Consider the following 913,353-nt stretch of genomic DNA (forward strand, 5'->3'; position numbering starts at 1 on the left):
GGCTAACGTTCACCCTTGTCAAGCACAACCTCCCTTAGGAAGGGCCTGAAATTTTAAAATTTAGACTCTTCTGAATCATCGAAATCCGTAGAAATCTCAACAAACATATCATTTGACAGCTTGGAAACAGTGAAATGGCATTGCCTTTTCCGTAAGAACCAGCTCCAAAGCCCATGCACTGTCTTCCAGCACGGACCCTTGTCATGGGTCTGTTGTGATAGGGTGAGGCGACAAACCACAAGTTAGGGCGCAGTCGAATTTCTGCTAAAGTAAATGAAAGCTGGATTTGATTATTTACATTTATTTAGCAGCTCACAGCTGCAGTGATTAACTGCTTTTTGTTATTGCTTCCCTCAGTATCATCTGCGTATCGGGAACAACGCAATTGGAGCTGAACGGGCTAAAGATAGAGCAGCGCAGCCTCAAGTGTAGTTTCACCATTCAGTTCTGCTGTTTTTATATGACAGCTTTTCGCTTTCCTTTCTCCGTTGTCTGGATGCCTCAGTCCTGTACGGAGTCCGCTTGCACAAGGACGTTTCCGCGCGGGTGAGTGGGGTTTCACAGCCGTACGGGTGTCTGTACGGCGGGGAAAGGAAGGTGTGCTTCTGCCTGCGGTGACACCGCGCAGGGCTGTTAAATTCCTGTTTAGACCCACAGTTTCCAGCGTTGCTAAGCGGGAAAAATTGGTTTCGATGAAGCGACGGTGGCAGGACAGAGGAGGAACCGGACGGTGCCCGGGGGGCGAGCGCGGACACGGGCGCTGAGGCCCGGGGAGCGTGGGGCGAGGCGCCGGGGCCGGACTCAGCCCCCCACGGCCCCATGGGGCCGGGCGCGGCGCGGCGGGGTGGCAGCCGGCCGCAGGGCCGCGCTCCGCCGGCTCCACAGCGCAGGCGACGCGCCGCGGCGCTGCCCCGCGCTGCCGAGGGGCGACGCGCGCCTGCGCGTGCGCGTGCGCGGCCCCGGCGGCTGCGGGAGCGCCGCGGCGGCGGGAGCGCGCCGGGAAGGCTGTAGGCGGCGGCCATCTTCTCTGCCCGGCCGGCGGCTGCCCCAGTGCAAGTGAAGCGGCCCCGCCGGCCCCCTCCTCCGCCCCCTCCCTCCTCCTCCTCCTCCCCCTCCCCCCCGCTCCCGCCACCCCGAGCCGTAGCCGCCGGGCAGGAAGGGGGCGACCGGGGGAGCGCAGGCCGTGGGGGCCGCGGGGGGGAGCCGGGCCGCTGTGCGGGCAGCAGCCCCTCGGGGGCGGCGCGGGGCCGGCGGGCGGGCGGGCCGCGGGGCGCCGGCGCAGGGGCTCGTGGCTGCCCGGGGCCGGCGGCGGCCCCTCGGCTCCGCGCCGCCGGCCGGCGCCCCCGTCGCGGTGTGAGGTCGGGGGGCCGCGCCGCCTCTCCCCATGGGATAAGCCGCAAACATGTTCAGCTTCGAAGGGGATTTCAAGACAAGGCCCAAGGTGTCCCTCGGAGGAGCGAGCAGGAAGGTAAGCGCCGCGCCGGGCTGCCTCCGTCTGCCTGCGTGCGTGTGGCTGCCTCGGGGTTTTTCTCTTTTTTTTTTTTTTTTTTGTTTTTCTCGTCCCCTGCCTGTCTTGCCTTTCTCATTATCTCTATCGTCGGGCCTTCAAAAATGGGAGCAGCTATGACTAAGGTTTAATGGGGGAAAATCCTCCCCTCGTGATGATGTATTTATCTGTGGTCTCCCTGGCGCTGTCTTTTTTTTTTTTTTTTTAAACCAGGCCTCGGGCACCCTCCGGGCTCGCAGTGCAGTCGGGGCTGCGGAGGGCGAGGAGATGTCCCCGCCGGCGGCCGGGCCGGGCTGCAGGCAGCGCCCGGGGAGCGCGGCGCCTCCCGGTGCTGTGAGAGCCCGGCCGGCAGCACCCGCGCTGCCGGCGCGGGGGGAAGAGCCTCGCCAAACTTGAGAGCAATGCAAATTAAGCCGGGGGGTTGTGGGGGGGGGGGAGGCTTCCCCCGAAGGAGTGGAGGTTGACAGGTCACAGCTTTGGCTTTTCCCAGTTAAGTTTACCTTCAGTCAGCTCGTGGCGTGCAGAGGGAGCAGCAGTTAATCGCCTGCTGCACCAGGCTATTGAGTCTTCTGGTGTTATTTTGCTGAAAAAGAAGTTAAACGGCTTAGATCGTGTTGATCGGAAAGGATAGCCAAACGTTTAGTTAGCCGCAGAAGGGCACAGAGCTGTTGAAGAGCGGGATAAATGACAAAGTGTTTTTGGCAGGGCCCTGATTTTAAGGGCCACTTTGATTCATCAGTATAGCACCAGTTCCTCCTGTTATCATTGAACATTGTTGTGTGGGAAGCTGTATCGTTTTCATAAATATCCTTGAATCCTAGTGGGAGTCAAAAAATAGTTATTGTGCATTATAAGTAGATTCATTTTTCTGCAACTTTCAAGGCTTGGCCGTAAGTTAAGCCTTCAGTTAAGAAACTGAACCAAAATACTGTACTGCATGATATTAAAATCACAGTGCAGTTTACTTTTTGGTGTCTTCAGTCATTTATTTTATTAAACAAAATGTGTAGCAGAACTATATTTAATTTGTCCAGTTTTTCCTCTGAATCATCTTCTGATAATCCTAAGCCATGTCTGTTCATTAGACTTCGTCTGTTACATGGGTCAAAAATAGAATAAATGTTACCCAGCTGAAATGAGAATTGGCAGAACATGCCCTCGTCCTCAGATAAGCATTTTAGATACTTTGCAACTTTTGGCATCAACTTACTAATAGCGTCGCTTTCAGGACATGTTTCCTGCTCTAGAAATAAACAACCATTATAATATCTTCTGCTATGCTTACTAATTTATTGATCCAATGAAAACTGCAGCAGAATTTTCTGTCATAATTATTTATTATTATATATTTTAATTATATGGGACAAATTTATTAAACTTATGCAGGTATAAAGATAAATTTACAAGGGCAAATGTTAAAAGATACAGAAAGTGGAGACTGAAATTGATGCGTAGCTTTAACTCCATCAGATATAAAGACCGTCTTTCCTGATCAAATTGATAATGGCTGGTCAGCGATTTTACATGAGTACACTGAAGTGCTTGTGCTGTATCAGTGGAATAAAATTAGTCCCAGCTTTGGACATTGTGATTACAGGCATCATGGAAGGATCTTGGCATAGCTGCTTATTTTCAAAAACTTTGTGCAGTACTAGTGAAAGAGTTTTTTAAACAGGATTAAGAATTCCTTTTAAAAATGCAGTTTACCTGAACTTTTGTGTAAACATAGTACAGCAGAGATTGGTGCGGCAAATGTCCATGAATTGAGTTCCATGAATTTCTCATTTTATTAACCCGCATCACAGGCTTCTTGTGATTTTTCTCTTACCTGTAGGTTTCACTTTTACAGAAGGCTGAATTCTAAGTGTTTCCTTTTGGCTTTTTGTGTGCATGAAAATAATTATTCTTTGAACTTCTCCTCCACCAATAAATGTGTATGTGTGTGTATATATATATATATTTTTAGAAAGACACAGTATAAAAGTTCCAGCTCTGAAAATCTGCCAGACAAATCGGGGTACCTCTACAGTGCTCCATTAGATTTAGCTGGATGCTTAGTACTGCCTGTTTTGATTCAGTTGGTGGAATAAAGCACCACTCAGAAATACTGTCATAATCTGCGTGCAGGATACTTCATACTAAGAATAAGCTTTTGCCTGACTCGGGGAAATCTCCCAATTTCTGTTGTACCTGTATAGCTACATTATCAAAGCCTTCCCAGTACCAAAGCACGGCGTCCAGTTTAAGGACCTAGTCAGTGCTGAAGATGCTAGCGATGTTCCTGATGGGGATGCAGCTACACCACAATAAGCCATCAGCAAAACGGATTGCTAGGCTGCTGGTTTTGCAAATATAACTGCAGCTGCAAGCAATAACTGTGCTGGTCATGGATCACGTGTGTTGATAGCCGCATCCAACATTGCTATGCATGTCTGTAGCGCAGACATACTCAAGTTTGCTTAGGCCTCATGAGGGTTAACTTTAGCGAGTCCGACTAGTATAGGCTCAATGAGAGAACTATAGTTCTGTCTAAAATTGGACTTGTGGGGGCAATGACAGTGGCAGTTAGAAAAATTGCAATCTCAGGCAAAATGTCTGTGAGTTTATAAAGACGTAAGGTAGATCGGTTTAAATAGATCTGTTAATTTGGAAAGATGAATTTATTTAGGTTTTCTGACCTAAGAAGTACCTCTTTCACTTAGAACAGCTGGGTTTTTTTAAAAGATGTAATATAGGTTATTGTAGTTACTATCCGCTTTCCTAATGAAAAATACTGTATCTAGTGTGCTTTTTCACCACTAATGTTTAGGGTATTTTTGAATGATAAAATTAGATAGCTTCAGTTCTGTTTTTACACTGTTTGCGTCTCATGTTCATGTGTATTATGATAGTTTCAATTATGGATTCTGTAGAGAAGTATTTAAATCCAACTAATCTTTTTGCCAAATAAAATAATCTTTAAATGGATTTTCATTTATTTTTGTTAAAATCCTGGATTGCAAAATATTGTTTCTCAAAGTGACTATCCTTAACTCTGCTTCTTTCAGAATATTGTCGTAACATTTAATATTATATTGTAAATAAACATGGGTATAGATGGTATTACCTATGTTTGGACTTTTCCCTACATATCTGCTTTCAAAAATAATTCTGCTGATGCGTTTGGACTATTTGCATTAGTTGTGTGTTTGTTTGAGGGAATACTGTGTTTTATTTACAATGCAATGAGTTTTTTTTTTTTTTAAGTTTTTGGCAATTATCATCACCTTTAAAACATTCTGATTCCTTGCCTTATGAATCTCTTTGAAAACTATTTTCAGATTTAGTTTTAATTTTCACTGCCAAAACAGTTTTTTTTTTTTACTGCTGAAGGAAGAGAGCCTCCAAAATTAGTAGTATTATTGGAGTTCAATACAGGAATATCTTGAATTGGTTGTGGATTTTTTGTACATGGCAGTTATTGTTGCCTAAGCAGTTGTGGCTGCAGAATTTCTGTGGTGTGTTAGGCAGGGAAAAGAGGTACCTCCAAAGAATTGGTTTGGGGTGCAGTTCAAATTAAGCCAACCCAAGCTACAGTTAGCTTTATTTTCAGTGCCCTGAAAGAGAGGGTCCTTCTCCTGGGTGGTTCCCACCCTGTCCTTCATGCCCCATATAGCAATCACGTTACTTCAACGTGGATTGAATTAGCTCACTGATCTGATGCAAAATTAGTCTTTTTTGGGGGAGGGGATGAGGTAGGGTGAATTTTCCCGCAGAGCAGGAAGCTGAGGTGATTCAGCCTTTAGCTGTGCGGTGCCTAGGCTGAGTCAAGAAAGGGGCAGGCACAGTGCGGTCAGGGCGGCGGGTGGCACCATCCCTTTTGGTGGCAGCTTGCACTTTTCACTCATTTGTCATAAAGTTGCACTCCTGGCGGCATAGTGCAGAATCTGCTTAACTACTTGAGCTTGATTTGGTAAGGTCAGGCCTACTGTTCAGTTATTAAATTTACCAGCATTAAGAATAATATGAGGCACCAGTCCTTTACTACATCTGTGTGGGTATATCCCCAAGCGTTTACTGGGATTTGTAGAGGGCTCTGTAGCTCTACATTATTCATTTAGACGATGAAATGTAGTAATGATATCTTGTATGCCCTTTACAGGAAGAATTGTTCAAAGAGTATTATCAAGTCAAACTTACCCTATGATCTAAAATCTTTAAAGACATGCTTTTGTAAATCCAAAGACTATTTGAAGTTGTATTGTAATTTAAAGAAATAATCTAAATGAGATAGTTGTAAAAATCTTCCTTTCCAGGAATTTGTAATACAGATGAGTCAGCACTGTGAAACAGAAAGTGAAACTGGCTTCGCTGAGGTTTTTTTGTTTTTTGTTCTTGTGGGAAGATGTAGGAAATTACTAATGTATAAATAATCCATCTTTATTTTTAAAGATTCTTTAATTTCTTTTAATATGGGACATTTTTAATAATCAAAGAATTTCAGTTCCCAAAGTTTGTTGATGTTGTGTTTCAATATTTACTGGTATTACTTCTTAAATTAATAGCATAACATTAAGCATGATATCCCTATATATTTTTTCCCCTCTTAACAGAAGTGCAGAGGAAGAACTCTAGAAGGACTTTGGTTGCTGTCCGTTTGTTATCTGTGTTCTACACATGAAGTAACTTATTGTGGAATAGAGAGAAATTAATGATTTTAAAATAAGCTGTAATATTCCCAGTGTGTGGTGAGATCTGCGCAGGATGGGAATTGCTTATGATGATAGATGCCTACAGGATTTAAGCAATTTTGGGACGAATTTAAAAATAGTTCTATTTTCTCTTACTGATTCATTGATAAAAGTTGTTAATCATTCATTTCAGAAAGGAAGAATTACCGTTTTATTATATCTAATTTTGAAGCTGCACTTGATCACAATGGATATAAAATGATCTTAGGATTTATAGTAGAAGATTTATAGATTACGATTTACAAATTTACAATTTACTCTGGAATGGCGGAAAAGAATTGCGCTGCTTAGCTCTGTGTTAAGACCTCTGTCCTGGAAGGTGCTTGGCATAGATCCCTGTGCAAGTATGTACATCATTCTGAAATCAGAGCTGTGTTTTGTCCAGAACACTGACATATCAAAGCCTAAGGTTTGAAGTAGTCTTCGAATTTCAGATCTGTGATGTGGAAATAAGATGAGGATATAATGCTGTAAAATAATGACAGTCAATAGGAAACTATAAAAGTAATGCATATTACATCCTTGCAGATTTTTTCTCCTTCAGTAAAATTTAACGTTCTCCTCATTTGAATGGAAGCTACAAATGAGGGAGTTGTAGTTAGGTGACAGCAGTTATTACACTGTAAACTGTTCTTTTTAGTTATGTGGTACTTCCTCAAATTCAAAACTGAAATTTCTACTCTCACAGATATATATTTTTCTGGTTGCTTCTGAATAAAATAACTACCATGACATGGAAAATATACATCTGAAAAACTGTGATACAAACAAAATGGGAATAAATTTAAAAGCAATTTATTTGCATTTATTTTGGCCTGTCGAGACTCCAGTCAAGTCCCAATTCCACTGTGTGTGGCTTTGTAACCACCATGATAAAGGTGGTTCCAGATATTTTCAACATCCTAAGGTCAAATTTGTGCTAAAATGCTAAGACGTTTCCTTGCAAACACTGTGTCATTGATTTCAGCGAGGCCAGGCTTCCCCAGACCAAATATCACTTGCTGTCCGTATTTTAAATACCTTAAAATACCTTCTGGAAGATGATCTTCTATGTATAACCTTAACTGTGATGTAAATAGTCAGAGATGTAACGAGTCACCAGCTGTCTTATGACAGAATTTTTCAAGCTGTTAAACTTGTTATATTGAGCCTACTCAGCTGTGTGTCGAGTGGATTTTAAAAATTGTCTGGGGTCAGTTCAGGACATTTTTTTCTCTTGTTAAATGGTAAGTTTCTTTTAATATTCAGAATAGGCAGTTAAGGTGGAGTTTAATTTGCCTAAAATAGTGTTGTGAATCAGAAAAAAACAGCTGAAAACCACTTGGTAGTGGGGGGAGGGGGGATCTCCCAATGTCCACATTTATTCTCTACAAATAGCTGCTACAAAATCTTCCCTTTTTTTTTTTATTGTTGGATTTCTCCTTAAACACTGCAGTTGAAAGGAGTTTTCTTCTGTAAATTGCACTGGTCACCTGCTTTGTTTTTTAATTGCCTTTCAAATAAGGGCCACAAATTTTCAAGTGAATTTAGCTTGAATCGCATAAAATCAGTAGTAACGTCCAAAGCAAAGTCCAAATTTCTGGCTTTGTAGATGAAAACCTACAAGATTTTATAATTTTCCTCAACAGGTAAAGGATCAAGTGCTTATTTTTTTTTCCTCTTGCCGTGAAAATTTCCTAAAAGTATGCTTGTATTTTATATGATCTGTTGTTGCGTTAAATATAATAACATTCTCAGCTAAACCCCCTCCCCCGAACTCTGCATTTTACAAGTAGATCTCAAATATTCACTAATGATATTTCATCATTAACATTTCCTTTTTTGCTTCAAGATATTTTTGTTTAGTTTTTTTTAATGTGCTTACTGTTTAAACAGTTTCATAAAATAATTACTCACTTCCACCTTTGCACCTAGCAAATCTGGGTTTTAAACTTACTAACATGGAGTTAAGATGTCTTCATTAATATGACTATTCAGAAATGTTCAATTTCAGATCTTAAAAAGTGAACAAGTATTAGGAGTGTTTGCAGAATTTTAATGATATTTACATTTTTGCTGAATCTGAATTTTGAACGAAAAGGCCTAAAAGTGTGTTAACACTTGCAGTATGAGGTGCAAAAATGCCAGACAGAATCATAATTCATACATTTGTTTCATGTTATTCAGTCTTTGTGTAGGATGTTTAAGTGGTGTAAAAGCTGTGTAAGCAAAATTGTATATTCAGCAAAAGGAGGACAAGAAAACAGTTCAAATTCAACATTTCTTATTTGTTATGTATTAGATTGGTGTTTTTGATAGTCACATAGTGACACTTACATTGTTTTATTTGTTGGATGTTACTGTTTTCATCACATGGTATGTTACAGCAGCAGTGCAACTTTGAACCATGCCATGATGAATAATACTACACATACCTGTTTTATCCTGATGTGTAAATTAACATTTTAGAGGATACTTAAAATTTCTTTGACAGTAATCACAAGCCCTTTGTTTTGTGTACTGTCCTCCATCTGCTGCCTTTTCACCTCTTTACCCTTCTGTCTTACTCTTTGCGTCATCATCTATAATATCACGTTCCATTTTGCTGTCACGTACTCTATCTTTGCTTTCTTGTTTCTTGGTGTCATGCCTCATATATGTGGTGAAGAATACTTCTCCAGTTGGGCTTTCCATGATTCTGCGCTTTGCATTCTAGAGCCTGGCTGTCTTTACTGTAGAAAGAAGACCGAGATCCTCTGTTGGAGGAAGGAGCAGATAGGGAAGAGACTGTTAATAATGTACTAAATGTTGCATGAAACACGCAGATGACATGTTCAGTGTCCTGCTCTATGGAGGTCAAGCTCCTGAAGGAAAGATTAAGTCTTAGGAAATGACAGGAATTTGATTCAGTAAATGGCTTTCCACTCCTTTTGAGTGAGGATTGGGGGTGTCAAGACAAGCTGATGCTTCATTCCCCCCAGAATTTCTGCCTGCATGTGGTAGACTTGATGCCTGCCTTTCTCTGTACTTGAAAGGAGGGTGTCTGCCTGCCTGGCAAGAGAGGAAAGAGGACAGCACAATCACCACAGAAGTGAGGCAAGGAAGATGAGGAGTAAGAATGAGCTAGGTATGACTTTTGGTATCTACCATAACAAGATTTCGTACTGTCAGTATCTCTGGCTGTAGTTAGGAAGTAACTTTGTCCAGTAGCTGTCAGCAACTGTGTGACAACTTGTGCGGAAGGGGTTGCCAAACGCGAGTCCATTACAGTAATGTGGCTGCTGAGCTCTGTAAGTCAGCAGCCAGCCACAAAGACTGCATCTCTGGGTTTTACAGAAACTAATGCATTTAGGTGTAGTTTTTTTCACTATTCTGTTTATTAAGAGACAGCAGGGAAAATTTCAGGGATGACTGCATTTGGCTGTCTTTAAGAAATAAGTTTGTTAGAATACTGTTTGTAGATGAAGAAGATTATTTCATAGTTCTTTTCATCTGTCTCCCATAAGAGGTTAATTTTCTATTGTATATTTACTGTTACTTTTTAATATCTGAAGTGATGGTGTTTCCCAATTGTATTCACCCATGGAGTAGCTCTGAAGGAGCTGTGAGTGTCAAAAATTTTTCTTGCATTTAATTAAATTATGTTCTTTAATTTCAGTTGCGATTCTACTCCTTGATCATTCTGACCTGTATGTTTGTCTTGTGAACAAGAACAGAATCATTTGACCTGTATTCATTTTTTTTAGTTGGGTTATACTTATCTGAATACTTCATTCTTTGTCTTAAGACAGTTCTACTCTGTTTAATTTATACTCTCACAAGTCAGTGGGTTTTTTTAAGAAGTCCTCAAAGCAAGTATATAATACTGACTAAGAACATAAGTTTTGTTTCTTAAAGTAGATTAATTTAAAAAGTGATGTACATAGTGGCAGTGCTTCAAAGAGACCAGACTCTGCTGAAAGCTGGCGATACACTAAGCTCTTATCTCTTTCCCTGTCCCCCCCCAAATACATAACATTTATTCTGGTAAGCCCTCTGGCAGTGGGGGGCTTATTTTCATTTATGTGTTAATCCACTGCATTTATTATGTCTGTACTTTTTGTCATACCATTCTTGTCACCACTCACATGTAACAATTTGTCTCTGGCAGATAGGTCTTTCCTTTTGCTTATGGTATTTAGCTTTTTCTTTCAATCAGCTCTGAAGTGTAAGATACTACAAATTTAGCAACATGTTTCCAAGCAGAAATGCTCTCTTAAATGGCTCTGCCTGCAGAATGAAACTCTCCAAGAACATGGAAGAGATGTCTGTGTGTTCATTTCTAAACAGGAATATTTTACTGACTTTTGTATTGCATTGGACACCAGCTGTTGAAAAAGAAGTAATTATTAAAAGAAAAGTTCTGAAATTTTAGGTAATCTGTTGGTTATTTCTTAATTTATTTGTCAATTTGTCTTTTGTGATGTCAAAATCTTTTACCTTTACATTACCAGTCAGACCTAGAGGCTTTCTTATTGCTTGACTGGAGATGGATTGGTTTATATATGCATTTTGTTACGATCTGTTTTTACAGTGTTTAACACATGGGGAAAAAAACTGTCTTTAGAGAGCAATAGCTGTACTTAGTGGTGTCTTTCGCCATAAAATGCTGTCTTTAGAGGAAAAGATGGTTAACCTTCTTGTGATATTTTTTTCTTTATGTTTGCTCCAGTAAATGATATGAAATACAAGTCCAATTTTAAATTCCTTTTTTGCGTCTATCTTTTTCCCTTTTCACTCCCTCCTTGTGTTCTGTGCTAAAGTATTTTCTATGGTAATGAAACTGGGAGGTGGACCATGACTGTCTTACTGTCTCTGTATCTTCAAGAAAAAATGCAAAAGAGTTTTGCCTCATAGGGGGTGTCAAGCATGTGGCATTTGTACCAAGACTTCAGTTTTTGTATCTCCATATAGGCATTGAAAATATTCCAGCACAGTTGTTTTAGATGTGGTTAAATATTTTATAAACATTTGTTTACCAACTTCAAGTTTACTTTTATGTGTTTAGATATAGTACATTTTCTGCTTATGTATATTTTTTTCTCTTAGCTTCTATAGACTAATAAGGGCATAGGGAGAAAAAAGAAGTTACGTGTAGTGGGAGCAAAAAAAAAAAAAAAAGATTCCTTAAATAAGCCAGAAAAAAAGAAAATAGTTTTCCTAAATAAACTTAGAGTGTATTTTAGACTAGATTTGGGAGTTGCCAGAGTCCTTTCAACTCTTATTGTCTGCAAGGGGAACTGAGTACTCTGCGTAAAAAGGAATTATTGTGTTTATTTCCTTGGAAACAACATAGATTCATCTAGTAAGAGATTCTTACAAATAAAGTGCTGTTAACATTCTGTGATTGATGTGTAGAGATTTAACATTGTGGCTTAAAAGCTAATGCACAAGGTTTTTTTTGTTGTAATGGTATTGTCCTTATGAGTCCTCATGAATACTTTAGTAGTATTTTTTCTCTGTGTTGGAGAAACCATTCTCCTAGAAGTTTCAGCTTATAGCCTTAATTTGGCTTTAGAATTCAAAATGTCAAAAGAAAAAAAATTCCTTCCATTTACTTTGTATAAGTGAGTTTTGACATCTTTTCAGGACAAGTTTGGAGAAAAGAATGTTTAAATATAGGAACTTAGGCTTTTGTCTTAGTCACAAAAAGCATTGGGACTTTGGGACAGTGTGTGGTTGCTTTCAACGTGCCACAACTTGCTTTATGCACCTGGGCCAGTGGCTTATGCTCCAAGCGAGGAAGACACTCAGTAAACATGTGGAAGTACATGGTAGGATTGGGGACCTTACTATGTATCAGCTCCTCCATTTGTAATTGGGTCATGTTTGCCTAGGTTATTGGGATGCTGAAAACAAACCTGGACAGGGATCTGTACAACTTGCTATTGTTTGGTTGTCCCTTTTCTTTTTCCATAGCCTGCCCCCATCACTGTATGTTTGAGTATGCTGTGGTACATATCACAGGTGTTTGTTAGTGCACAAAATTATTAACAGTTATTTTTGTTGAGTGTGGTGTGCCTTACCTATTACGAACATCTCCAAAACATAAGTCTGTATTGAATTTCAGTAACACTTTCAAATCATGTGTTTGAATGAAAATGCTATAGCATCGCTATTTGTGTCTTACAGGAAGAAAAGGCTTCTCTCCTGCATCGTACTCAGGAAGAAAGGAGAAAACGGGAGGTAAAGTAGAAATAGGGGCTTGGAATGTAAGCGTTTGGGTGCACTCTGCATTTTTTTTTTTTTTGATGTAGTGACATTTACAATCCAAAATTCTTTATTCTGTTGCAATTGTACTTACTGCAGGAATACTTTGTTTCAGTTTGCACCTTTCATGTATTCTTCCAGCCTACTGGAATTGGCAAAACTGCTTGACTGCTTTTAAGATGGTTCCCAGAGGTGATTTTCATCTCAAAAGCAGATAATTAATCATGTACTGGGTGCAAAGGGAATTTTTATTTTTATTTTGGTGCTCATTGGATCTAGTCTTTGTTGAGAAAATATAGCTATTTGGCCAGTAGCTTTAATTTTTTGCTGTGCCCAATAATCTGTTGCTATGGTCTCTGCAAACTGTCTTCTCCTGGTTCTGCTATGGTTTCCAGGATGACCTTCAGCAAGTCACTTTCCCAGTTTGTACTTCAGCTCTGCAAAAGTAAAATCAAGACTGATACTTCAGTGCAGTGTAAAGTGCTTTGAAATCGACTGATGGTTGAGAAAAAGTGAGAAGCAGTTGTGAGACTGCAGTGTGAGCCTTTAGGATATCTTATATTGGCTTGTGATGTAGGCTTACTGCTAAAGATAATTCAGTGTGGAATAAAGCAAAGGAGAAATATGTACTGGAAGGAAAAATACTACTTTTAAAGCATAATTGTGTTAATATAGGTGGAAATGAGAAAATGAAATATAATAGTATAAAATGAAAATGAATATATATTTATTTTGCTATTTTTCCTCTAGTATAAGGAGAAAATTTTTTTGATCCTGTAAAATTATATTAAATGTATGATTGTATAGTTTTCATGCTAATCAAGAAAATGGAACTGTTTGTCCTTTAAAGATGTTTGACCCTTGCTAGACTAAAAGCAGGTTCTGCAGTGGCTTACTCTTTTCTGAGGACAATTACTGTATTTTTTTTTCTCTCTGCAGGCTGGGTGCACTAATATGGACTAAGCTTACGTGTGAAATTTTTAGGATTTCACTTGTTACTTCAGAAACCTGTGCTATGAATTTTTACTCAAATATATGATCAATGAGGCCTTAACAATGTATGCAAAAGAATATTCTGTGCTTCAAGTGCTCTTTGCCAAATACCAGAATAACCCATTCAGTTGCTAACACTCTATCAGGTGCAAAGCTGCAAAGCTGACACGTATATTTATGTATGAGTATGTGTACACTCACTCACTGTATTCCTTGTCATGTATTAGATCTTCACAAAATGAATGAAGAGTCCTTCTGTGGAAGAGATTTTTTTTAAAGGATGGCTCCTCTGAGAATAAAATCAGTTATAGCCTTTTAAAAAAGGCCTGTAGCAGAATCTTACGAGTGACCTCAGACTTAAAACCTTTGCAATTACGGGTTGCTAATTGACAATTATGTATTCTAGGAAAAAAAAACCTGTAGAGAAAAGGAGAATATACCTACTTTGTAGTCAAACATTACATTATGACGATGAACAGACAGTGCCTCTCTGTAATTGAAACTCTCCCCTCCTTGCCCCCATACTTTGCACTTTTACTGTTAAATACTTAGGAGAGGAAAAAAACCTTCAGCATATCATATTTTGATTTTGGTCCAGACTCTAGAGGTAATTAGAGTCTTTTAAGCAAGAGTTTATTCAGATAAGTTGTTTTGGGAACTTGGTTTTCCAAGAATAATAAAACACGCATTGGATAGCAATTCAGAAACCTTTATGATGTTTCTCTGGCCGCTTCAGTTTAAGTTCTGTCCATGGAAGTTGTATATATCTGTATGGCACAATAAGTTAGTAATCAAACTTTTGTCAGTTTGTAAGTAGCATTAAAATATTATTGGGAAAATTCACATAAACTTTCAAAACATTTTCTGTTTGCTTGGTGGCCCTCAAAATTATGAGCTAGCTGGCTCATTGCAGTTCAGGGATTGATTACTTAGATTAGAATTCCTCTTCTCAAGGCAGGCTTCTCTGATTTTACTCTTCCTCTTCCTACTTTCCCTTCCTCACCTGCTGCTTTGGAGCTTTAAGTTCAGTTAACAACAATTTGATTCACTTCCCTCTTTCATCCCTTAAGAAACTATATGGACATTATTATAAACCTAATTACAGTAGCCACTTCCCTTAGGTATTTATCATAATCAGATATGCTGGGGGTGTTGTCAAGGGGCGCTCTGAGTGTGCTTTCCATAGTTCCTGAAGCAAGTTCGCTGTCAGTTCTTCAGAAGCTCAGCCACTGCGAAGGGATGATTTAACTACAATTGCCAGCTACTGAGGAAGACTCCATAAAATGACTCACTTTGTATGTCCAGCTGGAAGGAGAGAGCAAGAATTTGTATTCATTTCTATATTGTGTTCCTGGGCTTGAAGCATTAAGCCTTATTTTCGTTTCAGCAGGAGTATTTTCTCCAAATAGTTGTTTTGGGGCATCTGAAGTGTACCAGGCTTATAATGCTGGCAGATTATTTGAGGGGGAACAACTAAGCAGGTCTTCAGTGTCAGCTGACTAATTTGTGCAGAAGGAGGAATAATTTCTTTGGGTTTGATCAACTCTTGAACATTTTAGCATTAAATTTTTTTCTAATAAAATGCTAGCATGTTTATTTCTGTAATACTACATACTGATTATTAAAAATTCTTACGCAGTAATGCAATGTTAAATTTATACTTAGAAATATGAGTTGCACTCTCCCTAATTTATGCATATTGGATGCAAAACCTCAAATACGTTATTTTACTGATGATTAGCACTTAATTCTCATTAAAATTATTTTTGAATACAAATATATCTGATAAAATTGTAGAAATGAGATTTAGGTTTCACATTGTTGATTTTGATCTTTTTCACTTTACAGGAAGAAAGGCGGAGGCTGAAAAATGCAATAATAATCCAGTCATTTGTAAGGGGGTACAGGGACAGAAAACATCAAGTAAGTACTTTTATATTTATTCAGAGGGGTGTAAAACAGTTTTGCTGAAAATAGGCTTTCTTGTATTAAAAAATTCCATTGAAAATCTTTCCTTTTTTAGTATTATGTGTGCTCACAAAGTGCAAGATCTTTTCCCCTCTTGACTTATTTTCAGTTGAGACAGTTTTTCAGTAGGTGGGCACTTATTCGTCAAACCATGTATGTATATGAAAACAGACTTCAGTGGAATTACTCAGTTTTTTTGAGTTGACAAAGCATATAGGAATAGTTAGGTATTCGCAGTTTTCATTTACACACCAGTGGAACAGGGTTCTTTAGCAGAAGTGAGAGCGTGATTCAGAAGGATATTCTTTTTAAGTGGATGTTGGATTGGTTATTCTTAGAAAGGATTGTTTCTGTTTAAGCTTGCTGGTATTTATTGAGTAAACCAGATGAAATTACATGATGTGATAGGTATTTATTTGAAAAGCAACAAATTTGTTGTAAAGTGTACTTTCTGAATTACAGCAATTATGGCTTTAACTATAATTTCGTATATACGTTTCAGTCTCTCAACAATTGTGTGTTAAATCCCTTGTATTACTTTGCTGTCGCTCAAGATGGGAAACCGAAATGAGATTTTTAAAATTTTGCATCTCTGTTTTAATTCAGAGTCATTACTGATGTGTTGATGCATATCTTCTTTTATTTTTAAGTACTCTATCCAAAGAAGTGAATTCGATCGCTGTGCTAATTTGGCCCAATCTGGAGGAACTTTTTCCACTACTAATGGAGCTAATTTGACCCTTTTAGTTCGTCAGTTACTCTTTTTCTACAGACAGAATGAGGATTCTAAGCGTTTGGTAAGTACTGTTACATACTTTGATCACTAGTAAATAGTTTTATTTCATGCACTTTTTAGGTACTCTTTCACTTAGAAGGTTATGAAGGGATGCAAAAGAAACTTTGAGCGCTTCAATAAAGTCATTTTAAAATTGTGGATATTGCTGGCCTAAATTATTCGTTGCTCTTTTGTTATTCATTTAAACAGAATAACTTTAAATTTAATTTTATGTGCGTGCGCACACCCCTACACCCACACCCCCCTTCACCACAATCTGTGAAATGAAGCCTTGAAAAATCCTTTTACAGAGCAGCATATATAGAATGCGTGAGTCATAGTAATATATTAAAAATAGTATACTTCTGTTATAATTATATTTTTAACAATATTTTCCAGCTATTTCTCTGGTCATTCCTAAGGTGTTAGGGTTTTTAATTTTTTTGCACTGGTCAATAATGCTGGCATATTAATTTTGGAGTCTCTGCAAAATTCCAAAAGATACAAGTAAAAATGACTTTATGGACATTAATAATGGAGATTAAAGAGTTATGGCTATTCAAAAAATTAACAGAGAAATTTGTTCCCATTGTAAAGTTATTTGTAAATGTACTTCAATATTAACTTTGAAATTCTTAATATTATGTCATGTAGTCATGTAGTTTATATTGTTTAACAAATCACTATTTTTTTTCCTCAACTAAAAGTGATTGTCTTATTCTGTGTTTCGTAAAGCACCCAAAGGTATTTTGTGTTACATATATGTACATATTTTATACATACCTTATATATATAATATAATGTTTTATAATAGAATGTAATTATATATAATATACTGTTTCTGTGCCTGACAGAACAAGACTAAGATATTGCTGTATATGCTGCAGTATTTTTGTATATGCTGAAAGCTGTTTTTGTGCAACGTTGAAATGTGAACATTCATCCGAGTAAGCAATTAGTGCAGCAGAGGTTGATGCCAGTGCATAAAAAGGAAATAAAATTTGTGCTGTGCTAAAACATGTGGATTGAAAGAATGTAGGAAATAAACTACTAAAGGAAAAAAGTCAGTAGGAAAAAGACTGTGACCATCATGCAACTTGTGGAAAAATAAAGCTACTTTATTATTGGCGAAGCCAGGTATACTTAAAGAGAGTGTAGTAATTAGCCTATTATGAATGTCAGTTTCTATTAAACTTGTGCGTGTCTTTCCTCAGATATGGATGTGTCAGAATTTAATTAAACAGAATTCTCAGTTTGTTAAGCAACTGGATGGTCCAGACAGACTTACTTGCTTATTCCAAATAAAAAGACTGTTGGGGCTGTGTTGCAGGTAAAGGTCTTTTTTCTGTAAACTACTTTTGAAAAAAGTGCTCCTAATCATGTTGGATGCTTTTTCGTTTCTTTTTTTTATAGCAGGTGAAGTATACATTAAATTTAACAGTCCTCTCCATGAAATAAGTTTAATGTTAAATATATATCAGCCGTGGTATATGATACTTATTCCTATTTAAAAACAGTGGAATGTTCTTTAGCTCCGTGGATTTTCATGTTCGACATGTGTCCTGTCTAGAGTGTTAAGGGTCTGCATGTAGTAGGATTGCTAGCAGTGTGTGTCCGAATCAGAATGTTTTCTTGGGAGCTGATAATTATTAGAGGTTGCTATCTGAGCTAGACTGTTGTCCCAAGGATATTCTTTGGATATTGCTGTTTTAGGAGTAATATTATTTAAAATGCTTTTTCCGTTTATTTTGAATTCAAGGCATGTTAAGCAGGTGCACTACTGACTGCAGCGGTACATTCATTATAGGTAGTGACATTTTTACATGCATTTCAGAGAACCACAGGAAGATAAATTTATCAAAGCAACTTCAGCAGCTGGCTACTAAAGCCCAGTTTTGGAAAACAATGTATTTGTTCTTATCAGTGTGATAGAAACTAGTTATATTCTGCAGACCTTTACAGAAATCTTTTTTGAAGAAAGCGCTGTTTGCTTATCATATTGAGGATTCTTCTGGAAAATTGGTGCATTCAAATCATTGAAGCTTGTGATTTTATAATTGTTTATACTATATACGTACGAACAGTGGCACTGGACACTCAGGTAGACTTGAGTGGCAGGCTTCAAATTCCCCATACAGTGGAACATAGCTGCGGTGTCACTGGAGTTAATTGTACATTTTCACCACAGTTGGAATTGTGGTTTGTAAATGCAGGTGTGTTAGTGTTTCCTCTCTGCCTTCCTGACTGGGTGACGTAGTGAGGAAGGGAGCAAAGAGTCTGTTCCTTGAACACATGGGGAGAGTGGAGGAAGAAGCTCTTTTTACTTCCTCTTACCAGTGTGATGGTGGGTGTCCCTGCTCGCTTTCTGAGCTGCTCTAATTGACTGCAAAAACCCAGAAAGCAAGCAACGACACAGACAACCAAAATCATTTCCCATGGGTAAGTTCAGACTCATGAGAAACTGTGGTGACAGTATGTAACATCATGGCAAAAAATGGTAGTTTGATTGCAGCTACATCTGCAAAAAACAGTCGTCTTGTCAATGTATCTTTATTCTGTTTAGTGAAAATAGCTTAGCTGTGGTGTCAGAATGATTTTTGATGCTCTACGTCTGTCCATCCGGATGGCAGGAGAAGAAAGAGCATTGTTCGGATAACTATGCCTATATACCTCAAATATTAACAAATCCTTTAATTTCTAAAGAGGCTCTTAATCTGCACCAATTCTGTGGTTACAGGTAGTTGTTTCGTAAGTAGTTTGCTAAAGGTTTGGGGATGGTTGCCTATTTAATACTTGAGCCTGTAATCAGGATCAGGGATGTGTTATTTTCATTACTTGTATGACATTCCCCAGCATTCATTCGAAGCCCATACTACTACAGGGCTCTCCTGACTTCATTTTTCATGTGGGTAGTGCAGTGCATGTTGGAAAAAACTCTTGGCTTCTCTTGTAATCAGTGCAGCAGTCCTCCAAACTTTTCAAGTCATTGAAAGCAAGCATTTAGTAAGATTTAAAGAGAGAGAGCGGTATGCATAGAAACCCTAAAATCAGGAATTATAATGATGCCAGCAAAATGATTTAGCTGAACTACTGAGAACACTTGGAAACCCAATATAAATGAGTTATTTTAAAATGAATGCAAAAAAATTTTGTAGCTTAATTTTTAAGAAATGTGCATATGCCTGTGCTGACATAAGAGAAATCTCATCAAATAATTTTGATTTGATTTATAGGCTATTGCAAAATTGCAATGATGACAGTCTGAATGTTGCACTTCCTATGAGAATGCTTGAGGTATTTTCATCTGAGAATACGTATTTGCCTGTTCTACAAGATGTCAGCTATGTGGCATCATTAATTGAACAAATTTTGCACTACATGATTCAAAAAGGTGAGTAGCCAGAAACTAGAAGTTCTGGGAGATATGCAAAAAATTGAATGGAATGTGGTATACCTGAAAACCGTATTGTTTCATCACGTTGTGCCTTTGCCACAGACATGATGAATTATGGTAAATGCTGCAGACCCTAACCCATACTATACACTGATATTTTACTGGTAAAGTGAACGCTGCTTGAGAAATTACTGTTTGATTTCTTTGAAAATTCTGATTATAAATTGAATGTTCTACCAAGTTATTTGTGCAGGCTTTTGCAACAGAGCCTGAGTTGGTGAATATTACCTAATAGAGGTTTATTCCAGTAACTGCTTTCTCATATTTGAATGCACACATGCGCAAAGACACACGCGCGCACACGCTCTTCCTGTCAGATCTAAGCTTTAGTTGTATAAAGGCTGGGCATTTTTCTGCAGCACTTCTCCCTGTAACTGCTAATGATCATTATTATAGTAAATTGGCATTAATTTTGCATCCTGTTAACAGTAGATAGAGACACCTTAGCAAAGAGATGATGAACCAGCTTTTATTTCCCTTGTGCCATCTTCAAACTTTAGCAAAGCTGTTTGCTAAACTCCTATCAGTTACACCTGTGCAAACCTACTGAAAGTTAATGAGTTGTGTAGTTATCACTGAAATCATGATTTGTGTACAAGAACCTTTATTACTCTTGGGATGTGTTTTTTTAAAAAAATTGTCTTTCTAGTATCACGGCTTGAGTTCACAAGACTGGTAGGTGGGGGGAAAAAAGAAAAGCCCTATGAAATAAACGTCTCTGATCCAGCTTCAGTAGTACAAAATGTTAAAAGGGCATCTTCGAATTTGTTATCTCTTTGGAATAACTATGTATTTTGAAAGGTTTTAAACATAGTCAGTGAACTGAATCCAGGCTATCTTATTCTGTTACCGAGGATTTAGATGTAACTGCTACATTTGGAGTTGTTGTATTACATTCTGACAAAAAGTGACTATTACTGCAGCACATTTATCTTACTTGCCTAGGTATTATTTAAATTATAGTAGCATCTGTGTTTATGTCTTATTGTTTACTATATGATTAGTATATCTTCCAAAATACTTTTATGTTTGTTCATTTAGTATAATATTCAGTCCTCACAACTGATACATGAGAATTTGTCAAAATGTTAAATTCTAAACTTTAGTCAATAAAAATCAGCTTTCTAGTCATTTGTAATCAGAACAAAAAGAAGCAGCTGTGTAACTAAAAATACATCATCTCCTAATCATGTATGATGATGAAGTGGTAAAGAATGTCTAATCAGCTTATATTAGTATAACAGAAGGTCTTAGGCTGGGCGTCTCTCTCAGTGCTACAGCCCTACTTACGCATTTGCAGTGGTTTCTGTAGTAGTAGAACAGGAGTTCGTCGAGCACAAGGAAGTTGATTTAAGGAAAAGAATGGAGTCATGTGATTCCACTTGTACTTTAGTGAGATAAAAATAGTTTTCTGACAATGGGGATCAGGCTACCATCTATACGTGTCTTTATGGTTCAGGTGGTAATACATTTTTATTACTGTGTGAGAGATCCTTGTTTTGGGAACAGTACTTGTGTTCTTCAGTCTGCTAAAGCAAGGCACTTGTAGAATTGAGACATTCTGCCAGCAGGACTCTTACCTGTAAGATGCTGTCATGCTTTGGACTAGAGGGAAAAATTCATCATGTCTAAAAAGGTGGAAAAGCAGCTTTCAAAAACATGACTAGAATTGTCTAGAGGAGAAGAGAACATCTTTTTCATAGATTATTGTTTAAAAGGTCAAATTATTCTCTTTACCAGCAGGAGTGGTCCGCCTTGAAAATCCAACTGATTCTGTATGCAGTTACCTATCTGTGATTTTATAAAAGGATATTTCCAAAGATATTGCTTGTATATCCTGTTAGTTATGTGAATGTGACTTTGACTGTTCTCTGCATTTTTTAAAATGTTTCCTTAAGTAAAATTTCATGCAATGAATTATAAGACTTTTTTAAGTTATAAATTTTATGTATATAATTTGTTCTATAAGTAAAAAAAAATAGTATTATCTTTAAAAAGTGGTGTTTCTTATTTGTAGGCTACTACAGGTCGCTTTATTTGTTAATTAACAATAAGCTTCCATCAAGTATTGAGTATTCTGATGTTTCTCGAGTCCCTATTGCAAAAATACTTCTGGAGAATGTTCTGAAACCATTGCACTTTACATACAGCTCCTGCCCAGAAGGTGCAAGGTAAATAAGGATGATATTAGATATTTGTATACTTGTTCATTATTTTCAGAGTTGCAGACTTTATCATTGGATGTTTATATATTTTTAGTAAAGATTATTGATTTTATTTGCGGCAGTAATGATTTTTTGGTAACGTTGTACATAGGCGAAACAAAGCTGTTTCAGGTATGATTTAAAAAAAAAGTAATAAAATGTTGAAGAATATAATAAACGGATCATAGAGAATAGCACATATTGCCATGTGTGGGAAAACAGAGGTGGAAAAGCTTGAAGTGTAGATGAGAGCAGAGACACAGCCAAGGGCAAATGAAAAGAATTTTGGAGTTAACAAGTTTGTGACAGAGGAACTGAGATTTATGAAGAGAAATAATTGAGTCTTAGCTTACAAGGAGAAAGAGTCAGGTATGTAGAAAGAGGAAACAAAAGTCAAACTTTGATTATAGCACATATAATAGTGTTTTGTATTGGAGTACATTGGAGTGTATTGTATTGAGTGGAAAAAAAAAACCTTGGGATTTTTTTTCCCAAAAAGTTGGGATTTTTTTATCAGTAATTTCAAGATTATGAACAACAAAATTTAACTTCAGAATAGTTTTTTGTGAGCTCATCAAAAGCTTAAAGGATAAAGTTACATATAAGATCATCAGGGATGGGGTATAAAAAGTTCATTTTTGAGAAATTTGATAAATTCAGTTTATTGGCCCGGAATTAATGGAATGCATCTATAGGTTTTCTTGATGGGCATGTTCAGTCTTGCACATTGATGATCAATCATTCCATGGATATACTTGTGAGAAATTCTGCTCATATTTTCTATAAAGGCATTTTTTTTTTATTTCAGGCAACAGATTTTTACAGCCTTCACAGAGGAGTTTTTGGCAGCACCTTTTACAGATCAAATATTCCATTTCATCATTCCAGCGCTTGCTGATGTTCAGACCATTTTTCCTTATGAACTCTTTCTGAATGCACTATTATTAGCAGAAAGTGGATGTTCAAGAAAAAGTGATCGAGCCCCATGGCTTTTTTATTTTGTTTTAACTGTTGGAGAAACATATTTGGGTGAGAAAGCTAAATGGTCTGTTCATTGGGGTTATTTTTATATTTGAGTAGTATGTTACATATGTTTATATATAACAAAATATGTATATAGTGTGGTTCATTGACAAGCAAAAAGGACAGTTTGTGGATACAAGCGGAGAGATCCGCTTTATTAGCTAATCTTACTCTTTATATTAAAACTTGCATTTAATTGGGGAGGCTTGGGCATATTGTGTTTTGGTCAGGTATTTCTTGTAGAATGTATTATTTATCTTTAGTAGAGTGTGATCTGGCTAATAGTCTTATTTCCATGCATTTGCCATAGGATCCCTTTCAGAGGAAGGACTTCTTGTGTACTTGAGGGTACTCCAAACTTTTCTTTCTCAGTTGCCTGTGTCTACTACTGGTACAAATTGTCAAGATGCAACCAGTGATTCTGAAGATGAGGATGAAGAGATCAGTAAAATGATAACCACACCAGTAAGCAGTACAGAATTTCTTTGAATGAATTTTTATTATAGCAACAGCAAAAATAGGTAAAATCATCATCGTTTTAAGTCTGCTATTTTTCTAGCTGCTAGTAGAGGGAAGTATGCTTATTTTGTTCTTAAAAGTAGATGGCTGCTATTTGCAAGTGACTGGAACTGGTCCCTTATATTTAAAAACAAACACACAAAACTCTTGATGTAACCAGGATTCTTAAAGTACAGGTAGTATGACTTCCAAAGGGCAGACCTTTTATTAAAAAAAAAAAATTGACTTCTCTGCTTTAATTTTGTATTTTACAAAGACTGTTACTCTTCCTGTTTTTAAGACTTTGGTAACACTCGGTTATTATGAGACATACCAATCTGATATTCCAACTTAGTATTTTCATTTTTTCTCATGGAGATATCATATATTCAGCTTCAGTCTTTACCTTATAATCTTAGCTCCCTTTTAAGATAAACTTGCTACACTCAAAACCCTCAAAGAGCAGGACACTTTATTTCTGTGATAATGTATAGAGACTGTAGTTGTAAATAGGATTTTTCACTGTAGTTTAAACATGCAGTAAAAATTCCAACAATAAAAGGAATCTATACTAACTTTAACATCCTGACACTCAGGTCAAGGCATTGAGCAACCAAAGTTGGAGAGATGTCAGTCCAACAGCTTCTTACTGGCCTTTATGTAATCTCTCAAAAGCCAGATACCATTCACAAGACTCATGCAGTGTGCAGTCTGTTCTTGTGGAGTGTGTGAAATTTCGCCATATTTTGGATTGCTACAAAAATAGTTTAATTACCATAGTGTGATTATTTTTCCTTTCTCACACTGAGTTGGAAATTTTGGATTTTTCTCTCTCGAGCATTTGTATGCCTTTGTGTCATTTCCTTGGTTAAGTACTGAAAGCAAGAGTGTACTAGCTATTCTAGGAGATACAGTTCCAAATGCCTACTTAAATTTCCTGTTGTCTCTGAAAGATTCAACCTTTTTAAGACCAGATATTGAGAGTGACTTCTGATCAAGAACCATACTGTTACTGTTGGTGAATACATGCAGCTTTTTACTTGTACATTTTATGTGCAGTCTGTTATCATTGGCCAAAAAGGTTTACTGAGTTAGTATGAATAAACTGCTTCTTTGTCCAATAAATAATGCATTTCCCAAAATAAAAAATATTTTCTGTTTTTTTTCTATCCAAAATCTTTACGTCAGACTTTAGATATTTAGTCTCTGCCCCCCCCCACATTGTATAATGTAAATATTGGTAGATTCTACTTGTGGATTAAAAAAATTGGTGATGTTTAAGAGGTGGTTAGGTAAAAACAAAGCATAAATTTCTGTTCATAGATAATTTACTATAATTTATAAATTAGAGAAAATCTAGTACATAAATTTAATACATAATACTATTTTATTGTAGTATACATTTCTCCTTCCTCTGGTTTTTTGTATTCCATATTTTCATGCATGCCTGCCCAACCAGAAAAACAAGTTGCAGGAAAAAACCCTCTCTTTTAAAGATGTATACGTAGATAGCTTGTATCCTTCAAGGATGTTCCTCTTTTTACACTTCTTGTATTACCCTGATATGTATATTTGCCACCCGGTAGCTGAAAAAGTTTTTTGTTGTTTGTTAACTCGTGGGCTATAAATCGGGAAATACTGTTTGTAGCTGTTGAACTTCCAGTAGGTGTCTGCTTCTCTGCAAATACTGACTGATGTCACTGGGGGAGAGATGAGTATTAACATATTTTATGCCAGTAAATGATCTTGCCACATTGCATCCAAGTGTTGCAGACCGTGCTTACATTATAGGGAGTGTTTCCCATTGGCTTTAGTGGAGAGATTGATACCACTCCCAATACTTGCCTATCTAAGGGTTTAAATCATCTTTCAGATATGGTGCTTTTAAGAATGATATTTGGGTATACATATATCATCATGCTTTCACTATCATACAAGTAAACATTATGTTCTAGTAAAATTCTGAAGCATTTAAAGAAATGGGATTTTTTAATCATTAAAAAGAGCAAAGCAGATTTTTGTTTGGTGTGTTTACAGGGTGATGGGAGAATATCAGTTCAGTATATAACTGAGGAGTGTCTAAAGAAATTGGATACAAAACAGCAAACAAACACTCTACTGAATATGGTTTGGAGAGATTCAGCTAGTGAGGAGGTCTTTACCTTGATGGCATCAATCTGCCACACGCTAATGGTACAACACCGAATGATGGTGCCAAAAGTCAGGCAAGTATAAGTAGTAATGATGTTAAACGATAGTAGACCTAAAGTGAGTTTCACTAGATAGACTTGGCTTGTTGTTTCAAATACTCTGTGGAGATTTTTTTGTATTGTCTCTTTTATAATCAACTGAAATAAATAAGATTTGTAGAATTTAAATAAGAATTCTAGGTATATCAATGAGTAGATTTCTTTTTTTGTTCATTATTCTTCCTGCTCATTGCGTTCTTTCTGGACTGATCACTGAATCCAAAACTGTAAGTTTTTGGTTTGTTTAGTGCATTGCAATTAAGTTAATATTTTATCATCACATTGAAGGTTACAGAACAGAAAGTGTTTGCGATCAGAAAATCATGTGCAAATAGCATTGCAAAGGTTCTTGAAGTAGTTTTTCCATCCTCTTGCTCAGAGGCAGTATTAAGTGTAATTAAATCATTCTCACAGAAGTTTGTCCAGCTGCTTTTTAAAACTTTCAGTGATACGGATTCCATAATCTGTCCAGCTGGCTGAGCATTGAATCCAATTATTCCAAATTGTTCTCTGAGCCTTTTAGTATATAACCAGAATATCTCTCGCTACGAATTAAAACAGTTCCTAACTGTTGAAAATCATTGTGGTTGTGTGGTAAGGGGTTCGGAATCACAAATGAAGGTAAAAGTTTGGACTTGCTCATCTTTACAGCATTCCTTTACAAAGGCTACAAAACACAAATGTCAGTAACAATGGAAGAAGGTTTTTGGTCTTCTTGTAATCAAACTAAGACGTATAACTATTAAAACTTGTGTGGTGCGAGTCATTTTGAGTCAGTATATAGTTGCTGGTAGTAAACTAAGTATTTAGGGAATGTTGTAAACATAATCAATTCAAACTGCATTGTAAACAGTGATACAGAAAACTAATTAGGTGCTATCTTAGCCCAATGGTGTTTATGGCTGTTCGAGGAAGTAAGATGTCAGTGAAACTGTGATTGCTCGATTAGGGTAATTAGTTCTTTGTAGACTAATTGCATTAGAGCAGGATGTGAGACCTGAAGATCATAGCAGCAGTTGAATTAGTACGTGTGTTTTATTGTTGCAAGTAATACATTGCCTTGGATAGTAATTACTGAATTTAAATGCATCACTGCTTTGACTTGAGGTTTACTGGTGAACTGTGTGGAAAGAGTGCTTAATGAATAAAGAAGTCACACAGAACCTTAATTGTATGAGTATGGCATCAATTTCCTCTGAGAAGCTATATTAGGTCTTTGTAATCAGTTGTGATAACAAGCTAGTTATGCATTAGATACATTTCAGCAGCTATGCAAGCTCCAGTCAGTTGTTTGCAGTTACAACTTTTGAATGGTTCCAAAACAGTAGAATCTACCAACTTTAGAAAAAAGTAGAAGAAATATTAAGATTAGTATCATTAATGCCAGTGAAAGTTTTTACCTGTTTAAAATTAAGTTAATTCATACAGTTATTTGTTAAGTTAAAGCAGATGTTTAATTTCTAGTTTTGACTTCCAAGCCAATGGTAAGTGTTGGGTTTAGCGGGCCTAGCCAAGACATTAGGCATTAATCTTTCATTCTCCTCAGTGCATTTTAGACCTGGACTAAGCTTCTGAGTATCTATTCTAAATATTCTTTCCTGAGTCTTTTGTAAAGCACATTTGATGCTTGTTTTAAAGGTAATGAACATTGTGCAATTTTGGAAGGTAGTTAAAAGATTTTAGTTCATTTATTTCCATAAATACATTTTTAATTGCCCGATTGTTAAATTTAATGATGGTCCTTGGAAAGATGCTTTGCCTTTTTTGAAACTGCCTTTAAATGACTTTAAAATACTCAGAATAAAGTGTATCTATTTAATGACACCACGTAAAAATATCTTAGTTAAGCAGAAATAATCTAAAACAACTTTTAATATATTCTAAGAGCTTAAAAATGCTGGTTTTTTCTTTTCTGTTTGAAGACATACTCATCAAATGGGTTTAAAGAGAGAAGAGTTTCTTATAAAGACTTTATTTGCTTACTGAACAGCATTTACAACTGTAATGGAAAATAATGATAATTAAAAAACACTTAGACTGAAAATTTGCAAAGTGAGATACTAAATAAAAAGAATTAAAAATCACCTTGAACAGCAGAAAAGAAAATCAGGCTGAGTTTACACAGGCTTTGGAAGGGAGGAAACCACAAATATCTCTGTATTTTTTATAATAGTTTTGAGGCTTCCTTCCTTCTTGAAAAAGGATAAGAAACTCATATTCTAGACTATTATGCCACTCCATTAAAGCTGAATGCTTTTTCTTCTTGTGGTTCTCTGTACATCTTGGTGATTTGACTGATGGTTATGTAGTGTTAGGAGCATTGGCATCACTGCATTAAATCAGTAGTTTCTTTGTGTTTCGAACAGAGACCAAGAGAGACCAGAATAAGATACCCAAAACTACAAGAATTTCTGTAGTTTTGAACAGAAGGAGCAAGCATCTGAAGTCCCTTCCTAATTCTGTGTAGACTAGTGGTGGGTTTTGGCTTCAGACACCAGTAATTACATTTCCCTCCCTACACAAACTCTATTAGTATAATAAGCATATTCTAGTTAACCAGAAAGTTTACTCTGGCTGTAGGTATTCCTTGCCTAAATGTTGTTAGGTTGTATTAGTTACATTGTTTTAGATAACACAAAATATTTCCTTAATCTTTTGTCTTTTAGTAATTCTGAACATTCCTTTTGGTTTAATCTGTAGAAAATACTAACTTTTGTTTTCTCCTATGTTGTGCTTTCTAATTCATTCATTCACTCTAAACCGTGTGTTTTTTTTCTTTTTTCAGTTTATTCTTTTCTTGTACAAATGTCTTGTGTACCTCCATAGCTAAACATTTTAATTATTTATCTGTGGTATTACTCCCTCCTTTTTTGTTTAAAAAAAAAAAGGTATAACAAAACCTGAACTGAAATTTATAGCACAGCAACCTTAAAAATACATAGTATGTACTGTTTTTTTTTTCCTTCTTAATGTTGTGTAAATATGATAGAGAATTGAAACGTGTGGGAGTTAAGAAGTCACTCATGCTTCAATACATTACCTTCATACCTGCTTCATTGCCCATCACTTCTGTGATAGTGATGATTAGTAGGATATTTATTTTAGACTCGAATTCATTTGTTTGGTCCATAAGCTAGTGATATATTAAAATACACTATCACCTAATATGTGTCATCTAGCATTTTATTTTTAAGTTGGTATGTATCAACAAAGATGGGTTATTAGAAAAGCACATTGCTTTGAATTAGTCCTCCTGACTAATAACTAGTCCTAGTGTAGGACTGGCAACTAGTCCTCTTTAATAAATTCTGTCCAAATCTGGAAAACATGCAAGCAAGCCCAGTTAAAGAAAAAGCCACAGGAGTAGAAAGGCCGAGGTGTAGTTAGTGTTGAGTAAGCCAGGTGAGAGGCGTACAGTGTAATCCTGATGGATAATGAAGTCGCTGAGAATCTTATATCGTCTTCAGGGGACAAGGCTTTCATCTCTTCCCTGTAAAGTTGATAAATATTATTTGAATGAAGTGTTATTAAAAAAACAAACAAAACCTGAGTCTTATAGAGTGTAGCTGTCGTTGCCATTACAGAGAGATTTGTGAGACTTGGATCAGCAAAAATATATTTTGAATAACTAGTAAATTCTCATCCTGCAAAATATTTAGGGAGGGTAATTTAATATCGTAGACTTCAAGCCCTCAATAGGGCTTTAGAATTAAATAGCTATATGAACTGTGCTTGTACTATAGGACTTTGGTTATTATTTTAGCTGTCTGGTTGGTGTCTCGGAATAATTGTTATTCTTGGTTTAACAGTTTCAGAGTGACAATACATTACTGACATTCTGGTGTAACATGAGCAGCCTGTCTTTGTATGTGTGATGAAGATACTTAGGCTTTACATACAGCTGTCTTAGTAATTCTTTAGCAAATGTGTGTTTTTCTCAAAACCAGAATCAGTATATTTGAAGTTTTTACAACGTTTCTTTTTAAGCTTTGTGCATTCTTCATTCAATACACGTTCTAAAGAGAGACAGAAGCACGAAGCAGCCTGAAGAGCGGTATAGTTCATTTAATGCATCTTGCATGCTCTCTCTTACCTGTGACACCTTGCAGTTCTAAAGAAGTGTCAAAATACACCGCCCCTGCAGCAGCGACCCTACGAGACTGCATGAGCTTGTCTCATTCCATTGTGTTCTCTTCATTAACTTAAATGGTCTCAGTGGGAAACTGGGCCCAATTTATGACCTAGGCTGAAAATCTTGCCTTTAACTAATTAACTTGTAGCGGTGCCTCAGCTAAATTAAGCTTAATGGGTCATTTAATCTGTCCCATTGCACAGGAGGAATTTGACACTTTTTTTTTTTTTTTTTTAAACCAGAGGTGCCCAAAAAAACCTTTCTGGCAAATACACATAAATCATGTGGCTTTTGTGAACAATTAGATAACTACAGAGAGAAACTGGCCAATAATAAATGGCCAATATATACTTAATTTTGGGAGCAGATAATTTTATTAGTATGATTAAAATGAATATCTAACAGAAATTATTGGAGTGAATTTAATTCTAGCATAGGTTGTGACTCGTTTATTTTTGTGCTTGAAATAGGAGCTTATACTTTTCATTATTTGAAGAATGCTTCTTCCCCCAAATTAAAGTGCTAAATCTGACTATTAAAATTTACCAGCAAATCCGTTAATGAATCTATTATGTAAACCCATGTACAATGATCTCATGGTAATGAAACTGGTAATATGCCACGAGATCTTTAAGAAATTGCAGAAGAACCAGAGGGGAGGGGAAAAAACTCAGGAGATAAAATTTAGTTTCTTCATTTGTTTTTAGAATAGTACAAATTATTGAAAATGATCCACAAAGATATAAATATCTAATATTTCTTTAGTGATTTCTAGTGTGCATATGTGGATTTTTTTCTTTACAGGAAAAAGTGATCCAGGTTGTATGGACACTCAAGCTGTACATTAAGTTGAACTGATTTCTAAACTTTGTGGATTAATAATGCTTTGCCTTTGGCACGTATGAACCATCCCTGTAGTGTTCTGAAATTTATTCTACATTATTACTGTATGCTGTGTCATTTTAATGTAGTTTTATCTGGAAGTGCTCATTTTTAGCAGATGCACACTTTCTCTTACCTGGCCAAAGATGACCAAATAAGGTAGATCTTGTCCTATTTTAATTCCACAAATTTTTCTTTTTAACTTTTTAGGGTTTTTAGTTTTTTTTCCTTTTTTTCCCTTCAATCTGAAGCTGAAAATGTTGCAACTGTTTTCCAGCACAGCCAATTTCTTCAGCCTTTGCAAAGATGATTTCTCAAAGCCATCCTTGCATCGCTTGTTTCTATTAAAATTGTTATCTTCTACTTTGAAAGCTAATTTCTATGCTTGGGGCTGGGGGATTATTCCTACTTTCACTCCTTTGCCAAGGGATAATATTTCAGGAGAATCTAGTGATGTAAAATTTTTGTTGGTTTATTAGGCCTTGCGTGTTTAATTTACAATTCCACGTTTATTGTCTGGTAGCAAAATGGAATCTTCAGAATGGATGAATTCATCTGTTAATATTTTATATGTATTTCATGTTGACAAAACAAGCTGTACGGTAACATCTTCTACCGTATCTGCATCGTGTACGTAGCCTGATTTTCAGGGAAGCGCAGCCTTCTCAAAATGAAAGCTAAATGTATTCTAAATTTCTGGAATCAAGCCATGAAATGTAGCAGTTGCTACAATAGGCTGCCTGAATCACTGATATGGAATAAAAATGGATAAAACCCAGACAAGGGTTATTATTCTAAGCTCTTAGGGTTTGTCCTTTTTTTTTTTTTTTCCTTTTCCTTCATTACTGCTGAATATTGCTAGAATGAAAAAATGAATTACTTTATGATAGATTCACTGTCCATAATGTTTGTTCATTTCTGCTAAAACTATTACATAATTTCCAGGGATGATTGTAAAATTAACAAGTTTTTACTTGGAAGCCCTATGAGACCTAACGGCACTGTGCCAAATTACTTTTCATTTCAAATATGAGGCTGAGAACTGAAGGTCATTAAAGAAATTTTTCATCTTAGAAACCAAGACATCTAAGCTATCATTTGGATACTTAAACATTAAAATAGAAATCCTTGTTCTAAATTAGCTTAATCTAAAAAGCCCTTCCTTAAATGATGATGCATAATTTCCATCTAAATGTCAAAATAATGTGAATCTAGAAAAGTAAAACTACAAAGGAAAAAATGCAGGCTGATTTTTTTTCCCAAGTTTTAAGATTAAAATTCCAAATACTTAAAATATAACTTAATTTTGAAATAAAACATATTTTAAAAGATTCTGTAAGGCTTAAACAGCCAATAAGCTGGGACCCAGAGGCACATGCTGCTGTGCAGTATTTCTTTGTGTGTGGGTGTATAGGTTTGTCTTTTTTTTTTATTAAGGTCTTGAAATGAATTGCTGCTTATACCTTTTTCAAGTGTTTTTGAGTATTTGTTGCATATTTTACTCTTTTCCTTAGTGACGTGTATGCTTCCTTTCCTTTTGCCATCTGGCAAATTTTACTTTTTCCACATGGTCCTTAATAAATACTGTTTTCTCAGGCAGAACTTTCAGTCTCCTCTCTCTGCTCTTGTTTCCCAGCCTCCTGTGCATGAGCATGAGGAATTGTGGTATTATGAGGCTGTTGGCCTCTGAGAGGAGATGTGGACTTGCGTGCCTATTTTACCATTTTTATTGTAATAGTAATTAGGAGACATTGGAAAGTAGCATTTAGGATCGCCAGCTGAATATAGTACTTTAATGTCAGAAAAATGAGGACTGTTTGGTTTTCTAGAAGACACCGTGTTTTAAATGATCTTTGAAACAGTGTATTAGGTGTAAGGGTTTATGTGCTGCTTTTTCAAATTTGATATTTTCATCACATTTGTTTAGAACAATAACTCTCATTTTGAAAAAAAAATTTGAACTGTTCATGTTACTTGAAAAATTCTTGACATAAAAGTTGTTATAGAAACACAGTGTTTTGTGGATACACTGTTTTAGCAGATACAATATATTTGGTCTTTCTCTTTCAGACTTCTTTATAGTTTAGCCTTTAATGCCAGATTCCTGAGGCATCTTTGGTATTTGATATCTTCAATGACTACACGAATGATTACAGGGTATGTGTTATACCATTTCTGAAGCTGAGTCTTCATTAAAATAGAGCTTATCTGATGAAAAGAGAAGGAGACAATTGGTGGTATGGTGATGATAGTGGAAGATAATGGAAAACAAAACTGTAATGTTTTACCTGGTTCCTTTTTCACTGAGACTATAATTTCATAAAATGGAGCAAAATTTCAGGAACTGTCCTGTTGTAAATAATTACAGGTTTTCAAATAAAACCTTTGTTTAAAATAATACAAATGTCTTGTAGTTTCTGGATTGCTTGCTAGAATCAATATAATAAACACTGAAAATGCCAAGTACTTCAATTTTATCTTTTGTTGAGCACTTTGATTAGTCCAGAAATTAGTGGGAGCAGAAGCATGCTCCTAGGAATTGAGATATTAAATATACAGATTTGTTTTGTGCTAACATGCAGATTATTTAATCTTTGTGCCAGATATCCGCTCTAAACCAGAAGAAATGTGCAGTCTGTAATGGAGTTAACACTGAAGTTATATATAAGCCGATGCATTTCCAGACACTGAGATACTATAGTGAGATGAACCTACAAAGCATAATTTATTTTGCAGGAATGGGGAATAATAGATATTAAACTGAGAGAGTAGTCCTTATTTTGTTTTATAACTACTAGTAAATATTTTTTACTAGAATACTGAATTTAAAACTTAAAAAAAGTGAATATATAATTATCAACCTCTTATTTTGTATTTTATATTTTAAGGTCTATGGTGCCACTGCTTCAAGTGATTTCAAGAGGCTCTCCAATGTCTTTAGAAGACTCAAGTCGAATTATCCCTCTCTTTTACCTTTTTAGTTCTTTGTTTAGTCATTCACTTATTTCTATTCATGATAATGAATTCTTTGGTGATCCTATAGAAGGTGAGAGTTTCAAGCTTACTAAATAGCAGAACTTTGAAAAATGTTTTTTGTGTAAGGCTTCTTAAATGATGAACCATCAGACTATAAGGACCACCTAACAAAATTTATGCTGTTCTGTTGCTTCTGGGTCATTCTCTGTCGATAAGCAAGATTGTTGTCCACCTCCTGCTTTTTTTTAAAAGAGGTTCACCATGTGATGGCAACATGGCAGTTCTAGAAAAAACATCCTGCTGTCATATCAATTTGCCAGGAACTGCTCAGCAGCTGGAATTTACAGCTTTGGGGCTCCCTGAGCAATGATTTGCTGACATCTGTGGGGAAGGCTCTTCTGGGCTGATGTGCTGACAGTCCCCTGCACGCTCAGCTGTCAGCTGGTTCTTTCATGATGATTGCATTTAGAAAAAAGAGAAAAAATGATGGTCTGCACCTTGGGAACCCTAGCTTTACAGGGTCAGATGTGAAAGTTCTTATTCATGATGATTTTTAATGAATTAGTGAAATGAGTGAAGTCCTTCTGAATTGAATCTATAGACTAACTTGAATGTTAACATAGCAGAAGATAAAAAAAACTTAGGAGAATATTGTAATTAAAATCACTATGGCTGCTGACAATTAAAAGAAATGATTGCCATTATAAATGTATATTCATTACCTTTTTTTGTGATGTCTCTTTTCTATGCCTTTACCTTGTGTGTGTATTAGAGTTTCTGTGAAATAATAAGTGTTTTTAACAGCAAAATGATTAGGAGTGGTAATTTAAAGAAACATAAACTTGTGCTTTATATAGTTGTAGGTCAAAGACAATCATCAATGATGCCTTTTACACTAGAAGAGCTAGTAATATTGTCACGCTGCCTTCGAGATGCATGTTTAGGAATCATAAAGTTGGCTTACCCAGAAACAAAACCGGAAGTTCGTGAGGAATATATTGCAGCATTTAGAAGTGTTGGAGTAACAAAAAATACGGAAATGCAGCAATGTATACAGACAGAACAAAAAAGATGGATTCAGTTATTCAAGGTATGTTATGTCAATTTTCAAAACAGATTAAAATAACATTTTCAGACTTCTCTCTGCCGATGAGAGATCGGGTGCAATGGGGTTTTTTAATGATTAGACTTTTATCAGAGTTGTTATCAGGACATGTGGATTTTAGACATTTGATTTTGGCAAATATGCCAATATTTAGAGTAATTTAATTTTGATAAATGTAACAAATCATTTTACTCTTTCGCTTTTGACAAGTCTTACTTTCATTTTCCTGCTTATCGTCTTTATAAAGAAGTTGCTATATAGAATATAGGTTTTAACTTGGCCTCCAGTTCAGCAAGGTACTTAAATGTGTGATTAGCTTTATGAACATGTAAAATTCTTTTTGCATCATAAGATTACTCAAGTACTTCAGTATTAGAGGCTTTACTAAACTGATACCGTACTGCTTTGGTTTCGTTGCTGTCATACTGGAATATGCTGGTCCAGCTCCTTTTGGGCTTGCTGGAATACCAGTGGGGTGATGAATGTGGCTTAGCAGATGCAAACTTGAAGAGTGATATTTCTAGGTATCTAGCAATGTATTTCTACTAGTTTTATCCGTGGCAGCCTAAGGCATGAGTTAAGGGAAGCTGAAAATATTGGCAGGAAAAACCTAAGAATATAACTATTGCTGGAAAAAAGGGCAGTGCTTGACTTGTCATGAAAATTCTGCAGCAAACACATCTAGTCAGCTAAAATTGCTCATTAAAGAAGTGGGAGCAGAAGAAATGCATTTTCCAAATTGAATGCTAGATTTACAGTCTGTTTAATACTGGCGACCTCTCGCACACTAATGTTCAGTTCGAGTCATCAGCTGTCCCTTCAGGTCTTTTATCACTGCTTTTGTCAAGCTATCTATTTAATTGAAAGAAGTTAATTGAATGAAAATGATCAACTAAGCTTGTATTAATATTGCTAATGGAACTTTCTTCTTGGCCATGTTTGGAGAAAGATGTCATGCTAGACTTTAGGAAGGGCCCATTAAGGCTTGCACTTAACCTGATGGGCTAATTAAGGGATGCTTATTCATTCTACAAGTCTAAGATAGCCTCTATCCAGCCTATTCTGCCTGATTTTACAACACATTTCACATATGAGCATAAGCATTAATAGCGGTGAGAGTAACTGATAATGTTTTGATTGCATTGAATACAGTCCTAATGCAGCACTGAATTTGTAATTTGCAAAGATTGATCTAATATATGTTTGCACAATTTAATTTAATTACTTGTCTTTAAATTGCCAAATAAACTTTCGATTTAAAGGTCACAAGTGAAAAGCTCTAATCTGTCTGTTTTTATAAGCAAGACAGCATGTTAGGGGAATTTTTAATGTATGGAGTTTATAACATATCATCCTCTATTTGTTTTCTTTAGTTTATCATGTTTAATCAATCCTTTTACTAGCTTCTTGCATTTTGGATGAGTTTGATTGTATTTTGCTTTCATTCAGACAGGTGTTAAATCCCAAGTTATTCTGTCTCACTTTGGCAGGCAGCTATTAAACTCTTAGTGCAATTGTCTAAGCTTGGTGTACTCCCACAATTTTCAGGAGCCAGAGTTTTCTTCCATTAGCTGAATTACAAATGTAAATCTTTAAGATATCTTAAAGGCTCTGGTTCTACCCAGAAATGTTGCAATAACAAAAGCTTCACTCGTTAAAAATTCAATACAGCTAAATTCACCTTGTTTTATCAAGAAGACTACTGCCTTGAGTCTTTCTGATAGCACCTTCAAGGTTGCTTTTTGCCAATGAATGGGCAGCGATATCTTCCAACAAAAAATAGAAACAAAACTGAAGTAATTTGTCATAAACTTAAGGTGTTAAAGGAGATGAGGCTTTTCTTTCTTACACTGTGTCAAAAATGTGAGAGATTTGTCTCTTCTAAAACTGTTGCACACTGCATGCTGAGAAGAAGGCACAGTCCTTTCCTTTGATCTATGCTTTTAATTTCTCATGCTCATTTTACATATTCTCTATACCACTAGTGTCTAATGAAATGCATTCCCACATACACAAATCTTGCTTGTGTAAGTTAATGGTAAACCTGAAATCAGTGAGACTGCTGACAGTAAGGTGTGCCTGTTTACAAAATCTAAGATTTGCATGTGAAAATGTCTTTTTTCATCAGAATAACCTTTTTTTTTTTTTTTTTTGCTTATGATATAATATTGAAATAATGTAGTTGCTGTTACAGATTAAATAGAAGGACATAAGTTATGAGTGCATGAAAACAGGCTTTGTCAAATAAAAGAATTATTTCACTATCTTGAATTCATCCTGTGAAATACTGTATTAAGATGCTATTTTTCCTGAACGTTGTGGGTTGTATGTACTTTGGGCATTTTTGGAAAGAAATCCCTATTTTAAAATTATTTATTAAAGTGAGGCTTTCCTTTCAATAAAATGCATACTTATGACAAATTTTACAAAGATATCCTGAGTTTTGCGTGCTAGTGTTCTCCGTACCCATTACGTAGAAGGAACTCCAGGGTCACTTAATTTCATGCAGCTTTCTTGAAGGTTACTTTAACTCTTTTTAAAACATTTTTGCTAGCATGATAATTTTTTTCTAGGTTTTTTTTTTTTTTTTTTTTTTTTTTTTTTTTAGTATGGTGGTAATAGAGCCATAGAGCTTTAGTGACTCATCTAAGCGGCACTGAATGTTATAAGGTCAAGGTGATGAAAATTCCTGTGTAATCAAACAGTTCCCTTCATAACATTCTTTTTCTTTCCGTCTTTATTCAAGATCTTACTTTACAAACTGGGTCTTAAAAGGTCTTTTGTTTAGTATCTAGACACAGAATCCTTTAGAAGGCCCATTAAACTCTTTGTTACTCTTGACACCTGCCCACTAAGACTGTCTTTCAGTGAGATTACTTTGGAAAAACTTTGTGCATGTTTTTTTTCCATTTATTTTTCAAATGCTGTAGTTCTAAGTTGCAAAACAGATGTCTGTTCATAGCAGTGGTAATTTCCTTGAGGCTAGTTATTTAAACTTACACTGATTCCACTTAATTTTGTTTGATATAGTGTTAGGCTAAGTTGGTTCTCTCTTGTACATATATTTAACTTTCTTTGGGGAGAACGCATGCAACTAGGCATGACAGTTGTGCTTGTGATGGAGTAGTCATTAACGTGATATTGCTGCTTACTTTCCCTCGATTGGACGAAACTGCCAAGGAATATATTAAAACTGCAAAGGCAACCAATAACCATGATAAGCACATTTCCTTGCCTCCCAGTCTTGTTCCACAGATATGCATGAACTGATTTTCTGTTGGTCTATTTTCTCATTTTCTGACTGTGTGGTTATAATTTGAGCTCTCCCTGAAGTAAAATATATTAAACCTTCATAGTGGTTTAAGCTGATGTGCTCTGCTCTGTTGCTGGGGTGGAGTAAGGGTTTACACATCATCAACTGCTGTGGTTCGGCTGATAGGGACAAATTTGTTAAACCACTGTTCCTAAATGGCTTTCAGGTAAATGCTTATACTCCACGTTGAAAAGGGCTTACTACTTTTATTTAACACATCTTCGTTTGTAAATAACTTTATGATAATACAATATGTAAGACACAATTGGAATAATATACGTTCAGGACAAGTAGTAGCTAATCTTTATTTTTTGTCTTGGCCAATATCTGGTATTAATTAAAAATATATGATTTCTGATGGGCATAGCTGAAGAGCAAATACTAAACTGATCTAGAATTGGAGCCAATAACCTGATCTATATAAGTGGTTTTTGAATATGGACAGAGGCAGTATGATATTAACAGGATCTGTTTTGATATCTTGCATTTGATCATAAATACGGAATACCATGTGGAAGTTGTCTGTTGTTGATGACAGCCAACAGTTTGTTCTCCACATGATTTTTGGTTTTGAGTTCTCGTAGATTAATATGAATTCCAGCTTTCATTAAAAAAAAATACATGCAGAGTAACGGATGTCAGATTGACCTAAGGTGGCAGTTTTCTAAGTTTCTTTTGGATTATCTTTTCCTAAGTTGATTAGGTTCAAGCTGTACTGGATCTAACTGGAACATTGTCCTAAACAGTCTCTGCCGCTCTGCGTGTTGTAAGCATCTTGCTCCCCATATGTCAAATGAAAGTTACAACCAGTCACCCCTGCACATATATTTTTAGGGCTGTAGGCACTTCTTGTGCTGACCACCACAAGATGCTTTACTAAGCATCCTTTTTCTGGAAATGGTGTTTTTGTAATCTGTTCTCAGACATTAGGGCTAGGCTTTCTCAAGAGAGAAAGCTTTTCTTTTTGTATTCCGTACATTGGACTCTTTAAGAATCTTATGGTAGAGTTTACCTAAGTTTAGGTATTTACAGTATAAACAGCTGAGATAGCCACATAAGGATCTATTTAGAAACAAGAATATGAGGGTACAGTATATTTGATCATATTGGCAGCTACTTTTGGATGAGATGGTTTCTTTTTTTCCTCTAGATAGCTTTGAAAACACTGACAAGATATTCATTGACAATAAGAGGAGCCTGTGGTGTCCTTTTCAAATGTAAAGCTCTACCCTTAAAAATATCTGCATTTGTTTTCCACATGGATAATCCAATCCCCACAGTGTCTGGTGTCATATGTCATAAGCAGACACTATTTTTCTGAGGCAATTTTAACTGGAAATGCTTTAGTTTGTCAATGCAGCAACCAGAAGTTGCAGCTGCAATCTTTCATGTACTACAGAGATGAAACTTTTTGGCTGTCAAGTTCTATTGCCAGTCTAATGCTTCTACCTCCTCCGCCTGCACTTTCCAGAGTTGATCTTGGCTTTGGACAATTTCTGGTGTCTTTTGCCATTAAGGATTGTATTGAATGATCTTGTGCTAGCTAGTTAGTTAAGATTACTGACTATTGGCAGAAATACCCACTGTTTATTAGTTGACTCGTAAGGTTTGCTTAGTGTGGAATGGAACATGACCTTTGTTGTCTCGAGATTGAAAGCAAAACTTCCATTCTTACAAAGCCACTGAAAAAAGGTCCACAGAAATTTAGGAATTCTTCTGCTTGTGGACAAAGAAAACCTGCAAATCAAACAAATGCTGAAGAAGTTTTAGTTTTGGAATGGGAGGTAATAAAGAACAGAGAGACAGCGCTCTCCTAAAACATTTATCTATTCACACCTTTAAGTTTGTGAAGACCTCTATAAGCAAAAATCCAGCCAACCAAAAAAACCCATATAAATGATCCAATTAGATGTTGTTTTATGTAAGAAGGAATGTAATGTTGAAATGATTTGTTATATGCCTGAACTGGCATATAACTTTTTAGATGTGAATTGTAGTGCTAGTATGTGGAATGAGACTTTAATAAGCCAATTTTTTAGATGACTTACAACTGAACGACAATTACTTATTATATTTTAAGGTATTTAGGTATGAGAGCAAGTTTCTAACAATAAATAACAATTTCATACATTACTGCAAGACTTTCTTACGGTTTTACTTGTTGATCTGACTTTCTGTTGCATATTTTCTTTCACAGTGCTAGATATATATTGACTGTATGTATTTTTGACACCTAGGTCATTACAAACTTAGTGAAAATGTTGAAATCTAGAGATACAAGGAGAAATTTCTGCCCACCAAATCACTGGCTGTCAGAACAAGAAAACATAAAAGCAGACAAGGTAAAAGTAATATTCTTTTTCACATAGACTTATTGGTGCCAAAGCTTAAATAGTACAGTGTTTGATTTATGACAATATTGACCTTTGATATGAACTTTACATTTATAGCAAGATGTTGAAGTTGCACAGCTTTAGTTCAGTTTAAAACGTAGAGTTATGTTGCTTATCCCTGTAATGTAGAAGTTTTACACCTACTAAGAAACCTTTACCTTAAATCACATAACCTATCCAGAAAGTAGAACTTGCTCTACAGTGCAACAATATAGTTCATCTCCATTTATATTAAAAGAGAATGGAAAGCACACTGCATTTATACACATTATAGAGACTTACATTCTAGTTATTTTAAGCACTTCTCATAATAAAAATACTAAATGAAAGAATTATTTTGTAGTGGAAAAAACCTTCAAAATTCTCTTTTCCAAAAATAAAATAAAATTCAGTAGCATTTTCTGTACTTATCTCACCTAGAAGTTACTGTTTTCTGAAAGGTTTTGTACAAAATTACATTACTTGAGCTTAAAAATGTGTATGTGCATGTAAAAGAAAATGGTAATATGAATGTGAAAATACGTGATTTGAATCACTGAAAATTTGGATCTAAGCAGTTAGTTATACCTCAAACTACCTCACAGTGTTAGAGGTTTAGCTCTTAACAGTTGGCAGTTTTGCACAGGAATTGTAGAAAATAAACTCTTATGTTTATTTTTGATTGTTTCCCATTTGCTTGCCTACGTTTCAAGATGCACATTTTTCTGAGTGTGTGCCAGTTCCTTCTAGTTCATAGGTAATAGCGCCTACATACCTTAGAGAAAGGAGAAGTAGTCATAATACGCTTTGCTGCCCTGATTCGTGTGCAAGTAAATCATTTGACATCTGAAAATTCAAACACAGCTTCACTAGTATCCTGAAAAACGTAATTTAATATAACATTGCATGGTATTTTTAAATAATACCTGGGTGTTATAATTGTTGTTAATTTGCAGCTCTGCTTTAAGGCACAGGTATAAGGAGATAGGATTAGAACGTAAAGTTAAGGTATTAGGGATTCAGACACAAACTCTCGGACTTCACAGTTAATGTATATATTTAATATATAATTAGACAATGTGTAACTGTAAAATACTGTTAATACTGTTCATGAATTAGGTTACCCAGCTGTATGTGCCATCTGCTAGACATGTCTGGAGAGTCAGAAGAATGGGAAGAATAGGACCATTGCAGTCTACCTTGGATGGTAAGATATTGTCTCTGCAGTTTTTGCTTTATGATGTCAAAATAATTCTCTGTCTTACGACTATTTGAACTCTGCCTTTTTGGAGTAAAGTTGAATAGTTTGTTTAAAAGCCAAAAACGAAGTAATCTTTCATAATTTTGTGCTCAGTTATTTAAAAAAACCATGCATTTGTATGCATATACGTGTGTGTGTGTGTGTGTGTGTGTGCGCGCGCGCGCATACTTAGTCTTTAAAGTATAACAGTTTTATTGTCTTCCTGGGAGGAAAGCAAGGCAGTATTGCACAACTTCCCCCAGACTTCTGCTGCTTTCACTGACACTGAAGAAGTGAAATAATGAGGTGTGCAAATGATATGTATTAAAAATATATGTATGAATATGTATAAAATACAAAAATACAGTTGCATAAGATATAAAATGCATAGTTGCATAAATTATAAAATGTTGAAGTTTTGCTTTTACAGTATATTGTGAAGAAACTTCCTCATTACATATTAAGGTGTAACAAACAAGCTTTAGATAATAAGTATTAATTACTTACAAATATTTTTATATGACAATATTTTATAAATACTGTCTCTAATAAGTTAAGGCAGAAACTTATTCCCTTGAATTGTTCAAAAAATCCAGACTTCATGGAACTTCAAAAGAAACATAAGAGAGTTGGACCAACTTAGCTATCAGGGTTAATGTACACTAGTGTAGATATGCTAGTATACTTTCTCGTGTAGATGGTCTGTTTCTTTCTGCTTTTCATTCCTCTGCATCTTCACTATTTTAGAATTTTACCTTGCTTATTTCACTTGAATAAAATAATCATTAAAACACTAATCCCTGTGAAAGAATTAATTAATCTGTGAGAGTCCATATTCTCTTTCAAGATGGTGTCAATCTCCTTGAGGATCTGAGCAGATTTGGTAGATCTTGTACCTAAGAATTTGAATGCTGTCATAGAGCCCTATAGGATTGTCAAGGGCTTTTGCCAAATTGGAGTCTGAGGGCTGATTTTAATGATAAATTTTATTTACATAGCTGTGATGGTGTAAGTTTACTTCGATTACTGGTCTGTTTGGCAGGTAACAATTAGTTGGTCTAGTGTAAGTACTCCTTGGAATTTTGAATCAATTTTTTTAAGTTTACTTTATCTCTGGAAGTTGCCTATTCTGAGTGACTGAGAAGGTGAAATCTTAAAAACAGAAGTTTTAGCAAAAAATGCTGAGAACCTGGACTAGTTTTAAGTGTCAGACTCCTATAGGCTTGCATCCTGTATCTCTTACAGGGTCCATAACAGTAAGCTCAGTTTCTTGCATTGGCCTCCATGTCTCCCAACTGCTATATTGTCTTGGTATCCTCCATCCACAGCTCCCCACGGTCAGACCTCTTCCACGTTTTATCACTCCCAGATTCTCCCCACACTGCTAGTCTGCTGCTAGTCTCCTTCCCCTCATGCATACAGTATCCTCAGCTCTCTCCCTTGTCTCCCTTCCCATAATAGCACCAATTCCCTCTATTTCATTATTTACCTTAGTTTGGGCAATTGGTGAATAAGTAGTGCACATGCTGTGGCTGATTTGGAGCTACCTGTGCTAATTTTGCTGGCTGACAACAGCCTTTTGGCTGTTTTAATCAAGCAGACAAGCTGACACACTGAACAGAGCAGATAAGAACTGAGCTCTCCTTGCTGTTTCTGTAATCAAGCCACTAAAGGAATTTCTCTCCTCCATCCACTTGCAAATTTTCACAGAACTTAATATTTCTGAATCCCCTGTTCCTCTGTCAAAGTGAAAATTAAGTTGGTTAAATACACCAAAATACACCAAAAGGTGTATTGGGGGGGAGATGGGGAGGAAGAGTGATGCATCATGTTCATATAAACTTCGTTTCCACAAGAAATCAGGCTTAAAAAAAGGGCAGTCAACATGACTGCGTGAAAACAAGCACATAACGATGTGCACATGACTTGTTTAATCCCTCTTGACTCCATATGGGTTAAAGCCAATTAGCGTGAAAGTACTGCTGAATCACATATGGTCATGTTTATTTGTGCTTTTTCATTTACTTAAATGGCAGACTCTAGAGTTCTAAATGCCCTCTGTATTGATGACTCCATCCCATATTTCTCGTTAAGGAAAGAAGCTGTGATGGAGAAATGCAGATAAAATTGACTAATTGACTGGAATAATTGAACTGTCGAAGTCATGTACTAGTTTACCTTTGCTGTACATGCACTTTTTATTTAAAATGCTTTTAACCCTTAGCTTAATAGGTAGCATACATTGACTTTAATTAAAAATGTTTACTAAGTAAACTAAGGGTGATCACAGATACGCATTTATCAGAAATTCCAAAGGCTTGCAATGTTGAAATCTGCCCCAAATGAATATGCATCAAGTATAGTGATATATTGGGTCATGTCATGTTAAATTGGTGCTTAAAATATCCCTACTTAAAGTGCTCTGAGGAATTAAAAATACAGAACCATTAAATAATGAACACTGAAGTGATGCCCAGTTGCAGAAGGGCAGCAAGATTCTAGTCTCCACAGGTAGACGCCAAAAGAAAAACTGAAACAGTCATTCTAAGCTTTTGGACCGAGTAGTAACGTGAAGCATTTATTTTGTTTTTATAATATTTTCTATAAATAGTCTAGGTTCTGTGAGCTGTTTTTTCTCTAAAGGATGGTTATTAAATACAAGAATGAAACAAGCTGTCTTTGTTTTTTTTGAGCTAGGTGGACATTTAACCACAATATCTAGTAAGTGAGCAATAACCAGTGTTGCAATTAATAAATTTACAATTGGATATGTGCTCAGCAATTCCCATTAAGTTACAGCAGGATTCTGACTTCTACTATGCATTACCCACAGTTGAATTGTTTCATAAAAACTTCTTTTGTGGGTCTATGTATAAGAAAGTCCAAAGGAACTGCATGGACTTTCTTGGGAACCACACTGCATTTCATTTCTCTGTTGCTGTGGCTTCCTGAACATTTTCTAATCCTCTTTTTTCCTTGAGCAAGTTATATAATTTCTTGATGTTCTTTTCTCTATTTCTATAGTGACTAGAATTTAATGCGATGACTGGGTCTCTGCTGTTGGGAGAGAGAACCCATTGAAAGAAATGTTATCTTTCTGTTGAGTTCATTAGATTTGGCTTAGTCTTTGGGCCTTAAATGGTGAGGTGAATGAAAGTAGACTATGTGGTTGAGAGCAGTATACATTTAAACTATTTTGATTATTGGGATGAGGATATTGTGTATTCTAATCATGAAGATAATAATTATTTACAACTTTTTAGTTGTCTTGTATCATGTAAGTTTTCTAAATTGACAAGTTAAAATTTCAATCATAAGAAAGCTTTTTTCTTCTGAAGAAGATTAAAATGCAGGGGTACCTATTTTTATGTACATCTTGTTTTCAGTATGTTTTCACTGCTTACATTTCAGTTTGCCTATTAAAAGCTAATGTTTAAAGAAAGATATGTTGTAGTGTTAGTAAATAAACTATTTTCATGTGTGTATTTTTATACAAAGTAGATTGAGTTACTTGTTACAAAATAAACTGTTTAAAAAAAAAAACCTGTTCTTTCCAAAATTTTTAAAATTATTATTTCTATTTTAAGTGGGTTTGGAACCAGCACCTCTTTCTGTATCCGAAGAACGACAACTTGCAATTCTGACAGAGCTACCTTTTGTAGTTCCTTTTGAAGAAAGAGTAAAGGTATCTAATTTCTAATTTAATGTGTGCTTGGTTTTTGAGTTTTGAGTTTTTCCGTTTTCAGTAAGTATGAAAAGAACACTTAGCTAAGTAGAAATTGGATTGTTTCTCTACCGAAGAGGATAGCAGATCACACTTATTCTCCCTCCCCCCCCCCCCCCCCCCCACAGTGTTTGCATGGTGGCTACAATGGAGAACATTCTAAGGTAACTTTTCTCTCTCTTTTTACTGTTTAGATTTCCCTTTTCATAGCAAGTATATTAAAGTTAGAAACATTTTCCAAGATAAAGTTGCCTGAGAGTAGCAGTACCTTTATAGTGAACTTCAGTTCTGATTCAGTGATTGCACCCTCCTGTGGTAAGCCGAGCACTAACTAGTTGTGTGTCTATAATAAACAGGTTGCGAGGTCAAGACTTGAGCCTTTTTTGTGCAGTGGGTGGATTTTATCAGAATGAGATGATGGATGTCCATTTTGGGAAAATAATGCCCAGAAATTCAATTCCTGTGTTCATAGCTGAGTAGCTGAACTTTAAATAGAGTATATAGTTTACAACTTGCAAGATTCTTGTATTACTTGATTTGCTTTAGAATGTTTTTTAGATGTTAAATATAAAATTGTTAGGTCCAGTAGCCGTTCCCATTTGCATCATATATCTTTTAAAAGCTATTATTTTGTTACCCATAAAAGAATTTTCAGACTGCTTTTGTTGTCAACAGTATCAATTAATTAAAAACTACTCCCTGAATTGTCTTGGAGACATTAAGTTACAAGACTCCATAAAGAGGATGAAAAATAGTTCCATAGGGAAAGTAAATCAATATTTGCCAAAAAGACAGTGACAAATTCGGTAGAAAAGGACTGTTTCTTTCAGGCTTCCAAAAAAAATCTTAATACCATATGGCAGTATTGAACTAGGAGTACAGCCAAACAGTTGGAAGTGACCTCAAGCAGGGGTCTGTATGTCACAATTTGGTCACTGTCTACAGCCTCCAGACTTCTTAAAGCTATGTTAAGATGCATATATTTTAAGTCTGTGGAATTCACAGAGCCTTGTTTTATTATATCACAAACCCCAAAAGTTGGCTTCTCATTTTGAAGGTTAATGTCCTCTTAATCAAAAAAAGGGATGAGAATTTGGAGAGAAGAAAAAAGCTACAGTCAGAAATTTTATAGTCTTGGTCCACTTCAAAGAGGAGTTCCTCCTATTATTTTTTGGACCAAACATGATCCTTTCTGTGTAACAGTGGGACAAGAATCATTTTAGAGTCTTCTACTTCTTTCAGAACTGTTCCTACAAAACAACTCCCAATAAAGGAAGAAGATACCTTATCATGTATTGTTCCAGTTGCCATATTGCACTGTAATTTAATGTGATAATACAGGTTCATGCTGTTTCCATGTGTGGGTTGTTCCATGTGTCCATTCCTTTTTTGACTTTTTGGTGAGATTTTTACCTTGAATTACCAGATATTAAGATAATCTCAGAAGTGATTACTCGGTGCAGTTTCATGGTAGGCTTTCCAGCATGCTGACCCCAGGGCTATTATCCTTCACTTTAAAGCAAATTGGTGTGCAGCATCTAATACCTTGGTTCTCTGTGGGAAGTAATCACTTGGGTTTTATTTCCTCCTTTCCGAGTCCCCAGTTCAAAATGCCTGTAGGTATTGGAGTATGTCCCATGAGCCTACTTGCTGGTGGGATCCCTCTTAACCAAGAGGGAATCTTTTCTCATTGTCTTTATTCTGAACTGAGGATCAGCAATCCAGAAAAAAAGTCATTGTTGTTAGATTTCTCCAAGCCAAGGTGTCTCTTCTAGAAAAGGTGCACATTTGTGTTCTTGATTAATCTGGGGTTTTGATGTGTATAAGCAGTGCAGTTCTTACTAGAGCACCCAGATTTAATTTCTTCTAAGTTTTTCTTTTATTTGGTACTAGGACCTTTCCAGTGCTTGGTAGTGCATTTTTGTGCACCTAGCAAATGGCCTAGAAAGGAAAGTGACCGTGTCCTTTCTCTTCCTCAGATGTTTCTGTAGTGCAAAACTGTAGTGTGTACTACAGTCAGCATCTCTTGCTTTTCTGTCTGCTACGGTTAAGGCATTGTGAATGCTTCAGTTATACACTGGGGTATACATTTCAGGATTTCAGAATACAGTGTGTTTCAGGATTTAGATATGCATGTACATAATACACTCCAGTGTTTAGGAGTCTAGTCTCTGTATCAAGAAGAATTTTGCCATGAGATATACCCTAAAAACTTTCCTTCCATCTATCATTCATTGTATATAGCACTGATTATGAACCTATCCAGCCATATACTACTTCAGGAAAGAAAGAGGTGGTGAACATATTCTCATGTCCTGTTCATAAAAAGATGATGTCCATGACTGTGTAACTTGATGTCACAGAATCATAGAAGAATTTCAGTCAGAAGAGACCTCTGGAGGTACTCTAGTCCAACTCCCTCCTCAAAACAGGAATAACTTCAAAGTCAGATCAGGATGCTCAAGGTCTTATCCAGAGGTGTTTTGACTATGATCAACGATGGAGATTTCACAGTCTCTTTGTGCAGCCTGTTCCGGTGCTTAACCACTCTCATACTGACATTTTTTGCTATATTTCCAATCAGCATTTCCCCTGCTGCAGCTTACAGCTTTCTCTTGTCCTTCTGCTGGGCACCTGAGAGAAGAGTCTGGCCTTGTCTACGCTATAATCCTCTTAGTTGGAGACCATCCTCTTCACCACCTACAGCTGTCCATAGAAAGAGTAGATTTGAGACCTCGCTCTAGCTTTATGGCTGTTCTTGTCAAAGTTTCCTCTTTCACTGTGAATTTGTTAATGGTTTTCTTCTCTAAACTTCTCAGGAGACTCGGGCTTAATCTTTCTAGTTTTGAGAGCAATCTGTGATAACTATTTGGAGATTACATCCCTTATAAAATTTCCTAGGGTATTTATTGAATATGGGAAAGATGCAAGAAAGGATGTATTAAAGAGACTCTTACTCCCTGGACTGAGGGTATACTGAACATTACTGTACATTAGGCAGAAAAAAACATGCTACATCCATTATTGTACATTAGGCAGAAAAAAACACGCTACATCTTAGCATAGAAACACAGTTAGCTACAGTTACTTTTCAGGTGAACTGTGATGTTCTTATTATGAAGGACAATGTGAAGTCCAGTTTGTACTTCAGCTATAATTACCTTTTGGAATTGGTATGATGCTCTGGTACTTCATTTAGTATAGTACTACTAAATGAATACAATATAAATACAATGCAATACAAATACATTATATAAATATATTTATAAATATGTAAATGTATAAATATAAATCAATTGTAAATACAATAATAATGCTCTATTTTGCTTTGAATTACTTGCCCACTCTTATCTGAGGGCAGTACTGATACCTAGTTTCTTGTTACTAGGAATGTTCCTAAGCACTACAAAAACAACAAAAGAATGTTTGCTAGTATGGAGGGTTGCCTCTCTGTTCAGTGTACTCATGTGACTTTTCCCTCTGTTTTGGAATACTTTGCATTTCAGAACTCTGAAAGTTAGGGAGAGAAAACTGGAATGATTGACACTATGTGTGTAGATGTCCCTCTTTATGTAGAAAGAACGGAGGATGGTATCTTAGTATGAAAGAGTTTTTGCATGTCTGCTCCCTCTCCTTCCCTTCCCTGGGATGTGGCTCTATATTATATTTTTGCAGCTTGGTGACAGAGAGGATAAATCACTTGAAAGTGAGTTCCCAGAAGCAACCCTCAAAGGACAGTAGTATTAGTGAATAACCATTTTTCACTGAATATTTAGATCTGTACAATGACTTGATTTCTCTTTCCACTCATTTTAACAGATTTTTCAAAGATTGATTTATGCTGATAAACAGGAAGTTCAAGGAGATGGTCCATTTCTGGATGGAATTAATGTTACTATCAGAAGAAATTATATTTACGAAGATGCTTATGATAAACTTTCTCCTGAAAATGGTAGGTTTACAAAGAAGTTATAAACAAATTGACAATAACATACTTAATCGTTCTTACCATGTCATTACAGATTTGCTCACTTGAGTAGGACATTAAGTTTATCATCTGTGAAGTATCACAGTCCTTATAAAGTAAAAAAAATACAAAAAAAACCCCCCTTCTTCAATTCACGTAATGTAATTCTCATCCACATTCTTTCTGATTATTGCAGTTTCGTTCTCTTTAACACACCTTTCCTTAGTTCAAACTTATATTTTATGAGGCTTTTCTTCCCATTTACTTATCCAAATAGCCATATTTTGCATATTCATCCATATAGTTCATTAGATACTATCTGCTTTGGTAATCAGTATCAGCAAATCCTGTGTGCAGTGTAGACATTTTTGCTAGGTACAGTGTGACTGATAAGGGTAATGCAGTGCAGTAGTATGTACTCTACTACATAGATGTATATCCATGTATAAAACCATACCTCAGTATGGATTTGTGCAAGAACAGCTGCCCCAGAAGCCAAAATTCCAATATGCCTATGTAAAGTCCTTGTTAATTATACGGTATTTTTATATGTAAAAAGAATATCCGCCACATGCTTGGGTTTTACTAGCTGGATCTTACCTACTGTGCCATGTAAGTTCCCTCCTGGAGAATGGCCTAACTTTGAGAGAAGGAAGAAGAGTGGTTGGGATTGGTTTGTATAAAATTACTGGACATCGTACCTTTTCTTCTCTTCCTTTACTCTGATAGAATTAGAGTATTTTATTTATAAATGGGATTTCTTTCCTTTAATATCTGTGTTTAAAACTGTAAATACTTAAGAGATACCTAAAAGAGATGTGGACTCACTTGTCAAAGAATTTAAATTAAGTCCAAATAATAACTACTAATGTTTTGTGGAAAGTTTTAAAGGCTAGACAGGAAGATGTCACTGGATAATCATCTGGAAATGCTATATGTGCAATTGACACTGTAGCCTCTTTCCTAGGGGTAAAGAATATTTTTGTTGTATGTAAGTTTAGTTTGACTTGCTAACTGGTTTGTTCAAAATAGAGAGATGAATTGGAATTAGAAAACACAGAAAAGATGAGCCAGCTCTCCCCCGTCATCCAATAAATGAGTAAAAATGCAATTGAGAAACTGTGGTCTATAAGCTTTTGAATGATACAGTGTCAATAGGCAAATAAACCAATTAGCTATATAGGTAAAGTGTTGTTTAATGACAAGTTAGCTTTAAATGAGAAACATGTTTTGGTAGTGTGAAGCAGTCGGCATAATTAACATAGTTTTATTAAACTATGGAAGCAGTTTTAAAACACAAGTTTCCCAAACTTAACCTATGGTTTGATGACCTAGGCGCTGTGATGCAATCTACCCTTTTTAGCAAGTTTACAGAAAGTACCAAATTGGGGGAAATAGTCAATACGCTAGAAGGCCAGGTTGCTGTTCGGAGGGACCTCACAGACTGAAGGGTTTACAGAAACCTCATGAAGTTTAATGAAGACAAAAGCAAAATCCTGCATCTGGGGTGGATTTACCCTATGCAGCAATACAGGCTGGGCACTAACCAGCTAGAAGGACTTTTGGTAATAAAGGACCTGTGGTTTATAGTGAATAACAAACTGAACAAGAGTCAGGAGTGCCCCCTTGATGAGATAAAAGCTAACAGCATACTGGGCTGTGTTAGCAAGGGCAGAGCCAGCAGGGAGGGGATTTCAGGGAGGGGGATGATTTTCCCCTATTCAGCACTGATTAGCTGTGTCTGATTTTGGGCTTCTTAGTAATGAAAAAGACATTGATGTGCAAAAGTGAGGCCAGGAGAAGGCCACCAAGATGATGTAGGGGGCTGGAGCACCTGATGTATGAGGAGAGGCTGAGAGATCTGGTGTGTTCAGTCTAAGAGAGAAGACTACAGGGGGGATCTTACTGGTGCCACTGCCTAATGGGACGTTACAGAAGCCTGTTTGCTAAGGTGCATCAAGGGAAATATTTATTGGACATACAGAAAAAAATTTCGGAATGAGATTAGCTAAGCACTGAAATGATTGTCCAGAGAGGTTGTGGAATCTCCATCCTTGGACAACTCAACTTGATCAAGGCCTTGATCTTCCTGCTATAACTTTTAAATTGGCCCTGCTGTCAGTGTTGGGATTTTGTACCATATATGAGGTCTCTTCCAACCTAAATTGTTCTGTGATTCTAATATGGATTCCTGTATGCATCTGAATACAGTTTGAGCCATGAGTAAAATACCAGCGAGCTAGTATATAAGGAACATCTGTAGTTTCTAACATAGGTAAATTCTTAGTTTTTATACATATCTGATTATATTTAGAAATAATAAATGTCAGGCCTTCTGTTTAGCAAAAAGCTTTAGTGTTAATGGAATATTTATCTGAGGAACAGATCTCGATCATGTATAATAACGCGTATACGTGTATATAGTTGCAGATAATGTTTTCAGCCTTAGGGGAAAAAAACCCCTGCTATACCCATAAAAAGGTGACAATAAGGGAGAACCCAGAAAGCTTGCAGCAAGTAGTTGGATGTAGAGTAATCTCTAGGGAAAGCTTTCTTTCTCATCAACAGGAATAGAGAAGCTTTAGTGGTAATTGGCCATTGCAGTCAGAAAATCTGTTTACATATGGTGTGTCATGCACACATGCAGAAATATGTAGTGTAATATCTGGTGTCAAGCAAAACTCTAAATTAGAAGGTTTTTTTCTTTCTAAAAAGCTGGTATTCTGAGTCAGTATTTTATGAAATAATGTTCGTTCTGGAGTAGGTCAGGCACCATGTAGGAGAGCAGAAAAGAAGAAATTCCTGAAAACTACAAGACACAATTTCAAGACTATAGTCTGAATTGATTAAAATGGACTTGGGAAATTAAGTACACAATAGATAAGATCTTAGAATTGATTAGGAGAGAGCAAAGGATGTTGATTTGGAAGAGGCAGCCAGTTTGTTTATAGGTACTGAGAAGCAACCTGTTTAAAGTTAATGCCTTGATAGCACTTAGTAACTGAGATCATTAAAAAAAAATTTTAGGATAGTAGAAATGTATTAGGCTGTTTTTTTGGTTTTTTTTTGTTTGTTTTTTTTTGTTTTGCTATCTTATGTCTAGTAATATGCAAGTTCTTCTCAGTGGTTTTTTTTCCCCCCTCTGTGATTGCAATATTCCATAATAGCCTCTGATGGACTCCAGTAACAATTTAGTTACATTGTAGCTGTATAAATTATTAAATTGCAGCCTTTTCTCAGAGGGCGCACTAATTTTGGGGTCCATTATTTACCTGGTCACCAATTTGTTTTAGGACTGTTTTGACCTCCTTGCTATAAATCTGCTTGTCGGTACGCAGAGGAGGAGAAAAATTGATTTTCTTCAGGAAAGCTCCAAAAAGTATGAAAACAGCCTTTCCTTATGTGCAAATTTTAACACTGATGTTCAGTATCTTGGGAATCTCTAAGCAAAGAATGTCTGTATGCTTGAGACTCTCTCTTGCCAGTTCAACTGTGTTCTATTTCCTTGTTTTGAGTGGAATATTGGACTTTTTGCAATGTCTTTGTCTAAAAATGGATATCTCCAGCTGGCAGAACTTTTACGCAGGAGAGCATTTCACTGTAATGAAGGACTAATGGGTAATTTTTTACAAATATCTGAGTGTGAAACTTGTGAAAAGACTGGAAGGTTATTAGTAATCTAGCTGCATTCAGTAATGGGAGTGTGGAAGTGCGACACTCAGGTTCAGCAGAAATGCTGTTGCTACAAGATGCTGCAGCTTATTTCATGAACATCAGCTGTACATCCATAGTGTGTGCATTTGTACTACGCATGGAAGCAGTATAAAGTTATAGTTACTGTTTTATTATTGGTTACCTTATTGGGAAGCAAGCGAGGGATTCCCCCTCTAAGGGAATGCAGTGCTTATTGACAGTTCCTTCAAACTGCAGAAAGTTGAACCTTGCCTTCACAATATTTTATATAAATACAAATTTCAAGTTATTCTTAGGCCTTATTAAAGTATTTTGTAGGATTTTTTTCTTCCCTCATTACTGTCTTTCTACTCCAGCTTTTGAGGACTCTTATGGAAAGACCCATTGTACAACGTGCATTCCACATACTGAATAATGAAACTCTTCCAAAACTCAAGCCAGTAATAGATTTCGGCAAAATTACTATTTACTACTTCCATTTTTAATAGAAAAATAGTGCATATACGTTTGTATATGTAGTTACATCTGTTTTTTATCTAAAGAAAATTCAAATAGAGAGTTGTATTTGAGTGTCTCTCTCCTTTCTCTGCAGAACCTGACCTAAAAAAGCGCATTCGTGTTCACTTACTTAATGCGCATGGCCTTGATGAAGCTGGTATTGATGGTGGTGGAATTTTCAGAGAATTTCTGAATGAACTGCTTAAATCGGGATTTAACCCTAATCAGGGATTTTTTAAGACCACCAATGAGGGACTTCTTTATCCCAACCCTGCTGCACAGATGCTTGTTGGAGATTCTTATGCCCGACATTATTACTTTCTTGGAAGAATGCTTGGAAAGGTAATAACACTATTGTAAAAAATACAAAGCTATAACAGAATAGAAATTTTTCAGTAGTGCTGTTTTTCTTTTTTTATTTTTTTTAGATAGAGGTAGGTGGGAAACTTGATCATTTTTCTAGACTTGGGGAAAAAACTTTTAGATGTTGGATCTGAGCATTATTTCCACATATTATCCAAGCTTCTGGTTCATTTGAATAAATTATATACTTATTAATACTCAAAGGGTAAGGAGAATTTGAAACCTTAACTGCCAGTTGAGCAAAATGTGTACGTGTCTGTTTTCTGTTTATCCTCTTGCCTAAAGTTAATTTAATTGATGCCAATGGAATTACTCTGTGTGTGGTTATTTTTAATGTAGAACCTTCTGCAGTTTGACTCCAGTTACATTTTCATCATTTTGAATATATGAAATTAATATTTACAGAAACAGTTTCCAGTTGCCTTGATGTACAGTTATTGCTAACATCTAAAATTTACTGTGATCACTTACCATATTTATGAATCATATACAAATTAACTTTCACTAATTCTTCTTGGTTTATCATACATTTTGCATACTTCTTGAATTTTAGTGCTTGATATTTTGGTTCTGTAGGGATTCTAAGACTAACACACTCCCATTGAGCTAGATGGAAAATTAAAAAACATTCATTACCTTTGTTTTGCTTTTATGGCCAGCTCTAATACTGAGGGTATTTCTTTCTAAGCCCTTGAAATCAATTTTTTGGCTAATAATCAAGAAACAAAGTTTGGAATACAAATTCCATTTCAGAAATATGTACTGATTACTACTTTAATATCTAAAACTGAATGTATTTAAGATGTCAAAGTCCCATTTAAGTGCCTGAAATAGTTTGGAGCCTAAAAACCTATTGACTTGCAATGAGATTTAGCATATAGCTGGACGTCCTTTTTTGATTGTAGCTGAAAACAGCTTAAGAGGATGCTGTTGATGAAGTTGAGTTGCTGAAACAGATCACTGCTCTTTAAAATTGCCAGTTGGTTGATTTAGATTAAATTGCCACTTTGCAGGCAACTTCTGTGCTAGCATTCTAGCTGTTGCAACATTCAGACTTGTAAAATAATGAAAATTTCAAACCAGCCATTTCAATAAAATCATCTTTGAAGGATGTGTCTGCTCTTAATGGGAAGTGTATTCTGTGCTAATAACGTATAAGGAAGTTTGTAACTCTGACCACCTTTATAGATACAAGGCTTCATTTCCTTTCTGCATCTATAGATTTTTGGAGTGGGAAAGTGAATACTCCTGTGGTATCACAAGGAAGTTGCTTCATTCCAGAAATGGCTGTTGTTTATCTAAGAATGAGGCAGGGCTAAGTTGTCTGAGGAAAGTTTGAAACATTTTCAGTGAAACAGTTGTGGTTCTGAATCTTTAATTTTCTCTATCAAAACAACACATCATCTTCTGTAATTGGACTTCAAATGTCAGTGTAAAGACAGAAGTCACAAAACATGTTTTATCTCCCCTAGAGCACTCTAATTTTGTTTTTGTCTTTTTAAAATCAGAGGATCTATTATTTAACATTTTAAAAGCATAAATTGTTTTTGTATTTGCAGTATGTTTACATAAGGTATGAATTGGCAGTGTTATTTAATAATTACCTCTACCCAGGTGCACAGACACCTTTTTACTGGTGTATTTAGAGAGCCGATGAATTAAACAGAAAGATAAGGCACGACCATACTATTCAAAACCTGCTGGTATTGTGGTCTTGGTTAAGTTATCGAATACACACTCACCCATTTTCAAAAATGTGTCCATTCTGTGCTTTGCACAGGATTATTTGAGAGCAATAGTACATTATTAAAAGCCCCTTTGTAAACAGAATAGATATAATGCAAAGGAAGCAATCAGGCATCCACAGCAATTCCTTATTTGTGGAAACCAGTATGTAAAGAGTGCTGCCACCAAAAACTCTCACTTAAGAAGTTTCAGTGTTATCAGAAAACAAATACATTAAAATATAATAATTTACATAAATTCTATGTCTCCTGGTAACCATTTCATACTAATATCTAAATGCATTTGACTTACAGTACCTTAGATTTATATCTAATTGATTTTTTTTTTCTCATCAGGAAGTTTTTAACAGCTTGACTTCTTTTATGTTAGTTGATAGGTTAATAAATAGAATTATCTGACCATTTAAAACCTGTCTTTAAAAATCACATATCTAAAAATTATTTTAACCATAGATAAATTACTGACTATTTAGGTGTATTTTTATACAGTGAAGAATTTGAAATCTATAAAATACAAGTTGTGTGGTTGTCCATTCAACTTCTAGTGATCACTGAATGAGCAAAGGTCTTGTAGAAATAATACCACGTGATCATGTAATTGCATATATTGTCTGAAACCATTCTTAAAAAAAAAAAAAAGCAGAAATGAGTTTGCTTGAACCAACAGCTACTCAAACACTTCCAAAGTTTACATTTCCCAACTTGAAATTACTTTACCCTGTAATGTAAATATTATTTTAACACTGGTGCCTTTAAGCAATTTCCTGTCTCTTTCTTAGAAGTAAAAGCTCAGCTTAGGAGGTGCACCGTGTGTAGCAATCTCCTGCCACTAGAAGGGTTTGAGGCATCAACCTTTGCATTTCCCCCACTGGAAGCACAGGAGCGACTTCCTGATTTAGGCTTGTTTGAGAGCTGATGGTGCCATGTGCTGTCAGGGATGTTCAGACAGAGGCATTCTAGGCCCAAATCCTCTTTTCCGTCCCGCCTGGGAAGTTAAGACTTGTTGCTCTGTGGGTGCCCAGAGGTATGGATGGGATGCTGTAATCCACTTGCCCTTAGGTAGGTAGGAAAGGGCTGTGAGGGGAGCACCTGATCTGGTTTACCTCCTCTCTCCATGTGGTAGTTGTTCTGTCTGCACTCCAGTCTTCCCACGTGCAGGATTTCCTGCTGCGGCTTTGGCAGCAGAGTGGAATTGGCTCTCTAGAACACAAAAGTTGTTATTTGGGCAGGCTGCCAAAACTCTGAGACCCGTAGCTCGAGAGCGGAGGTTAGGATTCTCAAGTGCTGTTTCCAAAGGAGTTTCTCTCTGCTGAATTTTGACTGTGTGCTGTAAACCTGGAAAGAGTGAAACATTAGTTAACTGTTTCAACATTGTCAAAATAAATCTTACAGATAATTTCTCCCCCCATTGTACAGGTGAGAGAGCCAAGGCAGAACAGATGCAGAAACAGTGATCAGTAAAATAATGGCAGGTGCAGAATTAAACTCAGAACTTAACTGTGTTCATATCTAAACATAGTCTTGTGTACCGTATTATCTTTCTCCATTTCCAGCTTAATTTACATTTATTCAGTGACTTCTTTAATGTGACAGATGTTGTGAAAATGCATTCATAGCATTTGAAATGATTTGATATTAAGTAGGTAATTCTTACGGTAATTTACTTACATTTCATGAAGTTTCAGCATTAGTTTAGGAATGTAGCAGAAAGTCCATAGAAAAATTAGAATTATCATTTTAATGGTTTCCTCTACTTCTTTTTAAATGTAAACCTGCTAGTTCTTCCATACATGGTATTTTGCAATGAACATCTTTGCACCTTTCACCAAATGTTTGACTCTTTCTGACACTTGAGATTTTTATGTTGAGAACACTCAACACCTTTGGTTATACTGAATGCAACCATTTCCATTTCTCTTCTTTGATTCTAGCATATTGAAGAACACTAGTGAGTCATACATTCAGGTTACTAAAGATGTATACATTATCTTTGAAAAATAATGTTAAGCCTCTATTCCCAAGCAATACAATCTGAAGTCCTTGGAAGACACTGGAGATTTTAAAAAAGATTTAATTTGTTTTTTCAAGACTTTGTTTGTATCCTTTCTCTTGGTTGAGAAGGCAATATAAAGAAAAAAGTGGAGTTTTGGTTGTTTTGACCTGCATCCTTCCTTTGTGGAACCAAATAAAGAATTTCAATAGTATAAGAACAAGCAAGGACTGAAAAGAAATAATGTGTTTATTTTAAATTTCAACAATCTAGATTTAGTCTTTGATCATTAATATTTAATGTAATATAGGCATTCAGTAATTTGTGTGGCCTCGTGGATATTATATTGATGAAGATTAATGTTATTTATTTGTAAATGATTTGTGGTAGGTCACTATACTGATTTCAGTATAGTACATGTCAAAGAATGTTCTTAAACTTACTTAAACTGGTTGAAAAGTGTTACATTATATGTCTTCAGGTAAAATTAAACATTAGCCAGATAATATTAGATCAGATACAATATTTATTACCCTAATAGTGAATGTGGGACCATTAACTATTGATTAGATTATTTTTCTATAACTTGAAGAGTGTGCCTTGTGGTTATAGTTTATAACTTTGAATAGAGCTGTGATAGATTAGTTCATTTGTTGTGCAAGATATTATTCATGGCTAGAAGGTACAATTATAAGATTATCAGTGTCTACAGTATCCATTTTGCAGATAAACTCAAATGGTTTTTAATTGTCCTGAGGCCTTATCTAAAATGGATTGAAATCATTCGGAACCTTTTCATATGAACCTGATCTGGATCAGGTACTAAACTCTGAAATCATTAATAAGCTGCACATACAGAGTTGAAACTTTCAAGCAAATGTTTCTAATAATGTATCTACATACCCTTTTTTGCACCAAAACATGTAGAGAGAAAAGAAAGCAAGAAAACTCTACAGTACGAACAATTAGGCTTCATATACTTGAATATTCGATAGGATGGTGCATCAGCCATTGCACTGCTAGTCTTCCTCTGTTTCTCTGACTGTTGAAGGTTGTTTTTTTTTCTGATTTTTAGGCTACCCTTTCCCTTTGCTTATTGTCCATTTAATTAAGATCCGCTTTGGCTTGGCTTAAATCAGTACACTGTAATTGATTTGTGCTGCAGCCACCATTGATACTACTAGTTCCTAGAAAGGTAGGTATGGAATTAGTGATACTGATAAAAAGAGGAGGTAATTTACACAAACTTTTTGTTTTATTACTTTCAGTTATCTTGCAAGGGGTTTCATAGACTCAGCATTTTGCTTAAAATCAAGTTAGCTGATCATTTGTGTCTGAAAATCCTGAATCATCTGAAATGGTCAGAATGGGAATTTACCATGTAAAGTTGCATGTTCTTTTAATTATACACTTATAAAATACAGAGGTGCAATAATGAGAGAGAGAAATTTATACTTTATGGAAATTATTGCCTTATTTATGAGTGTGAATATAAACTAATTGGAATCTCTCTTCTGACATGGTTATTCAGCCTGACAATTCCTTTGTGTACTGGTTCATTTAACGTAACCAATTATCCTTTGATTACAAATAGCTATGTTAGTACTAACCTTGTAAATACATGTCTAGCACTAAAAGACCACTGAAATGCAGTATTTTAACTCTAAATCTTTAGGAAGGAAAAGTGTGTATTGATTGATTGTGATATTTATTGGGTCATAATGTATTTAAATTTTCTTTAATGCATATGTTAGTGATTGTTTACTGTGACAAAGTGCATAGAGGTCTCTGCAAGGAGTTCTGCATGGAAAGAATTACCTCATGTCAGTGGTCACTCCTCAATTAAAAGTTCCATTAGCAGATGATTCCTGCTTCTGGTTTGTGTACTGATTGCATTTTATTGCCTCTAAATCAGGTTCCTAGACAGGGAAGAAATAAACAGTTAGAGTGTGTGGTAATGGTATCCTGATCTTTTTTCACAGTTAGGAACACCTACATACATTTAAATCAATTAAGTTTGGAATATTTTTACTGAAATTCTTTATTGTGTTTGACCTCTCTTTGAAAATGACTAGTTTCACTGCTATTAAAATATAGATATATCTTAGAAGCATATCCAGAGGTTAGTTTCTCAGTAGTTAATGTTTCAGTTTTCCAGAAGATTAGAATTTAGATAAAAGGAAGATGTCTCCTCCGTATTCTCACTTCTTATTAAATTATGTTTAAATTTGAAACAAGAAAATCAACTCATTACTGGAACTACAGTAGTGAATGGTAACTATCAATTATCTAGTGTATCCACAGGTACCGATAACCCTTCCCCCCACCCCCCCAAACCTCCAAATGATACTGATAGCAGCTTATACTACGTACACAGCATAAGTTATAAATGTACCTGCTCCTGTTAAAACAGTCTGAGAAAATACTGAGATGATGAATTCTTGGGCTTCTGCAAATACCGAAAATTTCTGAAGCACTTTATTAATAAAAATTCTTATAATAATTTATATTCTAAATTCTTACAATAAAAATACTTACAGGACTGTCCATTTTTAAATTAAAAATTGACCTGAGCTCATTTTACTTGAAGTGGTCCAATAGTGTCTTTGGAAGTGTATCCCCTATGTTTTTATGGTAATAAGTTCATGAGCCAGTCATGAGTTCATTTAATGCTTATACACGTCTAATCAATTCCAGATGTTTGCACTGACTGTAGCAATTTTGACAAGCAGGTCTCTCACATCTGAATCACTGTTACCCAAAATCTCTGCAGCTTCTGTGAGCTTGTACTTGCTGACCTTCAAAATGCCCAGTGGACAAGAAATCAAAACCAATACCAGTTTACAGATGGCTTTAGTTGTTTCAGAAAAAATCATTTTCTAAAGCTGAGGACACTAGCACTACTGCAGAGATGTTAATAAAGCAGAGATTTGGGCTTGCAGAACTGAGGAACAGGGACTTAAACTACCTGATAGTGGACATAGTGCATTGTGACACACACCAGATATAATTAATTGTATTTTACCACATCGATATTAGAAACAACATCATTTTATTTTTGTTCACCTTAAAGCATATTATTATCAATAAGAAATAATTTTATCATATGATTACTAAACAATAGCTTTAAAAATGCTTCAAAGGTGTGAGTAATTGTTAATTTTAATGTAACTTATATATTTAGTTTTCATTCATTAGGCCAGAAAAGGCTTTGCTGGTCTCAAGAGGGATTTGAGTATGATGAGATATATCTAGAATATAAATAATAAGGCAGAAGGAAGTGCTAATGGTTTTGCTATTTTTCTATCATTTTTATTAATGGTTCTGTACAGCTTTGAAGATCTATTGCACTCTGTAAGTGCTAAGTATTATTTAATAGTAACTATTTAAAATGACTGAGATAGAAGGGGTTATGATCTTGGGTTGTGAGGGCTGATTAGGGAAATAACTGAATTTAAGTTCAATCATTTACTGCTTCAAGCTTTAAGCCCTGTATCTTTCTAGGGGGTTGACTTTAGTGTTTTGTTAGGTTTTAAAATACAGTTCTGCATTGTAAAGGATTAATGGAAGGTTTACAAACAATGACATTATATTTCTTAAGAGAATTTATTTGAAATAATAAATGTGAGAACTAATTGTGGACCTGAACTTATAAGCAAAGGCACTAAAGCTGCCTCAAACCCACAAGACTTTAATTTGTTCATCTGTGAGTTTGTTTGCACAATATGAACTTTATTCGGTGTGTCATATAATCTCTACCATATCCTAAATCCTTTAAATTTCTTTGGAATGACTACAGTAGCTTAAAGTCTGTCCAGTTCAAAAACATGATACAAAGTCCTCTCTTTCTGATGAGCCGTTTCATAAACCTTTGTTTCATACCTGAACAGCATCTCATGTGACCATGTAGTCTTACATAGTATTATAATAGATACCATATATCCTTCCAGTCAGATAGTGTTCTCATTGTGTTGAATACGAGAAAAATATCCTCCTTGCCCTGAAAACTGCTTATTTTATTTTTCTTCTTACTATGTACTGTGTACAGCTGTTCTTCCAAACGATATGCTTCTTCCATAACATATTAAAACTATTAATTGCATGCCTATATTCTGAAAGTTTTGTCCCTCTGCCTTAGAGGACCACTTCTTGTCCATCTGTCCCTCCCCCCATATCACAGATGTTTCAAGAATGCATTCAGTATATTTATAAGTGTCTGAACATAATTATTTATTTTATAGTTTAGATTATGAAATTGTGACCCATGTTGTTGAACTCTAGCTAATCCATGATGCCATCAACTACAGTTAACTAGATTGTATTTAGATACTTTATTGTAACTGTAAGTAGCTAATATTTGAAAGAGAAAGAACAGAGACTGCATGCTGCATGGGAAATCAAACTGTCTTCATGACAGTAGGCTTTTCATTTTGTTTTGGTTTTCTTTGCTTTTGGTGTTTTTTTTTTTTTTTTTTTTTTTAATCTTCTGGTATGCTCCACAGGCATTCACACAAAGGGCAGAAGGAAAATGTATGAAATTTCTTTTGTTGTATACCTCATCTTCCATAAGCCTTTTAACCAGAATAAACTTCTTTTTAAACTGTTTATATTTTAAAATAGCTGTTAGCAAGGCATCCTGAGACAATGGGAAGAAAGTGGGTTGAGGAGTACAAAAACTAATTTGTTACCTAAAAACAAGTAAGGATTTTTTTTTTTGTTTAGCGTTTTCAGAAACTTATGATTTTACATTATTTTGATGGTTATCTGGAAATGTCATAACTTTGCCGTAAGAGCATCCCTAAACTACACCTTGATTTTGAAACAGTGCTGCAAAATCCACTTTGACCCTTTAAGCTGACATAGCCTTTTAACTACAGGTAATGGAGCACCTAGGAGCACGACTTTACTTGGCTGATTGCCCTGATGTGGACACCCTGCTCTGCTTCCAGCCAGCCTCTTACCCATCTCACACCTGCATCTTCAGGCTGCAGCTGGGTCAAAGTGGGATGCTGTTACTCATAGCCTGTGTAGGAGGCAGAGGTGTCGAGGCTTCATTAAGTTTTTTTTCCATCTGAGCCTTAGAAACCAGAAATCGAACCTCATGTTTGACCACCATTGCTCTTTCATGACTTCCTATGTATATTTTTTTCCTTTATGAGAGTTGTAGTTTATGGGGCTACAGCATAAAGACAATGAAGTCAATTAAAGGGCTAGTTTGCTAGGAAAGTTGGGAACATGAGCTGTCAAAATTCATCATAGAATGACGCTAGTCCCATAGATGATGGCCATAAAAGTTAGAGGAAATTTGCCAAAGGACTAGAGCACTTGGAATTGGAGCAGAGTTCATTTTCAATGAATGTGTTGTAATATATGCGATCAAGCAGATCACTGCATCAAGCAGTGTGTGAACAGGAGCTTAAGACTTGCGGCCCAACGGAAAAGGTCTCCTCCCTCAAAGAGCAAGCCACTTTCTGCCTTCAGCACTGTTCCTTGGTGGAGGAAAAGAGAGGACAGCTTCTGGGGTAGTGTAGCCTTCTGCTGGATAAAGTGCATGTGTAAGTATATTTTTGTGGTGCAGCTTCATACTGCTGCTGTCAGTCTACCAGCTGTGGCAGGGTGCTTCCCCCTGTCACTGACTCCAGGCTCCTGTCTCTCCCTTATGCTGATGCTGCAGAGGGGCAGTTCAAAGAGTTGAACAGGCAGAAAACTAAGCTTAAAAAACGGGTAACTTACAGTTCCCCAAGGCAGTTCACCAGGGATATGAGAGAAGGGGAAGATCTCCCCTTTTATTGCAGCTAAACCAATCTCATGGTTAGCTGCTGCCAAGAAGTCCCAGTGTCAGGGTGGCGTTGCCTAGCTGATGGGCTGATCTGAGGCTGCGCTGCCATTGAAACAAATGGTCTTGCTGTTCTCCTCGGGTTGTGAGTTGGATTGGTTGTCTGACCTGACAGAAGCCAACCAGCACCTCCCCGACTGCACCGAGTCAGCGGGCTGCCTTGGTTCATCCTGCAGGCAAGAATGGGTGGAATCACATCTTTTGGCAGCCCCAGGTAGTTTTATCAGTTTATGCTGACTGAGAAATCAAGAAATTGGACTGAAAGATAAAGTTTCAGCTAATACTCCATCACACAGGGTATTTCTTTGCATCTCTAAACAATGCTGGAGCTATAATGGTGTAATTTGCCCCTGGAAAAACTGGAATTTATCATGATTTTATTTACCACAGTTTTAGTGCATTTTTATTAAACTTTATTAGGATAGTTTGACTTTTATATTAATAGAACATTTTGCTTGTCTTGGTTTCCAAAAATACTTTGTTTTTAATATTGGAATCACTTTGCTAGGACAAGTAGTAGTAATTAAAGTTATTTTCAAGTTGCACAATTTCTTTTATTTAAAAATACTTTATATAGTTTTTAGATGAAGTTATAAATGTTCACTTTGGAACTACCTGAAGATTAATAGTGATGCATTTGAAAAGCATTATTTTTTTATTGATTCTTAATGTAGTAAATTACTGAAGTTATTTGGCAGCAAACAGAAATAGCCAGTGATGTTGTTCCCATTTATTTTCCTGATAGCGTCACAATTTGCATTAATTGCATTGCAGCTGCACTCACTTATATTAAAAAGCTTCTACTATAATTAATCCTTTTTATTTCAAATCATTTTGGCACAATTTCTAGCAATAAACACTCATAAAAGACAGACACTTGAAAAATAACATACAAGTTTCTTCAGTATACCTATTGCTGTTTTTCCTTGACGTGAAATTATTGATAGGCTTCTAGGATCAAGTGTTACAAGTGGCTAAGACTTAAGACTGGTATGAAAAATGCTAAGTGGATTATTTTGCATAAAAAATAGACAGGTTTTGAATTTGTGTAATTAACCTGTGTTTAGAAAATACCTTGATTTATGTCTACATTTGTATTTCAGTTGCATACATTATGGAAATTTAATTTATAATCCATTTAGCTGATGTGATCATAGTTTTTAGTGCTATCATTTATTAGTCCTTGTATATTAAATGCTCTAAAGGCTTAAACCTGCCTTGTGTAAAAAATTACACCTCTGCATTTACATTTTATGAGTCATAGATGGAATTCCATTTTAAATTCGAGTAGCTTTGATATATTTAAGGAATTACAATGGTTTTATTGTTACTAATGCAGGAACAGCAAACACTGACCTTATACATTGAAAATTAATGATTTATCCTTCTAGTTTGCTTTTAAAGTCAACTATACAAATGAGGATTTCGACTTCTACACCTTGAATAAATCATATAGCTCTAAATATAATGCACCCTTTGGCTTTGAACTCATTATTCTCAATTCTTTCTGCAAGGTCTAACTCACCTCATAGAAATGTTCTTTCAAAAGTTTAAGGAATTGTGTATGCTTTTCTTAACATCTGTGTTGGAATATCATTGAGTGATTACTGCTACATTTGTTGGGGGCTTTTTGCTTTTTTGCTCATTGTACTTCCTTTTCTGAGTTTTGCAGGAGACTATGGAAGAATTAAGTAATGCCAAAACACAGCTCTTAAAATCATTATTTGTTCTCTTTTTATTCTTTATGTTCATGATGCCTTTTCTGATCTGCCTGGCAGTGATATTAATGATACTTTAAAGAATGGATTGTCAGTGTTAGAGATGCTGATGCGGCAAACAAATGGACAATGGGAAAGACTATGAATAGAAAACATATTTTAGGGATTTTTTTAAAGGGAGAAATCTACGGTTGTTTTTCCTTTGTTCTTATAGGCTTTCTTTAAATGTTGATGGGCTTTTGCTTTCTAGCCCTAAGATTTCCATCTCTCCTTCTTTCAAGGGTTGTCATAAGTACTTTCTGTTCTGGTCAACAAGTTGTTAATGATTATGTGAGTTGTTTTGCGTTATGTGGAAATGCAACAGTAAATTAGAGCAACTGCAAATGGTATTGCTGGGGCTTTGTGCATTTTTGAAAATTCCTGAGCAAATCTGTAGTTTACAGTAGAAATATACATTTGCATTAAGCAGATTTAGATCAGGCTCATTTTTGATTCATCGATCTTTGGACAATGGTAACCATGTCAGGCATATGCAGATTGAGCATATGATACACGTGTTACTGACAGGCCCTGGACTTGGAAAATTACAATGTTATTCGATGATGCCTGTAAGTAGTAGAATTCAGCTGTCCTTTCTCCTAGCCTTATTGATTGATTTTAGAGGGAATAAACAGAAGTAATGTATTGTTTGCTGAAGTACACAACGATGAATCTGTATAATATGCAAGAGGAACAGCACCTGTCAATTCATTGAGAAAAATACTGTTTTTAAACAGTTTAAAAAAATGCTTTTTAAGGAGTACGGTTTTTACATGGTTACTTTTCAGGGTCAAACTGTATTTGTTTCACATGTAGCAATTTATGAATGGAATAATCTTGCTTGTGAAGAACCAGATGGGTCGATGGAATGGGGGAAGAGATGACAACTTTTTCAAAGAAGTTCTTGGTGCCGTTGCCTTGTCTTTTAAGAGACTTTGGTTTTTCTTACAAATAATGTATACAGTTGATACACTTTCTGTTTGATCTAACAGTTTGGACAAAAAGATTAAGGACAGATGAGCCATGGCCTTACCTTTTAAATCACTGCATAATTAACTTGTAAATTTTTGAGCTTGCTATTTAAAAAGGATATTCAAATTTCAAGCTTCAGTTAAGCATTTTTAAATTGATGCAATAGGTGGGATATCGTGATACCACAAGATCCTATTCAGGCACTAAATTAAAGAGGAGTTACCAAAAAGTTAAGAAATACACAATAGCTTTTAGAATTTTTATGTGGTACTACAATAAAATCTAATATTTTTTTAAAATCATTTTGGTTTTTAGGCTCTTTATGAAAATATGCTGGTGGAGCTACCATTTGCTAGTTTTTTCCTCTCAAAGTTACTGGGGACAAGTGCTGATGTTGACATTCATCATTTAGCTTCATTAGATCCAGAAATGTACAAGAATTTGCTTTTTCTCAAGAGCTATGAAGGGGATGTAGAAGAACTTGGACTAAACTTCACTGTGGTAAATAATGACCTTGGGGAAGCACAGGTAAGAGTGGTGCTTTGGCATTTTTTTCTGTTACGTTTGACTGATGAATCATTAGCATCCCTACTAATTAATTTTTGAATGTGAAAGTGATAAGGCACAAGTGTTAAATTGTTCTTCGATTCCACTTCAAATAATGGCAAAAGTTAGATGGTATATAAACTATAGAATATAGAAACTTTATGCTGCTTTTTGGAACCAGAGTTATTATGCTGTCTCCTTTAGCTGTTACTGATACTCAGAATTTTCAAACTTGGGGGCCTGAACTTGGACTTTAAAAAACAACAACAAAAAGGCCAAATTTTTTTGAGGGGCTGAGCTGCTAGTTGAGTCAGAGGGGAGAAATTGTTGTTCAGTGCTTCTAAAAGCTAAGCCATTTATTTAAGTCCTTACAATATGAGCTTTTATGGCAACTTTACACTACAGAATTAGTAATGGGTTTTATTTGCTCTCTTGTGGATGGTAAAGATCACTTGTGCTCGTAGTAGAGAATTAATCACCAGGACTTGAAAAGTATGCCTGTATGTGCTCAGAGAGTTAACTTTCTGGGATTTTGTTGTCATGCTTCCCCTTATTTTTGAGGAATAAAAATCGTGTCGTTCTCATTGCCTGTTATATTTGATTTTAATGTTTGTTAGTCATTTTTATAGTCTTAATTCTGTCAGTATTTTAAAAGAAAAAAGTATCTTCCTTTTTATTGCTCTGTTGCTTCCTTTTTTCTGGTTTGTGTATGCATCCACATATAGAAGTGCATTTGTGTATGTGCCTGTCAGTACGTTTCTATATATATTTTTTCCCCTACCACACCTTTCCTATATTTTCTTTCTTCTTTTCTTCTGTTTTATTCTTATCTTTTCTTCTCTGCTTTCTTTCTTTAAAAAATGTCTCCTTCAATAGCTGCTTTGTTTTCAGTTTCTTAGTCACTCTCCTGCATCCTTCTTTCTTTCTTTCTTTTTCTTTCTTTCTTTCTTTCTTTCTATCTATCTATCTATCTATCACGATTCATCAGACCAATAAGAGGTAGGATTTATGTTCAGCATAGCTAAGCTGGTGGAGACACTGCTTCTGAGAGTGAAGATGGTGCAGGGCTTCTTACCAAGGGGGTGATCTTGTACTTTGCTTGTCAGGTTGCAGACTCTGAATAAATTAGGTTTGTGACAAACACGAACCTCTCACAAAACCACCAGGCTGCTGGAAGGATCAGAGCATATTTATTTTCTCTCTCTTTTCCTTTTCCCACCCAACGAGGTGCATCTACCCAAGATATTGGAGAAAGTCAAATCACTTCTCCATGCCCTAGGCTTATTTTTTGAGCTGCTCACTTCAGTGAGTGCTGTTCCTGGGCTTCTCTAAGAAGAGAGAGTTGGAAATGGCATTGTTCTGTTTCAGTTCACCATTGTCCTGTTCTGAATAGCAGAGATGAGAGCAAAAGCAGAAATCTGTTTGCAGCTATAGGAAGGCTACTCAGGATTGTATTTAATTCCTTAGCTATCTTTCTCTCAAAGTGCTGCTCCAATGTTAGTATATCAGTAGATTATTTCGTTATCAAAATGTGGAGCCTAAAGCACTGCTCAGGAGTTGTCTCTCGTTTCCTTTCCACTACTCATAACCTGGGTTGAAAAAATAGACATGGCAACATTGTGATGTGCAACAGCATCCTGATTCAGGCCTGATTTCTTATGGAAGAAATAGATTATGAAAGGGGGTAAACCATTCTCTTCAGTTTCCCTATTGGTGAAGGAAGCCTGGGACTACACACAGTCCAGCTGAGGAAGCAGAACCACTGAGATGCAGCAGCTGGTCCTGGAAATTGTTACACTGTGCTCTTTTACAGATGTTTAAATCATAGCAAGTTTGATGCCTAAGACTTCTGTTTTAATGGCAACAAGCTCAGACTTTATTCTTCCATCATCCATTTCCTGTCATTTGGGAAGATCCTAAAAGCTGGATTTTGTTACAATTTAAAATAGTATCCTCATATTTTGGGTTCATAAATCATATTTAAGGGGGAGAGGGTCAGCAATTACCTAACATAAATAATGGTTCATATAAAGCATAAGCCACTTGCCACTTTGGTTCCACTCACTATATAAAAACCTCTGAGCTGCACTGTTTTTAGAAGAATACTTAAAAAAAAAAAAAAAAAAAAAAAAAAAAGAGAGAGAGAGAGAGATAAAGGCATGTACTACGGATGTATAGGAAAGCATCTTCTTAGTTATAGAGCAGGAGTTTTATTGTCGCATGTTCAGAAAGTAATTATTCGATCACCGAATTGATTTCTGTAGCATACATCTATTTGGTTACTAGGTTGCAGAAGTTGGCAGTTTCTAATATAACCTAGGGTTTTGAGGGGAAAAAATCTGAAAAACCCCTTCACTTAAATGCTTTCAAGTCATAGTGTTTTTGATCATAGCCAACACAAATACAGTTTAGCTAAAAATAGCTATTGTTTTCTGGAGAGGTTGTGGTTTCTGTACTACGTCTGGAATATGTGTCCTTAAAAATCAGTTATGCATAGAAGTTAGAGCCTAGCTGAACAAGTAGGGTAGAAAGAGATAGAAAAGAGAAATAGTTCAGAAACAGCGCACCAGGAGGTCCAAGAGAGAGATGTTAGCAGCTCTACCGACTGCCACAAAAACTTTGTACCGAGTGCATTCTTGCCTTGAAGTCTAATTTGTTCATTAAAATTCTCTGAGGGCTATGGCTACTAGTATCAAGACTTCTGATTATTAACTATTTGTCATAAGTTTAAAAGGAAGGTTGACTATAATACTGAGCTTCTGAGTAACTAAACTCAATAAATAGAGTATTCTGATGCTATAGTACTCTGCTCATACTTGGAGAGGTAGCATTATATCCTTAAAGTATAAACCACCTTTTAATGAAACTGCATTTTAGTGTAGTTCAGCAGAACTAATTGATTCTTTAACTGTTTTTTGTATTTGAATGCAGCAAGTTACTTTTTATATTTCACTTCAACATCATAATAAGCCTCATATAGATAAATACATTTTGTGTGGTGTTTGACTCATGCAACCATTGCATACCAATTAATTGTGTCAAGGTAAGGCTAATTCACTTTGAGAAAAGAGCTTAATTTGCACTCTTTATGTCTAATGTACATTATCTCTAGTTTTCAGCTAAACAGCCACTTTAGTGTCTAATAAATTAGTGCCCAATAAATGCATCATAAATCTACCATTGTAAATAGCTATCCTCATGACAGTGTCCATCCAGCAACTGTGGCACAAAAGCATTATCTGCAGTGAAAGACACATTCAGAAGGGGCACTATTGCCTCTGTCAGGAGTAGAAGGTAGAATTTCTATTATCAGGATATTGATTCCAATCCTGTAATGTGCTTTTAGATCCCATTAAACTATTGTAAAAGTGCATTCACCAGAAGCTGAAAAAGGCACTTAATAATTTGCACATTAGACCTGCTAATTAGGGGAGCTATGCGATCAACCTTTTCTCCCCAAATAGCTTTAGCTTTTGATAAAGAATCAGGTAATGCAGTGATGTTCCAGCAGCCGTTGGATTAGCTGCATAAAATGGTAGCCAGTAAAAAGTCTCTAAAGAATATCAGTTATATATTTAGTTACAGATCCCTTCAAGTACCTGTATAATATATTTTAATTTTTCCTTTTATCTTGTAGGTTAGAAGGTGATAAAATGCTTATAATAAGCTTAAGTTAACATGTTCAAGAAAATACCTTCTCTTCTTCAGACCTCTTACTCCCTTAACACTTCCCTTGCACGCACGTGCTCTCTCTCTCTTTTTTTTTCCCCCAATGAAGGAGGCAAGTTTTGTGTCTGTCCTGGAGATGAGAGGAAGAGATTCAAATATGTACTGCTACTCCTTCAAAAACATTAGATTCTGTACTCAGAGTCTTCTCAAACAATGATTCTTGAAATTAAATGGATCAGAACAGTCTGAATATGATCAGAAGACTCCATAAATGAAGGCCTTCATAAACAAATCCCCAGAAAAGCACTTTATTATATGAAGCAGCAGTTTCTGTGAAATCCAAATAGTATCGAAGTTGATCTCAAGATACCCTTTTTTTTTTTTTAAAGTAGATGCAAATGCCATTTCTGTTACTGAAAACATATTGACTGACAATGGGAGAGTTCTTTGCCTTTAAATTTCTTGAGAGAAAATTTTTGAAGCCTTAAAAATGATTATGAAGTTTTTTGTCCTGGCAGCTGCTTTACTAGGATACAGTGGCTTGGAAAAAGGATTCTGGAGGTTTTTCAGAAGCAAAAATATTTAAGTTGATACTGATCCTTCTCAGGCAGATTTATAACACTTATGGCAAATGCATTCTCAGGCATTCAAATGCAAAATCCTACCAGGGACTCCTGCCTGAACATCTGGAAAGCAGATGCCAGGGAAAGAAAGAAAACCTTTATTTACTTATTTTTAGAATAGTGAAAAAACTTAGGGATCATCTGGACAAAAGTTACCAGACTCCAAGAGAAGGGGTAAAATATTCTCATTTGTCCCATAAACAGGCTTGTAGGAGTTCTTAAACTCATCTCAAAGAGTGCTTTTTGAAATTGCACCGAATGTATGTCTTCAGTCTTCAAACACAACAAAGCTCTTCATACTTCAAAATACCTAGGTAAAAGGTCCCTTATTCTTTCCTAAAATATTTCCCACTTTACTCTCCAAATATTCCCCTTTTCTCCATTAGCCTGGGAAGCAGCTACCCCTGCCAGATTTGCTCATGGAGCACCTAGCATTAAGTTCCTCTGCCAGTAGAGACTTCCCATTGCCTGCCTGTAATCACATTACAAAGCTGCTTTGTGTGACAAATTATTCTTGATGAGCCAGAAAATTAATTTTCTGAATTGATTCTGCTTGGCCAATTGTATGTTTTTCACTAAGCTTTTTTGATTTTATTGTGACTATTTATTTCAATATTACTCTGATGTCTGAAAACTTATTTGCAGTATGTAGAATAGTGTAACTCACTGCTCACCTGAACCCATTCACTTGAATGCCAGCATACAGAAAATACAGGGATTTACTTGTTTTTTGCAAACCTTAATATTCGTATGTTTAAATAGGACTATAAATGTAAGTTGGGCACATTTTCTGGAAGTAGGTTCCCACGGAAACATGTAACTGAATTTATAGCCAAGAGAAACATTAGTGCTTAAGAAGTGCATGCAACAGTAGTTTGAGGTGTATCTAACCATGAACTGGAGGCCTGATGCAACGCTTACGTGCATGTTTCTACAAATAGGGAAACAGCTTTTCTTGCATATGTTTAAACATGATATTTTTCTATCCCACATTGATATTTTCCCTTCATTTTAAAGATATATATTGTGTCAGTGTGGACTAGAATTCAATTATCTGTGGTATTATGTGAATGTTCCAAATACCTATTATTTAAATAAGACATATACTTTTTTGATTGCTTTTTAAATATATTTTAATAACTAACCAAATTAAAATGAAATTGGTTTGATTTTTCTTTTAAATTTAGAGCTACAAAATGGAAATGAGGTGATGATATAAGTATGCACATTTTGAGGAAGTTTTCTATTCTCTTACCTCCTGCATAACCTGTGTTACTATTTTGCACCATCTAGTGGTAAAATTGAACAGATAAAAATAAAATTCAAGCTGGTAAATCTTTTAAGACATGATAGATTGTGTTGTGACCTTTCTGAACAAGAACTGTTTAACAACCATTCCTGACATTTAGAATTGAGTGGGAATTCTACAGTAGTACCATGTTTGGTACATATGAAAATAAAGAATGAGGGAAAACGGAACTGCATCTAGATTTACTATAGTTTTATTGCCAGCCCAGACTTTAGCATTTTCTGTCTTTCTGCTCAAAATCCTTCTTACTGTTTGCGGCATAATGTATTTATTATTCCTGCTACATTTGTCCTTTTTCTCTCAAACTGTGGTGGTACTATGATACAGTGCTGGTAGAATTAATCTCACATTTACAAACTTTGCAAATGGGTAGTGAGATCACAGTAAAACTCTGTGAGATTCTGTTAAACTGAAGGTTACAGTGTTGTAGGGTTTTTTTGCCACAAAGCGTTGCTAGATCAGAAATCAAGATTTGCTACTTTGAATAAAAATGCAAAAACAAAAGCAAAATTTTTTTTTCTTTTTTATATTTTTCCTATTTTCTTTTAAACAGTGGTCCAAAAGAGTACAGCGCTTTCTCAGATTTGCAGTATGAGCATTGTAGGGAGAGAAAATAGCTTTCATTAGATAATTGATACACCTTTCCCTATATCCTTAGACCACCATGGGGAGGACAACACATGCAGACAACATAATTATAATGCAAGCATAAGGATAAGCAGATCTGTGTCCTGCCCTCTATTTGCTGGCTTGCATAGGAGGTTAGCAGTTTGAATTCTAGTTCACCAAGTGCAGGGATGAATCCTAAATACAGTGGTTTCTAGAAATCTCTGCCAGTAGTTCCCTTTTACCATTTTAGAAAGAAAGTTGATTTGAGCCACTTTCTACGTAAATACTGAAAGAGACCTAACAAAAAATGTGGAATGCAAAAAGAGTAATAACTATTAGTTTGTTTATTGATGGTGCCCATGTTTTTAAGAGAAGCTTGGTAAGTTAAGTGCTATAAATATGCTTTAATATGGCTGAATTCAACATGCTCTTACTTCAGAGAGAGAAGTTTTATTTGGTGAAGTAGTGACAAAAGAACAGGTAATGATGCAGTTGTGATATATATGGATATATATGTATGGATATAATTGGAGAGGGAAAAGAAGCTGTAGGACAATATTGTTTAAGCTACAGGACGATACCGAACTTTTAAGAAGAATGGATATGAACCAACTTTACCTGTTGGAGTGGAACTGGAAATTATAATGTTTCTAATCATTAGATGAGTGAAATTATTGACAAGCTTCCTAGCAACAGTACTAAAAAGGGTAGTAGGTAGAACATGGCAAGTTTCTAACCAGGGTGGTTACCTGCAGTAGCAGGGGAAGAAGCTTAGCAACTTCTCATCAAACGTTTCATTTGTGGTCTGGACAATATCCCTTATCTTTCTAAATGCTCCTTGTGGACTTCACGAGGAAAAGAGTCCACCTCAGGCCAGTTAGTGCAGACTGGTTCATGTCTGTCACGTGAGGGCTGTACCCTCTGGAGCAGGCAGCTGCGTCACACGCCAGGCTCTGCAAGGGCTGTTGTGTTGGTTGTGTCCATGAGTCTCGGTGAAGAGGACTCGCTCAGAGGGCAAACCCATGTGTGCAGTGCGGGTTGCTAGGCGATCAGGGCATGACACTGAGCAAGCTAGATTGCCATCTTCATTTTACTTGATTCTTCAGGGAGAAGGACTTGAACATAGCAATTCCCACACACAGAGGTGATGCGGGGTATTGGTGAGTTCTTTACTGCAGGCTTAAAAAAAGTGAGAAGCTTGCAGCTGAAGGATTAAAGTGGGAAGTACGACATACTTTTAACACTCATGGTAATTCAGGATTGGCCTAGTTTATCAAGGGAAGTGGTAAATACTCCATCATACGAAGTCTTTATACCAGGATTGCCTGTCTCTCTAAAAAATGTGTTCTAACTCATCTGTGGATTTATTGAGTTAAATGCAGGAATCTCTAGATAGATTTCTCTGGGTCTTGTTATCTGAGAGGTCAAATAACAGATCTTAATGTACTCCTTTGGCCTTAAAAAAAAAAAAAAAATGTATGAATCAGTAAAAATGTGAATGCTCAAAAGTGCTGCAGATTTTTCATCGTAACACTTTGCGTTTTGCTTAGTACTGGAACAGCTCACATTTTTAGGTAGTACGTTACAAAAGAAGCTATTCACAATTTATGCTTAATTCTCTGTGTTATAAGGATGTGATCATTACCATGGATCAAAATGCATACAGTTTGCTAACAATTGGAAAAAAAAAATCCCTGACTGTAGAGTGTAGAAAAATAAACTTTTTCTGAAGGTTTGAGAAGAGCAGATGAACATATCTCAGTTTTTAATTTTTTTAATGCTCTTTTTAGTATTCTGTTCTTATTGGGCTACTCAGCAAAACTAGGCTCTGTAGAATATGTAAAGATCATTAATGTTTTAACAACTACTACCCATTATCCTACTGTAAATTGTTTTATATCTTAGTGCAGTGACAGTATCATTGTTTTGGGTTTTTTCATTATACATTCTTCCATGCTAGTTTATCTTGATGTACTTGAAGGACAAAAACCAAGCTTCTCAGTAGAATGATAAGATTTAGGTCTGGGTTTTTTTTCTTTTTCTTTCTTTTTCTTCCTTTTTTTTTTTTTTTTTTGGAAATACTACTGAACATATGTAAGTTAGCTGTACAGCAGCATGAATTTTGAATGCTTATCATTCTGTAAATCAGCTCTGTATCAGAATCTTAATTTTGACTCAGTGGGCACTGGTTTTAATGTGATTCTGCAGAGTTCACTTGCACCAAACAGTTAAACAGAAGAATACAGCCAGTCAAGTTGAGCTTCCTAATTCAACTGGAAGGAAACAGTGATGTGTGAGTCCTATGCTTTTACAGGCTAGTCTATATCCCAGGGCACTTACTAGCAGCAGTGAAGCTAGGGGAAAGCTCACATTGGTTTTACCAAGGGGAAGATTTCACCTCAGTTTTTGTTCGATTTGCAATGGTGAATTTAGCCTTAAACATCACCTCTTACAAAAGAGCTCTGATATGGCTGAATCTACTTACTTTCTGGTAATAGAGCACAGGGCCATGTGGTCAGTTCTGTGTACTTGCAGCTGAAGGTCTTGCTCTGAAAACTGGGTACCATACACTGTTCTCTTGCCTTTAGGAGTAAACAGAAAATAACTACACTTGTAATAATCTTTTAGCTTATTTTGAGGTGAGTATTCTTGAGTATATTCTAGTTACTCTCAAGTATATATATCACTCACTGGAATGTTTCGCAGTTCAGTTTTCCATTTGCAGCACACTGAATTAAAGTTTACCAAGATTGTGAAAATTGTTGTGTTTATAGGTGGTTGAGCTGAAGCCAGGTGGAAAAGATATTCCTGTCACCAGTGCTAACCGAATAGCGTACATCCATCTGGTGGCAGACTACCGATTAAACAAACAAATTCGACAGCATTGCCTTGCTTTTCGTCAGGGGCTGGCCAATGTTGTGAATCTTGAATGGCTTCGAATGTTTGATCAACAGGAAATACAGGTATTTTTGCTTAAAACTCCTAAAACGTTTACTTCAAACTGCAAATAAACATTTAATTTCTACCTGTAATGTAATCGTCCCATTTACTTTACTATTAGGTTTTGATATCTGGTGCCCAGGTTCCTATTAGTTTGGATGATCTTAAATCTTTCACCAACTATTCAGGTGAGTATATTTTACTTAAATAAAAAATCTGTTATGACTGATTCAGGAATAAATAAATTTGCTTTTCAACCTAGCTTACTTTTTAAAAGAAGTTGTAAGGTCCTCGTTGCTAGTCTTTGTGGCCAAACTCTCTAGATAGATGCCTGAATTTCAGAAGGTTGGGAAAAATTAACACCAGATTTTATAAATGTGGGGACATATAGATATGTGGTTTATTGTATTCATGCACTTAAAATACAAGTTTGTAGACAGTTAACTAGAGAATATGTAATTCCTTTTCTAAATGGAAGTTAGTCAGTGGTTGTATCTAGCTGCCCTCAAATTAAGTCCCCAAATGATTTGGGGGTGGTTATTTCTACCAACACATTTAGATGCTTATCATTTCTCAGAAAGCCTGAGGGACTGCTCATATTCTTTCCCTGTTAGAAATACTAGGCATCTTAATTCATTTTTCCCTGCATTCATCATGAATGTAACCAAAGAGTAGCTATTGCAGCATAAGTTCACATCCTGGCTTACTTCAAAGCAAGTTGGCTTATGAAGTAACCTCTTGAGTCTTGCACATTTTGCGAATTCTTGCAGTGAATGACAATAATCCAAAGTTCCTAGATAAATACTAAAATACTAAACTAAATAAAACTAATTTAAAATAAATAGAGTTGAGTGGAGAAAACTGCAGTTAAGAAGTTGAGGGAGATGGTAGGTATAAGATTAGCAATGAATGAGAAACTCTAAAAATGTGATACTCAGAGATCTGTAGATAGTGGAGGTCAGCAACGTAAGCCTGCTGCTCTTCGTATTTTCCCCAAGCTTTTAAAAATTGATGCTAGGTTTTCCAAAGGGTTTCTTTCTTATATAAAACTATTCTATCTTTAAATCATTTAAATCTCATCATAGGTGGCTATGCAGCAGACCATCCTGTGATAAAAATATTTTGGAGGGTTGTGGAAAGCTTCACTGATGAAGAGAAACGCAAACTACTCAAGTTTGTAACAAGCTGCTCTCGACCGCCTCTTCTGGGGTTTAAGGTATATGTCTTCCTGAATTTTGTTTTGTCGATTTCTATAAATACTGATATTTGTGATATAAGCTTTATTTATCTGTAGGAATTTAAAATATGAGAAAAATGTCCCTTTGTGACTACAGATAACAGCTTCAATCTTTGCACTTGGGTATAATGAGTATAGTTTTAAAATATTTCAAGAAATATGAAATAGGCCTAAAAAAGCATTCATTATAGCACTGGTTAAAGTGCTTGCTCTTTGTCATGAAAGATCCTTGCAGCCATGTTTTGACTGTGTTTCATATTAATGAACAAAGGCAGTATTGCCACCACCTTCAAGGAACAGATTGAGTTCAGAGTAATGTCTTCAAAACTGGGCAAAGGAAGACTTAGGATACATCAACAGCTTTAAATATAAGCATTTGAAGCTGGAGATGTATTTCTTATGTTTCCTTTAGGTTAGCATTTGTATGTTTATAAGATTATGGCTCATTATTCTTCATATCTAACTATTTTGCTACTATCTTTAGATTGTTATTTACAGTGAACCTTAAGTATGAAGAAAAATTTAGTCTACTGTTTATAAAACCAAAGAGAGACCAAGGCAAGTTGAAAACATTTTGAAATTAATTTTTGGGGATACTCTAACTGGAAGTTTCAGTTGGGCTGCAAAATTCTGGCTAAGGTCTGGCCTTGGACATAATTTCCTCAAGAAATGTGGGAACGTTCAATGCTTATCACTTAATAGCAACACCATCAGTTTTAGTGTGGTGTTCAACAGCATATTTACTGTTGTACTCTTTAATAAATTAATACAAAGGTGAGCTTATCTGGATCATAAATACAGACATTGTTTCATGCAATTGCTTACAAGTAAAATATGATGAGTTGCTTTGTTTAGCTTCCATAGAGGCGTTGCTAAACAGAGTTAAAGGACTTCTCACATTATAAGATAGTGTGATGTAATATCTAATTAGCAATGGATAGTAACTGATTTTCTACATTTAAGTAAAACAGGTAGAGGAACCCATAACAAATGAATGCAAGTGTGAGTGCTGAAGGCTTTATTAGTATTATTTTACGAAACAGCTATACTTACTCTATTACATAGTGGTGTGAATGAGCATTTTCTTATCATAAATATTTCAGGGACAGATACTAACATTTTATATAGGAACGGGAATTTCAGATGTGTGTAATAGCCTGGAGGTGGAGACAATATATTTGGAATTCTACACATTTTTTTCTTGCATCATAGACTAAAAGTTCATTCTGGAATAGTTAGCATTTAAAGTTTCAAGTTTGCACTTGAAAGGCAAATACTAGAAGAATTTCTGTGTCTCAGCTCTAAGAATTATGCACTTTTCCTGTGGCCAGGGGTGACACATGATAAAGATGTCAAATATGTCAAATGTAAAGAACAAAGCCAAAAAATGCACCTTCCTCTTCCCCCTCCCCAACTCTAGATATTTGTAGTATTCATCTGTTTTTCCCTTACTGAAATAAACAAACTTAATAGTAGAATTTCCAAACTTCTAATGATTTACTTTTTTCTTAAATACAAATTTCTGCTGGAAAACAGAAAACATTCCAGTATTGAAATCACAGAGTTATCCATTACAGACCTCAGCCACTTGAATGATTTATGATATATAAAAGCATTAGTAGGTTGTCATACAGGATGTGGATTTTTTTCTAAGGCTGTAGAGCAATTTCAAAGTGGAGGAGTTGCTTTCACTGCCACATTCTGCAAGGAAGAATGGCCTTTACAGCTTTAAATCCTGCTGTATGCCCCTTTGGCCTTAACCTCCATCTCTGCACTTAACCTGTCTATCCCCTTATGCTGCCACCTAACATTGTCCTTCTTTCTCAGTCTTTTTATTTTCCTATTGTCTATAAGCTCATAGGGGTATGCAGCACTGTCACTGCAGTGCATGAACATTTCAGCCTGATGTGGGGCATAATAGTTCTGTAACCCTTTATGGAGTCTCGCCCTCCTCGTAATCCCTTCAGCTGTTGTAGCCAGTTCTGTGCCATGATGTTAAAATATGGATTGGCAACATACCCTCCAACTTAAATGTCTATGATCCGTAGCTGAGCTAGACTTGTATAGGCACCTAGAGGTGGAATTGGCACCTTCAGTCAGTGATTGCATTTGTCTGACTGTTCTACATGTCTACTTCAGGATGAAATGAATCCCTTTAACAGTAAGGTGAGCTTAGGGTGACTAGATTTGGATATGGAGACAAAGGAAATGGCTGTTCAATGATGTGAATCCCATCAAAAGTATTAGTTGATTATTTAAAGTCTGCAAGTATTGCTGTTAAACTCTCCAGTCCTCTGTGAATATCACTGTACAGTCTCCTTACTCTAGCAGCGAACAGGATTGGATAGCACGGTGGGAAGAATACTTAGAAAACTGTGGGATGAGATCAAGGTGAAGAGAACAGTTAAAAATCAGTCACGTAATGAAGGGAGAACTGGGAAACAATTGTGTGGGAACAAAGCAAAGTCTAAATTTATTAACTGCCTTTTTATTACAAGGGAAGAGCAGGAGAGGCAGATGTAAACTCACCAGTTCTGAGGCAGCCACGTGATGTCAGAAGAGATGTCAGAAATGACTCCAAAATCTAAAACCATTAAGGCCAACAGTGAGACATTTGTTTGAAACAGAGTGTAGTGAGGCCAAATGTGTCAAGTAGAGGAGTGTGTGTAGTTAGGAAGTGGACCACAGCCTGGCTTTAGCATACTTGGGTAGGAAAAATGGAAGTAAAATAGTCATAGCATTTTCAGCGTGGTAACAAAGTTAAAAGAACAATTCACTGTAGCTAAACCATATGCAGCAGTCTTGGCAAAAGAAAGCAGAGTGAAAAGGCATTACTGCTGCTTTACTGGACAGTACTGAGCAGAAGTTGGGTGCACAGCACATGCAGTTGCAACGTGTTAACGTGGGTTTGCCGGCAGATCAAGGGACTGAGGACTGTTCATTAGACTGGCAGTTTCAGGGGCTCCATAGAAACAATAAGATGCAAATGTTTGCCAGAAAAGGAAATGGGCAATCGGTGGTGGTGTAAACAGTCATGTATCAGTAGCCTACGGCAATATGTTGTTTAGAGCTTTGAAGGTGAAGCTGTGGAAGTGCTATTACCAGCCAAATAACTGTCTGAATTTATTTATGTTGAGGGTAGACTTTAACACAAAATATCTTTTAAAATTGTCTGCAGCTTTGATACTACATTTTTCTGTGAGGAGCACAATTTCTGGTTCTTATTCTAAAATCTTCTGCATACTCAAGTGTAAACTGTTCCGTTTTGTTAAAGTTAGTGCATGTTAATTTAAGATAAGGAAATGTCTTGACGTTTATAGCTTACAGATAGCACAGTCTAGCTTTGCATCATAGAACTCTCACTACCATAGTCAGACTCAGAATAATATTTGCTAAAGCTAATTAAAGTTTAATAAGTTTAATAAATGTGATTGTTATGGACAAAAAAAATTATTATAAAGTGTGGTTGAAAATTGTTAAGTTCTAATCAGGTCACATAATAAATTGATGATACTTTTCAATTCTAAACTATTGCAGTTTCCCACTGTACAGTATTTAATTATGCAACAAATGGTGCCCTTGGCATGACATTTCAATTTAGAACTTCATTTTTCCATTTTTAAAGTTAAAGTAGGGGAATTCAATTAGCGTTTTGAAAGAAACACTAAAAATGCAGCATTTTAGCCATGAAATACATTTTAAGGCCTCCATTTGAACAATAATTTAGCTTAAAATCTCGTTGACCTTCCGCCTTTGCAGCTGGGATTTTTTTCCAGTGTCTAAAATCAGAACTGTTTTAGCTCAGCAAGCATTTGATGAAATGAATACTTCCTTGCCAGCAAAAGCAGTGCTTTAGAGGTTAAAAAAAGAAAAAAAAAGCCCCTCATCTTTCTCAGAAGAAGAAATTAGATTTATTAAAACAATTAAAATATTACATAGAACATGTCTGTTCCTCAGATCCATGCTTATCACATAAGAAAAAGCATTTTGACAAATTTATATCATTACAGACTCATTAAGCACATCTGTATCATCCCAATAACTGCTGAATGATTTTATAATCTTTTAGCACCTGAAGAAATGCAGAGTGTAATTGCTTTAAATGAAGTTAATTCTTTATTTGGAGAATATGAAGTATCTCTTGATTCAGAATGTTATAACCACAGTAGTGTGTATACTTGCTTAATCTTACACATGAACAGGTCCATTGAATTCTGTACTGTTTGTCTTCAAATTCATAAATTTTAGGCATGCTGAAAGATTAGTTTACACTGAAATCTCTTTAGGGAAAGAAATGCCTTTAACCTGACTCTTGAATAATATCAGACATGTTGAATTTAACAATGAAAATTATGATGATTATATGTGATGTGTAGCAGGAAAATGGTCGTTTGATAAATACCCAAACTTGAAGAATGTATTTTATATATCTACACTGTGCTAACAAACTAAAGCTCAAGTAGGAAAACACTGAAAGGGTATGTTTGATAATGGTTCATTTGGGATTTTTTTTTTTGGATGTTAGAAAGTGACATGGTAACATGAGTTTATCAAATTTCTGTTTACGGCCTGCCTGCTCATTAACCCTCTCTCCCTCTTCAGAGCATCACTTTAACATGACAAGTAAATGCTCATATAGAATTTGTGCATAAAAGCAGGATACTTTTAAAGTCTAACACAAAATTGTTCAAACCGGCTCAGCACATTGCTTTATTAGCAAGAGCAAAATTGTTTTTGTTGTTATTTTTGTGTCCACTGAAACAATGCCAAAATGGGAAAAAAAACCAGAAAGTGTAATTCTCAGAAGAAAGCATGTCATTATACCATGCAAAGTGAACTTCAAACATCCTTTTCCATTTATCTCCATTACTTCAGTGTTCTATAGTTCCCTGTGTTAAGCATGTATTTTTCACTGTCAGAAAACTTCAGTGTAACTGGTATCTGTCATTTACTTGTTCCTACAAAATAACCAGCATCCGTGTGCATTTGGGAGCCTTTGTAAGAAAAGTCTGAAGTTGTGAATCATTTGTTTCTCCCAAATACAACAAAAATCTTTTTGCATGCTGTTGTACTACTTTCTTCCGTATCACACTTCACTGCTTTTTTAGCACCATGTATTTGCAGAATAGACTGTATGAACAGTAACATTTTTTCCTTCAGAACCAGGTAAGACAGCTTTCTCTTTTGCAATATAATGAATTTTGATGGATGGTGGAGGTGCTACACAATTTGAGTGCTTTTGGGGGGAAACTAAGAATGAAAATGCCTTTTGAATATGTCATTGTGACTGATTTTAATCTAATCGTTTATTTCCTAGAAGTCTGTGCCAGCTGTTATGAGTTAGATTTTTGGCCTGTATATATTTTTGATGCGTATTTTTCCTGTTGCTTTTTTTCAGGAGTTGTATCCTGCATTTTGCATTCACAATGGAGGATCTGATTTAGACAGGCTACCCACTGCCAGTACCTGCATGAACTTGCTGAAGCTTCCTGAGTTTTATGATGAAAATCTTATGCGGAGCAAGCTTCTTTATGCCATTGAATGTGCTGCTGGATTTGAACTTAGCTGAGTTGAACTGATACTTATGCAGATGATCTGCAGAGGAACTAACCAGTGCCTACTCCATAAGCAGCACCCATACCCAAGCAGTTTTAAGGGAATTCTGTCTAGATTTTTGCAGCTCTTGTGTCTTATCAAATGCCCTCAAATAGGTTTCATTTTTAAACACAATTTGTTAGTTAGCTTTCATTAATTAATATTACATTGACACTGCTTTAAGATTCAAACTAATGAATGCTGTGTGCAGTGTGGCAGTTTTCTGTGTTTATGCGAAGAAAGAGCACATTTAAAGAACAGCGACATCTCAGTAAAATTAACCAAAGATGAAGCTTTGGCTTTGTGCTGTTCAAGTATAAATAACTTCACAAACTGGCAATAAAGTTGTGTACTGTGCAGCACATTGGGATGAGACAGGGCTAACATCCTGTAATTAATCTTTTAGATGGAAGTGAAGCAGATGTTTGCAGATATCCCAGAACTGAGGCTGAAAATGCTCGTTACTGATAAGCCAACATCTTTACTTATGTGGTAGAATTGTTTACAAACTGTAGTTGTTGCAATTAAGACAGAACTGATTTTGTTTTATACTACCTTCCCTCAAGGTGGTAGGCACTGAGATAAAAACATTTATAAACAATTTCATTTGTGCTTTCTGAAATACCTTTGAGAAATCGGGTTCGCATGCTTATTTTGAGTTCAACTTTTGGCTGCATCATTATCACTTGAACACTGTCGTAAATGGATGTGACTATCCATGTTTTCTCTGTTCTGTTTCTGTCTTCTGTGCCTGTACAGTTTTTTTTTTAATGTATCAGACTCCTATTGCATACCCAGTACATACAGAAGTCATGACTTTGGAAAAATACACATGTAACAACTATTAAAATTATTTGAACCAAAGTTATCAGGCTTTATCTTTTATATCTGAAGCCTGTGGTGTTCACATTCCTTTTCCCTACCATTTCTTTCCATCTTAAATATCTTATGTTTGCTGTAGACACTAGTCAAATTCATTATTTTTTGTGATTAAACAGCTTTTGTATCCATCTGCCTGCAGTATTTCTGCTAAGAGAAGTAGGTGGGAATATGCTGCTTAATATAATTTGATTGCTGGGAAATATTTGGTTTCATATGGAAGAAACTGATTCTCTTGTAATAGGCACATCATTGGGTTATTCATATGTAAACTGCAGTCAACTTAGAAAAGGAATTATAGTTCAAACTGTAAGATTCATAAACAAGTGCATCCCTCTGAACTTTAGTTTTATATTTTAAATCATCAGAATTTGCAACCAGATTTGTATTCATCTCTTATGCAAAAAACTATTTTGCTGTTACTGGAAACTGTTGGATTTCATATTTAATAAGCAGTAACCAGCAATATCCTTTTAAATGTGGGGAAACTGAGTGATTTTAAGATGTTTACTAGTATCCATATAAAAATGTATAATTTCGTAATTTGGGTAATAAATGAAGTGTTAAAATACTATTTGTAGTCTTGATGTACAGAAATAAAATGATTGGTTTTCTTTTTGGTTTTGCATTAGGCTTTTTATTTATGTTAAATGTTACATACCAACCTATTCTTTACCCCAAAATTGGTTTCTTGTATATTTTTCTACATAAATTATGAAACCTATAAATAAGATGTAAAGAAATCAGTTAATAGTGCAACTGCCTCCTCCTAATAGGAAAACCTGCATACTTCCTTCAGATAGCATTATTTATTTTATAAGCTAATGCTTTAAATATTTTGAAATTATTTTTCAATTCCCTTCTTTTGCTATATTGATAGTGTCGTATTTGTATGTTGTAAAATGCAAATTAAAATTTTCTATTAAATATCTGTATTTTGAAGATTGTGTTGGAGTCATGCCACATAATCATGGCTGGTAATGTATAATTTCTGCTTTTGTAAAAGGAGACAGTGCATACTATTCTTATCTATTACTATGACTACAAGTTCAACAGAGAGCATGGGCTGAAGGGAAATAAAATTTTCAGATAGGTGTGGTCATGTAAACTGAAGAATCACGCAGTTGTACAGAACTTCAGTAGAGGCTTTGAACTCACTGAAAATACTCTGACTTTTTTTTTCAGTATCTAGGACTTACTGATCTTGTTTCATATATTCTGTACATTGAGTATGAAATTCTGACATTGAATTCAGTGGGATTGTAGCCTGCATTTCGTTTTACACTTAGTCAGATGGAAATCTGTGCTGCAACAGCTTACACCACTTCCAGTATCCAGACTGCAACACGAGGAGGATAGGGGCTTCCTTTGGCAAAGATGTTTTCACTTCTGACTGTCAACTATTTTTGTATAGTCAGGATGAAGCATAAGTCCCTACTTGTCAAAAATCTACTGCTGGAAATTTTAAAGAACCAGAGATGAAAGTATGAGAAATAACATAGCTAATCAATCTCTCATGTAGCTCTTTCATAGCAAGCATTGTTCATATATGAAAATGGATTTTCTGTTTTTTTAAAACACAAGCAAACTCTCTCCCAGTTATGATGCTCTCAAAGTTTAGATAGACAGGAAGCATTTTGCATGTAAGTAACCTGAAATGATGTTGTAGTTTTTGATCATCAGAATTATGGTAGTACTAATTATGGTTTTACAGTTATTTTCTGTGCAAGACAACCCTTCCTTAATTTTTGTAGTTCAGTGATTTGTTCTCCTATTTGAGTATTTGCCTTTTGGAAAATGATAGCATTTTCTGATTCTTTTGCAAATAACTAAGAGAAACTATACATTTGCAAGCCATTTTAGAAACATTATTGTCAGAATTTATTTTTAAAATGGAGGAGAATTTGAATTCTTCATGTCTCCACAGAAATAAAATTAGCATTTAGTCTGTTTATCTTGGTGAGAATTTCTCTGCCTGTAAGTTTAATCCTACTAAGTAGATTTTTAAAAAAGAACTGAAATGATTTTCCTTGTTTGTTAATTTCCGTTGCTTTCCACCATGGCCCCTGTGTCCATAGTTGTATGAATCTTGCAAAACTGATTCTTCATTTCCAGGGAAGATTTATGTCAGCATGCAGGAAGGATTTGGCCGCAGCTTCATACATTAACAATGCGCTGGTAGAAGTGTGATTTGGGCAACAAGGATATCTTTGGTTATTTTTGTATGGGGTGCTCCATAATTCAAATAAAATGAGTTTCCTGATGCTATTAGCAGCAGTCTGGACTGTTCGTTTTGGCATCACTTAAGTAAATCTAGCAGAAACATCCTAATTTGATCTGCAAAGGGGTTTGGAACTCAAAATATTTTAACAAGGCCAATGAACTAATGCTAAAATTCAGTTTATTTAAACCAAAAAAGTATTTGTAAAATGCCAGTGAGACAGCACTTACTCTTTTCACCACTGAAAAATAATACAGCATAAAAACAAAAAAGAGCTGTTTTTCTTGGAATGTTTTGTTGAAACTGTATTTTTTTTGTTTTGTATTTATAATTATATGCAAAAACTTTGAAACATATTTGCTCATTACATGAATCTGTGTTAATAAGGATTTGTGATGTAAATGCTTATTACTATTTTTTTTCATGATGCTTTGCCTGTCAGTGAAAGAGAGAAGAAATGAACATGGTCTGTAAAACTGATTAGGATATCTATATTTTTATTGACTTCTGCTTTTGTGAATAAAACAATTTGAGTTTTCTTGAAACTTTGCAGAAACACTTTTTTCTTTTGTTTTTGCAATAAATTTGGCATTTTCTGGCTAAAGTTTGACAGTACTGAAATGGGTTTTAAAAGGGAAGATAATATAAACCCTTGGTCTTGAAATTATCACTGCTTCATGATGATTTGTAACTTCAATTTTAAAGCTGTAAAGTTCCCACTCTGTCAGTCAAACTGCATCTCTAAGGTTTAACTTTGTTTCAATGTGTCTTTCAAAAAGCTTACTTAAGATCAGTGACCCCCCTTTGAAAAACATTTTCAAAATCTTTGGAAAGAACAAAACTCCCTTCCTCCATGGATGAAAATACGAGAAATACTAATTCACAGTGAAGAATGTTACTCTGTCAGCAAGCAAGTACAAAAACATCTCCTTCAGCTCCTTCTGGATTTTCTCTTGCAGTACCTATGTGGATCCCTGTGAAGGCGTAATTTAATTTCTCTCTCCTTTGACATTTACAGTTACCTGCTTCTCTTTGCTTTTCTTATTTCTCCTGTGACTAAACACACTTCTAATTCCTCAATGACATTTACAAAGTTAAGCATTGTGCATGCTTATTTTGGAATGCTTTCAAATGGCTCTGTATATTCTTCAGTTGATATACCACTAAAAATGTGATTTACAGAAAATTATCAAAAACTATCTTGTAAAGCACTTCAAAATTTAGATAAAAGTTAACATGAATAGAATACAGATGCCCAGATTTTGCAGGTTTTTCTGTGTGTACCTAGTTAGTAGTCTTGCAAAGCCAGTAAAATTTCTGATGTGCGTAGAGAGACAACACAAGACAAAAAGTGGTAAGACCAGTTGAATACATTTCACAGAATGGTTGAGGTTGGATGGGACTTTTGGAGATCATGTAGACCTATGCCCCTGCTCAAGCAGGATCAGCTAGAGCAGGTTGCTCAGGGTTATGTCCAGTTGGGTTTTGAATACCGCCAAGAATAGAGACTTGACCACTTCTCCAGGCAACCTGGTCTAGAGTTTGACCACCTTTAAAATCTTTTTTTTTCTTACGTTTAAAAGGATTTTCTTGTATTTCAGTTTGTGCCTATTGCCACTGGGTACCACTGGAAAGAGTCTGGCTCTGTCTTTACTTCCTCCCACCAGGTATTTATACATATTGATAAGATCCCCCCTGCACCTTCTCTCCTCAGTGCTAAACAATCCCAACTCTCTTAGCCTTTCTTCATATATCAGATGCTCCACTTCTTTAATCATCTTTGTGGCTCTTTGCTGGAATCGCTCCAGTATGTCCATGTCTCCCTCATACTGGTAAGCCCAGAACTGAACACAGCATTCCAGATGCATCTCACTAGTGCTGAGTAGAGTGGAAGGATCTCCTCCCTCAACCTGCTGGCAACACTCAAGTCAACTTGCATTACGTTGCTGTAGAAGACATTTGACTTTCCATTCTTGTTATCTTGAGACAGTACTTTCTTGAAAACAAAACTTTTAGATCAGCTTTGCTCCATCTTGCTATCAGTGTCACCGATTTATTCACAAGAACATATCTTACAAGAGTTATAAATTTTGAAGTGCATGGAAACTCATTCCAAGAATAATTCTGTCTTGTCTTTGGAGAAAGAATAAAAGCAGAGAATTTCCCTAAGAAAAGTAGAAGACATTCAACTGATTCAAATCTACTAATTTTATATAAATAGGGTTCTGTTGGCTTCATGTAAGTTGTTTGGTAAGATCCAAGCAAAGAATTCACCTTCAACTGTTTCCACAGATTTTTTTACCATGTTTCTTTTAACTAATCAAAACATGTATCAAGTTTGATCTTGTTTCCTGTGTAGATTATATCTAGAAATGGTTGCAAATGGACTTTTGTGGATTTGCATAGGACTGCAGAGTGAGCAAACTACACTTCTTATCCTTGTCAAATGCCTGTAGAAACGAGTAGTTCTTAATAAATGGCACATACCAAGCAAAGGTTGGATTTAAGATTTTATATTTTAGCATTTTCAACGTCTAGAGGTGCTGTATCTTTTTCCTAGGATTTTGCAAATCCATTACCAAGTGCAAAATAACAGAAAGATCCAGGAAAAATGAGGTCCCTGTTGTTTTCATGGCTTTGTACATACGTAAAGCTAAACACTCATATAGAAAAATATAGGATTAATGCTAAATGTTAAATCACCTAAATGTGTATTCACTTCCTCCTCCACCAGCAGTATCAAACATCTAGTTCAAAGGTGCAATTTCTTGGTCAAATTCCTGTAACTTTGCTGTCTTCTAGACAGGATGGATGTAAGGTCAGTGCCCACTGATGGTTAGGTGCAATCCAGAGAAGCATGTCACTTACAAAACCATAGAAACATGGGAGTTCTCACTGGCAGCTGTGGGACTGCTGATACATAAAGGCATGAATAGATGTCCTGCTGGTTTGATTTTGAGCTCAGACTAACAAACGATGTACTTTTTGGCTGGGATACTACCTTCTCTAGTGTTTAAATCTTTGCTACATTTCATTGCCAGACTAGCTGGCTTCCAACATGGGGCTAAGTTTACCTGTCCACAACTCTGCAGGAAGCATGTACTCTGTTAGCTGTGTTTGCTAATGTATTTGTATGAACCACTTACAGAAGTGTCCTACTATATTTAAGATAATTCTTTTCTACATTCCCAGAGCAGTTGTTAGTTCATTCTATATAACATTTGACTGAAAAGTAATTTTACATATATTTCTATTTTATTCTTTGTTTATAGTTACACATAGTTCTTGACTGCTGAAGAGGGAAACAGGCATTCACCAGATGGTGTTATTTCAGATCATCTTGCTGCTTCTGTTTACCCAAATGTTAGATCTAGGAAAAACAGCTCTCATCAGTTGCTGTGTAGTTTTTCTGTATGTTGTCAAACACACCTTCTAAAGAAGCTAGTTCTTTCAAGCCTTTTAATCTCCTAATTAATTTTTTTCATTACAGCTCTGGCTGTTGTCCCCCTCTACCCCCACCCCCCACTCCTTCAGACAAGCAACAGCAGAGCTCAAAATTCTAGATATCTTTTAGATGTTAGATATCTACTTTAGATAGCTATCAATCATGTGATCCAATAGTTAGGTAGCTATTTCATCATGATGGAAAAGTACATAGAAATAATTTGGCACAGGCATATGGATAAAAAAGCATATCATAGATCAAGTTAATGAACGTAACTGCTGATCAAGCGGTGCTTGCAAGGAATAAGCACTTGCCATAAGCTGTGAGATCTGACTGCTGACAACTGTTCTTAGATTGTTGTCTGCACACCCTGAATAATCACAAGAATACGCCTGATGTTCATGAAGAATTGGCAAAAAACCCGCCTATCCTGAATTGTGTCAATTACTTTTAAAAGCATCCATTCAGCTCAAGCTTTTGGTTTCAAAGAAGGGTCCAGATAAACTTGCAACCTCTTGATTACCTAAGAAACCCCTTGCCAATGAAAATTAATGTTGTGCTCAGCAGAAAAACTCTGGAGAATGCTAATGAAAATTGGTTATTTTGTACTTTTAATGCTTTTACTTAAAGTTTTAAACATTAGGTGTATAGCCCATATTTCAAATCTAATTGTTTCTGATAAGCTATAAGCAAAAAGTTAACGCTTATATTTAATTAAATGGCACTTTCCAGAATTACTTTGTCAGTAGTACTATAATTACATGATATGAGAACAGTCTTTGATATATATGCTCATATTCTTTGCTAATTCCAAAAATAGAATCTGTAAATCTGTAAATAGAAAAACTGGATGCATTAAGCACCAGGCCAGGAAGGCCACAGCCATTAGCACATCCAAGGGACTAATATTAATACATCTCTAATGTAGCATTTTCAAACATTTCTTGTGTTCTGATGGGCTTTTCATAATTGACCTCCGTAAGTCATAAAAATGATTAAAAAAAGAATCTGGGAACTATGTGAATTGCTAATACCTCCTGGAATGATGCCACCTGATTTCCACCAGCACGTTACACCTAGCAGTTAGGCCTGAACTCATCTCATTTAACTTCAGCCGTCTGTATGGTGGCTCTCTAGGCACTTCTCAATGAAGAAAAGAGGCAACCCAGAGACAGAGCTCCAGTGTGGATCTTTCTTTACTAACATACATCGACAAGGTGGGGGGAATAAATCATGCCCTGGAGGTGCTGCCTTCTTCCCTCTCTTAACAGTTAGAGGGCTTAAACTAGATGCTTAACTTTTAGACAGCAGAAGTTATACGAAGTGAAACCAGATCTTTGCCTCGTGTTTCAGGTGAGAGTTGAAAATTCTTGAACAATGAAGATCCTGATAATAGAGTTTATTCCATCTTATGACTCAGTATTTGGATACCAGCCCAGGTCTGCCTGAATCTTTGATACCAGCTTCTACAGATCCACCACACTTTATCAGCTTTTGTTATCTGAATGTTAATCCCAGCCCTTCTCCCTGCCAGGAACATCAGATTTATTGCTCTTTAACACAATATTCCATGCTTTTGCTGTGAGCAGCTAGCCCTACAAATGTATACAGCTTTTACTTCGTACTTTTGCAAACGCCTCTGTAAAACTGCAGAAGTTTTTCTGAATGCAAAAGCTTTTTTTTCGTTTTATTAGACATACCAGTAGGTCTAATAAAACATGTTACTTCTTCCTACAAGTCCTGCCTCTAAAATATTTCCCGCAAAATTTCCTTTGATGAGGAGGAAGGTGGTTTTGCCTCCTTATCTTATGCAGTTGCTCTTCTTTCTGGCTATCTACATTAATATTTTATACGGAGACTGCAAAATTTTCTACTGCATGGGAAACATTGACATGGCCAGTTATCTCTTAAGAGCTTTCATATAAGACACCTAAACATGATTAAAGATATGAAAAGGTTTGGAAATAGTTCTCAGAACTACAAACTGAAATGAGTGTGACTGAATATAGAGATCAAATCGCTAACCATAGGTCAGAAGTAGTTTATTGACTTCTTGGGGAACTAGTCAACCCTGTCTTGTGGCACCTAAACTATGTACCTCAAATGAGAGAAAGGGGAGTAAAAAGGTGGTTCAGTAGCAGCTACCTGTAGTTAAAAACATTGTTTATGAAAGTGTGTTTGTGCAAAACTAGACTTCATTGTTTTGTTGAGGCTTGAGTTTGGAAGAAACGGAAGAGCTTGTTTCAGCTACTATGTTTTCAGTGGGCTTCCTTGACTCTGCCCTTGAATATAGACTGCTTGTACAGTGCATTTGGGACCCTATGTAGGCTAAGTATGGCACCATGTGCTCTCAGGGCTCCTGCAGCTGCGAGGTTAGGAGGCAGCCAGGCCAGACAGCATGCTGCATGTTTAAGGCTGCTCTTTAAAGCAAAGTACTTATAGCCACCATACTTTGAGCTTCAGGTGATATAAAAGCAAAGATTTTGCCTAACATGTAATAGTTTAGATTTCATTAGTCTTGAAAATCTTGCAGGTTGAGCTATTAGCTGAAGATCTGAAGCAGTAAAAGATGGATGTCCTGCTATACCAGGCTAATACAAGAGGTGCAGTGGGCAAAGCAGCATGAAAGCAGCATTTCCTTCCTTGCTTACCAGCAAGCAACATTCTTCTGATCAGAAAACAAACAGAAGCTAGGAAAACAAAACCATGCATGTATATATTCTTGAACCACTCTTGGATTTATGTCAGAGGTATGTTTCTCTGTTAAATTCTACAGGAAGTAGAAATATCAAAAAGGATAAAAAGCTGTCACTGTACACTTTTTATAAGTTGGTCCTGTTAGTCTTGTGCTTGCAAAATTACCGTGAACATGTAACCTACTTCTAATCTACTCCTGTGCATGGAAAAAATTGTAGGGTCAAACCTTGTAAAGATGACCTTGAACTGAACTACTGGTCATTTACCAATAGGGGGTGCTTGAGACCACAGGTCAGAAGTAGAGACTGCTTGGTTTGGTAGGGGCTGAGCCATCTGATGGATGTTGTGTTAGAGGCAACGTCAGCTTGAAGTCTCTGGAGTTTTTCCTCTCTGCTCGTAAGAGCTTCAAATATCTTAAGAAAGCCCTTAGCTGCTACCTGTGTCCCTTTGTTTTCTAACTTCACCAAGCCCACTGAAGTCCCATCAGCTCTTGGTCTAGCCTGACAGACATTGAGCTGCTTCTTGCAGAATTGGTTTGATGTAGCTGCTTTGGGCTCCTGCCTGGGTACAGTGCCAGAGCTGACATAAACCTGTGTTTATGAAGCCCTGCACCACGATGATAAAATCTCCCAGAACTAAAGCACAGGGGACAATCATGAGGCTCTGCAGAAATCAGCTCAGGTGTGGTAGGGACAAGGTGGGGTCATGTTGTTTCATTATGTAAGTTCCAAGGATGCTGACTTGGTGCACTCACCGAAATCTCTGCAGTGTGCTCTGCAGTACAACCTGCAGTACCCCACCTGGCTGGTTTGTCGTTCGCTGAAGTTCTTGCAATTGCCTTCCTTTCCCTGTAACTCAGAGAATGGAAAATTAAATGTGAAATGCACAATGTAAAACTAAAAAAAACCCCTTCTTGTTATCTTTCAGTATTTAATAATCCCAGATATTATGGATAATGATAGTAAGTTAAAAAATGTGCCCCAATATTGATATTTTTATTGGTGGATCCCCCTTGTACAAAGTCTCAGGAAATTTACTCATATCTCACTTCTAAGACAAGTGTCAACCAATTAAAAATATTGAAAGATAATTACGTTACCTTTTGTTTCTTCCTAAAACTTTTTGGGAAATATTTATATTTTCTGTGTTCTGCTGTATAAAATGTCAGACTGGATCTCATACTGCTAGCCCTCCCCTCAGCTGTGAACAAGGTATTTCACCTTCCTTTCTCCAGCTGCAAAATAGGTCTCAAAGCCTTCCCTATCATTATACCTCCGCCTGAACAGGAGGGCTAGCGTTAGGACAACAGTGTGAAACAGTGAAAATCTATTGGCAAATTCATGCAATGCTATCATACCTACTAAAATTGTATTAGCAGAAATAATACTGATTGCATTCACACAGAGTGTCATGATTTCAATTCTGTAGTTGCATCCAGAATTACACTTCTTCGCTAGTCTTGTTCTGCTTGTGTGGCTAAACAGAAGATTTAACAATCTCGATCTATCAGGCTATCACTTTAATACTTTGCTTTTTTGGAGAGTAGATTTAGTAACTGCCTCATTTGCTATCTCCTGTGTCTTTACTTCATGTGAGATTTTTAAGAAATTAAAGGCATAATATTTTGTTCTCACTTGTCATTGTCTATGATAGGCTGAGAAAAAACTTATTTCTACATCAAGGAATGTTTAAAGAATTAGAGCAAGATTTTATATAATCTCCTCCCAAACTAGAGTACTGATCTGCAGTTTGCCCTTGCACTTGCTAGGCCTTGAATCTTCTGAGGTTTTCAACTATACCTGTTAGAAAGAGCCAGTCTAACCTACTGTTCTTTTTTGTTCCTCCAAGTGGGTCAAAAACTTTTTGGACTTCACAGCTAATTGCTGATGAGAAACTTATCCTGGTGCTAGGTATCTCTCTGATGTAATTTAAGGACTTGTTTTCATGACCACAATTTAGCATCAAATCTCACTGGAGCTAAATTTCTCTTGAAGCCAGGGCTGTCCTACTAATTACCTTTCTGGTTTGTATTAGGTTTTCCTCTGTCTTATTCCAAGCTTGCTTTTTCCTTCTTGAACTGATATGTCTTACTTCCACATAAGCACTTTTATCTCCAAAACCCTGAGTAGCCTTTCAATTGACTTTATTTTGGGAGCAGATATGTTTTATGTTTGGCAAATCTCTCATTTCAGTTCGCTGGGCCATAAAACAATGCCTTTTTGAAACTTCTTTTAAACGAAGGGCAAGAAATACAATTTTACAGCAATTTAAAACATGGATAAACTCCAATTTTTTTAAAAATGGTATAATTATTTGGCAGCCTATGCCTTCCTTTCAGCCCATGACACTCAGCAAACCACAAACTCAAATATGACCCACAGGATATCTAAATTTCAGACAGCACAAAGTGGGCCACAAAAGAATCTGTACAGGTGCCAGTTGGAAACCAATCAATGTAGCCTTAAAATAAGTTACAGGGAAGGGTTACAATTCTTGAGGCTAAAAAAAGAGAGGGCATGTGGGGATTTCAATTAGCCTTCTCACTTCTAAATGCCCAAATTTACCCTTTCGAATAGTGTTTAATTTAAATTATTATGTCTTGTCACCTTTTTCCCCAGCAACACACCTGCACGTTGTTGTTTTGTTTTGTTCTGTTTTTTTGCGAAGAAAAGCAGGGAGGCCGCGTTTTCCCAGCCTGGGTGGTTGAAGACGCTCCTCTGCCCCCGGGGCTCCCGTGCGGGGGCGCCGCCCCCGCGGGCGGGCAGGCGGGCGGGACCGTTACGGCCGTTGCGGGGGGGCGGTTCGAACGCAGCTTTCTCCCCCCCCACCCTGGCGCGCGCGCGGGGGCTGCAGCGCGGCGGGCAGCCGGCAGGGAGCGGGCTCCCCCCGCGGTGCTCCGCGCGGGCCGTCCGCGGCGAGTGCACGCCGTTCCAGAAACTTCCGGAAGCAGCGGGACGGAAGTGACGGCGCCGCGTGACGAGACTTCCTGTTTGCGGCCGAGGAGAGGCGCCGCCGCTGCTGTTGCGCCGGGCTCAGCGCGGGGAGGGTAACGGCCGCGCTGCCGAGGCTCTGGGGCCGGTGAGTGCTGGGCGCGCGGCGGGACGCGGCTGGCCGGGGCGGGGGGGTCCGGCCGAGGCCTCGGCTCTCGGCAGCAGCGCTGGCGGTGGCGCGGCCCACCGGCTCGGCGGCCGTCATGCTGCGGGCCGGCGCGGGGCGCCGCGCTCGGGAGCTCCTCCCGCGGCCATGGGGCTGTGCGTGGCGGCCGCTCCTGGGAGGCCGCGGCGAGGGCCGCGTGGGGAGCGCAGCAGGGCCGCGGGGATCCCCGGCGCCCGGGGGCGGGGAGCGAGGGAGCCGCCCCCGTGGGCAGCGGCTGCATTGGGCTTATCGCGGAACTCGGCGTGGCGGAGCGGCACTTGGGGACTGCGGAGCGGCGGATCCCAAAGCGGCTTTGCTTCCTCCTCTGTGGCAGGCGGAGAAGGGCTGAGGAAAAAAAAATCTGCGTTTCCATTTCTGTTTGCAGCGGTTGTCAGTAGCGAAAAGGTGAGGGGGAGTCTGTGTTCAGCCTTGACTCTTTTGAGTGGGTTGAACAATCCTTCTACTGGAATTTCTTGTATTCCTAGTTTCCTTTTTGGCATTTTTATATACTGATTGTACCTTTTAACTCTTAGACTTTTTTTTTTTTTTAATAATAGAAACTGAACTCTATTTTGCTGTTAGTTACTCAGAGCAGGGTCAGTATGATGTACTGTGTGTGAAGGCAGTAGTGGTCATGGGTGGCCAAGGTAAAAACGGCTTTAAAAACTGTCAGTGAAAGATAAGGCAGATGGTTCATGTCATCAGTGTTTGGAGGGCTTCTGAGAGGGCCGTGGGCTGGGAAGTGGAGTTATTTATGACCAGCATTCTTGCTTGTAGCAACACTGTCTTACAGTTTAACTGTCAGAGCTGGTGTTGGCTGCTGAAGTTCTGTTCTGCACACTTGAACTGGTAGAAGACTTTAGAAGAGACTGTTTAAAACACTGAGCAAATTTGTTGTGAATTCTGATAATAATAAATTGCTTGGTTGATTTAGGTTTGGCTAAGGTAACATCACAGAAGCTAAATTTACAACGATGCTAATGTGCAAATAGTCAAGCTTCGAACATTGCATAGTCAATCAGTGATCAAGCTCTGTTTTTTTTTTTTTTATGGTGTAGAGCATCAAAAAGTGGTAAGAATAAGGTGTTGACATAGTATGAACAGCTGGAATGAACTGGGTTCAAACTCCTTGATCCTCTGAGATTGCAGTTACTGCTGTTTGCTGACCTTGATTTTTGTTTCCTCTCTGGAGCTCCTTGTTCTCCAGTCAGGAAGGGTTTTATGTTCAGTTGAAACAAGAGCCTGATGGTAAAAGTACCATTTAGTTTGCTGGATTATGTTGTCAAAGGAGATTTGTTTGGACCAGTGAGTAAATGTGTTTATAATTTTTGTCCCTGCAATTACTTTTTTGTGTATTTCTTTTCTTTTAAACAACCAAAATGCTAAGTAGTGCACAATATTAGTTTATTTTTTAAATGTTTCTTGGTTTTGGCTCTCATGCTGCCTCTTCGCTGGAAGACAAGACAGTTTGAAATGTGAGTTAGTTTAGGCTTAAGTTTTAAAGAACCTGTGACATTGGCGGAGAAATTTAAATTGATAGTTTACAGATAGAGAAATTACTTAAGTTTCTTCTCGCTTTCTCAGGTTTTTTTTTTTAGCACCCGTGCTTTCTGACTTTAACTCATTCTTACTGAAATAGTATGCTCTCACTGATATTTTCTTCTAGATTGACATAGTTTGCTAATTAAACTTGGCTGGACTTTGGGAGGAAGCTTCACTTTTTAAAACGTGGAAGTCTTAGTAGGAGGGAGAAGGTATGGTTTATTTATTTATTTTATTTTTTTAAATCTTTGTGTCTACCTACAGCTTCTTTAGTTGTGGCCACCAGAAATTTGGGGATGTACGTGGAGAAAGTAAAAAGTGTTAAATCCTCGTGTCAATATCAAAGAGATCTCAGTTCTTAATAGTAGGTACTGGGGAATGAAATACCTTTTTTGACTCTAGAACTTTTAGTTGTAGCTGTGTGCTCATACATCTATGCTTAAAACACTGCAGCACATATGTCTTTGAATTGAGAGTGTGCTGGATGAGAGTGATGCAAGATTATTTTTACTGGTGCTGGTATCTGGAGGTGCTGGAGTTTGGATCTACAATTGATTGAAATGCCACACCAGCCATGTTAGCCATGTTTCGCTTTTGTGCTGCAGGCTGTGGAAAAGTAATGCATTTCGATTGAGTTAATGCAGCGGACTTTCAGGCTTCAGCAGACCATCTGTTTTTTACTGTACATAGTGATGGCTTTTATAGAAAATGTGAAGGTACAGCCTTAATTTTGAAGTTATAGTTGTGCAGTGTTTAATATTCCGATATTTTTCTCCTTATGTAGCAACTGATGCATTTTTAGTAGCATTTATGAAGAACCTAATCAGCTGTGTCCTAAAATCATTTTCTGCTAACAGAAAATGGTTTTTTTTTAATCTGTGAAGTAACCTGATTTATTCAAGGAATGGAAGGATTAGTGAGAATTTACTTAGCTCTGTCAAAACTTACTGCATTTTATATCTGATGATTGTTTATTTCAAGAGAGATTGAAATCAAAACTGCAATATTTGATGATGTTAGGTTTAAATTATTATTTTCTTTACTTTTGCATGGTATTTGAATGGCTGCTAGGCTTCTCTTCAATTTAGATTTAATGAAAGAGTAATTCTGTTTCTGTTTAACTACTAGGTAAGAAATAATTCATGCATGTGAACTTCACTCCTTAAATTAGTAGTTGTAGGTTTGGTTTGTGTTTTCTGTTTGTTCTGGATGGGTACCAAAATTCCATTGATATTAATGGGGACCCAGTCCTTCACCTTCAGGTTGAAAACAGGAATATCAGGAAGACCCAACTCTATTTTGGGGATATATATGTTTCACAGGCAGCTTACCCGGTCATTTTTTTCCTACATAGAAAAAGAAAAGCAGTATTCAGATTTTTCAGTTCTTTCTTGGTCTCTTAGTTTTGAGCTCTTAAAAAAATGCTATTGTGCAGAAAAACCATAAAACCAACTTAAACTACTAAATGTTAAGTTTTTATGTTGAAAATTAAGAAATTATTTAATTGGAAATAGAAAAAACATACAAGTATCTATGTAGTGCATTGTTCATGTGAAAATTTAAATGTTTCTTTGTATACAATTGAAATCAGAGCATTTGAGGTTGGGCTCTTTAGTTTTTGATTTTTATTTCAAACAGGTTGTTAAGCTATACTGAATCTATACTATTTACTATTATGTTTGAAGTTATGACAAGCTGGCTAGTCTTAAAATAGATTTGGTTATAATAAAAAGTATGTTCTGTATGTCCCACTTTCCCACTTAATATTTTATTTAATTCTGTACTGATTTACAGTCTCTGTTTTTTTATCTTCTGCTGAAGACAAGCCTGTACGAGAGTCCTGTAGTTCATGTGTCTATCCTTTTGAGACTGAAGCCATCCACACCTATATTGTGGAACAGTTATGGTTTAAAAACTTGTGTGCAAAAAAAGTTATTTTGATTAGTAGAAATTCTTTTTTTCATCCCAAAATGCAATCTCTATAAAGTCTGTCTTTGTTGTTCTGAAGAAGAAACATTGATGTTGTTTTGCTGGTTGGCGTAAGTAAAATTACCGTGATTGCAAAAACTACTTAAAGGGAAGTGTTTAGAAACTTTAAATTATTTTTTTTCCCTAAAGGATCTTTTGGTCGCATGTGAGTATTTGGCTGAAACTTTCTGGACCCGGTCTTTGCCAGATGAGGCTTTTACTGTTTTTAAGAGCTTAATCAAACACAGATCAGGCATTTTTAAAAATGAGTTGGGAATATTTTTACTGTGTATAAAATAGCCTTTTATGGTTGCTTTTAGGAAGGTGCCATTGTTTCAGATATTTACATGACACTATTCCAAATTTGGACACCTGAATTGTTGTGCTTTGGAAAAATCCCCCTTTGATTTAAGGCATGATCATAGAACAGATAAATAGCAGAGTATCAGCCAAGAGTATGAGGGTAGACTCTTCACTTGTCTACTTCCTTTTCCAGTTTTTATTAGCTGCTTTAAATTTCTTTAACTGTGAAAGACTTTTGATTTCTTCTGTTCCCAATTTTTGTAGGTTAACTGTTTTTAATGATTTTTTCTTTGCCTGTTGCCTTCTACAGATTTTTTCCGTGTAACTGCCAGTAACATGAACAAGAAAGGCCTGTAGTTGTTGCCTATTGCGTCTTGCTCTCCCTGGGCAGGAGAGTAATGGACGGAGTTCTTTAACCTCTTGCCTTGAGGGAGTGAGCTCTGTAGAGGGGGCTTTTTTTGGAAGAACTTTGTAGAACTGCAGGGTTGGTGGTTAGCCTCGCTACCTTTTTCCCCTATGAACTGTATCCACTCTTACAGTAATTACCATACTCAAATCCACTCTGTTTTCCAACACAGAGGTGGGATATTTGGATTAAACACGGGATTGAACTAAGATTTTGGAATGTTTATTTTGTTAGGCTCATTTCATAGGGATGCTGTGGTAGTATGAATGTACTATGTATAAATATTATGATTGAAGTTCATTTTATTAACTTTAATTATATTGTAAACTGAAAGAACTTTTATGGAGTAGGAATTTAATTTCAGGGACCTCTACACAAGTTAACCTTCATGCTAAGATAAGCTCACCTCACGTAGATGGAAGTGAAAGTACTAACATTTTAAAGACATCTTAGTCTGTGCACTATGCTGTGTACATATCAGTGGAAAGAGAATTTTGATCTTGGTGCATTGTTTAAACATATTTCTCAGGTTAATTATGTTAATGACAAGCCTTTTAAAAGTTTTTTTGCTTTCTTTACTGCACTCCTCAGAATTAAGGCAGCTTTCTTTAGGTTCTTTTGCAACCTTAAACCTCCTCTTATGAAGACTTTCTAGTATACAGTGTAGAGTTTTAAGTTAGTATTTGTGCAAAGTTGGCACAGTGGACCTTTGCTAGTGTAGGCCAGAGACTGCTGGTAGTCTCCTTCGAGCTAAGGCACATCCCAGACATTGTTGCTAGAACTGACAAAGATACTTTATTTTATTAGGTGTTTAGCCAAGGTTTTGAGAGATGTATAATTTTGTACATTGCTGAGTTGTACTAAGTAAAATGCATTTGGTTGTCAACAGAGTGGTGTTCTGCCCTGAAGAGTTGCAGTGTAATGTTTTTCTTTTCTTGGTTACTTGACATAGGATGACACCAGAGTGCAGATTCTGTTAGCAGTATCTGTGTGTAGAAGGCAGTGACCTCTTCAAGCCACTAAGGATTCTCAAAGCCACTGACAGAAATATGTGGCTTGGGAGCCTTGGCTAATACAGTAGTAGTTAGTGCTTTATGGTTGACCTTTATTTATCCTAAAAATATGGTAGACGAGTGATTATAATTCATGGCATGCATCTGAGATCTGTCACCTATGAGCAAGTGAAATGACAGAATTTCATCTGAAATCTGTTACTTTTAGACTGAAATGTTAGTATATGCCTCTAAATTTCCTGGACTGAAAAAAATCAAAGGCTCAGCAAAGACACCTTTGCTATATAACAATCAGATGAAAAACATGCTAAAAAAACTTGTATGTGTTGCATGCTGTTCTCTGTATAGTCTTGGATCCACAACAGTGTTAATGTTACTGTAGTCTCATTCATACTTAAAGGAGTGTAAAATCTCATTGGGTCTTGCACTAGGTGATATATAGCTTTCTAATAAAAATTCTTGCAATGTGAAAAAATAACTTTTTTTTAAACTCTAAATTGTAATTTCCCAAAATTCTCAAGTGTGTCCATCACTTAGTCACCTACTACAGACATCTCAAAATTGTTCTGGTGCTGTTGAGTAGATCAGACATTTGCTCAAGCTGAAGTGGGATTCAGAACAGGATGTTCTTCCTGTGTTGCCAGCAGGATGTAGAAGGCAGACAGGTGCTAGGAATTGAATGGCTGTGGCTCTTACATAGGATGTGGATGACTAGCTTCTTCTGTGAATTGGGAATTTGGAACTGGACCTCTCTCTACTCAGGTGACTGCCCTAGTCACTAAGCTTTCAGCTATTCTGGAGTCTTTCAGGACTCTCCATGCTGCCCTATTGCTTCATGGCCAGAAATAGATAACTTAGTTTCTGACTAAGCTGACTGCAAAGGTCGCATGCCCGTTGCTGTCATCTGAATTCACTCCTGACTGATTTAAGAACTTCTCATTTAGATACTTTCCTCTTCTCTGTGTTTAGTTAGGGGTGCTGTTTTGTCATCACTGAAGGTGATGCAGGTTGTGCACCTGACAGTGTTTTCCCCCCCCCCTCCCCCCCTTGGTCATCTGGCTTGATAAAAGTTTATAGCTCTTCAGTGATCTTGTTTCTGTCATTCTCCTCGTGCCTTTTATGTAGCTGAGGACTTTGCTGTGCAGAGAGTGTATGAGACCAGTTTCAAGATAGCTGTAAACAGGCCTAGCTTTGGGCTGTACCATAAGAGGGAGGTTTCAAACTGGTCATGTATTCCTAGCACTTGCCTTGTGTCAGTGTGAACATTCAAGGCTTCTGTTTGGTAAGCCAGAACAGAGCTGACTCCCCCTCCCCTGCTAGCTGAGAGTTAAATCTATAACCTAGTAAAACCTTCAGTTCACATGAACATTTGGATGTTTGATTTGTTGGTGTGCTAAAGGAGTTAAGAGTTAGCTGTTAACATCGTATAACCATAGTGAAATTATGAACATGAATAACTGTGGACTTTTGAAAGCCAACACTAAGCCCATGAAACAATTGCTTTCATCTGGAGCTTTCTTGCTCATTTTTTTTTCTTGTGAGGCTTTGAAGATTTTCTATGGTTGGAAGGAGGAAATTAGCTGATGTGGGCTGGTTTCCTCATGGCTTTGGAAAAACATCTTGAGTGACTACTTAAATGACCTTTGCCTGTGTATGTTGAGACAAATTGTTTGACTGATTTGGGGTTGAGAGAAGATTTCCTTCAACTGTGCTAACCAAAATGACATGAGTATTTTTGCTTCGCACTTAGCAGGAAGGTATGTGGTTTGTTTCTTGGAATCATCTATGCATTTCACAAAGCAGGTTCCTGCCACTCTTAACGATACTGATTTTTGTCAGTCATTTTCTGTTTTAAGTTTATGGTTAGTTGATGGTTGTTATTTTGCCGTGTGAATATTTTAAATCTTCCCTCCCCCAAGAAAGATTGCAGGCTGAGGTCTTTTCCAATTTGGGAGTGTGTGGTTTTTGTTTTTCGTTTGTTCTGGATTTTTTGGTTTTGGTTTTGTCTTAATGGAATTTGTGCTGAGCAACAGTTCAAGCACTTTTAAGGGGGCTGAATCTTACCTTACACTATTAGTTTTATGTTTTTGGATGTTTATCCTAAGCTGCACAGAAAAAAAAGAACAGAAAAACTTCAGATAAACTTTCTTTGTGTGAGTATCATTGAAACTTTTTCACACAGAATAAAATGTTTTCAGGATATCTAATAGCATAGTAGGGCAGTTTATTCTTCTGATAATTAGCAGATAAAAATAATGAAGTGCAAATGAACTGTCTGCTAAACATTTGATTAGAGAGGGAGAATATAGACACCTTTTGGTTTCCTTAGAAAGCTCTTGGCTTGCCTTAATTCCAGACTTTACCCTTGTAGGAACTAAGAAGTGAGCAGTACCAAACCTACAAAAAATAGTATATGCAATCCCCAGACACTTCTTTGAAACAAATAATCAGTTTGTTCTTAGTTACTTTTTAGAGTTAATAAAATCTTTGTTGGAGTAAGTGCTCTAGCAAGAGCTAGTCATGTTGCTGCAGTGCTCATATTTAGTTCAAACTTGAGGTTCCTTTATTTAGAATATATTGGTATATGTGTAAAAGTTAGCTTATTGAATCTGGACTTTTGACACTGGAGCACCTGCTGTTTAAACAATTGACCAGCTAAAGTATCTAAAGAAATCTCTGTTAAAGTCAGTATGACTGCCTGTGTGAACAAAGTTCCCTAATTGCTTATGGAAAAGTTGTGATCTATTTTTACACTTAAAATGGTTGCTTTTTCACCTGCCTTGCCCCAGCCAGAGGACTGATGTTTGAATTCTCAATTTAGACAGGTGTCTTAAAGGTAGGGGAGTATTAATACCAGTCTTGACTTTAAGAAAAAAGCAATATGGAGAAAACACCCAGAAGTATGGTACATGTTTTTATGTTGTGGCTTCCTGCTCTTAGCCCTCTGATTTCAGGCTTTGTATCTCTTGTTAGGAGGGGCTCTGACCTCTAGCCTTGAACTTGACTCATACCAGATTTTTTTTATCCCTTTTTTCTTTTACAGAAATGATATGAAAAGCTTCATAATACTAATGTGCTTCTGGCCAAACTACTAATACCAGAGCAATCCTGTAGTTAAAAGTCTGAAGACTTTGCTTCTGGTTTCTTTTTATAAGTGACATGTCACACATACTATTAGTCGTAAGTGGCTATATGGTTTGATAACATATTTAACTTGTAGTAACCATGCTCCTGGCCTATGCAGTCACAGAGCTGTTCTAATCATTGTTTGGGAAACTATAAATCTAGCTGGGCCAGTTGATTACAAATATCTTAGGATATTTCTTGCTAGCCCCTATCTTTGAATATTCAAGCCTCCCATTATTGTATTAGTATTGGCATACTTAGTGTTCAGTTTAATGTACATGTCTCTGTCCAACTTACCTTCTCCATGTCAGTCACAACATTAACCGTGCCCTGACCGTTTATTTTAATTTGAAGATTTCTTCGAGTGGCAAAGTCAAAGTGAGGTCTGTTCACCTGCTACGCTTCCATGTCCTATGTGTTTGTGGGATTGTGTGGTGAACTAGATGTATTGTTTTGGCCTGTGTTTAGCAAAGTTTTTAAAACATGTAGCTATTGCAACACTCGTTACTGTAAGCAATTTGGAGGGGAGAGGTAATGTGGCAAGTTCTCTCTTAAACTGGCTTTGCCACTTGAGGAAATGTTTATGTAGCCACATCTCTAATTAAAGTTAATTAGGCTTTAACCTACAACAGCAATGTATTCTGAAGATGTACAAATCATCTTAAAAAGAAGTCTCACTTTAATGTGTGTGTCCCAGTATGTTGAAAGATATGTGTAATACTAGTATAGTAAGTTAATTTCAGAATACTTAGCTGGCATGTGTTATAGTTGATTCTATGAGGGCTTCTGTAAAAGAATTAGAAAATAAGGCTTTGCCTGTTTTTAAAATGAAAAGTACTGGATGATTTAAGTGGGGGGGAGAGGGAAGTGGTTTCAGGGAATCTTTGTTCCTGACACATGGATAAGAAAATGCAGATAATAAATTTTTCTCTATTCTCTTATATTTGAGCAATTTTGTATTCTGGGAATTGATAACTGATGGCCAAGGTCAGTGTTGCCTTGTTGATGAAACTAACCTGTGAGAGTAATAGGGTGGAAGGCTGTCTGGAAGCCTTGGCAGAATGGAGACTTGTTATAGTGACAGGAAGAGAAAGCTTAACAGTAAGAGATTAAGTGTTGTTGAAATTTTTAGCAAAATTCTTTAGTCTTAGGGGGTATTTAGTTGAAATAATGGTTAATATGACTGTTCCTGATAATTATCCTTTGGTACTGACCAGACACTGTCACTCTTTAAGCTGGAGAAGGCCTATGCTTTTTCTTTTAACTTGTAGATTTCTTAGGGCTCTTGTGAAACCTGGGAATTTTATCCTGTAATAATAAGAAATGCTATGATTCAGTTGCTGTGTTGTTTTTCCTTTAAACAAGATGCCTTCTTTCTTTGGGTTGTTTGGATAACCTTATAGTTTGATAGCCTGGCTGTATATTTTATGTTGGTAAACATAGAGGAAGAAAATGGAAGTTAGTAACATTGGTAATTAAAAACAAATTTTTTTTTTTTTTTTGAATTATGATTTTCCTGTCAAGGTCTGAATAGAAGGAAGGCTATCTGGAGACTAGATACAACTTTAGATTTCTGAGAATTGCACACTCTATGCTTTTCTTGAAGGGAGCATCACAATGGAAGTAATATTGTGAAAAACAGATGTGAAATATTGTAGTTTTTGTTTATGCTCATACGTCCTTAAGAGGGGACTTGGGTGCTAGAGGGCGAACTTGATATATGGTTTCTTTTGCATTCAGAAGATGTTTATATGTTTAAAATGATGACGTACTGTGCGTATTCCTCTTAATGTATTGATAGAGCTGTCTTTTTTGCCTAATCTGATACAGGGACCTGCTGTTTAGGTAAATCCTTTTACACTGTGTATCAGTGGAATTAAAGAACATAACCCCCAGATTACAACCAAAGTAATCGTTTGATCTATCAACCTGGAATAAGATAATTTTCCATGCATGTGTATCTGGAACATCTGAATTTATAAAACCAAGCAGCTCTATAAGGTCAGGTTTGCTACCAGAAGACATTAGGCTCCTATCTGATTTTTATGAAGTAGCATTACTGTACAAGCTTCCTTTACAAGTTCTTGTTGTTGCAGGACTGTAGAGACCAGCTGTTGTTAGCGAAGACAACTGTTGAAACATGGTGGATTACTATGAAGTTCTGGGAGTGCAAAAGCATGCCACGCCAGAAGATATTAAAAAAGCGTGAGTATCACTTTGGTATGCTATGTATTAGCTATGTATTTTAATGAATAAATATAATCACATGGTCTTTGGATACTTTATTATCAATAGTAGCATGAGTAGTAATCATTTGGGTGATACTTTCACTAATAGAGAAATACTCAGTGGTCTGAAGAAAAAACATTCACTCATTTTTATGAATTTGGGAGAAAAATCCTGGGTACTGGTAAAGTGAAAATAATGTTGGTCACTGTGCCTTGAAGTTTGATATGGTACAGGCAGTGATAGCTCCTTCTGCTGTGGCTGAATGGAAGTTACTAGCCTTCCACTCCTTTTGCAGTGAGTTAGCTTGTTTTGCTGAGAATAATACTTTTTCCAAAGGGTTTAATAAATTTAGCACGCTACTCTTGGAAACTGGCTCTTTCATCGGATGAGGTCTGCCTTCTGTGCCTAGATTTTAATGGACTGAACATCTGTTACTATAAGAAAGTGAACACCCCATTTAATTTGGAACATTCAAAGAAATTTAATACAGTTCTTAATTTAGACTTACTGTTTATGTATTGTTTTAAGATAGATATTTGTAACATATCTTTAAAAGATTCCATTTAGTTTTCCACAAACAGTTGGAAGGAAACATTCCCATAGCAGAATTCTCTAGTATAACAAAAATGTTTGACAGTCAGTTGCAGTTCCCAGTGACCTGGAAATACTGTCTTTCTCTCCTGCCCCTCTCCTAGGCACCTGAGCTTGATTACTCAGACTGCCCTAGTGCATGACAGTGTGTGTGTTGGGTTTTTGTTTTTTGTTTTTTTTTTTCCCCCTCCTTCCCTTGTTCTTGGGCAAACTCCTGCAGATACCTTACAAACTCAAATATTTGAACTGTGTTCTTGTATGACTCTGTAAAATGCTCCAGAGCACCTTCTGATGCAAACTTAGCTCTGTCCCTCTAAGTAGTTGTGGACACTTTGCCTAAAATATTTCTCCGAAGGATAGAAGTTGTAAGCAGTTGTAGCCTGCAGTCAAACACACGTGCCATTGATGCTACCACAATTTGGAATCAGGGTACCCTTGCAGCTTTATCATTTCTGTTTGTACCAGAAGAGTCCTCTTGATGCTTATTACAAGTTGGTTGGTTGTAGTATTGAATGACTGCAGCTCTAAGGGGAAGCCTGTGGCAGAAAAGTTATGGGATGGTCTTGTAATATCTCCTTTACTTCTTTTTCCCTTTAGCTTAGACCTGTCAACTTCTTTGAGCAAAGGGAAGCAGGCAGATCAGGTTGATCTCATTTGGGGGGAGGGGAGGTGGTGGAGCCTCAGAAGTATTGTTAGAGGAGCAATTGATGCATTTTTAAAAAAAAAAAAAAAAAAAAAAAGCAATGTACTTCAATAATACATGTTATAAACAAAGTTGTGGATACCACCAAAGAAGTTCAGTAGAAACAGATGATCAGCATCAGAAACACACAGGAATAATTGATCTCAAAATAACAAAAGAACCCCCAAACTACATTCTTCTAGCAAAGCAGGTAGATGGTTCTTTGCATAGCTGCAAAATTTGTTGGTAATGGTCTGGAGAAAAGATACAAAGCACTGAGAAATTTCTAAATAGCTTCATCCCTACCAGCTTGTTTGAGAGTTTTTGTGTGTATCCATATAGCATATTTCTTTGTTTTGATGTATTGTATCTTTTTTTTCTCCCTTCTTTTTAGGTACCGTAAATTGGCATTAAAATGGCACCCTGATAAAAATCCAGACAATAAAGAAGAGGCAGAGCGGCAATTTAAACAAGTGGCTGAGGCCTACGAAGTTTTGTCAGATAGTAAGTATTTTGAAAGGGCTCCTGAACTGTAGGTCTCTAGTTATTAGATATGACACCAGCAATGCTGAGGAGAACATTCATAGTACTTTAAAGGGGTCTTTTAAACTTGGGTCACTGTACAACTCAACTGCTTCTTTTCCGGAAGAAAGAAAAGGTGAGGGGAAGCTTGCAGATGAAAAAGAATAAGCATAAATTCTGAAACTAAAAATTCAGGATCTTCCTAGATGAGTAGCCAAAACATTTACTTCTGGAAGTTGAAATCCTAGGCCCTCTGTGTAAATTTCTGAAGAGACACATATGAATACCAAGATCTGTTTTTATCTTAGTAGGTAAAAACAGTTACAGTAGGTGTAAGGGATTGTTAAGTGATACACTTCAGGTATACAGTGCTCTTGAGCTGTGGCTGTGTGCTATTAGCATTTAGGGAATTTCATTGAGTAATGCTAGTAAGCTGCTTTATGCAGTCTGATATTTTAATGAGACTTACTGTGGGGGATGGGAACGGCTTATCAGCTTGTGATACTTCAGAGATTGTCTAACCTGCTTTTATTGGTGTAGCAGCATAGTTGGTGTCATAGTCTGCTGTTTCTAATTCCAGTAATACTACCTAGTCCTTAAAAAGCCCAAGCATTCTGTAAACCTTGCTCAAAATTTGGATTTCATTTGGTTGAATTCCATAAATCTAATGAAGTGTGATACCCAGGAGAACCTTTATATTTAGAATTGTTTTGAAACAGTTTTTTAGACTAACCTGTTTGGTGCAGGAATTCAGCTTATAGTTTACCCCTATCTTTTTGCTTAAAAAGTAGCATTAGTTTTTCCTTGTGTTTTGGCAGAAGCAGTCTGAATCACAACAAAGTGATTTAAGCAACTTTGATTATTTTTCTTTGTAATTGGCTGCAGCTGTCTATATGCTATTTCTGAAGTGTCCTTGATTTCACCTGAGACCAGTGAGCTTGTGAAAGCTAAATTTAAAGCAGCAACATCTAGATGAGCTTTCAGAATTTGGCCTGGTTTATCAAGCTGCAGACTTGGTTACCCTGTTTCTTTAGTTTTGATATTTAATTGGCATGGGAGAAACAGAACTTAATTTATGGACAATTCATTGTATAATTGTCTTCTAGGTTTATTGAACCTTCTTAATAAAATTTTTGATTAAGGTAAAACCAGAATCCTGGTGTGGTTGGTATGGAGATCTTTAAGTTTCCTCAGAGACATTACATTGCTAAGATTTTAGAACTTCTTCTAAAAATGCTGACTATTTTGGGGGCTAGACCAAATCCAAAGTTACTGGTGTCGTAACAGTTTGTTGTGCAGAAGACATAACTGAATCCTGAACCTAGTGGTTGAGAGGCACTCAGCTGTCAAGAAGGTTTAATGAAGTTGTCTGACACCATCACAGTCTTTAATGAAGATAGATTTTTAGCAGAAGAATATTTTTGTAAGGGTTTACTTATGCAAAGAACATCAGAATTGTGTGATCATAGAAAACTCTTCCCTTGTGATTTCAAGAACGTTAGGCTTTTTAAGATGAATTTCCAGTTTTGTGAGCCCTCCGGTCTCCCGTTGTTTTCTGCTACTTTTTTGCAGTTTGTCCACCTTGCTGCTTTGGTCATTTTTTATTGGTGGGTAGGTTAACTTTCTTTCTTTATGTACCATAAATGTACCAAGCTTTAGGGAAATATGAAACAAGCACAAGTTTCCATAACTTGTAAATGATGGCTAGTATGTGGAGTCATAATTCCCTTACGTCACAGGTATTTTACTTCTCAGCAGTTGCTTGCAGTAGCTGCATGTTCTTTTAGTGATACTAGTTAAATTTCCAAACATCTTTCACTGAAGAGATTCCAGTGGGAATAGCATCCTGGTATTGAGTCTAAAATCACATCCCGTTTTTTGGCTGATGCTTTCAGAGTAGTGCATACAAAATAAGTTGACGTTCCACGTTTTTAAGCTCTTCAGGTTCCACTCCGCTACCAACTGCGCAGTCTCATCTTAAATAGTAATGCAGACTTAATTTGTTTCCTTCCCCTCTCTTGTGGGTGCTGGAAGGGTAGTCTTCAGTGAAATTAAGAACCTTTCCATGTCTTCTAAAATAATAGAAAGCAAGCAGTTTGAAATCAAATCGTTGCATGGCACTTGTCTTCCATCCCCTTTATTAAACTAGAAATGGGTATAATGAAGTTGAGTGGTTTTGCAGTCGCTGATACAAAACATTGTCTTTCTTTTGTCATAACTTTGTTACAGCGGGTTTGGTCATCTTTGCCTTCTGCAATAAAAGGGCAAGGGACAGTGGTTAAGAGATGCAGTAAGGGAAATTCCAGTTGATTAGAAGGAAAAAATGCTTGCAATGAGTGTGGTTAAGCACTGGGACAGGTTGGCTGGAGAGACCGTGGAATCTTCTTTCTTGGAGATGGGTGAGATCAGGGCTTTATGTAGTCAAGTTTTGATTATCTTTGAGATTAGCCTTTTTTGGAGGAGGGGGTTGGACTATATGGCGTCCAGAGGTTCCTTCCAGCCTAAAGTTTTGCATGGTAGCTGTGTAAAGATCACGACTGTGGTATTCCTTTTAAAGACAGAAACTCCCTTTGGTTTGTCCTTATACCGGAACTTCCCACAGCATTTTTTCTGATACGGTAGGAGCTGAGTTTCTAGAACTATATGGTGATAAGACTAAATTTTAGTATCTGCTCTTTTAGTACCTAAACTGCTTTGGCAATCCTCAACAAAAATGTTTGCCATTTGCATGTCAGATCGTGCTTAAATAAGCTAGCTTTGAGAAGATGATTAGCTGAGAATACCAGTTGAGTGGTTTTGGATTTTTTTCAAATGTAACATGCTTATTCACTGATACAATGTACAACTTCTCTTTATAGCTAAAAAACGTGACATCTATGACAAATACGGAAAAGAAGGCTTAATAAATGGAGGTGGAGGTATGTTGACAACCAGCAATTCTGTTTCCTATATCTTGGTGGAAAGTTATTTTCTACAGCTTTTTAAGACAGCAATCAGGAAATGTCTATATCAAAGGCTAAAATATAATCTCCTGAAAATAGAAATTGTAAAGTTTTTACAACTTTTCTAGTTGTGGTAATAGGTATTACTGATATCTGGAATCATACGAAGGAGAATTAATTATAAAAAGTACTTTTGTATGCTTAAGTTAAATGGTACATGAGAGGGAAAGAGAAATTTTAGAGGGAGTTTAATGCTTTTGCATTTGCCTAATGATTCAAATGCCATATGGACCTGAACTTTTTTGTTAGCAGGAATGTGTGAGCATATTTGAAATGTAACTTCTTTTTCTGCAGGGGGAAGTCATTTTGATAATCAGTTTGAATTTGGATTTACATTCCGGAACCCAGAAGATGTCTTTAGGGAGTTTTTTGGTGGAAGGGACCCCTTTTCATTTGACTTCTTTGGTAAGTAATCCAGTCTTTATTTAAGTGCATTAATCCACTGTCTTTAGTTAAGTGCATTTAAATCATGGCTAAAACTTAACCCTTGCAAAACAGAAGTAGCCAATATTAGAAGAATTATTAGAAGTAGCTCTGAAATCTGATGGTAAACATTGCAATTTTATGTTTAAAATATCTGTTTGCTTCCTGTTTCTTCTTGGTTTATTTGATGGAAAATATCTGTTTGCTTCCTGTTTCTTCTTGGTTTATTTGATGGTACAGAACAGGTTTGGCTTGCCAGTTCATATTTTGTCTGAAGGCATGGTTTTAAAAACAATAAAATCGTGGCTGCTGTGTCTTTGTAGGTTGGAAGGAACATTGGACAGAAAAAATACATATTGGAAGTATTTCTCAACCTACTGTGCTGAGTTTGACCTTTTGTGATCTGTAAATATATTACTGTAGCTTTGAGAGCTCCTGAACTGGGTAGGTTAGATAACTTGAACTGTTAAAACATAGTTCTCTCTGTGAATTTGTATCGCACTGAGCATGATTTCCTTATATCAAAATGTAAGCTGTCCAATACATAATCTAGACACTTTCTTAAATTTCATGTCACATGCTTGCTTGGGGGAAGGAAGCCCCCAAAGGCACAGATAACTTAAATAGCTCTTAAAGTCTGCATGTTTCATTTTCTTAAAGGAAACAATATGCGATAAAGTTGTCACAGTGATCTTTTTGGCACAGTGCTGATGCTCTTTTGGCTTATGTATTGCTTGCACGGTGTATGAAGGTCTTTTCAGAAGTGCTAGAGTTCTCTTTTAGTGTCTTGGTGCAAATTCTACCTGACAAAATGCTGACCAACAGAGGTGAACGTGTCCTATGTTCAGTATTTACTTAGAGGAACCAAAAAATTGTATACAGAAAACTGCAAGAACAGTACTTAAAAAACAAAAACAAACAAAAAAAAACCCCCACCTCTTCCTATTCAGTGTCTTCATATTAATCTGCACAGTAGTGTGTGTAGATACCTTAGTATTTTTCAAAGATAGTTTTTCCATCTTTGCTAGGCCAATTTACTGGGCCAGTTGAGCTCAGATTTTAATTATATCTTTCTTCAGTTGCTATTTAGGGGTCATCATGTGGTTGTCAAAGGACACTTATGAAAGAGTAGAAAAGGGTTTGAGGAGCTAGAGGTTGAATCCAGTAGAAGGTCAGTTGAGGAATTAGAGGAGCAGCTGGAAGAAGAATCCAGTATAGAATCAGTAGTAGAATTTAGAGAGAGCATCCAATGGAAGATCAGCAGAAGAAATAGAGGGCAGACTGGAGGAAGCATCTAGTAGTATACTGATGGGGGAAATAGAGGATGAACTGGAAAGATGCAAATCCTTCACCATTCTCACAGTAGAAGATTCTTAGGGGATACTAGAAGAGGATGTCAGTGTAAGATCAAATGGGTGCTAAAAAAGCGTAGAACATCTGGTTACTGAGATAGATACTAAGTAGGAAGTCAACAAAGAGAAGCTGGAGAAGGTATATAGCCCCTGGATTTAAAAATAAGTAAAAGGTACTTTAAAACATCTGGTTCTTAGATAGCTTTTACTAAACTGTAGGTAAAACATGTTTTTGTTATTAGGAGCCTGACATAGCCTCTGTTTGTTTGTTTTAATTGTACTTTACCTCAACAACACCTGCAAAAGGTTTAACTTGGTGTCTCTAAAAGTGTCAGTGTTCATGACTAACATTAGAACCATGCAGTTAAGTTTTGCATGTTAAATGGTAGTGACTATATGGGATTAACCCGCCCCCCAGACATTACCCTTTGGATTCCTTACAAGGAATTTTGTACAATGTATTACATGCAACTGTCTAGCACATCAGATGGAGGTACTGTTACTGCTGAAGTTTTCCTATAAAAGTTTGAAGAAGTTTTAGTTTGTCTTGTAGAGGAGTCGTGATACATCTTACCCTGTGGAAACAGTGGACCAAAAAACATACCTCTGCACTGGTGGTGTGGAGGTATGCTTCAGCAACCTACCTCCCCCCACCACCACCCCACAAACAAACAGGATTTTATTTAAAGTGGGTTGTCTGTTTGAGGTATCTACTTCATGTATTGATCACTGTAATTGTCAGCTTTAAGGTAAGAGTACTTGTGACAAAAGTTCTGTATCTCACTGAATAAGAATCTGGCACAGTCAGCAATGTCACATACGTTCCAGTTGTCAAAAACGAACCATTTCAAGGCTACCTCCACTGTATGTGAACTGCAGTGTCAGTTACCTCAAGTCTAAAACCTGTTTTAAGCTTTTGATTCTAAGAGAGAAAGTTCTTGTAACTTTTCTAGTCAGAAGGCTGCTAAGTGAGCATCTCTTCCTTTCTTCTTTTTGTGCTGTAATCAAGAAACTTAAGACATTCTGTAATATGGGAAAGTATAATTCAATAAATTATTCAGTTTTTTAGAACGTGTTTGAAGCGATCTCTGCAAGATTTAAGTCAATGTTTAATGCAGTACAAAATGAAAGTATGGGTGCTTTCAACTAGATGTAGTGCATTTAATAGTGTGAAGAGAAAGCAATGGAATTCGGTGTAGAACATAAATATTTTTATTGAACTAGAATGCTTCTAGATACTGCTGTCTTGAAATAGTGGTAGGACAGCTGAAGAACAAGAGAATTTCTTGTCTAAAAATGAGGCATTTTCAACTCATTGGCTTATATGAAGCCAGTACTTTTTAAGGTGCTACTTGCATAGATTATAATTAGTTTTATAAGCAACTAAATAGAGGCTGAGGTCATGCTTTCTAGAAATAAATGTACGTTAGTGAAGTGAAAGGCAAACCTGAATAAATACTTTAAAATGTTTGCACCTTTTGTACAGTTCAAAGTGGAATGGAGTGAAGCCCACGGAGTGCAGGTGGGACTGTATATCCTGATTACCATTTAATATGGTAAAGACCAGCGTTCAGATGCATAATCTCTGTAAATTTATGGGTGCGAAGAATTTCTAAATTGTGCTGTGATACAGTCTGTTTAAACTCCACTGATCTACATTGCACTGCTCACCTCTGTTTATAAAGAAAACTTTTTGTATCTATTCATATGTAGAAAAGAGGAGAATGTAAAGACTTCTTCAGTGATTTTTTTTTTTTTTTTAACTGATGAGTCCTTTGAGACCTCTCAAACGGAAATTTATACTGCTCTGTTAAAGACAGCTCTGAAGACTTGCAAATTGAGCAGAGTTCAGTTACAGCTTTACTTTTTGTTTTGCTCTGGAATTAGCCCAGCCAGTCAGAATTTCTCTTCTCTGAATTGCAGGCAAGTACTTTGTAAAAGTAAGGGTGCAGAAAGGCTACTACTTGTCTTTTTTAAACCTGATATGATAATATGACAGAAGATTAGTTCCATAACTCTTGAGGTGTGTGGGCCCACTTTCTGTGGCATCTTGTTACAGCATGATCTGTTTTTTCCTGCTGAACTTTGAGTGGTAACTTTCAATCTCTTTGTATGGGCATGTGACAACCTTATAATGGGGAGAAAGGAAAAGTGTGTTGCCGTATAGTAACAGCAGAATGTGGTACTACTGTATGTATTGGAAAGTACTGCCTTGAAACATGAATGTTTGTTTAACTGGTATTCATCACTCTATAGCTCTTTGAATCTTTGACTACCCTTTCATATTAGAACTGAGTGGTTAGTATAGGGATTGATTTCTCATTTTTGATAAGTTTGTTTTATAATTAAACTACCACATACTCGATTCGTATGTGATGCCATTTGTGTTCCAGTGTTCTGTTCTGTTTTTCTTTCTTTTTTGTTTTTCTTGTAAACTATCAGGAATGTTTTTCTGCATTTTAACAGTCCACAATGAGAGAAGGATCCCAGTGTTACCACTGGTAATGGAAGTGTATTCATTCATTTAAGGGTGTCTCATCCAAGTAATTGAGTCTTCTTTTATATACATTGAGCTTCATACATAGGCATGTGGTGCTGTTTGAGATGGCCTAGGGTATCTAAGATGTCTGGGTATTTTCAACATGGCCTGGAACCTATAGGACCTATAGGAGACCACCTGGACATATAGGAGACATTATCCTTCAGCAGCAGTAGTTAGAAGCTAGACAGGATGTTTTAGGGCATATCAAATGACATTAGATGCCTGTGTGTCTAGTCAACTGAATCCCAGTAGGAATGTTCTTTCCCTATGGTCGAATGTGCAGATAAGTTACTCCAGAAGGGATGTCCTCTCTAGATTTTGATGATTGGTGTTAGAGGAGTCTCTCTGTGGAGTCTTTTCCTACATAGTTTATAATCTCAACATTTTTGTTATAGTGTGTTTGAACACTTAGTATTCCCAGGGTACCTTCTGAGATAGTACTTAATAAATGCCTTAATAAATGTTTTTCTTAGTCTGTGGAGTAGAATTTGGGATGTATTTCAGTCTAAGATCAAGATCTGATGAGGCATTTTAACACTTAGGTGTTCTGTGGGGTTTTCTGTTCAGAATTCTAGTTACCTGGTTAATTTAGTTTTCAAAAATCTATACTGTTGGAAAACAAAGGTAAAATTAAACTAACGCCTTTGTATGGCTAGCTAGCTGTGTGTGTATGTAGTTTGGTTCCATCAAACAGAATCAAGCAGAATTCTTGCAGATTGACTGCTGTAACATTGATTACATAAAATGATATGCTAATATTCTGGAAAAGTATAGTAAGTTATTTCAAGCATCCAGGCTAAGCAGTCTTTACTCGAAGGCGAGAAAAGGAAAATCTATGTGCAGTAATCATTGCATATCATGTTTTATATGATCTGTATCTTAGGATGCTGTTGTGAAAGTGGGATGGTTTCATTAGTGTTTTAGTCTCAAGGACAGCAAGTGACTATTTAATAGGCAGAGTCAAGGGTAGAAATTTCAGCTTCTCTTATCCTGAGGTGGAAAGTTCTAATGATGAATTCAAAATGTGTTGATATATAGATAAACTCTTGTTGGGGCAAAAGGTTTGTTTAACAGTCAGATCGTGACTTTAATCCACATGTAATCCCATTTTGTGATAATTGTGATGTTTAGGTGTTTTAATGCAAAACATATTTGTTAGTCAACTCGTTTCTTAAAATTGAAGTGGAGGAGGCTTTCAATTAAAGCCATCCTGCACAACAATGTCCTCTTTGTAATTAATCTTTTTCTTGACACAGATTAACAACCTTTGGTATTTCTGGCGTGCTCTGACATTTGCATGTTCATTCATTGCTTTGGCATGAATGGGCACAGTTGTATTTTGTAAGCACCAGCCTTAGATCATAGTTATTCACTGAATGGCCCAAATCTTACTAGAATGAATTTTCAGACAGGACTTCTATTGTATTCAAAGAGTGTGTTTACATTGCAGGAATCATCTCCCCCAGATAGCATTTTCAGTCGGGAAGCTGTGGAACTAGGGCTGTGGCTCAACCAAGGTAGAGTGTTTGCTGCTGAAAGGGAGGAGGCTGTTGTCCAAATTCTTATGTCTGTCTTAAAATTTGAATACTCTTTGACTAATGTCCATTAGATGTGTTGAGGAGCTGTTTGACAGCATGCTGGCCAAACACGTTCCTTCCTGTACCTTTAGTTAACTTCTGTGTTCATTGTGTGCATCTGTGAGCTGGTTCAGCTAGTTAGTCCCTTGGAAAATTCGGAAGGGGGGGGGGGGTTGTTTTATATTGTTTTTTCCTGGATGGCTAGTGAGTTAAATTAGTCTTCAGAGGATTCTGACAAGCGCTGGACCTAGCACAAAGTGAGCAGCACAGGTAATGCCAGTGGAAGATTCCTCCGGTTTTAAGGTATGCCCTGAGCATTTGGGCAGCAATCTAATAAATAGTAAGTGCTGTGTAGTTTTGGACTTACCATATCCTGACATCCATGTAATTATAGTATAGATGGAATTCAAAGGTAATGTTTTAAGTCCTCCTTCCCAGGAAGTTACTAATCCTAGGATATCTGTTATATGTTGTTATAAAGACTTTGAAATGGTATGACACTTCTACTGGTAGCCTTAAATAACCGAGGTTAGCATGTTTGACATGTAGCTTGTGGAAATGAGCAGTTATAAAAGACCATGTTAAAACACTCTAAACAGGTGAATCAGCAGTGTTTCTGACAGCATCTTAGTATCTCCTCTGAGTGAGCAGTGTCAGCAGTATTTTGTAGTTAAGGAAGAACTATTTCCATGCAAATTGTCTGTAGGTTTTGGTGGCCTCACCAAAAGTTCTAGTGATACACTTTATTGTGCCTTGCATATAGTCCAGAACTTAGCGTGAGAGTCTGGGTGCAATTACTGCAAGTCTGTACCTTTGACACCTTTTTCAAATAACAATTGAGATGGAAACACCTACTCTGAGAATCATGTTTTATTATATATCATACATCTATAGCCTTTTGCATAAGCATCTTACTCAGTCACGCATTTGTTATACTCAGTTTTTGTGTGTTTTGTTAGGTCACTTATAGTATGCTTTTGATATAAAGAAAAGCTGGTGAGCAGGCAGCGTGTACCCCCTTGGCTTACTGAAACACTGCAGACTCTTAACACTGAATGCAGTTCAGTTTGCTCCCTGACGTAAGGGACAGAGCAGCCTTTCAGCATTACTTTGCTTAGTGCATTGCAGTTACATTGTCATCTTCCTGCGTCTGTCAGCTTCTCCTCAGTGTCATATTTTGGCAGAGGCATTAGCGTGGCTCTGATTGCAAAGAACAAAGATGCCTGGTTGGCGGAATAGTCCAGTGAGTGGTGACTGAACAGTGATCCTGTTTATGCAGAGTAATGTTCCTTTGAATGCTGTCCTTATAAGATTATTAACATCTCTAGCTGCAGCAGCGTGTGCATGTGAGAGAACATTTGCTGGCAGTGCACAATTTATCTTGACTCTTACTTTCTGGCTGTGAATTATGGCACCGCACTGGAATGTGCTTAACACTTTCATCAGGGATAATCTGGCAGTAGCGCTGAAAGCGTCTTACCAGTTCAGGCTGTCCTGTGATGATTTGAGTTAATGCCGTAGAGGGATTGAAAGAATAATGAATATCATGAAATTTAACTGAATTATGGCCTGCTTCAAACAGAAGGGTTCTGTGCTTGCCTCCCTCCTTTGCTTCTTATTGTCCTTTTCTGCCCATTTTCTGTCAGATCTGCCAGTTTTGCCAATACTGAGTCAGACTAGCTCATGGATGCAACAGAAGGCTAATGATGCAAGCAATTAGTGCTTTCTTTTGGGTCACTGAATTAATGCAGCTTGCCACGCAGTGCCACGATCACAAGGCAGGAAGAACCGCTGAAGAACGACAACTAGGCCCACTTCTTTTTAGTAGTAGTCTGTGATCGGATCATACTGCTCGAAGTGAGAAAGTGCTGTTTTTGTATTACAGCTGTAGACTCCTGAGGGTCCTCACCTCTCTGTGGTGAGGTATTTAGTGGTGGTACTGATTTGTTCTGAAGTGAATTTCTTTCCTCGTGTGATGGCGGAAACTTAAGGTAGAATTTCGTCTCATGTAGTGAGGTGGTTTAACGTGTTATCCAGGTGAAAATGGCAGTGGCTGTGCATTTGAATTAGTGCAAAAATTTTTCTGGTGAAAGTAAACTCTCTTGGGAACATGTCACCTCTGACTTCAGAATTTTCAGATGGGTGTTAACCACGAGCAACACAAAAGATTGTAGATTTTGTGGTCCCTCCATAGGTGTTCCTACCTTCACATCAACTTCCCGGCTTCTGGAACTGCAGTCTTCCTACTTAGTAAGAACAAGAGCCCTTGTATCAGGAGTTCTTTGCTTAAGTGTCTCATTTCATGTTGTTGATCCACCAGAAGCCTGTCGCACTGTCTTCCTAGCAATTTCTCCCCTTTTGGTCTGTCTTTACCCTTGTTTTACAATTTTTATCTTGGAAGTGTGCTGCAACATTTCCAATGAAACAGAATCTGGTATTTTAGTCCTCCCACAAGGTTCTGATAATGCCTAAATTAGAGTAAATAGAAGTGAAACTGGCCCAGCACTTGGGTTTTCTGAAGGTTTTTAAATACATAGTATTTATATAATACTTTCCCCCCTTTTAAGAAGGGGTTTTGTGCTGTTTCAAACATCCAGTAAAAAAATTACAGGGATTGTAAGTTCCACAAAAATGACTATCATAAGAGGGGTCTTAATAAACAACTGATACTGTTATATTCATTTCTTTTGAACCATTCTGGATCATTCATCTGTATGAAAAGGTTATCATGCATGGAAAGGCTCTGCTAAATCACAAAAATAGACCTACCAGGCTGCAAAGTTGTTGTTTTGTGGAGTCGTACTATTCATCACCCTGATTTATGGACTAAAAGCATAAGGTCTGAGAGGTGGTGAGGTTGCTATAATAATGTGTAGTTGGCGGTGGATATAACAAGTGATGATGCAGAACTCTTTTACCACTTCCTCCCCTCAATTTTTTTGGCACTCTTTGCATGCTGTACCTGGATGGCTGTAAGCACAGTCATAAGGGGAAGGAATATTCCCTTAGGAAAGCCCTGCCTGCCTTCGCAGCTCTGAAAAATCCCATTCTTGCAGTGGCCACATAGGATTCTTTAGTCAACTGTAGGAGTGGTTTGGTTATCTTATTTTTTAGAGAGGGTTGCTGCAACAGTGTTGAAGGATTGTTAGCTCTTCTGTGTGGCAGGGTTGCACACAGAAATCCCCCAAGGCTAGAACACTTGCTAAAGTGGAGTATTGACCTCTTTCTTTGCTGTGTAAGGTTGCCAAAGTCAATAAAGCATGTCCAAGTCTAGGTTAGGTTTTTGCATCGCTAGGCATTGGCAAAGTTATAGTCCATTTAGAAGTCCAGTTAATAGCAGGGATCTCCGGGAGATTCTGTGATCCTCCCGTAAAATACCTTTGTGTTTCTGCTGCCGTTGTGCAGACAGAGAAGCAAAGATTGACATGTAGAATAGGCTGACAGTGCGGAGGTTTAGAAACTCAAAGTTTACATTGCAGATTGTTTTGTTTTCATTTTAACTCCAGGTAACTGAAGAAAAATTGGGCTATAAATAGAAAGCTTAACACTGGGAGTAATGTAATATAGACCGTTTATACACGTGAGTGAATGACCTTCATAACTAACTGATGAGTCACTGTAGCAAGAATAAATTAGACTGCAGAACTATTAACTGCAGCGGTTTTACTTGCTAGTTAATATGCTAGTCCTAAATACCTTTTTTTAATGCTATAGTGCTTGCTTTGGAAATACTAATTTTTGTAGTAGGTTCCTTTATTTCTGTGCTAAGAGTTGGTTTTGTTTCTTTTATTTTAAAGGTAAAAACAGGTCATCTTTATATTGAAGATAAGCTTGTTCTGCATTTTTAAAAAAAAGTTAGAGCACAAGAATCTTAAAAAAAAAAAAAAAAGAAAGAAAAAGAAAAAGGGGGGGGGACCTTAACGTTTGCTCATTGACTGTATATAAGATAAAGTTTGTTCCTCTCTTGTTTTACTGAGTAACTATGGCTACTTTTTTGCTGGCCTCTTATATCTTTGTTGATGGGAGTATGTGTTTGGATCCCAGAGGCTGTCTTTGTTCAGCTTAAATATGTTGCAGCAAGTCACTTATGTTAAGTAATGAAATGTAAACCAAAACTTAAATGGTAGCTAAAATCTTTGTTCTCAGCTTGCTTGTTTTATTAATATCACTACTGTGTTATCTTGGTGATTTATTGTGCATCAACTTGGATTTTTGCAGTGGTAACGGAGGTGGAATAAATATTACTTCTCTGAGCTTCACTCTGTCAATTTGTAGTTCTAAACAGTCATGCAGTAAAGTCGTATCTTGCTTTCATACTTCTGTTACTGCTATCTGCAGTTTCTGCATTTTTCAGTGTGGTGTAGCTTATTCTGAGCAGTCTTTAAAAATGTTATCTTTCAGTATTAAATCTACACATGGAAAACTTGGTAAAAATCATCTAGTACTGTACTGCACTGATTGTGGGAAAGTTTGGATTGATGAAAAGAGTGGTTATCAGGCTCAAACTTCTGGATTTAACATAAGCGTGTTAGGTTTTATTGAGTATCTGTTACATGATTGTAGTTTTATATTTTGTTCTTTTCATTTTAAGAGCCCTTATAAAATGGAATTTTCAGATAATTCCGGTAATAACTCTCCTATTTTTTAGGAACATTTTGTTACTTTTAAATAAAATATGGATTGCTTGTGTGTCTGTTTAATACACACGTGTGCACATGCACATATGTGTGTGTATATTTAGAAAAAGACTATCGCTCTCTTGTTGAGAAATGGAATGGATAACTGCTGCTGTTCTGAATGACATAAGTGTTGTACTTGAATTTGAAATAGTATTTTTTTTCATGACTCTTTTCTCTGTATCTCCCTTCTTCCTGCCCAGCCTTTCAGCTCGGTAGGGCCTGCATGCTTCTTTGGGATACAGTACACAAACCTCCTTTGCTACCTAAATGTGCACCAGAGTATGTGTGTTGGAGGTATCTAATGTGGCTATCGCTAAAATAAATGATCTCTTAGATCACTTTAAGATTATGAGTCATCAGTCCCTGACTGCTTTTTTTATATTTGACTTGATTAGTATAGTGTATCTGGACATTGCTTTTCAGAGACCTCATTATGTTGGTCCGTGAGAAGTCTTGAACAGAAATAGGTGGGATAGCACGAGATTTGTTAAATTCCAATTCTGTAAGTTTGATTTTTGTCTGCAGTGCTACTTTTCATTCTCTATCTAGGAAAACCTCCCTTTGACAGTAAGGAATTCTGTAGAGAAGTAACTGAAGGACTTGCCTTACAGTGACTCTGCTTCCAGATGCCTCTAAAAAGTTTTAAATCTCTCAGATGCTAACTGATCGGACATCGTTAAGTTTAAACAAATATTTTTTTTTACCATACGTGCAGTGTGCTATGCTGTGCATGTTGTGTGTATACACTATTTATGCAGTTCTTACAGCTTTTATTACATTGATAAATGAACAAGAGTTTGCATTAGTATTTACAGTTTTTAATAGTAAACAGCTAAAATAAGGAAATCAACTACTTTTAAGAATTATTTGGAGGTCTAAAAGGGAGACAGAGCTTAGTCTAAAAGGAGCATAGGAATTGCCCTTTTAGTGGGCTGCTTAGCTCCATGGCATCAGATATTTCAAAGAAAGATGATAGTCTTATCTGTAACAGGGATTTTTTTTTTTTTTTAATTGAAGAACCCATAATTCTTATATGTGGCAATCACTTGGTAAGACTGACCTCTTAAATGTGTCTTTTCTGTTTTGTAGAAGATCCTTTTGAGGACTTTTTCGGGGGCAGACGGGGTCCAAGGGGAACCAGAAACAGAGGTGGTGGATCATTTTTCTCTGCCTTTGGTGGATTCCCTGCTTTTGGGAGTGGTTTTTCTTCATTTGACACAGGTAAATACCACAGTTTCACAATGAATGCATTATTTGTTCACAGGGAGTCTCAATGAAATGAGTTGATAAATTTTTTTCAAGAAGTTGACTTCTTAATTCAGCAAATTTTGAGGCTAATTTTGAGTTAAAACTGCTCTCTGAAAAGTCCTTCAGAGTAAGCAGAACACCTAACACTCAGTTACGGTGTTTGGTATACCTGAAAGTTCATGAAAAGTAAAGAAACCTCTGAAAAGCAGAATTTGTTGCGTTAACTTAACTTTTGATGCTACCGTTTCTCTGTGCTTTAGAGTTGTTTTTGATCTGTTTGCTTTTCAGTGTTGGTGTGATGTTCTTTAAATTAAGGTCCTGAAAATACACTGAGGAAATGTAACCTATGGTATTACTTAGGGTCAATTCTGGGGTGCTTAACTGGAACGCTGAAGTTTAAGGTTTGTATCTCAGAAGTCAGTGAGAGTTGCCAGTAGCCAGCGTTCTTTCAAGTATTAAGATTCTGGGTTTTAATTGGCATGTTCTTAGTACAAAACTTGTTCTGTCTGCTACTCAAAGCATCCTAAAATTCATATGAAAGTGGAAGAGAAAAAAAAAAAGGCAGCAGACAAAAATGATTTAATGGCTGAGTTCAGCTGACAGGCTTGAATGAGTTTTCTTCAAGGAAGGTGAGGAGCAGTTTTTGGATAAGGTTCCGCACCAGGAACCTGAACTGTGGGTCCATATGAGAAATAAATGGGGCGGAAGGCATATGTTTTATCCTCACACGGGTGCTTAGTGGTGCTGTGTTGACACAACCAACAAGGACACCCTGAAGCTAGGATGTAGTCCAAGCAGCTGATAAATTTAGATCTCACAGTCACGCAAGTATACATGTCTTTGGTCAAATACCTTTCATGTCAACTTTTTTCCCCAATAGGTTTTACTTCGTTTGGTTCACTGGGACATGGAGGCCTCACTTCGTTCTCCTCTACGTCATTTGGTGGCAGCGGGATGGGTAACTTCAAATCAGTATCAACTTCAACTAAAATAGTTAATGGCAGAAAAATTACTACAAAGAGGTAACAGTCATCTTAATATGTTCTTATGAAACTATAAATATGTATGCATCTGTATGTATTTTTATTTTCGATGTTGTGGTTATCATACAGTTTGGATTTCTCTGAATTTAAAAAAAAAAAAAAAAAAAGCAGTGGAGGAAATGCTTTGGATTCTCTGGTTCTTGTTGTTGACTTGCATGAAATGGGGAAGGTAGGTTTTCTGAACTCCTGACAGTTGAGGAGGGCTGAGATACGTAAGAACTGCCTGGATGAAAACTGAAGGCAGCAATTTAGTTGCTACTTGAAAGGGAAGTGGCAGTGAAGCTCTTCCAAGGCCTTCAAAACCTTCACCCTGGTGATTCATTTTTCTTTTTATCATGGTCCCTGACTATTGTCTGCCAAGTAAACTTGGGCTTCTGGAAAAGAGAAGTGTGCTTATTTTCTGTTGGTCATGAAGCTGTTAACTGGACATTGAGAAGCCTTTCTATTTTGTAGACAGTATGAAACATGAAACCCTTTTCCCAAATCTTCTGCTCTAGTATACTTTCCAAAGCAGTGTTTGAGTATTTTGTGTAACAGATAACTTTGTTTCACCTGTTAAGTGAAACAAGCAGATGAAGCCTGCTCTGGGGAATATTTTCCTATTTACTGGAAAGTATATTTTCAAGCACTAGACACAGCCCACCTTCTGACTACTTCATGCTGGTGATGAGGGAACCATTGCATTTAGGACCCAAATATTAGTTAGCGATAGAGTAACGTATGGAACACTATGATCAGTAAGTTTTAGGAGTACTGAACAAGTAATTAAACATAATTTCAAAACTTAATTAACTTTTATGGAAAAGCAAAGGAGAACTAATTCTTTGGTAACTTGTCCCCCATACTTTAAAGTGCAAGGTTCTTTTGCGTGTCTGACTGTACTGGAGATATGCTCTCATCTTGACCACTTAGATACAGACTTTTGTTGTCACAGACTGGCTTCGTCATGGCATTTTTCTGTCAGTGTATTACATAAAAATGTGAACTGTCCCCTTTTGAAGGAATTGCATGATCTGAGGGAGTGTAATGAAAGATTACACAAAAGGAAAGATATGGCAGAGTGTAATTTTTCTTTATTTTAATGTGCAGTAATGTGGTTAAAGTAGGCTACATTAGGTATGCTGTCAAAGTATAAGGCCTTTAAAAAAAAAGGGGGGGGGGGAAGGGACAAGAAATGTAATTAGCTACTTCTAGGAAGGCACACTTGCCATCTCAGATGAGCTGTTACATTGCAGGTGTCTGCCCACAAGGTAGCTCAGTGCATAGAATATTCCTCTCCTAGTATGCCCAATGATCTCTGAGTGACATTTTCCTTCTGACAAGGAAGGAAAATGCCTCCTGTTTCTAATATGGGTGTATTCTGCCTAGTAAGTCTCATCTTCAGAAAAATCTGCATCTGTTTATGTGGTTTCTTCCCATGTGTCATGAGGGAAGAATTCTAGGATATTCTGCCTTTCTAAAATCTAAGCATAAATTAAGTGGTTTAAAAATAATTTAAATTTGCATCATCTTCCCATTTCTAAATCTTTTTTCATGTGTTCTGCAAGTGTCTTGCTCTCAAAACTGAACTGTTTCATGATTGTATTTTAAAACAAAAAATCAAGGGAAAAAACTTTAGCTCTTTAATGATTCCTACTTCTAGTCAGAGATACCTAAATTCTGTCTAGTACGTGCTAGTCATAAACTTGGTATGCAGTGTGTTTCCAAATTAATTGCTTTGATCAAATTAAAAGTGGATTAAAGTTTCTCTTGTGTGCCTTATATCGTCCAAAATTGTGTTTGGATCTATATTATGCATTTAACAGATGGGGCAGATATTAAATGCAACATCAAGATTGTACACTTCAAATCCATCAAAAAACATTTAGTTCTAGATAACAGTGAATGATGTCCCTGCAACTGTGACCATGTATGAGATGACAGCTGTAACTGGAGGATTCAAACTTCGGGAAAGCAATTTTCTTGCTATAAATGAGCGGTGTCAATGAGGGAGTGCAGATGGTTGCTAGTTACAGCTTCTGCACTGTTAAATACAAAAGCTTGCCAGCTACAGTTGCATTAAGTAGTCAGTACTCCAGATATGGCATTAAACTTAATTGTCTAAAAACCTATCTCTGGTGTATGTTTTCAGACTGCTTACAGTGCTTTAAAATGTCTAAGTGTGTTTTCTTTTTTGTTTTACAGAATTGTTGAGAACGGACAAGAGAGAGTAGAAGTTGAAGAAGATGGCCAGTTAAGGTCGCTAACAATAAATGGTAAGGAGCAGCTGCTACCCTTGGATAACAAGTAATTCAACGCACGCATTTAACAGAAATTTTAAGCTATAACAGCCACCATTTGAGGATTGACAGGAACATTTTTTGAAGATTTCAAACGAACTCAACTTTCTGTATATCCGTACTTAATCTTAAGTAGTATAAATAGCTCACCGGAGCTCGTATTTGTCATAGACTTTTGAGTTAATTGTTGGGACCACATCAATAGGACCATTTTTTTGTCCTTAAAATTGTTGTAAATTTCTGTATGCACTTTTCTTTTTATTATATATGATTCAAAGTGAACCATGATCCTTCAGTAGTGCTAGGGCGAGATGTACACTAACACTAGCATGAATCTTGCTTTTTTTTTCCAATTTGTTTGAATGTGAGCCAATTAGTAGTTTAAGTCTGCTGTGAAGTTAACATTTCCAGGATAACATTTTTAATAATTTCAACTTTTTTAAAAAATATTTAGTAGTGAACAATGTTAATACATTTCTGGTAATGCATTTCTGGTTTAAATAAATTAAGGATGTTTTCTAGTTGTGCATGAATGCAGACAACTTAGTAAGTTTTGACAAATGTTTAAATGTGTAATGTAAGCAAAAGGTAAACAAAAGTGAAGCCAGTGAGCTGAGTCTTTTGTCATTTGCTAAAAAAAAAAAAAAAATTCAAAATGAATAAATGCTGATGTTTGTGGTGCATTCTTTCATGAATGGCATTGGTAACCTTCTTGTGTCTGTGTGTGATTTGGGCATCTTGGGAAAACAGTGCTTTTTTTTTTTTTTTTTTTTTTCCTGTTGTTTTTCTCTTCCCAACATCTTTTTCTCAGCTTAAGGATGAGGGCCTTTATTCTTTGCAGATGTTTTCTTCAGTACGAGTGAAAACATGGTTTTTAATTTCTTTTCCAAACCTCTATTTGAAGCACCTATTTTTAAGGAGCATTCAAAGGCTGACTTTCTAACCCCCTCTTTTACCTTAATATATAATTTTTTTTTTTTTTTTTGTCTAGGCTAAAAGTAGCTCTCTACATTTAAAAAATCTCTGAAGCTGTAAATTCTGAGATTGCCTTAAAAATAATATGTAATGGGCATAAACACCCAACACTTAATTAAAAAAAAAAATTCTGAATGATAACATTTTTTACTCATATTGGGAATGAACATGATTGCTTTGGAGAAGACTTTTATAAAATGAAAATGAAAGCTAACTAAAATATCTTGCTAAAATCTTACTCTTTTTTTCTCATTAACTAAAAATAAAAAGACGGGTTACATTTGTTATGTTAACATAACAAAGGCTTGTTACATTAATGGAGTGAAGCAAAGGGTTAATTTGTAGGTAAGACCAGATTTTCAAAGTTTATTGGAAGAAATCACTTGATTTCTGCATGTCTGTTATGTCATAGATAAAGCATGCAAATAAGTGTTGCCACATGTGAACACCTGCCAGGCCTTGGACACTTTTTTGTGTAAATAGTGGATGTGCAGTTTTTATCTATGCACCAGCTTTCAACATCTGGCCTTAACTGAATTCTTTAGGCTGGCTGACCCTTTAAAAAGGGGGGGGAGGGGGGGGGGAAGTGTTTTCAAATGATCAGTTAATGACTTCTACTGAGCACTGTCTGCTTTCTACTAACAAATTCATCGGTTATTAAATACTGCAAAGACAGAATTGCTCGTGCTTATCCTGTCGGATAATTTAACCCAAGAACAATACTCTAACAGATTGCTACAATAGAATTCATATTTCTGATAACATTAGTATATCTTAAGTGCTTTCCTCTGCCATTAGTGTCAATTCCATAGAACCAAACAAAATAGCAGAGGTGGGAGAAGGAAGCAATATATACTTCAGGTTTGGGACAGCAAAAGTTATGCACCTTCTTAAGTTTTTGCAGATTTCCTGTTACTTCAGTGTTGTGTTTTTGGTGCAGAAGCACAAACTTGGGCTGGAAACTCTAAACAGTGGGTTTTTTTGTCAGTGTTGTTTTTTGGTTTTGCGGTGGGTGGGTGTTTTTGGCTTCCCCATATATGTTTCTTCTTGATCCAGGTGATAACTAAATGGACAGTTTGTTTTAAAATCTGGCTTTGTTGTGATGTCTTGAGTTATGAAAAATGTTAATTTACTTAGATTTATAGGAGACTCTGTGCTCCTTTATGTAAACTGTAAAAAGTGCTTCAAAACTGGTTAAACAACTCAAATAAAATTAGGACAATCTGGAGTTGAGTTTGAATTCCTTTGCATAGATACCTGTAGATTTAATGCTGAACTGCCAAGCTTTACCTTCCATTTTAATCTCAGTTTATATTCTCTAGGTTAACACTAGCTCAAGTTAAGAACATGATTATGATAGCACAGCTGCTAGGGGCAAATCCATACCCACGTGTTTGACTTTGATCTTCTTACCCAGAAACATGTGGTCCTTCACTCACTATGATCTAGATATAGACCATTCATTCAAGGGTTCCTTAATGAAATTTTTTAACACTGTAAAATCACTGAAGATGCAGTGTTTTGGATGGTCTCTCTTCTGCCTTCAGATTCCTGAGGCTGGTATTGTCAGAGCTGGACAAATGCAGCATTAAATGTCAGTGTTGTGCTTCCCTCATGGAAAGAGAAACTGATAAAGCATAGCAATAGACCAGAAGAAATGAGTCAGCAGTATTGAAATTCCTCAGTAAAGATATCTGCAGTAGTAAACAGATACCTATACACTGGCATTTGAATAGGCTTGACAGATGAACTGGATGAATGTTTGATCTTGGTCCAAGTAGACTATTGGACTGCCATCTCCAGTTTCAGATATAAAAATTGGTACTGTATTGCACTTCTCCTAAGCCTAATAGTCTGTTGATCTAATATAAATTCTTCCTCTTCTGGTTATTCTGTTAAATGTTCAGACTTTCTTAATTTTGCTGCTGAAATGTGTTTCTTTTCTTGGGTAAATAAACTTACTAGGTTGCTCTGAAAACTTTTGCATAGTTTCTTACTAATACATACTTTGCATGTGTATACAAAACTGACAACAGGAGTAATGGATCATCTAGGGCAACAAACTTCCTTAAATTTCCATTTTGGCATAAATAGCACAAAATACTAATAGCAAAGGCTTCTAAATCTAGCAGATGACATGCATCAAATGTGCAGTGGGATGAGAGCTTTCAAAAACAAGTACTGTTTAAAAGTACCATTTCTTCATGCAGGAAGGAGGGATTAATTTTGAATGTTTGGGGATGCCATCCAGTTTAGATTGAGCTTCCTCCAGTGGCCTGGGAAGAACTAAGATGGAGTTCTTAGTGACTAGGTCACTTTTGCTCAGAACTCTATCATGCTCCACTTCGAAACATACTGATAGAATACAATAACTTTGTAGTGCTTTTTCTTGGTGCAAACTTTTTGGTTTCTTGTGCATGACAGTATTTTTAATGCAGTGCATTAGAAAATAAGTTTCTTTTTAGGTTGCATGGCATCTGCCCCTTTCACTAGCAGAAATGCTTTACTGAAGAAGTTTAGGTTATGCCTTAGAATGTTTCAGACTTTAAAACTGCTCTAGCTATTCCAGTTCTCTGTTTTTACGATACCTGATCTGGTGAGAATCACAGACAATCCTTTGTGGTATGTGACAAAGCTGCTCTGCAGAGAAAGTATATGTAACACTTGGAAGACACACATACTATCAACTTTGTGATGGTTTGAGTCTTAGGATGCTGAAAACAAGACTTGTAAAAGACTTTAAAATGACCTTAAATAAGCCCAAGTGTTTGGCACTGCTCTGTCAGTATGTGTTTGGCTTTTCAGTTTGCTTGCCTGCCTCAGTGTATTAGCTTCAGGTACAAGTGGTGGTTTGCCTGTGTTGTACTTAGTTGTGCTTTTGTGTTTCAGACCGTCTGTGGGATTGTTCAGTGATGAGGGAAGTTAGATTTCTGAAGTCTTGAGTTCTGTTCCTGAATCTGCTTCTGTTCTGTTTGACAGAGTGAGCTTGTTTCCTACTTTGCCTTAGTTTTGTCTGTGATCATAAAAGGATGATGTCAACCTCCAAGATGTTTGCATTGTAAAATGGGTGTGCTACAGCTGTAGGATGCTTATGGTCAGAGTACTTTTCAGAAACACTCAATATTAACCTAATGCTTTATTTTAACTTCATGCTAGAATTCTTGTTAACCTTTTGGTCAAAGCCTTTCAAAAGTGTTTTTGGAAAACCTGTCTCCTTGGTCCTGATGTTTGGATGTCTTAGTATTTAGGCTTATTTTAAGTCATTATTTTCCCACAAGCTAGTTACAATGTGGAGATCAGTAACCTGTCAGTCAGCTGTAACTCTGACTTTGAAACTTTCTTTGATGGAAGAAAAGTATCTGCTCCCCAGGTCTCGTTTGCTTTGTAACTGAATTGTGACCAAAAAATTGCTTTACGTAGTACTAAACAAATAATTTTTGTTCTCTTCCTGTTATTACTTGGCTTAAACTGGTTGTCTAAGCAAAAAGCTTTTTATTTTCCACCTGAGACATTGAAGTTGTCCTCATGTTGCGTTATTGCTGGAACCGAACAAATTTACTTTGTTAGTAATACAGACTATACTTTTGAATTCTTAATTATAGTAGATCTACTGCTTGGTCTGCCTTAGTTTTGGGAAAAAGGCCTGTGCTAAAGTTGAAATGTTATGGGGGGGGGGGGGGAAGAGGTTGGCATATGCTCTGCCATGTAGGCCATGAATTCAAAAGGCATTAAGTGCCTTTTTTGAGACACTGCTGTCAAATTCAAAAAAAAAAAAAAAAAAAAAAAAAAAAAAGTGCTGTGACCCATAATGCTGAACCTGTGTGAACTGACTGCTTTTTCAAACTCATTCAAACTTTTCTGAAAACTACCTTTATATTGAGGCAGACTTAGTGCTGGGTTAGGTATCCAACTTACCTGCAGTTGGTGGAAAGCTAACTGAAAAGCTACATGAATACTATACCCCTGTCATGCTTACTGTGTCCAAAATGCATGCAGTAGTTTGGATGTGATAGTTCATATATCTGAAAGCTATGAATGAACAGCACAAAAACTCTTACGGAAACTAAACATTTGTCGTCCTGTTGTGATACTTGTCTTACTTGGCAGTAGAGTATGGCTTCTTGATTAGGTAAAGACCATATTCCTCGGTATCAGTGTGTCCTTTTTCTAAAGAGAGTTAGGCTATGGATACTTTTCAAATTGCTTCAGACTTTTCTACGAAAGTATTTCTGGAGGAAAATGGGAAAAAATCACATTGCCAAAGCTCAGTCTTCCCTCCAGTCTCTTTGCTGGAGTCCTAGGGCTAGACAGTTGGTCTTCGAAAGACTTTGGCTAGGTTTTACTTAATAATACTGCCTTTCATCAGAAGGCACTTTGGTATTTGATTTACTTCGACATGCCCTGTTACAGTAGTCATTTAGGCACCTCCCAAAATAAATCTGCTAATCTCTACATATACATTTCTTACTGCTAGGTGCTCAGGAGATCCGGTCAACTCCCTATTATCAAGTATACTAAAAGAGTTTCAGTAAAGAGTATCCAACTCTGCAATACAAAGTGAGAGCTGGATGCTCAAGAGAGCAGTAAAGAGCTGGGAATGCATTTTAAGCTGTTCTGGATGCTCTGGTTTGTTTGCAGGTGTGAGTGGCGTTCATGAACTTCCTGGCTTCATACTCTGACTTTGCTCTCAAGTGAGTCCAAACTGGTAGAAGATTTTTCCTCCAGGAAGATGAACCTTCTGAGTTAGAAACCAGAACAACCACTAGAGCACTCCTTTCATTAAATACCTCCAGTGCCACTTCATGTTTTCTGGGCGTGTGTGTTTTAGCCCCAAGAATAAAGGCAGATCTTAACATCCTTGATATTGCACGCTGCTGCTTAACAGTGTAACCTAAAGAGCATGAAAACAATAATAGAGAAGCAGGAAACCATCACAGCCTTTTTGCACTGTTGACAGAAATCCCCAGGCCTTTTTTCCTTATTTAGCCTTTGCCTTTCTGATCAAGAAAACCTGACCAAGAGTTACCACAATGAATCCAGAAGCAATGGGAAAATGTCTGTATCTCCTGTTCACCCTACCCACTCTTGGCTGGTGAATCCTCTGTGCTACTGCAGAGGCTTGCTCCTTGGCCACTGCAGGAAAAAGAGGTGCTTCTACAGCCCTCAGGCCATGTGCCAAGTTCCAGTTTTCAGTCTAAAGAAATGTGTACATCAGTAAGATAAAACTGTGGCTATTAAAGTTGTGTTGGTTGGAAGAAGGGTCTAAACATTTGTATAAGGCTAGACAAATTCAATGAGAAGATAAACTTACATTTTTAACACATGGATGATTAACTGTGGGGAGAACCTGTCAAGAGTGGATTTCCCAGCTCTCTGCGTCTTTAAGACTATGTTTTCTGGAAGATATGTTTTAGTTAGAAGTGAGTGTTTGCGCTATATGCAGAAAATAACTGCAACTCGAAAGCTTGCGGTCAAGATGCAACATATGGCTCAGTGTTTCTTCAGGCCTTTGTTTACGTTCATAGTCTGTCTTTTAGCACGATATTCTTGTGCTCTTCTTTCTTCCCTCCCTCCCCATCCCTGATGCGTTAACATGAATGTGTAACTCCATATCCTCTTACTGTGGTTTTGAGACCGTGGGTATCTTTTTGTGATGAAGGAATCTGAGAGATGGTTGGGGTTGCATCCCGTTGCTCTTGTGGCTGTTGGGAGTGGATGTGGAAGCAGGGTAGCTGGGCAGAGAGGAGACAACACGTGCAGCTAAGGCACGGATATCACCTCAATGATGACTGTTGCCCATAAGAATCTGCTTTGGGATGGATAGGTGCTGAGAGTGGAAGTCATGTGGGAGAAGACATTCTGAGTCTATTAAGGTAAGTAGTTGCTTTTTTATGGTGGACAAATTGGATGTTTAGTGAAGAGGAGGAAACCAGGGTGAGGACCTTGGTGACTGTCCTCAGGAATTTGCTTTGGAACGTGCTTTACAGTGAACCCTTGTATGTCTCCTCTCTCTTCTCAGCAAAAACAGGCTGCAGAGCTTGAGAGTGCCTAGTTCCAGCTCCTGAGGTGAAGAGTAGGAGGTCTCTTGTTAAAGTAGCGTTATGACAACATTTCATTTGTCCGAATGTACTGGTTTTAAATGTAGGTAAAGTTTTAACAGTTTAAAGTTTTTATTTTTAGTTTTATGTAGATGGCACTGTGTGTGTCTGAACTTTGAGTTATTACAATGGACAAAAATTGCTTTCTGTTAATCAGATCATCTTTGGTAGTGTGCTAAATGTCTAAGCCTGCATTATGGTGGAAAATGAGTTCTGTAGGGACCTGCCAGAGAAGCATCTCCTACAGGGCTTATGTATGTGAATACACTGTCTGTAGATGCATATTTGTCCTGAATACACCCAGAGCTGAGTTTGTTAATAGTCATCTTTGATGAAGTTTGTTTCTAAGAGAAGTTTGTGGACAGGCAAGTTTCTGGAATGATAACTCAGCAACATTTGGGTCATATAACCATAAAATACATCTTGGATCAAAACCAAAAAATTTTTAAGTACTTTTCTGGCAAAATTCCACTATTTCTATGTCCTTCCTAACTGTCTTTGGAAGGTGCTCTGCTTGGAGACCAACAGAAGTCCAGTGCTAAGTCTTGAATTCTTCTGCAGAAATTTACTGTAGTTTGAAATCTAAATACTTGTCACTTAATTTTTGTAAAGGCTCCTTTCTATATATAGGTTATGAAAACTTTCACCTTACTGCTTTGATTCTGCTTTTTATCAGTATAGCTTCACTGACACAGACATAGCTGTAGGAACAAGGAGACTTGTTAAAGGAAAAGCAGACAAGTGTGTGCGCTGTACTGCTTAGCCCTTTTCCTGGTTTAAAAGAGGCCTCTAACAAGTATTTGTGTAGCTGGCAAAGTATATAGCCAACGTACACCTTTTAATTTCTGGCTGTTGGCAGGAAAAAATCCTCAAAACTAGTTATTTTTAATATATTTTAAAAGGGGTCAGAGCTGTAACTTGTCCATGCAAACTGATTTTACCCAAATTTTCTAAATAATTCCATAATTTTTGTGTCATAGCCTATATGGAACCTACTTAAAGTTAGGATATGCAATTCTGTTCTCTGTACAACTCAAGACCACCTATCATGTCAGTAGGAAAGACATCATCACATGTTCTTGGGCAAAAAACAATTTATCCAGAGAATCATATAGAAAATGACAAAGTAGGTTAGTTTTTACCACTGTCAAGTAAAAAGAGAACTTTACAATACATAGATTCCTATATTTTTGAGGTATTGTATAGTATTTGCTGGCCTTTTTATAATATAAGGCTTGTAATATGGGGCTATGTAAATCACTTCCAAAGTATTTCCAAAACATCAGGATTGACCTGTTTTTGATCCATCGTGAAGGTATTAGCCAAGAAGAGTGGGAAGACAGTCCTATTTTAAAGGCTTAAAGAAAAAAACCAAAACAAAACTGAATGTTACTGTCCTAAGTCTTATCCTCAACAGTTTTGTGGCCTTTAATGTATTTTCTTTTTTAACTACACAAATACAACTGTCTTGTAACCAAAAAAAGCTTCATACAATAGGAGGCAAATTTAAGTGCTGTCTAATAGAGTGAATAATCTAGAAGATGCTTTTTGAAATTATTTGTTAAAACAAGAAGCTAAAAACTGAAGGAGATGTCATTTTTTCTGAGAAGACACAGGTGTCTAATCCTTTCCATTTTTCTTGATTAACAAAATCATGAAGAAAAGATGCTCTGATTACTCTTAATGTAGTTTCAGCTCTTCTCTCTCCTTTAGCAGTTGGTCTGAGATCATGTGTGTGCTTTGCCCCTGAAATGTTTATATAAAAGATGACTGGATCCCTGGTAACTGTTTTCTTAGAATAAATCATGGAGCTGAGCGCACAAGCGTGCTCTGCGGTCTGGTGCAGGGGAGGCACTTGTTGCTCTGGGCAGAATAGTTTTCTACTGCAGAAAGCCTTTTTTTTTTTTTTTTTTTTTTTAACAAGAGCTGTTGTGGGGATTTTGCCTTGTGTCTCCCAGCTACCTGTATCTACCTGTATTGGTTTGTTTGAAACAAAAAAAGTAGCCGTTTATTCCCATCTGGCTGCAGCTTCAGCTTAGTGTTGTGTTTTCTGGGTGCGGTTGCAAAATTACTCCAATTATTGGGTGTCTCAGATGTTGAGTATGTGCCTGTAAGTGGCATGTAGCCAAGTTTAACAACTTGAAATGCGGCTTTAATGTAGGTTAGACGATCTATTGCTCATATAGGTCAAAGTCTCTTCAATTTTACATATTTTTTTGGTTCTGGCTAATGTCCTCTTTAAAACATAGGCCCTAAAAGTCTTCAGTTGAAATTGTGATAGAGATGGACCCTTTTGGGTGCTAGCACTGTTTTCCTTTGAACTGCAAGCAGTGACTTATCCAGTACATGTGTATACGGTAGAGCGGTTTTATTTATCAATTTATCTTCTAAGTAGAAAGTCAGTGCTTTGCAGGCTTCCACTAACAAATTCCATCCCTTTGAATGTGGTTAGCTGTATATATGAAATTACAGAATTGTATTTTTTCCACTGTTCGTTTTTGAGTAAACACGACATTTTCTTTAGAAAAAATTGTTTTGGGGGGTTTTGGGGTTTTTTTTTTTTTAAGTATTTAAAAAATGTAACATAAAAAGAAAGTGTTTCTGCAGAAATGCTGCAGTATATCAAATACAGAGAGCTCAGGCAGTGTCAGAATTTTAATTGGAAAGTCTTCAATTGTTCTCAAAAGTGCAAAATTCAGGACTGCTAATGAGAGTCACCGACTTTCATAATAGCAAGTGTATGCAAATGTAAGCTTTCACTGTTGTGAATCTCTTCTGGGTTTCCTTTTGGTATCAGTGTTGAATGTAGGATGTCATCAGTAACCATAAAGTGAGCAGTATTGATTTTTACATGACTGAGGGGAAATACTGTAGATTAAATGAAGTTTGACATTTTTGAAACTTAGTAAAGCTCCTGGCAAATGTTTCTGAGAAGATTTTGAGTTTAGTGGTGTTCTAGAAGGAGGCTGATTAGTTTTGATGGATCCTGTACTTTGGTCTGATAGTAGTGCAAAATTACCTTTCCGGTTAAACAATTAGAATCATTAATTTCAATGAACTGTTTTTAATGTTTTCTTCAAATACTTATCCCAGTGATACAGTGAGTCTGCTGACAAATACTTAAATATTTGGAAGAGCTTCTCTTGGCATTACAGAAATACAGGAGATTTAGGTGTGTCCATAAAACAGGTGATTTTTGAGTAGAAGCTAGATATGGTAACAAGGTGTTTTCCGTCACTCTCCGGTGGTCTAGTTTCTGTCCAGGTCCATCACCTCCACTGATGAATTCTCCTCTCCCCTGAGAGCTGTTGGGTGTACGTGCATTCTTCATGCATCCCCCAGGAACTTTGCGTTCTCCGATTTCTCTGCCTTTAGGGTAGCTTTAAATACTGTCCCTTTTTCACTTCGGTCCCAGAGGTTGTGGTTGGAAACAGTTGTTATTGTGCTTGGTGCTTTGTCCCGTGGACCTCAAAGGGGATGTGAAGAGAGGAAGAGGTAGAGAAGTCGGAGGTGGGAGGGTGCCGCTGCAGAGGCCCACAATGGAAATAGTGGTCGCTTCATACGGGAAGAGATTTGTTGCCTATTTCTCTGTGGTGTGGCAGCCTTTTCCCGTAGATGCATGGCCTTGCTGAGTAGTACAAACAAAATACTAATGTCAATATTTGAACTTTCCTTCTGTTTCAAAAACTCCCAAAGCTCCCTTGGTAAAATGTTCTCTGTTCACCTTGGATATCTTCAGAAGGAGCATATAAAGTGGCTGACGATACTGTTCCCAGGCACTAAAGATAATTGTAAGTATTCTTTTGTTGGATCATAGTAATGTTTCTGGTTTGGTGTTGCTTTTTTAAACTGAGAAAATTGTAATTCCTATGCTCTCCACTTACTGTTATTGGTTACTTTGGTCAGAACTTCAGTCCCAGTAGTATACACAGAGCAAGTTTTTCTTTTTGTGTATATAAACATATGAATATTATGTTGGTGAAAGGCCTCGGACTTGAAAAACTGTAATTATCTGTAGTATTTCTAAACTATGGTGGGATTTAAGGCAGAGATGGAACAGCTTGCCTATGTGAAGAAGAATAGTCATCTGGGAACTTTGAGAGTTTCTGTGATGGATTGGGGATGCTGAACAATGAAAAGTGGCAGAGTTGGAGAATTCAGTCTCTGTCCATCCTGTTTACAGGTTCTTGATTGAAGTATTTAGTCAAAATTAGTATCAAAAGTCAACTTGAAATAAGAGGTTTTTCAAATTCAAGCTTTTCATTAGTGTGTCAGTGTTATTGAATAATTGCTTAGTGGTTTTTGTTGTCAGGAAGACGTCAAAAATAGGTACGGGTTTTGTGGTGAAGCTTTGTCAAATATTCTGGAGTCAGAAACCTGACTGTTGGAAGAGACTTACTGTTATTAAAGACCATGTGACATTTTGAGGGTCAGTTAAAAGATTATGCTACTCTTTATATATGTAGTTTTGTAAATCAGGGATATGTGCAAACATCAGCATATAACACTGGGAGCTAGGCTTTGCTTGGCATAGTCCTAGTAATGCAGAAAGGGATAAGAAATGAACTACAGGTTGTGGGGTATAATTTGAGAGGGTGTAGCCATCTCTTCTTTCTCATAATTAGCGTGTGAACCTGTTAATGTCCTATTTAAGGCCCATGGTACAAGACAGAATATTTTCAAATGATTAACCTGAAACAATGAGAGCTTCTAAACTAAGAAAGGGCTATACAATATAAAATGTGGAACACGCTCTTCTTGCGTCTGTAAGATTTCAAAAGCTCCAATACCAAGTTTGTATTTCAATCAAATGGCTATTTTTGTGCTTTTGCCAAATTACTATGGAAGTGTTGACAAAACAGCTGTGGAAGTCATTCATTACATTTTTGCGAAGTCAGTCATCAGATTCTTCTTTAATTTAACTGCATGGCTTTTTGCTTACATATAATTCTTTCTCTTATAGTAATCTGAAATTTGCGGCACATAAAGTTTGTGAAGACTGTTTTAAAGCTGATAAGAAATGGAAGAAAATGCCTAAACAAAACTGCCTTGGATATGTTGCTTTTAGTGAAAGCCACTATCATAAATACAAGATGTTGTTGTAATAGTTTAACTCTTAAAAAAAAAAAAAAAAAAGGCAAAAAAATGAGTTAAAGATTCGTTCATTGTGAAAATAGAGGAGCAATTTTCTTCTGGCTGCTACCTGAAGAGGTTTTCTGTTTAGTTAAAAGCCCATTTTAAGATGATTGACCTAGTGGTGGTAACCCCTAGAAGGGATGAAGGCAAGAAGCAACAGGAGGGCGAAGGGGCACTTACATGGGGCCTCTTAATCTGACACTTAAGTTCTCAAGCACAAGTGAGAGAGACGTGCGGAGGTCAGAGTGGCTCTTGTCTGAGCGCTCTAGACTGCAGAATACATGTTCAGTCGTGGGGCTGAGAGGCAGCTGCATTTGGAGGCTCGTGAGCCGGTTGCAGGGTGTTGGCTGACTGCTGCAGGAATTGCTGCCTTCAGATGAGTGGGGTCATAGTCATTTCTGGAGGATGAGGGGTGATGGAAGAGAGGGAGACAGTCACTGATCGGCATCTCATTTAAATGCTGGGTTAGAGGAGCATGCGCTGCAAATAAAACCTGAGGAGAGCAACCACCACTCATTTCTTTTCCCGTCCCAGTTTAGTATGGAAAGGGTGCGCTTGGTCTACCGTGAAATAATTTGGGATGGAGAGGGCTTTATGCTATCAGAAGCAAATAGAGGCCCTCTTTTTTAGTCCTTTTAACATAGAAGTCCAGTTTGTCCAGGAAGGGACCAGAGGCTCTTATGCTTGAAAGGATTGGCCAGAAAAAAATCATAAAATCTTTTTAAGAATGAGCCCCAGTTCAAATTTTTAAGCTGGTCTAACAGACAGCGTTGTTGAAACATAGTAGAATACAACTTAATCGAAGGAAAATATGGTAGGCACCTGATGTGAACCAGCAACAAAGTGGAAATAAACTGTGAGTCCTCAAAGTTTTCTACTTTATCCATTTGGCCTGAAAAGTGTAAAAAGCATCACAAATGCTGTCACTTTTTTTTTCCATTCCTCATTCTTTGGTATTCATGCATCAATGTATAAAAGACCCATGTGTGACAAAGTTTGTGGGTTTTTTTTTTTCCTTCTAGGTTAGAGTTCAGTTTGAGCAGCAGCTTGCAAATGAGGTCATCTCTCTGCTTGCTGGAAACATGAAGACTCACGTTACCTGCTGCCGTTTGTATTGCCCGTGTTCAAAATCTGTAGGAGGAGAACAGCTGGCATGATCTGGAGATGGAGCCCCTGAGCTGCTTCTGCAGAAGCAAAATAATTGCTGAAAGGCCTCCTTGTGCTAAGTCTGCAGTTCGTCCTCAAACTTAATCCAGGACCCTTGAGTTTTATACGGGCCCAATTTTAGCAGAAGTTCTTTATTCAGATCAGTAAGTTTTGGTAGTGAGGAGGTAAATTCAAAATTGCTGCCAGCTGCTCAGTAGCTCTCCTATCTGTATCTTAGCCTGCAGAATTCAGTGTTAGTGCATATGGACAAACTAGTTGCTTTAGCCATCAGTCGTGAACCACTCGGAGGGGAACCAGTGAGGTGGTGTTTCCTTCAGAAGTACGTGTTTGCAGCGCTGTTGCAGTTAGTGTCTAGTATAGTCATTTTCCCAATTTGTTGTGGATTGCCGTATCTTTGTGGCGAAGCATCCCTGCTTACATAGCTCGATGTGCTATAAATGCTGGATTCATGTACATACATGCTAGGCTGAAGTGTACAGTACATAATTGTCGTCTTAAGTGTGTGGGTGATGGTATGTCGAATACTGAGGGCTCATTACGTGAGCGCTCGCACACGTAAAGCGCCCAAGTCTTTCGTTGTGCCTCTCCCGTTTCTTTTGCAGGGCCCCGCGCCGTAGCATCGGGGAGCAGTGTAGCGAAGCGGAGAACAGGCAGAGCGTTGTAACGGAGATGTTCTCCGCTGTGCGAAACCCGAGGTGGGAATTTCCCGGCCCTTCCCTCTTACTGCCGGCAGTACAGGCTGTGTAGGAACAGAGTGAGCTGGCAGGGGAGTAGCTGGGTATGAGGGCAAAAATAAAAGGAGCCAGCCCACTGCCAGCTTTTAAAGCCAGAAGAGCGCTGGATTGCTATGTATGTTAAGCAGAAAGCATTGGGCCCTGCCCTTTCCCAGATGCTGATCGTGCTGCGGCCATGGCTGTCCCGTGCCAGGAATAGAACTGCAGTGTTTGCTTCAGCAGGCTCTGTCCTTTTTCCTGAATCCGCTTGGCTTCCCAGTGGCTTCGCCACCACCTCACATGCTTCGTCCTGTCGTGGGTTAGCTTTTGGCCTGTTCTGCCTTGGCTCACAGATGGTTGCCATCGCCCTGCTCCGATCGTGTTCCCAGGCCCTGAGCTCATGTGGTGTGTGCCCGAGACGTATCCGTGCCACCAGCAGGCAGCGGGGCCGGGGGGACGCCGTGGGAAGGGTCAAGGGCCAGGGCAGGTCCCTGAGCGAGACCCTTGCTGCATAAGGTGTAGTAAGAAGTACAGTCCCTACAGTGTAAGGAATAGTAGTGCTGGTCTTTGCCTGGGAAACTCAGGGCAAAATCTCCAATAACCTTGACTAGGAGGTTTGGATTTGCGGCTAGGGGCAGGTAGATGTAACCGGTATTTTGATTCTGCGGAGTAATGTTGGTGCACGCAGAACTGTGTAGGTGTTGCACCAACCGAGCGCAGGCCGTGAGATGGAAAAAGGATGAAGTGGGGCATCATAGCAAGTTTGCAGGGAGAGGGCTGATGAAGAACTTGGAGCATGTTTAGTTTTTAATCAGCTGAGCACGCTAGATGCCACTCAGGCTAAGTGTTTCCTAGCGTTTTGCGTGAAGGATGTTTGTCACTGAGGCAAACCATTTATCTCCCAGCGTTCTCGTTTTGGATACAGCGGTGACACTGAGGCGTGGGCAACGATGCCCGAAGAAAAACGATACCCAGGAATCGATCGAAGCAACTGACTTGTGCGAGACCACTCAAAATTGCGTCCTCCATTTTGTGCTTTAGCTGATGAACGGCAGCATTGAAATAAATTCCCTTTACGGTTTGTAAAAACTCTGCCATTGAAATGCTGGTGCGGGTTTTGCAGCTGTTCTCGCATTCCGTGGATGGTTTCTGAATGATTTCAGTCTCTTTTGGCTCAAGAGACTTGATTGCGTTTTTTATCAGTAGCTTTTAAAATGGCTGCTTTTTCTCATAAGCATCATATCAAATAGCAAGAGATAAATTTTTTAAAGACTTTCACTGTCCAACTAAGACAGCTATGTTTTCCAAAAAAAGACTTGATGAAAAATACAGTTTCTGCTGAGTGTGACAAAATCTACAGAGCACATACTTAAATGGATTTTATAACTCATGTTGTTAAGCTTTGTCAGTGTTAGTGTTTCCTGGAATTTAGAAACAAGCTTAGCAACAATTAATCAGAAGAACTTGCTCAGCATAGCCTACAGTAATGTTGATGGAGCGGAGTATTTTCTTGATTTAGCATGTTGCCAACAATTTGAAGAGTATTATGTGTGTATGCGTGCATGTATGCACTTTGGGGAAAAATCCTGGGCCTGATTTCTTGTAGTGGACGTCTTCCACTTCCAACGTAAATTAGAAGAAGCTGTGGTGGTTTGGCAGCTCTCTGAAATGAAAGTTCAAGTTTGGTCCCCAGAATCGTTCTGTATTTCAGTATAGTTAGTTGGTTACCTGATGTTTTGTCTGTGCTGTAATATGTCTAACGTGGATCTTGAAGAGGAGCTTTCAAGAGAGAAACTAAAGAACCAGTTAATCTCCTGGAATTTTTCCTTGCAGTGTCATCTAGCACTGCAGACTGCTTGTTTTCATTACATAAGTTCTCGGCTGTAATGGGCTCTTCTAAAATGTCAACCACTCGCTGGTAAATCTGGTTTTAATCTCCCAAGAACTCTGGTATCTTATGTTAATACAAAGCAAATCTTGATGCAGTAGCTGTTGTAATACTGAAAAGGCTTACTGACTGGAAAAAAAAATCCTATCATGAACAGAGTAGAAAGACCATAGTGCTGTGGGCAGTTTGGACTTCAGACAAATATATTTTAGTGGGAATTGTTTTGTTCTTTTGGCTGCTCCTTCCCTTGGAGCTCTAGTTGTCCCAGCAGCATAGGGTTGAGTCATCAGAAACCCCAGTGCCCTTACGCAGCCCAGGGTAAATTCCAGGTCCTGGTAATAACAAACAGGAGAGAACAGGCAAGCAAAACTCTTTGAGATCTCCTTGAACGTAGTTTGAATAAATAGTTCCAGTACCGAGCCCTCTCTAAAAACCGGAATATGTTTCCCTTCTCTGAGCTTCTTAAAACACCTTGTCTCAAATCAATATCTCTTGAAGATTAAATATATTTGAATTGTCTTAAGTCTTAAAGTATTAAGATGGACAGACAGATACTTTGACGGCCATCATTCAAGAAAGAAAGAGTTGAATGGAGTATGTTTCCTGTAAGACATTCTTATTAAAAAAAAAAAAAAAAAAAAAAGGCTTGTTCAGAGCCTTCTTTTGTCAGTAGGTAATAATAGGCCTCCCTCACAAATTGCTTCTTTTTCTAATGTTGATTGCAGTAAGGGTTATGCACTGTTCACATGCTCAAGGAGGTTCTCCTCTGGATGGAGTAAACCAGTTTGTCTAGTTTTGTTTGTTAATACAGGAGAAAATCTTGATTTTTTTTTTTCTTTTTTAAGTCTTTTAAGAAAATAACATGCAACTAGTAGGTCTTTGTCCTGGAACCACTAAGTCGCAGTTTCCTTTTGCACAGGAAATGACATGATAAAACTAAATAAAGGGTTCAGTATCCTCAGGATATTTACCCCAGTTTGAGTTGCATATTTCTGCTAATTACTATTTTGCCAGTAATTAATGCTGATTTCTGGTAGGAATTTAGTCCAGTTCTGCATAGCCAGGGCATATGCTAATGTTACCTGAAACGTAATACAAAATAATTATGCCACTCTTCTGAAAAGGTGCTTTTTCGTATTTGGATATTTGGTGGGGAGAACTGACCCTCTGTGAAATGAGGACCTTTCACACGGACTGTGGTTTTGTCATCAGCATACATTCTTGATTTTGTAGGCGCAATCGTTAGCCATGCTTAAAAAGTAAAACGCATTTCAATAAAATGTTTTTTTTTTCTTTTTTAATTCCATAGTACCTCACTCCTGAAGTGAACACTGCTTTCTTCATCTAGGCATCTAGTGTAGTTGTGGATCCCTAGCTCCCACTTCACAGGTGGAAAGCAGAGGTACTTTAAGTGACTTGCTTTGAAGAACATACGATTTCTGTGGTTGAGTCAAAAAAATCCCTTGTAGTTGGTTATATCCCATGCTTTAAACTCACAAAATCAGTCTACATTTTCATAGGAGCTGTCTACGTTTTAATGGTAGCTGTGGCTGAGGTGTGGATAGGTGGGTAAGAAAATGTGCATAGAAAAAGGCTACAATGCAGAGCCACTTTTTTTTCCCCCCTTTAGTTAAGGTCTTAGTGATTTAACTGCCCCACCTCAACTAAAATATTACCTACCTTACTGTTTTGATTCCTGTCTCTCTTATTTCTGTTTTCTAAGAGTGAATATGGACTTCTCTGTTATGGTTGGTGGCTCCCCCCCACCTCCTGGTCAAAGCGTTGTGCTCGGTTGGCATTAAATGTACAGGATCGATACGTTCCCAAATAAATGAGAGTTGACAGTGACTTTCTCTGATAAACTGCTTGCTCTCATGATGGGCAATGTTGCCCTCTACTGGTTAATTACAGGTTAAAGAATGTGGGTTTTCCCCTTTTACGCAACAGGAATTTGGTATGACACATTCTTTTTCTGCCCAAAGGTTTAATACTGCCGGGTGAAGCAGAAGGCAGATTTGGGTCCTAATGCAGCTTTTCAGGGAATTGCAGCTTGTGTTTGAGTTCTTTTTTCACCAGAAGCTGCGTTTCATTTGAGAGGACCTGGTGCACCTGAAAACCAAACTTAATTACTGCTTTTAGCAATGAGTGTAGAAACCGAGTGGCAATTCTGAATCCCTAATTTTCAGAAATAACCTGTACGATTATAACTTCTCCAGACTGGTTTTGCAAGCGAACTAAATACAAGGTTTTTAATTTTTAGTTGTATTAGCAGAGTAAGACCTTCACTTAAGACCATAATTTGAATTGCAGCCCCAGCGGCCGCAATTCGCCTGCCCTGTTGGTGTGGCCGCGCGATGAGCTGGAGCCAGGACCTGTGCGGCGTTAAAAATAAGCTCCCCAAAAGAGTGTTTATTTTTAGCTTGGATCGGTTCCCTGATCTAGTTCCCCGCGCGGCCGTGGCAGGTGAGAGGCAGAGGTGGGCCATGCTATAATATGCGGAAAAAGAGAAAGCAAACAGTGCAAATAACGGCTCTGTTTTGCTTTACAAGGGGTGCTAAAGCTAGACCAGAGCGGAGATTTGGAGGCTCATGCTGTGCCCAGCATAGTTTTCGATTCAATACCTGGATTGCAGCTGACCTGATACTACGGTATTAGCTAAACTGCGATGCACCTCCTGTTCTCCTGCAGTGAAGGAAGGGGAGAAATCTCAGACAGTGTTTTGCTTTATCTGTTGAACCAAAGCTTGCCTGTAGTTCAGAACAGGAACCTGACGACTCCGTTGTGTGATGGAGACGGATTTAGCTGTAAAACCCGCTGCCCGTGCCGTGGGTGGGAAGCAGCCACGCGGCGGCCTCTGCGGCAAGAAAGGACAGGCAGGGACAGGCATTCCCAAAATAGGAGGCACGCGTTATCCTTGTGGAGGAAAACTGGGTGACTTTGTGGTCCGATTAAAGTTAATGGAGCATTTCACTTCAGTTATCGCTGTGTTACGAACTCCGCTTTGCGGCAGGTCTTGTGTAGTCCCACTGTGTCGTCTCCCGGGGAGCGGCTGAGGGCAGCCTGCGAGGGGATTTCTTGCACTATAATGTAATCCAGGTTAGCAAAACACTAACTACAACGCCGCGATGTCAGAAAGTTCAGGCGTTTACGTGGAGAGGGTTAAAACCAGCTTTCACACGGATCCCGGCTCACCCTGAATTCAGTATCAAAGAGCCACCCTCCGCTTTTCAGCACGGACCGTCACCTCCTTCCGGGCCAGAGGGAGGCCTGGACTGGTGGGGAGACGCCTCGTTCGGCCTTGGTTCTCTGCAGACGGTGCCGCAGCTTTTCATGCCAATCCCCCCCGCCGGCAACACTGGCTTTTCTGTGCTTAGCCCCAGCTGCGTCGCCCTGATCAGCCCCGTGCGCCTCGGCCCCGGCTGGGGCGAAGCGGTGCTGCGGCTGCCTCTGGCAGTGCCGCCCGCGGCCGCATGTCCCCTGACTTCATCAGGCCGCTGCGGTGGCACAGGGAAAGCTCCAGCTGCAGGACTTAGTTTTGGATCATTTTTGAGGGCGAGAGAGATACTCTTCCCCTTTGAGGGGAAGAGAGAGATAGGTTTTCAGTTGTCCGTATCAGCACTACAGGAGTTGTCTGACTTCTTTTTTATTGGTATATCGCCTTTTGTGTAGTGATGGAAATATGAGCCCTGTTAGAGTAGGGCGCGCTGTCCGAAGAGACGATCTTGGCTCCGGACCATTTGCAGAAGAGCCGCAGCTGGAGGGCAACGCAGGCAAAGCCTCCAGGAGGCACAGCGCCGCTTTTCACAGTTGAAAAGTGGCCAAATGTCCCAAAACTCGCTGGAGGTCTGTGAGAGCCAGGCGCTGTCCTCTTCCAGAGTATGAGTCTTGCTCATGACTGTGAGGAGCTGCAGGCTGAGACAGGCCATGGAGAGCATCTCAGATGATTTGATAGAAGATGACTAGCTCTAATACCACTTTCTAGGTTGCAGTTGAGTTTAATTAGAAAGTTGAGAGCACTGGATGTCTTTCATATTTTTTTTAGCTTGGACTCTTAGAAAGCCTGAGTGCTTGCTGGCAGATCTTTCTGCTACTTGCTGAGGCTGCCAGCGTTACAGGCCTGGTAACCCAACCCGGCTCGCAAAGCCGTTGAGCTCTACAGGAGCGTTTCCCAGCAAGGGCCGGTCGAGGAGGCGTGACAGGGCAGGAGGCATAGGGCAGGGCACTGTGCCCGTGTCACCAGGGCGTAATAAAATTACTTTGCGTTCTTCCAGTTTTAAACTGCGCCTTTCACACTAGCTGAATTAGGCTAAAGCTGTGGAGATGCACCTCTGACACGGAACTAATGAGCGTGTTTGTAGCATCTGGTTTAATACTTACCTGTGGTTGTGCCCATCACATCAGCGAGTCCCTTTGAGGTGCACGCACACTCAGAGTGTGAGAAGGGCCTGCAGTACACTTGTAATGCCTGCCTCTGCTTGACGATGTGAATTTGAAACCTGCATCCAGCAGGCTTCGTGCCTCAGGAGGCAAGCAATGAGCCTGGGTTTTCATGGGCGGGGAGGCATCTCCTAGTTCTGGTGCACTATAATTTGTTAGGAAGTGACCTCCCTTGACTGTTTTTTTTAATTATTATTTATTTTGTTTGTTCGCAAGAGACTGGTGTGTGTGGTTTTCCTGTTCATTTTTATTCCTACCGTGTTTCCCAGACCTGGTATCATCAGGCTGTGTGCTTTAGTGCCGCTTGTGCTGGTTGCTCTGTGCAGCCAACATCTGCAGTGATGCTGCATGAGCATGAATCCTGTAGTCTCTTATGGAAAGCTGGGAAGGGGGATTGCTGTGAATCCGGCATCTCGCCGGAGCTTTTTTTTTTTTTTTTTGCCCGCTGACTTTTGTAGCTGAAGCGCTTTTGCCTCTGCAAAAAAGTGGCTTCTGTCTTGTTTGCTTGTGCCTTGAAAAAAGGGCAAGAGACTTCACTGTCAAGGAGTGTGAGTGTGTTGGAGGAGGATCCGTGCCCGCCGTGAAATCAGGTCCCCTCCGTAACGCCTGCGCACGTGGGGCAACTCCGCCGCCGGGGTGAGCAATGTGGGCCGTGTGCGGGAGCCTCCCGCTGCCCCCAGGGCGGCCCTGGGCTCTGAAATGACTTATTAAAAAAGAAACACCTTGCCTCCTTTTCCTCATGCCCTCAGAAGGATCTCCCGATACGCGGTTACCAGGTAAAGACAGTGGAGCTCGTTGTGTTTGACAGTGTCGGCGGTTCGGTGCACACGGTGAACTGGCTGTTGCTACAGGGGTTGCTTAATGCTTACGTGGCGCTTTTTCCACCTTCAAAGCATTTTCGCAGCCCCTGGGTAGCAGCAGTGCCCCTCCCGGGGCGGCGAGGCCCGGCAGCTCGCGGGGCGGGCTTCCCGCAGGCGACGCCGCGCTCCCCGCAGATAAAGCGACGCCATATCTCATCAGCTCCATTAAAAGTGCTTAAGTAATTGAATTAAGGGAACTTTAAAACCTTGTAAAGGACAAATGTGGCACCCAGCTTTCTTCTCCCTCTGTCTCGTTTGCTCTTGTTTTCTCCATTGTGTGTCTTTGGCTTTTTTGCTTGTGCTTTTCGTAGTGTTTCCTTTTCAACGTGTGGTGGTGTTTCATTGCGCGCGTGTTTGTGCGTGAAGGCAGCCGAACATTTATCAGCGTTGGCGCTGTTACAGGTTTTGCAGCGCAGGAAAAGCCTCTTCCTCAGCAAAACAGCATGAGCATCGCTGGAGCACCTCATCTTTCATGTTCATTTTTCACGTTGGGTTTTTATTTCCGCCGCGTTCCTCTCCTTTGCTGCGCGTCTGTCTTGCCGCCCGGACTGTGCTCCACCTCCTACGCGCTCATCGCTGTCCTCATTCGACCTGTCGTGTGTCTCTGCCCTCCCTCCCTCCTGCTAGGGATGTCCGGCCTCGGCAGCCCCGGCACCTTCGCCCCTCAGCGTTTCCCCCTCTTGGGGCCGGCGCCCCGGCCGCCTTTTCCGGGCAGATCCGGCATGGCGGAGGCAGAGCCAGGCACTGGGCTCCGGCCGCTGGTGGGGTGGGGGCGGCGGGGAGGCCGGGCTGAGGCGGGCGGCGGAACAGCAAGGCGGTAGCTTGGCGCTGCCCCGCTCCCCGCCAGGGTCGCCGTTGCCTCAGGGGCACGGCTGGCTTCTCACCACCTCTTTGCTTTTCCAGGCGAGGCGGACGAGGAGGCCTTCGCCGAGGAGTGCCGCCGGCGAGGCCAGCACGCGCTGCCTTCCCAGCCCGCCGCCCCCCGCCTCCTGAAGCCGCACAAGGCCGCCGGCTCCCCCAGATACGCCTGCCACTACAACAGCGACGAGGGCGACGAGCAGGACAGAGCCCGCGTCACCGGCGGCTTCGAGAGCCCTTTTTATTTATCAGGTGCGCGCAAACGTGTTACCGAGAAACCCGCCGCGAGGGAGCCGCTGGCGAGCCGCCAGGGAAAAGCCAGCGGCCGAGCGCGGAGCTGGTGCTGCGCGCTCACCTAACGCCCGCTCCCCCGTAGAAATAAACGGCCGCTCGCGTGCCTTCCTCCCGCCTCAGCTCTGCTCTTGGATGTAGTCTAGGCAAACGCCCTCGGACAGCCGCTGTTGCGCCCCAGGGGAAATAGTGTTGCGCTGCTGAAGTGCCCGTGCGCTTTGTTCGCCATAACGAAGGCTTTCTCGAGGTTAACGAACCGCCGTGCTGCGCGCGGGCGTGTTCGCTCGCTCGGGCTGCGTGCGGCCTGCTCGCCGAAGGAGGCGTTCGGGCTTCGGCAGCTCAACGCTATTTCTGGAAGCTGTGGCTTTAGGCATGTAAACCCTAACGGAGAGCGCTGAGGCTGCTCAGGCAGACAAGGAAGCGCAACAGTCGTCCTGGTTATTTTTGGAAGTAATTAGTCCTTTGATAGCCCTGCTGTCCTGTAATGTTTGGGGAATATAGTCCACGGGCTACCTTGGGCAGCGAAGTGCTCGTAACTACTTGATTTAATTTGAATCTGCGGTCAGAGATCCCTCGGGACTGCCAGGACAGGTTTTCCCGAAGCGCATGGCTGCCTTTCTGCTCTGCTGGGTGCCCAAACCACGGGCCCTTTCCAGTAGCACTGGGAAGCACGAGTGTGGTTAGGCTCCATGGGGTGGACCCAGCTCGGGAGAAACATGCCTTGGAGGGGAGGAGAGGAAAAGAAAAAGGCTGCCCCCTAAAACATGCACGTGCCCAGTCCCAGCACTGCACCGGCTCCTGCTGTGTTCGTTATCCTTTAAACCCAACGCTATTTCCGTACAGAAGACCTCGAGATACCACATGATGATAGTTTGAGGAAAGAATCAGAAACACGTGAACCTTTCAGATCTTTAGGGCTGGCTGCAATAAATCTTTTATCCAAAAAAAAAAAAAAAAAAGTTTGAAATTTCTTTACAGAAGCCCGAATTTAACTTCTCGGCTGATGTTTTGAAATATTCTCAACCAGGGTTACGTGTTTTGTCTCCCGTGTCTGCATTCAGCAAAGGATCTAATTTGGACAAGTCCGATTCTCTGCAATTACAACAGAGTGTTTTGCAAGGATTTCCAAAGAGCTTCTGAGTTTAATACACAATTGCAATTTTTGGAGCAATTTTAACATTTTTAGGCCTTTTAGTTGAAAATCTGTTTAGGCTTTTAGACACACAAGTTTACAATTAAAATGCATTTCCAGAAGTATTTGCACAATCACGAAAACCTCTAGTCTAGTCACAGTCACTAGACTGTGAGTTACCATAAAACTCCATGTCACTTTGTCGTTCTTCAGGTATAAAAGATTCAGGATGAAACCTTGATTTCAGTGAGGCTAAGATTTCTCCATTGCTTTAAATGTTTTTGCCTGCTTTTCCTCTGATAGATGATGGCTGCTGAAGGACAGGTTGAGCTAGTCCTAAAAACCCTATGCGAGGGTCTTGATCCCTCTCCGGGAGGCTTGTACACAAGGCCAAGCCAACAGTGCATGTCTCCTTCATGGGCATCCACCTCCGTGGAGCCACTTCCCCCAGGGAGCAGGCCTGGCTTGCAGAGCTTTGCAATTGTGTAGAGCGCTCGCTCACTCCCTGTTGGCTTCTCATTTATCGCTGCGACAGCTGCCGCGCTTCCATGGGACGACGCTGGGAAAGAATAACGTCCTTCAGGCCTTGATCCAGAGCCCACTCACTTCAGTGGAAAATTGCTAGCTTCAACGCCTGAAGTCTGGCGTGGTTCCACCTCGAATCGGATAGTTTTGCCACTGCTGGCAAATGGCCCTTGGCAGCTATATTGCGCAGCGGTTTTAGACCTCATCCCGAATAGAGTGTGTAAAGTAAATTCTCCGTAGTTAACGATTTCCCTTGCAGCTGGAATGGTTTCCCTTCCCAGCTGTGACAGTGGAAATGTTTGGTTTTTAATTTGTGAATGCCTAGTAAATTTAAATGAAAGACACAGAGATAAGATTCATCTTGAGTATGTTTAGGTGCCTTGTCTGATCATCCAGGATGCTCCTGTTAGTGGAAAGCAGCAGCATCTCTGAAGCGTGAGGTTCGTTTTGTCTATTAAAAACCCAGGTGAGGAGCTAGGAATCACTCCAGGAGTGCCCATCTCTTCCCTACTGTCTACATAGGAATTTTGGCAGACTTATTTAGACAAGCGTACAATATTCAGCACGCTTAAGTGAGATATGAGATGAATTGTATCCTTAGTGAGGATTTCCATTCATTACAGCAGGTTTTTAATAAAAAGCAAATAGAATTCAACTTGATTCTCCATCTGACTTTGACACTTTGCATTTCAGTAGAAATTGCTCTGGGTTTCATATGTTAACTGCTCTCATAATGGCCATTCAGAATAATACTTCATCTCCTGTGCTCTGAAGTTGCTGCTTATCTCAAACAGTTTTATAGCTCCAAACAAGTAAATTTTTTGTAAAAAGTTGGATTCAACAAGTAACGTACTCCCAGATTGTATGATGTATGTCTGACTAGTGGTAGCCAAGCTGTACCAAAGTCATATTCAGGCCAGCACAGACCTGGGGGTTGCAGCCACTAGTGGTATAGTGGTATCTATCCTTAAAAAGCTACTGCCCTGGGTTTGATAATTTTGACCTTTATTTAGCAAGAATGATAGAAATGTTTTATTGTTAAAGTACTGAAAAATACATGAAGCAAAAGATCTTTATTTGCAAGTTAATATTGCAAGGTTTGATCTTCCTTTTGAATGGAATAGCTTGCATTAACCTAAAACTTACAACATTAATAATTCATTTTTGGTCCATTTTCATCTGTTGGCATCACTGAAGAAGAAACCGCATTAAAAGAACTAGCTTAACTAATCTTGCTCTCTTTCTGGCATGGATTCCTCCGCTGCAAAGCTGAGCCATTTGAACTTTATTTCATCCTTGATGCAGTCTCCCTACCTTTTACCAGCATACAGTTTCTTGAATGACACATCACTAACTAGTAAAATCAATGTGCTGGTTATCCTAACTAATTACCCTAATTCCTCCGCATACTTGTATCTGGGTATGCAATGGAAAGAGAATGGAAAGCAGATCCACTCTGTTTTCTGTGGGAATTTAATATGCAAGGAATGTCGGAGGTGTGGAGATGGAAGTAAATTAATTTTCCCTTTGCTCCATGTCCCGCAGCACAGCTCCCTGGCTGGAAGGGGGATGTGGTAGCGGCCGCGTTCTGCGGGCAGAGAGTGGGAGGATTGGCCGGGGGCTTGGAGACTGGCTCATTGCCCCCCGGCTTAGCCTGAGCTGCCTTTGTGCACATTTTTTTTGGCTGCTAGTAGAAAAGCATGCCTTTCCCCAGCATGTGCTTCCCGTGGACAATGGCTGGGTTATGCATGGAAGGGCTTCCAAGGCTGCAGAGCCTTGCAAGCTTTTGCTTGCCATGTGGGAGGAAAACCTTGGACTCTATTCAGCAGTAGTATTACCTTAATTAAGAGCAGGCAAGCAGGTTGTATCTGGCTCGGTATGTTCTTGTGGCAATTCTAGGCACAAGGGGTAATGAAGATGGCATGGTGAGCAAGCATGAAGGAAGGCCCCACTGAGTTGCCAAAGCTTTTCAGTCCCCTAAAAGATCAAAGTTTAAATTACATCATAGGGTTGGACAGTGAAACTGAAGAACTCACCTCTTGGATTTAACAGTGAGGATGATTAAACAGTGGAGCAGCATACCTAGACAGGGTGGGATGTTCTGTCACTTCAGACCTTTATGTAAAGGCAGCTCCTCTTTCTAAGATGCTCTGTGGCATGGACAGGCGAGAGAATTAGTAGGTCAGGTTGTGGTGTGTGGGGCAGTGGCTTGGGCTGAAAGGAGGGCATGTGAAAGTATATGGAGTACAGCTATAATTGTAAATGGAGTCACACCCATGAAATTACACCGAAGCCGTGATTGGGATGAAATTTTACAAGGGCATATGAAAGTGTGCTCAATGGGGAATAATAGATGATGGCTCCAACGCAGGGGTAAGCGAGTTACCTTTGAAATAATGGTTAAATATTTTGGCTAGAGAAATACCTCTAACAGCAGAAATTAGGAAGCATACTCCGTGGAGGCACCCTCGCCACATGACCATTGGCCTGTTAAAACCCTGTGGGCGTGATGGAGCCATGACTGCTTTCCTGATTTGAAGGTGGGGGCAAAGAATTGCTGCAGCTGTAAGGAGTTGACAGATCTTGAAAACAATTTCCTCTGGGACTTGAGCACAAAGCATGACTCCCCTCCAGCCCCAACTCGTGCAGTGCGAGGAAGGCTGCTTCGGAGCCTGGAAGTGGAAGGAGGCCCTATTCCCGGCTCCATGTTTGCAGGATTTCTACCATAAAATGCAGTCCACGGCCTTATTATTGACTGATGGTGGGTCAAGAAGCAGAGAGGGAGGGAATGGTGTGTGCTAATTGTCCATCGTGACTGAACGCATTGTTTCCTCCTGCCACCAGCCTGCTCACTCGGTGTGTACGCATGCCTCATGGTTGTCTCCCAAGATCAGGAGTTTTGAAGCAAGTCTGTGACAGAATGAATCTGTGCCTTTAGAAGGTGCAGGTGATGCAGAGAACCAGAAGGAAAGTCAGTCCAGGACTCAGCAGAGAGGCTTTACGCAAGAGAGAGTGTTTTTGTTTTGTTTTATTTTTTGTTTTTTTAGCCAAAACTGCTTCTGTGCTGTTTATGTTTCTTCTGGAATAGAAGAGAGGGGAATGAAATAGAAAGAATAGGTTGGCAGATGCTGTCTATTTTAAACAAGAGCCATCCAGGTTGTCAAACAGGTGTAGTTCCAAATGGCGCCGATTCTTGCTTCATCTATCTCTGCTCCTGGCAGCTGACGGAAGCAAGAACGTACCAAGTTGAGCTGATGTCTATTTGCATTTGACTAAATCTGGTTTCCAAATAGCAAAGCTCTGGGAAGCATTCATAAACCTTTTCTTCTCCCACCCTTCCCATAGGCTCTTTATGGTAATGTAGTGTATTTCCAGAGTTTAGAGGGATAACAATTACTTTTAAGGATGGGAATTTGAAAAGCCCTTCTCCAAGACCACAACTGTTTGGCTGAAGCCAGTTCAACCAGACAGTAACTATGCGAAGTTTTTATGACTGCTTCAAGATGCTGACAAGTCACCATGACACACGTTTATGACAAATTAATCAAACAGTAATGGAGCTGCTGCTTTCTAACTCAGGTTTGTTCTCTTGTGACTTTGAGGCCTTCTAACCTCAGACGTGCTTCTAATGAGTGTTGTTTGAAGTGTGCACATGAAATAACCATTGATGCGTTATCTCTTTGGCGTGTGCATTTAGTTTTTGTTAGGAGCTGCTCTTTGGATTGGGTTTTCAGGTGGTCTCATTCAGCATAGCATCAGTGGAGTGAACAGACTGGCAGAGTTAGACCTGTCCTTCTTTCGGTGGGGGTAAAAAAAAAAAAAAGATAAGAAATGGTTGTGAGTGAAGTTATTTATCACGGCAGCCTGGAAACAGAAACAACCTGGCAGTTTTCTCTTGAGGAATATTCTGTATTTGTGTGTTATCTCCTACTTTGGCCAATCTGTTTCTGTGTGTCAGTGATAACACTTGAAAGATTTCCACTTTTTACCCTTATCATTCCAGAGGCTGGTATGAGCCCATGTTGTCAAATGCCTGAATATCTTCATGCCACATTATTTTAACATTTGAGTTCTTTTACTTATAAGACAATGAATTATATGACATTTATTTCAAGTCATAATTCACTTTGGCTTATTTACAGTTTTTTTAAGGAAGAGTTGCTAGAATTGCTTTCAAATACTCTGAGGAAAGAAAATGGACTGTTGTTTAAAAAAAAAGGGGGGGGAGGGTAGGATATAAAATAGCAGGATCAAAAGCAATCATGCCTGTATGTGGAAGCCTTTTAGAAATACTGGCAGTGTTTTGAGAATGAAAAATGAGAAAATGATGAAGCTAATAACCTGTTAGGTTTTAATGGTCCTGTTCCAAATAGTTACATAAATGGTTCATAGTTATTACAGAGACTAGTTCTGATCAGCTGATACGATGCTGTTTTTTCCTCCCATAAAGGGAAGATTCCTTTAAATAACATCCCTTGGATAACCGGTGCTCCAGAGACAGTGTGGCTTCTCCTTCTGCGCTGGCCTCTTTGGAAAATCGGAGAGGTGCCAGTACCCTTCTGGGATATGTCCCTCACTGCATCTTTTAATGGAGTAAACCAAATGTCAAGGAAGCCTGGTTTTGCCAGTGTATAGGTGACAGAGGGGGTTACGTCAGAAGGAAACGTCACAGATGGGACTCTTAGTTAGGAAACATAGCTGCGATGTCCCTCTAGGACTGAATTGTATCTCAGCAGGGTGGTAGGGCGCAGGGCACACAGAGAGCATCATCAGCAATTCTGCAAATTACCGTCAGAGCGCTGCCAGTTTTTCTCTTCCTTAAACAATAAAACTGGTTCCCACTCTAACTTTGCCCAGGCTAATTGCTCATGGCAGCATTGCTAAATAAATATCCTGGTTCTTGACTCAGATGATTGCGAGAGATGAAGTAATGCTGTTGATACATTAGAAGCTAGAGCGATAACCTAGGAACAGTTTTCTTGTGCTGCAAGGGAGTGTACTTCCTCTAATGCACAAGCTTTTGCTAATGTCTGATGTAAATTTAGCCCAAGACTAAAGAGCATCGTTCTCCCAACGTCTTAAACGTAAGCCAAAGTCCTGCAGTTCTGATGGGGGCACAGCTGCTGTGGGAGGAGGTCTGATTTGGGGCAGACTCAAGCCCATAGTGACTTTAAAACACTGGGTATCATAATGCTTAGATCTCACAGCCGACTCAGTAGCAGTAAGTTGTTGCTTGAATTTAACACTTCCATGCGACATCAGAGTTGCAGTAGAATATAACCTAGGGTGCGTAGCTAAGCATGAGCAGGCTGAAGCCCTGCATGTAAAGTGCATACTGTTAAACACTGAGCATCTTCTTATTTACTCAGGAGTCTCAGCATTCCCTATTCTTAAACTGGGAATGGAGATATCATGGTAACTCGGACTACTGTGAGCAGGAGACGCCAGTACTTACATAGCTCCTGCTGTATATGTGCAAGTCTTACTTACTGCTTCCTTTTGAAAGTGTTCCAGTTTTGCATGTGCTCTAATTTTTAAAGCTTTTCCTGAATGGCTTTGAAGTCTTTTGAAAGTTCTCTAGATCTTTTCAGACTTCAAAGATTTATAAAGTGTTTCCTTTCTATCCTACATTCATAAGGGATTTAGTAGAACTGATCATTTTAAAAAAACTACATTAGAAAGTTGGACCTTTTCTTAAGCTTCCTTAAACCATTCAGAGAACATGTGCTTTTTATAGAGGAAAAGTCCATGAATGCTATGAACAGTGTTTTACAAGCCATGTTTCCTCAGGACACAAAGAAGGCAGCAAGAGGAGGAAGCAGAAGCAGAGAGAGGAACAGAAGAAGAAGAAGTCAACCAAAGGGAGTTACTAAAATGGACTTCTCTGCTATGCCAGTACCTTTACAATAATGACAACTTACGTTACATTTGAGCACACCTCCTTTGTGTATATTTTTTGATTGTTCACACTGCTAGTAAGGAAGTGACTCGTGTTTAAAATTGTACTAAAATTGCACTATATTATTCTTCTTAGTTTCACGGAGTGGCTTTCTTGCCAGTTGGGTAGGGGAATTCGAACGAGGCTGATCACGGTTAGAAGTGTGTTATGTTTGAAGGTTGGAAAGCGTTACAGAATTTCTTACCTCTTCCTTCCCTGGGACTAAAACTACTCTAGTCTAGTGGGTTTTGTTTGTTTTTTTCTCAGATCGCAAGGGTTGTGAAAATGCCGCTTTGTTCAGTCACTCTAGCATCATCAGGCCTGTTCAACGAAGAGTTAAACCTCAATCCTGTTCGCCCATGGCGCTGAGAGTAGGATTGAGGCATTAACTCTTTTACAGTAACTTATGCAAACTTTATAAATTACTTCAGTGGTTTTTTCCCAAGTTAGGCAGCAAAGGTTTGTCCCTCCTATTAAAACGTTACTTCATTTTAAATTACATTGTGATGTTATATCCTCTGATTTTAAAAAAGCTAGGATGATGGCAGTCTCCGGTAAGCACTCCTACTGATTTCTTTAAACGTAGTTGACTCCCAATGAATCATTTAGTGAAATCATTCCTTATTTTAAAATTTTATTTTCAGAAACTAGAGATAAATGATCTAAGTGCTACTTTAAAACTGCTCTTTGTTTCTGCTGAGCAGATTTTAGATAATGAACATTTTTTTCAGGATCCGTATAAGATTTTATCAAGTTGTTTCTGCAAAGAACTTGCACCTTTAGGTATGGAAGTATTTTACATCAGTTTTATTGCAGGACTAATTTTTTTTAGTTTGAAAATATTTCTTCAATTTCAAAGAAATATATATTTTCTGGCAAGATTACTTCCTTGCTTCCCATAATTGTCTCATGTGCATGATACATTGCTTCTTTTAACCATGTAGTTTGTATAGAGTCCTTCTGTTGCCTTAAGCACTTACCTGCATGTTTCCTGTCAGTGTGTTGCCTCCTCTTTTAACCTCCAAGTAGAAGCCATCAGTCTATGGTTTTGTTTTGTTTCTTTTGTCTTTTTTTCTTTTGCCAATATGTTGTTGATGTAACAGACTTAAACCTGGCAATATTCAAAGTCCACAGTTCCTGGAGAAACTCACCCATCCTAATGTTAAAAAAAAAAAAAAAAAAAAAAAAAAAAAGTAATGATGCACAAAATGATGTAAGGAAGAAGCTAAACGAAAATCAAGTCTGCTTTCTAGCCTGGTTCGATATAAAGAATTCTGGTGTCTGTGGTATTTGAATGGTTTAGCTTCTCATGCTTACATTATGTAATGTAACCTTAGGCAAACATATAAGCTTACATGAGCTCTGTTAGGGTATTTAAATTATGGTTAATATGAAATAAGACTGAGTACCGGTTTTCTGTCACTTAAGTACCACTTTTTTGTTTTGTGCAGTGTTACTAATATTTAAAAATAAAGAAAATTTTCCTTTATACGTTGTCCTGTTGCACTGTACTGTAGACCACAGCTGGCATCAGTTGTTTATGTTTCAAGCACAGCTTACATATGTTACAAGCATAGCTGTGAGCTCAAGGAGGAGAGTTCACATTCACAGAACACCCACAAACGCACCAAGTCGCTCCTTTTGCTAAATCCTTAAGCAGGTCGGTCCATTCCCCATTTCAGATGGTTGATACTGCAGAACTAGGGTTTGTTCTGGCTAGAAACATCACCATAGTTGCACGTAAATCAAACACGGCTTTTGCAATAGCCATACACAGGACGTTCATGCAGGGTAACTCACACCACTGAACTATATCCCATTTAGCACCCCACCGGTATTTTGGGAGACGACGTTGCATCCTTTGGAAAGCAGATGAGGTGGAGGAAGGGAGAAGCGAGACTAGCTTTGGGGCTGGTCTCTGCAGGACCGTCCCTGTGCTCCGAGCAGCCCGAGGACACAGTGGCTTCATATCAGGAATGTGCCTTGGAGAGTTAGAGCAGACCTGGTTTCGAGTACATAAATATTTTTTTGACTCTGATCCTTGTATTAGGTTTGAAGAAGGAAAACAGTGCCTTAATTAGTTAGGAGCCTTGAGTACTTTATTAAGCCTGGGCCTAGGGAGTGGGAAATGAAGTACACTGCTGTACAGCGTGTGATGCAATGATGCAAGCGTGCCCGTGTTGAGTTAGGGCCATGTCCAAGAAGAACCTACGTAAATGGTACCTCATATGGTCTGTACCCGATACAGGCACTTCAGTCCAAAAGTACAGCCTACCCCTGTCAGCAGCAACCCAACCCATCGAAACCCCAGTCACCAAGAGCAACCTCATCTAACCCGAAAGGCGTGCAGCTGTGCACCTACACCCACACTTCCCTCTTGGAGAAATTCCTGGGAAATGCAGAGTCCCCCAGAAGAGGAAATCACTGGCATAATCTTGTATGTGACTATCTACAATCTGCCCACGCTTGCCCAGAAATTCCAGATGTGGGCCCATGGCCATGGGGCTTAATTCCTTCAACCTGATTATTTCTGGGTTTTAACTGGAAGGCAACTGTGTAGTCAAGTACTGTGATACAAGGTTGTCACTCTGGCTCAGAGTGACATGCCCATGTGGCTATGTTGCTTGCAAGGCAGCCTCAGCACAGTGCCATATCTGCCCTGTGCAGGTGAGCAGACACCTACAGGAGGTCTCTATCCCAGCGTATCCATCTGCCAAAGGTGAAGGCAGCATCATGGAGTGCTTACTTCAGGTACGTGCTGGAGCAGGAAAAATGCAGATGGGTGTGAGACACCATGGTTGATAAAAGATAATGTTTGCCCAAGAGTGGCTGTGAATAAATGTATTATGAAAGTTAGAAAAGGTTTCCTGACCATCCTGCAACACTTTTACGGAAGAGCTAAGAACAGAAACAGAGCTAGTTTAAATATAGACCTGATGTGATTTATAAAATGTATTGTCAAATCATTCTTTCCAGAACAGACATCTGGGTTCAGCGACCCACAGTGCCTTCAAGCCATCATTTTTGTATCATCATCTTTAGAGAGAGAAAGAGAGAGAAAGAGGAAAGAAAGAACTCTTAGTGTCCCATGAGAAAATTAAATTATTAGGGTAGAGAGCACAGAGTGAGTTGAGTAACAGCATGATTAAAATGAGATACTAAAAACAAGATAATTTTATTGTGAGATCTGGATACACAATTACAAACAAGCAAATTAGCAAGAGTAAGAGTTCCTGCTCCTCACTTGGAAGCTGCCACTATGAAAATGGTTTAAATTCAGTAGTTTTTCTTCACGTTTTAGAGAACTGCACAGTCTGCTCTTTGATCTAAGGTTCGGCAGCACTTTGATCTTAAATAAATGATCTCAGAGAGTGCAGGCATCAAAAGGAAAGAAAAGTATTTTTCTTTTTTTTCCCCCAGTCTCTGGTCAGTGTTGTGCCCACCTCTGTGGGTAGCTTTCAGACCGGCTGACCCCTGGAAGTACTTGTCCTAGAGGTAAGATTCAGGTTTGCTCTGTCAGCTCTGCTGCCTCTAGAGAGACTTGCTTTTCCCCTAAATTTCAGAAGGATCTCATAATCCTTTGTGCACATTTCTAGAAATAGCATTGCCAAAAGGAGCTTCTTTTGAATAGAAAAAAGCCAGATATCCAGAAGATGTGCTTCAAGGGCCTTTCCAGACTGCCTGTTTTCTAACCCCTTCTGAAATGTGTGACTTCTTAGACCCGTTTGTTCTTCAGGATCATTTCTAGACATGTGCCACAAAATTGAATTTGCTTCATTCTATGAATATAATTTTTTCATGTGTAATTTCTCTTTTTTGTGCCCATTACACACTGTTGTTCATTCCTGGGATACACGGATTAGTTATTGCTGCATTTCAGATCTCCGTTGTTGTCCTTCATGTGCAGTCCTGCTCCTTTACATCCAAACTGTGCTCACGTTGTAGTGTTCTTTCTCATATTATCTCACCTAGAGAGCGCATTACTCCCTTCCCTGTAACTCATGTGCTGAAGGGGGAAAAGGGACAATTGCCAATGATTAGGTACATTTAATTTCCTTTTTCCAATGAGCAAGTTGAAATCTGGCCTTAAGAGACTCTCTAAACTGTCACTATTTGCACTACTTTGCTCATTGGTACCCGTAGTGCTGAAAACTCTAGGCAAGGCAAGGAAATTCTCCTCTCCACTGATTAGAATTAAAACAGGGCACTTAAATCCACTTACAGATACTCAGTTTTAATAAATGTTCATATTTGTAACTATAACAAATTCAGCTGTCCTGTGCCAACACACTTTGATTTCTCACAAATTTTTCGAGCAGAAAAGGATTAGATTGGGAAGTGTCAGGTTTGTTAAATGTCTTCTTGGTCCCCTCCTAACCACTAGTTGTTAACTACTGACAGTGGAAGAAGCACTTCCAAGGTAGACGAGCTGACCTGAGATGGCATTTCCAAGTCTGTGGTTAGTCAACTTACTGCTCTCATCACACACAGATACTTCACATGTCATTTTGCATATCCTAAACTGTAGCCTCAACTATCCCAGACATTCCTGCTGCCTCTTTCATGAGGCTTCATGTTGTCACTAGAGCCAGCATGAAATACAAGAAGCACATGCGAGAGGAAGATCCAAACATGTTCCTGTAACAAGTCTGAATGCTTTGAATTCAGGAAAATACCTACCTACATGTCTGCCTGGAAGTGATCACAGATATCCTTTAATTTCTCTAATGAGGAATTAGATCTCACTGCACTGGTTAGATGTTTAATTGCATCTCTTCGTCACTTGTTTCCTTTAGCATGCACGTACACCTTTCTACTGAAGTAGCATATGTAATTTTTTCTATCCCTTTTCTGGGAAGCAGTCATCCTTTGGTCAGCGCAAAGGCTTTTGCTTGTTCAGTTGTTGCAACTTAATGAAGTCTTAAGATATGGAAGGCATTATTTTTACATCATCTCATTATTAAAGAGTTCTGTTTGGCAAAAGTCTCTTTAATTTAAAAAGCAAAGTTTGCTTCCAAGTTTTTAAGATGACAGATAACAGTACAAAATTGTGTAGCACTCCAAACACAGCAGGCCAATACACCTCCTAAATGGAGTAGGTTAAAACACATGAGATACATACTTCTCTCCATTTTTTGGAGTCTTGATATGTGACATCTTTGGATGCTTTAATAGGTTAAGCTGAACAGTGCTGGTTGCATATTGCTACGTGAGGCTGAGAGACAAGTTGAATCTCCTTTAATAGACTGAAGACTCACAGCAGAGGAAGGGAAGGAGCTGCCACTTTAAGGACACGCTTCCCAAGGCACTTGGAGGTGATTTTCACCAAAGGTGCATGGCTTGATCTGGCGGCAGATGCAAGCCACAACCTGCCATACAGGTAGTGTTGCAACAACCCGGGTTTTACAGCCTCAAGAAGGATTCAAGGTAAGCAGGTAACCAACACTAGAGCCTTCCCAGTATCGTGAGTCATGTTTTTTACTCATAAAAATCATTCGTCAACTACCTAGCCCACTGTCCTGTCTTTGCAGTGACTAATGGTGGATGCCTAGGAGAGCACAGAGGCACAGGCTAAGCATGCAATCATACTTCCCTGTAATGTTTTTCCAGCTGCGACAGTCTGTGGTTCAGAGGCTTCTGGATCCAGAAATCGAGTCTCTGCAAATTTTTTCCATGGACTTGTTCCATTACTTCTTAACTTGGATAACTGTTCAATACCCACAATGTCCTATGGCGAGGAATTCCTCAGTGGACTGTGTTCGGTAAATAAATGTCCTCTTTGTTTCAAACTTTTCTCCTGTGAGCTTCTTTTGGTTTCCTTCTCTCCTTCATCCTTACATTGGAAGTGACAGTGAACACCATCTGGTGGTGTTTCTCATTCACCTTTTCCATGCAGCTCATGATTTTAAAAATTTCACTCATATAGGCCTTCAGTTAGCTCTTTTGTGGACTCAAGAGGCCCAGTGCATGTAATCATTCTTCTTACCTTTGATCGTCCTCTCTGTTAGCTTAGGAAGGCTTGTTTTATTGTGGTTGTCCCTCAGTTCCTTAAATTGTGACTGCCCAGATGAACGAAAGTAGCATTTTAGCAACTAATACCCTGTATCAGTCTGACAGAAAGAGAAGAACGCTACATAAAGCCAGTCTTCCCTGGGACTCAAGAACAGCAGACCGATGTCTGAGAATTGGCTCTAATGCCTTTAGTCTTGCCAGGCTGTCATGGGCTCTGGAATAGGAATGTGTGATCTCATGGAAAAGATGGTATCTCCAGAGCGTGGTCCCACACACCTTCATCTTCCTTCCCACCACTCAGAAAAAATCACGTCGTGGGGCATTCCTTGGTGGCTGACTTGAAGCACCACCTTCTGACTCAGGCACTGCTCTTGCAGCAGTTCGTTGTTCCCTAGGTTCACTCCAGTCTAACCATTAACTGTCTTTAACCCTCTTAGCTGACAAGGTCACAGCACATGGACTATGGCGTATCTCTTATAAGCAGTTCCTGGTGTGACCACTGCCAGTCTGTCTGCTGCTATGGAAAACTGACAGTGGCTATATGATCACTGCCAACCAGAAAGACGGGTCCAGTTACCTTGGGAAGACACCTTGCTCTTGGTGTGACGTATCAGTTTAGGCAGTGCCTGGAGATGCAGGCAGTGCTGTTCCAGGTAGCCCAGATTTCTGCAGAACAGCTTTTCCACTTCCACCCCCTTTTTGCCCAATACGTACATGGTATTATTGTCCATCTGTAGTAATCTGGGCTTTCCCTCCCGGCCTCGGCATGTTCTGTGGAGGGGGAGCTGTGTGCAAGTGCTCACTTTACTGGGTTTTAGGGTCACCAGCTTGATTTGGGAAATCTTGGGAGTTAGTTGTCAAGAAACAACAGTGGATGGTAGGGAGGATCTGGAAAGATGGGGAGCGTGCGGGACATGCAAACATTGACTCTTTAAGCGCAAAGTCAAAATTGCCTATTGCCTACCCTGATCCAAAACCCAGAAAGGCTGCCTTAGCGTCTGTCAAAAATCAGAGTGTGTCTGGCTCTGAAATTCTGGTTCAGATCCATCTCCACTTCAAGTACAATTTTGCCTAAAGAGGCTTTCATTCATTCCAGTGCAGACATGGGCTCAACCTGCAGGCAATCTCTGCTCGCTGTGCCTCTGCTCTGGCGGATAGCCCTGCTGTGCTTTGCAGGAAGATCTTGTGTGTGCACCTGAGCCCGTGGCCTCTTCTTTCTCATCAGAATTCAAGTTTGTTGGTTTTTTAACCAACAAAATGACTTCCCTTGGAAGCACAGATTTTTCTATCATGAACACTTAGGAAAATATTATTCAGCTAACGTGTAATGCAGTTCTCATGTTGCATTAGGAGCTGGGATGTGATAGAACATGACGGTAATGAGTCACCTAGTATCATGCTTTATTGTGATGTGTCAGCTGAGAAACCTGGACAGGTATAGGTTTTTCTACCAGCTCCAATTATGAAACACCTGCTGCTTCATGCAGAGATTACAAAGTTTTTCCGAGGCTAGTTTGCAGATAGGTTTAGGTCTGTGGTTTAGCAATGTTTTTTTTTTAGACTGATAACAATGGGCTGCCTCAGAATCTATTTCCCATCCAGAAAAAGTCATCAGAGTATCTGGTCACCAAGAGTTAACCTTGCTTGAAAGCTTGAGTTATCAAAACGAGAACCATCTCTCCCAGTAGAAGGGAAAGTCTGTGAGATTTCAGAGCTACTTTCTGCTGCTATGGACTAGAAAAGTGCCACTGCCTGTTTGATGCCATCACCTGTCACTGCTGTAGAAGAACTAGCAATATGGAGACATCATCTGCAAAGTTAGGAGGTCAGAAATTGGCCCTATACTTTTTGGGTTAATCCAGAGTGACAGATGCCCAGAGACAGGTGGAAGAGCTCAAATGGCTTTCTAGGTAGGCTTTTCATTTTCTTTGCTGATGGCAGTCATTAAAAAGAAGCATGGAGAATCCTTCAGGATGTCACACCAACCCTGCGTATGAAGCTGTGGCTATGTGACATGGGTGATGGGACTGGTGGAGGCCAAGATTCTCAGGACACAGTCTCAGTCTCTCCTCGCAACTGGTCTGGTGGGATCTTCAGCCAGCTGTTTTGCCTCCATCTGAAATGCCCATGGATTTGCCAGGATGGTGCAAGCAAATGGCCTCACAGCTGTGCAGTTGGCAAGAATCTGATGCACATGATCTGCTGTGGTGAGGATGGATGAGGGTTTTTTCAATGTGTTTAGATGAATTGTGAGAATAAGGACTTGTAAGTTCAACTTCTTATCTAGCATTGCTATTTATCGGAAAGGTGAGTGAACTCAGTGGGTGGGCTGGGGCAGGTAGATGTGTTTCCCACCACTCTGTGGCTTCACCTGACTGCAGGTTTTCTACAGTCCCTGTTCCTTTTGCCCTATGGCTCTCTGCAGCAGAAGAGTCAATTTAGTGAAATGCTCTGGGGTTTTTGTTGTATCAATAAACAGAGACCAGGGTAGGACTTTTCAGTTCATTTTTATACTGTGCTTCAAACTCCCCTCTCTAAAGCGCCGTGCTCAGTGCATTAACCCACTGTGGCCCCAGTTGGAGGAGGAGACTTACTTACAGTGGGGCTATAAATGCCTCAGAGGAGCCATCTGAGGAGGCAAGTTAAATAATGAAAATGTTGACAGCCATTCCTTACATACACTATACATCATTACTTAATTTCTTTGCTTTTGTCTCCTGTTTTTATAGGGCTTTTCCTCCGCGATCAATAGTGTTCATCCTATTCCGTGAACATACTTGATTCTGTTTTTATGGTGCAAAAATTACTGTTGCTTTGACTGGCTCCTATTACCAGGTGACACTGCTTGGCAGAAAACAATGAATCTTCCTATTATTTGGAAAATAAATGTGATTTATGGGAGCAGCAATCAATAGTGGGCTGCGTCTTGCAGTCAGAGTGCTTGCTTTCCTGAAATAAGGCTTTTACCTCTGGAGTGCAAAGGCTGTTCGTCTAGCGCTGTGGAGCAAGTTGTAATTTTTTTAAAAAAAAATCTCAGCTTTTCTTAAGAATTTTTTATAAAGATGACGGTAAAGAAAACAACTGCCCTTGTCCTATTAAAGCTTTGACGCCTATGGGGAAAGCATGGGTGTGAAGGTAAGCGTGATGGCAGGGAAGGACACTACGTGGGAACAGAGATGTAGGAGGGAGATCTGAGTTGGAGGAAGGGGAAAGCGGACCGGAGAGCACCCATTAGCATTCCCATTCACTAAGTAGAGAGCACTGAGGATTTAGTATTAAAATCCTGCAATACAGATAGCAAGAAATGGACCAGTTTAACTACAGGGAAGCAGAAGTGTTTTATCTGACAGCTGTGCAGGACATTGCCAAGAGATGTCTGGAGAGGCCTGTGAGGTTTTTCCAATTTCTTCTGTTCGTTCTTGTTCTTCTGCAGCAACATCTGTGCTGCCCACTGCTTGGCCTCAGCTATCACAGGCAACGCTGCTTCCAGCCAGCACTGCCTGCATCTTTAGGCACTGCCTAAACTGATACGTCACACCGGCTAGCACTGGTGTGCACCCACTCCCCCCACTTGAGTTTCTTGAAAGGCTACTAAATAAACAGCTTATGTATTTGGTGAGTCTTCTCTTCTCTTTGTTTTTCTGTTAGGGTAAAGGGAGCTCTTCACTTCTTCTCCTCTGTTTTTTTATTTTAATAGAAGTGGTCTCCAAGTCTCATCAGCTCCTTGGCTTAATCAAGGTAGCCTAGCTTGGGTTACCAGTGATTTAAACCACAACACACACCGCTATACAATCCTAGTGTATTTCTATCTAGAGGAGTAGGTCACCTTCCGCAAGCAGTCTCAGTTGAAGCTGAGCCCTGAGCTTTTCCCAGTTGCACTTCCCGTGCCGAGGACGAGACGGCACAGCTCTCCCCGCAGAGCATTGCCGGGGGCCGTCTCAGCCTGGGACGTGCTGAGCCCCTGCCCGCAGACACCAGAGCTGCGAGGAACGATGCCAGGAGAGACGGGCAATGTGCGCCCAGAGCCTCCAGCCCCTCAGGGGAAGTTTGTGCTTTCTAGGAATCAGAGGAAACCTCCTCAAACAAATCTGTGCCGTGTCAGTAGGGGAACCTGTCCCACGCACTGCGACCCGCTCCCGCTCCTCAGCAGGCGTAACTCAGCGTGGCCCGGCCGGTCCCTGGGAGCAACGGCAGTCACGCTACCTAAGGGTCCACTTAGCTTTTTGCAAAATTACTGGTGAAAGAAGCATTGTGTCCAAAAAAGGCAAAAACCTGCATTTTTGCACAGGGAAGGATGAACACTGAATATACAGCTATTACCGCTGCATTAAGGGCCAAGGACTCAGCCAGCTATTCTTGGCCCAGGGCACTTGCCTCCACATTAATACTCTGCATAAAATTGGGCTTTTCAGAAAAGCAGTTAACTGAGAGATTTTCATTAAGGTATTTTGACAAAGATGAATGTTCCCTTGGAAAACAGGTACATCATCAGGAGAGAAACTGACCATTAATTTTAAAAAGCCAACTTTCTGTCAAATAGTTTTATTGTGAAAGTGTTTTACTAACCCTTCCTATCAGCCTTCTTGCTCTGCTTTGGGTCTGATCTCTGGTCAGGCTGAAGCAAATACCTGAATATTGTTTTTTTCTCCACTGAAATAAATATATATACATATAAATACATATGTACCTTAAGCACCCCCCTGGATATTTTCAACTTCTTTTCTCAGGCCAGGAGGATGGATACTGCACTAGCAGGTAGGAGGATCAAGTAAACTGGATTTGGCTTTATCAGATAGTCTCGAAGCAGTGGAATCAGCAGCTTTCTGAACACCTTTCGACATAGCCATTATTTTTTAGGTCTTTGAGTTTATGTTCAGGCAGTGCCAAGCATTGGGGCGCTCTAACCCTGACTTGGGACTCCTCAGTAGAATTTCTTTGTTTTACAGCCAAAAAGTCAATATTGTGAAAATATGGTCTGACCTGCTACGCTACCTGGGGCCACATACTTTCATCTAATAATGCCTGCACAGAGGTTATGATCCCAACCTAGAGTATATCTCAGAGAGAAGCACCCAGCCGCAGCTGGAGTAATCATTATTTTAGGCAGTCTCTTACAGAATGTACTTCAATTTGGTTGACTCCTAAAAAACCAGCTGCTTCCAGGCGGCTGTCTGTCTGTCTGCAACGTCTTTACACCAGGAGGCAGTTCAGAGGGCTGGAAGCAGGTAGCACTGTCTCTGGACAGGTCTAAACATAGGGTTTGTGCTGAGCTCACTGTAACGAACAGGTTTCAGTGGGTTAAACAGCATAAATACAACCACCAGTGCAGCTTGTAATTATGCATACTTTGATAAATATAATTACGTTATCTTTAAAGGGTCTTTGACTGGTGTAGTTTACTTCCTTAGACTTACAAGAGCGAGCATAAAGAGAGAGCTGTCGAAGGAGGCCCGTGGTGTTGTCTCCTTATCTGAAATTGGAGCCCACGGGCTCAGCTATATTCTTGCCCTTTGAAGATGAAATCAAAATAAAAACCATACATCTTGTATCAAGCTTTTTGCTTCTGTCTGGGATTTTGGTCACATGGGTTCTTACTGCAGGTGTAGCTTTGCCTGCCGTCCCACTTCGGAGATGTCCCTAATGCATTTGTGCGCATTTACCTTGCTGTTGGTGCAGGACTCAGCACTGTATGATTTAGCACTGTATTTCTAAAGACGGTAAGTGCCTTTACAGGGATTACTACGCATAAACATGAAGAGTTGTGATACATTATCTATACCAGCACACATAGCTTAAGGTACAATTTTGGATGTATTTATTTAAGGCTTCACACATGTAACATAAATAAGCTATTGTTATATATATCATTACATTGAATCTCACTCTTAAAGGATATTTTATTTTGACTGGGAAACAGAATAACCAAGAAGTAGAAGCAACATGTTTCTGTCTCCGAATCTGGTCATAATTCGATGACATTAAGGATGCATCCTATACGAAAGATCCTGTGAAGGTCTTCCCACTTAAATTACGCTTTGTGGAGTGCACAAGGCTTTTCTGAGCGGAACTAACTGAACCTTAATTTAGCCCTGGCAGTTGCTGTGCTATTTCCACTAATATATATTGATATTCAGTGAATTAAATCATGATGCATCCTTCCAAGTGCAGTGGTTAAGAAATCCCGTCAACCCACATTAAGTTAAAGCAGCCTTCACCAACCAATTTGTATTGCTCCAAAATGCAGAGCTCTTTACTGTGATTAGTTAACTCCAATACTGACACAGTAAAAAACAAAATCCTGCTATCATTTATGAGGCTAGAAGGAACTTTGTTTGCTCCACTGAGCTTAATGTACTCCCGTCAGGTTCCTGACTGCATATATAAAGCAGAGCACTGTTTTCCCCCTAGTAAGAGGTTGTCATATCCCTGACTCTTTAGGTCAGATTGAAACCGTTACTAAAACACCTTTTTGACATCAGCCAAGAGGTTTTTCACATTGTAAGCTACCTCATCCTTATTTTTGACACAACTGAATTTCCTAGAGCATTAGCCTAATACTTATCAGCTTTGTAAAAAAGCTGTTAGGTGTAGACTCTTCTCTAAGAGTCCTTCCGGTCTTCTATAATCCCTGAGCATTTGGAGCTGCAAAGTGTATTCATCTGGAAGCACAATTTTTGCTTGAGGAATCAACCCTTACAGACATAAGGTTCAAAGTTGAAAATCTGATGGAGTGAGGGTGGGCTGGAGGCAGAAGGTGGTTTGATGTATGATACATGGCCACATTACAAGCATAACTCTGTACTTGAGAAGAAGGCTTTTATGGTAGAGAGAGTAGCCTGTGACTTGCAGGATCTGTATGCAGTTCTTGACACTGCTCCTGACTTCCTGAGTCAATCTTAAACTGGTCACCAATCAGCCCATCTCTCTTTTCCATATGTATAAAGCAAGGCAATTTAATCCCTTTCTCTTGCACTTCATCCAATCCATTTAGCTCGTTAATTCTTCGGAGCAGGAACTCAATCACGTTATTTCATAAGGCAAGCACACAGAATTAATGTAGAGCGATACAGATTAAATACTCTTGTAGCTTATAAGGAAGAAATTCAAGCCTACAGGACCAATAGCGAGACAACAATTTTTTCCCTCTCCCCTAAATCTCGACACAGAGGAAACGGAGCTGGGCGCGATCGGCTGCACCGCGCTCCACCCTTCGGCCAGCGCAGCAGTGGTTCCTGTCGCAGGTCCTCTCTGTTTGCCCGGTTGTATTTGAAGTGCGAGTATTTGTACAACCACAGCTGTATCTGAGGGCTTTCCCAGCGATAAGGGCTTTTATTTTGCTTCCATCCAGGGCTATCAGCAAAATAATGTAATTAGTTGATCCCATGTTTGTCAAGAGAAAACAAATCTGAACAGATTAAATTGAAACCGGAGGAATTGTTATGGCAACACATTTCTGCTCTTTGGCATATTTCAGCCTATAAATCTTTATCCAGCAGCTCCTGCACTCCTGGATGTGACACAGAGCAGGGCTTTAGGAAGACACTTTCTTGATTTAGAGGAAAATTTGACCACATCCATCCCAGGAAGGCTATTCAACGCCTGCAGATGTTTATCATCTTCTGCATTTGTGACCTGCCCTTTCACAGGTGTTTGACTTTCCAGGAGTGGGTGAATGCAGCAGCCACGTAACAGAGTCTTTCCTGGCTTTCCTTCAGCTCTGCCCGCCCTCAGCACGCAGGACCTGACCCAGACGCTGGAGTGGAGCAGACCCTTCAACTGTTCTCTCTGAGGAGTTCAAACATCTTTCCTGCTTGTCAGACAAAGCTAATGCCAGGCCAACTAGTGTTGTAAAAAGGTGCTATATAAGAATTCAGAGCAGAATCCAGGGCAGGAGGAGGAACCTTTAAATAGGCCCCAACAAGAGCTACGTTTAATGGAATTAGATTGTTTATCTAAATAAGTAAGGAAAAGCTATTTCTCATGGAAAAAAATCTCAGTGATTTCCCCTGAGGTAAAATCAGTAAAGCAAAAAAAAAAAAAAAAAAAAAAAAAAAAAAAAGGTCATCTGAAAAAGCCCCTTACCATAAATCCAAAGGGACTTGTCAGCTCCACAGCAGAAATTGGAGCGACCACTCAAGCAAGAAGAGGATTAGGCTATCTCCTGTCAAAGCACACACAGACTGGATTTTTACAGTAAGTTAAACAGAAAGTAGGTTTTTTTTCATTTCCAGTTGCTGCAAAGATTGGAAGAAAAATATATACAATACAGTCCCTAAACTGAGGGCTGTCCAGTGGGACCAGCACCTACTTCCTCTTTCGAGGTCCATCAGTCTTCACAACCACAAAACTGCTCTGCTGAGCACAGTGACCCCAAAGGCAGTCTGAAACACGTACGCATTTGGTTAGTTCTGTGAAGACCAATGCACAACGCAGCTGAACTTGGAAGTGAGCTGCCTGCCTGTGAGAAGGAAAGGATATCGCTAGTGATGAGGGGCTGCTACGAAGGACCAATGGAGGACCAGCCTTAGCCAGAGGAAAACTCACCTGGAAGGGCCAGGCCTCCCACAGTCAGCATGAAGAAATACTATCTTGGGGTTTTTTTGTGCCAAAGAGCTTGTATTTTGCTTGGTAGCTCTACAATAGATCATACATACTGGTGGCAGGACACCGGTAAAATCGAGGCTGCCTGCTTGTGTGCATGAGGGTGCCAGCACGGGTCCTGGACATCGCCTGACGCAGGAGAGCTGAAAGCAACTGCCTGCTGCCATGTGGCCCGCTACCACGGATCCTGCCTCCTAAATCCTGTCTGACCCAGGCTCTTGATCCCCAGACACATCAGCACGCAGCTATTTTGAATCTCCTCAGGCTTCCAGAAATACCAGGCATGCTCCAAGCAAGCTCGCATTAGCACAGCCTCTGCCGGGAGACCATTACATAAGCTTGTTTGCACAGCACTAGGCTGAGCCTCCTTCCTGCCACTGTAGGATACCGCGACTCTATTTACAAGTTAAGAGAAACTGGGCAAATTCTTAATGGGCTCCGAATAAATGACTCTGTTAAAATCCCAGGTCATCTCACTGAACCTTCAGCTTTTCAAACTGCGTCTTTCCCAAAGTGTGGAGTTGACTGTTGGCATGAAGTGGGCTGGTAATAATAGCACTGCTCCAGCACGAGTCGCCTCGCAGCTCTGGTCCTCTTCTGCGCTGACAAGGTCCTTCCAAGCCCCATCTCCACCTGGCTCAGGCCGGCTGCAGCCAGCTCTTGTTCATCACTGCAGCTTTTCAGGTTGGGCTGGTGGCAGCTCTCGGGGGGCGCAGACAGGCTCGCCCCCACCTGACAGGTCCCTGGCCTTGCCTGTTCTAGGGCTCCTGCACTCAGCTTGGAGTAAACTATGCCAGGGCAGAGTTACTGGGCACCTTCACTTGTTTTTCTTCAGACCTGCTGGTGCCATGGGTGTTGGGTGACTGTTCCTTCATTGTCACACAGTGATTCAGCCCCCACTGCAAGCCTGGCTTGGGTCTTTAACCAGTTTCTTCCTACAAGAGAAAAAATACAGTTTTAATTTGGAGTCTATTTCTGGCCCTCTTCCCCATTCTTCTAAAAATTTTTAATTCCTGAAAAGACAGAATTTTCTTTTTCTTTCAGCTTTGAATTCTGTTGCCATCGAGGTGGTGTGTCCATCTCTGCCTAGCTTTTAGTTATAAAGCCTTTGCCACTGTAATAGCTCTCTCTTTCATTTTCCAGATTTATCTTTGCCACTCTGCTGTCAGCTAGAGGAAAAGCGTTATCTCCTTTCTGTGGGCAAGGCACAAAGAGATGAAAACGCACTTCTGATGCCAGAGTTCAAAGTCTACCCACTCAGCCTTCTGCTGCCACCCTTCCTCAGCTAGACCTGACAGTGTCCTAAATCTGCAGCCTCCTCGGGTTCTGCTTGGAGCTTTCCCTAAGCGCCCGTACGCGTTCTGCAGTGCGGAGAGGCACACAACCGCTGTATCTGTGGAGCACCTGACTACCTTAGTCACCAAGGAGAAGCTCGTTGCCCATTTTCACCTTCAGGGCCTACCGTGAAAGGCCCACATGCCTAAGGATGGTCTTAATTTATGCTTAACACAAAAAAATCCTGCCCAGAGGGCTTCCGAGCATTGTCTTCTGCCCGCAAGGCTTGGAGGGAGGAGAGTAACTGGGCATCTTTAAATGTCTGGTCAAGGATTTCATACAGAGTAGGAAAGCTTCGACCGGAGAACATACCCAGTGCCAGAATTGGTGTGCACCGTGTCTACAATCCAGGAGCAGTGTGCAATGGGCTGCACATTGCCTTTTGTAAAAAAAAGGAGCCTTGACTTCAGTAAAGAGTTCCCGTAGGAGAAAGTCCTGCAGCAGTGGGTCTTCTCAGCCCCTTCCCTTACTGCACTGTGTGAGGTCAGTCTGCCTTATCATGATGCCATTCCCTACGGTGCTCAGTGCCTCCTTTAGGTAGCAGGTGCCCAAGCTGTGATTATAAAGCTGATCATGAGTGACTTACCCACCTGAAAATAGGAAATTTATTCTGAAGCTAAGATTAACCGCAAGACTCCTAAATATAACTGCCTCAATATTTAAATATATTATCAAATGGTATTCCAGGATGCTGTCGATCTACATATGGCTGTATGCTGTAGCAGAGAATTCATCACTCAATATACATTCAAGGGAAGTCTGTATCTTTACAAGTTTATACATTTAGCTTCATGCATTTCATTATGACTGGCACTAAAGATAAGCTTTTAAAGTAAACATATGTATATTGTTCTATATTGTAAGGTAAGTGACCATAATTCCCCTACCTTGTCTAGTTTTCCTATTTTAAAAATTCTTCCAACTGGGATTTTGTAGACCAATACTGCCTTCCTTGAATTATTTCAAGAGAACAATCCTGACACTTGGGAAATAATTTACTGACATTCCTCTTCCTCCCCCCCAAGAAAACCCATTCATATTTTAAAAACTTAGAAAAAAATCCAGAAATTTGCCACTCCCCAGCTGTGATTTGCCTTTTACAACGTACTTCTGGAGCACTTCCAGAAGCTCTCATCAGTCCATTAGTGAGGTATACACAGCTATTTCAGCATAATGTATGGCTGTGGACAAGACATAGACACGTGAAAATAATGGCTGCTGATTTTGCTATCAAATGCTCTTTGACCTTGACACTTGGCTGGAAATCACTATATTATTAATTCAAGTCTCATGCTGTCTCTTCCCTTTAGTTGCAATTTGTGTTATGTATATCCTTTATTACTACGAACTGCTTACAGATTTCACAAAAAGGCAGTAAAAGTCACCCTGTTAGCATTACACCCCCAAATCTGTCCACTAGATTTCTTACAGAAGCTAGTTATTCTTTGCACTCTCTTGGTCCCTTCTTATTGACGTGGCACAGGAGCAGAACTAATATTAGAAAATGGTAAACTTGCTTTTAGTATAGGATGATTCTGCTTAAAACCACTAGCCTAAATCCTAAACGAATTTATTTGCCAAAATATGAGCCCTCCCTGTAGCACAGATGCCATTTTTTGTGTGTGAAACCATAGTTTTTTTTGCTTAAAAAGAATTATATGATATTAATAACATAGTTGCATTTAGATTGCATGAATCAGTACATGCCATAAACTGCTTGAACACTTGTTAAAGCTGACGAATTAAGTAAACCCCCCTGGGCTGGAGAGAGATGTTGCTGTTATAGTTTATGGATATCAGACATGGCATCTGTCTGGTATTGTGCTACCTGTGTTATTGTATACATAAAAGGAATAATGCCAGCAGGAGTAACCCACCTTTTTTGGAAGGAACAGCTGCTTTGCAAAGAGGAGACAATGCGAAAAGGCAACTGCTGGAAATGTCTCCGATAGCCTGAGGAAGCACTTGGGGACTTGTCTACATGGAGAAAGAGCCTGAAGAATGTTCTTATGAAGTGGTCATTACATGTTTTATTTTACAGTAACACAACTTGTATTCCTGTTTTCGTTGCCGGACTTGGCGCTTTCGTGCTGAATGTCCTCCCTTTGGAAGCGATGCCACAGTTGCCCGTATCCTTTGCTGGGGTCTCTGCGGCTGGAGTCTGGTCCCAGTGATAGTGATATGTGTCTCCTCTTTTGTTCCCAGGGAGTACTGGACTGGGGCCCAGATCTGCCTTTCAGTAGCTCTCTAAATCGTTTAAGGCTTGGGTGAAAGTAAATCCTCTTAAAATTGCAGGCCAAACATCCTTCTTTTTGTATGATCTACATAAGCTCATTTTTTATTAGCTGGTGGCACAATTCCTCCAGTTCCCAGGTTTACACTTTCAGTCGGTCGTGCATGTGCTGGCCGGTGCAAAGCAGCCAGTATCGGCCCGGGCCAGCTCCCGATGGAGGCAATGGGCTCTGAGGCAGGCCAGCTGCCCATGGCCCGTGAACTGTAAAATAAATATTTCTCTTGAACACCGAGCATCTCGGCTATTTCAAGAATGTCTCAAAAGCAGATCGAGCATATGCCAGGTCTTCTTCATGTGCAAAGGGGAAAATAAAAATCCCTTCACAAGCGAAGCATGGGAAGTATGTAACACTGAGATGTGTCATTGTCTAAACCTCAGGCGGGGTGGGATGTTAGGGAAGGTTTCCAGGGAACCAGAAAAACTTTCACAGACTTCTTGGCTGACATCCATGGCAAATGTCATTCCAGATATGGCAGAGAACTAAGCAGCTCTATAGCGAAGTAAAACCATATCCAAAAATAAAGACCGCCACACTTACATTTTAATGTTAAACGGTAAAAATTCGACTGCTTTAAAAGTCAGTGACACGGGGGAAGAGACTTATGCTCTGCTTCCTGGTAGTACTTGAATGAATTATTTTCTGTGATTCTGGTAAAAAGAAGTTAAGTGTTTACATGAATTTAAGTGTGTGAATTGTTTCCTGGATTTGGGCAGGACTAATCTTTTAGTTACACACACATTTATGTGCCTTGCTGAACCGTGGACTGAATTGCACTCGCGTGTTTAGTGATGGGCCATGCTGTGATGAGGATAAAAAGCATCTCTCACTTAAATTGGCTGGTTTAGATCTAATCCACAGACAAACAAAAAAAGCTACCTTTCAAGAAAGTCCACCTAGGACTCCAAAAATCCTCACTCAGCCTATACAGAACTATTAAAAAACAACTGAGCTCAGCCCAAAGTAAGCACGTGCCTTTGGGCGGCCAAATTGCCCTCTGGGCTCCACTGGCCAGGCTGACCCTGACTGTAATGGGGCCCAAGACCCCAGCCACCCAGGCAGACACCTGGACGTCTGTGTCCTAATCAGGAGCTGATTCCTGCCTTTGCTGTCCAGATGAAAATCCCAGCGTGTCCTTGTGGATATCCAGCCATTGGTTTCAGTTCAGTTTTTAATCTCTCCTTGCAACGTCCCCTCCTTTCCACATCCTTTCCTAGCCATGGCCAATGCCTGGTGCTCACACTGCTAAACGGACCATCATATTAGCTGGGATTTAGCCAAGCTATGAGAACCTAAAATCCCACTGCTGCTTGCTTGGCTGACTGCCCCAACAGCCAACCTCTCCTAGCAATGCACACCAGTAGATCTCTCCCCCAGGGACTTGTTGTTTTGTACCTAGACTATTGGAGGTTCCTCTCCTTTGCCCTTGAGAAATGCAGCCTTACCTGGCTCCTATCCAAGGATGTATCGGAAGTCACACTCTCGCTGGATCACCTCTCACTCCTCTTTTCCCAGGCATTCACTGACATCTTTTTCTCAGTTGTACTGAATGTAAACTTCTTGCCTTTGCTCTCAGGGCTCATCTTGGCTGGTTCCCCACCTTACGCATCAGCTTTCATTGCCTGTCGAAGCCGTTTTTCCCTGCCTGGTGCCATCACCCACTTGTTAAATTTTCCAGCAAGCACATTTCTTCCATCAGTCCCTCGGGCTTGGGAGAGACATCCTGCAAATAGCCGCAAAGCTACCTCACTACCTGCCTTCAAAGCTCTTTTATAAGTTCACCTTTGCCATAAGGCTTAAGAAAAAAACCCTTTGACATTACACAGACTACAAGAGTATATCACGCTAAATAAATATTTTTTCCTGATTTCCTGTATATTTTTTCTTACAGTTAGATAATAAACTCTTTGGGTTAAAAATTGCATTCAGGGGTTTGTTATTAAGACTCCAAGAACTGGGGAGATGTCAATACACAACAGGATTACAATAATAGTAATAGTTCTTTTTCATGAAACAGAAGAACATGCCTACATTTAATACCAGTCTGATAGTTCTGAAGGCCATCAGGACAAGTGAATGGCAATCTCGCTTTGCCTATTTCATCCAGCTGATATTTCCATTTTTTTCGAAGGTAATCAGGAATGTTGTTAGCTTCGGGAGATGTGATAGCACCTGATTTCATTCAGCACTATAAAATATCACTTCTTTTTTCAGGCTGCAGTTTTTTGAGAGGCCACTGGAGGGACACCTGCACTACGAAACCGAAAACAGCTGTAGCCTGCATGGAAGCCTCCAGGGCCACTCGCTTGTGCTGCTTCTCAAATGGAATAGCTCTTCCAAACAGAGCAGTCACTTCTGTTTAAACATTATTTCTGGTTAAAAATCAAAGACCCAACATGACCTAAAATTATTCGTTCCATGAACATAAGAGGAAAAGAAAACAAGGCAAAAATGCTGTCACGTCACTTCAGACTACCATGAAAGCTCAAATCTTCATGCAACTGACGTCAAAGGGCCTGTTCCTGCAAATCCCGATTTGCAGAGCACTCGTGGCTGAACTGGGGCCGGCTCACGCACGCCGAGGCTGCCACAGCGGGCCTCGACCACGCATAGCACAGTCCATAGGGAATGGACACGTTTAGGCAAACAAGTCGTCCCTGATGGCCGGGCTGCTCCTCTTGCTGCTGTGTGTTTCGGGAGTGATGGCTGTAGCAAAGCTGCAGCCGTCTCACGCTGGAGAATATCCTCTTCCTTCTCCTTATCAGATCTACGTCCACTACTGCAAGGCCAATCACGATTGCCAAATCACAACTTTTTTCTCAGCTAAATAAACTAATATTGATGGCCATCATTTTCACTACTTTTCTGTGACAATAACGGTCACCCAAAAAAGTGGCAATATGGGAAAAACGTGCCAAATGTGACCAAAATGTATCCCAGTGTAAATATGATGCTATTTTTGTCTGAGACAGAAGGCAGGAAACATTTATGTCCCTGAGTATCTAAATTTATCTTGGAGAGAGTATTTATTAAGTCGCCATAGAAACAAAAACTTAAAACTATTAGACTTATTTCAGTTTTTACGATTGCTATTTCCTCCACAGCATGTTATGTTATATAGCAAATAGTGACTAGCTGAGGATGCGTCATATCTTATTCTAGAGATTTTTGCTTCTTGAGGAAAAAAACTCCACAACTTCTGTGGCATGTAACACTGCTCTTTCACATTTTCTTGTTTAATTTTACCAAACAAAAAGAGAAAAACCTGGAATATTTATATGAAAGTAAAAATACAAGGAGAAAGCTTGAACTTATAGTGCACGATTTTAGGGCCGTGTCAGGAAATGTTTGTCAGATTTAAAAGTGCTTTTCCATTTGTTGATTAACAAGTAAGCTCTTAGGCTAAATGTGCACCATTAACAAAGAGTCTGCTCTTCAAGGTAGTGCAACGGGCGCTGTAAATCCTAAGTGTTAATAGGTGTCTCAGCTACTGCTTTCAAAGCCCCTTTAAATATTATCACTCACTGACTTGCAATCAACCATTTCCGTACTATTATCTTTGTACTATTATCTTGTACTATTATCTTTGTACTATTATCAAAGCATCCCTTGGTTGAGCCAGCGATGTGATACAGCCCACCTTCCGTCTTCGTCCGAGACTGAAAACTGTATTTTATGAGGGGGATTATACACACCGCTTTCCTGCCAAATTTCCTCACAAGGACCGCTTCTGTGTGACTGCGTTTGATATGAGACCTATTTTAGTTAGTGAGCTTTCTGTAAACAAGCATCCTGCAAATGCCAAGCTCAGAAATAACTTTGCGTGTGCTAAAAAACAACTTTTACTGCTAGTTAGAAATGTTCTGTGAAGAACCAAGCAGGATATATTTCCACTGTTATTTGGGGAATCGTTTCATACTGGCTATTTAGTACAGTAGCTGTTTCAGATTAACAGTAAGAGTTTGGTGGTTTACAACATGGTTATATGGACTTCCTATCATGGAAGCTTCACCTTTTCTTATTGGATATATTTTCTAAACGCGACAATGTAATGCTGTATGCACAGGTTATATTTATCACAGCTGGCTTAAGCAGAGACAGAATTAATTAGGAAGTGTCTCAAATGTCAGATCATTAAATCAAATTGTTAAGAGGTAAATTGTAGTCTTCAGTGAACAGATATTTCACAAAATGAATACAGATCCTTGAAACAAATTGCAATCGCTGTAAAATAGTCATTTCTTCTTTGCAATCGCTTATAGGGACAATGTACATGGTTCCTCACAAACACTAAAAGTTTCTAATTTGATGTGAAGGTCAGCACAGAGGTCATGATGAAGAATTTCTTTTAGTCTCCGAGGAGTAACTAAACACTGAACAAATATTTAATTTGCATTTTACATTACTATTGAATACACTTTTCTTCTTCAAAAGAATCCCCCCTAGAGTTTATTTCAGCTCTTCTTTTTCTGTTGAAAAATTAAAGGAATGAGACGAAGAAACAAGGTACACATAATAAACAGCTAACATTTAAAAAACTACCCTCTTTTTATTGTTTCAATATCAAAAAGGTACTGTAATACAGAAAAAAGGAAAATGCAGCATGTTTTTCATTCATTCCATTCCAAAGGGCCAACTTTTCTGCCCCTGAAATCAATATTCAGACTCACCAGTAGAAATGCAATTTAGTTGGAGAAACTCTTGTAATAATCATTCTTTCAAAATCATGATTGTGAAGTCTGTTATTTTAATGCGCTACTTGATTCCAGCGACTCGCAGGAGATTTCTGCATCATGATGCTAGCTGTTACTTGCATTACAAAAGGTAACAAGTTAAGGCAGAAAGCAGCATGTGGGGGATAGCATATTATATTCCTCCCTTCTCCCTCCTTCCTTCCCAAATCAATCTGTTCAGACCGAAACCATGTCAAGGTAACATATTATCAAAGAGGATGCTTTGAAGGAGATCCCATCCATGTGCCGGGGTATTTTGTAGGCCATTTGATGAACGTACAAACCCTTGTTGCTTACTGGCTTTGCAGTACTGATACTATGCAGAATATGCCTGGAGTACATGTGCAAATGCAAGGGTAGACAAGCCCTTCTGATGGCAAGAGCTAGTGTTACTGAGCTGCAGTGAGGACAAAAGTCCCGTTAAAAACAAGTGCACTCTTTCTTCCCACTGCCTCTAGTATACAGAGCACACATCAGATCTAGAGGCTAAGGAGATGAATGTATAGCAGCAGAAGCCGTTAGTAGGTCATTACAGTGTTCAGGCCACTTTATATTAATGTTAAAAATAGCATCTATGAAGCAGTGGCCCCAGACAAGCTAGAATTTATTTAAGGAGATCTTTTCTGTATAAGACTAAAAGGAAGAGGTTCCACCAGAATCTGCAGCTTGTCTGAGGGCACTCAGCTCCCTGGTCTCACTGCCTCAGCATCCATAGGTCCAGGCCCTTGTTGTGTTAAAATCTATGGGTCTTATTCTTCCTGCACAGACAACCAACAAGAGCAGTTCTGGGGATGGCCAACCCTGCAGGGATCCATTGCAGGGGTTTCCCTCCAGTTGCTGGGTGGCAGAGATGGTCTCTGCCTTCCTTTACTCTGTAGGATAGGTTGGAGAACCAGTTCCTGAATTGATTGAGTGCTTGGAAAGCAAAATCCACCTATATGGAAGCCCTCTGTCCCTATACAACATTTTTGACAGTGCCATCTTTGATCCCTGGCACAATTCCAGCAGACCTTAGAAGAGGGAGTTTTCAGCAGAAAAGTAAACATATACTCACGTGTTGCTGTCTCCTTTTGTCGCCCTTGCACAGTGCTGGAGAAGGGAGACCAGGTTCTGTCCCATCCTCTTTCACAATCCTAAATTCACTGAGCAAGACATGGCTGTGGCATGGAGAGCAGATGTGCCTCTGCACTTGGTACATGACTCCCCAGGACTGTACAGGAGATGGGAAGTCATGAATGAGGCCAGTGTATTGTAAGGCAGCTCTGAACTGCAGTTCAGGCCCCAGGACTCACAGATTTGAAGCTGGGCAGCTTTGAAATCCATGTCTTGATGTCCCGGTGACCCACCTTTTCTTAGACTGTGTCAATGCATATTGGCACCCACAGGCATATGTACAGTAGCTGTATCTAAGGTATTAGCTGATACTCACTTATGTTCATAACCTGCTGTAATGTAGAAAGTGTTCCCACCTAGAACTTGGCAACTCAATACTGCATCTGTCAGACTCTCAGCACTTAGTGAGACTGGAAGCATACGCCAGTAAAAATGTCTGTGTGCTTGAAGAAATCCAAAAGGGACTGACCATCAGCCTCTAATCTTCCTCCAATCTTGCTGAATTACTTTGATTCAATCTTCCTTTATATTCTTACCTGATATCACACTTATCCCTTCATGCACGTTCCTCCTATTGAAAGTACAAGCCTTAGTCATCTGTTAAGAGGGTACAGTGAATGTTGCATGAGTGTATTCTTGGGATTTTTTTTTTCTTTGTGAACTGTTAAAATTGCTTCTTGAGGATGTGAATGCCTTTTATGGCTGTCTCCCCTCCTCTGTCTTCCTCTTTGACGCTGAGGATATTTGAGAAGTATGGGTCATGTTGCATGGGGGCATGGGATGTATGAAGTTTTAGCGCATGAATCACAGACTTTCTGCTTTGTTCATAAAGAAGATATAATTGGGGATTTTGTTTTCTCTTAAAAGGGTATTTTTCTACCATCAGACTGATGCTGGCATTTTCTTAAAAAGAAGGAGATATTTCCTTTTTGAGACAGTAGTAATAATAGATAAGGTCTGTCTGCTTTTTGTTTCATATTATATAATGATTAGCCTTAAATAGATATCAATTATATTTGTACAAGACCATTTTCCTCACTGTTTTTAGCCTTGTGTGTTGCTCTGATTAAGGGGAATTGATCTTTGCTGCCATATGAAAACGGGAAAGCAAACATGAGCTGAATGATTGTATGTGATGGGCGCGAGGGCCATAATGCAGGAGATGGGGAACGTTTTGTGGATTAGTCAGGCCATGCAGACGAGTCTATCAAATGTACAACGTGTCATATACAGATTTCTGTTTAGTGGACCTTTCTGTCCCAGCCTCCACATTTATCATTGTCTCCCTGACAGGAGCTCTGCCCTGTTATCCTGACTTGTATGTCATTTATCAGTGTTAAGTACAACAAAAGAGTATCTCTTTAAACCCCCTTTACCCTTTCACATGCTTCTACCCTTGAATAATGATATCTGTCTCTGCAGCCACAAATATTCCATTTCATCCTTTCCTTTATATTACGTTAGTTGCCCAATAAATGATTAAAATGGCATTAGTGCACTTTAAAATGAAAATTATTTTATTATTGTTGAAGCCGTGTAAGAGAAGAGATAAAAGCACTTGGGTGCCATTGCCTCCCTTTTTAGGCCTGTCAAGTCAAAAGAATTTTATGTTTTAAAAAATCCACAAAGTCAAAACACTGCAATGGCAGTGCGGCCCAAATCACATAGCCCCAACACAAAATGTGAACTTTCAGCCATGGATATAAATCACTCTCTCCAAAGCAAAAAGAGCAAACTATGGTATAAACACAGAAGCCGAAATTAAAATGGCAATGGTTCTTTGAAGATATTTCCACAAATGACTAATTCTTTTATTCAGGAACAAAGAGGAAGACTGGGGGAAGGGAAGAAACCTCAGAAAGGAGGCTCCACAAAAGGTGAAAACAGTTGTTGGAAAAGATATTTTCAAGCAGCACTTCATGGCCATGTCTGCTGCCATTTTTATTGATAATGGATAGTCTTTATAGAAAGTTGGCAACATGCTGGAAATCATAAGCTTCACAGAGTCTGTGCCTAGCCTCTGTCTGTGGCATTTTATAGAGATGTGTCCCTGGTAGCCCTCACCTCTCTGCTGTATCCCCTTGGGTGCCCCTGGAAGGATGCTGAGAACCACCAACTTCTGGCACAGCAATAAGGGAGTATCTGCAGAGGGAGAGAGCGCTTCAGGGCATGGCTACTGCGGACCGATCACATGCACACCGGGCAACGGTGACACGATCCCTGTCAATATGCCAGATCTGGGTCCTGAGAGAGTCATCAAGATTGTTTACATTTGTGTCACGTGTGCCAGAGCCCCTCTGACAAAGATGGATAAGTGGCTGTAAGGTGAGATGAAAGTTCGTGATGCTGAAGGGATGCCCACGGAGGGGTGACTGGATGAAAACTAGGTCTCAGCTCCTGAACCTGCTACAACAGCAGAAATAGGAGTAGAAATGGAAATCAGGGAGTCATTTGGAAGGCAGGGCTTTCTGGGAATTGGTGATTCTTGCGAGCTGAAAAGCATCTTTGGGAGTCTAGGTACTGGAGTTTGGTTGCCATCTCTGAGCAGAATTTCATTTTGTATGTTTTCCTTGTGACCATTTGCCTCCAACACTGTAACTAAGACCCTCACCATATGCTCTTGCTAATTGCATGGTCTCTTGTTTTACTGTTGAGTTTGCTCGATCCCCTTTGTACACTGGTCTTGAATACATTTAGGCTGGAAATTAGAAGATTTTTATCCAGTAGAGGAATCAGGTTCTGGACCAGTCTTTCAGTAGGAATAATTGGGGGAAAAAACCCTTATGTTTATGAAAAGGACCACATAACACCACATAATGGTGTTTGCAGCAGCTGTGCGCTGGCAAGTGAGACTGTAAGGTATCTGTGGAGTCTGAGCGATCCCTGGAGGTAGGGTGCTCTCTGCTGCTCCTTGATGACTTCCTATCTCAGACTGGAGATCTAGCCTAGGCCTTCTAGGAATAATACTCTCACAAAGGCTGGCACCTGGCAGTATAAATTGTTCAACTGGCAAGCAAGCCCCAACCTCTGACTTTCCTAAGAGCATGTCTGCTCTGAGAGGGCCTGAACACCCTGCCCTCTCTGGGTCCTCTGCAAAGATACCACCACTCAACAAAAGCTGTTCCATCCCTGTGTATACATCACAGTGTATGCAGTGTTTCAGATGAGTGCCTATCCATAGCCTTAGTCAAAGACATTATGACAGCATTTTCCCAAAAATGAGATGCAGTGATCTAACAGCCACTTCCCAACAAGTGAAGGACCTACTCCTTTCCCTTTTCCCCACCTCTGCTCCCAGCTATATACTCTTGTCGTTTGTCATGTGGCAGATCTAAGTCTCTCTGGATTCCTCTGCAAATGGATTCAGCGTATTAACTCAGCAAAAACACTGTTTTTTTCATTGGTTACCAAAAATGACAGGAGGCTGGATTGGCAGGCTCCATAATACTGTAAGAAGGGTCTGAGGAAAGCCAAAGCACATGACTGCACATGAGAGAGTGGGACCATGTACCTGAGAGCAGGGAAAGGGTAAGAGACTAATGTCTCCCTTTTTCAGGCAGTAGTGAGCCAGTAGATCAGCCCACCAGGTCATGATACTTCATCTTAATACATCCCTAACTCTCCCAGAAATACTGCTCCTGGTGTAGCTGAAGATAACCTCACAACTCCCCAGGCTGGTGTCTCACAGCTGCCCTACCATCAACTCATGACTTCTCAGTGATTTCCCAGTGATGAGATCCCACTTACAGTAGGTGTTTTGGATGTTAGTGCCAGGCTCATCCATTTATATTTTGTACTTTGAATTAATTTCATTGCATTTCCGTTATTCTAGTCCAAAGTGTCATGCAATTCCTTCTCTACAACATCCCAATTCTTCTCTGTTTGGGAACACCTCCCAGCTTTGTGCCATCAACATACATCATTAATATGCTCCTGACATTTGTGCAAATTTAGCATTTGCATTTAGGCTATATTTTCAGCAAACCACATGCTACTTCATATACCCTGCTGGAGGATGACTTAACCCCACGTCGTCACTTAGTACAGCACTTGATGCTAAACACACCCCCACACACTTATTGTTATAACTCCCTCGGAAACCAAAAGGGGTCTTTCCATTGATGTTAGTATGGCAGGCCACAACACTGAACAGCCTGAAAAGGCTACTTTCAGTTCAAGATGAGTAAGTGTTAAACTGTGAAGAAAATGATTTGAATATGCCTATTTTTTAGAGTAAAATTTTGTAGCTTTATAGTGATCAATACAATGGGAAAAAATCTCTATGTTTAAACAAAATTACAGTGAATTGCTCAAAGGCAAAACAAAATTCTCTGCTCAGCTGTTTGGCTCACATTCATCTCCCTTTACTCCTATAGAAGTGACATTTTAATTAACTGTGTCAGGTGGATGTGTAACATCTCCGCTGAAAAGCCTGTATCTGCTCAGCTGTGTGTCATAGTTTCTATACTGCTAAGATCTACAAGAGGTCATGCTTTTGTGGCAGGAGGATCCAAATTCTAAAAAAATACTTCATAATACATAACCCGTCTAAGCTTTTCTTCTACTTGCACGAATCTACAGCAAGTAGCGGCCTCCTTGGATTATTTAAATGCATTAAATTTTTTGTGAGTGAGCAAAAAAAAATCTCCATAGCTGGATCAAAAATTAGTTCTTGGTGGATAATAAAGAGTTTTGCATGAGACTGGCTGACTAAATGGTAGTGATTTTGTTCCTCGAGTGAGTGCTTTTAGCTATGAATACCTAAGTGTGCAAATGTGAAACGCTGCTTCTGCAAATGTATGTGCAGCTCGGAGGTTCACTTTCTGTTAATGTTAATGGAAACGGAACTCAGCCACATGAATATTCAAAGAAAGTGAACACAAAAGAAGCACAAGTTTGATGGAAGCAAACGGATTTAAAAATGTAAGCTAAGAATCATAGCCTTTTTTCCCCCAGGTGTGACTGTCTAAAACTTTGAGAGCTTTACAGTATTGAGGGGACACGGCATTTTTCAGGTAAATACAAGTTTGACACAGTAGTTTCCAGAGTCCTATGAGGAAAGTATTGGTTGTATTGCTAAGTTTAATTTGGATCTGAAGCTCTCATGGTCAACTGTCAGACCTAGCTCAGGAAACTGGTACAGGAAATACTTCTGCTGGGCTGCCAAGCAGATGGTCAAAGAAGAGGCTCACTAGCATTAATTGTGTGACTACCTTGTCAGAGCAGGAATGAGGATGCGTAAGCAGGGAAATACATGGGTTCTGCAAAATAAGAGGGGTGAAGGTGAGCAATACTTTGTTTGAAGTATCATAATAATGTATACTGGGGTTTAAATAGCAAGTGTGTGATTATCACATCAGTGAGTGGGAGGGGAGAAACAAAAGGAAAATGCAAAAGTATGTATATAATTTCATATATATATATAAACATACATTCTCAATCTGTCACTGTAAGATGTGCCCACTTAGCTGCAGCTGTGAGCGGGAACCTCTGAAAGAGTCACTGAAGCAGGAGGGGGCATACAAATACAATTAAACTCCAGGAGGCTGGAGTGCTGCATTTTGTTATTCAGGAACTTTCCTGATGCATTTTGATTTCACTCATAAAGAAATTACGCACAGACATGCTCTACAGGGGAAGAACATTGGTGATTATGCACGAAACCAGTTAAAAGTCAAGTGAGGCAATAGAGACCTCTGGAAAAGTTAATGGCATTTTTCCGAGTACATTATGAACATATGACCAGTGGGAGCTCAGCACACAACTGGGACATGAGTAAATGGCATCTCCCATAGTGACAGCAGGGAAACTGAGGTACATATGTGATTGGGGCTGTGATCCTGCGAATACATGCTTTAAACACTGAACAGTCTCACTGACGTTAAACACTTGCTTTCCCTTCTGCTACACCAACCTGAGCAATGGATACTGGGGACAAGCCCACTTTCTCTCCTCATTCACTTTGCAAGGCATGTGCGAGGTGTAGCAGGGCAGGAATAGGCCCATTTCTTTTTTGTATGTTCTTCTCTGATCCTCCTCTTAAAAACTGAAGCAAAGCTACAGTGATCAGTGCAGCCACAATCTTTTGGCCACAATCTGCCACATTCCCTTCTGCCACACAGTAACTTGCTTCTTTAGTAGTTTCAGTAGAGTATGGATTATATTTATTTAGTTAGCCAGTACAACTGAGTTGGCTAATGTAGTTGTTCTGTTAGATCTTGACAGCTGTTCTAGCTGCCTAACGGCTGACGACAGACCCTCAATAATCAAATCTAAATGCATTCTCAAGCAAATTAAGTACTACCTTTCATTATATTAATATTATCTTACTGGCACTATGTCAGCTGCCATCTTACTGATACACCTCCAGAAAAGTCAGATCTGATAAAAATTTGCATTTCAGTTTACATTATTTATCAGAATTTTAATTTTGGTATTCTGTGGCTGCATTCATAAATGTAATAACTGCAACTTTATTTATGCATGGTTGCACTAAGACCTACCAAAACTCTAGCACACAAGGTTCCTTGCTCTCTGTGTTGTTCCAACACAGAACAATTCTATCCCTGTTTGACTCCATGTCAGCACATCCTGCCTTTTCGGGAAATGGCACCAAATGACTTGGGTGGCATACACAGATCATAATCTCATGATCATGAAATCCATTTACTTAAAAAGACTGTAAACCTGGATACATGGGGAGATTTGCTTTGATGACTAATGGACATTGCTAGTAAGCTTGGTACTGCCTGGCTGTTTTTCCAGGTATCTTCCACAACAGGAGTTGGTGAAGATGGAGAATTTGGGTAGGTTTCACCTCCCCTAACTTGAGTCATTTAGGAATTAGGCACATAGTCCATACCAGCCACATGGGGTCCCTCTACATTCAGTGTACAGGCACCTTCATCCCGCTTGGGTTCACAGAGATTATGTCAAGGGGCCACTCTGTGACTTTGAGCAGTCCCTCCTCAGATCTACTTTTCATCTGCCATGACTGCCCAAAGTGCTGCCATCAAAAAAAATTTGTCAGAAAATTTATTTCTGTCTTTTTCACGAAAACGTACGTCTTCTCTGAAAACGTTCCAATCCTTTACTTGAAATTGAAATTTACTTGAAATCCTTTACTTATTAAAATACTGGAATAAAACCTAAACATCTTATTGCTAATTTTGTTTTTTTCCATATTCCCATGCTCCCTGCTTTCCCTCCATTTCTCTCTGCATTTTCCTTCCCTCTTCCAGTAGAGGAACAATGGTAGAGAAAATATGAAGAAAGAGGAGGATTAAACTCATTTAACTACAGTCTCTGAATACATAGCCAGGGACCCACTCAAGACTTACAAGGCGAGTTATGGCTTCACCACAGGATTTTCTCTGCAGAGTTGTAGGGGATCAGATGAGCAGGGTTACCTTCTCACTTTGTACTCAGACATTAAGCCCCCATCAATGTGCTCTTTATAGTCTTGAGTTTCTCTGAGTTAAATGGATATGGGAGAACTTACTGCAATGGCTCATTTCTGCCAGATCTGGGCCCTGGAAGCAGATAGTCTGCTCCTTTCATCAACTTGGTGACTCAAAGCAGGCAGGATGCTGTAAGTCAGAGAGAGCAGCCTGACTGATTATTCTGCAAATATTGTGCTTTTTCAAATTTGCTTACATACCAAAATATGGATTTAGCTGATAAAAGCCAACAGCTCCATCAGAGTCCATTACAATCTATCAGGCAAATACTAAGTGATTTCCAAATTAGTACATGGTCTACAATACATCCAAGTGATCTTTATAATCTCTCTTGTAAAAAAAAATCTGTTATAAGAATTACCTAAATATGGATTTACCAGGCAGATAGCTTGCAATGTAAATGACTTGTGTTTGGATAGCTAGAATGCATATCAAAATGCATGCTCAAACGGGAGACCATATTGACTCTTTCCAAGCTGTTATGGTCTATTAGATAAATATTATCTTGGTTCAGGATTGTGGTACTTTTCTATATGCACAGTTTCCTGATAAGCCATATGGACTCTCAGATAAAATTGTGTCTTCAGATTTAGAAGGTGATATGGCTGAATAGCTGTAATGAGTATCAGAAAGCCCCTGTTAACCAATTAATCAGAATGTGTCACTGAGCCTCCCCCACCCCCCCACTTTTGTGTTAATATATGCCATAATACATACCTACAATGTTGGAGTTTCAGCAAACATGCACTGCTTGGTGGTATTTTGACACAAAACACATGCCAAGGACATTAAAGTCATGGCAACCAATCCCACAGAACGGTTTGTGGGCTTATTTTTGTGTCTCTACACTTTGTGATACCAGTCATCTTTCCAATGACTTTCTGTATTGTTCATACAAATGCACATATGCAGATCACCAAGGCTCACCAATATTAATAGAAAGGACTTTACCAATTTCAAAGACACTGGTTTCACCTATGTACTGATTTCTTTCATTCCATAATAGTTCACTAAATACATATTTCATTCTTCAATAGCAAAAACTCGATGGAATTACCACATTTCATCGCCATGGGAGGTAAACTTCAGGAAACCTCTGCATACCTTGTAAAGAACTCACAGAACTGACCACCAAGGCTGGTTCACAAATCAAGAGGAGAACCATCAGCTGTAGCCAGATCCCAGCTTTGGAGATGGCACACAAACTGCTCTCTTCATCCCTCATAAACACAGGGATGTGCAGCAAGCAAGAAGCTGTAAAGAAAGGAAATGTGCCTATGATGTTTGTGCAGTGCATTTGTACACTGCATCAGTGTAAGAAATTAGGTGATGAATTCCAGTTTAAGCAACTGTCCTTATCTTTAAAGCTGCCTATTTTTATTTCCTGCTTTGTACACCTTGCAAAAGATGTCTGTAGCTACTACCTGAACAACTGCTACCTGATGAGGACAAAAAAGAAATTATTTCTTGACAAATCCAATTTTCTCCAACTTCTCTGCACAGTTGAAGGGTAGATTTTCTCCTGAAAGACAACACGAATGTGTTGCATGGTTCAGCATCACACAGAGACACCCAAAGTACCTTGGGTTGCAACAAGCCACACAGGTGTGCTAGGCTGTGATTAATGTAGCTATGCAGCTAGACTAATGGCTAGGCCAGATTAATGCACTCTACCTCGGGGCAGAACTGTTTAGGCCAGGCACAGATCCGCCATGCTAGGAAGGTTGCTCTGGCTGCACCACCCTTTGCTGAGTTTGCAGCTGATTGATTGCCCCCGTTTATCAGCCAATCCCGGCAAAACAGATGGTAAACTAAGGCAGGACCGGTGCAGGAAGGTGGCCTCAGGGAGTGGGTCCAAAGTCCCCTTTTGGTGAGCAGTCAGTACCTGAGGGTCTGGAACTTGTGGTTACATGCATACATGCATATTTTCACAACTGCTGTTTGATTCAAACATATTTATGCTCCTCTTTTACTCACTACTTGCACACATTTGTAGGAAAAGGATTTGATTGGGAAACAGGGTTTTTTCCAAGAATACCAATTTTCATGGTCAGACAAGGAGACTCCTGGGTGAACAAGAGTTTTTGCTGTTCAGATACCCAAAGTTTCCTATTCTGAACTTCCCACTTGTTTCGGTGCATAGAGTCATACAGCCACTCACCCACCCAAAAACAACCAGTGGTGTGTTAGCAAAGAACAGTTCCCTGAAAACTCTCCCCTGACAGCTAATAATGTAAAGAGGAAAGTGCACCAGGCCCTTAGACTGAAAGGCAGCACAGAGCTATCAAAGGTTTGTAAACCACTGAGCCTGCCCACACTCCTCCCTGCAGAAAAAGCACCAGATGGCTGTTGGGTAGGATGATGCCAGATAGCTGGAGAGGATGGGTCTCACTTTAGGAAAGGGATGGTCCAGATACAGGCAAGGCTGTGAGTGCTATTACATTATTCCTCACAAAAGGTTTAAGCAGCTTTATTTTAGACCATTGTCTATTTTTTATTCCAGATCACAGAACCCAAGGCAACAGATGGCATATTAAGGATGTGATTTTAGCAGGTGAGGAATGTATCTTCATCTTTTCCTCTCTGTTCCACGCCTGTTTCGTCATCTTAATATTATTTAAAAGTAGCTCTGCTTTGAATGGCTAAATTCATTCTCTGAAGCATGCTGCTGAAATGTAAACATCATACAGCTTTGATTTCCTATGAATACAGAACACACGCTGTTACTGAAAAGAACATACAAGATTGCCCCGCTTTTAGAAATCAAATATTAATTATGAGTCAGGACTGGAGGACACAATAAGCTTTTGCCCATTCAGTGTGTCCCAAGATAATTTCCAAAATTTCCAAAATCATACTTTGCAAGTCTCTCTGGATTCCCGTATTTTATTAGGCGAGCAAGAGTTCCAGCTTCTAGTGCTTCCACATGAAGCTGCAGCTGCAAGCACTGTCTAATGCTGTTGCTTACCTTTGCAAAGTGGGTATCAGCTTCTTGTCTCTGCTCATGTTCACAGCTATCTTCCATAAACAATTGTTACGATGTCCAGCTTCAAAAAGCTCTGTCGTATTGTGAACGTGCTACTAACACTTTTATAAGCTACGTTACACAATGGGTTCTGATGAAAATATACCTCTTTCTGTGAATATTTAGTCTGTACGTGAAGCCTGGAATGAGTAAATAGTGCAGTCATGAGCCTGACGCTTCAAGTGTCAAAATGAAACCAAGGGCAAACAGGTGCTTTATCCTCCCAACAGTTCTATTAGAGGCACCTCTATCTAAAGTGCGAGGCTGTTTCCACGTGAAGATGAATGCCTGACTTTCAGTAGTGACTGGATCCACTGAAATGTCTAACTTACCTAATCAAGGTTGCTCACTTTGTAGTTTTGTCTTTCCCTCACTTTTCCATACTCCAATATTTTATGCAGCTTGATTATTCTAATTAACCTTAAAAAAAAAGAGAGAGAGAAAGAGCTGAGCCTTGATAATAATGTTTCAAAGTTCTCCTAAAATGAGTAAAAATGTGAGATGGTAAAAAAGCACTGTGACTGTTAAAATGCACGTTGACTAGCAAAACCCTAGATAAAGGCACCGTCCCCTCCCACTTCCAGCAGGTAGTCATTTGGGAAGAACTCACAGTGCTGGGCAGAAGATAAATGGCAAGAAATAAAACATGCTTTATTCTTGCTGCCACAGTGTAGGTCATTGCAAGAACTCAGCTTACTTTATTCAAGTAACTTCTTTGGGAATAGGATATGTTTCTGCAACTTGTATTTCCGTACACCTTCTGCATTGTCAAAATCTAAGAACAGTAAAGCACTCCAAAGATGGCTGTCCTGAAGACAGCTATCTCTTCCATTCTCCAGGAAACACTGTTCTCATGAGATTTCCAGCACAGCCCATGCTCTGTTCAAAAGCCTTGGACAGGCTTGAATAAACATCTGACCTTCTTCAGGAAGAAAATGTAAACCTCCCTCCCCTCCCACCCCAGCTGTGATTCTTTTGAGGTTCTTTTCTGCTATTTATTTATCAAGCAAAGACAGTATGTTTGACTCAATATAGGAACAGAAGACTCCAAGATTTAAATACGCTTTCAGCTAGAATAGACACAAGTGAAGACGTTCGAAATTGTGCATAAATATGATGACGTTTGCAGGAAACAAATTTTTGTTTTCGGTTTTTAGATTGGGAAGAATACACAGAAGAAATACAAAGCCTCATGCTTCTACATACACAGCATGTGATGAGCCCCATCCCTGGTCCAGTGTGATAACTGCTCCTATAACTGTATTACGGCTTTTGTGGAAGGAGTGTGTGGCTTGATCAGCCAGGATTTGGGAGGTCTTTTATATTTTTATTTTACTAAGGCATTGTTATTTTCAGCCAGTTCTAATGTGTGCCACTGAAAACCAAAAGTATCTTAAATAGATGTTGTTTTTTTTCTTTTAAGTGCATGCTTTTTCACCTGCCTTTTTTCACTGAACATTTCATGTCCTCCTTCAAGTTGTTCTAGGTTCAGCCTCCAAGAGAGTAGCGAGGGAAAATCAGGCCATTTAAAAATAAAATAGATTACTTCTGCACGGCTTTCTTTAATCAAAATCATTATAACTGATGGCTTAGAGCCTTGATTACACCTCTTCAGAGGGCACCCCTTGATTTTGCGTGACATCCCTGATTATTTTATTTACTTATTTATTTATTTATTAGCTTTTACTTTCTGCCTTGATTTCTAGGTCACCGAGTTGAGGCTTGTTCTTGCTTTAAATGGATTTGCTCGTTTCTCAGTGGCAGGTTATTTTTCTTACAGGGGCTATGAGTAAACATGCCCCCTTTTCAGAAGAAGACGAAAATTCCCGTGATCCCATGCTTTTCTTTTTTTCCCTAGCCCCTGCAGAGAGAGAGATTGGACCAAGAGTCATTCCTCCCGACCTCTCCCGAGCCCCTGTGGAGCTAAGGGCCAAAAGGTCATTTTCTCAGGTTCCCTCTGGAGGGAGAATCCAAAGGTCATTCCCTCCCTCCCCAACCACCCCAAGTGGCTCTGAGAGACATTTAAAACTCTTTTAGGGAGGGAGGGGAGAGACCAAGTCCATTCGCTTTACCTACTGCCCCTCAACAGCAGAGATGTGAACCAGGGCTGTGCATGAAATGTTTGCCTTGAAGCTCAAAGCTATTCAGACCTGGCCTCATGTTCAAGGTTAGGGACTTCGTGAACGTCAACAGAGATGGGCAGAGCTTGTTTGCACAGTTGAGAAGGCAGCCTCTTCAGTCCCCCAAATCAGCCTTCTCCTTCCCACAGTCCTCACAATCTTCTTTCTGCATATCCAAGAGTAAGGCCTGGGTTTCCCTAGGAATCAATCAGATGTCATTAGGTAGCGGGGTTGAGCAGCTCTGAAACTCCCAAAGCAGCAGTCTGGCCCTGGTTCTTGGGATCTAAGCTGCAGGGATCATTTTATGAGTCACCTTGGAAAACAAACCCAGACAGATTCACACAGCCTCTCCGTGAGCCACTGCTGCTGCCCACTGCACCATCGCCTCCGAATGCCTTGGACCTACTTTGGAACCACTCTGTGTTTCCCAAGACAGAACAAAATAGTGAAGATTAACACCTCTAAATATTTTGCCCATCCCTTTACAGAAAAAAGTTCCTTTTTTTCTTGTTTTCCTAATGATGAAGTAAAAAAAGGGGGGAGATTCCCCATAGTTAATTTCCTTTACCTGACTGAGGAAGGAAGGAAGAGAAGAGCAACAGTTATTTCACAAGGTCCCCTGCAGGAGAGGGGCAGTAAGGGTCACTTCCTCTCAATCCGTCCCATCCGAAGGAGAGCAGATAGGCTGTGTCAATGCCACGGTCCCTTTTGTGGTGCGCAAGCAGTCGGAGGTCACCTCCCTGCTCCGGCTTTGCTCTCGCTGCATAGACACACATACTCTCCCGTGCTCTTTCTTTCCCTCTTGCATGGGGGCAGGGGAGATTAGTTCTTTCTGCCTCTCTCCGTCTTTGTATGGAGGGGAACTCACAAGCCACTACCTGGGCCCCTTCTGGAAAGAGACAATAACAAAAGGGCAGTTCCCAGTTTTCTGGTTTTTAAGGTTTTTCAGGGAGGTTCCTGGGGCATGGTGGAATTGGTCAAGCAAAGCCTTTAAAATCTAAATAAAAGTGAAATGTTGAAGTATAGGTTTTGAACCACTTGCAGGTTTTGGTGATGCTGATAGAAATGCCCTGCGCAGCTGCAAATTAGTAGTAAATTTTCTACTGTTGCCTGTGTACACACTGGCCCTAAATTTGGGAAAAACACTAAACTCCTGTGAATCACTGTAAGGGAGCAAGCAGCAACTGAAATACATAGGAAAAATTCAAGTTCTATGTTAACAAGCATGAAACAATGAATAAAAAACAGCTATTCTTCTTGTTGTCTGAGGTTTGAGCTTGTTGCAGATCACTCCTTCAGGGCCCGATCCAACTCCTCCAAAATCTGTGTGAGTGTTGTGTGTTATGACTGAATTTCATGTGCTTTGGTTCAGGCAGCGACCAGGCTTCAGTGTTTTGATTAATTTCTGGCACGATCTTTAATTTGGAACTAATCTGGAATTAAAATTCTTCATCAAGAGCTATGCTTTCACAGATGATCTTCTGATTCTTTCAAGTCTTAGGGCCACATTTTGCACAAAGGTACAGGTTTGCAGTTCCCACTGAAGTCAGCGATCTAGTTTTTCCTCCCTTCAAAGGATGGCCAAGGGAAATAAAAGTTTTGTGCATGCTTACCTTGGAACGAGAATGTGGCCCTAAGGTTAAAGTAGAAAACACACCTCTACATTACAAAGGCATTCTAAAATTTCAGTCTCCAAAATTTTAAATGACAGATACAGCAAGCTGCTCTCAAAAGATGCACAGACTTTCTATGTGCTTGTAAGACTGGCTGAGCAGAAAAGCTCATCTGGCAGTGTAAATTACCAAGCACCTCCATGTAAAATTACTAGCAAGATTCAAAGCTCCCTTTGACACACTCCAATACAACTTACAGGACAACCTTTTGTAGGGTAGACTTTTCCCTTTCCTTTCTCCTCCTTCCTACTCCCTCTGCAAAGTCAGAATGGTTTCTCTTGAAGCAGATGTTCATCTCCAGCACTGTGATTGCAGTTTGCACATTTCAGTGCATTGAAGTAGTTCAGGACTCTCCCCCCAGCTCCTGAGATGCTGTGTTGTCTCTACAGAGGTAGTAGCACTTAAGTATGGAACAACATAGTCTTTATTCCCTAGGTGACATGTATCTCCACAATGCCGTGAGGCTTGGCTGGTAAATGTTGCAAAATGTTTTGAGATCCCTGCAGGACCGTGAAATATTATTATTCTGTAGTGTTTCACCACAGCAGAGTTTAGGACAGGTGACATTCATCAGTGCTTTAGATGATCCCCTTTACAAATGGGGGGTTTAACCTTTGCAAATAAAAGGGGTACGTTAGTCTACATACTTGGTATTAAGTGGCACGTAAGTGGTGCTCTGGTCCTGGGCACAGAACCGAGCCTTCCTGCCCACTCCCAATGTCCTTCAAGGATAAGAGGGGGAACAGGATCCACTCTTGTGAATGGACTTGCTGGACTCACTCTTCAAGAAACTCCTATTTCCACGTGTGCCTGTGGATCCAGGGCTCTGCTTTGGAGTGCTCTACACTCAGACTGAGCATGCGAGGATTCTTTATTAATTGTGATGATTTCGGTAAGTAAGTTACAGCCACACAGTGCTGCTTGTTAAGAATAATACAATGAATTTCAGTCATTGTAGTATCCTTTCCTCCCCTCTTTTCCCAAAAGCAAAGTGCAAATCCACTTAAAATGCTGAGATCTTTTGACTTCTACCAGAAACTTTTATCCGCATAAGAGGATAAGAAATTCATTAGCTTAAGTTGTATGATTGTAACAGCTCATTAGAGAGCACTGTGCCTTTCAGTGTGAGCATGCCTCCAGCTCTGCATTGAATCTGTCAAAGTTAAGGATAAAGGTATGGGACAACGTAACTATCCTGGAAGGCAATTTTTTATTTTTAACCTAGCAGACCACAGGGTTCATTAAATGATTTTAATGAACAGTCATAGGCTGATTTTCAAATCTTCTTTTCATTTGTGTCTAATTGCAACCAAAATATGAAATTGCTAAATAGATCTTCCTTGCCAAGCAAATAAAATGTAAATTTTAATTTACAGCCAGTAATTACATTTTCAGTTTCATTGTGACTAATTGTTGTTGCTTTATTTTATTTTATTTTTGTAAGGTAAAATAAACATTCTGTTTTCAGGTTTAACAGCTGCAAAATACTGCTGTAAAAATCTTACATGTCTTCCCTTCAGACAAGGGGAAACCAGCCACTTTTAAACAGAAAACATAGTAATTAGTTCTATTAATCTGTTCAAAGCAATGAATGATTAAAGCAGAAATCCCAGCCATTTGTCAGGTCCAAAAAGTTTGTGATATGGTATTTTTTCATCTGTGGAATCTCAGAAGGCATCGCCTTGACAAAGCAGGTCATTTGCAACATTTTATAAAATATAGGAGGGAAGATTGGAATGCATTTTTCAATCTTCCTCTGGCAGCCTTCACGGCTTTAGTCAATTTATGCATCATCTGTTAAAGTTCAATATGGGGCATTGGGTCCCAAAATGTACTTTGAAACATCCATAGCAAATCTTCTAATCTCAGCTTCCACTATCTGAGCAACATATACATTAGAGTGGAATTTGGGATAGGCTTTTAGGTTGAGGGGTGAAACATTTACTTAGATAACCTACAGTATCTTGGCTCCAAGTGTAATGTTCGGGTTCGGATAAATGATTGCCTTTCATTTTCCCCAAAGATAAATGATAAAAGATATAGTTTTATACCAGGATTTATAGACCTCTGTATCTGCATGTACATGGACATATAGTATTTCTTTTAAATTCAGGTTAAACACAGATAGTCCAAAAACATGTATTTACTTTATGCCAGTTCTGAGAAAAATGATATTATTTTATAGAACATGATGGCTGCAATAAGCCACCATCCTGTGTCTTTAGCATCAATGAGCTTTTCTGGCTACAATATTCTTATTTAATCTAAACAAAGCTCAATACCCTTCCTCCCCCTCAAAGCAAACACAGGAAATTACACATTTTTGTGCATGTAACAGTATTATGACTTTATACCAGTTAACAAAACTTCACAAAAGACTTGCAGGGGGGACAGCTCACTTCCTTCTGTATTTTCCTTTCAAAGTATAGATTCTACTATAGCACATTTTCTTTTTTATAACTATTCTGTTTCCAGATTTGCTGCGGTTCTTGCTTTGTTCTCTCGTACGCCATCTCAAAACAATGAGCGTGTCATGGGAGGTTAGACAAGCTATTAGCGTGGAAGGGGGAAGTCACAAAATAGTAATTACTGGTGGAGGGTGCAACTTAAAAAAAACAATTTACAAGCTGATCCTTTTGAAATTAGATCTCTCAGTTGTGGAGTACTATACTGAGTTGTAGCACATTATTTCTGCTCCACATTGGCCAAAGTCATGTTTTTGGAATTATGCAGCTATTTGCAGTTAATAATATAGTGTTTTATTAGAAAAAATAAAAAGCATTTCCATAGGTATTGGGCTAGGAATAAAACCAGCATTTCAGGAGGGTTTATTCCTCAGAAAAATTATCCTCAAGATAAAAGACTGTCTCGAAATACATGCTCTTGTTTACAGTAACAAAAAAAATCATTATTCCATGTCCCATCGATCAAAAAACACAGCGCCTTTTAGCGTCAATACACTTCGCACTTATTCCAGCCGCCTTGTTAAGGCTTGGCTGGGCAGACTCGCAAGATTACCTAATTCCCCCCAAACAAACAGGCCACCTCCCCCGCGCAGCGGCGGCCCGCCCTGCCCCCGCCGCGCGACGAGCCGTTAGCGGGGGCGCCTCGCGCAAGCTTGCGGCCGCCCGCGCGCCTGACGCCGCTGCCCGTCGGGTGACAGCGCCTCCGTCTCCGCCGTCCCGCCTGATTGGCTGAGGGGCGTCAGAAAGCCGGCGCCCGATTGGCTGGGGCCGGCTGCTGTTGCTATGACTCTGTTGCTAGGGCCTCGGCTGTCTCCAGGCCCGGCAGGAAACATGTAATGAATTATGGATGGTTGATTTGCTCAAAGAGGCCTGATCTGTAATGCAGATGAGCTGCAAGGCCCCCCTTTTCTTCTGGGTTCTTAAAAAAAAAAGTATATAAAAAAAAATCTGAGTTTTAAATCAGAATCTGGCATTTGCGTAGTCCCCAGTCACAGCAGTGACTCCTGAATACTGATGTTAATTGTTATGCAAAGATAGGGCCAGAGGTCACTATCTGTTATTTGTTCAGGAAAAGCTTGTAGGATTTTCACTGAACTCCGTGACCCTTTGGGGTATTATATTTTTCCCCCCTCTTTGGTTCAGAGACAAAATGGGATACAAACACCAGAAGCGGTATTTTCTAACAGTTGGAGAGGAAATTGTCCCCTTGGAGCATGATGAAGTTGGAGGAATCTAGCAGCCAGGCTGGCTAATGGACAGCTTTTCTCGCTTCCTAAAAGATATCTTTGCCCAAATATGACCTAAGATCCGCTATGTGCATAGCTCACACAGTTTAGGCCCCCTTCGTCAGTGCCTTCAATAGCCTTTGGCTGAAGAGGGGCTCTCGGTGCCTGCTACGTGGATAATATGCCCACTTCACACAAGTGAAAAACCGAATGTTTTTAGCCACGTGTAACGCCCCAGCTGGAACACCCCGCATGAACAAAGTGTCTGAGGCTCTGCACGTCGGTAGCAGGAAAATAAACATTTAATTTCCCTAATCTTCATTTATTAAGAAGTACGGTGGATGTTATGCTACAGAAATTACTGTATTTTCCTATACTTAATGAATACTGATGCCAGAATAGATACTTCTCTCGTGCTTGTGCAGAGTTTTAGTATTTTTTTCGTACTACAGTGAAAAATTATTTCTGTGCTTTCTGTGTCATGCCTCTGTGGACAAATGCGAATTGAAAAATTATTAGTCTGATTTAGAGGAAATAAGAGCCTGCTTCTTATTTCATATTAGATTTAAGCTTGTGCAGTCCAGGCATATATTCAGCTAAGTGTAGGCCTTCCTCAGCCAGCCAAATATTGACGTGCAGGGAGGTGCCTTGGAGGTTCATGCCCCATGCAAGGGAAGAGTCAGTCCCCCTCCCCTCTGAAGCCCGGCATTTAAGGCGACTACACACTGAGCACTTTACTCAGCAATGAAATGATTGAGCCATTTTGACAGATTTTGCATTGTGGCGTTTATGCCTTTTTTACCTCAGATCCTGAATGGTCCGTGGCTCTTCCTCAGGGAGAAGTAAATGACTGAAGTAAGAGCTCTGAGGTGAAGATGAAATATATCCCATCCTCCTGTGATTCGGAGTAGAATGATACCTTATTTCCAGAATTATTAAACAAAATGCTCTGTTGTGTAAAAACCAAAGAGTACTAAAAAATAATAAACCTAGAAAGTCTGTGAGACATTGGGTACAGATGATAAAAACACCTATGCTCATCTGTGGCCATCAGGCAGTCACTAAGAGCTTCAGCTGCAATGGCCTTTATGTTTTATTATATTCTATTATTAAAATGTTTTATATTGATGAAAATGGTTAAGGCAAAACTGTATTGCCTATCCCACCCTTTCCTGACAGTGCATTCATCAAACTCCATTAAAAAAAACATCCAGGCTATAGATGTGTCATTAGAGACCCAATGATGCTTAAAGCTCAGAAATGTCTGAGAGATGCAGTTTGTTGAAAACACAGTATTAATGTTCGTATATATGGATGTATTAAATTTGTCTTTTTTTTTATGGCAGTGGTTCCGTGCAACATACATTGAAATGAAAAACACATTAGCAGTTTGTACTTGTGGGAAATATAGGTCACGTTTTTGTAAATCAAATAATTGTGTTTTAAACTTTTCATTCAGCGATCTTTATTTTTGTATATAATCCTGTAGGCCTGACCCACAGGAAAATGATTGTTCCCACACCTTTATAAATGCAGTATGCACTATGAGGTTTGGAATAGCTTAAATACTTAGCAAAGAGGCAGCAACCGACTTAAGCACATATGCAGTTTAAACACATATGTATTTCCAGTGCTATAAATTGTCCCCAGTATCTCTCCATGGCTTTTATTGAGGAGGCACAAGAAATTCAAAGAGCAGTGGTCTAGGTCTTGTGTTGGGTATGCTGTCAGGTTGTTGGAACATCTTAGTAAAGCTAGGCATGGTAACTACGTCTGCAGACTAGCCCCTGCCTTCGTGTATTGGTCCTAAAATTCGTGAAGAAAGGACCTGAACCTGCAGGGCAGAGAGACTTCACCTCCAGAGGGGCCTGGAGCTGCCCTGAGATATTTTGCAAGTAGCTCCTCAAGAGCAGCCTCGCTGTGTTTTCCTGATTAAGATTTTATAATTCCTGCTGCTGTTTTGCGTACTGCAGGATGAAGGAGGGGCTGCTTTGCCTGGAGACCTTCATGGCATGGACCTAACAAGCTGACTCCAATGGATACAATATCTACTGGACAGTAGTTCAAGTATGAGAAGGTCTGCAGTCATCGACAGTGAGAAAAGTGATGCAGGAAGCTTTCACAAAAGACATGGCTCTTAAGGAAAGACCCGAATGAGGCAGGGAACCTTTTTGGTGCAGGGCAGAGGGTGAGACAGTCTTCACAACACAGGAATGGTTAAGAGAAAGGAAGGAGAGGAAGGAAATTCTATTTTTTTTTCTTTATACCTACAGCATCTGATTGAAAAGTACAGATCTGTTTCCACTGAAAATATAGAAGCTATTTTATTTTTACTTTTTCTAAATTTGCAATGTTATTTCTGTAGAAGTTTCTTTTTTAAAAACAAAAGGCTTTTTTCATTTTAGTTGGAAAAGAAAAAGCTTTTAGGAGCTCCTTTTGTATTAAGAAATGTGTAAATGAAAAAGCATTGCATTTTTAACATGATAATAAAAGTTTTAAAAGCATGCTCTAACACTTTCCTTTGAGAGATCCTTTTATAATTTAAAAAAAAAAATTGTTAAAGTAATTTCAACCAGTCTATACCGTCAATAATCTTCATAGAGTTTACATTAATCCAGAAACATTGTATAGTGCGATGAAGCTGATGAGAATCAACAAAGGATAAAAGAGAGTATCCCATACAGAAACCCACTGTTTAATGCCAGCTGCTCAGGAAATGTCAAAAGTAAAGTGAGTTTCAGGTCAAGGGCACTGGGAACACTCTGTTAGCAAACCCTAAGACAGGCAGCTCTTGTTATTAGTATGAACAGGGATATGGTGAGTCCTTTTTAATCTATCCCTGGGCCTCCCTCTGGCTTCCCAGACAGAAATCCATCCCATTTGGGCTCACCTTTTTGAGACTGCTGGGAGTTTTTCAAAACATAACCCCTCTGGTCTTTCTAATGTTCCCCATCAAACTTGCTAAAAGCTTGGAGTTCAGTGATAGCTCTGCTTCGAGGCACTGCGTTGGCTCAGTGCCAGGCCTGCTGAAGGTGAAAAAAGTAGTGGGTAATTGTTCTCTTTTAAGTTTCCATGGCAGCATGGATCTTTCTTCACCCCTTGTTTTTCTGCCACAGCATCATAGTGTCCATGACAAGTCCATTTCCATCTTGCGTACCTTTTCCTTTGAACGCTTTGGTGTGCTATTCTGGAGCATTTGGATGGTGGATTGTGAGTGTGCCTTGTTTGCCGCTAGCAAGAGAGTTGTTCCCCTTGCTACAATACTGAATTGAGAGGCAAAACTTCTAAAGAGATAGGACTGGAGTGTGGGCAGGTTAATAACTTCATGCACCTTTCTACAGGTAGTCCTTTTGTGGAGGGTGAGACACTATTTCTTGTAACTAGGAAATACAGAAACTGATTTGAGAGAACTAAGGTGATGTGCACCAGTGTGGTTTGGCAAAATGTCCTCCGTAAGGTGTTGCAAGATTGAACCACTCTAGAAGATTGACATCCACTCTAGAAGGAACAAGGCAGTTTGGCCCTGTGACATTACAGTCATGATAGGCACTTTCTTAATTTCCTTAACTCCCTTAATTTCCTGTCCATGTCCTGTAAATGCGTGCAAAGTCTGCTGTGAAATATAAGGACTTCGGCAATGACTGTTCAGAATTTTGCAGGTTAACAGCATGGTTTGACTCTTTCCTTGATGTTTTACTACTACTATGAATGTTCAAGGTTCTCCTAAATGCATATTTACTTCTTGAATGCTAGCTTTGTGCCAGAGGAAGACTCCTGATGTAACACTGTGCAGTATACTGCCTAACATATATGCTATTAACATGCAGTGGGATATGGCTAATACATCTCTGATCCATCACTAGAAAAAAAACTTTTTGTACTATAATGTCTATAAACTCAGCTAGAGCATTGATCAGACTGTGAGGCCTACTTATTTAATGGTGCTAAGTGGTCATAATATGCAAATATATTGTCATAGTGTTATTGTTTGCATAAAAGATGTCAGGAGGTATAGATTGGAAGGAGAGGACTGTCGATGGCTGGGAGCCTGCTGGTGCCACAGAGCTTTTTTTCCTCCTTACAGCAATGCAATGTTTCAAAGATGGTCCCATTTGTGGAGTAATCATGCTTTTGTGTGTTGGCAACAGAATGAAGAAAGAGCAACCAACATGATGCCATCTACTGGGAATTGGAACCTTCCTCTTCATGATGATGGGATTTATCTCATCATATGCTAGATGTTTAGAGAGGAGACATCTAGTCAACCTAGACAATGGAAAGAAACAGGCCTTTTTCATGTGTAGTTCACTTGACCTATTTTAGTTGTGTCCTCCTTAGGGGGAGATGAACTGTGTCTTGAAATTACATGTATTGGGATCACTAAGCCCAAAACAACACGCTGTCTCACTGGGGTGCAATCACTAAAGCTCTTCAGTGAACTCTGTATATATCCTGTGAAAGAGCCCTGTGTCACCTGGAAACTTTTCAGCTATGCTGGTCTGAGAAAAAGCAATAACATAAGAGGAATAATGGGACTTTGGATATGGATCCCATATCCTGTAATTCCATTGGATTTCATATCGCTTCCATTATGCATCCCACAATGACGGGGAAAAAATCCTCCAGTTTGTGGGATCATTCTGGAGAAAGTACCATGATACCAGAATTTCATAAGGAGCAAGTCTCCATGTTGCAGAAACACTGATGTGGAACATCTAGCATAGATAATTAATGTTACTCAGCTTATTTGCAAATAAAAACTCCAATTCCCCTTCAGCAAACTCTGTGTAACCCAGTGGACTGCTGTATTGCAAATTGCTTGAACTTTCAATGAGGTCTCAAGCTCACAGCTACTAGGAAACTTAGTTGGCATGTTTGAAACAGGCCTTTACGTCAGCTTGGAATTTATAGGAATTTTGTTGGCATTGGTATCAAAACTCGTATTGTGATCAATGGAAACAGGATTAAACCTTGATTCCCTATAATGATTTCCTCTAAGATGAGAAGAGACCATAAGATCATCCAGTTTGACCTCCTGTGTAATGCAATTCATTCATTTTCATCCAATACACATGTATTTTCAGCATGATGATTTTCCTTAGATTAAAGCACTCAGGTCTTCAGGGATAACCATTGCATGCTACAGGCACAGAACAGAAAGAATGAACTGTGGTGCCAAGTATGTGTGAGGCCCCAGCAATGATGGAGAATTTATTAAATTGGACATGCCTAATTAATCGCAATTAGTGAAAGTAATACCTTCTCCCATCTTTTAACCAATTTCTTGCCAATTTGACCTGAGAAAATCTCTCCAATTTTAAAACTGCCAATCTGTATGATTCTGTGAATGTAAGCCAGAAATGCTAACGAAGTATCTTAGAACATTTTTCTCTTTCTGTTCAAAACACAGATACGGTTTGGTGTCTTCTTGTCAGTTATGGTCAGTCAGTAATTCTGAAAAAAAGGGGGGCAAATAAACAAAAATCCCCAACCCCCAAAACATCTCCGTCTGGCCAATTGTGCATGAGAGAGAGGGAGAATCCTTCCTCCATGCTAATATGATATGTGGGATATGAGCCTAGTCTTTGTCTTAATATGTTTTGAGTACAGCCACACAACGGGCAGATGGGTAGTACAATTTACTTCCGAGGTTGAATTAAACTGCATCCTTTAAGAAGGTATTTACTGTCACCTTAAAACCTCCAGCCAACAGTGGGACCTCCACCTTCAGTGATAATCTTTTGCAGGGTTTAATTACTCTGTCTGCCAGAAAATTACATCTTGTTTCAAGGCTGAATTTGTCTAGCTTCAAATTTCAGCCATTCAATCTTGTTCAAGATTTTGTCAACAAGATTGAAAGCCCATTATTAGGTATCTTCTCCACCAGTAAATACCTATATAAATTGATAGAGTCATTTTGTAACTTACTTGAAGCTCTGCCTCCAGAAAGGCACTTCCCAGCTCTTGCTCTCCTCCCATCTTTCTGATGGAGCTTCCTTTCTTCTATATGCTGCATGTTTGGAAAGCAGCACTCTCTTTTGGCAAGTGGTGGGGAAAGAGAAAGAAATTAACTGTGAAGGAAGAAGGAGAGGTTCAAAAGGAATTGCCTGATGATTGATCACTCTTCTAGTATCTGGAAAAGGCATTTTCTCTTGAGAAGTAAATCTATGCTAAACATTCCCCACCCCTAGCAGTTTGTCAGCTCATTTCTACCATAGTAATACTCAATGTTTGCAAAGCAATGCCTCTGTCCTAGACTACATCTGACATGAATCAGCTCCAATGAGGTTGTTTCCTCAAGAAAGGCCAATAGATCTATAGCAGTTTTTATCATTAGAGAATGTAGCAAATGCTTTACAAAGAAGATACTTGAACATTGGCAGATGATACTGAACATTGATGAAAGCAGTGAAAGCCTATAAGATCCTATATGGTGTTCTATGGTGTCCTTAATTCTCCTTCCTTCAATGAAAATACAGAGCCCCTCGAAACACCCCTGGGGAATGGAGTCACAGCAAAATCACAGAAGACCCTAACCAATTAACTTAGCAAGTCCTTACTAAACATAAAGATGCAACAAAAATTTCACTACCTATCTTCTGTTCATGAGTCTAGTTTCTCACCCAACCTGTCCAGTTATTCATGTATTTAATTACTATTTAACTTCTATGTTATGAAAATAACAAGAGAGACATACCAGTCTAGGTCAAAATCAGAATTTACCACTTGCCGGTGTTGTAGTTTCTGTATGTGTCCTAGAGGGGTAAGTTCTGCAGGAGTGATTTTTTTCAAACATCTTCATTTTCTTTTTCTCAGAATGAAGAAAATGGTTTAAATTACAGCTATAAAACAGAGAGAGAATTTAACTAAAGCACAAATATGAGTCATGAAAATGTTCGTGCCTTATTTTCAGAGTAATAACTAAACACCTGCTAAATTACATTTTAAAAAATTACCCAGTATTTCACAGTGTGTTTTATCCTTTTGTTTGTTATTGTCTCTCTTAAGCCCCACTCTTGATCCTTGATCTGCGTGGGAAGACTGTGTCATCCCTGCAGAGCTCCCAAAACTCAGCAAAGCTCTACAGGTACCGATGCTCTGCCCTTGACAAGGTCTGAGTTTTGAGCAGCAGGGACAGCACTATACTGTGTGTTTAAGCAGACGTAACACTGGCATAACACTGTGTGCACCAACACAACTCAAGAAAAGAGATCATTACACAGAAAAAAATCAGTTGTTGAAAGCTTGTGCAACTGAAATAAGGAATACCATTAAAAGTGACTCATCCGTGTTGATTCTGTCTAACCTTTACCTTCCCACATGTTACTGTTTTCTTCTGTTAGTAACTTCAGGACAGTAAAAGAGCCTCGCTGGGGAGGAGAATCCAGTAGATTGGCATTATCTTCCATAAGACGTGGAGTGTATTCAGTTACTGAGCCTCTTGGGAACATGGTGGAGGGCTCATTCTCCGTTGTCTGTTTTGCTTTTTATGTTTTCTTTAGTTGTTTTTCACTTTGGCACTGAGTGGGAAGACAAAACTCTTGAACAATCTGTAATTATATCATGTCACAGTTGATGAGGTTACAAAGGAGTAAATATGTAGTTGGTATTAGAGAGGATATTTTTAACAATACTCACTCTACATCTAATGGAGTGCATCTGTGTCCTCTGTGGGCACTCTGCCTTGGATAATATAAAAGGAGAGCAATGGGAAAGAAAGCAGCATAATAATAATATATGCATAGTCTTCAGTGGAATCAGTTTCTGCAAATACACACTTGACATTTGAACTCTTTCGTACCAGTGCTACTCCTATTGATGCCAGTGGCATCTTTGCCCTTGAGTAGGAGTAGGATTGAATTCTGACTGTTGAAATGCCTGTGAGAGAGAGGTGGAAGTTTCCCAGTGTGATCTGATTGCCACAGTCAAAGAGGAGAGTTTCACTAGACCGTTGTGCCAGTAATTCTTGAGCTGGGGTCAGGACTGTGTCTCAGGGAGGTACAACCACTCTCCTTTCTTTTTGCCTTGTGAGGAGAGAACACCAATCTGATATATTTGCCGTTGTAACATGGGTCACAGTACAAAATAGAATAAAACCATTTCATCTCCCTGCCCCTGCGAGCCAAATTTTGGCATCTCAGTGATACAGAACAGCATGCCCTGGACAGTAGCACATGTCTAAAGTCATGCAATCACACCATATTTATACCAGTCAGAACTGAAGGAAATAAAGTGTCAAGGGCCAGTTTTATTTTTTGATGGCAATGTAAAAAGACCTGTTTAAAAGGCCATTGAATACTGAGGCTTGGTGTCCCATGGCTGAAGCAGTTACTAGACACACTCTTCTCCATCTTTATTAATTATTTGTATTCCAACAGCACCCATAAATTCATTTATTTTGTCCAAACATATAGAATGACATTACTGGAAAGACCATAATTTCCAGCTCTCAGGGCAGATGTGAGAAGAACTGCACTGACGCTCCTGAAACAATGTCAATCTGCCTCAGCCATTGATCTAATAACCTGAGGATGCGACTCAGGCTGATCTCCCCACCTTTCAGCTAAATATTCAGAGTATTCCAAACCTACTGATCTTCAGGAATGACACACCTCTCTGTGCACATTGCCATGTATGGTTGGACTCCCCTGTGCGGGGGGATATTCTGACTAAAAACGTGGCAATAAAGGAACTAGCACTTTGTTTACACCTTTAAGAAAATAAGAAAAGGCAACAAAAAGCTCCTTTTATCAAAACCTGGACAGATGTGCAGACCTGCATTCTTTTCTAAAGCCATTTGCTGAATTCCTGACGAAATTGCTGATCATTTGTTTTCGTTTTCCTTGCCATGCTCTGTCTCTTTCTTCCTCAAATCATGATGGCTTTCAGCATCTGACAATAGCACCACCCACGCGATACAGCAGAAGTGATCAAGCAACGCGGGGAGTGGTTAGCTGAGCCGCTTCCTGAGCAGCCGGCTACGAGCCATCTTCTGTATGAATGAGCGAAGCCAGAAGCCGCGTAGGAGAAATGCAACCACATCTTGCTTGTTTTTTACTCTTTCGACTGGCCACAGGAGTGGACTGAAGTAAACTCAACCCCCCCAGGGCCTGTTGTGGCGTGGAGGGATTATCCCTTCGCCAAGCACGAAGGGTGATCTGTCACTTTTTTTGTGTGTGCCTGCCATTTGCTCCATTTTCGCTGTTTGGGGGGGTTCCCTCTCTCATTTAAATAGTGTTTCTCTGTTTTAGGTAGGAAGATGCACAAGGCACGGTAGAGCCAGGCCTGCCCTCCTATGAAAGGCAAAAGGAAAACGGTCCTTTTCCCTTTAGCTTCAGCATATTTTGTGGGATCCCTGCCTGACCCACACCATCATCATTCCCCTTCTCTGCCTCTGCTCTGCCTTTGGTCTGTCCATTCAAATGTTCCTCTTGCTCCTATTTCCCCCCTTGTCATTTAAAACCTCAACGTTCAGGCAGTGACTGCCATCTCACCTCCTTCTCTTTGCTCATATTTCTGTGAGGTGAATGAAGCCATTAACAGCAGGAGGAGATAAGAAATCCCCCAAAGAAATATCACGGATTCTTAAAATAATTTGGAGCAAAAATCCCTGCAGGTTTTTTTTGAAAACACCTCACCCCCGCCCTCTTCCCAACACACACAGATTTATTTATCTGCTTTCCTGCATTTTGCTTACGTCAAGAGCTGGATGTTCAGCCCCCTCGCCAGGCAGATAATTGCTACACGTCCTTTTGTATTGCTGCCACCACCTCCACCATCGTGCGCTTTCTCAAACAGTCGCCCGCGCAGCCTCGGAGCAATCTATCTCCCTCCAGACACTAGGATAACAGCGCTTTGATATTAGGGGTCTCTCAGGAGCCGGTGAGAGTCTTGCCTCTTTTCTCGAAAATCAAATGAAGTAAATACGGTGCCTTTCTCCTTCCTTTTCCAGATCATTAGCAAAGATGTTAAATAAAACTGGGCTATCTCCGTGACAGCTCCATCCTCTTCTCGATGGTATCTCGTTGGCCGTCACTTCCACGCAGACACACCGACCTGATGCGGTGTCATTTATCATTACCTTTTGTTTACAGCCACTCAGCCAGTTGTCACTCTCTGTGACAATGCCCATATTCAAGCCAATATGAATTTATTTCTCTGGAAAGACTTCCTGAGCACAGAGCTCGGATGCTTCACTAAGGATCCAGCTATGTTGCTTTAGTGGCAAGACCTTTTTTCCTCCACCCTCACCCATTATATTTCTGATTCAACAAAATATAGCATAGCCTGGCCTTTCTGTGCTTGCTATTTACTGCTCAGGGTTTCTTCTAGATGCTCATGCTTATCTTTTCAGCTGGATATTCATTTAATTGCATTGGAATTGGAATTTAATTGCAATTGCATTTAGGCAGTAGTAATTTTTAGGATTTCTTTGATTTACCCCACCTGCAGGTCCAAAGGGTAGTTTCCCCCTTAGCTCCCTGGGCATGGGACTGCCAGACTGCCATGGGCCTGGGGCTCATCAGCTGCAGGCAGCTGGAGACCCCAGCGGTGCTGGGACTAGCCACAGACCCCAATTTTTGTCCTGGGAGGAGGGTGCCTCTGACAGATGTGGCGTCAGTGCGTGCGAGATGAACAGCTTTTTGGTAGGTGACTGCTGGGTGAAGGTGGGAGGAGGAGTGGCAGCTGCAGCAGAGCACCTGCCATGGAGAGCTGGGCCTGCCCTGCCCACACGGGCGCAGGTAACACGCTCCTTGCCAGGGCAATGTGTGGGCGTGGGAAGATGCACTAACCCGCTGGCCTTGTGAGTCACCTTCTGGGTGTTAAATAAAGCAAAGGTGGATGGAGAGAAACCTGCAGCGACCTCTTGGGCACGATGCATGTCAGAAGCACATTCAGCAAGATCGAGTTTGCTGCGCTGTGGACAAGTGGCAACCGTCCTTCTACTTTTTTCCCATTGTTAATACATTCATTGCCAAAGCAAATATTTCGTCTCCCACTACTAATGCAGCTTGAGTACAGTTTCTCAGGTACGTATTCCCTCCCCTAGGCTCTCCTGCCCAACAGCAAACCTGGTGCTATAATCACACACAAGGGACAGAGGGACTAAGGACATATCTTCAACTTCCTCCAGACTGTCTCCAACTTGGAAATTACAATACAGAGCAGATGCTGACCTCAGAAGACTGAAGCAGATGAACTATTTTATGTGAAATTTTTGATGAACTGGGAAGAGTCCATGATGCTAAGTCTTTACTTCAGAACAGATTTTATTTCACTTAGATTTTTCTTTTTGAATTTTATGGAAAGATTGCTTCTTTTTAATACCATCAGTATGGTATATTCTAATTTTTTATCCAAAAACACTTCTAACTTAGAAACTACATAAAAATAATTTCAGAAAAGTTTAAAATGCTTGACTTTGAAAGGGAAATATATTATTTTGGTAGATGAAACATTTTGTTTTACCTGATATGATGATTTCAAAAATATTTCTGTTTGCTGTTAATTAGCAAACAATTGAAGAACGAGACAAAATCAATTCAATGACATTTTTCCAGAGCTACCAGTGAGCTAAAAAATCCATTATCTGCAAAGCTCAGAGTGGATGGTTTAATGAACAGTGTGTTTAAAACATCCTTGATCTTTAGATGATAGATGCTGTGCACTCATGTGTATTTGTGTGTGTGTGTGTGTGTGTGTGTGTGTGTGTGTGTGTGTGTCTATATATACATATATGCGTGTGTGAGCGTGCATCTTTATATCTGTAAACTACAAATAGACTGTGCCAGAGCAGTTTTTTCCTCAAATATAGTAGCTCAATATAACTTCTGGAGGGGAGTGCAGTCTGCATTGGTATGGTTAGTATTTCTCTGTAGCTTTGGACCCGTTCCAAGATTTAAGCACATACTTGCGTTTATCAGTAATTGCCCTGAGCTTTACTGGAAAGTTTTCCTTAGAAGTCTTTCCTAAAAGTCTTCCATGAATACACAGTATAGGATCTTGTTAATAAACCTTTCAGTAGTCCCCAACATCCCTCGTTTTCTTCCATGTTTTGGAAGCCACAACAACCCTGCCACTGGAATCTGCATGCAGCTTGGCCTTGTGTGCTGTGTGCATTAAGCGAGTATTTGGGCCCCAATTTTTCTCTATGGTTCCTTTGGACAGGACAAAACAGGCTGGACTGCAGCAATGTGTAGTGCTCCAGTCATCATGGTCCCAATGCCAGAGCCTCGGAGAACAGATGTGCTACTGCTGCTGGCAGTGTCGAAGGTGTTTAGGGCAGTAGCTACTTTTTGGGGTGAGAGACACAGCTCTTCAAGCAGATGCACTTGCTCCCATCCCTGGTAATATCTGGATCAGCAAATTCAGCTCACCGAGGCTCTCCCTCTTCCTCTTCCTCCTTCTACGGCAGGCAGAGATCCGACAACCTGGCCCCGAGCCTTCATCCTCAAGGCAGAAAATTCAGTTTTTGCCTGCTTGCCCCCTGAGACAGATTGAGCAAGCTTTGCCTTGACAAATATATACTGTGTGAAGAGTAAAAGGCACAACCGTACCAGTGCAAACTCCTCAGCCGTGCTTAACCTATGAGGTCCGTCAGGGCTCGGATGCCACCTCACTCTATAGGTGGCCTGAAGGGAACCAGCTCTGCCTCCGCAGAGGACCGCAGATCAGTGCCCTGGTGCACAGCTCCCCACTGATGGACAGAAACGCATCGTGGAGGCAGTGTAGCATAGCTTGTTTAACGCTGTGTTATGTTAATGCATACCGAGGAGCCATTAACACGGAGAGCTTAGGTTTAAAATATAACGAACCACACAATTCATTGTTTTGTAGCAGTGTGCACTCCGGGGTCAGAAGCACGCAATTTTTTCATCAAGTTTCAGTGCAAAGCAGATTTTCACAGCTAAGTAGCTCGCTACTCTATCTATCCCCAAGTATATATATTTGTTTTTAATAAAATTTATTAATATTTACCAGGCACATAATGGCACTTCTTTTTACCCAGGTGCATACCTATTAAATGTTATACAATCTTTCTAAAACTAAATTAAGCAAAACAATTAGCATCAATCCATTGAACGTAGGCACTATTTTTAAAATATAGATGTTTTCAAACACTAGAGTGAACGGAAAAGTATTGCTGCCTTGACTGTCAGATTACATTTCTTTGCTATTGAAGCTAAGTGGGTTAAATTAAGTGATTAATTAACTATGCATCTGCACAATTAGGTGGGCATTTTTATTCCATTTAACTTATGTGTTTATTTCTAGCTTGGGAAGAAAGGAACTGTAACATGACAAAGGGAAGAACATCTTCCAGAATTAGGAATTCCCAATAGCACTATCGTATTATGGATTTTATGATCATTTCCACTGTAGCGTTGTCAATTCGTTGGGTTTATAACTCAGACGTGAATAGCTGCTCCATGTTGAAACATCTCAGTTAGAGGAAATTTTGCTAAATTTTATTTACTGTAGTTTTTAGGCTAGAAATGCTGTAACATTGCTGTAATAATGTTTACCAAAAATAACAGTCTTTGTTACAGGCTTTCTGAGTTTCTTCTTGTCATTAACTCACTTGGCCCAGTCTATCATTTAGGTGCTATTTCCCAAACTGACTGCTGAGCTGCTGCCTGACCTAATTGATACCTATATTTTGGTCTGTGGTGTGTGAAAGCAAGTAAAGGTTGGTGCTGGTTAAAGATCTTTGCAGCTACGAAACTGCCCAGCTCGTCCAGCAAGAGGCTCCTCTCTCCCTTCGCTTGCTCCGGACGTGGACCCGCCGCCCTGCACAGGAGCCACGGGCGCAGCGAGCCTGCTGCGGGATGGGGAGCGGAGCTGCCCTCCTCGTCCCCGCGCTGCCCGCCCTAATCGCAGACTCGTGCTGGATTTCTAGAAGAATTCCCCCAAACAGCGAAAACGCTTTGCAGCCCTTGCCATTCGCCTCATGTCCTTTCAGAGATCGTTTTTATCTCGGTCCCTGCCAGAATCCTGGGAGCTGCCGAGTACAAATGCTGTAAATGGACTAATGTGGGCCCAGCAAGCGCCGGGCCTGCCGCTTTGAGCAGCGCCTTTGAAAATAATGACCCGGATTGTCACAGCCCTCGGTCAGCAGCGCGAGAGAATGAGAGCCCCGCTGCTCCCCACGCTGCTCATGCCTCCAGCTGCCGGCAGCGGCAGCCATTCAGCTGAAATTCCCCCTAGGGAGAAAGGTCTCTGGCAACATGGAAATGTTTTTTTTCCCCCCCTACCCTGTAACTTTTGTTTTTTGGCATCAGCTGCCTTGTGTCCTCATACAAAAGTGCTTTTCTTTTCCTTTCTTTTTTCTTTTTTTAAGCTGACATTTTGATTCTGCTTTAATTAAACCACTTTGGAAGCAGCATGACTCTGTTTCGGAATGAGTTGCGCTGGTACAAGTTTCGTGCGGAGGCATCTCCGTCTCAGAGTGCCTACATCCCTTCTGACAGCCCTCCCACAGCAGCCCACCTTGCCTTGCTTCAGGCCTGCAGCCGTCTTTTTCTTTTCTTTTTTTCACCTGCGTGCACTCTACTGCTCGGGAGCATCCTGACCGGATGGCGCAGGGTAGTTTACGTGCAGAGAGGCCACCAGCTTCACTCCTTTGCTCCGCTGCTTGCCTGACGCTCTTCGTGCTCCTTTCCCCCCTTGACCTCTTCCAATTGCTGACCCATCGGGGATGCCGTGCCCTAGCATTGCTCATGGTCTTCTTTTCTCTCGGGAGAAGAGCACCTCCAGTCCGTACCGAATTGTAGTCAGGGCAATGCCATGACCTACACGTAGCACGGGCAGCATGTGTGGGAGGAAAGCAATTGCCAGGCCAGCACCCCACCAAATCCAAGGATTGCTGGTGGCATCACTAGAATACAAGTCCTCTCTGTTACTGCTCCCTCTACCTGAAGGTGTGCACCTATTTTTTGCAAAGTTATAAGTAGCAATGGCAGTGAGTCTCATGCTGCTGTTTATCTTCAAAGCCTTCCCCATCCTGTCCTGCTCATATGGTGCTCTTACAGCTTTAAACTTTTAACAGGTTTGTTTGAAGTACCTAATTCCACAGTTGTTGGCCGAATGTCACAGCTTTTCCCCATGCCCACGTGCTTTGACTTTCTCTGTTGTGCCTGTTCAACCAACGTTACCCTCTTTCCCTCTCTCTGCACAGCACAGCAGGCACTAAAGTATCAATATTTAGCATGGCGTGTTTACTAGGGTAGAAGAAATTCCAGCCACAAGACTATGAGTGAGAAATCCCTTGTTTTTTTAACTCCATTTATACCAGAGGAGGTAAATTGCCAGAATTAAACTATGAAGGCATTACAAAAATCCATGGTGACGATAAGGCAGAAATTCCCAGACGTTCTCTCTTGCAAAGCTGCTTCCAGGCTCATGAGCTCATCCCTGCCAGCATTTCCCATTTCGGGTGCGTGCCCCAGGCTGGAAACCACTGTTACAAGGAATTCTTGGCTATTTTTAATCAGATCCTTGGAATGGTTAGCAATTCAGGTGCAAGCCTATTATTGCATGACACAGTTATTCTGCAGTGCACTTTTTATGATTGAAAAACATATAGAAGAGGATTTAAGCAAAGGGAATTAGTACTCAATGTCAATGTATGGATTACAGAATAATACAGAGCCTTCTCAGGGCTGTGCTTGCTCAGTGTTTCCTTCCTACTCCAGCGAGACCTTTGTGTGCACAAGTCTGGTACATGAGCATTGCTCTGTTTTTCTGGTCTTTTAGAGCCTTTTAAAACAATATCTATTTCTGTTTTGCAGCCCAGCATTTCAGGCTTTCATGATAGCATCCACCAATGGAAGGCCGATCTGTGGAGGGGAAGAAATAATTACAAATCTATGCAGAACTATTATAATTACAAATATTTTTAACCTGTGCTGTTGGTTAGTGGTTTGAAAATTGAGGCTGCTAGGATGAATTAAATGAAATGTGGGAGGAAGGCTATTGGGAAGTGATTAGCCAGTCCCGAAGTCCAGTAGGTTTTGATGTGCTTCCTCTAGTGCACTCTGAGGAACTTCACCGCATCCCCAGAGCCAAGTGGCTGAGCGCTGTATCGTAGGGCATCTTCCTAGGACACTGCACAGTTATTCTGAAAAAAAATCCAACACTGCAATAAACATGAGAAGCATCTAAAACTAGCATTAAAAAATCTCCCTGAGTATGCTTAATAGAAATCTTGTATCAAATAAACTTTCTCAGGCTTGGTGCTCAACCGGATAGAAAGATGGTAGACAGGAATAGGTAAACTGGGGAGTCCTGGCTCCATCCTCTTGCTCTCCTAGAAGAAAGAGAAAAGAGGTACTTTACTTCCAGGAAAAGAAGTGCAGCAACTATTTCTTCTCTAGGCAAGCGAAGAGCAGGCGGGAAGCTGTGATCCCTCTGTTCTGCCCTGCTCCGGGACAGCTACGAGCTGTCTCCTCGTCGGGGCAGACGGTGAAATTACAGCTTTGTGTAGTGGTCTAGTGGGATTGCTCGCAGCCACAACAGCTATGTTTAGTGGTGGGTATTTTCAGAATCAGGACTTGGGCTGCAACCCACGTCACGCAGCACCTGACTGGCAGATGCCTGGATACGCAGCAAGGCTTTGAGGAATTGGTAGCTCGAGAGCACTGAAGATATTTCCAAGCCGCTATTTTGATCATATTCTCTTTATTCCAAAATTGGATTTCCAACTACACCTACAGTTCTGGGTTGGCAAAGAACTGTAATTCACATATAAAAACAGGCTAATCTTTAATGCTATAAAAATGGCGAGATCTTTAAAAATCTGTCAGATTGTTAACAAATAATAATAGAATGCAACTTGCCTTGAAATCATGAGTAGATAAAATCTCATTTTGCTGATAACTAAATGAGTTTTAGAGCATTCAAGGTGTTTTTTATAATCTAGTTTTCATTTCTGTTTTCTTGTATATGTTTATATCAATTTAATATCTAAAAAAGCATGTCCACAATCTGCATCTGGCTGAATTCCTCTGAACAGTTTGCTCTTTCAGAGAACTATTGGCACAGCTTGTTGGTTCAGTGATCAGCGTGATTTCTGAATCAATGTAACACAGGAGAGGGTTTACATTACTGCTACCACAAAATGTAATCAACTGCCTAGCATATTTGTCTGAAGAATTATTAAAGCACAGAATGCGAAGTGGCAGAAATGGAAGTATAATTCTGCTAAAATCATCAAAGGATGCAATAACCAAGTTAGAAAATGCAGTGACAGATCTAATTAACGAACTAAATTACAATTCAGCCCCAAAATAATTGTCATTAGAAGTAAAATCACATTTCTGTCTGAAGCGTCTCAGCATGTTTGCTGTAGTGATTGGTAAAACTAGAGAGAGGGCCACTCTCATTATTTTTCTAATGCAATTATTACACACAAAAATCAGTCATGAAATCGAATGTGCCAGTTGAGCAAAACATTCTTGGTTAAGAACCTTCCCCCTCACACAGCAACGCAGGGGTTTAGGCTGGAGCTGCTTGCTTACAACACTGCCCTTTTGTGTTCGTGTCGGAGGCAACGTTATTTTTTCACTGACTCATTCCTCCCAAAGACTTCTTCATTTTCTGTATTAAAACGACAGATCGATTAATTTTAATATTGACCTAATTGTGCACCTAAGTCAGTGGGAAGCTATCTAACAAAAGGACAGTCCTGGTAGGACATGTGCCAGCTGCAGTTTAAGTTGGGCTGCTTCTAATACAAGCTGGAGAGCTTTTGTATTAACCTCTAACAATGGGTAACATCAGCCGCCGAGCTCATTACTTAAGCAACTTCTGGATACGTTCGCACAACAAATTTGAATTCGAAGTATTTTGCATACTGTTTCCACCTATATAATTGTTCACTGGCCCTTATCATTATTTATTATGCAAAACTGAGGTTTATTTGAAGCGTGAAGAAAGAAGTAATTTAGTATGCAAACAGTTAAAACTCTCATGTGGATTCCAGTTTTGTATGTGTTGATAAATTCACTTACGATGACTGACAGTGCGAGATTTTTTGGGGTCATATCGGTCACTCTTTCCATGACACTGATGAAAATGATAAACTAAATGCCAGAAGTGTCCCTGGCGCATCATAGGATGAAATGTGTAAAATGTCAGTGTCTAGCCGGTGTCTATTAATAACTAAATATGATTGCATGTAATGAGCAGAGATTTTCATGTTGATTGAAGTATGATTTCTTTTGATCTTCCAGATGTTGCTGCTTAGAAATTCATATTGCTCTTTTGCTGCTAAATGCATAATGACCTTTTAAAATCTTTTAACTGTTAAAACCCTATTATTTTCAACAACGAAGTCAAACTTTGAGCTTTTTTATGCTGATTCGAAGTTCCTCTCCCCTCCCCTCCTCACCTTCCTATCTCTCTTTCTCTGGTCTCCTCTTCCTCTCTCTTCTTTCTGCCCTTCTTTTCCTCTAATGCATTTCTCTAGCAAAGTTACTGGCAACGACACACTGATTCCGATCCTCAGATGACATAAGACGGTTTGACACTGTCTCTGCTTACGTCAGTGCTACTCCCTTATAGTCCCCGGGAGTTAAACAGCATTGGTGGGAAATTTGGCCCAGCACCACAACCAAAGTCTTTCCAGCCCTGAGGAACTGACCCAGATCTCATGCAAAAACACTGGTCACCTCACTTCTGAGGTAAAAAAGAAACAAAGGTAAGTGTCAGAAATAAAGAAACTTGTAGCCGATGTTAATAGAGGGGTTATCTGCTCCAAAGAAAGGAGTCCCAGAGCATTGTAAGCCTTCTGCATGAATAATGCATTTGTGTCGCTCATTTTTGGGCTTAGTCACACCCTGCCTTCCACATTTGGCCCTTCTATAGTTGCACCTGTGCATGAATGGAGACCGGCTGAGAGCCTGCGAGAATAAAATAAGTCCTCTAGTACAGGCAGCAGCAGCGTAAGCTTCCCTTCATTATTCAGCTTTTGTGGCTGTCACGCGCTAACAGAAGGCTGTCGCTGGCCTTTATGACTCAACCATGTTAATGCAGGAGCTGTTTCTGCACTGTGAAGCTGTTTTAAGCTCCTCACTGACTCAGTTATTGGCCGCTGGGTGAAGATGGCAAAGAAGGGTCTCTTTACTGCTAGTGCTTTTGGCAAAAGGAGTTTTAGGATGTTTCAAGATTACTGAACTGGCTTCACATCGTCCAGATTTCTTCATCTCTACATGGAACTGTTCACACTGAAAAGGGCCTTGGGAGATTGTCTAGTCCAAACTCCCTGTCAAAGCAGGATCAGCACAGCCTTCAGACTTTTATTTTGCCCAGCCCATTTAAAGAATTTCGGATGGGTCTGGAAGAAGAATTATGTCTGAAAGAATCTGGCATGTTATTTTTGGTACAGTACGTACTTGGTGGGTGAAGGGCCAGATCCTCTTTGTAGTCTTAGTCTGAGCAGACACAATGACTTCAAGCAGTCTTTACTCCTGTGAATAACACAAGCAGAAATCTGCTTGGAACAGGTTGTCCAGCTCACTGTACCATCCTTTGGGCCCAAAGAGGGAAGAGATTCAGTGTTTCTTATTGCCCAGACGTTGCTAAATAATAGGCTGCGAAGGGGAGGAGCAAAGCATAGAGTCATCCCAAGATATGTTATGGCCTCTGAAATGGAGATGTGGCTCATGGATCTCTTTTAGCTGTTGTATAACAGGGCAGGAAAATGTATCACTTCTGCACAGACAATATCTCACAAAGTTTTTAACACTTGGATTTATTCCTGGAAACATTGAACATAAAACAAAAGTCTCTGTTCTTATCACAAACTCTGTGGCAAAGATGGCACAGTAAGCCAAGCTCCAGAAGGCCATAGACTCTTCAAGAACCAGGCCAGAGTCACAGTTCAGGCAAAGAGCAGCTCCATTCGGCTCCGGTGGCTTCTGTACCAGATTATACCAGATTTTTTGTGTTCAGAGATGATAAAATGCTGTCCACCATATGGCATCTTTGCAATGCCTTTCTGAAAATGGCCACCTCCTTTACCAACTTCTATGTGGATCTATTTGTCCCTGATGCAATAGTGACAGTTCTGGGATCCTTTTCCTAACAGCTACTTCTGGTTCCTGTGCAATGTACTGTACCATTCATTATATATGCTGGTCCCATCTGGTCTGAGAAGCCTTCTCCATCCTCAGAAGCGAATACAAATAATAACGATGACAAAACCCAGAGAATTTTTGCTTTATTTTGAATATGATTGCTTTGTGTTGCATGATGGTACTTGCTGCATATCTCCAGGGTCACCTGGCAGCGATTTACTAGCCCCTGCCGTTGGATCCATATCGAGCAAGGGCATCTGGAAGCTCATTTGAGAAGGGTGCTGTTCCCCTTCCCATCCCTGCTAGCTTTCTGTGAGCTGAGGTGAGACTACCGTGCAGGCTACGGATTCATGACCATTATTGTGAGAGCGGCTATTTAAACATATTGTAGCAGTTTCATTTGTGCGCTGCCAAAATATTAAAAGAAAAGCTGATGCTAATACTGTATCAGCCACCAACACTGCATAATTAAGCATGCATTATTTGCAGTTGATGTTTGTCTGTTTAATAGAATTAAGGATAATTAAGAGAAAAGAGTGAGAAGATATCATTGCACAATATGACAATCTACCACAGCAAGAGAAACGGCAAAAGCCATGTCTCTGAGTAGGATTGTTTACCCTGTGTGTTGTTTGCTCCCTAATTTCCTTAATGGGACATTTAATAAAATATATATATATATACATATATATACTGAAGTAGATTAAGTAGATTAAGTGCCAGAGCATGGTTGGGGGACATTAGGATTTTAAAATCTTTGCCTAAGGGGGACACAAAAATCTGACAGTGTAGCAGCATTCACCACAAAGACCTAAGATGGTCCCATCCCAGGTTTCCCTCAGCCAGCGTCCTTTCCTTTTGATTACACTGAAATGCCCTATGATGTTCTTGTCTGATCACATTCCCCAGTCTCTTCACCCTGAAGCCAGCATTTCTGAACAGACTGGAATAAGTCCAAAGGACACAATTAAATACTTGTTTGACCAGTGGGTTTTGCTGCAGGGGCGGCCGAACGGTTTGTGCAGATCCACACCTGGGTTCTTTTGTTGTCCCGTCTTGGTGCCAAGCTTCCTCCCTGGCTGCCATGCCTCAGTTATGAATCACCTTTCTGTTGGCAGGTGAGTACCTCTCTTTGCTCTAAGGGTCTGTTTCTTTAATCAAAATTGGTAGGGACAGCAGAGAGAGAGTGTGGCTAAGGATGTATTTACTTGAAACATCCAGATCTCTGAGTATGTCACCAACATGGGCCAGAATGGCCTGGGGAACATCTGTGCTTCAGCTTTGTTCAACAAAGACAAATATGTCTCACTCAGTCCTTCGCTCTTATGTTTCCATATCAGTAGAAATAATTCAGTGTATCTTGGTAATTCTGTTAAGACAGACTCACCAGTTCCCCCACCTCGGATTCAATAGTAATTGGGTTGATATTACCTGCAGGTATCTTTGTACGAAGATGCTGTTAATGTCACTACTCCAGAAGCTTTATCAATACATTAATTGGTGCTAGAAAGTTGACAGTCTGCCCTTATGAGTATCTGGCTTTAAGCAACCTGAAGCTTAAATTATTGTTTGAAATTATTTTTGTTTTGGAAGATAATGCACTACAGAGGGACAGTAAGACGCACCATCCTAGGATGGCACCCCAGTTTCATGAATGGATACGTAATGTAATCCGTACTGTTATTTGCTCCTGTAGCAAAGGTGCACCCAGGGGCTTTGGTGAGGATTAGGGCGTCTGTGCTCAGTACCATGTACGAACAGCTTGCAATCGAATGTGGATTCATATATAAGAAAATGAAACCAGCCATTGCCTTTCAGAAAAATTGAATTCCCTTCCCAACAGATTGATACTGCAAGCTCAGATGGTGGTGGTCGAAAAGGATAGCTGCCACAGCACATCGCGGAGTCTCCTTAGGAAGGTCCCATGCTTTCACAAGGGTCCAGCAAGACAAATCTCAGAACCAGCACAGAGCTTTTGGGCAAAATCAAGCTCCAGGATAGAAATTCACCCCTCTGTCTTCATTCCTGCAGAGCTGCCTTTACAAACAGGCACAGTTGGTGGCTCCCCGCAGCAGCAGACTGCTGGGGCTGGCACACTGCCTCGCTTTGCTCACCAGCTGTTTGAACAAGGCGTGTGGCATAGCACTGATCTAAGTCCCAGTCCAGCCAGTCTGTATCTGCACAGCAACTGGGATAGACAGTAGGAGACACCAATTACTACTTCAGGGGCCAGCTACCCTCTTTTCTGCCCCTTGGGAACAACTGATGTAGCAAGTCCAACTGTCTTCCTCAGGCCTGTCCTTTTCCCTTTCTCATCTGGCCCAGCAGCTCCTCTTCTCCCTTCTTGCAACCTTCATGTGGATAGTCCGGTAGCCCAGAGAGAACACAGAATAGCAATCTTTCCTCACCCTGGTGCCTCCCAACTTTTCCATCCTACATCCTTCCTCTTTGCTGTTACAGAATTGAATTTTATCTGTACTAAGGATCAGCCTTGAGCCGGCTCTGTGCTCCTCAGCTCTGCTGAGAGCTATCCTGAAACTCACCTTTCTGCCTGGAATTTGCAGAACTCTGTGAGGGCTTGTCCCTTTGGTGATGCTTGGAAAGCAGCACCTGATGGGATAACCTCAAAGGGTTAATAAAGACTCCTTACAGGGAACTGAATCCAGTTGGTCTAATTTGCAAGTATCACTGAAATTTTAGGGACCTGAGCCTAGGACGAAGGAAAAAGAGAGGGATACCTCCACCTAACATGGCCACATAAGTCTCTATGCCAGTCAGTGCAAAGGCATAAGCAACTATAAAGACTTGCAGAGGGTGGTCTTGTCTCTCTAACTTGTAGGAAAGTAGAAGGAATCTGTGCAAATGTCCCTTGTCCTCACACCTTCAAAACACCCTTCATTGCCCTCTTCTAAAGACAGGAATCTAGTACTAGATGTTACTCTCATATGTTTTGAATTACATAGTTATGGGTAGAGCACTGACACAGGATGGGAAATATTGAGCTCTCAGCTTTTCTCAGCCTGAGGTGGGAATGTGCTCCATTTCCCAGATTTCCAGGAAAACTTATCAACTTTTCTTTTCAAGCCAAACCAAGGTGCAGCCAGGCCATCAAGAGTCACGTGAAAGACACAGCAAACAGGAGGGAATGAGAAAGCAGCCTTAGAACGTAGAAATCTGGCATGCTAGAGCAGTGTGGGGTTTTGCCATGGTTTAGCACTGTTTTTTATCCAGAGATGCTTAACTGCATTGGTACCCCAGCATCCTGCACCCACAACAGCAACAGGGCGATAACTGCACCACCTTGATGATATCAGAGGAAGACCTGACTCATCTCCTGGAAACTGAGGCAGGGTTTAGGCGCCTGTTTGCCTACACTTAGGTTGCTTTAGGATAGCCCCCGGTTGGGCCACCTGCAGCAATGACTACAGCGAAGGGCCTGGAGAGCATTCAGGCTAAGCTGGGAAGCACTGAATGGATTTAGATGTCAGTGTCCAAATACACGATTGTTACAGAGGACCCGTTTTGAAGAATGAGACCAGTGTGCGATATTTGAAAACCAGAGTGCATTTGTGTTCATATTTACTCACATCGTTCTCCAGTGTTCCAGCTCTAGAGCGGTGTGAGGATAATTCCTTGGAAAATAGTGACTGTTGGGAATTGGTGAATCAGTGAATTGTTTGCTCCCTTATATCATTAATACTACTCTTGTAAGAGGAAAGAGTGTTGAAAATAATAAGCACTCCTTCCTTCATTAATATTCTGAAGATTATGCCAGCAAATGCAAGACATGACTGCTAGCTGTGGGGGCCCTTGAAATACACAACTTTTATCTGGTGCTTCGGTCCACGTTCAGGTCTTTTCTCGTCACCATAATAGAAAAGTTGTATCATTAAACAAGCCCGAGTTTGCCTTTCTTTCTGGCATACCTTCTCTTCAGTTCTCTGTTTCTCTGTATAGGTATCTTCACATACAACATTTAGAAAACATGCCATTTTTTACATGTTAGGCATGCATGTCAGTGCTGTACTTAGCTGAAAAGTCACCCCTGAACATTGGTCGGTGGTGGAGCTGATGGTTCAGTAGGTGGCACTATTTCCTCTTGATTTAGGACCAAACTAAAGTCCCAGCATTAGTGTGAGGAGACTATGAGGCCAAAAGTGCCATGTTTAAGTCCATTATCAGGGTTGGTTTTTGCTGTACAAAATGTGAAGCTGCGTTTCTCTTCTCAGATGGGAGGATGACTAACCTTGGCATCCTAGTTAAAATTCATTTATGTAATTTCATTCTGATTCTGTACATCCCTTTTGGACATTCAGCTGGGTATTGCATTGTTTTTTACTTCCTAGCCTAAAAACTGCTGTCTGGTATTCAATGTACTGCACTAACTCTCTTAAACCAGTTATTATTGTCTACCCCAGAGATGGCTGCATTCCTATAGTGGAAAAGAAATGTGTCCCTACACATTCCTCCTCTCACAATGTTGAATCTTAATTAATTGCCACTTATAAAGTGCTTTGAGATTCCCAGAGGAAAAAAACTGTATGGAAGTGCAAAGTATTGTTAATTGTTATTTTAGCATTTTAAAAGCATGAACCTGGCCCTGAAAACTAGCCACAAAAATACTCTAATTCCAAATTCTGCATGAGAAAACTGGAGGCCACAGGGGAATTTGAAAGGTTCCTAATTAGGCAGAATTCACAAGGCAGACAAAAACTGGAAGACAAAGGTTAGACGAAAGAGGCGAGAATATATTTCCTATGAATCCAAAAGAGAGGTAGAGAAATGCAGTGGCGAACACTTATCTAGAGCGCAGACCCAGTGCAGGTTCACCCGGAGAGATACAGGCACCTTGGCCTGTCCTGCACGGTTAAATGTGCTGGGCAAACTCCTGCCTGAGGTAGCTCCAGCCGGTTACTTGGGGTGACACCAGGGATCCGCCTGGCCCCTTTTGTTTAGCTGGTTTCACAGCCGCAGACGCGGGATTAGACTGACACTGGTGACCGCCTGCCGTGCAGTCAGGGGAGGCAGTGATCGCTTGTGTCCTGCTGACTCTGCCCCATAGGGTGTTTAGATCTTGCTTCTTTTTTTTTCTCCCCTTATTATTATTATTTTTAGAAAATCCTGGAGAGAAGGAGTGAGCGGTTAAAAATATTAACTTAGAATCACAAATGAGCAACAGACCTGGGGCTAGATTTACAAGGACAGCTTAGGATACTAACAGCCATTTTATGTTCTGAGTCCAACATATAAATCTTCTAACCCTCTCCTCCTTCTCCCCCCTCAGAGGGAACATTTCATTCCCTAAATACCAAAGTTTCCATCGGTAAAGTTTGCCAGATGCTGTGGCACTGCTCTCGCATACATAGATCTTCACCGGCAATTTGATGGCTCTGAGTTGCTTGACATCTGTGTCACGGATAAATTTTCCCCCTTGCCCAGAGGAGGGGATCCTGCAGCCGTGCTTGCAGCGTGCCTGCTCCCACCTCCCTGCGGCTTCTCACAAAACACAGCCGCGCTCCTCCCCGCTGCACAGCCTTGCACCGGCTCTTCCTCCGATAGAGGGGGAACACCGCGAGGCAAATCCCCGCGCTGCCTGTTTTGGGGCAGAAACGCACACCCAGATCTCCCCTCTTTCTGGAGAGTAGCTATCCAGCGGGGTGCTGAGGATGAAGCCATCTCAATCAATCCCTTAACAGTTATTTCCAACCTCGTAAGAGTCATTCCCTTTGCACAAATAATTCAGGATTCACGGAATAAGGGACCCAGCCCTGACTCTCCCCCACTGCCGGTCAGGATCCGGCCCATGAGGCTGCAGAATGAACTCTTTACAGCTTCTTGTTCCCTGTGACTTAATGAATATTTATGTCTTTATTGCAGCATGGAATAGCTCAGGTCCCATGAGCACGGCAAGCAGGGGAATGCTTGATTTGTGAGCCTGAGATAGGGAGCAGCAGCAGCTGAGATTTAGGTGCCACGGGGACTTCTGTAGGGGAGGGGAGAGCCCAGGCAGCTATGTAATTTAGGCACCTAGGAGGCTTGGAGGATAGTTATTTTGGAAGTTAGCACACAGAACAGCAGTTAGACACCTCCAACACCCTGGTGAATCTAGTTCCAGAGGCTCCAGCACGATTTGCAATCCATATTCACATATTTTGATTATTCAGTAAGGGTTTTACCTTCTCCCAAAATTAAGCACAAAGGGCCTAATTCCAGTTGCCGCAGTAATATAACTCCTAATAAGTATCACTAAAGTCAATCCACAAAACTGGGTTTCACAGTTGCCTTGTTGAAAATGAGCTTTGCTCTTTACCTAAGCAGATAATAGTGTCATCATCAGACAAATCCATCCGCCTGAAGAAAAACATTTCTCTCTTGTTTTACAGTTGTAATAACATTTCCTGTTTGGACATTCACTGTATATATAAAGGCACCGTAATTTACATAAAAAATAAAAGAGAGTTTCTTTTGCCTTGTTAGTCTTTAGCTGATTTTACTTGTGTTCAGGATGCAACAGGCAGTGTTCATTTTCTTGCAGTAAGACATGGCAGATAACTCTAACATCTAACACAGATACTGCATGTGAGGGTACAACATTTACTTTTTGGGCTGGATCTTTGCATATTACTTGCGGGTTTTTAATGTTCAGTGTCACCAAGAAGATGTTGACAATACAGTGACCAGAGTCTATTTTCCATTGTCAGTCCATGACGAGCAACAGCCTGGACACTTCTTAGGGTAAGGTTTCATGAAACAACCTTGCAGCTGCCTGCAAAAGAGTAGACTCTTCGCTGAGGATACTATGGTCTAATGGTTCCCTTTCATTCACTTTGGTCATTGGGCAACCAGTCTGTATCACCAAAGAGGCAAACTGTTAACCCAGGGAAAGACAAGAAGAAATGGAAGTTTAGTTTAGTGAGCTGATCTAGCTCACTGTGTTACTAGGTGAGCCAATGCAAGGGACAAGATAGGACTTTGCTGTCAGAGATGGGAGAATAGGCAGGGCTGGAGTCCGTCCCTCTCAATAGCAGTGATCTGGTACCTTGCCTTACTTGCCCATGACATTTCTCCCTTGGAGGTGAATAGATGTCACTCCTCTGTGTGAGCCGCCCCCACAACCTTTTCAACAGAGCTGTCTGTGTAGCATGTATACAATAAACTAGACCCAAATGCCATAATTAGAGCACGCTACCATTGCATCTACTGCAGAGCAATCTGAGGTATGGAGAGAGGGGACCTAACAAGTGATGCTGGCTGTGGCAGGAGACCATGGGCTGCTTTCCTTCTGCTTTTGAGCCTAATTATTGTAGTGAGAGTCTGTCTTCACTGATGTCTTGGAGCTGTAGGGCCCTGTGCTGAAAACAGGATAAGTGCCAGTAGCAAAGGAACAGGACTCAGTACTAGGACAACAAAAACATCTTCATGAAGGCAGTGACCTGCAGGACTCTCATTAACACTGGTAGCAGCAGGACCCAGCTGTGATGCTGAACACAGATCTGAAGCTTGAAGAGACTCTGGCCAGCCACAAGCAGGCTACATAACTGTGCCAGAAGAGAAGGGAATAAAGGAAGCTTCTGCTATGATGATATGAGAGAGTGCTCAAAAGGTGCCTCAGGCTCTCATGCCAGCTGGCTTGAGTGGTTGCAGAGCCTTGGTATAGGGACTAATTTTTGTATAACATAAATAAATGTGTTGAGTATTGGAGATTGTGAATCATTTTTTCTTTTTGCTACCTCAACTGCAAATCCAGACAGAGGGTCTAATCTTCCTTCCTATGACCCTCAATTATCTATCAGAAAGTCACTTCGTTAGGATGAAATTGGGAGAGTTTATTTCTGAAATTTCACTAACTGCAATGAAGAAACTTCTGCTCTTCATTCTATTCATGTGTCCTTGAAGACCAAAAATGAGATGGATTGCCCAAACAGCACAAGATTTTTCAGTCTCAGATCTTTCTGAGCTTACACCATAGTCCTCCATCTTTTCCTGAACACAGTTGACTAACAGCCTTACCCTTGCTGCGTTTTCACAGATTTGGGCCTTTGTTCATCATATTCCTATAGGTGATTCCACTTCTATTTACTACCTGACCCCATAGTTTTGGTTTGAATGGCAGGTTGCTTATTCCTTTCCTTTTGCACCTTCCTTTTGTCTAACGAAGAATCCCATCTTAATCCCTCAAATTTGCCCATGATTCTTTCATATATCCCCCCCAAAAGGGTACAAAATGCACAGATCTCCCAGGAGCAGGACAAACGAGTATCAAGAGTAATGTCAGTGCTAAATACTCTTGTTTACCCACACACTGCAAATGAATTTATAGGTTACAGAATAAAGATGAGTGTAGGTTAAACAGAAGGCTTTGTCAGTTTTCAGATGAGAGGCCTTTGGACTCGCAAGATAAATAAAACAATTCAAGCGTGGCATTAATACTCAACATACTTCTTATATTCTTACAGAAGCTTGTGCAATTGTGTATTAATCTAACAGGCATTTTCCTTCCTGTGATTATTTATGTAATCAGTGGGAAAAAATTTGTAATGAACTAAACTCTGCGGGTCAGCCTATGATCACTCTAATTTGAATGTTGGATGAAAAAATGTCACAGGCAGCCAATATCCTGGTAAAAGAAGATCTGCAGGGACACTGACAGGGGGCTGCCAGTGAGTTGTCACAGTAGACTTCCCTGGTTATTAGCTGTCTTTCACTCTGTGCATCGCCTGGTCTTTTGCCCCTGAATTAGTAGCTTAAGCTTCCCCACGTGCAAGACAGATGCCTAATTTGTGGACACCACCAGGAGTCATGTTTAAAATAGGTGCTGAACTGCTCAGACCTGTTAAAATGGAGGAACTTCTGGGCATATCCAGAAATACAACGTTACTTGCCTTGGGGACACTGATAGTGGAGGCTGTGATGCCTACAGATTTCTAGGAGCCACCCGGTTTAGTGAAGCAATGGGTTGGAGGGGTACCACCTTTTGGGGACTTAACTTTCAAACAAGATTTAGTTGTGATGTGGGCCCCAAAGTCCTTTTGTGAATTGAGTCTGTCTAGCGGCCAGCAGTGAGCAGAGTCCCTCAGGGGTCCGTGTCGTTCTGCCTCTTCAACAGCAGCCTAAAAACAGAGTGCACCTTAGCAAATTTGCAGATGACATAAAATGTAAGACTGACCCAACGAATGGCAGAGCCTCAATCCAGAGAGCCATTCGTCACCTTGAAGCCTGTGTGAACAGAAACCTCAGGAGGTTTAATTAGGAGAAGTGTGAAGTCCTGCACCTTGGACAGAAGAAGCGCAGGCACAGGTACAGGCTGGAACTGACTGGCTGAGCAGTAGCCCTGCTGAAAATGCCTGGGGGGTGACGGTGCCAGCTGAATATATGCCAGTAATGAGCTCTCACTACAAATAAAGGTTATTAATGTAGTGGGCTGTGTTAAGAGGAGCATGGCCAGCAGATCCAAGGAAGCTATAATCCCTCTGTACTAGGCTCTGGTGAGACCTCATCTAGAATACTGTGTCTGGTTTGGGCCCTCAGGTAAAGAGAGATATGGAGAAACCGGAGAGGAACTAACGGAGGGCTCTCAAAATGGCCTGAGGCCAGGAGCATATAGCTTACAAGAAGAGGCTGAGGAAGCTGGGCTTGCTCTGCATTTGTGAAGAGGAGGTGAAGGGACACACTAATAGCAACCTAAAATGGCTTGATGGGCAGCTACAAAGATGGCAGAGCCAAACCCTTTGTGATAGTGCCAGACAATATAAAAAGGGAAAAGATCACAAAATGTGGTTTAGGATTTCAGTTTGGACATTAAGAGAAAGTGTTTCAGTAGTACGGTGGGGCAGCAGTGGAACAGCTCACCAGAGAGACTGTGAAACCTTCATCCTTGGAGGTTTGCAGGTCTCAGCTAGACAAAGCCATGTACCTGGTCCAGTGTTGGCTGAGTAGGAGGACGGACTAGAGGCCTTAGTAGGTCAGTTCCAATGACCATTTCTATGATGCTGTGATTTAGACAATTCTGCCCATTTTTGTAGCTATTATCTGTAGAGCAAATACAGTTCCAGACTTCTGAAATGAGAGTGAGTCAGACCAGGAGACTAGAACAGAAAAATCTGAGAGCAAAAGTTTTGCTCTAAAAACAAATATGCCAGAAGACTGGAAGAACTTTCTCCATATGCTGGTATAAGATGAAGGGCTTCATGTTCACCATTACGTATGAATGGACCAACTGACGAACTGTGAGTCTCCTGTCATGGCACAAAGAATCAGGGATAATTTCAGAAGGAGCCTGCTGGAGTGAGACTCTGCATGCTGCCATGGTGAAAAGCTGCCTCTCAGCTGACAGCAGAACAAAGTCTTTTATGCTCTAAAATGATTCTTACAGAGACCAAGGAGCTGCTCTGTGTGGGGAGCCCCATCCAACCCTTGGCAGTGATAGCGCTCTGGATTAAAACATTAGGAGAAGAGAAGGAGATACCCTGAGGAATGAAATATGCGTTAATGTTACTGTTACTGGTTTTGGGAGTGAACAATACGGAAGTCTCAGACTTGCAGTCATCCATGTAACAACAGCCCCCAAGTTAGTCTGCAGTAAAAGACTGCTGTCAACACACACACATCTACACCATCTTTCAAATACCTACTAGAGCTGCTTACCTGTTACTGCCGATGGGACTAGCACATTACTGAAGAGGGGGCAAAGGTAGCGTTTCCAGTTTTCGCCGTACTACAAGTCTTTGACAAGTGGGCTGGCTGCGGCATGGAGAGCAAATAGCTCACTGCCGTTTCACCTAGTGCCATGTACCCAACCAAAGAAGCAGACTGACTCTGTGGTAGGCACACACCAGTGTGCATGGATATGAAACCTAAGAACGAAATAAACTTGTCGATCTCAACGGATCTATTTAAATACAATATTTTATTCCATCCCATGTAGCTTTTTATACAGTTCTCGTCACTATAGCAACAGAGGTCCAGCTCTTTGAAAGGTATTTAGGTATCCTTCAGCACCCAAGTCTGCCAGCTGGGTGCTCTGCAGTCTCAGAAACCTTATTAAGCTGGCACACACGCCTGTATGTGTGTCAGATGCCTGAGTATAGATGTGGCCAGGACTGAGAAGCTGCTAGGGGCTCTAGCTCAAGCCAAAACAGGACCTGAGGCCAGATCCTCTAAGTGAGTGTTTCCTCACCTAGCCCTGCTGTGCCCTGGAAGTGCACGAGGAGCACGAGCATGGTTCAGGGGGCTGTGCCTCCCACAGCCCAGGGACAAGCGTGTCCACATGTTCCTTCCTGCCCATGCCAGTCTGGCTATCCTGTCCCAGGGTAGCCTGGTGGTTAAAGCTCTGGTGTGGGAAAGACAGGTTCAGTTTTTCCTCTGAATCATTTGCAACAGAGGTGTGCACCTCCTCCTCCCACATCCTCCCATAGCCCGACTTCCAGTTTCCCCTGTTTGAATGAATATGTACAGGTGGGAGCAAAAACATTTCCTCTGCAGAACACCTTCCCCCAAGCGTGGGTTCAGATTTTTGCCTCATATGAGGGAAAGACTGGGGACGGAACCAGAGGTTCCTGCAGCACAAGATTAACACTCATCTGTCATGGTTTTGTTCTGTTATCTTTTTTGCAAAGGGAGATATGTGTGCAGGAGAATTTTAAAATATACATATTTCTCCGCATATAAATTGTGTACTTCTCTGCATCTTTCTATTTATATAGATAGTGTATGTATATTTAGCAGCATTGTACATAAATTGTATGAGTAAAGGTTGCTCTGTACATTTTTTTATTTTCCCTTTTCTAAGTGCTTCAATATATATTCCATACAGTGATGTTTATGATCAGACAGTGTGCAAGGCTGTGGATGCATGTGCCCTGTTTGATGGGGGAAGAGGATCTCCTTGGCACAAAACTTATTAGTATCATCAATCATCAGGGGTGTCATTTCCAAATTCCCTTTCCCTTACCTAATTTGCTAAACCTAATTCTTTATCACACTACAAAACCCAGCATGAGAGATGGAAGTGATAATGAGAGGTGGCTTGCTCATCCATGCTCTACCATACAGAGGCAACGTCAGCCTGGCAACTTCTAGAGAGAGATTTAATGTTTCTTCTTCCTTCTACCTAGTGTCCGCTCAGCCCACAGCGATTAGCAGCCCAACACATCCCTCTGCAATGTGCCTTTATGTACTTCTGGCTCTTCTCTGGGTTCCTCAGTGGCTGGAGAATGCCCAAGTCAAACATCTCACACTGCTGCCTGCTGATGCTCTCTTGGCTTAGGCACCAGTTCTGGACATCTCCAAAATATGCTTCATTAATCTCAGCAACCTAAGGCTATATATTTTTTCCAGGTCTAGTACTAAACTAACAAAATACCTTTATCAAAAATTTGCTCTATTGAATTTGCCAGTCCTGTTCTGTTTGTATAAATAATTGCATGTCTTAAAGGTTGGAGGGAGTAAGAAAAAAAAAAAAAAAAAACCCAAACAAGCCATAAGTGGAATCCTAAACAAATGAATCAAAACTCTGATCCCTCGACATGGATCTGGTCAGGATTTCATCCTATATGTGCCATCACTTGCACCTCATATGAAACTCCTGTTCTTGTCAATGAATTTAACTCACCAGAAGTCTTACTGATTTCCACGGGTCTGTTCCCAGGATTGTCCTGCACACAGACTCCCAATGGAAGTAATGGATCTGCATCCTGCCCACATAGATTACAGGGCTGGATTTGGGCCTGACTGTTCATGGACGTGACTTTGTTTCACCAAGAGGCCTTTGAAATGTAGTTTTGTTGGTAGTACAGCCCTCTCTCACCTGCTATGAAGAGGAAGCCCTAGGAAGAAAACAGAAATAAATGAAAATAGTAATAAGGCAGGCCAAGAGCCCTAGCAGGAAATGACCTTCTAAATCCCATGCACCTTAAGGCAAAAAAATCCAAGCTCTGTTTTGCATAAGATGAGGAATGTACATCCAGTATGTAACATTTTTAACACCAACAGAAAGAATCAGTGAAGCCTGACTTCTATTTGATGAGGAATGAGTAAGACTCAGAATACAAAGATGTCACCAATTAGCAGCATCTCAGCTAGAAGTGTGAATATTTTTAGAAAATGGAAAGAATGGGAGATTTATTTTTAAACAAGAGATTTTAATCAGACTGAGAAACATATTATATTATGAGAAATGCTTTACAGAAATCCTTTGGGAATTTGGTTGCCTAGTGCCAGGACATATGGTATCCAGCTCTTTTTTTCTTTCACTTTGGATGTCTATTTTCCCCAAGTGACAATACGATCCTGCAAGTTAGCCCATTTAGGACTCCCTGTTCAGACACAGTCACAACGACTTCAGGCTTTGTAGAAGCACAGGAAATAACGTTGTGGATCAAGGCACACACTACTGAAGTTTCAGAAAAATCAGAATCTTTATAAGTCCAGGAAAACAGACCATTTTTGTAAGGACCTACTCAAAAGGTGAAAAGTCACATCGGTAGCTGAGGCCGACAGCAGTCAGGATTTATCAGAAAATTGGAAGAGAACGTTTCTGACACAGAAGTCGTGATAACAAGAAATGTATAGCGAAGGGGCTAGCTTTGATAACCGGATTCACAGTGAGGCACCTTGCCTCCCCCAAGTGTCCCCTGAGGCAGGCAGTGAGATGCTCAGGAAAAGGTATGTCACTCAGCTGCCCCGTGTGCAGCAGCAAGAATCCCAGCCACGAGCTCAGCTATTTACCAAGAAGTCCTGAGCCCCAAAGACTGCTTTTCCTCAACAGAGTAGGCGTCTGCTTGCTTAGCTTCCTGGCTGAAAGCTGTGCTCAGACAGCTGCAGGTATAAAAAAAGGCTTAAACGAAGTTATTTGGGACACCTTGAGACTGTAAAACCTCTTCTGAGCAGGGATTGACCTCTGTAGAATAAATAACAAATGATAAATACATTCTCTGTGAAAAATATAAAAAGCTTAAAGGCTAGAAAATTGCTGTATTCCTATATGAGAACTAGCAAGCATCAGAGAGAACTTGGCGCGTGCTACAACCTAGACCAGTATTGTAAATTATACTCTGATCCAGTCAGTTCCTGTTCAAAGGAATCATGCCAACGCCAGTGTCCAAGGAAAGGGATCAGACTCCTTGAAAGTCCTGTGTCCCGTTGGACGTCCCATAGAGAGAATGAACTTCTGTGATCAAGCCTGCTTTCCTGCTAGCTCCAAGTAGCTTATGGAAATAACGTTCAGCATAGGGAGGCTACAAGAAATGAAATAAGACTTTGTCACTGGAGCCACAAGATGCTGATTGATGGCTGTTTGTCCTCTCAGTATCAGACTGCAGATTCTCTCCCACAATAAATGCTCCAATATTCAGTTTTTCTTAGGAGTATGAATATTTTGTTAGCCATTTTTAACAGATTTATAGAGAAAAGAATCATAAAATAAAGAGTAAGCATTACATTAAACACAATTAGATGTATATAATGACAGTCATCAGAATACTGGCCAAAAGCCTTAATTCCTGAATATTAAAATATTCCCTGCAGGCACGGAGAAGAAATCCATTTCCTCCCTTCGCACCCTAAAGCTGAGTGTCTCACTGATGAATGTCCTACAGTGACCCACCAGAAAACCTGAACAACTTACAGCTTGAGCTCACAGGGTCTGGCAGCTCAAGTTATCTCCATTAGTGTGCGGCATGGATAGCACCCTCCATGCAAGAACAAGATAATCACTTCTCTGATGGAGAGTCATCTGGTTACTATGACAAAACATGAGTTTTGTTTTCATGCTGTTTTGAGATTGGTGTATACTTCTTGTACCAACAGACAGAGAGGTATCAGTCAATATTGGTTTTATGCTCCACATCCAGAAGGACCTCCTCGAATAGGCAGGCCATTCCATTGCATCTAAAATTTCTATGGATCCTACCAGTATGGCATGTGAGCACTGGTCTCCCGAAGGTATCCTAGCCATCAACGGCATCAGGAATAGCTGTGCATATAATCTCCTATAGGACAGCATTTAAGAACATTTTACTGAACTATGTGGCCATTTGCTCTCATACTATTGCATATCTGAGGGAAAGAAATAGTCCCTATGCAGATGACCAGCTCAAGAGCTACTTAATTTAATTTAATCCAGAAAAAACAGCTTCAAAGATGGATGAAATTCTTACCTCTAGTGGCTAGGTTTCCAATCCAGTGAAGTAAGTGGAAGCTGGGACAGGCCTCAATTCTTTACCACTGCCTGGTAAATTCTCTCAGCAAGTCTGCAAGACTAAATATTTCTACCGTTGTATCTGGATAAATGCTGCAGCTTCCTACAAGTGGATGGTCTGTACTAAGCAAGATCTTATTACTTTGGCAAATCCATCAGGTTATGCACTGAAGTGCAATGCAAGCTATGATTGTTATGAAGGCGGTTGTTAAAATCCCCCTCCTGCTCATAGGTCTGGGTAACAATTTTGGCCCAGGAGCCAGCTGTGCATAGGGTTAAAACACCAGCAATTTTCACCTTGGGGTAAGGTTTAGTGGAACTCATTGTTTTTAATTTGCAGTTTTAAGAACTGTAACCATCTATGTTTTATAGATTTTTTTCTTTTCCTATGAGGGAACTTATCAGCTTTGATGTCTGTAACTATTGATTCTCTGTATTAAGGGATTGCTAAAACAGATTAACCACAATAGCATGTTAATTAAGACCATGTTTCAGCTTTCCAGCTTTCCAAACTTGCTCTCTTTTTGCAGAAAGCTGATAAGTTGACTGGCATTAGAGACCATGTGAACTAAGGAGCCAGGAGGTGCAGATCACCAAGGCCAGATACCCAAGAGAAAGTTTTGAGACAAAGCAATCCCATTTTGACAATGTCCTGTCTGGAGCTGTTTTGTCTAAATCTTTTGTGATGCTAACAGGATACTTCGCATAGATAGAGCCCAGTCAGAGCTTCTGTCAGGCTGAGATGAGATTTGCCCTATGTGCAAATTCCAGGACGAGGGTTAAGGCAAGGAACAGGACCTTGTTCCACCGAAAGCTGTTCCGTCAAGCAAGCTCATTCTGGCCAGCTGGGAAGCTATTCAGGTTTTCTGTGTTACCTTCAGATAAATCAACCGTTCAGCTGTTTCTGTCCTTACCTTTTGTCTGCCTTGTTCCGTTAGACCTCTTTGGAGCAGGCTCTTGTGATGGGTTTCTACTGTGCTTGGTACAGGGTGTGCTAATCTGAGCTGGGGACATTATGGCTGCTCTTGGATAAATCACAGTTTTCAGCTAAGGGAAAAATGTTGTGTTATGTGTCCTATACTCCTGCCTTGGTGCTCCCAGACCCCACGGAGCTACTCTGGAGAAAGGACCTTCTGCCTGCCTTTTATTCTGGCTTTGCTCTGCCTTTCCCAAGCCTCATTTCTGGGGGCACTCCCACTGATTTTTTTCTTTTTTTTCCAGAGGCTGCAAACCTCAGTGTTGGCTCAGCTTGCATTAATGTCAGAGAAGTATCTCTTGGCAGTTTACAAAAGAGAAAATGGAAAGTCAAGCATTATTTAATGTGAAATGTGGTAGAGTGCCTATGCTGAGCTTCTCTGAGAGGCCTGAGGCTCCAGCTACCTGAAAAAGCTGATAAAAGCTGCTGTCATCCAATGATTCAGCTCCCGTCTCCCTGCCACAGCTCTAGCCCTGCTCTGCGTGGGCATCTCACAACACACATGAACTCTGTTTTTCATACAAACTCGAAGACAGCAGGGCTATTCGCCCAAGTTTCTCCTGTGTCGAAGAGCTTGTTGGCTTTTCAGCTGCCCAGTGCTCTTTGAAGAGGTACTTTCACCCGAGAAAATAACCTGAGTTTGCTTGCAGATTGCTATTCAGCTGTTTGAACCAGTAGATGGGAGTCCCTTGTATAAAATATAGAGATCTTTTAGAAGAAGCCTTAGTTGTATTGTTATGATAATTTTCCAGTTTCAGCCTTTTCTGGGGGGGGGGGGGGGAATTCTCTGGGAGGGGGGGGATTCGGTTCAGAAGTTATTTAGGTAGCTCTATTTATTTTGCTGAACTGAATTCATCCCCCCTCCCCAAAAAGCCTTCTTTATAATAACAGCTGTGATTTCTTTCCAGGTATTGGGGGAGAGGAGTCCAATAAAGACTTCTGGGGTTGTTTCCAGAAATAATAAAAAAAAAATGTCTATCATTCAGGCCTGAATTTTCATTAATTCTATTTCAATGTATTTTATAGGACCAAGTGTCTGCCTTTGCAACAGCAAGGAATCTCAGTGGGACAGAGCAGCTTAATCGATCAGCAATCCTGGTCACTCAGAAAGAGTGTTAATTGGCCTCAGCACTTCAAGCATGTGACACTGCCTGACCTAATCATCAGAACTGGAGAAGTCAATAAATTAGAGGAGAAATGCAGATGGATAAAATAAGGACCCAATTCTATGCAACATGCTGTGAGCATTATTCCTGAAACCAATAGCACTATATGGAAAAGTCAAATCAAGCATTTGCTGGATAATGCCCAGGGGAGCTAAGAGCAAGAATAGTTTTGTGTCTTCAGAGCTTCACCTTTTAGTCTTCCGTCACATACATTTGATATGTCTTAGCAATTTGTCTGAAAGCTTCTAACTGAGTCTGTGAAAAATTATTCATTCTCCTGCTCTAATAACCCAACAGCACAGCTTGCCTTGCCCCGGCAAAGCAGGGCTCACCGCCGCGCTCCCAGGGGAGGGATGCGGCCGGGGGAGCCAAGGTAAACTGGAATGGGCTTGCCAAGACTCACGTCCCTCTGAAAGAGGAGTGGTGTTTGCACAAAATTCAGCCTCTAAGTTAAACATCGTGGGTGAGATCTTAGCTTCCTCTATAGGCAATGAAAGCACGTTCGCCGTGGGATCCGGTGAGAGCACTTACCTCCAGCCATATGCACTAATAACTTCAGGCTGCTAATTTCTGCCTGTAATTTAGACACAAGAAGTAGCTGGTGTGAATGCCTCCCCAGGCGCCTGCACTACTAACCCATCACACGTGCCCGCGTGAGGGCTGAAGGGGCCTGGAGTGTGACTTGCCTTCAGAGCGAGGGCAGTCTCTCTCCAGCCTTGCTAAAAGTGTTCCTGTCCCTGCTCTGCAGATAAAGGGCTTCAACCCCAGGAGCCAGCAGGGGCGACTTTTCAAGTGTTTGCTGCAAAGGAGTTACTGCGTGCGAGCACACGCCGTCCTGGTGAGTGAGGGTAAGGATTACCCTACATACACAGGCAGGGTCTGAGCGTGTAGGCCTTCTGCGGGGAACTAGGTCAGGCAGAGGCTGACAAGACAAAAGAGTCCAATATCCCAACCTGTGCCGGGGCAGAGGGCAGCCCTCCTGTGAAGTATTGCTGGGTAGGGATAGGACACTTCTGTCCCTGTTGAAGAACGAGGTGGTCTCTGTGTTGTATCTGGTGTAATAAAGCTCTTCATCCTGCTTACTCTCAAGGCAGAAAATAGTGTAGTGAATTCTAAACCTTCTCTTAAAGATACAGAAAAAGAAGGAAATAGACATAACAAATGCATTTGACAGGCAATGCACTAAATGGAGGTTGGTGTTAAGAGTAGCACTTACTGCCTGCTGTGTTCGTGGTGAAGCATTAGCACACGAGCAGCACTGGGATGCACAGGTCCCTTCAGAACAGGACCCTGAAGGGGTGGACAAAGCCCTGCCATCAGGCTGCCCAGTTCTCACCGCAGGGCTAAAGTCCCTGTAACCTTCTCGGTGAGTGTGCAATGAGAGCAGCTCTTGACATTGCACGTGTGCAGGCTCTGTTCAGAGCTGAGGGCTCTGGTCCTCCCTGCAGCCTGTTACGGAGGTGCAGCGACTCGCCAGCGCGCAGAACACCCATTGCTGGCCTGCCATGCTGGAACTGATGGCCCCAGACCTAACATCTAGACACAGCCCTTGCCCCCAGTAGCTGAGATGCTGGGATGGCCATCCATCTGGCCATGCATCCTTGAGGCCCCCGGACAGAGAGATGAGGTGGGGAGCGTGGAGCTGCTTAAGGCAGTGTGCTGTTAGCAGGTTGCAGGATGGCAGCTACGTGAGCTGAAGTGTCTAGATGCAGGACAAGGGGGAGGTAGGTATGTTGGGATGCCAGTGTGCCTATGTATAGGGAGGTCTTGGAAATAGAGAGGTAGGGCTGAAGTATTAGTATTAGTATTAGTATTAGTTTGGGGGACGGAGGCAAGAGTGAAGGTGGGGGACTTCCACCTGGGGTGTCTTCTGTTGTCACAGTCTTCCGGACTCTAAAAGGGACTTCACCAGGGCTTTATATAAATGGCTTTATATCAGTAATTAAAGTCTTTACATTTAACTAAAGAGGAGAGGAAGCCAGGGATACACCTCCTCCACCACATGTCTGTAACCCAGCCCAGGACCAGGACTGCTGATGCCACCACTGCCAGTGGTGCTACTTGAGCACATTGAATTTGGAAGCCGTACTATAGATTCATTCAGTAAAGAAGCTGCCATTTCTCCATTGCCACTTTGTAATGGTATCAAAAATGGCAGCTTTTTTTAAAGCAGAAGAGAAAATGCTAGTTGAGACTGTCTTGTACTGCTGCTGATGCTTGATCTCATTTCAAGAATGAACAAAAACCTCCACAAAATGGGAAGGAGAGAGCAACAGAGACTGAGGGTGCTGCTATTTAGTTGGAAGTTGGAATGAATCTGCAGAAAGCAAGTCACTAATGAAAAGCGTCTTTACTTTTAATACTACTTCAGTAAAGTTGTTTTCAATTGCAAACTGCTTAAGCTTCAAAAAGCCACTCTAAATTCACTGTTAAAACCCTGAAGTTCTGTGTAAAGGTACAGTTACCCAACCTTGGCTGGACCTGCAAGGATCCTGCTTTGAAAAGGGAAGATGTGCAGGAATCCCCTGAGAGCACAGGATTAGAGAAGGATCATTTTACTGATGTCTTCCTTAAGCCCTCCCTGTCACATGCTGCGTGAGATCAGTTAACAGGGAAGACTACAATGGTGAACACAATCAGTAAGGAACAACGCGTGAGTGGGAGTGATGTCAGAGCGGGATCACGGGCTCTTGCGATCTGAACATTGCCTTTCCCTGTTTATAGAGAGCCTTCAGCTTTCCTTGTGGCTGATGAACAAGTCACAGGTGTGGGAAACACATGAAGCACCTAGATGCTGGGTATGCCCAAAGAAATCTGCTTGATGATCAAATGTGTCTCAGATTTCTTTCTGGGATGGCTCAAGATGCTCCACTAAGCCATCTTTTATTCTCTTTCAAGTAGTGGTCATCTTGTGCATCAATGCACACGGGGGACTTCCACCTGGGGTCACAGTCTTCTGGGCTCCAAAAGGCACTGACATGACCTCAGCCTCTGTGATACCAAAACCTTCAGGTTTCATGATCAGAAATGTAGGATCACAGACTGTACACACTTTTGCCCCAAACTCCTTAATTGGCATACAGAGCATCAGACATCCCAGAGCAGAGCTGCTCGTGGCCTGGCCTGTCTCCTGCTCTGGTTGCAAATGTGAGCGACACATGATTCTCCGATACAGGAAGCCAGGGGCCATACTGTCAACTCCAGGCTTTGAACCATGAGGGTTGAAGCTCCGAGGATAGAGGCACTTAAAATTACACCTACCACAACCTTTTCAATGCTCATTTAGGGTCTTAATTGCCATCTAGTTTTTGCCTCTAAGACTAATGGTAGACATATTTTTTTGAGTTTCTTTGTAACCATGAAGTTGAAGGTCCTCAAAGTCAGGGGTAATTTTATGATGAAATGCTCTTGGACTTGATAGCTGGTAATTTTTTCTCCATGGCACTTTACGGCATTCTGCTGCATTCTTCCATCTACAGCAGCTGCCAAATACACAGAATCCAGCCTAAAATCTTATGTAACTAAAAATAAAAATTCATACCAGCAGCTGTCAGGACTGGGTTAAAGTATCAATCTTGGATAGCCAAACTTTGTACCTTTGACCCTTCCCTGACCCAGGGGGTCCTGAAGAGAAAGTTTTCAGTGAATATTTTTCCACCAAATGTTCAACATATATTGGATTTTTTCAATAGAAATCTGTCAGTATTTGCAGCCAACTCTCAAGCTAGTTGAAAACTGGATATCTTATGTTAAAAAAAAATCCCTTTTAAATTTCCATTTTTTTTCTTAAATTAGCATTAAGAACCCTTACAACAACCATGGTACCCTGATTTTGTACTTTGCATCCTAACCCACTGTGCATAGCTACACAAAGGAGAGAGAGGAATCAACTGCAGACTGTGTCACTGTCTACATGCATCTCCCAGTACTTAGCCAAAGGAGCATCGTTGTCCCTGTTTTATACATGGAGCAGGACGCGCACATGTTCATCCTTGAAGTTTCTTGAGGAACCCAGACTTCCACTGTAGAACTTTTCGCTTTTATTAATTCAAACACAGCCAAAGCTGCAGCTACAATGAGAAATAGCTTACTGGGAGGGTTTGTACCAGTTAGGACCACCTTGTATTGGTGGAGTCGGTATAGACAAATGGTGGGAGAGGGATTGCAGCCAACCGGGCGCATAGACGCCAATACAGGCAAAAAGACTCCCAACTCCGAGCAGAGCCAAGATGGTAGTGAAGGGGTGGACATCTCCTACACCCAAAAGCTATAGATGCCCAGTCATGAGTAAGTGAACATGTGCTTGGTAGGAGTGCTGCGACGCTATTTTATCCCGCACAAATGTCTGGAGGTACATTTACCCATCTGTTGGCTATCCACATAGCTGTGCTCATGTGGTTTTTTTTTCTGTTGTTGTTGTTGATGTATATGATTTATGTATGTGATATATATATATCACAGCTCCAAAAATATTTGTGCAGATAAACATCTGTAGCCAAAGTACGGTCTATTGTGGGGAAAAAACATGGTGTTAGCAAAGGAGTTAAGAAAAATTTGCAGTCAAAAGTCACAAGTGCAGTTATATTAGTTGCAGTTGTCCAACAAAATGCATTTTCAAACATAGGCAAAGCTTAAAAAAAAGGTAGTACCAGGGAAAAAGTTAACGAGGTATTACAGACTGGCTTTGTTGCCCTTTAAGTACCCGGAGGTGTTCAGAGACAGTGGAGCTATTTATGTTAAGTGAAACACGGAAGGAAAGTAGACTAAATTGTAGTAGCCTGGCAGACAGGAAAGAGGGAAGACATAAGGAATAGGAGTAATAAAGTCTCCAGACCAGTCAGGTGAAAAGTGCAAACCTGTCTTGTGCCCTGCCTTCCATAGTTCATTTTTTTCCCAGAGCTAACAAAAGTGATCTGTACCACATCCTTTTATCTACTGGCCTTTCAGAGGAGAAGATAGATTTTTTTAAAAATAACAATAATAAAGCTTTCCATTTGTATTTTAATAAGGAAACATTCCTTTTTATTGGATTACTAGGCCTTTCATGATTCACCTCCAAGCCCTTAATTTGGCTAATGAATTTATGTCCCTTCTCTCTAGGGGCAGAAGATCTTGTCATTCACAAAATGATACCATTATCAGCATATCTCATGCTGAAGGGAGTCAGGGAAAGAAATCCCGGCATGGCATAATTTGTGCCAGTTTCTCCTTCCTCCTGCGCTTGGTGCTCTGACAGGGCAGGTGGATGCTCAGCTCTGAGGCCGCTCTGCTCAAAAGCTGCTCCCCAACTTGGAGCCTCGTGTGATCTCCTAAACCTCCTACAGTGCTGTATGTCCCTCATGGGCCAAAATACCATGGCATGCACGTAAAAATTGAACTGCTGGTGAAATCTTTTCCGAAATGGGGTCAGAATAAGGCTAGTCCTTGGCTTCAGTGGGGCCAGGAGCTGACTCCGTGTCTGTGGCGTGGACAGTGTACTAGTCCGTCTGGCTCAGAGACCACAAACTCTGTCCTCCATGGCTCAAAATGCCGTGCCATGCACATAAATGTTGAACTGCCAAGGGTGAAATCTTAGCCAAAATGTGGTCAAAAGAAGGCTAGACCGTGGCTTCAGTGAGGACAGAAGGTGACTCTGTGTCTCTGGTGTGGACTTTGTACTAACCTGTCCGGCCCAGAGATCAGGATCTCACTCAGATCACAGAACCACAGACAGTGAGGTTGGAAGGGACGGCTGGAGATGATCTAGTTCAACCTCCCTGCTCAAGCAGGGTCACCTAGAGCAGGTTGCCGAAGACTGTGTCCAGACAGCTTTTGAATATCTCCAAGGATGGCAACTCCACAGCCTCTCTCCACAACCTGTTCCAGTGCTCAGTCACCTCACAGTGAAGAAGTTTTTCCTTGTGATCAGACAGAACTTCCTGTGTTGCAGTTTGGCATTATTTGGTCTGTAATTTTATTAAAGGCAGGTTTTCTTCTGTTCCCAATAGCACTGGGACACATTTAACACAAGGCCAGGGCAGCCTTTGGGTTCCGATTAAAGACCCCAGAAGAACTGACCACCTCCTGTGCTTCCCATCATGCAGACCCGAGTTTTGGCTGTGACAGAAGAGCAAACCTGCGTCACAGCACAAGGCAAAGCCCCATGAGCTGGAACGCCATCTTGGTACTGTTCTTAAAGTCTCTGGCTAAAAACAGAAAAACAAAAGTCATGTATTTTTCCCTGCAATTTCAAGATGCCTGGTATTGACAATCTACACCCAAACTCAGCACGTATGTGGGCAATCCCCGCTCTCAGCTTTGTCTGCCTGTAGCTGTGTGCCACAGCTCTCCGGGCCCAGAGGGGACGGTTTGAGAGCCGGGTCGGGCAGCTGTCCGTTGGCGTCGTAGCGCTTCCCTTCAGCGATGCACTTTTCCTGACCGTAACTCTGGGCACGATGGGCAATGCCAGCTTTCGTGGGAGATGTAAAGCTCTTAGCCAGGTGGGAGTCATTCCACATCTTGTGATGCTTTATTTCTGTGAGAGAGGCTATTTCAGGACCATCCTGCCTACCTACCGCCCAGCCTATATTTTGCATGGGGAACAGTATTTTTCCACTTTCAGCCTCCAAACAGTTCTGGGCTAAATAACTCACAGCTGCTTATCTCTTTCTGTTGATTTGGGAGGGAGACTAAAGGATTAGTTGAGACTACCACTTAAATTTTAGGTGGCTGGATTAGGGGAGGCAGATCACACCCTCTATGTCTACGTTAAAGCGCGAAGGGCTGGGGAGCAGGTGGGATGGGGAGAGCAAAGCGTGTGTGCGTTTGTGTGTCCCTGCACACGCACAACTGGAGGCCGTTGTTTGGGGCGGGGAGTGAATAAGAACAATTGATAAGTTATTCATCCTCTGTGCATAACCTGACAGGGCTTAACTATGCTTTTTTAAACATTTCTGAATGAAGGTAGGTAAGAGATGCCTGCACAGAGGCACCAGGTATTCCCGCTAGCCTGGGTACAGGCAGGAGGAGTTTATTAAGCACGCGATGCTTCCTTTCCCTCCTGCCCATTCCTCCACATCTCACTGTACGTGAAAGGGAAACTCAGACAACTAATTAAATTAATTTTCCCTGACTTAAAAAAAAGCTTAATAATATTAAATGAGCTTTCACAGATGCCAAAAATAAAAAGTGTGATGGTATTTTCAGCCAGCATCATATTGTTAATTAATTGACATATATTAGAAATAGTATAACATGCAGCATCAGCCACCTATTCAGGATAAACCCTTAAAATGTGATGGTCTCATCAGATCCAGCCAGACGTGTGTATATAGGTGCCGACGTCTGCTTTAGGATGGGGTGAATAGACATTGGTTATATAGCAACCATGCACTAGGGAACACCGGGCTTTTGCAGCCAGCCACGTCCATCTCCATTTGGCAGCATCCCTGCACCCCAGCTCTTGGGATTAGGAACATGGGAGCCAGGCAGAAGGTGGGGACAGCAGTGCGGGAATGCGGCATGACGGAGATTCAGCTTTCCTCGCTTAACGGGAAACGAGGAAAATGTCGGGTGTCCTCTGTCTTTCTCTGTGAGCCGAGAAGCCTCCTGGCTGGCCTCTTCTGACGCGCCTGCTGCAAGAGCTACGCTCCCCAGAGGGAAAAAAGCGAGGGGCAAGAAAGCAACCTGCCCTCCGGACTTCTCCAGGATTTTGAGTGCAGGGCTCATGAAACAGGAAGGGACAGAGCACGACCTGGAGAAGTGGTGGAGGGACAGGGAGACACATGGACGTGCAGCAGGACGTGGTATAGAGTCTGGAAGAGCAAACACAGCTGTCACTAAATTTCAGAACAAAACACCTATAAGTATACATGCTAACACTGCTCAGAAAATGTTGTCTTTCCAGAGTTGTCTTCCCATTGCACCATATTTTTAGAGTTTCTCTACTCACTCCTTCAACCTCAGAGAAAAATAAAGAAGGTGACTTACCCTAACAGACATAACCTCGGGGTTACCCCAAAGGGCTCAACAGCTTGCACTAAAGCTGTAATGGAGGCCAAGTCCTAGTTAACTGCTAAAGACCAGTCTGGCTAGGACTGTGGTTGCCTTTCTCATGGGTCTTCACAGTGAAGGTATATGGGATGGGCAGAAATAACTCATTTCACGTGAATCCTAGTAGATCCAAACCTGTTCTTGAACTTTATAAAAATACCTTATTTTTTTTTAAGAAAAGGCTCTACGTACAGTAAACAACAGAAGAGACAGGATAGGGAGTCAGTGGTAAAGACCTTTTGTTCTGGAAGGAACAGCTTGATGAATCAGGCTCACTTAGCAGTCTCCTTCAACCACGGCTAAACACGCCAGATGTTAATTTAGTCTCCCTCTTCAAAAAGAGATGAGTATACCTACTCATGGAAACAAACCTATAAATAATCAGAAAGGAATTCTGGAAAAAAATGGTGATTTGTTTTTCCCCTTCAGCCATCCACAAGAGCACTGGTTTTCTTTTCAGGCTCAGCAATGGTTTTATGAAGATTGCAAAGCCGTGGGTCCTCTTTGGCTTCTGCCCAACCTATTAGGTGTAGCATCAGTAACGCAGCAAGAACTGGTCTTGCTCACGCTCGTGCTACATCGTAATATCCGTGTGCAGGAACAAACATTCCTAACTTGGACAACACAAGTGAAATCTGCTGGAAAATGGAGCAGATTTCCTGCGCGAAGGAAATGGATGCCACATTTAGAAACAAGCGCTACTAGAACACTGGAGTTTTTTACATGAACTCAAAAGTCTAAATACCATGTTTTTGGCCACTTTTCCCCTCTGGTGCGGAAAGCAGCAGCGCCTGTGCTCCCACGCACCGCCGCCACCGGCTGTGAGGGACACAAAGCCGCGAAGCGCTACCCAGCGTGGGGGCTGCCCTCAGCTGTGCCGCTGCTGCTGTCAGCGCAGCACCTCCTGCCCGGCCTTGGCGCGCTCCAGCGGCGCTGCCGGCTGCAGGAGCCGTAGCTCGGCCCTGAATCCACCACCGATGGGTGTCCAAACAGGCAGGCACCTGCCGTAAGGAGGGTTTTCTAAAGGTGCTGCGGATTTGGGAGTGTGAGGTTATGTCTGGGAAATGACTGCTCTGTGAAATTCCCTCCTATACCTTGGATTTTGGTAGACACTACAGGATACAACTGGTTGACACATGAGGTGGGATCCTGGTCGCTACAGGTGCCCAGTACCATTTGAGACACCTCCAGAGATTTAAGCCATCAGCACAGGGCTGTTAGACCAATACAAGATTTCCGCCCGTCCACCTTTCTGACCTGAGCACTGGAGGCCAGGCAGGACCCCACAGCATCTACAGGGGCATTGAACACTTATGTACAAGCAACTGAACCCTACTCAGGGGGTGGCATTCAGCTCATGCATTAAGGTGCTTAAATGTAAATGTCTCCATGTGAGCTATATGTCTGAGTGCCTGTTCAAGTAAATGGCAATCTTGCCAGGGAAGCCTAGAGAGGGTTTCAGCTAGCCAAATGCAGGTGCCTCCTTTTGGGGAGCTGATTAGCTCTCAAGTGGCATCAAGAGAAATTCCGATTAGGTCTTAAAAAAATATTTTTCATAAAGAGATCCCAGAGAGACCATGGAATCTGTATCCTTGGAGATATTCAAAACTTGACTGGAAAAGACCCTGAGCAATGGGCTGTAAGTGAGGCCTGCTGTGAGTGGGAGGCTGGGCTAGCTGCCCTGCGGAGGTCCCTTCCAGCCTAAGTAATCCTTGTGTGACTTTTAGAGCCCACTCTCTAGCGCTCCAAGGCTACAAAAGCCATTTTAGTTTTGGCATCATGCTCCGTAAGCTGCATCCACCCCCTTGTGTCTGGAGCCTACATAACTGATGGCATGAAAGGAAGGAGAAGCAACACAGCTTTTGCAGAGGGGAGTCATGGCTCGAAAGCTTACTAGAAGGCTTTGAAGGGATGAGTGAGCGAGCTGATATGGGTGATGTAGTTGATATTGTGTATTTGGCTTTCCTGAAAGCTTTTGGCAAAGGCTGTGTCATAGAAGGTGCTTGCAGAAACGGAGCTGCAATGAGATAAGAGGGGGGGAGGTCTCTGGTGGATTAATGACTGCTTGAAAGATAAAAAGCGGAGGCTGGGAAGAAATGGTCAGTTTTTGCAGTGGTGGTGACTCCCCAGTATAAACAAGGTGAAAAAGGAGGAGGTGAGACTGAGAGGACGGAGTGTGGATGATACAAATTACCCAGGGTAGCAAAAACAGAAGTATCTGTGAAGTGTCACGGAAAGATCTTGTGATAATGAGTGACTGTGTGAAGATGGTGGATGAAGCCACTGTTGATAAACATAAAGTAATGCCCATCATGAAAGACAGCCGTAACACAAAAGCCACAGTGGTGACCTCTGGGTGAGCTATTGCCAGGAAGAAAAGGAAGTTTGGTATTACGATGAATGAAAATGGTCTGTGAGCATCAGCTCAGTGCTCAGCACTCGAGAAGGGAAGCGGAGTGTCAGAAATTTCAGGGAAAAGAATAAAGATAAAAACTGACCAGCATGTGACAGTGCAGTGCAGCCTGACCGCTGTGTGTGGGTCTGGGCCCCATGCACCTCATAGCAAGTATAGCAGAAACAGAAATAGAAAAGATAAGGTGAGAGGTAGCACGGAACGACTTCTCTAAGAGGAGAAATGAGTCTTCAGAGTGGAACGCAAAAAACTGTGGAGGAACAGGATAAGGATCTGTAAAATCAAGAATGGTCTACAAAATCGGAAATGACTGCTTTTTCTCACAAGTGCATCCAATGAAGTTGTGAGGGAATAGGCTTACAGCACCAAAAGGCAATGCTTTTCCATCTAATGCATAATTAAACCTTGGACCTCGCTGTTTCAGGATATGGAGCAAACAGCATGATTAACTGTGCGCTAAAGTAGCCATCCAAACGGGGTCAGATAAATCACACCCTACAAATGTCCGTTTCTCTCATATATAAAGGATACATGTGATGAGGTCTCATCTGTAGAAGGCATTGCAGAAGCTACCCAAAGGCTGGTGAGATGAATCTCACCTCTAACCTCCGCTGAAAAGGCTGGAGTAAGGCATGACCCTGTCTTTGAGGATCCTGACCAAAGCTCCTGCAGGACAAACATCTGATGCAAGGCAAAGACTCCTGCATACATCCCAAAACTCGGGCTCATCTGTATCTCTTAGGAGGCTCTTCCACGTACAGCCTCTTTCCCATATTGCTGATTTACCTGCCATGCGGGGGATAATTGGTGCCTTCTCAAGGGGAGAAATTAATTTTTGGCTTAACTGTGCTGCAGTCAGAAGAATTACCCCAGGGATTCAGTTGTTTTAAGCACACGATGTCTCAGTACTATCGCTAAACGGAGAATAAGCACAGCCCTCCTGGTTACATGCGTGGTTCTCATATTTGTTAAGCATGCAACACAAAAATACCCAATCCCATCAGCCCTGAGATTTTACAGGTTCTAAAAATAAAACCCCAGTGGATCTTTGGGCAACTAGAAAAGTGCCTGTTATTTAGGCTGCGTAAAGGACTGCAGCAGCTAGGCTGGGAGCAGGAGCAGGTCCCTGCCTTTTGCTGTGCCCCGAGCAGTGCAGCGGAGGGCTAACAGCAGCACAGGCTGTGCAACGGGAGCGCTGCGAACTTCAGAGCACGAACGCGTGCCAGGAACACGTGCCATCCGCCGCCGTGGAAGCCGCCAGTGCCGGAGGGGCGGCTGCAGGAGCAGGGCTGTGCCGTGGCTCGTGTCTCACACGTGTCGATTCGCAGCCTGTACCTCCTGTGAGTTGATACGCGGCTGTGCAGCGAACAGCAAATGCGAGCCCGGGCCGCACGGAGCAACGTTCGCGCAACGATGCCGTGTTTGCCTAGAAGATGCATAACGCTGCAGTAGTCACATAGTTAAATGTGTTTCTCTCTTTGCCCTCCATCTGATGATACCAGAGGCTTCGGAAAGCTATCTTGCAGATGAAAGACCTCTTAAATTACACCACCAGGAAAATAGCTATAATGGTGCATATATTTTGCTTCCAAGATGAAAGTCACCTTCTTACACAGAGAAAGCCACAGCTATTAAAACATGCAACTACATAAACAAGGTTACAGAATGTAAAATATGATTCTTCTGATGGGAAGGGAGTGAGCAGGACCAGGGTGGCTTCTACCTTTCTGTTTATTTGCATTTTTCTAGCTATTTTCAGGGAGCAGCAAACTATTTTGAGTTGTCTCCAAACACAAGCAGAGTTTCAGCACACAACACTGGGCATGACCACCGCCATACCAGGGCTGAGCCTAACGACTGCCTCTCATAATGGCTAATGACAGCTTAGCTCTTGGAAAGATATAAACCCTCATATAACAGACAGTGCTTATAGGAAGATTACTTCCTAGCCCCAGGGAAAAGACTGGCTATTTTTATGCTGCGCTAGTGAACCTTAGACTTTATTCCTCTTAACCCTATTTAATGCAATAGTGAATATTTTTCCATTACCCGTTCAAATCCGTCTGCGAATCCTGCTGCTATTTGAACAGCAGCACCCATCACGCGATGCTCTGCCCTGCCAACCTTCCCTCCCCAAAAGCATTTTCCTGCCTTTAATTCTTCTAAAAGGAGGCATCGTCTCTCCAGTTGTTAACTTCTACAATCCATGGCACACACTCACAGGTTACGAAACTATAATCCTTTTTTTTTCATTTCCGCCGCACACGAAGGCCGGGGCGGCCGCCGCCTGCCCGGGGCAGAGCAGAGGCAGGGGGCCCTGGAGGCCGCCCCTCTCCCCCGGCTCCGCACCCTGCAGCCCTGCAGCCCCCGGGGCCCCCCCAAAATAAGAGCAAAGCACCAGCGCTTACTGCTGCATTCACAATACCATACGCCACGGCCAGTGCGACTTTATTCACAAATGTGATTTTTACAGAGGTAGAACAAAATACTTTGTATAATCTTTTTTTTTTAACTATATACATATAAAGAATATAATAGAATGACAACAAAGGAGATGTTGTGAACAAAACAACGTTATGCCATCAAATACAGTACGAAGAGCATGCAAGAACAGCGTCAAATGAAACCTTGCTGGTGTAACTTCATCTTATTTCTAATGTGGTAAATGAAGAATAGTAGAGTTATGCTCTAATTGGATTGAGTATGCCACAGCCCTGCAAGTGTGTTTTAATTCTTTTTTTTTTTTTTTTACAATAAACCGACAGGATAGCTTTCTTTACACTGTGGTGGGGAATGCTTTTGTAATGCCCAATGTAATCTCAACAGAAAAATATAATAATCAAATCTACAAAGTGTACTCTCATTTAAAAAGCAAAACCATAGAAACTGTACAGTTTTAAAAAGTGAATTATCACAACTGCTTCTTGAGGGAGTTTTCTAACCAAAGACTAAAATATGCAGCATAGAAATTAGGAGAGCTATTGTTCTGCAACAAAGCTAATCAAATGCTTGTTTTCTATTCCAATAAACAGCTTTTTAATTAATAACCATTCTGGAAATTATGAAATGGGTTGGGTCGTATTAATGTTCCACTTGATTAATAAAGCATGAGCTCCTTACAGGTCTACAGCTATCATTTCCCTGGGGATGGACTGACACTGGTTCTCCAGGGACGCTAGAGAGAGGAAGAAGGTTTAGTCGTTGGTGCACATTTTAAGAATGCTTAAAAATTTTTTAAATTTCAGTAGCAGCTATTAAAAAAAAAAGTTCTGCTTGCTTTGCTACCAGATTGAGACTTGCATATGGGCCTTTCGGCTACAGTTCATTCCTGGCCCTCGCTCGTGCCGAGGGCTCCCACGGGGTGTTACCAGATGCTGTTCAGGAGCAATGTTAGAGCCGGCGCCTGGAATAGGTGAGTCAACGGCAAACCCCACGCAGCTCGTCGTGCACCTGGGGCCGACTCCCGTGGATTAGTGTGGTTGGGACCTGCGCTGTCCTGCCCCGCCGTCCCCCCAAAATCCTGGCTGGTGCCTCGGGGGGGGGGGGCAAAGGCTGGGCAGGGCGGCCGTGCCGTTACTCCTGCAAACTGCGACGCCAGCGACAAGAAGGAAGGCCTGTGGGTCTCCTTTGATCCTGGTTTCCAGGAGGACACTTTCCTCAGCTCAAAACACCAGTGAACATGGGGCAGCGTGAAAAACATTGCTTGCCAAATTGCAAGGATTAAGTTAACAGTGAAAAGGGTAATGAAATACCTGCCCTGGTTGGGAATTTATCTCCTTCATGCTGTGGCTTTGCCAGATTTGCATTTACCTGCTTTTCTCCCCGGGAAAAGGATTGTCCAGATGCAGCTGACCCGTGCATTTCCCTAGCAGGCCCTGCATCAAACTATCACCCCCGAAACAGGGCACTGCACGGACAAAATACGCTGCGTGACGGGCTGCAGTCAACACAAAAAGCCTGGCCCCTTGCCGGGGAAGAACCGCACCTAACCCGGCTGAGCTCAGCAGGCTGGCGAACGCCACGCAGCGCGCGAGAGGCCAGCCCGCCGGAGCCGGGGCGCATCCTCCCGCTGCTCAGCCCGCTCCCACGGAGCACTGAAATGACACATCCCTGCCCCATTAGCCTGGCGGGAGATTAATGCCCTCTAATCTACACTAAATAAACTCCTAAGCACGAAGACCAATAGTTTAGTCTCACACTCGGCTGCTTGTGAATTAATAGGGATCGCCCTGAAATTGCTATTATGAAATGCAAATATTTGCAAAAGAACAATTAAAAATATTCGTGAAGTGCAAGCGACGGGCTCATCAGCCAGGTTGGTTCTGCGCCCCGGGCCAGTCAGCAGGCAAAACACGCAGGCATCACGGGGCAGGAAGCTGTGCTAAAACCCCCTTGCTCCCCTGGCAGCCAGTAATGGCACAGCAACCTGCCCTGTGAAGCAATCCCACCATGGCAAGGCCTAGGATGTCCTGATTTTGAGTCCTTGGCCAGTTCATTTGGATATAGCTACCTGTATTTTCAGAAAGCTGCAGTATATGGCTGACAGTAAATCTACTTCAAACACTTGCTGATGCTGCTCAGACTGATCTCATCTGCCCTGATCTGCAATTTTGTGTTAGCTAAGGTAATAAAAGAATCCTGTTAAACCTAAATTATCAAATGAAAAAGGCAATTTTCTCATTCATACTCCATTAGTTTTTTTAGTTATTGCTAGGAAAGCTCTAAAATGCTTAGGCTATAAAATAAACATGTGGCTTAATGTACAGTATGTGTACTTAAGAGGATGATGGCATCTGCAGTAACTGCTCTGTACTGCCATGGTAATAAGATGCACAAATTAAGCAACAGTGCATACCAAGTAAAGCATACAAAAATGTATGGAGAAAAGTAACAAGTCTTCTGCTTTTTTTTTTTTAATAACTCTTTAATTGCTAAAAAGAAAAAAAATCACCAATATCCACGTCTACAACACAAAATTGCAACATGGTTGATTTAAATAGGTGCTGGTTTGCTGTTCCAGCAAAACTCTGCAGTATTGTATTTTTAACATTTCACTGAATAGAAGTTTATAAAAGCTTCCCCCTCCCAAATTAAAATCAATTATATGGTTTTCAATGCTGAAGTCAAATAATTAACCTGGCATGGTTTCAAGCATACAACACCATTAAAATTTTGGAAAAAAATCCACCCAGAAACCTTAAATCACAGAGATGTTGGATAACATATGAAAAAGCGCTCATGTCCCATTTCAAGAGGAAAGGAGACATTCAGTATCTTAGATCTAATTCAAATTCACTTTTGAAAATAAAACTACAAGCTTAGATCATGTAAGCACATTTGATAATTTTACCCGTAGGCCCTTCATTCGAGCAAACCAGAGCACTTTCTGTCAGAAGTTTCCCTTCCTCTAGAAGAGTACCACAACTGAAACTGGGAATTCACATAAGCAGAATTGCATAACCAAACCATTTACATACATATTTTAGCATTACTTTGCAGCAGTAGGCATTAGGCTTTTCAGAACACAAGAATCTCTGCGACTGAACCCGTGTGCTTCTTTCTCCCTTAATATTTAGTTAAAACGTCTCATTCAGAACAAGGCAAGGACAGGGCCTCTGCAGAGAGATGCAACAAATGTCTGGATCGGACGAACTCCACGTGAATCATAAAATGCAGACTGGAGATATTTCCTTCAGCCAGGCATGTACAGAAATATACTTCCCAGTCCAAAAGGGTGGCATGGCACAGTTTTTACAGAGGGAAATGCAAAAATATAGAGAGGACAGTTCCATTCTCTTCCCCAGTAATCCCATAAAATCAACAGTCTGTTTCCGTAACAGCTCCGGCCATTTACCTGGCTGCTGACAGGGCCTTTACTCGTGACTTCGGGTTAGCCTACCCTCTCCTTTGCTGCTGTGTCGGTGGTAGGTGCCCAGGAAGAGCTGCTGTCCTCATTATCCCCCGGCTTCCCATTAATGAGACCAACTTGTTCTCCCCAGTTGCAACAACCGCGCGGGCCTATTTACTTATAGCGGAGATTTTCTTCCATTCATGACACAAAGCTGAAAAGTAAACAACAGTTAAGAAAACATTCGCTTGCCAAAGCCCAGCATGAAAAGGTGCAAGCGCTCTTTTGCCGGAGCCTGGACCTGTGTTTACCGACCCCCTCGGCATCGGTTCAGGCTCTCGCTCGGCTTTGTATCGGAACAATCACCATCCCTTTCAGGCCCCCTGCTCTCATTCAGCCTTTGAGAAGTTACAAAATATAATAGAACACTGTTTTCTGAGACGATATTGACTGCACTAATTACCCACAATACTGTATATTTGCTATTAAGAATATGCATGTGTGCTTTCAAAGTGTGACATTCAGGGCTTCGAGGATGTGAAAGGAATTGGATGGACTGTTCTGTCGCTTAATCCGAGGCTTCGATGTACTTTGCAAAATTTATTTAAAACCCCCCCAAACAGAATACACATTTTAACTGTTGAACTTTTTACCAGCTAAAGAAGTTTGTAAGGACCCTATCACTATGTGGTTACAACAGAAGATACACAGTAAAGGTCAGGTCACGGTTTCCAAGAACATTCACAGGGACCGAGGATAAGGAAACGAGGGCTGGATCCTCAGGGAGCCTTCAGGAGCCTGAGCCGGTCACTGGGGAAGTGCCTTGAGTATTGCGTTCACTTCCTCTGCAACTGCTGTCAAAGCAAACTCAAACTGCTCCTGCGGAGAGAAGAAACACACACCCTGAATCATACAACACAGCGCTTCCAGAAAGCCGGGCGCACTACTGCAGCAAAGCATCCTCAAGACATTGCTAAGCAAAAATGTGAATATGCAGGATGGATGGTACGCTCCAAAGGAAAGGAACAAAATGTTCGGGGACTAGTGATGCCATGTACCATGTTTGATAGCGTCTTCAAGCTGGAGTCATTTTAATGGAGAAAAATGTTGGTAGCAGAAACCAAGCTATTGGGACACATGATATATTGCAACTGCTTGGTCAGAAAGGCTTGGGAGTAGTTGATCACTAGCTGTTTCCTTCCGACACACAGACGGAAACAGATTAGCATAATTGAGATATGAAATAGGTGAGACTGCAAAGGAGAGCCTTTGGCTTCTCTCAGGAGTGTTTCTAGCTGAAATCAGCTAGAATAAATATTTCCTCACGCTATATCTATTATACAAAACGATATCTGCTCTTCGCTTTACCTGTTTTTTTTTTCTTTTTTTCAGCTGCTGTTTTAACTGCTTTTTCTGCACCCAACGATTACCTAACAATATTTAGATCACTCTCCTGCCGTTTAAGAAATACTTGGGAAAATTTTCATTTGCTACTCATTTTCTGTAAGCATAAAACCAAAACTACTAACAGATTTCTGTGCCGGGTGTGAAGGACACAGGCATGACAGCCCACCTCACCTAAGCACAACCCGAACATGTTCCTGAACTGTCTAGTCTTACATAAGGAGCTTTACTTCCTCAAGGCTAACACATGTGGTATTTCCTAAGCAAGGAATTTTTGTCAGAAACTTAGCTTACTGAAGTATCTGACAGGATGATTTTGAGCTTGCTTCTCTTCAGATTAAAAAAGACAAGTTTAGTCATACTATAAGCAATTGAAGGACACGAGTCAAGGACTGCGCAGAAGTGTCTGGATTTTCTACAAGTATTCTGGCGGTTTAAGCCAATAGTGGTCAAGAGCTGTGGAAGAACTGCTTTGAGAGAGGATGTCCGAGATGTATCCTGCAAAGCATCCCGAGATCACTGAAGGGACACTATCTGTGCCTACGGGCTGGGAGATTGGTGGTTCAGTAGGTATCTTCAGACCCTCAGTTCGCACCAGCTGTTTGGAGTCGTGCAGCATGGGTGGAGGTTTGTACGCAGCAAAAGCACGCGGGTGCAGAACTCAGCCGTCCCCTAAAGGCAACTACTGGACTAACAGTGTTCATTTATGTTTCATTTTCCAGTGTTTCACTTTACTGTGGAAATCTGCAGGAAGGATGAAAGGACAAATTACAGATGTGCAAGTCATAGTTCAGAAAGATGAGTGACTTGTAACTCCTGCAATTCAGTGCCAGTCTTCTCCACCTTGTCCTACCCCGCTGCAGTCATTGCCTACATGGAAATGCCACAGAGAGAAGCGATGAAGGGCACAGTTGCTGGACACAAACAGAAGAAAAAAAATCAGACTGAATTCTCGGAGACACCCTATGTTCAAGAATTTTGCCCTCTGCTTGGCACTGTCGAAGTGGCATCCTTGTACATTTGCTGGATGGCATCCAGTAACTTTTAATCAGACATCAATTCGCTCTAAAGAATAAGGACTCACCCTCATTAGGCACTGAAAATGGTGTATACATCTGCCTCTCCCTCCCTCCATTCCCCAAGGTCGCTGCAATTAAAGAAGAGTCTGGAAATGCTGGTGGCCACCCTGGAGCCGCAGTTGCATTTCATGACAGAGCACATGGAGAGTAGCCGGAGGGCAGACGAGGCAGAGGGCATTCATCCAGACACGCAGCGTCGGAACAAAACCAGGTGCCTGTACCTGCTAAAAATGCTTCGGGGCGCAGGGACAACGCGTGAGAAGCACTAGGCTCCGAAGAAGAGACTCGGTGGGAAGAACGAGTGGCTGCCTGACCTTATCAGTGCAGCCCCCAGAGTCCGTCAAACGAGGCAAAGTCCTTAGCGACTACCCAAAGAGGCCTGAAAGCCATTCCTGAGACCCAGGCAAGATGTGAAACCCTGCTGCTGGAGCTGACGGGAGACAGGCAGAGCGGGTGCTGTGCTGCTGGGATGCCGACAGCGTGGATCGCTATTGCTCCAGCCATCCGACGCAAGCGGTGCAGCTGGTCCTCCTGGTCTGCCAGGCCTTGGAGCACGGTGGACACAACAACAGTATAGGCCGATCCGAGCGAGCGTGGGGCTGACATGGTGATCCAGCCAAGTTTCAGAGACGTTCAGATGTCTCTTCCAAGATGTAGGCGTCAGTTCGGAAGAAGGGAAGCTGCCGTCTCCCGTAGTAATGAGGCTAGCTAATGTGCTCTTCATCTGAACATTTTACAGTGAGGAAAAGCTCATAAAAGCAGGGACTACAATACTAGTCCCATAGCTGAAAGCAGTTTAAATTACTCTCCATTTATTCAGTGAGCAAATCTGCCCTTAAACCTTGCCAGTCCAACACGTGTTCACCTTACTGTCAACAGCCGCCAAACTGGGGAACCTCTGACCTACGAGTGCCTTCAGCCCTTGCCGAGGCAAACACGAGCACTGAACGCAATTCTGCCAACAGAGGAAAGCCCACCTCTCTCACCCGAGGACCTCAGATTGATCAGCATGAAAACTAAAATTCAGATATGGATTTTGGAGACACGTTCAGCAGAGACTGCCAACTTGCATTGGCTGTGACCCTAAACTGCTGAGGTGAAACAACTTAGAAAGCATAATCTTCACTGTCAGAGCTGGTAACTGGCTGTGAAGTGCTGCAGTGAAAGGGAGAGCAGAGCGGACACATGGGATTTGCAGGGACTCTCTTCCTGGGATTGGGCAGCTGAGCGCCTTCCCCCTCCTTCCTTTGGGATAATACGCACAAGAGAAATCCAAATAGCTGAGCTTTCATTGCTGCCCGTTACTACCTTTCAAAGAAAAGCTTTAACACACTTCCCACATCTCTACAGGAAAACACCCGCAGTTGGATGAAATTAGTTTCAATAATTCTTAAAGGAGCTCAGCTTGCTGTTTTGTATGGCTATACTGTCATTTGCATGTGCTATTCGCATATGCAAGACTAACTGGAGATGAACTTAAATATCTAAATTTGTCTAGAAACCAGAAGCGGACAGGCATTTTGTGGTGTCAGTCCACCTAAAACACAGAGGCAATATAAATATATTTAGAAAAATAATAAAAAGCTACACTTTCATTCAGACTTCAAAAAAAAATTGCCAAGAAAACCAAACTGAGCATATGCATCATATATAATAGAATGAAGATTACATGAAGAAAGATGCAGAAGGAGAGAGAGAAAAAAAGGAAATATATTTTTCTCAGACAATATTGTTCCTCTTTCACTACTTTTTCATTTTGTATGTGGCATATCAACTCTGTTTTATGATTCCCCTGCAAAAAACCCTGCAAAACCACCAGCCCTCTATTACGCTTCTCAGAAATGCAGAATGTTGTTATGATAATTTCATTACCATTTATTATATACAGTGCTCTTGAATTAAAGATCCCTTCCAGAAGACAAAATGTTGCAAACAAATCTTTCACATGCTTATTGAAAATGTGGAGCGCTGCCTGCTGGAAACACAATAACATTGCTAAAGTAAGTTGGTGTTTATTTTGCCTGGGGATATTCTGTAATTGGCATTTCTAACCTGACTTTTAATCCATTGTTTTAAATTACTCCAAGAGTCTAATATTCCTCATTTGTATTCAGTTGGGAAAGCACAGGGATTTGTTTAAATCCATCAGAAAAATTCTCCAGGGATAGTGCATTGCTAGCATGTAACCAGATATTTATAATTTGCAAGACATTAGCTTGAATAAGTGATTTAGGTGGTTTTGAGAAAACGACAATGATGGAAGAAGGAGCAAGACGAGAGATAAGCAATATCCTAAGAAAATTTTTCATTCTGGGTGAAAACATTGGATACATTTTCTTCCTGGAGTGCTTCCAGATAAATGTTTGGAGGGGAGAAACACAATGTCTTTAGTAAGATTTTCATGGGACTCAGGTAACTATTTCTGAGCTGACTTAGAGGAGTTGTTTGCAAAGCCTTATTCTTTGGTTCTGGAGCTATGTTTTTTTCTTTTGTTGGAGGCAAGAAGCTATAATTTCTCTAAACAGAGAGACGCTGGAATCAGAGCTCTGTATTTCTACAGAGCTACCATGTGAATTGGATGCATTTACAGAGTGGTCCAGGACTTCCATCTCCCCTCAGAGTAAATACATGTAATATTGGATATTGTGTGCTCTAAGTATTTTCTCCCAGTCTGAATAATCAAAGCAGAAGACAGATTTGTTCAATGTTGTGTCCTACACGCAGACAAAGATTAGCTAGCTTTGATTGGCTCATCATTTTTCATACACTTACTTAACTGGTAAATAATAATTAACCCCCCAACTGTTCTGCAGCACCACTTCTCCTAGTATTAATGGGAAGATAAAATGATTAGGAAGAGATTCAAGAAAAGTTATGAGCCAATAATTGCTGCAGAACACATTTGTTTCACCATTGTCGCTCAGCAATTTTAACTCCCTAAATGCTGCAGACACTGCTGCTACTTCCCGCTGCCCGAGATTGAGTGCTGCCCCATTGCATATTACCCAGTTTGGGGTAGGATCTCTCATTCAGTATCTTACAATGTCATATACAGAGTCATTTGGTCTCCATGAACTAGTTTCTCTGATGTTGAACTTGCAGCGCTTAATACCCCAAAATATCATTCCATGCATCACTGAAAATAACAACCATAAAGAGATTAATGTCTAATTTAAGGCATGACAATTACACCATCAGCTATCTTTAAAAGTTATTTTCAAAAACTCCAAAACTGTTACAGCTGACAGTAATTACAGAATAAGATATATTCACCTTACCAAAGGGTACAAATGTAGTCACTGTGCTACATCCATCAAGGACATGGCTTTAGGCTATTCCCTTCAAAGTTACTACACATGACTTGATTTCCTCCTAAACTATTTCCTTTAAGTCAAAACTTTTTTCAAAAAAAAAATCAAATGCAGCAGTTAATATTCTGTTTAATAAGTTGAAGCCTTTTTAAAAATATTACATGCACAGTTAACTGCAGATACTCTGAGAAAATAATCCATATTTTGAGGATTAAAGCACAAACATTCTTTTAAGCACACATTTTCTTTAGTAGGCTATAGATTGTTGTCTTGACTGCCCTTCATATATGGTAATCAAGATAGATGTTGGAGATGGTACAAGAAAGAGCAGTAAACACCAAAGAAAGTAGCCTAGATAAATCTTCAGCATAAATAAACCTCAGTTGGTAGGGAGCCAAACAGAGTAATCAGCAAGCGACCTGCATTAAATTAGGTCATACCCTCTCTCTTCTGTCATGAAAACAACTACTGTGAAAGACCTTTAATGTATTTAAAATCCCAGTGGATTTATTGACAGTACCTTTGTCTGGACCATGCCTGGTCTCTGGTCCCTCAAGTGCTCCAGGGTAGCAGCAATATCAATCTCTTTAGCACCTGCAACAAACCACAAATTGGGCTGAGTTCAGAGCACAAGATAATCCATGCTGCATCTGTCAATCTCTTGCTATCGGGTTCCCTTTGGGCTACCAGTCCAATTGAAAATTATTACATCCATCTCTCAGCAGACTTGGCAGGCAGCTGCAATTTTTGTTTTCATATAGAAAAAGAAGAGGTTGGGGCAGCTTTTATTAACATTAATTCAAGGAAAGCCAGAGAAAAGCAAATTCTTAAAAACGCCTTCTGTACCTAGAGCAGAATATATTTGCCACAATGTAGGGGTCCTGTTTGGCTATGCCACCAAGTGCCCCTTTGTCACCACTATGAGTATGCATTCAATTAAGGGCCAGACCCACACAAAGATTTATGTCGTTAAAACAGGATTTAGATGAACTTCTGTGCCCTATAGCTGAGATCTGGAAAACCTGCCTATGGCTTCCTAGTTCAGGACCTGCCAGAGCATCTTGCCGCACGATCCCTGTTTGAGCTGGCAAATCTGTGGCATTTACTTTAGGTTATACGCTGGGTGCATGGGCACAGCTGCATGCACTGATCAGCAACACCAGCACGCCGAAAACAGGCGAGCAGAGCCTCACTCCTCTGAGGACCAGCTCCCTTCCTCAATGCAAATGTAGATGCTTTCCTTTGAGAAGAAGGTGGGTGGAGAGCAAAGCAAGTCCTAGTGCCTCTCACCTATCCTGTAATACCATAGAGCCTAGAGACCTGAAGGGGACTAGGGGGTGCTGATTTCCTCCTCAATTTCTTCTTCAGTCAGAGACATTTCAAAAACATCCTCCTCACTCTCCTTAAGTGCCTAACCAGATATACATTATTTGAGGGGACTGAGAGGAAATCAGGATTCTGGTCCCTCCCGTGAGTCCTTGCACGATTCCCAAGGGTGGGAGCCCAGCTGGAAGCCCTCGAAGCTGAAGGCTTCCTCTGAAGCTGAGGAAGATATTCAACTCAGGTCTCCCCTTCTTATACAGATGCTTTAATTGTTAAGACAGTTTTATCAACAATAGGCATCAGCTACATCCAATGTGCTCCATCATTCTGAAGGATACTCTCAGGTGTGCTCTGAAGAGGACTACGGACATACAGTTTGGTAACCGTTTCCTATTGCGTGGCCCTAGGAATCTCATGGGCCAGCACGTGTGTAGTTGGGACTGCCTTCTGGAGGCATTTAAACCTCCCCAAGTGCTCACAGGAAGCCTAGGTGCCTAGCTCTGGGGGCAGACACCTAACCTACCCTGGGGGGCCAGACACCTAAAATGCGGTGGATGCAATAGCTCACTTGCAAAGGTCTAGAACAGACACTGGTCTAGTTCCCAGGACTGAGTTTGCAGGATTGGGCCCAACACTTACCGTTCTAGTGAACTCCAAAAAAGCATTTATTATAAATCAAATGAGGTGTTGGAATTTAAAGGCTTAAGGCTAGCTGTAATTAGGTTTATGTCAATGTAAACATCATGCACCTCCCTCAGTTACCCAACATAATTTCATAACTCTGCACCATCTTTTCAAAAATTCAGAAAGGCAACTAAAAGTAAATGATTTAATTTGGACTAGTTTGATAAAAGACATGAGAAGATCTTTAAAAATAACATCAACTCTAGAAGAATAATCGATTTGCAAGGGCCTCCTTGAAAATATGTTCTTTGGCTGTATCAGAATTCATTCAGGACATGTAATAGTGACAACTTAGAAAGCTGCTGATTACCATGGGATTGGGGCATTGTGTGATTTTTTCTGCTTTTTTCCACACATTGCATGGGAATTTAAATGGAAGACATTTCAACAAAATAGAAGGTTTTACTTTAAAAGAAAAAATAAAACTCTGCGATGGAGCAGGGCAATGCACAGCTCATATGCTTTAAAGTCAGACAGCAAGGACAGTAATAATAATTACACCCTAAGTCAGCTGCAGTTTTTACAGGTGCCATTTATCCGAAAGCATCAGTAAAGGTGTGGCTCGTGCTTCCAAGAGTGCAAACGGTAGCAGCGGCAGCACAAGGTAGCTCATTTCAATGTTCAGCCTCGCACACGCACATACAAGCAGGTAGGAATTTCGTCACTGAATTTCCTTTCAGAAATTAAGATCTGAAAAAAATTCAGCACAGCAACATCGAGGGCCTGGGTAGGTGGCGGTGCTGCGGGAGCCTCCGTCGCATGCCATGCGGGCTTCCCCATGGCCCAAAATGTGCACATCCACCCCATCTAGCGAGGGATGCTCTTTAGTTGAAGCTACTCCAGCCTCAGGAGAATACAGTAACATATCAGAGGCAGGAAAAAGGTACCTGATAAGACCCAATAACCCTTTTTAATGGACAGACAAGCTTCTGTGTCTTCCTTTGAAAGAGTTAATTCCTTCATTTCTGTGATGCAGGTTACAGGCATTTACTAGTGAACTGATGCTTGCTTTTTTATCATCATTAGTGGAATGACGTGCCTAATAGTATGAACAATGCCTGACCATAAAATCCTGATTTAGCAAAACACCAAAGCATATGCTTACGTTGGAACGTATGAATAGCCCTGGTGGGCCAGTGTGCATAATGGTAAGCTTGTTCTGAAGTGTTTTCCCAGTAGAAGTCACCAAAACTCCAGGTTTTACTGGTCAGTGTCCCCAACACATGGGCTGTGATTGGCACATCGCCCACAAGCCCTTCTGATGCCTTCAGCCACAGGTAATTAAAAAGCGAAGGAAAGCAAAATTACGATTTTGCCCAAAGCGTGTATCTTGCTGCAAGGTCAGGGAGCACCATCACAGGCCGTCAGCAGGGTCCGCAGCACCACAAAGCACAGATTTGTTGACAGAAGAAGGAATTTAATGAAGCAAAATCAGTGTATCCTTTCTGAGGATGAGTTTTACTCATTCTCTCTCCAGCTACGCAGCTAGTTAAGCTTTGCAGAAAGGCAAGGGACAGTGAGGGAAGACACTGCTTCTCTACCCATTCTCAACATTTCTGAATGCCTCTGACACTATGGTGACAGCAAGTACCTAAGTGCCTAGGGAGGCTGATCAGCAAAACATAGTGCTGCAAAGATGGGCAGCTGCTTTGAAGGAAAGATCTCTTGGAACAAGAAAATTCAGAGGAAACAGGATGAAATCCACGGCACAGGAGAAAGCCAGCATGACTTGTTTTCTCTCTGCACAATGAAATCTCTCTTTCTTCCTCGCGTCCACCGCTACATATTTTGCATTATTCCCTTATTGTGCCTAAAACACATGTGTTTAAATATATATATTGCTAGTCCACTACTAAAACCCATTTTGTGATGAGGGCTTTTTTTTCTATTCACACTAATGCTGAGTTGCTGCTACATCATATAAATTCAGCTCACTTCCACTGACGTGTGTGACAGTCTGCAGAAAGCTCTCCAGCGACAGGGACAGGCAATGGAGGAGCCTTCGAAGGCTCGAAGAGCAGCCTGAACCCAACTAGCATTCACAGGCGATCAGTGTTCAACTGCAGCGTGAACTTTCGACTCTATTTAATTGTTTTGTTGGAATATGACAAAAATTCAACATCTTCTTCAGCACACTGAGGCTTTCTCTTTATATAATACATAAAGAGAATTTAACAATAGCATACATATATAGGAATACAACAGAGTGGCATAACAACATATTTTCACTCCACAGTGTCCAAAAGCACTTTATTCATGCTTTTGATCTATTTCAGGTGAAAAAGAGCACAGCATATGTTACATGACACTGGGAGAGAGGGAAATCATGTCTAAGGACATCAGGGTCAAATCATGCTCTTACTTAGATGGCCACAAAGTGCCACACACTGCTAAGATGTTTTAAAGATTGCTTAGCTGGAAAGCTCACATGCGAACTAAATTTCACAAAACAGTTTGGAGGAAAAGCTGAAGGAGCTTGACCCACCGATTCCAAGGATATCTTGTATTCGAAACGTTTTGCTCCAGCAACTGAACTATCATGCCCAATAATAACATCTAGAGAATAACCTAGAGGAAGGGTTAGAAATACTAGGCTCCGGAGCACTGAAGATAACTGGAAAAGAAAACAACATGTCAAAAAAGCAAGATTTTCTGTCTTTTCTTCTCCTGTTTAACAATGCTTCTGGTTTCAGGAAATAAAAGGAAAGAAAGCAGCATCTAAAGAGTAAAGAAAATTTCAGCTCTGACTGTATTTTATCCTACAGGGAATAAATTTGGTTTCTGTTTATCACAGGCTCATACCAAATTTCATTGCTTGTTTTAAACGAACGTAAGAATGTAAGTTAGGGTGAGACTGAGCTGATGTAGTACTAGCAGCAATGTGAAGTGACCGTGCAGTGCTTTTTCTCTTAAGCAGAACATGCATTTGCAGTAATTCCTCGTGAGCCAGACTGCACGCGCCTTCCCCCACCCCGAGCAGCTCAGGGAGCTGGTCGAGTAAAGACGCCCCAAAACGCTTCCACGTCAGTGCAAGGCACAGTTTGACTTCAGCAATTGACTGCCACGTTTCTAAGGGCTCAAAGCGTTTGCAGTGAACGCCCAACAGTCCACACCAGAAACTGAACAAACCAAGAGAAAACAAAAGACGCAAGCTGAATTACATTTTGCCCCCAAGAAGCGAAGCCGCTGCTGGCGTTTAGGGTCGTATCCTTTCCAGCCCTCGCTCTCCCCGCAGGCACCCGCGCAGGAAGCGTGCTGGCTCTCTTCGCAGCCGGTGCTCCTGATCAGCAGCTCTCAGGGGGTTAAAGGGTTTGGCCGCAGAGAGTCACACAAGCGGAGTATCCAGCGTGTCATAAAAACACGGGTAAAAGCCGAATTCCCTTTTCCTCGTGCAAAAAATAATGAGCTAGCCAAATTCTGCTGCAATAGGGCTCCAAGAGGGCACCAGCAGCAGCTTGCAATATTTAAGATGGCCTGAATGCTAATGTTAGTTTTATTACTATAATAATGAAACTTTCCCTTTCTTGTGCCACCTCCAAACATAATGGGGACCCACAACAACAGGCATGCGAGGAACAGTCTGCACAGGGCAAGGCCTTCCACGCTGCGGCCGCACTGCTGCTGCTGTGATGGTGCAAGAATGTGACAAACAGGGTTTGCAGAGAGGGGTAATACGGTCTCAGGTATCGGCTGGGATGAAATGATGCAGGCACAGCATCAGAGAAGTGGATTTCTGGTTCAGTGATCTAAGGAGCCCGTGCAACCGAAAACGTGCTGTTTTTCCAGTTATAATAACAATCAGCAGTTGCTACATAAATGTTTGAAAACTTTGCCTTAATTAAGGCTGGTTATGAGATTTTATTTTTACGCAATAGGCTTGAACAGACTTACACTCAAAGCAAAGTCAAAAATCCTGTTCTATTCATTAGTAATGAAAAGTGCACAGTAGATTTTGTGGGACTGACAGAATTTTATATTAAAGCACTATATTAAAAGGAATATTTTAGATTCTAGATGCTCTGAATTTTCTGTATATTTATAAAAATAAAATGATCTTTAAATACTTCATCAAAGCAGTTATTCGTGGGGAGCTTCTTTTTAAATAATCCAAACAGAAGGATTTTCTTTGTGAATGTTTCACAAATATATATTACTCATAAATAGCATATTAAAATGGATTTTTCTAGCTGGGAACAACTTCCAGATCTATCAGCATAAATCCTCGAAAAGATAGATTGTAATTCTGCAGAATGACTGTAAGTTCGTTACTCTGAGCACTAAAGGATGGCTTAGCCATTAGGGTACTATGTTTAGACACATCTGAATTATCTTCCAGACTGAGATACTTGCTTAAGTCATTAAATTCACCCAATGTTTCACACCATCATTTATACAATGAACAATTTTTTACTTCCTCATAGGTTGTTATGAAGGAGAATCCATTAATGGTTACAAGGTACTTGGACAGTAGAGAGGTAAGGACCGAGATGGATACTCTATTTTTTTTCAAGAGCCTCTGTATCTTTCTCAGCCCTCCTTCTGTTCTCCTTGATCATAAAGTGATCACAAAGCTGAATATATGATGTAGGAGTCATGTGGAGAGGTTGTAAATGGAGGATTATTAGGACTTTTACCATTTCTCCTTGAGGAGATGATGATGATCTGTGTGGGAATAAGCATCTATACCAACTGCAAGAAAAAGAGAGGAATATGAAGGGAATACAGAAATGACCTGTCAAGTGCCTTTCTTTTCCTAGCAGTAGGCATTCAGTTTCATTCTAGTCAGATATTTCCTGTTTAATGCATCTTTTTATATTTATTATATTTTATAGATTGTGAATTAGGCCTTGAAGGGCAAAGAGACTTGTTAGGTCATATTAAAAACTGGCTTGTTAAAATCTCTACGGAAGAGTCCCTAATACAGTTCTTTCTGCTGATGTTGCTAGAAGCTGAAAAAGATCCAATTAATATTTGCAAGATGCTGCTGATTGGCAGCCTTTTAGCCTGAGTCGGGCACCGCGCACTGTTCGCAGGCTGTCGGGAGCGCCACGCAAGAATCACGTCTGCATAGCACAGCCTATGTATTATGAAATAGCAAAAATACATGAGAAGAAGTTAAGGGCCAAAACACCGCGTCAGCAAGGCCAGTGAGCTGTCTCATCACAGTGCGTCTGTATTTAGGAAGAATGCAAGTGTTTTTCATGTTTTGGCGATGACTGCATGATTCACACTTGAAAGAGGAGTGATGCTCCATGGTCAAACCACGTGCACAGCGGCTTTATACAACTTTTATGCTCTCCCCCTGTGAGAAATCGGTTCTCTTGGGTTTAGCAGAACGGTAAAGGCTTTGCCTCCTGACTGCTTTCCTGCACTCAGCATTGCCTTAGCAAGGAGGCAGGCAGAGAACTGGGGACAGCAAGGAGATGGGAAGACAGAAACCTCCTGGAGAAGGACAGACCAAAACTGAAGCCCTGTCTGCAAGGAGCCTAACCACAAAAAGGGCACATCTATAGTAGGAGCTCAGGATCGGGAAGCAGCCTCTCTGTGCAGTTAGCAGGCTAAATTAGCAGCCATGGAGTATGGCGTTGCTGTCCTGTTTCCAAGCTGGCTAGACATAAGCACAGATATGCTATACATCTGCAATGCCCCCGAAGCCCCAAATGCCTCCAGTTTCCCAGCGACAACTTTGCAAGGGCTGCTCACATTGCAGCTCCAGTGTTGCCCCATCAAGTACTTAATGTTGCAGGGAAACATTTAATCACGTCTTATGAGGGGCAAACTCAATCTGATTAAAGAAGAAAGGGTCATAACTAGGTGGAATGTAACACCACTTCTTCACTGACCATTAGTTTTAATGACATACCAGTAATATTTACTAACTAGCTTAGTCTCAAAGGCCCAGCCTCATCTCATCTACTCCAGCCATCCTTGAAGCTGGAAGCGGAGTTAGTCATCTAGCCCCCCAACAGCCGACAGAGAGAGGAAGCTCTGCAAGGCAGTTTATTCATCCTGAGAACTACTCTCCAGAGGCACATATCGTTCCCCAGCGACTACTGAGGAAACCTAGACGACTAGATTAGGCTAGACACGTAATACTAGATGCTTTATATTGCTAAAGTTAGCTGAAACAACCAGGGTTTAACAGAGATGAGTTTTTGTACTGCAGCGTTGGGCCAAAGAAGGTAAGACCATTTCATGATCCGTTCCATGAATGCTAAAATCTGCTAAATCTAGGAGGGGTCTGAGATCTGCATTTCATGTCTGCTGCTTTCCCCTTCTTCCTGCATGCCCTAATAGGGCAATCTGGATGGAAATGGAAAGGGGAAAAACAACAGGCAACCACAACAAGAAGATACACCAGCCACAGGATAGTCTAGAGAAGGCCATGGAGACGAAAATGCTTAGTAAGAGTAACTGCTGGTTGTACAGGGCTCTGCTGGAAGGAAACACTGTATTTTCTTGCTTCAACTTTTATTGTCCAAGGGTCCATTAAATAAAGACACTTATAAATATTCGAGTTAAAGAGAGAGCTGAACACCAGCTAGAAACTGTAAAAATAAAAGCAGTTTTCATTTGCGCTTATCCAGATATCTGCTGCTGTAGCTGCTGGAGTTCTGCTATTGGCCAGAAGGACCATTTGATGCTTTTCAAGGAAAGAGAAAAGCGTCAACAAAAAGCTAGTGAGGGACACACTTTTCAAGATAACAAAGAAGACAAATGTATTCAGACTGGCATTTTCATTAAAAGCTTATTCCCTCTCTGAGATGAACAAAGTCCATGTGCATGCATGGATGTGGTTAGGGATGGGCACTGTAACGTACACCTGAATCTGCGAATACTGTATGCCTGTAACCTCAGTCAAAATATATTAAGTGTTTCTATACACCTAAAAATAACCCAAATTAACATTTCATTACCTTTATTGAAAAAAAATAGGCAAAGCAAGCATGCAAATAGAGAAGGGAATAAATAATCAAAGTAATAAAAAGGAAGTAATGAATTGTGACATTCATACACACACATACACTCACAGTATACAATACATAATGTGCAATAGTTTATATATTTTACATTAATACTTAAAAATTGCACTTGCATATTGCATGCATGTATAAACATAAGCCCTACGACTTTTATCACTATGCAATTCAAAGGAAGTTGATACTAGAGAGAGGATCTAGGAACTGCCTGATTTTTTTTTTTTATAACATACAGACAAAAAACATATCTGAGCTTATGATGATTTCGACAGTCTTGCAGCGACAGAAATTCACTACTTTTATGTCAGTTCTTAAGCTAATATCCTTTGTCAATGCACAAGGAAATGGCAACCGGAGAGATGCATTTGTCAATTCTACAGCCTCTACAAAAGCAAACTGGAAACCCACAGGAACATGCAGAAAGCGCACACTGTAACTGAAGCAAATGGATGCTAATTTGAGGCCCCATCCGCATTTCCACTGCGCCTGAGAATACTTCACGTCATGTAGGAATTGTGTCTCTTTTACATCTAGGTTTCCCCAGCCTCCGCAGGAGTTAAAAGTGCACAGTCTTTTAATAAGAATATGCCCAGATTATTACATTTAAGAAATAGAAGATAATGAGATGTATTTCATATAGGATAAAACATCCCATATTCACCTATGGTCATTGTAGAAAATACTAGTACGCACACCTAAATTTAGCTTACACACACATACAGACACACACAAAGGGTAACGGCAGCTCTAAAAGAATTGTGGCTGTGTTGTTACTGCCTACTTATAGACGTTCCCTAATATCAGCTTCTGTATAGTACAGATATACGATCTGCTTCTTTTAGCACCTTTTTCAGAAACTACAGGCTAACTACGTCAAAGGCAGTTCATCTCCACGTACTGAATCAAACATGAATAAGGTTAGGATGCTGATTTCAAAATCACACTTCTGAAAATGTTCCTCAGTTTGCCCTAAAAAATCTTAGAGTCCCCTTTGGAAAACATGAATTTACTTTACAGGGGTTGCAGAAGCAGTTCGCCCACATGAATCTATTAAATTGTAAGAACTACATTTTATGTTACTCTGATTTTATGTTGCATGTAGGTGGCAGTGATTTCGCAAGACAGTACAGGGACTGAGCTGAATAAAAGATGCAGCTATCACGGATTCATTCTTTAATAGAGTTTATCTATAAAAGTGACAGAACTTGTCCAGCTATAGAAGTTGTGGAATAATTACACTTTAGTTTGCTAACATATATTGTATCCTTAACAGCCAGAAGACTACCATCTGGTCAATTAAACTCTTCTCTTCAAATCCTTCTATGGACTGCTGCATAAGATTAACTACAAAAAAGTAGTTCTTCCCTCTGTATATAAACCTCCTTTTCCAAACATTTGCCCAGCTGCTTCTTGAACTGATAGCACAGTATTTCTATGACCAGCTTTTCCACTTTTCCATATTCTAACCTACCCATTGTGTGAAAAAATGCTGCCCAAATTCCTTATCTGCTTGTCTCCTCCTGAGTTTCAGTCAATGACCTCTTGTTTTCAAATTAGTCACTATCTCAAGCTGCTTATTGACATCAATACATTCCTTTCAGGGTCCTCTAACGCTCTATGGGGACCCCCCTTCGTGTTCCTTTTCCCAAGGAACAGTCCATGTCTGATCAGTCTTTCTTCACAATTCATTTGCCCCAAACCCTGAATAATTAGGTTTGCTTTCTACTATACTTTCCTAGCCCCAATTCTTTTCTAATAAAATCCCCAGAACTGCAAAATAGTCACAAAATATGTCTCTTTTAGAGTAATCTCTGCCAGTATATACACTAAACTATTTAAAAAAGAAAAAAACACTACATCAATAACTTCCTTGCTTTTTGCTTGAAACCTCTACAGACCATAAAGGAAACCATCTAAAAATGCAGTCCACACAAAATACACTAGGAAACACACACCAACACCACCTTTCCAGTGGTCACTAGTTCATTTTACCATAGAAGCTTGTCGAATATGCTACGTGTTTTTATAGATCTTCATTTTAAGAACTGATGACTCTACAGCATCAACAGCTTTAAAGCTCTGTGCATCAAAATGTGTTTTGCAAAGGCAACAACTGAATATCGTTTTAAACAGCTTGTTCTAAATAGTGAGGGCTCCCTGATCATCACAGGCTCTACCGTAAAAACCTGTGCTATACATTCACTATCCACTTTGGCGTGTAGCTGGGGGCCCAGCTCTCGCTGTGATTAATTATCTTCTGGGAAAGCCTGCAAGAATGAGCACTATTTGCCTAATGGTGTTTCCAGGGTAACTCATTACATAAGTTACAATACATAAATGCAGCTCATTTGAAAAACTGGCCTTACAACATACGATATGTTTACATGGACACAAAGAACTTTTTTTCAGAAACTGAAATAGGAACATTTCAGGAATTACATGGTGAACGTTACTGCTACGATTTGAGGCCATCTTGTGGAGGGCACAATAGTGCACAAAACAAAACCCAAATTTTGGGCTTCACTGGCCTGCATTTTTTTCCTAGAGATAATAATCTAAATCTAGCAAACACAAATCGCCAGGATTAGCACTGTAACAGATTCAAACTTGGAAAATGAAAATAGCAATTTTTCCACCATAAATTTTCCTCAAGAGTTCAACCTATTTCTATTCCCACTTCTTAACTCTTAAAGTTTTTTTTAAAAACCTAATCTCTCTTTTACACTACATATTCTCTCAGCTACTGCAGGAAGCATGTAGTATGTTAAATTTTATTTTCACAGGAGAAACTGGACCCTGGGCTCCAATAATATTCCCTCATTTACCCAGAGTATGTCAGAAATGACTGATGTCCAGGAAGCTGCTCTAGGCTCATATCGGTACAACTGAAGAACAGAATTTTCTCAGTCTTTGAGTCAGGACTCAAAAAATAGCAGATTGAATCCATTTTACTCTAACGTGGGCAAGCATTTGCTTTCCTAAAATCCTTTTAGGGAGGAGCTTGCCCTGCAACTTCATTATGATTGTTCAGTCCACACAGCAGATAAGCAAAACCTCAGCAAGGGTTCAGATTAGCCAAAATCATTTGATCATGATGAGTCAGAAGGCAAATTAAGGAATCTTTTAAAATGTCATGCTATACAGTGCATCTGCTCGGGAGCTGACTCACCAGAGCCTCAGACAATAGCGTGGTGGGGACCAGGAAAACGACCCAGGGAGGGACCTCCTCGGCCAGCCCGGGCCACCGCACGCATACTCATCCATTATAATCCATGCTTTTGAATGCGGGAAAAGAAACCACCGGTTCGCCTTTGCTAAATCAAATCTTTTTTGCTCGGTTTTGCAATTCTGAAATCAATACTTCACATGCAGTTTAGAATTCATGTTTGCCTTCGGTTTGTCTCATCTCACTCCAGCTAGTTCAAACACAAAAAAATGGATGGTCAGCAAACCCCAAACAGCTGCTGGCTGGATTAATATCTAAAAATCAAACTATTACCTACACTATCCAAGCCTCTCAGTTCAGAAAAATGAAAGTGGGAAGACCCATAATCTCATTCTTCTCTTTGTCATGCCAGAAACACTCAATAAAAATATCTTGCAATATATCAGACTTATAGTCTTTACAATAAGCCTGTAGGAAAGATGAGAAGGGAGAAAATTCACAACTTTCTTCTAATTCACAAAAAAAAGGGGGAAAAGCTGGTCAGCTCAGAGTTACTGTGAGTTTGGAATGAGGAAGGAATATCAAGTAAGCTAACCTAAACCAGTTTATCCTTTGTAATAACAAAAGATAAAACTTGTTAATTCCTCATGAATGTTAAAATTCTTAGCAGAAATCAGCCTCAGAAAAACAGCCTGTGTCAAAAGTCCAGCAAGCATTGTTATATAGAAAAACTGTTGTATAGGAAAACAACTAATTTATCATTTTCAGTCCTTATTCAAATCATGAAGCACACACAGAGTTAAAAGAAATCTTCTGACCTTCTCACTCAAAACTAAAGCGTGTCTTAAGCTGTCTGCAGGGGAAATTAGAGGTGACTTTGGTAACTGTCTTAAAATTTTAACATTCATTAGAAAGAAATATCAATATTTAAAGGTGTTTCTGTAAGGTCAGATTCTACCCTGCTTGGTTTTCATTATTACTTTGATGCGTAGAGGATCAGGGCTGTATAGCTCCTCTGCCTATGGAATATAGTATTAAAAATAATTGCAGTGATAAACAATAGTGAGATGTTACTGGGACAATTAAACAAAAGGATACGCTCACACTGAAAACCTTCCACCGACATGATACCGAAGTGATGGCAGTGAACAGGCACCGCTGCTCTCTGACCGCTCCAGTATCTAATCAGGTTATTCAATGTGGCTACGTGCAGCGTGTGCACAGATGCAGTCATCACACTCATTGTGCAGAGGATACCGAAATTCATTAAAAACTCAACCCAACGGGAAATCCTTCAGGACGATGTGCAGAGCCAGAGGGACGCCCGAAGGCCGAAGCCATGTGAATCACAGAGGCGGTGGGGCCGGGACGGCATTTGCCACACGCAGGGTCCGGCGGCCCCGGGAGCCCTGCTCGGGCGCCCTCCCCTCGCCCGGCTCCTGGGGCCTTTCTGCCGCTAACTTTTCCTGCGAGCGCATTAAAACAGGGCATTTGCTTTTGGCGTTTCGTTCTGGCTTCCTCGAAGGGGCGGCTCCGTCAGATGGCTGGGCCAAACGTCGACTCGGGGGCGCAAAACCCTCACCCCCTCGGTGCCTTTTCCCGCCAAGGGCAGGCTTTGGGGACCGGCTCCTTGCTAGTTGCTTTTGGTGAATATAATAACAGGAGACACGGCAACAGGCATGACTGTAGAAAATATGAATTTATAACATGCTTAATAGAGTAAGTACCAGCACTAATTCAATGAGCACTGGGAGAAAAAATTGTTAATGACAAGGGCATTTACAGTTAACTGTCTACGAGAATGTAGGAAAGTAAATCATTACATGAAAAGGGAGCTCCTTTTCTGAATCTACCCTATTAAAAAACCCACTAAAGAGCCAAAGCATTTATTGATTGCTTTCTACTTTCCCACTGCTGAAACTAAGTACTCCTCTATTTACTTTGATTTAAAAATGCATTATTGTCTACTTTCTAATAAACCAGACAGTGGAACAAGAAACGCAAATTATTCTAAGTTTATTCTTAAAAGTCCTTTTTTTTTGAAAGACTGAAGGCCTTAATCCTTAAAAGCCTTTTTGAAAGAAATGTTACTAGATGCTGGCCTTGCAGCTGGGCCCAGATTGAAAGTGCACTTACATTTTTCTGTTTAGAACTGAAGGACTCTGAAGTTAGTCCTCACACTCCACATAAAAGCTTTGGAAATGGCATTCTTTGCTACTCGTGCAATTCATTCTTTAAGAAAAGGAAATGGAAAGAAAGATTTCATGTCCAGGGCTCCAGGCCCCTTTGATCATTTGATGAACACTGGATCCTCAACCTGGGCCTCCAGCTTCTCAGGGCAGACAAAGAGGGCCCCGGCCGCACAGGCTGGGCCGCGGTTCCTGCCAGAACAAAACCCTCGGCGGCCGCACAGTGTGACAGCCTGGGAAAGGCCCACCTCAGCAGGGCTGAGATGCCCGCTCTGCCCTTTGATCTTTCATTTAAACCCCAGCCAAAGCCCCAGGTCAGGGGATTTCCAACGGCACGGCCCCGTCGGCAGAGGGGAGCAGGTCAAGAACAAAATGGGGGTGACCGCGCTCAGAAAGCCCAGCGACGCCTTTCTCTGGCCAGTTTCACATGACTTGTCGCCCATTGTGCGACACTAAGCCTGCACTTAAAGTGGAATTTGACATTACATGGTACAATGGAGTCAATAAATGGCATTCTTCAGTGCTTTTACAACAAAGTCAACCCTTCCTTAAGTGGTTGAAAGCCCGAAGCTGGAAAATACTTCTCATTTACTTCTTTATGCAAGTAAATTGCATATACTTTAAATCTGGTTTGCATTGCAGCTTTTCGTTGCTGAAGACTGAAACGAGCCAAACAAAGGTGAACATTAATTTTATCAGGTACCATTGCTTGCATTTTTGGAGACGAGGGTGTCACATGACATATACCAAGTATCTGAAATATCCCAGAAGAAAGCCTATTTGCCAACGAGAATAAAAACCTAATCTCACCCCACCGTGAAGTTTCCAGGACAGTGCTGAGGAGGAGACAAGCACACAACTCCTTCTAGGCTCACTAGCAACCTCCACATGCTGCTGGTGGGCAGAAAACATACGCCGTTATGTCTGTGTTTTTGTGAGACATGTTAACAGGCAGAATAAGGGCAGGAAGAAATGCTGAACTCCTCTGTCCAGGGGAACAGCACAGCACCGCATCCCCCAGAACTGGGATACACAAGGGTCAGCAAGCAATAGGTGACTGCAAAACATGGAGCATGTTTTAAACTATGTATGTCTGAGCTAGAGATTTGAAATACCAACTGTAAAGTGATTGGAAGACAAAGAACTAAATATCATTATAAATATTATTTCTCTGTATAAACTAATGTATGTTATTACAATTAATCCTTCTTTTTTTTTAATGCAAACACATGTGCATCGTGCCAGGTCAAGGTAGCGTAAGAATTAAGCTTAAGAATTAAGGAAGGCAAGCGATTATTTTTTGCTTATTTCCAACCACACAAGATTTCTCTTACTCTTGAAATGCAGTCCTATGAAACCGTGATACAAACAGAGCCAAAGGCATGTGCTACAATCTACAAATACAATTGACCACGATGTCTTTAATACATGATGAGTTCAACATGCCTACTTCTACCGTCCTCCCTTTTGAAGGCAGCAATCAGTATTTAAAATATTGCTTATTTCTGGGATAGAAAGATTATTTCATAGTGTCTAAAGTATTTCCCACATTGAACCATTTATTAGTTAACAAAAAGTAAAGGCTCCATCCTCAGGGAATCTGCAGACTTTTCTTTTTAAGAAGGAATAATATATATTTATGCTGAAAAAGATGATTTCCCACTTCACAAAAGTGCATCTCACCGATTAGGAAATTAAGGCACAGAAGTTAGATGAGTTGCCCAGCACTGAGCAGACAGCGGCATCGCTGGGAGCAGAGCGCTGATCGATTTATTCCCAGTTTACTGCCCTGTTCACTACAGCCGTTTTGCTCCTGCAAGGCAAACTTGTGCAGTACCCGGCACACGGGACACTCGCCTAGGATCGGATCTTCTGGGCGCTATCGCAGCAACGGACAACCATGAAAGGTAAATAATTGTATTTGACTGCTGTTGCTGGGTGGGTGACAGCTGACTGCGGAACAGTCACAAAGCAGCCCAGGAACTACCTCAGATAACCGCTAAACAACGATTACACAGCCCCAAGGTGTCTTTTTCCCTTAATTGCAAAACCTATTTTAAATGCTAAAGTTAAAATGCAAATACTTCTCAACAGCACAAACATGTCTACTCATTCATAAAGCCTTTGCTTTTGGTGTCGTGGTTTGAAATCACTATGAGCGTGCAAATACAACCAAAGAACCTTCAGGAACGAGCACAATTTGCCTCTAATTTATTCGAAGGCTTTCTGTGACTAGTGCTCCCCGGGTTGTCATGGCAACGCAAGCACATCTTTGAGGACGGGGAACGTAACAAGGCTTTGCATTCTCACCTTTGGCCATTTTATTGAGAACCATGTCAATTAGGATGTAGGTTCCACTTCTTCCTGCACCATCACTGCCAACAGAAAGGGAGAAAGAAAAACACAGCCCATCAGTGTGCATCTGGACCCAACAAAGAGGTACCTGCCATTAGCGCTACACCGTGTTGCACAAGGCGGGGAGGACAGAACGGGGGGGAAAAGTACGGTACTGAGAGGGGGAGAGAAAGCTTGTGCCTAATTAATGCCAGATTCACGTGAGATTAACTCTTCTTCTGCATGGATAACAGGGATCTGTTTTGATTTTTAAGCTGCGCTGTGTTTATGCAATGAAAATGTTTTAAGCAGCAGTGGAAAAGCCAGTAATCTTATAACAGGACACCATTTCTATGCATAAAGTGTACATATAATGAGCTTATAGTCACTTGGGTATGAGAAGAAGCAGCACAGAATAAGCTAGCTGCAAGAGAACTGAAGGAAAAAGAGCACTCCAAACCATCCCAAAAGCTTGCAGATTGCATTTGAACACAGAGGTCAGAGACAACTCATGCACAGCCCTGTCCAAGAACTTAAACGCCCAATTACTGATGCACTGTAGTCTTTCTTCACTGTAAAATGGGATACAAACCATCTGAACTTGAAAAATCATGAGTGATTTGTTTCTTATTTTTACCCTTTCCTTTAATTCTTCCTCAGTCGCAATGAACAGAAAAAAATATTATCATGCAATTCCTGAGAAACAGCTCTAACTTTTGGGTGGCATTGGTCCTTCCTCAGAGATGCGTGAGCAAGCCTTGGGAGGAGGAAAGCTCCCTAATCTGGATGCAGCTTGTGTCCCTCTCGGAGAGCAGCTCGTAATTGCCAGCGTGATGCTCTTTTAGAGCTGCTGTTAGCAAACATAATTAAGACTTTAAGTAAAAGCTTTTTTTTTCCTTCCCACCCCAAAATTTTTATAAAGGTGCATGTGTGACCAATTAGACTGGCATGCAGTTCTATTAATGAAGCCATTATTTTTATTGATAGCTCAATTTGTGTACAAGAGTTAATGAAAGGAAAAATAATACAACAGTGTGAAGCGTGTTATTGTATTCCATTCACAGGCAGGCTATGAAACTTAATTTTTGTTAAGTCTCTGTAGACAGAGTTTTTTTCCTTATCAATTACTAGAGCACTTCTTAGAGAGAAGGAGGTAATAGTACTGATTTTTCTCTTTTTTCCTCCCCACTTTGCAGAGCGCCTCCTCGCAGCCGGTGGTAAGTGGCCCCGCTCCTCGCTTGCGGGGACACAGGTGAGAAACACGCTCCCCCCACTCCCACAAGAGAAAAGTGGAGTGCCACATACTAAAAAACTTCCCTCTCAGTCATATTTTTTTTTTATGTTTCTTATCTCCAAGAGTATCTTAGATAGATAAGTGCAACACTCTCCTTGTATCTGGGAACCTTTAATGGCAAAAACAATTATTAACAGTATAATTGCAAAGTTTTGTATTGACCTGTCCAATAGCTTTCATTTACATTCATCAGACTGTCAAGCCTAAAAAAAATCTATGCTTAAAAGATTACTCAATCTCTGGGTACGTTTCCATTCCCTGACAGTGCCCTGTTCTTATCATGATCACTAAAAGCAAACAAAGAATAAATAAAACACAATTGAGTGTTAATAAAAATAAAAGCCTAAATTGGCAATGCATGGAACCACTACAATTTTGAAGCAGCTTTGTGAAATTAAAGTGCTATAGATATTTGGAAGGGTGGCTGTAGATTGTAATTTGTGAAACAACATCTACAAAATCATAGTAAAGGGTAATTTTATTATGGAAATGGACCCTAAGCATTAATTAGCATTAAAAAACATATGAATTATATGTAATACCTTTGTCCTACCCTACTATATGTTTAATGATTCATCTAAGGCTTTAATTTGCCCATTTTCGTTATATTTATATTATATTCTTACACGTAAAAATCTCTCTAAAGCTATTTTAGAAATTGTACTTGCCTGCAATGAACAACTACTGGACAAGAGCGACCCCTGTAGCACTTGTTTACTTTTCTGCAATAAAACAGACACAAAAAATTAATTAAACGTATTACATAACTGTTTCTTTAACCAACTGTCAAAAATAAGCAATAAAAAAGCAAATATTGCAATCTTTAAAGGAATAGGTTGATCATTTCCTAACATAACAAGCAATTTTAATATACATCCTCTTCTTCAAAGTTTGCTTCTGTTTTCCTATTGTTGAAATTCCCCAAACTACCTCTTTGTAACTATTAGCTAAGTGAAATAATCTCGTTTCTCAAATGTCTCATATGTTAGCTCCAAACTAAAATCATTATGAGATACTTTAATTTTAGAGGTTAACTTTGAGTTCATGAGCTTGCTCAAGATACTTGAGGAGCACCAAACTGAATCCAGAATTAAAAATGAGTAATGCAGTATACTTTGTATAATGTCTGCTTATTTGTAAAGCAAATTCTCTCCAGAAGAGCAAATAGTAAACCTTTGGAAAAGCGTCTCACAAATTTCTAAAACATAATCTGTTCATGGTAAAAATAACGAAAACCATCAGCAAGCTTTACTGCTTTGATTCGAGTGCAAAGGTCTTAGACGTAACATCTACATGCCATCGTCTTCTCCAGCTTCCTGGTTAAAGGTTCGCACTGGCAAGAGAATGTACCTGAAGTCAAACAGGTACAGAACAGATCTGCTGACACCTGAACTCAGTGAAGGAATAACTAGCTCTGAAGCAAACGAAAATACTCAGTCTAAGATTCTGAATACAGCCCACAAAATTGGTTTGAATCTATTTCAATTGCCTTACAAAACCCAAATCGCAAACCTTCTCTTCTGCTTCAGTGTTTCACATATGAATTACGTTACATGTCCAAAACCATAAAATACGCGCACACTTATTAACAAGGCAAGCTGAATAAAGGATAAAAGGGGAAAGCACTTCTTCAAGAAATCAAAACCTTTCACATTTCTTGGTTAGACATTTGAATTTACTAGAGCTAGAAGGTCTCCTACGAAACCGTTCCACATCCAGGGGATGCCCAGATGCTCTCACAGGCACCGGCCTGGCGCGAGGGTTGCAGAGCATCCTGGCTGCTGCACTGACCCCGTGGGCTCCTGGAATGCTGCAACTGTGGTATTACGTTATTATGAATTTTAAAGCACAACTAACCTACTGAATCATTTAGTTCTTGGCTGTTCATCCATTCAGTAACATCTGTGCTGTGAAAACATGCATATATCTTTACATATTGCATACAGCATAGCCTGAAGAGACCTAAACTTTTCATCTGAAAGGGTGCCAGTGTCGATACCTAGAACTCAACTCAAACAGGCTACGGAGATGTTGATGTCCCATGAAGCCATGCTTTTATATTCTGCTTTTTATCATTTAAGATTCTCAGCAAACTTGATAACAACATTACGTTCCTGTAATGACTCCCTTTAAATATTAGAATTCAGAATTTTTCACAATTCTTGCTCCTTCCCTCACATATGTAAATCATACTGCCAGAGACCTTCTGTATTTATATTCTTTCTATGTAAGTAATTAATGTGAGAGAACAACTTAGTTTGTCTGAAATTAGGTGGTAAGCCACTGAGAAGCACCTGATGCTGGAAACTGAATGGCCCATTTATATGTCCATAAATAAATATCCATGCAGGCACTACCAAGCAAAACTTACACCTTTTATATAATTTTAAAGACTTGAGCTGCAGTCGGGCTCATGAATGAATCATTTAATTCTTGATGTTATATCTGAGGATCAACTCTTTATTTTATATACAATATAAAACCTGATCCCTGTTTTTTCTGTTGTGCAGTAAATTCTATTTTAAATGTCGGAAACAACACCTGAGACACTGAGTCTGCATTCTCCCACGTGCAGCTGGTCACCCTCTCCCCTGCTTCATGTGCAGAGAGTCACATCTGCATTTAAAGTATTACACAAAAGCTAATAACTACAGAAGGGCATTTACCATTTCTTTTTCTGCTCGTGCGGCTCCTTTGTTCGTTGCGTGGCACCACTAATATGACATTAGCATGTTGCGACTAGCCACCTACTAAAGCCCTAATATAGCTTCAAGAAAAAATCTGAACTAAACCTATCAGTAAATCAGACACAGCCAGAGACGCATGTGAGGGAAAGACACCTTATGTTTGTCAGTTTTATTGAAGGCGTTTCAAACATTTTCATCATCACACATTTCAGAAAACACATTAAAACAAAGGGTTGCAATCCAGCTGGGTCATAGCTTTGTCTATATATAGCTTAGGAAAATATTTAGAAGTGCAGCAACATCGCATTTCATTCTTAGCTGTGGCTAATTAGAGTGAGCTGAAAATTCACCAGGAAGCAAAGTTCTTGAATGTTTAAGAGAATATATATTATATATATAAAAATATATACATATACAGGAAGAATTAACTCAGAAAGAATGATTAGTAATACAAACCAACCCTTGGCTCATTGAGTGAAAAAGAAATCATCATGCAAACCATCAGCAAGCAAAGGTCAGAGGTCGTTAGAGGCTCAGAAAAGGGGCTTCCCACATTGTCCCTGCAGCAGAGTCACAGTTTCCAATGATCACTTTTGTGACTATGCAACTGGGCTCATATTACTAGCTGCAACATCACAAAAATGACACTGGCAACCGCTAATTAGCTGGCAAAATAAGAATTTGTCCGTTTTTAAAGTGAGCAGTGTTAGTAAATGCCATTGCACACAGCAAGAAGTGATAGCATAATAGATATATATTTTAAGCAAAGCCCTCACATGTGATGCTAATTATCTTTTAGCTTAGCAGTCCCTCTTTAAAGTGTAAATGTGCTCCCTCTGGGCTCAAGAAATATTTAATTACACATATCAGTGCATGACTAACAAGCTAGTCCAGAGCAATAATGATTGGTCTATTGTTCAAAATGAAATTAGGACTCCAGAAGCAGTTAAAACTGACCAGTGGTTTCTGTAGTAGCCTTGCCTCTCAGGGACTGTATTTTGTATAGATTTTTAAAAATATGTAGAAAAATCTCTTTTTGGCAATTTATACCTACATTATTAAGGTATGATGGATTATTCCTCAAGGTTTAATGTGTCCTGCTAAATGCAAAATCATCTAAAACACTGTTGATGATACATAATAAGAGAAATGTAAGCTTTCCATTTTCAAAGAGACTTGCAAAATTTACTTTAATAAAAATTAGAAGGTCCGTATTTCTACCGACTCTGGGCAAGGTAATTTTGGGAATCCAATTTTTCTTGGTGATGAATTATAAAAAAGAGGGTTGGTTATGTATATGCTTAATTTCATATATGTATGTGAATATATAAATATACACACATATCCATATATATATACAAACACACTGAATGCACATAAAAACATAGATATTAAAAGAAATGAGAGCAGCCCCTTCCTAGCACTACCTTACTGCGAGTATGGTAGTACTCTGCCAGACATTTATTCTGGGGGCTTTATGACTCAGTTGTCGTAATTCAGCAGAGCTTGTACTTTAAATAGGAAGCTTCGGGTGCAAAACATCTATTCTATAAAGGAATTCCAAATACATTATTTCAGCGATAGTGCATTAGTTTTTGTCATTAAAAAAACAGCAACACTAAATGACCAAGAAAACTGAGATTCATAGACCAGTTCTTGTGCATGCCAAAATTCCTTTTCAGAAGGAATTTTACTACGCATTCAGTATTACGGGATCATAGCATAAAATCTGCATGTAGCAAATGAGTACAGTACCCTCAACTGGACTGTGAATACATATTAAATGAACACTCAGGATTCAATTAAGTCTTAACAGTTTCATTCCCATACTTGCCTCAAATAGGAAGAACGTCATCTGAACTATTTTTCTCACCTAGTTATAATTTTGCTTCTTGAAAACACTGTGCGACGCTTCTGCAGCATGGCCAGTTAATCCTTACAGAAGGTCACCTTAACCCGTGTTTCCTCGGTGATGTGGACTAAGACTTAGCGCACACCCAATCCTGCAGCCCCTGCAGGGACCACGACTCTTACTGAAGCTGAGGAGATGAGGTGCTCAGCACGTGAGAAGGCCTGGCTGTACAGGCTTGTTCTTACTCTAGTTACAATCAATAGCAAATTTCCCGCTAACTTCCGAAGGGCAAGATCGGATGCTGTGTTTGATCAGCGCTGCAGACCTTCACGACTTAATGGAACCAGTTCTGAATTTCCACTACAGAAATCCACTATAGGCAGCTTCTGCAGTACCATAAGCAAAGGAAAAGTCAACCTATAAAAATCACATTGAAGTCTGTATTTGAACCCAGAGAAGAAAACCTTGAAAATTCAATTACAATTTCAACTCCATCCTTACGCCAGTGCTTCCTTCCTCCCCTACCGCTTTTGCACTGACACACACATCCTTATACTCTTACCTAGCCACAGTTCACACAGATTCAGCAGCTGTACTCCGTTACTTGACCTGCAATGTGTGAGATTTCCCTCTGCTTTGAAATCCTTGTAATATGCAAGAGAATACTGTCGGATGAAGGATGGCATTTAGTCCTTAATTTTAAGGGCAAAATTTTGCCAACAGACAAGTGTGCAACCAGTCCCAGTTGGATGGAAGCCAGCCCGGCCCCTCAGGTGCATACGCGCAACTCCTACCGGCAGCAGTCCGAGCTGTGAGTAGTTATTGAAAACCAAGTTTGGACCTTTTGAGCACTGAGCCCCTTATAATCACTTCAGGGCTCTGCAGGTAATATTGCAGCGCGGGGAGGAAAACAGGCGAGCCCAAAGGCCGCTGGCGGATTCTGACCTGACTCCCCAGGCCTCGCCGAGATGCTTTTCATCAGGCGCGAGTGCAGCGCTGCGGATTAGCTGATACCTGCTAACACCTACATGCGCTGCACTGGGCACCGTCTGCAATCAAATGAAGATTATTTCACGCCAACATTTATCAGGTGCGGCTTTAATTTCCAAATTAAATTTAGATAGACACAGCAAACATGAGAAGGTGGCAGGGACTTTCACTTTCTTTTTTGTTGCCTTTGTGTGTTTATATTTTAAAGCCCTGTTCACTTTCTTTAAAATCCCAGGGGGTGTGCAGTGTCGGTATTCTCATGTGGTTCCTCACATTTGTGCCTTCCTTCACCCACAGAAAGTCTCGAGTCCTGACTGTTTGATCCTTGCGAGCAAACACTCTCACTGGAAAGCCGTCGCTGCCATACAACTCGACTGCAACTAGGTTTTTCTTTAGCGCGCTCGTACTACAGAATTTGTTTGTGAGATTCCTGCAACAAGGATCGTTGAGGAGCCACACAAAAGGCCTTGCAGTTGCAGACCAGGTAAATATTTGTAGAACAGAGAAATACAGAAGCACAGAAAAACTGTACAAAGGGAAGAAATGCACTGATCTCTAGATGGGAAATGAGTATGTCTCAAAACCAGGCAACAGGTTTTTGTGAGACAACACTAAAAATCAACCTATACACTGCAGATGGCTTGCCAGTTTTTCTGTTACTATATCACTGTGGCGTCCCAGGCTGAGGGACCCTCTTTCAGAGCAGAAATAATTAAAGGACAATTAGCAGTACAGCTACTTCGGTTCCTCATATTGCCGTTATCTGAAATAAACTGTTATACTTTGCGTTTTACCTGCGAAAATCCAGGAGCGATCTTGTGGAAGCAGGAACTTTCTGATCATTCCAGCTAAGGAAGTGGAACTGCGTCACCGTCCGCGTCTCGTTGGTCTGCAGGTTTTTCAGGTAGAAGCTCCTCACGAGGAAATCCTCGCACCAGATGTGTTCGGAGACAAGGTTCACCTAGAGCACACAGGAAGGAGCAAGCGCAAGTCAGGGATTTCAGGCGCAAGCAGTATCTTCAAACCCAAAGGGATGTCGAGAAGGAAGGAATCGCACCAAAGCTTTATTTTTATTAACAAGTGGGCCACTGCTAGAGAAATGATTTGTTATTTAGTAATCACCGTAGCTGTTTTCAAGAAGGGTTTAGTTGCCATTGCTATTTGATTGAAAAACATTAAAAAATTCTTGACAGCTTTACTGCAAACTGAAAAATCACTAAATTGAAATTTTGTATCATTATATAAATATAAACATAAATATAAAAGAGACAATGCCTGAGAATATGGTAAGCTGCCAGTCACCTTCTACTTGGAAATGCCCACAGTGCATTGCTCAGGGCAGTCTGAGTGGTCTTAAAAATCTCGTAATTCACTTCACATGAGAAGTTAAAGTCAATTTATTCTGCTACATAGAAAACTAAGCACAAAATATGCAGCACAGTTGAAGCACTGTGGTTTTTTTTTCTTCATCCACTCAGCTGGACAACCGGAAAAATATGACAGCCAATGTCAACGTTACATTTCAAAAAAACTGTGTGATTTGATATTTTGGGGTAGATTCGTAAAGCAGGAAATAAAATATATATATATATTTTTTGTTGCAACTGAGGCACAAGGGAAAAAATCAATAGCACTAATTGCTAAAGCTACATATAGGCCTTTGAATAAACATATACATAGAGCTTTGCTAAGGCAAAATTCACTAGTCATAAACATAGTATTTTCCTATGGAGTATAAATACATGCTTTCACATTTTAATCACTAGCACAACCACTTTAAAGACAAAGTTATTGTCTCTCCTTTCTTCACTGTAACACTTGGCTCATTATTGACTAGATGTTACCCGATGCAAACTATCTTGCTACTAAAATTACGCCAAATATCCCTCAAATCTGAAATGACTCAAAGGTACACTGTGAGCATTTAAGAGACCTCAGCTCACTTTACAGGTTAGATTGGATTAAGCAATATTTTGCCCCGTATGAAATCAATCCATGCACTTACTGTCACAGTGACAAGCAGAGATTTTGTTTAAGTACCTCGTAGATGTGGTAGAGATTTGACCCTTCATCTGGCCAATAGTGGTAGCACTGTTTGATGCCATTTTCAGTAAGGGGTGTCAGCATGACAATAACGACACAGCCGTTCTCCCAGACCATCTGCAGACAAAGAAAGACACCGTGGCCACATTGTGACTGCCTAATTACTGCGTGACATGTATAATTACTGCACTCAGACACACAATCAAAATTTATTCCATTCACAGGAAATTTATTTCATTTTCATTAGACACTTTTACTCTGCAGCTGCTTTCAAATCCCTGAATAAACTGGCACCATATTTTGCATGCTTCCATGAAATATTAAAGAATTTCCAACGAATTCAATCCGTGTCTTTTACAAAACCTCTCCTCGCTCCCAGCAGTGTGTTCAGCTGCTTTTCTTTCAAACTTCCAGATCCACAAAGGAAACACCAAATAATGCTTTCAAAAGACACAACTACTTGGTGTTTGATATTTAATACTAAAGCAGCATGGACACATGTAGTTAACAATATATTGACCCACTAAACAATATATTGACCCACTAAAGTAGCAGGACTGGACACTGTTTGTCTCCTCAGCCGCCTTCTTGTTGTGGTTTTGTCACGCGGCAAAAGCTGCTTAGCCACTGAAACCACCGAACTACCTGAAACAGCTAAAAGTTGCATCTGAACAACAGCGAGAAGGCAAAGGCAGAACAAAACCAAAACCAAAACTGTTCTTCCAGAAACGTTTCTGATGGAGAAATCTTCTGTCCAAAAATATATTTTGGAAAGGTTTTTTGCAAATGTACATTACTTCTTTCTTTCTGTCTTCCTTTATTTTTCTTTTCCTTCTTTCATTTTTATTTTCCTTCATTCCTTCCTTGCTTCCTTTCTTCCTTCCCTTCCCTTCCCTCTTTCTTTTCTCTTTTTTTCTTTTCTCTTCTCCTCTCTTCTTTTTCTCTTCTTCTCTTCTTTTCTCTTTCCTTTTTCTTTTTTCTTTTCTTCTGTCTCATCTCATCTCATCTCGTCTTGTCTCTTCTCTTCTCCTCTCCTCGCTTCTCTTCTCTCTTCTCCCTTTCTCCCTTTCTTTTCTTTTCTCTCTTTCTCTTTCTCTTTCTCTCTTTCTTTGCTGGAGGTAGAATGAAACCCCCCCTGCAGACTGCACACTCTCAGAGCACAGGTACAGGAGGAACAGAGGAGAACCGTGCATCTCTGCTAGCAGCGTGATCTGTTAATAATTCAGCCCCGCCAGCGCGTGGGCACGGGAGTCCAGGTCGTCCTCCGCAGCCCCAGGATTTGGGGACGCTTCCCCCCAGCAGCAGGATGGGCAGAACGTGCTCTGGTGAAGCTGTGCTCCAAACGCAGCTCATGGCTGAACAAAAAGCCTCCCAGGAATTAATACCACGCCGCATAATCACTAAAAACTGTTATTATTATGCTGTACATTGATGTTATATTTGCATACAACTTTCATTGTCTTTTTGCGAGCCTACAAAATTACTGAATGAAGAGTAAACTGCTCTTTTTGTGGAGGGTTATGTTTATTTCACAGAAATATTTATAAGCAACTGTATTGACATGTAAATTTTGTAAACAAAAAAGGCCTTTGTCTAAACTGTGCAAAGATGAGATGATACATTCAATACAAGGATTATTTTTTTCAATTACATATCAAATCAAAAGGTTCTCCATTCATGGATAATGATGTTGTCTTCTCTTCTAAGAACAGCTTGCATATATAGAAACAAAAAATATTTTTCTTCTTTTTCATTATGCAATATAATTAAAACAACTTTTAAAACCAGCTTAGAATTCTTTATAGAAATGAATCTAGGGTTTGCACAGAGTAGGGCTATTTATAATTTGGGACAGAATCAGGGGGAAACAAATTACAGTTGAATGTAAGGAACAAAAATAATCTTCTCTTCTTTTTGTTCCTTAAAAAGATTTTTTAATCAAAACCTCTGTAATCCACCCATTCTCTTGTCAAAAGCTCTCAGTGCCACAAAAACAGCAAAACTGCTTTTAATTGATATATAATTCATTTTATACACAGATGCAGATTTATAGTTTATCCCTTTCTTTTGCATTTGTATTTGTTTTAGGCCACAGCTGGGAACCTTCTCTGTATGTAAAGATGATGATAGGGATTTCATTCATTCTAACATAGTTTCACTTTTTTTTTTAAAGTCTGCAATCAGACAAAGATAAGAATTCAAAACATGCATCTTACTTTAAAACTAGCCCCACTAAATCAGTACTTTCATCACATAACGATTTAATGTGCCTCTAGAAGGTATAGAAGCTCATTGAAGCCATTACAAAAATGAGGAGAAACACAGTTTTTATGAGTGTAATAAAAATACAATGATCTAGACCATAAACTAATCATCTAGCACTCTGCTTGTGCCACCCAAGTGTAACATTATGAAAGCCCACTCGTTTAGAGAGGAATCCTTACAGTTTGGCAACCCTGCTCATTGGTTCAAAGATCCAGCATTTCATTACAGAGGGGCTGTCTGCATCTCTGAAGATTTCATTAAGCATAAATCCAAATGAAAGTTAATTTAAACAAACAGTTTCAAAGTTACTCTGGGGTATAATATTTCTTTTAGGTCATTGTGTGAAAACGTAGAAGTCAAATCTACTAAATCAAGAAGGCAATACAGTCTAGTGCCAGCAGCCCTGTTACAAGCAATTGTAGCTGCCTCTCCTGCGCTTATCATTCACACGGGATATTCACTAAGGCTCACACACTGTGACTTGACGACTACAGTATTTTCTTTGTTTCCTTAGTAACTTAAATATTAAACCATCAGGTTGTTATCTGGATTTCTTTCCAAATACAGGAGAAGAGGGGTGAGTCAAAGGCAGTCCACTGAGTTTATCCTGTGGCCTGCTGATCACCCCGGCTCTAACGTGGTGACGTGTTTTTCAGCAACTACAGCTGGCAGCACGTAGCACCTCGCTGCGTTCAGGGAGGCCAGACGAGGCCACACGCTAGAAAGAGGCTCCGAGGACCGTGCCTCTGTGCCGAAGGAGCAGGTAGCACAAGCTTGGTCTGCACAATGCCGGGATATTCTTTGGGGAAGTGCCTCTAGTTACCAAGATGTGTTTCAACTGGGCTCAGAAAACAGAGGAGACTCAGTTGCAAATTTACGTTAATTCACATAATTCTGAACTTTGTATGCTTGCACAATAGCAGGTAAATCCATACAGGGGATACATTAATAAAGAGAATGCAACGTCCTCAGGGCAGAGGCTTTTCTTTTTATGTATTTGCACAGAGCCCAGCAAAATTAAACCTTAGACTCTGCCATTACGCAAGTAAAAATATAAAACTAAACTTAGATTGCTTAATCGCAGGCAGTTTCATGCTTGCAATTTGCAGGAACACGTTTGCGACAGTAAGAAACGTTGAACGGAGTATCCTGAATGGAGTGTGTTCAACCGAAGCGACAAAGTTGGAGTTACGTATCAGAGCTTGCTAGAGCTCTGCAATACGGCCTCTGCCAAAAACGGACGTCTGTGTCATTCTGTGGGACATTTCCACCTTCAACTTATACGCCTAGAGAACAACATGTTAATGATTGTTAATGAGATTCCACTGCATGCATCATTCTCAAAACATTTCCTCGGCATGAGTAACACCACTATTTTCATTCATTATAAATAAAAGGCTGAATCCTCCAACCCGCAAATGATATTTTGTGTATTTGGCACCTGCAGGACTCCCTGCCTATGGTATTCACCACATGCAGAGACCTTGCACTGTGGCTATCTAGCACGCCAGTCCCATATAAAGGACTTCTGCATAGGAGTGAGTTATATTTGGTACGAATACTTGCAGGGGAGCACAGAATTGTTTTTTCAAGTAAGGAGGAAAATAAAGCCATAAATAGGAGAATCAGTGCTCCAGTACTGCTACAAATCCAACAAAACCTCCATTTTGGAAAGCTCAGAAGTCTATTTCAAAGTTAAAAATCTAGTTTGGGGGACTTGGCTTTTTGTTTTTCAACTAGAACTTCACAACCTACGCCATCCAAAAATCAACCTTTTTGCTTAACATTTTGGTTGAAAATTGCTTATCATTTACATACAGGTCTAATGGGTCAAGTCTGGCAAAGTGAGAGTTGCCATTCACACAGTTGCAGCTGTGCCCAACAACTAAGCAAATCTGTACTTTGAAAAACTAAACTACTGAATGATCAAGAATCTATGCTTATTAATTAAAAAGATTATCTGATTCTTACAGTTGCAAAGATACTTTTTAAAACCTGAAGTGAATATAAATCCCTCTGTAGGAGATGAAAAGACACTACTCCGAGTGTATGTTCAAGCCGAATTCGGAAGCTACACCTCTGAGCTTTCCCCCCACTGCCCAGCGATGGTTTCAGGGAAGACTGTACCTACATGGTAGTCAGGTTGGCTTCATGTGTCCCTGCTGTTGCACTTGTTGAGAAGCCAATGAGACAGGCAAACTGAGGATGACTGTATGTGTTGCAGTAATGTCTGCTGTCCAAGAAAGACATGAACTGCTCTTCTTGGTAGACTGATAAATCAAGCCTTATTATTAAACAATTTAAATATGAATGCTATTTAGTATTTCACTGCTGACAAAAACACATCAAAGAAGACAGCCCCACCACAAATGCCAGCAGTTAGCTTTTCACTTTAGCGTTGGGAAGGTGGAACCTGATCAATGGACAGAACGTTAAAAAGGACCACTCCTATGTACCTTCTCCGATCTGAGCCCTGAGTAGAAATGAGCATGGTAACCACGCACTCCTTTACTGAATGACTATGGAATTGCTAATGCTACATTTATTTCACATGACTTGACAGGCTACGAGAGCTCCAGGGGCTGCTCTTCTGTGCCCATCTCTCCCTTGCTGTTTTTCTTTTATTAAATTAAAATATGCATATTTTACACATTGAACGGCTCTGCCTCTCTTTTGATGTGCTTTTCTTTCTGAAGGTGAAAACTGATTAGACATGCAGGAAGCCCCATTCCAGGCAAGGAAAATAAAACTTGTGATTCAAGACTCCTTGAAAGCGTTGTCTTCTGCACAGAAGAACAAAACACAGAAAAAGTAATTTTCTCTGTAAAACAATTTTAGCACTCACAAAACATGCTGAACTTGGAGCACCTCGGACAGAAATCAGCAATTAGAGCAGAGGAAGGTTCGGTGCAGTTGGCCTTACTCAACCCTGGGCCTGGAGCGCCCGATTTGCAGGGAGACTCGTTCAGTTACAGTGACATAGTCTCCTGCTCACCGGGATTTGCCCTTGGAGACCACCGATCACTAATTCTTTTTACATGGGAAACAATGATTTGACATTTGGATTTCTTTTGCTAAATTCCAAAACTAGAAGAGAAAAGCAAGTGTTGCCAGACATGCAAAGATTTATACTGTCCTCCAGACTACAATTCAAGATTTGAGTTCTTAATATGTTGATGTGACCTGGGAGGAAAACAATAGTTAATTTTTGAACTGACTCTGATAATACACTGCTGAATCTGGATAGAGAAAAAATATTCTAAAAATAGCTTTAGATTAAGAAATGTAGGGTTGGGGGATAACGAAAAGCAAATGGTAACCTAACTCCACAGCTCAGATCAGAGACTCTTTGTGCACTTTACATTTAATAGTCTTGGGATAAAAATAAAAAAATAATCCAAGGAGCAAACATGAGGCCTCCCCACTTCCTAACCACAATTGTTTAAAATCTGCTCCAGAGAGCTTTCTTTTTGCTTTGTTGGGAATAGATGCCCAGCTTCACCAAGAAGGCTGAAGAGTATTCTCAGCTTCAAGAGTATCGCATATGTCGGTGATTAGTTGAAGAAGGCTGGGGTAATTAAAAACATGGATTTGATTCAAAACACGTAGGATGAAGCTCTTTCTCAAGTCTTGGAGGAGCATCGTAACCACAGAGACATGATTCCTGCTACTTGAAGTCTGCCTTCCATGTCCTGTGCTGGACTCAGTGCTGTTCATGTGTGGTAAGTCTGCACCAATCATCCCTGCCGGACTGGACCCCACCAGGGATTAAGGCAGCTGAGGAACTATCTAGCCTGAGCTACGGATCTATTCTGATAAAGGCCAGGGAGTTTTTTGGTCCAAATCACAGGTGTTGGCTGGATTTAATCTCATGGATTACTGCTGTAGGAGTTTTGAACCTTACTGAACCTCTGCAAAATGGGGAAAATTGTATTTCCCTATTCCACCTCTAAAAGTTATAGGATGTTCATACATTTTATTAATTATATTGCTCATGGAGAGAGGAAATCACCAAAAGATAAAAAATTCTTACATAAATATGTATCATATATGATTTAGTCTCCTAAGGCAACTTAGAGGTGTAGCTTCAGCCACTTGGCAGGAACTGCGTCACCCCTCCTTCTCTTTCACTTAATATGGTAAAATAAAAAAAGGATGAGGGTGTACTTCCCTCCAAAAAGTGGAAGGGTAAAGAAGGGGAAAGGTAGGTGGATTTATGAAAGCAAGACATTATGTGGGGTACTAACGCTTCTAAAAGGAGAATCAGACAGAATTTTTCTAAGGGAAAAGATTATTGTCTCCCAAAGAAATCTCCATTTGGAAGCGGAGAACCTTAACAGCATGCTATTTCTAAAACAGGCATAATTAGTAACATTTTTTCAGTGCAAGGACAGTTGGTTCTAAATATCCTAACTCATAAGAGTCGTTTTTTGAATCACTGGTCTTAAAATACTTTGCAAGTTAAGGCATGTACTTCATGTCAGATATTTTATGGAATTATAACCCAGCACATACGGAAAATAATAAAATTTTATGCCTCCAGAATTATTCACAACATGGAACTCCTGCTGCGATAACTTGTTATAGATCAGAAATGTTCTACATCTTCTTTCTTTGGAGTTATGTTCAAAGACATGCTGAATTTTAATAGTGTTATGTGAAAGAGCTGAGTGAAATCTCACTGAAGCTTCTGGACAACATCATCACCTTTCATTCAAGATAAATGTAAAAACAAGCAAACTCTTCTATAGAGCCTGATAACTGAAAATGCAGAAGTTATCACAAAAGCAAAAGAGACGTGAAGCATGTGGACCCATGAGTTTCTCTAGAACGTGATATGCTTAATGCAGATAGAGGTATTAACCAAGGTATGATGATTAATCAAGATAAAACATCTAAAAACATGTAAAAGGAATAAAGAAGCCATGAACACAATTCGACAAACTGTAGTATTGCGATCCTGGAAGAACAAAAGCTGAGAGAGGTTGGGGATAAAATACTGGGTGAGTGAGGTTTGGAAAAGAGAAGCCATTGGCTGCTACTTGATTCTGACTCTGTTCAAGGAAACACAACTCTGTGCTTTCTTTGTAAATAAAATGGAAGTATATCAAAGCAAAACTCTGTCCTGATGATGAATTCTCTTTCCAGCTGAGAAGAAAACAACCTACAGACCTGGCAAATTGTTTAACCGCTCAGGTAAAAATGGATTACTACCACATGAGAAGAGACATCCAGTTTTCCAGCAAGGAAATTGTGAGCTGGAATTCCCACTGAACCAAAATAGAATCAATGAAGGAGGTATCTCTCAGCAACAGTAATTGGTAAAAAGAGAAGAAAACAAGAACAGATGAAATTAAAAGAAGACCTCAATCAGCTGGAGGCTTTTCAAAATTAATTAAAGTAGCAGCTGGAAAATTTCCAGAGCAGTCTAAGAGATGACATGCAGGCAGAGATGAAATCTCCGTTTGAGCCGCAAGCATAGAGTATCCAGACAGATTAGGAAGCCCTGTAGCAAAACAGATCAATGAGGTGACTGACAACACAACTGCTGCAGGCCAGAAAGTTTTCAGAGAAACAGGTAAGCCAGGAAAGTTGGAACTAACTTGGACCTTGCTGGCTGAGAGAAGCAATGGCAAGGACATAAGGAGTTCAAGAAGTAAATTGGAGGGACAGACAACTGTGGAAGTCTGATGCCTGGAAGTGGGCTGACACTACTGGACGTGCAGAAATGCATGCCAACCTCTGCTGGCCAGCTTCAGTGACCCAAGTTGGAAGGTACTGAAGAAAAATGCCTGCCCTTCTTCCTCACCTTACTGAAGGACAAAACTTTCCAAAGAGGAAGTGATCACTAATGAGAAGATTGAAGCTGGTCCCCCTGCAGTCCCATAATGGCACTATGCAGGGATCTGCTCCTCAGGAGCAGAGCCACCGGTGAAAGCTGCTCTCTGCCTGACATCCATGACAGCAAAGAAAATTCTAAACTGGCTGGAGATCTTTTACAATGACTAGAAGTGATGAACTCTGTAAAATAGGAAAAACTGACAACAATGAAAATTTTAAGTGTTACTATTGTGAAAAGAAACAAAAATCCCTAAACAAGATAAGCATGGACAAAGCATCATCAGTATTTTATGAAAAAGCTTGCCCAATCTAGAAAAAAGAAGACACTAAGCTGATTATGATCTTTGTTCGGGTCTGGGCAACTTGAAAATGGCAAATGGAAGTTTGACTGCTAGCACTTGCACAAAAATAACGGGCACTGGATCAGCATAACAAGTTTTATAGGGGCCTACCAATAAAACTAGGAAAAAGTAGTATCCAAAACTAAATCAGCTGTTTGGTCTCAAACAGAGATAACAGAAATGTCTACATGATCATGTAGATCAAAGAACAGCAGACATTGCAGAGCAGCCCTAGTGCAAGCATTATGTTCCTTTCGGATGCAACTAAACTGGAAGAGGAGCTCCAGAAATGCTCTTAAATTGCTCCCCCTGCCAACAGGCCAAATTTGGTTCATCGTACCACAGTAGAGCTGGTCTATAGTAAAACCCACAAAATGAGTACAGTGTGATGCTCTGCGAATCTGCTCCTACTGGGCTGCACTACCTGCTAATGTAGACATAGTTACTGATGAGAGGAAGAACATCAGTCAATGCAAGATTCAGGAAAACTAGGAAATTGGGCCTCTGGAATTCGGGCATGAAAGCTAGATAATCAAGACAGAACAAGAGTGGTTTGGAATTTATTACAGGCATCAGCTGTGTAGTAAATGCCAAGAAAGTTGTCTCAGATATTCAGGTAAAAGAAAACCATTGTAGACTTTTTTTTTTGCAGAAAACAGCTTGAACTGCCTTCAGGTGTGGAAACAATTATAACAGCTACATGCTGGGGAAGCCCTTTAGCCAAGGAAAAAGAGAGTGGCTGATGCCCACCATGCAACTAGGATCTTGGGACACTTAGCAGCTAAGTCTCTGTCTGCAAAAAATATGAAGCAATAGATCTAGTAAGTCCTGGCATACGAGGTAATGCGAAACTACAGGAGTTTCTGTTGCGCTTGCTAAAGCATGACATTGTGCATTTAGACAAGGAGCAGCAGAACTGTCCCAGGTCTTTCTGCTTTGTAACCGGTTGCTGTTTTCACGATCAGGAAAAAAGCAACACAGCTCAGCACCAGCTAGTATTGAGTGGAGGAGAGTGAGGGAGGAGAACCACTGAGAAAATAAATCAGGAATGAATAACTGAATCTTTAAACAATCCCTGGTGGCAGCACCATGATCAGTATGATCTACAGAAAACTGTATTCAAGTAAACATCACAGGATTCTGCTCTGTAAGGAGTTAATACTCTACTCCATAGCAAGTTCAGGTTTCCCATGCTTTACCTTATCATAGGTACTGGTAGGTGAAAAACAGATACAGACCTTGCTCCTGCATCTGGCCATAACGCTACGTTTCAGAGGCTGTGGACTTTGCTCTATAGAGTTAATCCCTTCTAGGCTGTTTATCACAGCTGGTTGATATCCTGGGCCGCATAAAAAGCTTAGAACATGAACTAGCACATTGACAAGTAACCTGTAGGAAGTTTAAGGCTGCAAAAATGAGAAAGAACCAAAGAAATGTGATGATGGACCAGTCTGACATAGGTAGGTATTATGTTGAAGTGACAGACATAATCAAAATAAATACAAGAATCAAACTTTTCTATGGAACCAAATAGAAGGCACAATAAAATAACTGTCACATAAAAAAGAGATATATAGCCACACTTGAGCAGGAGCTGAACCACTGTTACCAAATGGTTTTCCTGGAAGTATATACAGCAAATCTGGTGGGAAGATGGAATCATCTTTCACTGATGGATAACTGGGAGAAGAAATAGCTAAAAAGAGCAGAAGGAAAGTGAAGGGAAGCAAAGAATCTCCAGCCACAAATAGCATGAAGGGAAAAAGTCAAGAAACAGACCTTCTGAGTGTGGAGTTGGATGGAAGAAGCTTGGATTACAGAACAAAGAAATAACTTTTCAGTTTTAGTCACTCCATGTCTGGGGGAATCTGAGGTTCTGTACACACTTACTAACAAAATATTTAATCAAAGAAATACTTGATTCCAACACTGATTTTCCCTCTTATACCAGGCCCGCCAAAATTGCCTGAGTGCTTAAATTAGAATGGAAGAAGAACAGAATATATCCATCATTGTATCTATGATTAATTCTGATTTCTGTGTCAGCAGCAATGCTTAAGAAGAATTTGTTCTTTAAATGCCTCCTTTAGAAATGGGACATACATTTTTGCTACAGGTAAAGGGGCAGTTACAGGTAAAAATATGCAAAATATAAACATACAACATATAAATATACCAAAATGCAAAAATATACATTTAAAAAATCTAGCCTTTAGGGATCATAAAATACCATTTCCAAATAGCTAATGTGGTATTTGATTCTTCATGTTTAGATTAAGAAACAAATTATTAAATATGATGCCTGATATAAGGAATCACTCGCTAAGGTAAAAAAAATCAGACTTCTCAACTATATCTAATTACCACATATCAAAGACAAAAATTACCAGTTACTTGAAAATTTAAGCCAACAGCTTACAATTATTTCACACAAAAACTATTTGCTCTGTGCTTCTAAAAACAAGCCCAAAATACCTCAGCTTGAGCATCTAAATATCCAGGCACCAAAATCCAAAAAAAATTTTGAAAATGTCCTGATTCCTCATTTATCAGAGAAACAGTAGGAAACTGTGACCTGAAAAGCATATAAAATTATCTTTACTATTGGGATCAATTGATCCTTTACAATCATAGACCAAGTGAAGCAGATTAAGAGCTCCTAAAACACAACAGTGCTTTTGAAATTTTTACTTCTACATTCTCTATTCTCAGAACAAAAGTCTCTAAATTCATAATTCGAAAAAACAAATAAAAACATGTGCTGTTGCTGATAATAAGCCCCAACTGGCTGTAACACTGACCCCACAAACAGCTTCAGTAAGCTTTCAGGCACACTTTTAGATTTACAAAGGAATACCTAATGCAGCATATCCGTCATATAAATGCACGGAGCGCTAGGTATGCACACACCTAGCCTACTGGTGTGTGTATGTCAAAATCCGAGAGCTGCATGAGCATGTAAAAAGCCTGTGCGCAAAGCAAGCTCATATTTGTGCATCAGTAAAAACTGTCTTGAGCCTTGATCCTGCAAAAATGTATGCGCCTACTCAACTTGATACAGTAGAATTGCAACTCAGCTTCTGATTCAGCTATCTGTGGTAGGGCAAATGCGCAAGAATTTAAGCATTTGGGGGAACTGGGGCCTGTGAGAAGTAGATTTCAACAGAAAAATTCACAGCACATAGTGTTATGTCCCTTGTGATCTGGAGAAAGCCAACTAATTCTGACTACGCTCTTCAGAAGGTCAGCCCCTCGGAAAATCATCTGCTCTTAGGCTGCAGTCTAATTATGGTGACCTGGCCTTAAATGTGGGACTAAAATTTGAATACTTTGGCTTGAGGTTTTCCATGGAATTTCTAGATCAACTATTCTTCAGCAGGGTTTGTCATATAAATAGATGGCTTTAATATCCATACATTAGATTTTCAAAAGACATTCAGAAAAAGGTTTTTCCAGCGATTACATTACAAACCGACAAGAGCACAACAGATTTTATACACCTTACACAAAAGCACAGAAAGGCACTTGACTCAACATAAATTCAGCTTTCAATGAGATGTTTAACTTACCTGCCAGAAGTCAGCACCGGTAGCGGGGAGAGGGCCCTGGGTGGCAATATATGCAGGGTTTCGGGGGTCATGGTCCATCTGGAATAAAGAAAGGGAACATAGACTGGATTTAGTTAAAGGAAAACCCCTTGCTGTGTTAGAGACAGAAGGTATGCCAGGGCAGCAACAAGGACTGACATGTCCCTCTCCCCTTTATCGGCAAGCAAAGAATTTTATTTCTATTTATAAGCTCAGAGGAGATCTTTTTCTCCAGTGACTGATGTTACCAGATAAATATCTGCACATATTATGAGCAATGTCCTATGTCCTCAATATGCAGCGTAAGATCATTTATGGTGGCTGACAAAAGCATTTATTTAAGATCAGCACTCACGGTTTCATAGCAACCTAGGAGCCATTTGAAACATTTTTCGACACTGAGTGCTAAGAATGCCGGGCACATCTAAATATATTCTCCATTTCCACCATGCCAGTCAAGGGCACATGCAACTAAGAAAAAGCAAAAATAGGGAACAAATTCAGTTTCTGGCTTTTTCTGGTTAGCTGATTTGTCTAAATGCATGGATTTGGCCTCAACAGAAGAAGTTCTGCTTAAAGACCTTAATTATAACATTTAATTCAAGGAGCAGAAAATTCACTGAGCAGAAAAAATAAAGAATCTGAGAAACAAAGCTATCAAGAGTAAATAGGATTAGTGTGTTACAATGAATGTTTTCGATCTGATGGGTGGTTTTCGTGGTTTTAAATCTTAGGACCCATTCTCCTGAAAAGGAAGATCTGCTGATGGGATTAAGAAACCCACAAACTCATTCTAACCCTGAACTGGGCAAGACAAAACTTTCAGCCTGAGGAGAAAAGGCCCAGCTCAGCTCTCATGTGTGGGTGTAACTCACTGGTGGGGAAGTCAGCGAGAGTTAACTTACACCCGTGTAGCTGTAGCTGCAGGCAGAATTTGTCTCAATACATGATTCTGCTCTATAAGTAAAGATCTGAATAAGAATGAACGTGACTCACATTTGCATTAACAGGCATCTACTGAATTTATTCAGAGCATATCAAAATTTTCGGCGATGGTACATGTCAGCGTAAAAGAAGGCACCTCATAATTATGTGCAACATAAAAGAGGGAAGCACCATAAAAGAACAGATGTAAGTTACTCTAACAGAACAACAATATGATGAATGTTGCAAAAAGGAGGAGAACCCTGTTATGCTTCTAATTTTCCGATGTATAATTAAACTGGACTTAGTATTAAAATTCTCCACGACAACACAACACAGGTAAAATTAAGTCACTGAATCCATTTAGAATAAAAGCTTACTTCTAAATCACCATGCATGGATATATGAAACCTTGACCAGAATGTCTATAATACCATATTTTATAGTTTTGAGTGCATGTTTCATTTAGATGCTTTTTTTGTCAGCAAACAGCTTCACAACAAATAATTGCTCAGAACAAATTTCAACCTTGCTTTCTTTCCCTTTCGACAAAAGGCATTTTGATAGCAGTACATTTACTACTGCAAGTATTTTGAGATCACGCAAAAACTAGCTTTCTTCAGAAAGATGTTTTAGCGGAAAAACTTAGGAACTGTTTCAAAAGGGCCAACTTTCTCTTGCTTTTGTTTAGAATCAAGATACCAAACGAAACAACAGCTGAAACCAGCAGAGAACATGATTAAGCAAAAGTCACGTTTAAAGTTTTGGGTTGCTCCATTATCGTTGAAATAATTTTTCTCATTTTTTTGTTTTGAACCCCACAGCAATCCATAGGATTTAAATGTCTTCCAAAGTGTTTTCTTATACTGGAACTAAAAATCGTTGCTTAAAAAAAGCAACCTGCACCAAGGAGGGCTTGCTGCTGCCAGGGGAAACTACTTGAAAATGATGCTGCTTGTCTACCTGTGAGTTCAGGAGCTTAACTTGGAAATCTAACCGTCAGGGAATACACTAAACTATAGAAATAATGATTTACTTTGAATTTCTTCTTAAACTGAATTCTTTTGTATGTAGACAAGCCAGAAAACAAAGGCAGAGGAAATCAAGGCTGATGTAAATAGCACTGTCACAGAGGAAATGCTTCTAAACATTCAGCTGATAAATCAGGAATAGGCCGTTCTTGGCATTTCAGCATTAATCAACCTCTGTCACAAAGGTGCTGTTGGAACGTGGCAAACATTACAATAAGTACAGAGCAGCGAAGTGTATCCGCCGTTTAACAATAATTCAAAAGACAATTACAATTATTACATTCCAAGCACATTGTGTTGCACAGAAAACAATTATGAGCAGAAACATTGCTTGCTCGGAGCAAATAGGAGATGGCAGAAAGCCCTATCACACTATTAGATGATCATCAACTTAACAAAAATAAGAGCAAAGATTAAACTAATTAAATGAAATTTCTGCTTTCATTAACTTTCTAAAATATGCACTGTTTTAAAGGCCAAGAAAAATTTGAAAAATCACGACTTTGGTCACATTCAATTTAAAGTGGTTACGTGACTGCAAGGTTCTTGAATGTTTTTCTCATGTTTTTTTTAAATCTCTCAAGGTCACCCAGAGCACCAAGGGCATCTTAATCTACCAAACTTAACAAAGGCTTGAATAAGAAATAAAGTCAGAAATTGGTTTTAAACTAATGGATCAAGGATAAAGTAAAAGGCTTTTTTATGTCAGTAGTCATTACGTTCTTTCAAGGATCCCTCAGATTTCTCATTTCACCAAAGTAAAACAGAAAATCCAGTGAATCTTCTCCTCCAGAGAAGAATGGAGAACAGCAGACTCCATACTATCAAAAATCGAAACAAGAATCGAAAACAAGAAAATGTTGACTAACATTTTACACAGAAACAATCATCAGAAATCACTGTCATAGTAATTGTTCAGTAAGAACAAGATTTTTTTCCCCTTTGAAAAAATCCTTGATGGGACATCCACGTCAAAGCACAAAGTTCACATGAATTACATCAGAACTAGATGGATCAGCCATTTTTGGAACTGTTGCAACTGTTACAATTAGTCTACTACAGTGGAATTCTATTTTTTTTGCTGCAATATAGTAAGGGCAAGGTCAGGTGATAACATATCAATCTATTTTTCCATGATTTAGAATCAGGGGAAAAAAAAAGGGATCAAGGACTACTACAACTGCTCATGAAATTTTAGTGGTTTAGTGATATTGGTCACTATCACTATCAAAAGTAAATGAAAAAGAAAGGATGAGCAAAAATAACCTCAGAGGATTTTTCTGTCTCATTCAGATTTACTGTCGGAACAGGAATCCTACAGAAGACTGACTCAAACAGTTCCTAAACATTAGAGAGGTTAGTGGCACAACTTATGTTTTTCTACAGAGCTTTATAATGGAAGTTGATTTACAGTATCTTAAGGTAGGAACATATATAATGAACACAGTATTGCAATTAGTTGCACCTCACTTTCATTAAATGAATATCAGGCCACAATTCCACCTTTGATTTCCTAGAGAATCAAAGCTACTGCTTGAATTTTTCCTGCAAAATCAGCACTGTCCTCCATTCTAAGACTTTGAAAAGTTTCCCTGAAGAATTCCGAATTTAGTTGATTTTTTCACACAGATTGTGCTGCTGCATGATTTCACTGAGGAGGCTGATGAAATACAGCAAAATGAATACACTCTGGGACTAAATTCTCAAATTTCCTGTATTTGGACTTAAGAGTGGTACATATAGCTTCTTATTAAATACTTCCCATAAAACTGCAAACTGAAGTGAAAGCAGAAGTGTCAATATGCATCAATGGCCATTTTGAAATCTTAGGTAAATGATACACTGATTCATTCCTACCCTTTATCTTCCCTCTCAGCTTGTCAGATCCATACTTTCCATAAGCAGAAAGATGCTGGGTGAGATGTGCTCTCAGTCACACTGTAGTTACCTTAGTCTAAAGCCTCTGACTCCCGCTGATATATTCCTGAATCATATGAGATCAGAATGAGATCCAGCACAAAGTAAATATGATGGAAAGAAAGTTGAACTCTGACAATTTGTATGGGATCAAGTAACTGGGTAGTTTCCAGTTTAATGTGTTTATAAAAGTAATAAAATCTACTTTCATATATCTATTTATTAAACAGAGCATAGATAGTCTTTAAAAGTTGTTACATTTGTTTCTGTAAAAGAAAGTACATCCAGCAAATGCAGATGAACCTTCTAATCACATTCATCTCAACATTAAAATTAAAAAGGTAGACTAGTCCTCATCTTTATGTTTGATTTAAAATTTAAAACAATTTGAAAATCCTTCTTTTAAAATCCCTAATGGAATGAAAGAAGTATATCTGGTTGCAAATGCCATTATGAATTTCAGAGTCTATTCTTGGTGATAAAATTTGTATGCTGTGTTTGAACAAACTGTCATGTTAATGACATTCCTCAGTCTGGTGTCTTCAATAATAAGCAAACCAAGTTTTTAAATGTAGTTGATGGGATTTTTTTCTCTCTCAGACACCCTATGAGGAAAAACAGAATTCCCATTTACTTTCATGACCTCTGATTTAAAAGCAAAGATTGCACATTATTTACTACCGGATGATTTCCCCGAAGTTTAATGAGGACTAAGTACAAATATGACAGATGTAATTATCACAGTTTTATTCTGCACAGTCAGGGTCTCCTTGTGCTGTAATTGCAAGCTTTTCATTCAGCTGCCGATAGCAGAGTTATTATCATAGTACTTTATGTTATTGCAGAGAGGAGGGAAGCAGATTTCTACACCACTTTTATCCTGTAAATTCTTCTGAGAAGCCCTTTTGCCTGGCCTCACGTTACAGGGAAACGCAAGGGCTCAGGAAAGGACTCGGACTAAACCTCTCTGCCGAGCCTCCGCACCCTCTGCCGACCACGGTGCGGCCGTGAATCAAAGCCCAGTTTCCACAGCCTGCTGGAGGGAGAGGCGGTCTGGAGAGGGTAGCATTTCTTCAAAGGAAGAAACATGTGGGCAGGTGGCCAGTGCATTGTCTAGTGCGGGGGTCTTTTTTACGGTGTACTGCTGCTCTAATTTGGACTTCAGTTAAGGCTGAGTGAGCCTCAGCTGGAGACTGGACCACTGACCCAGAAGCTGGAGATACCCAGCAACGTATACGCGACTGGAAGCCGCCTCTTCCGAAGCTCAAATATAATTACTTTGTTTTGCACTCTTCCCTCATCAGAGAGCTCACACGCTCTCTCAGGGAGAAAAAATCCCCCTCTAGTCAGTCCAGACCGTATTGAGCTTGTGTTATTAAGGCCTCTCTTGCAGCTCGCTACAATGCTCACTCCCAACCCCGGCGCTGCAAGGCGCAAACGCACCGGGAACATGACTGTATTGACATGATAATTACCGAGGTTATTTAGGTTGAAAGGCAGCCGTCTCATGGAAAAAAAACGGCAGGATTTTTGCAAGAGTGAATAAAGGCAGACTCACTGGTATCCCGAATCCACTGGACACTAACAAAGACATTGATCAAATGTGTGTCTGCTAACAGAAAATATCTCAAATAAACAGCAGGAGTAATAGTATATATGTCAAGCTCAAGTTGCAATAGTTGCACAGTCAGAGTGAACAGTGCCGAATCAAGTGCCCAGTGTAATATTCCAGTAGGCTTCGGAGGTGGCAAGGATTGAAAGCCTCTGTCGCTCCTATATTCTACGTCATTACATGAAAACAAGCATCAGATTAACAAATGCATTTGTGCTAACCTGAGGGTGTTTCATTTGTCCTGAAATGAAACAGTTTGCAGGGAACCTTTCCAAACTATGGGCTTGCAAAATAGTGACTTCTCCTAGCAACCCCCCACTGCCTCACCTTCAGGAAACACACGTTCTATCTATGGCTTTAAAAACAGCCCTGATTTAGTGAAGTGGATGTGGAGCATCTCCTTGCTTGGAATAACACAGGTCTATGTAAACCTGGGCTGTGGCACTCCTTCCCACCTGGCAGTATCCCTAACCCTGCCCTGAAGAAGAGGAACTCAGAGTTTCCCTTTGCAGTTTTCTATGACCATGCAAGATGCTGCCTGCTTGTCCCAACCCAATGAAACGCTTGTGCGCCCTCTTATCTCTGAGCATACAAGTATCAGAGACACAGAGACAACTCACAGGTTTAGTAGTGAGCACAACCAGAAGCATTTTGCTTCATCAGTCTGCAGTCTGACTTATTTTATTGGACAAATCTTTGAGTGTAGAAAAGCCATGAAAAAGAAATACCTCGCAGAAGGAAATATCTGTAAGCGCTGGATGGAAAGCCAAGACGACAACCCTCTGTGAAACCATCGGAGTTAAAGCTACTGAAGCAGAGACTCTGCCTGCATTAGCTTGGGGCATCCTGACAAAGCAAATTTGTTCCCAGCTATGTCCATGGGATATCTTGCTCCTGCCTCTCTATCCCCTAACACTACTCTATCTAATACTTTGCTCATCAGTGTAATTAAAGGAATTAAGGCAAAAGGTGTACTGAAGCCCCAGAGCTAGGTCTCTGTGCATGACTTCATAAGGAAGATATGTCTCTGGAGCTCCAACTCACACCGATGAGCTTCTGATCCTGGGGCCTGGACCTAGACCTTGGTCCAGTCAGAGATACAGAATAGTCTAAAACATGCTCTAATCTGTGCACATCTGTCCTGGTCCTCTAAAATGGCACCTGGCAATCCTCAAATTGTGCGTGTGCTTTGGTTTACCCGCTCCCCTAAGCCCAAGACAATGGGGTCTCCTACATGGCATACTTCTATGTAGCAAAAATACTCAGTCACATCTACCAGTTTTAGAAGATAATGTTCACCAGTGCAAAAACCTTGACCTAAATATCACATAACTGAATCCTGAAGATTTTGGTTGGACTCTATGTATGTTTTAAGTCTTTGAAAGAAACATTTTTATATATACTCCAGGAAATCAGGCTTTAAAACTCTACTGAAAGTAACAAATACAAAGCTCACAGAACAGTTTCTATGGTTTTTGCTTTTTTAATAAAAAAGTATTGTCAACAAAATTGGAAGGAAGTAGTCTGTAATTTCAGGCTATTGCAAATTGTTAGCTGCCTTGCCCACACAAAGTGATTTAACTGGGGGAGTGATACTCCCCAGGAAAATGAGCTAGTAATGGCGTACGCAGCCCACTAGAGTGAAATTTAATTCCCCATCCTAAATTCTTGCTCATAACAGTTTCCTTATAATAACTTCTCAGTACCTAAGTAATGTGAATATAACCCTTTGGCACTTCCATTGACACTATGACAGGGCAATGCTAGTGGCTCTAGCATACCTGTTTTGTGTCTAAAAATAGAGACCTTTTCTCTCTACCACCTTTCACAAATGAAAAAGGTTTCACAATCAGCTTGCGTAGGGTGAGAAAGGGCAGCTGGGCCATGTTGGAGTATTTGGAAGCAAAAATTGCATTGACCTATTCTGCAGTTTGAATGAACATGCAAGTGGTAAGGGATTTTGTTCCTGCTTTCAAAACAGCAAGATCAGAGAAGAACCAAGAGAGCTACACAGATACACAACTATGCATCAGGACAGCAAGAGATGAAGAAAGGAAAGACGAAATGGCACTTCTTGCTTGAGAAGCAGTTCAGAACCCTGTGGAGCCCAGCTCTCCACAGCTACAGAAACCATTCTTTGTAAACTATTAGAACAAGTTAAAAACGAACAAACATTTAAAGAGTAACAACAAGCAAGCTTTACCTCCTCAGAGAAGGAAAAGCTACACTGAGCTAAGGGTATACGGTTGAATTTTGTGATTGATAAGGTACTAATTTCAAGTCCAGAAAATCTGACAGTATGATGATGAGATAGAAGAATGACTATCTAGTGATTTTGTTTTCTTAGCATCTTCTTACTATCTTTTGTTAGTAACCTTCAAGGGCATTGCAAACACATGCAGGACATTTATTTCTCTTCACTTTCAAGGCACAGCCTGAGTCATTTGCATTGTCTTTGCAGTCAGGTGCCTCAAGTCAGCATATTTTAATGATGGGGAAAGACAAAGGCTGATTATTTGGATGATTTCTCATGGGGTTTTGTACTTACAATTGGGCTAGCATTGATGTAGTCTGAATTGTCGTGGCTATTTTCAGCTTTCAAACATATCCTGGAATGATCATCTGCAAAGGCAAAATGAAGAGAAGAAAGTTTCTATATATGTTTTCTACCCATTTTAAGTTAAACAAATCAACATCAGATTAATGATCATTTCAAGACAAGTGAACAGTGCAAATATCAGACAGGATATTTTCTCCTGACAGTCCTAAGTCAGCACAGCCTTCATACAGTCACAGAGTTGCATCTTAACTCAGGAATGAAGCTCTTTCAGGTATTTCAGAGGCTGAGTATCAGAAAATGTGTTCTCATGAGATGTCTCATAATATGTTGCAACCACCCATAGGAAGAAGGGGAATCTCTATTGCCTAGAGAGTTTAAGATTTAAACTAGGAAAATCACTAGCAAGTATTATAGAGAATACTCCTCTGTTTGTAGGGTCATAAAAGAAGTAAACTGATGAACTTTCTCCATCTGGCTTCTCTATAAAACGAACAGCAGAAACATCAAAGTACACTTTAGAGCTGGACAGTACGATAATCTGTCCTGATCAAAGAGCAGTGCCGTGCAGTGCAGTTCCAGTGACATGGGAGAAACAGTATTTGGAGATGCCCCTGGGAAACACAAAACGCAGATAACATCTACATTTAAAAGCATGACTGGAGCACACACGGACATTCCTACACTATGCGCAATGTAGCTAGTTCAGACACCATTAGTAAAGAAAACAGAGCACCTCTGGCAATAGGAGGTGACTTGTCAGCCCATTGTCAGGGTTCTGTTACCCTTTTCTCACTGGCATTTTTACCACATGGGTTCTGTTACATCTACCGCGTATACACCCAAAACTCTGTAGTCCTTTCTTTGACTGCAGAATACATATAATGGGTGGGTTTTATTCGTCTGTATTTAGACAGCGACAATGTAGATGCCTGCATCTGTTCCAGTCATCTAGACTCACTTTCTGCCAACAGAGAAAAAAAAACCACTTTTAGGTCATGAGTCCTCTCACCCCAATTTAGCTGTCTAAAACAGGCCAGATGACCTGCGCTCTGGAAGTGCCCATTTCTTTTCATTGACTATAAAAAGAGTCCAGATAACCAGACCATATGCAGATAATTTATGCAAGAGATCTAAATCTTGACAGATGAATCTCAGGCAACTTGTATCTGATACATAACTAGTGCAGTTTGTATTTCTTAGTGAACCTACCCTGCACTGTATACTGTGGAGAGAGGCCTTGGAGCTGCCCTTTCTGTAATGCTCTACAGTTGAACACGGATACTGATGTTTTGAGGGGATCTTTCCACTAACTATTGAAAGAGCCAAAGCATGAGGGTCTATTCATGCTAGGGCACGCCTCGCTTTGTATCTTGTCTAGTGGTCCATGACACCATTCTTCCCAGCAGTGGAATTACAAGTTGGCTTTTTTAATTATTAAAAACTAATTATTATGTTAATAATAAAGAACAACAAAAGAGATATTAAACATCATAAGTACAACACAATAGAGCCAGAGAGTTGGGGCTCTGCTTACATTTATTCACCAGGAATGTCATGGCAGTTGAACACGTGAGCAAGACAAAGGCGTGCGTACACCACATAGACTACAACTCCATATTCTATGATTTTATAAAGTATTATTTGTAATCACTTGATCTCATCAGCAAAATATAACCCATGAATGTGAGCATGCTGGAATAAGATTAGAGATGCCCAAGTCATGTCAAGTGAATGAAGAACCATTCTTTACTGTTCACGCAAAATTATTCCTCTGGTAAAGATTCAATATGAGGACCACGAAGCCAAGAAAGGGAACACACACATCCACATTATTCACTTCCAGCTTCTCTTAGGCCCTGCAGCACAAAAAAATCCAAAACAAAAAGAACCGGTGACATCTGGGATCTTGGGACTGCCCAAGATTGGTTACAGAAAGCTCTACAGTAAGCATTGCCAGAGTGCCTGAAGAAGGACTATAGCTCTGAAAATTTTGGGCTATAGTAAACATCCAGTTTAATTATGCTAAATGTGGTCTGGTGACAAATCTTACATCTCTTAAACTATGCAAGCACTTAAGAGAAGCCCTGTCCACTGGACAGCAAAATTCTTTGAATGAGCTAATCAGCAAAGAGAACGTGGTGCAGCATTTTCAAATAATGGAAGAGGGAGCGGACAGAGATTCATCAGTGTTCAGCAGATGTCAGTTTAACTCTCCAATAAAAAGTCAAGCATCAGATCACTAAGTTCAGGAATCGTTTTTTTAAAACATAATGTTTTATCCTGATCCTCCATTTTAGTGTACCTTATCATTATGCTGGTGTCTTGGTGGGTTTATCAGAGGGTGAGACATGTTCAGACTTTGGCATTGAAAATGTAGTGAGACTTTGTATTTGCTCTCAGGAAAAAATATCCAAAAAAGTTGTACATGTGTTTTCTGTATATAATGAGAATTTGCACCCATGGGTGCTTAAGTTGCAGCATTGGGCGTTCATATTGACAATGAACAGCTTGTGCTTGTCTATGCCTGTTACCACCTCAAAGCTCCTAGGAACCAGCATAATAGCTCTTTAGAAGCAGGCAAAAAAACGTGGACACCAGTTTGTTACGTTAACAATAAGCAACAGTGGGGAAAAGGCTGGATGTACAAGATTCTTTTTGTAAACTGCATATTGATTATGTTCCGAGCAAGCAAAAAGGAGCAGGAGAAGCAGCAAATAAAAAGAGGAAGGAAGAGCATGAAAAGGAAGAAATCTAAGATTAATCTAAAAAGCAAGCTAAAAAGGTGAATAAAGAAATAGGACAGCAGAAGGAAGGTAATAAGGAAGTGAGAGAAAAGGCAGACGCTGTTACTAGCCATTGTAATCTGGGCAAGCTACAACTAGCCGTCACTTCAAATGACTACAATAGCTGCTGCTGAATGCTGAACTACTTCGCATTTGCTATTGGTCCAGCCAAACCAAAATTGGAAGAAATATTAAATGTGTAGATGGCTGTGTGTGCCAGAGGGAGACTAACTAAACAAGAAAGCTACTGCTAATCTATAACTGAGGAGAAATACAACAAAACATGTAATCTTTCTAAAGCACACACATGTGAATTTGCAGTATATAAAAACTCAGTTTATAGACTAAGAAACCTAAATTCGGTGTCTCCAATACAGATATCTTCATGTAAGCTAGGTAACAGCTAATGGGGCTTGGTTTAGTTGGCTAAACATGAATATCTCATGCTGTCTGAGAAACTAGACTACGTAAGACATCACATAAGGATAACAGATATGACACAAAGCAGGTATGACCAAAGACTCACATCCTACTCGACCGCATCTGAAAGTCACACAGGATGTCCCAGGCCATCAGGTTAGCCTGACACAGAAATCTGCGTCTGGCCATTGCACAGCTCTCGGTTCCGCTGCAGCAACTTGCTCTTCAGTAACTACAGTGGGACCTTTTACACCTGGCTCACATGGACACAGCTACATGGAGACGCTTAAATTTACGCATCCTAATCTATGATTGCATTGAATCATGTCCACAGACTTTGACTTGATGCCTCAATGTAAGCTTCCAGTGACATCTGCGAGGACCTAAGGGCACGCAGCACACACCTGGAAGGCCCACAGATCCCATGTCATACTGCTAGCTCCATGTGGGTGCCTTGAATACTTCAGGCACCTTGAATGGCACTAGATCCCAATGTTTAAACAGCTGAGCTGGGCCCCAAATGCCTTATCTATTTGGATTATTTAAACAGCTACTATTACTACAGTAATATACCATCTCACAAACTCCTATTCATCTCACAGTGGCCCTGTGACTTAACGAAGGTCTACTGTCTCTGTTGTTTTTCAGATGAGGATTGAAGGCTTGGAAAAATAAAACTCACATCTTACCTGATTTCCTCTGCCTGCTGTTTCCTATTAGCCAGATACTTCTGAAGGAACAGAACCGACAAACTGAAATACTAGACACAGGTGTACGGGAGACTTAAAGGTTGTCTGAATCCAGGCCTCACACAGCAGGACAAATCTCCCAGCTACCAGGTTGGCACACTGTGCCTGGACTTCAGGTTTACACTGGTTTTTTTTCTTTTTACACAGGCACACACACAGGCCCAGAACTATACAGAACTACACTGAAGTGAGCAAGAACTGTGGAGGAGTAAAAGCAAAGCAGTCTGAAGACTGTGCAGATTCATCATCTTCTGATCATAGTTGTTTTGTCCATACGTTATTTGCCCACAAAGGAACTCCCCTTAGATCCATACTGAAATCCAGTTTGTTTATTCCAGAGCGCTGCTTGTAAGGATAACACACATACACAGAACAAGTACTCCTCGCTGGGGTGCTCCCAGCCTGGGGTGCACGTCCCCTGGCTCACGCAAGCCAAAGAACGGCGTGGGCACTCTGCCCCCCAGCGCTCTGCTCCCCTTTCAGGAAAATCAAAGCACAGGGGTAAGCACGGTGCTCTAACGTGTATCAAGTCCGGTGGACATAGCTATGTTGGACAACTAATTTATAAAAAGCTTTTCCAGATGTCAGCTGCAAAACTGTGTTTGCGAAATGAGCTGTTTAAAGCATATTTATGTAACTACATACCTAGTATACATGTGTATGTACACGTGTAAGAGCATACAGTATTGACCCTACTGAGGTGTTTTTACTTTTCAGAAATGCAAGCCGGGAAAATTAAGTCTGAAAAGCTTTTTTTGACATCAACAAACCGAACTGCCAATGTGTTCCTACAGAAAAGAAGGTATCCCATAACCCTAAGTTATACCAACCTGTTTGCCAGTTGGATAAAAAGATGTAGCTTTGTTGATTGAGAATGTCTGTGTCACTAGAACTGTTAGAATTTTTTTAATTAATAATTAATGAAGCGCGATGTCAAGGTGTTCCACCACCAAGTATTTTAGAAGATGTGCTTAAGAAGAGAAGATAGGTATAAGGATAAGCTATGATGAAATTGTGAGCTTGAAGGTAGTATTAATACAGAAATGACATCAGTTGTGTAATCAGTAAAAATTACTATCCTAATATTGTAACATTGGTTAAGAAAGGAAAATATAAAGTAGATACAAAATGATATTAAAGCCCCTTTGAAGCCTTCCTAAAATGAAATCTTTTCCAATGGTAATCTTCTTTTACCTTGTCAAGGTGATTATGAATAAGAAAGGAGTAACAAAATGCTACCAAGGCCTTAATCCCTGAAAATACCTTGAATGTAGCATATCAAAAGCATATCAACTTTGCTTCTTAATTTATGCTGAAGTAAACCTGTGATTTTTTGCTATAGTTTTAATGTCAAGTCTAATTAAAAAAAAAGTGGGCTAACTGGGCTCTTTCCCATCTCAGTCTAATCTTAGAGTGTATAATAACCACCATCTTACCAAAATTTAATGTTGTTTAAACTGTGTGTCACACTTCTTCACCCACCATCAAAGTAGTTTTAGGATATAACATGACAGCTGTTTACCAGTGCATAGCAAAGTAGGAAAGTAAGGACAGGCAATTTTGCGCAATTCAGTCAAAAAAAAGGAAAATTCCAAGTACACTAACAGCCATAATAGAATTTTCCACATCGCAAAAAAGCCAAGAAATAGCATTTTTACTTTTATATAAGTACTAAGGGATTTTAAATGTGCTAAATATTTCTAATTAAAGCGTTAGATAAATTGCAGCCACCCCGCCACGTCCAAATGCCTTCAGGAGTAGTACTCATGCAGCCTAGGCTCGGCAGAAAGGGCAGACATACCGATATACCATGCAGTAAGCCAAGGGCAGCGGCTTGCAAACTGGAGGCAGTGTAGGCTGAGTCATCCACATGGTACCATGCCATGAAAAGAGACAGACTATCTTAGCCCTGAAAATAGTTCAGCACTGTAGTGTGGCATGTCACCCAAGCTACATGGAGCCACTCTGCTCCATCACACTGCCACAGTCACACTGCTGGCACAGTCGAGGCTGAAGGTCTCTGCATTACTGCTCGTCGTATCATGCAGACACATATACTGCATGGACAGGGTACACCGGCACCAATTTTGGCAACACCGACCGTTCCCAGGCTGCCTCCAATGCAGCAACCAGGACCAATCTGGTTTAATTTATGAGCAGTGACTTGAAACAGCTTGAGATGTTCTGACCTTAAGTCTGCATTGACAAAAACCCTTTAAGCAGGGAGACTTGGATCAACAGACATTATCATGGAGCAATTTTCACTTCCTATTATGTAGGCAGGCATTATTTTCTCAGGACAGGAAAAAACACAGAAATCTGGCACTCCTTTAACTTTTGTGGTTACTTTTTTAGAACTCTTCAACAGACCTGGTAACAAAACCCACTAAAGTCAACAAAATGTTGCTGTTTACCCAAATAGACTTTTGACCAGTGCCATATTTACTTTGGAGAATTTACATCACCAAACTATTATACTCTTCTCCAAAGCTGCACAGTGCTGGAAAAAGAATCTCTATATTAACAAGAGAGCCAAACCCTACTGAAACAAATATGCAAGCATCGATGGGCTCAGTTAAATAATCATGTAGTTCCAAACAGTCTTCACTCTAAATCTGGGTCTGACATTGACTTAATGTATTACCTGTCATTCCCCCACTTCTAAAAGAGGAATAGCACTTACTCATGGCTCTCATAGAGAAAATTAATGTTTTCGGGGCACTTTAAAAATTAAAATAGCTATATATTTTGCCAAGCTACCCAGCTGGATTGTGGGCACACTGATTGAGAACATTTTTGTTGCTGTGGTCTGTGCATATATTCTCAGTTTCAGTTTTGTTTCATTGGTTGCTTAATAAAATGTGTGGCCCATACCAATGTAATCTATGCAATACATACATTTGCATACAGAAAATATGTTGCTTTATTTCAGGCTCACAAAGGTGGCTGCTTCCAGAAAAGAGCAGATTCTAGGAATATAAATACTGGCTGCATTCTTCTTCTCTTTTCATCCAAAGCCTAGCAGAGAGAGAATCCAGTTTGCAAGCTTATCCACTGAAGCCTAAAGGGGCTCATTCAGTACAGCTGAGTATCTGATAAACAGATCGTCTAGCTCTGATTATAGACTGCTGGTATTACTGTTGGATGGACATGATACCAACTTGTCTAAACCCAAGCCAAACTTACTTCTGCTGAATGGCTACAGATGCCACCCTTGTACAGAAACTATATTCCGGTGCTGAAAAGCACTCTGGCTATTGAATTTCATGAGACAGTGCAGCTGCAGCAGCAGTGTTATGTGACATAGTTATGCATTTCATAACATATGCAATTTATAAGGAGATAAAATTGTGTCCGATATGACAACAGAACATGCAGTCAACCAATATGTATGGCTATGATTTTCTAATACACACATATACTATTCTGTACAGTGTTTGCCTGTCAACTGTAGCTCTCAAAGTACTGTGCAAAGCATATTGAGGAAAGCGTCACAAACTTAAAAGACAATCACCCAAATTAAAGTGTACATACATGGTACTACAGCCTGTGAGCGATTCTTCTGGATATTTTCCTCCCGCTGGGCAATGGTGGTGGCATTGGGTTCAGCCTGATAAGCACAAAGAGCTTCCCACTCTTTCTCCAGACGATTCTTATTTTTCAGATGATCTTCCATGTAGGACTGGAATTAAAAGAATATTGTATTAAGCACTGACCTATCCAGACTCAAAGCTAAGCTGAAAGGATATGTATCAGGATGGAAAGCAGAGATGGGAAGAACTAATGTGTAATTCAGGGCTTCTATAAATAAGTACTTGCTCAGAGCTTGTTTCCAGCTTTCCAAACCATCAAAAACTCAGATACTTTATCCTAAAGAGAGGGAAGAATGAAAATCAGAGCATGGGGATTCTGAGCTGTGCAGACAAAACACACCCAATCTTATTGTTAAATGATTGATTCAAGTGAATTTACTTCAAGCTCATCTTTCTCATAAAAATTAAGAGCTCTAACATGTAAAAGTGCTAGCTTCATTGAGAAGAAACACTTGAAACCCCCAGCCACAGGGCTTCAGGAGCAAGCTACTTCTTCTTCAGTATCTAGAAAATGGAAGCACAAATATCTTTTTCATCAGGTGATGAAAAGAAGCAGAAGTCCATTGGTAAGAAGTACTCATCAATACAACAAAAGCTCAAGTCTGATCGAAGGCTTTTAAAAGCTCAAGTGCACATACAAGTTACAAGAAACTTGAATCATCGACAATACAGCTAACGACAAGAATTAAAAACTTGCTAAGTGGACAATATTTTACTGATACAAAAAAGCAAAACAGGCTTTCTTCCACTACCTGGGAGATTAATGGGGTGAGGGAAGAGGAAAAGGATTCCCCAAAGTATCTGGGGACTAGTTCTTCGCGCTCTTTTGGAGATGGGGAAAAGGGCAAGTTCTCTCACTCTGTCTTGCTTCTCCTCCATCCAAACACAACGGAGGGCAGGGAAACTGAGGAAGGGATGCTGAGGGGTGCAGAAGCGCGCGTGTTCATCTTTCAGCCATCCGTAGGGTGGTTCAGAGCAGTGAGGGGGCAGCCGGGTTCAAGGGGCCCAACCACTGCTTCTCTGTCCTTTGGCTGCTTCCTCCCTTTACAGATGAGTGGTTATCACAGCTGATTTAATGGGTCTGGCCATACGCATTTTTCAGATCAGGAAAAATGTCCTCCGCTTGTACATGTTTATCGGTGCAGCAGTCCTGTCTTTGGGAGGCAGGGCAGGAGGAGGAAAGGTGTCAAATCGCTCCTGGACACCTTGCCAGTCTTGCCCAAGTTTCCTTTTGGCCTGCATGACTGGACTGTAACAGGCTATCTCTTGGCTAGCAGATGACTTCTAAAATTAAAAGTTTTCATTGCTCTGGTTTAAGATGAAGTGTCACAGCTCTACTACCGGGTCATTAAGATCTCATATCGCACATGGACTGGCACAGAGAGGGCGAAGATGGTGTTAATTAGTTAATCGTCAGTCCCAGGAATGATGGACCATCAGAGTATATTGGTGCAGGTCTTAAGTTTTTGCAGCTCTCATAGGGCTGGGGATTCAGTACAGCACTGAATAAGGCATTTGGCTCCAAAGGCGGCCAAAAGTGAAATATACCCCTACTCCAGCATCCCATGGGCCAGAAAATTATAGGAAGTATGTGAGGGGAAGACAGTGGAAAGGAGGAAGGGTGGGGAAGAACAGAAATCTTCCCCTAACTTTAACATTAAAATTCAGAAAATTATCACCTGATACTTAAGTCTATTTGTACAATAAAATCACCTATCAGAGTGTGTCCTTTCGTACCAGACTCAGCAAGAGAATAATCTCACATTACACACAGTCAATATTTGCAAAATAAACGGCCTACTACCTTTACAAGGTAGGTTGAACTTAACATCCTTAAACAGATTTAAGAAAGGACAAAACAGCTAGGGGACAAGCTCAGGGTATAGAAGGACATGGAGAGCAGGGCTGCAGACCCAGGGTGCCTTAGGCCCAAGCATCAAAGCTGTTTTTAGTTAAAACTCCTCAGCCAAAGCTGTTCCTTTTGAAGCGCTCACTAGTACACTTAATTCTCTAGCAACACTTGTCTAGAAAATAACTCCTGGAAAGGATTCACTGAAAAGTACAAAAGGCAGTTTAATTTATTGGAAAACCTTTTACATAGACAATCTCCATTACATCAAATTGTTCTTCCCAAACATATTTTAAAGAAGAAAGGGCTATCGTGCCCGATCAGCAGGTTTCTCAGAAGGCGTCAAAAGCTTTAAGCCTGCCTTCTGCCAAATGTAAGGTCTGCTAAAACCGTCACTTCATCATGCTTCCCACTGAACGAGCCGAGCTGGATACTGTTTTCTCTTGCAGACTGAATGTTGTTTTAGTTAAGCAGGAGCCTCTGACACACAGCTTTGTTTTGTGCAAGGTTCGTCGTGTGTCTGCATCTTTACCCAAGATCTGTAAATCAAACCCGCTACAGAAAAGCAATTCAAGTGACGTTCCCAGGGAAAAAAACAAATCTGAATGTTTCTTTAAGGACACTGAAATATATTGGATTAGAAGAAAGGTTTCTGAGGGACATAAAAAATAGTGTTGGCCTAGATACAATCAAAGCACCTACTGCGCGACTGCTTAGGTTCCAAAATAAAGGAAAAAACGTGGGGCAGGGCCCAGAGCTGGCTGATGGGGAGCTGGGAGAGCTGCGGAGCCGGCACGGCCCCGAAGCGTGCTAGGCGAGCGGTCAGCTAAGGCACGCTCAGCCCTTAACCTACAATTTAATGGATGGAAACCGTCCTTTGCTCGTCTGCTGGCCGCTGCCAACTGGCCGTTGCTATTGGGGAAGGGAGGGAGGCTGAGGAGCCCTCTCTTTCCTCCTAGTAAATCTGCACCTGGGCATGTATGTTGAACATAATCAAAAAAAGATAATCCCTCCTAAGTAGAGAACAGTTGGTGTATACAGAATTTTTATGAGGAAAAGGGGGATAAAATAGTGAAATCTTGCAAAACTACCGAGCCAAGATTCCCAGCTTCAGAAAAGCTGTGTAGCATGTGACAGCCAGAGATCAGGCAGCCAAGGACCAACCCGCTCCGTCTTCGCGTCTGAAGCCACGGTTATGTAATCTGATTCATTTTGGCCTGCCAATCACCAACATCCCACAGACTTCAAGGACATCTTTGCAGATACATGGGTCTGCCAGCACCAAATCTCTCCAAAACACCGTGAGGTCCATGAAGCTGTACAAAAAGCACCATGAATGTCTGATTCCCAAGGCCGAGCTGTAAGTAGCAAGGAGCTTCCTGGCTGGCTCCAGCTTGTCTATTTGATGATCTCAAGCACTGTATCTTAAAATTAAAATTTTGTCTTTTCTTTTTAAATTGCTAAACATGATGTACGTAAAGTGTTCTAACTGTATACAAATTTCTAAATAACTCTCTTTTCACAAAGGAAGTCTTTTAACTTTTACCTTACTTTTTTCAGGGAATATTGAGTGTAAGTACAAATGAACATACAAATGAAAATACACTGAAATCTTAGCTTTGACCAGACAAGCACTTTTCATGCAGTGTCAACACCTCAGGCACATGGATCAGATTCACAGGACACCTCCTGACAGAACCTGAGGAGGTGTTTGGCTATTTGCACAGACCTGTGGAAAGCTCTGCTCAGCATGAACATCTGCTTTACACACACGTTCAAACAGCTACTGAGAAGAAAGAAGCTTCCTTGAAAGCATGCAGAAGTTGGACAATTCCTTCACAGTTAAGCAATCTTTCACTCTCACCCCCACTTTGCGAAACAGGAGCTCAGTGATTTTGAAATACTCTCATGGGAGCAGCTGGACGTACATTAAATTAGTGGAACTTCTGGTATTTGAGAGATTGTATGTCTGCTGAAATCCACTCTTTAATTAGATGTTTCCATGAGACATTCTGCTGCGCTTGCCTGGTACAAAAGAAATTCACTACCAGCATGTCAAACACACATGAATTTCTCTGTCCCAGAGCAGCAGGCCAAATAAATAGGGATTGTCACCAGTATTACTGTAATGCTCCTCAAAGTTGCTGCAGAAGGCAGAGGTCTGGTCTCACCAAGATGTCCACAGCTAGATCTGCCCTCAGCACAGAGCCTGTGATCCCGAGCACACGCTGCTGCTTAGACAAACACCGTCTGCTAGGTCACATCTCCCTACATACCTTGACTTTCATTAAATCTTCATTTTCCTTCAGCAGAGCCGCACTTACAAGAACAGCTGGTAGCCCAGCCTATACCTTTCTCTTGTACGCACAGATGAGACAGATAGTCTTGCTACCAAACATTTTAAGGGGAAAAGGAGCATGCAAAGTCACCTTCTCTCCTACCGGTGTACATGGGGAGGGGGGTTGTGTTTTAAAATCCACTCTACTCTTTAAAATCTACTTTATTCAACGAGTGGCACCCGGTGCACGTTCTGTGGTAAATTAAAGTTGACAAATATCAAAATTAAATTTTAATTGTCTGGCCAATCTCCAAATACCTTCTTTAGAGATATTATGAATTGCATCTGCCAAGATATTTGTTTTAAAAACACCTGTTTTATTAGCTGATGGTCAGCTATTACAAAACACAATTATTTTTGACAACACACTTCCAATATGGTGCTTGATTAGACACTCTTCTCACGGCTGCGGATGTCTCTTCCAATGAAAAGACGGGCATCTCCTACATTGACAGACCTCGACAGGTTTAATCTAATCTCAAATGTCAGCTTAAGAAGCGGATGGGACATGATCTTAATCCTTGTGAGCAGTGACCACTCAAATCTACGGCTTGCACCTAACAGCGTGAGAGCCATTGCTTCCCAGCAGCTGCTGCTTTTTCTGAAGGTGCAGTGAGGAAATCGAAACAAGAACTTGATGCAGCAGAGGCCGATGCTGCTGCTCTCCGCCGCCCTGCTCCAGTGAGGAGCAGGAACATGGGTAAGCACAGCACTGCTGCCAGGTACCTAATTTTCTATTTCTCCAAAGAAAATCAGGTCTAGCTCACCAACTCCAGTTGCCCCCTGAACTCAATGGGCTTCATGCTCAGTCTCTGCTCCGTCTGCTGCATCTGCCCTGGTCACTACTGAGAAAGGGTGCTGCCCCAAATAGAGTGAGGGTGGGAGAAGTTTTGTATGCCCTCTTGGCATTAAACTTCGAGAAGAAATCAGTTCCTCCAATGCACACATCCTTAGCAAACCTCTGCCAGTGTTTCCTCTCCTATTTTCTACCCCTGGATCGCCAGAACTGCACAGACTTTCTGCAGCCTCCAGAGAGACAAAAAGCCGAACCTGCATTGCCGCACTGAGATGGTGAGAACAGAGAGGACCCTCCATAGCCGAGCAGAAGAGCTGGACACTGCCATGGTGCCATCATTTGATGCTTCAGAAGCAATCTGGATAGTAGAGAACTGGCCTTAAGCATTATATGCACAACTGCAGTTTTGTGCTAAATACTAAAAGACCGTTGTTGAAACGATTCATTTGTTTTATTATTCTCTCCAACTGACTTAGGAAAATTTTTTTTGGCTTTTTTTTTCTTGCTTTGTTTCTTGTAGGAAGACACCCTAGGATTTTTGTTGCTTAAACCTCTTTATCTACTTCAATATTTATCTCATTGACTACATGTAAGAGGAATTCCTTTCTGTGTAAATCCAATTTACTTGCAAGATAGTACATGCTTCTACCCGTCCCTTTTCTGGTTTAATATCTGATCACTAGTGGCTTCACGGTGATCAGATACTCACACTTCACATACACACAGAGCTGGAAGAGACCCATTTCCAGGCCTTCAAATAACAGCTTGTTTCCTGTACCTCACTAACAAACTTTGCTAGTCTACTTTTATGTGCTCTATATCTAAAGTGGAGTTGAAACCGCAGTTCATTCAGATTGTTATCAGACAGCTCTCTGTGACAAACCACTTATAAACTCTGTTTCTCATAGTTTTCCTTCTTTGTGTTCAGGTAAAACTCTTTATTCTCCTAAATGACTTAATACCTGGCAAATACCTGCTGGTAAATTTATTCACGACCAACTAGCCAAGTTCCTCTTTAATCTTTCTTTCACAAATTGATCTCTGGTTTTCTGATAATTTCTGTTGTTCGCTTTTGTCCCAGATTTTACCTATTCCTTGGGATTCCTTCTGTTCTGATCTGTACATTGTATTCCTAGAAACAACGAAATGTTTTAAATGGGGAATATTAGTCATTATCTGAAGCCAGTGAGATGGCTTTTGCATAGGGAAGGCAATATCGCTTTTCTCTTGCAAACTTAATTTGCTACCCGTTGTCCTCAATCCATTTCTTTCAGCCCTACTCTGCTCACACAGAATATTGCTCCTCTATAATAATTTCCTCTTGAATACGTTTCACTGTCTTCACTGTGTGGATCCATGAGTTAATGGTTTCATTCAAACTACAGACCACTCTTCTTGTGACTGTTTTCTTTAAAGCTGATTTTATTTGTTGCACACGTTTTAAGTCTAAGGATTTCAAGCTTTTGGATTACTCCTCTGTCATCACCTCTGTGCAGCACCTTCCAGCGTGATACCACTTGTAAAAGCCACTGTCACTTCCATCTCCTTCCAGATCACTATTTAAAAACTTAAATATAACTGCATCTAATACCAATTCCTGTACTACTCTACCAGGCACTCCCATGTATAGCCTTTGATTGCTGTTCTTTCTGTATCATCCTTTAGCCACATTTCAACTGACATAATTGTCTTGTAAAAAACCTGACATTAATTTTTCAATTAACAATTCATAAGAGTTTCAAGGCTTTACTAAGACTTGGATACATTACTTCTGCTGTTTTCAATTCATCTACTGTTTTTATAATTTCAGTTAAATAAAAGCAGTCAAGTTTGTCCAGGCAACATTTATTCTTTATAAAATTATGCACTTTCTTACTCATCGTGCAGTTATCCAACGGAAAGGACGGAGGAGATTAGCATACACACAAAGGAAAGATTCCAGTCTTCTCTATCCTCTTGAATGAGAGCCTCACGCTTATCTCTCTTTTATGGCCCTGAAAATCTCTCCCTAGATAATCAGCAATTTCTTTTTAATATGTGCTCCATTATTTTCTAGGACTGGAGTCTGGATTCATGGAAGAGTAAAGATCATTTCTCTTCTCCTGTTTTCCTTCTCCCCACTCCCCTTTTAAAAATTATGATTACTTTATTCTTCTATTTTGCTGCATCAACACCTGTCCAGTACTATTCAAATAAAGCTTCTTGAGGGCCTAAGTGTCACTGTGAGAAGTCTGGGAGATTCATACTCAGACCACACAGACGTATCTTCATATTTTCTAACTGTTCCCTACATACTCTAATACAGTTTCATTGCGGTACTAACATTATTTGGGGCTCTTCCTCGGTTGCAGAGGGTCAGGGCCTTCACGCTGAGCAGCCGCTGTGTTCATGCACAGACCAAGGGCTGTGAACTCATCACATGCGTCTCCATGGAGAAATCAGTCAGTGGTGCTCCATGTAGAATAACACGCCGGAGCAGAGCCTAACTGTGCCCATAGCTTTCCTACCTTTCTTACCTAAGAAAGCAGACCTTAAATAAAGATGATTCGATCAACTAATACACTAAGAAAGCCTTAGTTTCCTCCAGTAGTTGTAATTCTGTTGAGGCACCACGGATGTTCATGATGCTCTGCTCTGCCCAAACTGCAATCACTCAGAGCCCACAGCAGTTACCAAGACCAGCTCTGTGACAGAGATCTCACTCTGCAGATGTTGTTAAAAGCACTAGCTTTATTTATACCAAGGCAAATAACACAAGTTTTCAATGTTAACTGCAGGGAAGCATGACTTTATTGGGCTTGTTATGTTTAGCTGCAGAAAAATATATCTATTAAATAAAATCAAAATTTTGTTGTGGCAACTCATCTTCTGTATCTCACAGAAATTTACATCTGGATGAAATCTCAGTAACTTAAGACCTAGCTATAAAGTCTCACAGACTTTCACTAGCTGGGGGAACATTCTGCATCTGTTCCTGACGAGGGCACCACTCCTGACTTCACCGGAGCCAGGATTTCATCATCCCGTTAGTCACGCATTTCACGCTGGATGCTCCTTTTCCTTTTTTTTATCTTGTCCCACGCCATCCCAGATCTCCTGATCTTATCAGACAGAACTGTCTAAGGTAATCCCAAATGAAAAAACTCTCGGAATCAAAAAGCTGGGGTTTTGTATTTTGTGTTTATAAAATATGCTGAGAAATCATTTTTCCTCCTTGGTGTTTGGAGCCATATTACCACAGTCATGTGTTCTGATCTAGTTTTTCTCATATTTCTCAGTATCTGATTACAGCAGTGAAAATGGTAGGTTTTGAAGCCTTTTCAATTAAGTATTGAAAAGTACTGTAAAGCTTTATTAGAGCTGGCATAAAACACTACTAATATCATACATAACATGGTAGATGATGATGGAAAAAAATGGAAGGGGATAATTCTCTGATGAAGCAACTACTCAACCTGGCTGAGAATAATTTCACTAGATTGTTTCAAATACGTTGCATTATTAGGAAATAACCATTAACTTCCATGGTGATGCCAGGCAATAATAAAAAATTACTTTTCGTAGTTTCAGTTTGATATTTTTAGATATAAAGATTACCGTCAATGACAAAGCGTGTATGCAGTGAGCACATTCCTGCTGTAAGCATGCTATCTAAAATAATTTACAAGGATTGCCCTTGAGTTTCTAGATAAGTATCATAGCAGTGCATGACAGTAGCCACCAAACTAGACTACAGTGCAACTTTTACAAGAATGCTTGTAATTCACAAGGACATTAAATGGCAACCTATGTTCTGTTTACCTAAATTAATATACCCTGGATGGAGTGTATATCACTGCCTCCTCCTCTCTTAATGCTCTGATAATAGAGTTTTGTAACTTATAAAAGGATTACTTCAATCCAATCAGCAGGTGCTGGGATCAGTGTGTGTCAGACAAACACTTGCTAATCCCTTTTCTTACAGCTCCCAGCTGCCAAAGGTGCTCAGCGAAATCCAAGTGAAAGGGCTGGATATAACCTGGTGTGGACTGATGCAGGTCTTCAGCTCTGCTGGAACCCTTGGAAGATACAGGTTATGCTAACCACTGTTAGAGTTGGGAATCACGGAGGCAGGTATGTTTTTAAAGAAAGGGTAGCTAAGAAATTAAATATTAAAAAAATAGAATGCTTAATTTTGAAATATTTACTCTACGTGGCTATCTCTAAATATAGCAGAAGGTAAGCAAATTCACTCTACAAAGAATCCATCCTCAAGGATTATCAGCTACTTAATGGTGTCTTCTAGGTCTTAAAATACAACCACCCCCATCTCCTCCTTCTTACCCCCTTTCTTGAAATCTAATTTATGCCTATGAAGTTTCACCACTGCAATTACTTTGCTTTAAATAAACCTCAACAAAAAGGAGAAGATGATTACCATAAAAGGAATATAATTTTGCTCCCTTACGAGCTCTGTATTTCTATAGCTCCTTCTATCCAACTGTCTGAAAGTACTTCTGCAGGGGAGGCAAGTATTATTGCCGTGCCACTGATGGGAAAATGAAAGGGCAGAGACACTGAAGGGAACTCCCCAGGGCCAAAGACGACACTCCCAGTGCAGTTAGCTAGCAGGGAAACTCAGAACTCCCAGTCATCCTGACCACTGTTTTTCTCCTTTTCCCATGATCATGTCTATCAAAAGGGCTAAAAGTCATGCAACCATTATGAACACATATGTGATAACATTTTGGCATTAGAAATTGGAATTAGAATAGGTTTTTGTTTGGGGGAGGTTGTTCTCTATTTTTTAGTACAGGCTTTAAGTGGTCGATGAATACAGGAATTTAATTTAAGTAGATGTTAGATTTTGTTTCTACAAGATACCTAAATAATAAAGACATGAAAGATGAATTAGCCAAAACAAGTTTCCAGCCTCTCTATACTCTTACAGTAGATTTCACAATTAAGATCTAAAACTAATAAATAGCCTTTTAATAAAGACTTTTATTTTCAAAAATTGGGGAGCTAGACCTCTTAACCAAATATTGCTATTTCACAGCATATGATATACTGTGACTGTGATATGTATTACTTAATAACAACAACAATAAAAAACAAAACCAAAAGAACAAAACTTTACATTCTGAACAACTCTGCGCTGTAGGAACTGACACCAAGGATGGACGACGTTAAATTCTTCAACTTAGTCACTTTGGGAAGAACTTTTGGTAGCTTTTGATAAAGCAAATTCACAGACTACACAAATGAATCAAGATGAGCAGATTTCACTGCTCAAAAATACAAATGAAGTAAGTCCTTCAGCTCTTTATGATAATTATTGATATTCCATTCTCATAGGTATTGCCATTTTCTTCTTACACATTAAATCTTCTTTTTCAGATGATCCCTTCCTCTCATTTAATTTTTTTCTACTAACAGTTTGAACGTCACAGCATAAAACAAGACATACTTGTGATTCATTTATATGCCTGCTAATGATGTTGTGTGTCTGAAATGAAAACTTTAAAAATATACTACTACACACTAATTACCAAACTGAAAAGACAACACCTAATTCCGTGCCTTCTCCCTCTCCAAGCCTCTCTAACAAAATTAAGCATCTAAATTTGGGTTCCTGGTTGGATATCCTATTTGCAAATTTAGATTTTAATGAATTAAAGTCTGTGTTTCTTTTCAGAGCACTAGTACAATCATCTTCATACTATCTAAAAAAATTACTGAGAGATAAGTACAGAGTTCTGAAAATGTCATGTTTAAAAATAATCCCCTGTTCAAGCGTGGTCAAGTTCTATAAAGATAATGAGACGAGGAAAACCCAGGCAGCCATGACCAAGTACATCAAACTGATAAGACACATGATGTGATTTATAGATAGTGGGCCAAATTATGCCCTTACTAGACAGTGGCCATCTTGAGCGTAGAAAAGGAAAATATATCACTTCTACAGATATAACAATCCTATTACAGCACAGGAATAAGCACATACATAGGAGAATGAAAGTGAAATATTTTTTTTTCCAGGAGCAAACCATGACTCATAAAGGAAGGAAATCCCTGCTTTTAAGAATTTTCTTTTTACAAAGTATCAAAATGAGTAATGAGCATTTGTGTACATACACATGCGCATAGGTGTGTGTGAAAATTGAGAATCTGCGATACGAAATCTATGAAGTCTTGCCATCTACGCTATATGCACAGCCTATCTGCAGAATGCACAGAAGCACAAGTGAACATATGGTCACCTGTGAGGAAAAGCAGGGAAGGAACAGACTGGATAACCAGCCGGTTCCCTAGAAAACTCACGTAAGAGCCAGAGCCACGAAACATCCAAACTCTGTGAACATCTTCAATGGTCAAATCTTAGCTGTCAAGATCATTTTGGAGTGATGTCCCAGATCTAGGAAGATCCATGGTAAACCGATGTTTGCACATTGCCTTCTTGTATCTTAGGAAGTGAAGTCTCAGCCACTCCCTGGGCAGCGACTCAGACTCTCCTCTTGTGGCATTATGGAAAGTGCCTAAACGCAGAGAAGCAACCCAGCTAGGTTAACTGTCAGTGAAGACAGTAAGTGGTGGAAAAGCTTCCTTTCCACAGAAGAAGTACTTCTAGGACTTCACGGAAATGACAGTATGAAAAGACATTCCCAGCCTCAGTCCTCTCTCTTTCGTGTCATGCTCCCAGCAGTTGCAGGACCAACATGTCGTAGGAGAGTGAACTATGCTGGGCATGAGAAAGATGTTCCTGGCATCAACTCAGCTTCCAAACCTACAGAAAGTGTCCCATTTTTGCCCAGGTGACCTTTTATCTATGTTCCAAGGGATTTTCAAGAGGCTGGCCTAGCTCAGTGCTTCTCATAGTGTATGTCACGAAAGCATTCAAATGGAATTGCAAAGTAATGGTAGAAAAGCTTCAGAAGTACATAAGCTTAAGATATCCTACCCACTCCTTGGACTGTCTGGCTTATGTGGAGGCATATGAGCCAGGCAGGGGTCACACTTTAAAGAAGTTTGAGGAACACTGGGCTAATCCACAGGTGAAAATGTTTGAAGCTACAGATGGCATAAAAAGAGCAAGGAAAATAAAATGTGAAAGAGCATGGAAAAAGTAGCCAAGAACAGACTGTAGAGGCCAGCAAAGAAGTGAAATGACAAAAGATGACACTGAGCTACAGAGATGGAAAACCAGAAAAAACAAAAACCAGAACATATCAAATAAAGAAAATGGTATCCAAAGAAGAGAATTTTGGTCATAACTGGTAACTACTCACATTTCCTCGCATGCTATTTCTTTCTCTTAGAATATTTCTCTTCATGCTCTGTGCCAAGGAGAAAACAATGAGAGAGTAATGGCAGTGGTTTTGAGTAGACAGTACAAGTACTGCTTACTGCTAAATGGATGGAAAAGCAAAATAAAGAACCTAAAATTCAGTGTGTGTGTGCGCGCATGTGTGTGTGTGCGCGCGTTTGTGATGGCTGGGGACCTGGCAGATTGGGAATATGTTCCTCAAGAAAAGTAAGTGTTATCAATTCAGAAGACACCCCAAAATGAGTATATAGCATCCTTCTCCATGACAGAGGTAACTAACTAAAGATCGAACATCATGTGCTTGGTTTTCACAAGCTTTTCCAGTGTGTATTTAAATATCTTACCGCCAGCTCTCCAAGTATGTAATAGTTTGCTCTTAGATAATGAGGCCAAAACGAATCTCTCAGAATCAAATCTGGGAACCCCAGGTGCAGAACCCTCCTATACTTTCACGTTATACTTTCATGTCCTTAAAAAAGACTAATGAGGGATAAAATAGGGCAAAAATATTACCCCTCTACATGACCCCTTGTGTATTAAAGCCAATATGATTAGTTGTAAGAGCAGAGCACTGGGACACAAGAGAATGGGGGTCCACTCCCGGCTCTACTTCTGACCTTAAGGTTATGCTTGGTCAAGACATCTCCTCATCTACGTCTGGGTTTCCTGGACTAAAAAACAGGATAATGATACTGACCTTTAGAAAAACCTTTGAATCTACTGATCAAAATGCTGTGTAGGAGTTGGCTTATTATTATTTTTGTTACTGAAGTTAGTTGAAAGACTCCTAGTGACTTTAATCAAAATTTCCTGCGTTAGGCCCTAGAATCCTACGTGAAGGACAAAGTTTCCCCAAATTCAATTGTAAGGAAACACACACGAGTCAAGGGCCTGTGTGTATCCTCAGATACTGCAGTTTCCTTTACTCCACTAAAAGTTTTAATGACACAAAAATAACTTTTGGACTACCAGAAGACATAATATATCAGTGCAGGTTGGGACAGCACATCCCAGACTGTGGCTCACAGACCACTGAGCTCTCTGCATGTGGTCTGAGAGATACTATCAAGCAATAAAATGTATAACGCTTTCAGTCAAACTGGTCTAGAGCAAGCAAAGACACCAACATGCGAAAGGAGGCAACGAGTAAACAACAACAAGGTACTTTTCTCAGGTAGGCATCCTGCATTCCCACTTGAATTCCCACTGGAACTACACCAGCCTACCAAATTGGTACTGCGACCTGGTTTATTATGATTTTTACAGATTAAGAAGAACCCTGGATGTCCTTGACCTAAAATGTAATTATAATGTATACAAAACATGGTCTTACAATGAAAGGGCTTCTTTAGGTACTGTTATTATGTGCTATTTAACAACTCTTGTGTTTAAATTAACAATAGTTTGATTCTGTCTGATGAATGAAGCAAATATACAGTTTATGGCACTTGCTGCTACTGTATCACTGTGTGCAAGCCTGTTGCAAATGAACCTTTATAGGACTTGACATATAAGGTTAATTCTGTAACTTTTAATTTTCTGAGCGAACCTAATGAAGATCCTGCAAGTCCACCTACGGGTAAAGCTTACGGAAATCTCACAGCAGAGCAGGCACATGGGGATTTGTTGCGTTGATAGCATCTTTAGACAAAGCCATCTACTCACACAAATAGTGTTTTAATCAAAACATTTTAAAGGATCCCTGACTACTTTGCCTGTAAGATTTAATTTGTCACTGGCAAAAGCATGTACTATCATCTCCTACATTAGCTTTTTTCTATAATGGGACACGGGCAAATTAATAGCATTCTTCTACATATATCTCCTGTAGTACTTATATGGCTGAGACCACTGCAAATTAGATTTTGTAAATTATTACTGCTTTGCTTTTCACCATTTATGTCATTACATATTTGCAATTTCCTCATCTTAAGCAATGAAAACAGCCTTGTCAGCTTCATTTGTACACTCCTGTAAGAGACGAAAATTGCAAATACTGCAAGGAAGTGTTTTAAATTTTAAATGTCAACTAGTTTTCATTAAAATTTAAAAGACATGCATATTATATATCCACTCACAAATATTTATCTAAACATTATCTCTCTATATGAAGATATCATTGTTGTATACGATATATGTACCCAAGCATATGTGTTTGTATAAAGCACCCACCACTGTACACTCGGCTTAAGGTACATGACACTAATAAAAATACATGAAAACTGAAAATATACCACCATTTAAATGAGTAAGAAGGCCTGTCTAAACATGAAGTAACATTGTTGCCAAACTTCATTACAGGCTTTTTATGTGTCGCATAAAAATATCACCAAGATCTAGGGCCCAATTCTGCCATAGCTCACACCTGCTAATCAGTAGTGTGCAGATACAGCCGAAGGCGTAATTTCTGTTCTCAGATTTTGTGCTGCAGATTTTTTCCATTGTTATCTCCGTAGACATCTTTACTTTGGTAAGATGGCTATTGCACTGCCTTGCTGCTACGCATTCCAGGAAGATGCACACAGCAAGCAGCTCTGCATCAGCTCACACATGAGCAGCCTCAGCTCCCATAAAATATTCATTCATTTAAAAAATATTTGCACCCTGCTGTCAAACTTAGACAAATTCATACTGAGCTTCAGAAAATAGCTGTTTTAATGGTAAATGATGTTCCAGAAACCTCTTTCAGGCTAAACACTCTCGTCAAAATTATTTTAATAAGAAAGATTAACAATTTCAACATTAGCTGCTAATCCCCTTTCATTTGAAACTGTGCTGATAAAATTCTTTGCTTGTCATTCAAATAGTAAGTAATAATTATAGATTTGGGGCCTCCATCTCTTGCTTCATTAATAGTAAATTGCATGGAAGTCTGAAACATAAAGTCAGCTTTGATACATCTCAAAATGCAATTTCCATAGCTTTCCTTAGCTATGTACAATTAATTACAGAGTTAATAAGGGGAATATGTTAATGAAAGGGAAATTATTCACTCAGACCACCTGGCCTTATCAAATTTCTTTAATATGTTTCCTTCTTTCTGTGAATTTGCATGACAGCAAGAACACAACTGATGGCATGCATTACTAGTCCTTTAGCATTTTTATTTGCATCCAGCTAGACTCCACTTAAATAAGAGAAGAATGTAAGAGCTAGTCAGTACTAAATAACTGGCTGTGTATATGTTTTATTTCTTCAAGTTCAGTACCTTTTAAATATTGAAATAAAAATGCTCAAACACCTCTATAATGACTGGATTCTCTTCAATGCTCAGACCATAAACATAATGCACCCAATAAGGAGACATTCTGCCATTTTTTGTTTGTTTTGTTTAAAGGAATGTGTTGCACGTGCAAATATTTAATCAAATCAGTACAAGAAACGTACTTGAATTCACTACAGTGTGACAGCTACTGAAGCTTAGTTGCGATGTACATTATAGTTATTGGATGCTCATGGGATATTCTAGCTAGCACAAGGAGGTCAGAAGGAGGCAAGCCTTCACATAATTCATCTTAAAAATAATGCAGCTGTGATACATAGTCAGAGAACTATTTTTAAAGACATGTCAAATCCAGAAACCAACCATCTTCAACAGGCGTTAATGGATTTACTACTAACCACACTAACGACCTGGACACCAGCCATCATAATCACGCCCAAAAGAAAAGGCCACAGAGTAATTCATGGTGCAATAGCAGGTCACGCTTGACGGAGGTGACGCTTGTGAGCAGTTTGTCACCCTCCCTTCTGTTCGCGGTTTGAGGAAGTGGTACAGCAAGCAGCCAGAAACCAGAGGCAAACCGTAACTCTCCCCAGCTATAAGCAGGCTTTTCGGCCAGGTGGACAATCTGAATAAGCACCAGTACACATGGTCAGGACAAGAGGATGAAGCAGACATGACAACATGGAGCTGCTTACAACTAGAAAAAAAGAAAAGATACTGCTCTAGTCTGGAACAAAAGAAGAGTTAAATTAAGGAGAGAAGTTCATAGCAAAACCAGGCACTGTATGAAGACATACTAAGGGGAATGGAATATTTGAGGGCAGTAGCCTTTCAATTTATCTGGTTTTTGCCTCAAAAGTGACTAGTCCTCCTTTACAGGATAGCATACACTATATCATCCATAAGTGTACTCAAAAACTTCACCAATTATTTTAATGTTTATCTCCTTATCTAAAAATGTTGCCATAGCTGCATTGTGGTGCAAATGCAAAATCTGAGCACCATCACAGAAACAGTTTACCAAATACTATGGAAATTGAGATACCTTACTCACAAAACACTGCCAAACTGAGGCCTTTATCCTAGAAAGAGTTTCATGAAGCAAAGTATAACATTTTTTATGTTGCCCTGAAGATGAGCATAAACAGACTTTGGTGAATCAACACAGGGATCAAGGTCTCTCCATTGCCAGCAGTGTACCACCTAGAGCGCTTCCCACAATTTCTGCTGGTATAGCCCACATCTAGAGAAGGAGCTCTCCAAGACATCGCTGGAGTCTTTCCGGGTATCTTAAACTGCAACTGGTATAATCAGCACAATAATACAGTGCCAGTATAATGTGCCTTTGTGAGTACCACGAAGCAACCTGCATTTCATCCTGAACTGCTACATGTTTTCATGCTCTGAAGCTCTGAAGTTGTAGCCTCATTTATCGCATTTTATCTGATCTCAGAGGTGCAGCTTCCATGATCCATTGCTTTATCCCACAGTAAGTTGAAATTCAACTCCTTCCCATCCCTGAAGCAGCCCTATGAGCATCTCAGCTACCAGCTCTACCAGCTCAGAAATATGCCAGAACATGCATTACCATCTCTGCCCTCCTGCCCGAGAAGTCCCTCTGAACCATCTCCTTTCTAGTGCCCTTCTCCTTCTGAAGAGCCATTTCCACCTGTTAGATCCCAAATATGATTAACAAGCCACATCTGCTACCATGAGATATTGACAGCTTAACACATGATGTTAGCATGTGTAATACAACAGATAAACACAAGAACACTTCATTACACAGGATACAATTTGGAGCCCAACGAAAAGGCCAGGAGCCTCCTGGACAAGTGTTCATCTCTGGCTTCTGCCACTAATTAGACTCTCAGAAGCAGCCGAGGACTCAGTAAAACCGCTTGTTTTCAAAATAAAGTATCAAAAAGCGTATCTTTTTCATTAAATGACCTCATATCATATCTTTTGCTGCTTGCTGCAACTGGTACTGACCTTGCCTTGACTTTACTTGGACCTTCACTAGAAATGGAGAAAAGCTGGGAGAAACAGACACAAAGTTTCAGATAGCCACCAAATTTTAAATCAGTCTTTATTTCGGCTATGGTAATGAGCCTTTCTGTTTACTTCGCGCACATGTTTGCACAAGCTAGGTGTGTGTCAAAAATTTCTGTTAATGCAACACTTTTAAAATTCATGTTCTAGAATATGAATGGAAATGTTTTTCTGCATAATTCTAGTAAAAGCCATTTCTTATTATCGAACAGAAAGATATCAGGTGGCCAAAGTGTTCAATCAAAGCAGCTTGAATAAAACTGAAATAAGCACCTCACAATCAAGCAGCAGACCAAGATGTAGCCACAGACAGTTGACAGGTTATTTCTGATTATGAACACATTTGGGGAAAACAACCAACAGGGAAGAATTTAGGGAAAAAAATAAAATTCTGAAATTAATTTCATGCCATATTCAAGAGAAATGTTGTTCTTGGTTTAACACTGATTCTGTAATTGTTATTTCCTAAGGCCCATTCAACAAGATTAATGCAGAAAAATGAGGCAACCGAACACAAAACAGAAATAAAACTGGAAGAACCAAAGGGTAACCACCTGTGGATGAGTGTTTTTTCTGAGTTTTATTGAAGAAATCTATATAGGGCATACATCCATTCATTAGAGCTACAGCTAGTACAGCTAATAGAGCAGTATTTGTGTTCAAAGAGACTTAGCACTTGCCAGCTATTCTTTGTTCCTAAATCTCAAGTCCTGGCTTTAAACAAATGGAGACAAACATTTCAAAATAATTTAAACATTTGGAGAGAAAAAAATAAAATGAAGGGATAAATGCCATTTTATCAGTAGCAAATCTTTCAGGAGGCAACCAACTCTGCTTGTCCCTAAAAATATGACAATTCAGATAGGAAGAAAAGGGAAAAGATTTTCCCACCCACAGTATTTATGTCCCTTTTGGATATTAGCTATCTTGTCTGCTGCATTAAATCTCTGTTCTAACGCAATGGGCACAATGGCCTTTTTCCACGTGACTCCTCTAGCCTCAATGTTCTTGATGAAACAGTCTTTTGGGCCAAAACCTTCTTGTAATTTACATTTTGTGGGATTGCTAATACTGGTTATACTGGCATAGCTCAAAGATAAATTGGGATTGGGATCCACTTAGCACGAATGTGAGGAGTTTATGCTTTTAACTAAACTTTGCCACTGACTTTTCTCCCTTCACATGTGAGGGAGAATTTGGGTTTTTTTTTCAGTTGCAAGCTTTTTTAAACAGAGTGTTTACAGTGTCTGAATTCATACAGGACTAAAAAAATGTTTGTGGTGGTAGAAGGAAAGAAAGAAAGAACAGGAAAAAAAAGACCCAAAAAATAAAACATGAAAATTGTAACAAAGATTTCCCTATGTGGAAAGTCCTTTTGGTTTTGCAGGCATGTTGCCAAGGACAAAGGGATCAAGCAGGCTTACACTTCCTACATTGTGAAGCCTGAGATTTCAGCCTCTAGTTCATTTGCTCCCACTGGTTCATTCAGCACAGTTACAAAACTTCCTGCTCCTTTTCGGAAAGTATTGTATGCACAGATTATCACAGACTATTATTACTATTTCCAATACATACACTAGTTTCATATCCTCAGGGAGAAGACTACTCAGACTTCTAGCTTAACTACAGAAAAGGATCTTCTTGAAATTCAAGCTTTCTGAAATTCTAATTTATGTATAATGCTTAAAATTTTGCATGTCTATCTTTGCAAGGAAAAAAACCCAAAACACAGAAAACCAATTCTACTTCTGCAAATCCCATCTCATATATGGTATTCAGATAACAACCTCAAAATGTTATCTTCAAAAGCATACACTCCTTTCTTGCAGTACAGTTCTTCATTTGAAAATTCATAAAAGATTGTAATTATCTTAACCCAACAACTACAGAAATACATCAAGGAGTTGTGAAATCCAATCTACCTTACATGCTGATGTGAGTTTGAGCACTGAAAAAAAGAGCTTTCCTCATCTAAGTTGCTCCCATTGTCAACGGGATGGTGCAGGCACAACAGAAGGCCTCCTAAGAGAAAACTCTATGTCTGCCTAACCAGCAGGAGACCTTCCCAGCTGCCCACTTTCTTCACTGACTAGAAAGGGAATTATGGACACACTTCAGAAATGCCTCTTCATTAAGTGCCTAAAATGTAGATAAATTAGGAGCCAAAGTCAGGTACACTAACTCTCTCCCAGACACATTCAGAACTCCCTGATTCTCTTGCTGGACTATAATGGGAAGTGAGGCACTTTATTAGGACTTCTTTTAGTACTTGAAATATAGATGTACCTATGTAAATAATGTGGATGGAAATCTACCCCGAATTCCGACCCTTTCCCTTGCTGTGGCCTTCTGAAACAACAACCATTTCCTTGAAAAATTAATGGTAACTGAAATTAGGGCACTTCTTTGTTGTTGTTGTTCATACTGCAACCAGCCATTCAGTGCCACAAACACGACTGTCTAAAACATGCTCCTCTAATTACACTTCCCAAAGAGCTTGGATCTTTTAGAAAGGCAGAATCATAAAGTGCCATATGGGCCGTCCTCCTGCTCTTAATGCGAGGAAAAACAACGTGAAAAAGGAAAAAAAACCTGTATTTTGCTATTGCTGTCCTTCTGGGCCTCCTGAGTCCTCCCTTCATCCTATTGCTAATAGCATAAACTACCTCATGCTACTGTCAGCAGTGCAGACATATCTTTGCTGAATAGCAAAGCAGCAGAGATGCAGGATTTTTCTCTTTGAAAGACTGATTTTTGAAAAAAGAATTGCTTTCAGTCTATGTGACCATGTCCAAGTCTAAGACTGCCTCACAGCCACATGGTTTGGGATAATTCCAGGTTTCTCCAAATCTCCAATAATGTAAATGAGGGGGCTACCCAGAAGTAGCAGCTCCCCCAAGCTAACGGTACCTTTGGCTAACCACGAACTCCAATGAACCCTAAGCTGAGGTGATTTGGACATCATTTCTCCGGTCCCACCAGCTAGCATTTTCCAGAGAATTAAACAGTCTTACAGAAATGTTTCTGACCAACACTACCTGTGAGCAAGAAAGGGACTAAACAGCATCATTTAGCAGCTGGAAATAAATTCCTTCTAAGTAATTTTTGTTAAAGGTTTATTCTGTTTTTAAGTCAAAACAAACTATTTCCTACTGCCACCTTTCACAGCCATGCACTGTTACGTTTTCTCTGAGGAGGTCCTGGCATCTGGGAACAGCGAGGACTGAGGAGCCCAGCTCAGCTAACTTCTACCTTGTTGCACATTGTGGAATGGGAAAACACACTGCAGAGTGGTAAGTGCATCTATCCTGCAAAGCACATGGTATTTGCCATTCTTACCAGGGCCCCTTGCTAACATTTCTTGTTGCTTTTTTAGGCACTGAGACACCTTTCACAGAAAATACATATAAAAGAATTCACAAGATAAGAGGATTGCAGCAGCAGGAGGAAGGAAGAACTGCAAATCTTCTTGTAGTCCATCTGATGGAAGCGGTCCAAAAGCTGTGAAGTGGGGCTCCCTGCTCCCCTCCACTTGCAGCTGCAGGCTAAGTGGAAGATAAGCTCATCACTTGCGAGCTTTTTCTATTGCGGAAGTCAAACAAACCACAGTGTCTCAAAGGAGAGAGAAAGTCGGGCAAATAAGGTATTACAGGTCTGTGCATTTATTTTTGAGCAAAACATAAATTGGGTCAGCTCTCCGGATTCAGGCTGCCTGTCAGTGTGACCCATGGTGACACAAAATATAAGCAATTCTGGTCAAGTCCAATCATCTGCTTCAGAGCTATAGCGGCAGGATGCTGATCTTCCCATGTAAACTCAACTTAGCTTTGCCATAAGCAGATCTTGAATATAAGGTTTCATGACTTCCCTTAAGCAAACCACCCCACTGCCTGCTGACCCTCCTATTAGACTTGGCATGATACCTGAGCTGAATGCATCCTTTTGATTCTAACCTGTATTTTCTTCCTAATTGTATCATTTGTGTCCATTAAGAGCAATTTTTCTCCATCCCATATTTCAAAGAACGTACACAGCCTTCCATGAACCACTGATTTATGTTTGTTCAGGTTAGACTAAACAAATTAACTATTTTTACTCTCCCTATGTAGGTTGTACTCTCCAGCCATTACAGCAGTTCTTTCACCCCTCTTTGAACCCTCACCATCTAAGATATAACACATGCTGTTAGATAGCTAACACATGCATGAGTTCATTCAGGGTTAAACAGGATTGACTGAGTTACAGGCACTGAAAACTGCAACAGTGTTCCTGACCAATCTCACTGTTTTTTTTAAAGTCTAGCTTGCAAATACATGACTTTTTCATATGACTCTTACAATTTTGAAGAAATCTCCAGATCCAGAATTAGTGAAGTGGTTCCCATATGACGCTTTCTCTCCTTTAATTTGGTTTTGTGGGTTTTTCAGATTTTTCTTAATAATATAATTGAAAACAATTTTGCTTCATTTAAACTAGTTGAAATCATTCACAAATCTTAAATGTGTATTTCCATCTATGTAGAAAATTTTGCTCTTCTTTTCATACAAAGATACTGTCTTAGAGCCTTACCACATGAATTTGTACTTATTTTGAGGTTAGGCAATTGGAGTCCTTCTTACATTTTTTTCTCAAGCATTTTAGTTAAATGTGGGAGGAAGTCAGGTTAGGAAGTTTTAGTTCTGCTTAGGCAAAAGTGGGACAGTAAAAACTGTAATAAATAATATTTTCTGTCATGACAGCATTCCTTCAAATGTACATTTGTGTATCAGTTTTTAAAATAGTATTTAATCAACTCTTTCTTTGCGAGGGGAAGGGAATGGGAAGAAATATTGACTCAGGAAGATACCCTGGGATGAAGCATCTGGTTTCTAAGGCTGTCCTGCTTTGGCTCAGTTTTACAGCTGACCTGATCAAGGCTGAAGGAGGTCAGGAACCTGACTGAGGTCAAATTAGCTCTCTGGATTGTGCCTGCCTTCATTTCATTCCCTATTAGGTGAGGTGGCTTATAAGAACTTGAAAAATATCTGAGAAGATGACAGTACTTTCAAATATAAATCCAGAAAAAGAGAGAAGGAAGGAGAAAAATTATGATCCAGAAGTATGACATGGCAGGGAGAAATCTCCATATCAGAAATCCCACTAGTGAGTCTTCTCAGAGGTATATAAATAAATAAACAGGGAGCTTTCCAAAAGCATGGCAATACTACCAACAGGAATGGGTGTTTAGTTTAGATCAACCATCCTAATAAATAGAAGTCAAACATAGGAAGGAAAATAGCAACATATGACTCATCATCTTCCCATCACCTAACTTCTCCTCAGATAATTTCAATGCACCATACAGAGAAAACAAGTATCATCACCCCCATTTAAAGAAAGAGGAAAATAAGGCACAAAAACAGGGGGTTACACCACAGCTCTCCCAGTAGGACACTAACAGTGAGAGAGAGAGACAGAAACAAGCTGCAACCAGTCCCAACCTCGGCCCTTTTTGCATAGCTAAAGCCATGTCATAAATATACAGATATTCACATGTCCGTCTTCTGCACTGATACTGATCTCAAGTTGTGTTTGGAAGTAACCCAAGTTTTCCGATGCAGGCTCCACTAATAGGATGTATTTGTATCATTTCAAACATAAAAAGAGATCCAGCTTGGAAAAAACCCAACTAAAGAAAACAAAATTCAGGCTAGGTTCAAGATTCAGATCCCTCCCTTTCTAACTGTAACAGAAAAGAAATTGTTCTGTATTACTGATAGTCTGTTGTCACGTTCTCAGCTCAAATTCAGCACACTGAAGGTACTCAAGGCAAAGAACCATGCTGATCAGAAACTCCGCAGTTTTCTTCAATTGTCCAAGCTGAGTTAAATGTAAATTAATAGCACAAAAGGACAAAACATGGCTTATCTCTTTTAAAGCAAGCACACAAACAATTCACATGCCCAAGACAAAAGAAGGTTCCCCAGAGAGAAAACCAAACAATATAATGAAAGAGAAATTGAAATAAAAATCCCTTTAGTTTTAATTATATAAAACTGAGATTAACAACAAAGCTCAGGAATATTTTTACATAAAGACAGCTCCCCTTTAAAAATTAACTGTGTTTAAAAGCTGAACAGGTACTACGAATTCGGATGAGATTTCACATGCCAAGGATTAAAAATGCCTTACCAAGATCATGTGACCGGTGGAGATGTCCATGTTGGACTGGACCGGCTCTTCACACCAGGATGACGTGCTGCTCCGAGCCGAGGGGCTGGGAATGGGCCCATCGCTAAACTGTGACGACACACTATTTATTCGAGACGCATGCAGGGGCTCCGGGCGATCAGATGTTTTTACTGCCATACGCTGACGGCATAGCTCCTGAAAAGAGGAAGAAACACCCTATAGTTAATAGTAATTACAGGATAGAGTCTACTAAAGACATACGATTTGCAGTGTATTTGCAGGGCTGGAAGTGCTTTCCCTGCTGCTGCTGTGATCTTTGGGAGGCTGTCTGCTCTGTTCTGCACATTCACGAGAAATGCTCAATGAATTCAAAAGCTTAATTACAACTGTATGCACATCTCTTCTTAGGTAAGGTAAAATAATATTTTGGAGCTTCTTTTCTAAAGCAGGTTTTTTTGCCCTGGTATCGCTCTGCTTTCTACGAACCCACTCCTGAACTGCGCAACCCGCTGAAGCTAATGGGGTTGCGCAGGAGTAATGGAGAGCACGGCTTGGCCCTGGATATGCAAACTCAGCAAGCTCAAGGCGACTGAATTGATGTGCTCTCCAATATAAATTCCAGTTGATAGATGCATCATTTCTCTTCATTAAAATAGCAAAACCACAACACTTCCTCCATGATGTGGGGCAGGGAGCATGAAGAATGACATTAACAAAGAATAAAACCCCAAATCTGTCACTTGTATTGTTCAAGTGGCTTTGGCAAGGAAAGAAAATTCAAGCTATCACACACACTAATGCAAACCATGTCAAAACTCCAAAACAGATCGCACTGCAAATACATATTTCCAGTCACACTCATGCACAGAAGTCACGTAAAAATGAAGAATTCTGTTTATGTAACAGAAAACTCTGCTAGTAAGAACAACTTCCCAGGGTAAAAAAAATCTGATTCTAATGGGATAAATAGACCCACAGTCACAATGCCATTGTTATAATGCTTTTAGAATCACTTATGTGCAGTAAAATCTCAGAGTATATAATAAAATTATCATTTTTAACGTATGTCTATCGTCCATGGAACATATTTGGATAGCCGTGTTGCACAGCAAGATTGGCTAGTCCATAGTGTTTGGACATATTGTATACACGGTGTGGTTACACATTTGTCTCAGATTACTCATTTTACACAGACGAGTACTAAGAGCACAGTCTCTTGCCTCGGGCTAACAAAATAATACAGTCTGAAGAATTCATACTGTGGAAAAGCTGTGGCCTGCTTTCTTATTCTCCGATAATATAGCTGCAACCCAAGTGCCGTCGGTAGGATGACTTGAAAAAAATTGAGATATCATGTGCAATAGAATCTTATTTTCATAGAGGAGTTGGATAACTTTAAGAATAAAGCTTTTTAAAGTGAAGAGGGATGCTAGTTCTCTTAGCAATGGTTGCAAGCATTCAAATAAACATGCTGCAGCCATTATGCTGAGCCACCTCTCGCCCCCGAGAAGCCCTCACTGAAGACCCACGCAAACATGCTCCACTGCCTGCCTGCTACCACAGCTCCTGCTTTACTTGCTGTTATACTTATCCAGAATTTTACAATTTTATGGAATGAAATATATGAAGATATACGTGTTCCTGTGCAAATTAAGACACGCCGAGACAAAACTCATACCATATACGAATGAGATATATTTTGTGGGCTACCACAAAAAGACAGGCAACGAGTTTGGGAAGGGCAAATTACCCTTTGCATATACTGTCTCTGGTTGGAATAGCTGTACAGACTGTCCCAAATGAATCTACGACCTGAACCTATCTGTTTTGGATACTTGCTATTTGTTCTAAACTGCACATGAAAATTTTCTGTATTTACAGAGAACATTTTTCCCACACTTCCACCAGCACGCTTTCTGTTGTTACCTTCGTTACTTCATACCGTTTTTAACAGGCCAAATTTACGAAAAAAAAGTTTTTCAAAAATACTTTGAGTCACAGATATTAGTGTTAGATAGCTCAGTTAAACTCTCAATATTAAACACAGGTCTTTTTCATTACAGAAAAAATGTTAGCATATGCTTACTAAAATATAGGGACAAAGGCAAAAAGTCCTGCCCGACCGCGCCAGCCACGCGAGGCGAGCTCAATGGCCCCAGCGGCCATCCCGCACCGCCGCGGTGCTTGGCAACCGTGTCATCTCAAATCCCCACTTTTAGCAGAAACTTTTCCGATGGGAAAATGAATTCACCAAACGCTGTTGAGGTGTTTCCGCAGCTGATGTTCTCAAAGGGGACGACCCACCGGACGAGGCAGACGTGCAGTAACTAAAGGTACACATAAAACCAGAGTCGCTTCGCACGCGGCTGCCGAAGGGACGTGTCGCCTCCCCCAGCTCCCAAACCCCACCTTGGCATCCAGCCGGTCCATCCCCCCGGGCAGGATCCGCCCCCTCCACCAGCGGTCGCTGGGGAAAGGATTCAGAGACTTTCGCTAACTAAAAATAATCAGGAACGAGCAAACGCCACAAAATTAATATAGCATTTTTATGCAAGTAATAAAATAAAAGTAGCCCGATCCCAAATATTAACGTATTTCTTTCCTGACACACACAGAACCCAAACAGCTATTCCCAGAACTGCTGCAACCATCCCATTTCTTAAACATGACAAACAAGTCACTCTATGCGGTAAGAAAAAACGTTCAGTGTAAACAGGAAGGTCAAATCACAGTTGCGGCAAACCCCCACCCCCGGATGGCTCGCCTGGTGGTGACCCCCCCCCAGCCCCGGGGCGACGGGCTTCCCCCGACCGCTGGCAGGAGTTACTGTGGCTTTAATTTGTCCCCAGGGCGGGCTGAGGGGCGCTGGGGGCTCTCTCCGCTGCTCCAAAAAAGCCCTAAAAGGCGTTGCCTAAGGAGGCACTTTTCCTCACAGCAGGACACGTTAGCCCCAAGCTCCGGGCAGGCCCCTGGGCTGGGAAGTGTCTTCTCCTCATGGAGAGGGAGCGGGCTGCTTCGGCGGAGCCGCCTCTCCGCTCAGCCCCCTCGCCTCCCGCGTTGCCCCACGGGGCTGCAGGCGACCCCGGGAGCGCCGCCGCTCACGAACGCGTCAGTGCGGGGTGCTTGGGGGAGCCAGAGGGCCCCCGCCGGGACGCACGGACCAAAGGGGTCGGCCGGAGGAGGGAAGCCCAGCTCAGAGCGCACAAACGTCTAAGTGTCAAGGCGGGACGATATCGTGTGCCTCCAGCGAAGGGATTTGGGTTTGGGTTCCCCCTGGAGAAGGCGGCTGTGGTCCTCTGCACCCCCGCGTGGTGCTGCCACCCCGGGTGGCACCAGCGGGACTCAGCACTGGGGGATGCTTCTGACCAGTCGCCACCAGGGAAAGACCATCCTCGGGCGCCTACAGAGGTAGCCTTGCTTCAGAGGCCCGGTTAAGAGCCCCACCAATGGCATATCCATCCTCTTCCCACGTCTCTGCACATCCAGACACGCTCTTCCCAGCTCTCCAAAATCTCTCCTCTTATCAGCATGTAGTAAACCCACCATCTGCCAAGCAACAGCTGGAATTTAAACTCGCCTAAAATGTCAAAGTTGCAAAATGTATGAATGACGCGAACAGCCGTATTTCTGTATCTTCTCAGCACACACACCACTGAAAATATTTTCTAAGAATGAATTCAATTTATTACTGCGCTTCTATATTTAGCAGAACGGCTGAGGCTATTTCCACCATACTGTGACTCGGTAATGTCTAGCCTTTGTTTGTGTGCGGTTTGAATGCCATTCTTCATTTAAAAACATCATTTACACCTAAAAAAGCAATCATAATGCACACAGTGAAATACGAAGAAATGATCGTCCTGACCCTTCAGGCTATGATCTAATGGATGGGCTGGACATAAACATTTATTTAAAAGGTAATTTGAAGTTTATGACATTATTTCCCATCACATGGGAATTGCTATCATACTGAGGCACTTACTCTGTTTTTTATTTCCCAACATTTATTATCAAACTTACGTGGAAGTCACATGTAGTATATAATGGAAAAGTAATATCGCTGTGTGACAAAAACTGCCATAACCAAGATAAATATTCTGTAAATAATGTCCAGTTAAATGAGTTCAAAGTACAGCGCAATGATCATCTGTAGAGAGCTTTTTATTTGAGACATAATTGATAACCTTAAACAAACCATAAACAATATTCCCAGAAAAACCCTGGACCTCTTCCAGCGAGGTTGAAAAGCAGCTCTAATACTTGGCTATCCTGATAAAGATACGGAGAAGCCCAAAGCAACAGCCATTTCCTTAGGTACAGCAGAGGGATTTGCACATAGCACAGCCCACTTGCGACCGAACCACATTACATGTAATACATGTAGTTTATCCAAATTTCAAGAGGGGCCTTAAGAGACTTGTTGTGCCTAATGGACCGCAGTCTCACTCTCAGCCTGGGAACAGGGCGCCAGGCTTACGGTGCTGTTTTTTCAGATGGGGTCTCTGAACTTCAAGAGATGCGTGGGAAATTCTCCCTTCACTTCCAGAGGCTCTGGCGAAGCTTCTCACCATGGCACCACGGAGAACTGCACTAGGGGAGTCTCTCCTGAATCACAAAAACGAACAGAGGTGTGCTGGGTGCAGTCCTGGCGTGAGCCCTGCTGATCTGCACATACCCCTTCGGACCTTTCCATTTGCCTCGCAAATGAGGAGGCATCAGTTTCACAGAAGCGTAACCCAGCAAACCCAAATTTGGAGAAATTTTTATCTTCAAGTAAGACCAACTAATACAGTAGGTACCCAGAAAATCCATTAAGACCACGTGGTTTCCTTAAACGTTTGTTTTTAGAGAAAAACCTATGTATACACCATGGTAAGGAGTAAGGCTATAGGACAGCATGACACCAAAACAAGCTGGAACTAAGGCTTCAACAGCAAATACCAAATCTCCTTGTTTTATTCAGTTTCTCCAGCAGTAGCGCCTTGGGCTCTGCCAGTAAGGGCACCACAAACAAGTCCATGAAATGAATTCCTGAGCGTGAGGGGTGTTTGCTTTACCCACCTCTCGTATCCCTTCATTTCTCCTGAAGGTGAGCTGTTGCCACCCCACCCCAAAGTGCAGATATTGCTGTTTATTAAACTACCCATTCGATGTGACCATACTATGCAACAGCGTCCGGTAGTAGCTGCAGAACGCAGCACCTGAATCCTCCCCATCCAGCTGCTATCAGGCTTGTTAGAGGTAAAACGGCTCAATCTAAAGTAAATAGAAGTAGCTTCATATGTAAAACACTGCTGTTCTTCCCCAATCACATTTACCTCAAACTTACTTACAACGAACCTGGGATCTGAGGGAACTTCCAACTTTCCAATTTACTTAAAACAGAAATATAATTTCAATACTTTATATTCACAAGCCTTTTTTTTTTTTATCATCTGAGCACTGAACTTACGTAATCCCCAAAACAAAGTCCAGGAAATCAGCCTGACATTTCCACTTTTTAAAAATCTTTTGTTTAACAAATGCAAACTGAAATCACTTGGCCTAGTCCAGAAACATGTGCAGCACAATTATTTTCAGAATTAAAAAAAGTAAGAGAAAATAAACACTTACATGGTATATTTATTAAGAAAGAGCAGACACATTAGACAAAAATACTGTTTATTAAAATGGGTAGATGAGTGTATACCAAGCCCTTCCAGCCTGACCTGGCTAATATTCTCCTACAAACAAATCTACTTAAGCTGGCATGGTCACAAAAACATAGTTTTCATTTTACATGTGAAACAAAATTAGGTTTTGTACAAATTCTAAATTAGAAATGCTAAATATTAATTGTAAAAGATTCTAGGCTGCAATACATAAGAAAATATTTCATGAACACTAAGAGCAGATATAACCTTTTAAACACTAGGTATGGAAAAAAAGGTCTTTAAAATGCTTTTCTTCTTGGTTGTAATACACTTAGTTGAGTATTATCCTCACTTTTCCTTAAATTAAGGAGGTGCTATTCACTGCATGAGTTGAAGTCTGCCCTTACAGCATGGATTTAACTATTTTTTTATGTATAACAAAAATCACAATGCAATGAGATTTAAAAAAAAGAAAAAATAAGGTAAGCTCATTTTTTCACACAAATGAATCCAGGACTACAAATATCATTATTCTCTAACTAAATTTGCTTAGTGTTACTACAGGGTGAAGCAAAAGTCATTTAGCAGCCTTTGGTATGCTTCTGCATACTTAATATGCTTGCAGGTGTCATAAATTTAACTTTAACTTATTTATTGTGTTTGTAGCTTTGGGGATAATTACAGCTTTATCACCATTTATTTCTGAGTTATTGAAATGTACTTTCCAGCTTCAGTTTCATTTTAACATACCTTTTGTCCAGCAGTAAAAGAACTGTTTGCATGTTTGGAATATTTATACACGTATTTTCTATCATTGCTGGAAAAAGGTAAAAGATATTGGAAAACTGCCTGTATGCCAAATTTCGAGAGAACAATCTCTGCCAGAGTGTCCCCCCCCAAAAAAAACCCCAGAATGTAAAATGTATTTATTTGATTGTCAGGACAGATTAGGTCTCAACAGTTCAGTTTATTGACTGGACCCTCACATTGCACCACTATCTATATAGCTGACTACGAGCGCTCAGCACAGGGGTTTTGCTTTGTTTTGTTTTCAAATGATTTAAATAGCAGGGCTGCGACCGTGCCTCTGACAGCACTGCAGACAAGCACAGGTTCGAGAAACATTTTCCTAACAAACTCCAATTTTGATCACGGTCTGTGAAATGAAAATTTTCAATTATTTTGGCATTCCCAGTGTTTCCTGGTGGTGACTCAGGCAATTATGATTCCCTTTTCTTCGTGTACACAAAGAAAGCAGAGGCTATGGAGGAGGGGAAAGGCAAAGAAAAAATGGTTATCTTTAAACGGAAAATGATTTCTTCTGTTTGTATTTATTTGTTTCATTTCCTCTCATTTCAAACGCATGCACAGTCTGATCCTGAAAAGAAAAGGGGGGGGGGGCATATTCCATAATGGTCTTGTATACATCAATACAAGTCCAGTAGACACGAACATTTCTGATTTTCACAGAATCAAAGACACTGACTATGCAATGCAGTTGAAGAAAATACTTTTACTTTAATTCTTTCACTGACATCTCATCAAAGAGGTTAGGCATCTAAATAGCTCAAATTCATGAAGGAGGGAGAGACTTTTCTCCCGACTCAGATGTAGCCACGGAAGATGTGACAACATAGGCCTAATGGCACAGTAAATAAAGGTGGAATGAAGGTGGTGGGTTTTCTCCACCACGCACACCAGGAAAGCACAGGCTTCTTTGGAGATAACGCTGCTTCCAGGGGATCAGCGAAATTTGAAGATCATGCTTAGGTTATTGTACTGTTTTCTTTTTCCTATAGAAAAATACAGGTGATCTAAGTGGGACTGAGAGAAGACAGTTTCTATCTTTGATTTCTACAAGAGTTTCTAGAACAGTTCTATGAAATACACGCCTGATTTAGAAAGACTCCAGCATAAAGGACTTCACAGGTAGAAAATATACTAAAAAAGTCAGTGCTTCTTTAGAAGGATTTAAACTGATATTTTCTATGCACAATGACGTCACAGCCAAACTGTGGTGGTTTCTTCCAAGATTTAAAGGGAGCACCCAGCAGCCTCCAAGGAAACCACGGACTACCTCTTTCTATCAGGAAAGACTTGCAGCCCATAAACCTGTAGAAAGTCACCTGAGATCTACTCGTATAAAAGCTCTCAGGATTTTCTCTGGGTGTCCCTCAGAGTGTCTGAGCATCGCTGGTCTTGTAGATCAGACGACTGTAATTCTGGAGACAGCAGGCCATGAGATTTATTTACCGGCCACAATCAATTTTGGTATTTCTTGGTGGTTTGACCCAAAGCTGATTTCTAAATTGCAATTCCCGTATTACAACTAGGGTTGCACGTAGCGTATTACAAATATATGGTTAGTATGAAGCCTGGAGAGGAAAGATTTCTTAAGGAGTAACTAGGACATAGGAAAACCAGAGTTCAGCCCTCAGCCCTGCTAAGAAACTTTGTACGTAGTGTCTAGCTACAAGCACTCAGGCCTGAAGCGCTACGGTCCCGAACCTGCAGCATTCTGCAAAACCTGCCCTAACTCTCTACAACTATGTTCTTCATCTGCAAAACAAACCTCCCTTTCTCCATATTTTTTCTATCTTAACTAACTCAAATACATGCTTATGAGGGCACAGCTGTGTCTTAATATGAATTTGCACAGTAAATGCATTGCTAGCACAGTGAGAGCCATGCAGCACAGTATGGGTTACAAATAAACAGTAGTAATGATAGAATTAACCTGAAAGGCCATGCAGAACCGTGTGCAAATTCATCATGTATTTTGACTTTGTCTAATACACCCCAAGCTCGACCAGCCTCCAGCAGATGCCGGTGCTCTAAAAGATAACTGCCACAAATGTTTCCTTTTCCACTCTCAGCGTTTATAGTTGCCTGGGGCCCAAAGCAGGCAAAACACGCAGTCCCAAGCCAGCTGTAGTTTCTCAGGAAAGATATACATAAAGGCTGTATAGTCCACTATTTTATTGCCCTGCAGGACTAAAAATGGGAGATCATTTCTGCTAGAAATAAGAATTCCCAGTTCCCCAGCAGGACTCAGCATGCACTTCTAGCTCTGAAAGAAACAAATATATAGCACAACTTTATGTCTAAAATGTTATTTTACCCCACTCCAAGGATTACTATTGCTTCTCCTAAAGTCTGTGTAACCGCAGTCCTGAAGACTGAGGCACTAGAACCAGGTAGAAAAATAGGAAAAGAAGTCCTAAAACCTTCTAAAAACCTCAAATACATGTATAGCCTCCTTCTGTGAAAAAAGTAAGATATGTAATGCTGGGATAAGGAAGTATATATTGAGGATTGCCAACAGTGACAAAATTGTTTTTTATAACATTACTCATCATGACAGTTGCAAGTGCCAACCACTACCCTCTCACAATTTGAAAACTAAAGTCATTTAGTTTTCCTCCCATGCCCCACTGAAAATAAAAATGCAATAACTCTGATAGGAAGGACAAACGTAAATTTGGTAAGCAAGGTAATACTGTTAAAAAAACCTAAAGTACACAGTTGCTAGTATGTTCGAGCAGGTTACTATATGCCAAAAATTTGGTAATACAGTAAAACTCTAGGAGACTCTGATGAAACAGTATGAGTTCCACCATATCTCAAAGAACAGACATTTTTCTATTATTGACCACAAAAGCCTCCAAGAAAAGGATTAGCAGTATTGGTAAGTATTTCTACACATTCACTTTATGCATTACAGGAGGTACTGGAAAAAAGTAGAGAAAGAGACTTCATGCTCAGTCGTAGCGCTGGTGCTGGGGGACGCAGGAAGACCTTGCATCTTGGAGAAACCAGCAACACCAAGGAGGACCCACGTCTCCCCGGCTCTACCCTGCCGGATCGACCCGCACTCTGGCACTGCTGGCCAGGGGGGAGCTGCAGCCCTTGCTGGGACCCCCAGTTGGCCCCGGGCCGTGCGCACCATAAATACCATGCAGGACCTGCCCGCAGGTAACCTCCTCGTTTGCTTTTAAAGGCAAGAACTTGCACGGCCATTACTAAAGCTCCTGGATTTTCACTTGCCAACTCGCGTGCAATCGCCCACGCAGGGGCTGTGATCCCGCCTCACACTGCCGACCCGGGCACTCCACATTCGTCTGCAAGAAGCACTAAAGCAACAGCACAAGAGAATATGCACAAGTAGGCACACTCGCAACCAGATTTCATCTCCACTTTGGACTACTTTAAGTCCTCAGGAATGAATATGCATCTTCTGAAACTTCTTCATTAGCTACCTTATTGCCTGGAATATTTTTTCCCCAGTACTTCTTTGATTCTTGCGATTCTTGCTAACTCCTTGTTTCTCAACTGCATTCTGCGGAAACAGTGTTTCGTGTCACACTTAAGTGTTTTGTAGATAGCTTTTCCTTTATTACTCTTTAATTTTAAAAAGTTAATATCACTGAATGTCTTTACCATGATGCTATGCAAAAGCGAGAATACAAGTTTTACTTCTTCTTCAGTATACTTTTACTATTTCATATACTTTTTACTATTCTACACCCCCATTTTTTTACCTTTTTAAAAGACATAATCTCATTTTTTTTCAACCTCTCTTCATATGAGTTTTCCACATCCTTGATATTTCTCGTCACCTCCTTCTGCACTCCCTCATTTCTGCGGTATTCCTCTGGAGACGGAGTGACCAGCACTGCACTCAGAGAAGCCTCAATCATTGATTGCTATTTAATTAACTTCTGAGGCTCTCAAACAAACAAACAAGATTATCAGTCAGCAATGCCTGGAGAGCCATTGGCTTGACTCAGACCATCAAAAACAAGTTCAAATGTGGAATGGCTTATATGGGAGGAAACACTTCTGTGTATATTTAACTTCACAGTCAAAAGCCTTACAGTGAGGTTACTTAGGAGCTGCAGGAGCTCTCTCTTGCACTCTTGTGGGTGACAGTATATGGAATTTACATGCTCACATTTCCCTTTTACTGTATATATTGTTTCCCCAGAGTATAGTGGGAGACTCTGTATGACATAACCTCACTAAATAGCAAGAATTTACACATGCTGATCATTCTTGCTCCCAAAACTGATTCAGTTCCATCACATTTTCCTTCTCTCATATGTGGATAGCTAAGCTCGCCACTGTCTTCTTTCAGTGTGATGAACTGCAGTGAAACCTCTTTCAGCAAATCACACCTTTTCACTCCAAATGAGGCGTTCTCCTTTCACAGGAAGCAAGGAAGAACTCTAATAGAGAAGTCGGAAGAAGGTAAAATGCAAGTTTCTTCTTCCCATACTGTCAGAAAAGCAGCAGCATACTCAGTTTTTCCTTTTCATCTTTCCCTAGTCCTTCTATTCGTGGTTAGTGGAAAAGATCGGTATTTCTATGACATGTGACTATTCTGCCCAATATGTTTTTGAAGCTTAGCGGGATGTTCAGATGAGCAATATTAGCAAATAGGTAGGGTTGGTAGTTCAGCTATAACGCAGCCTGCTTCAAACCATACATCTCCGCTGTTGTCAGAAAGCACGATCAATGAAGAGCCCTCCTTCCAGCCTGCATGAAGTACATAAATCTCCAAATTAAATAACATTTGATGAAGGGAAAAGGACTGATTTTTACCAGCCAAGGTAAACATGTAAACACAACACTGAAAGTGAATTTTATCATGATAATGATGAGCTGTCCATAGTTTGGAGGATAAGGCAAGCCACTTACAAGATCAATAAGCTGCCAGAACATAGCTCAGTAAAGCAAAGCAGTCTTATGGAGAAGGAAAAAGTCGGAATCATCATCAAGTCTGCAACTACACTAGCTAGACAGGAAAACAGGAAAGAGAAAATGCCACAGAGCAAGAATGGGATTTTTCAATCTGAAATATTAAAAATTTAACAAACTCTTTCCCTATCAAAATCTCTGCTCATTCAGAATTCAGTCATCCCATGCCAGCTTCAGTAAAACATCACTCATTTGTCTTCAGCAAAAACTGTAGAAACTGGTCAGTAAAACTTAGAGAAAACCTAATTAATCTTCCCCTTTGGTTAAGCCATCTACACTACGTTTGATTTCTTTCAATTCAAATGCTGTTCTCTCCCCTCCTCCCAAATATCAGTTCTTTGAAAGATTTCACTTCTGAGAGTATTCTCGTACAGTCTCCCCTCTTCAGCCTTGGCTTGTCTACTTGATAAGTGATGAAAACTGGATCTACCTGCTGAAAGCTGCAACCTGTAACTACTGGAATACGAACAACCGCATGAATGCCTGAGCTGATGTACATTAGAGTGAAATACACTGGTGCAGTCACAGTTAAGAACCTTTAATAGCACAGCAAAATCATGCTGCAAAGAAATCAATGAGTTTTCTCTGTCCTTCCCTGTATCTTGCTGGTGTACATTAAACCTACCAACATTTTTTACAGTTCTTTCAATGGCTAGAAAGTATTTAGATCTCTGTTGTGCACCTAAATACATGTAAAGGAAAGAATCTTGGACAGGAGGTGCTCAACCCTGCAGCTGCACGTTTGTCCTAGGTGAAAGGAGTAAGGGAGGTCTCCTGTGCAGTCAACACACATGGGTTGGTACAAAATGGCCCACAGGCCCTGCACCCAGGCCACTCATGGCCCCAGTGCACCTGCGTGTCACGCATGCTCCTGAGGCTCTTCCACAGTCTCTCCCGTCTCTTTGGGAAGATCTGGGTGGCACGTTGGGTGCCATGACCCTATGAGTGCTCCAGTCCCCTCTCCCCAAACTTCATCAGTTATACCAGTCCCCTCTCCCCAAACTTCATCAGTTATAGTTTCTATCACAAAGAAACCAGCGAAAACACCATACTGCCCCCAAAATATTTGCCTTTGCAACATCTGATTTTCTCCAGGAGCTGTACAGAAGAAACAGAGGGTTCAAGATGTACTCATGCTCATTCGTCCCCAAAGAGCCATGGCCATGTGTGTTTACTGGGAAAAACCATCAGCTGGCTGCAGCAGCTTCAGACCCTTCACTAAGGCTAGGCGCAAACACACAGGGAGGACAAAAGATCCTTGGAGCTGAGATTTCACGTGCCTTTCAGCAGGACTGTGGCTACAACCGACTACCGTGACTGCTACTACCGAATGCAGCGCATTTTTCCTCGCCTACACAGGGCTCTGCGCTGATCGTAGGCCAGCAGTTCTGGTCCTAACCTAGGCACGGTACCCGAAAGGAAGGGAAAAGGAGGCACTGCTGGGCCCCCTGCTCTTGTACCCTCTCGCTAGCCCCCAGGGTGAGCTCGAATGAACAGACACACCTAGAAAAAAGCAGTAGTGAGAACACTTTTTCCATGCATTAGGGACTTCAGGGAACAAACTGCAACCTGGTCCTGCTCCCAGGCAACATGGTCCCGCAAGAACCAGCAAGTATCATCTGCAACAGTCCTTTATGTACACCAAATGAACTTCTGACCTCTTCCAGGGAACACAACCCCGGTACAGGCAAATAAAGCCTTCCCAGTTAAAAACTTCTAAAAAATACCTATTTTTTCTTCCAGTATGATATTCTGAAGGAATAACATGAAGGGCTCAGAGAGCCAGATCATAGTGGTAGCTGCTGAAAGTTCACAGAACAGACAATAGAAGAACATGTCAAATCTGAAACACAGCAACATAGCTGCTCCAAAGAAAAGATAAAATCCTAGAACAGAAAAAAGGACAAAAGTGTGTAGGAAAGACAGGCCTGATCATCCTTGACATCACAGCAGAAAAAAACACCACTGAAGTCAATATAGTTATTCCAGAAAGAAATCAGGACACTTGAGATTATGTACAGTCTGGGACTGCAGATCAAACACTCTCCAGCCCATTAGGCAAGGCGGGGGTTATCTTTGGCTTCTTTATAATGTACAGGCATTGGGACATAATCAATTTACCGGAGGGAGACGATCCATTTTAGTTATCCAGAAAGAGCCCCTGCTTAACTGGCAAAGAGCCCGGGCCGGAGAGGGACGGGCTGGAAGTGGCTCTGAAGGCAGCTGCCTGGACTGTGGCAGTCAAGGAGGGCAAGTTCGGCAGGGAAAGCACCCATAATTCTTACCCGCTAAAACAGAGTGCCTATAGCCAAACTGTCTACTAAGAAAAATTGCCCAGCAAATAAATAAATACCTTTTTCTTGGCCTGTGCCAAGTGCTAGACTGTGCTTAGAAACTCTTTGGGAAGCTGGGTGGCTTGGGCCAAAACAGTGCCAGGTCCAGTCTAACAATTTAACAGTTTAGTTTATTAGGCCAGATGCTGCCTTTAAGCCCAGAGAACCTCCAGCATATTTTCTAAGAAAGGCATGTTTGGGTAAAGACTCTGGATTTCCCAATAATTAAAAATGAGCCACTAAATTTCCTCTCCTACTATTTTTTTTCTTAGCATTTTCACATCTGAAACACATGAAAAATTACACCGCAAGATGCTTTTGTCCTATTTTGTCCTTTTTGTCCACTTTTGTCCTTGTTCTACAAAACACCAAGCCCAAACACCATACCCTTTAGATAGGGAAAAATAAAGTCATGTCATTTGGGGAGTTGAAGGGGTCAGCATTGCCTTCTACCCACCACTTTGCACTAGCTCAATGCAGATAAGCAGCCAACTACTTGAAGAAGATGTATTATTTTAGTCGAACCTAAACCCACATTTTATTCAAACCGAAGCCCACATGGCACCATCTCATCCAAGCAGTGGCAGCAGTTGCACGTATACATCCATTTTCCCTCCACGCCTGCGGAGAACCTCTCTCTCCATCTGCCCATTCCAATGAAAAGGTTACTTTAATGAAAAGCATTGCTGTGCTGCCAATACTGCCTAGGAAACTTTACTCTGGTCAGGGCAAGCCCATTTCTCTAACATTTAGGAATTTACAAAAGGTATTTTTTCAAAAGAGGAAAGCTTGGAGGCCAGCCCTCGGGTGCAGGCAGGAGGAACGCCCTTCCCACCAGCAGCGTCGCTGCACGGGGCTTGCAACGCTGCCAGAGCCGTCCACGCCGGAGCATTTGGCAGAGTGGCGGAGGCGGCGGTTGGAGAGGACGGCTCTCCACAGACGGGGAAGACAAGCTCAAACACATATTTGCTGAAGTGCCCTCTAAATCTGTGTAATCGAGCTTTAGCACTTAAGATGGGCATTTCTCATTAAACAACATTTTGCGGATGATTTTAAATGCTAGGGGTAAAATGGGCGTGCTTGACAGATTTTGGCTGCTGTATAAATTCGTACAGCATCTTTAAATGACATTTTGAATGTTATTACCATTCAAGTCTGTTTTATGACTATCATAGGAAGCGAGGTTAAGGAATTATACAGTTCACTGCACCACAGGAACTGTGGATCCTTCTGAACCCTGATCAGATAAAACCAGATTAAAAGTGAAATCCACATTTCGCACCCCTCTTGTTTTGCCTCATTCTGCTTTGGCCATCTACCATCTGAATTCAATGAAATGTCTGAACATAAGGCAAACTCCCTTCTTAGCAACTTTAAACATTTCCCAATTCTTTTTTCTCCCCTATTACTCTTACACATGATTTCTGTGTTGAACATACTTTTGTAGACCTTAAAAACTGTCTCACATGAAGATACAGTATTTTATATAACAATACTGCATACAATGTATTTGTGAGTTCCTAGGAATTTATGTTAAAACAAAATGCTAATTAAAAATAGAGAAGCTTGTTTACATACTACACAGTAAGCAGCCTTAAATGGCCTTGAACAACTTTTCTAATACATATACACCTCCTGGTGTACTTTTTATTACAAACAATTACAGTTTGTCCTGTAGCTTTACATAGCCACGTGAGATGATTTATTTTTTCTTTTTCAATAAGGACACAGAAAAAGAAAAGATTAAAAATGTGTAATGTCCTTTGTTTTCCTAGCAGCAAACAGAAGCTAGCCCTTCACAGAACCCAGCCTTCAGGCTAAATTTTCATCTACCCCAAATCCTCACTAAATGTATTACTTACCGAAACGTTTACTAAATATTTATGTATTGAATATATCTCATCCCTAGTGATACCCTTTTTTGCTTAAGTGTAACGAGGGGCTGTGAAAATGAAGCAAGTTTACGGAGGGGTGAGGTAGTACTTCAGGCTGCTAAGGTCCCCAGCTTGGCAGCTTACTGTGGTTGCATCCTACTGTCAGTTTGAATGCTACCAAGGACCTGACGAACAACAAGAGCAAAATTTTACTTTTTTTTTTCCATTCCACTTAGAAAATGGAATTTTGCAAACTAAAAAGTAGATATACAATATTTTTACAGTGTTAAAATCTAATAACGCAACATGTTTGCTTATGAATGTCATCGTCTATAAAGTCTAAAACATGAAGCCACATTAGATACAATGAATTATCTGTATTTAGATACAAAAGGGATAGTTAAGTAGGAGCATGTTTCCAGTGGATTGTTTCAACCGAAGCCTTTTAAAATATTTGAAGCAAAATCTTCATCACAATTTTGTAAATACTGTTTTCTTAAAATCTCTCTCCAGTGAAAAATAACAGCAGGACCAAATCTTTAAAACCCACTGAGAATTTTTCTTTGGCTTTGAATACCAAGGGATCACATAATTAAGAAGACTAAGTCTGACAAAGAAATATATAATTTATATATAACACAATACATATAATAATACATAATTTAATATATAATTTACACTTATATGCCTGCCAGATCAAGTTATTTGAACAAGTTTTTAAAACAGCTGCTGCTGCAGCCCAGCTGCACTGATGGTGCACAACCCATGCAAGCTTGCCCAACTTCAGGCCGGTTAAGAAGGACTTCATTGTGAAGGGTTTGGTCTTTGTCTCCGCACTGTTTAAAGCAAGTTCTTTTGGCTGAGCTCAAGGAAAATTAAAAAGAACATTATTCGTATAAAATACTAAAAGGCAGGCTCTCAGCGTACTTTAACTTTTGCGCTCAGATTCCATTATGGCCCATCTTTTGCAGACCATTATCAGCGATGCAGAAGGTTTTGTTCATGGTAAAGTTCTGTGACTCAAAATATAAAATACGCCGATGATTTAACATCTCCTCACAAAACGCAGCATTCTCCACCCAGGGGTCAAAAGCCAGGGTTCAGCTGGACGCACAAATACATCACCCTGAATCCAACCGAGCATCCCTAAATAGTAGCAGTCACCACCACACACTCATTACATTAATAAATTGCTCACTAATGGGAGCGGTGACAAGCAAGATGTGCACTTAGTGGCCCTGCTTGCAGCCTGCCCCCAGCGCCTGAATGCCCGTTTTTCTCTGGGTTATGTTCAAAAGGCTTCAAAGTGCATGAAGAAAATCTGCTCAGTGTCGTGAAATAAATCAAAGAGCGTCTGCTGAAAATTCCTCGAACGCTTCTGCCCTAATCTCGGGACTCGCGAGCGGGCGTGCAGAATACTAAACTCACTCTTCAAAGAGGATCAAAGCGAGAGGAGCAACAATTAAACGCGTGAGCCGGCGTGTGCGCATGTGCACGCGGGGAGGCAGGAAGAGCCGCTCTTTACTCAGCCGTGCCTGCTGACACCGACTTATCTCATCATTACACGTGTGATTTGAAAGGACAGCAGAAGTGTTTAAAAGGCACTCCGAAACAGTCCGTGGCTATGCGTAAATTGTGACTGATGCACACGCAACTTCCATTAATTTTGGAAAGCTCCTTAACCACAGCCTAATCAAAGCAGCCTGCAACTTCTGTTGGTTTTCTAGTGATTAAAAGGCAAACAGAGTTTCAGCTGCGCATCAACCCTGGTCATGTTTGGGTGTTACTCATCCTTTGGAGGCGGTCAGCCCACCAGACCTACCGTAACGCTTTGAGGCGGGCTCTGCTGCCGGGTAGCTCCGGAGCAGCAGGCTCAGCCGCTTTGGGCCAGGCCCCGACGTGGCGGCCTGGCAAAGGCCCCGGGAGCCTCCTTTGCCTGCTGCCACTTCTAAGCAGCAGCGGCCGTCCTTCCCGTGGCCGGTCCGTACGCCCGCGCGCGGCCGAGAAGCGCCGTGGCAGCCTGCGCAGCCAACCTGCTGCTGCCCCCGCCGTAGCTGCCGGCTCCCCCCTCGCGGTCTGGTGTTTCCCCGCGCGAGGAAAAGCCCGACGGCGGGAGGAAACTCTGCAGAGCTCACGGGCAGAGGGAGGGATGGGGAAAAACCCCGAGTGAACTTCTGCGGCTGAACGGGGATTAGAGCAAAAAATGTGTCTGTTTAAACTTGAGAATGTAGGTCAGTCTTGTTTACGTGAAAATATAAACGCGCTGACGTTTTGGGAAGTAGGTGAACCGAAGCGGTAGTTTGGCGCTCCCTCCGAGTCACGCCGGACCACGAGGCCCTTTCGTACCAACCCAGTTCCCCCTACACATGCAGAAAATTAAATGCGAATCGTCCTTTAAGCTGTAAGCAACAACTTGCTGTTGGAGTATCATGCTTTAAAAGCTTCGTGGCAGCAGCTGCTGAAATATTGCGTATTTTTAAAATACCCTGGAAGAGTTAACTGCGGAGGTACCTGGGAAACAGGCTGAGCACATACAGGGGAGAACGAGGCAGGCACGGTTTCCAAAGCTGTCTGCTCTCCTCCTTCCCAGCGCTAGCACGGGTTACACTATTCCCCCACGGCTATCAGACAAGGTCAGGAGAAAAGGCAACTGATGCTTCTCCTGAAACCTAACTGCTGTTACCCAAAACATGCCTGCTTGAACACACCGGACCCCCACTAGATTTAACACAACTCAGCGCAAGGCGATTCTGACTATGAGAACAGGGCTCAACCCTCCCTCTCTCCAAATCCACGCGAATAGTTTATTATATCCAGAATCCGGCCTAGTGATTCATCACGATGAAACGCTACTTAGCGGCATCAAAACTGTCCAAGTATTTTGTCTGCCTGTGCTGAGGCCTCCTACTGCTGCCACTGAAACAAATGGCAAAATTCCCATTTACTTCCATGGGAGGAGAGCCAAGCCCTTAGAAACCTTTGTACTTAAGGAAAACCATATTTCCGCCCCCTCCTGACAACAGTTTTCCTGAAAAACCAACAGAAGTGCTCGAGAAGTCAGGTGGTTAATACCGGGCCCAAAGCTCAGAAACAAAGAATATCAATACAGCCTCACTACCGTCAAACCGAGCCGCATCCTGCAAACGTTGGTCTGTCTTAAAAACAGAATATGACACTCTTAGGTCTTACCAGGGAAGTTCTAAAATATATATAAATCTGGGAAGCAGAAATGAAGCACACATTTCATTTAGTGTCTGGATTACAGATTCTTATTAAACAAACCAGAGCTCATTATAAAATCAATATCAACTTAACCACTGTGCTCCCAAGAGAAATGGCAAAAAAGGTCACTCCAAGAAATTCAAACAATTTTCCTGCTGGAAGGGCACGATTTTAATTACAGATACTATTAATTAGAGCTGTCACTACGAAGATTGTCCTGTTAATTATCACAAATTCAGTTTCAAGTGTAATTTTGGAACGTGGAGGGTTTTTTTTTTTTTTAAATTAAGAGTTCTTGTACTCCTGTTTAGCAACAGGAAAAGAATACCTCTCTCTTCTGTTGTTTAAATAAGTTAACAGCAAGTTCCCTAATAAAAACAAGCAAAAATATTTATGGTCAAGGCCTCCTTGGCCAACAAAATTAATGTAAGAAATTGCTGTTTTGTTCCCACTTTATCCTGGAGGACACTGCATTTTTTCCATAGGAAGCACTCTTGCTCTCTTTCTTGCCTTAGCACTTATTAACTGGAAAGATTTCAAGTAAATTTAAAGATCTGTTTTTACAGTAAGTATCTATTTATGAAAAGCAAACCCATTCCCTGAAGACATTAATTGTCACATAAACATCCGTGTTTATCATTCTTTAGCGAAAAACTCCCTGGATCTACTCTGGGGAGAGGTACTAAGTATATTAACTTGTTTTACTATATTAACTATGTTATATTTTAAGTATATTAACTATATTTAACTTTTAAGAGGCACAGAAAGACCCAAACTTGGTGAGGAAATGTGAGTTTGCTCCTGTAAGAGTCCCCGGAGCCAATTTTAACCTAGCTCCGCTCCACAATACAGTAAGAGCATCTGATCCCGAGCAGCACACGATCAAATAAAACTGGACAGAGAAGGTGCCCCGGGCAGGACCGTATGGGTGCCACAGCCACCACGGATACCACAGCCACAATGCTTGCAGCCCCCCCATTTCGCTCTCCCAGCCGCGCTCAAGCCCTGCGGGACGGCAGGAGGGAGGATGGCGTGGTGTGGGCCCGCGACAGCCGCCCGGGGTGACACGCCAGCACCGCGCCGAGCCAGCGGCACCAGCATCGCGAGCAAACTCCAGCGGGTCGCAGCGCGGGTCTGACCCAACGCTGTCACAAGCCGGACCCTTCTGCTGGGCTCGGGGAAGGGCGCGCGGTGCGGCCAGGGCGCCGGGCGCCCAGCTGCCACCGTTGTTCCCCGCGGAAGGGGGCTGCTTCTCCCCCCCATCCTCCAGCAGCAGGTCTCAGCTTATCTGAGCAACGGCAGAAGGTGGCAACAGCGCGGGTCAAAGGCTCTTTTCATATCAGACCTCGAGGAAGTCGATTACTCAAAGAGAGAGACATCTTCGGATACGCGTGCAATCCATTCCTCGCCAATGCTAAAGATTTCTCGTTATTAATACTGGCAGGGTGGCAGATTATGGATATTAGTGTTATTTTTCAGCGAATTTCAATGGCGAGGGCTTTTTCTTCTTCTTCCGTGCTCCTAACGGGGCGCGGGCTGAGAGCGGCTCCCGGCGCGGGCAGCGCGGGGGGCGGCGGGGCGCTCGGCGCCGCTGCGGGCAGCGCGGGCGGGGCGCGGGGCAGCGCGGGGCGGCGGGGCCGCTGCTTACCTGGTAGGCGGCGGTGGCGTCGGAGCCGGCGTCGGCGCCCAGAGCCGAGAGCTTCGCCGCGAGGCCGCGGTGCGCGCGGTGGCGGAGGCAGTAGGCGGCGGCGGCCGCCGCCAGGACGCCGCCGATGCCGGCGAGGGAGAGGAGGGTGAGCAGCAGGAACTTGGCCGAGTCTGCCTCTTCCCCGCGCCGCGGGAGCGGCGGGACGGTGCTTTTCTGCAGGGGAGGAGAGAGAGGCAGCGCCTGGTCAGCTGCGCGGTCCGGGCGCTGCGCGGTCGCGGCGGAAACGCCCGGCCGCCCCGGCCCCGCTCCCCGCTCCGCGCCGGCGGAGGCAGTGCGCAGGCTGCGCGCGAGCCCCGCGCCCTCCCCCCCCCCCCCCACCCGCCCCGCGGCACGGCGGCGGGCGGGGCGCTGCGCGGGGAAAACCCGCTTTTCCTTTTCCTCGGGGTGAAAAACAAAGCGCGGAACACCAGCTCCAAAACCCCCGACAGAAGTAGGTGGCGGTCCTTCGTTTTGTCTCTTGCAGCGGGAAAAGCGTATAAAAAAAAAGCCCGATAGTTCCAAACTCCTCCAGATTACTATTATTTTTGCAGCAATAGCAGAGGATCCTTCTAGTGCATTTCACTTGTCTCCATGTGCTAAAAAGTTGTACAATAATTTCCCCTCATTAGCTTCATTATAAGCTATATTAGCAACAATTAAAAACGCAACATGGAAATGAAAAGCCCGGGCGCGCAAATTGCAGCCGGCCTCATTTGGCCCGCATTCCCCCTCTCCCAATTACCCGGGCAATGAATGGCAAAGCACGCCCCTGCCGCAGCCCTGGTTGCTACAAGATGAGAACAATTAGCAAACTCCTTTCCACCACCTAATTTCGCGTGGTAACAAAATGGATTTTTCCCCATGAATGCCTAGCCGGCCTATTCATTATCTCGCCTCTATTAGTAATTTTCTGCTCCGTATTCAGCTAGCCAGCTCTTAATTTCCTCCTGTCTTGCAGTGTACACAGTGGCTCTTATGTCAGGCCCGGTCCATTTTTATCTTGTAATCATAAAGGCCACCAAAGCAATTATCGCTGGTCTTGACTGTAAAAGCTTGTCATTAATTAGCCTCCTTGCCTTCAGCGCCGCGGATTAGCCGCGGCCGGGGCTGAGTTAATGGAAACGCAGCTTCAGTAGGACTCCCGGAGCCTCCCGCCCGGCCGCGCCGAGCGCCGCGGAGCAGCAGCAGGAGGAGGAGGAAGAGGAGGAGGAGGATGGCCGCGCTGGCGGGGGGCGGGAGCAGCGCTCGGCCGGGCATGTGCCGCCCGCCGCCGCCTCCGCACCCACGCAGCCGCCCCGCCGGCCCCTCCTCCAAATCCCACCAGGCACCAGGAGGCCGGGGCTGCCCCCAGCCCCCCGGGCCCGGCCGCCGCCGCCCTCCCTCCTGCCTCCCCTCCCCTCCCCTCCGCCCCGACGGCGGCAGCCGCCGCCCGCTCCCGGGCCCGCGGGGCGCCCGCGCTGGGCCAGCAGCGCCTCCCTCGCCGGGGAGCGCAGGGGGCCGCGGCCGCGCAGCCAGCGCGCTGCCGCCCGTCGGGGCGGGGGGGGGGGGGGGTGTCGCTGCTGCCCGCTCCTCGCCTCTCCCCTCCCTGCCGTCGGGGGCCAGTGCTCCGGGACGCCCCCTCGCCTGCCCGCAGCATCAGCCGCCCCGCATCAACCGGCGAGGGGAGGAAGAGGAAGGGGAAGGAAGGCCTCGGCCCGAAGATGCGGCGCCCGGGGCAGCGGGGTCCCCAGCGGCCGCGGGAGCCCAGCTGGCAGCGGTCCCGGCTGCCCCCAGCCCGCTGCAATAAACCCTCCACGCTTCGAGCTGCTGCTTGTCCGACCGAGCATCGAAACCCGGAGCGGGACAGAGCCTAACCCGCGGTTCCCCCCTTCCCTCCCCGCCGCCCCTCGCGCAGCCGGAGCCCGGGTTCCCCCACCTCGCCCACAGCCCCGACGCTTCCCCGAGACGCTGCGTGAGGCCCCGGCCAGCCTGAAACTCGGCCCGGCCTTAATTAGAGGCGTCCTGTCAGCCTTGACTTGAAATCGAAAGAAAAATGCTTAAATATTTATGAATCTGACATTTACAGTGGGATGTCTTTTAAGGCAGAGCCCTCTCCCCGCTCGCTCCGGCTGCGGGAGCGGTGCCGGGCGCAGGGGGAACAATAGCTGTTGCATAACAGCAAAACCAAATCACCTTTTTTCCCCCTAAGGCTTAACAAATAAATAGACCACATAAATTACACATAATTAAATATTAAACCCGGCTACATGTAACTATGCATTTTTTAAACTCCATCTAGCAGAATATATTGGCATTCCTCTGAAACATTTCCTCTTTGCAAAATTACGTAGTGTGGCAGTGCTGGTACAGGAAAGGCAGCTACCTCCGGAGAGGATGGCTGAGGAAGTGCCGGCGGGAGGAAGGCTCCGGCGAGCTTCGGCCATCCTTCCCTCGCCCTGAAACGGCCCGGCCTGCCTTGAAACGTCAGGAGGCGACGGGTCGCCCTGCGCTACCCCAGCACCCGTGGCAGCACTCCCGCGGACGACACCGGGTGTGTGGTCTCCCTAAAGGAGGGGAAACACGTAGGGTCCGATCTCCTGGAGGTCTCCCGGTCCCTGCTGGAGCACCTTCTCGTACGGCCGCAGCCGAACGGGGAAACGCAGCGGCGCCAACGCTCTAGTCGCGAGCCACGTCTCTAACGCGGGGCAGCGCGCTCCTCCGTCGCGTCCTCCCGGGATGCAGCACGACAGGCCCCGCCGCAGCCGCCTTGCGGGCCCAGACCGAACGCACGCGTCCCGGCGTGCAAGCCCTTGCGCCTGGGCAGGAGGCGCGGGGACGGCTCTGCCCGGACAGGCCAGGGGTGCGAGCGCTCACCTTCCCGCTGCCCCGGCGGCCGGCAAGTCCCCGTCACCCCTAGGGGCCGGGCCGGATCCTGGTCCTCCCCAGGCCCAACTCTAACCCAAGTTGACGGTTTGGTTTGCTTCTCTAGTGAGGGACGGCGCGATGGAGGCTACAGCCCGTAAAGCTAGACGGGCGTTTCTGAACGAAGACCCAGTTCGCCAGTGCTGCCTCCAAGCTGTCTCCCAGTGTGTAAAGGGGAAACACCGCAATTCATTCTAAAACAGCTGGACACTCTCTTTGCTGCAGTTTTTGCATGCCTTGAATTTCACATTTATACTGGGCAAGTCCTGTTTTGGAACCTTATTAAAAATAAAATCCAGATTTCTGAGTAAACAAGAGTAACAAACTTCAGAACACTATTTGTTTCAAAATATTAAAACGTTTAAAAAAACTCCGGAGGTGCTATTTTTAATTTGGAATTCACTATAGAATCTCATAAATGAGGGAAGTGAGGCGGAAATAATCATGTATTAATTCTGTGCATTACAAAATCTTTTCAGAAGCTATTATCAGAGCAAGAGGCATTGTGGTTGGGATGCAGGGTGGGAGAAATCCTTTGTGCAACTGAAAGCTATTGTTCCTCTGTGCAGATGAAATTGTACTTGCAAATCTGCCATTCAAGGAGGGAAAAAAGTGCCCAGGCAGAAGAAAAGAATTCTACAAGAAAATAATTATTCTTAAAAATAAACTCCACTAAAAATAAGTTTCAGTTCATCGGGGTTTTTTTTAAAAGGACTCTTTGCTAATAGTCTCAGCCACTGACAGTAAAACAAACAATAAAGGATATGCTTATTATTTCCTCAGTATAGAAAACAAAGAAAGATGTGTGGGTGTATTTATATGTAAAATATGTATATGGCTATATACATGCCTATGTACATATGTGCACGTATGTTCACTTAAATAAACTCAAACTTAAATTCACTTCTAGTAAATTCCCAATGTAAGGTTATTTGAGATACAGATATATATATATATATATACACACACACACACGCATTGTAAGTTTTGATAGTTTAGTAGATAAGCAGGGAAAGAGTAGGACGAGCCTCGCTACCCTGAAAACAAGATACCACCTCGAAATCTGCAAATAGCACTGTGCTGTAGTAAAGACAGGAAAGCAAAGAAAAGGAGAAGTAACATCTCCCTTGTTTTCGATATGTGTCTCCCCTCCTCCCCGGCGCTCGCGGCCACGCCAGACCAGGCAGCAGGGCCCAGCGATTTCCCCGGGAAGGGCACAGCGTGTTTTTGGCATCCAGCACCGCGCTGCCAAGCCGTACAAGCGAAGCTACTTGTTGGTGTTTTGGGGCACTACGTGCAGCGTTGGCGCGAGGCGCCCAGGGCGCCTGTGCCCCGGCTCGCCTGCAGCCTGCTCGGCTCACGCGCGTGGTGCCGGCATCCCTCCTGGCAGATGTCAGCTCATCACCTGAAATGAGGTCAATTTAACACTTTTACTCAGGAGGATGAAATCAGATGGGAAGGTACTTTTTGCTTCTTTTAGGGGCTGGAAAGATTAGACAACTCGACAAACACAAAAGGCAGATGGATTTCTGGGAACTGCAGCTTATTCAAATCACTGAGAAAGGTCACGGCGAGAGCCACAGATCTATTCATCTGCCGGGGGACAATGATCTTCCCGCAACCTTCGACACCACAAAGCGCTCCGCAGCGTCTCTATACCTTTCAGCAGGATTAATACTGCGAACAATGACCGAATACAATCAAGAATTCAGCGGGTTCAAAGATCCCTTGATCAATGGTAGATATTTTCCTCTGGCTTCCTAAAGGCAAACAGAAGTGAAGTTTCTGGTTAGAGTTAAAAGAAATCATAGCTGTTCTCCTGCCTCCCCCTACCAGGGGAGGTTCAAGCGCCAAGATGTCCAAGCGCCCCGAAGAAGTTTGTGGTGTGGAAGGCGTACGGTTGCAAAAAAGGCCATTTAGCGAGCTTCAAGGTTTTCCTGAGGATTTGGGTGGGCTTTTTTAAGTCGGCATTCACCTAAAGAGCAGGGCACAAAAGCTGACAGTCTCCCTGAGACGCCACGGGGGTAACCCACGGCAGGGGGGCTGGACGGCCACGTCCCTGGCTGCGGAGGAGGCAGGCGAGGCCGGAGCGCGGCCGTCCCGCCCGGCAGCGCAGCAGAGAGGAGGACGCCGAGGTGCGGAAACTTGCGTCGCCGTCCCGGCCCGCTCGTCCTCGCTCGGCAGCAGGCAGGGGAAAAGCAGCAGAGCGGGAACACCAGAAAGCAGATTTATTCCTCACCCCCGGCTTTGTAAGCCCGAGCGAAACAGAAAGAGAGCAGGTCCAGGTCACAGAGAGCCAAAGCCGGAGCCAAGAGGATGCTCAGGGAGAGCTGAGCTCAAAGAAGTCTCTCCAGCAAGCGGAAGAGGTGCGAGCCGTCGTGCCAGCGCCCGTCTAACGCCGATCCCGCAGGCGCACGATTTCGGGGGCGGACAAAGTGCCTCAAACCCCAGCGCCGGCCGGGGAAGCGCCTCCCGGTAACGCGCCGGCCAAGCAGGAGGCCCGGCCGCCTCGCGGGGCGCCAGGCGCGGGCAGAGCCGAGCCCGCCGCCGCCGCCCCGTCCCCGCGAGCCGCCCGAAGGCAGCGGCCTCCGTCCCGGCGGCTCCGAGGGCGGCGGGGCCCCGCCGGGCCCGGCCCCCGCCTTCTGCCCCGCCAGTGCGCCCGGCCGCCCGCGGCAGCGCTCCGGGGCCGCCCCGCGCAGGGGCTCCGCGCCGGCCCGACGGGGCGGGCGCCAGCGGGGCCCCGCGGCGGCCGCCTCTCGCCCGCCCGCCCGCCGCCGCCCCGTGCGCGCAGCCCGCCCGCCCCCCGCCGCGGAGCCGCCTTTTACCTGCCGCCGCGGCGCCGCGCTCCTCCCTCGGGGCCCGGCGCCCCGCAGCAGGCTCCCGCCGTCCTCCCGCCCGCCCCGCGCCCCGCTCGGCCCAGACAAAGGCGGCGGCGGCGCCGCGCAGGGAGCCGCCGCGCAGCGCGCCCGGCCCCGCAGCCCCCGCGGGCGGAGCCGCCGCCGGCCCCGGGCGCCGTGGCGGGGCGCGGCTGGGCGCGGGCGCGGGCGGAGGCTGCCGGCCGCCCCGGCGCTGCCTCCTTATATCGGCGCGCTCGGCGGCGCCGCCGGCTGCCGCACATGGCCCGTCCGCCGGTTGCCATGGCGATGCCGCCCCGCCACATGTTGCTGGCAGCAATTGGCTGAGGAGGCCGCGCCGCGCCGCGGCCCCCGCCGGAGCGGGGCGGTGAGTGGGCACGGGCGGTGCCACTCACCGGGGAGCGCGGCCGGGGCGGCCGCTGGGGGCGGGGGGGTTTGTTTGGGGTTGGGTTTTTTTTACACATTCTCTCTCCCCTCCTCCCCCGGGTTTTTTTTGTTGTTGTTGTTGGTGCCACTCTCGCAAGATGGAAGCGGAGGGCAGAACAATGCCGGGGAAGCCAAAAAAAAAAAAAAAAAAAAAAAAAATCAAACGCGGACAGCAAGGAAAACCTCATAATTTGCATGACAATACAGCACAGACGCTTGCGGCGCTTCTTCCCGACAAGACTTTCTTCCATAAAAAAAAAAGAAAAGAAAAAAACACATACAGAGCAAAACTAAAGGAGGTCGAAACTTTTCCCCCCCGGCGCCCTCCCGCTGCCGCGTCTCTGTCCCCCCCCGGGGCCGCTCCGGCACCGGCAAGCGCAGGCGAGCCGGGGACGCCCCGAAGGACACGCGAGTTTTGCCCCTTCCAGTAGCTCTGTAGCTTATATTTCTTATTCACAAATATTTTAATTATAATTTCCTGGGCAAATATTGTACCTTCTCAAAACTGCCAGGTAATAACCGGGCGAACATCAAACTGACGCACCAAAAGCGTCATGAAACAACGAAATGCCACTAAAAATGCCGACTTCTTTCAAACAGCGAAGTTTTGAGCAGCTTTGGGTGAAATTTGTCAATACATTTCATTTTAACAAAATTTAAATTATCTTTATGCCTTCCTAACTACGACATTCGGCTGGATGGCAAGATGTATTTGAGAGTTATGTCATACGGATGAAATTGTTTTACGCCAGAGCAGTTAATGTGCTAGTCATTTAAAACTTGGGCTGTTTTGCCACATATAAGAAATAAAATGATAAATAGTCTAATAAATGAAATCTTTTAAAATCTTTTTAAAGTCTTCGCAGTACTGTTATTCACGGCTCTTATTTGTAAACTAAATTATTGTTACTTGATAAAATCCCATTTTCCTCTGAATAACTTACATTTAAGGGACCTAAATTCATTTTCTCAAATGATTTGGTGTATTTTTAACCAGGATAACAAAAACCTGACGTCAGCAACATTTTAGTGTAGAGCGTTCAGAAATTTTCATGTAGTTTTCTTGGAAAACACGCGAATGCGAAGGTAAAAATGAGTTTGAGGCACTTTGTCTGTTTTTAGCATGTTTAAGTACTAATATTTTGAAGATTCATGTTAATAGTAATCCAAATTCAAGAGCTGTATTTGAATTATGCCTAGACTGGAAATATTCTAGATGTTAAGACTGAAAGGTGAATGATTCTGAAACATAAATCTTTATGGCACAGAGCAAATGTTTTGTTTGCGAAACAGCAGCATTTGCTCGGACTCCCTAAAAATCTATTCTTCTTAACTGAATACTGAAAACCACACTGACCTTTTTGTCTTGATTTCTAAGACTGCAAATCTGTCTGTAATGTTTTATTTAAGTTTAGTTACTTCTTTCTGCAAATGCATACAAAATGTATAGTGTGACATACGTTTGCATTGTTTTAAAGGATATGTGATAAAGCTGAAATGTCATCTAATTTCATTACTGTCTTGTTTAAAACTTTTATCTAACATCCTTTGGAGCCTTGCTATTTAAACACAACTCCAGGTCTGTCGCACCAGATTTTTTCGAGTATTTTCCATCCCTGACGATCCTAAGATAAAAGTTGATTTTCCTTCTTTCCCATGAACAAAAAGTCTTTTCCGAATATTCACTGCAGCTTCCTATATGCGTTTTTTCAAATTAGCCTAACTTCAGGAGTGCATGTTTTAAGGAGGAGATTCCCTGTGGAACGAAAGCACCACACCTTTTCATAAACAAAAGCAACATCGAGGATCATCATTTGAAAATGGACTTAGTAGTGTTTGCAGCCGCGAAGCTTTCCTGGGTTTTGTGTCTTATCTTCTCCTGCTCATCTCTGGAGATCCGCACCAGACACTTCCGACTTCCCCGCGCACTCCAGACCTCTTAGCTTTATTAAGAAAATGATTTCATTCTGGCTAAGATTTGAATCTAATTAATCTGTCTTGCATTTTTTAAATGATCAACTACATTCAAGCTGCATGCTATTCTTCAGAGACAGCTTAAAAATATTAATTAAGTAAAGAGTGCATTTTCCATTTATTTTAATTACATTGATACAGTTTCAATAAATAAAATAGTTCTATGCTTCATCAAATCAAACAAAGTTGAATGCAAATTTTTCTATTGATTATTTCTCTGTTCACATTGGCCCTTTTGACTGTTTATTTTTGAGTAGGAAAAAGATGCAGACGTGTTTGGGGGTTCCCATTAGTGACACTGAAGTCCAGCTGTCTGAAAACAGTCAGCCCTGCCAGTTGGTTACACCCGTCGGCTGACAGAGCCCTATAACGGTGGCATCCTGGTGTCATATTGTTTGCAAAGATAATCAGTGATATAAAACTGGATGCGCCTTTACAGGTATTTTTAAACATAGCAAGATTTTCTTTTATTATACTTTTCCAGGTAAATACAAAAAACTATCAGATCTCTCTGATCCCTCACATGCGATGCTTACTGACTGCAGTCAAAATACTACAAAACAAGTTTGATTTTGATATTCAGCTTAATGACAGGTGGCATGTTTTGGATTTGCAGGTGAACCCCTTTCCAGGGATAAACCGCAAAGCAGCACGGAGACAGCCTTGTTAGCAGGAATGTCAAAACCAAAAGTCATTCTATCTAATTCAGCGATAATTCTGCCCTTTGGATGTTTAAGCAGCAGCAGCAACTGAAGGAAAACAAAGTAGGGGGGAAAAAGTTTCAAAATACCTGGGAATTCACAGCAGGGGTTTTGAAACATGTGCCCTATGCGTTCCCGAGCAGCTGGAGTCCTTTTGTAATTCGGGCCCCATCCTGCCCACCTTCATCTGAGAAATTCTTTCTAAATCAATGGAGTTAATTAGACTCGCAACTGGAGCACAATAGTAGATGTTTCCAGGGTCAGGCTTTATGATAAGTAAATCAATATTTCACGAAAATGCCTGTAATATTGAAACCTTAATTGCATTATGATTAGGTTTACATTCACAGAATATAGATAAAAATATTAATTTAAGTTTTAACATGAGAGACTAAATACCGTTATTATGAAAGCCTGATTAAGAAGCTTCTATAAAATGCCAACTCCAAAGCCATTTAATGGTGAAACATTGTGAGAAATGCATGATTTTACACTGTGATCTTGTTACAACTAAATGTGGCTATCATCAAAATGCTCAACTTATTTTATGCATCAGGACTGTACATGCCAAGAATTTAGAGAACTGTTAGGTATTGGTTTTCTCTACTGTCACAAAAGCAGATTATTTTTGTTAAAGTGTTATTTTACTATTGTAGTAAAACGGGTATTTATTTATTTTTTCTCAGGTGGAAACAAACTAGCACAGTTTACATACAAGAAAGTATTTTCAGAATAGTAGCCAGTGCTGCAGAAACATATGAGATCAGAAATCAAGATTTGTTCTTTCTGCCTTTGACGCAAATATTGTTCTTTCCATCTTTCCTCCTAATACTGATAGCCTCAGGACAAACATAGATTACATTCGAAAATCATTCTTCATTATATTGATCTAAATTCACCTGTAGCCTACCTGAATCTGAGGTCAGAACATTTTCATTAGTTTTAAATTGTTTACACTATAAATTTAACATAGCAAAATGCTTTTATCAGTAGCTGGAAGTTCTAAAGCAGATGGTTTCCAAAGTCCTGATGTGCTTCACAAGAGCCCAACTCCTGCTGAGCTGCTGTTTGCACTGACCTTCCATTTTTGACGGCAGAGAAGGACCATTTGGGGGAAAACACAATACCTTTTATGAAAGTGCATTAAGACAGCATTTTAATTGGTGTGTAAAGCAGGTCTAACAGTTGTCACTCAGCAGAAATACAGGACACCGGTAGATCAATGGAAGTTTGGCCACCAGTTCTATTCCACCTTATTTAAGGTTTCTAACTGGTGTTACCATTGCTTTAGGGTCCCTAATTAGGGTCTTGCTTTTATATCGTGACCCATACAGAAATGGTGGAAGTCTGAACAGTGTTAGCAATATCACCAGCAACATAGGTCCTGGAGCTGGACTTTAACTGGTTATTTGGCAAAGGCAAGTTGGCCAGAGATTAAATAAAATCCATCTTATACTTTCACTATATCTAACAGAGAAGATCCCCCCCTGCACAGCCCCCAATTCCTTATTTTAGAAAGCAATTTTCTTTTCTGTTTCTCCTCCTACTGAAATACATGACAAAATGCCCCTTGGTTTCGATAGGCGCAGAAGCAGGCCCTTGGTTAGTAAAGCACACAGACGCGTTGTATCTGTGTGCCGTTTTTAATACAACTAGATTCCTTCCAGTAAGGACACAACGAGAAGAGAAAGAAGACCCTGACACCTGTAGAAGGGAGACAGAGAGAGACTAGGTAACGTCCAGAAAGGCCCTTTTCTTTTCTGAGTCACAAAAGCATTGAAGAATATCAAAAAGTTTTGCTTTTTCTGGCTATAAAAAGGGAAAGGTAAAATGAGTGTTTTACGCAGTAATTTTTAAAATACGCGCTTTAAATTTATGCCTTTAGATTTCACATGGAGTCATAAATACTGTTACAAAGTGCCCATCCTATGTTTTGCATTTTGCAGCTAACGAGACCCGCTGATACACACGCGTTCGATTCTTTCAATGAATTTCCAAACAAAACTCTGTAGATTTAAAAGTCTTTTTAAACTGGGAAGACTTTAGAGTTTGCTGCTCTACTGATGCAGGTATGTCAATGTACACTACATGAAGATATGGTCTCGAGGCTTCCAGCTATGCTCAGTCACTTGGTGTTTGACCAAACTATCTCTGAAGTCTTTTTAATGGAAGAAGAGGAGCAACAGTGCTGGTTTACATGCCCAGAAACTGTCACCTCCAGAACAGTGGTCTCAGAAGTGGCACAGAAAACAACCTCCACATGCCTGTCGCTGGGTTCTTGTAGACCTCATCGGGAGGTTTGGAGGGGCAAAGAAGGAAGTGTTCGTGCCTTGATCCCTTCCACACGCACTGACAAGCTTCTCATGCAAAGCAAATCGTAAAGGGGAAGTCAGAGTGTCTAAAAAGATCTGCTGTTTGTCACTTTTTGTATGATACCTACATTAATAGATAAGCCATATAATATAATAATTAGAGAAATTAAAGCCTCTGGGTCAGCTTGCTTTCTAAACTACTATAGTATTTGAAGTAGTATCAGCTGTAGTGTTCTGCTGCTCTAAGATAGTATGACAAGACTAGAGTAATTTTCCCATTTGTACACTTGCTGTCTACCTGTAGCCAGGTGCTTGATTCAACTGCAGCTGACTTCAGTGGGAACTCCAAGCACCGAGCAAAGAATTTGCCTCAGGCTTTGAAAGAAAAGATCATCTTCCCTCTTCCCTCCTTTCAGTGACTCACTCTGCATATGACACTGTTGTTCAAAGAGTCTTCCAACAAATCCCAAAGATTTCTCTTGAATTAATATACATTTTTAAATAGTTAGTAACACTAATAACGGGCCACACGACTCCTTCAGATGCAGACCTCAGGAACATTTAGGGGCTCTTGCACAACAACCTCATACTGCACATGCAATTTAGTTTCCACAATGAATGACACTCTCTGAAACACAGCTGCTCCTAAGTTTTGCACATTACATTTCTGGGGCAATTAAAGGGAATTAATGAAAATCAGTACTTTTAGAAAAACTTCCTCTGAAAGTCCTTCTGCCATTCCTCTGACCCTCCTATCAGTGGTCCTGAAGGCATTATGCTTCTCTTGGTCCCCATGAAGCTGCCAGATCGAGACCTCAGGGTAGATCGAGACCTCAGGATGGACATTAAGCACACCCGGACAAGAGCTGCCGGTGTGGTGCTTGGGTCACTCGCTTTGTGCCTGAATGTGTAATTCTCCCCCAGATCGCCTGGGAGGCCTGGAGAGGGGCGCTACAGCCAAAGCTTGTGCCGTCTCATGATGCCCAGGATGGCACATAGGACAACAGGATACGAGTGCCTGACTTCACGAGGAAAAGGAAACTATGTCTTAAAGTATTCCCTCATTCAAAAACATAAATGTACTGAAAGAGTTTTAAATTTTATTTATGGCTACATTAATAATAGAAACACTCTGCTCTTCAGCACTTTGAGCAAATGAAGAAGATGCCTTTGGGAGCAAAGGCATGCGCTAAGGTCTACCTTTTACCAAGTCATTATCTCCATTTCACTATTTTTAATAGTTTTGTTCCTTTAGCTAAGTTAAGTGTTGGGATTGATTATCCTGTCTTCTGGTTCAGGACGTTAAATATTTGACCTCTAGCCACTGGGAACCGCTTTGTATGCCAGGTCTTGGCTGTGCCCCCCTGGCCATGCTCCACAACGTATGCGTGTCTTTCACACCGCCTTCCTGCTTCCAAGAAGCCAAGGCAAAGCCCACGAACCACCTAAGGCCCCTTAGGCCTCCAGTCAAGGGCTTCAGTGAGATGCAACTGGTCCCTAGGTCTCCTGCTCATCCAAAAGGGTTCAACAACAAACACAATTCCTTTTCATTTACATTCAATATATTCATTACTCTGCTGTTGATCACAATTAAAAATCAACTGACACAAGTATCATCCCTTTAGAAAAATCACCATAGAAACAATACCAGAGAATTCCCTTAAAAAAGTGAAGATTTCCCTTGCGTTTAAGTGTGGACTGCCAGGCATTACTCACGCACTGTTAAAAACTGCAACATATCCAGTGAGTCATTAGTTTAAGACTATATACATAAATACACTCTCCTTCAAAGACAGAGATGGTTTTGCCTCAGTAAACATGTATCACAAATGACCAACTTTTGATTTTGTTTTGTCCTGTTTTACAGCCTGTGCCAAAGAAAATGTGAACAGTGTCCTCCCTCGTTCAAATACCTGCCTGAGAAAGGAGGCAACAAAAAACAAGGGCAGCAAAGGAAACAGAAGGCAAGAAATACTAGTAAAGGGTAGTCAGAGAGAGTCATTTTGAATATATCCCATAGCATGGTAGTAGGCAAGACGAATGGAAACAAAAATATCTGCGAGGAGACAGAGTACGCAGATTCTCCACAAACAGAGAGAATTTGAATATCGCAGCTTAAAGTAAGAAATTTTTTAAATTGAGAAATTTTCTAATTTAAACTAATCTAAGCTATGGTACTCATTTCCTACAATATATCAGCTGATTTCCATTTCTTTGTGCCAATCTGCAGTATATTATTAATCACGCATACTTTTCTACAGGATCCTTCTTCTGGGGGATCACTGACAAACTCGCACAGATTTCAGTGGAGTAGAAGAAGGTCAGTCTGCATAACACTTTGATCATATGGAAGTAGAACAAAATATGCTGGAGTCAAAGTGGAGGGTGCTCTACAAGTAATAATAATGCAAATTTAAAGAAAATTCAGCATTGGTCACAAAAAGAGCTGATAAATAGTTTATTCATAAACTATTGCATATTTAGGGAAGATAATAATATAAAGGCACTGTATCTTCCCTTTGCATTACTAGCTCTGCTGCAGATAAATAGCACAGCTGAAAGGAACCAGATTAATAAAGACAGTTTTCTCATTCGCTTTGTAGTAGAGCCAACCTGAAAATGAGGAAAAACAACAAGATTGAACTAATTTATGTTCTGCAAGCTCTTATAGAAACGTTTCATTTCTTTTTCTTAATGCAAGGAGTTTTAGAAGCTTGCTTTCGCATTTTTGGTGGTGTAAATCTTCCCATTGCTGCTTAATTCTATTTCCCTCCTTCTCTTTTTCTTCCTCCACTTTTCCCTTTTTTGTCACTTACTCAGGCAGAGAAATAAACATTGAAGAATAGATAGAAAAAAACTAAAAAAGACAGTTTAAAAAATGCCAAGTAAAACCAACTGGTTTTTCCCTCCCAAAATCGGTTTCTGCTGGGAATATGAAGTTTGTCAAAATCACTGCAAACATGTTCCATACTAAAGAGAAATCTCAATAAAATAACTTATTAAAATTTTTAGTCTAACATTATCATGCTATTTTGGCGACAATGGACCTTTAACTTTCTCCTATCAAAATTGAGTTTTCCTTTCCCACTTCAACTGAAAGACATGGAAAAAGAGGAATAAATCCCAGGAATGAAACTGAGATTTAGCAAAGTTGAGGAGAGATCTCCTATTAGGACAGATGCATGCAGGGCTGGAGACACCCTCAGAAAAACATATTTTTGAAGCAGCACCACGCTTTAAAATTTTACCTTTTGATTATATGTTTTGTGGCTATCAGAAAGGTAAATGCCTGTAGCTTTTTTCCTCCTAAAAACAGGAAGGGCAACGTGTACTACAGCTATAACTGAGATATTTTTTGATATATTGCCCTGATTTAATTTCTTACTATTCCTAAAAAGAAATAGCAGATTTCATAAATATATGCACGCGCGCGCACACACACACACACGCTGGTTTTCCCTAGCACTTCACCAGAAGATCTCATGAAGAGTCATATTCACACATAGTCCCAACCCTGCCCCAGGCACAGCAGTGGAAAAGATGCTCCGCAGACGTCTAGCAAGAGGCAGAGGCACCCTGTCCCAACAAGGAGTGCAGGGTGCCCCGTGCGAGGAAAGGTTTACGCATGAAGCACATGTATATCACACCTAGTTTTCAGCTGGAAGTTAATTTTAAGCAAATATGCAAATTTTTGGTGATCATGTTAATATTCAGCACTGCTTGAAAAGTTTCACGTAGAAACAGAGCACTCTTAAAACAGGGTTGTTCAATTTTGTTCAGATCAGCAAAATACATTGATCGGTTTATGGCCTCAATGGCATAAAATCAGATTGTCCTGCTGAGAGCTGGACTTTGCATCCGGATAGCGAAGGCGATTAATGTGCTGCAATCACCTATAGACAGCGAGCTCCCTACCGAGCGCACGTCTGAGCATGGGCTGCTCCTACGTGCAGGGTGAGTTGCCGGAGGGGAGTGCCAGCATCTCTGGTAGACCTCCCCGCCTTGTCTCCTCAGCGGCAGGAGGCCTTTACCTACTCTGCCTCTGCGAGAACTGCATCACGTTCACCTCTTTAATCAACGGCTTTTTAAACAGGAACAAATCCGAAATGCAAATAGGGAGCAACATGAAGTCCTGAGACTGAGGGCTTCTGCAACTGGCCTGCAGCTTTGCCACGTATGAGTTACACAGCTCGTCCTAAACTCACGATGGAGATCTGTTTGCCACTTCTCAGGTCCTCTCCAAAACACAAGTCACTGCAGCTGTAGCAGTCTGCACTGGGGGAGATCTGTCCTGGTCTATTTTTATTCACATGTATGAATCACACTCCCATTCACCACAGCTAGAAATAAAATAGTAGTCCAGCTCAAAGTTTTAAATCACTTAGAGCTTAATTAAGAGCATGATAGAACAGAAATAAAATTTAAGGTGCAGTCAATGGGTAAATTTGTGTAGACACAAGCTCATGTGCCTGCTATATGCCTCAATCTGGTAATTTCATGCAAAGCAAATTTCCCACTCAATTTTTACCCTTAGACATAACATAGACTAGCATAATAACTATCATTATGTGAAAATAAAACAATTCTGAAATTGCAGGGTTTGGAAACATGACTATCATATGTATGACAGCAAAAAATGATATCTTTCTAGATCAGTTCATCTCATGCATGGATGAGGTTTGGATCTTGGCCCACTCCGATTGGTTTGCAATGCTGTGCGGTTTTAAAGTAGCTGCGAGGCTGGGCTAAGCAGGTGCCGGAGCATTTGCATTAAGGGGTCATAAGAGCAGCAGTGTACTGATTCCTTCCAGCCTCTATAGAAAGGCCCCTTGGTTAGCATAGTGATAATAACAAGGGTGCATTAAAACAAGAACATCAAGCTTCTTTTCTAGAGAGCCTTATGTCACTTTTAAATAGGGTGGTGTCACTTTTAAACTGGTTGAGTGGTGAGCTCCCCTTCTGTCCTATCCACGTGGGAAGATCCATGAGACCTGCACACTATGCACATGTCTGCGCATCCACCTGCATGGAAATGAGAGTTGGAGTAAGGCTGCAAATTACTTCTCATCCCAGCCATCTGAGTTGGCAATTTTTCAATGGGACTCCAAGTCTAAATGAGCCTCCTTTACAAGAAATTTCCCCACTGCATTAGGCTGTTTGCAGTGTATGCAAGGTTAGGCTAAAATGAACAAGATTATCCCGTTGCCCTAATAGCAGTTTGGTTCTGCCAAAGTTTTTACTCTGTATCCCAAATTCCTTTAGCTGATGGAGCAATAGAGGGGAGATGCTCAGGAACACGCTGTCCCTCTTTGCCATAATATCAAACATATTCCTAATTTCTCTTTGCAGTCCCCATTCTATCTCAGCAGTTGTATCTCCAGCTGTATCATCTTTGGAGCAACCTCTCCATATACCACTTGGATTTAGAAGGTGATGCATCTGCCTAAAGGATAATGAGGAGAAAAACAAATAAAGAAACCATCAAGATACTTTATCATTTTTAACCTGCTTCCCTTCCGTGGGTTTCCCACAGAGTCCTTACTCTTTTGTACTCTGTTGCTGAGTAGATCAGAATTCAAGGAGAAGACTATGGATCTGGAACCAAGCATGCTCTGTTGCTTTATCCCCCATAACAACACAAAATAGAGAGATCCAAAATACTGGCTTTAGTCCTGTTTGGTTTTAAATCTTGGTGATGATGTGGTAAGAAGGAGAAGAGACTTTCTTAAGAGTATAGGTGTTAACAAAATACATTTTTGTTTGCAATTTTGTTAACGCATTTAACAAAATAGGTGTTAAACAAAATTCACTACATTTGGCCAGAGAGCTGGACCTCACTGTAAGTAAGAGCTAGAGAACAAGGGTGCTATAAATTGCTTTCCAGTCACTGAGAAAGGGAATAAATCCAAAGTGCTTTTTATGGGACAAGAAATCAGGCAACTGTACTGTTTCACAGTTACAGTGTCAGGTTTAGGGCTACAATGAAAATTCATAATTTTTAAGGATGAACTCCCTGAACCGAGAAGACAGGTCGAGCAAACATGTCCCTCAGCTGCAAGTTAAGGAAAATGCGCCTGGACTGAAACTACCGGCATTGCTACCTCGGCTCCAAGAGCTCCTGCGCACCAGCAGCGTACCCGCTAACTGCAGGTCTAAGTGCCAACACGACGGCGCTTTTCCAGTGCATTCGGAGTTGTGGGAGCCCTTACTCCTTCCAGCTCTTCCCTCGCCGTGTTGAAGCTCGGGCCTCGGCCTCACCAGCCCGGCCTCGGCAGGGCGCAGCTGCCTCGCAGCCCGCAGGAGGAGCAAGCCGGCTTGGCGGAGGGATGCTCTTTCGATAGCCCAGCTCTGCCTCGTTGCAGAAGAGAAGGAAGGTCCGCGGAAGCAGAAGTGACGCTGCTCACAGGGAGATGGGTCATGGCTTCCCCTTCCAGCAGCTCGCACGTGTGAGACGAGCGCGGCGCTGCGTATGGGAGACAAGCCCGAAGGCAGCGTCCCAAGCTTAGGGCGTGCGCTCCTTCTCCCCCGCACATGGAGACCCTTGGGCCAGAGAAGCAACGGGCCGCATCCCTCCTGCCTGCTGAAGGGAGCTGTGAGCACAGGCTCCAGCCCAGAGCTGACTTCTCCTCTCACGCTAAGGCTCGCACGTTGGAGAGCTGTGTGGGAGGGCGGCATGGGGGAGCGGGGCCCGCGAGCAGCCAGCGCGTGCCTTAGCGCACCTCCCGGCTGCCACGCGCCGGCGCGGCCGGGCCCGGCTATCGGAGCCCTTCGGCACCTCCTGCCCTGGCGGCGACCGTCCCTGGGCAAACCAGCCAGCCAGACGTGGAGGGGACAGACCCGCCGGGCGCCGCAGGCAGCAGAGCTACACGGGTTAGCATCCCAGCGGTACCGATGCACGGATCCTGAGAGCGTGCGGTGTTCCGGCCTGCCGCAGGCACGCTTCCCTCGGAAGAGCGTGGCCCGGAGACACGGCCCCAGCTCGCGGGCGCCAGCTGCGAGCCGCGACGCCCTGCTGGCTCCTTCCACACACGGCCGCAGGAGACACCCACGTGCCACGCGGCCTCGTAGTCAGACGGAGACCATGTAACTGCCGGAAAGAGGGGAGGGCAGCTGGACTGCGATTTTGCATTTCGGCTCTTCTTGCTTCAGGCATCTAAATCCTTTACCGAAGTTAGCGCCCGATGTCAGAGGCAGGAGCTGCTGGCATCACGTGTTTCTCCTTAGAGCGCCAGCTCTCAGGCTGCTAAGAGCAGGGACAGCACATTCATCGTCAACAGAACTCCTGGATTATTTATCATTGAAGAAAATCAAGCACTCTTACTGATACATTAATTTAAAACATTAATATGAATCTATTTGTCAGTAAAACTGTAAATGATTAGGAGGGATGTGTGGTGCGGCAGATTTTACCGACAGGCACACCAAAGCCTACCTTAACATTTCTTTTGGTGAAATTCCGCTATAAACTCTGCGACTGAGATATGCTTTGACTTTAACACCTCTCCAGTGGCTTGCTGCTTTTCTTTATTAAAAAGGGTCTCAGTAGAGCTTTTTCTCTTGTTACAGATCACTTTTTGCCCCTTACAGTAGAAAATGTGTGCTCACACTAATTTCCTTATACCAGATTATTATTATTATTTTTAGTGATGATCAGATCTGAATAACTTGTCCTGGCAGAAAGATTTATGCATCTCATTTCAATAAGAATAGGCCTCGGTTTGATTTTAAAGGAAAGGCAGAGGGTTTTTTAAACAACAGAGGTAAAAGACGATTATAGAAACCTCTTGAAAAATAAAAGATGCAAGCATTTTATTCATTTCCTTACATTTGCCTAATAAGATTGTCAGCACAACAACAACAAAATTTATTTTAAAGCCTAGAGGATTTTTAACATAGTTGGTGTTGTAGCTTTTAATGGTAGGTGTAGGCTAGAGCTGCAAGCTGGGGGGATCTGGGCAGACGGGGTGGGGGGAACTGTTGGCTGACTGGGCTGCTGGGAGGAGAAAGGAAGGTGCCTGGCTGTGGGGGACGAAGGGAGCTCCCATCTGCAGAAGGTCAAGGCACTTGTCACTGAAAGCATGGTTCAACCTTTAATGACCCGTCAACATTAGGAAAATCTGCACTGGTGTAAAACCACCTCACAAGCTGGAGCAACAAATCAACACGTGGGCGTTGCACCTACTCCACGTGAAGGACAGAGCTGAAAACTCCTGTGCCCGCAGATTCCCGGTGCTGCCTATAGGGCTTCCCGGTCCCCCTCTGAATCCTCCAAGGTGCCTGTCCCCAAGTTCCACAACGTATCTGCAATACGGGAGACTCTCCTTTTCAAATTACTGGGTCTTTTTGGCATACAGTGGGGCAGACAGAGAGATGAGGAGGGCAGGAGGAGGATGGGGAAGAAGGGGATGATCTCCAGCTTCAGATCCCTTCAGATCTTATCACGACAGAATACAAAGTCCTCCAGAGCTAAATATGACAGCAAAGACCTTTGTTCTATACATTTCCATACATTTTTGGACTCTGGGAAGGTGAAGTGGTAAGTGGTTACAATACAGGCCACAGAGCCTGGAGTTCCTAGTTTTCTTCCACATCTGCCCATGACGCTTGGCACAATCTCTTGCATGTCGTTGCATTTCTCAGGTCCTAAGTTTTCTTATTTGTAAAATGGACATAGTGGAATGGCAATCCTTCACAAGAGTGTTGTAGAGCCAACTCATTAACATTTATAAGATATATTCAAGTTTTTAGCCAAAAGTTGCTCTATAAATTGCAAAGCTTCACCATCAAATCTTGTAACATCTGTTTCCCTACACAGCTGAAAACAAACCAAGAGAAAAAAATCCTGCATTCAGGTTTTGTTGTACTACCACAGCCATCTTCAATCTTCTTTATTGCAAAAACTGAAATGCTGTAGGTATGTATACCCAAGTGCCACATCCTTTCTGAATGAGATGGAAGTCTCATTTGGGACCACCAAAAGGGGCATGCACCTAGACTGCATGGATTTCTAGCTAACAGCAATTTTATGAACTCACTGGCTATGAGGTCAGATCTGGGAGCCAAGTGCAGAACTTCTATATAACACTGCTTACAAGAAGGTGAAAATCAGGTCAGGGACTGAAAAATACAATTAAATCAAACAAGACGTTCAAGTATTTTTACCTTGGCTTAAAAATAAGGAAGAGGGTCACAATGTAGTCAATTTAAATATCAGAGCTGACAGACAGATGTTCAGACTGATTCCTGTAACAAGTGCCATAAAGCAGGAATAAACAACGGTCGCTTTGTGAAAAATGCCCAAACCAGAACAGTACTACGGGACAACAAATAATCCACCTTTGTGGGAAAAACTGTAACTGGACTTCAAAGTGGCTCATAGTTCACTCATACTATTGTAGTGCCAACATGGCAACTTGGTGATCTTCCAAGATCTTATAATATATAACGGAGAGGAAAAGTCAGACAACCTCTTTCACCTCCACCCATAAAACATAAGATACAAAAAGGAAGGGCCTCTAGAATCTGAAGAGGTGGCTCTTCTAGGATAGCTAGTTTCATTAAAAAACAACAATGAGAGAAACAGCCTCTTGTTTCAGTGTAGTCTTGGGAAGAAAGAGGGGGGAAAAAAAAAGAGATAGGAATTGTTTGGCAAACCCCAAATATATGAACATCTGGACAATAGATTTGTTACCTGCAGGCTGGCCAGAGGAATGAACCGCTCACTCGCTACCTACAAAAGCCTGGTAGGTAATGAGGCTGTTACATTCCAGGATTATGAAAGAGGAAAGTAGAGGACACATTATTTATAATCACTAGCAAATTTAAGTAGAGACCAGGACTCCTAAGCTTTATTGCTAGCTCTTCACTTCTCTTGGGCATGCAATTTAACCTCCCCGTGAAAGATTTTTCATAAGCGCCAGAGGGATTCAGAAGCACAGGTCTCATTAATTTTCATTAGACTTGTGCAACTCAACCCCTTGGGTCCTTTGAAAATCTCCCTTCCTGTGTTTTTAGTTGACTTCCCTGTTAAGTAGGGATAATAATTACAACTGATCAACCTATTTAAATATTGCAGTTATAATATCACTATTATCTTCATAGATTATATTCAGCACTGAAATAAACGCATCATAATAAATAATGCACAACTTTAACATCTGTTCTGGTTAGTAAATAATTCACAAGTCAATAATTAATTTTCTAGCTGTTCATCTATAATTCATAAATATTTGCCAAATATTCAGAATTTGAAAAATTTTATCTGAACTATTACATGAACTTTTCCTTCTGATTATTACATATTCAATATTTGTATCATTTAGTTTCTCACCTAATTAAAAGAATTTTATTTTCTCTATGCTGACTGGGTGATTGAAATTTTTCAAATGCTAGGAAAAAGTCACTGCCAACAGCAAACCATGAATCTTCACTTAGTAAAATTTTTACCTGCCCACAAGACATTCTCAATGCTTTGAGGATTTGCTAACATTTTCACAAACAGCCTGGTCTAGTATGACTTGAGCCAATCTCAGTGCATTTACTCAACGTACATAGGCTTATGCTATTTGACTTTTTCCGCCACCTTGCCCACCTCACAGTTCTTCCATCAGCCAGTTCTCCAGTTTACTCCCAGTGCTTACCTATTTCAATTAATTAACATCTGCAGGATTATTTGGGATTTGATACTAGAACTTGGGGTGGGGATTTTTAGAGAATAATAACACAGCATTACAGAAAAAGATACCTCTCAAGTACTCATTCAACCATTCCCCAGAACCTTAAACGCTTTTCATAACCCGGCCACGTTAGAAAATGTGACAAAGGCATCTCTGACACATCAAACTATGGTTGCCTTGACCCCCCTCCCCCCCAAAAGAACCCACTTCCTCAATCACTGCTTTTTATTCTGCAAAACATATTTTGCTAAATGTTGCAAATAACCACTACCATCAGTGTGCAGTTATAACGGATCAAAAAACCTGAAAGATTTTGGTCATTCAACCTCAGGCACCTTCCTTGGCTGGTTAAACCAGGTAGTTTCTCTGGGCTATTGGGTCAACAGAAAGAGGCTCCTCCTGAGGCAATTCTGACTATGGGTCAAAATGGTTTGTGGAGATGCTTCTTGCTCTTTCTCCAGTGACTCCGTACAAGGTCAGAGCCCCTATGCTCCTAAGCACTTCACGGAGAAATGGAGGCCTTAATTGCTTACTGGAGATGTTCCTATTGCTCCCAAAGCAAGACGAATAAATACTGACTTACTCTTTTCCCCCTCGAAACAGATCTCTGCATTCACCAAATGTTGCTGATTATGTCTCTGAAACACTCTACAATCAAAATTGATCATTTTAGCCTGATTCTTCATAAGACTGAAAATATGAAACTAATTTTCATCTGGATCTAACTGGCTGTTTGAAATGGCTTTCTACGTGCAGGCACGGCCAGGCTCGTGCTTGTACAGGTTCATGGGTAAGGATATAGGGGTTAAAAATGGGCCTTGAAGATAGGCCCAAGGCATAGTTCTCCCTCTACAGCACTGACAGCTGTACTTCTTTCACTAATTAGGCTGCAGACACACTAAGCAATTAAACTACGTACATAGTCCTACTGAATGCAATGGGACTACTGCTGGGGCCAAAAATAAAACACAAGTTTAAAAGTGGTGAGTGGCGAGATCGATGGTAAGCAGAGCCAAAACCTTCATAGAGCAGCTCAAGTGCGGAGATGTCCTCTCTCATCAGCATTTCCAGACCTATTGTTCCACCAGAACCATTATATAGTTGTTATACAGCGAATATCCCTGAAACAGCAAAGTATCATTATAATGGATTTTTATTTAAGAGTTCATAGCATCCATAAGCCTTTTCATAACAACGTGCAGCCATCAAGCTCTGAAGAGTGAGGTTTTGAGAGCGGAAGAGTAGCACAAAGGTAATTCAATAAGACGTTAGCCTCACAAACAGTATCAAAAGACTAACTTTTACATAGATTGTGACATTTACTGCTCAAGCTAAGAAGATTTTTCTTGCTCATGTTATTTTCATTAGGTAGCTACACTTGTTATGGATTTTTTCCCACTCAGGCGCAGATGAATGAGACAAAAAGCCAGATATTTAGAACATTAATATAATGGCCTGGTACATTGTAAATAAAGCTTTGTCAGTTGTTCATTGGCTTTAAGTGGCTCTTTTATTAATCCACCATTTTTAGGTCATCCCTACAGTTTAATCGAAAATAGCTGTAACAAGTACTAGCACTTGAATATAAGCATCACCTACAGATGTAGGAAGTAGACAACAGGTTTGTTCATTGTGCTTCTCTGTGAGGATCTTTGCAGGTTTTGAAAGTGATTTGGTGCAACCGAGGATAGGGCCTTCATTGTTACTAATGATAAAACAAATTCAATGGGCTTTGAAACAACCTGAATACTTAAGGCGATCCCACACTCCAGGCTGACAAAGGCACTGCTGCCGGTTACCTTGTACCTGCCAGCCTAGTCACTTGTGTACTTGCTTAGGAACAGACACATGTGGGTTTAGTTCCCTCCTCAGCCTGAGAGGACTCATGGTGATGTACGTCACTGACAAAAGAAATAAAACACTGGAGTATTTGCCTGTGGCTGTGGTGGCATGTGGCCAGATAGAGTAAGGAACACGAGGCTCACTGGTATAGAGGGAAGCATAGCGAGAGGAAGTCTGACTCTGTGGTGTCCTGGTTAGGTTATTTCTGAGGGAAGGAGGGGACTTTGGTTCTAGTTCCATTTTGGGAGCTATTGATGCACGCTGTGTTTAAAAGTCACTAGTAAAATACATAAACAACGTGAGAATGGGCACCAGAAACCTGGCCCAGCAACTCCTTCTCCTCTTCCATCTGTGTTTAAAAACCCAGAACAAAATGTGTCAGGTCATACTCTAAATAAACAATTTAGGTAACTGCATCCAAGAAGTAATTTTGGGTTACAGAAACCAATTTTAGTGTATGATTAGTTAAGCCTGCAATTAAACTCTCTATCATAGGAAGACAGTCATATCTCTTTTGGGGGCATTTCTTACAGCCTGGTGTAGACCTCTTCCTTTCCTTCCCTATCTCTCCCCTAGGTTTGCATGCAGCTGTTACAAATCGCACTGTTTTTCCAGACTGGACTCTAACTTTTTGGAGCTGCAAAGCTGAGTGTGGCAAGCGCTAAGTTCTCTTGAGGATCAGACATCGAAGTTCTGCATAACTTACTCTGTAGTCATTTAGAATACATTTTAGATTCTCAAAAATCCCATTTAGCTGCTTCCTAATTTATGGACCTCAAAGGACCATAAACTGTCAAGCTTTCAGAGAAGAAAACCCCTTTCATAGCCTTTTAAAGGGTTGCTCTTGGGTCTGCCCTAAGCTGCCTAGATCCTAGCAGTGATGAGAAGGTGGGTGGCGAAGTCTGCTGGGATCTACAAATCAGCAATGCCGCTGCATATTGGCGGGGTCGCTGCTCCCACAGATACTTAAAATGAAATGGACATTCACTGGCAGAAGGTCTCCCTGCTTCACTGAGGAGAGCATCCTGACCATGATGTTTCCTCTTTCTATCTCCATAAGTATTTAATTATTCCATGTCAAATTCCACTGACAAATGTCATTGTCTCCAACTGCTGCTGTTCTGTTTTTCTTGAAAACTGGTTGGTGTAAAAGCTAATAACAGAATAAGGTTCAGGGGTTTAATTCCCATTCAGATCTCCTGATTTTCTGTATTTCCTGAGAGGTTTGTGCCTTAATCCTCTTTGGCCCTCTTGGGCAGCTCTCTGCGGAGCATACTAACCTTATGGAGGCTCTGCTATACACGTAAGCCCTCCCACTCACTGAATGGGTAACCTATGCACCAGGAATGCCTCTGAGACAGTGCACATCCAAACGTTGCACCCAATGCAGAATGATAGGCTTATGTCCTTCCATAGGATTAGCCTAAACTGACTTTTCTAAGACAGAGCAACACACTGAATTTCAGTCTTGTGAGTACTATGCTAGTACCATTACCAATGGACTATTCTTCCTTGTCCTTTGGAAACTCCTCACCAACACATCTAAGCTTGGTTAATAAACTAGTTGGTAGAGCAGTGAGATTTTTAACTAATAATGAGCATAAGAAACTTTTTTTGGAAACTGTTTATTCCTCACATCCCCATTACTGTAACCACGTTGGCGAGTTAAGGCTGAAACAGCATACACCTCATAAAATCCATGCTGCATCCAAAGAAGTAGTCTAAATCACAATAGGTCACCTGCTCAAAGGCACAAAGTGTGATGATCTGATATTTGAAAAGAACGGATGATAAATTTTGAAAATATATAAACACTGATAAAGATGCCCATTTCAGGCAAAAGTGACACAGAACAGACGCAGGCAGGCTGACGACAGGAGCACAGGAATTCACCGGAGTTTGCCCAACCTCTTCCTCCCCTTTCAGAAATAACACACTACTGGAAATGAAAGCAAGTCAATATCCCAAGGCGCGGATTTAGAAAGATGCATCAGACTTGTCCAAGTATTTATGAGAATCAAGAAACATTTTATAGCACACGCTATTGGAAATAATTTCACACACAATGGGAACTAACATTTTCATTTTCTAAAGCTATGACATTTTGCCTTTGGATGATTTTGGATAATTTGGATAATTTCACACACAACGGGACTAGCTTTTTCATTTTCTAAAGCTATGACATTTTTCCTTTTGATGATTTTCTTGGTAAATACTATAGTCCAGTGTCAGAAGGGGAGGAGAAAAAGAGCGACTGTACAATACTTTCTACAATACTTTCTATTATATGTATCACATGGTGTCTTCTGGTTCAGTGGACATAAACAGCTTTAAAGTTCAAGGCTAATTCAAATTGGATTTTAGAAACACAAAGTCTTAAAACATTTGCACCAAACTAAGGGATTACACTCTTATCTTATCCTTAGAAAAGCTTTTGAAAAAAATATGGTAGCTCAGATTTTAAATTGGGTCTTCAAAACTCTCTTGTCTGTAGCTGTGTCATCTGCTTGGTTGCCTATTGTCAAAAGGTAAAATGTCTTACAGAGAGAAGGATTTGCATAAATTGCTATCACCTGCTGGCCAGCCCAGGTTAATGAAAATGGAAAAAAAAAAAAAAAAAAAAGCACAAAGCCCGTGAGCCTAATCTTTCTTGACTGTTTCTGTGCCAAAACAGATGAGCAAAATATTACCGTGGTTATCTTCTTAACTTGCAGATTATTTGCAACCTGGGCCTAGTCTTGCTATCCCTTACTATCACTGAAATCTGTATCTTCACTCACTGAAATCAGTCTTCAGAAGGTGGAGGAACTTTTTTGTAGAGCAGATGCTTTTGGCCTTATCCTCCTCCCGTGGACTAGAAAAAAATGTAGTATAGGGTTCTGTGGGAACAAGCTGTACTTAAAAAAAAATTACACTTCAGTAGTTTGAGTAGAGCATATGCAGCAATATGACAGTCAGTCTATAAGTACCACTAAAACAAAAAGCAAGCCATTTGCCTGAGCAAATACTTTAAGCTAATTGTACATCTGGTCAAGAGGAGTCAAAACGGCAACCTACCAGAAGTCTACTGCTACCTAGAGATTAGTTACAAAGATGACAGAGCCAAACTCTTTGCGACAGTGATAGACAATATGCCAAGAGGCAGTGGCTGCAGACTGTGGCTTGGGAGATGCACGTGGCCCAGACAGGTTGTGGATCTCCACCCTCGATGGTTTTTTTAAGACTTGAGAAGACAGTACCATGGCTGACCTGGTACTGCATTGGCAATAGCCTTTGTTTGAGCAGGAGGTTGGCCTAGACCTCTACATGTCCCTTCCAATCACCATTTCTCTGGTTTTATATAACACTAAGTACAGAAGTAAACAGGGTGAATATAACTATTTTCACAAAAGATAATAAAAAGTATAGCAATTGTGAAAGCAGTAATTCAGTTCAGAAGCATAAAAAAACGCTTCTGACAACTTACAATGCTACAAAATTTTTAACTGGTCATGTCAAACGAATTGATTTTCTAGTGTCTGTTCTTTCCTGTTTAGACAATTCACAAGAACCTTCTATTAATATTCTCAGGGATTTTTTATTTACATCAGAAGAACAGGTCACAAAATAATAGATGTCTCTCACCTACATTTCAAAAGCAGGCTCCATGCAGCACTCTACTGCCTAACAAAGGCTCCCAAATATTTGGACTTTCCCAAGTTGACCCTCTTCAGAGCAGGAGAAGAAAGAGGAACTTGTTGAGGACTTTCAAACATCTGTCACGCTGACTAAAGCGTGGCCTGGAAATCTCGAAGAAAAAGTCACTGTGCATGTGCCAGCCTATTGTGTTTTACATGCGGTAACAGATATGTTATATATTCAAATACATGGAACTATGAATTATTATAATATTGAAACTGTGGAATAGGTAATCTATCCATGAGAAAGGCATCTGATGCGCATCTGAGTTATTGCACACGGGCAGATCAACTATGCAGTTCTCATATTGCTGATCAGCTTATCCCACAGGCACCCAGCTCACTGCTCGTGCGATGCAACACACATTTTTTCAGGGAAATCTCTGGCAGATCTGCGGGACACTTACACCCAGCTCCACGAACGAGCACAAGAGTCAGCCTGGCTGTCCATGCGGTGCAAGGGAGCCTGCGGAGGGCTGATCCATCCTCAGAAGTTGCTAAGTAACAGTACCCTGAACTCAGGATCACTAATTACCAGACAGCTCATCGCTAAAGGTAACACTTTGACTTGTGTTTCATTGGCTAAACGTCACTATTTCTTGCTAGTCTGTTTGGGCAGCAGGAGTTGAGGGGGAGAAAGAAAGCACTGAGCTGATTTACATCAATGGCGAGTGTGGCTTTCCCTCACACTTTTGAAGTTTGAATTAACATCTCAGTAAAAACTCCCTAGTCATAAGAAAACTCATTGACTTCTGGACCGTTATATACTATTATGCCAAATGTTATTCCCTGCAAAGGCAATACCACTATCTCTTTAGAGCGCTCAGAATTCATTAGAAGGCAGCCAGAGTAAATTTGATTTTGCCAAGCTATCATGTGAGTGCAGTGTTACACAGAGAATGGAGTGCGCTTATGTTTTGCATATCCTAGGTACATCATTTTTGTTTGCTGCAGGCTATTTTCTAGCTGCCAGGGGTTTTTTTGCCCTTTTTTTTTTTTCTTTTTTAAGAAAGAATCAGTCAAGCCTCCTCTTCTGCCAGCACACAGGTAAATAAATTTGTATCTGCAACAGGATTAAGGTCAAAAACATAGCCAACATTTTCCTGTAAATACCCAAGATTAAAATAAATGTATTTTTATTAGTGCTGCTAGCAATCTCTCCAAAATTTGTATGCTCTGACATTTGAACAAAAATAATCTTTCTGCCTCTCACTGAGATGTGTTTTTGTCAGCAAATACTATAAATATGACTTTAGGAATTAAAAAGAAAAAAACTTCCAGCACACGGTTGCATAAATTAAGAACAAGACCAGAGCCAAAGGACCTACATTTGGCTTATGGATGCCATTCTAATATTAGTGAGTAATGATGCACAAAAAAGAATATTAGCTAAAGCTTATTTGGTGAAAACATAACGCCCATTTCAAAAGTATTTAAAAACAATAGGAAAAATAAAACACAATGAACATGCAATTCCTTGTTCTGAAAGCCATATTTTATCTGAAATGGAAACAAAAGTCAATATAATTTGTTGCGTAACTTAGACATAGCTTTTTCCTCTTCTATTCAAATTAATATATGGGTTAGCGATTTATATGCCAAGTCTCAGCTCTCAGTGATTAGAAACAGCTGAGATGATATACACTGTAACGTTGAGGTTTATATGATGAAAATGCTGACAGCCTCCCATGAAACGGCATTGCTGCTACGTCAGATGGGAAACTTGACCCATGAACTGTTACTGGTTGGGTGTAGATGTCTAAATAACTATCCACAGCGTCAGTCCAAAGGGCTGAAGCTTGCTTGGCGGACTTTGCCTAGCCTATGTCTTTTTGTTTTACTATACTCTTCAAAGTAATATTGTCCCTTAAATGAGCTACAAATCAACCACTTCTGGAAAAAGCCTGCGGTATTGGATCACCAGCACAAGGCCCGTATGACAGCTGAGCCGGCTTAACACCCTAAAGAAGGGATTAAGCAGACGCATCGTCTCGAGCGCTGTGCATGGACTCATTTTCCCCCCCTCCACTTCTAGCTCAAGACTCACAGCACTGCGGCCCCTTTTCTGCCCTGATACCCCAAGTGCTGAGCACAACTGGTTGTGGCAACCAGATCCCCAACTGACAGGGACCTCGGTGGAAAAGGACCTTCTTCCCAAACGCACCCATGTGCTTTCCCCAGGGGCCGGGAGCACACCGAAGCCATGGCTAGACTCGGGCTAATCCCTCTGGGCGTGGGTGTTGTGGCTTTTACCCGGTAAAGCTTCCCATCAAAGTCAGTTTTCAGTGCAACGTGTTCCTCTCACCTAGGAGCTCTTCTCGGTGAGTCCTGGCCGTCCTGGAGAGTTGTGAAGGAAAACACCGACAGCCCTCACTACACTTGATCCTCACACTGATCATTAAATTTTACTGTTTCTTCAGACCATAAATAGTGCTCGCAGTGCCTCAGCACTATAAGCATGCATTTTTCTTTCACGGCACATTTCTGCTTCTTACAATACTTCCCCAAAGTACAAAAAGTAGCAAAATAAAAACAAAATGTAAGGAAGTAGACACCGAATGCTGCACTAAGCAGAAAATTCCCTGAGGTGTGAGGTAATTGCAGCACGTAGCTGTCATGGTAACAGGCACTACCGCAATTAATAAAATTTAAAGCGTGCTATCTTTGGAGATGTAGAAGAGGTTAGATAGAAACCTTTGCAAGCCTGTTTGTTTAAAGCCATTCCTGCCCCTCCACTTAACCTATCTCACAACTTGCCTGGTGCATCTCGGCCGGGCATCAAATTTCCTTAGGAGATTGCAAGTCTTTGTGCAAACCCACTGCCAATCCTTCATAAAATGAAGGAGACTAAATTTCTCTACCTGAAGGAATAATACTAACTGATTATAATATTTGGAGACTGAAGCCTTCAGTTTTCTACAGTGTGTGCTCTTGAATACCAGGAGCTAATCTAACATTGCGCAAGCCTCCTCTCACCCATCAGCTTTACAGGCAGCACATCAGCATGGTTCGCCAGCCAACGCAACGCTGCCCTGGAACGGAGGAAATCGATGAAGGTTAAAATCGCACACACGAAGGCATTGTGTTGATCTGCACTGCCATTAATTTAAACCATTTGGGGAGGCTAAAAAGCAACCCAATTATTTTCCATTTGCAATTCTAGTGTAGGGCTAATACACAGAGCAATACCTAGTATATAAGGAAATGTAAACCTGTCGGTTTACTGCTAAGTGACCCAGCTTATACAGATGTAATTAGAAAGTTATTAAATCAGAGTCCCTTTAGCCATGGCTTCAACTGAACAGCTCTGCTGCTAATACTATCCATTAAGTTGCATCCATTTATAGCTTGAGCACTATCACTCTCTAATAGTATTACTCCTAACAACCAACCAGTATATGCTGTTTTGAACGTTAATCCTTGCCTTCCATTGACGACTTATAAACACAATATCAATTAAAATTAAAAAACCCTTAGCTCTATCCTTGCAAGCTGTGATTAGGAATCACAGTCTGTCTTTCAGGTCTGCGGATGCCGGGGGGCCAGACCTGCTCTTGCCCGTGCAGGGCTGGAGAAGCCGAAGGGCCCACGAGCGTGGCTGGCCACTGGCAGCAGGGATGGATGCCTTTCCCACACACCATCGCATCTCCTTTCAAGGGTCCGTGGCTAAGAGAAGGTGATATTTAGCAGAAATTGGCCAGGTAACTGTTACACCAAGGTGCATCCCATTTTTCCTCCTGGGGGATTTTTCACCCCATGTCCGGCCTTTCTGAACCATGCAAACAGCCCAAGGGACCACAGAGAGAGTCTGATTCAACGTGCGAGTTAAGCACAGGGATTTGTGCCACGTAACTAAATACTGAGGCTCTTCTACCTAGTCCTTGCAAAAGGTTGAATCCTGTCCCTAGGAAATATATTCTGCTCTCATTATTCCAGAGACCCTTCACAGAGCCCTCAGGACACAATCCACGCCTCTACACAGGCCCATACAAGATTTCATTAGATCCACAAAAAAATCTTCAAAGTAGGTTGAAATGGGATGGAAATAAAGGCCTTTGGAAGGAAGATGAATTCCCTCCTTTTTTGAGTTGAACCTTTATATTTTCATCCACACTGACTGATCTCCTGTATTAGCATGAGGAACAGCATAATTTCAGTTGCAGCTTTTATGAAAATCGGATATTTTGCTAACTTTCTGCTCTGTCTGTAGGAATGTACATTTACTGGAGACTGAATCTGGAAGCCTCCAGGCTTCTGAGGTTGTGCTGCATGGAATAGTTTAAGTTGATAATGGTACATCAGTATTTTTAGGAGAACTTTCATTTATTACATGGAAGTGATCATAAAAGTTGAATGAGCTCTGGAAATAACTTGTTCTTTTCTGAGACTACTGAAAACCTCATCTTTATTTTTAGATTTAAAATCTATCTTAAACTGTATAGCTATAGTGTACTTAGAACATATATAATTAGACATGAGAAGTCTAGTTTGCTCTAGATCAAGAGATTAAAAATTTTCCCTGACAGTTGCATAGAGTGTGGTTTAACATTGGAGACAAAATATTTCTTTATAGCAAAATGGCTTGCTTTTCAAATTCTGTTAGGTACAATCATCCATCAACCAGGCCTGCTGGATCTAACGTTAATTCCACATATATCAACAGATAGACAGAAATGGAGAAATTCTTCTCCTGTAATATCCTCCATTCTTTTCTCTCAGCCTTGGCTCTTGTAGAGGGATTAGTATTAAACTCGAAGCTCAAAGCTTACATCAACTATTCATGACCTTACCCATAGGTCCAATACACTGAAAGTCCTGTTCTTCCCATACATCTGTGGAATTTCTTTTCCGTCACTACACACCATAGAAACTGTAAGTTTCTAATCACATAGGTTTCTATATAGATTTGATCTGAAAGCTTGCTCATTTAGACCTAGGCATTTTTTAAATGAGAGTATTCAGCTCCTCTACCCCAAAAGTGTGAAATATTAAGGTACAAGAATCATCTGTGTTTCTTAAAGCATTTCTAATAAAAGACTGTAAGCGCCGACTGGGACGCTTCCTTGGCATTAGGCAATGGCAGATCTTAGAAGTAACAAATCAAAGAAGTTATACAGTGTTAAAATACCAAGAACGGCACCAGAATTGCAGAAATACACATGCACTTTCTCATCAGAAACGTATATGCATATACCGAAAAAATTAACGTGGAAAGAATCAGCGCAGAAAAAACTCAGACTACAGCAGGCCTTCTTGTAACATGCTGTCTTTAGCAGTGATGGGGAGCTGGTATTAAACCCAGAGGGAAGTGATGTTAATTGCCCTGTTCCTCAAAACACCAGTAAAACTACAGCATAGACGGCAGTACGGCACGATTTTAACCAAGCTGCCTAAAATTTTTGCATTGTTGGCTGCCCATTGCTTACTCCAGATATGAGGCCTGTATCAGAAAAGGAAATCTTTGTAAGATAAAAGTCTATTTTTTTAATTTCTGTATGTTAAATAGTGATTGCAGTGGGCACTGAACATGCTGAGTGCCTTGCTAAATTAGACCTTTTCTGCTTCCTCTTTTCAGCAGTTGACTATATATATATTTAAATACTTTATAGGAAAAGAACAGAAAGGGTCCTGTGAGGAGAGAACTCCAGAGCCTGCACATTACCCGTTATAACCAACGTAAGCAGGTCTGACCTGGCGTGTCAGCTTGCTGATACATTGCTGTAAGGAACAACTACGTGTACACGTTGTAATATAGTCAGGCCATTACCAATAAAAGTCAGTTATCTGGCCTCTGACATTTTTAGAAGTCATAAATATACAGAAATAAGAAAGCTAGATCCTGTTTTCCTAGTTCTGCTCTTCCTAATGATGCTTTTTTTTTTTTTTTTCAAATTTGTTAACAATCCTGTTTCCAGGAGCAGTTCAGCTACACACAGTCATTTCCATTTGCCTAAAATAAATGTATAACTTTCACTGAAGCTCTTTAGCACCAGTTTTTCCCTCTGTGATTTTGACACCTCAGTTATACTGTCTCTTGTAAAATGAAAATTCTTAGATCATCTGGCACAAAACAGTCCAGTTACAATGTTTGTATGAGACCTGCTCCCCTCCCAGAAACTGCTTATAATAGCATAAAGCCAAAGCCAGTACAGCAGATCACAGCTTCTATTCTTAATGCAGCCAAAATGTTGCAAAATAAAAACAAAAAATACAATGAAAGTATATTTTCTTAACGTTTACAAAGTAGAAATGCAAAGTATTTATTAAAAATCCCAAATCTCCTCTGTATTAGCCAAACTTTGCCATATTCTGTTATACTATAGCAATGGCTTCAGCCACTGCAACCATGTTCCTAAGTTTGTGTGCAACTTAAATACTTCTATTCATCCTTAAGTCAGCATCTGTTAAAAGCTTAGATTTGAACAATTTAATGTATTTAATGTAATATATTACAACCCTGTAAGTTGTTTGGTTTAGATAAAATCTGTCTAAACACAGACAAGTCTCATGTACCATAGTTAAAATGTTCAGTTTCAGCAGCCTGATCTCAGCACCAAAATTCACACAAAGGTATCTGAGTGCTCTGACTTAAAGAGCTGCTGGACGCATGCAACTCATCCCACCTTGACATATGGGGGAACAAGTAGCTGGAGAATTATGCCTCTTCAAATGTCTAAACACAAGCCTAGCTGCCTAACTCAGTTTCCACAGTCACAAATATTGGCTTGTAGCTGGAAACCCCACTGGCAAGGTCTGGCAAAGGCACAGCCCAAAGAGAAATCTGCACTCCAGATCAGTGGGGACTTACCTGAGCATAAAGGCTGTGTGTAAGGACCGTGTACAACGATCTATTGCACAGCTGGTGGTGACACATTTTTCTTGGCACCTAGTCACTCACTACCAAATTATGGAGAGCGGATGTCACCCAAACACAATTTTAAACCGGAAGACAAACACAAAACTGGTCCCTGTGTCAAGATCCCCCTGGGCATTTGTATACTACTTCCAAGCCTGGCGATGCCTTGATTCCCAGCTTCAGTCACCAGTATTTCCTCTTGCACAGTAGTCCTGATCCACTGTCCCGGGTTTTTACTTCTTACCCTGCCTTCTGCCCCCGTTGCCCTCACGCTGGTTGCTGCACTGCCTGCTTCACCTCGCTCCAGCCCGGCCGCCTCTCTTCCCCCACCTGTGGGGATCTGCACTCCTCACTCATGCCGTGCTGCTGCCTTGTCTCTGGGTCCGACTCTTTCATGCCTTCTCCAGCTCTTCATCTTGAGAAATCAAGATGATGGTCACTGACTTCTGCCTTCACTCTGACTTAGCTGAGTTTAACCAATGGGCGTGACAACTCCTGGTCATGACAAACTGAATCAAAGGCTACATCTTGCTGCATGTGCTTTCACCAAGTTTGAGTGCCCTGGCCACTGTTAACATATAATAAAAACAACTTGTTGAGACTGCAAGGCCCTATTCAGTGTCATTTTTCTATTGAACGTAACATGATAACTTTTGGTAATGACACATCTGCTCTCCTCCACAATTTCAAGGGAAATGTTCTAGGCAAGTTGAAAGAAGAAAAATGTATCAAAAGCTATTAAACACAGAGATCCCATCTGTGGCTGAGGAAGTCCCTGAACTGCACATCACTGAAAGCTGGGGAAATGGATCAGCAAAGTGTCACTACGTGTTGGCCCTATTCCGTTCTGCTTTTGCCCGCAGTTGCAGAAAGACTTACATGGTCCAATACAGATGTTCTTATGTTCTAAAGTCTTAAGGGGAAAATCACCATCAAAGTTAATAACCAACTGTATTTATTGGGTAGAACCTGGAAAACTTAATGTGGGACTTGGATCATCTGCTTAGAAGAGCCACTGTTCCAGGTACCTCTGCAACTGCCTGCATACCAAAGAACGGGCTGACGGCACCAATGGACATCTCCCAGAATAACCGCACCCCTGCGTAAGCTCTGTTCATCCTCCCCGTAAAGTTTTAGATACTGTTCCTCCAAAAGACCTGCCTCCCAGACAGAAAGAAGATGACGGTGGTGGGGAGAGGAAAGGTGCCCTGAGGAAGGGAGATGCCCCGGGGCCGTAGCAATCACGGAGGAAGAGGGGACCTGGGGACCTCAGAGCCCACTTGGGTAACTGCAGCAGGGAGAGAAGGGGACAGCCAGACTGTAACCCTCCTGCCTCTGCCAGCATAGGTGTCTTTCGTATGGGCTAGAGGTACTGAAGAGCAAGCTGACCCCAGGTATGAGAGAAAAGCTGGAGTTTTAAGGCATCCATAAGCTGAGGCAGCCTGAAAGTACAGAACAGGCATCTCCAGGAGTCCCTGATCCGTGCAATAACCTTGGACTACAGAAGCCACAACATAAGCAAACCTCCTGGCACATGGTAGATCTCACTGATTTCTACTTCAAGACATGTGACTCCTTGAAGCCTCCTGAACAGGGGGATGCAGAATTAAAGGACATGTTTTGGAGACTTGCTGAAAGACTAAAGAAAAGAACATTTTTCTGTTTCTGAGCTGTCTGTGGAATAGAAAGCTGGGCTGTGCACTGCGGTAGTGCCTGTTTCAGCATGCAGCAAAGAAGGACAGTGAGAGGGTGAGATCAGTACGGATTCAAGCTGGCGTAGCACAACCCCCGAGCCCTAATCCTGTTGTTTCTGAAACCAGATGTGCTTCTTTTACGCCCTGAGCGTGTTCATTCCTCACTTCTCGCCCAAAGTACCAAGCTGCCAGTATGACAGTAGATCCAGACAGCCGAATGGGAAGTCCTGGCTGCAGGTGAGGCCCACAGCGGCTGGACTGCACTACAGCACGGACAACTGAGAAACACCCCCAGCCCGGGGCAGTCGGGGGCTAACTCGAGCATCTGGCGAGTCTATTTGCTGCAATGTTCTACACCCTTTGTCCACGATATTCTCTTATCTCCCTCCTAGTTACTACGTGCGGCAGCCCAGTGGACCCCTAGGAAGAGTCGGGATCCAATGCAATTAACGCAAACATAGGGAAATGTCTCCCTGTCACACAACTTCATATATGGCACAGCTTGAACATGTTTATTCTGTGCAAAGCTTATGAAGAATTTGCATTAGAAAACAAAGACAAATGGAAATGTTAGCTTTAGCTGCTGTTTTTAAGCAAATGTCACCCAAAGAGCTATTTACCTATTATGTAGATTCTGTTGTTGATAATGCTAGCTTCACAATATGAATTTTTAAAATTTATTTTTCAGCAATATTAAGAAATGCATTTTGCACCATGTAATTATATTAATAAAGAAATTTGTTTGATGTTAAATATTTATTCTTCGCTCACTGTAATCATACTTTTGATGCTGCATACATTTACAATGAAAAAATGCATTTTCAAATGTCTTCAACCTGGTTTTATGATTATTTGTTAATCACAATTCATTAAAACCTTAAGGTTTTGAGTGGAGGGTTGGTCTGGGGTTTGGGGTGGTTTTTTTGTTTTTTTTTGAATGGTCTGTTTTGCTTTTGTTGGCACAGTGAAAAGAAAAAAGTAATTTGGGTTTAGCATGTAGAATTTAACTAAGCTTTATTTATTTTATTGTCAGAAGTAATAATAGGGAGAAATTTAAGTACTTTGAAGATGTGCATTTAGTGGTCTTTGAAGCATAATCCCATTAAGATTAATAATGAATTACATCTGAGAAAGACTATGTCCCTTAATGCTAATGTCTTTTGCAAGGTGGATAAATCACTCAATTTAACAGCAAGGATGAATGTACAGAGGAGCTGTAGTTGTACTGGCTTATTTGATGTTGGGGGGGTTGTTTGGGGCGATTTTTTTTTTTTTAGTTTTGTTTCTCTCCAGAAGACCCTCAGATTCATGATCATTCAAAACATTTGGGGAAATTCATACACAGGCATGAGCAGCTCCCCGGGAAGTCACAGCCCACCTCCCCTGACTGCAAACCGCGGTGTTAATAGCTCCACCTTTGCGAGAGACCTCGGTTTTCACAGCAGGTCTCGAGCAGGGTGTGCGCCTGAGGCACAGTCTGAAAGCCTGAAGCAGCCAAGGCAGGCTGAAGGGCTCAGTGATAAAAAGAGCATGGATAGCCAATTTCTAGCTCAGCTAAATAAACTGTATTTTTGGGAAGCGCCCCATGAGGTCTTCCGCAGGAACCAGCGTTCAGGATACCAACTCCAAACTTCACTCAGAAATCCTGTACCTCTCCAGGTGGGACAGATTCTGCTTCTTTATGCTGGAATTGCAACATCTTTGCAAGTCCATAACTGTGAAGTGAAAGATAGATGTAAAGAGTGGCCTGGCTCTTTCAGAGCAAGAGGGACGCACTCACCGAAAGGCTGAAGCAGAGCGGCAGAGTAAAGGACCATTTACGACTCACACCAGGCAGCCTGCAGAGACCAGCAACCTCCTCCGCGCCGCCTTTCCGTTCCAGCGCTGTACCAGAAGTGCTGCAGGACATGGCTCTAGTCCCACTCAGACAGCAAAAGCATCACCGACGGGATGCCAGGCACAACTTCCTCCAGTACCCAGCTCTTACGTGTACGTCAGTCAACGAAATCCCGACCCTGCTTCGTTTATGGGAGCTAAAGGGATCACATCATGCACTGGTACAACTGCAAAATCGGTGTCGTTTCGCCCAACATATAATGGTACGTGTTGTTACTGATTATGACTGGTTCAAGCAGGCAACAAACCTCACAATATGTGCAGCCTTCAAAGCACCTATTAAAAATGCATTTTTATGTTGTAATTGCTTACTAAGATAGATGCATTGATTTCTTTCCCTCACATCTGAGAAGCAATTGCACAGACCTATATTCAGAAGAATGCACATAATATACGTGAAAAACTAAGCGTGAAGAATCAGTTTAAATTTCACTTAGTGTGAATTTGGGGAGAAAAATTATCCTTCTACCTTCTCACAACTAATGCAGTAGGGTTTATTTTTGAATGAAGGCAATATGAGCTTAAATTAAATGTCAAATATAATTTAACATTAAGGCATGAAGTGGCTGAGTGCGTGCGTGGCAAAACTAGCAGCTCTTCTGAGTGGTTAATTGCTATCTACAAAATAATAACCTATAAAAAGATCTCTCATTTCAGTAGTGAGTCTTAAATTTACTGCACTGGAATAATTCTAACAAAGCAGAGCTGAGCAGCCTTTTTAGTCACCTATGCCACATGAAGGCTCCGGTGCCAAATAAAAACATGTATAACGTGGCCGCGTGCTTCGCAGGGAGATGTCTAGCCTCCTTTTGCAATCAGCAATGAGAAATAGGCACTTCCAGGCTGCAGTTCGTCTTCTCCTAAACTAGATATCTAAAATAGGCCAGAAGAATCACATCTGAAAAATGCCTCTCCACTGCCTGCAAAGGAAGCCAGCCAGCAGTGATTAATTCAGAGGCAGAAAGCTACAATGTGGCGCGTAGTTTTGATCTTTTTCTGCCAATAGGATCAGCTGAGCAATGCTGCAATTATATTTCCTTTTTTTTCCTCTGACACCTGATAGGTAGTTACTACTACTATTTGCATCAGAAAATGGCTGCTGTGTGCAACATGCTGCCCTCCTCGGAAGGCAGTGAAATCCTTTCCAGGAGAAACTCAAAAGTCCAGGATTTCAGCTCTTTGGCTGAACTTTTGGAGGATATTGCAGCAATCGAACCAGCTAAAACTGAGCAAAACTGTCCCAGAGGACCTAACCCTAAAGGCATTTCTACACCTGCTTAATTCTGGCTGTTCAAATAAACCCGTAGGGTAGACCTAGACAATATTTAAACAAGCTGGTTACCAGTGGGTGAAGGTCTGTAATCTGCAGTACATGGGACCAGCTGGAAACCACCTCCAAACTGGGGGAGTTCCCCTGGAATGAAGGGGGCAGTTTAAATAGGGGGAAACAAAACAGAAGGGGAGAGGACAGCACATGCTTTTGATATCAGTATGCTCCCCTCTCAGTGCTTTTTAGTAGGTGAACCGCTGATACCAACTTCATTCTCTCAACAGAAATCTTTGCAAGATGCCCATTTTTTCATGGAGAATTGAGATCTTAAAAGACAAACTTGGACGGAACTTTTGGTATATGTTCTAACGGCATAAGGACCAGTTATTACTTGCCTTTAAGTTATGACTTAATTTTCTCATTTTGCAGTGCTCCTAAATATATGACAGCATAAATAATATAGAAAATCCAAATGAATTAGGAACAGCTAGACAAAATTCTGATATGCATACAGTTAATAGCAAAACTATTATGGACTTAAATTGATTCACAACTTCAGTCCTTCAGCATTTATAGCAACTAAAAATCTAAGATGGTTTCCACAATATGAAATACCAATGCATCAGCGTAATAGCTCTCTACGACTATTTCTGCTGGAAGGAGAGAGAGATTTGCGATATGAGAGAACTAATGAAAACTAGAGTCAGTTTTGTAAAGATATTATCATTGGGGTCAATGAATATAAAAATAATAACCTAATTTTCATCATGGTTTTCTGATGGTATGTCCTCAAGGTTATATTTCAGATATGTCACACAATTGACCAATTTCTATTTGGTGACAGCAACTTTCCATGTTCATTTAGGCATATTCTTTGATACAGAAGTTATGATATAAAAGTCACACGGGTCAAGGAAGGCACATGATGGAGAGACTATAAGTTTTGGTACGCTAAATTGGTAAAGTTATCTGAAAATGAAAAAATACTTTAAATGGTAAGAATTATTGTAAAATCAGAAAAACATTGGGTTAGAATTCTCCAATGATAGATATAATATGGAGGGAATGATATTGATGAAAGAAAGTCTGGGCAAACAGCCTGGAATCACAAGGAAAGGAATAAGCTATTCCTGTCCAAACTTTTCTATACTAAAATAGCTGCATCGAAGCACTAAGAAGCTGCCTTTTTTTATTTTCAGATGAAAAACTTTTAAATGCAAACAAGGATGAGGTTTCATTTAAAGCTGCTGTCATATTTGGTCTCCTGTGTCCTTAAGTCAGCCCTGACAGCAGACAAGCAGTCGTGATGCTGGAGGACGAGGCCAGAGACGGCTGTGGCTCTAGCTACACAATCACACTGCGAATGGCCATTGCCAAACGTGCGAATCTGCATGGCAGTTTTACACAGTGGCATGAGCCTCGGGCTGGTGCTGACATCCCAGACTGCCTGCCAGCTTGGCCACTGTTTGCCTTCCCTGTGGATCATTGGGTGCCAACCACGAGCTTTTTTGCGTGGATCCAAGCTCTCTCTGCCTGCTGTCTCTGAGACGAGTTGCTGCCACCTTGGCAACTGCGTCTCAGCACCATGAGAAGAGCCCTGAACTGTCAGTCACAGCAGCCAGAGAAGGGGTCTTAATTTATCAAAACGACTCTTTGTCACCCTTTGTAGCTCAGGAGGTTGCAACGGCCCTATGAAAAGTTCTTCACCTCTTTATATCCTTACTGCATTTCCTGCACCATGACTTCTGCTTACCCTCTGCTGCTCTGGCCCAAGAAGTGACATGAGGACAATCTGACCTACCACTAAGAAAGTTTAAATTGCCACCTCAGTGGCTGCTGCATGGTTGGAGAACAGACCATCCACTAGGACCAAGATGGCTTTGGAAACGTTGACTGCTGTGGCTGTGGATGTCCGGGCAAGTTGCATGTGGAGGAAGGATTACTTATGCAAGCATGTATTGCAGTAGATAAGGAAGTTAAAAAAAAAAAGAAAAGGATTTAATTCAAAGCAAAGTGCAGACGAGGTAGAAAGAAACACCAGCAATGAGGAAGCTATGCTGAGTCAACTGGTGCTCAAGAAAAGGGAACGCAATGACTGAGGGCAGACAGAAACTTGTAGTCTACATCCTTCCCACGTGGACTCTCTGACACCCATACGGTGCCTCTTGTGGCCTCCTGTTACTCTAGCAATGGCTCATTGAGAAGCGTTCATGGGAGACAGCCTGCTGGGGCTGTGGGTACGGCACTGGAGATTACAGATCCCGAGAGGGTGTCAGGCATGAAGGAGGATGCAGCAGTGCTGCACATCCTGCAGCACATTGTGCTAAGTCTTGTAGTACCAGGAGCATCTCCTGGTGGGTGGCCCTGGGATGTGAGGCTACCTGCAGTTGCCATGTGGTCCACATCATGAAGCAGAAGACAGAGAACGCCATGATGATTATATCTTCCTCATTTTAGAGGTAGATAAGATGTTGATGTGCAACTACTCTTGCCAGACCAAGACAAAAACAGCCAAAGAAAGAAAGATGCTTTGCTGCACTACCTGGACAGTGGGGTGCAAGTGTAACCCAGCTTTATTTTGCCCAAATCTGCCAGAACAGGCTGGTGGGATATCATGCCAGGATTGAGGAGAGAGAACAGCAGTCTGTTTGGAGGGGTTACAGCTACAGAGGTCAAGCTTGCTGCTAGTATTCTGGTGACCCACTGAGCACATCTGGGAGCATGGGAAGGCAGGTCAGGAGCAAGCCTGAAGCCTTCGCTGGTGCCAGAAAGACCCTTCTGCTGTGGGTATGCAAAGGGAAAGTGAAAGCATCAGGCATAACTTGCACTGAAAGGAGGGCCAGAACATCCATGCACAGTGACTCCAGCAATTAGGTTGTGAGGAGGGAAAAAGGGACAGAAGAAAAGGCCTATGTGGCAGCTGTGGGAGGGACAGTAAAACTCTGGCATGGGCAAACGTTTCTTAGTCTGGCATAAGGTCTGTTGGCATCAGTTCAGCCAGAAATAACAGTTATTTATCAGCAATTCTGAACTGGCGCAATGTGATTTACAGCAGATCACTGATTTGTGTGTCACTTGGTTGCTGCATTTTCTACAAAGCACTGACAGCCCTTATGCCTACCACCCAGCTACAGCCTTAGCTTGTTAGGTTACTTTAGAGACCTATGAAGATTTTAGCTAATATCTGGTAACCTACTCCTATCGGTGGCACGATGCTTCGTTAACATAATTCACTCAACACTAACTCTGCTTTCTGCATTTTGGAAGTCATAAAGAATGTTTTAAAATGAGAAATGATCACTTTGCCCACCAAGACAGGATCTGAATACCATATATTACTGGTCATCGCATTAAAAATCTAATTGCAGTATTTTTTTTCTATGATCTCCTGTTCTTCTTATGCAAACTCAACTTTATCACAAATAATTAAGAACTTTCTCTGACACCTCAACATTTGCTGATTTATCAGAAAAGTTGGGCTGTGACAGATGAGCTGTAGCAAATTTTTTCGAGATGGTTTAGATGTTACTGCTCCCAGTCATTTTCCCCATCCTTCTGCCAAAGTTACTGGGCAGAACTGGCAAAATAAAACATGGACCCATATCTGAGCTAGTTCCACACAGCCACTTTATATCGCTGAGATATCAGGCTGCAAAGCAGCTCACCTGAAGTACAGGTGTCCTGTCCTTTTTGCTGATGCTGCTACAGGGCAGAGCTGAAAGAAGAGCCTGGCAGCAAAAGCCTTAAAAACAAAAGATGGAATCTTTTGCGTCTCCAAACCACCTGAGTTTTCTGTCCCACTTGCCCCCCTAAATGAACTCAAGTCACAGCCCTATTTCTCTACAGCTATCCTATCTCTGCTAGCTGCTAATGTTAGCCAGTATCCTCTATTACAGGGCATGATGAAAAGGAAATTTTGGGAGGATGATCCACAGCTTTGCTAGACCTTTTATATTTTTAAAGTTCCTCACTCAGCTCCCCAATATCTTTTATGGTTTCTATCATTTTGCAACACACAGAATGGAAACACAAAGTGCCAAACAGATTCAGCTATTTGTAAGAGAAAGCCAAAACCTTCTGTCCTCTCTCAATGATCTCTGACTTTCAGCATCTTGCCTGAACATTCATCAAATATTCCCTTTGTCTGTTGTCATCCCTCTTAAATACATAAAGAACTCATTCATGAATGTATAAACTTTTGTCAGTCTCTAAAGTAAATGGAGTTTTCTTTTCAAATGCTTTCTTTAAATCAAAATCACTCAGTGCATGGTGCTCTGTACTGTTACCCTCCTTTCTTCAGAGAGCGTGCTGCTTTTGATCCTTTATTCCAGACTTCTTCCCACCACTGATTTCTCTGTCAATTTGGGAGCTAGGGCCTGTGTTAATGTTTAGATGGTATATTTTGATGCTTTTCCTTTCTCATTTTTTAAAAATATCTCTTTTAAAATTGGTGCTGGTAAAGGTTAAAGAAGCTCAAGGCTAACGTAATTGAGGTCTTTGTTCTTCCTTCTCCTCCCTCCCGACTTTATGCGAAGGAACAATCAAGTCAAATGCAGTTTCTGGCCCATGCACAGTGAGTTTCATCAATGTTTGTATCTATGTAGGTCCCAGACTTTGGTCCATCCTACTACAGAGTAAGGGCCCAAGCTCAGCAAGGACTAAAGACTGTAGTCCAGGAAGGAGAAGCATTCAGTTCCTCTTCAGTAAAGAGAAACCAGGCTCTCCGTCTCTCACTTTGAATCTTCCTGCCCCCCATATTACATGCCGAGGGAACCGGGATCTTGCTTTGGTAAGCCATTTCTGTCAGGCTCTGCAAGGAAACCACCACTAGGATTCAGGAAAGGTGTCAACTGTTTCCAAACAACAGTCACTACTGTTCGGCCACTGCTTCATGTAATACCTTTTTGGCATTACATGTTAAAATGTTCGTTAAATTGTCCTTATTTGTCTAGTTAGAGGAGGGTAACAAGGCGGCAACAGCCAACTGTAAGACAGAACATAGGCAAAAAGAGCAAAGAAATCTTTCTCTAGCAGAATTGCAACTTTTATTTTTATATATATTTTACAAACTTTTACATTACACTCTCTTGCAGAGATAGAGCAGTCTCTGTAAAGAAGCAGTGGAGAACTCTGAGACAGAGTAATTGGAAATGTGTCCTTCTGCATCTCCTATCCACTGCTGGTGTTCAGCAATGAAAAGAGAATTGCAACCATGAATCACAAGCACTCCTGTGCTGTCTTAACACTGCCTTTCAAGAACTGAAGAGACAAACACTACTTAGACAGGAGAAACCCTCATATATCTGATACACCTCCAAATGCTTTGTGATTAATCTTTTTTCTTAAAAACAAACAAAACAAACCAAACACTGGTTGAACAAAAAAAGTCCTACATCCGACAATCTAGATTTCTAAAGCCTTGATGGAATGAGGCCATTCGTGGGCAACAGTAGAACTTTACATAGAAAAAAAGCCCCAAACACTTAAGTAAAGCTATCAAAGGAGCTATTCTTTTAGTTAGTTTTGGAGTAAATAAAACAACACTTACTCCTTTAAGTGATTTGTTTGCATGAAATGATTCATTTGCATTTATTTGTCTAATCCGAGAGAGGTTATTGTACTGCAGCACACTCACACATTCAATCAGGCTATTCTTTAAAGCCAAGTAGTGCTCCTTCTAAAGTGAGAGTGTATTTTAGTGGGGCTGGAACCCCCTACACAAATTAAAGACTTTGTAATTCTATATTGTACGTATCATGCTTGCCTGTTGAAACAACATCAACCTTTCACCAGTGGGAAGCGGGTGGCCCTGGGTGTAGGCCTGGGACTGCCAGCTGGGAAGCCGGACTCACTCCCTGATATGCCCCGTAGCCCTGTGGGAATCACTACGAGCTGCATTTGCAGAAGCCCTGGTGGTTGCTACTCTTCTTGCTGCTACGCACTTTTTGAAGGGCTTCTGCAAGCCTCTTTAGGATTACGGTCCTACCTTGCTAAGCTGGAAGGCAGCAAGAGGTTCAAGCGCAGAAGTCTTGCGCAAAGTCAAGAGCCCAAGTTCTCTCGCTTCCTGCTTCAAGGTGGGGCTGAGGTTTGCGGGTAGGCTGACTTTCACTGCATTTCTGCCTATGTGCTTTCCCTGTTTCTCTTGTCCTGGCACCGGCCACTGAGCTGGTAGAAAACTATTAAAAAAATAGTAAGTGAACAGGTTTTTGCATTTTAGCACCCTGAACTGGCTCCCCATCACTAAGCCAGGAAGGAAATGGGAGCACATGGCTGGTGCAGGACAGCAGATAGTTTTCACACCAGTTTAATTATATAGTCAAACCACTCCCTCAGTTTACCCATCAATAAATGGGAGTTAAGATCCATCTTTATGCGCAATACTTTAGGAGCTGTGGTTGAAAAAGACACTTACGTAAGTGCTAATGCAATCTGAATAAATGGTGGCATTTAGGCAGGGGCAGATGGGGGTGGAGGCAGAGAACCATTATATAATGTAATTGGAGATTTAGCCAGAGATTTACATTTTGAGTGGGACAAACTGGATGGCCCAGAAACCAGCAGTTAAACAAACACAGAATTTGTAAACCCATTCAGGATTTGTAAAAAGTATTGTTGTTTTATTACTGTTATTTATCTTGATCGCATTTGTTCTGCTTAGAAGAAATAAAACACAGGCACTTTTTGCTTTAATTGCTGGGCCTATTCTTTAGTAAACAATGAAAAGTGATTAGAGATGTTTTTTGGCATGCACAGTCCAAAACCACCTAGTGAGAGTTCAAAGAACAAAGCAAATGCTTATTGGAAGAAATTACTCAGCTAACTAAACTTGTGTATCTTTGAGTCAGACATTTTTTCAGCATCCTTACCCCATTTATCAATGCACAATTACTGTCACTATTGTGTTGTGTCATTAGGCGTAAGGTTACAAGTGCCAGTCGGAATAAAAAAATTGCAGTAATGTTGGCATAATTTTTCATTATCATCTTCATTAACCACAGCTAGTGGGAGTAAGAGTTTATCCTTGCTGTTGTCATCGTCATGACAACGCTTCCAAAGCTTGTCTGCCGAGGGTCCACCAGATACAAAAAACTGAATGTCCTCATTATTCCGCTTCTCACACTCTCACCCATGCCAAGGGTGATCCAAGATGCACAGGGCCCTTGATTTATCCTCTGTGATTTCTCTTGACAGCCTGGTATGGTGTCTCAGCTTAAGGCAATCGGTCTGATTTCACAGTTTAATTACTGCTAATCTGAAGGAGCGTGGCCAATGCTAATGAGCCAGCAGCAATCAAAGCAATAATGGCTAAACTCGCCCCGTTTCATTCTTCTCTTTTTAATACAACACCCCTGCCCTGAAACAGGCAAGTCATTTCTCCCTCTCTGCACAACCGTAGCGAGAGACTATGCAGAGTCTGGCGTACAATTTGTTGTTATTTCAAAAGTAGACTGTAAGATGGCTTTATATTTTGCAGTTAACACCCTTAACACCCTGTTTAATGTTAGTTTCTCAACAGCTTTGATTCAAGAGAAGAATCAACAGCTGGACGAGTCACTAGAAAAGACTCATTAGCAGATCACAAGCTCAGCTGCAGAACATCCTCGGTGACACACTGGGGCCAAATTTGGGATGAAGGCCTCCTTCAGTTTTGCAGCTGGTCACCTCTGAATTACATGGCAAATTAAAGCATCATCACGGCACTGCAAAAGAGAGAGAACCTAGACTACTTAGAAAGGGTTTTACTGTAAAAAGAAATAGTTATAAAACCGGATACAATCTACACTGCAAAATGACCAGTGCCCTGAGTTAACATGACACAACGGTGGTGACAAAACATATAAAAATAGTGACATAGAAGTTGTCAGAGAGCTCAGAGCATCATGGACCATCACCATTGCTGCCTTACGCAAATGGCTTTGTTTGAAGATCTTGCACATTCTCTCTTTTCCTGAACTTCTCCGCTATTGCTGAAATAGTTGACGAAAAACATAGAAAAAAACCCTGCAGGACTGATTCCTCCCATTCACACGAGCACACACATCGGGAGTAACTGCAGGAAAATAAGGAATTACAGCAGCCCGCAGCTAGTACAAGAAGGAGACTCAGGCCCCGCATGGTCTCCCGGGGCCGCTGCGGGCCCATCTGCTGGCAAGGGCCGGCAGATAAACTTCCCCGGCAGTTTTGCCCTCAGAGCAGAACCTCCAGTTAAAATATTTACCCAGCTGCACTGTGATGATCCCAGTAAGATACAAAACCTTTTAATATTTTTCCAAACAGAAGATCACATATGAGAAACAATAGGCCCCGCATCAGTGCACATCTGAGCTACTTCAGGCAAGCTTCCTAGAGCCATTTCCCACTTACTCCAGGGAGCTGAGAGTAGATTCCGGCCTATTCTTTAGGAATTAGTCAAAAACCTCTGTTTAAGTGCAACTATGTGTAATTTATGATATATAAATAGAAGGTGCGGCAGTATTTTGCTTGTTAAATGACACTGGAGGGGGAATTATAGAGAAATCAGCCATAAATAAAAGGTTTTAGAGCAAATTTTGAAGAACATTAACTGGTTCTTGTGCCTGTCTCACATTTATCTGTTTTCACCTCAAATTTGAGGCAACTCACTTAACCTGAGGGAAAAAATATTTTTAAGGACTTACTGGGCACTCAGGAATACCTGACCAAAGTGGAAAATCTCTTCCTCTTTGCTGGTAAAAATGTTTACTGAAACTGTAAATAGTAGAATGTACCATTTGCTTTTTACAGCAGCGTCATTTAAATGTGTAATGTAGCAAAACAAGGTCACTTAATAGAATTTAATACATTATAAATTATTTTGTCCCATCCATTCATTAAAGAACTGCTCTGTCAATGATTCTTTCACAGTCACAATATTGTGTTTGAAAATAGAAAAGCCCAGACTGTAATGCAACGGAGAGATCTGTTATTTTGCAAGTCCACATGTTTTCACACTCTTTCTGTACAAGAAAAATAATGCTACGAGTACTCAAAATATGGCTATTTCCGTAAGATATATTAGAGAGAGGGTGTCACAAGAGGGGAACATCATTCTAATGATATTTTATACTTCATCATAACACTATCAGAAGATGCCAACGGAGACTCCAAGTCATTTTAAAGAACCACTTCATTTACAGGGAAAGAGTTCACTTCTAATTAAGTTGGAAAGCCTCTGGGGCTTTCTCCAGCCTTTGCAATTGTGATTTCCTTGGAGAACTCCTGATAAATCTAAGAGAGCCAGAGATTTCAGTGTGATTAAGGCCCTGTTGACATAGACATTAAAATGGTGCTAGTCAAACTATGCCATAAACCTTACACAAAAATATCCCTGTCCACAACGGCTCACGTAAACTGAACTAGAAGTCTGCTAGTAATGACAGTTATATGGTGTAACTATGAGGCACAAATGATAACACATAAAAAAAGAAAGAAATTTAGGATTAAGATATTGCTAATCTCCAGTAGTACACCTCCTCTATATTCTTCTGTCTTAGCTGAGGAACTGGGAAATCTTGGTGTAAAGTTAAAAAAAAAATCAGTGAAGGGAATTGCAGAATTCAGACTCCATGAGAGCTACAATTCCCTTATCTTCTACCTTAGAATGTATCTATACAGTGCAAATGTAATCTGGTGCCACCAAACTGATGTGAGATATCAGCATGGCACATCTCAAGCCCTGTAAATAAAACTGCCATACCTGTGCAAGGCTAAATTCCCTGATAGGGTGCACTGAAGACTCCACGAACAACTACCTCTGTACACCACGTAGAAGAGGAGGAGGAAAGGTGGCACAGGTCCTATTTACACTGAAATTACTACCAAAATAAATGTACAACAGTAAGATGAGAATCAGATGACTTGAATTCCACTTAAGCCCCTATATTTGCTCATTCTGAGCTAGTCTGATTATATCTAGCGTGGCTGTCTATGGGTTGTCCATATAGATGTACTCCAACATAGAAGGCAAGAAAATATAAACTCTCATTTATAGTTCTGACTTGGTTTTCCCCTTTTACTGAATATCCATCAGAAGATCCAGACTGATAAGTCTTCAGTGAAGAGAAAGCAGTAGACACAGGTACTTTGGCAGAATTGAGGCCTTATAAATTTGGGTCAAGGAGACCAAGTTACACGGGAAAGCTGCACTAGAGCAGGGAATTAATTTTATGTCTTTCTGAATAATGGCAAGTATCCCATCCATTGAACTAGCCTTCTCTTCCCATAAATGAGAATTTCCAGCACAAGTGTAAAGCCTTTCCTAGCACTGAAGTGATATAGTCATCAAATAAGAGGTGTCATTAACTAATGTGTAGTGTGATGGACCCTGTGACAAAAGGAACATAATACTGAGTGAGGAAGACTTTTAAAAGACAATGCAGAGACACATCAGTTGCATGAAAGTAATGCCAGTGAGACAATGGACTGTTTAGAAGTCGGAGCCGATTTCCTTCTGGATGTTGTACATTTGCAGAAGTCAGCAAGATGTAGCAAACTGGTCCTCTCTCCCAGGAATGCATTTCTCAAATAATAGTCTACCAAGTAGCCAGACCCAGTGCTATTGAGCCTGTACTTCTTGTGCAGTTTGAACAGATTCAATTTATAAGCTATAATAAAGCAACAGCCTTCTGTTCTCCTAAGAGAATGTTGCCACTGAGTTTTTTGCCAGAAAGGAGTGGATAGAAGTGGCAGGTTACTGCCATGGAAAGAAGGAACCTGAGAAATCATGCAGAGGTAACAGAAGAGAGGACGTTTGAAGCAAACACAATGAAAGAAAAACAAAATGAATAAAACTGGAGAAACCTTCAAACAGAAACTAACGTCAGAGGCAAAGGAAAATAAAAGAAAGCAAACTTGGTTTGTTTAGCAACCAAGACTAATTCCCCTTCCTGTTAGAAAAGACCTTCATAGATCAAAGTATTTAGAGCGCTCTCAATTCCACTTGGGCAACCAGCGATATCCTGATTAGATTTGTATTTAAACAGAATTCTCATACATTTCAATTATTAGAATCATTGGAGCCAAGTGCTCTTTCAAGTTAGACCTAAATTATCCAGTCTCTAACAGAAAGTGAAAAGGCATACAAAATTGATACCAAACATTGCTCTGTAGAATCATATATACTTTTAGCAGTCGGGAGCATAAATGGAAACATTTAGTATGCACACAGTTTCACTGGCTAGCAGAAAACTCACTACAGCAAACAAAAACAAGCACATTCTTCAGGTTTAATTGCTAAAACATTCAAAGTATAGTCTTTCAGGCTAGTCTTCAGCAAATAATTACTTCTGTGTGCCCCCCAAACCTCCCAAAAGATACCACAAAAGGGTCTGATTTTCAAATGCTGGGGCTAAGCACTTTCCAAAAGCAAGCCCCCCGAGAGCATGTCATTTGGGAACGCAGGGACAGATGTACCAGGAGTCTGTTTAAATGATGATGTGTGACTGATGGATTTACACATTTGGCTATCCCTAGTAGCGGACAGGAATCTAAGGATCTATTGAGACAATCTTGGGAGATGAGCATATTCACCATTTTTGAAAAGTAGCTTAATGGGTAATACCACCTAAACACAAGCAAAGTGGTCTGAAAGGTATCTCTATAAATGTGTGGGAGTCGATGGAATTTCTAGCAGTTACTTTAGTGCACAAGAACATATATAAGGACAAAACATTCAGCATTTGCGTAAAACCCATCAAGTTATGAATTCTGTAAATAACTGCTTCGCAGACTCGGTACTTAGAGGTATCACTTTCATTAGAACTGATACATTTTGAATCTAAGATATAAAAATGCCAAAGATCCTTATATTTTTGTAACATGCTTCCATTTTTAGAGTAATATTAGAACTACTTAAAAATTATGATGTTCTGATCTCCTACTTTGGTTTCCTTTCAGTACTGTATGAGATTTACTGTTTCAACTTTTGTTTCTTGCTATTCAGTAGACTCTAGGGGTCACAGTATTACTATGTCTTATGCTCTCTGTAAAATTATCAGGTGTTTGCAGAATAATGTGGAGAATTCATGAACACAGGAGATTTTCAGTGAGCGTCCTTCCACACGCTTTAGAGAACCAACGCCCTCTTCCCATGTCCCAGACTTCAGCACTGAAAGAGATGACAGCTCTGAATCACGATACAGCAAACTGAACTTCACCAAAACGTAGGCTTTTCCTGAGCCTTTGATTTGCGACTGCTCCCATCCTCCCTACTCTGTTGGTGATAGCAGCCTCCTTGCTTCTGCCGTGTTTTCTCACAGGGTCTTTCCATGGTACCCACACAACATCCTACTGCTACTCCCAGTCCCTTCCTTATTATATCAGTTTTCTCCTAAGAATGACTCAGTCCATCTTACCTACAAGAAGCAAAAAAAGGAAGCAAAAATGTTTTTTAAAAATGTCATGGTCATCTAGATATATCTGGATATATCCTTCTGCTGCATCTCCTCCTCAGTCTCCTCAGTGACTCTCAGTTTGCGCTGTCCTGAATGCAGTCACCTGGGCAAGAAACTAGGTTTTTCCCTATCTTACAAGAGACTTCATATATCTTAGAAGCTCTAAAATAATAATACATAATAATAATAATTAAGGAAGAATGCTTGTGGGTTTTCCCTTATTTTGACAAAATCCAAGCAAAACAAACCTACCATTTATCTATAAACACAATATCAACAATGTACCTGAATTATTATTTTCTCTTATTTGATAGTTTAAATAATTTTGGAAAAATGCTACGTGTACACCTGCTGTTTCCACCAAATAATTCCTCCAGAAGGTAGGATGACCCTACTCACATTCACAGTTTTCCCTTAGACAGAAAAATAAACAAGAACTGTATTATGAATTTACCAGTCAGGTTCAGATCTCATTTCAAGCAAGTAAAATGTCTGGGAAAAATTCATATGTGCAGTAGCTACAAAGGCATTGGTCTGAAAAACTGATATAAAAACTTAAAAGTGGTATAAAAATGCTAATCTGTCCCATTTTCTGTCTGTGGGAATTATCATTTCATTCCTTTGAAGGTTTAGCCCAGTCTACTATCCCATATGCTCAAGTGACACAAATTTTAGACATTAGTTTAGATATTCGTACCTCTTTAGATCCTCTGATCTCTTGGGATCCTGCTGAAGCTGGTGTAAGTGGCTGTTACCCATTTCTACCTGACCAGGTAAAATTCTAGAGTCAGGGCCTTACTCTGCTTTCTGTCAACCAGAAGGAAAAACAGCCAATGACCTTCCATTGCTAGAGAAGTGCAGGGTCATCTTCATCACTAACTGTGATAACAGCTCAAGGTGGACATGCAGAACCTCTGGAGAGCTGTAACTGCAGTTCTGACAAGCCCAGATGCAAATTTTTTTGGATTATCCAAAGCCCTGCTGTGGAGTACTTCTCTCTTTTAACCTTTCTATAAGAAACAGCTGTGTCTCTAGAAAGAGAGACATCCTATCTTCCTCCAATCCCCGTGGCAATATTCAGTATTCACACTGAGGTGCTTTGGGAGGCGTGCCACCAACTGCAGATGTCCATATATGTGTGGTCCCAAAATTCACAGGTTTGCGTGACACTTCTATTTTCTACCAGTGCCAGTGAGTCTGGCAGTCAGCAGCCCCCAATTCAGCAGACAGCCACATTTAGCCAGCGAGCTATAGAAATGACAAAAAGCAGGAACTTCTGATGTGTTTAGAGAGCACCTAGCCCACTGAGGCACTATTCTAAGTAGGTGCTTTAGGGCATTAATTAATTACAAATAAATCCTTCCCAAAAGGATATGTATAAAGGGGAAGGTGGGGGGGAAAAAAAACAGTCAAAATTCCCCAATTCTAAGCAGTTTAATCACTTCAGTTCAAATGATGGACTAAGTAAAGCCATTTTACCTGCCCCTAGTATTTAAGTGTCTCACATGACAGCTACTGTGCCATCCTCTACCATCATCTCTGTAGGACAGGAAGAAAAACAAACACCCACCTTCCATTTCAAGCTATTTTTAGTGGGATATATGAATCATCTTTGTCAACACGACCCAGAGGATGTTGCAAGCCCTAAGAAAAACTAACACAGGTTACTCTTTCCATCGCATCATTAAGCATGTCTAGAATTTTTTAAAATCATGTTTTGTCAATTATTTTTGTGAAAATGTTATAAAGCTTCTTAACCATGTTCTTCAAATCAGAAGAGACCTGATTTTCCTTGTGTGTTACTTACAGATGGGAAAAACAAGAAATACTCACTAGCAATCTTTAGGCTCCCTGTTTGGTATCTTCATATGATGAAGTCAATAAAAAGAGATACAACAGATATACTCTCTAAATCAGCTTTAGTGATGGCAGAGAATGATTTTTTAGTAAAGAACCAAAATGAATACGTTAGTCAGCCTTTATTGTAAGGGTCTGTATTGGAAAGAGAGAGGAGGGAAAAAGCGGAGGGATAATGGTCCATGTTTAGGCCAGGTTGCAAGATCATTGACTTTCAACGGCCAGAATGAAATGCTGCTGACAAAAGTCTCTCCAACCACTGAATCCCCTCAGGGGCTCGGACAGCCTGCTGGACTCGGGGTCAGAGTCCCAAAGGGATTTAGACATGCAGCTCTTTCTAAAGTTCCCAACTCTCCTAATCCCAAGGGCAGCTCATTGCTTAAATACCTTGGAGGATATGGATCTCTGTGCTCTTTCCCAGCTGCGCAAGAACACCAACAGCGCTGGGTGGTAGCAAGTGCTGAGCGCTTCTGTTGAACACAGGTGCACTGTGCAGATCTATTAATACGTCCACCTCCCTCAGTTAAAGTTCAGCTTAGCAGAGAAAAGTCAACATCATCATAACTGGACATCTGAGTAACTCATCACTGATATGAGGGCGGTTTGCCTCCCTCGCGTTTTAGGCTGTCTTCTGACTCAGGCTTGTCCTGCTTATCACTTTATTTACCTCCTCATTATCTTTTCAACCATAAAAAGAAGATAATTCTTTTTTATTTAAATGGAAACTCAGGATATAACCAAACACTCACTGCAGATAAAAAGCGCTGTGGTTTAAGAAGTTTCTATCCTCTCGCTTTTTGTTATCCGTGCCTCCGTGACTCTGTTGAGTCAGCAGTTCATTAGCCCTAGGGCGAAGGCAACTGGGCTGCTGAAAAAGGTAAATCTTCCCTCATAGATGACCAAATTAGAGTGGGCCTCTTTGGTGTTTCTTACTTAAGCCAGTTTAACTGCTTTCTAGCTCTTGCCTAAGGATGGGCCTCTCCCTGCCTCAAGTCATTTCCAGAAAAGCCTCTAACAGAAAGAGTCCAAGGGGGTGTGACAGAAAGGAAACTAAACCAAGCATGCCCTGAAGCCAGAAAGATGGATGAGGGGGAATCAAATCAAATCAATCAGTCAGTGTTTCTCGAGGTTTACCACCAGCGTGCACTCTAAAGCAGGGGGTGGGTGGAGGGAAGGCTACCAAAAAGGAACCTCCTCCCCTCAGAAAACTGGAAAAGGTACAAAAAATAGTTTTCCAAGCTCAGCTCTCAGGGGTCCATTCTCAGAGAAGAAAGCATGTAAAATATCCAGAGGAACCAAAGAAAATTAAGGCTGAAAAATGATCCTACTACTAATCCATCCTCAGCTCTCCCAAAGCCTGACACACCAGGCACAGGCAAGGACTCTGGGACAAAAGAGACCGGCCATGTAGTGCCAAAGGCACCAGAGGTACCTCATGGAAAACTTGCAGGGAAGACGCTCTAGCAGGTGTCCGCAGTGGCACTTGGAGCGGGCGCCGCAGGCGCTGGAGAAGTGGCGACACCAGCGCACCCGGCTGCGGCCAGCTCCGTCGCTCCCTGCCAATAGCTGGATCCATACGGCAACGCAACGGCCTTGGGCGTTGCAATGCCACTTTTGCTGCCTGAGGATCCCGCCTGCGGTGGTGAGCTGTCCACAGCGGGGATTCCCAACGCCTTAAAGCTGCCTTTGCGGTGTTTCCATATCTCCTTCTGGAAATAATGACAACATTTGTTTCTGACCAGCACACAAAACAAAGATGAAATTACTGCATAGGGATATAAGAACAGCAACAGTGTATTCGGACTGTAAGTGTGACCAGTGGGAAATGCAGAAGTGCAGAAGAAGCAAAGTATGTGTAAAATGATATTTCCCTAATGTAATCTTCTAACTTCTGTCAGTCCAAGACTTTGGGTTTTCCTGAACTGGAAGTTGTATCCAGACCGTTATATTTAAAGAACTTCGATGCATCTTTCTGTCTTAAATTTAACTTGTCATTTCTTAAACCCCTTTAAAATTCTGGTATCCAAAACATCCTGTAGCAACAAAGTCCTCAATTTATTATGCAGAATGAAGAACAGGGCTTTTCGACTGCCCTACTTCTTGTTCTACAATAAAAGGGGATGAGCGTCTCCTCTTTGCATCTTTGGTATCGTTTATAATGTCATACACCTTCCTATAACTTTGTTGTTCACAGTATTACGCGCACCAGGAGACTTTTTTGTTTTTTCCCCAGGCTGAAGAAATTTGGTACATTCAGTCTCTCCTTGTAGAGAAACTGTTCCGTCGCTCTGGTCCTGCTGTTAGCCTTCTCTGCAGCTCGTGTATTTTTATCGGCGAGAGCATAACGAGAACTGCACGCAGCATTCAAAACACAGGTACATGACGAATCAGGGCCCAGACGGCATTTTCTTTTGTGTTCTATTCCTTTCTTGGTAATTCCTTTTCGCTTGATGAAGTTGCATGTTGCAAGCTTCTGGGCTGCGTGCCAGCATGATGTGAGATGACTTGACGTTTTCAGGGTTATTTTTCTAAAACCCAGCTTCTCGCCAGGCAGACACCCCGCAGGACGGCTCCCCAGGAAGGAAGCGAATTGGCCATGCCTGAGGAACCACCATTACCTGTGCGCGAGCCGCCTTTGCTACAGATTTCATGTGAAAGCAAGTGCTGCTGTGCTGGAAAAGATCCCTCTGAGAGAAGGCAGGTCCACACCACGGCTGAGCGGCTGCACGAGACTCCGCAGTTTTCTCATGTAATTAGAAAACAGCTGTGAAGGAACAGTCGATTGTTTTTTGGCAGTCACGGCCAATTTTGCACCAATAGAAATGATGAATCAAACCCTGCAAGTTTACAATATCTGCTGTGAGTGTAATGGCAGAAGCCATGCTAATGATTTTAAATCTCATTTATGCCATTTTTGGCTGATGGAATATTCCCACGTCCCCCGGAAGCCTCTGGTGTGAGGGAATTCCCATACACTTCGCCATAACCCCTATTGGGAAGTGGAGACGGGAGCCAGCAGGTTGGATGTGGAAATCAGACAGCAACCTTTCAGCCACAGACTAAATATAGTACATTCGTCTTTCCTTCCAAAGCAAAAACTGCCATGCATTACTCAACCTCACCAAATAAACATAAAACTGGCAAGAAAGAATAACACAAAATGCCATCGCTACTAGGCTCCATCTTCATGACTATCAACCCCAGTCCATCAATACATTAATGCGTCAGAAACATTCAGGTAGCAGAACAAGTGTTATTCCTTTAAGCACGTCACTCATCCCAGCATACCCAGTTCTGCTAGGGCTATCAAATACCAGCCTGTGAACCAGCATCTTCTCCTAAGATGTGTACAGTTTTACTGTCTGAACAACGAATATAATCCCTAGGGCCACATTTCCTTGCTGAGGCCCCCAAAACATCTTCCAAAATTATTACATGCATCAGCTGTGATTGTAAATGCTTCTTAGCAGGATAGGTGCTAGAAACATATTTTTGCATTTGTATTTTGCATTTTCCTGTTAACATGAACAAGTGCAATCCAGTTGGCAATGTTTGCCTAAGTGCAAACTTTGCAGTAAAGATGTTAGAAACAACATTTGAAAATGGCCCTTTGCCCTTCCTGTTCTGGCCTGAAAATATCTCCATGTCAGTCTTTAGAGGGAAGTGTTTTTGGCTAGATACTCAATAATTTTAATAGAATTAGCATGGGACAGAAATGCCATCCAAAAATGGATTCATGTTTAATCTGGTAATCTGATCCCATATGGCACTTTAAAGAGTGGGAGGAATTAGTGTTTGCTGCTTAAAGAAATTACCCAGAAAATGACTGCCGAAGACAGACCAAATAGCACCTCATCAGCATTCAGCATGAAAAAGACAAACAACACAGGAACAAGAGAAGCTAAAAGGTGAGCCAGCACAGAGAGCCAAAATTTGTTCCTGCATTACTGGGGAAGGGACAACAATCAGATGATGAAGGCAACTTCACCAAGTACGGGATATAAATAAAGAGTAATTAGAAGACATTGCACAGAAGGGTGGAAGGCAGTATAAAAGCTGAACATAACAGTAAGCCAAGCTCCATCCCTGAATACGCATTCACCTTCTATGCAGTTCTGCGAAGGTGTTAGGAATGCCTCAGAAAGCACAGTTTGGTCCCGTATTTATCGTTAATCATCCTGATATGGGAACCAAAGGTCTCAGACACATGGCTAATAACATCTATGGTTCTGCTACCTGGCTGTGCTTCAGGTCATGGTTGCAGGGACACGTTTCTGGGAGCCAAACAGGCTGGAGTGGTTCTCTCCCCCTGCCCTCAACTCTCAGTTCTGCTGATCCACTTGTCTGTGGCGCCCTGTGGTGAACTACCTCAGAAACCCTCCTCGTATAAACCTAATCCTGACTGAAAGAAAGGACTGAGCATATTTTTAATTCAGATACAGCCACCCAGTTCATCTGTCGTCTTGCAAAAAGTGGCAGCGACACAACAGAGGAGCCACCCCTGGAGTGAACAGTTGGAGATAAATGGAATAAACAGATGGAGATGAAAAGGAGGAAAGCGGGAACTGCTTAGACTGGCTTTGATGCCAGGTGCGATGTCCACAGACCCACAGCCTCAGAGCTCCCCATTTGTGCTGTCTACGGGAGTGTGCTAATATCTGCGCAAACACAGTAAACATGGTTCTCTGTGATAAAAAAGAAAAAAAGAAAAAATATGACCAGAAAGAAGAAAAATAGCTGGGAGATGAGACCATCCAAAGCACTGCACATGCTGGACCTCTCACTAATTTCATTCTGCCTCTGCTACGTTCTCTCCGTTCTAGCAAGGCGTTCAGCTTCCCCGACCTGCCAGCTCTTCCACTCCTGCCTCACATTTGAAAACATCCTTTTGGGACATCAGCCTTTCACTTGGCCCATCCCCAACCATCCCACAAGGTATTAAGAGGCCTTCTCTGTCACTGGAATAATGGAAGCTGAAGGGCATCAAAACTATGGTCAGAGAAGCCCCAGGGAAACCATAGCAGAATTTCATCTGCTGGAGGTTGCAAATCTATTCAGTGATTCTTGTGTATGATGATGCTATGTAACTTGACATAGATGCATAGCACAGGTTAAAAACCAAAGAAAAGCTGCTTTCCCCATCCCCCCCTTCCTGAGAAGGGAAGCATTTAGCAGAACAAAGTGCCTGTTGTAAAATGAAATAAGATGTGACTGTTCCCATATGGAGATTACACAAAATACACCCCTGAAGAATTACTGTTGCTTACTTCTGGGGTAAGAATACAGGATTTATCTGCAAAAGCAGCTCAGACTGGGCAGTGCAGTGGCTAATGAAACCCATGCCAATATGTGTCCAAATCCTTCCCTTTGTGTCACCAGTTCAGCACACCAATTTGTGGCAGAGCTGCGAAATGAAAAATCACAGCCCAGTGCACAGAGATAATTTAGACAATAACTAAGCTTTTGCTGCGTGCTTATGCACACACGCAGCACCCAGCATTCAGCTCAGGCAGAGCTGGGCAGGCTCACCAAAGCCACAGTCCCGAGATAAGAAGCCCAAATTAGGGAGGGAAAAAAAAATCTCTCAGGTGCACTCCACAAACACAGCAAAATACAGCGCTTTTTTGACTCTTACCCTGTGGTTCTGAACGAGCACAGCCCAGGGTCCGGCACAAATATCCAATGACAAGATTAGGGCTATGGTATTATGAGCTTAATAGATATACTCTTTACTCTTAATTCTCCTTTTACTGCTTCCCACTCACCTGCTCTCTTTCCTATCAGACTACTTAAAGATGTCCAAGACCTCCAAAAAATTCCATTTAAGAAAAAAAAATGTATCTGTAAAGTCATCCCCTTATTGAAAAAAAAAATCTTATTTTGTTTAGGTGGCAGCTGAGGCAGAGAGAGGCCAATATCCATTTCTCCTCTAAAAACAAGATTAAAAAAATCCTTGTGAGAGTCCCAAAATTTAAATATACCTCAAGAAAAAAAGCCATCCAAACTGCCCTAATATCACAGTAACTCACATTAGCCCTTCCTTTGCCTGTCCTCACTGCCTGGCCTGGTTTCGATAGCCTGCAGCTGGCCTGGATGGCAGAGTGGCAGCCACCAGTTCTCCGTGGTATATTAGTATGGACAACTACTTTATCAGGCACTTTTAAAACCTCTTTGATGACTCAGAAAAACACTTACCAAGGCAGAGCAGCATTTATTCACCAAGGGAGCACAGCATGGCAAGGAGAAGTATATACAATAAATCTGTATATGCATATTTCTCCTTACCTAACCCTCCATACAGTCTCCTGAGCTGCAAGATGCAATCCTGCAACCTGCTCTTGGCACCCCTTTAGCTTGTGCCCAACCCCTTCCAGCAACCCTGCAAGCCCCCAGCCTCTCTCCATTATCCTGACATTTATATGGTTTAGTATGTAGGTGGTTATAGGTTCAGCCTGGAAAGATCAGAATTTGCCAGGCTAGGTGGAGGCAGGCTAGAGGGCTTCCCCAATTAATAGCATGGCTATCGTTGTCACCAGACCTTCCCAGGCTGTGCTTGATTTCCCATTGCCCCTTTCCCTCCTCTAGCAGTCTTGTTTAACTCTTTGCAGCCAGGCAGAATAATATCAGATGGGTGAGCTAAGGTGACATAGGAACAGTTTCCTTATGCCCACACTCTGTGCTCTGGTCATCCAGGATTTCCTTATTTCACGTAAGAGATAAGTGAGGAAGATGTTCCTAAAACCAGCGCTTGGTTTGCACAGCGCGCCGATGGGCTGTGCCACCATTAGCGTGTCCAGCTCGCTAAGAACACCATGGTTGCTTCCCACCAGCTTTTGCAAAAGAGTATTTATTGACAGGTCAGAGAGCAAAACGGGCAGATTCAGCGAACCTAGAGCAGCTGTAACTATAATCTTTTACTGAACCCATCTCAGAAGTGTCTTTCAGATTCTGAGCTGCAATTAAGATGAGGGTGTCAGTAAATGCTCTGTTTTATATCAGCATTTGGCTAAGATAAGGAAGATAGATGCCTTTTTGACAGCCATATAATTTTCCTTGGGGTCTTTACATTGTACCCCTTGTTTGTGCTCTTTCCAGACGCAGGAGTAACGGAGCCTTTTTACGTGCATGCACTGCCGCGCTTCCCGCAGCAGGTGCGGCAAAAGGACCCTGCTGCAGCTCAGCAATCCTGCCTAGTTACTGCGGCTTCAGGACATATGCTTGAGACAAGTTTAGAAGAGTAATAACTACACTGGATTCAATACTAGTATCTAGGTACAAAACAAGTTGTGAGTCAAGTCACAGACTGCTGGAGACTGAAGCTGGCAAGGCAAGGAGGATCCTGAGCGCAGCCCTTCAAAGGGGTTAGCCACTGCCTCAGTCTTTGTACACGTCCCAGTGACTTTCACTCAGTAAACTTGATATATCATCACTTGGCATCCCTGAAAGAAATCATATCCAAAATCAAGAGGTTAAGCTATATTTTCTAGAAAGGTCAAATTCTCCTTGTATCCCTCCAATTACAGTGCCTTTGCAAGAGTTCACACTGTTACTTAGTATGAAAAGCACAGGCTGGAGATGGATAAGATGTGTGCTGTGAAAAAAAGCTGGAATTAATGGAGGGATCTCATCAATCTCAGCTTGTATTTGTGATGAAGACAGTGCAAAGTGAATATACACCTTAAATAAGAAAGGGAATGTCAAAAACATGACAGTTATAAATCCAAGGTCAACAGTTGCCTTGAAAGAGTTTTCTTAAGCAGCTGTGATAGATTCCCAATTTGCTGAAAGTTTTACGTAAGACAGCTTGACATTTTATCGCCATGGGTTTCATGGCATAAAAATTTCAAGGCTTTCAGCTAACAGCAAATACATCTGAAGGAGATTACAGAACCCTGAACTCATTTATAGTAACTATGTTAGTTAAGCCATGGATGCGTTCCCAAGACATACCAAATGCTAAATTTTGCCAACCAATAGCACTCATTCCTTTACTTACACACCACAGCTTAGTCTAAGCCAAAGCCCACAGAAGTGCTGATAAATATTACCAGTGACTCTCAGGTAAAAGCCACGGTGTCCTTTTTGCCTCGCAGGTATGATACCAGAGCATTCCACTCGCTCACATACTGCTGAAGTTCAGCGGCTTTCGAAATGATATACCGCAACTATTCAGCAACGTAAAGCAAAGCTAGGCAACTCTTTGGAAGAAAGTGTGAAGTCTACATTAAGCAGAATCTCCAGGTAGGTACAATTTAATCGCTTCTACAGTTTAACAGCGTATGTTTTGCCTTCAATCGCTATATACTCCCTCTGAGAATGTAATATTGTATGATGTGATTTTTTATTATTTTAAAGCTGATTGCTGTAGCTTTACCAGCATTGTTCTCTCGTGATTCTGTCAGTCTATCCCCAAATCTCTTAACTCCAGGTAAGGGCTGTAGCCTTTGGGGAATGACAAGCAGTTCAGGAGAGGCTTCCCAGGAAAGACGGCTCTTCCAGCCTGCTCGAATGCAGCAACGTCGCTTGCTTCTGCCCTTCTGGTGTCCCCAACTCCATCTTCCTGCCTCCAAAGTGCCACCAGTGTTCCTAGTGAGTTTGTTCTGCAGCTCATTATTTGCAGTAGTAGGTAACCTAGCTCTATACTTTCTCCTTCCATTGGCTTTCTATTGCTAACCTAAAAGCAAATGGTTTGTCTTTTCTTTGCCTGTCCTTGGCTAAATCTATTCCTTTGCAGCTCTTGTACGGTAGTTCATTCATAGCAAATCAGAGGATGGATAGATGGATATATAGTGGATAGACAGGCAGATAGAGGTGGGATTCCTTCCCACCTCCTTCATATCCTGATCAAGATGAGAAAATCATTTCCTCAACATCATCAGGAATCAGAGCAGGGAAACGGAAATGCCAACATGCAGTAATGCCCACACTCTGCAGATCTACCAAAACAGAAAATATACACTCATACTGTGGCTCATATTGGCACTTGTTATAAAACAGCACATCCATGCACGGCCTTCTGCAATCCTGTGAAATGTGTCACGGTCTTATCCCTAGCCATAGATGCTTCATGTTACATCTAGTCTGGAAGATAATTTTCATGAGTAATTCAGCTCCTGCCACCAGGCATTACTTCAGTGTTGATTTCCACTGAGGGAATAAAACTTCTTTTAGCGTGTGGCTATTTTCCTGGGCATCTCCCCAGGGGCCTGATCCTCCGCTGCTCTGCCTGGACGCGTGCACTCCTGCGCAGGAGGCACCGAGCGCGGCACTCGCGCCGCTCGCCTCTCCCGCTGAACGGGGCACGGCGAACACAGCAGCTGCAGGACAGAAATCCTTGCACCTGCTTCTTCATCATAAAATCTTTGCTGCTCTTTGGTCATTAACTGTAAAAACAAGCCCAACTATTGAAATCAACAGCTAAAATCTTAGTAGAGATTATTTGGAAAGAAAGTGAAATCAAAACTTTCACAGCTGCATAAATGCAAAGGGTCCTGTATATTTTGAGTACTGCTTTACCTTTGCTGAAATTTTGAAAAAAACAGTTACATCTTGGAACGTTGTTAGTTTTAATACAATTTGTCAAATTTTTTCTTTTTTTAGGAACATATTTTAGAGTTCTGGGAAAAATGTATTCTTTCCCGGTTTGACAACTCTTTTCTGTAAATTTAATCCTCAACCAGCTCCTATGTTTCCGCAAGCTGTTTGCTTCTCCTTGAACCTTATGAATGAGTCCTGTACTGTTCCTGGGGAAACGTGTCCTATTTAATGGCAGTCACAGGCAGCAGGTGGAGCTCACACATAGGGTTATTCCCTTGGTCTTGTCTATTTTCATTTTCAGTCTTACCCTTGGTAATGGCAGAACAGAGACTTTCCATAGCTGTACTAACCTTTGGAGCCTAAATCTTCCTCATAGTTTTCTTTTGAATTTTTGTACATATTTTTCATGCTAATTTATGTCTATTTCTTGCATTGAGACATTCATCGGTAAATCTTAAAGCACTTTAGAAAGGAGACAAATGTCATCATCATCATTTTGAAATTAGTTTATCAAGAGATCATTATTTATGGTACAATGTGATTGCTATATTAAAGCAGGTTGAGTGCAAAGGCATTTGCCCTTGTGCCATAAGCTTAATGCTGTTATCTAAAGGCTTTTTTAAGCAAATCAGAGTAAGGTAACCCTATCTGACAAAAAACAAAGGAAGGTTTGAAGGAAACAATCCAGAAGGAAATCTGACTATCTGACCAAATTAAAAAATCCGGGTTAGCGTTACCATGTATTTTACTTAATTCCAAACATACAATTACAGAAAGAGACAAACTCACAGAAAAACCTACGCAGAAAACAGAGAACCACGTGCCCAAGGGAAATGCCTGGCGGCTTGCGGGCTTGCCGGGCTACATGCCCTGCTCTCCACACAAACGGCTTCGCTGACGTTTTGTGGGATCGCTGGCCCACCATACTGTAACACCATGCTTTCTCTCTCTCAACAGGGAGAAAACAGCTTCAGAGAAATTCATGCTAAAATGCTACCCAGAAAATTGTTGTTTACCATTAGCCATTTTTCTGTGAGGCATCCTTGACAGCGTTTAAATGCTGCCCTTACAATGTAATGCAAAACTCAGGCAAGCCAGGATAACTGCTTGCAGGGCAGAAGAGATGAAAAGAAAAGGTTAGAAATAAGTAACTGCAGCGAAGTCCTTCCACCCTTCTTTTATGGACACCGTTAGTATAAGTCAGGTCTAACTTGGATTTTTGCATATTATTGCAATAAGTGCATGAGAAAAAACATTAGTTAAACTGAGATACAGAAACTAGTAATGGTTAGCCAGAAACAATCAGGCCTGCACTGCCAAAAGAAAAATGGATAATGGTGGACAAATAGATGTTATGAAACAAAATACAAGGTATTTGTATTTTACATAGAAATAAAACATGCAGGTTTTAATCACTTGGCTGTTTGTACCATTCAGGCATCAGCCTCGAGACAAAAAGCACATAAAGCCGGAGAAAGTTCAGTAACCTTTTCAATATTCTTCATTAGACTCCACCACCCACAGCCCCTAGAGTGAGCTGCATCCTCAAATCAATTGCACCAAAGCGTCCTCTGATTTATGAAAGGCCTCACCATGGAGTTTTCATATACTAGTTATTTAAGTACTGAAAAGTCTTACCTATAGATCCTCAAGTAATTACACACTGAGAAAGCTCACGCAGAGCAGATTTTCAGCAAAGGGAGGCCACTATAGGAACAAAAGTCTTTTACAGCTGAAATCAGGCATGTGTTGCAGGTTTGTGTTTTTACAGGACTGCATTAAGAACTGAGCCATGAAACTAGCACAAAATGAGAGCAAAGGGACTTTCCCAGGGATTGATCTGACGAGATACAAAAGGCATTTCCAGGACCGTCACCACGATAAAAGCCTGGTGCAGGTTTTCCCTTTTCAGCTGTCTCATCGGGTAATCTTTTTGGTGCCCTGCGAAGGCACATGTGCACACACACGTGCATATAGTAATTCCTGCAAATAATAGTACCTTTCTACACTTGCTTTCTGTGCAGAAAAATCTTTTTTTTATTATTTTTTTATTTTTTAGATCTCATCACCTTTACCCAGGCGTCCCCAGCCAGCACAGCGGTTTGCGGCAGTCGTGCTGCTGGGCGCTGGGCAGCAGATCTGCAGGGATGTTCCCGGCTCCACAGCGATGGAGCGCTGTGTCATGATGTTCTGGGTAAGCAACGTTCAGTCAGACGACTCCTCTGAAAACTGTCCTTCAAACACAGCAGAAATGGGGCTTTTCAGGGCATTTGGGGTGAAGAATGTCAACCTGGTGGGGTGAAGAATGTCAACCTGGTGTCTTGGTCCTTTCCAGCTAAGTAGGTAATTCCCATTACACGATAGAGTAAAAAGGACAAAAGTAACATGAACAGCATCCAACATCTTTCTCTTTTTGAAGCAAAACCTTTGCTTTAAACTCAAACTAACTGATCCCTCTGCTGAAGTTTTAACTGCTTCTGTTGTGACTTGATCTGTATTTTGGGACACCTCTGCCTATTGTGGCTGCCACGGAAATCCAGCTCTCCCCAAAGCCAACAGCCAAATCGGTCTGCTCAGCTTCAGCACACCCAAGCTGGCTGCATCTGTTAGTTACTGACAAATATTTACACAAAACTGAGTTATATAGAAATATATTTTATACAGGTTAAGATGCTACCAAAATACAGTTACAATTTTAATACAGAAAACAGGGCAACACTCTGCCTGTGATTTTAAATCCATTACTATTTGAAAAGGGAGAATTTGCAGTATCAGTAATGTGAGACCTTCTGCCATCACTGCTCTGTATTGTGCTTTCACAAATGAACCAGACGCACGTTAGCATATTTCTTAGATAAAATATTACACAGGCCATTAGTTTAGGCCTTAACTGTGATGTTTACATACAAAGACATATTCTATGGGTTATAATTTCATTGATAACCCAGGAGCTATATATACTTTTGCCAGATGTCCTACAGTTTGGATTTTTTTCCAGGTATTTACCTTTATGAAAGAGTCACTCAGTTGCTGCATCCTAACCATTATCACGATAAAATCCTAAACTGGACCTGCTAGCTGAGCTAAAAATAATACAGCATCAGCTCCTCCGATTTAGAAAGCCCACAGTAATGCATAATGGGGGATTAGGAGGCAAGGGGAACATCAGATGCCCCACTTGAGAAAGCTAAAAGGTCTAATGCTGCCCGCAGGTGGACTTAAGAGGACATCCTTGAGCTATGGCCTGACAGAAGGCAGGAAAAGAGAGCCCGCAGTGAGCGTTGAGTGTAGTTAGCAGAACATCTCTGTTTTATCAGGTCCAAAAAATATTTTTAAATAATTTGAATGTGGTTGTTTAGTCAAAAGTTAGACAAGGCCAGAAATAATGTGGCTATCACAATCACAAAGCCTCCCTATAAACTGAAAGATGCAGGTGTTTTGAAACAGTAAAACATGGCTTAGTTCTGCACTTGTGCTTCTGCAGGCCACTGTCTTCATCTGGATCACCCAGCAGACGCAGAGTGTTTATGAACTCGTCATCCTTTTGAAGCTAAAATTTCCTATAGATTTAGGATAGGATTTTCGAAGGCTTGAAGCCCTAACTCCATTTAGTATCTTCTCCATAAACCTTAATCCTAACAGCTCAATGGGACATTTCACTGATTGCTGTATCTTTACTGGTTTTGAAATATAAAGACAGCAGAGCTGAGGCTGGGGTTCATCTAACATAAGGACTCAGAATAAAAATACACATCTGGTCACAAAGATTTGCTCTCAAAAATGACTGATGTTCTGATTTGTCACTGATACAAGTGCAATTTATCTTCCTCAGGGAAATAAGAATGACACACTGTTTTTCAACAGGTATGACTCACTAACCATTTTCTTCCAACAAACTTTTTGAAGTGAAATTATCATCAGATTTGGCAACGAGCGTACTAGCTTTCCTACCGCTTCGATTCTTACGGTCCTAATGACTTACACTTCCATCGGCTCACACCGAGCGTGGTACCACGAGGCTCCCTGTGTCCCCAGGGACCCTGCAGCTCCTCAGCGGCACATCTATTACCTGGTGTCAGAAAGCACCGTCTCCAGCGGCAGCAGCATCCATCAGCTGCCACAAGCGAGGGAAGAAAGCAGCTGTTTCCAAATCTTTTTGAAATTATGTATAATACACTCAAGTGAACCTCCCTTCCTCTCCCATGGGACGTATTATAAATATTATGAATTTGTATTATTAATACTGCATGAGTGTTAGAATATTTATTGTAAATGTGGGGCCTTAACATTTGTACAACTCAAGTGTGTCTAGGGATTCTCTCACTAAGTGCTGATACGCAACTACTTCTCGATATGTGTAAATATCACAGAACAAGACTGCACAACAGCTTAAGACAGAGAGTCAAAAATATCATATTATCCTACAGGGCTAATGCTGGCAAGTATGCAGATGTATTACAGGCATCAAAGAGGGAATTTCGACAGGGTGTTAGGCAACTGGCGTAGCAAAAGCGTAATAGGATTGTTAATGAACAAGAGATCAATAGCCTTTTAGTTTCTCCACCTGAAGAAGTGCAAAATGCTCCCTGTAACAAGAGGTTTTCCAGGAAAGGATGTCAACTACTCACTAATCAAAACTACTTTCTGCAGCAGTGGTGTGCCGCAGAAATCATCCTTTAAGAAACTGTTCCTGATTTACTTGTGAATCAAATTGCACTTGCGGGCCAATGTGGGATTGCTGTAATAGGAGAGAGCAACAAGGGAGGACACCTACTGATATATTACTTTTCTATTTTATTAGCAGGAACCATGTTAAAGCCAATTAAATTTCATAGAACAGAGAACAGTTGTGCTCTTCTGGAGATTCCTGTGAAGGTTTGAAGCTAAAATTGAGTGTCTCCAACAGAAACTGTTAATTATAATTGTTCTTAATAAAGAGGGAGAATAAATGAAATCAGCACGTGAAATTATTGCTGCTGATTTGGCAGATCTCTTAATAAAGCGTTATTTATAAAAAATGTTCTCAAAACCCACTCTAATATTCCAGCAATGCCAAAACTGCTTATCACAAAGAAGAGTATTTTTCAATTTTCAATTTACAATAAAGCATGAAATTTTTATTTAACTACAACATTTCTGTCAAAACATTGCATTCCATATCTCCAGCTAGCACAAGCTTTAAGGGGTTAGAAAAGGCTGTTGCAGTATATTTTTCTCATTTTGATGCAAAGCAAAGACCACTCTGATGGGTCTTTTATGATTAATTCTGAAACAGGTACCCTTTCATCACTCAGTTTTAAGTGTTCAAGAAACTGATCTAACATAGAGAAAATTTAACATAACTTGCTAAAGAAGTTGCTCACTGCTTTAGAAATAATACCTTTTTAGTTTTTATTTTTAATACAACAGAAACCTTATTCTGTCTCCAGAAAATTTTCAACAAACAATGAAATATCACATCTTCATTTTCTTTTAATTCCTTTGTCGGAATAACATCTGATCACACGTTCTTAGGTAAGGGACAGTTCATGCAGCCATCCCCATAAAGCTTTCATGGAAGATTCAAAAAATGTATAGAAGAAGGAAAAGTTAGACCATCCCTGCTATATAATCGCCAAGCTGCCTGAGGTCTCACCAGCTGCAAACATCTGCGTGTTGACCACACTGAGCCCCAGCTTTTCCGCTTCAGGGAGCTGCTGCGCACCTTTGCGCACACAGCATCATCACGTCACGCACTCCGCTTCAGTCCCAAGCTCCGTCCAGAAAACCCTCCTTCTGAAAAGTCTGCAGCAGGAATTTGCCTCCACCGCACCACACACTCCCATTCCCCCATATTTATCTCCCATCTTTTTCTTATCACTTAGCTCACTAGGCATCTTTCTTCCTTCAGACACAATTTTTATGACTTTACACTTGAGTCTATCAGCCCAGACGAAACAGCCACGTTGGTGCCACCGGGACCAACACAGCCTTCGTCACTTTGCCTTGACTTCCCACCTCTTTTCTTCTGCGGAGACCTTTTGCTTCCTTTCTATATGTATGTAATCTTACTTTCTCTCTCCTTGGTGCTAGTTTATTTATTTTTGTGATTAGTTAACTATAAATTCTTCCTGCAAATAAGGCTACCGCTTTGCCAGAAGAGTTCTTTGAAACGTAAAGAGTTAACACGTCACATACAAAATGCTATCTGCTTTTATCTTTTTCTGGGAAGAAGATGTTCATAACTTGAAAAATGTTCAGGGCAACATTCAGACGTAATTCCCAGTTCAAGCCCAGAATGTCAGTGGGGTTGTATGAAGGTATAAAGTTCTCCCTTTCTTCTCAAACTGTCCTAATCTTATTTTCCCTACACAGACTATTCACACTGTAGTAGTATGGTAGCATGTAGTAGTATGAGCTCTCCAACTGCCACCTTCTGGGCCAATGTGTGTAGCAACCTGCTTTTAAAATGGGTTCTTTTTATACACACATTTGGCAGTTTAAAGCCATCATATATAATTTAATACAAAAATATAAAATCAATAATGATTTCATTCTAACTATAAAACAAGTCTAGCACAGATCAATTTTCATAACATGCTTATAAACATTTAAACACCAACTGATGCTTGACGAAAAACTCTGAGAAACATTCTGCTGGTTCTGACTTTGGGAAACAGATGAATTCTAGGGAATAAAGACGCTGTGTTCAGTAGAATGCGATTCTTCATTCTGGAGCACTCTTCCCCTATCCATTACTGCTGTATTATGATCATCATACAAGAAGCACTGGATTAGGACTTCACAAAGGACTATTATGCTCTAGCGTTTCATGCAAGATTAGCAATTTTCAGTCTCAGAAGCTTTCATAGTGCTATGGTCCTGAAGTTAAGCAATCTTAAAAAAGCAGGATTAGATGGCCCATATAAACCCTGCCAATTAGAATAGCCAGCGTTATGGCAACGACAAAAAGGGTCAGCCTTTTCAAGTGCTGCCAAGACCTGATAACCGCAGATCTTGCACTGCTAAGTTTGACTCAATAAAATGGAGGCATTTGGGCTACTTTCCAGATGCACCAGACCTGTCTTCTTGGGGTTCTCAATCTGTTTTAGTGAAAGAAGTAATCCTGGTACTAAATATATATGCAATCAAATATACTTTAGAAAGCCTAGTATAATGTTAAGCTCATAGTCAGTGCTGACGTAGACGACCTGCATCTCTAAGACAAGGCCATCATCTCTCCTTGCTGGATCTGCTGTTCTTAAACGAGAGCCCACTACTTCTAAGCAAGAGAGACGTAGCTGTGCCTTTCTGCAGCTGGAGCCTCCTTCACATCTCCTCTCACACAACCAGCCAAACTGAATACCTGGAGCCAGAAGCAGGGACAAGAGGAGATGTGAGTAAGGCAGGCCAAAGCTAGCTTTTCTCCTTTTCGCTGCAAAAGGAAAAGACACTTCCGTGCCCCTGAGCTAGACAGCTTTGACTTTTACAACTTTACGCTGAATGTAAGAGTGATGGGACCCACAAGCAGCCAGAGCCTTGTGAGGAAAGTAACCCCCTTTTCTCTAAGGTGAGCAGTCAGAGATACCAAAAGGTTCTCATTTTCCAAGACTAAATTCTACTAGAGCACAAAATACTAAACGTGAATGAGGTAACTACTCTTTATGGAGTACAAACCCAGCAATGTTGTAAATAAAATTTTGGAGATGAAATCCCCTTGTGTCCTTACAGGGTCTTGTTTTCTATTTCAACACCTTTCTGCGCCTTTTTGGGTCAAGACAACCCCGCAACTTACCTCCGCATGTGTAAGCAAGTCTCTTTACATAGGTCGCATGTGGTTTGCAGTCGTCCTGCTCTTCCCAAGCACCTCTCCCTCCCTACACAGGCAGTGTGGTTGCCCGCTTGCAGCTCCTGAGCCCTGCCTGCTTCACCCCACATTCCCAAAGGCTTTTAAGGCTCTATATGTGAGCTCTTCCAGGGGAAGGAGAAATCTCTTTCCTCCTCTGGAGGAATTAAAGCAAATAGGAAGTCCTCCTGCTTGCAAGTCAGCTAACTTTTTAGTAAACTGCACAATTATCAACACGTATAGCTGGCAAACAAATAAACTCAACACATATCTTTTCCACAGGAAAACAAACTTCAGATTCCTTTATTACAGTATTTCATCTTTATTTAATATAATAAATGATTAGTTGCCTGAAAAGTTGCTATTTGGTTTTGGATAAACTTGATGAGTAACAGCTGTTTAAAGTCAATAGCTAAGTTGGACATTATAGTACGCAGTTAAACAACTTTCTTCCATTTCAGACCAGATTGACAAGCTTAGTTCAAGGAAAGCCAAGCTTTTGCTTAAGTGAAGTCTTTACCCTCACACCCCAGTGGAGGAATGGAAGCTGCACAAAACGCAGCAGGCTGCACTCATCCTTTCCCACCGTTTCTAGAAGCTTAGGATGTGACCCCCCCCCCCCATACTTTAATTAAAAAATTGGCAAAGCTCCCAGTACCCTCAAATCCATGATATTTACCTTTCCCTTGTAAACCATATTTTGATTTACTTCGGAGACTGTAACACAATCAACAGTAGTAGTCATTTCCCTATTTTGATCTTATTGAAGATTAAAACCTGCATTACCTTTTTAAACAGAATTTCAATAGAAAAGTGTTACTTTTGCAGTGATATCTAGTGACATAGATGTTACTTTGCATAGACTTGTATTTATAGAGCAAAAATGGGTATCTCAGTAATACCTAACTGTCCTAAAGAGGCAGCTCAGCAAGTTATTTTGTTACTGATGACAATTTACGAGTTCTTTATATTAACGCATAAAGTTGTTTAGGATCATGCAAAAGCATTTTTTGGATGTATTCTGTTTAATAAAGCTTACTTGCATATATTTCCTGTCATCTAAAAGTTCTCAAAGTCCTTCACAAACTTGAGCATACAAACTAGGGAGAAAAAGATTAATTTCCCTCTGAAACTCAACAGCTGTTTAACAACATGTAACACTAAATATGAAATCATCTTGTTGTGTTATAGCTACTTCTGCAAATGGTAATAAACCATTAATGAATAGAAAAAGATGAATTTGTTAGAGCACAAGGCAAACATTTAAGAAAGTCTGTTGAAAAATACGATATAAATTGATACATCAATACCAGCAAAAACAAAATAATCCAGTCACTGATCTTTTACCAATTTGGATCTGAGAGAATTTATATTTCCTGGCAAGAGTCATATTCCTCTGATTTAGATGGAAAATAGAAGAAACTTCAATCTTTTGTGTGATGTATGTGGCAGCTGTATTCTCCCACTGAGACTGGAATACCCCGACATATGCCTCTAATGAGCAGCACTCAGGAGAAGAGCGGCAGCCTCACAGACCTTCCCAAAGTGAAGATAGCTGTGAACGGGGAGGGTGAATCGAAGCAAAGCCTGGGCTTGAGGAGGGGTATGGCTTATTTTTCTCTTCCAAAGATCAAAATGGGGACTGCCCTTTCCTGGGGCTCACAAACAGCGGATAGCCCAGTACGTAGATTTGGATCTGAAACCAGTTCCTCCTAGTCCATAGGGTGCAGGTCCAGAGTTTCAGTCCACATCTGGCTTCTTCCATCATTTTGGAATTATTTCTGAACTACATAATTTTTTCACCACATAGTTTTTTCTCTAAATTTAGACAGATCTGCAGTCTTTATTGTGAGTGCTTTTTGATTGTTTTTTTTCAGTAGAAGCATCAGTTTCACAGAGGGTGAGTAGTTGCTACAGCAAGCTAGATAATTAATGGTAACACTGGTGCATTTTAACCATTTCTATCCTGAAACAGTTATTTAGAAAGGTATGTTTTTATTCTTAATCAGTTTTATCTTTTTCAACTACATTCAACAATATTAAAATCAGAGGTTTTTAGTGTTTCTTGCACTTTTGCAGAATTCAGATTTCGTAAAAGAAAGAAAGAGGAAACTCAGAGAACTGAATGTTTTAAATCCATACCACTGACACTGGTAGCATTTGATTGAATGCCAAAATTACTTCAAGAATATCTACGTTGCACTTAAAACACGCCATCCAGGAATTAAAAATTTAAATGCAGAGCCAATGCTGTCATATAATTTCACTTCCTGAGCATCCATATGACATTTTTCATGTCTAACGTAATGACAAAAAATAATCCAAGAGCCGTTTGCTTGTAAGTAAGTGCAACCCCCTGGAAGCATGGAAAGATGAGCTATCACTACAGACAGTGGAAATGTTTTCATTCAGACACGAGGAGCGTGACCCAGACCCTTGATGAGTATCCTAACCCCCTGTGTGCGCAAAGCAAAGCAGGAGGAGAGTGAGCGGCTCGACCGAAGCTCTGCGTCAGGGGTGGGCTTAGGAAGCAATACTTCCTAGTGCCTTCTCTTTTTGGGTGCTCAAGCCACACTCCTTTTATAACCCTCCCATCAGCATCAGAAATATTTTGCTTGGTATGTTCAAAATTGAGTTGTCTATTACTCTCCCACAGCTACAAAATTCACAGCTGACCTTCACACTGCATTTTCAGTATAGCATTGCTTCATTTTTCACACATAATCCGATTTCATTATACAGGTCTGAATTACTCATAATGAGAAGTTGAACTAATAACATGGGGCACCACTGATGCCTCTTGTCTCTTCATTAAAAGACTAGACTTTGGTTGATTATAAATGGAACCGCAGCCAAATACACACGCATAGGAATCAACGTGGATTTAAGCTTTTTGCTTTTTTTCCCCCTCTCTCTGTTGTCATTTTCTGAATACAAAGTAATCATCGTGGTTTATTTAGTTTTATTTAGATTGGAGAGACTATCATTACTCTGTTTTGGTAAGAATGTTACGCTCACAGTACAGCAGCAGCAGCACATTTTTTTTAATGCACAGCTCTGCGTGAAAACACAGCACAAATCCCCGGCTCTCCGCCTACTGTGCGGTGCAATCTGTGGGTGACAAAGTGCAGTCGGAAAAGCACATTTGCAGCCTGTAACAAAACAAATGTTATGATGGAGACGAGAGGAAGAAAGGAGGCAATTTTTAGAAAGGATCTAAACCATCATTTACCCTAGCAGGAGAATGTGACTGACTTGCTATTTTATGGCTTTATTGATTAATAAGATTTGAGGCTACAGTATAGTAAGAAAAGTTGGGCTTTTTATTAAATAACTTCAAAAGCTGGTACACAGCTATTCAAAGTTGCTCATATTTACTTTGGGATTGAAATGAAGCCTTTGAATGCCAGGAACCCATTCCAGAGGGAGTGAATGATGTATTTTGATTTTTAGACTTCCTATTGTACTTTTAACACATCTTTTGGCGACAATTCAAATTTTTATTAGTTTAAAATTGGAATGATTTGCTTATCTGCCATTGAACACACCGAAGCAGAAAAGCCACTGTTCCATATACGCTGCTGTGGGAAATTGGATGCTTACTGTTTTGTAAATACAAAACAAGGCTCCAAACCTGCAATGGGCTCCAAGCCTGAAGCCAGCACATATTGCCAAGCCAATTGCAAGATCAGAGCCTACATGTTATTTAAAATATATGGTTTCATTTATTTCCCTGAAAATAGAAGATAATTGTAAATTACTCTAAATTATATAATAAATTATTTTCACATGAAATCTCTGACAGATTTAGTCAGTGTATATCTGTGTCTGAGAGAAGGTTTGATTAACATCTCCAGGATCTGAGTCTCTAACAAACAGGTCTAAAAGAAAGCAGTTTAGTTTAATTCCATACAAGTTGTAGCAACAAGTATTTTTATGAATGCATTTAGGAAAAGACAACTCTAATGCCAGTGCCACTGCTGGTGCTGGGCTGGAGAGTCACACTGGCATAAAACTGAAGCAAGAGGAAACTCAGACCAAGTGAGTTTTTATTTCTTCCAACTATTTGCAGCTTTACTTATTATTTCTTTTATGTCACATACTGGAAAGCACTCTCTTTTTCTTCACAACACTTTCATTAAAAAAGAAATAAAAAAATTTCAGTAATTCAAAGCTCAGAAGAAAATAAAGGATGCTAGATCTCAAGAATGAAAGATTTTTTTCCCCCTCTTTGCTTCTAAAAATGTCCTGGTTAAGAGTTCAAAGCACTTTCTCTCCCTTATAAGTTACGCTGGAATAAAATGCCATGCCAGAGATATGAAGAAGCACAATTTTTAAAGCACATATAGAATTCAAATTGGCAACTGCAGGAGAAACTGGATACCTAAGAAAAATATCAGCTCTTTCAGTGTCCTCGGCACTTTGCAAGTTTGTGGGTTTTTTTTAATGAAGCGGATCTTCAGAAACTAAACTCGATAAATATGCCACATTTCACACCCATTTGAGTTAAAGACACTGATCATGATTTTCAGACTTTTCTTCAAACGTGTTCAGCACTCGAACGAGGCACCGAGGACCTGATCAAGGTGCGTTACATGGAATAAAGGGACGTTAGCCCTAAGCTCTAATGTGGGACTTAGCAACCTCTGAGACGTCACCAGCTGTGTTTTCCTTCTCGTTTTACACATGGGTACATGAATGCACACAAGGTAATATTTTTATCGTCATGTTCAGTCTGGGATCAAATTCGCATCCACGCTTCCTGAGCACCCTCACTGCTGATTTTCGGCTTATGGCTCTCCGACGGAGAAACAGCACAGGGAGGGGACAGCCATGAACCAGACGTATTCTCCACGCCAAGGACACAGCCAGTGGCGCCTAATCGCCGCCGCCAGCAGACCAGCCACGGCGCTGGGAAGAGGACTAAGTCCCCTGAGCCCCAGCACAGCATTGCATTCCCCAGGCACCACCGCAATCCCAGTGCCGAGCAGACCCTTTCAGTGCTTCCGTTATGGCATAAAAAGTGAGGGCAACAAAAATACCAACAAAGTTTGAAGACTCCCCCTGCATAGGAATGAAAATGGGAACACGCTTCCAGCCTTGCGAGAGGACGAAGAACCAGCTGTCAAAGAACAGCTGTTGACGTGCAGAAGTTTCTTTGTATTAAACTGAGGTGAAACAAAACCATCATAATGGCTGTGTCTCTAGGTCATATTAGTTGCAAAAATTGATCATTTTATACAGAAAATGATCATTTCTCTGTGAAGTTGAAAACAGTCTATTTATAGCAACTTATTAGGGGTCCACACTGATTTTAAACAATCATATTAACAAGTGTCACAGGAAAGGGGCTTCTAGAGGTAGGAATTTTTGAGGTAGTAAATCTGTAGCAGCAAGCTTATTAGTTGCTCTATGGACATTACAAGGGCCGTTACTTGTAAGAGCCCCCTATAGCCGGCATTAAAATTTCAGCCATTGGTCACTATTGAGTCCCTAGGGAAACACCATGAACAGCAGAGAAAAATAGAGGTTTCTAGAAGCCAGGGATCTGGGTTATGCACTAATTATGAAATTTGGATTTGTTTCTGTATCTAACCATGAAAACAAAGCCCCACGCAGGCTGTATTATTACGATTCCCACTAGTGGCATACGAGCAATCTGCACATTCGCTCCAGTTTTGCAAGTGTTGCATCACGTCATCAAGATCTCTGTGATTTCCCAAAAGATACAAGAGCATCCTACAAGAAACCCTCACAGCTCTAATTCAGCATTTTTCTCCTGTGCAGTTCGTTAGAGCCTTATGTATTCTTGTATACGGACATGCTCCAGGTGACAAGATGCATTCAAGACTGGTTATTGATTGTACCCCACACTGCCATTTCCACAAACAGCTGACTTACAATGTGTACGTGCTTTCAAAGATGCAGCCTGATGTTTTAAAAACATCAAATCCAAAGTATATTGTCACTTTTACCCTTATGCAGTTATATCTTGCAAAACCAGGTAAAAGCTTTTGTATCAACTGTAGTCAGTGGAGCCTGGAAAGATGGTATTTAAGACCATCCTGGAAAAAAACAAATAGAAAAAAACATCCTATCTTGCGTATCTCCATCCCTACTGTTCTTATCCCTCACTAACTTGGGGATCAGTGATTCAAAATCATTTTGAGGTTCAAGAGCCATTGTTTGCACTGTAAATGCTGAGGAGCAATCCACTACATATTGTGGCTCTTGTTAAATACGGTTATAACCTGTCTCGTTTACGGGGTTCATTTTGCTTCCTGGGAAATTTGGCTGTTGTGCTATTAGATGTCTGTTAATGTATTAAGTAGATTACTGTTGTGCATTAAAAAAGCCACCAAATTTCACTATTTGAATGTTTAAATAACGAGTGGTTTCTGTTTATTTCATAGCTGATTAGAAATCTGCCTTTTGCAGCGAAGCAGTATTTACAGGGTATTCATGTAGCAGACAGACAGTGTAATCTTCTTTCTCTGCAGCTGACAGCACACAGAGATGTTCAATGTAAAACTCAATGATGTACAAAGAATTTGACTGCTATGAGATAACTGGTCCTTTTCTTAACCCTCTCCTGATGGATTGTGGGAGGCAAACAAAATAAGGATCTGCTACCAGGCTGATAAGTCATTTCTGTTCTCTAAAATAGGAAAGCAGGGCCATATTAAAGGTGAAATCGTTTATAAATATAGCCCTGTGTAGAAGGAGATGGACAAAAGGTTATACGCGATGTTTGGGTACCTATTAAAAGAAGCAGGAATACAAAACTGAACAGACCAAAATCTGTGTTTGTATAGGCCTATTAATTTTGAGACAAACTTTTAAGGAATGTTGGCCAATGTATTCAAATGTGGCTAACAAAAATGAGACTAAGTTCACAGTTAAGCACTTAAATAAATCCCTCTATTTTCAGAAGATATCTGAGAATCGAATATAAAATGTAATTGCCTAACTTTAGTCATCTAATCTTGAAACTTCTGACAAAATTTCTAACTCTCAGCAGCCAAGAGTCCAAAGGAAACTCAGAGGCTTAGGGTGAATATTCATTCACGGGTGAGAATGTTCTTTTTGCATGTTTTTGTATGATGCACTCCATGTTCCCAACTTTTACAAGCAATAAATTGCATTATAGTGTCTTAGGGACAGCCATAGCTGTCATGTAGGGAATGTGATGGAAAGATTCGACTCTACTTCCATGGCTGCTGCTCCTAATCCCACGATATTTCTTTGTGGAGGATGGTAATATTCTGTCAATTTTCTCCTTTTAGATAATTTTGTAGTGCAGGTATGGGCTCTTCTCACTAGGGTTTATCAGCATTAATGAGATGCTGTTTTCCCAGAAGTCCTTATATATGCATATATATATGTCTGTGTGTGTGTGTGTGTGTGTGTGTGTGTGCGCGCGCGCATGAAAAAGGCCTAATAAAAATAGCAAGATACTGCTTTGAAAGAATCCTTGCTTAAAGTCATTTAGTCCATTAAAAAAAGTCTTTGCAATGTTTATTTCGACAAAACAAACAGATGAAAGAAAGAGCTGGCAGTGCGGGCAGGTGCTCTGTTCAGAGACCTGCTTCTCGGAATTGTTGCTAAATTTCCCGGCACCTCTTTCCCGCGCTCTTACAGGGGGACGGAGATAGCTAAAGGACTGTAACAATCACCAAAATGAGGGTAGGCCTTGTTCCTATGTAAAATAGTGGAACTAATAACACAGTATTTTTATAAAAAATACTTTTAAAATCACTGTTTTAGCACATATTGTGCTTCTGCATTTCTGTTATCCTCCACCAGAAAGCTAATCTATCACATTTTTTCATTTGATCGATTCTAAGCCACCTTGGCTTCCTGGTTCCTTTGCTCCTCTGTCCATGTTGGTAGCATTGAGAAACAGTCCTCTGGAAACTTATTTTCCAATTTAAATCTTATTAAAAAGTCATCGAAACAGTTCTCTGTCATGGATTTTTATAGAAGCCTGTTCTGACAAAACCTATATATTTTAGATCTAACACTTCTTCTTAGGTGCATTGATTAAAAGGACAAACGTTCTCAGACACATTTTCTTCACCATGGGAGCCAGGGTTTGTTTCAGTTTCAAACTTCCCTTGAAGCATCAGACATCAAACCTTTGCCCGAGAAATTACAGGCTGTACAGACAGTTTCTGAAGGACATGCGGGAATTTTATTTGCATGTTTTCAGTTTCTAGTACTCCATCGCTGCCTTTACTCCAACTGACATTGGAGCTGTGAAGAGGATATGCAAGCCTGAATAAGGGGGTTTGGGTGATTCAGAGCTGAGAAGACTTTAATTGGATATTTAAAGTCATTTAGCTTATTAGTTAAAATAAATATGCCTATGGCCATCCTATATTTGTTTTCAAAGTGCTTTAAAGATTCCTTTTCAGTTCTCCTTTTTTTCTTTACTCCAGTTCTACGTATAGCACATACTTCTTCAGATAATGTGTGTAAAGTGGCAAAAAATCTAACACTTTCTGCGAATCGGACCACTGCGAAAAGCGTCTCCCCTTTGCCTTTCCCCAAGAGGAGCATCCCCCACGGACTGACCTCCCTGGCACCTTCTGCTGCCGTTCAGCACTGAGCAGCCAAGGAAGCCCCCGGGTCGAAACGCGTTCGGAAGGGGAGTCACTCGTGCCTGCTGTTGCCCACCCTGACTGATACACTACACACACAGAAGAAACATATTAAATATTAAGATCACAGTGACAAGCGCTCAAAAATTAGGGAATACCAGAATTCATCCAGCTCATGAATATGCATTTTCATACTGTCATTAATTACATGATCACAAACCGCTTTTTTGCAACGTCCTCAGGTGGTGCTCCCTGAAGGAGCAACTACTGAATATTTTATCTTCACTATTTGGTTTTTGCCCTGAGCCTCAGGGAGAAAGTGAGAGAAGGGACCTTGCATTATCCATGAAGTCAGAGCATTCATGGGAACGCTTGCCGTGAAGGAGCTGAACAGGCTTTTGGTTTGCTCAGTTGTGGTAACTTTTCCATAACCTACCCAGTTAATTGCGTTCTCGGAAAGTATGCCCAAATAAGTTCACTTATTATTGATAATATACAGCCTGAAAGATTCTTTGTAAGGAAAAGCTCGGGCTGAACAAGTTAAGGATTGATTTATTTATAAGAAAATGCAAAGTAGGTCTTATTCCGGAGAGTTTTAGGCAACCATATTGGTAGAGCATGCTGCTAACTTTCCCCATGCATTAAATATCTTATATCTTTTGTTTTTATTTATTCCCTTCAGTTAAACCTGCGTGCTACAATACAGGCATAGTCCTATCTACAGGCAGGCAGATGAAATTAATTTGGGGGAAAAAACAGTAATTAGTGGATGTAATTTCATCTGGAACCCTGAGACTTTTCAAGTGGAAGCACACCGCTCGTAACAGCCAACGGACACAGAAAAGAATTTTTAGGGGGAAATAATAATTTTATAAAACAATCAAAAGTAAAAAGAAATATGAAATTGAGATGGCTTCAAACTAGTAAATACAGAATGCCTGATTTTGAAGGCTTAGAACTGTCCTTTTGAATGCAAAAGTATTATCTGTATAATATTGTAATTATTATTGTTGAACTAAATATAAGCTACTGATTATGCCAATGAAATACTGGCCCAGTTAGTTAGCGTAAAATCTATTCCTATCAGTCAGAGTGGTTAGGAAAGTACAGATTTCATTTCAGTATTGCTGAATTTCTAAAGAAAACTGAGGAGCAGAGGGACTCAGATGGAGTTCAGCTTGATTTGCAGTGAGCATGCCATTAGTAAGAAAGAAAATAGCATCCTAAATTGCTTTAATTCTTCTCAACACTTGATGCTTTGCTAACACACATAAAACAGCAGAGCTGAGCTGGAAACAGGCCTTCCCACCTTGTGAAAACTTAAAGAGTTCCCCAAAATTGAATTGTGTTAATCAGATTGAACACAACAATCTGAATTTTCCCTTATAGCAAAACTTAATAAATTGCTTGGATCATCTTAAACACTTTATTTTAATAAATTACAGTGATTCATTGCTGTTTTGGCCATTTTTTAATTTATAAAACATATTTCTTTTGAAATCTCGGGAAAAAATGGTTGTATAGCTCTGAAAACATCCCCAAATGTGCATCTCAACAATTTAAAAGATGATTGGAAAAAAAAAAAATTTAAGGCAAATAATTCTTTTAAACTGACCATTTGTCATTATAGAAGTTTTTAAAATGGCATTTTTCCTACGATAATTTAAGCAGGAAATTCCTGATTAGTCCCCCAAAGCACAGCACACGTTGCTTAAACCTACATATTAATTCCAGGTTTTTTTCTGAGCTTGCAGAGTGAATCTCTGACCATTTTAGAATGCTGCATCTCTACTGGATATTAGATTTGTAATAAATACTGTATAGAGTAATGCTATTTCCCTCAGTGAGTCACTGAAAATTTCTCAGTTATTTTGGGTAAAACATTCAAAAGTGCCTTGCTGGGGCCTCAGCTCACTCCACGGTGCGACAAGCCGCCGTGCCTCGCTTCTTCTGCAGAAAGTAGCTCTGCGTCTGCACCCTACCACCTAGCGAAAGGGAAGTCATTTGAGGAAGCCACACCCGATCGTGTATCACTTCTGCAAGAATCCAAATTATGAAAATCTGCTCCATGCAACAAGGATGTTGTTCCTGACAGTCATATTTTCTTGCTAAACTGAGAGGTGAGGGAAATTTGCTGCAAGGGGTGAAGATGTAACCATTCCCAGGTGTCTCTGCTGGCCACCCGTGGTGGTTCCCTTGCTGCGACAGAGGGAAACGTGTCTGCACCTCAGTTGCTTCACTGCTGAATCCAAAGTTTAAATGCCCAGGAGCAGCGGTTCACATGAACTCTCCAGTTTTGCGCTGGAGGGACGTGGTGTGTGTTCCCTCCTGCCGGCTCCTCTGCGCGGATCGTACCCTTCGGCAGAAAGTGGCAACGGAGACCCCGTGCTTTCCCAAGGGGCCCACAGCATGGCCTCCCAGCGCTTGTTCCTCGGGACCCGTGGTAAAACTAAGCCAGACAGACCTCACGGAAAGGGCAGCCTCTGTAGGCAATATCCTAGTTCTTAATGTCCTAGTTCAGGCCGTAAGATCTTCATTCTCCATGTAGTTGTTATAATCCAATGGGAGTATAGAGAATTTTATCCAATTTGGGAAAATTACTGAAATCCAGCAAAATTGTTCTCCCAGCTTGAATAAACATTCACAGATTTGGGGTAATCCCAATTTTCAATGATTAGGGTTAGCAGATTCAGGCTTTATTACATCTCAGTGCTTTAAACATTGCATTATTTATTGCTTCTCCTTTTCTTCTTCTTTTTACTAATTGCGATGTTAATGTAAGGAACAGGAGCATTAGCATACCAAAGACAATGATGGGGAAACATCCCTGTGTCGCTGACGCCCCTGCAGCCTCAAGCTAATCTTCTCCAAGCACCGACCGACTCTACAGGTAACGCCAGGTCTCTCTCTCACACAGAAACACTTCACAACTTGTTGATATTCAAAATAGGAATTAGAGCAGACTATTTTCATCTGTGGCTGCATATTGAAGCTTGTGAAGCAATTAGCAGTGCCCTACAAGTCTGATTTCCTTAAGACTATAGGAATACCCAAGAGCCAAAAAATCTTGTTTAACACAGATCTATTCTAACATACCCCTCCAGCAAGTGTATATTCATCAGCCCCCTTAGAAATAAGACTTGCAAAACAGTGTGGACTGCTATATAAGGAACTGTCTTGATGATTGCTTTTGTTTGAGAATAGCCCTGCGTGTAAGATCTGAACTGTGCTATCCCTACGAACATAACCCCGCACAAAAACAATCAAAATTTGCACTATAGCATTACAGCTTTGGCATAAGCCTCAGCTTAATTAACAATCAGCCCTTCTGCTTTTGTGGGCCACATCTCAGCACTGTCACACATTTCCTTCAGCACGCTCGCTTTCTGTTGGAGAAACAGCCACAAGATTGACAAGTGCATGAAACAAAATTACCCCCCTCAAACCAGAAGAAGGTGTCCTCTCAAGGTCACGCTCAGACAGCGGCATGAGCTGTGTGCTAAGTCTGCAGCAATTTACCTGGCCTCTGGATAAACAGACTCCTTCAGTTCCCTCTGAAGCTCTAATGCCAGCTCCTCCTCCCTTTCCTCCTCCATCTCGAGTATCGAATTCATTGCAAAGTTTCAAGGGGGAAAAGTATTCGCAGAGGTTATTCTGCAACTCAAATCAAAATGCATTTTTAAACACTGCTGAACTCACTGCAGATGCCATGCGCTAGACAGAGAGACACAGAAGGCCCACAATAATACGCTAATTCCATTGCTAGAAGAAAGAGAGAAGACTTCAATCAATCTTGAAATTAATTTTGCATTTAAAAATGTAGCAGTCTCTGCACTGCATAGAGTGTCAATTCTTTTATCATGATTACTTGTTATGTGTCAAACCATTTAGTCTCACCTCCTGTTGTGCAGTGATTGAGTTCATGGCAGCAAACACACTGGTTATAAAAACACTGAAAGCTTGAATGCTGCCCTAAATATTTGTTTCACGGAAGCTGAATAATCAAATGCACATTATGATTTTTTGTCAGCAACTTTAATTTAGTTCTGTTTAACTGACTGCCCATGACTTACCCATTTTTTTGCTGTAAAGGACAAACAAGAGGTAAAGACAATAGGCTTATCTTCCTGTAAATGTAAGAACAGTTGAGAACTTTTTTTACGTAAGTGCTTGTTCCACAAATCCTTCTTTTTTCTCCCAGGATCCTTTTGCCTGTTTTAAGTTTCTAGATCCAACTGGTGGCTTCAAACTTTTCGACCTGGATTCCTAAAACATTTTCACTGAACAAGAAACTGTTCAAAATTTCAAAGACTTGACTTGCTCATCGCATGTGTGAACTTGCTTCTTTTAGACAGCTTTTGGTGGACGAAAGTCTGAAAACCTCTGGACTACTTGGAGCTGACCATGGGGTGAGTGTGTCAGTCTACGGGCAGAGGTCCGGGGGCAGAAGCACTCCTCAAAGGGAGTGCAGTAAAAACAGAGGCAAGGCTTCAGCTCCTCTTCCACGCTAGCTAGCACTGGAATGGGGACATGCAGCCCACAGGTAAAGGATGTCAGAGCACACAGCAACGGCCACAGTAGTGTACGCTGATGGACAGGCTGTGAGCATCAAATCATGAGTGCTTCTGAGCTCTGTGGCAAGAGTGTTCCTGTCCCCATCCACACTCCAGTGCATGCAGAAGGCGTAAAAGAAGATTACGCATAGAGAGAGAAGTTCACCACTGTAGCAGCCAAAGGGTCAAAATCAACACCTTCTTGCTGGACAATCTGATGGTCCAGCATACTGGACCACACTGGTCATCTACTGATAATTGACATGTCCACAAAAGCAGTACCTATGGGACCCTATGAACTAAAATTCTCTTGGGTTGGTTTGTTTGTTTGACTTTCTTAAAACATTTCTTTTTAAGACGCAGAAAGGTCTTAGCTTTCTTTTGCAACTTTTACAAGAGATCCCTTTCTTTGAAGTCCTGTGTAAAAATTGTTAACATTTCTCTTTCCCACACTATCTCTCGGAAGAGATCACAGCCTCCCTAACAATTAAGGAAACAGTTTGTTGTAGAAATGTAGTAAACTTGTTACGAAATATCAGTTTTGTAAGAAATATTTTACTACTCCTACCAAGTCAGGTGCAAATTTCGACTTCCTCTGTAATTACAAAGACATTTTCACCTAGAAATGAAAATGACATTTTAGCCTTGCCATCCCAGTGTGAATATTTGAATACAATTCCACGAAGAGATGAAAAAATGCACGAAGGAGAATATGTAAGGAGGTAAAAAATGAGAATGGGCTGTTTTGGCTGTGGTTAAGAGCAGAAAACAGTGGGCAACACGCGGTGTCAGAGGGCGTGCATTGTTATTCACTGTGAATTTTGCAGATCATTTTCTCTGCTTCACAACCTTTAAATGCTCGTCCACTTTTTAACCTGCTCCACAGGTCTGAGGGCACTGCAGATCTGTCAATAAAACTACTTTATTAACTGCAGATAATGAGGTATGCAACACTTCAAATAACAATACATCAGTCAGAAGAGCAGGAAGACAAAATGCGAGGCTTGGTTTGGCTTGCTGTTCACCATCGCTTAAGCAGTTATAAGGGCTTAAAGCTAAGACTGGAAAATAGGAGAGATGGTATTATTTCTCTTCTTTTTCTTTTTTCAAAGAAAACCTTTTTAACAGGGACAGGTAATGTGATTTTTTTAGCTGAATTTATGTTTTTTATTTGTTATGGGGGTACATATTTTTGTCTTTCAGAGCTGCTGCCTCTGATAGGCAAAGAAGACAAAGTCAGCAACTGCTAGAGGCAGAAAATTTCCTTTGACTTCTCTGCCTGCTTTGTCCATGCCAGAGCTCTGAACGCCCAGGCTGGTTGCCACCACTGCTCTCCAAAAGGGAGACATTCAGGATGGGAGTTCTGCTGGGGTCAAGACTGGCATAAACTACTGCCACTGTCTCCATACCCACTCCTCACATCTCACCAGCAAGAGTTTCACTCCTTTCTCCTCATCTCTCCCATCTCTCTCCTATGCCTTTCCTGTCCTCTGGAATAGCAAAATTTGAGTTTTGATTAAACAGCTTCAAGTTTTGACTTAAAGATGGTTCTCCTTTCTCCATATGAACCCCTGAAGCCCAGAATAGAAGCAACTAGACCATCTGATTTCATGGAGTTAGACAATCAGATCTCTAGACTGACATAAGAAAGTAAAAAGTGAGAAATATTTAGTGAAGGAGAACAAAATGTGAGAAAAGGAAATAACTACGTGGAACTTTTTCTTTGCTTTCAAATTTTTTTCAAGTAAAAAAAAGAAATTGTGCTTACTCATTCATTTTGGAAGCAAAATATTGAAATAACCTAAGACTGTCCCCAGTCATGCTGTCCAAACATGAAAAATTCACACAACAGCCATTCTAAAAATACAACAGTAATTATATCCAAAGATCTCTAGGCCCTTAGAAACACTGGAAACAATTAACTGGCCTTTAGATCAGGCCATATATCTGATGAAGACAGAGAATATGCTCTGTAAAAAGGAAATACAATTAGCTCTTTGAGATTTCACTTATGTTTGAGACATTGCTATTTTCTATCCATCTACATTTATAAATACTCTGGGTCAAAGTCAGACATGATATAAGTGCAGGGATGATTTTAGTCCATTCACAATTTAGCAACGGAGTCAGCTTAAATTGCCTCACTGAAGAAAATTATCCTCCAATCTTTAAAAGGGGAAATGAAAAAAGCTAGCCTGTGACAGCTTTTATTTTTTCTGTCCCATTTTCTGTCTGTCTTAGAGTATCCATGATCTTGACAAGACAATCCTTTGTTTTCATGTGGTTTTCCTTTTGAAAACCATGGCATAATCTATACTGTGTTGCTTTATGGAAAGCACGTTGACCAGTGACAATGGTTCCAGCAGCACTAAACGTGGTGGTTGGAACGTATGCTCTTACAGGGCCGGCTAAATAATTCATAGAAAATGTGATTGGCCTTACCCTTCTCATGACCTTCCATGGTGCAAGTGCCCATTACATGGCACCAGATAACTGTAATGGTGAGAAAATCCTCAGAATCCCATTCTTATTCAGCCTCTTACAAACTTGGAGTATTTTTTTAATAAATATCTAGAGAGAAAGGTAATTTTAGATGCAAAAAGACTTTGAAACTTCTTTTCTTGGCCCCTAATCATAGCGAGCTACACAAATTATGGTAAAAAGTATATCTTGTCTGATTACGTTAAGATGTCCAAATGTGCTAGCCACATGAGAAACTTGCACAGTAATTGTCACCACCTGCTACCAGTTTGAATGGCCTAGATATGAATGTGAGAAATACAGTAGAAGAACCATAGCAGGCCGGTCAGGTAAAAAGAATTTCCACCAGACTGATGTTAAAATTAAACAGGAGATGCACTTGTCTTGAAGCTAAGGGTATACTGAGCGAAAAACCTAGGAAACTTTCAGGGGAAAACCTGAGAATTACCCAGAAATACACATTACACTCTTGAGGCTACTTAGCAGAGAAGGGTTTAGCCATTAGGAACTTGATGAAGACTAGTTCTCATCGTATTCTGCAGCAGACATGATGGAAAGGGGCAGTGGATTCTTTAAGTAATGGAGGACGCTGGTATGATCCTCACATGACGATATGGATGCATGAAAGATTGGTTCCCTTTGTGACTAAGCGACAGGTCTTTCTGAGATATTTTCATACATTTCAAAAGCCTGAATGCTAAATCCTACAAGCAGGAGCACAGGAACTTCCCTATTAGGCCTTTGAACTATTTATCCTGCAAGTCGATTTGCAGAGGTCAGGCATGTGGACCATGTAGCTGGACATGCCAGTATTGGGATGCTGCATTTCATCTTCACAGCAGTCAACCCATTGCAGCCCAGTCTTGATATCAGAAACACTTAACCAAAAGCATCCCCAAAGTAAAAAACACATCAGTTACAAGAAAATCCACGGTACAAAGGAAAAAGTCCAACATGATCTGTCAGGTTGCTAATGCTTATACAAACAACATACTTATGAGCTAGACATAGAGACAAGAGTTAGAGGGACAGCATGTCTGAAAGCTGCTTCCCACCATATTGGTACTGGTCTAATATTTATCCAGTGGTCACTAGCTCATCTTGACAGTTTTGTTATAGAAGTGTACCACTTCTAGTTTCCAAGTCAATTTAAATAGCACCCATAGGACCACTGTCTAGCAATGACATAGGGAATGGTTTACAGCAGTAAGCCCTGAGGCTGAAAAAAAGTTAGTCTCTTAGCTATATTGATAAAGAAAAATCCTCTCAAGCACCTAATAGCAGCTGGGGACTGAACAATAACTTTATATTGCAAACTCCAGGATCAACGGCAAGTGGGAAGTATGGTATAAAAGGGATAATTATAATCTTTACTTCCACCTGCTTTTTAAAACCTACTGAGCTTGGCCTAATTTTCACTAAGCTTGACCAAACTGGCCTCTGTGTTATGAAGTCAGACTAGAGAATCGCAACTGGCCTTTTTGGCTTTCTGTCCTACAAGGGCTTTCCCACCTTCTTCGTTTCAGTTCCACGACCCATACTCAGCCAAACCCAGGGAGGGACCTGCTGGCAGACCTGGCTGCCTCAGAGCAAACAAGCAGATGGCCAGATACCTCCTAGCAAGGGAGGAGACTAAAAATCACTTCATAGCAATCAACAGGCCAAATAATATCTCTTTTCCCAAATGGAATAGATATGCCAGGAAGGTTTCTTGGTCTTCAAAGACATTATTGTGACTAAGTATGGGATCTTTGATCCCAGGAGAGAAACTAATTTTGCATAGCTTTAGTGCTGGTAACTTCAAGACTATGAGACCTAAGTCAAAGTATATGCACAGTCATAGCTTGGTTAGTATTCTCAAATGTGTGGCTTAATTTAAACGCCTAATTAAGTGATCTGATTTTTATGTTCTGGGTAGCTGTATTTCTCATTCACTAACTATTGCTGACAAACTGGCCATTTACTTTGTTTTTTTAACTTAAAACAAACATGTTTGAAAACACTTGTCTAAGTCCTGAGCAAAATTCAGACTCACAAATTTATGTCCATAGAATGGGGTATTTATTGTGAGTTGATAATGCTAAATATGACAGGAAGAGCTAAGTAAAACCTGTTTTATTTTTAAAATTGCATTATTGTGCTGTCCTGCACTAGCCATGATGTTGGTGACAATTCCAGTACTTTGCTCAAGAGGCCACAAAACTCAGCCTAATCATGGAGACAGAAAATACTGACTGGGAAAAAAAAGGACAGATATAAAAGCAAGCAGCACAGAGGTAAACTTCTCACAAAAAGTGTATTTTGCATCATCAAGACCGTTCTTGACAAGCTCCATCTCTGCTCTTTATATACATAGAAAATTAGCATATCATTTGATAATGACCTATCAAAACCTATGCTTTGATTACAAGCAGCTGCTTTTGATTACAATCAATGAATCACTAATTTGTGCTCAACCACAGAACAGTTGGACTCCATCTATTATTCATTCTTGAAGTGGAGATCGTATTTAGAACTAGATTCCGAATTTCACTAAAGCTTTTACCCTCTTGGCTATTAATAACTTTGTTTTGAAGTTAGGTCTCTAAGGTTTCGTGATGGCCTCTTTTGTTATGCTTCAACTCTGAAATAATACGCTCAGCTGTTGCCCAGATCTGTGCATCTTTCTCCCTGACCGTATGTCTAGAATGGGCTGATTTAAGTCTTCTAACAACCAAACGATATTCTTTTCATTTTCTAAAGCCCTTGCCTTCATGTCCAGTACGAACTGAGCCATACTGTCAAGGGACTCATACAATTTGGTTTGTGACTGTGTGACTTGGGATCCATAGGTCTACAGATTTCCTCTCAATATATATACGTATGACACGACGAAAAGATACACAAATGTCAGATGCCTTCTAAATTCAAAGTATTTAGCCTTAAGTCATGGGATGTAATGCAGACTTGTATAATTATGTGCATATAAACACACAAATTCTTCAGATAAATCCAAACCTTTTGAGCTCCAAGATCTTGTGTTCAACAAGACTTGATTACATTGCTCGTTAAAGATAAGAAACATATGGTGTTTCTTAGATTATCAACAAGGCTGTTCACAAGAGCAAGTGAATAACTTTGCATATAGAAAAAAATGTCTCTTTTGTGTGCAGCTTCCAATATAAGGCTGTCTGACTCACAAATCTGTATGGCTCCATCAGCCAACATACAGGTGACACCTCATTTGATAAAGGGATGATGACTAGACTTAAAATGAAACTAATGATCAATGTGCGCTCATTTTCTATCAACAACAAAAAAATGTTTGCCATCAAGCAAGCAAGTTAATTTACAATCCAGAAATGTAAAAAAATGCCCTGCTATTCAATTTGGGTAGTAGGTCTGATAGATGGATGCCTGTAATTTAAGAAGTCCACTCTAAACAACGGTTAAATGCATACAATCTATATGGAAACATTTTCAAAACACAGTTCACAGAACCTGAATACTGTTCTGAGGCTAAATTTCAAGAACGTCACCAGCACTTGATGAGGGGGATCACAAACGTCTTTCCCAGCATTACTCCAAGTTCTCTCATTCCCCACAGCCCTTCATGAAAAGCTGCTGAAACTGTGCCTCCAAAAGGCAGATGGAAAGCAGTATCAAGTATCCTGGGGTGCATCCCCCAAATTGTAGTCCTGGGGGAGGAAAACGTAGATAACTTGCTGAAAGTGGGGTAATCCAGAGAGAAATTTGACTTTGACAATAGAAGAAAATGTTTTGCTTGGAAGACCTTAAACTCAATCAATTCTTTCTTAAATTCATTATCAAACTTCCTTCTAATTTTGCAGGTGAGATTTACTGCTCACAATAAAAAGCCAAGAGAAAGAAAGATACCTTGTCAGTTCGAACCTGCAGGCACAGTTCACTGCAAGTGTGAAGTGGTGCCCACCAAACCCAGGCTGCAATTTCAAAATCACACCTCAGACTTGACAAACAGCCTCCCAGCAAGCCCAGCGCAGTGCTCGTCTCTAATGAATGCTTCCTGCTCCTCCTATCTCTGCCCATCGACTTGAATATAAATTGTGCCTCGTGATTTTTTAAACAGTCAACAGAATGCTGTAATCTGTAACTCTTACTCATGTTAATAAGTACTTAATCATCTCAATAGGATCAAGATACACATTGGGACTGTTCCTGAGAATAAATTACTTCCCATTGAACATAAGGACTCAGGCCCATATTTATTTACACATTGTATGTGAGATTCACAAAAAAGGCTGTGAAAATTCAGCCAGAGGTCTCATTACAGGAGTTGCTGGGAGCTAAGCGCCTTTGACTATCTGCCACATAGCACCAAGCACCTGACAATCAATCTATAAGGGATAAATTTTGCTCTCAGATGTACGTTGCTCCCACTGGAGCTGGCAGGAGCTACACATACTTCACCAGGGAATTTGACCATAATATAGCTGTTAAGGCTGACTGGCATTTTAGAGTTCATTTTTAAGTAAGGCAGTTCGTTAGAAAAATAGCCATGTAACTAAATGTTTAACCACCAACACATAGATTTGAAATGTCAGGAGAGAATAAATGTTTCATTTCCAGGTCTTTTTATTTCCCCGGGAAAGCTACATCACTCACTAGGCCTTTACAAACAAACAAACAAAAAGAGGAAAAGAAATGGCTTCATGCTCTTGAAACACCTCTGGGAGAGCGAGCGGCCGCGCGGAGCAGCGCAGGGCTTCAGCTGCAATGGACAGTCGCTTCCAACGCCACAAAGCCTGCCTAAAGGTCAGCCCTCCGCGCCGGGCAGCCGGGAATCTTTTCAACAAAGTTGTTTCTATTAAGATTCAACGTTACCATATGCTCTAATTACTGTTAAAATACCATCTATTATGTCAGAAATCTTTCTATTTATAAACACAGCCGCAGCCCAGGGCACAGGTAAATACATGGTGACAGCATACACTGAAGCTAGTACTGATGGTTAACAGCAAAATAAGAGAAGGAGGGAAGAAGACTCACGGCAGTGACAAACACTCACTGCCCTCATGCTCTGGATTTACAGATCTGCGGGATCAGCCCCCAGCAGGATCACAGCCCCTTGTGCACTGCAAACAATATGACATTGTCTACAAAGTCAAGTCAAACCTCTACAGCTTCTTGCACAGGCTGATGGAATTAAGCTAATGCAATCTGCCTGTTGAATATCATTAGATCTTCCTACGTATTTTTTTGGCCTGGCTGAATTTGCCTGTATGCAAGTTAAACAAATATGAGACACTTTAAAATGGAAATAAAGGATCATGAAGTGTCTCACACTGTTTTAACTACGTGAATATAAAATATCTATGTGACTACAAAACTACTTTTCTATGGAGACAAATCCTAAGGTAAGCTAAGTTTGCATTCATGTGAGAAAAATATTATGAATTATTATTTACTGTATCCCAATAATATATATATCATGCTAGAAAATGAGCAATCACATAAGAAAGGAAGGTTCAATTCAAAACATGTTGAACCAGGTTCTCCTGTGCTTTCTTTGGGCACTAAGGACCTAAGGCAGTTTGCCTAAGTGCGAGGTTGTGCTACTAATAGGTATTCCCAAATTGTTGCAACTCACAATACTCCAGTTTTTGGAAGTAATGTTGGTAATTATTAGGATTTCAGGTTGTAGGGGGCTACACCATTAAATTTCTAGGAGCTTGCTGTTGGCTAGATATGGCTGTCTCTTCATGACTTCTTGTTGTTCAAATAGGATGGGGGTTGTTTTATGAAAGACAAAGACATACAAATATGTCCTCACAAGTTCCTTGGTCAATCTTTTATTTCTCTTAGCTTTCCTGGGCATGAGCAAAGAGTTTAGAGATAGTGAAGAAATAACAAAATCTGGTAATTAAAAATTCAGTAATTGCTTAGTTTCAAGTGCTGCTTCAGAATATGAGTGGGGTGATATTTTAATGCAATTATTAATGAAGAAGTTCTTTTGGTAGAAATAGCACAATATGCATCACCGAAAGATTGATATTTTCAGAGGTAGCAATTATCTGCTGTGGGATTTAAAAAACACCAGTAAAAAGTATGTGACTTAGTTTTTATGTGACAGTTATTTGCATCTTCCTTTGATTTCACTATGAATTTGTGATGTTCTGGTGTTTTCTTCTGAAAATCAAGTTAATCAAAGTAACAATATGAAAGAGAGAGTCTGTTTTTAAATAGCTTTCTATTAACTACCATTTTTGTCATGTCAGGAAAATCTTTTGTGACATCTTATGGCCATTTTACTATGGGAATATGGACTTACGAATTGGGAGAGGCAACTGAGAGGAAAAAATCATTTTGCAGACCTGTAGGCACCACCACACGATACTCCCAGGTCCACTGTGCGACTGTGGTGACTCTGTGCAAGTAAGTTCATCCCTTCATTTTCCATATATCTGTAACTGGAGCTGTCCTCCACCTTCTTTATAAAGTTGTTGGAGATGTAGGGATGTATCAAGCTGCATTTATCATCAGATATTTGGAAAGCATGAAAAAGAGGACAGGATAAATGCTATCATGTCCAACAAGATGCATAAGAGCACAAAGCGAAATGGCAGCAAGCTGCCAGAAAATATAATTGTCCCCGGAAAAGTGCTTCACTAAACCTCACGTAGTCCGCATTATTCCTTCCGCCATCCCTCAGTCTAGTGCTGCCTGGATTTCCTGGTCTCATATTTGTGTTTTCTGGAGTCTTTGAGATTGAAAGGCAGTGCCACATCACAAATAGGACATATCACTCTGTTTCTAGAGTAATAAAACTATTCCATGATATCCAGCTGGGTTAGACTGATTGTGACTGAAGAGGATGTAAATTAAAGGTGAATTTTAAAATATTCAGCTTGCAAAACTCTGAACTTGGATAGTAGGTACGATCAAAACAGACAGATACAAAGTCTTCAAGGGTGCTTTTACCAGTGGTGTCCTTTTGCCCTTTCTGTAGCTTTGCATGCCTGGGAACGCTTTAAAAACATGATTGAGAGCTCTTGCCAATATCTATCAACACCCACTGCCAGCTACCCAGGGAGCAAATTGAGTGTAGCTGCAAGAGCAAAAAAGTGGCTGAGCCCTTCTTTCTCCTAAAGTCAGTCCACAAAGGAAGGTGATCACGATTCTGTTTCAAGTTTGAGGAATAGCAGATCAGATACATCCTTCCAAATTTGTCTATGATAAAAGCTCAGTTAAAAGAATATCCACACTTCCTGTTGTCCTTCCCTTAAAAAATAAGTTGCATAAATAGTAAACTAATCAGGAATCTTGAGTAAGCTGGTAAATTTTTAAAATCAGCCTGTATTTTTAATGGCTTGAACTAGGCTCCAAACTGTCTTCCTTCTGGCTTATTTTTGTTTCACCGAGGCAAACGAGAAGCAGAAGGCATGATTTCTGAGCAAAAAACAAACAGCAGAAATTAAACTTAGTCCTGTGTATTGCACCTGCGATGCCACTATCAGATTACTGCATAAAGGGAACGAAAAGCATGACCTGTAGATTTATTTTTGCTCATGCTTTTCACTGTTCTGTTGGTTTTTATTGGGAGGCTTAATTAAAATTAATAGCAAGTCGGCTTGGCTTCAGATTGTTTGGAAACGCTACAGAACAATTGTATTGTATCTCCACCTACTGTCAGCATTCAGTTATCTTGAGCAGGGTACATCTAGAGCGTTTTAAAGTACTGACACGTATGATACTCTGGGACTCAAACTGGATGGTTCATGAACAAGAAAACAGCAGACTGTGAAATGATGGGGAAAGCTTAGTTTTGGCTAAAACCCATCTCTTATTACTGCTATAAGAGGGCTGTAACTGAGAGCTTTGAGCTTCTAGCCTCTGTCTACTCTTTGCTTTCTTGTGTCAATGTCACATGCATTCATGCAAGAGGAGCAAACAGCTTTTCCACTTATTTCCATATATTACTGTGGAGATTTGCTGCTCCTTTGTATCTATGGGAAAGTTTCCTGCAAAGCAGGAGCTTTCAGAAACACCAGCATAGTTTGAAGTACGTAGTTTAAACATACTTCAGAAAAGATTTCTCAGGAGCAACCTTGTATCTTACAATAATGAAAAGCTTTCCTCGGGGATTATGCAGATTTCCCTGCAGCCGCTACCTAACAACATGCGGAGTACATGTTGCCTGTCCCTAAATATCCCTTCCTTTTCTTTGGGCTAGAGTAACAGTGGGAGTTAGCCGGTGTCACTGCAACGGCTAACTCTCAGGCACCCTGCACCTGAGCGCATTTTCCAACTCTGAATTAAGCACTTTGGGGCACAAAGGGGCAAACTGAAGGGTTCACAACAACCAGCTCCCTGGAACTGCCTGGCCTAGCTAGTAGAAGATGTCAAATATTTGGGTATGACTTCAGCTCTGCCTCATTCAGGGACTTACTTGCACAGAGGCACTTACTTTCACGGCTCTCAGATAAACACTCTTCTGAAATGGGATAGCTAAACCCTTTCTTTCAAGAAGCAAAGAAAGTCTGCTCTTTTCAAAGGACAACGACAAGATGATAGTGTCCCTTTTCATCTCGCATCTCAGTAATTAGAGCAGCTGTCTGTATGGTGTGGGCCCCTGCCTTGATCAAACAGCTTCTTCACCTAAGGGATTGGGACTCATCCCTCCCAGTGGACAACTGAAGCTACCAGAGCTGGGATTTCCTACTGAGGCCTCCCTCAATCCATTTTGCTGAAACTCTTCCTCTTTGCTTGGACCAATTAAATATTAATTGGGCCTGAGAGTGAGCACAACACTGTAGCTTAGTAGTTATGGCATTCCCCAGGGAGAGATTCCCATCTCTGCTCTGATGATGTTGAAGCATTGGGTATAAAGTATTTACTGGAACAAAGACTCGACAGCACGCAGCTCCAGGCACGGTCTGGAGGGACAAAACTCATGGGTAAAGTGCTGGTAGGGAGAGGAGAGATCTGAATCTGCATCTTGCTGTCTGAGGTGCAGGAAAAGTCAGGGCACGCTCCCCAGAGGGAGAGTTTTGTGTACGCAAGATGTTCATGTCTCATGGGAATTACCTGCTGCTTTCAAATGGAACACATTTTTCCTGGGAAGCCTTTTTAATTACTGGACTGAGGTTGGAAAGCTGAGACCTCAGTTGTCAGGAAAAGCCAGGATTAATTCAACTCAGTCTTGCCAGATACCTATATTTTAAATTTGTGGTTTTGTGAGGAGTCCCGAAGACTCCTCTTCACTCAGGGCACAGTGGCCAGTTTACCACTACTGAGGAGTTGTGCAGTGTTTTGTTGTGTATATTCGCATTTGGCCATTGGCTTTATTTACTGCACATTATTCAAAACCTTCTCTGATGACAGACATCAGCTCTGAGGATAGATTAATAATTTTCAATATTTTCCCTTCCTTCTTTGGTACTCATTATTCTAGTATACAAACACTCCAAAATTTTAATGAATCTCATATCCTGCTTATGAGATGAGTGGGCATTATTGCCTCTTTAAAGAAGGAGATTTGAGGCACAGAGAGATTTATGTAAAAAAGTACTCATTAATTGTGGCTACACAGTTTGAGATGCCTATGACTATATTCTGTAGCACTTCATATATTCACACACACTCTCCAGTTCATACATTTGCTTCATCAGTACTCACCAACCCTGTGGGTCAGGCCCTACACACAGGGACTTGTGTATCTAGAAAGTGAGAAAGACCAGTAATCTCTGACAAAATTGGTGTAAGGGAATTGTCTAACTACATGTTAAGGACTCACTAGTAAAAACAGGGAAGAATTACGCTGTTTTAACCAAGAGAGTCTCCTGTCTCATTCACTCCACATTTTCTGACTTACGTCTTAATCGTTTGCTTACTGCAGAGTCCTAGTTCGTTGCCAGATCTGAGCCCTTGTGCATATAAATGAAGCAGGACTCTGTAATTAAAGATTCCATCTTAACGCACGTAGATAAGTGGGACAAATTAAGGGGCCACAGACGATATAACTCAGGCATTTTCTAATTTTGAGTGTTGAAGTTTGGGATCATATTCTTTCAGAGTAAGAAACTACTTCCACAAGATTTTAGTTTTGAAAAACACAGCCACCCTCCGGTCTGAAACCTCAGCGTGTTTTCATATCGCCACCAACATAACTCACCACAGAACCTTAATATCCATCACCCAGAACGCTACCATTGGAGCCGATGGAGTAAATTAATAGTAATAAAAGAGAGGAGAAATGTTACTGGTGGTTCCACATGCCAGTGCTGATGTAGAAGGACTCTGAGACAAAAACCTTGGTGCAGGGCACACTGTAGAGGAAGGTACCCTATGCAAATCTTTTCTGAGTACTCTTCTAGCTGGAACCTGTCTTTTCCCCCAGCACCCTATTCCTCACCTATTCCTCAGTGCCGGACTCCTCTCCTAAGAATCCGCACTCCTGGTGCCTTGGCAGTATCTTCCCCAACCAGTCCTTATGCAGATCCAGCTGTGCCTCACCCCTGGCTGGCCCTGATGCAGCCTAATTTGGCCAAGATTATCTGGATTTCCATGGGAAGAGCAAAAGGCAAATGCAGGTCACAGGGTTCCCACCTCCCATTAGTACTGGGCAGAGCTAACAGGGTTGGATCGCTAGAACATTTGAAAGAAAAAAAGCACCATAACTTTTCGACACTGGTCTAAGGCTAGTTTTCCCCAGTGCAAATTCAGAAACGACTGAGTTGTTTGTGTTGAAATTTTCCTAAGAAGATTTGGACAGTTGATGCTAGAAATTTCCAAATGATTAAAGCTTGCAACTGAAATTTATCCTGGGAAGTGCCAAGAAACTTTAATGGTTGGTAATACTGTACAGGCTGCCTCTAGTTATAAGCTATAAACAAAACATCGAAGAAAGAAATCTGACTGTCTGTGTATGGGTCATCTCTTCATCATACCCTGAATGTCACCATGAATGAAGACAGTCTATACATCCATCAGAAGGGCCCTTTATCTTCCAAACATAAAACACACAGCGTACAAATGTATCCTCCGTCCTGCTTCCAAAAGCAGAAAAACTTTTAAATGACTTCAAAAAGAAGAGCAAAAACTCAACATAAGCGCACAGGCTACCATTTTGGGACCGTGTTTTGTATTGCTCATGTTCAGCTGAATTCACTTAGGAACTGAGATTGTTATAATACTTTTCCGTGAGACTCTCAGGGCTGGCAGAGACAGCCAGCTTACGGGGTGACTGGAGTGGGCGTTAGCATCGCCCTGTACTTCTCCCCGTCACAGAATAAAGAAGGAATGGTCATGAGTCTGGGGGGACCCAGACATCCGCCTGATCTTTGGTGTGAATACCATGAGGAATTTATCATTTTTAGTTAAAAATGGGTGGAAACCTTCCTTTCTATTTATTGGTTATGCTTTCTGGGTTGTGTCTTTTAAATTACAGCTGCGATTAACTTTGATGTGTCTATCACCACTAGATCACAGGCTTACTTATCCAGGACTGCTGGGAAGCTGGAATATACTAATGACAGTCTAGAAATGAGAAAAACATTAAAGGAAAAAAAATTAAGGTCCCAGTAAGATAACATAACATAAAAGCCTACTTCTGAGATTCCCATGTACACCTCAAACACCCATTCAAAGACAGAGATGAACCTTAGACATCAGTGTTGCTAAGTAGTCTGTCAGCTATCGATTACCATTTGTATCATGAATATGATGTGAATTGAAATAGTCCAAAATTCTGGATCATTACAAAGGTTTGACAATGAAGACACAACCTAATTAAGTATCGCATCTTTTAACTTTTTAAGAACTTACCCAAGCAACGATCTGTACCTTTAACTGATTTTTGTGAGAAATTCAAAAAAGCAACATGGATCTATAAAAGCTTCTGCCTTTCATGGAACATCTATTCCTGACTGACTGCACCAAAATACAAGCTAGGTTAACAAGGAGTGATTTTAATAGCCCCAGGAGTCAGTTTTATCTTCAAAACACTAAAAAACCCCTAGTACCATGAGGAAAAGGTATTTAGTGTCTCAAAAGTGATACAAAGATAATGATATCATTATTATTTCCTAAGAGATGGATTTTTTCTAATTTCCTACACTAGTAGTATATCTTGTTATTTTAGTCAGGCAGCCTCATGGAACTTCCTAATATGTAAGGCAGGAGTTCCTCCTCCGCAGCCTCCCACTCCAAATCTGATTTAGCGGTATGCGCTGGATCCAGGTGTTTGTGGGAAACATAAGTGCTTAAGAAAATCGGCCTTGTTCTCGGGGAAAAAAAAGCTCTTAAAGAATCCCTCCCCCAACACTATAATTGTAGTTTCAAATGTGTTTGGAATACTTTTTGTGTTTTCCACTGATTGTGCTGATGCTAGCACAAGATGCAGAAGAATGCTGTGTTATTGCAAACAACTTTAATTTTGATGTATATAATTCATTTTTAATAAGGACAACTACATATTTTTCCTTATAAATGTATTTAAAAGAGCGTGTAATGAACTGTATTCTACAAAGCAAGGCTATTTATAGGCAAAAACAAAAATCCAAGTATGCTGTTTTCAAATAAATTGCTTAAGCAGGTGCATACTAAAAAACTGAGCTTGTTTGTGCACAAAAGCCTATAGATTTTTACTGGTAATTCAGAAACTTGATGTGTATGTAGGTGGGTTTAAAAGCAGCAAGTATACAATATTTCCATATCAAACAAATCTTGATATAAAAGAATGCTCCTGCAAAATGTAAAAAAGCAACAGCTTTTCCTATAAATAGGGATGCTGTCTTCAGAAACAAGTTTTCAAGATTATATTATTGAAAACGGAGACAAGAGACAAAGTATCTCAAATGAGATGCCAAACTAGAGCAGCTGGCATTTCAGTCCTGCCACTTTGAAGACTGTCCCAGTATTCCCCAGAACTCAACCCCACTTTGCATTCAGCTCCAGCGTATACGCTGGGACCTGTACTCTTCCTGTTCACAATGTTCATAGAGGCGCTAATGTAGGATACAGTTGTTTATGGCATGCAGCAGTGTCCTTCCATTCTTACGGATTCCAGCAACCAAAACAATATCTTCGTACTTATGCTTAAAAATTAATGTTTTAAAGTATAGACAGTCTGTGCTTTGAGGCTAATGGTGTCTCTGTCAGTTCCAGTGGTATCTGACTGGAGACAGCTGGGACACTCTACATCATCCCAAAAGGCAATGGATGCCTCTATGTAGGCAATCAAAATGAATCTCTGTTCTCCAGAGAGTATAATGGAGGTTAGACCATAGTGCAATCAGAGACACCAGTGTGTAGACATCAGAATTTGACTGTCTTAATCTGAATCTGAAGTCCACCTTGAAAGAAGATCAACTATAGTCACACCACTTGACTCATATACCCATGAGAACATGTTGTCTGTAGCCAGAGGAGAGATGGGGGTGTTTTTGTTATTGGGATCATGTGTTAACCAGCACTAAGAGAAGATTAAGGTGTCCATAATGGTGTTGGAATGAGAGGTTTTATGTTATACTTCTTTACCATCAGCACATGCTGTTCGTGTTCTTGGACACAGCTGGCATGGTCCAAGGATTCTAGGAATGGAGGTTGATATGGGTAGAAACTTCGTGTTACTGCATATGCACCTTACATCCTCCGTGTCATCTCCACTGGTCCTCAGTGATGGTTAGGATCTCATCCTCTGATGAGTATGAAAAATGGAACAGGAACTTGAGGAAAACCAACCCTTCGCAAAGCCACAGGAGGCAGGCTGAGGTAACTCCCTCAGTGTTGCAGCAAAAAAAGAAAGGACTGTGTCAGAAGAGCAAGCAGACTGGTCATCTTGCCCATTTTCACAATCAAAGAAAGGAGGACTTTCAGACTGATACTTTCCTACTGCTCATTCTGACCTCCCACATTATAGCAACTGTAAAGTATACTCCAGGATCTTCCAGGCTTTGCTTCCTATTGTTTGACGCCTGCCCTTGGTCTGCTTCATGCCATGCTTGCAGCCAATTCATTGGCAGGGACACAGTAGATGGCACATGAGGCTAGCTAAAATGGAGTGAGTTCCTTGGGGGGGCTCTTTGAGTGAGAGAAGTGGATGATAGGTCTATGATGGCCTTCAGCACCCATTATAACTGGACTGGTATCAGAATAACAGAATAACAGAAATAAAATAGTGAATGATGACTATTATGGGTTAAACTATTTTTTAAAAAGATGTAATGGACATATTTGGCCTGTAGCCTGATGTGCATTTTATGTTGTGCTTTCAGAAATAAAAGGATTTTTTTTTAGGTTGATCGGAGGCAGCTGTATTTTGCAAAGTGGCTTATACTGTAACTGTACTTTACACCACACTAATGGACTTCTCTGATGCAGCAGTTCTAATCCATTTGGGTTGCTATGGATGGCTACATTTCTGCAAACTGGAGATAGTTTTGTTCCCAATTCAAACATGGATTTGAATGAACATTAGTGATGGGCGAACTGAAATTCTGGAGGTGCAGCTAGAGAACCCGAATGTTTATTTATTGAAACCTCCTGGGCTTACACAAAGTGGAACTGCAAAAGACTTTGGGAAAGAAAAGCCTCTCATGAGACTTTCAGCACTTCATGTGTCCAGTGAGCAAAGAGTAAATCCACAGAACCAGCAAGTGCAAGCGAATAAAAGTGCATTGTTCAAATACCTATCTGAATACTATTAAATTTATGTTAAAGTTTTGGGTTATGATCAGTCTGGAAGATGAATGAATACTTGGAATGGTTACTGGTTCATACATTCATACTTCTATTAATATAAGGCTGGAATGTGAAATCTGAGCTGCAAAAAACTTTGTTTCTATCTTGATAAGAATAGGAAACACATGGACACAGACAGAGATGCTTCACATATCTCAGGCCTTTGAGCAGTCCTTGACACTCATCGTCTCCCATTTGGCATCAAGTATCATGCAGGCTCATTTTTTTCCTGTTTTCAGAAATTATTCTTTCTGAAACAGACTGTTACTTTGATTTTCAAACCACTGGGGATAATGGCTGTCACAGGAAAGGATCTATAATATATCTTTTTTCTACATGAACCAAATCAGCTATTGATTTATTTTTCCCCCAGGACTTGGTGATGGTCCTTAATGCCTATGAACATTTTTTCCAAAAGTGCTGTGTAGCTAAACAGGGATTCTATAATATTATTTGATTTGAAGCATCAGATGCTGTAAATGAAGTAGATCCATTGACTCCTAAACATATTAATTTAGGAATGAAGGCATACATTTTACTCGGAGTGCCCAAAGAGAAGGAGGGATATCCTGTAGGCACTGTCTGCACACAGTGAAAGCATGTCTTTGTCATGGCCACAGCCTTCTGGAAGACTAATGATGATTCGGACACTTTTGGAAAGAGGAAACAGAATCAGTAAAAAAAAATCTTCAAAATGTCTTTTGGGAAAATGTTGACTCTCTCTTTAAGAAAATTGTGTTTGCCTTCTTGCCAATGAAAGGCTTATAGGAGAGCAAGCCCTGAGTACGGCTCTCCCCCTGCCTTTGCCTTTCCCCGAAATCACTCACAAATCTTCTTTCTTCAGAAACAGCAGCCAAGGAATTTTTGCCAAAGAGAAGAGACAGGGAAATCTATGCTACTTCTTTTCTCCGCTTTTTTTTCCTTTTTTCCTTTTAAAGTTAGCTACAGCATTTGGTGAAGCCTTACCTCATTACTGCCTGGAAGTACAACTTTTCCTGAATGGCTGAAAGCAGAGGAGTGCAATTACAAAAAATGCAGTTATTAGAGGGAAATATCTATGCTTTGAGCAGAGTACTCAGCCTGACATAGCCTAGAAAGCAGACTGATGTGGTGCAAAAAGACATTCATCTTTTGGGGTTGGAAAAATATTTCAAACAATTCATACTGTTTGTTCAATATAACAGACAAGTAAAACATACAGATTGTGGCTAAAAAAAAAAAAATAAATAAATAAAAAACCAATTCCAAAGGGCTCTAAGGTAAATTTTGGAAATGTATCTGGTTAGTGAAATCTCCAGAAGTTATAATTAGTAGTAGAAAAAGGAGATGGCAAGCGCTGGACACTCCGAATCCATTGCTGATCCTGTCACCCGGCACCCCTGCTCCTAGGCTGCTCCTATGCTGCTCCTAGGCTGCTCCTGGGCTGCTCCTAGGATGCTCCTAGGATGCTCCTAGGGTCTTTGTATTTTCTGGACTGACAGACTTTGCTGCTGTCTCATGTATTATTCAATAAAAATCTGAACAATGAATGAAATAGCCTTAAAAAATCTTCTAAAAAGGAAAACCACATTGGAAAAATAAAGGTTAATCAGAGAACCTGATATTTTTTCCTACAATTTATAAAAGAAATTGCAGCCTTTATAGAGCTGGAGGTGTCCTTCCTTGTTATTACAGGAACACCTTCAATTTTGCACATTTCTCCATGCTGACTTGCTGTCCGCAGGGTGCTTGTAGAACAGCATATGGTATACCACGGACATTTTTTTCCTACTAGAGAACCATGGTACAGCTTTGGCAAGCAGGCATTTTAAAGATCAACAGTAAAACTGGGAGTTTATTTTCTATGGTGGTCCAATTAGAGCTACTCTGAAACTCATAGAGTCTTTCCATTCTCCGACTTGACATAGCTGTCAGGAAATTGGAAGTGTATACTCATTTAAATCAATACCAGATTGTCTTAAAACACACACACACACACACACACAATATACTACTATACACTGCACTATTCTCTGCAAGAAGGACTATGAGTCAGTTTTATGTTTCCTTTACATAAAGGCGTTTTTAAAATTAATTTCCATGTAGGCATCTTGTCTGGTGTTGATTATTAAATGCAATTGCTTTTACACTACACAGATGATGTGGAATATGTGTACGAATTCCACGAAAATATTTGATATACCAAGCACACAAATACATCTACAAAAGGCAACACATACCAAGATCGACAGCGATCGCTGAAGTATATGCAATATGGAGACTGAAAAACATTTTTTGCATTTAGCTTTGCATTTCTGTGTTCTGTGCAACATTTTCATCTGTAAGGAACAGTGACACATGCCTCACTTCATGTGTACAGGCATTAGGGTATTGCTATTGTGGTTGATAGGAGTCTCAGGCGCTGAAAGCCAAACACGTATGAAAACAGTTGAGAATTCTCCACATCTGAAGGACCCAGGCGGCCAGGTAATTGGGATTCAGTCACACTGGGGATTTAGAAATCCAGTTCTCTCCAGACTTGTAGTGCCACTGATGAATGTTTTTTGCTGAGTCTTTGAGAGCTTGTGCATGCGCCTCTGATATGATATATGGGATGCTGCTTTTATATATATGCACAAACACTGAGAACTCTGTACAAGAAATTACGCTAATAGAATGGAAGACCAGCTGGCTATACATGTTGGGGAAAAAAGGAAGATGTGACAACTTCAGCTAAGCCAACAGACAGAATCACTTGATTTGGTCTCTGCACATCTTTAAAATCATGCTCTGTGAACATTGTTATGACAGGGAAAAACAAGATTTTTTTCCCTGTAAAATTAAATGTCACTCTTGATAGCATAATATCTGAAACATCATCCTTCCAAGTCCACACCAATACTTTACACAGAAAATTAAACTCTCTCTCTGTTTATTGAGTGGATAATGCAGTCTTCGAATGTGTGAGAACCCCTGCTAGGTGAGAAATTAAAAAAGAAGCACTATAAAGTCTAATGGTATGTATGAAATACAAAAAACAGAGAAAAAGGTAACTTAATTGGTAATCAGAAGAAATCATAAAACTAATCATGCAATTAATGTCTTAAAAAGCTAGCATATGAGGTGTGTATAATTACCAGAAAACAATGCAGTGATGGTTTCAAGCATTAATGAATTAATGATTGTTGGGGGGAGAAGGATTTGATCTGCAATTTTATCTGCTAGCTTTAAATCCATGCTAAACTATTACTTTGCTTTGTTTACAAAAAATGCCCTCGCCTTACACACAGAACTAATCGTTCGAATTAGTATTTTTTATTATTATGTTTAAAAAATGTTCCTTGAGAAAGACGCAGATGTGTTTCCTTCTCCTTCACACAGCTCCCCATCCTCCCCTCTTGTTCGTGAAAACAGAAGACACTTTACAAGGGAAGGAGTTTGGACAGCACATATATCAAAATGACACAAAGCCTAGAGAAATTCACCAATTGCAGGTGCTGGAATAAATTAACAAGTATATTAACATACATTAATATTTTTATTTTCCCTTTAAAATGTAAAATACTACACCACGTATTAACAATTGTCCTTTGTTTTGTACACACATTAAAAAAATAAATTCTGTTCTGATGCTGATTGCTAATTTACTGATGATCTTATATATCAAGATGTTAATTTGTTGATAAAAGGAGGTGATAGAAAATTACAAATGATTTAAGACTGCTGTACATCAAAACATAAGCATTCCTTTGATTTAATTGCCAACTACAAAGATTTCAAACCATGCTATAGTAAACATTGGTCTTTGTTCATTTTTTTCATAAGGTTCGAATGTGTACATCTGCTGCTAGATGTGATAGCAGTGCATGACGGATGGATGGACGGATGAAAGGACTGCTTTGTATGACAGCAGAGTCCCATAATTCAGCAACCTTCAAGGGAAGGCAGAAAGGATGGTCCAGTGGTTAGGGAATTAGCCTAGGACTAGGGAGACCTGGTTTGCCAAACATATCCTGAAGGAACTGGCCTCAGACATCCCCTCCATGGCTCATTTCTCCATTTGTAAGTGAGGGCTACACAATGCTTCCCCACCTTGATGGACTGTCAGAAAAACTAACACCTTGAAGACTGCCAGATAGCTGGATGCTATAGTAACAGAAGGCAGGTGAGTAGCTTAGGTAAAAGCTTTAAAAATTGCATGGCTAGCAATTTAGAGATTTTAAACTAAGAAATGAATGTGTCCTTTTAAAATGTGTCATTTTTAGAGATGGAAGTCTTCTCTATGCAAAGTTTGGCACAAGCAAGAATGGCAGAGGCTGGTTTCCTACAAGGCTTATCAACCACAGTGCTCTTGGCCTTGAACTTCTCATGGGTAGCTCAGCCCTGGCAGCAACTCTTTCCTTAACCCCCATGTAACGGTCTCAGGGAAAGGAGCAAAATAAGGAAAAAGTGCAGAAAAGGACAAAGAAAACAAGATACAGAAAGGAGACTGAGAAAAAATGAAGTCAATTCTCAAGTCTGTTGCTGACTTTCCATGTGGGCTTACACGCTCACACTGCATTTCTATGCTTCAGCTCCCAGCTGTAAGAGTGACCATAATACTTCACTGCGTCTGGGAGGGCGTCCCGGCACCCGTTCATTAGTGCCTGCACTCACACGGTGGCAGTGATGGTGGCTATAAGAAGTCAGAATCGGTATCATATGTAACAATAGTGGTGGTAGATATCTGTATGCTAAGAACTGGAGTGAGACTGGGTGCCAATCGCTGCTTAAGAACCAACACCTTTTACTGATCTCTGAGAAGCCGTAAGTCTCTAAATCAAGTCTCATTCAGCAGTTGGCTGCTCCAGTCTCATCCCCATGTATTGACAGAACAGCACCAGCATAAACCAGGCACTCATCCATCCAGGGACGGAGGGCCCCAAAAGCTGCTACTTGCTTCATGAAGAACCCAAAAGATTTTCAGAAGAGGAAGAACTGTCATCTCCACAGCACATTTTCATTATTCAGTGAGATGGGACTGGTTTTGGTGGAGGCCAAAGGGTGTCACAGTAATTTGGATGTTTCTAGATCATTTATTTTATATTTTGCTGTTGCTGGGGGATCTGTGACCTATCATGTGAGACAGTGACTGTCCTGTCATCTCAGTGAAGTCAAGGGCACAGGATGGCTATGGGGACTGGACAGGTTCAGATTTTGATTTGGCATAGTAAACGACTTCACTGAACTTCACCACTGAGAGCAAAAAATACAACCTTGTTTGAGTTTGTACAAAGTCTGCCTTCTCCACTCCTTTGAAATCATAATTTGGGTCAAGTAAATAAGATTTACAATTGCTCTGTCTGCTGGACACTGACAGAGTTGATATTTGGAGACAGGAGAGACATAGTTTTAAATGATTTTTCAGGATATAAAATCAGACCCCACATCCAAGATTTTCCTGGAAATATTTTGGAATGCTCCTCAGGATCTGCACCAAATTGGCACAGGCTATAAGATGGAACGTTTCCTCAACTCATTGTCTCAACACAGGAATTGTCTTTGCATAACCTGATGAGAAGAACAGCTTCATGGTGTACTAGCAAGTGGGATAAGCAAAGCTGACATCCAGTTTCTACCAAAACCAGCCGCATCTTTCTAAAAAAGGAATGAAGTTCAACAAAAGATATGAAACTACTTGACTGGACATGTCCAAATCAGCTGTCTCAAAAGCAAAAAACTGACACAGTGGAGCATTCACAGAGGTCTGATTTCTTGCACCATTTGCTATCTTTTGTAGCTATGAAAAATGAATGTTCAGCATTACCACCCACATTTGGGAGAATTCTATTCCCACTTTGCATAAGTGTAAATAACTACGTAGGAAACATGGCACTGGGGAATCAGCCACTGGAAGAGAGCACGTCTCAGTTTTATCCCAAAAACCAGAATGAGAGAAGCAATTCAAGAGAGAGGCACTGTTCTGAAGAAATTACGGATTGCCTCATTTTGGAGGAGAGGGCTGGTTGGAAAAGGGGAAGCTCAGAGAGGAAGATCATCTTTGTTTCTATCATAAATAATCTTTAGAAAGAAATTTTTGAATTTTTAAGTCTGCTTGTAATTTCAAGGAGAGAAGTCCAGGAACAGAGCACTGCTGTGCAGTACACCATGATTATCAAATCCAGAGTTGCTCCTACTGAGATGTCGGTATTGCTGGCTATGATAGACAGCTTGGTAAGACTCCTGTGTAAGCTGGTGCCAGTGAAGACATCTCTGGGCAAGGATTTGGGGAAATATATTCTGCCCCTGAAATTGTGTGTTGTACTAGGGAGGTCAGTACACCAGCTTCTACCTCTCTCACCACCAGTTTTCTCTTTTGCATTCTGCAGGATAAATATTGTATTTTCCTACATTTGCACAGATGATGTAAGTATTCATCTAAAATAGTGGGATCTGATCAACAGTGGGATCTACTCTTTTATTAATTAATATATACAATTTGAGATGTGGATTTCTCAGTCTTTTAAAACACAGGAAGTGGCTGTACTGAGTCAAACCAAGAGTACACCTGCCTGTGGCAGTAGCCCTTAGTGGTTACCTGGAGAAGAGTGTAAGAATAGCAGGACAAGCAGGCCACTTGCTCGCACTGTTGATGTGATGATCCGCCAGCCTCCATTTGCACAGACAGAGTCAAAAATGGCCGCTGTCAATCCTGTAACATGGCACGATTTAGGTTGGAGGCTGAAGGTTCTTGAGCTCTTTCATGAGCACCACCTGGTGCGAAACGTGCTTGCGTGTCCCATGATGTGACTGCATCTATTATCACCCCTGCTCAGAGGGGGGATGCATATTACTGCACATCACTGTGCAAAGGTACCCCACTTAGAAGGGCTTCATTTATGGAAGCTTGGGAATCTCTAGCTTAGTCAAGAACCATCTCCCCTTTTTTTCATGCTAAGGATGAAGTTATAATGCATTTGTCTTGATCTTGCCTAGTAAAATCGCCATAAAGATCAGACTTTTTTAATGACAGTATGGGTAGATATTTGGTTGCTATGTTTTATCAAGGGGAGCTTGAATTCAGTATTTATTTCCACAGCATAATGTTAGCACGTGGCCCTGAGATGAGAAAGTACTGTAAGGAAATTTGAACCAGCAAAACATTTATCCTCTGTTCCTACCAGGCCATGGATAGATGCAACAAGAAGAAGATGGACAGTGACAAGACAAGAGGCAACAGGCACAAACTGAAACACAGGAAGTCTGTTTGCACATAAGAAAACATATTTTACTGTGAGGGTGGTTGAACACTGGAACAGGTTGCCCAGAGAGGTTGTGGAGTCTCCATCCTTGGAATACTCAAAGCCTGACTGGACATGGTCCTGGGCAACCTGCTCTAGCTGACCCTGCTCTGAGCAGGGGGGTTGGACCAGACAAACTCCAGAGGTCCCTTCCAACCTCAGCCATTCTGTGATTCTGTGAAAAATTAACTCTTTCATCTTGACAAATTTGCCATGCCAAACATGCAAGATCAAGAAAATTCTGCTTCTAGACCCAGCAGGGAATTTCTCAAGACAAGTCTTTTCTAGGCATATCTAAGCTATTGGCATCAACCCATTTACTCAGAAATGGTCAGTTCAGTTCATTTTCCTTTTCAGAAAATGAAAAAAAAATTCTCAAAATTTCCATTTGATATTTTATAATCAGCAAATGTCAGTTTCAGCCTGATGTCACTTTTTTAAAACAAAATTCAAATTAATTTAAATGAATTCACTATTAAATGGTTAACAAGGAAATAAATATTTTGATTGATATGTTTTTTTTTCCAGATTTTCAATGCATCAAAATTTTTGAGACTTTCAGATTGTTCCCCATCCAGAACACGTAGATAATGCATGAGATGGAAAAACAGACTACTGAAATTACAAAAGCCACAATTTACTGTATAAGAAAATCCTAAAAATAAGAGTTAATTTCCAAATATAAAGCCTAATTTTAAAAAATGCTTGGCATTCCAAGTATCACTGGATTCAAATTGCAGCTTTGAGTGCTCACTATTTTTGAAAATCAAATCACAGTGGGTATGCCAAACTGTGAGCCCAAAATCTAAAAGATTCAAAATTAAGAAGTACTTTTGAACTCTAGTGGTAAGAGTCTTGATAAGACAGAAAAATAAAGTTTTTGGCACAGCATAAAAGAATTTCTGAGTCTCCTACCTACAAATGCTGGAGCATGGCCACAAGACTATTCTTACCCACTTTAAGTCAGGATCTACTTTTAGTATATGCTAATGTCTTTTGTCAGAGTTGTTCCTTGAACCTATCTTTCCTGATTGTTTGCATTTTTCAAAGCAATTCTGCATGATTTAATCTTAAATGACACTCAGACAGTGACTTAATAATTAATATGCCAAGTAAAGCAGGTAAACTAAATCACCTCTTAAATTAAGAAACCAGATCCTTTCTATTACAGCATAAACATAATTTAAAATATAGGTCTTAATAACTCATACACTATTAAGGAAAGAACAGGTGGCTCAGCATTGCTAATGCTGAATTGATATTATAGAAAAATATGAGAATCTTAGGTTGGTGTATAATGTACTTCAGTTGCTTTCTAGCTGCACCATCAGCATTTAAATCATGAAATTACATTCCTATTCATGAGCAACACTCTTCTGAATTTTAAGATGCATATTATAATTATTTTTAGAAATTAAGGGATAATGTTTATTCCCAGTGGATACTATTTTTTTGTTGTTGTTATTAAAATAGTGTGTTTTTAAGCATTAACTACCTAACTGCAGGAAGTGGGGCAAATATCTGCTCCCTGAGTCAGTAATCAAACATACTCTTTCCAGCAGCAGGTTGGGTGAAAACAAAAGTTGAGCTGGATTTAGTGCCCCACTATTAGAAGTTCAAGAAGCCTCCTAAACCAGGGAAGCAGTTTCACTAATGAGACTGCAGACAGCTTTGGTTAACTCTTTTTACTATAGTCATTTAAAATTTTTATTCTGATCTTCCATGTTCACAGACCTGCACCTTACTTACCTGTAAAGCTGTGTGCATAGTTTTTCAGCTGCTCAGCATCACTTCCACTCAGAAATATGGATGGTTGTCTCCTATCTGCACTGCAGACCAGAATTCAATCTTAGTTTCTGCAGAGTAACTTAGGAGGAAGTGGCAGCTTCCACCGTGTTACACTCATGAAACTGAGAAGAGCAAGACGCTATCTTTTCCTGGGCTATGTGCCACTTTTTGCACATTTTGCACTGTTTTTTGCCCTTTGATGGTGACAATGTATTATGTAAGTACATACTGTAGAGCAAGAATGAAAATGGATCCTTAAAAGACAGTACATAGAATTCACTGTCATGTCTTCATAAATTATGAAAGTAAACTTGTCATAAGGGCCATTTACTCATAAAAGTTTCCTCATTTCCTGGTGTATATTTTTTGGGTATTCTCTGTTAAAATATTGGTAGTGTTTGTAGCTAGCTTTCTTATTCACATTGTGCATATGTGAATGATAATTTTAGCAACAGAACAACAGAACAAAACCATCAATGAGAAGAACTGCCAAAGGAAGAAAACTCTCTGTACTGTTACAAAAAGGAGATCTATTTACTTAAGCCTAGTTTGGAAGGCCTTACTGTAAGACCTGTAAGATCCCTGTTAGAAATAAACTTCACATCTGGATGCAAACTCACTCATCTTTGACTTCAACATCAGTTCTAGTTTGGACCAGTCCCAAAGTTTACATCTTTGTATTAAAAAATAAAGAGAGAAAACAGAAGCAAAAACTCTACAGTTAGAGATGTGTTCAGTAGGAATTTTTTGTTTGTATACCTTAATGGTATGGTTAATGGTGATGGTATGGTTAATGGTCCAGGACTGTCTTCTGACTCATCACCACCCACATCAAGACTGGAGTTTTATTATTATAAGCTAAACATCATTGCTGCCACCAGGGGTTGACAGAAATTGTTAGGACTTTAACACTATGATGGAGACAGAGTTAGTGATCTCGCAGATAATTTACCTTGAGACAAGCCCTTTCATATGGAACAGTTTTCAAAGGAGAGAGCACTAAGGGCTCACCAACGGGTGTGAGATGGAGATGTCAGGTGCAGATGAGGCTCCTGCTTGCTAAACAAGGATTTGTGTCAGAGTGTAAGATGCAAACTTCACATAAATGACTCATTATTTATCTGTCATTTGTATCTAAGATGGTTTAGTTTTTAGAGGGGTTTGGATACGTAGCCTCTGTTCTCAAAATTATCCACCTAGATGCTCAGGTTGGTAAAAACAGATGTCTAAGAGAAGGGAGTGAAAATCATTGTTACCCAAAGCCAGTGGATGTGATGGCTTTCAGTTCAAAGCTTTTGTTGACTGTGAAATATGGCAATAAAACAGGATCAAACACATTGTAAAATACTATTCTGGAAAGTAACAAAACCTTAAAGCGTTCTTTGTCAAACAATATACTCACATCAAATTGAAATATAATATGAACAACGCCAAAAGAGCCATGCATGTGAAGTTGTCACTTAAATAATGTCAGTGCTTCTCCACCGCATGGCACAGGGTTGTATATGCTCCCCTGAGGATGACAGGAAGGCTGCATTCAAATTGTCATTAGTAGCCTCAAAACTGTCTGCTAGGATTTGAAAACCGTTTATTATGAAAGAGTAAAAAAGCATATCCGAACATGGGAATGAGGGACAAGAGGCTTTGGTCCCAATTTTGATCCTCATTTTTATCAGCTTAATTTAAAAAATAACTTCCTATGACTTCATGAGACTTCACAGTAATGTAAAGCTGCTTTTGATGAGACCAGAAGCAAACCACCTCCCTGTACTTTCAAATAGGGCTCGCATTCAATACAGTCTGTTAAAAAGCTAATGAGGCAGGGCTGTAGCAACAGCTCCTTTAACTGGACTGATCAACCACTTTACAAATGAACATGGTACTCTTTTAAAAAAGAAACCCAAGCATGTTAAAACAGCACTTAAGTCAATCTCCAAAAACACAAAGGAAGGAGGAAAGAAACAAAAGATTTAAAGCTGCTGTGCAGCTGGCTGAGAGAAAGAATCAGTAACACGAAAAACGCCGGGTTTGGGAAGAGCAACGCCTGCCACGGCGTAGCACCGCTCTGTGCTCTGGGGTTGCCATTTTGTAAATGACAGCACAAATCCTACTGAAATCCCCTAGAAAAGCTTTCTCTGCAAGACAAAACACCATGCACACAAGCAATGATAACCACACATTACAGAATGAAGCATGACTAGATTGTATGGCAAAATCCACCTGTTGTACCTGAAGTTTATAGTTAATACTATATGATAAAATATCTCAGAAGTCACATATAGCATTGTGACATTCTAATCCAACCTCTATAATCTTTATTCCCAAATCACAGCAGCTGCCTTTTAAAATGTCTTTCCTAACAGTAACAAAATTTGACCCTATTAATGAGGTCAAAGCTTAAAATGATTAGGTAGTAGGCACTGGTAATTATTGTTCTGTTATAATTACCAAAATTCAACCCCTGTACCCATAAGCAGTTCAAATTTTACTAAACCATAAATGTATTCTTTAATTAACTCATATATGCTGATATGAATTGGGCTTATGTGATGCATAGATATTTGTAACGCATGGTCTAGGAACTACAGTAGGTAGCACAAAGCTTATATATAACCTGTGATATATTCTTTATCCTAAGTTTACAATAGAAAAACTATTTTGTACAGTACTCCTTTATCTTTTTATAAATTTACATCATTCTCATCACCATTACTAGCAGAGCAAGTCCCAATGAAAGAAAAAAACAAAAAATAAACAGAACAAATCTCTGCCTTCTCTCCCCTGTGCTTGTAAGAATAGTTTCCAAGGGTCCGTAAGATACTAACTACAGTTTGTCTTAGCTTTCAGGAAGTCTTGAATCTGAAACAAGTCATATGAAACATAATTCATGCTTTTAAGACTAGCAAAGGCTATGTGATAGATGTTTGAAAGTAAGACTAAGGTTGTACTGAATAAGAGTCCACATTAGAAAAATCCCAGAGGATCCCTGGAGAAGCCATGGCAGTGCCCCGTGGGAGCCATGCTACAGCCATGCAAAGGGGCCAGCTTTGCTCACTAGTGTCGGGGGGAGCGAGGCTGTGCTTTTTCTTTTGGAAAATTTGCCCAATGGTGTTTTTAGCTTGGAATTAGGCCTGAAAGGTGAACCCAAGGGAGTAGGGGGATATGGGAAATCTCCTTGTTCTCCTTGTCTTTCCTTGTACACTGAGATGGCTGGATGTAATAGTCTCTACTCTCTGTGCTTTATCTTTTATCCTAATGATCCTAATGCATTTGTATAGCACCTAATTCAAAGCAATTCTTCCATTGATTTCACTGCAGTTTGAATCAGATTCACTCTAGGCACACAGTACACAGCTTCTTTAGAGACTGGAAACAGTCACAGAAGAATAAGCTCTGGTAGCAACTGTGTCCAGAATAATTCCAGTCAATTCTAAAAGTTTCACTAGGGTCAAGAAAGACTTCAGCGCACTCATCCGAAGTCCCTAGTAATTGATAGGGGGAAAACAGTTTGCAGGGAACTTGAAATGTGTTTGTTAAGGCTAGTTTGCACCAGCCAGTCCTCAAGCTATGGAAAAAGCCATAATAATGACTGCATCCCCTTTTGCACGGGGGTATTGGCCCACTACCACCCTGGCCACAGTAGGAATGGAAAGGATGCCCTATGTGGTTACCAGTGGGCAGATCACCTCAAAGGCATCTATGGCAGATATATTACATGCAGGGCCTTTGATGTATGGTTTTGAGCATGGACTTTGAGCAGGTGGAAGAAGACAAAGAGAACTCATTATTATTTATTATGTGACAGATGACAGCAATGCCAAGATGAGGATGGTTGTCCTAGGGACACATCAAGATCACCAGGCATCAGCTAAAGCCTAAGAACATACAAAACAAGTCCTCAGAAAAGGCATAAATCCAGATTGCACAAGGAAGTTAGTACTGGGAGCATCCAAAGGAGGAAATTTTCTTACAGAAAGGTAATAGTTCCACCCTTTTCCTTCTGCTTTCCAAGATTAGTCCTTGATTTCTTATACTGGAGTTGAAATTACCAGTACAGAAAAGAAGCCTGCCTGACTTAGTGTTGGCAACAGCCCTGCTCTGAGCAGGAGATGGGACCAAGTGACTCCAGCGGTCCCTTGAGCCAACATTTTGATGATTTTATGGTTGATTTTCCAAATGCTTCCTGGAGCCGAAAGGCTTTGAAATATGGTGGCAATATAGGGAAATTTGATCACACTTCTCAGAAACAACCTAGAAGGTGACCAGGAATAGGCATTAGAATCATGATTATTTAGGCTGCAGGAAGAATGATGCAGAGCTGACAGTCCCCAAGGAACTGGCAGAGACATTCATATCCCTTCTTTTGGGCTACAGGTTTCAAACAGAGTCAGATGCTGCACTTCTGATTGTTGATCTGGGCAGCACAAACATCTGTTTTTCCTGCTAGGCTGTGGAATCACCCCTCCAAGTTTCTGAAAGTGATCATACAGAAGAGAGGGACAACTTAGAATCACAGAATTGTTGTAAGGGACCCCTGGAGATCATCTAGCCCAACCCCCCTGCTCAAGCAGGGTTTCCTACAGCATGTTGCCCAGGATAGTGCCCAGAGGACTTTTGAATATCTCCAAGGAAGGAGACTCCACAACCTCTCTGGGAAACCTGCAGCAGTACTCTCTCTGTCACCCTCATAGTAAAGAAGTTTTTCCACATGTTCAGACGACACTTCCTGTGTTTCAGTTTGTGCCCATTGCCTCTTGTCCTATCGCTGGGCACCACAGAAAAGAGTCTGGCCCCATCCTCTTTACACCCTCCCTTCAGATACTTACACACATTGATAAGATCCCTGGGGGACACTGCTATCTGCAGGCCTCCAACTAGACTTTGCACCACTGATCACAACCCTCTGAGCTCTGCCGTTCAGCCAGTTCTCAGATCACCTCACTGTCTGCTTATCTATCCCATACTTCCTGAGCTTGCCTATGAGGATGTTATGGGAGACAGTGACAAAAGCCTTGCTGAAGTCAAGGTAGACAACATCTACTGCTCTCCCCTCATCTACCCAGCCAGTCATTCCATCGTGGAAGGCTATCAGATTGGTTAAGCATGACTTCCCCTTTGTGAATCCATGCTGACTACTCCTGATCACCTTCGTATCCTTCATATACTTAGAGATGGCATCCAGGATGAGCTGTTCCATCACTCTTCCAGAAATCGAGGTGAGGCTGACTGGCCTGTAGTTCCCTGGGTCTTCCTTCTTGCCCCTTTTGAAGACTGGAGTGACATTAGCCTTCTTGCAGTCCTCAGATACCTCTCCTGTTCTCCATGTCCTTTCCAAGATGATTGAGAGTGACCTAGCAATGATGTCTGCCAGCTCCCTCTGTGCTCATGGGTGCATCCCATCAGGGCCCATGGACTTTTGGCTGTCAAGCTTTCCTAATGATCTCTAACCCAATCCTCCTCCACCAAAGGAAAGTCTTCCTTTCTCCAGACTTTCTCCGTGGTCTCTAGGAACTGGGATTCCTGAGGGATAGTCTTAGCAGTAAAGCAAAGAAGGTATTCAGTATCTCTGCTTTCTCTGTTTCATTCATCACCAGGACCCCCGCCCCATTCAGTAGTGGGCCCACATTCTCCTTTTGTTACTGATGTATTTAAAAAGAGCCCTTCTTGCTGTCCTTGACATCCCTTGCCAGATTCAACTCCAAATGGGCCTTGGCTTTCCTAGTCATATCTCTACATACTCGGATGACATTCCTATAATGCTTCCAAGTGGTCTGCTCCTGCTTCCATCTTCTGTGCACTTCCTTCTTCTGTTTGAGTTTTGTCAGGAGCTCCTTATTCATCCATGCAGGTCTCCTGCCCCCTTCGCTCGACTTCCTACTCACTGGGATGCACCACTCTTGAGCTTGGAGGAAGCAATCCCTGAATATTAAACAGCTCTCTTGGACCCCTCTTTCTTCTAGGGCCCTATCTCATGGCTTCTTCCAAGAAGGTCCCTGAAGAGGCCAAAGTCTGCTCTCCTGAAGTCCAGCGCTGTGATCATACTTTTTGCCCTGCTTCCTCCTCACAGGATCCTGAACTCCACCATTTCATGGTCCCTGCAGCCAACGCTGCTCCCAGCCTTCACATCTCCAACCAGTCCTTCCTCGTTTGCTAGCACAAAGTCCATCAGTGCACCTCTCCTCGTTGACCCCTCCATCACCTGTGTCAGGAATTTAAAACCAATGCCTTCCAGGAACCTCCTGCATTGCTTGTGCCACTAACAGCTTTTTAGCTATTAGGTGAGATCCTTACATTCAAAGTTAAAGGATCTTTGCAAACAACATGATCAAAAAAGAAAACTGCATTTTTTTAGTACAGAATTATAAAATATAGAAAAGTCTGAGGAAAATACTGTCTGAAGAGCTCCAGCAAAATACTCCAGTGCTGCCAAATAGCTTGGCTAAACATGTGGCAGTTGCCTTGCATCTATACCATGTTGAAAGCCTGCAAAAGGTAGGTCATGAATGTTCCCCTATAACACTGCTAAATCTAAAAGGTCTTTCCTCTTGCCCTGTCCTCATATGAAATGGGATAAGTGGACAGTCACTACTTTATGCAATTTCCAGGTAAAATTTAAAATATAAACAATTTTCCAGAAACTGCACTGTTCTCTGTTCAAGACTTCACAATTTTTTCTTGATAATGTGCTTAAATTGTAGCAATCACCTGGAAAACAGAAAATATGATGGGGATGGTGGAGGAAAGAAAGCACTTACTGATAACTATATACTAGAGAGATAAGCAACAGTCATGATCTGACCTAATGTTATTCATTTCTGTATGAGAAGGGGGTGTTCAGAAGAAATCAAATGCTAAATACTTGTACATAATTGTACAAACTGTAACCTGTGAAGTCACAGGCTATTAACTAATCACTATACTTCAACTAATGGCAGCATATAGTTGCTAGGTAACTCCTGATAAGACACGCACATTGGCTGGCTGAGAATTAATAGAGGAAAGTGATTCCCTCCATCACCGCCACCACCAAAAACATCTCTGAGTCAATCTGATTACATAGGAGTTTCTGTTTTGACTGATCTTATAGGAGATAAATGCTGACTACATTGTGTTTAGACAAAGTCTACATGCTAGTTGATATAACCTAAAAGAAATGCAATTACTGAAGTACATTTGTTGCTTTTTCAGTGGGTTCATTTGCCCTTGACATAGTAACACTGCCTATTGGAATCCTGAGTTCTCAGGCTGATTTATTTTTGTATATGGTATTCTACTTCCTAAGATGGGTAGAGTTAGATGACTGAAAACTGACTCTGAAAACCAATGAGGAACAGATACATTCTGGCATATATGAACAGTGTTAACATTTTACAGTTTTTTTTTTTTACTCTCTGTAGCATGCTACTATAGCTATGTGTTTGATAGAAACTTGAAATTTAATTCTATTCGAGCATTTCTTTCTTGATTTTGTCTCACCAGTAAAGACTTACTATAATGCTAAGCTAATTCAGTAAACACTTTTCAAGGAAATATACTGGCTCACTTGTTCTAAATAAAAAAATAATAAAACCAAAACAAATCAAAGGGAAAAAGACATCTCCAAGAATATGAAGAACTACATGGAGACTGCTGGCAGAATATAAAATATTTGATTTTTTCCCCAACTTTCTAGCATTCAGTACAGTATATATGCTCTGCAAACTATTTTCCCAAATAGACTTGCTATATCTTTAATAATGGATCTTAATATTACTTGCCATAGAGAATCAGGCATTCTGAAGCACATTATTTAAATATTTAAGATAAAGCTAAATTCAAAGCTATTTCACTGTTCTAAGCTTATGATTTTTACAATGTGCATGGGTTGTCTCCCTCTTCTGGCTGATCCAAACACCTTAAAGGACCTATGACTTCTCTTTCTCTTCAAATGCCATGAGGCTATGGTTTGATGTGAACGGAGCTCTTCCATGTATGGGAGTTTATAATGGAGACTGCATTATCTACAGGTACAGATTTGCAAAAGCACATTTTTTTCATGGTATAGCACTCTGTCCTCTACCATGAGACCACCTATCAACCCCTAAGAAGGGATGAGAAAGCAATGAAAGAAAGAGCAAAATAAGAGATAACAACATCATTACATTTTTCTCTGAGTTAGTTTTGAGGTTTGGGGACACACCAGGGGTTTCTAACAGTACCTGAAGAGAAACACAGTTGTTTGCATACACTACAAGTGGCATGACTATTTTTGTATCCAAATCACACATCTCCTCTGCTGGCACCAGCCAGGGCTCTTTCCATGCCATACATTGCTCACAGCTTGATGCAACAAACTGCCCGACAACTATATTGAGAAGCAGCTTGTTTTGTTTTTCTAATTTGGAAAACAAAGGCGTGCTGCAAGCTGCGCTGACTGGGAAGTCATACATCTTTAAAACAAAGTAAAAAGGAAAAGAAAAGAAGGAAGCCTCCTCTAGTTACAGCAGACACCTTCCTCTTTCCTTGCAAAGTGCCCTGTCAGCATGGTCACCTTCATGCCACTTTTCAACACCAGTTGAAAAAGAATGAAATCTTTTTTGTCTTTTATATTTCAGAAGTTATTATTTAGAAATTTGTTGCCTGTAAAGAAATGCCATCAGGTTATTAGCAGAGACTCTTTGTCCAGTGGGATCAACTACAAAACTAGTCTAGATTACAGAATATTCACTGCATAGGCCAGCGGGTCTCAAAGGTCTGCCCTAGAAGGTGACTTAATTTCTGGGTCCAGTTATCAAGGTCCAGCGTGGTCCAGAATAACATGGTCCAGCCCAAAACCAGCCCTCACCTCCCATCACACTCAGAGCCTCACCTCCTCCTCCCTGGGAAAGGTCCTGCCTGTAACAGGAGCCCTTTCTAGCCCCACTTCAAGAAGTGAGCATCAGCCAAGTATCCTGGACAGAAACCTAGGACAGGCCTAGTGATGGCCTCTTGTGGCTTTTCAGAAGTACAGGAGAGCGGGAAGACCTTCTGGGCTTTGATTATCTGACTGCTCCAGCTCTGTGCACTCACACACACCAGTACTAAAACAGCAGGAAAAGGCCTCTGGCTGCCACAGCCTTAATGTTCAGATGGTCTGTGAAAGATGATCACAAGTGGCCCAAGATCACACTTGGGAAACCCCAGGATAGGCTGATCAGACAAATACAGTCTGATGATATGATTTGTACCATTCACATCTTCAGCCAGCACTACAGATTGCAGGCAGATTGTGATATCCCCTATTTACCTTGTTATTTATATTGCAGAATCTTGACACCTCAAATCAAGTGGCAATCCAACCTATCAAATCTTAGTTTTTAGACTTAATGCCTGCATTTATCCCATTTAACTAAGCAGCCCTAGCCTTTGGCTTTCTTTGTAATCAATGGTGGGAAATAGAAGGCAATTCCTTTCATAGCTGGACTCCTGATTATAAACCTAAGCTGACTACACTCCTACCACAGATGCTTCAATTCAGTGTCTGTGCAGCCTAAGTTTGGGGGGATAAGGGTATTTACTAATAGATTTTTCTAATTGGTGGGTTCAGATCTTACTGGAGCAGGTAAGGGTGTAGGGAGGTCTTGGAAACTCAGAGACAGCCTTGGACCATATTTACAGTGTTTTCAAGGCTTTGGAAAATGCCAGAGATAGTCTTACAAACCATGAGGCTGGAAACTGGGTGCCTGTGATTGCTTGCTCCTACTGTGTTCTGTGAAACAGGCCTGCTGTACAATTTCTGCAAATAGACAGGATTTCACCAAAGAAATAACCTATATCTACATATGTATCAATCATTTTCTCAGGAAAAAGACCCAGCAAAACTCTGAGTGTCTGCTAACCTGTCAGGTATTTAGCATGAGAGAATCCAGCCTGGTGGTTCCCTGTAGGTGCCACATAATTGTAATTAATAATAAAGACACCAGACACTGCATGCAGCAAGGAAGAGACTTTGCTCTGAAAACTTTGCCTTCTAAATGGAATGGGTAGGAGCACTGAATTCCTGCACTGCAAATAAGTCATCTTACAAGAGAGGAATTCTGCGGTTCCACCTCTCCTGAGCCAGAAAAGCCATAGCTGACACAGTTTGCCTAAGTCATAATGACCAAGCTGCTCTTCTGACATGTTGGTCTGATGGCAGGCCTCTAAGACCATGTTTTAGATAAAGGGCAGGTGCCAATACAATACATCATTGTGCCACTGAACAGATAAGGGTGGCTGCTTTCCTCCATTTTTTGGAGGTTATTTGCAATTCTAATCTGTCAGCAGGCAATTTGGCTGAGCAAATTTGGGAGTCCCCTGGACGAAGCAGAAATTTCAGTGGAAATTTAATTGCCTTGAAATGTATCAAGTTGCCATATTTTGTTTATTTCCTGAGATTCAATTACGAAAATTGCCAGTCTGCAACTCCAAATTGCCTGACAACTGTTGAACTTACAGTCTCACAAGGATAATCACCCCAGAGCACAACACACACATCACTCCGCCACCATAAATTAATATAAGCTGCCAGTAATTGAAAAGGGCAGAATAAACTCCACACCTCCTTTATTCACACAGTGGAATAATGAGGATGTCATTCTATTGTCTCCTGGGTGGGATCTTCTGCTACTTCGGTTGTTACAGGTTTTTTCTAGACACATTGGGTACAAATATGGTTTCCCTTCACAAACTGTCTCTGTGCCCTCACCAGTCTGTTCATCCTTGTCAAATCAGGATTTCACACATTGTTTTCCGCACATTCCCTAATCTTAGTGAAAGTTTCATTTCCCCAGCCCATTGCCATAGGCTATTAGTCTGGCACAGAACTCCAGCTCAAAATGAAAAAGATAAAATAGAGACAAGACAGCAGCCACAGCTACCTCTGCTCTGCGTTCCCTTGTCTCACCTAGCAAAATACGCTTAACAGCACTGCTGCGTTATTGGTGAGCCAGGACAACCAGGTGTGTCTTGTCACGCTCGATGAAAATAACCTATTGCTGAAAGATTCTATATCCATCTATAAATGTTTCTAAAGTTCACTATGGCAGTAGATAGAGGTACATAACTTTGTTGTCTAATGAATACAAAATAGCAATAGCAATATGGTATCAACCACTGTGGATGTTACTGACCAACAAGATCACAGACAACATCTGGATCTGCTCCAGGACTCGACTATTGAAACCTAAATACCAAAATTTTATAATGCCAATTCAAAGTTTTACTCACTAATGACTTATTTTTTATTATGGTATGCCCATAAGATCTTAGTTATCCAGCACACTTTTACTATTTTTGCCTACTTGGTATTAGCAAAGAAATTGAGCTTATTTAGAAAAGAGTTGAAATTATTTTGCATTAAAAGACAAATATGTTTTAAAATGTAATGAAATCCTGTCAATTTGTTAAAAAAATTTTATTGGCAGATTCTGGCTTCTTTGAGTGAAAACCTGTCTTCCCTGATTTAGAAAAGAATGATTTTCCTTTCAGCATTCAAATTTGCATGCGAATATACTTTGCATATAATTTACATACCATACTGTACCGCAACCTCTTCCTCTCCTATTGTAAAATCCAAGATTAGTTCCTAGCATTTCACAGCCAGGATTATTAAAGCATTTTGTTAAGCTAAATCTGAAGATAAGCTTTCATCCTGATGTTCCTGGAATTGCATACTAATGGATGGGAAAAGCGAGTTTCTGGTTCAGGCACTGATTAGGCTTGGGGTTCAACACCAGATTTCTCACACACTTCAAGTTTGGGCAATTTCACTTAATATCATTATAACTTAGATACTTCTTTGTAAAGTAAGAACAATAATGCCCTTTATTGCCTTTCTTTTCCAGTCATATCTTTTGGAGTGATTATCTTTAATCACTCAAAAGCAGAGTTTTTCTTTCACTCTTTGTGTGGGCAGGTACCAGTGAGACAGAACCCCAGTCCTGTCTATAAAGCATTACTGTAATGCCCCTGTTAATTAAAACTACTCAGGATTATTTCAATTAAATGGTTTATGTAAAAAATTTTCCTTTTGTTACAGATCTAAATTGTTCATGGTCCATACAAGTTTTAGGGATTTTTTTGGTTATTTTTTCCAGTGATTTTTTTTTCAGGTCAAAGTCATGATTTTTGGTTAAAGTTTGGGTGACAGAAAACTTCACCATAGCCTACAGTTTAGTGTCAGACTACTCTTTTGGGAAACTGAAGTTTAAACTTTAGCTGCTTGACTCAGAACAAGGACTTCAGTATGAACCAGGAGCTCATAGTATTTCCTGCATATTAAAATATCTGCATAAAATGAAACCGTTTCAGAAGGCTACTACCCAGTATATCTGATGAGGGGTGCACCATTCAGTAGAGACATGGGGGAAGAGCAGTGCAGAAAATCGAGGTCTCCTCCCTTCTGCATTAGTATCTACAGCTCCAGTCTATTTTGGGTCTCTTTTATTGTGGCTTCTTTCATGAAAAGCTGGAAAAAGCCTTCATTTCATCCTAAAGGGGGACCAAGAATCCTCTGAAATCTCAAAATCTCCGCAGCACAGAGAACCATATCCTGCTAAGCACTGGTAATGCACGGTACTTTTGTGCGGAAAACCAGAGGGCTCCTCTGATTTTCACCAGAGGGCATACGAGCTGCCTGTGCTCCCTCAACAGTCAGTGTGGCGGAGCAGCTTCCCCAGAAGGCGATGGGGAGGGGGAAGTGGACCTGAGCTGAGCGCTGCAAGTTAGCTCCAAGTCTCTCCATTATCCAAGGACCGTACTTAGTACACAGGACCTTAAGGAGGTAATACAGGTTACAGAGATTAGTGCTGTGAGTACTCACCACTGTATTGGTTATATTATTTATGAACAGCATTGTGCTGCTTTACTTCAGAAGCTACATTGAAATGTACTACTGCTTAATGTGTTTCTAATCAATGTCATCTTCATCGCTCTACTTGAGTCAAATTCCAGTCAGAATTTTAGTAGATGCTAGTACAGGTAATTGGATTTTTTTCCCTAATTGTTCATTTATTGTAGCCAGTTACTTAGTTATAGATGTAGAATTCTCAGTTTCCTCCATGACTAAACAAGTATTATTTACACTAAAATTAATAGCAAAACCTTTATGAAGATAACATAAATAATGAAGAAAGAACTTGCATTCGGTGGTATTACCTAATCCCAGCACAAACTGTCTGCAGCTTTTCTGCTGCAGAAGACGACGAACTCAACAGAATCAATTTAGCATCTTGGGGAAAGGTAAAGAGAGAAAAGGGAGTTCTGGTCTAAGCACTACTCTGGTCAAATGGGTAGCAATTAGGAGAGGCCATTAATATTAGCATCTGTAGATCTAGCTAGGTCAAGTTGCACTGGAAGAATGTGCAAGTCTTTCTCTTAGGAATAAATAAAGGGATTTCCCAGAAAATATCTAACTACTGCATGTTATCTGGCAAACAGAAAATGAAAACACCTGTCTGCCAGACACCTGTATGCTGCTGTTGAATCCCCATCTGCTATATATGCCACATGATTTTCTTTTTTTTCTTTTAAGCTTGCCAAAAGAATTGATTAGGAAGATAAAATCTCTGAAAAACATTTTGGACAAAGATGCCAGCACAGATTGTACAGTAAAAGATAGCAGGTCTGCCAGTACATGCACACCACACTGTGCAGGCTGCTCACGCTTGCCTATCGATGATTTATTGCACAATTAGTGGAATACTGAAACTGTAGCAGCGGTATCTCCATACTTCAATTTGCTATAGATTTGACAATGAAAACATGCAACCCCCCCAACAAGCAATATTTGTATTATAGCTAATCTCTTTCCTTGGTCAGTAAGAATATCCTTTCTTGCAGAGCAGTCTCTGTTTATCTACCTCCTCTCCTTTCCTGCTTTCCTGCTACCAGCACTATAGATGAATGCTGCTGATGTGACTATCGTCCAGTTCCAGATATAAAAAGGTTACCTTTTGTAGGACAGCTTTCTGGGAAGTAAGTAAACTCACCAATGGTATTTGGAGTTTTAAGAGGAATGAGTCACCCAAATACTTGCATGTGCTACAGTGATCAGTAGCTAGATAATACTATCTAGTGTCCTGTAGCACTCACAACTCTGCTAGATAGATAGATCTAAGAAAACAACACCCTCCTACAAAAGGGTGGCCTCCTATACATAGGTATTTGTAGCATCAATGATATCGTTCATTAAAAAATTAAGTCATTAGAAGTACAAGGAAGGACAAGAGATAAGGGACAATTACTGAGTTTCCCTGTTTAGAAAACTGTTTCGAACACAACATGTACTTGCTATAGAGTATTAATAATAAAAATAAGTATGTCAAGGCATACTTTTTGGAGGCTATGCTGGAGAAGCAGGTTTTTGTACTTATGTAGACAGATAATATATAGTCAAAAATGTTTTTAACTAAACACTTTAACAGACAAATATTTTAAATCGAACATTTTGAATGCCATAGAAAACACACTACTCTCACTTTTTGGATAAACTATGATACATTCTATTCATGCAATACATTTTTTACTGTAAAGGATCTATTTTGTCCTCCAGTTTCTAATTGCCTTACTCTTCCATTGAGTGCAAAGCACATAAAATAGACAGGAAGGGTAGCTCTTCAGGTTGTGCATATGCACGCACAGATACATAGATACACACACAAAACCCTAAAGCAACGTACTGCACTTATCTTCTTCCCATTTTTAGATCATACATATTTCATTAAGCTTCATGCAGAGTGTCTTCTGATTTATGGTAATTGTCAACAAAAGCAAAAAATGCCGACAATTTTAACCCTGCAGTACTGAGGATTTAACTGGGATAAAATTAAAATGTTTAGGGGAAAAAAACCCACCCTAAGCCACTGGGAGGTTGACCCTTGAGATGATGTCAATTTTTTATTTTATTTTATTGTGTTTGTTGTCTATGGAAGCAGATGCCAGCAGCAACATCTGATGTACCGGACACCTCCAGTGTTATCCCAGCATGCTCATGGCCTGGAGGACTTGGAGTGAGACTAATTTCCATATCAAACCCAATTTAGATGAAACATCTTGGTTAAAAAAAAAAAAAAAAGCCAGCGCATCAATAGCCCCTTGATTAGATTTTCATCTCCTGAGCAGACAAATATGAATATTTATTACCATGAATGCAGATTTCCCTTTTTCCATTGCTCTGATCTTGAATATTACCCACTGCTAATTTCTATGAAAATTTGGGCAACATAATGTTTTCACATAAACTGACAGTTCTTGAGATAATCCCGTTATTGTTTGGTGGAAAATGACAGTTTCCGCTTATTCATGTGTTAACGAGGGATTAAATATTGTTTTTCATCACCATAATCTAAGATGGACTGGAAATTAAAATTTGAACATTGTGTATTAGCAAAGCTTTGAGGACCAGCATTTGTTTGCATTCACTTAGTGAAGATCTTTAAATTAACAGTTTGACAATCAAGTGAAATCAGTATCATAAAAACACCACTAACATTTATGAAATAAAAGTCATTACTTTACCTGCTAAAGGTAAAGAGCCAGAAAGAGAAATAGTTCACAAAATGACATCCCTTTGCAATGGCGAAGTGCACACTGAGCTGTTGTCAGCATCAGTAATCTTGAGGCGTTATGGACTCAGTTGTTTCTCTGTAGCACAGAATCATGTCCTCTTCCCTTGTCACAGGTGCCAATACTCAAACACTCGATATCCTCAGGTCCCACTGGAAAATCATGCTATGATAGAACTATCATGCTAAAAGCAATCATACTGACCCAAGAGCTGTTTTCATGCATGCCAAAGTACTGTACTCACAGCCTGTTTATACAGCTTTTGGTGTGCAATAGGTAGACACACATATAAGTCTTCTCTTATGACAATGGATATTTTGCTGGAGCTGAAGGGAAGTATACAACTATAAAGGATCAACTATCTCCTTTGTATTTCTGTATAATATTCAGCAATGTCAATCAGAATTATGTACATTGACCAAAGTGAAAATAAAGAGATGTATCTGTGATACTCTGCAGTTCATGAGCCATTACTTTGCATACTGTCTCTACAGAAGTTTGAGGTAGGAATTCAGAAAAGTAAGTTTGGGATTTCACAAAAAAAAAAAAAAAAAAAAAAAAAAACACCCAAACCCTTTGATATAAGTTAAAGGCAAACTAAACTTAACTATGCTTAGTCAAAGCAACTTCCAAACTACATCTAAAACTATCTCATCAGTACATCTGTAAAATACTTGCTGATATGAAGAAAAATGAAACAAAACTGAGCTTCTACAAAAATAATTTAATAGGAAGCCTCATGCTTAAATTTAGAAATTAAAAATATTCCCCTTAAAAATATTCTGATTAAAATTCCTTTTTACATGTGGAGTACATAAAGCCTTGCGTTCCAGAGGATGCTGCAGTGATGCACAGTAGGGCCCATACGGCAGCACTAAGAGAATGTTGCCTCTGTGCATGAAAACACAGCGATGTACAAGTGCAAAACAATTCCGGGCAGGAAGAACGAGAATGTGTTGTGCTACCAAATCTTCAGTTTTCACAGAAAACAGATCAGATCTTGAGTTTTACAGCCTGGTACGAAGAAACCTGACAATATGTGCAACAACTTTTATTGTATTTAGGCAAGAAAAAACTAAAGGGCTCAGTCACTACTGCAATGCAAGCGTTAACAATAAGGAAACCACAGGCCTTAATTCTTATTCTCCCAAACTGAGATGGCCTACTAGGAATGGTCCCTCACCCAGATGTTACTTAGACTCATTTAGAAGAAAAAATGTCTAGAAGAGTACTAATTAGCATAGGACAAAATGTGAGCGACCCTGCTCGTGATTTAACAGTACGGATGAGTGTGAGGCCAGCACTGGCTCTGTGTGCCGGTCCTGTTTATGTTAGTTCTGCTGACAGAGCTGCAAGGCCCCTGGCCCCAGGGAATTCGTACGGAGAGGCTGGCTGTCTCCAAGCTTGAATCCTGGCCTGAGACACTTGCTCGCCCGTGGCCGCAGGAAGAGCGCAGTGGTCCAGGTGAGCGGCTGCCGACAGTGAGGCGGGTGCACAGCTGGTGCAGCGACCTGCCGGGGCCCTCGCTGCCGGGGGAGGACAGAGAGAGGGCTGAGCGGGCCAGGGACATGCGCCGCGGAGGTGGACCTGCCCCCTCTTCCTCTCCTCAGAGGAGTAAATCTGTGCGCAAGATTACATGGACTCCCCGTGTTCCTGCTGGGACCAGGCGTTTGCTGCTGGAGGTGGAAGACTCTCCCCCCGCCGCGTTTCTGACCAGCTCTACCTCTACACCTCGGAGAAGCAAGCAGAATTTTACCTTCACCTACGGCTTCCTCAGCCACCCCACTGCACCGCTGAAGATTTTGTTTTCCTTTAAGTCCTAACGAACTGGCTGCCCAGGGAGGACGGGTGCTGAATTTCATGAATCAGTAAGCTGATCTAGTACAAACAATCACATTTTCCTATGTGAAGTTCTTATATATCATATTTAGGAAAATATAAAATGCAGGCTGCCAAATCACAGGATAGATAATAATTGTTTTTTAAGCAGAATTACATTGCGGTTTGCTTATGTAGTCATTGCTAGCATCTAAATGCGTTTTCTCTACAGATCTATAATGTTTCTTAAAGGAAGTTCAGCCTTAAAAACAATGGCTCAAAAACAAGACAAATCCTTAAAACCAACATATGCTACTTTTCTTTAACGGAACAATGTTAAAAAGACAAAAAGAAACAACATTGGTAGGATGCATAAGTTTCTGAAGCCACAAGGCAAACCGTATCTTGTTTCATTTTACATGATACTGAATAAAAATTGAATTGCTGTAGTTGCCATAGCAACTGCCACATCACTTGGCACTTCTGCTCCTTTAAATCACACAGTGCTACTGTAAAGGAATTCATGAACCAACATGACACTTGAATACTTGTGCTTTTTACAATGTTTCAGGAGGAAAACATAAATCAATATACACTGATAGTTGTCTCTGAAAATCAAGTTTGTTTTATATTTCTGAAGATTGTAATCTCATTTTCTTGTCGTGCTCTTCACAAATTTGTAAAGAAGGTGGAGGGCGTTGTCAGGATCAGAGCACAAGAAAAGAAATTACTACTGACACCTGATTTCCAAAGTGAAGCTGTGACCTGTCATTCAGATGTCAAAATACCTCTGCTATGCAATATTCAAATCAAATATAGGGGATAAACATTGGAACTTTGCCCTTCCGCAGCCAGAGAGGGTGCGATATGTGACAGAAGACAGTCTCACTAGCATCTAGGTATGTGTTTAACTCTAAAATTCTCAGTAGGCTCAATGATAAGTCTAATTATATACTTCAAGCTAAGCATATTTGAAAAGTTTGCACAATTGGGGCCATGACGTATATTGTTTTAAAATCTTCTGTATATAACATGCAATCACAGAAGGTATATGACAAAATTACACAGTAAAATTATATATTTTTTTATTTTATTTTATTTTTTGTCTTTATTTTGCCTTCTATTAACAGTCTGGATGCCATTTTTTTTGAAAAGCAGCCCTCTAGTGGGCTATATGCCATAATGAATGGTTAATAAATAACATTATCTCTAAATATTAGCTAAAATATGTTTTGCAAAAACATACAAGATCTTAAATAAATGAGCCATAGAGCTTCATCATTCTCTTTAGAGAAATTTAATGTTCTGCTTAGCCTTTTCCTTAAAGCTCTTAAAGCAACACTTCTAAATGCTACTATAAAACCAACTTCTGATTAGTACCACTTTACTATACATGTGTACCACAAAGCTATAATAGTGAGGTATCTTATTCACTGACAGCAAGACTCAATAAAAGTAGTATATTATTAGTATTATTCTACTTAAATGTATTTTACTTAAATGTATACAGCTTTAGAAACTGCAGTTTCTTGGGGGGGAGGAGTAAAGCAACTGTTCTTTGCTGTGCCACACTAGGATCGTACTCTTAAAAATATATAGTTTTTCATTTAATTATTTTTTATCTTATTAAATAAGATAATATATAAGGCATAAATAGCCTTTAAGCTATGTCTTAAAGCAAAGAACCTCTCTGGGACCTGAAGCATTCCTTGCCTATGGTAACGTGTGTTGCTCCAAAGCACCATATGCCTGGAAAGCTCCCTTGAACTGCTAATTGACGTAGCCATGCCAATCAGCAAGGTGCCAATGGTAAAAGCTATCTGTAAGATCTCCAGTCACAACTGGGCAGAGAGGAACCTCATGAAGTTCAACAAAGGGAAGTGCAGAGTCCTGCACCTGGGGAGGAACAACCCCATGCACCAGTACAGGCTGGGGGCTGACCTGCTGGAAAGCAGCTCTGCGGAGAAGGGCCTGGGGGTCCTGGTGGACAACAAGTTGACCATGAGCCAGCAATGTGCCCTTGTGGCCAAAAAGGCCAACGATACCCTGGGCTGCCTTAGGAAGAGCACTGCCAGCAGGTCAAGGGAGGTGATCCTTCCTCTCTACTCAGCCTTGGTGAGGCCACAGCTGGAGTGCTGTGTCCAGTTCTGGGCTTCCCAGTACAAGAGAGACATGGAGCTACTGGAGCGAGTGCAGTGGAGGGCTGCAAAGATGATGAAGTGACTGGAGCATCTCTCACATAAGAGAAAAGGCTGAGAGAGCCGGGCCTGTTCAGCCTGGAGAAGAGAAGACTGAGGGGGGACCTTATCAATGTGTGTAAGTATCTGAAGGGAGGGTGTAGAGAGGATGGGCCCAGACTCTTCAGTGGTGCCCAGCGATAGGATGAGAGGCAACAGGCACAAACTGAAACACAGGAAGTGCCGTCTGAGCATAAGGAAAAACTTTCCTGTGAGGGTGAGAGAGCACTGGCACAGGTTTCCCAGAGAGGTTGTGGAGTCTCCTTCCTTGGAGATATTCAAGAGCTGCCTGGACACAATCCTGGACAATGTGCTCTAGGTAACCTTGCTGGAGCAGGGGGCTTGGGCTAGATGGTCTCTCCAGAGGTCCCTTCCAACCTCAACCATTCTGTGATTCTGTGTGATTCTGTGATTCTGTTAATTCTCAAGTAATGAGGAAAAAAGAATGTGGTTTGTTGAGCTTTAAACCACGATTTTATAGATAAAAGATGATGAAAACAAACTTACAGGAAATGCTGTCCCTGGTTTCTGCTGGCCGAAGAAGGCTTGTCCTGTAATACAGAGACAGCTCCAGCCTGCGCAGTTCTCATAGCAGCGCAGCCACAGCGGGGAAGGTCAGTGGGAGGTGGAAAATCTACCTGCGACTCTGGCTAAAACTTGGGTACTGCGGCACGCACAGCTGCTGTGGCTACACCGCTATCAGGATCCAAACTATCTTATTTAATGATCTTGGGTACAGCATCTCCTTCTATTCCAGTTTACCTCTGGGTACAATATGTGCTCCAGATCAGGAAAATTTGTTCATTGTCACTGTAAGAAAGCCAGCTGGTGTGAGTCCCAGGCTAATTTGGGCTTTACAAACCAAAAGCCAACCCTTAGCAATTCTACTGAGCAGTCAGAGTAGATCAGAAAAAAAGCTGACATTTTATTTTTCAGCAATAGCAAATGATTTGTCAAGTTTTATACTAACTTCTATTTTTTATGGATTTCAAATACCACTCTGGGTCAAATCTGGATACACAGATACTAATGACAAAATCTGACAACAAAAAGAAACATGACAATTTAGAAATATGACTCCTGCCTCAAAGAATCTTTCACATTGTTGGAAAGTGTGTCTTACCATGTCCTCTAGTTTCACTGGAATTTTTAAATACAGATTCCTTTTCTATATTGTAATAACACCACTTTATGCAATGTCAACATAATTCTACACCTATCAAAATATCTGTAACTGAGAATACCCTGAAACATGTAAAAATATCACTGCTCTATTTTAGAACATCCAGCTATACAGCAAAGTGTTCATTTCACATATATTTTGGTTTAGTTATTTCCACTTGGTTTAGAAATCTGTTCTAATTCTTATGTCTCTCATAATATGAGAAATATGATTCAAATCCTACAAACAATGTTAAAATTCCAGTGATGAGCGTATTTTGTGCAGCTCTGCCAGGAAATTGGAAGAGTTAATTTAAAATAATGGATTCCATGGCTGGTGCTGTTTTACCAGTTCAGGAAAGAGACAATGCCATTCCCTGGCATTGTTTCAGGCCTTGATTCAGACATCATTTATAATTCAAATCACAGCATCTTAGCCCAGAAAACTGATTTGAATCATTACGTTTTCTTGAGTCACTGAAGAACCTGACCTGTTATTTTGAAATGGTTGTTGAAAACAAATTTCAACCAAAAGCTGGCTTAAACAGTTATTTTTCCATTTCACTGTAACTTAATTTGTGCCATCATTTGAAATTTTCTTAAACTGGAACTGGAGTCAAATTGAATCTGAAGAACTCTGGTCACTGCTGAGTTCAGCCTGGAATTGCACTGAAAAACACTGAGCTTTTATAATAGTTCAAAACTGCTTAAGTGAAAAGAAAATGCAGTTAAATTGCTAAAGGGCTTGGAAGGAATTCCAGGCTAACCAGTTCCTTCTGTGCTGGGCCACAGTTCTTGCTGCCTGCTGAGCTCCCACAGACTGGGGAGCAGCTCCTGAGGATGAGGCCAGGTGGGCTTTTGCCTTTGCGTGGGACTGGGGCTCCGGACCCCACTGAATCCTGAACTCAACAGGAGTCAGGCATAGCCCTGATACTGATAAGCAGGCTTTCAAATGCTTTCACTGTTTTTTTAATGGCGTTAAACAGCAGGGTGAATCAAAAATTTCAAAATTTGATCAAATGCGATCAAATGCTGTCCCTGAGATCTTGTAGGAGTGCTTGGCCATGACGAGCAATAAGTTTGATTCCTACCTTTATAAAAGGCAAGGGCTCCCGTCATGTTGGGAGCTAGGAGAACAGAGTTACAGGTCCTGGTTGAGTGCTATTTAGCTCTTCAGGCTTTTTACTAGAAGTATGTCCTTTACAGTATCATGGAAATTATACACAGAGATAACGCTGCACTTACATTCATACTCAGCTAGAGGAGGTTCTTGAACTCCTGAAGATGACCTCAGGACTGCTGAGATTTATTTCATGTGTGAGAGATCAAACCCAAATACCTCTAAGACAACAGCCTCTTCGTGATAGCTGAATAACCAGGAAGGTGTGAAAAGCTCATGGTGAATTTGGATGGCACAAACTTTGTGCATGACAGCCACCCAAAAAATTTTGGAAAGCTACCATATAGGAGTTTCAGAGTTGTGAAGCTGGTGCTGGAGAATGCCAAACAGAAAATAAATGTCTTCATAAACATTGTTTCAGAGGTAGCTGGTACTACATAGCACAGAAACGTACGCATCATCAGGATTTCAATACAGGCAGTTTTTCTCTACAGCAGAGTTCTACCCGTCTTTCTGGTATAACAGCCCTCTTACAAATAAGACAGATGCCAAAATAATTAGCACCTTTAGAGAGATATGCAGCACATCAAACTGTTCCAACTCTCTGGTTCCCTGGACTATTGAGTATTCTGCCAGCAAATGTTAGATGTTGAAGCAGGTGCACTGTGGAAGTACCAGTAAGGTCTGCCATTCCGCAATAACGTAAAAGAAACTCTGCTCACCTAAGGTCCAGACAATAGTTTGCACTATATCATCCAAACCTTCCAATGACATGTAGAAATCTTTCAAGCCAACATCCTGAAACATGAGCATCCACTGATGTCCCAGATAAGGAGCTCATTTTTGATCATGCTAAAACAGTGCCTGGACTCACCTTATCTCGACAAAATGCAGCTGAGCTTAGCTGTATCCAAAAAACTCACTGAGGCTGTGGAAATCTTTTACATGACATGAAAGATGATGAACTGCATTGTAACTGCGGTAAACTTCAGACTATTACCCATGCCATTAATGACTATATAGCACATGTTTATGCAGCGGCATAAAAAGAACTCATCAGCTCTCCTCAGACTTGACTGAATGGCTCAGTAAGCTTGGTGTGAATTTTATAATCTGTTGTTGCTTTTGAACTGCCATTCTTGTGAGAGAGATTGAGACTGGGGAGCCCTGAGAAGCACTTCTCTTCTCCATAGAGGGTGAAACAATTTCCTTCTCCCACACCTAATGTTTGATTAGTCATTGGTGTCCACACATTTCCTACTGAGGCACAAATCCTATTAATCATAGATCAAGCCCTGAAACAGATTCCACTGTCCAAAGCAGCACATGAATTATTGCTGAGCTTAGAACAGTTCCTGCATTTGTTTATATAGCTGTTCCATTTACCACTAGTATCTAAGCTATTTTTCTTGAGTTATTTCAGATATGAAACTTGCTATACAAAAACAGTCCTTATCATTTTACAGTCTGCAAGTGAAGATTAACTTTGAGATGAATCTGACCTACTGTCCAACAAACATTCTGAAAGTAAAGATTCCAAGTCCTTTTTTATTCTAAGTACTTTTGATTTGAGCATCTTGCCTTTGATTTATGGTTACCATTACGTCTAATTATATTCGTACAGTGTAGAGCAGAAGAACTCCTAATTCAATAAAAGGCTCCTTCATTTTAGTGAAATATGTACTTTCTGTTATTTTTAACGGTGTTAAACACCAGGGTGAATCAAAAATGAACTGCTAAACTGGATTAACATAGTTAGATGTAACCTGAAATAAACTGAATCTGATATCCTATCAACAAAGAAACAGCTTGGTTACAGCACTCCATTATTTTTCATGTAGGTAAGACTCTACAGAAATGTATTCATTATGTACACTCATAACTGATAAGACTTTAAAAGGGGAAAGTGCACAGCTGGGAGGATTCACATCCAACAAAATATATAAGCAGCTGAATAAATGCTCTTCCATCATTTTAATGTTCCAAACCACTTGGTTCTTTTCACTGCTGATCACTGTATCTCAAATGTAACCTAGAATATATTCAGGCCTCAGATGTCTGCTTCCCTTTGGCTAATTCATTTTCACATTTTGCCTTCTAAGAATACATATTTGGCAGAGTGTAAAACACAGTCATCTGTCAAGGTCTTGATTAATCCAAGTTGAAGCAGTAGGTTTTTTTAAAGCTGTGATGGTACAAATATATGAGAGGTGAGTTCTGCAGTGACAAGTAATGACTTACTAAACACAGCACAGGGACCAGACTGGGGGGAACTCTAGCCTAAGCGCTTGTCCATTCTTCCCAGTTATATTTATTTAGCTGGTCTGAAAAAGCTAGGAACTCCTCTAGACTTTGTCTCCAGCACATTCTTAGACTACCGTGCTTAAAACAACCCTGTTACTACAACTTGAATTAAGGAAGCACTTAACAGGTTGTCATCTGACTTCTATTTCAAACATCTGGAAAGGCTTTATTTCTCCAGTGACCATGATAAGATAACAATTCCTTTAAAGATAAGTGTCTGAAGTTAAGCAGGCTGAATAGAAACCTGAGATTTTGATTTAAAGATCTTTGAAGTCAGCTGGAATCCTTTAAGTGATTTCAGAAGATTTGGAATCAGACAAAATACATGGAAGCATTTCACTAGCACGAGGAGCTTCATTGACTTCCGGGGACAAATTGTACTGGAAGTGATTTCCATGGTGCCTGCCCCAGTCTTGGTTCGCCTGCCATTTAGTAGAAACCAGGGCTGGGAATAGCACGGATGCAGGTTTAAACCTGGCCTGAAGTCAGGACACAGCCTGAGAGCATACCCACACTCAGAATCCAAGATACGCTCCTCCTCCCTTCAGTTTACACATCTTTTATAGCTCACTCAGCTACTGGTAAGAAGAAACGCTGGTTTTCATTTTCTGATGATCTTAGCTATGTCCATTTCCAAAATCAAATTCTTACAACTTTGAACCTGAGAATCTGAGCAGATCTCAGTGTTGGTACCTCTTTAGGACTAAGTCTTTCAATAATATGAATAAAATTATTCAAAGAACCTGAGAAACCTTGGCAAGATAAGTTCTTAATCTGATAAACTGATAAAAAATCAGAAATATCAAAACAGAAAATCAGTAGAAAAAGAAGAAAAAAAAGTAGTTCTTTCAGTTACAAGCTAGTCATTCATTATTCTTAATACTGAGGATAATGTAATCACACGAAAAAGGCATTTGTCTAGCCCTGTAAGCATTGAACACTAGCAAAATTGCTTAAATGAAAAGGAAAAAAAAGCCAAACAATGTACACAAAATTAGCACGAGAATTAGCAATCAACTGTAGTTCATACAAGGTTCTTAGCAGATAGCATCATCTTTATTAATAAATGATGAACTGCTTAGTGGAGTTTTTGCTTAGTGATATCACCATAATAACGGACGCATGTTTTATTTATATTTCAAGTTACATCCAAAATAAGCAAGTCATTCACTGACAGATTCTCTCTAATATCTGAAGACTCTTTACCCCAAATTTAAACTTTCATTGATCTAGATGAGATAGTACACCACCAAAACCAAGGGGAATAATACAACAACTTCAGTTGCTCTGCTTATCTTGGGGGATTTTGTTCCTGTGATACAACAAAGCTAGAAACTGCATTTCTTAAAGCTTGCTGCACTTTCCTCATAAGGATGGTTATTTTTTTCTCTGTGGGATACAGTGCTATTTGTGCAGCAGATTGTATTTTGACAGATGCAACTGTATCATAAAAAGGCCCTTAGCACTATCAGACTGGTAGCTCACAAACATTCATGAGCTCCAGGATTTCATAAAAAAAAAAAAAAAAAAAAAAAAAAAAAAGAAGAAGAAGAAGAAGAACCCACAATTAAAATGATTTTGAGAGTATAAAATGTCCCCAAGCCACTTACCTCCCCCATGCCAGTCTGCAGAATTTTCAGTCCAGTTGTTTTTTCAAGCTTCTCTTTGTTTATAGCTGTAAGGGAAATTAAGATTGAAAGAGTTATGGGAAGGCTGAAATATGTATGATTTTGCAGCATGTGCAAAATAACCACCCTTCCGTTCTATCCTCAATCAATACATCCACTATAATTCTTGCTTATGTGATCTATGGATTATCTTTCCCTGATAACAGCTCTGCTATTCATTGTTTTGAATGCATAAGTATGTCATTAATTGTTCTTTATTATGTGAAAAAGAAAGCCAAACCCATTCTGCTTCCTCATATACACTATATCACCCTTCAGTTCAAGAATGGTTCAGAAGTTCTCTTCAGCCAGATTTTTCACCATCTTCCCTTCAGTGAGGCCTTGTCTCATTAGCACAGCAGCACCTCACCATTGCAACAGCAATATCACTGCATAGGACGTGTACCAGCAAATGATGCAACCCTACCCAGCAGATAAAACAAATAATTTATCTCACAATGTTGGGATGCAATGCACGACATTTTCCTTCTTAAAACTGAGTTTTTTCCTGTTTATCAGCTTCTATCTCAGTTAAATTGTTAGTATGGTCTTCGCACAATTTTGGACTGGGTGCACTTGTAGGCTCACAAAACAATGTCCAACCGGGGTTGTGGGGACAGCACAAAGAAGAGATTATTCCCTGTTGTGGGTATGGGTAAGGTCACCCTGTTTTGGGTGAGAAGAGTTTGGCCATCTAGATGTGAGCTGCGCCAGTTCGACGCATGGTCAAAAAACAGGCACCTGACTTGTTTTGATTTATTAAACTATTTATTAAAGTAGAAATGAAACTTTACAGCCTTATTAAACTCTCCTAGCCTTAACCATATAGTCATTGACTATCTAATTCAAGCTAGTCATCCAGGTTCTCTCTGTAGTCAATCAAAGAGATGGACATCTTAATACCGTGAGTCATCTCCCATATCTTAGACACACCTGGGGTACCCATCTCTTTCCACTGATTTTTGGGACAACTGGGGTAGACGCGGCTTCTCTGTTTTAGTTGGCTAAAGGAAACATTCCTCCCAGAAAGCACAAGAAGTAAGTGTGCTGGAACATGCCATACACAGGAAACTTACAGAAAAATAATGAAGGTTCATGTATTTTTCTTTCCTTTTGGAAAAATACATTGTAACTGTTGCTATTTAAAATACGTTGAAAACAGTTCACAGAGCAGCAGACAATTCTTAGGAGAAATATTACTGGGAGATGGTACTCTGTTCAGCTTGTCCAAAGTGCAAGACAAATGAGTCACATTTATTTCAGAGGTGAATTGTGTCATTAGGGCTCATTCTCACCTCATATATCCAAAATGTCTACTGATTTTATCAAGAGTTTGTATGCGCAAAGACTGAAGAAGTAAAAATTCATGTAATTTTAATACAGACACACTTTTCTGACTGACTTCAGTGAGAGATGAATTTTTTCCATGATTTAAATGGATAGCAAAGCTCTGTCCATCCTTCAGACCCACATCACTTTATTTTTGTTCTTTTCAATATGCTACCTATCAAGCTGGTGAGAACACGAAGTCCCAAGGTAAGAAAGCTTAAGCACATGTTTTGCTGGATGACAGCCTAAAAAATGCATACCAAAACTTTTAAATCATACAACTTAATACTTATACAGTGCTTTACACACTTACAAATCTATTTATTCCATACTGAATCACAATGATGATAGTTTTGTGAATACAGTTATCTCCATTTTATACTGAAACAGAGGCAGAAAAAATTAGAGAGCATCCCGAAGGTAGTCAGAGGATTAGAGTACCCCGGAGGCGGTAGACGATTACAGCGACCGTTAGGAGTCTAGACTTTCTGAGCCTGGTTTTCAGACTGAGCATCTGCACATATTTACCACTACTCAGGCATTTATGTACACATCTCAGTATATTAGTCCTTGCCAGTTGTGCTCCAATGGATACACAGATCAGCAAGACTGTCATGCACAATGATGGGGAAGGGAAAGGGGTGAGAAGGGAAGATGCCTAGACTACACGGACTGAAGTTGCATTTGAGGCTATATTTCTGCTGCATTGCATGTATTGTCCAGCATGAATTTCAAAAAATAAACAAATCTTTGCAAACGAGTTTTTCAGTCTTTTGCTCCATCCTCTGGCCTATGTTTCTTCACCAGCACTCGTGTTCAGCACCTGCCATGCCGTGTTACTGACAATCTTCTTTTTAGATGTGCCATTTCATCTCAAAGATGTTCCATGTTACCACACTGACAGCCTCATATCCAGCATACATATTAAAGGCAGATTTCTGCCAAATGCAAAAATTCACAGGAGTTATAAAAACCAGAAAGCTCTACCACCTCCTTCAGAGAAACTGAACTGTCCAATAAGTGATTCCCTGGTAGCTGGGGATAAATAAAACTGCACAACACAGTGGTTGCAAAATAAAAGGAGCATAAGAAAACAAACAAGCTTAAATCCCAGTGTATAATTTTCTACCATACGAGTAGGAAAAACTGGGTCTGCCCTATTGCTGAACTGTGTAATTATATTACCTGTTTCACTGACCTCCTTTCTATAGGTTTCTTGCAGACTTTAATTATCGAAGCTTTGGTTTTAAAGTATACTTAGCCACATCTGCCCCCTGCTCCCCGATACTGGGTAAAACACAAAGCACAACTCTGATAGCCATCCTCACATAAACCCTGCCAAAATTAGGAGGCATGGATGTGATATTGATTAAATCATGACCTGAAAACGGTCAAGCTTGGTCATTGTCAGGATGCAGAGAGAGCCCAGAGCAGCCCATCTTCGGGATGTTCCCTCCAGGCACTTACAGGAGCATATTTTAGCTAACCTTATTCCACAAGCAGTTCAGGAAGGTCAACAAATTCTGTCAAAGTCGACAGTGGTAAGGTCGAAGCACCAAACACATATCAAGCAGCTATCTGAAGATGCTGAACAGTGAAGATAATTACTTCACTTTCACTACCCATAACTCCAATTGGGATTTTAAGACAATAAAAGGTAGACAATAGACTATAGATAGATGAGAAAGAAGTGGTGGTAAAGTAAATTCAGATATTTAGAAGCAATCCTTCTACTCATCCTCTGAAAACTGGCCCTAAATTTTCTGAAGTATTTAAATTTGCTACCTGCTAGCTTTTATTCCAATGCAAATATACAACAGACGATATTTATCTTGCAAATTTTATGAACAGGAAAAGAAAATTCTGGGTAACATGGTGTAATGCACATTCCAGCAAAGTTGATTATTAGAGCCATGGCTTAAAGTCCTGAAATACTAATGGAGAACTGGCAAACTCATCAGCAAAGAGGCATAATAAAAACAGCTATTCAAAAAAAAAAAAAAAAAGAACCCCAGCAACATATAAATCCCTTTTTTTAATCACCCACTGAAACAAAAAGGGTTTCCAAACACACAAAAAAGAAGGCCTTTAAATTAAATTCACTAGATGAAGGATATGCAAATTACCTGAAGAAGCGGAGCCCTATAATGTTCTCAAAATTCTGCAATAGCCTATTTAATTAGTATTTTAATTTATCAGAATAATTCTTTGCACTTGACAATTTATGCAGTATTCCATATAATTAAGCACGTAGCTACAGTGGAATAATTTTGCCTACTCTCTTTATACCAGTTATTTTAACCTGAAAGAATCTGGGGAAGTCTCTTCTGTGATCTAAATTGCAACAGGGACAACTTAATGGCTTTGCTCTATTAGAGAGCACGATGAGGGTGTTACTGAGTGTTTAAGGGCTAGAGATTGTCACTGCTCATAGTCTTCACTAACCTGAGGCAGGTCCGATGTATTTTTTGGAGGCTAACATTTGTTTCCTTTAGCAAAGTTATCTGTTGCTGGCCTAGTGAGGAATTTTTGAGTGGATAGTTTTGTAGGTGGCAGGTTTAACCTTGGAGTCCACTGGTTACTAGGAGAAGCAAACTATACAGGTGTTCAAGCAGACCTCCAGTCTCATTACAGCACTGCTGGAAGAAGGAAGCCCTGAGGAACGAGTAGTTTAGAAATGCTTGCGATAAAGCAGGCTGCCAAGCACCACCTCACCCTCCAGCTTGGAGGGCACAGCCTGCCCACCTGCAGGCACAGAGCCCTGCTCCGGCAGGATTCCCTGCCTGCCTCCCGTCATAGAGCAGGATTTGCCCCCTCTGTGGAAGAAAACATCAAAACAGCCTTAAATATGACGAGTGTTTGGGGATGATGATGTCCTCAAAAGGAAAGCTTTTTTCATCAGCTGTGAATCTGACTTTGAGGGTATGCTTTATCTAATCAAATGTAGAAAAAAGAAGTACTTACAGCCATATGATTCCCCTGACCTTTATTATCTGTCTGTTTTAGAATGAGCCAATTCATGCCCTAGAGTCAGTGACTATATTGACTGGACCTTCACTAACTATAAAATGGATGGAGGGTAATTAATTCAGATTTACTGTACACTGTCAGATGAATACTACAACAACGGTCCTCTTCCAATCAGTTTACTGAAAAGCATCTTCACTAGAGCCTCATTCAGAAGAACTTCATTGGTTTTTTTCTCTTTGAGGAAAGGAAAGGGAAAGGAGGAAGGGAATCCAGAGAGAGGTAAGTCTTCATATTACAACTTTTAACTTCTTTAACATGTTTTCCAAATCTAACACAAGCAGATGTTGCATCTACTTACATCAAGTACTTTCTTCCTCCTCTCCCTTCCCCTAAATAATCCCAGATTATATGGCCAGCTTCTTCATAGGGCGGACCAAAAATGCTGCCTCTACATTTGGCCGATCCATGAGTGGCGGCATGCATTTTCACAGCAGATACGAAAAGCTTTGTCTCTTGTAATGCAATGAAAATGGATATCCATAATATGTGTGAAACCCTCTCCCTGATGAGAAGGACACCGAGCCCCAGAGTAAACCCTTGCCCAGTTACTGCACCTACCGAAACTGCTATGGCACTCACACCGCTAAACGAAAATGGAGCGGGGGGAACCATTTCAGCTCTCTGTAAATCTTTTCTCTCCAGAATAACCCGATAGGCTACATAGGTTTTTCCTACCTCATTCCACTTCCCTTTCTTGAAGTAATTAAAGAGCACTTTAATGAACTTTGAATTAGATACTTTGGTACCAATGTGTTCAGCAGAACAGACTTTCTGTGATACAAGATAAACACTCGTACGCCTCTGCACGGAGTAGTGTGTGGAGATGCTGTGCTGGGCTCCCTCCCGCCCCAGGCTCCCCTTCCAGGGGCTACAGCCTGCAAAGTAGAAACTACTCTTTATGGGCAGCGGTAGCATCAGGCTGCAAGTGAGTAAGTCAAAAGCACAACATGAGCATACAAAATGCTCCAGCTAGAGACAAAAATGACTAATTCAAGTGACCACACACAAAGAGGAGAAGGTTTCCTAAACTAAATTTTAAAATTCAGTTAGTCAGGGACAAGCATACAGGCTGCCAGCAAAAGATATTTTGTCTTCCATTTATTACTGGGTGAATGAGTAAGATTGTTGATTCACGTGTAATTTCATGTTAACTGGCAGTCAGGTCTGGAATGAAAATGGTTGCAAAAAAAGTTAAAGCCACATAGTCATACTAGCGACAGTCTGATGAATATTATGTCATATTTAATTTTCAAGTCATTTTTCAAATGATTTTAATTAGATATTGTTTCAATCTCACGTGCATTATTTAATTTCTAATATCAACATTTCAGCTTTCAATCTGTTCAGATGCAGTTCCTTGCTGCCTGGAGTAATTTAAACTATCGCTTGCATCTCCAGCAATTTTCAGTGCACACATTTTCTCCAGCCTGCTCTAGCCAATAAAACTAACAGATGGAAATTTAGGGCAGGCTCACCACTCCCAGTGCAGCTTGCAACTTGGTTTCTCTCAGTTCTTAGTATGAAACACAAGATAGCCAAGTCTGCTTCTACACAACCAAGGAATTTACTATCAGTGTTTGTCTTTAATTCTCTCCAAAAAAATACACAAAAGGTGAGGAAAACAGCAGCACCATATGTTGCCCTGACAGTAAAACTGACCTGTACCTGAGTAGCTGGAAAGAGCTTCATAATTTTTTAAACTCACTCCCTAAAATAATGCTACTTTTCCCTCTCTAGTCTCTCTCTCATGTTCCTGATATCTTATGGTCAGATAATATTCAAGGTAGACCAGCAAAGTCTGATACATCAGGACCTCACGCAGCTAGCTGTTTGCATAGATTAGATATGTGTATTATGCACATTCTTTCTGCCTGACTGCTTATATTGATTGATTCTTGCTTATTTAATAAATAGCTGCTCAACTGTACATTTTCCCCTAACTGGCTTTTAAAATGTGAGCATATTGCTATTTTAAAATATATTTAAATTGTAATAAAGGCATTTGGGATATATTAAATGACATTTTCATATTTTCCTGGAGCTTTTATGCTAATGGTGGGATCTATCTCTACTACCTTTAGCTCTTTCAACGAAGATACTAGTCCAGCTTCCCTTTCTAATCGAGAGAGAGGGAAACAGGTACCACCAAAGGTACCACCTTTCTGAGACAGCTATTCTTTATTCATTATATATAAATATAGGACTTGGAGGGCCTCTTGGGTCAACCAACCCAGTCTGTTTTTTTCACAGGCAAGCCCTTTATAAGTGACACATAGGTATACATATGCCAAAATACTTCTGCAGTAAAAAAGTCCTAAGTCTGTTTTCACCTACAGATAATGTCACAGCTAGAGAGCTAAGTTTTCAAGATGTGGTGACAACATGGTGATTCTGTCCTTGAAGTATGAGCAAAACCAGCTTATATGAATTAGAAACAAAGAAATGTAGAAATAAATAACATTTTTCCATTCTAAATATTTAGTTGCAGAGCTTCAGAAACCTAGTCTCAAAAACATTCCTCTAAATAATATTAGGAAGCTGATGTCCATCAGTAGAAGAGTATTAACAACATGAGTAATGATAACAAAAATAACTTGGCTTGGTTATGTGTGTTTTACAGATACAGAATATTCTTCAATGAATTCTTAACAGTGACATTTTTTAATACCATTAAGCATTTAACAGTGATAACTCAATACTACACATTAGTTGATGGAGTGCAGTGCATGCATGTGTAACAATTTGCTTGTGTACTTAAGCTTATTCAATATTTATAGTTGAAGGTACACCAATTTAGCTTGTATTAGCAGAAAATAGAAAAAAGAAGTGTAAAAAGTGTCATTCCTCCTTTCTCATCAAAATTAGTTAAGATAAAGATTCTTTGCTAAGTTTCAGCTCAGTACAGCAAATCTAGATAGAACAACCTGGAGTGTTTGGAGCTGCAGCTAAAGTTGAATATATTCAAGTAGACCAAAGTGACAGGACTGGTGCTAGTGCCACTAGTGCAGATGATTTTTCTCAGCAAGCTCCTTTCTGAGCTGATTGCTAGTGTCTTGATCAGCTTTTTAATTGCACATTTTAAAGTCCCAGAGGAAAAACTTCACCATCATATATTCAGTCTTAATATTTACAAATTAGAAGGCAGGATTCTTGGTCCCAAGGGCCTGGAAGACAAGAAGGATCATCTGGATCTCTTTCAGCCATTCCCAGCATGTGGAACTCCTTGCCTCTTCACCTTCTCAACGCAACGGAAAGGAACACCTCACAAGTGAGCTTAAGGCCACAGCTTCTTTTTAATTCTCCTCTCCTCTCCTCTCCTCTCCTCTCCTCTCCTCTCCTCTCCTCTCCTCTCCTCTCCTCTCCTCTCCTCTTTTTGAAATAGCATTATAAAAGAACAGTTTTGCTGCCTTCTTTTATTTATAGTTAAGAATGTAACAGATTGTTTTAATTTTCTTGTGATGAAAATACTACAGAAAAAATATCAAACACTTAGATAATAGCAGTTAATCAGCTTTTCAGGGGAAGCTACATATTCTAGAGTTTTGTATTTGCTTTTTGCTTCCATCTGAATATTCTCTGCTTATATATATATTTCATTTCAATCCCTCTGGATATCCACCACAGCTCCTTTTTATGTTTTATTGTTTTCATATAAGGTTAGAAAGGTCTGTCCTCTTTAAAAACATAAACTTCTAAGTAAGATCTGTTCCTTGTCCTTTTAACACGTTTTTGAAAAGTGGGAAAATTACATGCTTCTTTTTCCTTATCCATCTAAAGGGAACAAAAATGTTTACCTATCTAATGTCCAGGAAGAACACAATTTTCTACCTTGTTCTCTCTTTTCTAGCAATATTAACCGTGGTGGCTTACAAGCAGAAAGAGCCAGGGAAGTGACCCAGAAGTTGGTACTTACACTTATAGCTTTGTAGAGATTCAGGACATACAGCTATCTGGAATCAGACTGAGCTTGTGTGGTTTCCCTGGAATAGATGATCTGGTATTGGGGCTGGGGAGGCACTATACCGTCTTTCTGGGAGCACACCAGCCACTTTTTCTATCATTTCTATTATTTCTTAACATGAACAAACCAAAGAGCTCAGGAAAAGAAAGCAGAGAACAGTGATTGCTCTGTTAAAGCAGTGTTCTACTGCTGAAGATCCCCCAGGAAAGTACACTGACCCGGTTTGATATTATAAGATATAATATTTGAAAATACACATTTAGCTTCTAATTATTACATTTCATCTTATTTATGCTGTACTTCTTTAGTATTTTCCTGTTTTCAACGCTTTGAGACTTCTTATGAAAAATCACCTGAAATGTATGAATTATTTTTACTCTTACTTAGAAACTGTTGAAATCTTGGGACAGACACTATGTATTTGCCATGGTTTATGAAAAATTTAAGCGGCACTACCACTAATTCTCAGCATGCCAAACTGGCCTTATTTTTAATAAATACAAACTAAGAAACTGTCATTTTGTTTCTGTCATTTCCTCAACTTCCAGAGTTAATAAAACAGTACCCTCTGGGTTCATTTCTTTAATGATCCAAAACACAACTACAGGCCATTTTATTTTTTGTTCATCTGCAACTACGCTTAATGTCATCTTCGTGGCACAGATGTAACAAGACTGAGTTGGGAAAACATTAGCAATACTTCAACTGACTGGCTCACTAAATCATGAATAACACAGTTAATGCACAAGGTCATTCACTAACAAAATCTATTTGCTGTGCCCTCAGAACAAAATGAAAATATTTATTACCAGGGATGCCACCAGTAACAAGAGTCACAATAAAGCTTTCAGGTGAAAGTGAACAGGGATACTATTAGCTTGCCTATTGTTTCTCGCAATAATTTTTCATAATTCCACCTTAATAAAGACTTCCAGGGCTACTTTGCTAACCTTAAAAGGATTTCTTTAAAATCAACCAAAAGAGGAAAATTCAGTAAAAACTCCTCATTGTTGGGAAATATAGGCCCAATATTTTTTAAAGGGTATAATCTTTAATCATATCATAAAGAACGTGTATGCTTGAATGGATGAAGTGCAAAAGAAGGAGGGTAAATGCTTGCCTACAGAGATGAACCGGTCCTAAAAGCATTTGCAGAATTTACATGGGCATGCATGTACATGTACACACATTTGATGGGAATGAGGGGGAAAAGGATTTAACAGAAAAGATCTAAGTGGATAAAGAAAGTTTACATTACAGATTCCATGGACAGCCTTACAGGGAAACATTAAAGCCCCGACAGCCAGTCTCTCGAGATGTTTCTTCAGGACTTGGTCAGTACCTGCCCAAAGTTGAAAGGCAGTAAACCAAAAACCCCAGACAGTGGTTCCACACGTGTTTTCTCCCCACAGAGTCATCCTCACTTTAAGCAGACAGGACTGGTGAAGTCATACTCCAAATATTTGTATTATTATTATTTACTATATCACCTACAAATTCTAGGCATGGTCAGGGGCTTCATGCACAAGGTGCTGAACAGAAAAGCAGTTCCTGCGCAAAAGAGTTTACCTCTACCAAATGATGGGAGAGAGTAAATGGCTACAGAGGTATAGAGGGGTAACAACAACAGTGAATCGATATTAGCAACAAGATAGCAGAATACCAAAAGCAACCTCTATCCACACAGCTTTTTTTCTCTTATTTTCTGGCACAGGAAGTGATGTGATCAGCTAAGCCTTGTAAATCCTTTAAAAGCCACAGTACTTTCACCTTGTCACTGTCTAAAGGAACAGGAGAGATTTATTGGCAGGACTTAAAACAAGAAGAAATGACAGGATAGGGCACTATGATCAGCTATCCCAGAACTGCTGGAAGCAAAGGCAAAGCTTTCCTTCTATACGCTTGGCGTGATGGCAAGGTCTCTCTTTCACAAATAGGCTTAACTCAGTACTTATTGGCATGTGTTTTAAATGGCATCGTCTCTCATCGGTAACAATGTTATGACTGTGTTGTGTAAGATATCTCTACAAAATGAAAAAAGGTTACCTGAACTTTCCCATCCCCATAGCAGAAATTTTCCATTTCAAATCATAAGGGATTAGAGGTCAGATTATAAACCTCTCATTGGTCTGGGTCCTCAAAAAATACCATTTTGCATTTCAGATGGACCATCCTACCTTCAGGAAGAAGACCATCTCTGGCCGGAAGATTTTTAAAAATAAAACATAAGAAATTGCAAAAATATTAGAACTGAGGAATATGGATTAATTGACAGGATGGGAGGCTGTGGATTAATGTGGTTAATGTTTAGGATCTCATCATGCTGGTAAAAGAGTTTACTATCCCTTAAACTGCGAGCTAGGCACTCTTGTGAGTATGCCCTTATCCTTTTTGGGCAAAATGTGCATCATTAGCAAAAAATCTGCTATTTAAACCATTTAAGCTTACCTGGTTTAGAGAGTGATCACATGGTTTACAGAGTGATCACAGGAGCAGTTGCACCAGCAGATTTAAGACAGCAGTACCCTCTGTCAAGGGTATGATAACCACTTTCATTGGCACTGATGCATTCAAAAGAGGACATCAGCCCAAAGCCTTTATGAGGTTGTCAGAGTTGTATGGATTATGCAATTTAACACATAGAAATCATTACTGCATACAATTTACGATAAATGTAAATGAAATGCCTATCCGCTTTACGCATACATGGGCATAGGTCACTGTTAGAGTGCCAGCAATTTCAAGCAATTTCTGCATGCTATTTTCTGCAAAAATTAGCACAATAGATTCGTTCTGGGGTGAAAATCTATAGGAGAGTTAAAAGCTCAGAGAAATGTTTCCTGACTTCTCTCTGACTGCTCTATTTCAGCAGGCAGACCTTCTCCTGCTAAGACAGGCTATGAAGTACCCTAAGGCCATGCTGCGCATGAAGCTTTCCACGCAAAGGGCTGTGCCCAAGCAGCCAGATCCTTTCCCTGCCCGCGAGGCTGCAGAGCAGGTGTGTCCAGAGCTTTCACTGGATGCGTCTGTACCGAGAACTGGCTGTAAAAGAAATACTTCCTACTGAAAAAGAAAAGCAGATATTACAAAGACAGTACAGAGCACAGCTTCCTCAGGAGAGGATTTTGTGAGAAAGTGGTCTGCGTGTCCCTGACCCCTCCCTGCTGCAGATTGCTGGGTCCCTGACCGACTGCTGAAGGGGAGGACGTTCTTGGGAAAGCATTTTGAGACTCCTTTCTTATATACACAAAATTCAACAGGACTGATTACTTTAAATTTATCTACACTAATAAACACATATACATATAACATGTATGTCTCAACATAAGATAGAGACATATAGCTTATTTCACACACTATTCTTTTAAAATGAATACGGAATAACAGCATAAACATAAATTAAGTATAAGGTATACATCTCTGCTAATCATGATGAATGTATATTATTATCCCTTGACCCCTTCTTAATGTTCCATTTTAACAAGTTTCTAAAATATTTATACCATACAGGGTGTTAAATTATAGCAATTAAGACCATAGTATGGTTTTATTAATATTTCATCAAGAATGTTTCATAATTTGAATTTCCCTGGTGCCCTTCTGTTGCTTTGCTGTACACTGTAGGCATGGAGGGCAGTTCTGTTTTGTTCATCCTTGCAGAACTTTACGAGCGTTTTGCTTTCTTTGGCCAGACACAATGTTTTGCAACTACTAATTTTTTACTTGATGACTGATTCATGTAATATTCTTAGGTTCCTTATGTCCAGTTCTGGGCTCCCACCAAGCACAGCAAAGACATCAACAGACTGGAGAAAGACCAGAGGAGCACCCCTGATGGGGCTGGAGCGTGAATATGAGGAGAGGCTGAGAAAACTGGTTTTTTTCAGCCTGGAGAAGAGAAGTTAAAGCAGTGATTTAACTGCTGTCTTCTGCTATCTGGGCAGGGTTATAAAGAAGATGGAGCCAGCTTTTTGCAGAGACACACACCAAAAGGACATGAGGCAATGGTCTCAAGTTGCTACAAAGGAAATTCTATTTGGACATAAGGAAAAAAATATTCACATAGTGAGTAAGTGACAGTCAGCTGTTGGGACAAGGCTGCCCTTAGAAGCTACAGAGTCTTTATTCTTTGAGACTCCAAAACTCAGTTAGGCAATGCCCTGAGCAGTCTACCTAATTTCAGATTTGGCACTGCTTTACACAGGACTCTGGACCAAATGACCTCCGGAAGTCCCTTCCAAACCAAATTTTCGCATGATCCTAAATATATATAACATATTTAAAGACAGCAGTTCTTCACAAGAGATTGTCTAATTCTATCCTGATAGTTCAGAAACAGTGGGAAATGCTTCCGTATTAGAAATGGGCACTGCATCTTGTTATAAGGTGAGTATCTTAACTGCACAAAAACTAAAGGCTTCCGTCCTCTGGAGTACCATCATCTTTCACATCATCATTCAGCAAAACATTTTTATTTCTGGTTCAGTCTGTCCTTATCCAGCAAAGCAACTTAAGACATGTTCAGCTGCTGAATCGTGGCTGAAAAGCACTGTGGAGTGAAGCAGAGAAACACAGAAATTTGGGATACTTCAAAACAAACTAACACCTGGGGTTTATTACTTAGTTTTTAAGGGACAGAAAGCTGCATGGTCATTGCAGTAATACTGAACCAGGTTATGACCACAAAACTGAAGAGAGGGACCAGATTAAAAAATGTTAATGATGAAAATATAATTTTTCTAGTCAAATTTTTAGAGAAAACAATAATATTAGAAACAGGCAAAGAATACATAGAAGAAGAGGAATAATATGCAATGTTGTTCAAGCATGAAGAAAGGTCTCTTCCTGAAAGGGCATAATTCCACTGCTTATGTGGCAGGTGACTAAAGGACCCACCTGAGTTTTACCCCTGCCGAAGCACGAGGCAGACCTGCACAGAGGTAGAAGGGGCAGAGAGACAGATGCAGGGATACAAAGACGGCTGGCGGTTCTGGAAAAGCTGCCAAGGACTTCAGAGCATGTCCGGCTGCTCCGTGTATTTTGCATTCTGCAATCCAAGGGAAGATTCGTAATGCCACTTTAGACATCTATACATTAGCTATCTGGCGAAAGCTACTTGCCTAGTTTCCCTCTAGCTGATAGAGAGACAGGCACTTCCAGAGAGCAATTTGTCTTCCCTCAGAAAGCCATCATTCACATGTAAATAAGACATCTCCATCCACTTGATGTGCAGCCAGGAGATGCCAAAAGCAGTGGAGGAGTGGCAGCCAAGTAACCACCAGAGATTTGAGGAACTGATTTGACTGATAAGAAATAAGTAGGTGATCTCATGAGGAAGTGAGATACTGAATTACTAGGTGAAAAAAAGGTGGAAAGAAGGGGATGTCCAGGCAAAGCCCTAGCCACCCAGATCGTAACATGAAGGGTACAATTCTTCAGACTTGTTTTCCCATAATTCTGAAATGATAGCTTGGAACTCAAAATTCTTTTGGAGTTTGCCTTCAAAAAGCAGTATTATTTCCATTGACTTAATACAGCCAGGCAATATAATAGTTAAAATAAGAGTAGTTAAAAATTTCACTTTGATTTTTAAACATAAAGGATAACATAAAGATAGTTATTACTAGGTACTCTCTATAGTGTCTTTTTTTTCTAAATCATTAAATTGCCTTTTTTTGTCTGCTGGAATTAAATACTTTGATGCATTGTTTCATTCAGTACTCAGCAGTCTGTTTTTTAAAAAATTGAATACTACAGTTTTTATGTTTTGATTTGAAAAAAGCAGCATTTTGTGTATTGCAAGAATCAATTTCAAATATTTTCTGATTAGGTCTACCAGAAGTCCCCTCCACCCCAGAAAGTTTGCTGAAGAAAGTTGACAAATTAGCAGGAGGAACAAGCACCTCCAGGGTTATCCTGAAAAGATTTGGTTGCACGGGGAATTCATATAAATGGATGCACCAGCAGAAGAACATGGCTCTGTATATTACATTGTCACATCGCAGGAAGAGTCAATGCTCCTTCAGGTAACATTGTGCCACATATAAAAAATGAGCAATTTTGAGCAATTAGTTTCACCAAAGGTTGAATGAGAATCTGAACTTCCTGCTGTCTTGCAAGTGAAGTTACGAAGGTGAAAGAAAGCTTGTTTTTCTCTTTCAGGATGGGTGAGAAGATGAATGCAAGATAATTAACAGGTTGCTGCATCTCTTGTTTTTGATAGCCAGTTTAATTAGACATTCTGTAATTTTGTATCTGGACAATTCCTTGGGTCAAGCTAGGAATCTAATGCTCACGAAACCTCGTATATAATGGATAAAAGTACCAAGGTCCTGTAAAATGGAGATATATGTAGGATATAATTATATGTAAAGTGTGTGTATTTTGTGTGTATGATGTATGGTGCTGGAGTGGGATTTGCATATATTTGAATATTCATTAGATCTTCAATATCTTGTGAAACAAAATGCAATAAAAGAAGGAATAGAAACACAGATAACAGGGAGAAGATGCATCTCTTTCATTTTCCTAATTTTGCACTGTATAATGATCTACCCATCTATTTTCTTATTTAAAAATATCAATGAGATGTTTCATATTATAAATAACATTAAATAATAGACATTAATAATACATTGTCTTCTTGCATTCAATTACAATCTTTAAATTAAATCTGAAGATATTAATATAAATAATAATAATAATATAAATTAAATAATAATATAAAATTAACTTTTAAATATAGCTCTGTAATACTTTGTGGCAATTATATAACAAGTTGTAGTTAGACTACTTGAAGAACATAAACATATCTAAATCAAACTGTAAGAACTGTTGACAATTCATTAGAAATAATCAAAATCCACCACTTATTTGGTAATTACAACATATAAATACATTTTCCATTATCATATTGATCATAATACTGCACTTACCTCATTCTTTTAAACAACCATACTACCAGTTGTGTAATTTTACTTTCTGTGCAAATACACTATGCCACATTTTAGAATTATTATTTCAGCAATAGTAGTGTTAAAGGAAAGTAGCATTTTTATAAAGCCTAGCACATCTGAAGGAAAAAGCACTCAGAGTATCTAAATATGTTTTTCATGCACAGTTTGAACTCTAGTTGTTCAAAGTGAAGTGTCGCCTTTGGTGTGGAACATGAAGTACTTGGGATAGAAGAGCCGAGCAGCATCAAAGGAGGACCAGCCATCTGATGCCACAAAATGCATATATTGATTTCATATTTTGAAAGGCTTCCTTTACCTTGAATATTTAGTAGATTCATTGGAAGTTTGGACCCCAATGAGTTTAAATCCTGCTTTAACGGAAATGTAATCTTTGAGAAGGACATACAGGTTATTCTATCATTATGCTTGTTATCAGCAAACAGGATAGTAATTCAGAGACAGCCATTACGTGGCACATTGGGCTTTTGGACTACAGAGATTATAAAAACTACAGATATTACCTGTATTTACAATCCTCAGTAGACTATCAAAAAGAAAATACTTTAGAATATCTTTTCTAGAGTAGCCAGAAGTTGTTTTTTTAACAACATTTTAGTTGTAATAGTTAAATAGCCTATTTTTTGCTTCTGGTTAATATTATACAGCATGTTTTCAGCCTCAGACAAACTACGAAGCAATTAAATCCACTATCAGATTTAACTTTGGCATTGGGTCTATTTTGAAATTTACTTGCAGCTTTTCATTTTGTTCACCTTTTATTTTAATTGTTAATTAAGACTGACTTTCAAAAATATGTTCATTACTTTCATAGTAGTAAAGTGAAGACCCTTTTGTCATAACCAGGATGATGACCCCGTTTTAAAACTGGGTGCTAAATAATAACATATGTGAAGATGACAAAAAGAAAAACCACGAATATTCTCTATGTGGCAGGAGATATTTGTATTTCTCCCTCCAAATGACATCCTGATTTGTGGTACCCAGGTCATTAGGACAGGTCTTGAAGTAGCCCTTCCCACCTAGCTGTGTATTTCAAATGTTACATATAGTTAGAACAAAAGTAAGCAAGCGCCAACAAACCTAAAACCATGAAGCCTGGGGAAACAAAGGTTGGGAAGAGGAGCTCTGTGTAGGAGCCTATCCAAACTATACCGAACTCACCAGGAAAGGTGAGTTCACTTCCTGCCATATCCACACAAACACACATGTTGTATCCTCTTTCTAGAAGTATTTCCCAGTGGAAAGGGGACTAGAAAATAGGTTGAAGATAGAGATACTCAGCGTTCACAAGATTATGACAGAAAATGTCTTCCCAAGCCATTATTTTTGCCGTCATGTTACTGCATCAGAGACTTCCATCTGGCAACATACACAGTTTTAATAATTTCTCACAAACAGTTGTTCATTTTCAGTGGCAGAGAGCCTCCATAACTGATCAAAAGAACCAAGGAGAACAGCTGGCCAACTAGGACAGTTAGGAAACTGCCATCCTGCAGTCACCTGTACCCCTGCACAAGCACAGTCATCGTTATATCACTGAGCCGCCTTGTTCCAGAGTACAGCTATGCTGAGTTCCTCAAATTCACAACTTAGTTAACACAGAATGTGCTTTCCATTTAACCAAAATATTCATGAATTTTATTCAAGTCCAGTTAACAATTTTGGTTAATGATAATGGGAACACAAAAAAAATCAAAAGTCAAAATACATTGTTTGAGTTGAAACGTATCTTGTAATTTTGCTTCGAATAACATTTGTTTTGTATTTAAAAGGTCAGAATGGAATTTAAAACACAACTGAAAACAAATATTTAGCTTTAATAGAAATAATGTATGCATATTTTGGAGAAGAGAAAATTGTTCATTAGTGGTTGATTAGGAAGTTTCTTTTGTTTGGTTAACCAGAAAAAGGAAGAAAAAAAGAAAAAAACAAGTTCTCCATACAGCTCTTTCCAAAGCACGTTGAAGATCACAATAAAGAAAATATAATTTCATTTGTTAATTTCACTGAATTTATTTGGAGTAGTCTTTATCTGAAATCAAGCTATTGTAAAAGTTTCACTTTGTCTGCATGAACTGAAGATGCACCATTTTTGGAGAACCAGAGAAACTGTTTTTATGAAAAGTAAGAACAAGACAAGCAGACAACTTCTGTTGCTTCCATTATTAGCTTTTTCTTCAAACGCATTTTAAAATACATTTTTCTAATGAATATAATTTTTGTAATTGTTCCTGTGCTTAGCTCATGCTCTCCAAACAGATGAGTTCCCTGACAAATTAAGTCTGGAGGACATAGTTGGGGGGAACCTAAGAAATTCCTGCTAATAGTTGTTTGCTCTTGCCTCTCAGCAATGCCTGCTGTAAAGCAATGTCTGCATTTGTGCCTGAGCTGCCAAGGTGGACCACGGCATTTCAGCACCCTCTGCCCTCCTTGGGCCCTGGCAGTGACAGGGCACAGCTGAACACATGCCCCAGTGTGTTGTGCTAACAACGATAGCCCTTGGCTACGAATCTCACTTCATTAAGAATTCACCTCTGAAAAAGGATATTGTCCCTACTGAGCCTATGCTTTTCCTGCTTTGCAGGTTTTTTGAGCACTCGCTAACTGGGCACAGTGTCTGTTCCTTGACTGATGAGAACAAAGGTAACTGAATAATTTGTGGTAGTAATAGTAGTCTATAAATGCAAATATTAATTTCTCATATGAAAGCATTTTACCTATTTGGAAGCTCTCCAAATGTCTTGGAGCTACATTTTTTTCAGAACTAATTTGAAGAACTGTTTTCTGTGCATAATTCTTAGGTCATAATTCAGGATTCGGTTCAGGATTGAATCTTGGTGTGAGGTCTTAACTGTTTTGTGCGTCCCTGATCTCATGGCTGTGCTCGATCTGGGCACCGCAGAATAGAAACTGAAGCCTGTTGATTCTGCGTGGTCACATTTTCATACACTTCCAGTTAGATTCCCTCAAAATTTCACTGCTGTGCATTAATTACAATTAGACATAAAATCACACAGAGTTGCTTCTGTTTTGTGATAGGGCAGGATTTGCATAATGTAGACACATAACCTTTATATAGTAGTACCTCTGTCAATAAAAGTCATTTTTCATCCGTATGAAATGGGAAAGTTGTGAAACAAGGAGATAAAAGTGATTCGCCCCAACTCACCCAGCAGATCACTGGCAGAAATGGAAATTCCTCACTGTCCTGAAGCCAAACTTAGCAACACTACATTCATCCTATGGCTCAGTGGTGAACAATTTCTTTATATACTGCTTAACATGTTTACTCCAGACCTAGGACTGGAATTTGTAATCAAACACTGCGATTGGGGGGGGGTCAAGATGAAAGGGAATATGTAAAAGCAAAATAAAACTATAGTGCCAAAGAAATCAGCAGGACTAAATACCTCAATTTTTAACCTCAGCTAACTGTGTTTGAAGAAAGGTAAAGGAAATTCTTCTGGGAAAAGGAGAGGTCATCTTTGAGAAAACAGCAACAATCAATGCACACCAATAAAATCATAGATTCTCTGAAGGATTCTTTGGCATAAATACATCTAACAACTCACTGCACTTGGTACTTTTGGCCCATTTAAAAATGATCTGATAATATCATTTCTTAGATTAGTAAACCAGCTTACTGAATTTGGGAGAAGTCAGAGGCTTAAGTGTTTATTTATCCAAAGTATTCTTTCAGCGCTCTGGTCTCTGGCCTATTGTTATTATTAATCTTCCTCAAGTTCTGCTTCTCAAATACTTTGTTTCCAGCTCACTTTGCATTTACTCTTCAGCAACTTAACCCTACAGACTGTTAATAAACAGGGTAAAAATCCATAAATTAGGCTTCCATAGGTGCTTGTGCTCTGTATCTCTGTGAAGGATGATCACAATCAAATGCTTGTTTCTCGAGACAGCCTGTCAACTAGCACAATCACAAGGTTTTCAACTTGCCCTGCTGCAGTACAAGACACAAGCAAGGCTCTAGTAGCAAGGCACATATATTCTTCAGCTTTAACTTTGTGTCTATTTCCTTAGTCGTATTTATTTTCTTTACAGATTGTTATTAATTCTCTCTTGCAAAAGAGAAACTCTTACATAGGCAGTATTTGATATTCCTTTATGGGTATGCCTACTTCACAGAGAGTGTAAAAATCTGAGTGTTGTGCAAACACAGCCAACTCAGGTTTAACCTAGGCAGCTTGCTAGCCTGGCTGTGTCGCTGCAACAGTGTAAAGGGCAATATGAGAGATTGGTCTGAGGTGCCACAGATAAACTACTAGCGGCACATGCTAGTTTAAACCCCTTGAAATTTTGACATCCTTGTGCTCTTCCACCTGCTGATGTGAAGGGAAAGTGGGTTCAAAGTCTTGGAGAAGAGTTCGGTTAAGTACTGAAATCCTGGCATCATTATGTAAAGCAGAAATCTTACCATGGACTTTATTGAGATCAGAATTTAACCGTGGGGTTTTTGACATTAGAGGAAGACATGCTAAGGACAGAAGGTGGCTTACAACCATGACTCCTGGTCTTCAGATAGTAGTGACAGTTTTTGGATGAATGTTGTGGACCATTCATCATCTGAAACCGGACCTATTACAACAAATGTCAAGTTGTGGTCTACTGAGCATAGAAAGATGATAAGGCTGCAATAAAAACCTATATCCCACAGGTAGTTATGATGGAGATGAGTAGAGGGAGAGATAATTCTCAGATTTCCAAGAGGAAATTCATATACATTCAAAAGATTAGTCTTAACATGAGCTGCAGTACCTCACCAAAAGGGAAAACAAGCTGATAATGCTTTGATTTTGCATATTCTCCTTTCAAATTTCTCTAGGAATCACGAAAGGTTAGGAAAATCAGCAGTGGTCTGAAGGCTTTTCTATACTGCAGAGCCTCCTCAAGGCTCCATATTGCAGCACTACCTGGAGTCCCCACACTACCTTGTACACTGCTTCTATCCCTGATGTCTCTCCCTCATCATCTTCACCCTAATATGCTCCCTAAGGAATCTGCATTCCTTATGTTATGACTTTCAAGTCATAACAACGAAGTTGTTTCTCAGAGTCACTATGCCAGTAGTCTCTAGACATGCCTATGAACTTAAGACTCCCTTACCTCCCTCTGCATGCTGCAAAGAATTCAAAAGTAAGGGCAAGACTCCCACCTTCAGTTCCTATTTCTTTTGTAAAGGAAGCAAATTTGTTGTCTAAAATATTAGCAAGTATCTAGAAAGCCAGGCAATGTGCTGATACTGTTACATCTTGGCAATGAATTCCAGTGCTACCTCCTGGCCGTAGCATTTTCTAGCGAATATTGCCAGTTGCACAATATTACTCCACTTCAGGTCTCCAGGTAGACTACAAACCATGAATTAGTAGTCCTGATTCCATAAATCCAAGCAGTTTTTTACTCAGGTACTATTCCACCTACCCAGACCATAATGTGTGAACTTGGATTCAAGTGTGCTATAGGAGACCATGTCAAAAGCCTTGTTTAAGTCAAGGTAGATGACAGTCACTGTTCTCCCCCTATCCACAGAGCTCACCATTTCATGATAAAAGGCAATCAGGTTGGTCAGGTTTGATTTTCGTTGATTAATCCATGCTGGCTATTCTCAGTCATCATCTTTTTTTTTTCATGTGCCCAGGAATAGCTTCCAAGAGGGCACAACGCATAATTTTCTCAAGGACCAAAGTGAGGCTGACTAGCCCATAGTTCCCCAGCTCATCCTTCTTGTGCCTTTTGAAGACAGGTACAACATTTGCTTTTCTCCAGCCTTATTCCCTGATCTCAACAACTTTCAAAGAGGACACAGAGCGGCCTTCCTGTGACATGAGCCACCTCTCTCAGCACCCTCGTGTGCATCCCATCTAGTCTCATGGACTAGATTTTGCCACTTTACCAAACCGGTCTCCTGACACATCTATTCATTTTCCTGAATAGCAAGACAGTTTTTTTGTGCTTTGCTGTCCCTAGACAGCAAGCTCTCCTGAGCTCCTTTGTCCTTTATACCTGCCTCTCACAGGATCCTGCCTACCAGTCTCCTGGTCAGCCAGAGTCTGATCTCCTGAAGTCCAGAGTCCGTACTCTGCTACATTTCCTCATTTCCCTCAAGCTCTTGAATTCCATTATTTCATGGTGTCTACAGCCATGGCCGACACTAATTAGGAAGTACCATTATATGTTGATATGAGTACAGAAACCTCATTTAACTGATTTTATCAGGTTTTCTACTTTTCCTTCCAGTTTCAAAATAAGTGTTTTTGGACTACATTCAGAGAATCCAGCACTAACAAAGAACCATCAGGGCAAAGCAATGAAATCACCATGTAAATCACCTATTTCATACAAGGGGACTGGGCTGGAATATTCACCTTGTGCCTTAAAAACATTTTTCTTGTGAACATATCCCTTAATTACGACTGCAGTACTTCTTTGGTTCAATGTTCTGGCTCATAAATTGCAATAGTCCATACCTTGGCACCATATGCTGTCATTTACAATTTCTAAAATCAGACCAGCTGCACAGCTATAAATTAGAAGTGAGGCAAGAGAGAATGAAATCAAAGAAAAGCGGGGCTGTCATGCCTGATATTGTCTACATTTTGGAAAATCTGTTTTGTCCTGGTGAGGCTGCACCCAGAGTTTCACCCTAAGCTTCACTGCTCCATGGCATTTTTCCATCTTGCCCTTTTGGAAAGGTTTTACTAGTTCATATTCCACCATATTTTAGGCATTGTGGACTTTATTCTTTCTAACTTAAAGATACTTCTTGGGAGGATTTTAAGAATTTTTAAATTGCAGCATACTCTAAATTAATTCAGGTGGTCAATGACACCCAAATACAAAGGCAATGTCTGAGGCCTCAGAGTTCTTGTGCTCTTACAGTATTATCTCATCCCATAGCATTTCAAAGTCTTCAAACAAGTATTCAGTCCATCTCTAAAATCTTCTGGCCTTCAGGAACCAAAGCTCCAGGGCTTTTGATCTCAACTCTTTAAGCCTTTTCTTAATCTAAAAGGCATTAGATTTGGTAACTCCTGCTCTGCTGACAGACCTTGTTACTGGAACATGGAAGGTCAGAATCGAGATGACTGTTTCTCCTTTCAAGTAACACTTTCTATCTGCTTATTTATTTATTACAACAACTAATTTTTTCTTCTAAGGACATCAAGTAGCTGCAAAAATATTACTCCTGTGGTCTTTTCTTACTTGAAGTTTACCAAGAGGTTATTAAAGCATTACTGAGGAATGAATGTATCATTAAAGTTATCAGTGTGTGACCTTTGACGTTCTTGTGATTCCCCCAGCCTTTTCAGGAGGCAGTCAGGAATAAACACTTGGAGAACTGTTGCACAAGCAGCTGCTCTAAAAGCAGCTATAAATGGCCTGTGAGGCAAGATCAGTCTTTCTTAAAAAAAAAAAAAAAAAAAAAAAAGCCCATAAAAAACAGTTGGGAATACTACGTCTCTCCAGAATGCAAAGCATTGCTGGTCCTAGAGGAAACTAAATGGAGCCCTCTCTATAGACAAAAATGGAATTTGTTCAATGCTGACCTTTTGCTTTGCCTTTACTTTGTCAACATTAGTCTTTTCAGATCTTGTCACCCCACAGTCCTCCCCTTTTCTTGTTATTTCCCCTTTCCCCCTCTTTTTGTCTGTTTCCATCCTGTTTAAGCCACACCACTTTCACATTTCCCTTTCAAATGTTTGATTAATATTATGTTTTTCACCAAGTCATTTAAAGGAGCTTATCTTCTGCCCAGGATGCACTTAGATACTAGCATTTCTGCCCGACTGCTGAATCAGTGCGTGAATGGATGAGTCAGGGGGGAAGGAAGCAAAAAGCCCTATCTCAAGCAGCAAATAAAGTTAACACAAGGTAGGTTTAGGAAAAGAGAACCCTTGCTAGTAATTTGAAGGATATAAATAACTAAGAAGAGGAATTCTCTAGAAAAGTCCATAGAGATTTTTATACAGTACTGGGATGGAATTCATATAAGAAGCATTAAGGTAAGTTCAAGAAAAAATAATTCCTAAAGGTAAGCTCCATTAGATTGTGAAATAGTCTCCTGCTGGAAGTGGGGAGAGCCAAACGGTTTGGGCCATTTAAAACTGACATGGACAAAATGCTGAAGAATAGGTAGAAGGGCTGGTTGTATCATTCAAATGCTTCACCTGGAAGTATATTTACACTGTCAACAGCAAGCACTTCCATTTAAAAAACTGCTGCTATACATGTGTGTCAAGCAGTCTATGTTTAGGAAAGCAAAAGATAATATTCTCTTTATCACCCATCCTATTTTTCTTGTTATTATTTTGCTATACCAGTGGGTACAGTTTTATTGCTTTTTTTCATACAGATAGCAAAGAGAAGAATTGGAAAATACATAGTGTTTATAATGTTATAGAGGTCTGGAATTTTTTCTTCCTTCAGAGAGTAAAGATCAGAATGAAATTATCTTTAGCAATGTGATTTTTTTTTCTCTTTCCTGAAAGGAAGAACACTTGAAATGCTGAGGTGTAATTTGTGCAGAATATGCAACATTACATTGCAGGGAATATATCACTCAAGGAACTATTCTCCTCTTAATGCAGATATGTAACTGCCACTGATGACAACAGAAATTGCACATTTGCCATAGGAAACCAACTGCCTTGCCTTGCACTGATATGGCCATTTTGTTACAGTAGTATTTCAAAATATTTCATATTCTTTACTAACCATAAAGACATCACATTTACATAATTTTTAGTCAACATATATATTCATATATAGAAACTTTTGTACATATTATTGTTCTGTACTAATGTGTACTCTTTAGTAGCATAATTTCTAGGGGAAAAAAACCCCACTTGTATGTACATGCAGAAGGACACTTCATATAAAACAAGGCCGCAAATTAGCAGGAGTTTAAAAGCACATATCTGTCTGAATGGGGAATGTAACATTACCCACCGCACAGCCCCCAGGCAGCCATAAGCCGAGCCTCTCAGCGTGGCTCAGCTCCCTCCCCGAGCCTGGCTCCCCATGGCTGCTCAAGGACCCCAGCAGGCCATTACTGGTCGCCGAGGACCCAGATCGCTTCTAGTAGCAAATCTGGCACCACGCAGAGATACGTGAGGTATCTTTTAACAAGCTACATTGGGTAGCAGAACCATTTAACCTGGCACTTTGCCTGGGCTAATTAGCCCTGCAGAGAAGATGGGTAAATTAGTTCAGAACACCAAAGCATAACCAAGCTTCTTGTACCTGAGCTGGCTCGCTAAACACTGTCTTAGGTGTCCGTTCAGCGTACTGCTTTGTGTGATGCTACTTAGCGATGTATCCCAAGTAATCAGCACACAGACCGGGAAAAACGTGAGCTAACTGGAATGTGCAAAAGGAAGTCAAAAATCCATTTTCTATTGTAGTTAGTCTCTCCAAAATATAATCCTCTTTGAGACAGATCATTAGGACAAATCTCTTGATAGGACAAACCTATTTCAAATCATAGGGGTTTGTAAAGACAAAGTAGTGCAAAAAGCTCTATGAATATATTTCATGGGCATATGAATTATTTTCCCCCTAAAATCACTAGGGCTGTTTTGAAACTATCAGTAGTTCAAATATTTTCAGGTATGTAACTCTGCTCTGAGTCCCAATGCTAATTGTTCTTGTTTTACTATGCTACATTTTTCAAATTTCAATAGAAAAATGACCAACAAATGGAGAAAAATACTGTATAAATGGAAAAAAAATCTCAAATCTCTTTCAGTTGATTCACTCTCCAGCAATATGATTTATTTGTATTATGGGAGGACAGTCTGAATGCAAGTGATTTTGAAGTCACAGAGAGGCAAATGATGAACATACATATGGAAAAAGATAGCCCTATTTCAAACATAAAAACCCACAAATTTAATAAAGTGAATAATATCTTCAGTTCCAAAAATACAGAAGAAAGCAAAAGGCACTGCAAGCGGGTTTGTAGGACATAAACTTGGCCATCTGAAATGTAAACATCCTGGCTGATATTGCTGAGAGAGAAACAAAAAGTCTTTGAAATAGCCCTGAATGTTGAAGTTGTCCTCTTCTGGTCTTATGTTGAATTCTTTGCTTTATTTCTATATTTGCTATAATCGATATTTATTCCTTTAAAAAAGTGTTGGAGCTTGTGAGATTTAATGACTAAAATTAACTACACTCACAGTCACAGAAAATTATCAATTTAAAACAATGAGTCACTGAGCACTTTGTCAAAACAAGGTGGCTCTCCACATGACAAAATTTGGCCTTATTTCTGATTGGTTATTTTGGTGCCTATTTATGATTTTACCAATCCCACTTGTCTGCTTACTTGCCCACTGTTTTCTGCTATGTGGATAAAACATATCGTCACCCAGTTCATATAAAGCTGATGTAGCGATATATCTCAAATGATAAGACTGCATTCTAAAAACATGCAACCTCATCAGTAATAACACATTGTGCTTTTCAAGCTCAGAATAACATGCACCACTGTCTTGCAGCAGCTGTAGCCCGGAGCCAAGAATACTTCGAATTGTCAGAGCTCCAGGCCAAACTGTCTCTTTACCATCCATGGATCACCTTTGATCTAGGCCTCCGTGTGAGCTGTGTGTGTGTGTTTGGCTGCTATCATGGCACTAAACACAGCAAGCGTGGCATGCTGGAAGGAAAATGCCTCTAGTGATCAAGACAAGGACACTTATGTGGAGATCTCGACTTTCATGTGTGGGAGCAGGACATTCAGCTAGAGACTATATTTGAAAACAGGCCCTAATTCATAATTACCTGGATTACGTTTTAAACTTGGGAGATTGGACTGATTGTTTTGTTTCTTTCCTGAAGAAAAGATACTACCAACAACATCAATCTTTGTTTTTACTGCATTCAGACCAACGTCCTGTTGTGCTACGTGATGCAAAGACAAAATAAATGATCCCTAACTACAAAAACCGTGTCGTGGATTCATGATAACTTACAGTTCAGAAGTTAGGCATACAAGTCCACACTTTTATAATTTGTGTAAAGACATAGGTAGTTCTAGATGGCAAAGCTCTGACATATCTTAGATACTTCTCACAGAGTAAGGCAAACCCAACTCCCTGTACCAACTATAAAGGCAACACAAAGTGACTCAGACACGCGTTTCTAACTTTCAATGCTTAGATAATGGCAGATAAATTCTATCCCTACTGTGAAGGAAAAAAGTGACTTAGAAGGATGGGGCAGAGTACAATCAAACATATGCATCATTATTTTCTATTATTATAAAAGAAGAAGTGTAAACACCATCTATATTCATCTATCCCCAATCTGCCCACTGTTAAGTGATTTATGTTGACACATATTATGAGAGGCAAGATTTTTAACAGGAGGCAACACCTTTTACTCAGTGGATTATATGGCTTACTTGCTTTTTCCACCTACATCAGTGGGTCCTATAAAAAGTATTTTCACTGTTACAGCCCTTGCCTCTCTCATATCCTTAGACATCAGAGCCATAAGAATATTGCTATACAGAGGAGATGTGTGATGGCAAAGATAGGTCTTGAAAAGTCATTGGAAGAAGAAAACACTGGCTATCAGGTCAGTTGTAGAAGGACTTACAAGTCTCAATCTAGCTAAAGAAAAGGGCCATTATTTTCATAAAAGAACAGAAAAAGACTAAATCAGTCATTACATAATTATATTAAAAAAATTACATAATGCACTTATTCAAATAACAGGTCAGGATAAACACTGATTATACAGTCCTGTAAGAATGATTTGCATTCTAGCACATGCACACAGTAGATTAGAGATTGAGGTGCTATCAATGCAGTTGCTGGTCCTCATCAAGTAATTCAATCAGTGCAGAGTTCAAACCAAGCCAGGTCAGAACAGTCTCAACACAAAAACGTATCGCAAATCCATTGCAGGAAAGGCTCAAGTGAAGGCTGACCTTCTAGGAGTTGCACCTCGAATCATCATGGCAATCTTGTCTGGCTTTCAATTTTTACCCAGACAAATAATAAAATCCACTCTGAATAGCCATGTGCCACTTCCCTGGCTCTGCAATCAGCTGAGAAACTGAGCTTCAATGCAAAAGAGAAAGCCAATAAAAATACTGATTAAAGAAATGGCTTTGCCAGTAAGGCACTTTGGAAAACCAGCGCTTCAGCACGTGTGCGCTGATTGCCACACATCTGATAGGATCATGCTTCACCATCAGCTTCTTTATTGTAAAGCCATAGAGAAAGGATAAGAGATAACAGCTAAGGCTTTGGAGAGAAATCTAATATGAAAGCAAAAAAAAATTTAAGATGAGCACTGAAACAAAAATAGTGACATTCAGAACAAACTGAACCTGTTTTAAAAGGAAGATACTGAGTTGTGGGCTTTTGCAGTGGGGAGGAGGGCTGACAGAGTGTGTGACATGAGTAAGGCTGGATGGTGTGATGGACTCCCACTGGCAAATGAAGAAAAGAGAGCAGGTAAACTCCGGTTTGAGAACAGAAAGATGTTTGGAAAACAGAGAAGCCACCAGAAAGGTTCTTCGGCTTTTCCTGAAAATAGAGCAAAATCAGCAAGCTGGAAGCATAGCGATCCGTCAGGGGGTGGGAACTCCTCCCAGGGACCACATGAAGCAGCGGCGGCTGCACCCCCGGGTCGCTGGTGCTGCATTGGCTGCCCCCAGCGCCAGCTGAAGCCCCGGGCACCGTCTACCTCCCTCTGAGTGGCTTGCACTGAGTGCTGCTGAGGAGCAGCAATTTCTGTGCTGTCTTCCCCTCACCTCGCATGCTAGGGATGACAGCCCCCACAGAACACAAAAGCAGATAAATGTGGGAAAAGTCATCACGTGTGGTTTGGGGGAAGGGTTTTTCCCCTTAGTGTCAAGTTAAAAGAGATTCCAGGTGAGAGGGAGCCAGCTGCAGCTGCCGGGATAAAAAGGCAGCTATCTGAGCCTAATTTGATATTTTATTTCCAGCAGCCTAAAAAGCCTTCAGTTAACTAGAGGCCAAGTGATACTCAGCAGAAGGAAATTTAAAAAACTGTACAGAGAGAAGGACACTTTTTAGTCCCTCTAAAGTGAAATGCTGTGAACCATACAATTCCAATTTCAACCTCCCACTTAAGTATTCATGCGGATATCGTTGGCGCTGCAGTGGAAGTGAAGGCGCTCCCAAAGTCACAGCAGTATAGCCCTTTCTCATGGCAATACACTTCAAAGGAATAGGTTTACCGATCTGCTTGCAGGTGCTTAGGATCGATTTGAAAATGTGTGAGGAATCAAGGCTCAGCTGACCTCACAGATTAAACATGATATGTCATTTCTGGGATAACTTGGGAAATCACTCCAGTGCTGCTTTCCTCCCCTTAAATCTGGGGTTTAGTTAAGCAAAGAGTGCATAGGAACTTCTGGCTTTTTGTAACTGGCTCTGTGAAATATTTGATCATTGGAAGACTCTGCCGCTCTGTGCAAAGGACGTCACAAAAACAGAAGTAACAAACAAGTTGTAGCAACAGCCATCATCAATGCAAAAGAAGAAAAGAAACAAACCTGGAAACATGAACTGGTAAAGCATTTTTTAAAATTTTATCTAGTCAGATCAATTAAACAAAACATATTCATGATCTAACAGAAGGAGATCAGTAAGGAAGCAGAGCTGTGGAGCGAAAGGTTCAGATGCAGCAATGTTGGAGAGAGACGTTGTACAGTGTTTGGCATTATGGGTAAGTACAATGTAAAAATGTTTATGCAATCTTTTGAAGTTATACTATTCCAAATATTTCTATTAACTACTGAGAAGTTAGGCTAGTTAGAAGTTAACTAGAAGTCAGTATGACAAATGTTATAGCTAAACTTTAAAAGTCCTCTTGGAAAACATCTTTGGACATATGAAGGAGAAGAAGGTGACTGGGATCAGAATCAGTCAGGATGGATTCACCAAAGGTAAATCATGCCTGACCAACCTGACTGCCCTCTATGATAAAATGAATATATTTGTGGATGTAAAATGTAAAAATGTTTTCTTTCCCTTTAAGTGCAGCATCAACAGCAAAGAGGACGAACACAGAAATAACAGGTAGCTACAAATGGTTGGTCATGACATACCTTCAGATTTCAGCATCTGTGAGACGCTGTAGCAAGAAGCCTTGCCTCATGGCAACAGGGTGGCAGAAAAAGATCCAAAAACTTGCGTACAAGTTGACAGTATGATGCTATTACAAAAAAGTACATTTCATTCTGGAGTGAAAAATCCTATCTCCATTTTTCCTAAGCTGGGCAAGAATACTGAGGAACACTGATAATATGTCAGGTTAAACAGCATCTTTAATTTCTCAGATACAGGTTAAGACCAAACACGATTCCACTACTCAGAATACAGCTTTTGATGATGTTAAATCCAAAATACTACACAACATAACAGTAAATGGCCCAAAACTGCAGTGGCTCCAATCACTCCTTTCCAGTCGAATTCTCAGAACTCTAAAGGATTATTTTTCCTTCGCCAAGGGTCTGTATCTGTAGGAGCATGCTTTTCTCTCCTCCTTTCTCATCACAGGAAAGATAAACTGTGAAGAGCTAGCTGCGGTTGCTGCCCACACCCAATTGTAAATTTTGTTCTTCACTATCCATTATCATGATAATATCAGGAAGCCCAACAAAAACCAGCTTTTGGATAAGGAGCAACTTAGCAGAGGACAGAGGGACATGATAGAAGGGAAATCCCTCTGAAGAGCTAGAGACTTGTTTGCTTTACTCTCCACTGAGGGCAGACCTTACATTTGCTGGGACTGTGGAAAAATTTGGGTGCTATCTCATCACTCTCCCATTTAGGATAGAATTAAACATACTTTTTAAAAATAATTTCTGGCTTTCAAGGATTGTCACTTCTTCCTAGACAAGGTATTAGTCGTTCATGTGAGCCATCTCTAGGCTGGACTGCTATGATCTACCATGTCTAAATCTGAATGTGAACATACTACACTGCTCTATGAGAATTAGAAAGACATTAAACCGTGGATCAGTTTAAATAATATTATTTTAAATAGAGAGCAATTATGGGACAGAAAGCACTAATTAGAATAACAGGAGTGAATGACCACCATGCGCTGCTGCCTTTGCAGTGTTTGCGTGAAGCCACTTAAGGCACAGGTAAACTGAGTTTGCCTTTACCTTGCGTTACCAGAACAAAGAAACACAAATGTTTATTTTACATAAATGTTTATTTACACAGCGCAGATGATATTCATCCTTTTTAAGAAATACCTAGGAAGACAACACAAATTAAGAAAAGCAAAACTTTTTCTATATTTGTCAAAATGCCTCGCAATGCTGAATGCATGCTGAACTTGTACAGACTAGAAAAAAAGAGCTGCAATTTTATGAAAACGAAGTAAATAGAAGGTAAAATGAACCTCAGACCATTACCATGAGAACACGCTCTTCATTGGTGATAAGGAAAATAAAATTTAAAAGAACAAATAACTCTGAGTTCCTGTCATTGCTAATGAAATTTCATTTACCTTTTCTATTTAGCAGCTATCAGTCTTCATATATCAGATTTAATTTTGCGCAGTTATACATTATTTTTCAGTTGCATCAATAAATTAACCTCATGGATTGTAAAGCCAGATGGGACCACTATGATCACCTAATCTGACCTCATAAACCAAAGAACATTTTTCTTGATTAAATTCAAGCTGAGAGTGTGTGTTTGTGTCTGTATCTGTGTGTACATAAATATACATATATATAAAAGAATATATATATGCATTTGAACACACAAACACACACTATATATATGTTATTGAGTGTCTACAATTATAACAGCTCAGGTCCTGATCCAAAACCCATCTTTACTAAGTCACTGGATTTGGGATCAGAGCCTTACTGTTCCGATTACCAAAAAATATAAATGCACTTTCCTTTTTTGGTTATTTGGCTGCCAAGTTGGAAACATGGTGGCAGCTGCTTTTTAGTATACAGCATACATATTTCAGTGTGGGAAAATAATCAACATTTGAAAATTAAAATTCATCGTTACCTTTTACTTACAGCACCTGAATAATTGTTAAAAGCAACTAATTACCTGCCTACCAGAAAGCACATTTAATTAGCTGCTCACCAACAGAGTACATTTCGAAAGCCCTCCAGGGGGGATAGGTGCAGAAATTCCATTAACCAAACTTGTGCGTGAATTTGAGCACTTCTTCCAAAATATACTCTGGAGACCACTTTTATGCATATTAGCTCTTCTCTTCAAAGTACTTTCTCTCTTCCACATGCGCATGAATGAAGAGACCTGTCCACCTACAGAGGTACAAGTTTTCATGAATGAAGGAAGAGATTTTTTTTTCCCTTTTGTAACTGAGGTAAATTATTTTTTTCTCAGCTGCTCAGTGACATTACAGAAATTGCCTCATCCAAACGGAAGCAGAAATGGAGCGTTTACATGCAAGAGATCCGTTTCATCCGGAGAGGGACCGAGGGTGCCATTAGCTTCTTGGCTTTGCGAGGCAGTATGAGTCACTCAGAATGTTCTTCCCTAATTTGCTGCAATCCTAAAACAATAGCGTGATAGTATAAAAGCACACGAAACCTCCCTCGCGCCCCAGCAAGTACTGGGGCCGCTCAAGACTCGCACACATTTGCTGTCTCACACGCATTCACTCAATCCAATTTTCTCTTCGATCTAGCCCAAAATGAAGCTGAAGCTGAGAGAAAAAACTTACTGAAGCAAACAGATGCATGGTCCCTTTCTCTTTTAAAAGAAGTTATCTGGATTCCCTCCTGACAGAGGAACGTCAATCCTTGTCTACTTTATTCCTTTACTGCAAATATTGCCACCTTCAAAATTAATGGTCCTTTGCAGAGAAGAGTGCCTATCTCAAAGCATTTATCTGATAGAGCTAGCGACATTTTTCCAAGGAGCCGTCCTCCATCAGAAAATGCTGTTTCATTGGAATTGAAAGTTTTAAGTGAACATGTTGATTTTTATAGTATTTGACAGAAAAATTCAAATGCTTCAAACAAAAATGGAGCATCGGGCTTTCTTACTTGATTTTGTTCTGATGATACAATCTTGTTCCACTTCTATTTGCACTTGTTTTAAAATTTAACTTCTAAATAATGCAGTATTATTTCCTATAATTCAATATTATATTCTAATGTGTTGAGATTGTCAGGCTGAACCATTTTGACATTGCTGAAATGAAATTTTTAGCAACGGTGGTCCAGCTGTTTGGAAATATATCTATTTCAAAATTTCCTTCTGGAATTTCTTTTCTAGTTGCATTTTTTTGTTTTAACGCAAATTGATATGAAGAATTAAAATGTTGGTATTTCTTTAGAGAAGAAATTTTATTTTTTGACCAACTTTGATAGCGAATAAATATATAAGTAGGCAAGTACATATAGACAGTTTCCTACATAGTTTTTTTCCCTCTCTCTTGCTACAGGTCGTTCAATGTTTCCTAAAATAGATACAAAACATAAAAAATTTCCACAAACCCATGTGCATAGAAACATATTCATATATGTTACCTGCAGTCTATATAGATTATTATTTTTCTTGCTTACAGAAGGATTTTTTAACCGAAACTGTTTATAGCTAGATACAGTAAATTATTTAAAGCTGTAACAGGCATTTGTGTTTAGATGTACATCTCTGTATAAATAAACACACCCGTCCTGAGCACTGCTGCCAAATGAGCTTTTCTCTGTAAATTTACTTCCTAGAGGAAATGTTTCGCTCCTGGTTTTGTACCTCATGGCAGCAATGAGCTGTGAACTGTGATGACGTAAAAAGGCTTTAGGTAACCCTCTCCTAGGAAGCTGGCCAGTTTGACTCCCTAAGAAACGCTTCAGAGCTGAATTACTTCCAGTAACATCGCTATATCCATCTGCCGTATCCAAGGCAGCTACATTTTCTGAACCACAAAAGTAGTTTGTCGCTTACGGTTTCTGCATTTAATATGGAATTTTATGCTAGTCTTAGGCGCTGATGGTACAATAACAGTGTCAAATAGCCTAATTATAACATGATTGATCCTCTGGTCAGCAAAGGTGAAAAGTTGTCACGTAGGCAAGATGACGAATGGAGGAGACCTAACCATTTGCCTGGAAATACGAAATCCCTTGACAGTCTGTGGTTTTATCTTAGGCAGCGAGTAGCAATAATGTTTGGAGAAAGCTAAGCGTTTTACTTGTGCCTTTGTCAAGGCTCAGACACCCACCGACCATGCTGCGGCCCAGGCTCCTGCCTCAGTTGGCACAATATAAACAGAAACAGCTCAGTCACCTCCTTTTCTTTGCCTTTAAAGCATAAAACTCCACATATACAAAGCCATCCCCGCCTCCCCCTCACCTTCAGGGGTGCAATTTTCCTTCTGCCTTTGTTTGGTTAAAATTCTTATTGTGGAATTTGGCCTATGTCAGAAAGGAGAGAAAACAAAAATTGAGGATTTCAAACTTTGGATCAGTCAGCTCCAAAATGTCACTAGCCTTGAATTTAAAAAGTTTATCTTTCCGACACTTCTCAGATAAAGCTGGTCACTACTCATGTGCTCCAAACTGAGCAGAACTTTAATCTGAAAAGTTTCACTTTCTTTTTCACAAAAGACAAAACACTGCAGAAACCGGAACAAAAGTTTATTGACCTTTTTAAGCATATGTTGTAATGAAAAAAGATTTTTGGGGAAATTTTTATAATACTTTAACGTTATGACAATCATTATTAGCTTTCTGGAAATTCTTACGATAGCATTCATCATGATGAAGTCACTCGGGGCAAATAAGGAGCTCAGGAGTATCCTAGCCTATCTCCGTGTTAAATACCTGGGGTGCTATTGTAAAGTACCCCAGAACTGTAACCATCAGCTGAGGGACAGGGCATTGCTAGTCTGCATTAAGATACAAACCCCAAATAAATAATACTAAAAAAATGCTGCATGGTTGTAATGAAGTCCATGGTGAAAGAGCAAGGCTTTTCTTGCCTCAGGCTACAATAGCTACTAGTTTAACTCAATGGTCAGAGCCCTCCTTGGGGAAACAAGGAACCTTAATTCTACTGCTGGCAATAACTTTCCCTTTGTTAGCGGCCCATGTAGAAAATTATTTTTAAAATAACACCACATGTATTAAACACTCACTTCAATATGACTTATAGAAACAATGTTCCATATGTGTGAATGAGATTTTGGCAAGCACAAAATTATATGCAGAAATTACATTTGGGTATGGAAAAGACTCTTTTCACTAACCCAGATAGATATTTAATTTCTATGGGATAAATTGCATGCTACCTATTCACTAACATAATTTTCCCACTGATGATTGACATTTAGATATCAAAGAGGAAAAAAGATAGCATAACATCAGATTGCACATCTCAGACGAGTAAAAGGTATTCATTAGACTAGATATTCCAGCAAATGGCATGCTAAAGTCTTGACAAAAATCATGTCAAAAGTCATGTCAATCTTTTTTTTTTTTTTTTTTTTTTTTTTTTTGCTAACTCAAAAGCACATCTGTCTGTGGATGACAATCACTCATCCTGGCACCTGAAATATAGCAAATAATACCCACACTTGAAAAGATGAATGCCAGAATCAGTGTGCGATACACTGCATTGCTGACCGATATTCAAGGACATGAAAATGCAAATAAACAGGGCTTGAGTATTCCCACAGGGAACAGTGCAGTTGTAGGGCAACACAGAGCAGGAGGAAACCACGGCAAAGGAGCTCGCGCACCACAGCCTCAAGGCTGTTTAACCCGCTGGAGTCGGTGTGATACAGAAACTGCAGCAAAGATGGGGGCAATTGCCACGTGTCCCTCAGCAGCGGCTCGTCCAGCCAATTCAGAAGTAGTGTATCCTAACTCCGGAGAGAACCCAAGCCAGTGTCAATGGCTAAATAAAAAGATGGTGTCTTTGATTAAACCTTAACAATTATCTGCAAGGGTTAAATGACAGGGGGAAAAACAAAGTAATTTTTTAGAGCTTTAACAAGGGTAGAAAAAATTCAGAATTCTCCTCCTGGGAGAAAGCCCAGGCCTATGTTAAGAAAATAAAGAGAGATCTGCATTGCAGAATAACTGGACTAAAATGACTTCCTCACACCAGATTGTACTATTCAGAATAGATGCACTACATATGGGAACATGTATCCTGTAGTTAATGTCTAGTTATGCTTCCCTCAAAACGAATAATGCTAACAATATAACAATAGCAAGATAATAATGGAAAAGAGGAAGATTTGCACTATTTGTGCTCATTAACCCAAACTATAATGCTTCCCTTCAATATTAAATACTTTCCTATCATTAGAAATATATTGTGAAAGGCTGAAGAAATACATTATGTGCTGTATTTTTTTTAGATTTTGTTCTTAAGAGACAATGGGAAAAGCAGCACAGCTCCTTTAATCCTGTAATCTCTCTGGTAGCAATCAGCTTGGGGTACATTTCAGTTTGTTCACTTGTCATCTACATTAAGAGTCCTTCAATGAGCTTTTCTTTTAAAGTAAATACAGAATGACACATTTATAATTAGATCTCCCTGACCATTCCCTTTTAGGTTTGAAGGATATGAAATGTGGACATGTCATGCAGTTCCCTGCTCCTGATCAGCGTGCTAAGGAGCTTAGACTTTCACTGTTGATTAGTGAATTGTAAAACAACCGACACAAAATATACTATGGGTGCTGTTGGTTCAGATATTGTGGTCTCAGGCATTCCCTGCATACAGGAACAGTCAGAAACTCAAGAAATATTTCACACAGGACTGAAAAAAAAATGAATTCCTTGAATTTCAAGCAAAGATTATTGACTCAGAGCAACAATATAGGTCCCTGTGAACACAGCAGCAGACAAAACTCTTGTTTCTGTTCAGCCTAAGAGCAGTAAATATGTTTTAATATCATTAGGAGTACAATACAGTATTATTTGTTAGTGTTTGTAATTCCCATTGATATTTAAAACATTTCTTAACATTCATGGCCATTCAAACTGTCTATAACATTATTTCTCACTGAGGGATAAAATGAGATTTCTTGGTCATTCCCTCTAGTTCAGATTTTGTTTTAATCATTCATGCTTTCGTTATCTATGAGAAAATTTCTCAACAAATGTATCATATAATTTTCTTTGGTAGTCTAGGAATATCCTAGTGATGAACTTTCATTAGCTTTGCAAAAGAAGAACCTTATTCCAATAAAGGCACTGATGCTTGTCTGCTCTCTTTCTTAATACATAGTAAAGAAAGCTTTCTTTTTTACTGCCAGAGAACAAAAATTAGTGATACTGGCCCCACAGATGTTCCTTATTTGTATTCACTGATCAGCAATAATATAATAATCATTCAGTACTTCTCCTGTGTGACTATAACATCACTGTAAGGGAAGTCAGCTATGGGGATTTAGTGAAACAGCAATATGTTCTTTAGCCTCCTGATTTTTACCAGGACTATTCAACACTAACATGGACCACCTGGGGCTCCATCTCTTCCACTTCTATCAAGATCGTAATGGTAAAAACCACCTACATTTACCACTGTTCTGATCACGCTCACTGCACAAGGAAAACTATCAATACCTTCCCAACATTTTCTCCATAGAGTAAAGCTTTCTATCCTAATCTTCTAAAGTCAGCAAAATCTTCCTTGCCCGTTCTCTTTTTCGTCCCATAATCTACGCTTCATCCAATTTTTACAGTAAGTGGCTCAATTTACTAACTCCCCACCCAGTGTCATCTAGCATTTTTATAGCTATGCTCTTTTTATAACTCTAGCTTACTATTTACCACCTCTTGTCCAACAAATCTCTTTTCAGGCCGCAGTATTCTTACAAATCCTAAGAATCCTAATCCTCCATTTCAGTTCTTGTAACTATGGCTACTCCTGCAGTGCTAAATAAACATGGCCAGCAACTGTGCTGTGATCTTGAGGGCCTTTCTACTCTACATCTCACTTGGCCAGAGGACTCCTCTGGGCCCTTGCAGTACCTCTGCGAGCATAAAGCATAACTATTAATGTTTGGGGGGGTGGGGTTCAAGATGTCTGAAATGAGGGCTGTGTTACAGCTCATCAGAAAAATATTTCCATCATATGAAAACCTTGTATGTTGATTGCCCTGGAGTTCGGCATGAGGGCATTCAGGGGTTTTTGATGGCATGAAGCCTTCAGGGACAGTGCTGGAAGACTATGGAGAGAGCCAGATTTTGTGCAGTCTTGCTAGGTAGCAGTCCTGGGGGTACACTGTTCCTTGAATTATGCTCAGGCATTGGGAAAAATCCTAGCTGGCATGGGCCAAAACTGTGCCCTAGACCATGTTAACAGATAAGCAGAACAGTGACCCCAGCAATCTGTAATCCATTGCACAAGATTGCTGTCTGGTCATGTGTTATTTAGCAGTATGAAAACTGTGTACCTGCCAGTACAGGTAAACCTATTTTTGTTTTCTGTGTAGCAAAGGCAGTTAGAAAATTAGATAACCTACACAGGAAGTTAATTCTTCAAATAGCTAAATATAAAAAAGATGGAATCCAGAAGTTACACTTCTAGTGTGGGAGTCATCTCTCAGATTAAGACACCCAAATATATGTGTCTATCTGTGACCTAAAGGTCTAAACTCATTTATACTGATCCAGTCAACACGGCCAAAGGAGTCTAAAGAGCTATTCAGTTAACATTAAGGTAGATGCCTACACTAGGTTAAGCTGATACAACTGTCTGCATTGACTGCAATGGGAACTCAAATACCAATCTCACATGTAGACATGTGTGAGGTGAACCTCATCTCCAGTCTAAACTAGGAGTGTGATTCAGCAGCCCACTCACTGATACCTGGTGCTATTTGAGATGCCCTCGGGTATTTTGTCTGACCTTCAGCATCCACTGCAGAAGGGCACAGGTCTTCTACATGTCCAGTGCCTTATCTGGCAATTCCATGTGGATGTGTAAAATACCATCTCAAATGGCATCAGAAACATATGGACAGGCATATGAATTGAGTCTAAACTGTCTGGACTCAGTCCGTGAGAAAGACCAACAATTCCAGAGGGCAATTTAGTCCTTTTTGTAATAGAGAGAACACAATGAGCATTTAAATCAAATGTTCAATCTTTTGATAGTTAAGACTTAGATGACATGAATCCCAACATAAGGAGCAAGATATCTTCAGTAACATCAGGATACCTGCATAAACTTACACTGCCTACATTATCTCCTTTCCATGCATCTTTCTGGAAGGGGTGGAGGAAACTCCAAAAGATACACTGAATATATCACTAGAGTACTGAAAATGTCTAAACTAAAGGATACAGTCTGAAATTTAATCTAATTCCACTGAACTTCACGGATGTTCTGATGACAATTTCAGTAGTGCCAGAATTTTAGCCTAAATTCTTTACTTGGCACCAATAATCTCTCACACACAGAGTAGGCACTGGCAAGAATTATTACACCATAATGAGGCAGGTTATACAACATACAATGTTTGACATTCTGAGAATGCGGCAATCAAACCAGTGTTTAGAGGTCACACTGCAAATAATTCTTAATGCAGCACAGCATTCTGCTCAATATTTAACTCTCAAGAAAGCAAAGTTAATAACAATGAAATATTTTATTCTCTCATAAGCAAGAGGCCAAGGAAAAACTGTTCGTCCCCCTTCTGTGGGTCTTGAGATCCCTGGGAACTCCAAATATACAGCTGTTCAGAACAAAAAGATTCTTTCAGTTGTGGACCTAATTATGTATTTGGAAGCTGAATTTTAGACATTAAGCTTTACAATAATAGGAGTAAAAATCTTAGTTGGAAGGTTACTAAAGAAGAGAAGCAAGCAGCACAGCTGAGGAATCACTACTACACACAGTCCGGAGAAAGATAGATGAGGAAGGTTGAAAGGAATATAATATAACATTACTACATGTGAGAAAAAAATAATCAGGTAAAAAAAGGAATGCAAGATCAAGAATTATAAATCTGCAATGGAACAACAGAAACCTGCAGAGGTACTGAAAGAAAGGAGCAAAGTGGTCAAATCACAAGCTACAATAACAAACTTAACAGCTACACTTGGTATGTGTCAGTGAGTTGGCCAGGACTGAGAGCAGATGCAAAGACAAAATGTTGGAGAGTCAGCAAAAGTTATGCACAGCTTATAAATGAAAAAAGAAAAAGGTAGGAGATCCGAAGATGGCACCCAAGTTGATGAGGAAGATGTTATCATCAGCAGTATGTCATAGCTACAGATGTCTACTCTCTAGAAGTTACAGACCTAAATTCAAGGCAAGGAGAAGTTCGCTGTATTTAATTTTGCTGTTAGTTTTTTAACTCAGCTCTGGGATACAGTCCGTGTATGTTAAATACTACAATTTGGTTTCAAGTTTTGCAGCAAATACTGAGGGGTAACCCTTTGGAAAAAATATTTAAAATGGTTCAAGTGAAATCCAAGGCCATACCAGTTGTAGTCAGCAGAACACCGTTGTTTACATGAGATGAGGCTCTGAATTAACAGATCCAATATATCTTTCCAAATCAAAGTAAGGTTTTACATTAAATTCAAGATTCAGAGAATAGTCTAAAAGTGAGTACGGTGATAATGTATGGCAGGCAAGAAAAATCAGGGCTTCTCATTTTAATGTCTTATTACTAGCTAAAACAGTAACAAGTTTCAAAGAACACTGATCCTCCAAAAAGTAATGAAATAATAGACAAGAATACACTGGATTGATTTTACCTTCATAGAATTTAATATGAGATCAGAACATCTCATACTAGTACAAATCCATTGATTTCAATTAATTTAAACTTCTGACTTACTATAAATCAGAAAACAGAATCAGGACCAATTAGTCTCAGTGAGCATGAGTCTCTCAGGGAGATGGCAGAAATCTCAGGATTAGTTGTTAGGAAAAAGCTTTAAATCTAGGGAACATTTTATAGATCTCTCTGGAAAGCACTAAGCAGTCAGTGTTAGTTTTGCTTGGGTTTTCATAAACCCATGCACTAGAAAAAACATCTTAATTGAGCTAATTTAGAAATGTTCTTTCTGATCAATGCATTGATTTCATTATAATTTGATTCCCAGCCTGGTGATCATTCTTACGTAGCTCTCTAAGTGTACTGTGAATTTGAAATGCATACGAACAGGTAATGAAATCCATTTACTAATACAATAATAATCTGTCAATCCATGAGAAATGGTGCAGATTTTCAAGATTAATGGCTGGTTTTCTAGTGGGATTCTTGCACCAATGTTAGATAGTCTGTTGCTTCAGCAGCATATCTTCTAATAGTGAGAGAAACACTGTTAGTTTAAGGAACAGGACTTTGCTATTTACTGATACCTCTGGAAGAAAACATCATTGCAAGAGATTCCTGTCCAACCAAAAGCAGAGTTAAAATTGTTATTTTGTGCTGGACACTATGTACAGACCAAAATATTCTATTGACAGAAAACAAAGTATTTTCAAATACATATTTTCTCTTCCTTGGACTTTTCCTCAATAAAGTTCTATTTTGAAGTGCTGAATCCATCTTTCTTACCCTCTAATGATTCCTTACATGGCTGAGAATCTACTTTAAAAAACTTAATTAGAATCTGATCTTAGGCACAGGAGGATATCTTTATGAGCAGTCCTGCAGAAATCCTGTTCCAAGGGCAGCTGGGTGAATAAAGTTACTCATCTGATGTTTACAGGATGAAAACCAGTGCACACCCAGTAGACATATTCTGACCTCATTTACATCAGTGTAATTCAAATCCCTTGTAGTCCTTGGAATTAATCTAGTCCAAATTAGATGATATTCTTGTCCAAGTATTCCTGATTTACTTCTATATGATATAAACCAGAATGATTCCCTAAAGGATTACCATAGTCTCTATGGATTTATACCAAAATAAATGACAGTAGTATTTTTCTCTCTGTTGGGAACACTGAGCAAATTTTCTAAACCACCATTTTTCTATGACATACTAGAAGAAAAAATACTTCTCTGTTTATACGCTTCATATTGTATTTTAGCAAACAGTGGAATTTTACTAGTAAGTTCTAACTTAACTCTTATTATAGCCAGCCTCTCAGGATCACTACTTTCCTGCACTATTTTCCAAAATCTCAATTCAACTTCAGCTGGAGGCAAAGTTAAGTTCTGACTTTAGATTTTCTTTTGGGCTCATCTTTCAAGCACTTATTATTTTTCTTGGTGGCATATGTTTGCCCCTCGTCAGTTAGAATCTGCATGATTTTACATTTATAAAGAAAAGTTAAGCAATTCAACTAAAACCATAAACTTTTTTTCTAGGGACCAAAGTGGCAGCTTTCTCATTACATATCAATTTACAGCTCAAAATCAGGAATAGATCAATGCAAACCATCTGCACCTTGCAAGTTTTAACATATCTCCCTTTCGTCACTCTCGGTAAAGCAGAGGAAGTTATGCAGAGCATGTGGTCTGCTTTCACAAATAATTTCTATGGAAAACAGCAGTCAGACAGTAATACAGGCCCAAGGTGACCTCATTACTGAAATTTGTTCTAGTTGTCATTAGACATATCACACTGTGTCACTCAAATCAGGAAAGGAATAAGAGATACTGACACGCAGCACCAGTGATTAGAGATGAAAAATACTGTTACACCACAAGAATCCCTTGGTGGAGAAGAAATATGTATAGTGTTTAAGATTCAGTTGCCCCCTGATCTGTCACTACTGCCTTTATGGCTCTATTCTTCTCCTACTTGTTAATTCTCCCTCTCAAGGGACAACACCTACTCTTGAACAATATTTCAGAGGCAGATGTTCACTGGCCAACCACCTCGGTTAAAATATTGCTGAATTTTTGGTAGTGCAGCCCTCGTGTGTGTTGTGTAAAAATATTTACCACAGTCATAGCAGGCCAACTTAGACACTTGTTTTTTTTGTGATTATCCATACAGTTTCATGTCACTGCCTAAGTTTAGAAATGGCTTGGTTCCTCAGAATTGTATGTTATGGTTAGATCAGGTCAAAATTTGCTCTGATCTTCTGTAAGTCCATAAGCTGCAAGGAATGATACCAGCAATTCAGAAGCTGCCACTTGGCTACCAAAAGCATAGCATGGCTGGCAAAAACCCTAGTAGGAGGCATTAAATTGTCCAGCCAACCGCCAGCTCCCACTCCCAGCTTTACCCACCGTTGTAACCAAAGATCTGGGTCAATTTGGACTTTGGCCCTTACTGTAGCTGTCCTGCCATACCTGACCAATATTTTACAGCTGTGAGTCCCCAGAGAGTCAAAGTCCCACAGCAATTTTGAGAAACACACCATCTGAAGCACCATAATTCAAATGAGATTTAGCACCAGATGCAAAGGCTTAGGTGATTTAGTCTGACTGAAGGAAAAGATCCTTAAATCCAGGTGTTCCCCATTTATCATTATCAAAGATCTCAAGATGCTTTTTGCAACAGTGTCCCAGAATAAGAGCAAAAGTATGGGACATCATCCTAAATGTTATGGCTAAATTGCAGTTTGACTAATTACATTCTGCTTAGCAAAATTCTCACTGCTAAGCAAAAAGAATAGGATTTGCTTTCCTTTTCCAGCCTGGACTATTGGACAGTTGTTACTACACACTTTAATACGGTATCTTTCCACTTGAGAGCTGATGAGTCAAAGGATACTTAACATAAAAAGACGGGGACTCTACAGGATGAAAGATATTACATGAAGGCAAGATGTTATTGTTCTGATGATTTTCTTTATGGATTTTTGCAGCTGTTTTGCTGCTGAAAATGATTAATTTTTACACTGACATAAGTTTGGGAAGGGGAAGAGGGGATCTTAAAGAATTTTGTCAAATGTGTAAAACATAAATAAGAAGAACTAGGAGATAAAAAACACTTTTCATCTCAATTACTCAAATATAAAGTACACTTTTAAAAGTTTGATCTTTCATGCCCCAGGTGTATATTTAATTATTTTTTACTATGCTGGCCATTTATGACCTATTGAATCCTTAATTTATTTCCAATATTCTCTGTACTTCACTAATTCTACAGAGAAGCAGGAAAAGCTGAGTCTGATTTACCTATCTCCTTACCATAATTAAAATATTTGACTGAGACAAGATCACTATGAATGATTTTTTAACCCAGCTTCCTCCTTCTCTCTTAAACGTATTTTAGATCTTCTTTTTGCCATTCACATATCTGCCACAGTTGCATGTTTTCTTGAAACAAATCTATTTGTGGTTAACCCCTTCTCTTTGAGTTCTAAGGCAACTGATTTGATCCTGCCTTCAGCAGGACTAGGATTTGGCTTCCAGTCAAATATAAACACAATCTTTCTTAAGCTTCTAATATTTGATAAGTTTCTTCTTTCAGTAAAATTCTCCCCAATGCTAACAGTACTGCAGAATTTGTATGTATACATGCCATTCAATTATATATGTTGGTAAGTTAAATTTTCTCTAAATGTGTACTTTTTAATCAGCGTATCTTCAGATTGGTACCTACTACGTTTATTATTACTCTGATCTGAAATCAGTGGCAGTCCACTTGTTGAACTCTCCTAAGATCCTATTCTCCTAGTAACTTTACTAATAAAAGTTAGGACAATCCAACAATGAGGAGTCCAGTCTGAGACAGCTCATCATACATTATAAACTAGCCGCAGTACAACTCTGGGTAAACTGTCTCTTGTGAACTGTTCTACAGCTGTTAGGGTTCACATTGTTCCCTTACAAACTAGAAAGAGGATTTTTTATTACCTCTGGCCATAATTTAAATTACATGAGCCCAACTCCATGCTGTAGATTAGCATACTGCCATGCAATTTGGCTTTTATTTTGGCATACTACAATGCAGCTCACACATAAAGTCTACCATCGGTAGATATGTGATGGGAAAAGAAAGGATAAACACACACAGTATTAAAAATGCTACAGTGAAACCTTAGGTCTATAAAGAATTATTACTGTACTTGCACCTACTCTCATAGGTTATATTCTTGGCAGCTTTACATCACTGGAGTGAACAGTTCAAGCACTTTGCTTGTACTCGACAAACACTCTAAAGGTCAGTGCTGTCATCCTTTCACTAAACATCACCAAAAATAGCTACATAGCTGCTCTAGGAGCTCTTGCTTCATTTATTAAATGAAATTCATGCTATAAGGTTTTTCAAGTCTTACATTGCAAAAAACCCCCATATTTTTAAAAATGCTTAGAAGTTATAGATTTTTATAAAAAATATTTTTGAATGATTTGTGCAAATGAAAAAAATCTATTCTACTTCAGTATTTTTTAAAAGAAATTTACTTTCAAAAATGTAAAATGTACCACATGAGGACTAAGAACTATTCTGCTCTTCACAAAAATTGTCATGTACTCCCCCTCCCTTGCTACGTGTATTTCTTTAGCTACAAAAGGTGTAATTAAAGAAAGATGGAAAGGTCATAAGAGAGAAAAAAAATATGCCCCAATATTCAAAATGATCTGAGACAAAAAATAAAATATTTTCATAAATATCAGCAATAAATAGAAACTGTCTCTGCAGAGATTTAACCCAAAATCTTTCATTTCCAACCAGTTGTAAGCAGAAAAATGTATTTGGCACATGTATATTTATCAGAACAAACACATATGTCATAATCTGATTTTTGCCTTTTCGAAGCTGTACATCCTTTACGTTCTTCTGTGAAGTCTTATTCTTTGATGTGCCTTACAGTGAGCTGCAATTTATAAATTGCCAGGACACAAAAGAACGTGAATGTTACCCTAAGCCCATTCCAGCAACTTGCTTTAGAAAGTCAAAAACATTATGCCTAATTAACAGCCTAATGGAACGCTGAGAAGGAAGGTCTTGCTTCCCTGGACACTTCTGGGCCAGCCTTTAATTGGTAAGAAATTTCCAGTGCTATAAACAGAACACCACATCTAAGCAACATTCAGAATTTACTTCTGGCTTTTCATCTCAAATAAAATGATAATTACCACTAGCTTGCCAATTAATTTTCATAACTCATCATGGTTTGAGTAAAGAGTTCCTCAAACCCCAGACTTGGATTAAGGATTTCTACATCTGTCTCCTCCTTGGTTTCACTTGGTTTGTTATTGTTGGAAACAGTCTCTAAATATGTAATTATTCCTTTACCTTGATTGCAAGAACCCCTGTCAGGCATTCATGGCTTCACAGCAAGGAGGTGGGGTGGTTAAAGTGTGGGCAGGATTCAGACGGTCTCAGGAGTCTCCTGCCCTGCTCTGCCCCAGACTGAACCACATGACCTTGAGCTACCAGCTCAGCGTCTCTCTGCAACGTGGAATAACAATCACTCCCATCCTTAGTCTCTTGAGACCACATACTCAAGGAAACAGGGGCTGGCATCAAGCCGGGATGATCTGCATAGAGCCTTGGACAGCCCAGCATACTACGAATTTTACTAAACCAATTCTTACTCTCATTATCATTATGAATCCTGAATCCTTTCAAAGAGTTAGTGCATAAGAAATGTTTCCTGGTTATTTAAAGGCATATAAAACATCTCATAAAATCCTCTGAGATGTGTATCATATGAAGGAGAACAGCTATGATTTCTTTTGGGATTGAATAAATACGAATCTTGCTCCAAACAACCAAAGGAATTCTTCCAAAGTTTGAAAATAAAGCAAAACAGAGTCAAGCTTTTTTCACACAAAGTAAAATAGCTACCTATTCCAGATGTGAGCTTCACCAATATTTGTTTATTAAGTGCTAGCCCTTGCTGCAGCAATTAAAACCTTTGGGAGTGTATGCAAACCAGAACATTTGCATTTGGCCTTGAGCAATATACTTTTGCACGACAGTGTGCTCCCCGCAGTTTTAAACACGTTGACAGACTAAACTAACCAAACCTCCAGAGAACCAATGACTAGAACCTACAGTAAACCAACAGAAATGATTATAGGCTTTATAAATAAAAACATCATGGTAAAGTAACGCAAAGTTTATGGAAGCACCAGGCCCTGAGGTGGCCATTAATGCAACGGTGGACAGGTTTTAATGTGCATGCCAGCCAGACAAAGAAACTATAATTAAAGCAGGGGAAGCCTCATTATTTTGGAGCTGATGAATGTAATTTCTCTTGTTGACCTTTCAGGGCCAGATTCTGATCTCAGGGAATAGGCCGACCATACAGCTGCAATTGTCAGCTGCATCGGCGCACGCAGATGTAATGATAACCTGCATGCATGACTTGTTCGGCCAATTGCTGTCCCTAATCTAATATTTTGCAAGGCTTTGAAATTAAAATCCCATTCAACATTTTTAGAAATAATTCAAACAAGCAATGTTTTAGAGAAATAATCTTGGTTCATCTTGTGCAGAGCTATCACAATGATTTTTATTTAAATACAAATAAAAATTAGGCTAATCTTTGAACTTCTATTTATTCTTCCTTTTTATTTCCTTGCACATGTGATAAAAAGTGTTTATTCTTTTCCCCTTTCTTTTGCAATCTGTCCACATATCATCAATGATCCATGGATCTCAGACCAACAAATCCTACTCCAATATAAGATTAATTTTATCTCTGAACAACCAACCAGAACACCATCTACTTTTTGTCACAGCATCTTCAAAATAGGGCTTGCGTGGACCCAGATCTTGGGATGTCCTGTGCCAGGGGCTGATTCTCACATGCTTGTTACTTCTTCCCTGGGGACAGAATTAATTCCTATGAAAACTGTTCATTTTCATCATGATTTATAAACAATTTATGGTAGGTATCCTAAAGTGAAATTTGAAGTTAGACTAGAACAAACCCTAAAAAAAGGTTGAACTCAAGGCATTTTTTACCTGAAGTTTGAAATAAAAGTTTTGTTAACTTTATTTTACATTCTAAAAATTCTTGGGAATGGACTATGACCAAAGAAATAGATATCAAAAGCATAGCTGAAACCAGGACCAATGTGGGCTCATCAGTTCTCAAGCATATAGCAGCGAGAAGCTCTGTTTAAAAAATCTAATGTGGCTTTTAAAGTTTACTGGAAACCTTAAAAGAAATCCTGTTTTCATGTGAGCTCCAGCTGCAATAGGCAAACTGAGAGATCGGGGTAAGTTTGAGGGAGAATATCCAGTATGCAAACAAGCCATAGCTTCTTTTGTGATCTGACATTCACTAATGCCTAACAAACGAGAGGCTATTTTTTATGAGCTGGTCCTGCACAGCTGAACTGTGATAGGCAAATGGGATAGGAATAAATTATAGCGCAATACTCCCTGTCACAATACTCCTTTGCAAAAGGAAGTTATCGGCACCTGCCAAAGTCACAGGGATTACCCTTCCCCTAAGGCAGCATGTAACTGGAGAGGAAATTTTGGCTCCCGACCAAGAAACCAGAAACTGAAAAATGTAGTAACAAGTGAAGTGAGAAAGCAAAGCCAAATTTCTTTAGCAAAGTAATACCCTTAGCCATGCCCAAGCCTGTCTCCTCATTGACTTTTAAAACTGTTCATAGAGCACTGTGGAAAATGGCAGACAAATCTGGTTTTAAAATGTTATGCTTCATCACCCTGCCACGAATCTTTTAAGAATTCACAGAGAAATTTTACCTACCAGTACACAGCGTCCCACCAGTTATGCAACTGGCAGCATGGGAAGCAGCTCCGTGCCACAGGGGTGCAGGTTCTGCAGCGGGCTGCAGCACGCCTCGCTTGGAGGTGCTGCGTGGATTTGAACCTCAAAATACACTGATGTAGTCTGGGACATTTTCCCAGTGAGTAACTCCAGTTTTCTGGGCACATGTGGTAAACAGAGACCCTGGAGCACTTTGGCAAGAACAAAAGAGAGAACACTAGCCTGACTGCCAGATAGCAGCTACTTTGCTCTATATTCCAGCTTCCTGAAAGCCCCCAACAACTTAAAAATAGTTAAGTTCTTCCTATTCTCCAAACATGTATCTCAGTTGTAGTATGTAGGCACTCCTTTTTACCTACTGTCCTTTCATCACTCCATACAACTTGCTAACTAGCAAATGCACCCAGCCACAGAGAAATACTCTGTTCTGAAGTGGGTGATGGCAAATGATCACTGGAGAAGGGGTATCACATGCAGAATGAAGGGACGAACAGCTACTCCAGGAGAGAAAGATGGACTAGACATAGAGGAGTTGATCAGTCTTCCACATCTACACCAAAGTCCCCTCTGGACTTCTATGTGAAGCCAGAGATTTGCTTCTTTACATTTTTTTTGTAAAAAGAAGGTGCATTTTATTTTCACCCTAGTGACTGATTCCCATAAAAGTTAAGTGGCCATCCATAAATAACATTTATTTTAAGAGTTCAGGTGATAGTTCACTATAAAAGTGAACTTATAAATTCTGATCATCTAAGCTCAAGGTAAATAACGTTCAACAAAGCAAAAATTTTCTTTTGCTATTTCTTTTCAAAGTATCAAAAATAATTACTAATGACACCATTCAAACTCAAGTATTCAATAAAATAGGAAATGCCAGATTAAAGTTGCTTGTGCAATTCAATTTGGAACTCTTGAACACAGCTACTATGAAACCATCTTCAATTATGTGATCACAGACTATTTTTCCATGGTATATCTGCAGCTATTTTGTGTGCACTGTGGATGGTATTCTGAGGAATAGTTTTCTGGGAATGAATCAGGTTTATGTAGTGAAAGGGGCTTTCATTTCTCTCTGCCTCATTTGTTTCAGGAACTGGAAGGTATATAATGAACCAGCAAGGGACTACAGAAAGAGAAAATAAGATTTAATGGTTAAGGCAGCTGCCACTGAAGAACTGAATTCCATTTCTGGTTCTGCCACAGAGTTCCTATGTGATGTTGGACAAATCACATTTCCCACAGATGATCATTAATTTGATGTTCCTCATTTTCTGGCCTCAATACAAGACAAGTGGAGCTGAGCTGTTGAACATTTACAGCTGCAATTGATGTAGATTAACACTATATTTATATACATACAACAAATGATTAAAATTATATAGACTCTGAAGAACTATATTACTTGGATATTAGCTGACACATTGTTGACTATTTTGCCCTTCAACTCTCCATGTCTCTGTCTATCACCTGTGAAATAGGGAAAACGGAACCATGAATGGCTGGGGCGTTACGCAGGTAATTTCATTACTGTATGTGAAACATTCAGGTATGATAGCAGTGAGAGCCACAAAGCAGCCCATAATTTTGTATTCAGTGCAGGTTTTGAATGATGTGTGGCAAGGAAAGCCCTGGGGCCACGTACTACATCAAGAGGATAGAAGGAAACACAGGGTAACTGCCCATGAAGCAGGGTCAGGTGGAAAAAACAGCATTCATTTTTAAAAGAATGTCACAGTGCCTGCACTCAAAGTGGCCAAATAAAGTTTTTGCAGAAGCAAACTTAGTTCTGGCATTACGTCGTTTCTGTGTGGGCTTGATTTTGTTGTTTTCTTAGCACGGATTTGCAGTGGTGTTGCCTGCTGTTCAGACCAGTGAAACATATAATGTAGATGTTATGTGAAGAAGAGAAGAATCCAGGCACCTACCACCTTTCCCATTTTATAGCCTAGGCCAAGTAGGAAAGAGTGCTTGAATCTGATGTTTCATATAGCTGTAGAAGAAGTGGGACCTGGTGAAGGTTTCTTCAGACCCTTATGCCTCAGCCTTGGAAATCAACATCTAGACATGAATCTCTTGGATGGATGTGGCTCCACCACCTGGGAAGCCTGCATCCAAGCTTGTTCTCAGAATCAGACTTGCTTCATCTTGTTCCACAAAAACTAGATGCTCCTGGTGGGAGAAGATACCCAAAAGATATTTGGACAGGACCACATTTTCTCACTCATTCATTCAGGAACGGTATGGCTGAGCAGACAAAAGCCTAGCAGACATTCATATCTTGATTTATGAGCTCAGAGGATATCTTAAACCTGAGCTATGTTGGTTCATGAGATCAACTAGACCAGCTGAGGTCTGCACTTGAGCTTGGCCTATACCTCACAGCATACCCAGAGCCTTTATCATCTGAGCTGTGCAACTCTGCCAAAGTGTCTGACAAATCTGGGACAGGGAGTGTGAATAGGTGAATCTGAGGTGTTACTTGACGGACTATTATATCTGCACTGAGGCTGCCCACCTTTATTCACACAGCTTGAAAAACAGAGGGAAAATTGCTCTTTCCCATTAATACTAACAGATTCAGCTTGGGGAAAAAGTAACTGGGGATACTCTGGCAATTCACTAGAGCTTGGAGTTACGATAAGAAAATCACAATGCAAAAAAGTCCTATCTTGTTAGTAACTTTTCTATTACATGAAAGCCATGAAAGAAATGAATACCGTGACGGGGTCATGACTTTGCTTATAAAACCTGCATATTAAGTTGTGAGAAAGATTACTGCTGCTTGCTTTGTTTTACTTTTTTCCATGGTTTGCAGCCTTCTATTTTCTGATACCTACTATAGCTGATTCTCACTTTGCCAAAATATACTACAGGCCATATGGATGATCACATATCAGCAAATAACAGAATCAAGTTAAAATGCAAGCTTCCTATAATAGGCTGAGCTAGCCCATTTCAGCATTAAGTTTAGCTGTTACATCAGGGAGAAGACAGGCTATAAGGCAGGCTTTAAATTCCATTGCCTATGGGAATGCAAATATGTAACTACAAAACTTCAGGACACCATGCCTGCTTTCTAAAGCTTAAAGCAGTTTCATTCATGAGGCTTACATTTTGGCAAAGTATTTTCACTAGATTTGCATGCAAATTATGAAATACAAAACCAATTTATTATAGCAAAGAAAATGATTTCAATCACTGTGGGAAATAAAAGTTACTTTTACTTAGAGTATAAGGAGAAAAGAAAAGCAAACACAAGATTATAGCTATCCTCTCTTGATGAATTCCACAGTTTGGCCTAGAGAAGATTAGCCAGAAGAGGAAAAAATATTTAAAAATTCATTCATAAAAATTACCAACCCTACTTCCACATGCTGAATAAATTAAACATTTCTAATCTTTTACATCTTCATTCTAAGCTTTTCTGATCAGTACAGAATAGAAATTGGAACTTGGACTTTAGGATGAAGCAGCGGAGCAAATTACTCATTCAAAACTCCAGCTGGCAGAAATTGTCACTGATTCATTGAAGACATTTGGGCAAAGTTAAGTTTTGCTGTGTGAAGAATCAGCCCCACATTACTTCCCTTTGTATAGTAGATCATGACTGTGTTCATTTTGGATCAAAGGATATATGTTAATAACCAGTGAGTTAAGATTTACATAATATTCATAGATTATCAGGAAAACTATATATAAAACTATACAATATTGAAAAGAAAAAAGAATTTAATGGCTCTGTATTCTTCTACCAGTATCCTATGCCACTGAAGCCCTCTGATGTTCATACCTCAGTTAAAACAGCATTTTAATACTGAGATTGGATGACAACACACCAAGGTGAAGGGTGCTATGTGTAACAGTCAGTTGAAATCCTTCAGCAAACCTTCTGCACATGGGCCTGTAGGTATCTCACCATATGCCAGTTCATATGTGTAGCACCTGGCATCTGGTTAATACTAGGAGAAAATAAACAATTCTAACTTGAAAAGTAGATGTTCTTTCTCTTCATTCACACCGATACAGACACACGCACAGTTTTGAGCACAGCAAAACATGATAAGAGAACTGAATGATGACTGTGCTCTTCCTCCCTTAGAGCCCTGGCAAAATATTTTGGAAACAACTGTTATTAAATATACAAGAGGTTAATTTCTATAGTAACTACATATTCAATAACAGTTTGATTACAAACAAATGTTTACAAAAGCTTAATCACTAAATTCCATTTGAGTATCAGGAAATCAGAAGTCCACGGGCTATTTTTGCTAATTTGGCCACTCACCCTGCAAGCAATGAATGATCCACGAACAACAGGTATAATTCCTTCCACAAGTCAAACTAGCTATTTATTTAACTGTCAGAGTTAAAGCCAGGTAAATAGATTTATTTGCTTTTTTGATCTAAGCACCAGTAGGCTTCTTTCACCAATGATCTTTGTTTGGTTTTAGAACAAAAGAATTTCAAATTCCTAGACAAGAGTTAAGTTCTTATATATGTTTTGCTCTCACTAGACTAGAAAGACTGATCTTTCTTATTTCTATTGTCATCTTCCATTACCTGTTTTTATCCTATTAATGACCACAGTCCCCAACCAGCATTATGATTACATTTTGGCAACCGCTGTAGTAACATAGAAAAAAAGATTTCTTTACAAAATAATGTCTGGATTCTTCCTTATTCACCTGATAGGGTAGAAGAAAAATGATGATGATGATGATTTGCCAAACACTTTACAAAATACATGTAGAACAAGGCGCAACAAGAAGATTTTAAGAAAATATAAGCGAGAAGACGAAAAAGCAGAGGGTAACTTGAGAAAACCGTACAATTACTTAGGGCAGTAAATGCTCAGCAAGATGATATTTAATGTAGCTGAAGAGTTTTGTCTGGGCCCATCCCAGATATAGCGGGTAAAAATAACAGGAAAAATCATTGCCTTCTACCACTGACCTTTTTGGGCACCAAGAGCAGTGTTTAATCCCGGAGACAGCCGCACCCTATTACTGAATTATTTTTAAAAGAGAGAGATCGTTTCCATACCACTCGAGTGGGCTGGTGCGGTGTCACACGCGTTCACACAACGCGTGGCACAGCAGAGCCCTAGCACCACTGCACCGCTGAAACACAGCTGAGTATCGGTGGCCGTGCCAGAGCTCCTGAGCCGTTGCTCTCGCCGCTTTTGCCACAGTTGCTTTCAACAGGAGCTACCTACCCGGTGGGAACAAGCAGGGGAGGTGGTGGGTCCCCAGAGGTGAGCAGAGTGAAGGCCCTCACACCTCACCCTCTGCCCTCAGTCTCGTGAGCAGCTGAACAAAGAGCTTTTGGGAAATGCCCATGCTGACTGTCAAGAACCCAGGTAGCGTTTGCACTGAGCAAACATAAAATACGTATTGCCAGCCCACAGACATTGCTCTTGGCAAAGACCTACCATGAGCCACTCTTTTAGGCAACCTCTTGACTTGTGAAACCATCCAGAGGTACACACACAGACACAACAAATCATAACTGCTATCTCAGCAAAGCAATTGATTTTTGTTTTCACTGAAGTTGCTGGCTATGTTGCAGACATATTTCCTAGAACAGTGCTACAATCTGATAAATGTCTGGAGTGATACATAGAAAGTCCTGATGTGCAAGTGCCCAGGCTCATTAAAGCAAGCCTTCACATCATTTTAGATACATGTGAAGAGAAAACACTGCACTAAGGAGATTTGAATTCGTTTGACAAAATAAGCCATGGGTGTTCTTCAGGCCATGTGGATGCCTTGATTTGCAAGGGAAGGAAACCCACAATCCTGGTGCAAAAAAGAGCTATCATGAATGATGGGTAAGGACTCAAATCTGAAAAACTGGGGGACTGGAGCTGCAGCTTGCAGTACTTTGAAGTCTAGACATAGTATCTACCTAACCCTGCTCCCTAGTTGCACAGTGCAGACACCTTTTTTTCCCTGTCCCCCACTTTCCCCACTTGTTCTCTGTCTTTTCTCATTAGTACACATTTCTTGAATTCAAAGGCTATCATTATCACACGTACCCATGCTGCTTGGCCCCCTCATGGCTGCAGCCCTGAGGAGCCACAAGAGTACAAATAACACTGCTGTATACCAAGCTGTAGGTGCAGTCAGCATTAAGAGGATCTCAGTATGCATATATTCCTACAGGTATGAGCAAGCACAGTCATTTCATGCATGAATTAAGCTTGCATGACAATCAGAAAATTCAGCTCTTTACATCTTTTAATACTAAAGTTGATACTCAGTGCGAAGGGACAGCAGATTTCCTTTTTTGTATGAAGTTTACATAGGAGCCTTAAGCAGTAATTCTACTCAATATGGCAAATGGTGTGTATGTGTTGAAATATCTTTAAAAGCTCAGTATTACAAAGTAGAGTTAGAAGGATTTTTTATTCACTGTTTTATACCAGTTTTTTGTACTTATCATCATAAATATTTAACAAACTATTAGAAAATAGGGCCGTCCTTTATTGAGACTCATTATTCCAAGCTATTTACCTTGAATTAAAGTGGTAGAATATTAAGAAAAAAAGCAGTTACTACTATTGAACTTTAATATAGCTGCTGAATTCTTTATTTAATTTCTAGTTTATCTTAAATGTACAATAACTTTTAGAACTATACAGTTCACACCAAGGTAAGCATTTTATTTCCCTATAAAAAGAGACTAAAAATAGATTTCTTCAGATATTTATAGAGGAGCTGAGTTGGGATTTAAGTAGCATATCTTCAAGAAAAACATAAGATGCTGCCAAAAATAACAGATGACTGCCCTGAAGTTAATGCCTCGGGAAGATGCTAATGAACAGTGCATCAATGGAAGTACCATCCTTCACACAAGGTAGAAGAGTTCCTGACCATTTCTGGTCATGAATGAACCTGGTTATTTTTTTGCTAATACTAGAGACTTTGGCCCAACTTTTGGCAGAACCAATTTGGTGTAACTGCATTCTGCATATCTAATTCTTCTCCTTAACTCCTAAACTATTGTAGCATGTTAACTATATCTTGTTAAATACTTATGGCCCTCCATCACAGGAATCTTTGAAATTCTATGTCTATATTTCTGTGTTTGATTATATATATGTTTGTATGGTATGGTATGGTATGGTATATGTATAAGTTACTTTGGGGAGGAAGGCTTCCTTCAAAACAAAAGCTACTGCCAAAATGAACATTTAATTTCAGTAAAAGAACTGTGAGACTACCCTACCGAATATAGACAGACTAGTCTTATAGGACAACGGGTGTGCAAGTATTTTTAATTCTGGAATTTGTTTAACATTCTCCTTTGTGTTGGCTGTTTCTTAAAAAGTAAACTGTACCATCTGTACAGACCATCTGAACTGAACTGACCCTGAACAGGAACATGAGCAGAATGAACTCACAGACAATCCACAGCACTTTGTCGAGCCTGATGGTAGCTAATTTACTTCCAGATAATACAGACAGACAATTATTACTAGAAAACTTTAATGAACAAAACCCAAGAGGAACTCTCTTGATCCTGCAAGCATTATTTTCTACAGAAATTCAGTCTGGAGCAAAGTTTTCAGCAGCACAAAACGATAAAGAAACAAGTCATAGTGGTCGGTTCTGAAATCAGCATCTGTTTTCCCACTCCTGTCAAAATCATTTACCATTATTTAGTGTGAAGTCTGGCTTGCACATTAGCAGTGCCTATGATACAGTATATCAGTATATGCCTATGAGACTTGTATACGCTGCACAGCTATCTCCAGTGTGACTGTGTGTCCAGTGCCACATATGCTACCAGTTCCGCATCTGCTACTAATAGCAGCAAAAAACAATGAAAGAGCAGCAGATGAAGAATAATCATATTTAAGGAATGGTGCAGGGGACTGAAGAAAATCATAGCACATCGAGACATCCTCGAGAAGACCTTGGCTTGCTTATTTTGTTTTCACACCCGCTTGGTCTTCAAAAGCTCCGTCTCCCCCTTCTTTCTTTCAACATCCTGCCTTTAGGCGCTCTATCCCCCGCTTCGTCCTCCCCCACGAGGGCTGGCGGCATGACGGGAAGTCACTGCTATGACTCTACATCCTAATTTGCTCCAAGTGCTCAGCTGCTGCTGCAAGACCAGGCTGTACAGTGCTTGAGCTTGTCTCCCCCGCAGGGAAGTCAGGATGACTCGATTTGCTCCTGTCAAGGAGAAGGGTGCCAAGCCAAGAGATCTGCTTCTGCTGAGCCCTTGGCACTGAAATCAAGCCTGCGGTTCTGTCATGCCCTTTTTGTTGCTCGGATTCACGAGGAAAGACTAGATGACTGCTTCCTATTGGGGCACAACTAAACTGTACCACCGTGGGAGGCTTGAACTGTGTTTTTAAACAGGCTCCCTGCTGTTCTGTGTCACATTCTTTCTTCTTCTCCTTCCACAGCAATTTCATATATATTACAATCTAAAACAAAGGGCAAACTCCAAAAATGAGCATCCTGCACACAATTTTCCAATGTTCATGGCCAATTTACTGCATTCTGCTGTGAATTCCATGACAAGGAATTCAGAAAGTATTAATATTGCATTTGATCCCTCCTTTTTCCTTTATAACCACCAACGCTAGCGTAATCACAGTACGTGAAACAAAGGCGGTGGGGTGTCTTCAAATTCCCAAACCATACTATTTATGCATTTTTACATGAATTAACTAGCTATAATGATCAGCTGACTTTAAGAAAAAATACATTTTAGGAGGATATTTGATATTACTGTAAAAGAAACACATAAATTAATGTATTTTTTCATGTCCAGGGAATTAATTTAATGCAGAATTTGGATCTATTTGTGCTTAATTCCTATTTTTATTTTTTAATCTTTCTGGCAATGCAAATAAACAGCATATCAAATTACTGGCTTGGCTTGCACTAAGAATTACAATATCTTCTCTTACAGTGAGGTGCTCTGCAAGAGAGCGTTAATGATAACCATAAAAGGTAGGAAAAATTTAAAATTCAAAAGAGTATCTTTGTCTCTTAGTTCCTCATTCTTTGCTAAATACTTACATACATATGTGTGTGTGTATATATGTGTATGTGTGTATATATGTGTGTATATATATCAGAGGCAGTGAAATAAAGATTTTCTTTGATTTAATTTCAAGAAAAATGTCAAACGCAAAGAGGCATCCACTATCCTTTCCTAGACATCAAAGCTATTTTCAACAGAAGGGTCCCTGCTCAGCCAAAAATATAGTCTGCTTCAATACTGCAGCTGAAGTCTGCAAAAGCTCAGAGAAAGAGAAGCAAAAAAAAAAAAAAAAAAAAAAAAAAAAAAAAAATCAGTTTTCATGGCCATGTACCGATTTCTACAGGATGAAAGATGAAAGCATTTTTGGTTGAATCAGCCAGTATCTTTTAATTAGGGGAAGCATTTCCAAAAGCAACTAGCTGTCTCTGGGAACACAAGTCTCGGTCACTGACTTCAATTTTGCAACCAAAATTACACTACGACTTAGTGACATCTTTCACAAAAATGGGTCAATTTTTCTTTCATAAAAAATGCAAGAAAACCTGACTTTCAAGTCATTTGGCCTTTTATTATAATATATTACATCCCATGCACTGTCTTGATGACATTTACGGTTTCCTATGCAGGATCCCACAGTATGTATGAGTTGTCCGAAGTTCAAAGAGGGCAATCATTAAAATCTGACATTTATGTCAATGTGTACACACGGAGTTTACCTTTTCATTAGCTGCATTTTTTTTTCCTGGTGGAAGAAGCTGAATAGGAGTGAATACTTCAAGTCATGAAAGGCTTAGAGTAATTTTGTGTGATCCCAGTTGAGATTAATGGGTAATTTTATATGATCTCAATTGAGATTACTGGATAAAGAAATCATTTAAAGATTTTTTTTTCTTATTTGCCGAGTTGTGAGGTGTTGAGTCATGCTGTGAGAAGTTAGAATATTGAACCTTCTGCTGTCATATACAGATATGTCACGTTATATTACACAGCATGCAAAACCAAGTTAAAAATTTTCTTTGTACGTAACGTGGCAGTTTGTTAAACAAGAATCTGTGAGTTTCGCAAATCTAGTTCTTTTTCCAATTGTGTGCTATTTTTGATGCCTGGTAGGCTCAGTTTTTCATGCTGCACAACTGCTAACAGATGTCTTCCTCCAGATGAACAAACCAATTCAAATACAGTAAGGGTATACGTGTGTTGTCAGCCAAGCCTTAATAGGTCTTTCTTTAGGTTCAGAACTGTTTATTAAGTTTCTTTCTCTAAAAGAAAAATTGCATGTGTTGCAGCATTTCCTTGTTTGGCCAGGGCAACAAAATAGTCCAGCCAATTGCCTCTCAACTTATCCCCAAACACTTCCAGCATAGTAATTACAGTATGATTTACGGAGGAAACAGAAAGACTGATCTTGATATGACATCTCACACCAGCTTCCAGGCTCAAGGGAAGGCTTTTTATGCCTGGCAGTGGTGCTCAGCATGAAGAAGATGCCAAGGGTGATGAGGTGTGTCTTGTGTTTGCAAGACTTTGGCTCTTGGCTCCCACTAAATCAGAGAGGAGGGACACTGCTATCATCTGAGCAGTAACATGTGTCCATGACAGGGAGAGCCCCTAGCTCGTGCTGCGTTGCTGGTTCCTGCCCAGCTCACTTCAGGGGGGAGCTGGCAGTCCCGGCCTCACACAGAGAGGGACACGACGGACTGGACTACTACTGATTTGAGAGAGGAAAAAGAAAAAGAAAGAGTTGGACCTGATTCTTTTCAGAATTGCCCTGCCCTTCACGTGGCTGTGAAGGCTGACCTTAATTCCCAGGGACCACATCCAGGCATAAGCTTATTGAAGAAAGAGGCATCCTGACCACATTCCCTCCAAAGCTTGGCACAAGGGAGCCTGGGGACGGATGACACAAGGTCACCCAAATTCCTCGTAGAAATTCTTCCTGCAGGAGTCCAGAGGAAGCAGAGGGCGAGGATATCACCCAGCATTTTCAAGTCAAACCTTTTGCATTAGTTCTTATTTGGTCTAACTATAATCTTGTTGTTCTTTAATCCTGTGATTAAAAGACGGGCTAGGCACTCCAGGCCCTTAGGAGGAATTTCTAAAATTATCTCTGCTCTCAGTGGAGGTAGCAATCATTATACTCATGGATTATTTTCTCAGCACTGCAAGTAAAACTAGCTCTCTCATGTTATGTTAAAGGCAAGAGCACTCCATGCAAAAAGTGGACACAGATTTGTGAGGAATAGGAGAATCAATGATCTAAGTGGGTGTATTCAGGAGCCTGCATTCAGTAGCTTTTATTCAAGCTCATTTAAGAAGCTGAATTTGTTTCACACCAGTGGGCCCATGATCAGCGATCAAGTAAATGATCCTTTATAGCCAGTACTCCAGGGCTGTGGCCTCGGTTATCCAAAACTTAACTCAGGGGCCAAAATCTGCCTCTCCAGAAGTAGTTCTAGAAATAGTTTTGGTGTGATTTCTTTAAGGAGCAAAACACTACATAATGTGAGCAAGAGAAGAAGGAACTGGCTGAATAAGGCCAGCCAATATACTAGTATTATCCAAAATCTACAAGATGACAGGAGTTTTATTTTAGAGTTTTATGTGTATGCATTGTTGATAAAATTACTCAAGAGAGAGAAAAACAATTAGATGAATTTCATTAGTGGTATCTTCTTTATTATATTTGAAATATAATAAAAGACTGTACAAATCAGCGAAGTCATCAACCAGCAAACTAGAAGATACAACGTAAATAAGACTCTTCAATTAATTAATTTCCATCTTTGCAGAAAGCATAAGAGGAAAAACTCTAGTCAATCAATATAAAGTGTAAATTCATACATTCTTAAATCTTCACAAAAGTAGATTATTTTTCCCAATTAGATCTATACAAGTATCTTCTACATCACCATTTTGAAATTCTGTACTGTTAATCATTATCATTTGGATGCTTAATTAAAAAAAAAAGCATTGAAAAATTTTCTCTACTTTCTTATTAATCTGCCTCACATCAGGACTAACAGGCCCTAGATAACGCTACTTCAGTCTCCTGCACAGCCAACAGCACTGGAATTCCACGAAGGCACAGTCTGGGCCAGTGTACCCAGCCCTGAAATGTTTTCCCATTTGTCTCTTTAGAAATATACAATCTAACTTTAAATATCATATTTTTCTAAAGATCTATGTTGCGTTTATGGTTGAGATAGTTCTGGAGGTTCTTTTACATTAGTAAATATACATAATTATTACAGCAAATGCCATACAAGAGGCTTTAAAAGCTTCCCAAAACAGTAGGGGAGGGGTTTAAAAGCCTTGTGGATCCGGGTAACGGTTTCACTTTGTTCAGTAAGTACCAGCTTCCCTGTGCTCCTTTCACTAACCAGCTTGCAGCTTCCAGTGTTCTGCTGACAGCCGCCTTCGAGATTTCTAGAAATCTCTTAAAGACAATTATTAAATTTACCCAATGAACTACACTAGGAACATCCTAATAGGCGTGTGAAAGGCTAACAAGCTAGAAGCCTTTGAGGGGACCCCAGTGTACCGCCTTGCTTGATGTCCATGAATTGATAAAATTGTTACTAGCACAAGATGGCATACACCCATGGCTTCTCCTTTTAGGCGTTCTCTTCAACCAAGGCTATAGTTAGGGTTTTATATTTCAGGTGATGTAAGTGGGCTGAAACATCAGAACTTGCTCCCCAGGAACCTAACAAACAAGGGTTTTTTTTTTTTGTGATGCAAGCAGGGCTAAGCCTTCAGCAAGGGGGAAAAATATTTCAGTCCCAACTCACCTATAAAGGGAGTGACATTTCCAGGCCCTCGTCCACCCATAATCTGCTCAAGGTGTTGATGTAAAGATAAGACTTCCTTTACAGATTACTGTCTTTCTTGGAAACGAGCACAATGCAGCTGTTACTATGTCATGTATGGTCTGACAATGCTCAGTTGTGAAGAAAGACAGCCCACTCCATGTTCAGCCTGGGAAACGGCTCAAGTCTGGGAAGGCAGGCTCAGATTTATCTTCTCAGAGCTGACAGCCTTCTAACACCAAAGCGGAGTGAGCCACCCTCGCTCCCCACCAGGCAGAACCTGCCTTTCTGAATTACCTCACTGACGTCAACGGGATTATTTCAGCTACAGGTGCAACACAGTCAGAGCAAAAATAGCAGAATGCAACCCTGAGCTCCTGCTAATAATCATAACAACAATAATAATTAACCCAGCAAATTTCATGTTCAGTAAAACTGTGCATGTAGCCATTATCGCAAAAGAAGTAATGCAATAATGAACGTAACCACCAGCAACACCAGCCATCAGGAGTTTATGGGCACGCAGCAATACCATGTGAGATACTGTGTGAGTTTAGGACAGCAAATAGAGATTATATAGTTGACACTACAAGTATCATTTGCATAAACTCTGCCTACTGAAATTGGAAGCAAACAAAAATACTGGTTCTGATATCATGTGAGGAAAACAACGAGCACGGTACAGAGGCCTGGTTGGAAGGCGGATGCAGAGTTAAGAGTGCCACCTACAGAATTGCTAGGAACATTTCCTCCAATGCTTTAGGTCCCCTTTACATTTGCAGACTATCTAGGATGGTGTTTAGTCAGCACTGTCTGGTGAGATCAAATCCAAGCTGCAGTGCTAGCTGAATCAATAAATGGAAAGCAATATAAGAGCAAAGCCACTAACTAAAAGAGGTGTTTGAAAAATTTGCTAATACTACAGCTATAAGAAATATTCTTACCAGCTCAGAACAAACCTACTGTGGATGCACATTCTTTCCACGTGCTTGACACGTTAATACAAGGCATTTAATACTTGTACAGAAACTGCCATACACAGAAGTGCCACTGCTCTGATTTACTTTTGTAAGGACACTCAGGATTACAATCTCTCATTGGGAAAGAAACACAGAAGTTAAAATATATATATTTCTTCCTGTACTGTCTCCATTAGCTGAAGTCCAGAAATACGCTGCTCAGTAAGGTTAACTGGATGGCAGCTTTCTTGGTAACTAGAGGCTACTTGGCAGTTTGGAAGCAGATGGTAGGTTAAATAGTCTCAGCTGGTAGGAGTTCTAGCTTTGGCCTTTCCCACTTTACTTCCCTTTGCACTAACACATGACCATATTGTGACAGGAAGATTTTCAGTACTAGTCACAAAGTACAACAGGCATTCCTTATGCACATGCAAAAATTCCCCTGTCCAACCCATACGTTTCTGTCACCTATTTAATGATGACCAAGAGATAATGCTAATAACATGGCGGGACTGCGAGCTCCAAATTCTATTAAGAAATATGTTGTATCCATTAGCACTAATACTCAAGTATTGGGTCTACGATAAGCAAAGAGAGAAGGGTCCTGAGAGGGGGAGAGAGGAAAAAATCTCTCCTCTTGCATCTGCCATTTGTGAAAAGTTTTTAAAATCCTTGCGTATTTGAAAAATCAGACTACTTGGGGCTGAACCTGATCAGTCTGCTCAGCTCCTATGTGTCTGCCAAGATTTGAGCCAATAACATATTGCAAGAGCCAGTACGGTAATTACACAATCTGATCTCTGCATGTTACCAAAATAAACTCATAGCTAATGATGGCAGTGCTACCACCATTTAGCAGGTTGAAGATGTGTGCCATATTTAATGCCTCCTCAAGAGATCGGTTTCCTAATCTGAAAGACACTTAAGACACTTACAGAGAAATGTACAGATACTCCTTTCTGCTGTTTTCAAAACATTCCTGGTCATATTGGGCCTCTCTGCTCTATCCTTCAAATAAACAGAGAAGCTGCTTTCACAGCTCATCTCCAGATATGAAATTACTTTCATGGTGGCTGAGCGCTCTCTGCTATCCAAATTTCTCACAAAAACCATTGCTTTCATTTTCTTGTGCTACTGAGCTGAACAAAGATAAAAGCAGTCAAATAAATATTATTGATTTAATGTTATCATTTCTCATTCCATCTCCTCCTTAGGAGCATTGTTGTGTATTTTATACCAACATAAGCAGCAACAGTAATGCCCTGAACGTGTCAGCTTTGTGACTACTTGCAGGCTTGAGTTATCAGCAGCCACCTGTGCCGTACACTGTACTGAGGAATTAGTGATTTGGAAAATTATCCAATCCATACTATCAAATCAAGGGAAAGATCTACTGTTTGCAATTACTTTCTCAGAGCTTGCTGCTGCTGCTCTTCACATTTGACAAAATTCAGCTAGTCGAACTACAGAACAGGTCCTTTACACTGAGAGTTCTTCAGGCTTCATAAGTATGTTCTTCATGCCACAAAATATGATACAATTATTACTAGGGGGTAATTATCATTATTTTTTCCCTTCCAGGTCTAGCTAGACTGTGTAAGTGAGAAGTCAGGATTCCATTCCCTTTCCCACTATGCCCACGAACACACACAAACACAAAAAATTTGAAAATGTCATATAGTGAAAACAAACTTCCTCTGTGATGTCAATGATAATGAGAAAGTAGCAGAATTTTCTCACGCCTCCTGTATCGATGGGATGACCCCCCAAGGTTCGGAAAATGAGCAGACACAAGATCCCACAACAGCCTTTCCAACAGTGTCATTAACGTGGTTTCATTAAAGGTTTTGATGAAGGGCTGAAAAATGAGACCACGTCTCCAGCTGAAGATTCTGTTCTAAACTTCCCCTTCCCAGAACCCTGAAAAAACCCTGGCATAGCTCATGTCTCAACATCTAAAACCTATGAAATGCAAAACACTGCAAAGGTTTATTTGAAAGAAGCCTCCATAACTGAAGACAACATTTTGTTGAAACTGTCACATAATCGCATGACCCCAGGAGCTGGAACATCAAGAGGAAAAAAAATGAAGTAGTCAGAGCTGCCAGCAGTACTTTAAGATTACAGAATACCTATCAACATTTTGGAAACAATTGGATATTGAGTTTTCTTTCACTTAATGCACTCTGAACAGTAAAATATGATGAAAATAATTTCTATGATAACTAGCTGTCAAGCATTTTGAAAGCTATTTTCAGTCACATTGAAATTAAGGCTTAGTTCCTCTAACTTTCTGGTGGACACTCAGATTAAGGTTTGAAAGTCTAAGATCAGGATATTCTTTTTTTAAAAATAATTTTCAACATCACTCTTATGAAATCAGAAGGGAAAGAGAATCATTAAAGTTTTCAGAATGGCAGAGTTTACATGCATATTACTAAGTATACAAGTCATGCTTTATTATGTATTTTATGACAGACTGGGAATAGGAACAGGCTAACACAGTCCCCAGTTTAGGACAGACACCTCAGGCTGTGGTGAAACATGACCTTTTTAGATATCTAGCAAAAAACATTTAAGAAGCAGATATAACATCATGACCTTTTTAGATACATAGCATAAAACATCTAAGGGGAAAATCCTGCCCCTCTTCTTTTCTGCCACAGAAAGCCATGGACACAGCAGAAACTGCCTGGGGGCTCGTGGTGGTGCAGGGAGCTGGAGATTTTATTGAATCCTGAAATGACAATAACAGCGAGACTGATTACACCTAACTTTGCTACCTACGTGTTTGTTATTTAGGCTTTCTCTTTAGTTGCTTGAGGCAGACAGACAGCTCCAGAAATTGCGTTTAAAACAAATTTCTAAAACAGAATATATGATTTGTTTAGCAGTACTTCACTGCATTGACTACAGAGGGACTACTAGTTTATAACTAGAGTTAACTGAAATGAACTGTCCCTCGTGGGTTTACACCATTATTATACGCCCCTGGTGGCTAGAGGCTGTTTAAGTTGCTCTGGTATGCAGGTGAGCCTGCATTTTAGTGGAATTAGTGCCAGACACAAAACCTGTTCTATCAAACAGAAGCCAAAGTTTAGCATTATTTTTCTGATGTTGTCATGCCAAACACTTTTGCTTCTTAATGGAAAATAATTTAAAAAAATGGAATTACTTTTCTGCACATATTTTTGTTTCTTTTTTCTCCCACCATAAAACATAAAAAGCTAGGGAGACTTTATTTCACTGTAAGTCTGAGAAATTAAAACAAGATGTGTCATTGCTAATGATAGTGTTGTTGCTGTTCCTGTGGTCCTAGCACAGGCAATCACATCCTAGAAGTAGTTCGAGGGGTATTTTTTACAACAAGAGCGTGAGAAGTGCTATAAACTTTGAAATGAGGCATTTTGGAGAAATTATATTCTAAAAGGCTAATAAAAATTCTAGAAAGGTAAATAAAATAAAATTCCTAGGAAAAAATGGGTGCTACTCAAAGCAAAATTAAGAGGCTATCAAAATGCCTGATGAAGAAAGCAAGATGATGAGAATAAATTCTTAAAGGCAAGATCCAAGAGGTCAGTTTAGTCAAATGGAAATCATTTAAAATTCAGAAGTACTGTGTTTGGTGAAACCACTGTGGAAGTACAAACTACAGCTGACACTTTGAAAGAGGAAAATTTGAGAGTCCAAGATGATTTTGAAGTGAAAACCTAACAAGAGGTACTCTGAGGGCATTAGAAGGAGGAGAATGTAAAAATGAAAAATTTGCTCAAGACCACCAAAGGTTAACAAAGCAGTTAAGGATAAGAAGGATCCATCTGAGAAGCCAAACAATCCTTTGTCTCGGTGAGGCAGGCGACTCTTGCTCTTTTCTCGTAATTAAAATGAAATACTACCAAAACGGAGGTGCCAGGCATTCTGGAACAAATAGCAAACCTCCAAAGGCTCTGAAAAAGCTCTTCTACAAGTTATCTGAAATGCTTATAAAAGAAACTCTATCTGCTGTTTTTGATGTGTGGAGCACACCTCAGCTATATTTAAAATCAATCCAAAGCTATAGAATCACTCCAGGGAATTACTGACCGATAGATGCAAATAAGAGTTCAAATCAGAAAAACAGAACACTTAGAAGATGATGATAATAAAGGGGCTAATCAGTACAGTTTTTGTGAAGAAACACCATGTCTCGTCTCTTAGACTACAGCTCCATAAAATGTTTTGTTTTCTAGAAAAGCTATCTTCAGTAGTCCCCCCTACGGTTTCCATTCCCATGACATTTGTTGTAATGCCCTCACAACAATTGCACCAGTATAACTGATTGTGAATTATGCTGGAAATTGGATTAAAAGTACAACAAAATCCCTTGAAAATTATATTATATAATATATTTTAAACCAGACCATGTAACCCAGCTCCACAAACGGTTGTGTTTATTGTGGAGGAGGCAGCGATAGTGGCGTAAGAGAAAAAAACAAGCAAGATCTTGAAGCTTGTTTTACTGCTGAAGAAAACATGTTCTGCAGCTATAGCCTTAGATACCTCAAGTTATGTTGGTAAAACAGCGAATAAAGGAAAGCCTTCTGAGTTTATTTAGATTGCCAAAATGATTTTTTCACGGTCCCTTATAAGAAGTGAGTAAAGGTAAAAAGCTACTACAAAGGGAAAGGAAAACACTACTCAAGATCGAAAAATGGCCAGAAGACAGAAATAAAGAATATGATTAAATGATCCATTTTTATCATGGCAAAAGGTTAATGACAGGGCATCTCACGGATACTTTCTAGGTCCCTGGTTATTTAATAGATTCATTAATAATCTAGAAAGGGATGTTGTGTAGGTATGCAGCAAAATTGGTTCATAGTAATTTTTCAAGTTATCAGTACAGAGAGGACACTGAGTTCAGAGCAAACTGGATTTGCTATAACATAGCAAATTTCACTGCTTTTTGTCAATTTTGTCTTAATTTTCCACCAATTAATATATCCTTAAAACCACAGGCTCAATATAGAATGCAATAGCTTTACCATCACCATCACTCTACCATCACTTCATTTTTTATAAACTAGAAAATATTTTGATTTCACCAGATTAACCTGCAAGTTGCACATATCAGTTAGGTCCAAATTTTACTTTTATTCTCTATTATCCTTTTTTCTTAAAAAAAAATCCAGAAATAAAATGTACTGTTTACCAGCAACACTAATTAAGATACCAAGACCAAATATCAAGAAACTCCAGAAATCAATGTTAATCCAATAATGTAGATTCATCAGTTTCCAGCTTACATGTATTTTCATTTTTTCCTTTCCACATTAAACATTAATATTCCTCATTTGGTCTATCTTGCTCTCCAGACAAGGGAAAGAAAATAATTTTTGATTCTTTTTGATTCTTGCAAAAATCAACTACAAATACAAGTAAGCCTATTTTTAAATAAAACCAAAGCAATAATGGAAATGTTCCTGTTCTTACCAGCTTTTCTAAGACTTTTATTTTAAACTTTTATTCTACTTAGAATTTTATTTTTGAGGAAATACTCACAAAGGGTTGCTGCTACAATATAAGGTTTGGGACATCCATCTGTCATTCTGTCATGTGCAAGTGGACAGACATTATAATATACCTTTTAATTTCTTTGTCCCTCACAGCCCTAAGAACAGGAAAATTGTCAAGTTCTTGAAATCAGCATAGCAGCAATACCCTGTATACAAGTGTGGAATCATAAGACTGTTTCTTAAGGTCAGTGCAGCTTATGGTAATGAATATGGAAAGGTTACTATTGTTGTCTTTTGTTGATTTCTTCTCAAAAAATGCAAAGAACAAAAAGGTCACTAAGCAATGTTTCTAAGCTACTTTGGAATTTACTAATCTAGCACTGAGGAAAATAAAAAAGGGTTAATAAAATATACTCTAGACACAGAAAATCAGATTAGAAGTGGCATTTTGCTGTGAAACCTTCTTTAGAGAGAAAAAAAAAATCCAACCCCAAATCAGAAAGGAAAGCGAGTTTCAGACTTTGATCACTAAATAAATATTTACAAACGGAGTAAAACCTTTTAAAGTACAAGGCTAGAGCACCACAACACATCATTCAGGAGTACGTCGTGACAGATTGGAGCTGACATTGAATACTGTAATGAATGCTAGATGCACCAATTTTATGAAAGTTGTACTTGTCCGGATTAGTGAAAGGAAGTTACTGTGTACCGAGTTTTGTGGGCTGAGCCTGTCCTGGAAGTGATGGCAAACGCAGGCAGGGTGACAACGCAAGGCTCCCAGTACAGGCGACTCTAGCATGATGCTAGAGCCAACCAGAGGTTTCGCACTCTGCCTCCAAGGCAGACACAGACTTGTCCTGTCAGTGAAGGAGCTTGGGCAGCAAAGGACATGAATTAGAGGAACTTTGAGACGAGAGACGGAGAAGCCCCATCAAAGACCGTCCAAGCAGGCAGGATGCCAAAAGGACAGAGGGACTGCGACTCTGCCAAGGGTGCCTAAAGAAACTGCTCACTCCTGAGTCCAGGTTAGGGAAAACCGAGATACAGGTGCCTTTGTTTGAAAGGTGTCCCCCCTCTGACGCTATTCTGTCCTAAACAAATGATAAATGGTTTTCAAGCCATTATTTGGTTACTAGCAGTGTCTCAAAGAGAACACAGCCGGGTTTCCTACAGAGGAATCTCTGGGTAGGATCAAGAAGCTGTGGGGCCAGGAGGTGATCTGAAAGAAAGAAATTTCTTCTCAAGACGCAGAGCTGGTGCTAGAGCACCTTTTGTGGCCCCTCAGTTTTGCATTAAGCTGCCTACAACATTTGTGTCATGCACTGACTGAGCAGAAGTGGCATAATCTTGACATTTTGGCAATACTCTCCATCTACCTTGTCTTTTGTGGAGGTTATTACGTTATTTAAAATGTCAAATGTTTGGACTACATAGAAGCACCAAACTGCATGGATTTTAATGGAACACTTTTTACTTTGAACTCCAAAAAAAGGCTTCTTGTTTGAATGGAGGATCAGCTTTGAAGAGAGCTGTGCAAACAGTGAAATCTTTGAATTAAGTGGTTTGGTAGAATAAGTTTGGAATGACGGAGAACATGTAAGTATTTGCATGAAACAGCCCTTTCACTGTCTGAGGATGGTTTAATCCATTTTAGGAACTCTGAAACTCATAAAGCAGTGGAAGTTCTCTAAGTAATGGCTCATATTGCTGGACTGATGTGATCATGTTATATTGAAAAATAGAGAATACAGAATTAAAGGACATAATTGCCCATGTTGCACTGGAAATAAGCACCACTAATTTATCCATTTTCTATTGCAGAGAACGACATCTTTCACAAAAGGAAACTTAAATAGAATTTTAAAATGGTAGGACTATTTCCTCAGGCTAGGATTTTTCTTTTGTGTGTATATATGTATATAGGCAAAGGCTTGAGTCTGAATTTACTTCTCAAGTGAAATTCATATTGAAACTACATATTATATTATATACAGATGGAGTGTAGGGCAAGAAAATGAATTTCAGGTTTCATCTGCATTTTCATTTCAGGATATATGTCAAATGCTTTCCCTGGTTTAGATAAAGGTCAAGAAAATATAAAGATTTTCTATTTAACTTAAAGAGTTTTTGAAAAACAAGGAAAAAGTAAGCAAAATGATTGGGAAAGAGCTTCTTTTGAAATTTTCTACAGCAGTTAATTCAGGTCCTGAAAATACAGCTTAATTGTTGGAAAATGTATCAGTCTTAACTACTCCTTTATACTGCAAAAAGAAATCAGTACAAACTGTAGAACATGACACAGTATGATACAAACTGTTGTAGCGTAATGGAGGAGGTACTGAGCACAGCAGGGCTGTATGAGGAGAAAAGCCAATAAGATGTGGCCTTTTCCTCCCTAACAGGATCCTCCAGAAGTCTGTGTGTATCTAGCAGTGGATACATACTATTTATCTCAACAGTTTGAAGGAAAGCACATGCTTTAGAGAGAGATTTTGGGGAAGTGTAGCCTCCATATTGTTAAATAGTACCCTAAAATACTGGAATCAAGAGGTAAGTCTCATTTATTTATTTATTTATTTATATTTCACAAGCCATTATTTTTGGCACAGTATTTTTAAAAATCCAAATAAGTAAGTACAAGACTAAGCAAACAGGTTAAAACATAAGTAAAGGTAGGACACATTCTAAAGACTCATTCTCTTCAGCTTAACTTCTGCATCTGACACAAATTATCATGGGGCATCTCACTTCTCTTCTTTCTGAAACAATTATGAAGTTGATACATATGGTATTTACCAACTTTGAAGGTGTTGTAATGAAGAGCTAACTCACCCTTGCACAGAAAGGCAGCAGAAAACCTATGAATTAGCTGGGCAAAATCAGTAAAGCACTCTATAACTCATGATGATAATGACTCAACAATGATTCATTACCACAGTAGTAGTTATTAAGGTAGTGAGGGCTGAAAAAGATACTTAAAAATACTCCTGTAAGAAAGCAGGCATAATGTCTTTTCCCTCACTACAGGTAAAAAGAGACGTTATTTGGAGTCTTCTATGTGAACATCAAAAACCAGAATATAAAAAATATAAAAAGATGATCTAATCCCCTTTTACCGATTTTTATTGTCTCTACAGACAAGCTGGGTTGAAACTTAGGTATAGAAAAGTGAAACTAATTACATTTCTAGAAATAATCACCATCACTAGCCAAAGCAAATGACAAATGAAACAGATGACTCAGTTTCAATGATGGCTATCAGCCTATAAAACATAAGCAGAAACAGATCAAATTCTTTATATACCATTAACATGATATGCAATATCCAGCACAGATTATTCAGGCAGTCCAGAAAAATATTTTTTCTTTCCCCCCACAAATATTATAGAATTCTTTAAAAAAACCTGAACTGTTTAAAGAGGGGAATCAGTTGGATCAACACATAAACACACAAGAATAAGAATAAATAACAAATTTCACATAACAAAACATGTATGTGGAAGAATTTATTTGTGTATATCAGACATGAACAATGAAAAAAGGATTCTGAGATTTTGAAATATGGCTTCATTTTTCTAATCAGACTGGAACCTGAAAAAGTTTAAAATGCCCTGTAAAAGAGAGTTTAATAAAATACTTGGTATCAAATGAAAGATTTAATTTTGTTTCCAGTCTGACCTACTTTATTTATCTTCTACTATTAAAAGGAAAACTCACACAGAGTTGTTTCAAACAAAAAACCCCACATCTTATTAGAAAAATGTAAGGATGGAACTTTGATCTGTTTTTAATGCATTTTGATGCCAGCGGAACCTATCTTTATACTTAAAAAAATGGTTCGACTGAGGTCTGTCTGATTAATTTTAGCGTAAGTATATGCAGCTGTACAGACATGGTACATTCACACATTCTCGAGTTAAATATTAAGGAAAGATTTTGTTACTGAGATATAATAATAAGCACTTTTGAAAACTGTAAATAGTACTAATACTCTCATACGTACTTCTCTAGTTCAGGGACAAAACTTGACTTTCTATTTCTGCTCCCTTATCTCTTTTTAAGTGCAAATAATACTTTTCTTATGACAACACCTTGCTTTTCAAGCTGAAAACATCTAAAGGATTGTTTTTAAAAAAGTAGGCTTTTCATAGCAAACCATAACTAAGAGGAATGGGACAATTTAGTCCTGCCCCAGTGGAGATTTTCCAAAGACTTTACTGGCATTGGGACCTTAAAGAAGATGTAGAAATTAGGTCTGAACAGTCCTACCAAGTAAGCAGCCCTATTTGCACTCCTTACTCAGATACAAAGCTGGTCATTAATGAACTAGTAATTTAGGGGAAAAAAATCAGGGTTCTCAAACACCTTTCAGAACTGGATCGGAGGACTGTATTCAAGGAATAATGACAGAAAGGAAAGAACAAAATTGCAACTGCCTTTCTTCCCATAAAAAAAGAAAAAATCAATTTCTAGATACACTGAGGGTCTTGGATATCCTTCACAAAGGAGCACAGAATACATTGTAATTATTTTTTGAAATATATATGAAGATAAATACCTTAACTGGTGAAAAAGAAGCACCTGACAGGGATTTGAAGAAGATTTCGTTTTTTCTGAACGTAAGTCAACTCTTCTAAAGAAGGTCAGCAGAACTTCAAAAGGATAAAAAAATCAGTCTAGCCTTTACTTTATGAATTTTTCTATCTCATTGAGAGAAGAATCAAACTGCTGCATGAAAATGCCTGTTTTGTTCCAATAACACATAGCAGGGTCTCTTCCTGAAGCCCTTGCACAGATAAACAGCTTTGAATTGCATCCACTGCTAAGTTAGCACACCACTCTGTTAGACTTGAGCGGCTGCAGCCAAGAGTTTAAATCAAATTCATAAAACGTGAGGATTGGTATTTTCAGAAGAAAATACATGAAAATAAAGAAGGGAGTATATTGATCTCTGATTTCTTTCATTTTAAAGAAAGAAGCTTGGAACAGGGAGAGGGGTCAAGCCTAGAACCGAACAATTCTGAAGACAAGATGATTTGATGCCACATCAAATGACCAAAGTTTGAAGGGAGATAACACGAAGGGAATGAAAAGGAAAATGCAAAAACTCGTGTCTGCAAACATTTAAGAATATATTTAGTTTGAAAATTTAACATAAATATGTCTGCAGCTTGGCTAGCAACACGGCTGATACCTCTGTACAGAGAAAGGTTTTGTCCTTTTTCTCCCAAGAAGCTGGTACCGTAGCCCTGTGAGAGAGCTGCCATGAGAGAGGAGTGCTTACAGGATCTCCTACTTAGGCTGTCACCTTTCAGTAAATTTTGCAGATTTGAAGACCTGACCACTACGAAGGCTTGCAGATTTGAGGTGGTTTTGACATGCCTCCTTAGCTGTGATAATAATAACAAAAGAATAGAGGGACTCATGACTGTAGGAACATAGCCTACAGCATGCTAATTATCTTATTTCCACTTTAATGGAAAGGATCAAGATTTTCAAACTGAAGATTTGTAACAGTGAAGAAATTAAACTTTCAACATCCTGACAGAAAAAATAATTCAGATAGATAGTTCCCTTTTATTCCCTCCTATACATCTTCCTTTATTTTGAGATCGCTTTCCTTCCTTCTTTTCAATGGCCTTCACCACTCACACTCACTGTAACAGTGAAGGTGGATGTAGGTAGGTAGGTAATTTGGAATTTATTGCAATACCCCTTTTCTGTTTCCAAGTTCATCTTCTTTTCCTTACCTGTTTTCATCTCCTTCTCTTCTGTCCCTTAACTCTCACTCTTTATCCTCTCTTTATTCCTCAGCTGTTTCCCTGTTGGGCCCCTCTCCCATTTGCCCCTCCATCTCCCTCCCGCAGGGATGCCTGGAGCATGGGGGGCTTCTCTGCCTGCAGACCCTCTTGCAGGGGAGAAGGGCAGCAGCAGCTGTTCCCACTTTTGCAGGCAAAAAGCTGTAAACCTCAGGGAGCTTTGCCTGGCAATGGCCTAAGGCAGCAGCCCACCATCCCCTGTTCCTTGTCCTCTCCCTTGCGTTTCACCCCTGCTCCCCTCCTGCTCAGCAGGCTGGAGATTTACCTCCTCACTGATGCCTATTCAATAGCTTTCCACCCACGATAGCTCAAGACCAAAGATTTTTACTAGTTAATGCTTAATTCTTGAAGGCCAAAATTATACCTACTGGAAGTCAATACGAACACTGTGCATAATGCTGAAGTACCAGTTGGTCTGTAGGATTTGAAAACAAACCCACAATCCTTCTCTGTATGAGTCTGACAGTTCTTATATTAATTGGCTATCATACAGCATCCATGCATGCAGTGCTGGTAATTAAGGCTGAGTCAACAGTTATACACCCCCAGATTTAAAGAAAGATTGCTTGGTTAATTAGGATACAATTTTGTGTATGCTTCCAGAAATTGTTCCAATAATATGTTTGTGTTCTATTATTTTAAAATTAAAAATTGTCAGCAAAACAGCTATAATTAATGTTTCTGACTTGAAGGCATAACACGTGAATTCTGAGAATGACAGTTTTTAATGGTATGAAAAAAGACATTGTTTGGATCTAAAAAATTGCGTCTAAATTAGTTTGTTCATCAAGAGGAGGAAGATCATGTTTCCCCTATTTTTCAGGATAACACATCACATTCTATTTTTCTTTTCTTTGTTTGTTTTTTTTGTTTTTTGGGTTTTTTTTTGGAAGCACAGCTATATCAAATTAACCCATTATTTGAGTCAGAAAAGTGATAAATTCCCTCAGTTCAACAATACAAGAATTTGCAGCTTGAAGACCTTGTCATAAAAACTTTACATACTGTATCTGATATGCTGTATCTGCTACCAAAGATATGCATCCAAGCACTGCAAATTGTCATTTTTGGGGCAATGCATAGCAGGGAACAACAATAACAAAAAATCAGTATTAACGACAATAATAGAGTTTAGGATGTAATCACTTAGCCACTGTCTCTGACCACAGTGGTAGAATACTACTTTCCAGCTGAGTTTAGTCTCTGAAGGTCATTAGAGATGTGTACCAATAAACATACACACTGCTATCAGATTAGCAGACAAAACAGTTGCCATGGCAACCATTGGACAAGAGAGCTCGCCTGCATTCAGCATTAATTTAAAATATTTTTTTTTCCTCCCTCAGTCTCCTTGGAGTCAGTCCTGTGAAACACAAGTGCTTGCAAGCTCTCTAATCTGCGGCTGCCTTTGAAAACCCATCCAATGTGTGTTGAAGCTGAGCCAATTAACGTTACGAGAATTGGGTGAATTGCAGAGAATCTGGCAAGGCTGTGTTTACCAATTAGGGTTTTTTTTATGATGCAAATGTTGCACACCATGCAGCAGGAATAAAAGCCAGCTATGCTGAATATGAAACTGTTAATTGCATTTTTCAGAGACACGGCTACAAGGTGAAACTAATCATACAAATGATAACTGGGTTTTACCACCTACAGTGCTTTGGTATTGCACTTTCACTAATCTGTATTAAAATAGCCCATAAATTTTTGCAGCAAAAAAAAACACAGACCTTAGTACACCCTTCTGAATTTTGGGGGACATAAGGAACCAAGAAAATTAGAGAAAAATAACAAGGAAAGCAATCAAATTATTGTTAATAAATACTAAACAGTGATTTTTCCCCTCAGAAAATATACTTTTGCTACAAAACGAAGAGAAGTATAATCTCTTCATCTAAAATGAAAGTCCTCTTGGTAAAAGAGACTGTGGTAAAGCTGAAAATGAGTAGTATATGTCCTTGGCAAGTCAGGCCAAAGGAAGACTGGGGATGAGCATGGAAAATGGCTATGCTTGGAACAAAAGTCCTAAAGGAAGCAGAAGGATGAGGATTGATGGAGAAGTTTACCAGATGCTTTACAAACAGCTAAAAAGTCCCAAAAGTCCCCAGACTGCTTAATTGAGCCTGAAAAGACACCTTACATCTAGCAGTTGCAAGTGTGTAGCATTTAACACAAGTAAAATATTATCCATTTTCTAGTATTATAAAGCAGGAGAATAAAGGACAGGCAAATGGATTTTGTGAGTCTCGACTTTCCCGAAAGTTAAACCTGATTTCTCCAAGATTAAAATTCACTGGTTAGGGGAGCCCTTAATGAGAAATATTTGGAATAAGTAGTTAAATGAAATCCAGCAATAAGGTCTTTAATGGCATGACAGTACTTAGAAACTAAAATTTTAGTTTTTCTCAAAGATTTCTCAGTATGAAAAAGCCCAAGTAAATTAATTTTCTACATTTTTCTCCTGTATATGAGACATAAGTATAATCATTAGATAAAATTATGTGATTGATTTTTATTTTCTGATGCTATACCTTTCAAATATTTACTGAGAAAGAACACATGAAAATGTTACCACTAGTTCTGCCACTAAATTACCGATACTACTGCTAACACTACCACTAACTCATCCACTTGGAACTATAAAGTACATTATATATGCTTGGCTACTTGTTTGCTGCTAATAATTAAACAGTGATGACATGGAAAACCAGGTTCTAAGGACATTTGAGTAACTAGATTTCACTGTTTTAGGTGTGATGGAGACCACAGCATTTTTGGGACCCAGAGCCCCAAAGTGCTCTAGAAACATTAATTCTTCCTCACTGAATCCTGACGAGAAAGGGAAGTACAATCTTTCCCATTCTGCACATAAGGAAAGTGAGGCACAGAAATTAATTGAATCAGCCACTTAGAAACAGATCTGAAATCTCCTGTCATCAGTTAGTTTGTCATAAAATAATCTTTATGCCTGTACTTTTGTCTCATAGAAAACAATGCATGCCCCATGACAGACATTTGGAGAGCACAAATATTTGCAAAACTAATGTATTTTGTGGTCAGCAATCACATGTACATGACACTTCGAAAAAGAAGAAAAACATCAGGCAGAGAAAGTTTTCAAATGCTGCATTTAGAGAAGCGGATCAAAGTAAATGCTGCAAAGAATAACCGCAACTAGCGTAATACACTAGACAACTTCAATTGAAAATGGCATGGCTTAAAGTAACAAGATAATAGGGTTGAATAATGCAAATGACCATATCCCATGTGGGTTTGCACTACAAGAGATCCTAAAACCACAGAAAATTAGGAAAAGGCATTGAAGAGCAGATTCTTGAAGAGATTTTCCTAAAAGAATAGAGAAAATGAGGACAGCTGGGAACCTTGAATGCACAGCAGGATGAGGGGCAAGGGAATGATTTGCTCTATAATAAGAACTGAGGGAAACAGTGACAATTGTAGAAAGTGCATGAAGAAAACTAGCCAGGAATGAATGGCCCATGTGTTTCTGAACTGCACTGGCAATCAATCATCTATTTTCCAGCAGAAGACAAAATACAAATTTGAATCGCAACTGCTGCCAGCGTGTGCTTAGCCTAGATCAGTACAGCATTAAGACAGCAAGAAAAACTCTGGCAGACTTGATAACATGGTTATTAGAAATGACTAGTTTTTATGTGCTTTGGGAGACAGATGGGTCATGTCAGGAATGAACTGCAACTAAACAACGTGCTTCTCTCAGTTTCTTTGTGTATTTATTTTCTTGAATTTTTCCTAATCTTGGGTTGATTAATAGGAAGCTAAAGACATCTGATAACACTTGCATATATACCTCTGGTAGCTAAAGATTTTAATTCTGTTCAGAGTTTTTTTCTAATCAGAAATTTACTGCAGGTTTGTTCACTTCCATTGTCCACAGTGTGAAAAGACACAGATTTGTAAAATTTATTTTGTAAGAACTTAGCAGCTATTCAAAGGTGGCCAGAAATGATTTGGATTTCAATTGTTGCAATGTATGACAAATTTGAAGACCTTGGATCTTGAACTAAAAGAGCATAGAAAATACAAAGTAATCGAGATAATGATCAATGGATAACAAAACACAATTGTTATTGAAAATAATAAACCACTGAAAAATCTGACTATTATCTCTGCAAACAAACTATCAGATTGCTGGAAATTGTTGAAACTGTGGAGACTATTGGGAAAAAAGATAGCTTCACAATGAATGACAGAATTATGATCTGCCTTGTATTTCTGAAGCTGTCAATAGATGAGCAACCAATCTTCTGATTCTTTATAAAGAAATGTCACTTTAAAATTATTTCAGGAACAGCAGTCCAGTATCAGGGTAAAAGGAACTTACCTCATCCCTTTTGAATAAGACTATGTGGCAACAGAAGGTGACTATGAGAGTTAGAACTTGAAGCAAGTATTACAAATTAGGGATTTAAGGTTACAGTGAGATGCAGGGCATTTCCAAAGGCTTAACTGACCTTCTGATATGCTGAAGAGCTGATACGCTCAGGATAGTGAACTCAAGGAAACAACTTAGGCCAAAAGCTCATAGAGATTAAAACTGGGTTCTTTTAAATGTGTCTTTCCAAGGATATTTTCTGTTGCTTTTCATGTTTGTTTTTGCAAATATAAAAGTGCTGTTTTGAACATCACACAAGAACCATGGAAATCTAGCCATTTTAAATTACAATGTAGAAACAAAATTTTCCCTCCATATTCAGAATATATCTGTGCCCTGCGAACACAAAGAATGGTGGATGGTCCCTTAAAAGAACAGAGTAAGAAGGAAAACCTGAAAATCACTAGAATGATAACTGGTCAGGGTTTAGTGACAATGCCGATTATCCTTAAGCATGCTTTGCTTTTTGCCTGCTCAGGGATAGACTGCTCCTAGTTCTTACAGATATCATAGAAAGGATTCAAAAAAAGAGAAAATTACTGACCTTAGTAACCCAACCCAGGAAGAGATTTCCCATCCTTTTAAGGAAGCCTGAGAAGGTATGGCTACAGTTAGATCTAGGACATGGAAAAGGCAAATGATACTTTCTATTGCTAGAACTCAGATGCTTCTTCATCTTGCTCCAGAGTTTGCAATCCCAACATAATAAAGTAGGCCTATACACAACCGGGAGGAGAAATGCATTCTGAGTATTCTGAAAATCTGTGTTGTTGCTTTTTAATTATTTTTTACCAAGTTGCTTCTTTTAAGACCTGATATCACAGATGACAATCTTTACTATGTTAACAGGGACCTTCTGCAAGTTATTATTATATAGAAATGTTTACTCCCTCCCAGGTACCATGGCGACTGCAGCACTAAAAATAAGCGCTGTCTACAGAGAGATGAATGAAGATATGACTGTGGCATTCTGCAAGCCACAGCCAATAAAATCACAGAAATTTGGATGGAAGTGATATGGAAAGAAAACTCTCTGTCATCTTGCCAACTATTACTGAGTTGGAGCCACATCACCGTGAGTCAGTAATATCACACCTGCCCCTCTTCTGAGACAGTTTCAGTAGATTTCTATACACTGCTGACATAGTGCTGTTGACTCAAAGTCCAGGCACTGTGGTGACTCTGGTGTTTGTAGTCTCTTGGGGTTACAAAACATAGCACAATATATTCATGATACAACTGAGTAAGTAAAATATCTAGCCACTCAATTGGCCCAAGGTGAATCCCATTTCATGTTGCCTTTGCTTCTCCCAAATTCTGATTTCACTGTGTAAAATTTGTATTTTCCGTATTACAGCATTACGTGCGACATATAGCAGAGTATCTTATCTGACAAGCTATGTAGCTCCTTCAAATAACTACTGGACTTCAAGTTGTAAAGAGGAACATAAGACAGCATACCATGAAAGAAGTGGTTGGGTATTTAATCTGACACATGTTATTGTGTATATGGGTGTATTGCTTGTATTCCTAAAAAAGTTCCAGTAACCTTAGTGAGGAAAGGAACTCTCTCTGCAGGTCACTGAGACCTCCACAGTGAATACAATCAAAGTTCAGGATGAGTCTGGACAGAAAATGATTTAGTGAAGTGTTTCATAGATTTCCAGCATAATCTGCTCTACAGATTTGAGATAATATGGGAAAACAAAGTCCTGGCTTATCCCTGCAAGGCTTCCACACATAGAGTGCAAAATTCACCCACTGGATGCAAAAAACTTTAGTTTAGCTCTTAGTTTTCTGAGAAATGAGAGGAAAAGTAAATGAAAAGAGGTGATGTAAGAACATACCTTAATCTGTTCCTTGACCTGTATTACTATTATGCCTATCGCTACTCCAAACAGTTACCAAGTGTTACCAAGCCAACTGATATGTACAGGATAAATGAAGATCATGGCATTGATCACCAGACTAAAATGTAGAAACATTTCAGAGTGCAGCATTCATTTCCAGTTCTAGGTATACAAAGCTGTACAGAAAGTGATACAGCATTGAGCTGCACCTACAGGATGGCTGAGAGGAGAGGTGCAGTCAGTTCAGACATCAGTGTGAACACCAGAATTTAGCAGCAAGTCATCTCTGAGCACGAGAGGACATGCCAAGTCCATCTGGAGACTCACTACAGGTGGTGTACCAGCACATGGGACAACTTTGGTGCTTTGGTTATGTGGATTCACTACAATCATATGAATTACCTGGACTGAGACAACTGAGTGAAATAACAAAGGCAAAGTAAACCAAAACCTTGCAACAGGGACCATGATACACTCAATAGTTAAGTTGGAAATGTACTTGTTCAGGTGTTAGTATATGAAATTGAAGTTATACATTTGCATAGAAGAGCTTTGGCATAATTTTAGAAGGTATCTTTAGAAACTTTATAATAGATTCAGTTAAAAATACACTGTTTAAATAGAACTGTAGCTACTAAATCGGCACATATTTTATGTAAAACGATGTAACAGCGTTTGCACTGACAACAGCAAAAGAATGTACAACCTGATGTATGCACTGGGAATTCTCAGTGTAGACTGAGAGTGACTGGAGCTAGCAATCTGTAAAGTTAATTATACAAACAAACAATATTTTAAATTTTATTCTCCTCAAAGCTATCAATGAAAGATTACTATGTGAATTGGAATGAAAGAATGGAAGTCTACAGTGTTTAAATAGCATACTGAAAACAGATGTAGAAACCAAAAAGAAAGCCAAAAGGACAAACACTTCCCTTTCACCATTTTCTTTCCTTTTTCTGATTCTTTTTCAGGATTCCTTCTCAAATAACAGCACAATATACAATCATGATTGCTACAATGGTTGCTCAAGAGTTGTAAATGAATTTTCCTAACAATAGCTCTGAGATTCTGAAAGTAGAAACAAAAGAGATATATGGCATGTTTAGTGTATTGATTGACCTTTGTGTACGACAAAAAGATATCTTTACTTTGTGAGCACAAATTATAAGAAGAAAGTTGAAGGTAATATTTCTATCTTTGGTCATGCAGATTTCAATTTTGTCTTCCAAAACTATAATAAAGACTAACATTAAGCTCCACTACCCCAAACTAAGCAAGAGAGTAAAACTAGCTGAAGAAAAGATGTTTCCTAGAGCTTCCCAGAATTTGGGAAGAAATTCTTACTGATAAGTGCATTATTACCTCCCATATGTTCTACCCAGCCCAGGCAGATGTGGTGATCAGATCCCTCCCCCAAGGGAGTTAGAGCAGAGGAAAATTTTCTGTTCCCAGAACATTGGGGATGCATATAAGCTGTGGCCAATGTGGAAGGATGAAACTCTTTGTCCTCTTTAAGACATAGCCAGGACAGGCTATTCAAAATATGGATCACAGAAACAAGTAGTTCTGATTCACAGAGTTTGTACCTGGAACATGAAGGTATATAGAAAAAATATGTCCTGTAAAAGTAGAGAGATACAACAGCTATTGAGGCATTATTTGAGAAATACTCTGAGATTTCAATAGCTCTCTGTTAATCCATCCCGGGAATACTTAAAAAGAAGGAAACAGACCTAATTCACCTTTTACAAGGCTGCTACCCAGGAAGCGCTTCACATCCCAGTGATATGATAAAACTATCACATTTTGCCAGAGGGGCCATTTCAGGCTAGCTGGGTCTCCCATCCATCTTCAGCCCTGGCTGATATAAACATAGCCACATATCAGTTAGGAAAGCCCCATCAATCTCTGAATTTCAAAGACTGGCTAATATTTCTGTTATAGTACCTCGTAACACATGTCACCAGTCATTACATTTTTCTTCACTGTTTTCTTTTTGAGTACTGTATATAATAATTCAAGTCTTTTTACTTATATTTCCAGTAGTGCTGTGCAGTAAAGGAATGGACATGTAACTACCTTTAATGAAGGCTCAAAATTAAACTGCTGTGGATACAGATATTTTTCCAAAACTTTAACAAAGAAAGAAGGACTAAAATCATTTAGCAGACCAAATCCATTAATATCTACAAGAGAGTCAGTATGTTAGCAAAAAGATTTCATATAATTGCAGCAATAAAGACCAGAGAAAAACACAAATAAAGAGAGCCAGCTATATACTACTCAAGTCAGGCTTGCTGGATTAGCAAAACAGAAAAACCTCTTAAGGATCTAAAGCAAAATTTTCTCTTCAGTTTATTTTCTGTTGTATGGGTTACTTTTCCATTTCAGTGACTTTTGTAATGGAGGCAATTGGTCATTATTGACCATTATACGGGGCTTCGTTGTCAGTAGCATTTTGAGGGAAAAGTGCCTTTCCAAAAGATCCTGTGTTGCTTTAAAACATGTAACAGTTTCAGTATGCCAAATGCACGTCGTGCTGTGAGCCATCACAGCAGTACACAGATATTGATTTAGATAGAAACCAGAGGGCTGGCGAAGATAGAAAGGGCACAGTGTGCTTTCTGATGTGTATGCATTATTTAGCTTTCATAGTTTCATCTGAAGTTAGTGGCTATTTAGATAAAATTATGGAATTGGTACCACTGAGTTCAATACAGATACAACCAATTACTTCAGAACTAAAGATGATATGACTTATTTGTTCTTGTAGCTACCAAGAAAATGCCTTTGAGTGAGGATCTATTTTTTTATCTACTTGGATAATATACCTGAAAAAAGTACCATATTGTGAAAAACAAAGAAAACTGGAGTCTTAGCTGCTTGGTTCACAGACATGTAAACTGGACAACTGTATGATGCAAATTCCACTGTGATTCCAATATTTAGAAACTTCAAATGGTTGATTTGAGACAAATAATTAGGAATTTCTCTAATACTGAGGCATACTAAAATTCACAGAAAATGGGAGGAAAAGGGAAAAAAAGAAAACAAGGAAGATGCATATATCCAATGAAGGTAAGAAAGAATGAGAAGGTCACAAGAGATCATATCAGCATCTATATTACTAAACTGGAATAAACTTCAACTTTTTACTATTACTTCCACATTTTCCTAACATATATTTTACAGAAATAAACAAAGTAGTTCCTAGACTCAAAACTTAATGACTAAAATGGATGTATTTGCTCTGTTTAGCCCTGCTTCCTTAGAAAACTATCAATCATAAATATACTCTTAGCTCTTCTTGCTCCTGAGAATAAAATCACAATAGTTTATGCACTATTTTATAAGAATGACTTTAAGTGTGCAGAAAAGAACATCAGGAAAAAAATGCAATTTCTGTGAGAAGGTTTCACTTTCTATTTAAACAGCTCAAGTGAGGCTCCCAGATGCCAGCAAAAAATATTTTGAATATAGTTTGCTATTTCATGTAACATATTCTGCAACTATTACTAAATCTCTGTAATAGGTAGGAATGATTGACAAATGCTAACATTTCAGAGGTCGGCCACTATCCATATATTCATATGTTCACCGTGATCCTGGTCTGCCTTTGTACAGAAACAGTCTAAATTAACAGTAGTAATATCAAAAGGATACTTATGTGAATGTGAGCTTGCAGACCAAGCTGAAACACTGCAAAATCTCAGGTAACAAGTTGGCAAATAAATGCCTTCACATGGAAACACTTACTTATTTCACTTAGTAGTGCAGAAACAGTAACTTCCAATCAAACACAAACAGGCAGATGAGTCTCACACATTAGGCTATGAGAGCTGAAAGAAATTTCTAATAAAAATGAGTAGTTTTCAGCCAAAAGAAACGATTCCTGTTATATTTTTCCACCAAAACAACTTTAAAAAATAGGTTACAGTTCACCTATCGAGTTAACCCAAGTAACCAAATAATACCTGTAACAAATAACATCACTCCTGACACACATTCATACCATAATGTAAAGGTATATATATTTACTAGAACTTTATATATATGTATGTGTGTGTGTGTGTGTGTGTATGTATATATATATATGTATATATATATATATAAATTCCACCAAAAATGCAAATTATAATGGCAGGTGATTTTTACACGGACAATTCCTTACTTGTAACCATGATAAGAATAGGAATTATTATTACTAATACTGGATACAGTACCCCAATTATGTATGGCATAGGGATCAGTATAATTTAAATAAAAAGAAAAGTTTCTGCCTACAATTAATAACAAAAATTACATTTTCTAGTGGTGATGATGCCTCATAAACATGATATATTTCTGGGCATGTTTAAATTTGTATCTTTTCACTTAGGATTATGTTTATATTAGAGATCTTTTTATTTATAACTCCAAAAAGGAGAATACAAATAAACAGAAAGCATACATTTTGCTACAGAATTGCATGTGAAAAATGTCGCTACAGTGGCTTCTTTTCAACTGAACATTTTTTAATTTAGAAATTCCCTGAAGGCCTTAGCTAAATTAATGAACTGATATCCACCAAAACTTCAAAATAGTGCTAAAACATGAAAGAAACTATATTTTACTATTTAAAATAGAATTTAAATCACAGTTCATACCAAGAAAAAAACAAGCAAGAAAGAAAAAAACCAAACCAGATCTTTGTAAAAAATTATAGGGAAAATATTTCTGGTAGTAAGCTGGAATCCTGAACCTAGTGCGCTAAGTATCAGCCAGGGAGACTGGCCAAGCCAGGACTGGAAGAATGCCCCTTCCCATCCTTGGGCCTTGTAGAAACGACTAGAAATGGACACTTCACTAGCGTTGTTATGTGGGGCCCAGGTCTAGCCAGTCTTTTCTGTGCACTTTTTCTGCTGAAAACATCACAAGAACAGCTGCTTTCACAGGATTTTTCATGAAGTCTCAGGGGATCTTCTTGTTATGTTGCTGCAGTATTTTGAATGACAGTCAGCCAGCAAAAACAACAGGAACAAGATCCAAGGAGAGGAAAGAGTGGGGACGGGACAAAAAGCGACAGGGAAGCAGAAAGAAAGATAAGGAAAAATGGAGTACAAAAAAGGAATGATCAGAGAACACCAGGCAAAAATAGGGAGTTGGGGAACCAGAAAATAAGACAAAAATGGAAAGGGAGTAGAAAATATTTAGAGGAAAAAGACTCTTACATAAAAGAAAGGAAAAAGGAAAACAAACCATCCATCACAAATTGAGCATATATTAAAAAAAGAAATAAAAAGAACCTTAATTTACTGGATGAATTAAAATGGAGGGGCTGAATAAGGCCTGCATGAAACTTGCAGTAAGACACAGGAGGCGAATACAAAACAGACACTGTGTAGCCAGAAAGACAGAACGATCAAATGGTGAGAAGTAAATGAAATTCACAGAGTTAGCCAAGCTTGCAGTAGGTGTGTTATTTTATTTGCCATTAGTAAGAGAAACGTGTTGGGTTTGTAGTACCCATTTATATCTTCCCTAAAACATTTCAAGACCAGGTAGACTAACGAGAGCTTGCCTGACGCAAGTCCTGTAAACAATGATTGGTTGTTGTATACTTATACATTACGTTTTTGGTATGCATTTTGTCCATTCTTTGTAGTAATGTTGACATAAAGTTAAAATGCATTATCTACACACACATACATTCATATTTATGTAAAGCAGAGACAGAGATTTGTGCAGAAAGTGAAGATGAAAAAATGTTTGTTTTTTCAAACATTTTTTGCTCCTTTAACACAATAAGAAGAATAGAATATACACTTAAAATACAGTATTAGAGAAATACTGGATAGCGGCACACTGCAGTGAGAGGACAATGGTGAGGTGTTTTCATCAATGGGACTGCTGCTGGCACTGAAACTGCATTTAGGATTTGATCCTGCTCCTTTCCAGTCACTGGGGGAACCTCCCATTTACGTGGGTTGGTGCAAGATTAAGCCCCATAATGTTGGATATTCAGGTAGGAGAGGGAAGAGATGATTCATGAACTGAACAGAGGACTTAAAAAGGAATTAAAATTGGCAATGAACGCTTTAAAGACTGAACTGAGGCCCACTGATGTCAAAAGGAAAGCTTCCATTAGCTTCAGTAGCCTCTGACTCAATATCTGATTTTGCATCCTAGAAGAAAGGAAAGATTAAGTTTTGGAAAGCTGAGAGATTGAACTCATGCCACACAGGCATTAAAAATGCCTCTTGTCTATCTCAAGTGCGGCACAACCTCAATCCATGTTACTAGGGACAGGAATAAGACTGGAAACTGGGAATCTTTGGTGATGAGAACACAATTGTATACACACAATCTATCAAAATTGAAAAATATTTCCATGTTTTTGCTCAAATTATCTCTCTAGCTATCTTTCTTCTTTCTACGGTTGGTGAGCATAGCACAGAAAAAACACTAAAATTTATTTCTTTTAGGCTCACATAAGGAAGTAATGTTAACTATAAGGTGGTATTTTGACTAATTGGTGAGATGAGATTTCCTCAACATTGTTTGACCTTTCCTCATCAATGAATATTTTAAAGCAAGAACTAAAATGCATTTCATAGAAGAAGAAATATATGATTATTTTTAGGTAAAAATTCTTAAGTCCCTACTGACAAAAATAACTTGGTAAGATATAAATGTTATGTTTCATCTAGCCTACCTCTCTTATCTTCCTGTCTCTATCCCAAATCCCCAAAATACAGAAGAAATTAAAAGTAATGACAATATGAATAAAAAAGTAAGATTCTGCATACTCAAATGGGTAGTTTTCTATACTTTTTTTCCTCACGCTGTTGTCCAGAATTAATCTTCTAAAGGAAAAAAAGATACATTATAACTTCTCAATCTCTCTTTACCATCTTAAAATATTAAAATATTGCTAATGCATGAACTGAGGGTTATATCTATTTTTACTTTAGAGAATGTAGATAAAAGGCAGGCAAAGCAATTTTTTTCTGGACTGCTTCACATGCACAAACACCACTTTCCAGTGTTGTTTTAATCTCAACTGGAGGTGACTACTCATTTGTAAAAGAAAAGAGGTTAAGAGGCACTAAATAAAGATGACGGATAGCTTCATAAAATGATTTAAATTACTCTGAAAAAGAACTGAGTAGAAAACAAAGATGACGCTGTTTACAGTAACAATATTTAAAATGTATTAATTAAACCCAGAGCAGAACTACAAAAGGGAGAGGTGCTTTGAAGATGGAAAGCTCTGAATGCCACAGGAAGCTTTGAAGTTTCTCAGTTTCCTTTGTTTCTCACTCATAATACATGAGGACACTCTGCAGTAGCTAAGCTTTAACTTTCAAGGGACCTTTTTCTGTTTGTTCCACCATTAATGAGGAAAAAAAAAATCATACCCTGCTCTTGCTATTTGTCTTTAGAATTCATGGCAGAGATAGTCACTACTGCCGTGAGAGTTTCTGGTTCCTGTTTGGGAAGGCAGATTTAATCTATTGAAGGCTACGCTGCAGTCAGTTGTGCCAAATATATGCCAGATTTTTGCATAAATTAATCAAAGCAGTCACCTAGTACAGCTTCAGATATACTATGGAGGCAAAGATAGAAACAGTTGAGCTAAGGCTGGTTTCAAACCTCCTCTTAAAACTGAACCTGAAAATTTCAGCCTCAGATTCTATTACTTGATTTTGTCTCCAAGTCTCCTTCTCTGGCAATTGCTTTAAACAGAATTTCATATCAACAGTAGGAAACATTTCCTAGTGGTACCTATCTTCATGTATGAGGACAGAGAAGGATCCAGACGACTGGAAAAGGAGGAGTTCTTTTTTACTTCCAGATGATGTCCTTGACAGCTGTTGTTGAGTTCAGTTTTCGAATAAATTGAAACCAAAAGGTGAACTTACACACATTCACAGTTTTCTTGACCTTCCAATTCACCCAAGGGGAAAAAAATAACTTCATTTCTTAAACATGATTCCTGCAGCAACAGAGGTGATCCCCCACCCCTCTGTTTAGTAGATTTAGGTAGAGTAGTTACGCTATGTGCATTATGTGCATTATCTCCAGAGATAACACGATCACATTGTCATGCAAACATGCAAATCACCAATTCTAGTTGCCATGGTTTCAAATTGAAACCCTGGCATCCTTTTATCATGGATCAGCATAACTTACTATAAAAAAAACAAAAAACAAAAAACCCTGCAGTTACAGGATTACCCTGGATTACACTGGAGGAATTTAGATAGCTCTACTTAACAGAAGACTAGGTATATTTTTTAACTTCCACTAGACCTTCTGATGCTGCATCTGGGTCCTGTTAATTAAAACACTTTTACATAAACTGGCTCACATTGCCTCTAATTTAAAACTAAATGAAAGGACGGGACATCAGGTTCCCAGCCACAACCCAATACCATGGGGAATGTTCAACCCTCCAGTTTTAACAATCAGGGAAGACTGCACTAATGCAGTCACAGTAGCTTTATGTTAAAAAAAAAATACAAGTCTATTCATTAATTGATTTTACCAAGACTTAAGAATGAAGTACCACAAAACAGGTGAAGTGTAAGCAGGGGCAGCATTAAATTCCACACTGCCCTGCCGAGGTGCTTGTGTAACCTTCGCGTAGGGGTTGGATGACATTTCACTCAGGTTGACTGCTACAACTTTGCTGGCAGTGCCAGCGTGGTGTTAATGAAGTTAGGGATGTGAACACGTCTGCTGGAAATAATAGTAGACCTCAAATTATTTTGCTTTGGCTATAAAATTAGGTACCAGATGCTAACAAGTTTGAGTAGCTATAGGCACAGAACAGGTTCAAAAGAAGAAAGTACCTGCTATCTAATGTCACACCTACCTGCATTCCACCCCGGGTAACTCATTAATTTTAGGTATCTGACTTGTGATGCCTGTATTAAGGAGCTAATTTTCCAGTAAGCCAATGGAAAGAAAGAACCTCCTACACCAGGCAATTCAGAGCAGCAGCTTAGCTTACATGATCAGAATTGTCCTCTGAGGAAGCCTTCCTCACTCTGTTGTCTACATGCAGAGACACTCCTAATTTAGCTATATAAATTAGATGTCCGGAATTCTGGGGTCCTGAACGCCTTCCCAAGCACTCACTAATCCATGCCTGGGCAGTAAGCAATTTATTAAACAAACCATCGATGGGATTAAACATGAAGGCTAGTTACACAGAACATTTGTATTTATGGCAGGCTCCAGGAATGAAACCTGAAACATCCATCTTGCCACTTGGCTTCCCAGAATAAAGGAGCCTGAGCACGGCCCAGCTTTACACCCTGTGCACTAGCCAGCCCAGTGATGCTGCTCCATGCACAGATGTGACAGGGAGGGGGGCCATGCCTTGCTCCTGGGGTCTCTCCCAGAACGATGTTTTCTACTGACACATGCCCCAAACACCTGAATCGTGTACTTTGTTCAAATTTCATCTAAGACAAGCAAAAATAAAATGAGTTACTTCAGAGGTAAGAAGGACCAAATGTTCTCCTTCCAAAAACAAAAACTGGAGAGAAACTGAGCTAATATTTAAAGAATTTGCTACACAAGAATGCTCACTGTTATCTTCTTTCCCCCAAATTAATATTTATCATGCTTAATTAAACTCTCTTCTACATCCATGTATACTCTACTTCAAGCCTGAATACTAAATATTATTAATAATTACGGCCAGTACACTGATTCATGCAAGCACAAATCACACATCTCTAGAGTCTAAAGAGGTAGTCAGTTTTCATTAAGGGAAGTCCCAAGACATGAGCTCTGGCGCTCCTGATTTTATGCAACATTCTTGGGTTTGTTATTCCTCTCAGTAAGTTAAAATACCATGCAACTTCACATTACTTTGAAGCCTCTTGTGGTTTTTTTTCGGCAGCTTTAGGGTAACCTTTCAGCTGTCTGTGGCAACTGTGTTCTGCACCCTTGCATCAGTGCCAAAGAACAGGATTTTTTTTTTAAGTTTTAATTTTTAGTGCCAAGGAGAGATTTGATCTCTTTGTCCACTGCTCAGACAACAGAAGCATAACCTAAAAGTGAGTATTCCACCAAAGATTTCAGGACACACCATCAGCTTCCTGAGGAGAAGGACCTTCAGTGATCTTTCAAGTGACCTTTCAGTGATGCTTTTCAAGATAGAAACCATCTTTGAAAAATGCTTTTCACCCATACTCTTGAATTTATAGTAACCATATGCATCAAACAAGAATCTTGACATTTTTACAACAAACTAAATCAAATGTTAATTTAACTGATATCAGTAACTCTAATTTATAACAGACATATAATGTATAACTTAAAAATTTATTAATATATTATAAATCTAAATGGTACTTTAAAAAATCTTAGCAATTAATACGCACAATTTTGTAGTCACAGAACCATAGCTATACCCTAGGGCTTTCTACTACTCCCTTTCAACTAGTGTCTAATTGCTTTCAGGTGTCATCTCACTTCTCTCTTAATACCTTATTCAGTGGGCCAAAACTATTGCTGCAAACGCTTCATTACTTCAAACACCAAAAGAAGTTTTGATTTAAGGAGATCAGGGCTCATGCACTCAGGAAGTCTAATACTAATTTATTCTACTTTATCTGCAACATATGATACTTTCCCTGGAAAAAGGTAGCATATGATTTGTCTTAAGTAGGAAAAGCAGCATAATTTTCATGTCTATTTTTGTATCGTCTCCTAAGACAAATGTTCTGCCCCATCTGCCAGCAAACTGAAAGGCTCCAAAAATTCTTTCCTCTCCAATTCTAGCTGGTGTTTATTCTCCAATTTGTTCTGTGCACATATTTTTTCTCTGCCACATGTTCTTGTCAAATGATTTGGAAATATGTAACTGCCTTGTGGCTTCTCTATTTGATGTAGCCTTGCCATTCATGTCTATTTAACATTTTAGTCTTTGAAACCAGTGGAGGAAAAAAAAAGTCCAAAAGGGCAAATTTTGTTGCCATTGTTACTTCATTGATTTCAGAAAAAATAAAGTAGAAATAAATCTGGACCAACAGGATTGAAGATAGCTTTATCGTGTTACAAAAAATTAAACACTTACTAATCAGTCTAAACTGTTATTTTGATAGCAAGCCACAGAGACAATGCTTAAATACAGAGCCCTCTAAACAGTACTATAATGGTAAAAAGCTAATGAAAGGCAGAATACCTTAAGTCTGCCACCCGATGACACAGTTGATGGCAGAAAAAAATTGCCTTCCCACCTTGCAATTCAAAAAGCAATCATACTGGTGCAGATCAAAGGTCCTTCTAGCCCAATCCTGTCTCCAGCAGTAACTAACCTGAAATACTGTGCCGAAAGGAAGACAGAGAGAAGTATTTTCTAGGACACTGTTGCGATCCCCTGTAGTTTATAAATCAGGGCAATTCTGAGCCAGAGGATTGTGTGCCTCAATGAATATTTTGCATTAATTTGTCCATTAGGTTTTTTAATCTATGTAAACTTTAGTCTTAACAACATCCTTCAACAAGGACTTCCTCGTCTTGCTACTGCACTGTTGGGAGAACCACATTTTTGCTTGTTATCATGCTGTTTTCCAATAGTCATTGCTGGGTACAATGTATATGCAATGTTAGGAGGACTGATTTTTATATTTCATATAACAAAATGGATAGCCCCTAGTTCCCATTTGGAAGACGCAGGAAATACTCAAATCCCACACAACTTCTCCATGCCATCCATGATTTCATAGATTTCTATCATATCTTTCCATCAGTCATATAATTTTAAACAGACTCCTATTCTATTTACCCATTCCCAGTACCCCAGATAGTCCATACCTTTGATCTTCCTTGTCACTCCTCTCTACATCTCTGCCCATAACAATGTATTTTTTTAAGAGTGGGAGCAGAACTCCATGCAGTAATGGAGGTGGGCACAACATGGATTCACAACAAGAACACAGTGACATTTTCTGCTTTGTTCTCTCTTTCTCTTCCTAACATCTAATTTGGTTTCATTGTTGCTACTGAGCACTGAACTGGCATTTTCGTAGAACTATATATTATAACCTCCAATGTCTTTTCTGAGTACTTACAGTTAGCTCACTGTACATCACTGTATATGTAACATTAGGACCGAGGTTCCCCCCTCTAAGTATCACATAACAGTCATAAAAATTGAATTTCATCTGCTAATTTATTGCTCAGTCACTCATATGTCCTTCTTCAATGTTACAGAGTCATCCCTTTTCTTGAATGCATTGAACATCTGAAAATCCTGAGCAAACTATTCTCTCCTTTTTACAGCTTATTTATGAACCTGTGGAAGTGCACAAATCTCTGTGGAATTTAACTGGTGACATCTCTGCATTGTGAAAATGGAACATTTATTCTTATCCTCTAGTTTCTTTTTACAGACTATTTATCCATGTAAAGACTTGCCTACTATCTCAGGGCAACTTAGGTTCTTTGGTGAGAGATACTGTCGAATGCCTTTTGGAATTCCAAGCGAACCGCATCAGCGGTATCTCCCTCATCCACATGCTTATTATTATACGGCTTTCAAGCAGCTAAAGCGGTGAGGCAGGACTTTCCTTTACAAAAGTCGAGTCACCCCCAATATGCCATACGCCCCCCGTGTGTCCACTATTGTTATACTTAGAATAAATTATACTAATTCATCCAAAACGGACATAAGGCTTATTGATTTGGAGATTCTGTGGATCTTTTCAGTGGCCTTTTCTACAAAATAGTATTATATTTATTCTTTTCCAGCCTATTAGGATGAGGCTTTCCCATCACACCTATTAGCTCAGCTGTTTCATTCAGGAGGTCTTTTTGAACTTTTTTGTGAAAATATCACCTGGCCATGGTGATCTACTACTATTCATTTTGTCTATTTGTTCCACAGATACAACTTCAGACCTCATCTGATGAGTCCTCCATAAAGAAATGTTCTTGTACAGAAACCTTGCTAAATACTTGAACAGTGAGCACAGTTTTTAAAATTAACTTTGTTTTTTTTCAGTTATGGTGTGCTTTTCTCTGAGCAGTTCCCTGGGCAGTTCTTTAACACCTTTGATCCCATGGACTCTCAGAAAGGCTTCCTGCCCCAATTCATTTGAAAATGATTTATTATTACTTTCTATTAATTTTACAAGTTGCTTCTCCAACCTTTTTCATCTACCTTACTATGTTTTTATATTTAGCTTGCCATAACTATCCTTTCTATTTTTCTCACTTGAACATGACTCCTTTTTTTTTTTTTTTTTTTTTTTTTTTTTTTTTTTAGGTATTTCTTCTCTCAACTGCCATTCTCATTCTGTTGCTGGCTTGATTTTGGTCTTTCTGAAGTCTTTTTACTATGCAGTATGAATTTGGTTTGAGTCCCTAGTATGATGACTTTAAAGAATCTCCATACAATTTTAATGTATATAGCATTTTTCATTGCCTCTTTAGTTTGTTTTTACAGTATTTCTTCCTACTTAATGCATTTTCTCTTACTGAAATTAAGCACAGGAATAACAGATTTTCATGCCTTTGTTGGGATGCTGAATCTAAGTAAAATACGGTTTCTGTTATGGGGCAGCTCTCTGAGAGAAACATTTTCAGTCAAGTCTTGCACACTGCTCAGGACAAAGTTGCTATTTCTCACAGGTTTCCTGACTACCCAGTTCCATGAAACAATCTTAATGACATTTTTTGACACCGTCAAAATAGCTGTGGCTATGGCAGACAGGACACAGACTCTCTAATCTCACTCAGCATGTCACTGTATTAACATGATCTTAGTCATTGACAACATAAGTCTAATATTGTATTTCCCTTACTATATTGTATATTTTATTATTTGTGTTTATTATTATATTTTCATTTTCATTATTTTTTTGCTGTGTAGGCCTGGAATTCCAGTCACAACTTGCTGACGTGTCTTACCATGATGTGGCAATCTGATTTGGTTCTCAGCTTTCTTTAACGTATAAAATCCTGAAACCAAAACTCCTCAAAATTCACCAAGAGACTCATGTTATTCTTTCGTACATTATATACCCTGATATTACCTTCCTTCCAAGTTTGCAGTATGTCTATTACATCAACAGTTAGGCATCATGGTTTGTACTTAAAATGAGGATGAGTGTTGTCTAATCCCATTGCTCTTGCTGACAGCACAGCCTAGGTGACCCAAAACATTCCTTCTAGGGCCAAGTTCTCATCTGGGCAAATTTGGATCACGTATAGGCACAGGAAAGGGAACCAGTGAGGCATTTTTTGGAGTAGTCTGTAATTCAAAGCACAAACAAGAGTGCACTGTGTGACCTACCGTGGAGATGTAGCAATTGAGAATGATTAGCTTTGGTAAAAGGACAGTGCAAAGCTTCACTTATTCTTAGTAAAATAGCAAAACAGAGAAGAAATGTTTCTGGATAACATATTAATTGATTTTCTGAATAACATGAGCAGCAAACATCATTAAAAGTCATATCAATGTCCCTTATGTAGACACATTCCACAAAGGGAAACACCATGAAATACCATTTACAGTTCAGAAAACTATAGCATGATACTCATACAAATTTTAATAAAATTGCACACAAGCAACAAATACACAGAGGTTGGTTCATGGCTTTTGAATACATAGAGGCCTGGGCAATTTTGTTCCATTACTATGCTGTGGAAATTTCAGTGAGAGCCAAATGGCAGGGTATATTTTCCATACATTATACCTGTGCACATGGTGTGCAATTTTCCATATACCTTAAGCACCCTCACATTTCAAGGGCAAAACTGCACCCATGTTCTGCCTTAGCCTGTGCTGAAGGAGATCCAGAGTCCTCAGCCCAGTGAGTTGTACAGTAAACCTTCCCGGCGCTCTGTGGCATGTAGAGGAATTACATGCTTTCCTGCCTCGAGAAGGTTGACACACAGGGTACAGGAGCAGTATTGTGAGTAAAGAAATGTAATTATTTACTCTTGTTTCTCGTAGACAGTGAGAAGTATGTATTCTGGCAAAGTAAAAGCCAATTACTGTTGCGTATGAAGTAGCAGTGCAGCCCGAAAGGTGTTTTTCGTTATCCCACATGCTACTTGATTTGTGCTTCAGAACTTCTTATCCTCTGAGGATCACAAAGCTGTTTACAAACTTTATCAAAACTTATCAAAGAAAACTTTTCCTCAGTGTTAGGCATTCTGTTATTTTTCCCACTTAAAGGATGATCTAAGGGTCTTTGACAAGGTCACACAAATGGCACTGGTTAAATTAAAGGTGTGCTTCAAACTGATTGAGTTTAATATGTAGCAGATTGTGAGGAGACCACCATACACCTATTGTCCTCTCAGTTCATCTGGCCTCAACAAAAAAAAAAAAAAAAAAAAAAAAAAAAAAAAAGCAAAGTAGTGAGCTACTGAAAGCAAAATAATAATGTCTAAAGAGAAATTCACATCAGCTTAACTAAGACACTTTTAAAATACAACTTCAACTAAATTGATCAAACCTCTAGTTGCAAAGATTAGCAAGTTGATATATTAGTAAGTGCCAAAAATACCAGGATACTCACAGCATCTATTTTAGGCATCTAAAGTTAGGTTTTATGAATCACTTCTAAGTCAGATCACCTAAATTTCAATTCAGACCTGACTTCCAACCTTTTTTCCTATCTGTTTATACATGCTACTTCTCAACTGTATACTTCAAACAGTGGTTTTCCTTTCCTAAAAAATGCATAGGTAGAAAGTAAACTAAGGCAACAACAAGGAAATTAGAAGTTTATGCAGAAGAAGTACAATATACACATATATAGATTTATCTTTGTATCAGCACAGAATACCAGTGTATCTGCCAGACAGCACTAAATGTTAGAAAAGAAAGAACAGCCTTTCTCCTGAACCACAAAAGCACAGATCTACAACTCTCTGCTGTTTCCTCTCTCAGTAGTATATAATGAAAAGCTCTTCCTACCCTCACTCCAATTATAGCTGGGTCAATAATACAAAGACTGCATATACATTCACCTGAATCTAGTAAAGGCTGATCCCACACACACATACATAAATCACTTGAAAAATGAATGTAAGATTGGACATGAGAGAAACAAATTGTAACAAGTACATTCAAATATCATGTTCCCTCCCACTTAGTAGTTAGGACACCCAACTGTGAAGAGGATGTATCCCTTCTTACCAGAATGTATATGCATTTTTATACCAGGCCATCACTGAAAAGTAGTATATACAATAAACACATTTCTGAAGAATTTTTTTGTTCTGAGACATTCCATTTGTCTCCTTTATTTTTTTTTTTCCATTGGCTAGCGATGGGTGGCTTCCCACTCACCGTTTAGATGTTCTGTGTCATTTTCAGCAGTTCCCCACTCCGTACTTTAACTATATAAAGAGTAAAAGCCTACATCTCCCTTCAACAGCAAGTCCTTTAATTTGGAGATCCTGTGGTCCTAATTTGGAGACCCTGTGGTCCTAATCTATGCTCATAACTGTCTGGCCCTTGCGCAGCCAAAATCTAAGGAAAATATTATGAATTAAGATTATTTTTAATAGAGCCCTGAAATGAGTAGTGAGCCAATCAAGGCACTTGAGGGTGATAAACATATTCAAATACAAAGAAAACAGATAAGTATAGCAGGCCATAGAAGAGAAATTAAAGTGAGAAGTAAGGTAGCTAAAAGTGATCACCAGAGAATGGATCCCAGAGTACATTTAAAAAACACAGATAAAGGGTATCAGCTTTAAAACTGTCTTTACTCAGGGGAATTCAGGTACCAGTGTTAAATCACCAGCACAGTAATGAGAGAGTGCTGTAAGTTTATACTTACATGTATATGGTAGTTGGTTTACACTGGCATGGTTTGTTTCTGCTTGAGAGTGGACTAACTTGCACCTGAACAAGTTAGAGCTTTGCTTATAAAAATATATATTAAACAAAACTACATTCAAAATACTTCAGCAAATCCCCAGGGCAGACACAGTTGAAGTCTAAATGTCATTGCTCTTTTGGAGACAAGATCAACCTATAACCTTATCAGAACACAAATGATGTCTGTGAACAACATCCAAAACCTGCAGAGGCATTTCAGAGATTTTTGGCATTCTAATATATGGATTTCAGTTTCTGTTTTCTAACTTTACGGTAGCTCCTTTGCAGAGGGACTTTTTTCAATTCATATTTTCTTTATTAGTTACAAGTCCTGAAAATCTATCACTTTTATCTTTATGCATTTTGATGACACATAATACTGATTAGAAAGTGTCTCAGCTGGTAATAAGTTCCCTTCATTTTTTTTAAATGCTGTTTTTATGCAGTTCATACAGGAATCCAATTAGCATATCATTGTGACTGATTAAATATGCCTCACGTAAATTTACATGTCAAAATACATACTGTACTTAAACAAACAGACAAGGATGCCAGTCTTCTGTAAACAGCTTTGCATGCATAAGCTAACTCAGAAACACAAAAGCTTATATTTAAATTCTCAATGACAACCTGAATAAAGATAGAGTGAAAGGGAGACAGAAAGGTAATGTTACTCATGCATGAAGTGAGAGAATGAATATAGACATTTGTCTCTCTTTGTCTCTGAAGAAAACTATTGACTAGAGATTCCCCATCTGCATATGAGGCTGTCACGTCAGATTAGCTCATCAGGTAATGGAAATTTGGCCTCTGATCCAGAAAAGGTCCCTATGCACTAAGAATCGAGACTGTTTCAAAGAGATTGTATTATCTTAGACAGCAGGATTAAATTAATATGGGAATGACTTCTACCGGAGGAAATTTTTTGTTAAACATGTGCTAATGTTTATTATGCATAGCATCTACTTCTCATAAGTGATCTTTCTTGACACGTATTCATTACTTTTTGACCTTCTTGCAACTGAAAAACAAACAAGCGAAGTGTACCCCCTATGAAGCATGGTTGATATGTTTCATACCAAAGCCACTTAATACACATTTGTGCAAGCACACATTCTGAAACAGTAGAAAAAACTACATTGTTGTCAAATAGATCAAATTAATCCCCAAAATGCCAAAATTCCTGAGCCTGATCATAAAGGACTAGATTCACAGAGCGGATGTTGTAGCTAGAGTTTTCAACTAGAAAAGGGAAGACCCCAGTTTCTGTCCTTGATCGAATGAATAGTTCACTAATTTGCAATAAATGCTCCACAAAGAAAGGCCTTGGATACCCACCACCAAACTCCTGGGGAGTGCCCACTCCAGTGAGCTAGCATGCAATGTTCCCTTTTCTGCTCTTTCACTCTAGGGCAGTGAATAATTAATTATTCCATCCAAAGTGTGACAGCTTCCAGAGGAAAGACTCAGAATCTCCTTCCAGATACTTCGTTAGCATCATGATTAAGGAGATGGGTTTAAATTCCTTAAGGCAGAGGAAAACAGTAAATTCCTATCCACATCCTGACTAAGTGCCCTTTGAACATGAGATTGAGGTTTCATCTGCAGAAATTAAGCAGTAAGGCTGTTTATGCATATTTACCTTGTGGTTTTTAGTACAAGCCACAGGGAATCAACATGCCAGGAAAACACTGAATGGTCAAAGAGCAAAGGGCAAAAAGCACTGTATATGACTAGATATATCCAACCGTTCCAAACATCTCCATTGTTGACTGGAGTCAAAAGTCTTTGCAATGACTTCAGTGCAGAACTGGACGAGTTTACCACTGACCATGTCAGAAAAATAAGAGGCCACTTCAGCCTTGACTTTAATGATTATCCAAATGTAAATGAACACGGAATTAATTTGACCCATATTGTCTGCTTCTGCTTTCATACCAACTGGAAGATCAATAGGAGTAGATACATACCATTCAGATTTTTTTTGCAGAGGAATGATGTGTCTGAAGAGTGATATAATCTATCTAAATGCATATATTTATTACCATTGCAGTGTCTCTGACTTCTGTATATTCTAGTATGGAAAGATGAACTACTTAAGTCAAGAAAGAGTATGAAATAAGAGATGTGATTGAAGGGCATTTGGAAATAAACTTAGCATATCAAAATAGTGAAATAATAGAAATATTAGGACAATAAAAAGACATCTTGTTATTGACACTACAAAAAGCCTAGGTCTCATTTCATCCAAAATAATTGATATGTATCAGTGGCTGATATTAAATCCATATACTAGTTCTTTTATTTCATTTAATATATTAAAATTTTTGAACAGATTCCTGCATTTTCCAGTATCTAAAATCAGCAATTTAGAATGTTTCTTTGCCAGATTTAATATTGGCAGAATTAAATGTAGTTTAATTTCTATCCCAAAAGTGAAGAAACGTTTTTAGCAAGTTTGGATCTACGTCACAACATTCAGTCTATATTAATATCAGCCTGCATTATGAATGTTCTAAAAGAAATTGAAAACAGAAATTTATTGTTATAGCTCTAGTTGCTGTCAAAGGATGATGATATTATAATGCTGACAGTGATAAATGATGTAAAATTTTCAAATGCTACAGCAAGGAGAACAGTGTTATTTTAGTGAATTCAAATCAACTGCCCACCCGTTTATTTTATCTTTGATAGAAGACAGGTGCAGCTGCTTAAAAAAGTACAGAAAATTGTGACTGGACAATCACAGAAAAAATTGCCTTTAGGAAACTTTTTACATCTTTTAACTCCTAAAATGAATCATATCCCTTTACGAACATTTATTACTAGTAACACAAAGAAACTACAGATGTTTTAATTATTAATAGAAAGCTACCAGCAAGTTCTTTTTCAACAAAAATAGATTACATCCTTCCTTTGCCCTCTTTTAAGATTGTATTGCAGTCTGAAGGGTGTCACAGTTTCTGGAGAAGAGTTAAGCAAGACCCACACTTACACAATTCCCTCAACTTTGTCTGTAATAACCAAACATTGCCAATTCTCTTTATGCTTATTACTGCACAATTTTAAGAGCTCTGGGCCATCAAATTTAGTAGAAGCTAAGGGTGGAATGCAGCATGCAAATTAAGACATCTAATCATAAGTGCCTGTGCAGACATGCCTATGTATCACTTGTTTAAGCTCCCACTGCAGTTAATAAAGACCTAAGCTGATACAGTTAAGAGAGCTATTCACATCACCCTGAATCAGCCACCTACCCTTGTCCAGCTGAAGAGCTCTCCAGGCTCTGCTGACTGCAGATTGATGAGAAAGCTGGAGCAGGACTTAGTTACCTAAATGTCCAGTGCCCTTCAAGGCACAGATGTTTGCCAGAAGGATGCAGGCCTCCCACAAGTTAAGTCCCTGGCAGGTATCTTGGATAACTGTGGCACCTCAGCTGGCACCAGACGTCTTCGTGAGGCAAATGAATCTCACCATCATGATAAAGAGAGCTCAAAGACGTAGCTCACATGTAGGAATTGATATGTACACACCCACATCTACACAGCTGCCTTTGTGAGCTAAATGCCACCCAAAACAGCCTTTCAAAATCCCCTGCCTTCCGCTCCTCCCATACAGGTACTTCAGAATCAAGCCCTTGGAAAGAAGAGACAGAAACCTACAGATGGAAAAACATTATCAGATCATTACCATTTTGGTTGAAAGTTGCTTGGAGTACCACTAATTATTCAGGTATTATATCAAAGAAAAACAATGACGTGCTTCATCTAACCTGTTCTTCATCTAACCCAAAAACTGCTCCAGAGGCTATTCACACACGTTAAAAGCTAGAGAAGACATGATCACCTACATGGAAAATAAAGTTATTCATCCAACAAAGGTTGCTTGAGTGGAAGTTGATGCTTGATCTTCTCCTCTTAGATTGTGTCAGCAGCTATTGTAAAAACGATGGCATATACCAGTAATTACACTTCACCGAGAAAGATTTTACTTTGGTTTATTGAGAAAAAACTCCATTGTTATACAGCCTAAAAGAACAGTATGGATGCTTTGTGGAAAGAAGTATATACACACAATTTTCTAGAGGAGATTTGTCTTCAAAACAAGGTAAAACCACATATCCTGTGGCTTAAAAATATATTATTTCAGTTTTATGGACAATGAGGTGGTAGCTTACTGTATGCAGAAGACAATGTCACTGAAAAAAATTAATTAGAGAAATATATCTTTAACTTGTTAATAAAGCTGTACAGTTTGTCTTTCTTAATGATCAGTGGAATAAAACATATAGCATGTAGCAGTGCATTTTCAGAGAATGTATAAATTTTTCAGCCAATGACTTTCAGACTGTTTGCCTATAATAGGGAAATAATTCAATCACAATTCAACCAATAATGCATGCAATACTCTCTATTAAAGCTGAGAGAAGTCACCAGAAAACACTGAAAAATTAAAAATCACAGTGAGTAAAAGTGACAAAAACCACATATGTGATTTAGGAGCATATGGCTTTTTTCTTTCTTTTCCTTTTTTTTTTTTTTTTTTTTTTTTTTTTTTTTTTTTAAGGCAATGGCATTTAAAGCTGCTAACTAAAATTTGTCCAAAATTGGATTTCTTGAAGTTTTTATTCATAACACAACTAAAATTGACATTATTTTAAAAATAATAAAAAGATTCTTTAATAACAGTAGCTTATTTGATTAGGAAGTGGCACAAATAAGAATGAAAAGACTGACTGCATGCTTGAACAGGAAAACGGTGTAAATTTAATGGCTGATAGAATTATGTATGCTGAACTATTCTCTTCAAAGTAGAACTTCACTTTCTCCACCCCACTTCATTTCTTTTTCTTTCTTTTTTTTCTTTTTTCTTTTTTTTTTTTTTTTGTTTTGTTTTGCTAAATCAAATCTGCAATAAGGCAATCACCAAAAGCCAAGACAAGGCTAAAACAGATTGCTAGTCCTCTAGCAGAGGTGGACACAAGAGGTATACTCTCTTACTAAGGAAGAAATTAATTCAAGTATTTCAAGGGAAGAATGATGATTTTCAGGTAGTTCAACTGTTACACCTGTTGCTGTATTTCACAATAGCAAGACTAGAGATCTGGTAAAAGGTATGCTGGAACTTTGTTCAGTGCCTAAGCAAATAGTTTGCCTCATTTTGTGCTGAAATACATTTGACCCTTACCTCTAATTATAGTAGCTGAAAGGGGCTGTGCTGTGTGCTGGAAATGTTGAACTCCCTCCCAGGGTTGCTTAGGGCCTACTTGAGAGTCCCAGAAGGTCTCCCTGACACAGGACGGCCTGAACACACTCCTCCAGCAGGTTTGTAATGAAGTAAGAACAGTTTTGCTTAGTATGGTGCCTTGTAACCCAGTTCCCTACAATGACTAAGGAAAAAGATACTCAATTCAAAGTTTCTTCTTAAAGGAAGAAAAATACGATGGGAAGACTACAATGTAGAGATGAGCACAGCCTCAGATTTCAGTCCAGTTAAACTCTGAAAGGAAATCCTTTCCTTATTGCTACAAATATTGTCAGGGAAGGGCAAAATAAAATCAGGAGAGGTCTGGGAGGATGATTTGGATAAAGCATTAGTTTTAGTTTTCAAGTTTCACTGTTGTGTTTTGCTATTCATGTCAGCAAGACAGAGATTTACATATATATGTGCACTCAGTGTAACACACAGTGCAATTTATCTTTATTAGACAATTCTGTAAAACCACTGGCTTCTGAAAGAACCCTCCAAGATGCTCCAGGCTTCTGCAGAGGTGGAGAGGAAGACAGAGAGGGAAAAAAAAAAAAGAAAAAGAAACGACAGTTTATATTAAAACCAAGCTAGCCTTTAAAGAAATTAATTTCAATATCAACCGAAAACTACCAGAAAACATCTTTCAAAGAGGCCTGCTGTTCTCATGCATTGATGTGCAAACTGGTGACTTTACTTTTATCACATACAGTCACTTCCTGCCAAAAATGGCAGCCTCCTTGGAGTAGAGTCAAAGCCAATGCTGCTACAGAAGCACTGAAACTGCAACAGAGATTTCTATAAAGATAGTTTTTGTCTGGGATTTTCTTAGAATTTTACAGGAAGACTATTGTTAACTGTACTACTTAATAATTTTTCAGTGGATGGGGTCTGCTCTTAGCAGAATCTAGATGTGCACTGAAGTAGAATAAACCATCACAAACTGACTATCATCTCCTTTTGAGCATTCAGGATACTCAGAATTAAAAAGCCATCAAAACTATGCAATACCATAGAGATGCAACATAAAAGCAGACGTATGCAGGTAAGCAGTATGACCTACACTATCACCAACAGTCATCTTCAGTTACGTACTTATGTCAGTTCTTCTCTCAGATGGTTTTCTTTAATTTTTTTTTCAATACGACTGGAAGAATCACTCATTTCTTTAATTAAGAGTACAAACTTCCTTAAGAAAAGCTAAGTTAAAAATTCAAAACATGCGTCACAGTTGTGGTGGCTTAGAAGGTCAATGTCTTCCAGAGAATTTGCAGTTATGAACTTTGTTATCAATCCAATGACATTCAGTTAAAAGGAAAGCATCACAGCTCAAGTACTCAGGGCTGCAAGGCTCCCAAGACTCAAGCAGGCTTAGATCAAGCCTTTTCGTATAGTAAGAAATTTGACATCATAAATAGGGCTACACAGTTATTGAAGAACATTGCCACTGCCTCACAGTCTTCTTGTGTAAGACAGAAGTACAGGCAAAGCAGGTGCAACTTTAAAAAGCTACGTTCAACAAAACGTTACCATTTGAGATGACCCTAGCACCTAAGACATCAGCATGGACATGGCAGAGATGACACAAGACCAAGGAAAGACTAGTACTTTTCTGAGGCAGCATCCAGCAGCCATACAAGTCATTGCTCAGTGCCCAAACAGCTACTGGACTGCGCTGTGTTGTGAGCTGAATCCTAACCTGACAGTGCAAGGGAAGGCAGGAACACTTTGCTCCAAAAAATGTTACAACAGATTTCTGTGCCCATATTAATTCTGAAATGGGCTTTAAAGATGCTTGAGACATATCCAAGGAATTTGCTTTCATTACAAAATCTTGGTTGGCCCTAAGCTTAAGCAAGGCTCCTCTTACAGTTAATGGAGAATTACAAGATCCTCAAGAGGGTGATATACTCGACCTATCTTAGACACCAATCACAAGTGAGATAGACATGTATCAGATAGATGAGATACAGGAGTCACAGATGAGACAGACACATCTCATGGGATGAAATGAATTACCCTCTGGAAGCACTTATTACATTCCACTGATTGTAAAGGGAGCTGAGGTTGACTAGCTTACACTTAAGGTGTCTAAAAGACAGACACCTGAGTTAGAGGAGATGAATTCCACTCGTACGTTTAAATTTGATTGCAAAGAATTGAGTTAGCTGACACAATACTGACCATGACTGATTGAGTGTGTGCATATAAGGACAAGTCCAATTCAACACTGAGCTGCAAGGCTACCCTAATTAGTTGACACAATGCTAAACACAACTTGCTTTTTTCTAAGGCATTCAGTCGACTCGTTTCTAACATGAGCAGAATTGTTTACCAGTCAAGTGATGCCAGTCTCAGAAATATGGGACAGTTGAGAATGATGCAGCTAGGGGTTTTATGGGTCAAAAACATTGCAATTCCATTTTGGACCCTTTTAAAAAATATAAACATTATTATGTACAAGCAAAGCGCCATTTCATTAAAAATATATTAAAACAGGGAAATACATATGTTCATCAGAACACATGAATTGCTCTTGAAATAAAATTAGATTTCTGAATTGCTAAACTAATCTCTTTTATCAAAGGCAGACTCTATAAATTCAAAAATTGACACATTCTGTCATTGTAAACCAACAACATTTGAAAGGTTTTTCTTTAAAATAAAAAGTGAAATTAGACTCTACTGACATAAGTTGAGTGAAATTATCCTGATTTAAAACAGCTAGATTTCTGGTGCCATAAGGAAAGACAAGGGTGTGTATATGTACATTGAAGCTTTTTAATGTCAGCACAGCTTATACATATGAAGATCTTCATGTAAAATACTGGCATAGAATTTAAAGAGAAACAAGCAACAGCTCTGATGCACAAATGGCATTTTGTGTTTTGCTAAAGATGACTAACGAGCTGAATTCCTATGAAAATACAGTGTGCATGACACACTCATAGCTACCCAATGAGTTCATAATGATTACTGCTATTGCAATGAATACAAAATTAATGAATAATAAATTAAATCCTTACACTAAATTGATATTAGGAGCCTCTTTAAGTCATTAATTTTTTGTAACAGTCAAGTCACAATCCATAATAACCTTCTGAGAATAACAAGTTACGGATTTAATTACAGATAAAAAGAAATGTCTTCTATTAAAAATATGGAAAATAATGCCCTGAAAAATTAAAAATGGAATAGATCTTGGAAAGCAGCAAAGTATGTTCATAAAATAATAACATCAGTAAAAAGGAAATTATAATGTCATGTTTTTACTTGCAATGTTTTCAAATGAAATATTCCAGGATTTGGATAAAAGATGAACTAGGCAAGCATATTCATGAAAAGTTTGATTGTTTTATGGCATGTCAAGTGCAGAGAAATTCTTTAATTTCTATGCACAAAAACCTGTCATAAAAATTAAACCAATGATCACAACAAATTTTGAACCTAAATTTGGCAATATACACTCAGGATTTACCAGAAATCTAAAATACTGAAGTGAATTTCTGTACATATAATCTTCCCATGAATTTTTCTTAAAAAAAAAAGAAAAGAAAAGAAAAGAAAGGTTACTGTCAGCCCCATAGATATATGGCTTTTTGGAAGTGTAAACATCCTTGGAAATAAAATATGGAGGACATTCTGAGTAGGCATATCCTACCTCTGTTTGCTACCATATTTACTATTAGAAACTCTGTATGTCTATTCCTTTAGGTAACTTGGACCACTTTCCTAATTGCAAATAAGTATTTCACCATAAAACGTAGACATTTTGATTTATCATGATAAATACCATGTTCTAAAAAGTAATGCTGAAAGAGGCTACAACAGATTAGGCTCAATGGCACACCAATGGAGACCTATGACTTCCACTTGCCTTTGTGCAAGGCTGGAACGTGTCCGTACATTTTGGAACACATTCAAGAACTCTTCAGGATCCAGGAACAGAAGATGCCTTAAAAGTGCTCACAAGGCCAAACAAGGCACAAGAATGCTCACAAGGCCAAATAACTTCCAGATGTTACAAATGCAAAAATGTTAAAGATCTTACCATTTCAATATGGTCTTTTTGCATTCCTATCAGATACAATTGCTGTTTTTAAAAGAAACACAGGAGAACAGAAATCTTATGGGATTCCTTGTATTTCTCCTAACTGAAGTTCAGATAAAAAATAAATAAATAAGAAAAAAAACTGAGAACAATACAGAGAAGGACATAGGGGAAGCCTAGGGAAGAGTCAGACCTAATTGGTTTCACCATTTTTTTTTACATGTAAGTGGCCTTCTACGTATTACCTCTCTAATGAGATAAGGTGTTGAAAGAGTGCAGAGTGCCTTTAATTATAAAAGGTATAACTGTCCTGTCTAACTTTAATATGTGTAATTATCAGCACAGACAACCTCTTGCACCTAATTGCCTGGATGAGGGTACGGCTGGGCCAACAACAGAAGTTTACACACCTGTACGGGGACCACCAAACTCAGTTTTGCCTCTTGTGATATCAAGTGTGTACTGACAGCGGTTTAATGAATATATGTGAATTACATATGTTTATACAAAAGAGGGAATAGAGAGATTCAGATTACTCACCAACAGTAACAGCACATTCTGCCAGAAGCTAATATCCATTACCAAGTACACACTAAGGACCAAAATTAAGCCATTCCCTGTGGTACCAGAAACCAAACTTGACAGTATACAGCATGAGGTAGTGAAAACATGTCATGGATTGTCTGCTATGTTACCAACCATTCTGTTTTGATAGCTTCCATACATGTTTTTTTGCTTTCTTTAGTTAAAAATTCCTAGAACTAATTTGGGAGTAGAATTCATACAGATACTTATTACCTTCTGTTTAAAGCAAAGTTTTATTTAACTATATGGAAGCATCCTGCTAAGTTTGCCTAAAATTCTTTAGGTCAGATCATAGCTCATTTTGATACATGCACCTCCACACACACATACATACGAATTTGTACACTTATGATAGCTTGCGATATAATGTACCTCTAGTAGACATGAAAGCAGCTTACTTAACCTCTCTGATACTCTGTATCTACAAGCTATACATGAAGAAACCAATACAATATAAAAGATGGATGCATTATTCACCCTAGCAGAGTATCAGAGAAACAAGAGCAGTATGTACAACAGAATGTGATAAATAAGCAAACTCTGCCTCATCACCAGCTCAATTATAAAAGAAGAGGATCTGCTTCCTCTTCCATAGTGCCACTGCTGGAAAGTTACCTGTATCACTGATGTTCTAGACTCTCCACATCTCTCAGCTTTCAGGGTTTTTTTTGTCTACCCCACTGATTTCAGATGTTTAATTATCCTAGGAGAGCTCTGTTGCCAGGAGGAAAGAGAGTTGTGGATGGAATATGAGAGGAAAAGGGACCAGAAAGTAAAAGCAAAAGTACCAGAAGGACTGAGAAAACCACCACAAGCAATAGTATTGATCTCTGCTTAAATCAGAAAAACTGATAGAAATATCCTATTTTTTACAGTTAAATTACCAAAATATGAACTTCTTATCATACAATAATTGTTAATATATTTTCCTAAGGCTTGCAGAAAGCAGGCTATTGGGAGCCGCCATGTAAATAACACTCTACTTGCTTAAAATGTCATCTAACCTTGAAATCACTATACTGTAACATAAATTAACAGGTTCTACAGCAGGTGGATTCCTCCATTGGAAATGTCTTAAAAATTAACATTAAAATAATATTAATTTAACTTAAAATAATAAAATTATCCAGTTCAATTCTTTAATCTTAAGTGGAAATAGTGCCTTTTGCACACCTCAATCCTTTTTACAGCCAGGGCAGTAACTATACCCAGTGAGGTTGATTTCAGCTGCACATTTCCCATTAATGTTAATGTGAGATTCACAGCTCTGTCTCTGCACATGGGTAGAGCTTGTACCCTCGAGCTGTTAAATGGCAATGAAGGAAGAGAATGAATATGTGGTGATTCCCCAGAAGAGGAAAAATGCCAAGGCAAAGAAATGTCATGAGGAGTAATATAATACACAAAATGTATTCAGAAAAGGAAAGATAGAAGGAAAAAAAAATGCATTTTCTGGACTCTTTCCAAAATCAGTCACGTTCTGGGTTCCCTGCAATGATTTAACAATTAAAAAAGACTTGCTAGCCTCCAACTAAAGCCCTATCATGAAATTCAGAAGAAACAAGCATCCTTTCCCCAATTAACATTTATGTTTCAGATGGACCTCGTGCTTCTTCAGCCCTAGATTTAAAGATTTTATGTGAGATTTCATCTCTTATTTTCACTCATATCTACATGCTCCAAATTACACGCAAAGCCAAAAAGAATTAGAGGAAAATTTTCCCGTGTCCTATCCCTGTTGCTTTTCCTTGTTGGTGACAGTTCAGCAGTTTGTCTGGTAGAACTGATTCTGGTTAAAAACAACTCGGGGAAAAAAATGGTCCCTTTTAACTGCTATTTCTGTGAGGTTCCAGTCCAGCACCAACTTCAATCACTAAACAACTACACCTCTGTCTTACCAGGTATAAGATTAGGCCATCAAATCCTGACTTACATTTCCGCAGCAGATTTCAGTCTGCCTAATCATTGCTTTTTGAAGGTATGCCCCCTCTCTTCACGCACCATAAGAATTTCATGGTCACCACAGACCTAATTTAGGAACCTCGGCTCAAGCAGCAGAACTTAGCAGGGATGAACAGCTAAGCATGCGTGAAATCACTGCAGACTTGCACTCAGTCGTTGTTGGGGTTTGGGGGAGTATAGCTGACCACCTTAAGCTCCTGCCAAAATCTCACTCTCTCTGTCTTATACACGCATACATACACATGTGACACAAACACACTTTTTGTAGCACAAAGAATAACATAGTTGCCCTTAAGCAAGAGAGGGAAAGCTATTTTCAGTTTAGCCTGATTAGGACAGCAATACAACAGCATGAAGAGGCAGTCATCATTTTAAAAATACACATATTTTTCAATAAAAATATTAAATATGTTCATAAATATTCTAATATATTTATTTGTATTTTAACTTATTTTTCACCTATTTTGCAAAAGTTCTTCATCAGTTTAAAATGCTGTGTTATCTTCCTCAAAACAGATACATCTATATTTTTTTAAACTAGTTCTGTGAAAGGATTACATTCATAGAGTATTGCTGGCTGAAGTGATGTTGAATGCAAGCTGACTCCCACAAGGAAATTTTTGCTTGTGAAATTTCCAGCAAAAGTTTGTAGACACCTACTTATTTTTCTTTTTCTTTGATTTTCTTTTTATTATTAATAGGTTTATTTCCATTTAAATTAAAAGTATTGAGGTTATGTATCTGCATGTGTATGTGTATCCATCCACACATGTACACATATAAAAATACACACACAAATGTATATATATTCATCTATATATAGTGTCACACATACATATTTGTGCATACAAACATATACTTTATTTGTACCACAATATCAATTTTCCCATAATTCTCCAGTTGCACATGGTATGCTTACTCCTAAATATCCATTTAGGCAATTTTGTAAACTATGATAAATGAAATTGATCTGTACTATTAGTTCACTTTTGCTCAGTACAAAATTACAGTGGAAACTGGTTTCTACAACTTCTAATTACAAAACGTTAGCTACCTGAGTCTTCTCCAGCTGAGCAGATTAGCATAGATCTTCTTTGCTGACAGCTTTGACCTTCACTCCAGCAAACACTTGTCAAAATGCCAAAAGTAATTACCTGGCTGTTTAGGAAGGAGTAATGGGGTGTAGCTACCTACCTTTTCTTGTTACTGATCTAAAATGTCTATAAAACTTTGCCAAGAGGCACCCTCTGGATTTTGGCATACACATTCTTTTCTCATCTGCCTCTCTTTTTTTAATAGACTATCAAATATTAGCTCTATGATCTCCTGCCAACCAATCCCATCACAATTCCTGGGGATAGGCTAAATAATCCACTAGATGGATCTTTCAACCAAAATGATTTTATGATTGCTGTCATCTTGATTTTGTTACACTGATACAGCCAGAAGAAAAAAATACCGAAAAGCAGAAGCAACAGCTTAGGAACAAATGACTATAATTACCCTGCAGAAGCCCATACTGTCTACCATCTGAATCTTCTTTTAAAAATATCACTACACTATAGCCATTTTCTTCATAACAGACCTTTATCATGTTCATTTTTCAGTTTTCCAAATAACAAAATAGAGACATACAGAATTTAAGTGAACTTCTTGAAAATCTGTAGTAATCAAATTAAATCTAGCTTGTCCTTTGACCTCCGCCAAGATACAGCCACCCAATCTCTCTTAATTTGGAATGTTCAGATTTATAGCAAATATTTTCCAACTAGCGCAAAGAGATCTTACATGTCTTCCTGAGGACCAGATAATATTTGAGAGATTAAGTATTTGCAGATTATTACAATGTTCATTAATCTCTAAATCCTGCATATAGTATTTGAGAGACAGACAAAGGAAAACACCACCTCCAAAGAAAATCAAGCTAAAAGCTCTACAAATCTCACTTGAGCTTATCTTACATGTCAGAATGGATAACTCATGTTCATAAAGGTCTTGAGAATACTGTTCTTGATCACGACAGTCCAGAAAACAAACAATTCATGAACAGCAAATCACTTGCTTGTAGCCACAACATTGCCTAAAAGTTTTGCAGGTTATCACATAGCAGCAGCACCTTCTAAAGCAGCACCAATGCATAGGAGGAAGAACGCTCAAAATGAAGGCAATATTAAAACACAGGACCGAACTCTGCTGATAAATGTGCCCTTGTGAGTATGGACAGCAAACCTTTCCTCTTCTAAAATTCTCCAAAATCTCTGAAGTAATTCATTGTCTCACTGTCATAAGCTTATTCTTTCTCCTCTCAGATTTATTTCCCCACAGGCTATCACTAGTAGAAGGGCATGCAAGTGGCTATTTTCTAGACAGATGATACTGGAATCCTCTGGTCCTCCTAACTAAGCATTTGTCAGGCAAAAATCCTGAACCTGCCCTTTCATCCTAGGTCATGTTTGTGCCTCCTTCCCAAGATGTCATCCCATAAATTGTGCTCTACGGAGAGAATAGATTGCTACCGGGTTCCGGTCAGCCACCCCGACACACCGTTACCAAAATACCATGCTTCCTGAGAAGTGCTTTTTCATGTTATTACTTTTCTCCAACAAAAAGGGATGACAGCCTGATTCTAAGAAGATTCTGTGTAATTGATCTTGTGTTTTTCTCTTGTGCTTTAAATAACAGCTATTTTTCATACAGCCCTGAAGTAGCACTGCTCTCCCTCATAATTTTTTACTATTTGGCTGATATGAGAGCCATCACTTATGATCACAAGATTGCTAATCATCCAATTTTATATATTAAAAATATATTTACTTACCATCAAATAAAGCACATTTTCCCATTTGTACCCACTAAAATAGAACTTTATCCCCTGTTCCACATACTGCTTAGTGATTATTTCCATGCATTTTAAAATTATTAGGTTTATCTTGTTCCACATTTTGAGAAGTTATAATAAATCTGTTCAACGAATGGAAAAAATGCACTGACTGTTTTCTTCCAGGTCAAGGTTAGGTTACAATACTATCTGACCTGAATTAGGTTTTCTTTAATTCCATTATTTATACTTTCCTTAAAAAGTACATATTCACAGAAAAAATATTAGATTAACCTGCCTATTCTTTACACAAAAGCTGCCTTGCTAAAGGTCTTTTTCTTATCAGGTTTCTTCTCACTGTATCATTCTTAAAAAACTTGTTTAAATGTATACACGATTTGTTGTGAATACATACTGCCTCTTACGTGTACTTCACACAAATATGTAACACTTTATTAAAGCACAATAAAATTTAAAGATATCTGGAACTGTAAGCATTTCTGTATTATTGTTGTACATGCCATATTACTATATAGTCCCATTTTCCTGCAAAATTTGTGGCTTATTATAGTAATGTTAAATAATAGCTGCAGTTTTGCCAAATAATATGATAAAATATGACATTAAGCAGGTTGTTTGGGTTTGGGGATTTTTGTTTTGCTGTGCTTTAAATTATAAGTAGTTTGGATCACAAGTATTTTAGCATGGGGACATTTTGATACTGTGTTGTTCACAGTATAATCCTGCTGCTGTATGAAAAACAATACCATTATGTTCCAATCACCCATTCTCAGTCCTATGGATTTCAGTGCAGCTATTTGTTGATTTATACCAGCTGTATACAGTCCTTTTAAATTTTATTGGTCAGTTTGAAACATCTGTGAAAGGAAAAATGTAGTATGTTTAATATGGAAAATGAGTTTTCACTTCCATAGTCAAAAACGTACTAGGGCACTTCTCAGACTTGAAAGAAAATCACTTTGCACTTAAGCAGTCACAGAGGGTTTCATATTACATTACCATCTGTAGGTGTGAACAAGATGACTGCAGGAACTTCATTGTTTAACAGTATTACATACTGTAATATTTACAAAACTCAAAATCTTTGTAAAGTTACTCAATCTTAAATTAATTTTGAATTCTTAAACAACTTTGAGTACCTTACAAAGGACAATGTGAACTAAGAAGGCTTAAGTAGAAGAAAACAGAATATATATACATATTTAATATATTATATATGTTATAATTTTATGTTTACTTATTTTTAAATTACATCACCTGTATACCTCTTTCTGTTTTAATTTTAATACCATCCTGATTGTTTTCCATGAATGGGTGTTTAATAAGAGGCATCAAAATGTAATGACATGAAATTCCACTGCTTTAATTAAAGAATATAGACTCTGTAATGCTATTTAGTTATTATTTTTCTCCCTGATTCTATAATACGACTAACTAGCTTTCGAGTTCCCAATATTTCAAGAAGCTTGGTTTAGTGGCTCAGGCAGGAATAGGTTATGTCGCTTCACAGGGTGAGCAGAAGAAAGTTCTGAAGGTATCTGTTACAACAGAAAGTCAGCTGACTCAGGTTTTAAAGCAAAATGATTTCTTTCTAAAATTAGATACTCCATAATTGTTCTTAGATGAGGGAGGTGTATCTTAAAAAATCCACCCTTACCAATCACTGCGACGAGTATCATAGAAAGAAGTGACTGGAATGGAGTCATAACCAAAGATATTTTCTCTTGCACAGGATTGAGGCACATATACCAAATGGTAGCACCTGCCACTACTGCTACAAACTCATTACAGGATAAAAAGGATACTAGCTGGCACGTTTATAACATTTTTCAATAGAAGAGCAAGGTAGGAAGAGAATGCTGTCTGAAAAAGTCACTAATCAGTATATCAAATATTTGGAGGAGACAGTTCAGATTCTGAATAATACTTCAAAAATACAATGACATCCTATATTCAGCACTGGAAGGATTTGAAGAAAACACTTCAGACAGATTTGACCATACAGTAAGTGAAAGGGAATTCATCTACTACAGAGGGGTGAAGAGGTGAAAAAGGACAATGTGGACTAAGAGGTTTAAGTAGAAGAAATCAAGATTTTCACCAAAAGACTTAAGAGAACTAGCAACAGAAAAAGAACTGTCAAACTTTTATCTTCTACATTAGAGACCAAAGATTTGTACTCCTCCTTAAACCAGGTCAATGGCAAACGAAATCAGATGGACATCACAGCCTCTTGGCTACATTGTTCAAAGTCTCTCACACAGAAGCAGTCAGTTTACTTCAAAGATGAACTTCAAATCATTAATAAACACATTCTTTGTTATACTATCAGGCAGAAGGGTATCTAAGCATATGATCTACAAAAATCTAGATAGAAAGAAGGAACTCTGTCATAGACTTTTATCTTCTGTCCACTTCATCACAGTCGAATTATAGATCTGACAATGACTGGCCAGTGAATACTTTTAAAACAATCGTTATGCTCACAGTTGTGAGATAAAAAAAGGAAATCAAGACAGTATGCACATATTTGTGATTGAAGCAACACAGTTGATCTTTTTTAGATTTCCCATGAGTCATGCAAAGCTCATGAAAAAAGAATCAATAAGACAACCAAGACTGGCTATAGCCATTTAGAAAGAATAAGGACTTCTTACAGTACAGAAAGACTTTTTATCCAGGAATGGAACTTTTTCTGCTTCTGATGATATAGATCTCATCTTTCGCACAGGTGGTCACAACAGAAAAGAAGGAGGATATTGCTGTTACCAAAACAATGCAAAAGTCATATCCGAATTCCATTGTGTCAGCAGTAGGAGCAGTACATGGGGTAATAAATTCCCAGATTACGCTTGGTTCAGTGAAATATATCATGGAAAGAACGTCTAAAAAATAAGCACAAATGGCCTAACAAGAAACAAAGGCCAGGCAGTGTTTGATCACAAGCTGAAATAAATAAAGAGATAAAGTCACAATATTCTGAGTTCAATATATTATTTCCCAGTTCTTAAGATTCCTCCTTGAGACTATTCCATGATGCCTACGAAAATGAGTCAATAATAACAATTATTTTAAATATGAACTAAATAAATACATGGATTTCTAAATCAAATATTGCATAATCTAATTCATGCAGGTGATGAGTTATTCCTCACTATTCTGTTGCTCCTACTGTTTATCTCTCTTCTTTGTATTATATATATTCTCAACATATATAATTCTATGTGGCTTTGTTATGTAAAGATATGAAGCTATCTTATATGAAGATAAATCTGAAAATACTTCTTTCTCTTTTGTTCCCCTGAGAGCCTCCTAGAAAGCTTGCTAATAATGAACATAGTATAGAGACACTATATTTCTGTCAACAATGCTAGAATGGTCCGTACTTACTGCCTAGTGAACAGTGTGAACCTCTGGAGCATTTCTAGGAAAAAAAATTCAGGCAGTTTAAGTTGCATACCAGCTCCTCCTCAATTGATTCACTAACATTGGACTTTGTGCCTTGGTTTGCCAAATTTCAGACCATGGATTTAAGAAGTGTGAAAGCTTTACAGCAGTAGTCCATAAATGTGGTTTTATTATATTTATTTCTGTTATCCAGTGAACTGGAAAAATAACCCTCTTTGACCAGTAGAAAGAGGACATTTCATGACTAGAACAGGTACAGGAGAATATTCATATAAAATCATCTGTAATATATTAGACTTTATGTAGAATGTTAATAGTAAAGTATTTCAATTACACTGTAGACTAATATAAACAATCGCTGCAAACAGCTAAAAAACATCATCCAAGCATTATAGTTCTGATACAGAGGAATCATCTGTAATTTTAAAGTTAAATATTTTAAAAGTTACTTACAATGGATATTTATAGCATTGAATTTATAAAGGAATCATATATGTTATATATGTTCACCTGAATATGTTCACCTGAAAGTCTCAGCCCTTATTAACAGCACCTAGACTTGATGTATGAGAAAACTATGATTCTGCTGAATGTGCTTAAGAAATTAGAGCATTAAACCAAAATTTCTGCAATGGCTGAAGGAGGATCCTCACTGATATTTTCAAGTTGAAAAAGAATCTGGAATCAATTTTTTTAATGCAAGTGGGGTGTTTACTGTCTGAAATGGCATTGAAATTTCAATTTCTTGGTCCTTCTTCAGAATACTCTGCATTTCAAGCCTGCTACCTATCCAGGAAGGCCTGGCAAGGCCTATCCCTACGCCTGTCCGGCAAGGCTCACTATCCACTACCGGCCTGTGAAGCACGATGGGAACTGAAAACCTTTGAAATTAGACCACTGTTTTAGATGCTTAAGCCTACTTATTTAGAAGAGTAAGTTTTGACACCTATAAACACAGAAGTATCGTCTCCGATTCTCTCATTCTGCTTTATACACAGATGGAAGACCAAAGTGAAAAGAACCTGGTCAGTTCAGAACTGTCCAGCAAAAGAAACATATCAAGGGGCAGAATAAGGCATAAATACCTTCTCTTACATTCTGAAATGGGATAATCTTAAGCATCTCTTAAACTTGATGCAGATGTATAGGGAAGCTAGGAAGTGACGCAGCCTATCCCGGTGCGTTGCGCACGAGCTGTGCAACAGCTGGCAGCTGAGTATCCGTGCTATCCCCACTCGAAGCATGGCTGAATTTGCGCCCATCTTAGCATAGCAATAGGATAGAGGTCTATATTTAATTTTTGTTCTTTTTTAATACAATTTCTTAAATTTACAGCATTGAGGAGAGTCTTTTTTAACATTCAAATACCATTTCCTTTGTGGTGTAGGAAATACTTTAATTTGCTCAGACTGAGACTATAAACATATCTTTGGTGATCCTGATTACAATTAAAACTACGACATCATGGATCACTCTAAAACAATGAGATATTATCAGCTTAAATCACTAGACAGGCTAACTTAACTCTAGAAGTTGGGAAATATCCTTTTTGTTTTGAAAGGAGTGTTTAATGCTGAAAGTTAAACATCATGTTTTGTCTGTTCATAGCTGGCAATTTTAGCACAAATATACAGTTACAATGTCAAAAATTTCTATTTGTTGCCATGGATATTTCACCACAGCTGGGAAGATGACCAAAATTTGTAGATATAGAATATCAAAACCTGTAAGTTTGTAAGTTCATCATCTGCAGTTGTTTAAAACCAAATTATATAGGCATTTTATTATCCATTCCAATACTTTTCAGGTAGTATTTTTATTCAGATTAACTTATTATACAGTTAAATTTTAATGATAATATAGTATTTTTCTATTTATTTTTGTTCAGAGGAATTAATTGTGCAATGCATTTTTCCACATAATTAGAAAGCTAGTATAAAAGTAATTTTTAGACAAGAAGGTTATGTGATTCAGCACCCTGTTCTCTGACTAATGATTAATGGTCCCCAACAAACTGTGCACTTCAGGAACACGTGGGTTTCACCAGCAAGGCGTCAGCAAATTTAAAACAAAATAGATCAATAGCTTTGTTAAAGTTAGGGGTATTATATAAAAAGAAATAATTATTGACATTCTATTATTTCTTCAGAATACATATTTTAAAAATGAAAAAAAAGAAGCTTCTGACTTGCTATATTGATGCATAGCACTATAATCTATCTTAGACAAAAGAACTTGCAAAGAATCTCTTTTAATTCCCCACTATCTGGTTATGCATTGCCTTTTGCTGTGCTGCCAATCCTCCCTCAATGACATGCCTACTCTGTGCATATACCCTCCACTCGTTGATCCCCCTTTTTTATAACACTAAACTGTTGCATTTTAATACAATACCAAACAATGCAAGCATGGTTTTAATTAGTGAAAGGCTGCAGCTACACCTAAACGATTGCTTTTATTTCATTTCAGCAGCTGTGCCTGTGGACAACAATGTCTTTTCTATCCCGCATCATTATTTTATATGAGCACTATATACGCAAACATGTTAAAGCCATCTCATATGCTTTACATATGGAAACTTCAGAAGTCACCTCTTTTCTAATACTGTTATTTTACATGTCTTTGCATAAACACTGTTATTCTAGAGGATTTATAAAGCTGTATGAAATCAAAATCATACTAGTATAGCTCATTGACTGTATGGCATATAAATGAAGTTATCTTATTGGTAGTTGTTCTCTGTTAGATTTCTCCTAACTTTTAAACTGAAGAGAGAAGAAATCCATACTCATTTGTCTAAATGATGTCATGTGCCAAGCGTAATTACTTCTACAGCAGGCCATATCTGCCTACAGAAGTTTATTTCAAGAAAATGTTGAGTTGAAATTGCAGTGTACCATTGTGCCTGTCTTATCACACAGAAATAGGTCAGAGGACAGGTACACCATGCAAGGTATGTTCCATATTATGAATGTCAAAGTATGCAACGCTGTCATAACATTGACTGTCCTTCGCTTGGTAGTCAGAGTAAATAAAGGTATTGCTAATGTGAGAAAGCAAGCTACACAAAATTTTGAATTACTCTGTTGTTAGGTTTCCCATATATTTATGTAGCCCTAGAAACTGCAAGAACAAATCAAAACATTTACATAGAATTGGAGCTGCGGATTACTAGAAAAAAATTTTATTAGCAAGAATGTGGCTAAAGGGGCTTACAGAGCTTTACTTCTCCTCGAGATGTGCATATCTCATGCACACCAAGAAGAATTGCTGACAAACTCCAAGAAAACACAGGGAATCATTTTTATTATCATAGTTCCTTCTTCTCTTTATTTTGTAGTAGATATTCTAAGTCAACCATCTGTTTGCATAATTGCTGATGAGCCTCATGCCTTCTCTAACCTGCACATCTGCCAACCTCCACAGGGGATGATGGAAAACTTTAAATATAGTTGCCTATATTTATACCTACATAATTCAAGGAGAGCATGCAGTTTATCCATTTTGTTTACAAGAAATGTATACTATACAAATAATAAGATAAGTTGCTACATAAAAACTGTTCGTACAGATATCAGCGAGACATGAATATACACGACAGCTGCAGAAATAGGTTCCTCTCTGCAAAGCTGAGTAATTCACATTCCCATAATTACTATGGCATCTGATTACCTAAATTTCTAAATTCTTTTAGTTTTTAAGGATGCGATGGGCAGCAAAATTCTTCTGTCAGTTAGGTCTATTCATTTTCTGTAAACAAGGTCTACTTTGAGAGTTCCTGGACAGATGTCAAGTTACCTAACTATGGATCATGGAGGCATTTAGCTGTGCTTATCCTGGAAGTAGGTATTGATTTATTCTCCTTGGTTGCATTTAGTAAATTAAATTTTTTGAACATTTTTCTTCAAGATATTGTTGACTTTAAAATTTTCTAATCACAACTAAAACCTGAAAAAAACTTATGTAAGTATATGCTGTTGTTACAGCATATCTCTTACTAAAACTCTTTACTGAGTTTATTTTTGGCTTTAGAGAACTGCAAGTAAAAAAAACCTTTGCTTAAAATAAAATGAACTGATTAGCATGTATGTTGACAGGCTACTGCAACCATATTTGATGGAGCAGCTCATCCTGGATACCATGTTGAAGCACATCAAGGACAAGAAGGTGATCAGGAGTAGTCAGCATGGATTCACAAAGGAGAAGCCAGGCTTAACCAACCTGAGAGCCTTCCATGATGGAATGACTGGCTGGGTAGATGAGAGGAGAGCAGTGGATGTTGTCCACTTTGACTTCAGCAAGGCTTTTGACACTGTCTCCCTTAAAAGGCAAGCTCAGGGAGTGTGGGATAGATGAGCAGACAGTGAAGTGATTTGAGAAGAGGCTGAATGGCAAAGCTCAGAGGGTTGTGTGACCAGTCGCGCAAAGCCTAGTTGGAGTCCAGTAACTAGTGAAGTACCCCAGGGGTCAATAGTGGGTCCAGTCCTGCTCAACTTACTCATCAGTGACCTGGATGAAGGGACAGAGTGCCCCCTCAGCAAGTTTGCTGATGATACAAAACTGGGAGCAGTGGCTGAGACACCAGAGGGCTGTGCTGCCATTCAGAGGGACCTTGACAAGCTGGAGAGATGGGCAGAGAGGAACCTCATGAAGTTCAGCAAAGGGAAGTGCAGAGTCCTGCCCCTGGGGAGGAACAACCCCATGCACCAGTACAGGCTGGGGGCTGACCTGCTGGAAAGCAGCTCTGCGGAGAAGGGCCTGGGGGTCCTGGTGGACAACAAGTTGGCCATGAGCCAGCAATGTGCCCTTGTGGCCAAGAAGGCCAACGATACCCTGGGCTGCCTTAGGAAGAGCATTGCCAGCAGGTCAAGGGAGCTGATCCTCCCCCTCTGCTCAGCCTTGGTGAGGCCACAGCTGGAGTGCTGTGTCCAGTTCTGGGCTCCCCACTGTAAGAAAGAGACGGAGGTGCTGGAGCGAGTCCAGCGAAGACGGAGTCATCCTAAAATGATCAAGGGCCTAGAGCATCTCTCATTTAATGGAGAAAAGGCTGAGAGAGCTGGGTCTGTTCAGCCTGGAGAAGAGAAGACTGAGGGGGGATCTTTTCTATTTGTATAAATATCTGAAGGGAGGGTGTAAAGAGGATGGGGCCAGACTCTTTTCAGTGGTGCCCAGTGCCAGGACGAGAGGCAACAGGCACAAACTGAAACACAGGAAGTGCTGTCTGAACGTGAGGAAAACCTTTTCTACTGTGAGGGTGACAGAGCACTGGCACAGGTTGCCCAGAGAGGTTGTGGGGCCTCCATCCTCTAATATATTCAAAAGCTGTCTGGACGGGCTCCTGGGCAACCTGCTGTAGGTGCTTGAGCAAGGGGTTTGGACTAGATGGTCTGTAAAGGTCCGTTCCAAGCTCTGCCATCTGTGATTCTGTGATTTATTGGTTAGAAAAGAAGAACAAGATACTGTCGTTAATTTAAAATGTTTGAATAGTTGATAGAATGGTGGGAGGGGTTGGTAAAAGGGCAAACACAAGTTTTAGCATAAACAATAATATGGCCATGGTAACATACCAATAAGAGCTGATGTAAGACTGCTGTGAACGGCTTTGTGCAGCCATCAAAAATGGAAAATCATCACATACTAAAGAAATATGTTAGGAAATACCTGAAATATGAATATATAAAGTAGATAAAATGTTATCTAGGTTAATTTAAGTTGGTGAGGCTATAGAACTTCCTCTGGGGTGACACCTTTTGTCTCCAGAATCTGCCTACTCAATCACGTGTGTTTAAGGTAAGCAAGCTGGAAACAACTATTTTGAGACCAGTGGTAGGAAACAAGCTAGGAACAAGCCAAGCAGAAGAAACAAATGTTGATAGGGACCCAATGTCAGCTTTTGAGACAGACACATCAGGAACCTCTTGAACTTGACAAGGTTTTGATGGATTTGGTAAATTTCAGTGGATTTTTCTTGCATGAACTTGTTTACATCTGCATCTTTGAACAGATGTAAGCTTTATTATCCACACCTAGTGTAACTACAAACTGCATAAGAACCAGTTTTATTTTATTTATTTTGAACCTGCCTGCTGCTAGTTTAGTTTGGTCCTGTATTGTAAGTGACACTGAACAATCCTCTCCACATTCTCTGTGCCACTCTGGATTCTATAGACCTTTCTCATGCCACAGCCATCTCTTTTCCAGAATAAAGACTCCTGCCTAACTTCACCATTTGTTATATTCCACACTTACAGCCATGCCTTCTGCCTTTCTCTGAATTTTTTGAGCTCAACGGTTTCCAGCCACTCTGAGGTGGGAGAAGTAGAACTGTACTTAGTATTTAAATACAGATATGCCATAGATTTATTCAATAGCATATGATATTCTCTGTTTTGTTACCTAATACTTTCCTAAGGAAAGTGTTGTTAAGAATTGTTATTTGACAGATACTGAAGATAGAACTATTATTTTCATGAAATTATCTATTACCTCACTAAGATCTCACTCCTGAGGAGCAACGGTCTAATCAGATCTCACAGCTTCATATGTAAAGCTATTGGGTATTTTTCCCCCTATGCATTTTTTACATAAATCTATAATGAATTTCATCTGCTATTTTGAGTCCAGGCACTCAGTCTGGTAAGAACTTTATACATTTCTTAATCAACTGTCACCTTTAATACTGTGAATAATTCAGCATTATTAGCAGGCTTTCTCATCACACTGCTCAGCCTCTTTCCCAGCTCATTTATAAGTATGTTGAGTACCAGTCCCCACAGAGATCCTTGAAAAACTTTACTGCTATTTCCACCTTTTGAGAAAACTGATAATTTATGCCTACTCTCTGTTTCTTGTCTCTTAACCAATTACTGATCCATGTAATTCTTATTCCATGGGATAGTTAGTTTCCTTAGAAACTTTTAGTGAAAGAACTTATCAGAAGTCTTTGGAAATCGAGGTAGACTCTTTCAGATGCATCACGTTTGTTGAAGCCTTCAGAGATACTCAGTAAGTTTCCAAGGCAAGACATTGCTATAAGAAAGCCTTATTAATTTCCACAATATATCACACGCATTAAGGTATATGATACTTACACAGTTAATTACAATGATTACTCTATTGTAACTTCTATTAATTTCCACAGTACAAACTTAAGGCTTATTGGCATGTTAAATCTGTTTTTAAAAAAATGGTATCCCATTTGGTACTCTCTAATCACTAGTTAACAAGAAAGCTTAAAGTGCAAGGTCTCACATCACTGATAGTGCTTAACCTTTTTTTGTCCTTAAGCTCCTTAAAATTCTGAGTGAATACAATATGGTGTTGCTGACTAGCAAATGTTCATTTGACTGTTTTTCCTAATCTCTTTTTTGAGAGACAGATCCTCCAATGAGTCCCATACAAAGAAAGGTTCTGGCATGGAAACTACTCCAGTTCCTTCTACAGCTAAATTCATTCATGATGGAACAAAACAGAAGTTAATGGACAATTTTTGGCTCCCAGTTTCTCCTCAAAAAAACTTCTTTTGTCCCTATTTTTCAAGCAATACTGCAACTTGTTTATTCGTAATTACTAAAACTATCAATTGGTTAATTTGGAAGAAAATCAATTATCAATTCGATTACTTTGCAGAAATGATTTCTTCTAGTCAATAACTCCTCCATAATATAGTTAGTAGTGAAGCTGATAAGAAGCCAACAACAGTGCTTATAACAGTGGCATTTATTCAGAAGAAGGTTAGCTTTAGAAATAAAATGTTTACTCTCAAGATTGACAGGTCATGGAAATTGCCTAAGCAACACACCAACAAAGTATATTTATACCATCTTTTGATCCAGAAATTAAAGCTAAAATGCAGTAACATTTTGCTGCCTGAAAAAAGTATCTTTGAAAAGCAAAGGTATTCAGTTCTTAATTAGAAATATCTAGTCTAGTTTTCTAAGTTTCTGACAACACTGAAGAGTTTTTCCCTGTGTTAGGCCATGTCTACATGTCTCTATTTAATCCATTTCCTCTACAAACAATGAAGTCTCCGGCAGTTTTAATTGACTCAGAGATGTTACACTTCAATTTCCCAAATGTGCCACTCCCCCTCAACTGTCTCCTTCCTCAAATGTCAATCTTCCTGAGAGCATGTGCTGTCTCTCTGTTGTTTGTAGTGATACTGCCCTCTAAACTGAAGAGTGGGAGGTCACGGTTTGGGAATGGAGGATAAAGATTCTTACCTGCTGCTTTGGCAACATCTGCAGTTGAAATGTTTTGGAGGTTTGCGTGCACTCTGAAGGTCACAGCTGGTCCCAGCATGCTAAAAGAGATTATTAAAAATGTAAGACTCATAATCAAGAGACATGGCAGAATATTCCTTATCAAAATAGGTTTTTAAGGAGAAACTGTTAAGACACCATTTAGCCCTCTTCCTTTTGCTTCATTAACTATATTTGCATACATTTTTATACCTCTTGTGGGGGTTTTTTGTATATCTTGTGCCTGAATGATTTCAGAGACATTAACTAAACTTCAGAACACTCCTGTAAATATTATTCCTACTATGAAGATGGCAAAATGGAGGCACAGAAATTAAGTTAGTCACTCAAACACGGCATAGAACATAACTGGAATTCAGCATCCAGAGAAGATTACATGTGCTCTCAAATTTTATAAGCTTTACATCAATACAAGCCTAGTCCTCTTATCATGACTGTAAGTCTATGAATCCTACCTTATAGAGAGACAATAAAGAAGCTCAGAATATTGATTTTGATCCTATTCTGCAAGAACATACATGGGGAAAAGATTTTGGAGAAATCTGATCCAATGGCTGAAAACTGAAACCTATACAGATTTTGTCCAGAAAGATGGCACAAAGCATTTATCTTCTAACAACAGAGGTGATCATCTATCTGAATAACTTATGAAGGGAAGAGATGGACTCTCTGCTGATCTTTTTGGGTTGAGCCTGATGGCTCTTTATGGCATTAAAATCTATAAGAAATTTACTGAGCGAATTACAAATTAGCAAGATGAAGAATGGCAGAGTAAAATATTCAGGGTTTGACAAAAATTTGTCACTGTCAAATTTTAAAGAAAAATAAAACCATATAAGTAGTCTTGTATTCAGTTGCCACTGATCCCAATAATACCAAATTACATATTTACATATGTACATTACATACATATGGAAAACAAATGAAAAATACACACAAACATAGTAAAAGTATTTAAAAATTTTTCCAGGTAACAAGAGCCAGTAGAAACTACAATGTACATTACCAGAAGTGCAGAGTGCAAGGGCTGAACAAACATGAAAATTGGCACCATAATAACAGTTTACTTCCATAGTATGCATTATTTGAGTTCCAGGGTTGTTATTAATGACATAATCAGTAAGAAGAGCTATGCTTGTACAATGAATAATAACCCTGCTTCAATCAACATTGAAATACATTACTTAGAACCACACACGAAACATACTTTAACCTTCTATAGCCATCGCTTATGAGTGAATGAAATCTTACAATTTGCTACATAAAAGAAGTATGTTGAAAAAAAATTATTGCAGGGCTTGAAATGCACAGAGGTCACAAAGGGAATCAGAGTAAGACTAAAGAGCTTAATCTTGTACTGGACAAGGCATACACTGTGCACATTCTATTCTGGAGTTAACAGGATCTGTCATTAATCAGTCGCTTTTCCCTAAATATTTTTCTTTTCTCTCGCCCTCCCACCCCCAGAAAACAGAAAGATTTTATTGCTAAAGGACACTCCAGATGCCATCATTAATGTGCAAGAAATATATTTTAATAAATATTAAGTAGTTATAAAGCATTTATCAGCATCATTTAAATAGTTCTTTATGATATAATACAATTGCATAGTATATTTTATTTGAGATACATAATTGCTTTATAAAAATGCAGACCATTCACAGATTCTGTCACTAAGTGTGAGATAATCAACCATGAAAGGCACATGGGAGTTTCCTGATACTCTGCACTGAATATAATTGAGCTTTACACTGTCCTTCTCTTTTTATTGCCAGCCTAAGAGAAATGATGAGTCCTCTTCAGTTGCTCTGACACCTATAGTGTAATCAGCAGTGCACTTTAAATAAAAGCAGGCACCAAGCTAGTATGCAGGGGGCCTATGACAAGGACAACAGAAAGAAACAACTTAATATATCCCCCCAGATTTACACCATGTATTCCATCGTCATCAAGCACCTGAAACTAATGCTAACTTTCAAATACGGTGTAGTTACACTGCCCTTTGGCTTCACCAGCAAAGACAGCACACGTTCCCTCCCGCTCCCTCCCTTGCCTCCGCTTGTTGCCTCTGTCTCTGTGCTAGAGCTCACTCCTCCCTCAGTTGTGCCCCTACGCCGCTCGCTGTGGCTAGGCAGTTAATGGCATCATTAAAATCATATCGATTAAAAACTGGATCATTTCAGTGATCCAACCCAGGCAGCGTTACGTAGGGATCTGAGACAAAGGACTCCTGTCATTTGAGCCTGCCCGGGACTATCGCACCCCTCTCTCTCTTGTGACTCCGCCGGGATAATCCAGCAACACGACAGAAGCCAGAGTAGACAAGTCATGCCTGCGTGTGCACTGCCACAAGCACTGTCATTTCTCTGCACGACTGATGAGAAAATGTAGGGAAATAAAGAGAAAAAAATCTGGTGGGGGGGAAAAAACCCTTATGGGACTCTGATGATATTGGTTAATACCCATTCTTTTGCAAAAGAAATCTAAGAAACTTTTAAGATGCCCATTCATATATTACCATGTGGGATACTGCTTTATTCTCCAGTAATAACTGAATGTTTGAATTTCAGAAGGATTTGCCGGGTGACAACGTAAGCAGAACTTTGGTAAGAATATTTACAAAATATAGAAAATAAAGCAGTTCTTGTCACAACTTTTCACACATTGATATTCTGCTGATTATTTAAAAGCAAACAAAAGACCTTGAGATTACTTGACCGAAATTGCATTTCTGCTAGATGTTTTGGGAACTGACTGCTTCAGGAGCTCATAAAATGAGATTTTTCTCATGAGGGGTTTCTGGCAAAAGCACTCAATAAATAAACATTTCAATAACAATGGATGCCCTTTGGGGAATCCCTCGCTGTTCATTGTGTGTTGGACGAGAACATTTAAACAAAACCAGTAATTATTTGACTGAAAAATATATTTAAAACGACTCTTAACAAGAAAGTAACCAGTCTGAAAACAGGTTCTAAGCCATATAAAACACATGCCTCATACTTACTGACCAGGAACTTCAAATTATATAGATGAGGCTGCTTTTTCATGACGCTGTCAAACCCTCTGAAGCCTAGCTAGTATTAATGGCAATTGTCTTTACATCCCTCTAAACACTGAGGCTCACTGAAGTGCCTACTGTTGTTTATGACCTGATGAATTGCAAACAAACCGTTCCCACAAATCACTGGCGATTCTGCCGGTTAGCAGAGGCATCCCCGCTCCGTGGCGGATTGCATCACACCGGCGCGCAGACAGCTGTGCGGACGAAAGCGACCATGAGTGTAAAATACAATGCCCACTCCGAAACTTAAAATAAATCTAGGGCATGAAATGGAGTATTTCTCCTGCTATAACAGAGAGATTAAAAATATTAGGTAGTAGCACATTTACTCTCTAAATACAACATTTTATGTAAGGTTTTAGGTTTAACAATTCTCCCCCCAAGGTGTATACTACTACAATTACATCCCCCAAGGTGTATACTACTGCAATTACATCTATGTAAATTTGTAGTTAACTCCTCTGACATAAGTGAACTTAAACCCACTTAAGTGAGAGAAGATTGTGAGTTTTAAAACTCATGCAGGCTAAATTATTATAATCGCACATAACATTTTTTCATAATACTTTGTTATGTGTTTTGAATAAAGGTAAGCAAATCTGGCTTCAAGGCTAATAAACAGTGACTTCTCCCCCCCGCAAGATGTAATGTCTGTTGCAATGACCTGCTACATTTATTACTTGAAATTTACTGACTAATTACCCCCTCTGTTGGCTGTCAGAACTTTTTTTTTTTAAATTTCAATAATGTTGCCTTCAGCCATAATAGTTTTTTTTAACAAAGACATTCAAAGCATATTGCAAATTGTCACCCTTATGTGCTGTTGTTTTATATGCTGTTTACTAGAGATGAAATAATTACAGTGTTTATACCAAAATGACTTGAAGGTTGATTGCTGATTTAATAATATTCCCCTCCCCATGGGTTTATATTTCCCATCTGAAGGTGGGAGGGAGCACAACCTGCACAGAAACAAACAATATTCTTTGTGTAAAATAAAAGTATTTCCTTTCATTAATTGTTAGACAGAATGACAGCATTCTTATTATACTGTGTCTGTCAACAAATGAATGGTCTGAATAAACAGAGCTGGAGCTTGATCAATATGGCAAGGTCCGTATAACTTTCAAGCCTTAGGTTATAATTATATTTATGAATGGCAGGATTTAAATCTCCATAAATTATGTATCAAGCTTTGCATGCCTGTTCTTTTCCCTCATGTGTGTCTGCTTTAGTACTACAGTATCATACAGAAGGGTTACTACGAAATACAGTCACAGTCTATCATACCCCCTAGTGGAAAAGGATTTGAGAAACAAGTGCCAACATGGTTATGTTTATTCTTGAAGATGAGACATAAAACTGATGCCAGATGGAAATGAGTTGAGGTTGCACATTTGAAAAAAAAACATACAGGCAGAGTGCAATTTCTTGAGACTGGGGGAACATGGGGGGAATCAGGACTGGCTACTTCCAACATTAAACATTCTGTTAATGACCTATTTTGTAAAACAGAACTTGCCTTAATAGAGCTTATATTTGAAATTAGAACCACTACTTGTCTATATGTTCATTTCAAACTCCTTTAATCTCCGGGGGTTAAGAAAAGCAATTAGTAACGCTCCAGAGGATTGTGCAAAGTAAATTTTATAGCAGCAAAGGTAATTGTCTCAGGAAATGTTTGGTGGGCTTGAACTAATGACTTGCAGTGTGTACACATTTCTGTGCTTACTGTGTTTAGGAATTTGAACCTTATATCTATTGTTAATGTTGCACTGATATCTCCTTTCTACCTTCTCAGTGTTGGAAAAATTAAAATGAACACACTTCTGTAAATGTATCCTATATTATATATATTCATACATAAGTATACCTACATCAAATCAAATTGACAGAAAAAAAGCACGTGACTAATAGAGGTATTTTCATAACGCAGTATGTCTGTTACAAACCATGACTTACAGAGCAAAGCAAAGGCAGAGAAGTGCAATTGGTCACCCTCATATAATACAGAGACAGATAAAAAAAGTATACGCTGGCTGTTTTGCCCTCCTTCTGTCATTCAAGACAGCTGTAAATCCATTGGCCAGTTCAATTAGGTTTCACCAACATTTTTGACCAAGTCTTATTTTGTGGATCATTGCCTTATACTCTATTTAGATTGCATAACCCTCAGTAAACTTCAAAACCTCAGGAAATCTATGAAGGAAGTAGTGGACTAGCCTGATCTTCCACAAAAGAATTTCCCTGAACTGTTGAATAGAGTATATGGATCATCATTTAGACTTACTATCCAAAAGGCTCATAATAGAGAGCATCGTATCTTTTGCTCTTTACTGTTCATAAGTTTGCTTTGTTTTCCATCTGAATTTATCAAAAGTCGATGTACAGCCATATATATTCTCTATTCTCACATTTCTGTTCATATATATGTACTTAGAGCCACTGATCGATTTTTTTTCCCCTCTGTTTTAGCAGATTGAGCTTCTTGCATTTTCCCAGTTCTTGGAGCCCTTCTCTGGAAACTCTTAACATTCTTCTTAAACTGAAGAGCGAAACAGTGTTCCATAACATGCTGCATTACTGCCAAAAAATACATTATCTATTCATATTTATATCCCTTACATACACAAAGTATGAACTGCTGTTCGCAACACTGACTTCAGAAAACTGCTCCTGTATTCAATGTACGGCTAGCATGGATAGAGAGAGAGAGAAGATTTGTCATACTGCTTGTGTCTGACAGTGAGCAAGCACTAAAGATGAAAAATCAAAATTCCTGCTACTGGAGAGATATTAATTGCAATGCTTACTGGCATTAACTAGCTCAACAAGTTAGCGGCATAATGCCTTAAATTCACCAGTTAGTGATGGGTTTTCTATTGCCATTTACATTGCATTAGAATGGTTTACACCATACAACTGGTTATAGCATATTCAACAGATAGATGAGAAAGGTTAAACAGATTGATGGTTTCAGAGCATTCATATCTTGCAAACATAACTATACGGAAAAAAACCTTGGGTCTTGATTTGATGTTTGCATCTAAGACTTGTCTCTGCAAGCTACCTATACAGTCTCTGTTTAAAGTAAACCAGCTAATTCTCTGGACACCCTATACTGCCCTCCTTGCTTCCACTGCCATGGAGAAACTGGCCCTGAAATGGTGCTCCCTGAAGTGACTCTGCTGCTCTGCTCTCACCAGTTATCACTGACAAAGCAATGTCATTAGAATAATTTCAAGAGTAATGTCATCAAAAATGGATGTCAAAAAAAGTCAAAAAAAGGATGCTCTGCAACAACAGCAGTCCATGTTTGGTAGGTCTCTGATACCACCCGATTCTAAATGATTGTATAATCCTTTATTAGATATGTATCAAAACTGTGCTAAATACATTGATGCTAATTTACAATGCAAAAGAAGAGGAAAGAATATTTTGAAGGTTTTACAGTTCATGTGGTGAAGATTTTTTGCTAAGCCTGCTATTTCTATTATTTAAAAAACTAAGAAGGCTCAGTTTAGAGACTGATGCTACACTCAGTTTTGCCTATTTTTATTCCTTACAAAACGCAACCTCTGATGATTACTCAAGATCTAGGAATAATTTTCAGAGTTTTAAAATAATTTTTCTATTAATGTCACAAGCCATGAAACTTGACATTTTCACCATGCTGAGTACATGAAAGTTGCCAGCTTTGCCTGTCATGAAAATAAGGTTCTTAATTACACTATTTAAAATAACAAACATAGAAGTGCTGTAATTTCTTTTCCTGAATGCTAAAAATGTTTGGACCCTGAGAGACAGCGAAAATGGTCTCAAGTGTCTCAAATGTTTAATGCTTAAATGTACAGTGATTTTTCATTTCATACCCAGAGATTAAACTAAAGGATAAAAAGTTATGTCATTTTTTAAAAGATAATTGTATACTATTGATGTTTACATTCTCCTTTATATCTTTTGGCAGTCTGGCTGGTAGATAAATAAGCAGACGGTCTTAAACTTTTAGTCAGTTAAGTATTCAGGGCATTTACTGACTTTAGGTCTGCTTATCCTCTGCATAATTGTATTGCTATTGGTGTCTGTTGAAATCACATGCAAAAATCTGTCTACTGGATTGATAATCACCTTACACACAGTTTGCACAAGTGACTTTTTATAACTAACGAAGAGCATGACTCGTGTGTCAGGAGTTTTGCAGAGGTAAAGGATCAGCATCCTCATAGCTTTGATAGGAGCCAGATAGGATGCACATGTGTTTGATGCTTAGACTGAGCACAACTGAAGTCTAAAGAAAGCAAACTGCTACAGCCTCAGTTTAGAAAGCTACACAACCAAATCCCTGCCAGTTGCCCTTTCATGAACATGAGAGCTTCTCCTTTAGCTCTGAGGAAAGGAACTAGAAGATTTGGTTTTGGGCTTGCCCTCCAGCTCTGAGGGAGAGACACTTCCCATCAGCCTTCTCCCCTTGCAAAGGAGGCACTGCTGGAGAGAGTTTCCTGGGATCTTTCATTCACATCATTCGAAGAACGTTTGCTCCCAGTGACTTTATGGTTCCTTAGGAATACAAACCTTTCCACAGGCAGGTCATGGTGCAGGTCATAGGCCTGGATATGCAGTATTAACTGGTTAGGTGAAAAAAAATGAGCAGAATGATTTACCTGTTCAGCAGGTCTGTCCTATCCATTCCATACACGCATATAGGGAAAGGGGGAGTGAGAGAGACAGAAAGGAGGAGGGAGAGAAAAAGGGAGGGGGAAGGAATGAGCGGGAGGGGGAGCCTATGTTGGAGTGCTGGGTAACTGGGGGCAGGAGGAAAGTCTAAATCAACGAATACTTAGACAAAAAATGAATGTTATCTCTATCTTAAAATGGATTATTCTTTTAAACAAATCGTTACAAGAATCTCTTCTTAAACATTACTTAGTCAGTTCCCCTGCACGATCACCTTTTTCCATTTCTAATATTAGTTGTTCTATTTGTGGAGCATGTTTTAGTTCAAGAGTGAGAATCACAGCTCTCTGTTTCTATTCTCATATCTGCCACTAAGTTCTGTACAGTTTTAGAAAAAAAATCAAGCAAATTGTCTTGTGTTTCCATTTACCCATCTGTAGACTGGAAATGATTACCAATGAATATTGTGTGAAATATTATATAAATTAAATGAAACAGCACACATTCAGTAACTTCCTTAAAAAAGGAGTATATATATTCTGCCTACTTTGTAATGATCTCAGCCTTAATTTTATTAAAAAGGAATATGATGGCCCTCATGGCCAGAGGGATGAGTAGTACAGAAAGAAGTATAAAGTTAAAAATGGACAGCTAGATAAACTTTAAAAGCTCACTTTCATCTGTAAGAAACTTCTCTTGAGTAGGGACCCATGACTACATGGATATGTATCTATAAAACTGGATTTCATTGTGCTTTGGATTACAAAGGTGCAAAACCTTTGATTTAATGAGATGAAATGTTGTAATGGAAAGCCAGACTTAGTACATTTTTATTTATAAGAGTCTCTCTAGATTTTTATGGTCTTTCTGCTTTGTCACCTAGAATTCATAAAATGCTGCAGGCCAAAATCCTTCTTGTTATTTTAATATATTTTTATATTTGTCTAGCAGGAAACTTACAGTAGAGAAGGCGAAATGATCTTGGTTATATGCACATTTATTAGAGAAAAGCACACAAAATATATTATACCTCAGGAAAAAAAACCCACAAGACTAATGTAATGCTGAGGTTGAGAAATCACTCATTTTTAAATAAAGAAATGCACAGTTGAAACTTCCCCCTTATATTTGTTTCCTTATCCTCATTCCTTTAAAAAATGATGCATCTTCCTATTATAAATTAGTTGTCAAATAAGACAATATGTACCAGAAAACACAATGTAATTTCTTATAAAAACCTGCATGCGATGAATTATAGCAACACATTTCTCAGACAATTTGTTTTCCTGACTCATTAAATCTGCAAAAGAAGTCAAGTTTGAATAAAAGTGGATCCATTATTTCTGAGTTATGCATTTACAATATTTTAAACAAGGTTATGCCAAATAGTTAGTCCGTTGCTTTGCTATTTAAAAATCAAGGAACAGGTGAGAAGTATTTTTCAGCTTCTCTGAAAGGTGTACCTTTTTATTAAGACCAAGCATAGACAGTTTAAATCAAAATGAAAATGTTGCTTAAGTTCTGGACAAATAAATGGAATGGAAATAAAACTTAAAACTATTGCTAGTTTATACTACAGCACTGAAAGCAGAGCAGGAGGACTATATGTTTTTTCATAAGCACGGTATTAGGACTTTCCTCTCAGCAAATCTGACGGGCACAGATGACAGAAACCAGCAGAATCTGTCGATCTAGAAGTAACTTCATTACGAGTCACCTACAGGTGTTCGTTCTACAACAGAAAAGAGATTCATCACACTGAATCATGCAGAAAGGATTTATCTGTACAGAAGAGGGAAGAGGGATATCTGTACAGAAGAGGGATATAAACCAATTAACAAGCCACTGTGCTACCTGTCCCACCACTGCTCACTGAGTAGAATATACCTCCCTCGCACCATCCTGCCTCTCCAGCTACCACTAATTTCCTGAGGTGTTCACATTTAGTGCATACATATACCACATGTCATAATCTATCAGCACGATGAAGTGAAAATACCAAATACTGCTCCAGTGCTTAGGTTCTGGATGACTGAATATGATTAACTGGCTGATTGAGTTTTTCAAGTGTTAGGTTTTATTCGTTGTTTGTCATGTTATTTTTCTCTCTGGCACGATGAGGACACTACAGCCAATACACATGTTCACAACAGGTGAAGCCGGGAGTACCACTCATCAGTTTACCTGCTCGGCACTTTTGATCCGAACATGTTTTAAGCTTTTCCAAACTTTCACCACTTGGCCTGATTTTCAGAGATCTTCCTCAGACCAAGTTCTTTCTATTGGGCTGGCTGGCTGGCTTTTCAAATTGTACGTATCCCAGCGCAAACATTTCAGCCCTTCCAAAGAACAAAATTAAGCAAAACCACTGATTGGTCATGTGAGATTTTTTCTTCGCAAAGGGAGTGGGAAGTGTCTCCAACCCTACTACTCCAAAATAAGATTTCAAAGTATGGCAAGAATGTGTTTGTAGTTGTTTTCTTCAAAGAAGGGTGGGGTTTTTTTTATTTGTTTGTTTTTAATAGGATCTCTGCCTTCCAGGGATGAATGGTACTCATGTACTAGAAAAGATGACTATTTTTAGGTGACTCAACTTCATTTTTGGCAGACGTCAGGAAGTATGTTGCCAACAAGGCACTAAAAGGACGCAAAGGTCCTATCTCTGCCTTGAATTCTACTGGTGCCATCCGGCTCTGCCTCAAGGGCAGATTCGGTTCATCTGATGCCAAGCCCTTTAAACGCAGCTCGTTAGTAGAAGCAGGTAGCACTGTCTAAACCGAGAGCTGATTGCTGGGACTGCTGAACACTCAGAATGGCAGTCAAAGACAGGGTGGTCTGCGTCTCTGCACAAGAACGTCTTTATAGGAGAGGCCATATAAGCTATACTCTGCGAGATCACATGGAACACCTCAAATTACCAGAGGCTTTGACTTTAATCTCTTTATGCTTTAACTCAGATCTGCACGATTCTAATAATACCCCACTTCTCATGTGAGTTAAGTACATCAATTCATGTTTGTGAAGCATTCTGATAGCCTGGTGAAGAGCACCGCAGAAAAAAAACCATGAGGAAATGGTTTTTCTGACCTCAAAGCAGGATTTGAATAACGTACAATAAATAAAGCCTGAAGCCACACATCGGACAATGAGGATCAAACGACACATTGAAGATCTGCTTGTTAACTGAGCGTTATCCTTTCTGTACGTGGAATAAGACAGAGGTCTGTAGTAAAATATATAGATATGATAAAATATTTTAAGACTATCATAATTAGTCCTTATTGAAAAATTGATGTTTTAGGTCAGCTGACCTGAAAAAAAGAAAATATGAAAACAATGGTCTGAGTGCAGACCAAACAGCTTTTTTTTTAATTATTATTTTTATCATGAAAATAAAAGCATTTGTCTTATAAGCCAAATGTAATTAAATTTTGAAAAAAGTCATTATGTTGAATTGAAAAAAATAAACATTTTATTTTCAAAATGCAAAAACATTCTGTTGTGGCTGCTGTTAGTTTTGTAAGACATTTTTCAGCTGAAGCTGCTAAACAGTTTCCATAGATACCTGAATTTTCATTTTTCATATAATAAACTGTTCAACTAAAACATTAACTTCATCTTTAGTCTCAATGTGTATAGAGAAGGGGATCAGGTGAAGGCTAAACAACCAACTGCAGGCCTGGGAGTTTGAGCTTTAGACTCTGAAAGCTCAGGGATGTGGTCTTTTAATTTAGCTTTCAATATGCCATACATATGCAAGCAACCCTACATTATGTGGAACTTATTGGTAAAATTTTATGACTTTGCCAATACAAGAGATTATATTACATAATCAGAATCAGCTTTTTCACCTTGAAAAAAATCTACTAATACAAACATTCAGCATAAGCTTCCTGTCCATCTCTAACTTTACATATGTAAGATAAGTAAGCATAGAAAAGATCCCATCTCAGTCTTCTCTTCTCCAGGCTGAACAGACCCAGCTCTCTCAGCCTTTTCTCCATTAAATGAGAGATGCTCTAGGCCCTTGATCATTTTAGGATGACTCCGTCTTCGCTGGACTCGCTCCAGCACCTCCGTCTCTTTCTTACAGTGGGGAGCCCAGAACTGGACACAGCACTCCAGCTGTGGCCTCACCAAGGCTGAGTAGAGGGGGAGGATCACCTCCCTCGACCTGCTGGCAATGCTCTTCCTAAGGCAGCCCAGGGTATCGTTGGCCTTCTTGGCCACAAGGGCACATTGCTGGCTCATGGCCAACTTGTTGTCCACCAGGACCCCCAGGCCCTTCTCCGCAGAGCTGCTTTCCAGCAGGTCAGCCCCCAACCTGTACTGGTGCATGGGGTTGTTCCTCCCCAGGGGCAGGACTCTGCACTTCCCTTTGCTGAACTTCATGAGGTTCCTCTCTGCCCATCTCTCCAGCTTGTCAAGGTCCCTCTGAATGGCAGCACAGCCCTCTGGTGTCTCAGCCACTGCTCCCAGTTTTGTATCATCAGCAAACTTGCTGAGGGGGCACTCTGTCCCTTCATCCAGGTCACTGATGAGTAAGTTGAGCAGGACTGGACCCACTATTGACCCCTGGGGTACTTCACTAGTTACTGGACTCCAACTAGGCTTTGCGCGACTGGTCACACAACCCTCTGAGCTCTGCCATTCAGCCTCTTCTCAGATCACCTCATTACCTGCTCATCTAGCATGTGCATGCACGCTCACGCAGATATGTATATACACACACCTTATATGTTTACACAAATTATTGTTACACTCTGCAACAGTACTAGATAGGTATTAATGTTGTTTTATGAAACGAATATAGGGTGTTCTACTGCAGGTTTTCCAGTGCAAAATTAAATATGCGAATGGGCACACTTGGTCAAATTATCACCTCTCCTCGAAGTACAGTTCTCTCAATACTGAGCATAGGTACAGTAGGAGGTAAAAATAACAACCTGCCCAGTAAGATGGACAGACAGAGGAAGCCGAAGCAACAGAACAAACTGGGAGAAAAGAGCCACAAAGAGCAAGAATTCCTCAATGGCAATAGGGAGAAACATAATAAGGTGAAGGAAGAAATAAGCAGGAAAAGAGAAAAGACACTGTTGTCACTTATTTCACAGGGAGATGCAGTATCCATCAGAGGATGTAATATTCACCAGAGAATCTCACTCATAACTAGCACCTGAGGATGATAGAATATACAGTCTAAAATACTATGACATCAGAATAATTTGATTTCTTTCCACATAAAGGTATTCAGCTAAGCTTAAAGCTGAAAAATCCCTTTAGCAATTTTGTCAGTAAATATTCCAAATATGAGAACACTAAATAAAAATACAGAAATAATTATGTATCACTAAGAATCAAAAAAAAGTCATGTCTGTTCTAACCAATGGCTTTGACTATAGATTCCAAGTGTCCTTCCCACTATTCTCACAGTTGAGATAACAGATAATATTTTTATTATGTTTGGATGTCTCTTGATAACCTCTCATGTCTCTAAGTTTACTCTATAATATGCAAAAACTGTAATTGCATGAAGAAGGTCAATGTTGCAAACTGCACAGTGGTCATTTTTATTTATTTATTTATTTATTGGAATAAATGCAAACCATCCTAGTACTACTACCCATCTAACTTCAATCCTTGATACCAGTCCAACAGTCAATCACCAGAGGCATTGGACACCCATAATTAGATTATAAAATCATAACTATAGTCATTTTACGTCTGCTTGCATAATTACATCAGCATGCTAATATCCTTTTAATGGTCTCTAATGATGTAATAAGAAATAATAGAATTTATTTGACAGCTACATAACCATTAACAAAACATATTAAGCATAACTGGTAGTTCCATAAAGATTCAGGCTGTATCCAAAAGTGACAGCTAACATGTTGGATATTTTCTGCAGTGTTGAAATATTTCTAATTACGTATTCCCCAGATATATTCCCTCTCATCTGCTTCACAGGGCGAGCAAAGTTTATGTCAGTGCAAACTTGACAACAAACCAACCGTAGAAGTGGACTGCACCCTCTGGGAGCCAAGCCTGAGGCTATGCTGTGAATTGCAGGCCATCGGTTAAAGTTGGCAGGATTGTGAAAAAGAGGTGATGAGATAAGCTGATTACTACCCCGCATCAACTAATCAAGAACTAACACGGGAATTAGTAGGAACCCATAGCAAAAGCAACTTATTCACTGAGGCAAACTCCAAAGCACAGAGGAAAAACTAAAAATATAGAGAACAAAAAGATATTTACAGACAAAACTAATCAAAGCTAGTAAAAAGGTATATGTGAAACACTATCTTTAAAATTACTTTTTGTGGCAAAAAGGACAATAAAGTGTTAATTGATAAATCTGCCATTTCCTTTAAAAGAACTCACCACTCACTTTTTCTCCTCAGTTCTTCTCACCCTATTCTCATTGAGTGTGATGGTTTTGTCTACACTTTGAAATTAACCCTGTGGTTCTCATTAAGAGAGGTTTACTCTGAAATCCTTGCAGTAGTCTTGAAAGTTCCAGGCCTACCTTAGCATTTTCTTACCCTTCAGAATGCTTGGAGGGAAAGCAGAGAGAACTGAGATTTTTAAGCCATCCTAATACTCAGGTGAGAGCACAAATTAAACTGCTATGTCATACTCCCATCCCTTTCAAAATCCTTGATCTCAGGCTTCCGGATGATTTTTCCCCAACATAAATTTATCCATTCTGTAAAAACACTAAGTGTATTCCTAAGAAAAAAGGTACTTTTAGTTGCTAGTTAAAAAATAAATAAATGAAAAATTTCATGATGACTCAGGCTAAGTAAAAGTCATATTCCCTGAGAGACCTCATTCTCTTGCTTGGAAATGTCAAAGGTGGATTAGGAATAAGCATGAAGTCAAGTCTTTCCTGAGACCTCTCCCTGAGAGACTTTTCAGAAGCTAACCAGAGCCTTCAAATTCATACAGTTCTCCAATGATGTCTGTGTAGTGGTGACAGAAGAACAATCCAGAAAAGCATTAACGCTTTGCTTGGTGAGGCCTTTTTCTAAGGCTTCTAACCACTGCTTTATCTGTTAGCTAGATCCACATTTCCATAGTGTTTCATGGGTTTAACCTGAGGCAAAGCGTCTCATTTTCTTAAATCAAAAACATTTATTACACATGAATTCTTCACTAACTTGAGATTTGGGATATTCTTTCATTTCTCTTTTGCAGATTTATAGATTTTATTTCAAAAAGGCAAAAACTGATTACAAGATGCTGTCTTGATATACATAGAAGTCCCTGTCCTATTTCAAGTTGCTATCATCCATAATACACTGTTTTAAAATACTGACTACACAATGCAAATACTTTTGGTGCAGTCAGATGGCTGTTTATTAATGGATGCAAAGTAACCAGCCTCCCTAATGCTGCATATTAAAAAAAAAAAAAACAAAAAAAAAAAAAACCCACACCACACAAAAGAAAAACGGTTATTCATAGTTAGCTATATCACTGGAGGGATACTTTTCTTTAGAAGGTGAATCTGTAGCCCACCAATTGCAATGCTGTTGTGATTTATGAAATGATAAAACATAACCAAAAGGCTTTTTGCTAACAATTAGAGGTAGGTGAAAGTGTTCTTGTACTGTAAATGAATGAAGTTAATGAAGCAGAACTCACTGATTCCAGCACAGAACTTGTTCCATGGGATCCCTTTAAATGTGCAACAGACTTTGATTTATTTGCTAATATTCAAACTCCAAGTTGGAAATTCTCCTTACAAGGAAGACCACACATATTGTCATTTTTTTTTGTAATTTCCAAACTCATTTTTCATGAAATAAATACAATTCATAAAATAAAAGTAAGAAGAGTCATTTAGCAATACAAAGAATAGTTCTCACAAACAAAATATGGGTGTATTCTCCTTCAAAATAACTAAATTCAATATGCCTGGCACCTCTCAGATTTCTAAAAAGATTTTCTCACCAGTAGTCTATTTCTCACTGCACATGCTATATGCAAGTGGTATAATTCTTTCTTCCAAATAAGAATAAACACTTCCACCAAAGACGAAACATCTTCAGACAATCACTTAAAATACAGCATTAAACAATGAATTACTTTCACTGGAGCTGCAGATTAAACAAAAGTTGATGGCACCGCAAATAAGGCTAAGAAAGATGCTGTAGTTCAGCAACACAACAGACGGGCCAAAACAAGCAGCGCCAAATGCTCTCAAAAATAGGCAGCAACTGGATGCTACCCAGACATCAGCTATTTTTTGTGCGCCAAGATATGACTTATTTCCAGCAAGCTGTCAAAAGCCTCCCACAGCTGACCCTTCTTTTCCATTATTTCTCTATCAAACTATTTTTACTTTCTCTTTCTCAAAGGAAGAACTAAAGTTTTGAGTAAAAATTCGTACAAAATGATCTCAGAAAAAAAAAAATCTCAATTTCTTTACCAGATACGGAAAAATCATAACCTTGCAGCTTTGCAGCTCAGGAGATGAACACACAAAGCATTCATCGATATGAATCATATGAAGAAAAACAGTATTTCAACATAGCTGAACTCCCTGTGACTTGTTAAATGAGTAGCTGACCAAGCAGCACGACCCAGTATGCCACGCTTCAGACTGCAAGTCAGGGACCCAAGCTGTAATCAATCTCTGCTGTCGTTTCCCCCTCGGCAACGCTGGGCATAATAACCCTTCACAAGACTTGCCTTAACTAGACACTATTAGATAATATGGTAATATTTTTACAACACTTGGAACAGACTTTTTCCCCCCCTTTCCCTATGGAAGCGTAGGAATATTTCAGTCTTTCTATTTTTTTTAAATAATTTGTTACTAACTGTATATACATCATAAAGTATATATAATGCATATATGTACATTATAAAGTTCATCAGGATATTCTTCTTTTCCTCCTGCCTGCTCTCATTAATTCTAGCATGAAAAAGTAGTCATTTCCTCATGAGATGAACTACTCAAAAATAATGAGAAATACAATAAAATAAAAAGGGGCAAATTCCATGTACATACTTGACATCATCGAAGGCACTCATCTGCAGCTTCAGGAGATCTGCCACTTCCTTTATTAACTCCAAGCCCTTTTCCACACTCAGGGGGCTGTGGAAAGGGAGCAAGAAAACAGAGCATTACAAAAATGGAACTCATCAATACTTGAGAGGCTAAAAGTCCCAAAAGAGTTATCACCTTGGCCTCCTAGAGTCTGCAAGCCACCACTAACTGTATTCCTGTCACATAGTGATCGTGATATCAAGGGAATTGGGATCAGGTGCTTCTTCAGGCATGATGAATCACCTGAATTTTCCAGCAATAAGACAAACAATAAGGTGTAAATGGAATTGTTAGGAAGTGTAATGGGCCCATGATGCAGCAACCAGTTCATCTCAGTCCCCAATAAAAAATGTAATAAAGTAAAAGGACAGAAAGAGAGAAAGGATTGACGAGACAAGGAGGGAAACAAACAATGAAAGTCAAATTGCAGGGCTCAGTATCAAATGGACAAGGGAAAAGCATATTTTTAAATTCATTAGTTTTTAAAATGAATCTTCACCCAGAGAAAGGATAAAAAATTATTATGGATTTGAGAGTAAACAATGGAGCAAGGCACACAGTCCAGAGGACACTGATTAGATACATAGGAGTTAGTTTGGTGTGCGTATGCACTGCTGACAGAACCCCCTTTAAATCTTTTTAACCTTTGTCAATGCCACATTTACATTTTTTTAATTTAGAAAACAGGTTGCAATCAAGCATAACACAAGAGGACTGCTATCATTAAAAAAGCACTTAGCCAGACACAAAATTTATATTTATAAAAATTTCAGGTTATTAGAGTTGTTACAACTCTAAAGATACATTATGAACATTCATTGCCTAACAGACAATGCCTTGCTTGACTGTTGTGCAGCACAGTGAAACTAAATAAAAAGTATTAAGAAAATAAAAATATAAGGAAATGATACAGCAATGTCCAGTGAGAACAACAGATACAACATTCTCTGTGTAAATTGTGATTATAGAATTATTCTCAACATCGTTAAATCCCAAGCTCATAAAATTAAACCTTACAAGCCAGAATCTTATCTAACTTACGCCACTGTAAGTCAGAAACAACTTTGATGAAACTAATCCTGAGGGAAAAAGAGGTTCTATATTTTTTTCCTTCAAGGGTTCATAACAAGTAAGAGAAGGAGGTGTCAGAAAAAAACACATATTGTTAGACATGATCTTTTCAACTGCACAAACGGAAAAAAAGACTTTTCAGAGCCCTCGACCTAGATCATTATTTCTGCTTCACAGTTAAAGTTTTTGAATCTAATTTTATATCATTGTAATCACTGTCACGATTTTATTTATTATGTCCAATGAGCCCTGTGTTTATTTATTTATTTATTGCATTCGGTTCTGCATACACTGCCTGAAGGGCACCTCTATTTAAATAATGGGATATCTCATGTGGACCTTGGTTAGGATGGAATTGCTCAGCCTCCCTTTATGCTACTAACCCAAGATGCTCAAGAGACCTCCTGTCACACAAGCAGAGGGAGCCCCTCAAGGCACCAGATAAATTTAGAGTTTTTCTAGATATATAAGACAGAAATGTTCCCTTGTGAAAGTAACGAAAGAATCTGATTGTTTCTGCAAGGGAAAAAATGTATTATAGATTATTCATAAAAACCCTATATTTCAACGACTGACAGTCGGTAGAAATGTGAACATTCCCATCACTACGAAAGCAGATTGTCATAGTGACTCAGGGGCTTATGTGTTAATTAAATCTTTTCTCCCAAAGATGCTGGCTTAAATTTTACAGAAATGATTGGTGTCAGCAAGTGGGCTTTTACTGTAATGGTAAGTATACATAGAGGTGCGAGGAAAGTCTGCCGCGTACATGGGTGTCATTTTTCCACCAAGGGAGTCTCATTTGTACAAGCTGAAGCCCCCACTCCCCACTTACCCCTATTCCCATAAAAAAGCATTCTCCAAAGTCAAAAACAAGATATACTGCTAAAAGCTGATGTAACTGTAGTAACAGTAATGGGAGAAGTAATAAGAGCATTTGAATGCCAGAATCCAGCAAGGATGCCAACACCTTTGGGAGGAAAAATGTTGCTGGAAGGCCGATCTTTTGCAGACCTGATTGTCCAGTAGTAGCTTTTATAACTCTCATAGAATAGGAAAGGAAAACATACAGGTTCACAAACTCGCATACAGTTTGTTAGGCTAAGAAATTGTAATTAATGACAGCACAGGAAAAATGCAAAACCAATACCTGTGTACTTTTCAAAGGCATTGGTGCTATCCATTAACCTCTTTGATGCCAGTGCTACTATTGATCATACTGTCACAGTTGAGATTTCACATTGAGAACGATAACTTATAGCACAGTGTTTTCCAGTGCCTTTTTCCCTGACTTCTTAACATTAATACAAACTAGTACTGTTACTTACAGTTCTATAACACTTGTATTGTAGGAGAGTTGAATATTCAAAAGCTTCCTCTAAAAATGCAAGACCATCGTCCTCAAGACTGCATTTCTGCTTTGCAGTTTGTTCAGTGTTGCACGGTCTGCATTTGTACAATGGTTGCCTTCACCTCTGTTTACACTGCTCCCAGTACCAGTGTAACCGAACTAGCCCACAAGACAATGGCAAGGTACACCCACATCACCCATCTGATTTCAGGTGTATACAAAGACTGTTAACTGAACGCAGCACATGCTGCAAACATCACCCATCCTGCTGCACGCAGTCCTCCCACGGATCCCCGGTGCAAGCACACAGGACTCGTGGAACAGCTGCCATTTGGGAGCTTTCACATACTATGTTTGGTTTTCTGCGTGTTTGATTCCATCCTACATGAGAAGTTTATACATCATGAAGGTGAGAAAAAAACTGAGAAGTATCAGCGTTATTTTTTTATGAATATGATTAATCTATTGTTTGTGAATGATTATCCACTACAGAATTAATTCAAAGGAATGTGTTACACAAGCAAAGAAGGAAAGACACACACAAAAAAAGGTTCAGATAAGGAACAGAACGTGAGATACCAGAGGCAGAAATTGTACTAGTAGAAAGGAGACTCTCTGGACTCAGTCCTGAGCTATAGCTCCTGTGCTTTAACAAAGCTATTTTGTAAAGGCCAAAGACTTGGGAGAAGAAAGCTAAGAGTGGAGACAGGATCCGCATTAAATCTGACCTGTCAAGCTTGTCATTTAAGTTCCCTACAGTGGAAGAGGAGAGAGGGGCCTCCCTTTTTGGGCGACAGGCCTTGCTCGCTCCCCTTCATCCAGAGCGGGACAGCACAGAGCGAGTTGCTGGGCGGTTCCCCCTTGGTCTCCAGATGTGCTACAGCACAGGTATAACACGTAGGAGTTTTCTTTCAGGGGCTTGTGACAACGCATTTAAGTAAACCAGCAACAGTGAACCCTTAAATGAGAAAGCCTGGCCTACACAGGCCTCAAAGATACAAAGGATGTATCTTTGAGAAAAAGTAAAAGCAACAAAAGCATGTATCTTAGGGAAAAAGCGAAAGCAACAAAAAGCCTACACATGGATGCTATTTATGCTTTGCAAGTTCTCTTGAGTTTAGCTAATCCCTTCATTGGCAAAAAAAAGCCCTAATGGCTCCTGCAGTGTCATTAGCAGTCTTTTTGATGACTTTAATACTCTTTTTTCAAGGGTCTTTAAAATTTCTGATCACCTCTGATCTAGATTTGGGCCCTAGGAAAAATAAACTGAGGATGTAGCATTTTTTCTGTTGATGACACAGCTCTTGCTATCTGAAAACCTGAGATTGTGCTTACTTTTGTGTCCTATCTTTACTATTATTTCACTGGTTGTAGATTGCTCTTTTGCATCTTCCTTCAAGTTCATGGTGTTAAGATATGATAATGCCAGCTGAAACAAAATCGGATACATCTCAGCCTAAAATTTTTTTTTCTTCTTTTCAGTTTTCCAGCTCCAGTTCTCTACAACTGGAAAGATAAACTGAGAGTCAGAAAGTATAGGAAATTAATGTATAATTAACTTTCTTCCATTGGTTTATCTTCTAATACCATCTCCATCTCTGAGTGCCAGCGTAAACATTATTTTTCAGCTAACAGACTCAAACCCTTATTAAACCAGTAGCATAACTCTGTTGCACTCAGATGCCAATCTCTATCTCTTATTATTTGTAAGATGTACTTTGTATGAAAGGCTAATGATAATGACGATATAAATGGAGGAATGAAATATAAATATTTCCTTTGGGGTTTATGCAGATATATTTAGTTTTTAAATCTGGCACAGCCTTTCATCTCCAAAATCCTTCACTGCTGCTTTTGTTTAGCTTCATTTTGCTGCACACAACTCTTGCACTAAGCTAGTTATACTTGCTAGAGCATATGGCTTATATTTCTGCTAACGATAGCCAACGTTATATGGCACTACTATACCATCCCGTACTACACTATCAGAAGAAACGAACTCCCCAGCTCAGGGTAAGACTCTGATGTCATGATTTCACATCATCATATAACTGAAAACTCCCCTATCCACTTTCACCATGTGAAAAATAAATGGTTCAACCCATAACTACTTGTCTGAGCTAAAAAAAATCATAGCTTAATCAGCTCCCTATGACTTCATCAGGAGTTTTGTCTAACAAAGAAAAGCAGACCTTGGCTATAGAGCTATTTTATTTAGAAATGAAACTGAAGTGAAACTACAGGAATAAATAACTTTAATATAAGCTGTCAAGCACTTCTGCAAATTAAGTAATCCATTTAAATGTTCAAGAGTGGATTGGGGGGGGCTAACTTTCTTTACATAATTGTTTAGTAAAACCTCTCCACAAATTGTACTGGACATTGAATACAGGAAAATTAGATTGCTCGGTGAAAATAATATTCTGTATCTTCCAATATTTAAATCCCTCCCAGTGAGGGAGCTGAAAACAGAAATAGTGTTAAAGAGCATCCACTTACTGAGGTAATTCAAATAATAGACCATTGGATTATAAACTTCATCTGTTATTGTCTATTAAAAACTTCACCTTTCATTTGCTCAATTTACTAGAAAAATATGGGGCTAAGGAGTTGTTTCTACAATCTGGTTCCAGAAAGTTGGCACAATTTAGATCACATTAAGTGATTTCCTTCTCAGGCACTGCTATAAAACATACAGAGTTTGCTAGCCAAATTTTAAGTGTCTACACAATGCCATTGTCCTCAGTGGGCATATACATAAGTGAGAGAATATCTGCTGCTGAATGTATGATGAATGATGAACAGAACACATCTTCATCCAGAAGAGGCCTGCCAGGTGACCCTGGCCAAGACATCTTCTGACCCTGAATTTCACCATCTGTAAAATTAAGACAATGATATCGACTGTCTTCGTTAGATGCCTAGTATTATTATATAAAACGCTGGTATTTGACTTGCATCCCTTCTGGATGCAAGAATAAAAAGAGCAGCACTATTGGCAGTTCCTAAAGACTATACGTATTTCTCCCTAACAAGTATGGAGAACAGGTTGTAGTAGCAAAGACCAAGTAACTTGAAAAAGAGAATGCATTTTTAGTTTTAACCAAAACCTCCCTCCTTCCCCTACCAAGAAATTTGGTTTGAACTTTTTCAGCATGGGTCGTCTCAGGCTGGTTTTAGGGTACACCAGCTAGATGTTCCCTAGATCCAGGTGAAAATAACCTGTCCTTCACTGGCAAGTTGGTAACCTTGCCTGTTATGGGCAGGCAGAGAAGGAGGCAATACGCTGGACAGAACAGTCTTATGAACCAGAATTGCCTCATGTACTGTGAATCAGACCACTCAAACAAAGACTAGTGCCAGATACTGGATCTTGATCTTAAGACCAGTTCAGCTACATCCCATAATTATCTGAACACCACTACAAATGGCTGCCGCGTTTCCAAGAAATTTCCAAGATTAGCTACAAATCTGGTGAGTGCGAACAAACACTTTGAATAATGGATTGCGTATTTTTGACCTGGATTTATGCATTCAAGGCTAGAATCTTCCCTTTCTGATTAAATAACAAGAAGGAAACATGTAAAGGAGGGAACAGGAGGAGTTCTGCAGGGAGTGACACTGGCAACATGGCCAGCTCTGCATCCTAACACAAAATGGAGCTCAGGCTCTAAACAAAGCCAGTGGGCAATGTCAAAGGAAACAAGAGGAAAAACAGAAGTAAACAAGGATGAAAACTGTATGTTCTATATTTCCCAACACGCCTGTCAAAACAATCCCATAAATTGATCCATTTTGGTAGAGAAAAATCTGATCCTGTTACACAGATGGCTTGATTGCTAGCATTTGCCAAGCCTGCTCCTAGCCCAAGGAGAGCAACATGTAGCTCAGAGTTACACTGAGGTTATGTCAGTCTCACAAGCAGTTGCTCTCATTTGCTTTTCCTCCTCCCAGTTGCCAAGTGTCTTTGAAAACCCACTTAACTGAACTCTCAAATTCTCCCTTACTGCCGTCATTCGAATTATGTATTGTCTTTACTAGACTGTACCTAGTGCCCTTCCAATACTCTGTTTAGCAATTGTAATGCAGCACTATAATGGACATCCAGTCAGCCCTGTCAGATTAGTTCAACTGAATCATTTTCTGCAAAAATGAAGAATAATCTACAGTACAGAAATAGGCCTGACATTGGGAATTGCACTCCTTAAACCTAAATGTCAGTTTAATCCCCAGCGAAATCTTAAGTAAGGTAGGATCCAATCCACCTAAAACTTGCTTAAAATGGGACATAGGCAATGAAGTCCAGCCCACCCATTTTATAAGAGTGCTGAGCCCTGCACTAAATTTACTTGGGATTTCTTTACTTAATCTTAAAGTTGCCCGAGTGCTTAACTATAGACCTCCCAGCAGTATCAGAAAGTGCATATTCTAGGGATATTAAGTGCCACACTCACACCCAGTCTCTCTTGTCCTATCCAAATTCAAGTACAGCAGCATCTCCACTACACCTTTTTTACCTGAAGAAGATGCAAAAGTTTGTCCACAGCTGTGTTCAGCTTGTGGGTGTTGAACCCAAATCTTTGCTGAAAGAAGGCAGAACCTGAACCCGGCACCTAGGACTTTGTGGGGGAATGTTTTTTGATTTAGTCTAATGCTCACTTTAAAAATGTTTAAAATGTTTACTAATGTAAAACACACACATGCTTCAAAACTAAGTTTGGAACAGCAGTTTTCCTTCCTCCTGGCTGTGCGCTGTAAGTTAGAACCATGTTCTCTCTTGCACTTTGTCCATCTTGCCCCATGTCTCTTTTATGCCACAGGATGAACCACTGCAATCAGCAGGACGATGGAGAGAGTTACCGCTCAAGGCTGGGACTCACAGCACTCTCCCAGGATGTGGGAGACGCCGAGCTAAATCTCCTCTGACTAAGTCCAGTAAGATCTCTTCCACCTCCTACTACATTTTCTAACCCCTGGAGCACTAAGCAAAAGGCAGGCATCGCACTGCCGTAGGTGCCTTTCAGCAGAGGTGTGCTGGACAGGCTGGATCCCAGGGTATCCTGCTTGTTTGGCATCTCTCAGTGAAACAGGGAAGTACCTAGCAGCCTGGACTGTCTTCTGGAGCCTCCCAAAGTCCATTATAATCAGTGGAGGAAATGAGATGTCCGAATCTTCCTGCGTGGATACGTCTCTACGTGCCTCTCTGTTGAGGGAGCTCGCCTACGTCAAGTGAAGCGGACGATGCTCCCATCCCCGTGGGGGGAACGTAGCATTCAGCAGTTCGACACCTGAACAAGGCGAGCTAGCTTTCAGCCTACATCCTGCAATAGAGGCATTTCAGCTTAACACCTAGAAATGTGCACACAGGAAAATGGTACTATCCACCCGGATAACAAGACAGATAACCAATGGTCTTGAAAACAGAAGCTGCAGGGACCAAATTTGTTGAAGGAATTATCATTTTTTATTAAGCAATTAGAGGTACATGTAGATTATGGTGTTTCCCTAAGTGTTTGTTTAATTTTTTATGTCTTGTTTCTCAATACCCAAATCAGTAATGAAAGTTTATGTTAATTGTCAGTAAGTTAAATTAAGTGAAATTTCACGAGTTTGAGACTGTTTTGCCCGCAATAGTAATGCAAAAGGTTAATTCTAGTAGAGGAGGCCTTCAGAAAAGATGACAGTAGCTTCAGCTCTTTCAACGACCCACACTCATGGGATAGTATCAGGCCTGTTTTCCCCACGTGCCGCCCTCAGTGCATTGCCTGTTGAGGAGGAGCGCAAGAGCCAGAACCTGGGACTGAACACTATGGCAGGGGACTGCTGTGGACCAGCTACGCACTGTTCCTGCCTGCTACAAGCAGTGGGGAGAAAAAGGTAGAGACGGAGAGCAATTTCCTGTTCCTGCTGCTGGGATCAAGAACAAGTGAGGAGAGCAATTGCTGCAGGGAGCACATCCACTGCAGTGAGTGTTAGCCCCAGAGCTTGAGTCATGTCTTGGCAGCAGCCACCAGCACTTTTTTTTTTTTTTAAACTACTTTAGGCATGCTACTGCTGTAAGCAACAGCCTGATTTTCTTAAGCCAGCAGTAAATACAGCGGAGCCCAAAAATAAAACCTAAAAGATAAAGTGAAGTCCAAAATAGTCTGGAAGAGTTAAGAAGGGGGATGGTAGAAGTGGTCTTTTTAGATATAGATCTGTAAGGTCTAAGAACAATCATCTGACCTACAAAAAACGCTATGACAGACAGTCATCCACAAGAGACCATTAATTCTTTTAAAATTTTTCTTTCGAGCACAGTTGTGTTCACACTTAAAAATCAACAAAGGAAGATGTTAAGAAAGTTGTTGAGTTACAGTATTCAACACTGGCCCCAGTTCCCTGAGGAAAAACTTAAAGGTGCAACTTGAAGGTGCTACAAATTGCCAGTGCTCTGGCTGTTGCTGTAAACCCAATCCAGAAGTAGCAACAAACTCATACTCTATCCCAGAAATACCAGGGACATATGACCTAATAGATGAGAATATTAACGCAAGAAAAGACCAGATCTGAGCTGACTTAGTATCTGGTTCTAGTTGCACAAGACCAGTGCCACGTTTTTTCCATACATGAACCTCATGAAACGCATGAATCCTGTGATTCTAGATCAGGAAGATAATGGTAGCTGTTTCCATGCACAGTGACAGCACTACAGCATATGCAAAGATCAGACAGAGACGAGAAATGAGTTCCTCTTGCTTTTTACCGTGGAGCAAGAGGTGGTATTCCTTCTGAAATAAATAAATATAATTATTGTATAATTAATTAGAGAATGTTATTGTGAATACCTTCATTACTTATAAAAATCTCTTTTAAAAAAAAGTCCCCTACTGAACTCTTGACATCAGTGTTATATGTCAGACTGGTTTTTGTTTTAAAAATACATGGCAGGGAAATGGGCCACCTACTTCAAGGTTTGCAAGCTCTCTTTTAAATTTTCAAATCTGAATATGTGTGCCACCAGAGCAGGGGCAGGATTCGTGTGTCTAAACACAGCAAATCTTCTTTTCTTCAAAATTTTCCACCGTCTCAGAGCCAGGACTCTGAGGAGTTTTAAGAATACCTTTTTTTCCAAAAAGAACTATTTTTGTTAATGTCTATTATTCTGTCACACTTACTCGAACTGAATTTCATCTACCATTGTGCTCCTTAATCCCTCAATGTATTTAAATCCATCTGGAATTTTTCTAAATCCTCCATAGTTCTTCCTAACAGAGACAATTTGCCCATGGGGTACCACTAATCTCTCTACACGCTGAGAAGCAGCAGTTCATGATGAATTTTCCTCTCCTATCACATAACCAGTTCTTAATCTGCAGTGACACTCTGGCCCTGGCTCTGTGACTCACTCTCCTTAAAGTCAGTATGAAGAGCATCCAATTTATCTCCTGTTGATTTGGAGGATAGGTACAACTTGCAGTTTTGCTACAGCAGCAGCTTTTCTCCCAGGAGACTCAGATGTATCTCATTAGAAGGTGCTTCTCTCCTGAGGAGCACTGGAGTCCCGGAGGACTGCCGTGCCAGGACAAGGAAGGGGTCCCTGGCACTGCCTTCTGAAGGCTGAGGCAAGTTAGCACAGAGGCCAATATAAATATCCAAGGCATAAGGTTTGAAAAGTGGTTTATCATTGATGTGGTCTTCAAACATCTTAGAGTCTGTGTTAACAGCATTTCTTCATCTCAGAGAAGCTGAAAACAATACTAGGAAAAGCTTTTTGTTAAGGAGAGTTTAATTTTTTCCTTATTCTTTTTTCTTTATTTTGTCTGCTAAGACTAGTAAATATTTTAGCATGCAACATAATGGGAAATTCAGTTACTGAAGAATGAAATAGAAGGATCTGAACCTCTCTTTGTGTACAAATTTCAATAGTAACTGAACTGTGGGAGGGATGTTGATACAATCACACTAAATAGATACAGCTTTAATGAGGCTCCTGAAGAGATTTTGACTCCCCTCTTCACAATAACTCCTATATCCTTCTGTCTTGGTGGCAGTTGCTAGCACACCACCACCACCACTCTTCCGTGACCTCAGAGGTCCCTTACCCAACACAGCTGGTTCAGCCACTAGCCCCCAACATCTGGGCCATGCACCTCGTAATTCAGAAGAAAACCGTAACGTTGGCCGGAGAAGGCAATATGTGGTGTATTGTGGCAGCTGCATCCACCCCATGGATGGAGTGAGTACTGTCAGCTGAGGCAGCCCAAGAGATGTGGGGAAAGACGTGGCAGCTTACTGACGCGACTCCCATTCTCACCGGGTTTGCAACCACCAATCTAAAGCCATTTAATCCTGCCTTCTGCCTTCCTCAAGTCTTAGTTTTCAGTTTCTAGACATAAGCAGAGTTTCTCTCATCACAGGAAGGGTGCAGTTATCCCACATAACAGAGAATAAACTGAGACATTAGAATGATATGGTCAAGGTCACAGAGGAAGTAAGCGGTATAACAAGGACTACTGAGAATGTTTTTAACAGTCAAAGAAATTGATAGCATTGCCATTAAATTCTGTCTGGGCCTACCAAGCCTAAAAAATATTTACACACCAAAATTGTATGTATTTCTCTTCTTTGAAAATGCTCCTGAGAGTGATTTGTGTGATAATCTATAATGAAAGTCTTGGGCACTGACGGTTCAAGTCCATGCTGTTGCAACAGCCTGCCTTGTCTCTCTTAGTTAGAGTCTTTTGTCCATGTTTCTATGTTGTTTCACACATCTTGAAGCACTTGTCCACAATAAACAGAGCAGGAATGTATTTTGGTTAGCACTGATAAAAGGATTTTATTGGTTTGAATGCAGTCTCTGCCTTAAATTTAGTTAAATAACAATAAATTTTGTAAATACTTCACATTTATTCAGGTTCATGAAAGCAACCAAGAAACTCCTGAGCACAAAGCTACTCATTGATTTGCTTGAGAGCTGCCTGACATCACCACACCATTATGGTAATGATTTTAAAGACTCTGCAATTTTATTGCATCAGGCTGCAGTTTGTTTTTTTTCTGTGCTTGCTTCCTCATAGGCTTTATTACCAATAAAACATTCTTGAGCTTACTTGTGTTTTGACAGCTCAGCAAATTCCCACTTTCCATATTTTTTCTCCTCTTTTCCCACCACCAGTAAGTGTGAATTTAAACCTCTTAATTCATACAGATTCAAGTCCAGACCTAATTGTAACATACATGACATGTTGTAAAAATCAATGGCAGTGGTCAGGCTATTAAGGTTAGAGGAGATAACTGCATCATGGAAACACGAGCGTGATAGAGAAGTCAAGAAAGATCAACTCCCTAGAGTGAATGGAAGTGTGACACTGTGCCAGTCTGTACTTGTATTTACTTCAAACACCCACTACCTCCAGCTATGTTAAAGGCAACAAATTCATACAGACACTGTGTCACTAGCAGAAACATCGAAATAATGGAAATAATCTGTGCCATAACTGTGGCATCCTCCTTTCTGAGATTGAAATGGACCCCACCACTGCATTCCATGCTGCATTTTAAGCCGAATGTTAGAAACAACAGAGCAGTCCACTTGTTATGAACCCTAAATCTCTGATCAGTGATCTTGAAAATGCAAAATTGTTCAAATTACTTTTACATGCAAGTAATTAAAATAAAGAAGTGATGATGACTGATGATACACATTTTAATGCACTTTCCATACTGTTCTCTCTTCTGTATCACAAATACAAGTGAAATTTAAATGTCTTCTTTCAAGACAGCTTAAAGTCCAGACCAATTTATAATGCAGATGGCATAAGTAATGAATGATAAAGAATATCTGGCAAGTATTCAAAGGAAAAAATTAGAGAAACACAAAAAATTTTGCAAGAGAACAAAACTTTAAAAATTGTACAAATGGCTTTTTTTCTAAAAGTCATTCTCTCTACTATTAAGAAATTAACTCTGAATTCATTTCTATAGCAGATACATCAGTTTAAAAGCTTGTGGCTTCTTTTTTTCTGACAAGTGCTAGTGGAAAGCCAGAATATCTATTTGAGTGAAAAAATTGAAATATATTCTATGTTCTGAGTTATTTTTTCTATTCTGAACTAGTCCTTATTGGTTTCCTACTTAGGAAACTATCTTTCGTGTGAAATAAAAATAATTTACAGTGAAACAAAAAAGACTATTCTAGCTTTTAGTAGCCAGGTGTTTACATTGAACACACATTATCTAAGTTAAGAAATTCCAAAAATGTATCAGACATGAGAATTAAATTATGTTATTTTTGTAGCTGAGCCTCCCAGGATTAGACAGAATGGCACTGATGAAAAGTACTGGTAGGTAATAGAATACATTATGTTTCAGTTTGCTGCATTCCCAGGAATCCTGATCTTTAGCTTTTTCCTTCTCACTCATTTCAAAGGCTTAAAATTCATCACACTTTTATATTGAACTACATGGCAATTACAAGAAAAACACTGTAATACACTACAAATATTGACTGTATGGTATTGTGAGACATTGCAATATTTCAGTGTTTTAATGATTACCACTTTATAAAAAACAGAGTGTATCCAGTCACAAACCCTAGTTCAGAGATAGGTAATGCATAGCCCTAGTGATTAAAGGTCTGTAGCCTTTTACAGCCCTTGCCCTTCTTCTGCTTCACTGTACAGTTGACATATTTGGCTAGTATACACGTGCAGTGTCTCACCCAGTCCGTATCTGATGAAGTGAGGCCTCCTGCGCACTGCAAAGGGAAAGCAAGTCTCGAGCGTACCCCGGGGCAGGCTTTCTTCGTGTCACACTGGAGACAGCAGGGCAACCCTGAACCTACTCTGGTGTACCGGCACTTGCTGTGGCTGCGAGACCCAGCTGAGGAACAGTATAAGGCACAGGGGGCATGGAAGGAGGGAAAAAGGGGACTGAGAATGTCTATTCCGGTAAACCAGGCCAAGAGCTTTATCTATTCAGCTAAGCAGAGAGATACCAAAGTGAGATAGTTGTGGCACTACTGGCAGCTCCAGAGGCCCTCTTACAATCACGCCATTGCTTTTTATTCAAGTGGCCATGGTGATTCCTTGCCATTTCTGTGTTCAGTGTCACAGACCAGCTGGTCACCAGCTGCATCCATTCAAAATTTTGCTCTGGATATTCCTCTAGAAGTGAAAATGCATAGCTCTTCCCAGCAGCAGGCACAGGAAAACATCTGGGGAAGTAAAGCCCTGGGGGGAGGAAAGATGAGCCCTGGAAGGACTCTTCTCCTGTAAAGTGGTCTACATCCGCAGATGAAAACTATGTTCCAAAATAATACATTTCATTTCCTAAAGCACAAAAGGGCAACAGAAGTAGAACAGACTATCTTATTATCTCTGCACATGACACAGATAAGCAAAAATTCAAAACATTCAAAAGTGAACTCTCCTATTGAAAACTATATACAGTATTTCTTGCTTTCTATGGCAAAGCTACAGTAACCATTGTTTTTATGTTATTTTTCTCGTGCATGAAGTACCATTTTCCTATGGGAATATACAAGATCAGAATTAAGGTGAAAATGCATTAAAGGGAGGTGTATTGAATTGAATTGAATGTGGTGTGTATGATCTTTGTCACTTTCTAACTATCACAAGGATGCTGGAGGATTAAACAGAGAAGAAAAAGAGGGCAATTTTATGTCTAGAAGACACTAGAAAACACCAGAAAGTGTGAATAATTGCATGTGAACAGTTAACCAAGGAAGGTTCTAAATTTACTTTTATCCACCAGTCATAGTGCTGAGACAGAATGAAAGAATTACTTCTACTGCACAGAATAGTAAGCAAGTATTTTCCATATGTACTGTTTATGTAGGAGTCAAGCTACATTATCAGAAGCAAAACTTTTGGCCTTAAAATCAATGATGGACGTTTATGGAACTTATTTATACAAGGGCAGACTCTGCTAGTGAAAGTGATAAAGTGAATGATAAAATTTCATTCCTTTACATTTAAAAGGTTTTTTTTTCTGTGAACAGTGTTGTCCCTTGCTGATTTTAACAGACTTTTAACAGTAGTAGCAAGAGCATTTCTGTTTTATGTATGTTTAGAATTTCTTTTTGTTTTTAAAGCTAGTTGTAGAAGTTAAGTGAAGAAAATGCAAAGACCTTTTCCCCTTGATAGAGTATGCTTGCACGTAGAATAACAATTTGAAAGAGGACATTGAGATATGTAGAGAAGGTCAAATCAGTGTTTCTGTTTGTGTATATTTATTAAAGAGCAAGAACATTTTGTTATTTTTGTCTCAAAGAGAGCTGAAAAGCCTCATGCAAAAGCTCAGCTTCTAAGAAACATCACGGCCTTCCAGTAACAAGGAACAGTAAAACCTATCTACCCTGTTTTATTGCTGTATATATTGTGATTCATTTTCTCCTATTTATTTTAGATTTCATATTTTTAAATGCAGTTAAAATGTCCTAAATATTTTAACTTGGTAAAGGTAGGGAATAATTAAGATCACAAAAATAAAATTCTTTAACAACTTGCCTAGGAAAACAGAAAACTTGGGGAGTAAGCAGAGAGTACAGTTTGACTCAGCTTTAGGGTTGTAACCAGACCATCCTGCAGAAGTAGTCATTATATGCAAAGTAGTAAGTATTATTTATCACCTTTGTAAAGGTGTAAAAATAGTATCAAGCAACCTAACCATTCAGTATGCTAAGTGGATCAGACTAATCATCTCCTAGTGGTTTTATACTGTGAACATGAGATCCATTTTCAGCTACCTCAAATTAAAAGCACTGAAATGCATGTATGATCCAATTAAATTAAAATGTTGTGAACAGATTCACAACCTACATAGTTTTATATAGACAGTCTGGAATTGAGAGTTAACATATGACAAAACACTAAATATCCAGAATTTGACTAATACAACAATGCCAGAAGTTGGCTTACAAGCCAACAGAGCTGCCATGAGCTGCCTGTGATCTCTCATTTAAATGAAAAACTTAAAGCACATATATCCTGATAAATCACAAAATAGGTCAGATTCCTCTGGTTTGGGTATCCAGGGATGGCTTCGGAAAAGCATGCCTTAGTTCTGAAGCCAAAAACATAATGGATGTAATCAGTGCAAAAAGACGAGCTTTGCACTCTCAGATCAAGATTTTTCTCAGTATGGCTAAATCTAGCTACTTAACCCCATATTTAAGAAACTGCACACCAGCTTGACTGTTTAAACTGCTACACATGCAGCAGCTTGCATTCGGTTTTACTGGAGGTGATAGGAACTGCATATTCTGGATAATCAGGCTTTGGGTGGCCTCAGGAGCCTAAACACTGTTTAAACATTTTGACTGTGGGATTTTGACCCTTGGCTTAGAACATGTTCTCCCAGACAAATGAGTATTTTCATTACATGAAAGTACATGCCAGCATGAGCCCTGGGCTGGCATTTTTTTCCAACTAATAAGTTTACTATGCTTGAAGACAAGAACTGGAAATTCAGAAAATAGAGTTCTTTGGTCCAGAAACAGGCAAAAACTTCTCTGATTTGAGGTCTCCCATTGATGCATTCTCATTATAATGGGAAGTATTTTGTAACTATGGCACTAAGTGGCATACGGCTGAAAGTAACATCCTGTAAATAATTTGCCTTGTAAGATCACTTCAGAATTTCAGAGTTAAAATTATCAGAAACAGTTACAAAACAGATACACTGAGAAAGAAACAAACCTCTCTCACACACACAAATTCTACAGAATTCCAATTTTTTCAAAGAGGCAAGAGTACAAAGTAAATCACCCAATTTGATTGGTTTCTCAGCATAATAAAGTGCTGAAGCAGCACCGTGGAGGATTTGCTGGACAATTTTCTTCACTGAAACTGTCAATTCATTCCTAAGATTAGTGCTGATGGATATTATGGATTGGTATGGATTGCAGTGCTCCAACCATCTGAAAGGTCACTAGACAAACACAGCAGGGGTGACCTATTGTTCTTACCATTGACAATCAGACTGCCGTTTTGACAAGTCTTTAAACTATCACAAATCTTTTCTTCAAGTATTACATGGAAATGTTTATCTTTGCTTTGTGGCACAATTAAAAGCTGGCATCTTAGGAGTTCACTGAAGCAATCTTAATATCTCCTTGGGTCACACGTGCAAAGCCATGGTAGCCTGAGAATCTAATAGTGAATGGATCACCCCTGACATCTGTCAGCTATACCACTGAGTATAATCTTTTCAGTTCTATTTTCAGATCAGAAGGTGAAAAGAACTCTTGCTATTATCCCCACTGTACAAATATGTTGGAATACTTCCCTTTCTCACCAAAAGGCCACAGTTTCGACTGCAAAAATGAAGCTCCACTGCTCCAAAAAATCTTGGCGAATAAAAGTTGATGGATTGGAACTATGACCTATTGCTTTATGTGGAGGAAGGTGAAAAATATATGGAGATAGTAGTATTCAAAAATAAATAAGTACCACTAATGTTTCATTTCAGCATTTCATTTCATGTGGAGAAATTATGACTGGATTAAAAAAAACCAACCCTAAATAGTAACCTTTTGTAATCTTCAATGTGCTAATTTCTCCAAGAAAGATATTTCATATCTGAATCTGCCTAAAACTCAAACTATTAGAAAGATGTATTTCATGCCTACCTTTAGCTTTAGCTTCTTCTTTATCTAAAATAGAGAACTTTTTAAAAAAAGCATAAAAATCTAGATACAAAGTATCAAAGATTACTTGTGACATCAATTTCCTGAGCACTTACAGACTACAATCACTTCTGAAGCAGGTGTGATTTTAGAGAGATGTAGATTAAAGGTCTTTCTAGGAATAGTTCCAGCCCTCTTACTTCACTGTATGAATGCAATGTGCATGCACAGTTAAACATAAATGTGTAACATACACCTACAGCAAAGCTGTTTATTACTACTATTCATTTACTGCAAACAGCAAGTAAGATTTAGAGTATGAAAACTTACTGATACAGGAAACTTATTGAAGAAACATTCATTAAACAGACAAGAAAATTGCCTTTCTGTGCAGTGATAGTTAACAAACATTATGCTGTTCTCTACCCTCTCTCCCCCAAGATTAAGTATAGTTACAGCAACATTCATGGAGAACAAGTCTTTGCTAAAACTCTCAGGTATACTGATCCAATTGCTCTCTTAGGCCACTTTATGTACTAAGGAAATAGTTGTGGGAAATAGTAATGAGTAATAAATCCCTCAGATGCTGTAGAAAATGTTTCACAACTCATGCAGAGTGGACAAGTCCATTTTTTAGCATGCAGAACTTCCTGAGCTAATTTTGTTATATTTTGTTATATTATAGAAGTCCAGAATGTATAAAAACGTATTTCTCAAAATATGAGGTTTTACTTTTATTCTTACATTTCAGTTAATTCCATTAAAAAGCAAATAACTAGTGATAACAGCCTAAGAAGGCCTATCTATTACTAAAATGTAAATGTTAAAAAAAAAAAAAAAAAAAAAAAAGAAAGAAAAAATACATTTTGGCAGCAGGAGTTCTAAAGAAAGTCAAATCACTGAAATATTAGAAGTCACTGGCTGAGAACCCTGAACTAGAATCTACTTGCTGTAGATTGAATGCAATACAATCCTGGTCTAAAAGGAATTTTTCCTTTAGTTCAATTTAATCAACTAGTTCTCTTCAGCAGTTAACTCATTCTGGATTAAGAACTGGAAAAAAGCTTGAAAGCATATTCTCGTTTTCCTTAAGATGACTTTGGAGAAGATGACATTAACAGTTCAAAAAGTTCTAAGAAGGTAGTGACAAGCTATCAGTTGAGTTATAGATAATACGTGCTTTTCATAACAAGCCAGTTACCTTTAAATACAAAAGAATGTTTTGATAAACTTTATGTCTTTGAATCCAGAACATTTGAAGTAGTTTCATTGAACTCATTAAAGTCTTTCATGTTGCTTCTGAGCATTTTTCACAGCATCCCAATGTTCCTTTAAAAGCATCTTGCCTGAAAGTTACTAAAAATGTAATAATCTAGTACAAAATAAATGTATCATTCATCTTTCTTGAATTAAAAATAGTAAAGGAGCTGAATAAATGTATGCTAAATTATATAAGCATGTATATGGAGTCCTGTAAGGTCAGGAGCCTTTAGCCAAACAGCCCTCTTCCACAAGTTTCACTAAATGATGAAAGACATAAGCTGGGAAAAGCCCATTGTCTGGGAGCTAGCTAGGAAGAAAAACAGCTAATGGAGAATTTATATGCTGTGAAGACCGAAAGTCAGAACATCACCCATTATGCAGAGCTGTGAAAGCCCTAAGCTTTTGGAGAATTTTGGGGCCAAAGAAATCCGGATGGTGAAGGGACATGATTCTACTGGGATTCAATTGGGTGTAACGGTGTCTTCCAGACTGATGTGTGTTGTAAGGCATGAGGGAAAAACTAGCTTCTACTGCTTCACATGGCATTCGTAGGCAGGAACCAAGAGAAGGGGGTAAGCTAGGCGCTCTCATCAGTTTCTGGTAGACTGATTTATTGAATCTCTACTGAGTGCTCCCTTAGCAAAGAGAGAACTACCTGAACGACCAAGATACGACCTAGACGGAAGACTGGGAAATAATCTGTTACATAACTAGCTTTCTCCAGGAGGAGATTCTTGAGAATGGGAAGTCTGCTGTAGGAACCAGTCAGTGAAATTCAACAAGTTGCAGGAAAAGAACTGAAAAGTGTGATTGCAAAACAAGCTTAAAACCAGTTAATTAAATCTGAAGCACTTGAAGATTAAATAATGATTAGAGACAAGAAAACCTGAGTGTGAGAGGATCCCAAATCAGTTGGGACTCTCTTTAAAGTCAGTACTCCAAAACTCCCAAAAGGTCTTTTCTAAACTCTAAAGCTGGGATTCTTTAGAAGGTGAACTAGAACTATTTCTGCTAGAACAACAAAAAATTCAGAACAAGACAAGACAGCAATGCAAGGATTCTTAACATAAATCTGTTTCCACTATGCCCTGTCAAGGTGAATCCTTCCCTCCAGAATCTCTAATGCTGGTAACTAAGTAACTTTTATTTGCAAAAGTTTCTGCAAGGTAGCGAGTCTGTGAAATGCCTTCCTTCCTATTATCTCTGAGGAGAGGCTATTTGTCTGTTCCCTGCCTTTTGAGAAGTCTCTGCCTGCCTCTGTCTCTCTGATGTCTGCAGACTGCCAAGCCCCCACTTTCACTCTCTTCTGCCTGTCCCTCCATGCACTGTTTAGAATCCCTCCCCCACAAATGTCACCCGTTCTCCTTGATCCCGTCTGCCTCAAGTGTAGCCCGTGGAAGAAGGCAAACATGAAGCTGTCCTCTCTGGTGCCCAGTCACATGCATTTTAAAGCAACACAGCATAGTACACAGATTTGTAAGCCCATCCTGGAATTTCCTAATTTCTCAGGCAGGATCAGCGGGGATCGCTAATCAAATATAACATTGTTCCCATTGGGGGGGGGGGGGGGAGGAGGGAAGGGAAAGTAATAGTGCACACCTTCTAAACTCCTAAATGTTCCTTTAATAAATCGTGCATCACTAGGGGGACATAGCTGCCTTTTGAAAGTATAGTATTAAATGTCAAATTCATTAGTGACATGACCTGAAATCATTAGGTCTTTCTTTCCAAAGTAGCTGCATGTGTGATGCTTGGATTCCTATTTGTGTTATTTTCAGATCAAAATGAAACCACAGAGGAAATATTGTGCTTTATTATTGTGTGTCATTTTTTTTCAAAGAATGACTCAGGCATTGATATTTAGGCTACTTTCAAGTCAAATATTTAAAGCCCACATCCTAACCATGAGCACACTTACTGACATATTGGAAGGTCACTGGATCATAAGAAGATAGAGTGAGGTCTAAGCAAAAGATCTACAAATTAAATATCTTCCACGTTGGAGAAAAGGCAGCTGTAAGAGAGTGGAACTCTTTCCTTATAGTTTCATCAAAGTACTGAACTACTTGCAAACAGTTTCAGATGTATTAAAAATTAGGCCTGTGGCATTTTCCTCTTTTACATGTATATTTCATTGGGTGCAATCACTTTATCTTTTCTCCATTTGAAAATGCCATTCAAATTGGTTGCTATACTTACTCTTTTGCTGTCACAATATAGCCGTAGTCTTTCTCCTTGGAAGACTTCACTTCAAGCTGTAAGTCATGTCCCATCTTTTTCTGAGGCTCTTCATAGGGATTTTCATCCTTCATCAAAGCATTTTGAATCCAGTAGTGGGTCTCACTCAGCTCTTTAGAGTCAGATTCAGTGTTCTTTGCAGCTGTCAGTTCCCTTGAGAAAGTCTCACTTTTTACGTTTTCCACACCAGCATTTATTTCTTCTGAGGAAGAAGAGGGAGAGTCAGTATCTTCAGATTTCTTGGTTTCTGTCTTAGTAGATTCTTCAGGTCTAAGTTCTTTAGGCATATTTTCAGGTAATGCATTCTCATTCAAGAAGTTAACTAGTTTTGCAGTGTTCTCCTGTATTAAAAGAATATTAGTATTTGTAAAACTAATCACAGAAATGTTATAAAGAACAAAACCTGGATATAATCCTTCGAACCCTTACTGAAATGCAAGAGTATTCATACAAATGTGTTATGGTCAATTTCTTAATTTCTATATGCTGCAAGACTGTATGAGAACATAATACTTATTCAGAAGTAATAAAAGATCATTAAAAGTTATAGGAAGGGTGAACAGATTCTATAGTTAACAGTTATGTTTTTCTCTAAATATCACAGAAATCTTGATAGCTTTTTCTCTCTCTCTTGAGAGTTCTAAGACACACCTAGAAGAAAATGCTGGTAACATTTTCACAGTGTTTATTTGTGTGTGTGTGTGTGTGTGTGTGTGTGTGTGTGTGTTGATGTGAATAAAAATTTGTTATCAAATAATTTGATGAAAAGGAGAAATGATACAGATATCCATCAATATGCCTAAGAGTTGGGCCTGGAAATACAGGCATGCCTCTTTTGGGTCTTGTAAGTCATAACACAAGGAAAGGAAACAGATCTTAGGTGACAAATTAAATTTCACTTATTCATCTCTAGAAATAGTTGTGAAAAATTGTTTGTGAGTGATCCACTAAGCTAAAATTATGATCATACAATTAATCTAATAAATTGAAACAATGAGCAAATGAGCAAAAATCAAAATGCATGCCTGGAGAATTCATTAGGTAGTTTCTGAATATAAAAGTATATTACAGCCAAGCATTTGGGAGGAGATAATGGCTTATGGGCACTCTGTGTGTCACAACATTATTTTCTGTCACATCCCCTATTCAAACTGTCACTGAGAAATCTATCCATGGGATCCTCTATAAGACAATTGCGAATGCAGCACTTCATTTCTCTGAAGAATTTCACGTGGGTGGTTAAAACCCCTGCCAGACTGCCCACTTGTGTGTTTTCCTTGCCTGGTAGATGGGCAGCTATTGAGGAGATTTTACTGTGAAAACTAGAGGATTTGCTCATTTATGGATCTTGCAGTCTTAGCTATTTGATAGAGTATATAGCAGGAAGATTTTTCAATTCAATCTTTAAAAACATTTCTTTGAGATATTTCTGCTCCATGCAGTCCAGAAAAAGAAAGATAAAAGGATCTTAAAAATGGCAAAATATAGGACATAAGTCTATAAGATATGATTCAGAGCTCATGAGGAATATTATAAAAGTAATTTGGATTAGAATCCCAAATTTGATGTTACCACCAAGGGTATTGTCTAGAGCTTTTGAAATATGTCTAATACTCCACAGTTTTGAAGAATTAACTGTAGACTTGACAGTGAAAAAGTGAAGGTCGGCAGATCTCATGAATGAAAATGGAATTTTGAATCCTCCCATAAACATGAGCTCTCAGAGGGAATGTGTTTACTCATCTGCCTCTCAAAAATCAGAGATATTGTCTGAGCATGATGCTTACATTCCCCAGAACTGAGAGAATAAGGACAGGTGAAAAAAGTGTGTTTTCAATAGAACGCCTGAACACTCAAAATTCACTAACAAGAGGAAAAGCCTGAATATAACGGAACTTTGGGATCTGATGTAAATTTTGTCTATTTACCCAAGCCTTGATTGAAAGAAAGGAAAAATAGGACTGCATTTTGTTTTTGTTTTTTGTTTTTTTTGAACTGGCACAGGTATTTTGGTTAAGGATTAGAAAAATCTTCATTCAGTATTTCAATGCATTAACAACAATTTCCTTTGCCGTAATATTGAATTATACCCACATATATATTGAATTATTCTCACATTTTATACCATATAAAACACAAAACATTTTTTACATTTTTTAACTGTGTTTCTAACCCTCGTTGTATATAAAACTGATATACTGAGATGAAATACTTGTTTTGTTGTTAAAATACTGGTAGCATACCTCTTTATCAGTTCCGGCACTGGCTTCACGAACTCCATTATCTGTAGGATGTGGAAAGCATATATATATATAATTGTTACAGAAAAGCATCATGAATATGAAACAAATGCTGCTCATAGGCAGCTTTATTTGTAATGGTGGCCTTTTTAATGCCGTTTAAACATTAAGACATCATAGCTGAAAGGGCATAGTAAAGAGCACAGTATAATTCATTATGGTTAATCTAGCTCCACTTAGATGGAAAATTAATGCAAGATCAATAGAAATAGTACTGCAAGAGCCAATGTAATAGTGTTATTTTGCGAATTAAGTGGCTGATCTTCACATCAGTTTATCAATATCCAAGAAAAAACAATAAAGGCATTCTAGCTGGCAGAAAGGACATCATATTTACCTTAAGCAAAAAGGAAACATATACACCACTCACACGTTTTAGTAGAAGAAAAAGACTTATATCTAGAGGTATATTATACCAGAAACATGTTACATTTTAACTGTAGTGATGATATGCAGTCACATCATTAACCTCAGTTAAATAACTTTGGCTCTTTAGTTTATGAACTGTCTTATTCATCCCTCCCAGCATGATTCAAGACAAACCCACAAGACCGCTCATTTCAATCTACAGACAGAACTGACAATTAAAATAACCAGAATATCCATGACTAGTAAGGATTTCAGTATATTGCTGTTGTCAATAACTCTCCTACATTTGATAGAAAAAAGGACAGTAATGTAAAAGCCACTGTTTGTCAAAAATATCACATGGTTTTGGTGTTTTCAATACAACATTCCTAAAACAGAGAATGGGTAAGTGGTAACTTATGTCCCACTGTGCTAAGTGTTGATTCATTAATGGCAATTACTGTAGCTCCTGAATCTGCATCACCACAAAAATTTGTGTCCAAACAGAAGCAAATAACCATAATAATTCTCTTCACTCTCTGAGCAGGAAAGGGAACAAGTTGTTTTATATTTGCATCTGTCTAAAACTTTCTTCTGCAAGTAATTAGGGTACATTAAAGAATGATTATCTGTAAAATACATTGATCTTTTTTCACATATTTCGAAACATATTTCTGGAATATAATCATTTTTCATTATCATTTTGTTTAAACATCTCATTTTCAAGAATAGGAAATTAGACCACAGCATAAAGCAATTTGTCTTTCAATATAATTGAGTGTGTAGGTTTATCTTATTTATGAAGCTTGAAGACCAAGGGTTCACAAACATGCATTTCAGGTAAATAAAGTATTTACTGTAAAAAGGAAACATGAAAGCTAAAATTTTGCAGCCTTCTGGGAAAAACAGAAAAACTTTCATTCCTATCTTCTTTAAAACTGGTAAGAAAAAGTCTAGCACTAAAGTGAAACATAAAAAGGAAAATTTGGATATCTATTTTTTGCTATATTTAGCTCTTTGAGTTACTACCTGCTATGTTAACACTGTTCTCCATTAATCCAGTCTGAGCCTCTGCCCTTCCTTGTGCATCTCCTTTCTTCATTTCTCCTTTCATTTTGTCTTCTCTAGTTTTTTCAGCACCCTTTTCCCTTTCTTCTTGTATGTCAACAGCTTGAATTGCATCAGCAATAGTATCAGCGATCTCATCCAGTTCCAATGAGCTCAGGTTCTCTACATTCACCCGATGTTTCTCCAGGTCCTTCAATACATCCTTAATAAGTGTTTCTAGATCACAAAACAACATAAGCACAATATTTAGCTGCATACAAGAAGTGCATGTGACTGTATCAATATGTATCTTTCATTTTTCCTAAAAATATCTTTTCCTTTGTGAAGATCACCTGTTTTCCAAAAGAGTGCATTCACATTGAGGGAGCCAAGACACAGAGTGAAGTGAGCTGCTGCCATTTAAAGAAGTACAGTATTATAAAAGGATGTTTGAATTTATGACAAGGCCAACCTGTGATGTTTGCCATACAACCTAGCAAATTGTCCTGGAGACATCAGTATAAAATTGTCACTTTTTCTTTATCAGCATAGCATGGTTTCCTAGTCCAAATGGACTCAAAATACTGCAGACAACTGCTATGGTAGCTCAATGTTTATTTAGCTGCACTACATTGGCACAAACAACACTACTATTCATTAGAGAGCACGTTTCTTTCTTGATTTGCTTTTTTTAAAAAAGGTAAATAGCTGTATACAGTTTTGGAAAAGAAAGAGTCAGGTATTTTGTCTTTCAATCAGAAAGCTGCTCTCCACTCAGAATTATTTCATACATGGATATGTAATGGATGAATTTCCTAAATCAAATTTATTTCACTTGGAAAAAATATAGTTTTTTTCAAATGTGAATTTTGCCAAACACTGTTTTGATTTGTCAGCTATGAACAAAATGGAGAAAATGTTTTGTCAGTCACATTAAGGAAAGAAATATAAAATGACATTCCAGGCTAGGAAAAGCAAATGGACAAGATTTATCAGACATATGTTCAGAAAAAAAAAAAGTGAAAAAAAGTTTTGAAGATAAAAAAATTGAAGGACAATGGACATTAGAGGTGGATTAGAAGGTATTATTCAGGGAAGGTACTTATCTGACTTCATATATCCTTTAGTGCCATTTTACATTACTCTGTGAAGCTCATCCTAATTTCCTTTGGAGTAAGCTCACTTAATTAAGGGCTTTCTCTGGCATCTTAAAACCATTTTCAGTCGTGCCTCTGTTCTGCTTATTCATACCAATCACTAATTTACCATATATGTGCACATGCATGCAAGCAAGCAAACTCACTTTCACATATGTAGTACTGGGTAAGAATAAAAGATTGAAAGCACATGAAATTCATTGAAGGAGTTATACACTGCTTTCAAATCTCTGTTGAATGTAGAAATTTACATGTAAGTGTTCAGAAGGCAATATACAGCCTTCTCTCCTCTAGCAACATTCCCCTGTTAAGCACTGTGGTAGGACATGTTTATCATCAACTCAACTTTGGGACCATGCTGTCGGTCTTCAGGCAACCATAACAGTGACTTTAAAAGTAGGTGTGTAAAGGGGAACACATTACTAGAGAAAGGGCTTAAGAAAAGAGTTGGAGATTTTGCTTCTCACAGCACTAGGGAAGAAGAAGTAAGAGATGCTTCTGCTCCAAGGAAAAGGCAGTTGAACATCTGTGAGGACAATAACAGAGGGCTGTTTTTCACTTGGAAAAGAAGCCAAGACTTTGGAAATGTCCACCATCTTTTGGATCCCAGGTTGTTAGCAGCAGAGGTTAGTGCCTGCAGCTGACCACCACTTTCTCAATGCCATCTCAAGGCAGAGATTAATTTCCTCCCATTTACCTCATAATTCACCAACTAAGCTAGTGCCGTATTCCCTAAACTATTTAGTCAGTATGAGCCAATACAGTTTAAGCAGTTTAATCAGTAGGTTCACTGCGACTGGAAAAGGGTTTTGACACATGGGGCGAGGTGGTCCTTTGATGCACTTGTTTTGCCAGATCAGAAGGATACATCTTTCCTCCAATAATCCACCACGATGATTTTATAAAATTCTACTGGTGAAGTGGTATGCTGTCAACTTCCTTACAAAATACAATTTTAAACACATTCAAGTATGAATATCAGTAAAAAAGTTACAGTGAGGTCAAATCTATGATGCTGCTTCAAACTGTGGCATCCAGCAAAGAAATGGTAGCATACTGAAATAGCGGAGTGCTTGGTTTGAGCTGATTGAAAGAAAGTGTTCAGTAAGGAGAGAGTCAAAGACCTAAATTCAAAACTATGCCAGACTCTCCAGGCCAAGATATTTGAAGGCAACAAAATTAAGACTGAAGTTTGGCAGAATCTAAGTAATACTGTACAGCACGTTGCATATTTTCATTCCCACATTTTACTGTATTGTATCTACCTCCCATTTAAATTTAATAATATAGTAAAAAGATAATCACTAAACACTTTTCTTCAGAAAGACAATCTACAAGAGCAAATTGATTCAAACTACAATAAAAGTTTCCACCAGACTTCATCAAACTGAGCTCAGTAAACTTTTTCAAGAAGCCCAACAACTGTCTGGAAGATGGCCATTAGGAAAGGATGCTACACACAGCAGCGATGCAGGACATTAAGCTCCAGGAAATACCAGAGTTACCAGATTTCTGTGAAAGTCTTGTGTCTATTTAGATATCACTTCTGTTTTTATGTTTTATGGAATTATTGGCCAATAATCTGGCAGAAAAACCTAAATTATTGAAGCAGAGCTAATAAAGTCAGGGAAGAAAAGACAGAATAGATATCAGTTGCAAATCAAAACTGAAATTTTTCAAGCAAATATATAAAAACATTTTACAAGGCACATCACAGTAGGAGAAAACATTCTTGGAACACTGATTACCTGACGTCAGTGAATCTACAAAAGATGGAAAACAACAATAACTTCATTGACTCTCTTTTTCAAGAGTTTTGGCCTTTTATCTATTGGTACGAATAACTCTTGATGTGCAGCAGTTAGCATTCCAACTACGAGCAAGATTTTGAAGGTTTTGCAATCATCTGGAATATTATTTTGGAGAAAAGCAAGCTGTCCTCATAATAGTTACAAATGATCATAGTCATTTTTTAGTGCAGATCAAGAATCTATTTCTAAACTCATTGTAAATGCTGAATGTCCATATAAAACAGCTACATCAGGAATGAAAGGCTTATAAGAACCCACAAACATCATTCATTAACATCATTTGCTTCTTGGCAAAAGGAGGAAGAAAATGCCCAATACAGCCAGCTGATTAGAGTCTTGGGCATGGTTTTCCCGCATTCAAGATGAGTTTCCTAAATATTAAATGACACTGACTGCTTTAGGGTCACTCACTCACTTTCCTAAAACATTTTTGAAGCATTTTTGATTTGTTCAACTTAAGAACAGAAGCAATCATTGAAACCACATTTCTTTTCTCTTGCCTAAGAATCCTTGTTTTCCAGCCATATCACTGAGAAGAATGCTGTTAGGTTACTACGATTTTCAAGTTATTAGGAAACATCCTACCAAGAAAAAGTTTCAAAAATACTTATGTGCTTAGTAGCTTAAGCTCAATTTTTTTTCAAATTTTAGACACTTTGGGGTCTCAAGTTCATTCAGGGCTAATGCTACTTAGGGTCCGAAAAGTTCATCTATTTTTTGAATACAGGAACAAGACTTTTAAAATACATCAGAAGAGTCTTTAGAATAGCATAGAGTTTTTAGCAAAATGTATAGGAAGATGTTTCAGACCATTCCAGTAAATAAAACAGCATCAAAGTGTTTTGTCTTATTGAGTAAAACTTGCATGAACTATGTTCATTTATTTAAGATAACTGAGGTCAAATTACAGGAATTTTGTGATATAACTCTGAAGTAGCTCAAAATACTGATATGAAAAGTCAACAACCTGGGGTTTCCAAGCTGAAAGCAAGCCTTGAGCCTCAGAAACTAATTTGCATCTGCATTTGAGTTTTATTCGAATGTTTCATTGAATGTTGTTATTTAAAAAGTTTTATTCAAGCCAGTCAATGGCCATTACATCAATATCTGAGGACAAATCTTAAGACAGAATTTCATTTCAGGTCATATACAATTAAGAAAGCTGTATTAATGTAACACCACTAGATTTTTGTTTGCTCATTTGTGTTGCATTGCAACCAGCTGTCAGACCAACTACTGAGCTACTGAACAACAGGCAGCCAATATAGCCTTGTCATTTCAATTCCATTTCATTTTTCCAAACCCACTTTTTTCTCCATATCTATTATCTCAGCAAAGTCTTATCTCTCCACTCCACTTCCACAGGTTCATTGTCGATAACAAAGCAGTCTCAATCTCAAGGGAAATAGAAAGAGGCGTGCAGGGAAGAATTACACAAGATAAAATGAATGGCCACAGGCCGTACTCCAGATACCACTGGCAGGCTCACTGCAGCTTCTGGGTCATTAAATAAATCTGCTTTAGAGGAGCCTCCTGCACCTCTGATGTCGTTATTCCTGGTCTGGTCAACACCACTAGGACACTGCCCATTGAAAGAGCACCTTGAAAATGCAACGTAGGTATTACATGTTACCTTTACTGAACAACTATAAGTGTGACTTAAAATGCCAAAAACTGATAGCAATATCAAGCTGATATATATTAGGAACATCATGTGTTAAGCACACTGGAGGAATAGTCACCAAAACGTCTATAACAGCCTGGGGAAAAAGAGGTCTAAATAAGGAGGCTTGCAAACTTCATGAAATTAATGATATGCTGTTAATCCATGCCCATGTTAAAAATGGAAGTCTGTGCTTGTTATTATGGCTCTTGGCCATGTTTTTATGTCATTTGCAGATGATTGGATAAGGCTGATGCACAAATAAATATCAGTGTATGCATTTACAAGCACCTTTGGGTAACTTAATATAATTCTTATGAATTTCTTAAAATCAGAAAATACTATCATAGAAAAGCAGGTGGATCCTGCAATAAGATGTTGGACATCATTTAAGGAGTATGTGTACTTGAACATGCATGTAGCTGTGTACGGCCTTTGTACTCTTCCACCGACCTCTTCTAAATAGGACTGCCAGTGCTCCACCATGTTGGCTTATAGGGTAAACCAAATTTCTCCCTTAGCTCCAGCTTCTGGACTGCGGAAGACCAGTTCCCTTTCATAGTTATTATGGATCCATGATGACAATAAAAGCAAATATTTCTTAGATGTCATAATTTTTAATATCAACTTCACCAGTAGAATTCACCCTATTAGGTTTCAACAGCAGCTTAACAAGGGAAAACAGATTTATCACATGGCACATAAATCATGCCTCATACTCCGCTGATGACACCGCCAAAGCCAGTTTGCCCAGCAAAGAGTTTTGGAGCAACAGAAACTTTGCTGAAATCACAGCACAGCACTTCTGCATGATCCGCAATCCCACGGGGCGAGCTGTCCACTTCCAGCCCATCAGCCTATTGACCACCTATCAGCTCTCCACAACAGGAGGTCCTGAGCACTGCCTGGACTGGTGACCACAGCTTGGCAAGAGAGAGGATATACAAAAATATTTTTGCTCTATAAATGCGGACATTTGTTATTTATTGAAAAAAAAATCTGAATTACTAATTTTGTGGCCTTACCAAAGCAGCTGAGAAATATATTCTGTACTGTTTAATACATTGAAAATGACTAGGCTAGAATAAATCACTCAAGACAAAACTGAGCCAAGCTCTAAATATGGCTGGTGCAGAAGACAGATTAATGATTTCCACTACTGCACAGTGACTACAAAGGCAGTACCCACGCACATCACGCTACTCCTAGAGGTAATAGTTTCCAAATCTGATAGAAAAATAGCTCCAGATTTCCTTCCCTTGTATTTCTCCCTCAGGGTGCCTTGTTAACTAATTTACCTGCTGCTGTTTCACAGCAATTCCCGTGCTAATCTGCTCAGTACCTTCTGGATTGTTCTGCCAGTCAAGCTTCGCTTTTCTGCTTAATCCTGAATCTGAGGCAGCAGAGATGAGAGCTCATGTGATTGCCCTGTTCTCTGTCTAGTTCTGAACCATTCTGTGGTTTGGGGAACACAGGAGAGGAACAACCCACAGGCATACAAAAATCTCAAAACGCCAGACAGCATGGAGAAAGGTCAGATACAGAAGGAGAAGAGCTGGTCAGTCTGGCAAATCTGACTCCAATCCATCATCGACTACACTGGTGTCTGTCCTCACCACTTCTTGTGAGACTATTTAATGGCACAAAAATACAAAGGAAACCATATTATTCACTTCTCAGCAATTCATAATTTTAAGTCTATGCAACACTTAAAAGCTAATGCAATGGGAGATGTTCCTACAGGGCACGTTATTATACATGAAGTCAAAGCAGCACAACCCAATGAATTGTGAAACATGTTATTCCCTCTAAGTGTTAAGCATTTTTTTCCTGGTTGGCTCCTACCAGGAAAGGTGAAGTGGAACAGCTGGAGGATAATGAAACCAGCATGTGCCTAGTTTGTATTGAGTCTAGCAACAAAACTGTCTAACCTGTGGAAGGGACTAACAGTGCCACCTGGATTTGATTTTACATTATAGCTCGTTCCTTGAAACCTATTATCTCTGGGCACCATACCAAGAATGCTTTCACTTTCAAGCATCCTTTAGATTGCAAGCATTATCTTTCCTCTGCTGTAACTTTGACTTTTTGTATATTCTTTAAAAAAAAAAAAAAAAAAAAAACAAATCAAAGAACATTAAACTTTATGGATGATATTAACTTCAGAAGGGATTCAAAGAAACCCTCTTACATATCACTTAAATGGTTGGGTTGGTGGTAACTACACTGTAACAGATGTAGCTGCCTGGCAATGTCTGAGGATCAATTATTTTATTTTTCAGGCATTCTGAACGACTTTAATAACATCAATAGCTAGGTTAGTTTAGAGAAACAATAAAGGGAATGAGTTATTTTCTAAACTCTATCTGATCCCCAGCCATGAAGTGAAGACATATCTTGACTTACAAAGCAGCACTTGAAATGCATCACAGTATCCCATGAGATGTAACACTCCATCTTCATTTAAATATTTTTCAAACTATTACATATAGCAGAAATCAGAATCTAGTCATGGTTAAGTAGCATTAGCAAAAAAGATGAAAATCCCGCAAATTGTTTGTTACGGATTGTCCAGCCAAACCTACCTGTAACCCCCCCACACCTTCTTGTGTTACTGTCTGTTCACATATCTGTGTAATTGAGAGACTCCTCCTCTTTAGGTGTTTTGTGCCAGAGTTTATTTCAGCATTGATTTCTTTGGCTGACTTTGAATTTTACCCATGGTCCTTGAATTTCCAGTTAAATAAAGAGAAATGGAAAAAAAAAATGGGCTGTTCTATCTTATCTATATACGGTGCAGGATGCATGCTTAAAAACAGATTTGACAGGAAAGATATTCCCATAATTACATGTTGCTTGTAAAGTACTTTGAAAATATAAAGAGTTATACAAGTGATGGGTCCTACTGAGTGCACTATATTTCTGCATGCATATGGAAGGTGGGTAGATATTTGCAAGGAAAGAGTAGTTAGTATGGTGAACATTATTACTGTGAGTATTATGGAAGACAGATGAACATGTCAATAGTAGGAGACACATAATAATGTCTATTTATATCTTTCACAAAAATGCTTAGTGAACATGAGGGAAAATTCAGACAAGTTTAAATGAATAAATATCAACTTTACCATCCACTGCACTCAGATGGTCCTTTGGTTTGTCCTGGGAAGATTTTTGATTCAGCATCTCTGAACTTGGTCCAAGCACTCCAGGTGCAGGTCTTGGCTGCAAAAATTTCTTCATTTCGAAATCTTCTGCTTTTCCTTTCGTAAAAGTTCCATCAAAATGACTGACTTGAGAAGGGTAGAGCCTGTCAGCATAAACGTGAGACCCTTTAGTCCTGCTGGGAGGGCTTTTATCACTGCTTTGTGCTGACAAGTTCTGCATGATGTATGTGTGCAGTGCAGCTATCAGAGTTTTTTGGTCAAGCTCCATTTCTGACTCTGGCAGGAGTTTGTCCGGCGGCGGCTGGCTGAAGCTCCTTCCAGGAAGACTTTCAGTGTGCTGTTGATGGGATGTGGCTGCGTGGGCCAAAGCAGGTGGGCTTTCTTTGGGCTTTTGCCTCATGTAGTACCTAATGGGATCATTATAGATGTAGGTCTAGAGAGAGTAAAGGGTAGAAAAAAGGACTGGGTCACTATGACATTATAATGATTACTCTTTTGCAGGAATCATAGACACAATCCTTTGTGTTTTACCGATCATGAAAAAAAAGAAAAATTAGTATCTGTGGTATAGCCATAGACTGCAAACTTCAAGCTAGCAAGTTTGCTTTAAAGAAACACCATCAGCTTGGTACCAATGTGGTAAAACAGCTTACTAGATCATTAAAAGCAAGAAAAAGAGATTAGAGAGAGAATGATAAAATTCAAACTTGATTATAGCTATGTACACACTATTTGCATTCCTTTGGACAAAGAAGATCTACTAAAGCCAGTTTTCCTTTTTCATTTTACTAGATTGCTGAAAATAACTCTCTTTTTTCAGGTTACTTACTAAAAACTAGCAACTCAGAACAAAAATGCCGTTTTATAAAGAATGCTGAGAAGTCTAAAGAATAATTTGATCTATACAAAATAATTTGTTCTATTTAAAATGAAATATTTGATTTTTTCACTAAATTAAATTTCTAATCAATATGTCCTTTGACAGTATAAAGAAATATGAAAACAGTCATTTGATAGGTTTTTGAATTCCTTGATTATTTTTCAAGTAAAACAACTTGACAAAATAAATAAAAATGTGCAAAATGTTTCAGTCACCTTAAACCCACATTTTTAGTGAAAAAATGCTGAAAAATTTTGGCCAGCACTAGATCTTTATATTTTCACTTTCAGATTTCTAATGCTGCATCAACTGGGAGTCTAACTTTGCAAGACAACATCTACTGTTTTCGTTGACATTTTATATTTTTTTGGATAAAATTTAGATTTTTGGACAAATTCTAGATGCCCCTTAAACTTTGTCCTGTAAAAAAAAACCCAGTTCATTAATTAGTATCACATTTACTATAATTAATCCTAGAAGTGTTTTTGTTATGATTGCAATCCAAAGGATTTTATCTTTTTAAGAACCTACTTGTCTCCTCCTACAGAATTTCCAAAGGCCTTTTCCTCCACTCCCTCCTGAATACGAATTTAAGCTGAGAGATTTACAGTGTACAGAAATATTCCAATTAAATTCTTGGTTAGTTTATAATTCCTTTGGGACAGGATTTGCTGTAAGTGCATCGTATACTGTACAGATGCTGAAAAACAGTTCCCAGATCTCAGCTGTGGCCTCTTGGATAAAGTGTCACACGTTGGAAACTTCTCAGAGGACATTTCAGCTCTGTGAAATATAGCAGACTGCTGGTGTGTCTGCGCACCGGTGCCAGAATACTTTAGGGCAGAAAGCACAGCAAACTATGGCCAGCGTGAAGAGACTAAACGCTCCAGAGAAGAGCAATTAGAATTTGGCCAGAAAATCATTATTTATGTATTTCCTAATGGGCTTTGTAAAGGCCATATAAATAAGGCCCTTAAACTGCTCCAAAGATGAATAAAAACTTTTAGATTTTATCTGATTTTGTATTTTATGAACAATAATTTTGCCTTCCATCAGAAAAATTTTATTCCTTCTGGTAACAGACAGTTGATTTTATTCCACGCTTGCTTTGCGAGAGGGCTATTGCCGCTCGAAGGACTGAAGAGGTTCAGTCAGTGATTTCATACAATGACTTGCAGATTTCTGGCTTACGCATATATGCAGCTTTGTTACAGAAAGCAGACACTTTGGCTTCTTTGGCCTGTGGTCCACCAACCTCAGGGATTTTAATTCTGCAGGTGGTCTTTAACACAGAAGCGCATTTTGTTGATGCCAAGAAATTGGGCTAGTGCAAGACAGTGTCAAAGAAGACAGAACTGGAGAGAAAGCACTTTTGAGAGTGAAATATTTCAGTGTCCCCTGGGAACTGTATCAAACAATAGAAATGTAGCAGCTCCGGTTCAATGCACCAGCTGCAAAATATGCACTGTTTTCATATACAGCAAGAGGGGAGCTGGTTGCCAAAGCACAGGTTGAACACGGTTTCCATGCTTAATAGCAAATCACAGATGTGAAAAACTACAAGTCATATATATTTATCCTTTTAATTTCAAAAGGGTTTCTGCTTGGGGTTATTTACAGGATTAGGTGTTGTGACTCTTTAATGATACACAGCGCTCGGAAGGAGCTGCAGAGGGTGACACGGAGCAGTCCTGGATGTGCCAAGTAGTTGGCAACAAATTCACATGTGTTGCTGTCCCCTCGCTACCCTGTACCTGCCCCCCCCCCGACTTTGCAGTCTCACCTGGCCTCTCCCCAGCTCCAGCCCTCAGCAGACCCTTCGCTTCGCCTCTCCAGCCCAGCAGAAGTCGGTCCCCTTTTTGTGCCAGAGCAGTGGCTGAAGCAGGTCACGGAGAGTTTAATGAGCAGCAGAGATTTGGGGGGGTGGGGAAGTGCACAAAAAGGGAGAGGGATGAGGGGAGAAGGGGACAGTTCCCTTTCAGCCATGGAAAGGCAATAAATCGGCTCAATCCATCTTCTGTAACTGCACCCTAATTTGGATCTCTTTCCCTAAAGCTCCTTCTTTGCCTCTTAAGCTTTACCAAGAAACCGACTCCTTTACAATAAACCAGAACCAAGGAGAACAAAACTGCTAAGACATTCTCAAACTGCTCGTGACAGATTAGGGTCAGGTGGTGAGGGCTGGATTTTGACGAGCTATTTAACAAGTCCAGATATTCTTAAACATTACCAGATCTGTGATTTCCTGCTCTTGTCAACAGCAAGCACATCTAGAAAAAAAATCACAGCAAACCCACTGCAAGTGACTGTACACAAGTTGCACGTAAGTAAGAGCCAATTGCAGGCTCAGAGCTGCACCTCTGCCGAGACAGGGCAGTCTCTCAGCAGCTTGACAGGTCACACTTCTGGTAGTCAGGGATGAAATATCAAAAGTCCTAATTAAAGTACAACACCAACAGCTCAGCTGTCTTGACAGTGCACTCGGTTACTAGCCCATCTGATATAGCTTCATCTGACTTAATTAAAGGACTCCACAGCTGTACAGCAATTCGCAACTCGGACAAGGGAGAAAAAAAATCCACCCCCACCCTGACTGAAAACACAACACCAAAAAATGCATGCACCAACTGAAATAAATCTAAGCAAAATTGCAGTGTGGATACAACCCTAAACTATGGTGTTGTGCTAACTGGCATGAAAAAGAAATGTAAGTTTTACAGAAAGAGGTGGGAAAGTAACATCTATAATACCTAGTTCAGAATCCAGAGACAATTTACATTTTAAGTTAAAATGCAGAACACTATCATAATCTTAAGTGTTTTTTGTAATCTAATCTTCTGCAGATGGACATTGCTAGTTTGACTTGTTTGAAAGTTAAATGGAATAACCCCATGGTCAGTGGCAAGAAGAATCTGTAAATTCCCTGGTTGTTGCCTTTGGAAAAGCTGGTAGCATTATAGAGTTAAGAAGTAGAAGAAAACAGAGAGTAGGAAAATTTTAAAAAGAAAATTCATTTTTACACTAATTAAACTTGATTTATATGAAGCAATGCCAGTAATTACAAAAAAAGACAAATGAGATGTGCAGAACTAACAAAGAATAGTCTAATTAGCATGTAACTGAGTAATATTGAATAGAGTTAGCATGCAAGTCCCTATTATTATCAAGACATTTTTTAATAGATAAGATACTGTTCAATTATCTTACGTCATTCATATAACATCTTTAAAAATTACTCTGAATTGCTAAAATATTCATGTTAAAAAAACCTAGTTCTTCCATCTGGACAAGGTTTTCTTCTCCTTCACCACTTCTCAAATAGGTTATCTCAATAATTCACACATCATCAAAAAAAACCACACACTAACCTTTCCAAAGACGGAATTATTAGGCCAACGTCTAGTATGGTTTAGGTATGTAAGTAACTGACATTTTCCATATGAAAGTTCACAGAAGGGCAGATTAAATTATACCTTACAGATGCACTGTGCAATCGTTTGTGGTCTACATGTTTTCTTTTACAAAGAAGTATTGAAATAAGGGGGAATATGAGATACATACAGCACAAGACACAGATAAACACTATTTAATTTACCTACAAAGGGGTAGATTGATTTTTGAATATTTGGCTCAAGCACAGAAGGGCAACAGAACTCAAAGCTATGGCATGGAATTTATGACAAAGTACTTCCTTTCTTGAAGATGCATTTGCTAAAGGCATATAGAGCCAACAAAAATTATTTTCAGGAATGCAGAAAGACAAATCCCTTCTACTCTCCAATTCATTCAGCCTTTTCTCTTTGATGCATCTTCAGATATTAATTCATCTTTGCTACCCCTTAAGTTTGGTTGGACCAGGATTCCACCTACAACACCTAATCACAGGAGCCTGAGGCTTAATTTACTGTGCCACTTGAGAGAGTGGCAATATGCACTCTAAAATTAAAAAAGAAAAACACAACGAACACAAGAACAAGGCCCTTCCTGACCAACAGTGGGAAAAAATAAAAGTTTCCAAAGGCTACCAAAAATTGAAAAATCTAACACTTTAATTCACTGTGTGGAGTGAAGAAAGTATAAATTTTTCTACTAGAAGTTGTCTATTTGCTTTGTGAACCAAACGCACTTACATCATGTGTCTTTGCTTCGTCAGAAGTATCATTTACTGATGTGAACTGCTATGTAAACAGGAACACTGCTAGATCAGCGTGTGGGACGTGAAGTTGTAGGCGATGCCAAACCTTTACTTTGAGCGAAATCCAGCCATCAATGAAACATGAAGGACATATCTGCGCTGTGCAGTGGGTTACAGTGCAAGATTTCCTGAGCCAGACAGAGCTGAGCAAGCAGTACAGCTGTGCCCTTACACCAGTGAGCAGTGTCCTTCCTACCAGTAAGCAGTTAGTCCTTGGGTAACGTGGCCTTAATTCTTCCCGACGGTGAGCTGTTGTTTCCAGACAGTGCTGCACTGTGTCAGGAGGATATCTTAGCAGGCTTCGAGTGGGCTGATGGGGAGAATCTCTGCTCTAGCAGCCTCTGCTTGAGTACATGGCATTACACAGCACGCACCAAATTCAGTGTTAGGTTTGTCTGACAATAGTGGTAAAGTCGATGAAAAAATTCAATTTTCTGAGCAGTAGTGGAACGAAAGCTTTTTCTACTACCTGAAAATGGCCTTTTTACATATAGTAGATGACAGTAACATGATATGATGTAAGAAAACACCACAAAAAAGCAAGGGCTTGGAAGATCATTTCAATATCCAGAAACCAGGAAGGAGGCCAAAGAGTGCCTGCTGTAGCTCCTCTGGGATGGGATAGCATCAAGCTCATGGTCATTTGACAGATTCACAGATTTAAGGCAAAAGGGACCACTACGCTCGTCTCATCTAACCTCCTCTTATTTCACAGATAATTTTCTGTTACTATCTCCTATTTTCTTTCAGAGTAGTACAACAGCTTTGAAACCATTTAAGAGCTACATCAAAGAAGCTTAGATAGTAAAGATGGTTAATCAATGTCCTGTAGTTTGCAGTGTCAAAAGCTTGATCAAGCAAAATGGCTGCTCAGAGTCGCCTTTGATCAGAATTGGGGCTGACTTCGCTGCTGAATTCTGACTGTGAAACTGCAGTGTAACAGGACTGTTTGGGGTCTGGCTGCAAATATCATGCAATAATCTGCGCTGCCAGAATTTCAGATGGCAGAGATTTGAGTATGAACAGCCTATTCTACCATTTTTAAACAAACACTCCTCCAAAACAAAAAAGAGAGCAGATAAGTACATTAGTTTCTTTGATGTGCAAGTTACAATTTAAGAAAATCACTTTTAAGTCCCAAATGTTCCCAGACATTCTTATCTCTGTTGTAATGCTCCGAGCTGTATCCCGAACCTTTAACTTTCTCCAGCTGACTCTCCTGCATGACCAATTTAATTATTAGTTACCATTTCTCATACTGCTGGGAAATTCCTGGGTTTTAGTCTTCATAACTAGGTCTTTCTCTCTGTTTCTGACAAATCTCCATCATACTGGTTTAATCAGTTTCTAAAATACTACGACTGGTGTAGAAGTGGTGACAGATTATCTTTCCATCCACATGCATGTATGTATTATATACATGTGTTTGTGTGTGCCTGTTGGGAATACCTGCTCAGCATCACTCCCGCCTGGAGCTGGGGCCAAGGAGCTGCAGCAGCCTCACCTCTCTCAGCCACCAGATCCGGCATCTCCCTAACAACAAAGTCCCAGTGAACGGTGGAAGTGGTGCAGCGTGGTAATCAGTGCTGACATACACTACGCTTTACCAGCTTCTCTTCTCTGCGAACAGTTTGCCCGTACATCAATAAGTCTGTTATGGGAATGAAAGGTTTCAGCGAACGATGTTTAAACACATTTTCTGTAGGCATATGCTGGTATTGAGCTAACTCATTATCTAAAGATGATTTACATAGAAACATGAGGATCTTCATCTGCCAAGATCTGAGCATATTAGCGCCAATCCAGCATATTTATAAATTTAACATTTGAGTTTGGAGACTACTTGTGCCCAAAGATATGCAGTTTTTAGAGATCTGCACGATCAATGCCACCATGCTGTATAACTTTGCTTTACAACCCTATATGAAGCAACAAACCATTTGTTGGACAATTGCTTCGGGTTCGGGTTTTTTTTCATTTCACATTAAAAGAGGTATTGTTGTTGCAATGTAGCAGCTCTCCTAAAATGTACATACTCACACACACACACCCCAGATAGATAAAATAAGGCTTAAATTTTTGTGAACTCTACCCTCTCATTCAATGACTGTGTTCTAAAAATAACTATGAAATTCTCTTTAAAATTTGTACCAGATCCACCAGCTTCTATTTACTGAGCCCTCCGTACTGAAGTACAATGAGCAGATATTTTCAAGATAAATAGCAAACTTGCAAGTGGCGTGATGAAAGCAAAAACTCCAAATACATGGTATTCGGTAAAATAAAGACTTGATTTTGAGGGGGGACTGAAAAATGCACATCTTATTGTCCAGTCAACATTTGAGACTTTAAAACTGACTATCAATCTATGCATTGTCTAAGAATTACTAGAAATTAATGAATCGTCCTCTTCAATAAGTCTCTAGACCTGACATACATCTTTTATAACTCTATTTCTATAGAACTTGTATCTTCAAATCATCGTACAAACAATTCATCTTTATAAGATAGCTGTGTGATAAGAGAAATTACAATTTCTATGTTAGACATAGAAATTCTGTCTCACATCTACATAAGAAAAAGTATGAATCCTCCCAGCAAAATTTGCTCTCTACACCAGATTCATACAGGATGGCCTACAGCATAGAATTCATCATACCTCATTTTATATGTTTAAACAAGCATGAGATGGATCACAACTTGGAAATTTCTGTTTCTCTCCACTGATCATAAATCAGTTTAGGTTGACTTGCTCCAGTAAAAACATCTGTATTTGGTTAAGTGAATCCTGCTCCAGTGCTTATATTTATTTATTTATTTATTTTAAGAATTTTAATGTTTCGATTTTACTGAAGAAAGCGAGGGAGGGAAGAATGATCCAAAGGATGAGGTACTTAATGGGGATTTGAGACTTGACTTCAAGTCTATGCTCAGATTGAGCATGACTTCAAAAAAGCTGAGAAAAATCTCTCTGTGAAATGATGATATTACTTCTTCCCTACTTTGGGAAAATAAATACATCAAAGGTTCTGAGACGTTCAGATATTACTCTAATGGTTGTTGTACAGATAAGCAGATAGTCAGGCACAGCTTCAGGGAGATCCTCCTCTATCAATTATTCCTGATATTTTTACTAATGTGTTTATGCACAGGGCGGATTACATATTTCATATTTATAGAGAATCCCACACATATGAAATATTAAATTTTACATTTATACAGGCAGAATCTAAATGTCTACACTGCAGAAAGGGTTTTGACTTTTCAACAGTCAGCTATCAAATCAATTTCTGATGATCGTAATTTATTACTGTAATTAATGACAGTTATATAAATAAGGGTGCTGCCTTTTAGAATTAAAGCTCCAGATTAAAATGAGCGATGACTGCATAATTTCTTACTAGTTAATCAGAATAATTATTGTTTGCAGATAAGTTCCAAGTAACATTTTAGAGAATTTGTGCACTCAGATTTTCTAAAACAAATAATAATCCTTCTTAATAATCATCATATATCTTAGTTCTTCCAGGAGATCAATTACAAAGCATCAAATAATTGATTTTCAATCTAGCAAAGCTATGCATACTCTGCCCTGAACGTTAAAGGGGAAATGAAGTAAGGCAGGTTCCTGGCTGTACTCAGGTGCAAAATATATAGTTTCTACCAAATGCATGGCCTGACCTTTGTAAGCTTCTAAGGTCTTGCAAACCAAGTCTATGAGTTTTAAATTGTACCCTCTCCCCTTTCAACGCTGCTGCACAGCTGGCCATACTACCAGCCATACCTCTCTGTCCACTAACCAGTCACTTCATCCATTTCTTTTTCTCTTCATGATTCTGCAAAGACCTATAACTTTATTAACAACTTCTTTGATGTACAGAAAATTCTGTTTTTCCAAACTCTTTGCTTTTGAACTTTTCAGAATACCTGGGATTCAGAGATTTCTACTATGAAAATATTCATACATAAAGCCTACCAGCAAAATAAATGCAAGCAATTAAAATCCAAAGAAAGAGAAAATACCAGGAAAATAGACCAAAACTCATTGAAGACACCACATTAATTGATTTTCTGTCTTCTTCCCTACAATAGGTAGTAGGGCCTGAACAGTGCAGCAGCCTGAGGAGGAAGACGTTAATTCATTTATGAAGACCGTGGAGGCCAAGTCACACTGAAGGAGCAAGAGCAAGAAGAGACATCTTTTAGCTCCAAAAACCCTAAACAATAAAGAGGAGACCCCTGCCACAATAAAAACAGCCTTGGCATAAGTGTAGGAGGCAACTTGCATGTTCCTGTAGCCTGTCCAGCAAGCTTCCCGGAGGACTCAGTGTAGCATCCGCCCCCAGAGCGGAGCTTGGGGGAGAGAAGAAGGAGGAGGAGGAGGAATGAGGAGGAAGAAGGCTGCTGTGCACTACAACCCCTGCATTTGAAATGAGCACATTGCAGGGCTGTGTTACCAAAGCAGTGCACTTCTGCCAGCGTGCATAAGTTTTTTTCATTTTTTTTTCCTGGAAAAAAGAGGGGAGGTGGAGCAAGGAGAATCCACATACAACCTGAAGCCTTTGCATTTCTTGCCTCACGTTAAGATAAATCAAGCTTTCGCACAGTGCACAGATGTCTGGCTATACATTATTTTTTGCACTAAGTTCAGATTTGGTGGAAAGGTATCCCAGAGGCTGATAATGTAGCATTTTGTGAATGGTAAAATCTTCATTAAGCCAGAGTAGGAAAAAATACTAGCTGATGCTTAAGTAACAAATGCCACCAAGTGCTCATTTTCTGAACAACTCTTTTCAGCTGCATTAAAGTGAACTGTTCCTACAATGCCCAGGAAACAGACTCACCAAATCTTCTGATTTACTGCTATTTATCCACTGGAAGTCATTATCAAATGGCCAGATTACAGCCCGCAGTAGATACTGTCTAAATACTGAGAAAAAAACTTTAAGTTAATGGTGAAATCCAAGTGCTTCAAAAAGCACTTGAAGAAGCTCTTGCAATAAACAGTGAATGTTATAGGAATTCTGTTGCATCATATGATTTGTTTGATAGTGTGATTTCTGTTGCTGTTGTGTCAAGCCTCAAGTTGACAGTAGTTTGAACAAGTGAAATAGGAAAAGTTACTTGTTTTAAACTACTTCTGCTGTATTTTAAATACATACAACTACATTATACAATATAGGAGATGTATAGTTCATTTTACAGTTGTGTACATAACTGTTTTGCACTACATATTTGATGATGCTGAAGCTTGATATTTTTATTCTGATAATATACATGTGGAAGATGGTAGAAAATAAAGACCAAAAGCTTGTAAAACAGCTTGATTAAAAATACATAAATACTAAACAAGACTTTTGGAGTATAATAGTTTTAAATTTTAAGCATTCTTTATCTTTTTTCTTTCTGTATTTTACTCTTGACCAGACTTCTCTGATGACAGTTTTGGAACAAATCGGAAGCCACTCAGGCAGGCTTAAAACCACTAAATTTCTGCAAGCTTCAGCTATACATCACAGAAGGTGAGGTATCAAAGTAACCAGGAGCAGTGTTCATCTCCTGCTCCACGACAGCGAGGACAAAGTGACAGAGGTAAAAAAAAAAAGATGTTCTTCCTCTCTTTTGTTTGCTTTTAAATTATGGGTAACACGTCTGGCCCAATGTCTGTTGTTTTAAAATGCTCCTTACTGAAAAGTCTACAGCTTGTTTCTATACGTGCTTCATTTCCAGATTTTCTGCTCTTTATCCCACTCCCCCAGGCTCCTAAGTAGCTATCTCCATGGCAACACTCGATAACATTGGTGGGTGGTGTTATCACAGCAGGCTTCCCCACAGAAGGTCTCAACCATATGGATTGTTTATGAACTTGCATGACAGCAGCAGACCCACTGAAATACTTCTTGGACAAGTTTTCCCTTCCCTGAAAGCCAGCGCTCCAGCGAACGGCATCCTCACTGAAGTCGGCGCTCAGGACTAAGCAGCTGAGGAAAAGCACCATGGAGGTGGTCACTCATTAGCTCCCAAAGCTGCTTTGCTGCTGCCTGGGCATTCCTCATCCTCAAGATGAGCACCCCTTGTCATATTCCATACGTTGTAACTTACGGTTACATATGCCAATCAGTAACTTACGGTTATATATGCCAAATTTGCAAGTTCTGGCCATAATAATAATATTTCAGATATACCATGACTGACTAAAGAGTTGATACAACTTACACTGTTTTGGGAAGCTGCTGTTGCAGATACACTGCAATGGTTCTGTGTCTCCGAGTTAGTCCTTGGAAAAGGTAGCAGTTTGGCTTTGATACTGTATTTGCTTCACCTGAATTTTTCTTCAATATATTTCTTAGCTTAGGCTGTTGCATATACACTGTATTCATGCAAATAGCACATACCAAACTTTAAAAGGCGCCCGATAACAGTAACCTATTTCTTTAAAATAATAGACTCTTCTGGGCAAAAGACATTTTTTCAGCAAAAGAAAGGACCTGTCATATGCAGCCATTTCTGCTGATCCTGTTTGTAAAATTATCAAGCTGCCTAAGAACCAGATAGTTTTTCTTTAAGAAAGAAAATAATAGTGTTGCTTACAGATCAGCACTTTTTTTATTTATCAGAGGACAATACATAAGATTTAATTGGTGTGATTTATCCTGCCTAAGTATACGTATATCTATAATGTATATATCTGAACCTTAATTTGTAACCACAGACTTCCTTTATGATCAATAAGGAGGAACTTTTGAGGCAGAGTTCAGCAGACCCATTGTCAAAATGTGCTCAGAGATTATGTCTGTTGTTCCCTAAACACCATAAATAGAATAGATCAGATCTCTATTGACTATAAAGGCAGTCTGAGGTGGTTAGCTCAGGTTAGGTACCTGCACTGCAGACCTTAGATACCTAGCAGGTGACTTCCACCATACGTGTCCATCAAGAATTTACAGGGTTGCTCAGCCAGCCTTCTGGAGAGGAGCAGTTCGGATTCTGTAACCAGGGTGTCAGCTCAGCCAGGGAAGAGGTTGCCACCTTTATCCCTCTCTTCCCCCTTCCTCATGTACAATCAGTCCCTAATTAAGGTAAAATGAACTGGATTAAAAAACTCTACTGCATAGAGAGCTGAAGCCGATCCAAACCATTTGGAGAGAGCTGAGTTAAATAATGTGCAGTTATGATAATCAGTCTGAGGAGGCAGTGAGAAACGATGTTTGGTGTCAGGACAGAAGGGAAGATTACAAAGTTAGGAAAGCTCACAGAGGAAGGAAGCCAAAAACACAAAACGTAGGAACCACTTTAAAGATACAACCTTGACAGAAGCTTTGTCACTCTTCTTCCTTGGATACAGATTTGTAGCTGCAGATTGGGAGAGAATACCTAGATATGTGAGATATTGCTGAAGAGACTTGGCCAAGTTCGTATCCTTTTCCAGATTATAATTTCTTTCATTATCTGCATTCTGCTCTGAATTCCTGCACAGCAAAACCAAAGAAAAAAAAAATATTACCAGCCTGTATGACAATGAGCCCAGCAAAAAAGGAACCATGCTTTAGATCTCAAGACACTGAAACTATTTCTATACATTGGGTGCTTTAAAAAATTACTAAAAAGCTTAACAATATAGATAGTTCTGCTTCAGCAAAAACAATCAAAAAAAAAGAATCCACTATTAAGAACTTATTGTGGAATCAAAGTAAATGATCAACAGTAAATCAAACAAAAAGCCTATGTCAAGGCAAAACAATGTCCAGAGGAAAAAAGAACATTTGTAAACGGAAAATATGCATCACTAAAGTGCACCCCAAAGAAATACATGGGTGGTTTTAAGACTACAAAATTTTTCTGCATTATGATGAGAATCAACATCATTTTGGCCCCACACCAACTTACAGAGTACAGTGAGACTGCTGGACATACAGAAGTAACTGAGCAACGTAGCTCCAGCAAAAGGCTTAAGAAGGGGATAATGAGACAGAAAAAGTCTCTCTTCTGACCCCATGTGCCTGAGATTCACAGAATAGCAATGTTTCCTGACTGTTTTAAACAAACCTTGGCGATGTTTGCAAAAGAAAGATAAAAATGTGATTAAGCAACAGCAGCGTAGAGGTGTGTATATGGGATTCAGAGTGCCGTGTACAACCACTCTGAATTGTTATCAGCTCTCCTCATCTGTCTCAACAACATGTCAATGATAATGATAATTTAAATGTCAGCACCAGTAACTATTTCATACCTTATGTAAGAAAGCAGCAGGAGGGTCACTGATCTGCTTCCTTCTCTGTGACACATTGTTTGGTAGGAAAACACGTTTCAGGGCCACCATTTCCCACCCACATCTGCACACCCCGCTTCTCCAGGGATGAAAATCTCCAGGGGAAGGACCTTTACAGCCCGGGGAGAGGGGTCATCGTTTTACTTTAAACATCTGCAGGCAACTGTAAGCAACGTTTGATTCCACCAGTTCATGTTGTGGTGCATATTTGGGGGCATAGCTTGAAAGAGTACTGTTATCTCTCATTTCCCAGATCTTGGGTTTAATTGCATTGCTTTATGTACAAATAACAGACTTTTGCCCATGTTCACAACCGTATCAAATGCAGGTCCCAACTAATACCAAGGCCAAGAGAGAGACAGAGCGCGGGAGTTGCGAGGCACAAGGAAGGATGGCTGCAAAAGCCTTTACCGCACTTTTCCATATGCTCAATTTGGGGTTGTTTCATCACACTCAGGACAATTTACATAACCCTTGGACTTTTGCATGCCTGTGTACTCCCACACTCTAGAAGTTTTTCAACTGCATCCTCAATATGCTTTTCAGTCCCCAGCAAATACCTAAATTTGCTGCAAGGAGGGCAGGCTCAGACTGTTCTGTCCCTGTGCTGAGGGCCCCGAAAGCCATCGCGTCCCATCCCAAGGTACAAAATACCTAGCTGCCCATTAGGCACACAGATCGGAGGAAAACGAAGTTTTGCTGCACAGGGCACAACAGAGGTCTTGCTATAATTCACCCCGGGCCTTGCTCACTTCCCATGCTGTTTGTATTTTTCTCCAGTTCCAGAGCTCTGAAATCTGCCTGGTGACGGAGGGTGGAGGTGCAGGTAACATTACCCACCTTCTTTGCAACTTAAAGGCAGACTAGTGCTGTGGTGCTGGAATGAGCTGGGCAGTAGGCTTTCTGCTTCAATAGAGATGAACTAATCCAAAGAGGCTATCATAGAGAAGGTATCCCAATTTCAAATACTCCTCTCTCATTCCTCGCTTAATTCCAACATCTATCTTCTCCTTTCTTTGCTAACTTTGAAAAGAGAGAGCAAATGGAAATACCAGACCGAATTCTACCCTCGGGATTTCCGCTGGAGTTAATGGGAATTGAATGCACAGATAAAAGAGAGTATTTAGGTTAGCTTTTCAAGCCATTATTTACAGTATACAATCACTCACTCCAGTGGTAGAAGCAGAAACTGAGGACAAAGATTTCTCTTTTTTCATATGGAGACAGCAATTGCTTTCATATTGTGTTTAAATTCCAGATTGTTTGTAATTTTATATGCTATAAACTTGTAAATAACAATCAAAAAGTAAAAGGCTAACAAAGCATCAAATACATCTACAAATACATCTGAAAGACTTAAAAAATCTTTTCAGTTCACCAATGTATCACTATTGTGAACCTTCCTACTGCAGAAAGTAAAATGCATTAAATGAGCTGCTCTTACAACTGAATTAAAATTTTTCCCTCAAATGTGACAAAGTGATACTGGAAAATGGATTAAAGAGGAATATATAAAACCACCTGGTGAGTAGGAGAAATGACTGTCAGTTGACTTCTTGTTGTGCACTATTTGGACACATGTTCTGTTTTAATTTGTTTTGGAAAAGGACTTTTCATACAAAGAACTACAATTTATAAATACCATAGTATACATTATTACTTATGGACAGAAATAATTATATAATTCCTACAAAAAACAGCACTTTTTAATCTTTTGCAGGTAATATCTAAACCTCTGCACCGCAGATATTCTGCTTTTGTAGAATGCTCTCAATTGATAGATACCATACTTTTTAGAATAAGGAGTTTCTCCCCGATAAATGCTGTGAGAATCTTATTACTGACTTAATGATGGTTTTATTATGGAAATAATGCTATACCCCATTTTATACATTGAAGTTTGTTGGAAATGTTCGTGGTTTTGCCTAATTGCACCAATGAACACAACTGACATTTATTCCCTGTGTGCAGAATGGATTTTTTTCCCTTTATCTTGGATCCTCTTTCAAGAGTGGGGTCTTTTTGAAATTTAATAAGGGCCCAGAAAATACCATGTACACTCCAGTTAGCCACCAAAGAAAGAACTTTCATCTTGAAATCAAGCTCCTAGTTTCAGGGGGGAGGTTAAGATGAAATCCATGTCTTCTGTTCTATCAGATTTCATATGCACTAATTTAGCCTAAGTCAATTTACCTTTCAAGTGTCTGAGTCTATTTTCTTGCTCTCACTAACTCTGTGGGGATTAATGACTCATTAATATGACTTCATATTGCCTTATAACACATTATCCTTAATAAAAGGTCTTCCTGCCACAATGTTTCTTTGATAATCAGATACCTATGTGATGTTGCTATTTTAATTATTTAATTATTATCTGATAATATTTTCGCAAAAGCACTAAGCACACAGAGCATATAGCAGAATTTTTCAGAATCTACAAGAAGCCAAGGAAAAAAAATCCCACTGTTCCCTGACCTATAGAATATATTGCAAATGGACATCCAGAAAAATCAATTAATGTTTTAAACTGTTGGCACATAAGATAATGCTTTCAGAAGCACAGCTTGATAACTTCAGAAAATCTATCCACAATAGGAACTGCTGTAAGTGGAACACATTTGAAATTCTGATGTTCCTAAAGTGTCAATACGCAAAATAGATTATTTTTTAAAAAATACAGCTCTAATTAAAAATGCAAAGCACCTCAAACCTGATCACAACAGGAACTCCTATAAGTAATCTAATGTTCTCGGTACAGAAATTTCTATACATTTTTACACATTTCATTTTTATATAATTCCATTTAAGAATCTGGAACACTGGAGATATGGTCTTGATCTCTTGGAAATCTGGCCTATATTATCATATTCCCATGAACAAAAATTCATAGGATGCAGTCATTTCTGAAAAGAAATCCCCCATAAGATATTCAAAATAATTTCTGTTGCCAGAGAGTAATCCATACACTAATGGCATCTGATGCTTCTAAGCAGTGAGAACAGGTTTATGGTTTCCAACATGTGTTTTTATCACCTTTGTGATAAATTATAGATCAGTATCTTATCTAGAAGTTAGGCTTCTGCCTTACTGTACTCCTGAAATGTATTGTTCTATGATTTTAAGGAGTGGGTTTTTTTCCTTTACGCTGAATGGATCAGCAAGTATAAGAACTACAGGGTCAAATTCTATGAATTAAATCAGAGAAAACTGAAGCAAACACAACTGAAGCCACTGGGCATTTTCAATTACAAAGCATTTTTATTTCTATAAAAGAGCAATCTAGCAGAGAAATGGTTTCCCCTTCTTTGCAGGATATGATTTCCCCGAGCAAGAAATTCTGTAAAAAGCTAAGGTCAAACGTCCAATATCTTGCCCATCAGGCCTAGGAGCTCCGGCTTTCTCCCACTATGAAGAAAATATTCTAACAAGTAGCACTTTCCTTCAAGCTCAGTAATTCTGAGTTTTCATTTTTTAAAATCATTTAGAAAAAAAAACAAATTTGCCATTTTTAACATTCCTAGTAAATGAGACACTTTTAAAATTGACTTCTGAGGTTTGTATGATTAGGCTGAACTTAAAGCCTGTAAGGACAAACCAGAACAAGTGAAACAGTATATTTATATATGTATCTGTATATGAAGATAAGACCTGCATCCATATCTCTCTCCACAATTACAAAGCCTTTGTCTCTTGCTATCCATAACTAAGCCACCCCTCATATCTTTCAGAAGATAGATATAGAATAGAGAAACGACTTCTATAATACGAAGATTAGGTAGAGATGTCCCAGCATTGTTTCCTGCCATAAGATCTCACACAAATATCTCTTTCTTGGACAAATTTTGCCACCAAAGCAGGGAAGCTATTGACTTCAATTTGATTACAACAGTGTAGGGGAAAAATGAAAGTTTGATGACATTAGTTGGTCAGGATCTCTTTCCGTACTTCTTTTTTGTTTCCTTCCATAGGTTCATTCCAGAATAAAACTTCTCCTGTGGATGAGCTATTGTACATGCCTGACTTTCTAAGCCAGGCATACCTACAGCTGCCTGAATGGAGACTGGATACTGCACAAATTGGACAGAAAAGGTTTTGATTTCTGACCCCCTGAGCTAAGAGTAGGCACATTTCCGTAAGTTGTTGAGGTTTCTCATTCTTTCTGTGTGCCATTTTCCTATGAGTGTTTTTGGTACTTTTGTACAAGTGGTTTCTCTTCATTATCTGGTTAGTGGTTTTAGTGATGTGTTTAACATTTCAGATTCAGTGCTATGGTGCCACTTTGCTTCTCATCATTTGCAAAAAAAACCCCAAAACGTACTAGGCACAAAAGCCACTGCAAACTTACCTTCCTGCGTCAGACCCTTCAGGTGGAAATATATCAGGGCGTCTGTTGTGGATTTTATGAATGGTTGAGAGTTCCTGACCAATAACATGCTGTGTGTAATCATCTTGCCAGGTAAAACCTGATAAATAATGACAAAACCAAAAAAAAAAAAAAAAAGGAAAAACACTATTTAGTATCTTGAAAAGTTTGGAAAAATGTGTCCTATATAAACAACATAAAAAAGAAAAAAGAAGCTTTGCTGACTGTGAATCCAAGAGTGATTTATAGATCCTTTGCTCCTGTAAGAAATGTTGTTAATTAAACTTCTCCTAAAATGGAAGGAAGACAGTAGATGATGCAATGAGGTCTTGAAAGAGCTTGTTCTTAATAGAGTTTTAGCTAGGTATAAACTAGCTTTCATACATAATAAAGAGTTATTTTTTGATAGCTATGGAGAAGAGTTATCTCACTAGCCAGCTATTGAAGGACAAAGAGTTTTAAAACTAAATGCTGGTACCTATGGAAAAGCAGCTTCCTGCAGGTGATTAGCTCAGTTCTCCCCGGTTCACGGTGCACCTCCTCTTCCCCGTTCCCTCCATCAAACTGCGCAGTTAGAACATTAAGCAGCGAGTATTACACGGGAAAGAAGTATTTTGGGTTTTAACGTAGCACCTCTGAAGGCCAATTTATGTTATCTTTATACTCAAATGTTGTGACAAAGAACTTTACAACAAGGGGGAAGTGTAACTGTGAAGGCAAATTCCATGTGATTATTCATTAATTACATGCGCTGCCGATCTCATGGTAATTATACTTGGAATGACGATATAACTCCAACCATAATTGTTATCTGATTTCTAGAATTTAGATTTTATGGTAACACTTTATAGAACGCACCCTTGCAATTATCTGTAATTATCTAATAACTAAATATCACATAATTGCGGAGAATTTCTGCCTTTATACTAGGCACAGTAAAACACCACAAAATCCTCAAATGAATATTGATAAAGTTCCAGATACGGTGATTCTGCTAATATCTCTCTGTAAGAAACCTCCTAAAGAAAAATCCTCTCTAGCCCCAGGTGGAAGGGGACGCATCTGGTTGAGAGAACCAGCCTTGAAAGGGGGGATTCTGGTCCAGCCCCCCTTTCAAACACATGTTATGAACATCACCATGATTTTCAGTCAACACCAGGTTTGCTGGGACCGGGACTCTCTTGGGCTGCAAGCTTAAGCGCCGTCAGCCTAAGCAGAAACCAGAACGTGGCCATCTCACTTTGTGGCTAAGTGCTTTATCCCATGGGCTGCTAAAGAAGGGGTTATGCTCTACAGATTTTTCCTGGAGGTTAAGGTAGAGTTCATAATTTGTTTACCTAAGCCTGGATTCAGAAAAAGAAGTTTAAATAGATGTGTCCATCCTGTCAAAACAGTTTGCAGCATGCAGAAGTAATAATAATTTTAGTGTTTATGAAATTCTCAGCCCAAGTAGGAAACACTTCATGAAGTTAGGTACAAGACCAGACAGGCCTAGGAAGTATTCAAACTTACTGCTGTCTGGTATTTAGGTGAGTTTTAGGAAACAAAGTCCCAGCTTAGGCAAAATTTTGGTCAACTGCATCCCAGACTTAATTTTTTTTCATTTATGAAAACATTATTGAACCATTTAGAACCAAGCTATGAATATATGAAGGCTTTAACAAAAAAAACCCACAGCTTTGACATGTAAGAAATCCACTTTGCTTTTGCTCCTTCCTCTCCTTTTCTTAAATAAAAATGTTACACAAGTTTATTGAGGAAACACTTCACCTAAAACCATGCTAGATGTCAATGGCTACAGTAAATGGTTCCAAACCTGGGAGGGGGGGGAATAATCTCCAAGATATTTTCAGATCTGATTCATCCTTTTCAAATGCAAATCTCACCTTTTCAAATGTGCCATGTAAGTAGATGGAGGCAAATCATTTTGCAAATCTCAGTCTAAGGCTGCTCAGAATATGTTCTGTGAATTCACAAAAATGAGTCACAGGAACATATGATTATTTCAGCATAGTGTTATTAAAATTATTTTTACATGGAAGTTTATATATAATGTGCATATATATACACACACACACACATACATATTTTTTCAAGTTTAGTTCTCTGTTGCCTAGCACTACATATTTTTACTTCTTTTATAAATTCTTACTGAGAGAAAAAAGCTAAGATGACATTCAAGTTTAGAAGAATGTGCAACCAAAAAGTTCAGCTAAAATACATACATATATATAAATCATTAGCGTAGCTGTAGAAGTACTTATTTATGAACATGTTTCAAAAATCAGTACAGTTTTACTCTGTAACTCTAAGCCAATACTAGCCCTATTAAAAGCTAAAGATTACTCACATAAATAAATTTGAGGAAAAACATAGGGAATCATTCTCAAGAACTTTGTTCAAATCGAAGCAGGAAAGAATTCATCTATCTGCAGTACTTGCATAAAGACAGCCAACCCATCTCTCTCAATCTTGAGCTATATATATATGGCCACAGATCGAGGTGCCAATAGTCAACCCTGCCTGTCTTTAAGCCTCCATGAAACAGTACTTTTGGCCACAAAGCAGCCTCCAGACATAACAAACCATTGCAATCCCAGTTCTCACTGGTCATAACTGTGTGTCCTTCGGTACCTTGGGTACACCTTTTTCTTCCACAGCACTATTCTAGCATTTTCTCGTAATGCACTTCAAATCATGACAAGCGCAGAGTCCTTCGTACTGCAAAAGAACAACTGCGGCACTGAAAGGAGTAAAGCGAGGAAAGAAAAAGGGCATGTTTGTTATAGAGCTTAAGAAATGAGAGTTAGGGGAATATCTCTTCCTGAATATATCTCCTAGCACTTGCTCCTAACTCAAATAAGAGTTAGAACAACACATGGATGAAAAATGCAAATTTTAACTAATTCAGGAAAATCTCCCCTCTTCACCAATTAGTTCATATTGCTGTTTTTCAGGCAGCTATCTCTGGAGCTGCAATATGTCTAAGCTAACCTCATGCCAATTATTTCCCAGCGTTGTTTCGGTTTCAGAAAAAAAGTCTCTCCCACACCGGGCTCGATAAAATAACACATTCAAGAGCTCTGATACCGCGCTGACAGCTGCAAGCCAAAGGAAGGTGGAGAAGGACCCACGACACCGCGTGGCGGCTTCTGCCCGCTTTGTCCCTGCCGTCGCACCTCGCGCCGGCCCCTGGCTCAGGCCCCACTTACAGCCATTTCTCTCCGCCGGCTGGGCAGGATCATTGCTTCTGTGTCACTGGCGCAGAGCGGCACGGGGGGACGCCGCGGCGCCGAGGGACCGTCCCCCGCCGCAGCCCTGCCTCTGCTTCCCAGCGCGAGCTCCCGCCGCTGGGCCCGCGCGGGGCCTTCTCCGAATCTCCTAAAAAGAGGCCGGCAGGGCCTTCGCGCCCCAAACACGGTGACCGCAGCAACAGGCACAAAATTGCTCCCAACTGAGCAGTATGGACGCAGCGAGTGCCTGTGAGAAGGGCCACAGGTACCATCTCATCCCACCAGACGTCACACACAACGTGCTTATCCTTGGTGGCGCAGCCCAAGCTTTAATTCTCTTTTCTTGTCTTTTTCCAAAATTCCTTAGCCTAAATGTACGTGAAAAGGCAATGCCAGCGTAGAGTCAGTTAAAAACTGAACCTAAGCTGCACATCAACAGCTACAGAATTACTCCACATACAATCCAGTCTTCTGTTATTACCATCACAGATCTCCCTGGACCTTTTCTTTCCATAGCACAATTATGTAATATTACTATTCTATATTATTCTATATTGTAATATTACATAATATTATTATATATTATTACTATTATATACTCAGTTATAAAAATAATAAAAGCAGCATTGTCTAGGTCTCTGTCATGCTTAACACCGAACAATGATGGTGTCAACAGAAAGCATACATCTAATAATTATTTTACCAATTGAAATCGAAAGCAAGCAGTGCTAAAAAGTGAAGAAAATAGTTTTCATGGATTTGCACTGGCAAAGGTGTTAGCTTCCATCTCCAAATGAAAATTGAAAGTTGTTTTCACATTTATCACAGAATTTCATTTTTAACCTGTTCAATTGGCTTTGCAGCCATACCAATTATGCAGAATTATTTAAAAAATAATCAAAATTCAAATATGCATTTTCTTCTCTTGGTTGTTCAATTTCTTTAACTGACAGCATTCATCCCTCTGTTTTTGACTCTGTTTTCCATCTTAGAGAAACTTGATGCCTGTCCAAATACACCTGACCGCATCTTTAGCTGATGTAAATTTGATTAGTGGAGACATCTGAAAGCATCTGTTGAAAACATTTATCTGTTACTTCTCCATCTTATTCTAATTCAGAATTATTCACCCAAATATTCTTCATTCCTATGAAGATCCAGGAAGGAAAACAACAGCTCTTTCCGTTTGCCATGGCATTCTGGTGTAAGCCAGCAGGGTTCAACTGACCTCCTTTAAAGCAATAACAGTTCTCACCCCCGGAAAACCCGGGCCTGCAAATCTTCCTGCCTGCACCCTCGGCTACTTCCCTACCGGAACGGGGGAGACACCGCGGTTGGCGGCTGCGGCTCTGCAAGCAGGTTAGCTGGAGCCCGGCGGGTGTCCGGCAGGATAACGCTGCGAGACTCCTCCAGCTTTTGTGCCAGCCAAGATCCAAAGTGATTCGTTCTGCATCAATATATTGGCAACAAAATGTTATTCTATATCAAGTCCATACAACGTGGCAGGAGATTATTACATATTGGCAGAAACCTATGTACTAAAACCTGACCCATGTTTGTCATGAAAGTCCCCCCGCAAAGGCCAAAAAACCCTCAAAAGTATTCAGTCTTGAAGCCAGAATATGCTACTATTTTTCACTTATGGCATTAAAATATTTTCCACTTTTTGGTATTATTTTCCATTTTGTCCTTATACAGTATATGACAAAATAGGTTTTCCTCTGAGCTACCTTCAACTGCTACTTTATTTCGGTCAGGAAACTCTCCGCTGTAGAGCTCAGAGAGTTTCATCCCTCATGTCATGTGCTGCAAACTGTTACTGCCTACTTTAGCTTTCAGCCCGTCTGCAGAATGGGGAATGACTGGCTTTCTCCCCTATTTTCACAACAGGTAGGTCAACGCCTAGGCATGACTTTCTGCAGGCTGCCTGTCCGCACTCTGCAGAGAAGCAGCACTCGTGCTCACCCCAGACCTCCCTTTTCAGAGCTCAAGGACACACACAGTGATGGTCACATACTTCAGTAAGTCCTGGCTTACTCAAAATTGCAGTATTAATTCTGAGGCTGCTATAGGTATATCAAAATTCATTCTTTCAGGTGCTGTATTTCCTACCTAAGAATGCAGCTAAAAGACAAAGTCTGGAGGCTTCCCATTACAATAAAAGAAAACTAAATCTTCTTCCAAAAGCAGTTTTGTATTACAACTCACACTGGCAGGTTAATGACAAAAATAATAATAGCGAAGTTAAACCCACCTCTGCACAGTTAAGGTTGCTACTGGCTTTTACTATAAACTGTGTCACAAAAATTTAACTCTGCTGTATCTTTGATTTGCAATACTCATTTGCTCTGAAAATTGTGGTTAAAGAAGGCTTCTACAAAGTTTGAAGAAAGCCTGACAAGACAGTTTTGCAATGACCTCTCTGAAAAATTACTCCAATTAAATTATTTTCCTCTCGTCAAACATTTTGTGATTGTCTAGACTGAAAGAAAATCTGGCACAGATGTTTCAGACTTTCTGTAGGACTTAGTCCCCATATAACTTTGCACATCAGCTGCATTTGAAGGGACAGTTTGGAGTTATAAGCAGTCATTGCTGTTCTTGTGCAACCCATTTCGACAGGAACTGTGGTCCTGCTCTCTGAAAGTCCTCAGGAACTTTTGTTGTTTTCTTGCTTTTTCCACTGGGTTCACTGGAAGCGGTGCCCAGTACCAGACCTGCGTTGGTGAGCTTTCTGCCCTCTTTAGGAGCTGCTGGTGGGAGCTCCTCTGTCCTACGCAGGCAGTTCAGTTGCTGCATCCTGCAGCAATGCACTCGCGCTCCCAAGGCAAAGAGCTTCCGTTTGGGAGAAGGGATGAAAGGTCTGCTTAAGCATTACAGTTTCAAATTTTCATATATTGTTTTATTATACATAAAAGTGATAATCTCCACAGAAGTAATTTACTAGCATGATCTTCTTATAGTCCTGATTTTAATTTACGCTAAGTAACTACCAAAAGAAGGTGGAGGGAATCCTTCTCTCTTCAATTTTTCAGAATTTCTATTTTTTGAAAAAGCTGAATGAGAGCTTCATTTGCTAAAGAGATTATAAAATAATCTCACAGGACTCAGCATGCAATGTTTCTTTACTTTTACTTCAGCTCTTGTTGCAAATAGAAAGGGGGCAAAAAATTGGTTTATACAAGGGAAAGTTTCTAACTGCAGAGTTACATATGGTTTTTCTGCCACTGGAGCTGACAGTAATAAAAGAATAATATGGTAATGCAAAATATATCATCTAACTTCCTACTAGAACAGGCTACTTTCTAAAGGCTAGAAGAGAAACAGGTAGGTGAAAGAGACTTCCCAGATCCTTGAGCTAAATCCTATGCTATTCACTCTGTCATACAATCCTTTTCACAAATCGATGCCCCTCAACCTTGAAAGTAGATGGTTCTGTTTGCAAAAATGCTTTTTAGGAAGGAAGACATGCAAAAGGGGACTTCTTTCACAGTTACAATTTTACATTAGAGTTCAGCTTAAATTTAATTCATGGTCAGTTATATCTTTAGCTTGATTAGTTCTCCATGGTGTTTAAGCCTGACATACTTATCGAAGAACAAGCACATCTAAAATATAGCGAGTAAAGGGGCATCTTCTAATCCTCCCCTTCCTTCTGTCCCTGGACTATGCACAGACATTTCCTCAGTGTTGTCAGTCCAAGCAGTTTTCAAGAACATGGGAAATATTCCCATGCTCCAAAATGTAACCCCAAAAGCCTGACTTTAATCCCTGACTTCAGTTCTACACTGTAAAACAGCTGCCTTTATCACATTAATCTTCTGCAGGTTATCAGCATATGGAGTGACTCTGTTTCCTTTTCTGTTAAAATAGCCTTCATTTTTCCATTCCCTTCTCCTTCCCTCCCTATTTTATTATTCCTTTTTGGACCTCTAATGTTATTCCAAACTTTCATTCACCCATCTCATCTCTTCAAGATCTTTTTAGTATGCAGAAATTGGTTGCAATGCTAGGCTTTACAATGCTAAGCATGCAGATATTGTCCAAACAGTAGTTAATGATGCACATAAAATGAACAGGTTCTCATTCTCATTCTATTTTATCCATTTCATTTCGTGCTAGCAGCAGGATGACAGCCTTATTGTTATGAAAAATATAGTTCTTGAGAGAGGACTTTTGAAGTCATTTCAGTCTGGGAATTAAAACATCACCTCTAACAAGGCAGAATTGGTCAGAAATATCCTGGCACTTTAAAAAGTACAGAGAATTATGTGGATATACATGTTATACATATTCTAGCAAAGCCATCTCAGATCCACATTTCTTCATGTATTTTTAAATGCCTGTGAGCAGAATTCTTTCAGATCTGCATAGTGGATCTCACCCCCGTTTTATGTAACTACTGAACTTTCATTGATGTCTTGTGAAAAATCAATTTTCCTCTGTCAGAGGAGTGCCTTAAATTGGACATGCAAAGTCAATGTGCAGGAGTGCAAAACTGGGCAGTGCAAAGTCTGCAACTGCAAATTCATCTCAGCATTTGGTTCTGAATGTATATCCTTAAAACGTACATACAAACCACTGTATCGACTGCATGGAGGAAACAGGAGAACGAGTCAGAGCAAAAGACTCTGCAGCATGTTTACAGTGCATGTACAGCACAGACAAATCGGACAGACTTGAAGCATTTTCTCTAGTAAGCGCACTAAGTCTCCCACTCTCCATGCTCCCGCTCGCACCAAGTCCAGTGCAGCTTAAAGCAGACAAAGGCGAATACTTGAAAATTATAGATGATTGGAAGCAACTTCCATAAACACATTTAGTCTGTGTTTTTAGCCATTTCCCACTTCTAAGTCACGTCTCTTGGACTATAAATTCCTCCAGGAAGGGGTAATATATTGTGCACATTTGTACAGTCCCTTTCTACAGCAATAACAACAACAATAACAATAATCGTTATTGCTACTATTATTAATAATAAAAACACAACGGTTGCAGAAGTTAGGGTTCCCACAGGAACCTTATAAAGATCTTGGTGGCTGAAATGCAGTTTTCCAGGAAAGTACACCAGCCAAGTCGGTTTGCCTGAAGCAAAGATGAACCTTCTGCAGGTCAGATTGCTCCCCCAAAAGCTGATTAGTGCTCCGCAGCTTTCACTCTGAATTCACCCTATGTCCAGAAAATGCGAACGGAGCGGGTCTGTGCAGCCCCGAAAGACAGCCTCGTGTTTTCAGCCTGAGGATTATTTAAACGATCTTCTTTCTCTTCTCCTGTGCCAGTAAACTTTTGCAGTTCTGAGCTTTCGACAACTGCAATAGAGGATGCAACATACTTTACTGCACCTTGCATAATAGACTTTTTTTTTTAATTTAGGCATTCGTCAGAGCTCTGATCTGCAAGCCAGTTACGACCAAGTAACAAATTATTGTACCACACAGCTAAAGCGCAGTCGCTGCCCATGTATTCAGCTGCTGTCCATGGATTAAAATGAAATTATTTGACTTTTGTGTCACCTACAATGAAAAAGATTTAGTGAGAGACTCTCTGATTGACGTGGTTTCCTGCCTGATGTTCATTTTCCCTCCCTTGTTTCACACAGTTAATACCTCAGCGAGCTTCAATAACATTTTTGGGCAATTCATGAAATGCTGATTCACAGATTCACGCTGACACTTTGTCAGCTGCGACACTCTGGCTCCTGATCCTTTCTAGCTTCTTTACTGTCTTTGGGGTTAATCTCTCTGAATGCTTAATATATGCCATGCTCATAAGCTGTGATTTGATATTATCACAATGCCACTAACAAACTGGGACTTTGTTTAATCTCTGACTGATCTGGGGGGTAAATTTGGCAAAGAACTAAAAGGTTTGCAGTAGAGGAGCTGGAACAATCGGATATGAACTGAAAGCCCCCAAAGTTTGGGAGTCTTTGTAAGCCCAGTTCCAGCTGATGCCCATTCATAATATGTCGCTTCATTCAAAAACCCTGCGTCATTTCTTCCTTACAACCATCAAGAGATTTTATGTTCAAATGGCATTTACTGAAAGACTTGACATAAAAAAAAAGATGCCTCAAAAGAAGCCCTGATGAAATCACACTGAAATAAAGCATGCACCTTTATAATATACATAACGAATATAATGTTCCTTGCATTCTCGGGCGCAATTTTGCCCCATTTATTTTAAACATTTTCCACTGAGCAATCTCTATTCAACTTGAAATCTGAATATTCTGAAATATTCAGATTATTTATAAAAACTTCACATCACACAGGTCTAACATTAACTGAACAGAGCTGCTATACCCAGGGTGCTCAACACGAAAACCTGCCTTTGGGCAGAGCCGGCGCTCGGAGATGTAGCCCAGGCCTGGGCCAGAAGCGGGCACGAAGAGCACGCGAGCCTTGGGACCGATCGGTGCCGCCACTTTCTCGCATAACTCATTTCTTTATGTGAAAAACGGGTATCATTACACACTGTTTTGGGGGAGTAAAGCTGTAAAGTGCATTTTGCAAGGCATCTGAGCGCTGCAGACCTGGGCCTGCTGGCAGAAACCAGAAACAGGGCAAGAGAAAGGGAATCCACTAGGAGCTCCGGGAATCCGCTGGGAGCAGCAGGCAGTTGGGTTTTTTCTTAACTTCAGTATATTTCTATTGTTAAAGGAATTAGGACTAACATAAAGTAAGTGAACATATTTTCAAAAATACCACTCATTCCAGAAATGTGTCCATCAGTACCTCTGAACAGCATGTGAATTGGCAAATGTCCTTTAGAGTGCAAACAGCAGTAACGTTCAAGCATTTCAAAAGAAAACATTGGTGGTATAGCTCATATTTCTCTCTTTCACTTAGTGTTGCTACAGATGAGAAGTCTCCTGATCAGTGGCTGCCAGCATTAAGACATAGCGATATATTTCTAGATTATCGAGTGCTACCTATTACCACACTTTTGATGTGGTGGAACATTCACGTGCCTTATTTTCCACTTCTTTGGGGTATCCTGGGTAAATGTCACATGCATTTTTCTCCCACATTAACAAAACAAAGCCTGCATATTAATTCTTTGAAAAAGAGGCATAAATGTACTTAGAAGGGAATATTGGTTATTCTATTTGTCTATAAGCTACTCCATTAGGCACATATAAATAATAGTGGAAAATGTTACGCAGCCTTAGCTATCAGCAGTGTTACCCCTTGGTTTACAGCAGGAATGATGATAGATGAACGCTGCAGCAATCAATCTGATTGCCATGATAGCAGTTTAAGCTAATTCACAACAAAAGATGCAGTGTTAAAGAGCCAGACTACTGCAAGAATTTTACCAGTTATTTAAAGTAAGACCTCTGTTTCATTGACCAGATTGCTGCTCCTTAGCAATGAAACCATGAGCGAATGTCTCTGCAAAAGTGGCCAAGAGCTCCACACACTCCTCCTTAGCTGTTTCTAATATAAGAATGAAAACACAAAGAATTGCTCTTCTCTCGTTCCAAAAGGTTAGGTGTTCACTGACCAAAATCTGTAGCCCAGCAAGGCAATCTGCCAAGAAAATACTTGATATCACCACCCCCAAATGCACAAACCTTGTGAAGGAAAGAGCAATGACTGAATATACTATCAAAAATGTCCTGCTTCATGCATTGACATGTCTAGCCTTTAGCTGGTAGCCCCTATTCGCAGTATCTCACACAGGGTTAGCAACTGCAAACAGGAAAAATACTCTCCTTTTTTTCTAGAGAAACAATCACTGTATTTTATTCTTCGGGATTATTTGTTGCAAAAAGAATAATGGAATCTGGGGTAACTTGTTTCATTTACTACAGCTAGTAAAACAGAAACATGGAATATTGCAATTTCAATGTTTTGTTGTTAATTTGCTATTTCTACTCACCATTGTCTCCTACATCTACATTTCTATATAAAAATAGATATAGAATCTATATTGATTTCTTTTATTTACATTATATGACATATGAATGAAAATACTTCTTTCTATCAACAACTTCTTAACTAAATGACAAAGATTCAAACCTATAAACCAAAGAAGTTTGTCCTTACAGACACATCAGACTTTTGTACGTTACATTATACTTAACAGACGGTTGGGTTTGATTCATTTTGCTCTACATAATACCAAGGTATGCCCCTGAATCTTTTACATTTTTAAAAGATAAACGTATTTGTTGTTTCTCAGATAATTTTTGATCATCCCATTTGGTTGAGACTACATTAAAGCTGGTCAAGATTCCAACAAAGACACTCCTATGCCAAATTGAGTTGTCATCAAAAATAATTACGTCTTTCTTCATCCATTCTGTATTTAAAAAACCCCATCTGTCATATTTGTCATGTTCATGGTGATGTTTCTAGACTTTGTGCGTGAGTGTGTGTGATGGATGTTTCATACTTATCAGTGATCCGCATTATAGTGGAGGCTAAACCAGATTGTCCCAACAGAGCAAAATTTCAGTTATTCGGGTAGAAATGCTGCAGTGCGGGCAGCAGTCACCAGATGTCACGCTAGTAAAGCACCACGCCAAGGATCGCCATCGGCGCGTTGCGATGCCCTCCCGACCTCCTCCAACCAACTCCAGTGCAGTCGGGGCTACCTGTTCCCCGTGACGCTCCTGGACGCAGAGCAGCTTGTTCTGGGGGGTTAGTCTGGGGGGTAAACACGCAGCCTTGCCTCCCGCAGTCCTGGGGAGGTTTCGGTGGCCAGTCTCCCAGCACGCGTCTCATCCCCTCCTTCGTGCAGCATGGGCCTTCACAGCACGTGGTCGGGTGAACGGGCACGAGCAAGCTCTGCTCAACGGGAGCTCATGTAATGCCATACCGACAAAGCCAAAACAGGCCCTTCCCACTCTCAGGAACAGGAAGGTCTATACAATTTTATTATTTCTCTTATCATCATTCACATTAATGTCACACTGCACAACTCTGGTAGTCCAAATAAGGATCCTAATGGTTGCAAACGATATTTACATTCAGTGTGAGATCTCCAAATGCCACCAGAGTGAAGCAAAGTGGTTTTGTTTAAAAAAAAAAGCTGGGCTATTGAAAGAATAAGTTCTCTTCATGCAGATTCTTAGAGTTATGGTTCCTGTTCTTATGGTTATCACTCTCTCTCACATCGTATTCACCATCACATATACAGTCTAGCTATATCCCTTCTGCTATTATTCTTTACATTATTTTTACTAGCCAAGAAAAGTTTCCCTGATACATTTTTGACAATTACACAATTAATTTGTCTTCATTTCACTGTGTCCTTAATAACACTACGTAGGCAACAGATGTCAGGTCTTTCCATGTGGAACGGAGCAGAAGTGAACTCACATCCCTGGTAAATTGCTTATTGAATATTTATTTTTACTTGGATGACAAACTGCTAGTGAATCTGCTGGTGGTGAAGCCCATGCTTACTTGTTACAGCACAACAGTTACTGAAGCAGCTATTCTTGCCAAATCTATATTGCATTTATAAATCCTCAAAACAAGCCCTAGTAAATGTCACTTCTCCTTAAATGTTCTGCAGAATCAATGACAAGTGCTGTTGCCTTTGCCCTTGAAGAATTTCCACATGCAGCACATGTTTGGATCTGAGTCCAAGCTCTAAAACTCTGTTCAGAAACACTTGCAGCATGAGCACATGTGCAGTGCACCAGAAACTTTGATGAAAGAAAGGAAAAGTTACCATTTGTAAGTGAAAAAGCTAAATACAAGTAGGAGAGCCTGCCTATTTTTTGCTAGACTTTCATAATGAGCTATGAGAAATAAGGTCTCCAAAAGTACATTAGCTCATGTACATTCTGCATTAGAATAGTTTGCAATGGGCTTCCATATGCTACCCAAAAGCAATCAGCAGCTATTGACATGTTCTTAGTATCACATTAGGCATCCTTTGAAATATATATCGATATGAAATAAATAAAACATAAAATTGCAGTACATAATTCTATCTGACTAAATTTAGAAACTATTTTGACATAACATCAGGCAAATTTCTAAATGACTGTTCTGATTTTTTATCTTATTTTTAAGTTCAAAGAGAAATGAAATATAAAAACTGAGTAGCACAGTAACAAATTTTAAATCTCTTCTAATTTCTTCAATTCCACCAGTGAGTTTTACAGTGCGGAACAGTCTCTTATGTATCAACAGGCTGCCTATCTCCACGGAGTGGAGCTAAGCAGCACAGTACAGATTTCCTGCCATATCTGACAGGATGCAACCCAAAGAACTGCTTTTCCAAGGACAGGATTGCAGCATCCTTGTTTTCCATTCAGCCATAGTTTAAAAGAGTTTAAGAGGGCTCTGAATTATACAGCAGATAGTATTCTGTGAGAGCACGTCAACCAGCTTAGTATGATGAAAATGCTACCGCCTCTCCCATGCCTGACAAGTTTCTATGGCAGAGCTGCAGCTATACTGTCTTTTTGCCCACGGTGGATTTCTCAGTGTCAGGGGAATTTGCCCCTGGGGAAATGCTGTCAGCATAAAGCAAGGAAGGAGAATCGAATAAAGAGGAGCCATCAGGATCCAACAATGCAGAGCCCCTCTCCTTCAGCGTTATAATTCCCACTGTGCTCATACCCTCCCAGACACAGAGGATCAGAGAGGCAGCAGCCTTTACTAACTCACTGTTCAAGGATCTTTGTTTTGGGGACAGAATGTAGAAGAAGCATCAGTCTCCTGACTTGAATCACACATGTCTTCAGTGCACTTCCTTGACTAACCACAACTAGCTAGCCTTTTTTTTATTTTTAAACAGAGCCTACACTTGTTTCCCTCCTAAATGATGCTGAACATGTTAATTAAACAGAAATTAATTGGCAGGCTTTGTTATAGAAATGACATTTCAATAGTAGAGGAAATCGTGTGGTGATATTTATTGATAAAATATAAAGTGAAATGGAGAAAAACAATGATTCAAATTAAGACCTTCTGCTTACTGCTAGAAGTCATCACACACAAAAAAAATGCAGTATCTGTTGATGGCTGCCAGGTTACTAATTGCCTCAGAATGGAAAACTCATTTTGAAATAGTGGGAACAGTTCTAAACCAAATAAAGAAAACAGTCTAGATGCTGATGACACAAAAAGATGACTTAACAAGTACATGTCCAGCAAAACAGAAGACAAAAAATTAGCAGATACTTGCTTACTTTTTATTCCCTAGTTGAACAAAGCACTTTCACCAACAAAAGAAAAAAAAACTATTTCTAATCCTTTCCAGTTTTTAATACTAACATTTGATAAATACACAGGTAAGATGATTCTATTTAGTGAAATTGATGGGGACAATATGTTGGTGGTGGTATGAAGAGGTTTACTGTGTTCTATGAGACATTAGAATGTAATCATTACATTACTTCATTGCTTTATTTTAAATAAAAGATAAACACACTGCTCTTATGACTTATAATTTGTTTTGAAGTTTACATGCAATGAGTTGCAAAGCTTATTGAAAATGCTTAAGCATGCAGCCATTTCTTTTTTTTTAATTCCTGTATGCTTTGTTAAATTGTTATTTTAATCAAGGAACAGCAGGATATTTTGGCTCTTTGCAGAAGAGATGGATTATGTGGCAGACACCAAATGCCATTAAAAGTGCCACACATTGTACAAGAATGGCAAACTTGTAATGCAAAGAGTCTTTCATTTCAGCCACCAACCCCTGAAGATATCTCAATTCATAGGAAGAAATTGTTCATAGATGTGAATCACTGAAAGACAGGTGTCAAGACACTAGAAAACTGCCCTTGCACCAACTCTCTTTGGCTACATGACAATGAAGTGAGAGGCTATTGGAAGCAACAAACGATTCTCTGTGAGCATCTTCTCCATCTTTGCAGCTCTAATCCCATTCAACAATAACTGGTAGCTTTGATTCGGTGTAATTTCTGAATTTCCACTAAATGTAAAGAATTAATAAGGGTTAGAATAAGGCTTGGGGGAAAGAAACATAAACTGTTTGTTTTCTGGATTGGAATGAAATCTAAATAAGATACGACTTCCTATTAAACAAGAACATGTTTAGTCATTGCACAGTCTTCATTCTCCTCATTGTATCTCCCTACAAAATGTTTAGGATTGGATGATGGAGATGAAGTATGACAGGCCCCTAATCTGCAAAACAATTGAAAAATATTGTTTTTTGCTGAGGCAATCCCACATTCATCTGCTGCCTGATTTACAGCTTCCATCTGGACAGTTGGTGGTCATACGCTGCAGTTCAGACTACCTAGAAACTAACGCAGAGGCTTTGACAAACTCTGATTTAGATATTTAGTAAGGAAAGAAGTTCTCAGTAAAATGACTTCCATTTTCAGATACATCAGTAAAATGAACAGTAGTTTCTTTTCCATTGTTTCAAAAAGAGAAATGTAGAAAAACACTTGAAAGTTGAAATAATTATAATCACGAGAAGTTTGTTGTGCCCTGAATCTTTAGATTTAGCTTCAAACAGAAGTGACAGGTTCAGTCCATTCATTTCTACTCTATACCTTTTCCATACAGAAACAGATCTAATTAAGAAAAAGATAAAGAAAAAAAGACCCACATGACCAGAAGAAAAAGCCAGATTCATTTCTAGGGACATTCATTTCATTAGGGACATTCTCCAAGCATCACTGTTCTCTATACTACACAAAATTGGAAGTGCAGACCCCTTCTACTCTTCCTCTTTCTCTTAGTTAGCATGTTGTTAATTCCAGCTGCGAAGCTCTGACCCTTGAAATTATTTTCACGTCTGGAAAACACATGTGGTTTTTACTTACCTTCATCTTACAAGAATTGTTCTTTCAAAATTCTATGTGCCCCCTGGAAAACATTAATTCACACAGGACGCTGTTAACAAATATCAAAATTTAGCCTTAGTGACTTAAACCTCTAATGAGGGAATTCAGTGTTCAGCTTGAATTATTCCTCACTAGTAACATAAAAACAGGTTCAGTACATGTAATACTGCGGCAGCTTAGGCACAGCAAGATATACCCTGAACTTTCAAATCCCTGCTTCTTATTTGTACAAGCCAGGCTATGAAAACAGACACTTCTAATGAATTCACTGAGAAATCCTTAGCAGAAGTAGCAATGGCAGACTTAGAGCTATAATATTTAAAGCAACTGCAAAATTGTGCTTTCATCAGGAAAGGAACAAAAGCTTTGTTATTTTTGAAGCTTACATTTATATTCAGCATAATAATTCAAAGTATCATTGCCTGCCACTATTAGGAGACAGAGGTCAAATATGGCAAGTAAAAAAAAATTACATTCACGAGCTATACAAAAGAGAAAATAGGCTCAAATTGTATGAAGTGCAATGACATTATTTAAATGTCTTTGTTAATCAGGGTCCTGACATAAGAGATGGTGCTGAGAAGAATTTGCTCTTCAGACTCTTCTCAGCATGGGTCAAATCTGCTTAATATTCCAAACGCTGAGTCTAGCTGAACCGCGCTACCCCTTTATGATCTCTCATCTATTTTTTTCCTTCTCCTTTGAATTCCAGATGCACTGGTATTTTCAGTTTTCATCACCGCTAAAGGGCAGGGAAGCTATAGTATAAACAGTGAAGTTCCTTTCAAGCCTTGTTTATAATGATTTATACATTATACAGCTGTTACACCTGCAGAAATTTTTGCAGAAAGTCAGAACATTAAAAAAAAAGTAGTTCAGGAATGTTTACTTTCGATCTTATTTATTTTTTCCAGTTGCTCAAAGGGAGAGAAAAATATGGGGCTATCTGCTGATTCATAAATGAGGGAATAAGAACAGTCTAATTTCCACCCCATACAGCCACCATGGAGTAAAGGCCAGGCAAAGAGAAGAGCAACCAGCTCCACCAAGCTTTCAACGTACAGACAACACTGCCTACTTATCGACACCAACATCCCACTTGACGCAGGCCCACGAGGATTACGAAGGGTGTCTCAGATGCTCAGTTGTCACTCTTTCATGGAAAGAGAAAGGATAAATAAATAGACCCCAGTCACACGGGCTGTGCAGCTTAGCCTGTGCATCAGTCTCCCGCTTCTCCTATGACGTACGTGAACAGCGGAAAGGATTACTTAAAACCGAAGGCAGTATCTGCCTCCTTTTAGCAAGAGAGGATGTGCCCTGTACTCACAGGATCAAGAAATCACCTTCCTTTACGGTTCCTCCTTCCCACAGCACCTTGCAGTTGCATCCAGCCTTGCACAAGATTACCCTCAGCCAGCTACTTCCCCACTACCCAGACTTCCTACCTGGCAGGGGGCTGGAGGCTATTTTTCATTCCCCACCAAAACACTCAATCCACAGAAGACCTTGTCCCACTCTAAACAGGACACACAGTGCAATGGGAGGACAACCAGCTGGCCAGGTTATTTTGATTTATTGGAAACATTATGGCATTGCCCTGAGGCCTTCATAAAGAGTCCACTTGTGCTCAGAGCTGAACCAACACAGAGCAGATGAGATCCCTGTCTGCAGCACTGCAAAGCAGCAAGATAGATGACATTGCTCTAGACAAGAGGAGATCCAGCCACTGCAAGGACATGGTTTTTGCAGCAGGATTTAGGAAGGAGGACATACTATTATAAAGAGCAACTATGCAGTTATTGAAGCAGATTATGATAACCTGACATAACTGAGAGATTTGAGAAGCTGCAATAACATAAATCAGACCCAGTCTGATATCATTCGCCTTTGGGCATTCAGATAAACGTAATAAGCTCTCACACTACTGATCAGCACTTGTTAAAAGACTACTTCCAAAATGTTCTGTTTGGAATCAAAAACCATATCTTCCTTACTTCACTTTATAGAATGATGTATTTGGAAATATCCCACATTTGCATTTAATGAATTTTATTTTAATTGCTGACAAAGATTTGTGGGAGCTTGAATGCCCCACTTCATTCAGAGAGGACAAAACTACTGAAGTCAGCTTTGAGAGAAGCGTTGATGCATTCACCAAACCCATGTACGGCACGTGGTTTTTCAACCATAAATAGGATGGCATACTCACCAGGTAGCCATGTTCCTCCCGAGTCCTCCAACAGGGTCATACTGCAGAATATTTTCCACCATTTCAATGGGTTTAATACATATTTCACTGTTTGCTCTCCATGGCTCTGACCTCTCTCCTATGTGTTTGCTCTGCTGCAGATAGCCAGTGCTAGTGAGGGCTTGAGGGGTTTAATGAGAGCCTTGCAAATTAGAAGGAGAAAGAGAAAGTGTTTGAAGGACTGAAAAAGGCTTGATTGTTTCCTTCCACCATGCGTAAGGACAACCAAGTACCATAGCTGAGCCACTTTTGGAGAGGGTGACGCACTATACAGGGTATGGCCAACACAGTGTAAGTGTACTGCATTTTATTGGAGAGGGGATACTTATAAGCTGTTTATACCAAAAGCCCTGAGAAGAACAAGGTGAAATAACATAAGAATAGATCACAAGGAGAACTGTGAGATAATAGGAGGAAGGATTTTGGAAAGGAAAGAGGGAAAAGAAAGTTTAAACATACATTTCTTCCTCTCCTTCTTACACGTATGTAAGTTTCCTCCACGATGTTTTTCTCTGTCTCAGAATCAGCTTGAGAAGAGGCATATTTAAGGATTAAAAGAGAACTCTTTCCTTCAGAGGACTGGTTTCACCAAATGTAATGTTGACAGGCACTGTACAGCTACTGTGTGTATTTGGGAAGACATAATAAATATGAACTGAAAAGGTCACATCTCACACAGGCACCTTTGACGACTCATGCAGACTCTCTCTCAAAATACTCCGAATGAGATACAGTAACACATTCCTTCCCTCCAGCGTTTGCAGAAACTTGGATTTCAAAACCACTTAAATTTCCTATTAAAAATCTTGATTCGGGAGTATACATTGCTTTGATTTAACGCACACACAGAAAGGTAGTTGTGTTCTTGTATGCCATTCAGGAATCCAAGTTGAAAAAGGAGTTCTTTCATTTTCTTTACAATAAATAAAAAACAGTCTTCAGAAGAAACAAAACAGGCAGCAATCCATTTATGCCAATATCCTACCCATTAATGCTAATACCTTACTGCCAATAAATATTTGTATAGATTAATGAGACTTTAGTTTGTAGGAAAATGGCAAATAACTGCAATGTTTTCAAATAAAAATCATACATGACTTGATTTCTCTTCCTTTTTATGGTTAGCTATTGGGATTGAATGGGTTAATTTATTTCCTGAGACAGAAGACCTTAGATAAGCTTGGTGGTTATGTAGGCATGTCTGGGTTGCTAGGAGTTTAAACTATCAGCTTGCAAATGGAGCTATTTCAGATCCCAGGTGATCCAAAGAATAGGTTCTCCTTGTGCATTAAATGATGCAGGGATTATCTGGAAAAAAGTAGTAGGTGATCACGCAATCAAACTCTGTGCCACAACACACAAACACAAAGTTATTGAATTAACACAGTGCAGGAAATGCCAGAATTATGTTTGTCTACTTTCTGAATGCTCGATTTGTAGCCCTAAGATTGATTTTTTTTTAATTTAATCGTGACTATTGTGTATAACACACACAGGGAATACAGTACAGTACGGGGCAATAATGCGACCTCTTGTATACAGCTTCTGCTTGTTAATTGTCCTGCTATTTTTCTTACTAGGACATGGATATTTCAATGGTTAATGATATTATACCTTCTGCATATCAGTTCATTCATGCATATGACCACTTGATTGCCTCACATACACTGTTTAATCTAATTATCATAAACACTGATGTCTCAAGAATTTTGTATGACTCCAAGATTTGCACTACTGAAAACAGGTGTAACCATCTAAGCAATTTCTCATCATGGTCACAATCCAGTGAGCCTGTGTCACTCCACTAAGTCTGATGCATCATTGACAAACACTGCTGAGCTGGTTTCAACAATCTACCTCATGTTAGCGTTTGCATTTGGACAAAGGGTAAAACACCTATAGAATAAGAAGGATAGGAGGTTTAGGGGAGAGGGAGGGGTTTTTTTAATAGCTTTTGCGAGCATAAGAAACACCACAAAGTACTTTGTGAGGGAAAAAGGATCAGACTTCAGTTTATCCAACAATGAAAGTAATCAGTCTGTCACACAGTCTATAAAATATGTTCAAACACATACTTGACTTTAATTTATTGGTGCTAAAGCTCCCACTGAATTAAAGTGGAGTTCAGGGTACTAAGCACCCCTGTAAATCAGAAGCTTCATGCACGTGCAACCGCAGCACCGTGCTGCCTGCTTAACAGGAAATCACTTTTCTCACCACTGCTAGTCGAGGAGAGAAGCCCACGACCAGAACGCTGGTTTTATCTTCTGAATCTGTGACTCCGTAAACTATTTCTACAGGAAATAAATATGTAAAGGTGGCATCAATTATTACAGTTTCAATTAAGGTACTGAGAAGCAGGAGATGTCATGCATAGCACAAATGACTAATTTGAAAGGGGAATAAAGTACATTTTTCAGATAAAGCTGGATTTTTTTTAAAAAAAATAATTTAGGCAGGATATTTATTCACTTCCCAACAAAGGAGATGACAGAATCCATGTATGATAAAAATCTCCTCACTTCCTCTTTCAGACAGAGGTGGGGTCACAAGGCTAGTTTTCATATTCAAACCCCTCAGTTATTAGTTTTGCTGCATTCTCAGCCTGTGCCAAATGCCTCAGCTTTCCTTTTTTCCCGAAGATCAAAATAAAAAATCCTGAATATGCGATTCTGAACTGTGAAACAACACAGATGAAATATATATATATGTGTATGTGTGTGAATATGTGCTTAAGTCACTAAAAATTAATAGGTCACGTATCACCATGAGAAAACATCCTCGTGATTGCCTATATGATACCTGATCATTGATTTTCATGCAAAGCATCACGAGGAAGCAGCTGATTTGTAATGTTTTGGTTCAGTTCAAGGGTGTGAGAAGAAACAGCAGCAACAAGTCGAATTTGCAGAAATCCCCCACGAACAGCTCCCGTTCCCAGCGCGGTCAATGAAACGGCCCCATTTGCCACATGCACTGATTTAATCCGCCTCTTCCAATTCGCAGCCAGGGCAGTCGGGCAGGATGGGCCAAACGCAGCAAATCAATAGGCAAGGTGAAACCGGTGCTAACTTATATAGTGCCCGGCACCCCCAGGGAACTGCAGAGCACCTAAACCTCCTGCCTACAGAGTAAGAGACAGAAGTGGGGTGAAGCCAAGGTTATCAACCAGTGTCCCTGGCATAGACTTTGGTCCAGGTCCCATCGCTCTACGAGGGGGTGAAATTTTCCCCTCAGGCCAAAGGGAATCCTTGTGATCTGCCCAGGAACGAGCGTGCGGTCCATACGCACCTTCACAGTGCTCCGTTGCTTCTCGTGCCAAGGCCTTTACCCTGCCCATATTTCTCTGCTTTAACTTTTCTTTCCCTCCAGCCAGTTGCAAACATATCCGAAGATCTGCGTTTGGGGAGGAAACTTAAACTCGGTTCGTACCGGTTGAATCTGCAAATACTCAGCTTCCCCGACTCTCAGGCCATCAATATCCGAGAGGTAAATATCTGCACCCTGCAACCTCGCCCCTCCTGTCCCTGCCGCAGTGCTGCTCGCGGGTTCCCGAGGGACTGATTTATCCACAAGACTGGCATTTTAAATTCAACAATGTGCAATTCATTTTCACAGCCCTCAAAGATAACAAATACTCAGTAGTTTTAAATTATTGAATCATTCATTTAACTTGGGATGCCTGAAATTATCATTTTTATGGAAAGTAATAAATTGTAATTGCAAGTAATAAAAACATAAGTAAAGAGAACACCCAGACGTGCCACAAAGAAAATACCTCATTCTGTAAATGAATGTGTGTTTAATTAATGATGATTTCTAATTGTAAGACATTACAGCATTACCACTTTTTATAACTATCTACTAATCCCAGCTTTAAAAGTTATTCCAGCTGCAAATGATTTGTGACTTTTTTTTTTAATAATTGCATCTCCAAGGCGTCCCTACTCTGAGCCTTCCTGGAGGTTGCTGGAAGTGATTACATCCCTCAGCCGCACCATCTCCCGCACGGGTCCCCTGCGGGCGCATTGCTGACTTTCTGGACTCGTGCAAATGTTCACATTCAGAGGACCTGCTGGGAACAGAGGTGACTGTGAAGTTACACACGGACTCCTGAACACTCTACGTTAAGAAAATGCTTCTGCTAAATTGCCAGTCCAAGTGTGTAGCTGTTGTTTAATACGTTGAATTAAGGTAACTTTCGATTCAGGATCTTGTAGATATTGCAGTAATCTTTTCTATTTACTTGCAAGAAACTGTAGTGTTAGATGCAAGCTGGAGCAGTGCCCAATTACAAGAATACAGATACCTTTCCTAGGGCATAAAAGCTTTCCCAAATGGTCTCAGGTGGTTAAATCCAGCGGCTGTCTCCTGCTGAAGACAGCAGCAATGCCCCAATAGCACAGAGTAAGCTGTTCCCTCATGTTGCTATAACACTGCTGATATAAAGCGGCAAAGCGCTGCATTTATCAGTGCTAGTGGTGCTTGTCTGGTATTGCAACTGCCTGATTGCTGCAAGATTCAGAATTTCCATCTAGATCTCAAAATTTGCTGGTGTTGATATTCTGTCAATGCAGAATAATCCTCTGCACTTTCCTTCTCCATTTATGTAGCAAGTTTGACAACAGTGATGCTGTGCTGAGGGCTGCTTTATTAGAGCTGGAAAAATATTAGTATCAGGATTTTCATATTTCACAAAGTATTACTCCATAATTAAGGTTGCTTCCTCTGTTGTTTGTTTATCTGTTTCTAATTTCCCATTTGAATTAGTGTGGATTCAGCTTCCAGCCTATTTCAGCCAATTCTTGTCTTTCTGTGCTAGATTATAGAGGCTTCTGGTAACCAATATTTTCTACGCATTGAGGCACTTCTGCGCTGTAAACAAATCATCTCTCTTTCTTTGAGAAAAGCAGAACAGATGGAGCTCTAAGTTTCTCACTATAAGGCATTCTCTCAAAATTACTTTTCTGGCCCATTCCTGTACCTTCTTCAATTTGCCAACATAATTTAAACAAATGTGGACACAAAACTGAACACAGTATTCCAGTATCTGACTGACTAATGCAATATGCAGAGATAAAATCATTTCCATTTCCCTAAATCACTCTTCTAATCTGTATAGCCAAGAAGCACATTAGCCCTTTTTGCCTCCAGCTCTCATAGAAACTCATAATGAGTTGCATGCCTACCATAACACTAACATCTTTTTCAAGTACCAGCTTTCAACTAAACAGATATCCTCATTGCACCCCTAGACAGCATTCTCCTTATACATTTGGCCTGAACGGCATATGTTGGCACACATCCTAAATTTTGTGGTAGGACTTAATTGCTGTCCACAATTCCAATAGTCTTTATGTCATCTGGAAGGGTTTTTTTGCTAGCAGCTAGTAGAGGTGTATCTCCAAATTACTGACAAAGTTGTGGATGAGAATTGGGCTGGCATCTGTTCCCAAGGAATTTCACTAAAAATAATGCATCTTAAATCTGATTATGATTTTGGGAGTGGAACGCATCCTGCTAACCAGGATGGTATTGATATACTAAAACTTAGGCAAAGCCAGACTTTCTAAGGCGTAACAAATAATGGTCTTCAATACATAAAAGTGGAAAGGCCATGTATGAAAATAATGCCTATATCAAACAGCAGCCCATAAAGATCACGCTCTTTTGAGCAAAAATCCTCAGACCTCATATTTCGCATAATTAAGCACACATTGGAAGAACGCAAAACAGTATTGCACAAGATTAAAATTCTATATTTCTATATGCATTTGGACTACAAATACAAGAATTAATACAAAATTCCAAATACCGGCAAGATAGTATGGAAAGTGTACTAGAGAGAAGTATATTAATGCTTCCATAATGGCGATATTTTATTCAGCACAGGATCTGTCAAAGATATAAATCCTTTCTGCCTATTTGCAGAGTCTCTAGGCCCAAAATAACACAAGATTAACTTTCTTGACAGACTTTCCCTTTTTGGGGGGAGTGGGGAAGGGATTGGGGGGAAGGCAGAGGGAATAAATGTTTTATCATTGTGAAGGAATAAATCTGAAAACAGAGAAAAGTTCATAACAGAAAAAAAAACTTCATTATTTTTCAAATTACCAGAACCCCAGAATTCTGGAAAGCACCTAAATGTACAGCCCATTCATTCCTCTGGAAGAAGCCCTTGAGCAGCGCTGATTCAAACACAACTTACAGCAATTCTAAAACATTTCTCGAATAGGAAAGCTTCGAACAGGCGTCTGTTTTACTACTGCTCAACGTCTCCTCAGTTTCTCTTCCTTTGGTCTCCACTCACCAAGAGAGAAGGCCAAAGCTGCAAATCTCAGATTGAAATTCCTGATATAATCAGTAAGACAACACAAAGCTGAATATTTGATGCTAGTTTATTATTCTCACCGTCCATCTCCAGCTTCAGTCTCCCTCCCCACCAAACCTGCTCTCCGCCCTTGCTTCCGCAAGCCCCCTCCAGAGGCAGCAGTGATTCTAGCTCAAAAGCTGCATTACCTCTCATTTTATGAAATTTCTGCAAGGAATAACCTTTAACCCATACTTTGCCTCCTCCCCTTCGCTGCCAAAAGCTTTATTCATTCAATTCTTTCTCAACCTCAATTACTTCCCATTTAACAAATGGTTGGTGTAGCAGTGAGGCACTACAGTAAGAACAAAGGTTGGTGCTCCATTGCAATCTCTTCAGGGTAGAATTAAAGGCAAATTCTCTATCAGAGAATGCCACCTCTCCTCGATTTTTCTGTCACCGCATTATTATTATACAGCTTGTCTCTGAAAGGAAGGCTCTCAGGGTGTCATGAACTCTCGGAGAATTTCTAGTCTACAATGCCTTTCAGGAAAAAAAAAAAAAAAGAAAAGAAAAAAAAAAAGGAATGCTCCAGAGGGAAAATAACCTTTGTGTAAGGAAAGGTTTGTTCTGCAATATTGTCTGAGCGCTGGCTTTACAGGGAAGAAATGAATCTTTGCATTTGCATCACCAGAGCATAGAAACTGGTCCAAAGAACTCGGCTCTGCACTGCCCGAGCTGTACGGCCTTCCTCCCTCTGGCCGAGCTGCGGAGGCCCTCGAGCACCATTAGGACTACACAATTGCTGCTCTATTGACACACGTCCACAGCAGAACACACAAAGTACAATTCACAAAATGTGAATCCTGCTCATTTCAAATCATATCCTTTAATTTAAAAAGCCATGTCACTTACATCATCTCTTCCCTGGTCTGATTTTGAGAATAAGGGAAGAACATATTCCTAACTGCTTTTTCCCCATTCTTCACTTGTTGTCTAAGGTTTCTCTCCCCAGTTCTAAAAACTTTAAATGAAGGCATAAATTCCATCCTGCCTTTCGCTGGCATGTCTATAACAGCAGTTCAAGTGAGCAATAGGACAGCAAGATCCTCATAGAGTCAAATTAGTGATGCTGCAGAAGACTCTGAATCCTAAGCTGACTAGTCTAGAAAAAATAAAGATTGCCTGTAGCAAGTGTCATCCATACATATATACACATACACACAAACACACACACACACACACTGGCACAGGAAGGAACAGAGGACCAAAAAAGGTGATAAGTACTAATAAAAAAGAGAAGAAATGAGGAAGCAGAGTCCAAGGTATGTAAGCTATGTGGATTGCCACATGTCCATTGAAATAAATGGAAGTCTAATAATTAATTCCAGCCAAGGATCTGCCCCTGAGGAATAAAAACACTGCTCAACCTGCTCACATCCTGCTTTTCTGAATGACTTTAATTACACAAAATCTGGGGTTTTTTTTAATTTCATATCATTTTATGTATTCCACTGGCGATTTTAAAGATTACATTTTTTCTGTTTTGTGTTATACCAGAGCATATTCATTATCCTAAGAACACTAGAGAAAAGGAATGCTGAAAAGAGAAAATGTAAAAGAAGGCAAAATGGATAACAAGATAAATGACTTATAAATTTATAGAAAAAAAGAGGAAGGAATGAACAGGAAAAAGGGAAGTAAGTTTTGTAGCATTCAGATTTAGGTTTAAGCTCAACAAGAAGCATGATCAAAAGGTATCCTCTCCCAAGAGATAGAGATTATCAAAGATAGTAGCACTTCATACACTTTCCTTAATACTGTTTACAAATTACATCCTTCTGGGATTTGTAGGAAAAAAAAGATTATAGTTTACAGGCATCCATGTGAGTTTTTAGCTAAAGGTAATGGCCACCATTCTCACATATCTGAAAGATAATTTTTTTCCCTGAAATAAAAATATATCTTAAAAAATGGTATCATACCTGATGTTTTGCAAACATTTTAATAATACATAAAGTTGGAGTTATGAAAGAAACCAAAACCAAATCAATAAAGTCTGCATTAGTCAAAAATTTCAGTTTAACCTCCAGTTACTTTATGGCAGTTTTTACTGCATGCCATAGAGGCTGCTCCACATACCTGCATCCCTAGGATGTTCTGAGTGCCATGAATCCTTTGGATATATCCCAGATGCTGAGGTAATGCTATTTGGTTCTCCAGAATAATAAACAATTAAAAAAACCCCAAACTACTGCAGTTATACTTAAAAAATAGCAAAGCTAAGCAGGTGGCAAGTAGTGATTACTGCGATTGCTGTCACCAATTGACTGCAGATTGTGCACACAGCAAGTCTATGCCAACGTACCTAGTGATTTTTCTTACTCATCTTCTCTCTTCCTGCTCATCAACTTTACCTAAATGTGTTTTTGCAGCTATAACATGCTGAGTTTAAAACTGTAGACTCCTAAGGGCAAGGACTATCACTTCAAGTTTGGCTACTACCCGGAGAACCAGTCTTAAACTGCAAACTGAATTTTCAGCACAAGACTTTGGTAATGACTCAATAGCATCTTCCGAGACTGATTTGAGCCCATAAGGGTAAGTGTGAGCAATACAGGGTTAAGGCTTTTGGTTCCGGAAGACTTTTTTGACAGTGCCTCCTAAACATTCATGTTAAAGAACAGAAAGGAACTCAGGATTTGGTATGCTAGCAAAAGCAGCATGCTGCCGGTTGTAAAATTTTAGCTTATCCATTTGTTAAATTACCCTCTATTTGTAAAATTATTTCAAGTTTGAATGATATGAAAGATGAAGATAGACATAAATTAAATATACTGCCAAGAGCAGTTACCTGCAGCATTTCACAATTCATTTCCAGAATATTTTGGGTCTTGTACTCTATGGCTCTTTTGTATAAATGGTTTAGTACACCTGGCCAGCTTATCATGACAGTACTTCTTCAGTATGATGCAGGAGAAATCATAAGAGGCTTTTTAAAAGGAAAAAAAAGAAAAGGTTTTCAAAACCATTGTCAAAATGAGGGTCCAGAAATCAATTTGTAATTATCTGCCAACACAAATCTAAAGGCTTTTCTGTGATAAGGGTGGTAATACATAGGGCTGTAATGTGAATTATTTCAAAGAATAAAAGACTGATTGTCTTCATGACCTATATAGCTTTTAGTGAGCTTTAAAACAAAATTACATTTTATACTTCTCATGAATGGCTTTCTCCCCCCTTCTCCCCCCTTTAAAAATGCAGGGTTTTTGTCCCATCTAGTAGGCTTTCAGCTTTAAATAGGACTCGGTTTCTTCCAATGTTGATACATTTCATTCCACTGAAAGTGAAGGCTCTGGCTTTGCAAGAGAGATGAAGCCTCCCCTGTACAAAGGCCACCTTTTCCAACACATTTAAAAGTACAGTACAAATCATATGATCAAGTTATTTTTACAGAGAAGCTCAACACTAGATTTCTTTTTCTTTTTATGGAAAACTTTCAACAAAAAAATACCAAGAGATACATAAAACGAATAAATACATCAAGAGATTAAAAAATGTGATTGATATCTTATCAGAGGTTAAAATGTACTTGAGTTGAGGAAAACAATTGCAGGTGTCAGTATTTGCAATGAATTGAAGAAGAGACTAGAGCAATATTTTTGAAGAACCTGAGGACCATATCCAGATCCCTGAACTTAATCCCTGCAGCTCCTAACCCATGAAGGCCTGATGCCACTAAAGTGATTCTAACCATCCCACTAGGTGACTATGGTCCCTCTCGAGGTGGAGAGTCCTGGCTTCCGATCTTCCAGAGGTGCTCAATGTATATAACTTTTACAGGTCCTCACCCATAAAAATTACAGTGTGTGATACCAGTTGTAATTTCTTATGCAGAGTTGCCTCCACATTCTTTTACCTGTGCTTATTTGCCACTAGAAAATTGCTTTCCCAGGAAAGAAGGTAATTTCAGTGAGCTATTATGTTAAAAAATATATATGTTATACCATTAATTTTGTAAAGAGTGCATTTCTATAGAACCATTTAATTTTAGGAGAGTGTAATTGTTATTGTTCTGTTGACTTTATACAAAAGATTCAGAAGAATTAAGCATGACTTTAAGTGTATAAGTCTGAAAGCTTTCCGGATATAGGTAAATAATAGCTCCCTGGGATAAATATATATATCTAACTTTTGTTAACATTCAGACAGGAGTCTTAGCTGAAGTCCCTGTCACAGTATATGTCACAGTTCTCTTGCATTAGCAGGTGGATCATACTTTGAAAATGGAAGGAATTTCTTTACTTTTCTAAGATTAACAAAAACAATCCCATATTAGTTCAGTTATTCTGGAATTTTTAGGACAATGGTTCTCCAAGCAAATCAAAGATTTCTATTACATGTTTTGTTTCTGCTGACCAACTTTATGTACATAACTCTATCACAAAAAATAAGCAATGTTATCTGCTTTGACTTCAGAAAAGATCAGACAAATACTTCTTTTGCTGTACATAGTTTTAATCTTTAAAAGAAGTTTTCTAATCCAGCCAGGAATGAGATCATTCTTCCAAGAGGTTTTTTTGTAATATCATATTCCTCCTGCTCATAACACAATGGTGCATAACTTGGGCATTGACCCTATGTATTCATACACTGCCCAGTATTTTCAAGGCCTTATTCAGCAGTCCTGCATGAGGCCTTGTATATAATAAATAAATAAATGTTGTGCCAATATATCCCTGCCAACATTTCTGCAATTGGCAAGCACTGCTCATTTAATAACTTTACTTTCGCTAGAGAGCAAACCTGTCCCCATAAGCCATATGTCTTTTTCCAACATTTGTTCCACTTGAACCTCATTTCTGAAGGGACAGTACAGTACATAATGTCACAACAACTTGCTGATGTATTTGCTAATGCTTCAAGCAAGGTTATCCAGTCTGTTCTCAAATTCCAAATGGCTTCTATTGAGACAAAAAAGGTTGAAAGAAAGCAAGGTGGAGATCAAAGCTGTTTGGTTGCTTCTTATCTCCCAGCCTGTGCTAGACGTTATGATCTAGAGAAAAATGGGTTAAAAAAAATAATAAAACCACACACTGAATGCTTCGTCCAATCTGGTGCAAAACAACTCAAGAATCTGTGACAAATCCTGCTCTGGGTTATGATACCTTTCACGGCAAAAATTGCCCAACGTGCACATGTTGTTAGGAAAACAGATGCGAAAGCAGTGTAGGGCCTGCTCTGGTAGCACTCTGCTGGCAGCTAGTCCCTTGAGAAACGTCATCTCTTGAACACAGTCAGGGACAGCTCTGAGGCTACCCTAACTCACCCTGCAGACAAAGAAAATGTAACCTGGAACAAGCACAAGGATACCAAATATAGCTCTCTGTTGTTCAACCAAGAAACAGCGCCTGGACTTTCAACCAGCCAAACCTGGCTTAGAAGACACATCCCACAGAACTTCCCAAACCAACTTTCATAAGAAGCCAGAAGTACAACTCTCTGTACTATTAATCAACCTTTATCTTTTAGCCAAAAAATGCAAATGTAACATCATTAAAAAAAATGAAAACTTATAATGAAAACAAGAATTACTCATACTACTCCACAGAGGATAAAAGATATCTCTTTGGATTCCACTCTAATCTAGTTTCAGGGTAATTGTTAAAGAGTTTGAACTATCTTATCTCTCCCTCCTCCACGTTTATATGCTTGACTTCATTAAAGTACAGATTGCCTCTAATTTGGTTGCTTGGGATGACAGTTCTCTCTAAGGCTGCCTCTCCGGTACAAAGAGTTTCAAGAGGGCCTATGGGCCTGCCAGTTTGCTCAACTCCCATTTTCATGAGCACTTTCCAAGAAATGACCTTCCCTCCCCTCCCTCAGGGCCAAAATGCCCATCGCAGTTCCCACGTCGCAGGAAACGTTACCGCCTTCTCCCTGGCCCATCTCTCCAACTCCTCCCTGCGGATCTGCAAGAGTGCTCTCCTCAGATACCGCTTTCTGCTCTGCACATTGCATAACTGCGCTCAAAAGAAGGTCCTGCTCCGGTTCACGGTGTTGCAACCTTTAGATCCCGTTTTGTTTCTCCATATCCTTTATTCTCAATGGCTTTTCTGCGCTGAATTGTGCAGATTTTCTCCTGCCCCACAGGGTTTATCCTGCAGAGTAAAACAGTAAATCTTATGGCCTGTATGTAACTGTCTAGTTTACACACACTAGACTGTAGGTACTGTAAGCACTCATCCTTATGAAGTCTAGACTGTAGTCTCATTCCTTTTCATTACTTTTCTAAAGTTGTCACCCCTTGGTGCCTTTGAATAGCCCTATAGTTTTAGCATTATTTTCCTGACTCCCTTGGACTGGAGAGATCAGGGAAACTGCACCTTAGGTGTCCCAGCAAGAGACCAGTAAAAGTTTTTCAACTTACCAACAATTTGTTCCATGCAGACACCTCAAAGCATAGAAGAAGCAATAAAGTTAGTGTAACATATTTGAAAACACTTGTTCTTTTCTCTGGCGGTATCTACCTCAGTAGGAAATGATCTGAACAATACAGAACAGAAAAGACTAGTAGGTCTGAAAATATATCTTACAGTTTGGGGTCAAAGCTCCAGTGCCATTTTGGCTTTCTTTTCCTTCATCAAGGGAATGGACAGTGTGGGGTAGCTCAGCATGCTTGTCACTAACTTCTCACCTCTCACTCTCCAGTTCATCGTCAGATCAAAACAGATGAACACAAAGGCGGATTCTATCATATGGATCATGGAGGAAGACCTATTTTTCATCCCTTTTGTACATAACAGCCCTTCTGATTACCAGCATTATGTTCAGCTTCTCTTCCCCCCTTTTTTTTAAGTCTCTGCAGTATTGATTGGTACAGTGATAACAAAGAAGTTTATTCAGAAAGGAAACAGGCAACAGAAAAAAAATACTGATAATCACAAGAGGAGCTGTAATAATCACTAATGCTTGTGTGAAACTCAAGTACGTAGCCATTTTTGCAGAGTCCATTGATTCCAGAGCAATTTCAAAATGGCAAACTATCCAGACGACACCTAGCCGGCCTCAGGCTCAGCAGCACCTGATAGCATAAAGCAACCCACCTTAGCCATATAAATGGCAAATTCACAGTGACTCAATCCACCATAATCCATATCCTTTCCACTGAACAATTCCAACAGCAATGTTTCTCCAGTTCCCATTTGCAGATGAGAAGCTTTGTCTCTCTCTGCTTTCATTGCTCTTGACCTGAACTAAGTTGTTTCTTCTCTATTTCAGCCACAATACTCCAGCCTGGCTCTCCACTGCACTGAAGTGGCCAACAGCATATTAGCAACAGCTGAGGCAAGTTAAAACAAGATCAGACTTCATTAGGTGTTAAGACGACTTAGCATACCTAAAAAGGGGACATACTTCTTACTGAAGTGTCCCATCTTACTGTTTTCCCTACTGTTCTCCTCTGTCTTCCAAAGTTTATTATAGAATCCTGAACAGTCTCTCACTTTCTGCACTAAAACAGATGTCTCTATGTATATATCTTTACCAGGTTCACCTAGTGATTATTTAAGAGCTTTACATTATTCCTCAAGCAGAGCTAATAATATGTTTTGACAACTTGAACTTCATGACAATTATCCCTGGGGGAATCAAAAGAACATCATATTATTAGCTGGCAACATAACCCCATAGTAGAAAAAACAGGACTGTCATCAGGCAGCCTTTTTCTGACACACCTGATTGAGATCTCAGGCAGGAATTAAGAGGACTGGTACTGTTGTTCCCTGAACAGATATTAGGGGAAGATCAGAGCAACCTGGGTAGTATATCTGATTCTCCACTGATCACCTGCGTGGCTCATGTTTTGGCCACTGTTTTGACTTCTCCTCGCATTATTTGTTGTTTTCTTAGACTCAGTCAAAGGTGAAAGAACAATCTCTCATATTGTGTTTGTACTATGCTTAGCACAAGGAGGACCCATCTTCCTGCAAAAATTAACACACTTACACTAGTAACTAAACCAGTGATGGAAGAGAAGGTACCATTTCCCTCAACATTTACTAAGTTTGTTATCTTATTCATTGCAAAGTTATGAACATTATCCTACTCATCTCAGCTAGAAAATAGATGACATTGGTAAGAATCCTTCTAAATTAATTTAGGATTTAAATCTTATTTAGCTTAGCTGTTTTCTTGGCTCTCAAAACATAATAAACTCACATCACAATTTTCCATGGATAGCCATGTCTGACAACTTTATATAGTGAGTGCTGACAGGTGATTTTTCATTTTCTCATTCTAAATATCTTAGACTCTGAAACAAAACTTTGGACTCAGTTCTTCAATGCGGATTATAAGATCTTTTTATTGGTGAAAAATATCACCATGTGATACTAAATTTCAGACCGATATCTGAATATTGTTGCTGGAAGATATTCCTCCTGCTGATCAGAGACAGAGAGTAGTCATAGTGGTTCACAGCACTAGTTTAACTATTATCAAGTAGTGCCATGTAACAGTAACTCTGACTATGCAAACAACTGCAGAAACATGATCCAAGCCCAGGACACTGAAAAACTAATTGCACTGCATCAAATTTTCCAGAAAACCCCAAGGGTAATGACCTGATGATCTGTGGGCATACTAGAGCATGATCATTCTTTCTAATGACATCTCCAAACCATGCAGGACATTATCTGTTTTGCTCAATTTCCAGACAAAATAATTTAACCAATATTAATGCAATTTAGAATTTAATGCTCCCGCACACAAATGCTTTCCCTCCCCACTCCAGCAATCAACAATTTCTTCTTTCCATCTCATTTGAAGTGGTGATTTCTATCAAGGCTGTATAACACACCTGGGGTAATTCCTCAGAGATACTGGTGAATATTTCAGCTTTGGGAATGTAATATGCCTAATGAGACAATTCCACACGGTGAGAAAAATAACTTGGAAAAGTAAAGTCTATAGCTTTACTGAACTGCAGTTAGGTTTGCGTAGACAACAGTGACTGCTCTGAAGGAGGCACGATTCGAACCTTACATTAGTTTAGACCTTTTCAGAGGAAAAGGTTCTGTTTAGAAAACGTTCTGGCAAACGGTTCACAGAAACCTGCTTTTCTACCCATTCGCCCAAGAAGAAATGCTAGCTGCACAGGGCATCCCGGGAGCCCCAGCCTGGCAGCAGAGAGCCAGGCAACCCTTGCGATTCTTCAATCCACGGGATATCTCCCAAAATGATGTCTTTCAAATGTTAGAATTTCTCACAAATTAGAAATTCTGGTTTTGATTAGTTCTACTCTGAATCTGTTGTCCTGCAATCTGCTCTGTTTCAAAACTACCATCATTACACTCCTTAATTCATTTATTCCAGGTTAAACTAAAAAGCAGCACATTCTGCCACATTACTCAAAACTGAAGAAAGCAGCTAAACATATTAATGAAATCATAACAGCCTTTCCAGTGAATGATAATGCAAATGCACAGGGCACTCACAATGTGACAGTGGCACAATTGATTTCATGAAAAATACTTTCAATGACAAGTTGACTCAATTTTAAACAATGATCAATGTGAGCCTTAAATCACTGTCAGAATCTTATGTCACTTCTCTGGTTTTATTCCCTTTCATCCCCTGTGCCTAGCTCACAAAGGTCTGCTTCAGCTAAAAAAAAAATAAACAGTAGGAAGCAGAATCACACACACATTCATTCTGTTACACAGTAGTTTGTATTCTGGGTCTTTACCCTACCCTGTTTTGCAGGAGTTCTGTTCTTTCGGAATTACATCTTCTAGGTTTGGAGCTCTGCGATTATTTTCTTTTTATTTCTTAAAAAGAATTTCAGTACCTCACTTGGCATTTCAAGTGCAAGTCAAAAATCCCACCTTTCCTTTTATATGCATGCTTCATTCTTTGCAACAGTACTAAAGCTGCAAAATTTAGGTCTGAAAATAGAAAGCAAGCAAGAAAATAGTCCATCACACTATCTTGTCCTGGAAGCAATCTGGTTTTGGATTTGATCGTACTAGTAAATCTTTGGAAAAAAAATGGCATTGAGCAGTTCTTTCATTAAACAATGTATGCTCTTACAGGGAAGTCTGGGGAATGTTTCAAAGGAGTTGTTTGGATATATTTACTTTATTGCCATGCACATGGGAAATGACAGACTCTTTTCCTGATGCAGATTTCTGTAATTCAGCGTGAGGCATCTAGGCTCAGTCCTGCAAAATGACAGGATATCTCTGAAGGATGTTAGCAATCTCTGCTCCTGCTCTGACTGGAGTTACCCAGTACCTTTTAGAAACACAGTCTTGATGTGCTCTTGGTCACTCCCAGCCATCTGATTAAGCCAGAATTTCTTAGCTGAGCAAAAAAACAAGTACTTGTATCTAGTTTTGAATTAAGACTGTAAAATAATACATTTTTCTAGGTATGTGTTCATGCAACCAGAGACATTATCATGAACATAAACACACATGGCTGCAGAAGTAAAACCTGGAGATGTGACATTCATGTTAGCATCACCCGATTACTTTCACAGCTGTTGAATGAATGTGGTATTTTGCATCTAATGCCATATTCATTTATTACTTTTGTGAAGTCAATTGGCTTTCTCACAGTACAAATTTTTCTTAAAATGTATTTATAAATAGCTGCAGAAAAATAATGTATATTGTACAATCATTTGTTTGAGAGTACCTTGGCAAAATTCACTGGTGTCCCTTAAGGCAGATTAGATGAACTACCATATAATGGTGTTGATGATGGATGCAGTAAACAGTTTTAGGCCTGGGAATATAAGCTATGACTACTAGAAACTATTAGTGAGGCAAGAAGCTCATTTGCAGCTTTTAGACAGCACTAACTATCAGTCTATGCCATGTAAATGGGAAGAAAGAGGTTATGTTTAGGGATGCAGAACGTTCTGTGGAAAGTAAAAGGGTATGCATCTAATCAAAGCCTCTCCCTGATGAGCACTTCAGTCCCACTATGGGCAGTGTAAAGGCTTGAATCAATTATCTAGTAATAATGTTACAGTCCTCGGAGATCTGGACAGAAGAACACTGAGTAGCAACAAAACTTCTTTTTCATCATATATATATATATTTTAAATCTTCATCTTTTCCTCCCAGTTTAATTTCTCCCAAATCTAATAAGCAAAATTCCTTCCTGTGAATAGGGTGATATAGGACTAACTTACCACTCACTTCCCACTTAAAGAACATTCATGGGGAAGCACTCAATGCTGGTACACTCAATTCTAGCTCAGGGTGCAAAAAGGGTGTTTCAAAGGATACCTAAACCTTGAATTACCCGAGATGAAGGAGTATGAGCATTATATGCTTCACCCAAAATAAAACAGCATCGATTTAATAATTTGGGAAATGTTTAATTCAACAGTTCATCATTCAGTCCTGGACCTGTTCATGGATTCTCTACTGAGACCACCTGCAGAGGCAGAGATTTTAGCATGGATTTTTTTTCAAGCTGGACAGTCTATATGGAACTGGATCATAAATCTTAAAGCATAGATAATTGTTAGTAAGTAAAAGGCAAAGGAAGCTCTTAAATGTAAATTCTATATCCTACCAAGCAAAATTGATTCCCAGGAAGAAGGAACAGACAACTGTTGCTTATGGTGAATAAGAATGGTATTGGCCATGTGAGAGTCCTCTGCAAACACGTGAAATTTCACCAGAGGTGATAGGATTCCCACAGTGAGTTACCAATAAACTCAAAGTCTTTTCCTTTTTAAGAAGAGAGAAAACAACAAGCTTGATGAGTCTCTTCACTTTGTGAAATAATTTAATGCAGGAAGTTCATGCAGGACTTGTCCAGAAATCTGTCTAAGCAATGACCCAAGACCCATTCTATTTGTAATGACAAAGAGGATGAAATCACTGAAACTAAGCAAAGCTTAAGTTAATATAATGAATAGAGTAAGCACAAAGCTGACATCAGAAAAATCTGATACAAGTTTGAGGTTAAGGTTTGGTATTTTTGATGCCAAAGAATGAAATGCCAAAATTGACTATAAAGAGTATATCTACATAGAAATGCACTAGCATAGGGAGGTACTTAAACTGGCACTGACAAAACAGAGCATTGCAGAGCTTAATTATCCCAGGAAGAGCACCATGCTGACACAGTTATACTGAATCCCATACAAGCTCTCTTGTTCAGTGCTAACCAGGATACAAGACACAGAAGCATAATCTACATCTCTAACAAAGACAAAGAAATCATGGAAATTTTGACTAATTATTGTAACGTTACAATTTCTACCTAGAATTTTCACTGGAAGTGTCTGAGCATTGTGAAAGCTGAACCCAGTAACCTATTACTAAAAATGTTTGTGTACTCATCTCTGTGGCAGCATGGGGAAGGAAGATCAGGAACCAGATGTAGGAGGAGAATAGAGACTTGGTTTAGAGTGGTCTGAACAGAGTTTTCCTTAAATTGTTTTTACAGTTTAGGGCAAACGTCATCAGAGGGCACTGCATCCTCTCCTTCTCCTACTAACCTCATCTCTTCCAAAAGCCAGATAAAGCTGAGGTGAAAAAAATGAATAGACAACCTGAGCTGGGTCTTTCTTCACTGGCAGAAGGAATAAAGTAAGGGTAAGTCAGAATATGCTTCATGTCACATCTTTATTATGCTGTTTTATTTGCTATTTATACTATTATATTATTTATTATTACACTGTTTCTACTTGCCATAGGATGGTTTGGTCTCTCTTCATTCAGGCCAGTTTTCTGTTGAGTGCCCAGTGTAAGCCAGCAGCCTCAGCTGCTTTGAGCAGGATGAAGAGCAGTAAGTGTAAGAGAAGAAGTCACTCCACAAGCCCCAGAGCCCCATCGCCTGCTCTCAGCCCAGCACGACTTCTGTAGCCCCTCACTGCTCCTCGCCTGGCCCTGCTGGTCACGGCTTCAGGAAGAGCGTCCTAACCGGCCAAGCCTGTCTCTGCCTGGGCTGGACTAAGAGGCGGTTAGGAGCTCTCTGAGTCTGAGCCCCTCAGACACCCCTGCCGCTGCGAGGATCAGAGTACAACACCTTTCCTCCATCTCCGTTTAGCCAGCACCAGGCCAGGTTCTTGGAGAAGACACGCCAGGAGGAGCTTTGCTAGAAGGGCAACGTGATTTTGTTGTAAAAGCAACCAGGATGTCAACCAGGCCTGGTTGTTTTTTAACTCCTGTAGCAACTACAACTACTCTTCAGAGCTACATGATTACCTTTGATGGAAATAACAGCATCAGTGCCCTTGGTGCTGAATCCCTGGGCCGTGTCTCAGCCGACAGCTGACGTGCCTGCCTGATGCAGCCATCTTTCAGTACAAAAGCCGGGGGAGTTGTTCATAGCTTAATACCTGATTTCTGTAACAGAGTGCGGAAGGACTTCTGAAAGCAAAATCTAGGTTGGAAGTTTTCTATAACAACCATTGCCATAGTCTCAATGCACTTCTTAAAATGACTCAATATCCAAAATAAAATCCATCATCATATTTAAAAATTTTACAGAAGCACAAATTTGTTTCCATTATTCAGTACAGGAACATTTATAGTCTTTAGCACAGATAGTTTCTTTCAAATCAGCATAATGCTATTTACCACTTCCTTCTCGCAATGACAGGTCATTTTGAATGCTTGCCCATCCCTGCCTGTATCTGATGCTCTTGACACCAGACACATATTTTAACAGAATTTCTAAAAGGGCTGTTTGAAAGAGAGGGTAACCTGACAGGAAGAAAATGTTACTAAAAATCTTTCAAAACACTCTCTCTTTGAAAATCTGTTGTATAGCCACACCAAATCTACACATGCTGTTATAGCATCCAGTAAAAATGAAAAACAGAGAAAGAGAAAATAAGAGAAATCATCTCGGGAGGGAAAGTTTACAGAAGCCCAGAAGATAATATAACATTTATCTAAAAAAGTAATCACATTCTCCATTATTAAATGTGTTATTGCACATCATGGTAAATAGTTTATAGTGAAAATATTTTGAAATAGCAAATATGCTATTTGGTTTCACTTCAGATATATTTTGGTGTTAAGAAAATGAAAGGAATAAAGCAATTTCTACAGAGAATGAAAAATAAGCTGTTAGCTGGACTTTCAAAATATTACTAAATCAAGAAGTATTAAGCATAAAATAATTTTTATTACTGTTACCAACAACTTCTTGGATGAAAGCTCTGGAAAATTATAGCTTTTTTCTTTTTTTTTCAACTGAGATTAATATGTTGCCCTGTGTGGGCTGGAATACAGTGCCTGTCTGATAGCATAAATAAAACTGAACATCTGATAAGGACAATGATTAAATAAGTATAATGGATTTTATACGGATGTGGGAGGAATTTAGGAAAGAAAATTGTCCAAATTAAGTTTGTGTCAGTCACTGAAATTTATATTCTTCTTCTTGCAAAAAGTGTCTATCATCTTTAAAATCCAGAGGGGATCAAGTCATTATATTCCACAATGGCATCTGTGTTTGAAACAGCACACTCCTCTTTAGAGCTATGCTGGACTACTGGTTTAATGTTTAAACAGAAAGAGGAAAAAAGATAAAAAGGAACGGCAACATAACAATTGCTTTGTCTAGCATCTTCAGCTTTTCACTGGTGGCTTCCCATTCAGAAACTGACTGAACCCAACTTTAATAATTAACTCTTATATTTTTATTGATCTGACTTGTTCAGAATTATATCAAAAATACAGTTTCATGAGAATAATTACATTTCCTTTTCCATATTAATAAAAATATCCTTTTCCATATTAATAAAAATATCCAACGCTGTTGAATCTCTTCCTATCACTGCAGGTGATTTTTCATATTCCATGCTGTTTGGGGATTTCTTCTTTCCCCCCCTTTAAGAAATTATGACACTTTTTGGTTTTGACATATTGCTCAATACTTAACGAGAATCTCACCAGAAAATAAATCCATAGTTGTTTTCATGACAGCAAATTACATGCCAAAGTGTGACATTTAAATGCTGAATTATAATGGCTTGTCAGCAGAAGTGAAATGCATTTAAAAAAATTAATACGTGAGAGAACAATGTGTCTGTCTATAAAATAATTCTGTTCATAGTAGACATGAATGGTAAATACAGTGTCAAATGTATTCTGTTTCTCAAAGCACATCTTCATTTAGTAAGAAAGGAACTATATGAGCAGGGGGTTAAACTCTCCTCTCCCACTGACAGAGTGGATCGCTGCTGCAATCATACTGGTTGGGAAACTCCTACCAACATCCATCTCCAGGAGGGCTCCACGTGCAGGACAATTTCAGCAAAGGCAATAAAAGGCGAACTGTGCAGCCTGGGGAGAGGGAGGACTGTCCTCCACCTCTTACAAGCAGTTGTGACTGTGACTTGCCTGCTACCTAGTCATTTCCTTGGGCTGGATGTAGTCAGACTTTGATTTTGAGAGAGAGCAAATTAAAGAGATAATTGACCAAAAATCTTCTAAATACATTCTGTCACAGGCAAACATTTCCTCCCTCTTGTTTATTTACCATAATTAAACGTTTCCATCAATACACTTTTCACATGCTACCAGTAGACACTCCTGTTAAGTAAAATGTTATTTAAGTTAAAAATAGCAGTAAGAATTCCCTTTTCCTTCTGCATTGATGTAAGTAACGACTTTGTTACATACCTAGGAGGTCCTGGATTATTTGGTTTGTAAATAGGTGTGACGAGTGGTATGGCTACATTCCCGGATTAACAAATATCCTCAAACTAAGCAAGAGTAGATAAGATTGTGAAGAATTCCAGGTTCTTAATGCATGGGAATGTGAGAGGATAGAAATTTAACTGTTGAAAAATGCAAATTTGTAGAAATAAAACAGAATAATCCATGTCTATATGTCTGTACAAATAACTTAATTCTGTTATCTTAAGGAGAGAAAAAACCCTCTCAATGTGTGGCTATGGCCAATAAAAAAAAAGCTGAGGAGCACAAGAAGGATGTTACTACTACTCATAACTTTAAAATGTCGCTTTATAAATACATCGAATGCTAGAATCCACTAGAATACTCTGAGCAATTTTGCACTTCTTATCTTAAAGCAAAGGAAGAACAGCTCAAAAATCAGACAATGGGAATGATTAAAGATATGGAAAACATTTGTATGAAGAAAGACCAGAATGGCTCTTCTTAGCTTGGGGGACAGGAGGGAAGAGAAGTAAGAGGAAACATCATACCAGTTACAAAGGGAAAGTAAATTATCTCAGAATATAAGAATATGAATGCAGCATATTTAACAAGTTATTCTTCAAACAATGGAACTAACAAAATCTTTATTCCCACAGACGCATGTTCTGCATCCCCGGAGATACCAGTTCCCTCCAACTATTCTCTGCTGCTTCTCCTGCAGTTCTGCCATGTCCCCCTCATGCCACCAGAGCTTCTCTCCAGCTTCTCTAGTTCTCACATTTAGCTGGTTATTCCAGAGACGAAAGACTTGCTTTCTACTTATCATCACTCTAAAACATTTCTTCCTTCGATAGATATTATCTTAACACTCACCATGTTTATGATGACAGCTTCTCTTTACTTAGTTTCAAGGTATCTCATTAAAGGAAAACCACATACTACGCTGTCTTATTCTTCTTATTTTGTCACACTTATTTGTGGGAGACACACTAAAGTTTTATACTCAGAAGACTATGTAACCCTCTGTTTTCCTTCAGGGCCACCAGCTTCACTTCCACGTCAGACCTTGAAAAGCCAAGCTAACAAAAGATCATGTCCATCGCATGGCAAGGAAATGAAAGGCCTTTAATCAGTCAAGCTTCTTTAGAACAGATGAAATTAGAGTTAGGTTAGATTTAGGATTTACAGTTAAAAATATTTAGGTGTATTGGTCAAGCCCCAGCCAATTAGTTAGCAAAATATTAACTTCACTTTCTAAAAGTATGTTACAAACATATTACAAATGTAGGAAAACCAAAGCTCTCCTTTATATTGTAAGTTATCTAACTAAAACAGAGACTCATAAAATCTTTCTGAATATCCATACAATGACTTTTTAGAAGCATTCAGAGTGCAGACCATGTTCTGAAGTCACTGGGAAAACCTGTTATTTAAAAAGTACAACTATTGGGCAGAATTGTTGAAAGCAACATTGTCTAATTAAGCAGCCTGACAGAAACATCTTCGCTACCACTTCAGCTTCAAATGTTTAGAGAGCCTACCGCTGTATGGTAACATAAAGGCAGGCAGTTCAGCCGTGAGGATGAAGGGTTGTCAATACAGTGACATTAGCATACACTTTTATTTTCTCCAGCTAAACATTATTAAACACTTAGTTTAATAAACTGCAGCATTTTTACCATTAAAAGCGGTAGTATTGGATCCATAACAGAACAGTAATGAGGCTGTTGTATTGAATTTTCACTATTACGATCCACAATCAAGTTTTTAGTTTCCTCCTAAACAGAGGGAAGGAAAAACCACTCACGAAACCCAGATATACCCTACTGATTTCCTTTCACCAATTATTTTGGAAGGTACAGAAGCAATTGAGTTGGGAAAAATACCTTTGTATGTATCAGATTTGAGGTATCTAATATTCTTGCCTAATGCCGTAAGTTCAAGCCACGTCATTCAAAGACATATCACCCTTTCCTTATCTCTGTCCATTATAGTAAGGTTGCTGCTGCAGCAAAATTACTGCCTATAATGGTGACTAGCAGTGTCTCATAGCTTTCTTATACTGCTCTTTTGGTCTTCAAGTGTCCATCTGCTGTCCTTTAACTCATAGGTTCTTCAGAAACTCTCTGTACTGATTCTATACTATATCAAAGTCCATAAGTAGACCTTCTAAACACTATGACTATACTGTAGAATTTGGGTAAATGAATCATCATTCTATGTTATGGAATTCTATTTATTTATTTATTGGCTCACAGTTAAAAAAAAATCTGCCTAATCTGCATGTATGTAAGAAAAGGCTGCTTTAATTTTCACAAGTTTGTTCACCTCAGAAATGGAAGTATCATAAAGATACTACACATACTGAAAAGTGATTAATTTCCTTGCAATCCTTGAAGATAAAAGGGCTAAATAAAATGCTATTCTTAGAAGCAAACCATTCTCAACCTAATTAGGCAAGATGGCATCACATATTACCTCAAACTCAGAGACCATATACTTGATGTCAGGCAGCTTTTTTATATTATTATTTTCATTATCTTTTCTATATTTTTGAACAGTCTCTCCTTTATTCTTTCTTTTTACATTTAACACAGAAAAGACTATTTTGTCTCATGCAGAAGAAGACAAGACCCTTACTACAACAATCAGTGTAATGACCCTATTAGCCTACATTTTGGGATTTACATTCCTCCTCAGAATTAATTCAGGTAACCTTTGCTACGGTATCAACAGCCCTTAGATCAAAGTGGAACCAAAAGACCTTATTTATTTTAAAATCAGATCTGTGTTCCCTGTTGGTGAAATTGAAGAATAGAATAACAGTTCTTCATCACATTTTGGAAGGTGTTTTGACCTGCATGTTATTGCCAACACTGTGAGTGTCATGCATAAGGGACAAAAATAGCAGCAATGTCTTTTTATTGATACTACATTCACTTTATTCCCCAACATTGAATTTATAGTTTTCCCTAGAGAACTGATATCATATTCACATCTCCGTCATTACAGCTGTATGAGCACCACTCTTTAGAGACAATATCAATTGCACCATATGTTCTCCTGGAAAGCAGATAGTGCAAACTGGTCATCTTACGCTCTGACCTGGAGAATTAGCGTTTAATTTTGAACACATACTCTACCTCCTTTGTTTTCAATTGTGCCATAACACAAAAGAGGCTATAAATATTCAGGAACTATCACTTTTATCTACTTTGTGCCCCCCTCAATTCTTCTGATATTGATTCTTTCAACAATACAGAGAAATTTTACTTCTGTCCTGAAGCTGTGCCTCCTCTAGCTTTTGATCCAACAACAGTGGCCATGTCCCAGCAAGCACTAGGTCACTTGCAAATGCCTTCAGGTTATTTCTGTGGTATAATGCTCAGGGCAAACATCTATCAAAGCAGCTTTCACTACCTCTGAGCCATTATGCTAAAACCAGCTTGGTGAGACTGGAAGGCTTAGACTTCACATAATCCTAGCAAGCACACAACAAAAAGATGAACTTGAAGAAGACTAAAGGGTTCAAATCCCTCGGACACTACTGGTTTTCTATAAAATCTCAGCTAATCAATAAGGTCCATGTCCAAAAACATACCTAAGCATCTTATATAGGTAGGTAACTTGCTCCTGAAATCAACGGAAATATAAGTATTTACATATCTCTGTGAACCCAACCCTTTATTCCTTTTCTGTCCCATCTGTAAAAGGGGGGTAACATTAATGTTTTATCTACCACAGGATCAGTGAGAATGTGAAAATTAAGAGGTGCTAAGACTTCACTGTAATAGGAAATAAACAAACATGTTAAAAGGGAGAAATTCTCAAAGCTTGGGGGAAAAAAACCCAAAAACATAGATGGACGCAGTGATGTATTAGTCTCAAGTGTAAACCTCAAATACAAAATAAAATAAAATCTTAACTCCAAGACTGTGCTTATTGCTGCCCTTTCTGGATGGAATATGCTGCCCTGAATCCTCCCGCAGAGGTAGACTGTATATGGTACAGCAGATCCTGAACCTTTTAAATCTTTGACAGCTACGATTTTTACATAAGTTGTAGCATTAAGCCCAACTGCTCTGATTCATGTTTATGCTGCCTCATTTAGATGAACCTGCCTCTTCAACCAGAACCCAGAAGCAAAACAGTCAAGTCGACTCAGTTTCACATTACTTGCCTAACACGCTGGCATCATGTTTTGGGGCGGTTCTGGAATATTTTCGAGATCTCTCAGAACAAGAAAATGGTCTTAACCACATTCCTCCTCAGCCCAAATATGCGTCTCTTCCATCTAGATGCTGTCCAAGAAGAGTATAGACATAAACTGAACTGATGTCACTTTATGCCATTTCTCTTAGCAGGGGGGAAGCAGAGTATGTCCGCAGGCATACAAAGCCACACGGGCATCCAAGGCTCAAGTTCTTCAAAAATTCATTGGGCAAAATCTGATGGAAATGTTTTTAACAGAGCACCTGTTAAAAACCTAGTTTACATGCCTCTACAGTCAGCCAGCTTTCTAGAGTGCTGGTGGATTACCCAACAGTATCTTAAAAAGGCAGCTTGTCCAAAATAACACTCCACAGCAGTCCCAGGCAGCATACTGGTAAAGATAGGGGAAAAAAAATAGATCTTGCTACACTTTTTGGGGACATCATCTAGAGAACACTGGCACACTTTTTCTGGCAGGATCACAACACTACTTTTATGCTAATATTAAAGTTCCTACACAACTTGTCCCCTGGCACCAGCCTTGACATTGCTTCCATACAGAAAGAAAAAATATAGACAAAAAAAAATCTTGTATTATTTTAAAAAGTAATGCAAATTCATTATTGAACTTTCAAAATAAAACTTGATCCCAAAGGCAGCTATGGGAGATGGGGCCAACAGCAGTGCTTCAATGGGGACAGAATTTCTTACTAATTAACAGCAATGTAAGAAATTAAAGGGTAAATGGACGTATTAGATTATCTGCTAAGCATACTGTCCGTAAAGAAACAGCTTGTCTAACAGTCAAATGATGTATCATATGGCATAGTCACTCTGAATCCCAAAGCTGTCCATCTTTAGAGGATGCAGCATCTCTCAGTGAAAAATAAGCCAGCACACAGATTTCAAGGCAGATGGGATGCCAGCTTCCAGGAACCCGGTTTGCAGAAGATTAAGGGGCAAATAATTGGTTCTTTTCCACAGCTGGATTGCAGTTAATCTTGGGGTGCCAAAACAGAATTTGAAAGCGATTCATGGCAGCTTCTTTTTTGGTCTTAAACTTTTCTGTACTTTTCCACATCGTCATCATTTCAGCAAAATCAGTCCATCTGTTTCTCTACCCAAACCAGAAGGTGCTGATGTTTTCCCTTTCCATTAAAAGCACAAACACATGATGTATGAAAAATTCATAATGAGAATCAGTGGTGATACAGCCAAAGTAAGAAAACAGAAGATACCATGGAAATCTCTACGTGATATCCTGAAAAGTGAGAAAGCAGCAGCAGCTTAATAACCTGCTATTGTGAAAACCTAAAGCAAGCTGCCTATAAAATGCATCACTAACATGACTTTTGTAATTTAAAATTTTGACCTCTAGAAACCAGTTAGTTTCCTTAATAAGGAAAATTGGTCTTTATTTCTGATAGGCCAATAAGATTAGGATAAAAATATTAGATCCAGGTCTCAATTGTGCCATACTGCAATAATCAGAAGTAAGGAGAAAGTGTGGCGGTGCAGAAGAAAGTGGACGAGCAGGGCCTGGAGTTCTCTCTTGGGGCTCTGGCACTAGTGCAATGTTTGCCTTGCAAAGGCAGAAATGTTTCCAACGGTGGCACTACTTCAGAATAACACAGGGTCTTTTGAGGGATGCCAAGGAGTGTTCACAAAGAGCTTTAGAAGTCCTGGATGAAAGAGGAAAATATGAACTATGGTAGAAGTTACTTTAATGAAAAACAGGACAGCTATCCCAGGAATGTGATGTATGATTTTCTTGGGATAACACAGGAGTCATTATGCATAGAATAATAAGGGTTGGGGCTTTTTCGCTAGAGGAAAAGGGAATATTCCAGAAGATGTTTCTGATACTCACAGACTGAATTTCAGAGATAGACTGAATCTCACTGATCTACAAAAGACATTTAAGGGGCTATTATCTGTGCTGACTAACTGCAATTATTTCTTACCTTTCTTCCTATTCTATCATAGGTTATGACTTTTCTGCTTTAACATTAGTATTTTAATTGCCTCTATATATTATACATAGAAGTTTTCTCTTAGTAATATGCAAGATTTCTGAAGTCCTTAAATCACTGGTTGTCAGAAGTATGCAAGGGAAAAGCTCAGTCTATAGTTGCTATGTATCGTATACTCTTTCCCTAAATATTTGCTACCGATTGCTGTCAGAGCAGGATGTTCAGCCAGATGAACTGTTGGAGGGACCCGGTACACCATTTCTTTACCATTTACCAGCCCAGAACAATGGCTTTCTCTGTCTGTTCCAGACATGCTAAGACGATAAAACAAATTATCACTTCTGGATTTTTTCTCTCAATCTTCAGAAATATATTGGTGGGCCTGTCAGCAAGCAGCTTAAAGGGGAGAGCAGGAGCAGCAGTAAAAATTCAAAATAGCATTTTGCTGCTACAGAGTAATAACAATAAAAGTTTGTTTCAGAAAAACTCAGCTCTAACCAAAAAAACAGTTATATGATGGGACTCCACTTCCCAGCAGGTAAATATTTTGGGATCTTTCAGGCATCTTTACACTCTACTGACAAAATCAAGTTTTCACCCTGGTTTGCCAGTACACGATAACAAGCTGGATTCTATTCTGCATCCTGTGTTAAGTAGGGAGGCAAAACAGAAATGACCTGTTATTCATGCAGCTCAAAGACTCTCCTTGAATACTCTTATGGTAGGTCAAGTTTGCAAAGCTCAGAGTTAGAAACTCTGCCAGAAATGGTAGACAATGTGAAAAAAATAGCTGCTTTAACTTGTAAACAAAGCAGCTAGATACAGAGGTTAATGAAAATGATTACGGAGGCTCACAACACCATTTTCACAATTCTAAAGCTATGAGTTACAAAATAATTACATGTACAAAGAGCCATGTAACTTTAAACAGTGCTGTATAAAACTGGTTCTGATGGGATGAATGCAGGTGACTCACTCGCACTGTACGTGGTCCTACTACAATAAATCTACTGATGAAAATTAGCTTCCTTCTGTCATTGTATCCTATAAAAACACATACTCTCGGCAATGATTGTTAGATTTCATTGCCTGACTTGGGGAAAGAAATCTGAGCAAATCTGCAGTCCAGAGATGTAAGATCCTCTTTATTTTGATCTAAAGATTCTTAAATCCCTTATTTATAGCAGCTACAGGAAGCATTTCACATTTCCTAAAGAATGTAAACATTACTTTTGTAACACTAGACTGCACTTAATATGAGAACTAAACCTAGAAATACTGAACTTAAATACATTGATCAGCATGACAGCAAAGCAAATTGTTGATTACTCTCTATATACCTGTGATTCAACCTCAGACCAATAATTCTTCTTTCAAAGGTAGACACGGGCACCTGATGAATCCTCAAAAACTAGACAGAGTACATGAAAAAATTCAGATCCATTATTCAGAGCATTGAGTAATTCAGCAAACATACCACCGTAAAGAAAATTCTAACTAACTCCATACTACCATGTACGATGGACTTAGCAGCCTCAGGATATTTTCTCCCACCTCAGAACCGGTGACACTGCCCACTCAGGGTTCCAGGATTAGGGTTAAATCCACCTTTCTGGGATTCAGTTTCCTGCAGTGCAGAAGTCTTTAAATTAATATGTATGCTCTACCTGCTGCTCTATCTTTATTGCACTAGTAAATTTACAGCGTCTAGACTGGATGATGTAGAGACATAGATCTGACTTGTACTAAAAAAAAACCACCTCTACCTGGCTTCTGATACCATGCCTGGTCATACCTATAAATAACTGCAAGAGCAACTCACCACACCTGAACACCTAAGTATATTATCAGGGGGTGACAGGCACATAATCAGAAATTTATCCGGGTACATTTTTGAAATTATTTGTGCAGGTGGAAAACTATCTCAAAAAAGAAAGCAGGTAAAACACTGTCTTAAAAAAATAGATAAAATAAGATCAGTGAAAATAAATAAAGAAAAGCTATTACATTGTATAGTAGCTTATTCTTAATACAAACACTCTTTATGCCATTAGTCATCAGTAGCTTAATAAGAAAAAGACATATTGATCTAATAATACACTGCTTCCCAGAATGAATATCTTTAAAATAAAACTGGTGCAGAAACGTAAGGGAAGACGTTGTTGGCCTATTTGTCAATTATCAATGTGGGAAATCAAGAGACCATTAATTTCTACCCTTTGATCTCTCAAGCCCTAGATGGTCCTACCATTCTAAAAGCTTCATCTGGAAAAGTCAGTCGCATTAGGAGATCACCCAAGCCTTCCCAACATGTCAGCACAGATCCTCCAGAAAATATATGTTTGGGGTTTTTTCCAAGTGTGCCTTGATTTGACAGTCCTACACTTGTACTTCTGAATATTTTTGTTCTCGTTTTTTTGAATTCTTGAAAAAGAGAAATGAAAATAAAGAGAAACGCCTCAAAATAGCCACGTATGACAGAATTTAGAAAACCAATGCCATTTCAATCTGGGCATCACCCACACTCAGCTGCAACTTGCTCAGTTAGATAAGAGGGAGGTGAAAGCCTCTAAAATGGTAGATTTTATTATAGAAATTGATGTTTTCAGTAGCCTTAGCAAGGAGTGACTAATGCAGAAACAGATACTGATGCTGTATTTTTCCAAAAAAGGGGGTTCCAGTTCTACTCTGTTAGTGGGAAAATCTGTTTACTGTGCAATTTGACTTTTCAGAGATCTATTACTAAAGCATTTGCGTAAACCATAAAGATACTATAACAGTTTTTATCACAAAAGATATTAACTATTGTGAATGATACAAGAACAAAATCAACATGAAACTCAGGATACTGCATAATTTTAAATCATCATTATTAGGAAAATAATACTATGTGATATGGAGTCACTAGCAAATAAAAGCCATGTAACCAGATATATCTTGTCCTTAGTTTAACAACAAGTGATGAAGTACAAAACAACAGAAATTTAAGGTCATTAGAATTTACTCAAGGCTAAGAAGTGAACTTGCTTCCAATGAAGGTAAGCTCATATCACAAGATGTCAGGAAAGGGCCTGTAACGCCAACCTGTCAAACTGAAGTTCTCGATAAAACCAGGATCTATTCTAGCATGAGCTGCACAAAAAATTTTATGGCAAAATAGCACAGCAGGATTAGAAATTGCCTGAGCACCTGCTATTCAACAAAGGTCAGAATTTGAGAACTGATTAGTTTGTGTTGCTGCAGGGATAGCTGATGAGCAACCAGAGGATTTCAGCAAAAGAATTAAAATGTTGCAAGACTATAGGCCAGGGCAAACTGTAACAAATTTGATTTTTTTTCAGTGACCCTGCCTGCGAATTTGAAATTGTTTCCCAGGTTCTGTTCAGTCTGCATGAGACCAATAAAGCTGTATCAGAAGCTACTTATGCCTAAAGTACAACTTGGCGCCTCTAAACACCTCTCTGTAGGGCTCAAAACATGGCTGAACATAAATATTACATTAAATGAGACAGAAAGGACAAAATTCATGTGACCAAATGAAACAGCAAAGGTGGCTGGCCAAGGACCTCCTCGTCGATGGAGAGCCAAGCAATACGGTCAGTGAAATCTAGGATGATTCACTTCATCCTACAGTTGTCTAAAATTACACAGATGAATCACACTCTGAAAGTGCCTGTTTCTCTTCTGATTATAAAGAGAGCCCAGCAGAGGTAGATCCTCGAGCTACAACTGCAGATGTCCAGGGCTGAGCGAGACAACTGCCATCCGCACAGCCAGAACATACATTTTCAACGCAGCTACAGCAGCCTCAGGCCAGGGTGGCAGAGGGCTTGAAACACTTTCTTGGGACTCCCTGTCACCAAGAATTGGGGGGTGGGAGGGGCTAAAAGTTTTGCAAATTTGCAAGCCCCTAAAATTTTTTTAGTGCCAAAACGGACCCCCAGAGAGCAAATTTGAACCTACTCTCAAGAGAGTTGCTAAGAGCAATTGAACTAACAGCTCCCTCCGTACTACATGTGCTGACATTGCCAGACCTCGGATCACCTGCCTCCTCCATACAAATCAAGCCAACTGGCATGAGGAAAAAGACCTATTTGTTTAAAAAGAGCGAATATACTTGTGCTAGAGGTTTCTGTTAGCTGCTAGCCTAAGAGTAAGAGATGAATGTCATCTCTTTGCAAAGTAGGGTGGAGAAAAATTAGCCACCAGGAATCTGGAACGAGGCGAAGGGCAGAGCCACAGAAGGAACAGGACGGATGCACAGGCCAGCAGAGACAAGGGTAAGGTCACGCGCGAGAAACAGCAGAGAGGTCCTCTGCACATGTTGTTAAGTTACCGTTCACTGGGGAGAAAACCAGTGAGTGGGTTTGCTAAACACTAAGCTACAAGTTTTTGAACAGCCTGTTTATATGCTCATATATATCTATATACTTATGTTTATATTGGGAGAAAGACTGAAGGTGTGTATTTAAGTCCATCCACTACCATGTCAGTTAATGCTTTACAGTCAATGCTCAGCTGAGCCTTCAAAGCATGATAAGTTTTCTAGCGTAATGCAGAAAGGAAATCTATTTTTTTTCCTGAAACTGATGAATGCACTAGTGAAGATGAAACAATCCAATTACTCAGAAAGATTTCAGCAGTACAGGTAAGTGACCAATTTTATCTAAGATCTTACTGAAATGTGAAGTGGGATTTCTTTTATACTAAGTGCTAAAGTTGAGCACTTAATTAGACTGTCAAATCTAGAAGGACCAGAAGTAGATTAAACTTTGGATACTTACACGCAGTGATCATACACTGCAGTGCAAAGGAGAGATTAGATGATCATAACTAATCTAAGTTTTAATTAGAATTTTAAAACAGACAGGTTTTTTGCTGCCCACAAGGGGGAAAAAGCTCTCTGTTCCACCAAGCAGGGTTCAAGCATATTTTTCTCATTTCTGAGTTGAATTTTGTATGCAGTCTTTCTGATGTTATTCTCAGCCTAAGGAAAATTCTCCCATTTTGAGCAGCTCACACCGAAGGCCACATTCCATTTTTATTTATTTACTGGTGGAATTGCCTCGTACATTAATAAGATAGTGCTAAGACATTCTCAGTGAACATTTTCCTATGCTTTAAATCAGTGTATTGCTTTAGGAGTGTTCACTTTCCTCCTCTCAAGCCTGCAGCCAGTGGATGAACAAAGATCAGTCTGCTGGAAGGAAAGAGAAGAATACATTACCTCTGTCTCTCACACATGCATGCAAACGCACGCTAATGCCCAGTCTTGCGGAGATTTTCAAATGAAGATTGGTGATGATGACAGAGATAAAACTCAAAACATAAGATAATGTGTTTTCCTTCTTATATAGAGCTAGTTGATTTATTCATTACGATTTCATTATATGGTAAGTTTAACCCTTCTTCTCTTTATAAATTGTTTCCAGTTCATTTCTGACCCTGTAAATGTGTTCATTATTCATAAGTATTTTCCAAAGTGTTTGCATGAACAATGTTAAACTTAATGACTTTTTAGTCTTTGTTTCTTTTTCCACTGGGAGTGACCAACCCAAGTCACGTACAACTGACCTGAGCAAATACTCTAAGCCCATGTTGCTGCCTCATTAAAGTTAGCATATGTACAAGTTCTTTCTGGAATTAAGATAAACAAATAATAATCCTATCAGGTTATAAATTAATGAATGATAAGTATCAAATATTGTTGAAGAGTGACGCTCCTTAAAGAGGAGAAAACAATGCAACTCCAACCATTTAAAGTGCTGCCTAAGAAACCACAGGAGGTACTGGGAGGAAGCTGAGGGGGACAGGCCCAAGGGGTCTGTTCACTTAATATCCAGGTATTACAGCAACCCACCTCCTACATGGGAAGAGGCTGCTGGCACTCCGTGAAGGACCTGTAAGAAAGAAAGAGCTTGCAGGAACAAGGGGCAACCTGGAGGAGACGGAAGGGGCCAGGAGTCCAACCGCAGTGATGCTGTTTAGGAGCTGTCCCAGAGAGAAGAGCAGCAGAGATTCAGGAGGGCTCCACAGGGCAATTCACAAGCTCAGGTCTCTGCTGTTTAACAGATTACGAGGTCTCTGCTGTTTAACAGATTATGTTATGACCTGTTGATTCCACAGCAATATAAAGGCTTCCTCCAGATGGTCAGACTCAGTGCTGTCCTTCCAACTAAGACTTCACGTGGCAGAAAAAGTCCAGTTAAGAGGAGCTATAGTCTTGTTCTAGAATTATGTCTTGTGTATATATTTACACTGTTGCTCAAATGAAAAGCAGGAATTTTACTGAGAACAGACCAATCTCCTGAAGATTTACAAAGAAAAAAAGGTATATGGCTGAACAAAATAACTGTCTGACATTTTGATCATGTACAGTTTCAATTTGGGTATTTTGCTTTCTTTCATTTTTGTTTTGTTTTGGGAGTATTTTTGTACCTTGTTCTGACTACTATTAGACTGCTCTGAGATCCTGAATGCCACAATTAGCTGGCTGCCTGCTAATGGAACCTAGCAACTACGATCTGAATGAAAAGCTTGATGTTTGACGCTGTCTTGAGTGTCAGGAAATATAAGGTATTATCAGAAATGAACATATCTCTGTGTTACAGTCTATCTGGAGAGACCAGAAATTCATCAAGCTATTTGACGAAGCTGAGCTGGAGTGCTAAAATGTTTTCACTTGCCTACTCTCCTGCTATTAGAAAAGCAGGGGGGGAAGGGGAAGAAAACAGCCTCTGTTTCAAATGCATAAGCCACTCTCAGAAGTAATGCAGAAAAATAATGTTCCCCAACTTAGTACTTATATTCAAACAAATGATTATTAAAGCGGCAAAATAGCCCAAGGAGTGCCTCTTGGCTTTCCTCCCTGGCATGCTACGAACTAACAAAATAGAAATAATCCTATTAGCCCGTACCAGGCTATGTCAGCAGGAACGTGGGCAGCAGTTGTAGGGAAGTTGTTATCACCCTCTGCTCAGCAGTGGTGTGGCCACATCTAGGTTATTGTGCTCATTTTTGGACCAATTTCTTGAAGTGGGTTTCAAGAAAAGCTGAGACACTGGAGGAAATCCAACAGAGGGTTTCCAACAGAGGGTTGGGGCACACGACCTATGAGAAGAGACTGAGGGAGCTGTTTTTGTTTAGTTTTGTGAAGAAGAGGCTAAGAGTGGACCAAATGCAGCCTATAATGGCTTGAAGGGTAGTTACAGACAACAGAGCCAAATTCTTCTCACTTTTGGCTGACAGTAAAACAAAGAGCAAAAGCCACAGCTTGGATTTTGGGAGGTTCAGATTGGACATGGGAAGAACCCCTTCACACAAGGGCTAGCTGAACAGGTCACCCAGAGAGGTTTTAAAATCCCTGTCCTTGGAGTTTTTCGGTACTGAGGTAGACAGTCTTACACAGTTGCCCATCATCCTGCTTTTAGCAGGAGGCTGAACTGGACGACCTCCGCAAGTCCCTCTAGCCAGCACTTCTTCCAGGCAATCCCATCTATTTAACATTTATCACTTGTAGTTGTCAAACCTTTCACATAAGGATGGCACCAAAGGAAATTATACAATAACACCCCTTTGTAGTTTCTCACACACTCTTTTTCATTATGCACAGATGTGTAATATTGCATAATGGTTATTTACCATAAAGGACATAGTAAACTGACAGCTCTCAATGATGACAGATGTAGAATGTAAAGTCTGTGAAAAATACCATGCCAAAAGGTCTGATCTTGGAAATACAGCAACAAATGATAAACATAACAGCTCCTTGAAGACAAAGAGAAAATATCTTTTGGAAAATGGGTGTTGATGTCAGTTATGGAATAAGTCAGTAATTGCAAACCACCTGGAAAGTCAGAGAAACTGAGAAAATTGAGTAGCCAACACATCATATGATGCTGTGACCAGTTTCAAGTTTTGCAAATGGGTTTGTGTAGAAAAAAAAGTGGGTGCTGTCTGTGACTATGTCTGACCTTCCTGTTATTCACTTACTCCCCCAGCTAAAACAGACTTTTGTTGACCATGGCAGTTTCTTGCCCATCACAGGCACTTATAACACTGTGAGGAAAAGAAACACGATTAAGCAAAACTCAGTGATAATGGAATTAAATTAATTGGCAAAGGCCAATTTTTATATGTGTTCATATTTTTAACACTTTAATCTTGCCAGCAATTGTGTCATGCAGTGTGACTGTATCTCTAACGGATACGTGGCGCTCTGAGGACCAGACTTGGGACACTGATTCCAACCTATTGCTGCCAATCAGCTGGCTGCAGCCTGACAGAGAGAAAATCTGCAGACCTTCTCCCTCCACCCAAGTGCCTTTTTACTTAATTCTTATTCATTTTCTTTTTTTAAAAAAAAAGCACCCTGAGCTCCTTCCCATGTTTCTAGTATAATTCTCTTAGCTCAGTTCTGTGTTACCTTGGTGTCCCACCTGGCCCGGTCTGATGTCATATGCCCTGCACTTTTCTGCAGTACCTATGGCTCCTCTCCAGCTGTCCTAGACAGCCTTTCTGGGCTGTCAGCTGGGTAAAACACAGGCTGGGCATGACCAGCTCCAAAACAGATAATAATGCTTGGCTGGTAGATGTATGTGACAGCCAGCTGCTTCTAAACAAACGGGTAACAGCTGACTTCTCTCCAGTAGTGATACTAATACCCTTTCTTTTCTTCAGATAGGATTTTCATGAATTTTATTATACATAAAATCCTGAAGTTTGGTCAAATACCGTTGAAACTTGGAACAGGTGAAAAACTACTACAAGGAAGAGTGATGTATGGACAGAGATTGCTTCCATCCCTACCAGCACTTTTTTCAGACAAAGAAAAGAAGAAATAGAGCGGTGAATGTTAAGGAGCATCTAAAGATCCTTAACACAGCTTTCTAGGAAAATATCAAACAACTGGAAGATGCTCAGGCAGGAATTTTGTCTTTTCACAAAAGCTAGTGGAGCTATAAAAAAACTGAAAGGAACAAAAGATAAGTTTTTAAAATATTGCAGAATCAGCAGCCCTACGTTTTATTTCTGAGTCAGAGGTTCTGCATTGAAAAGTAGCCTACAGTAAAAATACAGAAAAGAAAATCAATTATCTGACCATGCTACAGAAATCTGAAAGATACTGCACTCCAAAAAACCACACAAAACCCAAAATGGAAAAAAAAATAGTTGCATAGCTATCAGCTATCTATGGAAAGTCAAACAGAGGAGGAACATTCAAAGACTTCCTAAAAGACTGGAGACACTTTAGTTAAATATTCAGTGGAAGGTCTGTCGAATGCCTAATTAGAAAACAGACAGCAACAAGAGTAAAAGACTCAAAACTGGAGAAAAGACAGTTACGCAATTTTAAGACTGTGCTAGGCTGCAAATGAGAAACAGAGCAACGGACAACTGTTTGGGGGAAAGCAGGGCATTACTACCCTGAACTGCGCTTGTCTAACCATTACCCTATACACATGTGTACGGACAAAACAAACTAGAAGGAGAAACTTCTTAACTGCAATGAGTGTGCTAAGAATCAGCATGAAAGATAGCACAAGTGGAACAAAATCAGGGTTTTAATAGCACCCAGCCTGTGCAGAGAACAGCTTGTCAGAGGCATTCTGAAGCCATAAGATAAAGAATTAAAGTATCTAAAGTAAAAAAAAAAAAAAAAAAAAAAAAAAAAAAAAAAAAAAGTATATATATTCCGTGTAGAAAAGGGAACAAAATCCTTTGTGGGAATTTGTGCTGATGACTAGAAACAAGGTAAAGCTTAAATCATACCATAGTGTACTGTGGGGGACAAGATCTACCTATTGAGGTTTTGTATGAGTAAGATTAAAAAGTAAAACACAATTTTGAATAGGCAAGCCTAAAGGTTTCAGAATTTAGAGTACCTATTATAAAGCTAAAAATATGTCAAACACTAGGTCTCATTAAAAGTTGATTTCATAGAATGTGAGGCCATGTAGACAGAGATAAAAGCTGTCGATCAAAAAAAAATGCAATGAATATAGAAATAGAAAAGGAAAATAAATTTCCCAGTAAGCAGACAAATTCAACAAATAGTGCTAAGCAAAAAACACTGGTAGTGCAATGATAAATAGCAGTCTGACGTTGAATATGCAAATGTGCTATATAGAATTCTAGATTAATGGTCCAAAATGGCATAATTAGTTTGGATATGCTAGATTGTTATTCACAATTTCCAAAAGTAGCATTATGAGAGACTACAGCTGCTAAAGAAGTAATCTCATGCTTGAATTGATATTTGCTGACATTCCAAATGTGGTAACAACTGATAATGAACTCCAATTTGATTGTTGTGATTTTAAGTGTTTTTCAAAACATATTTAGGTACCCATATCACTTCAAGCCCAGCGTATTCACAGTCCAGTGGTCTTGTGGAAGGTGTTAATTTTTTAAAAGAACAATGTAAGGGAATAAGAATGAAGTTCAGAACCACATGCGACACCATTAACGGGGCAGCAAGTTAATGAATAACCTGAATATGAAGACATTCTCCTGTTGAACTATTGTTCAGTCTAATGCTGAGAACAAGGCCATCCAGAGAAAGCCTGTAGAGCTTATTCAGTGACGTCCCATAGGAGCAAGATGAGATATCTTTACCTTCTGCTACAGAAGGAGGAAACAGAGACAGACTCCAAATTTCAAAGACCAGAACCAGAATAAACTGTGGAGGAGCCAGCACAGAGCGCTTCAAGGAAAAGACTAAACATTAATGCAGAGGCTTAAAACCCATGAAGTGCCCCAGAGATCTTCAGCACAAAGGAGGCAACCCAGAAACTGACTGACAGCCTTTGATATTTGCATCATATTATCTCTAATTCCTCTGTTTCCTTCAGGAGAAGGGTTGCAAAGCTATCTGGGCCACAAAGTCTGTGATACATTCTGATCCCAGTCAGCAACTGTCATTTGCTGGTTGACAGAAACATGACAGAAAGGAGACATGCAGACCTTTTCCACTTTCTATCAAATGTATTAGTTAATATATTATTTTATCAAGAACACAAGTGAAAGCTCTGATTGATAATTCTTTTTAAGCAAACAGAATATGATGCTTTTGGATTGGCATATATAGCATGCAAAAAAGCAATATCCAAATTACACAAAATCACAAAACTTCATACAACAGTGCCATTGTCTTTGACGCAGATAAAGCTAAATATTCAAAAAAAGTTTTCTTCTGTACTTTCTGGTTTGTTTCCCAGAATCCACATCATCTGTTTTGTTCCTATAACCAATTTTTGTAATGTCAATACATTCTTCATAAAATACCAATTTCCTGAAAAGAACATTTTCACAGATGTCTTATGTAGCAAAGAGCAAGTCAATGACACATCAGATTATGTCAAGTGAGCAGAGCAGTCATATAAGCAACCAAATAGAAAAAGCATACTTTTTTTTGTTCTGTATTGTGCAAAATATGTGAAATAAACTGGGTGATCGCAAAGAGTTTTCAAAGTGTATTGTTTTTGCTGCTTATAAAATGAAAGGTTTTGCTTTCTCTTAAACTCATTCTTAGTTTTCTCAAATTTTATTTAGATTTTTGAAGGCCAAAAATATCAGCGGCACTTTAGCACTTCTCCTCCACTTCTCCTACCTTCATTGATTTTGGCTTTCTATATACCATTACAATAATGTGAAAATAATCTTGCACCTAGGTGTGAGATTTGTTATAGTCCTTTTAAATTTATTGGAAAACTTATAAAAGTTCCCTTTCCAGTCCATTACCTTCACTGCAGTACCAAGTGATACTTTTTGCTAATTTTCCCTGAAAAAATAGTCTTGATTGAAGTATTTCACAACTCTTAATTCACAAGCTACATGTGACAAGCCACATTTGTTTCGGTTTTCAAGTTAACTGATTGGAAATCATTTTTATAGTTTTTAATATAAAATTGCTATAAAAATATAAAACTATTTCTAGCACAGCAACATTAATATTGCTACCTTACACTCAACTGGTTAAAAAGTCATTTAGCACTATTTTTTTTCCCCTGTCAAGAACTTCCTGAGATACAATGAAGCCAAAAAAAGGCAGGGGGAAAAGCGCAATCTTTTTTTAAATAGTCTCTGAATCTGTTGTCTGTTTCAACAGCCTATCAGTCTCTTGGGAATACATTTCTGACTTGAGATAAATTCATTTAAAAATGTATCCTACCCTTTTTGGTTTTCCTAATAAGACAGTCAATATTTGGATATTTTAAGCAGGTCTTGCTACCAAATAGTTTGTAAAAGAAATTGCTTCTTTTGAAAGCAGAGTTTTGAACAAGAAGGTGCTAGAGCAAAAGGAAAGTAGCGACAAGTATATTCAGGAACCATTTATTAATGGCTCTAGCTTACAAAGACAAAACAAAAACATTAATCTATTTTTTTTAAATGGTCATGCTGCATGATTCCTGCAGTAAAGGGCCTGTATGACTATAGCTGTAATTTAATTAAAATTTAAATAAAATGGAAGACGGAAACTATGCTACTTATTATTAGACTCACACGCTTTGTTTATTTCGATAGGGTCCTGCAGAACCGTCCTGGCAGCAGCATGTTCATACAACAAACAGAAATGTGACTTCTAGCTCAGGGAAACCATTTGCCACCAAGCATGGAAAGCTAAGCGGGTGCATCACGGGAAACGCATCTGCATGCTTCACCTTTCCTTGCATTTTTTTCCCGCAGCAGACACTGCGGCTGCTACCAGAGGCAGCATCCTAAGTCAGGGGCACCTTTGTTGCAACCCCAAGCAGACCTCCTTACTCGTGGGTCTTTAAGGAAGCGTGTGCTCCAGGCGCCGTCTCTGACCTCTTCCATCTCGTAGTGTGTATTGCCCCAGCACTCCCAGTTTCACATAGTTAGTACCATGTTATCAGCTGGTTTCCTGAATCACTGGTAAAAATCTGTTCTAGGAAACAAATGTAATTCCCTCTCGGAAAAAGCAGTTTGGGAGATGCTACTTTCCTCTTTTATTATTGCTTATGCTGAGATTTCAAGTACTATTTTTGCACTGATACTTGAATTATAATGTACAATCATTAGTCCTCCTGTCTCACTTTCCATGCTTCTCGTCTTACAGATCAACTGTCACTGAGAAACTATATTCTTCCAGAATCTTAGTGATGTGATCACTTGGCCATCCCATATTACTGGGACGAGAGGAACACAAAAACATTTTATTATTTAAGACCATTTCAGCACACAGGCATTTTCAATGTTTTAACTCAACCAAGGAAAGTGTATGGATGATTCATCACACTTGGCATATTCCCTGTAGTATCGCTCCAGGTTGGACAAGGGGGATGCTGAAGACTGACTGTATGGATAAGTACTTCCACTTCCTTCAGGCACTACTCATTCATCCTTCTATGCTGATATTTCTTTCATTTCCCTTTTCCAATGTTTTAGTACCATCTAAACAGCATCTTTTGGATTGTTTTGTTTATCAGAGAATAAGAAATGTTTTATCCCCTCCTAAATTATAAATTGTAGAAGGACCAATTGCAGAAAGTGATTCATCATGATTGTTTATGTTTCAGCACTGCTGAGAAGGGCTTTTCCCATATAGATATTAACATTTATAAAATGGTATCTTCAGAAAATCTTCATGAAGGATATTTCTGAAAGATTTGACGGAATCAAGGACAGTATGACTATAAACAAGGGTATTTGAACGCTAACAAATTATTTCTTTGTAGGAAACTATCCAATATTCCCAGGCATTCATTTCTATCATCAATCTACCAGTAGATAGTGTAGAAAAAGAATGTGTAAAGAAGACATAAAAACTGTATCATTATGAAACCTGAATTCAATTTTAGTCAAAGTCCTTTATTAAAGAGATTATGATCAAGTGTGTCACTCATCTAAGCTTCTGTCGTATGCTTCACTATTGTAGCAAACATTTTGAGCTGTCAGAATCACAAATGTTATTCGCTATTCATATCGTATTGTCCTTTGTGCTATAATGTACCTGAACATACAGTCTTCCATCTGGGGCTTGATTTGGGTACGTGCATCACTTAGAAGTGATCAACAAATACAGAAAAAATAACATGTAAATTCTGTGAGATTTTCCATGGGATTTTTTTTTTAATTCTATGGAAATAGAAAAAAATAAGGGGATTAGTAATTGTGCAAGAAGACATCAGGAAGGAAAGAAAAAAGAAAAAATAGGGCATATCAGAAAAGTAAAAAGAAATCCCAGAAAACCACTGAAGTTAATAACCTACAAAATATCTGGTCCTTAACTGTGTATATGTCTAATAAAAATAGAAAATGTCTGATATAGATGTTATTAGAAGTTTTTCTTATCTTGGGACTAAGCATAACTGACCCACTATATAGTCTTCTAAGAAGAATTTGCTCTGCTTTTTACAAAAAGGAGAGAACAGATACTGACCCTATCCTTTTCAGGGAAGATGTGCATCATCAAGAGCAGCTAGCCTGCACTCTTTCTGAAAGGACAAGAAGAACTGAGTATTACACAGATGAAGGAAATAAGACCTCCGAAAAAATGAAGCCCTTTCTTGAGGTGAACTGAGCCATTTGTGTGGGCTTGACAATGCCTTGCTTATCAATACTGCAGGAATGGTCATGATATTTTGCACACAATATACAGGAGAGCAGCATTAACTATGCAGGTGACCATCACAGCCAGTATATATGATCTATGGGCTAGTTTTATTATATCCGATAGCACTAGCAGACAGCAGGGTCTTCTCTGCCCATCCTGGTGTCAGTAATCCATTAATCTGATAACCTGTGTTGATTCTACTGCTTCCATATTCCTGTCCTCACTAAACACTTGAGAATTTGCCAAGCATATTGAGTAAAAAAAAAAAAAAAGTATCTTGTCGATCATTTGAACAAGGGCATTCTATTATCTCTTACAGGTATTTTAAAGATTCTCATCACTGTGATACCCACAGGCAAGAAAACAGCCTGCAAAAGATTTACATCAATTCAAAGCATATAAGCATTTGTGTATGCACCTCCAAAGCTCATGAGTAAAGAAAGACAAAGGCAAAAATACTTTCATTCTCAGACACAATTTCAACCTCTGTGTTCCTTGTCATTCTTGTTCTATGGACAAAATAAGATACAAATCCAAATTTCAATGCACAAACTCCCTTGAAGGGAGGTTTATGCAACCTTACGAGGTTACTGCAACAGCCAGATCTATGGAGGTAGAGATCCTAGGAAGGGGTTGGTTGGTTAATCAAAGAGAAGCACATATTAGAGGGGTTGAACTGACCAAAATATTATGGTAGGCAGGGAGACGGAAGGGGGTAAGTATCATTTGAGATGGCCTGGGGTATCCCACCACCCTCCAGAAGCTCTTCCAGAATGGCGTGGGTCTCCTGCAGGTCTTCTGTCATACCTGACATTCCTGTGGAGGGAGCCTTACAGGGGACAGGTCAGCCCTGTTTAGGAAACTTAAATGAGCCCTGGGTGTCCATGTGAGGGCAATCTGAGTCACTCTCTGGGCTTCATCAACTGTACTGACTAGATCTCAGTCAATATTATCACAACACCTAGCTCACAAGTAAACATCTACACATACAGACCTTAACTTGGGTGTCTTAGTGAGATGAATTCTTCTGCCCTCTCCAGATTTATCTAGATACTTGGCTTCACCATATACAAACTGAGAGAGAATACCAGCTTTTCCACTCATACTATGTTGCCCTGAAGAAAAAATATTTTCATAAATTTGCTCGCATAACTCAGCCTTTAGAAAATGACAAGTGAAAGAGCCTCAAGTACTATTCGCACATATTGAACCAGGAGCTACTACAACTGAGTTTTGTCTGGAGTTTGCTTCACTTGGATGGGCTGCTGCACAGGAAATTAATCCTTAGAGAATTTTTGATTCATCTGGACCATTTGTTTCAAAACAAGTCCAAATTCCAAGTACAGTTATGGTCCAGGAAATTAATTTGTTGTCAAAGTCACGCTAGTATTTGGGGTAATATAACGTTACTACTTTGTAAATGGGATTGAAACCAGAAGGTATTAGGAGCAAACACCCAAGCAGATGATGCAATTGAAGAACAAGCCATTCCAACATTTTTTTGGAACAATTTAAATTTAAGATTTGCTGCTCTTGCATCTGTCTGCAGCAGAGACATGTTTCTTGAGTTAGTACCTAAAAAGCTTTTTCACCTTACCATCTTTCACTTTATCCACATTTTGATTTGTTAATTCAAGTTATGCCACTGAGAACATCCTCTTAGTCTTGGAGAGAGCACAGAGATTAATTTTAGAAAGTTGAATAAAAATTATAAGGGACATACCAGATGCAGCTTGTAATGAAATCGGAATATTTCTTCTACTTATTTGAATTCACTAGAAAGTTAAAAACTGTTCCTAGCTAAGTGGAAGTTGGGTGTTTTGTGCACAAGCACCCTGAAATACACTGTGGTGCAAAAATATACATGGCAAATTTGTTTTCTTCACTGTTAACTTATTTATATGACACAAACTTTCATGGATGCTAAAATTTTGCTATATAAAGAGGGTCAGTCACAGAGATCGACTGTGTAAGAGGGAAGCACCTCTCCTAAATTTGCTTCACCAAACCCTTGGTGCAGATTCAGAGAGTCAGCAGGCATCTTACCTGGACAAGGACAGCATTTCCAGGCCTGAAACATGGTGCGTTCCAAAACTTCTGAAGATGTCACCTCAGAAGTAGCACAAAATAAATCTATTCCCCAATATCACCCACCCTCACTCCACTGACCAGCTTCTAATACCATATTTACTGTACCTCTGTGTGAGAGCTTCTCTAGGATGATCCTTAGGCGCTGAAGAACAGGGGGTGAAATGTCGTATTTATATACGTCTATCACTGGCACTCGCTGACATCTCCCAAATATTCCATCTGCAGAAGAGAGAAAAGAAAAGGAAAAATATACTTTTCATTTTCTGAGGGGAAGAAATGCATGATGAGATGCGCATTTGCAATGTATCCTAATTATTTACTGCAGGAACCTTTTAAAACACACTTTAAAAAGTTATCAAAGGATTACTGAAGTCATGAGGCAGGGTATTTTCTATCAAAATAAATACTGGAGGAATATTAGTTGGGAGAAGATTCTATTGTATAAGTTATGAGTGTAGTTTATTTTATAAAGTAATTTCAGACTTCTGGCTTCCAAACCTTTTGATGTAAGACGCCTTTACTGACAATTCAGCAGGAAAAAAATTAATGTTCAGAGACGACTATGTTGCAGATGAAAAGCACAGCATCCAGAAATATAAATATTAATTTGCAGAAACTATGAAGATTTGCTGAAATATTTTTAATGCAGGAGCTGCGTGTTAGGCATTGGTAAATGAGAGTGGAATCGGTAATGGCTAGCAAAGGCTCATTTCAAGTAGCACCCTCTAATGAATGCAATAAAAGAAAGCTGCTCGCAGAACAATGAGATATTAATGTGGCCTAATTTATTTAGCTCCATTCCATTTGTCTAAAATGACAGACTCTTCTCATCAATGTCTTTTCAAATCACACCTTCTAATTAATTTAGCTTCTTATTAGTCTTTATTTAGAGAATTGTTCATTTCGAGACAAGCTTCCTGTGTATGTGTGGGAGGAACAGGGAGTTCAAACATTCAAATTACCTTTCTCTCTTTCATACAAAAGACTAATTCAGAGCCTAGGTGCTCCACGCACAATCAGACCATCTGCAATTCCAGGCCTCCGAGAAAGCAAGTGGCTTCATTTATTGTTCAAAACAGTTCTGCTCTACAGAGTGATCCAAAGGAAGCAATTTAAATGCAACAAGTTCAATTAGCAAAATATTCTACTACGGTACTAGTTTTAACACCGTAATTACTTTTGCTCTGATATTACCTCTATGCTCAAAAAGGATAGCTACTACATCAGATTAGTAGAAAAAAAAATTAAGTATTAATTTGCAAATGTCTATTACTTTCTGGGCTACTTCACAGAGCTGAAAGACTGTAAATGGAAACTACTGGCCCAGCTGTTCACCAAATGCAAATAATGGCATAAAAGAAAATAAACCAATCCAGGATGCAGGAAAAAAAGGGCATTATTAAGCTTCACTGCTAAATACAAATAATCCATTGAAATTAGCCAACTTATGTTTCCTGTGCCTTTCCAACCCTCCTGTCACCTTAGTAACTGTCAAATGAAGTTAATCCAAATCAAAAATTTACCTTTTCAGTCTAATTTTGTTATTGGAAACTATTTTTAATTTAGAATTCACATAAACAGATCTGGTTTTGTTATTCTGCCTTATAAAGTATAAAGCAGTGTTCCAGATTAAAACATTCTGGGTAGAACATTCATCTCTGTTTAAAAAACTGTTGAAGTGGGAAATAAGCAAAGCATTTAAATATCAGCCACTTGTCACTGGATGGAGAACAGGAATAAATAAGGTCCTGGTTCAGAAAGGGACAGAAGAACATTTCAGTGTTTAAGAACAGAGCTGTTCAAAATGAACCTAGACTTGAACTAACTGGCTCTGTTTACAACTGTTACTAGCTACAAATAATTAGGACAGAATCTAGGTTTACATACATAATTAATATGCCATGATTTTTTTATTAATGTATCTTAAAAATAATCACACTCTTAATTTAGAGTCCAGAAAAGATTCATACTGCAGTAGAATTTAAACTTTTTCATAATGCTTTAAATATCCTTTAAGGACATCTCAACGGACACAAAAGCTATTTCATCCACAAACTCTAAAACAGGCCTAACTGTTTTTTCCTAAAAAGGCAACCTTTAACCTACTGCCTTTGGACCCAGGAAAAACTCTTTCATTTCTAAAATTAGTGATTAGCACATGAATCTGAGCTGAGTTATACGACCTGCCAGAAAAGACAGGGATTGCTTAGGGAGAAACTGCAAATTATTTTGGCCTTGGTACTGGAAATACGGAGATCGTACCCTTTGCAAAGGGTGCAGGCGCAAACGGCATCTCTGCCTAATGCAGTGCAAGGGCAGTTGGGAAGGAGCAGTGTGCCCCAAGGAGCAGCTGGCAAATAGCAGCTCTAAAACACAGAGGCTCTTTACAGAGGGAGTTGTGCAAATAGTAGATTTCTTAGTTCAGTTCATTTATTTAAAAAAAAAAGTGGGAAATTTCTTATTTTTTTCTGTTTGTTTGGGTTTTTGTGTTTCTGCAGGGTTTCTATGCAACACTGAAAACCTAAAAAACTAATTTCAGGTTGACTTAAGCATTTAATTTTCAGGTTACCTTTACTTAGACATTTTTAAAATTAGGTAATTTGTGCAAAAAAGAGGGGGGGAGCCATTTTGCAACAAAACCTTTGTAAAAGTTCCCCTTCTTTTTTCTCTCAAAAAATCTATTTGGCAAATGCGATGCAAATTCCTATGTAGCTTTGGTTGGGCGGAAACCTCATTTTCACTTAAATTAAAACTAATGTTTAAGATCTGCCCAGCTTAGCCTGCAATACGCTGTTTAAAAGTACTATGATCTTTCCAGGATGTCAACACGCGGTGTGCACATCTTTCCAGAGCAGCTGCACCCACCTCTGCCGAGCTGATGCGGGTGCTCGGGTGCGCTGGTGTCGGAGCACCCTCTAGTGCACCCGCTTGACCTGTAACACCTCCAACGAGCGAAGCAGGGCAAATTACACAAACCCATCAGGAAGCAAAAATGAAAACGTAAAAGCTTCTAGAGCTAACTTTTACAGAAAATGTCAAACGGCGGAGGAAGCTCAAAGCATGAATGATGATTTAATAACAGCAATCCAAGGAAAAGCACTGTAGGCTTATGACTGCGAAGAGTGTGCTCCTACTGAACTTTGATTAAAATTGTGTTCTGAGAAAGGACGTGATATCCGAAAGGCATCTGCTCTTTACACACCCCCAGAATGAGGGGAGGTTGAGACAACCGATCAATATACACATATGGTTGCTATTAAAGTGCTATCATTTGCTAATCGTTACCATGAAGTAGTTTCTGAGATTTCCATAGTAATATCTTATAAATTATACTTAGACCTGGAAACATCTGTGTTAACAGCATGGTAATGTTAACTTTTAGATGGCTTCTACAGTCGTTTCCAAAGAAGAGACTAAAACAGAAAAATAACATACCCAAAGAGACAATAAGATGATTTTTTATGTATCTAGCTATTTTACTAATATATTTAATGCTTGAGAAAGAATCCACAGATAAAGTCTAAAGAGCCACTGTTTAAAGCTTGAATTTTGACAAACATGTACTAGCAAGTTAGATGCTAAAATTAAAAAACACACGCTTAACCTAATCCAGGTGTCCAATAAGATCTCAAATAATGGCAGATGAACCTCTTTTGTTAGACATGGCACCCTGGGGCAAGGCATGCCTATTTACACTGAGTATCTATCAATTTCTATTAAAAAAATACAGCTGACACATTAAACAGTGAGCAAGCCAAAACAGAAGCTCTGGAAGGATGATTTTTGAGGAAGGGTCAGAAGAAAATGGAAAACTCCCATGTTAATTCATTATTATTAGCCTGTTTGTGATGAATTAGTGGATATTTATGATATAACTATCTACTGAGGAAGGAAACACTACACTGCATTCACGACTAATGTCTAGGTATTGAATTATGCAAAAGGAGAGCCAGAAAAAAACATAGTCTGAAATACAGTTTTGAAAAGCTTATTGTGTCAACATGTTTCAATCACAATAAGCCAAACAGGCATCACATGCTCAGCAGGTACTAAAAAATCTTTGGAAACATATACCTTGAAGGCAAGACTATTTGTGGGGAGCTGAATCATTCAATTCATTTTAAGTAGGATCTCCTACAAAAAACAAAAACAAAAACAAAAAAAACAAACAAAAAAAACAGCGTATAATAAACCTTGCTTACATAGAGAAAAAAATCCCATCTTGGCACCGCCAAGTATGGCTGATCTTCTGCGAATTAAAACTAAGTCAGATGCACACAAGATTTGGCAGTTTTGAATACCAGCAAGAAGGACTGCGGTCTTGTTGGGTATATTTTGCAAAGCTGTGAGCACCAGTAGAGGCACTGGAGCTTGTCTGCAGGCCGACAAAAGCCTGATAGATGGGAATTAAAAGATTGTGTTCTGCAGTAATTAATTATTTAGATGTACAGGCGGTGAAATTTGCACATGGCGCTGACAAGTGACCTTTGCGGGGGAGCCTCCAAGCAGAGGCTCCGAAGTGCCACTTCTTCAGCTCTTCAACCTTCCTGCAGCCGTCGGCAAGGAAGTCACGCGCCAGACCGTGACAGCATCGCAGCCATCGGCTGACCAACACTTTGGCTTTCTTATACTAATTCTCTGGCAACTGTTAAAAAAATGTAAAGTAGAGCTTTGTATAAAATGTAAAGGTTTGCCCTATATTGTAAGCATTTTATTTTGCTCCTGGTCTGTAACACAAACAAGAAAATCCGCGGATCCAGCAATATGTCAAATTGTGCCTGTTGTCCTCTTTGACCGTCTCATTTGCACTCCCCTAATTAATCAAAGAACTTCCTCTAATGCCCCTGCACAGTTTCAAACAGCATCATTTCTCAGCAAATTAACCTTCTGGAAAAAAAGATTGCTTATTCTCTCTGAACATGGACTTGACTTTGTTCTCCTTGCCTCAACTTAACGTTTTAAGCAGCCGTAAGGTCCAAGAGTAGTCCAGGACTAATAGGAAGGCCAAGGCTTGATGTCCTATGACCAAGGTTAGAAGCTGGGCTGCCTACAGGAAAGATTAAATCATTTTCCAGTGAGAAGCATAACATCTGCATCTTGAAAGCCTCACGATACTGGACTTTAAGGTCAGAGATGTTAAATGTTTTAGGAAATATACGGGAGATTGTTAACATCTGTTGCTTTTCTCTCCCTGCTATTTCTCTCCGCTGATGTGCTTGTTTACAAAATCCTTTTAATAAAAGACACCTATTACAGTTTCTTGAAGAGCACATTAAGTTGCGTGCTGGGAGGCTTTAATATCAGAAGGCATAGCCCACAAATCTACATTCAACATTTACAAGTAAGCTTTCCAGCAAACAACGTATTTTTAATATGGAATTTATTAAAACAGCTTAGTTCATAACGCATACCTCTACTTTTAAATTCCCTTCGGAAGCAAGGTACCCCACACAGAGATAAAGCAACGGTGGGTCCTGCAGCATCATTTCTCATGCAATATTTTGAAAATATTACTCGAATGCTTTCCAACAGCAAACGCTCACAAGTCTCGCTGCAGCAGTCCGTCAGCAGAGCAGCAGCTGGCGATCGCGGCTAACTGCCCCGCGGACCGGCATCCGCAGCGGCCGCTGACCTCCCGGGGGGCAATCGCTCCCTGTTCAACTTTTAAAACTGTTTCACCATCCTGCTTTGCTTATCTGTGTGTGGCCACAGTCGTCCTTGGCTATTTCCGTTTCGGAGCAGTAACAGTGGCATCTAGTGGACGGTTTCACGCTCAGGCATCTGTCCTGGAGCTCTTCAGCTTCTCCGTCTGCTGCTTGCAGACGCATTTGATTTCAGCTGGAATACGCAGCTCTGCAGGTACACCCACCCTCAGCCTTCACTGTGCTAATGGCTGAAAGACATGTGCAAGTGTTTAATGCAGTTATTTAAAACTATTGTATTCCTTTAAAAAGGAATACAATAAAAAATAAAATATTTCATGTAGCGCAGATCTTTGGTTTTTAGGATCAATGCATTATTCAGACAGCAAGCAAGGTGCATATTTTGCAAGGTGCCAAGGAATATGTGGTGGCAATCTGCTTTTGCTGTTGTGTCAGGCATAATATATTGCAGTAAAGCAAGTCCTCAATCATAAATAAAACAAGGTATATTTCTTGTAGATGTAGATTTAAAAGAAATACTGCAGAAAGCAGAAAACAGGAATGTAAGGAGTTCTAAACTTGAAAAAATTTTATTTATCCAAGAAAAAAGATACCATAGAATGGATATTCTTACAGACATTTCAGTAAATGCACTCTTCCTAAACAACTAAAAGGCAAAGGTACCTTATGAATTCCCCTAAATGCCAGACAACCTAACGGTCCTCTGGAAGGGCGCTAACAAGATTTAATGCCTTTCCATCCCTCTTTGGACACAGACATTTAAGGATACATGTGTACAGCCAGCCTGTTTCCAACCAAAAAAAAGAAAACAGAAACAAAACTACAAAATATTTCTGATCATTGAAAAAACTGGACGGCTCGTTAGTGATTAGGAAAGTGCTCATGTTTGAAGATGAAAATCCAGATGCACAACAGCATTAGTTAGGTCCCGCGCAAACACTGGGGCAGGGCTGGGATTTGCAAAGCTCCAGACCACGCAGCGGCAGCGGGCGGGCGAATAGCTCCTCCGGGGCGTAAAGCCCCCTCGTACGGCCTGAGGAGCAAGTCCTGGAGGAGCTCTGCTCTTCCTTCCGTCGACCAAGCCAGGACCTTCGACACAAGGGCAATATCACTCTGGGAAGCACGTTGCTGTGCTAACCTGCTCGTTTTCACCTGTGGCTTGTACAGCCCCAAAATACTATGCACACTTTCACTTGAGAGCTTTTAAAGTTACAACAGAAATATGTAAATTGGACAAAAAGTAATGAAAAAAACTGTAGTCTTTAATGAGTGCAGTGAACAGAGAGGAAAGGCTCAGGAGGAAGCTAGCAGCAGTTTAATGAAGCAAGAGGAGAGCAGGCTTGGTGTGAAAAGAGGTGCTGCCCCCTCCTAAACACCCCCCCCCAAAGTTAAGGTTTTTGACTAGGAGTATAAGAGGCACAGATTTAAACCCAGCTAGGTAACTATATGGACTGTAAGCTATGGTTTTTGTCTCTGTGATTAGGGCAAGAGGGAACAGTAGAGCAGTGACTTGAATCAACTCCATCCACTTCCAGGTGACCGCTGCAGTCCCTGTGCCTCAGGCTCCATCTGCTGCCGCTTTGGATCAGAGTCCAACCCAGACTTGAGGGCGCCCTTGAGAAAAACACCCCAGAAGGTCTAATTGTAATATATTAAAAGGACTCTCTAAGAAAAATAACATGTTTTATGTAAACTATGCTGCCTTTAAAAAAAAAAGTGCTTGCAATCCAAATTATCCAAACAGCATCTCCTTATTTTTGACAGTAAGGGAAGAAAGATTCAAACATACAGATCCTCCTCCAAGAGGAAAGATATTTGAAATTCAAGTATAAGTCCTATTTGTAGGCCTACACTAAAGCAATCTCATTTTATTTAGCATATTTAGACACTGGACTTCAAGATAAACGTTTCTAGATGCTCATTTCTACTTTATATTGCTATCTCATTGGAGATAAATCTGAGACATCAACCCTTCCCAAATCTAGAAAAAGCTATTCTTTTCTGGGAGAAAATCATCATAGTGTGCTAAGTTCTGACCTTATCATTACCAGAAAGATATGGATAAACTGGAGAAATTCAGAGGAAAAAGAAAGCAGGTAGCCACATAGGTATTTAAACATTGAACTGATTCTTCATCAGAAAAGACTGAAAGTAAGTGCAATCCAACTTCAGCTTAATCCAGAGAGAGACAGGAAAATGGTTAATTCAGTTTTGTGTTTGCCACCTTGAAAAAGGGATGAATTATTTACGACATTATTGGGAGAAATGGAATGAAATGACAAAAATGAACAAATAGTCTGAATCAGAACAAGTTTCCTTGCAGGGAGAAACTATTTTGAAACTGTTGAATAGCCTCCTGGAAGAGTAATGGCATTCCCATTGCTCAGACTGCTAAAAATTAAGCCAGGCAGAGCAATGGAGAATGAAGAAACATGAACAATTCTTCCCTACCCAATGTACATTTATGAACAGAGGTCACTGGAGGGACTACGAATTTATTTATGGAAGCAATGAGATGCAAATATACTAATGCTTATTTATGCACACTAATTTTCCAAGTATCACTGAGATGTACTTCAGTCACTTCAAGGATCCCCATTACAGTTTTGGTTGGTGCCAAGAACCACTTTGGTGCTGGCAAAGTCTCCACTGTGTGATCAGACTGTAGCTGCTCTTGCATCTGTATTCCCAAGGCAGAAATAACTCTGCAAGGAAACTTGTTCAGCAAAATGGATTTCTGCATTAATTTTCATTTTCTATTAAAAACAAAGTAGTGAAAGGTTTAACTTGTGATGCATGTGTGCCAAGAACTTACATCTAAAGAGTTGGTTAATACGGGTCTGCAGAAGATAGTGTTCTCATGAAAATCGGATTTATAACTATACTATTCATATTCATTACATGCAGTATCTAATTGTTAGAGCAAACCTGGGTTATTCTGACTTTTGCCTGACTTGCAGCTTTCTAGAACTTTATGGAAAAGTAACTGTTGAGGCAACCGCTCACTTTTGTAATCTGGACTACTCAGTTTATTGCTAAATGGCATTGACTACAGGTATGCATGAAATTACAGTAACAGACATCCCCATCTTGTTGTCTCATTGCAAAGTGTTACAAAAATTACAGAAAATTATGTTATGCCAACCCGAACACACCAGCAGAAATCCTACGGGCAGCCCTTTCTGAAGGCAAGGGGAACACGCTATAAGCTGGGGTGAACTTCACATCGTGCTGCACCCTGTGCACTTATTAAAATGTTTGGAGCTACCATAGGAATTTCCGCACCTTGCTCTAGTATGAAATATCAGCACGGCTATATCAGTGTGCCACGTCAGCCTCTGGCAGCTTCCCCACAGATGCAGGAGCAGCTGAAACCCAGCCTTAAGCCTTGACAGGGAGATGCTAACGGCTTCTGCCGAGCGGTCTGGATAGCATGAAAAATCTGAGTATGTTCAGATGTGTTTTACAATAGCCAGATCTGATGCTGTATACCTGGGAACACGCGCTGAAGCTGCATCCAGAAAAGTTTTTCCTATCGCACGGAATTAGAGGTCCGGGAGCAGCTGTCGCCCCACGACGTGCCGCAGCCGGAGCACCACCAAAGCTTTGCTACCTGCCGGCGGGCGAAGGGAGCGAGACGTTGCTGTGCTCCTGCCCTCGGCCCAGGGCTCAGCACGTCAGCTGAGACAAAACCAGGGCGAAAGCACGAATGCAGTCTGCGGGTATATGAATGCGACAGCAGCGAGTTGGAAGAGGGAAGCGATGTTATTCAGTATGCAGTATGGATGAGGTCAGTGTGGGAATACAGAATTCGGGTGTTCGCATTTTAAAATGAATGATAAATTTGGAAAGGGCCTTGAGAGAAGCGAAAAAAGATTATCTACGGGCTGGAAAAAGCCTTACGGTGAAATGCCTTGTCCTGCGCGGACCTCTGCCTGGAGAACGGGGGATGATCTTTTGTCTCTGTAATTGTACTCACAGTTCGATGGAACGATATGGGAACAGAGATCAGGAATAGGACTGGGAACAGTTTCAGAAGTATTTAATTCTCTGCAGTTTTGTGTATTGCAGTTCATAAGATCTTTTAAGGTTTGCAACATCTGAAATTACAATGAGCACAGATCTGGAAAACAAGAATTTTCTGCTTTTGCAATGGGTGAAGAGACAACTAAATGCATGGGCAATATACAGCCTCAAATTACCTCCTCTTTTATTCACAAAATACATACAACTTACAGCACATATCTAATGCCCTGTCTATTTGAACATACTTAGAAATTGTCACGTGCTTTTTAAAATATTGTTTGCAATTGAAAGCCATTATTAAACTCTAAGTTCAGAATTGAGGCTGCTCATAGCTTTATATTTTCCTGCAATGTGAGTGGTTAAGTACGTAAGTTGTATACTCAGCATATATACTTCTTAAAAGAATACAGAGTATCTCAGAATTTTGAACAAAGCATTCACACTGCAAAAGGGGGAACTATGGCTCTTCAAAAATGCAAAATAAAAAACCTCGAAAGCCAGGACTACAGGATCAGCAAAAAACCCCACAGTGATAATTTTCACTAATGAGTGCCATATTGTATCTTTCTAAATTTCTCCCTCACACTTTATTGCTTACAAAGTGCCAGACTCATGCTTGGGATAATGGACCTATGCAGAAAATATATCCTCCTGTTGTTCTTTCTTATATTTCAACTGAAAGCTCTTCCAGGCAGAAACCATCACTTCTTAAAATATGTTTGCAGAGAGCTAACAAAACGGCCTGCATTTGTAAGAGAGGGAAAAATCCCGTACCCAAAATCTTTCATTCTGAAGCTTCTACTGGATTATTGATATTAACAGCACACATTTAAATAATATTGCTGAGCTTACTACACTTACTGGGTAACCATGCACCCGCATCACTGCACAAAGACTACTTTTCTTTAGCATATCACCTCCGTTTCGCTCTTTCGCCAGTGCCCTGCCGTGCCCCGGGCTATCCAGCTCACCGAGCCTGCGCTCCCTTTCCGCCCAGCAGCAACACCGCAGCGAGGCGTCCATGGCGTGGACACCACCAAGGACCTCTCCAAATGCCCAAGTATAAACAGAGCTGTACACCCATTAATGGAAGCAAAGGGATAAAACAACATTTCAAAAATGAAAGAGAGAAAATCCCGATGAGAATCCTGACGCGGGAGAAGCTAAAACCTTCTACTCCTAGCCGTATTTTAGCTCTTATTTCCCTGTCACCAAAATGCTTCTCTGATGAAATGTAATTTGGATATACCAAAACTAGAAACATTTCCACAGCATGTACAGATTTAAATAATTTTTGAGTAATCCAGGTATTTTTGTTTAATCTAAAATAGCATCAGCCAAAAGTCATCAACCAAAATAGTCATCTTTTATCCCTTAATTCAACTTCTGTATATTTAGCAACTGCAGTAATTTTATTATGCATTTCATTTCTTTCTTTAGTATCACAGAGTCAGAGATAAGTATTAAAAATATTTGCTCCTATTTTCAGTGCTTATAAATGGACCAAGTAGGCTTAGACCATTCCCTTTCTCCCACGTTGGGAGCATCACCCTTCCAAATAAAAATGTTCACCCTGAAGTCAAGAAAGGACAATCCAGAAAACAATCTGCAAATTTTAATAAATAGAAGATTTTAAAGGCTGTACTCTAAATCTTTTGTACAAACTTCATTTGCTGCAAAGTTCATATTCTTCCTAAACCACTGACTGCTGTCATATTTGGTGCAACTTGTTATGGGTGGAAAGATAAGCAGCAGGGCAGCAAAAAGAGGAGGTTTATCTATGGCAGCTAATCTCCTCAATCAACAGCACTCAGCTCTGCTTAACAGCCGTTGCCAAGTAACGGGGGCGAGCTTTTCTTATCGGCTTCATAATGTTTCATTGACTATTCAGACTAGAATAGAAAGCTGTGACACTCAGGGTTATAAGCGGCACAAAATGAAAATGGCATATTATGTGGTATGAAGAAGAGAAATCTTTTAGCCCTCACCTTATCTGGACAGTGACTGTTGCACCAAAAAAAAATCATCTATCATTTTCTGCTCTGCTTATTTTAATATCACAAAACAAACAGAAAAATATATCTGCATAAACAAGTTTTTTTTTTTTATGCTGTTGGCAGGTCCTCGGCAATTCACTGACGTTACTGATACCCCTTATACAGAGAGACAAGGGTTTCTCAGATCCCGATTACATTACAGGAAAGCAAGCGTTACTGGTTATTCTAAAGCTATTGCAAGCCGCTTCACTGTATTGAAGGATGTCTTCTCACAGTAGGTGGGATATTCTTCAAACCCTGATAACCATGACCAGAATAAGACAATCCATGCAAAACTGACAACATTAAATTTCTTTAACAGCATTACTACTTCTGTCTCCTGTCTTCATCTCTACATAGATTCTGATTTTCAGTTCAAATATTGATGCCCTTCATGTACCAGAACAGGAGTAGCAACATCTTGTTGTGTCTCCTCTGATTATGATTTTCAGGATAACCACCTAGTTCTGAATGTACACCTACTAAAACTCAAATCTGGGCCCATCCAGAACCATGATGATTTGGAAAGTGGTTGTATTTGCATGTTCTAATCAGCATATCTTGAATACGGTCATAATTTACCAAAGGAAGAGTGGTAAATAAATAGGAGCATATACTTAGACACACACATGGTATCTCAGAACCTACTGTTATATTGTCCAAATTAGAAATTAAATTTGTTGACCATTGTTCCATCCTAAAGCATGACTAATTCATCCCACAGTCACAACATCCAGATAGCTATGACCCCTCCAAGTTTTGCCTTTGATATATGTGCACACGCCTAGAAAATGGAAGAAATATCCTGCAATAAATTTTACACTCATGAAAGTCTGTCTTTCACACACAGTTCAGGTTTGGATTTAAGGCAAATATTTAGAAGCATCTAAGGTTGCAAGTACTTCTGAAGAACTTCATGCTACCCAGTCTCCTTCTGCACAAACTCCAATGTATTCAGCTGCTGTTAAGCACATGCCTACATTTAAATGCATTTCAAGGCTCACAGATGAAACTGGGAATATTTCCACACTTAAAAAATCATTATTAGCTTAAGCAATTGTCTCTACTATAGCCTAAATATCCAGTGGATGTCTTGTATTTCCAAAAACTTAGAAAAAGCTGAAAAAACTTAGAGCAGTTGTGAAATGCTGCATGTATTGTATCATACCTTTCAGGAAATGTTAAAGCTTTGCTGTAGTAGGATAGGAACAGGCAGAATGTATTTAATCTTTTCATGTCAGAAGCCAGTGCAGCCTGATATAAATGGGAGGCCTATTTGGCCATGACCACACCGTATGACATAGAAGCACTGTGGGTGACCGTAGGACTAAAGTTTCAAATCCCACCAGTAAGACTGCACCAGCTCTTGGGGACAGGTACTGTGACATTAGGATGAATCCATCATCTGAAGTAAAGTCACTTCTTAAAATATTATTTCAAAAAAGCCAGCCAATTCTTCAGCAGTTCATCATGAGTATCATACCTCAAAAATCCATTTAAATTTCTCTTCCAACAATGTATAATTGTTCTTTTACTCCTGTGCAATATTAGAAAAAGTGACATTCCTTTTGAACATTCACACCAGGATCCCTAAGGGCCAGATTTTCAAAGCTGAGCACATACAGTTAAGAAGCAAAGGAATAAAAGTATCAGATACGCAGAGGTATGGAGATCCAAATTTTGCGTGTGCGTAAAATCAGTCACACACACACACAGCATCATGGGCAAGTGCAGACACAGGAACCATTTCCTTGCTCAACCGGAGGAGGACTGCTGGGCCGAATCAGGGCAGAGTTTACGGCTTCTGTTTTGACTTCTCTTCCATTAGGATTCTGTTCCAAAACAGTAATTTTAAAATCTCTATCATGTTGTTTCAGTCCCTCTCATCTTAGCTGTATCTTGGGTGGGATGAAGGGGGAAGGAAGTGACTGAATAGAAGCCAGCTGTGTTAAACTGACACTGGAAGAAAAAAAAAATGGAAAAAAACCCAAAGTTTTATTTTATATTAAGACACAGAACGCAATTGTGAGGACAGACCCTAGAATTTGGCTGGTGTTTGGGTTTTTTTTTTTTTTTTAAGAAGACTTGAAAACAGCAGGCTTTTTGGTAATGACAGAGAATATAGCTTCCTGTTCTGATGGAGAATAATGTGGATCCATCATTAGGCTTAGCTACTCTAGTAGAACAATTAAAGTGTCCTTTTTTACATACAGGCAAAGCACTTATGCTAAGCTGCTTCCATATATTTAAAGTACTGATTTCAACAGCACTCTGGGTTTGGGTTTCCCTTTCTTTTGCTCTCTTTTTTTTGCTAGAAGGCTTCAGAATAATTTCTACAAAACCAACATGGATCATCTTTAATTACTGCATCGCAACCATAGCTATTTAAAAACCCAGTCTCAGCAAAGTAGATGACAAACATTAATGAGCAGTAATGCACACATGGTATTGTAAATGAAAGGATAATGAAAGCAATTTATTTGAAAATTAAAATATGATTAAGAATGGCAGTCTGTACTAGGACCCAGATGCCTACAGAAAGCAACCAATGTGCAGGCGGACTCTCATTAATTTGAGGACCGTATGAAATTGCTTTCCTTTCTGTGACAGTTTTTAATATAAAGTAACTTAACTAATAGGCAGTGTGTATACTCTAGAAGCCACAAGACCTATGGAGATTTTTAGAAGAAGTGAAGAACACTAGAGGGAAACTCTCCAATGCATAAACCAAAATCAGAAACAAAGAAACAAACAATAAAACAAAAAAAACCCCCACAATTGGCACATTGCCCTCTACACCTATATCTTGGGCTTGGGATACCACATAAGCACTCAAGGATTTAAGAAAGGACATGGAGTAGCAAGGAAAATGAACCATGTAAAGATGGTGAAACAATATCTAACAGACAGTGCAGTTCAAAGCGCTTTGTGAGCTGTCTCTAATTAGTCTTCACAGCACAGGTATCACCAGTAAGGTGAAGAGTACAATTTTAGCATTTGCAAAGTCAAGTTGTAAAACTCTCAGGCCTGGATCCATACCCCTCCTAATTCTAGGTTTTATTGGCTAAATTAAAGGAGAAGCCTAAGGTGCCAGACAACAGACCAAGAGAGAGAGGGGTACATCTAGAAGAGATCTCAAAATTTGGTAGGATGAATGACCGTCTGCCAAAGCGCCTCCGTACATTGACGCTGGAGCTCTGAACTGATAGACCCGCAGGGCAGAGCCTACGCTGAGCTCAGGGGAAGCTAGAGCACCTCTCCAGTGGCACCAAATGCTCCTTCGCCTGTGCGCATGAGCCTTTCTGGCACTGTGCAAATACATTTAGGACCTAAACTGCTTCCATCTGCACAGTGCGGGCTACCAGCTCAAGTCTCCACCAGTTCAAGCAACCTCTGCACCTTGCTCCAAATTGGAGTATAAAGGTACCTTGAAAACTTGAATTAATGTTAGACACTAAAATAAAAATGCCCTTTTTTGTTTCAGTTCAGTTTTTTTTTAAGCGTGGCTTCTTATCCGTTGTTACCACTGACGCAAGCACTAACAGTACTCAGCAGATTGCTATTAAATTGTCAGACGCACCCAGATTTAAGCATTCATGTTTGAAAAATTCAATTTAAGTAACTTCATCAAAAGCAGCATGTCGGAGGTGCCTGAAGTCCATGACAAACCACTAGATCATATGTCTTCAAGACCATCTATGTCAGGATGTGCAAAAAGTCACTGAGAAAGGTTTCTCTCTCTCTTTTTTTTTTTTTTAATTCTTGACAGATCTGATTAAAAAGCAATGGCAAGAGATAGCGAGGCTGAACAACGCTGAAGGCTCACGTTGCCTTGCTGGTATAAAACCCACCTGTTTTGTCCCATCTGCAGCAGGTCTGGGGCAGGTACATGGCCCTGGTGAGTCTGATTTCAGCAATTACACGTGGTCATTTGGAGAGCCACTCTCAGGGCAATAAAGTTCCTACTGGGACATATTTTCTGTCCTGTTCATAAAAGTATTAACCTCAACCTAAGGTTTGAATATACTACATTCAGCTGCAAAGAAAAACAGAATACTGTACTACTATGAACAGGATTTAGTTTTTCATTTATTAAAAAGCTTGTACAGTGTTCTCAAGCTATGCAGGCTAAGGAAAATCAAGGAATGGAGGTTTAAAGCCTGACGTCCATGTGTTCAAAGAACCAACTTAGCCAAAAGATGCCTATATTCCAGTGCTCCAAATCAAGGCATTTTTATTGCAGTTGGTATGTTTCCACTCCTAAATATGCTGCACAAATAAATCATTTCTCTTTCTGACTAAATAGCTTCTTTCTCCCCACCTCCTCGAGTAAATTATATTTAATGTATATAAATCACCTCCCTCACTCACCCATCAAAACAGAAGGACAAGGAAAAACAGAATTCATCAATAAGGCTCCCAAGACCCAGTATTTTCCACTGCATCCAAGGACTCAGGAGAACTTCTGGACCAGCGCTTGGCTGTGCAGTAAACACAACAAATCCTCCAAGGTGCTTCTTCCCATCTGAACCCTGCGCTCTACAGCCCGCCGGTGCTCCGTTCTTCGCTAAGGGGAAGCACAACATCATCGTGCTGCACAAGCTGCTCGTTATTGCTCCTAACTAACACGGGCAAAGCAGTATTTTCTAGCTTATTCTGAGCAAGAACTGCTTAAAAATGGACAGCTCTTCCAAACTGGACGAGTTACCCAAGACAAAACTGGCACATTTCTCCGGGTAACAGCTGTACCCCAGCTGATCTGCACTGGTACCTTGTCACCACTGACAACACAGGAAAGACAAAAAAAACCCCACCAATTTTCATCTGCAGAACGCCATGCCTTAACAAAAGGCTACTCCCTGGTCAGCACACTTCTTCCTCCCCCCTAGTGTTGCACTGCGTTAGCTGTTACTAAATTTTACAAAGATTCTTAGAATTTCAGCTTCTAATTATTTCTTCTCTGTCAGTCAAGGCAATCACTCCACACATCTTCTCAAAAACTGCTTCGATCTCTGTCTGAACAATGCCACTTTTGGGTAGGCGACAAGGGCTAATTATCAATAAAAAAATATAAATAGAACCAATGGCTGCTTAAAAATATATTTTAATCCTTAAGAAATCCACTGGGATATTAACAAAAGGTGGTTTTGTCTGCAAAAAGGCATTAACATAGCCATTTATAAAACTAATAGGAAAGCGAGCACTGCTCCAGTAATAATGAAAGTACACTGCAGAATAACATTATGGAAATAGGATACCAAATTGAAGAATTGACCTTGGGGCCCTGGCTTATCCTGGATGAAGATGACTTGTGAAATGAAAATTTGGCTGTAATTTTCTCTTGCTTTCCCTAAAAGGTTGAAGGCATTTCTATTCCAAATGAATAAAACGACTGTTAATTACCTAGCAGTAAGCAGGATGTTCTTAAATATACTTATTTAAGTGTATTCAAATACATTTTCAAGTCTTTTTTTATTCTTAGAAAAACAGAACTGCTCTTCTGTGATTTATATCACAGTCAATTTCTAAGAGTTAATTTTTAAATTACTTTAGAGAAAGAAGTACCTGCTATAGCTAAATCATTTGGATGCACTACACTTATGTATCAGGTGTTTATTCTTGATCTAACAGGATCCATTGGTCTGAGCATTTGATACCAACAGTGAAAATGAAATACAAGACATGAGGACATTCCTTCAAATAATTGTATCACCTTCACATAAAGGTAAAAAATTATAACCTCTTCTAGAAAAAATATGAGCTAAAAAATATGAGCCTCGTAGTTTTGTTTAACACGAGGCTCTTATTAAGTAACGGTCATCAGTGCATCCGTTTCAGGGAACGGATGAATGTCATAATATGGTGGTTAACTTCAGAATTGAAATGAATCAAAACAGAGTAGATATCACAGATGTGTCATGCTACAAAAATCTGCATACGGTACTGTCCTTGAAGGTAGCAGGCGTATATTAAATAGGACGAGGACCCAAAAGAGAAGAACATGGGCTATAAGATCCACAAGTCTTCACAGCAGTAGTTTTAATTATTAATATTTTAGTAGTGCATAGCATTCTCAGTAACTGCTCAGGCAATATGTTCGCCATACAAACATATAACAAAAACCCCCAAACATAAATTTATATATATAAGCAAAGAACAAAAAAACTCTTCCGCAAAAGACATTAGAATCAAAAATCAGTATTGTGGCATTCAGATATGGATGCACAAGGAAGGGCTTGGCAATACCCACCCGAATGACAAGTAATGCTAAAACAGTCCAGCTCCCTGAACATACCTTGTGCGCTTGACAGAGGAGAATTTCAAGAGGGAATCGGCAGGACAGCTATAAGCCAGCTTACGAATGGTTACAAACAGTTTCTGTCAAACATGGGGGATATAAAGGAGAAGGGCATAGGTGCTATTTGAAAATGAATACAAAGATGATAAAACCTGACATAACTGGTAAAGCAGAAACCAGAATTAAAACCTGTATTGCTTATAAGAAATAAGCCTAGTATATTCTGATCCTGTACTCAACCTCAGAAAAATTCTAAATTCCTATGTATTTTACCAAATTTTAAATTAAAATAGCTTTTTTTCAAATTAGCAACTTGTGTTACATAGTCTTATCTTTTAGTACGTTACTGACTTTTTTTCATTTAGCACAGTGCAATCAAGTAAAACATTGAAAACTATTCAGAAATCCATAATTTATAACAAAATATTAACCAGTAGCAGCTATCCAAGCTTTTTTAAATTTTATTTTAATTTTTCCTGATATTATTTCACAACTGCTTGGTATTTGATATATTGCTTTGCAACAGAGATAACATAAAATAATACAGTTTATATTTGGTATGCTTATGAAGTCAAAGTCCCAGGCTAAGAGAGATCATAATGGTGCATTTTATCGTGACTGGTGAATTAAACTGTGCTGCAGAATATTCTTCACACTGGAATTTGGCCTGTACTCTTACAGCAGTCTCTGGCACATTTTATTCCCCACTAATACTCTTCCAGGCTATCCCTGCGCATAGTTCAAGAGCTAAAACATTTCAAGGATCAGTCGCAGGCTGCAGCTCGCATAGTGCTGCCCGCTGCCCGCAAGCGCCGTGCAGACTCAGGGAGCCCTGACGATTTTTGTAGTCCCTATGTCTACATATATTTAAGCGCACAGCATAAACAGTGGTGGATACGGATTCTTTCAAGATTTTTTCTTTCTTTAGAAAACCCACGCATCTCAAAAGTATTCGATAACATTATCGGAAATGAAGTTTTGTGTAATGGACAGAATAGCAACCAAGTTCAAAGGTATGGGATGAGAAGAATGAAAGGAACTTCCTCCTCGTGACACATCACATGCTTCCTTCGATAAAAATAAGTCAAACTCTATCTTCAAGAGAGTTATCACTTTTTCCTTTGAAGCTCCTATCTGGAAGGCTGTTCCAGAGCCCAGCGGTCTGGAAAGTTCCTCTGCTTCTGAGTCTGAATTTATCCTCAGTTAGTTTATACCTATTTACTCTCATGCTAATACTGGCCTTTAGCTTAAATAGCCCTTTTTTTTCCCTGGTATTTTTATCAATAACACACTTACAGATATCATCTGTATCATCACATATCATCTGTATATCAGGTATAATCTCTCAGGCTTAATCTGCAAGTCTAAATACGATGTGTCCCTCTAGTCTCCACGCTGATGGAAGTCTTTGTTCTCTAGGCTTACTACTAGCCTTTCTTCTACACACATTGCCGTTTCCACGAAACCTTCTTAAATTCACTTGAGAGAAAATATCCATATTCCAGGCAATGCCTTGTTAAGGCTACGTACACTGCTACTTATCTCTGCTACTGTGTCCTAGACGCACAATAAAATTGTCCATGGTCTTTCAAAGCAACGTCACGGTAAGGCTCTGCAATCATCCTGCTGCTGACAAACGCATTCAGGCCCTTCTCTTCCTCTGCCATTTCCAACTAAGAAATTTTTAATAGAAGCTTTATTAGTCTGCACCTGTATGACTTTTCGCTTTGTACTATTCATATGACTCTACCATTCTACTTCTCAGTGTTATATTCTTTTGTGTGTAATACTACAGTTCTCTTTTTATCAAAGAAGTATCCCAATTTTGTGTCAGTACTCTTTTAATATTTGTGCTAAGGTCATTAATAAAAATATCAAGTGAGATCTTTTTCAAAATTAATCTTTCAGAAATTCCTTTCCTAAGCTCAGTCTAAGTACTTCTTTCATCAGTACTACCCATTGCCATTTTCTATCAAGACACCTTTCTATTCACCTTAGTATTCCTTTCACAGTCTGCACACTCTAAAATTTAAATAAAAGTTTCTTATGTGGAACAGCATAAAATGCATTACTGAGGTCCTCTTGCATTCACTCAATTACCTTTGTCTAGAAAGTTAGATCTCTTTCAAAAACAAAACAAAACAAACCCCTTCAGGTCAGTCCAGTATGATGCATCTTGCGTGGATGTATATTGTGTTTTACCCACTTAACATTAAGTTGCATATTTTACTAAACCTTTCCCTTAAAATCCATTCTGAATTTTGGGTATTATTGGAATCAGATTTACAGGTGTGTGTTTGCCTGGGTCATTCTTTCTGCCTTAAACTGATAAGCGATAGTACATTCTCCTCCGCTCACTGCTGCTGGCTGTACAATACCGCCAGACCCACCGTTCTGCGTGCCAGCTCCTGCAGAAAGCCGGCATAGAGATTATTCTGTCCTTCACAGACTCCAGCATCTAGTGCTTTGAATGGTTATTACTTCAGTTATGCTAATTTCCATTTCTGATATTGATTACTCATCTTGGTTAACATCAATCTAATTAAAAATTGAGGCAGAGAGCTAATAAAGCCGCAGGATTGTCTCCCTTGAAAACGCTCATCAGCACGAAAGCAGTTCTGATGGCAAATCCTTCCCCACCTTTATCACCTGGAATATCAACTGGTAGGTGATAATTTTACAGAGTGAAGGTCTTTTTGCATATCCCCTGTCCATTTGCAAGACCACATTTTGAATAACTTACTGCAGACATACATTTTAGTAATGCCTGGTCTGAGCAGCCACAACAATTAGCTAGACAAAAGAAAAATATGTATACTCTGAAATTACATTAATTTCTCAGCTCTTCTATAGAAGAATAACCAGGAAAGGCTAGGGCAGAAGCATCCGGAGAGGCCGGCACGATAACAACGGTGTCTCTCCACGGGTTGCATGGGCTGAAAGAAGAGCCCAGCGTGCCGGTGCCCCCAGGAGCACTCTGCGCTCCTCGTGCCGGCACCCGTTCCTGCCCCCTCTGCAGTCGCCACTTGGCCATTTCCAAAATGCAGCATCTGAGGCAATGGCACGACAAACAGCAGCTTGCAGTCCTGCACACCCACGAGCAGGTATCTCATTTCCAATACTTGCATACGGGCTAATTTTTCATATCTGGCGACCAGGAGAGTAAAGGTTATTACCGTAGCAAGCATCATTTTTCTGCCTTACCTACATGGAGCACTCAGCACTACTCTTGATTTGAATGACTCCTGCATTTTCTTTCAAAAGCAAAAGTAACTATTACAAAACAGAACACTTGTAAGAAGAGAAATGCAGGTATTTCTCTTATCTTTATATGATTCACTGCCAGACAATGGTGTCATGTCAGAGAGTTTTTAAAGAAATGTTTGAGTTTTCATTCCTGCAAATACAGAACATACAAATTCCTAAATAGGATTAACATATATGAAGCCTATCTGTCATGGTTCAGGGCAAAAGACGAGCACGGTGATCGGGAAGAAACTTCTGCTCTCAAATCTGCATGTGGACTGAGGCGCATATTATTTGTTGAACTTAAAATTGTTCCTTTTTTGTTCTTTCAGTAAGAGGATTTTCAATGATAAAAAATGCATTCATTCCTTGCTGGTTTCGCATTTCAAAGATAACAAAGAAAAAAAAAGAAAAAAATCCCATAGGTTTGTTAAAAATCTGAGCTACAGATTATTTTCTCTCTATTTCAATTTAATAGCATTTTTATTACTAGAGTTAAGCCCAAAATCTAACTAAAACAAAAAAAAAAATCCATGAAAAACAGAACTGACAAAAATAAATGACACAAAAAGCTCTCAACTCTCTTCAGTGTTCAGAACAGTGAATTAACATATTTATTGAATTACATTGGCAATGAAGACAGCAATATATTGAAATTCATTGATTTTTTTCTCTTGACTTAAAAGCAACACAGATGCTTATTACAAAACAGCGGTTCCTCTTCTCATTTTTATCAACCCTTTTTTAACCGCCCCTGACATTGACAGCTCCGAGCTTAATTGTACATTCAGCCCGTACTGTTAATGACATTAGATAAATGGATCACAGCAGAATGCAGTACAGTCAAAAGAGACCACGTGCCAGTCTTACAAATTTAAAATCAAACAAGCAACTCTGTAGACCCTGACTCTTCAAGTTGTTTATCAACTGCGTACTAGAGAATATTTTGAATGTCATTATACATCAAAAGAGGAAAGATGCGCCTACCCCAGCCCGTGCTCCATTTGCACAAGGAAATGTAATTACATGTTGCAACTGTGCTGTCTTAGCACCGTGGTAATTAAAGGGGTACAGTACGGGGGGTTTATTCATTGTAAACCCTCCTTTCCACGGGGCTTAATGCAGCCATGCAGATTTACTCCCCCATGAAAGGGAGGAGCCTGCCCGACAGCGATCCTTGCTGCAACTCCACTGAGAAAACAGCCAAAAGTTGCTTGCAGCATTGCCGCCGATGCTGTTAGCTGTTACTAGAATGAGCCTGAAAAGTCTTTCTCACTGCAATATATAAGGCCTCAGATTAAGAGCTATGTAAAATATCAGTTTATGCCAGCAGGGCTGTTTGTATACGTCTCTAATCAGGTCTCTCAACAGCATATTCTCAGCCTCAGGCGAAACATCTTCCAGGAGCCCCATCACAAGCGCGAGCACTGAGCCTCCCAAATAATTAAGAAGCTTTTTGGAAGCAGGAAATCCAGGTCCTTTAGCAGCAGGGCATTTGGATAAAAATTTTCACCTGTACGGGCAGTTGCAAATTACCGTCCTCTCCATCTACGTGGGTGTCCGAGCAAGAGCTGGCGGCTTAGCGGAGGCAGGGTAATTGGCTGGCCGTACTCGGCAGGAGCGGGGAAGACGGGCTTGGAGAGGTGCCGAATTAACACATCGGGCAGATTTGCCTGTCCTGACTCACTCTCTGCTTTACAAAACCAGCCGTCCCCCCACAGGTCCTCCAGACACCACAGACCATGCTGGCCATCTTCCCATACATGTGGTGGCGTGGGACATACAGACATATGTCCAACGTATACATATAAAGCAAATGAAGCACTGGGGGTGCCTCCCAGAGCAGCTCCCTGACTGTGCACTCGGGCACTCTTGGATTTCCAGGGAAAAGGGAAACAAATCCATAAGATTGGTTTTCCATAAGCTGTTCAAGACTTATGTTACCTTCGTTAGCCAAAAATTGATATTCTGCCTTTTCTTGATGCAAGATTACAAAAAACGTGCTGGTGACAAGCGTCTAGGGGGTATAATCTCACCAGATTTATTGCTTCGCTCAGGTGATGTAGCACAAGGTGCAGGGGATTTCTTGGGGTGGGATATTGGGCAAATACTTCTTTCTTCAAACAGATATACAAAACATAGCTGCATAAAGCAGCAATAAAAATAACTTGACCCTCAACCCAATGAACTAGGCATCTGATTTCTAATAAGCAGTCATCCAGTGTAGCAAAATCCTGCGCTAACCAACAAAAGCGGCAATTTCAGGACAGAGCATTGCCTTGCTTCTGCAGATCTAAGACTTATTTTAAGCTTTTCTTTTCTTTTCTCTTTTTTCCCCCCGCGATCAAATCAGCATCAACCCAATTATGCCTAAGGTCTATCTTCTTGTTAGATGGCAGGGTCAGTCACAAATGAGCAGCCGCTTGCAATTTTCCATCGAATCAGCTCTGTAATTTGAGAGCTAATGCAGACATCTCATGAAAACAAATCATCAGACGGTGTCGGTTCTCCCCCTCCTTCCCAAAACCACGCATTCTAGGAGGTTTTGGTTTCTCTTTTAAAAGCCAGTTTGCTTTTCCATGAAAGCCAAGGCAATCTATAGTAAATAAAAGTCAGCAGTCATTTTTAGACCTTCATGAATATTTCAAACCCCTGCGCATCTTTCTTCCCAAAGCACTCTCACTTTGTTCACTAAAAGGCAGATTATTAATTTTAAGTACAAAATACACCCTGTAAGTAAAGGTATATTTGCAAGAAATGAGACATTTTCATGAAATTGCAAGATGCAAATCCATATTCATAAACCTCCTTGCTGAGAGCCCAGTACCATTATAAGAAACACATTCAGAAAACAAACAGACAAACTTTAAGGGCTCTTCGTAATTCAAAAACATCAGAAATATTCAGAAAAAGCTGGTAATTCCCAACAGGGAGGAAAGACGCTGTGCATGATGAACTACAGACGAAAACAAACTTCAGCTGTTTCATTCATGCAACCTCTGCCTTCTTTCTGCCAAACTAAGCCACTGAATCTGCACATCGAAACTGTCAGCGAAAACAGGGAGATGATGAGGAAGATTTCTGAATTATTCAAAGTGGTCTTTGTGCTTCAAAAGACTCATTCACTTTGTTCCTTTATATATCTACAGCTATTTAAGTTTGCCTCCGGCTCTGACACAGGCAGCACTGTGTCTGCGATGCTGGGAGAGAGGAGCGAGCGTGCAAGTTTGAGCGGCCGCTTCTCCTGCCGGGGCCCCAGAAGGACAAGCTGGCCACTTGGGCAGGTCTTGGGCCGCCAAAGCTGCAGCTCTGGAGAAGTCTGCCCTCCCCTCGTCTCTGCATTGCCAGCTTCTCCCAGGCTGCAGCGCGTCTGCGTATGCCACGTGCAACTTGTCAGCCTCTCTGAGGAGCAGAAAGTTGTCATTAACATGCTTTTACTGCTTAATAGCCTATAGACAGCGCTCTCAATGGGTGCCCAAGGCTCCTCCGAAGAGGAGAAAGGGTGAGAGCCATCATCCTGCCCTAACTCGCAGGTCTGCCACTGGCAGAGACCACGAGTTGTGCCGCTTTATCGCGCTTCTCTAATGCCAGCAGGTTCGTTTGTGTAACGGCAGAAAATGGGCTGGCAGAGACACAGCGCTCCGGAAGGTGCGGAGATTTCGAGCACGCAGCCTCTTGGATACAGATTTCTTTTTGGTCTCATGTCCGCAGAAAAGACTGGAGGAAACTCCCTTCCTAGCTCTGCCAGCTGCGGGCAAAAGGCTCCTGCACTGCAACCTTTGCTCGCAGGCAGGATCCCGCCGAAGTCGATAGGATCACTTCTATGAATACCAAATTGCTAAATCAGGCACTCCAGAGGAATTGAAACGCCATCTGCTAATTAATTTAAAAATCTGTTTGTGTCAGATATGTGAATATTCTGTATGTGCTTCTGTGTGCGCTTCTCAGATTTAGGTCCCATAACACAAAAAAGACTGGGGCTGGAAAGCACTGGCACAGCTGGGGTGAGGACTGGGACCTCAAGCCAGAGGATGAACATGGTACAGCAAGAGCTCGTAAGACCTTTTGTGCCCAGCTAACTACTCACCGCAACGCAACCAGTACAGACTAGTCTAATCAGGAGCTCATGGGGTGACCCAAAATACGTTATATGCAGAGCGTTGCAGCCAGTGGGCCAGCAAAAGCCGGAGAGCAGCACTGCAGGGAATTCACCCTCTGCTGCTTTGGGACGGGAAAGGCCTGGGAAAATCTGTCGTCGCTCAAGGCCACGTCACAAGTATTGTCAGGCCCAGGATATGGTGTTTTGCACATCAACACACACTCTCGCCTCAGCTACCACCTATTCCTGAACCATTTCCATACCTACAGAGAAAATGGAAAGAGGTATCAGGAAGAGGGAAAAATCCATAGCCCGCCTGGAAGATAAGTATTTTGTTTTCTTCTTGTTAGATTCCTTCAAATCTGTTTTTCATCAGCGGTCCAATTCTGTCTCTGCCCCCGCGAGCAATAACATCAGTGAGCTAAGACGTATAAGAACTGAAGGCTGCTTTCTCGGATAAAAGGGATTTTCTAATGTCTGGCCTTCTGGATGTTTCTCGTGTAGCTGTTTGGCATTCAGAAACACTGGCTGGTTACTTCGTTCCAGAAATCTCAAAAAGCAATCTTATACTTCAGCGAGGACGCCACCCGTCTCCCCACACTCACTGGATCCCTGCGTACGCTCCCTATAATACCGTGATACCAGAATCAAAATATTTACATGTCAGCCTTATAACTAGTCCAAACCTTCCAAATGCACCTGCCACGGTAATCTTCAGAGACAATATTTTATGCAAGTATTAACATAGGTATAATGTCTATATAAACATGCAGTACGTATTTCATAAATGCAGAATAGCGTAGCTGCAAATCCTGCGTAGCTATACCACAGCGTAGACTAATATCCAAGTTTCAGCAGTCTGGGAAATATTAGCCCAGCATCCGCAACTACTGTGTACCTGTAAAAATGGAAAGCTTTTAAAATCAGCTCCTTGGTAGGCCTCCTGAGCTGGACACTGGGGATATCTGTCAGCCAAAAGGAGAGATACTGACCCATACAGATGACAGATGTCAGATCTTGAAGTTGTAATATTTTTAAGCATAGATTTGAGGTGCTTTTGAAGATTTTAATGATCTTAGGCCCTAGACTGCAGGATGTAGGGCAATTAAAGATTTATCATTAGACCAAGAGTGGTAAGGCCCTCAATACAAATGAATCTTTTTGAACCATTTTGCAGCACACTGTTTTCTGAGCATGCGATGCAACACACTTCGGCAACGTCTGGTTGGGATGAACTTTCTGTCTGCAACCCAGAATTTCTCAGCAGCTGCCAAAAGAGGGCAAATCACCCAGGTGAAGCCGTAGCAGTGGCACAATTTCCATCATGACTCTATTCATGGGAAGGGGCGAGGGGTGGGGGTGAAGCAGCAGGAGCTGAGATAGCCTGTATGGCTGGGGGCTGTGCCTTCCCCTGCATTAAAAGTTATGTCTCCATTTCTAGAGCCCTGGATTAAAACAGATACCATCTGACTTGCCATTTATTTATTCACACTGGGTTTCAATCTACAGGGTGCAACAGGCACAGAGTACTGGAGGGTTATTTAACATCGAAGCTGACAGGGCTGGCAGCAAAGAAAGAGAGTTTGCTTTTTGGTAACTAAACCAAAGAGAAGCATGCTTAAAATTACCGCAATTGTATTTTCTTAGGTATTTCCTTCCACTTCAGACATTTGACTTTTCTTCTTATGCTCTGAATTTTCTAATCAGATTGTGCTGGTAAACTCCTGGATTTGTGCAAAGGCCCTTTAAAACCAACAAAATATTGTATAGGTTCACATTTGCGATTGCAGAATCAAGGCTCCTGATGAGGCGCTGACTAATTCCCAATTGGTGAGCAGCAATCCGTAGCTACGGGCTGACAATACGGGATGTTGCTACATATGAGAAGAAACGCTGAGGCCCCATTACAAAATCCATTCACTCTACATCTCTTGTGGCAACATCTGTACTTCAGCAGTATCTATATTTTGACCGCATTGTTCTAATATTGCACACTACCAAGTACCTACAATCAGAACAGTCCGTAAATTTTATCACACAAATGTATCGGTTCTCAACATATGAAAATTCAGGCTGGGAGATAATCAGTATCGAACAAATGACAAATGTGCATGTCTGAGGCCTTTTGAGACGATGTTTGAAATGAGGAGATTCATTCTCATGAAAATTGGAATTTCCCATCTAACTGAATAAATGATTCTTCCCTTGCATGGTTTTCATCTGTCTCCTAGGGACATGATGAGAATATTAGAAATATTCAGATACAGAATCTAGAATCTGCTCAGATTATGGGATGGGGATTTCTGAAATAACAGCAATTACACACATTATAAAAATATATTTCCAGTCACTCTGGCAGTATCCTATACAAAATTTGCAAACATCTGTAATTTCTTGTCTATAACAACAACTGAAGGAAAAATAACAGTATTAAAAAAAATCCTGCCATTGACAGAGCTACAGCAGAACTGTAATTCCTGCAGGTTATGATGAAGATATAATACCAAGCAGAGCACTAATATTACCTGCTTTTTCTTGGATCTTTTTTTCTTCTCAGTGGCTTCTGCCACTACGGTTGCAATATCAGTTATTTTCCAATCTTTTGCAAATGGAAAAGGGGGAAGGGGAAATAAAACATCTCTTATTTGCTCATGTTTGGATTTTCAATATTTTTTCCCTTGATAGCTTCTCCTTTGAGCAGTAGCAGTGTTAATTCCCCAAGGGCGGAATTCAGGTCTCAGAAATATGTACACAGCATACAAATCTTCCATAACACTCTCCCTAATAGTTTGTTAAACTCTGGGAAATGCTATCTGTTGAAATACATATATGCATTTCATAAGCACAAAACCAGGTACTGATGCCATCTAGATTGACTAAAACAACCATTTATTAGCTTTATCGAAAATGCCCACAGTTTATATAAGCAGAAAAATGTTAATAGCTCCTGCCAAGATGAATACAGCACCTATCACCATGCATACTTCTATATACAGTCCCCAGAAATGGTCTTCTAACTCTGCATGTCAGCGTGCACCAGCAGCAGCTGCGTGAAGTGTTTTAGAAATGATTGAATAGACCTGTCTACAAACTTGCAACTTGCTACAAAAGCGAAGAAAGCCCTTTTTGCACATATACCCACCTGGACTGCCTCACGCCTGAATTTTTCCCAGGTGTTGCAGAGGGGCAGTTCGGCTTCCATAGCCCCTCCATAGCGCTGCATCATTTTGCCAATTAGGATAAAAACTTGAGCTGAATTGTGATGTGGGGTGCAGTCAGCATGGCCGTCACTAAACACCCCGTAGGGAAAAGGATTTTTAAGTGCTCCTGATTATAGATTAGACTTGTAATGTATAAGCAATAATCTGTTGGGGTCACAGAATTACACAAGACACACTTTTTCATGGTACATGCCAAAGTTACACTCTCCGGAGTGAATCTGATTTTCTGGGTGGAAGACTATTAAATCAAGACTGAAGGTTTGCAATAGCAAAATCATTCACATTGCTCACCCAAATTTTACCTAAATGTATTGTTCTCATTTTTCATAACCACCTGTACCGTATCTGAGGAGACAGCTTCCACTAGCTAAAATGCAAACATTAAAAAAAACAGCAGAATATATTTTGGTACAATTCCAGCTTACCTCTGAATAATATTTCAATTCTAAATATTTTGCTCTATAAAACCATTTCAACAACCATTCCAAGGCTTTCATATCAGCAGTTTTATACTCCTCACAAGCATCTAACCCTGCCTCTCCTTCCATATCTTACCCCCTTCGAAGCATTAATTTAATCTGACATCACAGCCTTCAGAAAAACACCATCGTCTTTTATCAACGATATTATTTTTTGTGAGAGTTTCCACATAAGCAGAAGCATTTCACTGAAGTTATTCTGTGGGTATAATTTATCACTAGACACGAACATTTAAATTCCCATATTCTTCTCATCCTTTATAAGCCACTAGCTAGAGATGGCAAAACATGCGTGCGTCGGTGCTTTTTGCTTAGCTCACCTGGAAGAACAGCCCTTCTGAACTACAAACCTAAGAGCATTTACATACACTAGGCTGGAATTCACTTTCAAGATACTCATTCAGAGCCAGAACTGACAAATTTAACGAAGCCGTTTTCTATGCGCTGCTGTCTCCGAGGAGCGCCGAGCCCCACGCCACCCGAGGAAAGGTTCACAGCATGAGGGACAGCATCAGAGCCGAAACACAATGCCACTAACAACAGTAAAAGTTCAAAATAACCTTTAGTTTCATTCTGTACCTCTAAGCACTGGACATCTGAAAATAGCATATATGCACAGATAGTAGCTACTTGCTGAATGCCTTCCTCGTTCTTTGGCCTTTATATATAACCCTGACTGAAAACACACTTTTCATTTTTATTAAGATACGGTATGCAAACCAGATACAGAGAGAGACATGGTGGGTGTGCAGTATTCACTGGTCAAAGTGCAATCTACCATCAGGTACTACAAATACCAATATTTTTTGTTGTTTTTCTTTAAACCAGCCTCTTTCAGACAAAACGTGGACAGTGATTGCCAAAGCTATGACTTAGACCAAGATGTTGCTGAAAGTGATTGTGATTATCAACCTGCAGCGATCAGAACAGTGCGTGGCCAGTCGTGCTTTACAATTCAAAGAGGTGCTTGAAGTTTTAATGGAAATTTGGCTGAAGCACCAGACAACAAATCCTAAATACTACCAAAAAGATTGCACTTTTGATTAAAGATAAAACTTCTGAATGGAAAGAAAGATTATGGCTATTTTATATTGGCTTTATTAAAATAGCAACGCTGAGGGAGCCATCAGAGCCAACCACACATACCAAAGCAACAGGATAAGCTGGGAAAGAAAGCCCGTGTTGCTCTCACAACATGCTGATCCTGATCCAACTTGCTAAAAAACCATGATCTAAACTGACCTGCTATACAGTAGACATAGATTATGCGCTTTCTGGAGATATTGCCTTCTTTTACCTTTAACACAGGGAAAAGCTGCACAACTTGCATGGTTTAAATCAAATCAGGATTGAAGTGGTTTATTGATTCATTAATGGTATGTAATTAAGCGGCAATCAGTGAGCTATACATTCAGGATCAATATCAGCAAAGCAATGGATAAACCACAATATTAAGCACTTACAAAATGTTAATAAACACCTACCATTTTCTAAAAGACCTTCCACAGAAAGCCCCAAATTTCTGATCCACCCCGCGTTGGCAGGCAGCGTGGGGTACCAGCACCCCCTCTCCGGAGCGCGGGGTCCCTCTCACACACGGCCCCCTTGGGAGGTGCAGGGGCTCCCGCTCTGCCCATGCTCCCGCCGCTTTCTTCAATCTGCTAATCTGCAGGTGGCGAGAAACCCCCCCAGGGTCCCTCTCTTGGTTACCATTTAATCTAGCTGATGGTCCTGTTAAAGCGAACTTTGTTCTCCGTAATTTCCCCTTCAGGGTTACCAGTTTTGGGGCAAACATCCGCTCAGGCAGTTTTGGGTACTCCATTGACACACACTGTTTACGACTCACATTCCTATCTGCTGCTATCTGGGCCATGTTACTAAGAGAAGGGGCCATGCTGGTTCCCCTGCAAGTGTTACCAATAAGTGATCATGCATACTAAATCTATTTTTCCTAGATATAGTTCAGGAGACGCAATAAATGAGCCAAAGTAGTTGAGTTCGACCAGGTTGCAGAATATCACAGTGAGGAAGCATTCAGAGTCAGGCACCAGTTCTGATAGTGCTGTTAGGTTACAACACAGCACGAATTAGGCATGGATTCACCCTCTGACGTTTGATTTAACAGGAAAATGAGAAAGAAGGCTTGCAGTAATAGTGGTGTCAGTAGAACGGGAAAAACACAGATGTATAAGGACGGAACCAAAAAGCTGACGTTATTCAGGATTTGGGAGTTATTACAGCTCCAAGAAATTGAGATAGTGTTCATGTGTAATCAAAATAAAAGGTTTACTTGCCACAGATGACTATCTAAGAAGATGCCCTTTGGTCCTACAATGCTAGCATACCTTATGAACACATACCACCTTTGAAGAAAATATTGCCCATTCTTCAGGATAAAGGACATTGAATGGCCATTCTGCCTAAAAACCTCCCAGGCATCATTAAGAAGATAAGACAGATGAGATCTTTGATACAATTGCTTCAGTGCAAATGGACAAATGAATGGTTGATATTTTAAAGATAGCTAAAAAAGCAATCAAAAGTGCAAAGAAAAGACCTGAACATAATTACAAAGATTAGTCACAAAGCTAGTTAGACACATTTCAAATTTTGTTATATATGTTGCATTATATGTATGTATAGTTTAATCGGAAAGTTTACTAGTAAGAAAGAAATGTGGAAGCCTGCTTTCAAAAGTCTCATACAACAGAGAGGTTCATGTTACAGAGAGGCAATGGGAAACACTGAATAAAGCAGGTCTGTCAAGCAGCCTGTCCTAGGGTGATTTCTGACCACACCTTTACCATTTGCTAAAGCAGTTTTTCTCTGCTAATAATGTGGTCATCACAGGCGAGGCAGGAGTGAGCAGGTGAGGTTTCAAACACAAGCAAAGAAGCACTATCAGACCTGTGCAGATGCTGTGCACAGTCTGTGCGGGCCTTAGCACTGCACTCATTAAGCCACCTTGGAGGATCTTAAAGATGATGAGAAGGGATGAGAAAGGAAAAAGTGAGGTCTAGATCTTCACTACATACACCTGCAAAGAGGAATTGTGTGCCATTCCCTCAAGGGCCTGGAGAAATGGACTGACAGAAACCCCATGAAAAGAAACCTTGAAGGAAGGCAAATGCAAAGTGCCGAAGGTGGGATGGCATAACCCCCAAGCAATAACCCCAAGCAACAAACCTCAAGAGATGGAAACAGCAAGTCTGGAGTCTCCAGAAGGGAGAAGGGAGTCTCCAACGACAATCACCCACCAGTTTCTCTTGGTGCTATTGAGTGGTTCAGGCTCAGAAGGTGTTGGTGTCTCTTCAGAGGAAACTTGTTCCTCCTCAGCTCTTCCTATGGCCATACACCTATTCTGTAAGGATACCTCTGCAAGTAGATAAAAAGCCTTCCTCCTCCTGCCAGAAGACGCAAGTTTCAACCTCCCTCATCCTACAAGTCTCCAGCTTCTACCCGTTAAGGCAGAGCTTCTAGCTGTCCCTCCTTCCCCCTACTGTGGGGCTTGGGCTTTTGCTTCTCCAGAGTCTCTGCTAAAACCCTGGTGAGCTCCAAAGGCTGCTCACAGTCTTTCACAGCTCCTTTACATGGTGCCTCAGTGCTTTGACCAGAGGGCATGTCTCACTGGTAAGGACAAAATGTCACCCTCAGCCTCAGAGAAAGCACCATGCACCTTATAACCTGAGACCTGGATGGCCACATCCTCCATCTGGAGCTCCTTTCTGACTTGTCAGGGTGGTAGTCCAGCCAGTGCTGGGCGACATGCCCTGTGGCACATTGCCATCATCACTGTGCACTCCCATGCCATCTTTAGCAGTGTTACTGGATCTACCTGCACCCCCTTGCAGGCAAATGGCCATATTAAGAACTAAAGTAACAGTTCAGCTCCCTGTGCATCCTCATATGTAAATATATTGCTTTTCACAATAAAAAAGCATAATTTTGTTGGATACATACAATAATTCTACACTTTGGGGAAGGATTTGAATTTAGTAGATGACGATTCTTGACTCCAAGAGATATCATTAGTTGTTTTTGTGTAAATCCACTCACATGTAAGGGACCTATAAGCCTCAGGGGAAAAAAAATCTTTGTACATGCTTAGTATTGACAATTTCTGCCATATTCTCACTGGTCACCAATTTCCCAGTTGGTGAAATATCACTTTTCCCCATTGAGCAAACTCATTAATCTTTTTGAAACATTTCAATACTACAGCAATGATTGACATTGAAAGACTTAAGAGTAAATTACTATTTATGTATTCAGTATAAGGTTTGGATATAGTGTGCAGTATACACAGACTGATAAAAAAAATTGGAACAGGTACTACTTTTTGAGCACAGAGACACTCTCACATGCTTGCATTCAAGTACATGTTTAAATGCGGACTTGCATAAGCATGGGCCTTGTCAAAGGAGTGAGCGCCTTTGCGAATCAGGTCTGCTTATTCTCAACCTCCTTCAGGTGTACGAAACCAAATGGCAGACAATGCAATTCTCTGTCCCACTCATGCCCAAAGTAAGTCACTTCTGAACATTAGATAATAAATATCACTTGTGACACCATCCTAAAGGCTAAGAAGCGATTTATATTTATATGAATAGACAGGGAGGACAAATATGACCTATGGGAATATGCTAAATGTCTTCATCTGAAAACCAGAACTCTAATATTAACAGAAAAATTCTCTTTCTGAAAGATATTTTCTTGAAGCTGGTATCAACATCCACATCTGGTAACATTTGTGTTGGGTAACTAGATTTATACACCTGATCATCTTTCAAAAGGACAAATGTCTTGGTTCATCAGCAGTATGAAAGTATGTGACAGTAAAAAAAAAGTTGTTTTCTAAATTTAAGGTTATAAATCCACTGAAACTATTTTGGAAGCCAACACTATAAAAATCCAGTTCTAAAACTGTCTGCAGTTTTCAAACAATGCACTACCATTACCTATTTAATTCAAATTAACTCTGCAGCTTGATTCATTTGGGCACGTAAATGGATTTGGACCATGATGTATGCCTAGTAAGTAAACATCTCCGACGAAAAAAGCAGGACACCAGCATATAAAGCGGGTTTGGAAACTATTTAACTGTGTTTCTTTTCTATATCCATTACAGCAAAGCACCCAGGGCAACTCCTTGGTCTTATATTGTTTATTGCAATTTCAGCTCCTGAGAATTTTAGACCTTGGCAACTAACAGCTCCAGGACCAGTCCTCAGGCCAGCTTCACAAAAGAGCAGTGTTTACCAGCAGTGTGAAGACAGTCTAACAACACCAACTATTGAAATGCTTTGGGGTCTTGGTCCTGACACTAAATAGTCACAAGCAGCACAGCAGACAAAAATCACTTTGATACAGAGTGGGTTTTTAGACAGTTTAATAAAGAAATTATCCTTCTTACCCCAAACTATATCAGTAGGAATAAAACAGAAAGGAAAAATGACTGACTTTCATAACATGATATACACGTGTGAAATAGAAGAATTTTTGAAATTTGAATTTTGGAGTTCAAGCAGAAGGACTGTTTTATTTATTTTTTAATGAGTTTGACCTTAATTGTCATAAATTAAGGTCTTTTAATTAAAAAAACTCTCTGATAACCAAAATAATTCCCCCAATTGTCAATAGTTCTTAACAAAAGGCACGGCAGCTAGGGGACAAGCATCAATATTGTAACTCAGTGGAAATGAGTCCAGACACTACTGAGACTCTCCTTTTCCTATGTAGTCATCACCTTGCTCATGAAGACTTTATTGTATTTTCCGTGAATGAATCACTTTACTTTCCAATAGGCAATGTTTGCCAACTGCTACTGTCCAATGATTAAATAGTTTCATAAAATACAAAGTAAGCAAGTGCATGGTTTTGTTACTGTTGTTTTTCTTTCCCAGTGGGCAAAGAGGGTGAGCAAATGGAACAGGAGGACAAGCAGAACAAGAAATAAAAGAGAAAGGAACAACATGCAGAGAAGCTGGGAGAGTAGGATGCGCACGAGAAAAGAAATGTTTCTGAACAGAAGCAGCACTTCTCATTACACTGCCATGACTGCCTCCAGAAAAGCCAGCTCAGGGATCGAGAAAAAGATAGAAGAAATAGTTTAAGTGACCTGAAAACTTTTCTAAGGTAAGAAAGAAAAGGAAAAGGGGGAAGAGAAATGATCTGAACATAAGTTTTATATTTTGCCTTTGACTTCTCATTGTAAATTGGTGGGGTACTACTCAGAGTCCTTTCTGAAAATAACCTTGCATTTGCTGTACTCCTAGACATGAATGTTCACCCGAATTAATCCTCCTGACGCCATCTGACTATTCGTTAAATTGCTATTTGTAAAGTGTATTTGGATTGGAGGCTTCTTGGCTATTAATGACTTTATGAAGGGTATGGGATAATGCACCTGCACTCCTTGGGCTGCTTGGAGCAGGCAACAGGATTTCCTCGTGGGAAGACAACCCTAAGCAGTCTTTTACTTACCTACATTTTTGTAGAGGGAAGACAGAGGCTTGCGGGCAGGAGATGCTCCCAAAGCTCTCTGCACCTCTACTAAGATTCAGGGTGAAAAAGCAGGATGCTATAGCTGGCTGTGCTACAGACCGCTAATAAAACGCTCAGGAAAAGTCCTGTCTCTTTGAAACTAAATGCAGCTTTACAGATATGGACTTACATTATTAAGAATTCATCAAAAAAATTAGTGTACACCTAAGAAGTGTTACTGGATATTTGATCGGTTTCCATAATTTTTCTTTCCTCTTCCTCTGTCCCAAATAAAATGTTACATTCAGCATAATTTTATTAATCTCACATAACATCATAAAAAACATTGGGGACACAGGTGTAAGATCTACTTTCTTTCTTGTACAAATTAAGTTTTCCATTTTGCTACTAGAATTCAAGTGAGGATACAGCTTCCAATAGATTTGAAGGCATCAGCAGTGAGACAACAGAATTCTTGGGTCATAAATGGAATTTTCTTGAATCTTGGCATTAAGAGGACTTTATATTGGCATAAAAGTCCAATAGTCTACATTGAAAAAAAATAATAATTCCACACAGAGCCAACAGCTCACTACCAATTCACTTATCTTTTCTCTATTTTTCTCCAATCCTCTATTGTAAAATATAAGCTGGTTTAATTCAGTAGCTGTAAACATTTTAGGATAACCACACAGTATTAGTTAAACTGATGGTAACTGACTCAAGTACAGCCCGTAATTTATGACATCTCCTATTCACAGTAAAAACAAACAAACAAACAAAAAACACTGTTCATGTCAGCCTAAGATTTTTTATTTCAAAACATATCTAAATTTTACAGGTGAAAATGCTACAGCCACCACTTTCCAAGAAAACAAAACCAAAGACAGACTCTATATTTGTTTTGGGAGCACATAAAATATCATGAGCAGAAGAAAGCAAATGAATTCCTCTTGAAACTTTACTAACTAAACATTCTGCCAAAGATTTGCTCTGCCTCCTTGTATTTTTACGTACTTCTGCTGAGAGTGCAGGGAATGGCATGGCATAGCTGCCCGGCTGAGCTATACAATGTAAAATACCATTTTCAAAATTTAAAAATAAATGGCTGCAGCAGCATACTTAGGGACTTCATTACGAATATGAAGTCAAAGCTAGTTTGTATTAAAACTGTCTAAAACTTCTGGTCTAAGCCTCAGACATGTAGCTTCATTAGAAAAAGATTTATAATACTATCTTCCTACCTTGACATTTCAATTAATTCTCTCGCTGAAAAATGGAGAAAACTGGACTGTGGAACTTTTTAAAATTTTAAAATATTACATAATGTGACTGCTCACCAAGTTGAGCTGAATCATGAGCTATTCCTTCATCCCACCCTGAAATCACCTTTCCAGCTATATACTTTATACAAATTATATATTTTCATATCTACCTGTATAATATATTATTTATAAAAGCCTTGTAGATCAAATCAGAATAAGAATCTATAATAGCAAAAGCTTCGTGGATAGAGCCTACACCAATTTTCTTCAGTTCCATAAGCTGAGCTTTTAGACTAGATACCAAAGCTACTCAGTATCTGAAATATGGAATTAGGATTTCCTTTTAGAATTTCATCATTAAATAAAATTGTAGCATACATTCACTAACATGAAGGATGGACTTTCTCCAGGTGATTAACTCATATGTTTTCTACTACCTACTTACGAATGTTTCCCATGTAAAAAATGAAAAATATTGGAGAAATCCTTAACTCAGTTCAAAAATCACAGAGTAGCCACAGGGCAAGCTTCAGATAATGTGGTTGGTATGTTTTTTCTAGCTTTCTGAAGTTTTGTTACTGTGCTCAGAACAAAGGAAGTTTAAAATATTTAGCAAGATGCAAGTTCTGGGGAAGTCATCTAACTGCGATACTCCAGAAGAGTCTTGTTGTGGATTTGACACATTTCCTTCGGGCCGGCTCCAAAACCAAAATGCACAGGTGAAAATGAGAAACAGAGGACATGAGGGGAAAGCAGAGGGATCAAACTTAATATATTTCAATTACAAGGTTGATCTTAGTATTTCTTAATCTAGTTCCATGAGTCCTACATTCTAGCCTGATGTCTTTTCCAGTTGCCAAATTCAGACACGATTTTTTAGGTACGGTTTTCATTGCAGACCAACAACATAATGCTGCCAGTTACTATGTATTACTTCAAGTCTTATTTATGCTTCTTAACCAACATTCAGAAGTTGTTCCCACCAACTCAGTTAACAACTTCCACCTTAAAATGGTCTAGAAATGGTCTCTAGAGAAACAGTAGCCTGTGTTTCTCTGAGCTGGATTTTAGCTTGCTACCAAGAGTTACGATCTCTTCCAGAAGATGACATTAACACAACTGTCTCTTCAGGTGGGGACACGCAGAGGAGTGCATGCCAGTAGCCCAGCTTCATTCCCTCACTGAGAATAGGACAGCATATTCTGCTAAGGGTATCCCATGGTGACCTGACAGAGCGGACCTGGAGAGGGATAAAATCCTGGATTTTCCTGTATAGGAAGTTTTGGAGCAGGACGATAATTGCCAAATGCCACAGTGGATCGAAGAGAACTACGTGAGGAAGATGACCTACCAGTATTTGTATGAGGATCTTATCCATAATTCTGACACCAAGAAACTGGGACAAGTGCAGTCAAGTCTTCCTCAACTGGTATATTTTTTTCTGGAACTTATCTATCTCGTGTTTCTACAGCTCAGTAACTCCTTGATTTAGTAAAGGCAGCTCTTTGCACTGGGTTCTGCTGGGCAAACTCCTCCTCCACTGATACACCCATGTTGCTCCCAGTTATTTTTCTTACTGAGCTCTCGTGGAAGCCTGGTGTCAACCCCTTCATCCCCCAGTAGGATACTGCAAGGATGATTTCCTATTTTCTACATCATTTCTGTTCAAGTGCTGGGAAACGCAAAGAGAATGCGGGTATATGCAGGCTCAGTAAATATTTCGTACTGCAACCTAGGTCCTTTAGCACCCATGTGAAAACTAGCCTATGTGCCCCCAGCCAGACTAACTAAACCTTAAGTTTTAAAAACCTTCAAACTCTTTTTAGAGGTTTTAGTACGTGGATAGTGAACATGTTGGGGCACACAGTGAATAAAGACCACATTAACCTTTCAGTGAAATTGCAGCAATACTGTGAAACAGCTGGGTTGTTTTTATTTAAAATGTACTTTGTCTCATAGGATAGGTGTCAGTACAGCTGTCCTCCTCAGTTATATATGCTGCTTAGAAATAGAAATGTTTAGGATTTTGTCCTGTTTTTGTTAAAAGCCAAGGCATCAACAACACCAGAAGCCACCACAAAACTATGACAAAAATGTGTGAAGCCTTTGAAACAGATCAAAAGTATAGGGATTTGCTTGATCTAATTTGCTTTAAAAGGGAGTGCTGAAATATTTAACATGCTTAGTTTCCACATCAGAAAATTACTCTGCAATTCCCTTTTCCCCAACCCTGAAATATCTCTTTGAAAACTTCTCCAGCTTTTTTCCTGTAAAAACTTACTTCTGGATATAAGCATGGCAATCAACAGGAAAAAGCCAAATGACAATGGTGAATCAAGTCAGTTCTGTAGTAAGCTGAATTCACTTAAACACACGATCGAAATGCACAGTACATCTTACCATTTTGCTTTTGTGTTTGTAGGAAATTAATATTCCGGCAAGGTGCACTCAGTGTGTGACCGAATTCACAAAAGATATTATCAGCAAAAAAATAATAAATCATGTTTTGTACTACGACATCATGACTTTTTTTAAATGAAAATGAAATCTTTGAAAACAGACATAAAACATAATCAAACAGACCAAGAAAGACAGAAAGAAAATCTCAGAAGGGTTTAAGTATTTGTGATAAAAGACATATATAACAACTTTGAATATAGAAAAAAAATACAATTGAGTAAGAATGGAGAAAATTATTGAACAGGAACAATAATTGCATGCTGCATTTTCCTTCCTTTCAGTCACCCCCCAGTGAAACTGATGCGAATTTATATAAACACAGACTGGAAGAGCAATATGAAAATATGCAACAAATGTGACAGGAGAAACCCAAAGACTGCAACTGCACTGATTACATGCTAAGGTATTTCATATTTTCCTATCATATCTAAACACAGAGGATTGTAATATTTCATATGCTTATTTTATGTAATTCCTTCCAATGTTAAAACAGGAATTACTGAGGAGAACATGGAATTCATTCTTATTAATAGTAAAGAAACGCTTTCATACATGAATCACAAAGGATCATATCATTCAGCTTTGGTAGTACTGTATTTTGGAGTATTCTTTAAAAAAAAAACATTTTCACAATGTAAGTCTGCCTTAATATTTGTATCTCAGTCATGGAATACACAGTCACATTGTCTCTATTTTATTATCTGAATACATTATAAAACTTTAGACTTCAGATTATAAAATTCGTCCCAGATGATCATACAAAAAATTACTCAGGGAAAAAATGTTCCCTTTGACAAACAACTGAATTCCTAATTGATAAACTCAGAATTCCCAAATCTAGCAGCCCTAGGTTTATCTCACAAACCCTTCCACTTCATGCTCTCATTTCCCATCTTTTGTCAACTCTTCACATCATAACACTGAGTAATTCCATTTGCAGTGTCTAATACAACAGAAACCCAGCCCCAGCACACCTCGGACGCTGCCATATGAAGACCTGGTGGCACTCTCCCCACAATGGCCAAAGCCACCCTCTTCACATAAAATCCACGTTCGCTCTCTATGCAAGACCAGCATTGCGAATGCAGCTGCGCTGTGCGAGTGGAGCAGATGACACGTGGTGCTGGGGTCCCCCAGAAGGGCCGTGGTTCCCCTTGTCTTCAGCCCCACCAGCAGTTTTACTTTCACCCTGGTGCCAAGACGGGGCTGGACCTGTCAGCAGCAGCACTGAGGAAGATGCAAGTGTTATGGAGTGGACTCAAGCTTGATAAAGGCATCAAACCTTCCTCTAACCCTCCTGAGATCATTTTGCCATTGCTAATATTACAGCCAGTTATCGGAGCAGCAACCACGGGACAGCTCGGTGTGAAGCTAAGCACCCCGCGACCTGGTGGGTACCCAGCACAGAGACCCGCGCCACGCGCCTGCCGCGCGCTGCGCGGGGAGATCGCAGCCACAGGGCACAACAGCGGTCCACTACCACGTCTCACTTTGCCCGGTTAAAGCTTTAGAAATTCACACCATAAATATCTGGGGATTACTTGGGGCATCACATTTTTCAGGGCACTTCAGTTGACATATTTTGGGGCCAATTTTAAATATTTTAGACAAATGTGTCTGCAATATAGGGAAAAATTTACTAAACCGAAGTTGAAACTGAATCAGCTCTGACAGAGCCGAGAAAGAAGCACAAATTAATCCCATAATCAATAGGCACTTAAGCAGACAAATTTTCTACAAGCTTGTGCCAGAAAGTTTTGGAGAACAGGAGGACTCCACAGGACTAAAAATTGAAAGCAATGATGAAAGACAGGCTGCAATGAGACTAGGTCATAAACGGTACTTTTCAACTTGGCACAAGAAAAATTAATGGAAGTTCCTTAATTGGCTAAATCACATCTGTCTAACATTTTGACAGAATTAACAATGAAAAGTCAAGTCTGTTGCTACCACTGATGCATGTTAATACAAATCTGATAATATGCATGATTATAAGCCAGTCATTTTAAAAAATATTTCTGTGAAAACAAACATATTCATAAGTCTAAAACTGCAAGGTCTGAATGTCATGGCTCTTTCCCAAGTGCATTATAAACTTACTTTCTGATTGATGCAGGTGCAGATTTCAATAGGATGCTCCAAGTGAGCGAGGATTACAGAATAGTACCCTACAGATATACCTACAATACCCTTGCAAATGACAAAAAAAAAAAAAAACCCAAAAAAGGAAAAAATAATCTGTAAAGTTTTTCCTGGACCCCCATTCACCCTTTCAAATGCATATTTACGCAGTGCAGTGGAACACCATGTCAGAGCTAGCCAAACTAGCACATTTATACAGCACCATGCCGGGATATTAGCTGAGGTCTCATAGAGAATATAACCTCGTTAAGAGCAACATTGGCAAAGGGCTAATTAGGCCTGCCTCTCAAGCAAGGCTAATTATTCCCAGTACAGCACCATACTGATATCACTCTGCTGCTTCTGGGTTCTGGAGCTAGATTATTCAGCAGTAGCTGAGGGATCTCTGCCCCACGCTGTATTCAAAATTGTAAACACAACTGTGAGGAATGGAAGTATTATTCCGAGATAGAAAGAGGCATGATGCTGTGCACTATGTTTCTCTTCATCTGTCAAGGACACCAAAATGAAGGACTAGCATGTCTATGCACTGAGATCATCTTTGAAATGGGAAATTCCACTGCCAGCTCAACAGTTGTGCTGCAAAGAAAAACGGGGTTGAAAACAAAATTTCCTAGGACTGGAGTCCAGGGTGGCTAGGACCGTCTGACTAGGCACAGGCCACACTGAGCGGGCCCTAAGAAACACAGAAAGGTAAATATAGGCTAGAGAGCATGACACAGACTTTTGTTGCTTTTGCTAAAGACCTGCACTGAGCAAAAGTTAGTGCTGTGCAAAACAAGTGTTTCTTATTCTATTGGCAGGGCAGGTCTCAAAAATGCTAAACTGTGAACCAGAACTGTATGTATTGGGCATAGTTACATGAGAAACCTTGGGATGTATTACCGCTAGTTTCAAGACCGAGTAAAGTTTGTCTTCATTGTTTCAGATGTCAAAATTAAGGGTAACAGCAAACCTATGTGTGCCAGGCGATGCCGTACAGAGCCCAGGGTTGAACCGACAGCTGAGCCGTGACCGAGCCCGCTGCCTCAACAGCAGGGACGTCCCAGGTCCGGGTGCAACTGCAGGTGAGACCTGTGCACCAGGTGCATTCAACCAGGCAACCTGTAATCTGCATCAGATAGGGAAGAAGGAAATATCTGACAAAGGAAAACCAGTGCTTTCACATAAAATAAACATGGGGAAGAAAATAAAATTAGCAAGAGCACTGCATGGTGAGGCCAGGAAGGTTCCTACTTATTTAGTGGATGTTGCCTTTGAGGCAGGTAAAAAGAAGAAAACAGCAGCATCTTCTCTGTAGTACTCCACACACTTTTCTTTTTAATTCAGATTTCTTTTAACACAAAATATCTTAAAAATAAAAGTGCTGGGGTCTTTAACATCACAGTAGACCTGAACGCATCTTGTTTCTACACGTCTCTAACAAGCAGCCTAATTTGCAAGAATGAAGAACGTAATGAACTCTGCTATGATTGAACCCTGCGTTGCTGGTACCCACTTCTATGGTAGGACTGAGCTGCCAAGAGCCTTCAGTTAAGGACAGTGGTTTTGTCCAGTTCCTGTTGTGGCACTAAGTAATAACCAATTCGGTTTACTAAAATTCTAATATGAAACGTGGAATAATAACAGGAATCCCCAACTAACATTTTAGACCATTAGCGTACTGTATGCACTTTTTTCTAACTACTAAAAATAACTGGCTGTTGTCACTAGTATAAAGATAGTACAAATAATAGCTTCTAATGAAAACGAAATAAAAGAAACAGAGAGGCAATGACAGCTCATTCTCTAGAATTCCAGTATAATTAAACAGTCAGTTTTGATGAGGGGAGCACAGGGAAGACAGAAAGACATCAGCAATTTAAAGTCAATTTACCTTTGTTGCTGTTAGGCTGTAAATGAGCACCCCTAACGTAATAGCGTGAGCAAGGAGTTCTTTCGGGCTTTTGTCTAACACAGCGCCTCGTGCAAAAGATCCTTGTCCAAAATTTGAAATCCTGGACAATATGGTAATGAAACAAGTCACAAGGATACCTAGATTAATTTTGTCCTGTTATTTCATGCTGTAAAATCTCTCCACCGTCAATCATTTTTCCCAAAATCGGCAGAAGAACTTTCAGAGCTTTGCCAAAAGCTTTTCTCGTCACACCGAACCGACCCCCTACCAAACCCCGTTTTAACACAGCATATTAACTCCAGGAGAAGAGAGAGAGATGTCAAGGAGTCCACCAGCTATTGGACCATCGCAAATTTAGGCACACAGGGATAACAGTCAAAGGAACAGCATAAAACCTTAGAGAGCTTAGGAAATAGTGACTCAGAGAACGGCGAGAGGGGAACTCTTGCTCAAACCTAGGAAGCAATTCATAAACAACATCCAAAACCCCCACTTTGCAGGAAAGAGAAATACTGATCGCAACTGAACATTTCATCTTTATCACACATCTCCACTTTTCATTCCATTTTCAGAAGTAATATTGATAAGTATTCTGTACAAGCTGGCAAAATGAAAGGTTATAGTAACTGAGAGCTTATGTCATCCGGTCTCTGCACTTGCATGTTGCTTAACATGCAAGTGTCGGATTGTTTCCGACACAAAGATGCAGTAAATCTTGCTATAGCTGGTGATGTGCCAAGTATTCTGTGACGCAGTGACAAATAGCCTTCTCGATTCCTGACAAAATACTCCCTCTGCTGTACAATATACACTGCTACATAAAGCCCGATGCACTTATATACTAGTACTTAAACTATAAGGTCATGGGTATAGACAAGTTCCATAAACTACAAAAATAACTCACTCCTCCAGATTTTTTTCTGAATGGCCTTGCTGAAAATAGGAATATCATTTACATTAACCAACTATGAAAAAGTTACTTGTGACTTAGTTCAAACAGACAGGATGAATATCCTGATGTATAAAAATACAGTTACCCAAATCTCAAAGCCTATAACATTCCTAAATGGCTTAGCTGACATCAGCCTATAGTGAATGTTAGAAATAAATGATTGAATGCACAGTTAAGACATAGAAATGCCAAAATATAAATATCTTAATATAAGGAATACAGAATGAAGGATGGGAATGAATTTAGCAGTGGTTTTGTTTTGTTTGTGTTTTGCTGTTACTATAGACCAACAATTTGGTTTCATTCAGAGTTGCTCCATCTCCATAGTTTCAGCATGCCACTATAACAAATAGTACAAGCTAGTGAGAAAAGACTGAAAAGCCTAAAATTTCTGATGGGCTGGAAAAACATTTCCAGATAAGTTTTGCATTTAGAAATGATGTAATCCAAACTAGAGAAAACAACTCAGAAGCCCAAAGACGTTCAGGAGACCATGCCCAGAACAAACTGAAATGGTCATGCGGAGTGAATCAGAACGAGGAACTCTCCGTCCCACGTACAACTAGACCAACCTGCAGTACACGAACTCGTGGAGGGGCACGCGGGTACCAGCGGTGTCTCAGAGTCTCTTCATTGGAGAGGATGGAATGGCCTCTCCAAGCTTATACCACAGCTGTGTGTTAATGTTTAGTGCACATAACCTCTACCTCTCTCCTAGAAGGCTGAACATTTCTCCTGGGATGAGCATGTAAGAAAGCTGATCCAGTACCAAAGTACACACGCAGCCACAGGATAAAACACGATTATGCATAAACAGAGTCTTAATTCTCAACTTTTAAAAAAGTTAAAATTCATTTTTAAGGATGCAGATTTTTTTTTTTTTTGAGTTCAGATAGTTCACTAAACTAGTTCAATTTATATTAGTAGCACCTGACAATAATACTTCCCCTACCCACACCCAGGCTCTTCCACTAAAATAATTTCAACTCATAGAAATGTGTTTAAGAAAATAATAACTGATGGAGAAAATCATCCACGTCTGATGTTTTCATTATATACATTTTTGGTTTTATTCCACAGAAGTGCTAAGAAATTTAAGTTCTGAGGTCTAATTGAAGCGCATTGTCATTATGCACTGAATTTTAGTAAAAATTCAAATTTTATCTAGATATCACAGAATTCACTTACAGAAATTAGCAGTTCTCAGGCAGGGAAATGAAAACACTAATGACAACAAATTCTGGCTTATTTACGATATAAAACAGAGATTAGATCATCCTTCCAGAAATTCCATAAAAATTATTCTTAAAGTAAAAGCTCAAGACCAATTACTTCTACTCTATTTACCGGTAACTGGTTTTTTTTTTCTTTTTAAAACTATTTAACAGTAAGAGTTTCTCTCACCCATTTTTATTTCAGAAATATGTCAGGAATATGTGATTATCCAAACAGCAGTGTTCGAAAGAATTTCACTTTGCGTCGTGCTTCCCGTGAGAAAAACGAACACCCTCATTTGCTTACTAAGGAACAACTATTGCGGCTAGCTGCAGCGTACGCTAAATCGCATATACAGGCAAAAATTGCCACGTTGCTCCTGCCATACCTTTGCTTGTATGTGCCACATGGAAATGCGCTGGGAATAACTCCTCTGCTCAGAAAGAGCAGGGAGCAGGGCATAGTTTCTTGCAGCGGCAGCACCACGCTGTAGTCCACAGCCCAGGCAAAGGCTGACACGGTCAGACCTTTGCAGTGTAGCGGGACCACCACAGGATGGCAGAAAGAACACCTGATAATTTCCCCAGCTCTGCAAATTCCCAAGGCGCCAGCGAAAGCCCATGACCAGCCGGCTCCTGTGCCGCCCGCGTTCTGCTGCGTTCGCAGGACAAGTGCCAGTTACACACCGGGTCTCACTGGCAGAAGCTTATACAACACAGCGAAAAGCCTTAAACACCATACAAATGATGAGCAGTTTTAGCGTTACTCACTTCCACGTTATGTTCTCTGAACAGCTACAACAAATAGCTGCAGTTTCTGCCTTGCTGGAAAAAAAGAAGCAGTTGATTTTTTAAATCATATAATCAATCAGTTCGTGGCAGGTGGGACATCCCCCGCGCCAGGCGTACCACAAAATTGCAGTGCGACCTGCCTCAGAGCATGCAATCTCACAGATGGAAAGCACCGTCAGATGAATTTTGGGGCCTCCTGTTTGGGGGATGTGTTGTCTACGTACAAAGGAAAGGAAAAGCAGGATGCGATGGAGAATGAACCAGCAGCACACTTGCATCAAAGAGCATTTCATGCCCTCCAGCTGAAAGCCATCCCAGGCGGTCATTTGTTTTTCCTTTTCTTTTCAAGCTGTTTCATATCACTAACAGGTATTCAAGAGATGCAGAACTACTTGGAGACAGTCAGCTGATAACCCTGTGAACTAAGGCAACGCGTGCTCCAAAAGAAGAGCTTGGCTTTCTTTGGTCCCACAGCCTTGCATGTACACACTACTCCTGCAGTCACAGTATTAGCAACAGGCAGGGCAATAGACAGGGAATGAGAAGAAATAACTCAATTTACCCACAGTTACGGATATGCGTACTTATAGCACTACGGCGGGGAGACACCACGATGCTGCAGCTTATGCCTCCGTTATTCCCCATTGCTTTCCTTTCCTGCCAGAGGACTCGGACGTTCCACAGGCAGGAAATGCTCCTTTAGAAGTTTGGAAAAGTAACCAGATTTTTGATTATTTGACCAAAGATCGCTGGATCATATTTAAAATTTTTTGGTGTAGCACTCAAGCTGTAGAAAGTAAGTCTTGATCACAGATTCAACATGACATTTCATACACTTCCCCCCTCTGCCCCGCATGGAAAAATTGCAAGACTGCATCTTGATACATTCAATCCTCACTGAAACTATGAAGCTGCCCCTTTTTATTAGGCCAGGTAATTTTTAACATGTTTGTTGAAAGAACAACTGAGAGATACCTGTCTTTCTTGCTGCATCAAGTAATAGCTTGAATATGGTTTAATTTCTACCTTTTCCCCTTTTTCTCTATATAGGAAATTGAAGACTTTCACATTAAAATTGCTGTATCTCTTTCCTACTGAAAGAGAAGGAAGCAACTGATATTGCAGACAGGCTCTCTTTGCTTTGGCTATCAAAGAAACACTACTTACTGAACAAAAAGAAATTATTAGTTTCTGAATAATGATAATAAGACTAAAGAATAGCTTTTTTCAGGTTTTGGTTGAAGAAAAGGATTCAGTGAGTTCAATCAAACAATTGTTCAAGTTGAACAATATTTTAACCAAGCAAATGAAAGTGCTATTTTTGCTCCTAAACTCAAGAAAAATGTCAGCTATACCCATGGTTCATTCCTTTGTACAGTATTTGTAATATAACATGTCTCCAGCCATTCAGCAACAGATATTTTTGGCCAGCAGTAAGAATCCTTTTCCCAGTAGACCTTCTGATTTCTGGACTTATCCAATTGGAATTAATGGGTGCTGGTAGCCATGCTAGATACTGTTTTGAGGATGATCTGTGTAAGGTTTGTTTGTAATTGAATAAAAGAAGCGGTAGCTGTGCTGTCATGCCCCCAGAAGCAACCATTAGATCAGCCTTCATCATCTTAGACTTCCTCTTGGTTCCTTCCATTTCTTCCTTGAAAAGCATCAAGTGCAAGCATTGTGCTCTTCTTTAATAAGGCATGAGCTTAACCAATTCCAAGCAGCACAAAAATAGTCTTAAATCAATTCAGATGTCACCCATCCCTTCCCCTGACATCTGATGGTGGCACCTTGTGGCAGCTTCTCCTTTGGCATTGTCTTTACAAATGATATATGGTAGCGATTTTCTTCCATGTATGAGGACTGCCAGCGTAACAGCAATCCTGGGGACTTCTTCTTGTTGCTGGTACTCTTGAAGATAATAAATGTGCACCTTTAATGCACACAGCAGTATTTGGTGGCACTTCAAATAAGTACCAGAGTTGGACCTGTTTTGCCTTTGTGTCTACAACTGTGTATTCATTTTACACAGTCTAACACACCATCAAAATGCTACTGATTTTTCAGCATGGTGAGCCCTATTTTCCCTCTCAAGCTAGGCTTGAATGTCGCTATGTTTGGATACACAAACACACCCTAGATTTCAACTGGACTTTTACAGATATGCAGCTACATGGGAACTTGTGGAACTCCAATGGAAGGATCATTTCCAGAACACACAACACATGGGATGTTCCTTCCTTTGGCTTGTTTTTGTTAATGATAGTGTATTTGCCTGACTTTCTCATAGAAGTCTGTTTTATTCTGCTGGATTATGGATGTCCACAAACTGACACCATGAGCTGTTTTCTTCTTGTTTCCATCAGTGAACTGTAGCAACTTCACTGAGACACAGATTACCCTAAAAGCAACTGCAGAGTCTATACATTAGCCTTAGAAACAGTATCTTTTCTAACTGCTTTGTAGTCATGTTTTATTCGTAATTCAGTGATCAGTTTAAATTTGCATTTGAGCAATCTTACATGCTTTGTAATGGCTTTAGATTTTAGAATTGAAATGCCTTGCTTTCCTGTTACTTGCCATTGATTGCTTCAAGCACATTTAATTTATATAATGACTGAAAATATAGGCCATAATATTAAATAAATTTTCATATTCAGCACAGTGTAAGTCTGTGCTAAAAATAAAAATGAAAGGCTTTACATAATAAGCAAGGCATCCTAAGAGCACATCATATTGTGGAGCAGCTATACGTAAATGATAACTATATCATAAACATGAATCAAGAACAATTGCAGCACCTCTTCACTGAGTGGATTACATAGATACTCTTTATTCCTCATAGGTGAATCAAAAATAATTCTCAGACCTTACATCTTGAAAGGTGGGGAAAATATGATTTTGAATTTCATACCAGGATAATAAGAACCATAAGAACTCAAAGAAAAAGGAAGGTAGGAGGTGGAAGATATTTCAGCAAAGTTCTGCTCAACTCACTCTGTAATGAGATTGGGAAAATATACCACTGCTACAAAGAAGTACAATGCCAATTGGTCCTGGGGTCTGCAAAAAAAGCAAAAATTTCCTGCTCATGTCAAGCTTTCAAAAGTCCAGCTTTCATTTTTGTATAAGAACTCTGAAAACTCTCCCATTTTTCCCACTTTTAGTAGCACAACCACACTGGAAATTTTTTTCCAAATGTAACTTATTTTATGCTATAAGTTAAAGATGATGGCTTGTTACCTTCAACAGCTAAAGGACAGAAAACACAAATCTACTGTACTCTTGCATTCAGGGTCTTGAGGGATTGTTAGTGGTTCCCCTCCCCTCCAAAAAGCTTGGAAAAATCCTAATTTGATAGTCTGCTGATCAACATGAGACATTTTTTGGATTTGTGCATTTACTTTTTCAAACAAGAAAATATTGCAGGAGATAAAATTAGCTTAAAACTAGAGAGGAGTCTAAACAATAAAATACAAGAAAATGAAAGTGAAATTTGAATCTGCATCCGAATTTTTACTTTTTAATTTTTTAAGACAATTTCAGGCAAGTAGGTTGTGAGGAATAGCCAAAAATATGTTCTTTCATATCAAATTAAAGCATCAGTCCTATACACCTACCATTGATCTTCTCTCCAGGCACAAGCATTACAAGAATATTGCCAGTAATCATTTACAAAATCTATCAGCAAATACTCTCAGGATCAAAACCAACGGCTCATTGCAAAGCTCTTCATATTACAGCTGTCTCCTCAATGACCAGCAAAGGGTTTCAGAGCAAACATCCTTTGAAGATTACTAGGATCACTTTTTTTTAACACAACAGAGTGACTGTATCTGCTTATGTATAGATTTGGGTTACAGAATTGAAGCATTTATCCACACAGTCTTCACAATTTAAAGGCCATTTTTGTAACTACAAAGACTAGAGAAAGAGAAAATGGTAATGGAGACTTTGATTTCAGAACACAAGGGAACAGAACAATTTCCCCTCCAAAAGGGAATAGGAAGTTGTCCCAAATCAGTTCCAACAATAACTTTAAATTCACAGACCTTTTAATAATGACACCATGTTTCAAGTTACAAGAGTTTAAAAACTCTACTGTGTTTTTCATAAGGCTTAATCATAAAAATCATGAATAAAAGCCAAAAAGTAAATATAAAGCTAAGAAAAATTTAAGGAGATGTATTTCAGTAAGAGAAGGACATATTAAAAGTCGCTCATGGGAAATATTTTGCATAATTCCATGTGAGACTTTTCTAAAGACTTTGCCTACAAAGACAAAAGTGCAGATTGCTATTCCACAAATAAAACATACAAGTAAAACTCAGTAATAAATAATATATAAGATCATCCAAGGACTACTCTCACCTTTACCAGACATGCAAAAATGAATGAAATAAACATTTCTTCCCATAAATGGCCATAGTTTGTACATGTATGGCTGTATTGTGATCTAAGGGGGAGCAGGCAGAAGACAGATTTCAGTTACAAGCACTGGATCATATGAGTCCTTGGAAATGTTCATTGGCACTGCTGGTTGCCTGAGACAATACACTGTGCTAAGTAGAGGCCTATCACAGTTTATTTTCCTCCTTAAAAAATATGCAAACGCCATTCACACGCAAATAAAAACATTGCTCCATGCCTGGGGTTCGTCTTATGTAACTTCTATGCACAAAAGTCAGACAAGCTTTTCCAGACTCTGGCACAGCAGGGAAAAAATCAACTACAGATGTCATGATGAAACTTTGGGGAAAGAGAACCTAAAAAGCTATTCTTTGGCATTGCTTTCATCTTCAAACCAGCAAATTTACATATTACTGAAGCAGTCATAGGTGGTATACATGATCCCACAACAAACTACAAGTATCAGTTCTGCTCAGTGTTGTTCCATCTGCATTCACATCACTGTAACAGCAAGGACTTAATTATGACTTAATGAGTCATATCTTTAAGAGATCTGTATAATTCAAAAAAATCTTAAAACAATTCCTCAGTTGTTCTTGGTCTTTTTAATCATAACATGTTTCAATGTTAACAAACCAATACACAAAAACGTTTACTACCCTAACAGCTAATTAACAGAAAAGTAGACACTCTCCATGTCAAAGATAAATCACTCTTTCCCCTATTTTCATGATCAAAGCTTTCACTTTGCTTTCCAGGTGCAAATTCCTGTTTCAGTAAACTCCTAAAACCTTCATCTGAAAGCACATATTGCCATCCACTGCCTAGAAGGGAAACCTAAAGTTGTTTAGCCTAAATGCCTAAACTCTGGATAGCTAAAATTGGGCAAAATTAATCTCCTATTCAAAGCTGGAGCAACCAACAGCATAGGACTTGTGGTGACAACAGTGAAAAAAAATGGCTGCGTCCAGAAAATAAGAGTACTTACTTAGGACATAAGATCAGAACGGAAAATGAAGACTTGCCTTCAACAAGAAGCATCATACAGTAACCATTTTATCTATCAGGTCACTATACCACCCAAATACTTCCCCACAAGCCATATGACACCTCAGAAAATTTGTAATATAAAAGACCAAAGTGGCAAAAAACTCTCAAGTCTCATAAAGTTTAAGGAAAATTTAAAGCTTGAGGCTGGCACATAAGACAAGCGTGTAGGCAGGCAGAATCCTGTACGAGAGCAAGGCCTGAAGGATGCTGGAATGAGAATCATAACTAACTGTAACAGATGGTTCAGCACCGCATACCCTTGTTTTCTGGCACATTTCAGTTACTGCCTTTCATTTGGTTGCACCTGTGTCTTTCTCAACCCTGAGATTAAAGTCCTGGGAAGCTGAACATATTTCACTTCCCATTTTTGTCTCTGCCACACAGTTCCTGGGGCTCTCAAATCTCGGAAGTCTCCACCTAAGCAAGCTGGCATCACAGAAAACAGCACCTGAACGGACCTCGTGAGATCAGCCAGGCCACCACCCACCTCCAGGCAGCGGCAAAACCCCCTAAACTATTCCTACTGGCTCTGTCTCAGCAGGAATCTAGTTCAGTACTCTTTATCTGCAGGTTTTGGACATTTTTCCTCATGCTTTCTCTGGATACCCCACTCCAAAGTTTAAGCCACGAGGTTTTTGTACAGGACACAGGTAGACATTGCCTTTCCTTTATGGCAACTTTTCCCATGTTTGAAGACTTACCATTCTTCTCACCTCTGAATCTTTTATTTTTTGGGCTAAAGAACACCACCTTTTTCATCAGCAAGAGCATCATTCTTTCTTCATAGCATTCCTACATCGGTCTGAATGGACTCCTTCCAACTGGGCTACATCAAACGCAGGCCTTGTTGCACAATAAGCCTCACAATGCTGACTGGAAAAGAAGGATTACCTCTCATACATTTGACATGATATTCTTGCTTAAGCATACTACTAGGATGCTTGACATTTTTGCAGCTTAATGAGAGGACTGACTCATTCCAAGCTCGTGATACACTGTACATCCCAGAGCCTTTTCTGCTATTTAGCTACTCTGCCACTCTGTGTGTGCAATATATTACAGATAAGTGCGGCACTTCACATTTTACTGAATTGTGCTGCATTTATTTCAGGCCATTTCTCCTATTTTTTTTTTCTCCCACAATCATGATGAATTTCAGTCCTGTCCTTGAATATGTTGACAGGCCCTCTTGGCTTGTGTATCATTAGGGGATTTCATAAGCACTCTCTCAGCTGTATCATCTAAACCGTTATGAAAACACTGAAAAGTACCAGGTAAGCATCTCAAAAAAGGCAGACGTGGCTGATCAGTACCTGCCCGCATGGAGGAGTTTACCAGAGTCACAGGGTGAAAGGACCCAGCACAGGCAAAACCAGGTGATGCTGCTGATCCTGGGGTACCGGGTCCCACGCTGAAGTGGGTTTTGTTATGTTAGTAACAAAAGTTACTCAAGTTAGGGACTTTTACAGGGACAATATTTGTACAACTTGCTTGAGATGCTATCATGAAAGAAGTGTCAAAAACCTCCCTAAAGTCACAATTTAATCATGTTTACTGTTTATACTTAGCACTGGGGCTTGTTACCCAGTCACAGGATGAAATTAGGTCAGTTTGAAATCGCTTTTTTCCTTGACAAATCCATGTGAGCTATTACTTACCACTTTATCTTGTAGGGGCTTATAGAGCGGCTGGTGAAGTATATACTCCAGACTTTTTCCCAGAAATTTAAGTTAAGCTGAAAATGTTTCCCTGTCTCTCATACTCCTGTTTTGTTCGTGTGTTTTTTGTGGGATTAGGGGGGGGGGACTTTTTTTGGGTTTTTTTTAAGTTTAGCTTTACATTTATTCTTATGGAACACCAGGTCTTCTTCATAACTTCCTTAAGATTACTGCTCTAAGACTGGACTGAACAAATTCCACTGTAAAGCACCTGGTAAAAAAGGTGAAGCAGTGAAGCTCAAGCCATCTCCCTTACCTAATTGGGTTTTTTTTTTCCTTCCGCTTCTTTCCTGTTCCAGAGGAGTTCTTACTACCCTGCTGCATGTGCTAATTATGCTAGCGAAGCTAAATTAATCTTTTTTGCAGACTTAATATTAAACTGGAGCAGGGGAACAAAACACACAACTCGTTGGTCTTCTCAGCAATCTTCTGTTGTTATCTTAATGTTGGATAATGAAACAACTTTGTTGTTAGTCCATGTAGCAATGGATGGAGTAGACAGTCTTATTTCACTTAATTTTGTCAGATCATTCATAATTTTATTGCACTGAAAACATTTTTTCATGCTCTCCTTCCCCCCAATCCTCCTACTGAAAGACAGTGGCCTTAAAAAAAGTAAAAAGTGCTCAGGATGGTCCAGGAGGATGTCACGTCCCAGCTACAGCAGTGCTTTCATGGGCTATTCACAAAGATTAAAGGAGGCTGTTCATGTACAAACCTGAAGAAAAAAGCAGACAGAATCAGAAGCTCAAGACAGAGTGTGTGGTGGAAAGGAATAGAGCTCAAAGTGCAGGAATTAATCAAAATACCTGAGAATCAAAATACGCAAGAATGAGGACTATTGCTGAAAAATACATCAGAAAGAAAAAACATGGACTAAGGAATCTAGTGGTGACCACCAAATGATAAGTTGCTTTTGAGACCATTTCTGCAGATGAATGGATAGGTAGGACTCTGTGTTAGCAGACATTGTCAGCATTGTTCCCTAGGCAGACATCATAAAAAGACTTCATCTTTTCTGCCCTCTGTTTTCGAAAAAAATAATCTTACATAAATTTATATATTTCAGAGCTTTGTAAGCGTTTTAGTCATGGAAGATGGTGTTGGTGTAACTACCAGCACCCTCGCTTTTCTCTCTAGGAAAATCCATGATTGCTTTGATTTTATACTAGAGAACACATTTCAGGCAAAATCTAAGTTTGCACAGAGCTGCCATAAGAAATTTCACGTGTCAAAAAGCCAATCTGTGGCACGAAGGCTTAGAAAAATGGAGGGTGTATTTACAGTAGTGTTTTATTTCACATAAGTAATATGTTTTTGAAGCAAATCTCTGCATCATGCTCATGGAACACGGTTCCTATAGCGGAGCAGCCTGAGACTACATGCATTCTTCATTTTTCTGGAGGAAAATGAACCAAAAGCTGTATTCCAGAGCACACCTAACAGGCTCGAACCACTACTGGTGTTCAACCCCAGGACCAGACTAGACGTCTTCCAAAGGAAACCACCTCCTGAAGCGCGTGCAAGCGCAGATGACAGCTTCGGAAATCAACTGTTTTGCTTGGTAGGTCTGCTCCGACTGCACCACACTATGTGCTAACACAAACAAAGCCAGGATCTAGCTGAGAAACATTTTGCCTTCCTTCAAAATCTATAATCACATTTGCACATTCACTTTCTCTCTCCTTTACAGGAAAACATTCTGTCATACCAAATGTTCACACAGTATTGATATTTACTTGTTCTGCGAGCTTCTTTCCCGCAGGAATGCTAAAGTTGCTTGCTAATTAGGGTCTTCCCATACCAGATGCTTTCTTCCTTTGATTCAATAATATTTGATGTCTCCCTCTGGTGGAAGAAAGACTGAGGCTATACAAGACAGTGCAAGATAGTGTTTGAACTCTTTTCCATAACATATGATTTGAGGCATGTGCAACGCATACATACATGGCATGTTTTTTTTTTAATATACATTTCAAAGGAACAGAAGTTGCAGTATGGCCACTAAGACATAACATACCTCGCGCTGTTTCACACAGGGGTCCCCAGGCTTACAGTCAAAGAACAGGTAGGATACTTGGGGAAACTACACAGCATGACTTTTATGAATAAGCTGTTTCCACAACAGTCACTCCAATCTGCACAGACATATCCTCAGGGTAGAGGCACAGACCAGATGGCCTTCCATTCACATTTCCTATAGCTCTTATTACAAGACTATCCTCGTGAGGATTTCTTCTAGAATAACAAATGCACCTTTCTTTTTCCTGAATAAATTCCCACATAAAAAATGCTAATATTCCTTCCAAATATAGCTCTACATTAAAAATTCAATTTTTTTTAGCGAAGAACCAGAGAGCAAGAGGTGACAATAAGATTAAAGAGCTACGACAGAGAAGCTAAGAAATTTCCTTCCATCAGTCTGAACTGTGGATGATGACAGTGATGTGCTTACTCTTGACCTACTTTTGTTAGGAAGAAAGACTGAAATTCTGCCAAAGACGTTAAAGTACAAGGACGAGACGCTGGAACAAACACATAAGATGAGGAGCAACAAGCTATCAGCCTGCGCACATTAGCATCGGTACCCGGAGTCAAAGAGACAATAATGCTCGAAGTCTCACAGCCAAGCATGACAAGAGTTAGACGGACAGTGGGAGAAATTTTGCCTCTTTTGAAATCAGTAAGATTTATGCATTGATTTGATTCCAGGTGTTGTGCTGCAGCATTTTCGCAGAGTAATTCTCATGGATTCAAATGTGTTGTTTGTTATTTTATGGCAGATCACGAGCTGAACTCTGCATGGGAGACATTCAAATACAACATATGAAGCTTCTGTGCTAGTGTTTGAAAAACTATGCAAATACATTGATAATCAAGCCCACAAAAACCATAGGATGATGTATGTGTTAAAGACTAAATAGCATCCCTTACATGATATATACCGTGTAAAGTAAATTACAGATATTTGCAGAAATTATGCATCTGCTCTAAAAACATCAGATCCTGCTGATACTAGGAAAAACACAGGAATAGTTATGGGAGCGGTATGCTATAGACGAAACTTCTCCAATGAGTACATTTTGATTAATGTTGCTGCTGCATCCACTAATGAATGTAGGCAAGGTCACAAATAATTACTGTAGTTCTTCATGCTACAACCTCCAAGAACATGTAAGCAAAACTCTGTATTTTACAGGAGTACTTCCCTGAGATGACCTAAAACACTTTAGAAATATATACATAAAATTTTTCAATAGTTATAAGATATTTAAACATATGAGATCCACTGTTTTAGGATTTTATATTTTCTCAGGAAAGAGAAAGATATCAAAAACCTTAGAAGTTACAGTATCCATTTTTCTCTATATGGTACATTATCTTACTTGAGAAATCTTCAGATCTAAAAGGTAATCTAAAACTTTAACCTAATGAAGCAAAAGGGTCTGACTATATGGACCAACTGGCAAAGCTGGAACAATATATTAGTTTGTCTACTGAGACCAGCTTAGTTAAAATGTGTCTGCAAAAGAGCTCTGCTTCTTTTTGCTTGAAAAACTGAGCAGGTTATAAAATGCCAGAAATCCATGTTTTACCTATACCTACGTGCCCTAGTTAGACAAGAGTTAACTCTGGATATTAGATAAGACACAACAGTGAGGCGTCAGTAGTTTTATTTTTATTTCACCACAAGGTTTTAAAAACCACACAAGAGAATAACTTTTTCTTACCCTAGCTTTTCCATTGCCAAGGCCATGTCAGCATGGTTAGCTATTTGAACTGCCTCTGTATTCTTCAATTTCATGCTAAAATTCACTTCAACTCCTTAACAGTTGGGACTGTTTCTATGTCCATCAAATCAGCATCGAACAACCCCAGCTTGTTTGCAACAGCGTTATTACCATCCAAGGAAGACCTCTTCCTCCAAACTTCCCTCGCACTATAGTGAGCATGAAACACACACGATTAATGGATACTCTCTTTAGGCGACAATTTTATTTAACCCTATCTAAGCAATTTAAGAATGCTAAAAGTTTATTACTTTTCAAGCATATTCAATATTCCCTAGTTTTATTGGGGTTTATATCGGTTGCAACTTCTTTTCATCTCAACCACTCCCATTTGCATAACTAAACAGAAACAGACTGCTATAGGGGAGAGAAGAATAAGGAAATAACACACATTACGCATTTGATACCTGGCCATCTGGTATCACAGAAGTGTGTTTAACTTCAAGATAACAAGAAAATAAAATGAAGGAGTCAAAAAAGGTTTTGCTGCAACAAAAACATAGTTGTGCTATTCAGAGTAGCTGGCAACTGATGCAGAAGATATACACATAAATCCATATGTTAATACACAGGGATTATACTAATAGAAATAACATAGGGAAGCAGTATCAAAGAGCAGAAGGAAAAAAGGCCTCTGACCTTGACATCTGTTTGCCTTACTTTTTCTAAGTCTCTCTCCCATATCTCATGAGCAGAGTGGGAAGAAAACTGTGAGCACTTAAGGCCCTCCTTAAGGCCATCCCCTTCACCTAGAGAGGAGAACTGCAGTAACACTAAGTGACTTCAGCACTCTCAGCAACTTTTTCTAGGTGTCTGGGGAGAATCCTCGGGGTTCTCCACCCACCTAGAGTGGGGAGAACCGCTCGTTATCGCACTCCATTCCCTCAATAATGGAGCTTCTGCTCATCCTATTTTGAAGAATGGCCTCAAGACAGGTACAGATTAATGGATTCATATTTCATATGCTACAGAATCCGTAAGTCCATTTTGTCTAACCACATTGTCACAGCACAGAGGAAAAATACAGATTATGGATGCCATATCTGTAACACAGGACAGCAGGAGCCGTCGCACAGCTAAACCGTAGGCAGCATCCCAGGGCAGCGGAGCACACAAAGCAAGAAAAATAAAAGGATAAAACACATTGGGCCACAGCCCACATGAATTTTGCCACCTGTAGGATGCAAGAAAAAGAAAAACCACTGAGTTGTGTTTATATTGCTGTGAAGCCGCGGGGTCTCCTGGCAGAAATCTCTGCCCAAAAGAACAAACTATGCAAGGCTGAGCTTTCTCTCAGTGCTACATGGAAAATGGTAATTCCTCTAATTGATAAAGACCAGCCATATGTGCTCACCACTGATTTACCTGCTGCTGATAGCCTTGCTGGGGTGTGTACTTTGGGGCACTAAAACCGTAAGTGGAAGCTCATGAGATTTTGGGGGAAAAAAAAACTCTTCTAAAAATCATCACATTTAGAAATGCTTTAATATTTCAAATGCTGGTAGGTCAGATTTTGAAAAACAACAGCTGGAAATCTTATGTGTAAGAGTATTGTTTGTGCCTGATACTCAGTCTGCCAATTCTTAGAGGTTTCATTATAGCCGTAGCAGAACTACAACTACCTTATTTCCCTGTTAATGATTTTTTGAAATATCAATGGCTTAAAAATTACTTTTAGTTATCATCTGTACTAGACAACAACTCAAATTCTACTATGCCTACCACAAAACCCATAACAGATGATGTCAAAATAGTTGAAACACTGCGTTCCTACCATACCTGGTTGGGGCAGGAACACGGAAGAAGAGCAAGGTAATTCTGGAGATAAACAAGTTTTGTCTTTATAATCTACCCTGGGTGACTTACTGCTTTTAATAGAAGTTAAGTATTTTTTATTGTGCAAGTCTGCCAGATTATGGTGAAATTGTTGGCAAACTGCAGTTTTTTACCACCACCCCAAAATATTTTGTCTCTTTCTCAAAACCTTAAAGTTCTATAATATTTTAAGAGGAAAAACTCAATTTTTATTGCAAAATTTATAAATCACTCAGCTGTAGAAAAATTGCATTGAGAATGCAAACTAAAGACTCAAAAGCCCAAAGGCAAAGTGAACCGGCATGTATACCACCATCACCGCTCCCCCACACACACACAAAAAACCCCCTTGCTCTGGTGACAAAAGGGTTACTTCACTAACACTTACCACAGGTTTTCCTTTCTGTGAATTGCTAGATTTATTGCTTGTATCTTACGGCTTTTTGTCCAAATCTTAGCAGAAGAAGCTTTCAAAGATATCAGATACATTTCTTTTAGATTAAAGGGACTGATTTTAATGCTGGTTAAATAACACACAAATGGGAAACACAAACGCGCATGACATCCATGCTGACTGCTAATGCCCCGCTGAGGTGTACAGAGAGTTATTATGCATACTGTGCTGTGCAGAAGCAATATTAGGCTTTGCCTAAATTAGGATTTCAACCTCCTCCACAGCCACATAAGTACAAACCCCTGAAGAATAATTTGTACTGATATTAAACTGCATGTGTGGTTTTGATTTGTACCACTGCAGTTGTGCTGGGAAATGTATATCAGCGGTAACATCTCAGCACGTACAAGACTTGCACGGCTCCAGAATTTTGAGACATAGGTCATATCGTTATAATAAATAATTTCTTTAGCAAATGGTAAAGCAATAATTAAGATGAATTAGTTGTTCCCAAGGACAGAGGAAGACAATGTTTCTCCCACAGTAAATCTTTACAAGACTGAATCATACATGAAAGATATTGATCATGTCACACAAAACATTTCTGGGAAACTGTCAGAGAAAAGCTGTGTAAAAATCTAAACAGAAAAAGAACAGAAGAGAATCTTAAAACAAAAACAATGTTAATATTAATATAACTGAATGTTTAATACCTATTAAGCCACTTAACAGTGTTCATATATTGGAATGCATGCTGGAGTACCATTCCTGTCTAAAATATTCCAGTACTATCAAGAGACATAAAAGTAGCAAGACAATTTTTGGATGTGTGGTGTTTTTTGCTTTTGGAGTTGCTCTGAAGGCCAAGAGTTTTCTACACTGTAGCATGAGCCAAAACACACACACACACACACACACACACACACACACACACACACAGAGCGCACACTTTGCTTCATTTTACATGTTGTCTTAAAGCAGAAAAAGAATGAAATTACCCAATTTACACTTCAAAACTATACTTGGACTTTGGGTTTAATTCTGTAAATGATAGACCATGGCTAAACATAGTGAAAAGGCATAGTCTTCAAGTGACAGTGTTAGTACCGGGAAGCAGGTATCAACCTTTACCAATTCTGAGTGCAAAACTAAACTAAATCATCAACAACATTCGCATTCCAGTTTGCTTAAACTTTGTATAGATGTATACATTTGCGTAGGCATATGTTTATATGTTTATGTACACTACACAACTTTTTAAATAGGTTTCTCGTATTTTATCAACTACATTGGAAAAAGACAAAAACACTGAATACAAAGTAGAAGACTAGAACTACCAAATTTTTGCTTGAAACAAAATATAGCAGGACACACTGTGCTACTTATATAAATAAAAGGCTGTGAAAACAATAGAGAGGACATCTGTCTCCAGCTGATTCTCACCGAGCACAGGGGGTTTTCAAGACCTGTGAAAGGAACTGCGGGAGCAAAAAATGGTGAAATGACAAAGGTCATGAATTCTTCATGAGAGAGAATGGATGAAGGGAAGACAATGGATATTGGAAAGACCAGCTTCACTAAACCTCAAGATTTGATGGGTAGATAAATCACAAGCTCTTCGAAATAAATCACTTTGGTAATTAGAAATATAAGAACTAGCATAAGCACAGCGGGGAAAGAAGGTCAGAAAGATCAAGGTATAGCATGCAACGTAAAGGAACAAGTAAAAAGAATGTGTTCTAGAGACACAGCAAGTATATGAAAAGTGTCAGAAAACAGATGGTTTCATCTTCCACAGTTTCTGTCTATGGTTGGCAGATCACTTGCGATCATCAGAAAGTAGTTGATATAACGGGGCAGAAGAGTGACAAAAAACCCTACGTATAGGCTTTGAAAAATATTTGAACAATTTTCTGCAGCATTAAGCATCAAAAAATGGAGGAAAGAAAAAATAGTAATCCATGAACCGGTATGCTTTTCACAAAAATAAATGTATTGAAAATAATGAGAAGTGTATGTTACTCAGAGGACAGTTATCAGTAGATAATCATGACAAAAATCTTCCAAGCCATTTTACCATCCATTTTCATTAGAAAGAGAACTGTGATCAGTCAATTAATCACAACACACTAGCAAAGGGAAGAGAAACTTAAGCTCAACTGAGGAAAGATTAGGTAAGTGAGCAGCTAACCAAATTGTATATTTTCAAATGGTGGGCCTGATGAATTTCATTCTTAGAAAGCTTGCTGAAGAAAATTTAGACCATTTAGTACTTATTCAAGAGAACTCATAGGAATTAAATGTGCTTCAAAAAGGCTGGAAAGAGTAAACCAAAATACCTTCTTTAAAATGAGGAAAAAATACAAAAGTTAAGGAAATGTGGGCTACTCAGTTTAAACTGAAGTCCCAGAAAAACACTGGGCAAAATAAAAAGTAACTTAAAGATAGGAAAGAATTACACAAATCTTGCCAACGTGAATTTTTAGAAAATATACCTCCAGATACTTCCTTCACGACAGATTAAAAACCCTTGTGCTAAGGGAGAAGTCAGTAGATGACTTATGATGACTTCAGGAAGGTTTTTGATACTGTCTCACATGACATTTTCACTAGCAAGTCTAGATGAGACCTCTTTAAAATGGGGTAAAACTAGAAAACCATATTTAGACGTATCAATGCATAACTGTCAAAACAGGATGTCAAAAAAGGATGCATCAAGTAGGAGTCAGCAAAGGGTCTCTGTCCTGGGTCTGGTAGTATTCAGCAACTTCATTAATCATTTACATGACAGAGCAGAGTAAACGTTTATTAAATCTGACACTCGTCTGCAAACAACACAAGGCCTGCAGCTTCTCTAAGCCTCTAGAGAACAGAATTAGAATCAAACTAGTCTTGACAAATTGAAAAAATGGCATAAAAAAACCTGACATGATTCAGTAGGGAGAAGTGTAAGACACTCGACCTGGACAGAAGTAATCAACTGCACAAATACAAGATGCAGAATAGCTGGCTTGGATGACCCTCCTTGATGAGAAAGTTTGGGATTGTAATGGGTTGCAAACATAAGTCCGCACTATCATACCGTTAAGTAGTACGAGTTTTAGTAAAATTATATACACACTTTCTAAGGCTTCATAAAGTCCAAATATAAAACACATTCCAGTGTTAACAACAGATAGTAATAGTAGGTGGTGTGGAAATCCATCCGAACTTTCTGCTCCACTGATCATCAAATTCTTGAAGCGCCGCAGTCACATCATATGTTATCAGAATGGGAGACAGCCATCAAAGACTTCTGACACATAGAAAATATTCCCTTAGGGAAAGATGTGAGACTTAGAAGGACAGCTCTTTGAGCCTGGGAAACACCTCCTGCAGAGGCAGCCTCCCCACAGGACTGTTTCTAGACAGCTTGAGGCCAGCCCCGCCACTGGAACGAGTCAAATAAGTGAAGACAGCAACTTCATTTTGAGTTGTAATGTGGAAAAATAAGGCATAAAGAGTAAAGTGAGGAATCTAAACCACTTAGTAGGCATTGAAACATGATTACAGATAGCATCTCCAAACTTGGGTGACTGATAAATTATGCATCAAAATCAAACCTTGTCTGTAACAAAAAGATAGTCATATAATATTATAAATCATTCAAACAGCTTTGAATTCTCTTACCACAGGACAGTCATTTATAAAAATGTTTTCATCAACAGTCAAAACTGGTAGGATAAAATATTTGTTCCAGTTACAAGACAAGATTGAACACTCAAAATGAAGCCTTAAACTGCAGTGGATTATTGAGTTTCTACAACATGGATGTAATTGTACAATACCTAGTAAAAACTCAGTTTGTTTCAATTTGAGGAGATTTTGAGGATTTCATTCTAGATTTACTGCTATGCAGCATTTAAAATTTGGTAGGTAGTGACAAAATACCGATTTTGTATAATACCCAGTTTTATTTTTAAGAGGCTGCTTTATTATGGGATGTCTTTTCTGTGAGGTGGGGCAGAAGAGCTATCCAAATTGTGTTTGAACAATGACAACTATTTCAGAATAACTGAGAACTTTGCATCTTGCAATGAAAACAGCTCTATGCACAAAAATTTATTATTTCCAGAAAAGAAGTCTCTAAAAAACACCTTTTTTTCTCTAATTTTCTGCCTAATAAGACCTTTTGAACCTCTTTAGTACATTACACAAAAACGGCTAAGTAACACTGAACAGCTAGAATCTTGCTCTGCTTTGACATTGCTTACATGGGGGTACCTCCAACAATTCCAACAGAACTATCAAAAGATAAATTTTAGGCCTGACGTGCTAGTTGAATCCAATCATTGATATTCACATAGGGCCACTTACATGATTAGGGCTTTACATTGGTTGTGAGAAGGAATCTATTTCTTCTTATGGTCTCTAATGCCAAGCAAACAAATTTTTAACTCCCCCCTCTTTTCTATATATGTAAATCTGATCACTAGAAGTGAAAGTTTTATAAGTTCACTCCATAAGAAGTTTAAATCTGTTCATTTTCCAAACTGTTTCTGTTTTCTGTTAAGTGCTCTACAGACATATATTAGGAATTAACAAATTTTCAAAACTCATTCTGTATGTTTGATACAGATCTTTCTTTGCAGCCTTGGATCTTTTATCTAATGTCTACTTTTTTTCTTAAAAGAAATGCTGTTGGGTTCCTAGTATATTTAAGTGTGTAAAATGTCTGGAAATCCTTTGGTGGAAATTATATTCCAATTTCATATTAATTATTTTTTAATGAAAGATATGTTTGTTCTACAACACAAAAATAAGAGGCTCATGGTAGGAAGAGAATCATATAATTGTGTAAAATTATTAGTAAGGGATGAGTCATCACCAAAACAAGGTCTGACCATCTCTTGTAACAAGTAGATGGAGAAGGAACTACTAGCCATCTGGATGCAGCAATTTTACATACTCAAATGATAACTCAAACCAAAAACATCCACCTTTATAGCAGCAATGCCTTCCTCAGGTCCATAGTACAAAGAGAACATGAGCATACTTCCCGTGGGAAATGTTTTAAATTAAGAGAGTGATTCCAGCCAGTTAGGTATTACTTTAAAAATTTGAACAAAAGACAAAAACAAAACAAAAAAAAAAGTCAACCATTTAAATACTCTTCATTATGACAAACAAGTCGAAGTGTGTCCTTCTTATAGTTTCAGTTGTCATGTTTGTAAATGTGAAATAACTTCTACCCCTGTTATTTTTTCTACTGTAAATTTTTAGCTACTTCAAAGAAATAATAATGATTAATTTTTTTCTATATTCCTACAAAGCAGCAGATTTTGACTTATGACAGATCAAGGGGAGCACAAAAGTGATAAAACTAGTCCTCTTGGTAACAATTTCCACAACCAATATTCCTTCCTACTGTTTATCTGTAAAATTATAGTGCACAAAATTCTTTATGTCAGTTGGGCTTTGGGGGAAATATTTTAGTCCATTAAGCCTGGGGATACAGGAGACAAAGGCTTTAAAAACCATGCAAAATTTTTTATTACAGTAAATATCAAATACGAGAATTATGAATATGTATCTAGACTTTTGAGAACACCATTTGCAAAGTAGTTTTTGAGACAGAAAAAGTACCCAACAAAAGACAGTGGAGGGAAGAATGATTAAGAGTATTTAAGCAGCATCACTGGTTCTTTAAATTAAAATATTAATCAGTGGATTCTTTTTAAGCCAGGCACATAGCTTTTTAATGAGAGAAAGACAGAGCAATGCTTGTCCATAAATGAAAGAGGTGACTTAATAAACACCATTGAGTGCCTTTTTTTTAAATTTTTTTAAAGACCTTAAAACCTAATCTGTGAAAAAACATGCCTTAAATTGGATTTGAAATGATACTCGTTACTTTATAAGCATGCCTCTACAGGAAACCTCTATACTTTTTGTAACTTTTGGGGCTTTGACGACTTTTAATCAACCCATAAAAGAGAAGAAATAACCCTTTTCTTTCATATATATGTTATATTACATGCGCGTGTGTGCGCAGTGCAGTCTGAATTAAAGGCGAATGACAGAAGAAACATGAGGCCATATTGCATTCCTTTGCTGTAATGGAACTCAAGAGCAAAGTACAGCATCATTTTCAGAAATGCTGTCCATTAAATTTTCCTTGCTTTATGAGTCCATAATTATAGCACACTAGCAGTGCATGCCTGAGTGAGCCCTGCTCTAATTTGAAACTGAAACAATGCGTGGGTCCCAGCGGGGCGGGTATTAATTAAAGTCTCCGTGCTGTTTTCCCTGAAGTCTCCTTCTAATATTTCCAGGTAAAGTTAAATAAAAATATATGTTAATATGTAAAAGCTAGTTGTCAGCAAATACATCATGTAACTGAGGCACTGGATGGCAAACATCTATTAAGAGAGTTTCTACTGGGAAACAATTTGTTTGTCCATGCAGCTTCATACTGTGGGCTTTATTAATAACAGTAATCATATCAGGCAGTCTCTGTACATCTGAAAGGTTGATAATATCACAAGAGATAAATGCATGCTTTCCTGGATATTAAATTTAATGCAGAGTTATAACTCATTTGTGTATATAATAACATTCCAACTAAGACAAAATTTTAACCGAAGAAAAAACAAAGTTAAAAAGCATTAAAACACAAAATAAAAACTTCATATACAGTATAAAGTAAAAAATATAGTGGAACAGCAGTAATAAGCGGAATAATCTTTGTGTCAAAAACTAGTACCTGCAATAAGTTCCATAATATTTCCAATGTATATGTCTTCTAAGCCAACACTTTATTTTTAGTTCCTGGTTGATACCAGGTTGTTTAGACAATTACAAATAAGCACACAGTCACTATATAAGCTCTTCAGGTAACATTTTTCACACTCAGCCATGCAACCAATATTTCTCAGGGAAGTAACTTGGGCAACCATATTTGCATAACTACAACTAGGACCAATGTTTCATTCTCAAGATGAAATATGTAATACAGAAATTGCATAGTATTTATCAGGATATAAATACTTTTCTCCAATAAAATGTTAAAGCTATCTGACGTACACACAAACCTATGTTCAAATTACTTCTCCTTAGTGCCCGAATAACAGTGCCCGTGATGCCCACTCCCAAGAACAAGGACTACCTCTCTGAAAGCCTGGCTGTGTTAAGCATGAGATATGATCCCACTAGAAGAGCCCAGCTCACTGAAGAGAACGATAGCACAACATGTTTTTAACAAAGCTCCTGTTACCACAGTCATGAAGCATCCAAACTGCAGCTGTCCATTACTGTTATTATGGCCATCTGCTTAAGCCAAGTCTGACTGTGAGACTTCAGGTGATTATAAACTGAAATTTTGCTAGAAATGTCCCATGTTTGAGAAAATACTTTAGACTGACCTAAAAGATGTTCCTCTTTCTTTTGGACCTTCATTTCTCTCAGCTAGCTGGATAGAAGTGGCTATAAAAGTAAATAGGCCACAGTGAACCATCTTGTAACTACCTTTTCCTATCAGAAGTCTTACGTCTTTTCTCCACCAGAAGTCTTATGCTCCTATCTATCAATACTTCAACTACAAGTATATCAATCAACTGCAGCATTATGAATTGAGATCCCACTTCTGTCCAAATATTTTTTTAATTAAAACTTATTCTATTTTCATATATCCGTTTCTTTTCGAATGGAACATCAGCCTTCTGCAGAAAACAGGTGCTTTGTAATATAACTAATCTAGGTGAAAACACAGGGGTTTTTTTTATTTTTACAAAAAAGATGTTCTGATCACCTTTAACAAGAGGAATTCAACTTAGAGTGAACCTAACTGCCTCCAGTGTAACTTACAATAACTTGGCAGCACATCTGAAACTAAATTATAAGGAGATTAAGTTCATCGAAAATTTAAAGAGCAAGAAAATGAACATTAGTTCATTTTTAGCTATATAAAAATATAGCTAAAGATTTGAGAAACATTTCCATTATACATAGAAACAGAACCCTATATGTTACTTGCTATTGAGCACACACTTCAGTTTCCTTCTATAACTAATATAGTGAACTAAACCAAGATTTATCTAATTTCTTGCCTAAAATATCTCCCAAAGGATGCAAAATTATTATAGCGAGCCACACACATTAGCTCTTCAAACCCAGCTACAAGGTCTCACGCTCTCAGCTCCCGGTTTTAATGTCAGCTAAGATGGCAAGTGTTACCTACCTGCTGCTGGTTAAGCTTCCTTCCTTCCTCCATCGGAAGATGGATATAACCCGCTGGTCAGCTATGCTCATCTGTCTAAGTGGCATGGGGGTATGGTCACCTGCAACCCCCAAGACACAGGGGCTGGCTTTACCTCACACTGAGACAACTGCAGCTCTTGAGGTCTCACTAGGCCTTGCACTGAGCTCCCAAGTGCAAGATTGGGGCTTTGCATCTGGTGGCTTAAGAGCAACCACATTCCCAGGTGGTTTACGAGCCCCAGTGTTATGAACTACAGGAAATGGAGAAGGAAATGCAATGCCTAAAGATGCAGTGGAAGCGATCCTTTCGAAATGGATGTGATCTGGCACAGGTTTCTGAATGGAACAAAGTAGAGGGCTCTCAAAGCTTTGTGTAATGGAACTGTTCCAGGAACAGAGTTCAGGTTTTCCTCATTGTGAGAGTTATTTTTGCTTTACTTCTCACTGTTTCACAGATAAGAAAAGCTGTAGTGCTTATGTGGGAGAAAATTAGGTTCTTGGTAGAAGGCAGCAGTTAGCAGAGTTCAGTTTTTTCCTGCTTGAATTTACCCCAGAATGTTTGCTGAAGCTCTAGACGTGTGACGAGCAATGATCTTAATCTTTATGTAGCACACCATTTCTCAGATGCTCTCAGATCACTGATGGAAGAGCACTGTTGATGCAGAAAGTACTGAAAAAAAATCAAGCTGAAACTAAAGTCACACCTTAAAACGCCAAGTCGACTTCATTCATTTAAATCAATAAATCCAGGACTTAATGGAGTCTGACATACTATTAATAACTGCTGGCAAAGCAAAGGTAAATATTTTGTAAAGCACATTTTATGAACTGCAGCAACAGTACTAGAAATACTACTAGCCTTTGAAAAGGGTGAGGGGATTGTACTGAGGGAAGAAAAATATCAACAATAAACATAAGCTTGGGTTTATGCTGTGGTAAACAATTATGGAGAGTTACGACAGCACGTTCTACAGAAGACAGTTGCTGCAGTCCTTAAGGTTAAATCCAGTCACTTTGAAAATATGAAGTGATTTAGGCTAGCCAGAAATATCAAATACTTTTGCAAAAATCATATAAAATTTTCAGTGATTTTGCAACAAATCCACCTACAAGCAGTAACGGTTCCCGTGATAATGATGTCAGTGTACTCAGCGATGATAAAGCCCAATGATTTATAAATAGATGTTCTACTTGGTGTCTTAATTGCTGCCTTTAAACTAACCCAAAGATAAGACTTCAGAATCAGCTATAAACATTCACCAATATCCAAATAAATCTACAGAGCACTCCCAAAACAAAGCAAAATATACCATCACCCCACAGTCTATGTCTTTCTTTCTTATAGGGACTACTGTAATTGTTAAATGGTTCTTACCTTGCGTTAGGTACAAAATCAGTATGCCAAATCAGATAATCACTCTATTTACATGTTCTAAGTATAGATCTAAAATATCAAGATATATGTACATGCCCCAGCCCTAATCTGGGAAAAGAAAATAAACCTTTCACAAAGCTGCAGAATGGTGAAGATACCAAAAGCCTACAAGGTACGGTGGCTTTCAGTGCACCAGCAACGCTCAGCCGAAAAGGCCACATCCCATGGACACATGGGAGAGGAGAAGACCAGGCATCACAACTTTTGTGCATCTGGGCAGGGAGGTGATCACAGCATACTCCAATATGAATAACCAGATAATCACAACTGCAAGGCACATGCTTATCCCAAAACACAGACTCAGTATAAGTGTCTGACTGACTGACCTGAGCGCTCTAGCAGTTCTCGCAGTTCTGTTTCTGTGGGTTAGCAGAAATGCTTAATGCCAGGCCACTGGGGGCCAGGCTGCAGCTGAAAGCCCAGCCAATACCCGAAAAATAACAGTGAAACTCTGTATTTTTCTCTTTTAAAAATATGACCTCTGCTCCCATTGTTGTTGGTAACAAACTGGAACTGTCTGTGAACAAGACAGGAGCCCAGTCTACTTGGTGTATTCAGAGCATTGACTGGATCCAAATACTAAACGAGAGTATACTCACTATCTTTCTAGAAAGCAGTTCTTGGCTAATAGGAACTGTGAGGGAGTTGCATGTATATAGATACAGTCTACTGATCAGCACCACTGCTCAGCAAATAAGAAATCTAAGTTCTTCAGTCTGAAGAGCTTGCAACCCCGTATCTGCCACATCATAGGAGAGACCTTATCTATTAGGTTTGAAGAGGGGCTGGGACAACTTTCTTTTTCGTTGAAGCCACGCTAATGAATAGAAAAGCTGCAGAGGGACAGAAAGAGGAGAAAAGGAAAAGCATGACTCTGCAGTCTAATAGGATTTTCAACTGGAGAGTGTGCAATTATCAGTTCCAGCTTCTGCTCCCAAGATTGTTAACGCATTGTACATTAAGTAGCTATTCAGTGCAAATTTGACATAATCTTGGGAACAGGACTCAATCGTAGCATAGCCACTAGGGTACAATCCTGTTCCCTCTTGCCCTCTTTTTCCAGCTCTGCAAATCTTGTCTTCTTTTCTACACAACAGCTTTAGCAAAAGAGTATCTCCATTCAGTGCAGTCTGCAGCTTGATAATTACTGTGCTGCCCCTGTGAGTTAATAAGATCTTATAGTGTACTTGTGAGTGTGCCTGGTGTCATTTTTTTTAACTTTTGGCATATCTAATCAACAACTGTTTGAAGAGAAGGGAAGGGAACAAAGCAACGGCTGCTACTGCCAGCAAAGGTCTACCCTCCCTGGCTCAGCGTGCTCGGATGACACTGGGGGTGGTTTTTTTGCTAACCTGCCCGTTATGCCTGGTACCTACCACTACCCAATTAGAGCAAGTTTCCCCTCACAAGGGATACGGTTTCTATTTCACTTTCAGACAGTCAAAGGAAGGGGACAATAGTTATCCTGGGAAATGCTGACTGCATGAGGTACTTTGTACCTGCCAGTTCTTTTGTTCTATCTGCCAGTACCAGAAACTGGCCATTATCCCAGACAGCACGGATGGGATTCATGTGATTAAAAGTAGGTCTCTCATTTACAGAGCTAGTCCAGTCATCTTGTGCACTCCCTTTATAAAGATGTAGTCAAGGGTGCGATTCATCTTCTCCTACACCGAAGCTCTAAAACGCGTCAGATAAGTTACTGCCTGAAAGTGCCTATTTCACCCTTGAATATAATGGGAATTTTGAGCAACCAGCTCAGACATCAACATCCAAACTAAACCTATCTCAGCTAAGTCAGACGACACGACACTCCCCCCTCAATGTGTCTCAATCAGAGCTTTCTGTGATTTCGTCCTCTGGACTCTCCTATGCTGGCATAAACCTACTAACCACGACATTGCTTTTGGACCAATGTCAAGCTAACTCGAAAAATATGTGTGTCTTTATAATCTGCATCTCTTATAAATTGCCTATAGGCTGTACTTCTGGTTCTATACAGAAGGAAAGCATTTCCCTGGCAATTTCAGACTTCCAGGTGGCCACAATCCCCGAGCCTTGCTTTGGGACTCCTCCTGGTGCCCTTTCAATGCTACCCTAGGCTTGGAGGTTGGGAGGTCATGTACCACGGGCGTCACGGTACTCCTGCTGTACATGTCAGGCACCCAGAACAGGCAGGTTTCACGTTGCAGAAGGTTGACTGTAGTATCAAGTCCTGAAATCGAGAATATCAAACACAAGGTGGCCTAAATATAAACATGTCCTGCCCCGCTGTTCTGATGGAGAGAACCAGTCACATCCATCCAGACTGTCATCCATCAGTAGTTTAAATAGTGAAATATCCTGTGTCCCCAGAGATACACAAGGTCATAAGCTCTGTTACAATTTTGAGGACCATGAGCCAGTCGGGGCCATTGGATACAGCTCGCAGCCATACTAGCCACAGGACTTAGGACTGGGCTCACCTGCCCCATCCTCCCTTCCTTCGTCTGCTCATGTCTCTCCACCCAGAGAGCCAGGTAACAAGTCACGGTTAATCCAGAGTGCAACCCAACCCAGAGGCAGTGTGGCAACCCAGAGCTTTAGGCTTTTGTACACTCAAGACAGAGTTAATGTGCTAGTGCACTTGTAGACAATCGTGGTTTTTTGGTTGACTCTAGAGAGCTCCCTGCTCAGCATACGGTCTCATAGTTACCTGTCACCCTCAAAGCAAGAAGATATTAATTTACGTGCTCTATATGGGAAGGTTAATTTGGGGGTTTGGAATTCCATCTGGAGCCAGGCATATAAATCTAGCTGCTATGGCTACTTAAATTTATTCTGTAGTTCAGCTTTGGTTTCTTCTTCCAAGGATCTGAGATATTCTTCTCTTTTTTATAATTATCAGTGCTGGGACTTGTATTACACCAACTGCTCAAATGAAACATTTTGAAGAGTTTCCCCAGAAAAAGAAAGCAAAGATTGATATGAACTTCTAGAATTGTCTGCATCAAAATGTTCATTAAAGACCCTCTTATTTTTGTTAAAGAATAATATTGAACTACTTTCCACTTGTTTACATGTGTTTCATCAGCTAGAAGTTGGAGTAAAATGATTTTTTCTATGTGAAATAATTTTACCTGGCATATCTACACATTATATTTCTTGTAATGTTATACAAATATTATTTCGTCAGGTTCCCTTCATAGGTACTTAGCAAATTATTCACGAATGTATTATTAGTAGCTCAGTGCCTTGCATCAAGTGCATCCTGTGTCTCGGCATACACCTCATCACCACTGCACTTATAATCAAACTGTTTACTGGAATAGGTGTACATATCGCTTCTTAATGCTTTGGGTAGGTTTTAATTTCAACAAACATTAGATCAAGCCTCGTAAACTTGGAGGTTCAGTTTCTCTATCTCCCTTTACTCAGCTCTTGGTAGTTTAAATAAATTGAAGTAACTCTCATCATTAGAACAGTCAGAGTACTTATCTCAAATTTGCAGTACAACCATAAACTTAAATACATATATAGTACTCAAAGGAAAAAAAAAAGAACACAGTTCACTCATTATATCTAATGAGAAATTTCAAAAGCCAATCACTACTTTTACGAACAAAATTAAACACATGGACATCTACTTTGTTAACTGTGAGAGAAGATGTTTTTTGAATTTTGAATGTTAGATTGCCCCTCGCTGATACCATGGGTACCCTGAAAGAACATCCTCTTAAGTGCCAATTTCTTTTCAAAAAGAAACGTAATTGGATGCACTAAGCTAGGAATAGTTATCACAGAGAGCACACAGTAGAAGGTCTAAGAAAGCCAAAATAAACCTATAAATTATTCTGAGACAAAATTAAAGCAGAAAAGATTAATTAAGAAACCTGACTAGAATGCCTCCAAAAGTGAGGCAATAGACTTTCTGGCCATGAAAGAAACGTTCCCTACAAAGCAAGCAGTGAACTAAGGATTAATTTAGAAAGTGACCCAGCACCAAATTCTCTTTCTCTCTTTTTTTTCTCTCTCTTTTTTTTTTCATTCAAAATTAATTATTTTTAGAAAATAACTAACATATTCCCTTTTTAATCATTTGTAAGACTGCATAAAGTTGAACCCTACTATGAAGTCCAGTTCCTGACTATTTTGACATTGGTCACTCATCCAGCCTATTAATACATAATGATAAAGTTTACTACTGAATTTTAGTCGAAGTGTTGTACAGTATTATGTTCAATGTATTTAAAAACTTCAGTACCTGCCACATGCAATTTACCTTTATCAGCCAATGTTAATTCTTTCAAATTTTTTTGTTATGTTATCAATGACCTACTTACATATAACTGTATTAACTAGCATTGACTATATTCTTATCTTTTAAAGTCTTTATTAAAGGCTACATCAGCCTTACGTTTATTTCAGCTGAGCACAAGGCCAAGTTGACCAAATAATCTTCCTACTTGCTTTGCTATCTTTATTTGGAAAACTTTTGCTTTTATACTATTGTTTTTAAAAAATTGACATATACGTCCATCTGTTCATGGGCTTAAATCATAGCTAGATTTTTTCCAAAAGTTGCACTGGATTCATTCTCTTAATTCACTTAAGGAATTATTATTCCCTTAATAATAGCAATAGCACTACAAATGTTTTTTTTCCCCTTCACAAAAGATCGTGTGGGGAAAGAGCACCAGACAGCACAAGGATAATTACGTTCTGCACAAGTGGAAAAAATATATTTAATTTTTATTAGTATACTTAAATAATTGTATTACTTAATTTAAGCTTATGTAACATACTTTAATTTTAATCTATTTAAGAAGAGGAAATTAAAAGGATCCACACCCTGTTTTTAAACAATTGTATATTCACATCAATACCCTCAGTATTTTGGATATTAGATTATTCTTGTTTAGTTTTGTTTATACTTTCCATACCCTCATACTCCCTACCTTTCTTCTCTTGTCTTCTATGCCCTTTGGAAGCGTGCAGGGAAGCCCGTTTCTGTTCTGCTTGTACTGTATCCACTATATGACTGCAGCTCCTTGCTTCTATGGTTATATAAATAGTGAAAATCATAAGTGTGCAAAATGTGTTGATTGTTCATTTACACAAACACATATTAAACCTGCAATTAAAAGTTGGCATAGCTAGAATCACTTTTCGGGGGGGGGGGGGGGGCAAAAAAGGAAAGAAAAAAAATATTCCAAAGTCCAGTTTTCTGTTAATTAAAATCTTTGTTGCAATTACAGATCTAGTTAGCTTCCTAATTTGCTTTTGAGAACTTAAACCAATGCTTAACTTTAATTTAGGGGGCAATTTTCATTGCAGATGTTCTGTATGCAGCGTGGTTAGAGAATTTGCAATTACATTCTGTAGATTTGTTCTTAACTGTCAGTGCTATTATCAGTAGAGCAGAACTAAGCTCTGGCTCAGTGTCACTCCTGCTCTCCTGAGTTATGCATGAACCTGAGCTTTTTGCTTTATGTCTAGGAAGAAAAAAAGCCACAATACAGGAGCCTAATTTACTGGGGGCGGTGGGGGGGGGGGAGGCAGCACAAGTCTCAAAATTAAAGAGATTTTCTTAATTTAAGCTTTTATACCTTAATGAGAATGTCTAACTTCCCCCCATGCACACACCTGGTCATTCACAATGCAAAGCTTGCTAAATTTAATTATGATATTCTGCACCTGCACTGCTTTCTGTGGCCAGGAAGCATCCAAAAGAAAAAAAAAAAAAAAAAAAAAGAAATCAAGGATAGAAAAAGCTGTTTACTCCAGGGTTATTTCTTGGCATTCCTGCCTCCTGTACTACTGGCAAGATTTTTTTTCCATTAATCATTAGAGGGTTAATTCCAGAAAAGCCTAATGACTAAAGGCTTATGAATATTTGTCGAGATTCAACATTTATTTTATGGGAATGGTGTCTTATATTGTTATGAGTGATCTAGAGTTTACTGAAGGAGCAGAGAGTTTTGCTGGACTCTCCCACGCTGGGGCACCTGGACTTTGAGCTTCTCACCACATTGGAGCCTAAAGGCCTTTGCTGTAAACCAGAAGTGTTAATTTTACAGTGATCTGATGAGCCCGGTCTAATCCTGAAGAGACAGGTACAATCACTCCCACAAACGACATGTAAAAATCCCAACCAGAATTAACTTGTGGGTAGCAAATAGGTCAGTGAGGACCTGGACAGCGACTGACTTACCTGTTCATTCCCAATACGAAGCTCTTCACTCAACCTGGCTGTACGAAGTAGCCAGGGGCCTGTCTGATCGGCTGCCTCACGCTTCATTATGAATCCAAACAAAAGCATAAAATCCAGTTTGAAAATATACCTATTTACCTACTCAAAGACCACTAAAGTTTCACTTAAGTTTCATCAAAATTTCAGGGGCTATTGACTGATGCTATGTTTGATGAGCCATCCAATTTTGAGCTTGAACTTTGCACTGTTGCAAGCCTATTCATTAGCAAGATAAAGCTATTTGGCTAAATATCTCCTGCACAGCACACCTTACTGTAAGTCAGCCCCACCGCAAATGGTTATGTAATTTAATTACATCTTTGGACAAGACCTTTAAAATGCGGATATGATTTTTAGAAACTGAAAGCCCCATAAAGCCTTCAAAGCAGTGCAGTGAGTCCAATACTCATTACATGGACAGCACATATGTCTTAGTCTTGTTACAGTGTTGGAAAGCCTTATGAAGCCAAGGATTTCAAAATAAAAATTTCGGGTGTCTTCATTTCTGGGTGCCGAACTCTGAATCTTAGAAGATAATCTATTTCTAGGAGAAGAGAAAAAATAAAAGTTTGAGCTTATTTGTATGTTTTCTGTTTCAATTTGTTTTATTTTTAGGAAAATGTATGTTTATTAGAAAAAAACTATTTTTTCCATAGTAAAACTAGTTACTCCATAATGCTATTATTAAAAGGGCAAGATCACTCTGTAAAGAATCTTCAGTCCAGTCAAAATACATCATTATTACAGAGAAGAGTGAGCCTTTCAACGTGTTCCCAGCTAAAGCTGTGTTTCAGGTTACTGACTCAAACTCATTTGTTAGAAGTTGGTCAAGATGCAATTTATTGCTTAAGTCCCCCCTGTCACGGCCTCAGGAAAAAACGGAATTAAATTAATTTGATTTTGACTATTAATCTATTCATTTACACCATTTAGTTTCGAAAGGGAAAAAATAACTGCTTCAAAGCCACACTTTCCCTGGCAACACCAGGACCACAGCGCAGACGGCTGGTAAGTTAATTACACTCTGTTATTTCGAATGAGGTTGCAGAAGGGCAGGAGCGGAGATGGAGGGCATGGACATGCCTTGCAACAGAGCAGGGTGCGGAGATCCTCGGGGACGTCCGGGCAAGCTGCAGCGGCCACGAAGTCCACTCACTCCAGCACCATATGGAAAACCCAGTTCTAGTTCTGGGACTGAACTTTAAGGAAGCTATTTCACATCACGAGTAAGATTTCAAGGCTTGTATGGTCAGCTTTATTCTGCTTCAAAACCAATTAAGGACGTTTTATGCAGACAAAACTTGGCATTTTTGCTTTGCAAATGTAAATAGACACACTCCGTGGTAAAAATTGAAGGAAAATTTGAAATCAGAGGATGTAAACACAGTATTCCCGGCATTCTGGCAAACAGCTTAATATGAATTGCTGCTGACATTTCTTTCACAAAAGACATTTTCCCCCACAGGTACACTGTGTACTATTTCCTCAGATAATTTTTTGTGCCACTTAAAAAATAAAATGGACAGTGAATTAATTTTCATAGAAGCATGCACATAGTCACTTACTTCCCTTTTAAGACAAAAACCAACTTACATCCAAATTCGTCATATAAATAGTTGTATCCTTAGCACAATTCCTTTCTTCATTTTAAACAAAGTCTTCCTTCAGATGAATTAATCCAATATATTTATTTCCGCTAAAGTATTTATTGGACTTCACAAAGCTGCATTAATCATGATGAAAGTGCTACATATTCTCACATTTACTCTATAGCTTTCCTCTTCACATGCAGTACAATAATCTCGTGCCACATCCACTTCTAACGCTGCACACTATTTTTCATCGAACAGTTACAGCAGGACATGCTTTGCAGTTGCATTTCCTTCCAATTATGGGCCTCTCTAAACATTAGGAGAAACATTCAACCCTCATTAGCTACTCTACTTCTGACTCAGGTCTAAATGCTAGAACAATGAGAAGAAAAACATTCCCAAATCACTGCAGAGAAGGACCAATTTTTACAATTACTATTACTACTGCAGAGATTCAAGTTTTCAAGAGGAATTTTTCATCACTAGGTGAGTACCGAAAAGTCCAAATAAATATAATCATTCAAGGATTATGAGTCTGCGTTCATCTGTTAGAATCTCTGCCACGTCCAACAGATCACGTCAAGTTTCCGTGCGTATGCAGCCATTTTATCTCGTTATGCAAGACTGCCTGAAAGATGTTTGCATGGCAATGCTGCCTATATAAACTCCCCAAGTGAAATTCTTTGATTGCCAAAGAAAATGCGTGCATAAGAAGCAACCAAATGCACAAAGCAAGATGCACTCAATTTATGCCATGTGAGGTGTATCTGTTGTCACGAGTGTATTAATAATTATGCAGGGAAGCTGAAAAATCAGTCTGTAGAGCACAGCCTCAGGACTAAATGCAGAACTCGTTTAATATGTTGATCACGGCAGGGAAAGCATTTCTGGTGCAACAGGTGCTTTCAGCTGCAGCCTAATGAATTTGCGATCCAGATAGCTCTGTCTGCATCTATTAATATGCCCCTTCCCATCCTCTCCAGCAAACAAAAACCACATGCTTAGGTGATTAACTGACTTACAGTCCTCAGAGGTACAGACGTTATGAGGCAAGTCAGGAATGAAGAGAGAAACAACACCTTTGAGGCTTTTATACTTAGTTCAAAAATGTTATATGGCTCAAGGAGCAAGCATTGCAAATTAAAGCATTTACAATATAGATGGTAAGTTGACTACAGTTGCTTGTCAAAGTATGACTCAGAAACACAATGCTGCACCTAAGAATACAATGTGCAAGGTCAAGCATTTAAAAATAAAAATTAAAAAAATACAGTTTATACTCCTTTACCCAATCAGTACCTATACATTCATTACAAAGCAGTGAATTTTATCGCTATAAAACTCCTTCCACATTCAGAGTGTAGAAGAGGGGTCATTACTAGGCATCTCGATTTTTGGTCATTCTGTGCATGAATGGATTTCTTGCTTGAATTCTGTGCATTCAAGCCTTTTTTCCTTGTAGATTTTCACTGCAGCATGTAAGACATGGAGCTAGATACAGCCATAACTGAGCATATATAATCTGGGGTTACAATTGCCATAGTCTTAGCAGTAAATCTCCTGAAATTCTGTATGTGATTGAATTGGGCCTGTAGTGATTACGGCACGTTCTATATTTCTGTGCTGATTTATATGGTAGGCCTGGTATAACTTTATGCTGACATACACTTGAACAGTCTTTGAATAAACACATATAGAATTACTTAGAGGGGACCTCTAGAAATCTGTCCCATTACACACTAGTGCTAACACGAATTAAATTACCCATTTCTGTGTTATATTCGTGCCCTGATAGGAACTGACTGATAGTAAAAGCAGCACACTTTGATCTCTAGACCGCACACTGCTAACAAAAAGCAGCAACCTGAACCCTCACCCAGAAAGCTGGAAAACCAAGTTACATTACTGGGACATCACGACGAACAAGCCTTCCCCACTCTGCAGCACTTTCCTGCTGCTTTCCCAAATGCAGCTTTATGCAGAACAGCAGGGAAACAATGTTAAAATACATATATACACAAATATATCTCCTGTAATCCTCCCGGATGCAGTCCTCCTTCCCCACTTGTGGGTGGCAGACTGGGAACCAATCAATGTCCTCCCACTGTTACGCACCAGTCGTGGCTCTCTAAGTTTTGAACTCCCATGGTTTTGGCAAGTCAGGTCCTTGCCTGCCAGCTCATGCCTTCTCCAGGACTTCTCCTGCCTGCCCAGCCCAGCGCACAGCTCTGCTGTTCCCAAGGAAAGACCCCTCACACCCGCGGTATCCGAGCTATGCTCCCACCACCTGAGCCGTAGATGTCACCACCGAGCTCACCATGCCCAAGACTTTCCACTGAAAGTTTACTTTTGAGCCTCGTAGCCTTTCCCTGGCATAAGCACAAAATACCTCCTGTACCATCTGCTCATCTGTGATATTAGCAGGGTCAGCACAATGTCAGTTACACTGTCATGCTGACTTACCAAAAAATAGCACATCAGTACTAAGATGAAACCATCTACGTATTTCCTAAGGTGTATAAGCATTACTGATGGGCTTCCCAGCTTTGCTGTACGTGAAACCGCCAACCATTTCATATAACTACTGTTCCAGCTACCATATAATCATAACACTTAACCTAGGTCAGCTACAGTAATTCTAATTTTAAGAACTCAGCTCTACAGTTTTCTAACAGGTTGCTTTCTCTCTCTCTCTCTTTTTTTTTTTTTTTTTTTAATATGAAGTTTCAAAACTGCTTTTCTGTGGGAAACTTCCGGATATATCACAATGGCCCAAATGATGAATTCTTGATTCTGATCAGCCCTACCTGTCACCACACTTCACTGATGTTCGCAGGGCACATTTGGATACTTGGCTGTAGCTTCTCTACGATGCACTCTTGCATTTGCTTCTGAAGAGTGCCTGCCTCAGCAGGGTACAAGAGTGAGAGGTTGATGAGAAGTCAAGAGACAGAGCTGCATTAATGCAGGAAAATAAAAGGTCAGAACTCAAGGAGGGACTAATGAAAGGGAACAGGAGGAAAGAGCAACCCATTTTAAGAGAGAACAGACTGTTACTTTAAATTTCATGGGAAGTTAAGAATTTTCCCTCAATATTGCAAGGTTTTTTTCTAATACAATAGCACTGAGAAAACGATTTCACTTTCAGCAAAAATAGACTCATTCTAATAAAAAAAATAAAAACCCCACTAAACAATTATGTCATAATACAAACCATTGCATTTAGCTGAAACATTTCATTTCCCCTCTGCTATTACATATAAAAATATTGTAACCTGTAAAATGATGCATAGTTGAGAAGGGCAATTTTTTAATTAAGGATAAAATGGATGTATTCTAGCACATTTATTTTTCCCCACTTTTATCTGTAACAATTTATCATGTGAAATTACAAATGAAATACATGATTTTGATCATATAAGGCTGTATTCTGCCCATTACTGATCAAGGATCAGCAGCTGCTTAAAAAAAGGTTTTCATGTATTCATAAAACACTTTAAACAAAAGTGCTGACAGACCCTTAATGACAGCAGTCCCCCTAAACACCTCTCGTATAAATTCATGTTCTTTAATAAGAACGTCATCTAATAAGCAGGTCAGCAGAGAACTGCAGAGCAAACAGCAGCTCTGCTGCTGGAGCTGCTCCCCAGACAATACTCCCATCACATACAAGATAACTATTACACTATTCATATGTTTATTACAGAATAAATCATTTTAACTGTACATTTTACAGATCGTGAGTACAGCTGTAATTTACGCTTTAAAAATAAATTAGCTTGTTAAAGCCATACGCTTGAATGTGAGCATCACATACCCCTGGACTGTCTAAAAATGGAACCTTCCTTATTTCAGCATCTGCAATTATTACAGCAAAATAAACCTGTATACGTATGGGGGGAAGGGAAGAAGGATCAGAACTGGCCAAAAGGGACACGATGATTGATTGACTCTGTTGGTAGTCAGAATTTTGTTCCAAATTACACTCCCAAAACACATTCAGCAAAAGTCATTTCATCAGCTTTTTAGCTTTGGGGTTTTTTTATATAAATATATATGTATATGAAAAATATAACTTCAGCTCCATTCTTAACTGAAGGGGGCTGGGGAAATATCCACATGACTACAACTGCCTCATGCTGTGGGCACATCTCCCATCAAGGGAGGATTTCATAGCGCCACATCACCAGTCTAGCTAGGACCACCCATAGCTGTGAGACACCTCCCTCCAGCATACAGCCTCAGCCGACGCCCAGAGGAGCCTCACTACCCCGGTTCATGCTTTCAGCCACAACACCAACACGTAATCCGGCCCCTCCGGCAACCAGAGCCACCGTACCCAGCAGCAGGCTGTGAGCCTGGGCCTCCGCCATGTCAGGAGAGAGGCAAGTTCCCTGGCACTGCCTCGAGGAGCAAGAGCAGAGATGGGGACAGTGGTTCTGTTTCTGGATTTTCTGATCATTGGGGAAGAGACCTTAATGGTTTATGGAGCTGCCTGAGAGACAGGGCACACTCCTTAACGTGGGTTCAAATCCTAATATTGAATTAGCTTTGTGCTCACAGAATTTTTAGACACTCATACAAAATGGCCTCTGGCAGACCACTTTCCACTTGGACAAAGGCTACACAGGTCACATATGCAAACCACATCTGGCCAACATTACAATGCCTCTGGCCAAGCAGAACAGACAAACCAGCTTCATAAACAATCTTATTCCACCTTCTCTCCATGCAAACCAAAGGCTGAAAACCTTGGGGAACACCTTGCTCCCTCCTTCTACCCTTCCAGCAGTATAAAGTGGCAGAAGGAACACTGTTTCTGAAACACACCCAGGTCTCCCTGGTGCTACCAAGAAGATTACTTCAGCTGGACCCAGGATATCTCCTGGAAGGAAAGCAGACATGCCTGCCAAGGACCATCTTTCCATAGGGAATGTCTGGCCCAACTCCAGCCCTTTCCATACAGAGAGAAAGGAAGAGGATCAGGACACTATGAGTCCCTGCAACACTACAAAGTCCTATTAACTAGAGAGTTTGGGCTCACTACAGCTCCAGCAGATTCCTTTCACGGACAACTCAGTGTGTCTGTCACATAGGCATACAAGGTGCAGCTTCACAGGCAGCCAGCAAACTGGTCCTCTCTGTCCTCTCTGTCCTAATGCCCACTGGACTGCACAGCCCATGTAGGACACAACCCTTGTGGGGATGAGGTAGAAAGGGAAAGCCACCACACCCTTCCAGCATGAGCTGCAAACACTGATAATCCAGCAGTGCTGGTCAGGGAACAGAAAAGAGCAAGTGCTGTTTCCTCATTAACAGAATTTCTGACCAGAGAAAGGGAGGGAAACGGCAGGGACTCAGAAGCCCAAGCTGCCTCCTTTTGCTCCAGCAGACACTGGGGAGGATGGGGAAGGGATGTCCAGAAGCTGGAAAGAGCAGCCAAGGCTCTCAAGCAAGGCTTGGGAACGGGAAAGGACATCCTGGCCTCAACAGCACAAGCAGTCCTGTGCACGATTTGACCTTGTGAGAGCCGCATACGCCAAGGCCATGCCCAAGGTCGCTAGCAGGGGAAGGAAGGACGGGCCAGCCAAAGGCCAAGTCCCCCTGCATTCATTTGGGTCGGAAGAGCTCACCAATGGCCTTGTGTAGAAACGACCTGCGCACCAAGCAACAGAGCGGTCTTGAGGAGTCCTGCAAGCTGCAGCTGAGGCAGTCCCATAGGCAGTGCCAGGCAGCCTGAATCCGTCTGCAGGTACACTCGACGGACACACGGCAAGACGGACAGTGCAGCAGGATCAAGGCATTGTAGGTGCTGGCATCATCGGGACAGGGCTGCCTGAGCCCTGGTGACAGGGACGCAGGGTGACACAGTGACGCAGGAGGGAACCCGCACACTTTGGAGAGAAGAACAGAAGCCAAAGGCTATAGGGATTTATCACATCTCCTTTCATTTTTGTTTTCTTCTGACACTCAGAACAGCCAAGATTTATTTTTATTTGAGATGTCACCGGTCAGATTACATCCCTGGATGAGGGTTACCAGCTATGGTGACATTGTCAATATGGCCCCATAGCTCATTTAAGAGTCTCATATGAAGTAAAGTGTTGCTAAACTCCAGTTATATTAAAAATGTGGTTGCTTCACAATGAAAAAGAAGCCACCATTGGTTTGTTTTGCTTTTTAAAAGGTTAGTTATGGTACATCATTCATCTTACTACAACAAAAATCTTTTAGAAATTCATTGGAATAGGAATGGTACGCTTAGAAGTTTGAAGTATTTTCTCTCAAAGTCATGCTATTATTATCTTTAAATGAAAATAAGAGCAACCTATAATTTATTCTTTACAGAAAGAAATTTTAAAAGGCTATGGTGCTCATTAGACTCCTTAGCTGAAATAGATAGCAAGATTTCTAGGCTTTCCCCTTCATAAAATAAAAGATCAGCCCCAAACAACTGCAAAACACATTGCAAACATCTTTGCTAACCCCTGCCTATTCTTTTCGCAGTCCAGTCTTTTTATCTCTTAGTATGATCAGAATTTTACACTGCTGTTCAAGTCATTCAGAAATGAATTTCCTGCTATTTAATATCCTTCCTAAACCTACATTACCTTTTTTTTTTTTTTTAAATGAAGGAAAAGGCAGGAAAGCGAGGAGTTTAGGTATATCTCACTATTTTTCAGGCAACAAGTTATTTTAAATACAAGTTTTCAAAACCTGTAGAAATTCTGTCACTGGTATGGACAGCACAAACAATTTTAGTATTCATTTCATATAACATGAGAGCATCTCAACAGAAAGTTTCTTTAAGACCTTTTACACCTCACATTTGACCATATTTATGGCACTTACAAGTAAGTACACATGAACATTTCTGTAAGACAGGTGGCACGTCACAGAGAGAGAGGGAAAAAAAAGACATTTCAACAAAGACGTTAGAGAATAAAGAAACTATTTTTCGTGACAGAACTCTGGCCTTGCTAAAAGGACCCAAACAGGAATGACGAAGTCTCAGCCTCCCCTTCTGCTGCCACTTGCAGCAGGTACCGAAACATCCTGAACAGCAAAGGTTTGCTGCACTGCAAGCGTTCACATCCATATCGCAAGACTTCGCCATCTTGAATTAATATTGTAAATCTCAGTATTTTCATTCTCCATCTTCTCTTTGGTATCCATCAGGTGCATTACACTCTTTGAATCTTCTGCAGCTATGAAACACTGGCACCTCTATTGCCTGTTACCAAAACCATTACCCTTCCCCATGCAATTACGTTATTACTCCCTGTTACTGCACACCAGCTTCATTGCCTATCTTCCCATTCTCTGACAATTAATTTTGAGGGAAAAAGGTACACGGTTGAATATATAGCAAATTAAGTAGTATTTCTGTCTATCTCAGAGTCACTGTCTAATCTTAGGCAAGAGACAGTTTCTTTGGATCTCTTTGTATCATACATAATAACAGCATATCTGATAATTAAATAACTTCACAATAATAAAATGTAAACATTTGTCATGGGTTTGAAGTCTACTACTAAAAGGCACCTTCTAAGCCACATTATCATTACTGAACCTCATCTCAGAGTAAGCAAGTATTTCTTTAGAGGTTAAAACTTTTAAGAGTAGTGAATTCACCTCTTTAATCTTCTTGCTTACCAGTTCCACACTCTCTGTCACTGCAATAATGATGGAAACACAAAGAAAGACATTAGGTCATTTTGGAGTGGAACTTGGCATCTGGCTTTATCTATCCATTCACAATTTCCTGTAATGCTGATGGAGCTGCTATTATGGCACCAATCCACAATTCCACACATCAACCCCCAACAGAGCACACTGCTACTTAAATAACATTATTTTTGCAGAATCACTGATTATGTCGCTCCGGTTATGCTTCTCTTTGCAGTAACTTCAATTATCGCCCTTGTGGGCCTGTCAGGCTAGCCTGTCTGGCTGGGACCTCCACACCACCAGCACCTTTCATCTTGCCTAAGCTTCTTAGCAAATGGATCAGACAAAATACATAGAAACGGGATTTAGATTAGACAATTCATCCAGTTACTGCTGAAACACTCCCATTAGGGGCAAAAGAACACATAAAAGACTTAAGCTGGCTAAAAAAGCATAATGATTAATAGAGATAGCCAGACACCTTGACCAACTACAGCTACTTGCAGGCTTTATTCACGCACTGGTGACAAATAAACTCTCATCTGCTCAGAAAAGCCAGGAGAGCATTATTAGAATACAAAAGAACATGTTAGCACATAAGAGTTTTGCCTTGTTGCCTGGCCACAGAATAAGAACAAGAACAATGCTTATGACACCTACAGAACAAGAGGACTATCCACAAAGGAGCTCTTATTCTTATGGATTTTTTTAACATGTGCTGTCATAAACTCTCACTTTAAGCAAAGTTATAAGTGCATTTAATTTACTTTTTTTCATGCTTCATGTTCTCAGAGAATATGATGATCAGGTCTCAAAAGAATATGAAAGATGCAGTAAAAGAAACTTTCTTCCCTCTATATGTCTCCATCTCAGATACTGTCTTCCAGACCTTTGTCAATGAAGCTAACTCCTCAAATAAACCAAGACTTTCTTTATGCAAGTGAGCAAAAACAGACTCATGAAATAATTTTTAGAGTTGGCCCCTATTTCTGTTTATTCACCCCAAAAGGTTTGTACTATTTCTCCCCAAAATAAGGCATGCTTTTGTTCTAAAAATATTCTTTAAAAAGTCTTTAAAAAGTTATTCTTTTAAAAGTCTTTAGTACATTTTCAGCTGTACTAAATTATAGATTGAGTCAATTATAAAATAGTATAAAAGCTAAAGCACTCCAGCAGCAAACTGTATCTACTGAATTTGCATGCTGCTCCTGAATATAGACAATAACTTTCATTAATTATTTTTTACTGACTCCTCTTTAAAATTCCTGTGAGGTATAGCTTTACAAAAAAATATTACACATCCCACAGGCACACATACACCCTTACAAACCCTTGAACTACTAACATACCCTGATATTCAGCTCAGCTGGAAATCAATACTTACTTGGAGACAGTAAGACTTGTGGAGGGCTCTAAAGAACAAAGATGAGAAGTGAATGTTAATCTAGGTTAGTAACAGGTTTGGGGATGGAAGAGGATGTATGAGGGGGTGCCAACAGGAATGATGTCCAAGGTTTCTCTGTAGGGAAGTGATAGTCTAAACAATTTCTCTGCTTTTGACCTAACTGGCTGCTGCAGAAAACAATCTGTACGAGCTCGTCTCAGAACCTGGCCCAATAGAAATGGCTTGTCTACCTCAACGCCCAAGAGGGAGCCAAAGCAAACTGCTGTCCTCCCCAGCCCATTGCCACCTTTGGGATTCCCTTCTCCCCCACCTCCTATGTTCTGGGCTCCCTCCTCAGTCCGCAGCCCCAAGGCTTCTTCCCCATGCAGGGTCCTTTCATACTCCCACACTCCATCTGGGAAAATCAGCTTCCCTCCCCTTGAGCAGCAAACACTGCTCACACTCCAGGGCATCCCAGGCCACTGGCAAGGAGAAGAGGTGTCAGGTCACAGTCAGATTCTGCTCCTATACTGCAAGGACAGCATGGCAGGAGGTGGGAAACACCAAGCCAGAGCTTACTGTGCCACAGCTGCAAGAAGGGCACGCTGCTACCTTTGCTGTCCCTCTGCTCCATGCGCTCTCCATACCAAAGCTGCTGTAAGGAGCCATTCGGATCAGAAGCATCCCAACTCCATCCTCCTAGTTTGTTGCCAGAAGCAGCTGCATTTTTTAGTTGCATCTTAAGTTGGTTCCAATACTGTTCCAGCAACATATGAAATAATGAGTCATAAAAGCCCTATTCAGACAGAATCTCTTCTAACTTCCATAAAAATTTTCACTAATCAGTACTACGCACAGCTTCTTGGACTGCAAGTGGATAGGGTGTTTCTCAGACACTGCTCATGCAGGGAAAAGTTAGACATTCAAAGCACAACACGCACAGACCTCTGCAACGTGTTCTCCACAGCACGTATTCAGCCACGCAGCCAGCGCAGCTCACAGGCACAGCCAGTAATCAAGTAGAAATAAATCAATCTGTTCCTCCATAAAATTTTTGCCACTGGAATTGCAGTAACTCCCACACTGATACTGTAGATGATCCTGTTTCATCTTGATTATGACCAGTATTAACACTCAAAGCAATAAAATATTTCACATTCTCATTTTATTCAAGCCGAAGGACAATCCTGCTGCAGTGACATATGGCTCTGCTCCTCTGTGAGTATGTCAGACTGCCTACAAAATCTCCTTGACTAGCAAAGGATAATGCTTCTTAAAAATCAATGACCGGCATTAATTTGTTTTTTCCACCAAGAAAACCTCACATATCATCATAATTGTCTTTCTAAACAACAGATAGATGAGTTTTCTCACATTGTTTGCATTTTTTCTTCTTTAATAGAGTGTGTTTAGAATATGCCCTTGATTATATGGCCACAGTGGTTTTTTTCCCAGCCAAAAAGTTAGCTTGAAGTTGACAGACTGAGAAGCAATTCCTGCTAAAACATAGCTGAAACAACATAAAGAATATAGGAGATATGGACTACAGTATAGCAAGTTTTGCACCACTGTGAAAATAAGGGGCAGATCATAAATAATTAGTTATGAAGAGTTTTCAACTTCAAGAGATTTGGGATTGCTTCTCGAATTTTTTTAATCTGAAAACCTTCTCTATAGGATTTACACTGACATCCCCGTGAGTGTCCCAAACTGCATGCAAAGGGGGTAAGATCTCTCCGACTCTTCTGGCTGCATGATTTCTCCCCGTGTTATTGCAAGACCACCAGCTGCCATAGGGAGAGCAGAATTACCCCAGGTCATCGTTCTGCAGAGCGGGAACTATAACTTCAAGCCCTCTGAGGCAAAGAACCTGAAACCAAAGGTCCCCCACTACCTGCGGGAGACCTTCATAAATGGCTCTTGTAAACTGTCCTCATGAGAACAAAGAGATCTGTGTTTTTATGTGGTTAGAAAGTATTTTTCTGCTTTAAGAGGCAGGTTCATGTAATAAGGAGAGCTGCAGCTTCATAAAACCGTAACACATGACATAGAGCATCAGCTTGTAAAAAATGTGTGCAAAAGGGCAAGAAGCAAAGAATTTATGCCTTCTCTCTCCATCTAGATCTACACTCTGAAAGCAGCTGATTTCAGACCAAGAGAATTCTGTTTATCTATTCTGTATTTAACAAAACATTTTCTGGCTGTGCCAACAATTTCTTAATAGTAAACAGGATGTAAACTGCATGACATACAGGAGCAGATTTTGTTTAGCAAATGCTTAATGTCATTGTCATGGTTTCTACAAAGGCAGCTTGTAGTGGCACTGGAAGTTGCACTCACTGCAGCTAATTAACAAATGCCAGTTTCCCATTTATGTCCAATGTAGGAACATTCAGATAAAATAAAGGAAATATTTACTACTGTATGAGAATGAAATACATGATGAAAAACCCTTAGCCCTAAAATTCTGAACTGTTGTTCCCTCTGGTCTATTGTGAAATAATTTAATTGATAGTATGTCAAGGTATTTCTTTACAGAAAAATCCCCATCTCACCTAACCAAAGGAAGTTAAGGAGGAACCAAGGCCCGGATCAACATCAAGTGCTACAAAGGAATAGCTAACATTATAGCCATAATATAAATGCAAGAATGATCGAACAAAACCAGAAGTCTATGAACTGTAACTACAGAGAAATCAAAGTATTATTTGACTAAGCTGATCTGCATTTATTGGATACTTGTTTAAGCAAAGCAGGAAGGAACAATTGCATTAACTTCACAAGCCTTGAGAAAGGATGGCATCTGACAAAGAGATGCTTGGGGATAGAAGAAAAAAAAGATTATTTTTGTGGTAGTCAAATTCTTTCTATAGATTTTTGAAGTGGGATAACCTTTAAGATGTCTACAGCTTCAAATATTTTAAAACACATTTTTAACCTCTCTTCCATTTGTAATTTATTTTCAATTACCATGCCAACAAAATGTATTGAAACCTCTAGATCTCTTTGTGGCATTATTTGTGGAGGGGAATACTTAATGAAACACTAAAATAATTTTATCCAACCCCCTAATTCCTTAGAAAAGTTTTGGGGGGCTAGAATAAATCTCTTTTTAGATCACTTGAAGTAACACCCAGCAAGAAAGAATGACCTCTAATTGGTAACACATTAAATCTAAGAATGGGAAATGGGCACCAACTGGTTGATTATCTTTTTACAGTGAGCATTGATTTCTCTTTGTACTACCATGTTAAGTATTCCCATCAACACCTTGTTACTGGCATTTGACGCTATGGTGAAAGCTCAAACAGGTGTTCTTTTCTGCCCAAATCGTCTTCCAGCAGTTTTCATTTCTTCAGTTATGATAATTTCTGACTCAAGTTTTTGGATGGGTGATATCTAACTGAGGGAGAAGAGGGAAAGAATACCAGATGGGCTTCCAAGACAAAGGCAAGAACCCAATTTAAAATAGTAACTGATCTACAAAAATCAAAGGAAATCTCAGTATTAGGCTCCATTTCAAATATTTTTAATGGAAAAGTTGAAACTAAGCACCTAAAGTTAAATTTACCATAACCAAACTGAAATCCATAAAAATAATTTGAGACATGAAACAGGTCTAATATTTATGAAATGTGTGCCAGTGTTGCATTATCTTATACTATGTTGAGCATATTCGTCCATTTTTATCCAGCCTTTATTCACAGAAACTTCTGAATTAAGAAGTGAAAGGATTAAAAAAATAGATTACCTCCTCTGAGAATCAGATATTTAGAATTTAGTCATTCATCAAATGCGTGTGAATAGCCAAAATTATAGGTACAAAATTCAAGGGGAAACTTTTCCAATATATAGTGCCTGTGAAAGAACAGTTTGATCTTTTAAATTGCCCAGCATAAACCATCAGCAATATTCCACTAAAATGAAGGCAGGCCATTGGTAAAAAGAAGTAGGAATTCTAATTATTGTAAAAGTCAATTCAGTATTTACATCTGGAAATGTGAAAGTTGAATGACTGAAGGGAAATCAAATGACCTCCTGGAAGGAGAAGGGGGATCAGAAGTTTTTTTCTGGAGACTGTTACAATTTGGATAGTATTTTTATCTCCTTTTAATAAACACCTCAAGAAACAGTCAAGCATAAGTAATAAAGCTGGAAAATGAAATAAAGGGGGGGAAAAAGCCCACACCCACTACCATACGCATACAAAACCAAACAAACCAGAAAACTGCTCCACTGTTAAAGAAAATAAATTGATTGAATTTGGAAATCCATAATCCATTTAAGCTCATTCCTCTGCATTTGGGTATTGCAGATTGTCTTCTGTAAGTGTCCAATGAACTATGAAACTCTCAATTGTACTGCCTAAATTTCCATCCATCTGTCCTTCTGTCTACCCAAATATCTTTTTTGTGAATCCTAATATCTGAATTTCATGGGAATCAAGATACAGCAGTGTGATGTACAGTTAAAGAGAGGACTACAGGACAAAGAAAAAATTCTAAAGGAAGTCAGATCTCATTAGTTTTCAACTCTATACTTGAATTTTTTCCCCCAGCAGCACACTATATAGTTCCTGGTTGGATAATACATCTCTTTCATCTATTACAAATGTCACTACAGAGAAAGAATCAATTACAGCTTTATAACAGATAGAGAAGTCTTACAAAAGCCATTTTTACCATTAAAAATTGCATAGCGTGCAACTGTTCATAATCATACCTATCCTATTACTTCCAGGAAATGACTATAGTGGTGTAGTCTATTTTCTGAAAAAGTCACCGAGATAACGGATGAGTACATAAAAGTCCTAAAACAGCTAAGATTAAATAGTTTTGAATTCATTATAAAAATATTGCAAAGTTAATAATTACACAAGCAGTTGACGCATTAGAGAAATTAAAATGTTTTCCTTTTGATAGAAATGGTCCATTGAAGTGTTTACAGTCCAAAATGCAGGTAATAACCTACAGCTAAATGCTGTATTCACTAGTTGCTCTCCCCTAATATCCACTGCAGTTACGAGCTTTCTTATAGCATCCTGATCCTACCTTAGAGCCAAAATAGGAGCACACTGACACAGTGACTAAAGGAACCAAATATATCTCAACTTATGCAGAGCAGCAGCCAAAGCTATTTAAGTAAAGGACTAAAATGCAATAGTTTGGGACCATAAAATATATTTACTGTTCTGTCTACTTCTAGAATAACTTCTGTCACTGTTGCCATGGAGGGGATAGGGAATGAAAGAACATTCTGTTTAAATAAAAGGCTTTCAGTGGCTGGTAATGGAGAATGAAAAGAACTGTTAATCATCACGAGTATGATTAGTTCACTTTGTTCATATTTATTAAATGAGGACATATAACATAACAGTGACATATGTCACTGTTATTACCGATCATCATAGTTTAAATCATTAGAATAAGGAGAAGGTATCCTATTTTCTAATTTTCCTTAGATAATGTACTACTTTGGACCCAGCCCAGTACAAAATAAGGACTCCCAGTAATGAGGGCATAATTTGATAGACCTACAATTTTTCTTTTCAGAAAATGTGCATCTTGTATATGTTCAGTTGATCTGCTCAGAACCATAACAGTTATTGAAAGTTAAAATTTTCATATGCATATAAGGTTGCATCCCTTTAGAATATTATAGATAAAAGTAACTCTTTCCTCCTTAGCTTCTTATGCAGCACATCATGGATGTTATTTATTGTTGAATATTTATGCATACAAGCCATCTTCAGACCAAAGAGTCACTATGCCTTGTGCAAACTATAATCAGAGTTTTGCTCTACAGATGTGCTCTCAGGTGATGCAGGTTATAAGGTTTTGCTACTCAGTTCTCTCCTGTTCTTTGAGAAGCTACTTAGCCAAGGCCCCGAGTTTTGCTCTACAGATGTGCTCTCAGGTGATGCAGGTTATAAGGTTTTGCTACTCAGTTCTCTCCTGTTCTTTGAGAAGCTACTTAGCCAAGGCCCCACCATCCCCCTCTGCAAGTTATAGATAACGTGTTGTATTATGTTCGCTGTCCACCGGCAGGCTGAGAGTCAAAAATCCATTAATGTCTGTCAAGTTCTGTGAAGTCTGCAAACACAAGGTGTTCTTGAAACGGTCGTCACTGAATAGCAGCACCGTTACCAGGAAAGCAGTCAACCAATGCACAATCTGGACAGCAAACAAGGAGGAGAATTTTGTTTTGGTAAGAAAATATTTGTTCTTCTGAAAAAAGGATATGGTACCTGCAGCATAAAGGATCTTGTAACTTTAAAGAAACATCCAAAAGAATCTTATTCAGGAGAGAGTTAAGAAACCTACAAGTTTGCTTTCCACACACAAGAAAATGCATTTGGTGAATACTCAGCAGCAATTCCTTAACAGCCTTATAAAAATGGTGCATTTTGAAAACATAGCTAGTCAGGTACATTATCACATATTTTAACTAAATATACACTATTAGACAGGATTACTGCAGTTTTCGAAAAAATACACATACAGGTGGTGTGAATCTAAAAAAAACAGAATAAGATTTTGTCAGACAAGAAACATGCTCAAAGTTTTCTAGTTTATTCTCTTTTGGATGCTCTTGTCAATACCCCTGTTAAGTATCTAGATACCTTGATAATTAGTGAGAGATCCATTTCACTCGTTTAACCACTGCTGTGCTGAGACAGTATTCACTCACTGATACTCAGCGAGACAAAGGCAAAGATCACAGTTCCACATTCAACCGAGATTAGGTAAAGAAGTCCAAGATAAGCAAGTACATCCTAAGTTATGCACTTCACTTCTGCAATTACACATTCGTAGGTAATCAGCATTCTAATTAGAAGATACCATTTTAACTGCAGGGAAAACAAACAAACAAACAAAAAAAACCCCAAAACCACATCATTCAAGTCTGGAGATGCTTAACAATCACCGCAGAGCGAGCATTTATAGCTATCACTATCAACTCACCAATTTTACATTTATTTTGTTTTGACAATTTTTCTTACTATATCTTGTACACAGATATGTTTATCCATGTTTTTGAGGAAAGGTAAACAACCCAAAAAAGAAACTGCCTATTGTTCGTTTTTTCCAAAAGGTGCAATCCAAACATTTTAATCAAGGAGTAAACCGTGCTACTTCCCCATGCCCTGTGACACGTGGAAGGGAGGTGGTATGAGGATTTGCAGCAGAGCCATGCTGCTGCAGTGCCACACCATACCAGCATTCATTTTCTTTCCACCTCATTGTCAGCACATTACTCCTCCGTGTTCCCTTCCATCTCTCCAGACCACACTGTGCTTTTCAGGCTCTTATGTTTCATGATTCATCAGGCACAAATTTTACTGAGACTCCCTAATGCCTCTTCCAAACTGACTGTACTTTGTCACAGTCTCCCAGAGGTCAAATTACAATTTCTTATTTAAGCGTAATAAAACAATGAAACGGAGAACGTCTCTGAACACCTTCAACAAATGCTGGTGCCAACAGCTAGTACATAACTTACCCAACAAACTTTTGCAAAGTACGCTTATGCAGACAGTTAATGAAAGGGTCCACCCACACACTAATAAAAAGTTAATGTAGGGGCAGTGTCTCCAATTTTTTAATATACTTTGATGTGAAGTGTAATATTCTAATGTAATATGTATTTTCTAAGCTACCCTACATTATTAGTATCCTGCCTAGTACACGTTCCTGAAAACAGCAAGTAAACAGCATTTGGTTGGTTTTTTGGTTTTTTTTTTTTTTTTTTTTTTTTTTGTAATAAAAGCACACATGTAAGCCTTCTAAGAGTGAAGTCTTCATACCAACCCAAACATTCAGAGAAAAACTGAACTGAAAGATAGCAAATTCTAAAATTCTAGAACTTCTGTCCTGATTAAAATCATTACATTAGATTTTGGACATCCATCCACTTTACTACCTTTCTTAATGCAAACTTGTGCTGGACATTTCTTCTACCCCATTGTCACGCAGCTAGCTATTTTAGCAACACATAATTTGGGTAAAAGAGAGAGGTACTAGATAATTAAGCTTATTGTCCAATGATCTATGCCCAAAACAACTACAGGTGATGGGTAGAGTCTTTTAACCAAACACTCTTGAATTAAACACCAGAATCCCCAAATTCACTCCAAAAAAGTATACTGATTAAACAAGTTTTGCTTGCACTACTTGCCATTGTCCTGTGAAATCCAACCTGGATATTTGGAGAGAGAAAGATATCGTATCGTAAATCACACTGCCAGGAAAGAAGCGAAAATTTCCATATGGTATCGCAGCAGCGCTCTTGCCTGAGCTGAAAGAAAAGGACACCTGAACCACACAAAATAATGCCATGCAACACTCAGCAGTTCCAGGCCTTAATCACTAACAAGGGACACAGGAATATAAGGGATTACCAACAGCTGGTGGTAGGTTTATAGGTGTACACACTTTCCTCTTATCTTTTCACAGTGCTTTTACTCCAAACAGCTCAGGCCCATTCATCACCAATGTAAACAAATTCTTCTGTTAGTGAATGCTGGTCTGTGTACCCTCAATAGCATACCAGACTCCCACAGCTTAGAAACCCGTCTGATACAATTTATTTGCAAGGTAGGAGCACAGTGAGGTAGGTGTCAGAAAGCTTCAAATTCATCCAGTCACTGTCTCCTGCTCCCCTTTACTGTATTATTACCACTCATATTCCCAGTGGTATGCTCCACCTCTCTTCCACTTGTTAGTTAGGAGGAGCTCTGACACTGTCATTAAGATTTAATTAGGGCTCCATGAGACAAAACGAAGTAAGAGCGAACAAGAAGAGAGGGGTAGTACCCAGGCTGATGGGTGACCAAAAATCTTCCTCCCAAGCCAACTCCATGCCATTGATTTGCTCCTGTTACGGGACTTTGTCACATGGGGAATAAGCATGGCAGGGTGGGGGGGAACAGAATTTAATCTTTGTGTTTATTTCCACAGTTGAAAATACATAATTATTTCAAGAGGTATGTATGAACTTTAAGAAAAGTAAAATATTTTGAACATCTAAGGCAGTGTCCTCAAAACAACAAATTCTCAGAAATACGTAGATGTTTCTTCCCTCTTGATTCCAGCCGAGTGAGCTGTGTAAATATGTTTGCAGATATGGATCTTCAGTTTTCAGAATACCATCAGATAATGGTAGATTTTTCCCCTTTTTGAATATCATACCAGATTTTGACATTCCTGTACATGCTCAAAGAGTGTTTAAAAAAAAAAATCTTGGATAAAAGTTCCCATGATTTCCTTACAGTGGCATGGAAGAACAACTGAACTTGGATCTAAGTAGTTGGTTGGATTTTTTGCTCCAAACATACATATGTTTTAACATAGAACACTTAGAACTCAGGTTGGAAATGGCAACATCAAGTTTACCTCATAGGGTGGTATTAGAACTTCTGTGATTTCTAAGAATGTAGGAATTCTTCGCAAATAACTGAAAATCTCTCCATGTGCAATGAAAAACACAGTATGTAGAAGTACCACTTGACACTTACTTACTCCTCAGAAGTCTGAATTTAGCTTTAACAAGCACTGATGATTACCTGAAAAGCTTTGGAAACCTCTGTCAAATTTATAAAGTTGTTTGACATAAATTCTGTATCTTTTGTAACAGCAATGCCAAGCAAAAGCAGATGTAGCTGCAGACATCTGTTAGCTAAGCAATGCTGAGGTGCTTCTCCCTCTGTAATTCCATCCTACTAGGAAATGATCTGGAAAACCTCAAAGTGTAACACATGAAGTTCAAGAAACCATTTCAGGGATCCTGACTCCTCTCTCTTATCATTTGTAGCACATGTTTACCATTTATGGCTTGTCATCAGCACACGCAATCACTAATATTCCAAATGTTCAAGAAGCTCTGTAGCTTAGAAAGAAAGGACATTAATATTCTGAACTATTTGGAAACATCCAGACCTGGAAAGCTCATGACTTTGTACTGCCATGCTTGGAAGTCTTCGACACACTGTGCTAATCTAAGTCCCTCCTAACAAGTGCAGTTTGCATACATAAAGCAATACTGATTCAGCTGTGCAAAATTATTTATACAGCCATTCAGAGACACAGCATGTTCACATACTACTGCAGACATTAGACCGTGTCTTCCTAGGAGAGGTTTAGTGGTTGTCACTGAGGCTTGACTTAATGATGCACAGTGCGCCCACCACTATACTTAATTAACTTTTTTGGTTGGCCTCACAGAGCTACTTTCTACAACCTGATCTTGTCTGCATGATCCCTGTTATGATTTCATGCTGGCAGGAGGTTTGCAGCACATCTTTCATAAATAAAACTGTCCTGTTTTATAAAGACTCCATTGATAAGGAGTAAAGATATCATGATATCCATGAAAGGATTAAAAAAAAAAACTGTAAAGTTTCTTTCCGAGACAAGATATCTGGAGATTTTAAGTTAAAGGAAAGACTGCCACCCTTCTAAATGAGTAGTTTAAATAAAAGGAGGAACCAGGACAATTAGGGATGATTATTCTAAAGTGAACACCTTTATCCCCACCACATGGTGTCTTTGCCAGTGCCATTTTACCAGAATTCAATACTGTGATTTCAAAAGAAAGGATAAGAACTACTCTTTCCTTTGCTGCTTTCAGCAGCCCAACATTTGTTTGAACCTTCCAACTAGGAAGCTATGCAAGCTAATGTTTTACATGAATGGCTTTATTTATCATTTAAAATGCAAACCAGAACATGACAGTCCCAAATATCCAACTGTACTAGGTTTAATATATAAATACAAGGAGCATTCAAGTATAAGTGAACTTTGTTTCAGGGATCGTCTGAATTTTTTTTCCTTCTGCTTCTTTTTTGTTCCTTTTCATACAAACACATTTTAGAGATAACTGTAAAGGAAAACCATGAGCTAACTCATTTCCTTCAGCTTCTAACTCAGGCAGTAAGATGTATGTGAATGCCATATCCCTCTTTACCCACAGCTGTATCACTGCACATACCCTCACTTCAAACCCAGCTCCCAATATTACCTTTTTCTTCTCTATATATCTTGTTTAATTGACATATGTGGTTATCTGCTTCCTTTGGCTGGCATCTGTAGCAGCTTATCAATACTTGCTGGAGAGCAGGCATTTCCAAGCTTATAGAGTGCCATACCATTTTCTATTAGTGTCCACAGCTCATAAGTATATCTACCCTTCACACCAAGCTTTTCAGCTTCAAGTTTCCAAGCTTCAGGCATTTTAGACAGATGAAAAAATATCAGTTTCTCTAAATGTAGAGGAGAGGTAATGATGTACCAGAAGCGAGATCAATCAAATGACACCTAAGCCATTTTACCCCCCAAAACTAGTTCTAGTTTTGTAACAGAAAAATCCCGGAAAGCCCTCACAGTCTTTTTGCTTGGCTTATGCCCATGCCATTAAAATAAACATGAAACAATATGTTCCTTTTTAACCACTTGATGAGTCAGTGCAGTTCAGGAAACTGATAAAAGGTTTATGGAAAGAAATTAATATTGCATGAATGCCGCTGGAGCTATTAAACAAACATAAATGAGAACCCAGCACTGAAGCCAAAAGAGATTTTCATATGATAAGGTAAAACAGCAGAAGAGTCAACAGTGATTATTACAACAGGTTCTTTGCCCTACAAAAATGACATATGACCTAAACAGAGAAGTGAGCGACTGACACAGTTATGGTATTTATACCAGATCTTACAAACAGATTTGACAATAAAAGAAACCTTTATACATATAATACATACATATACATGCATATAATACATACATATATATGTATCCTTTTCTATTCACACAAAAGGAAAGTTTATCATCAAAAACCTTTCAGACAATAAAAATCTCTTCTTTTAAAAATATTTTTCTTTGCAATTCCTTTCAAGCTGAAGCTTGAAAGGCTGAAGACAGCTCAAAACACCTCAGTATTGGCATTTTGGGTATCCTTTTACAAGTCCAATGCATGACTAGTTCTTGAAGTCTCCGGCTGATCACATTATGGGAGATGACAACAAAGACTGAGACTGATGTTTCCAAACACAAACCAGGTTTTATTTTTGAAAACACACTCTGTTCAACTACCTTTGCTGGAGGCCAAGAGGAAGACTAAAATTACCAGCTTTCCTGCAGGAGTCTGAAAGACTCAGACCTGCAGATCACGGATGCCTTAAAGATGTTACCTAAAAGCAGCTGCTGTTTGTTATCCACGCTCACACTATACTTCAGAAATACGCCCTCATGTGATGGCAAAGGAGGCACAGTGACTGAGCATAGTGACTTCCACGGATTAAGTTCCTGAGCACTCAGTTCAGAAAAGGACTTGCATTTTAAACAGATCAGGAATTTCTGAATAATTTTAGAGATACATTTGAACAAGGAGCAGTTTAGGCAAAAAGAACGGGAATGAACGCTTAGGAGCAAGCAGTCTCCATGTCTTCTGTTACATATAAAGAGTAAATACTGAAAATATTTAAGTACTTCAAAGTATGATCTTGAAAAATTCTATTAATTTCTCAAGAAAGAGGCATTTTTATTTGCATCAACAACAGCATTTAAAATCCATGTAGACAACATTTTCCCAATTACAGCAAAAAGATAAAATCCTTTGCAGTGACATTACACAGACAGAATATTTTTTAATATTAAGATCAGCCATTAGGAAATATCATTGATCAACTGGCTTATTCATTACTGACCTTTCTTTAATTTACAGTTAGGCGAAAATAAGAGTAGACCTACAGAAGAGGCCCCTTCTAAATTCACAGAGACAACTCCATAGTTTAAGTCTGCACATTAATGAAAGTCACACTGAGGTTTTAGAAACCACATCTTCAGTTAAAAAGATAGGTACAGCGAGAAGCTATGAAGTAACCTTTACAGGATCATCTCTATTGAAGATTTTTACTGTTAGTTATAGTACTATATTTCTTTACTCTTATCTGTTGCATAAATCATCCATTATGTACTGTTTGTCAGATATAACAGCGGCCCACCATAAAAACCTACTCCCATTGGGAAGACTACAACTAGGCACTGGAAATCATCGCTAGTCAGCAAAATGCACCAGTGTAGAAAACAGCCACAACCCTTTCTGTGTCAAGCATAGAAATTCTCAAAACAAACTTTCTGCATACTGTTGGAACAACCCTCAAGAGACAATTTCACACAAGAATTATCTTGGGAGATGTTACTAGATGTAACGTTTCTAACATTCTGCTTATTTTAATTCCTCAGCCATATTTCTCTCCTATTCCCTCCCCTGTGTAGTTGACTGACCACTGACTGTACTGAGAGTTTATTCTTAAACACATTTGTTGATTTAGGGTCTAAAAACTGCACTTTATTAAATGGACTTATATCATTGACTCCTGTGTTTGATGGAAAAAAACCCTTCTTCTTTATGCTACAAATTCAAAGATAAATGTCCTAGGTAATACTCAGTTAAAAAAAGTCTATAGTTATGAATATACATATTTTGCAACAGTAAATGCTTCAGAAGGTCTCTCTCTAAACATGGTCCTTCATCAGGACTTAAATGACTTCATCTAGTACATTAACAATCTTAGAATATCACCAGAAAAGTCATTCCTACTGTTCCATTAGACCGGTTCATGCATTTGTGTCAGCTTTTCTAACTTGGTGAACAGAAATTGTGATGGAGAGAAGAAGAAAGCTGCATCTGCAGAGTTGGTTCAAGTGAAGACACAGAAAAAAGAAGCAGCATAATCAAGAACAATCGTAGTCTTCCTTTGTGACCTTCTTTCTTATTATAATAAATAAAATAACCTTCTGTAGAAAAGGAGACTAGTAACTACTCTACACCATCCTCTAAAAGGTGAAAAACCTGAAGATAACAAAACAGTTATTTTCATCCTGTACTATTTAAATAATATTTCAATGTTAACATATTTCAATGTGTTTAATTATATTTCAATCTATTTTTCAGGAGAGAAGATGATAGTCTGTGAGACTGAGCAAAGTTAAAAAAAGAAATTTCCTAACTGCTAATCAAAATAGTCTTTCCTACGTTTTTTTTTTAAAAAAAAAAAACCCTCACATATAGACTTGGCTAACTGAATTGCTCACATAGCAATTACACAGCAGACGATAGAGCAGTCAGCAAACAAAACATTCAAGACTTACCATTTACACAGACTTCAGAAGATTTGCAAAGGTCATCTTCAAACAGGCAGCCTAAAAATACAATAGATAAGTAAAATTAATACAGGTTTCAAACTGTGGATAATTGGTACCGACTGAAGACCTCTCAGGCTATTAAATCCTCCGCAAGAGTCAGACATTTGGTTGACCTTAGGAGTCTAAATTGACAGTACAGAAAGTCAAGAACACAGAAACAAGTCTGGCGAGACAGCACCTCTTACTAACTCTTTGTGTCCAGAATAACCTTTGACGCTTTTTTCCCCCCCCTTTTTTCCTCTGTTGAGGGTTCATTTTCTCAGCACTTCTCCCTCCATCAGTAATTTGAGGAACTTTATGTTCTTCCAGCTTAGAATACACTATTGCATGGCAGCACAGTGATGCTGCAATGCACTACAAAAACAGACACCAAGAATTTAGGAGTTTCCTCAAGCTACTTCTACTAAGAGACCAAGTACAGAAACAGCGTGGAAGCCTCATGCTGTGGTGAGGGGCCTACACTGTGCTAATCCAAGCAGTAATTTCTTTACTTCTTTTCTGGACATAGGCAAAGAACTAGGACTGTACGAACTACAAGCAATGACGATCTATTTTGAACATAAAGACTGACTTAGGGAACACACTTATTTTTTAAGCCTTCTCACATTTCTCTGGGAATTACCTTAGATCTATAAGTGGACAAAGGGAGTTAAAGAAATTACGTGGACTAGAGCAGTTTCATGCCCTGTATCAAATAATAATAATAATAGTAGCCAGGAACTTCACCACATCTAAGCCCAGAAGCAAATCCTGTCTTCCCAACTGTGCTTATCTGCACAGAAACAGAGAGTACATACATCTTTACTCATCAAAGAGAGTAAAATGGATTAAATAGTCTGTTCTTATAAAAAAAACTGAAAGGCTTAAGATTCTTTGCTTATGAATTTCCTGAGTCCTAACCTTGCTTAAAGAAAAGTTCAGCGGGACGGAGTGACTCACGTATGCCTGCACAGCCTTTCAGCAGGCAACCGCATCAGTGCCTCATTAAGCCTGAACTAATATACTGTGTCTTTCAGCAGGATTTATTAGCACAGGGCGAGGTCCGAGCTAAGCAGGCGTACACGAATCCCAGTCCACTGGGAGCACCAGCGCAACCACTTTACATCTATCGCACGCCTGCCGGTGAAAGACCACATAACCGTAACCTTACAAAGGTAAAGTGCACAATATGCACACTGCAAAAAAAAAGTGCTCTCTTGTTCTTGCGCTCATGGATCAATAAACCGTGGATACAATTTGGTAGCTTCTGAAAGGCAGAGAAAGTTTCAAAGCAGGAATGGACCCTGCAAGCAGAGCGTCTGTAACAAAACACAAACTCTGGTTCGCAACTTACTCGAGATATGTAAAATTTTGCTCCAGACGAGTCTACTGTAACACTTGCTTGACCTGAAAAAGTGTCCAAAAACTCACTGAAGAGATCTGATTGCAGCCTTGGTGCCAGCCCAGCAACACAGAAAGATGCCTTAACTATATCTGGACTGATAAAGAAGGTAAAGCAAGAATGATGGCAGGCAGGGGTGAAAACACACCAGGTCAAGAGTGCTGCACAAGAGCAGCTTCTATAAAAATAACTAAATAAAGCACACACACCACCACACACACCCAGGAAAAAAGAACGTAAAAGACTTCAAGTGCTAATGTAATTCAGGTAAATGAAAGGTATGCTTCAACATTTCTGTTTTCATAGCCTTGAAACTCCCGAGAGCCTCTAATGAAGGCCACAGCCATTTGATGACCATGCAACCAGAAGACAGACCATCCTATAATATACTGATATTCTCAAGAGTAAAAAGATCCAGATCTAAGATGAACAAAATCAGTACGTTTGGAGAGAAAGGAACAAATGGCCAGGCTACATTATTACAGAATTTGACTCAAATGCACTCTATTTTTGATCTATTTTGCATTAGCACCTAACATATTTACCATGAAAAGCACAAAGAAAACTGATTTTATCATGCTTTAGTTTCCTCTTTTAATAATATTTGGCTATTAAATGCTGATTACAATGAGGCATCTGATGCAATTAGCCCTGGAAGCTTACGTCTTAGAGAGCAAATTAATAAAGCCAGTGTATGGCAAACTATACCCATCTATGATTGCTCTAAAAATAGGCTACAGAGACATCAAAAGCTCCTTGAAAAATATTTTATTGCAAGTGATTTATTCCTAGAGCTGACTGTTATGCATACTTCATTCAACTAGTCAATATGCTAATTTAACTGCTAATTTATCTTTTGTTGTTATTTGCTGTGACATTAAGAAGCATCATATTTCATTTTAAATATCATCTACCTACTAATACTAATGACAGTAATAAGTCACCACCAAAGAGTGAAGAGACATTGTCTCCAACAGGCACTTAATTCACTTGATGCCTTAGAGGATCAAAATTACATTTTTTTCTAGCAAACAATCCCTCTACCAGTTATCTTCCAAATTCATAAACAGTTAATACAATCCCCTCAAATCCAGAGGAAAAAAAAAAGGGGGGGGGGGGGGAGACAGACTTTCTTCATACCCCAGGTTGATTATACAATGTAAAACCAATATTGTGAATTCTCAGGCAAGATAAGCATGTTTCTTACAGAGAGAAATCAAGCTAGAGGGAAAAAAACAAAAACAAAAAAACACTAGCTTCTTCCCACACCTCCTCCTTTCGAACAGACTTTAGTAATCTGATATTTCTAATAAATTGCCTCAGGTAGCAAGAGCCATTCATGCTGATCCCACTCATACGTGTACCCTTCCTCTTCTCTCAATGTCTTTTTTTTCCTTTACGACTCCATAAAATGCTGTATGTTACAATATATTTACAGGGAATATGCTCGGTTAACTAGCCAGGAAAGCACAGTCCATAAGGCCTCTCAGAGCCTCCTGCCTCCTTTCCTCTCCCTGTATCTTATATCCCCAGCACTATTTTTCAGACAGTCTCTAAAACTTAATTGCAATCTGCCATTACAAGCCCTACACATTAAAGTATGGGACCTAGAAATTTAAGTCTCTTTATCAAGATACTCTTCTTACCAGGTACTAATAGCTAGTCCCTTCCTCTGTGACAGTTCACAGGGTGAGAGAGAGCTTCCTATAATTCCAGTTCATTGGGTTTGTTATCATCCTACTTTCTTAAATCCAAAGACAAAACAGGCTAAGTTTAAGAGTTTAAACCATACTGGGAGCTCCACAAAACACTGTTTGTTTGCACTTGTAAGAGATGCTTCTGAAGATTGCAATGGTCAGGCATGGTAATCACCAGCTGGAATTACTTCATCTACAAACAACTGTAGTAAACCACTTGTTAAGAAAAGAAGAGAAGAAAAAGGATTTAAGAAATCTACTGATCAAATACATTGCATTTATTTCCATCCCTTCCCTGCCACCAACCCACCCATGATAGTTTTACATTAAACTTGTCTCTAAGAATCCCAAAAGCTTGCATGCAATTTTATTAGCTAAGATAGGCCTTGGGCTCTCTTTATCAAAAGTTGTCTTATGATCAAAAAATAATAATAATAATTGCCAGCAACAGCTCAAGTTTCTCCCACATTTATCAACTAGAAACTGGGAAAATACATATCTCCTAGATTTTTTTCTGTCATTGGGGGTTCCCTGCCTCTTCCTTTCACACTGCTTATTCAGTGGCTGTGTGATCACCATCCTTCACCTTTGAAGACAATAATGCCCTCACATCATCCCAAGGTTTTTGTCAGATTGGGTTTCTTTAATCAAAATATGCTGATGTTCACTGCCATTGTTAATAGTCTAGAGAATGAAAATTTGCTCCATATCCATCTGGTTCTTTCGGATGGAGTTGCTATCTAGCAGTATCAACCCTTCAAGGTCTCCTTACCAAACATTCCTAATGAGAGAAACAACAGAGGAAACATCTGCGTGTGCAGAGGCTGGCACACCTAGTTGGGTCTACTAGAGACATCTCCCAGGAGCCTCTGAGATTATTGTCTTGACACCTGCTGTGAATGGCTCTAAACATAGAGCACATGTTCATTTTCCTAAAGTAGGATTTAAGAACAAAATTTTAAAAGTGCTCAGCTCACACAATCGGAATAACTCCAAGTAACTACAGAAAATCAGGATAATCCACGACAGTGAGCAACAACAATAAGAACTGATTGGCAGGAGGAGTCAAATGAGAGTTGCATGCAGAAAACTGACTGGAGAAGCTGTCCGATGGAGAGATATATACACTCTTCTCACTAATGGAGAAGGCACAAAGCCTGTTCAGTCCAGTAAAGATGTGGTCCCTCCAACACATCCTTATCTGTCTGCCGTACGTGTATGCCTAAAAAGTCTAGTATTACACAAGACCGTCCCTCCTAAATATGTGCATACAGTACTCAGGTACTGTCCTTCCCCTCCCCTTTCAGTCATGAATAAAAAAGGAAATGCATGTGCTATTTAGTCATTTTTGATTGCTGGCAATTTCTGGATCTCCATTCTCAGCCTTTTCCACCAGTGCCCACATCTTTCCTTCTGGCAGTCAAGCCCTCATCTACCTCCCTTCTGGTGAATACGTTGACATGGAGACACATAAGGAGAGAAGCAGAATTTGTCTCCCCTTTGCTCCCTGTCTTCTGCACTTTTCAGGAGTAAGGGTAGGTTTAGCACATTTTCTTTCCTTTCTTCTGAGGTTCTCCAGATATCCAGAATATTGTCAACGGAGAAAGGTATTTCATCAGACATCAGAGCCTGTGATGGTTTAACAACAGCTGCTTAAAATATTAGTTTAATTACAAAACAAAAGTAAGCTGTTCAAGTCAAAAGTAATAATAAAGGAGCATGTGATACTAAAGGAGCTCTTTCTCTGAGGAAAGAAAGTGCTAAAAATATATTTGAAAAGACTAAGTACTGAGCTTTGACCTTTTTCCCTTGCCCCACCTTCCATGTAAGCTCTGGAGAGCAGAGATATTCTTTTTCTTTAAATTATGTGTGTGTGTATGATGCCTAGTACAATGACGCACTGATCCCTGGTGAGGAATCCAGGCCTTACTTGACAATCAAAAAGATGACAAGAAATCTCTGAAGTGGTTACACAGAAGACTGCGCAAACTCTTACATGAAAAGTTTCCAAAGTAAAGTGAGGAAAGATTTCCCGTAAGTGTTAACATGTTCTGTTAATACTACCTTATCTTTGAATTACTGCTTCTTTTAATCATTTTTCATATGTGCCAATTTTGTATATTGAAATATGATCCAAGCCAGAATAATTCACCATAGAATACAAGTATTTCATTCAAAAAAAGAAAATGCAAGTACAAAAGTCTATAGCCAAGATTTGCCCTTGAAGCCTCAATCACAGTCCATATTACTGTTTCAATTGCCTCCTCCTTCATATCAGTCTCCCTTCAACATGCACTGATGGATAATAATAAACAGACAAAAATAAATAGCCCTAACTAGACTAAATAGTACAAAAATGATCCAGGCCTGTATGCTGTGATGTATGAGACTACTCCCACTGTGCAGGGGGGCTACTGTGTACTTTCTACATTCGAGAGGGGAGGTGGATTACATCTCTTCCTTTGCATGCAGTTCATCCTCAGCCTGTCCAACATTACAAAAAAGAAACTGCTTTCGTGAAAATACTATTAACTTATCCAATTATTAATGCCATGATTGCAATGATGCAGTGCTTTTCTACTGGAGACTGCTGAGGAAAGGTCACTGTTAAGAATAATTGAGGATGAGAGCAGTAATGATAGCTCATGAGGCAAGGTGACAGGCAAAGGCCAACACTAGAAAAGCTCCAGAATAGCACATGCATTTGCATAGAGCTCAGAAAGAAAGTGGCATTTCATGGGCAGATACAGGTAATGTATGTTTTGGTGTGTCTTTTTGTCATCCCCCCCTACCCCCCAGTAATTATTAAAAGAACTTACATTGTCTCTCCTCTGACAAATTACAGTCCCCTCAATGCTACATTCCCAGTTTTATTTCTACAGCAGAGATCACCAGATATGTCCAGCAAATGGGGAGCATGGATATAATCTTTTTGGCAAGTAAGTAGCTCCAACATTTTAGATACATTGAACACTAACACCCTCTGCATTTAGCTATAAAAATTACCAATAAACCTGCTATTGGAGAAAAATTAGAAGAATATTTTAAAACTCTAAGATTAAATTGAAAAATTCTATAGGATGAAGAGCAAAATCTTTCACCCATACCTATTAACTGTGGCAGGACTAGTTAAATTCGATTTCATTCTGCTCAAGTTCCTCAGCCCCCAAAAGAAATCTTTGTCACATTGGTAGCCCATATTGGGAAGAAATTAACACCTCTAAAATATAAAGTGTATGATCTGTTCTTCCAAAATTGGGAAATGTTAAGCGAAGTGTTCACAAGCTATATATAATGCATCGCAAAAACCTAGATCAGACCAATATTAACTTTAATTCAGTACCTGCTACTTGGCACCTGTTGCTAACCACAAAATGAATGTCCTTACTGGGAAGTCAACTGAACTCACCCAACACCTCCTGAAGTCACATAGCTGACCTAAGCAAAACTTTTTTGCGCTCAGCAGAGAAGCCGAGGGCTGAACACCCTTGTCAAAATGTAGAAGTCTACTTTACTGTTTAATAAATCAAGCAGCAGCCTGAAAAATTTTACCCGCTATTGCCTATAGTGTATGCTTTCCCCAAGTCTTCCCTCCCCTGTGGGCAGCAAGGCATTCTATTATCCATCACGGCCACAGTATTTTAAAAATTTAAAACTGGGGCTTGTGTACAGCAGACTATGATGTTACCAGCAAAGCTATCCTTGATAGATGGTGGCAAGTAAACCAGCAAACATTGCAGATCCCTGGTCATTTATTCTATGAAAGGACCACTGCTATCATGATATCTGTCAATCTGATTTTATCCATCAATAACTTTCAGCATATTCCTATATATTTGTTTTAAAAAATTTCAGAATGGAGCAAATTCTAAGTTCTAAACAGAACATAATTCCAGCGTCCCTCCAGAGTCAGGATTAAAACAATCTGGGTCAATGCAGTAATGAACCATTAGATAGAAGAAAGTAGGGACTATCTGTTCGGGATTACATACATCAAAAAATAATTCTTTAGATACAATTTTCCAAAATACTTATATGGTGGAGAAGCCTATGTCCTATCACCTGGAGTTACTTGTCTAAGATCCACATTCAGTGACTCTTTAAAAAAAAAAAAAAAAAAAAAAAAAAAAGTGGATTTGGGAGCTACATTTTAAGATGAGCTCCCCATAAGAAGACAGGGACCAGCCAGACCTCCACACTTAAATATATCTTTGAATAGCCATAGTGAAGCCTGCAGGATATTGAAAACATTTTAAATTGCTATTTTTGAGAGTGTTTGGAAAAACAGCTTCCTACCTTCATCATACAATTTTGAATCACATTATAATCTTTGGAGTGCCAAAATCACCTATGTTTATCTCTTGAAAGAGACACTATTATGTACATTTGGTAACTTCTTTCTTTAACAAAGAGTCTAAAGAGTCCAGAGTAAGGCATATCAAATATTCATGTGCTGAAGAGTAATGAAAGCCAATGCAGAAATTCATAGTCTCTTAAAGTTCTTGAGGGAAAGAAAGTAATCTTGGGTAAAATTCAGTGTACTGTGGCACCAAAATTTATCTATTTAATTTACCCTGGGAATTTGAATTGCAAATAAAGCTGCGGCATTCTATAGCATGGGACTGAGTTATGAGAACTAGGTCATCCAAGGATACCGGTAGCACACCTAAGTTAACAGTGAAGATGCCTACAACTTTTCCGTTTCTATAGAAAAATGAAAGAATCTCAAATATTTGTATGTTAAAGTTTTTTTAAAAGCTACCAAGAACTCAGCCACTCCAATCAATACAAATTATCTCTTGGCATAAAATCAATGTGTAACATCATGTGGTTTTGTTCAAAAGCGTATGCAACTGTGCATACAGGTGTCGTGCGGCATTCTTGCCTTGGGACTGACGTTAAGGGAGAGACTTAGGACAATACTTTGTTATGCTGGTAAAGAATTAAATTATCTTGTATTGGTTCAGAACTCATTTTGGATAGTAATTTAAAAATCATTGTAGGGTAAAATGATCCCCTTCTACTTACTTTGGTGAAATCACACCCATTTCAAAGGAAATCTGGCCCTGAAAGTGAATGGTCCTGATTTTGACCGATAATTGTGCTCTAATTACTGCTGAATCACTCTGACGTATCCAAGGCCAGCGTTAGAACCAGCTGCCTCAGAACACATCACACCGTCCGTCGTGTCTACAGAGTAAATCTGCCTACCCTGTGATACCAGCAGGATGTTTCTCCCCGCCACAGGCTAGCTGTTGAGAGGCAGTCACCATAATGACACATATCAGAGAAGTAGTTAAGAAAAAGACTAATGATTAAAGCAATTTGGGGAGGAAGCCAGGAAAATTAGAGATAATTCTGAAACATAAAAAAAAATCTGATGCATGCTGAGCGGCACCAGAATTCACATTCCAGTTCCTTCCTCAAATGTAAACAAAAGGCAATTTTTGCCCCTCTACAAAAAAAAGGTCATAAAAATAATACACCTCCCAAGTTTTACAAGTTCACCTAACTATTAAACTGTTTAAACATCCCAGGATGTTCAGCTCACTGCAGTCTGGGTGGCTTCAAGAATTTATACCTGTGCCTTTCACCATTAAGAGCAGCCTAAAGTCATTACTATATTACAGGCATATCATCTCCAACTCTCATTAACTTAGCACCTAAGTCCTCTTGATGGAACTGAAGTGCCTAAATGCCTTTGTGTGCCAGGGTCCAAATGCCTACTTTTTTAGTTTACATGTTTATTAGCTTTGCTATATTTCCTCTGTAAACAATTTCCAAACCTGTCAATGTGAAACTTGTGCAGTAGGAAGAATTTCAGAGCTCTTATAAAGCAGACATGACAAAAATGATAACAAAGAGTTTGTGTTACACACTCCCAGGGTGAATATCGTAAAGAGGAGACATCAGACTATACAGATTGTAAGCCCTGCCTCCTAGCAAGGCTGCCAGACTCAGATCCAGCAGAGTGCAATTCTAGTCTTGGGCCCGATTTTTGCTGCCGACTTCAGCAAATCATTTCATTACCTACACTTTTATCAGCTTTCTCTATTTAAGTGGTAAAATTTATGATTGTTATCGTGTGTTTGTAAGTTGATGGAAACCTGGGCAAGTTTGGGATCACTGTAATATAAATAATAACCTTTGTATACCTTTATTTAACTTCTCCACATCTCACTGAAATCTTATGAACTTTAGAGGAAAGGAAGCATTTTCATAAAGGTATCAGGAAGTGTTCACTACAAAGCAAAAAAGCATTTCCTGAAGAGGTGCTTTTTGTTTTGTTTTTTAATTGTGATTTAAGTAAAGTCAATGCCTTCTACCTCTTCTATGGAAGTGCAGGGATTTCAACAGAAAATGTGAAAAAGCTGCTTGCTGGCCCCTGTGCATGAGCTTTAGATTTTTATTCCATGAGAAGTAAAGGGGGTAGAGGAAGGAAAAATATCTCTGGGGCAAGAACTCCAATTAGTATCCTGATATGGCTGAGTAACAGATAAGGCCTGAAGGTCTCCTTGCCTAGGTGACAAGCTGTACACGTTTTTGTACAGCTTCAGGAGCATTTGCTATCATTCTTGGACATGTTAAATAGATATTCCTATTGAAGTGATAGATTTTTCCTCTAGTGTCAGCTTAGATTGTGCCTTTCTACTCTAAATCTGGCTCATCGAAAAGCTTGATTTTAATGGAAGGCAAAACAAGGAATATATAATGAAAGGAAGGAAGTATGCTTGAATTCTGTGTCCATCTTTTATCTCATTCCTTTTAGATGAGCAGGAACTGCAGTCAGCGTGATTGCACTGCAATAACAATTTATGTAACTTGTGCTATACAAGTTATGTATAGCACACTGGAGTTTGACAGTGTCATGATTCACAATTCACTTCTAAGAACAAGTGAATGCTAGTGTTGAATATATTTCATATTCCCACCTAAGCTTAAGCTGCAGGACATTTCTTTACCTTCACTCAAAATCTCTGAAACGTGTTTGCCAAGTAAAAATTCCACCTCGAAAGGAGCACATCCTACCAAAATAGGCAGGTGCTTCACTGAACAACACCTCTTCATAACAGCATGCCTTATAAAAAAGAATTACCTTTTGCTTCTTGCAGCATTTGTGGAGCAGTGTTTATTCCCATCATTACTGCCTCCTCCGTGCCCATTCCCTGTTCCATCATGAATGTGCCCTTCCCTCTCCCCAGCACCTGAGAGCTACTGTGTAGGAGGCACATGGTGGGGACAGAAAAAGGTAAAAAGGAGACAGAGCATTTCTTCAGCATTCACCAACAGCAAACTACCTCCCAGCTTCCTCCGCTGCCCTGCAAAGCTGCTCTGAACTCCCGAGCTGGCTGAGCCTGCTGAATCCAGCCGCTCACCAGCAACGATAGTTAGTCCAGAGTTGGCATAATGAAAAAGGAACAGGGCCGATTAGCTTTGCAGATGGATTGCCAAGCATGCTTCAGAGGCTCTTTTTGGAAACAGAGAATGAACATGGATGAGGAGACTCAGAAACCTGGAAGAAACGAGAGGCATAAATTTGGAAGAGGCCATCATTTGACAGAAGAAATGGTAAACACGTCCCTGCACAACTAAGTGAGAAAAAGAATGTACAAGAAAAGAGGAAACATGGAAAAAAAATAAGACAGTTTGAGAAAGGAAGTGAAGGAAAAAACCTTCACAGAAGTGTTTGCAATGCATAATAGTGAGTAGAGTGATAAAGAGTCCAAAGTACAGAGATTAGGCAGTGACAGAGATAAGAACTAACCTGAGCTTTCCTGATACCATGTTACACTGACCTTACAGTAGTGCTGCCTTCAGATTTCAAAGATTGTGCGATTTAGCAGAAGGAGGCTCTTTCATTTCTTAAAGGAATTCTGAGAACAGAAGTTATTATAAAATAACTCCATTGATAGTTCACAGGCCTATTCCAAAGTTTCATTAATTCAAGACTAGAATTTTTTTTCCAAAAGTACACAGTGATTGTATTTCATGAAGTTCTAGTCATAAGTCTTAGGTCTATAGTTGACTGAGAGTTGACTGGCATTTGCATAATTATGAGAGACATGATATTCAGTAGGGTTTAGAATCAGTCTGGCACCTCATATGTGTGCTTTCTTAAGAATTCTTAAATTATTGTAATGAACCAGTATTATTCAAAATTTTTTTCCTTCAGGATTTGAACCTCAGCCAAAACCCTAAACCATAATCTTTGTAAGTATGCTTAGAGACTTTGTTCTTTGCTGCTCAAAGGGTATTAAATTCAGAAACAACACAAGATTAGATTTGGAAAATATCTGTGAAATAACAATGTGTATGCAGTGCCCTGTACACCAAAATCAGTGATTACAAGAACTCCTAACAAGACACAAAGTACAGGAACAAGAATTAAAAAAAATAGCCCAAATGAAATTGTTACAGTGCCACCTCATTTGATGTATCCTTTCAATCCCACATGAGATTGCAATGAGAATGTCTAAAAGTTGTCAGCTTTGAAATCATCTTACAAAAGTTACATTAAAAAAATACAAAACATGGAAACGTACTCTGCTATTGTACAACAGCTTGTACAGGCAGACAATACGCAGCTACTTCTCTTCATTTAATTGTGCTGAGAACAAAGCTTAGCTATTAAACTCACATCGAGTACTGGTCTTTTCGAGAAGCTGGCTTTGGTTTCCAGCAGACATCTAAATAGTATATAAAGCCAGGTCAAGGACCAGAACAACAATTACTGTATCTATAGTCCTCTTGCTCCTGTATAATTTCCTGGAACTGTTTCAGTGAGCAACACATGGAAAACAATTGCAGTTCACAGAAGATGAACTATATTGTTATTCTGCTGTGGAAAACATGCACTGGCAGACTCTTGGCTGGAACTTAGTTCAGGATATCATCAGGACTTTCACAGCAAAAGGGTTTTCTCCAGCTATTCAACCTCTCTTTAGCTATTAATGTAATGTCAGGACAACAAAAAACAAAGAATACTTTGCGCCATTTTGTTTTAAAAGCTATGCTTTAACTTGCACTATCGATGCAACCTTCTCTAGGGAGGTGATTCCTATAGCATTTTCAGAGAAAGGCAATATTACTTTGCACTAATTTATTGTCTTGTGAGAGCTTCACCAAGCTCCATAGCCTGTCTAAAGTTGTAGACTGTACAACTTACCAACATGGACCTTACTGGCAGGGCACTAAATTTGGCCCATAGATTATCCCCAGCTGCTCTCTCTCCAGATGAGTGAACACCTTTTTGCTAGTGCTGCTTTAGCATATAATCATGAAATGCTAACAAACAGCCTTGGAAAACAGGACCTAGGCTTTTCTTCTACAGTGTACATAGTTAGCATCACATTTGCATTCCGAGATGGAAAACTGACTGTATAAACTAGAGAAGTCAAAAAAGGAGGTAAGTGAAAAGTATCCAAAAAAAAAAAAAAAAAAAAAAAAAAAACCCTCACTTTTTCATTCCTTCATAGAAGTTATTTTCTTTAAAAAATATTTTTTTTAAGGTGACTCTCAAATGACTAAGAATATGAAAGCTATTTTCGCTCTCTGTTTTTCTTTATGATGAGAGGCTAAAACTATTTTGGTTTTGTTTCTCTGGGTTTTTCTGCTAAGTTTCTCCCCTCCTTTCAGATAAGGATAATAATGTACTTCTCTGTTTTTACGTGAGAAGATCCTGAATGCACAGCACCTGTATCAGCAGGAGGCATGGCAGATAAAAAGCACTAACCACACAAACACAAGTACAGATCAAAGATGATTGCTAATCTCAGTAATTGCTACACATTACTTTTCCCACTTTCAGTCAGTACCATCCACTTTGACAAAACACAATGATTGTCTTTGAGAGCTGTGAGAAGGTACCTGCATTACACCTGTATCACACACATCAGAATTCTTCTTCCAATTCTTCTTATACTAGAATGAGGATGAAATTTTGTTAAAACATAGGCATCTACTGGCACTTGAGGTACCCTAAGCTATGCAAGATACCCACACAGCACAGAGACATATGGTACAGGACTTGTGGGAGATTCAGTTCTTTTTGAAGTGGAGGGAGGCTAGGTAGAACAACAACAGCACATAAAACAACACAAGGTGCCTTCAGTCTAGGCAGCTGAATTCAGCCCTTTTTTCCTAAAATAGTTTAGGTGAGCCATACCATAAAAGTCCTATTTCTGTGCATTGGCCTTGCATTTCTTTGTAGTAATCTTGGAGGTAAATGTCAACTGTGTAAGCACTAAAATTAAATGAGATGAGACACCTCCCAACTGTCTCCTTTGAGAAGCCAAAAAAATCTAGTTCTTCAGAACTGATAATTTCATTGAGTCAATTGTCTGAATACCTCCAAAGGACATAGATTCAGAGCACGCAAGCACTTGAAGAATGAAGAACTAGAGAGACACTATGCATGGTATTAAATCTTTCTCTTCACGAGGTTACAAAGTTTGTCAGACATCTCCACTTGAGACAAGTTCAGCTGGCATAGTAACCTTGGGTTTCCCTGATCACGTGTGCCTCATTTTCCTTTGTTGCAGATGGTCTGTACTCCTACAGTACAGGATGCCACATTCCCTAAGGGAATAATCTCATTCCTGATAAAGGCATTGGCAAGCTGTACTGCTTTTAGAAGGAAAAAGTCCAGATCCTAGATGTTCAGGACAGGAACAGAAGTGAAATCAGACTGTAAGTGAAAAGTACACTCACTGCATTAAATGAAAGAGACTGTTCCTCAACCAAATTAGAACAGAAGGATAAATTAACCCTTCTTTCTACCAAAAGGGGAAAATTTGCTTTCCCATCCCTACATTCTGCTTCAGCCCCCCAAAACATCATCTGTTATTTATGAGCAACTCTTACAAACTAGAAATAACTCCACCCTGAAGAGCACTCAATCTGTGCTAGGCAGTGTTATGGTAAAGAAGGAGGCCTTACACAAGAGGAAGTGGGCCCGCTTGGCTTTTAAGGGAGACGGAAAGAAACAGCCAAGTTATTCTGCAGCATATTTTTAGGATATGTCCCTAAAAACATTTGAAGTTATCTAAAGCATTGTTGAATATTCTTACAAAAAGAAGTCCAAACCATGAAGATTCTCTGTGGAGACCTAAGGCTAAGAGCTGCAGACATCACACCAGGTCACTGGCACATTGTGAAAGACAAGTTTGTGTGATCAAAACAAATCTAATGGGTTTATTTTTAAATACAAGAATTTCATCATGAATATTCAGTGAGACAGCTGCAGTCCATGCTCATCTGCACAGCTGAAATCTAAGGCAATGGCTTAGACACATCAGCTTGGCTTTTTCTCCTGTCAACTGAATGGGAAGGTAGACTTCCATTCTGTACTCCTGCAGCCAATATTAGAGTTGAAATTGTTTTACTGGATTCAGGTCCATTTTATGCTAGCTACTTAAAGAACAATGGGATAAAGCAAACAAATACTTCCATCTTCTTTGCATTACTATTTAATCACTGTAAAATTATGGAGTAGTATAAATCAATATGTAGAGAAGCCTTATCATACATATATACATACATCTGTGTGTAAAGAAAACAAAATAATTAAACTATAAAATTCAGGCAGGATAGCACCCACCATCCTCAAACCACAATAGATGGCATCATAGTTATTTATGACAAGGCACAGATATTCAGCATTTCTCCCATCTCTAAAGTTGTTTTAATCGTACATACAGACAGTGAAATTTTGCTACCTTAAAATTAATGGCAAACTTTCATTGGTCATAAATGGCTCAATTTTATTGTTCCATTTTATACTATTGATCAGGGCATAATGTTTCATTTCTGCACACGGTCAACAAGTATGATAGAATAATAAATAGCATATTTTTAGAACATCATCTATGCTAGTAGAAGTCAAGCTAAAAAAAATGAAGTCTTACACATGTAAAAGTTCTAGATATTACTCTTCTCAAAACATACACTTGGGTATCACTTACTGAATATATATATACATTGTTTTGCACAGAACAAGAAGCAGCAGCTGTAATACTGTTTAACACAAAAAGTAGGCATGAATAGGGATTCTAGCTATCCAAAACTGTCTTAGTTCAGAAGATCAGTCTTTTGTTGACATGCGAGAGATTCATTCTTTATTTCTCTACCCAACTCCATCTGAATCCTCAAATGATCCCTACAGAAAAAGGGAGAGGGAACAAAAAAATAAGGCTATTTCCAGTATCGTAGGAGTTTGACTATATTTCATTTTTCAGCATATGCTAAAATGCTGTGGGATGACTTTAGAGATTATACAGCTTCATGGTGATAAATATGACTATACAGGATCTAGATGCTTCATGCCAAAGAGATGTAAGGCAGTGTCAGCAGGTTACTTTCCACAGTTATGTACAAGCCCTTATAGAAAACAGCACTCCAAGTCCTCCATAATTAGTTACAGCAGCTGGGATTTAATCACAAAGAAACAAAGAAAACATCCAAGCTCATTTGCCTGGTTCACAAGTACAGCCTACACAGGGTCTGAATTATATTTTACTGTAGTGCAGTAGTTTACCTGGGGCCAATACCTCAAACACTGGTTGATGACTAACTTGTGACAACTAAATGAAGAGGTTCCATTTTTAATGGAAGTGATCCAAAGCCAAGACACATAATGAGAAAGAAAAAAAAGAAAAAGAAGTTCCTGTTCTGTGACCCAATTCTAGCTTGACTCGATGTACTCTGTTCCTGCACAGGGAACTTCTAGTCCAATCTTATTGCCTGTTCTACTCTACAGAAGGTATCACTGTCAAATATTTCCAATGGAAAACTTTTCTATCTCCATACTTTAAGGGCTCTTTTATACCTCCTCAATTCAGCAGAAGGAAACAGGCAACAAGGAAGATGGAATGCTTTTCTTCTTCTATGACAGCTGTCATTTGGTCTTCTGAGGTGGCAACCATCACACAATAAGTCACCTATGGGGAACTCAGTGCTTTCCACAGCAGTATATTTTAAAGACGTAAGGATGGCCGTTTGGTTCAGACAGAGCTCTCTCCAGTCTGATTTATTCTTTTGACTTGCATGAGACTCTTCAAAGCCCCTCTGACAGTCAGGTGAATAAATATTATCTACTTTTAACAGGCAAAAAGAAAAAGTGTTAAATATCGTGTGCCAGATGTTGTGAAAAACAAACAAGTAATAGTCCTAGCAGTGCTCTGTGTGCCACTTGTGCATCTTTTGGCATTAAGCATCTTACAGTCTAGACAGATGGCATAAAATATTGCAGTAGAACAGAAGAAGTTTCTCGTTTGACACACAATTTTTTTTTTTTAAATATATGAGCAGGTGACTTTCCCTCCCTCCCTCCCCCCCTCTTCTATTTTAATGCGTTAGGCCTTCTGCTTTCTGTCTGAATACCTGCTACAACATAGTTAGACCAAAATGCTTCCCTAGTATTTCTCTTACCCTCAGTACATTACCTTCCCCACATATAAAATCTAAACAATAATGCTTTAAAAAAACAAATCAACAAACAAACAAAAGCCATTGCAGGAGGCAGACTACTTTACAGGCCAGAATGCTTTACCATCTTCATTTTAGTCCAACTAGATCATCAGTAAAGTGAAGATAATATTATTTTTCCTATTCTTCAGTCATAAAAAATTCCAAGGTATACAAGATTCAAATACTCAACACCTAAAGGCTAGACTGCAAATCAGGTTTCAATATACTTACCTTTGAACAGAAAGTTTTATTTTAGATAAAGCCCGAGATAGACTTCTGGGATCTAAATGTCAAGGAGATTTAAGGTAGGGTAGAGTATTTTGCTTTGCTATATGAGGAAACTCATGCGTACATGCACAGGTTTTATCCAGCTAACAGCATTTTTCATGCCAATGAAATTTTCTTCTTTTATGCAGTGAGTGATATTTTTACTCTGGGTGTTATTTTTATTGTATATATAGATATAGATATAAAATATATATTTATAGAAAATAACTTCATTTCATTTATCTGAACAGTAATGTGGATCCAAAGGAAAATACAAGTGCTAATGTTCATATATTAGAGTTTTACTGCTTTTTGAGTTACTGTAGAATTTCATTGACTTTTTCTTTCCACTAGGCAAATGTGTAAACATATATATCTAATTAAAACATCTGGAAGGACTTGCCACAGCTTTCCCAGACACATATGTCTCTAAGCTTTGTACTTCCCAGGAGAGATTCAACCCTAAAGATGAAGCTTTTGGAAACATATTTGCATGTGATAAAAGGGGGCAAGGACCGAAACTTTTTATACCCACTGTAACATGTGCCACCTGTTCTCCTGTAAAAACAGTGTTGCTCAGTTTGCTGCTGCACTGTTTCACAAGTTTTATGCAAGTAGAATCTTTTCTATACACCTGAGCATTGATTAATAGTGGCAGTTTAGGTCCAAGGCATGACAATATTTATAATTGCACAGTAAAGGTCTATCACCTTTTGGAAAGACAGTTTATCCTAAATGCACCTGTGTACTGATACTGAAGAAAAACATGAAGGAGCATGATAGGTGCCTGCAGTCCTTCCTCAAAATCGTTACCATACAGTTACCATAACCATAAACCTCATTGTGAGAATAATTAATGATTCTTCAAGCATTTTCCCTTCAAACTTGATATTTTAGGTTCAGTCAAGGATTTCTTCTCTCTTTTAGTATTTATACCTTATATACAGATAAAAATAAAAAAATCATCAGAATGTACATTCCAGGTCACCAAACAAGATAACTACCGACTACTATCCTTCTTGCATCTGTTCATATACATACACAAGCATATGCATACATTTGCTCAGCAGAATTCAGAACTGCAAATGAATCCAAAAAATCATTATTCTATTTTAACAGACAAGCAAGTCTGCCACTTTAGAAGAGGAATAATAGATGCTGACAACTGGTGTTCTTCACAAAGCCTCTATCAGCAGGAGCCTTTCTCACTGACTGCAAAAAAAATTACAGTGGATAAGATTTAAACTAATTAATAAGTTTGTGCCTTTCCCATTTCATGCACAAGAAAGTCATCCTCTGCAGAATGAGAATGTAAGAGATTTATTCATTTTATGAATGTTAGTGGTCATTTTATCTCCTAATTAGAATTACTCTTGAGAATGTTGGATAAAAGGCACAAAACTTTTCTATTACCAGGCTGGAACTATTAGAACTTCACCTATTTTTAGATAGTTGCGCTAAAAATCAGCTGCACAGATCTACAGTATAAGACCAAGTTCCTGCCACTGAACAACCAAGAAATGGAACAGAATAAAGTGTATTAGCAACAACTGTTAGTGACAACTATAATACAAAAATATATATATATATATAGACAGTGAGAGAATCTTACTTAACCAAAAAAAAAAAATTGATATTAAACTATTCTGTAATAATTGTGTCCAAGTGTTTAGCAGCCAAATTTGAAAAGTCTATACTAAAGTCAAAGTTAACAAATCAAAAAACTGAGTCTGAAGGAGTGCTAAATTAAAGCACGTGTATTATTCAGTGCATTGGAAGAAAGCAAAAGCACCTAAACTTTGAAGCCAAGAATCAAACTGTCAGGATGTAAAAAAGCCCAAGTGCTATGGCTGATTATTTTTTGACTTAAAAAAAGAAAAAAAATTAAAGCTTACAAAATGATTTTGCTTTTACTTCTTGATGAACAAAGGCAAAATTTAGTCTATTATCATTTATTTAAGAACCTGCAGTGAAGGTCTTGTCTCCATACTGAGGCTACATTACCAGCAGACTCCAGTTGGCTTATGGGTTGCTTTTCAGGGCATGCATCATCTATCCAAACAAAGGTAAACACACACACAATAGAAAATGGAGAATTTTACCTGAACTAGAATTCTTTTCTTCAAAAATACATCACCAAAGTGCAAGCATTTGGCATTCCTTGGCCTTTATAATTTTTCCTTACTCAAAGGTTGATGTAAAAAAAAAGAAAAAGAAAAAAAATTCATTATCTTGTATGGTTTGCTCCTAAACTGTCCCCTGAGACAATTTACTATTGCAGACAAAACAAAGCCGTGTGCTGAGAATACCATAAAACAAAACATAGAGGATGATAAATAATACACACATATCAAGCATAAGGTCAAGAAGTCTCTTATCATAGGCTTATCTATTTAAATTGAATTTGCACTGTATATTTTCCAGTTGTGTTGGCATGAAAGAAGAGGGGAGCATCTCAAAACAATAAAATGTTCCTGATGTTAACATATTTTTAAACAAAGTGTTTAAAATTCACCTTGGTTTAATTAATCCATAGAGTTTTAGAGTTTCTACCACGAGAAAGAAGTTAGCTACAATAGATCCAATTACTTTTCCTTGCCAAGAGGAAAAATTAATCTATAAATAAATAAAGAGGTAACTTCTCTGCGGCTGCTAGAGAAAGACATGCTTAACGAATCCAAGGCTACTTAAAATATTTACACCCTAAATAAGAACTTACTATGGTGACTGCTGAGGTGACAAGATATCTGGCTGCATGCTGTTTTTTCTCCTCTCTAGGAAAGAGGATGTTAGAAGCCCATTTGCCATGTCATTTAGCAACACCATCTGATTTCGCTAGAAATGATCTACAAGGTTTTTTTGGTGCTACATTGTGTGGAACCCAGATAAATTAGCTCAAACAGGGCACCTTGTTAGCATGCAGGTATACTGCTTTCCAGTAATATCTATATTTGATTATAGCAGCCTTTATCCATAAAGATGAAGGGCAAGATGTCAGCCTAAAGAGGTAACAGGTCATCTTAGAGTTTGAGAGTCAGATTGCTCTACTCTTAAACCAAATTGCCTGTTCTCACTTTACTGACCTCATAGAGTGGAGAACAATCTGCGATATTTAAATTATCAGAGAAGACTACCTCCAAAAAGAGGAAGAGCACAAGGGAAATGGAGTAGGTACGGACCAAATACATTATAGATAGTCTGATTGGATTAGGGAGGAAATTTTATATACCAACAAGCCCCACAATGCTCATGGCACCATTTAGCCAAGGCGGTCACCTGCAGCTCCTACACTTGTGTTTCTTGGAAGATACAACAGTGGCAGACTGTAGACTGAGGTCTTCTGCAAAGACTACTCTCTCCTCCTTTCAGAGGAGGAAACTTCTACCTTTCTATAAATATGCATAAGTCAGACATCAGGAAAGACACTTTTGTTCAATAATAAAGACCTTATAAACAATAACCCATTTTTGGTCACTCTTTTACTAAAGAAGCTTAGTTAAGAACTAACAAAAAAAGCTATCTCCTGTTTAGCTGCCATACTCTCGTTACCCCCAGGCTTCAGGCCAGGACATAGCGTTGCGACCGCATCCTCTGCTCTGATAAAAGACCTTCTCTGATCCAATTGCAAGCAAAATGCATCCAAGCTCATCCAATTGGGCTGCCCTGCAGTACAAGAGAGCGCAGTCTCCTCAAATATTCCAGCATCACTTCATGATATTGCAGGATGAAATAGCACAGAATGGTGCTTCCTCCCAGAAAGAGCCCAGAGGAACATAGTTCCTAAACAGCCCACGAGACTCAGCCCTCTGCGTTATGTAATGGAGCACCAATGCGGGAACGCTGGTGAGCTAAACTGCACCGGATTGTTAGCAATACATGCCGATTACTGAAATTGTTTCCATTCAGATACGAATGGCATATTGTCCTACAGCTCTCACAGCCTGGCTGAAGTCAGCTCTTGACTGAAGACCAGATGGCTAATCCCAAAGCCAGAAAAGAAAGTGCTGAACTTGAAGAAGAGGAAACCCTTTGCAGAACAGATTATTTCCATTTAAGCACCACTTAGAATTTCTGATATAGAGAAGGACCCAGTGATGGTGAGCCCTTCATAGGCATGCCGCTAAGAACATACACCTTAATTACATATCAGCACTTTCAGTACTATGTATTTCACTAAAACTTCTGAAAAGTTAGGGAAATGGTAGATGTGACTGCGCGAGCTTAAACAGACATATTTGCTGAACAGGGACAGTTGGATTGGGTGAGAGACTGAGAGCTCTGTGGGAAAACAGTCTGTAAGTAAATAATTAAAAATTACCACAAAGTATGTGTGCAAAAGGAGCAACTTAAAATAGGTATTTTCTAGCTTATAGTATCACCAAAGACTCAGCCACATAAAGAAATTTAACTCATCAATTAAGCTAAACCCAGAGAAAACCACTTCAGAGTACCCACACAGAATGGGTGCGCAACAAGTGTGGTATAACAAATCCCCTTTAATTCAAATTATTAAAAGTGTGAATTTACCTCATTTGTGTGTGCCCATACAGAATAGCTCTAACTAGCAATCTTTGTATTTTTGGAGAGGTAATTTCTTTCCTTTTTTGTTTTAAAGGAAAAAGTTAAATGCTAATTATATGCAACTCTGGTGAATTCTTGTGTATCAGCAGCTGTCAGCTCTGTAGCAGAGGCCTTTACCATTCCACCTGCAGGACTGTACCCTTATCCAGAAAAAAGATTGTGAGGCTGGCACTGAATCAAGCAGACCTTGAGCGGGGTATTAATTTCCAGGAGTCCATTTTTTCCACTTATACTATATATATTCTCATACTATTACAATTCTTTCTCCTTCAACATATTTCAGCCTTTCCTTCTGCAGAGACTTTTGTTTCTTCTGCAAAGCTGGTGTGCAGATGCACTTGGGTTGTTTGTGTTGTTACTTGGTCTTTGGAGTTAGAAGTGCAAAGAATATTTTCAGAGCACAACATAGCATTAGATTTCTTTCTAAAAGTATAATCAGAGTTATAACTACATCAATGTACTTTAATTTTAAAATACTGAGTAGTGCATAATGGCACACATTTGTTAAAAACATTTTCTACCTAAAGTTATGAATTCCTAAAGCAACATGAAATCTACTTTTTAACTGTAACCAGTTTTAAAAAGAAAAAGAAAATCAACTTTCATGTAAGGCATTAACAATCACCTGATCATCAGGAACTGCAAAATAGCTAAATGAATCAAAAATTCAATTCCTATGCTCTGCTTGTGCTACCATATTCTGTAGATCAAACTCATTTACCTGTTTTGTGACAAAATTAACATTTATGAGGATACCAACTTTCTACTATCTCTGCAATTATTTCTTCAGCTAAAAGCAAGTCCTAAAAACAAGAACCATGGCAGTGGCTCATAAGATGCCATGGGGCAACATGGGGGCAGGGAAGAAATCAAATAAAATATGCAGGTGAGGTTCCCCTCTTCTCCAAACTTAAAAATTTATTTTATTCCTTTTTAATAAGGGACAGACTTGCTAAAGGAAATGACTGTTAATATATACTTCCAACATAGCTGTCTCCTGCATATCCTTAGAAAATGAAAACATTGCAGCCCGAAGGGAAGAGGATTTTTTTTTCTTTTTAAAATAACCTCTCTTCAGCACAACCTTTGATTATGCCCATTAAACTGCTTTCTAGCTCTTATCCTACTCATGATTCCTGTCATTCTTTGCAGGAATTGCTCCTCAGCAAACATTACCAGCAGGTACTAAGCCTGCACTGTTCCTTACTATCCAAACTAGCATTAGTGAAAAACTCCCAGCTTTTCACATATTTGCAGCGGGAGGTTCTGCATATGCACTTCCTAGCAGAAAGTAAGAAGGCCAACATGAAACTCACTGAGGCACCACCAAAGGACAAAGTAGAAACACCTGGAAAGGACTAACAGGTTCTTCCAGGTGTCCATGCTTGAGAAAGGAGCTCACCAGTTCCATTCTGCATAATCCTCATGCTTTGGCTCCACTAACAGAGAATCTGTTTGCCCCACACACCTTTCACTTAGATTTTTTTTAAGGGAAAAAGTCGATATGTTACCAAAATTCCTGTCACGTGGCTCTGTAGGATTCTAATGAATTCACAGGGGAGATATGCAAACCGCCCACGTAGAGCAGACTGAATGGTGGTGAAGACAGTTCTGCAAGTTCTCTTTGATTCACGCACACTGCATGTGAGCTGCACCAGGGCCATAGATTAAAGGCACATGACAGAGCAGGAGCTCATCAGTAAAGAAAATAACCTGGTTTGTCACCAAATGTTACAGGAATAAAGCAAAATCACAGCAAATAGCATGAAAAACTCTCTACTTGCCCTCCTCTTTTATTTAGACTGGTCATATGTGTAAGCAAAATATGTTCAATATTTTTAAATGGAAATGTAATTTTCAGGTTGAAAGCATTCTTTCAGCTTTTCCTTACACAAATTAATAAAAATTCTGCTAACTTATTTGCAATAAGGAGAAGGCAAGTGCAGATAACTGAAAGCATATCACTATTCCAACTTCAAGACTACTCAAGGAGAAGGGATATCACACTTAGGGGGATTCCAGCTTGTCAATAATGCCTTGTTTTTCATAGCTATTTCTTTGCCAAGCCATTTAAAAGCAAGCTTGCTATTTTGCACACTACTGACACCTTCCCATCCTTCACATTTCACTCCACTAGTCCTCTTTTGTATTATACATCAAAGCACAGACCTCTTAAATAACACATTAAAAAAAAGAGACACTCTAACATTACTTACGTACGATGGAATCATCACACTGTTACTCCTCGTTTCTACTTGTCATTCTCTTTGAATCCCCTATTGATGTGACACATCGGGACGTGGATACACTGCAGATGCAGCATGATTCATTAAGGAGTATATGGCTCTCCTTCTAGAGTAAGAATGCTTTTAGAAGGTCTCCAGGTTCATCGACTCACTGTTTGTCACCAGGAGGCGGCTTTAACACTGTTTTTCTTAGTTTTTACATGCCAGAGTAGCGTTGCTGTTTTCCCTACCTCTGAAGTAAAGTAGAGTGTTGTTAAAGTCCCTTAGGTGTAGGCACTGGGCTAATGCAAAATAAGCCTCTGCTAAAATGCTAGCGCTGCTTACTAGTGCTGTTCTCTTCATTCTGCCTTCTTGTATCAAAAAGAGCATTTAAATTAGTTTTATAAATTTTATGAGTTAATTTTAAAAAATTCTGATAATTTGTTCATCTGAAAAATATCTGAAAACAGCCTTCTAGATGTGAGTGACCATAGCAACCCAACTAGGGTAAAGCAAGTAAAAAGATATAACAGGACAGAGCAAAAAATAAAAATAATACTGATAGGTTCAGACAATAAGAATATATATGTAAGGATTTTTAAAACACACTAGTGGCAGAAAATCCTCACAGCTGGTAGAAATTTCACTGCAAGTAGATCTTGAACTTCTGACACCTGACAAGTTAACTGAGCCATTTGCAACCCATTACTAGCTCCAGTTACTTTCATTTCCAAAGAAAAATACCTGTCCTGGAGCAAATCTTTCTAGAATATAGTACATGCTTGATGATGAGTAGCCTTGAGGAAAGATTTCACTGTGGGTCTGTCCCAGAGAGGAGAAGACATAATTATCTGCAGAGATAGATGGAAAGAAAGAAACTCTGGAAAAAAACATTTAATTCCATGAGCACTTAATACTGGCATAAAGTGGCATGATCACAGCCCTGATTATTCATGCCTGCTTTTTTTTACCCCCAGGTAGTTCAGCTGGGATTAGTTCCCCTAATCTGCAGAGAAAAGGGGCTGCATGAGGAGAAGAGGGAGAAGGAAATGGTTGCCACTCAGTAGAAGACAGCTTGTTTTGGCAGCAGGGTAACCCTACGCTAGCTTAAACTGCACGTGGAACTATGCTGTTAACACACATTAAATTGTTGCTGGAATTGAGAAGTATTTTGTTCTATAGTCCATATTCTACAAAAAACCCTGAAATTCTTCAGGAAGGGTAAAAGAGCATTCATATGCACTGGCCTAACCTGAAGTGAAGGCCAGCTCAGCATCTGCATGGCCTCCAGATTATGTTACCTCTGCTCCAAGGCCTGCGCCTTCCCGCTGCCTGCCCCAGGCTGACCACAGCTCCCGCAGAGAGACCGCTTACTCCAGACCAGCTCTTTTGCTTATTCAGGGCTCTGCAAGCAGTGCTGGAGGAACTATCATCTCCAAATCAAGGTGATTTTTTGCAGCAGTTGTACCTGTCTAGAGTAAGCTTTGCTGTCTCCTCGCCGCCATTGTCACCATTACAAGACAATGAGAATCCTAAAGGATAGGTTATTAAAGTCAAGCAATCATATAAAGCTTTCCATAGACAGTAAAGCTGCTCATTATTCTGCTTATTTTTTTCAAGTTTGCTACTGCATGTGAAGCCAACATATGTGTAAACTCTAAAATAGTATTAATTTTGCTGCAGCAAATAACTGAGAACAAATCTAGACTGGCAAAATTATCTAGCACATACTGTACACTTCCTGGCTCATACACTAACCTGTTACAACTTTCACCACCGAAAAAATTATATTTTTAGAGTTATAAAAATGTTCATTTAAGTTGTACTGACTTGTGTCCCTCCTTTGTGAATGCAAAAATTTGATGTAAAACAGACATCTGCTCCAAAATACTAAAAGCTATCTCTCAACATTTTTTTTAAGTTGTAGAATGGGATCTATGCCTTCCTTAAGTTTCTGGAAACTCCTATATCCATTATAGAAATTAGGGAAAAATCAATTATCCAAGGAGGAGTTAGTGTGAACTAGGACAAACAAATGACTCCTAGTGCAGCCAGTCCACCAGATTTTCTTGCCAGTAATGAAATATGCGAGGCAATAAGAAATCACAAGTTTTTAAAAAAAGCTTTCACCCCTCAAGATTATGGAAGAAAGCTGTAAAATCTGATCCAGTGCACTTAAAACTGGATCTTATATCATAATTTTTCCAAATTTTTCTATACTGAATTGCTATAGTTATTCAAATCTTTTAAAATGTTTCATTTCTTTTTTTCTTTCCTCAGAACAGAATCTCCAAATTCTTAACATATTACAGCACAGCTCTCTCTAGCACTATTTCTATTCAGGAAACTATTACTAAAATAATTTCTCAGAAAAGTATATATTTTTAGAAAAAAATATTGGAATGGAATTATAAAGTTCAAAGACGAAAATATGTATGAGCAGCATGAAAAGTAACCAGCTGTGGTAGATTTAGAGTAACATAAAAAGAGTCAAAATTAGAGGAACTAGTATTGTATGAAAAGGAATGATAGCATGTATTACAACACAGACATCAAATTTGACTAAAATGATAAATTAAATTTAAAAATGGTGGCATAGTTTCTCTGAAAATTAGATAAACATTAGTCCAAATCTAGGAACCTGAGTAAACAAGTTAGAGTGGCGGTATTAGCACATTTAAGAAACTCTAAAAATATGGGGTATAAATAGAAGAAATTGTCTTTCTTCCATTTTGATTTGTATCAGTGAGGAATTCAGAGCAGTTATAATTTAGCTTTAAATGCAATTCAGTAACTTAATGTGCTATTCACAAAACTGCAAGATGAATGATAACTGCATGCTGCAGGAGGTCAGTGGTTTAACTCATCTCTAGGTTTCCATTAAATTCAATAACTAAATTTAACACATCCACAGGACATGTATAAAATGAGGCAGAAACTTATCACCTTTGTGATATATCTATACAGGAGACAGAAAAGTCTTAAAGCTATGGATTCCAGGGGATAGTAAATACTTTTATCATAATACCTTTAGTGAGTGATCATACAAGACACAGAAAATATTTGCAGAGCATAAGAATACATTTTTTCCTGGGATGGTGTAAATATTTAAAGTTAGGAAGCTGCTACAGTAATTTACTGGTGATTGTAAGAGGAACAGAGGAAGAATTTTCTCTAACAAATAAATCGCTGCTGTGTCTGTCAAATAATAATCAGTTATTCCACACTACTAGTCTTAGCTGGTCTTATTCATCATTATAATGTATCTCCACTTCAAAAAAATGTCTCTAAATATAAAATTTACGCTACTTTATATGTAAATGCAGCTTTTTTCTTAAGTTATGATGCAGAGCTACTACTGTACCTCAGTGGGAACAAATATTACTGGCCAGTTTCTATCACAATATACTTTATGCAGGATGGAGCCCAAAGTAGTCACACAGCCCCTGTGACGACACAAGTCAAAACAAAAAGATAAAAGAAAAAATCAGTGCAGGGGCAGAAAGGGATGGGACATCCCTTAGGGATGGGACAATTGAGGAGGAAAGAGAGCCTCTGGTATCCTCCCATAGCGAGGCTCTCTGGGGTGATCTAACTTCATACAGAACTCAAAGTGAGAAGTAGAAAATCCCAGACGACCTTGTTCGAGAAGCAACTGCTGTATATCATCATAATCAGAAATCCATTTTCAGAGGTGCCTGCCCTGCACCGGGCTATTCACAAAATTAACTACTTAGGCAAAAAAGAAAAAAAGAAAAAACAAGATGAAGTAAACTTCATCTTGTAAGTAAAAGAGCATCTTGTAAGTAAAAAAAAAAAACACTCAGTCAGAGAGAAAGTAACATATATTGGCAATTCAATCCAAAAAAGAAAGGATTTGTTTTTAGTTTAAAGCTATTCTAGATTTTACCATACATAAAATCTTAAAAAGAAAATTATGATCAAGTTTCAACTAATAATTGATTACTAACAATTCACTATTAATATTATTTAACAATTATAAACATATGTGCAATGAAACAAAGAAAATGAGCATCTCCAAAGCAAAATATAACTTTCATGCTGATATTGCTTCTCTACACTTAAAAAGCTAGCTTATTTATGGTCAAAAATTCACCATAAGTACATCCTCATTCACTTCTATCCAAAAGCCTCACAAGTTATAGAATCCTTTTTACTTGAACCATTCAATCCGTGTCAGACTTTTCCAAGCTACAGTGATTAATATAATTCTATTCCAATAGCCCACATATTGCTCTTTCCTAATTTTTCCAATTGTCAACATAATCTGGAGATTTAGAACCACATATTAATTAGTTCAGGCAACAGCATCTTGGTATTTCATCAATTTCTTTCTAATTTAATTTTTCAAAGCATATCCTGGCCATGGCTTTGTAGTTAGGATGAACATCTGTATGTAAGCCCATGAACAACTGCTCTTCTGTTATTATTTCAATATAGAAATTAAAAAAACAACACTAAACCATAGAGTGACCTTGTCAATTTGTATAAATATTCTTTAAAAGGAAAATACATATTGCAGCATGTATTGCTATAGAACAAACAAACTGCAGATTTCTTGTTACTATTGAAACAAGTTGAAATTTTGTTTTCCACCTGACTAGACTGTGAAATATTGCATCCTTTATATTAAAAAAGATGTTTTATGATATACTCTTTTCTTATTCTGATTTTTCACTCCTTTTGATGCCTATAAAATTAGAATCAAAGTTTCTAAAAAATAACTTCTCTAATACTGGAGATATAGAGATTATACAGTGATATGATTTCAAAATTTTTTTGATACTTGCATAGAACTGCCCTCCAAACTCATGTAGCTCATCAATATTTTCTGCACCACAATGCTATTTATTTTAGTGCTGATTACTTTAACATCATGGACAAAATGAGAAGTTTGAATGCAATAATTTTCTAGGGAATCAAATCAGGTTCATATGGATTTAGAAAATCTTAGTTAACCTTAATTTTCTATCCCTGAAAAGGTATGATTATAAATTATTTTTTAGTTTTAGCTAAGTCCAAAAGATAGGACAACAATTACTGTGAAAGACTGCTTTTCTTTACCTACTTCCTATGAAGTTTATTTAACATTTATGCAAACTAAGATTAGATTAACAACACTTAGAATGTAAAAGGTGTTTGCCAAAGTAGATGTTGAATAAATATTAACTCATTTCTCCTTCTAACTGTTATGACTAGCGAACAAGATCTTGGAATTATAATACAAGGTTCCATGAAAACATCATCTCAATGCTAAGTTATGGTCAAATAAATAAATCCAATGTTAATCATTTTTAGAAAATTATAAGGAAATGAATATTTTTATTATGTCACTGCTAAAATCAGAAAACCTAGTGGAAAGGAGATAACTGAGGGAAGGCATATGATAGAAGGTTTAAAAATTCATAAGTAGCTGAAAAAAGTAAATAGGAAGTGATAAATTGACTGTCCCTTCTAATAAAACAGTCAGAGTACGTCAAATAAAGTAACAACACACTTTTTTTTAAAGTGCTTTTTTAAAAAAACTGTACAAATTAGTGTGCAAAGGGTATTGTGACCAAGACAGGTTTACAACAGTCCAAAAAACAGTGAGGAGAATTCAAGGAACAGAAGTCTATCAAGAGCAGATAAACATAGTGGTGTAACTTCTGATGTAGGATTCCCTGACCTCCAAATATCTGAAGGCTGGAAAAGTGTATCAAAGAAATGTGATTATATGCTTGCCCTATTCTTCTGTACCCTTTTTTAGGTAAATGCTATGGGCAACTTGCAAAGAGAGTATAGTGGGCTATATCGGTCCTGAACGTGACCTAGAGCAGCTCTTCTCAGGTTCACTGGGAGGTAGCTACGTTCCACAGATAAAAATAGGACCAAGGTTACACAGAAGTAAATAGAAGCCAAAAATAGACTCAAGATACATAGCTCTAGGTAATATTCAATTCCACCAAGTATTATTTCTCTGTAACATATGGTTATGGATGTTCAGATAAATACAGATATTGTAGGGAAGGGACATATCTTTTAACTGCAAGAAATACTCAAGAGGGTGACCAAAGTATTTTGCAAATACGGAATACTGAATTCTTTGTTTATAATGCAAATATTACAGGAGTTTCCTGTGACATATTTTTCTAAAGACATAATCTTTGCAAAGAATGAAGTAGTTGCAATAGTAAATGAGGAGACACAAAGGTTGATAGCTATTCCGCTCACCCTAACACAACTACCCACATTTGATCATCTGAAAAGCTCTCTAGACTTGACTCATCATATTGAGTAGATCTCCATTGACTATAATGGGAGTTTAGGTAACTAATGCATGTATAGACAACTATATGGAGACATCTAAATTTAGGTGTCTTAATCTGGAGCAGAATCCCACCACACACAATTCAAATGTACCTTGACTATTCACATTTAAGTAATGTATATTATAATGCTTTTATAATTTTATTATCTTCTAGCCAGATTTTGATTGCTGGGCCCAATTTAGCTTTCTGGCTAATAGCTGTTGGATGATTTGCCAAAACCAAAATTGTGTGTACAGATTATTCTTTGCTGATATGATTGATTCAGGACTTATTTTCAAGACCATGTCTGCCCCATTTGATGTTCTGTTCTCCTTAATGAGGACAGGAAAACTGACAAGTCTTGTTATGAAATTCATATCAGTTCTCTTGTTATTCCAGTTTGCAGCTTGTCTGAAAATCTGCTGCTACTATTCATTTTTCAGTCAGAACCAATAAATCCCACACTTCATCCAATTTTTATTTTAGGATAGGATTTTCAAAGAGACCTAAAGGATTAAACTTCTCAGCTCTCATTAACAGTCACTGGGAACTGGGCTTTTAACTCTTCTGCAACTCCTTGTCCTATGCCTATCAGCTTTCACGTACTGCGGCTCTGATTCAATACAGACATGTAATCACTGACATGAAGCAGGGCTTAAAGGACGTTTTTTAAATTGAGGACCTCCTTGCCTGACCATAACCAAAGCTGTTACCTGCACTATTGCACACTAGCTAGCCAGTCTTGTGATTCTTTGACACATAACTTCAAATGCCAAGATAACTCTGGGATGCTGGTACTTGTTCTCTCAGGCTGCTTCTAAAAATAAATCAAATGGGCCAGCAGCAGTTCTCTGACCCTGACACTGGGTAGCACAGCGTGGCTCACATCCATTTGGCTGACTTCTCTCACTCTTCCCCTATCACCTTTCCCTCCAAAACAACAGCTCCATCCAGCCTGCCTAATTGGAGTGGTTTCTGGCCCATAATATTCCCAGTTCTTGCCTGGGTATTGTCTTGAAAGTGCTTATCAGCCCAATTCTGCCATGGACCATGCTAGCAATTCATCAGTATGGATGATCATACTGTTTGAGCACTGGTCTGTGCTCAGGCCCAAATTCTGTCCCTATTTAGTCTACTACTAAAGATGTAACCTCATGCTCCTGGAGTATAATGCAGTTTGAGCAACAGTTGGCTTTTTTCAGCCTGGAACTGTAAAGTGATGTAGACCTCTTGATGGGTACATTTCACTGAACATTTTTTTCCCAAAAGCAATTATGAGGTTTTTTTTCCCCTGGGGGTGTAGCTTTCTCTGTCCTTTCTTAGCCTGAAGACATAATGACATTCTCTGAATATGGAGAAATCACTTAAAATCACTGAGTCATCTCTTCAGTGTGGCAGGCTATCTGTAAGGGGGGTTGGCAGTGTACATTTCAGAAGACACTCTTAACAAAACTCCTTAACAAAAATATTTTGAGAGGTTTCTATTTATTCCACATTCAAAATATAAGTGTCAAAGCAAAAAGGTGAAGATCTTCAGTTTCGGCTTCAGGGAAGCTTAACTACAACTTTGAGATAGGTGCCCAAATCCAGAAAAGAGATAGAGCTGAGACGGTTTTTCGTCAGCCCTTCCAATTTGTGCTGCTCATTTCTAGTCTTGATGCTCAGCATGCTGACTCCGGAGAATCGCACTTCTGTGAGGTGCCTAACCTCTTCCTCTTCCTTGTTCAGAAGACTTGGTTGCCTGAACCAAAATGTCTTAGCCATACGCTTAACTTTTATGCGTTACTGGTGCAGGTCCTAACAGTGACCAAGTCCCTCTTTGGAGCTGGCGCTCAAGGTTTTTTGCTGCCTTTTTCTTGCCTAACTCAGTCCTCATTTCCACTTTTCCTATGCTATTCTCATTCTCCTTCCCTTCATATTTCTCTGGTTGTGATTCTCTCATTTAGGAAGCATCAGTTGTTCCTTAAACAATATGCTTCTTTATCTCAAGTCCTCCTTTTTAACTTCTCTTTCCTCTGTAATTCTTTGGAGGGGAAAGGTCTTTCTTTTCTTGAGTCTGATATCTGTCTCTTCTGCCACACATTAAAAAAATCACCTGTTGCCTTATTCTATTCTTTTTTTATCCTTCATCTAGTCCTCCTTCAAATGCCCTAATTATGCATATTATGTGTAAGTTCTTCCTTACGCTAACCACCATTTTTCTTTTATTGTGCCAAGGCCTGGAGTAGTCTCCCCTGCACCTAGGAGTTTCTCTGGCTGCTCAAGGCCGGCTCACTAGTAAGAGCTGTTGTGAAGAAAGAGCTGGAAGAAGCTTCAGCATCAGGTTCCCCCCTCCATCCCTTGGGAGCTGCTCTTCAGCTGAGGCTCTCACCCTGGCCCCCACTGCACTGCAGTTGTGTTGGCACCATATCGATGCCTGGACATACACCCCACTGATCCAGACACTGACCCAGACCTGCGACTCCATTTCCCAGCCTGACCTTGGACCTGTCTTGTCACCGCGCACTTGCCTGGTGACCACGACTCCCAGTTGAACCTGAATAATGCACCAGACCTGTCCTACTTGCCTTGCTCAGGTGCAGTGGGACTGAGCCTTGCCAGTGAGGCTACTGCCTCTGCCAGCCTTGTTAATCAGGCTCAGCTTCTGGCTCGCTCCCCCTTAGGGAACAGCCTGCCGTCGCTGTTCCCTGGCACATTCTTTCCAAGCAATTTTTCATTCAGACTTTTACTTTTGCTGAAATAGCACTTGGCTATTATCATCTGAGAGACGAATACATTCAAACAGCTCTTGATTCTTTCATTACTGTTCTTAAGTGCTTTATTTAGACAGAGTGTATCAATATCTTACCTGTTATGATAGGGGCAAATTTGTTTTTTCTAATCATGAAATCAAATATTTCTTCTCATTTTTTTTAATCTAAGCAATCTTTCAGGAAATCTGGGGATCATAATCTTATTCCTTTATTAATAGGCATCTGCAAGAGTCTAGCAATTCCCTTCTTAGCACTTCCCAGCACTTTCCTGCTTTCACATGCCTTTTTTTAAAGTGCTTTCTTTTTCAAAGCTACAGTTTCTATTCTTAAATTGAAGAAATTATAGTAAGCTTTTTTAGTGTTTCTCCATTATCTATACTACTACTTGTTTTAGTTCTACTGACTACATATAGACAAATAATTGAACAGAAATATAAACTAGGAAAATCTTACTCTTTCTTAGTCATCACTTTTCTTTACTACTACTTACAAGAAGACACTTTCTCTCCATCTGCACTCCCCTTATAATTCAAATATGAAGATGTACAATCGGGTCTAGACTTTGTATGAACTTTTACCTACTGCTCAGTCTTCAGTATAGACAGTCTTCAGCGTCTTTCAGTACTTTTTGAAATATTGTTTCGACTTCTCATTTCTACATTTTCTATATTTTCACCATTTCACTTCTATTTCAAAATCTCTTATCTCCTCTTAACACCACTTAAAATGACAGAACAATCAGTGGTCAGTTTGTTTTGCTGCAAAAGCTTCCTATTTCCTTGCCAAATCCTTCTGTTGTTCTTATCTAATTTTGATCAAAGACACTACAAATAAAATGGAATACCATGTAATATTAGCAAGCAGCTAATTGTTTTCTCAATCTGAAAGCTTCGAGAATCCTCTAAAGCACGTCACATCCTTTCACCTACAATAATATGTTATGGTTCACATCTGAGCTGATTATGGAGAAAGAATACTTATGCAAAAATTAGCTGAAATTAGAAAGTACATGTAACTTTGTTTTTTTAATAGAAGTCCTTTCTTCCACAGCAGAAAAGCTACAGAAAAAAAAAGTTAATTGGGGCCTTGGAATATGTCTTTATTAAGAACATTTACTGTCAATGATTCATTTTTTTTATGAAAGAATTTATGCTGTTGTACTCTGCTTTTGTGTAAAACCCTTTGCTCTGAGTCATTCAGCCGATGGCTAGTTTCCAAAGCACTGAAATTACTCACCACAAATCTACTGCAGTGACAAAAATGTAAGTTTTGAATAATGGGTTTAAGGAGCCTATATTACATTTTTCTCATAAAATGTATTACCATAAAATAGACAATAGATATATATGTGCACAGTGCAGCAAATTTCCAGAAGAACTCAACAATGAGGTGACCTGTGACACGAAAAATTTAAGGTTTTCTTGAGTTTTCTGTAATCAGTTGGGATCCAGTTTAGAAAAAGTTAGTATTATGATCACAGAAATCTAACCTTTAAAACCATACCTACTATTACTTTCTTAAAGGATATTAGTTGAAAGCCTTAATCTATTTCTCAAAGCAATGAAGAAATCTAGAGAAAAATCTGAGGTTTTCTTGATGAGCAAAAGTAATAGAGGACACTACCTTCTTTTCATCTTCTACCTCTTCTTCTTTCTCCTTCTCCTTTTTGGTATTTCAACTTTCTACCAGGTTCTGCATATTAAATCCAGATTTAAGGAAGGTGGGCAAGGGTATACTTGTCTTAAGATCTGCACCCAAAGTGTTTCTTTGTCCTTCTCAGCTCTGGGAAGGAATAATAATTTGTTTCAAAATAAAATAAGTGGAGAAGGTATTTGGGGAAATTTTGATAGACCACGGCATGTTAACAACAAAATTTTGAGGCTCTAATTAGAAGGAGCAGGCCTGGCGAAGTGGAACATGGTCACTGTTAGTGTTCTTATTGCTTTTTGTGTTCTTCTGAGTTCAACAGGGCAGAGCTATGCAGCATTCCTAAATTCCCACAGATTTGTCAATAATCTACAGCAAAACACAGAATCACTTCATCATGAGAATTAGTAGCGTTATCACTATCATGAATTAACCTCTGTAACTTTTTAGTAAGGGAGAATTGTAGTGACTTTGAGTATGGAGTAGGGGAGAATAGAAGAGGAAACAGTTTATAATTCTGCCTTTTTCCCAGGGGTGGAAAAATTGCTAAAATTTTCATATTTTCAAGTCTTAAATAAGCAGTCATTAGTCTTACCTGCAAACCACATGGGACAAGTATGAAGAGAATCGTGGCTAATTCTACCATCTCCACAATAGTTTAATGCTATTAACATAATGACAGATGTGCATAAATTAAATGATAAACCTAACTCCTGAGATAAATGAAGCATTTCTGGCAACATGACTGATGAAATATGGTCTGAATCAAAACCTTACTGCTAATTGGACCAGTACAACTCATATTATAATATCTTTTTTTTTTACTATGATGGGCAATGAGCAGGAACTTATTGCATAGCTAGATGCCTCATTGTACCCTATATTCAGGGGATGGAGGAAATCTTTCTGCTTATATTTCTTTTTTTAAAAAAATTTGGTAGTTTTCATTTAAACAATCTTATTCATTCAAAGTATGCAAATAACAATAGGAAATCACCTGCAGTACCATTTGTCTTAGTTAAGCGTTATGATAAAATCAGGAAAAAATCACAAGAATGCTGGAAAAAAGACAGAGATTCAGCAATTTTGTATCACAAAAAGTAATATCTATGATTTCAAGTCGTGAATTTTTCTCTCACTGAAGACCTCATCTAAACTGCAGAAATAAGACAAATATGAACTCATTACTTTTCTCTGGCCTTTGGAAGGTTTATATATTTGAGGAATTTTTAATATAGGTTTACAAGCACTTTCATAAATTATTCAGAGTTTGATTTGTTATTGGATTTGTTCCAAAATGCAGTGATGAAGCTGGTACTTCAGAAAACGAGAATGGCAGTTTGTGTGAATTACAGAAGCTAATAAACTCTGTTTTAATTGTCTATAGTCAGTCACTGAGGGTTAGACAGTGGGTCAGACACTTGCTGTATTAGTGCAGACTGCAATCATTATGTTTTGCTGTATATTTGAGAACCAGTTTCTCAGCTCATTTTTAGTTTTTATTTAATGAGCTACAATGGAAGACCTTTCATATATATCACCGATTCCGTGATTCTATTTGGTGGCAAGTTTTCCACAGGATTTCATCAGTAGCAGATAACTACTGCTAGCCCTTGTTTTCTGTCATACTACTGTTTTGATGTTACGGTAATCATAGAAAGATACTTCTTTTGATACCTACTTCCTTTCCACTATTATTTTCATATCAAATATCTTGCTAATTTTTAGAGGATTGAGAGTAGTCTATTTTGCTCAGGAGACAGCTTGAATACAGAGCAGCATGGCCAAAGAACATAAATGAATATGCCCTCCAGCTGAGAATAAATGGTATCTCCAGAAGCTGAAGGAAATGTGTCAGTAATATTGCTACTGTTAAAAAAGAAAAAGGAGCACTTTTTTCAGGAAGTAACACATAGGCAAAAATGTTACTTATCAATTTTAATGAGAAATGGTAATAGACATCAATATTTCTCTTAGATTCTTAAATATTTGGCGCTTTTTCTATTTTTTTCCAACATCATGACAGTCTTTTGGGTTTTTTTTCCTTTACTAGATTCCTTTTATATCTGACTATTCTTACTCTACCTTCACACTCCTTGTTTTATTCCTGCTGTTCTCCTGCCTTCTGATCTAGCCCTGTCTACTCATTTTCTGGCCAACCTCACATCACCTAAGTTGGTAACAGCACTGTCAAAATAGAAATTCAGCAGTTGAGAACAGCATGTCATAACACCATGTTTCCTAGAAGACTGCACCTCGTTCACCTTCTCTTTGACTACAGAGAATACTCTAAATCACATACAGCTAATAACACCACCACTTCTCTAACATAGGTCAAAAACTGCATTTTTCTAAGTCTTTTTGTGTAAATTAAACTTTTAAAGGAAACAGGGCAACAAATGTGAACATATTCCTTTCATTTTCAGGAACAAATGTAATCCATCTGAATGAGGGAGCTGCATACCTGCACATGGGTATCCCTACATCACGTGTTTGGAAGTGACTGGACATGGTAGAAGAGTGTATAGACTCCTTGATCCTGTCCAGTAAATCTGTACCTGGTAACACTAGAGAATTCTGAATAGAAAAATGTAATACAATAGAAGCAACATAATGACAAAAATCTGAAAAACATACAAAAATGTACTTAAAAATAATACAGGAACATGATGAAAGCTCCTTTGGCAATTTGTAGCTTAGGCATTGCTGTGTTCTTACTAGTATAATCCTCACGTACACATTTATTTTCTAAAGACCTTAGACTTCACTCTGTAGCTTCTGATTGTCTTTGAATCAAGGTAAGCTATGGATTTTGCAGTATTTTTGTAGCATTTTAACCAACCTGGGAATGTGTCTGTGACCTATTTGTCTTTTAAATACATTTTGAATTATTTTTATACAAACATTCAAACATACTTAACAGTTCTCATTTATTGTTAAAACATAAATATATAGTCATGGACCCAATCCTATGTCGTCTTATTCCAAAAGAAGTCATTAAAAGAACTTCTCAAAGAAAAGCTGCCCAACAGTTCTCTCTGATGCTCTAGCCTTTTGCTAGAGTCCTGGTATGGAAGATAAGCAGCCTTTTCATTAACCTTCCTAATTTCCAGTGAGCTTCCTGAGCCACAAGGACTTCTGTCTTCTGCCTTGGATATCACCCAAAGCATTAACAATCACTGCTAAAGTTCACTTAATACTTCTGTAAATCAAACAGTTTTAGTTTCTTCTTCATATTGGCTGTCAGCCATCTTCTGTGTTCAGACAACACTGAACAAATTTATCAGTAATAATTTTTAGCTGCTACTTTGGAATAGCTGAAACTGTGAATATCTCTTCAGACAGAGAGTTAATTGGGGTGTCTTCACTCTTGGCATATGATGATCTTAGCACTGTTTTTACTCTTGTGTTTCACTTAGAAGACTTCTTACTCGGCATTCACTCTAAGTGAACTGTTTAAATCCTGAATTTGGAATGGCCCTATTTCTCATTACAATAATTTATTTTGCTTGTCTTTTATTATCTCACTATACCATGAAAACAAACTCACACACACAATTTTTTCCCATTAAACTAGAAATAGTTGTAGTGCAACTAGGAAATGACAATTAGCAGCAGTGAATAGGAAAGATAAATGCTCTGGATTCCACAGCACAACCATAGTATAATTCGTTCACATTAATTAAATGACATCCTGAATCTTGAGTGTCTCTTTTACAGTTTACTATGTGATTTATCCAGACCAATCTATCAGGTGCTTTGTATTTACTGTACATGTATATGATTTAGGTCTAATACAACATGTATGTGTTTTAATGAATCTGATATATCTAATGGCCCTTGGTGTTTTAGTTTTTTATTTTTCATTGTATATTTTTTTCCAGTTGCTATGCACTGTGTTTTAATTAATTCAATAAAATGTACATTTTCTCATGCGCCTGCTTTACAATTCACTGGACTTATTTGAAGGTTTTTTTCAGCTGAACAATAATGATGTGCTGCAACAAGGAAGATAAAAGTGGATTCCAGTTTAGAGTCATATACACATTACATTGTGTGTCAGCGTTGATCTTTTCAACTCATTTCTAATAAAGCCTGAAGAGAAAAAACATGTAAAGACAAGACATGGAAAAATACATATATGTGAAAAAATATACCTCTTCTGTTCACCCAGCCAGATCTGCATCTTTGTTACTACTGCACCAGTGAGAACAGACTTAAAACTGTAGAGAGACTCAATACGGTCTGTCCAAAACTGAATGTAATTTCCCAGTAACCACAGAAAGGGAGGAAATTGTGAGAGTACTGTGATCTAGCTGGATGAGGAGAAAGAGAGAAGGCTGAAGTAATGTCAACATTGCACAAGTAATCTTGATATTTTTAACATAATCACTGAAGACATATATTTTCCATGAAAATCCTCAGTGAAGATGGGCACCTAACTCTCTTAGGTTCCTGTTAAAATCTCATCCAGAATGTTACTGTCCTCTTAATCCATTTTACAGGTAATAAAGAAAGACTGACAAATCTTCTATTATAGAGATTACAAATAGTCAGTCTGCTACATATTTACCATGGAACAGAAACAAAGAGAAACTTGCTGAGATCATCCAACATCTGTCACCTAGTTCAAAATAAAGCACAAGAGACTTTTTTTTGCATTTAGCCAGTCAAGTAAGAACCAAAAATCTGTGCAAAACAGCCAGTCTCACAGTCCTTTTGTATTAGGCCTCACACGTCAGCAGATTGTACTTTGCATTTCTTCTATCCTCTTTCAAAAAAAAATATTAACATAAAGCTATATCAAAATGCATCTGATAAAGTCTTCCGTGAGCAAAACAAAGAGTACTGATACTCCAAACAGCTAATTCTGGCTTTCTGCGTCTTATTACTGTCCCTCGCTCTAAGCAGATAGGAAGTATTTGAATTAAGAGTATTACAGCAAACAAGAGTTTCCTGTAAGAGGGGAAGGCAGAGGAAAGCAGTGCGCATAAATCCTTGCAATTTTATCCAGATCTGAATAATTGACAAGTACCCGTAGTCTGAACATAGATATGCAACAGAAGGAAAACACATCCTGTAGTTAACATATATAACAAAACTTTCAGACAGTCAGAAAAATTATGTTCATACTTTCCCCTAGCAAGGTGTTTCTGGCTGCATCTGCCATCTCTTCCCAATCACTGATTCAGACTGCCACATATAAAATTATTTCAGTATATGTTCCTGAACCAGTCAACCTCATGTAACTCTTCCAGCCAGGCCCTGTACATCCATTTGCCTCCTTCATTTGTATTTCTTTCTGCATTTTGGAAAACTGGCATCTGTTTTCCAAGGATGGTAAACCATTATTAGCATTGCATCAAAGCATGAGTCTAGATCTACAACAGTCACAAAAACTTGCTCTGAAGCTAAAAAAGCTGCACTTGCTGGAAAAAAAATGCATATGCTACTGTCATACAATTATTTTCTTGCTCTTTAATATAAAGCATATCTACTTAGAGACCAAGCCTGGATATCATGCTTATATTGATACCAGCTCATCGGCGAACTAGATATATCTTCAGAAGATGGAATTTCTTCTGTAAGTTCCACCTCAAATAATTTATTACTGGTTTTCTACCTTCCCCATATGCAGCTTTGGGGGGGAAAAAAAAAAAGAAAAAGAAAAAGACACTTACTACTCCAGCCTGTATAGTATCTAGAAACAGAGTTTTCAACTAGGTGTATAAAAAATCTCATTCAGTTTTGTCCTTGCTGTCCTAGAGCGCAGCCAGTGGAGCTCAACGTCTTTTTCAATCTTCTCTTTCTTCATTCTGTTTTGCAGGTGGGTTCCACCTCATTATATAAACTCACCAACAGGCTGTGAAAAAATATATTTGACAGCTCATTCCAATTTATGCTTGTAAGATTCTTTGAAGCAGCAATTCTCAGACTTTGGAAATGCAGCCCTGCTTTGGTTTGCCTATCTTGGGCATGATATCTCCCAATTCCAACAGCTACTTAGGTTTAACGTAATATGCAGCACAGACCAGAAAAGCCAGATTTTGTAATTGTTGGCAGAAGCTAAATCCTCCAAGGCTGAAGTGTGAGAAGCGGATGTAATTGCTGGCCATAGGTGTTTTTACTTTCCAGGGAACTGCTAACTGTCGGTAATTAAAAATAATTACTACCACTATGACAAATAGGAATATCTGCCTCTAGTAATGACAGCTGCTTCTAATTCTCCTTCCTGGACAAAATGAACTATTACCATTTTCTCTGAGAAGTATCAGTGCTCTTAGGCAATGATTCTTATTCTAGTGCTGCTTGGCAAAAAATACTGTCTATCTGCAAAGTGTGAATTTCTTACTCAATTTAAAATTGACAAACCAAAATCAGCTTGTTCTTAAGTACTAAATCTAGTGAATTGTTTCACTGAAGTATTTGATTCGCCAAAGATACAACTTCAGGAAAACTTCAACTTCATAAATCAAACTCCAATTCAGTAATTTGAGCTGAAACACCCTTACAACCTTGTTGAGAGAAAAGATCTGTATTCCAGTTTCCTTGGAAAACACACAGCACAAGTTACCATCCCTATGGCCTGATTAATATTTTATTACTTTCATACAAAATAGGAGAGCTTCAACAGGACCTACTGAGGAAACTCACCTTAGAGTATCTCAGCCCAGAATAGAATGGACCAGCTCAGTAGCCTCGTGGGAAAGGGAGGAGGCACCATCTCTACCATTTTGGAAATTATATCTAAATCTTCTCGGTAGTCCAGCTTTTCATTTGCAGCCTTCCTTGTTTTAATATAAAAAATGTTTGTATTTGCTCCCTAAAATGAATCTTACAAAGTATCTTTAAAATGTAAATTATTTAATTTCAGGTTAAAATAATTGCCACACTTCAGTCACCAGTAATTTACATAGTTCTAGCCTATATTGCCTTTTAATATGGTTTGATTAAATCAGTTTTAAAACAATATCTCAAATTTATGTAGAAGATTCTGGTCTAACAATGTCCTATCTTTATAATCTTAGGTTTCGCATCTCCAGTAAGTCCTGTGTTCTATATAATGTGATATAACCTTGAAGGACGTTAAGTTACTCAAGTTCTTCAATACTAGAACCAGAAACCTCTATTAACTCTGGAAATGAGTGGGTCGCTGTCAAGAACATGGGCTTTCTATCACAGGTGTGATGTGTCTACACGCTAGCTCTATTCTGAATAAAGGGTAAGAAGGTCTTGCAAGAATCTGGATTTAATCACTGATGTTGACTAGAGATGCTAGGTAGAGAATGTTTTCAAATGTCTATAAGTATACAGATAGAACCATAAACATATGCTCCATAATTTAGGCCTTCCATAACTCAGATTTACAGCCCATTCTACTTTTGTCTTTTTCTACATTATGTTTCTTGACTTGACTTGTTGAGCTGTGACTGTAAGATATACCAGAGAAAATCTCAGTAAAACTATCCCATGATTCTGAAGGGAATTTCCCAACTCTCAAATCTCTTTATTGCTAACAAATACAATTCCTATCACTATTCCAATAATTCTAAGGTCCAGAATCAACATACGGTTCCCAGTGAAGCCAGATTCATAACTTCGTATCACACAAAGTCTTCTGAGATGGGGCCAGTGAGTACTGTCTACAACACCCAGCAGGTTTCCAAAACATAAAACCTTTTAAAAGGTATGCAAACATTTCTAAATGTTACTGGTAAAAATTAATAAAAGAAAAAAAAATTTATAAACAGGGATCAATTTTACTTGCTCAAAAAAAAATCCTTCTGAGAAAACAGCAAGCAAGCTGTCTCACTGAGAGTAACAGAGGTAGGTCAGTGTTCAGATGGCAGTTATGAAGCGGGTCATTGCCAGTACACACTTAATGTGTGTGACAATTACAAATCTAGTTAAGCATCATATGGGATACTTACTATCCCAGATGACTGTCGGTGTAACAATAGTACCTACAGGCTGGGCACGTATGGAAGAAACAAAAGCCTCCACTCCACCAGAACTTCCCTGCGTGACATCCAGGCCCTTGGTCATAACATGTTTGAGGCAGGATGACCATCCTTCATAATCACATTAAGGCTATGTTGGTACCTAATGAATTAACTGGGATGCTAGAGACACATCCCAATTCCTTACTGTCTGAAGAGATATGATGAATCAGAAGTCCAGACATATAGTACTGTTCTCCACAGCTTCAATCATACACTTAAGCTAGAAGCCTTATTTAGTGATCATTGAAAGTGTTCTTTCTTTGCTGCTTTCACTGTCTAAATATTTTCTGGCTCAGCTGCAACATTTCTTGCATTTAGCAAAACAGCCGTGACCCTTATGTGCCATTATCTCAAACAAGCTGGAGATGGCCATACGTGAAGATTATCCATCTATAAAGACATGCCCTTTTTTTAGGACAAAGTGCTAGAATAGTGCAACATTTTGAAGTATATCCTCACTATTACTGCCATCTCTTAATAATTTTGAAATGATAGAAACATTTCAGTAGCTTCATTACATCAATAGCTAGAAAAAAATTCATAACATTTCAGTAGCTAGAAAAATATATGAAAGAATATGGAATAAAAGAAGCCTCTGCTGCTTCGAAAATAGTTGTTCTCTTTTCACTTTTTCACAGATACCTGCTTTTTTGGCATGAGAAAATGATCCTATTATTTTTTTTACTGTGAAGGCCAATAATTTATCTCTGTATTGACATTTTCAGTTACACCATTCCTCACATTGTAAAATGGAAGCAAAATAAAGTTAAATTATTTTCTGTTGCTGGTTTTATTATGTGAACCACAATTGCTCCTGCTGTCAGCAAGAAAAGTTTACTACTGCTGAAAAAAGCCTTTAATCTATTCTTGCAAATCATGACATAAGCTGCAGGCAAATTAGACCACAGCTCCTAATGACTGGTCTCCCATTTGTCTCAATAGCATAGATATTTCAAAGGAAATATAAAAACATACTGATTTTTTATTTTTTTAAATATATTGTTGTTGTTACATATAGGATTCTAATTCAAACAAACAAAGGGAAGGGGAGATACTTTCATGTTTCTATGTTCATGGCTTTTTTTATTGCTGTTACTTATTGTCTGCTAGTTATTTCCACGTCATCTGCATGAATCTTACACACAACAGCAGGGGTGAGCCATTAGGAGCCATTTCTAAAAGTAAGAAAATTCAATTGTCTCATCATACAAATTGGTAGGAGGGTGGTGGAGAAAGTAGCGTCTGAATAAACTTTCCATGCATTTTTGGAAGATGACCATATTTCAACCTCTACTTGTTCCTCTAAAATCCCTGAAGCAGCTACAGAATGTTAAAAGAAGCTCAGATACATTTACCTTTTTACTGTATGTGGAACACCTGCTGGCTCCCTTTTCTTTGATGTGGCTTTTGGCAGTAAATAAGAAGACTAAAGAATCTATATGAGCCAGTGGTACAGCACCCACTGGGGCCTTATGCTGTACTGATCCGAAATCACAGGAATCACTATGCTTCTTCAGCGAGCACCGCACCAGAAAAAGCTTCAGAAAAGGCACAGAAAGCTGCACTGCAGCAAAATATCAGACCAAAAAGAATAAAAGAATAAGGAACATTCTTCCATATTTGGATTATCCAATGATAAACATTGTGGGGGGAACTAAACAGACACGTACGGAAGAATCCAGTGGTAGCTCTAATGCTTTCTAGCTGGTGGTGAATCTCAGCACAAAACTTGGGAGTAGACTTACACATGCATGTGCCATCCACAGTGTGGGTGTTTAAGACAGCAGTGCCTGCTCTGAGCACTCCTGCACCACGGCATGAATACATGAGAACTCTATACTGGATTTTGGCATTAGTAACACACATAAATATACATCTATATGTATATATATACACACACATACACATGGAGAACTGTTATGTGTTTGGGATTTCACCATCTGTGCCAAAGCTCACATGTTTGTAGCAACTTCGGCTCAGCACTAAAAGTGACATGTAAGAGACGGTTACAAGGTAAAGCCCATTCTTTCAGTTTTTCAACATCCATCAACGTCCATCTAAATATTCTCATCTTGTCAGTATTCTCTTCGTAATAAATAATCCATATTGATTTTGTTTTGTAAGATAGTGTTCTCCTGAAGCTCCAGTGCATCATGCTGCCACTGCACATTGCTTGCGACAGAACAAAGAAAGATTTTAGCAAAGTATCTGAAGTTCTGGTGGAGATGAAACCCACTGTCCTCAAGGGACGAATTGCTCTTGGAAGAATCCAAACCCCTCTCCAAGGCTTGCCCAGATGAAAAGCAAGAACTACGGAGAAATTTGATGGCTGATCATTTAAGGAGTATTTCACTGTTTTACTACTTCAGAATTTGACCTTGTTCTACTGACTTGTGTATTTCAAGATCAAGTGCTCAAATACCAGTGCAAAAATAGTGCACAGAAAAATATAACTCTAAAATCTTTTTTGCTAGCACTCATTATTACAGAACATGAGGACCTCCATCCTCATCTTCTGCATTTTACACAGAGACAGTAAGTAACATTTAGATGCACTTATTTATAAGACTTCAAGCAGTCAAATAAAAAGTTATAGCAAAGAAAAAGTAAAAGCAAAATAGTCATTTGTACCAACATCCTACAAGTCATCCCATTACAAAATACATTCAAAGAAAACAATATTTTGTAATCAAATAAGATCTTAACTGATGCAGTGAAGCATTTTTACATTACTGATACAATTGGCCAGATTTTCTTAGACCTCATTATTTAGAGTAAGTAAAAACTGCTTTTCTTTTAATCATAAAACCATGATAAAATCATTTTACTGTGGAAGAATTAGCATGTACCACCATTCACATTTTATGAACAGTGCAGGAACATGAAGAAGGAATAATCTATACTGAATATATTTCACAGTGACAGCACTCTAATGTATGAGATAAACAGAAGTCTGATTTATAGGTTTCAAGGTCAGAAAAGACAACTGTGAGCACATTCTGCATAAAAAACCACCAAAGAATGTCATCAAGTATCATCAGGTGGTCTCTGCACTCGGTCCACAATATTTATGTTTAAGTACTACATCATATGCCTCACTGGAATTAGTTCAATGACTTATCATCCCAGTGATTAAAAAATACTCATTTTCTTGTTAGCAAGAATTTATCCAGCTTCAGCTTCCAGTTCCTATAACTCATTATGGCTTTTTCCTGACAACTTTAATAACTTCCTCCTTTCAGCAGCAGACCTCCCAGACTGCAGTCAAGGAAACGTCAAATACTCGTCAGTCCAAACCTCCATGTTTCAAAATCCACTTTTGCACAAGTATGGGGAAGATTTTTATTGCATTGGATCTTATAAATAAGTTTAGGGCCATAATCAATAACAAGTATAATTTTAATAAAAATACCAGGAATATCTGCAGCAAGTACTTTCCTATAGAAACAACAAAATAAAAACAGAATGAAAATTATTTTCATTTTAATTTACCTAAGCTACCCACACTCCTACAAAGTGATTCATATTGGTTTTCTCCAAACCTCTCATTCATTTTGCATAAAATGTTGCATTTAGAAAAGAAAAAATATGTTTTTGTAAATGTTAATAAAATTAGCATTTTCAAAGGTAAGTTCCATCCTATTTTATAAAGAACTTTATATCGTTTTCTGTTTCTGCATTGCCATCTTGTCCAACTGTTCTCCAGTGCATGTCAAGTGACATGACAAACATGTAACTTCTGGAAGTATTTTTCTGGAAGTTTCTGGAAATACTTTACCCCCATCTCTCTCTCTTTCTTTTAAAATTTCTCTGTCTTGCTTTTGGTGTGTTTTTGCTTATTTGTCTTTTACAAATGATGAGCATACCATGTTGTGTACCTCAGATGGTGCTCAGTCTTTCTTCAGTTTTATTGCCTAAGTCTCTATCCTCTCAAAAGACCCTCTCTTTTGTGCAGATGAGATCTGTCTTTGAGAAGCAGAGCTCTTAGCAGTGCTTGTCCTATATCTATAGTGGAACCATTAGGTAGCTCAGATCGTTAGAGCATCAATAACCTGGTTGGTGAGCGTCTGGTAAACAAGGATACAGGCTTTGGGCTTCATGTGTAGGAGAGTAGTGTTCAGAGCAGAAAACAACAGAAGGTTACTTACCTCTGACCATGCTGCTGCATACATACAGTGCTATATTCTGTATCACCTACCCTTTTTTAAGGAACAACAGTTTAAACCAAAGTAAACCCTGCAGCAATCGAGATGGGAGGCAGCAGCGGTATGTAAAATCCACGCCTGATCATCATCTACCAGTATGAGATGTAGTCCCTTAGCTAGCTGGAAAAGGCAAGGAGCAACGCGTAGGGATTCTGCTGCGTGAAATCATAAGGGACCTCACAACCATTCCTGAACTTCAGACAGAATTAATTCGTTGTTAGTTTTCAGCTTCAACAAAAGGCACAGCAATCTGTTGCTGCAAATCCTTGATGTGCCTTCAATTTATGGGCTCTGTCATGGTATAAACTAGAATTTCAAGTAACTATGCAAGAACATGTTCCAAATAAACCCAAAAAAGGTACCTAAAAGCACTGTAAATTGGCACAAGAGAAACAGATAAAAAAGGGTATTAGTAGGATTCATCCTTTTTCCTGAATTGTTTGAATATTTTCCTCTTTGAAAGCTGTATTCTGAAGGTTGACCAACCATAAATAAACTATCGCTTTTAAGCAATTTATTAAGAAAGCAGTTGATGCTCTCCTGCCTTTGGCAAACCTGAATTATTACAACTTCCTCGTTTGTCATAAAAATGGTCTATGTAAAACCAAGTATTCCCTCCAGAAACATTCAGTTTCTTTGCTCTACTGTATTTTGCTTTTACATAATGAACCACTACAAACCCATCTTATGTGGCAAGATACTGAGGTTCAGATCTTATGTGGAAAATAAAATCAATAGATCTCAAAATTGATGTAAGGACTGCTCCCATCAGCTGACAATATTATTTTACATGTTTCTGTTACATATTGAATAGGGAATTAGTATTAGTAATGAAGTATAATCTTTTTCTTAAGAAAAAGCTTAAGATTGCAAAGCTCAGAAAAGCAGCATTTTATTCTCATCAGCTATTCAATATGACTACAGATTAGAAGGAGACACATCTTGCAGAAACTTGCTTTTCATAAATCAAAGCTTTACAAACAGGAGTCAAGCTCTGCAGAAATCTTGATTACAGAAAAATGTGTTAATGACTGCTACTAAAAGATGTAGCATAAGGTCAAGGAAATTATAAATCTAATGCTTTTTACATCACCATTTTATTCCAGAATTTTTTAAATTTATATAAATATCTCATTTGCATAGCACATTTCCAAAACCAGACTTGTTACCACAGTTCTTCTACTTTGTATGCAAGTATTATTCGCATTTTCTGCTCAGGAAAAAAAGAGAGAGAAATGTCGTAATTGGTCTAATGTCACATAGCAGGGAACAGAAATCAAACCCTGTTCTATGACCACTTGACATTCAAAGCCCTTCATAATCTGCTTCCTAATGTTTCCCTCTTCTCCTTTCACTCCCCCTCTTTCAACACCCAAACAACTTGAGGCCTCCCGACTTCTCGAACTCTTGTTCATATACCCTGCTCCCAGTTTCCTTCCATGCAGCTAATACATTTGGAGCTCCTTCTTCGAACCAGGACACCACTTGTCTTTTATTTATGAATACTCACCTTAAAACACACTACTACTTCAGGACTGACATGGGCCATGGTAGAAGACAGTCCTGTATGCAGCCAATGCTCTGTCCTTACCCATATCTACAGACACCTTTTCAGCTGCTGTTGCCTTGCCCAGCACAACTTAATGACTACACCTTGCCCCTCTACCAGTGAGCTAACGAGCTTTTATTCTACAGCTGAAAAGCACTTATTGTCACTACTTCAAATAAATTAATGTGAGCAGCACCATCTTTATATTACTATTCATTTATGCAACTTCTAAATCCTTGCTTTTTTTATATTGTCTACCTAATTTGCAAACCACTCTGGACTGGAAGTGTGTCTTTTCAAAGAAAGATCTTTAAAATTCCTGACACACTTGTTGGCAGTATAAAATAAATAAACACTTCTTGTTTCACTATAGAAACTTGAAAAAATAGTACTATTTCTACATCAGATTGGAAGACAAGGTTAGTTTTCGATGAGCACAAATGGAAGAAAAATCCATACACAATACCTCCGCACTTCTCACAATTCCAAGACAAATCAGTACGCTGAGAAAATAAAAGGATATGCTGAATAGCAGCAATGCATCATGAAGCAAATATCAGCAAAAATCATGAAGTATGTTATACAGTAGAATGAGAAGGAAGGTATGTATTTTCAAGCAAGTGTGTCTCTAGTGGTGCATTTTCCTGGCCAATTTTTTTGAGACTAGAAACAAACTGATTTCTCTCTTCCAGTTTAGAGTTAATGAATGCTTAGAATTTACTTGGGAAATTCTGATATTTTGAATTACTTATTTCAAAAAAAAATTAATTTATAAACATACCAAAAAGATCACTTAAAAATTCAACACAACAGATTTTTTAAGTAATCACTTAACCTCAGAATATAACATACTTCATTGCTGTAAAACTAAAATGTACTTCAAGAGATAGAAGACCATATTAACCTTTCTGTAGATTCCTAGCCCTGTGATTCTGTAAGTTTTAAAAACTCCGCTAGAGAATATATTCACCTTTTATGTGATGTGTTTTTTAGTTGCAAAAAAGGTACTGCTAAGGATAATAGACTTTAGCATTAAAAATTACTCTAAGGAGAGAGGATTTGGTTACCATCCTATTTTCGAAGCTAAGATGGGGAATTCAAGTTTAAAAAATTCACATTAGAAAGTCTGGATGGGAGTCATCTGACTACATCTGACAACTCCGGATTTGTTAACACTGTGTTTCTCTTGCATTTGATGGAGGTCTAGCCCGTTTAGCCAGATTTCTGGAGTACAATTCATCTCATCCTGAAGCAGACATGTAAAATAGATCAATTATGCCCTAAAAGTGCTTCTTTCTCTCCAATGACTATAAATGGGCCACAGAGTGACTAACTCCATTACAGACATCTGAAGTTAAGTGAGATGAATCCCACACCCTGCAACTAACTATCCTTCCATGAGTTTTCTGAACAAAATAACACTAAAATGTTTCTCACCAAAAGGATATTTAAACAAAAGAAAATAAAGATTGAGGTTTAAATATCTAATTTAATCTAATCTAATTTCTGAGAAAGTACTAAATTGCTAGAGCTGAAAAAGAACTTGTTGAGTGTTGTTATTTCTCATAGTGTTCACCAGAGATATAATTTTGACTCAGCCTGAGACAAGTAATTAAAAAATTGAATTAGAAGACAGGTATATATATTACATATATATAGATAGATATATGTCCTAGAGGACAGATATATACATGCATTGTGATTTTTGAAAAAATTGAGCTTTTGAAAGTACAAACAGGCCAGTTTCACTGAAAGCAGTATATTCTTGCAACTTCAAAGACAGTAGGAAAATCGGAATCAGACTTTATTTCCTGTTATAAAAAAACATATCAGGCAGCTTCCTTAGGAAGGAAAAGTAGTATCTTAGAACTATCACTTGCTGAGACAAATCGGCTCACACTCTGCTCATAGATGAGCAAAATGATCTGATTGTTTTATTTTGGTTTAAAAAAAAATAGTCCTCTGAACTTTTGGACCCTTATGTAAATTAAAGCTGTTTGGAGACTGTCAACAGGTCTTTCAGAAACTAAAAATGTATTTTCCAGAAAACTGAGGTTATTCAGGATACTTCCAATGAAACTTTTCACTGGATAAATTGTAATAAAGTATTTCAGTTAATCAAATCAAATTTTATTTGGGGTCAGTTTAACACTGGAATGCATCTGGATCGGATACGAATGACAGCACTTTTATTTCGGGTGTTTGCTATCTGCCTTCTAGCAGGCCACAATGCACAGTGGATGAGTTCAGCAAGGAAGCCTTGCCCAGCGACTGGTGGCCCACTGATGAACACCAGCAGCTCAGCACTTTCCATCCTGCCCATCATACCCAGAGCAGGGTTTGAAGATATGGCTTCTAGCATCAGAAGCAGCAAAACTTTCTCTTCCCTCCAGCTGACAAAACTGGTAGTTCAGGCTCACAAAGTTCACTGTAACCTTAGAACAAAGTATTTTTAAAATGTTTAAGTATTTTGCCTTGTCCAAAAATAATATTTTAAAAATGTTTTACTCCATTAAAACGTTCTTATTTCACATTTTTGTCCTGATATGGAGCAAAAACAAATTTTGAAATATGTGAAGGTCCCATGAGAAAAAATTTCCAAATGTTGAACAGCTAAATTTAAAACATCTTCAAGCAACACTCTCAGCTGCAGTTAAAGAGTGAAAGCGATAAAATGTATAGAGGCAGAACCATCCCAAAATATCATCTAACCATTTCCTTGTTTTCTTGTCTCCTGTATAACATAACTTTAGTATTTGCACTTCACTTAGAGTTTTAATCCAATGATCACACAAAAGCAATGGCTCAAAAAGTTAAAAGTAGCAGCTGTGCTAGGTGTAATAGTCCTATTGCACTTGGGAGCAAGTCTAGAGCTCTTTCTCTTCAAGCAAAAACTCACAATCACTGCTAAAATAGCCTATATATAACTGTCCAAAAAAAAATAATAACAGCCACTCTCTATCACTGTAGTAATTTTTAGTAAAAAACCTGTTAAATCTATTCTTCTCCTGCATTACCTTTATTTTTGTAAAAGACATAAATATATATCTAAGCTTATTTTAGAAGAACAATTCTATTCTGATGGCTGGAAGATTCAAGGAACTGTTCTGTTTTAAGCTGCTTATTCAGATAACTAAAAGTGCTATTATGCTTCTTACGCTTTTTTTTTTTAGAACAAAGATGCTGTATCTTAGTTAAAATCTCTTGCCTTTTTTCTTTAAAGAAGCCTTCAAAAGCTGTGCTTTTTAAACTGAGTGCCTTTGAGCTTACAAAATAGTCATGGATCTTCCTGAAGCAGTTATGCCTTGCTTCTTAATATTACCATGTTTTGTTTGTTTGTTTGCTTACCTGATTATTTTAAGACTCTTTATCTGTGAAAGTGAACCAAACCAACAAAAAGATGGGTTCACCTGAGGTTATACTATCCACCAATCTGATGTTAGATCATGGTAAATCAATAAAATACTCACCCACTGCACCTCGTTTCTACTTTTATTTGTTTATATATCTTCTGATTGTACAATAGAACTATTTTCTCTGTAAATTCAGCTTCTTTGTGATTTCATCTTTCCTCACAAACAGATGTCACGCATGATTGTGCACTTCTGTTATTTCACACTCATTTGAGGAAAGAAGTCAGCTAATGGAATAAAAAACCCAATCCCTTCTGTTCAATTATATATTTTTTCCTATATGCAAAATACTGTACCCCTGTCTAGTGGCTCACGAATTCTCATAAACTGCATGGGGATGGATCCCATCAGCCCTCATACAAAACCTCCACATTACCCAACTGGTGCAGGAAGCACTACAAATGGGGGACACACATTTTTTTCTAGAACAGCACTGGACCTATGTTCCAAAACAAGACAGAAGGGTTGCTGACTATTGAAAAGAAATCCTTAAAATGAGAAATAAAAGAATCCTTACCATGTTCTTTACTAGTGCCAAGAGCAAAGAAATGATCTGCAGGGCACCCCCAAGTCCCATTTACATTCTGCTCATCCAGAAGTCCATGTAACTTATCTCAATAGCTTTCACATGCCATCATATGGCATTGCTACCCAGCTCTACACTGCTGCCTTCTGCAGCAGGCAGAAGCCAGAAGTGATGGCCTTCCCTAGCTGCGCTGAATGATCCAACTCAACAGCTCATAATATTTGAAATATTAATGTAGTGTGTTAATGTAATATCTTTCCATCCACATTTCCTCACCTGCACTGGAATCCAAAGCATAATACCAAGACTTGTCTTTTTTCTACTATCAAAGTTATATGCATACTTTCCATGGTTATGGAAACCCAGGGAGAGCACTTTAACACAGACTAGAGACTTCTAGCTGGGACACAGCTTGGAAAAAAGCATTTAACACAGTGTATTCTCTGCCCACAGTGGCAAGAGATACTTAGCACCATATAAGCATTTGCTAGTAAAAACCCACTGCATGATATTTCACATAAATTATTAATGTTTTCAGGGCCTAATGAGCAAGTTCTAGTATAATTTATTATTCCCAATTACTGTGACTATATTTTTTGTTTGTTTTTCTGAGGAAAGTTTCTGTACATCTACATTTAGATAATTGTCTGCTTCAGAATTGCTCTGTCCTCTAGCTGGCACATCCTCAGGACAGCGAGCCTTGTCCCCCCTCAGTCTCTATGGGAAGACAGGCATGATTCAGGAGGGTATTATTTGTGCTTTCTCGGCGCACTCAGGTCAGAAGTTTCTTAGGAAAAAAACATAAGAAATGCCATATCAAATTAGACCAAAGTCTGTCTCTGACAATGATCAGCAACAGATGCTTAGGGAAAGAGGGTAAGAATGGGGCAATACACCATTGTATTAACGTTGGTATGCCCTTCCCATTTGCCAGCCTCCCACCAGCCTGCAGAGCTGATCCACCAGTAAAGATGTGTCCTTCAACACACATGCAGAAAAAGAGAAACTCCACTCAACTAATATTTTAAAGCCTCAAATAATGGAATGCCAAAATGTCATTGCAGATAAGCTTTTTAAAAACAATAGGCACTGTTGGAAATCATCCTTTTCCTCTTTCCACCACTTGACTATTATTTTTATAATTTGTCCCAGGAATGCAATATATGTTATTAACAAAATTATTACCGTGAAATCTGAAAAAGAATCAGTTAAGTAGGACACTGAGACTTTTTATCAAATCTGAAAAATATTGCTTTACCGGTGCTGCAGTAATATCATCCTAATAAGCCCTTTACATTTAAATACTGGCTTAAGAGAGTTCTAGGTCAAGTTAAAACGCATAGACAAGCTGTTCAGAGGAAGCAAGTTTATATTCAGCATGGGTAAGAATGCAGAGGGAGAGGTGACTAAAGTTTTTAGCTATTTCTATAATGACTTATCACTAGCTGTGGTCTGTCCTATTTTCTTTCCCCTTTAGCCACAGAGAAGTCTTTCTTCTGTGCAGAGGATTCTCAGTTGCCTCTAAGGGAAAATGCCTAACCAATTTTATTCTATAGCAACAGATCATTTTCACAAAAAAAAACTTAGATTTGCAAAAAGTTATATTTGCAGATATAAGTTTGCACCTCTTGGGATCAGATCAAGAATAGAAAGCTATTTTCCATCTTCTCACATATGGAGAATAACTACACATAGATAATATATGAACTGAGAAATTGCAGAGTGAATACAAAATTCATTCATGGAGCATCTGGGGATTATCACAGGTATTTATGTTTATTTGCTCTGTAACTATGTCTATTTGGTGTTCTCTCACTGATCTTTAAGGCCCAGGGACAAAGTTCTTCTTTTGGGGGAACAGCTGGCAATACACATACTAGAGATCATCTTCAGAATAGGAAGATCAACCTTTTACGGTTTTCATGCAATTGAAAGCATCAGCATGTGGATTTTTGGCACCAATCTTGTTTCTGAGAAATGTTCATTGAATTTGCACCTTCTGAAATGTAGGTTTTTACAGACCTTTCCAGATGTCACCAGAAACCTACTCATCAAAGGAGAATGAAAACCAAAGCTTCTAACTCCTCTTAAAATGGTGTGCCATATCCCTTTAAAAAAAGGAAACGGCACACACAAAGCATTGTTATTGTAGAGGGCACTCCATAAAACAGATTCAGAGTAATTTGAGCAATTCTTATCTAGTAATTGAAAATCCTGCTCCAATTATCTTATTTGGAAATAGCATAAATTGTTTAAATAGCCCCAAAAATGTACACAGGTGATAGACAGTACTACGAAGTTTGTTATTACAGACTCTTCTAGTCTGAAATTTTAATGTTGCTAAAGTGCTCAATTACCAAAGAAATGAGTGAAATAAAAGTCTTGGTTCTACAAAAATTCAGGGTATAATTAAAACTCCTCTGTGTCCTAGCTTTTCCCATGCTGAAAGCAAAAGGGGCAAACAGTCCCATATAATAAGTGATAACAGCGTTTACCTATAGTTAAGCACATGCCTAAGTATTCACATAGGCAATCAGAATCAAAATTAAACAGACAGACTTAATCATGGTTTTAAGGTAAAAAACGATTACAGAAACAGCTCTCCAGTGATTTATAATGTAAAAAAACTATCATCGTAATACCTGACATACATTATTCACAAATGAAATGTGACTAAAAATAGACGAATGAATAAATATAATGTAAAACACTGTGGAATGAACCAGTGTTAACAAACTGCATAATGAAATTAATCTCCTTCTAACAAAGCTGCCAGTTTACCGATTTTTTACATTTGAAACTAGGGTAAAGAGATGTTGTATACTGATTCCAACAGAACAGAGATTATCCTGGTGTGCCAAATTCCAGCTTGCCACAATTAAAGACTATCTATTCCTAATACTCTCTCCCCCTCCCCCCTTAGTTTTTTTGCTTGTCATCATGTCTGGCCTCTATCAGCAGTAATTACTCTCATTTTATAATTACATAATTACTTTCTGAAGCTCGACTTTATAAGAAAGTTATGTATTGCATCTAATATGTATTCAGGAAGGGTCATATTTGCATTCTGTAAACAATTTTTGACACTCAAACTGGTGTTTAGTCGAGGTCTGCACAACTGTGAAGGGCTTTCCAAAGGTTACACGGCAATGGTGAAGTTGGTCAGACTTCTGGTAGCCCAGCTGAGAGGAGCTGGATGGGCTGGAAAGTGGAAAATCCCACACATGAATTTTCACTCAACAGAAACCACAGCAGAAAGGTAGATTCCCCACCTCAAGACAGTACTCATTTCGGGGGATGAAAGCTGCCAAAAAGAGTCAGTCTCTCTCTGGGGAATTGCATGAAGCGCTTTGATACTTAGGGTAATCTGACAGTCAGCTGATGCCAGACTAGGATTACAGATATTAGGATGTTACGGCATGCTTTTCTGCACCTAACTCTTTACATAACAACAATAATAATAATAGTTGTTTTATCGAACTTTGCCCAGAGTAGGACATTTGTTCTCTTCATTTATCCACGGGCATAGTTTAATGTTAAGGAGTGACCTAGGTGCGGCCAGCAAACCACAGAATTTGTTTTCCAGGGAGTGACGATCGCAAACGAAGTAACACCCACACCCCTCTGCACGATCGGGGCTGCGCGACGACGCACCACCAAACCGCCACAGCCCGTCCAGCGGCAGCAATGCTGCAACTGCGACGAGTTAGCCAGGGTAGCTTTGCCAAGGAGCAGGGAAAGGGGGGCGTTCCTGTGCCAAGACGATCTTCCTGACCGAAGCAGAGATGATGCACAACTGACTAGAAAAAAAAGATTATTCAAATATTTATTTGCTAATACTCTGTCTTAAACAGAGCTAAACACATTGTATCGAACCAACTGTAGGCAAGCCCTATTCAAATATTTGATGCCTTAAATCCCCTGAGCTCCAGGATGTCTGAACTAATACCAGTGACATCAGGAGGAACTGAACCTGCCACAGTTCTCATTTACGCCAGCCCAAAAAGAGCTCCAAGAAAACTAGGGTAGCAGTTCATGAAAGGCTGTATTTTATATACTTCTGTTAAAGCAGAGTCCCTTTGTGCAGTGAAGAATTTTCACCTGAAAGCAAGTTAGTATTATTCTAATATTGGATGGGTAAAAAGAAAGCTAATGAAAAGAAGCCCAGCCTGCTACAGGAGTGTTGGACAGCCAAATGTAGGTACACCCAGATTCAGATTCTGGTGGGTCCATGCAGAGGTTAGGCGAGCCTCTCCCCCCATTGGCATGCATGGCTATTTAGTTTACTCTAGCCGTCCCTACAGAAAACCAGCACTGCATGGCATGGGCCTCCCTAAACCGCACGTGAAGAGAAAGCGGCACATCTGTGCTGCTGGTGACGACCTGAGGAGCCACCCCCTCACCAGGGAGCAGATCATGCCAGCGTTCTCCCCTACCTACTAAACTGCGAAACTAGTTTCACAATGAGAAGACGATGAAGCATTGCTCTAAAATTCTCTAAAGTAATTCTTTAATTAGGAAAGTTTGACAACCGGCTGTGATCAGATCTTCATTCAGGCTGAATCAGCTCCCTCACAAAAGCCGTGCGTCCTGCTCCCTAGCATGTCAGCCATTTGGCAGCTGCTCATTCTCCAGCCTCCGTGCTGCCGCCGCTTCCTCCTCCTCCCCTCTGAGGTATTTACTTTCAGATTACAAACTCTTTAGAGCAGGTGTTACGCAGAGAAACAAAAGCAAATGAACAGGGGAAAATTTAAAACGCCCTAATCTGTAGATCTTTGTCTTGTCGGGCAGCATAAAACCAAACACGTATGGTACTAAGACAACCTTCCCATTCTGCTTTTTAAATGCTATTCACTTACAACACTATAAATTTTTATACTGTCTAAAAGCATGAGTGATTGCTCCTAAGAACATGATTGTTTTATTTTTCTGCAGCTCTTAAGATGGAAATCCACCAGATAGCACAGAAGATTATAGCTAACTTCCTTTTTTCTTCAAAATTTCTGTTTTCACTATTGTTGTATTGATTTTGAATATGCGATTTTAACAGCTGCAATTTGTCCTTGGAAATCATCCCCTGCATACAATACATGCTGCTAAATTGTAACTGTGAGCTGACCTAGTTAACCAAAATAAACTTTCAGATAGGTAAAGCTAATAAGAATATTTTGAAATCTTGGAAATTTCACCTGAAAACTGAGGAAAGCGAAAATTGCAGAATCTGACTCCAGATTTTCAGGGTTAAGACCAACGCAGACATTTATGAAACAGAGATCAAACTAAATCAAAGATCTAGAAGGAATAGGCTCTGCTGAAGAAGTGTTTGGTTTGCCTCTGCCAACTGTGTCACTAAATTCAAGATGTGTTCACCTACCTAAATACTTGAAGATATTTACCTTGATATCTTGTTTTCACTCATATCTAACTACTTCCAGAAAGCTGTGACAGGTGTATAATTCCCAGTTCCTCTTCCCTCTTTTTTTTTTTCTTTTAGGACATAAGCAACTAGTAAGATATCCACAAGCCTTCTCCAGGAAATGGAAGGAGTTGCTGTAGTCTGCAGGGAGATACCATGAAAGTGAGAAAAAGTAATGAGCTGAGAAGCTGGGTTGAGAGGTGAGACCAGGTCGCAGAAGAAGCTGGGTATAATCTTTTGCTAGTATAAGCAAGGCACTGCACTAACTACATATTGAGAATACTGAGCTATGCTTTAGCTATGCTGAGCTAAAATATAGAAATGGAATCAATATTTTATTTCTGAATAATAGCTCGCTGAAGAGATTTGGTAGCCTAATATCTATCATATGAGATATCAAATACAGCTGCACTCTAAACAGCAAGTATATGAAGTATTCCAGAATCTAAAACAAAATTATACCAAACCGTTTCACCAAGAGAAATACCTTATAATGTGTACATATATTTTAAAAAATATAAAAGACATTCACATTCCTTGGTGGCAATTTAGCTGCATTAATCAAGGGTTATAATCTTTGATGCCACATTTTGATTTTAGATCTGAAGAGTAAACAGAATTTAAAGACTAACTTACAAATCGTTTCTGTAAGAGAGGTCCAAATCGTAGGAGACGCTCTCTTATAAGGACAGGGCAGGTCAAAGCTTCCCGCTGTGGAGAACTCATTGGCAATATTGGCACAAACTAATCCCGTGCCTAACCCCACTCCCACGTTGCCATTTCACAGAGAGCAGCCCTGAGAGCAGCCCCGTTATCGCCGCTCGTGAGCAAGGCTGCGACTTGGAACAATTCTTTTGTTTGCTTCAGCCAAACTAATACCCTGTACAAAGGCAAGAGCAAGCAGTTACTGGCAGGGATACCACACACTGTTGTTACTGCCAAACATTTTGTATTGTGAAGCTGCAGCCTGATAACAGCTGAAAAAACACAGACAAATTCTTAACACAAACTCTTCATCAGGCCTGAAGATGAGACATTAATTCCAAGTGAAGAAAAGCACTTGTCACAAGAACAACTGCTCTGAGTTTACATGAATTATATTAGCCAGCTCAGCAACCTGCAGGGAAAGGGTAGCCCTTCTGGTGCAGAGGAGCACATTAACAAGGGCAGATGTTATAAAATCTTTAGCCCTTTTAGGAAAGCAAGAGACAGACAGGTAATTATTTCTTGCAGCATAATGAGAAGGGAAAACTTTCATGTGCCACGAATCCAAAATATGTATCAGTTTTTCAGCATTCAGAAAAAATATAATTAGCTCTGGGACTGACCTTCGTAAGATATTTTGTAGAATTTGTTGAGGTTCAAGCCTCTGAGACATCAGAGATGGATTTTGGTGGGGGAGAGGGAGTAAAAAATGCTCTTTTACATGTAATGGATGTTACACGTAATGGATGTTTCTGTCTTTCACTGAACTTTGTGAGTTCATTATGATACGAAGTAGTAGTTTGGTTTCATTTGCATGTTTTCTGTGAGGACATTTGGAAGCATCCTACATCTGGAGAGGCGCACACACACCTTTCTGCATTACCTTGTACTTGTTGGCTATGATTTCAAGCTTACGTAATGATCATTGCATGCTTTTAAGCTATGACTGAAAGGAAACACTGCAACCAGCTGCAATTGCCATATAACTTCTAGTTACTGATTTTTACACCTTAAAACAGCTTGTTTTATCAAAGTATTAGTTTCAAGCAAAACAGGCATGCAATGTTTAGCAGTATCAATTAAGAAAGACTGTGTGTCAGCAAACTGTGCTTAGTGTTTGTCCAGTATGTTTCATTGAAAGAAACTATAGGAAAAAAAAACAGTAAGATGCAATAACTTCCTAAGCTACTTTACTTCTCAAAAGGAACAAATTCTATAAAGCTATGCCTCTCTAAGCCAAAGTTTTTGAGGACTACAGCTGTTTTGAATGGCATACTGCTACTGGGAATGCTATAGCATATCAACCCAGACCAGTACAGGACCCTCCCATCCCCCTCACAAGCAAGCCCCCCAAAACTCGCCTCAGAAAACTCAGCAATCCTATATACACATTAAACCTTCATGTCCTTCATGCTTTCTCTTGACTATCCAAAACTAACATGTCTCTCACGGTTCTTTTCCTCCAGCTTTCCCTACCTTTATGCCTTCTTTCTTGCCTGCTGTTCATTTAGCTGCTTTTTTCCCTTTGCTTGCCCATTCCACTATGCCTGTTTCTTCTCTGTCCCATACAGAGCTCACCTGCATCTGCTTGCAGCTACCAAAGGGTGACTGTCTCGCATGACTGCTAAGGTCCTTCAGCTCCCTCTCTTGTCCCAGTTCCTCACTTGATGAACCGCAGAACTTCTTCTCCCCCCCTTACTTCTCACTGGACCATCCAGTGCATCTTACTTTCAAGACATATATTTCAAAATCATGCCTCTGGTTTTGAAGTAACATAATAGGTGATCCTCAACCAACCCAGCTTGAGGTTACACTACTTCATTAGTCTCCCTATCGCCAGTGGCGGAAGGCAGGTGAAGTACTCTCCAGATGTGCTCACCTCTCCCCACTGCTAACTAAGGGACAAGTTTAATCTGCGTGTCTAATTGCTGAGGTGCAAAATCCTCATAGATATTTGCAGCCAGGCTAGTCACCCTAACCTCAGAAGCTTATCGAGACAATGCTAAGCGGGAAGGAATAGCAGCTCAGGGAGACACTTCTGACCTATATTAGATATTTACATTTCGGTGAGATGAACTGCAACTTAGAAACAAGGTCTAGGCTAAAAGTGATTGGCTCAAATGATTGCGTTTAGTTAGATGAACCCCAGCTCTAACATTAGAAGAAATAAATCCTTTTGTTTCATTCCCAGCCCAATTTCTTAAATCTATGCGTGTTTCTTTACCCTCTTTTTGCCATAGTTTCAGCCTAAAAGAGTGGTCCGGTATTTCTGTTTTCTGAATCTCTTTTCTGCCTTATCATCTTGCCTCATTTTCTCATGTCTCAGTCTGGTCATCTTGATTTTGCTGCTGTCTTTGACCATCTGCTCTATGAGAACAACCAGCAACTTCACTAATCATCAGTTTATATCTTTATAGGTCCAACTCGCTAATCCCCATTCTTGACTCAAACACTTTTACTTCCGCTAAACACATCATTTCCCATTCCTTTCTTAAACATCCATATTTGCAACGTGTCTATATTTCTTGGCATCTCTAGTGTCTGTTCCCCTACAAACATGCTGTTTATCGCATGCTTATTCTTCATCTGCAAAAACTGTTTAGTCAGCAGCAATGTCACTACTTTCCTAAATTTATTAATAACAACCATGCTGAGGCTAACGAAAGACATATCCAATTCAGCATGCTGTCTTCAACCATGTCCAGCCATGGACTTTCCCTCATGTGTTGCTGCCCTCCATTGCCAGCTTTATCACCAAAAACAGATCGACCTATCCTCCAATCTTCAATAAATGCTTTCCAAAATCCATCTCTAAACACTAATCACATTTTATCAAGACCTCAGATGAACTGACATTGTAAGAATAACTTCAGAGATTTAGCTAAATTTTAGGCTACAGAGTGAGTGGGATGAGACCAAAATATATATTGTTTTGAGGAAGCTGAAATTTATACTGCTTTTGGCTTCTGCATGAAGTCTTATGGATTTGGATACATATGATGGACTGTAATCATCGACATCTGAGCTAGTAATCTTAGGCCCTCTTTCTAACCAGTGGAAATCTAGTCAATGCAGATGGCCTCAGCTCCCTGCTTACCATGGACTTCAGTGACCACAGTTGCCATTTTTCTCACTAATGGCTGTCTCTCCACACTGATGTTTACAACAGTGCTGTGAGCTGTAACAATTTAGCTCAATCAGATGTTAATTCCAAAGTTCACAGTCAGCTGCTTATTTATCATTGGTGTGTCAAAATTAATTTTCCTTTGCTGTTTTATCAAAACTACCCAAATATTCTAGGATCTAAAAACTAGGAGTAACCTAATTTTCTCTCTGTAGACTGACTGATGGCATGGGATGATGGTGGTATGGTATAATGATGTCTGGGGGACTGGTATTCTTTCTTGATAACAAAAAAGAAGATAAGTAGAGAGAAATATTCTCTTTTATTTGACCAAACATTACAGAGAAAATTTAGGGTACATTCAGGTCTGAAGAAGAAAAGGAGCTTATATTTCCAAAAGCTTGTCTGTTTTCTCTCTTTCAGTTAACCGAATAAAAGGAAAAATCTCCCTATATACAGATAGACATGCCTTGATAGCAATCTACACATTATTAGTACTTTCTCATTCAACTGATTACTTAGGAACCCTTCTAGAATATAAGAAAACAAACCAATACCCTTAACAAAGGGATGCATACAGCTTACCACAGTGAATCCTTAAGCATTTAGCATTGTCTTAATTAAATTATTGTGTTGATATTTTATTTGTTAGCATTATATCATAAATTACACTGAATCATCAATAATTGTATCAAATTAATAGGATATCAAAATAATACCGTGCCTATGAAAAGTTCCAAATTAATGCGACTGGAAACTCAGGCAATTTTATCTACTGAACAGATGGTAACAGTGTTAATTCCCCTACTTTCCTCATCCAATCTGCTACAAGCCTCACCTGACTTTTGATCCAAATGCTACCAAAGTCAATAGGAAGACTAACATGGACTTCAGTGAGCTTCAGCTAAATTCAGAGATTCCTGCAAGAAGGAAAATTTCAGCCTTCATGCCTCTCCAGGACAGCTGACAGCAGAATGAGAGTTATGCTAATTTTGTTATGGTAACATCTACCCAACAAGAACGAGACCATGATCTATTTTTTTACTATCCCTCCCCACCGAGCAGCCTGGACAAAGCTTTCAATCACCGCTCCTGTGCAGTGTATTTAAACCAGTGACTGAAGAGTTACAGATTTTGTAACTTTTCGTCCATCCTACTATTTATTTCATCCTCTTGTAATTTAAGAATCAACCCTGGAGAAAGAAATCCTGTTAACCAGCTGTGAGCGAAGCCCCTGCCGGTGGGATTCCTCTCCCGTGCTCAGCGTTAACCACACGAAGCTCCTAACTCGCGCCTAAACCATTTTTTTGCAGCTGTTAAACAGACACACGCTACTTTGTGAAAGTCCTACAAATAATATGCAACATTAGTTAAAGGCCTTTAAGTTAAGTTTCTATCAACGACATTTAAAATTAGCATGTAACTATAATGAAATGTAACATACCGTCTTTGCTTACTGTGTGTGTCAGGAACTCACAGCTGCTGTTTCAAAAGAAACTTCCATGTTCAGAAGCTGAAATGTGACAGACTTGTCTTTCTGTTAGTGAAAAACTAAAATTATGGATATTTGACTTAAAGAAATTTTGTATGCGATGACTTGACGACAACTTTGAAGGAACTTCCTCTTACATGGAACATGGAACGACTGTTTCCAGAAATTTCCACAACATATTAATGTGCTAATTTAAGACCCAAATGCAGACCAAATAAAGGGATTATGAGCTGTACTAAATATTAACATTTTGCAGAATTATACTCTTATTCAGTTAGGATTAGAAGCACCATTTTACATATTAGAGGTCAATGGGAAGTCACTGTAACAAGCACACATTTACTGTGTTACTACTATATATCAAAGCGCTTTCTGCTGTAAAGCACTGGTATTTTAGTACTAATAAAAAATCTGATAAATGACTTTCACAATTTCCTTTGTTCCCAAGTTTTCTACCTTGCTCAGCTTATCTAACATGAAAATCAAATATCACCGTGACTTTTTGAATAGATAAATCTACTTAAAAGGCCATACATCTGTAGGAAAACACTTTACTTGGTGGATCTGTAGGTTACTGCTTAGCATTTCTTTGAAGACATTGTAAGCATAACTGCTTCCTCAACACAGTTGCTTGTCAACAAGAAAATGAGCAGCTGCAAGGGACCATACAGCCACTGCCACGGGAGCAGAGCACCCAACTCTGCCGAGGAATTTAGCAAACGTGGCCAGGATATACTGTTTACAGATTACTTGGTAAGATACTTTAAAAAAAATGAATGTTCCACAATCTCAAATTGACTGTGTCTTATAAGCAAGTAAAGATTAATTTAGAATATTAAACTCCCATCCTGACTTTTTTATTAGAGACTTATGAGCACCACCATATACGGATACAATGTACCTCAGCCGATTTTTTCTCCGAGAAAGCACCTCTGGAAAAAATAAGAATATCTCTTTTGGGCTAAACCTGGGTAAGACACAGAGGGAGAGATGAAGTGCAGTATATCTCCTCATTTATTTGTATTTAAAATGCTCCATAAATGTCAAGAAATGGAAGAAGTAGAAGACAATCCATGCTTTTGTTGATAAAGCATCTTATAAAAACACCTTCCCACAGGATTAATCTACAAAGCCTCATGAATTATACAGGCAGAGGCAGCACAGATCCAGAGATCTATTATTTGGTTTAACAATAATTTGAAAACTTCCAATTTCTTAAATAAGTGTGTAAGCATGTTGTTACAAAATAAATAGGTCACCATTTGGAGGTGATTAGTAAAGGAAGAATAGATAAAAGCTGACGAAAAGAAACAGAAAAACAGAGAAACCAGATAAAAACATCCTGTGAAATCTGTAAAGGTCATGAACTTCTACTTCTGAACGAGCCTTTAGGAAGACTTACTGAAACACTTAATAAAAACAAATCTAATAAAAATCTGCTTCTATAATTACATGGCTTTTAAGGCAGTTTCCAGGGGTTTTATAATGCATCTGTATTCAATTTGCAATTAAAGAAAATGGGACTGTGCACAAGAAGAGACATGGAAGAAACCAAATGAGTATCTTCCACCTTCGACCACAAACAATCCCAAAACTCAGATACTTTGTAGGATTACAGTTGCCTCTCCTGTTTGTGTCTAAAAATTGTAGTCTAAAACTGTATGGAATCTATTAAAAAAGGCAGTTTGCACTCAAGATTAACGAGACTTGAAACTCTGCTCAATAAACGGAATAATGAAATTCTCAGCAAAAAGACTGCTCTGCTAACGCCGCTCCACCTCCAGCCACGCAAACACTCTCCTGGGTCTCCTCAAACACCATAAATCCTTCCCCCTTTTTCAAACAGATCTGAGAGATACCAGTTATTCCCCTATCCCGGCCAGAAGGAGAAAGTCTCAACTTGTCTTACTGCTGCTGAAATCTCTCTGAATCAGACCACTGGAGTCACCGTTTAAACCCAGGCTGCTCCCCCCTCGCGTCGAGGCGAGGACAGCCTTGGCAATCAGTCAGGCATCCTGGCTGAGGCTACAGGCAAGTGACAAACACGCAAACATTGCGCTGTAGCTACAACATATTGAAAAATATTTTGCGACCCAGATTGATTTGCAATTCATGTTTAGGGAGCAAGAGTCGAAATCTGACTGCTTCGCAGGCACGACGCACAGCCCATCGCGTCCTTAAAGGAAAAAATTACAGCTATTACTTCCAATATTTTTCTCCCAGCTTTCTCCCCAGCAGATTAGGAGGAACAGTCTATATCTATAGCAACGGGGAGGGAGGAGGGAGGGACATGTCCAATCCAAAATCTTTCCCCTTAAAACCTCGCATCACTACAGCAAGCATCAAATAGCCCCTCTTTATTGCCACTTGACTGAAGCCTCATTAGCAAATAAGTGTCAACTCATTTTAATGCCTTCTTAATAAATCGAATATACATGAGGGAGACGCAACTGCTACTTTTGTCGGAGGCGTCCTTTGTTTCTTAATGTGATTTTTATTTGATTTTGTCTTAGGACAAAGATTTCCTAGAGAAAGCTAGTCTGGCTGTCGCTCTCTGATCCCCGCGACTGCTCCAGGTAGGTGCTAACTGGTACAAAACACAAAATCCTCCAAGTCATGACCTTCGTGGCTTAAAGCGAGTTTCAGGCAGACGCTGCGAGTGAGGGAGGCCGGCTGTGCTAGCGCACGCCGCTGGAGGTATTTTTGGTGAGCGGAGTTAGGGACGTCTCGGTGCCGGCAGAGAACTGGCAGCAAGGGAGGGCTGCACAGGAGAAGAGCATCGTCTCCAGCGCTCGGAGTTTGTTTGCAGGGTCTCCCCGTGCCAGCGTGAGTGGCTTTCGCTTTGGGGGGGTTCCCGTGAGACTTTAAGTCTGGAAGGTATCTTCTAAAGGAGGAAGGGGCTTAGCCTGCGACGGTCCCGGCCGGGGAAGCTGCTCAAGGCCTCGGCGGGACGGAGCAGGTGCCTGCGGGCACCCCTGAGCGCGCCCCGCCGCAGCCGCCGGGCTGGGGGCCCGCTGCGGCCTGGGGGCTGCGGCCTAGGCGCGTCGCCAGTTTTGAAACATGAGGGCGGTTTAATGAAGCGAATCCATTTTGGCGGCGGGGTGGGGGTAAATACATGGAGGCTGGATGCATTTTTGACGCCCCCCCGGCCCCCCCGGCCGGAGCAGCGGGGCCCTCGGGGCTGCCCCGGCCCAAGCTCCCGCCGCGCGGGGGAGACTCGCCCCCGGCGGCCCCCGGCAGGCGCCCCCGCCCCTCGCCCCACTCACCGATGCGCGCCTCGGCGGCGGGCAGCTGGCTGCGCGGGGCGGCGGCGAGGACCTGCAGCAGCGGCGGCAGCAGCAGCGCGAGGACGGAGCCGAGCGCCCCCATCATGCCTGGCCCATCGCAGGCGGCCGCCCCGCTCCCCTTCCTCCCCGCCGCGCCGGCAGCCCTCACTCCATGCCGCCCGCCCGCCCGCCGCCTCCCGCAGCCGCCCGGTCCCGGCGAGCGGCAGCCGCAGCCGATTCAACACTCCGGACAGCGACCGCCGCCGCCCGCCCGCCCCGGCACCGCCCCGCCCCCGGGATGGCCCCGCCCGCCCCGAGCTGGCCCCGCCCCTCCCCCGCATGGCCCCGCCCCCTGCCCCGCCCGCCCCGGAGCCGGCCCCGGCCAGGCAGGCGCGGGGGCGGTGGGAAGGGGCGAGTGATCCCGCCCCGCGGCGCCGCCTCCCGCTCCCCATCCCGCCCCAGGCTCCCGCTCCCCGTCCCTGCCCCCAGCCCGCTCTGCCGCGGGAGAGGGCGCTGCGCTCCCCACCGGGGGCCTCGGAGCAGCAGCGCCCCCCTGCGCCGGGGGAAGCGCGGGAGGAGCCCCCCGGGCCCCCAACCGTCACTGCCCGAAGGGGGCCCTGCCTCAGCCGGGCCCCGAGGCTCCAGGCGACCCCCTCGCCCTCGGGGGCGCCCTTCGCCTTCCCCTTCCCCTTCCCCTTCCCCTTCCCCTTCCCCTTCCCTTCCCTCTTTCCCTTTTTCTTTTCTCTTTCCCCCAAAACATGGCTCAGAGCGGGGTTATTAGGTGTATTTGCCCCACACACCTGAACCCCAGACCAGCTCGGCCTGTGGGAAAGTTTTGTCCTGAAAACGCCCTGGAGGGGGGGGTTCTCCCTGCCGCCTCCTCGCAGACCCGGTAGTTTATTTACCGCTGGTGGCTCATGGAAAATTGCTTGCCGTGCGGCAGCGGTTATGAGCCCGAAGGCAAACACCGCCGGCAGCTGACGTGCGCCTGTTTGCCTGGGAGACGCCGGCACCAGTGACGTGCTCGTCCCCCCGCCGTCCCCGATCCACTCCCTGTGGACGGGAGCGCTCCACCGGGAATGCCACGGAGTGAGGATCTCCGGCACAAGCCCACTGACCTCTCCTGCATGCACAGGCTCTCCGTGCGATACGCTGGGTCTCGGTACAAAGCCCTGGGACGTTGCCGCCACCAGGGTGAAACGGGGCGGCTGTCGTCCGCCCAAGCGGCTCCGTAATGCTGTCCACGGCGGCGACTCCTGTCCCCTCCTCACGCCAGCACCTGTTTAATTTCTGTGGTGCTGCCTAAGTCCCAGATTCTCCTTGATCTTCTTCACACTTGAGGTAAATAACTCTAATTATACTCCGTGACATACTTCAGCCCTGTCTTTAACCAGGTACAGTCATTTTAGACTCATGCTCAAGGTATTTCAAAGAAGGAGTAAAATGAGTAATACGTGACACGACTTTGCCGTGGCCCAGAAAATTAGATAATGAAAGCCCACCAGTGCAAAATCAGCTCATCCTGGAGGAGTGTGGGATGCCTAAATCGCTTCCCGCAGCCGCTTTCTCTCAGATATGGGAGACGCACTGCACCGAGCGGGGCCCGGCCGGTGCAGAGCACTCACAGCACTGCCGGGCCGGACCCACAGCACCGCCGGGCCGGACACACGGCCCAGGAGAGGCCGTGCGGGACGGCTGCGGCTCCTGCTGGCTGCGAGCCTCCGCAGTTCTCTGGGGGGAAAGAGCCCCTGCACTAAGGAAAACGAGTAATATTTTATAGAGCTAGAGCAAAGTTGCTTCCTTACCTGTGTGGTTACGGCTGGCAATCAGGTCGCAAACAAAAGCGACACTTGATTTGGAAAACACAAATCTCAACATAATGAGACATGTGGTGTCGTCTGCTGGCCTGGGGTTTGCAAAAGAGAGAGATGGATGTTCTTGTTAAGCATTTCTGCACTTGGGGTCTGTTACATGGTTGCTTACAACTTGCAGGGGAATGGTTTCAATAACCCAAAAGGTCACCTTAAATCAAATGTTTTTTAACTCGTGAAATCAATTTCAACAACTCTGAAAGAAATTGGAGCACTGAAAAGGGAAAACTGAAAAAAAAAGTAGTATATGGAAAGGACAAGATGAGAAATGAAAGTGCTGAGACATAAATTACTATATTCTCATGGGTTATGCAAACCATCTGGCTTTAAAAGCTAGTAGTAGGAACAAGGAAAAAGGTCATTTGAATTAGCAGGGAACTGCAAAACAACTGAAGGTAAGAAAGGAGCGAACGACAGGCACAGGGAGAGATCAAGTTGTTTGTCAAAATACAAAATAACAGTGGAAGTCGTTGTAGCTCTGCGACCAACGATTTGCATAGCTCCTGTGAATTTATGATCAAATACTATGCAGACTTTAAAAGGAAATTAAAATTCTTATAGCCACTCTGTGCAGAGGATTAGCAAAATAACAACATTTGTTCAAATGCATGTGAAGCAATGTGAAAAATCGAGAGGAAAGGGTGTTCATCAAAGATAGAAAGAAATCCTTGAGTACACAAAGCTAGTAAAGACAAGAGTGAAGTGTCAAGAAAGAGTGTACAGTCAATTGGTAGGTGAACAGGGCACTTGGAAACAGCCCAAGTAGCAATTTTCAGGATTGGCAAGTCTAAGGATTGACCTTACATAGCTGGTTTTATTTTATAGTTTCACAGTAGGCTGCCCCTTGCAAAGATACACCAACCGATCTTAAAGCCCCAGGAATAGACAGATCAAAGTCAATATTTTAGGTCTAAAGAGCTGGGTTAATGACATGCGTTACAACTCCAAGATTTGAGTCTCTGCGTAAATTAGAGGAATAAGAAAATGACAGTGTTACAAACATGACACATGCAAGTTAGTTGCTGTTTCAAAACCTTTTTCTCAAGCAAGAGATGCGTCAGTGCCAAGATTTTACAGTGTTCATATAATAAATTAAGCATGCATGCTGAGGTCTACCAATCTTGTTAGGTTGCTTTGTTTGTGATTTTTGTTCTCGTGTTTTCAAGAAATTTCTGAAGTAACAAAAAGTAAAGTGGAAAGAAATTCTGAAGGGTATAAGTGATTAGGGAAAATTACTAGAGACACTAGAAAAATGGGACTCCGTTGTTGAAGTTAGGGATGGTGTAGGGCTCTAACAAAACTTTGGGACTGGATAGTTTTGAAAAAGGAATAGAAAAGTATATCAGTAAATTATTTTAGTAAGGACATATTTAAATGTTTTTGGTAAGGGATCCTAAAATAGTAAAGAGACTGCGTGGTCGCTGAGAGGATAGAATATCAGTTGTTCACTTTTAGTGTATCCAGTGGTGAATGTGAGACTACAGAGAGGAATGACATTGGAAATTATAGATCTGTAAATTTCAGCGCAGTGGATATTGTATTAAAGTTTAACATGGGCTTAATTGCTGAAGCTGGGTCTTTATGATGTCTGTGTTGGTGAAGGTATGAAAAACATGTTAGTCAAAGTGAAAGAAGAGCTGAATAATCTGTATGATTTTATACATATGAAAGATTTACGTCTTTATCCATGGTAACCAGAGCTGAACAGGGATTTTTCCTGGAAGCACTTTTTTGTTTGAAAATGCTGTACTGTCTGACTAAGGCTTTTCATGAGAAACATGCAAGTTTTAATCAAATGTTCCCTATGAAGGGCCACAGCAAGAGAGAATGATCCCCAAATGGCTAATTACCTGATGGTCAGGACACCTACTTGGGATGAGATTTTAAAGGTTCAGACCTTTATTATGTTGATTCAGAGACGTGATCTAACCATTGGACAATAAGGTCACTCTCTCCCTCTCTGTCTTTCTCTCCCTGTTTCACTGGGCCACGAAATATTTTTATTAAAGGCAAACAGCTCTGCTAGAAAAGACAGAGGCAGGCAGAAGCGGTTAGGCATGGAAGAGGCAAGATAAATATGGGATTAATTTTGTTAATGCAGTACTGTCTAGAATGAAATAGTAGGAGGAATGAATTAATAAGCTGAGAAGCTGAGTTAATGGTAGAATTTTGAGAGATATAAGAAGAAAAGGTGCCAAAATTACATGAATGAAAAAATGGGGGGGGGCGGGCTTAAAAAAGAATATAAATACATGATTCGGTCAAAGAAGAAAATTGCCAGAGAATAATTTAGGCATAAAAATAGACAAAGAGAAAATACTCTTAATAGTTATATACTTCTAAGTAATTAAGTGATTTAACTAAAATGTTATAAACAGGATTAAAGCAATACACAATAGTTAAAGGGTAAATATATGGAATATAAAACATAAAGATAGCACTTGATGTTTAATAAGGACTCAGTTACTGAAGTCACATTTATAAACCTCTGAAGGTCTGTTTTCTAATTACAAATGAAGGCAATTGGAATTTGAGAATTACCTATGCACAAGCC

General features: G+C 39.5%; 3 protein-coding genes and 2 long non-coding RNA genes across 11 annotated transcripts; 2 read left to right on the plus strand and 3 right to left on the minus strand.

The window, feature by feature from the left end:
* Nucleotides 1-949: 949 nt before the first annotated feature.
* Nucleotides 950-84,219, plus strand: UBE3C (ubiquitin protein ligase E3C). The gene is made up of 23 exons (XM_026103006.2): nt 950-1,468; nt 12,388-12,441; nt 15,307-15,381; nt 16,077-16,223; nt 17,416-17,531; nt 19,435-19,592; nt 21,673-21,826; nt 22,668-22,888; nt 23,193-23,347; nt 25,418-25,605; nt 32,714-32,800; nt 33,532-33,689; nt 34,477-34,709; nt 40,275-40,379; nt 41,529-41,616; nt 45,237-45,334; nt 49,193-49,325; nt 53,626-53,873; nt 66,510-66,722; nt 75,725-75,913; nt 76,012-76,078; nt 76,976-77,106; nt 82,526-84,219. Exons 1-23 carry the CDS (start codon nt 1,403-1,405, stop codon nt 82,694-82,696), a joined length of 3,255 nt encoding a protein of 1,084 aa, XP_025958791.1. The 5' UTR covers nt 950-1,402; the 3' UTR covers nt 82,697-84,219.
* On the minus strand, nt 54,204-94,902 carry LOC112984872 (uncharacterized). Of its 3 annotated transcripts, XR_010387535.1 has the most exons (6): nt 94,591-94,819; nt 92,719-92,812; nt 79,657-79,711; nt 75,436-75,532; nt 59,448-59,548; nt 54,204-56,974 (listed from the first exon to the last, which is right to left on the minus strand). It is a non-coding gene; the product is annotated as an uncharacterized LOC112984872 (long non-coding RNA). The 3 variants fall into 3 exon arrangements; XR_003259608.2 differs by lacking the exon at nt 75,436-75,532; XR_010387536.1 differs by lacking the exons at nt 54,204-56,974; nt 59,448-59,548; nt 75,436-75,532; nt 79,657-79,711 and adding an exon at nt 89,059-89,192 and having other exon boundaries at nt 94,591-94,902.
* A 3-nt stretch (nt 94,903-94,905) lies between these two features.
* Nucleotides 94,906-157,133, plus strand: DNAJB6 (DnaJ heat shock protein family (Hsp40) member B6). Of its 4 annotated transcripts, none has more exons than XM_026103044.2 (10): nt 94,906-95,042; nt 105,554-105,662; nt 107,354-107,463; nt 110,340-110,399; nt 110,778-110,888; nt 122,146-122,277; nt 123,185-123,326; nt 125,532-125,602; nt 147,804-148,010; nt 155,497-157,133. In XM_026103044.2, exons 2-10 carry the CDS (start codon nt 105,598-105,600, stop codon nt 155,577-155,579), a joined length of 981 nt encoding a protein of 326 aa, XP_025958829.1. In that variant the 5' UTR covers nt 94,906-95,042; nt 105,554-105,597; the 3' UTR covers nt 155,580-157,133. The 4 variants fall into 4 exon arrangements, with proteins under 4 accessions (XP_025958829.1, XP_064361820.1, XP_025958813.2 ...); XM_064505750.1 differs by lacking the exon at nt 155,497-157,133 and adding an exon at nt 95,434-95,504 and having other exon boundaries at nt 147,804-149,964; XM_026103028.2 differs by lacking the exon at nt 155,497-157,133 and adding an exon at nt 96,766-96,853 and having other exon boundaries at nt 147,804-149,964.
* Nucleotides 157,134-247,973: 90,840 nt separating this feature from the next.
* Nucleotides 247,974-909,176, minus strand: PTPRN2 (protein tyrosine phosphatase receptor type N2). 2 transcript variants are annotated; one of them, XM_026103068.2, is made up of 23 exons: nt 908,929-909,176; nt 842,847-842,897; nt 742,799-742,912; nt 679,567-679,684; nt 674,259-674,421; nt 661,839-662,310; nt 654,062-654,316; nt 652,628-652,668; nt 650,346-650,725; nt 629,791-629,877; nt 612,989-613,068; nt 490,520-490,584; nt 354,574-354,786; nt 334,104-334,298; nt 310,307-310,454; nt 302,809-302,882; nt 294,759-294,836; nt 282,740-282,859; nt 281,494-281,660; nt 275,839-275,892; nt 273,853-273,917; nt 257,721-257,794; nt 247,974-252,285 (listed from the first exon to the last, which is right to left on the minus strand). In XM_026103068.2, the coding sequence occupies exons 1-23, from the start codon at nt 909,032-909,034 to the stop codon at nt 252,214-252,216; spliced, it is 3,192 nt and encodes a 1,063-aa protein (XP_025958853.2). In that variant the 5' UTR covers nt 909,035-909,176; the 3' UTR covers nt 247,974-252,213. The 2 variants fall into 2 exon arrangements, with proteins under 2 accessions (XP_025958853.2, XP_064361821.1); XM_064505751.1 differs by lacking the exon at nt 354,574-354,786.
* LOC135327423 (uncharacterized) lies at nt 358,492-360,439 on the minus strand. Its single transcript, XR_010387537.1, has 3 exons — nt 360,339-360,439; nt 359,173-359,273; nt 358,492-358,918 (listed from the first exon to the last, which is right to left on the minus strand). It is a non-coding gene; the product is annotated as an uncharacterized LOC135327423 (long non-coding RNA).
* Nucleotides 909,177-913,353: the final 4,177 nt, after the last annotated feature.

This window comes from Dromaius novaehollandiae, chromosome 2 (assembly GCF_036370855.1).
Source record: "Dromaius novaehollandiae isolate bDroNov1 chromosome 2, bDroNov1.hap1, whole genome shotgun sequence".
NCBI lineage: Eukaryota > Metazoa > Chordata > Aves > Casuariiformes > Dromaiidae > Dromaius > Dromaius novaehollandiae.

Excerpts from the sequence above, each read along its gene's own strand:
- UBE3C (XM_026103006.2), top strand. The coding sequence starts at position 1,403 with ATGTTCAGCTTCGAAGGGGATTTCAAGACAAGGCCCAAGGTGTCCCTC. Across the intron at positions 17,532-19,434 it reads CTGTTGGGGCTGTGTTGCAG|GCTATTGCAAAATTGCAATG; the intron begins GTAAAGGTCTTT and ends TTTGATTTATAG. Across the intron at positions 22,889-23,192 it reads TGTTGGAGAAACATATTTGG|GATCCCTTTCAGAGGAAGGA; the intron begins GTGAGAAAGCTA and ends CATTTGCCATAG.
- PTPRN2 (XM_026103068.2), bottom strand. The coding sequence starts at position 909,034 with ATGATGGGGGCGCTCGGCTCCGTCCTCGCGCTGCTGCTGCCGCCGCTG. Across the intron at positions 742,913-842,846 it reads TTCTGAAGTCTGTGTAAATG|ATGGAATATTTGGGAGATGT; the intron begins GTAAGTCTTGAA and ends TCTCTTCTGCAG. Across the intron at positions 294,837-302,808 it reads ACATCAATGCTAGCCCAATT|ATGGACCATGACCCCCGAAA; the intron begins GTAAGTACAAAA and ends TCTTTATTCCAG.
- DNAJB6 (XM_064505750.1), top strand. The coding sequence starts at position 105,598 with ATGGTGGATTACTATGAAGTTCTGGGAGTGCAAAAGCATGCCACGCCA. Across the intron at positions 105,663-107,353 it reads CCAGAAGATATTAAAAAAGC|GTACCGTAAATTGGCATTAA; the intron begins GTGAGTATCACT and ends CCTTCTTTTTAG. Across the intron at positions 107,464-110,339 it reads CTACGAAGTTTTGTCAGATA|CTAAAAAACGTGACATCTAT; the intron begins GTAAGTATTTTG and ends TTCTCTTTATAG.